This window comes from Leopardus geoffroyi, chromosome C2 (genome assembly GCF_018350155.1).
Source record: "Leopardus geoffroyi isolate Oge1 chromosome C2, O.geoffroyi_Oge1_pat1.0, whole genome shotgun sequence".
NCBI classification, from domain to species: Eukaryota; Metazoa; Chordata; class Mammalia; order Carnivora; family Felidae; genus Leopardus; species Leopardus geoffroyi.
In genome coordinates this window covers 119,735,935-120,770,000 of record NC_059333.1, presented here as the reverse complement: position 1 = coordinate 120,770,000, position 1,034,066 = coordinate 119,735,935, and the positions used below count along the sequence as shown (strand labels likewise).

The 1,034,066-nt window shown below is 38.4% G+C and overlaps 2 protein-coding genes and 4 long non-coding RNA genes across 14 annotated transcripts; 4 read left to right on the top strand and 2 right to left on the bottom strand.

The window, feature by feature from the left end:
* Positions 1-27,762: 27,762 nt before the first annotated feature.
* On the bottom strand, positions 27,763-32,674 carry LOC123611455. The gene is made up of 2 exons (XR_006718679.1): positions 32,051-32,674; positions 27,763-29,744 (listed from the first exon to the last, which is right to left on the bottom strand). It is a non-coding gene; the product is annotated as an uncharacterized LOC123611455 (long non-coding RNA).
* A 26,811-nt stretch (positions 32,675-59,485) lies between these two features.
* SLC9A9 (solute carrier family 9 member A9) lies at positions 59,486-753,789 on the bottom strand. Of its 9 annotated transcripts, XM_045503385.1 has the most exons (21): positions 753,493-753,745; positions 750,709-750,761; positions 749,150-749,369; positions 745,210-745,287; positions 731,562-731,654; positions 726,525-726,630; positions 603,449-603,651; positions 562,955-563,032; positions 561,329-561,405; positions 456,983-457,098; positions 423,786-423,891; positions 356,040-356,178; positions 351,510-351,615; positions 331,497-331,585; positions 288,738-288,851; positions 287,007-287,118; positions 264,541-264,694; positions 176,232-176,280; positions 162,649-162,728; positions 62,536-62,641; positions 59,486-61,187 (listed from the first exon to the last, which is right to left on the bottom strand). In XM_045503385.1, exons 7-21 carry the CDS (start codon positions 603,641-603,643, stop codon positions 60,960-60,962), a joined length of 1,749 nt encoding a protein of 582 aa, XP_045359341.1. In that variant the 5' UTR covers positions 603,644-603,651; positions 726,525-726,630; positions 731,562-731,654; positions 745,210-745,287; positions 749,150-749,369; positions 750,709-750,761; positions 753,493-753,745; the 3' UTR covers positions 59,486-60,959. The 9 variants fall into 9 exon arrangements, with proteins under 9 accessions (XP_045359341.1, XP_045359345.1, XP_045359339.1 ...); XM_045503389.1 differs by lacking the exon at positions 745,210-745,287 and having other exon boundaries at positions 749,150-749,309; positions 753,493-753,789; XM_045503383.1 differs by lacking the exon at positions 745,210-745,287 and having other exon boundaries at positions 726,518-726,630.
* On the top strand, positions 115,559-131,784 carry LOC123611454. Its single transcript, XR_006718678.1, has 2 exons — positions 115,559-117,827; positions 130,477-131,784. It is a non-coding gene; the product is annotated as an uncharacterized LOC123611454 (long non-coding RNA).
* On the top strand, positions 642,929-662,896 carry LOC123611453. The gene is made up of 3 exons (XR_006718677.1): positions 642,929-643,199; positions 644,470-644,605; positions 662,685-662,896. It is a non-coding gene; the product is annotated as an uncharacterized LOC123611453 (long non-coding RNA).
* Positions 753,790-753,842: 53 nt separating the features above from the next.
* DIPK2A (divergent protein kinase domain 2A) lies at positions 753,843-778,707 on the top strand. Its single transcript, XM_045503391.1, has 3 exons — positions 753,843-755,089; positions 770,018-770,321; positions 775,871-778,707. The coding sequence occupies exons 1-3, from the start codon at positions 754,433-754,435 to the stop codon at positions 776,200-776,202; spliced, it is 1,293 nt and encodes a 430-aa protein (XP_045359347.1). The 5' UTR covers positions 753,843-754,432; the 3' UTR covers positions 776,203-778,707.
* Positions 778,708-939,732: 161,025 nt separating this feature from the next.
* Positions 939,733-945,430, top strand: LOC123611450. The gene is made up of 2 exons (XR_006718676.1): positions 939,733-939,954; positions 945,092-945,430. It is a non-coding gene; the product is annotated as an uncharacterized LOC123611450 (long non-coding RNA).
* The last annotated feature ends 88,636 nt before the right edge of the window (positions 945,431-1,034,066 follow it).

Below are 1,034,066 nucleotides of genomic sequence, written 5' to 3'. Positions count from 1 at the left end.
TGTCTTACAGCCACACTGCTGAATAGAGAATCAGCTCTAGGAAAAGTTTGCAAGACATAGTTAGTTTTCTAAAAATGTGATTATACCGTGATTGTTTTCTCAAGATGTAGTTCATTTCTGATCTGAAGGCAGATACTGTTGTTTGTCTCTGCCTTCTTTTTTGTTAGCAGTGGTGGTTTGAAAAACATCGCTACAAATTTTTTGATATTCCTTCCAGTGAGACATAGGGTCTTTGTAATCTCCCCTGAGTCTGGGTGGGTTTACGACTGATCCAACCAACAGAGTATTGTAGAAGTTATGTTATATAGCTTCCTAGGCTGAATCCTATAAGGTAATACAGTTTCTTCCTTATTCACTGACATTGGGAGCCCCAGGAGACCATGTAAGGAGTCTGACTACCGTGAGGCTGGCACGCTGTGTAGAAATCCAAAGCACTGTCAGGCTATGTGTAGGTACTCTAGTTAACCATCCCAGCTGAGCTCAGCCTTTGAGTCATTCCCACCCAGGCACCAGACATGTGAGTGAAGAAGTCTCTAGATAATCATTCTGCCCCCCGCCCACTGCCCAGTCATTCTAAAGGTCCCACCTGAATCCTCTGACATCATGAAACAGATACTAGCTATCCTTTCTGTGCCGTTTTCCAAATTATCTGCAAGAATCATTAAATCGTTGTTTGATGCCACTAAGTTTTGTAACCAAACCCATTCGTACGCCCAATGTGCGGTGCGGTCAGTCACTGAAACATCGAGTATGCGTCAAGGAAAGGGTTTATTTGAGAGATAGCCAACCAACCAGGGCAAGGCAAGCCTCAAATCCACCTCCCCAAGGGTTGGGGTTGTATTTATTTAAGGGTGACTGCTCAGGATATCATGGGGGATGTAGGCTGAATGCAATATGCTTATTAGATATAGGGACAAAGGAGTGTGTCCTCCTTTCTGAGCATGAGCAGTCAGGAATCCTGTCTCTTCATGGGACATGTGTTCATTAAATGGCAGCATACACATGACAAACAGGGGAACATCCCAGGTGTGTCCTCACAGAGGTTACTTTTGTTTCCTCTTCTGTGCATCTGCAAGAATTCTTCCCAGCCTGATCTAGTCTTAACTAGTCTCATTGGTGGTCCGTAGGCTTCTGCAAGACCATCTCGTAAATCAGTCAGATCAGCCAGTGTTTCCTCAGGGTAGGATGGTAAAGCATTTGTTAATGTGTTGGTTTCAGTTTAAGGACATTTCTTGACTAGCAACAATAACTAGAACACTAACAAAACCCCAGTGGTTCACCCTCCTTTGCATATTTGTGTTCTGGAGGAGAGGCTGTGGCCCTTTCTCAACCGCTGAGGATGAATATTTATTTGTCTAAGAGAATTATGGTCATTTCGTTTCTTTTACTACATGTTTAGATTGAGTATGGCCCAGAGATTCAATCCTGGACAATAAGGAGAGTGGAGAAGTTTGCTGGGGCTCTGCTCTCAGGACATTTCCCCTTCTTCTCAATGAGATTTGCAGGGCAGAGTGGTTCTCAGTGCTACCTTTGGGTGCTGTTGTCTGTACATGATGCCTACTCCTGTGCTACCCATCCTGGGACTAGGAGGAGAGCCGAGAGCCCACGAGGATGAGCCACACGCTGAAGGTGATAGGTCAAAGAGACAAGGATGGAGAAGCTATGTCCTTGGTTAAGCACCACACTGGTGATGCTTGATCCTGGAACCACCACCACCACCATTTCCTCATTGTTTAAGCCTGTGTGTGTTGGGCCTTCTGAGACCTGCAGCCAAAGCTTCCTAGTGGCTCCCTGATATTTCAGAGCATAGGTTTTGGTCCTAAAGCTCTAGGTTCAAATCTCAGCTCTGTCACTTACTTGCTGTGAAACTTTCAGTTGTTCTGACTCTGTTTCTTCATCTGTAAGATGAGGATAAACACGTTTTCATCATTGAATTTTTATGAAGATATAATGATTCACTCAGTAAATACTTATCGAGTGCCTGACTCCCAGATCAAAGAGGCAGAGAAATTCTTTCCAAAGACGGCCTGCTTCGAATCCCCATCATCCACAGAGCCTCGTCTCCCTTTTTTTTTTGCACTGTCTTTTATTTCTCTATGAACACATCCAACTACTCTTTTCTTGTTTTCTTCCTCCCTAATATTCATGGCCTGTCAATGAAGATCGTGCTTAAGAGCGGTCTTGATGTCCACTCACACCTGCAGCTGAGAGACGTGGTTGAGGGGTTCTTTCCTGTGTGGCTGGAAGCATCACACATGCTACGTGCTGCCTTGCCCCTGTTTATCCCGAGGAATTGCCCCGTCTCACATTTTAGCTCTCTGTGCCTGGTTGGAATTCTGTCTGCCTGGCTGCCTGGGCAGCCCTTCAACCCTGAGTGAGGTCTTCAAGTGCTGTTGTCAAACCCCTGGGGGAAAGAAACAAGTCACGTCCGCCCAGCCTGGCTCTGGGCTGCTGGGCCCCGGAGAACTGCAGCCGTAGAGCAATCGTGTCATGAGTGATGGGCCATGACCTCTCAGCTGTGCAGAACCTCCCCTCCAAAAATGCACATGCGTCCCTTTCCTTTTTCTGTGCACTTGTATCTGCTCACTGAGGCATCTCCCTGGAGCTCAGGATGCTGCATGGATTTTAGGGTTTTTATGGGTTTGTCAGTTCCAAGTGCTTCTTGCAGTCTTGCAAAGGAAACCTGCTGAATCACCACGGGTGGCCAAATACTGTGGCCAGAACTGGCATTTGATGGGGTTTCTGAGGAGGAGGCCACTGGCCGTTCGATCCTTACGGATTTGTGAGGGGGTGTGGTGGTCTCATTAGGAAGGGAGCAGGCAAGTAGTTGCCTTTTGGGGTGCTACCTCTCATCCCGACTTTTTTACCTCCTTCTTTTGGTTATAGAGAAAACGCGTCGCCTCTTAAGTCAGACAGATCTAGATTTAAAAGCTGAACTTGCTGATTAGACACTGTTTGTTCTTAGGTAAGTTACTTAACCTCTCTGAGTCTGTTTTTTTTTTTTTTTTTTGAAAAAAGATAATGCTTAACTCATAGGGTTGTTGGAAGGATTAGATGAGCTCACTATGCCTAGCGTAGTGCTCAAGAAATGTCTCATTTTAGATGTCCTCTTTGAAAACACAAGTGCACATCGAGGATTCCTATAATACAATAAGTGCTTATCAATGAGCACTCCCTCATCACTTAATGATAATTAAAGCAAGGATCGACAGGAGTTAAGTAGAGAGGGTCAAAGGAAAGAGACAGAATCTCATAGGAAATGGGTGATAGTACCAAAGACATTGATTTTCTCACCTTGCGGCTTTCCCTGGAGTTGGGCCTTTTAGGGGAAATGACTATATATATATATATATATATATATATATATATATATATACACACACACACACACACATATATATGTATATATATATGTGTGTATATATATATATGTATTTTTAAATTAGTTCTAAGGTATATACTTTTTTCACAGTTTAACATCTCTGAATTTTGAATTCATCTGACAGTTTGTGGCATTTATAATTACAACTTTTTAAATGATACATGAAGTAAGCTATAATTGAGGGCATCTTAGTTTTGATGAATATGGTAATACTTTTTGTAAACAACAATAGTGCCAGGGATCTGGGGCTTTCACTGGGATCTCTTAGAACTGCACCTCCAGACAAAGTAGCCACTATCACCATGTGGATTTTCAGAACTTGAAATGTGGTGAGTCCCCCCACCGTGACATGGTGTAGTGCAAAACACTTACCAGATTCTGAAGATGTAGTATGGAAAAAAATAATGCTAAAATATCTCCTGAACACTTTTTTTTTTTTACTGATTACATGTCAAAATAATTATACTTTGGATATAGTGGGTTAACTAAACTACATGACTAAAATTGATTTCATCTTTTTACTTTTTTAAATGAAATTTTTAAAAATGTTTACTCATTTTTGAGAGAGGGAGGGAGAGAGAGAGAGAGAGAGACAGAGCATGAGCAGGGGAGGGGCAGAGAGAGAGGGAGACACAGAATCTGAGGCAGGCTCCAGGCTCTAAGCTGTCAGCACAGAGCCTGACACGTGGCTCAGACTTACAAATCTTTGAGATCATGGCCTGAGTGGAAGTTGGCTGCTTAAATGACTGAGCCACCCAGGCACCTCTCATCTTTTTACTTTTTTAAAGTGGCTACTAGAAAGTTTAAATTCCCACGTGCGGCTCGCATTACATTTCTCGTGGACAGCATTACTTTGGAAAAAGATCAGACATTGTCTGTTGTGACCACCCTATAGACGCTGGATGGACTATAGCCCCAAATTTGGTTCAGATTATAGCATATATCAAAAGGATAGGAAAAGGCTTATTATCACATAATGATGCTTTTTTAGGGGAGGGTGGAGTGGATCCCAGGCAGGTCCAAAGATGGCTGGAGAGAGGAGGGAAAGGAGACTGGTTAGAGGATGGGACTGAGGTGAGCGTTCCCACCCCCAGAGATTTATCTGACCTAAAACTCCCTCAAGGGAACACCTGGGCTTCCCCGCCCCCAGCTTTCCCAGATGTGGGACAGAAAGGGAAGATGAAAGGGGAAGGTCAAAAGTGTCAGTTCCAAGTGCTGATAATAAACGAGCCATTAGCTAATCCTGCACCCTCATTTTACCAGTGAAGACTCAGACGTAGAAAGGGGAGGTGACTTGCCCGATGTCACACAGCCAGCTAGTGGCAGTGCTGTCACTGGGGAGACCAGAGATGTTTTCCCTTCTGTTTCACGGCTCCTCTTGGAAAGCTACCTTGGAGGACAAGAGAATCCTTTGTCCAGGGATGGTCTCCATGTTTTGTGGCTCTGTTGGGAAGGAGGAGAGGCTGAAGGGTAGTGGTCAGGCGTGGCAACAGCCCCCAGGGACTCTCTTGCCAGGGCAGAGGGAGGCCAATTTGGCTGATGTTTGCTGACAGGCTGGCTCAGGAAAATGATTTGAAAAGTTAATACTAACTCACCATAGAATGAAAAGGAAATCAAGAATCCTGAAAAAAAAACAAACAAAAACCAAAAAACCCCAAACACAAATAAATCCATGAGGATGGAGTGGGCATTGTGTGTACACTTTTTCTCAACATTAAAGTGGCTTTGAATCAGACCAGGAAGCCCTCACACCTACATTTTGCTTGAGGATTAAAAACTTCCAAGAGAGGTTACTAGTCCAGGGACAGAGGTCTCCCCTTGCAGGTGCACGGCTTAAATGCTTTGCAAAGAAAAGAAAATAAACTCATCGGGATTTGTTTGAAAACTTCCAGGAGAGTTGTCTTGACTGTACAGCATGAATTTTGGAAGCCCAGGTACTTAAAAACATACTTGTGAAGAGACTGATTTTAAAATCTGCAACTTTGCCTAGTTCTTGGCTTCCCTGAAGTGCCTAGTGGCACTTCAGTGTTTTCTGTTGATTGTAGCATACACAAATGCATCTGCATTATTTTTGACTTGTCTGATTTTCTTCCATCCTGGAAGTAGAGCAGACTTCTCTTGGAAATGACATGGGGTAAAGTCTCAAATAGTTACCAATGCCAGCTGACACTTGGTGGGACCCTGGAGCATGCTTCTATCTGCTACCTTCTTGAAAGAATATAGGATAGAAGAAATTGATTGAGAACCAGGCAAAGAGCTCCTTGTAGATTGCGGCCAGTCAAGAGAATTTCAAGAATATTTGCACGTCGAGTCAGCCCACAGTTGCCTGGTGAGTGGGACGTGATGGATATAAACAGGTAAAAGCTGTAGTCAATACCCAATTAACTATATTTAGCTTTGAAATGTCTTTTGTTTGGTACTGTCTTCTGAATATGAGGGATTTTATGGTTGAAACAATACCCACCTATACCAAGTATATATTCTGTGCCAAACCTGGGGTAAAGCGATTTCGCACTGGGGATAGCCTCTCTATTGATTCTATGATTTACTGTCTGAGGGGCTCTTTTCCTTAGAGAGGAACATTCACTACTATCTATCTTTTTACTGATGCTCAGTTTGTTAATTTTTTAGATTTTATGAAACAGTAGACAGCTCTTTAATAATTAAACAGTTAATACTCCTCAGAATATTTGTACCTACTTACCATGACTAATCAGTCAAAATTTAGGAGTTTGATATTTTCCCTCTCAAACTCAGAAACTTATTTGATTAAACTATTTTAAACAGTTAACTTTCCCAAGTCCAAGGTATCAGAGTCTTTTAATGCTCTAAAAACCTTAAGAAGGAGATAAAACATGTGGAATACTATGAAGATTGCAGACCTTATTCTTGCAATTACAGTACAGATTCCAATGTTTTATTGTTTCTATCCATACCTGTACCCTCATTATCACTCTAATTTCTTATGCCTTCCCAAGGTAGCAGTAATTTTACCAGAGAAACTTACATGGAAGAATAAACCAGCAGAATTTTGGGTCTGGGCATGGTACCCATTTTCCAAGTTCAGGATGCTTTAAACCAGAGTCTGGTCAGTGGCCCTGACTGTGTCTGCTTTTTTTTTTCTTTTTTTTTTTTAATTGTTAAAAAAGTTTTGAGAGAGAGAGAGACAGAGCAGGAGTGGGGGAGGAGCAGAGAGAGAGGGAGACACAGAATCTGAAGCAGGCTCCAGGCTCCACGCTGTCAGCACAGAGCCTGACATGGGGTTTGAACTCACGAACTGTGAGATCATGACCTGAGCCGAAGTTGGACGCTCAACTGACTGAGCCACCCAGGCGCCCCTGCATCTGCTTTTTAATTTGTTTCTCTCACTAATCATGAGATTGTAGGATTTTAAGGCTTTCAGACTTTTGATGTATGCTGTTTTTTTCACTGTCGTGGTGTATATTGGCCTGGCCAAGTCTTTAAGTAAACATGGAAATATAGTTACAATTTCCTAACATCTCATTATTATTAATAAGTGCATGGAGATGGTTAGCTTCATGTTGTACATTCTCCTCTTTGGGCTACAAGGTGGATGCTGAGATATATACCTTCTAGGTCCCTCCCTGAGGACTCAGGCACTCATTCCCCCAGAGGGCAGGCATGTTGCCTGCTGATGGCTCATAGCAATGTCCACCCTCAGAAACTGACCTTAGACAAAGGAAGCTGCCTTTCTCCAAGGACAGGTTGACGTGGTGGTGCAAATGTCTGAGCCCCTTGCCTCAGTATGGGATATGTCTGAAAAGCCATTCCAGTTTGAGAGCTCCCCATGGGATCGGCTTAGACTTTGGCTGCCACCACATCACATTTCAACACTCCCCTCCGCCCCTTCCTGCCCACTTGCTTTCAGCAGTTGTTCCCAACAGGACCCCCCAATAAACTTCCATCTCAAAGTTTGTTTCCGTGAAGCCCATCTGTGAAGGTTGGTGCCAGGTGTAGTCCTAGGAAATAGGATCTGGGTGATGATGCCACCAACCAAGTGGCAGTGAGGACCCCATCACCGGTTGTGGCCCCCTGGTGTGCGATATGGTGCAATTGCTAAAATATGGTGGACTGAGATGGGATACTGGCAGAGTGGAATTTACCAGCAGATGAAATATTTCAGTATTTGAGAGGTCAGGAAAAGTGAACATTTTCAGCATTATGAAATTGGATGGTAGTTGGTTGGGGGTACCAAGGCACTGAGAAAATGAAAGATTGAGGGTGATTAATCACCAATTTAAGGTGAAGTGTGAAACGCAGAGGGCCTCCTTGGCAGCACATAAAGAGATTCTCATTTCCTGTAGCCAAAGGGCAGAAAATGCTCAGCATTAGGTTTAGGACTTAATTATAAGGGTGATGGACCTCCAGAAGAGGTTGAATTCTCAAACCTGGTAAGTCTGCTACCCCAAGGTCAGGGTCCTGAAGAGAAAGGTGTGGGACTCTGAGACTTGAGATGGGGTCATCTGGGTTAATGTAATTGAAAATTTTAATTCCTACAGTCCCCTGAACCTCTAGGCCTGTGGAATGCCCATAGTTCTCACTAATAAAGGCTAGTTCACCCTTTTCTTGAAGACAAGACAGAGGTACTCATCCTGGCCCCCTCCAAGATCCATCTGTATCTCTTCCCCAAACCAACGACTAGAGTTGAGTCACAATGTAACCTGGCCAGAGAAGTGCTGGGCCTGTAAGGGAAAAAAGGAAGTAGCAGTCCTTAGTGAATATGTGGTATCCTGATCAGGAAGAGCTGGGTGGGATGCCGGATCGAGTGGTGGTGAAGGGAAATAGAGAGTTGCCTAAAGGAGAGTTTACTGATATGGGGACACTCTCACAGGACACATAATCTGACACCTTGGAAAGAACCTTGGGGGATGGTGCCGATACGCTGCTGGCACATTGCTCTTATAAGTTTGAAGAAAGTAATGGTCTATGCTAACTGAAGGAGAAATGCCACAACTGTGTAGCAGGTGGTAGAGGGATCAAAGAGTCAGAGAAGTGAATGTGCTAGAGATAATATACCAAGTAAGGGTAAAACAAAACAGAACAAAACAAAACAACACTCCCCCCCCCCACCAAACAACTAACTGCATTCCAAGGGAAAGCCAGAAGAATCATCCACTTCACACACACACACACACACACACACACACACACACACACACACGCGGCAATGAGCTGGCAAGAAGGACGTTCACATCATTGAGAAGTTTGGAGGTGGTGGTGTTCTGCAGGTGCCAGGGCTGACAGCAGACAATGCTGTTAGAGAAATGAGTTCAGCAATGAGGCTGCTGGGATTCAGGTGCTGGCACTCAACTATCAGGAAAAAGTGGAGCACCATCTTCATAATTAATGGCAAGGTCAAGGTGGCAGCCAGAAACCTTGACCCACCGAGAGCTGGAGAGATGGTTAGTAAAATACAGTATCCCTACAGGTGCGAGAGAGTGGTAGCCATCAAAGGGTTGCTCCATCCATGCAACCAAAAGGTATCGAGGATAGATTATCAGGAGTTTGAGGGAACTACTCCAATAAAAATTCATGATGTCTCAGGTCCAGTTTCCAGACCTGAGACAGTTTTGGACTCGAAACCTGTTTACTGAAAGAGAGGCAGAGTAATCAGGAGGAAGAAATCTGCAACACCATGGCAGGTGAATATGGTGATAACTCCTCTGGGTAATAATTCATCCAAGGGCCTCCAGTGGTTTTCTCAGCCAACTGTGCACTGGATAAGGGGGCATACCCAAACATTTCAGATACTGTTGGCCGCAGAGTCTGAATTGATGTTAATACCTGGGATCCCTCCCTCTTAGTCCAGGCCCAACTCACAGTATACACTGGGCTCATCCAGAGGTCATTTTCCTGGAACAGACATACTTGGTAGTTTGCAGAAGTGTCATATTTGTTCCTCAGCCTCTAAGCTAAGAGATAGTGCGGTGGAAAAAGCCAAGTGGAAGCCTTTGGAGCTGCTGTCCTCCAAATGACCAAATAGACAGTAACTCTGGTGACCCTCAATGAACTATGCCTCCCAATGTTTACACCTTTGTGTAGTACCCTCCAACACTGACTCTGAACTTGGGAAAATGGATATGAGCAGGCATGGTACAAGCAAAGGCTTAATAAGAGGTTGCACAGAGGGGCTTGTCCTGGAATGCTTGCTCTTAGAATCCGGCTGCCATATGGAGAAGCTCTAGGTAGCTGCATGACAAGACTACATGGGAAGAGAGGCTCCAGCCTGCCAGCCATCTCTGCCAAGGTGCCAGCCATGTGAGTGTGGCTATCTTGACATTCCAGTTCCAGCTGCCATCTGACTGCATTTGCATGAGAGGCTCCAAGCAAGAACAACAGAAGAATGATCCAATTAAGCCCCTGAATCATGCTAAATAATAGAATAGTTGCTGTATTAAGCCACCACATTTTGTGGTAATTTGTTATTCAGCAACGAGTAAACATAAAGAATATAATGGGGAATGGCGGAGGTTAGTATAACTGATAAAGACCTAAAGCCTCTCAAAGTGCAGAATTTTGAGTGGTGCATTTACTTGTATACTCTCATGGGAGGACAAGTGGTTCAAGGTAAGAATATGAATGAACTCTAGGCGCTTGTGAATGGGTTGACTGGTTGGTCAGAGGCCTGGCAGGAGAAAGATCAGAATGCTGGGGGTAGGAAGGCCTGGGAAAGAGACATGTGGATGGATCTATGGGAGTGGCCACAAAGTGTATCCTGTGAATCCTGGAGAACATTTTATTTCCCTGTTCTCACTGGTTCACCTCCATGCTGTATGTGGGAAGTACCATTCTTAAATTTAATGTTGCTCTCATTTCCTGAGCTTGTTTTTGTCCTGGCTTATACCTTCCTAGGAGCAGGTAAACCATTTATGTCTAAGATGGAAATGACTTTCCTGGTAGCGGGTCTGAGTGTGGTGAGAAAACCCCAAACCTCCCTTCCTATGGGCTGGGGTAGTGTTCAGATGATTACACAATACATTTTCTGATGTATTGGTTCGAATGCTAAGGTTTGCACATATTGTTGACAAGACTGCTGCAGCCATTATAATCAATCCTTAACTGTGAAATCTGAACCTTTAATCTAGGAAACATATCCAGAGATGGCCACGGCAGTTCGTATTATTTGAGGTAGAATATCTTATCCTTCCTTTATTAAGAGACTTGAGTAGGTACTTGATGTTGTCTTTAACTGGATTAGGTACTTGGCTGTCTTCCCAGTCCACAGTAACATGCTTTCTTAGAGAAGTACACCTTCATTCCCACGGATGCGGTTCTGGAAGCCAGGTTTGTGCTACCTGACGCCTGCCTCTCTGGTCACAGCGGTTTGGACCAGAGGTGGGCACCTGACCCAAGTTGAACCAACCAGACTTTTCTCCTGGGGACTTGGAATTGAGAGTATGGCCCAGGCAGTTTGTGCTGGTCTTTTGCTGAGGGAGGACAGAATCTCGGGAGCTGGGGCACACTCATCTTCTGCTCACACGTGCATGGGGAAGCATCAAAGGCTTGTCTTCAGAGCGAAAAGAGAAACAGATGTTAACAGCTCCAGAGAGCTTTCTTCTTTTGGGGCTTCCACCCTTTTCTGATCCTACCTTTCTTTTGCCTTCTGAGATACTCCTATCTCTTTATAAAGCCTCCTCCTCCCTTTAAGCTAACTTGAGTTATTTTCTGTTACTTACAACCGAAGAGACCTAATCAACAGAGGCCCTTTTGCCTGAACATTCTGCTGGTGCCTGCACATTGCTGCACAGCTCTTCCTGTCTCCTTCTTCCCCTCTCTCTCCATCCTGCCTACACTCTCTTTTTGTTTTTGCTTTTAATTCTTCCCCCCAACACTGCATTATGATTGTAAATTAAGGTTACAGAGGATCCCTGTTCCAACCCAAAGCCATTTTCTTGCCAGGAATCCCAGAGCTACAAACCCTCAGCTTTAAGCTGAAGGGTATACCTCTCAGAATACAGTTCACAATCTCTTATCTAAAGAAAATATGCAAGGTCATTGTCTTCCCTAAAGGCAGCCTCCTCCTAGTTAAGTACCTATGTCTGGTTCTGTTTGTGTGATCACCAACAGCTCCTTTCAGTGAGAAGGCATAACAGGCACCCAGCAGACAAGGGAAGACAAAAGGGTGTTGTGGCCTTTTACATGAGTTTTTTCATCTTTCTTTATGATTGTTTAATATAAAAGAAGAGAGACTTCATAGTCCCTCCACCTGTCAGTCAAGGAAAATCAAAATGTGACTCATTTGTTTAAATATATTTGATAAGTTTCCTCCAAATTCAAGTACTCTTGCTTGTGTGGCAGAGGGAAAACAACAAAAACCTAGAAATAACAATGATTTTCAGAAATAGGAGAGTGGTTGGATAACTATAACATAGCCACCTTTTAGAAAATTGAGTATTTATTTAAAAAAAAAAAGATTCAGAGCAGCATGTATAATAGTAAGAGCTCTATCTGGGGCAAAGGCTGCTAGTTCCTACCACCATCCTCCAAATAAGTCTACCCCTTTCTGAGACTTTTTAGCTTGGACACATAGTTGCCCAGGGGAAGACTACACTTCCCGGCTTCCCTTGCAGCAAAGTATAGCCGTGTGACCAAGTCCTGGTTAGTAAGAAGTAAGGGGATGTTAGGTGGCCAACTTCTGTGTTGTTCTGAAAAGAAGGAAGGGGGTGGGAAAGATCCTTTTTTCCCCTCTTTCCTCCACCGTATTTCCTGGAATGTGGCCATTTTCTGGAATGTGGCTATTTCCTGGAATGTGGCTATTTCCTGGAATGTGGTTAACAGGCCATGTGGATGAATGATTCTGCTTAGGGAGGACAGACAACAAGATAGAAAAGGCTTGAATGCCTGGCTCACTGTGTGCAGCAGAGTTCCAGAAGGCCTCTGGACCATCTACCTAGGGAGTCTGAAGGCAGGAAGAAATGTCTGTCTTCTTAATTTGGATCTGTTATCTGCAGCCAGACTTATAGCCCAATTAATATCTTATCTAAGTAGGAAAAGAAATTCAGTTGTAATGTGCACAGCATGATGTCATTTAAAAGTGTGAGTGAAAGACTCTACCTTGTACACAGATGCATATATGCTTGTAAATGTTTAAATGATTATAAAGAAAGGTGGGAAAGTAAGTGGCCAAGCTTCTAACTTTGATTTCCTAAGAGGTGGGGTGGGGAGAAAGTATTTAAACTTTTCTTTAAACATCTTTTTTTTTTTGACTTATAACAAAAAAATTTTTTTTAATCTACAGAAGAAATTATTTCAAGTTTTCCTGAAATTAGCATAGCTAATGCGGAAGTATTTATTTAAACCATGCAGTTGAAGGCTTTTGTGGTAAAAGCTCAGGGTCAGAAGCCCAGCCTGTCCTTCTGCCATGGTAGGGCACTCTATCTGAGTGAGAGATTTATGGTTGTGGGTCACTCTTACAAACTTGTTTCTAGGTTGAGGTGCTGCCAGCTCTTTTTATGTATTCGAAAAGGGGAAATGTTGTGTTTTGTATACAGTTGTCTCTCGATTTGCTGCCACTGTGGAGCACTTAGAGGAAGAGATGGACAGAATGAGTGAGGAAAATAATTAAGCTGTGGAAAGTCATGTCCCTAGTAACTTCTAACCAGCTGACCACATGGTCAAAGCTCAGGGTGAGAAGGGGAGTCAGATAGCCCTGAGTTACTGCCTACAACGTACCTACAAGTTGTGAGATTTATACATTTGCTGATATGGGCTCAGTTGGAAATGAAAATTGGGAAATCACACACTTCAGAGTCAGTAACCAACAGCAAAAGCTTTCCAATACCTTTTCCAAGCATTTGTTTAAAAAAAAGAATTGTTTTTTTTTGTATTCCACCAAACCTCCCTATTTCTCTAAGTGTGAATGCCACAAGACTACATACAGTTTGACAAAGGTTGAAACGCTGCTATGTATTGAGCATAGGAGCTAATTAAATTTTTCCACTTGGGGGACCTAGGTGCCTCAGTCGGTTAAGTGGCTAACTTCAGCTCGGGTCTTGATCTCATGGTTCATGAGTGTAAGGCCCACATTGGGCTCTCTGCTGTCAGTCTGGAGCCTGCTTTGGATCCTCTGTTCTTCTCTCTCTCTCGCCTCTCTCCACTCTCTCTTTCTCAAAAATAAATAAACATTAAAAAAATTTTTTTTTTTTCCATTTGACCAAGGACAGAGAAACCAAGGGTTTTTCATCCCTTGGTAAAGTGGAAAAAAAAAATCAGTGAAAACAGAAGGGTGTGATGTACATACATTTGGAAAGGCATCTTTTCCAGGACGAAAATGAAGACTATCAAAAAAGTACTAAATAAATTCCAAGTGGCATAAACTTAAAAGGCATAAAATTCTTAATTAGACATAGGTGAAGGTTGCCTGGCATAGTAGGAAGAACATGGACTTTGGAATCAGGTAGGTGTGTATTCAAATCATTGATTTTTACACTTATATCAGTGTCATGAGATATTAAAATAAAACACTTTTGGTGAGGCTTCAAGACCATGGGATTAACTTATATTTCAAAGTAAGGAGACCATTGTGATGACCTGCAATAAAGTGTTTGAAACCAGTTTTGGGTCCCTTATCCCCTCAGCCATCAAGGGTTTAAAAAGGTTGAATAGAGATTTAAAAAAGATTTTTGTTTGGAAGGGTGGAGCACTTTTCTTTTACCTCAAGCCTGGGGAGAAGGTCTTCAATGGAACCACCAGTGAGTTCGATGTTTGTCCCAATGAACCAATGTCTGAGTCATGCCTGAGACAGCAGAAAGGTAGACTGCTGTGGCTTTGCTTTGCTGAGAGAGGAGTGAAAAGATATTGCTGCAAAGAAGGGGAATTTCACTCCCAAGTTGTCTGGGGCAAAGAATATATGTTTTCTTTTCACCAGGTATTGTTCAGGGCTATTAGAAGACTGGGGAGGGTTGTCTTCGATACCAATCAAGAAGACTGCCTTGAAGGGCAAGGTGACCCGAACAGAGAGTGCTGTTGGGTATCACCGGACCAAGTTTGATGGGAGAAACCAGGGTTGGTGGTGGGGGGGGGGTCCTCTGAAGAACCCACAAAAGTGCTCCTCAGAAGAAAGAGTCAGTTGTATACAGCTGCCAGTCCTAGGAAGCACTGGTGTCAGGTGCACTAATGGTGGCAGGTGGGGTATAATTGCTAAAGAAGACTCAAGGTCACCAATGTCAGTGCTGACAAATCTATAGTTTATTGCAAGAGAGGATAAAATATAGCACGAGCATGAAAGCAGATATATACATTTCAGCCACAGGTTGTGTCACAGTAAGGAATCAGGAGAGACCAGGAGCAAGCTCTAACTGTCTTCCTTCTGTAAAGGCCATGGCAAGATGCGCTAGCTCTCTCAGAGAGGAACCACTGTTGTATGCACAGAATACATAGGAATCGGGGAGCCCAAAGTAGTCTCAACCAGAGTTTCTTTTCTTTTTTGTGTGTTTTTTTTATTTTCACTTTTTAAAATTTACATCAGTTAGCATATAGTGCAACAATGATTTCAGGAGTAGATTCCTTAGTGCGCCTTACCCATTTAGCCCATCCTCCCTCCCTCAACCTCTCCAGTAACCCTCTGTTTGTTCTCCATATTTAAGAACCTCTTATGTTTTGTCCCCTTCCCTGTTTTTATATTATTTCTGCTTCTCTTCCCTATGTTCACCTGTTTTGTATCTTAAAGTCCTCATATGGGTGAAGTCATATGATAGTTGTCTTTCTCTGACTAATATCGCTTAGCATAATACCCTCTAGTTCCATCCACATAGTTGCAAATGGCAAGATTTCATTCTTTTTGATTGCTGAGTAATACTCTATTGTATATATATATACCACATCTTCTTTATCCATTCATCCATCGATGGACATTTGGACTCTTTCCATACTTTGGCTTTTGTGGATAGTGCTGCTATAAACATGGGGGTGCATGTGCCCCTTCAAAACAGCATACCTGTATCCCTTGGATAAATGCCTAGTAGTGCAATTGCTGGGTCGTAGGGTGGTTCTATTTTTAATTTTTTGAGGAACTTCCATACTGTTTTCCAGAGTGGCTGCACCAGCTTGCATTCCCACCAACAATGCAGAAGAGATCCTCTTTCTCTGCATCCTTGACAACATCTGTTGTTGCCTGAATTGTTAATGTTAGCCATTCTGACTGGTGTGAGATGGTAGCTCATTATGGTTTTGATTTGTATTTCCCTGATGATGAGTGATGCTGTGCATTTTTTCATGGGTTGGTTGGCCATCTGAATGTCTTCTTTGGAGAAGTGTCTATTCATGTCTGTTGCCTGTTTCTTCACCAGATTATTTGTTTTTTGGGTGTTGAGTTTGATAAGTTCTTTATAGATTTTGGATACTAACCCTTTATCTGATATGTCATTTGCAAATATCTTCTCCCATTCTGTCGGTTGCCTTTTAGTTTTGCTGATTGTTTCTTTCGCTGTGCAGAAGCTTTTTATTTTGATGAGGTCCCAATAGTTGATTTTTTCTTTTGTTTCCCTTGCCTCTGGAGATGTGTTGAGTAAGAAGTTGCTGTGGCCAAGATCGAAGAGGTTTTTGCCTGCTTTCTCCTCGAGGATTTTGATGGCTTCCTGTCTTACATTTAGGTCTTTAATCCATTTTGAGTTTATCTTTGTGTCTCGTGTAAGAAAGTGGTCCAAGTTCATTCTTCTGCATGTTGCTGTCCAGTTTTCCCAGCATCACTTGCTGAAGAGACTGTCTTTATTCCATTGGATATTCTTCCCTGCTTTGTCAAAGATTAGTTGGCCATACATTTGTGGGTCCATTTCTGGGTTCTCTCTTCTGTTCCATTGATCTGAGTGTCTGTTTTTGTACCAGTACCATACTGTCTTGATGATTACAGCTTTGTAGTATAGCTTGAAGTCTGGGATTGTGATGCCTCCTGCTTTGGTTTTCTTTTTCAAGATTGCTTTGGCTATTCAGTCGGCCAGAGTTTCTTATACTCTGCTGGTCATGTAGGTATATTTTTGGTATGCAACCAGCTCCAATGGCTGAGACTTTTGGGGGTCTCACTAAGACCAGGTGCAAATCATCAACCTCATTCTTATTAAACAATGCTGACAAGTTGGTACCAACCAGCCCAAAACTTGGACACATGGCTATAAAGTGACTATTATATTGACCAGGATTCAATGCCATGCTGGTGTATATTTCTTTTTTGAGTAAAACAGCTCAGGTGTATTCCAGGCTTGCTGGAATTAATCTTTGTAGTGCACCAACTCATGACAGTACCTGTGTAGGAAGAATGTTTCCACTGCTCATCTCTCCCTGCACACTAAGTCTAGAAGAGGTAGAGAATAGTGGAGGAGAACAGAAGCCCAAGATGAAGAAATAGAAAGAGTTGATCACACCTATTTCCTTCTCAAAGCATGTCTGTCTAAGGGGCAGGTAAAAGAGTTCATTCTAAATGGAGTTGAATATTACAACTATTACCTAGGACTAGATATTTTAATTATTGAACCGAGAACATTTTCATGACTACAAGTACCTAAAACGCTTTTTTTTTTTTTTAAATTGGTGACGATTGACCATAAACCCATGAGACTTGCCTTAAATTTCATCTTGTGGGCAGGGGAAAAAATTAGCCCCTCAGAATGGGTTTGAATAAGTAGGAGGAGAAAATGATCAAGCCATTTGTTATTATATCACATGAGTTTGGTTCTTTTAACATATTGGTTATATGGGAATATCAGGGGTGCCTGAGTGGCTCAGTCGGTTAAGCCTCCAACTTTGGCTCAGGTCATGATCTCACGGTTCGTGAGCCACATCGGGCTCTGGGCTGACAGCTCAGAGCCTGGAGCCCGCTTCGGATTCTGTGTCTCCCTCTGTCTGCCCCTCTGCTGCTTGCACTCTGTCTCTTGCATTGTCTCAAAATTAAGTAAACATTAAAAAGTTTTTTTAAAAATATGGGAATATCAAAGGTAAAATTGGACAAGTGCTAAGGAATGTCCAAGAAAAATAAATAATCAAATCGATACGTATTTCCCACTCCAAACCCAACTAGAGACAAGGAGTAGAGAGTCTTTTTGCTTTCCTTACGAAGCAGAAGGTTTACTTACATCATTTGGTTTTGTGATGAAGATAAAGGGATTTAGGTACCAGTTTTGAGTTTAAGAGCTTGGTTTGCAGGATTAAGAGATATCTGGAACAGCTGGGAAGGTTGTAGGGTTGGTGTGTGAAACTGCTCTTCTAGGCTGTTAAGGCATGTGACCAGAAGCAAAATGAAAGTGCCTTTTCCCTGCCTTCCCCCCTTCCCTGCCTTGGGGTTGGTTTGATTGGGTTCCGTGACTGGATTCTGGTCATCTGATGAGGGCAGAAGCGGTATACCACTTGCAGACCTGGCTCTTAAAAACCAAGTGGATGCTCCAGATTTCTTTTTCTCTGCTGCTGTGATGTTTAAAGGTAATGCTTTCTAGGTGGAGACAGGACAGAGGAAGTTTTCCTGACCTGTTCAGGGCTTTGTGGGAGCAAGTTCAGCCATAGAAATGTTGGGTTAAACCATAGGTTAAATTATCCTGACTAATACATGGGAAAAGAACTGTGAAGAAAGGAAGGAGCTGATACGTGAAGCAGTTTTCACAGACAGAGGTCTAAAGGTGGAATCAATATTTCTTTTAGATCAATATTTGTTGAAGAGAACAGGGAATAAGGAAAGAAGAAATGACACAAAATGACTCTATCTCGTGGTTGCATTAAAAAAACTTAAAATATATACAGAAATGTACAAACATCATACAGTTTTTGCAAACTGAATGTGCCTGGCATGTGAATACAAACAACCCCAAACATCCAGAGCATTACCAGGATCCCCGAAGCTTTCCTCCTGGACCTTCTCAGTCACAAGCTCGCAGGAGCACCTGCAGGCCTGACCTCTAATGCTGTGGCTGCACCTTGACCTCCACTTCACCATGTGACCTGAAAAGGATCTCTCTGCCCCAGCCTACTTAAGTTTCCATATTACCCAGAAACTGTAGGCTTCTTGAAATTTCTTAATTTTCTAGTTTTCATAACTACTAGAAAAAAATAAAGACAATGGGGAATTGAATGAAAAAATTATCAAACTGATTTTAATTCTTGGTGGACTTTAGTTTAATTAATATCAGTTTAATTTTCTTCAAATGAGTATTATACATTTTTGTATGTCCATACAAACTTAAAAAATTAGCTATATATGTTACAAAAAGGATACCTTTTTACATTTTATTTCTTCTTCTTATTTTTTAAATGCTTATTTATTTTTTGAGAGAGTGAGTGTGAGTAGGGGAGGGACAGAGAAAGAGGGATACAGAGAATCCAAAGCAGGCTCCACATTGTCAGCACAGTCTGATGTGGGGCTCGAACCCATGAGCCATGGGATCATGACCTGAGCCAAAGTCAGATGCTCAACGGACTGAGCCACCTAGGCACCCTTCCTTATTATATTTTAAAAGAGATTTTACAACGCAAGTTGTATAGTCATAATCCAGTATAATTAAAAATAAATACTGGTGAAAACAAAACAAGAAAGCAAATACTGGAGAGTAACCAAAATATTGCTACGTGGAGAATAAGAATAAACAGAAAATACTTGGTGCAATCAAAAGTAAAAACTGTAATTTACAATCTATGTACAAGCAAAAAAAAAATAGCTTTATACTTAGACCTCATTTCAAAAGCTGTTCTCATAGAAAAAGTCACAGCCTCAAGTATCTTCATTAATACAGAAGGACTAAAAATAAACATATTTCCTCTCTTTAAAAAGGGGGAACCCCCCCCCAATTAACCTAAATAAACCAGGAAGTGAGGATTACCATATTTCATGGTTTCTAAGACCCATTTTATTTTTTCTTTCGACATCTCGGAAATCAGAGTGCATCCTCAATTTCTGTTGACCATGTAGCAGGGTGACCTTGTTATTGCTTGTGCATGTAAGAACTTGGCTGTTCTTTCTGGTAGCATGATGGCAATCCCTTGGTGTGTCAGTCAAAAAACCATTTAAACACTATTTGAGGAAGGGATATGAATACTTTTCATGACTGAAATATTTTGAATGACACTTCCAGTAACAGAGAACTACAGCAAAACTTGTAGAACAAGTATCAGCAATTTGGGAGACCACTCTTTTAAAAAATGCAGTGTCATCAGCACAGAGGACAGTATTGTATGGGAAAATGGTAACATTAATGAGTGAGTGGATAGTGATTTAAAAGAGTTGGGTTCTCGGGGAGAAGACATCTTAGAAATCTCTTAAGCAATTCTGTATTTTCCTTTTATGGATACACAAGAGAAATATGATTAAAATTTATGCCTCATGAGTTTCAAAAACTCTTCCAATAAGTACGAAATAATATTCTATGTGATAAGAAGGCCTTATGTCCTAAATTATGTGAAAGTGTTTTATTTTTCTTAGTGGTGTCCAAAATAATGATGAAATGTGGTAACACAGCCAATAGAAAATGAAAAGAGTAGAATGTACAAATAAATATAAAAACTAGATTTTCGGGCGCCTGGGTGGCTCAGTCAGTTAAGTGTCAGACTTTGGCTCCGTCATGATCTCAATGGTTTGTGAGTTTGAGACCCGCATTGGGCTCTGTGCTGACAGCTCAGTGCCTGGAGCCTGCTTCGGATTCTCTGTCTCCCTCTCTCTCTCTGCCCCTCCCTCACTCATGCGCTGTCTCTCTCTCTCAAGAATAATAAACATTAAAAAAAATTAAAAAGACTAGATTTTTGAAAAGATTAATAATGTCTACATAAACTCTTCATGAGCCTGATTAAGAAAAAAAGTGTGAGAGCAAAAATATATAAGATCAGGAGTAAGAAAAGAGACAGGGTTACAGACAATGCAGATTAAAACGGTAAGAGAATGGCATATGCAACTCATCAGCAAACAATGTGAAAATCAAGAAAAGGGGCTGGTGAACTTTTTCTACAGAAGGCTAGGCAGTAAATATTTTAGGCTTTCCAAGTGAAGAGGTAAATCAAGGGTATTATGTAGGTATTTAAGTAACCATTTAAAAATTTATAAACCATTCTTAGCTCAAAGACTGTAGAAAAAATAGATGGTGGGCCAGATTTGGCCCATGAACATTATTTGCTGACCTGAACTAGAAGAAAATGATGATTTCCCAGACAAATACAATTTCCAAATACGATCCAAAAAAGATTGGGTAATTTGAACAGAACAATTATTGTGGAAGAAATTAGAACAACACTTAAAGATCTACTAATATAAAAGACACCAGGGTCGGATGATTTCAACAGTTGAAAAATATTTAACCTTTAAAGAACAATAATGCCAAGGTTATTTCTGACCATCGAAAACTGTTACAGATCATACATAGAAAAGAGATGGAAATCTCCCAAATTCATTTAGTGAAGTCACCATAGTGGTAATATCAAACTCAGTTTTTTAAAAATTTTATTTTTTATTAAAAAAATTTTTTTTAATGTTTATTTACTTTTGAGAGAAAGAGAGACCGTGAGTTAGGGAGGGGCAGAGAGAGAGAGGGAGACACAGAATCTGAAGCAGGCTCCAGGCTCTGAGTTGTCAGCACAGAGCCCCATGCAGGACTCCAGCCTATGAACCGTGAGATCGTGACCTGAGCCGAAGTGTGATGCTTAACCACCCGAGCCACCCAGGCACCCACAAACTCAGTTGTTGCGCAGCTAGTATGCAAAACATATAGACAAACAGTACTTACAGATATGCTGAGAAAATAAAAAATGAAATATTAGCAAAAGAATACAGCAAAGTATCAAATGAATGGCATATTTCAACCAAGTAGGAAAGGCAAGGGTAGTTAGATATCAGGAAATCTATCAGTATAATTTATCAGATCAACAAATTAAGAGGAAAATCATGTGATCAGAGCAATAGATGCTAAAAGGACATTTTCTAAAGAGTATTTTAAAAGAGTTTCAAAAAAAGAAAAAAAAAAACCACCAAAAACCAAAAAAACAAAACAAACCGGCAGTTATTCCTACAAAAACACTCTAAATAAATGGCAATAAAAGGAGGCTTTTATCATTTGGTTATGATTAAGACTATTTTTCAAACCAAAATAGGAAATGGGGCACCTGGGTGGCTCAGTTGGTTAAACGTCTGACTCTTGATTTCAGCTCAGGTTATGATCTCAGGGTTCAAGAGATCAAGCCCTGTGTGGGGCTGCCTGCTGAGTGTGGAGCCTGCTTGGGATGCTCTCTCTCCCTCTCTCTGCCCCTCCCCATGCTTGGACTCTCTGAAAACAAACAAAAAAAATAAACATTTAGAATTATATTTCTAAAAAACAGAAACAAAACAAAACAAAACAAAAACAAAACAGGAAACATCGTTCTAAGTCCCGAAATGATAAAGGCAAGTCAATGAAATTCAGAAACAAGATGCCAAATCTTACCTTTATTATTGAATATTATTTTGGAAATTGTATTGGATGTACTAAGATAAAATAATATGTTTAAATATTGGAGAAAAAAAGAACTAAATTGATCATATTATTTCAAACGTAAAAAACCAAGAAATTCTAGTTTTAAAAATTTCTAGAACAAATAAGAGCATTTGGTAATGCTGGACACAAGCTTTTTTTTTATTCCAGAAATAAGAACCTAGAAATGGAAATGAGAAAACATTCTGTTTATAACACTAACAAAAAATTTAAAATATGGATAAGAGAAGGACAGAATCTACGTACATGGAATAAATGACAATGTGAGATGGAAGGATATAAATTAGCTGAATAAATGAAAAAACACATCATGTTCTTGGATGGAAGAGTTAGTATCATATAAAATCAATTATGTCACTATTAATATATCAGTGCAATTCGAATTAGAATTCCAACGAAGGCTTTTGGGAGGAAAATTGATTACAATGATCTTAAATTTCATATGGAGGAAAAAAGTGCCTATGAATAGCCAGTAAAAGTGTAAAGGGAAGCAGAGCAAGGCGGCATCTATTTTACTAGGTATTAAAACACGAAAAAGCCACCATAATAAATCAATATGATACAAGCAACGGGACAGCTGTATAGATCAGAGCACAGATGGACAATTCAGAAATAGATCCTATTTTAAATGAGAATTTTATATATGAAAATGTGGTATTTCAACATAGTGGAAGAAGAGAGATTTATTTAATAAATAACGTGAGCACAACAGGCTATCTGTCTGGAAGAAAATTAAAGAGGACTCTCATCTAGTATCATTTATAAAAATAAATTCCAAATAGGTTAAAGGAATGAGGTTTGTAGGGTCTCTTTAAACTGATGGATCTCACTGTTGGAAATCATGCTTTGGCTACCCCATGTCTGTTGCCCGGTCCAAAATCCTCTCAGGATGAAGGGAAGCTGGGGGCCGAGGTGGGGCTTCTATTGCAGCTGCCTTGCTGCGAGGGAGCTTGGAGGTGAGGCTTTAGACACAATGCAGGAAGACAAGGAGAACAGATATTAAGTTGGAGCTAGTGTGTCTGTCCACTTAAGAAAGCCAGTTGGCGGGGGGAGGGGGGGTTGGAGGAGAGAGAGAGAGAGCGCGCTCAAGAGAGTGTTAGTTTATGTTGGTGTGTGTAACCCTCCAAGCTTTCTAGAATAGCTTTTACACAGGAAGAAAAAAAATGTAATTACTGCTGCCTCTTTCTTCATACTTAAGTACTTTGGAAAAAATAAGGAATGAAAGCCAGAAAAGTAAGCAGAAGGCTGACTGCTTTCTTCACTCATTAAAAAAAAAAATTTTTTTTAATGTTTATTTTTGGAGGAGAGCGAGAGAGGGGTGGGGAGGAGAGAGAGGGAGACACAGAATCTGAAGCAGGCTCCAGGCTCTGAGCTGTTAGCACACAGCTTGGTGTGGGACTTGAACTCAATAACTGTGAGATCATGACCTGAGCTGAAACCAAAAGTTGCACACTTAACCGACTGAGCCACCGAGGCACCCCTCTTCACTCATTTTTAAGGGACACCAAAGACAGGTGTGGGGGTCATTCAGCATTTCCCCAGCAGCCTGCAGAGGAGGACCCTTGGGTAGGGGTGCTTGGAAGTGAGCATTTAAGGCCCAATGGATAATTGCTCTTGAAGGAAATCCTATTCCCAGTGCTTCTGGCATCCCGGCCTGAGAGACAGCCAGGCACAGAGGTCACCTTAGAAAAGCAGTGGGCTTAGGGAGGAGAGAGGACAAGAGGCTGCCTGAGCAACTCCATCAGGGAGAGGCTGGTTGTGGCCCCTGATGACACAGAGGGAGGAAAGGAGTTCTCTGCTGCGCTGGCCAGGGATGTGAAGGACATTTAAGCTTGGAGCCCAAGGTGAAACACTGTTGTAGCCACAGCTATCGTCTAAAGGACTTGGAGGGGTTGGGGGGGACAGGGATAGGAGGGGTCCCCAGATTCCAGATAACTCTACCCTAGGCCAGAGAGGTGTTTATGTAAGGGTTGGTACGTGAACACAGAGACAAAGCACAGAGAACGGGGTTCTCTGCCAAAGCCAGTGCCTGGGTGGGGCCCCTGTCCCCAGGTAGTGACAAAGAGGCAGAGCATGAGCAGCACAGCCCCTTGTCTCTGGCTCTCACCTACCATGCCAGCTTGGAGAACTTCCCAAATATGAAGTGGTCAGGGATAGCAGGCCCCCAGGAATGGTATCAGAAGGAAGGAGTATGGTTTTGGGCTTGAATCCCAAGTGACCTACTCTCTAACTGGCTATCTGGTCATGGGCAGGTGGCCAGGTGCTCTGAGCCTTGGTTTCATTGCTGTTAACATGAGAACTAAGGGACACGATGGGGCTGTCAGGAGGTTCAACAGAAATGAATTAGATAGCACTTTGCATAGTCTGCCATAAAGTAGGCACTTAATAAGAATTTTCTTCATTCTCTCTGAGGAAGCAATCGTGGCCTCCCATGGTATGATGGAGGCCTCTCTTTAGTCAGGTCGCCTGGCCCTGCCTCAGAAGGGTGGGGTGAGTGTGGTTTAGTGAGCTGTTTCAAGGTATATTGTTATCTGCTGGTTTATCTAACTTGTTTGCTATTGCATCCCTTTGTCTAGAATAGTGCCTGGCACATGGTGGATGGTCAATACAAGTGTTCAGTAGGCGAATTAATTTGTTTCTTTTATCATTAGGCTACTTTGAATGAAACCCTAGAAATACCATAATTTTCACCGAGACCATTTTTGTCACCTGGGGATCTATCTTCCTTTCAGTTAGTTTTTCACAAAGAACTGACACTTTCTTTTTTAAAAAAGGTTTTATTTATTTTTGAGAGAGAGTGAGAGACTGCAAGCAGGGGAGGAGCAGGGAGAGAGAGAGAGAGAGAGGGACAGAGAAAGAAAGAGACAGAGGATACGAAGTGGGCTCTGTGTTGACAGGAGCAAGCCCAATGCGGGGCTCAAACTTATGAACTGTGAGATCATGACCTGAGCTAATGGATGCTCAGTCGACTGAGCCACCCAGGAGCCCCAGAAGTGACACTTTCTATGGTCGGTACCAGGTCTCAGATCTCACATAACATTACATGTATTAATATATACCCCAACCAAAGTCTGCATTAAAAAATAAATATTTTACTGGTATATTAATAAAAAGATTTCTGCCTGATGTTTTAGAAATTACTGGCTACTGGAAACATACTTAATTTACTAGGATTTCTTTGCAATCATTATGCCTACTCAGGAGTTTTTGCAAGGTGAGCAAAACTCACTTACAAGTGGTTTTTTGATGTGATGAAATTTTTATGAATGCTAGACTCAACAATTAATGAGGTTAAAATAATATTGTATTTTGGCAATAAACATTTATTTATTTATATTTTGCTGGTTTCTTTTCATATTTGGGAGCCCGTGATTTTACATTCTGGCCTCAAACATTTTTGTAGATCTCTGAAGAACTTACAGGACACAGGCCCTGGACCTAGAGTGCCTGATGGAGAAGATGGTCTCATAGGATCATAGTCTCTGCACATTTGTAACTTATCAGGAGTGGGTCTAGGTGCTGTCTGAAAGAGGCAAAGGACATTTTAGGAGATTGTCTTTTAGCTCTGGCCTCCACTCCATTCAGCCCTGATTCTCCTTTTAATGTCTCATCCTCCCTACCTGCCCCATCTTCTTTTGATTTTCACTCTCTGCACTCATTGAAACCTGTTTGTTGCATCACCTGCCCTCAAGGCCACAATTCCTGACTAATTGGGCACAATTATCTGCATTATTTTTTTTAACGTTTTTTTTTTTTTTTAATTTATTTTTGAGACAGGGAGAGACAGAGCATGAACAGGGGAGGGTCAGAGAGAGAGGGAGACACAGAATCTGAAACAGGCTCCAGGCTCTGAGCTGTTAGCACAGAGCCCGACGCGGGGCTCGAACTCACGGACCGCGAGATCATGACCTGAGCCGAAGTCGGCCGCTTAACCGACTGAGCCACCCAGGCGCCCCAATGATCTGCATTATTAAATAGTTGCATTGCTGGGCTAAGTCATTCATTTTTGTACTCCTTCACAAAGGAGGGTTAGCAAATGTGAGTTGAAGGTAAGAAATGGTGGATGGGTTCTTTGCAGTAACTAGAAGGCAGCTTCCCTTCCCAGGTAACGTGGCTAGTTACAAGGCCTTCTGGTGAAGGTGCTCCTGTATGGAAATTCCTTCAGTGTCTCTCCTCCAGTCTTGTCCCTATTCAGAGATTGGACAATGGAATGAGGGGGAGAGGAATGAAGATCACACATCTGAGATCTGATTATACAACTGCCTTTTCAGTCTTGCCACTCAGATTATGCTTTGAGGATAAGTAGCATCTGTATCACCTGGGGGCTTGTTTGAAATACAGAACCCCAGGCTCCACCACAGGCCTGCTGAGTCAGAAGCTGCATTTGAACAGTCTCTAGGTAAGTTTGTGTGAACATTAAGGTTTGAGAAGCCCTGTACCAGACATCATCACCTGGATGTCCTTTAAGTACTCAGTGTCTACTAGTATGAATCGAACCCGCTCATCTGCCCCCACAACTTGTCTTGCTCCTGACGTTTCTTTCTTTATCTGGCTTTATGGGGTATCTTAAATATAATTTCATCATAGGACTTGTGTATTGTGTATTATGTTTTATTTTTACTGCATTCTCCCTGTTATATTATAAGCTTCTTGAAGACAGGTATTAAGTCTATTCAGTTTCTATCACCAGCAACTTTCAGTGAGACTGAGGCAAGCATTGACTTCTCTATACCTCAGTTTCCTCATCTGTAAAGTGCAGGGTCTTCATCTCAAAGAGTCCTTCCAACCCTAACATTCTGTGATTCCATGATGTGCCTAAAAGAATCAGAAGTGCGAGGTTGAAGCACCTTGAAAGTCACCTAACTCAACAACTTCCTTTCCCTATCTTGCCCCATGATACTCTTGGTAAAGGTAAACCCCTCAGCCACATCTGCCTCAAGTGATGGTCAAGCTTAAGCATAGCCATCTCTAGTAACAGAGAATTTAGGACCTCCGCATCAGTATATTCTATTTTCAGAAGACTCTACATTTTTAGAAACGTATTCTTATATTTTTGACACTTCATAGTTAAACTAAAAGAGAATGGATATTGGGATAAGATAGAACTGGTCTCCAGTTCCATGAGAGCCACTAACTAACCGTGTAAGTTGGACAGACTCTAAGATGACTTTGTGACCTCTGCCTTCTGGTGTTCATGTCCCTGTGTAATTCTCTTCCCTTGAGTATAGGTGAGTCCTGTGACATAGTTATAGCCAATAGAATACAATAGAATTACACTATGTGGCAAAGGTGATGTCACTCCCACAATTATATAAGATTCCATGTCCCTAACAGACTGTCTTGCTATCTCCAATGCTGGCTTTGAAGAAGCAAGCTGTCATTAATTTTATAGCCACAAGGAAACAAATTCTGCCATCAGCCTGAGGGAAATTGGAAGGGGAAACTTCTCCAGTCGAGCCTCTAGATGAGAACCCACCTCTGACTGACACCTTGATTTCAGCTTTGCAGTGGACCCAGTAGGCCTTTCTTGGCCTCTTGACTCTCAGAAGCTGTGCAATAATAAATATGTGTTGCTTTAAGCTGTTATTCATATTTCTTTCTTTTTTTTTTTTCAACGTTTATTTATTTTTGGGACAGAGAGAGACAGAGCATGAACAGGGGAGGGGCAGAGAGAGAGGGAGACACAGAATCGGAAACAGGCTCCAGGCTCTGAGCCATCAGCCCAGAGCCCGACGCGGGGCTCGAACTCCCGGACCGCGAGATCGTGACCTGGCTGAAGTCGGACGCTTAATCGACTGCGCCACCCAGGTGCCCCTGTTATTCATATTTCAAGAAGTGTGGAAGGGAGGGAGGTATCATGGCAGTAGTAGGGAAGTAGGGGTGGATCAATTATGTGACTTTGGGTGCAAGTGATAGAAGATTCAACTACTGACAGTGGATTGAATAATAAAGATGTTTAATATCCCATATAGGCAGTGAAACTAGACAGAAACCAGTCTTTAGGCTTGCTTTAGAAAGTAGTTCAGTGATGTCATCAATGATTTATGCCGTCTCCATCTTCTGTCTCTGTCATCTTCAGTGTGTGTCTTTGTCTCTCAGTTGCTTCCTCATGGTTGCAAGATGGCTGCAGTAGTTCCAGGCATCACCAAGCCCAGCGATGGAAAAGACACCTTATTTTTTCCTTCTTATGCATCTTTGGTTTTAAGATCCCACCCTCCCTCTTCCCTTCCTTCATATCTCATTGGCCGAAACTGTATTACATGCCACCCCTAAAATAACCAATGGGAAAGAGAAGAGACCATCATGTTGTGATTGGTTAATGAAAATTCTCTGGGGTAGAGGAGAACCAGGTCTCCTCTGAAGTACAAGTCTCCCTAATCCTTGAATCAACTCAGTGTTCTGTTAGCAGGGGAAATAGGGTATGAGATGGCAACTGATGACATCTGCGATAGGGTGGGTGATGCCTTTGGGTACTGAGGCCTAGCTCTGTTTCAAATCCAAGTCTGAAAGTGGCTACTGTTTCTTGGATGTAGACTGACCCTTTACAAATTCTCAGGCACTTTAACGGGTAGCTGTGGGTTTTATTGGTTGAAAGTGATTCTGGACATACTAGATTTCATCAGACCTAAGAAACCACACAGTATAAGATTCACCATTATTTTATGAACTTCTAAGATTAAAAAAGTGGTTTTAAACTCTGACATAATGTCCTAGAAGTAGTTGTATGTGGCCCTTGCATCTGTAACACTAGCCCTTTGCTACTCTGAAATTTCTTTCGTCTCTTCCAAGGGATTCTGCTGTTACTACTGCTTTCAGTTGCATTGTTGGTGTGGGGCAAATATAACTGCTTCATTTCTCGTGGATTTCTTCTTTTTTTAGGTCTTGAAAGCAGTTGGTTGTTGCTTTGGGAGAAAGTATGGAATTGCAGTTGTTCCTATAACAACAAATATTTGCTTCACAAATGTCAATTTACACCCCACTCCTCTGTTTCTTTATGCACACACAATAGCTCATTATTTGAATGCCAAAATGTAGGATAATCTTTTGAGAGACTTTTAAATGGCATTGAACCTCAACACCCGTCCTTGCAACCACATATTGAACTCAGCTGAAATTCAGATGACAATATAAACAGCTGTGACCAAGTTTGCCATGCAGAGGCAATGACAACTATACCATGATTGCCTTGATTCTGAGGCACATTTTGATTTGAAAGATGTTAAAACGTGGGAGGAAAAAGGCATGTCTTAGAATGGATGAAATATGGTACATCTAAATAGTGCAATAGTCTTTGGCTTAATCAAAACTATTGATGGCTTCATGTTCCTCATTAACGTCCAAGAGAGTGCAGGCTCTGCAATATACTAAAAATGCAGGGAAAAGCTGGTCAGTCGTGGCTTGAATGGTTCTAATTACATCGGAGAGATGTGGAGCAAGGCTCTTTGCTGAGCTGGCTGTTCAACATGAGTGGTCACCACCGGTGCTTATGATTTTCTCATTGCTAATTGGACAAATGCTTGTGTCGTCTGTCACTTCCTGAATCTGTTTTCTGCTTCACTGCACTTTTCACCAAGGCAATAAGATACTGCTAGAAATGAAGAGGTGTATGTGTGCACGGACACACACACACACACACACACACACACACACACACACGAATGACAGAGACAGACGAGAGAGGCAGAGAAAGAGACAGAGAGAGGAGCTTGCCAGTCTTGAGTTTAGTGAAGAAAATCCCTCGCTGTAAAAGGTTGGTTCCTGAAATGCTGAGATCCAGTCAGCCATGTGAAATCAGAGAGAAACCACAGCCCTTAGTGGGACTCTGTGGATGGGGCTTCTGGGCATAGTCTCCCTCAAGGGCCCTCTCTCGAGATGAGTGTGGGCTCCTGCTGTGCCTGCATCGAACGCTGCAAATCCTGGAAAACAAAACCAGGTTCAAGACCAGACTGCCCTGCGTGCAGATACAGGTTTCCAGAGGAAAAACAAAGAAAGAAGAAAAAAAAAAAAGTGTGAGAACCATCTTATCTGATGTCAAACAAGTGAACAGCACTTTCTTTTTTGATGATTTGCTGCAGAAAAGAACACTTTTTTGGCAAAACTCCACTCTGCCTTGAAGTTGGCTGTTCTTCAGAATCCTGGTCCCTGGCCCACCCACCCTGCATGACTATTTGCTGCGTTGCACGAACTATACTAAAATGGCAGCATGTGCTTGTCAGATGCAGGAAGGGAGGACTGGAGTCACAAACATCTCTCTGATCCCCATGGTCCCCTTTTGTCCCCAGCACAGGCAAGTTGAGGCTGAGGCAGTTGGTGATGTGATTTTAGTAAACCCCATCTTTCTTCATGCTTCTCCTAGCCCTGAAATCATTGCTTATTCTTCTAACGTTTGTGCTTTTTAAATTTTACCTCTTGCCTTGGTAGAGTGGAGGAAAAGAAAACTTCTTTCTTTTTTGCTAATAGTGTGTGGTATTAGACCACCACACATTAGTGAGAGGTTCGAATCTGATAGAATGAGGTTCAAAACCTGGCTCCTTCACATACTGATGTATTACCCAGGATGAGATTGTTAACCTCTATAAATCCAGGCCTGCTTATCTGAAAAATGAAGGTCATAATGCGAAACACCTCCCTGATTGTTTGAGGATGAAATGAGATTCCTCATGCACAGTCATGGCTGCCGGGCACCTGCTAAGTGTCCGAGAAATGGTAGCCAACACTGCTATGTTCTGTTTATGCATTTTGAGGGGGTTTAAGTTCATTATTAGCCTTTACGAATTCCATTACTGTCAACCCCTATGTTCCCAAAGGGAGGATCTGGCCCCTGACCTTGTTTGGTTCTCACAACACTCTTTCCGCGGGCGATTGATTGCACCTCCCTTCATCTTGTGTCTTCTAGTTCTGTGTTTCTCCTGTTGGTCAAGCCTCTCTTCCCAGCCCCAGATGTCCCCAGTCTCTGGCTGGCAAGACCCAGCTTGCAACTAATACTGAAACTGAACTCAGTGTCTTCTCCCCAAATGTGCTTTTCCTCTGAGGTTTCTCTCTCACACTGGCTCCCAGGTGCCCCACACAGAACTGCAGCTCATCCCAGCCCCTCTTTCTCTCTGACTCTTCACTTCCAGGGATTCACCAACACTCCTCTGCCCCCTATGCTCCGTCCCCTCATTCCTGTCCCAGTGCCCGTGGACTTCTGTAGTTTTACTGTAATAAGCATTCCTAACAGGCCTTGTTTCCATTTTCTCCATCTACCAATCCATCCTTCCCTCTGTTGCTCTTATCTATTTACATTCCTCTTTAAAAACCTTTTGTGGTTCCACGTCATCCTCAGTGTAAAATCCAAACTCCTTAACAGGGCCTGCAAAACCCTTCCTGATTCATTCCACCCCTCTTGTTCCTACAAAGGGACTTTTCCCTTTGTTTTCAAATTCCTCACACTCCAGCCATATGGGAATGCTTGGAACACTCTTCCTTTTTTTTTTTTTAAGTTTATTTATTTATTTTGAGAGAGAGACAGAGACTGTGTGTGCATGCTTGCCTGAGAGCGGGGGAGAGCCAGAGGGAGAGAGAATCTTAAGCAGGCTCCATCCAAGCCCAGCACAGAGCCCGACATGGGGCTCGACTCCATGAACCCTGAGAGCATGACCTGAGCTGAAACTAAGAATCGGACACTCAGACTCAGCCACCCAGGCACCCCTTGAATACTTTTTCTGATCAATGGGAATCTCCTGAACTTTGCATAAATTCTTCCCTCAGTCTGGAATGCAATCTTCCTAATTTTTTCTTTGGGTTATTAATTTCATTGGGTGATTCATTTCAGCTCAGTTGACTCCCATAAAGCCCTTCCTGACTGTACTCTCAAATATGGGTTAGGTTCCCTTCCATTGCACTTCATTCCTTATGCATTCCTTAATCGTAACTCTTACCACACTCCTTAAATGAAGGGAATTTATTTTTAAGCTCTGTATCCACCATACTTAGCATTAAGCCTAGCACATGATAGAAATACAGTATGTTTTCTGAAAGAGTGAATAGAAGAAGGAAGGAAGGAATAGATCATTTTGATGGTAATAAATCTAGAAAGTACACGGTCCTCTGAGACTCGATGCAACATCTCAGTACTTGCCACAGCAGACTTTATATTGGGATATAAATTGCCTGTGTTCCCTCTCAGTTGTCTGCACATGAACAGAACCCCACTGTGCTCTCCAGAATCAAATACCATTACCTTCTAGGGCCAGGTTCCGGGCGTGGGAGGAATGAATCAGCCGGCTCGCAAGTTCTGTCCTTCTGACAATGGAGGTCACATAAAGAGTTTAAGTCCACCTTCTCAGCCACTTGACCTAGGAGTACTGAAGACTCTGAGAGAATAAATGCCAAGATGCATCAGTACATCAGTCCTGATTCCGGCCTTTCTCATTGGATACTGTTCAGTTTTTATTTTCAAGCGGCCTTCTAATGGTTAATAACCTCTCTTCCGTCTCACTTTCTATCATTATTTCCTGTTTCTCTGTAACAAAAGAGAGATTTTGACAACACATGAATATATCTGTAGATCTGGGGTGCTCTTTCAAAGCTTGTGGGTTTTTATGTTTTTCATCAGATTGTCGAGACTTCTGAATCTCTAATTTACCCTGAATGTATGCCAGTTCTGAGCGGCTCTGATCAACTTAATTTTCAAAGCGTTTATCTTCCACACACGGAAGGGGTTTGAACAGTTCCTTTACTGGTCTGTGCACTTTTGGTACTTTTGTCCCTTATTTCTGGGAATAGTGGACTAAAGGACTAGGGAGCCGGCAAAGTTGGAATTTATTAGGAGGACTTGCCCCTCTCTAGATCATTAACAACTTCTATGAAAAAGAAGTCATTAAACGAAAAACTTCCTGGTTTTGTTGTTGTTGTTGTTCAGCCATTATAGATCAAAAGCTGATTTCAGATGAGGGCTAATGCCTTTTATTTCTATATAAAGGATCTTTTAAGTGCCAAGAAGGCCATGCCCATTCCTCAAGCGGGTAAACTTGACAAGGGAGGTTACTAGATTGATCCAAGGTCACACAGCAAGTTAAGTGTCAGAGTCTGGGAAGAATAAACACCCAGGCCCTGACATGCTGTCACTGCAAAATTTTGCCAAGTGTACCCTAATGGTCTGATATTTTATAGCTTAGGTGACAAACTTCCTTTATCAGTCACTGTCTTCCTTTGTGACTAGACAGTTTTTTTTTTTTTTTTTTCTCATAAGCCCAGGAGATTTGGCCTCCTTTAAAGCTGACCTCAGGATCCTTTAATTCACAAGCTTGTCATCCTCAGGTGCTCAAGACACAATGAATGGGACACACAGTTCCTAGGAGGCTTGCAGACGTCTTTTCCCAGGTGACACCAGCCTGCGGACGAATCAGAAATGATGTCCTGGACTGATGCCCTGAGAATCCCAGCATCCTCCCTGCTGTGTAGTTCTTGGCTGCACGTTTAAAAGACAATCCCAGAACGTAGGCCCCAACCTCAGAGATTTGTATTTAATTGGTTTGGGATGAGGCTCAGGCATGGTTATTTAAAAAAGAAATCTCTTTGAATGATTTTAATGTATGACCAGGGTTAAGAACCAATATTCTTGTCTACCTTGCTGATGTGGTGCAGAATCACTTCATCCTTAAAAGCAGGCTTTGTAGAGCCATGGCCAAACAGGTCAGAACTTCACTCTATTTTTAATTTAAGCCACATTCACTGTTCTCTGCAGATGCTGAAGAAAGCTGGCTTATCCTAGCGAGTCACAGGCTAATGATATAACTTCTCTGTAAGGCGGCCCAGACAAATGAAGCAAACTTAATCTCTCATCTTCTAAAGCAGCTGGATGGGTAGAGCGTGAATGGAACAGGCTGGCATGCCTCTGGAGTGAGGAAAATTGTGTCTCTTGAACCTGTCAGAAGTTCTTGAAATAAAGCAATGGATAAAAGGGACCAGTGGCTATAATTTATTTAGTTTTTTTTTTTTTTTCAGAAGCCTTTGATAAGTTCTTCATAAGAAGAACTTACAGCTTGTTCTGGTAACTGGGGAGCTTGTAACTGGGGAGGAAACTAGAAAACTGCCAGGGATTGAGGACTGATCAGGAGATGAGACAGCCCAAATTAGGAACAAATGGCCGTTTTTCAGTGTAGCCAACTTTGGCAGGAACCTGCACGGTGATCTGATCAACAAACCTTGTGAGTTTTACGGTTCTTTTTTGTTTTCATTACCCAATTTCATAGAACCCTTTGAGAAACAAGGCTCCTTAAGCAAATGGGGTTAATAAACCAGCTTTCTGCCCTCCTTCTTGTCCATGATGGCTTGTCCAAAACAGAGCAGCAAGGTTGGGTGGCTATTTGCCTGGCTTTAACCTCAGTTCTTGGTTTATATTATGAAAATGTAAGATCTTCTAAAATGTTGTAAAGAAAATGAATCATAGTCATTCTAGAGACTGTCTTGAAAGGCTAATGTAATGGGTTGTGGTAATCACTTGATGATAAGCAGATAGGGCTAGAGCTCTAAGAGGGTGAGTTACTTAGACTTTACACACCAGTTCCTCCCATTTTTAGGGCCTGCTACACTGGCCTGGAGACCTCCTGTTGCCCAGGTAACCGAGGACTTCCTATCTTGGATCCTGTGGAAGATTTTGCTTCTCTACCATCTACTCCTGCCTTTTCAAAAAATCTTAGCACTGTGTTTTTGTTGTTGTTGTTGTTGTTGTTGTTGTTGATAAACTACTTATCACTCACTCAATTTATGGAATTCAGGTGGGACCTGTTACTGACCTGCCTGCCTAACATCCATATATCTTAGCTCCAAGGTGGATATGTCCCCTTGGCCTGGCCAGTTAGCACCCTCCATCCCTTTGTCCTCAGCGACTGAGTGTTGGTCACCTTGCTCAAGTTGGTCTAACGAACTCTGGCCAAGGGATTTTCTTGGAGCTATTGAGAAAGAAGTTCCTTCTGTCTGTTGCATTTGTGAAGCTGGTTACCAAGGGTCACCATGAAGAGCCAAGAGATGGAACATGACACATTTCCTGACAATGTCTTTTGAGTATCTGGATCCAGTCATATTTACCAGATATGCCCACTGGACTTTTCTGTTATATTAGTCAACAAATACCCCCTCCAATGTGTCTTTCCTCCAGCTGGTTAAAGCTGTGTCTCTTTCATTCATACAATCCTTTCCTTAGAGGTTCCTAGTGAATACTTTCCTATACACACTAGTGTCCCATCCAATTAAAATGAGTCTGTCTCATCTCCTTGGGGCAGTCGTGCATGGTGAGCTCATCTAAGAAATGAGTCTGTGCTCCTGAGCCATTGGGAGGGGGATGTCGGGGGAGGGTGTTGTCTCAGGAAAAAGTTGACATTCTCCAGTTTTCTGGAGCCAACAGTTCTTCTTTTTTGGTGAACCCAACAGAATAGATATGAGGAAGGAGGGGTTAGGAATGAATCGTTACTGATTGAGTTCTCTGTGCTGGGTATGGTGTCAGCCGCTTCACACACATTACCTCAATTCTTATACAGATCTTATGTATATTAGATTCCCTGTTTTACAGATCAGAAAATAATATCAATAGCAATAATAGCTACTATTTATTGAGTGCTATGTTCTTTTTTTAATTTTATTTTTAATTAAAAAAAAATTACATCCAAATTAGTTAGCATATAGTGCAACAATGATTTCAGGGATAGATTCCTTAGTGCCCCTTACCCATTTAGCCCATCCCATCGCCCACAACCCCTCCAGTAATCCCCTGTTTGTTCTCCATATTTAAGAGCCTCTTATGTTTTGTCCCCCTCCCCGTTTTTATATTATTTTTGCTTCCCTTCCCTTATGTTCATCTGTTTTGTCTCTTAAAGTCCTCATGTGAGTGAAGTCAAATGATATTTGTCTTTCTCTGACTAATTTCACTTAGCATAATACCCTCTAGTTCCATCCACATAGTTGCAAATGGCAAGATTTCATTCTTTTTGATTGCCAAGTAATACTCCATTGTATATATATGCCACATTTTCTTTATCCATTCATCCATTGATGGACGTTTGGGCTCCTTCCATACTTTGGCTACTGTTGATAGTGCTGCTATAAACATGGGGGTGCATGTGTCCCTTTGAAACAGCATACCTGTATCCCTTGGATAAATGCCTAGTAGTGCAATTGCTTGGTCGTAGGGTGGTTCTATTTGTAGTTTTTTGAGGAACCTCCATACTGTTTTCCAGAGTGGCTGCACCAGCTTGCATTCCCACCAACAATGCAAAAGAGACCCTCTTTCTCTGCATCCCTGCCAACATCTGTTGTTGCCTGAATTGTTAATGTTAGCCATTCTGACAGGTTTAAGGTGGTATCTTATTATGGTTTTGATTTGTATTTCCCTGATGATGAGTGATGTTGAGCATTTTCTCATGTGTCGGCTGGCCATCTGGATGCCTTCTTTGGAGAAGTGTCTATTCATGTCTTTTGCCCATTTCTTCACTGGATTATTTGTTTTTTGGGTGTTGAGTTTGATAAGTTCTTTATAGATTTTGGATGCTAACCCTTTGTCTGATATGTCATTTGCAAATATCTTCTCTCATTCTGTCAGTTGCCTTTTAGTTTTGCTGATTGTTTCTTTCGCTGTGCAGAAGCTTTTTATTTTGATGAGGTCCCAATAGTTGATTTTTGCCTTTGTTTCCCTTGCCTCTGGAGATGTGTTGAGTAAGAAGTTGCTGTGGCCAAGATCAAAGAAGTTTTTGCCTGCTTTCTCCTCGAGGATTTTGATGGCTTCCTATCTTACATTGAGGTCTTTAATCCATTTTGAGTTTATCTTTGTGTCTGGTGTAAGAAAGTGGTCCAGGTTCATTCTTCTGCATGTCGCTGTCTAGTTTTCCCAGAACCACTTGCTGAAGAGACTGTCTTTATTCCATTGGATATTCTTTCCTGCTTTGTCAAAGATTAGTCGGCCATACATTTGTGGGTCCATTTCTGAGTTCTGTAGTCTGTTTCATTGATCTGAGTGTCTGTTCTTGTGCCAGTACCATACTGTCTTGATGATTATAGCTTTGTAGTATAGCTTGAAGTCAGATTGTGATGCCTCCTGCTTTGGTTTCCTTTTTCAAGATTGCTTTGGCTATTCAGGGTCTTTTCTGGTTCCATACAAATTTTAGGATTATTCTAGCTCTGTGAAGAATGCTGGTGTTATTTTGATAGGGATTGCATTGAATATGTAGATTTCTTTGGGTAGTATTGACATTTTAACAATATTTGTTCTTCCTACCCAGGAGCATGGAATCTTTTTCCATTTTTTTTGTGTGTGTCTTCTTCAATTTCTTTCATAAGCTTTCTATAGTTTTCAGTGTATAGAATTCTCACCTCTTTGGTTAGAGTTATTCCTAGGTATTGTATGGTTTTTTGTGCAACTGTAAATGGGATCAATTCCATGATTTCTCTTTCTGTCGCTTCATTGTTGGTTTATAGGAATGCAAACAATTTCTGTGCATTGATTTTATATCCTGCAACTTTGTTGAATTCATGAATCAATTCTAGCAGTTTTTTGTGGAATCTTTTGGGTTTTCCATATAGAGTATTATGTCATCTGCGAAGAGTGAAAGTTTGACCTCCTCCTGGCCATTTTGGATGCCTTTTATTTCTTTGTGTTGTCTGATTGCAGAGGCTAAGACTTCCAATACTATGTTGAATAACAGTGGTGAGAGTGGACATCCCTGTCTTGTTCCTGACCTTAGGGGGAAAGCTCTCAGTTTTTCCCCATTGAGGATGATATTGGTGTTGTGTTGTTCATATATGGCTTTTATGATCGTGAGGTATGCTCCTTCTATCCCTACTTTTTTGAGGCTTTTTATCAAGAAAGGATGGTGTATTTTGTCAAATTCTTTCTCTGCATCTATTGAGAAGATCATATGGTTCTTGTCCTTTCTTTTATTGATGTGATGGATCATGTTAATTGTTTTGTGGATATTGAAGCAGCCCCGCATCCCAGGTATAAACCCCACTTAGTCATGGTGAATAATTTTTTTAATGTATTGTTGGATCCAGTTGGCTAATATCTTGTTGAGGATATTTGCATCTACGTTCATCAGGGAAATTGGTCTATAGTTCTCCTTTTTAGTGGGGTCTCTGCCTGGTTTTGGAATCAAAGTAATGCTGGCTTCATAGAAAGAGTTTGGAAGTTTTCCTTCCATTTGTATTTTTTGGAACACCTTCAAGAGAATAGGTGTTAACTCTTCCTTAAATATTTGGTAGAATTCCCCTGGAAAGCCATCTGGCCCTGGACTCTTGTTTTTTGGGAGATTTTTGATTATTAATTCAATTTACTTACTGGTTATGGTTCAAAATTTCTATTTCTTCCTGTTTCAGTTTTGGTAGTGTATGTGTTTCTAGGAATTTGTCAATTTCTTCCAGATTGCCCATTTTATTGGCATATAATTGCTCATAATATTCTCTTATTTTTGTTTTTATTTCTGCTGTGTTGGTTGTGATCTCTCCTCTTTCATTCTTGATTTTATTTATTTGGGTCCTTCCCTTTTTCCTTTTGATCAAACTGTTAACTCTTTCAAAGAACCAGCTTCTGGTTTCATTGACCTGTTCTACAGGTTTGTTTGTTTGTTTTTTTTTTTTTTTTTTTTTTTTGGTTTTGATAGCTTTAGTTTCTGCTCTAATCTTTATTATTTCCTGTCTTCTTTTGGTTTTATTTGCTGTTATTTTTCCAGCTCCTTAAGGCATAAGGTTAGGTTGTGTATGTGAGGTCTTTCTTCCTTCTTTAGGGAGGCCTGGATTGCTATATTCTTTCCTCTTATGACCGCCTTTCCTATGTCCCAGAGGTTTTGGGTTGTGGTGTTATCATTTTCATTGGTTTTCATATACTTTTTAATTTCCTCTTTAACTTCTTGGTTAGCCCATTCATTCTTTAGTAGGATGTTCTTCAGTCTCCAAGTATTTGTTACCTTTCCAAATTTTTTCTTGTGGTTGATTTTGAGTTTCATAGCGTTGTGATCTGAAAATATGCATGGTATGATCTCGAACTTTTTGTACTCATTGAGGGCTGATTTGTGTCCCAGTGTATGGTCTATTCTGGAGAACGTTCCATGTGCACTGGATAAGAATGTATATTCTGCTGCTTTAGGATGAAATGTTCTGAATATATCTGTTAAGTCCATCTGGTCCAGTGTGTCATTCAAAGCCATTGTTTCCTTGTTGGTTTTTTGATTACATGATCTCTCCATTGCTGTGAGTGGGGTGTTGAAGTCTCCTACTATTATGGCATTACTATTGATGAGTTTCTTTATGTTTGTGATTAATTGATTTACATATTTGGGTGCTGTCACATTTGGTGCATAAATGTTTCCAATTGTTAGGTCTTCTTGGTGGATAGACCCTTTGATTATGATATAATGCCCTTCTGCATCTCTTGATACAGTCTTTATTTTAAAGTCTAGGTTGTCTGACTTTCTAATTCAGAGTATGGCTGCTCTGGCTTTCTTTTGTTGACCATTAGCATGATAGATGGTTCTCCATCCCCTTACTTTCAACCTGAAGGTGTCTTTAGGTAAACAGCATATCGATGGATCTCGTTTTCTTATCCATTCTGTTACCCCATGTCTTTTGATTGGAGCATTGAGTCCATTGATGTTTAGAGTGAGTACTGAAAGATATGAATTTATTGCCATTATGATTCTTGTAGAGTTGGAATTTCTGGCAGTCTCTGGTCCTTTCTAATCTTTGTTGCTTTTGGTATTTGTTTGTTCGTTTGCTTATTTATTTATTTATTTATTTATTTATTTATTTATGTATATTTTAATCTTTTCTCCCCTCAGAGAGTCCCCTTCAAAATTTCTTGCAGGGCTGCTTTAGTGGTCACAAACTCCTTTAATTTTTGTTTATCTGGGAAACTTTTTATCTCTCTTTCTATTTTGAATGACAGCCTTGCTGGAGAAAGAATTCTTGGCTGCATATTTTTCTGATTCAGCACACTGAATATATCCTGCCACTCCTTTCTGGTCTGCCAAGTTTCTGTGCATGGGTCTGCTGCAAACCTGATCTGTCTTCCCTTGTAGGTTAGGGACTTTTTTTCCCTTGCTGCTTTCATGATTCTCTCCTTGCCTGAGTATTTTGTGAATTTGACTATGATATGCCTTGTTGATGGTCAGTTTTTGTTGAATCTAATGGGGGTCCTCTGTGCTTCCTGGATTTTGATGTCTGTGTCTTTCCCCAAGTTAGGAAAGTTTTCTGTTATGATTTGTTCACATAACCCTTCTACCTCTATTTCTCTCTCTTCCTTTTCTGGGACCTCTATGATTCTGATGTTGTTCCTTTTTAATGAGTTTTGATTTCTGTAATTCTTAAATCATGCTCTTTTGCCTTAATCTCCCTCTTTTTTTGTGCTTCATTATTCTCCATAAGTTTGTCCTCTATATTGCTGATTGTTCTGCCTCATCCATCCTTGCCGCTGCTGCATCCATCCGTGATTGCATCTCAGTTATAGCATTTTTAATATCATTCTGGTTATTTTTTACTTCTTTTATCTCTGCAGAAAGGGATTCTAATCTATTTCCAACTCCAGCTAGTATTCTTATTATCATGATTCTGAATTCTGGTTCAGACATCTTACTTGTATCTGTGTTGGTTAAATCCCTGGCTGTCATTTCTTCGTGCTCGTTTTTTTTTGGGTGAATTCCTTCATTCTGTCATTTTGAAGGGAGAAAAGGAATTAATGAAGTAGAAAAATTGAAATTAAAAAAATTAAAATTAAAAAAATATTAAAATTAAAAAATTAAACACACACACACATAAAATAAATGATGCTAGATCCTAGATGTGTTTTGGTCTGGGTGTTGAAAGTGGTTTGACAGATTAGAGAAAAAAAGGGGGGGGAGGAAAAAAAAAAGGAAACCTTTGAGAATTTGAAAAAATGAATACACTGAAGTAGACTTAAATGAGATGATCGGAGTAAAATAGAATTTGAAAAAATATACATAAAAGTAAAGGATATAGTAGAAAAATACTAAAGAAAAATATTTTAATAAAAATTAAAAATAAATATGAATTTTTCTGTACTCAAGAAAAAGAAGAAATGAAAAAGAGAAAAAAGATAAAAAAAGGAAATCATTTGAAAATTTGAAAAAGTGAATACAGTGTAGTAGACTAAAATAAAATGATGCAAGTAAAACAGAATTTGAAAAAATTTACATAAAACCAAAAAATATAGTAAAAAATTTAAAGAAAAACATTTTTAATAGAAATTGAAAGTAAAAATGAAGTTTTTCTCTTTCTGCATTCAAGAAAAAGAAAAGAAACGAAAAAGAGAAGAAAAGAAAAAAGAAAGGAAAAAATGGAAATTGTTTTAAAATTTGAAAAGGTGAATACACTGAAGTAGACTACAATAAAATTATGGAAGTAAAATAGAATTTGAAAAAATTTACACAAAAATAAAAAATATAGTAATGAAAATTAAAGAAAAATATTTTTAATAAAAATTGAAAGTATATACGAAAAATGAATTAATTTAAATAAAAATAAAATGAATTTTTTCTCTTGCTGTATTCAAGAAAAAGAAAGAAATGTAAAAGAGGAAAAAAAAGAAAGAAAATTGAATAGCTGGCCTGCTAACTGATTGAAGTAGGACTGAAATTACTTCGTTTCCCCTAGAAGTCAGGTTATGAAGCGCTTCATAGTCTGTAAACTAAGTAGGCAGTGAGACTTGTGTTCTTGAAGAGCGAGGTTGGCTCAGGTGGGCGGGGCTCAGTGTAACGGCCCTCCTCTCCACTAGATGGCGCTGCTAGCCATTGGGGTGGATTGTTGCAGCGCTTGTAGGTCCATATGCGCCTGCGCAGGAGCGGTGAAAATGCGCCACCCAGCTACCCAGTCTGTTTTCCCCAATCAGCAATCATGCGCCTGTCCTCTGTCTTCAGCTTTTGTCCACTCCTCGCTTTTTCACTCTTTGTGACCAGACCCCAGGCAGTACCTCTCTCCTGAGTTTTGTCTCAGATGCGGCTACTTTCCCCGGCCACTTACTTCTGAAGGACTGCGGCTTTGACCTGTTCCACCCCTCTGCGGGAGGGTCTCACCGAGCAATGGCCGAATGAGCAATGGCCGAACGTCGGCTGCACCCAGGAGTTCTTGCTGGACCTTGCTGCTGTCGGTGCCCCGAGACTGCGGCCAGGTGCCTGCCCGCCCCAGAAAAAGTTCGCGAGATAGTGTAGCAGCAGCTTTTCAGGGATTATGGAAAATCACAACACACATCTGGCACCAGGCTTCACCCTTTAAGGACCTTGTTCCAGCACCAGCGAATGTGGCCGCTTTCTGGGGTCTGCGGGGACCAGGTGGCTTCAACAGTCTCTACCAAATGTCCTTCCAGCAGTGGAACTGCTTCTCCCTGTGTGGCCTGAGAACCTCCCGGACCCCACTCTGTTCCTGGGGATTCGCCCTTCCCACCAGAGCACTGTGAGGTATGGAGCTGCGGAGTTGCAGCCTTTGCGCTCCCCTTGTTTACAGTCTTAATGGAATTTAAACCCTCTCCTTTCTCCTTTCTCCCTTTTTAGTTTAGTCCCTGCGGCGGTTTCCAATTTTCTGCTTTCTCTCCAACTGCTTCGGGGGAGGGATGCCTTTCCCGTATTCTCCCCCCACCATCTGTCTCCGTCCTCTCTCCGCCCGCAAAAGCACCTCCCTTCCTGTGGCTTCTCGCTCCCCAAGTTCGCCTCTCCGCGCCGCATACCTGCTGAATTCTGTGGTTCAGGTTGTGCAGATTGTCATGTTAATCCTCCAATCAGTTTTCTAGATGTGCAGGATGGTTTAGTGTTGGTCTGACTGTATTTCACGGACGCGAGACACACAAAAAACTTCCATGCTGTTCCGCCATCTTGGCTCCTCGAGTGCTATGTTCTAATGTTGACTACAATTCTACTCTATCCATTAGAATCATAATAACCTGCAAGGTAGAGATTATAATCTATATTTTATAGATGATGAAACCAAGGTTCAGAAAGGTTAAGTTCACCATTATGCAGCTAAATGAGGAGAAATCTGCATTCAGGCAGACCTAATTTGAAAGCCAAGCTTGTTGTGAAACATATCTTCATTAATAGGTTTGTGATGGGTCTGATCAGGTATATATTTAGGACTAAGGAGGGCCTCTCAGCATGCCTGATATTGGAAGGGAAGAACAGTCAATAGGAATAAATCACATATGGTGCTGACCACCTTGGGCCCTGGCATAGTGACCACCAGTTTTAGTTGGGACCTCTGGTCAGGTTACTTGCTTAACAAGATCTAAAGGAGATCTCCAATAAAAAGGAAAAAAAAATGGGGAGTGCCTGCATGGCTCAGTCAGTTAAGTGTCTGACTCTCGATTTCGGCTCAGGTCACGATCTCATAATTCATGGATTCGAGTCCTGCATTGGGCTCTGTGTTGACATGGCAAAGCCTGCTTGGGATTCTCTTTCTCCCTCTCTCTCTGCATCTTGCCTGCATGCGTGTGCGCGCTCTCTCTTAAGATAAATAAATAAACATTAAAGAAAAATAAAGGGAGTTCTTTACCCAGGACTTTAGAAAGACAACAAGAAGGAATAATTAAGACCACAATGTAGATCACAGCTCTCATCCAGCCTATATGTTGTAAAATAAACCCACACAGATCCAACACATACTGGATGCTCCTTATATTTGAGCATCTGGTGTTAATTACTAGTTGATAAAATGTGGAGCTGGCTGGGATTAGGGGTTGTTTGCCAGGGCCTATTAGTATTCTTCCCTTATGTTGTGCCAGTCCTGTTGATCTGTGCTAATGTCCTGTGGTGATTTGTGTCCCACATTGGTCCATGCCAGCCCACTTCAGATGTGTACTCTTCTTTTTGGGTCAGAGTGGAGATCCAAGTTACAAAGTGTTCTTTTTTAGAACGCACCCCCTTGGAGCACAGTGTTAAAGTTTATCAATTGCATTTTAGTTGTGCCATGTACTCCTGTTCCAATTGTTAAATTAATTAAACAAAAAGGTCATTAGACTGAGGTGTCTCTAATGCTATGGCTGCCTATGTAAGCAAACCAAAATCTAAGCCTGTAAATGCTTCAAGATTATAAAATTGAAATGCTAAAGATGACCAATCACAGCCAACTAGGCTTTAAGCTGTATCCAATCAAATACTTTCTTGGTTTTCATACCTTCCCCTTATAGGTCTTTTCTCTTAGCACTTATCAGCAGAGTGCTTTTAACCACTTCTGGTTTGGAGTGGCTCAGTAGAATACATTTTTGTTCAAATAAAATAAAATGTAATATGTCGCAGTTTATCTTTTAGCTGTATGCTAAAATATGGCTGTATGCTTATGGTACACTGAAAATGGCTGCCAGAGATGTTCATGTTCTAGTCCCTGAAACCTGTGAATATGTCACCTTACATGGTGAAAGGTACTTTGCAGATGTGATTAAGTTCAGGATTTTGAGAGGGGGAGATTATCCGGATTATCCAAGTGGACCCAATGTAATTACAAGGTCTTTATAAGAGGGAGGATCAGGAGGATCAGGCGGCTCAGCGTCAGTAGAAGGAAATACGATAGGGGAAGCAAGGAAGTGGTGATGAGCCCTGCTCTGCAGCAGCCTCCAGAAGCAGAAAAAGGCAAGCGGCCTCTCCCCATGAGCCTCCAGGAGGAGCTTCTCTCCTGACACCTGGACTTTAGACCATTGGGCCTGATTTGAATTTCTGACCTCTAGCACTGCAAGATAATAAATGTGTGTTGTCTTAAGCAACTAAATTTGTGGTGATTTGTGACAGCAGCAATGCTCCAGACCAAAGCTTAGATGTTGGAAGGATTTTTTTTTTCCCTCCAGCAAATGCCTTCTGCCAATATCTGCCACATGGTACTTTAGTGATGTGCTTATGAAGGTGTACACATGACTTCCCCCGATCCTTCTAGATGGGTTTCGTGGGTTCCTCTGGCTTTAAGAGGGAAAAGAGTAACTTCTGATTTGTGTGCATCCTGAAAAACATTCCCCCTCCTTGGCAAGGCCCTTATTCTCCACTTACTTCCTGTGTCCCACTAGCATTCGGCCCCCTTGCCACAGCAGCAGCCAGTAAAAACTGTCTACTTGCTCTGTCACTGGGTTTTACTGTGATAGAACAGTGCTTGTCAGTTAACAATACAAAGTTGACCATTTAATTCACACTTTGATGTTGTAATTTGAAGACTGCAGTGGAATGCCAGTTTCCACTGGGTTACTGAGGGACTTGAGGATGGTGACTGCATCCCTGGACTGGACTCAGCTGGATAGGAGGATGACTCAACTTGGAATAGGACTTATGGGCTGTGTGAGCCAGTTAAACTCAGAAGATACTGGGGACTAAACTTGTTTTTATCCATCCATCTTCCCTTTAGTAGGGAACAATGATTATCAGAAGCTTGCTTAGCATCTACGAAGTCACCGCAAAGGGAAGTGTTAATATATGAAAGTTTTGAGGATATTTAATTCAGGAGAGCTGTTTAAAAGCAGGGAATTAAAAAAAAATGCTTGGTGAAGTCTAATATGTGAAAGTATCAAGGGAGAGCTATTCTGGGTGCGTCGGGGTGGGAGTTCCTCCTCCGTGGTGGCCCCTGAAGGTCCTTGGAGAGCCACTGTGTTCCTGCCAGGGAGAGGCCTGGTACATCAGCCCTGTGTCATGGCAGAATACACCTTGTTGATGCCAGCTGTGGAATCTCTCCCATCCAGACTGATGGGGCAGGACAAATGCTCCATGATGGGGTCTCCGAGCTTCCCCCTGTGTGCTCCAGGCCAACCACACCCCCTTGTGTGCCAGAGTCTGTTCTTAAACTGGGTACGATACAATTGATTAGGATTTATTTTTCTAAATTACAATTACAGTTCAGTTTTGTTTCTTTGAAATAACACCCTGGTTCCCTTGATTGGTGTTTTGAATGTTCCCAATCTCTTCAGTCATACATTTACAATCTTTTGGCTTATTTCTACAGATGGCTAAATTCATGCATTATGTATGGGTTTTACAGGTGGTGTCTCAGAGGGCAAATTTATTCCTGAATATTTGTTGAGTATTATGGTCACTCTGTGTGCCACATAGGTGGTGATGGTCTCAGTTTGAGCGGAGCTGTCTACTCTCTTCAAAGGAAGCCCACTCACTAGCGCGGCAAAGAATGCCTGTGAGGGGGTTGGACAGAGAATATGTTTCCTTCTTTCCCCCCAAATTTCTGAATGGGGAGGGTATCCTAAGTGTGGAAGTTGGATTAGAACTGTCAAAAGTGTATAAACTCAGCTTTAAAGCTTGAGAACCTCAAGTCATGGTTCTCTTTGTTCTACAATAATGCAAAATGCCTGTGTTTGTCACCAGTCTAGAACAGAATGACAGTTTGAACAATCAGGCAGAAACAACTCGACTGATAATGACACTTCAGTCCCAGCATCCCTGTCTTCACTGAGACTGTGCTAACTCAGCTCTGCTTGGTTTAGGACTCATAGCTTTACTCTCCTTTAATGAATTAGTATCTCAGTTGAGGTTGGTTGTGACTTCTTTCTTATAATTATGTCTAATTAACATCGAAGTCAAAACAATAGCTTTCCTCCCCGCCGGCATCCTTCAGCAGCTTATATAGGAGCTTATATAGGAGCTGGTCTTCCTCTCTGCTCTAGCTTTCTCTCAATGCTGCCAGCTCAGCCCTCACCCAGCTCTGAATTTCTGTGAAAGTTGGAAGAGGGGGGACGATGACCCTGGCGCATACCAATCATATGCTTCCTGTCCTCTCCACCCCCAACATTTCCGTCACTTGCCAGCCATATGGTTCAACTATTGTCCTGTCTCCAGGGGCATCAATATTTTTGTTCAGAGACCCTCAGGCCCCACCTCATCTCCACAGAGGGCTTTCTCATGTTACACAGCTGTGCTATGTGTCTTCATCACTTGAACTTGACCCACTAATGCCGCTCTCCAGGGGATCCACACAGTGTGGGAGATGCATCACTGAGATAATTACATGCGATGGAGAAAAGTGTATCCCTCAGAGCAGGAACTCTTTTGAGGTTAAAGCCACCATAAGTGCTTGTGAAAGTGCTGATGCCTGGAGAGAAAGAGCTCATAATTGCCATGTGGTTCCAGGCCACCCGAGAAAGCCAAGCCTAGTGGGTACTGGAGGGAGGATGTGTCACTGTAACAAGTGTGATGGCTAGAGGTCGTCTTAATTGAGCTGCTAAATGGAGTTGTGTGTATTTTTTCCTTTTTAATGTGGATGGGTCACAGTTTTTATGGCTGCACTTGTTTCATCTTTCTTATAACCGGCTTGGCTTTATTGGCACAGCTGGGTGTTGTGGACTGAAAATTATTAGGAGTAATTACTTTTCCCTTCAAATGGAAAGCCTTCTTTACCTCTTCCTAGGTTATCTGTCAAAAGTACTTAGTATAACCTGACCTGTGGTAGGTGACTGAATTGGATTTGCTTGCAGCTTCTTGGCATGTGTTTCTCAAAACGTTAGCATATGATGATACTAGCAGGCATTTGATACACCTACGGGCCACCATTTTCATAGGAAAAAAAAAGATGTAACACAATTTTTAACAAAGTAAAATGAAAACTGCCTTCAGAATTGAAAACAACAGTTTTGTTTTGTTTCTGTGAGAGACACGATAGAGTTTACCATCCTTCACTAATGAATCCATATGTGTATACAGACCCTATAATCTCTGTCCGGTGGTGGAGAGTCTGAGCCACAGATGAATTTCTCTATCTAGCCTATTGCTTTTTAGTTTGCATTTCTCCCAAATTTTAAAAATCTGAATTCATAATATGTCTTTGGTAATGGAGGGACATGTAGGGTGTCTCTGTCAGATAGTTCTGGGTATCTGAATATAAACCCCAAATTACTGAGTGCTTTCTCGTTATTGTCTTGGTGCCCAGAAGCCCCTCTTTCAATTAGCATGTCTGACTGTGGAAATAGAAATGTTTCAACAAGGAAGATGATAGTGAGTGGAGACCTTATTTATTTTTTGGCTGTATTTGTAAGTCTTCTCCATATTCTTTTGTAGCATTTAGATATGGCTTTTAAAGTACTTATTAAATATTTGTTGAATAAATAAAGGTCAAGAGGTATATTGGTGACCACTGAGGTTCTCTCTGAATAATGCAGTGTGTGGATGGACATTTTTATTTGCCTCTCAAAGGGCTCCCTGGGTACCCTAACAGTATTTTGTCAGTATGACCCTAACACACTTTTCTAGTCTACCTAATGAGGCATGAAACAATCATTGTCAAAATGGAAAATCTTTTCTGTAGCAAGGGCTTTAAGTAACAAAGGAAACGAAAAGTTATAGGGCATTTCATTTATTTATCTCACATAAGCCAAGAGTTGATTTATACTCGATTCGTAGGTGGTATTGTCCACCTGAAACGTGAAATACCAACTAACAAACATACATGATCATAAAGGCTTTTCACCTTGAAAATTGTGGGCTAAAGTTTACTTTTGTTTCCCCTGTAAGCATATTTATAATGAAACTGGTTTAACAAACATTTTGACAAAAGCATAGCCTGACCCATTTTGCTGTTAGGCATTCAACTTTGAATGAGGTGCCTGTGGCTTATGACTCTTCTTCAACTTTGGGCCAGATCTATCAATTTTGTACAGGAATGTATTATTTTGTACTTGTTTTGGACAGATTCAAGGGTCTTATTAGAGAAAAGAAGAGCTCTTTGAGCTCTAAGGATGAAGGGAAAGCTTTTTACCCTCCTCTGACAAGTTTCGTACCAAATGATGTCCTGCAAGGGGTCAGTGGCGAGGTGATCGCCGAGTGAGAACATGGGCTGTGGCTCAGCGGCGATCACCTCGCCGTTGAGCCACAGCCCATGTTCTCACTCGAGTTTTGTTTGCTACCTATGTGCATACCATTTTGAATCATAGTATTTCCATTACTGTTTCCGTCTCTGCTTTAACACTCCATTGAACTCCTTTTGAATCACTGATCCATTTTTATGAATTGTGATGACATGATACTAACAACCAAAATGCATATTTGCCTCATGTAGAGACTTATGCCCAAATAAGGAGTAAACATGTTATTCCAGATAAGCTGCATCCTGTTAACTGAAGACTAGCTAACTGGAGAGCTGCTGGGGCAAACTACCCAATACGATGCTCATCTGTCATGGACCGACTTTAAAAGTAGAAGGATTTTTGTGAAAGATCACAGTTAATATTACATTTAAAGTGAGTGATCTGGCTGTGAAATAAATGGTTCTGTCCCTTTATTTTTAAAACTGCCAACCTGCCTGTACACCCCTTGAAAGATAGTTAAAGACCACCTGTTAACCAAGTCCCAAGCCTGAGAAACACAGCTCTGGCCTCAGCTACTCAAAGTGTGGTCCAGGGACCAGCAGGTCAGCATCACCCGAGAGCTGGCTAGAAATGCAGAAGCTTGGGTCCTGACCCAGACCTTCGGAATCAGAATCTGTGTTTTAATAAGGTCCTCATGGCATTCAAATGCACATTAGTCTGAGAAGCTATTCTAGACCTCTCTTTCTAAGATGGATGTCAGGAGGGTGTATTTACCCTCTTAATAAAGAACGGCAGGATCTCAGCCTTTAAGGATGTCAATCCACACCCACTGAATTGTCAATTGAAGAGGAGCAGAATATGCCACCCCCAGAATGTGCCACTTTGGCCATATGGATCATTTTGAGTGGAAAACTCTGGGCTCATCAGACTCAAGAAGAACTTTTTACCTCCCTCTTAACTGCCTAAAAGAATTGACATAGCCTCCTCTTGCTCCCCACCCCCCCCCCCCAAGAGAACTACCACCAGAGATAACTTTTTACATCACAAGGACATTTCTGTATGGCTTAGAAAAGTTTATCAACATTTGCTCTTCCCATCTTGCTGTGAATTGTCTTCCTTCCCTTTGAAGCCCCAGAGACACTACCCCCTTATCCTTAGCTCAGGATGGTGTATCAGCCTCAATGACCTGACTGCCAGGGAGTCTCATATTTTTATGGGGCTCCTGTATGTACAGAATTTGTTTTTCTCTTGTTAATCTGTCTTATGTCAATTTAATTATTAGATCATCCAAAGAACCTAGAAGGGAAGAATGAAAATGTTTTTCTCTTCTATGCAATCCCTGACTGACCCAATAATCATCTCTTCATTTCTGGCTGGTGCATACTGTGGGGTGAGGGGGGTGCATGGGTGGCTCTTGGTCAAGGTTTCACCAGGGAAAGGATGCACTTGGAGACCCATAGCCAAAGTTGACTGAGCCAAGGTTGGGCCAAATTCTGATGCAGTTCTCATCTTTGGAGCCAGTGTTATGAAAAGGAGCAATTTGAAGTGATTTGGCAGATGATGTTGCATGGTCACGGGGGCTTGGAGGGAGCAGTTATTTTTTCCTCTTTTGTTCAGGCAGCAGCTGTGGCTCCCTATAAATGATATCCCAAATGTGTTGTATGCCAGGGATTTAGAACTTGATGATTCACAGGTTTTGTGAGTTGGTGCTTTTGTAGCTGGACAGTGGTCTCAGAAATACATGTAGTTATAGTCTGAGGGTTGAGAATTGGCATCCTCAGCACCTCTCAGTTACTTTCTAGCCAATGAGCTCCTTCTTGCTCAAGGAAATGTGATACCACTGGACAGGCCCTCTGCCCCTCCTGACACAGCTTCCTCTCATCCTTCTTTTTCGTTAGATTGTCCTCACCACGTTCCTAGCTTTTGCAGCCCATTCTAACCACCACTTCCTCTAGGAAGCCTTTGATGACTTTCTGCAACTGGATCATGTCTCTCCTTCCTAGAAAGTCCTTGTAATCTAGTGGTTCTCAACCGTGGCTGCAAATTTGAGTCGTCTTGGAAGCTTCACGAACTCTCGTTGTTCAGGCCAAAGCCCAGACCAATGAAGTCAGAACCACTGGGCTTAAGACTCAGACACCAGTAGATTGTAAATCTCTCCCAGTCAGTCCAGTGTGAAGCTAGAGTGGAGGAGCAGGACCATAATTCTTTTTCCTTTAAAGTTCCTCTTTAAATTTTTATTTAACTTTTTTTTAAGTAGGCTTCACACCCAACACAGAGCCTAACACAGGGCTTGAAATCACGACTCTGAGATCAAGGCCTGAGCTTAGATCAAGAGTCAGATGCTTTACAGGTGTGCTGTGTCGAAGGGACACATGCACCCCAATGTTTATAGCGGCACTATCCACAATAGCCAAAGTATGGAAAGAGCCCAAATGCCCATCGACGGATGAATGGATAAAGAGATGTGGTATACACATATATACAATGGAGTGTTACTCAGCAATCAAAAAGAATGAAATCTTGCCATTTATAACTACATAGATGGAACTAGAGGGTATTATGCTAAGTGAAATTTCTCAGTCAGAGAAAGGCAAAAATCGTATGACTTCACTCATATGAGGACTTTACGAGACAAAACAGATGAACATAAGGGAAGCAAAAACAATATAAAAACAGGGAGGGGGACAAAACATAAGAGACTCTTAAATATGGAGGACAAACAGAGGGTTACTGGAGGAGTTGTCAGAGGGGGGATGGGCCAAAAGGGGAAGGGGCACTAAAGAATCTACTCCTGAAATCATTGTTGCACTATATGCTAACTTACTTAGATGTGAATTAAAAAAATAAATTAAAAAGATAAAAAAAATAGAGTCAGATGCTTAACTGACTGAGCCACTTAGGTGCTCCCTCTCCCCCCTTCAAGGTTCTTCTTAAACCTCATTCTGCTATGGATCATACAAGAGACCACTGTTTTCACTTTATTCCTGTGCCCAGATTAGAAGCTCCCAGAAATCAGGGGCAGAGTTTTCTCATCTCTGTGTCCCTTGATAGCATCTAGCACATAGCTCAGTGAACTTGCACATTGTTTCTTCTGCTAGTCATTCACCCTGCCTTGGGTGACCACTGACCCTGATCAGAGAGGGTGTGGGTACTGTGGTTCCTGTGGTCATCATCACTTCCATTTCTGGATTCAAGGATTGGAGGTGGGGAAGTCAGATATGTGTGTGCTGAGATATGCCAAAAGTTCTGGTATTCCAGGACCTTTATCCATTAAACAAAGAATTATATTCTGCTAGAAAAAAATGTGCTTAAAGGTGTAGATGACTGGACTTCTTTCTGTCTGCTCAGAGTCATCTCTGAGATGCTCATTTGAGTCATCTTTGCAGCATAACAAACTAGTGGCTTAAAACCACAGTAAACATTTACTGTCTTACATAGTCTCTGTGGACCAGGAATCTGAGAGTGGCTTAATTGGGGCGGGGTTGCTTAGGGTTTCTCATGAAGTTGCAGTCAAGTTGTCAACTAGAGCTTTGGTCATATGAAGGCCCGAATGGGGTGAAGGATTCACTTCTAAGGTGGCTCATGCATATGACCGACAAGTTGGTGCTGATTGTTGGCAAGAGGCCTCAATTCCTTGCCACATGTTCTCCACAGGACTACTTGAGTGTCTTTAGAACATGGCAATTTATTTCCCCTCAGAGTGTTCCAAGAGAACAAGGCATAAGCTGAAATGTCTTCTTTAATTATGTACTGTTATGTCCACAATATCATATTGGATATACAGGTCAATGTGGGTGGGGACAACACAAAGGACTTTGCTTTTTCTTTAGGCAGGAGCAGTCATTTAAATGATTCTGCTTGATCCTGTATAGGATGAGCATATGATGTAGGCTGGCCAACTGGGTAACTCTGTCCCTTGGGTGATAGGATGAGCATATGATGTAGGCTGGCCAACTGGATAACTCTATCCCTTGGGTGAATATTATTGGTGTAAATGTGGGCATGTGTAGACACAAACTAGGCCAACCACTGTCATTCCTAGGATTTTGCTAGAGCATTTGAGAGAAAAGATGTCCTCTTGGTTTGGAGCTGCTGGCAGACATCTTTGCAGCTGTTGGTCCTGGTGAGAACAAGGCAAAAATGGAGAAGACCAGAGTAAGGAGAGAGAGAGAAAGGAAGCATGTTGATGGCCTGGTTTGTGCCCCAATATTTAGCTAACTTCCTATCCTGGGCTTCTAAGTTATACAAGTGAAGACATTTTTTCTTCAGCTAGGTTGACCTAGATTGTGACCTCTTGGTACCAAGTCAGTTCCGACTAATCCAGGGTCTGGAAGCCTGGGGCCTCCCAGCTTGTTCTGGTTCACTCTGCCCTTTATGTGGTCATTCTCCAGTCTCTGGTCTCTCTACTGCTTTTTTTAAATTATTAAATATTTTATTTATTTTTGAGAGAGAGAGAGAGAGAGAGACAGAGAGAGACAGAGCATGAGTGGGGGAGGGGCAGAGAAAGAGGGAGAGACACAGAATCCGAAGCAGGCTCCAGGCTCTGAGCTGTCAGCACAGAGCCGGATGCAGGACTCAAACTCATGAATGGTGAGATCATGACCTGGGCTGAAGTCAGATGTTTAACCAACTGAGCCACCCAGGTGCCCCTGGTCTTTCCACTGTAAACCCCAGGAAGCTGAGGTGTATTTGTGTAGTCTCCTGTCTCCAGTGTTGGGGCATCAAAGGTTCCTAGGGCATACCGACAGACTTGTGCTAATTCCTTCTGCAGCCTGGTATATGGGAAATAATCATGATCTTTGAAGCTATACAGTTCTGGATTCAAAACTCCCATCTGCCCTTAATCAACTATGTGATCTTAGGCCAAGGGCTTACCGTCTCTGTCTCCAAGATCCCTGCACATAAAGCAGGGCTTGAAATGTGATGTTTCCAGGGCTCTCATGAGGATGAAATGAGATATCACACATGGAAAAGTGAGGCCCATATCAAAGGGCCATTTTTTTCTTTTTTCCTTCTAGACATAGTGCCAGGTACAATAGAGCCTTACCTAGCCAGGATTTAATTCAGTTCAGTTCTGTTAAATTAGCATATCCTGAATGCTTGCATCTGCAAGATGATGAGTGGACAATGAGGTTTCAGGAGAGTGACCTGGTAATTTTGCTTAACTGAGGGCTGAGTTTCACCGTATGATCGCATTGCCTTAGGCCACGTTATGAAGTAGAGGGTATTTGAATCTGATCTCTTGCACTAAATCCTTGCTGAAGCACTCCCCTCCCACTGACCAGGATGGGGAGTATTAGGGAGGATGCTGGCATTCAGAGAAGCTGATCCCTGTGGTGTGGTTCAGATGGCCCATTCCCCTCCTTCACCTACAGGCTGGCTTGTTGGAGCTCCCCTCTCCTCCCCATTCATCGCTAAAACTAATCAATCTGTGTGATGAGGTGAGCCAAGATGTCTCTGAATTGATGTGCTTCCTGGACTCTATCATTGCTCATCTGTTCCATCTTTATTTATCCCATTAATGATGCTGACATTGGCAATTCCTAACCTTGATTATCAGCAGTACATTGTAAGGGTTTAATAAATGTTTGTCAAACTGAATGAATGACAGGTTGATGGACAATATTTGGGAGATATATGGAAACTTCCGCAGGTAAGTTTCTTACTCCTTGCAACCTCCCCCACACCTAGTCTAACAGCTGCCCTGCTCTGAATAACAAACATCTGAAAGCTTCTTTGCTAATCTCACAAGTACTTTAAGATTTTGCTTCAGGGCCATCTTATGAACATTAGTTATCCTTGAACTGTGGTACAGATGGAGAAGGGGTAGGAGACCAGATCAACACTCTGAGTAAATCAGAATATAGCAGGTAATGTATATTTTAGAAACAAATCCCTAAAGTGCTCCTTTCAAACACATTTGAATTCAGCAAATAATCTACCTGTTTCCTTAATTTTGTGTGAGCATTCCTCTTACAACCTTTGTCCTTCTGTTCCAGTCAAGAGGGAGATGGAGAGGGAGGGGAGGGAGATTAGATGAGGGAAGTAAAATCTCAGCTCAGGGCAGACCTTCAGAATGGGCAGTCTGGAGGTCTCTGGTATGAGCTGAAACTACAGTTCAAAGGCAGAATTTCTCCTTCTTCCCAGAAGCCTCAATTCTGCTCTTACAGCCTTTCAGTGGATTCAATCAGGCACACCCAGATTATCTAACATAATCTCCTTTACTTAAAGTCAACCAATTATGAATGTTAATTACACCTACAACACACACATGCATAGCAACACCTAGATTAGTATTTGATTGAATAATTGGGGATTATATGCCAGCCAAGTAGACAGGTGAAATTGGCGATTACAGTTGAGGAGAGGTTGGGCAGTTGTATAAGGCCAAAAACACAGTAACAGTAGAAATCAACATTTTTTCTGCATCTAACCCTTGTCCCACGGGAATGCCAGATCTCCCTATAAGGGATTCTCCAAGGTTTATTTCACAGGTGCATACTCTGTCCACCCACTGGATTTTGCACTCCTCAGTTCTCCATTCTGTTCCCTCTTTCTTCTTCTTGTCAGTGGTTTACCCAGGGTTTGAATGAAAATAATCTGTGATGCCTTTTGAAGAAAAATATGCTCATCCACGCAGAGATTCTGGCATCGTCTTTTCGTGGGGAGGGCATACTGGAATTTCTTTGCAGGAGTTAGAGAAAGGTGAGGAAGTTGTGGCATTTGAAAAACTCTTTGGTAAAGCTGTGATGCAAATCTCATCCTTCCAAATACACATCTTTAGGCTAGACCTTTTCCTTAAACTTCAGATCTGTGTAAACAACATCTGGACATTTCCATGCAGCTCTCCCTAAGAACCTCAGGCTCAACATGTCCAGAGTTGAATCTGTTGGCTTTTCCCCAAATCTGTTCCTCTTCCCAATACCCTCAATGACTGGAACCATCCACCCGCCGTCATGTAAGCCTTAAACTTGGGGTCGTTCTGGGCTCTTCCAGCTTCCTCACTTTCCATGTCCAATCAGTTATCAACATTGTAGATTCTAGCTCTGAAACTTACCTGGAACCTCTCCTTTAGTCCATTCTTCCTGATTCTGCCTTATTTAAGTTTCTCATCATCTCTCTCCTGGGCTATTGAAATAGCCTATTGACTGGGCTATTATGCCTTCTCTAGGCTTACTTGTACTCCATCTCCCCACAATCTATGTAATTATCTTTCCTGTTTAAAATAGTTCAATAGCTCCCCATTCTCACAGGATCATGGCTCAGACTCCTTAGTTTGATCCGTACCTCCAGAATTATCTCTTATACTCCCATTCCTACCTGCAAACAAAAACAACCTATATGGTAGCCATGTGGACTAAATTATATGTAGTTCCTCTAATGTGCCAGGCTGCCTCACACCCCTTTGTCCATGCTGTTCCTTTTAACTGGCAGGTTCTTCCCATATTCTAGTGATCAGTCTTACCTCCTGCCCCACAGACCAGCACCAATCATATCTGCTTGGCGAAACCCTCTCATCTTTCAAGATCTCACATGTAACTTCTTCTTTAAAGCCTTTCTTGACCATGCCCCCTCCCACACCCCCATCTTGAAGCCACTTTCAGAACTGACCATACATGAATATGGTATCATTATAAAAATTAAAAATAAGGTGGATAAACCAAAGGCTCTCTTGATTCAGCCCTTGTAATTGCACTCCCCTCTTGGTTATCAGTCTGTCATGGATCTTTCCAGACTGTTTTTCACTAACAATTTATCTTGGAAATATTTCCATGTGAGTGCATGCATATGGACCCATTCTACACAGAGTGTAATTGCTGCAGAGAATTCCCTAGTATGAGAATATTGTGGTTCCCTTATGCTATTGATGGATATTCTCCTCCCCAATATTTTGCAATAACAGTGCCACAATGAATATCATTTTGTCTCCTTCTTTATGCATAAATGCTAAGTATTTGTTTTCTACACAGATGCCTAAAAGTAGAAGTCTGGATAGAAGGTATACATATTTGATTCTGCATATTCTTTCCATATTTTTATGTCTGGTTGAATGTTTTAATTTTTCATGCATTGGTAAGAGTTCTTTGTGTATTTTGAACAATAATCCTTAGTCTGGTATACACATAGACGCACACACAAACGGAAGTATGTGTGCGTGTGTGTATTTCTCCAAGTTTGTTTCAAATTTTGCTTATTGTCTTTGTCATAAGAAATTTTGTGTTTTTATGCAAATTTATCACTTTTTGTTTTGGGTTTGTGTCTTTCTCATGAAAACTGTTCATATGCCAAGGTTATTTACATATTCTTTTTTAATTTTGTTATCCTATAGGTTTTTTATTTTTTAACACTTAGCTGTTTAAATTACTTGCAATTTAGTTTTTTATGTTGTAGGGTATTACCTGATATTTTTCTTTTTCCAGATTGAAAGTCAATTTGTCTGCATTACTTACTGTGTAATAGCCCATTTATTCTCAGCCCAAATTTAAATGCCATTGTTTAGTAACTAAATTTCTAACTATATTCATGAACCTGCTTCTGTACTTTGTAGTAGATTTTCTTGACCTCTTTCCTTATTTCTAGGTCATTACCACACAGTTTTGGCTACTGTAGCTTTATTGTATGTTTTGGTATCTTATAAGGAACCTATCATTTTTTAGCAGTCTGTCTTCTCCTACCAGATGTTTGATGGATGGGACGGAGTCATATTTGTCTTTGAATTTTAAGGACCTTTTATGTAGTTTTCATCCATGTTTGTTGGATAGTGCAAATGAATAAACCGAGAAGCTATTGGTACTATTGATGCTACACTTTATATTCTCAAGGTCTCAAAGATCATCGTGAAAAATAACAAATTTTTTAGTTTTTATTCCACTTCCTATTATAGTTCAGTACTTCGATGAGTTATTCATAGGACTCTTATTATTATTTAATTTGTTTTTGAATAAATAATTCGTCCATAGTGTACAAAACCCCAAAGGCACAAAAGTGATAAATTAAGTCTCCCCTCAGTTCTTAAGAGGAAATTATACTACCAATTTCTTCTTTAACCTTCCAAAATGGCAGCATACCATCTACTCTGTTCTGCACTTTGCTATTTTCATTTAACAATACATCCTAGAGATCATTGCATACCAGTACATGTGATACTGTCTCATGAGATGGCTGTGCTGTGTTTTATTTAACCAGCAATTCAGTTGTTCCAATAAATGTCCTTTGTATGTATAATATTCTCAAATATCTAGAATAAAAGTTCTGCACATGAAATAGGTGGGCCGAATGGTATTTGAATTTTCAGCTTTGATTTATACCATTAAATTGCTCTCCAAACAGTTTCTAGAAACTTCATGAATGAAGACCTTAATGGCACTTCCCATCAGGCTTCTGACTTGCTCAGGCATGTACTGAGTACCACGGGGACACTACAGAGGGTCTAGCTGGGAGACTGACAGTGAGTGGAACTCTGTGTGTGTGTGTGTGTGTGTGTGTGTGTGTGTGTGTGTGTGATGTATACTTGGTAAGAAGCTCAAGGAAAAACCATAAATCAATTAATTAATTAGAGTCCTGTTTAAAGCTCTAATAATGAGTGCAAGCATTAGTGGTTTGAATAAAGCTCCTTTGCCTTTATTATTCATTAGAAACTGGCAGTAAATAATAGGTTTGAATTTCACAGTCCTCATGCTGCTAATCAAAGCACAGAGATCTTAAGATCATAAATTATTATCCCTCACAACAGGACAATAAAGGAAACTTGGTTTTATGAATTGCTAACTGGGACACTGGCTAGCCTCTCTCTGGGTCTTGGGCTGATTCAGAGGGAAGGAGGCTGGTAATCATATCTTGAAACTGGAACACTGTCTTATAGATCAGGTGGGGGACAATTTCCTCAAACTCATGATATTTTACTTACCTGGAGTCAGGGGGACGAGTGGTCTGACCCAGATTAAACAGCCCCTTATTCTCCTTGTTGGCCGTGGTTCATGATGGTCAGCTGGAAAGGGTATTTTTCTAAGCAGGAAGAAGGCTTTCCTGTGGGCAGGAGGCTGTTTTTGCTGTGCCCTCTTAGGGAGTTGGTGCTGGGTTTAGATTGCGTGCCTTCCTCTCCCCACTCCTTCTCATTTCCATCTCATATGTCATTTTTCTCTCTACTCCTGCCTCCACTAATGTTAGTCTGTTTTGAGAGGATCTTCTCTTTCCCTGGTGTGTCTTTCTCCACACAAAGCAGCAAAACACCAGGTTCTTATCTCTTCTTTTCATAGGATGAGGACAGAAAGAAGATGAATCCTTATCTTCTGACTTGCCTCTTTATTCCTCCCCCGATTTTTGAGGCTTTTCACGATTGTGTGTGTATGAAAGTGTGAAAGGAGGAGGCTGTTCCACTCTGCCTGCCTTAGCTCTCCCTTCTCTGGCTGGCACACCCTCCCAGCCCACCAGTGTTCTCTTCTTTCTTTCAGTGGCTTGTGTGCCGGTCCCTATGGCTCTTCCTGGGCCACAGGACCCTTGCATCTCCCTTACATTACCTTTCAGTGCCTACTTCACCTGGCATTTCAAGTATAAAGGCTTAGAACTGCCAATTAGCATGAGCAGAGAAAATGTCTTTATCTATCATGTATCTATCTATCTATCTATCTATCTATCATCTATCTACCATCTATAATCTATCTATTTTAGGGGGAGAGAGAGAGAGAAAGAGAAAGAACACTAGAAAGTGAGCATGTGAGTGGGAGAGGGGCAGAGGAAGAGAGACAGAATCTCAAGCAGGTTCCACATTCAGTGCACAGCCTGTTAGAGGGCTCAATCCCATGACCCTGGGATCATGACCTGAGCCAAAATCAAGAGTCAGAAGCTAAGCTGACTGAGCCACCAGGTGCCCGAAAATGTCTTTAAATAAAGCATTGGCCAACACAATCATACTTTATGACAAAAGTTTATTAGGATTAGGTCAAATAGAAAACTTCATGCTTTGCCATTTGCATATTTACCCGGAATGACCAGATTATACTTAGCTGAGTATAAAACAGTTTGTGCCCCTGGATCCTACTGTTTGGAAGAAAATCAATATATGTAGCAGTGTGTCTGACACCACCATGGTTAATAGCCTAACAACTGGTTAGCAAAGCATATGTTATTTTCAAGCTTTGGGCCTGAGGAAGACATCATTCCCTACCTCCTTCGGAAACAGACCCATCATAGCCTGGGCACCTAAGACTAGAGCCTGCTTTTTCGGAGTCTAATATTAACATCTGTATTTCAAGAGAAGCTAGGCTTGAGGTATCTTTATGGCTTAAAAGGCACAGATCATGCAGCTGAATTAAAAGCTATTGTGTCGGTCTGTCTGTCATGGGCTATGAGCCATATCTTGTAAGAGGAGTCCCCAGGCTGCATCCTTGAGTCTTCAGTATGGTCTATGCATCATCGGCTCTGCTCCTCTAGCTTCTGCTCTTGCTAATCAGCTGTGGGTGTTGGGTCTGGAGGACGGGTTGGGACTCCTGCACTGTCTCCTGCCATGTGGAGAACAACCTGTGCTGTGGAATCTCATTACTCAGCGTACAGAGGGGACCTGCCACAGGGCTAAGGAGTGACTCAAATGCAAGCAAGGACGGGGAGCCTTGTTCTTCAGGTAAAATATAGTGTGGAGAAAAGAAAACCGCTCTTCCTGGAAGGGTCCTACCAAGTTGGAAAACGGAGCTGCATTTAGCGCAGGGTACACCCAGCTGGAACTAACCCTTTGATTCATTCCATGGGAGAAGCAGCTTGACAAGAATGCCCATGAGAACAGTGGGTCGCCACACGGCATGGCTTCTGTGAGGCCATCAGCAGTGGTATCGATCCCTTGTCTGGGCTTTGCAAATAGCCCTGAGGTCATTAAGGGCACGTGGGAGTCTAGGTCTTTATAATATACAAATAATCAGGTACTAAATAACTTGGCATAACCTCCAGCTTAGGAGCCAGATGTTTATGCTCAGAAACTTTTTTCCTTATTTTTAAACTCTCCCTAATGAAGGGAATGAAATCCAAAATTGAAGCGAAGGCCTGGAGAGCTGCCTACTGAACGGAAACCCCTCAGACACAAGGGTATCTGTTCCTCCCTTAACAGCAGCGAGACTCCTGACTCCCTCGCTTCTCTGCCCTTCCCACCCCACCCAAGTCGCTAATAAAAATGGCTGCTGTCAAAAACTTAAATTCAGTTGCATAATAGAGAGGGGTGATAATAAAGTCTCATTTCTTTAGGCACCAGAGGATACTTGTGACAAGGTTTTGATTCTCTTCAATTTGTGCTCTTACTGCATTTTCCAGCTTCTATTCCCCATGCTGCCTCCCCAGCTTGGCTTGTATCTCTCAGTGAGCCTGGCATTACTTGTGATTATGTCTGCACTGTTCACCACTAATTCAGCTGGGACTGACCCGGAGTCTGCTCAAGCTTGAGTTCGTAGCCTCCTAGGCCGAGATCCCCCTCGTAAATGTTGTCTTTGCTTGGAGTCTGTGGTGAAGCTTTCTGGTCCAGACCCAGCCCTGCAGGAGGACTGCAGGGCGAGGTGGCTTGCTCCTGGTAACTCATGGCCAGTTCGTCCTGATTCACAATGCATTCTACATCTTCCTCTTTTAGCTGCTCCTGGGTTTTGGGAAGAGAGAGAAGTCACTTCATGATGAAGAAAGCAAGAGCAGTCTGACAGTGTTAGAAAGTAGGGTGTTTGTTTTCCTTTCTTAATGGCCCTGTCTTGCCTTGGCTGAGGTACCTGCTGCAGGCAGGTGTCGCGTTTCCATGTCCGTGGGCATGGTGGAGCATTTCCCCTGGAAGACCTGGAGGCATAACGCAGCCATACGGGGCCTCCAGGCCTAAGGTGAGAATTGGTAGAGAGCGCGTGCTAACCAAGTGCCCCTGGGTTAAGGGGGTTAAAATAAAATTCAGTGGATTTCTTGAACTGGTACATAACTAGGTTGAGAGGAGTCAGGAGTTAGGAGAATCTTGGCACCTCAGAGTACGGAACGATTCTCATTGTTGGTTTTGGAACACTCCTGCCTATCACGAAATTCTCAAAAGGCAGTTTCTGTTACATTTTATTTGAAAAGTGTGTCCTCACAGCATGCTTCTTGGGATGAGTATCACAAAGCTAAAAATGGTTGGAAGTCACCATAGTAGATAATGGCAGAAACTAACTAGATCTGACCAACGTAGTTTTCCTCAGACAGAGCTTTCCTTGAAGGAAAGAATTAAGATTTCAACTCTTCCTTCATTGGCTTTGGGAAGACCATACAAAATCACTCATAGAATGAGCCCTGGCTAGGTGCCTGAGGTCAGTGGTTTCCAACGTTAGGCCGTTGAATCCCTTGGAAGGCTCATGGAAGCACAGATACTGGGCCCCAAGCTCAGAGTTCTGAGGTGGGGGGGGGAGTGCTGATAATTTGTATTTCTAGCAAGTTCCCAAGTGATACTGAGGCTGCTGGTCTGGGGACACACTTTGAGAACCACTGCCTTAGGCCATTGTGTCCTGAGCACATCTGAGACACATTTTTCTCTGTTTATGCAAGGGAGTGCATAAACCTCCAGCTGGACAACCTCCAGGGGCGCCACACACTCCAAGGCTTTGCTCCTCTCCAATCCCTGATGCTGGTTTGTTTGTAATGATTCTAATTGCTTTTCAGCATTTTTTATTCCATTCCCTTGAGCTATAAAGCACAAGCCTAATATTCAAAACCTCAAAACACAGCAGTTTGTGAGGACATGTTACTTCTTTTATGTTTTCTAAATTCATTTTATGGTTAAAAATATTGATTAAAAAAAAATTGTATTCTTAAAAGAAGAATGAGCCCACATCAGCAACATCTGAAAGGAAAAGAGAAACGCTTCTTGGTGCAGTGAATTTTAAAACGCTTCCTCCTCAAGCTGGGAAGTAATAGCCCTGAGGTTCCTGGGCTCATCGGTATTCACCAAGCCCAGCCCACTCCGGGCAGTTACTCACCCCATAGGCCTGCGGACTGGTGAGCAGCCGGGAAATTGGCCCGCACCATTCAGGTAACGTGGTGGTCAATGGAGGACCAGAGTGGGTTAAAATTGGTTTCAGATATCTGTAAGGCCTGTTAAGGAGTACTTGCCAAAAGGAAGTTAGAATTTAGTTTCTCACACAGCACAAACCTTTGCATGCAGTGAAAGAGACAGTTATGTTCACCTTTAAATCCCCTACTCCCTCATTTAGGAGGCAATTTGGCCTGCAAAAATTGCTGTTTATAATCTTTGCTCCACACACTTTTCCAGCCCTCCTGGAGGTCTTTAATCATGAAGAAATGGGGACTGGGCCAGCCAACATCAGAGAGAGGGGTGAATGTTCCTCTTCTCCTCCCCTCCCTCCACCAATGTCTCATCTGCTTAGAGAATGCATTCTTAAGAATTATCTTAAAACAATAGCATTAAAGATTGTGTTTTCTTAAAACTGCACACATAGCTTAAACCGCCAGTAATTTTCACAAAGAAGCAAGAGGTATTTCATAAAATGTTCAGTCACTTTAGGACTGGGTAGTGAACATTGATTGTTTTCCAAAATACTTTATTTTCACTATTCAACACAGGCACTTTATACTTCATACATCAATGCGCTTCTATACAAAATTATGTAAATAAGCTGGTGCCAAGTTCATTCTATTGTCTAGCACCTGTCTTTCTTATCTCTTCATCCCAAAGTGCTCTAACAAGTTAAAAGAAAACCCTGTTCATCTAAAGCTGTTATATTTCCCTCCAATCTAGCAATAGTGAAACCCCTAGACGCTGCCTCAGGTTGCCTTATTATTTCTTTTTTTTGCTCAAAGGAAAGTAGTGGAATTATTTCCCCATTCCATCAGACACATCTTTTAAGCTTTATATTATTTCCTCTGCTGGAGAATATTTCACCTCATCAACTTTCTGAAAAGCTATAATAAATAGAGAAAAGGAAAAAATGGAAAGCGGTTAACTTCGTTTGGCTTGTGAAAATCTGAAGTCATCCCCAGGCACTAAGGATGTGAGAGGACCTTGGAGATGGCTCTCCTGAAACCCATCTATATCTGGACACCACCCTGTCCTTCCTGTGATGCCTGAGCATGTGACAGCAGAGGGAGATGCAGCCTACAGGGGCCAGGAATCTTGTTGCCTCTGGCTTCAAATCCTTCCCCATCAAAGTGGTGATGAAACAGGAGATACTCATGAACACAGTCTAGTTATGATGCAAGGAGAGCTGCTTAAGAGCATCTATAATTCCAACTGAAAATGGAAAACTTGGCAATTCCTTTCACGAGGGCAGCTGTTGTGCTCAGTGAAGGACCAGGGAAGATGTCAAAGTTCAGAGCCTGGCATTCCCTGTAACATTTTTTGAGTATGTCTGTGACTCTGGAAAGCCTGTGATGGTCTTCCATTAATTTTCATTACAAATTGTTATTTCCTTCATTGTATGGATGAATGAATGGAAGCCTAGAGATATAATGATATTAAGTAATCCAAAAGCTCCCATTGCTATTTGAATCTGCCACCATCATCACTAGCAAAAGATAAATGAGCAGGGCAGAATCATGCATGTGACCAGCTGGTTCTCTAGAGAGAAACGCTTGCAGACCTTATCCCTGCTGATGAGCTGTAGACCTTCTCACATAGGGGCATGTGAGGATACATGGTCTTATTAGGGTTTATGGTGTGAACAGGTGAGCAAAAAACACTTTTGTAGGGAGGTGAGATGGGTAAGATAGATGTATAACTGTAATGTAAATCAGGGAAAATCCAGCCAATTTTATTTCAAGATGGAAAAGTGACAGTAAGTATGCAACATTTTTAGAGATGTCATATTAAAAACAAAAACAAAGGGGTGCCTGGGTGGCTCAGTCGGTTGAGCAGCTGACTTCGGCTCAGGTCATGATGTCATGGTCCGTGAGTTTGAGCCCCGCGTTGGGCTCTGTGCTGACAGCTTGGAGCCTGGAGCCTGTTTCGGATTCTGTGTCTCCCTCTCTTGACCCTCCCCCATTCATGCTCTGTCTCTGTCTCAAAAATAAATAAATGTTAAAAAAAATTTAAAAACAAAAACAAAAACAAACCTGAAGAGATTTGTCAAGGTTTTAATTGTTTCAGAGAGGCCTGGGCAACTTTCTCTATTTGAGGTTCTCAGAATATTGAAAAATTAAATTATATAACACCAAAATAATGTTACAAAAGTAAGGCACAAATTTAGAATTGTGTAATGGACATTTTCTTCTTTTAATCCTGATGAGGTATCTCTTTAAGTCTATGTATAATGTTACTGGAGCTAACACTTGCAGGCGAAATTTTAGCTTTTTGTGAATGTGAGGCCTGGACCCCAGGGGGTACCATTTGGCCTCTTTTGGATAGGTTCTGGGATTTTTGACTCTCAACGCCTTGGCATAACTGTCGTCTCTGCCACTTTCTGACTGTGTGAACTGTGGTCTAGTTATTTACCTCTGTGAGCCTCAAGTATTGTTGTGAATATTAATGGGAAACAGCATTATGCAAAAATGTTTTTAAACTCTATGGGCTATTCACATGCTATTTATTTTGTTTTAAATAATTATTTTCTAAGCAATGCTTCTGAGAAACTTTTGTCTTGATCATTGTTCAGATAATAGTGGGGAGATGGAACTGAGGGTAGAGAGGAGAAAATGGCACTCCAGGCATTTGGTGTGGCCTTGGGGGTCACAGGCTAGTTAGCAGGTGGGACATTTAAGGTACCCCTACATCAAAAATGGCTATTTGGGTCAAATTTTGTTGTATAGGCAGCTAGTGTGAGGTGGTAGGTGACAGGTGGGCAGAATTTATTGATGTATGACTCTTCTAGGAAACTGATGATGTTGTTATTGCTGCTCTGATGTCTCAGTAGCTGTGAGTTCAAAGGAACGAGGCATACCCTGTGTGGCAGTGAGCGGAATGTGCAAAGCACCACCCCTAGCCATGGTGCACGTGCAGCAGAATCTATGTCAAACATCTTGGTTTGCCCAGTGCTTATCATATATCCTGTGCTCAGTGGATGTTTGTTGAATTTCTGATAAAGGAAACTATTCTGGGGTGGTATGAGTGATGCAAGTGGATCCTGGGTAACTGTGACAAGAGAAGATGAAGGGGGCGGATAATAGCCAACGAACGAGGTTTTTCTGAGGATAAGAGGCTAAGAAAGGTTACGTTGAAGGTGGACCTCTTGGGCCTGAGTTATTAGACTGAGGGGACCATGAAAAAAGACTGGTAATGGCATGAACTGAAGTGGTTAAAAAATAATCTGGTTTCTTACTCATTCATTTGCTCCTTCATACGCTCACATGTTTTTGTTTTATGTGCCAAACTGGTGAGGCATCCACACAAGGACATGGACAATTAATTGCATTATAAAATGGAAAGCTCCCTGGTGTCCACACTGTAGTTTCCTTGAGGGCAGGCCTGTTCTTTTCACCTGGATACAGTGCTTTGCACATTTTCGATGTTCAAGAAATAGCTGTTGAATTAATGAAGACAACAGGCTCAGAGAGAGGAAAAGAATTGCTCAATGGAACCTGGCCAGATAGTTAATGGCAGCGCTGGGCCTGTGATCAAGGACATTTCCATCGCACGGGGCATCTTTCTTCTGCTACAGAGACACTGAATGACAGGTCTCATCTGATTGGACAGCTGATTTGGAATTGAGGAATCCATGATTTTCCGAGTTCTTTATTGCTGAGCACTGTCTGGAAAGTGGCTGGATCTCCAGGGTTACCTTAATTATCAAAGAGTAAGAAAACTCTTCTGATCTACAAAAAAAACCCATGCTGCTGATTTCGCAAAATGTGTTATTTTTTTCATCAAGTTCTAGTATATGTTTGGGGAGGGAGATTCCCTGTTGGGTATTTTTGGTACAGCTAGTTTTGCTTCTCTAATAAGCTAGAAATGTATCGAGATGAAATGTGAAGCTCTGGGGGGAAGAAAACAATGACTTTTCCCATCTAAAGCGCATAGGTTTGGGAATAGCAGTTTGGTTCAGGAGATGTAAGTAAAAGCTGGAATTCCATCCAGAGTTAACACATGTGCAATAAGGAAGACAATTAACAGATGCCCTTTTCTTTTTTGGCCTGAGCTATCAGAAGGTCCAGAGCTAAATTTAATGCTGAACTGAACTAACATCTAAGATACCCGGCAACACTGATTTCTTTCTCTTTTTTGTTTGTTTGTTTTTAATTATTTTAAATCCTCATGTTTTACCCATTGTAAGTTGCCAAAACTAATGAGTGTACAGCCTGCTCATATGCTTCATATGACATGGTCTTACCTAGACTAGTGAGATGCAAAACCCCAAGCAAAGATGCAGCTCTACAAATGAGTATCTGCCCCTTTGAGGAGACTAAGCCCCGTTGCCCCCTACCATGGACTGAATGTCTGCATTCTTCCCAAATCCATATGTTGAAGTCCTAACCTTCAATGTGATTGTTTTTGGAGATGTTCTTTGGGAAGTAATTAGGGTTAGATGAGGTCATGAGGGTGGCCTCCATGATGGGATTACTGCCCTTATAAGAAGAAATACCAGCGTTTATTTGCTCTCACTCTAAATGTCCACAAAGAAGAGGTCATGTGAGCATAAGTGAGATGGTGACCATCTGCAAGCCCAGAAGAGAGTTCTGACCAGAACCTAATCATGCTGCCACCATGATCTCAGACTTCTAGCCTCTAGAACTGTGAGAAAATAAATGTCTGTTGTGTAAGCCACCCAGTCTATGGTATGTTGTTATGACAGCCTGGGCAGACTAACACACTCCCTCTCTCTGGACCTTTTTAAAAATCTTTGAGAGTCCTGAAGACCTAGTTCTATCCTGGCTTTCTCTAAACTTGCCTCATCATGAAGATCATCTTGGACGTTTGTTAAGAATTCAGATATCCCAGGGGCACCTGGATGGCTCATTCGGTTAAGGGTCCGACTTTGGTTCAGGTCATGATCTCACAGTTTGTGAGTTCGACCCCTGCATCAGGCTTTGTGCTGACAGCTCAGAGCCTAGAGTCTGCTTTGGATTCTGTGTCTCCCTCTCTTTCTGTTCCTCCCCAACTCATTCTCTCTCTCTCTCTCTCTCTCAAAAATAAATAAACATTAAAAAAAATTTAAGAGTTCAGGTTTCCAAGTCCTGCCCTGGAGATTCTGATTTGGCAGGTCTAGGAAGTGGCCTGGGACTCTGAATTTTACAGATAGTCTATATTTTAAGCACCCCAGATGACTGGTGATTAGGCAAGGTTGGAACACGATTCTCTCTGGAGTGTTACCCTCCATAGGAGATTCAAATTTTAAATAGGAAGAAAAAGAACATAGTGTCTTACATCTACAAAGCCATCATTTTTAGGGTGAAGATAGTTATGAGGTAAGCCCATTTGGCCCAGAACCCAGGCCTATCTAATGTAATGACCTTTGCCATTTGTTCCATCTTGTCTGGGGGATGGGTCGGATAGTTGGCTCAAAAAGATGAAGCCTTGCTGATGTTACACCTGAGATTGAATTAATGAAGTGTCATGTCTGAGCTTGTGTAGGAAGACTTTGTGTATATTGGGAGCATTTGCATGTGCTTGTATGTATAAGTTTGACAAATGGTCTTGCTATCTGAATAAAATACTCATCACTGCACAGCTGTGTCAAGAACAAAAGCACATTTAAATCTCTATAGGCTTTTCAAGAATATACTCTGTGCTCTTTCATTTATAAAACATTTCCATATGTCTTATTTTCTCCTTACAACTGTAGGTAGGAGCTATAGTCCCATTTTACAGATCAAGAAATGTATAAACAGATGGTTTTTCAATTCTCTTCTAATCTATTCTTACCTCCTTTTCCAGGGTGCATTTAGCTTCCAGTTCTGGCTTGCCATCAGATAGTCAGGGATCAATGACAGGTGGGTGGGGAAAGATAAGTACATCCTGTAGTGGAAGCCAACCTTGCCCTCTAAGCCCATACATGCCAGCAGAAAACCAGGTCCCACTTACTATTGACTTTCTGAGTCCCACACTGTTATTTGAGTCCCACACAGCATCCATGAACAAAGCCAGTAGAGGATACACAAAATTTTACATATCCTATCACTCTTTGCTTCTAATATACAAATTACACCCCTTCTGCTTTGTTTCCCAGGAAATATGGCCTAACAAATTGACTATGTTTTCCTTCTTTCCTTTGCATATATCATATTTCACAATTGAACACTCACTGTCTTGCCATTTTGGGTGAGTCTGCGATGAGCCATTCTGCAGAGAGCTGGCTGGAGGTTCAGGTTGGAGGAAGGCTCTAAGAGCCCAAAAAAGAAGCCTTCTTCTTTGAGCTATTTCATCTCTCTGTTCTCTCTACCTCGAGGGAGGACTTCCAATTTTGTACCAGGCACTTTCAGAGAACACAGGAGTAAGATCCTGTCTTTGCATCAGTCACTCTATTTCAAGAACAAGCTATCAAGATGGCACCTTCTACTAGGCTATTCATGAAGTTATGGTTTTAAAATAAGGAAAAGGCAGAAACCCTCTTTCTCTACACAGATGAACATATACTTCTTTGGTTGACAATTCTAACCTTTACCATCTTAAAGGAAATTGCTCTAGACAACTGCTGGGGCAGAAAGAAAGCAGCAAATGCTAGAATAAACACCTGATGCATAAGCAGAATTGCCTGCAGGAAGCCAGCAAGGAGTGACCGTATCCCCCTTCAGCCTGGTCTCTAAGCTCTGCTGCTCATATGTCTAATCGGTGAATGGCTCTCCTTTCAAGGCCAAGCTGGTATGTCCCTTTCTCCCAGCAACTTTCTCAGACATGCCATGCTGAGCTGCTTCAGTTCCATGGCTGTTATGTAGCAATGTGTATCTATCTCTCTGGTAGCATTTATCACATTGTCTGGAAGCTAATTGTTTACATCTCCATCTTCCTCTAAGCTCCTTGAGGGCAGGAACTTTATTATTATTTAACAAAATATTTATATTGTAGAATGGAAAAGGGATACATCAAACCTCACCAATCCAATATATAGCCTAATGGGTTATTATAAAGCAAGGAAATCACCCAGACCAGGAAACAGAATTTTGTTACCCAGACCTGAGGCCCCTTCCAGGTATCTCATCCTAATGCAAACTCCATTCTCTCCCCACAAAGAACTACAATCCTGATTTGTACACTAATCACTTCCTTGAGCTTTTTTTCCCCTTTAATGTTTATTTATTTTTGAGAGAGAGGGAGAGACAGAGCATGAACAGGGGAGGGGCAGAGAGAGGGGAGTAGGCTCCAGGCTACTGTGCCGGGCTCTGTGCTGACAGCTCGATGCGGGACTTGAACTCACGAACCGCGAGATCATGACCTGAGCTGAAGTCAGACACTCAGCCGACTGAGCCACCCAGGCGCCCCATTAAATGTGTTATTTCTTTTAATCTGTAGATTCCTCCTCCACCTTTTTAACTTCTCTAAAATTTATCTGCTGAAGAACCTAGGCAATTTGACCTGTGGACTTCCCATAGTCTGAATTTTGCCGATTGCAAACTCAGGTGCTGCCCAGCATGTTCCTCTGCCATTGGTACTTCCTGTAAGTTCCTAGCTGGATCCAGAGATTGGATTCAGATTCTCTTCCATCCCGTTGGCAAGACTAAGAAAGGCACCTCATATCTGGTTGTGCCTCTTTGTGTGATTTGAGCAGCCTCTAATGTGTAATACCTATATCTATTTGCTCACTGGGGATTGCAAATAGTGAAATTCTAATTATATATTTTTTATTATTTTATTAGTAGAATCCTTTTATAAAGAGACATTTTCATTTATTCTATTGAGATATTCAGTGAATAGTCAAAATAGGAAAGACAAGATAAATGCTTGATTTATTCCATCTATTTATCAGTTTTCCAGATGTTTGGTTATCATTCTCTGAAAAGGACTGATTCTTTGTTTAAATATCATTATAAAGTAATGAATTTAAATGAATTTGATTGCAATTATTATCATTGTTGAAATGCAAACTGACCCATAGTTGGTCAATGGGAGTCTTTTCAAACTGACTCCTGAGTCCTATTGACATGATGCTAGTATCTTTGATAGCTTCTTTCTCATCTGTATGACAACTTGTTCTAGGCTCATCTTGAACATTGCTTGTTTCTGACCTCAAACCAACCATTTCTCCAAAATTCTCTGATTTCTTTTAGTGAGAAATGGTATTTTAACAGCAAAATCTGGGTGCCAAGGGTTACAGTTTATAGTGAGGTACTGTTAAGTGTTCAACAACTGACTCTTTTTTTTTTTTTTTAAAGCTAGATTTGTAGCATTTCCCAGTTTCCATGGTATAAACACTCCCATTACGGCTGATTTCAATATGTCAACATGAAGTCCCTGAATGTGGAGTTGGGACAAGATGTGTACAATCTGTTCTCACCAGTTAGTGCAGGCCAGCTTCAACATGCCACTGGTTATATATCTCATGAGTTACTATGGATACGTCCAATTCAAGTTCAAGATTCAAGTTCTGATTCTCAAGGACATAAGGAATGGTAGAATTAGAATAGTCCATAATTACTCATTTGTTTTATCCTTTATTAAATATATAGTAGTTTCAGAATAATAATAATACTGATAGAACCACCATAAAAATTACATGATACTTTAAAAAACTTCTGCATATCTTCCCTATATTCTAACCTCTCATTAAAAAAAAAAAAAACCCTATTGTGCAACTATATGTAGTTATACTATATCTACATTGTCAGATCATATAGCCATTACATCCTACACCCTCTCTCTTAGCTCTTGTTTAGTCCTAGCTCCCTGGGTAATTATATACTTAATGCTCACCTTCCTGCCTTATGTCAATGTTTTTCTAGTCATTTTGATTGTTTGAAACTTATTTTTTATTAGATTCCTCAGGAAGAACTCATGGAAAAATTCTTGAGTTCTTGAATACTGATACCAAATTGTGCCTTTTATATTTTGAAACTCTGTTTTTCTGGAAAGAAAATGATTGGCTTATCACTTTCCTTATTTGATTATCTTACATATGTTTCTAGTTTGTTTGTTTTTTTTGACATAAGTAGTTGCTACTGAAAAACATAATGCAAATACAATTTTCTTTTCTTTATAAACCACATGGGCTTTTTTTCTAGATGCCAAAAAGCCATTTTATTTAAAGTTCATTAATTTTAGCAAATTTTTTCTGATGTTGGTTGTTCTAGGTTGATAGTCTCAGGTACATGGTGTGATCTTTAAAATGGGTAGTTCCAAATGTTTTAAATTTGTTGTATTTCAGCAAAGTTCTCCTGCATTAATACTTGTTCTGTTTCTTTGCTTTGCTTTTTTTTCCTCAGAGACTCCTATTTTCTGGATGTTTAATCTTTGGCTATCTTCAATATTTGTCACTTTCCCTTGAATGCTTTTTATCTTTTTCTTCATTTCTGTTTGATGTAAATTTTTTTTCTTTCTTTTAACCTACTATTAAGGTATTATCTGTTGTGTTTATTTACTTTTTTATTTCTTCTAATTTACTATTCATTTCTGATATGAGCTTTTTCTTCATTTTAAATTACTTTCAGGGTTTTTTTCTAATTCTGATTCATGTTGTTCCTTTATGTCATCATTTTCTTACTGTTTTAACTTGTTTTATTATAGCATATTATAGTTTTGACCTAGTTGTGGCATGTCCCTCTGGCATGCTTTGACTGTCAATAGGGATATTATTCTGTTATCTCCTTTTTTTCTTACAATAACTCTCTATGGGATTTGACTTCTGTACTTTTCTGTTGTTGTTTTTTTAAATCTAAAATTAGTTTTCCTTAACTTATAGAAGGAGGCAGTATTCAGGAAAGCTTTTTCAACTTCATAGGGCTCTCTCCTCTGTTGTTTTTATATAGTAGTAAGCATGAGATTTTCTCATCTGTTTTCCTCCTCAGCTAATCTGGACCTTGTCTTTCCTTCGTCACTATTGTTTTTGTCCAGCTCAATTTTGATTTTACTCCGGGTAGCTACTCTTGAGTGCAGGACCCTGATCTTGAAGGGCACCCTGGTGGATCCATTTTGAGAGCTCTTGACTGCTCCAGCCCTTCAGTCCTTCTTACTGGGACCTTTCATTTACTCCTGGTAGAGAGGGCAATACCCCCACCCCCACTCCCACTCCAGTTTCAGAGATGTTTATCAAATTAGCCAACTACCCTCTTCAGGAAATACTATTGACTATTTAGGAGTTCTTCTGTTTTCAGGTCCATCACATACTACCCTAATTGCTTCCTTTTCCCCCTTCACAGACACTTGTGTTAATGGTGGTTTGTCTCTACTCACTTGTAACTTGGGCTTTGTGAGAAAACTTGTTTTCTCAAAACTAGTTTTGATTTGAATGTGTCCATGGATTTTTGGTTTTATTATCTAATTATTCTGCCTATTTTTATGTAGGCATTTGGAGGGATTGAAAGACTGCTGTTGATGCTTCCCAGAATGGAGAAGTGGTTCTTCACCTTCCTGGCCTTGGACTGAGAGCTTTGAAAATTTGCCCACACGCTCATCATTTGCATACAATTTCACATGACATTTCAAAGTGTTCCCAGAGGTCTTGAAATGCATCCATGCTCCCCTAGAGGTCCTGAGCTAGGAAACTCTGGTCAGGAGCAATTAAGTATTAAGAATGAGGACAGACTAAAGGCTGATAAAGTGGGGTACTTTTTATACTATTTGTATTGGAAGTTGGTTTTCTCAGTGATATCTCTAAGATCTACGTATCAAATGTGAAGATAATTCTATTTGGTTCTTTGGTTCCAGACAGACAATCCAGAGACAGAAAAAGGGCAGTGGAGTTTGTGGAAAGTTTAAAGGAAAGACAAGAGTGGTAGGATGCCGAAGCAACCAACATAAGTAGGGCAAGTACACATGAGATAAACAAGGGGAATGTTGGAATCATGAGGCTGGAGATAAACCTGAGAGCTCATTTGATCCACAATCTTAGTTCTTAATAGAAAAGAAAGTCTAAACCTGGGGTTTCTCCAAGTGTGGTTACTTGACCATTTGCACTGGAATTTCCTATTTTGCTTGCTAAAATGCAGATTCCCAGGTCCTTGAATATGACCTGCTTGGGTGGGAGTTCTACTAATCTGCATTTTACCAATCCCCTAAAAACCACTGGTCTAAGTGATGCAGAGAAGAATGGCATCTGGTCTCATGAAGGACTCTGGATGTGGAGGTGCCACATCTATGAACTGCATAGTATAATAATAATAATAATAATAATAATAATAATAATAATAATATTTATATAACCTTTACTCTATTATTGTTTTTTTCTCCTACTATTGTGTCCTCAAGAATTTTCTCTTTGGACACAGGAGATCAACAGATTTCCACTGATTTTTTCTGACTATCACATGCATTTGAAATCCACTGTGCCACACAGAATGCTACATTTGGCTCAAGTTGTTTTGAGAGAAAAGAGTTCTGGAGTAAAATGTTGCTGCTATTCACATGGAGTAGGTCTTGGCTTTTAGTGGCCTCTGGTTAAAGGAACTGCCACCCAGATCCAGACCCCCTCTGTCAGCTCACAATGATTTGACAACAGACCTTTATGGGTCACCTCCCTGGCGGTGTGTCAGAGAACTGGGCTTTGAGAAGTAATTCTACTCCAGCATTCCAAGTCTTCACTCTGGTTTGGAGGGAAATTTCTACTTGATTTCTTCCTCCAGCATTGATTGCATATGGTTTTATGAATGCTGGAGCCTCAGCTGGCTACCCCAGAATTCACATTTAAGACATAGGTGGCCAGCCCCGCCCTAGTCCTCTCTCAAGTCCCAGAAGAGTGTGTGTCTGAGGGGGACTGGTCTCCATGTAAGCATGGACAGGGATTCCTTGGGAATGCATAACTGTTCTCATCTTCTACCCCTGGGGAAATAGGAACAGTCCGTTCTGTATCGGCAAGTGGAGCCTATGGGTCAGGACTCTCAGAGCATGAAGTTAAAGTAAAAACTACCTTCAATACTTTCATGGAAAGGGAGATAGCAGACACCAAATACAGATGGCTGAGGTTCTGGCTGCTGTGATTGTTTCTCAATTCGAGCAAAAGTCTCCAACTCTTTATGCCTTGATTTTCTCATTTCTAATAAGACACATGGTGCTATGTTAGGTGTTGGTTGGGTAACTATTTAGCGATTGCAATTACCTTGTGTATTTGTTTCCCAGGACCGCCATAGCAAAATACCACAAACCACGTGGCTTAAACAACAGAAATGTATTGTTTCACAGTTCTGGAGGCTAGAAGTCTGAGATCAAGGTATTGGCAGGCTTGGTGCTGTCTGAGGGCTCTGTCCCATGCCTCTCTCCCTGGTTAGGGCCAGCAATTCTTGGTGCTTGTTGGCTTGTAGATGCGTTACTCCCATCTCTAACTTCATCTTCCCATGTTGTTTTCCCTGTCACTTCGCATGATTGAAGTTTTTTTTTTTTTTTAATTTTTTTTTTTCAACGTTTATTTATTTTTGGGACAGAGAGAGACAGAGCATGAATGGGGGAGGTGCAGAGAGAGAGGGAGACACAGAATCGGAAACAGGCTCCAGGCTCCGAGCCATCAGCCCAGAGCCCGACGCGGGGCTCGAACTCACGGACCGCGAGATCGTGACCTGGCTGAAGTCGGACGCTTAACTGACTGCGCCACCCAGGCGCCCCATGATTGAAGTTTTCTTATAAGCAAACTGGACCCATCCCATTCCAGTATGACTTCACCTTAATTAATTACATCTACAATGAACCTATTTCCAAATTAGGTTACATTTCAAGGTACTAGGGGTTAGGACTTCAATATATCTTTTTTTTTTTTTAGGAGTAATTTGGCCCATAACATCCTGCTTCTTCTGAAAAATCCCAAGTCTTCGGTTCATTTTTAATTTTTTTTCATAGTAGTTAAAAAGACAGGCTGGGTGTGAATCATAGCTTTGCTACTTATTATCTATGAGTGGGAAAATTTCCTAAACTCTCTGAGCCTCATTTTTGTCATCCCTAAAATGAAAATAGCTTACAATAGTGACCTCACAGGGAAGAAGATTAAGTGAGATGAAAATAGATACAATTTTTAGCACAGTTTAGGGCACATAATAAGCACTCAATAAATATTAGTTAACATTATTATTATTATTATTCTTTCACTGTATCCCTTAAGGAGTTTTGTGAGTATTAGAAATATATTTCAAACATCCCCAAGTCAATTTACTCATGAAACACCCACCACATATCCTGCAGAGTTCATAATATTTCTTGTGCTGGCTGCTGGAGCCCTGAGACAAATATTGCAAACTTTCTCTCAGAAGATTCCCTTCTGTTCTTGGAGCAGTGCCCCCACACAGGGTGCCCAGGGAGGCATTGCTCGTTGTTTCCTGACAGCAGGATTTCTGTGGAGCACTTACATTGTGAGGGTCCTCATAGGACCCTAACAGGACAGGAATGACCTGTCTGTAAGAACGAGGCGCTTGCTCAGAACGTGCTTGCTTTAAGATCACCTTAGAGCACCTCTTTCTCATCATCACATTTGTTTCTCTGGGCCCTGGTTGTCCTTGAGGCCATTCTAACCTTCCAACACTCTAAGGACACCTTCTCTGACCTTTTAGCAAACTCAGTAGAATGCATGCCCTGTGGCTCTTTGAGGAAGACAAAACCTTTTCTTTCTCTCTCCCTCCCTCTCCCATCCCTACCCCAGAAATGCTGGCTGCTGTAACCCACTGAGTTTGTTATAGGTATGGGCATCAGGGTATGTGACATTAGGTTATTTTTGAGCTATAAAATGAAGCCCGTTCAGGAGACATTAGAGGCTTTATTTCCTTTGACTGAGGAGATACAAGAGGAGAGCTCTTTGTTGTTACAGGGTCACGTGTCATAAATAATCTCATTCCCCTCTCCAGGCACATTTTTCTCTCAGATGCAATCACTTTCAATTTTTTTTTTCTTTACCTCCACCCCCTACCTGGAAATACATTTTACAATTGCCACTCAGTACATGCCCTAACATCTGCTCAATCATACATACATAACACTAAAAATACTTCTACGATGCACTTGGATCTATTCCTATTCCCTATCCAATCCTATCCCCTACCCTATTCTATCTTACCCCATTCCATTCCACCTGTCTTCTGTTATGCTTATACTAGATACGGCTAGTGTCTAGTATCCACCAATATCCAATCCTCCTCCTTTTACAGGTACCTGAAGTAGGTATATCAGCTTTCTTGAAGGAGGGGTGGGGGTAGCTATATGACTAATTTTAGCCAATGTGTATGGTTCTAAGTGACTAGTGTCACTTTTACATGGAAACATAGACTGAAGACCTCTATTTCGATTAAGCCATAATTCTGTAGGGCCTGCATGCAACCTTGTTGACTTCTTCCCTGCTACCATGACCCAAGGAGGCCTCAGGCTGAGATAGTAGAGCCACAGATCAAAGCTGCTTGGATCACTGAATTGTCATGTGGAGGATAGTGGCTGTAAAGAGTCATCCACATCCTTCGTGGCCTTTAAGTGACAGAGAAATAAACTGCTTGATGGGCCACTGAGATTTGGGAAATGTTTGTTACCATGGTATAGTCTATCCTGTTCTGATTAATACACTGCTTCTCTTCCATTTCATTTGTTGTTTAGAAATGCTGGTTCCAACCCGTTATGGGTAGCCTCGTACAGTTTGCAAATCATTTTCCCAAAGCATCTGCCACATCGATAACCCCAAAATAGAGACGGAGAGAGGACTCTCCATAGCGGAGGGAGAACACAGACGACCACTGTCTGTCCTCAGGGTCCTAATTTCTGGAGTTGGTGGACTTCAGGAATAAGGGCTAAGTGGTTGTGTGACTAGGGTCCTAGAGAGTTAGGTTACAGTTGCTTCGGTGGGAGACGCACCAGAGACTAGGTCCAAAGGTGACTGAGTAATGGACTTACCTTTTCTGTGTGATTTTGCCTTTGAGATGTACATGACTCCAGACTCAGGTCTCATATTCTTGACACTTGAACTTCATTGCCTTCTGTTGATCTCATCCCACTTACTTTTCCAACCTTATTCCCCACACTCTTTCACAAACCTTAGCTCCTGATAAATAAAATAAAGCAACGATTCCCATTTATGTATCACTATGTTTCTGGGCCTTTGCATATGCTGTTCCCTCCATTTGAACAACTTTTCTTTTCAGCTGGCACTTGGAAATCTTAAATCCGTTCTGACACAGCTCAACTGTCACTGCCTCTGAAATCCCATTTATCTTTTATTTATGTCTCTTCTAGCATTTACCATTCTCTCCCCTATGGTTATTATTGTTCTCCTCCAATCTCATCTTGAGCTAAACTGCTTCTCTTAGTTTTTTCACAAAAGTCCATCCAGATAAAAGGGTTCCTATGAACAATAACCACAGTACATACCCAAAATTAGAAAATCCACTGACTTAAAAAAACAACAACAAAACAAGGTTGATTTACTAAGGTTGACATGGAAGGCCTTTCTAGGCTGCCACAGTTCCCATATCCACCAAATACTTTACAGATTTTTATCTTTGAATGTTCTACTTCCACTACTGAGGATGTCCTTCCTTACTTTGTCTTTCAGGGAGACCTGTTTATTCTTTAAATCCTGTGGAATAGATTGCTAGTATTTGCCTAGCCAATATCCAGTCTCCCTTTCCTCCTTACAACAGAAGGAGGTTCTATTTCCTCAGCAGATTGAATGGCAAGTGAAATGGAAAAAGTTTGTTGGGTAGAATTTCTAGAGAAGCTCCTTAAAGATAGCATCAAATTTGATGTTTCTCCATTCTTCCTGGAACTTAAATGAGCTGTCTGGAGTTCCAGCAGCCATAGAGAATCTATAAGGTACACTTGAGGGCAGAAGTTGTATACTCAGGACTATAAAGGAGAAAGACAGAAGGACCATAGAAATACTGATGACATCATGGAAATCTATTACCAGCTTTATATTGTCTAATGCTTCTTTTACATGAGATGAAAACTTCTATTTTGATTAAGCCATGGTTATTTAGATTTTTCTGTTATATGCAGCCAAACACAGTCCTAATGGGCATACAGCTCAAGGCAAATAGTTCCTCTTTGTGTCTATCCCTGTATTCTAACTAGAGGATTTTTTTCACTGGGGCTCCCACAGGCTTTCACTCAGACCTCTCTGATTACACTGATGATAATATATCAGGATTTTTTGACTATACATCTCCTCTCCTGTTAGACTGTGAGCTCCTTGAGGGAGGAACATTTTCTCATTCCTTTTTGTATCTGCAGTGATTAATGCCCCATAATCAGAAATGAGCCTTCCTAATCGATGTTTACTGAATTTTACTGAGACTTGAAAAGCCTTTAAGGTTTTCCGTTAACATGTAAATTATTTTGGGAAAGGTATTATCTAAAGCCTAAACTTTATTTGGGATTTAGTTGGCAAGAAATAAAGTCATGGGAAATGACACTGGATGGGAGTCCTAGGGATGGGGTGAGAGAGATGAGTAGGGTTGGACTGGCCCCTGGAAGGAAAGGTGGGAAAAACTGCAGCCAGAGATTCCAGTCTGCCTGGATCTCCCAAGGCGGCTCTCCTTTGCTGTTACGTTTTCCAGTATACAAAACCTCACTCCCCTGGAAAGCCCTGAGAGGAGACGGCCTGCCTTAGGAATGCTTTACATTACCCCTCCTGCCTCTCTGAAAGGCAAAGCTTCTCTCCTGAGACTGGGTATCACAGATAACTGGCTCCTTGGGCATACTTGCAAGTCCCTTCTGTGTGCCCCAACCCTGTCCCTTTGGTCCTCCTGAACCACTTTGGAAGGGTCCGTCACTCTTGAGTTGCAAGATTAAATGAATGCATGTTTGGATAAGATGCTTTTGGGCCCTAGATCAAAGTCTTCACTGTTCAGGGTCTAGACCTCTTTCAGAGCAAGTATAAAACCTGCCTTCCCCTTCTAGTGAATTATGGGTGCAAAAGGAAAGAAGTACTGCCCATATCTGCCATATCAGTACATCTTCTCAGGAGCGGAGCTCAGATGGCGTACTCAGAAACCAATGTACTGAGAAAATGGAAAGACATACTTTCTATTAAAACCACTCAGAAATTTTATTGGCCTGGACAAATATGATCCTTTGGCTAGGAAAACCCACTGGAGAGCAAGTTAAACCATGTCTCATAATATGGTTATTCTCCCCTTGTAAAAATAATAAAAAATGTTTTGGTATGTTTGTTCTGTGTGTTTGTGTGTCTGCATTAACAAACAGTTCCAGGGCCCCCCCCCCTTTTTTTTTTGTAAGTCACAGATCTGGATGTATGCCAAACCGGTGGCAGGAGCTGTCCCGCTTGCCACAGAAAAGGAAGAGAAAGCACTGAGTCGTTATACAATCTCACTCTCCTAAATCAAACCTTCCATTTGCCATGATTATTTACCATTGCTTTGTAATTGTGAGCAGACAGCTGAGTGGAGCTGGAAGTCTATTCATTCTTTAAAGTGACATAAAGTGGCACTTGGAGTCCCAAACGATAATTGTTCTTTTCTCCTTGTTAATATCTAACCGCTGCTAGGAGTTCTGTGCAAGATTCATTTAATGCCAGCTCCAGAAATTTCTGTGGGATTTGGCTCTTGGCCTCTTTTTGAAACCCAATTTGAAATCACCCCGAGGAACTGGGAAGGCTGAATTGATTGTGACCTTCAGTCAGAATTCCTCTCTAAATATTTTAGCAGTATGGAGAGTTTTCCCTCATTTACATTCCTCTGCTACTCAGTAGTGGTCATGGGTAGGAAGTATTGGCTGTTTCTCAGAAATGCGATTACTTTGAGGGCATTTCCAGCTCAACCTGAATCTTAGGAATCAGAATCTGGTAAGGAAACTAGGTCTTTGGAGATTTCCATCTTAGTGTTTAGACAAAAATTTGAAGCCCATGAAAACCACTCTGCAATGGTGGACAGGTCCTTGCTTTCAGGGCTTCCCCCTACCCCACACTGAAGTGATCATTTGTGGGTGAGCTGCCAAACCTACTAAAACTTTCTGTTGATCACATGAGTGAGATACAGACAGTTACATCCTTTGGCTGTATGTGAGGTTTCAAATATCCTTGCAATCCCTGCTGATTAACTACAAAAAGGGATAGGAAAATAAATATATGCTGATATTAATGGGCCTTTCTTTTTTTTCAAGCTTTTATTTATTTTTGAGAGAGACACAGCGTGCGAATGCGGGAGGGGTGAAGACAGAAGGAGACAGAGAATCCCAAGCAGGCCCCACACTGCCAGCCAGAGCCTGATGCAGGGCATGAAACTGAGATCATGACCTGAGCTGAAACCAAGAGTCAGACGCTCAACTGATTGAGCCACCCAGGCGCTCCTCAATGGGTCTTTCTATAGTATAGAGGAGTTCCTGCTATTCTTACCTCCTGATTTCAAATTCTTTGTAACGTAGTTGAGTTTCTGACCTGAGCTAGAATAAAAAGCAGTAAATTTCCCCTCTTTGACCCTCTGGCTCAGAATTGCAGTGTTAACGGTGTCTAGCATTTATTAAACACTAAGTATGTTGAAAGTTCTGTGTTAAGCACTTTACATGAATGATCTCTTTTAATCCTAGGGGGTACCTCTTTCATTATTCCCATTTTATGGGTGAGGAAACTGAGGCACAGGGAGACAAAGGAGCCATCCCATGGCCACACAGCTAGGTAGTGGTAAAGCCAGGAGGTGAACTCAGGCTGCTGTACTGCCAGCTTGACTCTCTATCTCTTTGATTCTGGAGCTCAGTGGACTTGAAAAGAGTCATGAGAGGTGACTCGTAGGAGGTCTTAGAAAAGACCTGCACTTTTCTGAATTCTCTGAGGCTTCTTCGGCACCATTCGCACCTGAGGCCATCACGCCAATAGGTGACTGTAGCCCAGAAACTTTGTGCCAAGACTCACGGGCTTGGGTTGGGAGAATTGCCCACCATTTGGTATTTGCCATGAGAGAATTTCCTGGAGATTTCCATTTGCAAAGGTTGGATTTTTAACATTTGTCCCATGTATCACTGGTTGTTTGAGGAAAAGGAAAGGAAAATAGGGATGCTGTAGAAGAGGAACTGAGGTCTCTCACCATCCCCAGTTTCTCTTATAGTTTTGAGTTTCCATTCATAAGCAGTAGTGTTTCAAGCATTTTAGGAATTGGATACACAGTTGAGAGAGTATGAGATGTGGCTTGTAGCCCAGAACCCAGGAGAGTTTTGAATATAGAGGTTAGTAATGCAAGCAGAACTGAAAGATTCTTTTCTCTTTCATCCAACAAAAGAGAGGTCAAGGGCTTTCAAAAATTGGTGACTGTGGAAGCTTGGAGAATTTTCATATTACACATGCCATCTGCTGACTGAATAACAGTTATAATTTTCTCCTAATTGAATTTCTTTTTTTGTTGCCAATTTTAAGAGTGTTTGCAAAGAAAGGTGTGTGTGTACTCTGGAGGTGGTCGTGATAGAGAAGGCGTGAGGGTTTCAATAAACCTTCCTAGCACCTGCCTGAGAGCTAAGGCAAGGCCCTGGGCCCGTGTGCACTGCACCGCTAGACATAGAAGCTCTGTGACCTTCTTGAGAATTTGGAGGAAGCCAAGCCAAGCGTTCCAGGACTCTTTCTGTTGATTTCTGTGGGGCCGCGGGACTCCTGACACCATTCAGAGCCCTCCGAGTAAATCTAAAATTTTGAAAGGAAGCTAAGGCATTGTCAGTACAGGCCGTGCCCAAGGTCCCCACTGATCACTGAAGTTTACCACTTGGTAACATCCCCTCCAGCTCCCAAACTTCCTTTCAGCTGGGGACTCACAGAGTGTTCTTGCTCAGGGTAAGGTTATATTGTTTTGCAGTGTGGAGTGATATTCTTTATCTCCCATTGGTATTTCCCAGTTTAGGGATGCAGTTCTAGATTTAAGTGGAGCTGGAAAGCCACCGCAGCAGATTTCAGTGACTGCATATAACCATCAGAATGGTATCTTCTGGTGTCCCCCCGCACCTCCCCCCCCCCCCAATCAGGAAGCAAATAACTCAGATTAACTCCAAACTCTTCAGAATCAAACTGCATAGTGTCTGACAGACTGTGAAAGCCGGAGCCAGTGCAGGTCACCTTTGAGTCATTATAACCCACATCATTAGAAGTCTTAAAGCAAAATGTGGCTCCCCTATTTCTGGATCTCACAAGGTGTGGGTCACCATCTCCATCTCTCAGGTCCTTCTCTGTCCTGATAGCTGGGCTGGCGTGAGATGGGGATAATTGCTGGCAAGCAGGGAAGGCCCTAGAACTCACAGCAAGGTAGCTCTCGATGGGCAGTTGGTGTTGACTCGGAAGAGGTGGCAAGGCTGACATTTCTTCTTCGGTGCTTGACCTTTGACTTGGCCAGCTCATACTTCGGGCATAAAATTTTTCTTTGCCAATTTAGGAGACTGCTAATAAAGCAAACTGATTTATTTGAGGACTCAAAAAATAGCCTTTCAAGGGGCAGACATCAAAGGGTGCTACAGATTGAGAGGAAAAATTCTTTCACCCCTTCTTTATACTCTAGGAGTTCTTTTCCTGTGCTTCCCATTGCTAGCTTCTGGTGTGAGTTTTGTGTTTCATTTTTATGATTCACAGGTTCCTGAAGTTGAAAGAACCTGGAGCAGATTGTCCATTGTTTTGAGTTATCCTTGCAAATTTTCTCTCTTGGCCTACACAATGAAGGAACTGACTCTATAGCTATTCCCTCAGGGTTTGGAATAATTCCCATTGCTGCTATTCCTACAGGCGAGTACAATCATTTCCTCATTTTCTGCTCAGCACCTTGTCCCTCAGTGGTAATGGAATAATAGTGAGTTTATAGAATCATTGCATTTATGGACCTTTGCACTTTAATTAGAAATGGCCTGGGTTAAGAGAATTGCATGACATGGACCCCAAAGGGGATTTTAGAGATTAAAACATTCCAAGAGAAAACAATTTGGGTTTTCCAGGAGGGCTCAAAATTATATGAAGTGCTTACTTTTAAGTATAACTAGGATGGTGTTCACAAGTAGATTTTTGCCTGTACCAAAAAAAATGCCTTCTTGGAAGAAAAACAAATTTAGGCTTTTGATTGATTTGTTTTTATTCAGAAAATCTGAAATGGAATTAATTTTATGTGTGGAGAACTGGTCATTGCTTCTACTGTGGTCAGTACTACAATAGGAAAAAAAGGAACATTTCCTTCTGAAGAGAATTGTAGTGAATTGAGAACTAAAGAGCTTATGGAAAATAGCTTTCAAATGATTATTTTTGTTTGCTTAAATGCTTGATTATGATGATTGTAATTCCAGCTATACACAGAGAGAGCATGGACTAAAAAGCTAAGCCTAGACTCCCATTATGACAAAACCCAAAGAACACATCACACTTTATAAAATCCAAATGCCCACAGGTTTCCTGGGTCTGCTGAGTGAAATAGAAATACACAGTTCAGGTCCTACTGATGTGCATTTTCAGGGCCAGGAATTCTTTCCAGGTGTGCTTTAAAAGATGTTCCTTGGCCCTGGGTCACTGTAACAACTTAAGAAATGAGACCTGAATTTGAAATTTTCTTGCTTGCATGCAAAGGTCGGCCCTTTGGATTCCGACAGGAAGCCTCTGAGGTGGGGGTGGGGGGTGAGTAATACATCTGCAGATGGCTCAGGGTTCCAGACAATAAGCTCATTCCAGTCCCTGAACCAGACAGTTTTGAGTGAGATGATTTCATCACTGCTCTAGACGGGATGCCTCCTGCTACTGCGTCACTGCTGAGCAGAGTCCTGTTGCCAGTGACGTTCCATGAAGCAATTCTTGTTCTTTGTGTGGAAAGAGTAGAATCATTACACACATGCAGTCATTTTAACTTCTCAGACCATAACCCACATCACTAATACCAATAAACTTTGAGCCAAGAGCCTAAAGCCACAATGGCCAGACAATCAAGTAGAGAATTTTAAATGACTTTGGAAGATCCAAGGGCTGTCATGGCAATTTAAAGCTCTGATCCTTTCTGGCCAAAAGCAAACCAAATACCCTTGCTTCTGCCCTCATCCAACTTGCATCATGCCCCCAGAGATGGCGAGGATGTGGTTGCAAGAGAACTGCCACTGCTGGTGGAAGGCTCAGAGGTCTGGTAAATGGCTTGGAGAACGTTCCATTGTCAGAATGTGAGTCTGCCTCCGCCTGAAGAAGGACTAGGGCCACTTGATACCTGCTAGTCTGCTCAGCTGGGTTGTCAGTGGTAGCACAGGCTGGAGGCGGGGGGTTTTGTATGAAGGGTGGGTGGAGGGATGCTTCTACACCTGCTCTGTTGTAGGGCCAAACAGAAGAGCTTGGTGTTGGACGCTTAATTTTACTGCCTCCCAAACAACAGCAGCCAGTGATACGTCGTGCCACTAACAAGGCTGCTCTGGTACCCTTTGACTTGGCTTTTTGTTTTATTCAGTTTCAAGAATGTTTCTGAATAGTTTTAAAAAACGTTCCTTTGTCTTCACCCTATCAGCTCTGAAGCTCTGGAAAAAAAGGCCAAGACACAGCAAGGGCACCTCACATTTGTTCTGACCGAAATTGACTTCCTTGTCTCCATCTCCCCAAGACCAGTTCTTCCCCCCATGCTCCCTGTCTCATTAAAAGCTCCATCATGCACGGTCATGCTCAAGCTCAAGCATGGGTCTGACCTTCAACTCTGTTTTCTCACTTCTACATCACAATTGATCAATCAGTTACCAAGTTCTGTCTATTCCACCTGCCAAAGACTTCCCTGTCTGTCCGTCCGTCCATCCATCCATCCATCCATCCATCCACTTCTCTCTAGCCCACAACTTGCTGCTGTCACCCAGGCTGCCAGCACCTCTCTTCTCAGTGGCTGCAACAGTCTCCTCACTGGTATTGGGGTTCTGCTGAGCAGCCCCAGCTCACTGCCTGCCTCCATTCACAGCCAGAGTGGTTCTTCTGCAATGTTGATTAGATTATGGTACTTCCCTACCTACAACCCTACTGAAAGCTTCCTGTGGCCCTGAGGAGTCTAAACTGGACCCTTTGAGACCCACCTCCTGCCTCTCGAAATGTAATTGCATGTGCTGAGTCCTGTCTTATTCTTTGCACTTCTGTTTCCTCCACCTGAGTGCTGAGTCTTCCACTGTCCCTGGCTAGTTCTTCCTCCTCAGTTACTCAGGACTCAACTCAGGTGTCAAGGCCTCTGAGAAGCTCACTGTGACTCTCCCTCCTCTGGACTTCTATATCCTGAACCCACTATAACTAGGGGGGGCTGTGTAATCTATTGTCAAAGCTAGGACACTCATGGGAGTAAAAGGGGGCACCTGTACATATTATGCATGGACAACAGGTGTAAATTGGGACTGACCCAGGCAAACCAGGATGTATGGTCACCCTGATTATGGCATTTATCACACCTTCAAATTGCCTGTCAACTGGTCAGTCCTCCCCTCCCGCTACCAGGTAGTCTGCAAGTTCTCAGATGACAGAGAATACCCAGTTTCAATGTAGTTACTTCCATAAAGGTTCTCAGTACATATATTTTTTTGTTAAACAAATGAGTGAAGGGACAAATATGGCTGAAACAAGTTGGAGTCTAGTCACCCGGTCCCAGTCTCCAGAGTCGGATGGGAAAACATTAGTCCTCAAACCCTGCTGGCAGGCATGGTCTAATGGAGCTAGATATTCTCTGTTTCCTCTCTGAAGAAGTCTTCAGCCATCACAAATTGCATAGAGGGGGGGTGTACTAGTTTACCTTGATAACACCCCCCAAATTCTGAATTCTAAGGCACATCTAGCTGAAACGAAGCAGATGGGTTGGGTCCCAAAGTATGTTTCATGGCAGATTAAGCACCTTATGATGTTAAGACACATTACATGATAAATGGATTCTGGGTCTAAATAAGTCACGAAATTAAGCACATCTCTTTATGGCTGAGATCCTTCTACACTGTAAAGTAAGCAGTGTTTCTCAAATTTAGATAGGACCTATCCTCCTTACCTCTTCTCTCTCCTAGACTTCTCCTAGACTCCTAGACCCACTTTGGGAATTAATAAAATCATATTGCCCAGACATCTTTAGGCAGGTGAAAGCTTTGAGTCCCTCAGGGTAAGGGCTGTGCTTTATTTATGTCTTCCCATTGCCTAGACTGGGACCTGACACATAATCAATGCCCAAAAAATGTTTGTTGCATGTGGACTAGAATGCCATGGATTCAACTGAGGACACAAGAGCTTGGGGTTGAGGGAATCCGGGTAGCCCTGCCCTGCAGCATCACAGGTACCTTAGCAATAGGGAGGGTGCTGACTTGCCTAAAGATGACCAGTGAGGCTGGTGGAGCTTATCTTTCACTCCCTGTCACCCTCCTTTTCAGCAGTGCCCTCCTTGGCCTCATACCCTGTTTCCATCACACCCTCCCAGCGTCCACTCCCATAGGATTTGACTGTCAGTGTCTGTTCACCAAAATGCTAAGTTGATGAGGCTTAGTCTTACTTGGTGATGTTTGCTTAGATGGTTCCTGCTGACTAACACTCTCCTGGTCTCAAAGCGATGCAGCTTGTGTGGCAGAAGCCCAGGTGGCAGGGCTTACGTTGAGCAGGACCTCGCCCCCTCTACTACACATTATATTTCTCACTGGATTCACTTGTGAGGCTGTCCTCGATGGTGTACCAAAGCCAGGTGTTGTCTCCAGCACTGGAAGGAAACCTTATGGGTCAGCATTCAGAAAGGAAAAGGCTGAGGATCTTGGCTTTGAGACATCAGGAAAGAAAAGCACAAACTAACTTAAAACTACCCAGTAATGGAGAGAAAAATAAAGCAATCACAAGTTCACAAGTGCAACCCAGCTCCCACAGCACAGGTTTAAAAAGTCTCTCTTGAAGAGGTTTTTTGCAGTGTAACTTTGATTTTTTTTTTTCTTTTGAGATACTATTCCTTCTTTCAAATTTATTATTTATTACAGAATGAAAAAATTCCATGAAGCTACAAGCCTCTTTTTCCACTTTCCTTTCTGAAAGGGGGAAAAAAAATCAAGAAATGCCACAGTGAAATTTTGTAGTTGAGCCAATATGAATTGCAAAGCGAGTCCAGCTGAAGAGACCGTCACCCGCACCTCTGCTCTGAGCCAGGGAGGGTAGGGCTTGAGGGGACTCTCACATAGGTTCCTTTGCTCTCACAAACAAGGGTCATCCTCTGGGCTCCTTCCTGGCCTAACCTGCTACTCCAACTGGAACAGCAGGCAAGAGCCAGGAGTTTCAAAGCAGCAGAAGCCCCTCCATTGAGCACACGGAGAACACAGAGCCAGAGGCCTTCTGTTTGGCTTAGAATCCCCTGTACCAGGCCCTGGCATGGTGCTTGGCTGCCATGGAATAAATAAGGATGATATGTAGCCTTGTCACTTTAGGTTAGATTTTACCTCTGATGAAGTTCAGTCTCGGCTGACTTTGCTATCACATGGATTGGACGCACTTGGATTTCAGGGCAGTTTGGATTTCTGAACTACTGGTGACAACTGGTAGACTTACACTGTCATTTCCATGTATAGCTGAGTAAACCATATCAGAAAGGTTAGGGAATTTGGCTTAATGCCTTCATCTGTGACTGGAACCCAACTTGCCCTAGTTCCAGAGCCCATGTGCTTTCTGCTATATCCTGCCTCCTCCTGGCCACACGAAGATCCTCTGTTTGTGCTTTCCTGTGTTTGTGGAACAGCCCTTGTAGCTGGAGGACATCCTAGAGCTGTAAGATGAGGGGTGTGGATTAGATGATCTTGAAGGTTCTTCCTGACCTCACATTTTGTGACAAAGCAAATGTACGTTCCACTGTCTCAAATGGGGTTCACACCTAAGTAAACACCTAGGAAGAGAAATCTGTCCCCTTCAGGATCCTTTTCCCAAATTGCAAGACCCTGGTGCCTTTTGGACCAAGTGGCATATGTGAGTCCCCAGATCCCTCTGTGCTTGAGGTCACTGCTCTGGCTACAGCAAAGGTGATCTTAACTGAGACAGGAGCCTGGGGCTGGTTAATGTTACATCTCCTGGGGGACGAAATAGAAGCAACTAACCACATTATAGGTCCCAGAGCTGTAATTAGAGCTCTGATTTCTTTCTTTCCTTTATGGTTTTTTTTTTTTGGAGGGGTTGGAGATGGAGGACCCCCCCCCCCCATTAAATTGGTGAATGTGTGGGTATGCATTTCTCTTCTCATCTGTCTTTATTTTGGAGTGTGTTTAAGGATACATATTATGTGCATTCCTCTCCCCATATATCTCTATGCTTATATCAATTCATAAATAAAATATATAGCTGCTCGGCTAAAATGTATCACTTGTCTGCAAGATTCCTCCTGCAGGTTAATGTCTCCTGCCAGGGGAGCTGCCCTGGTTTGCATTGACTTTCAATGACCTACTTGTATGCACTGGTTCAGGCAGAGTTTAACAAGTGGCCTGGCAGATATGTGTATCTGCACATATTCCTCATTCTTATACTTGTTTTAGTATTATTTGACTTCATTCTGCCAAAAATCAATAATATGTGCATAAAGTTAGCTTTGCCATCACACCTTTAGATAGGAAAACGGTCATGAATAGATATTTTAGAAATGGCTGAGAAGGGGAGGCTAATTCATGCTGTTTATCATTCTATGGCTGTTCTGTTATTGGCATAATTGACATTTTCCTGATAATTGTCTTCAGTATCCTCAGTGCTTATGGGAAAAAGGATCTTCAAGATGGAATCCACCTGAGGACTGGGCATCGTGCAAGTTCGCTTTCTGTTGTTGAATGTGATCTGAGACCGAGGTTGGTGGTTGTGAATTTTAGTAGGTTAGTGTCAATCACGAGAGCTTATCTGAATCATATTTGGCCTGGAATTGTAAATTCCTGAACAATGTGACACTCGAGCACTGGGCAGTCTCAGAATTGGAAGTTGGTTTAATCCCCATGATCAGATTTTAAAATATGATTCCTACAATATTTACTCATACTGAAGAATTTTATCTTTTAGCAAAAGTCAATGTCTTAAATTTCTCTGTTACCCTTGCAGGAGGTATTTATTGTTCACATCAAGCATTCAACTGGGACCAGAGTAAAAAAAAAAAAAAAAAAAAAAAAAAAAAATTTATAAACTTATTTGCTTATACACGTGTGTAAAAACAAACAGAACAAATAAGATGGGATGATAAAACATAAATTCCTATAAAATATTGTAGAATACACTCAAGTCAAGTTCAAGTCAAGTCAAGTTCTTGGTGTATTGAGAATAATTGTTTCTTGTAACTAAATCACAAAGTTGGATAAAAAAATCAATGGACTATTATTTATATTTCATTTAATCTAGATGCTTTAATAATGTCTATTTGGCCAAATACAGTATTGATTTTTCATTGCTGTGGGATTCACTTAACCTCAGGTAAAACTAAAAAAAAAACTACACCCAAATTGCCTACCTTCTCTTGTAATTGTTGGTGTTTACAGTGGGAAAGAACACGCTGAATGTAGGCAACTGATGGAGGAAGGGGGAGAGAATGTAGGAGTTTGGTTTTCTGCCTGCTTTCAACTGGCAAATGCCTATAGTAGGTGTGAGATAGTTGGTCTTTGTCTCCTCCCCACTCCCCACTGGGCTCCTGACCCAGGGCTCCTGATACTTTGTATCTTCCTAAGTGATCAGAGTTCTAGGAGTACCACTTGTCCTAATATTTGTCTTTGCCCTGGCCCTGACCCAGGGCTCCTAAAACTCTTGTAAATTCCTAAGGGATAAGAGCACTAGGAACATTTCTTGTTCTAATGAGGCAACTCTGGGTAGGCTCCCTGATGGGGGCTGGTCACCAGAAAGACCAAGCCATGATTAGAAGCTTGGAATTTTCAGCTCCACCCTTCACTCTCCAGAGTGGGGAGAGGGCCTCAAAATGGAGCTAATAATTGGTCATGTCTACGTGAGGTAGCTTCCATAAAATCCCAATAGCAGGGGGTTTGGAGAGCTTCCAAGTTGGTGAACACATCCACATGGGGAGGGTGACGTACCCCAGCTCCACGGGAACAAAAGCTTCTGTGTTCAGGTTCTGTGCTCCAAGAACTCGCCCTATGTACCTTTCATCTGTCTATTCATTTGTATCGTTTACCAAAACCTTTAACAAACTGGTAAACCTATGTTAAGTGTTTTCCTGAGTTCTGTGAACCTTTCTAGCAAATGCATTGAACCTGAGGAGGGGTCATTGGAATCTCTGATCTGTAGCTGGTTGGTCAGAAACGCGGGTGACTGCTTGGACTTGTGACTGGTGTCTGAAGGTGGGGGGCAGTCTTGTGGGATTGAGCCCTTCCCTGTGGGATCTGATGCTATCTCTGGGTACATAGTGTCGTTTTAACTGTCGGATATCCAGCTGGTGTCTGAGACTTGCTTGTTGTTGTGGAAAAACGACCACACATGTGGTGACCAGAAGTATCAGAAGTGGTGTGCTATGTGAGTAGTAAAAGGGGCTCACAAGAATGAAACACAGTAGGGAAGAACTGGGTTTTTCCCACTCAGGAAAGAAAACAATCTGGGTTTTTCCTCTAGAGTCAGGTAAGCCTCACATCCTTACAGTGCATTTTCCAATATTGACAAGGCAAGACTATTGCCCAACAAGGTACATAGTAAGTGTGTGACAAGGAAGCAGAGAAATCTAGTGGAGGAGTCTGCATCAGATAAAATTAGAAATTCCAGCTTCTATTTTACATGAACTTTATAAGGAAATTGGCTGGATTCTAAATGGGCTGTCCAAATACTAAAAGAAAAGAAATTCAGAGACAGGCTGGGTGGAGGGGAGAAGGATGGGCAGTAGCAATCATCAAGGCCTTGACCAACAGATCAACTATATAACTATAGTATAGTTATATACTATAACTTCTAATAATTGCCTTATTTTATTATTTTTAAATTTTATTTGAGAGGCAGAGAGAGAGAGAGAGAGGGAACGTGAGCAGGGGAGAGGGGCAGAGGGAGAGAGAATCTCAAGCAGGCTCCACACTCAGGGTAGAGCTCTACGTGGGGGGCTTGATCCTACTACCTTGGGATCATGACCTGAGCCAAAATCAAGAGTTGAATGCTCAACCCACTGAGCCACCCAGGCACCCCTAATAATTGCCTTAATTAATTCTTATGGATTTATAATTTACATGCAGTGTTTCCATTTTGCACATGAAGAAATTGGGTGCTCAGAGCAGTTAAGTTACTTGTGTAAGGACACACAGCTCCTATTTAGCAGGACTGGATTCCAGCCTTTGTGGGACAACATGCTATGCTCTTTCTGCACATGGCCCATGTGGGAAATGGAATTATGTCTAAAATAACATTATCATTAAGATTATTATTTACAATTTCAGTTTGTGCTTATGACTTGTAACATTTTCATCTGCACGGTAGAGGAGCTGATCAGATCACTGAGGTCCTACGTATGCCAAAATTTAATGATTTGATATTACTGGTTTAGAAAAAGCTTGAGATTACCTCTGGCAGTCCAGGAGCTGAATTTGGTTTGCAGATAGGTTTTGTTTTTCCTGTTGATGGAACAGGCAAACGTCTGATGTTTAAGATTTTTTTGAGCTAACATTAAAACAAACAAAAGCTTATCTAAAAATCTGACTTCCAGCTTTTCTTGAACAATCAGCAGATCTGGCAGTTGAGTCTGCACTCCTGAAAGGTAACAATCCCTTGCTTCTGAGTCCCAGCTGTTCACTTTAGATGTTGTCTGTAATTCTCCACTTTGCCATAGCCCCCACCAACCCCATGAAGCCACATGTCGATTGCTTTTACTTTTTTCCCCCCTGAAATCTGGTAGCTCCCCTTATCTGTACTGCCTGCCTTGTCCCTGTAGGCACCTTTAGGTGGGTTTCATGATACAGAGAACAGTAGCAGCTCGAAGAGTACAGACTTGCATTCAAGAAAGTACCAAGTCACTGATCAGTTCTGTGATCTCCGGCTAGCCCATTAACCATTCTGAACCTCAGATTCCTCTTCTGTTGTGTGGGAATGATGAATGATTTGGGGAAGGTTAAATAAAATCGTCCATGATATTATGCTCTATATATGTTAACTGACCCTAAGGCAGTCTTGAAAACCTTCTTTAAAGAAATTCTGCTTCCCCCTACCACTCCACAGAGGGTGCTATAACAGACAATGTAGCCACAACCTCTCATATCCATCTTCACAGCTAACCTAGCCACCTATACCCTTTTCTAGACCATTTCCCCCTCCCTTTCATGCTTTCTTTAGCCAAGTGATTTTTGATTGTGCTTCAGACCATTTCCAACACTATTATAATTACATAGCAACGTCTTTTCATAATGTGCAGAGGAACAATTGAGCAAAATTTGCAAGGGCTCCTGTCCTCCACCCCCAACACTTCTTCACACAGCTGCTGTTGGCACCTTTCTTTCCCTACTGAGAAGTGAGGCCCCTGCGCTTTCAGGCATTTGGCTACTATCGTGGGTCGTTCCATTGTCACTCCGGTTTCAAGGGCCTGAAATAATATGGCATTGCCCATCATGTCTGAATCACTTTTTTCTTGATTTTAATTGAGTGTCAGCTATGGTGGCGGTACATGCACTTGGAATGGGGAATGAGGAGTGGATCCTGGAGTCCCAATAGTGGCAAGTAAATAGTAACCTTTGGGCTTTGAAAACCTTTGGTTTTCAAAGAGTCCCGGGCCTGACTCAGCCTCAAACAAGAGGGAACACGGTCCGTGGGGGCCTTTACAGAAGTAACCTGCATTTCGGCAAAAGCATGAAGTTCAATCAAAATTACTCAGAGTGGAGAATGGCTTTCTCCTTGCATGAATGAGAAAGGTGAGACACAACTTTTGTTTTGCCTGCTGAGTTCTCTGCAGGGTTTATCTGTTTGGACCAAGTGTTGAAGCCTCATCGCAGGGTTCAGGTTAACCACTGTGTGTCCACCTTGTGGATGAACAGGACTAGAAAGTGGGTGTTTAGAGCTTGTGCTGGGCAGGTGCTGGGCAAACAGGGAAGGGAGTCTGTATGGATTTACAGCCCAACGCTGGTCCTTCCCCAGGTGTCTGTTTGCTTCTGTGCTTGAGTTAGTGTCCTTTTTGCTCTACTTATTGGATTAGAGCTCTGAGCCTTGTTGCATTTCGTAGCAGGAACATGAGCTCTTACTGGGGAGGTGGAGAGGATGTGGCTCACTAGCACTATCTTGGTGTGTTTCTTTCTCTTGGGGATTCATTTCCCAAGTTCAGGATGTGGCAAAGAGCTTCCCTGGTCTTCTGAAGAGCCAAACTCAAGGCTGCTAGCAGGGCATTGGCAACAGAGGACCTGCTGCCTTGGGACAGATACTGCCAGTTAGGAATAAATTTCTTTTCTTTTAAAAAAAAATTTAATGTTTATTTATTTTTGAGAGAGAGACAGAGAGAGAGAAAGAGAGAGAAAACACAAGTAGGGGAAGGGCAGAGAGAGGAAGACAGAATCCTAAGCAGGCTCCAGGTTCTGAAGTATCATTACAGAGCCCGAAGTGGGGCTTGAACCCACAAACCGTGAGATCGTGACCCGAGCTGAAGTAGGAGGCTCAATGACTGAGCCACCCAGGTGTCCTGAGGAATAAATTTCTAAGTGTTTCAGGGTGCTCAAGCACGGCTGAATGAATTCCTTGGCTGGTTTATTCTTACACTTTGAGAGCAGCTTCCATAGTGCAGTGAAAACACAGAATGCAGGAAAATGCTGTTAAGTTAGGCATCCTGGGGGCTCTGAGTAGATGGATCGGTTTTGGGAGCTTGCTCTGAGAAATTTGGAAACCAATCGTTGCAGGTAATGCGTGTGTCCTAAACTCTTTACCTTTCTTGCTGGAGGGCAAGGAATACAGGAGCGTGGGCAGTGAGACAAACCCTGGGGCTGTCATTGCTACTTTATAATCTTAGGCAAATCACTTCCTCTCTCTGAGCCTCAGTTTCCTTATTTTTTAGACAGGGATCACTGCATTCATTGAGATGATGCATGCTTGCATCACTGTATGCCTGATGCTTAGCACACAGTATGTGTTCAAGGAATGTCAGTTTCATTCTCCGTTTCCGATGGCCATGTATTTGCTGTCCTAGCAGAAAGTGGGTTGAAGGCATGGAAAGAGTGTTTAATATTTTATCTGTTATCCATCATTTACTTTCTCTTTTCTAAAGCATTACAGCTCTTTTCTGAGAGGTAAAGAAGGCCCTAAGAAGATTAAATCAGCATGTAAATTTCAGCTTAGTTCAAAGCTAAGCCCCTTAAGAAACCTTTATTTTGCAGAGAAGCAGCAGCTGTAGCAGGGACTCAAGCACAGGAGCTGCAAGCCCGCGCACTGGCAAGGCCATCGGGGCTGCTTGCCTTAGCACGCTGGTTCTCAAACAAGCAGACAGCAGGATCGCCTGGAGGGCTTGCTAAGACAGCTTGCTGTGTGGGACCTGAACATTTGCATTTCTTATGATTCCCAGAAGATGGTGACGTTCCTGGTCTGGGGACCACAGCTGAAGAAGAAACACCACTTAGTGGGAGGAGGCACGCAGGCAGTGGAGACTCCTGGGCTCTGGGCCTGTAGTGTTTTTAAGTAGCTGCATGACCGTAGGCAAGTCAGTTACTTGAGCCCTAGGAGACACAGCTTCTTTGTTGGACAAGACACAAAAAGTATAATTTGGAAAAAGTGTAATTTAGAGCAGAGTTTCCTAATCTTTTTTTCTCTAGGGGGTGGCCACCCCAGGCCCTGCTGGGCTGATAGGGGCCGCTGAGGGAATCAATATCATGGTACATCTGTAACATATCCAGAGTGTTTGGCATACAGGCTGGGAAAGTCTGACCAAGTGGTTAAGAGCATGTGCTTTCGTGTTCTGGAAATCTTAGGTTAAGTACTCCTTCTGCCTTTCCGTGTGGTCTTGCAGCTGTTCACTAAGGAGTCAGCCTCAGTTTGGTCAGCTGTGAAATTGGCACAGGGCTTGTACCTATATCATAGTTTTGTGGTGGATATCAAATGAATGCATTATTATTTCCATCTCTAAAATTCTGCGATTCACTCTTTGGGCCTATCCTGTACCTTATTGGAAGAAGGGGATAAACCTTCCCTGTTTAGAAATGTAAAAAGTTAAAAAAATTTTTTTTGAAGTGGGGAGCGCTCTAAAAGCATGCTTCTCAATCTCTAATATGCATCCAGATCACCTGAAGGAGGACCTTGTTAAAAGGCAGACTCTATTTCCTCTGGTCTGGGGTGGGGCCTGAGATTCTGCATTTCTTTTCTTTTGAATTTTTTAATGTTTATTTATTTTTGAGAGAGAGAGCATGTGTGTGCATGTGCAGTGTGGGGAGATGGCAGAGAGAGAGGGACAGAGAGTATCTAAACTGGTGCTGTGCTGACAGCACAGAGCCCAATGCAGAGCCTGGACTCGTGAGCTGAAGTTGTATATGTAACCGACTGAGCCACCCCCGAGATTTTGCATTTCTACACAGCTCTCAAATGATACCTGGTCCACAGAGCTACACTCTGAGTAGCAGGACTCTTGAACAGCCGTTCCCGAACTGGTTTGCATATTGGAATCATTCAGTGATCTTTCAACAACCCCAGGCCATTCTCCAAAGCAATTAAACCACAGTCTCTGGGGACAGGGTACAATGGTTGAGGCTTCCCAGGTGATCCCAAGGTGCAGCTTCTCAAAGTTGGCTGTGTATTGGAGAATTAAAAAAAAAAATGATGTTTGGGTCCTGCTTCCAGAGATTCTGACTTGGTCTGGATGAAGTCTGAGCATTAGGGTTTTTAAAAGCTCTCATCTAATAAGCAGCAAAGTTTGAGAACCTCTCTCTGAAGTCTAAAGCACTCTTTAGTAAGGCACAGGGAGAAAATGGAGTGATTCATATTCCAGAAGCTTCAAATAATTAATTTCCCTTCACATGGACCCCCTCTTCCCTAGGAGATTTGCACTGAAATATGGCCAAAATAAGAACATGTTTTACTCTTATTTTAAAGGCAAAAACCTGTTTAACACCTGCATTCAGGAAGCTGTGTTGTCTAGTATCTCAGAAATAGGCCCGAGAGAGCATTCAGCTCCTAATCCCTTTCACCACTGCCTTCAGTGTGACCTTGGGAAATCTTTTCATGTTCATTTTCCATATTTCCTCCTTTGCAAAACCTGGCTAATCCCACACAGTGACCACAGGACTGGTTTATGGTCAGATGTGACTTCAAAAACATTCCTGCTGCACGTCTCCTAAATTGTTGTGATTTGCTGACTAAGTTTGGACATTTATTCAAATGCACATTTGTGAGTCTTGAAAATCTGTCCCATTTGAACTATAGTTTTCTATGTGTTCCCTCTTTTAATGGTACCAACTACTTCCTGTTGTATTCACACAAGGTTTAGGCTTAACATACCCCAGAAATTCATAGAAATCAGCAAGAAAGCAGAAATGGTTTTTTAAAGCTGTGCTGAGAACGCTGACTGTACCCAGTTAGTGTTCTTCTCAATCCCCCAGCGGAAACGTCCCTCACTTGTCTGTGTAGTCCACCTGGTGGCCCAGCCCATGCTTCTGGATGATTGTCTGAACTCCGGCTTAATGAAATGGGCTCATGAATCGTTGTTTCATCAGCACTTAGTGCACTGCCCTTACGTGCTTAAGAGGTGCCTTTCAGACAAGTGAATGAAGCAGTAGAAAGAAAGAAAATAAGATAGTACAGAAGAGCCAACGGCTTCCAGAAAACAGGAAGGAAACAATATTAAAGGCAAAAAGGAGAAAATAAGGAATTGATACTAATAAAGAGTAAAGGGAATGAAGTAAAGGGCTGAAAAAGCCCAATGAAGGAGATGTGGGAGAGGCCTGGATGTCTGAGGGAGGTGTGTGTGGAGTGGGGAGATTAAGAAGGCCCCTGAAACAGCCAGAGGAAGAGTAAAGAATGACAGAGAGAAAGAAATAAGGATAGTGAGAGGAGGGCCTAAGGGAAGCTGAAGGTAGAGGGAGAGGAGCAGAAGCTGGGAAGAAGGGGTGGGGAGAGAGGGAGGGCTGTCACAGGGGACAGGACCTCCAGGGGACAGGACTCTTTCTCTGTACCGAGGACAGCCCACTGTGGCTCTGGCCTGAGAGAGGCCTGGAGGGAAAAGCCAAACTGGTACAAGTGAAGTGGGTCACTATCAGGGATTATCACGTTTTCTGGAATTGGATGTTCAAATTGCATAGTACTCCTTGTTCTCAATTATCCTCCACAAGAGAGCAGAGTCCCTCCCGTGGTACAAATGCACCTCAGCTGAGCCCCAGACAGCCACTACTAACACCACAGACAACCCCTTGGCAGCCTTTCCTGCCCTTCCTTTCTACCATATCCTGCCCTTCCCCCACAGAGCCACAACTGCATATCCAGGCATTTCCCTTCCTGACTTCTGCGCACGGCCATCTAGGCTACCTTCCTGTTCCTCCAGGGCCTCTGCCAGCCCATTCACAGCCTTTGTGCAGATTAGAAAAAGGGACCCATGAGAGTCATGGGCAGATGAATTAGAGAAGGGTACAGGTAAGAGCAAACAAGACTAGTATCACAGAGCCCGAGATTCCAAGGAGAAGCTCTCTGTGTGTGCTGGGGGTGGGTGTGTGGGTAGAGCAGTGTTTGGGGAAAGTTTTTCATAGAAAGTGATATTGGAACTGACTTTTCAAAGACGAGCAAAAATTTCCCTGTTCCAGGTGTTCTTTTTAGGCAGGGAAAAGTGGAATGAAGGGAGAGGACTTCTGCAGGGACGGGAATAGCAGGTGCAAAGGAGCAGAGGTGGGGAAAGTTAAGATACACAGTATTTTTGGAATGCTTGTGTAAAAGGCAGTCAAGAGGGGCTGAGTGATGGAAATAAGGTTAGAACAGGTAAGAAGGGCCATGTCATGAAGGAACTTGAATGCCAGGCTCAGAACCAGATGTCACCTTCTATGAAATAGGGAGTGTCTGGTTTTAAGCAGGGATAAGACACGAGCTCTGCATTTGAGAACAATTACTCTGGAAAGGTATGATTCATTGCTTTTTATATATGAGCAAACTCATCCTCAAAGGTGTATTTATAACTGAACTGTTCTGTGTCCCACAGTTAATGACAGAACCAGAATTTGACTCCATTTTGTTGTGTTAAACCACACCTCAGGTCTGAGTGACCTCCGTGAGATTCTCCTTACAGAACTTGCGAGGCTCATCTCACCTCACTCAGAAGCCAAAAAGGACTAGATTCAAGGCTAGGCTTGATAGTGCTCTTTGGGCTTCCAAAAATATGATTTAAAAAAACCTAGTTCTTTCATTTCTTAGCAGAAGGACTTTATTCATGTCAGATTAGTCTTTAGAAAGCTAAACCAAAATGCTCCATTGGGCATTTGTTGGCACTGAGTTCCAGAAAACATGTCTATTGTCAGCTGAAAGAAGGAAAGGGGGAAAATCAGGGGGAAGAGGGCTCAACTGTCTCTAAGATCCCCATGGGAAGACCGTAGCCACGTCAATTCTTAGTGGCCCACTGCTATGGCAGACTTGGAAGCCAAGTTGTATCCACTTGTTTTGGTCTGTTCCTTCAACATAACTTCATACCAGGTTTGTTTATGATAACAAAATCGACATTCTTCAGTGTTTTTATCCTTTTCTTGTCTCTTATACACAAGTGAAAATTCTACTAAACTGAGATGGCCTCAGGGAGAAAAGAGAAAGGGCCTTGAAAATCCCTTTGATGAGGTTGATCTTGTGAATCTCTGGTTGCTGGAGCCATTCAAGGAAACAGCTTCCCCATCCCTCTTTTAATGCCCATACCTGGGAAGTGACTTTGTTTTAACTCCAGCAGCAAGAAACACTTGGGTGAACAGGGGATGTACCATGAGTCTAAGCCACAAAACCGAGAGGAACCCAAAGTCTGCTAGTCATCTGGAGTTTTATAAGAGAGGCACTTGGGATAAGGGGATGTTGGTGCCTTTTGCACTTGGCTTCAATTTGAAGACATGCAGGCCTCAGTCAAGAACTTGGTTTCAAGTTGATAGACTTGATAAAAGTCCAGCCAAGGCTGTCTCATAATGAGATATCCAACGTCTGTCTTCAGAGAAGCCAATAAGTTACTCTTATCACTGCTGATAAGGCTGAGACTCTTTGAGGCTTCTCTCAATAAAGAAAATGTGAATAATAATGACTCTTCCCCAAATGTTCCCTGAGACATTTAAAATCCATTGTCTATTAGTAATTTTTAAAAACGTTGGTTTAATATTCTCCCCTTCTTTAAGTCTGGTGGCTTTAAACACCTTAGTTTTAACACACAGATCTTTCCAAAGGTTGACTGTGTACCTGCAAGCCAAAGTGAAAATTATCCCCACCCTTAGGTCACAATTCCAGCCCCACAAATCCCCCCTTAAACACACACACACACACACACACACACACACACACACACTGGCCTTCTAGCTCCTCCTGCTGGTGACTGCTCAGCTCTGCTTTTAACTTTATAACTGGGTCAACTAATTGATTTATGTCTATGAATAATAACTTTCAAGAATATTTTATATTTTGATATCTGATCCTGGACCAGATGTCAAAATTAAAATCTGGGGATTAGGAAAAATATTCCCCTTTCCTTCGCACAGGCAGTGACCAGGCAAAATTACAGCTTTTATATCAATATCCACGTGCTTGCAATTCCTAAGTGCCAACTGATGTGTGCCCTTTGGGTAGGGTGGGAAAGGAAGAGATCTGAGGGCAATTGTTTGAGAAGCTCCATGAGGCATTTCTCCTGCTGCTTCTCACCATGTTCTAGAAGGTGGTGTCTGGTCCTTCTCCTAAACCTCTTATTGAATCACAATTATTTTGTGAGGCTGCAGCAGCGACTGGTGGTGATGATGACAACACTAGAAGTACTGAGTGCTAAGCACTTTATATTCTTTACCTCATGTATTCCTCTTGATAACCATATGAGGTAGGCAACACCATTTTACAGCTGAGAAACTGAGGTTCAGAGAAGTCAAGTATATCTCATAAGTGGTGAAACGAGAATCTGAACCAGGTCTATGTGATCTTAAAGTACTGAAGGCAATTTTTGTTGCTTTGGTAAAAGTTCACAACTGCTTGGGTTTCACTCTGTTTACAACAGGGGTGCTGGGGGAGAGCAAACTGATAGGAAGAGAAAGTCTAGGGAAGAGGCAGCCAATGAAAATACAAATACTCTACATAGGGTAGAAAGCTCTCAAGGAAATGCTTTGGCAAATTTGACACAACTGGTTAGTGAAGGTCAATTCTATTTTAAAGCCCCTGATCAAAACTAACTGCCCATCACCTCATTAAAAAATAAATATGTGAAGATAAAAAGTATGTCTTTAACCAGAAGTGGGCTGGCACGAGTCACAGTTCAAGTCACACAAGTGCCTCCTCATCTCTTTTCCTGGCCTGTCTCACTTTCTCAGCTGTCAAGTGCTGGAGAAGAATATTTGCTGTTTGTCAAATTCATATTTATCTGAGAATGGACAAAGCAGTCTCAGAAAACCTCCTTTTGTGCTATATTCTAATCAGCAATTTAATCAGATTATGAACATTTGTTTTTTTTCTCTTTGTGCATATGATCAAAAAATCATAAAAATGGAATTCCTTAGAATAACGTCCTAAAATGTGACCATGAGAAATATGGCCATTGTTTTCCTTACTGTCTTACTCTAGCCTCACTTTCTTCCTGAAAGATTCAAATGTACCTCGGAAGCACCACGGGGGGGGGGGGGGTTGTGGGGTCATAGTAGGAGCGCTGAACAGGCAAGCGGTGGTTTGTTGGCAGAAGGCTGAGGGCTCCCCAGTGGACCTGGCCCCCTTTTGCCATCACGTCAGCATCCACCTGCTTCCAGCTAAAAAACCTCAGGACACCAGCATCTTCTGCTTGGGGTATTGCCATGGCCTGCTCTCCCTGCTTGCCCTTTGTCCCTCAACATATTCCTTACACTTCAGTCAGAGTGATGATTCTAAAGTATGGCTTCCTTAGCATAAAACCCAGCACTGGAACCTGGTGAACTTGGCTCCTACACTGTCTGGTCTCTGCTCCTCCCCACCTTGTCTTTCCCTGTTCCAGACCTTTCTCAAATATGCTTGCCTCTTTCTTCCTCTCTTTTCTCCTGACCTGCAAGCATGCTGACTCCTTCCCCTGGTTATATCTCAGAAGGAATCTTACTTCCTCAAGGGGATCCTCCCTACTCTCTATCCAAAGTTATGTTGACCTGTTTCCCCCTTTCCTCTTCTATAATAATTACGGGTAGTTTGTTCTTTATAATAACAAGTAACTCAGGGCTCTGCTGGGACAGGCTCCCTAGAGCAGATTAAGCACTCTTCCCAACTCTGTATTCAGTGACCTCACGTTAGTAGACTGACATCAACCAACGGTGGGAGGATTTTTACCTTATAAATTAGCATATGCTATAAAGCAGTTTTTAACTTTTCCCCCAGAGAGCTGGTTGTTAAACATTTATGAGCACACCACTGGTTATTCCCGTAAGAACTGAAGGTATCCCAGTTCTGCCCACAGAGCCTGGCTCATAATAGGGTTCTATAAATATTTATGAAATTAAACAAACATAAATTGAGACTTTCAGTGTGGTCATACTGAATTGTATTTTATAAATATATATAAATATATATATGTGTGTGTGTGTGTGTGTATGTATATATATATATATATATATATACATACATATATATAAAATCTCTCATCTTGACAATGATCTCATGAAGCTAGTATTGCGTCCCTTATGTTTTGAATGAGGACATTTAGATTCAGCAAAGTAAGTGATGTGCCCATTGTCATAGAGTAGTTAGCTGACGATCCCTTGAGCCTGTACCCTGGGGCATTGCTCCAGCCCATTGCCTTCTGCTCTTGGCTGTCTGCACCCATGCTGTCTTCAGCCTGGCTTGGGTCTCTAAATACAAACTGCAGCTTGTCTTTTCCTGAGCGGACTTGTCTTTGTGTATTCATTTGCCTGGTCCCAGTCTCACAATCATAGCCAGTTGACTGCCCACACTCTGCCTGATCAAGGTCTCTAGTCTGTCCTCTGGATGGGCCCTGCCTTTGGACACCTGCATGTGGCCCAGAAGGCACAGGACATGGCATAACAGATGAAGGCTGGGAAGCTTCTGGAGCCCCATGCCTGGGACTCAGCAGTAGGGTAATCAACTCATCCTGGTTTACCCAAAACTTTCCCAATTTTAGCACTGAAAATCCCATGTCCTGGAAATCCCCCAGCTGGTATGGTTGGTCACCCTACTCAGAGCACAGAGAGATCTGAGGCCATTAGAGGAAGGGAAATCCCAAAAGAGTTCTGAAAGCACAGCATCCATATAGACTTCCTTAGGTCCACCTTCATACTGCCTGCTGACTTTATGTGTCTACATCCCCGTCTTTGAGAGTGACTAGCACCCAAAGCAAGTCATTTAATTTCTCTAAGCCTCTGTTGGTTGATGTATCTACAACATAGAGATAATGAAGACTAGCTACATAATTTGTGGGACTCAGTATAAAATGAAAATGTGGGGTCCCTTGTTCAAAAATTACTAAGAATTTCAAGATGGCGTCCACAGAGCATGGAGCCCTTCTGAATGGGGGTCTCTCTGTGGCTCCAGTCCTCTCAAGCCTATGAAGCTGGGCCTGGAAGTAGATGATCACACCTCTCATTCAAAGTTGTGAGGATTCAGTGGCCCAAAGCATCAACAGCACTGGGCACAATGCCTGTTTCAGGGATAATGTTCAGAAGATGGTGGTAATTGTTTCTGAGGTCCGATCCTGTTTCCCCCTCACTTGCTCAGCCTCTCCCAGAACAGACACCTGAATTCTTACCTTGACAGTAACGTGAATTCAGTAATCTTTTGTAAGTCACTTCAGCTTCTCTAGGCTCAGAGTTTTCCCTCTATAAAACATGGGGATTGCGGGAAATCTCTAAAGAGCTTACCAGCTCTAAATTTGTTTCGGCCAACTCCGTGACATTTATACATATGAGCAAGGTCTTAATGTTCTTTGGAAAGCAGTTTCTTCCTCCCTGGGTTTTCTGAGATTCTATTTGGCCTTCAAGTTCCATTCTTATCAAAGAATCTCTCTCCCTCCAACCCTGAATAAATCAAGCATTCTTAGAATATTTCTAAAGTTCTTTTAATTCAAAAGTCAACCCATTTTATACCTGAGCAGTCTAAGGCTTGGGGCAGCTGAACACCTCACTTGAAGCCATAATGAGTTGGAGAAGTGTGGGAATCAAACCCAGATCCTCCACAGTAATATACTGTTTCTATCTTGCCTCAGGAAACACCAGAGAGTACCTTTATAATTGTACTTTGCAATTATTCTTTCCTAAAAATTTTCTTATAAAGAGGAAGTAGAAAAGAAAAAAAAAGCTTTCTATTTGGGCTCACTCGATGAATTTTTTTTTCAAGTATGTCCCCATTTTCCTCAAACCCTAGGACATCTGACCTAGTTCATGATTTCTCTAGTATTTTCTATTTAGTAAGGACAAGGGTTTCCTCTCTTCCCATTTGAGTGTAGGATTCTCAGACCCTCTCAGCATGTTTCTGTGCTCTAGAGAGAATTAGCAGATGTTCCTTTAATGGCACATCTTCTTAACCTTTTGTTACCTCCTATCACAACTGGTCTCTAGGGGATATCTAATTCCCATAAAAGAAAAGGTTGGACAGAGGGAAAGAATGTTCTCAGCCATTTCTTGGGCCTGGTCCATGTGAACTCCTACTAGACCTCTCCATGGGCATCTGGTCATGTGCCTGGTGGTTGGAAATTTCTGAGCTTTTCCCAAGGATAAGAATTTAAAAAAAGTCTCTGTCTCTGAAAATCCTGTTGCTTCCTAAAATCATGCCTACCCTTGTCTGTGCTGGTCCTTTCACCAAGGATCCTCAGCTGGACAATGGATCCAGCTTGCTTTTTGAGTAATTTATTTTTTAATATAAAGTTGTACTTCTCACACAAATTGGCTGAGGGCCAGACAAAACATGTATTGTTTTAATGGGAGTGAAGACTGTAATTTTATGTTCTTCTCTTAGTTTAATCCAACCTTCTTCTGCTGCAATGTTACTGAACTGACAGATGTTCCAAGTCAACTGGAAGGAGTTTTTTGGTGCCACCCTTGGCATTCATTAAGATTTAGGGCAATATGCCATTTTCTCCATTTCAAACAGCTTAGAAAGGAAGTCCAAAGGCTCAAATTCTAAGGAACTATGATTTGCCAACCAATGCCTGAGAATAATGTTTGTAAACTAAGAACAATTTCCAGTGAGTACTTTCTTCCTTTTCCATAAGGTTGTGTAATAATCTCTTTTCTAGAAGAAATTCACATATATCTGGGGTTGCTATCAATTTTCAATAGGTATCAGGTCAACATGAGAGCTTCAAGAAGCTTGGAGTGAAATGCAGGGGTGGAGAGGCCTTTACAAATAAAACCAGAAAGTCTTACGCTTCAAAAAAAATCTCAGTTTAGAATCTGGGTTTGCATCTACTTCAGAATTGGATACTTTCTGCTTCCTGCCCACTATCCTGGCACGGGGATGCTTCCTAGAGACTGCAGAGACTGTAGAGTTGCAGAGATGGAGTTGTAGTTGTGTAGGTGGATGGAACATTCCTTAGAGGGCCAAGAAAGCTAGTGGGCATAATCCTGTGTGTGCAGAGAGGGCAGTGATGAGAATTGGTATATCCAGAAGAATTTGTGCCATGGGGGCCCTCATATGCTCATGAGATTGTGTGAACACTAATAACACAGGTGACCATAATTTTCATGGATAGAAAATCAGAATGAAAATTTAAGTTCTAGAGAAAATTTTCTGGGCCTAAAATTCTTCAGGGCTAAGAACATCCTTAAGTCAAACTGGATTGTTTATTCGGGAGGATGTCGGATGTCCTTAGGCCTCTTATTTTAGAGATCAGGAAATGGGTGCCCAGAAAGGTTAAGTGAGCTGCCGAGGTTGTAAAAGGGAAGACTCTCTGTATAAACAACTTGATATCCAGAGAACCTTTCCCATCCAGTTCAGCCAAGACTGAAAGTGGCTTCTTACCTGCCCCACAAAGTCAGTGGGAAATGGTGGTCTTTTCTTTAAAAACACGTCTCTCTTCTTAGCTGCCCAGCATCTTTGTCTTGTGTAGGAGGGTTTATACTTTCTCCAGAAAGGGAAGAATGTCTCAGGGAGCAGAAAGGACAGTGAAGTACCCCTGATAGCCAGAAACCAAAATGAATATGCCTTGACAGTCCATGTTTTGATAATTTGGGTCCATCTAGGGAAGACCTTACATGACTGGTGAAATGACACGGCATATTATTTTTGGCATGGGATCAAATATATTCTGCATTAATAAACTAATGTGTTTGCGTTTCCTAGTGGTTATGACCCTCTGTTTTGGTTAGCCTGGAACTTTAATGGAATAAAACCATTGAAATATCATGCTTTATCATACATTTGTGTAGCACTTAGTTACTGAGAACACATCACCTCATCTATCCCAAATGTCTGCTGTGTGAGGCATGTGTTCTTATTTTTACAGATAGAGAAATTAAAAGCACTGGGAAGAATGACCTTCTCAAGGGCAGACAAAGAAGTGGCAGATGTAAGGGCCTGACCCTGGGACTTCTTATTCTGATTCAAAATTGTCTTTTTTTTTTTTTTTTCAACGTTTATTTTATTTTTGGGACAGAGAGAGACAGAGCATGAACGGGGGAGGGGCAGAGAGAGAGGGAGACACAGAATCGGAAACAGGCTCCAGGCTCTGAGCCATCAGCCCAGAGCCTGACGCGGGGCTCGAACTCACGGACCGCGAGATTGTGACCTGGCTGAAGTCGGACGCTTAACCGACTGTGCCACCCAGGCGCCCCTCAAAATTGTCTTTCTGCCATATCACAATTAAATTTTTTCAGGTGGTGATAAATTCTTCTGTAGGACTCAGGTGAAAGCAGACTTTACTCCCGGGCAGGTTAAGTGCTTCTTGTACCGATAACTACACATGTTACCTTGCGGAACTAAACAACAGTAATGAGGAGGATTAGGACTAAGTAAAGTTGTATTAGAAGCAGGTGACATGGCAGATCTGATTACATAAAATAAAAATATTGGGAAAAATGTCTTTTCTGATTGTGTTGACAATGGCGGGGAAAGAAACAATGTTCTGAATGTTCTTTTGTCTCTACCTCTGGCTCTGGATGAGTTTGCTCCCCTGTGTACTGAATACCATCCCTGAACATTGTGAGACTGAAAAGTGACGATCGCCATTCCATATTTTCGTTTCTTTGAGATCTTTCCAAGTTGGGCTTTTGAAAATATGTTGAAAATATATCACACTTCTTTACCTGATGGGGAAAAACTAAATGAGCTAGTACTTTTGAGGGATGAGACATATTCTATTTGTCTACCGGAAGGTGAAACAAAATATTAAGTTCCAATCTTTCTTTTTTTAAGCTCCAATCTTCAGGGGGGAACAAAGTCTGAATACTGACAATTTGGTCTGTTGAATCTTTTTTAAGTTACAGAGAATCACACCCCAGGAAAATACTCAATTGCCCTCTCACAATGTCAGAGGATATGGTGTAATCTACTTCTGTCGTTTGCTGAACAAGAAGTGATGTGTGGATGTGTGGGTATGGGAGTGGTGGATGGTTGAAAATGCAGTGTAGCAAGGCTCCATCAAGTAGCAAATCAAAGGAGCAGGAATAAACTTTGGAGGAAAACTGAAGTGGTTGCCAAAAAGTTGACCCTCAGTTGTAATGTCACCAAAGCACTCCTACAAAAGGTCTGGTCTCACCGTTTCCAGCAACATGAGCACTTGTCTGGAAAGAGGCTCTTCTTAAATCTTTGCTCCAGTCTCCATGTGACTATCTCTGAATCTGTCCCAAAGACAAGAAGCAGGTAAGCTGCTTGATGTCACACCAGTACAGTAAGCGTGGCCTCTCCAAATTGGACACTAGCTCACCAGCCCAAAGAAATCATCTGTTCGCTCATCCTGCTTTTCTTTCTAGTAGGTGAAAACCCATCCTGACTTACACAGCTGACCGAGAAGTAATATTCTACACCTTCCTTTGGACAATTCATTCTTTGGAATAGCAACCCCAGGTTCCTAGAAATTTTTCTGTCTTGAAACTGAGTCCTTCATATTGCATCTTACTTCAGTGTAGCTGGTCACTACTTTCTAATAATATCAGGCATTTGGAGACTGACATCCTCCTCCTCATACCTCTGACCATTGCTCAGACCAAGATGGCAGCTCACACTCTGTGATAACCCCTGCTGTATGATGCTGACTCAAAGACTTCCCCAATCTTCTGTCCCAGAGAGCATGCTCTCTTCAAATACCCTCCTTTGGGTCATTCTCTGGGCAAGAGAGCTAACTAATTCATCTTATTCTTTGATGAAGCTAGTGATATTACCCAAGAAACAGAACAAAGGCCAAGGAGGTTAAAAAAACTAAAAAGCTACAATTAATTAAGCTTCTACTGTGGACCAAGCACCATACCAAAGTCTTCTACATGAACCCTCACAGGTGAGCCTCAGGAAGGCCCTTCAAGGTAGGTTTGGGTGTTGCTGCTTTTGTAGTTAAGGAAATGGAGCCTTGGATCCATTGTGAATGGCAGAACTGCAGTTCAGTGTCTTGCTGATTCTAAGGCCACACAGCTTCTCACGGAGGACAGGGGCTCATTGATGGTGAAGGGTTCCAACCCAAAGCTTAAATCCTATCCGTACTTCTTTTTTTTCTTTTAATGTTTGTTGCTCCCCCACAGCCATAGGAAAATAGCTCCACATGTGATTCACAGAACACACCCAGTAAGCAGCTGGTTTGAGATTGAAAAAGTCATCTAAGCCATAGCCCTGCTCAATCCTGGCAGCCACAATGATTAGAAATCAGGAGCACCTGCGTGGCTCAGTCGAGCATCGGACTTCGGCTCAGGTCACAGCTCATAGGTTCTAGCCTCGCATCAGGCTCTGTGCTGATGGCTTGGAGCCTGGAGCCTGCCTGGGATTCTGTGTCTCCCTCTTTCTCTGCCCCTCTCTAACTTGCACTCTTTCTCTCTCTCTCAAATAAATAAATGAATGAATGAATGAATGAATGAATGAAAAAAAAAAAAAACAAACAAACACAACAACAATGGCCAGAAACCATAAGATTTCTTCAGGCTGTCTCACCAGCATGTCAATAGTTCTATTTTCTCCCTGGATTCTCCCAAAATGTTCCAAGTGTTATTCCCATTCTACAGATAGAGAAACCCTTGTCCTGAGAGCAATGAAGTAGTGAAAGTTCACAATTTTTTGACTGCTTGGCTTTTAGGGAACACGTGGGTCTTTCTTCTTGTTCCCTTCTGGGTAGAGGGGCAAGACAGCATGTCCCTCTTCCCCTAGACTGTCCTACGGAAAGGCCTTGGCTGCTATGCTGGCTTTCAAAGTGGGAAGTGCTGCAGCACAGAGCAGGGGGGCAGAGGGGAGCACATTCCCCCTTGATTCCACATGGGCAGAGCCCATCCCCAGGGGGTGACCAGGCCAGGCCCAGGTGTGGAGCTGACAATGCTGCCAGGACCTGCCTCTTTGTGGGACCAAGAATGGGGGGTGTGCATGGGTGGAGTGGAGAGGGAATTCGGTCACCTTGTCCTTATGCCCACCTCCATCATAGTAATTAATTCCCTCAGTTATGACTTTGAAAGTCTCTGTCTCCCCACTGGACCATGAGCTTCTTGAGAACAGGGTCTGCCTCTTCCCATTTCCATCCTTAGCAGGCAGCATAGTTTGTTAGCACAGAGTAGCTTTTCAGTAAGAATATATTGGACAAATGGAGGGAGAAACGTGGCTATCATATGAAGATCACCCTTCTTTCCCCTGCTGCTGAGATCATGAATTGCTCTATTTCACTATATGTTGGGATCCCACGCTCCCTCCTGCTCACCAGCCTCTCCTCACATTGTGCTGGCCCTTCTCCCTCTGGCCTGTCCCCACACAGGGCTGACCCCAGGGAACAGAAATAAGGAACCTGGCAGACGGAGCCATATGAATGAGCATTATAAGTTAGTTTGGGGGTGGGGAGAGACTGGTTTGAATTATAGTTTTCCGGGGCTGGAAGTGGGGACTGTGTGAATGACACACAGCAGCTGTTTCCACTTAAAATTGATTAGCAAGTATCACTACAAATGAACTCAGAATTTAAAACAAAACACCATGGAAATGAATCATTCTAAATCATTCTAAACTGGTCGAAGGAAAGACTTTCTCCAGCTGAAGACCAAAAAGATCTCCTTTAGTTCTGCTTTTCCCCACTGGCCAGCCCTCCTGGAAGCTACAGTCCCCCACATCACTGAGATGAAATGCATACCAATTCTTTCCTGCTGGCTGCTTGTCACTAGTTTTAACTGGCCTCGAGCAAATGCCCTGGCACTGTCTACAAAACTGGAAGTAAAATGCCGCCCGAGACAGAGGCAGCCAGGCTCGCTTTCCCCTGCTTTCGGGCAGGAGGCACATTCTCAGAGCAGCCCTGGGGGCTCTCAGAAGTGGTCTATTATGACAGTCAAAAGTGAGTAGCTGATAGGCTCGTGGACAGTGCTATTTCCATTAGCCTTAAAAGGTGCTAAAGCACCTGGAAAGTTAAACATAAAATACTGTTTGGTTTTCCAAAATGTTCTCATTAGAGAATTAAAGAGTTTAATTCGCAGAAACAAATAACCCCAAGGTGTGATACTCAAGGAAATTTCAGAGAGTCCTGTGGTTATTAATGACCATACAATGAGCAGTCTTAGTAGAAAGCCTGATAGGGGAGGCAAATCAAATAAAGAAAATCAATTTCTGAGAATAAATTAAATTTAAAATGCGTCAGCTATAGGCCTCAGCAAAGACAAGTTATAGTACATCTTCTGGTCATCTAACTAATGGAAGTCACATTTTATCCCCATTATACTGGGCACATATTACCAAGCTCTGATCTCTCTAAAATTAGATCTTTGCAAAGATATAGTTGGCTCATCCTGACAGGGCTGATGGGTGGTGAGAGCCTCTAGCAGCAACACACTCCATCTGGGAAGATTCTGTTCTGTTCAGCTCTATAAAGCATCTTTGTGTTTCAAGAGTTGATGGATTGCTACATGGCACAAAACAAACCTTAGTGGCCCGTTGTCTTTCCACTGCTGCTTAGCACACAGAGTAAGTACATGGCTGGCCCTAGCCAAACATCCATGTCACTCCCCGACAAGAATTGGAAGATGCCACTTAGTCACTTTCTTACCTAGTTTTGTTTAAAACCATGTGTAAGAATCATGGTTCGGGAACCGTAAGATAAAAAAGACCTAGGGGTTGCCTGTCCTTTGGCCAAGGAGACATGATGACACTTACTTATTGTCTATACCAAGTTTAGGCTTTTACATTATCTTTTTTAATTGGAAGAATTCCCACTTGAGCAGAGTTAAACTGAGTGTTTAATGCTTCCCCGGGGTAATGCTAAAGTATATATTAATTGTGCACTGGTAGAATGAACGTGATCCCTTGGCCCTGTTTTGTGGAAGGTACTGGAAAAGATGGAGTGTGGGATCTAGACAGAGAGAAAAGACCTCCAAATAGTAGCCAGGAAGGGTCTTTGGCTGGTGAAAAGAAATCAGGAGGCAGAAAGGGGAAGATAACACCGAGATGTACCCTTGCCCAAAGCTTCATCTAGAGGGTTCTAAAATATGTATTTGAGTTTCTGAGTAGACAAGGTTGGATTATTCTTGGCTGAGGAAGTCAAGATAGAGGGGTATTGGGTTTGGGGAGTTGGAGGGTTTACAGTTAAGATAGGAGGAGGAAATGATGAAATCACACAGGTGAAAACATCCCTCCCACAACCCCCAATCTTTAGATATTGAAAGTCACTTGCCACTCACAAGATGGCAAATTTGACCACACGGGAAAATTTTATTTTGTTTCATTGTTTCAACCACGCAACATTTATGATGTGCAATTACTACATGTCAAGAAGTCTGTTAGCCAATGGGGATATAACCTTAATTATAACATAGTCTTTGCCTTCAAACTTGCTCCTATTCTAGTGTGGGAGACAGAAAGTAAACAGGCAACTTTGTTCATCTTGTTCAGAGCCCCTTGTGTTCCGTACTCTGAGGGGGGCTAATGAGAATCTCTGGGAGTGTATGGGATGGGCAGTTATTACGAAACTTGGTGGCAAAAGGACCTCGCCTACATTGTGGGACTTCTGAGAAGAGCTGGTCTGCAACAAAGTACCAAGCAGACAATATCCATGCAGTGACTGCCTTGGAGGTGTACTTTTAAACCTGCACTGACACTGGTAGGCACAGTGCTAAGAAAATACTTGGTTTCCCTCCTCTGCCCACGTAACCCTGTCTTCTCTCTGCCTCAGCCTTATATCCAGGCAGTAGGTCTGGGTTCCCTCCCTGGGTCGCTGAGAGAGGTGTCTTTCTTCAGAAAACCTTTGGGATTTGGATTTTCTCAGGAAGATGGAGGAATGAACACCCACTCTTGGGTCTAATCCTTCCCCTTGACCCAAAACTTCCCAGAAAAATGTCTCAAAAAAGCTTTCCTGAGACTTAAGCCTTCTGCCCCACCCACTAATTGCCACTTCTCCAAGACTGGAGTAGGGCAAATAATGGGGCATATTCGAGGGGGCATTTTTTATCAGAGATATATGGAGTCAGGAGATAGCCACCTTCATGTACTGCTCTGTGCAAAGAGGAATAAAATAGATTTCTTTTCCAAAAAAAAAAAAAAAAAGAAAATAAAAAAGAAAATAACTGGTTGACCCCATGTCAGGCTTATAAATATATAGTGATGCATTCCAGACATTTGCTAAAATCCTGACTATCTCATAAGGATCAAACATAGAAGAGTTGAGGAAAATCAGTTCTGCTGGAATCAGCAACATAGAATGGACACACCAGGGAAGGAGTAGAGAAGGATGATATTGACAATATTAAGACAAAATTCATGTTGAGCACTTAAAACTGTTTGCAAGTGTTACCTCATGTGATTCCCCCAACAACCCTCCTAAGAAGGAGCTATCATTATATCCATTTCACAGATGAGCAAACTGAGGCTCAGAGAGATTAAGTAGCTTGCATGGGCACAGTAACACAGAAATACTAAGTGGTGGGCACAGGACTCAATCTTAGTTCTGATCCTAGGATTGTTGTGAGGACTAAATAAGTTAAGGACTTATTAACTTATTGTTGTAAGGACTAAATAAGTTGCAAAGTGCCAGCAACAGGGCCTGAAACAGAGCCAACATTCAATAAGCATTCACCATTATAACTAACGCAGATAAATCTCTCCTGCAGATTTCTTCCAAGAGAAAAACAAATGATCTCCCTTCAAATTACCAACCTAATGCAGATCCCTCAGTGATTAAAGTCACTAATTACCTGCCTCTGAAGGAGAAAAGAAATAAGGCAGGAATTTGCCCACTCCCTCTGTCCAGTCAGGTATCGGGCACGCAATGAGATGAGAACACGGTGTGCATTGCTCGGGCAGCCCTTCTCAGAGCTGGGCTCCCGCCTGAGGGGCTTGCTGCCCATGCACATGTCAGTGAGGCTCTTCCTGAGCCCGTGGCAGGGAGAACTCCTACCCCATTTGCCTTTTGCTTTTCTCTCAGATTGGATATCTCAGTGTTACCCAGATCAAAAGATTTCCTTAGTCACAATCCTCCTGATTCCCATACCAGCAGGAGGGTGTGAGGTCTTTTAGGGAGTTGATAGATGAGATTTGCTGAACCACACTTCCCACCAGTTTTTTTCCAAGATATAACACTCTGGGAACTGGAGAAAACAGACATCTATTTTCCTTCTTTGAAAGAAAGCAGTATGTACAAAATTTATTATTTATTTCTAGAGATTTGAAATGTTCTGTGTTCCATTTTCTTCCTTCTTGCTCCATCCCAGTATCTTTGTAGGTCTTTGCCACCCAAAGGGATTTGTAAGATTGTTACAACCATCAGCAGTGCAGTGAGATGTTGATATATAGTTGCCTGTTTTTTTTTTGTTTTTGTTTTTGTTTTTTTACTTTTTCTCAATCTGCTTTCAAAAACTATACCTAAGGTTGTTTCGCCATTAACTAATAAATGCTCCTAATGAATTTCACCCTTCTTTCAACAAATAAAGACTGGGTTTTTCAAAGGGAACATGAGAAATAAATTAAAACTGTATTAGGAAGGAGCTGTCATCACTGTAATTTTTAGAATAAGATAAGCAAGCAATTTTGTGTTATTTCTTTGAGGAACTCAAAGTAACAATCAATTAACCCTGTGAAGTAAATATGAGAGAAATGTGATTAGGTACATTTTTCTCATGAGAAAACAAACATGGAGAGGAAAAGCAGTTTGCTTGTTCAGAATCCACAGTGCAGTCAAGCAGGACTTGTACCTACACCCAGACCTTAGCCAGTAAGTGTTAAGTGTCAACCATCTAGAAGTAGCCATTGGATCAAATAAAACAAAACAATTGTCAGTTGCAAGCAGCTGCCCTTCATGGGGTACAAACTCTGGACTTGCCAGAGTCCCCGCCAGTTCTCCCTGAAATGGGGTAGCATCTCAGTTGTCATTCCTGTCTTTATTCAGCCTGCGATACTCAGTTATGCCATCTGCCTGAGGATAAGGTATAAGACGCCCCATCTACCCAAGTGCAGTTGTCACCATAATTGTTTTTAAAGTTTATTTATTTTGAGAGAGAGAGGAGCAGAGAGATAGGGAGAGAGAATTCCAAGCAGGCCCACTGTTAGTGCAGAGCCCAATGCAGAGCTTGAACTCATGAACCAAAGATCATGACCTGAGCCGAGATCAAGAGTTGGACACTTAACCAACTGAGCCATCCAGGCACCCCTATTCTTGCCAGGATTCTTGAAACTAGTTGCATAGGACAGAGGCAGGACAAAGGGAGTTAGAGACACGGGGAGATGCTAATGTGAATTGAAGTCTTTTTGGGAGAGAGGGACATGATTTTGACCTTGCTAGAGAGGGACTGGCAAGCTAGAGAAGAGAGTGGGAAGGTGGGGGAGAAGGCATAGATTGTGATGCCACTAAATAAAGGAGTTAGTACAGTAAGGCTGGTTTTCAGTTGTCTTCTGGTTTCATATGTCACTTGCTCTGGGTCTCTGGGAAGGTCTCTTATCTTGACCTCAGTTTCTTATAATACATAAATTTGATTTCTTATAATTGTCAAACTAAAATAAAGTATCCACTATGTAAAGGTAATGGAAATTGTCATAAATTGGTCCTCCTGAAATGGCACCTGATAAAACGGGAGCTTACTCATTGCAGACCCGATCTTTGGCTAGGCATGCTGGAACTCACGTGCCTTGTACATGAATTGATGGAGAAGACGAGGGGCAGTTTAATAGCAGTTTGAGAATGTATGCAAAACAGAGGCTCTGGTCCCCAGGGTGGGTTCTGGGCAGCCCAGGGCAGAGGCTTCCTTGGACCTCACTTCGGGTGTCCCACAAATTCTCTTTTTGACCTTGTCAAAACCACTTTGGCTGTTGCCTCATGTTTCCCATCTACAAACAGTAGCTAATGAATGATACCTACCCACAGGTCGTAGGTAGATTAATTAGTTAATGTTTGCCAAGTACCTTGAAGATCAGAGCTCTACCTATTGTAAAAGCTTTTTCCTGCTTGTCCTGAGAAGTCTAATCCCTTAGAAAAAAAGGCCATTTCACAGGGCAGTGGCTGCCCTCTAACTGATGGGATAAGATCTTCCCCCATGTTTTTATCTGTCAGAAGAAAGGAGTTTGTTTAATTAGCAGGCAATGCTTTTCTGGAAACAGCTTCTGTGAATTCGCAAAGAGGCTACAACTCCTAGTGTATTATTATCACTTATCTTTCCCCCCCAGCTGACATTTGCAGCCTGTTGCAAGTCACAAATTCCTAAAGGATGGACGTAGTGGAGAGAAAGCTAAGTGGCAATGGTGACAAGCCACTAAGGATTTCTGCTGAAATCGAAATTTGAAAACTTACAAGAAACATCTGCAAGATTCTCAGGGCAAAATGGTAGCAGAGAGAGTGTAGGCCTAGAGGGACTATGGGCAAATGCCTTCCCATTTTGTGATTCTATTTTCCTGACTCTGAAATGGGTTGGAAGTCCTTGGCTATTCCTTTGCTTTTCTGGCATATTGTATGGGCTGGTGCTGTCACCTGGGTCCAGTGCTTCAAGATTTTTACCACAGCATTCCCTATACACATGAGCTATTTGTCTATTGGAGGTCCACTTAGTTCTCTGCTACCCGGATGGCCACATTGGAGCAGCTGGGATGACGGTTCTCATCACTCTCCAAATTTATTCTGCTTCTTTGTTAGTTCATACTCTGCTTCTCTCCACTGCACTGTGAGCTCCAGGAGGCCAGCCAGGCACCCTGTTCCCCTTATTCAGTGCAGTATCCTCAGTGTCTGGGACTGGCCTGGTGCACAGTAGTTGCTCAGTGAATATTGCTTGAGCGAATTATTGCCCATCCTTTATACACTACCACTCCAATGGCAACAAACACCTGTTTGGAAGAAGAGGAAGTTTCACAATTCACAACCTGAATTGTTGTGGGTTTAATTGTGTCCCCCCCCCCCCCAAAAGATACATTCAAGTTCTAACCCCTGGTACTTGTGAATGTGACCTTATCTGGAAATAGGTTCTTTGCAGATGTCATCAAGTTAAGATGAGGTCATACTGGATTAGGGTGGGCCCTAATTATGACGACTGACATGTCTGTAAGAAGAGGGATGTTTGTACACAGAGACACAGGCAAACAGGGCAAAGATGACGTGAAGACAAAGACAGAGACTGGAGTGAAGCATCTGCAAGTCAAAGAATACCAAAGATTATCTGACAGTAACCACCAGAAGCTAGAAGAGGCAAGGAAGGATTTTTCCTTGGAGCCTTTGGAGGGAGCATGACCCTGCTGATGCCTTGTTTTCAAACACTGGGCTTTCAGAACTGTGAAAGAATACACTTTTGTTGTTTTAAGCCACCCAGTTTGTGGTACTTTGTTACAAAAACCCTAGGAAGCTAATGTGTGAATGTTATTACAGATCAAAGAGACCCTTTGGGGAATGAGATGAGAAGACTTCTTACCTTTGCTTAAAAGTTTAGTTTACTTATGGCTTCCACAGAAGAGCAAAGCAATGTGTTTTTAATCATAGCAGATTTGTCAGAGAGGTAACGGATAAAGATGGAAAGAGAGGGAAGTGTGTGCAATCTACAGAGGCTTTCCCTTTGTGCCAAAGAGCCTCCTGATCCTTGTCTATCTGGTCTTCGAATATGGCCACCCAAAGTCCTTCACATCCCACGGTTAGCTTCACTCAGCAGGTCTAACTCTTTGTTCTTTGGTTGCCCTTCACTTTGGAGCTTTAAGTTCTTACTTTGTGTGCCCTAGATTTTCTGTTTCCAGAGAGACAAAGGGGTCTGCCAGAGGTACTGTGGTCCGTGTGTCAGGTATGTGTTAGGACAATTCCCCTCACATTAATTTTAATCACTAAGGCCCAAAGAGTCAGCTGAAATAGTACATACGTTGTTCTGAAGTATATTTCTTCTTGTAAGGAATATTTACAAATTCAATTCAAATATTTTTGGAATGCCAATGGTTCTTGATTCTGAATTTTAGATCCTTAATAAGACTCCACTCACTCTGGAGCAGTGATTCTTAGACTTGTTTAGGTCTAAGAATCTGTCTTCATCAAAGGATCTGTTTGATGGTCCTGATGATGTTATGGAGTCTCTCCCCAGGCAGGTGAACATCCACACAACATCTTGATGATGCCTTTAGGCCCTGGATTCCACATTAGGAAACTATGCTCTGCTCTAGGTGGATCATCTTCTCCCCCATCCCAGCTGTCAAAAGGGGAATCCACTTGATCCTTCCACTGACTTCTCAGAAGAGAAAGGGGGTGCAAAGGAGTCCTGGCCTCCAGCTTTTGGGAACACAGTAGATCTGACCTTTTGGTGGATCTCATCTGACTCTTTTTCCTTAATTTACATAGTTTACCAGTGTGATGGTTAATTTTATGTGTCAACTTGACTGGGCTATAAGGTGTTGAGTTATCTGGTCAAATATTATATTGGGTATGTCCGTGAGAGTGTTTCTGGATGACATTAACATTTGAATATGTAGAATGAATAAAGTAGAATGCCCTACTCAATGTGGATGGGCTCCAACCAACCAGTTGAAAGACTAAATAGGACAAAAAGCTGAACCTCCCAGAAATGAGAGGGAATTCCTCCTGCCTGGCTGGCTTTGAGCTGGCCTTTTGGTGACTTTGGACCTCACCTGAAACATTGACTCTTCCTGCATCTTGATCCTAGTGGCCTCCAGACTGGAATTTATACCATCATCTCTCCTGGGTCTCCAGCATCTGACTGTGGATTTTGAGACTTCTCAACCTCCATAACCATGTGAGCCAATTCCTTAAAATAAATCTTTTTATATATAGTCTATTTATTCTGTTTCTCTGAAGATCCTTGACTAATACAGCCAGGGAAAGAGAAGGCAAGACCTGTACCTCTTTTTGCCTGTGAACTAGTTCTTCCTCAGTGGATCTAGGCCTTCCTTTTTTTGTATGTCTTCAAGCCAGAAATTCTAAGGGTTACTTTTAAGGTGTTTATTAGGACAAAATAGGATACCTATAGATTAAAAGAAAAAAGAAGTCTATCAGACCAGTGTCTGGCATGTTGTATACAATGGTGATCATAAAAGATGGTTACATTTGCTTTGTTTCTGGCATATGGCTCCATTTGTAATACATATATGCACCTTGAGCATACGAATATTTTAAAAATGGTTTCTTGAAGTTGGCTTATGTCAGTCTTCAGTTTGTCAGGCTAAGAAAATGAATGGTTACCTAATTTTCTAATTATTTAATTAGAAAATATACTTGGTCCCGATGTCTCCATTTTTCTTTGCATTACATTTATCAGTCTGCTCTTGCTGGTAAAGGTGACAATCCAGGTGAAAGCTACTTCCCTTTGCTGTCCTTTGTTGTTATCATCACCTTTCTCCCTTGCTCAACTTAAAACTCCTGCTCTCCTGGGTGGGGGCAGAGATGAGGGCAGGAGAACAGCATCAGTCTTCCTTGAATAAGACCTAACAAACAAGTGGGAGCACCATAGGTTCACTGCACTGCTTCTCAGGCAACATGTAAACCTGGTCTAAATCTTCCTCCCCATCCTCATGGCCTGCTTGGGTCCTTGAAGCTCCAACAACACAGCCCCTGAGAAAGCACTATCCAGGCAGACCAACCTGGGCTCCAGCTGCATTCAGGGGCCTTCCTCTTACTGGTGTGTGACTCCCATTGGGTGGGTTCCTCCACTTCTGGAAGCAATACCTGCATATCACGGTTTCGAGGAGTGCATAGATGTAAAAGGACTAGGGCTGTGATGATACAGTGTGGATGCTCAGTAAATGGTAGCTGCATCTCTGTTAGTCTGCATTAAGACTCTCACTGTAGCCTCTGAAAGGCTGTTTTTCCCACCTCGTCCACTACTGTCAGCTTAATCTTAAACTAATGTCACTTCTTTCATTAAAAACCTTCTTTGGAAAATAAGCAAAAATTCCCCAGATCTTTTACTCTGGTTGGTCAGATTATAGGCAACTTGCTATTTTCTTTCTTGTGTATTTCTGTCTCTTCTCACTGACCAGTAAAAGAAATAAAAAACAAGCCTCCATTGTTTCCACAATGGTGAGAACAGTTCTGAGCCTGCTCTCCATTGGCTCTGGTTAAATTTGTCCTCATTGGTCATGTCATTGTGTCAATTAACCTGCCCCAACTCCAGATTCTCCTCACCTATAAGAAGTACTTTGTGTAAGGATTAAATGGGAAAATACATGTGAAATAACTAACATAGCGCTTAAGTAATCAGAGCTTTGAGTTCCAGAAAATACCTGAAATACTGGCTTTGGTAGGTATTTGTTAATAGATATGTGGAACATAGTCAACCATGTCTCTGATTTCCTCACCCTCTATAACCCAAAACCTTGTCCTTGGCCTCAGTTCAGGCAGAGCTTACTGTCAGGTCAGGTTTTCCTCTGGCAAGGTCAACCTGGCTGTCCTTTTGATCTTCTGTCTCAGACCGCAGGCTCCCAAGGCTGGACCCTGTCTTACATGTCACATATGCAAGTCAGCATAAAAGTCTTCCTTAACTTTTCTAAGGGCAGAGATGCCATGGGCAGGAGAAATGGAGCAGCACAGACACTCCTGGAAGGTCTTGGCCAGTTCCATAAGACACAACATGCCCTTGGGCTCCGTGGTGGTTTCAAACCTTTGGAAGCCCACAGCGTAATGGCAGTTAGTACCATCTGTGGCAGCACTAAAAGGGACAGTTGCAGAAGATCTATTGGTGCCTTGTCAGTAACTGTTTAAAGTGAATCCTGCAGACCTGATCTCTGCCTATAGGATCAGCTTGGGGCAAACAAACACAGGACATATCAGCCATCACTTGTGCATGTTCTGGAATGTACAGATATGCCCTCAATCGGTTCTTAGGAGTCAAAATGCATTTTGGTTTAATGTATTGCTTTAAGAAGGAATAATCTGTTTTCTTATGGTTGAAGCCCTGATACCACTTGGTATTGGTTTTTCTATTCGCGTGTGCAACTTCTCTGTGTGCGTTTATGTATGTGTATGTGAATATTCACAAAAATTCAATAAAAAGTTTTTAGCAATAATGGAAAGAAAAAAATGTATAAATCTTGGATGTGTCGTGAAAGGAGATTTTGACCATGTTTGGACTCAATTATTGGAGAAATGAGTACTTTGAAGGGTATAGGGAAAAAAAGAAGAAATCCCTCCCTACATGTGTTTCATATTCTGTCAGCACTTGCTGGCTATCTCTTATTCCCAGGCACCTGTGTAGTGTTTGGGTTTCATTTCAGGGAGAGATTCTAGTCCTGGTAGGCATTGCTGAAGCCACCTAATGTTAGCGCCTGAACAGGGACACATTTTCTGGCAAGTAAAAGGACTTTTCCTGGAAGAAGCAAGAATGATCCTCTTCTGGACAGCATTGGAGAAAATTGTTCAACTGAGTCATGGTAACAAACCTCAACTGGGTACTTAACCCTGCCAGATACCCAATTATCTGTGTGTGTGTGTGTGTGTGTGTGTGTGTGTGTGTGTGTGTTTAGAAGACTTGTTTTTCCTCCCTTAAAATGACTTGCTTTTCTCTCCTCTAGTCCTGTTCTATCCTTGTTGTCAGCCAATGACCTCACCGCATACTCTATTGCAAAAAAAGGGGAGCCATCAGCTGTAGCAGAAGGGAACCACCTCATCTCCCCCTCCCCAACCCCCTATCATACTCCTACCTGTCTGGGCTGCAAGCTCTATTTGTCATTCTTCCATGTGTTTGACAACACCCCCCACAAAAGCCAGTAACTCCTCATGGGATCTGGATTGTATCCTCTGACACATTTTCAGGGAATTCCTTTTTTATTCACTCTTTATCACTGATATCTTCCTTCCTACTGAATCATTTCCATCAGCTACATACAAACATGATCTAGTATCTCCCGTATTTCACTTCCCTCTACACCTTGCCCCATCTATTTACTTCCTTTTAGAGCTCCCTCAAAAAGTTAATTTATGTTTATTTTCTCTTTTTCCTCATTTTTATTCACTCCTCAATCTACCCCCACTATCTGTTGCACCTGCCACTCCACTGATTTTGTGAAGATCAACGACATCTGTGTTGCCAAGTCCAAAGGACTCTTCTCTGTGTCCCTCAGCCCTACCAGCACACTGTACATTCTTCTACACACACTCCCCTACCTGACTCTCAGGACCTTGCTTCCACCTCCCTACTCATGGGCCTCTCCTTTGCAATCTTCTTTGCTGAATCCCATCCCTCTCTCTAGGTCTAAATAGTGGTGTCCCTGGAGGGTCTGTCCTGAGAACTTCTCTCTTCCCCCAAACACCATCTCTCTAGCTGATCTCATCCATGGCTTTCAATAGTACCTAGAGGTTAAAAAATCATATGTATGTGTACAGATACATATCCATATATTTTCATATTTTTTTCTGAGCTCTAGACTTATATACCCAATGGGCTACCTACCATCGCCATTGGCTAATCTCAAACTTAACGTGTCTGAAATGAATTCTCAAGTCTTCCCTGCCGCCAGCCAGTCCTTCCTATCTTTGTAACTGGGATCACCACGTGGTTGCTCAGGTCAGAAACATGGAAGTCAATCTTTTCCTTTTCCCTCACCCTGCTCCCCATACCAAATGCATGAAAGTCCTGTGATTCTACTTCCAGGCTACATCTCAAAGCATCACAATTCCTTGCGTCTAGGCCACCCTTGTCTCTTGCTGCACCAGTGTAAACAGCCTTCTGACCTTCAGATGCCATGCTCACTGTCCTACAATTCTCCATAGCACAACAGGAGTGAGCTGTACAAAAGCAAATTAGATCACATTGCTTCCCTGCTTAAAACTTCACTTAGAAGTTTTGATGGATGCCTACTTCACTTAGAATAAAATATATACAACTTAGTCTGGCCGACAGGACCTGCATGATCTATCTTCCCTCACTGGCTTTCCCTGCTTTCGCATATGGTGTTCCTTCTGCCTGGAACCCTCTTCTATCAGTTCAAGCGAGCTCATTTTCAGTTTCAGAAAGCCTTTCCCTGACATGGCAAACAATGACCAATTGTGTAATTATTCCACCTGCTTGATTTGATTTTTGTTTTTCACCTTGCTAGATTTTAGGCTGTAAGCTATGTGACAACAGGGGCCATGTGTTCTATCCTCACACCTAGTACAGTGCCTGGCACTTAGTAGGTACTAAATAAATATTGTAGGGTCAATGAGGTAGTATATCTTGGTGCACTTAAAATCAGTGTTCACGTGTCTTTCCTTCAGGGGCCCATTTTCTCTTGTTTTGTGCTCATAGTTCTTACAAATGGTGATAGAGGCACTCATCTATCTTGCAGTAAAATAAAATTTTTTTTCCTCAGCAGTAACGATCTTCTTGAATCTGTCAGCAGACACACATTCAGAAATAAGTCTTAGGATAATTCCAGTTGAAAAAGCTCAGAAATGGTCCTTGCAAGTATTCTGAGAGTTCAGTGGGGAACTGGAAACATATTCCCCTAGCATTTCAACCAGAACTCAACTTGTGGAGGCTCTTTCAGACAGAACAGAAAGAAGGAAGTTTAAATTCTCCAGAAATGGCAGATGATAAATCCAAATGAGTGCTAAAATTCCTCTCTTAAAAAATCACCGCCTCCTACAGCTAAAGAAAAAAATTCATAAAAGCAGACTTGGGCAATGGTAGTAAAGGAGGGTGAGAAAACTTTTAAAATGTGGGGGAAAAAGCCAACCTAGACACTAGATCAGACAGTGCACAAGAAGACCTTTAGCATGGTGCCATGTGGGATAAATACGAATTTTAATTCAAGAGGATAAGGACACATAGCTTTTGTCTGTTTTATTTTCCCATGTCCTCTTATTACTACTAGTAGATTGATTCTATTTTTTGTGCCTTGAGGCTTTTATTGTTTCCTATCACTTGAACTTAGAAGTATTTTCTCTGCCCCCCCTCCTGTGCCCCCTCTCCCCTTCACTGTTCTTAGTTCTTCCACAAACATCTTCCATCTATGGCCAGCTACTCAAGATATAGAAATACCCTCTAACATCTTTCCTGTTCAGTGTACTTGGGGATAATACTCTGATTGTAAATTAGGATGAACAAAACATTCTGACCCCAAAAGTTTGGTGTTCCCACACCGTTCTGCAATGTGGTAGTGACTAGATTTCCCAGGCTACCTAGGGAAAAAATCAAGCACACACAGTAACTTTTGTGGGTAGCCATGTCAATTCTTCTAAATTTGTTCTAAACTCTTTGAGTGCTACCTAGCCCTATCCCCAACTTACATGTTCCACTAAAAGTTGCAAACCTGGGTAAGCTATTCTTACTGAGAAAACATGGGTTCTGAAAGCCTCCTCTCTTCTCGTGGAATGCATGTCAACAGGGTGAGTTTTTCTATTTGAATATTTCTGCTGTATGTACAAGTACTATTTTCCCTGCCTACATGGATCTTAATTAACCAAGAGTAGATAGATACCAAGAAATCTGAGTTTTTGTTAAAAAATAAACTATTACATACGGTACTATGACATGGTGGATCCATGTCATATATTAGTCTAAACCCGTAGAATAAAACCCAAAGACTCTATTTTTTGTGCTCTGAGGCTTTTCCTGTTTCCTATCATTTGAACTTAGAAGTATTTTCCCCTGATCCCCTCATTTGCCTTTGTACAACACAGAGAATGAACCCAATGTAAACTGTAAGCTTTAGTTAATAATAGCATACCAATATTGGCTCATGAACGGTAACAAATGTGCCACACTAACACAAAATGTTAACAATAGGGGAAACGGTGCAGAGATGCAGAATATGGGAACTCTGTACTTTCGGCTCAAAATTCTGTAAACCTAAAACTTCTCTGAAAAATAAAGTCTAGGGGCACCTGGGTGGCTCAGTTGGTTAAGCATCCAACTTCGGCTCAGGTCATGATCACATGGTTTGTGAGTTTGAGCCTCATGTTGGGATCTCTGGTGCAGAGCCCACTTCAGATCCTCTCTCTCTCTGCCCCTCTCCCACTAGTGCTTTCTTTCTCTGTCAAAAATAAATAAACATTAAAAAAATAAAGTCTGGTAAATTAAAAAAAATACAAAGTAGTTTATCATCCCTATGGTCTTAAGATATTTGCTGATATTGAAGATTATTCTGCTTAATTATTCTGAACAGCCTGAAAAAATTGCAACAGTGAACCATAAAGAAACAGGAGAAATTCTCCTGCCATCTTAATGGGATGCCGACATAACACTGGAGTCTAGATGTTCCTGATCATGCTTGATACATTCCCCTTCCTCCAGCTCCTTGATTCAAAGCTCTGCACAGTATTCAAAACCCAGTTCCTTGTGATCTCCTTATCAGAACTTCCAACTCTCCACCTGGAAATAATTTTATCATTCTTGAACCTGGAGGTAATTTGCTTGAACTTTCCTAGCTTCCGGATGTTATACATAGGACCTCTCCATTTTTTGTTGTTGTTGTTGTTGTTGTTGTTGTTGTTGTTGTTGTTGTTGTTTTAAATCACAAGTTATCTTTAGCTGCTGGAGCATTTTTGGGTTGTTGTCCCTGATTAACTTGATCCATTCTCCTATCTGCTATGGACCCCAAGGATTGCTACAACACTACATGGGTTTCTCCTCTTGGTGACACTGTTCTTGCCTGCCTGACAGTATGTAGGCCTGTTTCATGCTGTTCCATATCTGCATCAACTTTGCTTGACCACATTTGACCCTTTAAGGATATTGTTAAGGAGCCTTGAAAATATAACCTTATTGCCTCATGTAGGCTCCAAACTTTCCACTGAAGTTGACCTTTGCATGTGGCATTTGTTCTAAAAGGGTCAGGTAGACAAACAGCTGACTTTCAAGTATCCAGCCACTTAAGAACAGGGAGCGGTTTCTGAGCCTCAGTGCAGCCATAACCCAAACGGACACATTGCTCTATAATACAGTAAATTCTGTGATATGAGGAATGTTCCCTATTTAGGACAGCCTTACAGATCTGGTAATTTACTGTCCCTTGAAAATGTGTGTGTGTGTGTGTGTGTGTGTGTGTGTGTGTGTGTGTGCGTGTGTGTGTGTGTGTGTGTGTGCGTGCGCGCTTGGGGTGGAAGTGGTAGTAAGGAAGTTGATGGGTGAATAAACAAAGGTGAGAACCTGATACCAGGGCCAGAACAGGGAACTTGGTAGAGCCACGAGGAAAAAAATAGCCAAAATGAAAAATAAGTAACTTGTAGAAGACGTAAAGGGGGTTTCCTTTATGGGTGTTGGTGGCACAGATCTCTATTGACAGGAAATTTGAAATCACTGATTAGCAAAAGCAATTTTGATTTCCCATCAAGTTCTTGGCATGTGTGTGTGGATGATATAGGTGAATCTGGCTCGCAACTACCCATGGCGCTCACACTGCAGGCGTGCTGGACACCTGTGCGTCCATCTCACTCCGCTCCGTGGACTCACTGGCCTGGCAGGCGGCTCCTCTCGCCTCGGGGTCAACTCGCTTGCCCCTCGGAAGGAGCCCCATTCCCGTTCCATCCCCATTTCTGAGCGCCCAGCCATCCCCCCTCTTGGAAATGCCCTTCTCTTCGGCAGGGACATTAGGGTCCTCATTGGCAGGGCCTCGGGGCCCCGGTCTCGGTCCCTGGGCTTGGTACCTGCCGGGTCTCAGAGGCTCACTGGTCCCCCAGCTTTTCTTCCGTACCTACAGTGCCCACAGGCCTGGCTCTGTGTTTTTTCTCCAGAATACAGGGGGGAGGGTAATTAAGAGAAAATCCCAAGAAAGAGCCTTCGAAATACTTGTGAAACGCTGTAGGTGCAATTCGTGGGAAGCAGAATGTGGCCAGGCTTTGAACTCCAGGGTGTGGGAGACACAGACTGTAAAGTGAGACACGGCAAGCCTTTGGACAGGCCAGAATCATCCGCAAGAGCGCTGATGTGCTGGGAACCGCCCAGCTGCATTTTAAACCAACGTGGACTTTAGAGCAGGAGAATAAAAAGATAAAGCTTCATAAATGGGAAGTCAAGCCGTTTGTGAATGGAATACGCTCAGTCTTTTTATTTTAAATTCAGTGCCAAGTGGCAGGGAGGGGACTTTATTAGCTTCAAATCTCACATTCAACACTGGGGACAGCTAGCTCATCAGAAGCTAAGAGGGACAGGCTTCAGGCAGTCTTTGGCCATTTCTGAGGAATGTGCCCAACAGCCAAGTAGTAAGATCGAAAATGTGGAATAAATGGCACCGGGAAATATCTCTTTCTCATGATTAATTTTCATTTATAAGTAGACAGAGAAGTGGTTGGATATTATTTTGAGAATGTCTCTTTAAGCAAAAATTTATTATTAATGGCAAATATTTTAGGACATGGTTAGTTGCACCTTCTTGGGTGTCAAGCACATGCTGTTTCCTGAAAATCATAAAATATTGTCCTTCTGTTCCTAGCGGGAGGCACATATCCCATTGTCTTGTTTCCACAATGCTTAACTGTGTTACAGCAAATGTCAATAGTGAATTAACTATCCCTTCGAACGTTTCAAAAGTGACTTTTAATTAAGCGTATTAACCTGATGTATCATCATTTGAGCAGCAAGTAAAATAAGATTATAGGCATTTTCAGCTTTTGGATGCCTGCAGAACATGAAAAGCATTTTATGAGGCTTGCATTAATGCATATTTCATTATAATGTAATTCTATATTAGATATTCCACTTATGCATAGAGCTAAAATAGTTTCTGCTCTGTAGCGATGCCGATTTAAATGAGTAAACCACACGGAATGGAGAAAGCTTAACTCTTTGTGCATCTCAGCATTATGCTTACAGAAGAAATCTTTAAGGGCAGAATTTCACCTTCAGTAGAGAGAGTATAACACTTCTGCTTCAGGTGGGATGGGGCGAGAAAGAACGGACGTAACATTTCTTCTGCACAACATTACCTGATCAGGGATAATTCTGAGCATACCCTGAGCATTTTCCCTTTATTCCACACATAGCCAGCTGATAGGTTTAGATGCACTGAGCAGTCCACAAGACCGAGTTGCACATGAAAGACTTGTGAGGGCTGGTGGGCTGCCTTGACCACTTGGATAAGTAGAGCAAGCACAACATAAATGCAAACAGAAACCCTGGGAACTAGGTGCATGGCCCTCTGCAGGGCTGCCATGAAGTATCCTGCACAATATTACTAATAGACCTTTTACAATTTTTATAGCTTCCCGAGTTATTTTTGAGTCAGTGCTAGCATTCAATTATTTCCTGTTGAATAAGGAACAAAACAGGCCTAAAGACTGAAAGGAAAGGCTGCTGCAGGGAGCGATCTCTCCAGATGGAAGTTTTCTGGCAGATTGTGATTTGTGACTCAGAATGAGCCCAGATCACTGTGCCATATGGGTGGCAGCAGAGCCTGTAGACACTGACTCAGTGAAGTCACTCAGCAACCCCTGAATTCCTACTATGTGTCAGCTACTAGCAGGGCACCAGGAAACAAACATGAGTAAGTGATAGTATGTGCAGCAAAGGAGTCCATTCGTTCATTCATTCATTCATTCATTCATCAACATTTACTGAACATTAACAATGTGCATCATATATTCAGGGACTTGAATATGTAAACATAGAGTAAATCACCATATGGTATTATGACAAAGTCAGTTATAAAGATAGGAGGAAAATGCTTCACAAGCATGGAGATGGAGAGAGAGACTAATTATATCTGGCATATTCATAGAAATTCTCCCAGAAAAGGTGACATTCAGCCTGAATCTTGAAGAAGGATTAGGGGATTAAGTGAGGAGGAAAGAAGGACAAGGCCATTCCTAGCAAAGGAATAGTGTGAGCCAAGTCATGGAGTTAAGGATTCGTGTTTGGGAGGAAAAATAAGAAATCAACTGTGAATATAGCTTGTGGCCTCATAGGCAGGAAATGCAGCTAGAGAAATAACATGTGCAAGATCTTCTATGCCATGTTAGAGTTGTAGCTGTATTCCATACATTGGGGATGGCAAATCCCAGAATTCTGCATTTTCTATCCTCATGACACATGTTCTCAATCTGCCATGAATGGTGTTCTTTTCTGCTGAGCCCAGGACAACCCATACAATCCTTCTCTACAAAAGACTGTGGAAGCCACCACCAACCTACTGGAACTGGTCCATAAGAGAAGAAATATATTCACCATCTTTGCTACAGGCAAAGGAAACTAACTAAGGGTTTTAAATATAGGAATGACAAGGTTGGATTTGATTGTTGGAGAGACTCTTTTACTAAGTTCACTAGAGCATAAATTGGAGTGGGGAGACTCTTGAATCAGGAAAACTAATAGTAAGCTATTTAATAGTTTAAGCCATTGGTTTTCAACCCAGATGCACATTGAAATACTCACGTGCTTGTTAAAAATATCTTCTACTTATTTTGCTTTAAGTCAGTCAGAGAAAGACAGATATGTGATTTCACTCATATGTGGAATTTGAGAAACTCAACAGATGAACAGAGGGGAAGGAAAGGAAAAATAAGATAAAAACAGAGAGGGAGGTAAACCGTAAGAGATTCTTAAATGCAGAGAACAAAATGAGGGCTTCTGGAACGGGGGTGGGTAAAGGGATGGGTTAAATGGGTGATGGGCATTAAGGAGGACACTTTTCAGGATGAGCACTGGGTGTCATATGTAAGAGATGAATCACTGGGTTCTACTCCTGAAGCCAAGACTACACTGTATGCTTAACTCACTTGAATTTAAATAAAAACATAGATGGGGAAGCAAACCATAAGACACTGTTGAATTACAGAGAACTAACTGGGGGCCGCTAGAGGGGAGGTGGGAGGGGGGATGGGCTAAATGGGTGTTGGGCATTAAGGAGAGCACTTGCTGGGATGAGCACTAGGTGTTATACGTAAATGATGAATCACTGGGTTCAATTCCTGATACCAATACTACACTGTATGTTAACTAACTTGAATTAAAAAAAATAAATTTATATTAAAAAAAGATACTTGTTGAAAAAAAGGTAAAAAATTCTCTCTCTCCCTCTGCCCCCTCCCCCAATCATGCTCTCTCTCTAAAAAATAAAAAAAAAATTTAAAAATTAATAAAATATCTGATACTTAGGTCCCACCCAAACCAATGAATCCAAGTGATTCATGTGTGCCCAAGGGTTAAGATATCTTGTCTGGGTATTAGTTAATGAGAATATTTATTAAACAAAAGAGGTTTTATTCTCTTTCAGTATGAGCTTAGACAGGACAGAAGATGATTTGGGGAAGATAGGAAAGGATTTGCCATTGTTTGGTCTTTACTCAAATACTACTAATAAAAACTGTGCTTTCTTGGTGTCTTCTGTCTATTGACTTATATATAGATATATCATTTCCTTTAATCCCCACATTAATCCTCTCAGTATGTGTTTATTATCCTCAATTTACAGCTGAGGTAACCAAGTCTCAGAGACTTTAAGTAACTTAAGATCATAAGGCAATCTGATGCCAAAAGTTATATTCTTTTTACTCCTTATTACTATCAGGTCTTTTATTTAAATCACATACAAAACACAGCAAATATATTAGAAGAAATAATAGCACTTGGGGAGTGTGTTGTTACTTTTGGGTATGATCAAATTCATGTTCAGAAACTAAAACTTGAGTGCTTTTGCTGTGAAGCAGGCTGGGCTGGCCCTTTGGCCCAGGAAATAGGTGATTTTACACCTACTGAAGTCTTGGGGGGAAGACTGTTAAGAACATAAGCATTTCTCTCTGGGTCAGGATATGGTTATTCCCACCCATCAGGAAAAGTGCTTTCACTTTGTGTTCTATTTGGCTCAAATTCTACTTGTATACACATCACGTCATAGGCCTGACTAGGTGCATTTGTGTGGTTGTGATTCCTGTGTACAAACAGTACAAAGACACATCTAAAATTAAGAGATATACCCACCCATTTTAAATGTCCTTTCACAAGTATCTATAAAATTTGGGTTTTACCAATTGTTATCTAGCAACCAAATAATGCTCAATGTCTGCCTAATTATTTGGGTCATTTCAGTACTAAGAAGCAGGAAACTAGTGGTAGTATTCATGGTAAACATTAAGTTCTTACTTGGTTTGAAACTTCAATTCTAGAATCTCTACAAAACCAATGCAGCTATATAGCCAGCACCCATGATGTGTGTCTAATTAAACAATCTGTATCTCATCTACAAGTCGGCAGGCTGCTTCCTGGCTTGGGTGATAAGCCATGAAGGTTGGGCTCAGAGAGGGGCATGTCACTCAGCCAGGCCCATGGCTTGCCCTGATAGTATAGATGCCAGCAGTGGAACGTACGACAGAGTGCAGAATTCCTAACTCCAAGTCTAATGCCTTCATCTGTCAGATCATACTAATTCATAGCGACAGAGCCAAGGGAGGGGTATTTTATGTATGTGTTATGATTTATTCTGTTGGCAAAATCTTATACATTTCATTAACATTTGCTTTTTTATCATTGGAAGGAGACCCTAGGACCTTGACTTCTCAGCGATGTTCTGTGAATCACCCAGATTCCTTGGTGGGTAAGAGGGGACCTAAGTGGAGGTCATGAGGAGGAGACGAAGATGGAAGAGGGAATTGGACTTTAGACTTTAGGATATTTATTCCATTTTCAACCAGAGAAGTTTTGCTTTTATTAATTTCATTTGAAAAATAAAGGCTATAATTGGTGTGAAGAGCACTAGATCTAAGGAATCTCTGGGTAAAACATTTGCATATGTCAATCATTTGGACTACTTTCAGTTTTAATCAACCGGAAATCCAATTTTGATCCTGCACATGTTTGGAAAAAGTGGCCTGAACATAGCTGAAAAGAGTTGTCAAAAAGCCCATGAACTCGATTCTCAGGAGAGGTCTGGATCTACCTGCAGGTCCTTACTCGATGGCCAGTGGACTTCAAATGGCTTTAAAGATAAGGTTTCTGATTTAACAATCCTGGTTACTAGATTTCAACAGCATATATCAGCAGAGAGCTATTGGAAGCTGACATGCTGCAAAGTCATAGATGCCACGGCAGAGGAACTGTGTTAAGACTTAGTCACCTGCTGCACTGGAAGGACTATCTCATAGTGGGGTGAAATATGGAGTCTAGACTCTGACAGGTTTGGGTTCATGACCGAGTTTGGCCCCTTACTTGCTTTATGACTTTGAGTCTCAGTGTTATTGTCTGTAAAATGGGCATAGTAGTCAAGCTGTACTTGAATCTGACAGGACAGCTCTTTCACAGAACTTCTGGACTTTCCCAGAGCTTTCCTGTCAGCCTGCTACAGAAGAATCCTCTTGGCTGGTGGTTAAACATATAGATCCTTCTACCCCCAGGCTGCCCGAATCTGAATCATCAGGGGAAGGGCCAGTAATATGACCATATAACCGAAGCCCCAGTGGATTCTGAGCTGCCCCACTTTAGAGGTAGCTTGATAAACCCCAATAAAGGTTCCTGGGGAACTAAAGAATGGGGAATTCCCAGCCTATGGTGACCCTGGCCCCATGTCCTTTCTTCCTAAACCTGTGTCCTCTCTATTGGTAGAGGAGCATCTTCCTTGGTGCTTTGAAAGTCACAACTCATTACTGCTTCTTGTCAGGGCCAGAGTGCAACCAGTCAAAACCCCGTGAAGGTGAGTCACATGGTTTTTTTTTTTTTTTTCTTTCCGTACTTAAGGGAAAGGCTAAAAGAAGCAATTGAATGCCAATTAAGTGACTTTTATATCTAAGAGACCAGCATGGATGTCCCATTAAATAAATAGTTTTATTAAAATGTACACTCATGTGTATTTGAAGATGAGTGATTGTGTACTTCTTGCACCAGGCTGAAAAGGGGCTACGTTATCTTAGTGGTCTTGGAGGGCTTCAAAGAAGAAAAGAGCTCTCATTTTGATTGCAGTGTCAAAGTGTTATGGCTGTCAACCCAGTTATGCCTGAATATATTTTAAGAGGCTTCATTATAAATAAAACTGAATCCTGTTTTCTGTAATATTTCTGTTTGCAGAAGGCATGTGGCATAGAGAAGGCTATTGTAAACATTTGTGACCCCATTTGGCCTGTGTGTTTTTCTGCATCAGACTGAAAATCCTGACTGGCAGACAGGGCAGTGTCATATTTAACAAACACTTTTGTGAAACCCATAGAGAGAGGGAGAAAGGAAGCAAGTAGGAGCCAGTCAACTCTGTTTAATCGTTTCTTTTTGGTTTAACTCATTTCCAGCCCGAATTGTGTGTGTAAATCTTGGGACATACATACATATATTTTTAAAGAGGTTTTTAAAAACAATGATATACCAGACTACACCCCAAAACCAGATGATGGCTTTACAGGTGCCTGCTTCCACTCACAGCAACCACGGGGTAGAAGACAAGAATTAGAATGGCCCAGGGCAATCAGTCACCTTTATGTTTAAAAAAAAAAAAAACAGTCTGAGGATTGCATGTCTAGTCTTCCAAGTTATTAAAATAATCACGAATGAGGGCATGGTGCTTGGCACTTTACCATTATAACAACAGCTTCTTCCAATTTTGAAGATTAGGAAGCAGAGATTTGAAAAAGTTAAGTGACTTGCCCAGGTGACTCAGTTGTAAGTGAAAGAGACAGGGGTCTGAACCCATTGTTTTAAATCCAAAGACCTAAGTTCTGCAATGTTACACCACCTCTACCTTATACCATAAAATAAGGCCATGTGATCTGAAAACGTCCTCACCTCTCTTCTCAATTCTTGGCTGGAATTATAGCCAAGGAGTGGTTGAGAATGCTGGAAACCTTCAGACTCCATGATTTGAGTCTTACTGATGCCTCCCACATGAGACAGCTGAAGGGATGGAATTTTGGCTTCTCCATGCCACTATCTGCCACCAGTGGTTTCACTGTTAATCATCATCAATAATCATTTGTGAGTCACTTGGAATTCCACCTTGCTCTATCTCACAGTCTTCTCAGGGCTCCCTCCTGGTGTGAAGGTTCATCACGAGGCTCCTTGGACAGGTGCCCTCAGCCTCCTTCACTGTTCGTATGTATCGGCTGCCATCTCTCTGTGATTAATTACAATTAGCACAGCTGCATATGAGCAGAGCGTTTGGGGGAAAGAAATGCAGTTTCTAGCTCTCTTGCTCACCTATTCAGTTCAAGCCCTGGGTGAGGATCTTCTGTTTGAGTCCCCAGTTGCTTAATTCTTGCTCAATGCACACATTTCCCTTTTTCGTCTTTCTTTATGTCCACTCCCCCCTTCTACACTGACATAGGACTCTATTTCTAACATGAATAAATTACTCTTCAGATCCTTTTTACTGATGTCTTAAGACTTTCCATCACATGATATTGCCACATTGTTGAAAGCTGTTGCTGTGCCTGGTGAACAATAGTTATTAGTAAAAGTGCAGATTGTTGAGGTGCACTCTGGAGTTCTCAGCAATCACATCTACTCTGATGATTTCTATTCCTGTTCCAAAGCTGATCTTCAGTGTATTCAGTTCTGATCGTTAGGTTCGGGTTAACAACTGTTGCTCAATTCACTGTTCTTACAATTATGATTATGAATCCGGGACTGACAACTTCTTCTGTCAAGGGATGTGCTGCCTGAATTAGGGACTGTGCTACATACAATTATAGCTCCCAAAAAGGTGTTAACTGACATGGAAAAAAACCCAACCATGTCAAAGACTAATACATAGGAGAAATCTCAAAAGCATTAAGGATACAACATGAAAACTTTTGCATCATGACATTGTAAACAAAATAATAAGTGACCTGGAATCATGGTTGATTAAATTCATGTTAGAAGCCCTCAGTACTATCGTATCATGCTTAGTCTCTTGGGCACCCTTGCGCATTGTCAGCCACAAACTATAATTTCATGCTTGACTAGCCTAATACAGTCTTAGGTTCCAGATTCTGTGCACAACCACAGCGAGCCACAAAAATTAAGTGAAAAGCAAATCAATAAATAAAAGAGTGGGCAGAAATCAAAAGACAGTGCTGAACACCAACATGAAATAGAACAAACTTCTCAGTGGAATACATCAGTGTTTTTACTATCATTTAACTAAAGGGCCTTTTTGATTACCTGATGATTCAACATTTACTAGACATATACTAGAACACCTGCTGTGTGCCAGGTGCTGTGGTAAGCCTTGGGTGGTCGGAATTTTTCAATGGAAAGCCAGAGGAGAACCCATCTCAACTACTCTCTAGCTAGTCAAGTCTTCAAAGAGACTCTCTCAAAAGGGTTTTGGTTTGTGTCTTTGGAAGCTTTCCCAATGCTCCCTGTTTGCACCTTCAAGATTTCTGCAGGAAAGGGGGCATCGATCCTTTCTCAGATGCAATTTATAATAATTATTGACTTGACGCTTAATGTATTCATCTGTTTATGTTTCAGAATATACTCAGGGGGCGCCTGGGTGGCGCAGTCGGTTAAGCGTCCGACTTCAGCCAGGTCACGATCTCGCGGTCCGTGAGTTCGAGCCCCGCGTCAGGCTCTGGGCTGATGGCTCAGAGCCTGGAGCCTGTTTCCGATTCTGTGTCTCCCTCTCTCTCTGCCCCTCCCCCGTTCATGCTCTGTCTCTCTCTGTCCCAAAAATAAATAAAAAAAAAGTTGAAAAAAAAATTAAAAAAAAAAAAAAAGAAAAAAAAAAAAAGAATATACTCAGAAAAGGTCTTCTGCTCAGACCTTCCTTCATTCACTAAAGATTCTCCTAAGGTCCAAAAACCTGTTAGCAGGCATCCTTTCATTTCTTCTTTCCTAGATGGTACTATGAATGGATAAGTATGAGGAAAGTAAAAAAGAGATGGAAAGTTTATTGTAACTTGTCAGTCATCAGCACAAAAGTTTGTGTTAATTTCTATATGTTTTGTGCAGTTAAGTTCATTTGAATGTTATCATTCTTGCTGGTAGCAGAATCATAATTAAAGCTGAAGAGGGTACTTAATTCTAGGGAAATTCTTTAAGAAATCCCTAAAAAAATTCTACAAACTAACCCTCCCATCATCTTCCTTTAGGCTGAATAAAACCTGTCCAAATGTCTTTTGGAACTTACATTGAATACAATCAGTTCTTTTCTCTGGGTTTATCTCAGGGTAGCATTAATTTGGTATCATTGGGAGGGGATTTTCCTTAATTAGGATTAATTAGGATTTTTTTCACTGTTCTTTTGTCCTTCTGTTGTGCAGGCCTTTTGGAGCTGAGGGCTCACAGGTGCCTAGTTCCCATGAACTTGGTTATGAGAATGTACATCTGAGATGTGACCAGTTTGGGAGGCTTCAATGCCTAAAGTTAAAGACTTTAAAGGGTGGTTTGGTGGCTGCAGAATAGGGTTTAAAAGCAATCATCAATTCATAACTGCACTGTGTTGCAAAGGAGGGCAAGAGAATCATTCTAGGTCAGTCTTAGCTGTGCAATACAAATTTGTATTGAAGAATTAAAGGTATTGGAGGATATCCTATAAAAACCATTATTGGGCATCTGTGAATTAAACACACTTTTCAGGAGGTGGCAAGTTGCTTGCCATGGTATTATGAGCAGGAGAAATGGTGCAAAATGGTTGGGAAGAGATGTGGAGAGGAATAACATCTTCGGGTACCAAATTGAAAATTAAACTTCTTGAGGAATTTTTGAATCCTGGTCAAGTAAATTGACAATATATTCTTTTACTAGAACTAATCCAATAAGCAAATGCAGAAAATGGTGCCATATGAATGCTAGAGATTGAAATCTTTCACAGTGATATAATATATTGTAATACTTAATATTACCGTGAGACCATATATTCATCATGTTTTCTTTAGCATGCTTATCCACATAGACAGGACTGGATCCAGATTTTGTATAGCCTGAAGGATACCCACCCCTTCTTAATATAAAGGATATAAACTTCCGAAAATAAAATCAGGACAAATCTTTTACAAAGGGGCTCCTTTAAGTGAAGGACCCTGAAAGCTCAGTGATATTAATTCCTGGTGAATCTACTTCTGAATGTTTAGAGCTATGTTATGGGAACCTACGTCATGGGCAGGGCCTAGCTCTCCTGTCATCTCGGAAGAAGGCAGGCAAAGGTAAATATGAAAACTATATTTCCAAGGTTCACACTTAGTACATTTGAGTGCTTTGCTGACCATCTTTGAAGCTGCTGTTGACCCCTTTGGAAGGGACTGCTTAATGAAACAAACACCAGGACTTCTGCTTCCTTATGACCAGTGGGCCCTGATCCAGTATTTACTGGATTTCTTCTCATGAGGCCATTTACAAAGTTATTGCTGATGTATTTCTGTTTATTAGATTTAAAATACCCCACCCAATGTTACTGCCTATGTAGCAACCAGAGCAATATCTACAAATAAAATAATTTTCAAGGCCAAACAAGTGCTAGGACCTAGATTTGTCAAGATTAACTCAGAAAAGTTGTTAAAATCAGGCAATTCTTGTAAATATCGTAACACATCACCTTATTTCATAAAAGCAAGCAAACTGAAAATTAGCTTCCTTTCCTACCTACTGGGTGATCTATTTAATCTCTCAGGCTGGGTAGGGTGTATCTAGCGCATGTTCAAGCACACATGCATGCACACACACACACTTGCGCACACGCACACACACACGTTTTTTTGATAATTTCTTCTTTCTATTTTATCTCTCTTTGAACAAATTGTAAAAACAATCTTCAAATATTAGCTAATGTAATCTTCAAATGCTAGTAATATAAAAACGACTGTAATAATAAAGTGGTACTATTGCCATCCATAGCACTGGCACTTCTACTATTTCTCAAATCTGCAACTACCCTATTTTCTAGTTTTTATTCATTTATTCACTGAAATGACTGATATGGGTAGTTTAGACACCCAGAGGAGGAGATTATGATTTTGACCTTAATAGATGGTTTGACTGTGCAGAGTATCCCTTGGACTTAATACTAAAAGAAGTTATGGATTTTTTCCCCCCACTTGGCTCTTTTCCTCTTTATTATGAAGGAGATTAATTGTGTGATCATGAGCACATGTGTGACAGGAAATATTAAATTCCTTTTGATTTTAACTTTTTAAAAAGTTTACTTATTTTTGAGAGAGAGAGAGAGAGAGAGAGCGAGCACAAGATCAGGGAGAGGAGGGGCAGAGAGAGAGAGAGACAGAGAGAGAGAGAATCCAAAGCAGGCTCTGAGCTGTCAGCGCAGCGGATGTGGGGCTCAAACTTACGAACTGTGAGATTGTGATCTGAGACAAAGTTGGACACTTAACGGACTGAGCCACCCAGGAGCCCCACCTTTTGATTTTTCCTTTTGTGGTGATAGGAACAGAAGGGTATTCTTTTAAAATTCTTTTTTTTTTTTTTCTAGGCAAAGTGGGGGAATAGACAGCAAGAGTAAGTCAGTTCTCAGAATGAGATATTCTAGCAAGATGTAAAGAATGAAAAGTAATTTTCGAAAGCTAGGAGAGAGCTGCCACAGGTGGTAGTTGATCAAATCAGTGACATGGCTTCATAACGTGGTCTCAGAGTCAGCAAGAAAATGCAGGAGTCCCTATTGTGTCCCCCAGCATGAATTTAGAGGGTCTTCTGGAAGTTGGGGGGCGGTGAAGGTGGCATGTCTACTAAGATGGTATCAAAGGTGATTCATGCTTATGTATAAAAGAAAGCACTTTTGTCTGTATTTTCACCAAGGTCATTTACCCAACAGTGCTGGCTTGGAAGCATGGTTCTACGTCCTATGAGTTCCCATTTAAGGAGTTTGTCTATGATCTGAGCTCTGAGCAAGGTCCTGAGCCAAATACCTGAGCAATATTATATCTAAACTAACAGCCAGGTGTAGTGATCAATGATCTGAACAGCTTGCAAGTTATGGCTAAAAGAATGGCTTACCCATCAAAACCAATAACTCCCAGAATAATTATGATTCTAGCTTTTGGGCTGAAAATTATTTAAATGAAAGAGTATTTACAAAAGGAACAGCAGGGAGAAGAATCATGTAAATTAGATTCATTAAATGGACAGATTCACTCACAGTTCATTTTGGGATAATTTATGCCAGTTTTCTCTGATGTCATCTGTTGTTCAGGTTCATAATTAGTCATGCTCATTATTAACTGATGGAGGTTGTTTTGTATTTTGGCAGAAGGAGGCATATTATCTGGGAAATCTATGGATATTAAGCTTTCAATATAGGTGCAACATTTATTTGCAAAAATGCAACTCTTATATTTTCCCCAATAATTCACTATCCTGATGCATTTATCCTGATGCATTCTGTATCCTCACAAGGCTTTACAGAAGAATCTCTCTCTTTACTAGTATATAATCTAGAATAGGATAAAATGCTCATTCGAACTCTTAGTGTTTTCTACTTAGAATAATTTTAAGATATATTAAGAGACATCTATTTTATAGGCCAAGTTACAGATCTCCTGAAAAATCCAATAAGATGATGATGCCCATTTACAAGATTTTATGATCAGAAAATTCATTTTAAAGCTGTTTTAGAACTCTTCCAAATGTAAGCAATATAGTATCTAAGAGGGTAAGTCACTAATCCATTTAGACCCTTTGAAATTCTTGGTGTAGCTTGCAGTCCTTTACGTGTCTCAGTTCTATGAGTTTAGTGACTCTAACCTTGAGAAAGTAACAAGAATGATGCCCACTGTTAATGTTTCTCTTTTAAAAAACAAAATGTTTCCTAGCATGTGATTGTTTTTTTCAAAAAATAGTTGCTCTGCAGTATTGTACTTAGATCATTTCCCATTTATAATTCTTTCTTGTTTCAGTGTGTCGGAGGGAAAAAAAAGGTGTTATGTAGTTCTTAAAAAATTCAACCAAACAATAACAATCAGAACATTCTAAAGGGTTTATCTTGAACGTAAATTCTGAAAGTAGTAAAACTGGTGAAGGATGATTTACATAATAGCTGGATGAAAGAGAGAGTATTCAGGAAAACACTTGAGTTTTTTGTTTCCATAACAGAATAGAGGAGACACTGGATGGGGATTAGGTTTGGAGGGGATTCTTGAGTTTGGTTTTGGGTATACTGACAGTGATGAGTCTTTAAGGCATACAAATGGAGATATCAAGTAAATTGAATTTATGTGTCTAGAGTTTGACGGTTATAAATCTGTGACTCACCTCTGTTTTCATGTTATTTTAAATTAAGCTTGTAGATGGAATCATTTAGGGATAGAGAAGAGGGCCTTGGATGGAATCTTGATTAACTCCAGTATTAATGAACAGAGAAAGATGAGTCTAGAAATAACTGGCCAGAGAAGTAGGAAAAAAAAACTCAAAGAGAGTATTGAGTCAGGGAAGACAAGGCAAAGAAAGAGTATTACAATAGGAAGGGAGCAACCAACGGTATCACATGCTGCTAAGAAGACATGTCAAAAGAAAACTGAAAAATATCCATCTAATTTAGGGATATGCTGGTTGTTGTTTATGTAACAAGCTGCTTTAGTAAAGCGGATGAGGTGAAAGCCAGATCTAAGTGGTCTGAGGTGCGAACAGAAGGAGCGCAAAGGAGATACTGGGTATAGTCAACTTTTCTGAGAAGTTTGACTGTGAAAGGGAAGGTGATAGAAGATGATTGACATAGGGGTTATGGGGTTACTGGAAGCTTTTATTTATGTTGCTGTTAAATGATTAAGATGTAAGCATGCCTAAAAGCCAGTTCAAAGGCTTTAGTTGAGAAGGAATTGGTTGATGTTATAAGAAAAGAGAAAGTATAGAAGTAGGTTAGTTTTAATGTTTGATAGATGGATGAGAGTTCTCACCTAATGGCGTCTATATTCTCTGAGAAGTAGGGGGTGAGCTCATTTGTTGAGACATGGGAAGTTGGAGAATTGAAGTTTGAGGAGAGCAGATTAGGTATGAAAAGTAATTAAAGATAAAAATTATGACAGACGTGAGGTAAAATAGTTGGGCAGTACGGGTCTGTTTGAGGTGGGTGATCAATAATTTATAAGGGAAACAGTCCTCCCAGGTGTGTAACTATAACAGGGCTCAGCTACTCATATGTGGTTCCCCCAGAAGCAGAGGGTTGGGTTCATCACTGCTTGGGGTTTTGTCAGATGGATATACCAAAAAGAATGGGCAGGGGAATCTAGAAGTGCTTGCAGAGGTGTTACTGAAGTGATGGAGCATGGATTCCAATGTAGGAAATATGGAGAAAAGGGAGATCTTAGTGAACTGGAATCTCTATCATGTCGAAGAAGGAGATTATCTATTCATACGTTCCCTTAATAGTTTGTCTATAGAAGAAGAAAAAATAATGTCTTGTTTAAAGTTATATATCTTTAAAGTCACTGATTATAAAGAATTTCTTTTTGATTATACCAGAGGGCAAAAGAGAACTAAGTCTAATTTAACTGCTTCCCCTCCCCTCAAATTTGTAGGAGGGCCCAAGCACAGACAAAACAAATTTCAAAGACAAGCACAGGCTTGAATATATTCTTATCTGAATATAGATTTCTCCCTATCTAGCAGTTAAAACTCTCTCTGCATAATAAATTTGTGGGAAAAATACTCTCTTCATTTGTTAAAGTTAAAGGAACAATATCGTGTACACAAAATTGTAGTCCAGATGAGGAAAAAAAAATGGAGAGAGAAGATAAAAACCAGAACTTTACTCAAAGGCGAACCTCATTTAATTTTCCCATTATTTTCAGTAAAATGAATGCTGAGCTAATTGCTAGAGAAAACTGATACGTGGTGTTGTAAAAAATATACTTAAAAATAATCATCCAAAGCCTCATTTTTTTTCCTGTACTGTGTGGCTTTTTAAAATATATTGTTTTTATTAAAACCTTTAGATGAAAGGGAAAGAAATAAAACACTAGCTATTAGAAAACAAGAGAAACACAGTGAGAAAGAACTTTATATTCAAACTCCACAAAAAAGTTCAGATGACTGTTGTCAATTTCCTTCACTACATAATAGGTGATATCACAGCCAAGGGCAAGTCTAACTTTTCGTTTTTTCCAGAAAGGAAAATGACTAGTTATTCCGGAAAAGCAAATGAAAGGAAATGGAATTTTCTCCTCACCTCAAATAAACCTCAAATAAACAAAAAGCATCGAACAGTTCAAGGACCTGAACTTGGACCTTGTAGAAGACCTATACTGAAGCAATTGCTAGAACTCCAGAATGTGCCAATCTGTGAGCCTAAGAGATGATGGGTAAGATTTATCTCAGCAAGGCACACCAAAGGTATATTCTGTCATTGACTTTGGTCATGTACTGGCTTAGGAACTTTCACAAGCATGGCAACCAACAGTTTAGAGTTTTAATGGAAAAGGGGCTTTATGTATGGTTTAATCAGATGGTAATGTGAGAAAGGAGCAGGAATAGTTTTGTCTGTGTTAACAAATGGAGGTGTGAGAAATCGAAAAGGGGAAATCAAGAAGATCGCTCAGATAAGTGAAGGAGTAAAAATGAAATTCCTCCAAAGAAAATTTGTTATAAGAAATTATAGGCTTTTTTGGCTAAACCAAAATCAAATGGAAACTACTTCCAATTGAGGTCTAGAGTTATAAAGCACAAGATAGGGAAGGGGCCCCTGGATGGGGATTTCCCATGCCCTCAACTTTGCCGAGCCTCAGTTTCCCCACCTGAAAAGAGAGAAAAATGCCTCCTGGTCTGTGCTAAAACAAAAAAGGCCACCAGAGTTGTCACCTGACACCCTTATCTATAGCCACCTTATTTAACTGAGGAGAGCTGGCTTTTCAACACTTCTTCCCAACACTTGGGATGTATTTTATAGATAACCTGTGAGTGAGCAGCTATTTCTAATTGAAAGGATTACTCCAAAACCAGCATGATGAAGAAGATCCAGTTAGAAAAAAATATTTGTAAAGTGACAATTTAAGGAGCCATTTAAAAAAGATGCGTTCATGGCTTGTCAGGAGCAATGTAAGATTGCTTTCTTTGTTTCTGTCAGAAATGAGGTAAAATCAGGCCACTCTGGAAGCTAGATGAGAGGGTAAGCAGCTATTGGCGGTGGCATATTGGATTTTATTCCATTTATCTCTTCCATTTTCATGTATGCTTCCTGTGATTGAATCATAGGAAGTTAATATGTCTATTATTTACTTCCTCAGAGTCTAAGAAAGTACCTTTATTAACCATATGCCATCAAAATGGGCTATTACATTCTGTTGAGTTTGTAAGAAAAAAAAAACATGATGAGTATGCCCTATTTCGGGAAAACAGATTCCAAGTGTGCAACAGAGAGCTAGGCATCTCTTTCCTTTCTTCACACAATACCACGAAAGAATATACACTCTTTTTCATAAAAGTGGCTTTTGTTAGGCCAAATTCTCAATGAAGGATTGTTTTAAGCACTTGCATTGTGCAATATGGTTGAAAGCATAAATAGACATACAAGACTGAAAAGCGAGCTCTAATTTCCAAGCCCATTAAAAAACGTGGAGGATACTCTGTGGGAATTATGAGTGGTCAAGGCCTCAGGGATTCCTGAACTTGTGTGCAGACTGCTATGTATTAGGGAAGTTTTTCTCATTGTTAAAGCATAGGAAGTACATTCCATGTACTGTACAGATGGGGAAACTGTGTCTTGGTGTGGTTTGTTAAAAAAAACCAGCAAAACCAGGGTCCAAAACCAGGACTTCTGACTCATAATCTTGCTACTTTGTGACCCCTGGGGCCTGATGGCATGCTCACTGAATATGGTTTCTGGCTTAGCTAGAGAATACCTGACTTTTCTCACAAGGAATACTCTATTCACTGAAAGTGATGCTTGAGTGTAATGCTTGCCATCATATTTTACGATGGAAAAACAGGCAATTTCATGGCCGGATGGGATCTCCAACCATCCTCTTGACCATGGGGCAGGAGGAAGCCAGCTGCCCCGGGTCTCAGCTGACTGCAGCCAGGGGACTCCATCTTCCCCTGCTCTGAATGCCTTGCTCCTGGCTACTGGGAGACCAGGGTGAAAACACATGCAGTAGTCCTACCTCCATGTGTTTACTCCCAGTGAGGGACACGGGGCATATTCAGACCAACCACCGTTGAGCTGGAACAAAGTTGTTTTGCCTAAAAAGCCTGTAGCTGGGCTTAAAGGTGTTTACTTGAGAAGAGAGGAGCTGTGAGAGCCTTTTTGCTCCTACAGAGGCAGGCGTTTCAAGGTCAGCCCTGGAAGCTCCTCTCCTTGGGCAGAACCTGGGCAAGCCTCATCCCCTGGAACTAGGGAAAAGCCATAGTGTATGATCATGAAGGAGGGTGGAACACATTAATTGATGCTATTAAGTAATAATAATGATAGCAGCCCTTTATTGAGGGTCTATTTTTTTTCTAAGGTCTGTGTTAGGTGTAATTACTAAGTCTGACGTCACGAATCTTACAACAATCCTGAAATATAGGTATTATCATGATCATCATCCCCATTTTAAAGATTAGGAAATCAAAGTTCAGAGAGTTCAATAACTTCCTCAGTATCACACAGCTAGTAATTGGCAAAGATTTAAACCTACTTATTTGACTCCATGCTGCTCCAGACCAATAAGTTTGAACTTCACTTGGTTGGATGTAGTATCAGTGATGTATTCATAACATAAGTTAACCTGAAGGTTAATTTAAGCAAAGTCTACAAACAGAAGACAGGCTGATGTGACTGAATTTTTATGAAATACTAAAATAAGCATTCTGCCTCCTTTTGAGTAGGATATTAATGGCAGAGCATCTCACTAAGGGGGAGTAGCTCAGAAGAAAAAATGAGTTCACCCAGAGGTCTAGAGAACTCCATTTATGAAGCAAGGCTGGGTGAGTGGCTTGTTTATCCCAAAGAATAGGCTCAGCAAGAAGACAGAGCAGGCTCATATAAATAAGTTTCCACCTGGGGCGAACGAACTGCTTGTCTTCTCCATTCGAGTAGTCTGCCTGCCTTCACTCTTTCTGTGACTGGCAGAAGCAAATGTACAGTGAGGAGGGCTGGACTACTCCCCCCGCCCCAGCCACTCAGAGCCCCCACCTCCTTGTAACTACACCTCCCTGGCCCTTCTCTCTGCAGCCTCGATACCCTTAGTAACACAGCACTGGGTTCTGTGAATTTGGGGCTAGAATTTTCTAGAATCTATCTCTTTCCTCTCTATTCTTATCACAACAACCATCACTTAGGCCTTTGTGACTTCTCCCTAATCAATGCTGTTAGATCAATCTTTCTAAAACAAGACTCTGTGTCACTCCTATGTCTACAAATCATCAGATTCCCCCTTCTCTATGGAATCAAATCCAGACACCTTCATCTGATACTCAAAATCTTTACAGAGTTCCATAAACACGCCTTTTTAGTCCCTTCTCTAATACCCAACGCTAAGTGTACCACGCTGTCATCCTCACTTTATCCCAAGCATACATAATACTTCCCCACATTCTCACCTTTGCTTTGCTTAAAAAACTTATAAGCATTAGCTAGTGTTTATTTGATACTTCATAGTTCTCAAAATGGTTTCACTTAACCTTTTTCCATTTAAAAATTATGGTTGCTGAGTGGGGTAGATACAATTATACTCATTTCACAGATTAGAAAATGTTGGTTCTGAGCAGGTCTAGAACCTGAGGTTCCATAGCTGAGGGTCCAAGGCAAGTCTAGGGGCCAGATCTTCAGAGTCGCTCTATTTTATAGTTTTGTGATGCTTTTCTCTCTCCTGCATCTGGCCTTTCCTCTGCCTCCCTCCAACTGCTACTTGTCAATTCTACCATTTCCTCAAAGTCCAGCTCAGACCCACTGACTCCATGAACTCTTCCAAAATAATCCAGGAGAGTTATGGCTCTCTCTCCTCTGAGCTCTTCACAGCTCCTCCAACCTTGCCTGGCACTTAAAGCAATTAGGTGAGGAGGCCTGGGAGTTCCTGGATAAGGGCCTGAGGTCAGCTTAGATCAAGTATTAAAACTTTTTGATCATGACTCCAGTTAAGAAACACATTATATATCACAAAGCAGTGCGTACGTCATGTGTGTGTGAGCATGCACACACACACACACACACACACACACACACACACACACCTCTGAAACAAATTTCATGAAATAGTATTAACTTCTAATTTTGCAATACACCCTCAGATTTTCTCTAGCGTGCTTTCGTTTATTAAAAGTGCTGGTTAGGAACCTGCCAAATTGATTTTGAGAACCATTAGTGAGTTCTGATCAGCAGTTTGGGAAACTCTGGTTTAAATCTAATCTGTTTCTTCCAAATGGTCTAGACAGCATTTTCAAAGATTTGCAAGAGACTGAGCAAGCAAGAGAGCTATGTTCATCAGGGATTTAATCAGTAATTCCTAACAGGAACACAAACAGCTCTCACAATGGCCAAGTCAGGAAGGAAGAGCACCAGCTTCTACTTGCTGGAAGGTCAAGGATAGGGATTATTCCCCGCCCCCCCCCCAGCTTTACTGAGGTACAGTTGACAAATAAAAATTGTATACATTTAAGATGTACAAAATGATGTTTAGATGTATGAATACATTATGAAATGATTACCACATCAAGCTAAGTAACAAATCCATCACCTTAGATAGTTACTATTTGTGTGTGTGTGTGTGTGTGTGTGTGTGTGTGTGTGTGTGTGTACGGTGAGAATATATAAGGCCAACTATCTTATTAGAACATTTTAAGTATATGATTTAGTATTATTAACTATAGTCACCATGCTGCACATTAGATTTTCATAACTGACTCATCCTGCATAAGTAAAACTTAATAACCTTTGACCAACATCTTCCTATTTTCCCTAAACCTCAGCCCCTGGTAATCACCATTATACTTTCTACTTTCATGAGCTTGAACTTTTTAGGTTTCACATGTAAGTGAGGTTTGCAAGATTAGGGATTCTTTTTTTAAATTGTAGTTGACATACAATTTTATATAAATTTCGGGTATATAGTGTAGTGATTCAACATTTCTATTTATTACTCAATGCTCACTACCATAAATGTAGTCACCATACAACATTACTACAATAGTATTGACTATATTCCCTGTGCTGTACTTTTCATCTATGTTAGTTTGTACCTCTTAATACCCTTTACCTATTTTACCCATCTCATCACCCACCTTCCCTCTGGCAACCACAATTTTTTTTTCTCTGTATTTAACAGTGGGTTTTTTGTTTGCTCATTTGCTTTGTTTTTTAGATTCCACATTTAAGTGAAATCCTGTAGCATTTGTCTTTCTCTGACTTATTTCACTTATCATACCCTCTAGGTCTATCCATGTCATCACAAATGGTGAAATTTCATTCTTTTTTATGGCTGAGTAATATTCCACTGTATATATATATATATATATATATATATATATATATATATATATATACCACATCTTCCTTATCCACTTATCTATTGATGGACACTTGGATTGCTTCCATATCTTGGCTATTGGAGATAATGCTGCAGTAAACATTGGGGTGCATATATCTTTCCAAATTAGTGTTTTCACTTTCTGAAGGTAATTACCCAGTAGTGGAATTAATGGATCATATGGTATTTCTATTTCCTTTTTTAAAAAGTTTATTAATTTATTTATTTTGAGAGAGAGAGAGAGAGAGAGAGAGAGAGAGAGAGATGCATGCAGACAGAGGAGAGAGAGAATCCCAAGCATGCTCCGTGCTGTCAGCACAGAGCCCGATGCGGGGCTCAATCTCATGAACCGTGAGACCATGACCTGAGCCAAGATCAAGAGTTGGTTGCTTAATTGACCGAGCCACCAAGGTGCCCCAGTATTTCTATTTTCAATTTTTTGAGGGACCTCTATATTGTTTTCCACAGAGGTTGTACTAATATATGTTCCCTCCAACAGTACATGAGGATTCCCTTTCTTCCACATCCTCACCAACACTTGTTATTTCTTGTCTTTTTGATTCTAGACATTCTGACAGATATGAGGTGATACCTCATTGTGGTTTTGATTTACATTTCCTTGGTGATTAGTGATGTTGAGCATCTTTTCATGTGTCTGTTGGCAATCTACATGTGTTCTTTGGAAAAATGTCTATTCAGGTCCTCTGCTCATTTTTTAATTAGATTTTTTTTGGTGTTGAGTTGTATAAGCTCTTTATATATTTTGAATATTAACCCCTTATTGGATATATTACTTGCAAATATTTTCTTCCATTCCGTAAGTTGCTTTTTTGTTTTGTTGATAGTTTCCTTTGTTGTGCAAAAGCTTTTCATTTTGATATAGTCCCAATAGTTTATTTTTGCTTTTGTTTCCTTTGCCTGAGGAGACGTATCCATAAATATGTTGCTAAGGCCAATATCCAAGAGATTACTGCCTATGTTTTCTGTTCAGAATTTTATGGTTTCAGGTTTCACATTTAGGGCTTTAATTCATTTTGAGTTTATTTTTGTATATGGTGTAAAAAAGTGGTCTCGTTTCATTCTTTTGCATGGAGCTGTCATGTTTTCCCAACATCATTTATTGAAGAAGCAATCTTTTCCCCATTGTATATTCTTACCCCTGGTGTTATAGATTCATTGACAATACAGGCATCGGCTTGTTTCTGGACTCTCTATCCTTTTCCATTGATCTATGTGTCTAGTTTTGTGCCAGTACCATACTATTGTTTATTACTACAGCTTTGTAGAACATCTTCTAATCCCAAATTATGATACCTCCAGCTTTGTTCTTCTTTCTCAAGATTGCTTTGGTTATTTGAGGTCTTTTGTGGTTCCATACAAATTTTAGGATTGTTTGTTCTAATTCTGTGAAAAATGCTATTGGTATTTTCATAGGGATTGCATTGAATCTATAGATTGCTTTGGGTAATATGGACATTTAAACAATATTAATTCCTCTGGTCCATGAGCATGGTGTATCTTTCCATTTGTTTGTGTCATCTTCAATTTCTATCATTAGTGTCTTAAAGTTTTCAGAGTACAGGTAATTCACCTCCTTGATTAAATTTATTTCTAGATGTGTTACTCTTTTTGGTGCAATTGTAAATGGAATTATGTTCTTAAATTTTCCTTCTACTATTTATTATTAGTGTGTATAAACACAACAGATTTCTGTATATTAATTTTGTATCCTGCAACTTTACTGAATTCTTCATTAGTTCTGATAGTTTTTTGTTGGAGTCTTCAGAGTATTCTCTATACAGTATCATGTCATCTGCAAATAATGACAGTTTTACTTATTTCTTACCAATTTGGATGCCTTTTATTTCCATTTCTTGTCTTATGGCTATGGCTAGGACTTCCAGTACTATGTTGAATAAAAGGGGTGAGAGTGGACATCCTTGTCTTGTTCCTGACTTATAGGGAATGCTTTCAGTTTTTCACTATTGAGTATGATGTTAGCTGTGAGGTTTTCATACATGGCCTTTATTATGTTATTTGTTGCTTCTAAATGCACTTTGTTGAGAGTTTTTATCATGTTGTATTTTGTCAAATGTTTTTTCTGCATCTACTGAGATGGTCATATGGTTTTTATCTTTCCTCTTTTTTTTATTAAAAAAAATTTTTTTTAACGTTTATTTATTTTTGAGACAGAGAGAGACAGAGCATGAATCGGGGAGGGTCAGAGAGAGAGGGAGACACAGAATCTGAGACAGGCTCCAGGCTTTGAGCAGTCAGCACAGAGCCCGACGTGGGGCTCGAACTCACGGACCGTGAGATCGTGACCTGAGCCGAAGTCGGACACTTAACCGACTGAGCCACCCAGGCGCCCCTATCTTTCCTCTTTTTAATGTGATGTATCACACTGATTGATTTGTAAATATTGAACTACCATTACATCCCTAGAATAAATCCCTCTTGATCATGGCAAATGATTCTTTTAATGTATTGTTGGATTTGATTGCTAATATTTGGTGAGGATTTTTGCATCTATATTCATCAAGGATATTGTCCTGTAGTTTTTTTTTTTTTTTTTTTTTTTGTAATGTCTTTTTCTGGTTCTGGTATCAGGGTATTGCTGACGTCATAGAATTAATTTGAGAAGTTTTCCTTCTTCTTGTATTTATTGGAATAGTTTGAGAAGAATAGGTATTAATTCTTCTTTAAATAATTGGTAGAATTCACCTGTGAAGCCGTCTGGTCCTGGACTTTTGTTTGCTGGGAGTTTTTTGATTACTGATTCAATTTTGTTACTAATAACTGTTTTGTTCAAATTTTTCTACGTCTTCATGATTGAGTTTGCTTCTAGGAATTTACAGGATAGAGATTCTTAATGGGCTAATTAATGGAGGCATGGGGTACATCGATTACACAGTGCATCATCTTCAAGGGATTTGTGGGTGCCAGAAAGTTGGGGAGGAAGATTTCTTAATAAGACATATCTGCAGACTAGGGGAGACTTATGTGCTCATCATAATCTTGAATATCATAGGAAGTTAGCTAGAATTTAAAAATAATAAAAATGTAATAAAATTGTTTATATCTGCATAGTGGGTCTGAGGGCCTTCAGGCCTATAACCTGTCATTGAATTAAGTATCATTTCAACTTTATGAAGCACTTGATGTTTGCAAAGTGCTTGTACAATTACCAATTATCATAATGTTCATATTCTAAACATTTTAGTTCAGAGAAGGCCTGAAGACTTCAATCTAATAATTAAAAAAAAAAAACAGAAAAATAATTGGTCAAGCTAAAACCTAGGCTTCTGAGCTTGTGCTGCTGAAGCTGTTTCAATGTGGGGCACCTGCTTCTGAACTGGGGTCCCCTCTTCCTTTTGGCACCTGGAGTCTTCAGTGCATGCAGCTAGCCTGGGGCAGCCACTCCTCCTGACAGACACTGGCACGCTGCTTTTGGGAGCTCCAAGCGTGGTCTGTGTCCACGTGAAGCAGGGATGGAAAGGCAAAGCACTTGGCACCTGCAATCCCAGCACTAGGCACCAGTGCAGGATGTGGGGAGAGGGGTGCTTGGTTTCTGGGAAAGAGCAGTGAGGAAAGGGAGAAGCAGTTACCCTCTTTCCTGTTCCTTGTATTAACCACATAATAAATGATTAGAGGTAGACTTCCTTAGGAGCCTGTACATACATACAAGCTGGAAATAAGCTCTGGCCATGTTTACAGTGAACAGGTCAGTGAAACCCAACACACTGATGGATTTCAAGAAATTCCAAGGAAATGGTTTCAAGAAATATAAAAAGTAATCGTTTGAGGATGTGTCTGTTTCCTTTGGAAAAAGGTTAGCTCTCCCCTGCTGCTTCTCCTGCATTTAAAAGCCCATAGCATTGGCTACAACTGGCAAGTAGCTGTCCCAAAAAACTTCTGTCAGAAATTCTCCCATTTCTGACCATGGATTGGTAACTGAAATATGAGAAGCTGAGATGAAAGACTGGGTTGGCTTTTTAAATTAGGAAACATTTAGAGACAAAAAAAACAGACTCTTAAATACATAGAACAAACTAACAAACTGGTGGTTGCCAGAGGGGAGGTGGGTGGGAGGATAGGTGAAATAGATAAATGGGATCAAGAGTACACTTATCTTGATGAGCACTGAGTAATATATCAAATTGTTGAATCATTATATAATACACCTGAAACTAATATAACACTGTATGTTAGTTATACTTCAATAAGAAAGAGAAATAAATAAAAATGGTTAAAATGGCACATTTTATGTAGTGTGTATTTCGCCACAATAAAAAAAATTGCTGAAAGAACTTGATAGAAAATGCAAGATGCTTCCAGGAACCTCTTTAAGGTGCAGCATTCACATATCTTATTACCATTGCAGCATGGAGTTAATTCTTACAATCCCTGGGGGAAAGTACTGAGATGACCAACTGTCCCATTGTGCATAGGACGGAGGGGCTTCTCAGGAAGCAGGACTTTCAGTGCCAAAACAGGAAACCAGAAAAAAAGTTGGTCACCTTAACAGTAGCCAGCAAAAGCATCTTCAAGAAAGACAAGATGGCAAGATTGCTACTGGTGGAGGACAAGGTGAGGTAGTGCGTAGCAAGGCAGTCTTCAGATGGCAAAGCAGGCCCAATCAAGACTTCTTGCACTTACCACAATGGAAATGTTTTTTGTTTTTTTGTTTTTTTTGTTTTTTGCTTTGCACTTTTATCTAAAACTGGATTGCCTTGGCTTCTTTAATTTACCTTTTTGATGACCAGTGGACAATTTGAATAAGGAAACCGTCCGGACCTGGCCTACATAGGGCTGGAGGTGCTGACAAAGAATACGCTGATGGACATAATGCAGAATGCAGAGACTGTCTGTTCTGTAAGCATTCAAGTTAAACCCCTTGGGTCTTCTGGAGAATAAACAAACAACTGAAATGGCTTCCTCTGATGAGCCACTTGGCTGCTCAAGGGCAGAATCCCCTGATCGACTTTTTTTGCTGGCTGCCAGCTACTCAGCATTGTACCCCAAGTATGAACATCAAAATTTGTGTTCCCAAATGACTTTTCTTTTGCCTGCTCTACTTCTCTCTCTCATATTTAAATCCTGTTTGATTTTTTTTTGCCTTTGTTAGAGGAAATCAGTCTATTATTTCCCCTTACATACGAATCAATAGCTTGTTAATAATTTAAAAAGTAAACCAGAAAATATTTTGGTAGACTCTAACAATTATACCACTGGATCATTTTCGTTAGTGAAACTTAAAAAGCAATCTCTTACTGAAATAATGTTTATCTTTAAATACATTTGTATTTTGAAACACATCCTCAGTGTTCCAAAGCATCTTTCAAAGAAGAATGAAAACATTCCTGTCCTCATTTTTACCCACATAGGAAACTGGTGGGTGTTTTCATTAGCAACTATCCAGAATCATTTTAATTTTTCTGCTCTCCCCATTGCACCACTTTCCAGATGGCCACGAGTTCTCTTCATTATAACAGATTGGACTGTGTGACTCCGTGTTTAAGGTGCTGCATTGGTTTCCTGCACTCAATAGGATAAAATCCATTTTCTTGACCATCACACAGGTGGTTCTGCCCCATCTGTCCACAAGGTAACTCTCCAGTTTTGCTTCTCATTGATCCAGTCACACTGAAACTCTCACCATTTTCCAAACACCTCACACCCTGTTTGTGTATTTGCCTGAGCTGCTTCCATTGCCAGGAAGTGCCTCACACCCTCAGCCCAGCTCCTTACAGTCTTACTTTTGTCCCCCACCCAGTTTGAAAGTTACTCTGCGTGGCTTCCCTGATTCTCCACAGCTGGTTAGTTGGCTATACCAGCTGCTGGCTTCCACAACACTTTGCTCATAACTTTAATATAGTTCTTACTCATTGCTGCTGTCTCCACCTCATTAGGATGCTGGTGTCTTGAGGGCAACCAGTATTTCTTAGTATCTCACCATTTCTTATTTCGTGACCTCAAAAGAAGCTCGAAGACATACTTACATTTGTTCTTAGAGAAGAAGCATTAAAACTAAATTCAGTTAAGACAATGGAAGAATATTTAAATAAAATACTTATTTTTTTTTTCAGGAGGAATAAATATTAAAACCAAATCTAATTCTGGAAGCATTAAATGTGTAGGTACCCTATCAATGACTGTCACACAGATGAATCATATTTGTGACAGAAAGGAAGCTTCAAGGCCCTTCAGCCTATGATACATTGCTCTACCCTTAGCTACCTGATTTGTTAAACAAAAATATAAAATTAATACTAATAAGAGAGAATTCTGATAATACAAAGTGTAGGGTATAAGAGTGTCATCCTCTACTTCAAAGGCTGAAAGCACTGTTCTCTGGAGACTACCTCCTTTCTCGTCTTTCTTCCAATTCTGTGCCTTGCAGGCAGATCCATTCAGGCTCCTTTCGGCTACGCATGCCACACCTACACGGGTTCTCCACAGCATTCCCTTTGCCCAGTATGCTCTTCCTCCCTTCCCATTGTTTCATTTCATGTTAGGAAATCCCAATTCCCCACAGACTCCTTGCCACATGATTAAAAGAACAGTATTTGTTTCTCCAACAATCTCTTCATCCTCTAACCACCAGGACACTGATCTCTTTGCCCACTTTTATTTATGAGTTGATTTGACGTACGTCGAGAATCTGTCATCATCATCTACCTGGGGAAGTGAACTTTAATTAGGCAGGGCCATGTCTGCCCACATGCGTTGTGTTGTGTCTATCACAACTTCACACGCAGACAAGGGCTGAATAGTGTGGTCCCCAGAACAGACCCGGTCTCTGTCTCCCTGTCAGGTGAGAATATGTGAGGCTGGTGGCAATGGCTCATGCTAATAATGTGTTTCTGGTAGCTCATGAATGTGTTGGCAGCCTGTAAATGCGTTGGCTCCTACAGTTGAGAAGGAGTGAGCAAGTAACAGTTGAAGAAAATTTAAGCAAAATACTCTTTCCCATAGGGAAGAAATATTAAACCTAAATTCAAATCTGGCAACATTAAGGTAATACATATATTTCTGTCAGTCTCAACATTTTTCCTTCTTCTTTTTTTTTTCCAAATAAAATGATTCAATGCTGACCCAGAAATCTTCAAATATAACATCTTGTAGCTAATGACAAAACACCACCTGAAAGGTGCAATTGAAAGATTTTCTTTATCATGAGAAGGTACAAGAGGAATAATTATCATCAAAGGCTTGTATTGCTTTCATTGTGGAACAGCAAAATTGCTGCCCTTCTCTATCAAGTCAAAATTGTTATCTATGGTGTAATTTCCAGAAAAATAACTATGGGACGATGGACTATAACTTAGAAAAATCATAAATGAAGCAATTGCATGTGCAGAACAGAGGACACAAGGAAACTGCCTAACACCACTATATCCATTGACTCAAGATCAAATAAGAAGAATTTTATATGATTTGTAGTGTAAGTGGAAGCTTTCGTTTATGTGGCAACTGAAGATTTTCCTATGGTAGTAAAATATGGCTGTTGCAACTGAAACTTGCAAGCATACAAAATAATGGATACTTTGGTCACTCAGAGATAATAAATGATGGTGAATATGAAGCAATTACATGACGTCTCCATTTAAGGGGTGTAGCCATCAACAGGTAGTCATGATAATATAATGAAGCTAACATTATTAAGTACTTATCTAAGTGCTTTGTGTTAACTCATTTAATTCCCAAAACAATCCTTGGAGGTGGGAACTTCCAGTATTTCCATTTTGCAATTTAGAGACTGGGCACGGAGATGGTGCCCAGTCTTTCCCAAATTTACACAGCTAGTAAGCAGACAGGTTACAATAGCAAATCAATATATCCTGATCTGTGAGCCAGACTTTCCTCAATTTGATAAAAACCAAGAGTGGAATGTCTAAGTGTATCTTTCTTTATACCACAGTCATGTTCCTGCAAAGACATCTGTAAATCAGAAATTTAAAAACAGAGCCAGAGTAGAATGTAAACTTTGTGAGAATTTGTCAGTGGCTGTGTTCCTAGTGCCAGGATAGTGCCTGAGTCATGGTAGGCTCTTGGTAAACATGTAACAAGTAAGTGAATAAACAGCGAAATGAGGAGAATCTAATAGGGTACTTTGCAATGAGAAAGTGTTCAATAGATTTGTTTTTAATGGGATTTAAAGGAATTTACTTTATGAATTCATTCTAGAAGAGGAGTCACTTTCTGATTTTTTATATGCATAAATCCAGATTTTCATATCATTTGCTTAAAGTAAAGATGAAATGGGAAAGCATTTTCATTTAATAGAATATTCTTAAAATTTTTATAGAAGAAAAGGCAAAAAAAAAAAAAAATCAAGGATGTCAAAATTCTTGTAGAGTCCTAAGATTATTGTAGAAAGCTCAGTTATCATCTCAGGACCTATAACTTTTCACATTCACGGTGGGAGATCCAACATTTTCGGGCAACAATTCACAAAGTCATACTTGTAGTCACTTCTCAGGCCTCCAGAAGAGTTTTTAGTCCAACTATGGAATACTGCAACGTATTTAGGCTGTAGAATCTTGAGAAACCTGCACCCACTTAACTGTCTTAATCATGTTTTGGCTCTGAGAGGTAAATGAAAAAGTTTCCAGTAGTAAAGAAAAAAAAACCAAAATCAAAACTAATAACTCACCAACTTTTCTCATAGATTTAGCCAAAATAGAGGACAGTAATGGGAATACCCATTATATGGAATAAGAAATCATGGAAGCCCTAAGTCAGGACCTGAACAAAAGACAGTCTGTGTTTCCATCCAGGTACCATTAACACTCCCCTACATTGGTTCTTACCAACAAGTTGTGGGAACACCAGGGCCCAGTAACCTAGTGGTTTTTTATTTATTTATTTTTTATCTATTTTTTAGTAAATTTTAATTTCATTTCACTTAGGTGCTATATCAAGGGCTATCTATAAGATCTTTCTACACCAGCACCTATGAGGTCAAGGTTGACCAAAGTCAAGCTGAATACCCAATGAATTACCCACCTGGATAAGAGTGGTAGCTGCCCTGCTGCCTGGTGCAAGCTTAGCTCCTCCCTACATCCAGCTTCTCAGGGGCAAACAGTTACAATGTCCCGTGTACCATATGCAGAGAGAGTCTTTAGAAAGTTGATTACTTATATTTCCAATATTTCAAAATCTGCTTTCTGAAACCACTTATGGAGTCACCTGTTTCCATTTTGCAAAGTTAGGGTTATAAATAATTTTAATTTATGGATTTTCCAGAGAGGTCCTTCCCCACTCCTCCATTAAACTCTGGAGATGCCAGGGTCTCTCTTTCCTATGCTAAGGACCACCTGCCATTTGAAAGGGTCCTCAGAACCTAGCATATTGCCTGGCGCATAGTAGGCACTAAATAAAATGGAATGAAAGATATCTTCCTTATATCCTCTGCCTGCAAACTAGTGAAGCTTTTGATGAGCCACCAAAGAGGCTATCATATACAACTGCCAATCGTATGCCAGGCACACTTGCAAACAATAATGTCACACATATATTTACGCTACCAAAACTCAGTGGATGGACCACCAGAGCCAGGACCCTTGGATTCCTTAGGTGGACACAGCCTGCTCTTTGTTGATTATGAATGCTGGCTCCAAGTCCGTCAGTAACCTTGGATATGCTTTTTCTCTCCTTTGGGCTCTGTTGCCTCATTTATAAAATGGGGATCATAGAGCTAACATCCCTTGCTCCTCTGAGAATTTTTTGTGAAGTAAACTCAAGTCATTCACAAGGCCACAGTACTACCCCAATAAATAATTCATGGATGCTTCTGCTAGTCAGAATAAGTAAAACTGCAATGCAGTGATCATCATTTAAAATGGAAATTGCTGCTCACAATATTCATACCTACGATTGAAAATAAGTACGACTGTGTGGGATATAATGAATCCTGTCAGGTTTTAGGAGGGGAAGGGTTTTTTTCTCCCTCCTTTTTTTTGTTAAGACTATAGTGCAATTACATTTAAATCCATTAAATACTTGGTTCCAAGTGTCATTTTGGATGATCCTGAGGTTTGCCTTTACTTTCCTGGAATGCAGCCCCAGCCTGTCACACTTCAGTAGAGGAGGGGGTCTAGTATCTGCCACTTCTCTTGCCAGACTCTTTAATGGGAAACTCAAGAGCTGCAGCTTCCACACGTCTGCCGTGGGCCTTTCATTTTGTTGGTAATACCTCAGTGCACTCTTTCATTCCAAACCAGTGATGGGAAGGAAGTCTCCATCCATGTTGTTTTCTGTCATTCGTTACTGTGTCAACTTGCCAATCCATTGTTATCTTTGCACTTTCTTACATTTATGTAAAAGGTTGGCAACCACATAATAAGTCCTTATTTTCAGCTGATGTCGATATACAGGAAGTGCTAAAAATGATTTTGGCTGCCCTTTTTACTTTGGAAAAGGTCATTCTTATCCTGTGTCATTCACAATTGTAAAACTAATATATACACATGCTTAAGCACTAAAATACACATATCTCTTATGGAGAGACATGATAAATGATAGAATGGAAAGAGACTGTAGGAAGCAGACAGTTGAACAGGATCATTAGTCACCTATGAATAAGGCAACCTAAGATTCCCACTCCAGCTGTAACACTGTGGATCTGAGCAAATCATTTTACCCGATGCCTTAAAGATATGAATAAGGGGGTATTACTTTCTGTTTCTAACCTCCTTGTTATAAGAGATTGTTAGTGAGGATGATAGGTGGCTCTAAAATTTTGAGCTCTGTAACCTAATACTAAAATCCACACACAGTAGGTGAGATAAGATGCATTCAAAGTCACCCAGACAGAGAGTGGGTTCTAAGCTTGATCCAGGCTTGCATGTAGCAGATGAGGTGTACTAATTAAGCCTAAGGAAGGATGAACCAACGATAGGAAGGAGGTCAGTGAGGAAACAGAGATCCATGTCTGCTGTGGTGGCTGTCCCTGCTTGGGGAGAGGGACACTGAGTCTTGGGGGTGTAGATGTTGTTTGGATACCAAATGGCAGTCTGGGTGAAAACCCAAAATTATCTATTCTGCCTTGCCCTGGTTTCAAACTCAGTTAGCAACCTACAAATAACTATTTGGGGGCGCCTGGGTGGCTTAGTTGGTTAAGTGTCTGACTTTGGCTCAGGTCATGATCTTGTGGTCCATGGGTTTGAGCCCCATGTCGGGCTCTGTGCTGACAGCTTGGAGCCTGGAGCCTGCTTTGGATTCTGTGTCTCCCTTTCTCTCTACTCCTCCCCCACTCACACTCTGTCTCTCTCTCTCTCAAAAATAAATAAATATTAAAAAAATAATAATTATTTGGATTTTCCTGCTACATCAATGTCTGTCTAGAATGAAGATGCCCTGAATAGAAAATACTGCTTGCTTGCTTGCTTTATTCATTCATTCATTTATTCATTCATTCCACAAATATTTACTGAGTGTCCACTATGTGCTAGGCACTGTTCTATGCCCTGAGAACACACTAGTAAGAACAGACCCAAATACCTGTTTCAAGAAAGCACATAACCTGGTTGGAGGAGACTACTGAAACAAATGAATAAAATACATACTGTGTCAGATGGTGATAAGTGTTACGGTGAAAAATGAAACAAATAAGGGATGACGGAGCGCTCCTGTTGGGATCACTAATTTAAATATGGAGCCAGAAAGTCTCACTGACAATTTGAATGAAAGAGTGAAGGAGGGAAGCATATGAATGTCTGAGGGAAGAGTCAGTGCAAAGGCCTGGAAGCAGGAATGTGCTAGATGCATCTCAGGAAGGCCAGAGTGGCTGGAGCATAGTGAGCCAGGGAGCAAGAGTAAGAGGTGGGTCCAGAGGGCCACTAGAAACCAGATTGTGACTTGAACCTTCCCACAGCTGGGAAAGGACATTTCTCCCCATGAGGATACAGATCATGACTTAGCAATTTGGTGTCTGGCTCTTGTACCTCCTTTGAACCTGGCTAAGGTGCATCCATTTCTATGAACCTAAACCATTCTTGGAGTTTTTGGCATATTTAACGTTCTGCCCCTGAAAAGTTGAAGACCTGACCCAGAAACCGGGGGACTCCTTTATGGTGTTCTTAGGGTGACCAATCAAGATTCCTAACTTTATCATCGCATGTATCTTCAACAGGTATTTGAGATGTGAGCTCTGTACTACATCATGTATTCATCACTTTAATAGTGACTTAATGAACATATTTAGATGGGGTTTTACATGTAAAGTGAGGGATATAATGGATACAGAAGTGTCAATGAGAAAGTTCACATAAGTATATTGATGGACCTGATGGTGAGAGATCTGGGCTTGAATCATGGAACCAACACTACCTATGGAAGCTTAACAAAGTTTTTTTAAGTTCTCTGAGACTTTGTTTCTTCCACCTCCAAAAGGGTGGTTCTAAGAATGAAATAAAATGAAATGGGTGGTTAGGAGGATTAAATGAAATAATGTACCCACTGGCAAATCATCTGTGGTCAGTAACATCGTTTCCTTTTTCATCTCCCCCTTCTCAAATTCTCCTTTGCACTGCATGATTCAGAATTGCTGCCCACCTTGAATCACAAAGAAATCTTAATTACCCATCAATTTTGGCACCATAGGCTTCCAATAACGCTCTTGAACAAAGGAGCCCAGGTTGTTTCAGTGAAGGCCAACACAATCAGCAATCCATTTGGTTTGCACCATAGTCTCTAGACCCTTCCAACCTCCTACAGAGCTGTGGAGGTGGAATGATATTATAAATGTAAGGCACCCAACAGAGTGTTTGGCCATTATTTGTCCTCATTCAATGTTAATTTTTATTATTTTTATTCCCCTGTAGTTTTTTTGGGAAAATGTTATGGAAATGTATATGTGTATGAATTATGCTATGAAAAAGTAAAAAAAGAAAACAAAACTATGAGCAACTGGGGCTTGTTTTACTGATACCAATAGTACATTAAGAGGGTCTTTCTAGGGTCTGAATTATGGGTATAAATTGAATGTGAATTGAGTACTGTGATGCTTGGTTTTATTTACTACCCCAAAATTGGTTTTTCTACTACCCAATTATTCAGTGGGTATGGGTCACTATCTCAGTCACCGATCAGTTGACTTTAAGGAGATAATCCTCAGTAATGTGAGTGAGCCTCATGTAGACAGTTGGATGACCATAAGAGCAAAACTGAGGCTTCCTTAAGGAACAAAGAATTCTGCCTCAAGACCGCACCATTAGCTCCCACCCGAGACTTTCCAGACTGAGAGCCTGCCCTACAAATTTTAGACTTGCACCCCCCACATTCACATTAGCCAATTCCTTGACATAAATCTATGTATATGTATGTGTGTGTGTGTATATGTATGTGTATGTGTGTATGTATATGTTTGTATATATTTATATGTATGTGTATGTACATATATATCTATGCATGTGTGTGTGTGCGCACATGTGTGTATACTCCTATCGGTTCTGTTTCTGTCTCTCTGGAGAGTCCTGATACAGGTGCATATGAAGGCTTATTTATTCTTCTTTTCCTTTTATCAGTAATTCTTTATGATGCCTAATTTGCATGATGCAATTTTACTGAAATGAAACTCGAGCAACTCTAAACTGCATAGTCAGTTTCTTTCAGCCTGTCAACAATTTCTTTTTGGCCTAGGCCAGGCCACTTGACCCTGGGGTGGGGGATCATCCCTACACTGATGGTGGCTGGCACAGCCTACCTATGAGATTTAAAGGGCACATCACCTGTGTTCTAGGTGAAAAGCAGAAAAAACATAAATGCCAGGTGGATGATTTGTTTCGGAAATACAGATGTCTCAAGAGGTCACGAGGTGGAAACTGGTTGGTTTGCTACTCTCTGGGTATGAATTCAGAGCGTAAGTAGGATATAAAAACTTTGTTGTCTAAGTGAAAATACATTTGTGCAGTGGTGGTAGCACTGCAATTTGTAGAATGAATGCACAGGAGGACATATTACCATGAGAAGAGATGCTACTGACAGGGTAAATCTGCTTTCAGGTTTTGCAAGTCTGTCCGCAATCATATGGAAATAAACCCCTGATGAAAAGTGAGATAAAAACTGTGACGTCATCTGAATTTAGTGTCACCGCTCTAAGCTAAAATTTTGGGTGAGTCTCCGCTTTCATTTCTGGTCTCCAAGTTATTTTTCCCACTTTACTCCTTTTCTTCATTATAAAGCATTCCTCACAGCACTGTCAGAATTTGAACAAAAACATCTTATATCTCATTTCCGATTTGTCATTTTGTGTTATGATTTATAATAAGACATATATATATGGTCTTTGGCCTTTAAGAATTTCCTAAGTGATTACAGCAACAATGGTATCCTTTGTTATGTTAATGAGGTGGCATTTGGACCCCACATAAGGATGGGTGGGGGCTGCTTGCCAGGAGAACCAATCTGTGATCTGAGGGCTGGATATTTCAGTTTCCCTCTCCTTCACCTCTGGGGGGCGGGGAGAGGGGCTAGAGATGGAGTTCAATCACCAATGGCCAGTGATTTGATCAGTCATGCCTATATAATGAAGCCTCCATAAACACCCAAAGGACAGGGTTCAGAGAGCTTCTGGGTTGGTGAACATGTGGGTATTTGGGGAAAGTGGTGCACTTTGAGAGGGCATGAAAGCTAGGTAACCTTTCCCACATACCTTGCCCTCTGCATCTCTTATCCTTTTATAATAAACTGGTGGTACTTACTAGCTAGTAAAATGTTTCTCTAAGTTCCATGAGCCACTCCAGCAAATTAGTTGAACCTAAGGAGGAGGTCATGGGAACCTCCAATCTGTAGCCAGTGAGTCAGAGGCATGACTTGAAAATTGGATCCAGGAACCCAAAAAGACATTTTCTTACTTTATACGTTTCATAATCAAGCAGACTTTTGTGTATTCTTTAGTCAAATTTTTATAACTTCCTAAAAATTTGGTTATCAGATACTGTAAGCAATGGCAGGGGAAAACTGTATTTCCAGATGAGAAATCAACCTGGAACATAAACCCGCATAACTTGCTAAGAACCAGCTTGCCTTAGAGAGACCAGGAAGGCTTTACGTAGTTAATGAGATTCCAGAACCTCCAAGAGGAAGTTAATGGTCAAGACGAGTGCTTTTAAAGTGGTGGAAACCTACACTGTCCATAAAGGCTCAAGATTGATCAAGGCAAGGTATCTGTCCCGAGAGAGAAGGGCTGTGGGAAAACAAAACTGTAGGCTCAAAAAACCTCTACTTTGCACATGTCCATTTTGTAATTCTTGGAATGTTCTACTTTTGCAGAATTGCTTTTTAAAATCTCACCTGTTTTACTTTTGCTTATATCTGCAATCTTCAATTGGCTTCTCTTCATTCTTACATAATTTTTTTTCTTACATAGCCATTCCTCCAATTTGCCTTCCTTCCCTCCCTGCTGTGAATTTCCTGTATTTCTCTTGCCTCCTCTCCCATTTCCATTTTACCTCTTCTGCACCTTACTCTTTGAATTTCTTTTGGCTGTTCTTAATTCTTCCTCCTCTCCCACTGATCTGTTGTGGTTTTAATCATTGCTTAGGCGCTTTAAAATCACCCAGTGACTGACATTTTCTCCCTGAAAGGAGAAGGATTTGTGACTGTGGAAAACTACAAAGACCCAACACATTCAATTTTCAGCGCAGTTCTTTCCTTTCTTCCGTGGTGCTTTTGCTTGGGATTAGAGATGGACCACTTACTGCAATTCACAATGGCAAAGCCCTTCAGGCCTCACTTCTCAGCCCTGTCAGTCACAAGGCAAGGTGTATTGGAGCCACTATGCTTACACTGATTGGTAGATGTTAAAATTGGCCTTCATGAAGAAAAGCTTACTCAAATCTGCCTGGAAAACAAACTTTTCCATTATTTTATAATGTGGTGATCAGACTCATTCTTCCTCTCAGACCACTCGTTCTCTTTGCCCCCTGCCCCACCCCATGTTTTTGCCTCATGAAACAAGAGCACACAAATGGGTTTCTGGGAGAAGGGTGAAGGATTTTTGTTGTTACTCTGGCCAAGTGACAAGAAGTAAGATCTTTGCAAAGGGAAGAACAGTAAAATTAGTTCAACAGATCAGTCCTCAGGACTATACGATTTTATCATCTGGCATTTAGGGAAATATTAGGTGGCCACGAATACACTAAATTCGTTTGACTCTGAGAGATTTCACTTCAGCTCTTTGTAACACTTAAGTATAGACTAATTCAGCTTTTCACTTTTAGATAAATTTGGTCATGAATTCACTTTACCTTTCTGTGTTTCTTGAAGAGCAGGAACATATATCTCAATGACTAAGTGCTTGAAGTTAATGTCTGGCAGGGAGCAGGATCTGGGAGATCATCATTATCAAAGGATACTTGTGGTCAAAGCTGTACCACATTCTGAAGAGCCAAGCACTCTCTGTTTTGGTTGTGTTTTTATCCAAGTTATTTGCTTCCTGGAGAAAGACAATAGAAAAAGGTATAGGATAAATAATCAATGTAAAATATTGACATATATGATCAACATTAATATAGAATATATTCATATATTTTCACTATAAAAATACATGTCAAACAAATTTAACCACATTAAATTTTTTTTCTGGGCTGTGAGCATTTTTTTAAAATATTTTTAATTTTATTTTTTGAGAGAGCACAAGCAGGGGAGGGGCAGAGAGAGAGTGAGACACAGAATCGAAAGCAAGCTCCACGATCTGAGCTGTCAACACAGATTCTGATGCGGGGCTTGAACACAGGAACGTGAGATCATGACCTGAGCTGAAGTCAGATACTCAACCAACTGAGCCACCCAGGGGCCCCTGGGCTGTAGGCGTTTTTATCTAAATGGTGAAACAGCTGCCAAGCAAATGAGCTCATAGATCTTGCCATGTAGATGAGACTCTTGTGGCATAATTCAACATTTACTTTTCCTCGTAATCCCTACTTTATTAAACATCTAAGAAATGCCACTTTTTTGACATCAATAAAAGTGATATTTCTGTCAGATTGCTGTTGTGTGATTTTTCCAGTTTACTTCTGTCAAATTTGGATGGTATTTATTTATGACTTACCAAAAGGTCAAGTCTAAAGGGATGATAACAATCTAATAATTGTTAAGCTAGTTTTCATTCATTTTCTTTTTGATCATTACCAAATGCTATGGTTAATTTTTGATATCTTTCTATTTTGATTTTAAGAGTTTTGAAGTACATATTCCTTATAGAAAGCCTGTAATAATCAAATGTGCTTGTCTATTTTTTTTTTTTTCAAAATGGTCAAAGTGGGAGGGAAGAAGATAAGGAATTAAAAAGGGAAAGCATTTGGCCTTTCAGACAGCCATGGTCAACCCCACCAAGTTCTTCGACATTGCCGTCGACATTAGCATCTCCTTCTAGTTGTTTACAGACAAAGTTCCAAAGACAGTAGAAAACTTGCATGCTCTGGGGAGAAAGGAATTGGGGAGAAAGGATTTGGTTATAAATGTTCCTGCTTACAGGATTCTTTCAGGATTTATGTGCCAGGTGACCTGACTACATAATCCATAATGGCAAGTCCATCTATGGGGAGAAATTTGATGATGAGAATTTCATCCTGAAGCACATGGGTCCTGGCATTTTGTCCATGGCAAATGCTGGACCCAACACAAACAGTTCCCAGTTTTTCATCTGCACTGCCAAGACTGAGTGGTTGGATGTTCGGCATGTGGTCTTTGGCAAAGTGAAAGAAGGCATGAATATTGTGGAAGTATGGATTGCTTTGGGTTCAGGAACGGCAAGACCAGCAAGATCACCATTGCTGACTATGGACAAATAAATTTGACTTGTGTTTTATCTTAACTACCAGACTATTCCTTCTGAGGCTCAGGAGGGCCCCCCCTTTACCCCCATTTGCTCAAAATATCCTATAATCTTTGTGCTCTCACTGAAGTTCATGAGTTCCATACTTTCCTTACTCTCCTCCAAGTCTAGCTCAATTGCAGAGCTAAGTTTATGATTATGAAATAAAAACTAAACAACAAAAAAGAAAAAAAGAAGAGAAAGCATCTGATGGGTGTTTATGTGAGACTAGAGGATGAAGTGTGAGAAAAAGGAAAGAAGGTAAAAAATGTGAACCTTAGAGACAGATGATAATGAATATTGCAGTGTGGTAGGAAGGAGATTCAGTGGCATTTTTACTGCTTTTGTGTATCCGATTTTGCATATTAAGAAAAGAGATTTATTTCTAGGCTTCAATCTGTTGTAACTTTCTCCATCAATAAAAGCATTTATGTATCTTGACATGGACTTTATTGCTTTGTTCCATTGCTTTGTTTGGACCCACAGTTTTAATCCCCAAATTGTAACATTTGTTCACAGTCCAGTAACGATGTGAACATTCTCAAGAAATGATGATGTGTGGAAGACAATTGCAACCCACGGGCTGTTCCAAAGCCAGCCCATAGATGAACCCAAATAGATTTGCTTTCATTTATTTTATTTACTTTTTTCCCCATTCCCAGACAGTTCCACTGATAGTGAATGATAAAGAGCTGTGTTCTGCTCTCTGAAACATGTGTAGCAGCAGATGCTATAGTTCCACCCCCACAAATAAAATGGGAATACAAGAAAGCAAAATGTGGTCCATTTCTAGTTCATATCTTTTGTCTAAAATGGTTGAAGCAGAGACTCACAATAAAATTAAAACCCAATCTGGCAGCAAACCTTGTATAAATTCCTGAATGGTGTTCCCTAGAATGCCACTGTCCTACATGGTGCTGATGGAAATTTTATGTTAATTGTTTAGGAAAAGACAGGTCTGATAGTGTTGGAAAGGTCTCTGATATACGGACTTCTCAGAGGCTTTCATTTATAAATGAGCATTGTAAAATCTTCAAGAGGGAAGTGTTTCTCAAACTTGGAACCGTAGAACCCATTCATCATTCCCAAGCCCCACGGTGAGACATCTATGACCTTTTCAGGGACATTAGTTTTAAAAAATCTGTTTTCTTATAAACCTGAGTTCCATGCCTTGTTATCTAGAGTTAGACTTTATTCATCATATCCCCCTCAAAAGGAAACCAATGTCAATTTAATTTCTGTCCTTCCCCTGAGTCTTTCTATAGCCGTTTCTATCTCAACAAAGGTGTCAGATTTGCAAAATCACAGCTGCACATAGTGTTTTCTTTATTATTTTGTAACATCTGCAAACTGTTTCTGAGTCACCATTTCTCCAACAGGCACAGCTTTTGGAGTTCAGCTGGCAGAGTAAAACTACTCACCCTAAAGCAAACTAGTTAGAAAAATTGGGGGCCAACAGTAGAGAGTTGTCTATCTGTCTATCTCTCCATTTTCCTTTTCTTTAAGAACAATAAAGGACTTACAAAATCTTATCCATCAGCAGGCACAGGAAATTTTTGTTAGCTCTAACATCTACTGATGACAAGATAGTCATTGAAGAAAACTGATAGAAATTAGTGTAAGCAAATCACAGTTTGGGTTTGACTGTTCGTTTTTAAGTATAGGTGGTCTGTGTGGTGGTGAGCTCTCCCAGCCTCTAGCACCCTCTCTGCAGCAGTCCCACTGAATGACGTTTGCAACAACAACAGTGAATGCTCATTAATTCCTTGGCAGCATGCTAGTCCCATTATTCAGTCATTAACTTTTTTTTTAGTCATTAGTTTTCAGCTTTCAAAACACTCTATCTATCAGGGTAGTTGTGTTTACACCTATTGTATAGGTGAGGACCTAGAGAAGCCCAGAGAAGGGAAGAGATGAGCCCAAAGTCACACAGCAAGCGCAAGCAACAGATCTGGAATTTGATTGTAGGACTGCTGGACTCCAAAGGTGATGTTCTTTTTGCCAGTATCTCACTTAGTCTTTAAGCTTTAGAAAGTACAAACATTAAATAAGTTATTGGACTGCAGCTTCCTAGCCTGAAAAACTAATTGAAGAAATTGGATTGGCTGGTCTCCAAGGTCCTACTCATATGGAAAATATTATATTTATATATAAATGACAACAACAACAATCAGAGCTGATACTTCTTGAAAATTTACCATGTGCCAGACAGTATTCTAAGTGCTCTTCATAGATTAACTCTTTTAATTATTATAGCAGCTGAAGTATGTTCTATTATCATTCCTATTCTACTGATGAGGAAATTGAGGCAACTGGGGCACAGAGAGGCTTCCAAACACACTTGGGACCTCTCAACAGCCAAGATTCCTCTCATCCAGGTGAGGCCCCAAGTTATAAGTGGGGAGTAAACTAGGGCAAAAGAATATTTGAATAGGGGGGGCACCTGGGTGGTTCAGTCAGTTAAGCATCTGACTTTGGCTCAGGTCATGATTTCACAATTTGTAGGTTTGAGTCCTGCATCAGGCTCCGTGCTGACAGCTCAGAGCCTAGAGCCTGCTTCAGATTCTGTGTCTCCCTCTCTCTCTGCCCCTTCTGGCTTGCACTCTGTCCCTCTGTCTCTCAAAAATAAATAAACATTAAAAAAAAAAGAATATTTGAATAGGGCGATGAGGTCAGGATTCTGGGGTGATCATGTAAGTTAAGACAGAGCTGCTACCTACATCCCCAAACATAATGAAAATGCATGGCTCCCATCAGCTGGGTAAAGTGCTGAAGGCTTTGAAAGTGTCCCTATAGAAACTTAACATCATTGTTAGGAATTTCTCTAGACTCCTAGATACTGGTTTCAAGGGTTTTTCAAGGTCTTAGAAAAACCTTTTCTGGCTTTCTTTCCTCCTTCCCTATCCTTTTTATTTTATTTCCTGAGGGGAATATACTAGAACTCACAAGCGCTAGTGAAATATCTTATACTCTATTTCTGGCAAGACTTTCAGAGATATTTTTTTGACAGTTGATAAGAGCAGCACATATTAGGTAGCACTTTGGAAAATGTTAACAAATGTAAATTTTTTTCAACTTTATTTTACTTGAGAGATTGGAGATGTTATTTATTTTACTAGTTTGTAAAGAAATTGACTGGGTTCTAATTAGAATAAAACATAGACCATATTTTCCCAGGTGAGGGAAATGCCACTGATGACCCAGCATTGACTTTTCTGCTGATCATAGATAAAATTTTCAGTGGGTATCTTAAATATCTGTTGGCCCAGTTCTGGATCCATTCATTTATTTTTCTGAAGTTATTGATGACTTAATAACTCGGTTATGAAAGGCCATCAATAAATGAGTAGAAATAAATGAGTTAGTCTACTCTGTGCTCTGCTTGTTCACTGGGGGTTGAAGATAAATGTGCCCAGGGAAGGCCAGCCTTTGCAGTCACCCTGGAACAGGAAAGGTATCTGATGAGGCAGCACCGAGGGCAAGCCTCTGGGAGGGTCCAGATGGGCAGAGGACAGCAGGTAGCATTAATTTACCTAGATTACTCTGAAGCAGAGATCAACTCACACCCAAGGACAATGGATGTGACCAGTCATTAGAAGTAGAATCTGGAATTTGATGGTATTTTCTTTATCACTAGCAGTATTTCTTTTCTTCTGAGTTCCTTGTCTCAGAGGGGAAGTGGTGTGCATGTTGGAACACACAGAGGATACAGAAACTGAAAACCAAGATTTGAGTTCTGACTCTCTACCATTTACCATTTAATAACAATACACTTATCAACTCTGAGCCTCATGTTTCACGGTTGTAAATGGAAACCAGAGATTCAAGAGCATTGAATCCTAACTTTTATTTGCCCTTGATACTTCTAAGAAGCGGAGTGCTTGATATATGTGCAATTTCTGGTTCCTTTATTATCTTCTATTTCTGGGAAAAGGTAAAAGCGACTGGGACATTAGATATCTTTCTTTTTCCTCCTTAGACAAAGGAATAAACCAGAGGTTGGGAAGTGACTGAGCACAGAAGGGAGTGAGTCCTTACCTTTTAAGTGATGCCCTCACCCTTAGCACCACCCCAGAGAGGAAGCAATAGGAAAATTGTGAAGGTGTTCTTTGTTTTATGCTTATTTAGACCTCTGGGAGAAAACAAAAGGCTCAGGCCAGAAATCTGTGAAATTCAGACAGTGAAGCAAGAAGGGACTGTTTGTTATATTAACCTTAATGAAAAAGAACTAAGCAAATGCAAATACATTCCTCTATCAATATTCAAATGTGGGGCCTTTGTTAAGTGAACTGGATGAACTCTGCTCTGGGATAATCATGTGGGATTGCTCCTCATTTCAGGCGGATTCCATGGATTAGGAGACAGAGATTTTCCTTTCTATTTTTTGAGATTTCATATCCAATATTAATGTCAGTGGAAGTTGCACAGAATTATAATAAAGACAAATAATTATCATAACAAGCCTGTAGAGCTCCTTATGGGTTCCAGAGCATTTTTACAAGTTGTACCTTTGAATAAAATTTGATAGCAGTACTTTTGATCCGCCATTTCCCCACAATTTGAAATGTATTTATGCAATAATTTCAAGTTTTTTGCCTTGATTTTCTAATTTCCAAGGAGAGGGCCAGATTCTGTGCCCCTAAGTTGAAAAAATTCTGGATTTTGAGGAAGGAGCATAATACAATTGAAGGTCAATAGGAAATTTTTCCAAATTTACATTTTAAAATGTATATCATTAATTCTTAGCTTCCACATAGAAACTACTTTATACAAATCTTCTCACCATCCCCATGCCGTGATGAATTCATAAATATTCTCTAGAAGGTATAGTCAGAAAATACATGCTTAGGGAAGAAAAAATGAAGGAAAGAGCTAGTCAAGGATGGATAAAACTGTTATGGTGACATGTAGACAAAGATAAACTACCAGATGGGCTACACTCATGGTTTAGCTACAAAGAAAGGACTTGTTCAAATAGCCTTTCTGTATAGGACATCCAAGTTAATCCGGGGGAAAATAAATTATTTGGTTCAGATTAATATAATATAATATTGCAGTGGTTTAAAAATATATACCCATAAATTCTTTGGCACTTTTTCCTTTAAAAGATGGAGATTGATTTTCCTTCCTACTGAATGTGGATTGTACTTAGTGACTCATTTTTAATCATTAGAATGGAGCAGAAGTGATGGTGTGCCATATCTAAGACTAGGTCCTAAAAAGACATTGTGGCTTCCTCCTTGCTATCTGGTGTTAGACCATGTGAGGGAAGTCAGGGGCCATATTGTGAGGACACTCAAGTAGCTCTATGGAGGGAGAGATACATGTGGTAAGGAAATGAGTCTTCTTGACGATAGTCAGCAGTAAACTGGTGGCCTTCTGCCATCATGGAAGTAGATCCCCTAGCCCCAGTGAAGCCTGCAGATGACTGTAGTTCTAGCTGACATTCTGATTGCAACTTCATGAGAGACCTCAAGTTAGAAACATTCAGCTAAGTTGTTTTCAAATTCCTGACCCATAGAAACTGTGAGATAATAAATATTTGCTGTTTTAAGCCACTAATTTTTAGGATAATTTGTTATGCATCAATAGAAAGCTAATACAACTATATACTAGAATCATCAGTTCCCAGTGTAAAAGGCATTGGAGTGGGAATTGGGAAGAGATAATAAGATGATACGTCACCACTCTGTAGTTTACAAAGTGCGTTCACAAAGGTAACATATTTGGGGTATAGAAGATATATTTCCCCCTTAAGACTATATCAAAACTTATCCTAGATCGAGTATACCATGTTAGGGATTTAGGACTGAATATAAGGCATAAAATGATGGACAAATTTACAGGCAGGAGGAGATTCACATCATTTCACTATACTTCATAGTATTCTTAACTAATGCCTGATTTATATCGCAATTTAGTTGGTATGCTCTTTTATATGCATGTACACACACACACACACACACACACACACACACACACATCCATGTACACACATCATAATGGAAAATGCACCTTGGAGTATTTTACTCATAATGTCCCCTAGTGATGGTGTCCCAAACCACAAACACCAAAGCAAAGATAAGAGTCTCATATTGAGACTTGTGATTGGAATATATAGTATTATATATTTGAAAATGAAACAAAACAATGTATTCCCTTATAAACCTACTTGTAAAATATGTAATGGTTGACAATTATAGAATAACTGGTTTCATAAGAATATGTTAGAATTTAGGTATTAGATGACAGGCAGCAAAAGCCTGTGATTCTCAAGAGAAGGACAACGGATGAGGTGAGCCTATATTCTCCTGGACCCTGCCTGGAGGCCCTATTCCCATTGCAGTGCAAGAAGGTAGAGTCCACGCTGAGAACAGTCCAAGCAGAGAGCTGCCATCTCACTGAATCAAGGAACTAGGGACTAGAGTTTGGGTGTTGCTGAAGTGTCTGGAATTTGTTGTTGTGGTGGTGGTCTTGGGAAAGTTCTTTTAATTGTTTGAATTTCAATTTCGTAATTTATAAACTAGGGGTGATACCAGGTGTTTTGATTGGCCACGGTAAAGAAAAGTGGGTATACACATGGCACCTAATATATAAAAAGTGCTCACTAAATGGTAGTTGCCATCTTCTTCCACTTCCTCTTTCTCATTATCATTCCTGCTTTCTAGAATATGCAATGATTGAATGTATAGGTAAGAGAAATATATGGAATTTAGTCCTATGCAGTAAAAATTAGTTGGAGGAAATACACTTTTGGGTGTATAAAACAAAAGTAATTATAACCCAAATAAAGTCAGTATTACCAAGGGAAAACCTAGGATATTTCCTGTGAAAACTCCCTTTTATTTTTCTCAAAATTCTACTAGTTACAATGCAACATAAAAACCCCTCATCTGGGTCAGGTCAATTTTATAGAGCTTAGTATTCTATTTCTGAAATATTTGTGGAGGTATAGTATGGAATTTATATTCTTATGAGGTCAATTCCAACAGTATAGGAGCAAGTTTGGAAAAATGTTGTTAAATCTGGGGTGTGTGTGTGTGTGTGTGTGTGTGTGTGTGTATACACACATGGAAATATTTATTCTGTTTTCTATAAGTTTATTAGGACATTTGAAAATATTCACAGGGAAAAATTAATTTTTTCATATATATTTTTCATATATATATGAATATTTATTCTGTTTCCTGTATGTTAATTAGGATATTAGATTTGAGAATTCACAGGGAAAAATTAATTTTTATTTAAAGATGAGATGATACCAGCATCTGCTAATTAATCTCTTCTCCTCTTGAACCTACTTATATTTCCACCCTTGCAACTCTAGATGACCATGAGAAATAAGTATCAATTGCAGAAGAACAAATCCTTTTATTCTTCCTCAAATGAGCTCTTTCAGATTTTAGGGGTATTCCAGGTTATGGTTTTCTGGGAATTGGCAAACAAGACTTCATTCACCTTACTCACACTCTTCATATTTTTATAGATACTTTATTGTATTCCTTCTTAGTGCTAATCTTTCTGCAGGAGAAATAGTAATCCTTTTAATCTCCCTCTGCTAAGTTATTGAAGTTGCCCTTCTCTGGACCTTTCTCAGCTCTGCTCTGACTTTCTTGAGCTGCAGTGACCAGAACTGATCCACACAGGTTACACAGAAGCATAAGTGACAACCAAAACCAGAATTTCAATGAAGAAACTATGGGAACAAAAAAAAAAAAATTGGAAGTGAGCATTAAGAGAGCACATAGAGAAGCATAGTGTTAAAAAAAAATTATGTTAGAAAAGATGAAAATTAGCCTCATTGTGATAGTTGGCAGAGTACAGATGGGAGAAAAATGAGTTCTTAAAAATGGTTGATTCCATTACTTCCAAGCTCCAAACCTTTAAGGGTTTTTCCTCCATCACACGTAGAATAAAACCACACTTATCACCTTGGCCAATGATTTGGCTGCTCTCTGTTTCTCCTAGTTCATGTCCATCTCTCCTAACTTGTTCACCAATTCACAGCCACACTGGCCTTCCTGCTACTCATGGAGCACACCATAACCCATTGTGACTCTACAGCTTTTATCCTTGCGGTACCCTTTTTCTGGACTGTTTTTTCTCCAGATCCCACACGGCTCACTTCTGCACATCATTCAGACCTCTGATCAAATGCCACTTCCTTAGAAAGGTCTACCCTGGGGCATCTGGGTGGCTCAATTGGTTAGGTGTCTGACTTCTGCTCAGGTCATGATCTCATGGCTTGTGAGTTCGAGCCCTGTGTTGGCCTCTGTGCTCAGAGCCTGGAGCCTGCTTTGGATTCTCTGTCTCCGTCTTTCTCGGCCCCTCCCTCGCTTGTGCTCTGTCTCTCTGTCTCTCTCAAAAATAAATAAACATTAAAAAAAAAATAAAATAAAAACAAAGGCCCGCCCTGATGAGGCAATAGCCTCTCCTCCCTTGTTCACCATCCTCTTATCTGCTGTACTCACATCATTTACTTTTTTTTTCATCAGCATCGTCCATTAGAACAAAAGCTCTGTGAGTGAAAACTTTGAACTGGTAACTGCTGCATCCTCTTCACATGTAGACTAGTCTCTGACATGGTGGATTGTTTGGATGAATGAATGAATGCATGAAAGCATACCATTTCAGAGTGGAAGTTCTGGAACTAGATTGTCTAGATTAACATTCCACCTCTCCTTGCTATGTACCCATGGACCAGCTATTTAACTTATTTGTATAGAGTTTCCTCATTTGTAATATGGGGATAACAATGGTATCCGCTCATAGGGATAGGGTTATCTTGGAAATTGAATTAATACAGACAAGGTGCTTAGAAGTGTTAACAATAGTCTGTACTCAACAAATGTTAGAATGATTATGAGAAAAATGGCAAAAAGGGAAAAAGAAGCAACAGTGGTGAGCCTTCTTGGGCAGCAGGAATTTCTATTAATATATTAAGGCAAGTGTGATGCTCCAGTGATTCTCAACTTCTGTGCAGTGCTGTGTTTTCAAAAACTCAGCATCAATTACAAGGAAAACCTCTTATGGTGGGAGTAGGGGAGGGGGTGGGAGTCTCAGAGTTCTTTTGTTTTTGCTTTTAAATTTAAGAGACATAAAATTCACAACTGTACTATCTCCCATTTCTCAAAGAAGCACATTTGCATAGAGTACATATTTAAACTTTAATACCTGTATGTAGAACATGCTTTCTAAAGCTTTTGGGTCTGGTACAAGCAAAAGTATAATACCATTCACACTCTAAATCTGTTGCAAGGCAAAAAGGAAAATCGTGACATTGCTGGTTAGTGACAGAAGTTCGCATTTCCCAAAGGCTGTTTTACTGTCCACCAACTGAGAAAGAAGAAGTTCCTTAAAAAATATAATAACGTGTGTTTGTTACTGATTTTGAGAGTATACAATCAGTAATTGCCATAACTGTAAAATTTTTAGCTTTTGGTAAAAATAGTCTTCCTCTTTTTCTTCTATTTTTAGAAGTTGACTGGTGCGAAAATCATCTTATTTGTTAACACAAGCCCAATTGAATACATGCAAACCAAGTGGAAACATGCAATCCTCCTAAGAATGAGGGTTTATGCTCTTCAGTCCTCCAGAGCAACAGATGCTGATAATAAGCAAAGAGATGTCAGGCAAAATGAGGGCAAAGAGGTTCTTGACCCATGGTTTGGAAAGTACCAAAAAAAAACCACCAAAAGCAAAAACAAAAAAACTGTCCAGGTCAGGTGGCAGCGGCATGGACACTGTTTGTTTGTTTGTTTGTTTGTTTGTTTTAATTTCTAGCTCAATGCCACTGTTTCCTATACTTGACACGGAAGATAAGAATTATTCCAAGGTTTGGAGAAAATCTCTTTCTGAAATGTAGCTACCTTGGTAGTCAAATATTATTATGAATAGGAACACTTCCAGGACACCTCTTAAAAACAAAATTATTTGAAGGAGCAGAAGTTCAGTAGGAACCGTGTAATTTGTAATAAGATTAGTTAGCTAACATTTGTACAGCTCTTTATGTGTCCTGTACAGGAAGCCCCAAGTGAGAAATATCTTTTAAAACGGTGGCCTGCGAAGTTTTGTACTGCTTGAGGAGAGAGTACACTTTTTCCCTCTAATGATAATAATTTAGTATATTAGTGATTATTTTTTCCTCTTTCCCCCCCTTGGCTACCAAAGCTCACTTGTGGCTTGACTAAGCAAGTATATAGGACCTTATGGTCTGCTTATTCTTGATTCTCTTTATCCCTCTGGTTTTGACTTTCTGCTGTTAGTAATATTATTTATTGAATTCTAAAATTCTCTTAAAATATTTTACTATTATTTTATTCTATGGGTAAGCTGCCACAAATCCTTCATAAGATGAGATGGGTTTAACTAAATTAAGTTTCGTAGTTTTCATAAATATAATTTCACTTGATCGTTATACCAATCTGGAGAAGTAGACATTATTATCAACCACATTTTACACATAGGGAAACTGAGACTCAAAGAAGCAAAACAACTGTTGGAGATTCAAATACAATGCAGTTTTCACTGGGCCTAGTTGCCCTATCTCATGTCTCTAACAACAACAACAACAACAATAACAACAACAACAACAACAACTACTTTCTACTGGTTTAAGTATCTTCAGGTAGGAGTTATTACTGAACGAACAATGGTGTGAATGAGCTAAAATAAAATGTTTAAATTGTAAAAGGAAGGAGTTAGGCTCCTAGGTAATCTTCCTAATAATTACATGTGATTTCAAAATATTAGGCAGCTAGAGAAAGATGAAGAATTTGCTTTGATGAATTTTCTTATTCTATCTCTTTTAAAGAAAAAGATAGAAGAGAAAGATAGAATTTAGATAAAAGTTTTGCTTGAAGGTAGGAGGATGGATTAGTTGACCTATATGAGATGAAAATGCTTTTCAAAAATCAGCCACCATGGCACCTTACTAACTACTCATTACAGCCCATGAGTATAAGGAGATGGGCTTTATTCTCCCTTCTCAGGTCACCAAGCTGGCCCCAATCCCAGTGTGCTGGCACACCTGCTGTGCTCACTCCTGCAGTGAGGTGTGTTTCCTGGGCTATGGAGTCTGAGAAAACAGCACCAGCCTGGCCTTGAAACACATGTACAAAAAAAAATTGAAAGTTCAATAAGCCAGGATCATCACAACTTAATTTTCCAGGCCTTTTTATAGAGCACAGGATCCTTCCTTCTTTATGTCTATGTAAACCAGGAAAGTAGCAACATTTTGCCCAGGAGCACTAACCAGCTGTGCCTTACTGATGGCATTATAGAAAAAAAAAATCACAAAATAAAAGAGATGGATCCTCTTTAAATCCAGGTATGATCATAACACGAGTCATTAAGCAACATCACTTATTTATATTATACTACTGTGTCTATCTGCTTACAATTTCAACAAAAGGTGCAACATTCCTACACAATTGTTTTAAGTACTGAATTAGAAATGGCTAATGCAAAATTGCCAATGGCAGATTCTACTGCGATGTCAGGTTCAAGTTCAGAGTTTGGGGGAATACATTTCCTGTACTCGAGGGAACAGCACATTATTTTGAACAAATTTCCCTAAGGATTTTCAGGTCTCTGCGGAGAATGGTTGTGTGGTTAAGTTAGGAATGGATCACCTAGACAGTTTTGCTGTGCTTTTGCAAATTTTCAATGTTTCAATATTTCTATACACCTAGACCTGATTAATGAGAAGCTGTGCAGGAGAAACAGGTCCATTTGGGCATGTGTGCCCAACATGCATTGGACATGCACTGAATAAAATTTCACTGAGATTACCTAGCTAGCAAGTCCCTAGGCAGAGGATTTGAACTCCAGGCTACCTCATTCCAAGAACCATGCTCTTGCTTCTATACTGTAGAGTTTCCAGCTTCTTGTTGCCACAGAGAGGGTGCAAGTGCATTCTAGTTCTAAGCATTCTAAAGGTTATACAAAGGTTATTGATACCCTGTATTCCCAGGTATTTTATAGCCATTGGGTGTGTTTTATCAGTGGAGGCAGTGCCCTTTAGGTTGAGCCCCTTGGCCACATGCTGGCCAAGCATGGAAGATTCCATGGAACAGAACATTTTATATTTCTATACTCTATGAATTGGCCTCTTTGACTTGCCTGGTGTGAGGTGGGCTCCTTCAGATCTTCATCCAGATCCACACCAACTCTGTTAAAGAAATGAGAAAACTGGTAAGGGCCTTGCTGCAGATGAGACGCAACAGTTTTGTGTGGCAGATCACTGGAACCAAATATGATACAGATCAAAGGAAAGGTTTGGCAGAAAACCATCCTACCTCTCCCTGAATCAAAAGAACCTCAAATGCATTCGTGTCAAAATGAGAACTTGTACAGCTGGGCCTCAGCACAGCTAGTGAGATTGAGCACCAACTCCTGTTCCTCACTGCTGTCTCTCGAGAACAGTAAGAGCCTGAGAATGTCCACAGCCCTGAAAATAGAGATCCTGGAGGAAAGGCCACCTGCTATCTCTGCAGGACTCATTGACCAAACTGCTCCCGGAATGTGGGGGCTGGGTTGGAGCAGGCTCCTGGGGACAGAAAAGAACAGGCCTTTGTCCAGATGCTCACCAAAGCTGCCAGTAGAGAGGATTCAGCGTTCTGGGGCCTGAGGCTGAGACAATTTGACTCGGGGGCCTCTTTTTAAAAGAGCCTGTAATATGGTGTGTCTGGGTGGCTCAGTCGGTTGAGCGTCTGACTTTGGCTCAGGTCAAGATCTCATGGTTCGTGGGTTCGAGCCCCATGATGGGCTCTGTGCTGACAGATTGGAGCCTAGAGCCTACTTTGGATTCTGTGTCTCCCCTTCTCTCTGCCCCTCCCCTGCTCATGCTCTTTCTGTCTCTCAAAATAGATAAACAGTAAAAAAAGAAAAAAGAAAAAAAAATTAAAACAAAAATATGACCACAAAATTAGGTATGGAAATGACTTTTGGGAAAGAAAAAGTAAATTACAAAACGTTTCATGATTTAAAAATCTGGCAAATGCAACAGACGTTTCAAAATCCATAAAAATAATTAATATTCGAATTAACTGCCTAACACACTTTTAAAATAACTTTTTCCTCTGTAAGTTTTGCCTCCATACTTTGATACTTTCTTTATATGGCAATGATTTTGTACAAGAGAGAATAGGAAGATAAGGTAGTCTTTCCTCTAACAAGATCGATCGAAATTATGGATAATTGGGAGGCACTAAAGCATGCCTGCTTACAGACATGCCAGCTGTGTGCAGTGCTGCTACACATTAATGCCCTGAAAACACAAGATTTCTGATAAATTTCATTTTGTGCAATTCCCATAAACAAAGCACAGTGGGCCTGTCAGTGTATATACTGCGTCATCGAATATATTCCTGAATTCTGTTTTGATGGGGGCACCAATGAGAACGGAATCCTCCACTTGGAATTTTACACATCTCATGATTGGAAGAATTTTCCACAGACTAGCTTCAGGCTCAGGACATTTCAAGCCTTGTTTTTCTACAACTGCCCACAGACTTCTGAAGCCTGGCGCTGTAGGACATATTCAACTTTGATTCAGCCTTGTGGCACTATTCTTATAAGCCATTCCTGCACTGCGATGGCCAGCCATGACTTGCCCATGCACAGAAGTGACTGCAGACCACACAAACATATCCTACTAAATATAAACTAAATGCATTCCCAACTCAGCTTCCCCTGAGTCGGATCCCCCAAATGCCCACTCCAGGGCCAATAGACCAGAGGAGAGGTATGACTGAGGGGAAACTGTAGTGGAAAGAGTCATCAAACCCCACTGTGGTTAAAATATATTCCTTTTGCAAATCTTGCAAAAACATAGGACCATGGGAACACAATGCTGGGTTTCTTCCCAGGGCCTCGAAAGGGCCAGAGCAGTTGAGGGTCCTGGAGTTTGAACTTCCTCTGCTCCAGAGTGGGCCTCTGTCTGTCTGGAGGTAGGCTGGGAAGACTAGGGGAGGACTAGGGGGAGCAGCTCAGGGCCTCAGACATCCCACCCAAGCTCCACCAGCACCTGTCCTGTGAATGCCTCAATTCCTAGAGCTTTGGGGTCTTCCCTTTAACTCCTACCCCTGCAAACACTTCTTTAGCTCCCTTGCCATTCTGTTCTCCAGGTGGAGGAGGAGAAAGCAGGGTGAGGAGCCAGCAGCTGGCAGGTGTGCTGTCCAGTGAAAGGAAAGCAGCGCAGAGACAGCTTATTTAAAATACTTCTGATGCTTCAAAAAATCACTGTCTTCTGGCAATGAATAGCCTCTTCTTTCTAAACCAGGGAGCCAAATGGGTAGCTATTTATTGTATGTGGAACTGAGAAGAGCCTCTGGTAGGGACTAACCTTTGATTTTCTTAGAGTAGAAAGATCTCTTTTATCTATTTGAAGTCAGATTGAGAGAAGGAATGAGAAAAGAGGGAATGAGAAAGGAGGGAGGGAAAGGGGTCAGGGAGGAGAGACAAGTAGGGATGAGGAAAGAGGAGAGGGAGAGTCACCCTGTGGCCTAATGGGTAAGGCATTGGCTTCCCAAAGAAAGAAGGGAGGAAGGAGGCAGTGCACGGGGAGGGAGGCAGGGGGAGAGAAGTCCTGGGGAGGAGAGGAGCAGGAGAAGGGGCAAGGAGGGTGGAAGGCTAGGAGAGGTGAGAGACAGGGAGGAAATGAGGAAGGGGTAGGGAGAAAGAGTGAAGGGGGAGCTAGGGCCTGGCCTTCCAAGGTGGGTCCAGGCAGTGATGCTGTGGTGCAGATGGCCTGGGTCCAACCTCTGTGAACAGTGAGGGACAGGTGTGGAGACACCTTGGCCCCCCACCTCATGATGCCATGCCACATTCAAAGCACTGATGGCTCTGAGCTCTCTGGCTGATGCTGAGGACCCCTAGGAGGCTTTATTTCTGGGTAAGCCTAGATCCCCCTTCTCCCTGTCCCCCTCCTCAATGGACTACCTGGCACCTATCTAGGCTATGAATTGAACTGGGGGTCCCAAAGTTCCCATTGCCGCATCTATTTAGGGCCTTTTTCTGGTTCTCTGTCTAGAAAACTCAAGAGGACAGAAATCGAATTTCACAAGAAACCCAATAAGGTTTCTTGTTTGAGGCAGTACTAAGGTTTTCCACGAAAACTTAAGTTTTCCTTTCCAGCAGCAATCAAAGCAGACGTTTCTAGTTTCAATTATTCCAGCAGCCAGATGGAGCTAAGGAATGATGGCAGCAGATTAAGTTCTTTGGTTTTATGTGAGACTCAGTGAGAAGCATCTCAGGGGCCTGAGAAATGCTGTTCTACTGGGAGCAAAAACAATGCTTCCTCCCTCCTCCCATTTCATGGAAGGCCAAAGTCTGCTCCTGGGGCTAGGCCTGTGGCCCTTCTTGGCCTTGAGCAGACTAAACATCTCCTGTGGCTTGAGGAAAGAGAAACTCTATGTAAGTTCTTTCTTCCCTCCTGGGGCAGCTGTGGCCCTGTCCTCAGAGAGTGTGCAGTTTGGCAGGTTTAATTAGAAAAATCTAAAACATTTACTATAATTTATATGTTATGAAGGGAAGTCACATAAGAACAATATCTTCCTCTCTTGATTTTACCTCATTTGATAAAAACCCTGCTAAAATACATTACCTGGCTCCCTGCCTCCTTAAACAGAATGTGATGGGGATACTTGGATCTTTCCTGGAAGTCCCAGCACCACCACCGGCCCCATAAAGTGTAATACTCACTGTGTTATAATGATTTCCAAGCACTATATGAACCTCTTTATGCCCACATTAAATGGTCTCTGGCTACTATTCTTTCTCTTTTAAAAATTCTTATATCTGCCAGTTAGATTGCCTAGATTTCCTGCCTGCAACAACATATTAGCAGATGGTCTCTGTGCTCCCTTCTACCTTTTAATTTAGTACGGGACTGATTGCTTGATAGTCAAATTTAATACATTTTTTCAAGTTTACAACACACAGATATGCACACATACACAACAAAACAATAAAACTGAAATGTTATAGAAGCAACTACAGTAAAACACAGTTGTTCCCTGCCCCACTCTCTGCCCTACTTCCACAGACCAAGTCCCCATTGCCTCTGAGGGCAATTTTCTACCTTTTCTCTACTGAGATAAATATACTGATATCAGCACGTGTGGCATGTTCACACAGCATCCCCAGGGCTACGCAAACATGCCAGCTGCATCTGTGTCTCTTACTCTCTTGTTCAAGAGAGCAAGTCAGAGTGTGAAAGTGACATTCTGTTAGGGTTAACCTTGAATCCACTCACTTTTAGGTATAAAAGATCATTTACACACTATGGGTTTGAGAAACTAATAGAAAGAAGACACCATGGCACACAGCTTGTAGTGCTATGTGTGTTTATAGCAGCTCCCCAGGTGAGAGATCACAGGTGTATGGCACGTATCTTTCCTGTGGTATCAAGCCCCCTTTCTGTTCATTTGATCCGGATACAGTGCCCCAGGGTTGGTAACTGGACCTGTCCTTATTTCTGAGCATTACCCAAAATGGTCCCTGAGCTGTGGCCCCACCAGATCTGCCAGTGTGTCTCGCATGGATTGAATCCCCTCCCTCTAAACTCCAGCGTGGCAACCACTGGGTACCTGTCATGCACTACCTCCTTTCCTGAACGTTCCACTACAGTCCCTAATCTTCTGATCACCACCATGAACCATCCATCTTGTTGCCCTACCTTGTTTCAGATTCCCCATCACTGTCTGCTTTCATTGACTTGGACTGTAAGTAGCTTTGTACCTCCAACTCTGATCTCTGCTCGCAGACTGAACCCTTTCTGTAGCACCTGTGATCATCTTGCTCTGGCTACTGCAACCCTGGCCCATCTCGTGTTCACCTGTCTGGTTCTACCTGCCAGTGCTCTTCATGATATATCAGCCCTGGCTGGAATCCCAGGACTCACAACTACCCTGTGGTTGCTGAGGTGTCACTGAAGCCCAGCTATTAAGAGCCTCTCACTGCTGTGTGACCTGCATCACTCACTGTGCTCTAGTTTCCTCATTACAATGGGGATAATAACAGAACATGCTCCCCAGACTTCTGGTGAGGATTCAATGAGAAAATATTTATAAAAGTGGTTAGCTTGGGACCTGGTACCTTAGGACCTGGTACCTGGTACCTGCTCTCAAGAAATGTTAGCAGCTATTGTCCATGTTATTGTTTTTATTATTATCAGTACTTAAAAAAAATCCCTGAGGCCAATGCTCACTGCCATGCTCACTGCTCACTAATTTCAAGATCAAACCTTCCAATCTCCAGCTCTGCAATGGACAACCCTTGAATATATTAGAGTCATACCTACAGTTGAGCCACAGAGATTTCAGAGGAAAATATTATTTTCATTTAAGGGGGGGGCAAACTTCCCAGATTGAAATTTGTTTCAAATTTACTGGTAGGCTGTTGGAGTCAGAGGTCAAAGAAGGAAAGGAAGGTGTCTGAAGAGCAATGAGAAGAGAGGGTATGGGTAGAGCCAAGCAGAAAGAGCAGAGAGAAACAAGGTGAGAAGGAAGCACAATGTGATTACAAAGATTAGGTACAGGTGGTGGATACCTAAATGTAAAGGTGCATGCAACTGTAGAAAAGGGAAGCCAAGGGTGGATGATGAACAACCACACAGCCCCCAAAACATTTATGAAAATACAGTATAGAAAAATAAAGAACCAATAAGAGATTAAAAAGCAACTAAAAAGACTGACTGGTTAAAATTTTATACAATGTTTTGCATTCTTGATGTACCTTTTAATTTTAAGCAAGTTGAGTGCTGCCTCTATGGTATTCAAATGAAAATGAAAGTGAGCTTTGCACATATTCCCAGCTGTGCTCTCAAACATCTCACTCCGGGTTCCTCATTTACAATGAGCATCCAGCTCCATTTTCAGAGCAAAACACATCTCTGTACTACCATAATGCACTTCCCCTCCTAACGTGCCTCCATTCTTTGGCGAATTTTATTAGACATATTGAAATCTCAGGATGCTCCCATATCCAATCATGGTCCAAAAGAATGCTCCAAAGTTGGGTTTTTCTTGGAGGGGAAGCAAGGTGAGTAACTAACAAAAGGCTCACTTTTCCCATTAAAGTCAACAAAATCCATTCTGATCCTTATCACTTAGCACCTCCAGAAAGGCAGTGAAATATTATTAGGGCTTAGTCTTATTGTGTGAATCCCAATGGTCCTAGGTACAATTTTGGTTCTTTTGAACCTCCTGCTGACAGGGGCTGGGTGGTGGGGGAGGAGATACGATTTTCTCTAAGAATTGTGTTTGATGACTAAGTGTAAAAAATGACATTTTCAGTAAGGGAAGAGTGACTGGGACAATGGAGGAGTCTTCAAGACATCCCCAGAGGTTTGGGGACTATTGTGTAGCTCTGGAAGAACATCACACAGGGGCCAAAATCTGGTACCACCCAGAATCACGACCCCCATCCTATATCACTTGAGTAAATATTAGTGGAGCTTGTGTATGACCCAAATTAATCTAATTAATCACTCATACATTTTACATTTGTTTTGGGGAAATAAGAAAATGAACTAAAGTAAATGAAAAAACTCACCTTGGTTCACTTTGCTATTTCAATGTGGCACAATAGTTAGGAGTTGGGAGTGTGGAGCCAGGCTATATGAGTTCAAATCTCATTTCTATCATTTACTAATTTATAACTTAGGGACAAATAACTTAACCCCTCTAAATCTCAGTTTACTTGTTATGAATGGAGATAAGTATATATCTACACTATGGACTAATATAAGGATAAAATGAGTTAATACATATAAAGTGTGTAAAATATTGACTGCTACCTACAAAGCTCTCATGAAACATTAGCTAATGTTCTTATTGTTCTTGTTATTAATAGGAAAAAATTGATGTATCCTACATTGAATGATAAATATAATATAGGTTAGGGTTGAGAATAGATATCCTATAAATGACATATGCTAGGATATAAGGGTGAATGACAGGATTCCTGCCATCAGCGGTCCAAGATCTAATAGGGAGACAGACACTGGAAACAAAGAGCTATGGTACAGTGAAATAAGCATTGTACACAGAGTTATTTGAACACACAACAAATAGCCCCACCAAGACGGGATATAGAGAGGTTGGGTACATTTCACAGAGGAGTAGGGTATTGAAAAGTGAATGCTGTATAAGTGCCTGACACTAAGCTTTTTGACTGTAGTGTGAGTGACTGACATCAAGCTTTTGTTTGCTGAGGCATCCATTTCAAAGTACATCCATCTTGAATAAACATACTGCCAGCTGTATGATACAGCTACTAGCTAAACAACCAGATAGGGAATTCAGCTGTCCCACTCATAAAATTTCCTCTTTCAGAAAAGCCCTGGGTAACCTAGATGACTGACCACTTGAGTGATCCCACTTCTGATTTCCCACACCCTAATTCCTGCTCTTTGCTTTACATTAGCCACTAAAGAGTGAACAAGTGAACACCTAGATACCCCACCCTTGGACCTTAATAAAGGCAGAGGTCCAGGTCCATGCTCTTTCTCTCTGTGTGCCCATAACCTTGCTGCATGGCCTCAAGCATGCCAAGTATATACTGTCCAGGACTCATGATAATAAATCTCATTCCTCAAAGTTCCCTGATGGTTTTTGCTGAAGTGTAGGCAGCTTGTAATCATGATGAAAACCACAAGGGCTGGTCCAGCCACAACATTGGCCCTGGTGGAGAAAATGTCTGTGGGATCTTCTCTATGAGTAATACAGCCAGGTGTGTGCCTCAGGCATTCCTAGCCCATAGCATCACTATCAATAGGCTTGGACCAACACAACAGAAAGGATAAGTTTAATGGTAAGTGAAAAGGAATTTGGGAGAGGGCACTCCAGGCTGAGGGCACAGCATGGACAAAGGCATAGAAGTTTAAAAGTACCAAGTAGGTTTGAGACATGGTAAATAGCACTGTATGGCTACACTACAAGTGTTACCTGTGATGAGGTGGGCAGGTGAGATCAGAAAGTAATTTCAGGACAATTAAAAAGGGCCTTGAATGCTATGCTGAGAAAGTGGTTTGTTGTTGTTGTTGTTTTTGCTTTTGTTTTTGTTTCCTATAGGCAGTAGAGGTTGAAATAGATTCATGTTCTAGAAAAATCACTAGTGGCAAAATTGTGATATTAAGAAACTGGAGGCATGAAGGTCATTTAGTAGTAGGCTACTGAAATAGTCCACCCAAGAGTCCATTAGAGTCTAAAGGGAGAGAGTGTGGTGGAGAAGAGGTAGATTTGACAGATGTGTACTTGGAGGGGTGGTGGTAGCACGTGAAAAACTGTGTAGTGAAGGAGAGGAAAGTATTGAAATGTTTCTGAGTTTCCTCTCAGGACACCAGAATTGTTTACCCCTAATGTTAACCATATTACGGGAGAAGTAGGAGAGGGAATTTTCCCTGAGGTGCATCCTGTTAGAAAGTTGAAACAAGCTCAGAGTCAGCAGGGCCTGAGCAGATCTATTGTGAATGAAGCAAGGTTAGCTGTATATATTGTTATCAGCTCAAAAAAAAAAAAAAAAGAAATAGCCCCTCCCCTTTAAGAGTTTTGGCTGTTTGCTGTCTGAAGTGGAGGTTGAGAACAAACAGTAAAGTCCAAGGAAAAAAGGAGGTATAACGGGTTTCAAGGTCAAGATCAGTGTACTAGGAATGTGAATGGAAGCTGGAGAAGGCTGTGTCACATTTGGTATCTGCAGACAGTTTGGGCATCTTATTTACAGAGAGGCTGGTAGGAAAGAGGCTCAGGAGAGTAATTTATCATAACCTTGGAAAGAAGTGAACACTTTCTGAATGAAGTTTGTGGCAATAGATGTAGAAAATTTCGGTGTGGATTAATATGCACTACATGGGACAGTCCCATATGGGAGATGCCCAAATGTAGTCAATGCGGGCTCAGTATCAGGAAAAATAACAGCCCTTTACTCCTTGTTTGCTTTCAGACAAAGGATGAGGAATTATATCAGAGGTGTAATAGAGGCTCTCTTGGCCAAAGACTGGGTAGATGATTTTATACATCAGAAGACTGGTTTTGGAATACAAAGGTTAATGTGTACTGGGAGGCAACTGGAATTTTAAATTTGGGAAGTGACAGGATGACATATCTGCCAGTGAAGTGAAGGAAGAAAAGGAAGTTCCCCAGTTTGGGGACACGAAGCATGTGATATGACTGTGAACCCCTATTGAAGAGTAAGCTTCAAGCCTGGGGATGCTGCTGAGAGCAGAGCTGCCCCTCTGGGTTTCCACCAGTGCATGGACACACTGTCATCTGTTGGTTCCCTGTATGTTCTCCTAGGTTGCACTTTCCCCCACCTGGGACATGTCTGATTACCAAATTGAAAATGGCTAGATCAAGGGTTCACGTGACATTGCTGTCTTGGTGTCCAGAGGTTGCCCACATGACTTTTATTTTCTCCCAGACATTATGGATGGGTCTTTATCAGGCTGACCAGAGTAAAGAAGGGTCTGGTCTCTCTTTAACTTTTTGCTGACACAGTTTACTGAAAATACTAGGGAACAGCTAACTAGAGGCATATAGCATAATCACCAGGAGTTAGATGCCCTGACTAGCTAGTTCCACCATTTACTCTGTGACTGTAGCCAAGAAGCTATGCCTCAGTTTCCTTTTCCATAAAATGGAATATGAATAGTAACTATTCCAGGGAGCTTGTGAGAAAATGCACTCAAGGGGCTCAGCACAGGACTATAACTAGAAAGTACTCAGGAACAGAAGCTGCTACTGATGTTGAGGTAATTGTTGATGTTGTCGTCATTGCTACTTAGGCCCTCTGGATGAAGATGTAACTGAATAACTCCAGCATCACAGTTATGTTTTACCTTTCCTCACCTGAGCTTAAAGTAGGTTTTCCTTGTGATTCGGGTTCCAGTGAAGGCTTATTTACAGTGTAAAGACAGATTAGAGTAGGTGTGCTCTGGATGTGTGGATGAGCTGTGGGGCCAGTGTTTGTAATGTCTGACAATTTAGAAATACATTTGGGAATATGTAAGTATGCTGGAAAAATTGTGTTCTTTGAGAAATAAACACCAATAAACAAGTACATGTCGCAGACACAAATGCAGATCTACGTCCTGTTCTTTAAGTTTGGCAAGACTTCCTCTGAGCTTGGAGTACTTAGTTCTGCCAAGATGTAAGCTAATTTCAGGCTACAGATAACAGTCAACCATAACGTGGATTGAGACTGAATCCTCAGACTAATTTCTTTTGACCTAAACCACAAGCACACTGACATCCTTTGGTGGGAAGATAGATACAATAGCTTATCAAGTCATCTGGACTTTCTGCCCTAAGGCTTCACTGAGGGTGCCCTGTTTGGGCAATTAGGGATTTATCAGAGCCAAGGGCACAATCCCCAGAAGAGCTATCTTTTCAAGTGGATTAGCTTGTTTAAATTCTCATGTGTTACCGGGTGGAGCATCTTCTCAATGTCAAACTGAAGACTATGGGGAAAACAAGACATTTTATTACTGAATATGAGGTTGTTACAGGAGTCTGCTTTCTACGTTGGTGTGAAACTAAAAGTGGTTGAAAATAAATCCCAGACTGGTAAGGGTCTGAATGAGAAGCAGAAAACTTAAAACCTAGAAACTGATGTGGTTTTGGAGTGATGGGGATTCGGAGCTGAGGGTCAAGAAAGAATTCTTGAGACATCTTTTGGTGCAAAAAAAGGTGATTTTATTAAAGCATGGGACAGGACCTGTGGGCAGGAAGAGCTGCCCCGGGACTGTGAAGAGAGACTGATCATATACTTGGGAGCTGGGAATGGTAAAGTCAAAGGGAAGTTTCCAAAGGGACTTTCATATGCTAAAGAAGACTCAAGGATACTGGAGGCCTAGCTAGCCTCAAGCGGAAGGTTGTTTTTCCACCTAGCAAAGCATTAACATGAAGACAGTAGGAAGTTTTCCTGGAGAAATGTTATACTCAGCCAGCCTCAAGTATTTGTCAGTGGGCTGCAGGTTATAAGGAAATTTAATTTTATCTGCCATCTCCTTGTGCCTCTGTTGCCCACATCATAAACTGTTGTGGTTACTTCTCAAACGGCTCATATGACAGTATCAAAAGTGCATCTCCTTGTCTCACTCAACACCATCCCAAGCTATTAAGGACTCCAGGTGTTCCCTATCAAAAAAACACCAGCATTCTTCACAGAGCTAGAACAAATAATCCTAAAATTTGTATGGAACCAGAAAAGACCCCGAATAGCCAAAGCAATCTTGAAAAAGAAAACCAAAGCAGGAGGCATGACAATCCCAGACTTCAAGCTATACTACAAAGCTGTAATCATCAAGACAGTATGGTACTGGCACAAGAACAGACACTCAGTTCAATGGAACAGAATAGAGAACCCAGAAATGGACCCACGAATGTATGGCCAACTGATCTTTGACAAAGCAGGAAAGACTATCTAATGGAATAAAGACAGTCTCTTCAGCAAGTAGTGCTGGGAAAACTAGACAGTGACATGCAGAAGAATGAACCTGGACCACTTTCTTACACCAGACACAAAGATAAACTCAAATTGGATGAAAGACCTAAATGTAAGACAGGAAGCCGTCAAAATCCTCGAGGAGAAAACAGGCAAAAACCTCTTTGATCTTGGCCACAGCAACTTCTTACTCAACACGTCTCCGGAGACAAGGGAAAAAAAAAAGCAAAAATGAACTATTGGGACCTCATCAAAATAAAAAGCTTCTGCAAAGTGAAGGAAACAATCAGCAAAACTAAAAGGCAACCAACAGAATAGGAGAAGATATTTGCAAATGACATATCAGACAAAGGGTTAGTATCCAAAATCTATAAAGAACTGATAAAACTCAATACCCAAAAAACAAATAACCCAGTGAAGAAATGGGCAACAGACATGCATAGACACCTCTCCAAAGAAGACATCTAGATGGCCAACCGACACATGAAAAAATACTCCACATCACTCATCATCAGGGAAATACAAATCCAAACCACAATAAGATACCACCTTACACCTGTCAGAATGGCTAACATTAACAACTCAGGCAACAACATATGTTGGCCAGGATGTGGAGAAAGAGGATCTCTTTTGCATCGTTGGTGGCAATGCAAGCTCGTGCAGCCACTCTGGAAAACAGTAGGGAGGTTCCTCAAAAAACTAAAAATAGAACTACCCTATGACCCAGCAATTGCACTACTAGGCATTTATCCAAGGGATACAGGTGTGCTGTTTCTTTTTTTTTTTTTTTTTTTTTTTTTTAAATTTTTTTTTTTTCAACATTTATTTATTTTTGGGACAGAGAGAGACAGAGCATGAACGGGGGAGGGGCAGAGAGAGAGGGAGACACAGAATCAGAAACAGGCTCCAGGCTCCGAGCCATCAGCCCAGAGCCTGACGCGGGGCTCGAACTCACGGACCGCGAGATCGTGACCTGGCTGAAGTCGGACGCTTAACCGACTGCGCCACCCAGGCGCCCCGAGGTGTGCTGTTTCGAAGGGACACATGCACCCCCATGTTTATAGCAGCACTATCAACAATAGCCAAAGTATGGAAAGAGCCCAAACGTCCATCGATGGATGAATGGATAATGAAGATGTGGTATATATGTATAATGGAGTATTACTCGGCAATGAAAAAGAATGAAATCTTGCCATTTGTAACTATGTGGATGGAACTGGAAGGCATTATGCTAAGTGAAATTAGTCAGAGAAAGACAAAAATCATATGACTTCACTCATATGAGGACTTTAAGAGACAAAACAGATGAACATAAGGGAAGGGAAACAAAAATAACATAAAACAGGGTGGGAGACAAAACAGAAGAGACTCATACATATGGAGAACAAACTAAGGGTTACTGGAGGGGTTGTGGGAGGGGGGATGGGCTAAATGGGTAAGGGCACTAAGGAATCTACTCCTGAAATCATTGTTGCACTATATGCTAACTAATTTGGATGTAAATTTAAAAAAATAAAAAATTAAATTAAAAAAAAAAAAAAAAAGAACTCCAGGTATAACGGTGGCCTGATCCCAGCTCTCCATTAAAGTGTGTCCCTGGTGTGCAATGTTGATCTAAAGTGCCGTCATTTTTTTTTTTAATATGAAATTTATTGTCAAACTGGTTTCCATACAACACCTAGTGCTCATCCCAACAGGTGCCCTCCTCAATGCCCATCACCCACCCTCACCTCCCTCCCACCCCCCATCAATCCTCAGTTTATTCTCAGTTTGTTTTTTTTTAATTTTTTTTAATGTTTATTTATTTTTGAGACAGAGAGAGACAGAGCATGAACGGGGAGGGTCAGAGAGAGAGGGAGACACAGAATCCGAAACGGGTTCCAGGCTCTGAGCTGTCAGCACAGAGCCTGACACGGGGCTCGAACTCACGGACCAGGAGATCATGACCTGAGCTGAAGTTGGACACCCAACCGACTGAGCCACCCAGGCGCCCCATCAGTTTTTAAGAGTCTCTTATGGTTTGGCTCTCTCCCTAAATTTTTTTCCCCTTCCTCTCCCCCATGGTCTTCTGTTAAGTTTCTCAGGATCCACATAAGAGTGAAAACATATGGTATCTAGTTTTTCACATGTTCTAGCTTCAGTGGGAAGGGGCCTGGATGGGAATGTGTTATCTGGATGCAAGGAATGTATTCTCTCCATGAGACATCATCTACAAAAACCAAGAATGAACTTTGACAATGAAAGTAAACACATGGAACGTACATTTAAGGAAACATAAAATTCTCTATGCAATCATTCAGGAGCAAAGGCGACTCAGCCAAAGTGAATGATGACTAGGAGACATTTAGGTGGAATAATGTCCTGGAGGTAATCCTAAAAGGGTAACAAAACTTTGAAAACTTATGGATGTTTATCCACAGCACAAGTGATGAGAAATGTACAATTCCAATAGTTGGTTCTGAACTCTTCATCCCCAAATGACTTTACTTGTTAGTAGGGCAGGTAATCTACAAGTTGTTTTGAGAAGGCTATCTCCCCACATCATGACCTTCTATAATTTCTAATGTCTAAATTTCCTTAGCACTGGATAAAGCTCTTCATTCCCCATCGAAGATTAGACCTAAAGGCAAAAAACTTGGGAGATGTAATATTCAGGGTTGTATTCATACAAGGTGCAAAGGAGTAGATCAGATTTATTCCTGAGAACAGAAAGAGGTGAGAACAAAATCCCAATGGCAAAAGGGCACCAAGAGTTTGAGAGAAGGCACTATGGAGCATGGAAGTTAGGGAGGCAGAAGGTAAAAAGGCAGCTGGAGATGTAAAATTATAATAGTAGCAGCTGGCATGTATTGAATGCTTATGGAGTGTTATAATATGCAGTAGGTAATATTCATGTATTATCTACAGCATATGGAGGTTGGGAAGAAGATCTGAAGTTGTCAATGTAACACTATACATTTTAGTAATTAAAAATAAAAAATATATTACCCATTTGTGTAAGTTAGTCATTAAAAAGCACTTGCAACTGGGTTCTGCAATAATTTTTTACCAGTAAGTCTGTTGCTTCTGGCTATCTATCACCAACATCCTACAGATGGTAGAGAATTATTAACCACGTATACTTAAAACATGAAAAAATAGCCAAAGAAGATTGTTTCACCAACACTAATAAATCATTAAAATAGAAATTGAAATAGCTTTGGGATAAATAATGGTTGCCCACACCATTACTTTAGCCCACATTTGGAAATAGATTGTGATCCATAACCTCTACAAACAACTTAAATCTTACTCTCCTTTGGGGTGCTTACTTATCACTTTGGAAGGCCATGTGATGGCCTTTGGAAGGTTAACATGTGATGCTGTTAACAGTTAGTGCCCAACTTTGTCATAGACACCTATTTACTTTTTAAATAAAAACATCTTTTGTTTATTCCAAGAAAAGTTAAACCAGAAACACTAGTCTTAATGTTGCATTATCTTGATTTTAGCTAAAAATGAATAAATATCTTATTTTTAAAAGGGAAATTGACAGGGAGAGATAATGGGTAAGCTAGGAAGCTGATATTACATGACTCATCAAAAGAGAAGAAAATAATTTTAGTTTCTTGCTGAGAGGGATTAAAGTACATCACTAGAAAAATAATGTTCTTTTCTGACCAAACCAGCTGCTATTAACAATGAGGCTGAGGCACAGGCTTGCATTCAGGCCTGTGTTAAAATGAAATTAAATGTTTAAACTCTAAAAAGGAAAAGAATTCATGGTTACTGCTATGCATCGAAAAATTGCACTTTTATTTCACAATGAAAAGGTTAAAATCAGGGGTGTGAGGGAAGAATTAATGAAAGTGCCATTGGGAAGAAGTTGTCTTAGAGCAGATGAGAAAGAGGAAGACGAAAGGAATGGGTAAAGATCTGCTATAAAACTGGTTTTCAAATTACCATGAAGATTGCAGAAAGTGCACAGCATGGGAACAGAATTAGCATCAATTTGGCAGAAAATGAAATAATGAGAGTTAAGTGAATGCTCATGGCCAATGCAACATTCAGGCCTTTCCAGTCTATCATTCTGCAAGATCATGATGACAGCTTAAACAACTATTGCATATGAACTGATATTTTTCTTGACACCACACTCTCTAAGTCCTAAAAGTATGTATCAACTAGGATGGGTGAACTCTTTCATTAATTCCTTTCTTCCCTGACTTCTTTCATTCATTCATGAAATCATGGTTGAAGATATATCATGACCATTATTACATGCTAGATATTGTGATAGATATAAAAAAATGTGTTAAACTGGATACATCCTCAAAGTACTTACACTGAATTTCATCGAATCAAAGGTGCCATCAATTATAAAGCACACTATTACTTTATGTGTTTCTAAGAAGAAACATGCTGCTAATTGTATTTCTGACACCATTGACTACAAGACACATCTTGACTTTAGATATGTTAAGACGTGAAAAAATGTACTGTTGGAATCAATGACACACCTGCACAAAATAATTTAAAAAATCCATCACTCAATAACAGTGCCAGACCATTAAGCACATCAGCCTCTGGGCATTCATGTATGAGTAGGATGTTATCTGCCCCTTCCTTGGAAAAGGCCCAAACAGGTATTTTTAAATCTTTTAACAAAATGTTTTTCTCTGCTTACAGATTAAAAGATAATACATTCCCGTTCTTAATTCTATGGCAAACAACTCCAAGTCTCTAGGTGAAATCAGAGCTGGGACTAGGTGACATGAGGCACCCTCTCTCCATGGGCTATGCAAGGGCTGACTGAGCATTTGTCTGATCCTGAGAGTATAGATTTTGCATCTTAGGTACTATGTTTGCCTCACCCTCATCCTGACCTTGGGTGAAGTAACCTCACAATTGTTTGGATTGCCCACCTGGCCCCCACCCTGCATCTTTAGGAGTTGTAGGACTTTTTCCATTTGTTCCTCTAGATCTACTCTCCCTCCTTCACTACACTGTTCTGGGCTCCAAGATGCTCAGGGATGTGGATAGCATTTATTGCATTCTCTTGTCCTTCAAACTTTGGATTGGTTTGGGCAGAAGGGGAGCAATGGCAGGATATTGGAAGGAGGGAGGAGAACAAAGACAGGATATTTATTCCTCAGGCTACCTCTGTGCCAGGTCACCATGGTTGTCTGTATCCCTCTCCCAAAGCTTCAGCTCCTAATTGGCAGCCTTTTTTATACAGCTACTCTCTATGGTTCTGGTCAATACTCCTTCCTGTCCTTTTCAGTATACAGTGGTAACTACCCTCCACAGATTCCAGCTCTGGAGTACTGCACTAACCCTTAATGGTTTCCTAAAACCAGCCTGTGTCTTTGTAAATGTTCCCTTTATGAATTTTCTTTAAATGACGCAGTTTGAATGTACTACTTGTTTCCTTCCCGTATATAGAAAATTTCACATCCATATGCATGCAGCTACATGAAAGGTCTCACTTGAACTGGGAGCTTTTAAGTTTAACATTTCTTAAGAAACTCTTGAATATTATAAATTTAAACAGAGTTTTGTTTCTAGCCTTAAAGTTACAATGGTGGTTTTTAACTGTTTCTCTAGGGTGCCTGAATAGCCATGCCCAATTTGATATACACTGATCCAAAACCTAGGCAGGATCAGGTTTTCACAGGGAATTTATATATAAGTTGTGGCATCTGCCAGTTGCAGATGTGAGGAGTGCAGATCATACCATAAGGCACAGTAGGACCTAAACAGGAGCGCTGAAAATGTTCCAGAACAGAATCCATTTATTATACCCAATGGTGAATGTGCTTTATTAAATGTTCCAACTTAAACTACTGAATTCTGTAGAAATGTTAAGCACTCTCAGAAGTCTTTCTAGAAACTGAAATTGTACCCTAGTGAAGAGTGAGGTAGAGCTCTCTAGCTCAGACTGAGCAATCTGGATCCTGCTGACCTTCCTAATGGTGAGCTTGGTGAAAACAGTTCTCATCAGGCTCAGAATTACAAGCGTAAGGGACCTCAGATCATCTCATCCTACCACATTAAAAAAATTGTTTTTTAACATTTTATTTATTTTTGAGAGAGAAAGAGACAGAGTACGAGCAGGGGAGAGGCAGAGAGGGACACAGAATCCACAAAGCAGGTTCCAGGCTCTGAGTTGTCAGCACAGAGCCTGATGCGGGGCTGGTGAACCACGAGATCATGAACTGAGCCGAAGTTGGACATTTAACTGACTGAGCCACCCAGGCGCCCCTCATCCTACCACATTTTAAAGATAAAAATGCTAAGATCCACACAGAACACTTGGCAAAAGTTGTGAGGTAGTAAGTAACAGAAGCAAGGCTTTAACCAGTTTTTAAATTTAGGTTGTCTCCTTTCAACTTTGTATGCTGCCTACCTGAAATAAACAAACGAATAAGGATGAAGGAGAATATGAAACCTTTTTTAAACACTTCAGTGAGAATGAACTATTAGGAGAGGGAAAGATTAAAATGTGTAAATTAGTGGAAGAGACTTATGTCCCAAATGTCAGCATACAACAATACTGAGTGAATTTGAAATTTGAAAGACATATGGCTGTAGTGTGTTATGATGTGGTATTTCTCAAACTCTAATAATTCATGTAGCAAGTTTGTGATTTTTTATGTAATTGAAAACTATTTCTGTCCTTATTTCTTCAATATTTTTCTTTAACTTTTCTTTCTTCTATTCTGCCAGTTTGCTTCATGTAATTTTGGGTCTTCTTGCTATGAACATGTGTTTATAATTGTTATACATTTCTGATGCACTGTCATAACATATTATCATTATAAAAGGGTCCTTAGTAACATGTATGTGTGTCACAGTCCATTTTGTCTGCTATTAGCATACTATTCTGCTTCTTCTACAGTTACTGTTTTCATGGTATATCTTTTTCCAACTTTTGCCTTTTAGCCTATTTGTTTCTTTGAATCTAGTTGTATCTTGTTTATTTTTGTATTTTTAAATCTAGTCTGATAATCTTTGCCTTTGATTAGATTGTTTAGTTGATTCTCACTTAATGTTTCTATTAATATAGGCAGATTTACTTCTGCCATTTTACTAGTGGTTTTCTATATGTCTCATGTATTTTTTATTCCTCTGCTCTTCCTTTACTGCTTTCTTTCATATTAGATATTTTCTATGTTCTTTTTTAATTCCCCTAACGGCTTCCAAGTTATATTTTTTGACTTCTTTTCTGAGTGGTTGCTTAAGGGATTACACTATATATCTTATCAAATTCTATTTCAGATTTATTCTATGTTAATTCCAGTGAGATATACAAAATTTGCTCCATTCTATTCTCTCCCCCTTCCTTTGTACGTTTAGTGTTATATATATCACATTTATATACGTTACAGATATAACACTATAGTGTTGTAATTGTTGATTTACATAATTTTACACCTTTTTAAGAAACTAAGAAGAAACCAGAAAACTATACAAAATTTTTGTATTAATCTTCTTATATCGTTTTTGGTACTTTTCATTTCTTCCTGTAGACTCAAGTTACCATCTCATGTCACTTCCTTGCTTGCTCCTTTCCTCTTTGTATTATTATTGTCAAATATATGTCTCTATATGCTGTAGGACCCACAATTCAATATTATAAATATTGCTTTCTCCTGTTGTTTTAAAATTAATTTCAAAAAGAAGGGAAAAGACGTACGTAATTATGCTGTCTTTTATAGTTAACGCTTAATTTTCTTTGCCAGCATTTTTTGTTTTTTTTTTTATATGGATTAAATTACAATTTAGTGTCATTTCCTTGCACCTTAAAGAATTCTTTTAGAATTTTTTTTAAGGTAGGTCTGCTAGCTGCACATTCTCTGTCTTTCTTTATGTTAGAGTATCTTTATGTGCTCTTCATTTTTGAAAGACAGTTTTGCTGGTTAGAGTGTTCTTGGCTAACAAATTTTTTTGAAGCACTTTAAATATGTTATCTACTATCATTTGAACTCCACTCTTTCTGATAAGAAGTTAGTTGTTCATGTTATTGGAATTCTCTTCTATGTGATAAATCATTTTTATTCATTACTTTCAAGATTTTCTCTTCGACTCTCAACAGTTTTACTGTGATATATTTACATACGACTCTATTTTGGTTTTCCTACTTGGAGTTCATTGAACTTGGGAGATATAGATTAATATTTTCCATATTTGGGAAATTTCAGTCATTATTTCTTGAACACTTTTTCCCTTTTCTTTCCTCTCCTTCTGGTGCTCTCATTATATGCATGTTGGTGTGCTTAATAGTGTCTCAGAAGATCTGTTTATTTTTCCTTTTTTTTTCATTAGTTCTTCAGATTGAATAATTTTTAATGACTTATCATCAAGTTCATTGATTCTTTCTTCTTCTCAAATCTATAGTTGAGCCCCTCTAGTGAATTTTCCATTTTATCTATTGTACTTTTCAACTTCAGAATTTCCATTTTTAATATAATTTTTATCTCCTTATTTATATTCCTTATTTGATGAGTCATTGTCATCATACTTTCCTTTAATTAGTAAGCATGGTTAAGTTAGTTGTTTGAAGATATTTATAATAGCTGCTTTGAAGTCTTTGTTGCCTTCATCTAGGCCATCTAAATGTAGTTTTATTACTTGGTTGTGGTTGTTGTTGTTTTTCTGTACAAGGGTCATACTATCCTGTTTCTGTCCATGTTTCATAATATTTTGTCAAAACTGGACATTATGGATATATATTGTAATAATTCTGGATTCTGATTAGCCCCCTCTCCCACCCCCAGGGCAAGTTGATGTTGCCATTTTTGGTTAGTTTAGTTTTTTAGTGGCTTGCCTGGACAAAGTATGTGAAGCCTATTTCCATTTTGGAAGTCCTGATCAACTGATGTTTTACAAGTTTAATTTATCCTAAATAATATTTATGAAATCATGGTTTGCTATGATAGCTGTATATTTAATATTCTTTAATCCTCAGTATACCATCAGGACTCATTGGACCTAATTTTAGTTTTTGAGTTTATTTTTTGAGTTCTATTTATAAGTATCGATTTTTCATGTCTTTTAAAATTATTTCTTATAAACCTTCCAAAATACAAAGAGAGGTCTTACTTATTTAGGCAAATAAAATACTATTTTTTCCTTATAATTACTACATAGGTCCACTGGATTCTTTTAAAAATCTAAGATATATTATAAACTGATAATGATCTTATTTCCCATCTCTTGAAAAATTTTTCTGTTTTATCATCCAAAAAATTATGTCAGCATTACTCATTATTCTCAGTGATGCTAAACAATACTAGATTAATAAGAAGACAAGAAGACTGATAGGATACCTAGATATAATAGTGAAATGAGTCATCATTATTTTATTATCTTTCAATTATCTTATTATGTTACATCTGTCAAAAAGGTGTAAAAGAAGACAGGAGACAAGTTCTGGGGAAAATGGCAGAGTAGGAAGATCCTAAGCTCATCTTATCCCACAGATACAACTAGTTAACACTCACATTAGTGTAAATAACCCAGAAAATGACCTGAAGATTAGCAGAACACTCTCCACAGCCAGTACCCTGAGCACAGACAAGACCCTTCCCCAGAGAATCAGCCTGGGTCTGAGCCACAGGGGTCTCTGAAGTGTGGGGTTCTGAAACACAGCCATGTCTGAAATAAAACTCTGGAGGGAGGTGCCACCTGGCAGGTGGACAGCTGGGAAACAGAGTGAAGGTGGGGGGCTGACTGAAGCCTGAGACACAGGAGGGGTGATTGATCATGTGTTTGTGAAGGTACAAACTTCCTGCTCCAACTAGACAGCAGGGTGATGCCATTTTCACCATTAGCCCACCAACACTCATGGACCCCAGTGAGCTAACCAGCGTCACCAAGTGGAAAATGGAGAGTTTACACCAATCCCGGCCCCCCTGTACCTTCTGGGCACATCTCCACTAGGGCAAGTCAGCCTGAGAATCAGAGCAATAAGCCCCTCCCACAGAAGACCAGCACAAATCCCTTCCATGCACTTAATCTACTGCTCATAGAGTGCTGCAAATTTTCAGGGTTAGGGGAAACTCGATCTAACTTCATTTATTTATTTGTTTGGTTTTGTTGTTGCTGTTGTTGTTTTATTTTGTTTTGTTTTGTTTGCTTCTGATTTTGTTGTTTTTTCTTTTTGGATACAGAAAGAGCAAATTTTTTTTTTTTTAATATTTTTTTTTCAACGTTTATTTATTTTTGGGACAGAGAGAGACAGAGCATGAACGGGGGAGGGGCAGAGAGAGAGGGAGACACAGAATCGGAAACAGGCTCCAGGCTCTGAGCCATCAGCCAGAGCCTGACGTGGGGCTCGAACTCACGGACTGCGAGATCGTGACCTGGCTGAAGTCGGACGCTTAACCGACTGCGCCACCCAGGCGCCCCAAGAGCAAATTTTTTAATTTAATTTAATTTTATTATCATTTTTTAAAATTTTTAATTCTTTTTTTCTTTTTTCTGTCGAGACTCTCCTTACAAGAAGACCAAAGCACCCCTGGTACCTAGCTTCCTTTATTTAATTTTCTTAAATTAAAAAAATTTTATTTAAAGAAAAAACGAAAGAAAGAACAGGAAGAAATGATAGAGATTTAATCAATACAGATATAAGTAAGAAGTCTGAACTAGAATTTAATACAACAATTATAAGGATACTAGCAGGAATTAATGTAGTATAAATCTGAAACAGCATCTGATAAGTTAAGATATATAGTGTAATCCCTTCAACAACCACTCAGAAAAGAAGTCAAAAAATATAATTTAGATGGCATTAGAGGAATTAAAAAAGAACATAGAAAATATCTAATATGAAAGAAAGCAGTAAAGGAAGAGCAGAGGAATAAAAAATACATAGATGACATGATATTATATATAGAAAACTCTACATATTCCACCAAAAAGCTACTAGAACTGATAAATGTATTTCATAAGGTCACAGGATACAAGATAATGAGGCAACAGAAAGAGAAGTTAACAGAACAATTATGATTGCACCAAAAATAATAAAACACCTAGGAATAAACTTAACCAAGGAGGTAAAAGACTTGTAATCTAAAAACTGTAAAACATTGTTGAAAGAAGTTTAAGATAACACAAAGAAATGGAAAGATATTCCATGCTGATGGATTGGAAGAAAAAATATTGTTAAAATATTCATAATACCAAAAGCAATTTACAGGTTGAATGCAATCCCTATCAAAACACTAACAGCACTTTTCACAGAACTAGAACAAATAATACTGAAATTTGTGTGGACTCATGAAAGACCCCAAATAGCCAAAGCAATCTTGAGAAAGAAGAACAAAACTAGAGGAGGCATCACAATCCCAGATTTCAAGGTATACTACAAAGCTGTCATAATCAAAACGGTATGACATCAGCACAAAAATAGACATATAGATCAATGGAACAGAATGGAAATCCCAGAAATAAATGCATGCCTAAATGGTCAATTAATCTTTGACAAAGCAGGAAAGAATATGCGATGGGGAAAAGATAGTCTTTCAGCAAATGGTGCTGGGAAAACTGGACAGCTACATGCAAAAGAAAGAAACTGGACCACCTTCTTACACCATATATAAAAATAAATTCAAAATGGATTAAGGACCTTAAAGGACATTAAATGTGAGACTTGAAACCATAAAAGTCCTAGAAGAGAACACAGGCAGTAATTTCTCTGACATTGGATGTAGCAATCTTTTTCTACATATGTCTCCCAAGGCAAGGGAAACAAAAGCAAAAACAAACTATTGGGACTACATCAAAATAAAACCTTCTGTATAGTAAAGGAAACACTTGACAAACCTAAAAGACAACATACTGAACGGGAAAAAGATACTTGGAAATGATATATCTGATGAAAGGTTAGTATCCAAAATATATAAAAAATGTATACATTTATATACATAATTTATTGTCAAGTCAGCTAACATAAAAAAATTGGAAAAAAAAGAATGTATACAACTCAATACCAAGTAAACAGATAATCCAATTAAAAATGGGCAGAAGATATGAACAGACATTTCTCTAAAGAAGACATGCAAATAGCCACAGACATACGAAAAGATGCTCAGCATCACTAACCATCAGGGAAATGCATATCAAAACCACAATGAGATATCACCTCACACCTGTCAGAATGGCTAAAATCAAAACACAAGAAACAACAAGTGTTGGTGAGGATGTCGAAAAAAGGAACCCTGGTGCTCTGCTGGTGGGAATGTAAACTGGTGCAGTCACTGTGGAAAATAGTATGGAAATTCCACAAAAATTTAAAAGTAGAAGTTAAGTTTAAGAAACAAGACAATGAATAAAGAAAAAAAGAGATAAACCAAGAAACAGACTCTTAATTATAGAGAATAAACTGATGGTTACCAGAGGGGTGGTGGGGAGGAAATGGGTGAAATAGGTGAAGGGGATTAAAATTACACTTATATTGATGAGTCCTGAGTAATGTATAGAATTGTTGAATTGCTATATTGTACACCAGAAACGAATATAACACTGTATGTTAATTATATTGGAATTAAAATTTAAAAAATTAAAAAAATAAATAGATATTAAAAAAAGAAGACTGGAGAAATTTTGTCATCTTCTTTTAGCTTTCACTGGATGCAACTGAGAATTGAGAACTTTTCAATTTTTTTCACCCATAATGACAAAAAAAAAATTACAATGAAAGGTATTTTACAGCTCTTAGACAAATGAGAAGTCAAATGCAAAGGGCTACCCAAACTCTATACTCTAAGTATGATGGTTGAATTGACTGTATTAGCAAAATCTTACACATAACTCTTCAGATAACAATATCCTACATGAATTGTTTTAAACTCAAGAATTCATTAATGATGAATGTAATTCTAAGAGCACAAAGGAAATATGACATTCTCATTCAGTCATTGAACATAAAAAACTTTATCATGTAATATTTTACAACAAGAACTCAGATTATCCCATGTTTCAAAAGGACATATCCATTACTCTTTCGTCTTTTATGTTTTTATGCCAAAATTACTCGACATGATTTGTAAGTGGACAAATGCTGAATCAGGAATGTATACAAAGATGAGTGGAAGGAAATTAAAATAATTTAATAGATTCATTTTTCTAATTGCTGTTTGTAAATCTAAAATGGACATGTTTTGTAGTGTGGAATTTAAAATATGGCCTTCTTCTCTTCAACAAAATTATGATTAACCAAAAGTTCCACCCAAATCTTTAATTTTTTCACTTTGATAATGTTAAGTACAAGAAAAAGATCCATAAATAATAAACTACAACTTCTTAGTTATGTATTTGAAATCTGTAATAAGTATTCACAAATTAAATATTTTCCAGGTGCATGTATGACAGTTGATGAGCAAATAGTTGTACTCAGAGGATGTTGTCCATTTCAGATTTCTCTTTCTCTCTTTCACAAAAAACTGTTTGATGTATTTATATTCTTTACCAAAATTTCCAATAAAGTTGTTTTTCACTATCCTTTTATTCTTCTGAAAATTATTTGTAAAATGTCTTAAAATGTAAACAATAAAGTGCATTGGATGGCAAATGATGGTGAATATTTCTCCTATGATACTAGTGGTTAATCATAAATGTACAATTAAAAATATTTAAAGTTCATCTTCTACCACCTAAAATACTGCATTCATGTAAATGACACTTTAGGCACAGGGATGTGCTAGAATACCTAATAGGTTTGGAACCAAAATGACTCAGTTTTAATTTTGGTCCCACATATTTTGACTGGGTAACCATGGACAAGAATCCTCCCTTCTGTGAATCCTCATTTATTAACTTATAAGAAGAGGGCAATAGAGCTTGCTTTGCAGAATTAGCATCATATTCAGTGATGAAGACAAGGCACCCAGCATACTTAGTAGGAAACAGCAGGTGCTCAATAAATGTTTGCTTCCTCATTTTTTTTCTCTTTAGTATTAATTTTTGTTGAGGCAGATGCATGACTAGGTTATGACTAATAGAAAAATAGGTCTGGCTCAAAATAAACATTACAAATAGAGGAATGGCACTTTGTGTGTGTGTGTGTGTGTGTGTGTGTGTGTGTAGGCATGTGTGCATATATGCATGAACATGTGTTTAAAGGCATACAATTAAGTGAAAATAAACAAATCTTAGTGGAAAAATGAGATGAAGAGTGTTTATACATGAATGAAAGAGAAGTGGAAGGATTATATCAGGGGAGTATTATACAAATTTCCAGGCCTGATAGAGACCTTGATGTGCTCTCTTAATGTTATGTACACACCAAGAGAGAGAAAGCAAGAGCACCTATTCTTGGGTCTTCAGTGCTCCAGATATCTTTTGAAATGTAAGTCTCTCTCTCTCTCTTTAAAATTTTTTTTAACGTTCATTTATTATTGAGAGACAGAAAGAGACAGAGCATGAGCATGGGAGAGGCAGAGAGAGGGGGAGACACAGAATCTGAAGCAGACTCCAGCCTCTGAGCTGTGGGTACAGAGCCCGACGTGGGGCTTGAACTCACAAACTCACAAACTCAGATCATGACCTGAACTGAAGTCAGACACTTAACTGACTGAGCCACCCAGGCACCCTTCTCTCTCTCTTTTTTAAACGAAGTGAATGATTGTTTCTTAGTTTTCCCTGTTGACAATTTCATTACTATTATTCAGAAGAAAATGGAAGCAACAAAAGGGATTGATATTGCTTTCATTATTGACCAAGAAAGCAGAACAGCAATAACAAAGAAGGAATGGGAGGTTGCCATGTCATCTTGGGATTTATTAATGTGAGAAACAGAAATAGTAGACTCAGTCAGGTATATTCTTTGGCATTAGGAAGGCATACTTCATAATATTTAGGAAAAATATGGCAAAACTGTCAGTGATATTAGGAATCACTACATCTCTTTTGGAGAAAAAATTAGGCAATATATAAAAGTCACACACTATTTGGCACCAAAAGTCTATTTCTGGGAAATAATTCTGAAATTAAGCCGTCCAACTGGCAATTAAAGTAAAACCCAAATTACAAGCATCATGTGTATCTACGGTCCAAAAACCCATCTGAAACAATTAGGATATTTTGTCTCCTCACCTCCATTCCAATTACCCTAGAATAGCAGTCAGCAAATGTTTGATATAAAGGGCCAGTAGTAACTATTTGGGGCCATACTCTATTGCAACTACCCAGCTCTGTGGTTGTAGCACAAAACCATCCATAGACAATATGTAAACAAATGAGTATGGTTATGTTCTAATATTTTATTGTGAACTTTGAAATCTAAATTTCCTACAATGTTTACATATCAAGAAATATTATTCTCTAAAAAAGTTATCTGAAAAATGTTGCTTCACCCATTAAAAATATAAAAATCATGGGGCACCTGGCTGGCTCAGTTGGTTGAGCCTCTGACTCTTGATTTTGGCTCAGATCATGATTGCTTACGGTTGTGAGATCGAGCCCTGCATTGGGCTCTGCAATGAGCTTGGAGCTTGCTTGTGATTCTCTCTCCCTCTCTCTCTGCCCCTCCCCTGCTTGTGCTCACCTCCTCTCTCTCAAAATAAATAAATAACTTTTAAAAAACGTAAAAATCATTATCAGTTCACATACCATACAAAAACAGGTGGCAAACTTGACTTAGGATGTTCTTAGGACCTTTCTTCCCTCTCACTCCACAATTGGGTCTGGATTTTTATAGTATCAGCCCATAGAAAATGTATATTTCTTCTCTATTTGTCACCTTGGATGCCAATCCCTATTTGTAATGTTCTTTTTAAGACACAGTTTTCCATTAATCGTGTTGTGGTTATGCATCCTACCTCACCAAATATTATTGATACCAAGGAGAAAGGAAAGAAGAAACAAGTATTTATTGATCACCTTCTATGGTGAAAAAACATAGGTTTTCGGAAACGGAGTAATGGTGTTCCAAACAACATTGTCTTGTAAACTTGATGGAACACCAGATAGATTGAAGAGCAGATTGAAGAGCAGGCCAATGCCACAGATAAAAGTAAATGTGCAACTGGTTTAGTTTTGAACCATTCAATCCCTAGTGACTCTTATAGAATACTCCTGCAAAAGGAGTGTAACTTTCTAGGCTTATAGATGCATAGGGTTTTTCAAGGAGCATCTCTCCCCCCATAACCACAGCCTATGGGTTCTCTCCATTTCAGAGACTGGTTGGCAAATTGAGGCTGACCAGGATCTTTTGAATCACAGAGTCAGGACCCAACCAAGCCTAAGGCTCATTTAAAAGTCCATCCCAATCCATAGTTCAAGTTCTTTCCACAGAAAAATGACAAATTAAATGAATTTAAATAATGTCATGATCAAGGTTAACTAAAGCAGTGTGTTTCTTATAATATGCATATTTATCACCCAACGATTTTGTTAGCATGAAGAATCTGATTCAGCAGATGTCTTAGTCAGCTTGGGCTTCCAGGACAAAATACCATAGACTGGGTGGTTCAAACAACAGACATTAATTTCTTCCAGTACTGGAGGCTGGGAAGTCCAAGATCAGAGTGCTGGCTAATTTGCTTACTAGTGAGAGCTCTCAGATTGCAGATGGCTGCCTTCTCACTGTGTGCTCACATGATCTCTTCTTTGTGTGTGTCTGGAGAAAGAAAGAGCACTAACTCTCTGGTACATCTTCTTATAAGGACACTAATCCTACTGGATCCCACCCTTGTGACCTCATTTCACCTTAATTACCTCCAAATAGCCTTTATCTCCAAATACAGTCATATTGGGAGTTAGAGCTTCAACATATGAATTTGAGGGGGAGGACACAAAGCAATCTGTAGCAGTAGGTGAGTGTGGCACCTGAGATTCTGCATTTCTAATAACTTCTCAGGTGATGTGGAGGCTGCTGGCCTTTGGACCACATTTTGGGTATCAAGGAATGAAAGTCTAAGGTCCCAAGTCCTGCTTTAGGAAAGAGTGAGGGTGATCAATGATAAATGGGATGACATATAGTTAATCATATTAATAAGGTTTGTTCAGGAATGATGCTGATGACAATAACAGCACTGCATCCTGTTTGTATGTAAGATGTCATCAAAGAAAGCACAAGACATGAAGAGATGCACGAAGAATGACGGCCTAGTCTTCGACAAATGACTCCAATTAGAATTGTCTTGAATGGTATCTTTGAGATTTCTGGACTTTTCCTAAGACATGTGAAATTCTCCAGATCAAAACCTTCATGCCTCTAAATCTAAAAGTCTTACCAAAGACTGCGTCTCTGAAACATTATTAAAAGTTCATTCTCAACTAATGTGAAGAGATGAGAAAAAGAGTGCCATATGAGAAAAATAATCTTAGCATATAAAGAGGAAAGAAAACCCTGTCTTAGTTTCCAAACTCATACTTCTATTCACTCTGCAGAGATAGGTGCAGCTTGAAGGAAGATGAAGTAAGAGGCCATTTTGCCATAATTTTATTTGGACCTCCAATTTGTACATCACTGGCCAGGAGAAATGAGGACTGACTTTACAAAAGATCTGATAAAAAGAAAAAGAAAAAGAGAATGCCTTCCCAGATATATTTTGACAATTTCCTACAAATGACGCTAGTTAATTCTGGGCTCAGGAATACCAGTTTTCTCTAGTGATATGTTGGTGGTTCTCAGAACTATTTTGGATATTTGTGTCATTCTTTTTCTTGAGCATGAAGTGGACTCATTTGGATGTGAGGTCAGGCCACTGTACCCATGTTCAGTTACTGGTATTAACTGAAAGTAAAACTTTGGAAGCTTCAATTGTAAATGATGTGATGTCCTTCTATTTCTTTTGACTGAAAAGTGACAAGCATAAAAAATAATTATCTGACCTTCCATGGCCTGACTTTGGAAGAACGCTTTTTTGGGATACTGGACATTTCAGACTCTGGTTCATGGCACAAGGACCAACACTGTGAGCATCCCTGGAAGCCTAGAATAGTGGTTTAACCTCTCAGTCCTTTTTTTTTTTTTTTTGCACAGCCTTGAACAGAGCAACAGAAAGGTCTGATTAAAATCAGCTGACAGTATTCAACATTCCCATTTCATTCACAGTTTAAACCTTCTCACCAAGGACTAAGTTAACATGGCAGAAATCAGTGGCAAAGGATTAAGCAAATATACTTTGCCTGAAGCTATCCCTCTGCATCAAAGAATCAAGTCAAGCTGGCCTAAGTGGAGGCACAGGATGGAAGAGAGTTTTTCTAGGAGGCTCTCTGCTTGGCTCTTTTTTTCCCAAGTGAAAATCTTGATTGACCTGCTGCTTTTCCTTGAAGCCAGGCATGAAGACTGATTCGGATGGAATCCAGAATATTAACAGATTTGTTTGAAAGAGTTATCTGAATATTAAGAGATCTTTACCAGCAATTCTTTTATTTGATTCCCCAGATCTAAATTTTTCGGTGATATGTTGCTGGTGTTCTGGGCTGCAAGGGGTGGAGGGAAGAAAGACAAAAACCATAAATAGACCTAAAGTGCTAAAGTTGTATCTAATAATCATTGAGTTTACAGTGTGAGGTTGTGTTTAATTACTTTAGGGACAAGTCTTTTAAGAAGCTCACTTGTTTCCTTAATAGTGTGTTTAAGTTGAATAATGGGGTCCAATTGAGGAAATGCTGTCCCCCACCCTTCATTTTCTATCTCCAAGGCAATCCCTTTGACCTGCAGCAGAAGAGAGTGTTGGAGAGGGTGGAGCCTTCTTCTCCCTCACTTCAGACACTGGGCTGGACATTTCTAAGATCAGCTTTTATTAAACATATACTTTTTGGCTTATTTGTCACATTAATATGTTAACTGCAGCCCTGGACTGGTGACAAAGGAATCTGGGGTGAGCAGGGGGTATATGCAGATTTGTAATGAGTATGGTGCCTCATACAGTGCCTTGACCATTTCAGGAACCTCAAACTTTATATATTTGAAATGGAAGTTTGTGTCTTTCCTTTCAAACTTATTCTTCCTTCTCCATTTTCTGCCTTGCTAGTATTTATTACCTTCACCTAGTTACCCAATCTCAAACTCTTACTCATCTTTAACTCTTCTCACTTCCTATTCTCCACTTCCAGATGCCAGCATCTTTCTACTTTCAGAACGGCTTCTCAATTTGGCTCTTCTTTTTGATCCTGCTGCATCTGTATTTTAGGCTTTTATCACTTTACTGTAGAATTATTTTCACCCTTTATCCCAGGGCATTGCTGCTGGAATTTTCTTCTTTTGCACTCTATTCCTTTTCTAATTTTTTAAAGCTGAATAGGCATATTTTATTCATTTTCACTATTTTTGTTTTAATTTTTCTAATATACTGAAAGCACTTAAAGCTATACATTTTTCTTTGAACACAGCTTTAGATGTGTCCTATCCTCTTTGGTATGAAGTATTTTCTTTTTTATTAGTCTCTAGATAATGATAAATTTTAGCTAGAGCTTGCCTATTATACCAAAGATAATTCAAAAGAATGTTTCTTAATTTGCAACAAATCAAAAATTTTTGGTAATCATTTATTGTTGATTTACAATGTTACTGGATTATAATTAGAGAATGGAGCCTATCATATTACTCTTTCTTTTCTCTTTTGGATGAATGATACTTTGGCTGGATAGGATTTTAGGATCATGATCTGTTTCTATTAATAATCCTTCTTTCTTTCTATATGTGCTAATTCAGTATTCTTTAGATTCTAGTACTCCAGATGATGTATAATCTGTTCTTTCTGTCAGAAGATCTGTAAGATTTGCTTCCTACCTTTGAAATGTAGGAATCTCACCAGAGTAAGTCTTAGGATTTTGTTGTTGCTTTCCCTCTTAATTCATCCTCTCTAGGATTCAGCAGGGACTGTAATCTGAAGAACCCAGTATTTTTTCAGTTAGGGAATATTTTCTTCCATTATTTGCTTAGTACTTTCCATGCATTTAGTACTTCCCATGCACTTGTTACTTCATATCCTCTGGCATTTCCATTGTTAACATGGTAAATCCTCTGGATTGGTCTTCTGAGTCTCTTTTCTTGTTCCACATAGTTTTACTTTGGGGGGTAGTTCTCTATGTCTGGAAATGTTTCTTTAACTTGATCTTCCAGAACACAAATTCTATTCTCAGCAGTGAACATTCATTTTTTCAAATTGTCTAGTGAACTTTTAAAATTCAGAAATATCGTTCTTAGTTCCGGAAAGGCTTTTCTGTGCTCCAATTACATCTTTGTTCTAATTACTTTTATTAATGTCCTCTCTCTCTCTCTCTTCCATTAGTTCTACTATAAATGAAGCTGCCAGCTCTACTTGCTCAGTGTAGTCTTTTTCCCTCTAGTTACAGAATCCTCTTAAGTGGGCTGTAATTTTTCATTAACTACTCATTTTGTGTGCTCTCTCAATATCTGTACCGACCAGACTGTTAGGGTGTTCTATCAGTGATGGCAGAACAGGGGGCAGGAGGCATGCCAGTGTCCATTTTTGTGGCCTGGTAGCCAGCAACAAAGCAAACTGATAACTGTTGCTGAGGTGCTGATTGAATCCTTTTTCAACATAACACACAGATCAGTCTGGCTCATCAGAGAAACCCCATGTAGGTCCAAGAGTGTGAGTATGATCTGGTGATCTTTTTGCATTCCATACCTGTGGTCAGGAGCAACATAGCCCCTCTTCTAAGAGACAGACATCTGCCACATGGGCTTCTTCCGGGAGCCACAAAATGCAAGGCCTTAGCTTTCAGGCTCCTTCTCTGCTGTTGGGCAGCAGGTCTTGCTGAACACCATGGAACCAGAAGTTCCCAATATGCTCTCCCCTTGAAGTGTCCTCTGGATTCTGCCTCTAATCTCACTTTTGACTCCAGAGAAGGGATTGAAAAGGGCAGGGAACAAGGACCATGCTTTTTCTCTGGCAGCCACTTTCTCTGATTCCAAGTTATCTTTTTAAAGTGCAGGCATGATAATCCCAGTACATCCAGAGCCTCCCCATTTCCTGTAGCACAATGTCCAAACCCTAAATCCTTTGAGCCCTCCTCAAGCTGGATGCATTGAACCAGGCCACATATCCTATATTCTATGTTTTCTGTCATACTAGACTTCACGTTCTCCAAACCCATGCCATGTATTCTCCCTTCTGTGTTGATGTACCTATTCTCTTCATCTGGAAGTCCTTCCACTTTCCCCATCTTTGACTTTTGGCATCCTTCTCATTCTCTAATTCAGGTACCATCTTTTACAAGAAGCTTCAGTTGGAATCTATTCCTCACTCCCCAGTGCTCCTGTTTCTCCTATTTGTTCCTCAGTGACAGCACTTAACACAGCTTGCCTTTCTTAGATACCTGTGTACTTTTCTCCCTCTCCCACCCCAAACCCTACATAATGTGAAGGCAAGTTCCAGGTCTATTACATTCTATCTCTTCCTGTAGTGTCTTACATGAAATGAGTGCCCAATCTTTGTAGGGTTGAATTGATAATGGAAAACATTTAAACTGGAAATTGGTAGATCAATCCTGACCTTTTCTTACCATAGGTGAGAGATAAAGCTATAAAGATCTGCTGAAGTTTAATGGAAGAAATGAAGCCTGAGCAGCAGTTTACAGGCTTCCAACTTCATAAAAGCCCTCTGAATCCCACAAAAGACTTCCAATTATTTTATTCCATCCCATTGAGGCATTACTGTACAAAGAGCAATGGGATGTGGAGTAACAGGGACCATGGTCAGTCATAGCCACTGAATTTCATGCAGAGCCTTATCCTCAAGCATGAAGGTTAGTCACATAAAAGATGGCTGGCTTTAGCAGCACATCCTAGAAGTTTGTGCTTTTCAGAAGGCATGTTGTACATGAACTATTAAAGAGATGAACTTTGAAGGGGAAATGCCTCTGATACTGCAGGAAGTTTGAAAACATGCATCATGTAAAGAAGTAGAAAGATTAGACAAGCAAGTAAGGGGTAGTCCTATGAAGTGCACAAGAAAAGACTTTTCTTATCAAAGGCATTTTCAAAGGTGACTCATTACAATGAAGCAAGACTCGCCCTACTCGTCCCAGTGGCAAACTCCCACTCAGACAGAAGCTGGACACTCTCCTGAGTAGGAGCCCCTGTGCAGAAGGAGGGTGTGCTATGGAAGGAGAGAAGAACAGGAACTTACCAGACCTCTGTGTGACTTGGGAGTGAGCAAAGAAAAGGCTGTTGGATGAGCAACAGTCTAATCTTGACCTAGTCTAACCATTTCTCTGCTTGGGGGCTCCTTGAAGTAGCTAATCTCTGGTGCCATTTTTTTGCTGTTGCTCTGGAAGCCATGTTGAAGGCATTAAAATACAGAGACCAGTATTATTAACTGTGTGTCTGTGTGTGTTTATTGTAAAGATGTGTTAGCATGCTCCAAGTAGCTTTCCTTGGGTGAGAATATACTGCAGCTCTTCCTGGAGAGGAGCCTATTGTCCCCTTTAAGAATTCCATTAAAGTACGCTGTTGCTTTAAATAGACCATTTAAAGCTAAGGGCCAGTGCCTTACCCAGGGCCAGACACATAGCAGCCTCTTGAAAAATGTGCTGAAATTGAATAGTCAGTATTCAGTGAAAAGGCAGAGATTCAGTCTGATATTTTCTTCCTTTTGGAACTTCATACCATTTATTTTTACAATTGTATTCCAGTTCTTTTTTTCCTCTTCACAACCCCTTCAAGACTATCTGTGTATTATTGCATGTGTTTGTATGTGTATGTATATATGTGCTTTTGTGTGAAGCGTGTATGTCTTTATACTTGTGTGTATATGTGTATATCTTTATAGACATCTGTGTATGTGTGAGTATATTTGTGTGTATATCTGTCAATAAGTGTGTTTGTATCTATTAATTGCGTGTACATGTGTAGCCATGTCTGCTTACGTGTGTATACCCATATGTATATATATGTATATATACTTGTATATGTGTGTATAATTCCATATATATGCATTATGTGTGTGTATGTGTGTATATGTGTGCATGTATAAATTTTATGTGTATATATTAGACACCCACTACAGCCTAGTGATAAAATAATTTCTTCATAGAAACTAGTTGAAAAGAGTCTAAATGCCATTTTGCTTGGGTTCATTCTCTGAGTCTTGTAGCATTACCTGAGCAGGATGGGGAAAGGTAATGAAGACAGAGTTACTTTAGTGGAATGGGGTGTGGGAGAACACTTTGGGATGTTGACATTAGCCATCCAATCTAAAGAGAGATATTGATGGTGCAGGAGATGGGGAGGGGAGAGCTGAGGGAGGAAAAATCTGAGAAATGACAGAGGATGGAATACAGAGCTCAGGGAAGGTTTACCATAGAAAAGAGAAGGGACAAGTCTTTTACTGGGTTGGGAAGCTCTTTCCAAACCAGGTGACCTTGTTTCACTGCTCTGAGGGAAGAAGCAATGACGACAGCAGACTTGAAATACTCCTTGCTATGGACTGGATTGTGTTCCCCTAACATTCATATATTGAAGTCCTAACCCCCAATATGATTGTATTTGGAAATAAGAATTTTAGGAGGTAATTAAGACTATGGAGGACATAAGAATGAGGACTTAATCCTATAGCATTGGTGGAAGGAGAAGGAGAAGGAGAAGGAGAAGGAGAGGAAGAGGAAGAGGAAGAAGAAGAAGAAGAAGAAGAAGAAGGAGGAGGAGGAGGAGGAGGAGGAGGAGGAGGAGGAGTGGTGGAAGTGACCTCTCCACTTGCATACACTGAGGAAAAGCCATGTGATGATATAGTCAGAAGAAGGTCATCTGCAAGGCAGTCCTCACCAGGAACTGAATCTGCTGGGACTTCCCAGCTTCCAGAATTGTGAGAAATAAATTTCTGGGGTTTAGGCCATCCAGTCCGTGGTATTTTGTTACAGGAGCCCAGGCGGACTAAGACACCCCTCAAGAACTCTGCATGTGCAGCCACTAACCTGTGGGAGAGTAGCCTCCAAGGCCCAGAGGGACTCTAACTTTGGGAAAAGCACATCCTTGCTTGATGTGATAGTCGCAGAGGCTGGGACAATGGGAGGCCTTCAGAAGAAGGGGTGTTGGGATTCTGTAGTCTCTTCTCAGTCAAAGGAGCTTCATTACATGCATTTCTTGTGCGTCTCTACCATGACATTCTATTTGGCTAATTCCTACTCAGTTCCCCCAAGAAGGAAGCTGACCCAGCAGGAGGTTCTGTTCTGAGCATCAAAAGGTCATAAAAATTCATGATTTATTATCTCTTCTTCCCATATCTGCTACCCAGTCTTCTTGGTAAGCCTGTACTGGGTTAAGAATTCAGTGTCTGAATTCTTCACTTACTGGTATTGTGACCTAGGGCAGGTTGCTTAACCACTCTGTGCCTTTGTTATCTAATCCATCTACCTTGTAGCCTTGCTGTGGAGGATCAAGAAAGTTAATGTATGCATTAAAAAAAAAATCTTAGCATGTGGTAAAGACTCAATGTTGGCTGTTACTATCTTTTGCCAACCCTCTTCCTCAAATTCAGCATAGGACTTGTGGAAGTTCCTGCAGCAGATGCATGGGCAGCTCAGGCCTAGGCACATACCTCTAAAGGAAAATGCTGTTGATTGTATCAGGAGAAGAAGATGGGCGCAAGCGAAGTTGGGATGGCAGGTTTGGTAGTTGAAGGTGAAGGGGTTCATGCCTGTTGGCTTCTGTTTTCTCAATGAAGTGTGAACCAAGGTCATCAATTGATAAGTGCAGGGAGGAAGGGCTGTGTTGTGTTTGTGAGAGATGGAGAAGGAATGAATTAGATATCTAAAGGAGGGGGAAAATGAACCTTCTAGAGAAATCTAGTAAGCTTGCTAAGCAATATTGAGTGCCAATTTGAGTCTTGAGATCATGAATTTAAAGTGAAAACAGAGGCTTGATTGTGTGAATTTCTTCCAACATCCAGTAGCCTGGGTGTTGGCAGGGAGAAAGCACGGAGAAAGTAGGGAGTTGCTTTCTGATCAATTGCCCTCATTTGTGGGGGGGGGTGTGTGTCCACTGTCCACTAAAGTATGCTTTTATAGACTACAATTGTGCCAATTTTTTTTCCGTAACACATTGTGTTAATGATAAAGGGCAATATATTAGAGTCTTCTCACCTTGGTGCAACTTCATTTTTATTCCCTTGTTCCTTTCCCCTGAGACTACATGTTTAAATTACCAGTTTATGGTAATTCAATTTGTGGAATGCTTTGGACAAAGAACTCATTTTGTTAGTTTATGTGGCTTTGGGTCCTATATTTTCTTTTCATTATCCTTTTGGAGCTTAATTTCTGCCAAAGCAACAAAGGCACAGGGCAATAACAAAGGCTCCTATTTATAAAGCCCTTACTAGGTACCAGCCACTGGTCTAAGCACTCTGCATATATGAACTCACTCATTTTTCACAACAGTCCCATTTTACAGATAGGGCATAAATAACTTGCATGGGGTCACACAGTGAGTATGTATCAGAGCTAGTGTTCAATCCAGGCAGCCTTGCTCTGGAGTCCATGCTCTGCACTTCTCTAATGCACCCTTGAAAATAAGTTAGTAAATTAAATATTTGTGTCTTTCTAAAAGATTGACTTTCTGAAAAATTCATAGTAGATCTACCTGCCTCTAACTGTACCACTTCCTTAGCTTCCTATCATGCTGTATTTACCTTCCCACTCCCCACTCATTAAGGATAAAGTTACGAGTATCATCTGTCAAGCTGGCCAATATATGTTTATGAAAGGCCTACCCCATTTTAGTGCAAATGAGATAAAGATGACCAAAGCACCCGTAGACACAAGAGCTGATTGAAAAACAAGCTATGTAAAGAAAAAGAACAGGTCAATAATGTTGAATTTATTTTAACCTCAGTGGGAGCCTTTTTAGCTCCTGAGCAGATGCCAACTGGTCTGGTTGTGTTGGAGAATTGCTCTGGCAACAAGATGCCAAGGACTCTAGTCACTGAGCTCTTGAATTTCCGAGTATAGAATGCTAGGAACTAGAGGTGATGTTCTGAGTTCAGTGTTAGCAACTTTAATTTGTCTCTTTGACCAAATGGGATATGGCTGGAGCTCCAAGCATCAACCAGACAAGGTCACATCCTAGTAGTGTTTCTCATGATGGGTAAGGCGACAGTTGGCTGAATGGTGAGAAGGCAAGTTTGGAGCCCCTAATACATAGGACCTAGTCTGGACCCAGTTGTTTACTGGTGGTGCTGCCTCAGGGAGGACATTTAAGCTTTCCAAACTGCAGTTTTCTAATTTACAAAAGGAGGAAGTAATACCTTCCTTGCAGGGATGTTGTAGGGATTAGCAATCAGCTTGTAAACTTCCTAGTATAATATACATTCAATTAACTAAAGCCATCATTATTTATTATTACACAGAGTTAAACATGGCAGTTAAAACTCTCTAGAAGAATTTTCTTAAATATATCCTTCATTGCCTGAGCAGTCACCTATTCCTCTTAGTTCTATGTCACCTTGGGGATATTCAGAGAGGGTGAAAAGGCCATAAAAATGCAACTTATTATACTCACTTGTTATTTTAGAAAGTTTTCACTAGGTGGTACTTAAGAAATTACATGATCATTTTAACTTGTGTTGGGCTTTCTATTACTGTATATATATAATTATGGTGTTTATTATTGTTATTATTATTATTACTTAACACTGTGGTGAGGAGAAAGGTGAAAGAATTATTTATTGATTGTTTCTATTGACCAGGCACTGTGCCAAGTTGTTCTGCATACATTTAAATATCACAACAACTTGGGAAATTTAGTGGCAGCATTATTTACATTAAAGATAAAAAGCAAGGCTCAGAGAAGTTGAGTCACTTTTTGCAAAGTCACACAGCTAGTGAGTGTCAGAGCCAGTTTGGCCCCAGCCTCTCTGCTCTGACCTCCATCCTGTGTGACTTCCTGAAATGGATACTTATGGTCATAGCTGTTTGATGGTAGCAGTTAAGTGACTTGTTCAAGGCCATACAGCTATTGAAGAGGAGACACAAGACTGAGTCCCAGTTTTTCTCATCTTTAGTCCAGTTTTCCTCTTTTTCCTTGACTGTCTCGGGGTAGATAATATAGAATGTTTGAGAACATGGACTATTAGGTTTCTTACTGTCAAAAATATGGAAAGAGAAAAACTAAAATGGTGTTGGACTAGAACTGAAGGTATTGGTGTGAACTCTCTATGCACAAATGAACATATATAGAAATGAACATTGTGTGTCTCTTTTTTCACACACATATAAGTTCCTAATCCTTTCCACCTATAGAGCCAGCCTTGAAGCAGCAATGAGCACACCAAACACCAGATCTTGGTTTCTAAATACCATTGTTCACTAAAAGGATTGAAGAGTCCTTGGAGGAGTGGAGGTTGGAGTAGGGAGGGTGCAAGATAAGCCTGATACATCTCATTGTGCCAATTCACAAGGAAGTGCTCTAAAAATGATGGAAAAATATCAAAAAGCCAGAGCAGACAGGTTGAAGGGATTCCCAATAGGCAAACTGGAAACAATCTGAGCACAGAAATAAATAATAGTAGTAACACATTATAATCCATTGAATAAAATAGAAAAGCACAAGTCATTCGCTGATATAAATAAATGACTTCAAAGTTTGTAAGGTCTGGAATATTTACGTAGCTTCAAAGTGCCTTCCCACAGAACACTTATTAATTATGGAGGGCAAAAAGAGTAACTTCACAGTGGAGAAACCTAGTTGACATCATTTCTATTAAGTGATCAAAGTGAGTATCACCAACAATGTGACAAGCCTAAATCATGTGCCCCTTGAGAGCATGTAATGAGAAGAACTCAGGATCACTTCTGAGATATTCATGCTAAACATGCAACACCTGAATCTAATCATGAGGGACTATCGGATACCCCCAAATGAAAGATCCCTACAAAATATTTGGTTTGAAATCTTCAAAAGTATCAAGGTCATTAAAGCTAAAAGATTGAGGAACTGCTCCCAATTAAAAGGGACCAGTGGGACGTGACAAGTAAACACAACACATGAGTTTGAACTGCAGCCTTCTGCTTCAAAGGGCATTACTAGGAGAATTGGTAAAACTTGAGTGGGGTGTGAGAAATAGATGGACGAAATGTTTTGAATGTTAAATTCCTGATCTTGGTGTTTGTATTGTGGTTATGTAGGAGAATATTTGGTTTGTTGGAACTATATGCTAATGTATTTCAAGGTGATGATGTATCTGGTGAACAATTTACTCTCAAATGGTTCGGTAAAAAAAGGTATATGTATTGTACTTGCAACTGGTTTTAAGTTTGACATTTTTTTTTAAAAAAGTTATCTTCTGAAACAATAAAAACCTCAAAACAAAAACAATAATAAAAAAGGAACACGGGTGCTGCATGCAGGGTTTATAGTAAAGTGGTTAAAAACACAGCCTCCAGATTTGAATAAGCTTTGCCACTTACTAGCTACGTGAACTTCAGTTATTTGTGACTTACTTTCTTGGTGTGTAAAATGGGGATAATAAAAGCACCAATATTGGATCCTTGTGGATTTAAATGCATTGGGAACTGAAAAGTACTTAATATCAGGGCTTAATACTGTTTGTTGTTTTTATTACATATTGGCAACAACATGATTCTCTGGGATCCATTTTCCCCTCAGGGCACATGCCAGGGAGAAAGATCTGATGTGTCCCTTCTGACTTCTTCAGCTACAAATATAATTCAGCTAGAAAACATTTGCTGTATGGTCAACTGTATTATTCAGGCAGATGTCTAGAGGTTTTATAGACTGAGGAAATTTAAAATAACACCAATATGTTTATAATCTTTGGATATATACTTAGTTTTGATGTGGGGCCTAATGGGGATTAGGGTTTGTTTGTTTGGTTTTTTTTTTTTTTTTTTGACTATACATAATCATTGTATCAGGCCCAAATATTGTGTTGGGAATAATATAGGCATTAGTATGAAGACAAAGTGATTATCACATTGACAAGATGTCTCTTAAGCAATTTAAACATATACATGCATTGCTAATACAAAGGATTAAAGTATATCCACTACTAAAAATGGCTAATTCAATTAAAAATGCAAATTTAAAAACTGAAATGAAAACAATGTTCTGGTTGGAAAGGAAATATAGATAGCGTTTTAATGTTGATTCTTTGAACTTATTTCTTTTCTGCCTTTTGGATATTTAATTTCAAGCCATAAAAGTGCAATACAAAGAGTTGAATTTGGGGATGGGGAGTAAGGCTAGTATTTTGCAAGTCTCTTTCGGTGTATATTTTTTGGTTCATCTCCACTAATGAAATTCAGTTTAAGAGCCCTGAGTTCTTTTCCTGTCAACTTTGGTTGACACGAGAGCAGATGGCCTCTGACAAAGCCTCTTCGATTTCTCATTTAGTAGTCTTTCAAAATGTTACTTTAAAATGCTTTAGAGGTTCACAATGACCATTGCTAATATGACAAGATGGGCTCTACTCCACCTCACAGAAAAGAGTGAAAAACTCCAACGGGGCTGAACTCTAACTTTGACCCTGGGATGCCCACTTGAATATGCCCCTGGTCCTAAGTAAATAGCCACACTGGATTTTTTTTCCCCTGAAAAAGGCAGAGCATTTTTGATGCACCTTCAAGATTCCATTTATATCAGTGACATAATGGTGTCAGCTCTTTGAAGGAAGAAAGAACAGGCAGCAATGGGTATTGTATTGTTAAGTGCCCAAGAATCAATTACATCCTTGCTGAGACAAGAGGCAATTTTCCCATTTAAACTTCACAGATGTACGGACTGGCAAATTATTGTTGGGTTGTTGCTTCTTTTATTATAATTAACAATTAAAAAACACACGTTATAATGTAATTAGCTGTTTACTGACTATTACTGGCTCAGGTCGTAGTGGAGACTTTACTTTCAAGGATATGAACTACTAAAAAAGTATTTTAATCAACCCTTTTATATTCACTCACTAGTGTGGAACCACTTTGGCCCCTCCCAATTAAGCCACTGGAAATTTCCAAGCTGATCTGGGTTTATAAGAAGCATCTTGTGGAAACCTATCAGTTTCCTTTCTTAAAATAACCTGCTCAGAGTTCATTGATTCTCCATTTCTGGGAAATGTGGCAGCAATATTCTTGCATACCCCCCATTCCAACCACCCTTGTTGCTCTTATTCATCCCTAAATAAATTATTTTATCTCAGTGTAGGCTCATATTCTTAATATTTTGCAAACACACACACTTGTAGTATGCATAAGAAATTATTTTCACTCAAGGTCAGCTAGACTTTTTGTGATCACCCTTATGTGGACAACCTATTTGAAGGAAGCTAATAATTTGGATAATAAGCAATGCCTTGTTGGAAAAAGGCACTAGAAATGGAAATTATTAAGTTTTAACAATAGATGACTGTTCATAGTTATAAGAGCTAACATTTGTAAGGTACTTATTAGGTACTGGGCACTTTTTTAAGTACTGTCTATACTGTCCACATAGAAACTCATTTAACTCAGCCAAGAGACTGTACTCAGTCTCTTAGGCCATGGCTAGAGAACTTGAAAGTGATGGTGCTGGAATTCAAATCCAGGCAGGTGACCCCAGAGCCTGTGCTTTTATCACTATAGTCTACTTGTATCTACAAAACATGATGACTTTTAAGCAAGGTCAAGTCAATTTTTGATTTAAAGAAAAATCCATAGAAATGAAGTAAAAGAGGCTTGAAAAGCAATTTCTTCATATCCTGATTGACAATCAATGCTGATGAGATTCCTAGTGAATGTTTCATTTGCTAACTCTGTGCCAGACTAAGGCATGAAATGGGTTAAATGTCCAGAAAATATCCACAGAAATAATGGCAAAACTTATGCCTGTGTAATGCATTCATGCATATAACAGATTATTGAAGTTGCCTATATACCTCCTTATGTGGCCTCATACACTAAATCTAAGAAAAGAAACTGCCATATTTTGCCACATAATTAAAGTTATTATTATTATTTAGATATTTAGGCTACTTTTTAAGTATTTAAAATTATACTTAGAGGGCTCCTGGCTGGCTCAGTTGGAAGAGCATATGACTCTTGATCTTGGGGTCATGGGTTGGCTGTAGAGATTATTAAATAAAAAATAAGGGGCGCCTGGGTGGCTCAGTCGGTTGAGCGTCCGACTTTAGCTCAGGTCATGATGTCACAGTTCGTGGGTTCGAGCCCCTCATCGGGCTCTGTGCTGACAGCTTGGAGCCTGAGCCTGCCTCAGATTCTGCGTCGCCCTCTCTCTCTGCCCCTCCCCTGCTCACACTCTGTCTCTCTCTCCTTCAAAAATAAGTAAACGTTAAAAAAATTTTAAAAAAATAAAGAAAAAATAAACTTAAAAAAATAAAGTAAACCCCTTTAAAATAAAACAAGCTATTCTTGGATCTTCTTCCTCTTGCATCAGGGCATCTTGTGTAGAGGAGTAAATGGCCTTTAACAATTATCAAGTAAGGTACTTCTTACTTGTACCCTAACCTGTTAGAAAATAGGGCTAGAGGCAACTTAGGATAGGAGGTCAAGTAGCTGAACAGGGACAGGTGCTATGTGATGAAAAGGGAATGGGGTGGTGTGAGGGGTGGATAGAAACGCTGGTTTCAGAAAATTTAGGGCTTAGACGTAGTTATTACAACTGAGCCCAGCACAAGGCAACAGTGGAACAGTGAAATGTGTTTTGGCTTCTGAGATTTCATCTTTTATCCTTGTCCCCTGCCCGGCTGCTGGCACTTAATGCTGATATTTCTCTCAGGCATGTCTCCCGCGGCTCCTTCCCCCCAGGGTCTCTTAGCTGGCTGTCAGCTCATCTCTTAGAAGCCACAGCTTGATATAGGCTTGAGAAACTACCTCTCCCAGGAGAGCTGGGGTAGAATAAATGAGAGGACTTGGAAAACTTGAAAAGGTGTTACAAGTATTTATTGTTATTATTAATGGGACATTTGAAACAGTAATACCTTTAAACTATGAAACTGAATCAAATGATAACTTAGGCAGTTATGTAGATTGTGAAGATGTTTGGATGATGTTTGAGGTGAGGGGCCCAACTTGGGACTCATAATATGACTGTGTGTAAAGACTTTGCCTTGTATGAGGGAGAGAGGAAGGGAGAAAGCAGGTGAAGGTAGAAGGCAAAGCCCCACTGAGTCTATTTGCCAGGAGAGGAGGGGAGGGGAGGGGAGGGGAGGGGAGGGGAGGGGAAGGGAGAGGAGGGGAGGGGAGAGGAGAGGAGAGGAGAGGAGAGGAGAGGAGAGGAGAGGAGAGGAGAGGAGAGGTCTCCCCTTGCTACCATTCTAAACACAGTGAGAGCACTTCACCTTTACAAACATTTCTTGACTGCCTGCCATGTGCCATCACTGTGCTAGATGCCAGATGAAGTACCATGGTGACCCAGACATGTCCCTACCCTCAATTAGCTGATGGCCCAGTGAATGACACCAACAGGCAGATCCTCTCCATGACTATCCAAACCCAGACACCCACTTTTAGAAAGTCAGGCAAAGGTCTGGGAGGAAGGATGAGACACCTGGAAAGAGATCGCCTCCACAGGGGAGAAGCAGAGTGCATGGCGTCCTGGTCGTCACAGAGTGTGTAGGACAAAGCCTCTGTACCAGTTACACCCATGATGGCAGCTAAGTGCCAGCCAAGGCCAGAGTCACAGAGTATCCTATGTTCATGCCAGAATGTATAGACCTTAGAGGTAATCTCTTCCAAATCTGTTATTTTACAGATAAGGAAATTAAAGCCCAAAGATGTGCTGATTCATGAGGCAGTGAGAGGCAGAGCTAGGCACAGAAACCAAGTACTCTCATGCCACACTTAGGCCTGCGCCACAGGGCCTTGGCAGCTATTAAAATGAGGACACACCTAGGGGAGGGGGCATTTTCAGTCTTATGAGTCATTTGCACTTCAGGGTTAATGACTTCATCAGAGCCTTTTGGAGAATGGATTTGGGAAGAGGGTGATGCGAGATGGGAGTAGGCACCCCAGGTGAAGGAGAGCAGATTGAGGCCACCGAATCAAGCTTCGCTGACTCACAATGTGGCTCAATCACACAGCCATGGGTCTCCCCACACATGTGCCTTCATATTTTATCATTTAGGCTGACAAGGCAGAAACCTCTTATAACAGAAGTGAGCCCTGCAGTCTCAGGGAAGTGCTGAGTGTCATGTACACTCCTGCATCCTTTTTCTCCACAGAGGCAGATTCCAAAGATGGTGCAGGGACCGACCCCGCTGTTGAATCCGTGATACTTGCAGACTTGCACAAAAGGCAGGATACGGACGCCCCAGCTGGCCCACCCAGGGCCCGTGTGGAGGAAGCATGGCAACCGCAGCCAAGCTCCAAGAGGTGGGGAGGCCGTGCAACTGCATGTGGCCTTCTGGGGAAGCATCCTGTTTACTTGCATCAGCTGCATTAAGAACTCATGGCAGTCAGTCACTGTCAGTCACTGACATACCTGGTCCACCAGCCCTTCTGTCCAGCCATCTTTCAGGTCGGGATGATCACATGACCCAGCTGGGCCAAAGATAAGGAAGCACAATTCTGTTGGGTAGGGTTTTTAGGAGATTTGCTTTCCTGATTAAAAAAAAGGGTGACCGACTTGTGGGTTATGCATGCTCTCTTCCTTCTTCTTCTTCCTGGAACACGGATCTGTGTCAGACTCTTATGACCATGACAAACTAACACAACAAGGATGATGGAAAGAGCCTGTTATCACTGTCATCATTGATTTTCTATATTCGTTCTGGACTGCTTCCTCCACATATCTTAATGCGTGAGACAAATAAGGCTGTATTTGTTTAAGCTGTAAGGTTGAATATTTTCCTGGTTTCATAACAAGCAATGATCCTGAGACTTAAGACCTTTCACAATCTGATACCACAAAACCTCTCCTGTCTCACCTCCCGCCACCTTTCTCCCTTCTCCAAACCACTTTTCTCCAATTCAAAAGTTGTAGCCCCGAGAAGTCTCCCCTGGGAGAACTGCTTGCACACTCTCCCCTGTGTTCTTGCCTTGTACACACCACTAATGACAGCATGTAAAACCATGTATTATTCATTGATTTGCTAAGATTCTTTCCATTGTCTCTGAACTTGATTCCCAGCCTCCATCTTTGCCTCCTACAGTGTATTCTCAAACAGCAGATGGAGGGGCTCCTTTAAAACACCAGTCAGACTCCAACCCTCCTCTTTGCAAAACTGTCCACTGCCTCCTCATTTTTTTCAAAGTAAAAGGTGAAATTCTTATAATGGCCTCTAAGGGCCCGTACGATCTTTTTGTCCCCATTAATTCTCCAACCTCCGCTCCTGCCAGTCTCCTACTCTCTAGCTCTTTGGCCGCACTGGCCCACTTTATCTTCCTCCAGTGTGCCAGGCACACTCTCATCTTCCGGTTTTTGCATACGCTGTTCCCTCTGTTAATATGCTTTTCCTCCTTCCCCACCTTCAAGTCTTTGTTTAAGAGATTCCTTCTCATTAGGCCTCCCTGGATAGTCTAATTCAACCTGCAGTCCAACCCGGTTCTCTATACCCAGGCTTCCACTCCCCCTTTATTCCACTCTAATTTTCCTATAGCACTTATCACCTTCTAATATACTGTATGACTTACTTATTTATTATGTTAATTGCTTATGGTTTATTTCCTCTTACCAGAATACAAACTCCTTGAGGGCAGGAATTTTTGTCTTTTTGTTAGCTAATTTATTTTAAATGCCTAGAATAGTGCTTGACACAGAAATATTTGAGTGTATGAAAAAACTGATTCATGTAAGATCACCATGGCACTGAGGACCTACTATGCACCAAACCCTCTCAGCTCCTAGGGATGCAGTGGGAATGAGATGTTATCCTGGCCCCCAAAAGTCTGCAGTTACCCCACCTAGACTAGTCTCGTTAATAAGCAGATTATATTTAGCATATAAAGGAAAAACAGGAATTTAAACACTGATTTCTGGAGGGCTACTTGATTACAGCCACATCTATAATTCATACAGAAAAGGGAAACAGATGACTCCAGATTTTGGAGAACTTTATAATGAAAGATGCTACAGTGAGCCAGCTACCCAGGAATCAGTACTTAAAGGGTTCTCTTCCCCTGAGAATGGAGGCCAGCAGGCTGATCTTGCCCACATTGTATCCCAACTGAAGTCACTTCTCACTTTTTTGACTATGGCTGAGGAATCAGAATCTAAGACATGACCTGACTGAACCAACAATATCAACCAACTCTCCTGGATATTAAGTTATGGCTCTAGTAACTTTCTTTGAACCTAACAACAACAGGGAGAATTTAAATAGAGCTCTTGAGGGAACCTGGGTGGCTCAGTCGCTTAAAGGTCTAACTTCAGCTCAGGTCATGGTCTCATGGCTCGTGGGTTTGAGCCCCAGGTTGGGTTCTGTGCTAACAGCTCAGAATCTGGATCCTGCTTCAGATTCTGTGTCTCCCTCTCTCTGCCCCTGCCCCACTCACACACATTCCCCCCACCCTCTCAAAAATAAACAGTAAAAAAAAAAAAAATTAAATACAGCCCCTGGGCCAGCATTCCTTTTCATGAAAATCTCACCAGACTCCATCATAAGATTTAAACTTGATAAGTTTGCTCTCGATTTTATGTAAAAATGGACGGTTGATGTAGTAGCTGCAGAGATTTCTTCCCTTTGCTAAAATATGTTAGGGCAATAAGGGATCCTCTTGATTTTAACTTTTTTGGCTTTTTGTTTAAAGGGATGGTCACTTGGGCCTTTTGAGGAGTCTTCCACAAGCAGCATGGAGATTTATTTACTTTATTCAAAAAAATTGTGGTGAATAATTTTTACTGTGTATTTCAACTCTCCTTATTCCTTTGATAGAAAAGTACTTTATAACTGATAGGCATTTTAGCAGATCAAGGAGATTCATTACCCTGGCGGTTTTTCATTTTCAGATAGAAATGAGTAAAAATTATCCAATTTCTCTCTTTTATAATAACGTCCAATACATTTAGTGTCCAATTTCACACTGTCCCTTGATTTATAGCGTTTGCCAGATTAATCAAGATCTGCTGATATTATAAAAGTTTGGGTGTCTCTTAACTCTACAAACCTCAGGAGGCAGGCACAGAGAACAATACAAAGGATAAATCTGTTTGACTCTCAAACACATTCTAGAAAGTAAAAGAATCTATATTCTATTTACTCATGTGTTTCTATCTTGTCCTACCCTGTCCCAAATCTGGAGGAAATGAACAGATTCTTGGCAGCAGAAAGGATCCCTTGGAAACCTTTGTTAAAATCAACTGGAAAGTAAAGAAAGTGGGAGGTACATATCAAACCTTTAGAGTTTCGATAGTCTACATGTTCTGTATCTTTGCACGTCAAGTTTTCATCTAAGATGCCTTTCTACCTGCTATCTCACTAAAGCGTGATGTGCTGCAGATGACCTTTGGGTTAGACTTTCCCAGGTCTGCCACTAACTGGCTGTGTGACTTTGAACAAGTCACTTAATCTCTCTTGGCTTCATTTTCTTATCTTTAAAATGGGCACAAAAACAAGATAAGAAGTATACGGCACATAAAAGCATGATACTATAATCCCCATCTTCCTCCCCTACACACATCATTTCCCCTAATTTAAGCAACAACTCAAACTCACTTCAAGTCCTAGCACCTTTTTCAAGGTAGCCTTCATTGTGAACTGTGGTATATGATGCCATATATATGTGGATGCAGTTCTATCTCCATAAATACATTGAGAGGCATTTGAAGACAGGGATTAGGTATTGAACTGTGTTCTCCTCGTTTCCTACACAGTGTAACTGCTTCATAGATGTTAGTAACTGATCACAAGAAAGAAAGAAAGAAAAAAAGAAAGAAAGAAAGAAAGAAAGAGGAAAGGAAAAAGAGAAAGGGTTATCTTTTTTTGCTTATGTAGAAATCTCATGTTCAGTTTTCTGTGTGCTGACATCTCCTGCAGCTCCTCAGAGCTGAAGACGTCTTCATGAAAGAAAATCCTGTAATTTTCCTTTCCAGCCTCTGCATTGTGCTGTAATTTTCCTTTCCAGCGTTCTATTGCAACTACTAACCACCTTAACCTCTTTTTGTAGGCCCTGTCCAGTTTGAGGGCACAGGTCAAAAGAAAAGTCCTCTCTAGTGCTTACTTCTTCAGAAACTGCTGATTTTCCCTCTGAAATGCTTCCTGTGCCTGCCCGGTCTCCCCATCCCTATGGCTCTTGCCCTAGGTCAGGTGCTCTTCTTCTCTCACCTGGATTCAGTTCCATCAGTTTCCATCTTCCCCTGTTCGATCCATAACCTCTGCTGTGGGGCCAATTTGACTCAGGTCGAGCTCCTACCATCTCAGTGGCCCTACCCACAGAATCAAATCCCTCAGCCCCATCCCCAGCATCCTCCATGACCTCTCCACACTTAGCTCTTCCATTTCTTCATGTCCTCTGGGCTTCATTCTAACCACGCTCATGTGGTCCATCCCATGAGCCCCTTCTGATCTCTCTGTTACTACTTGTTAATCTTTCCCTGGCCACCCAATGCTGCCCTTGTCTATAGCTCTAGATCCCTGTTTTTTGTTTTGTTTTGTTTTGTTTTTTTAGGCATGGCACCTGTGCCTGTCTGTCATCAAGCTTTCCCATCCCTCAGCTAGAGTAAACCCCTTCTCCTGGAATCCCTTGGACCCTATGAAGACCCCTATAAAACATTTATTCCTCTCAATCCTGTCTTATATTTAATAATATATTTTGTATTACAAAAATTTCTAGTTTTGGATGTCTTTTCTCTATTTGATTTTCTTGTAAGCATTTTGAAGAGAGAATGCATGACTGATATGTCTTTGCTTTTTAAAGAAGTTTTTTTGTTTTCCCATTATAAATACAATGCACCTTACTTCTCTGAGTTGGAGGAAAGGCATTTGTAGATAGATAGTGAGAGAGCCAATAGCCTTGTGTTTTCTTGGTGAAGAAGATAGCAAAGTCAAGGTTTTAATGTGAGAATTTCAAGAAAACTTCTTAAAAAACTAATACTATTTTTTAAAAAAATATTTATTTATTTTTGAGAGAGAGAGAGAGAGAGAGAAAGAGACAAAGAGAGAGCACTAGCAGGGGAGGGGCAGAGAGAGAGGGAGAGAGAATCCCAAGCAGGCTCTGGCACTGTCATTGCGGAGTGGGACCCAGGGCTCCAACCCATGAACTGTGAGATCATGACTTGAGCCAAAAATCAAGAGCCAGATGCTTAACTGACTGAGCTGCCCAGGTGCTCTTATTTCTCTAATACTATTAACAAGGCTTAGCTTATTTATTTCCACTTCCAAATATAATTTTATAGAAAACTCTACTGTCTAAAAACATTTGCTGACTACAAAATATTTGGAAAATTCAGAAGTTGGAGCAAGGGAGGAGGTCTTCACCTTGAGTCTAACACATTGCCTAGTACATTAGACTTTCTCTAAATTATCTTGAAGGAACAAATCAATGAAATAAAGCTTTTCAGAAGATATGAGACTTTGGAATGAAGATCAGGGCCATGTAAGTCTGGGACAGGTGTCCAGAGCAGCTTGTAGAGTGGCAGGATTTGAGGGGGGAAAGGAAGCCCCATTTAGGTCTTTCCCGAAGGTTCCCCGCTTGAATGTCACTCAGTCCAAAATGGCACATGAGAATACTTCTCTCAGTTCCTCTCAAACCACTAATAGACCTGGAGGGCAAACACAATTATACACAAAATAGGACTACTTGGCACTTTTTACACCCTTTCCTCTTTGGAGGGACCTACTTGGGCCAGAGGTAGGACCAGGAGAACTCGTGTAGAAAGGGAAGTGATATATTATGAGCAATTATATGCCAATAAAATGGGCAATCTGGAAGAAATGGACAAATTCCTAGAAACACACACACTACCAAAACTGAAACAGGAAGAAATAGAAAATTTGAACAGACCCAGAACCAGTAAGGAAATCAAATTAGTCATAAAAAATCTCCCAAAAAACAAGATTCCAGGGCCAGATGGCTTTCCAGGGGAATTCTACCAAACATTTAAGGAAGAGTTAACACCTATTCTCTCGAAGCTGTTCCAAAAAATAGAAATGGAAGGAAAACTTTCAAACTCTGTCTATGAAGCCAGCATTACCTTGATTCCAAAACCAGACAGAGACCCCACTAAAAAGGAGAACTATAGACCATTTTCCCTGATTAACATGGATGCAAAAATCCTCAAGATATTAGCCAACCGGCTCCAACAATACATTAAAAAAATTATTCACCACGACCAAGTGGGATTTATACCTGGGATGCAGGGCTGGTTCAATATCCGCACAACAATTAACATGATTCATCACATCCAAAAAGAAAGGACAAGAACCATATGATCCTCTCAATAGATGCAGAGAAAGCATTTGACAAAATACAGCATCCTTTTTTGATAAAAAGGGAAGTGATAGACTTTGGCAACAAACCTTTAAGATGATTGCACACCTTTTCTTTCTTTTTTCTTTTTTTTAATATTTAATTTTGAGAGGGAGACAGAGCATAAGTGGGAGAGAGGCAGAAAGACAGGGAGACACAGAACCCGAAGCAGGCCCCAGGCTCTGAGCTGTCAGCACAGAGCCCGATGTGGGGTTCAAACCCATGAACGGTTGAGATCATGACCTGAGCTGAAGTCTGATGCTTAACTGAATGAGCAACCCAGGTCCCCTGCACCAGCTTTTATCTCTAACTAACCAGTATCCAAGTCCCAACCCACGTGTACTTCCCCTGCTCCTCAGGACAGCACCTTCGTGTTTACCTCCAGTCTCTCTCTCTGCCCTTCTCTTATGCTAAATTCCTGTCAGTCAGCCCTCACAGTACCTCTCCAAGTACCAGAACTGTGGGGGCTACCCCTGGCATGGGGAGAGGTGGGTTCCAGCCTGCCTGAGGCTCTGGCTCGGTGTCTGTGGGGAGAGCCCTGCTGTCAGGCTCAGTGCCCGGCTGCCTTCCCGGTGTGCCCCTCCCTCACTCCAGCTGGCTAATGAGCCAGAGCCTGGCCTGTGAAAATTTATTATGAGAGCATTTAGTATTAGCATGAGGCCCTGTTGCCCATCACTGCTCAAAAAAGATTTTGAGGCCTTCAGGTGGAAAGTGCTATAAATGCAAAACAGCTTCAGCTAGGTCTTGTTCAGTCCATCAGCAAATGATAGGTGAGTAACTGTCCTGTTCCAATGAGTCCCTTCCACTTTGTGGATGATGATTTGTGAAAATCACAGCATAAGCAAGGTCCTCTCCTCTCCCTTGCTTTCTTCACGGTGCAGATGGAAGAGGAAACAGTAAAAGTACAGCTGCCCTGGTTCTTGGTCTAATGCAGCAAAATAAGACATTTCCTCTTCATGGACTGTAATTTGTGGCTAATTAGGTATAAATGCATTCTGGCTTACCATCTCTGATCCAGAGGTCAGCTGGTGTGTTTCCTAATGGATCAACAAGAGAGAAGGCAAATGCTCATCACAGGGAAATGAGCATCCTCAGCTGAGATGTGCTGACCATATCTGTGTGAGCATTGGTTCTCTGTCTGGAGGGAGTCTGCCTGGGGGCCATCTTCCTTCTAGTTAATGCATCTTTAATGAGAACACTTAAACATTACTCCCTTCTAAAGGCTTTCCCCCACTCCCTGGATTATACATAGCCAGGCTGGAGCTAGATCTCCCTGTGATGTTTCATGGTACTATGTGCCATTCATGCATAGCTCTTGCCAGAATATTATCATCTCACAATTGATTCAACCTGTTTCTCCCACTAGACTCATAAGGTCCACGATGGCAGGATTAGGTCTGCCTCAGTTCCCCACTACTGCTCCAGCCACAGTGTCTTCCACTTAGCAGCTGCTCACTACGTTTTGAATGAAAGAATCATAGACCATTAGCACTGGAAGGGACACTGAAGCCAGCAGACATGACACAATTTGCCCAAAGACACACTGCTCCTTGCAGCAAATCATATTTTCCTGATTCTTAGTCCCACATTCCTTTCTACAGTCACTTGTGAGTCCCCTCCCCTCAGAATGAAACAGTCACTCCAGAGCCACTCTGGTCGGTGGCCTCAGCTCAGATTCCAGAATGGTGATCAGTGGATACAGGGTGGTTGGAGGGAAGGGACACCCGGTGACAGCCCTATCATATCCAGCTCCCTCAGACTGTTAATGTATCCTGCTTCCTTTGAGGCACTGGGACATTGTATTGAGTTCAAGATCTAAGACTTAACCCAGAAAACAGCTGATCTCTACTAGAAGAACATTTGAGGCCTGAGGCAGCTCAGTAGGCAGAAAAGTAGGTCAAGTTAAATTGTATAAGCAGGGGAAATCCCTGGTTAAATGATGGGAGGCATGTTGTGATCCCACTGACAGGGTCTTGGGGAAAGAAAGATTTCCCACCCCCATCTCCCCAACTGGAGGTAGAAACAATTAAAGGACTTTACTTACCAGAAACATCTATTCTGTTCAGGGAAGAAAAATAGCTCTTAAGAGTATTCATGAAATAATTGCAATCAAGAGCAAAGCTATAAACATAACAGCATGAATGGTACAGAAAGATATAAAGAGCCAGGTGCACCAGAAAACACACTGTCTTTAAGTTAAATGGCTGAGTTCTCTCTTATGGTCACTATGAAATTATAGAGGGGAGTTGTTAGCTTGGCATTTCCTTTTTCAATAGTAAATCAATGGATCCTTCATTTTCACTAAATTGTTTTCCTGCCCTCCAGGGAAAATATGACACAAGCATAATGCAGATGCGGAAAGGAAAGGCCAGGCTGGGACAAAACATTTAATTAAATCCCCTTTTATAAAACAACCTTCCTTCAGCTTGACAAATGGATGAAGCAAAATGTGCTTATACAGGCAAAACAATTAACCAGGTTCATAACAGTTTATAACTGGCATGGATCAATCGCAGGTGGCAATTCATTCCATTACACGTCACATGTGTGCTGGGGACGGGGGAGGGGCAGAGAGGCCCAGTCTCCTCAGAGTGGTAGCTTCTGAGCAACTCGCTCCCTCATGGAGCAGAGATTTGTGGGGGGTTGGCAGTGCCCAGGGTTCTGTGTTTAAGGAGCAGGGTAGAAATGGGTTCTATGGAATATGCCCCCGGTGTACGTGCATGTGTGAGTGCAAGGGAGTTGTACAAAAAAAGGACAGTCCAGTGGCCCAAGCTGCTGAACTCAGGCCTCTTGGTCTGCCCAGGGCTGTTGCTACAATAAGAGGCTGCTTCCTATGTCCTTACTAAAGTGCATTCATTTGTTAAGTCATTTGTGCAACTGCTCGATTTGTATACCATGAAACTTGTGTGATTGCCCACTCTGTGCTACTCACAGCTGCAGGTGATGGGGATATAAAGATAAATGAGCAGTGTCTGTACCTTGGGGAATCACACAGCCTAAGAGCAGTAATAACACATAACACTCATAGAAACTGATCACATGATAGGCACCATTCTAAGCCTTTTCTATTAGTCAATTCCCCACAATAACCCCAAGTGGTAAGTGCTCTTGTTCCCATTCTTCAGATGATGAAACAGAGACGCAGAAAAGGCAAAATAACTTGCCTCAAGTCACACAGCTAAAGAGATCCAGATTAGTACTCCAGTAGGTGGGCCTCTGAACCCACCTTCCTGTACACTACCTCCAGCTGCTTCCTGCTAAGACTGCTATACCTTCAGAATTCAGTGGGGGCACAGGGACCAAGGGGTCATTTGTCTGTGGGATCAGGAAATGTTCATAGAAGAGAAGTAGCTATGATGCAGCACCAGGTGGAAGATGAGTAAGAAGGAGAATTGCGGCAAGAAAGGCAGCCTGAGCCATGGGGGTTTCAGAGGCAAAGGCTGGAGGGACCTCACAGTAGGTTACCTGTCACACCGTGGCTTGTGGAGTCATGTAGCTTTCCTCTGTCCCCTAGTCAAGGGCCAAATTTTGGGATCATGCCATTCTTTTCTGTGTCCCCCATTCCCTTCCCCAGAGCTCCTGATAAATATGAGGTGAATGGAAAAGAAAGTGTGGGGCAGAGAACACGGAGACTTGGGCTCTAAGAGGAGGCTGAGTGGTCTATTATGGCCCTGGTAGGTGGAGGGGCGGCAGTTCAGGGGGATGTGGCCGCAAGCACAGCACAAAGCTGAAGCTGGTTATGCTGGGGGCAGAGGTGGCTTTTCTAAAGTTCTGGCACCTAAGTCTGGGTTTTAGGGATGCCTGTGTGGCTCAGGCAGTTAAGCATCTGACTCTTGGTTTTGGCTCAGGTCATGATTTCATAGTTGTGAGTTTGAGCCCCACATCAGGCTGTGAAGCCTGCTTAGTATTCTCTCTCTCTCTCTCTCTCTCTTTCTCTCTTTCTCAATAAACAAACAAACAAACAAACTGAAAAAAAAGTTAAGCCCACATTGGCTCTAGTTAAGGAGTTCAGAGGCTACCCTGGTGCCAGATTCAGTGTGCTTTGACATTGTGGGCTTTCCAGGGCAGCAGAATTAGCCAATGCAAGTTGCATTGTCTTCATGCTCACTTAAGCCACATTCATACTGTGTTTACAGCAGGAACGGGACAGTTAAGATGGAGTGAATGGTGCAGGAAACAAGGGAAACACATGCTGATGACAGCTGAGAATGTATTTGACTTTCATTTGCCACTTTCCTCTGCAGGGGAGACCCACCTCAGGATTTTACAAGCCCTGAAAACACGGAATTTCATAATGTTTCCTGTAGGAAATCAAAAGGGCCTTTAAGGCATTCTAATGATTTCTTTAATTGCCACTAAGCTCATGCTGCTTGAATTCTGGGAGTTTTCCCCATTGTTTATTGTTAGCAGAGTGGGAACACACCCCATTGGGTACATGAAGATATTTATGAAATGAGCCGTAGGAACCTGGAGGAGTTCTCTGAGAGCCTTAGCAAGGCTTTACTTCTCAAGGCAGGGTCTTTACTGAACATAGTGATTCTTTCTTTCTGATGTGAAATTCCAGGGGGCTTTGTGGTAGAAAATCACTTGAACAGTGCACCCTCAAAAGGATTTTGGCTGGCAAAATTGAAGCTGTGTAAGTATGTTCATAAAGAAGAGGCTTTAAGACAAGCCTGGCATAACTTTTTTTTTAAGTTTATTTTTAAGTTTACAGAGAGAGAGAGAGGGAGGTGCAGGGAGGGGCAGCAAGAGAGGGAGAGAGAATCCCAAGCAGGCTCTGATGTGGGGCTCAAACTCACAACTGTGAGATCATGACCTGAGCCGAAACCAAGAGTCGGATGCTTAACCAACTGAGCCACCCAGGCACCCTACGCCTGGCATAAATTTTGTGAGTTGCTATTCTACAGAGCTTGGTCTAGATTTAAAGATGCTCTTCTTGGGAATTCTAGTTACTGAACTGGAGTTGCCTCCATTCCGTGCTGTCAGAAGTCTGTCCATTCTTGGGCTGTACCCTTCCAGACAGGCTTACTCTTCTCCAAGATCTTACTCTGCTGATAATAGATATTCTTGCTCATACAGTGTTTTCTTTTTATCTTTCTCATTTTTCTATTCCCTCCCTTACATCAAAACTCACATATGCTAAGTCTCATTTTCTCCAGAGTCTACTTTCTGTTTGCCCAAGTGGTAAACAGTAACTGATAATCTCATCTGTATTCATGAGTAAATGGGATATACTAGAATCCCTCTAAATTCTTCTCCTAACCCCTTTCTCCACTCTGTGGTAGAATACCTGTTTAATAAGTGCTCTTTGGGGCTTTAAAGAGTATTGCAGTCCACATGAAAAAGTGTGGAGCTATGCTAGGGAAATTGAAAGGTGTATTTGTACATAAGATGGTACCCTCACAGAAAACCTTGGATGAAAAATTTTAGCATCAAACTATGAGTCCATTCCTACTGTGTCAGATACCTTAGCATATACTCACAGCCACTTTCTTGTAGCCATCGGTTTCTCTAACTTTCCTAAAGAACCCACAAGTTAGTCAAAGGCATCCTGGCAGGTAAACAGGTATATCTCTCAAGCATTTAGGACAACCCAACACTGCAATTGCTAATTTCATGTGAACCAATATCTGTACATTTTATTTTTAAAAGAAAACCTTTCATCTTTCAATATTAAGAGTCATATTGAAGTGGGCTTTATGTGTCAAAGATGGCCTGTGCAGAAAGTCTTTTCTATGCCAGCTTTTTTGTGGGTCCTTTTCCCAGAATTCCTTACCTTGGCCTTCCCAGAATTCTTATACCCTATGTTTAGCTATATATAAAGTGTTCTTTAAAATATCCTGTAGGCAGCAGGTCATTTATTTATCCATCCATCTATCCATCCATCCATCCATCTATCCATCTATCCATCCATCCATCCACCCACCCACCCACCAACCCACCCGTCCTTTTATTGAATCAGGTCACTTGTCATTCCCTTGCTCAAAATTTTTCAATAGTTTGCCATCACCCTCATGATAAATCTGACTCCTTGCCATGGCTACCCACCCCTTGCCTATCCTTCCTATGACTGCACATTTCTCCCTTCACAAGCAATATAGACTTCCTCATGTTCCTTGAAGGCCTTTTTGGTCACTATTCCTTCTGCTCAGAACCTGCTTCACTGAGACACTTAACACCATTCAGGTCTCTGATCAAAAGTTACTTTCTCAAAAGGTTTTCCTTTCTACAATAGAGACCCTTGACCCCATAGCATCCCTTTTCCCTGCTTTAGTTTTTATCCCAACCCTTACTTAAGATTATCATCATATAAGATCACAGATACTTATTTGTTTTCTACTTGTCACTCTTCCTACAATATAAGCTCCAGGAGAGTAGGATCTTAGTCTTTTCTCCTCTTTGCTCTATACCAAGACACTAGAGAAACACTTAACAATAGTTGGCAGTCCATACGTATTCATTGAATAAATGAATGATTGTCTGAGGTAAGTACTACGTTATCCCCTTTTTAAGGTGGGGCAATTGAGACTTAGGTGACACACAGTAAGTGGTGGATCTAGGATCCAAATCTAGTTTTAAATCCAGGTCCAATTCTCTTTAACCCCTAAACTCAACTGTATGCTATTGCCATACTATTTGTTGGATCCCCAGAGACAAATGGGACATAATTATTGCCTTCTGCGAATTCACAGGTAATAGTAACAGACAGAAATAGATTACATTAAGGAAGAGTGACTACCTGGATAAGGCACAGAAAGGGAAATGTTTAACTCCATACAAATCTAGTTGGAATGGAAAATATTTGCTAGTCAAAAGGGAGAGGTCATTATTGGTAGGAAAAACAACATGTTGCAAAAGCACTGAGACTTGAAGTGTTGGGGGGTGGGGGTGAGCACCCTGAGCCGTCTGGCCTTGCTGGAGTGGTAGAGAGTGAGAAGGTGGAGTGAACCAGGGCTTCGCAGGCAGGTACTGGCACAACAGAATTCTACCCTGTAAGTCTGATGGCGACACATACATGCAGATGTACATATTGACCAAAATGAGCGTACAGGGACAATTTTATACAAACAAAAACATGGGTGTCCCATACTTTCTTAAAGGATACTTTCTGAAAGGACTCAGTATGTTGTTACAGAGCAGCATCTCAGAAAGATATGCCCCCATTTCATACAACAGAGAATATAGTTTCAGCTACCCAGTTCAGAAGGCTCACCAAGCTCTCTATGCTTAAAAACCAGTGCTATCAGCTTCTGTAAATTGCTTGCTACCCGTATAAATTTGAATTTTTTTTTTATTTTTAATTTTTTTAATTTTTTTTTTCAACGTTTATTTATTTTTGGGACAGAGAGAGACAGAGCATGAATGGGGGAGGGGCAGAGAGAGAGGGAGACACAGAATCGGAAACAGGCTCCAGGCTCTGAGCCATCAGCCCAGAGCCTGACGCGGGGCTTGAACTCACGGACCGCGAGATTGTGACCTGGCTGAAGTCCGACGCTTAACCGACTGCGCCACCCAGGCGCCCCTAAATTTGAATTTTTAAAACCCACAGGTTTCAAGTAATTTTTGTTAACATGATAAAGTGAAACAGAGCTGGTGAGGCCAGTTAGGAGAGACTAACAGAGGCACGTTTAGGTTTGCTACAGGACGGAAGGGTACACATGTAGTATAAAGAAACTACGTGGGTCCATGGGCCTGGTCTGGCTGGATCTGGGGATGAAAGACAAGGATTTTCCTACTTCATTTGGAAGAATGTTCTCCAGCGTTATGATCCATTGACTGTTTCCAGTACTTCAATATGACTGACGGCCATTTAAGTCATATAAAGTATGACTAAGGACTCCATTTACAACCTCTGGGAAAGAGAGAGGTTTTTGAATCCTCTGTAACCCTTTCTGACTAAACGAACACAGGAAAGCATGGTATACAACAAGCCATCCCTAGAGGTTAGCAGAGCAGGGCAGAGGTAGGGAAGGTTGGAAAATTATATTTTTGAGGCAAGGTTTACAGTAATTTGTGTCACATCATGCTTTTCCATTTAGGATTTCTCAAAGCTACCACAGAGTCTGCTGCACTACTTATACATGCACCTGCTATACTGATGAGATGGGCATTGTTTTAAGGTTTTAAGCATAATAGTATTTTAAGACATAACCTCATTTGCTGCTCTTTTAATTGCTGCTTTGTAATGCTTTATCTATTTTAATTACTGTTTTAATGTACTGCTTGTACCCTGAGGTGCTTTCTGTGAATGGTACCATTTTAAGAAATGAAGAATTAAATAAATAACTTCACAGGTGAGAAATCACATTAGTCAAACCTGTGTCTAAAAGAGCATTTGTTATTTGCCTGATATGGAGTGTTAATAAGCAGTAGTCTCTCTTTCAAGCATAAGGACTGAGCTGTGATGTCCAAGGTCAGACACAGAGCATGGGTAAAACTGGGAATGGAAGGCAAGATTCCCAAGGGTTCGTTTAGTTTCCAATAACTAGAATTCATGCTATCATGTTTAAGTTTGATCTTATGTTCTCAACAAGTCTTTATGAGTAACAATAGCTCTAATGAAGGCAAAAGTATATATTTTCCACTTAACTCCAGCAGCAATTGAATTGTAGTTCTCTTGGCCAGGAAACAAATTCCATAGACCCAGTTCTTAACCTGAGTCATGTTACCCTTAGTCACACACTCGATAGCATTCCTTGGCTTAATAAAGTAGGAAATGGACCGCTGGCTTGGAGTTTCCTGACTTGAAGTAGGTGCTGTAATGACATAACTCCCCTCTACACCCCCACAGCCACACTGAGCTTTTTATTTCCGTATTTAAAGCACAGGCAAGGTCAAAACAATAGATGAAATTTCATAAAACAGTAGTAGTTACGCCTAGATGTTTTTACTAACTTCCTAAAAACACTTTGGAATCAGCTCCAACTGCGTTTATAAATGAAAAAGGAAATGAAGCACAACACCCCAGCCACAAAATTCTTTGGTCTTGAATTGGCCAGATGTCTAGATTTCCTTTACGTAAACAGGGTCAAATGTGAGGCCAACCATTTGTAAACTCCCAGATCCTCATGGGCAAGGATGCTAATGAAGTTGTCTAGTTTCCACAAAACTGTGATGCAACTTCTTAGGATGGAGAAACCAGGCAGATGGATGCAGTCGGCCCAGGGCCTGGCCCTACATGGAGTAGGCCATTACTCATGGAGTAAATGTGGCTCATGGAGTGCAAAAGAAAAGAACTTTATCACACCTCCCCTTGGCCCCAATATACACATATGTACACACTTGCTTCTACAGACTCCTATGACTTTTTATTAATCTCAGACAGCTTACAAGAGTCCTCTGGTCACTTGTAATCACAGAAGTGGTCTCAGTTCAGTAATAACTATGTTTAGTTACATGAATAACACCAGAATGTGAATATGAAATTCTCAGAGTGAGACCCCAGTTTGGGCCTGCTGCAAGGGTCAAGTCCTTCTTTCTATCCTCCTTTTATTTCCCACCCTACTCCTACTTACAGGCTGGTCTCTCTCTCCAAGGATAAGGAACAGGAGAAGGAGGAGGGGCAAATGGGGAAGAAAGGTTATGTCTGTGTGGCCTAACTATGGCATTGTTTCCCTTTGGTTATGGCAGATATTGGAAGCGTTTGTCAGGGCTCTTCAGAGGCCCATCCATGGCTGGGACTAATTTGTGAGTTCCTGACATGGATTGTGTTTCATCCACTTCTTCCTTGGCCCTGAACATCTGACTGTACAGACCTGGCTTTCTTCTGCTGTGACTTCCTCACCTCTCTAGGTGACATTCTAGGGCAGGGTCTAAGAGACAACTCCATATAGGCTTTCTCTATTACATCACACAATTAATAAGAAACGTACTCCTTAGGTATGTTTTTGGTGGGAATGTATCAAATTCCCATACTGTGGATCTCACTCTGTTCCAGGCTACTTTAGCCAGCTTCTGAATTTCTCAGACCCAGGTCTGCCCCTTGAATCTTTCAGTCTTCTGGGGACATGCAGCAGTCTTGCCGATGGTCTCACTGAACTCCATCTCATGGGCTTATGATGAGGGACAAACCTTCTCTGTGTTATTCCTTTCTCACAGGAAATGGGACTCACAGATCTACCTTGGCCAATGGCATGTGAGTAGATATGATACACACCATGAGCAAGTAGAAGTTTTTAGAAACTTTGGGAGTTTCAGCTCCTTGCTCCTTTCCTTTTCCACGAGAGAACAGCATGTTCCAGGTAGGGCTGCTCCCTTAGACTGGGTCTTAGAATGAGAAAACAGATGGCAGAGCCCCAGCCAACCTGCAGTCAAGAGGAGTTGAGCCAACCTGAGCCACAGATGAGAGCCCAGTAGAGATAAGCATCCCTCTAGCTGACCCCTAGCCTTTACATAATTTGAAAAAGAAACATATCTTTGTGAATGCAAATCATTTAGATATTTGGGCTATTATTTTTGCAGTGAAAACTTGACTTACACACTAGCCAAGTATTGGCCAGGAAGGTATTAGGGAAATTGGAATATGTCCTGGAGTCCAAGTGAAGACTGAGGTTTCAAGTAAGATGGAGGGGCAATTGAATTCAATATTGTTGACAGTCCAATAAAAATTAAAAATGAGGCTTGACCATTGCATTTAGCAACATGGGGGGCATCAAGACTAATAAGAATAGTTTTGGGGGCAGAATGATGGGGGCTACTACCTATTCATAGTAGGTTCAAGAGAGATTGAAAGGAGAGGAGTTGTAGACACTGTGAGCTGAAACTATTTTGAGAGGTTTTGCCTTAAAGGACAGCAAGGAATGAGGCTGTGGCTGGAGAGGGATGTGCAAGCAAGAAAGGTTTTTTATTTTTATTATTAAAGATGAAAGTAATTAAACTAGGTTTTAAAATTGTTCAGTGAAGAGGACAAAATGATGATATGAGAGAGAAGAGAGACAACATTGGAGTGATGTCTTCCAATAAGTGAGGGAGGATGTGACTACCACATGAATAGAAGGATGGGCCTTAACTGGAGTAAGGTCAGTTTGTTCCTCTTGATATAATGGAAGGTGGAACTTAAGGACACTGATGCTGGAAGGTAGGTTTATGGAGAACTTGTGGAAGCTACCTTTTTATTGCTTCTATTCTCTTAGTGAATGGGGGAGATCATCAGCTGAAAGAGAAAGCTGGGGAAAAGGTAACAGGTGCTTGACAGAAGGGGAGGAGACAAGGTGAGAATGAAATTATCTGGTAGAATTGGAATGTTGATGGGCTAGGGAATTTTAGGATAATTGCTGGGCAGCCCCCAAAGTCCCTGAAAGCCTACTGCATATGAAGTGTTATGCTCAGAGCTGGAGACAAAGGGAAGAAGAGACCCAGACATTGCCCTCAGTGGTCTCACACTCTAAGGTAGAGAGCTGTCATTCAGATATATCAGTGAATCATGAGTTACTTCTGTGAGGTATGGTCTATTAGGAAAGGAAGTATGGCGACTGCGGTGGGAGTACAAAGCAGGGAAGAACCTATTTTACCTGGGTGGTAGGATGCTGCTGATGAGACATTCTCATCATTCTCAGAGGGGATGACTGATTCTTAGTCTAAGGCATGAAAGGCACATAGTACTCATCTAGGTAATGAGAGGGGAAGGCTGTCCTGGTAGAGAGAGAAGCCCTGTACAGAGGAGGTAGTGTGGCCTGTTTGGGGGAAATAGAAGTATTTCAATATGGCTGAACTCTGTGTGTGCGTGTGTGTGTGTATGAATGTGCACAAGTACATTGGTGTATGGACTCACATGCATGTATGTTTGGAGGAGGGGTGTATTTGTGACCAAGTGACTCCTAGAGATACATGTGTTGAATGTCATGATCAGCAACAGTCTGCCTTCCTATTTCCATTTGATGTGTATCACTTGAAAGTATCTCCCCCCAAACCCCACCTATTATTGCAAATACTCTTGGAAGAATCCAAAATTATGATGATGTTTTTTATTTTTATAGCATGTATTAGAAGTAATAGGACACAATGAACAACGCAATGAGAAGTTCGTTGTAAGATACAAATATAGGCCAGATTTCCATTTCACCTTGGTGTCCTGAGTTACAAAGACTAGGGATTCGGCTCAGTGACTGAAACAAAACAAAACAAAACAACACAATCCTAGCCAAATGTTTGTGTTGAGGATTGGAGGTAGAAATATTAAGTAAAACTAAAAAATCAAAACTATACTATCAACATACATCAATACCTTTACAAAATACATTTACTCCTACAGCTTTGTGTTTTTTTGTTGCCAACAAAAAAATTCTCCAAAAACCATCACCTCAAAGTTTACCTTGAAAAAGGAAACAGCAAAAGTCATAGTTTACAAATGCCCTGTGTGACTTCTGTTTAAAATGGTTTCCAATTAGTAGTCCCTAATGGTGCCTCTGCTAAACTCCTACTCAAATGCTTTTGAATACCCAGAAAAGGCAAACAATCCCAATACCATTGAAAACCCAAAATAATGGGCAAGTGAATGTTACAATATCCTAAGAGTTTTTAATAATCATAAGGCTTATAGAGCTATTTTGTGAAAAACAACCAGCATCCTATCCCCACTTCATGGAATATCACATCCTTGCTTGCCTGCAAGACAGCAGAAATATACTTTATTCTTAGTCCCCCAAAAAACCTATGGCAAAGTGTCATAGGGCAGTAGTAGAAGGTGGGAGTTGAGACTGTTGTGTCAGCTACACAAAGGCAGGGACTTTTGTCTCTTCTGTTCTATGTTTTACTGGTTGCTGGCACAGAGTAGAAGCTCAATAAATATTTGTTGAATGAATGTGAATGAATGAAGGAAAAGATGGGGGACAAAAGTCGGTATTTCCAATAGCACATTGCATTCTGTGGAGAGTATATGTCCCATATGTAGAGTTGTAGCCAAGGATGAAGGTAAAGAGATGCCAGGAATACAGTATGCTACATTGGCTCAAAGGGCCTGAAAACCAACAGTGAGGACAACAGAGAATTCCTCACACATATGGCATAGCTTCAAAGATGAATATTTGCTTGATCCTAGGGCCTGGGTTATAAATGTTGCAAATTGACTTGCTAGCTATGGCTCCAAGAAAAGAATGTGATGAACAACCAGATGGACATTGTGGGAGCCAAGGGCAATTCACACACCTGTCTGTTGGCAAATATTGAGTCTAGAGAGATTTCTCCTTATTAAAATACTAGCAAAGACAAGAAAAGTAGCACAGAGTTTATCAAGATATTCTATACAATAAAGAAAAAGAAACATCTTCCTGAAGACCTAGAAGAAAGAAGTTTCTGGAATTACAACAAAGTTTTAGAAATCTGTTAGGCATCTTCAAAAACATCCAATAATTCTGGACTATAAGAAACAGGACAGAAAGTCACCAAGAAAAGAACAAATTACGTTGCCAGTGTTTAACTCACTCTTACTAGAAAGCAATTAGGCAAAATACATTTTAAACTTTGAAAAATATTCTACCCCTTGACTCTTTAATCCCATGTTTAAGGATCTACTCTAAGAAAATAATCAGAAACACAAACAGGTATATATGTATGTAATAATCATAGTATAACTTATGATAGTTTAAGATAATTCTAATTTAATTCTAATTTAATATATTCTAAAACCAATTTAGATAAATAATTGTGGTATATTCATATGATTTTATTATTCAGTCATTTAAAATAAAATTTCAACAGATATCTAATAAAATTAGAAAGCTATCATGCTGTATTTTTGAGTTAAAAAGTAACAGACCTGAATTTTGTAAAAAAGATTGATTGCCAAAAATGTCTTTGGAAATGTACTAAAATGTTAACAGTAATCATCTCTGTAAAAAGACATCAAGTGAATTTTATTTTTTAAATAATTTTTTAGTTTTTAAATTTTATATAGTAAGCACATATTAGTTTATACTCATAAAATTAAACACCTGTTTAAATTTCTGGTATTGGCTAATGAAAAATAAAATTACTGTTTCGAACACATTTAGAATAAAACCTTGGTTTCAGAGCATAATTTGTTCTGGAAACATGCTTGTAATCCAAAGTGCTTGTTTATCAAAGTGAATTTCATTTACCATTGGCTCAGTTGTGATCATGTGACATTTGGCATCACGTACTACTCGTATTGCAAGACATCGATCATTTATCAAGTTAAAATTTATTAGAAATGTCTGCTTGTCTTGCAAAACACTCTCAGAACAAGTTACTCATAATTGAAAGTTTTACTGCACTTTCTCCCTTTCTTTGAGAATCCCACCGAAATAACAAGACTGCTGTACAAACATAAATAGACCCATAAAGACAATATATTAAAGAAAGAAAAGGATGAGATTATTTTGATGACTAGACTGTAATAAACTACAACCTGCATGGACAAATACTGCAGGCCACGCTACTCTGTGGCAGAACCTTGGAAGGGCCACACCAGAGGGGCAGGTGGCCCCAGAATGGGCTGAACATATCCATTTCCAGCATTTCAGCTGCAGTTTTCCAAACTAAGGGATAGTTTGCTTGGTGGGAACTCATGTGTGGGTGCTGTGCTTGAGGAGATATAGAGATAAAGAGGCTCAAGGGGACATCAGGTGACCCTTAATGTACAAATTGAAGCTTGGAAAATATAAGAAAAAAGTAGCCAGTGTCACTGAAAAGCCAGCTGTTGAGATGCTTTTGTACCATCATCTCCAAATAAGGGTGCTGCCTCACTACAAGCCAATTATGTTTTACTTTACAAACCCAGCACTAGGTTGGGTGGAACACTGTACCCATTAAAAAAAAAAGAAAAGAAAAGAAAAAAAAAAAGCTAATGTTTTTCCAAACATTCCTTGTACTCAGTACAATGAAACCTGCATTAAAGCATATTTTGCCTCTAATGAGCAATTCCCTGTCTTAAGCAATTTCTTCAGAGTGATTCTGTATGATACAATCTGGCAATTATTTTTAAAATCTCCAGCTAAAATCCCATATTTTGGCTATGCAACTGATCTTTAGGGTGGATGCAAAATGGGAGTTTTATTGCAACTCTGGATTGTACACAGTAATTTTTCTTAAACCATTTCATTAAGGTTTAAAATGCATACTAGCAGGTAAAAGATTATAATAGATTAAAAAAAAAACTAAGACTTTATTTTCTGAAGAGAAGTTAAGGACCCCGGGGAATTAAATTATGTTGATTAAAACGTGGAAATCTATTTCAAGCAACACTAGCTCACTGCTCACTTATAACCAAAATAAAATGGGGGGAAAGAGAGGAAGTCCCACTGTTCAGTGCTTATAAAAATGACTTTTCTATATTGCTTTCACTCTTTATTTTAGGATTCTACATTACCAGGACTAGAAGAAAGAAAAGGAGCATGAACATGTTAAGAAGGATATGAGGATTTTAAGTTTTATTTTTGGGATGAGAAAAATATAGCAGACAATTTGAAGATTTTTTAACTGTCATAAAATGATATATCACACACATCAGATACACATAAAAGACTAGAGAAAATAAGAATGCAAGACCTTGATTACAAATAAAATTAAAGTGGGAAATCTAATTTACCTTATTCAGAATCTGACATCTAGTAAACATATAGGTAAGATTATAGAGAATTTGAGTAACATAATCAATAAACTCAGTTTAATAGACACACAAAATTATACTGGGAAATCTAACGTACCTTATTTGGAATATGACATCTATTAAAAATATAGGTAAGGATATACAGAATTTGAGTAACATAATCAATAAACTCAAGTTAATACACACACACACACACACACACACATACACACACACACAAATTTTTTCCTCAAAAGTAGCAAATATACATTTTTTTTCATGTCCATGGAACATACACCCCAATCAGTTATGCACTTGATCACAAAGAAAATCTTATATTTCAAAAGTAGAATCACTACAGTTCACAGCCTCATAATTTGATAAATTAGGAATAAATAATAAAAAGGTAACCAAAAATTGTAATTGTTGGGTAAACTAACAAACTTTCAAATAATTATCTATCAAAGAGAAACAAAAACTGAATCACCTCAAATATAATCACTGATTCGGGCAAGGATCATTGACAGATGTTAAAAACAGTAGGTAAAAGATTGCTGGAAACAAGATATTCACACAGTGGTCAAGTATTACCCCATAGGTTAAAAACTAGTTACAAAGGTAAAACTGTACCTTTACAGTAGACGTTACCACCGTAACCATATGAACAAACTTGGTATCACCAATAGTGGGACAGTCTGACCTTATATGTCTGCTGACATGAAATACACACTATTGAGCATATAACGTCATCCATGAATATTCTGGCCAAAAATGTTCAACCTGAATTTCAGGCCTGAACATAATTTCCAGTTTATAGTAAATGTAGCAGAGAGAAAAATACATTAACTGATGCTATGTAGAAACAAACAAGTCCAGAATGTGGAATAGTGTACATAACAATTGACCTGGTTCCTTTAAAAATCAATGTCATGAAAAATAAAAAAGAAGAAGCTGATTTAAAGAAACTACAAAATTTTTTTTAACCAAATGCAGTGTATAACTTTGACTGGATCTTGAATTTAAAAATATCTATGCAGTATTTATTTTCTTGCAATAACTGGGGATATCTGAATATATATTGACATGATAAAAACTATTCATTGTTTTTTTTTAATAAGTATTTTTAATCATAGTAATGGTATTTTGGTTAAGAGAATGTCAAAGATGTATGCTTCAGTATTTGGGTAAGAGGTGTATGATGGCTGTCCTTACATCCGATTCAGTGAAAAAATAAAAGAATAAATAAAAAGCACTTACATATTTAATATATGTGATCTATACGTACATGCAGAGAAGTATGAAAAAACAAGATGGAAAAATTATTAATGTGTAAAACTAGCTGAAAGATATATGGATATTTATTTTACTATTCATTGAACCATGTAAAAATCACCAATACTTTACCATTTTTGAACTACAAAACGATAATTTTACATTTGAATATACCAATTACCAGAGGAGACCCTGGAAACGTGATTATAGACCTACTATTAAAATGACTCCAGGAACCAGATGGTTTTACAGCTGACTCCTAACTAGTCTTTAACGACTTGACCATTTTTGGGGTGCCTGGGTGGCTCAGTTGTTTAAGCCTCCGACCTTGGCTCAGGTCATGATCTCACTGTTTGTGATTTTCAGCCCTGCATCAGGCTCTGTGCTGACAGCTCAGAGCCTGGAGTCTACTTTGGATTCTGTGTCTCCCTCTCTCTGCCCCTCCCCTGCTCATGCCCTGTCTCTTTCTCTCAAAAAGAAACAAACATTAAAAAAAAATTTTTTTTAAGATTTGATCATTTTTATGTTATTTTAGACCATAAAAAATAGAAAAGTCTTCAGTTAATGTCATGAATATACCATAGTCTTATTAATATCTAAACCAAATAAAGACAGTCTTCTCTCCCCCAAAGAGAAAAACTATAGATTAATTTCAGTAATTATTATAGATATAAAATGGTAGAAAAAACGGCTTTTCTGAGAATATAAGGATTTTTAATTATCAGAATATCTATCAATATGTTTCATCACATCAATAAAATAGAAGAAAAAACTTTGGACAGAATTCGGCAGTTATGCGGTGCGGAGAGGTGAACTTGGGGAGCCAGAGAAGCTGTGGGAAGGGAGGTGCTTTTGCAGGCAGAGAGAGGACTGAGATGGCAGCAGGGGGAAGAATATGGGAAAAGCACCCCTCACCAAAAGCAGCTGGAGAGAAAGTGGAAAATTGGAAACAGCCGCAGGGACTAAACTAAAAAGGGAGAAGGGAGAAAGGAGAAAGGAGAGGGTTTAAATTCCATTAAGACGGTAAACAAGGAGAGTGCAAAGTCTGCAACTCCGCAGCTCAATACCTGGCGGTGCTCTGGTGGGAAGTGCGAATCCCCAGGAAGAGTGGGGTCCAGGAGTTTCTTGGCCACATGGGGAAAGCGGTTCCACTGCTGGAAGGACATTTGGTAGAGGCTGTGAGGCAACCTGGGCCCAGCAGACCCCAGAAAATGGCCACATTCGCTGGTGCTGGAACAAGGTCATTAAGGGTGAAGTCCGGTGGCAGATGTGTGTTGTGATTTTCCATAATCCCTGAAAAGCTGCTGCTACACTATCTTGCGAACTTTTTCTGGGGTGGGCAGGCACCTGGCCACAGTCTCGGGGCACCGACAGCAACAAGGTCCAGCAAGAACTCCTGGGTGCAGCTGACATTCAGCCATTGCTCATTTGGCCATTGCTCGGTTAGACCCTCCCACAGAGGGGCAGAACGGGTCAAAGATGCAGTCCTTTAAAAGTAAGGGGCCAGGGAAAATAGCCGCATCTGAGGCAAGACTCGGGAGAGAGGTACTGCCTGGGGCCTAGTTACGGAGAGTGAAAAAGCGGGTAGTGGATGAAACCTGAAGACAGAGGACGGGTGCAGGATTGCTGATCGTGGAGAACTGCGATTGCTGATCAGGTAGATGAGTGACGCCATTTTCACCTTTCCTGCGCATGCGCGCGCACACACACACCTACAAGCACCACCACAATCCAGCTCAGTAGGCTAGCAGCGCCATCTAGTGGAGAGCGGGGCCGTTACACTGAGCCCCGCCCACCTGGGCCAACCTCCCTCTTTAAGAACACAAATCTCACCGCCTACTTTATGGACTATGAAGCGCTTCATAGCCTGACTTCTAGGGGAAAACGAAGTAATTTCAGTCCTATTTCAATCTGATAGCAAGTCTATCTATTCAATTTTCCTTTTTTTCTCTTTCACTTCTTTTTTCTTGAACACAGAAGAGAAAAAAATCATTTTTATTTTCAATTTTTATTAAAAATATTTTTATTTAATTTTTTACTATATTTTTTACTTTGGTGTAACTTTTTCAAATATACTTCCATCACTTTATTTTAGTCTACTTAGTGTATTCACTTTTTCAAATTTTAAAACCATTTCCTTTTTTTCCTTTTTATTTTTTCTCTTCTTAGTTCTTTTTCTGAATGCAGAAAGAGAAAAACTTCATTTTTACTTTCCATTTCTATTAAAAATATATTTAATTTTTTTACTACATATTTGCTTTGATGTAAATTTTCTCAAATTCTATTTAATGTCCATCATTTTATTTTAGTCTATGACAGTGTATTCACTTATACAAATTTTCAAATGATTTACTTCCTTTTTTCCTCTTTTTTCTTTTTCATTTCTTTTCTTTTTCTTATATACAGAAAAATTCATTTTTAGTTTTAATTTTTATTAAAAATATTTTTCTTTAATTTTTTCTACTATATTCTTTACTTTTGTATAATTTCTTTCAAATTCTATTTTACTCCCATCACCTCATTTTAGTCTCCTTCAGTGTATTCTTTTTTTGACATTTTCAAACAATTTCCTTTTTTTTCTCCCTCCCCCTTTTTTTCCTCTGTCAAACCACTTTCAACACCCAGACCAAAACAAACCTAGGATCTAGCATCGTTTATTTGATTTTGTGTGTGTGTGTGTATTTTTCATTTTAATATTTCTTAAATTTTAATTTTTTTTAATTTTAATTTTTCTACCTCATTAATTCCCTTTCTCCCTTCAAAATTACAAAACTAAGGAATTCACTCCAAAAGAAAGAGCACAAGAAACAACAGCCAGGGATTAAACCAACACAGATACAAGCAAGATGTCTGAACCAGAATTTAGAATCATGACATAAGAATACTAGCTGGAGTCAAAAATAGATTAGAATCCCTTTCTGCAGAGATAAAAGAAGTAAAAAAATAGCCAGAATGAAATTAAAAATGCTATAACAGAGATGCAATCATGGATGGATGCCACGGCGGCAAGGATGGATGAGGCAGAACAGAGAATCAGCAATATGGAGGACAAACTTATAGAGAATAATGAAGCAGAAAAAAAGAGGGAGATGAAGGCAAAAGAGCATGATTTAAGATTTTAAAAAATCGTGACTTGTTAAAAAGAACAACATCTGAATCATAGGGGTCCCGGAAGAGAGAGAAATAGGGGTAGAAGGGTTATGTGGGCAAATCATAGTGGAAAACTTTCCTAACCTGGGGAAAGACACAGACATCAAAATCCAAGAACCACAGAGGACCCCCATTAGGTTCAACAAAAACTGACCATCAACAAGGCATATCATAGTCAAATTCACAAAATACTCAGGCAAGGAGAGAATCATGAAAGCAGCAAGGGAAAAAAAGTCCCTAACCTACAAGGAAGACAGATCAGGTTTGCAGCAGACCCATGCACAGAAACTTGGCAGGCCAGAAAGGAGTGGCAGGATATATTCAATGTGCTGAATCAGAAAAATATGCAGCCAAGAATTCTTTATCCAGCAAGACTGTCATTCAAAATAGGAGAGATAAAAAGTTTCCCAAACAGAAATTAAAGGAGTTTGTGACCACTGAACCAGCCCTGCAAGAAATTTTAAGGGGGGGCTCTCTGAGGGGAGAAAAGATGAAAATATAAATAACTAACTAAACAAACAAATAAATACCAAAAGCAACAAAGATTAGAAAGTACCAGAGAACACCACCAGAAACTCCAACTCTACACGAATCATTAAGGCAATGATTTCATATCTTTCAGTACTCACTCTAAATGTCAGTGGACTCAATGCTCCAATCAAAAGACATAGGGTAACAGAATGGATAAGAAAACAAGATCCATCTATATGCTGTTTACAAGAGACCCACTTGAGACCTAAAGACACCTTCAGATTGAAAATAAGGGGATGGAGAACCATCTCTCATGCTAACGGCCAACAAAAGAAAGCCGGAGTAGCCATACTTATACCAGACAATCTAGACTTTAAAATAAAGACTGTATCAAGAGATGCAGAAGGGCATTATATCATAATCAAGGGGTCTATCCACCAAGAAGACCTAACAATGGGAAACATTTATGCACCAAATGTGAAAGCACCCAAATATATAAATCAATTAATCACAAGCATGAAGAAACTCATTGATAGTAATACCATAATAGTGGGAGACTTCAACACCCCACTCACAGCAATGGACAGATCATCTAATCAACAAATCAATAAGGAAACAATGGCTTTGAATGACACACTGGACCAGATGGACTTAACAGATATATTCAGAACATTTCATCCTAAAGCAGCAGAATATACATTCTTCTCCAGTGCACATGGTACATTCTCCAGAACAGGCCACATACTGGGACACAAATCAGCCCTCAATGAGTACAAAAAGGTCGAGATCATACCGTGCATATTTTCATACCACAACGCTATGAAACTTGACATCAGCCACAAGAAAAAATTTGGTAAGGTAACAAATACTTGGAGACTGAAGAACATCCTACTAAAGAATGAATGAGCTAACCAAGCAGTTAAAGAGGAAATTAAAAAGTATATGGAAGCCAATGAAAATGATAACTCCACAATCCAAAACCTCTGGAATGCAGCAAAGGTGGTCATAAGAGGAAAGTATATAGCAATCCAGGCCTTCCTAAAGAAGGAAGAAAGATCTCAGGTACACAACCTAACCTTATGCCTTAAAGAGCTGGAAAAAGAACAGCAAATAAAACCCGAAAACAGAAGAAGACAGGAAATAATAAAGATTAGGGCAGAAATTAATGCTATCAAAACAAACAAACAAAAAAAACACAGAACAGATCAATGAAACCAGAAGCTGGTTCTTTGAAAGAATTAACAAAATTGATAAGCCACTAGCCAGTGTGATCAAAAAGAAAAAGGAAAGGACCCAAATAAATAAAATCAAGAATGAAAGAGGAGAGATCACAACCAACACAGCAGAAATAAAAACAATAATAAGAGAATATTCTCAGCAATTATATGCCAATAAAATGGGCAATCTGGAAGAAATGGACAAATTCCTAGAAACATACACTACCAAAACTGAAACAGGAAGAAATAGAAAATTTGAACAGACCCATAACCAGTAAGGAAATCGAATTAGTATTCAAACATCTGCCAAAAAAACAAGAGTCCAGGGTCAGATGGCTTTCCAGGGGAATTCTACCAAACACTTAAGGAAGGGTTAACACTAATTCTCTTGAAGCTTGTTCCAAAAAATAGAAATGGAAGGAAAACTTCCAAACTCTTTCTATGAAGCCAGCATTACCTTGATTCCAAAACCAGAGACCCCACTAAAAAGGAGAACTATAGACCAATTTCCCTTATGACCATGGATGCAAGAATCTTCAACAAGATATTAGCCAACCAGCTCCAACAATGTATTAAAAAAATTATTCACCACAATCAAGTGGGACTTATACCTGGAATGCAGGGCTGGTTCAATATCCACAAAAGAATTAATGTGATTCATCCCATCAATAAAAGAAAGGATAAGAACCATATGATCCTCTCAATAGATGCAGAGAAAGCATTTGACAAAATACACCATCCTTTCTTGATAAAAAGCCTCAAGAAAGTAAGGATAGAAGGAGCATACCTTGAGATCATAAAAGCCATATATGAAGGACCCAACACTAATATCATCCTCAATGGGGAAAAACTCCTCCCCCTAAGGTCAGGAACAAGACAGGGATGTCCACTCTCACCACTGTTATTCACCATAGTATTTGACATCTTAGCCTCTGCAATCAGACAACACAAAGAAATAAAAAGCATCCAAATCGGCCAGGAGGAGGTCAAACTTTCACTCTTCACAGATGACATGATACTCTGTATGGAAAGCCCAAAAGATTTCACCAAAAAACTGCTAGAATTGATTCATGAATTCAGCAAAGTTGCAGGATATAAAATCAACGCAGAGAAATCGGTTGCATTCCTATAAACCAATGATGAAGCGACAGGAAGAGAAATCAAGGAATCGATCCCGTTTACAGTTGCACCAAAAACCATAATATACCTAGGAATAAATCTAACCAAAGAGGTGAGAAATCTATACATTGAAAACTATAGAAAGCTTATGAAAGAAATTGAAGGAGACACAAGAAAATGGAAGAAGATTCCCTGCTCCTGGATAGGAAGAACAAATATTGTTAAAATGTCAATACTACCCAAAGAAATCTACATATTCAATGCAATCCCTATCAAAATAACACCAGCATTCTTCACAGAGCTAGAACAAATAATCCTAAAATTTGTATGGAACCAGAAGAGACCCTGAATAGCCAAAGCAATCTTGAAAAAGAAAACCAAAGTTGGAGGCGTGACAATCCCAGACTTCAAGCTATACTACAAAGCTGTAATCATCAAGACAGAATGGTACTGGCACAAGAACAGACACTCAGATCAATGGAACAGAATAGAGAACCCAGAAATGGATCCACAAACAAAGCAGGAAAGAATATCCAGTGGAATAAAGACAGTCTCTTCAACAAGTGGTGCTGGAAAAACTGGACAGCGACATGCTGAAGAATGAACCTGGACCACTTTCTTACACCAGACACAAAAATAAACTCAAAATGTCTGAAAGACTTCAGTGTAAGACAGGAAGCCATCAAAATCCTCGAGGAGAAAGCAGGCAAAAACCTCTTTGATCTTGGCCGCAGCAACTTCTTACTCAACACATCTCTGGAGGCAAGGGGAAAAAAGCAAAAATGAACTACTGGGACCTCATCAAAATAAAAAGCTTCTGCACGGCAAAGGAAACAATCAGCAAAACTAAAAGGCAACTGACAGAATGGGAGAAGATATTTGCAAATGACATATCAGATAAAGGGTTAGTATCCAAAATCTATAAAGAACTTCTCAAACTCAACACCCAAAAAACAAATAATCCAGTGAAGAAATGGGCAAAAGACAGGAATAGACACTTTTCCAAAGAAGACATCCAGATGGCCAACCGACACATGAAAAAATGCTCCACATCACTCATCATCAGGGAAATACAAATCAAAACCACAACGAGATACCACCTTACACCTGTCAGAACAGCTAACATTAACAACTCAGGCAACAACATATGTTGGCAAGGATGCAGAGAAAGAGGATCTCTCTTGCATTCTTGGTGGCAATGCAAGCTGGTGCAGCCACTCTGGAAAATAGTATGGAGGTTCCTCAAAAAACTAAAAATAGAACTACCCTACAACCCAGCAATGGCACTACTAGGTATTTATCCAAGGGATACAGGTGTGCTGTTTCAAAGGGACATATGCACTCCCATGTTTATAGCAGCACTACTAACAATAGCCAAAGTATGGAAAGAGTCCAAACGTCCATCGATGGATGAATGGATAAAGAAGTGGTATATATAAGCAATGGAGTATTACTCAGCAATCAAAAAGAATGAAATCTTGCCATTTGCAACTACATGGATGGAACTAGAGGGTATTATGCTAAGTGAAATTAGTCAGAGAAAGACAAATACCATATTACTTCACTCACATGAGGACTTTAAGAGACAAAACAGATGAACATAAGGGAATGGAAGCAAAAATAACATAAAAACAGGGAGGGGGACAAAACATAAGAGACTCATAAATATGGAGAGCAAACAGGGTTACTGGAGGGGTTCTGGGAAGGGGGGATGGGCTAAATGGGTAAGGGGCAGTAAGGAATCTACTCCTGAAATCATTGTTGCACTATATGCTAACTAATTTGGATGTAAATTAAAAAACAAAAAACAAAAAACTCTTTAAAGCCCCCCCCAAAAGCTAATTGGCAGAAGTCAGAATTGAAACTCAGTTGTCTCATCCCCCCCGCAAAAAAAAACAAAAACAAAAAAACAAAAGAAAAGCCTTTGTGATTATTTCAACATATGCTAAAAATGCTATTAAAATTCATCTGACATTTTTAATAAAAGCTGTGAGTAAACCAGGGTTATTCAATGAGTGCTAGGTTCTGCTCAAAGGATATCAGCGTGTATTTTGTTATTTAAAGTTCACATATTTAATCTTCGGAGGCAAATGCTGTTGTCCCCATTTTATTCTCTAGGGCAAATGTCTAGAAGGGGGATCCTGAGTCATATGGTGATTGTATATTTAACTTTATAAGAATCTGCTGCAGTGATTTACAAGTTGGCCATACCATTTTGCATTCCCACCAGCAGTGTTCCAAGTAATGTTCTAGCAATGTCCCACCAGCAATTCTTTTCAAATCTGTAACTTGTATTTTCATTCTCTTAACAATGTTGTTTGCAAAGCAAAATATATTTCAATTCAATGAAGTCAAATTTATCTTTTTCTTTTATGCATGATGTTAGTATTATAGCTAAGAATCCTTTGCCTCATTCAAGGTCACGAAGATTTTCTATTACACCTTCTAGAAGTTTTATATTTTACATTTTGATCTATCGTTCATTTTGAGTTAATTTTTGTACAAAGTTTGAAGTTTAAGTCAAGATTCATTTTTTAAGTGTTTGGATATTATATTAAGTTTCTATTGCTGTGTAACAGATTACCACAACCTTAGAGGCCGAAAATAACAACTATTTATTAGTTCACAGTTCTGTAGATCAGATGTCTGGCACGGTGTGACTGGATCTTTTGCTCAGGGTATCATAAGACTAAAATCAACATATGAGCTGGGCTAAATTCTTGTCTGGAGGCTCTGGAGTAAACTCTGCTTCCAAGTTCCTTCTTGGTGGTGGTGGAATCCAGTACTTTGTGGTTGTATGCCTATGGCCGTCTTTTTTGTCAGGAATATGCTCAGAACTTAGAGGCTGCCCACATGCCTTGCATTCCTTACTACCATATTCAAGCAGCAGCAGTGCATCAAATCCTTCTTGTGTTCTAACTCTCTGAATTCCTCTTCTGTGACCAGAGAACATGCTGTACATGTAGAAAGGCTCATGTAAACACTCCCCAGATAATCTACCTATTTTAAAGTCAACTGTACCATATAATATAAACTAAGCCTAGGAATAAAATCCATCATATTTGCAGTTCCAGTAATTATGCAAGGCATGTACATCAGAGTGAGAAGGGACAGGAAATGTTGGGAGGCATTTTAGAATTCTTCCTTCCACAAATACCCAATTATTCCAATACCATGTGTGGAAAATACTATCCCTACTTCATTGAATTGCCTTTGTAATTTGCTAAATCAATGAGTCATATTCGTGTGAGTCTATTTTTGAACTTTTTTCTGTGTAGTTGACTTGCTTGTTTCTTTCATCAATACCACATTACTTGGTTACAGCAGTTTTATAGTAAGTCTTAAAATCAAGCAGTGGGAGTTTACATCTTAATTCTTCTTTTTCAAATTTGGTTTAGTTATTCTAGTCCCTTTGCCTTTCTTTCTAAATTCAAAAATAATTTATCTGTATCTACCAAATAGTCACCTGGAATTTTGATTAGGTTTGCATTAAATTTATGGACCAATTTATGGGGAATTCATAACTGTATTGAGTCCTTCAATCCATGAACATAGTATGGCTCTCCATTTATTTAGGTCTTTCTTGATTTCTTTCCTTGGCATTTTGTAGTTTTCAGTGTACAGATCCTGGATGTGGCTTGTTAGCTCTTTTTACTAAATATTTAAAATTTTTAGAGCTATTGTTAGTATTTAAAAAATTTCTGTTTCCAATTGCTCACACACACACATATAAATATATGTATGTATGTATATATATATATATATATATATATATATATATATGCCCATACACATGCATATATATATATATAGATAGATAGATAGATAGATAGATAGATACAGAGTTTTTGGGTATTGATCTTGTATCCTAGAACCTTGTTACATACTCATTTATTATTTCTAAAAGATTTTTTTTTGCAAATTCTTTCATTCTTCATAGATGATTATACTGTCTGCAACTGGGTGGTTATATTTCTTCCTTTCCAATCTTTATGAATCTTGCTGATTTTTATTGCCTTATTTCATCAACTAGGATTACCAATATAATGTTGAATAGAAGTGGTGAGTGGATGTTCTTGACACATTCCTGATATTCAGAAGAAAGTATTCAGTCTTTCACTATTGAATATGATGTTAGCTATGGGTTTTTGTAGATGAATCTTTATCAGTTTAAGGATGTTTCCTTCTATTCATAGTTGTCTAGGAATTGTTTTTTTTTTTTAACATGAGTGAAAATTGTTTTTTGCCAAATGCTTTGCCTGCATCAATTGATATGATCATGTTTTTCTTTAACCTATTAATATGATAGGTTTCATTGATTGACATTAGAATTTTGGACCTGTTTTTCATTCCTAGGTTCAATCTCATATAGTTGAGATGTTTAGGTTTTTTTTTTTTTTTTTCACATATTGCTGGATTTGATTTGCTAATATTTTGTTGCAAACTTTTGCATCTATGGTCATGTAAGATTTTGGTCTATAATTTAACTTTCTTGTGATGTTATTGCCTGGCTTTGATATTTGAGTAATCCTGGCCTCTTAAAATAAATTGGAAAAAGTTTCTTCCTCTTCTATCTTGGAAGAGATTATTTAGAATTAGTGTTATATCCTCTTCCAAAGAAGATTTTGCCAGTGAAACCATCTGGGCCTGTAGTTTTCTTTTTTAGAAGGTTTAAAACTATGAATTCTATTTCTTTAATGGATATAGGATAGATCAGTGTATTTCTTCCAGAATGGTTTTTGGCAGGTTGTCAATGATTGTTACATTTCACCTATTTTGTTGAATTTATGTTCATAGAGTTGTTCACAGTATTCTCTAAATATTCTTTAAGGTCTGTCATGATATTCTCCTTTCGTTTTTGATATTGGTGATTTGCATCTTTTCTCTTTCTTTTTGTTAGACTGACTAAAAATTTATCAATGTTATTTATCTTTTCAAAGAACCAGATTTTGGTTACTGATTTTTCTCTATTGTTCTTCTATTATCAATTTCTTTGATTTCTGCACAAATCTTTTATTATCCTTCCTTTTCCTTGCTTTGGGTTTAGTTTGCTCTCTTAATCTTCTAATTATGAGAGATTAAACTGTTGATTTGAGAACTTCCTTGTTTTCTAATATCAGCATTTAGTGCAACAAATTTATTTTTGAGCACTATTTTAGCTGCATCCCACAAGTTTTGGTATGTTGTATTTTTATTTTCCTTTACTTCAAGATATTTTTTAATTTCCCTTGAGTTTTTGTCTTTGAACCATAGATTGTTTAGAATTGTGTTAATTTCTAAGTATTTGAAAACGTCCAGTTATTTTTTTTAAATTAATGTTTATTTCTTTATTGAGAGAGAGAGAGAGAGAGAGAGAGAGAGAGAGAACGAGAGGGAGAGGGGCAGAGAGAGAGGGAGACAGAGAATCCCAAGCAGGCTCAGCACCATGTGTCAAGTGCTGTGCACTTGAAAAGAATATGTATTGTTCTGCTTTTGGGTGGAGTGTTCTGTAAATGTCAGTTAAATTCAGTAGTTAATGGTATTGTTCAGTTCTTCTATTTTATTGTTGATTATTTACTTGTTATACCAATTACTGAGGGAGGAGTATTGCAGTTTTCAACTAAGTGTGGATTTGCCTATTTTTCCTTTTGGAGGTACTTGCTTTTGCTTCATGTATTTTAAGGCTATGTTATTAGGTGCATACACATTTTATATAGTCATCTTCTTGGTAAGTTGACTCTTTTACCATTTTGTAATGTCTTCTTTATCCTTGATAAATTTTCTTGTTCTGAAGACAATTTTGTCTGAGATTAATATGACCACTCCAGCTGTAGTTTGGTGTTTGCCTAGTACATATTTTTTAACATATTTTCCACTTTTTAAATATTTAACCTACTTATATTTTTATACTTGAAGTGTGTTTCCTATACACAGCATATCAACATATAGTTGAGCCTAATTTTTATCTACTTTGATGATCTCTTTTTTTTAATTGATGTCTTCATACCATTTAAATTGAATATAATTATTGATATGTGAAGATTTAGATCTACCATCTTATTACTAGTTTTCTGTTTGTTCCTTTTTTCCTTCTTGTTCTCCTGCTTTCTTTGGAGCAACTCAAACAAATTTGAATTTGTTGTGTACTCCACATCATATATTTAATTTTTTACTGTATCTCTTTGTTTAGATTTTTTTAGTGGTTGATCTAGAAATTATAATATAAAATCTTTCACAGTCTGCTTTGAACTAATATTTTATTATTTGAGGTGGAATATAAAAAACTTACCACCTTTCAGGTCCCTTTACCCACTCCCCTTTTTTAAAACTCCATAAGACAATGTTAAAATTTTTCTTATAACAATCATGTATATTTGAAATATATTAAGAGGAAAAATATTTTCTATTATATTAAAGAGATATTTACCATTTTTGTTGCTCTTTCTTCATTTCTATTGTTCAAAGTTTCCCTCTAATATAATTTCCCTTCCATCTGAAGCAATCTCTTTGGCTTTTTTTGTAAGAGCAAGTCTGGTGGTGAAAAATTTTATCCTCATTTTTGTACAAATTGGATGATTTCTAATAATCTACAAGTTCACAGACTCTTTCATCTGTCATCCTTTATTTTGCTGTTAATCCAATCCAGTGAATGTTTCATTTTGTTATTGTGTTTTCAGGTCTAAAGTTTACATTTCTCTCTTTCCTGTACCTTCTATTTCTCTGCTGATTTTTTTTTTCCATTTTTCCATTTGTTTCCATTGTGTTTGCTCTTCCTGGAGCCTGGTAGAGTAGCTGCTTTAAAGTCTTGACCCGTTCATTCCAAATTCTGTGTGATCTTGGGATTAGTATCTGTTGATTGTCTTTTCCCCTGTGAGATATTATGATTTTTCTGTTTTACATATGTTGAGTAATTTTGGATTTATCCTGGAAGTTTTGAATATTATGTTAAGTGACCCTGGATCTAGATACGTTACGTGACATAGGATTCTCCTATGGAGAATGTTGATATTGTGTTTTACCAGTCAATGAACCACATTAGGTCCGAGACACAAGCCTTACCAGCCTTCTGTTGCTGGTGCTTTCAATGTCAGTTGTTTCAAAGTCTTTGCAGTGTAATCAGATTTGTCCTGCATGTGCTAGGCACTGGATCTGTGCCATCCAGTGTCCAGTCTGGAATTTGAGTGATTCTCTACGTTGTAGCTCATTTCTCAAAGCCTTTGGTGTGCTATTTAGGGTCAGATATATGCATACACAACTTGGAGATCAGCTCTAAAATTTACACATGATTTTATTGGATCACTTTCTTGTACTCTCTCCACTCTACAAGTTCTTCCACAGGGCTTTAATTTCCCTATATTACATGTTTCCCATAATTTTTCCCATAATATTGTGCCTACATCAGAGCTCAAGCAGTGAGAGGATTAAGAGAGAAAAAAATTCAATGGGAATTCTTCCCAAGGTCTCAGTACCTCAGTTTTTCTATTTGGAATTTTAGGGGTCTGTCCAACCGCTACTGTCATCACCACCACTGCTGCTTCAGAATTGCTTGGCATTGGGGTGAGACAGAATGAAATAAACAACAAAAACAAACCCATGGGATTTCCCCCATTCTTCTGACCCACAGGGGTCTCCTTCTCTGTTCCTTGTGCCCAGAAAAGAGCATTTCTCTTGCAGTTCTTCTTCCTTGTTGCATAATTCTGGTCTTTGTACTGCTTTTGAGTCTAGGTCAAGATATTCCAGAGAAGAAAAAAAAAATAGGAAATTCACTGCTGGTTTGATAGTACATACTCTGAATTCTGTTTGCCTTCCTCAATCTGTCTGCTACTATTTACTTTTAAGAGCCCTTAGATAACTGCTACATGCATTCTGTTCAGGGCTTTTAGTACATTTAGTGAAAGACACATGAGGGAGTAAATATTATTACTCAATCTTGACCAGAACTGGGACCCCCTCCACAGACTTTTGAATAGCAAGATTCATCTATTAAATTTAAAATCACTTTTTTTCAGACTTACTTAAAGTAAGATAACTTTATTGGATCATACTTTATGATAACAGGCTAATAAATTCTTTCCAATAGAGCAGAATGTTCATTGTTTGGTAAACTTAATAAATAGGTGAAGTTTATTGATACTGATGTTCTCAAGAGCATTTGGAAAAGATAAACAAGCACATGTCTAATGGAGGATAGCTGGCAGTGTGACGATAAAGCTGTTATCTCTGGAACCAGGAAGATTCTATACATGGAAAGAAAGCATATTAAAGAACCCAGATGATGGGGCGCCTGGGTGGCTCAGTTGGTTAAGCATCTGATTTCAGCTCAGGGCATGATCTCATGGTTTGTGGGTTTGAGCCCCACCTCAGGCTTTGTGCTGACAACTCAGAGCCTGGAGCCTTCTTTGGATTCTGTGTCTCCCTCTCTCTCTGACTCTCCCCACTCATGCTCTGTCTCTCTGTCTCTCAAAAATAAATGAACATTAAAAAAATTTAAAAAATTATAAAGAACCCCAACAGCATTGAAAGCAAATTTAGGAGCTTCTAGTTCATATACTTGTTAGAAACCTAGGATATTTTTAGATCAACAACAATAGGTTGTGACTGTTATCCAATATCTTTAATAGAATATGTCAAACTAGATTGATTTGAGTAATAAATATCTGGAGTTGTGAAACAGTTTTTAGAAGAAACTACAGAAAATAGAACATAATTTTAAATGGGGGTTAAGGGTCAGAAATATAAAGTATAAGTCTACATTCAAATGAGTAAATTGGTTTTCCATGTTTCATGATGGAAGGTATTTCTGAGGTCTGTCAATTGATACAAATTAATATAAAATATTTAAATTAGTAAAAAATCAATGTAAAATAATAAATTTTATACAAATTGATAAGACAGTACAAATTAAGTATCAGGTAAGATTGTAAGCAAAGCTTATGTTAAGAAGAAAAGAGAAGCATGCTCTAGAAATAAACTTTCTGAGCTGTTGGATAATGGTAATGATTTTTGTAGGCATTTTTCTTTAAGAGGTTTATCATTTTGAATGAATAAATAGGAGCTGCCTACAAAATTGATTAATCTAGTTACTACTTAAAATGAACTAAGGTCCTGGGGCACCTGGGTGGCTCAGTCGATTAAGCATCCATCTTTGGCCCAGGTCATGATCTCACATTTTGTGAGTTCGAGCCCCGTGTTCTCTGTGCTGACAGCTGGGAGACTAGAGCCTGCTTTGGATTCTGTGTCTCCCTCTCTCTCTGCCCCTCCCCTGGTTGCACTCTGTCACTCTCACAAAAATAAGTAAACATTAAAAATTTTTTTAAAAAAATGAACTAAGTTCTCCAGAGACTATTTTTTTTTTGTTTCCCATGTAAACTATGCTTTCACAAATACAATTAATTAATAATATTTATATGTATGTATGTGTGTGTATACATATGCCACAAGCAGTAAAAGAATGTTTGGATAGTAAAAGGCTCATAGTTGGTCATGTGGGTATTGCTATAGGACCATTTGTTGAGCACTTACTGTGTGCCCTAAATTCTTTATACCTGCATCATTTAATCCTTATAACAATCCACAGAGGTAGGTATTCTTATTCCACTTTTACAGATAAAATTGAGGCATAGAGAGGCTGACTCTATTGCTCAGAATCCCACAGCTAGTAAGAGAAGGAGGCAAGGTTGGTACCCACACTGTCTTATCTCCAGTTTATGTGAACTAACTTACTACATTAGTATACCAGTGAGGCAAATTGGTAAACATGCATGAGACTTTGGATACTAGAAAGGAAACCCAACAGAACACAACTAGGTACTGAGGAGACTTAATTATCTGAATTCCTCCATTATATTATATGGACATTTTCTTAACTCAGTAATAAAGAAAGTCTGTGAGCAGGTGTATTTAACTCTTTTGTTTAAAATTAAAAAAATGCTCCTAAGGACAGTTCTCTCATTATATCTGTGTGTATTCCTATGATAGTTGTTATTAAAAATTTTATAGTCAGTGGGTATAAATGACAAAGAAAGCATTCTAGCATGGCATAAAATGGGATGGGTCATAAACCAAAAATATAAGTTAAAATTTTAACAAAAATAATAATAGTGGAGACATTGTGCTGTTATTTACTCTGCAAGGGACACAGGTTAGTGTGTTAATTTTTTGTGTGATATGTGGAAGAGGCTGACAAAAGGCTGACTTGGGATCCTGGATGGGGTGGAGATAGGTGACATTCCTACAATTCCAAATTCCTATAGTTGAGGAAGACAAGCTTCCTCACTTGGCTACTTTGGACCAGGGTTTAACCTTGTTTACCTTTAACTGTTCTAGGTCAAAGAGAAAATCTGCACCAAGAAATTTCTGTGCTGCATAAGCAAGTCAACACACTCATGATGGATGAAGATTTCCTGTGTTTGTTTTTAACAGGCCTGTCTTGGTTATAAAAGCACATCTCTTTTTCCCCAGAGGACCTGTTAATCAAGGCAGATTGCAGGCATCAGGAATAAGCTAATTTATTTAGGCCCAGAGAAGAATATGCTACTTGAGCATACAGGCCTTGGGCTTAGGCTGCCTGGCCTGGCGTCTGGCTCTGCAACCCAACAGCCCAACCCTAGGCCAGTTTGCCAGGACTTACTCACCCTAGGAGGTAGCTACTATTATTATCCCATTTTATACATCAAAAACTGAGCCACAGGGAGGTTATATGACTTGCATTTTGTTAAACAGTATCTGGCACAGGTTAAGTACTCAATAAAAGCTGACTATTATTGTTTGGAATGTTAGCAGCCAAAATCTGGAAGCTGTAGAAATCACCTTGCTGAGGGCACTTTCTAATGCTGTCTGGAATACAAGTTCTGTATTGCTCTGGTGTATAAAGCTTTCTGTACTGTGGTTGAGATATTTTGAAGCATTCCTATATGGGGGGAGCCCATGAAAGGTTTGCACTGGGGTATAGGTTCCATTATCATGTGCTTTGTTAGTGCCATACCCTAAACCTAGGATGGGGCTACCAACCCAAAACAGCTACTACCGCCAGAGTTCTGCCCTGTTGGTCTCCAAGGTTTTATTTGTAAGCTACATGTGTGGTCATTTGGTGGATAATCCTGTTTACTGGCTTCTGTAGGGCGAAGCCTGATACGTTTGATCTCTTTTGTTTCCTGGCTAACAGCAAAGCTAATCCTTGGAGTCTGAGGGTTGGGTTTTCCTCACCACCAATATTAATGTATTCTGCAAAAAGGAGGAGATCTGGATTCTAGTCAAGAAACCATTCTTCTTTCTTTTACATGGAAACCTCCAAAATAATCCTGCAGGAGTCTATTCTTTTTCTCTAGAATTTTGAGAAACAAAGTTCTGTGATTTATTTCAAATACTGCATTAAGAATATTTTATTGTTTTTTAACGGAAAATAAAATAGCTTTAGGACAAGAAGTTTGAATGTGCTTAAGACAAGACTTTATGAAGAATTTGTTTCATATATAAAGATCATTCTGAATTTCTCTAAGCACAGGATCCTTGCTGTTTTAAAGTCATTTCCATCAAAGTGCAATTCATATTAATACTATCAATTGTTACCTGATATAAAACATTTTATCTGCATCCTACTGTGGTAGTTTGAGGCTAAATGGAAAATTTTATAGGGGTAAAAACTAACTCAAGTACATACCTAATAATTTAAAAGAAAAGATGTAGAATTAAAGGAAATCAAGAGAGAAAGGTAATGTGAAGTGTATAAATACATTATATACCAAATGAGGATGTCTGAGTGTATTCAATATCACATTTGCATTCCTGCTTCTTGGGCTTTCGATTCTTGTCATTTTATTAAAGCTCCAATTTACTTACATTCTGGTATTTTATGGAAAAAGTCTGACATGAAAGTTGGTTAATGAGACGTTGCTCTGTAAACAAGCAAAGCTTTGAAAAATACAGTCTAAATAATGGACCACTATCATTTAAAAGCTATGATGGAACTGAAGATTTCTTTGGTAACATTGTAAATCATGACAGGGAAGTGAAGCGTATGATGATGGTATCACTAACACATGACTGAACCAAATCTATGTTATACTTGTGTGTCCATTTGTACACGCATTAACTTATGTTCCTATTCTTTAATGTTTATTCTATTGTATTCTATTTCCCTCCCACTAATCAACGCACTGTGACTCTTCCTTCTCAAGTTAGCCCCGGCCTTCCTCCAGTACAGGTGTAAAGAGTTTAAACCGAAGGCTTAGGTGTGCCTGGCCCTGGGCAACTTCAGTCAAATCTGGCAATATTTATTATCAGCCTCATCTTCACTTGGGGTTAGGAAGTCTAAACCAGTGGTTCTCAAGATGTGACCTTGGAACCAGCAGCATTAGCATTGCCTAGAATATGGTGAAATGCAAATTCTTAGGCCCTGGTCCAGACATATTAGGTCAGAAATCTGGGGGTTAATGAGTCCTCTGGGTGATTCTGATACTCAAGTTAGTGAGTCTCATCTTGGTCTTGTTGTATCCTGTCCCTGGGTTGACTTCCTGGGTACTCACATATGTATGAATTTTGATTTTCCTTCTTTGATTTCCTCATGACTGCATCTCTGATCTCTCTGGCTGGATTTCTGCCAATTCCAGATTTAACAGTCTAGTTCCCAGCTGAGATTTCCACCTTTCCTATTATACTGAAGCCCTGCCAGTTTCTTTCCCTAAATACATCACAGCCCTCCCTATAACCCTCTCCACCTGGCCGGTGGCCAAATCTGGCCTTGAATTGGGCCATTTGGATCTAATTCCCTCTGGGGCCTCTCCATGATCTGACCGCATGCTGTGCCCCACAGTAGGCCATAATAATGCTGGCTTAAGCTGACCTCCAGACCCCTCACCTGTGGATGCTATGGTTGACATCACGATCCTTCCTTATGAGGCTCTGTTGTATATAACCTCGGTAACCATTCTAACCTGCCTAAAGACCCATCTATTCAAAATCAATGGATACCTTTGGAAAACACTATAGGAGAGTTAGGTAAACACTTTAGGGATAAAACATGCTCCTGATTTAGGGATGATTTCTTCAGGGTAAAGAAAGACAACATTAGAAAATAAGTTACATTTGAATTACTTTAGGAAAATGTTGATATCACTACTTCATGTTCTAATTATTCTAATTTACCTGATGGGGTAGTTAATACTTTTATCTTGTGGAGATTAGTATCCTCTAACTTTTCTTTTCCAAGCCCTAATATTTCCATGTCTGGATCCACCTACTGGAATTTATTTTCTAGAAACCTGAACACACCACTATCTTGCTAACAGTTCACAGGGGACCCAGTGCTGTAGAGTTTAATGCAATATGTGTGCTCATCCATAGGAGCCTACAGGTAGCTACTACTGTGAAGGAAATTGCAGGTCACATTTATATGCCTAGAAAATAATTCAACAAGCATTTCAAAACACTCTCCATTCACCTTTGGTCAAAGCCCTTTTATGTGTTTAGCAATAGTCACAGTACTTACTTCAAGAAGTTTTTTATTTCCTTGCATTTGTTTTAATGCATGGCCACTTGGCCCAGTTTAAGCCTAAGCTCTCTTGTACAAAAACTCTGAGTCCTGTTTCTGCTTCCTCTTTGTCAAATGGATAGAAAATTATCAGTAAGTGCTTAACAAAAGGTAATTTACATTGTGGTTATATTCATTTAATGTTTCATGTAGCAATTATTTATTTAATACTGTATTGGTGCTAGAATAAGAATCTTTGAAAGAATCTTCTTGGAAGTCATTTGATAGTCAGATGGATCTTTTCCTATTAGATGTGACTGTATGGAATTGCCTTATAGAGACTGGGTGAGGACCAGGGAGGGGTTGCATGATCATTAAGATACACAGCATCGAGAAATAAAATGTGATTTACCTAAAGCACTGTTACATCCTGGGATATGACAGGATATAACAGAACCTAGGTCAAAAATATACTTAAATAAAGACAATAACATTTTAAAATAGATTTATCATTTTTACAATTGGCACAAGCTATTCATTTTAATCAAATTTCAACCTTGTCTACTATACCAGAGCCCTGTCAGCTCCCTAAATACATCACAGCCCTGCCTTTAACCAACCCTCGCCTCATGGTGGCCAAGTCTGGCCTGGAATCAGTTGTAGTTAATTCCCTCTGGGTCATCTCCGTGATCTGACAACCCCATACTGTGCCACCCAGGAGGCCATAGTGATGCTGGGCCTAAGCTGACCTCCAGACTCCTCACCTATCAATGGATGCCACTATCTACTATCAACAAATCAGTGGATGCCACTACCCATCCACTATCTATATACTTTAGGTTTATAGTGATCTTCTTCCAGGCACTTCTTGGAGGGTCTGTGACTGAAGCTTCATTGCCTTTTCCTTTGAGAAACCATCTAACTCGTGTCTACATAGGATCCCTCTGACTAAACATATGGTTCACTAATCAAATATATTTAAGTATTTCCTGCGTCCCCAATTCTATCCTAAGTGCTTTGAAGAATTAAAAAACAAAACAAATATACTTTCTCCTTGGTATTACAGTTTTTCTGTATAAATCCTATTGAATTGTGAATATCTTGAGAACAAGACCTGTGTATTTCTCATTTTTGTACTCCAGAGAATACTACATTGTCTTCAATAAATACTGCTGAATGGAAGAATTCATAGATAAATAAATTCCTTTCTAGAGACAGACTGTAAGCAGACATCACCCTGAGAATTCTAGGACTCTTAGAAAAGTCAGTTCAGTTGGTAATAGGTCTAGGAGAGGACAGACTGTTTCATCTTGTGAATGAAAGTCAACTTTACCCTAGGGAAAGTTAACATACAGACCTGCCATTGTACTCCTGACCAAATCAGCAACACCACAAATGAGACAGTGAAGCCATGCCTCGTAGTGACATCCTTTGCTGAATGGAGCCACTCACCTGATCTGAAGCCAAGTCAGCATGGGGGTTGTTCCTCCTCCAAAGACCCAGACTGTGAAGAACACGAGGAGCAGCGTGGTGGTAAACATCATTTGTTTGGGCTGAGATTCTGTGTCCCGAATAGCTAAGGCAAATGCTATTGCTCCTCTCAAACCTTACGGGAGGAACCAAGAAAGCATAAGAGAAAATGAACATCTGCATGAAACTCATTCTCATTTTACTAAATTTATCTTTTTGATTTTCTAACAAACACAATTACTTTTTTAAATTAAACTTTTTGAGATAACTATAGCTTCACATGCTGTCCTGAGAATAGAGACTTATCGTGTGCTCTCTCCCACTTTCTCCCCAATGAAAACATCTTGCTAAACAAGTACAATATCACAACCAGAATTTTGATGTTGATTCGGGTCAAGATAAGGCACATTCCCAGCACACTAACATCCCTCATGTTGCCCTTTTATAACCACATCTACTTCCCTCCCACACACTCCCTCCTTAACTTCTGGCAACCAGTAATCAAATCTCCATTTCTATAACTTTGCCATTTCAAGAATCAAATGGAATCATGAAGTGTGTAGTTTTTTTGGAATTGGCCTTTTTCACTCAGAATAATTCTCTGGATATTCCTCCAGGTTTCTGAACATATCAGAAGTTTGTTCCTTTTTATTGTTGAGTAGTATTCCATGGTATGGATGTGCCATAGTTTGTTTAGTCATCTATCTGGTGAAGGACATCTGGGCTGTTTCCAGTTTTATGGCTATTCCAAAAAAGGCTGCTGTATATATAACATAAGTGTTCATTGCTCTGAGGTAAATGCCCAGGAGTGTAATCACTGACTGCATAGTTTTAAAAGAAATTACTAAAATGCTTGCCAGAATGGCTACATACCATTTATATTCCCACCAGAAATATATAGGTCATGCAGTTTCTCTGCATCCTAACCAGCATTTAATGTTGTCACCATTTTTTAACTTGAGTCATTCTAATAGGTGAGTGGTAGTAGCTTTATTGAGTTTATAATTTGCAGTTTTCTTCTTTAAAAATTATTTATTTTTTTGGAGGGTACAAGTGGGGGAGAGGCAGAGAGACGGGGACAGGGGATCTGAAGTGAGCTCTGTGCTGACATGCTGACAGCAGTGAGACTGCTGTGGGGCTTGAAGCAGTGAGGCTGACGTGGGGCTTGAACTCACGAACGGCGAGATCATGATCTGAGCTGAAGTCGGATGCTCAACCGACTGAGCCACCCAGGTGCCCCAATAATTTGCATTTTGCTAATAACTAATGGTGTTGAATATTTTTTAATGTGCCTAGTTGTTATCTTTATACCCTCTCAGATGAAATGGCTCTTCATGTCTTTATCTCATTTTCTAATTGAGTTGTTGGATTTTTGATTGTTGAGTTTTGAGAGTTCTTTATATATTCCAGTTTTTTTAAAAAAGTTCTTTTAGGGGCGCCTGGGTGGCGCAGTCGGTTAAGCGTCCGACTTCAGCCAGGTCACGATCTCGCGGTCCGTGAGTTCGAGCCCCACGTCAGGCTCTGGGCTGATGGCTCAGAGCCTGGAGCCTGTTTCCGATTCTGTGTCTCCCTCTCTCTCTGCCCCTCCCCCGTTCATGCTCTGTCTCTCTCTGTCCCAAAAATAAATAAACGTTGAAAAAAAAAAAGTGTTTAAAAAAGTTCTTTTAATGTTTATTTTTGAGAGAGAGACAGAATGCAAGTGAGGGAGGGGCAGAGAGAGAGGGAGACACAGAATCTGAAGCAGGTTCCAGGCTTTGAGCTATCCCCACAGAGCCTGACTCAGGGCTTGAACCCACAAACCGCAAGATCGTGACCTGAGCTGAAGTTGGCCACTTAACCCACTGAGCCACTCAGGTGCCCCTATATATTCTAGATACTATCCTTTGTTGGGTGTATATTTTGCAAATATTTCCTCCCACTTTGTAGCTTTTTACTGATTAAGTCTAATCTGTAGATTTTCCTTTTAGGAATCATGTGTTTGGAGTCAAGTCTAAGACTTCTTTGCTTAGCTCTAGGTCCCAAAGATTTTTCCTTATGTTTTTAAAATTTGTTTGCAAAAGTTGTATAGCTTTACATATTACACTTAAGTCCATGATCATTTGAATCAATTTTTGTATAAGGTATGAAATTTAGGTTGAGGTTTTATTATTATTATTATTATTATTATTATTATTTTTTGCCTGTGAATGTTTAATTTTTTCATTGAATTGCTTTTGCAATTTTGTTAAAAATCAGTTGGGTATTTTGTGTGGATCAATTCCTGGATTCTCTATTCTGTCCCATTTATCTCTGTATCTTTCCGTTATCTAATAGCACTCCAACTTGATTACTGTAAATATATAGTAGGCCTTAATATTGGGTATAATGATTCTTATATTTTGTTTCTGCAACTGTTTTAACTATTCTAAGTTTTTTGCTTTTCCATAAAGTTTTAGAATAATATTGCCTATATCTACAAAAAAATCTTTCTGGGCACAATTACTTTTAAAAAATCAAATGTGTGAGATAATAAGAAAAACCAAGCCTATGGACCACTGAAATTAATAAATAATTAAAAACTGTTTAAGAATTACGTTAGCCTGAGTACATACTATTATACTGTCTATAATTTAAACAACCTAATAAACCTGCTTTTTCTTGTTTTTTTTCTTCTGTAATAATAATAAGTGAATTTTTATGCATCCACATTAAACATATTTCCAAGAGGTATGTTAAAATTTCAAATCGGAGTGTGATGATACAAGTAAAAACAGAGATGAAGGCTTTGAAAAAGAAGTAAAAGCACACATAGTAAAGTAAAAAAGTTAAAATGGAAGATCTCTCTTGGGTAACACAAGACTTGTGAGACATTTATGGGCCTTGTTATATCAAGTAACAGGTCAAATAAACATTTATAAGGACAACAAGAATAAGTCTAACAGGTAGGGATTTGGCTGTTTTTATACGAAAGTTTGAATCACATACATAAGATTTCAATGGTCTATTTATTATAACATTTACTGCATCTAAATTTCCAAATTTTTATTCATACATTAAAAGAATTTTAGAAGTTAGACGCAGTGGGGGCGCCTGGGTGGCTCAGGCGGTTAAGTGTCTGACTCAGGTTTTGGCTTAGGTCATGATCAAACAGTTCATGAGTTTGAGTCCTGCATCGGGCTCTGTGCTGACAGCATGGAGTCTGCTTGAGATTCTCTTTCCCTTTCTCTATATTCCTCCTCTGTTCACGCTGTCCCTGTGTCTCTCAAAATAAATAAATAAACTTAAAAAAAAAAGAAAAAGAAACCGGACACAGGATAGAATGAAGAAAACTATAGCCTGGTTTATATCCCTGGCTTTCCAACTTAGATATGATGTTCCTTTCTTATCTCCACACCACGAATATACAAGAGACAAGTGGCATAACACAAGATTCAGAGGGTTAGGCTAGAGAGACTTAACATATTTTGCCTGAAACAAGGAAGCCTCAAAAGAGAGAGGAACATGTACTCCGATTATAAAATACCTTCAAGGAACAAAATGTAATGGAGGAAGGAAATTATTCTAAATTTCCATGTAGACAAGGAAATTGCCTGAAGATAAGGGAGATAACATTTGAAGTAGATATTAATATAAAAAAATTCTTATACATCAGAAATCTGAACACTTGAGATGCCTGTACTTGAGAAGAAAAGTCCTCCATTAGAGATGTTCCTGCACTCAGACCCAGCTGGGAACAAAAGAGTAGGGATATTAATAACCCTTAATACTGGGGAATATTTTCATAATGTCCTCTCCAGGAAATACAAATGGTGCCATTAGGGAACAAAAACTAAAAGAAACTCTTGCAACAGACTTCTGTATCAGAGGAGAGAATTTATAGGTCAAGGTAAAGCTCCTCACAGTGTTTAATCACAGTACAAGATTAGAGATAGAAGGTAATCTTTTCATTTTCTCTTCTCTTCAAGCTCGCATTGCTAGAAACAAAGCAGCATTTCCCCAATTAGGTGGTGAGAATTAGAAATATTAAGTGATGACACTTTAAGTATTTCTTATTTTATTGAATATGTGTGTGTGTGTGTGTGTGTGTGTGTGTGTGTGTGTGTGTTTCAACTTTGAATTTTTGTGAGAAAGAAGAGAGTAAAGACTGGAATAACAGAAAAAAGTTGTTACATCATGCTTATTGTAAACTCTTTCAAGTTAGATACCAAGTATACAATCATTTCTTTTCCTAAATATGTTTAATAATGTGTTATGTTAAACTAGTGTAACTATGCTCTTAAATCTAAATTATCTATACACGAGCAGTTCTTGGTTTAAAACTATACTCAAAAGATAGCTGTTATCTGACTTCATAAGAGACATATCCTTTATATAAAACTTTCTATTTACAGGAGATTCAGTGTAAAGATCTTTGAAGAAATAAAAAAAGGAAAAGTTCAGCCACTGCCTTTTACTTCTGGCAGGTTTGAGATACATTGCTAAAAGAGCCAAACTACAAAATGTTGACAAGAGGATGCTTTCTCCATGTGATGATCATCTGACAAACCACAGAAACAGGATATTTTTAGACAGGGGATCATCTGTCTGTAGCCCTGGTCAAATGTGCCACATATGGCACATGCCACTTGTGAGACAGCCTGGCACCATGGGAAGCATGGAACTGAGACAGGTGAGGTTATAAGTGGACAAAGGTAGGCTATTTTAGAACTCCAGATAAAAACTAGTGCCTATATTCCACTCATCCTTTATGATTCTGAAGTTACTTATCACACATTTTCAGCCTAGACTATTGCCCAACCAATGGCCATTCATTGCTTCATTCAATATACATGTGTCTTAGTTTGCCATAACAAAATACCAGATGGGCTGCCGTAGCAAAATACCATGGACTGCGTAGCTGCAATAGCAGAAATTTATTTTTCACAGTTCTGGAGGTGGGGATGGCCAAGATCAGGGTGCCAGCATAGTGGATTCTGGCGAGAGTTCTCTTCCTGGCTTTCAGAAGGCTACCTTCTTGTGCAAAAGCAAGCTCTGTATGGTGTCTCTTCTTATAAGGGCAGTAATGCCATCACAGGAGCCCCACCCTCATAACATCATCTAAACCTAATTATCTCCCACAAACTCCATCCCCAAATACCATCATGTTGGATTAGGACTTCAACATACGAATTTGAGGGGACACAATTCAGTCCATTTGCTTTGTGGAGATTCTGTGTACACCTATCCTATCTACTTACCATGGATTTGGGAAACAGAGGGCTTTAGGATTGAAATAAATTATTTCACCTATCAGCAAAATACTAGAAATGAAAAATTAATTTTGACTTAGGAGTTTCTTTTAGCAAAACACTATTTCTAAAGAATATGTCCACTTTGCTTGGAAACTCAGAAAATCCAGAATTCATTGTCAAAACTTGTGTTTTGTTTTGTTTTATGGGTACACTGACCCTTTGGACTTACCTTTCTTTTTCTCTTTCATCAACTAATGGAAATGATTCTATACCTTTGGGGGTTGATAGACTATACTATTACATTTTAGATGGGTTTACTTTGCAGAGATATGACATATTTCACATACTTGGTTGGAAAGTTAGCCTCATCTTGGGGAATAAAAGAATTACCTGCAATTAAATGTGGTTTCATTTAAAATTGGCCTCTAAGGGATTCTTATGTTAATTATATTGATGTTCTATTCATAACAATAGAAGACTATTGAACTAAGGAAAGCTTCCTAGCAAGGACCCCTGCTGCAGAAAATATGCAGCTTCCTGTTTATCTTTAAAGAGCAAAACTGAAACTTAATCTGCTATAAATTTGCAAATGCGTTCTGAATGGTTGAAGGTCAGATACAGCTACATTTAAATCACAGGAATATAAGTACTCCCTAAGGCACTTTTACTAAAGGTACAAAACAACAGTCAAAAACTAAATTACTGAGCATTCACTATGTGCTATACATTACCCAAGACACAGTGGGTATATGCAATAGTGAGGAAGTTGGGGCTCCTCTCTTGCAGGGCCCATGATCCTTCAAATATGACTCTCTTAACAGGTAAATGGAGATAAGGTACATTAGAGGTGTAAAGTGTATATTTGCATGTATAGTCTGATGAAGAAAAAGATAAGATTTCTAAACCTCATGAGGGTCCAAATCAAAACCATTGTCAACAGATATGTAATGTTTAAGGAGCTATAATCAATGGTGGGACACAAGAAGTCTTTGCATACATGGTTTTCTATACCTGAGTCATTTTCTCCCATCCAAATTCTCTCCACTTCTTTCTTTTTATAACTCTCACCTAGACTTGGCCTAATTCCAACTAATCTTCAGAACTCAAATGAGCCACTGATTTCTCTATGAAGCTTCCTCAGAGGTCTGGGCTTGGGTTGGACTAATTTATGTGCCTAGTACAACCTGTGCTTCCCTTATCAGGGGATTTATGACATTACATTGCAATTGGCTAGTTGTTGTTTATCCACAACACTTATAGCAATGCCAAGCACATAATAGGTGCTCAATAAATATTTATTGATCAATGAATGCATGAATGTTCTCTGTTTTTGATTCCAGATTACATATAGAAAAACAATTGATACCTTCTAGTTTAATGAAATGGTTGAGTAATTGTTTCTGCAAGTTCAGCTTCTGCCCTTTTATTATTTATTGAGACTCTTAAAACCTTATATTGAGAATCAAGAGACCTGGGATCTGTTCTCAGGCCTGCTCCTAATATGTTGTTTGGTCATAGGCAGGTTGCGTTATTGGGATCTGTATTGTCTCATATCTAAATGGAGGTTTTAAGATGAAACTTATGGTCTTTAAGTAGTAGTACCCATCAGAATCAGCTTGGAACTTAAAAATATATGTAGCTATTGACGCTAGTGTCCTGACTCTAGAGATTTGGATTCAGTGGAGAATGGGTTACATGATATCTCAGGCTCCTCTCACTTCTTACTGTACCACCTAGGTCCAAGGCCCATTACCTTAGACCCTGACTATGCTGCTGGCCAACACTCTGGTACCTTGGCCTCACAGCCTCCATCCTCTCCTCTTTCCAGACTATATTCCTCTGAACAGTTTCTTTAAAACCTAGCTTTATCAGGTTCTGATCAGACCCAGCAACTGTAAGTGGCTTCCCACAGCCCACAGAAACCTTTGAATCAGAACCTTACCCCACTTTTTCCTCCTCTTCTCCCAGTGAGAATTTTCATACCAAAAAGATGCTCTTCATCTCTTCCCATAAACAGTTGCTGTCCTTACCTCTGTGCCATGCCCCCACTGTCAATCCCTTTCACTTCTTTCTGCATATATTCTACCCCATGAAATTTCCCCAGAATACTCCAGTCCACATTGTTCTCTCTTTCCTAGAAATCCTTAGAAATCCTCTCTCTTTCTTAGAAATAAAACATATTGTCATGCCACTTGTATTAGTAAATGATATTCTGAAATGAATCAGTGGTTTAATTTGTCATTTACTCTCAACTCTTAATCTTTTAAAGGTTGGAATTACATCTTCCTTATGCTCACAGTACTCAAAACATGAAACTCAGTATATACTTATAAACTGAATAACTGTGTTTAGGGTGGTTAGGAAAGCCACTCTGGCTGGGTGATTTTGAGCAGAGACTGTAATAGAATGAGGAGAAAAAAAAAAATAGAATGAGGAGAGATCATGTGGGTATCTGGGAAAAAAAGCATTCCATGCTACTGGAATAGTAGATGCAAAGTCCTTGAGGTAAGGTTATGTCTGGTATGTTCAAGTAGCAGCAAAGGGGCTGGCATGGCTGGAATGGAATGAATGTGGCAGGGGGTAGGGAGTGGAAAGAGATAATGCCAAAGAGGTAATGAGCCAGATCATTCTGGGCTCTTGAGTAGCAAGGTTTTTGAAATTTTTATTTTCTTAAAATTTATTTTATTTATTTTGAGAGAGAGAGAGAGGGAATGTGAGCAGGGGAGGGGCAGAGAGAATAAGGGAGAGAGAGAATCCCAAGCAAGCTCTGTGCTGCCAGAGCAGATACCAATTGCAGGGATGGATTCCACAAACTGCAAGATCATGACATGGGCTGAAGTCAAAAGTCTGACACTTAACTGACTGCGACACCCAGCACACTGACTGAATTTTTTTTTTCTTTGAGATGGAAAATTTCAGGAAGGTTTATGGCAGGGTAATGATATGATCTATTCTACTTAAAAGCATGACTCTGGCCCTGCTATCAAAAACTGATATTGGGGCACCTGGGTGGCTCAGTTGGTTGAGCGTTCGACTTCGCCCCAGGTCATGATCCTGGGCTTCTTGGGTTCAAGTCCTGTGTCGGGCTCTGTGCTGACAGCTTGGAGCCTGGAGCCTGATTCAGATTCTGTGTCTCCCTCTCCCTCTGCCCCTGCACTGCTTGCACTCTGTCTCTCTGTTTCCCCCAAATAAATAAACATTAAAAAAAAAAACAAACTGATATCAAGACTGGAGGTAGGAGGTCAGTCAGGAGGCTGCTGCATTAGTCTGGGTAAGAAATGAAAGAGAGTCAGACTAGAGTGGAAGCATGGCAGATGCCTGACTAATTCAAAGGTTGACAATATTTGCTGATGGGTTGGATGAAGGGTATGAGAAGAAGACAGAACTCCAAGAACTTAAGGCCTGAGCCACTAGAAGAATTGGGGAAAACTGTGGGAAATGCATGTTGGTGTAGGAGGGATATCAAGGATACTGATCTGGCTATTTGAAATCCAAGATGCCTGTTGGTCATCCAAATGAAGAGATTGAGTGGGTAGTTGGATCTAAGAGTCTGGAGTTCAAAGGAGAGGTTAGTCTTTTTACTGGGGAGAGTGGGAAGATGGGAGGGAAGTTTGGAGCTTGAAAAGTGTAGGAAGATACAGTTTATTTTAAACCAAGTCTGTTCTTCCCTCAAGGCCTTTGTACTTGCTGCTCCTCCTGCCTCCACCTCCTCCCAGACTGCCCCTTGGCTGTTCTTCCTCATCTCAGTCCTCAGAAAGGCTGCTCTGACCATGCCATCCAAGTATCCTCCACTTTCACCCAGGTCTTCTTTGCCTGTCTTTTATTGCACTTACCAACATCTGAAATAAATTATCATGCTTATTTTTCAATCTTTCAGATCTGTGTCCCTTCGCAAGAAAGCAAGCATGGTGAAAGCATATCTAGTGCTACTGGATGAATCCATGAATGAATGGAGGAAGGAAAGGTCATATTTGCATTTGGAACACGCTGGAACCCAAAAGAAAATGAGCAGTAGATGGACACAGAAACTGACCCATCCCTTAAAAGAAAGATCTCTAAGATGAGTTATTTTGCTGATTTTCTTTCCATTTGGGATATAATCAATTGCGATCCTTTTTTTCCTTTCATTTAGAGTACTGTTAGGGGGTTGATTTCAAAGATTTTACACTTTCTTATCATTAATCTGATAAATCAAACCCTACAGTGGACCTACAATTGAATTATGTATTGCTTTTACCCTTGTGGAAGTCCCATGACCTTGCAAAGGGTAAGTAACCACTTTCAGCAAAAACGTCAGTCTGGTTTCAAAATACATTTTCCAGGATAGTACAACCTTGCTACACAGTTCCATTTTCAGTTCAACATCATTTTATCACATGGAAGCGATACCAACAGATTGTTTCAGTGGAAAAGCCTTCCACTGAATTCAAAATAAATGGAGTTTTTTTAAAAACTAAATCTGTATTAGACAAGCAGAACTTTCTTTCCTTCATCTCTCTTCCTGAACTTGAATCATTTAAACTTAAGGTCACTGAGAAGGAATGCAACATAACTTTGGTATATTTTTGCATAAAATGAAGTTTGTTTTTGGATGCCTTGAGCAGCCAGGAAGGGTACTGTAAATAGGATTAGCTCTGTCACGGCTCTGAGTCAACATGCATAGATGCCTCTGGCTTTGGAAGTTTATTTTTATGTAAGTAAGGTGGATGTGGTAGTAAACTGTGGAATAATCCTTGCCACTAGCTGAAATATTCAACAGAGTTTCAAAAGAAAGGCTAACAGATCAGAAGAAAGCCAATATTTGGTAAGTAGTACCCAACTTATGGCCAGGTTGCATTTCAAAAGTCAACTTATAAGTTTTCTGTTCAAACAAGTGGTTCTCAACTTCGGTGATTTTTGTCCCCTCAGGGAATATCTGGCAATGTCTGGAGACATTCGTGATTGTCTACGACAAGGGGGCAGAGGACACTACTGTTAATCTTGTAGGTAGAGACCAAGTGTACTGCTTAACATCCTATAATGTACAAGACAGCCCCCATAGAAAAGAATGATCTGGCCCCAAATGTCAATAGTTTGCTGGGGTTGAGAAATCCTAGTGTAGACACTGGATTGCTTTTTCCCACAGGAGCAATGTTATAAATGGTGATAATGTTCCTACTGTGGAAGGCTATTTTGGCAAAGATGGCTATTTAACCTATTCTGATCATTCATGGTATGCTGCTGTAACTGCATAAACCACATTTCCTAGCATGTCTTGCAGCTAGGTATAGACAGATGGGAGGTTCTTACAGTGAAACAAGAGCAAAAGTGACAGACGTCACTACCGGGCCAAGGCTTCTATGAAGTGGATGTTCCTACTCCAGTCTCTCTTTCCTCTTCCATTGGCCAGTTATAAATCACAGGGAGTCCCTGTAGCAGTGATTCCCACACTTTAGCTACATCAGAATCACCTGGAAGACTTGTTCAACCTCAGATTGCTGACATTCAGCCTCAGAGTATCTAATTCTGTGGGTCTATGGTGGGGCCCAACAATGTATATTTCAAATAAGTTCCCAGGTGGTGTTGATACTGCTGGTCCAGGGACCACACTTTTAGAATTCTTGACTTAGCTAATTATGATGCTACAATATGGAAAGAGGCTGGTGATGTTTGAGTCACCATCTAGAGGAGAGGCATCATTTTCCCTGCTTCCATGTCAATATCAACCCTGGCCTGTAACACGAACCAGAGAGGATTTACTACTATGGTTCAACCAGTGAATTTTGAGAGTCTCTGAATTCCAGCAGCTTAGCTTATCCTAAAGCTCTCTACCTTAACTCTCTCTTTCTCCTACATGTCCCTGTAGCATCACAGAATACTTTTTCAACAGGTGAGAAAATAGGGGCTAGGAGTGGCCAAGGTTACATAATAAATGTTTGGCTGGTTATCAATCTGTTTCATCCCCCCTTTTGAATATTTAACTCACAACAAAGATAAAAGAATCATGGTTATCTTAAATTTGAGTTTTAAGGAAAAATGCAAAAAAGAAAATTTTCTTCCCCTCTCCTAAGCAGAAGATCAATCTGAGGCAATATTTTAAAATAGCTATTTTCCCTTTTGCTCTTCCTCCCCTACTCTTTCTGCACGACTTCTTATTCTCTTTCTTTCTCTTTCTCCTATTCTCAGCATCAGTCTCCCCTAATCCAGAATGACCCATTTTAGACTCTCCTGTCAAAACCCCCATTTCCTCTTGCAGCCAAAATTAGCTTCCTGCCAGGAAAAAAAAAAAAAAAACAATTGAAAACAATCAGAAGGAAGAAATCTGTTGAGGAAGGATAGCACACAATCCTCCTGAATGGCATGCATTTAAAAATACTTGTTAACATGCATACTTTCACGTTTACTTGTGGAATTTAAAAAACAGCTTCAGGAAAGTCCAGTGACACTTTTCAGATGCTAAGGGAAGTGGGTGGTGAGTGGGATGAGGATCCTATAAAGGGAGGGCAAGGCTGTCATTCACAGGCAGGGCACCTGCCTTGGTGTCTGTTTCTTTCCTCATGTGGAACCATGGGTTTCTAAAGTAGTTCTTGGTGCTTTAGGAAGAAAGATTTCTAGGCAAACGCAGAGGAAGACTGGGCAGTGGGCCTGAGACCCAGCCCTAGTCACAGAGGTTTGGTCTATCTGTGAAAGACTTGGTTGCCCAAATAGCATTTGAATCCTTCTAAAATATCAGAGCTAACGCTAAAAATTCCTAAATTGCTTAATGGCTCTATGGACATTTAGCACCGGCATTATTGAAAGTAACTGCTTCTTTCTCATTTGTGCATATAACTTGAGTCAATCTTAAGTGACTTCGTTCAAACTCTATCCATAGAACCTGAGGGCAGAATTAGAGGGATTGGTGCTTGCCACAGACAGACATACTTTTTGAACTCAGTTCATGTGTGTTGATAGTTTTCTAAGGTTATGTCTACATTATAACCAAACAAGCAAGCAGTTAGTAAGCAAATTCAGGCAGAAAATGGGGGAAAATAAAGTAGATTATTTGTTTGCCTCAATGGACAGGTTAATTTGGTTAAAATAATCAGATATTGGTGATATTTCTGAATTCTGGACATCCTGAAAAAACTGAAACGTACACAGAAATTTCCTGAATTAAATGATAAAATTATTTCTTTTTCTGTATCCTAGAATCTTATCCTTGAAACAGGGAGAGGTGACAGGCACTCTGGATTGTCTCCTTTCATCACTCAGTGGCTTTCAGGGGCTGGCATGCTCCTGTTGGCTGCACTCTCTCACTAGATAGGATGACTGGGTTACCTACAAGATCTTGCCTCTTTCGCACACTCAATAAATGTCTAAGTAGACTGTGACATTATGCATGGGTCAGTTTGTCCCAGAGTGGGCTACACCACATTTTTCTCATAAAAACTGGTACATGGAGTTATAGCATTTTGACTTATGTATTTAGTGCCAGGAGTGAGTCACTGCTAGAAAGAAAGGCAGAATGTCAACAACTGTCCTTAAATGAAGGGAAGGAAGGAAAGAGGAGTCCTTGTCTTCCATGAGTGTGTCACTAACACTTCACGCTGGCCTGAGATGGTATCTTTGGCAGCGATATGATAGCCAAGCCTATTTTCTGGAATGAAAACCTCAGTCTCTGATAGGAGGTTTTCCAGAGAGCAGTTGTGAGTTTATATGAATCAAGTCTCTGTAAAGCACTAATGGCTGTCTCATCTGTGGTAGTTAAAGAAAGTGATAGAAACTCCCACCCGTTGAGTATTTCCTAGGTGGCAGTTCCATGCCAGGCATTTTAAATATACTTTCTAGTTCTATTTTCAACATTGGACATCTAAGGTAAGTATTATTATCCTATTTTACAGCCAAGGGAGTCGAAATTTGGAGAGGGTTAATCATATAGCTCTGTGTGGCTGAGCCTGCTTGAAAGCCTGAGCTCAGTGCACTTCACCAAAACAGCAGTTTATATTCAGAAAATATTGTGGTGTGCCAAATGGCAGAATCTAATTTGTTGCTTAAAAATTCAAGAGCTGGTAATTTTTATTATAAATTTATTTTGGAGCTAAGTGAAGAATGATAACATTTTGACCTAATAATAGGAGAAAACAACTCTATGGGGCTGGCCACAGGTCTAAACTAGTTCTCAGATGTTCTGAATTTATCATAACCAAAATAAACGCTTCTCAGCCTTTGAAGCTATGAGGATTTAATGGCATCTGAAATTCATATGGGCCTACTATATCTGTCTACTCTGTCACAGCAATGGTGCTCATGGTTATTTCTTATTCAAGGTGACTTTTTCTGTGACTGCTTGATACACCGGTTAAAACACTTTTCATGTCTCATTTCCTGCATAAGCTGGTTAATTCTGTCCCATTTGAAGACCTCAGAAGACCTATGTCAGTTGTCTACTTTGCTCACTAATGCCTACCCCAGGCCTACAGTGAGAGATGGGGGCTCAGTGGAAGTTCATCTCCTCTAATGAAGAAAAAGTTCTGAGCCTATGCTGCAGATAGTTAGTTCCCATACATTGGTAAGGGAGAAATAGTGGCCTAATTAATTGCACAAGAAATGGCCAGGGAAGGAAGGATATATAGCATGGGACGGTGAGAGAACACTGGACTCTGAGTGAGGGGACTGCAAAGAGGTAGGCCTGGCAAGGAATGCTTGACCACATCCAGTCTGTCTCTCTGGAATTATGAAGAAGGGAAGAGGCAAGGTAAGAAAGAGCCTGTTGCTTAGATGGCTCAGACTCTCAAATAATCCTTGTATATACATTTAAAGAAATCTTTTCCCAAGCTGAAGTTAGAGTCAGCCTGATCTTGATTCAAATCACCTGGCTCATGTAAGTCTCAGGGTTTTTAATGAGATCTTAGTTTTTTTATTTTATTTTTCATTTAAAACAATTCTCTATAAAAAATGTTTATTTTTGAGAGAGAGATAGATAGAGCATGAGCGGGGGAGGGGCACAGAGAGAGGGAGACACAGAATCAGAAGTGGGCTCCAGGCTCCGAGCTGTCGGCACAGAGCCTGATGTGGGGCTTGAACTCATGAACTGCAAGATCATGATGTGAGCCAAAGTCAGACTCTCAACTAGTTGAGCCACCCAGGTGCCCTGAAAGATCTTAGTTTTTTAATGGAAAAACAAACACATCCCTCCAACATAAAGCAGGCAAAGATTTGAAAAATACTCTCAGATCCAAATGGTACTTTTGTGAAATATTAACAATGTTTACTGTTATCAACACTCAGCGAAGAGTGAAAATATTTTCTTTCATTTAAAAAACGAAACGTTTTAGTTGTTGATATCTTTCCTTAAAATTATCGTTGCTTGGCTCCTACCTGTGGAACCAGGTAAGCTTGGTCTGAGAGGTTCCTATGGACCAATTCTGGAATTAGGAGTTCCTAGGGCTGACAGAACAGGAATGGATAGTCCTTAACTGGTCATTTTAGTGTAATGTACAATTTTAGTTGGGTAGAACATGTTGGGGGCGCCTGGGTGGCGCAGTCGGTTAAGCGTCCGACTTCAGCCAGGTCACGATCTCGCGGTCCGTGAGTTCGAGCCCCGCGTCAGGCTCTGGGCTGATGGCTCAGAGCCTGAAGCCTGTTTCCGATTCTGTGTCTCCCTCTCTCTCTGCCCCTCCCCCGTTCATGCTCTGTCTCTCTCTGTCCCAAAAATAAATAAACGTTGAAAAAAAAAATTTAAAAAAAAAAAAAAAAAAAAAAAAAGAACATGTTGTAGGTTGTTCATTTATTTGCTTATTTATCTACCAATTATTTGTGGAGGGGTACTCTGTTTCATCTAATGTGCTGAGTGCTGATGTGGGTTTATAAACCTTCTAGCATAGAAGGGATTGCAAACAGGCAAGCAAAAATTCATGGTAGAATGTGAAGGGTACCAGGAGAGGAGAAGTATTGGGTGCTCTGGAAACAGATGAGAGGGACTAACCCAGATGGTGTTATCGAGGCTTCCTATAGCAAGTGACGTCTAAGTCAAGATCTGAAGAAAAAAAGAAATTAGTTGAATAAAAGAGTGAAGGTGCGTGGGTATGGCAAGGGTTTTGAGCAGAGGGAAAGACTGAGTGAGTAGGGGGAAAGACTTCAGCAAGCTCAAGGAAGTGGAAGAAACTCAGTAACTGGGTAAACATTGTTAATGCTGATCAGACGGCAAAAGGAAGAACAAGAAGACTGGAATCTAGGAGGGTCTAAGGCAAAACAGAATAAGGTAGAAGGAATAGATCGAAGAAAGAGGTTCAGAACAGAAAACCATGAATCGTGATTATGTTCTGGGATGTGCTACTCAAACTTTCACATCCACATGACCTACATGGAGATCTTATTAGAAGGCAGGTTTGGCCTCATTATTTCTAAGGAACTCTCTAGTGATGTTAACGCTGGTCTGAGGAGTGCACTTTTGGTTATCAAGGATCAAGGACATGGGAGTGTCCCTTTACATGGTGGCTGTTAATTGTCGTGAGGCAGTCCTGGTAGCTTAATGGAGTTCCATTAGCTCGGGTAGTAACAGACACAGATTCTTGTTCCTAAGCATTGCTGAGACAATGACTTTTGCTCTTTACTTTCATGAATTCCTCTTGTTTTCTTCCTGGCTGCAGTTGATAGGTCAGCTGGGTAGGGCCACTTCTGAGTCAGTCTCAAATTGGCTCTGACCATGGCATGACTGATTAATGGCTCACCAAAATGACATGGGGAAAGGTGGTCTTCTCCACCTCGACAGTGGTTCTTAAGTTGTCCTTCTGTAGAATACTGCTGTTCTGTGAGCTGCTGGCCATAGTGTTCCCTAACACTTGAATAACAGTGGCGGTCTTTTTACCATTGAGGGGAAAAGATGAATGCTAATGGAAAAATTTTCTTAATTTAAGTTTTTCTTCCATGACTTTCTCTTAATCCTTTGATGCTGGCAGCCATTCGGACGCTAATAAAGAGTGCTGGTGGACAACCAAATGAGCAACAACAACATTAAGCAGCAGAGCCTGGGGACACTAGTGCTGCTGTCTTCATGGCAGAATGAGCTTATGGATGAGGTTTTGTATTATATCAGTACACTCTGGCCACAGTGTCCTGGTTAAAACTCTTCCTAGTTTATGCAGTAACGCACATCAGGGTTCCAATGTCTCTCCCAAGAGGAGCAGAAATGGACAAACTGGAGAAGCATGTTCTCTGACATGTTGTCAGGCTCCTTCGCCCTGCTCAGGCACTTCCAGGCCTCCCTCCCGTTCAGATGAGCACAGCGGCTCTGCACAGAGGCTCTGCAGCCCAGCAGGCCACAGTCTCCAAGTCAGTGGTTTCAGGAGGGCTGCCAGGGCTCACTTGGGCTTGGCATTTCCCCTCCTTCCAGCAACTCCCGGCTCTTATTTAGTTTTAAATTAAATAAAAATTGTAGCACATGGATTTGAATTAAAACAAGAGGCCTGATCTTTGTAATATGCACCACATCAATAGGAAAGCTAATTTGTGCGAAGCACATCTCCTCCTTTAATTTAAACCACAGAACTCTGCCTCTTTGGTTTCAAGGGAACTGAGAGCTGGGGCGGGGCAGCTCACTCCTGGCATTAACTAGGGCTGTGCTCCAGGGCACCAGAAACAGTTTCAGGAGAGCTTAGTGTTCCTCTTAAGCCCTTTGTGCTGGGTGTCACACGATACACCAAAGCAGTTCCGAACTCCTGGCCTTGAATTTAAAGAAGGCCTTAAAAATGTCTCAGGGTAAACTTCCTCCAATTGACTCTAAACTGCAACCTAGCTACCAGAAAGAGAATCTGCATCACTGAAAGCTTTCCAAGGCAGAGAGACCACTACTAAACTTGAGGCTATTCCTCATTTTCAGGTTCCTAGTCTTTGTGCGTGTAGATTACTAGTCTGTGCCAGGTGAGGAATTCAATCTGGGTTCTGACAGTTGTTTCACTCAGTTTCACTGCCTGTAGTGGCAAAAGGTGGAGGCTGGGGTGGAGACGGCAGTAGCACTGTCACCCATGAACAATGTGAGCTTTACTCAAAAACACTGCAATCTACTCGGCACCAAGCCCTTGTTTCAACACTCACCGCAGGCCCCACTCACTGCCAGGAGATGGGTGATAAATAGAGGGATCCCTTTGTAAACTTTCACCTCCAGGGGAAATTTATATATCTGGGGCACCCTCTTTAAGAAAAATAATACAAAAAAATCTTTTACCAACTTTATATACCATCAGACATACTTCCAGGGCCCCTCCAGGATCTTGGAAGGGACCCCTGTGAATGAGGAAGCCTGAGGCATAAGCTTCCTTGGCTTTACAAGTGATTCCACTTGTGTTAGGCAGGTATTGCCAGCTATCCTCCTGCCCAGGGCCAAAAGGGTATGCAGAGGGTAAGGGTAAAGATGATAGAAGAGGATTTATTAGATGATAGGTGTAATCGATTGAGACAAAGTTCTTGTTCTGATCTGACTGGGTTTTGAATATATTTTAAGTTTATTTATTTATTTGGAGAGAGAGAGAGCATGAGCAGGGGTAGGGGCAGAGAGAGAGTATAGAGAGAGAGAATCCCAAGCAGGCTCTGCGCTGTCAGCACAGAGCTCGATATGGGACTTGAAATCACAAACTGCGAGATCATGACCTGAGGCAAAATCAAGAGTTGGATACTTAATTGACTGAGCCACCCAGGTGCCCCTTGACTGAGTTTTGAACCACCTGAGGTGCACTGTCTTAGTGAACCAAATTTAGTCCACACAAAGCCAAGCTCTCTCTAGGCTGCAAGTCTCTTAAGGGCAGGGTCCATATCTCTGTGTTTGTTCCTAAATACCTACCCAAGAGTGTGTCATTGAATGTCTGCTGAATGAATAGTTGGAGACTGTGAATGAGTAAATGTGTAAATAAGTCCACACCCCATTTTAGATAAAGGGTCATTGTTTACAATCTCTACAGGACTCTGAAAAATGTTTTGAACTATGTAAAGAAAGGCTCCAAATAAATGTATTTTTGGAGTATGGACAACTGGATTCTGCCAGAGGGCTACTAAAGCCATACTTCTTATTGGGTAACTCAAACTACTCTAGGCATAGTTAAGAACATTAGGCTATATTATAACGCAAATATTTTTAAATTTTTTTATTATTTTATTTATTTTTTGAGAGAGAGAGAGAGCAGGGGAGGGGCAAGAGAGAGAGGGAGCGAGAGATTGCCAAGCAGGCTCCACAATCAGTGTGCAGAGCCTGATGTGGGGCTCAGTCTCACAAACCTTGAGATCATGATCTGAGCTGAAATCAAGAGTCAGATGCTTAACTGACTGAGCCATCCAGGTTCCCCTAAAGCAAGTATTCTTTAAAGGGACTGGCTTTTTCTTCTGGTTTCTGGGTGTTGTTGTCATACGCCCCCAAAATGCTAGACAGTGTGCTACGTGATCTGCTTCTTTACCTCCTCCTCTGGCTTATGTTACCTTAAGTTGACCTCTTAAATTATTTATTTCCTGGCAAATACATTTAAAATGTTAGATCCTGAGTGAAGGTAGAACATGTCAAAATTCACACAGAAAATCAAAGCTGAGTCTGGAACACTCTTTTCTGAAGACAAATACTGCCCTGCACATGGTGAACTCACCTGATGCTTCCTACACTCCAATGGGGGTCAGTAGGCACAGTGTACAACTTGAACTGATGGTTGGGAAGGGTGTCACCCAAATGTTTGATTTGTTGTAAAATGGTCAATGATTGGGTTTGCATGAGAGACATGTTAGACATGTTGGGATTGGCCTATGTTAGGAAGGGCCTGGTTTTAATTCTCTTGAACTTGAGGGTAAATCTGAAGTAGTATCATGCGGGTGAGAAGGCTCTAAATTTGAAGTCAAGAGGCTTGGGTTCAAGTCTCATTTTCATCTCTAATTGGTTGTGAGATTGTGGGCAAGATAACCAATCTCTCTATGTCTCACTCACTCTGTCCCTCTGTCTTTTTACTCTGCAAGAGACTAATAATGCCTATCCTACCTTGGTCTATATCTGAGTCTCAACTCATTGCTCCTAAAAGGTCTTAGAAAGGTTAGAGTGACTTTTTAAAAAATGTTTGTATTTATTTTTGAGAGAGAAAGAGAGTGAGAGAAGAGAGAGAAAGACAGCACATGATTGGGGGAGGGGTGGAGAAAGATGGAGGCAGAGGATCCGAAGCGAGTTATGCACTGAGAGCAGAGAGCCCAATGTGAGGCTCGAACTCACAAACTTGTGAGGTCCTGACCTGAGCCAAAGTCAGACCGACTAAGCCATCCAGGCACCCTTACAGTGACTTTTGAGTTGAGTATCTATGATTCCATTATGTAACCATATAACATTGCAATTTCTTCATTTTAAAGCTAGGAAGATAGCTTTTTAGTGGCAAATCCAATGTTTTTCCCATCATATTGGGAATATCATCAATATTATTAACTTGTAATTAAAATGGCATTAAAAATAGAATAAGTAACCCAATCTCATTGTTGTTCAGATTCACTTCAATGTGAACAGCATACAAAACAAAAATGTAGTCAAATTTATAAAAAGAAGCCCAGTTTGACTTTGAGGTCAAGCTGCTGAACTGATAACAGTGAGTGACAGATGCCCAGCAGATGACACAGATGCTCAGTGTGGAAGACAATGGGTGTCAGTCTCTGGATTATAAACATGTACAGTAGGTGTCCTAAAAATTTGGCATGATAGTCTTTTTGGTAATTGGAACTAGCTGATTGGCATTCTCCTGAATTAAACTAATAATATCAACTCCCTTTATGTCATGGGGGTTATTTTTGTCCCCCTAGAGGGTGAAGATGCTTTAGAACAAGGCCAGATAGTAAATATTTTATGTTTTGTGGGCCATGCGGTTTCTGTGGCAACAAGTCAACTCTGCCTTTATAATGCAAAAACAGACAAGACAGTATATAAACAAAAAAGTGTGGCTGTGTTTCAACTTTATTTACAAAATTGGTGTGGGCTAGCTTTGGTTCAAAGGTCATAGTTTGCTGACTCCTGGCCTTAGAATATCATAAAGATATCATCAAATTCTGGGCCTCCTAGGAGGGCCTGGGTGGCTCAGTCGGTTAAGTGTCCGACTTTGGCTTAGGTCATGATCTCAAGGTCCATGGGTTCAAGCCCTGCATCAGGCTCTGTGTTGACAGAACAGAGCCTGGAGTTTGCTTTGGATTCTGTGTCTCCCTCTCTCTCTGCCCCTCCCCTGCTCATGCTCTTTCAGGGTATCTATCTCTCTCTCAAAAATAAGCATTAAAAAAATTAAAACAAAAGAGTTTTAAAAAAAATTCTGGGCCTACCCACATCCCTGGGTCATACATACTGCTGGCCTCAGTTTTTAGCACAGCTTTACTCCTAAAGCTAAGCAAACACAGAAGGTGCCAAACCCTGGAGGAACCATCAAGCCAGGTGGCCATTTGGGCAGGCGCTTCACACCCTGACATGGCTATCCCAAACCTCACACCTTTCTCAGAAGTGATCTTTGTAAAATAAAGCATTGTTTAAAATATAATACTTGAGTTTTAAAAATAAGCCAAAGTAGTTATTCTCTGGAGTAAAACTACGGATGTTTTGATGGGAAGGAAGGAAAAGTGCTTTCCAGCTCCAGAATTGGGTTGCAAAAGTGCAGCTCAGTGCTGACTTCCTATTTACAAATGATCAAACTTGCCTTTGTTTACCCATAATAGAAGTCAACTCATTTCCAAAGTTCATTGCTGTTCTAAGTCAAAGATCACCTGTCAGTTGAACTTATTCTCTTTATGACTCTTTCACTTCGGCATATCTGGAAATGGAGGGAAGCATGGTCAGAGGCCCACACAAGGGCAATTTTAAACTCTGGGTCTTCATTTTTTTTCCATACTTGATTAGATAACTCCTCAACCTGGGAACTACCCACCCCTTACTGTGTGGAACAGGCTACAAGGGAACTGAAGGTGAAACAAGCCTTTTATTCCTAGTACTACTTCTGAAAATGTGGATTTTGAGACACTTGGGTGGGTTCAAAGTGGAGTCTCACAGACCTAGATTTAGGAATGCTTTGTTCCTTGGCAAAGTTACACAACCTGTGTGAGGTTCTGAACTTCAGTTTCTCCATCTACAAAGTGGTTTAATATATACTTCATAGAACTGATCTATAGTGAGCGGCAGATAGTAGATATTCAATAAATGATAGTTTCCCTCAGTTTTTCCATATCCCCTTGTATGCCCCAAATTCTATTTGTTTGGTCTATTCTGAGAGTGTTTATTATACTCTCACATATATTCCCACGAACTGCCTCTGAGGGTAATGTAAGTGTATTCACACATAGAAGGCATGTAAGGAAAAAGCTTTCTGAATAAGGAAAGATTGCTGGTAGGAAAATTGATTGAACAGAAAGAAATCACCATTCCCAGAGTAGTTCAGGGTCAGAAAATTCATTTGGTTTATTTTCTTTTGGAATAAGGTACCTTCAGGTATGGTTTAAATAAGTAGAACATAGCTTTTTGAGAGCAGAGAGCTTGTCAGTTAATACACCCATGTTTAGAACTGCTCTGGGCAATAGGTAAGTGCACAATTAATACCTGTTTTCTCAACTAATAACTGAACATACTTAGATATGAGTTACTTGTGTATTAACTATGGGAAGTTCCTGGAGTTTTGCATAGGAAAGGAACAGGGATTTTAAGGAGAAGTCTTTTTTTTTTTTAATGTTTATTTATTTTTGAGAGAGAGAGAGAGAGAGCAAGAGAGCAGGGGAGGGAAAGAGACACAGGGAGACACAGAATCCAAAGCAGGTGCCAGGCTCTGAGCTGTCAGCACAGAGCCAAATGAGGAGCTTAAACGCACGAACTATGAGATCATGACCTGAGCCGAAGTCAGACACTTAACCTACTGAGCCACCCAGCGACCCTCTAAGGAGAAGTCTTAACACTGGACAAATGTGGCACCATTTACATACTGTTTACCTTCAAGTATGCAATTTGTGAAATGACTATGCAAATTCTCTGATATGAAAATTGATCTGAAATAAGTTAGGGGAACGTCTAATACCCACTCTAGGCCAGTTTCTGGCAGATACTTCAGTTTTATTTTCCTTCTGGAAAGAGAAATCCCCCTGTTGCTCAGAACTTATGGAGTACCAGCATGGCACTAGGTAATGATGGGGTAAAGAGTAGTAGATGCCATGGGGGTAAGAGAATCAGGAGGTCTCTACGTCTCCTGCTTTCCAGGTGCTGCAAAAGTATGAGAAAACAGTAATGCTAACACACAACAATTCACATACCTGAAAACATCATCATGTGCTGAAAATTCCAGGGGATCTTCTGTTTTCGGCCCAGATTCAGGAGGAAGGAGAGGGGGTATATGTTGCAGGCTCTGGCCAGAAAAATTGCCAGCTATAGATAAGCACGGAAAAACATTGAGGAAAATGCTACAATTGAGGGTGCCAGTCCTTGAGCTGTCACTGTTACGTTCTTAAGCTTCTCTACTTTATGACCCAGAAAACAGGGACAAATATGTCAATACGTGTATGTCCAACTTGCTGCCAAAACTCATCTTTAAATGTCAACTCCTTTCCAGAAATAATAGAGAACTCTGCTTTTCTTTGAATATCTACTTGGTTTAGAATTGTTAGCCCCATACCATTTCAATCACTGGAAATTTTCTCATCATATTTATGTTGCTGATGACTGACTCTTTGCTCAACTCTGCCACCAAATGTGAGGCAAAGACCGTTCAGAGGCTGTGGCATTATCTTCTCAAGCAGCACTTTAGAAAGGATAAATGTACTTCTGCTCATGATTGCCATCTTACTTTCCATCAGTTTATACTCCCTGTATCTAGCAAGCTTCACTTCCGTTTTTCTTTTAGTTGATTTGACTTTAAGAGGAATTGCTTGTCTAGATGTATAATACAGCTGTTGCTTTAGGAGGTATTGTGCTGAAGTCCAAGCTTTGTAGGTTAAAATCTAGGAAAATATTGGTGGGAGTCATCTCTCCCCTTTCGTCACCCAGGACTCCTGCCCTGATAGTCTGTCTATCCCAGTTTGTCCTTAAATAGGATGCAGTTATTTGGGAAAAGGGAGCTACCGTCCACGATGTAGGGTTGATGAGATTGGAGAGTTCAGCTGAATGTTCAGTGAAAAGAGGACAAGAGGCAAACGCAGGTGCTTAGCTGGAGCAGGGCTTACAGAATTGCGGTCAGCTCTCCTGGCTGTCAAGATCACCTGCCTGTGATCTGATAGGACATCTGCCTAGTTCCTAAGTGGAAAGAAGGACAACAGTTGCTGACTGTCCTTGGAGACATCCCCAGCACCTCACTATCCTTTCAGACAGACATCCATTCCTACTGGGGAATGCTTATACCCCAGGCCTAAGGCTTCCAAAGTCCTCTGCACTAAAAGCAAGGCCTACATTTTATGTTATTTTACTTGTAGGAAAGGGCTATCTTATTAAAATAGACTTACATGTACACAATGATTAAGACATTGAAAGCACATCCATAATGCCAATTTCATCTGATTTTTACTCTGTGTATCCTATTTTCAAAGTCTTCACTGGAGAAAAGATTTTACCATCTTCTAATGAAAATATTTCTAAAGCTTAGTAATCTTGGCTATATTCTGACACATTCTACTGCAGATTAAGTATATTTCTCTGTAAAGAATGGATTGACATATTTTTATGTAAATGATTTATAATTTAAAAACATACTCTGAATATTCAGAAAATAAATATCTTTTGAATATTTATTTTTGAGTGTTCTATTCTCCTTTAGTTTTCCTCGTTTATTTCTCTCAGTATTTTCCAAACTTCTTATCTTGAACCATAAGCACTTAATAAAGGTCTGAATTTCTTAGCATCTTTTCTCTCCTAACTAGAAATTACGTATCTGCCAGGAATTTGAGGCTTGCAGTAAACTTGAGGAAATTACTTTAACAATTTAACAGAATCAGTAAAAGTAAGTAGTTTATTCTTTTCCCTCATCACTCCATGTTCTGTATTTCAAAGGATACAAAGGCTCCGAGTATAAAAAGAGCATTAAAGATATGATTCTGGAACGTGAACAGCGCCAGGCCCATGTAACAGAAGATGACATTCTCAGCCAAGAAGTTCATAAATTCAAACAGCTGAAAACAAAACAGAAACCAAAAACCATTAATTATGACTCAGGTTTGAATCCACTTAATATCTTGTGACTGTTTTTGTGATTGGATGATTCTCTTTTATCTGTGTGTGCAGCTTCACCCTGTCAGGCCCTGTAACTCTACCCTGGCTCTCTACAGGGACAGATGTGGCAGCCATGTCAACATCCCATCTTCCTTTCCAGCTACAAGGCAGCCAGAGATATACCTGGGTATATTAACCATCACGATCCTTCATAGAACAGTTCCTACAAGGATGAAAGACTATTCCTTGCTCTAAAACTGAAACTCAGTGACTGCTTAAGGTGTACTTTAGGAAAGGTTGCAAAGATGGTGTGGCTGCTTCTGACATTACTCAGTAGATGCACTTGAGTTCCTAGGCCCTGAAAACTGTTCAAAAAAAGTTTTAGCTAGATTGCCTTCCTCAGGTAGGCAGGAGGGACAAACTTGGAAAACTTGAAAACTTGGAATAAGAATGAATGTCAGTTATATTTCAATATCAGAATGATCAGTATATTTCAAACCCGAGACAATGAGACTCATTAAATTGACTGATGTAGGTATATCCATTAAATGTCTACAATTTCTAGCTGGTAAAAAGAAAATGATTAATCCCAGGGATGAGTTTATGCAATGAGAACACAATAGATACATCAAATTCAGTCAGAGGAATGGAGTAATAACATGCTATGCAGAAGGATGCTCCCAAGAGTTATTCTTAGATCATTAACTAAACAATTTAAGTTGAACATGAAAAATATTCTCCAGCTTCCACATTAGAAGTAAAAGGGAAATGTGTCCAGAGGCTACAACAAACACATATTTGGAAGAGACTTTAGTTTATGTTCCAGAATTTTCATTTGGAAGTTTCTGAAACTTCATTCTCAGACCTACATAAATCACCGTGTTAGGTAAATGTCTCTGGAGGCATTTCTCTTGACTTTTTAAGGACTCATTATTTTTTCATGTAATGTATTTATGGCCCCACAAATAATGCCCAATACCTGCTTACCGAGAGTTGACAGAAAGAAAAGCAGAATCTTGTCAGAAACATTATTTAAAACCAGTAATAGAAATAAAGGATTAAAAAAGACACAGCTCCTGTGGTACAAGATGGTCTTTCTTCAGTGGCAGTGATCATCAATTATCCTGAGGACTCGTTTCACATTCTAGGCCTGCTCATCTTAATAAACACTGTCACCCAAATAACCACCAAAAACTTAAAACCATGGGAGAAAATAAAGGGGATGGGGAGCACTTTGCTACCTCATCATATCTTTACTTTTGCAGAAACCGAGATTTGGCCACTGTCTTCATTTGCTCAGTCTGTCATAGCAAAATATAATACTGGGTGGTTAAAACAACAGAAATTTATTTCTCACAGTTCTGGAGGTTGAAAAGTCCAAGATCAAAGTGCCAGCCAATTAGGTTCTGGTGAGAACTCTCTCTGGTTTGCAAATAGCAGCCTGCTTGCTGTGTCTTCACATGGTAGAAAAAGAGATCATCTCTCTCATGTCTCTTCTTGTAAGGGCATGTATGAATCTCATTCATGAAGGTTCCACCCTCATGACCTAATCAGCTCCCAAAGCCCCACCAGTACATACCACCACACTAGGGGGTAGGACTTCAACATATGAATTTGGATGGGGGGCACAAACATTCAGTTCATAGCAGCTATCCAGTTTCTAACATTAATAAACACATGCAAGATTAAATTCATAGAGCCTCTTCTCCTGTCCCCATCCCAAGTACTGTAGAGAGGACATTTCACCATCTAGCATCCATTTGGCTTCTTCTTGGTGGTCACACCCCGATTTCTCTGGGATCCCTCTTCTTCCCCACTCTCAGATCACATGCTGACACTTCCATACTCAGATATAGAATATATGATTTAGGACTAAACCGCTCAAATCAACGCATTTCTCTAGTCAGCATGTTTGGTGCAGAAATAGGTGTGGTGCATTCAGAGCCAAAGAAGTACAGTGAGATCTTGGCAGGAAATGCTGGGACAAACACCCCCACCTTTTCACTGTGTGAGAAAGTAGGATGCAGGCCAAGAGCTGCTGTTAGTCACCTTGTGATTAAGGGGAAATAGCTCTCTGAAAGAGAAGCCATGTCCTGATGACACTGCTTAATCTGTGTTCGACCTCTCCCAAAGCAAAATCTATCCTTGGACTTTTGAATTAAAAAGACAGATGAACATAGGGGAACAGAAAGAAAAATAAGATAAAAACAGAGAGGGAGTCAAACCGTAAGAGACTCTTAAAGACAGAGAACAAACTGAGGGTGGCTGGAGAGGTGTTGGGTGGGGGAATGGGCTAAATGGGTGATGGGCACTATGGAGGACATTTGTTGGGATGAGCACTGGGTGTTATATGCAAGTGATGAATCACTAAATTCTACTCCTCAAATCATTATTACACTATATGTCAACTAGCACTTAAATTTAAAAAAAGATATGAGAAATTAATTTGTAGATCAATGTTTAATGAAACAAAAAGATAAAAATTTATTACCAATTTTCTGCAATATGCCAGTTTAAACATGATTTTTTCCCTGTATTCTCAGTACCTGAAGTAGACAATTTTAAGGTTTTCTAAGTAGACAGAGATAACATATACATATAAACAATGAGAATTTGTTTCTTTCTTTCCAGTTCCTATATGTTGTTTCTTTTACTCTTTCAAATTTTACTGGCTAGAACATACATCATAATGAAGTACTGATGGTAAAAAAAAAAAAAAAAAAAAAACAAAAAAACCCAAAAAACAAAAAACAAACAAACAAACAAAAAAACAAGGGATGCCTGGGTGACTCAGTTCGTTAAGCATCCAACTCTTGATTTCAGCTCAGGTGATGCATGATCTGAAGGTTTATGAGTTCAACCCTCACATCAGGCTCTGTGTTGACAGTGCTGAGCCTGCTTGGGATTCTCTCTCTCTCTCTCTCTCTCTCTCTCTCTGCCCTTCTTGTGCATGCTCTTTCATTCTCAAAAATAAAGAAATAAACTTAAAAAAAAAGACCAAGAAATCACTTTGTGGTTTGAGGTAAGGTTTCTATCACTTAAAAGGATATATATATATATATTCCTTTACAATCCCGTACCAGTTTAACAAAACACCTCTCTGACTCAATATAGATTACAAAGTAAAGGGTGTGATCAACTTTTTGATTTTTTTCAGATAGCAACAAAATCAGTTATCCCTGCCCACCCCTCCTCCCTGCTCCCACCCCCAACTTTAATCTATTCCTCACATGTAAAGGAAAAAAAGTATTTGGTAAGTCAGTTTTTTTCTTTTTCTGTTGGTTGTTGAGACATAATGGGAATTTGCCCTATACATTTTACATGGAGACTCATGGTATTAATTGTTTTGGAGATTTGCTTCTGTTGGAAAACAGGATTTTAACTTGATTTAGTCACTCAATTCATTGAAATCTAGCACTGACCAAAATTAGAAGTAACTGTTTATATACACATTATACAGAAGTTCCATTTTCCATTTAGGTCCATTTCTAGGTCTGCTCTTTGTTTCTATTGTTATCTATTCCTCTACTAATACCATCTCTTTTTAATTAATGTAGATCCATAATACATTGTAATATTTTATAGATCTAGATTTTTCCCATATTATACCTTCTTCAGAATCTTCCTGATTATTTTTGCATGTTAAAAAATGTTTTTTATGCTTAATCACTTAGAAGTGTATAAATCACATATTTGCAATTTAAGATTAAAGAAGAGAATATTACCAGCACCCCAGAATTACTCAATTCTCTTCCCACTTATACTCCACACCCCAGTGCACTGCTATCAGCACTTCTGTCATTGCACATGACCTTTCCTTCAGTTTCATGTGAATGGAATCAGACAATATATATTCTTTTGTATTTGTCTTCTTTTACTCCACATCATGTCTGTGAGACTCTTCATGTTGTTGTGTGTAGAAGTAGCTCATTTTTTTAATTATATGAATATGCCTCAGTTGATTTGTTCATTCTACTACTGATAGACATGTGGGTTGTGTTCTGTTTCTGGCTATGATGAATTTTGCTGTTGTACATCCATGTTTGCATTCCTATGGGATTGTCAGGACACAGCACCAAGCAGTTTTCCAGGTTGGTAGTTCCAATTTGCACCTCTCATCAGCAGTCCTTGTTGGCTCACGTTCTTGTCAACATCTGGTTTTTGTTGCTTTGTTTTTGAATTAATACTTTTGCCTGCTCACATTGCCATCTGAACTTATTGGGGATCAACTTGTCCATTTCCATAACAATAACCCACTGGCATTTTAGTTGGAATTGGATTAAAGGTATAGAGAAATTTGGAGAGAATGCACATGTGTAGAATATTGAAACCTAAATCCATGAACATCACATATCCTTATAAGGATTTTGTTTTTCTTTCATTTTTCTCAGTAATTTCTGCATAAAGATTTTTACATATTATTGGTTAGATTTATTCCTAGATTTTTTTTGTTACTGTTGTAAATGATACCCCTTTCAAAGTTCATTTTCTAACTGTTGGTTGCTAGATACATGTATACAATTAATTTTTTACCAATCTTGTATTCAGGGCCTTACTAAATTTATTCAATAATTCTCATAGCTTTTTGGTAGATTCTTTTGGATTTCCACAATTATGTTGTTTTCAAATAAGGATACTTTGTTTTTCTCCTTTCCATTTGTTATACATTTTGCATCTTTTTTTGTTGTCTGATTATACTTGTCAGGACATCCAGTTCAGTGCAGAATAAAAGTGGTGATGGAGCATCTTTGTCTTATTCCCAGTCTTAAAGGAAAAACTTTCAAGATTTCTCTACTAAATTCATAGAAACCCTTTAAACAGATTAAATAAATTCCTTCTATTCCTAGTCTATTAGGAATAGATATTAAAAAAAAATCAAATGCTTTTTCTTCATCTATTAAGATGATCATACAGTATTTTTTTCATTTTTCAATGTTTATTTATTTATTCTGAGACAGAGAGAAAGAGAGTGTGTGAAAGGGGGAAGGGTAGAAGAGGGAGACAGAGAATCTGAAGCAGCACAATATCCCTTTGGGATATGGATTGGATATGGATTTGGATTGTGCTAATGGCAGCACAATATCCCTTTGTATTTTCCTACCAAATTTTATTTCACTGTACCCATTATTAGACATTCGGTTGTTTCCAGATTGTTCCCCTTTAGACAATGCTGCATTGAGTACCTTTGTACAATAGCTCTCCCCAGTTGAGTGATTACTCCTTTGGTAATTCCTAGACATGAGCTACTTCTGTTGAAGGGTATACGTTAATTTTTCTTTTTCAACGTATTACCAGTCTGCTCTTCAGAAAGAATATACCAGTTTGCATCTCTAATAATGATGCAGAGGGTGCCCTTTCCCCACATACTTGCCAAAAGTAGTTTTTATCAATTTAAAAAAAACCTTGACAATCTGATAGACTCACTTATTTTACATTGTAGATAGTTATTAGCATTTTTAAAAAGATTCCTTTCATAGCAGTGTAGCAGCATTGATTAGCACTCCTTTGTCTATTTATATCATGTGGCAACATTCCTCTGAATGAACAGGCTTCATAATTTCCTTCTTGGGGCACTTAATGAAAACGTGTGGGTGAATTCAATTTTATTTCACACGAAAAATCTCCTGAAGGCATTTCAAAAGGAGAATCTATGGTAAGACCATGCTGACAGAAGCAACCAATTTGACCATTAGGACATCATTGCCTGAGTCTGGATGGGAGTAGTTAATTATTGAGGGAATAGATTTATTGGTCAATTTTGGAGGGGAAAAAAACCCCAAAAAAACCAAAACCCAAACTCCATTTCCAAACTAACAACAACAACAACAGTCAACCTAGTCAATTCATGATTCAGTATTCACTATGAATAACCTCAAATGTACTTTGTCCTCACTCAGGGTCAATGAAAAAACAAAACAAACAAACCTTAACTCAACATTTTATTTATCCAGTACAGTAAACAACATTTGTTTTATTTCCATTAATTCTCAGTTGTGTGCTTTTGGAGAGGATCCAACTTAAGTTAGCTTTGCTTAGGAAAGCTTTTCTTCGGGAAAATAAAAAGCAAGCTAATACCACAAAGACTAGGGAAATATTGAAACTACATAAGAGGGCAATCAGTGCTTAAAAACTCTGAAGGTTCATGGTAACCATTCATATGTTAATTAAACAACTTAAACAATTTAGCAAATGATGTTCTCTGAAGGCTTCCTAGACCTTAAATTTTTTAGTATGAGATGCTATACTTAGAAAGTAAAAAAAAAAGTCATACTTACTTTATAAAATCACATCACTAATTCTGATGGGCATTTTTCTATTGGTAAAATAATGAAACTTTACCATATTACCCTGGTTCATACAGAGAAATATTACAGTGGTGCACTGTACCGCATTCTGCTTACCTAATACCAATTAAATTCACATGGATTCCTCAACACAACTTTTATTTGGCATAGTATCGTTTGACACCATTTACTGACTTGCCTCTACTTCTCCACGTAATATGCTGAAATCCATTTTATTTGGGATGTGAAAGAAGCTACAAAACTAATAAAAATGAAAGAGAAGGAAGAACTAAAAATGTCCCTTTATTTTCTCCATAATGTTTTCCCAGGATTAATTTTTTGTTTGTTTGTTTTAAAATTTGTCTTTCTTCCTAACTGGGACCTTTCGTTAGAGAATATCTCAGATTTCATTTTTTATATACTATTGGGTATACCTATATTTTGAACAAGCTGGAGTATAAGCGAATAATTTTTATTCCTGCATTGGAGGATTTGAAAGCAAACATTATAATATATTTTACTGGAATTATAAACTTTTGCTCCTGAGATTTTAATATTTGCTTAGCTCCAGTCCTGAGGAAATTTGTTAACGGTAAACCCAATAATTCCTATGGGCTTTTAGAGGTAGCATAGGAGTTGAATGATACTGAAGACCTGTGATCTTTACCACTAGGATGTAAACGATCTAAAGGCTTTACTTCCAGTCATGGTCTTGGTTCCCAGAGTGTAGCCTCTCTTATGAAGCTAAAGATTTATAATTACATATAAGTACAACTGCAAACCTTTGAGATTCTTCTAAATTTAGGACACTGTAATAAAAGCAGTTTTACTACTTCTAAAATAGTAATAATACTAAGGGACTAATTTTTTTAGGATTTAAATTATGCTAGGGAATGTGTTAAAGACTTTTATGTACTTTAAAATGTTTTAACAGTTTTTTTATAACGACAACAAAACTCATAAAGTGATAATCTTATTTCCATTTCACAGTTGGGGAAGCTGTACTCAATGGCATTAATGTACTTGCCCACATAAAACACAACAAAGGGAAAAATTGAGCTATCTTAAGTTTTGTTCAAGGCCCACACCACTTTTACCAGACTAGGCTGTCTCTCCATTATGTGAGTTTCAGGTTTGGGGGCAGCAAGATGTTTGTTAACAATAGTATTGGTGAACATTTATAACACCTTAGAGTTTTCAAAGCATATTTAATATATACTTTTTTGTTGGATCATCAGAGCAACTCTGGGGGTTGGCAAGGAAGGTATCTGTGACTCTGACCACATTTTTTTTAAGTAAAGAAACCTGAAAGGTAAATTTCTTTGTATCCAACTAGTGGAAACAATAGGGGGTAACTTGAGGTGGTGGATACTTATCCTCTCCCAATGTCTACTACCATCCGGTCACCTGAACCAATCCCACCAAAAAAATCAAAAAGTGAAAACAAAAATTTTACCCTGCAGTTGTAATGTTAAGGCAAAACTCCTTTCCAATCCTAGAAAATTTGCATGTAATGATTATATATATATATGTATATATATATATTAGTTTTTTTTAAGTTTATTTATTTTTGATAGAGATAGAGAGCACATAAGTGGGGTGGGGGCAGAGAGAGAGAGAGGGAAAGAGAGAACCCCAAGTAGGCTCCATATTGTCTGTGCAGAGCCTGATATGGGGCTCAAACTCATGAACCATGAGATCATGATGTGAGCTGAAGTCAGATGCTTAACCAACTGAGCCACTCAGGTGCCCCTCCAAGATCAGATTCTTTAAGTTTAGGACTATAAAGTCTCTGAAGTGGAGGAGGTATACCACTTAAGTGTTCAGAGAGTTTCTAATTTGTCATAAATTTCTTTGAGAATTCTTGGGCTCCCTATGCACTCTGGGCTGGTACCCAGCCCTCTCCCATACCCTGAATTTCATTCTTCTTTTAAACTTAATTTGACTTTTTAAAAACATGAGAATTTCAGAAGCACAGCCTATAAAAACACAACAAAACACATTTTAGGAAGATGAATAGGCATCATTAAGTAAGTAAAGTTAATATAGGAAATAAATGTAGTTACAGCTACAAGGAATTCAGCTTCATTAAACTGAATAAATACTGTAGCCAGATTTTCTTGAAATCCTTGAGCTTATAACTTAAGGGGAAGGTTATTTTCTATGAACTTGTTAAATTACTTTAGCCAGTAAATACTGATAATAGTATTCTTATTTCTGGAGGTTTTCCATTTTTGATTCTTTTTCTTTTTTGTGGGGGATGGTAATTAAAGTGAAAGTACTGAGTTTATAAGGTTTTATTTAAATCAATACACTACTAAGTTAAGAATAGCTCCTCTAGTATGCAACTTCGCAGAGTGATTATCATGATATTGATCAGAAATACTGGCCCCCAAATAAGATTGGGCTTAGATCTATTTTGATGAATTGCGCACACGCGCGTGCACGTGCGCGCGCGCACACACACACACACACACACACACACACACCCCACAATATAGGATTACAAGATTTCAAGGATAAAGTCACCTTATAATATATGTGCAGACATCTGGCCAATGCTTGATTGCTCCAACATTCTTGTCAAGGGGCTGCTCAGCATGTAACTGAATACTGCCAAAAGCAGAAACCTCACTACTTTCCAAGGAAGCAAATGGCATTTTTAGACATCTATAACTGTTAGAAAATCCTTCCTTATGTTGAGCTGAAATGTGGTTCTCTATCACTTTCAACTACTTCTTCCACTTCTACTTCTTGGGTTCATAGAAAAAAAGTCAAATACAGTATTATTTATTGCATACTGTTTTGCTCTAGCAGCAGAAAGGGGATTTCTATCAGAATCGTTGCAGTGGTAGGCAATTCTACAGTTTAGGCAGCAACTGCCAGTTTTCATTCCACAGTCTTGTTAGTCTTGAAAATAAACATTTTGCTGGGAGTTTGTGGTTGGCATATAGGACCCCAAGTGTAGAATAACTGCAAAGACTGGGCTGGGGGCTACATAACCAAAATTATGTTCAAAGGATCAAAGGAGTGTTCTCTAGAAGGATCGTCTCAGGAAATCTAACAGTACTGGCCCTAAGGAAAAAAAATTAAAATCGTGGCATAACATAATTAGTTTCTCTGTTGTTTTGCCAATAAATACTAGCTAAAGAAAACTAGCTGAAACAATATATTTTCTGGGCAGAAATTAAAACCACGCTGAAAAAATTCTCTTAATGAATAAACCAAGAGAAACATTGCTATTAATATTAGGTACTGGTATGAAAAATTCACACATTATCAAAATTTTTTAAAGGTTAATTTCCATTTCTTTAACTTTTTTCATTTAGCTATGATGAATTTCCTTTCTTATTCATCTTGTGTGTCTTTTTATCATTTGTAATTAGCCAATGCTAATTTTTTTCTTGAGTGGGAGTATGAAGAATGTACACACAAAAAGGGAAGATTTCTAATGATGTCATTTTTTTAGGTCTCTGAGTTGTGTACCAATTTCCCAGGTCTTGCTAGTGATCTAAGCGATAGCCTCCCACGACATGGCTGTGGATACACCTCTGCATCCACCATGAGAACAATGTGCTCTTACTATATGAAGATTTACCACTGGAAGCATACAGAAGGAATACTGAGCCCCAAATGTCATGAGCTGTGTTTGATTTTTCCATGCCACTCCATTTTCTTGATGAAAGTGTTGCAAACAAAAATACTTAGGATCAAGGACATTATTAAGTGCTGCTTTTTATCAGCTATTTCAGAGAAAAATGCATTAAAATACTACTAGATATTTATCCAAAAGATACAAAAAATGCTGATTTGAAGGAGCATATGGACCCCAATGTTTTTGGCAGTGCTATCAATAGCCAAATTATGGAAAGAGCCCAAATGTCCATTGACTGATGAATGGAGAGAGAGGATGTGGAGTGTGTGTGTGTGTGTATACATATATATACATATATACATACATATATACATGTGTGTGTGTATATATATATATATATATATATATATATATATATATACATATATATGCAATGGAATCCTACTCAGCAATCAAAAAGAATGAAATCTTGCCATTTGCAACAACATGGATGGAATTAGAGTGTATTATGCTAAGTGAAATAAGTTAAGCAGAGAAAGGAGAAATATATGGTTTCACTCATATGTGAACTTAAGAAACAAAACAGATGAACAGAGGGGAAGGGAAGGAAAAATAAGATAAAAACAGAGAGGGAGGCAAGTCATAAAAGACTCTTAAATACAGAGAAAAAACTGGGGGTTGTTAGAAGGGAGGTGGGTGGGGGGATGGGCTAAATGGGAGGTAGGTATTAAGGAGGGTACTTGTTGGGATGAGCACTGGGTGTTTTATGTAAATGATGAATGACTGAGTTCTACTTCTGAAACCAATACCACACTGTATGTTAACTAAGTTGAATTTAAATAAATTAATTAAAAAAAAGAAGAACATCAGGACAAATGCAAAAAGCTAGAATCAAATAAGTATTCATTGAAAAAGGCTTTCCTTCACTATTTTAGAGTCAGAAGTAGAAACGTGCGTTTGGAATAACACTTAGTAGTATCACTAGCTTGAAAGTTTCAAGAGCCTCTTTGCTTCATGTTATGTTTTTCCTAATAAGCACTGTCATTTATACTAGTGCATTGACCACATTCAAATTCCTTTGACAAACTTTCTAAATTAGCTCATTTTGAATATACTACTGTATGTAAGGGTATAGCAGTAATCAGAAGTTTTCAGAAAAATTTCTTTTACCATCCTTCCCCCATTTCATATTTTTGAGGGAAAATAACTTGAACACTAATTTCTTTTTTTTGGAACAATGCATGGGAGTAGATATTTTATTAATTTAGAAGGTAAAGAGATACGGATTTTTTACTTGTGTGTTTCAATATGATTTTAAGTCTAATGCATATACCACTAAGGGTTAAAAATCATTTTCATTATGCAAAAGAGTTTGAATTCAATTTTTGAACTATGGTGGAGTAGAATATGGAAAGGCATTCAATAGAAGGCTTTCATTGAATGAAAAGCATTCAATGAAGTTTAGAGTAGAATATTGATTCTGCTGAACATGATGAGAAATTGGAGAGTGTGAAAGGGTCTTTATAAATCAGAGAAATCAATGAAAATGAAAGACAAAAAGCATATGACATTTGAATAACGCCATTCAATTGGATAACAGCTATCAAATGATTTTTATGAAGGCATGAATATCAATAAATCATTATTTGATGAAAATTAAGTTTGCTTGACTTGCTTCTTTGTAATAGACAGTTAAAATATAGTGGATATAGATTGTCAGTACTTACACTGAACTCGAGAAAACTCTTATTGTACACTGATAAACTTCGTTGAGTTTTCTTTTTCAGTAAGATTTATAAAGCCCTTCTCCTTAAAGCCTCTTTGTATTGAAACTATCACACATCCTTGACAATATAGGTAACGTCAAAATTATGAATTATCACAGTACAAGAATGCATTTCTCTTTGCTTCAAGGAAGACACTTATATTTTCACATAAAAACCATGCATGCATAAATCAATCTGAATGAGAGCTTTAGCTTTGACTTATTTTGGTGGTTTGGAGCTAAGTTTATTCTTGTTCCGAACTGTTTAGGTACTTCAAAGTAACCCAAAAAGATCCCTCAGAAAGTTTTCTTGGGCTATATATGTACTTTTGATGATATTTGGGATGAGTTGCTATGCAAAAAAAATATATACATATATAGAGGGAAAGACTCTATTATAGATGTGCAATAAAAGCTCTTCATCAGTTGCCACTCTGTAGTTTAACCCTCCATTCCTTCTGTAAAGCACAATGATCTATGCCTTCTGCACACTAAGTGCTGATGGCTACTGAGTTACTCTCCAGGATGCCCAGGTCACTTCTATCCCCACCACATGGATTTTAGGCTTAACAAGGGTCAATCCCACTTATTTCAAAGTCAATTTATCTCTGCTTTAAATGTGTATTTGTATATATGTAGTATATATATAAAGTATATATAATTTAACTATATAGATTCATTAAGTATGAATATGAAAGAGTTGATATTTTTCAAAAAAACTAAGTTCAATGTGTAGAAAAGACTTGGTAAAATTTAGTTGCTTAGAAAACCTTACTAACTGAGTAGGGAGCAGGACAACTGTAAAATGTTGCAAAAATATATAACTAAATATAGAAGGGTTCTTAGCTTATATTGCCTTGCCAATGTTTGTGAATTCTTGCTCTGAACTAAAGACACAGAAATAGAAACTAGAAGTTCTGGTAGGTACATTTTAGGTGTGTGTGTGTGTATGTGTGTGTGTGTGTGCAAGAAAGACAACCTAGAACTCTCAGATTCAAAGAAAACACATTGACTTTATCAAAAGATTGGCAAACATGCATTTATATCAGTGATAATTAAATGCTGGAGGTATTTGTGTCATTTTTTTATATGATTCCTTTCTTTGACTTTTCCATTAAGTGATGTTGGATCAAAGTAGTGTCTTTTCCTTCTCTATTTCAACTTCTTTTTTTATTTAAAAAACCTTTGTTACCATTTATTCATTTTTGAGAGACAGAGACAGAGCATGAGTGCAGAGGGGCAGAGAGAGAAGGAGACATAGAATCTGAAGCATGCTCCAGGCTCTGAGCTGTCAGCACAGAGCCCTGACACAGGGCTCAAATTCATAGACTGCAAGATCATGACCTAAGCTCAAGTTGGACACTTAACCGACTGAGCCATCTAGGTAACACTCAACTTTTTTTTTTTTTTTATATTTGGTATTTCCATTTGGTTCTTCCTACAACTTCCTGTGCTTGCTTCATGTTATTAATATCCTTTATCTCTTTAAGGATACTAATTATGCCTTTTTAAAATTCTTGGTCTGTCCCAATAATTTAGCTTCATGTGGCCTATGTCATCCAGATTTTGGTCTCTGTTTTATAGTAATTGCATTCATAGGGTATCTTGTTATTTTAGCCTATAATCTCATATCTTCTCAGGGTCAATCTTATTTGCCAACATTATAAAGAAAGGCCCATATGCACACTAGAATGTCCAATGATTTTTAGGAGATGGGAGGAGATGAGAGGAGATGAGTTCCTGGGTCGAGAACAGCCTCAGCATCATCAAATTTTAATCACCTCCCAAAATTGATTTGGGTTCACTCCTCTGGCTATTTCTTTGTCAGGGATTTACCCCTAAATCTTTAGAAAGAAGCAACACTGGGAAGAGGTGATCTCTCTAGGTTATCTTCAATCAACCTGGGGATTTGGAGACACAGGAGATGGAGAAAAGGATGCCCAAGAGCAGAGCACCTAGTCATCCTGCACCTGCATCAACTTCTTTACTGCCTACATGCTACCCCTGACACTACAGAGGATGCTCTAGATGGTTGCAATGAGGCAACTCTTCAAGAGAAGAGTTGAATGTCCAAGTTAAAAATCTCTAACTGATCTTTCTTCCCACTCCTGCTTCTGGCTCTTGTCCAGGTGTGATCATCCTCCATACCACTTCATGACCACCTCTGGCCTCTCCAGGTATTCTTAAAATTTTTGTAACTTGCTCAGGTCTATGTTTCCTCTCTATTATGTAGTTTCTCCAGATTTGACTTGGGACGAAGGAGCCAGCAGTTGAAGCTAGTTTGCTATCTTATTAGCATTGAGTTTTGTATTATTTTTTAAAGTTAAAGTTGCTGGTTGAGAATGATAAATGGTATTGAGGGTTCTCCTCTATAGGGGTTTCTGAGTTTAATTTGATTCCATTTATAGCCCAGATCAAAATTACTGCAGGGTCTGCTCAAGGAATAACTAGGGAAATGATGTAGTCTGTGGCTTATGCCCTTCAGTCTCTCTGTATATAGCACTTCCTCCACTTTCCATGGGTGAAGAAATCATACGTTTCAAAGTTTTTGGGACTGACCTATATTCACATGCTTTTTCTTTTGTCCCATCTAAGTACAATTGTGTTTTTCCATCATGTGTTCTATTTTTGATTTGGAAAACAGTTACTCTATGAAAAAGATCTAATTCCTTGAACTCCTTATCCTCCAGATTCTGAATATCCTAGAATCTTGTCTTCCAGTCAGCCAAACCAATTACTTAGAAAAGTGAGTAAAGTCATGCACAGGAAATTTCTTAAAGAAGATGCACAGATGACCCCAAAACTCATCTGTAAGGTCTGGAAGGATACTGACCACATTTGTGGTGTTTGTCACTGAACACCAACTCCCAGCATAGACTTTAGCATATCATAATGCTTAATAAATACCTGTGGAATGAATAAAATAGATAAAAGGGGGGAATTCCCAGTGCTTTGTGTCACTGTAAGTTTGCACATTTTTTCTACATGAAAATTTAGGAAAGTATAATAAAATTTATGGTTCATAAAACCTTGATTGGAGCAATTCCACTTCTGGGAATTTATCCTAAAGAACTAACATGACAAGTATACATAGATTTATATCAGGATGTTCACTGCTTAAAATAAAAAATATGGAAAACGACCAAAACATATATTCTCTAAAAGGAGAATCTTAAATGATATAAAAGGGATGACACATCTAAAGTTTCACCACCATGTATGATGTTGTCTACAGGTTTTTACAAGATATGTTCTATCAGATAAAGGAAGTCCTTCCCTTCTATACTTTGCCAAGAATTTTTATAATTAATAAGTGTTTAATCTTTTATATTCAATGTTTTTTCTATATCTACTGAGATTTTTTCCTTTGGTTAACGTGTTAAATTATACTTACAATATTGTAATATTAAGAGTATCCTTGAATTGCTAGGATAAACCCAGTTCAGTCAGAATGTATTTTTTTTCCACACTGATGAATTTGGCTTGATAATATTTTGTTCATAACCTTCATATCTATGTTTATAAGTAAGACTGGCATGTATGTTTCATTTTTTATTACTGCCACTGACAAGTTTTGATTTCGGGAATATTATAGTAGTTTCATGAAATGATTTGAGGGACCATTCCTCTGTCTTTTTTCTTGACAGGTTTGTATAAAATCAAGTGATCCATTTCTTGAAAATCAGATAGAACTCACCTATAAAACAATCTGGGCCAGAAACAACCAGATCTACCAAGGATTTCTCTGTGCTACTTTAACCCTGTCCCATGGATCTACCTATACTATGATACAATCTTGCCACTTCACACCATTATATTCACCATATTAGAAATCTATAAGGATATAAGAAAGGATATAAGAAAGGGTATAAGAATATAAGAAAGTGTAAGTGGAAATATGCTTAAAATTTCAGTAAAACACCCTTAAACATTGTCTTGAAAAATGGAAAAAAACGTAAAAGAAAGAAGAGGAAGAGTCTGTTTAACTTCTCATTAGGAATATTGCCTGACCCTCATTACACACACCTCCTGATTCTCATTAGGCCTCCTCAGATTTCATTTAGTTTTCATGTCATTGCTTATTTTATATGAGGGCTACATAACAGGTTCTCTTCCAGTCCCAGAATTCCATGGAGAGTAAAAGAGAACATGGCAATCATTAATGAGCTATCAAGGAGACACATCTTCAGCACCTCCTGAATCATGTAGAAATCCCTAGTCCACAGGTCTTAGGAATGACTAGCAAAAAGCCAGTATTTTAGTTTTCTAAATATATTTTCACAAAATAATGCTCATCTTTTCTTTCAAGGTGCATGATTTTGTGAGGTAGGAAAAAATGACTTGTAAATTGAAATGAAAAATATAAATAAGAGTGTCTTATTTTTACCTTTTATAAAACTTCTAAACTTTGAAGAACTTCATACTTTTCTTAGTTTTTAGAAAAACAAATGAACAGATTTAAAAAGCTATATAATTGATTTTATCAAAACTCAAAGCTAACCCCCATAATTACCCCTCTTTGTAATATTTAAACCTTCTGGCAAACATGAAGGGCTCAATGAAGGATAACTCTTATCATTATATTTGTCTATAATCCCTTCGATGTCTAGCATATTCTCAATTGTTAATTGTTGAAAGACAATGAATTATGATAACATTGTGTATACTGAAGGTAAGCAGGTAAGGAGATAGGAATGAAATTTTGGTGGCATACATGTTTATTTTTACTTCTGCCCCATAAGCTATATAAAAAGAAGAAAGACTTGAATGTCTTTTACCCAAGTCAAGCAATGAAATCCAATGGTAATGTTTTATTTTTTTGCTATGCTGAAAGGACATGATTTTGGTGTCCTTTTTGAATGTAAATTTTAATGCTGTAGCAGAACAGATGGAAGACTGAGAAGGGAAGACCAGAAAGTAGGAGGGAGATCAGGAAGGGACTGACTGTCTCAGAGAAACCAAGTGAAGAGGAGGTTTGAAGAATGTATCCATTGTCTACAGTGAAAAACTGGGCTGTGGAAGGGACTGAGAGGTTGAAGATACAAAGGGGAGAGAAGATGACCCAAGTCCTTGCTAACACAGGAGAGGAAAAGGATAGAGTTTGAAATGAGATGGGGGGGTCAAGGTTAACAGAGTCCCCATCCAACTGATGACCTCACTGTCTCAGTCAAGCTTAAGGCAGAGAGGGTGAGATTGCAGAACACACAGAAAGAGGAAAAAGGGATCAGCTTTAATAAGCAGGGAAGAACGTGCAGTGACCATGTAGTTTCTTTATATGTAAATAGTTGTTTTGAAAATGCTTGAGAGGACTAGAAACAGTTTATGCACATATATTTTGAACTAAGTCCCCCAAATTGTATCTACACCAACTGCATGGACTTTCCAGAGTGCCTACCATTATGACCAATTCATGGAATTAGATCTCTTAAGAATCTACCTCTGTACTTGACAGAGATGAACACGTATGCTGAATACGATACAGATGTCAGAAGAAATTGTCAGCCTGGGCAAAATATGGGCTACTTACTTTATAAAGTGCTAGCCAAAAGAGGATGCAGTTAATTAAGGAACTGGTTCTCACATTTGTAAGGCTTTTGGAAATATAATTTTTTTAATAAACTATCATTTAGATGAACACAGATTCATTATGAAAACACAGATTCATTCATTTTCTTGAATCATAAGGACAGAGTTCTAGCAAGCATCAATGATACGCTAAACAGTGTCCCTGTGTGAGCTAAATATTATTTCTCCCATTTTGCAGATGAGGCCTCTGTGGCTCGGGGAGGTTCACATACTCAAGATGCCACAGCAAACAAGTGACAGGCGAGGACTCTGGCTCTATCAGCTTATTGATAGATGCTTTCTCTAGAATGCTGAAGTAGCATATAAGTCTTATCTTCTAAATCTTCCCACAATCTTCTCTTTGCCCTGTGAGTCTCCTAGGGAAACATTTCTTCATTTACTCTAGGAATTAGAATTCAAATATCAACACATCCTTACAGCATATTTCTGTGCCTGTGACTACTGAGGAATAGTGTACCCCTTTAAAATGTACTTTTTCACTTAGATTGTACAGATGAGTTGTTGTGGAACCAGATTTAAAATGATGCATAAATAAGATAGAATGAAACGATAAAAATCCACAGGTTGTAAGAGAAGTAAAGTAGATGGTATCTAGATATATCTGTTTGGCCAGTCATGACAAAAGAAAGAAGAATTAGAACTGAAGGGAAATGTTGGGGTTACAACTGTCAAGCAAACAGTGCAGGATGCAAATTTGTCCACACACAGTTTTATCCTTGACAAAATTAAAATAGCTCAGAAAGATGGAAGGAAAAAATGCCAAAATATTAGTAATTACACTGGTTGCTTTTAGGCAGCAGGGTTTTCTATTAGCTCATTATTCTGTTTCATATTTACCAATTTACTACAAAACTTATGCTGTTTTTATAAATAGAAAAAAAAAATGAAGTCATAGCCATCACTGAAACCTTTCGGCAGGTAGCTTTGATGGTTGTTTTAAACCCACGGAGGTGGGGGGGGGTTTGGGGGGGGGAACTACACCAAGCCCTCCAAACACAAATCCCTGCTTGTTTGGGGCAGGGAGTAAGTAGGCAAAGCAGTTGCCAGAAACACCACAAGGAAAAGTCTCTTGGGTTTGTTCTCTCATTTCAAGGGAAAAACTGAAATGCACCTCTGCACAGGATTGTTTCAATTCACTTGTGTCATAGCAGCGAGGAGTGGCCGCCCAGGAAGGCTCAGGAGCAGGCTGCTCTGTGGGCATGCGGTAATAAAAGAAAAGAGGCAGTAATTGCCTAGCAATTCCAGTTGTCTTTAATGTAACTCCAAGCTAATATACTTACTTCCTGTATTTTAGCATCCACACCAGGTTTAGAGAAACAGACCTGCCAATAATTTTAAGAGAACAAAGGCCCCTCTCAGCTCGCACATCCCCCTCCCCAGCATTGCACCCTGCCTCCTCACAGCAGCGCTCCCCTCCAGCAATCAATTCCATTTCTAAGGAGACAGAGAACAATTTATTCAGCTTCAATTTGCTGAGAGGAAAACCTCCTATTCTCTAATATTAATTCTTGAAGCAGATTCAAAAACAATTTTTCTTCCTTGCCAGGGTTTGGGGCTTTGAAAGATATTAATGTAGACAGTCTTTGAAATATTAGGACTTGGCAGCCATTGTAAGGATCTTGAACTTATCAAGGCATAAAAGGAAGTCTGAGGGCAAAGTATATGTTATTTTACGTGTTGAAATATATATCAAGCTTCTGGTCAGGGAGGGGCTTGGGCACCCCTGGGGTAGCATGGACATATGCATAGATAACTGTTGTATTCACTTAAACACAAATCTTCCTGGTAATAAGGATCAGGATTATTTGAGGCAATATTTTCTTATTTTAAAGTAGGTTTTCTTAATTTTTTTTTAATGTTTATTTATTTTTGAGAGACAGACAGAGACAGTGCGAGTGGGGGAGGGGCAGAGAGAGAGACAGACACAGAATCCAAAGCAGGGTCCAGGCTCTGAGCTGTCAGCACAGAGCCTGAGGCGGGGCTCAAACTTACAAACTGTGAGATCATGATCTGAGCCAGAGTCAGGACGCTTAACCAACTGAGCCACCCAGGCACCCCTAAAGTAGGTTTTTATATGTCTAGTTCTGAAACTATGTCCATGAGATTTTATACAAATCCACAAGCATATAGTGAACAGTGATAAGATAGCTTGATAACAAATTTCAGCACCTGTATTTCTCTTTCATAGATTTAATATTGCTATTTTTTTAAACCATTTTTCACAGATAACATGTAATGTGTTCCAGCTGCTTCTTTCTAGTCTTTACCATTAGATTAATAAACTATCATTTTAACTAAACACATTTGCTGTATTGGAGTAGAGTAAGCTCCAACACATGACTAAAATGTTTAATTGATGGGTGACTGTGTGTGTGTGTGTGTGTGTGTGTATGTGTGTGTGTGTGTGTGTGTGTGTGTGTGTGTGTGTGTGTGGCTAGAATTTTCTATTGGTTCATAAAAGTAAAAATCAGAAAACATCACAAAGCTGAAGTAACTAGATTAGGTTGATTTTTTTCCACTTAATTTGAGTAGATGTTTTGGTGCCACACAGTATGTGTTTAGCAGTACTGACTCAGAATTGACAAATATAAGCTCTCATGTAATAAAGACAATCCCAAGGACTCCCTGCGTCAGTCCATCTTCCATCTTATCTTTCTAAAATACAGATGTAGTCATGTCACAGCTTATGAACCTTAGCTGGGTTCTTACTGTCTATCAAATAAAAACCAAACTGCTTCCTTCGCGTGACATTCAAGACTCAAGACCTTCTAAGAACTAGCAACATGCCCACCTCCCAATTCTTAACTTTTTGCCCCTCTGGACCTCCAGTGAGGGCAGAACCAAGGAATGGAGGGGCCATAGATGAAATTGTTTTGTGGGGAGTTGTGGTCCAGGCACCATAGGTCTAGCCTGTGAGACAGGCTTAGCAGGAAAGAGAATGGCACCTCATGTTAAGAGCTGGGCAGTGTGTACCTGGAACAAGGGGAGAGGAATGTCACCAGGCTGGGGCCAGGCTGAGGCATGGCCAAGGCTAACTGGCTACAACAAAGCTAGATACTCAGGGCATGGGAGCAGGAGGAGAAGGAAGAAGACTAAAGCCAGAGAGAGATGGAGAAAACTATTTCCATTTCTTTTCCTCCTGGATCATGTCCATGGGCAGGCTTTGTAGAAAATATAGACACTCAAGGAAGGGGAGAGTTAGTATTCCTCTTTTGACCACTAATTTAGACCCAGGTTCCTTTTGTTCATCTTCCTTCTCTGTGCTGCAGCCTCTGTGACCTTGGTCAGTTTACTTTGCTTTTCTTGCTCCTTTTAATCTCCACTGGTAAAATGGAGACAGATTAGTACCTACCTCATAGAATTAATTATTGGAAGAATTAAACAAATTAATTCGGGTGTCTGCACATGGTAGGTCTTCTATAAATCTTACTAGTTATTATATTATGATGATGTTTAAGACATTTTTTCTTTATGCATTTAAGAAATAATAAAGCATAGAAAGCAGAATTTTACTACCATGTAATTAAGAGGGTGACCAACTAGTATCACTTTTCTGGGATCTTTTTCTGTTTTAGCACTGAAAGTCCCATATCCTAGGATCCCCTTATTACTGGGAAAACTGTTGGCTGATTACCCTACTAACGAGTGTGAGAACTCTTTACAAATAGAACATCCACTGCTTAGCAGCACAATATTGATTTAATCATATAAATTGGCCATTTTTGTAGGCCCAAACTATCAACTAGTAGCAATTTCATATGATCTAACTTTGTAGAAAGTCCTAAATGGCTATAAAGGGGCTAAGTAGTGTAAGGGGACTTCTATACTTTAACTTCCCTCTAGATTTTTTTTTTTTTGTCCCTCCAGATCAAAAGAAAGAAAAGACAACAAATATTTCTTAAGCAGACTGTGTACCACGCATTGGACTATTTCATAAGTAAGGAGTTTATTAACTTTACTTTGGTTGATCTTTATGACTCATAAGTCAGGAGAATCAACAAGACAGAAATATGAAGCCAGCAAGAACCTTAACTCTAAAGAAAACGAAAGAAAGAAAAAAAGCCCGAAGGAGAACATATGCGTCTTAAAGATGAGAAGGAGCAAGCCAAGACCATGGAGGGAGGAGACAGACTTTGGAAACGAGGTGCACAGACTCCTGGATAATCTAACTCATTGAGGTTCAGAGACTCAGCCAAGCTTCTTGAGCAGGAATCACAGCATCTTATTTTAGGGTGGCAAATGCCTTTCTGGAAAGAAGTTAGCATCTTATGGCCTGAACCACAACACTGAGATAGTTAAAAAACAAACAAACACACACACACACACACACACACACACACACACACATAACATAAATGAAAAATTTTTATTGTATAAAAACACAAGAAGGAGATGCAGTCCAAATTCATCTTGGCTTTTGAAAAAGACGTAGAGAATTTCTTAATTCATCTGAAGCATTTTGGCCCCATTTCTAGTAAAAAGAAGTTTTAATTGTTTTTGACATGTCAGCCTCCTCAGAGGTTTAGACAAAACAAGGGCATTATGACCGTTTGTTTGTTTTGTTTAGGGAGTATCAACCTATGACAAGATCTGTGAATGGATTTTGTTAGTATCCAATGCTGTTGTCGGATACTTTTATATTTGGGTGAGATGAACACATTAGAGCAGGGATATTTAACTCTTAAGAAAAGTTAAAGTAAACTTTAACGAAGAGAAGAAGAGAGAAGTCATAGCCTTCAATTCCAAGGACTCTGAGACCTACGAATGTTACTGGTTTCTAGGGAGAGACTGAAAAATCATAGTATTTTATAAAGCACTTTATATTCAGATAAAATTGTATGGTATTTATAAAGTACTACACAACATAAAGTTGTTGATATGTACATTAAAAAGTGAAGACTTCACAAGCAGGAGACTAGAAAGATTGTAAACTATACCTGATGCTGTATTTCTAGGAAATTTGGCAAAAGAAAAGTCTGTCCAAGGTGTGCCCTACTTTGTTTTGACTTGCCGATAAGGGGAAAAGATGACTGCCCATCGCCCAAGTCCAGGATAGAGGAGTGCAAACCTGGAGTCATGCTCGCCTGCAGTCTAACTGGAACATCACCTAATCTTAGAACTCAAAAAGGCAGCTGCACTTCAGATTTATGGTGCATTGCAGTCTGTGTTTATTGAGTTGGTAACATGAACTGTGTGAGTGGAAGGGAATAAATACCTGCTTTCAAGGAATTGAGAAAGTTGAGGTTTATAAACTACAAGTGGTGAATAAGCTAGTGAATTATCATGATTAGTAAAATATTCAAGTTATATTATCTAGTCAAGCCTTCTCCTTAATGACCAGATGAAAAAGTGCTCACACATTTCCTCAAGTCCACCAAAAATCTCAAAAACGCTATCCAAATAGTTGTTGCAATGCATAAAAAAGGGACAGAAGAATCAGACCAGATAGCTGTCTAAAGGGCAGAGCTGCCTTCTCGTTACTCCATTAAGAAGAGTGTTATTCACTATATGTTTTCTCATCTAACCAGCTTCAGTTTGGTAGCTACTCTAACTAAATTCATTGAAAAATTACCATAACGTGATTCAGGATTTGCCTGGGTCAAGCTGTCTTCTTTTAGCATTTTAAACTTGATTTAATGGAATAAGATAATCCCATTGTAGACCAGAAGCTTAAACAGCAAGATGTAATTATAAGCCCCAATTCTAGCACTCAAAAACAAAACAAAACAAAACAAGATAACCAAAACAAAACCTAACATGCATATAGTGCCACAAACACCCTGTAAAAACAAATGGGTACAAGCTAATTTGATCCTCACAACAATCCTATTCATTCATCAACAGCTATTTGGTGAGTACTGTTATGGTATGAGTACTATTATCCCGGTGTTGTGAAGTAGAAGCTAAAATTACCTCCATTCACGAATGAACTTGATTCACCTGACCCTCATGCCTCCCCTTGGGCATCCTGGTCCCACTCAGCTCTTGAGATTTTGAATGCTCTCTTCTTCTTTCCTGGTCTCTGCCCCTAACACTCTAGAGCCTGTAGTGAATTCCGCTGAGTTTTATTTATTTGAGTTATCCTCAAAAGAGTACTAAGAGCACCTGTTCATGCCTTTGGGGACAGGGACTCAGATGAGGATATGCAGGAGCTGAAACCACGAACTGTCCACAGTCCATCCTCTTGCTGGAAGGCGCACTAAACCAAGGAAGACATCATATGTGGGAAGCTTGTCTTCAAAATCTTTAGAAAAGAGGCAGTCTACACAAACCTTTCTTTACTGAGTCCTTCTCATCTCCTCTTTATAGCCTAACTCTATAAAATACAGTGTGTGGGTGTAAATGATGAGAAATGGTAGGAAAAACAAGACCAAATGATGTAGGTTGTTGTTAGCATATACCAAAGAGTTTCATTTTAATGCAGTATATCTATATCATGGCTTGGAAAATCACCTATGACATAGTAAATTAAAAAAAAAAAACTTTAAAGGGGTGACGGGGTGGCTCAGGCAGTTGAGCGTCTGACTTTGGCTCAGGTCATGATCTCAAGGTTTCTGAGTTCAAGCCCCGTGTCAGGCTCTGTTGACAGCTCTGAGCCTGAAGCCTGTTTTGGATTCTGTGTCTGCCCCTCCCCTACTCATGCTCTCTCTTTCTCTCTCTCTCTCTCTGTCTGTCTCTCTCTCAAAAAAATAAACATTAAAAAGTTTTTTTAATAAAATTAAAAAAAGCTTTAAAATAGTAAAAAGTAAAAGAGAAGAGTCTTTTGTGTAGGGAAATAGCACAGGTGCAGAAGCAGACCGAAGCTGAGAGCCCACGTCCCGTTCTTGTCCTCTACCTGCCCTTACTTCCCAGGTGCCAAGGTTGTGTATAGACTGACCTCGAGATACACAGGATAATTTGGCACTTTTATTTTCTCACTTCTGGGCAGCATTGTGCCAGGTGTTAATAATTCAAAAAAGTCAGGGATCCAACCCAGCAGAAGATGCTTTGAAAAGGACAAATACACTGAAATCTGGGAAAAGGCAGTGAGTGAGGCTAATCAGATAGAAGTAGATGTATGAGCATACCATATGCAAAACATAGCAAAGCTGACCTTTGTTGTGTTACTGATGCATAACCATGAAGAAAAAACCTTGCATCTTTAAATACCATATATCTTTGAATCTTTTGGAGGTAGAGGCATTTTAAAAATGTATCCAAGAGAGGGAGAAAAAGAATTCAAACAGACCATTTGCAGCAAATGCGCCTCTGTCAGGGAAAGGTCTTTGTAGCTAACGGGAAATGGCATTTCTTTGTTAATGAGGTGAACATTTATGAAGAGCTATTATGCATATTTTTCAAAAATAATAATGTAGATCTCTCCTGCAATGCAATAAATGTCTGGGTTTAGTCCACCTAACCTATTGTCTAAAATATAATGCAATTCCTAACATAAGCAGCTATGAAGAAAGTGAGTCATATACTGCTAGTTGTAACAATTCTCAAAGCTGTGGCAAAAGCTTTTGATATTAAAGATTTCACACAGTAAAAAGTGAGTGTAATAATTGCCTTGCCCAGATTTCACCTGAAAAAAACAAATAAAACAGTTCTGTTCATGGGGAAAAAAGCCCATATTTTACACACTGAAAATTAAATCAGCTATCAGATAATTTTGGAAACACAACACCAAAGCTCATAGTAATTAAAAGTTGGTAATATTTCAAGAATCAGGTAAATCTGGAAGTCAAAGGAACACAAAAATTACTTATTGGTGCTTTTAAAGTTTTTAAATTCTAAAATTATTTTTTTTTAAAAAGTTTATTTATTTATTTTGAGAGAGAGAGAGAGAGTGAGCCTGCAGGGAAGGTACAGAGAGAAGGACAAAGAAAGAATCCCAAGCAGGCTCCTTGCTGTCAGCACAGAGCCCGATGAGGGTCTCAAACCCACCAACGCACCAACTCTGAGCCGAAACCCAGAATTGGACATTTAAGATTGAGCCACCTAGGCACCCCCTCAAATGATTTTTAAATGGTGTGTAACTTCTGTCCAGCAGAGCCACAAATCAAATCATCTCTATGTTCATCAAGGTCAAAATTTGAAAGGTAAAGTGTGACTTTATGAACTTTGACTATAAAAATGTGAATTGTACATACTGGTTTTCTCAGCACGGCCACCATGAAGTCTCATATTCCTATGGCAATCACTCTCTCCCAGAGCCTACTGCATTAGGCACTTCTTACAGAACCATGGAAATGCTCCTCCCCGGGGTCAGGCACTGATGCTTTTGAATGCAAGTGGTGGGCCTGATTTAATAGGCAGACCATTGGCTCATGTTAAGCTTCAGGGCATTCAGAGGCCCCAGACTCTTTTGGTCCACAAAGCTTGGGTTTATACTCACAAGGTGGTGGCAGGGCAGAGCTGGGGGCCTGGCACCCTCCTAAGTCTTGTGTGCTGACCAACATAGTACATATAAGTGTTTTTTTATCGACCCTAGCAGTTGCTTGGCTTGACATTTGGAAATTGGTAGAAGAGTTTGAATGATGGACAGTGGGATCATAAAAACATACTTGGCTTATGGTTCTCTTTGAATTGCAACCCGTTTCACCGAGAAACTAACAGTATACCTAACATTTTACTTAAAAAAAAAAAAAAGCTTATAAATCAGTCATTTTTTGTGTCCTGTAGCATAAGCTGAAGCTTCTGATGTAATTTAAAATCAAACATTTTCTTTTCAAATAGAATTCCTAGGTTGAGGCCTTTTAAAATAGTGGTAAAAAAGTACCTTTGATCACATAAATCATTAGAATATTTGGGTGAACAATAGAAATGAAACTGTGTCTCTTTTCAAAGCAGATCTGAAGCCTAAATCCTGAAGGTTACCACTTAAATTGTGATAATAAATCATAAGCAAGGAAAATATTTAGAAAAGAATAACTTAAAAGCACTTAAAGTGCTGAGAAGGCATATATATATATACATTCAAGTCAAAGTAAAATTAAGCTATTGATGAACATACAGACTGGAGCATTTCTTAGTTGAAAACACTTCAGCATTTTGTTATGGAAATTGGGATACTTCCTACATCACAAAATCCATGAGTACATATTGTTTCTGAACAAAAAGATTCATGTTAAAAGCAGAAACCTGGAGTCTGGTTCAATTCTATCACTTCCTGCCATTGATTCCGGGTGGTATATTTTCATGTCCAGTTGAACACTGTCAGTGAATTTACATCTATTTTTCTGTTTAACTCTGAAAAACATTGCATTACTTGCTTAAAATTAAGTATTAACATATGCTTTTGGATACAGAATTTTCTGTTTTTCTAAGTAGTTGAATATGTTCCTCGTGGTGATGTGAGCTTTTGAAGCACTTATGACTTATGATGCAAATGTGTTCTTTGGGGAGGGATTCAGTGAATAGAATAAGGTGTTCTAAGTTGAAAGCTCTTGAGAATGTAAAAGAATCTGAAATTTCTAATACAAACATGTGTAACATTTACACATAGATTATAACTTTACACACATATTTGATTCTTCTCTACACATTTATTATGTAGAAACATTTCACTTTTCTTTTGCACAATTCTGAAAAATTGTCAGAGTGCCTTAGCCATAACTCTGGGAAACAGACATGGTAAGTGTTCTTCTAATTTATACTCGATAGTGTACATTAATTAGAATCATTGACAGTTAAGAAACACTACCTCCTCAGCTGATGAAGTTAGAGATTGATTTTAGACTCTTAGACTCTTAGACTCAAGAGCATTGAGTCTAAGAAGATGTTTTTTTATTGGGGCTCCAAACAATTTTAGGTGGAGAAAAAGTGGGAAAAATTTCTCTTTCCCAGAATTACCTGTAGTAGAGGATAGTATAGGTAAGTCCAGAGTCATATAGATCCTATACTTAGAAACTTTCCAAATGTATTTTATGAAATTCATCCTATAATAATTGTCATGTGAAACTGAAACTGGTAAATGAGAACTAAGTTGTGAGATACTTTTAAGTCAGTAACTAGAGATGGAAGAAAGGAAGTTTGGAGAGGTGAGAAAGGAACTAGGTTTGAAGTGTGTACCACTCTCATTTTCCCCATCCCTACCTATTTGCTCTGTGATCGCACGTATGTTACTTCCCCCCTCTGTGTCCTAGTTTCCTGCTCAGTAAAATAGCTGCTAATAAGACCTAACTCACTAGTTGTTGTCATGATGATTAAATATAATAATTTTCACCAAACTGCTTTAGATTTGCAGCTATTAGATATTCAATAAGTACTAATTAAATCTGCATTCTACTAAGTTAAGGATTGAATAAGTGGAAGTAGAAACCCTTAACTCATTCCGGTTGGAGTTCCATTTTTTATGCAGTGGAACAGTTTTATATGCTGTGATTGCTATAATGAGTCTGAATCTTAAAGTGAAACCTCCATTTGTTTGCTTCAGATGGGTGAGCAAGTCACCCTATCAGAGAATCTGTCAGTTGGTCTTTTTAATTTGGGCAGTGTGACTGCCTACTGAGATCTATGAACTGTGGAAACACTTATTTGGGTGACATCTCCAAAACGTCCTACTTGCAAATATGAAGTTATTTATACAGACATACAAATTTTGATGTCCCTAAGCCTCTACATCCTCACACAGAATATAAAATCCCTTCCAGAGTTTCCTTTTCTCTTAAATATTTATGGGAATCCCAAACAGGAGTTTCATGGGTGACTTCAATGTCCCCTAGGTCACTGGTTCTTAAGTATGGCTGCAAATTAGAAGCAGCCAAGGAGGTTTGAACATTTTGGCTGCCCAGGCTGCACCCCATGCCAATTAAGTCATTATCCCTGGGGGAGGTATCATGATTTTGACAACTCCCTGGGTGATTCTAGTGTGCAGCATGGTTGGAGAATCAGTGCCCCAGGCCCAGCAGCATGTGGTTCACACATGTCGCCACTTGGGCGGCTCCAATCTGCTGGATCAAAACCCTCACCTGTCAAATGACAGAACCTCAGTCCTACTGTATCCAGTATCTTTCCAGGCTCTTAATTTTGGCCACTCATTAGAATCACTTAGGTAGAATTTTAAAAATATTGCAACTCAGGCCCCACCACAGGGTAAGTAAGTCAGAACTCTTGGGCATGGGGATCAGGCATCTGGGATTTTTGAAGTCTCCTTAGTGATTCCGATGGGCATCAGAATTGAGAATTGCTTCTCTGGGAGCTTCTAACAGGAGGGAGCAGGGGTGGTTCACAGGATCAGAGTCTAGAGCTTACCATGCCTCAGCTCTGGCTGCCCATATGGTTTTTGTACTCAGCCATCCTGACACTACTTACACTGACCTATTCTTGCTTTATTCCAAGCTGCTGACCATTCTCTCCACTGCTGCCCACATTGCACCACCTGTAGTCTGCAAGTCTAGGACTGCCTCACTCCTTGCAGCACCTGACACTGGTACACCTTAAGCTCTATTCCTGCCTGATTCCTAGTCTCTGCCACTTCTCTCTCCAATCAGTAGAAGAGGACTTCATTTTCCTATGCCTACTTCTTCTCGAGATGGTCTAGTAGAGTTGCTTGGATACCTGCTTAAATTATTTCAAGTTTGCCACTCAACATTCTGAACAAAGAGGAGGATCCCAGCAGTAAAACAATGTTGCCACCCCCATTTTACAATTAGTGCTCTGCCCCTCAGAGTGCAGGCATGCCAGCAGGTGAGTGGCTTTGGAGGGCCACGTTTATTTCTACAGGGTTCCACAAGAAGATGCTGACCCTCAGGATATACTAGATGCCTTCTTTATTAAAGGTTTACTTACTTCTCTCTATGTTTAACTTCTTTCTTTATCCTTTTCCTCACATATATATCACTACATGCCTAAATTCCAATTACAGATAAAGTTCAAGCTCCTTCCCTTGGATTGCCTGGATCTTGGGCAAATTAAAACCAGGGCTAAACACATGTGTTAGTGCCTAAAAACATTCTAGAGCCTTTAATAAACTGTTTTCTTCCGGGAAAATAGGGAACACCCTCCATGAATGTTTTTGCCTTATTCCACAGGCCCATGTATCTAAGTCCTGGCAATAGTCCAACCATTACATGAAACATTCAGTAAGGCCAAATGGGGAAGAAAGGTTCCCTTTAAAATCAGACTACTTTTCCCTGGAAGGTTAGATGACCTAAAACTCTCTTAAAATACTTGGATGAAACAAAAGACTCCTGTACACCACCTGTCCCAACTTGGTACTATAAAAGCAAGCCCCAAACCAAACAATAAATCAGCACAAAGGGAATAATAGTGGTGTTTTCCCTAAGAGGGCAGTATAAATTATTAATTTATGCTAGAAATGAGTACAGGCACTGTCATAAAACTGAATTATTAGAACACCAGCTTGCAGACCACCATTTGAGAACACCTGCATAAGGACATAAAAAGTTAAGCTATAAGTTTGCTTTGTGGCCCTAGGGAAGACCCTGGGCCTTTACATTAACCATCCAGAAACCTGCTGTGTCAGAAGTCAGAATTCTGAAACTCACTGGTTCTGGTTCTTGTCCCACTCGCACTAGCTGCGAGCCCCTCTCTGTCTCTCTGTTTCTGGTTGGCCCAAGAGATCTTCTACCTTGGCTGGCCCTATGTTACCATCAGAATAACATCTTTAGAATGGAAACATAAGATGCAGGATGATAAGTGCTGAGGTATGAAGCCATAGTCCTAGAAACCAAAAATAACATTGTCTCCAGATCTGAGTCCCAACGACCACATTTTCACAGATCTCTGGGAAAGAGAAGAGTTGTGCAAATCCAGTTACCTGCAACGACTGAGAAAAGATTAGACATTCTCTCCCAACAGAATAATTCCTTTAGTTTTGATCGATATCTTTGTCCCTCAAATTTGCCCTTGAAATTTTAATTTGAATGGAGCAAAGCACATACAAAAAGGGAAAATAAATATGTTATAAAGCATAATTTTTTAACTGCCTGGAACCAATGGACAAATACAGCAGAAATAACTCGTTACCTGGATGTTCACTGCTAAAGCAGGTCCATTATAAGGGACATTCTCTTCTTTCTTAAGAACAGATTGGTCACTGCTGATTCCAATCAAGTTCTTTCTCAATATAACCCAGAACAATTGTGTTAAGTGACTTTCCTAAAACCAAATTCTTATTATCATTTATTAGGTTTCCCTTTCAGGTACCTTAATCAAGGTTCTATATCATATATCCACTGATGGAATTTTTTTGGATTTTTGAGCTGTGCCTCCAGAAGCAATTCAATTTCTCTTCTGAAGGAATTGCACGAAGACTTAACATTTTATTAAATCCATTTGCTGCATCTTTCAAGACCATCAAGGAAATGGCATCCTTAAATTTGGCAACATTCTTTAGCAAACACACACTCCAGCACACATATTCAGCCTTGATGTTTTCTGTGCTGCATCAATAAAATTTAATTAAAATGAGTAGAAAAATTACAGTAATTTCCATTTATCATCCCAAAATGCCATTATGAGACTGAAACCCTTCATACCTGTACCTATCAAGCAGGGTAATAAAACTATAATGGGCTATTCAAGGGGGTAATGCCATTGCAATCCTTAGAAATTTTAAGGTAATAATGAGCAACCATCTGTCTTGAATGTCATTAAAGCAAGGACCAAGCCAGCTGATCTTTTAAATCCTATTCAGATAAATTTTTCCATGATGCATTGAATCAGACCCATACATAGAAGGACATGGATCATAATGGATCATATATATTTATATGTTGATATTTGAGTAATAATGATGGTATTTGGTTTTGTTTTCTAAAGGTGAAAGAATGAGAGAGAAAAAAAGAGTGAGACAAAGAGCAAGAATGAGAACGAGAGAGAGGGAGAGAGGATTATCTCTCTGAGGAGCTAAGCCTCCACATAATGAAAAATAATACAAAGCCATTAGTTTGGAGAAAATGTAATAAAGAAAGTTAAATTTTAGGAAAAAGCTGAATGAAATAAATATATTTTCTTGGAGTTTTGGAAGTTGAGAAAGACAAAGTGTAAGAAAGCTTTGAAATCTTGTTGGCAAGAAATTTAAAGGCAAATTAATATGGCCACAAAGATACTGCCTTTTGGGTAAAGATAAAGATAGTCCTGGTAGATGAATCTAATACAGAGCCTTTCACAATGATGATGAAGAAGCAGAAGAAAATAACTAACAATACCCAATTACTCTTAGCTACATGGAATACTGATGAATCTTTTTTAAAAAATTTTTATTCATTTATGAGAGACAGAGAGAGACAGAGCATGAGCAGAGAGAGGGAGACACAGAATCTGAAACAGGCTCCAGGCTCTGAGCTGTCAGCACGGAGTCCGATGCGGGACTCGAAGTCACGAACTGCAAGATCCTGACCTGAGCCCAAGTCGGACACTCAACTGACTGAGCCACCCAGGTGCCCCCTGATGAATCTTGAAAAAAGAGAAAACCAACAGTAGCAAAATGGCATAAAATATCTGTCACGAGATAAAGAGTAGAATAGGATAGAAGAAGTGACAGCACCAACACTTTGGTGGAAAATGAAAAAACTTTCTTGGTTCTACCTATTAAGACCCTCTCAAGCCAGTGTTAAAGCTGAGAAAGGAAAAGAAGAGCAACGAGAGGAATGGTGGGTCAGCAGGAAAAAGTTTACTTAGGTTCATAGTCCTCTATTAAAGGAAAGAGGGAAGAAGAGAAGCCCAAGGAGAGGCAAGACAATGATAGTGATAAAGGAGAAAAGAATGAATTAGAGGAAACAGTAGTGGAATGGATAAGTAAATCCAAGAGCTGTTTCTTAAAATGATTGGTATAATATGCAGTTTCATAAATTAAAAAAGGAGGAAAATACATACACGTCATTTTCTATAGGAAAGGTACATGATCAGATGTATTAAAACAATATTAAAAAATAATGGGCTATGATGCACAACTTTATTCTTTGCAAAATCTGACTAAGAGTGGTATTTACCCCATGGATCTTTCAGTGAATATTAATTGGGATAATTGATATGAGAAATGTATTTATAGTACCTTGCACAATAGAGTTCAAGAACTGTTATTTACAATTTTGAAAATCTGGAGAGGACAAATGGTTTATTAGAAAAGTAAAGTTGACTGAAGAAGTAGAAAAATTCAGCCACATAAGAAACTGAAACCATTATCAAAATATGGCTTCCAAAAATGTCATCAGGCACCATGGTAGTTTTAAAATATGTCCACAATGCTTTCATACACCTCCCTTCAAGAGGTGGAGCTTAATTCCCCTTCCATTGAGTGTGTACTGGTCTTAGTGACTTGTTTCTAACAAACAGATTATGGTAAAAGTGACAGTGTGCGACTTCGGAGGATAGTTAATCAAAGTCATTTCTACTTTTTGTTCTCTCTCTTCCCCTCTCTCCCCCTCTCTCTGTCAGGGAAAAGTAAGCTTCTATATCATGGAGGACACCCAAACAGCCCTCTGGATGACACAGTGAAGAACTGAAACCTTTTACCAACAGCCATGTGAGCAAGCCATCTCATAGTGGGTCCTCCAAGCCCAGTCAACTGTTAGATGCTTCAGTTTTGGCCAACAGCTTGTCTACAACCTCATGAGAGACTGGTAGCTACAACTACCCAGATAGATGGATGCTCCTGGACTCAGAGCCCTCAAAAACTACATGAAATAATAAAAGTTTGTTGTCCTAAGTTTCTAAATTTTAGGGTGATTTGTTACATAGCAGTAGACAACTAATACACCAAAAGTTGCTTTTAGAGGTAGGTGCTAGGTGTTTTTAGCTTGCAGTGCATGTCCCTTGAGCTCAGATTCATGTCCAGGTTGGCTCCTGGGTTGGAGAACTGACTCTACCTCTCCAAGTCATAGAACTTTCTTGGGATTCAGTTTCCTCTAATAAAATTCTGGGTTTAAAGGCTTATCTTTATAGTCTCACCTCACTCTGAACTTCTTGGATTTTATGACTTAAAAAATTCAACTGCAATTGTATACCATGATAAACAAACACAGATGTGTGGTTAAAAGAGTTGGTAAGATTTAATTGAGAAGTTACAGTACAATTATAGCTTTATCAAAGAAAAAAATTACATGAAAGATTTTCAAGGGAAAGCACAGTTCATGTCTTACTTAGCTTTATTTCTCCCTGAGCCTCAGTACCTGGCATACAGAAGGTACCCACTACTAAAGGTGCCGAATGGTCATTTGTGACCTCTACTATAATGCACATTGATGTGGAGTAAGGCTTCTTAACTAGGGGTTCACAGATAATAATTCTTTCTGGGCACTGAAAGTACAGCGTGTTCTTGCCATGATGCAGGAGCTCCACTCTCATTAGCATTTAAAAAAGAACACTTATTAGCTGAACTACTAAGTGTCCTTTATACAATATAATGAGTTTCATTGAAAAGAATCACCAGCTTAGCTAAGGAGAAATTTAAACACTTTGCCATCATTTATAAATTCAACCCTTCTAGGATGGTATTTTTAAAGGTACTTTGAATGAAGGGAAGAAGAAAAGTGGTAGAAATCTTGACAAAAGAAATGTAATTAGAGTAAAAAAATAAAAAAGGCAATTCTATGCTTTATGAAGATATCTTTGATCTTACTTCTCAGAAGCCAGGGAAGCATGGGCATTGTTGCCTATGACATTCTCTCTCTCCCTCTCTCTCCACTGTGACTTGGAACAGGTAACTGGGATGGAACGTGCCTGCTTTTGTTAAAAGTGACGGAGAAAAATTGCATAAAACCATAATCAAAAACCACTGTAATGCAAATCAAAAAGGTGGAGGCACACTCCATGAAATTCACACAAGCAATGGAATTGTACTTGATCTTTCTTTCAATATCTCAGGATTACCCTAGACATTTGCTTTATGCCTCCAACTCCTTACATTTAAATTAAGGCATCATATCAGAATTAAATAAAACCATTAATTAGCATATATTGTTTCCCCTCTTTATTTTTTATCTTGGAATGTTAATGGTCATAATTCATTCATTCATTCATTTATTAATTCGGCAAGAATTTAATGAACTTCTAAGTTCAAAGCAAAAATCAAATGGTAAATTTCCATAATGTTTCATATAGACCACAACATCCGAAGAGGTTAGACAGGACAAAAATATGTCTAGAGGTACAGAAGGTTAAGGTAAATTTAGATGTTATATATATAAGCAGTTTATCAAAAGGAAGTGTGGTGAGCAGTGAGATAGATGTCATAGATTGATGTCATGTCCTCCATGATGCTACCTTCATTATCTTTGTAAGGCACAGATCTGATTTTTATCATCATCTCCATGCGTAAAAGCCTTGAGCAATTATTTGCCTTATAGGATACAGTTCTCTTAAATGTAGCACAGACACTAAAAGGTCTGCCTGAAATCACCTCTCCATTTTAATTCTCAGTTCTCTCTCCTAACCTTTCCTTTCTGCTCCCTGCCTTATACCAGCGGCCTCAACACACTTCTACCTACTTCCCCAAGGCAACTCCAGTCACAGTGCACTCCCTCTTTGTTTCTGGGACTTGTCAAGCTCTTTCTTAAGTTTACGGTTTTGCCTACTCTTTTCTCTTTGCTTTCATCCCCCATGAAATCTGCATGATAATCTTCTAATTACCCAAACATCCAACCCACAATCAGCTTCCCATGAACACCTTGCCTCCAGGAAACAATTCCGTCCTCTGGTTCCCATGACTTGTTGCACATCCCTCTGTGTTAACATTTGTCACATGGAGTTGTTGTTTGTGTATGTGTTTGCTAGCATGTGTACACACACATGTGTACGTGTGCATGTGTGTGTCCCTGCTATATTAGGAACCCCTAAGGATGAGAATTGGGTCTTATCTGCCTTTGTCTCTCTGGTGTCTAGCATGGTGTCTGCCACACAATCATGCAGTGCATAGTTCACTGTCAGTCCATGCTTGAATTGAAAAGCTAGAAAGCCCTTCAGTAAGATCTTGAGACTCAGCAGTAGCAAGGTAAACTCTGTACTCTCCACCTCAGGGATATAGACAGTCTTAAAAAACCCATTACAATCACTTTCCAGGAAAAGATACACAGCCCTCCATGAAACTTTTCACTCCAGTATGAGCCAGGGACTTCAGTTTTTGATCACTTCATCCTTGAATTTGATTCAACAATTTATTAAACATGGTCTACCCAATGATTTGTCCTCAAGATCAATGGCAAACTCTGATCTTTCCTCTCATCTCAACTGCATTGCAGTCTGTAAGCAAGTGATCTCTGCCCAATCTTAGAGAGAAGGAACAAGATGCATATCTTACGTTCTAGGTAAAGTCACAGAATATTAGGTTTAGAGCATGATCCTTAAAACACAGTCTGGGGCGCCTGGGTGGCTCAGTCGGTTAAGCGTCCGACTTTGGCTCAGGTCATGATCCCGCGGTCCGTGAGTTCGAGCCCTGCGTTGGGCTCTGTGCTGACAGCTCAGAGCCTGGAGCCTATTTCAGATTCTGTGTCTCCCTCTCTTTCTGACCTTCCCCCATTCATGCTCTGTCTCTGTCTCAAAAATGAATAAACGTTAAAAAAAAATTTAAAAAAAAACCCTAGTCATATAGTTCAATCATCCATTTTACAAATGAAAAAACTGAAGCTCACAGGTATTCAATTAATTACCCAAAGCCTCCACCATTACTCATAGAGATGAGGGGCAAACTCCAGCATTCTGGACTCTCAGTCTCCTTTCTACCATATCATCTGGCTTCTCCCACATTCTAAATCTTTTTCTTGAGTGTTCTTACAAAGTCATACACAGCACATCCAATTTGGCATCATTGTTTTTTTTTTTTTTTTTTTTTAGTTGGAAATTTAAATTTGGATTTGCATTGCTGCCTTTCCATTCAATGGTGATAAACACTCAAAAGATCATCTGGGGGGAATGGAAATAAAATAAGCATCTGGAAAGAATGTGCTATAATGAATATGTCATTGTTTGCTCATAAATGCTAGACAAAGAATCTGGTTTTCAAAAATAAATGCATGGGAAAATCTATGTCAACCCCAACCTCTACTTTAGTAAGTAATAAATAAATAAATAAATAAATAAATAAATAAATAAATAAATAAAAATACACTAAAATTGCTAGATTTACAAAGATTATAGAATTAAATATAAGACTGGAGCACCTGGGTGGCTCAGTTGGTTAGGCGTCCAATTCTTGGTTATGGCTCAGGTCATTATCTCACAGTATTGTGAGTTTGAGCCCTGCATCAGGCTCTGTGCTGGCAGTGTGGAGGCTGCTTGGGATTTTCTCTCTCCCTCTTTCTCTCTGCCCCTACCCCACTCATGCTGTCTCTGTCTCTCTCAAAAATAAATAAACTTTAAAAAAATAAAAAAATAATTAAATATAAATGACTCATTACCTGAATTAGCTGACAGTGTAATAAAGATCACCAAACATACATTCATTCATTCATTCATTCATTCATTCATCTATCCATCCATTCAAGGTTTACTGAATAAATGATACTAAGCCCCACAGTTGCTGCTATCACAGCTATTATTCAAAGAATATTTAGTAATAGGCAAAATAGTTTGAACTACAAGTCAAAAGATATAAGTTCAAAGTTTGCCTCTTCCACTCAGTCTTTTCTGTGTTATTCCTTAATTTTTTTTAATGCTTATTTATTTTTGAGAGAGAGACAGAGTGTGAGCAGGGGAGGAGCAGAGAGAGGAAGACTCCAGGCTCTGAGCTGTCAGCCCAGAGCCCAGTGTGGGGCTTGAACTGACAAACTGTGAGATCATGACCTGAGCTGAAGTCAGAGGCTTAACCAACTGAGCCACCCAGGTGCCCCTTCTGTGTTATTCCTATCAGCATATAAAAGTACTGTATTTTTCCACCTTAAAAATAAAAAGATTTTTCTTTTGGCATCATGTCTCTCTTCAGGTATCATCTCATTTCTCTGTTTCCTTTCACAGCAAAACTCCTTTGAAAAACAAGTCTGTACATGCAGTTTCCAATTTCTTTCCTTCCATCCTCTTTTGAACCTATTATAATTAGGCTTTCACCCTGACACTCTACCAATATGACTCTTATCATAGTCATCAATGACATTCATTCTCTTCATCTTAATTGGCCATTCAGCAAAATTTGGCTGAATTCATCATGCTCCTTTTTGAGACACTCTCTTCATTTGATTTCCAGGACACCATACTTTTCTTGATTTTTCCTTCTCCATACTGGCTACTATCTCTCACTCTTCTTTACTGGTTCCCAATGTCTTACCATTGGAGTGCCTCAAGACTTGGTTTCTGATCTTTCCTCTATTTCTCTCTTAGACATCTCATCTAAGAGTTATAACCAGTCTCATGTTTTTAATATCATCTCTATACTGATGACATCGAAAATTATACTTCTCACCCAGACCTCTCTCCCAAACTCCAGAATTCGAGGTCCAACAAGGTACTCAACAGCTCCATTTTATTGACCAATATACATCTCAAATGTAACAAGTCAACAACCAATTGTCTCTCAAACCTGCTATCTTGCAGTGCTCCTTGGCTAATAAATGACACCTCCATTCTTTTAAAATTTAAATATTATCATGCCATGCCTTTACTTAACAACCTCCAGTGTTTCCTTGCCTTGTATAGGCTGTCCATGACCTGTTCCTTGTCACTGCTTTGCTACTGTCTTTCATATTTTCCCCTGGTCCACTTTACCTCAGCCACATTGGTCAATTTGACCCAGGTGGCCTTTGTATCTGTTGTTCTCAGTTCTTGGACAGCTCCATTCCAAATGTCCATGTAACTCTCTCTTTTTCTTCTTTCAGGTTTTGCTTTCTTATTGCAACCTTCCCTGACCACCCTATCTAAAATTGCAACCCTGCTTTCCCATACACACACTCCTAACTCCCTTGTCTGCTTTATTATTGGCCTATGACTTGTCATAAGCACACTATATATTTAGCTTGTTTATTCTGATTATAACAAAATCTCCTCTACTAGAAATTCTTTTTTGTTCACTATTGTACCCCATCACCTTGAACAGGGGCTGGCACAAAATAGGCCCTCAGAAAATATTACTTGAATGAATGAAGGTAGTCAGTGATAATAAAATAAGCTACCTTTTAGGTAAAAAGGTAAGAAGAAAGTAAATGAGGAAAGTATGTCATACATGTTAATGCATAATGCATGTTAATTATTCCAATTAATACTATATCTCTTGTGTATCTGTTGAAAATAATTTTTATGTGGGAACTGCAGGAAGAGAAGGAGAAATTCTAGTTAAAAGGGAGTGGTATGGAAGTGTGGTTTTGCAAGTTAGCCTCAGGCAAAGTAAAGAGAGCTTTGGAAACACCCTGGAGTTTGGCCCAGATCACCAGCTCCCAGGTCTGCTTAGCAAGTGAGGACATGAAGGAGGAAAGGGCTGGGAGGCAGGCTGGGATTTGTATGGGTAGTGTCATAGGGTCTGTACGCAGTCTTCTGGATGGTTCAGGGTGAGACCTCGAGGCTCACAGACTTCTATGTGCTCATGTCCATCTTGAGCATCTCTAGCAGTTTTCAGTTTCTAGGGCAAGAGTCCAGGCTTATAGTATTTGTCTATTTCTAGGGCTAGGTGTGCATACCCTAAAGGAAGTGCTTTGCTATGGAAATATAAATCTTTATGGTGGGTAACAGCAACGATGTCTCTATTATGCTGCTTTGTGCCTAACACATAGAGATGTTACATGTGTTTTTCACAGGTTGGAGTGAAAATTAACTTGCAAAACATATTTTAAAGTGAAAATGCTTAAAAACTGAGAAGAAACTGAGGGTTGATGGGGGGTGGGAGGGAGGGGAGGGTGGGTGATGGGTATTGAGGAGGGCACCTTTTGGGATGAGCACTGGTTGTTGTATGGAAACCAATTTGACAATAAATTTCATATATTGAAAAATAAGAAAGAAAATGAAAAAAAATAAAGTGAAAATGCAATTTTAAAAAGGCACTGTAATTTTTGAAGCTATAAAGGATATATAATTCTTAAAAGTCTTTGTATCCAGATATAGCTATTTGATTAGCTGATATAGCCACAGTCCATGAATACAATTCCTTTATAAATCATATCACCTTTGCATTTTATAATAAAAAGTTGATTTTCACAGATTGTCCCTAGACTTTACTAATTAACTTCCCTTGTTCCCATTAAATAGTCCTGGGGACAGAGGCACAGAGCCTGTGCAACTTCTATTTTTCCCACTGACAGTGAGAATAGTGTGGGGAGGTACAAAGAGATATTATTCTCTGTAACCATGTATTATCATATAATATTTTACAAATTTTTCCCTGTTTCAGAAAGGAAATAGTGGTAACCTCTATAATACCTGCCTCAGCCTTTCTTTACAATTTGTAATTGGTTTCCCACATGGAGTTTGAACTTCGCTTGCTACACTGCTACAGATGTGGCCAAGAACTTCTTATCTGTGAATTAAAGGGCTGGATCTCATTTCTTTTAAAGTGGTGACCTCAGACTGTACACTAGGGTGGAGAATATGTGCGCGTGTGCATGCACGTGTGTCCAAAATATGTACATATGCTAGATATGCATATATTATGAAAGAAAAATAAGTAGAAAATGACAAATCCTGAGAGAAAAGCAATGAAGAAAGGCATGAGAATGGAAGGGAAGGCATTCATTAAGTTTCTACTATGAATCAGGCACCCAGGAAAGGACGTAAAGGGGGAAACAAAGATGGAGGGATGCAATTACCTGGATGTTAAAGAATGAACTTGTAAAAATCCCCTTTCTTAAAGAAGAGTACTGTAAGAAAGGATGTTGGCAGTCCATCAGGGAGTGCTTGTCAAGTCATTCAGAGGAGAACAGAAGTCTGTGGGGCACTGATTTTGGCTTTGTCTCCCCTAGGTGCTGGGTTGCTGTCTCGCCATGGGATGAGTTAACTTTGAAGTTCTGCTGAGCAGTCTAGATAGCATGACTTAAAAGTGCGAGTCCCTAACCAGAGTTCAGTTCCCCAGAATACAAATGCTCAGAGAACCAGACAAGGTCAGGAAAAACCAGCCCAAGGCATTTCCCTTTAAACCCTAGGGAATGCAGTAGTCTCTATAATTAAAAGGATTCCTATACTGGAAGTTTCTAAGTATTGGTGTCATTTTTTTTTTCATTTTTAAAAACTGTGGGTCCTTAAAATGTCTCTAATTGTATCTTTATGATTCCTCTGATTGTAAGAGGGGGAAGGGTGACCTTGCAGAGTCCCTGGGGAGTCAGGAGATAGGGTCAGGTCCAGCTGATCTTGGGACATGAAAAGAGAAAGAGAAGAAAACAATTAACTATTTTAGAGAGCTTTAAGGTAAGTCTTCAAAAACTCCTATTTAGGTTTTGCTAAGATGTCACTTTGGCTTCCCCCACTCCCACTGCCCCAATATCACATCAGATATCTTCAGCACTGATGAGCTTATTATAGAAGATTCTCTGCCTCCATTTGCATTTTGGGGTAGATTATACTTTGGTCCAATTCTTCATTATTCTCTATATCCATACTCCTTACCATATAACCTTGTAGTGCTTTCCCACTGTGGGCTGGTGACCTGCTCAGTCTCTTGACCTTGGGCTCAGGCATGTGATTTTCTTTGGCCAGTAGGATGTGGAAATGTGATGCAAGCAGAGGCTTGAAATGAACTTGCACATTGGGGCTTGTTCTTCTGCTAGGAGAAGAATGACAGACAGGTGGCACTGGCACATGCCCCAGCCAAGCCTACCTTAGACTTAAATCCTGCAGATGTGTGCAAAATAAATGTTTCTTTTTGAATGCCACTGAAGTTAGGTTGTATGGTTGTTTGTTACACAGCAAAAGGTAACTAATACAAATGCCATTTGATCCATGCTCCTCTTCTTTGCCAGAATGATGTTTCTAAAATGGAACACCACTTATCCTAAAATTACTTTGCTTAAGATACATTAGTGACTTCTTGTTATGGGCTGAATCCCGCCCCCCCCCCCCCCAACACCAACTCCCTACCATTCGTCAAATTCATATGTTGAAGTCCTAACCCCCAATATCTCAGAAAATGACCTAATTTGGAAATAGGGTCATTTAAAATGTAATTAGTTGAGTTAAAATGAAGTTATACCAGAATAAAGTGGGCCTCTAATCTAATGTGACTGGTGTCCTTATAAAAAGGGGAAATTTGGAGACAGACACACTCTTAGGGAAAATGTCATGTGAACATGAAGGTAGGGATAGGGATCAAGATGATGTGTCTACAAGTTAAAGAATAACAAAGATTGCCAGAAAACCACCAGAAGCTAAGAGAGAGGAATAGAACAGATTCTCCTTTACGGCCCTTAGAAGGAAATAATCCTGCTGGCACCTTGATCTTAGACTTCTACATTTCTCAGACAATACTTTTCTGTTGTTTAAGCCACTCCCCATTACCTCTAGGATAAAGTCAAAACACTCTTTCACAAGGTATGAAAGTCCTTTCATAAACTGGTCTCTGGCTTTATCTATGGTTTCAACCCTCACTGTAGCCTTACCCCATTCCCTAGCCACACAGAACTAGTTACAGTGCTTTGATCAACTGCTTCAGAGATTTTGTCCACCCTCAACTTTGGTTTCAAATGCCCTTGATACTGCCTTCCCACCCCCTACTAGGTTCCACATGATTACCTAATTAACTTCTATTTGTATTTCAAGCTTAAGATCAGATATCATCTCTGGAAACTTTCTCTTCACCTTCCCAATTCTAGCTACAAGACGATGCCCTATTGAATGCTCCCCAAACACACTATACAGATATTTCTATCACAGTCCATATCACACTGTGGATAATTAGTTGTTCATTACACGTCCTTACCCTCATCAACAGACTTGATAATGAACATCTTAAAGACAAGGTCATATCCCACATCCTTTTATTCCTAGTACCTAGCATAGTGCTTGGCACAGAGGGGCTGTGCAGCACATATTTGTGTAAGGAATCTATATCCAAACACATGTGTTTTTGGCATATGGAAGCTACATTCCGCTAGTGTGACAACTGGCAGCTGAGTTTACGGAGTAGCGAAAGCACCCAATTAAAGACCAAACATCACTTCCTTATTCTTCTTCATTTCCTTCTCTCTGTATAACTACCCAATCTCACATGCTTTATAATGCTTTTAGATGTAAGTGACTGTGAATTATTACCGACTGTGGGCCTTTCATCTTCAAGACTGACAGTCTATGTTCCACATTTCTCAGGAGGGAGAGACTATTATAACTATATTTTTGCTTACCAAGAGAATTGTTAATGGTTATCCTGGAGGAAAAAAAAAATCTATAAATATCCAACCTATAATGAAGCCTTAAGCGTACTTTCTTCCTTCGCTAATGAAATTCTTTCCAAGTGCATTGGCAGACTTGCTACATAACCATTACACTGTGAAAAGAGACAAAGCCTGTAGTGAATTTTTTCTTTTACCTGTTTAGTCCTCGTTTTGGAATCCAATGACAGATTGTTGTAGGTATAATGTGCCTGGGTGACTCCACAGAAAAGAACAGCGACTATTCCTGAAATTCAAAAACATACTGGTCAAAACCAATTTTCTCTGCCATCTAAGCCAAAGGGTAGGGCCACCTCAGCTAGACGAAGATGGACTAGGTGTCAGTAGAGCTACTTCTAACAATTACCATGACGTAATAGTCTCTAAAATTAAAAGGATCCTATATTGGGGTATACCTTGCTACTTATTTTAAACATGGGTCTTACAGGATTAACCTAAAGAAAAGTATTAAGAAGTACCTTCTTCTCTTGTCACAAGTTAAAAAAGTTATGCTTGGAGAAACATGAACAAAAGACTATATAATCAACTCTGGGCTTCTCCTAGACAGTGCCAACTGCTTTTTTTGCATTTTATACTAAATGCTGGCATATTCGCTCAAACATTGGCTTTTCACTGGGTACCCTGATGAACCTGAAGAGGGTCCCATCATACACAGTATTAAAAACCATGAATCACAGACCTAAGAAATCCACAAGGGTTTTGTTGCTCATGCTGATGCCTCTACTTGCCAAGCACAAGAGAAAGGTCCTTGTTTGCCCCTATGCCTCCTTGACAGAGCTGGGAGTTCTGTTAATGCTGCTGAAGAATCACATGAGCACATCCAAGACACACACTCCTTGCAGGTAAGCTGGTCTGTTCTTGTGTGTTTCCAACCCACAGTGGGCTCTCAGCTGCTTCTAGGCTAGCTGCAGGATTTATTTCTTAAGCCATCAGTATACCCAGCTTTTTTTTTTTTAATTTTTTAAAATTTATTTTTGAGAGAGAGAGAGAGAGAGACTGAGCACAAGCAGGGTAAGGGCAGAGAAAGAGGGAGACACAGGATCCAAAGCAGGCCCCAGGCTCTGAGCTGTCAGCACAGAGCCCAAGGCAGGGTTCGAACTCATGAACCATGAGATCATGACCTGAGCCAAAGTCGGCTGTTCAACTGACTGAACCATCCAGTCGCCCCAGTATACCTAGCTTTAAATGATACATGAAACCATACATACATTAGATGTTTCCTGGGGACAGAGGAGTAGCAACCCTGAGACAGATGTGTCATTTGTCTCCGGGCTGTTATTCTCTGTTAGCCCTCCTGAGCTGGGGTATGGAAGTGGTGGGGGTGGCATTCTACTTTGGATTAAATATTCTATTAATTATGGAAAATTGAGCATAGAGGAGGGCTTTGGGAAAAACACAAGATGTAAGTATTCCTCAAGTCAGACCAAGGGGATTGAATTGAATTTCAAGCAGCAGAATCTTTCCAACTAAAAACACTCATAAATTAAATGCTGATGATTCTTAAGAGTATAGAGATATGTGAACTGAATACTGACATCGCAAATGAATCTGCAATAAAGAATTTTAAAGAACCAAGCATTTTGTAAAATGTTTAGACTGGATGCTTCTATTTATACGTCGGTTATTTCTTGGATTGGCTTTGGATAAAATATTGCTATGGCACATTTACCTCGTACAAGTGCACAAACATTTATATTACTTATTTTCTTTTAATATGCTTCAAAATTTTAGGCAAAAGGATAAAAATGACTAGGAAATTTTGCCAAGAAATATATATGCAGTAAGCATTCTATAGATTTTTGGGTAACTTTTCAGTTTCTTAGCCTCTCCTCAGAAATACTAAGAAAAGGATGCTTACAAAATATTATATGTCACTCTTCACAAATATTCTATTAAAAAACAACCAATACCAGAGAAACTTTTAGGGTACTGAAGCACTTTAGGTACTTGAGGCACTAGGAAGATTGCCATGCATGTTATTTTGTTATCAAATATTTTTCTTTCTTTATTTAAAAACATAATTTATCTCTCTCTGCTGATTCTGTAGTCTGTTGGAGATTTTTCTGGGTGAGGTTTAGCTGACCCTCCCACTGATGTGGAAATGTTTTGATTATATATATTGATTTGTGGAGAAGTGGTGAATAAAAAGGGTGGGAGTACATGTGGGTAGTGCCTAAATGTATTCTGAGAACAAGTGGCAACAAAGAAGTGTTATAAAGGATAGGGAGGGGATTTAAGATCTGCCGAATGCCTACAGTGAACCAAGAATGTACCATTTTGTAAAAATCATCTTATTTATTGCATTGATTTATTACCTCACAACAGGCTTAGCACTATTAACCAGCTCTTCCTACTGTCTTCCCCTTTCCAGTAACAGCATCTCCATTCTTCTTGCTGTTCAGGCCAAAACTCTGGGATCACCCTTTACTTTTCCTCTCTCTGTAAGTCAGTGATTTTGTTGGCTGGTCCTTTGAAACTTACCTGAACCCAGCCACTTCTCAACGCTTCCTCCCCTAACACTCTTTTCCAGGCCACCATCACTTTTTATTCCCCCCTAGATTACAGATTCCTGATTGGTCCCCCTGTGTCCACTGTTGGACTCCCACAGTCTAGCTTCCATACAGCCAGAGTGATTCTTTGGACAATTCAGATCATGTCAGTCCTCTGTTCTAAACTTTGTAATGGATCCCCATGATGAAAAGGCCCTGTAGGATCTAGTCCTGCCTTCTTCTCCCCTTCCTACAGATCTCTGAGCTCATCTCCCACTATCCTCACCCCTTGCTGTACACTATATCCTTGCTAAGCACGTTCTACTGCAGTGTCTTGAGCTTCTGGTTCCCACTGTTTGGAAAGCTGTTCTTCATATATCCACATGGTTTCCTCCCTCCCTTAAGATGTTACATGATCAGACAGGCCTTCTCTATGCATTCTATAAAAATGGTCCTTCTCATCATTCTCTACTTGCCTATCTTGCTTTATTTTTGTATATTATTCACTGCCACCTAACATTTTCTATATTCATGTGTTTATTTTCTGCTTTCCAGCATTGCAAAGGAAAGCTCATGGAGTGCACAGGGATTCATTGGTCCCTAACCCTTTGAGCAAAGCCAGGCACATGGTAGGCATTCAGCGAGTGTTTGTTGAATAAGTTAATGAATATCCCTATTCCCATGTAACAAGTAAGAAACAAAAGTAATTTACTCAAGGTCACCTTGAAAGTGGCAGAGCTGAGATTCACAATTTCACAAATGCCCTGTGCTTTTCTGCCTATATTAGACTATCTGTGAATGTTTTAAGGTAATCTTAAACCATCTGAAAAAATATCATTTCTGATGTCCCAGGGAAATAGAGATATGAAGATTACATATCTGAGGTGGCTGGATATCTTGTTTTCCCTAGTAGCTTCATTGGTTTTCCTTTCTTTGCCTCCATTAGACTACTAACAGGCAGTGTTTCTGCTAATCCTTTTTTTGTTGTTTTTTTTTTTCTTTAGCTCTGTGTATAGATACGTCACACAAACAATGAAAAGTGTACCTATCTGACCAGATGCTTGGTGTTGTAATTAAAACAACTGAGTTGATCTAACCCTTAGTATTAGCTACATAATCATAATTCTATACCTTAGTAATTAATTAACTCACACAAATTACTGTAATTAGTATGACTTTTACAAGCCAAAACATATTTTGAAAATGTCTCATCTAAATAAACCTATTATCTATAAATTCTCTGCCATGTAAGCAAATTCAGAGTTGAGAGTTTTCTACCTTACAGAAGTATATTTTAATTGTCATTATATTTTTGCATACCTCTGCCTGTTAGCACTAGTTGTACTACTGTTGTGTGGGGCCCTAGACAACTCTCTTACATGCTCTGCAACTCAGATTCTCAGCTATACGAGGAGAGGGAGGAGCACCAAGTGCTCTTTGTGCGGGTCAGTAAACTAGTGTCTCAGCTCCAAACCCAGCCTCTTGTGCTTGCCCTGTGATATGGGCCTGGGACCATGCAGACCACATCTTCCTTTGCCACAGCCTGTTGAGCTCTGCTAATATGAGTCCCAGAGGGAGGCTAGGATGTGAGAAGGGCTAGGATGTGAGAAGGTCTTGCTCCCTTCCTGTTTGCTTGCTGCTCCTATCAGTTGCATCTCAGCCATGGTTCTTCTCCATAGCTTTTTGAAGTTGGTTCCAGCCTCATAGGCCCCACTCAGAAGTCTGGTTTCCAGCTTCAGCAGTTACCTCTTAGGAAATTCTAGATTCTCTTCCCTTTGCTTCTCCTGGCCCAGGGTTTACACTGTTTACACTTGCTTCCTGTAATTACTACCTGTGTTGCCTCAGTGCCCCCGTTCTATTTTTTCAGGTCTCTATCATCTGTATACTCAATCTCCTGCATTAAACTCTGGGCATAGCTAGTTGGTTTCTCTTTTCCTGATGAATCCTGACAAATCCTCACTTGTGGGTCCCTTCTCATTGTAAACTTTGATGGTTCTCTGAAACTACTGAAGCCATGTCATCTGGAAATAAGATCCAACCTGTATCCTCCTGTTATGACTGGGACAAGAGGGGATGTCAATGGCAGCTGTGATGCCATGCCAAGTTCCATTCCTACTTATGGAAGGAATTGACATTTTTAAAAAGTGATGGGAGTTTGAGCCAGTAGATTAGAACAAGAGGCTTGGGGGAAGGGAGTAAGTTAGGCCTAGAACTACTAGAGAGGCATGGGCTATACTTGGACTTGTGTCTTCTGATTTCCAGTCACAGGATCTTTCCAAAATATGAGCACTATCCTACAAAGAAGTGACTGCCTTGAAGTGTGAGAAATTTCCTATGATCTGAAATGTTTGGATTGAATGATTACCTGCCAGAGCTGCTGTGGAAAAAATTTCTTTTCCTAAAGTTTGGATATCCTCCAATTGTGTGGGTCTGTCATTTTCCTATATATTACTTTATTAATTCACTAGGATTAACACCTCAATTTAGTCTTTTTTTGTTTTTTGTTTTTGAATTTTTATTTGTTTTGAGAGAGTGTGGGGAGGGGTGCGCAAGTGGGAGAGGAGCAGAGAAAGGGAGACAGAGAGAATCCCAAGCAGGCTCTGCACTGCCAGCACAGATCCTGATATGGGGCTCCATGCCATGAACCATGAGATCATGACCTTAGCCAAAACCAAAAGTCAGACACTGAACCTATTGAGCCACCCAGGTGCCCCCCCCGACCCTTTTTTAAAGTTTAGGACAAGGAACTAATACTGATTCCAAATGAATCAGACATTTTTAGTAGAGGCAGCCCAACTTTCTCAAAAGGTAAAGACAAGATAAATTTATAGATTTTCAAATATCCTTTTAAGTTTACACAGGCAATTCTTCTAAAGTAAAATTTTAAAACATATCATTATCATACCTTCTAATCATAAAAATTTTTTCAAGAGCTATGAGGTTTAAAGATAAACTCAGGAAGTCTCCTGGGTATAGAAAAAAAAAAAGTGTTTCTAAATCTTTAGACCACAAACTTTCAGGTCAAAGGACACTGAAAATGGTGAATTCCAATGTCTGTGTCTAAGTGACAGACACAGCTCACCTCAGAGGAACCCACTTCCTTTCTTTTCTCTTACTGCTGTTTCTTACCTCTCTGTTTTGCTTGTCCCTCTCATTCCCAGCCTGTGCTTAATTTACAGCGACCCTACTATCCTTTCCATGTATCAGAAGCTTCTTGGGGGAGCCTGGGTGGCTCCCTTGGTTGAGTTTCTGACTCCTAATTTCAGCTCAGATCATGATCCCAGAGTCATGGATGGAGCCCCAAGTCGGGACTCTGCTGGCAATGTGGAGCCTACTTAAGATTCCCTCTCTTTCTCTCTCTGTCTCTGTCTCTCTCTCCCTAAGCTCCTTTCCCCTACTCACCCTGTCTCTTGCTCTCTCAAAAAAAAAAAAAAAAAAGAAAAAGAAAAAAAAAAAAAGAAAAAAAGAAAGAAAAGAAAAGAAAAGAAAAGAAAAAAGAAAAAAGGAGCTTCTTGATCTCACCTGAAAGCTCAGGTGGCCTGAGCATCTGTGGCCTGAAGCATCTGAATTTGGCAAGAGAGATTTCAGAACTTTACCTAATGCCTCTGGAATGTTAATCTACATTTGAATCACCTGGAAATCTTGTTGAAATGCAGATTATGGGTGTGCCTGGGTGGCTCAGTCCTTAAGTGTCTGATTCTAGATTTCAGCTCAGGTCAGGATCTCACTGTGTCTGAGATTCCAGCCGCACATCAGGCTCTGAGCTGACAGTGTGGAGCCTGCTTGGGATTCTCTTCCCCCCACCCTCTCTGCTACTCCCTCACTTGTGTGCACACTCTTTCTCAAAATTAATAAATAAACATTTAAAAAATGCAGATGCTGCTTCAATAGGCTGGGAGTGGAGCCCATGATTCTGCATTTTATACTACCAGGGCTATCTGTGCTACTGGTCCTAGCATTGCATTTTGAGAAGCAAATCTCTGACCAACACTTTGGCACTAAGTATCAATTAATTCACTGTTGTTGTGGCTTGGTTTTGACCTTGTACCGTCCAAAATGTCTTTTGCTAACTATAAAAAAAGTTTTAAAAGTCTATATCTGTATTTTAGTCTCCATTTTTATTCACATAACTTTCTAGAATTGACATGATTCTATGAAGTAATTTCAGTTTCATGGACATTTGAGGAGTTTAAAATTTTTTCATTTTGGGATTATTTATTTTTAATCCCAGCAATACTAGAATGTGAAAAGAAATTACTTGCATGGAATAAAATTGATAGTATATTTTACTATCAATAGTTCAATAAATCTTTCCCTCTCAAAGAAAAAGCAAACAAATCAAATTCTTTGATCACAATGTTATAAAATTAGAAGTTAACAAAACCATACCTTAAAAAATGTATCCATTAGGGCTTTTTAACTATATTCTCCTAGATGAAATTGAAGATGAAATCAAATTTGAAATTTTAGCTCATGTAAAATAAACAGCAATAAGTGTAGAGTAAATTCTTTATCAACACCAGTGAGATAAAACCAGATTACTCAGAGGAAAGTTTACAGTCTTACATGCTTTCCATTAGGAAAAAGGAAAGGAAAGGAAAGGAAAGGAAAGGAAAGGAAAGGAAAGGAAAGGAAAGGAAAGGAAAGAAAAAGAGAAAAAATGGACTGTTTACCTCAAGAAGCTAGATAAGAGACATAACAATGGACCCAAAGAAAGTAGAATTAAAAACCTAAAAAAAAAAAAAAGAAAAAAAAAAGGAAAAAAGAAATAGTCAAAGAGAACATACAAAAACTAGATTTGGTCAGTAAAATTAAGAGTTCTAGGGGTGCCTGGGTGGCTCAGTCAGTTAAGTGTCTGACTCTCGATTTTGGCTCAGGTCATGATCTCAAAGTTTTGTGAGTTTAAGCCCAGCATGAGTCTCTATGCTGATGGTACAGAGCCTGCTTGGGATTCTCTCTCTCCCTCTCTCTCTCTGCCTCTCCCCTACTTGTGCTCTCTCTCTCAAAATAAATAAATAAACTTAAAAAAAAAGGATTTTTAAAGTAACCATATGGTTCATGCCCCTCAGGGCTTGGGGTCCATCAGGGCTTTATCCTGCCCAGGTACCACTCACTCTCTGTTCATGGCTGCAGATAGAAAAAGAGTAATGTTGGCCAATGGCTTCACTCATCTAAGAGACAATTTTTCTTATTTGGATAGCACCCATCTGTCTTACAGGTCTGTTCTGAGTATAAAGCCATATGATGGATATTAACATGCTTCATAAATTAAACATTAATAAGTAAGTACATGTAAGGTTTTACTACAATTACTAGAAGTAGATGAAAGGAAGAAGACATGAAAAGAAGGAATAACTTAGAGAAGCTCATTCCATGGATAGACACAACAATACTTCTGGTTTAATAAACTGCTGGGGGAAGAAGTACAAAGCCTCTAGTACGTGTCTTGCATATTCTATGCCCTTAATCATTATTTATTACCATCTCTTCCACAGTAACTCCTGCATCAAGGAAAAACAAGTGAAAATGTACTCCTTATTCCTAGTAATCCAAACTTAGACAATTCTCAGTAATACTACAGTGAAGGTACCAGATTTTTGCAAGTTACCTTGGGTGTCTGCTATCATCTACTCAAATTCTATTAGTCTACTGAGGTCATTCAATGAGCAAAGCACAGGTTATGGCTATGGGGGACACAAGGATGAATAAACCTGGTCTGACATCCCAAGCAGCTTTTTATCTCCTAACAGAGACAGCATGTACACAAAGACATCTAATAGCAGGTATAATGTAGTAGGAGACAGGAAAACAGAAATCCTGAGACGGTGTGATTTCTTTTGGGCTGTGGTAGGTGGAAGAGACATGGGGAAAATTTCCCTAAAAGATGCAGAAGCATTAGGGCTTTGAAAGATAGAAAGAGTGTGATGATGCAGGGTCAGAAGTAAAGAAATCAAGTGAGTGAAGAGGGCGAGGTAGGAGACCGTGGAGCATGTATGAGAAGCATGCAGCTTACCTGCACACTTAGGTTTTACTCCATCATAGGTTAGGAAATAAATACAAATTGAGTTTATTAATTATATTTTTCTAAATAAAAAATACAATAAAAGAAACTGTTATTACACTGTATTCTTAAAATGGTCAAACTAATTACTATAAGCATAAAAGCATTTAATTTACATGTTTCATTAGTCCTGGCATCCATAAAAATGTGAAGCCTCCAGTATGCCCATCTTGTGCAGGCAAGTATTATTTCATTTTCCTTTGCAACAAAAGTAAAAACTGGTCATTCTATTTCCATCTCTGCTGCAAAAACAAGCAGTCACTAAATGCAACTGCTATGTTGCATGCCTAAGATCTTGGATTCAAGTTCTATTTATGGGGTCCTGTTGCAATGACGAATGGAATCAAGTACATATATCTGGGTCCACAGGGGGTGGAACATGCTCAAAAAATATCTGGGATCTAAAATAAAAAGGAATTCTGAAAGAAATCAAGAAGTGGCCTAGAGAAAATAATAATACTTTCTGACTCATGTGTATACACAAGATTGCCTTTCACTGTCTGCACGGTGAGACTACAGTGGTGTACAAGATCCCTAAAGGGCTGGCTGCAGGGGCTCATTTATGCAATTTTAAACAAGAACTAGAACCAATACTTTATGACACTAGCTAAAAGAGCTGTTTGAGAAACCACAAAGAGGTACACAGTTAAATTCAAATTAATTGGCAAGCAAAGAAATTTAGGGAACAGCATGAGGAGGTCTGTAATTCTCTGGGAAAAATAATGATTCTGCTGGCAAGTAAATTCTTTCCATTGAGATCAGTTTTCATAGGACAATTAACACTTTCTGGTTAATGGAGTGACGTGTACACTGTTCCCCTTGATTCCCACTCTTGGACCCTTTCAGAGAGCATTAGTCCTACTAAATATTGTATATGTATATGTATACATGTACACATAAAACATATGCTTACCTGAGCAAGATTCAGTGTGTGGTTGTAAATCATAGAAGGAAATATGTACTGGGTTGGACATCAAGAGACCTGGGATGTGGTCACAGTTCATCCACTTAACTAGGTGGCTGACTTGTGCAATTTAAATTCATTGCCTGGTCCATTGTCTTCTTCTCAATGAATTCAAGAAGATGGTATTCACCAAATTGGAGTATATAAGAAAACACATTGAAATATGGAAGAAAATATAAAAACTTCATAGTTTTTAATTAGAATTTTTGTGTATTCTGAAGTATGTAAGTACCTTTGTGGGCAAACAATTATGCTTGTGTGCAGACAGGTGCATGATAAAGCTATTTTATTTTATTTTTTTGCCAATAAGGGTCAAGAAACGCTGACAAACACTGCTCTAGATGACCTCTAAGCACTTTCTGGTCTTAAATATCTGTGATCTGAGTGGTTCAGCTTTTACATTTGCTCAAGGTCTGTGTATACGGATTGAAGAACTACATGGGGCTCCAGAGCTTCACTGTGACTTCCTGTCAACTAGATTACTGGGTGTCTCCCTAGATCTCAAGGACTCGGTCTATACTCCCTCTTTGTATCACCCCCGAACTCCCATAACAGTGTCCACAGACATCAGGCACAGAAATGTAGGTTGGTCAGAAGAAAGAATCTCTGTTTCAAAAAACATTTATCTGCTTTGAAAAGAGAATCAAGAGAAATTAGTTTTTGATCCTCACATACAAATAGATATTTTTCTAGACTTATTAGTGGCAGGTCCATTTTCTTCTAATATTTAAATTTTCTTATTCAAGAGTATCTTCACCTATAGTCTCTGTTACTGATAACATTATTCAGTAGTTCTTTTTTCATTAAAAGTTGATGAAGCCCTCAGATACAAAAGCGGAAAAACAAACGTCTGTCACAAGGAGCACGATTTTCTTTGACATTAAATGCAGACTTGAGGGGTTTCTAAGAGTGAAGAATATTGCATTTTTGGACAGGAAATATTGATTATATTATCAGAACACAGAAAGAGAGTGAGAGAGAGAAAAAATGTGTCTTGCTCTCAGATGGTACTCTGAGGGGTTTTAAAGTTGATGGGTTGTTTTTCCATGCCATACTTTTATTTGTTTTTGATCTAGTAAAAAGAGACATTTCTGACAGGTTTCCTACCACCACTGCTGAACGTGAACCTGGAACTGAGAAGTCAAAGATTTAACGAAATGGAAAACTCCTTCAGGGAATATGAAAGATTCCAAGTTTCCAAAGAGTACGATTACTGTCTAGTTCACCATATTTGGCAACACCACAGTTGGCAGATTAATCATGAGTCTGTGGAATACAAGGACATCAATACAGAAAACAGCACGTATCTATGTTCTTATTTCTGTTTTTTTCCAATGCAGTATAGGCATGCATTTAAGAGTTACTTCCTGTCTATGTTGCAAGGTTTATAAATTTCCATTTAAAACAAAAATATCCTTCAAAATGTAGCAGAGGGTATTTATGCAAATTAAACTGAGGTCTGGAGAAGAAGAAAAACACTTTTTCACTTATATCTCTGGCATTCCATCTCAAGCATTGGTGTTCATCAAGCTTACCCTCTTTTCAGTTTTCATTTCCTTGGAATCAGCTAGCACATTTGCACCAAAGTCACTTAAATCTCTAATGAACAATGTCACTCAAGATTTCCATGTCCAATTGCCCACTATACCCTTCTATGTAGTTCCCACATTTCTGTAGCATCTAGGAGACTTTTGAATGAAGTAATTTTTGTTTGTCTCTTTCTGTTGCATGTATATTCCCCATTTTGGTGAAATAAACCATTGATCCAGTTGATACAGGGACTTGGAGTTATCCTTGACTCTTCTTTCTCCTTCACCTACATGTTACATATTTGTGCCATCTATTTTGTGACAACTTTCTACATGCCTATGAAGAAAATGGGTTTTGTAAAAGAACTTTCTTTTTTTTCCCCTATGCCTACTGGGGTCATGAGGAGACATTAAACATTGACTGAAAACATTTACAGTGAAGAAAGCAGGGGTAAATTTGTCCACTACTCAAGTTACATGTGCAAGGTTGTTTGAATATTGAAATGATGAGCTATTCAGTTCAAGAAAGTGCAGCTGTGAGTTAATGAGTTATTATGCGAGGAGATGCACTTTACACCTGTGTTTATTGAGATGGCAACATTGCGTGTTTGCCCTTGGTTCAGTGTGGTTAACTAAGCCCCTTGAGAATTTTGGGTGCCTATTACTACAGTTTGAATGCCTAATATTCTGAGCCTCCAGGTTTTATTTTTTGGCTTGGAAAACACTCATTTGTTTTTAGTGCACCTCATGTGTTAGTGAATTGTTGGCTAATTAAATGGATTCATGTGGTTCTGTCAATATGAAAGCAGGAGCAGTTTTAAGCAAAGAGATGTCAGCTTGTCCTTAGAAGCAAAAACTGGCCAGATATGTTTGAAGAAACAATTCACACCAAGTCCCCTCCCAGTGATTTGTTTTATTTACTGAGATCCAGAAATATATTTTCCACCAATTCATGCAATGCATCACTGGCAAGCCAAACGGAACACATCCACCTCTAAGCTAAAGCCTTCTTAAGAGTTTCAGACAAATTTTTGCCAAGCTGAGAGAGGATGGAGGTAAGAAGTAATGAGCCAACTTACTTAGATCAAGTAAAATCTCAACATGTCCAGTAACAATCACTTCATTTGGTAATCTTTCTTCCTTGTCTATTGTAAATGAGAAAGACTTTCCCAAGTTCTCCTTTTCCTGACTACTTACCCTATAAAAGCCTTTCAAGAACTGACCTGACAGATAAGCAGAACCTTAGCTTCCAAGCTTCAACTTTTCCTTATCATGACGATGTAATTAGGCCCTTGTCATTTGAGACCAACAAGAGAACATGACTGGGTGATGGGCTTGAGATGAATTAACTGTTTATGTTGTGCCTGATGTTTTTATGTGTTGAGTGCTGCCTTCAGACATCCTGGTTAATTCCTTCGTAAATGTGCCAGAGCATCATTTGTTTTCACCCTTCTACATTTAAAAAGTTTTTCAGAGTTTCTTACTCTCTAGAATCAGACTGCAAAGCCCAATAGCATTACTTAGTAATCAGGAGTTGTTTTTTTTTCTTTCAGATTTTTACATGTTTTTTTTTTTTTTTTTTTTTTTTGTAGATGGAGATGATTCTAAGGTGAGTAAACAGCAAACTATACCGTTTAACTTTTTGTATGAGAAAATGAGGTGTGCCAGTGGCCTTCCTCCCCCTCCTTTGCCTTCAGTGGATATAAAATATGCCTTAGGAATCTAAAAATGGAAACTGCTTTTATTACAGCAGTGCCCGGAAGCAGAGAAATCATTAGACATGGTGTCAATGTTGCCATTAGAAATCATACTCTTCGTGTGTTTAATGACAGTCCCTGTAAGTTTGCTTCTGGCAAAAACCTGACCCCCAAAGCCTCAGCTGGGAAACAGATTATAAAAATGAATTCTCAAACAACCTGTCCAGCTGTGCTTTTTGGTTATCTTTATAAACTGAAAAGCAGCTTCTATCACAGGATTCAATTCCATTAGAGATTATGCTATAAATAATACTGCCAAATTATTTTCAATATTCAATTTAAAATAATGGCTCAGTAACCTAATGACTTTTAGAAAATAGAACTCTGCACAAGAAAAATTCTACCTGATCAGAAATTAGGTATGCATGTGTATCGGGTACCTCATAGAGAGAACACCTTGGGGTCATGTATTTACTCAAAAGCCACATTTTGTACCTGTACAATGTCTTTCCATTACAAAATAATAAAATCCTTTTACCTTAGCAGTAAAGAAAATTGAGATACCAGTGGATAGGATGACTTATCCCAATCCCTCAGCAAGTGAGCCAAAGAGCCAGAAACCAGAGACATATCCCTAAGTGGCTGATTTTGTAAGTTGAGTGGGCACATCCATATACATTCTCTTCTTTCTATGCTCTCCTGGCTTGAAAGAACTCCCTAAAGTCCATTTCTATCTACATACTCCCATTCTCTAGAAAGACTTCTTCCTTGCATTTGACATTTTGCCCAGTCTTCCCAAATGAAAGTTTTCTCAAACTACACTTGTATATTTCCAACAGCAGAGAACCAATCTTCTGGCTAATAGAAATCAGAACATTCATTTGCATGTCTAAAAGCCACTTGTTTCTATAAAACTAAGTTCTTCTATATGACTATTGAACATTTGCAGGTGCAATTTCCAAGTGACTGAGATGAGGCGGCTGCAAATGTGGCCCTTGAAGTAAAAGATAATCAAAATAAATCAAATGATCATCATCAAATTAGTAACAACTGAAAGTGAAAGCAGAAGATGTGGTAATGAGCAAGCTCCCCTCACACTGGAGTGTTCATAATGAATCTTATAAGAAGCTGAATCGAAAATGATAATGAACACTGTGCAAACTGTCTTTAAAAGCTTGATCCTTTTTGTTTGCCTATGACTGTGCATCTGGCATAAGAGGGTCCCAAGTGTCCTAGCCTAGAGGCTGCGCTGTCTTTGAGCCTCTTTCCCTTCTGATCTGTCACCAAGTTATTCAGTTTCTTTTGTGGAAATACATCATGGATAATTCCTTCCCTTGTACCATTTAGGTTTCTTTGTTTGCAAGCAATAAACACTGATTCTGGCTACTGTCATCAGAAAAGAATTTATTGGAGGGAAGAGTGATAGCTCTGAGAAAAAATGTACAAAGGCAGCCCCAGGAATCTTTGTCAGAAATAAATAGGGGGTTTCAACAGGGCTTTGCTGTTGGAAAGAACAGGTGCCAACAATCATACATCCTTCTATCTCCCTTAAAGAATCACATCCTAGGCAAAGAGTGTCTGATTGACCTTGCTTCAGATGTCCCTATTCTCTTTGGCAGGGGAGGCTGGGACACTTTGATCAACAAGATGGTATCTGATGAAGGAGGGGTAGTTTTCTAAGCAACAACAGGATGCTATTACCAGTGAAGAGGAGAATGGGTGATGGTAGCCCAAATCAATGTATGTCTATTATATTCCTCTCAACTAGGCTCTTGTTTCCTCAGGTCTATATATCTGTATTTTAACTTAATAGTGAAGCAAATGAAATTTCTGATTAGTGTGATTTCTGATATATTCTTTAGTTGATGTATAAATCTGCTCTGGAATATACTGACCAGTGGACATATACAATCTTTAAGAATGTTATCAGGCACAGGTCACTCATTACCTTATAAAGCAATCTGTTATTCAGATTTTGGAAATTTTTCCTCTTGTTGAGCTAAAATCATTCATTCAATTGCTGAAAAGATAGTGAGTGCCCAGAAGGCTTCAGTCATACTCTTGGTGCTAATACAGCCCTCACAGATCTGACAGTCTGATGTAACTTTGGCCTATCAATCCTAATTCTACCCATTAGCTCTAGTTCTAGATTTTAGAACTACAGGGAATAGATTGAATAGCCTAGTGAAGTCTAGATGCACATAAACAAACAGTAGCCAGTTAAAAACTATAACGGAAGAAGTTTTGATTCATCCGCATACCCTCCAATATAAGATAGTTTAAAAAGTACTTAAGAAGAAATTTGTAGTTGGAGTGTGACGACAACTATAAAAATTTACTAAGGATCATAAAAGATGACTTGAATAAATGGAGAGACGTAACATATTCCTGGGTGGGAAGACTCAGCATTGTAAAAACACCACTTCTCAAATTAATCTAAAAATTTAACGCAACCACAATCATAATCCCAAAGTTATTTTCTGCTTGAAACTTAACAGTTACTTTCAAGTCCATCTGGAATAATAGACATGTGAGTATAGCAAAGAAGCTCTCGGAAATGAGGAAAGGGGGTGAGGGATGGAGTTACTAGATAGTAAAGTGAACAATGAAGCTGTAAAGGGTAAATTTTTTAAGTTTCTGTTTTTACGTTTATTTTGAGAGAGCGTGCACGTGCGAGAGAGAGAGAGAGAGAGAGAGCTTGCACCACTGGGGGAGGGGCAGAGAGAAGGAGACACAAAATCCAAAGCAGGCTTCAGGCCATCAGCACAGAGCCCAATTCAGGGCTTGAACTCACGAACTGTGAGATAATAACCTGAGCCAAGATCTAGAGTTGGACGCTTACCTGACTGAGTCACCCAGGCCACCCCTGAAATTATCAAAACAGTGAAGACCAAAATCTCAGTGGTACAATAGAAAGCCCAGAACCTGCATACACATTTATGTACCTACAGACATGGACATTATATCATAAATACATAGGTTACACTTGAAGGGTGTTAGGGTGAATGGATAACCTTCTAGGAAGACGATCAAGTCCCTACTATATCCTGTACTACATATCAAAACAAATTTCAGTTGGATTCCAATGCAAAAATAAAATTATTAAAAGAAAGTACATATTATCATTAGTAAACACTTGGGCTTTCCATGCAAAAATTAATAAAATCTTAGGCTTTTTAAGGAGGAGATAAAATTAACCACATAAACTTAAAAATGTCCATTCTATCTTTTTCCTTTACTAAGCAAACAAAATATAACATATTTAAAAGATAAAACCACAAATTGGAGAATATTTATAGCTTATGTGACAGTCAAAAGGTTAATTTTTTAAAGAAATAAAAAGCTTCTAAAATTCAATGTGACAACCATAAGCATCTCAGTAGGAAAAAGGACTAAGGGCAGAAATAGGTAGTTCACCAAAGGAGAAATATAAATTGCCCATGACATGAAACTAAAATGCTTTCTTTGGTACAAATATAATAAATGTAAATCACAATGAAATGGAGGCTGATTATCAAATTAGCAAGGATGGGTAAGATTTCGTATGGTAAAGATGTAAGTAAATGAGGTCTCTTTCATTGTTTGTGGAAGTATAAAGGGTTACAAATTTTCTGGAAGATAATTAGGATGAATTTTTCCAAGACATTAAGATTTTGGCTTTCCTTTTAACCCAGTAATAGAAATGAATACATCAGTCTATAAGGATGATCATGGCAATCATATGTATAATACTGAAAAGTATAAACAATCAAAAGGAGGGGAGAATAATTATGGCAAGTTGATAGGATATCCTATCAAGCATCCATTAAATAATAGAGAAGAATGTCATGAAAAATAGTCACTATAAATTCTTGAGTGTAAAAAGCAAGTTATTTCAAACTTAAAAAGTATAATTATATTATGCATGAATGTATATATTTAATTAAATGTATGTATATGCATATAATTAGATGCATGTAATTAGATGTATATTAACAATAGTTATTGAGTAAGAAAACAGGTAATTCAAATATCATGTCCTTCTGTGAATCTATACTTTCTAAATTTTCTATAATGTTTATGTATTAATTTGGTAGAAAAACAGACATACTTTGTTTAAAGTAACAGAAATCCTTCTTTTCAAATGAAATCTTATGTGAAAACCCAATTGATGGAACCAATAAAAGGGACAGTGTAGGGATGACAAGCCTAGCACCCTGCTCACTTGGTGGGCATCCTTGAGCACCACTTTGAAATGTCAGGGTTGGGGGTATTCTGCTGAGAAACCAGTGCACGTAAGCACCATCCCTAGGACCTACATGATGGGTTGTTCATGAATGCAGACAAGGCCCCAGGATTGCTGGTTACCTCCATGGTTACTCATCAACTGTTTATAATAGCTTATTCCACTTAGTTCCTTATATTTGTTGTCACATATTCATTTGTTATACACTTTTTAGAAAGTTTTCTAGATTTTAGCTTTGCAATATCTTAGTTTACTTGTGGATTAGAACTAAAAGGATTGTATCATTACCAGAAATAACATTAGATAATTATGTTTTTATTATTATTATTTTAATGTTTATTTTTGAGAGAGAGAGAGAGAGAGAGACAAAGCATGAGCAGGGGAGAGGTAGAGAGAGAAGGAGACACAGAATCTGAAGCAGGCTTCAGGCTCCAAGCTGTCAGCACAGAGCCTGGAGTGGGCTCGAACTCACGAACTATGAGATCATGACCTGAGCCAAAGTCAGACACCTAACTGATTGAGCCACCCGGTGCCCACCCTTAGATAATTATAATTTGATGCCACTCTCTCAGATTTTCTTTGAAGTTGATCTGAGAAATTACTACATAAAGAATACATGTTCATCCTCCCTAAACTATTATTAAAAATATTGTCCCCTATGGTGTTCAAAGGTCCCTTATACAGGGATACATGTGATAAATTCTCCTAAAATTTTAGTACTGGAAAAAAGTTTGCCCATTTTTACAAATAAGTATGATTTCCTTTTATAATGTTGTATTATTCCTGTATAACTCATCATCTTTCCCTTTTGGCTTTGGCTGCCAGAAAGCCCAGAGTTATTATTTATTGCCAAACCACAGCAATGAACAGCTGTCTAATTTTGCAGAAAAACTCTATCCCAAAGCACTTGAGTATTTACTCTCAACTAAATGGTCCCATGATATGATATGCATGGCTCATGTTATGAACTGTCTCAAATCCAATCTGGAAATAGGCAAGGATTAAATAATAAACAAACAAACAAACAAACAAACAAACAGACAGACACATTAGTAATTTAGACTAACCGGGCTTGGTATTTAGCAGTAGAAAATGCTTACACCTAGAGTTTGGTTTCTATCAAATACTTGTTAGGCACATTGCTTAATCTGGAGTACTTCTCTGACGTGAGTGTGTTCTTGGGTGCAGCTGTGGACATTTGGGTCTTTCCACTACCATGGCCCACACATACATTCACCCATCCCATGAGGTGGTCTGTGTGGCATCCAATAAGGATATCAGGTGGAAAAGGGTGGCAAAAGAGAAATGGACAGGTAAACCAGCAATCTGTACAAGGACTATAATCTTTTAAGTAGTTACTAGAACAAGATCTTGCTGAAATGGATCAGAAACTAGAAAGACAATTTTCACACATAAAAACAAACAATTTTTAGGTATTGGTGTGTGTGTTTATTACAATGTTCAAAAGTAGACTTAAAAATAGCAGGTGAGTTAAGAGATTTCTTTACCTTTCTAGAAGGTCAAATATGTATTCTTATTGTTAACCTTGCTTACCTTTTACACCATGTTGAGTAGTGAAAAGGGCATAGAATCTGGAGAAAAGGGAACCAGAATTATTTTGAATGGCTGATGTAAATTTTTTACCTTCATTATTTTAAGGGACACAATTGATCTTTTTCTCTGGAATGAATAAGCTCTTTAGCAACCTCCCTACCAACAGTGGAAGGCACTAACATAACATTGTGTTGTGATGATTTGGATATAAGGGCCGGTAGGGTGGACTCTGGTAATGTAACCTTGGTATACACTACCCTAAGAACTGGCAGGGTGGCTGTCTGCATCAGCAACAGACACCTTCAAAGTTGTGGGGAATAGCTTGGCCCCTGTGACTCTGCAGTAAGTTGGGTCAGCTGTCCAGAACAACAGGTTATCATTACAAGAAAGATGTGCCAAGCATTTCACAGGAGAGCCAAAACCAATCTATGACCAAGTGGACCAGGCAGGCTCCTGAGACACCAAATATCTTCCTTCTCATGAGGGCTTGCCTGATATTCCACAGATGGAATTTCATTCAAGATAGCAACGCTTCAGGCCCAAGAGCCTAACTGTGGAATCAAATCTCCTAGTTTTAAATCTCAGCTCCATCACTTACTGTTGGCTGAGTGGCCTGGGTGTAGGCCCTAACTTTGAGTCCTGTGAATGAGCAAGGATGTGCATGAAAGGCGGTTAGCTAGCACTTGGCTCATGGTACACCTTCAGATTATGTCAACTTTTATTATTATTTAGACTTAAAGTACCACCTAATAAAATACAAATAGCCAGAGAGGCATACCTTTTTACCAGTGAATACTTGGAGTGGGGTGAAGAATCTCACCACTTGAATGTCAATTAAGATGACAACAGTAGGGAACAGCAAGGGATCAAGGGCTGAAACCTGGGAGAAGCAGGGAACTAGGCCAAAGGAGAGAAACAGCTTTGACATTTTGCTCAGAGCCACAGTGATTCTTCTACACGGAAAGGCACCCAATCGTTGCAGCTATCCAAGCGCAAATCCTTGCTGTTGCAGAAAGGCAATGTAATTGCCGAATCCAGATCACAGGATCCATGGCCTTTGGGACATTAGGGACTGCCCCTTTCTCTATTAACTTCTCTGCCTCAGAGGATTCTATATATAAACTTTCTATGGTAAGAGATATTAAATTGTAGAACCGCCACGTTAGCTCTTTGTTTTCTGTATGCAAAGATTCTCAACGCTGGTGTGGGTGGAAATGTGCACGCCCTGGGCCGGCTGCCTCTACTGCCTACTTGCTGTTAGCAGCCAATGGAAAACCACCACCCTTTTCTATAAAGCACTTGTGCACCCCTTCACGTTGTGAGTAGACTTCCATTTGTAAAGTCGTCCATCACCTCTATAAATCAGTCATTTGTAGATTTTAACATACCCTCCTGACCAGTGACAGAGAAGAGGAAATAGCATTTTGGAGGCTTTCCGTTAAGTTTTTGCATACAAAATGGATGAGTTATTATCCTCCCCCCTCCCCCAGGGTACCGATCAAAGGCTGATTCAGACACAAACCCATCTTGGAGAGAGTCCATCGCACCTCCTGCTGGGTCAGGCAGGCGTACGCATGGGAGCACATACACATATCACGCATCCAATTTGCTGTGCAGAATGCAGCACTGACCTGTCAGGCCAGCAGCCTCAGCAGACAGGAAGGCGCTCCAAGACAGGAGGAAAAACAGGCCTGTTTCCAGCATAGGGAACTCACACAGCTTGGTAAATTTGGTCAAGTGACAAAGACACGTTAAGGGAAACAACAAATGCTTTGAAAGCAAAATCTCCTCCCTGGCTGAGGAAAACTAATCTCGCTGTGATCGGTTTCGAAGAAGAGCACTGATTTTCAGACCTGACTGGGAGGCCGTAGGTCTCACTGGGACTGCTTTGAAGGCCAGCATGAATTTCATGCCTCACTGGGGGCTGAACACTCCAGTAAAAATGCAAACCTGTGTTCCAATTAAAAAAAAAAAGGTGTCTTACTAAGAAGATAAAATCACCTAACTGTGGGTACAAAACCTCCTGAATTTGGCCTTGGTCCTTGGGGTGTGCCTCTCGGGAGCCTGCAGCAGATGAGGCAAAACAAAGCCATGGAGAGTAAAGCAGGGTGAGGTGCTTCAAATACGTCAGCACCAAAGGAGGTCACTGCTCCCTGGAGAGCCATAAGCCGTGGACAGATCACCTTAAAGACTCCTCTCCTGGGGATGGAAATAGGATCAGAGCAACATTCACATTCAGTGATAGGGAAGATACCCATGCCATCTTAGTATAAGTAGGCTAGGGGAAAAAGTATATCATTTCTAGGTCAGGCAAGAAGCCCTTTGGCAGGCGATGGTTCATTCTGGCTGAGATGACACTTGGTCAATAAATAGCCTATAAATTACATATAGAGCAAAGGCATAGTGACCCAAATCATGCAGGGAAGGGATTATAGGAAGATGATTAGGAATAGGTGATCGATGGAAAAGGGTCACATCGCAACTATGCCTACAGTTAGGCAAAAAAAAAAAAAAAAAAAAAAAGAGCCCTCACAAATAAGGATATGTTATGTGGCATTTTTATGCACCAAGAAAAAAAAAATCTAAAGAGATTCCACATTAAGAGATGTTTAGCAGTAGGGCAGGGAAGCGAAAAGCATGACCCCTGGGGCAGAAGATCAAGGTCTGAGTCTTGGCTTTGCTAGTTGCTGGCTGTGTGATTTCTGAGCAATATGTTAACCTCTCTGAGCCTCATTTCTATCCTATGTGAATTATCTGCACCAAGTGTGCAGAGTAAAATGAGATGAATATTTAAAACGTTTTTGCAAAGTTTTAGAAAGCACAAAATGCCAAGGATAAGCAAAATAACACCATGGTTGGGAGTGTAGCCTCTGGAAGCCAACTCCACTTCACTGTATCAGCTTCTTCGCCATGCTCCATAGCCATTTTGTATCTTGGTTTCCCTGTCTGAAAATGGGGATAATCATGTAACCTACCTCCTAGGTATATAAACCAGTCATTATGTGTTAAGAGTGCTTGGTATGCAACAAGGAATATATAAATTTTTCTATTAGTGTGATTTAAATTAATTCATTCTGTAAAACATCTTTCCTGGAATCAGATTCAGTAAACACCTAGGAGCAATTCTTTATCTGGAAGAAAACATGGGCTGGACCCTTTTCCAGCAATCCTTCTTGTGACTTGGAGGGCAGGCTTTGTTTTTAATGGGGTTTGTTCTTCTGAATTCCCTCTTTTACGTTATCGTAGAGAAGGCTTAGGCCACTTTGAGTAACGGTATATCAAATGGACATAGGATATTCTTCTCTTACAACCTTGTCCAGAAAGTAATTCAGTTCTGGGTCAAGACCCCAGCTTGCATAGAGCCCAGGGACCTATGCCCTGAGGAGCATTGCCTCATTATGGACAATGTATCAAGGTTATGATGATGGAGGGGATGGTTGCACACCTGTCTCCTCTGCAGCCTGAATTTGTGAGAGGCAAGGCCATTGATGCTGCGTCTGACAGATTCTCCCACTGAGACTGAGCCCCTGTCCCTTCCATCTCTCCACCATTTTTTCCAGATCTGATCCAATCTCATGGAAGACTTCCAAACTCCAGGAATTTTTTCCCTTCCCTTACCACCTTATTTACTTATGTGTCCATACATTGCCTTCATGCCAGGTGGAGAAGAGTTCCAATTTCAGCTCTTCCACCTAGGGCAGGCTCTGGAGCCAAAAGACATGGGTTTAAATCCTGGCCCTGAAATCTCCTAGCTTCAGAAAAGTTGTTTAACCTTTATGTGTCAGTTTCTTTAGCTGTAAAATTGAGATAATAACTGTATCTCCTTCCCAGTGTTATTATAAAGGCTACATGAGAAAATCCATTAGCAAAATGCTAATGACAATGGCTGGCAAATGGTAAAGTTCTCAACAAATGTTACAATAATAATAATAATAATAATAATAATAATAATAATAATTGTGTCCACTATTATTGATATGTGACCCAGAGGAGCTACTTAACCTCCTTGAGCCTCAGTTTCCTCATGTGTAAAATGAGGATAATAACAGCCTATCTTACAGGGTTGATTCAAATGAAGAGAGATATATATATATATAAAGTCCTTGGCACATGCTAGACATTCATTAAATGTTGCTATCGCCATTGCCATTACTTATTCAAAACAACATGTGGCCTCCATCATAATTCCACTTAATAATCAAGAGGCAATAGGGATTAGTGATAAAGAGCATGGTCTGTCTCTGGGTCTGTCTCTTGGTTTCAATCTTGGGTTTGAATTTTGGCTCCAATTCTTACAAGCAGCAGGACACTGGGTATTACCTTGACCTTTCTAAGCTTCAGTGTCCAATAAAATTAAAATATCTGCATGATATCATCATTGTCAGGGTAAAGGAGGTATAGTGTGTAAAACAAATAAAGGCTTTACATATCATAAGTACTGATATTAATCATTAGATTATTATCATTATTTTTATTAGGAATCAGCCCTACTCTTTCTGAGTTACTTTATTTCTTTGTCAATGGAATTGATACTCTCTAGGATTTCTGGGATAAAACTTGGGAGTGGCCTTTGAGTCTCTCCTCTTCCAATCATTAAGTCCTAGAGATTCTTTTAAACATTAGTCTCCTTCTTGATGATTCTAATCTTCTTTTTCTGATTTGTCCTGTGAACCTGTTTCTTACTTATTGTTTAAAAATGGGACTTTCAATACATCACTCTCCTGAGCAGAAACCTTCAGTAGCTAACTGTAGACTATAGAATGAAGCTCAGATTTCTCTGAATAATACTCCAAGATACTTCACAAGGTGATTCCAACCCATTTATGTATCATCTTCCACTGCTCACCAGCCTGAGCCCTGTGGTCCTCTCAGGCACATCTGCATGTACCACATTAGCCCCATCCCCATACCTTAATGAATGCCGGTTTTCTCCTGAATCACTTATCACATAGCCTTGTTTATATCCTACCTATGTTTCAGGCTCAGCCTACACTGCTATCTGTATGTAAATATTGCTTTTAAAATTATTTTTCAGAATTATAAGATTGGCCAAGAGTCTTTTGGACTATTCAAGAAACAATGGACCCATCCACATCTGAATTTTTAGCATCCTAATAAGTTGGCTGTGGCTTTGCAACTCACCTTCTAAACAAATCTTATTGCAGCCCTTGTCCTTCCAAGTTTGTTACTAATTGAAGGCAGAGTCCGTATTTTATTCATCTTCTGACTCATGTTAGAAACCCTTAGTAGGACCTAACCTTTTAGCAGCTGCTCAGTGAAACTCTGCTCTGGGTCAGTCCCCATAAAAAAGAACCTAACATTTTGCTTTCTTTGCTAGAGACTTGACCCTTCTTGCACCCTTCTTCTTTCTCTTTTCCCCAACATCTTTGGTCTTTGATCCTTTGTCCTGCCTCTTTGGATGGCTTCTGCTAGGCCCTCATACTTGACATCAGCTTTCTGGCTTTCTTCCTCAACTCTAACTTACTTTTGTCCCATCCAACTGCTCTAACTGAACCTCTCACTAGACCAGCTTCAATCTCTGGCTCAAGTCCTCTAGGAACTCTACCCATTCTCCTACCCTACTACTGCATAAGAGGGAATGAGACATGACACAATTGCCCATATATGGCAAACATGTCATTGCTGCCTTCCTTGCAGGTCTTCTGTAAAATAGCCAGAAATGCTTCTTTAAATATACAGTGATCTTTGCCTTGGCCAGCCCTGTGATCTACTACTGATTGACAGAAGTTTGGAAAGGAAGAAGAAGATACCCAGTTAATCACCCCTGGTCAATCCTGTCTTGTTCTTGACTTCGAATTTTCAGCTCTTTCTCTTTGCCCTAATATAGCCAATCCAGATCATGTCCAACTATTTTCCTAGGTGGCAGTTTTTTAGGACTGTTGCTATCTTAGGGTCAGACAGTATCAGCGGTGCTAGAACAGGCCTTGGACAAGAAAAGAGCCTGGGCCTCTGTGCTGCTGGTACCAAACTGTGCCTCAAGGATGACTCAGAACTAAGATGGCCCCAGTGGAATTGTATCACACTTGAACCAGACTATCTAGCCATTCATAGCCTAGAGATTGTCCATCCTCAGAAACATTCCAGGGACACTGACAGCTCTTAACAGTCCCCAGCTTTGCACACCCACACACAAAGGATATCAGTGCTGTGACAACAGCATACGCAGACCCCATTGCAAACGAGCCAGCGAAGATCCCCAGGAAATTCCCCACGGACTGGAAGAACGCTGCAGCATCAAACGCATTTGGATTCTCCTTGGGACTGTAAATGGATATAGAACTGAAAAGAAAAGAGGGTGAAGGTTAGTCAGTGACTTCCCTCTTATAGCCCAAATACCAGAAGTCAGAAGTTATCATCCACATTTGAGGAGGGTACCTTCTTCTGTGAGGTTAGGTGATGACTGGAAGAGTTCAGAAGAAACAAATGAGAACAGGGAGAGGTGGAGAAAGTAGAAAGCTTTCCTTTTCCTTACAGCCCAATCCCATGGTATCAATATATTGTTGCCAGTCAGTAAACATTTTTATATTGGAAGGGTCATAAAGAATATTGTTTTTGAGCAAACTAGGCATTAAAACATGGTAGGTGTATAAGGAATCTGCTGAGGAGATAGATAACTGTGAATTATTTAGTGGCCATATGTCTTCAGTGCTGTTATATATTCACAAATGCTCCTGATAAAAAGTGCACTTTTATGGCCTGTGCACAAATGGGCAATACAAATCACAGCGTGCACAAAATATTCTGCTGTGATCTTGTCATAAACCACAAAGCATTCCTCCTCTCCAGTGTAACCCTTCAGAAACAGAGCCCAGACGATGCTTAGAGCATCACAGTATTAACCCCTGGGGAGAGACAAAACCCTCATTTTCCCACTGAAACAAATGGCAGCAGCTGCCCGAGGTCATCTTTTAGACCCCAATTCTGGTGGCTGCCGACAGATTTATTTCCATAGAGAAAAATCAATCCGCCAATAGGCAGTCTGCTCACTTAAATATTTTTGAGGACGCTGCATTTGCTATTTTTTTTTTTTTAACCAGGGCCTCAAATCCCAGAGTGTTAATATGAAGGACAAGGTGCATCCTATTTTAGGAAATATGAACTCTGTATTGTAGCATTAAAATGAACAGACATGCTAGAACCAGTTTTGGGGAGACAAATAAAGTAGTATTTCAGGATTTTTTTTTACAGTTTTTATTTTAATTATGAGGTCTTTAAAACTAATCAGGAAAATCAAGAGTTTTGCAATAGGTACTGTTAGGGATTTTGTAGCAGTATAGAAAGCAAAAAGTACACTAGACATGCTGACTTGAGATTAGATTGGATTTTACAGAGATGTAACTGACGCTTTATAGTTTGGATGATTAGAACATGTTAACTTTCTGATTTGACTTTTTGTATCTAGAGACTAGCTAAGTGGGGGTGGGGGGTGGGAGGTGTGTGGGGAGGGTGGAATGGATTCCATTTCTTCTACAGGAAGATGTGTGGCTTAAAAAAGGTAGTTTTAAATGTTCTTACTTTTTTCCCTGGACGTCTTTAAAGCATTAAAGTAGGCCAAACACTTCTACTTTGATCATGTAATTGGATAAGGAAGATGAATGTGGATCTCAAATGGAACCCTGAAATGTATGCAAGAAAAGGATTGCCTTTGATGTGTTTTCTTTTTGTAAAGTGTTGTGCTTTGCAGGAAAAAAAAAATGGAAAAGCAAACCCATATTAAGGTCCCTTGTATCTGACAGTCTAGAGAATGGATGTAAAACCCCATGACCATTATGAAACTTGGTGGCCAATGCTGCAAAGCTTGATGTGTGAGTTGACATTCACCATATTTCTTCATTCCAACGAAGGAACAATAGTGATGAGAAAACATTCTATTTGCATTCTGCTCTTTCAACAAAGAGCTTTGCATAGTAATACAGTTGTGTAAATAATTCTGTTAATTCCTGGGGCTACCAATAGACCTGGTCCATAAACAGGTACCTCTTCACCCTCATCTCCAGCTCTGCACTCCTAAAAGTATTTGTCTGTCCTTATGCTTCCTAACCTTGGAGCACCATCATCACATCTTTTGGCCATATTCTCTACCATTATTTATGTAATGTTTTTCTTTAAATCAACTCATTTTTATTCACATGCAAGAGCATTTATTAAAGAATGTTTACGAAGTCATAGGTTTGATGTGCTAATTTTATCTCTTCTTACTATATACGAGATTATGTAACTATTACATTTGATAAAAAGTTCACCTTTGTGTCACCTAAAATCATCTGGGTAACCCCACTGTTCTCAGTCTGCATTTTGGGAGACATTATCTTCCTGGGCCCTGATGCTCCACCCAGTACAGGCAAATTTCATATACTTCCTTGTGATGTTTGATTTAACTTAAAGGTAAAGGCTAACTCCCCTTGACTTATGAAGACTTGTATGTTGAATTTGCTGCCCCCAAAGCTCCACAGGATGTATACATTGGGTACCTACTAAATGCCAGGTGGTGCATTAGGTGCAGGGTGTCAGGGGACAGGCAGGAAAGGGCATAGAGAAGAGAAGCAGAATTTGAGTCAAAAAACATTTTATTGAAGATATACAAGGCATATATATGGAGGCGGAGAGGCTAAGATGTAGATGACCTTAGCTCTAGTCATGGTGCTAAGTGTGATTTTGTGAGAGACACACAACATTTAATGGTGCAGATGAGGCAAGAGTCACTATTTCAGATTAGAGGAGATGGCATTTGAACAAGGAAGCAAGTCAACAGACAGTGATGGGAAAAGGGCACTTGAGGCCAAAGAAAAAGTGTAAGCAAAGGCAGGAAGACAGATGAGATGAGGGCATTTCAAAGCAGAACTGTATAGTTATGGCTGGAACACAGGGACCATGTACGTGGGCACCTACGGAGAGGGACAGATAGGTAGATGGTGTCACTCAGCTTTAAATTTCACGTTAAAAATATACAAAAGCCCTCACGTTTACATAACATTTTGTCCCCCTTATGCCTTAATTACAACTTCATCTGATCCTATAGCGTTCCTGCCAAGTAAACATGGCAGATATTGTTATCCCTCCTTTTCTTTCTTTTCTTCTTTTTTTTATAAAGCAAAGAAACTAAGTCAGAGAAATTAAGACCATAGAGCTATTGTGTTCAAAATGTAGATTTTTTTGGTTTCTCCCTTAAAAAAGTGATTTTGCGAGGAAAACATGAACTCACATCAGTATAGTTGAATGAGTGCTGCACTGACTATAAATACAGTAGAAGTTCAAGTACTAGAACCTTTAATTTCATCCCCGTATGGAACATGGGCAGCCCTTTCCTATATGCAAGGACAGAGCAGAGTGCACTGTATGGGACAATAGTACCCTCTTCCCCATCTAATTAGATGACAAGACTCGGGGCTTCTCATGGGAACCTGCTTTCAGGCTTGGCTCCTGGACCTAAGCTTTGCTGGGCCTGGCCTGGATCTTTTTCCTCTTTCTATGCCCAGGACACAGACTGGTGCCTGGCACATGGCAGGCCAAAAAAAGGCTAACAGAATAAAGGTAGGATGATTGAAAAGTAGAAAGGAAAGAAAGAAGAAATACAGGAAAGAAGCAGGTTTACAGAAGCTAGTCTTGAAATGAATCATCATCTATGAGATTTGTTTTTATTGAGCAATGACTTTATATAGTTACGTTGTGGGTACTTTTAGATTCATTAACCCAAACTGAAGATGACACTTGAGACTCTTAAGCCTCAAAGGTCTGCCCCTTATTGGCTATATGGTTTGGGGAAAGTTATTTCATCATGCTCAGACTCAGTTTCAAAGTCTGTATAATGGAAATTTAATTATATTATCTCCCAGAAATGCATGAAGATATGAGGTACATTTAAATCCTGTATATTTATCTTGTTGATTGCAGGGCCATTCATTGGGTGCTGATTATGTTCATGAGAAATAAACACTCAATGAATGTTGACTATCATCATCACCATCATCATCATCATTCTGCCAAGAACTTCCACAAGCCTGACAATGACAGGGAAGAGAGTGCTGTGGCTGAACCTGGCCTCAGCTCCTACTGCAGGGAGATGGGGTGAGGCTCCCCTCCTGGCATGCTGGGCTTCCAGGTTGTTGCAAGGAACTAGGCACTTTTACATGGGAATAGACAGGTCTCTGGGGGAAGAAATGGCAGTAGAAGTGAGGCTAAGAAACTGTCATGTTTGTTGCACAGTTTTTCATTCCATGGATCCAAAATGAAGGGATCATCCTCAGCAGTCTGGGCAGGGATCTGTCTCAGGATAAGAACAGGAGAGGAAACTGAGCTTGAGTTGGGTCACCCCTAGGTAAGTGGCACTGCTAGTGGATTCCTAGTAGACATTCTGCAGGCCCTCTGGCTTCTGGTGAGGAGTGATGTAAAGAAAAGTCAGGGAGGATGCATCTCTCTTGATTGCCAGGATTTTAGGAAGCTGTTCCCCCAGGCTCTAAATCCTGGTGAAGGAGGCATCTCTTTGGGCTCTGGTTTTCAGCTGCAACACTAAGCCTATGGATTGTAGAGCAACAGCTGCAGAAGGTGCATTCTGGAAACAAGCAAGGGTTTGGGTAGCATATTCCAACTTCCACCCAAGAGAGGAAGAAATACCATGTTCCAGCAGTTTCAGCCCTTTGGACTTAAAAAGAAAACCATTTCCTCCCCCATACTGAGAGGGCTGCTTGGACAATTCGCCAATGCAAATATTGGAATGGAGAGAGGAGGAGAAGAGGAATTAGACTTTCTGTTAACCTGTGTGTGCTTGTTCTCTGGGGGCACTACTCTGAAGAGGCACTGTTTATAGCACAAGCTGGTGAAGATAGATCTACAATCCCCACATTTCTGGAAAGAATATTTAAGTTAGATGAAACCAATATCCTTGAAAATGGTATGAGCAGAAACACATAGTGGTGTTTAAATATTCATCTCATAAATTGGAAATAAGTCCAGGTTATTGATTCATTCTGTTCAGGAACAGATTATTCAGCAAAAACTAGTTTGATGATAGTATATTGTATCCGTTCTCAGAAATAAATGTGTGCAGCATCTTTTATTCACAAATTTTTGAAATGGATGAGATATCCTAAATTCCTTTGATGAAAGCAACATGAATAAGGATCATGTTGCTCACTGTATCATTTAAGATTCACAGACAGGATCACAACTCCAACGACCCATTTTTTTCCCCCATCTTTATGATGTTTCTTCAGGGAACTCACCTGGCAGCTTAGGTAGTGTTAAGAGCATAGAAACTGAATCTGGCATCTGGGTTCAAGTCTCAGCTCTACCACTTACTGCATGTGTGACCTTGAGCAAGTTACTTAAATTACATGCACCTCAGTTTCCTATAAAATGAGGATGATAATAGTAGTAACTATCATATAAGTTGCTACAAGAATTCAATGAATTAATGTTTATAAGGCACTTGCTATGGTACCTGGATCACAGGAAGAACTGGACAAGTATTTCTTAAGTAAATCTTACTTCTTCAAATAACCCATTCCTCCTCCTGCTCCTCCTCCTTCCTTTCTCTCTCTTTTTCTCTCTTTTGAACTGAGAGTTTGCTTTACTTCTAAAAAAAAGTATCTCAAATTAGGTGTCCAATTAGCACTTCAACTGAAACAGAACTGAGATGTCATCACATGTCTCTCTTACACTCTGACTCACTGGTCCCTGGTCTAGGATCTCTGGGTGTCAGGGATCATTTGATCTTAGAAATTGTTTTTTGTGGAATGGTGTATGATATGTATGCTCAATAAATGCTAGTGATGAAGAAGAAGAAGGAGAGAGCAAAAAGTAAGAAGAAAAGGAGAAAGAAGAGAAGAAGGTACTACAATTATGCTGGAAGTGAAAATGATAAAATGTAGGGAAAGTAATCTATATATGGTACCACCATCACTACCACCAGTGCTATCCCCTCTGTGACTCTGGTCTCCTTACCATTCTGGATCCTATTGAATCCTCTCTCTCTTGGTTTTTACAATCTTTCTTAAGATCACCTGGTTTCTAATACCGTCCACTTTGTTAATTTTCACTGCTACTGCTAAAATATTTTGCCTCACATAGGCTTGCTTAAACTACTCAACAATGCCAAGCTCCTGGGCAGTTATTCTTTCACTATGATACTGTCCTCTGACTGGCCCTCCCAGCTCCCACAGTCTACTCATGGTCCTGGATGCCTGATGGGGAAAACCTACTTCTCCTAGCCCTAAGTCTAGTCTATTAACATGAGATCAATGTCACTCAAAGACCTTCAAAAGTAAAATATTAAAAAAACACATTGTATCCCTGCCAGAATTTTTATGAACATAATCATTAAAGGAAAAAATGAGAAAATCATTGCTATACCCAAAGATATATAAAGGACTTACCATTTTCTCTGAAAAATCTTTAATCCCTAACAAAAATATTTCTAACTGCTGACACTAGTTTATTATAGAGTTCCTGATTGGTTGGGATACATATATCTATGTGTGCGCACACACACACACACACACACACACACACACACACACACACGAAGTGGTTTATTATTTTTTTTCTATTATTTATTCCAACTGTACTATATCAAATCCTTCTTTGTGTGGGTATGTAGTTCCATTAATGATGCCTTAGCCAAATTCCACTATTCGGTTTGTTTTAGTTATTAAGACTTGGTACAGTCTAGCTTAAAACCTAAATTGTCAAAGCAGTATTCTTCTCCTCCCTACAGAATGTTCTACAGCAGCAAGCAAGATGACTTGGAAGCAAGGAGAGGCAGAAGAGGTGTTCCTCCAATTCTCTTCTAGGCACCAATGTTCCCTGCTGTTGGAGGCACAGAGGAGGGATGGGGAGCCAAACTTGTTCCTGCTTGATCCCTCTCTTAGAGGCCTCTGCTGACATGGTAGCAACTCCATTTTGCTGAGAATCCCCTCACAGGCACCACTTGATCTTCCATCTGTCCTGCCAGCTATGTACATTCCCAGCCCTTTTCTATGCCTTGGATCAGGGACCATTTGGACAGCTTGGTGCCTCTCACCTTTCGTTTGACCTCCAATCCCCTTTAGTGGGCCATGGACGGCTGTGCCAAGTGGGCTCACCTTGCCCACTCCCTAAACACCCCAAACCAGGGAGCCTTCAGGTCCTGCTGACACGGACTGTTCATGCTAACTCCTTTTAGAAATCTCTAGGTCAGTCCCCATGTTTTTGTGTACTCCCATTCCATGAAACCATATCCAAGAAACCCCTTTCTTTGTTCTATTTTGAGAGAGCCTTAGACCTTTTGCAGTTTTCTCCAATGGGGAATGAGCTGGCAAGGCCTCTTCTTGCAGGTAGCCTCAATCTATTGGATGATTCCTTCCAGTGGAGGCCCTTCCACTTGACTTAGGATGGAGGAAGCACCCCCATGGACAGAGCTAACAGCTTCACATCTCAGACACTGCAGTCTCTCCAAGGATGACCCCATCCTTCCCTAACCCTTCATACACCAATTTGAAGCAAAGGAGATGGTGGGGAGGTTGAAGGAAATGAGACTGATTCTGTTGCCAATTAACCAGTTGGGAGGCCTGCGGCCTTAACTGCTGGGGAGAGCTGCTGTTTTTTTTAGTATGGAGCCATTTATTAGCTTTTGTTTTCATCTTTGCTCCCTAAATGCAATTTGGAAAACAGGAAAAGACCCACAGGAGGATAAAGTTGTGACCTTTATGTCAGGGTGCGCCTAGTTTCTTTTCTCACTATCTATAGTTGCTTTTGTCATTCTGCTCTTAAAGATTCATGTTAAGGAGAAACACAACATAGAGGGGCAATGAAAATTTGTAAAAGCTCCTCTGTTTAGTTGGCCCTAAGTGTCACAGATAAGAAACAAAGTAGAAGAAAAACTAATTACAGTGCTATGTTGTGGTTAAATTTTTTGTCCTTAAAAAAAAAAAAGAAACAAGTGGATCCTTATCTATTATTTATCTTTTAATAACTGTACCAACATGCCCTTTCTCAAAAAGTTGCTTAATTATGAATAAGGAATTGATTTTTATGGGGCCAAGAATTGTGTGTACATTTTGGAATTCATTCTGGCATCTGCCTGCCCATTATTCTGGCTTATGTTTTGCCAAAGGCCAATGAAGCTCTGTCAAGAGGACCTGCTGTAAAACATAATGACTTCAGGAATTGGGGGCATTCCAGGCACCCTGGGAGGTTAGAAGAGCTGCCTGTTAATAATAAGAGGCTCTAGCCAGAAGTTTGCTGAGCTTGAGTTAGAACCACTGGGTCTCACCTTCCCAAGGGCCAACAACCCTGTAGGGTGGAGAGCCATATTTGCCGAGGGCACATTAATAACTCTTTCAGCTTCTGGAGGACCATTTAGTTAATGACTGCTTTCTGAGAATCCAAATTCATACCAAGGTGTGATTTTCCAAATCCTTGACAAATATCATTTTGCCATTTTGACATCTGGCACAAAAGAAAAAGATGAGGGGAATTCTGTGGGAAGTATGAGTTAATGTGTCATAGCTGCCCCCAGAATAATACAGTCTCAAGCTATATCAACTGATTCATTCCATCCATAAATATTTATTAATCACTTACTTTGTGCAGATATTGTTCTAGGCACTAAAGATCTAGCAGGGAACACAACAAAGCTTCTGACCTCATGTTTCTTACATTCTAGTGGAGAAAACAACATAAAAAGTAGCTAAGCAGATAAACATATGATTTAATGACAGAGGCTGAAGAGCAAAATAAAGTAGCATGAGAGGATGGGATAGAGTGATAGGGAAACTGCTTTAGTCAGGGTGGTAAGGAAAGACTTTTCTGAGAAAGATTATTAAGTGGAGTCCTGAATAAAAAGAAGTGGAGAGAGAGACCTTTCTAAGTCCCTGAAACAGAGCTTGCTCGGTGGGTCTGAGTTGCCACAAGGAGGCTGGAAGGAAATGAGTGAGGGGAGAGTGGTGGGAGACCAGGCTGGAGATGGGGCTGGGGCCAGGCCTTGTGGAAACTTTCAGGCAATTTTTAGGTCTTAGGATAGTCTTCTAGGGATTAAAGGGCAGCCACTGGAGGGTTTGGGGTCAGAGAGAGCTACAGTATGGAATATTTCAGATGAAGGCTATGTCAATATCAGAAGAAGTTGGTCCCATTGTACTCCTCAATGGCTGGAGCACACCAGGCCTCTCTTCATCAGTCCAGATGCTGCCATCATCTGAATGAGACCCAACAAACCAAAGCAGACCACAGGAGAAGGAGTAAGGTGGTGAAGAGGAAGATGGAAGGAAGGAGGAGAGCTTAAAGGATAGATGAATTTAGTAGCAACAGCTTCAGTGAACATCTGAAATGTGGTCATGCAGAGGAAGGACTGGACTCATTCTTTGGGTTTCAAGAGGCAAGATACAGTCCAAAAGTAAAAATGTCAAAGGGAGAAAGATTTTAGCTTTATATTCTATTCCCAAATTTCCTAATTCTTATATCTGATGCAAAAGGAAATGGGCTCTATAAAAGGATAGTGAGTTCTCTGTTGTTGCAGATACTTAAACACAGAATGGAAGAGTTACTTGTAGGGTGGTATGGAGCAAAATTCGTGCACTAGATGTGGGATAATGTGGCCTCTAGGAACCTCTCACCCCCAGAGTTATTGATTCACTATCTATTTTCAAGCTTCTTCCAGGAGTACTAGGAGAGGGATGTAGGGCGCTTGGCTTTCTGTGCTAACCCCAATCCCGCCGTTGGAAATGGCTGAGGACTGCACTGCAACAGGGATGCAGTGAAGGCACCAATGATTTAGGTTGGAGCTGGGTTGATAATGACATCAAGAACAGTTACAAATTTCAACATGGAATAAAGCCTTTGACAGATTCCTAAGTGGCTCTGCTCCATTAAGTTCCAACTTTAAGGTGACAAAGAGAGCCCTGAGTTTAAAATTGGTTAAAAGGGAAGAAGAGTTAAAGGAGGTTTGTTATGAATTATGTGTGCATTTTCTTTGAAAGGAGATCTTAAATTACTTTGCAATTTAGTCTGAAAAGTCTTGTCAGAATTGAATTATTAGTCTGTGGGCTTTGAGAAATTTTCTCTTACACCTAATATTGAGAGGAAAGTGAATTTGAGATAGTCTTTAAGATAAAAGTAACTTGCAAATACTCTTCTTTTATTTTGTTTTCTTTCTTCCTTTTATGAGGCAGAAACAGGAGTTTGAATCCCACTACTATGAGCCTATTTAAAAAAGAGAGAGAGGGACTAATTCTTACCATCTAATGGGAATTTCAACCCTTTCTCCTACTTTTCACTTCCTTTAATCCTCACTAATGAAATCTTAGCTCCAAAGAGTACTGTGGTATGTGAAACTTTTAGTCATAATAGATATTAAAAGATATAGAAAAGTAGGTTAATAGCCACTAAAGATGGAAATCTAGTTAAAATTAAAATATAATCATTAACAGGTTGAAGCAGGACCAAGTATTAATCCCCAAGGTTGAAATGGAGAAGGGGGTCAGGTGCTTCAACATTTATTCAGCACTCAAAATACTATTTCTTGTATTCATACCATGGATCATTCAGCATGGATCAAGCACTATGGTAAGCATTTTTATAAACATTATCCCATTCAGCCATCACAGGACCCCCTGAAGTAGGTGCCATTGTGATTTCCATTTTACAGATGAGATTATGGCTTAGAGAGATTAAGTAACTTCATATATTTCACTTCATTCAATCCTTCCAACAATCTAATGAAGAAAGCATTGCATTTTAGAGATAAACAGACTCAGGGAAGGTAAATCATTTGCCCACAGCAACTTACTAGTAAATCGAACAGGAGGTATTTAACTCAGATCTCACCAACTGAAAGCCTACAATGCAGACTAGAAAGAGGTAGCATCGGGATCTGGCACTTGAGTGTGATCACAGATAAATAACTCAACAAATGCTTCACCTTCATAGGAATGAAGAAAAGACCACTCTGGGAGTTTAAGGTTTTAGGACATCTAGTTGTGATTTGTAAGAAAAAGCATTGCATTAGTTAATATATCCATCTCAATATGAGGAGTTTTGCTGACAACCTAGTGTTGCTTATAGGCCAGAATGTCCTCATGGAGACCTCTTTTCCATATTGAATGGTTTTAATATCTTGGCGTTCATACCAACATCAACCCACGTTGTTCATTCTATGTGGCTGTTCAGCCTGTGCTTCCACATGGTGATTTCTATCTCTTTATGGTAATTACTTATCTGTGTCTCAGGATCCTCATCTGAAAAAAGGTGATGATAACAATTATGCCTCCTACTTAGAGTACTTAGAGTAGGGATTAGCTGTATCAACATGTGTACAGTGCTCCTCCCTGGGACACAGAAAGCACTCCATAAATGTTAGCTGTTATTGTTGTTACTATTATTTGTATGGATATTATTGGAATGATCACTATGTCTTTCACCATTTGCTCAAAAGAAATCAACAAAAACTGAGCTCTATTTCTAAGAATATGGAGGCATTTAGGAATTCCAATTAATGTGTCAGAATATTATAAGAATCTTCTGGGGGTGAAATGAGCAGTATGTTTAGAGTTAGATCAAATACTGAATTCATCTTTTTCTTAATGAGGCCTGTAGAGCAGAAGGCTACTGGGATAGTATCAAACAAGGAGATGCGTATAAATTGTTAACAATACCTAAGCACAAAAGATCCATGGTTGTCTTGCAAATCCAATGGAGCTGAACTTCTAGCAGCTTTGCCGGAGAAGGGGACACAAAGGTAAACATACCACAGAAATCCTGTTGCTTTACCTAAGGCAAAAAATGTTCGTGAACAGAGGGTGTCTAATGAAGTTGTGTGGGATTGCTGATTAGCAACAATCAAGGAAAAATCATGAAACCAATGGAGTTTGCTTTTATGGAGATCACCAATTCACAGCTCACCACATGCTACATAGAGATAAAGAAGAATCTAAAAACAGGCATTTGCTTGCATAGGGGCCTGCAATGTTTCAGACATGCTGTGTGCTGAGGACAGAGATGAGTAGCTGAATGAAATGGTAGTTTCCTCTGGCTGGTCAAAGGACTTTTCATAGACAATGGGCTGCCTTCCTAATGTAAATGCCTTTCATTCCCATATTAGACAAATCACACTCTCATTATAAGAGATTCCTGAGACAGCCTGAGTTTTACCTGATGACAAGCAAGTTCCTGGAAAATATCTGCACTGATCAGCTCATTCCCCCAGACCCTTTCCCTACTCTTCCATTTATTAACAATTAAGTGAGTATCTGGGCCCCAAATCACAAATTAATTTAATTAAGAATCTGCATCCATCTTTTTAGAGTTAAAGATAATTTCGCTTGAGTTCAAGGTTATCTTTGGGGGCAAAGCACACAGTTATCTTCTTAAGTTAATGTATTTTACCAAGATAGTTGCCTCACTGCCACAGATTTCAATTTTGTGCTTGAAGCATGGGACTTACAGACCAACAAAGTATACCAAACAGAGTTTTGCTTCTACATGATGTTTTTATATTACATTATATGTGTCTAGCAGTTGTTATCAAGTGGATATTGTAGAATGCTTAAGTTTCACAGAAGAGTCATCTCTGATAGTAGGTCTTGAAGACACAACTTCATCTGGGATAAAAATGTGGACTTTGAGGTATATTTGAATCTCAAGCCAATACATCTTGTAAGAATTACGAGATTCCTCACTCAAGCAATTAATAGGCCTTTCCTACCCCCTGCAGTAAAGACAGTTACTAAGATATGGAGGCAGAAGCCAAGCACAAAAATGAACACTTCATTTACTAAGGCCATTGCTGAGCTTTGGAGGAGTACAAGCTACCACTGGGTGCCAGGAGCTAGAGCCCTGGGCCATGAAGCAGTAGAGAATGGATTTTGCACGTCTAGGCAGGCAGTAGCTCAGAGGCTGGGGGAACATGCAAGTTGGATGTCTCAGTTGGGGACTGGGGTGGAAGGAGGTCAGTGGAAGGCTTTACATCAGAACCAGGTTAGCAAACCAAAATGAGTACGTAAATAACCAGTGAGGGGGCCAGGAAATCAATGATTCAAGGAGTCCAGGGATGGATGTGAACCCAACATAAATCTACACATGCATGTTTCTGGGAAGGGGATTCCTTAACTTTCATCACCTTTTCCATTTAATTCATGACCTCAAAAAGATTAAAAACCACTGAAGCATGGGTACAAGTATACTGATAAGAGAACAAGGAGGGAGTGGTTAAAAGCTGAGGCAAACAGTGATCTGCAGAAGGTGAGACAAGAGGTAGAATCAGATAACCACTGCCAGGCACGGGAAACAGGAGCACCTTGGTAAAGGAGGAAAACTTGTGCCTAAGTCATGACCTTTTTTCACACACATCCTGCTGGGGCAGGGATTGTATGTGGCTGATCTGGGAGAGCAGACAATGTACACAGGAACATAAGTGAATAGTGACAGGTTAGAAAGAGTGGCAATTCCTGACATTTAAGTATATCTGGATAGAAAGTTGAGGTTTTGAGAGTTATATTTGCACAGAAGTAAATGACAGAGTTAGGAAGTATATAGCAGGTAACACCATGAAGCATACATTAACGTGTGGCCTGGGTCAATCCTACTCTCTATACATGGTTTAGCTTATGTCAACTCTATTGATACAACACATCCAAAGACCCATGTCAAGACTTACTATCATCACCACTATTGGACTTGGCTTTCTGTAGGCCAACCAGAACATGTGAGACACAGCAGCTCCCAGGCTTGATTCATTGTGCCCATGACGTGATATTCAAAGGATCTTGTCTTTGTTTATATGTTATGAGAAAAAATAGGCTGATGCTCCCCCCGAAATTTGGAGGGAAATGTCCCTTGAGGGTTACATTATGAAATAAATAGCACAATGGTAATATCATTAGGGATGCAGACGTCTATTTCTAAAATGGGTTAAAACTAGTGAATTTTTCCTATAATTTGTGAGGGAAGAAGCATGTGGCCAGGGTGGGTCTGAAGGAGAATAGAATTATTCTTCTATCCATTTAATGGGTATGCTACTAACTAGTGTTGAACTTTACTTCTTGGGACTAAGGTTATATAGAGATTGCAAACTCTTTGAGAGACAGGGCAGAATTCAATGATTGTACCACACTGTCTCCTCTGGATTAAGTGTATTCATTAGATTTTTATTCAAACGTATTACCACCTTCTTGGTAAATTCCAGTTTTTAAAAAATGCCTCAGGGCCATTGTTAGAAAGTATCCAAATGAAAACAGAGGTGAGCCAGTGATAGGAGAATGCCATTTAGTTGAAAATAATAAAGGATTGTGGCTGCTTTCATATTCATTAACTGTGCATGCGTATGTGTGTGTGCATGTGTGTGTGTGTGTGTGTGTGTGTGTGTGTGTGTGAGTGAAAGAGCGAGAGAGAAGCTCCACAAAAAAATCTTATGCTGAGAAATAGCAAAATCCCTGTTTTTGTGTGTGAAAAGTCTGCTTTAGCACTTAATGCTAATGAAACTTTATCAGGAGGAGGTCAGTGCACAATTAGAGATTATAGCACTGTAAATTCTTATGAAATGTGATGGAGAAGGCCTAGGTAACTTCATCACAGGAAAAGTATGATAATCCCTGCAAGCCTAATGCCAGCATTTGGGGTCTATAATGAAATGGAAGGGTAGGAAAACCGGACAAGTGCTTCTGCCATTTTGCCTACTGACTTGGAATTGCATGACAATTCTTGGCTCTGAGACTGAACAGTCTGTGTAGGTGGCAGTGGAAAGGAAGGAGGGCATTGGTTCTGTTAAATTATTTACACTGAAAATGTTCAGGCTTTAAAATTCTGGGTTAAAAAAAAAGAACTTAAGCTGTAAGTTACCAAAATGATGAGATAGAGAAAAAATGATTTCTGGCTTTCAAACCATAATAGAATTAACTAGTAAGATATAAAAAGACAGTTTGTTGGTAAATTGAGTGATCAGTCTGTGCAATGCCAGCTTAATTTTAGAGTCTTAAATACTGAATTTGGAGAGCCTGTATGGTCTGTTTCTGCAATATGTTCCATGTTAAAATTCTCTTGGACTTTGTGCTTTCTACATTGCAATGTTAATAGCTGCCAGTTATTGAGGGTCTCTTGTAAGCCGAACATGCATTTTGTATATACTATTTGTAATCTTCACAATAATCCCATAGGAGACATAACAGTATCTATGTATTACAAGGAAGAATTGAGGAAATTGAGGAAGGTTAAGCTACGTGACCAAAGTCATGTGGTGAGTAAGTGGTAGGACTGGCATTAGAACCCAGTTCCAAGCCTTCTATGTTGCCCTCTCCCTCTCTGCTACCAATAAACTGTATGTTGGCAAGTTCGTTTATCAACAAAAGGTTAGTTATATGTAGTGGTTTCAATGGGTAAGTGCTTTCTTTAGGTAGTCTCTACTGGTGAGGTCTTTAAATTATCTACTTTAACTTGTATCTGTGTATTTCCTTAGTTCTTTCTTCATGTATTTATTTAATAGTAAACCAGAAAAAAAAAAAAAACTGGCCCCAAGAGCTACTGAAACTGAAATAGAATAGGGTTGCTCTACTCCAGACTTTCCCCTAGGCTTAACAAAATGTTTATGTTTGAAAGGTAGGATGTTTTGTTTGTGATCTGGCAAGAAGTCACATATCTGTTCTTGGCTGCTACTAAATTTTACAAATGATTAAAACATTATTTTTCTATCACAGTGGAATGTATTACCAAATGGAGACTCCTCTTGGGGCAACATGATGGAAACCTACACCACAAAAGCAAACTTGGAGACATCTGGACTGGATGTCACCAAGAAATGGGAGCCTCAATAAGTTCTCTCTGAGCTTATTTGTTCTTCAAAATACACAAGGGTTTGGGGCAGTAGTCCCTTGCGATGTAGGCATACCAACAAAAGTCTAAAATGGAACTGGTAGACCTGATGGTTCTTACAAATCCAAGATCCTCCCCAAAGAACCATATTCCTTTGGCTTCAGAGGTGGTTCAGCAAAAATGGAAACATTTTTTAAATAAGAAATTAATTATACTGAGATGCATCCTATACCAGATGATGATCTCTTCTCTACCAAAGACTCTTATCAAACATCTGCCTAAGGCTACCATAGCCAGGAAAAGGTACTACTGACTTCTTCTGAAAAGACTGATTATCTCCTTTCTTCATTGCTGCATTCTTTTAGAAGCTTCCCTTCCTGCATCAGAATTTAAATCAGCACATCCTTCATTCTTGCCTAGTTTAGTGCGAATAAAATTGTTAGAATTACTTTCCTTTTGAGTCTCTCAACTAAGATGCAATGCCATGCCATGAATAAATTGAATATGGTGGTGTGGCTAACATGTAGAAATGAGAGAGATAGGGGTGCCTGGGTGGCTCAGTCAGTTAAGCATCTGACTTTGGCTCAGGTCATGATCTCATGGTTCATGGGTTCAGGCCCAGCATTTGGCTCTGTGCTGACAGCTCAGAGCCTGGAGCCTGCTTTGGATACTATATCTTCCTCTCTCTCTGCCCCTCCTCTGCTGGCGTTCTCTGTCTCTCAAAAATGAATAAACGTTAAAAAAATTTTTAAAAAAGAAAAAGAAATGAGAGAGAGACAGACAGACAGACAGACACACATGTCTTATGAGCACTGAACTGAAACTCATACTTGCCCTGATTGCCAAGGCAAGCGACATGTGGAATAAATGTGGGCAATGAAGACTTCTCTGGAAAAATTCCATCAAGTGGTATTCTAATCCCAAATTCTGGCTTATTTGTGTGTAACAATTTCTCGGTTGGCTTAAATGGGAAACAAACCTGGCGGCAGAAAGGAGAGAGATGGGATATACTGCTCACTGTACAATAGATTCTAATATGCTACCTTGTCCTTTAGTAAAAGTAAAGCAATCCCTTGTGGCTGAGCTTAAAGGGAGAAGGTTTTTTGTTTTTTGTTTTTTCAGTCATTTTCTGGAATAGGATGAGATGGAGCCTTCTGCAATACCTTCACTGTAGCCCAGATCAAAAACTTTCTCCATGGGCTTCTCTGCTTCTTCTGAGTGATGGGAGGAGAACAAACCAGGGCACAAAATGGTTCAGCAAAGTTGGGATGAAATATAATTTAATTTCATATAATATATAAATATAATTTATAAATTAAATATATATATTTAATATATAGATATAATTTATAATTAAAGTACCTCATAGTTAGGTACTTCTTGTTGAGTTATCTGTCTGTTTCCATCAAGGACATGGTTTATGAGATCAATAAAATGATGTGACATCATGCTAAGGGAATATGAAAAACTCATTCAAAACTCAGCGTACAGAAACTCCCCAACAATGCATAAAGTTTTGAGCACATGCCACGGCAAAATCTTTCTTCGCTTGTCTTCCTGTTTACTTTCCTTCTTAAACCTCAGCAAAAAGAAAGTGCCAGAACTTTTAGCATGAGCTCATGAAAGACATGATTAATCTCAGAACTGAGTTAAAAGGAAACTGAAGCTTACTCTTAAACTATTTCACACTTACTGACTGAGATAGAAGCAAATTTAGAGGTTCCTCAAAGCTCAGAGAAAGGTGTGGTGCTGAAAGAAGCAGAAGAAAAACGCAGCTTTGATGAATTCTAATCATAACTGTTATTGCTATGAAGCAATTCTATTCAGAGTGGCATACTGGGGGGGCTAAAAAATGAGTGCTGTCCTCCCTAGAATCCTAGTATTGAGAGCGAGTAACAAACAGTTGGATTTTAACTCAGGGGCCACAGATAAAAGGCTCCATTTCTGCCTATCAATTCCCTGAGCTTTCCAGTCCCCTAGGAAATTTCTTTTGAACATATTCTCATACCTTTTTTTTTTTTTTTAATGGAAATGTTAGTGGGAAAAATCCACTTAATTGTAAGGGACACATTATTCTGAGAGCATAGCTTCCCTCACAAATATCAGCGTCACTTCCACTGCTCTGTAATAAGTGGCTGCAGCTGTTGCCATGGCAATTTTCATTTTTAAAAAACTGTATCCACACAAAGACAAGCAACGCAGCTGTTTCCATGAGGCATCATAAAACAACCCCAGATGTAATGACGCTCGTGCCTTTTGCCAGAATGAAGGCAACATGTCTGTAAATCCAAGCAGAACCAAAGATGGGGCTGTGGCTCTGCTCTGATAGGGTCTTCTTGGAGGGTCACTTAGAGCTGATGAGAGTTCAGCTTCTATCCATTTATCTCAGGCAGATATTTAGCATCAGGTCATCACTGGTTATGCTGTTTACATAACTTGCTCCAATAGCTGTCTTTGAAAAAGACACCCTCATCCCCTAAATCTCCACATGCTACCGCCGAACATTCCAGAAGCAAGCTCTACTGACAGCACTAGCCCAGGACTTGTTTATCTGAAGTTCCATGCCCCCCCACCTACAAGCTATGAAAATGCTACCAGAAAGTCAACACAGCATGTTTAAAATCATTTTCCATTTTCCTGTTAGGAAGGTGGGCTGCCTGCTGTTGTCCTTGCTCCTCAATAGGGAAGGCATTTGGTTTTCTCTGTGTGGGGTCCTGTAGGCACCAATAATACAAAGACAAAAAGATACCTGTGGAGCTGCCATTTCTTGAACAATGGAATTCTCTTAGGGAGCAGGAATCTTTTGTTTGTTTTGTTTTTTTGTTTTCAGGGTCTTGATTTGCTTGGCAAATCTGATGCTGAAAATTATGTGAGGAGAACTCACAGCTTCAAAATGTTGATGGCCTCAATCCTTTATTTTGAACAAGATTCAAACTAGCTACCCTCCCATTGACCTGGGGCGATAGTTCTTGCTGTCACACAGGTGCAGTGGGACTGTGACAGCAGATTAAGTTGGAAAAGAAAGTCTAGGATGTGCTTCATGGGGAAAGGTTTGAAAAGAAATTATACTCCCTGTCATTCTTCCTCCCCCAGCTCATATTACTATTTAACTCTCAAAAAAACATAATTATGTTTCTGGATTTCTCTACAGTTTATTAAACAGTCAGTTCCAGCTCTTTTGATGTTATTATGAGCATTGAAATATGAACAGTATAAATCACCAAATGCCCAGGAATCTAATAATAAAAGGACTTTACTTGGAAGGCATAAGTGGTTCTTTTATTCCACGAGGAGGGCCTTTGTTTGCAAAGAAATATGGCTGTTCTTAACATTTGAGTAATCAGCAATCTTTGTGGTGGTTGTTGCTATTAAAGGTAAGGTTGAGATGTGACCTACAAATAATCCTCAGGAAACCGTGGGCTTCATGAGCTAAACAATGGCCTGGCCTGTGTTTGATCCTAACTTGCCATGGACACTCTCTGTGACCCAGCAAAATAGACTTCTCTCCCTCATGCTATTGCAATGCAAATGGCACTACAGGAGAAACAAAGAATCCAAATTCCTTCACAGTGCCTTAGGTGTTAAAATGTCATACATAATAAAGTATATGATGAAATGGAAATAATTAAAAGAAACAAACACCTTATGGGTCCCTCCATAAGAAATCAGTGTATCAAAATATTTCATCTGTCTCTTGTCATCTCTCAAAGTAAGAAATCAATCAATGGCTCTTCCCATATTTTTTTTTAAACTCAGAAACCAAAGGAAATATGGAGGATGATGTCGCTTGTCTGAGGTCACACAGCTAATCAATAACTATTCTATTATTTTCTGGTCTCTTCCCTACCAGCCCATTGTTGCTTCCAGATATTCTGTTATCCTGAAAGGCAGCAAAAACTGAGAAATTCCCTCTGGGTGGACTATAAGTGTGTGAAAAATATTCAAGAGTAGTACTCAATAATTTATCAGATTTAAATATTAACACGGCTAGGTCAATCCTTAAAGCTAATAACTCTACTATTTTCTTAATATTAATGATGTACAAAGATTAGTGACATTCTTGTTCCTCCATTGGGTTTGACATCACCCTCCTGAAACCCAACTCACAGTAATCAGAAAAAGTGATCAGTATGAAAACACCCGTGTTGGTCAGCAACCATGGCTAAGGAAAGAATTGGGAAATTCTCTCCTTAGAGAGGAGCTAAGATAATGAAATATAGGAGATACAGATTGCTAAAAAGACCATAAAGCTGAAATATTTTCTCCACAAATGCTTTAGACTATTTCAAATCCTCTTTTTCACTGTGCCCCAAGGCTGAGAGGAGAGACCCACTGGGCTGCCTGCCTCTCTCCTTCTTGGCAGGGCTTGCTAAAGATCAGAAAACAATGTGGGAAGGAAGCTCTGTGTGATTTATTTTAACTGATCATAAGAAAGTGGCAAAAGAGAATGTAAGCAGAAATGCTGCAAGTGTATTTAAGCACACATTTCATTTCCCTTAAACACAGGAAGCTGAGGGGGAAACAGTCTGAATAATGACAGTAGGGGAGTTATTTTTCCAAAATATCTTCTCTTACTCTTAAATATAGAGAACAAACTGAGGGTTGATGGGGTGTGGGGGAGAGGGGAAAGTGGGTAATGGGCATTAAGGAGGGCACTTGTTGGGATGAGCACTGGGCGTTGTATGGAAGCCAGTTTGACAATAAATTATATTAAAAGAAATATCTTCTCTTTGATGAACTTCCGATATGATTACTTCTATTAGGATTCATATTTATTCATTCAATGACTATTTACCGAGTACCTATTAAGAATCTAGCACTACTATAGATTCTGGGGATATCTAGGTGAATATGGGAGGTGGAAAGGCAGAGACAGTCAGCAGATACGTAAACCAACAATCAGTCTTTTGAGATGGGGAATGAGCTGTGATCCTCCCCACACAAAGATTTAAAATAATTTAGGTTTAAAAATTAGAAAGTGACTTCATAGACAATATCTGAGTTTCATCATATTCTAATGAAATAAATTTTATGGTGAGCTCCATTTTGCAGATTTGGGAACTGAATTTCAGCAAAGTTAAGTGATTTGGCCAAATCCATCTCAACAGTAAATGGGGGAGCCAGGATTTAAATTCAGGACATCTTTCTTCAAAATCTCTGCTCTTCACCATATCATATCACCTTCATAGATTGTTTTTAAAATGTGTGTACCTATGTAGAGTTTCCAGATCCAGCATTAAACAATTCTCCAGATTCACGTTATTTAACCCTTCCACCCTTACTGCTAATTTATAGTACTGCAGAATTCAGATTTAACCACTGTGTTCGAATTTCACTGTGGAGAGGTAGGAGAGCTGGTGTTAGACCCTTTGGATCTGAAAGAGTTCTGTCACCCATGGAAGCAGCAATTTACTGGGCAAGTCACTCAATCTCTCTAAGTGTGGTAACTTCCAAGGCTGCTATAAAGATTCAGTGGGTAAGTGGCAATGTAGAGCATACCCAACAGGATGGCCACATATGCAACCCTGAGGAATCACTACTTTGCCTCTGTTGCCCAATTGGTAAAGAAGGAACAAAAATAATGTTAGTTTACCTTATTTATCTCTTAGAGTTGTCATAAGAACAGATGTGAGAAGACACTGTGAATGGTGAAGTAAAATTATTACTAAAAGAGTCCTCTAAAACAGATGCTTGATGGAAGACACATAGCTAGACTAGGCTTCTCATTTCACTCACAAAGAGAGCCCAAGTATTCTGCAGCAATTTGGGGTCATTGCCATGGTGTCAGCAGACCTTTAGCTAACAGATCAGGTGGTCCACTTCCTAGGTTCTTGTGCCCAGAGGCCTATGAAGCACACTGTTAGGGGGCTATTTATTGAGCCCATTTTGTAGCTGTTTTGTAGAACCACTCAGAAGGAAGGTCCAGTTCCATATATTTTAATAAGTGCCTATATCACATGGGATATGTCCATATGTTTACACAAGAATTCTGCTCCCTTTCAGACTCTTCTGGAGGAAACACCTTTGCCGGGCCCAAGACCCTCTCAGTCTTCCCTTCCCTGCATCCATGTTTTTCCCCCTTTCTGTGTCAGCTCTCCCTCACTACCCCAAGCCCATCCCTCCTCCAGTGCTCTGTGCCTGCCAAGCCCCCACCATCCCTCCCTGCCTTCACTCTGCCTTGACTAAGACTGATAGCCCTGCTGTTTTGCATTTTCAGTTTATGTGCCATAGTCTTCCCTTGTCCTCTTCCCTATTTGTTTTAAATTCTTAGGTAATGCCTTTCTTCAACTTTTAAAAACTTATTACTCCTACAGGTTTGATTTGTCATTAACACTATCATATAAAAAATTAACTTTGGGGTTGTATTACTTAATGTTTCAAAGCAGCCAACAGTCAGGGGAGAGAGGAGGTCTATTGGACCATTTTGCTTTGACAAATCTCTGGCTTGCTCACTATGGGACCAGCAGCACGTAGCCGGCCCACAGCCACCAGCCTCCTTCCTGTGCATGCTCCTGACCCAAGCTGGACACTCTGGCTCAGATCCAAGGACTCTAGGTCAACATGGCTCAAGATCTCAACAGTGAGATCTTAGCTAGAGTCCGCTCTTTCAGAAGTTCTGCCCAAGTGAGGAAAGGCAGCTGTATGAGGTCAGTTGCTCCAAACATTTACTAGAGGCCTATAAAGGGACTTAGTTAAATTTTAGCAATACTTTTACCCTCTAGAAATTCTTAATACTTAAATACATTACTTAATAGTAGTTTTGTGCTTCTTTTAATTAATAGTTCATTCATTTTTAATGTTCTAATATTTCCTTTTAAAAGGCTACAGGAAATACAGAAATGAGTGGGGTAATTCTGCATGTAGTCTAAGATGAGAGAGCCTAAAGTGTTTTTCCACATTGAATATGATATCTTATGCTTAGCTCTGTGATACTGGGTAAATTACTTAATCCAACTGTACAATATAGATGATGGTAGTGTCTGACTTTCTCCAAAGGAGTCCCCCCAATATTGTAAGACTATTTCCTTCTTTCAGTTTTAGCTCTGTCCCTGAGGACCATGTAAAATGCAGTAACTACTAAAAGGCATTTGAAATGGCATTTCCCAGACTTGTGGCTGAGAATGCTTCTGACCACATGTGAGTGTAAAGGTTTTAAACACAAGAGCTTCTCTTCTATATTCCATGTGCAGAAATCTATTTAAGTCCTTGAGCACATTCAGATTTCTTTTGAGAAAAATGTTGACTTTATCCCCACAGAGATGGGAAGAAAATATGCACATTAGGCCTGCACATTTTCACACTGTACCAAGTACATTTGTCTTCTGGGATTAGAAGTATATACACATCTGTCATTAATCAATAACATAAACATTGACTTCCAGCCATAGACATAAATGCAGAATAGTGTTCATGCAATACTGAAAAGTGCTCTCATGTCTGAGATTCAAGGAAGACCATCTAAAGTATATGAGTACCAGTTTTCTGGTTACTATGGCAACCATCCTTTGAGATGGCCCCCAATGATCCCTGACACTTGCTATCTGCACCCATGTGTGGTCCCTCTTACACTGTACCAGCATTGGTATGTGTGACCAACAGAATGTAGTTGAAGTGATCGTATGTCACATCCAGGAGTAGATTTAAAAAGTCACTGTGGCTTCCATTTTGGTTGCTTTCTCATTCTCTCATATGCGCTATATCACGATTTTTCTCTTGGACTGCTCTCTCCAGAGTATGCCAAGTTACGCCCAGCCCTACAGAACAGTCTGTGTGGCAGGGAAATAGAGCATTCTGCCAACAGCTATGTGAATGAGCTTCGAAGTGTATCCTTCAGTCCCAGTTGAGTTTTCAGAGACTGCAGAGCTGGCTAACAGATTGGCTGTAACCTCATGAGAGACCCTGCAGGACAACTCAGCCTAAATAGACCTTCAGAAACTGTGAGATACATGTTTGCCATATTAAACAGCAAAGTTTGAGGTAATTAGTTATACAGAAATATACAACTAATAGTTACTTAGGTTCTAACTTTGTTTCACATCAGATCATCAGTAAACAACTTTAAAGAACTATTATAGTAGCAGTTTTATTCAGCTATGGATTGTTGCTTTACTTTTAGCCTTTATAGAGGGTGGATTTTAGAAGACCAACTTGAAAAATACCTCTGTCTTTTATAAGACTAATCAAGGACATTGCCTAATATGCCACTCTATGCCCTATTTTTCATAGAGTTTAATAACAAAACTACACTGGTGAATGATACGTGTGCTATTTAACTGACTTAGAGAACTACATAAAACTTAAGTATTTCCCTTTCCACTTTGTTGCCAGGAGTCTCTGAATGAAATTTAGTGCTAATTAAGAACTTGATTTGTGCCAGATACCCGTGTTCTTGTTTCTTTTAAGAGATGTCTTATCATCTTTTACATTTACTTATCCTTTTTGAAAATAAACATTCCTTAGCCCTATAAACTAACTCAAGTCCTTTGTGAAAATTAAGTTGAATTCAAAATATTGTAAGTTTGTTGAGTGTTTGTTAGGTGATAAGCAGAGTGCTAGGATCTAGAAATGCAAAGATGAACAAGACAAGAGGTAGGGCTTCCTCTTAAGAAGGTCAAAAGAAATTAAAAAAAAAAAAGAGGGACGCCTGGGTGGCGCAGTCGGTTAAGCGTCCGACTTCAGCCAGGTCACGATCTCGCGGTCCGTGAGTTCGAGCCCCACGTCAGGCTCTGGGCTGATGGCTCAGAGCCTGGAGCCTGTTTCCGATTCTGTGTCTCCCTCTCTCTCTCTGCCCCTCCCCCGTTCATGCTCTGTCTCTCTCTGTCCCAAAAATAAACGTTGAAAAAAAAAAAAAAAAGGTCAAAAGCTAAATACATGAATGAATGAATGAATGAGTAAATAAATAAATAAATAGGTCAAAACCTAGTGATAAACAGTTATATGAGGAACCAAGCATAAAACCAGGTGACAGCCATGCTCTTCACGGAGTGAATAAAGCAGGATGAAGGTGTCAGTGAGAGAAATAACTTCTGACTTGAGAGAGCAACCAGTACTGGCTCTGAGGAAGAAGAGGCTGACATTATGTCTCGGGGAGAATAAGAGTCATTTAGGACATTTAGGACATCTAGAAGTTTAGTATGGCTAAAGCAAGGAATGGAATGGAGGTAGAAGTGCATGGGGTACAAATCAGAAGCAATTAATGTGCTTCTGAGTATCTGGGAACACAATTTATATGGAAGAGATTGCAACATCATAAAGGCTATTTTTTCCACATTAGTATGGACCAAATTAATAAATAGCTAACCTACCAAGGAATAATAAAGCTATTTAATAACAATTTACAGTACTCCCACTCAGCTGTGATACTGCTGAGTTCTTGTAGGACTAGAAAGAAGAAATAATTTAGAATTGGAAGCATGTCCAATTCTTCTTAATTACCCACAGATTCTGTCAAGTTTCCAACAAGGGGCCCCCTGGTTGAGACAAGAGTTAGAGAGAGTACTGGAGTCTCTGCTTCCAAAGAAACCCCTAAACCCCACAAAGATACAAATGCACCAATACAAAGCATAAATGAAAGCCTCTTTTCCTCTTGTCTAAACCACACCAGAAGCCATTATGTTCCTATTACTGCAGTTAATGTATATATTTCCTTTACAAGACCTTGGATTTCTCCCCAAAATAAATACGCTTCCATTGGAGCATATCAAAAAAAGCAGGATCAGAGTTCTGACTTTAATGAGTTAAAGGAGTGTCTACACACTAAAGCACTCAGCAGTGAGCTAGCTTAATTAGCCCTTTACACATTTATTAGGATCTAAATGGTGGTTTATTTGATGGCAATCCATGAACTCTTTAGCTTCTTTAGACCAGAAATTGCAAACTCAGGTGCTTGCCAGGCCATGCCTACAATGTAAAGGAACAAAGGAAGGTGGTGAGAACACTAACACTTGAGCCAGTGGCTGTTAGTACTGGCACAGGGATGCAGAAGAACTGTGTTTTCCTGGTTATTTTTGTTTGCTTGTTTGTTTTTAAGAGACACTAAAAACCTTAACTATTATGCATAATTAGCCAATTTTTAAATATTGGAAACTAACATAAAATATTTAAACATGGCGTGGACAAAACAACAGATGGAATCTGGCTGGAGGACTACATGTTTATAACTTCAGCTTAAGACAATTATATTAGCAGATATTATCTTTGGCACATATTAAAGGAATTTAACAGAAACCACTTTTAAGACCTCTATTTGTTTTCAATGACCTCATGACATCATTGAGTGTTGACAGGAGTAGAGAGCAGTGTTAAGCAAGTTAAGTGTCTTCGGAAAGACATTAATAGGTTGTTCTAGCAACCAGTAGAACTAAACTAACGCAGAATTCCCTCCTGTATTAGTGTACATAAGTTTACATGTAAATTATAACAACATTTTAAACACCTAGCTGAACTCAAAATAAAGAAATGGGAATCGCCAGGAGTAAGAAACAAAGTAAAACTCAAAGCAAGAATGATAAGCCCTATGTGATGTTTTTTAAAAAAAAAAAAAACTCACAGAAGATGAGTTTGTATGCTTTCTTTAGCTGAACTGAAGAACAATATAAACCAATCTCTCTCTTTTCATTAAAACCTTGTTTCACAAAAAATAAAAGTAAAAAAATACATATGCGTAATATAGAAATACCACGATGAGAGGAAGGCAGAAAAAAAAATTAAAGGAAAGAGCTACTACCATAAGAAATGAAAACAACTGCATAATTTAAAAGACTGAAAATGATTAATGATTATGATACCTTAAAAATAAATAAAATGAGGGGCGCCTGGGTGGCGCAGTCGGTTGAGCGTCCGACTTCAGCCAGGTCACGATCTCGCGGTCCGGGAGTTCGAGCCCCGCGTCAGGCTCTGGGCTGATGGCTCAGAGCCTTGAGCCTGTTTCCGATTCTGTGTCTCCCTCTCTCTCTGCCCCTCCCCCGTTCATGCTCTGTCTCTCTCTGTCCCAAAAATAAATAAACGTTGAAAAAAAAAATTTAAAAAAAAAAAAAAATAAATAAATAAAATGATAATGATTAATGATATCTTGAAAATAAGTATAAAACATTATGAAAGAATATAGCCAATTTGAAAAAGAAACAGACAAAAATTTAAAAAGAAAACTATGGGCAATAAAATTAAAAAGTCAATTCGCACAGCTTAAAAGAGAATTAGAAGAGGATCTGAGGAAATTGTCCAGGACACAGGCAAATAAAGAGGGCAAAAATGTAAAAGAATATTGAGAGACATGCACAATAAATTAAAAAAAATTCAACATAGTAATTTACTGCTAAATTCCTACTACTGAGATAAGTCACTAATCACATATCTTTAGTGAAAGAATCACTAAAGGAACAGCTTCAGAAAGAAGAAAACTGGACCCAGAGGAAGAATATGTACATTATGCAATGTGAAGCAAAGAAACTATTAAACATATAGATAAATGAAAATAAGCACTGATTGTAAAAATAACCATGATTATTGAATAGTTAAAAATAAGGTGGAATAAAATGCTAGGCAATTAATTACATGAGTGATGGAAAGAGTGAAGGGATGATGCCAGAGACATTTATTTATTTCAGACTTTGTTGATAATGTATGTTATTGTGAATTATGCATTTGGATAATGACTAAAATAATAAAAGGAACTAGGGGCGCCTGGGTGGCGCAGTCGGTTAGGCGTCCGACTTCAGCCAGGTCACGATCTCGTGGTCTGTGAGTTCGAGACCCGCATCAGGCTCTGGGCTGATGGCTCAGAGCCTGGAGCCTGTTTCCGATTCTGTGTCTCCCTCTCTCTCTGCCCCTCCCCCGTTCATGCTCTGTCTCTCTCTGTCCCAAAAATGAATAAACGTTGAAAAAAAAAATTAAAAAAAATAAATAAAAGGAACTAAAATGAATCACTTCACAGTGGTAAAACAACAACATGAACAAAGAACTCAATAGTCTAAATGAAAGAAGAAAAAGTAAAAACAGGAAACATACAAAAAGCATTTACACTGAAAGCACAAAATAAGGTATGTGTGCATGTGAATGTGTGATCAGGGATGAAAACGATGTTACCTCTCATCCTATTCTACCACATATATGCATATATCTCTCATCCTATTCTACCATATATATATATATATATATATATATATATATACACACACACACACACTATATATATATATATATATATATATATATATATATATGATACTATAAAATAAATGCATTGTATGTTATACTATTATGCAACATATATGTATTATATATATAAAATTCTCACAAAGAGACATATACAAGGATATTCACATGGCATTTTTGTAACAATGAAAATGTAGCAACAACTTATAGGTTCATCAACAGGAAAATGCACAAATAAATGGATATATTTATATAACAGAATATTACACAGCAATTAATATTAGTGGATTATATCTTGAATTTTCAATATGGTTAAGTTGCAAAAAATATAATGGCAAATGGAGAAAGGAAGTTGTAAAAGAATAACAGAATATATCATGGCCAATAACCTAAAAGTCATTAATAGCCCCATTTTCATAGTGATTTTTTTCTACTAAGGAAGCAGAAAAACTAAAATATTCAATATCTTGCCCTGTCTTGCAGCAAGTGGTGTATCAGTTGTAGCAAATGAGATGTAGTAATATCTTTGGGTGTCTTTTCCTTCCCAAATAAAAAGACAAAACTTAAGGAAAAAGGCTTTTGGCCATTTACTCCCCTCTTTTTCCTTCCTGGAATGTGAACTCCTGAGGTTTTGTAGGCCGCAGGTAAAAAGCCACACACCAGGATAGTGCAACAGGATGATAGATAATGTCACTATTGTCTCTGATGACACGGCTAAGCCACTGAATCACCATTGAACCACTTTCCCTAGATTTTTTATTTAATACTTTGTAGAGGAGTTTTCTGTTACTTGTAGCTGAATGCAATCTAATTGAAACAAGTAAGTACAACACACTACCATTTATGTAAATTTTTTAGAAGAAAGAAAGGTGTTATATGTTGTTTATAGCTACATATAGACATAGGGCATATAAAAATTGTCAGGAAGAATACACACTGACTTCAGGGTAATGGTTACCCTCAAGGGGAAGGGAGTTAGGGAAAGAAAGATAATAGGAAGAGGGCTACAACAATAGCTGTATTTTTATTCCTGTAAAAAGAATTCTGAAATAATATCATTCTTTTTAAAAATTCTGGGTAATGAGTAAATTTTTTTGGCTGTATATTTGTATATAGCTGAATCATTTAAAAAGTTTTCTCTAGAAGAAAAGAAATGTGAAATTATGTAAATTCTGTAGGTACCTATGATGGGTCATGGTCTGTTGTGTCCTTTGTGGGTAGTGTTCTATGACTCCATTACATGATCTATGTCCCCACTTCAGTGAGTTAAAGCAGGGGTGAAGATGAGTCTTTTCTGGGTCAGACTGTTCTAGGCACAGATCTGCTGCAACTATAGCAAATGACCTGGGAGAACAGATATCCGTTCAGCAAGGTAAGTAAATAAAAATTCTGGAGATGGTGATCTAAGAACTTTAGATGACTGGCTCTAAAGCAAGCAAGCAGGAAAACATGATGATAGGCAGTTGGAGTTGGTGAGGGCAAAGATATGGTATGATGACAAGCCTGAAGAAATAAATCCCAGCTCATGGGCCAATTTGCTATGGGGGAGGCCAGCCCAGAATCAATATTTTTTCAATTACATTTAAAAACTATTTCACAATCTAGTGTTTGGACAGCAAGCTAGCAATGTTGTAGTTATTAATTTTTAACAGAAGTTTAGCTATATGAGATATGTATTCTCATGGGAAAAAATGAAAAAAAATCAAAGAGTAAAGAGGGCATAAAATGAAATGTAAGAGTCTTTCTCTCCCTTCCCAGTCCCCAATTCCCACTCCCAGGAGTACTATTAATATTTCTTATGCTTCTAGACCTTTTTTATGCATAGATTAGCAAACAGATATCCTCTCTTTTCCAGAACAAATATGAGATAATATCATAAACATTATTCAGCAAATTACTTCTTAAGTCATGTATTAGATGTCTTCCAAAGCAGCCACACAGAATTATTTCATTCTTTTGAACAGTTGCAAATGTTGCATGAAGTTATCATGTTTATTAAACAAGTTCCATATTGGTGAACACTTAGGTTGTTTTTAATTTTTTTGCTTTCATAAACAATATTGCAATGAATATCCTGTTATAATTCATCTTTTCCCTACAAGATATAAAAGTCCACTTTTATCATATTCAAAATACTCACATGTGTTTATCTGAAATTTTTTTCTGACTCAATCTTCCACAAATGCCAGCCTTTTCCCTCACAAGCACCAAACTTTGATGGCTGAGTTTCAGAATACATTTTAGTATCTGGTAGAGCTCGTTCCTCAGCATTACTCAGGACTTTCAGATTTTTACCTGTTATTCTTGAATGTTTTTGTTTCCAGGTAAATTTTAACATTGTTTTGTTAAGTTTAGAATATCCAATCTCTTTCTCAGAGCAGCCTGTCATTATCACATACCCCACTTCATGAGGATTTTCTTTCTTCAGAGACTGAACCAGGAATGCTCTGGATTGGGGACAACAGGCACAGAGGAGGAAGAGTGGCATGAAGAACTGAACAGAGGTGGGTTAAGCAAAAGTCCACATAATGACCTGTAAGAACCCTCAGACCCTTTTCCATACTGGGCTCCCAGGATGTTGGCAATTGACTTATACCTCCTGTTAGAGGAATTATTTAGAGAAACTGGTTCACAGATACTTAGATTTGGAGGGGCCCTCAAGTAAACACCAGTTTCCTCAATTACCTTTCAATGAGGCTCACTGGTTGACAAGCCCAGAACTTGCCTGTAGCTCATTTCCAGTGTCTTCTTAGGCCTCCTCTCTCCCCTTTCTCTTAAATGGGTATTCAGTTAAGCCTCTCTAAAGTGGTGAGGAAAAACAGAACAGAATGAAAAGGCAGAAAAAAAGAATTTGTAGAAAGAGGACCAAATTTAAGGCACTGAAAAAAATATCCTGAAATCTATTATCAATATTCTGAGGCAAGAGAAGATATTGCATTCATGAAATGAGAACAGGGGTCTAGATTAAGAAACAATCTAAAAATAAAAAGAGGATTTTCTAAATAAAAAAAAATACAAGAGTTGAAATGAAAATTTCAAAATTGGAACAAAAGTTGAGTAAATCACCTAGAAAATGTTTATATTAATAGATGGGAAGATGTTTAAATAGATATAAGATGAAGAATTGAAAAGTAGAAAAGATGAGAAAACGAGATGATCAGGTCAGTGGGTTCAACATCTTATTAAATGGATTCTATAAAAAGAGAAGAGAGAAAAGAGTAGATGAAATTATCAGACAAATGGTATGAGAAAATCTCCCAGACTGCATGATATAAATTTCTAAATTGTAGGGCTCACCAAATATGAAGCACAGTGAATGGAAAAGAACATTATACCAGGCACATTATTGTGCTGTTTGAAACAAAAAAATAAATAAATAAAGAGAAAAAAAATTTAAATAATTCCTTGAGATATAAAAAATAAATCACAAAGGGATGAAAGTCATACAGCACTGGACTTTTGAAAGTAGCACTGGAAGCTGGAAGACAAGGAAACATGTCTTGAAATTTTTGAGGTACCCCAACTTCTAACCTAAAGTTCTATAGCCAAAGTATCATTCTAAGCACGAGAGGAGAATAAAGCCATGTTCACCATCCAGTATCTCAAAAGAACTGATCTTTATGTTCTCTTTGTGGAAACCTATATTCATGAAAATATAGGGGCTAGGTGAAATAAGGAGTGGCTTGAAATTATGAGAATAGACAAGTTGTTGAAGGGCATAAGTGCCAAGAGAGAAACACAGGTGAGGACAGATTCTTAAGGCTCATTAACTAGAGTGATCAGGAGAGAGATGCAGTTAAGACAAAACAGCAGTGGCTCCAGGGAAAGACAGCTAGAGAGCCAGGTTAGTGCAGTGTAGGGAATGGATGGACACAGGGCGAGTACTCAAAGGCAGGTAGTTGAACAGTTTTTGATATTTCAGAGAAGAAAAAAGCATGAGTTCTTGGAAAGGGCACTTTGAATAGAATAAAAGAAATGGAGAAGCAGGTTTGGTTGAGTCAATGGGAAGAAAGCCAATTTACAGGGCTTAAGGGGGGAGATAAGAAAGCAGAGTAGTAAAACTCATTCACTAATTTTGGTGATGGAAGAACAATACATTAATAGTAAAAGTAGATAGTAGCGGCAAGCAGAAGTACTGCTTAAGAAGGGGAAAATAGGAGCATATCTGAAAAGAAATAAAGGTGATAATACAGAAGAAAACATACAACGTAATAGAGGCAGAGATTAATTTAGAAATAAAATCTTAAAATTGACACAAAAGGATGAGGATCTAAGTGAAGGGATTCACTATAACAAGAAAGAAGTATAATTTATCTGAAAGTAGTGAAAAGATTAAGGAGATAAAGGTAGAAACAATTTGTGTTATGCTAAGGTCTGATTGATTGTGTAAGAGTCAATTTATAAGCAATGATTTGGGTATTCCTGTAAATCAAAACCTTTAGGAGAAACTTAGAAGGATAGTAGAAGAACAGCAGGTTGAAGGGGCAAGAAATAGATCTGAAATATGTTAAATGGATAGAACACCTGGGGCTCAGAAAGTGGTTCTTTCTCACGAGAGCCATATGCTTGAAGCAAAATCTTTAATGGGATCTAATAAAGGGACTTGGTAGTAGATCATAATTAGTTCACAAGAAATTTGTTGGATAAGATTATTTAGTCAGAAGAATAAATTGCTTAAAATAATTATCAACAATACATTTTTTTCATGAATAGGTAACTTGGGTGCTCAGTCTGATGTTTAGTTTTTAGATATTTTTGTCAATTTCTAGAATAATTTTCTGTACTTTCCTCTCTTAAATTTTCAATTTCTATTTTCACTAATTATTATTATACTTTTTTGTAATAGTAAAAAATTGCCAACACACATACACACAGTAAAATAAAACTAATATCCAACAATAGATGATGGGTTAAATGTTCTCAAACACTTCATGTGGCATCATACAATTTCTAAATATGGTATAGGCATACTTGTTTTATTGTGTTTTACTTTATTATGCTTTGTAGATATTGTATTTTTTTGTTTACAACGTGAAGGTTTGTGGTAACCCTGTACCCAGCAAGTCTGTTGGCACCATTTTTCCAATAGCATTTGCTTACTCTGCGTCTTTGTGTCACATTTTGGTAATTCTTCCAATAATTCAAACTTTTTCATCATTATTATATTTGTTATGGTGGTCTGTGATCAGTGGTCTTTGATGTTACTTTTGTAATTGTCTGGGGGTACCATGAGCCACACCCATATAAAAGAGAGAAATTAATAGATAAATATTGCATGTGTTCTGACTGCTCCACCAACTAGCCTTTCCCATTTCTTACCCTCTCCTTGGGCCTCCCTATTCTCAGAGACACAACCATATTGGAATTAGGACAATTAATAACCCTGCAGTGGCCTCTAAGTGTTCACGTGAAAGGAAGAGTGCATGTCTCTCTCTTTAAATCAAAAGCTAGAAATTAGTAACCTTAGTGAAGAAGGCATGTTGAAAGCTGAGATAGGCTGAAAGGTATGCGTCTTGTGCCAAATAGTTAGCCAAGTTGTGAATGTAAAGGAAAAGTTCTTGAAGGAAATTAAAAGAGCTACTCCAGTGAACACATGAATGATAAGAACACAAAACAGTCTCATTGCTGATATGGAGAAAGTTTGAGTGGCCTGGAGAGAAGATCAAACCAGCCACAACATTCCCTTAAGCCAAACCTAATCCAGAGCAAGGCCCTGACTCTCCTTAATTCTATGAGGACTGAGAGAAGTGAGGATGCTATTTTCAAAAGAAAAGTTTGAAGCCAGCAGAGGTTCGTTCATGAGATTTGAGGAAAGAAGCCATCTCCATCACATAGAAGTACAAAGTGAAGCAACAAGTGATGATGTAGTAGCTTCAGCAAACCATGCAGAGGATCTAGCTAAGATAACTAATGAAGGTGGCTACACCAAACAGCAGATTTTCAATGCAGACAAAACAGCCTTAATTGGAAGATGCCATCTAGGGCTTTCATAGCTAGAGAGGAGAAGTCAACGCTTGGCCTCAAAGCTTCAAAAGACAGGCTTACCTTCTTGTCAAGGGATAATGCAACTGGTAACTTTAACTTGAACCTAATATTCACTTCCATTCAAAAAATCTTAGGGTTCTTAAGAATGATGCTGTATCTACTCTGCCTGTGTTCTATAAGTGCAACAACAAAGCCAGGATGACAGCACATCTGTTTACAACATGGCTTACTGAATATTTTAGGCCCACTGTTGAGACCTATTGCTCAGAAAAAAGATTCCTTTCAAAATATTACTGCTCATTGGCAATGCACCTGGTCACCCAAGAGCTCTGATGGGGATTAATATTATTTTAATGACTGCTAACACAACATCCATTTTGCAGCCCATGGATCAAGGAGTAATTTCAGTTTTCAGGTCTTATTATTTAAGAAATACATTTCATAAGGTTATAGCTGCCACAGACAGTGTGATTCCTCTGATGGATTTGGGCAAAGTAAGTTGAAAACTTCTGAAAGGATTCATCATTCTATAGATATTTTTTAATGTTTATTTATTTTTGAGAGACAGAGCGTGAGCAGGGGAGGGACAGAGAGAGAGGGAGACACAGAATCTGAAGCAGGCTCCAGGCTTTGAGTGGTCAGCACAGAGCCCCATGTGGGGCTTGAGACCACAAATTGTGAGATCATGACCTGAGCCGAAGTTGGATGCTTAACTGACTGAGCCACAGGCACGTCAAAGATTCATCATTCTAGATGCTTTTAAGAATATTCATGATTCATGGGAAGAGGTCAAAATACAATATTAACAGGAATTTGGAAGAAGTTGACTCCAACCCTCACTGATAACTCAGAGGGGTTCAAGACTTCTTCAGTGGAGGAGATAAATATAGATGTGGAAATAGCAAGAGAACGAGAATTAGAAGTAAAGCCTGAAGATGTGACTGAATTGCTACAATTTCATGATAAAAGTTTAATGAATGAGGAATTGCTTCTATGGATGAGCAAAGAAGCAGTTTCTTGAGATGAAATCTACTGGTGAAGATGCCACGACGATTGTTGAAATGACAACAAAGGATGTGAAGTATTACATAAACTTGCTTGATAAAGTAGCAGCAGGGTTTGAAAGCATTGACTCCAATTTTGAAAGAAGTTCTACTGTGGGTAAAATGCTCTCAAACAGCATCACATCATGTGCTAGAAACAAAATGTTAATGAAAGGAAGAGTCAACTGCTGCAGCAAACTTCAGTGTTGTCTTAAAAAATTGCACAGCCACCCGACCATCAAGCAACCAACCACCCTGATCAGTCAGCAGCCATCAACATCGAGGCATGACCCCCTGATCAGCAAAAACATTATGACTTCTTGAAAGCTCACTTGCTGGTTAGCATTTTTTAACAATATAGTATTTTTAAAAATTAAGATATGTACATTATTTTAGACATAATGCTATTGTACACTTAATAGGCTACCATATAGTATAAATAAACATAACTCTTATACCCACTGGTCATATCCTTTGGTTTTGGGAAACCAAAAAAATTTATTTGACTTAACTTTATTGTGATAGTCACTCTATTGCAATATTTGCTTTATTGCACAGTCTGGAACCAAATGCACAATATCTCTGAGGTATGCCTGTACATATGTATATATTATGTATATGTATAAGCAAAGAAATGGTATATATATAATGATGGTTGTCTTTAAGTAGGTTGGATTATGGCAGGGGTTCTAATGTACTTATTTTTGCTTGCCTACAATTTGTTACTTTTTTCTGAAGTATCTAATTTCATTTAAAGATGGGAAAGCAATAAAAACACACAAAAAAGACAAATACTAAAATTTTTCAGACTTGGGTTTTCAGATTTTTTCTTTAATTAATTAACTAACTTACTTTTGAGAGAGAGAGAGAGAGCAAGCATGAGGTGGGGAGGGGCTGAAGGAGAGGAAGAGAGGCAATCTTAAGCAGACTCCATGCCCAGTATGGAGCCCCATACAGGGCTCGATTTCATGATTGTGAGATCATGACTTGAGCCGAAACAGAGTTGGACAGGTTTGCAGGAGGAACCTGGGAGTTAAGATGTTAGACTGCCAACATGAATGCCCAATTGAAAGCAGAGGTAAATAATTGCTTCTTGGATGGTTAACTGACTGAGCCACCCAGGTGACCCTTTTCTCTTTAATTTATAAAGTTTACGTTAGTCCTTAGTTAAGTTACTTAGTTAAGTATGTCTCTTCAGCTATTAGGTTTGTTCTGTGTTCTCCTTTTATACCACTTCATATCCTTTATATGAAAAGTTATCAAATCATGACACAGTGAAGGGAAACAATCATTTTTAACCAATTTTTACTCTCAATCTGTTAAAAACTTTTCCAAACAATTATAGCAGGCATAGCTCCAAATGTTGATTATTTAGGTTTTTTCAAATGAATACATTTTTTGAACATTTAGTTTCCCTTGTATTCTGGAGACAGAGATGTGAGTGGGTGGAGGAAACAGCAAAAAACAAACAAACAAAAAAGAGATAAGAAAGAAAACAAAGTAGTATAAACCTGATCTGTGGCACTTCAAAAATCAAAATGATGCATGAAAAAAATGGAAAAAATTTTGAGGGATCACTTTGCAGCCAATTGGTCTCCAAAGTTGTTTTAAATTATATTTTTTCCTGTAAGGTGACTAAGAACTATTCTAGGGCCCAAGAGCATGAGTGAAAAATCACACAGCAAATTAACTTAGAATGGATCTTCAATGGAAAGTCAAGAGGTCAAGGACAATGATATTGTAGAGGTCAATGTGAAGCAATTAGAGATCAAAGCAGGGGATACTTTTAAGTTGAAAGTTTGGGTCAATCATTAATGTTAGAAGCATCCAAAAGACAGTGCTGGCCTTTCTCCAAGACAGCATCCCAGCTTGCCCCACAGGGGGTGGGTCACTTCAGAGTTGCACTGGCCTTGTCTCCATGTAGGCAGTAACTGCCATTGGTAGCATCAAGCTTGCAGAGAAGTAGATATCACTATACATGACAGAACAACAGTTAAACTTTGTACTTTCAGCCTGTTTCAGAGTCTCAAATCCTGAATGCACATGAAATTGTACACATGCAGCCCATTTAAATGGGATATTGTCTTCAAAGTAGAACCATGCTCTGTGTGATCCTATTGCCTTCAGACAGTCCCTGTCACTCATGGGATAATATTTCGTGAGTAAGCAAGGAGGTGACTTCACTTCCAGTCATAATCGACCTTCAGGGTGGTGCCCTTGTGCTCTGACAGGTTTGCAAGAAGAACCTGAGTCAGGATGCCAGACTGCCAACATGGATGCCCAGTTGAAAGCAGAGGTAAATAATTGCTTCTTTGAGGTGATTTCAAGGTTCCCCAACAGAACTGTGTATTTATCAAACCTCTATTTCATAGTATCCGTTTGTTTGTAGCCAAACAGACCTACAACAAGTCTGCGCTGATTTGAAATGACACGCATGGGAAGTCCCAGCTGATTTGTACCAAGTTACATTTTCATACATCCCTGAGGGCAAACTCTATGACACCTCTCACTGAAATGTTCCAGCCTGCCACATAGAGGGGAGTACTGTTATTTCAATTTGCATATTACACATAAACAAAAGGAATTACCTCAATAGCAACTTACTTAAAAGAACTGCCTTAGAAACCCGAAGCACTTTAAGAAAGCTAAATCAGAGCAATATGGATTTTCCCTCCTAATGTAGGGAAAAAAAAAAAAAAAAAACAGAAAGAAAACAGCAGGGGCTGAAATATGTGACAAACAATTTGGAAACAGCTGTGCTGATTGCAATAGTCTCCCAATAATATACTGCTTGTATTCTCTTCTCAGTTTGATTCCTTGACTCCAGGAACTACTGAAAAGATACAAAACATTTTCTTATGGCAAGCTGCTTTTACTGTGATCAATTACCTTCCTCCTGTATGCTGTGCTGTAGTTGAGAGTCACATGATTAATGTCTAACTCAGGGGGGTCTGAGGTATATTTGGTTGCTTTTTCTTTTCAAAAACCATCTTAGAGTTGAAAAGTGTAGAAAAGGAATTCTAAGTATCAATAGAAAATGATTAATTTTCTGGCAGTTATCGACCATACTGAAAAGAAAATTAACTATAGAATCATGTAGAATTTGTGCAATGTTCTGTAATTCTAATATGTTTGAAGCCCTGGCAACCAGTTTTCAGAATATATATCAAAACTTCTCAAATTTTGCAGTTAAATCTTTTTTTTCTTTTTTTGATCACATCTAATGACCACTAAATCTTTCACAAATATTTATTAAGTGCTACCAGGTAGTATTAAGTAGTAGTAGTAACCCTAATTTTTTTGGTGATTTATGAATTTTTTACATTTAAAAATATCGTCTGGTATTTGTTTTTTTTTTTTTTTTTGTTTTTTTTTTTTTTTTTTTTTTTTTTTTTTTTTTTTTTAAATTTTTTTTTTCAACGTTTATTTATTTTTGGGACAGAGAGAGACAGAGCATGAACGGGGGAGGGGCAGAGAAGAGGGAGACACAGAATCGGAAACAGGCTCCAGGCTCTGAGCCATCAGCCCAGAGCCTGATGCGGGGCTCGAACTCACGGACCGCGAGATCGTGACCTGGCTGAAGTCGGACGCTTAACCGACTGCGCCACCCAGGCACCCCTGGTATTTGTTTTCACATAAGTCATGATGGTGGAGTTAAAACATACTTTCTATTTTGTCTTTTTCTAATTGGCCAGCTAACTGGCCCCACCTCATCTCCTTTCTCATTTTTCACTAAACTGTGATGCTAGTGTAAACATATAACACACATGCATGCATGCCCAATGACACACAGCTATTTATTTCTGGGTGTTCTATTTTATTCATTTGACCTGTCTATTCCTGTACTGCTGCCACCCTGCAATAATTATAGTAATTGTATCATTCTATTATTCTTTTTTTTTTCAGAATTGCTTTAGACATTATTGTAACTCCCTTATTCTTCCATATGAAATGTTAATAATTTTGTCCAATTTTAGAAAAACAGTGGTCCTATTATTTTGGATAATTGCATTACATTTTAAAATTTATTTGTGGAGAAGTAGCATTTTTAGTATTGAGCTTGCCTATGCAAGAATATAGTATATCTCTCCCCTATTAAAATTTTATATTTCCTTTCCTACAGGTTCTGAGCAGTACCTGTGCGTGTATTTTCAGTTGCCCACCTGCTCCAGAGCAACAATCAGTTGCTTGAATGAGTCTGGGTTCTTCCTTTGTTTCCTATGGGAGTCTTCAACAAGCCATGTGATGAGTACACCATCTCTGAGAGTTAAGATTAGTGTTTCCTGGGCTCAATTTCATGGTCCTGCTTCTGGTTAGCTCTCTAAACAAGTTCCTTTACTCATTTGTGGTATGCCTGTATCAATTTCTGATCCCATTTTCCCCTCTCACCCTTGCCACGCATCGTTTGGTAAGCTGTATATTTAGTTCTTTGATCAGTCTTTCTGGCTCTCAATCATTTCTGCCTCTCCTTTCTAATGAGCCACAAAGCATATTCAGAGATACTTCCAGCCTGGGAGAGAATAGACTGTACAGAGCTCTCTTCCGATTCCAGGCACTTTAATTCATAGTCCTCCAACAGACAATAGAGTACATCTTACTGATTGCCTAATAAAATGAGGAGAAATTGCTCTCTGAATGTGCTATAATTGGATCATGTCTTTGCTCACATGGCATTCAATAGGGATCCAGGGCGATTTAAGTTTTTCTGTCTCTTTATTAGAATGAAAAAGATATAAACCATAGTTAGGACATTGGAAACTTGCCACTCCTGTGATGAGTGGTAGAACTATCAATTCAGATTCCACATTTATGGGATCCTTTTACATGTCAGTTGGGGTACTTGGTGTTCTCACAGATACTATCTGACTATATAGCAATCTCAGTTTTTCAAAGAACAGCTATGAACCCAGGAATTTGAAATAAAAAAAAAAGCTATGAAAACTTAAGTCCATGTATTAAAATTATCATAGGAAACCATTCAGAACCAATAATAAAATAAATGTAGCAGGCATCATTTGCTGCGTTCTTATGTATTAGGTGCTGTAAACAATTTATGATTGTTGACTTTTACAACAACTGCATGAGGTATGTATAATTATCCCCATTGTATAGATGAGGAAAACAGGTACTCAGAGCTATTAGGTACCTTTCCCAAGGGTGCACACTGTACTTGACAGAAGTAGAAATTGAATCTTTATCTGACTAAAGTTTGTTTTCTTTTCAGTACAGTATTCTGCCTCCATCCACCCTTACCTTCTATAGAAATCTAAGAAGTTTAGAGAAATTGATTACCTGGTTTTATAATGTAAAACATATTAGAAATGGCAAAATTGAAAGAGCTGAGAGACTTCTAGAGTGCAAAAACTTAGAATTGAAAATTAAGGAGAATAGAAAACTATTTAAAAAAACCACATTTCAGGAAGACTGGGTTGCTCATTCAGTTAAGTGACCAACTCTTGATTGTGGCTCAGATCATGATCTCAGGATCATGAGATCAAACCTTGCGTCAGACTCTGCACTGACCGTGGAGCCTGCTTAACATTCTCTCCCCCTCTTTCTTTGCCCCTCCCCTGCTCTCCTTGCTCTCTGTCTCTCTCTGCCTCTCTCTCTCTCTCAAAAACAAAAACAAACAAACAACAACAGAAAATAACAACAACAAAAAACTCCTGCCCCCCACCAAATGAGTAATCTGGGGAAATTTGATGAAGAGAAAAATAATTCTGTATGTCCCCCAATAATTTCTGAAGTTATTACTGGATTATGTTATTACATAGGGTTAAGTTATATTCATTCTATTCTGTAAAAGTGTTGAGAAAATTTCCCAGAGAATTTTAGAGATAGAAGGGACATTTATGGATCATGATGTCAAGCTGACTTTACAGATATAAATAATTGAAGTCCATGAGGTTTTAGAGTTGACTTTGACAAGTCCTGGTCACTGGCAGAGCTAAGCAAAGACCTCAGTTTTCCTAACTCATGGCTCAGGAGGCTGACAATTCCTCCTTGCTTCTGCTCCTAAGAACACTTTGTAACACTTCCTAGGAAGCCTCTCCTAAATATGGATAAAGAAAATAAATCTCTTTGTTTGACATTGTTAAATTAGATGTCTAGCTTTTTCTTATCTATTATATAAATTACTACTTTTTTTTTAAGTTTATTTATTTATTTTGAGAGATAAAGCACAAGCCGGGGAGGGGCAAAGGGAGAGTGAGAGAGAGAGAGTCCAAGCAGGCTCCACACTCAGCTCAGAACCTGATGTGGGGCTTGATCCTATGAACATGATATCATGACCTGAGCTAAAATCAAGAGTCAGAAGCTTAACCGACTGAGCCACCCAGGTGCCCCTCAATCCCTCCTTTTTGTACAATAAATCAGATATTAGACAAATGCTTGCTTAAAAGATGATCATGGTCTCCTTAGACAAAGAAATAAGACAACAGAGAAAGTCAAGTATGGTAGAAAAAATGTTCAAAGTAAAATGGGAACCCAGAAGACCTCTAATGTAGTTGGGATTTAGAAATAATCCAGCATAGTTTCCAAGATAGGTGTTCTTGAGTTCAGTCTTACTGGACCTCTGGGAGCCAGCCTGGCAGATGAAGGAGGAAATGGCATTCCATTTCAGGCAAAGAAATGTAATCTATCATCACATGGAGTCTGTAGAGAAATATCAGATAGCTTCATTTATTAGGTAGTAGTCAACAAACTACAGACAGCCTATCTAATCCAGCTTACTATTGTTTTTAAATAAAGTTTTATTGGAAGGCAGCTATGTTCATTTGTTTACATGGTGTGTTTGGCTGCTTTTGTACTACAATGACAGAGTTAAATAGTTGCTGCAGAGACCATATGGGCTTGTAAAACCTAAAATATTTATCATCTGATGATTTATAGGAAAAAATTGCAGAACCTTGGATTATAGTAGATGGAAGTAGAGTGGCAGATTATATCCTGATGGCCCATGGGCTTCATCTGATTGCCATGTTTTATTTGGTCTGAACACTGTCCTTTTGTTTATTTAAAAGAAAACATGAAATGCTGTCAACATTTAAAAATTAAGAAATTTCACATAAAAATCCAGATTCCTTGCTTCTCTTGAAAAATCAGAAATGCTAACAATTCTGGACCTACTTGTCTTCATGACAAGAATTAGAGCTGAGTAGGAGCAGCTCCATTCAGATGGCCTGAGCTCCCCATTTTCCCATTGTCCTTTTACTCCCAGCTTACCTCACTCATCTGTCTACCTCAGCCCTTAGCAATCTAAGTTGACAAATTCCAGAAAGCTAGAGATAAAGGTAGAGGTGATTTAATGAAGATCTAGGAATGCTTTGTTGTAGAGTTTGGACTTGATCCTGACGTGTCAGGGAACCACTGAAGGGTTTGAAATAGCCCAGTGATCTCACAAGATTGGGCTTTTAAAGAACAAGACTCTGATAGAAGCAGGAGAAATGGACTAATAGAGAGATCCAAGACAGTGAGGCTAGTTTAGAGGCTTTTAAGAAGTCTAGGAAAAGATGGAGGAAGGACTTAACTTAGTGTCAGAGGGAAGGTAAAGAATAAATGAATAAATGAATAAATGAATAAATGAATAGGAATATTTGCATGGCAGCCAAGAGCACAACTAGGACTGAAATACAAGTAGTAGATATTAGATTGACAAAAGCTAGCTACTTTTGTTCTTGCTGGAATGGTGTGGGGGAAAAACATTAAATACCATTTCCTGAACCACTTGGATATTTCCAACAGAGTCTTAAAGTCAGGAAGAGGTAGGACCTACTTTGTGTGGCCTACTGATCAATCTGTATCAAGACAGCTTATGCAACTTTAGGAATGATAAATGTTGAAGTGGGGCAGAGAAGCTCTGGAAGAGACTATAAAAAGCATGAGGTCAATGGCCATGGCCTTGCATAATAGGTAGAGGCAGAACATCAGGGTGATTGTAGGGAGAAATAACTTTGTCGAGAGCCTTGGGGTCCAATGTGCATCCCGGATTTGGAAAGTCTGGTATATCGATATAAAAAGCTCACAAGGGCTCAAAGACAGTACTGAATCCACATGCCTCCTCCCACTCTTTCATAAGTCTGTCTCCATATTGGTGTTTCTGATGGTGGGAGAGAGGCTGCCTCAGGACCAACCTGGCACTGTAACAGGAGACACACCCATCTTAACAGCCTCCCTGAATCACTTCTTGTCTGCTGGAAAGACCCTTATGAGCCTTCCAATAAAGATCTATTCCCATATAATAGTAAGGAGTATCACTATAAGAACTGAAATGCTATTATCACTTATATATGGAAAGATAATCTCAAAACAATTATGTGACAGAAAAAAAAATAGAATTTCCTAGAGATTTTGGACTAATGTTCTTTAAATGGAGAATGAAAGACATGGAGGTTTTAGGACATTTCTGTGATGAAAAGAGAAATGGCAGTTTTCAAAGGGACTCATACCACACTACCCTGCATTTTGAAAAGTATGATAGCTTCTCCGATGAAGTCCATCGTAACAGTGAAAAGAATCTTTACAGGAGGGAAAGGATTTTTCTTCAACAACCCACAAACCTCTATCTAGTTCATTCATCAGAGTTGTTGAGGCAATTTTCTAAGCCCTATATTTTATTAATATTATAGAGAGATGTTGAAGAATGCCCACAAGGAGTAACTGAAAGACAAGAGGAAAAGTAAGGAAATTAAAAAGGAAACCTAGAAAATGTTGTCACTGTAAAGATTATAGTTTCTGAAGCAAAGTCTCAGACAATACTCAGTATTTGAGAGAACTTGTGATAAATGCTCTAAGGAGAGTAATTTTGTTTGTGTATGAAGAAAAAAGAAAGAAAACACATTTCCAAACAGTAACTAATATTTGGAAAGGAAGCTTACTTGAAGCAAACCAGAACCATTATACTTGGTCTGATGAAAACGGGATTTTCAAATTAGCAAAAATTTGCATTTTATACATAATGCACACACATTTTCCATGCACAGTATTCAAATATTAAAATTTTTACAGAATCTTTTATTTAGTGTAATGCATGTATACAATATTTTGCATTGCCCCAGATAAAAATTCATCTCGTGGTGTCATGCTGTGTCAATCCCGAGGAAAGGCATACAAATCCTTATTTTACCAGGACAATAGCTTTGGGTAAGAGGATAAACTACTTCTCCTTAATCTCTACCACCCTCCAGCTGACTCCAGGGGCTACACCCATGGCCAGAGGCTTGGGGAAGAACTGAGGTGAAACACTTCTAAGAATGATCTTCTCTTTCCCAGTATCTCAGCAACCTCTGGTCCCATTAATAGAAGAAGCCAAATAATAAATAGCATTTTCATGGTATTTTACTGTTAACAAGGAGCCCATCTCATTAAGTTTTCACAAAAGTTGCACCTATATTTTGTGGACGACAGCAATGCAGGCCAAATAAGTCAAATAACTTGTCTAGGATCATTAGGGAGGGGCAGTGGTGGGGCTTCAACCCAGGAAGTCTTTGGGCCACCTTATGCTCATCCCACTGAACCCTCTGCCATAGCTGTGAAACCCTTCTTCTCAGTGGTTCCTGGGTCTAGAATTTGGAAGTCATGACATAATCCTTTGGTTCATTTGCACAGGGATCCTTCTCTTGTAAGGTCTCTTTCTTTAGACATTTATTCTATCCATCTCACTTCAAATTTACCAAATATCTGAGCAGTGGCTCTTTTAGTAAGTACTGCCACTTTCTAGTTGAAGAGTCTTGGGCTAGCATATCTTTCTGAGCATTAGTTTTCTCATCTATTAAATGGGGATAAGAATTGTCTATTAAATAGTATTGTTGGTGGAATTAAATGTAATGGTGTATGTAAATCACTTAGTACATAACATAGTAAACACTCAATAGATATTCAAATTTAAAAAGAAATTAGTTGAAAGTGATAATGCACAAGCTCAGGTGAAGAACATTTACCCCTCCAGTTAAACTGAGCTATCAGGAGAGCAGGCCATTATTTATTTAATGTATTTGTATTTAATATATTTTATTTAATGTAGTCTGTATTCTACCCTGGGACTCCCTCGTAATATAGGTTAATCACTTCTACACATTACTTTCTCAGGAAAACACTATTTTCTCACTGTTTATGATACCTTAGAAGTAGCATGCTCTTGTTCACAATGTGAGAAACTGGGAAGAAGATGTTTCCCTAAAAAGATGGATGAGGATGGAAGGATGAAATGATAAAAGGATAGAGAGAATACCACAATAATTCACTCCTTAATACTCATTGTTAGTGAGATGAACTGTAGAGAGCTATTTGAGTCACTTAAATTGATTATTTCTGTTAGTCCAATCATTTTCTGAACAGTGAAATTATTTTCTGAACTACACTTTGGAAGTAACAGTTACATGACATAAAATAGGAGGCATTTAGTCAACACTAATTTTACAGATGGCATTAATCAGGCCCAGAGACTATGTTCAAATATGTTGTTGAAATGTCATCGTCAAACTATTTTATTATTTTCCCCAAGATTATTATATTAAAAATTTCTTCTGTGCAATAAATAAATAAATAAATAAAGCTCAGTTAAATGTATTTATTTTGCCAAACAAGTTAAAACAGACACAAATAGCACCACCACAGGAGATTCACTATAAATATTTTACTAACTAAATGTCTTTTGAGTAAATTCATGACTATTTCTGTTTTCCTCTGGATCATCTGCATGTAAAGAGGTCACTTTTTTAGAGATATCATACAAGGAAAAGGTAATATTCTTTACATGTAACTGACTGCAATCAGTTACTACACGGGGGAAAACACTAAGAAATAAATGATCTGTCCACTCTCCTCATCAATTAATGGACAATCATTAATCAAGCATGGTAGCTCATCTGATCTTGAAGCTACTCAATAAATATATATTGAGCATCTACTAGTGCAAGGAACTGTGCTGAATGGTGACAATATGTTGATGAGGAAAACATACATGGTCCCTGTCCCTATGGAGTTTACATAATAGTAAAAGATAATAGACAATGAATGAGTAAATAAGTAAATATATAATTGCAAAGTATGATAAGTGGGCGTATAATATTAAGAATTGCCAGTATTAAACTGAAATATTCTTTCAAGTTATTCTTATTGATCTAACGCTCAGATTTAACTGGGTATCCTACATTTTTATTTGCTAAATCTGGCTACCCTACCAGTATACCAGTATAGAAGATAACTCTGTGTGTGTGTGTGTGTGTGTGTGTGTGTGTGTGTGTGTGTGTGTGTTATGGGGGGAAGGCAAGAGATATACTAACTAGGATAGTCAGGCAAAGCTCACTTCAGATACTCTGTTTAAGTTGAGATTGGCCAGATGAGAGGCAGCCAGCCAGGAAAGGAAGAAGGCATGCTGGGATGTTGCTGCAGGTGGAGGTGGAGGTAAAGAATTCCAGACAAAAATAATAACATGTGCAAAGGCCCTAAGATGTTCATTCATTCAACAAATATTCACACAGTGTCTATTATAAGCCAGGCACCAGGCACTGAGAATACAATGGCAAACAGGACAGAAGCATTCTCTACCTTCATAGACCTGTAAGTCTGAGGAACCAGTTGAGGATGCTAGGACACAGCAACAGAAATATCATATTTCACAAGGGGAGGAAAGATAATCCAACTATGTCATTGTTATTCCCTTAGCTGCTAATATGTGGCTCCTGAAAAAACAAAACCATGTATTTTTATTAAATTAAACCACCTTTTACCTTCAACTTGGCCAGGGGAAAAAAAGAAAAAAAAAGAAATTGATAAACAACTTTTGTTATTCTTTATAATAACTGTCTTCGGGTTACTCATCAATAAGATGTCTCACAGTCAATGAGAACTAAAATAAACTCTTTAGGGAGATATCAGACTCATTTAAATAACTCCCTAAACCAATCAACTCAAGTGGGGAGAAAAGGCAAAATGCACAAAACAACACAAAACAACCACTTAATTGATCCAGGGTGCCTGAAGAATAGCAGAGATGCTTTGTACGTGAGAAAGGAACAACAAAAAAAGAATAAATTCTAGAAATGTAGCCATCTTCATAAAGGTCCTGGATTACCACAAATACCTTATTCTCCAGGGAATTGTCTTTTTGCTCTGAACATCAGTTAACATAGGGAAAGGTAGTTATTCTTATGGATAAGAGCATAGAGCATTCCTCTTATCACAGAAGTTAAGATAAATTCTATCTTGATAATTACCATGAAAATTTTCAGATAACATTCATTGTATTAATTATATCACAGCTCATGGGGACAAATGATCTGAGATCAGCTTTCAGGCCATGAGTTGAGTTCATTATATGAAAAGCTTAGAGGAAACAATGAAATTCTGATTTACAGCTCAATTTTTAATTTGGTCATTGGAACACATTTTAAAAATAAATTCATATTCCAATGTATTTTCTGAATACAGACTTTGCTTTAAGTATATTTATTTGGAAATGCTCTTACCTAGGTTATTCATCAGTGAATAGCCTAAAACAAAATCTGATAGGATGATTATGATATGATAATTAATAATTCAGAGTTTAGTGGTATCAAACTAACCTTAACTACATGTGGTAGTCTATTTCTACAGCCTGTTGCTAGCTCCTGGATTCTGAATATTTTATTCAGTGTATTTGTTATACCTCTCTGATTCCTATCAATTGCAAATCTGACAAGTCTGCAATCTGTCCCTAGATCTCAGTCATTAATAAAGGTATTAAACAAAATAAGCTCATAAATAGGCCTCTTTGCCAAGCTACTAGAAATATTGACTTTTATTGCTACTCAAATCAATACCCAATTATTTAATTTTGCTTACATCTAAGTTCTCCATATTAGTCCCAAGTTTCTGATGAGAGGCCAAGTGCCTTGCATAAATCCTAACAAAATTTGGTAGGGATTAAAAATAATCTCCACATTTGGGTCAAAAATTCTAATGTACTTTTGAAAACATAGAAGTAAACTCATTCACAGGAGAGAAACTAGGATGACGAATGGAATCAGAACTAGGTCTTATACAGAACAGAAGTAGGGATTTGCAGAGGAGAAAACAAATTCCATCTGATAGTTTCATTTTTTTCTGATATATAAATGGCTTTATTTTTTCTAACATATAAATGAAGAGTGCTCTTCCTCAATACTAAGGGTGGCAAATTTCCACAGAGGTTGGTCAGGCAATGTGAGTTGGAACAGCCTTACTCTTCTACTTTTCCTCCTCTGATAGAGACATAAGTGCAAGAAATTATGCTTTTCTTCTTAATTCTCCTATAAATGGCTACTGTGCAAATTCAGTAACCCATGATCAGTGATCCCTGCGCTCAGTTTAGAGGCAATATGGAGTGTTAGGAGCTATGACTAACTGCAAGTGTCATGTCTGGGTTAAAGGGGAGGGGCAGCCATCTTAATGCTAGCTAATTGTTGCCTGGGGAGATGTTATCTATGTTCCCTGATATTAGCACATCTTACAGCTTTTTCAAAAGAAACCAGAAGTCCAGGTTTTTCTGTTACCTCTCTTGATTTTTAAATCTGGGCAATAAATTCAGATTTTTCTAAAAAAAAAAAAAAACACACACACACACACACACACACACACACACACACACACACACACAAACCCTTGCCAGTGAACACTGGGGAAGTCCAACAAAACCAGTCTGCTGGTTACTGTATGCTTCCTAGAGATTAGACCAGGACCATGGGCTTAAAGATATAGGGAATCAGGTAAGAGATAAGTAGAAGTAAGAACTCACTGTTCCTCAGAGTTGTTCTGATTTCCCAACAGATCACCACATCTGGGTGCATTGACTTCCTGCTGGTCATGCTGGAAGGCAGTTAGTTCTACTGCTACTGAATTGATTGATCTTTAGTTTTTTTTAAAGTTTATTTATTTATTTTGAGAGAGATAGAGACAGCATGGTCAGGGATGGGCAGAGAGAGAGGGAAAGAGAATTCCAAGCAGGCTCTGCACCGTTAGCATGGAACCTGATGCAGGGCTTGATCTCACTAAACCATGAAATCTTGACCCAAGCTGAAACCAAGAGTTGGGGCTTAGCAGATTGAGCCACCCAGGTGCTCCTGATTGATCCTTAATGCCTGCCTCACTCTGAGAATCCATGGTTTCAAATAAAGCTTTACCTGGGGTTCAGGGAAGGGAATCTACGGTTGGAAGATTCCTGAGAATGTTTATTGGAGAGGTAGGATGTGATCTCCATTTTGCAAAATGATTACCATTCAGAGACAGAAGTCTTGGGAAAGAAGTCCTGACTGATAAAACAATAAACACAAAAGAGTAAAGGTGGAAATGAGGGTGGCCTCAGATGGGGGTGGTAATGATAAGATTCTAATGGAATAGTTGGTCTATGGCAATTAAACCTGGTGTCTCAAACCAACTGCCTTCAGTTATGTTTGGCCATCACATTGTTTAAAATTAAAATTGAACCAAAAGTACTTTTGGAGGGCACCCTCCACTTAGCCACTGGTCCCTCCATTTCTTGTTGTCTTATATCCTGGTCTATCACAAATTCACATTACCTGTCCTGTCCCCAAAGTAGTTAGATCTCCCCCACCTCTCTTCCTCCAGCGACAACTTGTGAATTTTGTAAATATATTTTCCTGAGTCAAATACATGGTGCATAAATCTAACACTTCTTAAAAATTATTATATGATTAGGAATTTGTAACTTCAAATAAAAAATCTAAATGGAATATAGAGAGTTTGATTCGAAGGTGGAGGAAAATTTCATTTTTATTTTTGGAATTCCAAACACTGGATAACATATCTTATATTTAGCTGGTTTGATAAGTTGTCCCCATGGTTTGGGAACCTGGTGCACTTCTTCCACAAACCTGGACACAACTCTCAGTATTAGGGCTCTATCAGGTCTGGCTGGGCCTATTCTGTTCTGAAACAGTAGATCAAGTCTCTAACGATCAGTCAAGTGGCTGGTTGGTTGGACAAAGATTTCAATTTTCAATGCATTGCTCTGGCATCGGAGACACACACTAAGGTCTGTCTCATAATTTAAGGTTTACTCTCATAATTTAAAATCAGGCTTTGCTGTGACACAAATACCTGTGATTATATACGCCTTTTATGAACATCCTCCCAATGGATCCTCACTGCATACCTATTCATTCACTCATTAGACAGAGACCTACTAACAAAAGAAGGACAGCTATTATGCCAGTTGTAGGTGCTCAGAAATCTAGTGGTAAACACAACTTAAAATCTCTATTAGGTAAGCAGAGGAGATACTTTTATTTCTATTAAAAAGGTCTTTATTACTTAAATTATTTTTATTACAGAAGTAAAACAAAAATATACTCTCTGCATTAAAGATTAAGGCAATGCAAAAATATATAGAGTAAAATGCAAAAGACATTCCCTTATATGCAATTATATACAAATGTTATTTTTTGCATAAATGCTAGTATACAATATGTATTTTTCAGAAACATTATTTTGATTTTCAATGTTTATTTATTTTTTGAGAGAGAGAGAGAGAGAGAAAGAGAGAGACAGAGGTGAGTGGGGGAGGGGCAGAGAGAGAGAGGGAGACACAGAATCTGAAGCAGGCTCCAGGCTCTGAGCTGTCAGCACAGAGCCCCAAGCAGTGCTCAAACCCATGAACCCTGAGATCATGACCTGAGCTGAAGTCAGAAGCTCAACCAACTGAGCCACACAGACAGGCCCAGATACATTATTTTGTAAATTAAATTGTCTTACAGATTTTTCTATGTCTTCTACTTTTTAAAGGCTCCAAAGTTTTCCCTAGTTTGTATATAGTATAATACATTTAATCTCTTCCCTATCAATAGGCATTTTGGCTGTTTACATTTTTGTCATTCTACTGATGCACTGTCTAGGTATCTTTCTCTGCATAAACAATTGTTTATTGAGGTATATTACTAGAAGAAGTTTTTCTGGGTATATTTAAAATTTTAGGTGATAGTGACAAAAAGTGTGTAAGAATGCCAACACTGATCTGAACATAAACTCTTTAAATCTTGCTAATTGGATGGATGAAAAATATCTCATTTTAATTTGCATTTTCTTATTTATAAATAAACACCATTTTACTTGGCTATATATTTTGCATATGTATATACACACAGAGAGAGATCTATAAATTATTTTTTCATATTTTATCAAATTTTCTACTGTATTTTCTTTTGCACACCTATTTGTAGTTCTCTGTATTTAAAACTCTAATCATCTGAGGTGCCTGGGTGGCTCAGTTGGTTGAGTGTATTACTCTTGATTTTGGCTCAGGTAATGATGTGAGTTCAAGCCCCTCGTTGGGCTCTGTGCTGACCCTGCCAAGCCTGCTTGGGATTCTCTCTCTTCCTCTCTCTCTGCTCCTCCCCTGCTTGTGCTCTGTCTGTCTCAAAATAAATAAATAAACTTTAAAAATTATTAAAAAATAAAACTCTAATTGTCACAAATGTTGCCATCATTTGTTTTCTAACTAGTTCTGCTGTTAATTACTTTTAAAATTTTTGTATAGTTAAGTTGGTTAATTTTTTACTTTATTGTTTTAAAAATTTGAACTTTATTTAGGTAGGTCATTGACATCCAAAACTATAGAAATTGCTCCTAATATTTTCATGTTTTTTTCCTAACATTTAAGTCCAAAATCCATATACAATTTCTTTTTAGGAATGATGTGAATTAGGCATTTAACTTTTTCTCCCAAAGGAATAGCCCATTGCCCCATACTATTTATAAAAACATCCAATCTGTTGCCTTTATATTGGAAGGATAATTTGGCTTGGGTTTCACATTCTTTCCCTCATAAGTGAAAATGTGCTGCTTTTCCATCTTCTGAAATTGAATGTCACTGTGGTCAAGTCCAAGGCCAACCTGATTATTTCTGCTCTTATAAGAGACTTGGATTTTCTGCCTAGATGCCCCCATAATTCTTTCTTTAAACTTGAAATTCAGTAACTCTGCCAAATTATTTCATGGTGTTGATGATTCCAAATGAAATTTTCCTGGCATCCAGTGAGTTCTTTAAGTCTTTTAGTCCACATATTATATCATTCGGGAGAATATTGTTTTATCATGTTTTAAAATATTTTCCATGTGTTTTCTTCTTCAAAAACACCCAAATGTCTGCCATCCATTTCTATCATATTCTTTATAGTCATTACTACATCTTTGTTCTATTCTACTTTGTTTTGTGTTATTTCAAGTCTGTTTTTTATGGTTTTGACATGTTTTCAGAGAAGTTCATTCTATTTTTGTTGCTTGTAGAGTGTCTTTTATCTCTTAAGTGATTTTATTTATCTCTCCAGTTTTTCTCCTGAGCTCTGCCAGCACACTTTTAATCTCCCTTGATTATTTTATGTCTCTTCTTTTAAATCTTAAATTATACAATAGATACAGAGAGAATCTATATTGGCCTTTATGATAATGGAGAATTCTTTTGTCTAAACTTTTCTCTAATTCTTTGGTAAATATATTTGGGGATTGTGGGCTCTTCTTTGGCTTAAATTTAAAAAAATATTTTGTAGTTCTAATGAACATGGCCTCCTTTTTAGTTATTACTCATCTTGAAAAGAGACTGGATGTTTGTTAAAGAATAGTACAATGATACAAAGTAAGGGATGAAATAAAGTTGAATAAGCTGAGGCTGACTGCAGTTTTAATTTGGGTTTTGTTCTGTTTATCTATTGTTGTGTAACAAATCACCCTATACCTTAGTGGCTTAAGCCAACAATCAGTTATTTTGTTCACAAATTTGCAAATTGGACAGAACTCAGTAGGTTCAGCTTAATTCTGCTGCACCTTATATCAGCTGGGGCAGCTGGAATGAGGTTGGAGGGTCAACTTCAAGGATGGATCACCCACCCATCTGGCTAGTCTTCTTGGCTGTCATTCCCTCTTCAGATAGTACTCTCTGCAGACCGTCTTGACCATCTCACAGCAAGGTGGCTGGGTTCCAAGAGGGAGTGTCCCAAGGGACAGGAAGTGGAAGCTGATGGTTTCTTAAGGTCTGGGTTTGGAAACTGGCACAGCATCTCTTCCTCTGCCTTCTATGAATCCAAGGGAAAGGAACATAGACTTCAACTCTCCATGAGAGGGGAGTCAAAGAATTTGGGGGCCATGTTTTAAAACTGCCATAAGTAACTTGTTTCAAGTATCTGTCACCAAATTTGTTCCCTTTCTCTTAGGAATATATCTTTTTGCAGTCCATGGCATTCAAATTGAGGTGGTATAGAGAAAAGACCCACAAGTTGCAGATAGATTGTTTTGATTTAGAAATCACTGCCCCCCACTCCAATGAAAATAGTCTCTTCAATGTCCAAGCTAGGAAACTAGACTGTGGGTCAGCATGATTTCTACTCATCTTTCATTTTGAAAGGTCAGACTATTTCCCCCATTTCTCCCTTGGCCCACCTACCTGATCTTATCTGTTCTCTAAACAACGGAATATTGGCTGGTCCTTTCAGTAAGTGATCTGCTGTCAGATCTGAGAAAAACCAACTTGACTTGGCATATTTCCATCTCTCATTCAAGATTTCACATTATTGACAGCAATATCTCATACTTAAATCTTACACAGTTTATGAGTTGGAATTGTGGCTATTTCCATTTCATGGGCTATGAAAAACTTCTATTTTTCAATGTTCTTCATGGTTTTAATTTGCTTTGAGGGAGACTTGTAAAATATTTTACCCTGCTATCTTAAGCAAAAGCTCCATATGAACTTTAGAATCACCCTAAAAATATCTGTTGGGATTTTTAGAGGGAGATTAAACTGAAGGTATAGATTACTTGGCGGGAGAGTTGACTACTTACTCTACAATATTGAATCTTCCAATCCTATTCATAGTAGGTCTCCTCATTTATTGAGGTGGTCTTTTTTTGTCCTTCACTGAAGTTACTATTTGTCTTCTCAGGTATCTTGTAGGTTTATTTATTTAGGGCTATTCTAATGGGTTTAGATTTAAAAATGCTATTGTGAACAAAATAATTTTCCCATTTCATTTTATCATCAGTTGTTGCTGATGTCTAGGAAAGCTGTTGGTTTTTGTGTGTCAGTCTTCTGTCCAGCCAAATTTCTGAGCTCTCTAATATTTTGCAATTTGAGTCTCATACTTTTAAGTAGACAATCATAATACCTCATCTATTGAAAATTTTATTTTGATTTTCATATTTTCAATTTCTCTGATTTTACTTTTTAAATTTCATGTTTTATGGATATAAATAATCTCTTGTATTCATCTTAGTAAATAATTAACACGTAGGTTTTGGTTTTCTACAGTTTTATTTCTTTATAACATTGGTCTTATCTGCTTTTATAATCTATGTTTTCTGTGCAATCTCACTTCTAAAATCCCAACAAATTTTTATTTTTTAAGATTAGGATAGATAGGTATACTAAAGCAGCCATCTTGATAAAATCAGAAAGTGGTCTTAAAGGTGACTGACTTGCTCAACGGTATGATGACAGAGTCATCATCTAGACTCTCACACCAGCTTTCACTCCCCCATAGAAAAGTAAAACACACTATCCACACGAGAGATGTTCTAGATTAAAGTTTTCCACTAAAATATTTACCAGAATTACTAAAAAGAAAATTGAATAATACATATATATATTTTTCTACTTTTCATCACTTTTTCTTATAGACATGTTAATGAAAAGACTAAAAGTCAAAATCTATAAGAACAATAGACAATGCCTGAAAATCTAAATGACAATAGTCACATAAGTATGAATTCACTCACTTAAAAAGATATTCTGATGTCCATAAAAACAAAATTAGCAGGTAAAGATGGGGATGAGGTTAAAGATAAAAAAGTATAAATTTCCAAACATATTAGAGTTAAACATTAAATCAAATTTTACCATTTAGCTGCCATTCTGACAGTAGGCTATTTGGCACAGGCTTTGAATTTGACTTCCATATATCCAATTTGAATTAAGCACCTTGAGAAAAATCAGATTTAACTACATTATAATTCTGACACTACGGGATGATGCCAGAGCATATATACTCTGGATTTTATGTGTTTGATTTCATATAAGAATTCCCTGGCACTCATTCCACTATCTTTTGAAATGAGAAACTCGTACTGTTAACCCATGAAAAGCAAACTAAATGGTGAAAAAATTTCTCCCTTTCCTCTCGACACTGCATGTCATTCTGGCAATGAAAAAAAATGATGTATTTGAGGACCTCTGGGTCAGGAAAATTGATAAGAGCTCCCAACTTCTTTCTCATAAACAACCGATATTTTAAAGCTATTAACACAGGAGCTGGGCATTCAAAGACAGTTCATTTATCATCCAATAGCTGGCTAGGGTGTCAGGCCTTGCAGTCAAGCTCTGAAAAATGGGCCCTGAGTTCACCCTCTATAGCTGAACAGCTGCTCCTTCCCAAAGTTTTAATCAGATTCCCTGAGCATTACATGCCCCAGTAAGGCAGAGCCCACATAAAACTTGCAATAAGCCTGCCATGTAAATTCATTATGGAGCTCAAGTAATATAAACAGATTATGTTCTTCAGGCCAAGAGAGCACATTTAATTTAGACCAAAATTATGATTGCATATTGATTTGGCCCATTGTTCTCTGGAAATTTTTTTCTAGGAAAAAATTCAGAAATAATCACCTGAAATAAACGGTATTTTTTTGGTTGCTCAGAATGAAGCCAGGATTGAACACATTGGAAAGAAAATATACCTTAGGACAAAAAAAAAAAGTCTCAACCCAGAGCTCCTGAAACTATAAGTTTTGTCTTTTTGTTTGGATGCACTTCCCTCCAATCCCTTAGGTGAGAACCATAGGCTTCTTCAGACACTAAAGGAAGTTTATGACCACCCCACTAAAATTTAATGTGCAGTGTTTTAAATCATATTATTAACAGAAGCCAGTTTAACAACCTTTGGAATTTTAACCTCACATGAGGCTGAAGTCATGATTGGTTCATGTCATAGACGGCTTCTCACAGATGGCTCTGATATCTAGTAACAAATTATTCTCTGTCACTAGGCTACTGTCTTAGGGATGTATGCCACTGGTCACAACATAGAGAAGAAGAGGGAATCACCATCAATCCCCCACCAGATATTAAAGGACATTAGAATAGAGACAAATGACATTTATGCATAGAGACAAAAGTGTAATGTGTCAATCAGAAGAAGGACTGGCTAGTCATGGAAGAATCTAGAAGAACTGTAGAATCAAACACTGTATGTGACCATCCCAGAATTATGTAAAGAGGAGAGAGAAAATTTCAGTTATCCTCACAAACTATGAGTAGTTTTAAGTTATCCTAACTGTTGGTATGGATTCAGTGGGTGGTTTCCAAGCATTTCAAAATTTCAGGTTCCATGGTAAAAAAAAAATACCTTTTGGGTGAAGGATGCATCTATCTGTCATCTTTTTCCATGATCACCATACAACCCTCTGGATATTATTTGCCTTTATATGCAGGTTTGCCTATGGGAAAGACTGCTTTTATCATATGATTTGGGGTACTTGAAATTCTAGTGAAAGTAATTTCCTGTGGTGAATTAATAAAGCAGATGCTTATTATGATTCTGTTTCCTAAGTAGCTTGACTATGGAAAGAAAATGAGCTGATCATGCCAGCATCTATATTCCAGTCATTGGGTCAGTCATTTCTTGGTGTTTATTATATCAGCACCCTGTCCACATCTGCCTCAGATGTACTTTGCTTAGTATAAGTCACTGTCTTACTCCATGGGTGGTCATCCTGGGCCCAGACTAGAGAACATTACCAAGTTCTTCAATGTAAACAGCTAAAATTCAAATAGAGTCTAAAAGGATTAAGAAGCTACCCATGACTTAGTGACACTGTACAGCAGAAGACAGAAATAACTTCAACTCTCAAAACTGGTTTGTTGCCTACAACATCAGTTCAAAGTTACCTGGGCATGTAAAGGACAATTTTTAAAACATCTACATCTTACAGCACATCAACAACCAGTACGGCAGAAAATATCTCCTGCTGTCCACCCATGGAGGTAACCTTTTGCAAGAAATTGGAGAGAACTGAAGAGATGGCTTCCTAATGTGGATCATAAATCTGACAATAAGAAAACATGAGGTAAGCAGATAGAGAGTAAGAGAAACTAGGAAGATATGGTAAAGATAAAGGACAGCCTCCAGAGAGAGAATGTTATGAGTTCCACAGCTGGAAACACTACAGCTACAAAGGCGAGAGCCTAAAATCTTGAAGAAAAATGGAGTGACCCTAGGGAAGATACTTTACCAGATAGGAATCCTTTGCATGGTTTGAAATTATTGAAAATTATCTAGAATTTCATATGAATTGATTTCAACATTTCTAAGCCAAATTGAAATCTGTTTTCAGACTCTTGTGCACCATTTTGAGAAATATTTTGATGAACATGGCTACTTGAGTGAAAACTGGATTGCGTTAATAAGTAGGTCTTTTGCCATCTCCACTTTCTCTACATGATATAATCTCTCCCTCCTGTATCATTTGGTGTTCACTGTTTTCGAATATTGTAGATGATAACAGAGTGCTTGGTTTTGCCTTTTTTACATTTCTTCATTAATAATCATTATTGTTATTGTCACAGGCATTCCTAATTAAATTTATGGTTGTTTCAACATTTTTTTGCTCACCACTCCTTGTCTCCCACTTCTTTCTGAGCTGTTTCCTATTTCTATCACTGATTATCTATGAGTGGTAAATTCTGCCCACTTGAACATATCTTTATTTCATTCTTACCCTTGAATGATATTTCAGTTGAATTTAGAGTTTAGGTTTTTGGTTATTTTCTTTTGGCACTTTGTACATATTACTCCACTGTCCTCTGGCAGCTATTATCATTAATGAGAAAACTGGTGCCATCTAAATTGTTTTCCATTGTAAGTAATCCATGTTTCCTCTCTGGTTGCTTTTAAAATTGCCACTTTGTCTTTGATGATCTCATGTCTCTCTACAATGTATTTGGATGTGAATTAGTTTTAATTTATCCAGCTCAGGTTATAATGTGACGTTTCAATTTCTCTCTTCAATTCTGAAAAATTATCATCCATTATATCATTAAATATTGCCACAGATTGATTTTCTTTAGTGCCCCCTTTAAAAATTCTTATTGATGTATTCTGAATTGTTTCATGCTATCCTCCATGTCTCTTAGCCAACTTTTTATATTTTTCTAATCTGTGCTGCATTCTGGGTCATTTGCCAACTTTATCTTCTGGCTCACCAGCTGGATTTAATATGACATTTGTCTCATTCAATTTTAAAGCCAGTATCTGCATTTTTCTTTTTGAAAAGTTCTTCTGTTTTCTATTTCACTTATTTTACTATCCCTATTTTCCTTGCTCCTCCATTTATCTCTTCTGTAATTTTTAATATGCCCATTTTATAATTATTCTCAGATTTTTGTAATTTTTGTTTAGTTCTTTAGGGTCCTTGTTCTGATTTGCTTTTTTGTTGTTGTTTATCTCCTGGCTTTTCTTCATGATGTATTTTTTTCCCCCTTTGTGGCCTATAAACTTTTACTGTGAGCTCATTTTCAAGAAAAATTATATATTTTTTTCCTGTGGGATTTCTATGTGCCTGGCTTAAGAAAAGATCAGTTCAGAGTAGTTTAGCATATTTGGAAATAAGGAAAGAGAAATGAGGCTAAGGCAGGCAATTCAATAGTAATGAAAACTTTTATATTAATTTATTGGCTTCCATTTCCTTTATCACAACTGCCCAGAGCAGGGATTTGATTCAAATCCCAGATAGATGGCAAGTATCCTCACCATTCCTTAAAGGCTGGTGAAAGAGTCTATGTGACTGAGGGAGCACTTTGGATTAGGCTTTATTCAAAAAGATTTGCTCAAGTTCCATTACCATGAATGGATCTATCTATAGATAGGACTCTGACTTCCACATGGAAATAGGAGTCCATTCCCAAAACCTCTGGGTCCATATCCTTCACAAAATCCTGTGGCCACTGATTGTGATTTCTCTCTTGTTTCTCACACCTGGGGAATTTCCTTTTCTTTTATTCAGAATCAACTCTACATTTAAAGAAGAATTTTTGCCTTTTCTAACAAAGCATTTCTTTCAGTTTGTAACGGCATAGAGCCTATCTGTTTCATTTTAATCTACCATGTTCTGAATATTTTATTATCATGAAATATGGTAGTTCTGGGATGCCTATTATACTTGCCCTCCACTTATTTTCTTCTTTAAAAGAAATCAATGTTTATTTATTTTGAGGGGGGAAGGGCAGAGAAAGAGAGGGACAGAGGGAATCCCAAGCAGCCTCCATACTCAGTGCAGAGACCAATGAGGGGCTCGATCTTACAACCATGAGATCTTGACCTAAACTGAAATCTAGAGTCTGTCACTTAACTGACTAGGCCACCCTCATGCCCCTCCACTCAATTTCTTCTGATAATAAGATTCCATGCTACTGGCCACAGGGATGGGGAAATGATTCAGATTTGGCCAATCATCATGTTTAATTCCTTTAAAATACAATGTGATTGGCCTAGGGGTGACCTTCTGATACAAGCATAGCCAATCTGAGTCCTTCTCTGTGTCTGATATATAAACATTGGGAGAATGAAATGTCACTTTGAGTTAGAACAACAGTACAAGCTTGGAGATTGCATTAGCCACCCTCTTCTGCTTGTTAGAGTAAGTCATGTATCTGTACGGGAAAGAATGAAGCTAGCCCTAAGAGGAAATCAGAGCCAAGGAAGAACAAGGAAAGAGCAGACAATAAAAAAGAAAAAATAGACATGTGTGAATCTCTGAGTCCTGCCATGCCCAGAGTTAGCCCGTCTAAGTTAGCCCAAAGTTTAGCCCTGCTAAAAAGGCCAATGAATTCTTTTTGCCTAAGCTAATTTGATTTAGGTTTCCTTCACTTACATCTGACTGATATACCAATAAATGAAAATACAACAGAATTAAGATAAGAAAGCATCAGTATGGACCTCTTTCATTTATTTATTTTTGGTAGGTCCATTTGTCATGCATGGCTTGACATGGAGAAAAGGAAGTTCTAAGTCACGGGGCTGAGTTCTGGAGAACCAGTGAGTGAACATCAGATCTAATCTGAGAGACCAGGGACAGAGTCACAGGATAAGCCAAGGTCACTTTCCAGTAATCTGAACAGAGACATTAAGAGCTAGGGTAGGGAGATGTCAGAGTCATAGCCAGGAAACAGGAACCAGGGATCATGAATAAGAAAAAACAAACACAGCCACAGCAGCAGGCAGGGGTGTGGGCAGCAAGCACTGGGAGTTCTGACTTAAAACTGGAGGTCATCTGAGCTCTGCCTCCTAGCCACTTCTTAAAGATGCCAGGATGCCTTCCCATTCCTGCTAGGTGATGCCACCTGGTGTCCAAAAAATGAAGTTGGCATGGAATTGACTGCCAGGACAAGGAGTTTTTAAGCAAAAAGGCCTATAACTTCTTTTCTTAAATTATATATCACAGCAGTATGTAGAAAGGCATCAAAATAAATGCATTTCATGCTGATTATCAGCTTCCAAGGCAAATATCAAAGTGAATTACCTTCAGAAAAATGTCAAGATATAAAAACCTTGTTTTTAAGTTAAAAAGATTTGTGAGAAATATACTTTCTGGTTGTGATAATAGTTTTGGTTTATTCTTATCAAAAGGAGACACCTCATCACCCCTATGTTTACAACTATGGGTCAAAAGAGAGAGGAAGTTGAGCTAATGAAGATAACTAACAAGCTTTTCAAATATTCGGAAGAAGCAGTATGAAGAATATTCAACCTCATCCTCTGGGATAGATTTTAATGAGAGAATTAGTAAATGTCTCTGCCTTCATCTGAAAGGCTATATTAAATGGCTCCTTCAGTAATTATTTGAAAACCTTCCAAATAATTAACTGTGTGTTGTGGGGGACAGAGAAAGGTAGAACTTGCTTTCAAGGAGCTTGCAATCTACTTAGAGATAATGGTACCAAGAGAAATAATGAATATCCTTAGTGATATATGTTTATAACCAAACCTACACAGCTACTTTCTGGGATAATTTTTAGAGCAATGTTTGTGCACATATTAAATCCCATTATAGCTATTGTTTGCCTATTTCAGTGAGGAGTTGTTGAGGACAAGGATGGGTGACTGTACCTTTCCATCTATATCACCAATGTACAGTGTAACGTTTGGCACATGTAGATCCTCAGCACATTTTTGTTGCATGAATGGATATCTCATTTCCTTAGTCACATGGTTCTTTGAGTCTCACTGCCATCCCATTAACTCCCATGTTAACTTTTCCTTAAGGTGCATGGAATACAAAGAGTGTGGTTTTCCAAAATGTCACTCAGTCTAAGTGCCAAGCAATCACCGGTATCACTCTTTAGATGACATTTTCTAGTAAGAACCTCTAAGTAGCATAATACTCTTACTTAAAAAAGGAAAATTAGTATTCCATTTTTCCCTTTTTTTAAATCATCTACATTGAATTTCCTTAGAAGCATTTGCTTAATAGGGAAAAAAGGCACCTAGTACGTATTTATTGTCGTCTAAGAGCCAGCTGTTTAATGGGGTTCTTATTTTATCTCTAAGAAAAGCTGGAGGCATTTGCACACTGTGGGATTATTTCAAAAGTAGATGTTTCAGTACAATACTGGCAATATGTCTGTTTTCCAGATAAATGACGGAGAACAATCAACAACCTCTTTCCGCTCTTTCATGGGTGGAAAAAAAATTTAGACTTTAACCTTTATCGAATTTGTATTTTTTAAAAAATTTTTCCTAATGTTTCTTTACTTTTCAGAGTGAGAGCGCGCGCGCAGGAGTGGGGGAGAGGGAGACGCAGAATCCGAAGCAGGCTTCAGGCTCTGAGCTGTCAGCACAGAGTCCTACGCAGGGCTGGAACTCAGGAACCATGAGAATAGGACCTGAGCCTAAGCTGGAAGCTCAACCAACTAAGCCACTTAGGCACTCTGGTAGAATTTGTATTTAAATGAAGATTGCTGGAACGCCTGGGTGGCTCAGCTGGTTGAGTGTCAGATCAAGTTGTGATCTCAAGGTTCCTGGGTTCTAACCCCGCACTGGGCTCTGTCTGCATTGACAGCTCAGAGCCTGCTTGGGATTCTGTGTCTCCCTCTCTCTTTGCCTCTCCCCAGCTCATGCTCTTTCAATCTCTCTCTCAAAAATAAATAAATAAACTTAAAAAAATAAAAATGAAGATTGCCTATTATTAAGCATGTTCATGGGGGATTCTTTGGACCAGAGCTGATCATGAGTAGCTTAATCTATTTCCAATAAATATGTATTTAGCCAAAAGAAGAAAATGAAAATCACCTTTGATCCTACCTTACACCTCGATTTTATCTATAAATTATTTTTACGTTATAATTATACATGCACACACACACAAATTTGGCTTTTTAACCAAAATAGATCTTACTGTGTATTCCATTTAAACAGTTTCTTATTTTGTTTAAAAATGTATTGTGAACATCTTTTCACATCAATGCATTCTCTCTATATATCATTTTTCTAATGACTGCATAAGCATTACATGATATTAATATATTATAATTTATTCAACCAACTAGTAACTTCTGTACAACTTCTTGCTCAAATCAATGCACTCATTTCCATGGAGAAATTGTTACACAGTCCCTTACTTGTTAAGATAAATTTCTAGAAATGAAATAGGTGGATCAAAGGATTAACAAATTCTAATGATTCTTAATAAATAATGCCAATTGCCTTTGTAAAAGTTCTATCACTTTTCTCTTTCACCAACAATGTAGAAGGATTCTCACTTCCTCAAACTTCAATTTACCCAAAGTATAATTGTTCTTTCATGAGATCTGAGGATCTGAAGATTTGCTTGTCAAAAAATGATACTTATTATTGGTTTAATTTGCTTTGTTATTAGTGAAGCAGATCTTATTTCATAGTGTTATCAGCCATTTATGTTTCTTCTGTTCATTACCTACTTATGTCTTTTGCCCATTTTTCTATCATGTTTACCTTTTCCTTATTGGTGTTTGACAACAGTAGTAATATCAGCAGCTAATATCTAATGTTTATTGAGTGTTATAAGCCAGGCTCTGTTCTGGTATTCTATGTTTAATCTCATCTAATGAGGTGAGTGCTATTACCAGCCTTGTTTTATAACAAGGCATCTGAGGCCCAGAAAAGTTAAGTAGTTTACCTAAAGTCACATAACTAATACATTTGGTACATTAAGGAGATTTACAATTTATCATGTATGTTTTGAAGACCACCAACCTATCAACATTGTGTGTTGAAACTGCTTTCATGGTTTATCCTTCATCATTTAATTTTATTTATGGTGACTCTTGCCTCCTAGAATTGTTCGACTGTATTGCCATCAAATAGATTGCTTTTCTTTCCTAGTTTCTGCTTTTGATACCTTGATCACCTAAAGAATATTTTAAATAAATATAATTCAAACAAATACAAACACTCAGTATAAAAAGATGCAAAATAAAGAGTTAAATTACATTTGTCCCCTTTGCATAAATCATAGTTCTACATAGCAAAAGTATCTCCTTTTAACCATTTATGGTTTTAGTTCTTCTGATGGTTGCCCTGTGACTCTAAGTGATAGGCAGATACATCCATTTCTTGATTTGTCAACTCTACACAGTGTACATTAATTACTATGAGAGATGTGACATTTTCGTTAACTTATTCCTTCCTTCCCCTCTCCCCTCCTCCAACTAACTCCCATGAGTAATATCAATTTTCGCTGTGAGTGCCTTTATAACTTTAAGTAATATACTTCAACCTCTATTTCTTGATTTATCAACTTTAGATGGCATGCTTTAACTAAGTGGCTCACTCTTAATGGGGTAAACCACATGTGAAAATGGTTATTCTCTATATTCCTTGGATCATAAAATGTGGTATTTATGAAGGAATGCTTCACTAGAAGCAGGTCTATCCTTAGTCATTTTAATGAAATGAAAGAGATCTGTGTAAGTAGAATGAAAGATCTTGATATAAATGGTTATATAAATTATAAGTATATATCTTTATGTAGCGTCAATTATATAGAATTATAGTCTTTCCAACTATATTGCTTTATTTATTGCTCAGAACAATTTTGTAAAGTATATAGATATAGGCAAGGAAACAAGCATGAAGAGCTCACAGCTGTATGGAGTCACTGTCATGGCTTCTAGTTTTGGTTTTCTTTAGTTTCTGTGCACCATCCACTTCTTTTTTGTGGCAATATCACTCTGAGCAATAATCCTACCTTTTCCCAGTCTTAGTTTATGTACTTCCTGGTGAAAATGAGCACAGTTTTAAACTCCTGATGCATACGCCTTAGAGCTGAGCCAATAAACGCAGGACATTTCCTTGGCCACAAGAGGGTCTGAAATGGCATCACAATCTGTCAGGTGTACTAAGATTTGGAGTGGGACTAATGGGACAGAGATTCTTGCTCTATTCTCCTGAAGAAAGATATAGTCCTAGGAGGTGCTGGCAGCCAACTTGGGACCAGGTGAGGGAGCTAACCCTGAAGAAGCTGAGTGAGGGAGAAAAAAAAGGAGTCCTGCTCATTTCACTGGCTCCTTTGCTGCCATTTCTACTCCTGCCGTTCAGTCAACACAGCCAACACAAATTCCCTTTTTGTTTACTCCAATTTGGGTTGGTTTCCTGTCAACTGTAATAACTGCACCGCTAATTCATGGCAAGCCTGACATCAGCTCTTTTGACTTTCTATTCTACCATATTGCCTCTGAAAGTAATGTCTTTGTTCAAGATTCAAAAACACACGTCCCTCTCCAGTATGTCTTTTGCCTTTCTTCATAGACTATTACACAATCTTTAGAAGTGAAGAACCATCATGTGGAATTCATTCATTTATGAACCAGTCCACATAGTACACTTTTGGGCATGACACTCCGTACATACTTAAAATGACAGTATGAGTAAGAGAGAGGCTAATTTCAAAAATTTTTGTTAAATAAAGTTACTTTTATTTTAAGATGAACACTTCTGGACAACCTCTTTTTAAGCTCTCGGGACACCGTCCACCACCTGCTGCTGTGTACAATAGTTGTGGTCATCAAATTTAATTATACATTAGTTGTCTGAAATTCAGAGCACATTTAACCTAAGAAACAGTATTATAATTTGCCACGTGCCTCTTAGACTAGCACAGAAAAGCTGACTTAATCTAAAATGTGGCTAAATTACTATATATTTGAATGAAATGCTAGAGCATAGCACTGTAAATTTTAAAAATTTTAAATTTTAAATTAAAATTTAAAAAATACTAAAACTGAAAAGGATAGTTCTTAAACAAGGACATTTGGTGGTGGGAGATGGGAAAGTAAATGAAAGTATGTGGCCATTCCAAAGGAGCTCTGGAGGTAGTGCCAAGGGCCAAAGTGGTCAATGATTTGAGTTTTTTATTATACTCGACTTCACATCAAAATGTGTAACTTCTCTTCTCCATGGCACAAGAAGAGCTGTATCACTATTCTTAGACTTCAAAACTACACAAAGATGGAACTAAGAAGAGGAAAACACAAAAGAAGTTTTATTTGTTCTTTTAATATGCATTTCAAGCACATAGATTCGCTCTTCCAAAAGTCACTATCTAAAAAGGCAAATATAAGTTCAAACCCAAGATTGCCCTGCTGTGCTGGAAGGGAATTGACCAAGGTTCATGCAGGGCTGGAGTAGGAGCTTAGCATGTGGGCTAGTGGTTCCCGAAGGAGAATGAGGTAAGTGCTGAAAGACTTGATTAGGAAGTAACAGAAGCTGGGAAGGAGTGAACTCTGTGCATGTAAAGGCATGAGTTACCAGCCAGAGAGTTGTGTCAGGGTGCTGTGCACGGTTTAATGTGAAGGAAGAGAAAAGTGAAGAAACAAATGTTTGAACTTCTGGTCTGAAAGTCATGCAAAACTTTTAAATAGGGAGCAAGAAGATAGTTGGAAGAGACAGTGTGGGGATGAGGCATTAAAAGGAAAGGGAATATGTGTGTGTAAGTAAGTATATAAAAAGAGATGGTCATATGTGCTGTGATGTAAGTGTAAAAAGCAAGTAAGCAAGTGAGCAAAGTGAAGAGGACACCACTGTGGAAAATTGCACAGAGTGGAGGGTGTGGTCAGCAACAGATGGCACTGGTGGCCAAACAGTTTGGATCCCAGGCAGCGTAGGGGCATTCTACTCAGTAGAGCTCAGAAAGAGGCCAGTGGGGTCCAGGTGCACCAGGTAGAAGAAAGAGCCTGCAGGTCTGAAAGTGTGGAGGTTTCCATGTCAAGTATTCCTAATTTAGTTTTACTTTTACTTTAAAGGTGGAACTCCTTGGGTTCACTCTGCATGACACCTAAATTGCCAAACCTGTGAAACCTAAGATTTTGGCTAGAATGGCAAGTGTCCCATGCCTAGAAAAAAAAAAGGAAAGAGATCTTGCCACGGTGGGAACCACTTTAGAAGACATGCAACACATGGGTAGATGAGTAGAAAAGGCAGTGCCAGTAATAACCATGTATTGACCTAAAGAGATAAATAGATTGTTTCAAATGCCCCTGGGCTTGTGCACAACAGCATCAACATTCATCCCTGGAGTCTGCATTTTAAATGGAAAACTACTGTGAATGGTAGGGCTGAAAGTGGAAAGGCCAAACCTTCCTTTGGTTGTAGCAGCATGGTTCTTTCCCAAGCGCATTTGTGCTTTGGTGGTTTTGCTTCACTTGGCCTTTTACAACTTGGCAGCCCAGGACACAAAAATGAGGAACTCAGCAGATTAAAAAAAAATTATTCCAAATGTTCCTTTAATACTAGTATTTCTTGGACAGAGATTCCTGATGTCCTAATTAATTGTTCTCAGTGTTTCTTTAAAAGCATCCTAATTTAGCATTTGTGAATCTGCCATGGCTTTTGCTCTTAATTTGCACTCACTGGTATTTTCCTTTAATGCAGGAGAGGCACTCTCAATGGCCAGGTGAAATAACAGTTTATCTGGAGACACTTGCTTAAAATTTGCTGAGCTCAGTGACAACTTTGGGTGGTAGCCTTAAGAAATGTCAGCTGGCAGAAGAGTTGTTCTGCTCTGTGATTTCCTGCTTCCCTCTGTGAGATCTGACTTTTAAAAATCCTTTGTTACTTCACAATACATTTTCAAATGCGTTTGAAGTAATTAACACCCTGAATTGAATCCTGTTGTCACATTTAATTATCAGATAGCTGTTTTCCTTTGGGTTATTTGACAGTTGCCCAAAATGTTGGTCTTAATCGAAAACCAAGAAGAGACCTTTGACATAGTGAAAGCCACCGAAGTGGCATTTACTAAATATAAATGGTAAGTGTCTAAAGGGAAGGTGAGGAAAGAGCACTAGTTTTCATCTCGAAAGGAAAATTCTTCCAGGATCAAGGGAAAATTATGTTAGCGCTTAGCTGAAGCTCCATTAGTTTCACGTGTGACACGATGATTTCAAGATGTGTGTACTCCTATAACACATTACATTTGCATTGAGAAATAAAGAGTATTCTGACTCTCAAGTTCTATCTCCAATTTGTCAAACTTACTATATAAATACAATAGTTAGCATTAGTCCATTATCTGGAAAATGGCATGTATAAAGAAAAAAAGTAAATGATGTTGATTTGAAATGAAGGAAGCTCATTTACATGCATTTTAGGAACTAAGTGAATCAGCTAAATATAGGCACCTGGGGAAAAAACAGTTACCCTCTGGGTGGTACCTTGTAATAGGTTAGAAACATGAAACTCATTAATAGTGTTAAAAATTAGGTACCTAATGAATTGTACCCATTATTAGAGATCTTCTGTGGTAACAATTCCTTAAAAACTAGAAATTGCCACACCTCTTTGACATAAGAGAAAAGATACTATTAAAGCCACTGGGAATTATCACCAAGCAGAAGCATATTTCACATGATCAAAAAAACAGAGGCCCAGTTCTGGTACTTACTATGTAAGGACAATGGCCACTGCGTCATTCAACACACTCTCCCCAAACAGGAGTGTGTATAGGTCAGGGTCGACGTGCAGTTCATGGAAAATGGCCAGCACAGTCACTAGGAGGAAACACACACAAATATACAGGGTTAGCTGAAGCATAGCCATGTATTTATCCTTGGGTGTGGTCACCTCTGAAAAGAATTCATTAAATGCTCATTTTCTCAAATCAATCCTCTGTACCCACACTACATCTTTATTAAAAAAAAAACAAAACAAAACAACTAATGAGTCATTCCCCCGTTAGAGATTTCTCAGGGCTTCTCACTGCTTATAGAGAAAGTTTGAGCTCCTTGGTACAAGTCTTCTATAATCTGCACCTTGTTTACCTTCCAGCATCTCCCCCTGTATCCCCTGTCAACTCTTAGCTGCCTGCCTCAAGCCATATTGAACTTGCTACAATCTCCCCAGATCATGTAGTTTTTTAAATTAACTTTGCATTTTGGTTCACTTTACCAAGGCAGAGATTTCTTTCCCATCCATGAGCTACCATTCCCCCCTTCTTTAAACACACACACACACACACACACACACACACACACACACACACCCCTTCTTACTCCAACATAAAACTTTCTTCAATCTTTAAAAACCTCTCAAGTGTTCCCCAGGACCCCGATCCCTCAGCAGAAATCTGGCTCACTCCTTTTTGATCCCAGCATTTGAATCAAATCACAAAACCTATCAGAGAAAACACTGTGAGCTCCCTGGGGATAGGGCACATCTTTGCAACACAGGGTACTTGGCAAACTCTCAATAAGTGTTTGATGCATGAATGAGTGAATGAATACATTAATGTATGAATGTTGTTTCATGGCCCACTCCTGTGAAGGGAGAGGTGGCCAGCACCTGGCTCATTCTCTCTTGAGATTATACTTATCTATAAAGATGAACCCGATGTTTCTAAGAGCAAGACCTAAGGACTTGTTTCTGGCAGACTGCTGCATGGCTACTATATGCCACATATCATACAGAAGCTCTCAGAGTACATCAGGACAGTAAATAATCACATACTGATTATCTGTGTTCACCAAAACCATTCAGTGTCTTGATACTTTAAACAGTTTTGCAAAGTGTGAACAGCAATCATTAGGAAAATGATCCGCTGAGTTGATTGCCAAAGGGGTAAAGAGGATGGTTGGGAATGCTACTGATGGTAAATTTTTAAGGCAGAGTGGGCATTTTCATTCCTGTTCTTTCCTTTCCTATTTCATGGACTGTGAGGTTAGTAACTATGTTGTATAAAAGAATAGTGCTATGGGGAACAAAAGCTGAGTTGGAAGGTTTTGTAAGTAGAGTGAAGAAATTTGGCACTTGTTCTGCTGCAGTAGGGAGCCAGGAAAGGAATTTAGTCAGAAGAGTGACAATCTGATTTCATTTCTGAAAATAAAGCACAGGCAGAAGGGCAGAGGGCAGAATGGACATATGGCTGGAGGCTTTCCCAAATGTTCTAGCAAGAGATGGTTGTACTAGAAGAGTCCTAGATTCAGACTCACAAACTCGTGAACATCCTGCTCCACCCTATACGTCCACCATTCTGGGTTCTGATAGGTCAATGACCACAGTGCTTTGTATTTCACTTATTCATTGATTCTCATCTTCCCTGAACGTCACTAGCCCTTAGGACAGTGCTACAATATAGTAAGCCTTTAATGAGTGAATAAGTAAAAGGCAATGGCAGAGGGGACACAGCAGAAGAGACTGTATGTCCAAGATATTTGGGATAGAGAATTGGTGAGTCTTGGTGTTTGAGAGGCAGCAGGGAGTGATTCTGGGTTTTAATCCTGGACAATTAGTAGATGAGGTTGCATAAGACAAATTAGTTTGTAGACAGGGGAATCCACTAAGTTTGGTTTTGGACATGCTGACTTAAATAGTCAGGTGGAATTTCAAGTGGCAATTTTAATAAGAAATCTGGAAATAAAAGGTTTGAACTCTACAGAGTTGAGGCAGAAGAAAGAATTTGGGGGTTAATAAACACATAGATGAAACATAAAGCCATAAGAATGACCGAGTCCCTGGGCAAAGTATATAGACAAAGAAGAGAGTTCATAGGAGATTCTTGGGGGACATTTACAGTTAAGGGATGAGTGGAGAAAAATAAAAATAAAAAACACATATGGTATATTTGCCAAACATAACTCTAAGCATGAACAAATCAGCTGGAAACTATCCATCATGAATTTCTGTAAATAGATTTTTATTTACTAAAAATTATCCTAGAGGAAGGAGTATTGAACTCAACAACCAGCTTTGAGGTAGAAGAGACAAGAGAAATAAAATGTCATGAATTGGCATGACAATTAGCCAGATTCCATTTTACCAGGCATATAGTCAATTTCATTATTCTAGCTGCATAGGTCCTTAATTATGACAGGTAAAAGGCAGAGATGTATTCTCTAGTAGTTGGTAGCTATTCACATTTGCTACAACCCTTAGCCTTTGCAGGTAGTGGTAGTAAGGAGAGGTAGCAATTACCTCTGCTAAGAAAAAGTACCTCTTTCTTCTTTTTGGGTAAAGACCCTCATCAAAACAAAGAGGCTTCAGTTAGGGGTTTTAAATAAGAACATATTCCTTTTGCTAGGATCTTGTGGAACAAAAGTAAATTTACCCCTAAACTACAAAATTCTAACATGGCAGCTCTGTTGTTGACTTTAGTCTCTGTAGTTATTTGTATTTCTAAGCTCTGAAGATGACTTGCAGCTCATTTACACTCCCACAGCATTTCCTAGGCTCGCAAATAGGGACGATGGTGGGGATTCCACTCCCCACCTCCCCAGTTATAGGGTCTCCTCTGTGCTAACAGGGACTCCTCATCTTTCCAGTGAGAACTTAGGACATTTGAAGGGAAAGAATTTTAACTGAATATGCAGTTTTGTTCAAAACTGTTCTGACATTCCCACAATTCCTTTTGCACAAAGAACTGAACTCTACTTCATAAGCGATATCCCACACAAAAGAGAAAAGCTATTACTTTGCACATTCCTGTCTACCCTGTGAAGAAATGGAATAGCTTTGAAATAAAGCCAGGCAGTGTGTCCTACAAGAGGGAATATTTGCTGGGACCACAAGTGAGTTGAATAGGTGAGTCAGGAAATTAGCAACCCACTCTTGCTGCTAAGCTTGGAGCTCTTAAACAACTCATTTAATTAGCTTGCTGGCAGGGCTCAATCTTACATAGAACATCCAAGACTCGTATGTACCTTCCCAGGAGACCATCTCTTGCAACAACGGAGGACACACTCACACCAGCTCTGCCTACACCTGGCTTGGTTTGTAAGGACAACCTGGGCTCAAGGCTGGCCAAAAACCAATGCCTATTTAGATGAGCCTTCTTATGATAGTATGAGGAGAACACACTGGACAGACACCATGTAGATAGGAAGGGAAGGAGACACAATCCAATTTCTTAAACCTCTGACTTTGGTCATATTTATCTTGGTCACACTTTAGTTCCACTTATATCTTAGTGGCAAGTTCCAGCATCCCTGTTGGGGTTTGGGGCCACCTTCTCCCTACCTGACCTTTTAGCTAGAGGAAAAACCCACTTTGTCTGTCAAGTAAGGGACACAAATAATAGATATCACACAAGTAAGCACATATAACCTCATGTGTAAATAGATCAACACACACACACACACACACACACACACACACACACACACACACCTATTCCAGGTAAGAGTAGTGGATGATTAAGAAATGTCATTGAATAATTAGAGATATCTGAGAAAATAATTGTAGCAGTCAAACACCAAGGGGTAGCAGGGGGCATGAATGATGAGGAGTGGTGTGGACTGCACTTCTCAGAAGCTGGTGATAAGGGATGGAAAGAGAAAAAAATAGTAGCCTATGGAGTATAAAGCCAAGTGAAGATTTCTCTTAGATTTCTAATTCATAGGCTGCGCAGAATAAGCCAGAGGAAAGAGGCTGAAGACAGAGGAAAAAGAAGGGAAATGGCTGGATCAAGGTCTAGAGAAGGCCGAGAACAATTGAGGGGTTGAAATAAAGTTGTCTTCTCAGGAAAGCAAGATCTTGCTAAGAGCAAGGAGACAAAGGTATAAATTAGAGGCTAAAAAGAAGGTTGAAAATGTCTGCTGGTTGGGGGCAGGATGATTCAAGTTTTATGAAAAACTGTTAAGGTCATATATAATTCTCATTCTTCAAGAGAAAAGCTCTAACAGTGAAGTAATATGATATTTAGATTAATTTCTTTATCATACTAAGAGTCTTGTCTCCTACTACAACCTTATTACCTTATTAGATCATCAAAACTAGTATTTATCATCTCAAATATAATAAACATACCTGGGAATAAAAATACAGATGGTGACTGCCTGACCCCATCAATGCCTCCATGTGCTGACTCTTAAAAGATGTTTTGCTTTTTTGCCTTTTTTTTTTTACTTCTAGCATTTTAACTGACCACTTTTCTAATGCTCTTGCTCTTTCAGTCACTTGGAAGTCTTCAGGGTAATTTAGTGACAGTCCTTTCCCTAGGATCTCCATTAGTAGCTTTCTGACCCATATTTTTTTGGTGTTTTACAAGGAATTTAAATTTCAAATTATATTTTAATGTGGCAGCTCTCAACGACCTGGCACAAGATCTGCCTGGGTCTATGGGCAATTCCACACAATAGTTCCTACCCCTGTTGTTCTAAGTCATCACTCAGCCTTGTCAAAATGCTGGCTTTCCCTGGAGAGTGATCTCTCCGGTTGTCTGTGCAAATCAGTATGTATGACACTTGTCCCCGACACATGGAGAATCAAATATCTCAGGCTTGTGCAGCTTAATTGCGTCAGGCCTGACAGGTGGAGAACCCTGGAATTCTCATAAACAAGGTAGCATTTTTCCTTTCTAAAAGTGAGTATTGTGAAAATGTGTTTTCTTTTTCTCAGAGGGATGATGGAGGAGGAAATTTTCCTGTAACTTTCCCCACTTTTCTGAAATACTGTACATAGTGAGATTACAAGGAGAAGCTTCCAGAAAAATTGAGGTATGAAATACTGGAACTCTTTGAGTCTAGTCCTTCTCAGTGGAGAATCAGCAGCAGAATCAGTACACAGATTGGTTTTGCCAGTCAAGCTCTGCTAATCATAACCCAGAAATACAACTAGAAAACCTCACCCTTCTGAAATAGGACAGAGAAGTGATACTAGATCTAGAAAGTTAATCACTAGAAGTTACTTCATTGAAGTAATTCTAAATTAGAAGTTATACAAAACACCATGAATGATTTAGCCTTAAAACATTGTAATCTTATTTTGGCCATCAGTATGATATATCATTTTGGTACAGAGTTAGTAGTGGAGAAAATACTATATGCAACCACACTATTATAGTCTTCTTCATGAGGGATCCTTAGGAGAAAAAAGCTCTATTGCCTGAAGGCAATGTCTTCAAAGTATCATCTAGGGACTCCTGGAGCTTCCTGAGACCTACACAGGAAGATCCCCAAGGTCAAAACCATTTTCAGAATAATATGAAAATGTCACTTGCATTTTTCATTCTTAGTCTTTCATCTGTGTACAGTGGAGTTTTCCAGGGGCTATATGATGTGGGATAGTGCAAGTGAATGCAGAGGCAGATGTGAGAATCCAGCTGTCTTCTATTACAACACATATTTAAAAATATAAAACAATGTTACTCTTCTCAGTAAATTTTTTTTGTTTTGGAAATTTATTTTTCATAAAAAATATGTTATTTAAGATGTAAATAGTTTATTATTATAATTTTAAATTAACAAAATATGTTTAAAATTTTTTACATTCTAATATGGTACATATTGATAGATATAATACACATAAACTCCTTGAGGTCTTCCCAAATTTTGAAGAGTTATACAGGGGTTGTGACAACAAAAAGCTTGAGAAGCATTATCTTAAGCCATTTGTTTATTTAATGGATTAGCTTATATTCTATGCATTAAGGGTGATACTAGCTAAGCATCACCTTGTAAAGAAATGAAAAAAAAAAGTCTGCAAATCATTTTCTATAGAGCTTAATTCTCTTCTTGGATTCCTGTTGAGCAAGGCTCCCTAGATCTTAGTATCTTTTGTCATGCAATAATGAGCTAATTCTTTCAGCATACATGAAGAGGATTTCTAATAACTTTTTTGCAGGGGAAGGGCAGAGGGAGAGAGAAAGAGACTCCTAAGCAGGCTCCATGCTCAGCACGGAGCCAGAGGTAGGACTTAATCTCAAGACCCTGAGATCATGACCTGAGCCAAAATCAAGAGTCGGATGCTTACCTTACTGAGCCACCCAGGGATCCCTCCAATAACTCTTAAATGAGGAAAATTATTCTTTTCACATTAACTCCACTAGTACACTTCTGGAATCACATTTCTGTCATTATTATTTGTATTTGTTTAAGTACTTTTTTTGGAATGTATGTGCTTTGTGGACAGAGATTGTTTTTTCAATATGTAGATGCATAATAAAAACACTGATAATCACATATCTTTTCCTGGACTTCAAACATGGCTGAATGGTGTTCCAGAATAATCTACTTCCTCTCGTGCTTAAAAGCCAAAAATATGGTCCTTAGAAGTCACTAAGAGTATAAGAGGGTAATCTGAAGATCATGAGGTTTGACATTAAGGAGAGAAAAATAAGACACATAAAAATTGAAAAGACAGAAACATGAGAATAAATCTGGGGTTGGGGGTGGTGTTTTTTAGATCCTGTATTTGGGAATTTATGGGCTGAAATATGCTGGCACTTTAGCTAGTACTTTAAAATTTTTCCCAAAGGTACCTAAAATGGGAATATTCTATATTTAACATTAGCACAGAACATAAACATTTAACAAATACCCAATTTTCTCACCAATGGTGTTTAATGAGCCATGGTGCAGTTTAATGGGGAATCTTTGCAGTATGCCCAATATCTGAGTGAGGATGACTCATCCTGTTGTACAAGGATTCTCCAATCAGAATTATTACTTAAGCATTTTGACATTTTAAAAATGAGCATGGTAGGCAAGGGTTTACCTACAAATCATGAAATAAATTCGGAGAAAAGCTCAGTGGAGCCATAAAGCAGCCAAAATTTGGATGGGTCCCAAGAAATCAACACTTGGAGGTAAAGATATCATTGTGGCCCATTAAATGCAACTATTGTAAGGAAAGAGGTAATTGTGTTAGTCATGATCACAGTACACATAAAATAAGTGAGCCTCACAAACAAATGTTTCTCTTGATACAAAAAGTTATAAAAACAAATAGTGTCTTATATTATCATGTCTCAACCTGTGGCTCAAGACCCTAAGGACAGTAGAGGAAGGTTTTAAAATGACAGATGAATATTCCTGTTTTCTAAGAAGATTAGCAAAACTATTAAGAGTTAACAAAAGTAATACTGAGAAGAGTCAACACTCAATGTGTGACAGAAAGGGAAAAAAAGATATGAGGAGAGAAATCATATCATGAATCCACTCATTCCTGTCATCACTTTGTGTGGTAGGCTGAATAATGCCCCCCAAAGATGTCCATACACTAATGTCTGGAAGCTGTGCATTGATTACTTTATATGGCAAAAGGGTTTGTGCAGGTGTAAACAGGTAGATTACATTGGATTATATGGTTGGATCCAAACTAGTCACATAAGACCTTAAATGCAGAGAAACTTCTTTGCCTGGAGTCAGAGAGATGCGGCCTAAGACAAGGCAGAAAGGAGACTCAAAAAAAAAACAAAACAAACAAACAAAAAAAAACGAAAACAAAAACAAAAACAAAAACCCAAGGATATCAGGAAGATTTCACATGTGAGAAAGATAGCATACACCATTGCTGACTCTGAGGTGGAGGAGATCACCTGAAAGGGCCAAAGAGAGATCTAGGAGGCAAGGGTGTCCCCAGTTTTCAGTCAGCAAGGGAACAGGGACTCCAGTCCCACAACTGCAAGGAACAGATTCTGCTAACCACCTGAATGAGCTTCGAAGTGGATTCTTCCCACAGCTTTCCTGTAAGAGCCCAGCCAATCAACAGTTTGATTTTGGCCTTGTGAGACCCAGAGTAGAGAACCCAGTTGAGTCAACCTGGACTACTGACCTATATAAGTGTAAGAGAATAAATTTGCATTGTCCTAAGCTGTTTGTGGTAATTTGTTATGGCATCCTAGCAAACCAGTACACTCTGATCCCCTCTCACAAGAGGAAGTACAAAATGATGGGCAGGTTAAGCACCCAGGCATTTGACTTTTTAATACATGAATTACTGAATAAGGATATGGCTGGAACGACCTCTCATAAGCACAGTCCTTCCTGCCCCAAGCCCACCACTGGTAGAAAAGAAGTCACTTAGACACATCTATGTTTTAGATCATGCTTAGCAAAGAAAAACCCAGACCAATGAGAAGGTTGTGGGTTTGTAGATGTGTGCCTATGGGGCCCTTTGTGCTGCTTAATTATCCATGTGTGTCACCCTCAGTATGATCATCACGCACAACATATCACTCATTTACTCAGAATGTATTCTTTTATAGTTCATCAAATAATTTTATTTTCCAGTGTATATCCTGTCTGGAATATACTGTCATGCAAAGTCAGTATGAGGAATTGGTGCTGAGGTGGGAATAACAAAGTCTAAACCAGGATGGAAGGTCAGCACAACTGGGCAAACCAAACCTGAGGAGAGCAAGCCAAAAGTTAGAAAGCATCTCTCATGATAAAAGCAAGCAATGGCCATTTTAATTTTTCTTCTTTGAACTTTGTTTTATAAATTTTATAAATTTACTATAATAAGCTACTTTTAGATCAGAAAGGACAAAAGTCATTTTAAAAACTGACAAAACTTAATGAGGAGATAAAACATGGAACTCGGGAGTCTCTTCCCACATCCCAGGATACCATACATGAGGACCCCTACCCTCCCCACTCCTTCTCAGGACTTCCTCCCTGGGCTTCCAAACTGCCAAGCCCTCTGTGTATCATGGCACTGTAGATTACTGTCTCTCCAAGTGCTCTCTTTCTTTATACTGGGGAGACTAGCCTCTCTTAGCTTCCCTTCAGCTCATCCAGCCTCTCTTTCTCTCCTTTGTGAACCTGTTCCTTTAATACAAATGCTCCCCAGGAATACCTCCTCTGTTCCCTTCTCACTTTACCAACTCATCCTGGGAAATCTCATCCACACCCAGTCATCTTAACTTCCAGCCCATCCCCTTCTCTGTCAACTACAGACTCCAATATCTAACCACTGCCAAGACAACTCCACCTGGAGTCCTTCTACTGGAATAAAAACTTAGTAAGTACCAACTGTGTGTCTGACCCTGGGTGTGGGTGTTCCCCACCCCCAAGCCAGCCCCAATCTGCTGCTCTTGCTCCTGAATGACTCAGAAATGGCATCATCACCAAGAAGCTGTTTGTTTGTGTTAAAAAAATATTGTGAGTTATCTTGTTTGAAATGGGAAGATCTCTGGACTTTAGAGGATATGATATCAAGAAGCAAGCCACACTTTGCAGTTCAGTAGTTTACAAGGTCAATCAAGGAAAGAAAAAGAAAACAGTTCCAGAGGTGCTATACTACATCAGATACTGCAGCATGAACTAGCTTTGTCATATCTGAAAATTTAGCCCTCTATGGTAATCCTTCCTGGACTGGAAAATAATATAAGAATGCAGAAGTTCAACTGTAGATAAATGCATTTTCTTATGTGAAAGCAGCACTTAAAACAAATAACCTCCTGAGAAATAGCTTACAAGCATTTTAACTTCTCTTTGAATTGGTCCTCTTGGATAAAAAGTTCATCACCACTGGTTATCGATTGTTCATCTACATATTCACCAATGCCTTTTAGAGTTTCTGGAGTGCAGTAGACAATTAATTCTGTTGATTAAATGAGTGAATGAATGAATGACTCTTGAAGGTCATGCACCATGTAGCTAACTCCTTGAGCAGACCAGCCCCAGCCTCTCTTGTATTTTCCCACTATGATCAGTCACTTCATTGCCCACTCTCTGACCTGGCAGCACTTGTTACAAAAAGCTGTCTCCATTTCAGTTCAAAATAATAAATTGAACAACACAATGCTTTTTATCTGTAGTATCCAGGTAAAAGGTCAGCCTCTGTCCTTTCTTGGCTGTGTTCTAGGAGGGAAGTTGCTTTGCAAGGAATTCTAAAGCAAGGGGCCTCTGACAGGCAACGCAGGGCAAGAGGACCCAATCCCAGTTTGCTACTAGTGGGTGCTCTCCTGGCTCCTCTAGGCAACTCATTTTTAAGGAGGCACTCACTTTCAGGGTTGTGTAGGTGTGGGCTCTGCACTTACAGCAGCCTGAGAGTAAGTGCCATCTTCAACTTGACTCTTCAATTGCCTTACTGCTCCATGGTTTTGACCTTAGGCAGCCAAGCTGAGCCCTAGAGGGAGCCAAACAGCCTCTTATTCAAGGAAATACTCTTAAGAAATTTCCATCCAATTTGCCACAATGTGCAATATCTTCGTTCGCACCTAAATGGAATGTGTGGGCTGGATGCTGACTTTCAAAACTTCTGTCCTGCAGGTCTGCCTTTGAGTATCGCTGAGAATGAACTGCTTTCATTTAAACAGAGCCATTCTGTTCCCCAAAGCAGTGAGCCAGAGAGGTCTGTCAGCCACAGCTGTTTCCCAGCTGTCCACAGAGCTGTTGAATTGCTTCAAACGGTTTTTCAGTGTGTTCTTGGAATCCCATCCTCAGAACACCTGGAATCTTGCTTTATCTGCTTTCAATATCCTGAAGCATTTATATAGTTGGTTGTCATCTATTGTCTTCTCCAGTTATGTTCTGTGGAGCTGATTTTCCATACCTGGGTTTCTAATATCTGAAGAGAGACCTTTGTGCCAAGACCTTGCTATTTACAACTCTGTCCCAATATAGAGATAATGATTGGGAACTTGGCTCCAAACTAAAACCAACCTGCAATCAGATACTAGCTGTGATGCAAATAAACTTGGTGATCTTGAGCCAGTTACTTAACCTCACTAAGCTTTCAGTAACCTTTGTCAGTACAGTGGAGATAAAAATATTCCCTCCCTTGTAAGTGTTTTGGATAACAGTTATATGGGATAATTCATGTAAAGTATCTAGTATATTGTAGCTCAGTTAAGGATGGGTATGATTACTGTTATTATTCATGCCATCAAAACCATCAGAGGGGGTTTGTCCATTATAAAATGGAATGATACCTTCTACCTATGTGTTTCTCCTTTGACACTCAAAAATTACTTCAAGGGAAAAAAATGATATTGTCAAGCAGAGAAGCAATGGAAACTCTTCTCTACTTAGCTCTCTCACAAATTACCCCTTAAATTTCTGCACTTGGAAAGAGTACCTAATTCTTGTTCAGTGGGCATTTACTTTCTCTCTCAGAGCCTCAGGTACTGTCTAAAAATGCAGTTGAGTGAGGTTGTCTTTAAGGTCCTTCCAGAGCTAAAATTCTGTGGCTCTCAGACTCAAACTCCAAGCCAAAGTCTCCACATGTAGAGTGTACATGTTTTCCTAATTATGCTGATGGAGCCTGGGTGCAGCATTGAAATCAGGAATTAAACAGCAACTATATAATAGTGTCCTGGACAAATGACTGTAAATTTGATTCTTGTCTGCATGAGTGAGGAGAGAGTTATAATAGCAAGTGCATACGCCCTCCTTGCCTTGACCCTGACCCCCAGGATTATCAACTCAGGACACCCCCAAAGGTGTCTGAGCCCAGGGAGATCTTACTAAGTTTGAGTAGGTCATGTTGTCTGTGGCCCTATATGGGAATGAAAAACCTCTATCCATAGGGCCATCTCTTATAGGAGAGAAACATGGTTCATGTTTCTTTCAAATGACACGTTATCTTCCTCAATCAGGCAAAATATTGGGTTGAGGTGAGGGAAGCTTTAAGTCTTCCCAGATCCCCTCCCCACAGGAGTGGTACAGGGGTCCATATCCCCTTCTGTGCTTACAAAGCTGCCTGGACTACCAACTTGTTGGTACCAAACTTGTATCTACATCCCCCTTTAGAGAGGAGCTTCTTGAGGGCAGGAGCTGTGTCTGGTTTATTACCCCTTCCCTCAACCACTTCTACAGTGCCTACTACATAGCAGGTGCTGCATAAATGTTTGCTAAGTGAAATTAATCATAAAAGGAGAACTAGACTGTCGGGTTTCATTTTGTGCTAAGCCTAATTGGCACATCACTGTTCTATTTTGAGAAGTAGCAGTGGTATAGAACAAAGAATATTGGACATGCTTTGTCTCTCATCTCTGGCACTTATGAGCCTTGTAAATTTAAATAAACCACTTATGCATTTAGAACCTCAGTTTATTAGAATGGAGATAATTAACTGTGGTGATGATCAAATTAGATGATATATGTGTACACACTCAGTTAATGGTTGTTATCACTAGATAACATACTCCGAAGCAAAAAATTCAGATGGAGCTTTTCATTTGCTGCCAATTGGTAGCTTTGGGTTGCTTCTAAATATTGACTCAAGTGCACCATTGCTTTGATGGGTAGAATAAAGATGTTACTGATTTTAGAACTAGCTGAAAATTAGCTAAAGTCAATAAAATATTTTGATCACATGGCTGTTAGTAACTTACAAAAACATAGTCTACTTATCTAAGGAAATAGAAGTTCTGGTTTTTGTATCAATTTTTCTTCACTTACTGTAAAATCTTGAGAAAATTTAAAAAAATCCTCTGCACCCAATTATTTCACTTAAATGCACACATCCTCCCTACCCAGGAAAACTATGTGAGAATAACTGAAGTGCTGGGTATGAAGCTATTTGAGTTCTTTGAAAAAGATACACAATATAAATCTAAGCTGTTATTTTTATTTCTGAGTAAATTTGTTCAAGAATAGAATCTGAGTTTATATGATGGTGTTTTATAGACCTAGGTTTATGTAGAGGCTTTTAAACTGATACTATCCCAGTGTGTTTAATATGGAATTGGATAGACACAGAAAATGCAGTAGAGTACTGTTAAATGACACCGTATGCAGGTTTGAAACACAATGCATAGTGAAAATGGCTGGTCTCTCTGCATTCTCCAGAAGCCTGCTGCCTTCCGTGGGAAGCACACTGGTTTAATATCCTCTGACTTCCTCAGAGGTGTAATTTTTTTCCCCCTGGAATTCAATGAAAGCATAAGAAAGGGCCCTGAATACTCCCTCACTGTTTGCCTTCTCCCACAGCAATAACAATACAATACTTCTCTACCAAATATTAGATACTAAAAGTAGAGTCACCCAAGTTTCTCCCCAAAGAATTGGGCAAATGGTTCAAGGACATGAACCTTAAACTGTATGTGAGTGTTTTGTTTTTTGTTTTTTCAGAATGTAGGCATAAAACCATCTCAGTCTCCTCGATGCTGCTTAGAAGATATTAAATGAATGTCGTCTCTGTTCTCTAAGCCAGCCTGGAAGTGAAGGAACTACTTTGTACATTTCATCTTATTTTTGACTACAAGTAGAAAGTTATTCAGCTTTCTCTTGAATTCCTGTGTAGAATATTGATAACACCAGTGATGAGAAACCACAAACTTACTGTAGTCTAAAACTCTGAAATGCATAGGCAGAGTGGGCCAGAGGTGAAAAAAGAACAATATATATGACTTTAAAAAGAAGACATGACCCAAACAAAAGAAATAAATGAAGACCGCAATTAAATATTGAAAAACAACAGTGAAAGGAGAGTGTCGACTAAAGGGACTGAAGGAAAATAAAGCTAAAAAATAAAAACTCTTCTGATTATGGCAGTTGGTAATCACTTCTCCTACGTTAAGAAAATGAACCCAAAATTCTAACCAGAAAATTCAATGACGAATGAAAAAAATATCAGACAGCCCCATTAAGTCACCCTTACTGGAAAGGCATTTCTCCAAAAATAACAGTTCTACTTTTAATTATAGGTTCTTGGGTTTGTTAATCAGCCATCTTCCTCAAGGCTAAGCTCGGTGCAAATAACAGACAAGGATTCAGCAAAATGCCCTGTTTAATTAAAAAGAATTTAATTAAAAATATTTTTAAACACATGACCAATCACCATTATTTATGCAGATGTTCCTTCATGGTTCTTTGGAAAGGCTTTTTCTTTTCTTTTTCTTTCTTTTTTTTTTTTTTTTTTTTTTTTTTTAAATATGCTGTTCTTCTGCAAGAACTGCTGTGAAATGAGAAGCACTATGACTGGTAGTTAATACCTATTTTTATCAAAACAGCAGTGCAGCTCACACATCGCCGGTGCAGCCGTAACCATAGTAACCCCAAGTAGAAAGGGTCTTCAGATTATCAACACGATCAAAGGTAAGATAGTTCATGTGCCTCTGGAATAGTTACACTGCGGCAAACTTTAAAGGATAAAGATGGATTTCCTCCTCCCCCAACCCCATACCCTAAATGTTGAATGAAAATAGTGACTTGCAAGTACAGTGTATAAAAACATCTCTCATTTTAGAAGACTCTTATTTCCTCAAAGTGTTAATAGAAAAGATGAAAACTCAGTGCTATGCATTTGTCCTGTGCTTCTTCCTGATTATGCCAAGGAGACAATTTAGTCATTTTGTCGAGTTGGAGAATTTGCTAGAGGGAAAACCTCACCCTCAACTGCCCTGAAGGATGAGAAGCCATATTTTGTGTCCATGTGTTTGGAGGATGGCTATGGTCAGTGGTGACTGTAGGGCACATGGGATAAGCTATATACGGTGATGCAGGGTGTGGACTGGCAGTCCACTTATGAGGAAAAGGAGCTTTTCATTAGAGAAACAGTGGAACCGGTTTTAAAAAGCAGTGTAATACCAACCCCAAAACAGACCTGAATGTGGCTTTATAGTTTGTGGTTGGGACAGGATGGAGTGGGGACAGAGCAGGGAATAAAAAGCTAGAGTACCCATGATCAGTTATTTTATCAGAGGAACTATGATTTATATAATTCAAATAGAGGCTAGCTAGTAGGCAAGTTAGTATACAAGCCTTTATACAACATTTTGTAATGCCTTATATGACCACAGGAGCAGCATCTGGAAACACAGGGAAACTACTTGGAATTTTAAGTACCCAAATGTATAGCAGATATTACAAAAAGTAGAGAATCCACATGAAGATAAATATAATTCAATTATTTTTCTTCTTTAAACCTCTTTATATTGGAGATAGACTATGAAAGTGGGTGAACAAGTAATGAAATATAAGAAAATAATTATTTCATCATGGCTACTTAAGAAAAGAATGGTTATCTGGCAATTTTATGTTCAATTGTAAACAAATAAGAATGCTATGATAGTATTATCTAAAAAGCCAATAAAGTGCCTTAGAAGAACTCACTGCTAATAAACATTTATTTAATAAGTTAGCAATTTGCAAATAATTTTCCATAAAGCATTTCATTTGATCTTATAGTAATTCTGTGAAGAAACTGGAGGTACTTTCTGTTTTGTTTTGCTTTTATAGTATTTATTTTAAGCATGGGAAGTGAGGTTCAGAGAAGTTAAAGCACTAAAACATAGTGCTCCATTCACCCATGACACTAATCTTGCCTTAATGAACAGACACTTTCAATATCCAGGATAATTCAGCCACTAGAAGACCCTATTCTTACTTCATTTTTAGGTAACTCTCCTACCCCTTCACATGTCTATTTTATTTTTAGTGGCAGTTCGTTTCTCTTGGGATTGAAAGTTTATGATCCATCCCTAACTGTGATCATTTTATGCAGTAATTTTCTAGGAGCTCTCTTAGATCTTTAACCCACAGACAAAGGAGCTGGCACCATATTCCTCAGTGCCCTAGCTCACACCTCCCCTTGGGACCAATTTGCACCAGAATTACAGCGACACCTACCTGTGATTTTAGGTAGCACATACTGGGAATGTTGGGTAATGGACACTGCCAGGAGACAGCTTGGCTGGTGGCATCTCAGAAGGGAGGTCACTAATCTGAGAGGTGGATGTCTCAGAGATCAGTACTCAGCCCACTTCACTCTATAACTCACCAGTTTACTCAGAAATACAAATATTTCACTCATCAATTCCTATATTCATTAGGTCTCTGGACTGGCATCATTAGTAACAACTGGACACTTAGAATTGCAGTTTTTGAACCCACCTCAGACCTACTGAATAAGAGTATCTGGAGACAGAGCCCAGTAATCTGCATATTAACAAATTCTCCAAGTGAGTTTTTTTTTTTTTTAATTTTTTTTTTTCAACGTTTATTTATTTTTGGGACAGAGAGAGACAGAGCATGAACGGGGGAGGGGCAGAGAGAGAGGGAGACACAGAATCGGAAACAGGCTCCAGGCTCTGAGCCATCAGCCCAGAGCCCGATGCGGGGCTCGAACTCACGGACCGCGAGATCGTGACCTGGCTGAAGTTGGACGCTTAACCGACTGCGCCACCCAGGCGCCCCCAAGTGAGTTTTAAGTACACTCAAGTTGGAGAACCACTAAGTAGAGCAAGAATTATCTCAGCAATTATCTAAGTCCTCTTGAAATTTATGAGGAAATTAAACCTAAAAAGGTAAAGTGGCCACCTGATTTGCTCTGTGAGTCAGTAGCAGGCACTAAACTAGACCTCAGATCTCCCAACTCCCAGTAATAAAAATAGCATGGTGCTATGACACTTGTCAGGTAGAGGCTGGTTGGGCTCAACATTAGCAAAGCAGAGACTTTGACTCTGTATCTATATTCTTCTTGGCTTCTAATTTCAATAAATGAATTATCATCCATGCATTTAATTTAAGTTCCAGACAGGATAATGCCAGAGTGAATTTTCTAAATTCAATTAACAAGAGCCAGTAGTCTCCTTATGAAAGCCAACATCCAGTAGTCAGGGCTTCATCAAGCACTTGGGATTCTTAGCACACGTTAGCTGCCAGAGCAAGTCAAGATGTGTGACATACATGTAATACACAAAGTCACTGATTTTTTTTTTTTTACTTCATGGCATGTGCAGTAATACCATATTGAGTTGGAAGATTTTCCCTTAAGATCTCCTCATCACATTTCACAGTAATTTACTAACATGATATAAAAAATGATTGGTTAATTTTCTCACTTCTATGAAATTTTGAAGAGTTCTTTTTTACATACATAGATCTGCTTCAACAAAAATGCATAAATGTGATCACATTGTACATATGCTGTTTATTTGTTTACTTTGTTTTAATTATCTTTTTTTCTTTTTAACACGTCTCCCCTTTTCCCATCTCTTCCTTGCCTAAACGTGTATCTTTCCTCCTCCTAAATAACCTTATTTATACTCTAATATATGTCCACCAAATATCTTTATATTAAAATTATCTTTGTAATAATCACATACACACATTTGTAACAGATGTTAAATCAGAAGTTTAAGGAACAAAGAAAAAAATAACATGTCCTGCAGTGAGATGCACAATTTTAAAATATATATCCAAAAATATGAGAAAATCTCTCCCTCTAAACTCTAACCTAGAGGTGAAGATTTGTGAAGAGAGTTGTTTTCCTGCATGTGAGCTATGAATATCACACAGGGGTGTTTGACCCTCATCTCAAGCCTAAGGGAAGGGACTTTGGCGAGGCCATCAGACAGCTTACGATGTGACTAGGGTTTGGGGACACGGTGAAACACTCTATGCTTCTCAAATAAGAAATCTAATGGGCTATGGCTATCCAGTTGCTCTGATGGTAGCTAATTATCAATCAAATAAAACATTTCCTTACCACACCTGTGGCTCTACCTTGTAGAAACTGCATCCAGTAAAGGGTAGATGTGACATATGGGAAAGAATAAAGAACCCAGCCACACCTGTTCTCCAAAAGGTAGGCAACCTACCTTCAACAGGCTAGGGCAGATAGCGTGAAGTCTTAAATTAAGTTGAAAACTTGGGATATTACACAGGACTGGACATGTTCACTGCTGAATTGAGACTCCAATTACAAGTTAAATAAGTTTTTATCCAGCGGGTGGAAAAAAAATTTAACCTCACTGAATACTTTTAAAGGAGCATGGGAGACACTGGAATAGAATAGAGCCCAGAAATAAACCCATGATTATATGATCAATTAATCTATGACAAAGGAGATGGGGATATGCAATGAGGAAAATACAGTCTCTTCAACAAACAGTGCTGGGAAAACTGTACAGCAACATGCAAAACAAGGAAATGGGACCACCTTCTTACATGATACACAAAAGTAAAGGATTTCTTTTAGGATTAAGGACCTAAACATGAGACTTGAAACCATAAAACTCCTAGAAGAAAACACAGGCAGCAATTTCTCTGACATCATCCATAGAAACATTTTTCTTGACATATCTCCTTGGGCAAGGGCAACAAAAGCAAAATTAAAGTATAGGGACTACATCAAAATAAAAAGCTTCCTCACAACAAAGGAAAAAAAATCAATAAAACAAAAAGACAATCTACTGAATGGGAGAAGATACTTGCAAATGACATATCCAATAAGGGGCTGGCATCCCAAATATTTAAAGAACTTACACAACTCAACACAAAGACCACCAATAACTCTATTGAAAATGGGCAGAAGACATGAACAGACATTTCCCAAAGAAGATATACAGATGACCAATAAACACAGGAAAAGATGCTCAGTATCATTCATCATCAGGGAAATGCAAATCAAAACCGCAATGAGATATCACCTTATATCTGCCAGAATGGCTGAATCAAAAACACAAGAAACAAGTGTTGGTAAGGATGTGGAGAAAAATGAACCCTTGTGCACTGTGGGAAGGAAGGCAAATTGGTACATCCACTGTGGAAAACAGTATGGAAGTTCCTCAAAAAATTAAATGATCCAGTAACTCCGCTATTGGGTATTTACCCAAAGAATACAAAAACACCGACTTGAAGATATATTCACCCCTATGCTTGTTGCAGCATTACTTACAATAGCCAAATTACGGAAACAATCCAAGTGTCCATTGATAGATGAATGAAGAACCCAAGGGTCCATCAATAGATGAATGGGTAGATACACAGTGGAATATTACTTAGCCGTAAAAAATAATGAGATTTTTGCCATTTGCAACAACATGGATGGATCTACAGGCAATAATGCTGAATAAAATACATCAGTCAGAGAAAGAGAAATATCATATGATTTCACTCATGTGGAATTTAAGAAACAAAACAAAGAAAAATGAGACAAACCAAAACCAAACAAACAACAAACAAACAAACAAACAAAAAACCACCAGATTCTTAACTATAGAGAAAAACTGATGGTTACCACAGGGGAGGTGGATAGAGAGATGGGTGAAATAAGTGGAGGGGTATAAGTGTACACTTACTGTGATGAGCCTTAAGTAATGTATGGAATTGATGAGTCACTATATTGTACACCTGAAACTAATATATCAGTGTATGTTAGTTTTACTGGGACATTTTAAAAAATTTTTAAAAATTAAAAAATTAAAAATAAAGAAGCAGTGGGAGAAAAAAAGCCTTGCTTTATATATACGTATATGTTTGTATATATGTATTAAATATTGGGATCATTTTTTATGTACACTTTTCTACATCTTGCTTTACATAGTCAATAATGCCTCCTGGAAAACTCTCAAGTCAGCTGGAAGACCACTAATTTAACCTCTTTAATGGTTACATGATATGGTGTAGATGTTCTACGACCTTCCAATAATTTCCCTTGTTGATAGGATTCACTTTGCTCCTTATTTTTTTTTTCTCTACTTAAAAAAGATGTTGCAATAAACATCTTTTGTCCATATATCCTTAGGAACCCAGTATTTTTACTTCTGTGGGACAGACTCCCAGAAGTCAGATTACTAGGCCAGAAGGAACTATATACTTTCAATTCTAATACTTTTTGCCAAATTGCTTCCCAAAGGTCTGTTAATGATTTAAACTTTCACTAGCAGTATATAGCAGTCTACTTTTTGCTGCCTCCCTGTCAGCAATGACTGTTATTTGGCATTACAATTGTTGCCAAACTGCTACAGGTAAAATGATATGCTGTTACTTTATTTTACATTTCTATGACTTCTGGTGAGTGCACAACTTTTCACATTTGAACCCCAAGTGAATTTGCTCTTCTATGAATTACTTCTTCATAGTCTTTCTCCATTTTTCTGTTATTTGTTGCTAGATTGTCATTTTAAAGTGTATTTCTTTACACTTTAGGGAAATAGTAATATCTGTCCTCTACATTTAAATGCTTTTCCCCCAAAATGTTGTCTATTTGTTGACTTTTTAATGGTATCTTTTGTTATTTAAATATGTTTTTATATAGTCAAAAACGTCTATTCTTTATTTAAAGATTCTGAGTTTCCATTCTTTGTTAAGAAGAATTTTCCCATTTATAATTGGCAAATAAAGATATACATATTTTCTTACAGTTCTTTTACTTCATTTTGTCATTTACATTTTAATTCTTCTAAGCATATTTTTATAAATGGTTAGATAATCCCAATTTTATTATCTTCTAAATGGCTAGCCAGTAAATTGTGCAGGTACCATTTGTTAAATAAATCATTCTTTCCCACTGGATTGAAATACCTGTTAGCTGAATATGTTTGTCAAATTCTCATTTATACTGAGATGTGTTTCTGGATCCTCTATTCTTTTCCACTGGTCTGTGTAATCCTAGGCCAATACCATATTGATCTGATTATAATAGTTTTGTAGTAGATTCTTATATCTGGTTAGGCAGTTCCCTTAATGCTCTTATTTTAATTCATAAATATTAATATAATTTTATTCAGTTCATATTTTTAAAGTGTTATATTTTCATGAGTGTGGCATTGAATTTTTATTTAATTTAGAGACAAGTGGCATTTTTATTACATCATTCTTCTCATTACCAAGACATCGAGCTAACACAGGCTACTGGCTTCCTCCCCAAAATCAAAGATAGAGAAAGTACACAGAAAAAAATGGAATTGAGATTAACAAATCACAATAATAATACCAAAAAAACCCGGAAATTGCCAGGGAGAAGTAAGGCTGTTTTGGATTGCTGGCTAGTAGAAGGAAGGTGAGGGAAGTGGAAAGGTGCAACTTTCAAAGGGCAGCTATTCACAGCAGTGAAAAGACAAATTAAAAAAAAAAAGTTTAAGATCCACCCTTTAGGCTCAACTTGCATTTCCATGAAGTAATTATTGCTCAGCTCCTTACCACACAAGGCACACATAATTGGCTAGACACTAAGACAGGTGTTCATGGGGGGGGGGGTGGTAATAACAGGGCATTACAAAAGATCTCCTGGGGTAAGAAGTTGATGAAACTGTGGCATTCTCTTTCCCTACAAATCCTGGGGCTGGTGGATTACCATTATAATTTCTCCCTAAAGGTCTTAATTAACCCTAACGTGAACAATTGGGTAATGCAGGTTTCTCAATCTTGGCACTACTGACATTTTGGGCCATATGATTATCTGCTGTGAAGGGCAGATTGCTCCATTGTCTTTAATTTATCTATTCAGTTCTTTACTTGGAAAATCATGAATTTTATCTGCCCTTGGCCATCCTAAGATTTATTACCAGGTTTTTGTTCAAATTGTCTTCTGACAACTTCAGGAATTTATTCCATGTGTGTATGTTCTGTTTGTTCTGACTGATCTTCCTCTCTCAAGCTGCTGAAAAGTCATGTTGCATTTTTATTTTTCTCTGTTGGCTAATTGAGTATTATGTTAAGACTGTTTGTTGGATTATCTTCCAGGATAGCAGTCCTGTAAGTACCATCAAGTAGACCAGTTGTATAGAAACACTTCAGGCACTTGGAGGAAGCCACCCCCTTAACAGAGACACCAAGTTCAGTCAAGCAGGTCACCCTTTTCCATTACCAAAATCCACATATTCCTACAACTCATCTGACTTTAGCAAAATCAGATAATTGGACTCTATGTTTTTAGCAAAATCAGGTCGATTGGAGAGGGTAATAAAAGGCAAAGAAGCCAAGTTAAGGTCACCCCTTCCCTGGAAGCTACTGTTAACCTTCATGAATTTTTTAGTGACCATAATGTTTACATTAGGACCAAGTGATTCATCTCTAAACCTTAGTTTACTCTTTTGTAAAATAAGGGTGTTAGATTAATTCCTAAAGTCTCTTTCTGCAAAAATATCCTACCATTTTATTATTTAAAATCACTCCTTATGTCATCTGAAGCACTGTGTAGAAAATTGGATCCGTGGCTAAATAAGATGGCTATAAAAATTTTATAGGGGCACCTGGGTGGCTCAGTCAGTTAAGTGTCCAACTTTGGCTCAGGTCATGATTTTATGGTTCATGGGTTGGAGCCCTGCATTGGGCTCTGTGCTAATGGCTCAGAGCCTGGAGCCTGCTTCAGATTCTGTGTCTCCCTGTCTTTCTGATTCTTCCCCACTCACACACTCTCTCTCTCTCAAAAATAAACAAACATTAAAAGTAAGTTAAAAAATTATGAGACAATTTGGAAAATTTACACACACACACACACACACACACACACACACACACACTGGAATATTATTCAGCCATAAAAAAGAATGAAATCCTGCCATTTGTGAAAACATGGATGGACCGAGAGGTATTATGATAAGTGAAGCAAGTCAGACAGAGAAACACAAAAACCATATGATTTCACTTATATGTGCAATCTCAAAAACAAGACAAATGAACAAAAAAAAAATGCAGAAACAGACCCACAAATACAGAGGAAAAACCGGTGGTTGCTAGAGGCGAGATGGTGAAGTGATGGGCAAAATGGGTGAAGGAAAGGGGGCAGTACAGGATTCCATGTGGAATGAATAAGTCATGGAGATGAAAGGTACACCATAGGGATATAGTCAATAGCACTGTAATAGCATTGAATGGTAACAGACGGTAGTTACACCTGTGGTGAGCATAGCATAATGTATAGAATTGTTGAATCACTGTGTTGTACATCTAAAATGAATGTAACATTGCGTGTCAACTATACTTTAATAAAAAGAAAATTAGAGAAATTTGAATGTGGACTAGGTATTAGATGATACCAAAGGACTAAGGAAAATTTTGTAGGTTTGATAATGGCTTCATGGTTACATAAGAACAATGTCCATAACTGTAGAGATGTATATCAAAATACATGTGGATAAAATGACAAAACCTGAGATTTGCTTTCACATATTCCTATCTCCTGCCTATGAAGTTAAATATAAAGTATATTTGTGTTTTATAAAAGTAAAATTACTACATTAAACATATTATGCTCCTAACTTTAACCAAGCAAGTCACAAATGAATTTAGTTGGTCAAGGGAGCATTCTACTAACCAACTAGGTAGATTCATGGAAATCCATTACTATTACCAGGAAAATAGGCAAAAATGTGCATGTTGTACTCGCTGATGGTAAAATACCATCCTCATTTTAGTATATCATAAAAATAACAATATAATAATAATAATAATAATAATAAATATCTCATTTAATCCTCACAAATAACATTTAAAATAAGTCTTACTATCTTCATTTTATATATGGAGAAACTGAAGCTCAAATAGGTCCGACAGAATACGAATTTAAACACAGGCCTATCCCACTCCATGGACAATATTCTTAATCAATAGTCAATGACTGTTCTATTTATTCAGTAAATAGTTACTATGCCCTGTGCAAACCTCAACAGGATTCTTGTATTTTGAGATCAGTAAATGCTTTCTTAAAGATCTGGTCATTAAATGTTATTTAACGCTGATGATGATAAAGACAAAAAAATGGATCCTATTAAGTACTATATGTATTTTGACTTGCTTAATTGGTGAATTAAACTAATAATTTACATTAACTAGATTTTTAAATTCTAAACTTAATGAAGAGAATTATAAACTGTATTTTCCCACATAGCTACACAGGTAGTTTCTATTTACTCCTTTGAGGTAAATATTTATTTCTCATATCCAGTCTTCCCAATTTAGGGCCATCAAATGTGTCAACATACTTTGAAACAGGGGTAACATAATATAAATGTCAAGTTTCTTGGAACTGTAATAATCTACATAAAACAAAACAATAATGGACATTAAAAAAACAACTCAGAATGTCAGACTTTAGGAATATGTGATTTATGTTTCTACTAAGGAAAAAAAAAAAACAAGTTGAGACATTTGACAGGAATCTATTTAATCTGTTTCTCTCAAGCCAGAGGTTGCGGTATTTATAGTTCTGAATGGCACATACATGATATGAAAATCATACAGAGCTTCACTCTTGTTTCTCTTTGCTTTTTTCCTGAAGTACGGATGAAACTAGTTTACAGGTTCTTGTGTATTGAAGCATAAAAATAAGACTGGAAAAAGAGACTTCAGAAAAAAAAATTCAGACATATTAGTTCAAAATCATAGGAATAAAGTGCCTGTATTTCACCAAAATGCCATAATCTGTGCAGTGCACTGTATCTGCACTTAATTCTTCTACTTGATTTAAAATATTTCTGTGGTATTTTTATTAAGGATCATATTTTTGTGTGGAGTCATAAAATGCTGAACTCATTGTAATAGAGACTAGAATGTTGGTGGCCAGGGGCTGGGAGTGGGGGCAATGGGGAGATGTTGGTTAAAGAATATCAACTTCCAACTATAAGATGAATAAGTTTAGAGCTCCACAATACAGAATATTAATACAGTTAACAAAACTATAATGTATACTTGAAAGTTGTTAAAAGAGTAGGACATGAATGTTACCACCACCACACACCCACCCACACGCACACACACACACACACAGAAAGGGAATTATATGTGGGGATAGAGATGTTGACTAACTTTATTGTGGTAATCATTTTGTGATATATATGATTATCAAATGATCACATTGTACACCTTAAATGTACATATGTTATATGTCAAAAATATCCCAATAAAGCTGGAAAAAAGGATTATATTTTTTGGTTTCACCACTTCCATATCTATATTGCTCTAAAATAGTGCTGCCCCACAAAAACATAACATAAACCACATATGTAATTTAAAATTTTCTAGTAACCACGTTAAAAAAATAGAAATGGATAAAATTAATTTTGATAGTACATTTTTATTTAACTAAATATTAATGAATCTTGTAATTTCAAAATGTAATCAATATAAAAGTTATCAATGGGAGATTGTGCTTTTTTTCATATGTCTTTGAATCTAGGGTGTATTTTACACTTAGAGCCCATCAATTTGGTCTAGCCACATTTAAGGTAGCAATATGTGGCTTGTAGCCCTTATAATGGACAGAGCAATTCTTGAGTAAGCCCTATCTGAAGTTACGTAAATCAGGACAACCCGAAATAATTTTCTTGGAAAAAAACAGGACAAGTATATGAGTATGAATTATTTTCTAGTTTTAAATACTGGACTAATACTTCTGGAGTTCAAAATAGTACAGCTGTATTTGAGTCTCAATGCAGCTGCATTATATAAAATGAAGACATTTTATTCCAAATGGGAAACAGAGAAATTGATGAAGTGAGAAAATGCACAGCCCAAATGCACTTGAACGAGTGGCTTCCTGCAGACCTTGAAAGAAATGTCAGTCCTGTAAATACCAGGATGAGTTTCTGGCATCTTCTGAGTGATTAATACTTAATGTAATGTGCTGAATTTTTCCTTTTCCTAAAGGAAGCTCCTATTGTGGACATCTTCCAACCTAAACAGTAACAATAACAACAACAACAAGGACCTACACTACTATAAGTGCTTCTGCAAGTCTACAATCTATGGCCTGGTGCTTTCTGGAAAATTTTAAGCTACTGACCAACTGGGGAACAGGGAGAAAGAAACATAGGCTGTAATACTGGACAAGACTAAAGACACATATTTTTGTGTTAGTTGAATATATCCTTTTTGGAGGACAGAAACCAATATTGCCACTCAGGTGGAAGTTTAGCTATGTGCTGGGAGTTCCACTCTTATCTTAAGTCACTGTCCCTCTTGTGGTCATGAGACTCCTGATCTCTGAGAGTGATCTGGAAAGCCAGATCAACTGCTTCACATTCCATATTTAAGAAGAGATCCTCTTTCAAGCTCCACACTGTGCTCTAGCAGTTTCTTTTACAAATATATTAATTCATTAATTTAATAAGTATAAATTAAAAACTACATACTAAAACGGAAAATGGGGGAAACCAGAAAAAAAATCCTTCCTCATAGGGGACAAAAAACATAAGGAAATAAATAGTAGATTAATAGTGATTAGTGCTATACAAGAATGTAAGGCAAGGAAGGGGGTTGATGAGCATCATGATTTGTGGGAAACTATGTGGCAGGGGAGATGGGGTTCAATTTTTGATAGGATGATTAGGGAAGGTCTCATTGAGGTGATATTTGAGCAAAGACCAGAAGAAGGCAAGGAGGGAGAAACAACAAATGCAAATGTGCTGAGGCAGTAACAATACTGATGTGTTCAGGAACAGCTCATGGGTACACTGGGACTCCCAAGTGTCTTTATGCACCTTAAAGACCTCTCTATCTCACTCACTCCATGTAAAGGGACATTTCATACTTATTAATAAAAATCCACTATACTAAATAGTCAAATTTACTAAACTGGGACCCAAGTCAATGATGAACGAGACAGGAGGATAGTATGAGGTCAGAGAGTTCCCTTACGGGCTTTGGACATTTGTAAATTGAAGGATATTAACTAAAGCATCTATTTCCAGTTGTTGTCATATTGTCTTTCCAGTTGTTGTCATTTGTCTTTCCTCTCTTCCGTCTCCCTACTTTTCCTTATCTAAACACACCTGAAGATAAGCTGGCTGATTGATCAAGTCCTCTAAGTATGTCTCTCCTCCCCTATCCTGCCATTTACCATACATGATCTCTTTGGGGGCTCTGTCTTTAATCATCCACTTTCTGTTAAGTGTTGCTGCTGACCTTTACATCATCAGCAGGATCTTAGTGAGAAAAAGAGGAAATTAAATCAAACAATAGTCAAATTGTCTTAACTGGAGGTAAACTGAAAATTGGCCAAGGAGAGTCAGAAACATTCAGGAAGAATTAGATTTAAGTCTAAATATGTATCTATAAAGAAAAATATGAATAGCTAATAACACCTGCCTAAGATATAACTAAGGCTAAATGGAAAAGAATTAATTTAAAGAAGGCCAAGAAGAGCCAAACCTGGAGAACATAGGTTCTTTTTCATAAATTAGGGAGTCACAATAATTTAGGCAATAAATGAATAATTGTAAGGTAAGATTAACTAGGTGTTTTAAGGTTGTTGAAGATCTTAAATTGCACCAATTTAGCAGAGTAGGTTCAGTGTGTTTTAATATAACAATTAGTTCCCAGTAAAAGAAGAAAGCTTAAGTATTCCTTTTCACATGTGGGTCTCTACTATGTAAGATCTCTAACATTTGCTGAATCAGGGTTTGAGTCCAAGAATGTCTAGGTGGGGGGACTTTGGGTTGACTTTTAACTTTCTTTAAAACAAAAGCTTGTTTAAAAATGAAAACCAATCTTACAAAAATAAGAAACAGGGAATGTTAAAGCTGCAAAGAATTCTAGTCGAAACTTTTCATTTTACAGATGGAAAGTCAGTTTCTTCATCTGTAAAATGAAAGGTTTGGGAGAAATGAGATTGAATATCTTCCACATCCAAGAACGCATAAAATCTAGAAAGGCTAAATGGTGCCCAAAGTTGCACAGCTGGTCTGTGCCAGACTTGGAAAGTAGATTTGGTTCCCGGGATTCTCTTTATGGCTGTGAGTCAATTCTGTATTTTATTTATTTATTTATGTTTAAAAAAATTTTTTTTTATTTTTTGATAGAGACAGAGCATGAGTGGGGGAGGGGCAGAGAGAGAGGGAGACACAGAATCCGAAGCTGCCTCCAGGCTCTGAGCTTTCAGCACAGAGTCTGACGCGGGGCTCAAACTCACAAACCGCGAGATCATGACCTGAGCTGAAGTTGGACGCTTAACCGACTGGACACCATCCAGGCACCCCCAATTCTGTATTTTAAAAAGTTTAGTCAGCCCAACTGTTTGACACAATGCAGATGAATATCCATCTTACCAAGTTGGTTTATTTTTCTATTTCAGTCAGTTTTCCTGTGTCCTGGGATATCACCAGCCACAGAAGGAGCAAAGCTTTAACACAACACAATTGTGCTTGGAGCTGGCTGAATCACTCAACATAATGCAACAAACTTGGCCTTTAGTGTTGGGACCAGGGAACAATGGATGCACTGCTTTTAAGCATGCAGATTTGTGCAAAAATGACATGAAATGGGACCTGACTGTTAAAAGCAAAATGTCCATATATAGACAAAAGAGAACAGCCCTAAGTAGCTAGAAATCACTGATGGGTTGAAAATATTTCATCCTGAGTTCATGCTTCCCATGGCTACCAAGGAACTCCTCCATTTCCTTGGGGCTGTGAGAGTATAGCATGAAATCTTCCAGCAATGACTAGTGGCTAGGTCATCTTCAATCATGGAGGTGGAGCAGTCTGTCCCTATACACTGCTCTGGTGCTCTGGTGCTGTAATCTACACCGAGAGTTCCTAATCTGAGACCTCCTTTTATTTCATCTTCTTCCAGGAAGTAAGTCAATATCATGCATTAAAAAATTATTTTTCCTACCTCATACCATAAACAAAATAGCAGGTAAAAAAGTTGGAAAAATATTCGTACCTTATATTATAGACAAATGTTAATATCCCTAATACATTAAGGGCTTCTAAAACTTGAAAAATAAAGACTAACAACCCTACTGGAAAAAAAAATCTTATAAACAGATCATTTTCAGGAAAAAAATACAGATGTCCCTTAAACATATGAACAAATTTTTAACCTTACTCATAATAAAAGAAGTACTAAGTCAAACCAGAGGGAGACACAAATCTTTACCTACTATAAGTAAATAACCAAAACTGTGATAGAATTCTGCATTGACAAAGTGGTGAAGAATACATACTGTCATATGTATCTGGTGTGAATGGAAAATAGTGCAAACTTTATGGAGAGGAATTTGGCATCTAAGAAAATTACAAACGCATTTACCTTTTAACCGGTTTCTAAAACCTATGCCAAAGAAACACTAGCAAAAAGTGACAGGGTATTTATTTTAATATTATTAGTTGCAACACCATTCGTAATTGCAAAGGACAAGAAAAAACTAAATGTCCACAAATAGACAATGGGTTGAATCATCTGTGGAGTACTCTGCAGTTATAAAAGAGAAAGAGATCTTTACATATTGCAATGGAGGACTCACCAAAACATTGTTAAAGAAGAGTAAGGTGAAGAACCATGTGTATAGTAGCATATAGTAGAGTATGTGTATATTTGTGTATTTACTTAGATTAAAAATAGAAGGATAAATGAAAAACTAACCAAAATGGTTGGAAAATTAAGGTAGAGGGGACAGGGATAGAAACTAGATGTCTCTTCTTTGTTCCCATGGTTTTCATTTTGGAATTCTCTAGCTATTTAATCTAATTTCATAACAAAATTATAAACAGTTTTTAACTAAAATAAAACAAATGAACAGTATTGCATATTCACAATATACAATCTACAGAGGAATTATTTCAAGGCTCTTAAAACAGTAATTTTTAACTGTTCATCACTAGTGAGATACTCAAAAGTTAAAAAGAACCACAGTGAAATCTTAAGCAGTTTTCAATAATCATATTTTTAATAATGTATACTAAAATTTTGAAAATATTTATTTTAAGGAAATAGATCATATTAATGTAATAATAAGAAAAAGTAGGCAGAAGAAAAATAAAACTAAAAATTTAAGGTGGTTAATTAAAATTTCTGTAGGGGCGCCTGGGTGGCGCAGTCGGTTAAGCATCCGACTTCAGCCAGGTCACGATCTCGCGGTCCGTGAGTTCGAGCCCCGCGTCGGGCTCTGGGCTGATGGCTCAGAGCCTGGAGCCTGTTTCCGATTCTGTGTCTCCCTCTCTCTCTGCCCCTCCCCCGTTCATGCTCTGTCTCTCTCTGTCCCAAAAATAAATAAACGTTGAAAAAAAAAATTAAAAAAAAAATAAAATTTCTGTAATCCTAAATTTGGGCTGAAAATATTAATATAAGTTTGTGATCTTGTTTCTCCTTAAAACAAATAAAAATATTTAGAAACAATGACCAATCCAGTAGCAATGAAACCCCCTAGTGCCCAAAATTTTGGTCTATAAATAAATTTCCCTCTTTTCTTTTTTAAATTTTTTTAAATGTTTACTTATTTTTGAGAGAGAGAGAGAGAGACAGAGACAGAGCATGGGAAGGGAAGGGGCAGAGAGAAACGGAGACACAGAATTCAAAGCAGGCTCCAGGCTCTGAGCTGTCAGAATAAAGCCCAATGCGGGGCTCAGACTCATGAACTGTGAGACTGTGACCTGAGCCGAAGCCGGACAGGTGCCCCAGTAAATTTCTCTCTTATAAAGAACCAAGGCTTCTTGGGGAAATGGCTGGTTCCAAGTCAGGGTACAAGAAACACACAAAATAAGGTTGGAACATCTAGTCCTACTCAAAGACAGGAAACCTATGTAAGACCATTGGGGTCATGACAAAAGGATATAGGAGAAACTTGAAGAAGCAACCAATTGTCAAGTAGGAGTATTCTGAACATCAAAGAGAATGACAGCAATAGATTAAAACACATCAACCATATTAAAATCCATGTGTTGATATAATACTTTAAAAAAGAAAAATCTCTGTGGTCATATGTGGAGGATGCTAAGGAAACAAGTTATTATTTTGAAAACTAGTAAATAAAGGAAAAGAACAAATCATTTATCCTGCTTCTTTGTTCAAATGATATCATGGGGTACTACATAGTTAATCTGGAAAGCTACTTATTTATAAGAAAGTACCAGCTAATAAATACAAAAGGTAGGATACAATTAGCATACCACCAGTTTGTAACCCCTAATTAATATTGGACTAATTAAGCAGTAACCATCAATGGATACTAAAGGCATTAGCCAAAATGGGGAATGCTAAAAGGTAATGTTTCTCAAATCTTAATGTGCATATGAATCACTTTAGGATACTGTTGAATTCTAGAATCCAATTCAGTAGATCTGAGGTTGAGCCTGAGGTTCTGCATTTGTAATAAGCAAACACATGGTGCCAATACCACTGGTCAGATGGCTATTCTCAAAAAAGACATAACAGCCCTGACATTCAGGAGCTGGCCTACTATTATTATCAGGGCTTTGGTGTTCTCCTGCGGAATGTAAAGAATTTCACAGAACAACATCAGACAAGGTCACTCTGTGACCACAATGAATCAAGACAAAAACAGAAATATTGCAGAACAGAGCCACCTGGGTGGCTCAGTTGGTTGAGCATCCAGCTCTTGATTTTGGGTCAGACCATGATCCCAGGGTCGTTAGATCAAGCCTGTGGTGGGCTCCATGCTGAGCTTAAGATTCTCTCTTTCTCTCTCTCTCTCTCTCCCTCTGCTCCTCTCCCCCACTAATATATGCGCATTCTCTCTCTAAAACAAAACCCCAAAACAAAAGTAAATGAATAAATAAAACAAAACAATCCAACGACAACAAAACAATAATTTATAATCATGTCTCAACAGAAATAATGAACACTGTCCAAACTAAAAAACTGACCAAACATCTTCCTATCTTAGTTATTCTAAGTGACCACTACTTCTTTACCAATTTTAACTTTAGGCTCAATCCAGTCTTTCCTGATTTCAGATAAGACTTATTAAAATGCCCTCTTGCTTCCTGACAGCATCTTATCCAGAGCAAAGCTCCAATTCCTTAAGCCCTCCCTTAAATCACCAAACATATTATGCCTGAGCCTATAACAAGTCTTTTCTAATACCCACTGAGAGGTCCCATGTTTCCTCTGGTGTGAATTTTCTCTCATTATAACATGTAATAAACACATCTTTTTAGCTACAGGTGTGTTCTGGTGGGTTTTGTTGGAATAGCTGTACAACAGTGTGATGAGTCAAGTTGACAGCTGAGTCACTATCACTACGTGATATTTTGCTATAGAAATTCGCAACACCACCTACAAAGTAATCTTGCCAAAAAAGATGAACGTGAATCTCATTAAGCCTCTAGATTTAACCATCAGATTTACAAGAAATATGTGCTATAGAGGTATATTTTAAGGAGCCATATTCAATCCAACCACAAGACAAATTGCCTATTTTCCCCCAACAAATAACTGATGAAAATAAAAGATGGAAGAAGAACATACAAATTAAAAGAGACTCGATACTCAACGCTAATCACTTGTAACATGTAGCCCTTATTTGGCCCTAATTTGTATAAACTGTTACACAAACTAATAATGATAATTACAAAAAAGCAATTGGGGATATTTGAAGAGAGACTAGCTCTTTGATAAAATTAAAAAATAATTATAGGGGCACCTGTGTGCCTCAGTCGGTTGAGTGTCTGACTTTGGTTCAGGTCATGATCTCACGGTCTGTGAGTTCGAGCCCTGCTTCGGGCTCTGTGCTGACAGCTCAGAGCTTGGAGCCTGCTTCAGATTCTGTGTCTCCCTCTCTCTCTGCCCCTCCCCCACTCATGCTTTGTCTCTCTCTCTGTCAAAAATAAATAAACATTAAAATAATATTTTAAAAAAATAATTATAAATATTTTTAGGTTTCATAATGACAATACCATTACAAATATTTACAAATAAATGATACAATATCTGAAGTTTGCTTTAACATAATCCAGTCATTATGAGAGGGAGTGTAGGGGGGGTGTAGACAAAAATATTGACCATATTTGGTAACTGCTGAAGGGTATATGACAGTTGTTTTTATTATTCTCCCTACTCTTAATATGTTTGAAAAGTTCCATAGTAAACAATTTTTTTGAAAATATTTTTTACTTTTAAATTCAATAGGTCATTTTTGAAAGAAGACAAGTTGGAGAAAAAAATAACTCCTATAGCTCAAAATGGCTATATATCCTAGAAAAATAAGCTATAACGAATTTTAAATTCTGAAATTCCTACTACTGAAATTGCTTTCAGATCCATTTTTTGAAAGCTATTAGAATATTCACCTGTTTCTTTTCTTTCTTTTTCTTCTTCTTTTTTTTTTTAATGACTTACAGATATGTCAACTACAATTGAAAAGGAATAGGAATTATTATGATGTAGACTTGGGTGAAGGACTTTAGAGAAACATTTAATATAAATGTTTGATTCATAAAAAGAAAACACACACACACACACACACACACACACACACACACACACAACATACGATTTGAGCAATTACCTGGATCTGTAGCAGACATCAGTGAACCAAAAAACAAACAGTCGGTGAAATGGAAGTCTCCATTTTTCAACTGGCCAGCATATACCATAGCTTTCACAAAGCCATACATAATTAACCTGTTGAAGAGAAGAATAAGATCTTCAAACATCAAGCTGAATCCTGTGCAAACCCACATTATCATTGCTAACCTTCTAATGTGCTTCCTGAATAAACATCATTCACAAATTACTACCATTCTGCCAATTCATGGTCATGCTAGCTCTCAGTACATTGCTGAGATTTCTTGACTATGAAAGACACTTTTACCAAATATCCCCACTCATTCACTTGGCAAAAGGTAACAATATTTTCTAGTATATTTCAATGAAAATAAATAAATCTCAAGAATATAAAAAATAATCTGTCAAATATGTCATAGCAAATTATGCCCACAAATACAGCAGCTGGATTAACATCTGTACATGGATTGCTTTTCAGTTTTCATTGTTTTATGTGGTAGGGGTGTCTGAAAAGTGTTCAAATTTCAAGTCTGTCACTGGAATGAGAAGGATTTTGGTCACACACAGCACACTCAGTCCAGCCATTTACTCTATAATATATGGGTCTCTACTAGTGCTAGTGTCAGGACACTTCCACACTGGGTAGAAAATCACTGTTAGGTTAGAGCTCTTGTAACTTCAATACACTGCTGAAAAATGAATCCTGAAAGGTTTATGTTTTGATCTTCCAAGGATAGCCATTCTTTTCATGAGATTATAAAAGGTTTATAAGTTTACCAAACCCATACCATGGAACAGAGATTGTCTATATTGGTCATCATTTGCCACCCCATAATTTTTAAATTGTATTTAATTACTTAACTGACTGATTTTTTCCAACATCATACTAGAGGAAATACAGAGATTGGTGAACTGGGCCACAGTAAAATCACAGTAAGTGACTGACAGTCCTTAGAAACTATATACCCTTACACTAACAGATGGATGTTTAAATATTCACATGCATTGAAAGTTAATTTCTTGAAAAATGTTCTAAGGTTGTGAGCATGGCTAAAAAGCCTAGAAATCAGATATCAGAAATTATAATGTTAATGAGAATGCAGATGTTTCAAAATATTTTAAGAAAAAAATTCTTCATTAGAAAATATTTCAGACACATCTGCATTTGAATCCAGGTTCAACCACTCACTAGCTGTATGGTTTTAGGACATTAATAAAACTTTCTGAGCCTTAATATCCTTACTAATGAATTTGTGATAACAATAATAGTTGGCCCATAGAATTGTTTTAAGAATTACCTGAGACAATATACATTTGGTTTCTGGCACAGAGCAAATTCCCAATGAGGTTATTATTATTGCCAATAATATTTATCAAAATATATAATATTTACTTACTATTTCTATTTTTTCACATGCTTTAACTAATTTAATCCACACATTAGTCCTATAAGGAATGTACGTACTATTTGCATTTTACAGATAAGAAAACTGAACACAGTATCATCAGGTAACTTGCTCAAAGTGACACAGGAATTAAGTTTTGCAACCTAGAAGCGAACTGTGTGGAATTGGCTCCTGAGTCTATAATAATATTGGTTAAATGAACAGATATGTATTTTACTTTATATATTATCCCATATAATATATTCACAATTACCCTATTAGGTGGTTGTTCTAGGTTGTATGAAGGCACAACAATGGAATATCCCTAAGAACTTGAAAATAAGTTGAACTAGTAAGACAACTCATAATGGGTTTGAACAGAGAGGGCCAATATTACTGTGAAGAGTGTGGACTGCAGTAGGGAAGGCTGAAGGCATTAACGTATCTGAGACAGGCTATGTCATGGGACATAGCAATGGTTGCTGGGAAGAAGCAAATCCAAGAGGTCTCAATCATGGCAGCTTACTCACACTTATGCTGGGAAGGGTATTCTGCCAGTTACTAGGGCATGCAGTCTCTTAACATATAGGGTAGCTTCATTCAGTTTGTTTGTTTAATAGACATTTATTATTTAACCCCTACTATGTGTCAGGTTTCATGCTACGTGCTTAAGATACATCAGTGAATGAAACAAATATCCCTGCCCTTATGAAGCATACATTTTAGCAGGATAGAAAGTAATAAAAAAATAATAACCAATTCAAATTATATTTGTTAATTATATCACTCTCTGAATTGGAATCTACAAGTGTGATCAACCTGGGACATTCTGGACAGTTACAACATTCATGGGAATGCTCTTCAATAGTCATCCCTTCAACCTCTTCTGGTGTTCACCCAACTTCACCACCCTTTCTCATTGGAGCTATACTTCAAATATTGAGCATCAAAAGGCTCTAGAATACTGTAAACTTCATGACCTGTGACTATATTTCTAAATCCTGTGCCCGTTAGTTAATTTTACAGGTTGGAAATCTAGGTTTAGAATTAAAATAACCTGTCTCATATTGCATAGAAGCCATTAGATTAGGTAAAATAAAAAATATATGCTACACAGACTTGGCAATATTACATAGAAACTAGAAGCCTCATATACTATTGATTGAAATGAATAAAAGTCTTAACTAAAGTATTAATTTTTTATATTCTATAGCTTATTAAATTGTTTCCTACAAATTTATGCCCAAATTAATCAAATATATACCAAAGGTGTATATTCAGATTATTTCATATTTCTGTTTTTTGTAAAAGTAAAACTTCCAAGCATCCTAACTATCCAATCACTAAATTACAAAACACATATATTTGAGTTAACATGCGAATGATAATACTATGTACAAGACTAAATATTGACATAGAAAAGTAAATTGATAAAGTAAATTATAAAGTGGTAATAAATAATTTCTAATTTTATAAAAATTGAACATACTTAGGCATACATATAAACAAAAAAAGACCAGAATTATATAGACTAGAATGTTAATAGTAGTTATATAATGGAATTAAATGTGACTACTTTTCTTTTTGCTCTTCTGTATTCTTCCAGTTCTTTTAAAAAATAGTAATAATAAAAATAAATAGCGGGGCGCCTGGGTGGCACAGTCGGTTAAGCGTCCGACTTCAGCCAGGTCATGATCTTGCAGTCCGTGAGTTCGAGCCCCGCGTCGGGCTCTGGGCTGATGGCTCAGAGCCTGGAGCCTGTTTCCGATTCTGTGTCTCCCTCTCTCTCTCTGCCCCTCCCCCGTTCATGCTCTGTCTCTCTCTGTCCCAAAAATAAATAAACGTTGAAAAAAAAAATAAAAAAAAATAAATAGCAACAGGGGCGCCTGGGTGGCTCAGTCGGTTAGGTGTCCGACTTCGGCTCAGGTCATGATCTCTCGGTCCGTGAGTTTGAGCCCCGCGTCGGGCTCTGTGCTGACAGCTCAGAGGCTGGAGCCTGTTTCAGATTCTGTGTCTCCCTATCTCTCTGACCCTCCCCCATTCATGCTCTGTCTCTCTCTGTCTCAAAAATAAATAAACGTTAAGAAAATTAAAAAAAAAATAGCAATATACATTAGTGAGTGCTATTATGTAACATAATAGACATTCATTTATCATTTAACCCTCAAAATTTTATGAATTAGGTGCTGTGGTTATTCTTTTTTACAAATGAGAAAATTAGGTCAGAGAAGTTAAAAAGCTTGCCTAAGTTCACAGAAGTTAGCTCTCGAGAGACCTGGATTTGAACCCAGGCATTTGGATGCCAAAGCCTACATCCTTAGCTACCATCTTTATAAAGCTTTTGAATTGCTTTGAAATCAGGAGAGACACACATAACTGTTCACACACCCACCCTCCCCACCTCCACACACACCCTTACACACATGATTCGTTTATTTACTCCAAATCAATTCTGGGACATAAAGTAACTATAATTCTAATAGCTTACTTGAGATAACACCAAAAAAGGAGAGAAATAAAGTCCAGTTGAGTACAAGCTCGATACTAATAACAATGGTCATCATCGCTGGTAATTATAACAATCCAATAACTAGTGTGCATATACTATTGCCACACCCTCCTTTATAAATGGGAGCTATTGTCATTGTTGCTACATTATTATTAATAAAAACTAGTTACAACTACATCAATTGGGAAGCTAAAAAAAAAAATGAAACCATTAGCAACCACCATGTTCTCACAGGATGGTGTATTCTATCAGCACTTCACAGGAAGTATTTCAGATGGCTCAGGATACAGGAGAGATGTGGTTTGATGGGAAGAGAGAATCTGTTAAAGTCCAATGCATACAGTGCTGTGAAGATGGGAGACCTGAGTAAGATGTTCCCCAGGGGTCAATCTGTGGTTAGTGACAGCCTGGGTGACAGGGATGGGCAGAAGCAGAAGTGCCTCATAAAAACCAGAAATGTTATAATTTGATTTTAACAAATAATCCACTTAGCGCTACTATTCTTTGAAATGCAAAGTGCTTGGGCTATGAAGGATACAATGGTAGAAGTCCATAATCTGCTCTCAAAGAGTAGAGTATTACAGGATGGCAGCCATGTCACTGATACTCATAGAAAGCATTGGGCAAAAGAAAATTTGGAGAAATGCCCAGCATAATACCCCACACACTCACTTTATTATTTATGACGTGTGTATTGGTTTAAAATTTCATAAGCCTATTTTATACTATTAAATTTCCACACCTATAGATGTGTGAAAATGTTTCAGAACAAAAAGTTCCAGAAGGCTCAAGTGCTGTGATGACTTTTAAGTATGCCATCTTTATCTCTCCCAGTATTTTAAAGAAAGAATATATCTTCTTCTTTTTACAAAAAAAAAAAAAAAAAGTATTGATCAAGCAATGAATAGATCAACTGGAAAAGGCAGTTTTTTGAACTGCTAGAGATAAACTGGGAGAGTTGTCAGTTTGGAGATGCAGCTGTGTGGACCACTCTCATTAGGTGCTGGAAGAGTCACATCCCTGCTGGTGAAAGCGGGTGAAACAGGCCACTGTATGAAGCTCACTCTGGCAGTGGGAAAACCCAGAACCAACAGCTATGGAAGCTATATGAAGGTTACAATCTACCATCTACATTTCTGATTTCTATACCCACACACTTTCCTTTAGATAAGTATCTTTCCCTAGCTATCTGTTCACATTTTATGGATGTTTTGTATCTCACATTTTTTTTTTCCAGAGTATGCATTCAAAAGCAATATCCCATTGGAGAACTCATAATTTCTTTTTTTGGAGGGGGGCTTTATTGAAATATAGTTAAGATATAAGATTGTATAAGCTTAAGGTATACAATATCATGATTCAATGTATGTATATATTGCAAAATGATTAGCCAATAAAGTTAGATAACATATCCATCACCTCACAAGTATATTATTTGTGTGTGGTGATACATTTTAAGATCTACTCTCTTACTAGCTTTCGAATATTCAATATGGTATTATCAACTATAGTCACCATGCTGTGCATTACATCCCCAGAACTTACTCATCTTATAACTGTAAGTTTGTACCTTTTAATCATCTCCACTCACTTCTTCCACCCCCGACTCCCTGCTCCTGGCAACCACCAATCTGCTTTCTGTTTCTATGAAGAGAATGAATAATTTCTTAATGCTAGGCTACATGGGGTTGGGAGGATATTCTAGCCAAATTCATTTATTCATTCACCCATGCATTCATCAATTTGCACATTGACTCATTCATAAAACAAAAAAAATTATCCAAAGATATAATTCCTCCTCTGAGGGAGCTTACATTTTATTAGAAGAGCCAGACATTTAATAGCTAATTTATAATTATTTTATTAGTATTGTGCCTAAGTCTTATGGGAAGAAGTATAGTTTGCACATGTGCACATTTCTGTAGCTGCGGAACATAACAGGGGGATGTTGTTTTATGGAAGAGATCACAGGTTCAACTTTAGAAATGTTGAAATTAAGCAGCCAGTGAGACTGGTACACAGGTTTGGATCTCAACAAGGGATTGGCTGAGGACACAGATTTGAGAGCAGACACAGTGTGGTGTATGTTACTGCAGCCGTGGGTGTGCATGAAAGTCCAAAGAGAACATAAAGTGGAAGAGGTATATGATGGATGTGTGGGTCCAGCCTTTGAAGATGAGATAGAGACAATGAAGCAGCCAGCAGAGGACAAGGATAAGTCAGAGATGTGAATGGAAATCTAGTAGAGTGTCATAGGAGCCAAGAGAAGAAAGTGTTTCAAGAAGAGCATTGATAAATAGGGTTGAATGTTGCCAACAGGACCATTTATTTAGTGTCATAAGGAGTGTGGAAGCTCACGTGAGATTTGAATGGGTTGAAAAGCCTATGGAAAATGAGCAATTAAGATAGGCAACATACTCCACTCTTCTGAGAAGTTTGACTACAAGTGAAGCCAGGTCTGTCTCCAGACAGAGAAGGGGTTTGCAGTGAGACTTGATCATAAACAGGTGAGGAAGAAGTTGTGAAGAAGCTCACATCTCATGGTGGCTCACAAACAGGGGACACAAAACAGCAATTCTGCTTTGTCAAGATTATTGGCATGAGGTGATGAACCTGACTTTGGGTGGAATTATATGGGCTTTAGAGAGTCTGTAGGACGGTAGGCTCCTATAGGTGTCAAACAGATGATTCTCCTCTTCTGTCACTGTTTTGTCATTTTACCAAGTCCTATGAGAAATGCAAAGATAAGCCAGACATGATTTCCATCCTCAGGAAAAAGACACAGGTCACCTGCATAAGCAGAGCACATAGTTCCTGGAAGAGATGCAGATCAAGTGCATTGAGTTCATAGAGGAGAAGAGGCTGTCTTTACTTGGGGACTCAGGATAGGCTTTGAGAGGAAAGTAGCATATCTGCTGAACCTGAAATATACATTCAAGTAATGAAACTACCAGCAGTGTTTCATCAATATGTGGGATGCCCTGACTACTTATTTTTTTCCCCAGAATGCAAAACATTTACCACTGAAGGTGGTTTGTTCTTTAATCAGTACAGAATGCAATGTGCAAACAAATGAAGCCCTTCCTTTGGAAATCCAGGGAACCATCTGCCATCTGTCACTCACTGTAGAAAAGAGTGGAAAAGGCCTGTCCTGACTAAGCTGTGACTCCACCTCTGGTTTTCACTTTAGAATTCAGTACAGGCTGCTCTGCTTCAAGAAGCCCTTGAAACCTGCAGCTCTGTTGTAACTGAAGCAGGTACTCAGATCTCACAGTGCTATATGGCCCCTTTGGCCCATTCCACTTACCCCACCAATCTCAAGACTTTGTTCCTTCTGTTTCATTGAAGGTTGGGGAGAAGAAGAAATGAAAAAGTAACTTCAGTGGCTTGTGGGCATATTAAAAGTGCCTGCCCTTAATCCCTTCTTCTCTCAAAGGGTTGGAAGGAGACAGGTTTTAGAGGAAGAGGAAGCCTGCATTCAATTTTTCTGTGCCTAAGTGGAAAGAGGAAGCTGGTTAGGTAATGGGATGGCGGTTGAGGGAAGGAGAGCAATGAGGGGAGGGCTCATTGTCAGGAGCATAAGTGTGTGTGTTGAGGTTGGGAAATTCTATACTTAGGACATCTGGCCACTCAAAAATTTTGTTTGCAACAGCCATCACCAGAACAACCACACTCCTACAGTTTTTTTTTTTCCTATCTCTGGCCTCTATTCTCTTCTTAGCTGCCACACACCCCATGAAAACTTGACTTTTCTCAAGTCACCTATTTGCCATTGAATAGTGGGCTCTCTGGCCCCGAGATTTTAATAAGACTTTGGTAGGAATACAAAGTGGAGAAGGAAAGAGGGAACAAATATCTGAATACTTGTTGAGTACCTACTCTATGCCAGGCCCCATGTTAGTGCATTTTATATATTTTTCAACACACACACACACACACACACACACACACACACACCAGCTAGGCAACCATCATGATTCTTATTTTATAAACAAGAAAACCCAACAAGTAATAGAAGTGAAATTTAAATACCAGTTCCTTTCTACTTTTTACTATTGGATACTAAGTAGAAAATTTAAGATATATTTGCCTTGGCTTCACAAATTTAACAAGTCAGTTACTATATATTCTTTGTTCCTGATAGAATGCCTTTGACATAATATTATATTGGGAGTAGCTCTTTAAGAGTTAGGAGTGGCCCAGGAGACCTTCCTTTTAGGCATTTAGTCAGGCTGTAAAAGGGTATGGAAAGCATGTGCTTTCCGTGATTTTTCCTTTAAGCCAGTTCTATATCTGGCTTCCTGTGAGCCTGAAGTGGCCACCACATTTTTTCAAGAACGGAAAGACTGCAGAGAAGAGGTTGTGATGAACTACACTTCTCTTTAACCATGGCTAAGGATATTGGATCTTGGGTCCCTTGAAGCAAAATCAAGCGAGTTCATTTCCCAAATACTCCACTGTCCATCTGCCTGTCAACTTGCTACCTTACTGGGCCTTTCCTGGAGGATTCACTCACCCATGAATTTTTGTGACAATTTCTGCTCCCATAGCAACTTATGCAATTGCCTGAAGAGAATCAATTCCCCCCTCTGTAAAGTACTTCAAGATTCACAGAAGAAGTGTGATATAAATCCCAAACTTGAATGTGGAATGGTAATAAATTGCAATGTTGATCTGTACTAACAGGTAGAAATCTACTGAAAGATGAACGAAACACAGGTAAGAGCTTAATTGTGCATCCTGATTGTGTATCTACTCATATCTACTATCTGGGAGTATGCTGGCTCATTTAGGGGTGAAAGGGGATCACTTTTGAGAAAATCTGAAAGGAGCAATGAGGACTGTGCAGAACTTAGCCACACTTACTCAATGACAGCCTGCACCAGCAATCTGGGATATGTAGTAGAATTCTCTGAGCAACTTGAGTTTCTCACTTCTCTCTACTCCCAGGTCATCCAGCCTTCTCCTTTCAGAAAACCATGATTAGTGCCCCCTGGATATAATCACTGCTCTCTTTCCTCTATTCTTCTATCAACTTGTATCCCCACTGTTCCTCTGGTGTGATTTACCAGGCTCTCTCCTTTATTTCATTAAGATCTTAAATTCTAGCCATGCATTCTTTGTGTGTCCACCTTACCTGAATAATTTGAAGAGAACACATCCAGGCTGTTCTGCCTTTTTCCCTCTCTGTTCCAAGCTCCATTCTACATACACATTACCCAGCCTTGCTAGATCCCAAAAGTTACAAAGATGAATCAGATGTGGCTTCTGCCCTCTAGGAGCTCACAGCTCAGGAGAAGGAATAAGTCATGTGTATAAATGACTGGACTACTATGTGAAAAACTGCAGATTCAGTAAGAAAGCTAAAGGTACAGTGAAATGGATTTCAAAGGAGGAAGGGAGAAGATGGTCTGGGGGAAGAAGGTATTGGAGATAAATATTTCTTGAAAGGCAGATGGGGTCAGACCTGAGTTGTGGTAGAAGAAAGAGGGATAGTCACCACAGGAAAAGGTAACATGGGCCAACAAAACAAGTAGTAACACGCGAGGTATTCACAGTGAAGGTTGGATAATTCAATGTGATGAATTCTTCCACTATGTATTGTTATATGGTCTAATTCAGTGGTTCTCAAATTTTGCTACATATCAGAATTACATAGAAAGCTTTGAAAATCATGATGCCCAGGATATATCCCAGACCAAGTATATCAGAATCTCTGTGGATGGAACCCATGCATCCATATTTTTAAAAGTTCTTCCATTGTTCTGATAAGTAGCTAGGATCGAGAACAAGTATTCTACATCACTACATCTTGTCTCTAATGTCCAGACCAATCATCTGGGGATCAGCAGGTCTGCAGTAGGATCTGGGATTCTGCATTTTTAATGAGCTCCTAGATGGAGTCAATGCTGCTGGTCCCAGGCCATGCTTTGAGTAGGCAGCTCTAAATGAGAACCCTGTTAACCACGTAAAATATCTCAGCCATCTCTGTGCATTCTGGCTCTGATGGTAAACTCCTTAATATGGCAGCACTTTGAATTCATCAATAGAGTTTATCTGAGATGCAGTTAGATTACAGGTCCACATACAGAAAGCACATAATACCTACTGCTTGGTGGCTTGGTATCCCTGTTATGTATGGATGAAAGACAAGGATTACTGGATAGCATGTGAGGATTCAAAGGGCTATTAGTTCTCGGCTCCAATTTGGAACTCCTTGTAGAAGAAAATGAAAATGGGATAGGGGCCAGAGAGTGAAAGGATGTCTTAACCACTAAAATGTAAAATTTAACAGACCTTTATTATGCCTGTGATCTGTGGCTCCACAGAGACTTTTTTCCCTAGGTACAGAGATCCACCTTTCCCTGCCACAGGGAAAGTGCCATGATTGTTTTGGTTTCATCTGAGGCTGGTAACTGCAAAGTCCTACCAAGTTTTCAAAAGTGGTGAAGGGAATACTCAACCTTTTCTTTTTAAATATTTTTTTAAAAATTCTAGCATAAATTGCATATTTGTTATGACCAGTTATTTTGCTGGTTATATAAAACAACAGGTTTCTTTGCTTTGGGATGAACTATATCAACTCAGAAGTTCTGACTGGCAGTACAAAGGTGTGTATATACACACGTACATACATATAATTTTTATTAACAACAAGAAGCTTGCACAAAATATCTCAAAGTATAAAATTCATCCAGTCTGAAGTAGCAAGAGAGGCGCTTGTTGCCCTGCACATGTGGGCTCTTGGCCACTACTTTTCACTTGAAAGACACAAGTACAATTGTTACCTCATTTGCTCTCACCTTTCCTGAAAGGTGGATAAAATCAAGGTCCATTATTCTCCTTTCACAGATGAAGAACTGCCACAAGGACCTTAGAGGCCTACCTACCACCTTATAGCCTTTGCTCTGTTGTTTTTCCTCAAGTGTGAAACTGAAACGCTGGTTGCAATCAGTTGTTTAAATCAGGGGGAAGAAAACTTAAAAATTATTTAACACAGAATACCTATTTAAAAATCTAGAAACCAAGGGGCACCTGGGTGGCTTAGTTGGTTAAGTGACCAACTTTTTGATTTTGGCGCAGGTCATGATCTCATTGTTTGTGAGTTTGAGTCCCATGTCAAGCTCTGAACTGACAGAATAGAGCCTGCTTGGGATTCTCTCTCCCTCCCTCTCTCTCTCTCTCTCTCTCTCTCACCCTCCCCACCTCAAAATAAATATATAAAATTGAAAAAAAAGTCATTAAAAATACGCAAACCATGATCCATCCAAGTTAATGACTTGGTAAAAATTATATTGAACTTGGCTGGTAGCAAGACAGGACTGGAATGCCAATTTTCTTCTAAAGAGATTTTGCCAAAACTGGTAATTTTCACAGATTCTCTGCTGCCTGGAATTTTAGCAAAGGGAATAAAACTTGTGATTCGAATGTAACTTGCTAATCTATAATTCCCAGAAAATTTCCCATCCCTTTTCATACTCCCTAAAGCATGTTTATGTTCTTCAATTCTACCATTTGGAACCCTAAAGCCAATGGCTGGTTGCAATAAAATGTAAATAACAAGAAAATGCAACTCTCTGGATTTTTCCCCATTCAGATCAATTTTCCAGCAAGTAGAAAGCTCATAAATAATGCAGATGTTTAAAACATATTTAGCTCAAATTAAGATGTTACACTACTGTTTGATGACTTTAAGATATATTATCATTATTGATGACAAGATAGAATGAAGAACTTATCTTCTGAGTGATGAAAATCAAATATTAATTCCTTGCTCTGATTCTTCTTTTTCAATCATTTCAATACATTTTTAATAATTTTTTGATCTAGAATGGAAATTTAAAATGGCCTGTTTTGCTTATGATGCATGTAATACAATTTATTACTTGAAATTCCTTTGTAGTTGTAAAGTGAACTTCTTTTGTAACATTTCGAATAACTTTTCAGAGCAGACAGACTGTTCTTATGGGCTTCTCTTCCAATAACAGGGTTTACCCACTATTTAAATATAGAAGAAATTACCAAAATTCTCTTTAGAGAACAAAATAATAAAATATTTACTACCATAGTTATTCCCTCATAGATCCTGAGCTTTGAGACCATTACTCCAGCAACACCACCCAGCAACACAAGTATCTGCTAAAGAAGGTCATTTGGTTTATTAAATCTTATTACTCTCGAGTGTCCCTGACATAATATTAACTGACGATACTCCAGGGCTATATGTACATGGGGTCATCCTTACCAATCTATGCAAACATTTCTGACAATCACTCAGTCATCTGATCTACACAACACCAGAAAATTAATATAACTTACTCTTCACCTGTGCCCTTACTTCCTATCTACTAGTCCCCATCCACTTGACCTATGGACTGGCTTTACACTACTATATATTAAACTGAAATGTAGACAGTTCTTCATGTCCCCATGTGATTTGAGTTGAATGGACTTTGAATTTAGCTGTAAGACAGAAGCTGGTGGAGTGAACCATCTGTAGATGAGGGCCAGGTAAATTGGCCAATAGTTAATGATTTCATTTCTTAACAACTTTATTCCTCTGGAGAACAAAGCACCTGTTATTACCAAGTATGATTTCATCTTTAAGGACATAACACAGAAGGAATATGTGTCTTCTTGTTTTTAAAAATGAGGTTCAGAGGAAGAGGATGTAATCAAGTTGATTTAGTCAGCCATACAATATATTTTTAATTAGTGCCTATTATATGCCCAGCACCTGATAGGGTTCTGTGTATAAAATGGAAAAACAGGTAATGGGCAGCCTGCTCAGGTATGTAGAGATAAAACAGACGGTTAAAATCTAGCATGGTAAGTGCCTCTGCCAATTTCTAGCTCTTTGACCAGAGGCAAGTTCCCTATTTCATCATTTCCTCAGTTTCCTTGTCCATAAAGTGAGCATAACAATAGTCATTGTGTTATTACCACTGCTGAATGATCCAAGGGGTTCCTTAGTTCTTCCAGCTATCATTTTTGTTGGTAAACACAAAAGGCCATTTAGTATTAACCTCTGTTTCAGAGAACCAGTGAATTGAGAAAGGCTCGAATTTGGAGCTTTCAAGAGAAGCCTTTAATAAATTGTTTTCAACACAGAAACATATGTTTTCATCTAGTTCACTATAGAAAGTTGATGCAACATAATTGGAAAGAGATTATCCTTTAAATAATTCTTGATACTTGATCTATTGTGGCAGGCATCAAAGAGACCACCTTCATGGCAACTATGGTTAATGAAGGTGTACTGCCCATTTGAAAGCTGCTAAGAGAGTAGATCTTAAAAATTCTCATCACAAGAAAAAAAGTTGGTATCCATGTATGGTGATGAATGTTAAGTAGACTTATTGTGGTAATAATTTTACAATATATGCAAATATTGAATCATTATGTTGTAATGAAATTAATATTACATGTTAATTATACCTCAGTAAAAGAAGACAGAAGACAGCAGCAAAACAAAAGCAAGAAAGAAAAAGACAAAAACAAAAAACACCCCAAAAGACAAAAAAAAACCACCCAATGACACCAATTTTTCTAATACTACAACATCTAATCTCAGGTCTCCTTGAAGAAAGTAGTCAAGGAACCAAGCAGAAGGTGGTGAAGGCAAATTTTCCAGGAAGTCACAAATAGCTTACTTGGTGTAGTCATCCGCATACTAAAAATATTCAAACAAATATTACTAAATTCCCGACCCAGTGAAGTGAAAAGAGAAAATAATAAAAAGACAGATCTATGGCAAAATAAGTAGTAGAGATAAGAGACCTGGATCAATGGAAGCATATTTTGCAGACTTTGAGACATACTAATTCCACTCTATTCAACATTGGACAGATCTCAGCTAAAATAGTTTCTCGTTCAAAACAACCATTTGGAAAAACAAAAACAAAAACAAAAACAAAACAAAAACCAACCAACCAACCAAACATACAAAAAAACAACCATTTGGAAAATGCCTCCTATCATACTAAGGGGTTAGAAATATGTTAGATGGATTAGAGGTGTAGAGCTGGGTTTGGTACCTGACAGAAGGCCAACAAGCAACATGGCACTCAGAGTTCAGAACTGGAAGGTGGTCAGGGCACCTGAATGGCTCAGTTGGTTAAACGTCTGACTCTTGATTTAGGCTCAGGTCATGATCTCGTGGTTCATGGGTTCAAGCCCCACATCAGACTCCATGCTGACAGTGCAGAGCCTGCTTGGGATTCTGTCTCCCCCTCTCTCTATCCCTCCCCCACTCGCTCTGTATCTATCCTTCAAAATAAATAAATAAACAGTAAAAAAATAACTGGAAGGTGGTCATAAGGGAGAAAGAGGACTTAATGTGCTCCCCCAGACAGCCAGGGGGAAAAAAAGGAGGGAGTGGAGAGTGGACATTACAAAGAGTTAGATCAGCCTACTGAAAAACTGTCCAAAGAATAGTTGGAAATGCACTATTGGAGGTGGTTAGTTTCCTTCCCCGGAGGAATTTAATCATCCCTTAAGTGTTCTATAAAAAGAATAATGGTTTACGCTATTAAAAAAAATACAGGTATACTTGAGGGACTGAACTTGGGGGAATGGAACTAAATGACTTTTAAGGTGATTTCAAACTTTCAAACTTTATGATTTTGTAAAAATCTGAAGGACAAAATCAAAGCAAAGACCAAGAGACAAGATGAGAAACTTTGTAATTGACAATATTTTCTACAATTTAATCAGTTATCAAAGTAAAAATAAAGACAGTTTGACAGGACCTAAAACTGGTGGCAGGAACTGATTATATTAACCAGCACTCCTTTCCTAACTTGACAGTAGTTTCTTCACAAATGCTTGGTTTGGGATTAGAGTGAGAACAGATGAAGCTATCCCTGCCTATGTCAAATACCTCAACCTTCTCAGGAGATAGGAAGAGGAATTCATAAAACTCCTTTAAACTCCTCAAGACTGGGAAACAACTCATTTTGCTCCCCCAGATAACACTAAACATGATGTCTAGCAGCCTCTCTATCATATATAATATCTAGACTCCTATTCTGGCCCATAGGCACCTCAAAAATCACCAGCTCTGAGCCCGAACATAGGATCTTATCCAGAATCCAGATGTTATGCCAGTGTCTCTTTTCTTAGCTAAGGCATCAATTCCCACTCAGAAAACTGTAGGTCATCATGGACACCTCTACCTTCTCACTGCCCTCCTCCCCATATGCGGTCCATCACTAAACTATTTTATCTCTTGAAATGGTTTCAAATATATCCACTATCTAGTCCAGGCTAACAGCACATCTCCTCTAGATATTTCTATGTCTGCTAAAATTGTGTCATTGTATCCCTTCACTTTCCACCAAAGTGTAGCCAGAGTAACTTAAAAATACAAATCTGACCATGTATCTCCATGCTCCAAACTGTTTCACGACTTCCCAATTGCTCTTAGATTATTGCCAAAATCCTTATGGGTGATTATTCTTTTCCAGATCCATTCTCCATCCTTTCCACCCTGCTCTGTGTCTCAAGAGGCTGATTTGTATGGACTGCTTCAATGGGCTCCCTTATTCCCTGGTTTTTGGTTAAATTTGACAATGTAGGTGAAACGACACTGACCGGAGATCAAGAGTGGGTGATAAGATTAAGTTTGGGGTATGTATTTTTTTTATTATTTAAGTTCCCTCCTTTCAGGGTCTATATGGGCTCTAGATGTCCTTCCGTCAAAGGTCACAGCTCCATTAAGTTGGTCCTGTACACACAGCTCTCTTTTCAGGTTTTAGTACCACTTCATCCCTTTCCCCTTCACATAATGGTGCCCCACTGTTACTAACCATGGGGAAACGGATGACCCTTTATGGTTTTTCTTTGTCCTGCCCGTATCTTTTAACTAGTCTTCACACATCACTCTTTCAAGGAAACTATTCTGCAAAAACTATTCCTGCAAAAGTCGTATTTGTCCAGTAGAATCTTTTGTAATGGCTATACTTCCTCATAGCACTTACTACAGAATTAATGAATTAGTTGTATAATTGATTTATCTAATGTCTATATTTCCTTCCCGGATGAAGGCAGGGGCCATTTCTGTCTTAACCTATCCCCAAGTCCCTAGAGCACTTACACATAGGTGCTCAATAGCTATTTATCAAATAAAAGTGATGGTGAGAGTGAAGACAAGAAAAGATAGGAAAACCAGGGCAAGAGTGAAAGGGCCCTGGTCGGAATGACCAGAATCATCACAAACCAAGGACTCCCACACTGCAAGGTCAAGAAGTAAGGGAAGTATAGACTGTCCCCTCACTGTCACAGAAAATCTGGGGAAGTCATGACATCAAAAAATTGTTTGGCAGGATACATCTTACAAGGGTATCATCTATCAAAGAGGGTATCTTCAATTAAATGCATTTTCAAAATGTGAGAGGTTTATATCCAAAAGAGTAAGTCATTTTCTTTTTTTTTTTTTGCCTCAAAATGAAAGTATTTTTATTTGTATATGCCAATTATACTAAGTATTAATTTACTTTATCCAAACTCCTTGGTTTTCAGAGGTAAATTCTCAGAAGTTTTTCAGAATATGACTTACTAAACCAAACTAAGGATTTTTCTTTTTTGACTTATTTTTATAATGTGGTCTAGTGTTTTAAGCTGCATGATCATTGCTAGAATATTTATGCTTGGAAACTTATATGGGTGAGATGGTGTAAATGTTTTTTAAGTGTTTTTGTTGATTACTTATAATTTAAAGGCACATTTTTTCCCCTTAAGATTAAAGTGTCTTCAGTGACAAGTGGACTCCCACTGTAAAAAAAGAAAGTATAATTTTTTTTCCAAATGGACAATTAGACAGTGAGGAATAATAAATTGACTATTACTTAAATGAGGCTAAGAGATGATTTAATGATTCTGGTGTCACTACTTTACTATTCTGTACAGTGTACCTAGTACCTGACAGACTGTGAGTCATTTATTAACCTGTACAGATGGATTTACATCCAGGAAATTCTAAGATGACTGCCTCAATTTGAGACAGGCTGCGGCAAATACCTGAATAGCTGGAAGGAAGATTGGCCTTAAAGAAAGTAGCCTCTGACAATTTGTAATTCCCTTTCTACCAAATTTTCATTATGGGACCTCAGAATAAATGGTCCTCTGAGGACTTCTCTGTGGCCAGATTTTCTTTTTTTTTTTTTTAATTTTATTTAAATCCAAGTTAGTTAACATATAGTGCAATAATGGTTTCAGGAATAGAATTTAACAATTCATCACTTACATATAACAGCCAGTGCTCATCCCAAGTGTCCTCCTTAATGCCCGTCACCCATTTACCCCCTGCCAACCTCCCCTCCAGCAACCCTCAGTTTTCTCTCTGTATTTAAGAGTCTCTTATGGTTTGCCTCCCTCTCTGTTTTTATATTTTTCCTTCCCTTCCCCTTTGTTCATTTGTTTTGTTTCTTAAATTCCACATGAGTGAAATCATACAATATTTATCTTTCTCTGATTTATTTAGCTTAGCATAATACATTGCAGTTCCATCCATGTTGTTGCAAATGGCAAGATTTCATTCTTTTTCATTGCTGAGTAGTATTCCATTGTATGTATATGTGTGTGTGTATCACATCTTCTTTACCATTCTATGTCATATCTTCTTCATCATTCTATATCATATCTTATTTACCATATCCATTCTTCAGTTGATGGACATTTGGGCTTTTTCCATAACTTAGCTACTATGGGTGGTACTGTTATAAACATTGGGGTGCATGTGTCTCTTCAAATCAACATTTCTGGATGCTTTGGATAAATACCCAGTGGTTCAATTACTGGGTCGTAGGGTAGGCTCTATTTTTAATTTTTTGAGGAACCTCCATACTGCTTTCCAGAGTGGCCACACCAGTTTGCCTTCTCACCAACAGTGTAAGAGGATTCCTCTTTCTCTGCATCCTTGCCATCATCTTTTGCTTCTTTAGTTGTTAATTTTAGCCATTCTGACAAGTGTGAAGTGGTATCTCGTGTTTTTGATCTGTATTTCCCTGATAATGATTGATATGGAGCATCTTTTCATGTGTCTGTTAGCCTTCGGGATGTCTTCTTTTGAAAAATGTCTGTTCATGTCTTTTGCCCATTTCTTCACTGGATTATTTGATTTTTGGGTGTTGAGTTTGATAAGTTCTTTATAGATTTTGGATACTAACCCTTTATCCGATATGTCATTCGCAAATATCTTCTCCCATTCCATCAATTGTCTTTTAGTTTTGCTGATTGTTTCCTTCACGTTGCAGAAGCTTTTTATCTTGATGAGGTCCTGATAGTTCATTTTTGCTTTAGTTTTCTTTGCCTCAAAAGACATGTCTAGTAAGTTACTATAGCTGAGGTCAAAGAGGTTGCTCCCTGTATTCTCTCCTACAGGATTTTGATGGTTTCCTGTCTTACATTTAGGTCTTTCATCCATTTTGAGTTTATTTTTGTGTATTGTGTAAGAAAGTGGTCTAGGTTCATTCTTCTGTATGTCACTGTCCAGTTTTTGCAACACCATTCATTTGCTGAAGATACTGTCTTTTTTTCCAATGGATATTCTTTCTTGCTTTAAGATTAGTTGGCCATACATCTGTGGGTACATTTCTGGGTTCTCTATCCTTTTTTTTAATGTTTATTTATTTTTGAGAGAGAGAGACAGAGCGCAAGCAGGGGAGGGGGTGGGGGAGAGAGAGAGAGAGAGAGAGAGTTGGAGACACAAAATAATGAGGCAGGCTCCTGGCTCTGAGATGTAAGCACAGAGCCCAAGTTGGGGATTGAACCCACAAGCCATGAGATCATGAGAACACTCAACCTACAGAGCCATCCAAGCGCTCCTGGATTCTATTATTTTCCATTGATCTATGTGTCTGTTTTTGTGCCAGTACTATACTGTCTTAATGATTGCACCTTTGTAATACAGCTTGAAGTCCAGAAATGTGATGCCTCCAGCTTTGTTTTTTTTTTTTTTTTTTCATTATTGCTTTGGCTATTCAGAGTCTTTTCTGGTTCCACACAAATTTTAGGATTGTTTGCTCTAGCTCTGTGAAGAATGCTGCTGTTAATTTGGTAGGGACTGCATTGAATGTGTAGATTGTTTTGGGTAGTATTAACATTGTAACAATATTTGTTCTCTGGATCCATAAGCATGAAATGTTTTTCCATTTCTTTGTGTCTTCTTCAATTTCTTTCATAAGCTTTCTATAGTTCTTAGTATACAGATCTTTTACCTCTTTGGTTAGGTTTATTCCTAGGAATTTTGTGGGTTTTGGTGAGTAAGTAATTTTCTATCTTATTAAGTTACCACAGTCCATAGCAACTTTGCTAGGTTTCACATTAGTGTTACCTTGAGCTATTTTCAAAAGAGGAATGGTATTTTTTTCCTTCAAGACTCAAATGTCAATATTTTTTAGAAAAGATACATACTTAATTTCTAATTAAGTATTATCAGTTAATTATCTGTTCACATCAAAGGGGAGATTAAAGTATCTCATTCCAGACTCCTGACAGGTAGAAAAGAGTGGCCACCATTGGCTTGGGAGCCTGTGCAGGGCAGGACTCAGGTAAGTCTCTCCTGTTATGAAGTTGTAAGAATCAAGAGGAGGAAGAACACTCAGAAAAAACATCCTAAGGGAGGACAAGGTCAAAGTCAGAAAATCAGTCTATAATGGGGTTGCCAGTTCACATGGTGATGCACAGGGCTGAGATAAAACAAAATAAAAAGATTAAACAAACAAAAATAAGCAAGATGATGATCAAGGGGGAGATAGTGAGGGGAGATGGGAGAGAGATAATTCTAGAGTGAAAATCTAGGAAATTTCTACAGCCCTTTATGTGGTTCTTTTGCTGTTGGCTTGGATGTCTGGGAGGTCCATGGAAGGCAACAGTAATATTTTCATTGACCACAAATGGTGAGACCAAGAATGGGCAGAGGGGAACAAGCAAGAGAGGAGAGACAGAAGACTACAAATGAATCATAGCCTTCAGCTGCTTTATAATCTGTAGCTCCTAGAGATAAAACATTCTTTGGTGCCTCCTAGGGTGAGCATACCATGGTGAAGCTCCCCTCCAGAACATCAGGAATGTCCTTACACTAAGCATGACCTTATACAAGTATCAGTGCTTCTCAAATTCTGAGATGCAGACCAATCACTTAGGGATCTTGTTAAAATGGAGAATCAGTAGGTCTGAGGAGGGGCCTATATTCTGAATTCTAAGTCATCCTCTTGTGATATAAATATTACTGGTCAATGGACCACACTTTAAGTAGCAAAGTCCTAACAACATAGAAGGTACTCATTTTCCAATAAATGGCGCTATCTGAGCATGGCTTCTCTCTTGCATTCCTCACCTACCACAGAGCTTGTAATCTGCTGCCAGCAGCAATTGAGTGCTTTCAAAAGTGTTAGGATTGCTAGCTAACAGTAAAAAATTATACATAAGAATTCAGACTCTGGTAAAAAAAATTTTACTCTTGTAAAACAAGATCTAGCAATGTTAGACCATTTTTTCCTCATGGAAATGATCCATTGGAGCTGAGTGGTGGCTGCCTGTTTAAGATGAGGTGTTTACTTTCTACCTTGCAACAGTCTGAACTGCTCTTACATCTAGGTGGCTTCAATCTTTTGCATCCCCTACTTTATCCCTCTTTGCATTTGTGTTTGTGAATTCTGATATACTAGTTTGAACCAAGATGCACCCCATTTGTTATAAGAGCATTTTGCTTCTAATAAAGCCTTTCCAGTTGTCCACACAACTTTTGAAGAGCTATGTCACTGGTATTGTGGATGGAAACAGTCCACAAATAACACATTTACTGTTGCAGGTTGGGCCTTATATATTTGCAGATAAGGAAAGAAACAGTGACCAGTTGAACAGACACTGGTAGGGTTAGTAGGTCTACACTTTATAATGTGGATGCAACATCATGAAGTGTTTAATGTTGAAAACATTGAGAACAAAAAAGAAACATTCAGGGAAAACAACATAAAGCTGAAATAACTCCTTTTTCTTCCTGCAGTCTGGATATGCAAGCTCGCCTACTGGTTTGATTTGCACTGTTTACTTACATTTTTCTGTTCTTCTTACATATTTCTCTCCCCCACTCACAAGATTTGAGAAGAAACTCAGGGGGAAATGTTTTCCTGGCATATTTTTTTAATGTTTTCATTGAAACACCAACAGAGTCCTTGCAGAGTGAATATTTTTGCCCTTGCTATGGAACCAAGGTTTGAATGAAAAGTATAAGCAGCAATGTGCTGGATCAGGCTTAGTGATGTTTGTGCTCTGCCAGCCCCTCTTATCTGGAGCTGAATCCCTTCTGGAGTGAAATACTTGGGTTCTAACACCTTTCCGGCCCATTTCTACAACCACCTGGACAGGCAGGTTCTGCTGTTTCCCTTGATCTCTTCACAGCACCCCTACAGGTAGCTCAGCCCCGTTCTGCAGCAGCTCACCTGGAATAGCCTACCCAGATGGTATCTCATGGATAGAAAATTTCCTTTTCCTCAATCTTTTTTGTCAAAAATTATTATGAAATATCCACTGCCTGATGAATGGATAAAGAAGATGTGGTGTGTATATACAATGGAATGTTACTTGGTAATCAGAAAGAATTAAATCTTGCCATTTGCAACACTGTGGATAGAACTAGAGTATATTATGCTAAGCGAAATAAGTCAGCAAGTCGCTAAGCGAAAGATAAATATCATATGATTTCACTCATGTGTGGAATTTAAGATACAAAGCAGATGAACAGATAAGGGAAGGGAAGCAAAAATAATATAAAAACAGAGAGGGAGACAAACCATAAGAGACTCTTAAATACTGAGAACAAACTGAGAGTTACTACTGGAGTGTTTGGAGGGGGCTTAAAGGGTGGGAGGCATTAAGAAGGACATTTGTTGGGATGAGCACTGTTTTAGGTAAGTGATGAATCACTAAATTTTATTCCTAAAGTTATTATTACATTATCTGTTAACTACTTTGGATTTAAGTTTAAAAAATAATAGAAAAACATTAAAAAATTATTAATTATGACTTCCATTCCTTTAGGACTCTGCTTTCTGAATTTAAAAAAAAATTTTTTTTAACATTTGTTTATTTTTGAGACAGAGAGACAGCATGAACAGGGGAGGGTCAGAGAAAGAGGGAGACACAGAATCTGAAACAGGCTCCAGGCTCTGAGCTGTCAGCTTAGAGCCCAACGCGGGGCTCGAACCCACAGACCACAAGATCATGACCTGAGCCGAAGTCAGACGCCCAACTGACTGAGCCACCCAGGCGCCCCTGCTTTCTGAATTTTAAAGTGACAACTGACTATAGTGCAAAGAACATTTACAGTCAGAAATTCTGGGTTCAACTCCAAGCACTGATATTTGTAGTTATTTAATAGGACAACTTAGCTTCTCAGATTATCAATCTCCTTCTCTGTACAATGAGGATAACAATACTTACCTGGAAGACTATTAGGATAACACGCAGTAAGTAGGTCAAAAAATGACTGTTGAATCTTAAACAGATTTTAAAAATTCATGCTGGGGTGCCAGGGTGGCTCAGTCAGTTGGGTGTCCAACTTCAGGTCGGGTCATGATGTGACAGCTCATGGGTTTGAGCCCCACAATGGGCTCTGTGCTGATGGCTCAGAGCCCGGAACATGCTTCGAATTCTATGTCTCCCTATCTCTGCCCCTCTCCCACTCATGCTCTGTCTCTCTCTCTGAAAAATAAATAAACATTAAACAAAATTTTAAAAATTCATGCTAATGTGTTCATGGACATTAATTTCTTAATGTGTTCTTTCAGTTCACATTTGCTTCTTTACAGAACTCAACTCACCATTACTGAGAGGCTGTAACTGTGGGCATTTGTATTCCACTGCAGATAAAGAGCTCAGAATTTCCTCATGCAGGCAGGTGACTTACCATTTTCTAATATATAAGATCTTTGGGACAAGACTTGTGACTCCCTCAAGGCCCCTCTATTCTTATGGGGAGACATCTGGGCTATAGCAGTCCATGGGCACCGGACGGCACAGGCATGATGCTTATTAATGATAAATTATAAATTTAAACCGTTTTCACTTGGGGAGAAAAGTCTCCTTTTCTTGTGTCTTTAATAAAAAAAGAACAAAACCAAAAAAATAACAACAACAAAAAAAAACATATGAAGCCATGCAACCACAACACAATGTTTAGCATTCAAGTAAGCTCTTTCAGGAATGGGAGAAATTAGTTTTAAAAAAATAGAGCTTTGGGTATTCAGCTTTTAATTAATTAATTAATTAATTAATATAGTCACTATTTTATTTGAATATTCCTTTGTTTTTTCAAACAGGGAGATGGTACGAGTCTTAACAATATGGGAGATGGTGGTCTGGAAAAATACCAGAGTCCATATTTTTATCTGAAAATAAAATACATGCAAATATATGTGTGATGTTCCTTGTGGTAAAATCATGTAGGGCTAATAAAACCACACCTTGGTACCTGCTGTTGTCTTCAAGTGGAATACCTTTTGCCTCTACTACTCTTACCTTTTGATATCTACCTGAAATAGTTCTACTCAAATTTCAAGTCTCAATTCAGAGGGTGCTATCTTTGGGAAGCCATCTTGATCTGCTCACTATTTGCCCTGAATCTTCCAAGATAGTAGTATGTATTGTCTCCTTCCTTCTCCTATCCATAGCTCCACAGTAGATACAGCTTATCATTTGTTTTGTAACATTTGCTTACTTGCTGTAACTAAGCTGTAGGTGCCCCAGGACAGGTACTGTATGTTATTCTTCTCCTCTTCAACACCTAGCACAGTGCCTGGAATTTAAGGGATGCTGAACAATTACTTGTTGAAAACGGTTATGATTAATTTTAAAAAAGCAATATTATGGTAGTAGTAGTGGATTATCCCTACTCCTGGTCCTGTGTAGGTCTTCTTCTCATTCTGGAATATCACAGTCCATTTTTCACTCATCAATAGATGTATGTAGGTTGAACGTGGTAATACTTTTTGTAGGCCAACTTTTTCAATCAGAAAATCAGAAGCCCTCCTATATGAACACTCTTTAAAGAGTCCTCCTGAAACACTGCTTCTACTATTGCTCCTACTATTGAGTACATGCCTAATAATTATTCAATTAAATAACTAATCTACTTGTTCTCTCATACTTGGCTGTAATTCCTAACCCTAATAGCTGGCAGCACTTTTCAAAAAGCTTCCAAATGAATGTTCTAAATTAAGCCCAGTTGATATTTGTAAAGATTTTGATACACACACACACACACACACACACACACACACACACACACACACTACGCTTGGGTTCTTTACTGGAATTTTGAGGCAAATATTTCAAGAGTTCTATCTATATAGCTATACACATGACAAATAACTTGGGAAAAAAAACCAACAAGACAGATTTCTACCTAAGCCCACAGTTTTTCTTTACTGTTCTTTTCTTGGCAATCAAAATCAGGACTCGCTGTAGGGCTCAAGGCCACCTGAGGAGGACACATTTGGTTGCCAATGCCTTTGGACCTCACTTGCAGAGGAAAGAACAAATGAGGACGTGCAGAGTTTTATTATTTTTATTCAAACCAGACATAAAGAGGTGTTAGGAAGCAGGCTCTCCTGCCAGTAAAAGCCTCCTCAAAATGTCTCCTAGGCCTGCAGGTGTTCTGACACACCCTTTATAACTCCAAAGAGCCAGCATTCCTTTCCACTTCCACCCTCTGTGGCTTCGAACAGTCCCTCAGCTTCCTGCTACTTTCTACCCTCCATCTACCTGTCCCTGAGGAATATATGTAGCCTTCAACAGGAAAATAGACAAAGCATTGAAAAGTACCTTCTTAGGTTTTTATGTTCAAATCTCTTTTCTAGGACCAGTTGAGAAAAGCAAAAGAATGGATAAATGAAAATGTTGGCTGTCTAGGTACAGGAGAGCCAATTTAATGTTCTGAAGCTATAACCTATGTATAGTTCAGTCCTTAAGTATTTTCCTTAAGCCTTATCTTAATTAAAAGAACAAAGTCCAGGTCATCGGATATAATTTTTGTACCCTAGAAAGGTTCAAAACTCCTTAAAATACCCCCTTATATCTCCTACCTACTGCAATCACATGCCACATCCTCAGAGTGTGTGGGAGAGAGTTATATGAGAGAACCAAGTCTGAATCCCCCCACCCCCCCCCCACTCCCCCTTAGGCAGACAGAGGAGGAGCAATGCTGGGATATCTTAGTCCGTTTCGTGGCATGATATAAAGCAACACTTAGACGTGATGAGTTTCCACTCCCTAAACCTGGGATACCTTGAAGGTTCAGAGATGGAATATCTGGAAAAGAGGTAATTAATAAAAAGGGAGTGAAGGGGAAGAGCTAGAAGTACGCCACAATAATCCATCCTGGCTCCCAGGGAGGAGAACTAAGGGCTGGGGAGGTAGGTAACTTCCCCATAACCCCATCCCCCTAACTTCCTTCCAGCAGCCTGGGCTTTACAGAATCCCTTACAACTATCTTGGGCAGAAGTAAAGCACAGAATCAGAAAGGCAGTGATTATAGGCAGTGGTGCAAACAGAGGACAGGGAAGGAGGGAGAGATATCCCCACAAAGTAGCAGCTAAGCACAAGGAGAGAAAGTGGGGGCCTTTTCTGAAGTAACCTTTAATAAGGCGGGTTGGAAGGACATCAGACAAAAGCAAATGACCAAGAGTCTACCAAAGCATTATTTTTTTTTTAAACAGCAGGTTTTTCTTTTATATCTCAGCAATCTGACTGTCCTTATCTAAAATAAAAGTATTATTGAAAAGATAGCCTTTAAGAAGATTGTTGTAAGCCAAAACAATTATTTTAAGTGAATGAAAGGCAGCAGTATGATGTTAAGTTTTAAGAATTTGATGAATGAAGGGGTGGGGTTAAGAGGGGGAAATAAACTGCTTTTTCGACAGATGTAAATCTGGTAGTAGTCTCCTTCCTCCTACATTCAACAGTTTTCTGGCAAGCTAAAATGACTCATCATCATTAATAAAAATTGATGGCACACACTATGGTCAAGTCAGTGTACCAAAGCTCTGCTTTCCCCGAGTCCCACACAAACTGCAGAATCACATATGACTCAGGCTTCCCTCCTTCTATGCTTAGTCAAAAATCCTCTGGCCTTAACTTTCTTTTCTGGGAAAAGCAATTTCTTTTCACTCCCAGACTCCTTTTGAATTTTCTTCTGAGTTTTAGTCAATTTGGTTTCAGTGGCCACTAATTACTCTCTGTGCTACGTTTTCCAGGACCAATTTCTGTTAACTTACCCATTTTTTATTTCTAAGAGTCATTTATTTTAAATAATTAGTACTTTAATATTTGCCGAGTACAAAAAGGACTCAGAACAACAATACCTTGGCTATCTCTTAACTGTCTATTTCACTTAAAACTGAATTCCCATGTAATCCTATCCCATATCATCAGTTCTAGCTAGTGCTGATGCCACCTATTCTTTGTGTACAACTTTCAAATTGTAATTTTTTCCCTCAGTCCCTAACTATAGCTTGATGATTACTCTCCACTTCAATCTTCCCTAAGTCAACCCAACTAGCTGATTGAGCTCTGGTACCCCTACAGATAAACAAACCCAGCAACATATAAATCTGTTCTGAGTTTCAGCATCTGCCTTCTTCAGGTAATAAAAATAATATGTCTTCCTGGGTATGTGATTGATGAAACAAAGATTGCTTTTAGAAATCAACAGACCAATAAGCAGAAAAGAAAAAAACAAAAGACAAAAAACAAAACTGTGTTCCTGAAAAGCAAGATCAAGACAAAAATTTTATCAGGTTCCTACATACATAGAGTTATATGCTAAACTCCAAAACCCGGTATTCTGGGTAGAAGGTACCCAAATCTGTCATTGCTTCAAGTGTAAGTCCATCAGGAGGCCAGGATGGTGACGGATGAAACTTCTATATCTGGTATACCAGTGTCTGGGGATTTGAGGCAGGAAATTATTTTCATACTTTTCATGTTAATCCAAAGGATGAAACAATGTCTAGTGAGCAGGCTAGGCTAGCTCAAATGACACTTCAATACTGTCAGAGTGTTGACTCTACTGGACTCAACACACAGGAAACATATTTCCCAATAAGCTGACATTTCCTAACTATCCACTTTTTATAAGATAAAGAATTGAAGGTGAGTGGTCAGTAGATTAGTGATCCAGATAAGGCAAGTTGTCTAACACCTCACCACTCCAATCACCATTCCAAGTGTGTACCTGGTCTAGGACCATCTGTATCACCTAGGAGTGTGCTAGAAATGCAGAATCTCAGGACCCACCCCAGACTTACTGACCTGGAATCTGCATTTTAACAAGATTCCCAAGTGAAGAGAGTTTCAGAAGTTAACTTTGAGAAGCATTGCCTACTGAAAAAAACAAAACAAAACAAAACAAAACCAATGGACAGAGACGCTAGAACAATGTGTAGATAATTGCCAAATTATTGATTTGACTTCTGGAGATGGAAGCTTTGCCATTACTGGGATTAAAGCCCATTGTGGAGACCTCTTTTTCTATGTCTTCAATCCCTATCTCATTCCCTTTGTGGAAAACCACCTTTGGATGAAGAAGACTGACCAACAGGGGAGATGATAGACAGTTGAGGACAGTCTCTTGCACCTAATTCCTAGCTAGAGAACAGCATTTAACATAGTTCTCAAAACTGAACCAAAAAAATAGCTCCTTCAAATTATTTCAAATTATGTAAATAGACTTAAATAAAACTCCATTGATTGCTTCTGATGAGAAGAGCCTAATATAAAAACCATTTAAAAAATTAACTTTTATGAAAATGTATCTGGTGAGTGAAGACAGCTATTTTACCTACCACAGAGTAATTAAAGACTTCCACACCAATGGCATTCCTAGGGACCAGAGCATTCACTCCTCACAGGTAAAACACAGAGGTACAATGCAAAAAAGGCCATTAGAGGTCAGATGGCTCGAGGTCCTTGTGTTATAAGTGGGAAAATCAAGATAGGGAGTTAGAAATAGATGATATGAAATCAAAGCCCAGTCTTTGTCTTGGTGAATCCAGGTGTCCTCCCACCCCAGGGAGGTTGTGACTGAACTCCCATGATTTGATCTTCATAATTGAGCATATCACTATTTTGCTGATAAATTTCTTTGGTGTTCATTTTCCCCTCTCCTAGTATTGTATAAAGGCTTTGAAGTCATGAGATGTGTCTCATCCTTTATTCTGCCCAGTGACTATGATAAAGTTAGGAACACAATTCCAATCAGTGGTTGCCTATGGTGAGGATGAGGGCAACTGGGGCACCAAGGAGACTTTGGGGATGATGGAAATTCTCTCTGTATCAACTGAGATGGTATTTAAATGGTGCATGTATTTGTTAAAACTCATCTAACTATACTTAAAATGAATGCCTTTTATTCTATGAAAATTATATGCTGATGAAATTTATATTAACAGGTATATAAAATAATTACCACATATATTGTCAAGTTTTTGTCTCCTAACACATCATTAGATTTCTGCTTGCCCCTGAACATTCTACATAGAGTCTGTGATACATCTCTTCAGTGGATAATATTTCTCTATGAATAAGCTATAATATAAATATGTTCATATTAAGAGGAATGGAGAGGTACATGTGCATTTCATGGTCAGGGTTTTAAAAAGTATTGACCCAGTTAATTAAATAATGTCTTCATATACTGGGAAAAAAGTCCATCTCCTTTCTCAAATGCCTGAGGGAAATACTCTGGGAGGATATGGGTGATTGGAAATATAGTAACCAAGATAGTAGTTATCTTTTCTTAATTCTTGAGAAATCCGTCATTGCAAAAGCACGCAGCATAAAGTTTAAAAGATTCATCCCAGTGCCTCTAAGATTGTATTTACTGCATCTGTGGGATTTCTTAATAATTACTTGAGGATTGAGATTAATCATAAAAGATTTTGAAAGTAAGAGATCACCAACCCCACAAAAATCATGAGTAATTGGAAAAAAACAAAATGAATAGTAAGAAAAGAAGCTGTCTTCCTAATTATAGGATAAACAAACAATAAAGGCCTAAAGTTTTAACATTGACAAAGAAGAAACAAACTTTAATTCACACTGTCTGGCACACAACAGATATTCAATAAATATTTGTTGACTGGTAAGTAGAAATAAAAAGAAGTTTCCGAGTGCTTTGAGAAGAAGAGGATACAACTGTCTAAAATCTTATCATTATTTCTAACCAAGTAGCTCACGTATAAGATTATACTTCCAACTATAAAAGGTGAATGATAAAAAAAATCTGCATTGGGGCGCCTGGGTGGCGCAGTCGGTTAAGCGTCCGACTTCAGCCAGGTCACGATCTCGCGGTCCGTGAGTTCGAGCCCCGCGTCAGGCTCTGGGCTGATGGCTCAGAGCCTGGAGCCTGTTTCCGATTCTGTGTCTCCCTCTCTCTCTGCCCCTCCCCCGTTCATGCTCTGTCTCTCTCTGTCCCAAAAATAAATAAACGTTGAAAAAAAAAAATCTGCATTAATAAATACTTTCTCTAAAAATGCTACTTGGGGCATCGGTGAAACCATTGTTACCTTTTAAAAATCAACTCAAATGACCTTATGTATTATGCCATTTGATTTATAAACATTTGAATTATAAGCATTTAGAATTAAAATATATCCCTATCTACACTGCATTAGTCTTTTGGGGACCAAAAATTCCTGGCCATCTTTAGGCTTGACACTTCTTTCTCTCACTAGTATTAGATTACTCTTCAGTGAATCATATTCTATTTACTAACTACTAAGGGAAAAGACTTCTGCCTCTATCCTGCCAGAACTGTATGGCTAGCAGGGCTCAACTTTGACAACACAGGGCATCTTGGCTTTAAATATGTATAGTAAAGAAAAAAAGACAGCTAAGCAAATAAAACATATTAACTCACTGAGTGCTCTCCCTTCATAGATGCAGAAAATTCTTTTGACAGTGACCCATCTTGGGCTATTACTTTTGCTTGTCACTATGGAATCTGTTACTATTGAATTATTTGTCTATGTCAACAGATTCAATCATTTAGCTAACATTAGTTTATGTGATAAATATTAGTTGATGCCTATTTTGTGCCAGGCACTATCCAGAGTGGTCACCATGTCCCCATGCCTGCTAATCAAAGTTATCACCATGTTTCCACTTCCTGCACAGATTTTATTTCTTCTCCATCTTATATTGTCCCTTAAAGTTGTTTTTAGGCCTCCAGTTGTTAGTAGGTGGAGTTACTTTAATTTGTTATTAAACAATTAACAAAAGACAACCACATTTCTAGGGACTGTGGCTATTGTGGGCTAGACACTGAGGGTAGAGTGTGAACAAAACAACATGGTGCTGATCTCTTGGGAATTTATAGACCAACAGAAGAGACAGACACTTAATGAGCAAACACATGGTGACTACTTATGGTAAAGATTCTAAGAAAATGACAATATCAGTGATAGATAACAAATTGGAGTGGGATGGAGAGAACTAGAAGGAAGAAGCAAGCAAAGCATCATTTAAACTGAAATCTGCAGGATGGAAAGGATAAAGTCAAGTGAAGATCTGGAAGAGGATCACTGCAGGCAGGGATAGAAGCCTGGACAAAGACCTCAAGACAAGAAGTATAGTATATTCAAGCTTCCATAAGAAAGTAGAACAAAATGGATGGAAGGGAGAGATGGGTGAGGTGAGCTTGGAGAGGAAGGTAGAGCCATGCTAGCCATGTAAAGTATTTGGATTTCATCTGAAATATAAGAGAGGCCACAGAAGGATTTCAAGCAGGGATGGGGAGGTATGTAGCCTGATATATATATATTTCCTGAGTTATATTTTTAGAAGATTTTTATAGCTGCCTTCAAGTAAAAGTTCAGAAGTCACAAAGGAGGCTCTTACTTGTATTCAGGGTGAGAATAATTTGCTTGGACTTGGAGAGTAACAGTGAGGATAGAGGGAGGAGCATATTAGAGATATATTTAGAATGAAAAAATAACCTCACTGAAATAAATCTTGATTCATTGATTAAGGGAGTGGGGCATGGAAAAATCAAGGGTGACTCTGAAGGAAGGTCTAGTTTTAACAACTTTTGGTTCTGATAACTGATGATGGTGGAGATATTTTGCAGGGACCTGGTAACAGTTAAATTGTTGAAATGCCTTTTGGTAAATTAGGATTGACAAAGTCTGATCATCCCCTTACAGTAGCAGAGCCATCTGTAATTTCGTACTAGTTTACATATTTAGACTCACCTCCTTGCCTTCTTGCCTCATGATGTATGCTGTATATCAACACCTAATTCCCTCTACCATCAGGCAGTTCCCTATCTCCACACTCCTGCACATGCTATTCCTTCTACCTAGAATGCCCTCCCTCCATTACCTGGCCAACTCATTCTCATTTTTAAAACTTAGATTATGGGTAATCTCCCTAAGGAAGGCTTCCTTGACCCTCAGGCTGAGATAAGTATCACTTCACTGAGTTTCCAAACTTTCACATTATTCTGTTGGCCCTCATATCCGATGGACCTGGGTTTGAATTAAAACTCTGATATTTTAGTTGTGAGGTCTTGGAAAAGTTACTTGACCTCTCTACACCTCAGTTCCTCATCTGTAAAAACAGCATAATAGTATCTACTTCATGGGATGTTGCAAGGAATACACGATATAATCTAGATAGAGTGCTGGCACAAGGTCAGGGCTCTATAAATGTTAGCTCTTCTTACTCCTATCCAGGTGTCTGTCTCCTCTGCTGGTCTAGGCCTCCTTGAGAGCAGGGATTATGCCTTGTGTTTGTATCTGTGAATTGAAACAGTTCTTGGCACATGGGAAATATTTAACACATACATAATAAATGAAATCTAGATTCCTCAGGATGGCATATAATGCTTTGATCCACAAACCCCCTCCCATCCTGTCACCTCAGTCTCTTCTCCATCCACTCCTCTGTGCCAACCTCTCTCCCAACTCACCTCATTGTGACTTCTTGCCTTTGGATTTTGACCTTGGGTGCCCTCTTTTTTGGCATCCAACATGAAAATCTCTTCCCTGTTTTTGTTGGTTCGTTGTTTTTGTTGTTTCTTCTATCTGGAAGGCCTTCCCTAGTCTGAAAACTCCTACTATTACTTATCAATCAGAATCAATGAAAATATAATCTACTCTCTGTACCTGGCCAATTTCCCCCCACTGTATCCATCAAGGAGTTCACCTGTGTACTTATTTTATTATAATGTTTCCTATTGTATGGTAGGTACTAGTTATGTGTTTTCTCTGTTTTTTTTTTTAAACATTTATTTATTTTTGAGACAGAGAGAGACAGAGCATGAACAGGGGAGGGCAGAGAGAGAGGGAGACACAGAATCTGAAACAGGCTGTAGGCTCTGAGTGGTCAGCACAGAGCCCGACGCGGGGCTCGAACTCACAGACTGTGAGATCATGACCTGAGCCAAAGTCGGACGCTTAACTGACCAAGCCACCCAGGCACCCCATGTGTTTTCTCTTTTATCCTGTGAGTCCCTCAGATACAATGTCTGGTATTTTATCCCTGTATCTTATTCTCTAAATTGTATCATATATAGTAGGTAGTTGGTTGTAGTTTATTACATAAATGTTTGAGGAACTGAAGTGCCCATATCAAGGCCAAGTGGGGTAGAAAGAAATACTTATATGATTCTGGCAATCAGAACCAGAAAGGGGCTCATGAAGACTTCAAAGAACGTGCTCGTGGAGGGTGGGTGATGGATATTGAGGAGGGCACCTTTTGGGATGAGCACTGGGTGTTGTATGGAAACCAATTTGACAATAAATGTCAAAAAAAAAAAAAAAAAAAAAAGAGCGTGCTCTCTTCTTGGACCCCCCCTTTGAAAGGAAGTATTTTGGAGACTTTGGCATGACTGGGTAACTCAAGAGCAAGTATTCATCTTATAACCCATCTCCCCTACTTCCTCAAACCTACTTTCTCCCTCTTGCAGTATTAAAACAAACTGACCTCTTTTCTGTTATTGTTCACCATTCTTTGGACTTCCCTTATGATGCAGACTGTCTGTTTCCATATAGCCTTCTTTTCTTCAAGGATTTACATTAAGGGATGAAACAATTGGGATTCCTGTACTGCTTCTGTTTGCTTCTATAGTCCCTACTCCTCAGAACATACTTCCTGCTGGGCAAGTTCTCTGTATGTCCTTCTCTACATCTGACCTGGAGATAAGAACTCATCGCTCACTACTCTCAACTAACAAGACATTTTGTACATTCCTATGCTCCTATCATATTATCATCTGTTAACAGAGTTGTGAGTACTACAAGACCAGGAACTATTTCCAATTCATATTCATATCTTTAATGCTCATCTAAATGCCTGGAATACTGTAAGCACATAATAAATGATGGATAGATAGGTGGATGGACAAAAGCAAAAGATAATGCCTTGTGGACTAAGCCACCTCCTTTCCCCCATGTTTATTAAGCTTTCTGAAGTCAGCATGACTTTTTTTTTTAATATAACCAGTTAAGATGCTATAGGCTGCAAGTGACAAAAATATCCTTGGCTCATATTGGTAATTTCCAGCTCTGCCATTTTCACCTGATCAACATAGACTGGTTCCTTTGTGGTCATAAAATGGCTGCAACTCTTGTTCCAGCCATGATATGTAGACACAACAACCTTTAAAAATGAAAGGCTATCTCCCTTAGGAGAGAGGAAACCTTTCCCAGAGGCCTCCCAGAGACTCCCCCAACCCCAAACCTCATTGGTCAGAACTAGCCCAACTAATCTCTGGCAGGGAACCTAATCATACCTATAGGGATTTACTCTTGAACTGGGGAAGAAATCACCATTCTCATAGTCATATGGATAATGGGTGGATGCCTAAACAAAATAGGAATTCTGGTAGCAAGGGGGTTGGAAGAGAGGATGCTGGGTAAGTATCTGTTCCTCAGGTCTAAGTTCCCAACTGATTCTCTTATTCAGTGTAAATATCCAAATAAGGTTGGGTTTGAGTTCTACTGCTCCTTCCTGGGCCTGTACAAGGTCAATAAAGGGATGAGGACATTCCTCCTGCTTGTTATCAGCCTCACTTCATTACCTCTATCTCTTAATTCTCCTTCTCCATAGCTTGTTTCCATTTGTCTTCCCACCTGTGGGCTCAACCTTACAAGGTCTCCTCAGCCATACCTCTGAGCTAGAAAGACACCTGTCCCCCTCTAATATCAAGTATTGTTACTATTAAGACAATCTTGGGTACAATGCCCCACGATAAACATGTGACTCTTAAGATGTGATAAAGTCATCCTTGCTACACTTATGACCCAGAATATGTCTTTGGTACCCTAATTGTAGTCACACCTCCAAATTCACTGCCATTTTATGAGCAGATCCCACTATATCTTTTGCCAAAGTTATATTTGAACCAAATCATTCCTTTCCAAGTAGTAATATATCCCAATGATCTGTTTGTTTCTATCACTCTCCAACTGTCAGAGGATGTGAGACATCACTTGAAATTGTGCTCCAGTGGCTCCTTTAAGCACTTCTCTTGCCTGCCATCTGTTTAGCTACAGCAATATGTCCAGGAATTGCCTTGATGTCTTTGTCTGGTTCGTTTTCAGTGCATGACCTACCCAACAGAGTTTATTTACATGGCTTCTGTTCCTGAGGATTGGATCTGCTCCAAGAACCCTGTGCTGGTTAGTGACTAGGAGCTGTCACTTGATGTTTATTGGAGCATGTGTCATTGATTCAGAAGATGAACTTGATGACAAGAGAAGGCCCAGATCTCACACGTCAAAAGATAAGCACACTATGCCATGAATTTAAAATATTTCACTTTGTCTAAAATTTGGTGGCAGTTTATGCCTCTGTCAAAAATACACAATCCCCTAACTTAGCCTGCTAAGTCCTATTTTGTATTTCCATCTGTAAACATCTTAGTTTGTGTTTAATCTGTGATCTGGTCATGGACAAAGTAGAGATTCTACCAGGAAAAGTCGGAGCAACTCTTTATTGGTCTGTCCCCATGTGGCAGAGATACCTCAAGCAACATTAATAACCCTTTTTATCATACATGAAAGTGTGTGTTTATGCTGTTAACCTCAAAGAAAGAGCTTTATACAACATAGCTGCATGTGTGAATGTCTCAAAGAGACCTATGGGAATTGTGAATGAGGATTTGAGGACAGCCTCTGACCACTTTGACTTTAACTTCTCATTAACAAAACCATCACTTAAATGTTTAATGTCCAATTTTACAATAGACAAATCCACGCTTCAGTAGACTCCATCTAAATACTTCATTAACCTCTTCCCCAGTGATACCTCCTGGGAATCCAAGTTACTGCTGAGCTATCTTCTCTAAAGACACTTTCCTTACTTACAGAAATAACAGTGACCAGTTTATGAACTCCAGAGAAAGGGTATTTGGGTCAGAGAAACAAAAAGTGGTAAAATACAACATGATTATCACTAGAACAAGTTTAACCAGAACCCACGGCTGTCTCAGACTGAATATGGTGAATAATAACTACACTTAGAATGGTCAAACTTAGGCCAAAAATTGTCAAAAACATCACCTGACCTGCATATCAATGAGTAAAGACTATTTTGCCTTATTCTCTACATCAACTGGATATTTGACTTTTCCCCAAAATAGTCTGTTCCATGAACTATCATTACTTCTTTTTGGTTTTAGCTCAGCTCAGCTTTTGGCTTTAAAATTCTCAGGTTTTGAACTTTAAAATATACAAAGGTTGGAGAGAAAATGGCTTTGAGTTTTTCTCAAAAACTTAGGTTTTGAATGTCAAAAGCAAAGGCCTTGAAGGACTCAGGTCATAGTGAATATATATGGAAGAATAAGATTTTGGTCATAGTTAGGTTTTCCAGTCCCTCTACCATCAGCACCAAATCCAGATAAGAAACAGCTTTCCAGGCTAGGAGAGAGAAGAAATGGAAGGGATGGAACGAAGGCGAAGACAGATTTTACACATTGGTGTGTCCCTGGGCTGCAGGTTGGAAGTAGGGATGGAGGGATAGATGCCACTCTTCAGAGAGACCTGGAGCAATTTGAGAGCATGGGATTTATGCATTTTTTTCCCTAGCTAGGCCCCAGTGAGGGTGCCCACCTTACCTGGGTCAATGGTGGAGTTGAGTAGAAATGGGTCTTAGGTGCCCATGTAAATGAACCTACGTCGACTTTCCCCAAATACCTTGCTGTGATTCCTGGTACAGAGATAGGTAAGACAGACCAGCAGACCCAAGAAGCCTTGCCATACAAACAAGGAGGACACAGTGGTCATCTACTTGGACCAAATATGAGAAACTACCCAGGATGCAGATCTGTCATAGATTGTGGACAGAGGACAATGAAATACCAGATGTCCCCACTTTCAATCAACACTATGACTCCTAGAGAGTCCCCAAGAAAAAAGAAAGAGAACACCGTGAGCTGACTGAAGATAACTTGGATCAACTATTAAAACCTTGAATTGATTGAGGTTAGTGTAACTAGTCAAAATTTTGTTTTTGCCCCTAGGTATAATGGTGATTTGAATTATAAAAAATCAAGTTACATGGCTTATATACCCAAGTTTGTTTTTGTTGACAGATTATGTGTGTGGGTGTGTGTATACACATATGTATAATTTATGGAAAAAGGAAATAAATATATAAAAACCTCAGAATTATATCTTTATTTCTTTATATACTTATAAATTTTTAACCATTTTCCAAGAGGTATGTGGACTTTAATGTTAGAAATAAAACTATTAGCTACTAAAGGAAGATGAATTCAATGTAAGTAACCAGTTTGTGTGCCTCAGAGAAATGAAACATCAATAAGAGAAGATCTTATCTAAGCCCTTCCTATTCTGCAGGTTGATGTGAGCACTTCCGTGGCAGGATGTAGCAGGAATTTTTGGTTGCTCATCCTAGGCCCTTTCCTTTCCTTCTTTCTGGTTGGCACAACTTTGAGTTTGTTCAGGTAGCCACCCTCAGTACACTCCAGGTGAGAGAAGACCCATGCCCAGCTCAGGAGTGAAGCATGACAATCTAAGCCAATGAAACATCAGAGGAAATATGCAAAAGAATAGGGTATTGTGGAAAATGTTTCTTAGCTCTTAAAAGGAGACTCAAGATGAAGATAACCCTTTCAGCTTCTGGATGTCTATAAGAAATAGCTGCCGGGAAATGTGTCAGTTCCTGTCCAACTGTGAGGAGGGGAGTTAACTTGATGGGAAGAGACTGGAGACAGCAAAGCAAAAAGATGAGAGGAAACTGGCCTGAATTTAAGTTGCTCAGCTAACCAACTGTGAGACTTCCAGCTGTCTGGTTATTTGAGATAGTAAATCTACTTACTGTTCAAAGCATTTTGAATTGTTCTTGTTTGTTTTTTACTTGTAGCATTGCTACACAGTATACACACTTAGCATATGGTACAATCAATGATGACTGATTTACTTGTTTGCTACCCACCTTCCACGAGTCCTTCTTTCATCCTGCTCTGCATCATGAACTTCTTGAGAGCACAGAACATGTGTTATTTGTTTATGAGTGTATAGCTAACCCAGGGCTGTGAAAATGTAGATACTCAATGGACTTATGCTGAACAAAAAGTAGCTAACCGTAAAGAGGAGTGAAGTTTTCACATATGATACATACAACATAGATGAGATTTGAAAACATTATATTAAGCAAAATAAGCCAGATACCAAAGAGACATAAGGTATAAGTTATTACGGAACTATGATAAACACATACCTCTCCAACTTGGATATAAAATGTTATCAAGATAGTTGGAGTCCCCTCTTCAATCCCATCTCTAATCTCTTTATTTCACCAGATAGAAGAGTTTTTCAACTGTCTTTGTAATAAATCAATGTTTTAGAAACATAAATATTAGGAAATTAGTCTACATTTGCTCATAAATTCATTTATGCTTTCATTCAACTACTACATCAAGAATCTAGTGTGTGCAAGCATTATGAGAACAGCTTACCTAACCCCTACTCCCCATTGTATATTGTAGGTTCCAATTTTCCTAATTTGTATTCAGTTAAATAGCAAACAGCTGATTGCCATCTTTATAACAACCTTCATCTTGCTCAACACCTCTAATAAATGATTTTTCTCCTTCTCATCTCTAAATCATGAACTTTTAGTCTCTATAATCTTACATCCAAAACTCATTCTTCAACCTTCTAATTAATCTTCTCTTTTTTTCCAATGTTCTCATGTCCTCCTATGCATATTTTCTAATACACTAATGAATACAGTATCTATGGCTCCTAGATAATAATATTAACACTTAGCACTTACTGAGGACTTCTGATGTGTGGTTACTGTACATACAGGTACTGTCCCTAATCCCCATAAATAGCCTGTTTCAGAGGCACATGGATAAGTTATGGAGGGATCTAATGTGTTCAAAGTCACAAATGTGACAGAGTTGGGTGGGTGGGTGGTGAACTAAGGTCAAATAATGGCCATGCACTTTTCTGCACTCTCATTCTCTAGATGGCCAAAGAAAATTCCAGTTGAAGTATCTTATGGCTAACTCATAATAAAGATGATCAGATTTTGAATTGTGTTGTTTCCTGGACTTCGGTCAAGGTGCACTATTTAATCTGGTTACAGCCCAATCATATCCATTTAACAAATGACAGTAACTAGCATACGCAGAATCAAACATTTGCTTTGGGTAGAAGGAAGAGTCTATTCACTAGGACACAAAATGAAATTAATGACAAAATCAGTGTTCATACATATGAGAGCCACACTTCTTGTCCTGTTGGTAAAATAAAAATTAAATTCTCCTCTTTTTCCCTATTCTCCAAAGAGAAAGCAATCATTGGAATAGCTTTTGAGAACCGACTGCCTAAATGAAAATCTTAATAATGATTAAAGCTTCTTCAATAATGTAAAGCAGAAAATATACAATAGACCCCTAAAGTCCTCAAATAAAAGGACTCTTGCCTTTTGGGGAACTCAAGTAATATTTTATTCAGCCATGGAATCCTAGACTTAAAAACATATGCTATTTGTTTTGTTTCGTTCTTAATTTTTTTTTAATGTTTATTTTTGAGAGAGAGAGAAAGGCAGAGTGTGAGCAGTGGAGGGATAGAGAGAGAGAGGGAGACACAGAATCCGAAGCAGGCTCCAGGCTCTGAGCTGTCAGCATAGAGCCTGATGCGGGGATTGAACTCAAGAACCGCGAGATCATGAACTGAGCCAAAGTTGGACGCCCAACCGACTGAACCACCCAGGTGCCCCCAAAACATACGCTATTTGTAAAATTAGATTTGCATTAACACCCCAGTGAGTCTGGGAAACAAAAGTTGGAGATTAAGAGTTTTCTTATTGTCTGCCCAACAATCTCAGGGCAAGGAATGTTGTGAATCAATACTCAACACAGTGCCTGGCTTCATGAGATAGGAACTGCTGACTAAAAGAATGAATCAATAAATCTAAGGGAAGCTAAAGGAAAAGTAGGATTATATAAAAGCATTCAAACTATAAGCCTCCTTTTTGTCAGATTTCATGGACACTATAAGTTTTTGAATAAATAATTTGATTTCTCGGGTTTAATGACTCAAGAAAGAATAAACTGAGGAGATGCCTCACAAATCCTGCCAACATTACAGTGTTAGTGTGTAAAATTATGGGTTATAGAGTAAGAAAGACATGAGTTCAAATCTCTGCTTTCCCATTTGCTACTTGTGCTACATTGAGCAAGTTAGCCTCCTTAAGCTTTATTTAGTGTTTTCAATAATGATTTTAATGTACCACTTTCAGATTTTCTTTTCAACCCTGTTCTTTACCATGTGCTGTCATTTCTTTTTTTGGAATTCATAACTATAAAACCTAAAACATTTTTTAGTTATGCAAACAACTTCCCTTCTTATATTTTTTTTTTTTTTTTAAATTTTTTTTTCAACGTTTATTTATTTTTTTGGGGACAGAGAGAGACAGAGCATGAACGGGGGAGGGGCAGAGAGAGAAGGAGACACAGAATCAGAAGCAGGCTCCAGGCTCCGAGCCATCAGCCCAAAACCTGACCCAGAGCCTGACGCGGGGCTCGAACTCACAGACCGCGAGATCGTGACCTGGCTGAAGTCGGACACTTAACCGACTGCGCCACCCAGGCGCCCCATCTTCTTATATTTTTAATAGGCGGTGCTCTTCCATGAATCTATACCTTTATATATGTTGTGTTCCTTTTCTGGACCTTCTATTTGGCTTGCTGAGTTACCAACAATTCTTTAAAATCTATGTGTCTCCATCCCTGGGAATTTTGCTCTGCCCCTATCCCAACCCTCCACCTCCTCCCAATACCAAATTTAGTCCCTCGTCTCATATTCTTCCTTATACCCGTATTATAATAGTTCATTATTATTATATGTGTATTATAATAATTCACCTATATCTATTTGTGTGTATGCTTATTTTCTGGCCTGAGAGTTCCCTATAGGCAAGAACCATGTTCTCTTTGCCATTATACACAAGCATCATGTCAAGTATTCATTTGATCATTAAATAGACATGTTTATTTAGCAACTACTACATGCCAGGCAACATTCTCAGCATTTTGATTCCAAGGTAAACAAAACAAAATCCTGCCTTGTTAGCATTTATGTTCTAATGAAATGTTGTACAAACACAGAGCTCACCCTAAATAGAGGGCTCTATGAAAGTAACTATTTACTCCCTCTTTCAATTTCTACCTAAATTTCTGGGATATTTTTAAACCCAACAGTGAGAAGCTTGAACACTGAGACATCTTTACTCTATTTGCTCTTAGTTCTCATGATATTCAGAATAAATAACTATGGTAGGTGACATCTGTAAAAGATAAACACACAATTCTGTGTTCCTGCACACTAAGGAGAGGGTAGTTAATTGGCTCACTAATCAGTTCTTGAGCAAAGGGCTAACACAATAATGGGCCAGTAATGAGACAACTCGTCCAAGCCAGGCTACTGGCTAATCACATCTGGTTTGTAAAGTATTAATCAGCTCTGAGTCAGTGGGTAGGGAACATTAAGAATGCGGTTACTTCCTAAATAATTTTCCACTTACTCTGACAATCATAATTGGTGCTTTTGAAAGAATTATTTTAATACACTTAGAGCAAAGCTCAGATACTGAGTGACTCTACTAATATTCTTTGATTAAAATACCAAGTTATAATATTTTATATTATTAAAAATTTATGGCAATAATAACTCAATAGATTTCATGCCACATTAAAAATGTCAAGGCAGTGTGTCGCATTTTAACATTTGTTCTGGAAGGATAATGCTTTTTGGGTCTTTTACATCATTTCATGATGAAAACAACATTATCTGCCTCAATATTTTAATTAGTCTTTTAACTGGAATTGTCTCCACGGGTTCACTGAAAAATTAGCTCTTTTCATTTTCCTATGACTCTTTATGTTCTAGGTATACTGAATGTTCTTCCTGTTAGTCATTTGCCTTTTCCAATTTTTCCCAAGATGTTCTCACAAAATTGGAAGCATTTTTATTTTTGGAAGACAGCAGGTAGAATAATTAAGTTTGAATCACAGAAGTAAGGCTTGAATCAGAATTCACTCAATATCTAAAATAAGAACCCTACTAAAAAGTTTTTTAAAACTCTCATGAATGGCAAAGCTAGCAAGAACTGTGCTGATGATACATATCAATCTCAAGTTTCTAACATGTGCAGAATGAAGGTCTACGTACTTGGCTTGTGCAGAAAATGTATTTTGCTTCTGAGTTGATATTACAATTTCTTCTAATATCCTATTATATACTAATGTTTTACATGCACCTACAGAAAACATGATTTCCTAGCATTCATGTTGGTATTTACTTAATTTTCTTCTAAGTACATAAAGAAGTTTTACTGTAGAAAATTTGAAAGTGTGGGAAAAATATACAGCAAGACAGATTATCCATGGTGTCCATTACCCATTAAGACCTTACCATCATCATCATCATCATTATCATCATCAAAAATGCTTACAGTAAATAAATACATAAAATGTGTCCATATGTTCTGTTAGTACTTTAGATGCATTTCTTACTTAAACCTCATAAAAGCCCTATGAAACAGTATGGTGGATTTTTAATATCATTTTTGAAGGATTAGCTTTTATTCCTACTTGTGTGTGTGTGTGTGTGTGCTTTACACTTTATCACAGAAGTTGGAAGATGGATAATTACATGTCCTAGACCCACTTAGGTTCTGCATGCAATTTACATTTTGCCAGTTAGTAAAATACTCTAGCATTAGATTTGGGAGACAACCAGAATCCATTCTTCTTCTAGCAGACATGTAGGCTTCAGCAGAAATTACTCTTTCAATGGTCTCTGAGTCCCCTTCCAGCTACATACTATGGGGCTTAGGCATAACTAGAACACTGTATATAGTCTTCTATAGTCCTTAAGACTGGATGGTCTCTGTAATTCCCCCCTCTCTGAAACACAGCTGTAAAATCTAATGACCACTTTCTTGACTTTCCTCTCCAGCCCTTCCAACAGTTTTTTAAGCCCCCAAATATTATTACTTCCTTTTTGGTTGAAATACCTGGAATGAAATACCTGCTTTCCCAACTGAACTATTAATGTTACAGCTAAGTAATAATATGACTCTTAGGATATTTTACAATACCAAGAACAAATTCTCCAATTCTCCATACACCAACTAGGTGTCCAACAATTTAATTCAATTCTGACACTATCTACCTGGAGTTAACATCAGATCTCTTAATATAAAAGGTTTAGTCCCACAGGACTGCCCCAATTCAGATTCCAGTTGCAAGTCCTTGGGCCTCTGTAGTTCTGACCAACCACTTATATATTAGGAGTTCCCCAAACCATCTCTCAGTTCAATAATTAGCTAGAATGGTTCAGAGAATACTGGAAAACTGTTTACTATTACCAATTTATTATAAAAGATACAAATTAAGAACATCCAAATGGAAGAGAAGTGCAAAGCAAAGTAGGGGGCTGAGTGGGAGGCACAGAGTTTCCAAGTCCTCTCTAGGCACATCATCCTCCCATGACCTTGATGTCTTCACCAACCTGGAAGCTCTTTGAACCCCATCATTTAGGGTTTTTTTTTTTTTTTTTTTTTTTTTTTATGGAAGTTCTATTACATAGGCATGATTGATTAAATCATTGGCCATTGGTTACTAAACTTAATCCCCAGCCCCTCTCTCCTCCCTGGAAGTTGGAGAGTGGGGCTGAGTGTAACCATGTTTTGGACTTTCTGGTCACCAGCCCCCATCCTGAAGCTATGTAGAGATCCAAAAGAGTCACCTTATAAGAATGAACTTGGGTATATGGTTGAAAGGAACTTGTTATAAATAATGAAAGACACTCCTATCACTCCAAAAAGTCCAAAAGTTTTACACAGTGTCAGGAACCCAGGACAAAGGCCAAATATGTATATCCCACTGTACCACAACTGACATCTCACAGTGGAGAACAAAAAGAAATGAATAAATTCATTTAAGGTCACATGGAAGAAAGTATTAGGACTTAGGTTTATGTCCATTGGGTCTGTATTCAGAGGCAGCACTTTTGACCCTTATGATAGACTATATATCATTTTGACATGTTTTACATCAGGGTAATTTTTATGTATTTAACCCATTTGTGACCCATGCCATTTATAAAATATATCAATTTGCAATTTTTTACATGATGTCAAGAATTTCTTTGTCATTTGCACATTTGACTAATAGAGAACTACACAACATTCAATTTTATTTAACAATATATTTAAACAGTCCCTTAATATTGGACAGCGGGGTGAATTCTAATTTTAATTCTTAAATGATGCCAAAATGATCATCTTTGTTCCCAAACTTTGCTTACATTTCATATTGTACCATAAAGAGAGATTTTTGAAAACTGGGTTACTAGATCTCAGGTTATGAATTTAAGATTTTTATACTTATATTTTAAGATACACTTAAATGAGCAAATGAAAAATGAAACAAATTTAAGGTATGTTTTAAAACTAACAAAGTAAAATATAATTGAAAAAATTTCCTTCTTGCCCCAACTACTTATTCCTATCAACCACTATTCCTAAAAAAACAAAAAGTCCCTGATTTTAAAAAAGTCAAACCCAAATAGAGTTTTTATTTAATATTTACTAAAAATCTGAGGCTTTTCGCTATGAAAGGGAAAGAATTATGATAAAGCTGATAATGTTGATAATTGTCACTTTTATTAAATTAACAGGTTGATATTTCCTTACTAAGATTATTGATCTTATGATTAATAATCACAATAAAATTAAAGAAACTCCAAGGTTCACATTTAATTTCATTTAGATAACTAAAATTTCATTTAAGATTTTGCCTTCAAGCAATGATATTTTTTCTATAATAACATAGGCAGGGTTAATCTGTCCTTTTGCTTTCTTTAAGTCACTGCCTGAACAACTAGACTAATGGTTGTCACAGTATGGTCTCTCCCTATCCCCAAAACTTCACTATCTCCTAGGAATTTCTTAGAAGTGCAAATTCCTGAGCCCTACCTAGACCTACTGAATTAGAAATTCTGGAGAAGCAGCCCAGCAATCTGTATTTTTATAAATCCTCCAAGATTTATTTTTGTCTTTTTTTTTTAATCTTTATCTTCATCCATGTCAAGGTATCTTGGTCCCATCTATGTGTCATTCAAGATGCTATTTCTTTCAATTAGGTTTTTATTTGGTGACTCAGAGCATTAGCGTTGCCAACAGGACTGTCTTATTTAGGATTCTGATAAAGTCCATCTTCTTCAACTTGGAGATCCAAGAATTCTCCAGATTATGCTATTTGAAGAAGCTGCCAACTCAGTGAGAAGCCGGCCAAATTTACACAATGACTGTTACCTCAGGTAGTATAAAATTATATGAGACTAGATCAGAAAGAACAGCATTGCTACTTTAGACAAAAAAAATTAAGAGATAGATCATGTATATTAGAATATTATTATCTGTATACCAGATTGCTGTTTTCAACTATCAAGAATGTCATAGGTTGGGGAATCTGATGCTATGTGGGGCATAAGCTTAGGAATTTCCTGAGCTCACACCGATGGGTTAACAAGGCATAAAGAATTAGAGGGGTGCCTGGGTGGCTCAGTCAGTTGAGTGTCCCACTATAGCTTTCCTATAGAAAGCCATAGGATGTACACACCCAAGTTTGGGTAAACAAGATTAGGTAAAAAAAGTTCAGGTAAATGGGGCAAAGACCCCCGGTATAGGACAAATCGGGCAAAGGCTCCCAGTATAGGACAAAGGTATAGGAATAGGGAATTTCAGGATGAAAACATCCAGGATGAAGTAAACAAGATTAGGTATGCAGGGCAAAAGTGCCCCCCAACTTAGTACAGTAGCAGAAAGCTGCTTTCATAGGAAGGAAGGACCAAATTAGGTAAACAGGTAAATAGGGCTATAGTTCACAATGGGGCCAAGTTGCCCAGAGTGGAGCTAATTAGCAAAAGAAAGGTGCCCTGTTGACTCTGAAGTAGCATGCTCTGTGTTTCTTGTCCCCTAGACCAATTTAGGTAAACAGAGGTATGGCCTCATGTCTGTTGTAAACAACCTTCCACCCAGCGCCAGGATTTTGTTTTGTATTGACCCAACCCCCCCCACCTTTCTCTCATGCCCATGAGTTAATCCTCATGATTCATTGTCTCTTTGTGCATGTCCATCACCACGTTTGTAAGCCTCTGATCCTAATAAAAATGGAGCCTGACTCTTATCTCCTCCCAGATATGGATAAGATGTACCATGATGTAGATGGGTCTTGTGCATAAATTAGTTTTCCCCAAACTTCAGTCATCCCCCTGTCACTATCAATTTTCATTAATATGATTCAGTTTTAAAATTAAATATATTTATTTCCATCTTAATCAATAATAGTTGTAAAATTATAGTTTCTTTAGAAGTCATATACTTTTTTCTAGTACAAATTAAAATAAATACATATCTGTTAAAATAAAGAAATCTATTTAAACAACATCTTGCAGCAGGAAATAACAGATGTTGGTGAGGATGTGGAGAAAGGGGAACCCTTCTGCACTATTGCTGGGAATGCAAACTGGTGTGGCCACTCTAGAAAACACTATGAAAATCCCTCAAAAAATTAAATAGAATGGCCCTATGACCCAGTGATTGCACTACCAGGTATTTATCCAAATGATACAAAAATGCTGATTTGAAGGGGCACATGCACCCTAATGTTTATAGCAGTACTATTAACAACAGCCAAATTATGGAAAGAGCCCAAATGTTCATTGACTGATGAATGAATAAAGAAGATGTGGTATATGTATATATATATATATATATATATATATATATATATATATACACACACACACACACACACACACATATATATATATATATATATATATATATATATATATATATACACACACATGCATACATACACTCAGTGATGAAAAAGAATGAAATCTTGCCTTTTGTAACAACGTGAATGGAACTAGAGTGTATTATACTAAGGGAAATAAGTCAGTCGGAGAAAGACAAATATTATAGGATATTATACGATTTCACTTATATGTGGAATTTAAGAAACAAAACAGATGGGGGTGCCTGGGTGGCTCAGTCAATTAAGCGTCCCACTTCAGCTCAGGTCATGATCTCACAGCTTGGGAGTTCAAGCCCTGCATCGGGCTCTGGGCTGACAGCTCAGAGCGTGGAGCCTGCTTCTGATTCCGTGTCTCCCTCTCTCTCTCTGGCCCTTCCACACTCGCTCTCTCTCTCTCTCTCAAAAATAAGAACATTAAAAAAAAAGAAACAAAAGAGATTAACATAGGGAAGGGAAGGAAAAATAAGATAAAAACAGAGGGAGGCAAACCACATGAGACTCTTAAATACAGAGCACAAACTGAGAGTTGTGGAGTTGAGTGGCGGATGGGATGAATGGGTGATGGGCATTAAGGAGGGCGTTTGCTGGGATGAGAACCGGGTGTTATATGGTAAGTGATAAATCACTGAGTTCTGCTCCTGAAACCAATACTACACTATATGTTAACTAACTTGACTTTAAATAAATAAATACATAATAAATAAATAGCGAGCATTTTGTGAGGTACCTGGGTGGCTCAGTTGGTTGAACACCTGACTTTTGATTTCGGCTCAGGTCATGATATCACGGTTTGTGGGATTGAGCCCCATGTAGGACTCTGTGCTGACAGCACAGATTCTGCTTGGGATTCTCTCTCTCCCTCTCTCTCTACCCCTCCCATTTGTGCTCACTTTCTTTTTCTCTTTTTCTCTCTCAAAATGAATAAATAAACATTTTAAAAAGAAAGCATCTTGCTTACCATTAAGATATATTTGGCAAACATTAAATTATTTATTAAAATATCACATCTCTTCATTAAGGAATCCCAGTTAAGAATGAAAACTGTGACAAGAGAATCTAGCTATATTACAAATATATAAAACAACCTCACTAAAGGGGTATGGGAAAAGGACTGTCCTAAAACTAGAGGTAAAAGAGCTGCACATACTGTTCTCCATAGGGATATGGCTTAAAAATTCTGATGCTGATATATATGTATTCTAGAATTAAATAATTAAGTAAATGGTTTCTTCCTATTGGGGAGAAAATTTATAGATCAGCAAGGGGAGGAGGTTAGCAAGAGCCATGTGGTAATGGACCAGAGTTTGTGACATTATTGGTAAGAACTTACGTTTAAGTTAATAATGTTACAGATGGTTACATATAGAGATACTTATAGATATATGTGTGTATATGTATATATATACATCTATCTATCTATCTATCTATCTATCTATCTATCTATCTATCTATCTATAGCATACCTGCATACATTTCTTTACTCTGTCAGCTGACACTGCCTAAAAGAACTGACCCCAGTAGTAATGAGTATGCCCAGCACTCAGATCTTGGTTTCTGAAAATCTAATCATTCTCAGTAGAAGGAACCAGTACTCCTTGGGAAAATGGTTAATTCTAGCACTGATCAAGAAATGCACAACATGAGTCTGGAGCATCTTGTAGTGGCAGAAAATAAGGAAGTGACCCACCTCCATAAAAACTTCACAGTGATGAAGGTATGTCAATAGAGCATAGGAACCAAATGAAAGAGTTCCCAGTGGCCAAAGCCAATCATCAAATTATTTCAATAATTTGAGCAACCAAATAAAGTAGTATCATATTATAGACCAAGGTATAAAATAAATATCTGTGAGCCCATATTAAAATAAATAATAATTGAATAAATTAATAAATGGGGAGAAGAGACAAATCTCTTCATGTAGATGAATTCCAAAACAAATTATGGAGATGCTTTACTGAAAGGAAGGGGAACATAACTCTCTACCCCTTAAGTGTGGGCTTCCCATAGTGACTTCCTTCCAAAAACCACAATAAGGAAAGGGATGGAGAGGAGTAAATTTATAATGGAGAAACCTGAAAAATAAACACTAAATCAGCCAGGTGATCAAAGCCAACATTAATAGTCATATATCATGTTGAAAGTTTGTATCCTGATACAATGTGATGAAAATGGCCCTTTACTTCTTGATTTTCTTTCTCCAAACCCATAACTCCAGTCTTCACTTGATCTTAGCCAAAAGGCCGAGAAGCTACTCCAGTCTTAATCATGAGAAAAATATCAGACAAATTCCAGTAAAAGGACATTCTATCATATATTTGATCAGTGCTCAAAACTGTCAGTCATCAAAAACAAGGAAAGTCTGAGAAACAATCAAGAATTGCCTAAGGAGATATGGTAACTAAATGTAATGTGATATTCTGGATGGGATCCTGGAACAGAAAAAGGACACCAGGTAAAAACTAGTGTAAAACTTGAGTTAAATAAAGCATGAATTTGAGTTAATAATAACATATTGGTATTGGTTCATTAGTTATAACAAACATACCAAACTAATGTAAAGTGTTAATTATAAGAGTAACTACATGGTGTGGGGGTGGGAAGAGATGTCTCAGGAACTCTGTACTATTTGCTTGATTTTTCTGGTAAATCTATAACTGTTCTAAATATAGCCTATTATTTTTTAAAAATTAAAATAAATATATTGCACCTCTCTAAGGGAACCTGCTGCCTACTTCCAGGAGGTTATCTTCAGCCCCTCTAATTGCACTGCTCTGTAGGGTTGTGTCAATTTATGCCAGTTTAGTAGGGTGATTTTAAAGCTAAAATCCAATCCCCACTCTGCTTCACACCCATCAAAGACATCCCTCATGGCACCTCTTGACTGGAGAAACCAACTCTTTAACAGGCTCAGTATGTGGCTCCCTCATCATGGGTCTCCAGAAAGTGTTAACTGGAGATGACAGTTACCTGCATAGTCTATTCTCACACAGGTGTCCCTAACTTAAAACCCCTTCAGAGCTGAGCCACAATAATAGATAACTTGTCCCCCTTCTCCCCAGGGCCTCATCTCCACTCATTCACCAGTCTGCCCAGGTTCTGCATGTGTTCCTCTAACCATTAAAAGTACTTCCTGATTCTTTCTTTCTCCCCTGTCCTATTTAGATAATAATTAGAATTCACCATTTTATAGTCTAATGGTTTTAACAGACTTCAAAAATCTCTACTGGTCTAGTAGCTTTTTTAGTCAAAATGATTAAGTGAAAAACAACTTTAAATGTTTCCTGAATTAGGCAAATGAATAATGATTAAGCCTGATTAAGTGAAGAATCAGAGGAAAGGGGGGTGAGCCAGAGGTAGCTTTTTATACCAGGTATTTACCACGCCAACGTCCAAAGGAAGTTTTTAATGAGAAAGGATTTAGATGATACTTATCTAAAGTGAGCCCACTAAGGGGGAACTACCTTACATATGGTGGATACCCAGAACGCAGAGTTAAACATTCATTTTTTTTTAATAAGTCCAAGTCTAATGGCCAATTAAGGCCCATTTGTTCAACCTCACCATCCTCTTTTGCTGTTTACTGCTTCAACTTTGAATGCCAGAAGCTTTTTAAAGAAAGCTTGACCTTTACACAAAGGAGCTTTTTCCATTTAACTTCTAATGTAATAAGACTGGCAAACAAAATATACTAGCTTGATGCTCAGGCAATAACCCAAAGGAAAAAGAGATGAGGCTTCCAGACAACACACACCACAGCAACTGACAAGTGAAAAATACTAACCAATGAGCATTTTTAAGCAACCAAAATACATTTTTATAATAAGCTTCTCTGGTTTCAAACCACTTACAAATATTTTTATTGTTGAAGTAGAGGAAAGAAGACCCCAGAGAAAGAGATTTTCAAATAACTAATTCAAATTACCACAGTTTTATCTCTTGAACTATTCTTATTTTAAAGCAATACTGTATTTTTTAAAGTTGTCTTACTCCTTATCATAATTCTAGCTCAATGACTAGCCTAGGAGTCTAGAAAGAACACTAAAATCATCCTTCATGAAAACTTGACAGCTGTCCACTGCGGCCTTTGTGGGATTGACTCATAAGCCTACTTATAGGCTTGCAGTAATAACATCACCAATGCCTAGAACACTATAACTGCTGTATATTTTTCTGGGAGTTCTTTTCATCAGGGCCCTGAATTTGGGCAGTATACATTTTGAATTTTTATATCAAAGGCAAGTGCTAAAATTTCTATCTATTGTGTGACAAGCAATGGAGATAAGATGTTGTAGAAGATTGACAAGGTCCCTGCCTCAAGGAAATTATATTTCAGTTGAAAAGGAAGAGAATAAATAAACACAGGGATCACTTTTGGAAATTGATACCTACTATGGAAAAAAAAAAAAAAAACCACATTAGATCCCTAGTCAGATGAGTTCCTCTGCAAGTGGAAGACCTGAGCAGAGACTGGATAAAAAGAAGGAACTAAGGTAGAACTAGGGAAAAGGAAAGAACAAAGGCCCTGAGGCAGGAATGAGCTCAGAGACTCTAGCAAGAGAAAGAAGGCCTGTGTGGCCTTGAACATAAACAACAGTCAAAAGATGAACAGGGGATACATCATGTTACCTAGTAGGCCATGGCAAGTAGATGGAATCTTATTTCCAATATGGTAGGAAACAATTAAAGGATTTTGGTCAGAGAAGACATGGATTTCCTATATGGAGAATAGATTTGGAGAATGACAGTGGCAACAGGGGACGAGTTTGGAGGCTATTAGAGTGGCTCAGGCAAGAGAAGATGATAGCTCAAACTCACAGTGGGATGGGGGAGGTGTTAGGGAGGAAAGGGAAGTGGTCCATTCATTCAAATATTTAGCGAGTGCTCCTTGAGTGTCAGATATTTTCCTAGGTTCTCTTTTTTTCTCCTTTTGGAACTTCATCCCCAGCACTTCAATCATACCCCTCTCGCAACACTTAACACCTTGTATTTTTATTTTCTTGTTTGTGTTTGTGACTCTCTCACATGAAAAATTGCGAGATCTTATAGACCATGTCTGGGATACAATTTTTCTATTCCCAAAGCTCAGTGTTTGGCATCCAGTGGTCTCTCAATAAATGTTTTTGAGTTTAATTGAAATGTTGAATTGAATTCAAGACTCCCATCTCAAATTCTCAGGAAAAAAAAAGCTTGTCATCAGCCCTGCCTATTTGTGTACATTCGTCTTTTTTAAAGTGCTCAAATAATTCCTTTCCAACATGGTGTGGTTTGCCACCTGCCCAATCCAAAAATAGCACCGATAAATGTAAACAAAATTAGAAAACAGTTGGCTAGAAACCCTTGCTTTCTCAGTCATCTGCTCTCAGTTTTCCTCCCTTACCATAGAAAAAGACAACCAAATAGAAAATTTTTGTCATCACTGGTGATGGTCTTTACAATATCCAAGATGAAAATATTTCTCTCTCCATATTAAACTATGTGCCAAGTCTAATTGCTTTTTCTTTCAAAGTACTATTTTTTTAAATCCCTTTTTGATCAGATGTTACAATGTGAATCATCAGATAATGACAATACTGTGGCAAGCTGAACAACTGGCCCACAAAATATTAAGTCCTAATCCCTAGAACCTATAAATGTTGCCTTGTACAAAAACAGGGACTTGGTAGGTATGATTCAATTAAAAATATTGAGGCAGAAAATTTATCCTGGATTATTCAAATGGGCATAAATGCAACTACATATATCCTTATAAGAGAGAGGAAGAGAGATATTTGAACACACAGAGAGAAGGGGATGTGAAGATGGAACACAGAGAGATTTGAAGATGTTGGCCTTGAAGGCTGGAGTGATGCAGCCACAAGCCAAAGAATTCCAGAAGCACCAGAAGCTGGTTGAAGCAAAGAACCAACTGGAGGAACCAACTAGAACCTCTGGAGGAAAAGCAACCCTGCTGAAACCTTGATTTCTGCCCAGTGATACTGATTTCAGATTTTGGCCCCCAGAAGTGTGAGAGAATACATTTCTGTTGTTTTATGCTTCCACGATTGTGATAATTTGTTACAGCAGCCATGGGAAAGTAATACAGCAATGCTATGCTTTATTTTATTTTTTAAAACTTCATCTTAGGCATTTGGTCTGCCTTCTGTCCTCGGTAGCTTCCCGGTTCACATCTCAACTTACTGGAAGCAGCATTGCTCTGAGATCTGGTGAAATGACCATCAGTCCAAGGTCCTGTGCTTTAGAAACCCAACTATTGACCTTGCCCAGAGGTGCCCTCCCCACAGGGTGAAGAGTGTATGGAACCAAGGACCTGGGGTTACCCTATAAACCTACAACCCTTTTGTCCAAGCCACATTCCAGTGTCTGACATTCTGGGGTCCTCTGCCATTAATGCTTCCTCCTGAGACTCTATGGGTCCTCTTCCTTAGTCTGAGATGGAGCCATAGTAGGCTGGCAGCCAGAGATCAGAGTCCCATTATCTCACTGCCTCTATGTTCTGGCAGTGAACCTGGAGTCTTGGAAATTCCAAATTGGAACAGGCCTTCCAGGTAATTATTAAGGTATTTTAATCAAAGTAGAAGTATGAACATATTTATTTAGTAGTCTTCCAGCTTGACTTTTAACTTTAAATATTTAGGCACATGGTATGTAGATGTCCATCAATGCTCTGGTCTTGAGCCTCATGAATGGTCTTGAGCCTCATGAATGTTAAAGACTCATGGATAGGACTGGCCTTACCAAGATGACATTATGTGACTTCCTCTGACCTGGTGTCTGATAGCTAGTTTGAAGAGCATTCCATGTTCCAAAACTACTTGGTCAGACTTCTTATATAAATTTCTTGTACATTACTGTAACCAACAGGGAATGGGACCCAATAATAAGAAGAATAGGGCTTTGGCTGATGAACATGGATGCAAAAATCCTCAACAAATTATTAGCCAACTGGATCCAACAATACATTAAAAAAATTATTCGCCATGACCAAGTGAGATTTATACCTGGGATGCAGGGCTGGTTCGATATCTGCAAAACAATTAACGTGATCCATCACATCAATAAAAGAAAGGACAAGAACCATATGATCCTGTCAATAGATGCAGAGAAAGCATTTGACAAAATACAGCATCGTTTCTTGATAAAAACCCTCAAGAAAGTAGGGATAGAAGGAGCATACCTCGAGATCATAAAAGCCATAAATGAACAACCCAACACTAATATCATCCTCAATGGGGAAAAACTGAGAGCTTTCCCCCTAAGGTCAGGAAAAAGACAGAGATGTCCACTCTCACCACTGTTACTCAACATAGTATTGGAAGTCTTAGCCTCTGCAATCAAGCAACACAAAGAAATAAAAGGCATCCACATCAGCCAGGAGGAGGTCAAACTTTCACTCTTCGCAGATGACGTGATACTCTATATGGAAAACCCTAAAGAGTCCACCAAAAGAACTGCTAGAACTGATTCATGAATTCAGCAAAGTTGCAGGATATAAAATCAACGCAAAGAAATCAGTTGCATTCCTATACACCAACACTGAAGCAACAGAAAGAGAAATCAAGAAATCAATCCCACTTACAGTTGCACAAAAACCCATAAAATACCTAGGAATAAATCTAACCAAAGATGTGAAAAATCTATATGCTGAAAACTATAGAAAGCTTATGAAAGAAACTGAAGAAGACAAAAAAAAAGTGGAAAAAGATTCCATGCTCCTGGATAGGAAAAACAAATATTGTTAAAATGTCGATACTACCCAAAGCAATCTACATATTCAATGCAATCCCTATCAAAATAACACCAGCATTCTTCACAGAGCTAGAACAAATAATCCTAAAATTTGTATGGAACCAGAAAAATCCCCAAATATCCAAAGCAATCTTGAAAAAGAAAACCAAAGCGGGAGGCATCACAATTCTAGACTTCAAGCTATACTACAAAGCTGTAATCATCAAGACACTATGGTACTGGCACAAGAACAGGACACTCAGATCAATGGAACAGAATAGAGAACCCAGAAATGGACCCACAAACATATGGCCAACTAATCTTTGACAAACCAGGAAAGAATATCCAATGGAGTAAAGACAGTCTCTTCAGCAAGTGTTGCTGGGAAAACTGGACAGCGACATGCAGAAGAATGAACCTGGACCACTTTCTTGCAAAAATAAACTCAAAATGGATGAAAGACCTAAATGTAAGACAGGAAGCCATCAAAATCCTCAAGGAGAAAGCAGGCAAAAACCTCTTTGATCTTGGCCGCAGCAACTTCTTACTCAACACGTTTCCAGAGGCAAGGGAAACAAAAGCAAAAATGAACTACTGGGACCTCATCAAAATAAAAAGCTTCTGCACAGTGAAGGAAACAATCAGCAAAACTAAAAGGCAACCGACAGAATGGGAGAAGGTATTTGCAAATGACATATCAGATAAAGGGTTAGTATCCAAAATCTATAAAGAACTTATCAAACTTGGGGCGCCTGGGTGGCGCAGTCGGTTAAGCGTCCGACTTCAGCCAGGTCACGATCTCGCGGTCCCTGAGTTCGAGCCCCGCGTCGGGCTCTGGGCTGATGGCTCAGAGCCTGGAGCCTGTTTCGGATTCTGTGTCTCCCTCTCTCTCTGCCCCTCCCCCGTTCATGCTCTGTCTCTCTCTGTCCCAAAAATAAATAAACGTTGAAAAAAAAAAATTTAAAAAAAAAAAAGAACTTATCAAACTCAACACCCAAAAAACAAATTATCCAGTGAAGAAATGGGCAAAAGACATGAATAGACACTTCTCCAAAGAAGACACCCAGATGGCCAACCGACACATGAAAAAATGCTGAACATCACTATCATCAAGGAAATACAAATCCAAACCACCGTGAGATACCACCTTACACCTGTCTGAATGGCTAACATTAATAACTCAGGCAACAACAGATGTTGGCAAGGATTCAGAGAAAGAGAATCTCTTTTGCACTGTTGGTGGGAATGCAAGCTGGTGCAGCCACTCTGGAAAACAGTATGGAGGTTCCTCAAAAAACTAAAAATAGAAGTACCCTATGACCCAGGAATTGCACTACTAAGCATTTATCCATGGGATACAGGTGTGCTGTTTTGAAGGGACACATGCACCCCCATGTTTATAGCAGCACTATCAACAATAGCCAAAGTATGGAAAGAGCCCAGATGTCCATCAATGGATGAATGGATAAAGAAGAGGTGGTATATATATACAATGGAGTATTACTTGGCAATCAAAAAGAATGAAATCTTGCCATTTGCAACTACGTGGATGGAACTGGAGGGTATTATGCTAAGTGAAATAATGACTTCACTCATATGAGGACGTTAAAAGACAAAACAGATGAACATAAGGGAAGGGAAACAAAAATAATATAAAAACAGGGAGGGGGACAAAACAGAAGAGACTCATAAATATGGAGAACAGACAGAGGGTTACTGGAAGGGTTTTGGGAGGGGGGGTAGGCTCAATGGTTAAGGAGCACTAAGGAATCTACTCCTGAAATCATTGTTGCACTATATGCTAACTAATTTGGACGTAAATTTAAAAAGAGAAAAGAAAAAAGAAAAAAAGAAGAATGGGGCTTTGGAATAAGAGTTGGCATTAAATCTGTGCTTCACTACTGGTGGCCCATTCTTTAAGTTCATGGAACCTCAGCTGCCTGTTACCTGCCTCACTGCGGATAACTTGAGTCTCTACTCTTGCCTACCCCACACTCAATCCCTTTCCCACCCAGCAGTTTAAAGTAATCTTTTTAACAAGATAATCTGATCTTGTCACTGACAAAGACTCTCACCTTGACCAAACTTTAGTCAGGTTTCTTCCCTTTTTTGACTAGATCCTGTTCTTGGGTATTGTCCTTAAGAGCAAGAGTCCTACATCAGTTTATTAAGAATCTCTACACTCAATATCTAATCACCTTGACCTGCCTTCAGCAAGAAATCTGTTGAATTAGCTTAGCCAGAATCCACCCTCATCCCTGATGTCTCCTCTAAAAATTTTCCATCCACTGACCTCACACCCTGGTCCTTGGCTATAAATCCTCTTTTCTTTGTATTCAGAATTGCATCCAGTTCTATACTGAGGTCTCTTTATCCCTATTGCAATAGTTTCCAATTCATATTGGTTTTGACCACTTTACTGTGCAGCTCTGGTTTCTTTTTTTTTTTTTTAATTTTTTTTTAACGTTTATTTATTTTTGATACAGAGAGAGACAGATCATGAATGGGGGGGGACAGAGAGAGAAGGAGACACAGAATCGGAAGCAGGCTCCAGGCTCTGAGCCATCAGCCCAGAGCCTGACACGAGACTCGAACTCACGGGCCGCGAGATCGTGACCTGAGCTGAAGTCGGACGCTTAACCAACTGAGCCACCCAGGCGCCCCGCTCTGGTTTCTCTTTGACATAATTTCTCTGCAGAAAATTATCCAAGTACTTCCCCTCACATGTAGAAGAAGAACCAAACTCTGCACCACAGCCCAGGGTCTGAGTCTGGCTTCTGACTTCCTCTCCTCCCTGCTTCTTCCCTGCTTACCTTTCTCTAGATCCACCTTCCTTCCTTTTGTTCCTTGAAGACATAATGTTCATTTCCATTTGGGGGTCCTTTCTATCTAGTTGGAATGATCTACCCTTAGATCTCCTCAGGACTGGATGCCTTCTTCCAAGTACCTCCCAGCTCAACTATTACTTCCTGATGCCCCACTGCCTGGCTCACTCCATCACATCGCTTCCCACTGGGACCACTGTATTTACTTGTTTGCTTACTTATTGACTGTCTCTCTCTCCTAGTTGAGTGGAAGCCCTCGTGTGGGCAGGAATTTGCTGACTGGTTCCCTACTGTATTCTCAGTACTGAGCATAGCTCTTGCTCTAGAACTATTGCCTGAATGAACACTTGTCATAGGGTTGCTCTGAGGGTTAAATCTGTGGGTCACCCATCTCACACGAGTCCTTTAATAAATGCTGGTCCTCCTTACCCCCTCCCTCTGATAGGTTGTGTGAGTCATGGCCTTCTGGCCTCACTACCTCTTGCTACAGGAATGTTCATGCTTTATCTGATACTGCAACACTTCTTTTTCCCCTCATAAAAATCAGGGGTCACATCTTAACAATCATTTCTTTCTCACAAGTGAGAAATACATCCAATAACCCCAGTGAATGTGTATGTTCAATAATACATTTAATACATATAAAATCTAACAAGAGATTTCTTCCTGATTTTATTTATTCATTCAAGTACAGCTGTATAAGAGGTGCAGGGCCATATATGTCTATATAGTTTTAAAAATGTCTTTATTTACTTGCTTTCTTGCTAGCACTATCCTTCTTCCCAAACACACATACATGCACACACACATACATACACACGCTTAATTCACAGAAAAAGATTTCAGAAGTCTTAAAGGGGAAATGTAAAAAACAAAAGATTTCTTTAAACTATATAAAATAGTTGAAATTGGGGTAAAAGAAGATATAAGAATAAGGATAGTACTAACTGAAGACAGGAATAAAGCTAAAATTGCAGAGCAAAAAAAAGCCTCAAACATAATAAAGGTGAACATAATAACATTTTATAAGTAAATGAGTAATAAAAGTATTATTTTTAACAGAAAATAGTTAAATATGGCATATTGATTTTGTAACTGAACTTAATTTTTTTAAGTCTTGTTTTTGTAGACCTACATTCACTTCATGAATACAAATGTAGACTATTAAAGAAATTTTTTTTTGACAGAGAGTGAGTGAGGTGTGTGCATGCACACATGAGTAGGGAAGGGGCAGAAGGAGAGAGAGAATCTCAAGCAGGCTCCACTCTCAGCATGGAGCCCAAAAGGGGCTCGATCTCACGACCATGAGATCATGACCTGAGCTGAAATCAAGAGCTGGATTCCCAAACCCCTAAGGGTTTAATAGGCACCCCTATTAAAGAAATTTTAAAGCACTCAGTTATTATAAATACTGTAAACACATAGTTTTATTTATTTGTTTGCTATTTTAAATTAATTTTCATAAATACTACACATATCTGTTTACCTTATTTGGGGGTGATAGGGTTCAGGATACACTGCTCCAGAATGTAGATTTGGCATGTGGATTACTTCAAACTGAAAACAAATGAAGCCCAAGAGAATTGAGAAATGCTTTTTACCTCTCTCTTAATTGCCTGAAAGAATTTAGATAGGGGGCCAGGAATGGAGCTATCACCAGAAATAACTTTTCACATCAGAAAGACTTATGTGCATGACACAGAAAAAATTTACAAAACATTTGTTTTTCCCATCTTCCTGTCAACTGTCTTCCTTCCCTTTGAATCTCCCACTACTCCATTCTTAGCTCAGAATGGCATACAAGCCTCAATTGCCTGACTGTTGAGGAGCCTCATGTCTTCAGGTTTTCTGTATGTATAAAATTAAATTTGTTTTTATCCTCCTGTTAGTCTGTCTTATGTTAATTTAATAATTAGACAAGCCAAGAGGCACCTGGGTGGCTCAGTCAGCTAAGCATCCAACTCTTGATCTCCGCTCAGGTCATGATCTCACGGTTTGTGAGTTCAAGCCCCACATCAGACTCTGTGCTGATGGCATGGAGCATTCTTGGGATTCTGTCTCTCCTTCTCTCTGCCCCTCACCTGCTTGTGCTTTCGCTCTCTCTCTCAAAATAAATAAATAAACTTAAAAAATAATTAGATCAGACAAATAACCTAGAAGGGAAGAAGGGAAAAGCTTTTGTCCCTTACGGGGTCACTGCCACTCTTGTGACATTGAAAACAGATAGTTATGGTGTCCTTCTTTAGCATACACAATCAACATGTTTTCTTCATTTATTCTTTTTCTTCCTTTCTGAAAAAAATATATCTATGTTTAAAGTTAAGAAGAAAGTTAGCTGTAAAATCACATTTCAGAAACACTATAGCAATTTGAAAGAGTCACAACCCACAGCAAAATGCTACAGCATCAAAGAGCTAGGCTAAGAATTCCATGTGTGAAGAGTTAGATGGCATTCCTTCTCTCCCACTCAGGAAAACATCCCCAGATGCCAAAGATTAAGCATGCTATTTTATAAGACTAATGTTAAATGCTTTCTACTTCATTCAAAAGAAAAAAGCAAATCATTCATAAAATTCAACATTTTAGCAGTAGCCTAATATTTGTGTCACATCTTACAAGTAGAGTTGAGGAGAAAGGCTAGTTAGGCTAACACTTTTGCTCTTTAATTTCCAGGCCTAAATGGTTCAAGAGTTGATTTACTTCTTACTACAATTCTCAGTCAAAATTGCCCTTGAAGATCCCTTCATTGGTCCATGAGGTACAACTATACTGGTTTCAAGAGCATATTCCTGCACAGTAATCTTTGAGCAAACCATTAATGTTTGAGAAACACTAGATAGACTAAAGTAAGGACCATCTATATGCAGATGTTTATGCATCTAAATTACTCTGCCTTTCAGATGTGATTAAACCCTAGCAATGAGTAGGGTAAGAAATCTAAATTATGCAGGCTTTCCTGTAATATTAAGCCTCCATGATCTTAATATTTGTTAGTAGTAGACTTATCATCTAGTTAGTAGACTTATCATCATAAGCATAAAATTTCATTGTAGAGAGAGAGAGAGACTCTCCAGTCAGCATCTTAGTTGAATGCATGATACCATATTGTCTTGTTATTGCAGTTAAAAGTGGCCCAAAATTCAAATGGAAGACAACTGATGCATCGAAAGAGTATTACTTACAATCCTAATCTTCAGTTATAATCATTTATTTTGAACTTTGTTCTAACTTTCAATGGAGGCTTTAAGAGCTTTAGTAAATTACAATGTGCTTGAATTTTTACTGAATTTTCTATTCTCACAAACCACATTTCTTCAAAGAGGCCCAACCTTCGTGGCATTATATTTTTTTTAATACCTGTAATCAAGGCTTTAACCGAGGTCCTAGGCAAAGCTAACAAATAATTATTGTTCACAATAGAGCTAAAAACAGAAGTCTAATTAATTAAAGAACTAATTGAACTTCCCTACTACTGATACATTAGTTCCTGCTCTGACATAAACATTAATCAAAGCCATTGAATAATTCAGCTTTCTACTTCCCTCACCTGTGTAGACAAATCCACCCACTATCCAGTGGGGGTAATGTTGAAGAAATGTTTCATGATGCTATTTGATAATATCTTTATTAAATATCAGGAACTGATAACCATTCTATGGGAAAATGAGAAGAAAGGTATAGGAGAAAAGCAAAATGCAATTATATACATATATATAATTAAATATATATTCCCTACATATTATAAAGAATACAAAAATATGAAACATATAAACTATATTATAAAGATTTCTTTTCAAAAAAATTTTTTAATGTTTATTTTTGTGAGAGAGATGGAGCTAGAATATGAGCTGGGGAGGGGCAGAGAGACACACACACACACACACAGAATCTGAAGCAGGCTCTAGGCTCTGAGCTGTCAGCACAGAGCCTAATGTGGGGCTCAAACTCACAAACTGAGAGATTATGACCTGAGCTGAAGTCGGACACTTAACCAACTGAGACACCCAGGCGCCCCTCTAAATTTATATTATATATAAATCTAAATATGTTTCCTCTTTGAAAAAATAATCTATGGAGAAAAGAGCCTTTTGAGGGAACAGTTTAAAGTATTTTACAAAAACTTTTGCATTTTAATGAAGTGGGCAATTTAGATTGCAACTGTACAGGGACAGTGGATTTCCTTTAATTATGTGATTAGATAAATATTTATATATTTTTTCTCTGTTGAAATCCAGGCTTCCTGTTGAGTCTAAATGCTGGCTCTCTCCCCTCCAGTTGGCAGAATCAGTTTCCAGGCCTGCTGGAGAGGATTCACATCAGATGCTGCCTTGATGAGAAAGAAAGTCATCATTAATGGGCAGTTCTGTTTTTGAAGCCAGGCTAATGGGGACCTTGTTTGGCATTGCAGGGTGAGGCATGTTGCTGTTCTTATCACTACTCTATCAGGTTCAAGCTGTGTAGAAAGGAGATTGCACACTCTTGGAGGGCATCCTCCAAAGAATCTATCACCTTAAATTCATAGTAAGATATTCCAAGAAGGCCCTACATGGAGACCATTGTAGATGATACAATGCATGGCCTTAATCTCTCTTCAGAAATGCAAGAATTATTTCCCTGAGACCGAAAGAAAACCCTCAGCTGTCAGCCCCTATATAGATTGCCTTGGTTGCAATCTGCAATGTGATTGCCTTGGTTGAAGAGACTCACCTTGTTCAAGGGCATACTTCCTTTCAAGGACAGGCTGCATTCAATGATTTAAAAGGATAAAGATCTGGCCTTCTTATGTCAATTTAGGACCACTCTGAACAGCCATCCTGGCTCCAGGGTCTCCATTCCCCTGGGGTCAGCTGGGCCTTTTTTGGGACTACATTGTAGCTCTACTTCTTCCTCTGCCCCATTCTACCTCCTTCTACAAGCCTTCATCACAAGAGCACCTCCCAATCTCTGCACATTAACCTCTGCTTCAGAGCAGACTTCCTGGGGAACTGACCCATGACAGAGATGACAGGACGTTCCATTCCAGAAGAAGTAAATACTGTGATACTAATCAAGATCAGAGTGGGGCGCCTGGGTGGCGCAGTCGGTTAAGCGTCCGACTTCAGCCAGGTCACGATCTCGCGGTCTGTGAGTTCGAGCCCCGCGTCAGGCTCTGGGCTGATGGCTCAGAGCCTGGAGCCTGTTTCCGATTCTGTGTCTCCCTCTCTCTCTGCCCCTCCCCCGTTCATGCTCTGTCTCTCTCTGTCCCAAAAATAAATAAACGTTGAAAAAAAAAAAATCAGAGTAACGAGGTGGGCATGGCATCAATAGGCAAATACTATAAGGAGGTACAGGGGGAGAACTAGGCCGCACTGAATACTAAAACGAAGTAGGCAATGTTTCCTTCTCCTCAGACTGTGTTGAGTCAAGCAGTTTCTGGACCAGAGCCTGGGGCATCCTCAATGAGTCTGACTGTCAAAAAATCCATTCTCTCCAATATGGCCTGCTATCAAGAGGAAAGGACAACCAGGGTTGGGAAGAGGGGGCTATTCCTCCATCCAATCTTTTTAATCACCTCCTAGACACTCATCAAACTCTTCAGAAAACAGCTTCAGAGTTACTTCAAAGAAGCCTTACTTCAAAGTGATGCTCAGAGATTTTAAAATAAACTCCAGAGTTCTCAGAAATCTCCTCAGCAGCAGCAGCAGAGTGGGCACCACCCCTGCTCTTATTGTGGAAGGAAAATGGCATTCTGGGGATCTATCTCATTAGCAGAGAGAATAGCAGCCCATCTTTAGCACTGCCCATATGGAAACAAGCTATTCACAGAGTTCTAGCAGAATCTGGCCACCATCCTGTCCATTCTGAATTCTTTTTATCACTTTCACCACAGGAGGTCCGGTGGATCTCCAGATGAGACCATAAATTTTAGACACCACTGCCTGATGAAGGTGAGACATGATTTAATACAGGAGATCTTCACTGGGCTTTACTGACCAACAGGCAAAGAAAAAACCATCACAGCTGACAGTGTAGGCCTGCCCATCTAAGGGGCGTGGGGGTAGGTATTCTAAGAAAGGCAGAAGATAAAGGCAAAAGTGTGGTGGCAACTTTAAAGAATAAGTGTAGACCTAATACTTGGTGATGTCTTTGTCCCCAAAAGCCATTTCAGGCCTGCTGTCTGCACACAGCCCCAGCTCATAAAAGGGCACCAGGAGAGCTGTGTGAAAAGGTTCCTTTTCTTTTTTTAAAAGTTATCTGCTAGATGCTCTGAAAAGAGCTTTTTGTGTTGAGCTTAAGGCAGCTCAGTTTAACTAGCAGTAGGCAGAGCATTGTTAAAACGGATAAAAATGGGAGATAAGCTTTGCTCCCACAATCTGCTTCTAAAGGATACAGAAAAAAAAAAAAAAAAAAGAAGTGGCTCCTTGGAGGCACATTGTTGCTGCACTTCGTGGGCTCAGAGGCCTTCCTCTGGAATTCATATTTACCTCCAATTACAGTTTCCTGGGGTAAAGAGTCCCCACCAATGACTGTTCTAAAAAGCTTTGATTTATTGAAGGGTTAGGCAAATCCACTCACTTAGGTACCCCCTCACAGAAAGCAGTCAACAAAAAGATTAAAATCAGAGCAGAAGGAATGTTTTATTTACATTTCTTTGAAGTTCAGACCTTTATTCCTTTTCTTATCCCACTCCCCTTAGCAAAATGACACTTAAGAAGTTTTCTCTGCTTTTAGAAAGCTCACATCTTCCCCTAGGCTGTAGCTTTGCCTTGTATTTTGCCACATTTGGAAGGCTTTTCTGCTTCCTTGAAACTAGGATTTGGCCTATGTGAAAAAAAGTAGAGATGTATCACTTTGCTCATTCCAAATGCATGCAAGCTGGGGAGCAGCAGACTAGCTCACTCTTGAAGCACGACACCAAACATTGACTGAAAGCTCTACTTTCTTTTTCCCCCCGTCTCCTGTTGATTGCAGCCACAGAGAGTTCCAGCCCCTTCTTTGGATGAGTGAGAGAACAAGGTAGCATTTTTCCTCCAAGAAAGGAAAGGAAAGGAAGCCAACAAGGGCTGTCCCCTGGGGCCTGATGCAGCACCAGACTTTTGTTCTTTCCTGGTATCCTTCAGGACCCTCACTGGTTATCACAAATTGAGTTTCAGAATGGGGATTACCCATGGCAACCTCAGACGGTTTCCAGGGGGTGGATGCTGTCCTCTCCTGTAGTAATTCCTGGAGCTTTGTGAGACCATGATGGCCCCTCACTATAGACAGACATGCCTGGGTGGAGAGGGTTTTAGTCCTCCCATGCCTTCAGCTCAGTCATCCCCAGCCTTGTGGGGGTCACTTGCACACCAACACTGCCCAGAGGGTGTATAATAACAGATATAAGAAAAGGTCTTGAAACTTATTTTCTAATTCTTTATGTGGAAAGAAGAAGGAAAAGGAGATGTAAAAGAATAAAACTTTTTAATAAAGAGAAAAACAGTGAAGTCAACAAAGTAAATAGATAAATTTCCAGAAATTTCCTGTTGACAGGAGACAGACCTACACATGTGCTGAATCTTCCCCTATAATTGGGCATGTCTGGTTGTATCAGGATTTCCCCTCCTAGTGGTCAAGAGTTGGGCTTAAAGTCCAACCAGCCTCCATAGTTTGACCACCTTTCAGACAGAGATCATGTCAGAGAGTCTCTAGACAAAAATATGAAGATTTGACAACCAGCTGGCAGAATTAATCACCTGAATTCACAACAGTGGAAGAGTGAGATCAAAGGAATAGAAAAACAAACACATAAACACTGAGATGACAAAATAAGGGGAAGTGTTCTTATAGCCTCTCTCTCTGTAAAAGTTAGTTCCAAAATGGTAACTTCAGGGTCAGGTTATGATGCTTTGGGACTTTTTCCTGTTCTTATCCTTCTGAACAGAAGTAAGCAGTCTGGCCAGGAAGCTCCTGCCAGTGAATATTTTCTATTCTTCTTTTGTCAGGGTTTTCCTTTTCAAGCTCCCAACAAGATCATTTTGCCAACAGAGCATTTTCTTGTGTATGAAGGGTTTCAGGGATTGTTTGTTCTGAAAAGCATCTGCAGACAATAATTGGGAAATGTGTTAAACCTGCCATCAATTTGTTTTATTGACATGGAAGCCTCAGTGGGTCCCTGAGCAGAATAGACTTTTCCCCATGTGAGCCAGTTACTGAAAAGGCTGAGCCACTGAAAAGGCAGAGTCAGAAAGAGGCAGACACCAGGAGAGGAAAGTGACAGTGGGAATACAGAAGGGTAGAAGCTGAGCCAGAAGTCCTGAGACAAACCCCTTGATGAAAATAAAATCTTCTTGGGGCGCCTGGGTAGCTGAGGCGGTTAAGTGTTCGAATCTTGGTTTCAGCTCAGGTTATTATCTCATGGTTCATGGGTTCGAGTCCTGCATTGTGTTCCGTGCTGACAGTGCAGAGCCTACACGGGGTTCTCTCTCTTCTTCTCTCTCTGCAGCCCCCCCCCCCAGTTCATTCTCTCTCTCTCTCTCTCTCTCTCTCTCTCAAAAACTAAATAAATATAAAATGAAATGAAATAAAATGAAATAAAAGAAAAAAAAAGAAAAAAATAAAATCTTGAGATATTCAAAAGGAAAGCTGGTCATCACAGAAGTATCTCCAAAAAAAGAATATTCAGGGATTAAGACAAAGGTAGGTGTTGAGGTATTAAAAGTGCCCCATCTGGGTGGCATGGTTTCTGTCTGTTAAGCTGTTTAGTCTTAATAAACAGTCTCTCCCCTTCCCCTTAAAATATCGCATTTCATTCTGCCATAGAGAAAACCAAAGTTGCTCAACTTGGTTTATGGTACTTGGACAAATGGTAATTTTCAGCTTATAATTCCCTTGAGGGGAGTTGATGTTTCAATAAATTATAAAAGGTGGGTTTGACTCGTTTTACAGCACCATCAAACCTTGGTATGGATATATAATCTCATAAAGTGAATAGGTGGATTTGCACAATGGGTGGTATTAGGAGCCTTCAGATGTTGTCAGAGAGCACATGGGGCCGGTGACTCTCCCCAGCTGTCCCCAAGCCGCCTCAGAATGGAAAGACACTCCCTCAGAGTGCCAAGGCTCACTGACTTAGCTTCTCCAAGGCGAACATATTTGGATCTGCACTGGTATACTCATCTGTAAGACTTAGTGATCTCCCAAAATAGTGACTTCCAAAATGACAGGTGTGTTTTCAAGTGTTTGTCCTGTTCACAGGCATCTCAGAGCAAAGAAGAGTTTTACACATTACATCCAAGGGCATGGGGAAAGAGGGAGTCCCTAAATCATTATGGAATCTTGGTCAAGGTAATTTAATATTAAAATGTATAATTCTGGTTTTAAAACATGTTAGAGCCCTATTAAAAGCAATAAGGCTCAGAGCCTGGAGCCTGTTTCCGATTCTGTGTCTCCCTCTCTCTCTGCCCCTCCCCCGTTCATGCTCTCTCTCTCTCTGTCCCAAAAATAAATAAACATTGAAAAAAAAAATTTAAAAGCAATAAGGCTCAACATATTTTAAAAGCTATTTATTGTGAGGCTCTTATGTAGCCATATAGAAATGTCTTGTTAAGCAGTCAGGTGGAAGATAAAGAGAAACATGGCAGTATTGATAAAGAAACACTAAGAACAAATATCATGATTCATTATTTATCTAATTTATTTGTAATAGGTACCCCTCTAACTTCCAAAGAGAGTCTGAAGTCACTTAAAATAAGTGTCATAGACTATGTCAAATATTTTAATATATACTTGCAAATATGTATGTTTGTGTGTATGTGTAATTTTAAAAATGTATCAGGGGAAGAATGCAAGAGAATTATGTTGGATATCAAGAATTAAGTTAAAGTTGCTTGACTCTAAATTTCTCTTTGAGGTTCATAGAAGAAGAAAATAAATGAAAAGGGAAGGAAAGAAAAAAAGAAAAGATGATGGACACCATATAACTGTTGGGGAAATTGAGGTTCTGGTAAGAAACTTGCTCAGTGGCATGTCTTAGGTAATGCAATGGCAGTTCCAGGGACCAAGTCTCTGTGAACACCATGGTAGTTATTACCATGGCATTTCTTAGCAATCAGGTCTTCTTCCTATACCTACACACAGTCTCTGTACCCACACAAAGTCAAACAAATCACTTTTCATCCATCACACTGTCTCATAAAGTGAAAATATCTAGAGGCCTTTCAGTGTCTGTCATCACAAAACAAGAAGGACACAATCCCATAATTAGACCTCAAAATTCAGGAAAGAAAAGCTCTTTTCCAAGAACACTGGCAGTCCTAAGAACTTATAAAACCTTGGAATTAAGTAATTAAAGCCATTGATGCACCAGGCAAGGGCCATACTATGAAAAAAGTTACCTATTATCATTTCCACACGATACTAAATTCTAGTGCCATATTTTTAGTGTGCTTACTTAATAACATCTGTGCTTCAAATTGCCTGACAAACTTTAACACAAACATCCATTTGCCTTATAATCTTTGCCCGATGTTAAATATTAAGCACCCACAGATTTTTCAAAGGAATTATTTTCAAAAGCATTTATTGGATCTCCAAACATTTGCACATCAGAAACCATGGCACTCAAGAGAGTGTTGGTTTGTTAGATGGATAACCCATTTTTATAGCAGTAAATACAGATAGCCTGAAAATACTAATAGGAATAGTAACATTATAAGAATTTGTGAATTAAGGGGTGTCTGGGTGGCTCAGTCAGTTGACTGTTAGACTCTTGATTTTGGCTCAGGTCATGATCTCACTGTTCGTGGGATTGAGCCCTGTGTCAGGCTCCACACTGCCAGCATGGAGCCTACTTGGGATTCTCTCTCCCTCCCTCTCTGCTCCTCCCCTGCATATTTGCGTGTGCAATCTCCCTCCCTCTCTCTCTCTCTCTCTCTCTCTCTCTCTCTCTCTCTCTGTCTCAAAATAAGTAAATAAACATAAAAAAAAGAAATTGCACATTGAAATATTTTCAGACTTCAAAAGAAGATCAAAAAAATCTGTCTCTCTGAACAAAGGTGTATGCTTCCCTTAACTGGGCAATGAGTATTACATAATCCATTTTTTGGTTTGTCTAAGGAAGCACAGAGTTAAATTAAATGTTTGAGGTAACAAATTAATACTGGTAGTTTGATTCTTTTAATTGATATCTTAAATGGTTCTGTTTGTATTTTTAATTGTCCTGTTACTATAAGCTGCCTTAAAGCCTTTTTAAAAAGCAATATATCATGTATAAATAAACATATGAAAATAAAAATACTTTGTACAGGGGCTGAGGTAAATTGTAGGATGAACCCTAGATCAGGGCACAAGAGAGGTAAGAGAATAAATGCTCTCACTTTTGATATAACAGGAACTGTCCCTTGGAAACAATGCTCGACAGGGCCAAACAGTTTCCAAATCCCAAGAGAAGAAACACCAAGCCAATAAAAAGGAGAATTCAATACTTTCTTTTCTTTTCAATAATATAGATTTGTGCACCTAAATAAAAATCAATGGACAGATTCAAAGGCCTTCAAGTTCCAAGTAGATAGTATAAATGCACAAAGTGATGAAAATTACAGGGAGCTGGGTCTTATGGGTAAATGGAGAATACACCTCCCCACCATTCAAGTTTAAATTTTTATAAAACATGCTTCAAGAAAAAACACATCTCTTGACCACATTTGTTGGCTCATTTTGTGACGACTGATCTAAATAATCAATGAACTTCATTCCACTAAAGTGTCTCAACAGCAGAACCACTGGCACTTGGAATGGAACAATTTTTCACTGAATGGGACTTTGCTGTGCATTGTAAATCAATGAACATCCGAGTCTCCCAAGAACCAAACAATTAAAAGTGTTCCCCCCAACCCTACACATTTCAAATATGTGTCTCCTGCCCCTCAAGGTGAGAACCACAGTGTCTAGTTTTATGGCTAACCTATTCTATCTCTTGACATTTTCATATCTCACCTTGTATTTTCCCTCCGTCACAATAAAGGTATAACATGATTTTCACGACTGAAGAGGGACAGTATAATGGAAAACCCTTTCCTTTGTCTTACATCAAATTAGAAAGGATATGGTGAAGGGGTTGGCAGGAAATATGAAGATAATGAGATGAGGAGGAGGAAATGATCAAAGGACGAATCAATGCAGTCACTAGGCAAAGGAAACAGCAGGGAAAGTATGTGGGGATGGAGGCTGGACTAGTGATTTTTTATTATTGCTACCACTACACAGTTTTTCAAAGCTGCTCTCTTTCATCCTCTTCCATCATCTTGGAACGTCCCCAGAATATTCAATTTGAGAAACTTTGCATTTGTATCTTTGGCCCCTAAATAAAGGTAGAATCCTGTCTAATGAGTACCATTTATAACATCCAGTTCTACATAATGAGGCCATTGCCAACTCATGGTCAACAGCCACACTAACTGAAGGTTGCTGTTATGGATATAATTAGCTTCCTTAAATGGAAAACTCACGTAGAACAGATGTATTCTCAAGTCATTGTTCATTTACCAGTCAAGCTAGTTAATAATCTATTGAGATACAGTGTTACATTCAAAACGAGAAATTACTTTTGGATGATTGCATGTTATATCCTTTGTAAATCTGGCATCAGATTTACAGATTTCTCAAAGTAGGGTTCTTTTACTTCCTTTGAGTGGAGAATGTTGTAACCTATGGGGACTTAATGGCTGTAGGGTTTCCCCCTGGTAGAGTAATGACCCTCACATTTTTAAAGAAAGTAAGAAGGTCTTAGGGATATGAAGACCTGAAGATGTTTGGAATAAAGCTGTTAATAGAAAACAGTAATTAACCAAGGTAAGTGGTGGGAATATTGGTGTCAGACAATTTCAAAAGTTCAAATAGAGAGTCAGAGAAAGATAAAACAGAGTATAAGATCCAAGACAAGAAAAGTTCAGGAAGTATAAATGACACTAAGCTTGGTTCTAGCAGAAACTAGCAGACCTAGGCAGTGGAGGGGATAGACAGAAGAAACAGGGGCAGGGGGAAGATGAAGGGGCCAGCTAAGACCACATAAAACTGAGCTCTTAAATATAATGTCTGTTTATTGACAACGAAGGGAAGGTTACAAAATAAGAGGTTATGAACAAGTTTCTACAGCCTCAAAAACTGATTCAAAATAACCCCAGACATTTTTTAAAGCATCTATACATTTTAATAATTACAAAAATATCCACAATATTCATTAGTTATGATGTAGGCAATGTGCTATCCACTTTACATGGATTAACTCTTTTCATCTCAACACTATTGATAACCTCAATTTAAAGTTGAAGAAACTAAGGTGGAGAGGATTAAATAACTCCCCCAACTTAGTCGCATGGGTACTAAGGTTTCAAATCCCTTCTCTTAACCTTTAACTGACACTGCCTCCTTTCATGTATGACACTGCTATTCTCTGGACGACAAACCCGAGAACTATGGTTACATCCCTATAGTGGGCCCCAGAAACCTGTGTGCACCATCCCCTCCCCAGTACAGAATTGCTCAAATCAAGGTGGACACCTGGTTTCATCTCAGATTCTACCCACCATCCCTCCCCACCCCCGCCCTTAAATAATTTGGATTTAGAATAGAAATAACCAGTCAGCGTGGATTGGTCTTATTTGCTGAGGAAACCGTCAATGTAGGGGCTATGGGATGTCTACCTTTCTCCTTCCAGCTCCACGGAGAGGCAGAAGGAGGGGAAAGTGGCACAACACAGAAGTAGTAAGTGAGCACTTCCTCAGTTCTTAGTGGGTGTCCATCTCCTTATTGCAGGCCCTTCCTGGGGCCAACTCCTTTCTTGCCATCAAATTCAATGATATGCCCTCTGTTTTCATTATAAATACTAGTTTTTTGCTTAGCTTGTCCTGAATTGATTTCTGTCACTTAAACCAAAGAGTTACAACTAAAGCGACATAGAGAAAACTGAAATCTGTGGTTTCTATTTCCTCTTATGTATTTTACTGTATTAAGCACTCCTCCCTTTTATCAATAGTGTATTCTTTCAGATGAGGGGGTCCTTTCCTAAGTCCCACTGGGTTTTAGTCTTAGTAAAATAATATCGTGGCAACAAGAGGACCTCCATCTCCTACTGGAAAGACTGGGAACAAAGTAACCCAATCAAACCTGGTGGCTTGGATCTCCATGCCCAAATCTCCCACATTTTATTACGGACATTCGTAGAATGCCTACATAGCAACTGGGCAAACAGATATACGCAGACTCATACTCTAACATGCCTTTCTTTGAAATTCCCCAAATAGCCCTCTTTAGACATTATCTCCTGATGAGTTTGATGTTGTAAATACAGAGAGGACAGTACACATTTGCATCATGGAAATGGTTTAAAAATAATAATAATAACTACCACCACCATCACATCTACGGTCATCAATGCTATTTTTATTTGTAAAGTGGATTTTAATTTTAATAGTATTTTGATATTTTGGTATTTTAATTTTAATGAGCTATTTTGATAGCCTACTGATTTCATTAAAATGAAATTCTATTGCAGTCCTTAAGAAATAATTAAAATAGCCCCTGATGGAAGCTCAACTTCTATCTTTCCAAATAAAAATTTGCAGTTGGTTGTTTTATTAGTGTGATGATCCTCAAAGCAACTTTCCCACATGAACTATGTTTTTATTAGGGACATGGAGGCAAGGATAATACCTGTGATTATTTTCTCAAGTTGACCTGAACCAGTCTGAGCAATTAATATGCTTGTGGATGAACACAGAAGAATAAGGAGATTGTCTTCTCCATCTTTCTCATTTTACAGATAAGGATGCTAAGGCCTAAAGAGCAAGGTCATACAATTTAGTAGCCAGGTTAGCACTAGATCCTGAGTCTGCTGATATTCCTGACTTAAAGTTCTTTACATTTCACCTCTCTGAGAAGGCTTTAGGGATGACTTTTAGAATTTCATAACCTTCAGAGTTGAGGAACTCAAGATCAATTCAGGTGAGAAGCAGCCAGCATAATGCTGGACACTGGGAACTGGGAGTTCCAGACTCTGCCTTTTACAGAGTTGTACTTTTTGGTTCCATTTGTAAAAAAAAAGAGGAATTATTGGTTCCAAGGGCTTCTTGACATCCTGGAGAATCCTTAGATGCCTCTTGAAGAGCTGGCTAGTCCTCCTCTGGGACTCGGCTGCAGCTTCTACTGGCTTTCCTAAAGAGTGGGCAGAACCAGAAACACACATGCTCTTCTTGTAAGCCAAGGGAGTTCCCCCTTCCCTCTTCATTCAGAACCCAGGTAAGGTACATGGGATACAATCAAACCACAGTAATATTCAGCTATCTGTGTTAGTCACTAAAATAAGAGTCAGGTAGTTCACAAGACTTCGAAATTTATAACCTTCTTTTTTTCATCTTGACTTTAGCTTACTAGACTCTGAACAACAAAATTTTGGGTTGAAAGAATCCAGTCATCTGAGTATAAATAGATCAGTTCAAATAACTGATGTGTGATTTGGTCATTGTGGTTCTAAATAAATGTACAAACCTCTGTATGTCTCTTGTATAATAAAATACCATCATGGATTTTATACTCCTGGTTTCTGGTATCAATTCAGCCTCCTATGATAGGTGTTACTAAAAACCTTTGAAGTGCTTGTTTGTACATGCCAGATTTTTTTTAATATGCTAACTGATAAATAATTCTACTCTGCAATCTTTCAAAAGAAAAAAATTGCCAAAAAAAAGACAATAATGCCATGAAAAATGCAGTAAAAAGCAAAATAATTTTTTTCATATTTATTTTTTATAAAGCACATAGAAATATGGCTCAGGATCTCCACCTAGTGGAATCTTTAAGGGGATAACTTGCTAAACCACTAAAACAAGAAACGGGAATGGGGCCATTAATTCAGATGAGTGATTTTCTTTTTTCTTTTTTTTCTATATAACATGTATTTATTGAAAGTCTGATATCATAAGCCAATATTGCTCCTTTTTAACTGGGATGGTTCACATTTCCTAGGTTATTATTAAGAGATCTCCACTAAGATCTCTGACTCTTGAGACCTATCTTTTGTCATTGCAGGCAGGAGACCTGGGTTCTTCCTCCTTTCCTTTGCCAGGTCCATATTAAAGGATTCCACTACTTTTAAAAAATTTCATTCTGGCTTGATAGGGAAAGGAACCATTGCTCAGGAAAGGTCATTTTTATCCTAATTATTGTCATCAAAAGTTTGATGGAGGAATTTGACAATAAATTTCATATTAAAAAAAATAAGAACCAAAATTTTAAAAAATCTGAAAAAAAAAAGTTTGATGGAGGAAGTCACTAATAGTATCTAATAAGTGATATAAGTGGTCTCAGCAGGTTAAAAAGATATAATAAATCATGGGGCTTTCATTTACTTTGAGGGTGAATACAGACTCTTTCTGTGCAGCCAACTGAAGAAATTTCAACGATAGCATGTCATTTTCCAGACAGACAACTTCTGGTCCTTTTTCCCCATGAAAGGTAAAACATACGCAATTCAAGTCACACTAACTGCTGCCCTCAGTTAGTGTGCCTAATTTCTGAAGATGCTTAAGGTGCATAGCCACCTCATGTGGCCAGTCCAGAGATATGGAAAAGCTAAGGATTTCCTTGCTAAATCTTCCATCTTCTTTTTATTATGTTGGTATTTTGTTTTAGGCACCTGAGTCCATCACCAATGATCCCCAAGAGATCACTAAATCAAGAGAAATCCCTGTTTTCTAACTCCTCAGGATCAGACTCTATGAGTCTGTCATCACACTGTCTATATGCTGCCTAGAAAGATGAGGGGCATTAGGGTTCAATAAGCATCTAGTTATAATTATACCGTTCAGTAGACTAATTATTTATTTATGACTAGTATATCATATTTGGTAAACAAATGCTTATTACATTGAATAGCATTTAATTTACATGATAATTGTTCTTTACTACCAAAAAAAAAAAAAGTGTCAGTTGTTAGTTGGTACTAAAGATTGCTGTCTATAAAAGGTGTAAATCTGTAATCACTGATATAAATCATTGATATAAAGCTGTGCTTCATAGTCACCCTGGGCTCTATTTAGCCAAATCCAATATTACTTTCAAGTTAGATTTGAGTTTTTATTTAGGACGAATGGTGGGATAACTGCACTAATGGCTAAAACTTCTTCATCCTTCCATCCCTTTGCTATCCCTTTTCAGTGCCTTCTCACTCTGCCTGTGGCCTCAGCCATATGGCTTGTTGGCCAGTGGGATATTAGCAGACTTGGCTCAAAGAGAGGCCTGACAAGGCACTTGCACATTTCTGCTTCCTCTCTCACACCTCTGTCATCACCATGAAAACATGTCCAGGTTGGCCTGCTGCAAGATGAGAGGCAGGTGGCCAAATTACTTTTGTCACTTCAGCCAAATATCAGACATGTGAGTAAGACCACTTGACACAGGAAGAACCAGCCAGCTGAGCAAAGCCTGAATTGGGGACCTGCAAACTCTTGAGCTATTAATACCTTAAGCCAATGAGTTTTGTGGTGGTTTGTTATGCAGCATTACTGAGGCAATAGATAAGTGATCGAGGATGCACACTAAGTTTGGGAATGGCTTACGAGTTAACCAGAGGAATTTCTTATTGGAAGACAGTAATCTGCGAGCAAAGAAGAATTATAGTTTGGGACACTGAAAGATGAGTGCCAGAGGGGCAAAAGTGAGAAAGTTCTTCATGGGGAGGATAATTGACATTTTAATAAAGTTGAAAAGGATATAATATCAGACAGGGCCAGAATCAATATAACCATACTTAGCTAATATGTGTGGAAGAAAGGGATTCTGATGGAGGAGGGTGGCTACCACACAAGATTTACCCTCATCACAGATTTAAAAGTAATGTGTTTATTTTAAAAATTGCAAATTGATCATTTCTACAACTGAGTCTTGGGTTTTTTTTAGCTGTAAATGGGGGGATATACTAGAAGAGTTCCAAAGTTCCTTCCACATGTCCCATAATTTTATTACTTTAGTAAACCTATTCATTGTTTTGCGAAACAATCCTTAAAAAGCACTGTAGTCACCCCACAATTGCTGTATGCAATCAGATAGTAGTATTTATAGCATTAAGACCACTAGGATCCAGTGTGCCTAAGCTGAAGAAAACCTCATGAGAATTATGCTAATAATATGGTTAGGGAGTTTAGAACATGGGTCTCATTTAGGAGGCATACCTCTTAATTGGATCTCCAGATATTTCTGAAGGGGACAGAATGAAAGAACCAAGGTTTGTCTAGAATAACATGGGCAAACTTCATGCCTGTTATTCATGTAGGGTATCTTCAGGGTATCTTCAGACAGGTCTGGGTAACAAGAGCTTTCAATAGGTGAATGATCTCTCACCTACATGTAATTTCCCATACTGAGTAAATTTATTTACTTCTTCCCCATGATATACACATATGAAATGGCACTGCCCTTAAGATGATTTGGTTACTGGAGTAAAAAGCATGTATATGTGTGTGTGTATGTGTGTGCATGTGTAAAGTGGAAAAACAAATTAATTTCAAGGGCTGCATTAACTGACTATTGTGTTTTGGGAGAAGAAGGATAGTTTCATGGGAAATCTCTCATTAGTCTCAACTAGAAAGCTCCCTGTGGCTGGGGACCCATCTCATTAAAAAAAAATTTTTTTTTAGTGTTTGTTTATTTTTTAGGGAGAGAGACAGAGCATGAGTGGGGGAGGGACACAGAGAGAGGGAGACACAGAATCTGAAGCAGGCTCCAGGCTCTGAGCTGTCAGAACAGAACCCTGACATGGGGCTCAAACCCACAAGCTGTGAGATCATGACCTGCGCCAAAGTTGGACACTTAACTGACTGAGCCACCCAGGTGCCCCATCTCATTTTTATACACCTGTAGCATACAAGCCCATTGTAATGAACACTGTAGACCCTCAGCAAATATGTTCTATTGTTTCTCCTCTTTTGTGGTAAAGAACTTTTAGTGCAGCCTTGCTTTTATAGAGGTGAGGGGGTTTAGAATTTCTTCAACAGTAAGTATGATTCGACTCTTCCTTCATCCTTTACAGTATGAATTTTAAAAAATTCAATGAAGGTTTATTTATTTATTTTTTTTTTCAACGTTTATTCATTTTTGGGACAGAGAGAGACAGAGCATGAACGGGGGAGGGGCAGAGAGAGAGGGAGACACAGAATCGGAAACAGGCTCCAGGCTCTGAGCCATCAGCCCAGAGCCTGATGCGGGGCTCGAACTCACGGACCGCGAGATCGTGACCTGGCTGAAGTCGGACGCCTAACCGACTGCGCCACCCAGGCGCCCCTTCAATGAAGGTTTAGAAATAACAACCTATTTCCTTAATGAAATGGCCTTGTAGATAGATGTCTAGTTTCCCAATTATCTTTATCATTTCATGTGTTTCTATGACACTTCTCCATCTTATAACTAAAGAGGATAAAGGGGAAGTCTAATGATTTAGAATTAACTATACAGACAGTAATTATATGTTTCCAGTCTTTCACTCCCTCAGAATTTTTTAATGATCACAGTATATTCACTTGAAGAGAGCTGTTATGAATTCTAATGTGTGCTCTGTTTGTTGCAAAGTTTGTACCAGGCAAGTAAAGATAAATAGATAACAGCGATAGAGATATGCTCCATAACCATCCCATTTGTCCCTCTAACTGGGCTTTTCCATCTTCATTTCCATTCCCTTATTATTCTTCATACCACTTCCTCTGCATCCAACTTTCACACAACATTCATACACTGCTTTCATACAACATTCACTGGCTGATTATACACACATGAAGGGCTCTTCTCTCAATGATTCTCTGTTAGAAGAGAAAAAACATATAAACATTTCTACTCATAAATAATAGTGATGACTGTGGTAATAAGCAATCAGAATACCACTATGTTTGGATTTTTTCCCAAGAATTTCACATATATTAATCATTTAGTCTACACTACTACCTGTGCTGTATTTTATCCTCAAGTCATAGATGTTGAAAAAGGTTGTTCAATTTTTTTAAGAAAATGAAAGATTGTTCTCTTAGAATCAGATGTACCACATTCCCCTGAGCATGTTTATAGAACACTGTGTAAAAGGTATTAGACCTGGATCGAGTGCATCTCATCTAAACATAGGGGGAACTGGTTTAAGATATGAAAGGGCTTTATGTAAAAAGAACTCCTACTCAGACAAATAAAAAGACACATAGATTCTACATAGTGTAGCTGTATTACATTGAGATGTGCAATGCTATGTACATGATAGGCGCTTTAAAAGTAATTGTTGAATGAATGGCACACCATATCAATGCTCTATGAACATGTTTTCATTCAGCAAAATGTGGAAGCTAATGAAGAGAAGTCGAATTTCTTAGCAAAGTTTCCAATTCTAACATACTAATGCTATTTTACTTAAAACAAGATTAGATTCGTACCTCTGTGCAAAACTTAATATAAATGTTTATAGGTTATCACTTTGAAAAAATGTTTCAGATTAAATTTGATGAGTTTTAAAAAATAAGGTCTTTTAGTTTGTTATAAAATGTTAAGCCTAGCTTACTGGTTAAAGAGTTTAAGTATCCATTCATTCGGTTTCCCCCATTTGCTGTCTGTGTGACTTTGGTCAAATTACTTAACTTTTTTAAACCTTGATCTCCTCATCTGTAGAGAAGGAAGAAACAACATGATAGAGTTATCAGATTAAAGGAGAAAATATATGTAAAATACTTAGCAACGGACAAGTAGTGGATAGTAAATATTGTTACTACTAGCAATTAGAGATGAAACAAGGAGTTGCCAAAGTAAATGAAAACAAAATTGTGCTTTATAATCTTAAAAATACAGAAGTGGTATCTTCAGCTCTGATGGCCTGAACTTGCTTTGGACACTGCACAGCATCATGCTTTTTCTACACTCAGAGACCCAAGCGTCTCTTTACACCCTTGTATGGATTTATATAATCCTTACCCATGTTAACATTAGTGAAAACAAGCCCATGTTGAATTCAGTTGCTGATACCAGCCTAGTCTATTTAATGTTTTATTCTTCAGTCCCAAAGGTATTCTGAAACAAAAGCAAAACCAGTTGAAAACACTAGAAAATATGAGAACTGTTTCTTTTCCACACTATATAACAAATAGTCTCTTTTGCTATTTTCCAAGAATAGTCTTGTGGCCCCCAAACCTCCAGGAAGCTATGCTAACTTGCAATTCTGTGTTAGCTAAAGAATAAAAAGTACATACAAGCATATAAAAATGTAAAAAAAATACAGCAGCAAGTTAGGCCAATAGTGAAATGAAAAGGTAGTACTCCAGGAAAAGGTCAATAAAACACAGCAATCTGTGTTAGATAAATAAGAGCATATGCTCTGGCTGCAATTCAAAACCTTTCCCCCCCAATATGACATAGAGATGGATGGTGTTTACATGCAGAATACACTCCTTTGAGTGCAGAGATAAGATATGCCAAGAGCTGTGTGGAATCCCTAGGGAGCTAGCTGCAACTGTGGTCCCTTTTTCTCCAATTCAAGAGAAGGTGTATATAAATGCAAGTAAGTATTATAGGGTGGTAGGGTAGAATTCATTCTAACTATATGAAGAATATAAATGTTTATCTCTCATTGACAATGATTATCATTCATAATAAATTACTTGCAACACGTCATGTATCTTGAAGAGGAGGATTCAACCTCATGGATACATGTTATCTATAACATGCTATTCTATAAATGTAATGTTATCCCAGTAAAAGCATCTAGTTCTAGATTTTGAATCGAGATCAACAGGTGATTTGTAAGTTAATATTAAAAATAAGGAAGCAAGGGGCGCCTGGGTGGCTCAGTCGGTTAAGGGCCTGACTTCGGCTCAGGTCATGATCTCACAGTTCATGAGTTCGAGCCCTGTGTCGGGCTCTGTGCTGACAGCTCAGAGCCTGGAGCTTGCTTCGGATTCTGTGTCTCCCTCTCTCTCTGCCCCTTCCCTGCTCATGCTCTGAGCATGGAATAATAAAATAAACATTAAAATAAATAAAATAAACATTAAAAAAAATTAAAAAAAATAAGCAAGCAAAAATAGTCAGAAAAATTCTGTGAAAAAAAGAAGACAGTAGGTCTATCACATGTTAAAACCTATTGTATAGCCATAATAATTAAGACAGTGAAGTAATGATGCTTAAAAGTAAAGACAATAAATAAAATATATTGTTTAGGAATAGACCCAAATATATTTGTGAGTATGGTATAGGACAAAAATCATATCTCAAATAGATGTGTAAAAGATGCATTGTTGAACAAATGCTATAGGAACAAATGAATAAGTATCTTGTGTGTGAGGTTGGAAGGAGGATGCATAAAGTTAGAACCTTATATCACAATATTTGTACCAGAAATTGGAGATAGACTAAATAATTAATCCAAACACAAACCAACAGACGTGAAAGCACTTAAAGAAAACAAGGGAAAAATCTTTTAGTAAAATTTAGACTGGAAAATATCTTTGTAAGAATGACCTTAAACTCCACAAAATCAAATACTGGTACCTAACACCAATTTTATAAAAAAGGATATTCCTGGGAGGAAAATAAACCTTCATCATAAGCAAATGACAAATTGGAAAAAAAATATTTGCAACTCACATCAGAATGGACTAATCTCACTGATATGTAAAAAGTTCTACAACTCATAAAGAAAAAGACAAAATAAAATAGACAAAAGAAATGAAGGTTATTTCACCAAAAGATGTATAAATGGCTCTTAAATAAATGTAAAGATGATCAGCTTTACAATAAAAGAAATGAAAATGAAAACTCTAAGTTATTATTTTACACCAGCAAAATGACAAAGATCAGATCAAAAGGTTTGTAGAAGAAAAAAATGCTTCTCCTATAATACTATTCTCCTATAATACTCTACTTGGATCCTTGATTGCAAGTACACATTATATTATATTCCAGGTTCGGCTGCCATGATAAAATACCACAGACTGGGGGGCCTAAACAGCAGACATTTATTTCTCATAGTTCTGGAGGCTGGAAAGTCTAAGATCAAGGTGCTAGCCAATCCTGTTCCTGGTTGAGAGCCTTCTTCCTGGCTTGCAGATAGTTGCTTCCTCACTGTGTCCTCACAAAGTAAAGAGAGAGCTCTGATCACTCTTCCTTTTCTTGTAAAGACATTAATCCCCATCATGCGGACCTCACCTACAGGACCTCATCTAAATTTATTACCTCCCCAAAGGCCCAACCTCCAAATGCCATCATACTAGGGGTTAGGGCTTCAACATTATCAATTGGGGGGCTGGGGAGGACACAGACATTCAGTCCATAACAATATAACAATGCAAGAAGCAAGGGAATCTTCTAACAGGCCTGAATTACAAGGGCTGATAAGAGTAACCATAGGGAACAGGAAGAGGAGTGTTCTCTATACAGAATCAATACTCACTGAATGCCAACCATGTGAAGACAGCATTATTCTTTGTGATATTTATTTTGTTTTTGTGACATTTTGGGTAGGATTCTCATTCAATTACGTGTAGTGCATGGTGTGTACAAAAGAAGAGAATAATAGAGAGACTAGACTGAGTGAAGCTTGCCTTTCCAGATTAATAATATCCTTATTAGTCACACACACATCACAGAGGCACACACCCTGAACTTGCAAAGAATAGATGCTGTGGGGAAAGGCTGGGATCGCAAGCTCAAGGATACCTAAAGATATTAAATCAGAATTTATGTTTTACACTGAACTGTCCCATTTAGGCCTAATTTGTAATTGGAACTTTAGGAAAATCCTTAAACATAGCCAGGAATTGTATTGACATTGGGGTGGAAGCGGTTAATAAGACATTACGATTTCCTTTCTACTCCAGCTGCCAGTCCTTGTATTTTTTGCTGTGACAGTAGAAACAACTCAGACTTTTTTCTCCTTTTGTCCTTACTTGGAGTCAGCCAGCAAAGGACTTCACTTCTTTTCACTTACCAGGGGAGAGAGAAGTGACTACATCTCATTCCTGAATTGATAGAAAGGAAGAAACAGCTTCCTTTCCAGACTACCCTCCAGGCTGGGCAGCAGAAATGGAAGAAGAAATGTTCAAGGATGGCCAGATGGTCTGCTGAGCCACAGCTGGGCCTCCAACCTAAGCAGATGGGACCAAGGCAGCCTGGGAGGAACCTGGGATTTTGTGTGTGTGTGTGTGTGTGTGTGTGTGTGTGTGGTGTTCGGGGGTGGGGGATAGCATAATGTTTCCCATGGGTCCCAGAATGGAATGGCACACGCATGACTCACGCTGCTGGCAGCCCTGATGAGATTTTGCTGCCAGGACAAGGAAGGGTATAAGAAATGGAACATGTGGACCAATGCCTGAAGTCCAGACTATGGCGTCTCTGGGAATGTCAGCATGCCCAGATAACATCCAGGAAGTGCCTGCCCCCGAGACCCCGGTGCTCTAAAATCTTCTAGTATTGGACACAATCCCACGGAGACAAATTTAGTTTCGCCACCCAGAATACTGGGGCTTCAAAACAGAAAACAATTTTAGTTATAGAAAAGAAAATTTTATTTCTGGCACACTAAAGCTTATGGATTAAAAAACAGTCAGTACAATCAAGTATAGATATTTGAGAAGGAAGGTTCTAGTTAAAAGGGCCTCAAATTCCAGGTTAAGTGACGTGTAGTTTATTCTATAAGTCTGGAGGCTCTGTGGTTATTTCTGAGCATTTTCTCTGCCTAGTTGTTATCTGAAGTGAAAAGCAGGTCCTGGAAAGAACCGTAGCACTTTAAACCCTACTAGTTAAATACTTCAAAAGGCTTTTTCAACTCAATATGATAGTATTCACCACTATTGTGACATGGTAATTAGCAAGCTGACTGGTTGCTCCAAAGGCCAGTTTGTAGAAAACTGCCAGATCATCAAACTGTGGCTGGAAACAGTGGATCCAGCTGTCGTCTCCAAGAGGTCCCACCCAACTGATTCCAATTTCAGAGGCATGGCATCAGCTCTGTATTTCCATCTAAAAATTCCAGAGACTTATGGAAATAGAGTTGATTTTAATGATGCTAAAGGGTTATACTTTAAAATTACAATTGTTAGAGATCATGGTGAGTTTGGGTGTCTGTTTTGTTCAGTTTTTTTTTTTTTTTTTTAATTTTTGAGTGTATATACTGATCGAATCACTAGTTAGACCAAGAATTTTTTTTTTTTTTTTGAGTATAGATTGTACTGAACCTTCACTGTAATTAATGGTGTGCTGCTAAATGTTTAACAACTGGCTCTTTGGGGTAAATCCCTGATTTGTGTAAGTGCACAGTGACCAATTTCAGGCTACCAATGGGAGGTCTTTGAAGTAGAGTTGGAAAGAAATGCATAATCATCCCTAGTACATATTTCCACTGTATTTCCACAAAACAGATATACTTGTAAATAACCTCAAGAACATGAATAATATAGCAAAAAATTAGAAAGTGCAAAGTTTTTAGTCTTTACTTTGTTTATAATATAATTTATGTATTTGTATACTTTTATTTATTTTTTCATAATGGTTGTATATGACAACTGGCTCACAAAAATCCTGAAACATTAACTGTTGGCTCTTATTAGCCCAGTATAAGCTACCAGTGTACCACTGATTGTCACCCTATTCCTGGCATGGTGATTGCCACCTAGTAGGTGTTTTATATATGTTGTGTGAGTGAATTAGTTCATTAGTTAATAAGTATCAGAGCCCCAAAAAGTTTTCCAAATGCAAATGCAATATAAGACCAAAGTTTGGAGGCATCTGGGTGGCTCAGTCGGTTGAGCGACTGACTTTGGCTCAGATCATGATCTTGCAGTTCGTGAGTTCGAGCCCCGCGTCGGGCTCTGTGCTGACAGCTTAGAGCCTGGAGCCTGCTTTGGATTCTGTGTCTCCCTCTCTTTGCCCCTTCCCCACTCATGCTCTGTCTCTCTCTGTCTCTCAAAAATGAATAAACGTTAAAAAAATTAAAAAAAAAAAGACCAAAGTTTGTTTAAAATCACGTAAGGAGTAAACCCTACAAGTAAAGCAAAATGATGTGTAAGGCAAAATTTTGTTTTCTTGGCCTCAATAAATAATAAATCAACTAGTAAACTTCTACCTTTGTTACTACATAGCATTCATATAACTTAACAGTTGGATTTTAAACTTGGTAAGATAGTAACCAATTGTGGCCCCGTCATTTAGTCTTTCTGGGAAAAGCATGTTATCTGGGGGCCTTCACTAGTAACAGCGATGTCTTTTATTTCATAAGTTGAATTAAAGGTTTATTAATGTTTGATTTTTTATTATGCTTTCAGAACATCAGATAGGCATAGAGTATTTGTTGGGAGCACAGGTTGAGGCCAGATGACTTAGGTTCAGATCTCAGTTCCTTATACTTACTGTCCATGTGACATCTGCCATGGTACTTATTCCCTCTGGTCTGCAGTCTCCTTATCAGCAAGTTGAGGACAACAGTACCTGCTTCATGGGATATGTGTGAGGACTGAATACATTAAGATATAAGAAGTGCTTAGAACAAATACAGAAAAGGCAGCCTCTAAGTGTTAACTATCATATTATTATGTGAATCATGTGTCGTATTATGAAGAAGAAAAATAAAAGACAATTTTTAAAAAAACAGAAGTTGAACTACATATTTTTGCAGCATTTTCTAATTAAAAAAATTCTACCCTCATTTGCTCATTCTGAGACTTTCAAATTGATCTAGTACATATGGACAAGCCCACCCCAAGGCTAAATGAAAATCCTCCAGTGTGTTCCCATCCCCTTCTAGGACCTAGTCAGTCTCCTGTCACTTGCCTTCTTGGTTCATTTTCTTCTCAGCTTTCCTGGCTTTACAAAACCCACTGCAGCTCTTCACCAGGACCTTTGTCCCTACCTGGCCTAGAATAGGTGGCCTAGAATTAAATTTCTCATTCTCACTATGATTTGTGTGAAGGACCCCAGGTCTCACTAGCCTGAGAGATTAGCAGCACCTCCTAGAACCTGGCCCTACCAGTCTTGACCCTACCTGAAGGGGGACAGGAATCAAATAACATTTAAAGCCTGTATCTGCAAGTATGAATAGACTGGAGATGTAATTTTAGCCCTGGGAAGACCTTAAGGTAACAGGGAAACGAAAAGGAAAAGCATTGGACTAAATTCAGAGTTAATGAGGTCAATTGAAATGATGCTTATACAGTGTCTGGCACTTAAGAGGTATTCAATAATTAATACCTTCCCTGGGACACATGAGAACTGAATAATAAATAACTCACTTCTTTCAAGCCTGACTAAATCATTTATCACCTCCAGGTAAAATTGGGAGGCTAGATTAGTTGATACTTAAAGCAAGTCTGCCTCAAAAAGTCATTACATATTTCCCCCCAGGCTAACGTTTGATTACACTTAAAGCCCAGGGATAAGACACAACAAGCCTTGTTGAGTCAATTCAAAACCCATAAAATTGTGATTTATAAATTTTGCCACCAGAGGGCACAATATAAAAGCCAATGGCTGCTGAGTTACAGCTGGTGCAGCATTTTACTGTCTATAATTATTTCATTCTGTTGATTTTGGAATAGAGTTTCAGCTTCGTAGGTGGTGATAGTTGCCCCCTCCTGTTTAACATCCATTTTAATATAATCCACAATCCATTCTTCGCATGTTTAGGGTTTGCCTGAGTCTGAAATCTGCAAATAATTTTACCAAAATGGCTATTCACATCTGCTTACTGAAACAGACCTTTTTTAAACTTCCAATTTTTCTTTCCAATAGGCAAGAGATTGTAACTTTGAAGTGATCTTGAAATCTAAACTTACAATAACACACGGTGGTGCTTTTGAACACTGCTTAAAATCAAACTTTGACTTTATGTGGGTGTTAGTGGTTAAAAAGTATGGGTGTAGTTTTACCAATTTGTTTTGTGCTCTAAGTCTAGTTTATATGCAAATCCTTGGTACACTGAAGAAATGTGCATGCCCTTACAATGTTCTAAGAAAATCTATCACCTTCAAACTTTTAATGTGTGTTCTTTAAATCTAAAACACCACATTCTTTAACTAATTTACTATTCACTTCTGCTTTCTCAAATGTTTTTATTTAAAATACTGTCAGTTTGAAATGGTTTTAAGGTATATTACAGCAGACTATGTATTATTCCCATCCTTTGAAAGAAATGGGTATAAAGACAATTATTAAAAGTCCTTTTAGTCTTTGTGCCAGTGGAATTTTCCCTCTCTCTATTCATACCAAATTTTCTTAGGGGCATTTTCCCCCTAGTATGAAATGCTCTTTATTTATAGTGATTTAATGGACTTACACAGTGGAGCTGTAGACTAGTGACAAAGCATGAAATCTGAACAGTAAGGAAGGTGTTGAAAATGAACCCTAAAGCATTATAAAGTCAACTTTTCTATTCTAAGGAATATAATTTGTTATATTTTCTCCCCCCACCTTTTAAAAGGGATAGAACAGGCAATATGCCATTTAAAATATATATAATATTTATATATTATATAATTATATAAGAGCTATTTTTCATAACTATAACATCTACAGACTCATGGATTTTTATAAACTATGTAAACAGAGCAAAAAAGACTAAAATTCAAATTAATAAAACAAAAGGTATCATAAATATTATTAGATATTAAAATAAAAAACTCTGAGGGGCACCTGGGTGGCTCAGTCCGTTAAGTGTCTGACTTCAGCTCAGGTCATGATCTCATAGTTCATGGGTTGGAGTCCCGCATCGGGCTCCGGGCTAAGTGCATGGAACGTGGAGCCTGCTTCAGATTCTGTGTCTCCCTCTCTCTCTGAACCTCCCCACTCACACTCTGTGTCTCTCTCTCTCTCTCAAAAATGAATAAACATTAAAAAAAAAAGATAAAGGGGCGCCTGGGTGGCGCAGTCGGTTAAGCGTCCGACTTCAGCCAGGTCACGATCTCGCGGTCCGGGAGTTCGAGCCCTGCGTCAGGCTCTGGGCTGATGGCTCAGAGCCTGGAGCCTGTTTCCGATTCTGTGTCTCCCTCTCTCTCTGCCCCTACCCCGTTCATGCTCTGTCTCTCTCTGTCCCAAAAATAAATAAACATTGAAAAAAAAAAATTTAAAAAAAAAAAAGATAAAAAAATAAATAAAAAATAAAAAACTCTGAGAGAATCTATAAAGTGGGGGGGGGGTATTTTTCTAGATCAGAATTCTTTTCAATCGTAAGTAATCTCTGAAAGCAACATTTTATTTCCCTTTCAAAATGAATGAATTTCACACCATGGTAGGAATGCTGCTTCAACTAAGGAAATCTATCCCACATAAGTTTGTTATTTTAGAAATATTGCCAACTGTGAACACCTCCCATCATAAGAATTTTATAAAATCACTTAAGGAGTATTAAAATATGTCCTCGATATAAAAATTATCTTTTGGGAAAGCAACTCACCACGTTTAGGAACTTAATATCTATCTGGTGAAAAATTAATTTAGTTTTTTGCAGGTACCGAGGATGCCACTATCGGGCATTTTTGTCATCTTTTCCCTGGCTATCTCTCAGACATGCCAGGCTGGTGTTGGTGCACCCATCACAGAGATCATGCCTGAAGCTCAACTCTACTGGGGCCTTCCTGGAAAACATCTATTTTCACTGAAAACTGGACAATCAGAGTTACTTGAAGCTCAGCTGCCTCAAACCAACGTACTCCATATGGAAAACTCAAGACAGGAAAGAATGTAGTTAACCCAGATTTCAAGTATCCAACTGAACTGCTTCCTTCTTCTCCCTGGCTCCAATAAAAGAAAATCTGAAGCAAAGTTATTTGAGTCAGAAGTTTTTTTTAAATAAAGCATCTTCTAGAAAAAAACTCAAAAACGCCATCCCTTCAAAATGCTTAATTTTCTGATGAACATTAATGAAATCAGGATTTGTTCTGAGAAACTAATTATCTACCTAGTGAACTTTAACCAAACTTTAAAAAAAAAAACACAACTTAAAAACGATTTTCTAACCATTTTCTTTTTCTGTATGAAATGCTCCTACCATGAAAAATATCTTTGAATTGACCTCCCTGAGTACTACTTCTCAAACTCCCTGTGATGAAGGAACAGTAATTAACTAATTTATACTACTATTATTTCCAAACTATTGTCACTGATACTTTTATAAAATATAATAAAAATGAAATGCTGGATAAATGGTATTTTTACATTATGTAAAATACAAGCCCAGATATTATATAATTAAATTAAGCAGATACAAAAGGATTCTCTTAAAGCACTGAGGACATGGCTAAATGCTTATTCCAAGTTTTTGTACATATTCCTCCCTATCTTGTAGTGCTTAATGTATAGAGCATCTCAGGTCTATAGACAGCACTTCCAATAGGATTATTTTAATGGCCTTTCCTCTTATAGCAAAGTTGTAAAACACTTGATGTGTCCTAATTACATTGTCTGAAGAGTACTAACACTATTTAAACCATGTTTCAAAGTATCATCTAAATAGATATGAACAACTCAAGGTTTATGTAAAGTCCCTTTCATCTTGTGAAACTTTAAAACAAAGATCTCATAACTGTCACTGAATACTGAAATTCTTCAATATGGGAGAAATGGAATAAGAAAAGACTTTTGGAACTATATATTAATGCCTAAGTATGTCTCTTGTAAACTTATCCATTTGGGAGGCAGAAAAGAAGAGAAAAAGGAGGCTTAGAAATGTACATAAGAAAATATCTTTAAAAATAGCTATATTTTCCTAATCGGATATATGGAAAGTTAGTTAAGTTTAGAAGGCAAAAGAGAAAAATCTTTGGGGAGACTTCTGTACTTTTTTTTTGTCCAACAGGAAAACCAATTTCCTTACAAAAAGTTATTCTTTGGAAGTAGCCAGGCTGAACTGCACATCAATCGAAGTAATAGATCAGTTGAGTCTAAGAAAAGATTAGAGACACAACTCGCAAAAAGTATAATTTGGGCTGCAATTGAGTGAGTTAATGCTGGTTGACTTGCAGGCTCTGTGTATGTAATTTCCTCTACAGATTACCTAAATACAGTTTTCCAAACTTCTGTGAACATAGCACTATTACCAGTGTAGTGCTCTTACAGTGACATCAAGCTATACTTCCAGTGTCCCTAAACAATTTCACTGGACTTATATTCATTTCTAGTAGATCTGGCTCAGGGATGTGTTTGGGGGAAATCTCATATCGCAGCTGGCTTGATGTGCAACTGAAATAATAGATGTAGAAAAACAGTTCATTAAAAATTGAAAGTGGTACGTTTATGTGTGTATGTTGGTATGTTTAGGTGTATATATACAGTATAGGTAACATACCTATTTATTTATTTATTCATTTATTCATTTATTATTTATTATTTATTTATTATTATTTGTTTATTATTTATTTATTTATTTATCTCATTTATTGTTATTATTTATCTCATTTATCATAAGTCTCAAACATCACTTGTTGTATTGAGTGATTAAAAAGACTATAGGCTTCAAAGGATGATTATGAAAAGCATTTGCAGAGATCTAGGAAGTAGAAAAAAATAGATACCATGCCCAGTTTTGACAAATACTAATGAACAGTACATGAGAAAGTAATTTAACTTCTTCAACACTCAGTTTTCTTATCCATTAAACAGGATAATTTCTGTGGTTACTTACCTTATATGCTTAATGAAATGCAAATGAAAACACTTTGTGCTGAGGAGGAAGAACTGTGAAAATAGTATATTTTGCCTATATTTCTAACACTAGAGTATCCTTCTTATATAAACAGGCCATTCTGAAATTCTTTCCTAAAGCATGGAACATCCACAGTAACCACTTTCATTCTTCAAAATGAGTCTCCATTTACTTTCCACTCTTAGAGGATCATGTTTACCTTTTCCTACATTCTTAATTTCTCTCTGCTGGGATAAGATTGTAATTGTATTTAGCCCTGTGAAGCACGGTGGGTAACTTATCAAGTAATCAGGGTATTGATTTCTGTAGAAGCCTTAAATTTGTAATCTAGAATAAATACCCTTTTTGTTACAAATTAAAAGCAACACTTTGATAATCATGTAAGCAATTTATCTATATACGCTAGAAGCCATTATTATCATGGCAACGGAGAAAACGATCTTGAGAAATGTGATTATTGAATCACGGTCAACTAATTTGACAATACATTATGATCTTTTCAAGAAAAGCTCTTATTCAATCATGACTTTGTCAATAGGATGGTTTGGACACTTAAAGAGAACAGGCAAGGCCTTCAAGAGGGCTAATATCTATTCTGTAAAATAGAAGAAATAAAGTTTAACTTGGGCAACTAAGAAAGTTTTGGTCTCACAACACTTATGCTAAGGGATTAAGAAGGAGGCCACCATACAGGTAAGGTTAACCAGAGGAAGTTTCCCTCTAGCCATAAGAGTCCAGCTCCTCGTGCTATTCTTCAGACCCCTGATAACAGTTATAGAGATGAAGTGTAGTAGAGCCATTGCCAAACTTGTCAACCAAGGTACTACCACTGATATAGGCCCGGTGGAGTTTGGGAACTCAGGAGAATCCTAGGTTTAAGGAAGAACTAAAAATCTCTAGTTTTCATCCAGTATTAGACCACTGGGGATATAGAAAATATCTGGTACATTCTATTTGCCATCGAGAAAGAGGTTGTGTTAAAGACTTATCATGTAGGCATTCTTTTCTTTTTTTTTTTTTAATGACAGATTTTATTTTTTGAGTAGATTCAATTCACATAAAGATTAAGTGGAAAGTTCTCAAAATCTCAAAATATGTACCCATATAATTCCTCACTCCCACCCCCCAGTTTCTCCAATTGTTAGCCAATATTGATACATCATTATTAATTAAAGCCCATAGTTTACATTAGGATTCACTCTTTGTCTTTGTGGACATTCTTTCTTAAGAACCCTAAGCTTCTACTATAAATTAACAAAATATTCAGTAAGAGTTGATGTTATAAATAAGAATACTTATGAAAATGTTTTGCTAAACTCTTTAGCATTCTAAAGAAAAATAAGAAATTGTTTTAATAAAGAAAATGTGGTAAATTTTATTATACATATAGATATATTATTATGATAAGAAAAATTTTAATGAGGAGTTGGGCTAATGAATGAGCTTAATGCAAAATAAAGCACATGGTAGTGAATGGCACAAAGTAAAAACTCAATAAATGCAAGCAATTGTCATCACTATAGTCAATACTTCTTATAATTGTAGAACTTTTTTAAAGAGGGGACCAAGTGATATGAGGAAAAGATTGTGTAATCTACTTCACAAAGCACTGGAACAGAGGTTCCAAAAAAAAAAAAATCCAGTCAAAATCAGGTCAAATTCATATAGATGTTAAAATCACACTTACAAATTGGTGAAAGGAAATGCAACCACAGGAAAAATAGTCAAGAATCATATGAATATAAAGATTGTAGGTACTATCATCCAGTAGCAATGACCTTCAAGATTACACTTGCTCATTGAAGCTCAAACCATGATGTCATCATTCATATTCATGATTCTGTTGATAATGTAGCTTGCCTTTTTGAAACCTTTATAGCTACCTCTCATGCAGTGGGAATTAGTAAGTAAGGGAGAAATAGAGCAATAAAGCATCTCAGAACTGTAGTTAAGATTGACTTCTATTCCTTTTATTGGGGCCATTTCATTTTAATGACATCAGAGTGTAATTGCTAAATCAGGTTGAGCACCTCCCACACTGGTAGTGCTAAAATCCTTAGACCAGAACATTGGGAATTTCTCACTGTGATGGCTCTGTGTGCCTGACTAACAGTATTCTACTAATTATCTTCTACATAATACACATACAATATTTGACCCAGACATGTGCACAGGCACAGATTACCATATAAATCTGGTGGATATAAATTGTAAAATTAATTGATGTGGTTTAGTTTCAAAGATGCTTGAATAATATGGATTAAATGCAATTTAAAGTTATCTTGATTCTTGTAAGTAAGTCTGTCCTTACTAAATCCTAAGTAAAGTATTAAATGTCTCTACCAGTTTGGGAGTGTAGAATAGCAAATTCACCTAGGGGTTTTGTTAATATGCAGATTAGGATTCAAGAGGTCTGGGGTGAGACCTAAGACTACATTTCTAACAATTTCTACATTTCTCCAGGTGCTACTGATGCTCCTGCATGTCCAAGGATGCAATTTAAGTTGCAATGCTGAGTATAGCACACAAGCTCTGGAGTCTGTCACACCCTGGAAGTTACTTAAGCAATCTGAGCTTCAGACTTCTCAGTTAAATGAAGGGAACAATAGAAGCATCTATTTCTATTCTTTGTTGTGAAGATTACATGACATAATAAATGCAGGATGGTAAGTTCAAGGCCAGGAACATAGAAAATAGATTTTAAAATGCTAGCTCTTGTTGTAACTTTTGTTGTTTCTATTAACCCCTTGTCAGTGAAAAGATATATATTTCTTAAATCTTTTCATTAATTCATTGATTCACTTGGCAACACATTAACTCTTATTGACTCTTACTAAAGGTGAGGGCATGATAACCAAGAGGTTAAATCTACTAGGGAACATAAGACAAGGATGGAAGGCAATAGCACATGAAGTCCAAACTATACTAGATTTGACAGTCAAATGCACAGTGAGCTTATGGTTAAAGCAAAAAAAAAAAATTGATAGCCACTTAGACTGGCCTTTATTTCTCTAACCTGTTCAACATCCATGCTTTGTCAGTTCCATCTCCCAATCTTCTCTCAGATCCAACCAAACAGTCTCTGGTTTTAAACTAATATCTCCTCCTAACTGCTCTGTTGCATCTTGCCTTGACCCCCTCTCATCTATTTTTATATTCTAGTAAGAGTGAACTTTTAAAAGAATATCTCCCCCATTTAGCACTCCACAGCCTATAGAACGATGTCCAAATTCCTGAATAAAGGTTTCAAGTCCCTGGGCTGACTTCCCCCTCCACCATCTTTATCTCCTACTATTACCTGTCCATGCTCTGGCCTCCCTAGACAAGAGGCACATTTTATCCTCTCTGCCTGAAATGGTTTCTCCCAGATTTTTGCTTAGCTACCTCCTTTGAAATCAATGTAAGATCTCAGGTTAGCAATCATTTCTTCAGAAGCCTCTTCTGACCCCCTCAGTGTGCTCCCACAGCCTCTTCCACCTACCTTGTCATAGTTCTTATCACACCAGACTCAACCCTCAAGCAGATGCTCCACATCTATTATGATCTCTTTGTACCATTTACTTCTTGTTCATACTCACTGAAGTTGTGCTTTTCTGTGTGTTTGTGTGACTCCTTCATGAATGTTTGCCTCCCTCATAGACTATAAGCTCTAGGCTAGCTGGAACTGGGCCATTTTCTTACTCATCAAGACTGCTAGGGGCGCCTGGGTGGCTCAGTTGGTTAAACGGCCGACTTCGGCTCAGGTCATGATCTCTCGGTCTGTGAGTTTGAGCCCCGCGTCGGGCTCTGTGCTGACAGCTCAGAGCCTGGAGCCTGTTTCAGATTCTGTGTCTCCCTCTCTCTGACCCTCCCCGGTTAATGTTCTGTCACTCACTGTCTCAAAAATAAATAAAACGTTAAAAAAAATTTTAAAAAAGACTGCTAAATTGCAACACTCAGAAAATAAAATGTTGAAAATGAAACTACTTATAATATAATACAACACAACATTCTTAGGACTAAATTGAATAAAAGTTGTGCCTGATTCTTAGAGTGAAGACTTCCAATCTTTATTGAAAGACTTAAAGAAAACATAAAAAAGAGGTATCAGATTTAAGAACAAAAAAACAGTATCATATATATGTTAGTTTTCCCTAAACTCATCTCTGGATTTGATGTAGTTCTAATCAAAATACAAACACAGTGAGTCAAAAACTTAGATAAGATGGTTCTAAATTTTTTACAATAAAAGAAAAAGATCCAAATTGTTATGATACTTATAAAGAATAATGTAGGGGAGGTGGTAATATTTATCCTATTAGATATCAAGAGTTAATTGCTAAAAGGTATTAATAATTAAAATAGTGTGGTATTGTCACAGCACTAGAGAAAGTGATCATGAAGAAATCTGACAATGGTAAGCATTAATGAGGGTGTGGTGCGATGGAAACACACCTACTGGTGGGGATACCACTTGGAAAAACAATTTGATATTGCACATCCCACTCCAGGTTCACTGCTTAAAGAATCTTTTACATGGGCCCCAGGGTTCTTGGACAAGCAATTCTGTTCATAGGAGAATAGGTACAGTGTGGAAAATTCACGTATTTGCATATGATCAATAAAAGTGAATGAATTATTGCTGAAAACCATAACATTGGTGAATTTTAGAAAAAACATGAGTGCACAAAGAATCAAAGTTTAGAAAAACCATGATAACAAAGAGTATGGTACTATTTTTTATAAAAAATATATAACATGGGAAAACTATAAATAAAATTCAGGATAAGATTTACCCCTGGGGATGGGATAGAGTGGAGAATATGGAAGAACATACAGATAAGTTCAACAGTTTGGGTAATGTAGTTTATAGCTTGGTGAAGAATTCATGGGGCTTCCATTTTTAAGAAACTCTTCAAGACCCTGGAATAAATCCCCCCCCTCCACAATAAAATCCATGTGGCATACTTCCTTAACCTTATTTCTTCTTAAACTGTTCAAGCAAAGTGAATAAGCTGCCAAGACCAAGCTTTTGCCATCTCCAAAGCTATCTCCATTCCCAAAGCACCATCGTCAGCCAGGTGAATGTAGATGTAAACCTGACTTGACACTGACAGCCTTTGACAAGGGAAGTGTAGCTATGGAAGAAAACCCCTCAGCAGAGATGCTGTTGCATTTATAGCTGATATGGCCACAGTTCCACCTCCACATTCTCTGCATCACTGGTGGTAAAAAGAGCAACTGAAGTTCTCAAATTAGATAAAACTTCTCCATAATTGCCAGCTTTAGCTGATCAAGGGCCAATTTTCCAGGAGTGTCCTCTGCTTTAATAACATAAAATCTTAGTGAGCCATGCTCTCTACCTTATCTTTTGTGAGATTTATTTATTCTTTTTTAAAATTTTTTAACGTTTATTTATTTTTGAGACAGAGAGAGACAGAGCATTAACGGGGGAGGGTCAGAGAGAGGGAGACACAGAATCTGAAACAGGCTCCAGGCTCTGAGCTGTCAGCACAGAGCCCAATGCGGGTCTCGAACTCACAGACCGCGAGATCATAACCTGAGCCAAAGTCGGCCGCTTAACCGACTGAGCCACCCAGGCGCCTCTCTTTTGTGAGATTTATACATATATCTTTCCATAAAAAAATTATATCCAAACATAGAGTATTATAAGATACTTCTTAGTAAGTCATTTAAGTCATCAGGCTAGGAATTCATTCTTACTGGTTCTGGAATATCAGGAAGTCTAATAAATAGAGGAAGCCAATGAGTTAGGCCCTCTATAATTGACTTGATTTTCCATCATGTTTTCCTTTTGTAGCCACAGGTTTTATTCCAGGTTCTGAATCCCATTTGCTAGTATAATCTCTTGCTTTGAAATCTCTGAAGATATTTTATAATTACTTCCTGTGGCACTTTATTTGCAAATATGACCACAATAATTCTTCCCATCCCTATATGCATACACCTTTGTGATGTGACTTCATCACACCTTCCATCAAGAGCTGAAGCCTATTTCCACATGTCTTGAATCTTGCCTGCTCTTGTGATAATCTGACCAATACAACATGGTGAAAGTGATATTGTGTGACTTCTGGGTCTGGGCCTTAAGAAGTCTTGCATTTCTGTTCCTATCATCTTGAAATGCTTCCCTGAGACCATCATGGGAAAAAGCCAGGGCTAGCCTACTGGGAGATGAGAGGGTACATAGAACAGAGGTGAGTCCCCAGACCAACCAGCCAATAGTCAGAATCAGCCACCAGACATTTGAATGAACCCATCTTAGACCAGCCAATTCTAGTCAAGCCCTAGATGACTGTGATCACATGAAAGACCCCAGATGAGAACCACAGAACTGCCCAGCTGAGTCCAACCTAAACAGTTGAGCCACAAAATTATGAATAAAAATGAATAAAAGTTTGGGGAGTGGTTTGTTACAAAGAAATAGGCAACAGATATACTTCCCTTATTTTTTTTATCTTTTATCCAAACGAGGTGTGGTGGTAGTGGTGGTGGGTGGTGGTGGTGTGTGTATAAAAGCTGGGCTCTTCGATCAGAGTTTGGACACATTAAGGAAAATGTTTGAATCTGTGCTTGAGGGTACTGAAGAATGACTGTAAACTGGGTAATTCCAAGACTTGAATATTTCATTTAAAAGGAATCCCATAGGCAGAATCTTTTAGTATGGATTGCTTAATAATGAGACTTCTCAGATATATTCTTTTTCAGAAAGAATATATTTCCACTATTCTTATACATTTTTCTTTCGTCAGTAGCCATTTCTTATTTCACATCAACAATCTAACATGTTGGGTTTTTTTTTCCTTCTACATGGCATTCAACATTTCTCTTCCTAATTTGGAGTTAGGTTTTATTTTCTTTCCTCTTTGATTCTTTCACAGTTTATTTTTCTCTGTCCTGTTCTGTCATTCTTATCCCTGACATCTTCTAAGGGTGTAATAGAAGAACTGGATTGGTGACTAACACAAAGATCCATATGGCTCTGACAACTCCTTTACCTCCAAGCTACTTTTCTGATGTTCTCCACAGTCCTTCTGTCCTACCTTTTGTTTCTTTTCGTCAAAAACTTCACTCTCCTCTCTGCTGCCAGAAATACAGCCTATGCATGCTGTGATATGGATATGAGAAACCACACTGCTAAGCAGCTCAGGCTATACTTGACAGATTAGAGATTATTTTTTCCTATTTGGCTGTGTCAGGGCAGCAGTATATTTATTTTTCTCTTTGACACCAGTGACAGCTATTACTGTGCCAGCTCCGAATCCAGAGAATAAATGAATGCACAGAGGAGGCATGGGGCCTTCCAGTCTGACTCAACACAGCCTCCCCGAGCTCTGCTGTTTTGCAGCCTACTGCAAATGGAGTCTCAGAGAGCAGCAGCCCAGACACTGTCTCATGGGATGGTGAGAAAAACATGTTTGGGAGGCAGGAGAAGAGACAGAGGAGAAGGAAGAGAGAGGTGGAGTACAGAAGAGAGAAGAGAGGAAAAACATAGGACTTTGTGGTTGATAAGCATTAACCAGGGGGATGCTGGCAGATACACTCTTGGCACTTTTGCCTCCCTGCTACTGCCTGCCAAACTGAGTTGTTCTTATTAAAATACACAAAGAGAAACAATAAAAGAATCAGAGTTTCCCAGAAATGGAAGTAAGCAGTATAATCAAGCAGAGTTTTCTACTTGTTCGCTCTTTTATTTTCTTTTTAACATAATTGATACATGCAAGAGAATATATTGAAAATATATGCAAGTTATATTGAATACCTGCAAACACACTCCACTCCAAGAGCCAGAATATTACCAATAACCTATCTCTTCTATGTGTTTCTTTCTATCTCATTCTTTTCCCTCTCCCCCAGAAATTACCACTTCCCTGAATTATGTCTTTTAACTCCCCCTCCTTACTACACATATGCATATATGCCTTCTCACACAGAATCATGCATGCTTAAACAATACTGATTAATCTTGGTCATTTATAAATGTTGTCATGCTACATAAAGTCTTGGGACTTGATTTATTGATCTTACATGAAGTTTCTGAGTTCATCCACACTGTCATAAGCAAGTTTGTTTCATCCTTTTTTAAAAATTTCTTAATGTTTATTCATTTTAGAGAGACAGAGAGAGATAGACCGTGAGTGGGAGAGGGGCAGAGAGACAGAGGGAGACACAGAATCCAAAGCAGGCTCCAGCTGTCAGCACAGAAACTGATGTAGGCCTCAAACTCACAAACTGTGAGATAATGACCTAAGCCAAAGTCGATGCTTAACCTACTGAGACAACCAGGCACCCCTATTTCATAGTTTTTTTACAGCTGGGTAATATCATGTTATACAAATTTACTTGCCCACTCTCCTTTTTTTTTTAATGTTTTTTTTTTATTTATTTTTGAGAGAGCACAAGCAGGGGAGGGGCAGAGAAAGGGAGACAGAGGATCTGAAGCAGGCTCTGCGCTGACAGCAGAGAGCCTGATGTGGGGCTCGAACTCACAAACCAGGAGATCATGACCTGAGCCAAAGAAAGACACTCAATCGACTGAATCACCCAGGAACCTACCCATTCTTCTTTTAATGAAAAGTAAGTTGTTCCCAAGTTTTTGCTAATGTGAACAATGCTGCTACAAATATTTTTATACATGTCTCCTAGTATACATGTGCAAGTGGGTCCCTAAGGAAAATACTAAGAAACAGAGTTATAAGGCATACCAACATGTACAAAGTATATAAGAATATAATAATAAATTTTAAAATTATATACTCATAGATATATACATTGGAGTAAACTTATAAAAGTTAAAAAGTAATAACAGGTAATCCTGAAGAAGAGTATCTTTATTGCCTTATCCTATTAAGATACAAAGACTTATAATGAAGCTGTAGCAATTAAGAAAGTGAAATATTGGGGCAGAGATGGATTATAGACCAATAAAATAGAATTAAGGGTGTAGAAACAGAAACCCCAGTACATAGTACAGAAAACATAGTAGATCCTGGGGAACAGTAGAACTAGACAATAAGTGATGTGAGAATAATTGGTTATGCATCTGAGGGAGAAAAATTGGTTGTCTATTTTGTAGCATATATAAAATATCAGTTCTAGAAAATGAACTTACAGTAAAAGGCAAAACTTAAAACACTTTAGAATAAAATAGGTTTCTGATTCTGGAGTAGGAAAGATTTATTAAACAAAACACAAGAACACAAAATGCTAACCATAAAAGAAAAAAAATAATAAATTTGACTATATTAAATTTAAGAACCTCTTTTTTAATGTTTATTTTAGAGAAAGAGAGAACAAACAAGTTGGGGGGGGGGTGGAGAGAGAGAGAAAGAGAGAGAATCTTAAGCTAAGCATGAAGCCTGATGCAGGTCTTGATCCCATGACCCTGGAATCATGACCTGAGCTGAAATCAAGAGTCAGATGCTCAACCAACTGAGCCACCCAGGTGCCCACAGAACTGCTGTTCAATAAAAGATATCATGAACAGGGGCACGTGGGTGGCTCAGTTGGTTAAGTGTCCAACTTCAGCTCAGGTCATGATGTCACAGTTTGTGGGTTCGAACCCCTACATCAGGCTCTGTGCTGACAGCTCAGAGCCTGAAGCCTGCTTCAGATTCTGTGTCTCCACCCCCACTCTGCTCCATTCCCACTCATACTCTGTCTCTCAAAAATAAACATTAAAAAAAAAGACATCATGAGCAAAGTAAAAGCACAAGACAACAAAAACTAGGAGAAGATATATGCAACATATATAGCTGAATATGGATTAACATATAAAGAAACAGGGCAAATCAATGAAATACTAAACATATAAAGAAATGTGGTAACTTAATGAAAATATGACAAAACAACTCAGCAGGAAAATGGAGAAAAAACTTGAATAGGTATCATATGAAACTATAATCAACTTCACTAAGAATCAGGGAGGTATAAATACAATATAATTTTACTACTATTAGATTGCCAAAAATTAATGGGAAAAAATGCACAACCACTTTGGAAAATGATCTAAATTATTTTGTAAAAATGAATGTTCATTTGTAGACTCTATTGTCTGGCACTTCCACTCTTAGGTATATATATATATATGATGGCCACCAAGTCTAGGAACATACACAAATACATAATAACTGGTTTACTGTTATTATAATGATAAAATAATAGCATGCATATTTCTAGACTTTATGACCACCCTGAATGCAGCCTAGAGGCTTCTTCAGCTCTAATTAAATATGGATATATATAAAATCCTTCCTGTCCCAACTATCTCTGCTCAGGCTCTTGAAAAACATACTAGTTCTTTGTATTTGTAGATTGCAGTTCCCTAGGAAATCTGAGTAAACAGTGAAATCTATGCGGACTCTCTTGCATGAAAAATTTGTGGAGAGTTTAAAGGGGTTCATCCTCCCTAAAGTCCTTCTACACCATTTCAGGATCTGTGTTTTCTGGATTAAGAACTCTCCTCTGAGTCATTCTCTTTCCAGGGCTAGAGTTCAAGGAACTGAGGTATGGCTTGGCCTCCATCTAGGAACTATACTTCTTCAGGTTTTGATTTGAGACTAGTAAATGTGTTCCATCTTCCAGATTTAGGAGTCAGCATTTTGAGAATACTCACTCATCATAATTTATCCTAGTCAAGAAAAGAGTAGCAGCGGGGGGCCTGGGTGGCTCAGTTGGTTAAGCATCTGACTCTTGATTTCAGATCAAGTCATGATCTCACAGTCATGAGATCAAGCCTGGTTTTGAGCTCTATGCTGAATGTAGAGCCTGCTTAGGATTCTCTCTCTCTCCTTCTCTCTCTGCCCCTATCCCCCTTCCCAAAATAAATAAACTTAAACAACAACAACAACAAAAAAAAAAAAAAAAGAAAGAAAGAAAAAAGAAAAAGAAAAGAAAAGAAAAGAATAGAGCAGCAATTCCAGAACCAGTGCTAAGGGCACTTAGGCCTAAAGATCCCCAGGTCAGCAGGCATGATGACACCAGAAGGTGGAGCAAGACCTTCCACAAGGCCCCGTCACCCATATGCCTGATGGACAGGTGGACAGAGTGTCAGGCACAGCTTCTGTGGTGTGCATATAAGAAGCCCAACAAGAAAACCAATACTTCAGAGGAATGTTGATAAGAATAATAGACACATCCTCACATTTATGAATTCAGGTTTTGTAGAGTGAGTTACCCAGAGTCCAGGAATTCTAACCAAGTTAAATGAATAATATCATCCCTTCAACCACTTGCATTAGGAAAACACAGGTATCATTTCTACTTCGCATTTATAGCTTATTCTTAAATATTCAGATTTTTCATAATTGTTAGCTATTGTGATAAATGTAAGAATGTGAAATTATTGAGGGCCTGGTTTGTCTGACAGATATAGTTATTAATTGCAAAACACTAGAGAAATATAAAGTATCATATTAGGAAAAAGAGCAGGATAAGATTCTAAGAGTGTTTTGAAGTCAGACTGACTCCGCCATTTACTATCATTTACTTATCGGGCAATCTTGTGCAAATCTCAACTTCAGCATCCTTCTATGTAAAATAAGAATAATAACAGTACCTATCTCACAGGAGCACTATGGGAATAAAATGAGACAGTGTCTATAGAAAGCAAAGACACATGGGATAAGATTTTAAAAAGTAAGCTATTTTTAAAATTAACACCCCATTCTTCACATTTAGATCCATGTCCCTTTCTCCCAATATTTTTGAAATTATGGAATTTGTTTTAATTCCTCACTAACAGAAAAACTAAAAGAGTATTACTTTTATTATTCTTAAGGAAGCACTTCATGGAAAAACAGAGGTGTATTTAAGATTTTTCTTATATGATAAGATGAGGAAAGGACTATAAAAGGTGGTTCAATTCTTTAAGAACATTAAAAAAATTAAAATTAATTTTTTAAGTTTCTCTGATTTTACTGCAGAATAGATTTATTAAACTTTCTCATAAATATAAAAGATGGTTTACATCTAATTTCTGAAACATGAATTAATAAAACTTAATTAAGAATTCTTCTCACTCACATGGATTCAGTGATATCAATTCCTATAAAGCATCTGAGTCCATCTAAAACCAACCTGTAGTTTGATTAGATCCAGTCATTATCTACATAAGACCATGGTCCACCAGCTCAGTTTTCATTCATGGCCCATAATCACTCTTCATAGAATTTACATTCTCATAAATTTCTGATCCCAGACTTCATTGTCCTGTGGCAGCTGACTCTCTAGCATTTCAGTTCCCACCCTCTCTTGCACAGCTCTATGAAATCTGCCCTCCAACTTTGAATCTTATGTAATACTCCCTACACCCACCAGGACTAATGTACTTGATGGCATGGAGAAGCCAGGTACCTCATCCCTCACCATTAAATGACTCCCCAGAATCTATCTCTTCTATGAAATTATTCTCAGAGTCCAATCTATGACTGTCCTAAATCTCTCTTTCTGCCCATTTCATGCAAGTCTGTGTATATGCATAAACCTAGGCATTCTTCCTTCCTCTTAAAAATGTGAATTCCTTTTGAATGGGATTCCCGACTAAAAATCTTTCATATCTGTGAGAACTCCTGTGGGACTAATGAAGAAACAGGTGGCATGTTAGTGAATATTGACTAGTTCATTTAATTTTATTTTTAGTTTAATATTTTAAATTTTATTTTTGACTAATGATAATAAATAGAAGCAAAGCACATTTTTGGCATTAAGAATTTTACTCTGGAACCAAACTATTTCCTTACTAATGCCAGCTCTATTACTTACACTGTGCACTCTCTAAACCTCAGCTGTTTCAAATGTTAAATGAGGGCAATAATAGTACCCACTTAATAGGATTATTTTAAGGATTAAATTAAATAATCCATGTAAAGTACTTTTAAAAAGGGCATACTACATATCAAGTACTTGATGAATGTTTGTTGTGTTGTTCTTATTACTTTAGATTATCAGGAAAGTATAACCAGTCATTTTCTAAGGTTTGAGTGTACATTTGAATCACTCATATAATGAGAGTCACTAAATTATATAAGTGTCAGTTAAGTCTTAATTCAAGTTTGTGCCTTTCCTTCAGAAGTTTTGAAATTGTATCTGGTGATCAACAGCATAAAAATAAATTGTTTCTTATCATACAGCACCCAAAACAATTGGACTTGCCAATACTCTCTTTATTTCTGCCCTTAGGACAAGTGTGAAGTCATCTATCACCTCCTAGAGGTTTAATCCATTAGATACTCCAATTGCTGTCCCATCTGACTTCCTATTATTAGACACTGTCTACCCTCCCTTTCCCTATTCCTTTGACTTCCAGACACATGTCCTGCTTGTTTTCTTCCTATATCTTCCCAATACTTCTTAGTCATTTGTGGTTTTCTCTTCCCTTTCTTCAGATAATTTTGTTGCCCAGGTAACCTCCTTTCTCACTCCTAACACTTGCCTTGGATTACCCCATTATCTCTCAAGATTTCAACATATTGATGACTCCATGTCCATCTGTACTGCCACTGTCTGAGGCCAGGCCCTCATCGCTTCCAATTTAACTTATGAAAATTGCCTCTTAAATGGCCTCCTGGCTGCCATCTTTTCCCTGCTTTAAGATTTCTCCTTCACATAACCACCAGAATGACCTTCCTGAAATGTAATCTGACTTTGTCCTCCTCAAGCTAAAGCTCCTTTCCCTTGCTGGATAAGACCTTAAGAAGGAACCCTAATTGGGGGCACCTGGGTAGCTCAGTTGGTTAAACATCCAACTTTGGCTCAGGGCATGATCTCACAGTTCATGAGTTCAAGCCCTGCGTTGGGCTCTGTGCTGACAGTTCAGAGCCTGGAGCCTACTTATGATTCTGTGTCTCCCTCTCTCTCTGCCTTTCCCCCATTTGTACTTTGACTCTCTCTCTCTCAAAATAAGTAAACATTAAAAAAAAAATTAAGAAGGAACCCTAATTGTTGTTCAGATTATGCCTCGTTCAAACAAAAGCCCATGGTTCTAAAAGTTTCCCTGGGGCTGTATTTTTTTATTCACATCACTTTCCAGCACAAATCATTGATTGCAGCCTTAAAATCAGAAGAGGTTATAAATTCCAATAAATGAATATTACCAGATCTCCTAAACTGAAATTTTTTAGAAAAGTCAATTATATATATACACACACACAGTACATTGTTGTTCTTTTTGAAAAAGAGATTATAGAGTTTTCATGATGGTGAAAGCATATAATATAAATACATACACTTAAATATACTTAAAATCAGTTAGACAAAGAAAATGGGGTAATAATGAAAACTGACTACTCCATAATTTAACAACATTTTCCATAAGCTTAGATTTAGATCTATTATACATTGTAGATCCTCATATTATAGAACTGCTAACCATCAATCTTTGCTAGAAAGTGATGAACACTGTTAAGAGTCCACACATCTCAGAGCCTTCTGTCAATGTATATGAACAATGTAGAGGAATGTATAGGAATTCCAAGAGAAATTGCTAAAGAAAGAGGGGATGATAGTAAGACCTGCTGAGTCAGAAGCCAAAGTCTGGATTCTGTCCTGTCTATGGCCCTACTTCATAAGACAACTAATTAGACTTTTAAGATATTACTTTTTTCATCTTCAGAATAGGGCCTTTAATTGCACAAATCTCTAAGGCCCTTGTCAGCTTTGAAATTTGAATATTAGCTGCTATGGCTTATCCACAGAATAGAACAACTCTCCTCTACACATGCTTTGAGAAGGATAAAATCTATATTTGCCCCTTAGTCACAGTTTAAAGATCTCTTAGGTGTCCAGACTTAATGAGGTTCCTCAATCTATATTCCTGTAAGCCTCCACCTTCAGGTGCTAAAATCTTTAGCTTCTTCATCTCTCTAACTATGCTGGACATTTTCGTATAATGTAGCCTGAATTGTTCTAGGCTTGAATCAATAAAAATTTAACAGAGAACTCAACATAACCCACGCCCCCTGCTTTTAGGTCCAAGTAACGATACCTCCATAGTCTTCCAGTGACACACACTAAATACTTCACAAGGAAAGAGCTGGATAAGTAATTAGTGTGTGTGTTTTAGCTCCAGTTTCTTGCATTAGGGTTATAACGTCTGTATGCAGTAAAGTTAAAGGGTAGAGTTGGCTCCATCAGACAATTTCAGACATCCACACCATCATGGTCATAGCAGCTGACATGTTTTTTGCAGTGGAGATTTAATGTATTGGATAGGATTATGAGTGAATTGGATTGGCTTCACCATTTTGTATCATATTTTGCTTTATGATGAGCTGTAAGCCAGAGTCTATATAGTAAGACTTGGGGGCTTAGTAACATAACCAATAAAATATAGTGAGGAAAAAACAAGGCAGCATTCTAGAGTATATCAAATGAAAAGCCATCCCAGCATTAAAAATTCTGCTGATATTTGGAGATGTCTCAGACTGCTCTCTTATAAATTTTCCCTTAGAAAGCACACCCTTGCCATATAGCTACTACTGTACTCTGTCAAATACAGGTAGGGTCCTGCAAAGAAGATGAAAAAAGAATGCAGTGTGCTTACCTGAATTATTCAAGCAAAAATAAAGGAATGCAATGTGCTTCACTTAACTCAAGCCAAGATCTCTACATTCCCTAAATCAGAGGTCCAATACTCACAGAGAAAATTCAGCAATCTGATTACAGTTTGCTTTGATTTGTAGCCTTGTAAGTTTGGAATGGAATCAGAAAATATATACACCTTGGAATGGAATCAGAAAAATGCGTAAAGATGTGATATACAGAAAAAGGTAGACAATTCACCCTGTCAGGGTGAGTCCAGAAGTGTGAGATTCCTCCCACAGATGACTGGCCCCACGGCCACCTGTAACTTGAGCTCCAAAAGTCACTTACCCTATGACGATACAGGAGATGGCAGTTCCCAAGAAGGCATATGTTAAAATAGATCCTAAGTTTTGAAAAAAGTGTCTCTGGGGAGAAAAGAATAGATTTCATATAGTATGTCCATATTTTTTCTTAGTGTAACAGTAAATAAAAATAAATGTATGCATTTTTACAGGCCCTCCCTTCCCTCACTGTTTAGGCAAATTCTGGTTTTGGAACCTTAATTCCTGGCCTTATTGCACAAATAAGGTTGAACTGATTTACACTGCAAAGGACAGAGGTTTCTCAAAGAAAGAAGGAAAAATGCATCTAGAAAATGACAGGGTAGAGATGAGAGAAATGACTGCCAGAACTGGCTGGACCTGAGAGAGAGAGTAAAGGATTGGGCCAATGTCCATGTAGAACTCTGGCATGATTAACAGAAAATGAAGTTTTTAGGAAATGTTGTTGCCAGTGAAACCCCTTTAATAGTTTAAAAATACTATCCTGAAATATTTTAATTGCCTTTTGACTTACTGGATCTCCGACTTCTGTTTCTTCTGAATGCAATGAAACAAAACCTTAATCATCTACAACAATTTATTTTAATGAGTCACACAAATGATGCCTAGTATTAGGACTGGGGATAAGGAAGGATGAGGGGAGTAAAACCAGCCTTCTAAGTCTTCTCAAAGGTTGGCTTGGGAAAACTCCCTTCCAGTTGTGTAGTTGGGAGCTGAGCAGTTAGAAGTGACAGCAAGAGGGAGCCTGGAGTACACAAGAAAATAGGGTCTGTACTGCAAAAGCCGCCTGGCTGCAGGCACTGACAGGCCAAAGGGAGGAAGGCCCCTGGAGTCTCTGGGGTGGGGAGCAGGGAGCAGAAAAGCAGCTGCACTACCTCTGCATCTTGAAACCCACACAGGCCAGAGGCTCAATCTGCGGCACAGGAGATGCTAGCACTTAAACTATCAAGGGAATTACTAACCTGTGAAATGTGCACATTCAGGTGATACTTAAATAATGTCAGGCGAAAGCACAGAAGCAACAAAACTGGATTTCCTCTCTATGAGCATCAACAGCTGAGTATTAGCAAGGCACCTTGAGTTTTTACCCTAATTGATAAGCCCAACGTCTATCCCAATTAATAGCTAACTCTGGTTACAATCATCTAGAATGATATTGTTCAATAGAAATATAATACAAACCATGCATGTCATTTAAAATTTTTCTAGTAGGCACATTTTAATAATTTTTAAAAAGGCAAAATGAATTTTGATAATGTATGTCTTATTTAACCCAATATATCTGAAACATTATCATTTCTACATGAAATCAATATCAAACATAATGGAGGTATATTTTGTTCTTTTTTTAAGTTCACTGAAATCCAATGTGCATTTTATACTTAAAGCATATCTTCATTCAGACTAGCCACATTTCAAGGCTTAATAGCTGCATGTGCCCAATGGCTAGTGTATTGTATAGAGCAGATTTAGACGAATTATAAGCATGTCAGATTTGAATCTGTATCACAGGTATCTAAGATAATGATATCCTTACAAAATAAATAAACCCATAAAATAATTGCTTTTTCATTAGCACTGGTAAAATTTTCTGCTAAACGATAAAAGAAGAAAACAACCACTGTATATTTACCTTCTTCAGGCTATATCCTGCATGAAATATAATTGGTGGCAGTAAAACATTGAAGAAGATTTCTGGATCAAATGTCATCTGCCAGAAAAGATAAAAGTATAATTACAAAGATGATCCTTTGGATCACTAAAAATGTGCTTTAAAAATACAGTTATAGTCACCTTTGGTAAGGTTGTATGAGGTATATTAACATGCTATTAAATTAGCACAGATGAAAATTGGAAAAAATGCAAACAGAAATTCATAAATGCAATATAACTATGAAGTAACATTTTCAATGTACAACCTATACTCCATTCTATAGCTAGCAATAATAACAACAATTCAATAAAACCCTTCTAGGCAAAGAAAACTCTTATCATTGATTTTGATTAGTTATCCATTCTTCATATATTAAATATCTTTATTATACGTATATATTTATTTATTTTCTGGTCAAAGAAATTTTCTGGTAACGCGCAAGCATTTTAGCTTCTGACAAGAACTTATTTGAACTTTCCCCAAATAAAACATTTTTTAAAAGTTTGCTCTTAGTTTTTCCTACTTTATCCCATTCCAGAGTTTAAAATATTTTCCAAACTTTATGTAAAAATATATTTGAAGGTGAAAATGGATTTTTCTAGTGTTTGTTTATTGGCTTTTACTTAAGTGCTAACATAAAGTTGGCCAGAAAAAAAAAAAAAAAAACAAAACTTATTTGGTGTCAAATACAATGAAATGAAATAAAGAGACTCTTGAATCTAAACCTACTATTTGTTGGGAAATCTGAAGATGAAACTCTTTTAATCTTTAAAGTCTTACTTAGACTTATTGTCTTCTTTCTCTACCCCATTCCCCAAACACACAATGTCGTTCATTATTTACCACTAAGGCCTTTTACCATTACAATATTCATCAAAATCTTTCACATATAGTTTTCACAATTATAATATCCAATTTCCCCTCCCTTTTTTTGCCTTAATTCTAACTCATCTCTAGAGCTGGATCTCAGAAGCTACTCTTCTCTGAAGTCCACTTTGATTTCCCTAGTTTCTTAGGTGATTTTTTCCTTTATTTAAAAAAAAAATTTAACGTTTATTTATTATTGAGAGACAGAGAGAGACAGAGCATGAGCATGGGAGGGGTGGAGAGAGGGAAAGACACAGAATATGAAGCAGGCTCCAGGCTCTGAGCTGTCAGTACAGGGCCCCAGGCAGGACTGGAGCTCACAAACTGCGAGATCATGATCTGAGCCCAAGTGAGACGCTTGACCTCAATCGACTGAGCCACCCAGGTGCCTCTCTTCTGTGTTCTTTTAGCACTTTGGATCCTCCTTCTCCTTTTCCATAATAGTCCCTCAATTCTACTCATGTAACATTTGGGAAGGGGTAGGTGGCACTCAGCCGGGTCTCAGAAACTTAATTCATCCATTGATGTTATAACATCTTGTATCAATGAACATTCAGGTAGATCAACTATGGGCCATTCATAGCTCTCTGTGCCTCACTTTCTTCATCTTTAGAATGAAGATAATAGGAAGCGTGGGTGGCTCAGTCGGTTAAGTATCCGACTCTTGGTTTCAGCTCAGGTCATGATCTCACAGTCATGGATGGAGCCCTGCATCAGTCTCTATGCTGAGCTTGGAGCCTGCTTGGGATTCTCAGGCTTCCTCTCTCTTTGCCCCTACCAGGCTTGCTCACTTTCAAAATAAACAAATAAACATTTATAATAATAAAAAAAAGAAAATACAATGAAGATAATAAGATGATACCTAATTCTAAGGTGGTTATAAAAATTAAATCAATTAATATTTGTAAAGCCTTTGCAGCATTACCTAACATCTAGTAAGCACTTATAAGTACTTATCCCTAAAGAAAATAAAATATATGAATAAATATTTTCCGGTTATACTATTTGAAGAAACTGCTCTGTTGTTAGGAACTCTTGAAGGTTACAGCTGTGTAAAATCTGGGCAAAGAAATTATGAATCCTTCTAAGTTTGCTCTTTTTTCAAATATTATCTGATACACCATTATTGATCCATTTTTATGAGGCCTCTTTGAAAGTATATCAATTGCATATTTGAAAGTTTTTAGCAAAGAGATATATTTCTGAGTGCTGGGGGAATGAAGCAATGCAGCTGTGATCATCTGGAAGAAAAAAACACAGTGGCACAAACATTTTGGACAGCAAATCCCTTGCCTCAGCAGTTTTTCTGCAAAAATCAGGTTAATCACTCAACCAGAACATTTCAATAATCAGAATGCCCCATTCCCTGCATGCAGGTTAACTAATGTACTATTGAATTATATTTTCTGGAGCAGCCAGATGAAACTGGCAGGCTGAGAATGGCATGCAGCATACGAGGATTTATTTGTATATACAAAACAGATTTGTGTTCCTTTCAGACTTGCTATAAGCTTAGGAACTGCTAAATCAGAGTTCTGGGAGTAACTCCAAACCCAGACAATTTCTCAGAAATGGCTAGATCTGCTGCTGCACCAATCTCCAGATGGCGATTCCACATTTCATTTTCCTCAGATTTTGTGTTCAAATCATGGCCTTAGAGGTGAGACTGTTTCTAAGGCCCAAACAATTAAAAATTTTCAATATATAGTGAGGGGGAAAACATCTAAGACAAGTGAGTGGGAAAAACAGAAAGCTAAAAATATTTCAGCTAAAGACATTAGTCTTTTACGTTATAAAGCATAAAGGCCAGCCCCATCCAACATAACTTCCTGTGATAATGGAAATAGACTACAATTGTACTGTCCAATATGGTAGCCACTACCCACATGAGCTATTAAGCAATTGAATTTCAGGCTAGCGCAACTGAGGGACTGAATTTTTTATTTTCACATCTCCTGAGTAGTAGCTGGCAAAGGCAATTATCCTCATTTTCCAGAGACAGGAGAAGAAATGAATGGCATGCTCAGTGTTAATGAGTGTGACAGGGATATCACTAAGAATTGGGCATATATGCATGGGCAAACTAAATGTGTAGTTTCTGAGGGAACATCAGGCTAACATAATTACTTAGGGCAAGATTTAGGAATGTTTAAGAAGAGTTGGGACTCAGATATGATTTTACTATTTTGGTAATTCCCGATTCCTTTGGAAAGTGGAAGTGGTTAACACAATAATGTGTTCAATCATTTTCAATGATTTTTTTTCATTAAAATTTTAACAAGCCTCTGCTACAAGGTACTTAAAGATATACTGATAGATATACTGAACCCATGAAGGCTATAGTCAAACGAAGGAAAGATGATATTCAAGCACAGTAAAAGGAACGGGGCTAGGCTGTAATTCAGAGTTCTCTAGGACAGAAACACCAAAACACCATTCTGGGCTGGCTGACCCTGCAGGGAGGCTTGATGTTCAAGCAGCATATAAGCTGGGCTTTAAAGGATGGATAGGAGCCTATCCATGGGGCACCACCATGTAGAACATGCTCCTTTGTTTACCCTGGGGGCAGTGGGCCAGGGTTCACCAAGCCACAGAGCAAATTGGTAGCTTCCTGGAGTTTCGGTTATACTCAATAGCAAGTGATTTGAAACATTTTAAGTATTAAAATAAATGAAGATTTATTAAAAATCTCAAAAAAAATCTGTATGCACTTTTCCTATAAATAGGAGACTTCAAAGAAAACTTGGCTCACTCAGGGCAGGCAGCTTTGGGGCATACCTAGAGACACCTCAAGGGTGTCCATTTCCTTTCCTCTGCTCTAAGTTATGCTTTAGATAGAAGGCACCAGACACACTTGGGAAATAACAATAGATAATGCAGGGCTCCTGAGGGATGGAGAAGGAGGTTAATGCAGGTGCTGTGTTGATGGGTTGCAGGGGTGCCATGACATATCAATCCCTTCATCTTTGGGCTAAGGGATGGTCAGAGGCCCAAGTCTAATCCTTTCAGCCCTGAGTAGTCTCATCAGGACCCTAATTTTCCTACAGTTTACCCCCATTGACCCGATACAATCATTTTCTTTGTCATGATGGGGATAATGCTGGCATGCACTTCTTTAAGCAAAGGTTATCTCTGTAGTTATAGATATGAAGCCAGGATAAAGATAATCACCTCCTCACTAAGTATACAGAAAATCCTTCTTCCAACTTCCACCTTTCCTTTCTGCCACCACTTTTTCTCTTTGACCACGTAGAGATGGATTTAAACTACATTCATTCAACCATGGAAAAAGTAGAAATGTTTTACACAAGTAAGATTAAACAATAAAATGGCCAGTGGGAGTATAAATTTGTATATCCTCTTAATAGGGTAATTTGGCAATAGATATTCAAATGTTAAATGTCCGTACCACTTGATTCAGCAATATCTCATCCAAGAATTCATCCTGCAGATATGCCTATACATGTATGGAATGGCCCCAAGGACAGGAGCATTCATTGCAGATGAAAGAATTGGAAAAGAAATGTTGGGGATGATTAAACCATGAACTGGTTAAATAAATTATGGTGTAATCCATAAAACTGAATACTATATAACTTTTTTAAAGGCCGAGGAAACTGTATATGCATTGAAATGGTTACTTTCTATAATTTGTTGTCAAGTCAAAAGAGCAAGGTATAAGAGCATGTCTGGTGTATATAAAAAAATTGCTATGGGCTCACCAAACCCATTTCATTTTTGTCCTGGTCAGACACCTGACTTCATTTCCTTGTAGTCAGGTGGGGCCATATGACAGAGATCTAGCCAAATAAATATGGACAAAAGTAATATAAATTATTTCCAAGCCTGGTCCCTAAAAACCCCCTAGATCTTCCATGCTCTATTCCTTTGTTAGTTCATCATAAAGAGCATTTGGCAGAGGTCCCAAATCCCTAGGGACTGGCAGAGCCACTAGATTAAAGGAAGTTGGGATGATTAATTGCTACTGGAGAAGACTAGTACTCCCTTTACTGGCCCAAAGGCCACACTGGATTGGGACATGAGCAAGAAGTAAACCATTATTGCCTTAAATCATGGAGATATGGGGGTAGCTGGTTAAAGCATTTTGCTTATTCAAGGGGATGCAAAAAAGGGGATGCAGAATATTTACATACATATATATGCATACACACACATAAACTATTGGTTGTCTCCAGTGAGACTAGGAAAGAGAAGCTGCCTTAGAGGTCACCCAATCTCGGGGTCTGCAATCTCTGCCAATCCCGGGGCTGCGTGGAGGGGGCAGGTTGATAGGAAATGGGAACAACTGCTCTGGCATCTGTCCTGGATCTGCCCTCTCGTTTCTGCCCGAGCAGTTTTGGTTTTTTACACACTGTGAAGCAGCATCAGATTTTCTTTGAATGTAGCGTTCCGCTACTAAAAAATGTTTGAAGCCCTGACCTAATACTGTCCCCCAGAAAGTTCAAGAAACATGTGGAAGGTCAATGGGCCAGTGAGAGGCAGCAGTGAGCTTAAAAATCCTAAACCACAGTTGTTTCTCTTTTATGACATTCATATTGTTAATTTTGCTTCAAATGTCTTAAATGATGTCTCAGAATTAAAATCTCTCCTTCCACCCCTCCCTGGAGGTAACTAATACCCTGAAGTTAGAAAGTGTTTTTCTTTCCATGAGTATGTTCATGTACTTAACATATGTGTCTGTAAGCAATAATTAATATTATTTTTACTATAGAATATTATATGAAATCAGTGTATTTTAAAATTTTACAGGGGCGCCTGGGTGGCTCAGTCAGTTAAGTGTCTGACTTCAACTCAGGTCACAATCTCGCAGTCCGTGAGTTCGAGCCCTGTCTGGGCTGATGGCTCAGAGCCTGGAGCCTGCTTCGGATTCTGCGTCTCCCTCTCTCTCTGCCCCTCCCCCATTCATGCTCTGTCTGTCTCTGTCTCAAAAATAAATAAACGTTAAAAAAATTTTTTTTTTAAATTTTACAGAAACTTAATATACATATAACTAGCATATTGCATTTGGTGTATTTTAAAATTTTATAGAAACTTAACCATAAATATTCTTTTGTATTCTTTTTACATTCAATATTATTTTTAAAGATTTATCTATATTATGTGGATTTTGTCCAGTCACTTAAACTGCTGTATAGTGTTCTATTGAATAAATATATCATCATTGTTTTTCCCTTCTCTAACAAGAGAGTTAGGGCAATTAAATTGTTTCTTATTTTTTGCTATTACTAAAAATAATGCAATGAATATTCTTGTACTTAAGTGCACACATGTGAAAGATTCTCTACAAGTGGAAAATACCTACAAATGGACTGGATGATAAAGTGTATAAATCTTCAACTTTTAACACGTATTGGCAAATACTTTAAAGTGGTTATACCAATTTACATTCCCACGTAAGAGTATAAAAGTTTTTTCCCGCATTCTAGTAAACACTTAGTATTGACAAATTTCTAATTTTTGCTATTTGGATAAGTATGAGCTGTTATCACATTATCGTTTACTTTGCATTTCCCTTTACTAATGAAATGAGCATAATTTTCTTGTTTATTGACCTTCTGTGATACCTCTTTAGTGAATTGTTGATCATATCTTTTACCCAGTATGATTTTTTCTTGCTGATTAGTTCATCATACAATTTTGTTACTATTTTGTTTTGGTTACTTATATTTCAAATATATTCTTCTGTTATCTCCTTAAACTTTTCACCTTTGTCTTTTAACTGTGTTTATTGGGGTCTTTTTCAAGCAGAAATTTTTTATTTTAATGTAGCAAAATTTACTCCATTTTTACCTGTGATTTCTGCTTTTGGTAACTTATTTTTTAAAAAAATCTTTCCCTGTCCTAATGTCATATATTTTCTCCTAAAGTTTAATAATTGGCTGTTAATAATTAAGTCTTTAATGCATCCCAAGTTTATTTATTATATGATGTGAAATAGGAATCCACTTTTATTTTCTTCTATATGGATAACTAATCATCTCGGGACTATGCATAGGTGTTTGGTAGTTCATCCTTTTCTCACTGATTTTGGTTGGCTTTCTGTCTAGTGCTTTTCAAAGATCCATAAGACATTCATTCTAATAAACACTTGATATCTATTATCCAATAGCTTATTTAATAGTTGAAATATAAGAACAGCTTTATACACATAGGTATTCACTGAAGCATTATTTACAGTAGTGAAAATTTAGAAGCAATTCAAAAATCAAGCACATTTACTTCCATTACCCTGAATTTTTAAAAGCCTGAGGAAAGTGTTAGGTTATGATAATAAATAAAGCAAGTTAACAAAGTTTTAGAAACCATCTGACTTAAACCACATAGGAAAAAAATGTATGTAAAAATACTGGATAGAAAACTATTTAGCAAAATTTACAGTGGCTGCATAATGTTGTAGGATTATTTGGATTTTCCTTAAGAAAAAAAAACCACCTTTACAGTCTTAATCAAATGAACATCTTATAAAGTTATCATTTAGAATTATGAACATTTGAAATAGACCTGAACCTTTAAAAATATTAAGGGATAATAAAAGGTGATAAATAATATATAAAAGAAAATTAAGAATTGACCCAGATTTGTTAGGATTTTCAGGGGGATAAAATATCTCAAAGGGCCTAATATAGAATCAGGCAAATGAGCAATAAGTGCTCATTAAATAGTCAACCCATATGATGTCCAAATTTTTTGAGTTATTTTCATTCTTTTCAAAACTTACTGGAAGGATAAGAATAGTTGCCTCCCATAGAATACCTAATATGAATGTTTAAAAATGGTGGACCACTGAAATATAAGCATTCTGCAATGCAATTTGTAGAAGCAGAACTAAATTACAGAGAAATGGCAAAAGGAGAACTTTTAATAGGAGAGAATTTTAATAATCATAAATTATAATTGACAAATTATGAGACTATTATACCACAAAACTACATTCACTTTTGAAGTAAGTAAAATTCTAGAAGTTAGAAATACACTATGAACATTACACATGCAAAAATGACAGATATAAACACTGGTATTTCTCTTTTTTTTAAATGTTATTTATTTATTTATTTATTTATTCATTCATTCATTCATTCATTCAGTGCATGAGCAGGGGAGGGGCAGAGAGGGTGAGAGACAGAGAATCCCAGGCAGGCTCCATGCTACCAGAGTTGGGCCTGACGCAGGGCTCGATGTGGGACTCAAACTCAATAAACTGTGAGATCATGACCTGAGCTGAAATCAAGCATGGGATGCTTAACCAACTGAGCCACTCAGGTGCTTCGATGCTGGTATTTCATTGGAAGTAGGTAATGTCTACAACTCCAGGCAAAATTAGGTGGAAAATTGGGAACAAAACATTTTTATAATTCTAAATATTTAAGTTAGCAGCAGGGAGTTTTGCAAAGAACATTGAACTCTGAGTCCTAAAAACAGTTCTGCAACAGATCAATCTTGGTCAAGTCACATAAGCTTTCAGAACCTCAGTTTCCTACTATGAAGCATGGGGGCAATACCTGTCCACCTCATGGAATAACATCGAAATTGAAATAACAATAAGAAAAGCAAATCAACTCCTTGGAAGAGGTAATGCATGGTCATTATAATTTAGGCAGGGCTAAAGTTCAGAGTCTGCTTTCCTCATAGACTGGTTCATTATCACTTATTAGTCCTAATAATTAATAATAAAAATAACAACTCACATTTCCATAATGCCATTACAGGTTGAGAAAGTGCCTTCATACATAGTATCTCATTTTTTTTCTTCACAGCAACCCTTTGAAAGTATGGTAAACACCCCATTTTTTACAGAGGTGAAAACAAGTCTCAGAGAGTTAGTTAAGTAACTTATCCAAAGTCATATACCTTGTAAGTAGCAAGACTGACTCAAATCCTACTTTCTAATAATGAGTCCATTGTTTTACTGATAACAATGCTGACAACAAAACTAATAGTTATTATACTTTGAATACTTACTATGAGCCAAGCATTATTCTTTTTTTTAATTGAAGTATAGTAGATGCAATATTACATTAGTTTCAGGTGTACAACACAGTGACTGGACAACTCTATACACTATGCTGTGCTCACTACCAATGTAGCTACCATCTGTCACCATACAACACTATGACAATTTCATTGACTATATTCCCTATGCTGTACCTTTCATCCCAATGACTTACTCATTCCATAACTGGAAGCCTGTACCTCCCACTCCCTTTCACCAATTTTTCCCAGCTCCCCACTAACCTCCCCTCTGGCAACCATCAATTTTTCACTATATTTATGGATCTGTTCCTACATGTTTATTTGTTCATTAGCTTTGTTTTTTAGATTTCACATAAAAGTGGAATATGGTATTTGTTTTTTTCTGTCTGACTTATTTCACTTAGCATATACCCTCTAGATCCATTTATGTTGTCATGAATAGCAAGATCTCACTCTTTTTATGGCTGAGTAGTATTCCATCCTATCTCAGTAGATACCACATCACATCTTCATCCATTCATCTATCAATGAGCACTTAGATTGCTTCCATATCTTAGCTATTATAAATAATGCTGCAATGAATATACGGATGCATATATCTTTGTAAATTAGTGTTTTTGTTTTATTTGGGTAAATATCCACCAATGTAATTGCTGGATCATATGGTATTTCTGTTTTTAATTTTTTGAGGAACCTCCATACTATTTTCCACAGCAGTTGTACCAATTTACATTCCCACCAACAGTGTATGAGGGTTGCTTTTTCTCCATATCCTTGCCAACACTTGCTATTTCTTGTCTTTTTGATTCTGGCAACTATAAGGTGATTATCTCCTGGTGGTTTTGGTCTGCATTTCCCTGATGATTAGTGATATTGAGCATGTTTTCATGTGTCTGTTAGTCATTCATATGTCTTCTTTGGAAAAGTTGTCTATTCAAGTCTACTGCCCATTTTTTCATTAGGTTATTGGGTTTTTGGTGTTGAGTTGTATAAGTTCTTTACGTATTTTGGATATTAACCACTTATCACATATATCATTTGCAAATACCTTCTTCCACCCAGTAGATTGCTTTTAAATTTTGTTGACTGTTTTCTTCAAAGTGCAAAAGCTTTTTATTTTGGTGTAGGTCCTAATAGTTGATCTTTGCTTTAATTTCCCTTACCTGAAGAGACATATCTAGAAAAATGTTGCTAAGGCTAATGTCAAAGAGATTACTGTCTATATTTTCTTCTAGTAGTTTTATGGTTTCAGGTCTCACACTTAGGTCTTTAATCCATTTAAAAAATTTTGTATATAGTGTAAGAAAATGGTCCAGTTTCAGTCTTTTGCAGGTAGCTGGCCAATTTCCCCAGCACCATTTACTGAAGAGACTGTCTTCCTCATTGCCTATTCCTGCCTACTTTGTCATGGATTAATTGACCGTTTAACTGTGGATCTATTTCTGGGCTCTCTATTCTGTTCTATTGATCTATGTGTCTATTTTTGTGCCAGAACCACACTGATTTAATTATTATAGCTTTGTAGTATATCATGAAATCTGAAATTATGATACCTACAGCTTAGTTCTTCCTTCTCAAGGCTGCTTTGACTATTCAGGATCTTTTGTGGTTCCATAAAAATTACAGAATTATTTGTTACAATTTTGTGAAAAATGCTGTTGGTATTTTGGTAGGAATTTCATTGAATCTGTAGATTGTTTTGGGTAGCATGGGCATTTTAACAGTATTACTTCTGCCAATCCATGAGCATAGTATGTCTTTCCATTTGTTTGTGTCATCTTCAATTTTTTTCATCAATGTTCTATAGTTTTCAGAGTACAGGTCTTTTACCTCCTTGGTTAAGTTTATTCCTAGATAATTTATTCTTCTTGGTGCAAATGTAAATTTTTTTCTTAATTTCTCTTTATGCTACATTTTTTGTGTATAGAAATGCAGAAGATTTCTGTATATTAATTTTGTATCCTGCAACTTTACTGAATTAATTTATTACTTCTAATAGATTTTTGGTGGAATCTTTAGGGTTTTCTACGTACAGTATCTTGTCATCTACAAACAGTGACAGTTTTACTTCTTCCTTATATATTTGGATGCCTTTTATTTCTTTTTCTTAACTGATTGTTGTGGCTAGGATTTCCAGCACTATTTTGAATAAGATTGGCAAGTGTGGACATCTTGGTCTTTTTCCTGATCTTCGAGGAAAAGTTCCACATTTTTGATTATTGAGTATGATGTGGCTTTGTCATATATGACCTTTATTATGTTGAGATGTTTCCTCTAATCCTAACCTTGTTAAAAGTTTTTTAATCATTAATTGATACTGTACTTTGTCAAATGCTTTTTTGGCATCTATTGAAACGATCATATAATTTCTATCCTTCATTTTGTTAATGTGGTGTATCACACCACATTATTTGTAGATTTATTTGAAAATATTAAGCCATCCATGCAACCCCAGAATAAATCCCGCTTGATCATTATGAATAATCCTTTTACTGTATTGTTGAATTCATTTTGCTAATATTTTATTGAGGATTTTACATATATGTTCATTAGGGATATTGGCCTGTAGTTTTCTTTTTTCTGTAGTATCTTTAGCCAGGCACTATTCTAAGTGCTTTACATGTACTTTCTTGTTTTCAACTCACAATGACCCTATAGAGTCGTTAGGATTGTCCCATTTTATAAATAGGTAAGTTGAAGCATAGGGACATTAGTTATCTCACCCAACGTCACACACTGGTAAGTGGCATTTAAACCAAGTAACATGGCTCTAGAAGCTACTCTCTTAACTACAATATTCCATTTACCATCCTCCTAGGTTCGGGTTACCCACTCCACTGTTGGATATGTCCTCATTAGCTGCAAATACATAAAGCCTACCTAGGTTCTCCAGATTATTGCCATAGCACCTAGTCACAGATGATCAGAAAGTCTCATATGTTTCTGCATAAGATTCTTTTTAAAAAATTTTTTTTAATCTTTATTTATTTTTGAGAGAGAGAAAGAGACACAGGATCCAAAGCAGGCTCCAGGCTCTGAGCTGTCAGCACAGAGCCTGATGCAGGGCTCGAACCCACGATCAGTAAATTCATGACCTGAGCCGAAGTTGGACGCTCAAGAGACGGAGCCCACCCACCCAGGCGCCCCTGTTTCTGCATAAGATTCTTAACACATAAACTTACCTCTGTTACCTCTCTCTTTACTAAGGTAGCCATTCATTCTGGTTTGACCAGAACACTTCCAGGTAATGCCTGTTGTCCTGGCCTAATTACTCATTGTGCCCCCACTTCACTCTCAAAAGTTTCAGTTTGAAAGACAAATTATGGTTTCCTACTCCAGATCCCAGATGCCCAGATTCCTGGCCTTTCACAAACTACACATAACTTGGATTGCCTGCTGGTCCCTTCTGGGCCTGTTCTTCATTGTGTTGGTTGCCTATCTCCCCAACTAGCTGTGACACTGACATGACAGTGGAACTCCATTCTAAGACTGACTTGATAACAGCAGGGGGAGGAAAAATAATAGGTGGGTGTGAGAAGGGCCTGGTATTCCATCTCAAGTATTCACTCCTTAGTACCCAGGTGAGAATTACAAAAGAAAAGATATCCAACACAACTGAAAATTTACACATCAAGATTCATTCCTCCCACCCCTGGAACTGATCCTAATCTTGGCCAATCTTTATTTATAGGCAAAAGAAATTATGCTTTTTAATCCTCTGAATACATAGGAGCATTGCAGTCTCACAGAGTTTTCATTTTTGCCCTATAATTTTTCTCAGTGTGAATAATCTTTTTAGGCCTTTGCTTTAAAGTGTGTTTACAGCTTCCCTATCACAAGACCTCACCAGGGAACAACTGGCCTGGGGAAGCTAGACAGGGAAGGGCTGAGTCAGCAAGGACCAGTCGTAGTAGGCATGCTTGAGAAGGTATGGGGAGAGGTGGAGGTGCTGAAATCAGCAGAAAGTAGATGCGAAACAGCTTGATTTAAAATTAAAATAATGTGTTTCTCAAATGGTGCATTCATCTTAAAAATGGTGTATTAAAAAACAACATTAAACTTTCTCCATCATGCCCACCTCAAACTTCATCCCAAGGAGGAAACCCATGCCTGCCCATCAAGGGAAATGTTAATAAAGCAGAGTAATATTTACAGCATGCCTAACACTAATTTTTTTTTCATTTTTTGAAAAGCAACCCTATAAAGTGGGTATCACTAATCCCTGTTGGTTTTTTAAGAATTTTTTTTTTTTATTAGAGAGAGAGAGAGAACACGAGTAGGGGAGAAAGATGGAGGGGGAGAGAGAGAGAAAGAGAGGGAGAGAATATTCTAAGTAGACTCCAAGCTCAGCATGGAGCCTGATGCAGGAATCGATCCCATGACCCTGGAATCATGACCTGATGCAAAATCAAGATTCAGGCACTCAAATGACAGAGCCACCCAGGTGCCCCATTAATCCCTGTTTTATAGATTTTATAGATAAACAAAAATATGAGAAGTTAACTTGTCCAAGGTTTCAATGCCGCAAGTGGCAGAGATAAGATTCAGCCTAAGTTTAATAGCAAAACCACAATGGACTGAATATTTGTGTTTCCTCAAAATTCATATGTTGAAATTCAACCCCCAAGTAGTTGGTTTTAAGAGGTACGGACTTCAGGGGGCACATGGGTGGTTCAGTCGGTTGAGCATCCAACTTCAGCTCAGGTCATGATCTCACAGTTTGTGGGTTTGAGTCCCGCATCAGGCCTGTGCTGATGGCTCGTAGCCTGGAGCCTGCTTTAGATTCTGTATCCCCCTCTCTGCCCCTCCCCCACTTGTCCCCTGTCTCTCAAAAATAAAAAAGAGAGGAGCCAAGATGGCAGAACAGCATGGAAGTTTTTTGTGTGTCTTGCACCCATGAAATACAGCCAGGCCAACACTAAACCATCCTACACGCCTAGAAAACTGATTGGAGGATTAACACAACAATCTGCACAATCTGAACCACAGAATTCAGCAGGTACATGGCGCGGAGAGGTTAATTTGGGGAGTGAGAAGCCGCGAAGGGTAGGGAGACACTTTTGCAGGAGGAGATAGGACAGAGAATGGGGAGAGGGAGAGAATATGGGAAAAGTACCCCTCCCTCAAAGCAGCTGGAGAGAAAGAGGAAAATTGGAAACAGCCACAGAGACTAAACTAAAAAGGGAGAAAGGAGAAAGAAGAAAGGAGAAGGTTTAAATTCCATTAAGACTGTAAACAAGGGGAGTACAGGGTCACCCAACTCTGCAGCTCGATACCTGGCGGTACTCTGGTGGGAAGGGTGAATCCCCAGGAACAGAGTGGGGTCTGGGAGGTTCTCAGGCCACATGGGGAGAAGCGGTTCCACTGCTGGAAGGACATTTGGTAGAGACTGTTGAAGCCACCTGGTCCCAGCAGACCCCAGAAAATGGCCACATTCACTGCTGCTGGAACAAGGTCGTTAAGGGTGAAGCCTGGTGCCAGATGTGTGTTGTGATTTTCCATAATCCCTGAAATGCTGCTGCTACACTATCTCGTGAACTTTTCCTGGGTTGCTGGCACCTGGCTGCAGTCTCGGGGCACCGGCAGCAGCAGGGTCCAGCAAGCGTTCCTGGGTGCAGCTGACATTTGGCCATTGCTCGGTGAGATCCTCCCACAGAGGGGCGGAATGGGTCAGAGCCGCAGTACTTCAGAAGTAAGGGGCAGGGAAAAGAGATGCACCTGAGACAAAACTCAGGAGAGAGGTACTGCCTGGGACACGGAGAGCGAAAAAGCAGGGAGTGGAGGAAAAGCTGAAGACAGAGGACGGGTGTGCAATTGCTGATCCAGGAGATCAGACTGGGTAGCCAGGTGGCGCCATTTTCACCGCTCCCACGCATGCGCATATGCACCTACCAGGCACTGCAGCAATCCACCCCAATAGGCTAGCAGCGCCATCTAGTGGAGAGCGGAGCCGTTACACTGAGCCCTGCCCAACAGGGCCAACATCCACTTCAAAACACAAGTCACCGCCGACTTAGTTTATGGACTATAGAGCACCAGATAGACTGACTTCTAGGGGAAAACGAAGTAATTTCAGTCCTACTTCAATCTGTTAGCAGGTCAGTCTATTCAATTTTCTTTATTTTCTTTTCTCTTTTACCTTTCTTTTATTTTTCTTCAATACAGAAAGAGAAATAATTCATTTTATCTTTATTTAAAATGATAATTCATTTTTCATATTTATTTCCAATTTTTATTAAAAATATTTTTCTTTAATTTTTATTACTGTATTTTGTACCTCTGTGTATTTTTTTTCAAATTCTATTTTACTTCCACCATTTTATTTTAGTCTACATCAGTGTATTCACCTTTTCAAATTTTCAAACAATTTCCTTTTTCTTGTTTGTCTTTTTTGTTTCTTTTCTTTTTCTTGAATGCAGAAAGAGAAAAACTTCATTTTTACTTTCAATTTCTATTAAAAATAGTTTTCTTTAATATTATTACTATATTTTTTGCTTTTATGTAAACGTATTCAAATTCTATTTTACTACCATAATTTTATTTTAGTGTACTACAACGTATTCACTTTTTCAAATATTCAAACGATTTCCTTTTTTTTTTCTTTTTTAAATCTTTATTCTTTTTGGTTTCTTTTTCTTGAATACATAAAAAGAAAAATTCATATTTATTTTTAACTTTTATTAAAAATAGTTTTCTTTAATTTTTTCCTATTATATTCTTTACTTTTGTGTCAATTTTTTCAAATTCTATTTTACTCCCATCATTTCATGTTACTCTACTTCAGTGTATTCATTTTTTCAAATTCTCAAACAATTTAATTTTTTTTCCTTACCCCCCCTTTTTTTCTCTAATCTGTCAAGCCACTTTCAACGCCCAGACCAACACACCTAGGATCTAGCATCATTTATTCTATTTGTGTGTGTGTTTAATTTTTTAATTTTAATAATATTTTAATTTTGATTTTTTAATTTCAATTTTTCTACTTCATTAATTCCTTTTCTCCCTTCAAAATGACAAAATGAAGGAATTTACCCCAAAAGAAACAGCACAAATAAATTACAGCCAGGGATTTAACCAACACAGATACAAGCAAGATGTCTGAACCAGAATTCAGAATTGCAATAGTAAGAATACTAGCTGGAGTCGAAATAGATTAGAATTCCTGTCTGCAGACATAAAAGAAGTAAAAAATAGCCAGAATGAAATTAAAAATGTTATAACGGAGCTGCAATCATGGATGGATGCCACAACAGAAAAGATGGATGAGGCAGAACAGAGAATTAGCAATATAGAGGACAAACTTATAGAGAATAATTAAGCAGAAAAAAAGAGGGAGATGAGGCAAAAGAGCACAATTTAAGAATTAGAGAAATCAGTGACTCATTAAAAAGGAACAACAACAGAATCATAGGGGTCCTAGAAGAGGAAGAGAGAGAAATAGGGGTAGAAGGGGTGAACAAATCATAGCGGAAAAATTTCCTAACAAGGGGAAAGACACAGACATCAAAATCCAGGAAGCACAGAGGACCCCCATTAGATTCAAAAAAACCAACCATCAACAAGGCATATCATAGTCAAATTCACAAAACACTCAGGCAAGGAGAGAATCATGAAAGCAGCAAGGGAAAAAAAAGTCCCTAACCTACAAGGGAAGACAGATCAGGTTTGCAGCAGACCTATCCACAGAAACTTGGCAGGCCAGAAAGGAGTGGCAGGATATATTCAGTGTGCTGAATCAGAAAAATATGCAGCCAAGAATTCTTTATCCAGCAAGGCTGTCATTCAAAACAGAAGGAGAGATAAAAAGTTTCCCAGACAAACAAAAATTAAAGGAGTCTGTGGCCACTAACCCAGCCCTGCAAGAAATTTTAAGGGGGGGCTCTCTGAGGGGAGAAAAGATGAAAAAATACATACACACACACATACATACATACATACATACCAAAAGCAACAAAGATTAGAAAGGACCAGAGAACACCACCAGAAACTCCAACTCTACAAGCATCATAAAGGCAAAAAATTCATATCTTTCAGTACTCACTGTAAACGTCAATGGACTCAATGCTTCAATCAAAAGACATAGGGTAACAGAATGGATAAGACAACAAGATCCATCTACATTCTGTTTACAAGAGACCCACTTGAGACCTAAAGACACCTTCAGATTGAAAATAAGGGGATGGAGAACCATCTATCATGCTAATGGTCAACAAAAGAAACCCGGAGTAGCCATACTTATACCAGACAATCTAGACTTTAAAATAAAGGCTGAATCAAGAGATGCAGAAGGGCATTATATCATAATCAAGGGGTCTATCCACCAAGAAGACCTAACAATTGGAAACATTTATGAGCCAAATCTGGCAGCACCCAAATATATAAATCAATTAATCACAAGCATAAAGAAACTCATTGATAGTAATACCATAATAGTAGGGGACTTCAACACCCCACTCACAGCAATGGACAGATCATCTAATCAACAAATTAACAAGGAAACAATGGCTTCGAATGACACACTGGACCAGAGGGACTTAAGGGATATATTCAGAACATTTTATCTTAAAGCAGCAGAATATACATTCTTCTCCAGTGCGCATGGAACATTCTCCAGAATAGACCACATACTGGGACACAAAGCAGCCCTCAGCAAGTACAAAATGATCGAGATCATACTGTGCATATTTTCAGACCACAACACTGTGAAACTCAAAATCAACCACAAGAAAAAATTTGGAAAGGTAACAAATACTTGGAGACTGAAGAACATCCTACTAAAGAATGAATGGGCTAACCAAGAAGTTAAAGAGGCAATTAAAAAGTATATGGAAGTCAATGAAAATGATAACACCACAGCCCAAAACCTTTGGGATGCAGCAAAGGCGGTCATAAGAGGAAAGTATATAGAAATCCAGGCCTTCCCAAAGAAGGAAGAAATATCTCAGATATACAACCTAACCTTATGCCTTAAAGAGCTGGAAAAAGAACAGCAAATACAACCCCAAACCAGCAGAAGACAGGAAAAAATAAAGATTAGAGCATAAATCAATGCTACCAAAACCCAAAAAACAGTAGAAAAGATCAATGAAACCAGAAGCTGGTTCTTAGAAAGAATTAACAAAATTGATAAACCACTAGCCAGTTTGATCCAAAAGAAAAAGGAAAGGACCCAAATAAATAAAATCAAGAGTGAAAGAGAAGAGATCACAACCAACACAACAGAAATGAAAACAATAATAAGAGAATAGTATGCCAATAAAATGGGCAGTCTGGAAAAAATGGACAAATTCCTAGAAACATATACAATACCAAAACTGAAACAGGAAGAAATAGAAAATTTGAACAGACCCATAACCAGTAAGGAAATCGAATTAGTAATCAAAAAGCTCCCAAAAATCAAGAGTCCAGGGCCAGGTGGCTTTCCAGGGGAATTCTACCAAACATTTAAGGAAGAGTTAACACCTATTCTCTTGAAGCTGTGCCAAAAAATAAAAATGGAAGGAAAACTTCCAAACTCTTTCTATGAAGCCAGCATTAACCTGATTCCAAAACCAGAGACCTCAGTAAAAAGGAGAACTATAGACCAATTTCCCTGATGGACATGGATGCAAAATCCTCAACAAGATATTAGCCAACTGGCTCCAACATACATTACAAAAATTATTCACCATGACCAAGTGGGATTTATACCTGGGATGCAGGGCTGGTTCAATATCCGCAAAACAATTAACGTGATCCATCACATCAATAAAAGAAAGGACAAGAACCGTATGATCCTCTCAATAGATTCAGAGAAAGCATTTGATAAAATACAGCATCGTTTCTTGATAAAAACCCTCAAGACAGTAGGGATAGAGGGAGCATACCTCAAGATCATAAAAGCCATTGATGAACAACCCAACACTAATATCATCCTCAATGGGGAAAAAATGAGAGCTTTCCCCTAAGGTCAGTAAAAAGACAGGGATGTCCACTCTTGCCACTGTTATTCAACATAGTATTGGAAGTCGTAGCCTCTGCAATCAGGCAACACAAAGAAATAAAAGGCATCCAAATCAGCCAGGAGGAGGTCAAACTTTCACTCTTTGCAGGTGACATGATACTCTATATGGAAAACCCAGAAGATTCCACCAAAAGAACTGCTAGAACTGATTCATAAATTCAGCAAAGTTGCAGGATATAAAATCAATGCAAAGAAATCAGTTGCATTCCTATACACCAACACTGAAGCAACAGAAAGAGAAATCAAGGAATCGATCCCATTTACAGTTGCACAAAAGCCCATAAAATACCTAGGAATAAATCTAACCAAAGATGTGAAAAATCTATATGCTGAAAACTATAGAAAGCTTATGAAAGAAACTGAAGAAGACAGCTGTTACAGCTGCCCAGGCAGACTAAGACAAAAAATCTTATGCACTTCCCTATATCACTTTGAAAGCCGTCAGAGTTTAAGCTGACAATATAAAGCTCAAATAGTAGAATTTTGTGACAATCACCTTGTGGGAAAGGACTTTTTGGTGAGGTAAAAAATGAGGTGTTTGGATATTTCTAATTCTCCTAAAAATGAAATTATATAGGAATATATTCAATGGTGTGCTGGTAAACCATCTCTATGGATGAAAAAAAAAAATAAGCCCACAAGCCTTGACAATTTCTGTCATGTAAACAAATATTCCTACCATGGCCCATTTCAATCTACAAATGTTTGAGCAACTGGCATATAAAATACTTGGATATTTAATAAATAATCAGCTCTCAAAATCCAGGACAACCCTACTCTAGTACTCTACTATGTCATTTTATTCCAGCTATATGTTAACTCTTTAAGTACCATTTTTGAATACAACATCTATATAAGATCTTAGCCTATGGGAAGTATAGGAAATCAGGGTATGCTCCCCCCTACCTGCCCCCTCCTCCAGAAAAAAAGTCCTTTGAGCATAAGAATTATTTTGTACTGATTATTTTGAAGAGAAGCTCTGAAGCTCTGAAGACAGACTAGAAGTTATCCTTTTGTAAGGAAAATTTACACTAAGGAAATCTCCATTTGTAAGGAAGCCTGTCTCCTTCTTAGTACCAAGAAGAGAAGTATGACTCTAACTCATAAGAAATGTATCAATGGAGGAGGCATAGACTTAAATCTGCATAACAACCTTACTCTTGTTTATATTAATTTTCCTGGTCACCTTCTTAAAACTTGCCTTCTTTCTTCTTTTTTCTTAGCCAAAAATGGCACTTTAGCCTGAATTCTAAGCCCTAAGTGTCCCTAGTCAAGAACTTAGACAAATAGAAGAAAAGATTTTTTCCTCCCCTATGTGGGTCAGTATGTTGGATACTGGGATTCTCCTTCAGTGAAGGACTTATCCCTGCTGCTAGAAGTGCTGTTAGCCCCTTCAGGGATTGTCAAGACTGCAAAAAGCCACCTCATCCAAGGTCAGCCCTTTTTCAGAGTAGCCTGTATCCAAAGATAGAATGATTTGGTATTTTAGACCCCAGGCCATCTCAGTCCAACTGGGTATAAGGCTGAAGAGCCATCCTAACTCCAGAGCTTCCCATGGGATTAGCTAAACTTGTTGGGCTTGCATCATAGCTTAACTTCTCCCTTGGCCCACTCAGGCTTATTTATTTTTCCATTCATAAGGTGTTGATCTCAAGGGCATTTAACCATCCCACTTATAAACTCCACCTCAGAGTCTACTTCTTTGGGAACCCAATGTGCAACAGTGAGAAATAAAGGTGAAGATCACCTAAACATGCTGGACATTTTTGCTCCACACACCCTCACCTGAGGCAGACCTCCCTAAATCAGACAGTGTCCAGTTAGTCTTGTAATCAGAAATGGGAGCAGCTGAGACCCCTGACTCTTGCTTAAATAGCAACAGGAGACAAGCCATTTAAATGCAGAGTTTCCTTATGGTTCCCATCCTTCTTGATGGTTTCCACCCCTCCTGTGCTGACAGATGTAGTTCCTACCCTCAGACTGTATAAGCCACTAATGAGCAGCTTCTTACGGACCTTAGGGAAAAAAAACAGGAAATACAGTGGGATGGAACCTTATTTAACTACTCACTGGAGGCCAGCGATGATAAGTGTGCATTCTTTCCACAGTTTAATGTTTTAAAAGGAACAAAGCAAAGGGGGAAAGAATTGGAAGATCCATTTTAAGTTTTATCTACTCAGACTAAAAAGTCTGATGGGAAATCTCTCTTTCTCCCTCCCTCCCTCCCTCCCCTCTGTTTATCCTGTGCCCAGCCTCCTTTTCTCTGTCTCCCTCCATTCCAACTTGATTATTTGAAGATGAGATTTGTAACAATTCCACTATCTGAGTAACAAACAACCAATCAGAGAGCCCTGGTCCTTCACTCTGAGAGGAAATCCATGATACATATTGGGTGTAAAATGGCTAGCAAGTAAGACAGTGCAGAGTAGAATGAAAAATAGCCATTGACCACAGGAGAATGATACATTATTATCTCATCGACTCAGGACACACAAAGCATCTACCATGTGCCAGGCATCCTGCCTTGAACTGGGAATACAGTATAACCACAGATAGGCCTTGTCCCTGCCCTCTTGGAGTTTTATAGTCTAGTGAAGAGATAGACATCAATGTAAACATCACATATATAAATATTAATTTATAACTCAGCTAAGATACTAGTGGGAGAACAATAGGTGGAACTATGAAACAAAAGAATTGGATACTGGTGTAAAACAGCATGGAGTCACTTAGAGTGAGGACAAGTATTTCCACAAAGCTGGTCAATCCCTAAGAACACCCTTATCTCAGGCCAAGAGCCCAATGTATATATTGATGCTGATGAGACTTGTAATATAGTATTTAAGAGTTCAGAAAATAGCAGAATTTTTGAAGAAAGATATACAAAACAGCTAAAATAAAAAAAAATTAATAAAATATGACCTAATATCTCTAAGTTGCAGTGTGCATATGCTAGCGAGTGAACAAGATGATCCCTTTGGGTGTGAAAAGAACCTTTCATATTTTATTTTTATCGCATCCTTTTAAAAGTTCTAATTTGAGGGGCACCTGGATGGCTCAGTCAGTTAAGCGTCCAACTTCAACACAGGCCATGATCTTGCGGTTCATGAATTCAAGCCCCGTGTCCGGCTCTGCACTGACAGCTCAGAGCCTGAAGCCTGCTTCAGATTCTGTGTCTCCGTCTCTCTCTGCCATTCTGCCACTTGCACTCTATCTCTCAAAAAACAAACATTAAAAAAATTAATAAAATCACTTTAAAAAATAAAAAAATAGAAGTTCTAATTTGATACTGCTTTATAATGTACATAATATGTTGGTATAGTAATAATGTACATAATATATTACTACTTGCATTTCATATGTATAAATCGGCATATATTAGATACATACACTCAAGAGTGTTTTACTGATGGGGTACACAATCAAAAGTTTTGAAAACAGTGTTTTAAAAGTACTTAGCAGAGGGGGGATGAAGGAAGATGGCGGCGTAGGAGGACGCTGGGCTCACCGCGCGTCCTGCTGATCACTTAGATTCCACCTACACCTGCCTAAATAACCCAGAAAACCGCCAGAGGATTAGCAGAACGGAGTCGCCGGAGCCAAGCGCAGACGAGAGGCCCACGGAAGAGGGTAGGAAGGGCAGCGAGGCGGTGCGCGCTCCACGGACTGGCGGGAGGGAGCCGGGGCGGAGGGGCGGCTCGCCGGCCAAGCAGAGCCCCCGAGTCTGGTGGGCAAAAGCGGAGGGGCCTGACGGACTGTGTTCCGACAGCAAGCGCGACTTAGCGTCTGGGAGGTCATAAGTTAACAGCTCTGCTCGGAAAGCGGGAAGGCTGGAGGACAAAGGGAGGGAGAGCTGCTGAGCCCCCGGACAACAGAGCTCAGTTTGGTGGGGAACAAAGGCGCTCGCCAGCGCCATCTCCCCCGCCCATCCCCCAGCCAAAATCCCAAAGAGAACCAGTTCCTACCAGGGAACTTCCTCGCTTGCGCAAACACCCAACTCTGTGCTTCTGCGGAGCCAAACCTCCAGCAGCGGATCTGACTCCCTCCCGCTGCCACAGGGCCCCTCCTGAAGTGGATCACCTAAGGAGAAGCGACCTAAGCCTGCCCCTCCTGCCCCTGTGCACCTTGCCTACCCACCCCAGCTAATACGCCAGATCCCCAGCATCACAAGCCTGGCAGTGTGCAAGTAGCCCAGACGGGCCACGCCACCCCACAGTGAATCCCGCCCCTAGGAGAGGAGAAGAGAAGGCACACACCAGTCTGACTGTGGCCCCAGCAGTGGGCTGGGGGCAGACATCAGGTCGGACTGCGGCCCCGCCCACCAACTCCAGTTATACACCACAGTACAGGGGAAGTGCCCTGCAGGTCCTCACCACGCCAGGGACTATCCAAAATGACCAAGCGGAAGAATTCCCCTCAGAAGAATCTCCAGGAAATAACAACAGCTAATGAGCTGATCAAAAAGGATTTAAATAATATAACAGAAAGTGAATTTAGAATAATAGTCATAAAATTAATCACTGGGCTTGAAAACAGTAGAGAGGACAGCAGAGAATCTCTTGCTACAGAGATCAAGGGACTAAGGAACAGTCACGAGGAGCTGAAAAACGCTTTAAATGAAATGCAAAACAAAATGGAAACCACCACGGCTCGGATTGAAGAGGCAGAGGAGAGAATAGGTGAACTAGAAGATAAAGTTATGGAAAAAGAGGAAGCTGAGAAAAAGAGAGATAAAAAAATCCAGGAGTATGAGGGGAAAATTAGAGAACTAAGTGATACACTAAAAAGAAATAATATACGCATAATTGGTATCCCAGAGGAGGAAGAGAGAGGGAAAGGTGCTGAAGGGGTACTTGAAGAAATAATAGCTGAGAACTTCCCTGAACTGGGGAAGGAAAAAGGCATTGAAATCCAAGAGGCACAGAGAACTCCCTTCAGACGTAACTTGAATCGATCTTCTGCACGACATATCATAGTGAAACTGGCAAAATACAAGGATAAAGAGAGAATTCTGAAAGCAGCAAGGGGTAAACGTGCCCTCACATATATAGGGAGACCTATAAGACTCGTGACTGATCTCTCTTTTGAAACTTGGCAGGCCAGAAAGAATTGGCACGATATCTTCAGTGTGCTAAACAGAAAAAAATATGCAGCCGAGAATCCTTTATCCAGCAAGTCTGTCATTTAGAATAGAAGGAGAGATAAAGGTCTTCCCAAACAAACAAAAACTGAAGGAATTTGTCACCACTAAACCAGCCCTACAAGAGATCCTAAGGGGGACCCTGTGAGACAAAGTATCAGAGACATCACTACAAGCATAAAACATACAGACATCACAATGACTCTAAACCCGTATCTTTCTATAATAACACAATGTAAATGGATTAAATGCGCCAACCAAAAGACATAGGGTATCAGAATGGATAAAAAAACAAGACCCATCTATTTGCTGTCTACAAGAGACTCATTTTAGACCTGAGGACACCTTTAGATTGAGAGTGAGGGGATGGAGAACTATTTATCATGTTACTGGAAGCCAAAAGAAAGCTGGAGTAGCCATACTTCTATCAGACAAACTAGACTTTAAATTAAAGGCTGTAACAAGAGATGAAGAAGGACATTATATAATAGTTACAGGGTCTATCCATCAGGAAGAGCTAACAATTATAAATGTCCATGCGCCGAATACCGGAGCCCCCAAATATATAAAACGACTACTCATAAACATAAGCAACCTTATTGATAAGAATGTGGTAATTGCAGGGGACTTTAACACCCCACTTACAGAAATGGATAGATCATCTAGACACACGATCAATAAAGAAACAAGGGCCCTGAATGAGACATTGGATCAGATGGACTTGACAGATATATTTGGAACTCTGCATCCCAAAGCAACAGAATATACTTTCTTCTCGAGTGCACATGGAACATTCTCCAAGATAGATCATATACTGGGTCACAAAACAGCCCTTCATAAGTTTACCAGAATTGAAATTATACCATGCATACTTTCAGACCACAATGCTATGAAGCTTGAAATCAACCACAGAAAAAAGTCTGGAAAACCTCCAGAAGCATGGAGGTTAAAGAACACCCTACCAACGAATGAGTGGGTCAACCAGGCAATTAGAGAAGAAATTAAAAAATATATGGAAACAAACGAAAATGAAAATACAACAATCCAAACGCTTTGGGACGCAGCGAAGGCAGTCCTGAGAGGAAAATACATTGCAATCCAGGCCTATCTCAAGAAACAAGAAAAATCCCAAATACAAAATCTAACAGCACACTTAAAGGAAATAGAAGCAGAACAGCAAAGGCAGCCTAAACCCAGCAGAAGAAGAGAAATAATAAAGATCAGAGCAGAAATAAACAATATAGAGTCTAAAAAAACTGTAGAGCAGATCAACAGTCTCTTCTTCATATTGATGAAAAATATAGCAAAGGCCTGGTAAGGGAAAACATGACTTCCAGAAAGCTAAGGCATTTAATGTTATTTAGTTTTGTCCCCTGCTTTGAAATTCTCTTCTTCCAGATCTCTGCATGGCTTACTCCCAACTTCATTCAGATCTTAGCTCCAACTTCACCTCCTCAGTGAGGCCTTCCCTGCAGGACACACTTAAATATACTTCGCTCCCCATCCTCTTATTTTGCTAACTTTTCTACATAGCACATGTCTCTACCTGACATTACATTATAAATGATTGTGCTAAACTGTCCTTTGTCTATCTCTACCCTGGAATCTAGGCTCCGCGAAAGCAAGGCCTGGCATATGATGAGTGTCCTACAAATAAGTATTTGTTCAATGACTAAATGAATGAAGAAAATCTATTTAATTACTAAATTAAAACCAAATGAAACTAATCCTCAGGGAAATATAAATCAAAACTACAATGAGATACCATGTCCTACCTGTTAGAACAACTATTATCAATAAGACAAGATATAAGTGTTGGTGAGAAATGTGAAGAAAAGGAATACTTATGCACTGTTGGTGGGAATGTAAACTGGTGCAGCCACTATGGAAAATAGTATGGAGGTTCCTCAAAAAAATTAAAATTAGAAATACCAAATGGTCCAGCAATCCACCTCAGGGTATTTACCAACAGAATTGAAATTATGAGACTGACTCAGGACCAGAATTGAAATTAAGATCCCCACAAGATATCTGCCCTCTCATGTTCATGACAGTATTATTTACAATATTATTATTTATAATTATTTACAAGAGCTAAGATATGAAAACAAAGTGTCCATAAATGAATGAATAGATAAAGTAATGTGGTACACACCGACCCCCCCCCCACACACACACACACAAATACACACATGGTTATTATTCAGCCATAAAAAAGAAGGAAATCCTGCCATTTGCAACAACAGGATTGACCTTGTGGACACTATGCTAAGTGAAATAAGGTAAAAAAAAATACAAATACTGTAATACCTCACTTATGTCAAATCTAAAAAAATGAACTTGGAACAGAACAGATTGGTGGTTGCGAGCGGTGAGAGGTGAAGGGTCAGGGAAATGGGTGAAGGTGGTTATAAGATACAAACTTACAGTTATAAGATAAATAAGTCCTGGGGATGTAATGTACAGCATGGTGACTATAGTTAATAGTATTGGATTGTATATTTGAAAGTTGCTAAAGAAGTAGAACTTAAAAGTTTCATCACACAAAAAAATATAACTATGTGAAGTAATGGATGGTAACTTATTGTGATAATCATTTCATAATACCTACATATATCAAATCATTATATATCTTAAACTAACACATTCTTATATGTTGATTATATCTCAATAAAACTAGAAAAAATAAGAATTAAATAAATAAAAATACTTTCACAGCAAAAAAAAAAAAAAAAAAAAGACAAAAATAAAAACAAACCCAAATGGAAAAATCTTAGAATCTTGAGACATTTCTGAAATCATCTCTCAGGCTAACTTTTTGCAAAGAAAATTGGACAAAAGTGGAAGAAAACAGCTAAAATGAAAAAAAAAAACAACTGTTAAGTTTTTTAATAACAATAGAGATCTTAACTATCCATCCTTAACTGAGGTTTAGGATGATAGTAGCTAAGTCTATTCCACTCACTGCCAAGTTTGAGAATCTCCCCTGGTACTTCTCATGTTGTATTATCCAAGACTTGTCACGATAGCAAAACATAAATCATGAATCCCTGTTCTCTACAGGATGGAGGAATAATTGATAATATCCTACAAATGTTTCTCCAAACTCCAAGTGCTGATTTATCATGATGCTTGCTTCTCTCAGTGTGCCGAGAACAATTTTAGAGGAGATTTCTTTCCTGTCTTTTCTTATTCTTTCCAAAAGTGTCCTAGCTTTAACTGGACATATTTATCTCATGGTCCAGTGACTCTTTCTGGTCAAGCTTTTCCTGTTACCAGAAGAGGTTTGCTCTCTGGCCTCTGGAACCAGAATAATCAAGCAAAGAGAAAGACTGGAAAAAACAAAAATCGTTCACAAGTAAATATATAAGAATTAAGAATGAACCACAAAAAGTCTAAATTACCATTAGAAAAAGTTGGACAGTGAGAATAAAAATAAGACACTGATGTTTTAATGCTGCAAATACAAAATTATTTATAAAAGTCACATGATTAGCTGTTGCTATAAAGGCTTCCTTAAGATATCTCAAAAATATACAGTATTACCAACACAATTGATAATAGCTTCAGTGTGACCTATTTGCAGCCTCGCAATTTTCCTTATTAAAACAACAGAGAGAACTGATTACTCAGCAGGGTAACCTTCTCTAAAATAACTTCCTTGACAAAATGGATAGTGTCACTTGTCACACAGGAAGTGAAGACTTGGCAGAATTTTCTCTGGGTAGTTTCCTTTGACTTTTCACATTACAGTCAACTGATTTACGAATAATAGGAAGTATAAATTTAACTGTGCTGACAACTCTTTGGAAGTGTACTAGATCTGCAAGACCTTTCCAGCCAAATGGTCTCCTGACCCCTCCAACTCAATATGGCAAAAACATAATGTGTTAAATCAATAATAAATAAGTTAGTTATGAAATGGATTAATTCATTCATTAATTTTAAACCATACATGTGAAGTTCCCCTAACCTGCTCTTTCCCCTAACTTCTAACTTCCCCATTTCTGCCATACCTCCTCTATGAACCCTTAAGACCTAGGTAGCAGAGTAAGCCATTCTCTCTTCTCATGTCCAATGGGTCCAAATTCTGCAGCATCTTCCTTCCTTGCTCTTCCATTCACCCCTTGATTACCATCCAAGTTTAGGCCTCATTTGTCAGCTTGCTTTCACTCTCTACCCTCTACATGACAGGCAAACTATCCCTTTGATTTTATCAACATAACACCCTTCCACTGACTACAAATAGAGAGTGCATTACTCAGCTTGGCATTCAAGGGCTTCTGTAATCAAGCTCTGCCATTATTTCTAACCCTACATTTTATTGGTCTTTCATATACCAACAAATTGAAATTGTTTTTCTTAGAATATTCTCTTTTTTTCCACTTCCATATCATGTTTTTGCCTTTGCTTATAATGACACCCCCACTTCCATACATTATATACACCACCACTACCAAAGTTAGTTAACTTTTCTTTCTTTGAAAGCTTTCCTATCACCTTAGTAAGAAATAATATTGTTTTTCCCGAGTGCCTGTGGTACTTGGCCTACTCCCTTAATACCAAGCTTTGTGGTAAATTTATTCATTTATTTATTTACTGTGTTCTCCCCTGATTTATTAATAAACTCCTTGAGAGCATTCATTACTTTAGAATTGAAACTGATGGGAGTCACTCAGTTCACCTGTATTGAAAGAATGAATAAATGAGTGATAGAGAAAGTTCTTTTATAATCTGCTTTTCAAAAGCAAGTTTTAAACTCTCTATTGATATGAAATTCAGAAATTTTTAGTAGACATTTGGTAGTTTAAATATTACATAACAAATTAATATAAAATCATCATGTAACAGAATATAGGCCTCACTCAGCTAAAACTAGTTAAAGATTATATATATATGAGGGGGGGCGCCCATGATGAGGGGAGAAGGGCGGGGTGGGGAGAAGGAGAGAGAGAAAGAGAGAAAGAGAATCTTAAGCACACTCCAAGCTCAGTGCAGAGCCCAACATGGGGCTCAATCCTATGACCTCGGGATCATGACCTGAGCCACAATCAAGAGTTGGATGCTCAACTGACTGAGCCACCCAGGCACCGCTATGTATTATATATTGATCTTTTCTCCCCAACAAATGTTAAATAAGTGAAAAAAGCATGCACACACATGTCCTTAATCCCTGGAATTTATTAAGCATTCCAACATTATCTTGTAGCAGCAATGAAAGCATTGGTGTTAGAGGTAGTACAGTGGTGACGATACTGGTGGTGGTATTAGAAGTGATAGTGGTCATATGATATTTTATGACTTCACTCATATGAGGACTCTAAGATACAAAACAGATGACCATGAGGGAAGGGAAACAAAAAGTAATATAAAAACAGGGAGGGGGACAAAACATAAGAGACTCTTAAATATGAAGAACAAACAGAGGGTTGCTGGAGGGGTTGTGGGGGGGAGATGGGTTAAACTGGTAAGGGGCACTAAGGAATCTATTCCTGAAATCATTGTTGCACTATATGCTAACTTGGATGTAAATTAAAAAAAAAAAAAACAAAACAAAAAACAAAACAAAACAAAAAACAGCTGCATCTTAAACTCACCAAGTTGTGCACACTAAATACGTATAGCTTTTTGTATGTCAATCAATTGTCAATAAAGTGGTTTAAAAAAAAAGAGTGGTAGTGGTAATAGCAGTAAAGACAGTAATAGTAGTGCAATGTAAAGGGCCTCATAGTAGCCAGACACATTAGATACATCATCTCATTTAAACATTAAAACAACTCTACAAAACAGCTCTAATCTCCTCATTTCACAAATAAGAAAGTTGGAGTTAAAGGAACTTATTAAGGATATATGGAAGATCTATCTGGTGCTGAGTTTTTGCGGGTGCTGAATTTTTTCCCCCAGTACTCCATGTTACATCCTTACCAGTCATCCAATGAATGGAATCCTGTTGCTTCTGACAAACATTGATTGAATAATTGATTGATAATGCATAGTTGTGTGCAGTGGAGAATTCCCAGTAAGAAAGACAGACTGTGGATTTTTTATTTTCACTAACTATGCCCCCCGCTAGCATTGGCACATAAGAAACAAATGTGCATTAAAATACGGTGTGGCCATTTATAACAAGGTCCTTTCCACTTAAAGTCATCTAATATGGTAAGTATACCGGTGGATGCCTCTTTCTCCACCAGCAATGAGGGGAGGACTTACTCTGGATACTGAATTGCCTACTGCCAACTTTGGATGCCTGGAGGAACAAATACTAATTATGACAAACAATTCACATAATTTAGACATTAATCTAGGAAATACTTGAGCTATTCAAGGTGAATTAAACTTTTTATATACAGAATTCATAATCCATCCAATTAAAAATCCAAGAAAACCCCAGTGACTTGGACATTTTCTCCAAGTCTTGCCTTAGTTTTTCAAAAGCAAACACTGGAACTGGCTGATGATAAAGGAATCAACATGTCAACAATACAGTAACAAAATTTCTGATCAATTACTGGCAATCCTGCTAGAAAAAAAATTGTTATAGTAACAGGTAACTATCAGCATTTGGGGGGGTCAACCTGTTTGGTGAAATAGTGCTGCTAAGAAATGAAGATAAAAATAAGTAGAGAGTGAAGAGATATATAATTTATGTCCAGGTGCTAACTAGAGGTAAAAATGAAGAGTGTGTTTTAAATAAAACCCTATGCTGCCAACAAAGTCATTTGAATTATTTTTTATTTCAGGGTAGATAATTTTCTATTATCCACATGAATAGAAAGAATCATATGGAAGAGATCATCCAAAACAACAGAAGATTAAGAAAAGAGTTAAGATGGTGAAGGAGTAAGGGGACCCTAAGTTTGCCTTCAACACAGCTGGATAAATATCAAACGTTCTGAACACCTAAATAATTGATCTGAAGACTGAAAGAACAAACTGCATATCTAGAGGTAGAAAAATGGCCACATCATGGAAAGTAGAAGCTGCAGAGAGATGATTTGGGGGACAAAAGAATTGAGGTGAGGGACCTCTGATCACAGAGAAAGGAGCGAGAGAGAAAGAGAGAGAGAGAAAGAGTGAAGACAGCACACAGGGGGATTGCACAAGAAAAACTCTTCCCCAAAAACATTGGCTGGGAAAAGGAGAGGGGCTGACTACCACAAGCTTTTATAAGCAGTGGAGCTCAAAGGCGGAAGTTTAAGAAGTCTGCACCATTGCAAGGGTCACGTTCAATGGGCTTAGTGCTGCTCCTGTGGGGAAAGAGAGTGAAGCCCTAGGAGTAGACAGTACAGTCTGAGGATTCCCTGGGTCGCACAGGAGACAGAGTTCCCCTTCTTCAAGTGCATTTGGGATAGGTGGCATGGCCTCTCCAGGTACAAAAGAGCTTGCAGGTGCCAATGTGCTGCCCTGTTCATTAGCATAGGAACAGAGACACTTGCTGAGGGCAGCAAACCTGGTGCCAGCTTTTTGCTGTGCTTTACCATAAAATAAAATTCAAACCACTGTGTGGTCATGTGACTGCTTTTCTGGGACAAATGACCACAGTGTAGTGAGACCCTCCCTAAAGGATCAGCACTGATCCCTCCATGCCAGGTTTTTAAAATTTGTAGTTCTGAAGCCCTGACATGTGCCTGAGATAAAACACAGGAGTACTGTGCTTCCTGGCAGGCAGACAGAATGGACAAAGACAGGCTGAAGGCAGGGATCTGATGGAAACTGGGGGACACAAGAGGGAAGACTGCTTACTCTTCTGTGAGGGCTTTCTGAAGAGTGGCAAGTGCGAACTCCCCACTTTGGGGACGAAAGAGTGAGGTGATGCCTTTTCCTCCCAGCCCATCAGGACTAATGACTTCAGTGAGCAACACAATGCCCCCCAAGCGGTGGCTGGAGCCTCTTACACTAAGCCCCATGCCCCTGTGTCCTGCAGGTGCATCTTCACTAGGGCAAGTCAGCCTGAGAATCAGAACAGCAGGCAGAAGACCAGCACAAACCCCTCATATGCACCAAGTCTACTGATCATAGAGTGCTGCAAAGCTTCAGCTCTAGAGGAAATAGGATCTAGCTTTTTTCAACAAGCAGACCAAAACACGCTTACTTAAAATTTGCCACAGAATAGGCAAGGTCCAAACACCCGCCACTGAAGGCAAGGACAAACTCTGCAGAGGACTGACTTGAGGGAAGGAATCGCCAAAACACAACAGTAGAATTCACACTCTGAAATACTTCCTGAAGCACCAGGCCCAAGACAGTATAGAACCTCTCCTTAATATAGCCATTACTCTCAGGAACAGGAATATTACAGGCTTTCCTAACAATCACACACACACACACACACACACACACACACACACACACATACAAACACAGTGACCTAGACAAAATGACAAGACAGGAAATTCACCACAAAAGAATGGGAAGAAGTAACAGCCAGGGATTTAATAAAAATAGATATAAGTAATATGCCTCAAGCAGAACTTAAAATAACAATCATAAGGATACGAGCTGGGCTTGAGAAAAGCATAGAAGACACTAAAGAATCCTTTCCTGCAGAGATAAAAGAACTAAATCTAGACAGGTGAAAATTAAAAAAAAAATGCTATAACAGATGCCAAACCGACTGGATGCAATGACAATGAGGATAGATGAAACAAAGAAATGAATCAGTGATTCAGTGATACAGAAGATAAAATTATGGAAAATAATGTAGCTGAAAAATATTGGATCACCCATGTAGGTTTAGTGAACTCAACAACTCCATAAAGTGTAATAACATTCATATCATATCATTCTCCCCCAAGAAGAAGAGAAGGAGAAAGGGGCAGAGTTTACTTTATCAAATTATAGCTGAAAACTTCCCTAATCTGGAGAATGAAACAGACATCAAAATCCAAGAGGCACAGATAACTCCCATTAAATTCAACAAAAGCTGGCCTATACATTTCATAGTCAAATTCATGAAATACAGACCAGGAAAGAATCCTGAAAGCAATAAGGGAAAAAAAATCCTTAACCTACAAGGGAAGACAAATCAGGTTCACAGATCTGTCCACAGAAACTTGGCAGGCCATAAGGGAATGGAATGATGTATTCAATGTGCTGAATGGGAAAAATATGCAGCCAAGAAAACTCTATCTGGCAAGGCTGTCATTCAGAATAGGAGGAGAGATGAAGAGCTTCCGGGAAAAATAAAAACTAAAGAAACTCATGACCACTAAATGAGCCCTGAAAGGAATATTAAATATTAAAGGGGACTCTTTGAGTGGGGAAAAAATAGACCAAAAGCAACAAAGACTAGAAAGGAACAGAGAACATCATAAGAAACACCAACGTTCCGGGTAATACAATGGCTTTAAATTCATATCTATCAATAATCACTCTGAATGTAAATGGACAAAATGATCCAATCAAAAGACATGGGGTATCAGAATGGATTAAAACAAAACAAAAGAAAACAAAACTCATGTAAATGCTGCCTACAAGAGATTCATTTTAGACCTAAAGACATCTGCAGATTGAAAGTGAGGGGATGAAGAACTATACATCATGCTAATGGACATCAAAAGAAAGCTGGAATAGCCATACTTACATCAAACTATATTTTATATTTTTTTTATTTTTTTAAGTTTATTTATTTATTTTTAGAAAGAGAGAGAGTGCAGCATGAGCAGAGGAGGGCAGAGAAAAGGAGAGAGAGATACCAAGCAGGCTCCATGCTGTCAGGACACAGAATCCAATGTGGGGCTTGATCCTACAAACTGCAAGATCATGACCCGAGCTGAAATCAAGAGTCAGATGCTTAACTGACTGAGCCACCCAGGCACCCCCAGACAAACTAGATTTTATGTATGTATGTATGTATAAATATTTATTTTTGAGAGAGAGAGAGAATGGGGGGGGGAGGGGAAAAGAGGGAAGAGGAGAGAGGATCTGAAGCAAGCTCCATGCTGACACCAGAGAGCCTGACACGGGCTTGAACTCATGAACTGTGAGATCGTGACCTCAGCTGAAGCCAGACACTTAACTGACTGAGCCACTTAGGTGCCCCCAAGTTAGATTTTAAACCAAAGACTGTAACAAGAGATCAAGAAGGGCATTATATCATAATTAAGGGGTCTACCCATCAAGAAGTTGTAACAATTGTAAATAGTTATGCCCCAAACTTGAAAGAACCCAAATATATAAATCAATTAATAATAAACATAAAGAAACTCATAATAATACAATAATAGTGGGGGGGGGATTTTACAGCAATGGATAGATCATCTAAGCAGAAAATCAACAAGGAAGCAAGGGCTTTGAGTGACACACTGGACCAATGGTCTTAAGAATGGACCAGAGGGACTTAACATATTCAGAACATTCCATTCTAAAGTAGCAAAATATACATTCTTTTCAAGTGCACATGGAACATTCTCCAGAATAGATCACACACTGGGTCACAAATCAGGCCACAACCAGTATAAAAAGACTGAGATTATGCTATACATATTTTCAGACAACAACCTTATGAAACTTGAAGTGAACCACAAGAAAAAATTTGGAAAGACCACAAATACATGGAGGTTAAAGAACGTCCTACTAAAGAATTAATGAGTTAACAGGAAATTAAAGAAGAAATTTAAAAAGACACGGAAGCAAATGAAAATGAAAACATGACAATCCAAAACCTTTGAGGCAGCAAAGGTGGCCATAAGAGGAAGTATACTGCAACACAAGCAAGAAAGGTCTCAAATACACAACATAACCTTACACCTAAAGAGCTAGAAAAGGAATAGCAAATAAAGACTTAAGCCAGCAAAAGAAGGGAAATAAAGATTAAAGCAGAAATAAATTATACAGAAATAAAACAAAACAAAACAAACAAACAACAACAACAAACAAATAGAAGAGATCAAAAAAACTAAGAGCTGGTTCTTCGAAAGAATTAATAACATTGATAAACCCCTAGCCAGGCTTATCAAAAAGAAAAGAGAAAGGAACCAAATAAATAAAATCATGAATGAAAGAGGAGAAATCACAACCATTACCACAGAAATACAAACTATTATAAGAGAGTATTATTAAAAATTATGCCAACAAACTGGGCAATCAGAAGAAAGTGATAGATAAATTCCTAGAAACATACAAACTACCAAAACTGAAACAGGAAGGTATAAAAAATTTAAACAGACCCATAGCAGCAAAGAAATTGAATCAGTAATCAAAAATCTCCCAACAATAGTGCAGGGCCAGATGACATCCCAGGGGGATTCTACCGGACATTTAAAGAAGAGTGAATACCTATCCTCTAACTGTTGCAAAAAATAGAAATGGAAGGAAAACTTCCAAATTCATTCTATAAAGCTAGCATTATCTTGATTCAAAAACCAGAGAAAGACCCCACTAAAAAGGAGAGTTATAGGCCAGTATCTCTGATGAACATGGATGTAAAAATTTTCAACAAGATACTAGCAAATCCAATTCAATAGTACATTCGAAGAAATATTCACCATGATCAAGTGGGATTTACTCCTGGGCTGCAGGGCTGATTCAATATTCACAAATCAATCAATGTGATATACTACATTAATAAAAGAAAGGATAAGCATCATATGATCCTGTCAATAGATGCAGAAAAAGTGTTTGATAAAATACAGAATCCATTCTTGATAAAAACTCTGAACAAAGTAGGGATACATGGAACATACCTCAATATCATTAAGGCCATATATGAAAGACTCACAGATAATATTGTCCTCAATGGGGGAAATCTGAGAGCTTTTCCTCTACTGTTGGGTACAAGACAGAGATATCCACTCTCACCATTACTATTCAACATAGAACTGGAAGTCTTAGCCTCAGCAGTCAAACAACAAAAAGAAATAAAAGGCATCCAACCGGCAAGGAAGAAGTCAAACTTTCACTATTTGCAGATGACATGATACTCTATGTAGAAAACCTCAAAGACTCCAGCAAAAAATTCTAGAACTAATACATGAATTCATCAAAGTCTCAGGATATAAAATCAATATACAGAAATCTGTTGCATCTCTATACACCAATAATGAGGCAGCAGAAAAAAAATCAAGGAGTTGTTCCCATTTACAATTGCACCAAAAACCATAAGATATCTAGGATTAAACCTAACCAAAGAGGTAAAATATCTGTATTCTGAAAACTAAAGAACACTTGTGAAAGAAATTGAAGAGGACACAAAGAAATGGAAAAGGATTCCATGCTCATGGATTGGAAGAACAAACAATGTTAAAATGTCTATACTACCCAAAGCTATCAGCACATTTCTTGCAATTCCTACCAAAATGCCACCAGAATTTTCACAGAGTTAGAATAAACAATCCTAAAATTTGTATGGAAACACAACAGACACCGAATAACCAAAGCAATCCTGAAAAAGAAAAGCAAAGCAAGAGGCATCATAATTCTGGACTTCAAGCTATATTACAAAGCTGTAGTCATCAAGACAGTATGGTAATGGCACAGAAACAGACACATAGATCAGTGGAATAGAGAACCCAGAAATGGACACATAACTATATGGTCAACTCATCTTTGAGAAAGCAGGAAAGAATATCCAATGAAAACAAGACAGTCTCTTTAGCAAATGGTGTTGGAAAAACTGGACAGCAACACACAGAAGAATAAAACTGGATCACTTTTTTACACCTTACATGTAAGTAAATTCAAAATATATGAAAGACTTAAATGTGACATAGGAAACCATCAAAATCCTAAAGGAGAAAATAGGCAACATCTTCTTTGACCTTAGCCATAGCAACCTCTTACAAGACACATATCTGGAGGCAAAGGAAACAACAGCAAAAATGAACTATTGGGACTTCCTCAAGACAAAAAGCTTCTGCACAGCCAAGGAAACAATCAACAAAACTAAAAGGCAGTCTATGGAATGGGAAAAGATATTTGCAAATGACCTATTGGATACAGGGTTAGTATCCAAAATCTATAAAGAAGTTATCAAATTCAACCCACAAAATTAAATAATCCAGTGAAGAAATAGGCAGAAGACATGAACAGACATTTTTCGAAAGAGAATATACATATGGCTAACAGACACATGAAAAGCTGCTCAACATCACTCATCATCAGGGAAATGCAAGTCAAAACCACAATGAGATAGCACCTCAGGCCATTCAGAATGGCTATGATTAACAACACAAGAAACAACACATGTTGGGGAGGATGCCGAGAAAGGAGAACCCTCTTATACTGTTGGTGGGAATGCAAACTGGTGCAGTCACTCTGGAAAATAGTATGGAGGTTTCTCGAAAAGCTGAAAATATAACTACTTAATGATCCAGCAATTGCAGTACTAGGTATGTACCCAAAGAATAAAAAAATACAGATTCAAAAGGGGTACATGCACCATGATATTTATAGCAGCATTATCAACAATAGCTAAATTATGGAAAGAGCCCAAATGTCTCTCCACTGATGAATGGATAAAGAAGATGTGGCATATATATATGATGGAATATTATTCAGCCATCAAAATACATAAAATCTTGCCATTTTCAACAATGTGGATGGAGCTATAGTGTCTTATGCTAAACAAAATAAGTCAGTCAGAGAAAGACAAATACCATGATTTCACTCATAGGTGGAATTTAAGAAACAAAACAGATGAACATATGGGAAGGGAGAAAAACAAGAGAGAGAGGGAAGCAAACCGTAAGAGACTCTTAACAATAGAGAGCAAACTGAAGGTTGATGGAGGGAGGTGGAGGGGGATGGACTAAATGGGTGATGGGTATTAAGGAGGGCACTTGTTATGATGAGCACTGGGTATTACATGTAAGTGATGAATCATTAAATTCTACTCCTAAAACAAATATTACACTACATTAGCTAACTAGAATTTAAACAACATTTTGAAGAAATAAAATATGTAAAAAACAGTAATATAAATCTACTAAGAAAACCAGAAAAAAATCCAGGATATGGGACATTGTACAAATGACTTGGATACTTCAAAAAGTTCAATGTTGTGGGAGAAAAGGATTTTCCAGATTAAAATGTGAGCAAAAACCTTGATTAGATCCTGGATCTATATTTAAATTATGTCCTAGATGAGGACACTGTTTAAAAAGACATTCTGGGACATTAGGGGAAATTTATCTCATACAAATAGATTATATTAGATGCTATTGAGTTATTAATTGTCTCAAGTATGACAATGGCATAATGGCATTGTCCTTTCAGCTTTTAAATATATTTTAAATTCTTGATCTTCATCAAGACTATTAGCATAAATTCAGCTCTTCTATGAACTTCTGAAAATACAAAATTATAATCAATTTAAAAAAACAGCAGAAGATTTAGAAGTTGTTCCTATTTATTTCAGAAATACATTATTCAATTTGTGTTTTGCATGCTTCAATTTACTTTTCTAAGTTTGATTTAGGCTCATATTATAATTAGTTTTACTTTCCTGAGCCCTCACCAAGTGCTAGGAGGAAGTTAATCTAGAAATGTGCTAGTGGAAAATAATGTGAAAAAAAAACACTGAAAATTATCCATCTTGAGTGAGGAAAAATGACAGACCAAGTATGTCCCTTCTTACCCCAAATCTCTCAAAATAGAAACAAATGTGTGTGTGTGTGTGTGTGTGTGTGTGTGTGTGTATTAAAAGAAAACTAAACCCGTACAGGTGAAAGTGATAAAATAAATTTCCATCAAGGAAACTCTCAGGTCTAACTCAGAAAGTTCTGTCATGAGTCACATAAGATCCTGGTTCCTGGGGCACCTGGGTGCTCAGTGGGTTAAGTATCCGACTTTGACTCGGGTCATGATCTCACTGTTGGTGAGTTTGAACCCCATGTCAGGCTCTGTGCTGACAGCTCAGAGCCTGTAGCCTGCTTCAGATTCTATGTCTCCCTCTTTCTGTGCCCCACCCCTGCTTGCACTCTATCTTTCTCTCAAAAATAAATAAACATTAAAGAAAAAGATCCTGGTTCTTAGCGTGTACTTATAATATTAAACACAAATTCACTTATTCTTTATTTCAAAGACTAATCCGGAATTCATAATACACTACAAGAGGTAATCTTACCTATTTTTTGACCCAGAGTCCTGAGAACAGAAGGAAGTTTCCTTTCAATAACTGAAGTATTTCACAAATTTGCAATAATAAGACCATTTTTAAAAGATGGGTCACTAGGGGGGCACTCTTACACTGTTGGTGGGAATGCAAACTGGTACAGTCACTTTGGAAAATAGTATGGAGTTTTTTCAAAAAGTCAAAAATAGAACTATCCAGCAATTGCTGGATACAAAAATACTGATTTGATGGGATACATGTACCCCAATGTTTATAGCAGCATTGTCAACAATAGCCAAATTATGGAAAAGCTCAAATGTCCATTGACTGATGAATGTATAAGACAGATGTGGTGTGTGTGTGTATATATATGTATGTATATATGTGTGTGTATGTACATGTGTGTGTATGTACATGTGTGTACATTCCACACAATGGAATATTACTCAGTCATCAAAAAAATGAAATCTTGCCATTTGCAATGATGTGGATGGAGCTAGAGAGTATTATGCCAAGTAAAATAAGTCAGTCAGAGAAAGACAAATACCATATGATTTGACACATATGTGGAATTTAAGAAATGAAACAGATGCACATGGGGGAAAAAAGGAGAGAGAGGCAAAACATAAAACAGATTCTTAACTACAGGGAAAAAACTGAAGGTTGCTGGAGGAGAAATGGGAGGAGGGATAGGTTAAATGGGTGACAGGGACTAAGGAAGGACACTTATTGTGATGAGCACTGGATATTGTATATAAGTGATGAATCACTGAATTCTACTCCTGAAGCTAATATTATATTATATGTTAACCAACTGGAATTTAAATAAAAACTTGAAACAAAGAAACAAAGATGGGTTACTTTACAATTTTTTTTTTTCTACCTAAGATTTCTAACTAAACTGGTGGAATCAAGGTCTCTTGAGATTGACTGTGTGTCAGTATATTTATAAACAGCCAAGTGGCCAGTGTTCTGTGTTGGCAGCCAAAAGCTAGTCACCTTAAATCAAGATTTACAAGCGCAAAATTTTTTATTCCCCTCCATTTTCCTTTTGACTTAAGGAATATTTGACCTGAGTAGCCAGCTGTCAATATATATAATGACACATGAACACGTGTGTAAATATTTGAAACAAGTATCATGACAGGCAGAGTCAGAATTATCTGTTTATCGAATGCATCCATGCTTTGCAAAACAATTATATTAAAAACCATTCTTTTGCAACTTCTAGGAAAAAATACAAACAACTAAACTTACAATAAGAATGTATCAAGGCATTAACCCCTCAGTCAACTAAATTGGCCCAACAGTGTGCTGTTTAAAAATAACATATACATGTGTATTAATGTATTACATATGATGGTTCAATTTTTTTATACTTGAAAACAAAAATATATCACCAGCTGGAATCCTTACCTTTTCAAGTATAGCATTGCCTTGGTGAGGATTGATGTTATGTTGGCTTATTTCTCTCTTGTATTTATATTCATAAACTTGGTCAGTGATATTAATCAGCAGAGTTGATGGACTGAAGGCCAGTTTTCCACAATCATACACAGTTCCACTTTCAATATCAGTTGGTGCTGTAGCATATCGTATGATTAATCCCATTATTAGCCCTAAAATAAAGAATAAACAATTGCACTGGAGGAACTGAATCTAAAATGTTCACTACTGGGTGCTTTTAAATATATGATTTTAAACTTGTAGAAGTGGCAGAAGAAAAGGTTATACATTGCCTGGTTTAGAAATTGCTCACCATTCCATAGATACTGGTTCAATAGATTGACTGTACTAAGATATTTGTGGTGGGGACACTATTGTTTGAATATCCAGCACATATTTCCCCCCTTCTTTCTTTCCTAATGGAGCCACAGATTTTGGAGGGAAAAGCTACCCACTTCTTCAATCTACCAAAGTGATTCAAGAAAACCTTTGCCCTGTAAATTATTGAGTAATCTAATAATCAGTCAGGAGATAAAATTTCCCAGAAAGTTTTTGGTTCACAAATTAGCACATGTATAAGATAGACTCATCAAACTAAAAGGAAGCACTTATATACCATGGTTGGGAGAGCGGTGTTCTTGTTTTCTCCCTTGGGACATGACCAAGACAATTTATTTCTCCATTTTTTGCTGAAAGATATTTTGTGACCTTAAGGGGATCCAGTCCAAGGACATAGGCAATATACTGAGAATGGTAGGGCCATGGTACAGACAGAACTCAGTTCCTGATGACTTCACTGAACAAGTGGATCAACCTATTCTGGAGCTACCCTACTGCTAGACATAATATATTCTTTAATTTTTCAAAAAACTTTGAATCAAGTTTCTGTTTATCTGTAGCAAATGCATTCTAAAGATACAACATTCCTTTCAGTGAAGGTTGAACTCAAGTAATAATCCTTGACTTTTAAGTTTACATACTCTGTTAGGATGCTCATGGTAATCTGGTAACTGTAAACTTTCCTAATATTATGGATATATTAACAAATAGCAAAGAAACTTCAGAGGCTTTTACATTCCTCAATTTAAAATTAGGACTGATACATGCGTTTTAGGGTAAATCCACAATTTACTCTTTAAACATCAAATGTGGGAGGTTTTACAACTCTTGTGAATCCAGTCATCTAATGGACTTTCATTTATTTATTAATACTTTGTTGGGTACGTATTTTGTACAAGACATTTCTAGATTTAAAATAAAAACAGTCCTGGTCCTATAGCTCAAGTTTGTAAAATGCAAACCCTTAAGCAAACAATCATAATACAATGTGACATGTGCTATGACAGTCAGTAAGCCCTCTGTGTTATATGAGTATAGAGAGAAAATGCTCTAAAGCCCTTTGAATGATGCAAAGCTTTAGATGAATCTTAAAAGGTCATGTAAGATTTTTTCAGATAAGCTGAATCAGGGAATAAGTTGGGATCCAGGTTGCACATGTGGGTGGCAGTACATAACAGCAGAGCTAGCTAAAACTTCCCCAGGAATTGGAAGGATATATTCAATGTGTTGAATCAGAAAAATATGCAGCCCATAATTCTTTATCCAGCAAGGCTGTCATTCAAAATAGAAGGAGAAATAAATTGTTTCCTAGGCAAACAAAAACTAAAGGAGTTCATGACCACTAAACCAGCCCTGCAAGCAATTTTAAGGGAGATGGATACTTTGAGTGGAGAAAAGATGAAACAAAACAAAAAAGACCAAAAACAACAAAGACTAGAGAGGACCAGAGAACATCACCAGAAACTCTAACTCTATAGGCAAGACAATGGTAATAAATTCATACCTTTCAGTACTCACTCAAAATGTCAATGGACTAAAAGCTCCAATCAAAAGACATAGGGTACCAAAATGGATAAGAAAACAAGACCCATCTATATGCTGCTTACAAGAAACCCATTTTAGACCTAAAGATATTTACAGATTGAAACTAAGGGGATGGAGAACCATCTATCATGCTAATTGTCATCAAAAGAAAGCTGGAGTAGCCATACTTATATCAGACAAACTAGATTTTAAAATAAAGACTGTAACAAGAGATGAAGGGCATTATATCATAATTAAGGAGTCTACACACCAAGATCTAACAATTATAAATATTTATGCCCCCAATGTGAAAGCGCCAAAATATATAAATTGATTAATCACAAACATAAAGAAACTCATTGATAATAATACCACAATAGTAGAGGACTTTAACACCCACTTACAACAATGGGCATATCATCTAAGCAGAAAATCAACAAGGAAACAATGGCTTTTAATGATACACTGGACCAGATGGACTTAACAATATATTCAGAACATTTCATCCTAAAGCATCAGAATACACATTCTTCTTGAGTGCACATGGAACATTCTCCAGACACAAACCTGCCCTCAACAAGTACAAAAAGATCAAGATCATACCTTGCGTATTTTGAGACCACAACACTATGAAACTCGAAATTAACCGTAAGAAAAAAATTTGGAAAGACCATGAATACTTGGAGATTAGATGAACATCCTACTAAACAATGAATGGGTTAACCAAGAAATTAAAGAGGCACTTAAAAAGTACATGGACATCAATGAAAATGAAAACATGACAACCCAAAATCTTGGGGTGCAGCAAAGGTGGTCATAAGAGGGAATTATATAGCAATTCAGGCCTTCCTGAATTGCTTCCTGAATTCCTAAAGAAGGAAGAAAAGTCTCAAATATACAACCTAACCTTACACCTAAAAGAGCTGGAAAAGAACAGCAAATAAAGCCCAATACCAGTAGAAGAAGGAAATAATAAAGATTAGAAAAGAAATCAATGATATTGAAAAAAAAAAAAAAAACAGTTGAACAGATCAATGAAACCAGGAGCTGGTTCTTCAAAAGAATTAACAGTATTGATAAACCACTAGCCAGATTGATCAAAAACAGAAAGGAAAGGAGCCAAATAAGTAAAATCACAAATGAAAGAGGAGATCACAACCAACATTGGCAGAAACACAAACAATAGGGGCGCCTGGGTGACTCAGGTGGTTAAGCCTCTGACTTCGCCTCAGGTCATGATCTCATGGTTTGTGGGTTAGAGTCCTGCAGCGGGCTCTGTGCTGACAGCTCAGAGGCTGGAGCCTGCTTCAGATTCTGTGTCTCCCACTCTCTCTGCCCCTCCTCTGCTCATTCTCTGCCTCTCTCTTTCAAAAATAAATAAACATAAGAAATACAAACAATAATAAGAGAATATTATGAGCAATTATTGCCAATAAATTGGGCAATCTTGAAGAAATGGACAAATTCCTACAAATATATAAACTACCAAAACTGAAACAGGAAGAAATAGAAAATTTGAAAAGACTATAATCACTAAAGAAATTGAATCAGTAATCAAAAATCTCCCAAGAAACAAGAGTCCAAGGCCAGATGGCTTTCCAGGGGAATTCTATCAAACATTTAAAAAAGAATTATAGCCTATTCTTTTGAAGTTGTTCCAAAAAATAGAAATGGACAGAAAACTTCCAAACTCAGTCTACAAGGCCAGAATTATCTTGATTCCAAGACGACAAAGACCCCACTAAAAGGGAGAACTACAGACCTATTTCCCTGATGAACATGGAGTCAAAAATTATCAACTAGATACTGGCAAACCGCAACCAACAATAAATTTAAAGAATTATTCACCATGACCAAGTGGGATTTATTCCTGGGATATAGGGCTGGTTCAATATCTGCAAATCAATCAAAGTGATACATCACATTAATAAAAGAAAGGATAAGAACAACATGATCCTCTCAATAGAACCAGAGAAAGCATGTGACAAAATACAGCATCCTTTCTTGATACAATCCCTCAAGAAATTAGGGATATAAGGACCACACCTTAAGATCATGAAAGCCATATAAAAACACCCACCACTAATATCATCCTCAATGGCAACAACTGAGACCTTTCCCCCTAAGGCCAGGAACATGACAAGGATGTCCACTCCCACCAATGTTATTCAACATAGTGTTGGAAGTCCTAGCCTCAGTAATCAGACAACATAAAGAAATAAAAGGCATCCAAATTGGCAAGGAGGAAGTCAAACTTTCACTCTTTGCAGATGACATGATACTACTCTATGTGTAAAACCCAAAAGACCCCACCAAAAAGCTGCTAGAACTAATACATGAGTTCAGCAAAGTTGCAGGATATAAAATCAATGTACAGGAATCAGTAGCATTTCTATACACCAATAATGAAGCAATGGAAAGGGAAATCAAGGAATTGATCCCATTTACAATTGCACCAAAAACCATAAAATATCTAGGGATAAACATAACCAGAGCTTGCAAAATCTATAGACTGAAAACTATAGAAAATTTATGAAAGAAATTGAAGAAGACACACAAAAAAATCGAAAAACATTCCATGCTCATGGATTGGAAGAACAAACATTGTTAAAATGTCTATACTGCCCAAAGAAATCTACATATTCAGTGAAATCTCTATCAAAATAACACCAGCACTCTTCACAGAGCTGGAACAAACAATCCTAAAATTTGTTTGGAACCACAAAAGACCCTGAATAGCCAAAGCAATCTTGAAAAAGAAAACCAAAGTAGGAGGCATCACAATCCCAGATTTAGCCTCTACTACAAAGCTGTAATCATCAAGACAGTATGGTACTGGCACAGAAACAGACACATAGGTCAATGGAACAGAATAGAGAACCCAGAAATGGACTCAGAAACATACGGCCAATTAATCTATGACAAAGCAGGAAAGAATATCCAATGGAAAAAAGACCGTCTCTTCAGTAAATGATGTTGGGAAAACTGGACAGCGACATGCAGAAGAATGAACCTGGACCACTTTCTTACAGCATACAAAATAAACTCAAAATGGATGAAAGACCTAAACATAAGACAAGAAGACATCAAAATCCTAGAGAAGAAAATAGGCAACAACCTCTTTGACCTCAGCCACAGCAATCTCTTACTTGACATGTCTCCAGAGGCAAAGGAAACAAAAGCAAAAATGAACTATCAAGACCTCATCAAGATAAAAACTTCTGTATAGCGAAGGAAACAATCAGCAAAGCTAAAAGGTAACTGATGGAATGGGAGAAGATATTTGCAAATGACATATCAGATAAAGGGTTAGTATCCAAAATCTATAAAGAACTTATCAAATAATCCAGAGAAGAAATGGGCAAAAGACTTGAATAGACACTTTTCCAAAGACATCCAGATGGTTAACAGATACATGAATAGATGCTCAACATCACTCATCATCAGGGAAATACAAATCAATACCACAATGAGATACCACCTCACATCTTTCAGAATGGCTAAAATTAACAACTCAGGAAACAACAGATATTGGCAAGGATGTGGAGGAAGGAGAGCCCTTTTGCACAGCTGGTGGGAATGTAAACAGGTACAGCCACTCTGGAAAATGGTATGGAGTTTCCTCAAAAAATTAAAAATAGAGCTACCTTATGACCCAGCAATCACACTACTAGGTATTTATCCAAAGAATAGAGGAGTGCTGATTAGAAAGGACACATGCACCCCAATATTTATAGCAGCACTATCAACAATAGCCAAAGTATGGAAAGAGCCCAAATGTCAACCGACTGATGAATGGGTAAAAAAGATGTGGTATATATACAATGGAATATTATTCAGCGACCAAAAAGAATAAAATCTTGCCATTTGCAACAACACTGATGAAACTAGAGTGTATTATGCTAAGCAAAATTAGGGAAAGAGAGAGAACAAGAGAACACTAGGACTGCAAACCATAGGCAGAGACCAAGCCATATAACTTCACTCATATGTGGAATTTAAGACACAAAACAGCTGAACATAAGGGAAGAGAAGCAAAAATAATATAAAAACAGAGAGGGATATAAACTATAAGAGACTCTTAAACACAGAGAAAAAACTGAGGGTTGCTGGAGGAGTGTTCAGTAGGGGGATGGGCTAAATGAGCAAGGGGCCTTAAGGAGGACACTTGTTGGGATGAGCCCTGGGTGTTATATGTAAGTGATGAATCACTAAATTCTATTCTTGAATCATTATTACACTATATGTTAACTAACCTAGATTTAACTTTTTAAAATGAATGAATGAATAAGTGAATAAATGAATAAAAGTTCCTCAGGATTTATGTTTACCAATGTGTAGCATAGTTCTTGGGAAAGTTGGTGCTCAGCCAGAGATTGTGTTCCTTGGCTATCTTGTCTCTGGTTGGGTTCTCACCAACAGAATACAAGCAAAAATAATATGTGCCACTTCTGGAACACAGCTTTGAATGGGTAGGTGAGTTTTCCCCTTCTCTTTCCCATATATCTGATAGATGGAAACAAAGGCCCCATAGGTAGACAAAGCCACCAGACTGAAGAAGCCTGGGTCCCCAAGATACCAGGAGGGAGAAAGCCATCTGCCAACCAGGAACACCTACATTGGACTGCTATGTGAATGAGAAGTTAACTTCTGTTGTGTAGTCACTAAAATTGTAGTATTTTTGTGTTAACTGCCAACAGGATAACCTACTGAAGATTATGTATAAATACATGACTTATGAAATCTGGTGGATTTAGAGAGTTAGTAGTGGTGTAAGAATAAAATAAATGGAGGGAAAGAGAGATGAGAGATAAGAGATGAGAGATGAGAGAGAGAGAGGGAGAGAAGGAGAGAACTCTAGGACAGCAGACCATAGGCAGAGGCCAAGTCATAAAGAAGTTCCTGGGTATGCTAAAATTTTTTTTATTTTTAACCCAATTGTAATGTAAAACTATTGAAAGATTTTAGGCAGGAGTGTAAAACAATAAAATTTCTATGTAAGAGCTATCACTTTGACAACAGTGTGGAGAATTAAACAGAATGATGGGGGAGAATAAAAACATATTTCTTTCAAGAATATTTTTACCTCATTCCAGCTTCAGTGTTTGGCCCACTCCTCCAATAACAGTGAAAAACACTGTATCCTAACCTTTGTTAGCAAGAGAAAGTAAGTGATGGATATGTAACCACTATGAATGCTTGATCCACCATAGAACAGTTGGCAGCCTTTCATGTTCCATGCCAATTGATTACAATAAAACTAGTCAGGAAAGAGAAGGGAAGACACATTATGCACACTGCCAGCAGTTTAGGGTACCTGTGAAGAACATCATTTTTCCAACACTCTTTGACTAGGAAGGATTCATTTTCTAAGTTATTCAGCAGGTACCATGAGTGATACTATGACCTCTGCTTGCTATTCAAGTGGGATATAAATAAGGAAAGCACAAGATACTAACTTCATGGGGCCTGAATAGAGAGAACCTGTATTAATACCATTTAAAGTTCCCAGAAGGTGAGCCAATTATTTTTGCAATATGCTTTCAGTGCAATAACAAGAAGTAAACATGAAGTGTCCACTGTTTTTCCCCAAGCAGGGAACTCAATTATTTGTTATAGTGAATGCCTAGTACTTGGATCCCTGTGGTTAAATTCATACAACGTCCCAAAACCTAAACGGCCCTGCCTGAACCTTTGCACCAGCTCTAGTCCCGGCTTTCAACAAGAGGCATGTTGGAGTAAATAGAGTAAGCTGCTTGCCACCAGAGGTGATCAGACGTAATGGCCATGACAGTGCATCTCTCAGATCTCCTACTACGAGGACTGCAGTTGACCAATGGAATCTGTGCTCTGGAGTCCATGACCAAATTCACTGAGGCCAGACAATGACTGAGTTCAGTAGGGGTACTAAGGCAGGGAGGCGGAGCTCCTCTCCTCTGAAGGGTCACTATGGCTTAAGGATGCCCCATGAGCCTCACTAAACCTTTATTAGAATTGTGCCATAGCCTGGGGCACCTGGGTGGCTTAGTCAGGTAAGCATCCAACTTTGGCTCAGGTCATGATCTCGCAGCGCATGGGTTCTGGTCCTGGGTCAGGCTCTGTGCTGACAGCTCAGAGCATGGAGTCTGCTTCAGATTCTGTGTCTCCCTCTCTGTCTTCCCCTCCCCCACTTGTGCTCTGTCTCTCTCTCTCTCTCAAAAATAAACATTTTTTAAAAATTAAAAAAATAAAAAAAGAATTGTGCCATAGCCTAAACATTTTACTACATAGCCTTCTTTCCTTCCCCACCTCCACAGGGTATGCAGCTGCACCAGGGTCTGGCAGTTGTCCCAGAATTCAAAACTCCCTCCCCATTTTCCATCAAAAAAGTTTTTCCAATAGGTCTTTCACACAACTAATCTCTTCCCAGATTCTCCTTCTTGGAGGACCCAAATTAATACACTTGACAAAAGGCTCTAGCCCTGCTTCTCTTCAACCCCAAGTCTTGAGAGGAAGCAACATCTTGACACAGTGTAAAGGCCAGTGGGGATACTGCAGCTGAAAGTGTGCTCAGTTAACAAACACACACACCCATTTGTACACCCCCACTGCAGTAGCAGCAGCTGGAAAATCCTTAATATCTGAGGCCAGACACCTGCCTGTAGAGCCTGATAATGCATCTGACAGCCAAACGTCCACTCAGTGCTTTAGCTGTATGTTGAAATAAATATGGAGTGTTGAATTAATGCACTTCCAGCACAGTATTGTTTGAAAGCAGGTGAGAGATAAAGTATGATATCTGGTAGGAAGAAAATGCTAATGACAGGGGTTGTTTGTATACCCCCACAAAGACAAAGGATAAAGAAAGCAACAACCACCTGTGCACAGAGGGAAACAAGAGACTGTCTGCTACAGTTCCATGGACACAAACCACCGTTCTCGTTGGTAACCCATGAACTACGACCTTACCTTCCCAGGAGAAAAAGAGGCAGCTTGTCCCAGCAAAGCAATACCATGCAGCACATGTGTGCACAGGCCTGGTTCCAGATTATATCCTCACAAGCGTGACACTTCCCTGAGCTTTACCCCCTAGCCAGCTGATGGTATCACCTTCTCCAAGTAAAAACTCCAGTCCAGATGCATCCCCTGCCCCTACAAGTTTAGGCATTTGGGCAACTAAGGAAAACGTTGTATATATGTGCTCTCCAGGGAACCCTGACTTCTCCCAAACAGCATACAAGCCCTAGGTTGAAGCTTGGACAACATATTTTGTCTCTAAGTCACTCACAGTCCTACAAATTCTATCTCAAGTCCCACCTATGGGGGACCATGCTCTGATGCAGCCTGTGCTCAATGAGTTCCCTCATCTTTGAGTTCTTATAGCATTCATAGTTTAAACCATACCCTTTGTGGGCCAATTTAATAAAGGCTTACATTGTTCAGCATTGCTTTGTAGACCTTGGCTTTGTCTCCCCCACTAGACAATGAGACTGTTTACGACAGAGACTCTGTGCTATTTTTCATCTCTTTTTCCTTTAAAAAGCTACACTTTAGGCAGAATTGTAACCCAACTTTCCCTAAGTCCACAAACTCCCTTGGAGTCAAGAAGAAAATGATCCTCCAAGTTTATGTAATTGGTCAGTGACCAACATCTTAAAATGTAAAGAACATCACACCAAATGCTGTGATGTTCCTGTCCCGGCTGAGCTTGCAATATACCTCCCATAGCAGATGCCTGAAAGGCAAGTGACACAATGATGTTTGCAAGAGAAGGAAGGAAGGAAGAAGGAAGGAGGAAAGAGGCTCATGGGCACTCAAAATGAGAAACATTTAGAAATATGAGCCTTGTCTTTCTGGACTGGCTTTCACTTCATTCTCCACATTGAAAATACAAGAAAACCCCACTCCTTCCTCCCTCATTCTGCTTTCATGCCACAGACACACAAGGCGTTGCTCTGAGACTTGAATTATAAAATGAATAAGATATGGCCCTGACCCTAAAATATCAAAATATTTTAATCTTACAGGGACTTTTCCTCTTGTCCAATATTGTGATCCTGATTTCCAGTGAGAATAAAGTACAAATGTTTTCTAAGGCTCTTCTCATATTAAGCCTGTATTTCATAGACAATCTGCCTGCATCTTGTTGATGATCATTCTACATGATGCTGAAGCATTTCCCAAAGGGGCTTTTTTAAGAGGAACATGGATGGGAATTTACTTGCATATATAATGATTATATTTATGTACAATGGAACAGATTACAGAATGGTTTTGAAAATAGTACTAAAATCTCTCTGTGATCAGACCTATGGTTGTGTTTATACACTATCACACACACACACTGCCACACTGCATGGCAGCACACCGTAGGAGGCTCCCTTCAGAGTCTTTTTCTGGAGGAGTGGTGCTCCCCTGACATCACACAATGCAACAAGCCCATCTATACACGTGTTTAATCAGACTCGTTCATAGGTATATATTTAAATGCTACATGATACTGGAGAGAATTTAGGAGCCTAAAGCAAAGGTACATAGTTACTATATGAAGACTGTAGAAGAACTGAGTTTTGTAAGTTCTTTCATTCTGTATGCATTGAATGGCTACCAAGAATAATCTAGAAAAATGAGGCATTGCCCCTTACTAAAACAAGAAGATAAATCATTAAACTATATAATACTATATATATATCAACTTGATTAGTGTATCAGATACTGTTGATTGCCAACCCAGCATCCATCCTGCCTCTTTCCCAAAAAAGCCCTGATTTGTACAGCTAGCCACCCCTCCTCTCACAGCTATCTACTCAGGATAAGTTGACCTTTCCCTCAGCTCCAAGGGAGTTCCCTTTCCCCTTGCTGATAATCGGTACTACAATGGCCATGTGACTCTATTCTGGTCAATAAAAAGTGGAGGGAAGCTAGCTAGGGAACTTCTTAGAAAAGCTTTGATATCCTAAGAGAGAAACAGAAAAGCAATGAGCTCTCTTATTCCTCAGAATATTATTGGGCCTGGTTAAGATACTAGGAACTTCCATACCCACGTTACTCCTCACCTGATATTAAAGTCAGACTGAGAATAGCAGAGCAGAGCAAAAGAAAGAACCTGGGTCCTTGATAACAATAATGGGCTGCTGAATCAATCAGCCTTGCAGACTGTTCTCTGGAGTTCTAGTCATGGGAACAATAAATGTCCTTATTGCTTAAGTCTGTTTCAGTCAAGGTTTTTGTTATTAGCAACTGCATGCATCTTAATATATATAAACTTTTCTTTTAAACAAGTTCTAACAAAGTTCTAAGGAATCCTAAAGGGGAGACCAACTAACTCCTTTCCCCAAAGTATTAGGGAAAGCTTTACATAGGAGATTCTTTTTTTAAATTATTTTTTAATGTTTATTCTTTATTTTTGAGAGAGAGAGGCAGAGTGCAACCAGGAGAGGGTCCAAAAGAGAGGGAGACACTGAATCCGAAGCAGGCTCCAGGCTCTGAGCTGTCAGCACAGAGCCCGATGTGGGGCTTGAACTCATGAACCACAAGACCAAGACCTGAGCCGAAGTCAGATGTTTAACCGACTGAGCCACCCAGGAGCCCCTAGGAGATTCTTAAGGATTTATAGGAAATCTCCAGGTAGAGTAGAGGACAAGGACTTTCTAGAAAGAGGAATTCATAAATCAGTGACCACAGTGCTAACCAGGTATATCAAGCAGTTTGGGAAGGCTGACTAGGGCAACTGAAATCAGGGGCTGTAGCACACCTGAGAAATAACAGGGGGTGTTCAAGAAAGAGAGATGATTGGCAAAAAGGTCTTGAGAAAGAACCATGAGAGATTCTTGTTGGAAGAGAGATTTACTGTGGTTTCCAGAAGAGGTAACAGCTTTGGAGTCAATCATCTTAAGGGAGAAAAGAAAATTAAGGTATGGTAGGGACATGGAGAGGAAGTTAACATCAGAATTTGTCTTATATTTCTGTGAGGAAGAATTTAGCAAAGAAATTTGAGTACAGGAATGTCAAGATAACAGTAATAAAATTAAGCCCAAGGAAGAGTATTGTTTACCATTATTAGTACTTTTTATTATAGTGTGAGACTCTTTAAGGCAGGGAATCTGGGATACTATTTCAGTCACCCAGATTCAAAAAATATGAACTAGGGATTCAAAATGTGGAAATAAAGAAGAAAAGGGTCTGACAAATATTCTAAGGAAGCCAAATCAGTGGACACCATTTAACTGTGTGCAAGATAGTATTCACATATATTAAAGTGTCATCTCCACAACTTTTACAGTTTTACTTGATAGTTATGTACCTCACCCCTACTCAGTCTTATCAAAATTGTTATCAGAACACTGATTTAGAGAAATGATATAGGTTTGCATATCAAATACTGCATGCATTTCCTTTTAGCAGTTTAGTGTTACACTGAGATTAATCATAGATAGAACCAAAAGTAAAAGTATGCAATGCCTTCTGACTATTTAGGGATTTCATTCCTTCTCTGCCCTCCCACCAATCTTCTAAATTCAAAGGACTTAAGGAAAGTGTGGGTGTTGCTAAAAGGGACACAATTTATTGCTCTGTGCTGGTTCACTATCAACTTGCTTTGGTGAAGAAAAAAAATCATATAAGGGTTTCAGAACAGGTCTGAGGCAAGAGTAAAAGTAAGAGTACCCAATAAGAGCACTCCATGATGTTTCAAGGTGGGAGGGGTCCATGAACTGTCCTACCTTAGGAAGCCTCATTCAAAGTTCTGTCTTCTCACAGGTTAGAGTCACATGGGAAATGACAAAAAGACACAACCACCAGATCTTCTACCACAGCAAAGTGTCCAATGTTTTTCTCCATCCTTGATTTATACCAATAATGCACATAGGCACACACACATGCACACAACATACACAGAGATACACACTACGTATTTCACAGCACTCTGGGGTTCTCAACATAGGATTATAGACAACTTTTCTCTAGAAACTATCTCAGCCACCAGCTTATATATAGCTCAAACCCTTTGCTGCAAGCATCTTAGGAGATTTACAGAAGAAATATAGATATGTAACTAGCCACATACTAAAACAAAATTATTTATAATGTTTACACAAAACAGTCTATTTTTTTGTTTTGTTTTTGTTTTCTGTAAAACCAGAAGGGGAAACATTATAAACAAATATAAATAGTGAAAAAGGAGAGGGGGGTGGGGAACTCTCTAATAAGAAGATTTTCTCCCAGCCCTCCTTTTCATCACAGGAGAGCAATGTACTGAGGAAGAGAAAAGAGAAGAAAGTAAAGGATACAAAACTAGGAACCACATATTGAACTTTATTTTCCTAGTTCTGAAACTTTAGTGTATCAGAAGTCTCTGGAAGCTTTGTTAAACACAGACTGCTGGACTCTGCCTCAAGTTTCCTACTCAGTAGTGGGTCTGGGTTGGGGCCCACATTCTTGCATTTCTAAAAAGTTCTCAGGTGATGCTGTGAGAAGCACTGTCATATAAGACAACAAATAATTCCCACCATTATGAGTGCCATCACAGTCCTAGAACTCTGTCAAAGTCCAAACCACCTCATGCTCATGCACACAGGTTTCATAGAGCATAGAGAGCCCAGAGACATAATTAAAGATTCTACCTTCAGTCTCTTCCAAATATTCAAGTCAATTAAACTAACATATGATGAAAGCCATTTTGTATGATTCATATGAATAAGGCACTTACAGAAACTTCCCCCACCCATTCTGACAACCACAGATATTTAAAACAAGCATAAGTGTGGACTTGCAACACTGCTTTTCCTGATGCTGGGGCAGGTGTTTCCAAGTCAGCCTCATCACTCTCTGTGGGACAGTTTAACCCAGCTTCTTGGCATGGATGTACTTTCACAATATTGCTCCCATTGAATTTCCCATGCTGGACTTTATGCTATGACAGGATAACACTTCTGAGGCCTTAAGGTAAAAGAAAAACTTAACTACTTGCCTCATTTCCCCACTCCTGACTACCTATCAACAGCAGAAACTTTCAAGGTGGTGTTTTTGCCAATTATTCTGTTCAGCCTTAGCCAAAGTTGTCAATTTTTGGAATTTCTTTTCCCTTATATGCAAACTGAATGAAGATCATTGTATTTTGCACGGATGTCCTGAGGATTAGCAATAATATTTATACTTAAGATACCTCAGTCTCTATCTTTCTTCTGTAAACTTTCTAAGATACCATCACCTGGCACAGAGTAGACATTTATTAAACAATAGAAACTCTGGGGCGGGGGGGCAAGACGATGGAACAGCATGGAAGTTTTTTGTGTGTCTCGTATCCATGAAATACAGCCAGACCAACACTAAACCATCCTACACACCTAGAAAACTGATTGGAGGATTAACACAACAATCTGCACAACCTGAACCACAGAATTCAGCAGGTATGAGGCACAGAGAGGTGAACTTGGGGAGCGAGAAGCCACGGTGGGGAGGGAGCCACTTTTGGGGGCAGAGAGAGAATGGAGATGGGGGGTGGGGAGAGAATATGTGAAAAGCACCCCTCCCCCAAAGCAGCTGGAGAGAAAGTGGAAAATTGGAAACAGCTGCAGGGACTAAACTAAAAAGGGAGAAAGGAGAGAGTTTAAATTCCATTAAGACTGTAAACAAGGGGAGCGCAAAGTCACCCAACTCTGCAGCTCGATACCTGGCAGTGCTCTGGTGGGAAGGGCGAATCCCCAGGAACAGAGTGGGGTCCGGGAGGTTCTGGGGCCACATGGGGAAAAGCAATTCCACTGCAGGAAGTACATTTGGCAGAGGCTGTGAGGCAACCTGGGCCCAGCAGACCCCAGAAAATGGCCACTTTCGATGGTGCTGGAACAAGGTCATTAAGGGTGAAGCCTGGTGCCAGATGTGTGTTGTGAGTTTCCATAATCCTGAAACACTGCTGCTACACTATCTGGGGAACTTTTTCTGGGGCGGGCTGGCACCTGGGCGCAGACCCGGGGCACCGGCAGCAGCAGGGTCCAGCAGGCATTCCTGGGTGGAGCCAGCATTCAGCCATTGCTCATTTGGCCCTTGCTGGGTGAGACCCTCCCACAGAGGGGTCGATGGGGTCAAAGCTGCAGTCTTTCAGAAGTAAGGGGCTGGGGAAAATAGCCGCATCTGAGACAAAACTCAGGAGAGAGGTACTGCCTGGGGCCTGGTCACGGACAGTGAAAAAGCGGGGAGTGGACGACAGCTGAAGACAGAGGATGGGTGCACGATTGTTGATGGGATAAACAGAGTTCCAATACTAGAGACTGGGCAGCTGGGTGACATCATTTTCACCACTCCCGAGCATGCGCATACGCACCTACCTGCACCACAACAATCCACCTCAGCAGGCTAGCAGCGCCATATAGTGGAGAATGGAGCCATTATACTAAGCCCTGCCCAACTGGGCCAACCTGGCGCTTCAAGAAAACAAGTCTCACTGCCTACTTAGTTTATGGACTATAAAGCACTTCATAGTCTAACTTCTAGGGGAAAACGAAGTAATTTCAGTCCTATTTCAATCTGTTAGCAGATCTATCCATTCACTTTTTTTCTCTTTTTCACTTCTTTTTCTTGAATACAGAAACAGAAAAAATTCATTTTTATTTTCAATTTTTATTAAAAATATTTTTCTTTAATGTTTTACCATATTTTAAACTTTTTTGTAAATTTTGCGAATTCTATTTTACTTCCTTCATTTTATTTTAGTCTCCTTCAGTGTATTCACTTTTTCAAATTTTCAAATGATTTTCTTTTTTACTTTTTCTTTTTTTCATTTCTTTTCTTTTTCTTGAACACAGAGAGAAAAAAATTATTTTTATTTTTAATTTTTATTAAAAATATTTTTCTTTGCACTTCTTTACTTTTGTGTAAATTTTTTCAAATTCTATTTTACTTCCATCATTTCATTTTTGTCTAAGTCAGTGTATTCATTTTTTCAAAGTCTCAAATGATTTCCTTTTATTTTCATTTGTTTTCTTTTTCCCCCTTTTTTCTCTATCTATCAAACCACTTTCAACACCCAGACCAAAACACACCTAGGATCTAGCATCATTTACTCGATATTTTTCTGTGTGTGTTTTTAATTTTTTAATTTTAATATTTTTTAAAATTTAATTTTTTTTACTTTTAATTTTTCTAACTCATTAAATCATTTTCTCCCTTAAAAATGACAAAACGAATGAATTCACCCCAAAAGAATGAGCACAAAGAAACGACACAAGCCAACGACACAAACCAACACAGACACAAGCAAACTGTCTGAACCAGAATTTAGAATCACGATAATAAGAACACTAGCTGGTGTCAAAAATAGATTAGAATCCCTTTCTGTAGAGATAAAAGAAAAAAAAAAACTAGTCAGGATGAAATAAAAAATGCTATAACTGAGCTGCAATTACAGGTGGATGCTGCAGTGGGAAGGATGGATGAGGCAGAACAGAGAATCAGCAATATAGAGGACAAACTTATGGAGAATAATGAAGCAGAAAAAAAGAGGAAGATTAAGGCAAAAGAGCATGGTTTAAGAATTAGAGAAATCAGTGACTCATTAAAAAGGAACAACATCAGAATCATAGGGGTCCCAGAAGAAGAAGAGAGAGAAATAGGGGTAGAAGGGTTATGTGAACAAATCATAGTGGAAAACTTTCCTAACCTGGGGAAAGACACAGACATCAAAATCCAAGAACCACAGAGGACCCCCATTAGGTTCAACAAAAACTGACCATCAACAAGGCCTATCATAGTCAAATTCACAAAACACTCAGGCAAGGAGAGAATCATGAAAGCAGCAAGGGGAAAAAAGTCCCTAACCTACAAGGGAAGACAGATCAGGTTTGCAGTAGACCTATCCACAGAAACTTGGCAGGCCAGAAAGGAGTGGCAGGATATTTTCAGTGTGTTGAATCAGAAAAATATGCAGCCAATAATTCTTTATCCAGCAAGGCTGCCATTCAAAATAGAAGGAGAGAGAAAAAGTTTCCCAAACAGAAATTAAAGGAGTTTGTGACCACTAAACCAGCTCTGCAAGAAATTTTAAAGGGGGGGGGGGGGCTCTCTGAGGGGAGAAGAGATGAAAATATAAATAAACAAACAAACAAACAAACAAACACCAAAAGCAACAAAGATTAGAAAGGACCAGAGAACACCACCAGAAACTCCAACTCTACAAGAATCATTAAGGCAAAAAATTCATATCTTTCAGTACTCACTGTAAACATCAATGGACTCAATGCTTCAATCAAAAGACACAGGGTAACAGAATGGATAAGACAAAAAGATCCATCTATATTCTGTTTACAAGAGACCCACTTAAGACCTAAAGACACCTTCAGATTGAAAATAAGGGGATGGAGAACCATCTATCATGCTAATGGTCAACAAAAGAAACCCGGAGTAGCCATACTTATACCAGACAATCTAGACTTTAAAATAAAGGCTGTATCAAGAGATGCAGAAAGGAATTATATCATAATCAAGGGGTCTATCCACCAAGAAGACCTAACAATTGGAAACATTTATGAGCCAAATCTGGCAGCACCCAAATATATAAATCAATTAATCACAAGCATAAAGAAACTCATCGATAGTAATACCATAATAGTAGGACACTTCAACACCCCACTCACAGCAATGGACAGATCATCTAATCAACAAATCAACAAGGAAACAATGGCTGTGAATGACACACTGGACCAGACGGACTTAACAGATATATTCAGAACATTTCATCCTAAAGCAGCAGGATATACATTCTTCTCCAGTGCACATGGAACATTCTCCAGAATAGACCACATACTGGAAATCAAAGCAGCCCTCGGCAAGTACAAAAAGATCAAGATCATACCGTGCATATTTTCAGACCACAATGCTATGAAACTCAAAATCAACCACAAGAAAAAATTTGGAAAGGTAACAAATACTTGGAGACTAAAGAACATCCTACTAAAGAATGAATGGGCTAACCAAGAAGTTAAACAGGCAATTAAAAAGTATATGGAAGCCAATGAAAATGATAACACCACAACCCAAAACCTCTGGGATGAAGGAAAGGCGGTCATAAGAGGAAGTATATAGCAATCCAGGCATTCCTAAAGAAGGAAGAAAGATCTCAGATACACAACCTAACCTTACACCTTAAGGAGCTGGAAAAAGAACAGTAAATAAAAGCCAAAAAACAGAAGAGACAGGAAATAATAAAGATTAGGGCAGAAATTAATGCTATCAAAACCAAAAAAACAAAAACAAAAACAAAAACAAAACACAGAGCAGATTAATGAAACCAGAAGCTGGCTCTTAGAAAGAATTAACAAAATTGATAAAACACTAGCCAGTTTGATCCAAAAGAAAAAGGAAAGGACCCAAATAAATAAAATCAAGAGTGAAAGATGAGAGATCACAACCAACACAACAGAAATGAAAACAATAATAAGAGAATAGTATGCCAATAAAATGGGCAGTCTGGAAGAAATGGACAAATTCCTAGAAACATATACAATACCAAAACTGAAACAGGAAGAAATAGAAAATTTGAACAGACCCATAACCAGTAAGGAAATCGAATTAGTAATCAAAAATCTCCCAAAAAACAACAGTCCAGGGCCATATGGCTTTCCAGGGGAATTCTACCAAACATTTAAGGAAGAGTTAACACCTATTCTCTTGAAGCTGTTCCAAAAAATAAAAATGGAAGGAAAACTTCCAAACTCTTTCTATGAAACCAGCATTACCTTGATTCCAAAACCAGACAGAGACCCCGCTAGAAACAAGAACTATAGACCAATTTCCTTGATGAACATGGATGCAAAAATACTCAACAAGACATTAGCCAACCAGCTCTAACAATACATTATAAAAATTATTCACCACGACCAAGTGGGATTTATACCTGGGATGCAGGGCTGGTTCAATATCCGCAAAACAATTAACGTGATCCATCACATCAATAAAAGAAAGGACAAGAACCATATGATCCTCTCAATAGATGCAGAGGAAGCATTTGACAAGATATAGCATCCTTTCTTGATAAAAACCCTCAAGAAAGTAGGGATAGAGGGAGCATACTTCGAGATCATAAAAGCCTTATATGAATGACCCAATGCTAATATCATCCTCAATGGGGAAAAACTGACAGCTTTCCCCTTAAGGTTGGGAACAAGACAGGGATGTCCACTCTCACCACTGTTATTCAACATAATATTGGAAGTCTTAGCCTCTGCAATCAGGCAACACAAAGAAATAAAAGGCATCCACATCAGCCAGGAGGAGGTCAAACTTTCAATCTTTGCAGATGACATAATATTCTATATGGAAAACCCAAAAGATTCCACCAAAAAACTGCTAGAATTGATTCATGAATTCAGCACAGTTGCAGGATATAAAATCAATGCACAGAAATAGGTTGCATTCCCATACACTAATAATGAACCCACAGAAAGAGAATTCAAGGAATCGATCCCGTTTACAGTTGCACCAAAACCCATAAAATGCCTAGGAATAAATCTAACCAAAGAGGTGAAAAATATATATGTTGAAAACTATAGAAAGCTTATGAAAGAAATTGAAGAAGACACACACACAAAAAATGGATAAAGATTCCATGTTCCTGGATAGGAAGAACACATATTGTTAAAATGTCGATACTACCCAAAGCAATCTACATATTCAATGCAATCCCTATCAAAATAACACCAGCATTCTTCACAGAGCTAGAACAAATAATCCTAAAATTTGTATGGAACCAGAAAAGACCCCGAATAGCCAAAGCAATCTGGAAAAAGAAAACCAAAATGGGAGGCATCACAATTCCAGACTTCAAGCTGTACTACAAAGTTGAATCATCAAGACAGTATGGTACTGGCACAAGAACAGACACTTAGCTCAATGGAACAGAATAGAGAACCCAGAAATGGACCCACAAACCTATGGCCAACTAATCTTTGACAAAGCAGGAAAGAATATCCAATGGAATAAACATAGTCTCTTCAGCAGGTGGTGCTGGGAAAACTGGACAGCAACATGCAGAAGAATGAACATGGACTACTTTCTTACACCAGACACAAAAATAAATTCAAAATGGATGAAAGACCTTAATGTAAGACAGGAAGCCATCAAAATCCTCGAGGAGAAAGCAGGCAAAAACCTCTTTGATCTTGGCCACAGCAACTTCTTACTCAACACATCTCCAGAGGCAAGGGAAACAAAAGCAAAAAATGAACTACTGGGACCTCATCAAAATAAAAAGCTTCTGCACAGTGAAGGAAACAATCAGCAAAACCAAAAGGCAACCAATGGAATGGGAGAAGATATCTGCAAATGATGTATCAGATAAAGGGTTAGTATCAAAAATCTATAAAGAACTTATCAAACTTTACACCCAAAAAGCAATCCAGTGAAGAAACAGGCAATAGACATGAATAGACACTTCTCCAAAGAAGACATCCAGATGGCCAACGGACACATGAAAAAATGCTCAACATCACTCATCATCCAGGAAATACAAATCAAAACCACAATGAGATACCATCTTACACCTGTTAGAATGACTAACATTAACAATTCAGGCAACAACAAATGTTGGTGAGGATGTGGAGAAAGAAGATCTCTTTTGCATTGTTGGTGGGAATGCAAGCTGGTGCAGCCACTCTGGAAAACAGTATGGAGGTTCCTCAAAAAACTAAAAATAAAATACCCTACGACCCAGCAATTGCACTACTAAGCATTTATCCAAGGGATACAGGTATGCTGTTTTGAAGGGACACATGAATCCCCCAATGTTTATAGTAGCACTCTCAACAATAGCCAAAGTATGGAAAGAGCCCAAATGTCCATCAATGGATGAATGGATAAAGAAGATGTGGTATATATGTACAATGGAATATTACTCAGAAGTCAAAAAGAATGAAATCTTGCCATTTGGAACTACATGGATGGAACTGAAGGGTATTATGCTAAGTGAAATTGGTCAGAGAAAGACAAATATCATATGACTTCACTCATATTAGGACATTAAGAGACAAAACAGATGGGGGCGCCTGGGTGACGCAGTCGGTTAAGCGTCCGACTTCAGCCAGGTCACGATCTCGCGGTCCGTGAGTTCGAGCCCCGCGTCGGGCTCTGTGCTGATGGCTCGGAGCCTGGAGCCTGTTTCCGATTCTGTGTCTCCCTCTCTCTCTGCCCCTCCCCCGTTCATGCTCTGTCTCTCTCTGTCCCAAAAATAAATAAACGTTGAAAAAAAAAAAAAAAATTAAAAAAAAAAAAAAAAGAGAGACAAAACAGATGAACATAAGGGAAGGGAAACAAAAATAATATAAAAACGGAGGGGGACAAAACATAAAAGACTCATAAATATGGAGACAAACTGAGGGTTACTGGAGGGATTGTGGAAGGGGGGATGGGCTCAATGGATAAGAGGCACTAAAGAATCTACTCCTGAAATCATTGTTGCACTATATACTAACTAATTTGTATGTAAATTAAAAAAAATAAAATGAAATTCAAATAAAAAATAAAATAAAATAAAAGAAAGAAAGAAAGAAAGAAAGAAAGAAAGAAAGAAAGGAAGGAAGCCTTCTAGAGCTAAATGTGTGAAAGAGTATGGGTTTTATGGTCCTGGGCTTCAAGAAGCTCAGCTTGCTGTTGGTTCCCACCAAGTCACTTCATGTCTCTATGTGCCAGTTGCCTTATATGTTCTTTTCTTTTTTCTTTGCTTTTCTTTTCTTTCCTTTTCTCTTCTCGTCTCTCCTTTCCTTTTCTTTCTTTCTTTCTTTCTTTCTTTCTTTCTTTCTTTCTTTCTTTCTTTCTTTCTTTCTTTCTTTCTTTCTTTCTTTCTTTCTTTCTTTCTTTCCTTTTCAAGAGAGAGCATGAGCAGGGAAAGGAACAGTGTGAGAGAGAGAGAATCTCAAGCTGAGCATGGGACCCGACATGGGGCTCAATCCCATGACCCTGAGATCATGACCTGAGACAAAATCAACAGTCAGGGCTTAATTGCCTGAGCCATCCAGGAACCTCAGTTTCCTCATTTGTAACATGAAAATGTTATACCTCCTCCCCAACACACACACATGCACATACAAACACACCCAGGTTTGTGATACCCAGTGGTCACATGGAGCCAAACTACCAAGGTTTGAGTCCTGGCTATGGCATATCATAGGTATGTGATCTTTGACAAGTTATTTGATTTTTGTTGTCTCAGTTTCTGCATCTAAAAAAAGGCTGTTGTGAGGATTAAATGAGTAAACACATGTAAAGCCCTTATGACAAAATAGTTCACATAGTAAATGCTATTTGTGTTAGCTATTTTCACTATTATATTTTGATGTAATAGATGTTTAACAAATGTTGGTTCTTGATATTTCTACTTCTTTAACCATATAATTTTAATTCAATTTAGACTATAATAATATCTCTGTAAACAGTTTGAATCATAGATTCATTTTCTTGATGTGTACACTCATTACCTTTTAATACACTGAGAGGGGAATCTTTTGAGGAATCATAATAGTTTGCACTCAGGGCTTCCTCTGTAGCTCCTTAAAGATCCAGAAGCACAACAGAATGTATAGGAGGTTATTTTCTTTCTTTTTTTTTTTTTTTAATTTTTTTTTTCAACGTTTATTTATTTTTGGGACAGAGAGAGACAGAGCATGAACGGGGGAGGGGCAGAGAGAGAGGGAGACACAGAATCGGAAACAGGCTCCAGGCTCTGAGCCATCAGCCCAGAGCCTGACGCGGGGCTCGAACTCACGGACCGCGAGATCGTGACCTGGCTGAAGTCGGACGCTTAACCGACTGCGCCACCCAGGCGCCCCGAGGAGGTTATTTTCTTAAAATCAACTTTTGAAAACCTACAGAGAACAATATGCCTTGAATTTTTTCATTTTTTCAACATTTATTTGGCTAACACTTTACCGCACAGAAAATCTTGCCCTGATCTCTGAAGCTTCTTAAAGTCAACCTTTTTACACTAAAGGGAAAACAAGTTTGGTTCACTGGGCTCTTGACCCTAATTACCTTTCCTACAGATCCCTTCAAATTAAACCAGAACCACTCTGATTTTCACATAACATGCATCCATAAGCCCCTGAATCTCAACCTGCTCTCCCTGTTCTGATGGTATAACTTGCTCTCCTTACCTTTCTGACGGGAATTCAATAGCATTTACTGAGCACTCCTTACAAAATCAGAGCAGGACTAAAAGAACTAAGAGTGGTAAAATAACACTAACTAAAATGCTGTCTGGAAGAAAGGCCTGAATATCATTATAGGCTGGTAGTGTTCTGGAAAGAAAGCTACTGGTTTGGTCGGAGTGACTGAGAGATGCCTGACAGCTGAAGTTAGTCTTTGCCTAAATTTTGAAGGACTTTTGAAGCTGGAAGGGAGCTTTCATTTTTTCCTCTTTTTGCAGATAAGAAAAACAAGGCCAGAGATTAAGTCACTTGGCCAAAGTAATGCATCTAGCTACTGGGGAAAAAAAAAAAAAGTCATCAAGATTGAAAAACCCAAATCCCCAAGAGAGAATCAAATGCTTTCTCCATTAAAGCATACCACATTTGAATAAGTACAAAGCCTCAGAAGAGCCTTCCAGGCAGGGGGAGGAGGGCAAAGTGGGCAAAATGGCAGTAAACAACTCCTATGGGCCTGGCAGTCAAGGAGTCAGTGCTGGACAGGAGCAGAGCAAAATGGATCAGTAGGGTGGAGCCCCATCATGTTCAGCAGCACAATTTTATCCTGAGGAACTTCCAACCAGTGCCCTATGATTTTTTAAGAAAGATAGCTTTTAAAACCTTAGTGATTCACATGTAACTGCATTATCTTTAAATTTCAAACAAACAAAAAAGCTATTGAGTGAATTATTTAACCTTATTGTATTGCTAAGTATACTGTTAGATGACAAGACATAGTTTACATAGTTTAATATGGCATAGTTTGATGAAATCAAAATCTAAACTTTGTGGCTTGGAATTTCTTGGAATTTCTTTTCTGTCCGCTAAATAGTGAGCTAATTTCCACACGAGTTCAGAGACTGTCCCTTATATTGGAAGGCCATAAATCAAAGATAGACTTCTAAGAGGTTTGAATTGTTCTGTCCCTAAGCTTAGATCCCAACCCTCAAAGGTATGGCATTATGAATGTCCTATAAAGTATGAGAGCCTCCAGTGATGTGTAATGAAATTCTTAATGCTATCAGGGAATAAGGAGAGATTTTTCTTTTACGAACTATGAGCATGGGATACAGGGCCCTAAGTGAGCAGCACTAAGTGCACCAGCTGCTGTCAGTCAATATTTTGGCCATTAATAGTCATTTAAGCTATTAGTCCAATTTAAATGACTATCATCATGGCTTAAGATATAAACCAGTTATAGACTTCAATACTTAAATTTTGAAATAATGAGAGCCGCAGAATGTCATGAAACACAATTACCCATTACTGTTCCTCATGAAGCAAAAATATGGTTATAATGCTGTTACTGATTTTTAAAAGCATCCTAGGACCCTTAATGTCAAAAAACAAGATATTTTTCATATAATAGATTATTTGTAGTTGGGAGTATCAGACTGATCTCCAATGAACACAGAATCAAACTGAACACTACACATGATTTTTCTTGGCCTCCACAACCCCTCATAGGATATTTTAAGGTTAACAACTTGGAAATTGTTTCTATCAATAACTATAAGAGAGCAACTAAATGTTCTATTTGATAACTTTTCCCCTCATTTTTCTTGAACTGCTCATTTCCTAAGTCCCTGCTCCTTAGAATTTTTAAGTTGGATTCCTGATCTACTGATAAAATGCATTAACATCTAATCTTTCTTCTAAAGGATATTTGACACATTTCAGCAGAATAACCAGCAGAAAGGCAGAATGTCTTAGTAGAGATGGAGGTTGAATCCCAACTCAGCAGCTAATTACATGACCTTCACCTAGCTAAGTTTTCCTTTCCTTGCCTGTGAAATTAAGATATTGGAATTATGATCTCTAAGACTCCTTCCCAATTTGTGAATTTCAAATTCATTTATAGGCATTGGGCACTTCATTCACTTGGCATTTCCTTTCCCCTTCTCATTTAAACGTGTTTATTAGAATGTCCAATCTTGTTCCTCTGTTGTAGTTTCAGACTATTTTATCACTGATAGAAAGTCGCCAATAAACAGTTTAGATACAATGATGAACAGGAGCCAACTTTATAGACATGTGTATGTATAAAAGCAAATGGACCTTGCTATGAATGACTGTTCAGTTTTGGGGAAGTTAGTTCACTGCTCTGAGATTTAGTTTCTTCCTCTGTATAATGAGGGGGCTGGAGAAGATAACCTCTATGATCCACTTAAATTTCAACAATTATAATTCTTTACCAACAACAAAAAAATAACACTAAAATAAAAGTATTTTCATTCATTTATATAGTTTAAGATAACTCAAGGATACTCAAAATTTTAGTAAAGGAATAGTTATGCATACATATGCATGTTTTCATAATTTTTATAATCATTTTACTTTGCATTGTTTCAGAATTAGCTTTCAATAACTTACATATAAAAAATTCAGAGGAATGGAAATCAGACAACTTAATCCCACTCTTATAAACCACAAGCCTTAAGAATAGCAGTTTAAAGAAATGCTATCTGAACCATTCTGCAATACACTAATATTTTATGATTTCAACCTCAACTTGAAAGTATTTCATGAAGTTTTTAAGAAGTAAAGGTAATCTGGGACTTTTTTCAGGCTCAAAAGTAAAAGTTGCACTTATATATTATGAGTACAAACTATGGTTGAATTTTAATAAATCATCAAAATTTAATCAAGTGTTTACAAAAGAATGTATCCATCATGGATTAGCTGAAATTGGTAAAATGAGTCATAGTTTAACCGTATTCAGTGCCGTGAAGAAATCTTCTAATAAAGATTTATAATTTAAAAATCTGTGTTGTTATACAAAACCATATATAGCCCTTTAATTTAATGCCAAGAATTACATTGTTTCTGGCTTCTCAGATTACATCCCATATCCTCTTTGATTATTTATTAGCCAAGTCAAGAGAAAGATCATGGTTCACTGTTGATGGAGAAAAGCAAATGACTGGTACTTCGGGCTTTACACCTGACAGAACCACTTCCTTTCTGTTTGACATTTTCTTCAACCTGATTGTGTTTTCCCCTCAAATGAAAGTTTTGTTTTTTGCTTTAAGACCCTCAGCACAAAAGAATTTAACTCTGTGCTCGGAAGGGATCAGCACATCAGTCTCCTGAAAGAAAATATACTGCTTAGCCTATAACTTTTAGTTCCTAGCTCAAGTATCTCACCATGGAATCTAGTTTAGGCATAGAATTTCTTACAGTCTCAAATCATGACTGTACATTATTATCATCACAACATCACATGGTTAGCATATATAATTGATCCTGTGCCCTGAACCTCAGGGATATAAAAGGCTTTAAGACTTCCAAAATGAGGGAAGAAAAATATAAAAGTACATTTTTTGCTATGAATTATAGCAATGCTTCACTTGTTTTCATTGTGTTCAAAGTTCCTATCCATTACCAAGCTAAGAATAGTATAGCAAGTTTTAGAACTACTGGTGTCTTGCATTGTACTTTCAAAGACGAGAGTACAGCATGGATAATCTCTGCACATTTTACTAAACTTTCTGAAAGGAATGACACGGTAAATTGTACAGAAAGAGCAATACTTCAGGAGTTTAAAATATTAAATGCTTTTTCAGATCTTTCCCCCTACTCCCTGCCAAAGGCACATAGCATATAATATTAAAAATGACAGTAATTATAAATTAGAAAGTGTAAAATCAGGCTAAGAAATGAAAAGTATTGCGTAAGGAAACTTTTGTATAAGAAAATAAAACATTGCCCATATAATTAAAATGGGTTTGGATACAGTTTTTCCAATAGCAGGGGTGGGGTATGTTTCTGCCAGTTTCCTTCTTGAAACTAGTTGACATAAGACGATTCATTCCATACAGTTTTAAATAATGCTATTTCCAGAACGTTATAAAACTCATCAGTCCCTCCTGTGAAAGATTGCTGCTCTTTGTGACTGCAGAGTCCTGACTTCCCAATATCTATCATTACAAAAACAAACAGTTTGCTCGGTTGGACTCCCCACATGACAATGGACCCGCATCTGTCAACAGACTCGCATTATGTGCCGCCTGAGAACACGACTATGACATTTACTCTTGTGACAGGGCAAATTTCAGCAGCTCATCTGGAAAGAGATGAGCATTCATTATGCTGCAGCACCTTTCATCAAGCTAATGACATTTCAATCAGCACATTTTCTCCAGTTTCAATACTTTGCCATCTGAGCACAAGTCTCTAATTACGCCCAAGCAACAAGTTTCACATCAATCCTACAATTTCTGCACTCACCATACACCATTGCTCCTCCGGTTTCATGCAAGAAGCGAAATCGATGATTTTTAAATAACCAGATTGTCAAAATGGTAAGGATGAGCAAAAAATTAAAGACAAGCAGCTCCACTGCTCCCTGATGTTGAAACTGATACTCATCCTTCTCTGACATAATCCTTTGCTGTCTCTCCATTCTCTGGTCTTCTCGTAATTCCTTAGACAAAAACCTGGATAAGGACTATTTTATCCAGATTTGCCTGAAACAGTCTAGCTGCCTGAAGATTTCAGAATAAACACTGCCACTTAAGTTGCTACTTCATGAGCGTTCTGCCTTAGTATTCAGATGGCTTCTCGTTACAACTTCCTGTTTCTCTTAAAGCAGCCCTGTCTCTTTTCAAACTCCAGAGTGTAGTTTCATCATGGACTCTTACGGTCTTGAAACAATCCATTCCACGAAATTATCTCTCATGTTGGACAAACCTGCAAGCAATCATTCTGAGATCTTGACTCATGATTCTTACTGTTTTAAACAAGCTCCTTAAATTGCATAACTGGTGAACTGTAGATTAAGAATAAAACAGATCACCTTTCATCAGCAACATTTTCTAAGTTCAAAAAGCTAATTCCGAATCATAACCTCACTCACACGCCAGATTTCACCTCTCCAACCAAAGTCTACCAATGTGACAGGGTTTAATTGATGGCTCTGATTTGACCTAAGATGATTTCACAGGAATTTTGTTTTAAGGTGAGAATGAAAAAAGAATTTAGTATATGACTCCTCCTCCCTCTCTATGGCTTTATATAACTGGTAGTCACAAGTGCAGCATTTAAACTGCTCCCTTTTACCAAGAATAAATGAAAGCAAAAGACACAAAGAAAATCCTGTCCCCATCTCTACAGCTGTGCTGTTTGGATATGTTAAGTCAAAAAAGAAAAGACACTAAACACATATCTTTGAAGGAAGAAACCATATAGCCATCCTCAGCAATACTACGTACATGGATTTCTCTTTATAGAGCTTCTGGTCCAGACATCCAGGACCCACAGAAATCTGCCATAGATCACAAACTTCCTCTGTCCTGTGGCAAAACAATGTGGTGAGGTCACTGAGGAATAGTCTGCCACCAGCAACAAAGGCTCCAAAAATCACAAGACTTAGACCATAACAGTGATGATTCTTCAGCTCACCTTCCATTTGGCAGGCCGTTTCTGTTTGAATTCATATTTTTACGCTTTTTGAAAAAGTTCAAGACAATATTACTACCAGGGGCTCTGCTGATTTTTCAGCAACTGCTATGATTTGTTGGCCTTATTGGTTCTATAGATTAGATACATCCAAGGGTTCAGTGCAATTAGATACATCCAAGGGTTCAGTGAGTTTTTTCTCATTTCATGGTACTATTGTAACTCAGGAGTATAAATCATTTAGTATGCCCACATTCAACAGAATTGGCGTTCAGTGTGTAGAGTGTAAATGATTTCTTGAGTAGAGAAAGTCCAAATATATCCTTCAAAGCTCTTGTCACCAAAAGCTAGAGGTCAAACATATATTGGAAACTAACTAGCTCCCCAATAACAGTTTCACCCACAGGAAAGTCTCTCAACCACTTACTGTAAAACTGCTGTTTCAGCTTCTTTGCCTTCTGCAACTTTTGAAGCTGATTTCCTCTCTGAGTTTAACTCAGTGGGGGGTATTTATGTGGGCTGCAGATGTTCTTTTAACACACTACCCTTTTTGGCAGGCATATATGTGATGACTAATATTCGCACTGTTTTGAAATCTGTCAGCTAATGCTTGTGAGAATTTCATGAAGCCTTAGTTAGCAGGTTCTACCTTTACAATTTTGCAATCCCACAGGTTTAGTCTTGAGTTGTTAGATTTACAAGATAACCCGAATTCAAAGTCTAGCAATTCCCTTTTCTTTTTTTCTGTTTTGATCATCATTTAATTACTTTGGTTTCCTTTTAATAATGGTAATTACTCCATCTGGGTAGAATAAACTTTCTTTGGTTGTCTTATTATGACATCCAATTGCATTCTCTTACCCAATAACACAGCTCAATGAGAGGATTAAAGTCCCTGAAATGTTTTGATTGGCTAATACATTGTTTTTAAAAGTCCTAAATTTGATGTCAACATACTCAAATAAGTATATTTCACATTGAAAACTATATATATGGCTTCTCTAGGAAAAAAAACAAACAAAACTGGTAAGATCTGGCCCACTGGGCTCTCCTTCCCATGTGGCCACAATCTGTTAGTGCCTGTTTGCCACAAATCCCATTCATCCCATTTCACTCATTCATGTTCCCTGTGTGGCCCCTGCAGTCATTTGGAAGTGTGGCCCCTGGTTCACTCTAGGAATGGAATATATTCACTGTTCTGCTGTTCAGTATCATTTTATTTTCTGTTGCACCAATAAAAGTACAAAAAAATGAAATAGAAAAACATATTAATATGGCACCTACCATGGACAGGAAATATTTTAGGAAATTTAATTTAGTCTAAATTAATGTTCATAAAAACTCTTCTTTCTACAGCTGAGGGATTTAAGGCTCAGAGTTGACAACATATGCGAGGGTGCATAACTAGTGGAAGTTAAATTTCTGTCTGGGGTTTAATGGCCTTAAGATGACATTTCTACAGTGATTAAATCATCTTGGTTTGTCAGGGACTTTCCTGGTTTTAGTACTGAAAGTCCTGTATCCCAGGAAACTCCTTAGTCACAGGCAAACCAATCATCCTAACAGCCAAGGTTTCCAAAATGTGAAAATCCTTTTCTGTCAATAATAACTATTCTTTCTGACATTCCTGAGGGGTAATTCACACAAAGAAGAATATCAATTAAAAATTAAGGCACTGTTTTATTAGCCGGTGACAATAATCCTTAATGCCAGGTTCTCTGATGAAGTTGGAATGGAACCCAAAATTTAGGCACAAGGCTCAAAGAAACATTCTTGATTGTTCCTTAATCCTACTCTTAGAACCTGCTGGGCAGTGAGTCAAAAGTTCTTGCTGCAAGATGCAACATGCAGGTGAGAGGAAGTAAAGAGAAAAACAAGATGGCACAGCCCATTTCAGTGAGTATGCCCTGCCTTAGCTTGCCTATCCAGCACCATGGAAGGAAAGACTTGAAGAGAGGAGCCTCCCAGGCCCGGTAACCTTGTATTGCATGGTAATACCACCACTAGTGAACATGACCAATTAGAATGTATAGACTGAGTTTCAGAATCTAACCAATCATCTGAGAGTTCCTTATTCTTGGAGAGGACAGTGGAGATTGTGGGCTCAGAGGATCAAGAAGGGAAATTTTCCTAGGGTTGAGGAGAGATGCTGAGAGTTCCCTTTCCTCAATCACTAGAGTCCCACCCTGCCAACTTCTCCCTCAACCACTCTGTTTAACAGAAAATACTTAAGCCAACCCAGTGCTTCATTCACTTGGCCTATCTTCCAATATTCATCCCTCTCTGAGACCGGTGAAGTGGGGCTATATATTTTGCCCCCAAAATTTCTGAAATCGGCCAGGACAGGACTGTAATTAAGTTTACTTAAGGAGCATACCATGTCCTGAACCAAAAATTCATGCCCCATCCCCCATTCTATTGTCAAATTCATCATAAATCCATCCATTAAAGTAATGAAATAAGGAGACTATTAGGCTGGGGTGGCTCTAATGCCTTGGTAGCCTATGCAAACAAACCAAATCTAAGCCACAGTCAATGCACTCAAACCTAAGAGTGAAACTTAAGAACAATCAATTACAAACAGCCACCTAGACTCTCCCAAATAAGGCAATCACTTAAGTGATACCCAATCAAATAATTTCTGAGACTCACTTCCACATCTTTTCTATAAATATTTCTCTCTTAGCTCCTGTTGGTAGAGTACTCCTAAACACTTTCAGTTTAATGCTGCCCCAGTTTAAATGGATATATACTCCCAAATAAACTTTTACAAATTTTAATGTGCCTTAGTTTACCTTTTAACACATCCCAGCTTCCCTACCCTCCAAAAGAGTCACATTAGCACAAAAATGTCCCGAATTTGAAGAATATGTACCCTTCCCATTAATAGACTCTACAGAAAAATAAGAGTTCAAAAATTTCACAAGGAAGTTAAATTGCAATAAACACTTAAACAATATTAACTTCCTCAAAACTTACTACCCAATACCTGGTTTTTCTTTGTCTGCCTCTGTAGAGTCTTAGGTCTCTGGAACCCAGGGCCAAAAACCCTCAGTGGGGGAAAAACACATTTTGGAACAATGCTGGAGCCTCTGACCATAGCACACCCCCTCGGGCATAATGTCCCTCTCTTAAGAACGTAACGGATACCACCTACTCCCCCTCAGGTTCCCCTCAGGAATTGGACAATCAAAATACCTAGGGAAACTAAGTAAACCATAAAACTTATGTTATCTGAGGGACAGTAAGGCCATGTCTGACTCCTCACACAATGGAATGGAGCCAATCAGAAATGGACAACCCAGCATCTAGAGTTATCCAGCCAGCAAGGGTAGAACCTGAGAAGGAATGAGGGGGAAGGGAAGAGGGTACTGAACAGAACCTTATGAAACAAAGACTCTTGCCTATAGTCATGGGTATTCACCCTCAAATGCCCCCTCTCTGTAAAGAAAGCTTTCATACTACTCTTATTTTCTAATCTTATACTCTAATAAACTTTTGCCTGCTGCTCATTTTGTGTCCAGTTCTTCATTCTTCGAAGCAGCAAGACAACAAATCCCCAGTACGGAGGTAAAAAATCCTGCAACATTTCTATTCAACAACTCAGGTACAGAAACATGTTTGGCATAAATGAGGATCTCTTCTTTCTTCTACCCTACAAGGTGTGTTCCTTCAGTGCTCTGAAGTGGGAAAACCGGGATATAGACCTCACTGTTTTTTCCCAGGTGACAATTTATCTCTGGATTGTTGATCTTTGATGGCCAGGAGTACATAAGAAGTTTCCCTATTCAGGGATAACCAGAAAGTGAATCCCCTTCCACTTGCACTGGATGCCACTTACTGGCCTTGCCCCAGAAAACATATACGAGATTCCACTTTTTATTTAGGCATTTATTCATTGAAGAATTCCCAAAGCTGTACAGAGTGGAAGAAAAGCAAATTTGGCATTGTGCTTGTAATCTAGCCACATCGGCCCTATGCCATTAAAGGGCAGTGGCTTCACAGCTAAAGCCTCAAGAGCGAGGAGGGTCCCAGATGGATAGCCCTGGATTCTTAATTCAGCCTCTTCTCTCCTTTTGTCTCCAGCTTTGTCCTGGCAACACATCACCACTTTTCTTTTGTAGAGAGAAACAATAAATGTTACATACCAATTATATCTCAATTTGAAAAGGTTAAGAAAAAAGAAATAAAAGCTTTGGTCCATTGATCCCCTCTTCTGTCTTGCACATATTGAAGAGTCAGGCATGAGAAACTCATTGGCTTTTTATTGTATTTAATCTCTGTCAGCTTTTCACAAGGTAAGGTAAATGCAAGCTGGCCACAGTGGCTTCCCCCAACCTAGGAAGGAAGTTTCAGAGATGAAGGGAAGTCTGAGCTCCGGAGCCAAGGACAGGGAGGACAAAATGGAAAACTGCCACTGGAAGCTACAGCTTATTTTAATGAAAATTTCCTGCAATCAAAGACCTGAGAAAATGCATTTCTTTGATTTCCTATTAACTGTCCACATGATAAATTAACATTCTTCTTAGGATATAACTTCTATTCTATGTCTTAAAAACTAGTAAGTCTGACCTCATTAGCTAAAAGACATTTTGCCCTATCACTTCTGTTAAGTTATAAAATGTTTATATGAACTAGGAAGAAAGGCCCCATTCCCTTCATCTCTCCCTAATTTCTACACTTTTTTCCAGTGAAAGGGACAAAAGAGAAGGGAAAGCAGAATTTTCAAAAAGGTGACACTGAATAATCTTAAAAATATTTTTTTCTGAAATGAAGTATGTAAATGGCAAGCAGGTTTTGACAGAAATACCTCTAGTGTCTCTTAAATCTATTAAAAATCCAGCCTTTGAGGCAGGCTTTGTTGGATGATGTCTCAATGTGGGTTCCCTCAAAAGCAGAGCCTAAGACAAGGACTTAGGTGCAGCTAGTTTATTTAGATAACCCCAGGAATCACAAGCGAGGAAGTGTGCATAAAGACCAGGAAATACCATTATTCAGAAATAAAATTATAAGCCTCATTGGAGCCATTCCCCATTTCATCCATATCTTTACAGGGTCTGTGTACTTTGAAACTTTAATTTATAGGTATGCTGAAAACATTCCTTAAGCAGCACCTAAGATTAATTTTATTTATGCTTGAGGCAACTAAATTACATAATAAATTCCATGACAAACAACATGGGTCTCTTGGATAAGAAGGGAAATCATGCCCTATGGCCAGCGGAGTTAAAGTCCCATATCACCTGTGGAGACGAAATTCTATATGGTTTGAAATGTTATTTTATGATGGTTATGTCATATCTAAAGTTTATGCTTTAAATTAAAAGTTTAAAACTACCCTGGGACTCTTTGAAGACTATGTAACTTGGTGTATGCACATATAAACATACATTATATACAACCCCAGGATTGTACTCCAAATAAAGTTTAAATTAACAGTAGGTGGTTAAATATTCATTTTAATCCAGCATTGAAAGTTTTAAGGGATTTCATAGGAAAGTGTGATTTTAGTTCTATAAAAATGTCCTACATTACTGTGGAAGAAAACGACAAATTCACAAAGCTTTTCAATGGCATTTCTTTTGTGTGTTCTTATTACATTAGATATTAGATCCAAGAATGTTTCTTCATTACCTAGACTAAGTATGGATATGCAAATAACAATTATATTATTCAGTTAGAAGATATAAGTAAGTAATCCATTCTCATTTCTAAGCTCTAGTTGAATGTATATGCTCCCTCCCATTCATATGTTGAAACTTAATCCTTACTATGATAATATTTGGAGGTTGGTCTTTTGGGATATAATTAGGGACTAGTGCCCTTATAAAAAGGACCCCAGAGAATCCCCTTGGCCTTTCTATCATGTGAGGACACAGCTAGAATATAACTGTCTATGTATGAACCAGGAAATGGATTCTCAACAGACTCCAAATCTGCTAGCATCTTGATTTTGGGCTCCCCAGCCTCCAGAACTGCGAGAAATAGATGTTGTATAAGCCACTCAGATTATGGTAATTTTGATATAACAGCCCAGACAGACTAAGACACTAGGTAGGGGAAAGAATATTCCTCAAAATACTATCAGGACATATAAATCTCAATTAAAGCTGTAACAGAGAACATTGTATTATAGCAGCTGTCAGAAAGGCTCTTCAAGTTTCTCAGATTCCTTAACAAAATTCTTGAAAAGATAAGACAATTATGAACATTTACTCACTCTTCATATTCTCTCTACAAAAATAGTTTTTCTACAGCACATTTGGGCTCCACAACTGAGGGACTATAAACAATATACAGTTTGTAAATGTTAAGTGAAGAATTTTTTAAAAAAACAAAAATGTCTTCCTGTCTCTACTTTGAACATACTTTGAACTTTGTCTGTTAATGCACTATAATCTTGAGAAATGTTAAATTTAGAAAAAGCAGAATCAATTGATTGTCAGAAATTTAAGATTGAAACAGTGCTGAATTCTACCAAAACTTACTCTTACAACTAATTTATATCCATGTGAAAAATGGAATTGTTCTATTAGGATTCTGCACTTTAACCTCAGTTCCTCCCTTTCACTATCTTAACAAAAGAATATACACAAAATAAAAACTGAGCAAGAACACAGTTATACCTGAAGTATAAGGCTTTTGGTGAACTATGTTTGAGAATCTGGCTTATACCAGAGGCCTCCCATCTCACCCAAAATCTACATGGGAAAGTAAGGAGAACACATTCAGAGACACACCTCCTGAGGTAAGACCAGATCTGCAGGGCAGACTCCACATCCATGCACTTAGCCTGTTTTAAGAAGGGAGGTCTCCTGCAGAGACAGCAGGAAAGAGAAAGAAAAAAAAAAAGAATGTTAGTGCTCTACCCGCCCCTCAACCTTCAGGGCTCACTTCAACTGCAATGATCAAAGAAGGAGATAAAATGTTCAACCTTCTCTGCTCCTAAGCACTGGAAACTCACCTCCAGTAAGGTGTAGCCCAACTGATATGAGAGTGGGATCACCCACTGAACATTCCTGTTCCAAGGGATCAAGAGAGAGGCAGAAGCTCCCTCGTGGCACCTCCAAAAGGTTAGATGTATAGGTAGAAGTTTCCTCCTGCATGGACCACTGCAAAATGTGGGGATAGTAGCAGAAGGATTGCCCATTAAGTCTCCTCAGGTATTTGTGCTTTAAACCTGTTGCATTTAACTGTCAAGCCTGTTAGGCTGTCAGGCTGACCCACTCCAGAGAGGAAACCAGCAATGTGTCTAAGCAATTCTCCTGTATTCAAGAGGATGCTTCTTTTGAATCCTCCTGAGACCAGTGTGTTGAGTGATCTAACTGTTGCTCCCTGCGAGAAAGGATAAACATTTATAAATTTGCCTTAACTCCACCTCACACCAAAGGACGAAGAATTATTCCTATTCAACTTTTTTGCGTGTAAATTGTGTTGATCCATATTGTGCAACCAGTTTTTTAAAAAAGTAAACAAGCTCCATGTGCTAGCATAAAAATACTCAAAAAATGCTCAAAAAATAAAACAACAAACATCCCAAATTTGAACACTGATTATTTGATTATTAAGTTGAAAGAGTAAGCGCTAAAATTCTAAATCAAATTCCCTTTCCCCTTGTAAACTAAATTCATTTTTTTCTGTATACTTTCTGATTTTGTTGGATTGGTCTCATTCTGATGGGGCCAGATTTCCTTCAGCAGCTGTAGTACTTTAGACCATCTCTGAAGCACTGAGATGACTATAGCTTCTTCAGCAACTACAAAGTTGAATTAATCCAGCCACAAATATTCATTCTGGTGTGCTAAAGAAAAGGACCTGAGAATCACAGCACCAGACTTACTCTAATAAGTTAAGAAAACACAAGCAATTCCCATGCCACTTAGAGCATCATCCCAATCAAAATTATCTGTCCCCATTTTTGTAATTAGTACAACCCAGGTCTATATTTTTGTCATCATTCATGGAACATTGCTGAGAGTTTTTACCACTGGGAAATGCAGGCATGTGAAGAAAACACAAAGTTACAGGTAAAATATTTTGGTATCAGGATGACCAACACAAACGTCCATATGGGCATGTGGGCCAGAGGAATTTAAACCCACAAGGGAGGAAGTACCCATTCACTGGCACATTGTGTTTCCTACACTAATGGGGAAATTCACTTGGATATATACTGCACTGTCTCGCCATTAGAGAGAAACATTCAAAATACTATCTTCTTTTTTTAAAAAAAGTTTATTTTGAGAGAGTGAGAGGGTGAGAGTGGGGGAGGCGCAGAGAGAGAGGGAGAAAGAGAATTCCCAAGTGTCAGAATCTGCACTGACAGTGCAGAGCCAATGCAGGGCTCCAAATGACAAACCATGAGATCATGACCTGAGCTGAAATCAAGAGTTGGATGCTTAACCCACCGAGCCACCCAGGTGCCTCAATACTATCTTCTTTTAAAACCATAAAATGTGCAGTGATGACACCTCTAGTCCAGTTCTCCAATAAATTTAAATTTATTGGCCGCCCTGTGTTTGTCCTGCATGTTGAAAACCTCTTAATTATTAATGAAATGACAAATGTCTAGACCTTTAACATACTCCACTATAAAATCATGTGAGGGAATTGTTACGATATGAATGGCAACAGTTTTATGGTTTGTTGGGGCTGCATGATGAATACTGTTTTATTTCCTCTACTTTCATGTGAGCTGAAAATCTCCATAATAACCTTTTTTTTCAAATGAATTTTTATGTCTCTCTTGATTGCTGCATTATGCTTTTTTTTCATGTGATTTTCCCTAAAACCTTGACGTTCCTTGGCTTTTGGACTTACCAATCCTTGAATACATTTTTCCCGCATAATCAGTGATGCAACTATTCCTTCAGATACATCTTTTCTTACAGCAGTTTGATAATCCCCTAATATTCCATTCCCTTCTGTTCTTCCATGAATCCTACAAGATCAGCAGGGCCTTGAATGTTTTGTCCTCCTGGGTAGCATTGATAGCTGGATTAGAATGCCTGACGTCTTCTTTCTTTAAAACAAGACAGTTATTCTAGGGTCCCCCATACAAAATTAATGAGTTCCAGAGCAATCAAATGTGTTCACTGTTTAAAAATATCCAGTCACCTTCTTCATCCTAAATTGTATAATTCTACCCATAAATTATCTTCCATCTGCCCAGCAGCTAACCCTGGCTTGTAAATTATCTCTTTTGAATTATTGGGCTACTTTTACAGTGACTTATCGTCCCTAAACCCTTGTTCAGAGTCCTCACTCTATGAATTTCCTGGACATCTTCCCCCAAACCATGGCCATATGAGTTTTGCAAACTAAAGCGATGGTGTCACCTTAAAACTTATCAAACAATGTGTAATGTATTCTCTGCTAATCTTCCAGTCCTTTTATCAAATATTTTCCATTCTTTTCTGAAAACACCATGCAACATCTCCACAAAATTTATATGTATATGCAGATACATAAGGGGAGTATTTTCAGGTTTACAAAAAATTAAGAGACAGATACAGAGATTTCCCTCATATCCTTTGCCCACACATATATAGCCTCCTCATTACCAGAATCATTCATAAGAATGGCACAGTTTTTTTACCGAGAACAAACTTACATTGATATATCATAATTGCCCAAAGTTCATAAAGTTCTCTTGTGGTGTTGTACATTCTATGGGTTTGGAAAAATGTATAATGACATATGCCCATCATTATAATAGCATACAGAATATTTTCACTGCTCTAAAAAAACTTCCGTGCTCTGCCAATTCATCTCCCCACTGTCTCCACCTACCCCTGGCAATGACTGATCTTCTCATCTCCATAGTTTTGCTTTTACCAGAATATCATATAGTTGGGATCAAATAATAGTAATGTAGCCTTTTCGTATTATTTTCTTTCCCTTATTAACATGTATTTAATGTTCTTCCATGTGTTCTCTACCTGGGCTTTCACTGGGGGAGTTAACCCAGTTAGCTTTCTCCATCTTACTGTTTTTATTTGTTCTCTTGAGCTCTCCAAAGTCCTTGATTGGGTAACAATAAAATATTTCCCTTTTTGCTAGTCCCATCTTTTTTCAAGAATTCAATCTTATTTCACCTCTATTTCAAAACATATGACTTCATTTTACTTTCAGCTTTCCTCATTGATGCTCTGATTGCAAGATCAAACCTCTTTCCAAAGAGTTTTCTGTCCTTGATATATCACTAAACAAACCAAATTCCTAATGTCAGAGTGTTCTGGGTAAAAATCTTAAAATTGTTCCTCTTTAGCCTTTGGTTCATAATAAGGATGGTTTTGTTTTGCCCTCTACTTCCACTTAAAAATGTGATATAGCCACTATAGGAGAAGGCCAATATTCCTCTTTCTTTCTTCCACTACCCTTATGTGGTTAAAACTAGTTGCAGTTTCTGAAATCTACACCCATGAGCAGAATTCTAAACATATCCAATTCAGAGCCAATTTATGACTGGAGGTACAAGTCAGGGTATTTCCAGAACCCTCTGCAGTAGCCTCATGAGCCCTAGAAATTATTTGTCTCTTGATGTAGTTTAAAACAAAGTAAAGAAGTCAGAATTTGGAACAAGTGCTCTAGAGTTGCTACTGAGGCCTGATGTTGAAAAACTAGAGGATGAAATGAACACAGTAGTACCCAGTGCCCCATGGGAAACTTAACTTACAGACCTGGCTGAGAAGCACTATGTGGGGGGACAAAAAACATGCCATGAAAATGATAATCATTCTTTCCACAAATGTCTAAAAAGGCCTTGAATAGTGAAGATCACCTGCTTTGAGGTGGAACTCTATAACTGGAACTCTGCTTCTGAGCATCCTTGTGTCTGATGTACCAGCTGTGGACATGCTATAAGCCACTATGAGCTGTCCCAGCCTAAGCTAGCCACCAAGTCCTACCCTAAGATTCTCAGTCTCCTTAGATTTCCTTATAGTGACCAAATGCCCATCTTGCGTATCTACTTGTTTCCCAGCCCATATTTTTGAGGTATTTGAGGTTAAAATTTTCTCTTGCTCACCTCCAGGGTGTTGACTGATGAAGTGAATACTTAAAAAATAGATAGCCAACTGTATTAATGCCTTAGCAGTGCTTCTGCTGAAGTATATTAGAGAATGGAGCTTGGATCTTAGAATTAGAATCTGCACATCACAATGGGGCTGTGTCCAGGCTGCAGACAAGACTGTGTAGCCACTTACCGAGCCAGCTTCAGGGACAAGCCTACATTGGGCTCGGTCTCAAATAGGTACTGCTGCCTGTAGAAGGACGTGACCCCGGTGGGTTACTGCATTGCCACAGAAGCGGAGGTGAGCCTGTTTGCATCTGAGAGCTCAGGGGGTCACAGAAAGAGAGAAAAGTGGTCTCTTCCTCTGTTACAAGCATAATCCTCCAGGGTTAAATATAGCTTAAGTATCACTCTGCCTGAGGAGGGTGGGAGGAGGGGCACAAGCCTCTTAGCCAGGACTATTCCAGAAGGAGAGAAGAGTTGGTGAATGTGTCTTTCCTTCTGGGCCAAGATGGACTCATGTGAAGGAGAGAAATTTTCCACCATAACTCTTCTAAGTTTTAGTTTTTAAAATTGAAGAGACCACAATGGGGGAGGCCAGACCTTCAGATGAGTCATCTAATCAGAGAAAGTCACAAATTCAGAAGCTATCCCTATGAGACATCACAGAACTCTGATTTTAGTATTCATATGATAATATAATTGATAACTTTGTATTGTAATGCTTCTAACAAAGTTTTTCTAAACTCTAAAAATTCCACCCTTGAAAGACAACCTTGTATTTCAACATCTCTTCAGTAATAGTAACTTCACTCAGGAGGAACACTCTATTATTGGTCAAATATCGTGGTTCTCAAAGCAAGGTCTGGACCAGCAGCATTAGCATCACCTGGAAAATTGTTAGAAATGCAGATTATTCCACCTCAGCTCACTGCATATGAAACCCTGGTGGGGTGAAACCCAGAAACCTGTGTTTAACAAGCCCTCCAGATGATTCCAATGCTCACTAATGTTTGAGAACTACTGGTCCAAGACATGCCTTGATAGACAGATGCTTCAGTGGAGCAATAAATGACTCATGTCAAAAAGTGAAAGGATCTAATACACAAATGAAAAAGTGCTCAGGTCTGGTTTAAAAATACAGATTGAGAGGTGTCTGGGTGGCTCAGTTGGTAAGCTTCTGAGTCTTGATTTCAGCTCTGGTCATGCTCTCATGGTTCGTGGGTTCCGAGCTCTGCATTGGGCTCTGCATGGAAAGTGTGGAGGCTGCTTGGGATTCTCTCTCTCCCTGTCTCTCTGCCCCTCCTCTGCTTGCACTGTCTCTATCTCTCTCAAAATAAACTTTATAAAAAAATACAGATTGAAATAATTATTGTATAAAATCACATGTAAACAATACCACACATGCAAAACCTCAAGGTGATACCAATTATCCCACTCACAGATAAATTGAATGCCAATGCACTGTTATTTAAGGAACAGTTGTATGTGACCAGTGCTATATTTTTTTCTTTTTCTTTTTCCTTTTTAAGTGTACGAAAGGACAGTAAACATCCTGTTCATTCTCCCAGGCATTGCATCACTTCCATTCCCAAGGGGTCGGCATCAGCTCCTGTCTGCAGTGTCCCACAGGCTTGGCCTCCTCTCTCCTCCTTCATCATTTATCTGATTCCCCTTCCTTGTTATACGTTTTGCCTCCATAAAAAGGTATATTGCTGTTTTGAAATAATATTCGACGTGGTTCTGCCTACATTGCCACTAAGAGTGTTGACACAGTAGACACAAAGATGATTATTATGCAGACATCTAGGATAACAAATGGTGTTTTCTTATCCTTTGTCCCTTTTTTTCTCCTATCTCTCTAACTCCTCTACTCTAAGGAAGCTCCTCCAGATACGATGTCCCTTTCCTCCTTTAATGCATTGGGTGCTAGCTCCACACTGCAGTCCCAGCTGTCTAGTGACATCTTTGTGAGTCCACGCTTGTCCCGTCATGCTTTCTTTTCTTCCTTCCTTTTATATTATCTCATTTTCTTCCTTCTTTTGCATTCTCTTTCCTTTCTCTCTAATTTCCCCTACTCCTTCTGTATTCCCCTGTCTTCTCTCCCTCACCCTTCTTTCATTTTATTTCCCCTTTCAGCCCAACTTAGGAGACACTGAGCCAACTGGGAGGCAAACAGGAAACATGCAAGGTACTTTGGGGACACTGAGAACACTTGATGCTCTGAGGGTGAAGGGTCCAGTCCTGTGCTGGCTGTCCCTGGCCATAACAATATCTAGAAGCCAGGATTGGCGTGGCATTTACATTCTATGCACATTTTCCCCCAGGAGTTCACCCTACTAAATTATTCCAGTTTCAAGTACTTACTTTCTTTGGCCTCAGTTTCCTATCTCTCTCCCCCAATTCCAACTTCACTACACCTTGGGAATATCTGTTATAAAAAATAGGCAAGAATGTTTTCTTACTACCCTGTTCTTATTAGTATAAAACTATTGTGGAAGAGGTAGTTAACAAACAAAATGTACATATGCCACAGCCTTAAATCACAAGGTAACAGAGATTTAAACATCTCACGGAATTCTCATTCTCTCAAGGTGTGTACTATTCCTATAAACTCCTAAGTTTTTTTTCTATTTTTTTAAAAATATAATTTATTGCCAAATTGGTTTCCATACAACACCCAGTGCTCATCCCAACAGGTGCCCTCCTCAATGCCCATCACCCACTTTCCCCTCTTCCCCACTCCCCCATCAACCCTCAGTTTGTTCTCAGTGTTTAAGAGTCTCTTATGGTTTGCGTCCCTCCCTCTCTGTAACTTTTTTTTTCCCCTTCCCCTCCCCCATGGTCTTCTACTAAGTTTCTCAAGATACACAAAGTCACAAAGTCCTAAGTTTTAACAAGAAATCCAGAGGGCATGTTCGAGTTCTACTGGTCTGGCTTTCTGGAAAGCACATTTCTGGGCAGCCATTTGCTCCTTGCTGTGACAAGCAATAATTCTTCAATAATTTTTGATAATTCTCTCCTGTTAACAGTGGCTTTCTATTCAGGAACACCTCTGATTTCTTGTTGAACACCACCCTCTACATCTTTCAAATTCAAATGTGTGCCCCCTCCCCTGCCTCAATGTCCAGTAACTATTGTTGTCTTTAAGGATGGCAGATCCGAACCAATGTGCGCTCTGTGTCACCTCTCAACAATCTGCTCTTTAGTATTTGACACAGGTCCTGCAAGAGGCATGTTAACGAGTCGAGAGAACAGATCTAAATAATAATCATTTAAACTCCCAAAATGCAGAGATGCAGCACTGCTACCCTGGAAGTCAAATCTACCTTCACTGCCACTCCAACCAGGCTAGAAGTTTAGACAACTTTTATAGTATTTGTCTTATGTTCCCATTTCTTAGTTTTGCCATAGTTTGGGTTTTTACAGATAGTAATAATAGCTAACATTACTGTTACCATAGGAATTCATACAATCAGTTCAATCACCCAATGAAATAGGTACTATCACTATGCTCATTTACAATAAGAGGAAACTAAATGCAGAGGAAAGGCACTTGTCCAAAGTCCTACAGCTAGGAAGTAGTACAGCTGGGATAGGACATCACTTTATCATTCATCTTTGGATTTGAAAATAATGATAGTGAAAATATAGACTTAAATAAGACCTTTTTGTATTTCTATTTGAGTTCTTTCTTCTTTTTCCCATTTTTGATCTCATATCACACACATCCTCCTAAGTCAGAATTTGGATAAAAGGCCTTGAAATGCATAAATCTGTTCTGAAAAATAACACCATTAATTAAAAGCGAAATTTCTGTTTCATCAGAAAAAACATGATTAAAATTGCCAGAACATTTTCTTGGGTTGAAAGTGGAAGAGGATTCTGACCACCACACTTCTGAAGGAGCTTTTAATTACTATTCATTGTTTCCATTTTTAAGGGTGAACATGAAACCACTTCATGCTTAGGGAGTTAGATATCTGACTTTATTTTGCCCCTGTTTTTTTTTTTTCAACATGTAATATTGAAAAGAATTGTTTTACTGCTTATAACGACGTATATCAAGAAAATAATGCCTCATTTATTTTATGTCAGGATTGGATAAGGCTCTTGGTGTGTGTCTTAGTCAATTTGAGCAGCTATCACAAATTACCACAGATTGGGTGACTTATAAACAACAGAAATTTATTTCTCACAAGGTGGGAAGCCCACTTCCCGTTTCACAGACAGCTGTCTTCTAGCTGTCTTCACATGGTGGAAGGGACAAGGAAGCTCTCAGGGATCTCTCTCTCTCTTTTTAATGTTTATTTATTTTGAGAGAGAGAGAGAGAATGCAACCAGGGGAGGGACAGAGAGAGAGGTGAGAGAGCATCCCAAGCAGGCTCCACATTGTCAGCTCAGAGCCTGATGAGGGGCTTGAACTCACAAACCATGAGATCCTGACCTGAGCCAAAACCAAGAGTCAGACACTTAACTGACTGAGCCACCCAGGTGCCCCAGGTGATTAGAGTTTTAAATACACAGAGAACTACAAATCAGTGTGAAAAAGAAAATACACGAAAAAAATTCTATAAAATATGAATAAATAATTTACAGATCTGTGTATATACAAACTATAGTCAAGTAAAATGGGGTTCATTTAATAACAAGAAAATGCAAATTAAAATGAGATATTTTTCATTTTTCATCCATCCAATTAGCAAAATTTAAAGAGTTTATTCATGTTCAGATCAGTGTTGGCAAGAAAGAAGAAAAGCAAACATTCTTACACACACTGGGATCTCTCTTATAAAGGTACTATTCCATTGGGTGGAGCACTAATGACCTAATTACCCCCTAAAGGCTCTACTTTATAATACCATTATAATGGGGATTAGGTTTCAACATATGAATTTGGTGGGGGGAGACACAAAACTATTACACAATTTATAGTAGTACAACAAGTAGACTTAAGTTCATTACTGGTAAAATATATTCTTTCCTTGCCCTCTTCCAATGTTTTACATAAGGGCAGTTTATTCTCAAGTACAAGTAGTCTCATAGGTTAGCTGGACTTTATTTTGAATATACACATAAGATATAACTTTAAATGCTTAGGGCTTCCTTTCATGGGCTGTGTCACACCCTGCATATCAAACTTACATGAGAAAGCCAATTACACACTGGACTGTTAGATTCTTTGATTTTTAATCCTGAATCTGCCACAGGCATATGTCTCTGAGAAAGTCTTTGAAAAACCTTGTTTTCACTTCTTTCCTTATAAAATGAGATTTTACAATCTGCTAGAGAAATTCTGAGGATTACATATCAAATGATGGCAAAGCACTTTGAAAGTACTAAATGGGATTATTAATAATTTAAGAGAGAAGCAAGCCTTCATCTGAGTTGTTGAAAGAAATATGTGGCATATTTATTTCAATCATTTATCATTTCACTGAAATTTCCTCTACCTTGAGCTACTCAGAAAACACCTGATTCTCTTTAAAATGGGACTTTAAAACTGGTTCTCTTTTTATAGTTTTTCAAAGTACTTTCATACCAGTTACCTTATTGGAACCTCACAAACACCCCAGGAGGTATAAATAACATATTATGTAGGAATGAGGCTGCAAGAAATAGAATATCCTAAAAATATTCTTTTAAACAAATAGCGTTTATTATCCTTGCTTTAAGGAAAAGACCAGGGTTAAGAAGTTCAGGGCAGATCAAGAGACTCAATGGTGTCATCAAAGATTTAGACTTTTGTCTTTTCCCTCTGCTATCTTTGCTGAGTTGGCTCTTCACTTCATGTTCACAAAATGGCTGCTATGGCTCCCAAAAAAATTTGTTTTCAAGGTAGAAGGACACCACACTAACCACATCTGTTCCTTTCCAAGTAAAACAAAAGCTTTTCTAGAAGCTACCCCTGGCAAAATTACTCTAAAACTAGATCATATGACCCTTGCCAGGGCAAGAAAAGGGAAGGCAGTGAGTGTATGGTTTTTTATGCTCTGTAGAGAAAGACAGAAGGGAAGGAATAAGGGGGCTGAGAACAACTCTGAGAACCCAATGCCAGTATTGATGAAGAATGAGAAGCATTAAAAAGTAATTTTTTCCAGATGGCACAGCAAAGAAGATTAAAACAGATCTGAATTTTTCTGCTTAAGTGGAAATATCTAACAATAAATTATAAAGTCAACTGAAATTTTTTAAGGGGTGACCATGCTGAGGCCTACTTCAGCTACTCTTACTGACATATACTCATACATATATGACCCCAGGTACCTCCATAACAGTGCTGAAGCAGAAGAATGACTTTCCTCCTGTGCACATGATCAACTTGTTAGTTTTTGAGGAATCACCTTTTACCAGCAGTCCAACATACAGCCTGCTCTCCTTTTCTTGTTCTCCATTATAAAGGGAAATTCAGCAAGGCCATACTGAATAAGTTGGAAAAAGTAATCATTTTAAAGAGGACAGCAACAGGGAAGACAACTTCTGTGTCTCCCTGTCTGAATCAGTCATAGTTTGTGTGCAAGAAAAAGAGCTTAAAAAATACAATGCAGGGAATTGTGTGCTTAGGTGTGTTGGAGACAATAGAGGAGTAAGGTACAGAAATGACTCCCAGTCAACATCATACAACATGCTTGTCAGGAGAACTGCTACCTCTGACATATTCAGAGATGTGGGACTTCAGAAGGTGACTTTTGGATTGGGTGACCTCAAAACTCATTGCCAATTCTGTGATGCAGGGTCCAGGAAGCTACAGTCACCTCCCTTCCCATCACAGCTGCTCCTTGACACACCTATCTGGTTATCAACACACTAGACTTTTGCTCCAAAAAAAAACCCAAAGTCTTCACAATTATGTTTGCCAGTAGAAAGACCCAAAGCAAGATGGCACCCATCTCATATCTACCTTAAAGGCTCTGCATAAGTGCATTCAATTAGAGTCTAATTTGCATCCAGAACACCAGCCTTGTGGGAGTTTAGGAAAGGTAGGATTTAGTATGCCAGTCTCTGCATGATTCTACACACACATGGAAGTTAGAACTGATTCTGAGTGCCGTCATGTCCATAACACTGCTGCCCCTTTCAAACACAGATGGAAGACAGGGACCAAAGGGTTAACAGTAGAAAAGAGTTTTCCATTAGTGTCTACCTTTTGGCCAGGACTTGCTCATGATGTATGAATTTAACTTGGTCATAAGTTCCAGTGACAAAGGCTTAATTTAGCATAAATTCCATAGGATATCAGATCTGCTGTCTGGTATATAAAAAGCAACAGTCATTATTTACTGAGGACTTATTTTGTGCCAGACAGTATTATTAACGCTTACATATAATTTATTAAAACTCACAATAACTCTGTATGGTAGGAAACGTTACTAGAGCCAATGTTCAGATGATGAAATTGAGGAACAGAGTCCTGAATGTTGTAGAGATACCAGTGGTGGAGCCACATTTAGCAGAGCAGTCTGACTCCAGAGTCCAGGTTCCAAATAACTATAATGTATTGCTGCTCCATAAAATTAGTTTAATATACAGCTATACTGGAGGAATTTGCCCTTTACCATCTCCCTTTTGATTTACCATTAGGATTCTGCTGGCTCCCTGATCAATCAATTTTGATGACTTTTATAGAAATAATCCAAGATGGTACAGTTATAAGCATTCCTGTTCAGCTAATCCTATTTGCCACTGGTATCTATCATAAAATTAGATCTGTATTTTGCTTGAGATTTTTTCTGAGATTTAAACTCACATTGAAAGAAATTTATCATTTTCCTAAGAGTTCCCCCAAAATCAAAAGGGAGGACCACTCATTTTACACTTTTCTCACATCAGAAAAAAAGGCCTTAATTCTTCAGAGGAGGCTTGGGGGGCCAAATGTTATAGGACTCTCCCCTTAGGCACACTTGATTAGTCTAAGGTTTTTCACAGGATACTGAAACTTGTAACTAAGAAAAGAGCCTTAATTCTTCTTAGGGGGCCAAGCTGTGAACCGGGAATTAGAAACACATACCATGAAAATGAAGCCAGATGACCTGAAAAAATGATACATGGGAAAAGAGAAGTACCAACGACCAACAGAGAGGGGGAAACTAATATAGAGAGGGTTAATTGCGGAAGTGATCAATCTGATTATAGCTGTGCCTGACTGACATCAAGCTGCATCCCCTGTCTTTATTTCACGACAGTACCCCAGAGGTCTTCTCAAAAACTTCCAATAATTTCCCCTCTATTTTACTCATTCATTCCTATATAACAACAAACCATCCCAAAACTTTGTGGCCCCAAACAACGTTATCATTTATTTTGCTTATAAATCTGCAGTTTGGGCAGAGCTGGGAGGCAGCAGTTTGCCTCTGCTCCAGTCAGCACCAGCTAGGATGGCTTGTAGGTTGAGGACTACAGGAGTCTGAAGGCTGGCTCATTCACTCCCAAGCCTGGCAGCTGATACTGGCTGTCAACGGGCACCTCACTTGGAGCTGGGGTGAGAACACCTTCACGAAATTCTTCAGTCAGAGGGGCTACCTGACTTCCTTACAAGGTAGCTAGATTCCAAAGGCAAGCATCCCTGGAGAGGAAGAGAGTTGGGGCAAGTATACCAGCTTTCATATAACCATGAAATTAAAAAATGGTCACCTCCACATAGTCACAGGCCCACCCAGATTTATGTGGAATGTCAGCATCATATTGTAAGAAGAGCTTGTGGTGTGTACTATATTGATGTGGATATCTTTGGAAAATATGATCTGCCACATCCTCTGTAAGGTGATATAGTGCTATTGTGATGATATTTATTTATTATCTATGTATTTATAATATAATCAAATGTGTGTGTGTGTGTGTGTGTGTGTGTGTGTTAGTCTTTGTCCCTGACTTCTGGCACATAACTCCTAAAACCCTTGGAATCTCTGGAGTGACAGTGTCTCTTATATTCTAATGAGATGACTGCTGGCTGAGGATCCCTAGGCAGCTTCAGGATGGGGGCTGGTTGCCAGAAAAAACATGGCATGAATAGAGGGTTGGAACTTTGAACCTCACCCCCTGACCTACAGGAGAAGAGCCAGTGATAGAGTTAATCACCAATGGCCAATGATTTAATCAGTAATGCTTGCATAATGAAACTTCCATTCTAACCCCTGAACAACAGTAGAGTTTCATCAGCCTCCAGGTTGATAAACACAATGAGGTGCAGAGAGGCTGGCAGGCCCAGAGAGGACATGAAAGCTCTACACACCCTCCGTCCCCATACTTTGACCTATGCATCTCCTCCATTTGGTTGTTACTGAGTTGAACCCTTTATAATGAACCTGAAATTGTTAAGTAAAGTGTTTTCCTGAGTTCTGTAAGATGTTCTAGCAAATTATCAAAACTGAGGAGGGAGTCATGGGAATCCTCAATTTATGGAGGCCTGGGAGTTGAAATTGGTGTCTGAAGTGGTGGCAGTCTTGTGGGAATAAGCCCTTAATCTATGGGGTCTGTGCTAATTCTGGGTAGTTAGTGTCAGAATTGAATTGAACTGTAGAACACCCACCCCCAGTTGATGGTTGAAGAGTTGGAAAATTTGTTGGTATTGGGAAAACACCACACATTTGGTATCAGAAGTGTTGTGAGTAGAAACAGCTCAAAGTTATTTAAAAGTGTTTTCTACTTACAAACAAGTGTGTTTAAGTTTTAAATAGATTATATATTTGTAGGGTACACAAAAAATAATTTGTGTGTGTATGTATATAGAAATATAATGAAAACTGTCACTCCCTCCCTACCTCCCAGCCCTCCAGTTTCCTTCTGTAGGGGCAAGACATGTTATCAGTTTCCTGTAAGTCTTTCAAGAGTTATTTTTTGCTGCTATAAGAAAATATACATAGACCTCTCCTTCAACTATTCCATGCAAATGGTATCCCCTTTCAGCACTTCATTCTTTCAGTTATAGAGATTACTATGTATATGTATATTTTTTCTCAGCCTTTTAAAGGGTACTTAGTATGCCAATATAAGGATGTACTATAATTTATGTAACCAGTAACTTATTAATAAACATTTAAGGTTGTTTCCAATAAAGCTTTTACAAACAACTCTGCAATAAACAACCTTCTATATCTCTCCCTTTGCATGTATATGAGTATATTTATAGGATAAATTTACTGGAAATACAACTTATGAGTTAACAATTATAAGCCTTGGCAATTTTGTTAGATTTTGCCAAATCCCAGTACCAACTCTGAATACTCGTTTCCAACATGTTCCCTAACACAATATATTATCAGAATTTCTGATCTTTGTCAATCTATCGAGTGAAAAATAGTATACCTGAGTAATATGTGTTTCTCTCTATGAATGGTGGTGAGCACCTGTGTATGATTTTCTTTGAACTGTCTTTTCATATCCTTTGTTCCTGAAGGACTATTTTAACAAGCCTGGCAGATATCTGCAACCATTGCCTAAATGCCTCTGCCAATGCAGAGGTTTAAAGCCAGGACAGAGATAGGACCTAAGACGGGGAGAATCTTAAAACTATGTACATCAGAGAAGAAATATCTTTTCAAAAAGGGTTTTCTTTTTTAATTTCATGACTTACATATATTTTTTAAAATGTTTATTTATTGTTAGAGAGAGTACATGCATGCACGAGTGGGAGAAGAGCAGAGACAGGCAGAGAGAGAATCCCAAGCAGACTCCACACTCAGCACAGAGGCTGACACGGGGCTCCATCCCACAACCGTGAGATCATGACCATCTTAAAGTATCTCTGAGCAAACAGGGTAACTTTCAGGGTAATTTTCAGTAACTTAAGGAATCAAGTACATGACAATATCCAAGGGAGGAAGAAGGGAGAAGACCATTAAATACTAACTTAGGTGAACTTCCAACTTCTAGAACTTTGTCTCTAGGGAAGGACAAGATTTCCTGAAGGGTCGTTCCTCCCCTTAGTTGAGCCTTTTAAAACAAGAAAGAAATGAATTTCACAGGAGTGTGGACTGTTAACTAAATTTTCAGGCAAGATTGTTTTGATTAAAATTATCATGGTAACAATACCTGAGTGAAAAGTGGTTCTTCTGTTTATTTTTCTTCCACTATAAGCACAATCTGTGGGTTTTGTTTGCTTGTTTGTTCCTTTTTACTCACCTAATTGCATTTCCAAGCTGGAAAATATACATTTAGTTATAGAATAGGATTCTCTGGGTTTCTTATTATCAGCTAAAAATGTAACTGAGGATGAGGATCCTGTTCAGCCGCAGTTTGGGGGTGCTTTGTGGCAGGTAACATGGGAGGAGAAGGGTAAGTTGACAGTCCACCGAAATGGAAGGCCTGATAAGGCAGTCTCCTCACCAGGCTGTGATGCAACTGGTCTGGACATGCCAAACTTTGGATTTTCCATGGTACCGAGGTTAATAGGAGAGAATAGGAAGTGGACATCATGGCAAATACAAAGAGGACAAAAGAGCATTTTTCCATTACCTCAAGCCTTTCCCAGATACCTTATAAGTAACGCAGATGAATAACTGGGTTCCCTCCTTCCTTGCTTTGCCATACTCTTGGGGAGTCTTACAAGGGAGTAGGGACCCAGATAAACCTCAAACTGGTAGTCTACACTCGTTGTGTCTTATAATCTCTCCAGTCCAATAGGTGGTGGGGGGTGTGAACCAAACTTACTGTATATATCTTAATCTCAAAGTAGAAATAGCAGCCTTGAGTTTTGGAAGTAGAACAGAGTGATAATGTGAGTCCAAATGTTTTGATATAAAAAGGGAGTGTTGATTATTTCCCCTGCATGAGGTAAACATCATCTGGAATCTAGATGTGTGGACAAAATGAAAGATACCAACTAAGACTCGTTATCATTAGCCTTGTGACTCCAATAGACAAACTAAACATTCCCTTTGTGCAATGAGAACAGTCATAATAGAAAGAAGAGGGTAGCCTCGGCAAAATGCTGATGCTCTCTGTGGGCTTCCTCTCTGAGTCCTTTTTCCCACTCTCACTTGTCACACACACAAGCTAATTGTAGCTAAGATGTCAGTTTCAAAGTTTAAGGTTTGACTTTCACAACCGTGACATTTAAGTCAGGGTCCTTTGAAGCCCAAGAGTTTTCCAAATGTGGATGTGAACAGCTGAACTTAGATACTAATAGCTCTTGCATGTGGGTTGGCAGAAGGATGGAGGCAGGACCACTAAGACAGGAAGGTGGGGATGGCCAGGCTAGCATGGATCTGTCAGGGTTAATGAGTATAAGGAGCAGAGTAATGTTTTCAAATACCACCCAATATCTTTTCTGTGCAATGCAGGTGGGATCCCCCCGCCCCTTTTTAGCTTTTCACTATAAAGACCAATTGATGAAAGCAACAAACTGAAGTCATATCTAAAGAAAACTTGTTTGAACTTTTTTTCTAGTGAGACTCTTTTTTTCTCCTGATAACCTAACTTTTCAATGGTTTTCTTAAATATCCCATAACTGAGTTTTCACACATCAAGATCTAAAGCTTGAAGATCAGATAAGGAGGGGAAAGGACAAAGTTCAGAAGGAAAAATCTCATCCAGAGTCTAGAGGAAGAGAACTAGTAATAAAGCAAGTCTCCTGGAAGTCTGCAGAAGAGCAGGCTCTGGAAAATTGAAGTCAGTGGGACAAATTATCTTCTTTCCCTGTGAGAAACTTCCAGCCTGCCAATCCTGCCTCCAGTCCAGCCTGGGCAAGGTAAGGGAGCAGTAGTTGGGGAATTAAGATACAGTCATCTCAGAACAGCTTCCTGGATCCCAACCATTCCACTAGCCTTTGGAAAAGCAGTCAGGTATTCTTGAAACCTTGAGGAAGGGGTCCTAAGAAGACCTGCAGTCAATTGAGAAGGCTACATTGTGAGAAGAGCTGACAATTGAGGGCAGTAGCAAGGTTCATGAACATGCTAAATTTGACCTTACAGGCTCTGGGCAAGGCATTCAGTCTCTCTGAGCCTCAGTTTCCTTATCTGTATACATCTCACAGAGCTGAGATGGGAATTACACATGCTAATACACTTCAAGTCCATAGAACAATGCCCTTTCACATGGTATGTACTCAATAAAGGCTTGTTGTCATCAACATCAGTTGCAAACACTGCTCCTAACACCAAGTGAGACCAGCTTCGCTCCTATGGTTGACAGAGCAAGACCCTAGTCATTAAGAGGCAAAAGACATTGTGGCAGATGTGGCAAGTGGCGAAATAAAGTGAGATACTGTAACCAGGGTCAACAACTCATGAACCGTGCCCCCAGATTTACATCAATCAGATAAGGAAAAGATGGAATAACACAGACTAATTACTCACAATACACTATTTTAAACTGGATGAGATGGAAACAATTCACTCAGCAAATCAAATATTTTTTTTAAACATTTATTTATTTTTAAGAGAGTGCAAGCAGGGGAGGGGCAGAGAGAGGGGACAGAGGATCTGAAGCAGGCTCTGCACTGACAGCAACCAATCCGATGTGGGGCCTGAACTCACAAACTACAAGATCATGACCCTAGCCAAAGTCAGATGTTCAACTTACTGAACCACCCAGGTGCCCTCAAATATTTTCTGTGGTCAAGAGGCTTGTAAGAAGGTACAGGAATACGGGAACAGATATAAAAAAAATAAAGGCAGTTCCTTTTCATGCACATTTTATAAGAGTACATTAAATTCTGTCATATGGTTCTCTGGCCTTGTTTTTAAGGAAGTTAATTTAATTTCATGCACATTTGATTCATGCTCATTTGATTCATGTTCATACCGGCCTACACCTGTCTATGGAAGTGCTAAGGACTGCCAGCATTCGTTGATCAGTAGTTTCTCTGGCAATTGAATAATTTTTAACATAAATTTTATATACTTGATTCTAAACATAATAAAATTTGAAATTTAAACAAAGTATAAAGAAGAAAATTTCAATCACTAGTTATTACACAAACCAGAATGAACTATAGTGAACACTGTAAGAATTTTCTCCAATTTTTCATTTATGAATAAATTTTTAAAATTACAGTTATATGATATCTAAAATTTTGTATTTATTTTTTTTTACTGAGCATTATATCGTGTACATTTTTGTGGAATTACCCAGAAGTAAAATTTGTTTGGAAATCATTTTAATATCTATATAATATTCCATCATGTGAGTAAATAAAAATGTGTTAAATTTTTCCTTTATTGTTTGACATTTAAACTGTTTCCAATTTTTCATTATGATTAATAATGCTATATTGAAATCCTTTTACCTAAATTAATTGGTAGGTCATATTCTGGATTTCTAGAAGAGAAACCACTAAATCCGTAAAATGATATCAACTTCATATACTTTACATTCTTATTTCCAATTTTTTTCCCAAAATTGTCTAAATTTATATTTCTTTAAGCAGTATATGAGAGTGCCCTTATCAACTAGTCAGTGATGAATCCTTTGTTTAAATAAACTCTATATTTCACTAGTGTTTTTCTTCTAGTCATCCATCCATTAACTCATTTATTCAACAAAAATTTAGCGAATGCCTGCCCTGTGCTAAATACAGTTCTAAGTGCTGAGTGATAGCCATAAACAAAATCCCTGCTCTCACAAAGGGGTAGGTTGTAAATAAGGTCAGAAACGCAGCCAGCACCCGATGGCCTAGCACCTTCTGTGCCACAGTATGTAAGGACTTTGAATTAAATTTTATATGTAACGGAAAGCCATAAAGAAAGTTCAGACAGAGCAATGACATGATCTTGTTTACATGTTTAAAGGATCATTCTGACTGTTGGTGGTGAAAAACACATAAGGAGGTATGAGAGGCATCCATTACCCTAAATTCCTATTCTTCCAGGCCAGGAAATTGGTAAGAGGGCTAGGACAGGGAGGTAGGGTGCAGGTGGTGAAATATGGAATCTAGATGATTATTTATAAAAGATTTTTTTACATAATTATGGTAATCTGCCTTTTTGTTTGTTATTTTGTTGAAAATATATTGCTGGTTATCATTTAACTTTTAAATTTGTATATGCTTTTTGACATATGATTTTTGATTTAACATTTCTATGTATCAAATCAGTTCTTTTCATCCTCTCTTACTCTGAAATTTATTTTTTATGGTTAATGGGTTTATGAAACATGATATTAAACTCTAATTCTTTCTGTCACATTTTTGTCGGAGGCCTAAAAAGGTTGTGACAAAAACAAATGGGTGGCAGGTGCTCCCACATTCCCAAATGTCTAACATCACTAGCAAATGAGTAACAAACATCAGAGTGTGACCCTTAGCCAAACCATAGAAAACGGCCTAAAAGGACTGACAATGAAAAAGCCAAAGGAGGGTGGCTTTTTATTTTATTTTTAATTTTATTTTCTTAATTTTTTTTATGTTTATTTATTTTTGAGACAGAGAGAGACAGAGCATGAGTGGCAGAGGGGCAGAGAGAGAGGGAGACACAGAATCAGAAGCAGGGTCCAGACTCTGAGCTGTCAGCACAGAGCCGACACGGGGCTCAGACTCACAAACCGTGAGATCATGACCTGAGCCGAAGTCGCTCAACCGACTGAGCCACCCAGGCGCCCCGAGGGTGGCTTTTTAGAGAGAATACTTGGTGTAGGTTTCATACCTACCCTGAGAGGACAATTAGAAACTTTTCCTCTTCATCTCAAGCCCAGTTGGTGGCTTCTAGGAGGCCATCCTTGGAGCATGGTATGTGGTTCCCTGGCATTTGGGGACTCACGGGACTAGAGTGACTCAAGCCACTTGCCAGTCTCCAGGGACATATTAGCCAAAGTGACCCACGGCAGCAGAAGGCTGCATTTAGGTAGTGATAGTGGGTCAAAGTGCTTATTTCTCTGGAGGCAGATGTGAACAAGCATGGTGGTGCAGAGGTATTATTTAATAGGAAACTTCTACAGTGACTAACCCTCTGATTTGTCTAGGACCGTCCCAGTGTTAGTGCTAAAAGTCTCACATCCTGGGAAACTCTTCCATCTCAGGTATCAGGGTAGTTGGTCATCCTACACCTTAACCAAAAAGTCATGAAAAAAGGGAGATAGAGGCTCAGTGGGCACAGAGGCAAGAATTAGCCCATGAAAAGCTCTGCAGTAGAAGGGGCCAGCAGGGGACTCTTCCAGTAGTCCCCCCAGAAAACCCCTGCATGATAAAGAGTCAGTTTTAAACATCTGTGACAGTCAGGGAGAGCAGGATCAGAGTACCTTACTAGCTGTCAGAACTTTCTGCTCCTCACCACTCCTACTTTTATGACTGAATGTAACTTGAGAGACTTAATACCTAAAAGGGTTGGATAAATGATGGGACCTATGTGCGCAGGGCAGTACCCAGGTACAAGGGAAGAAAGATGCTGATGTGGCAGATTCACAAGGATGGCAGTGAGAAAGTATGAAACTAACTGATGTTGCCTCCCCTCTTTCAATGTCAGTCACAGTGTCATGAAGGGAGATGAGGGTATCACCGGATTCTTACCCAGAAGCCAGTTTTCCAAGGGTACATTTGTCAAGTTCTATCTCTTTTTCACTAGGTTTATATGTTAAACTCTGTTTAAGGCTATCTTTGATTCTTTGTTGGTTCTTATAAAAATATGGTATTACATATTTACATATTATAAAATACAATTTCTATATTTCAGTTATTAGAGTTTTACAGTATGTAGTCATTCACTTTTCTTTTTTTTTTTTTTTATTTTTAAAAAAAATTTTTTTTTTCAACATTTATTTATTTTTGGGACAGAGAGAGACAGAGCATGAACGGGGGAGGGGCAGAGAAAGAGGGAGACACAGAATCGGAAACAGGCTCCAGGCTCTGAGCCATCAGCCCAGAGCCCGACGCGGGGCTCGAACTCACGGACCGCGAGATCGTGACCTGGCTGAAGTCGGACGCTTAACCAACTGCGCCACCCAGGCGCCCCTGTAGTCATTCACTTTTCAAGATACACTTTGAGAAAAATCTCACAAATTCTCAATACTCAGCACATCAGGATTTTAATTTACATTATAATAAAATATATTAATCTGGCAAGCCTTAACATTTTAAAAAGTGTAGTCTTTCTAGACCGTCTGTGTTTGAATGATGACTTTGCCACTTGTGAGCTCTGTGGTCATGGGCAAGTTTCCTCATTTATAAAATGAGGCTAATAATCATATTTACTTCAGATGGTTGTAGTGAGGTGTAGAATGAGTTAACAAATGAAAAATACTTAGAAAGGTGTCTAACATGTAGCACATGCTATGTGTTTGCTATTATACTATTATTATTATTATCGAGAGACATGGTATGTATGGTTGCTTTATACAGGGTGAACATAGCAAATCTGGAACTATGCTCTTTATACTTTCCTCTCCTATGTGGTTCCGGTTAGGGTTGGCCACAGAAGAAATGTAGACAAGAGTTAAGGGAGGAAATGAAGGACTAATTGGGCCTACAGCTCCTCCAGTTAATGTCAGACTTCCTTCTTCAGCTCTCTAAATCTGAGTCAAGTTTATGCTCCAGGCTCACACTGGGTAAGGGTGTCAGCTTGTCCTGCAAGAGACCTGCATCATTGGAGTTGGAGGTGATGAAAGAAAAACACAATTTCCAGTCTTTCCCTGCTCTCCCCCACTTAAGACCATCTTTTTTTCCCATTTGCCAACTCTGTTGACACAAGGCCAGCACTAGATGCAAAAACAACTGCCTTAAAAATAATAATAAAAAAAAAAATAGGGGCACCTGGGTGGCTCAGTCAGTTAAACGTCTAGCTTCAGCTCAGGTCATGATCTCATGGTTTGTGGGTTCAAGCCCCATGTCGGGCTCTTTGCTGACAGCTCAGTGCCTGAAGCCTACTTCACATTCTGTCTCCCTCTCTCTCTGACCCTCCCTCAATCACACTCTGTCTCTGTCTCTCTCTCCCTCTCAAAAATAAAAAAAGGAAGGAAGGAAGGAAGGAAGGAAGGAAGGAAGGAAGGAAAGAAAGAAAGAAAGAAAGAAAGAAAGAAAGAAAGAAAGAAAGAAAGACAAAAAAACCCACAAACAACTGCCTTACATTAATTTCTCAACTTGTTCCCACAGTTGTAAGGTCTAATTCTTTAATAAATCCCTTACTCTCCATCACTCATAATGGTTTTGCCTCACTGATAGAACCCTAATACAATTTCTCTCCATTTATTCATTTATTTTATTTGTACTTGTCAGTAAATGTAATTTTCACCATGTATGTTTTGTACATTTCTTAATAGGCTCAATTCTTATTCTATTTTATGTCTTTGGCTGACATTGAGAATGGGATACTGTGTTTCCCTTACCATGTCTTCTAATAGGTAAATTTAGAGAAACTACTGATTTTTGTACATTTTATACTGTATTCTGGGCACTATAGCAAACTCCCTTATCAGTTCTAGAAGTTTTTAGTACCCTTTATATCACTTAGGAAAGGAGAAAGTATTGGGAGCACAATACTGTTACTTTCCTTCTTTTTAAGCATGTCTCAGCCTTTCGAATAATAACCGTTTTTGTTCTCCATTCTTCCTTCCTTTCACCCTGGTAAAGGGTAGTCTTCCTTAGTTCTTGAGCAGAAATTTCAAGCTTCTTTCAGTTGTTCTTTGGAAAACAGTGTTTGTGAAACTCTTCCATGATATTCCACTGCTAAGAAATAAATGGAAAGCAACTATTCTCCAGACTCCCAATTTCTTCCAATTTTACTGCAGCCCTTAGGATGGGTTATCCAGTTCAATCCACATAATAAAGCTCTTAGTGTTTCTTTTCAGCCAGTGATAATCAGATCAAATTGCAGGCTTGAAATGTAAATGACCCAGAATCTGAAACAACTCACCACTGGTGAAATATCAGCCCCACAGAAAATTGGGTCTGCTTTACTCTGAAAATCTAGTACTAAGCCAAAAAAAGCCAAGAAGCCTGAAAAGAGGGACAAAGATTAAATAAGCAAATCATAAACACTTTAGAAAAAGAATAATTTTCCTCAGTCCATGAGCCTATTAAATATTCAGTTCTTAATGACCAGAACATAACATGATTGCTTACATAAAAAGGACTATTCTTCATCCACAGCTCTTCTTAGCTGAATCACGGGTATTATCCAACACAAATCATACTTTAAAATGTTGTAAGTTTAAAAAAAAAGAATAAATGCTTTTGCTAAATGAAAATACCGTGCTTCTTCTGAAACAGATGGAAGCAAAAAGCTTTCTGTTCACTGTGAGCATGCACCAAATCATGCCCACAACCTCTATTATATGAGCTTCAGGCTAAGTAATGACTTTTCTTTTATATTTTTAATTTTTGAAAAACATCAAATGAATATATTTTGTAATATATTGAAATTACATGAAGGTTAAATTTCAATGCTGCTAAAAGGTAAACTGAGGCATATTAAAATGTTTTTTAATTTATTTGAGCATAAATCTACTGCAATGGAGCATCACCAAATTGGAAGTGATGGCAGAGCTCCACTGACAAGGAGCTCAGGGAGAGACTTTCACACAGAAAAGGGGGAAGCAAAGTAAGGAAATTATTACTTGGCTATAACTTAAAGCCTAGTTGGCTATTTGTGATTGGTTGTCCTTAGGTTTCATTTTCATAAATCTGAGTCATTTATAGGCTAGGATTTTAGTTTGCTAATGTAGTCCACCATTGCAACAGAGCTACCTCCACCTAATGGCCTCCTGGTTTAATTAATTTAACAGGGTCCATCAAGAAAATTTTATTGAAACACATACATGCTCATTTGTTGACACATTGTCCACAGCTAGTTTCACATTACAACCTGAGTAGAGTTGTTGCAAAGGAGTATGACCTAAATGCTTACTATCCATTCCTTTGCAGAAACAGTTTGCTCACCCCTAGGTAGACCAGTTTGAAAACCTTGGCACTATTGATATTTTAGACCACTTCCCATCCACCCTTAACAAAAATGTCTCCAGATTGAGACCACAGTTCCAGATGATGAGAATAGCACCCCTGCAATCTTCACAAGGACCTAAGGACAATCCAGGTTGCTGAAAGGTAAGAAAGAGGAAAGGAAAGGAAAAGAAAATACTACAAATACTATTTGTATGTAATTTTAAAACTCCCCAGGGGGCACCTGGGTGACTTAGTCAGTTGAGTGTCCCACTCTTGCTTTCAGCTCAGGTCATGATCTCATGGTTCATGAGTGTGAGCCCCGTGTCTGGCTCTGTGCTGCCAGTGAACAGCCTGCCTGGGATTCTCTCTCTCTCTCCCTGCCTCAAAATAAATAAATAAACTTAAATTAAAAACAAAAAACTCCCAAGTATAAAGTATATGATGGTATCAAAACCTGCAATTCACATGGATCCTAGGTATGTAGGGAACATGAAGTTACTCTGGGTTCTTAAGACATCAGTCTTCCTCTTAGCAGTGTAATGTAATGTAGCACCTCTTACTTGCAAGAATTCCTTACATGTTAATTTTCTGATAAACTCTTAATTGTATGCTAAAGATGCTATCTATACATTTAGTTTGCTACAGGCTGTGGGACTTATTTCTTTAGGTTCCAGAAAGTTCTCTGATAAAAGAGAATTTCCTTAGTTCCCAGAAGATTCACTCTGGGGAAGGAAGTTTTCCCCTCACAATTTTTTGTTTGTTTGTTTGATCTTGTTGAACCTTTTCTGACCTCAGTCTCCTTGACTTTACTCTTGCCGTGACTCCGAAGACCGGCTTCTCACCAGTCTCTAGAAGTCCCAGTTTGAGTTTAGCCTGGGATTCAGACATGTCTGACATTTCTAGGAATTGTGCAGTGAGCTCAGTATCAGCTTGTTTTCCCAAGAACCTCCTAAGGGAAAATTCATCCTGAGGGAAATAGGTGCCAAGCACAGGGGGCTTAGCCCAGAAACATCTGAAGGGAGAGAAGACTGTGAACATAGTAAATTGTCTGATATGTACATTCGTCTCTGGGTCTAGTCCCTACTGTGCTGGGACTCATGTCCCTAAAATAAACCTGGGAGAACTACTGCCCTAAAAACACCTTTAAGACATCAAGCATTTGTCTACCTACATAACAAATTTTGACATTCAAAAAGTATTGAACTATTTTAATTTTCAAAAAGTTAAAAACATAACTTTCACACAAATATAGTGAGCACGTATCAAATATTTATTTAATTCAGTAATGAAGGAACTAAGAGAGTCTGGTTTAAAAAAGAATATAAGAAACAATTATTCACAGATTTGTATTTGTAAACTTGTCTACTCACTAAGATTTAATTGTAACCCCAAATCAATACTCGTGGCACTTTTGCACTCATTCACGAAGGCTTTGTGCAGAGGTGTGGTGCAGAGAAGTAAAAAAATTGAATTTCCCAACATCTAAGTTGCCAGCTGCCAGCAAAGAGGAAGGAGCTCTGCCTTCTTACGTCAGCTCTCATGCTGTAAATGAGTATCCTTTTTGACGTCTATTTATTGCCACATTTTACAAAATTTTTGTATTTTTCTTGGTGAATCTACTGTTCAAAATGACTCCCACACAAAGTGTTGGGATGCCATCTATTGTTTTTAAGCTCAAGAAAGTTGTGATATGCCTTACAGAGAAAATATGTGTATTAGATAAGCTTCTTTCAGACATGAGTTATAGTGCAGTTGGCTGGGAGTTCAACATTAATGAAACAACAATATATAATAAATAAGGTGTCTTTAAAAGAAACACATAAAAATCAAGGTTATGTGTTGATTAATTGATGAAAATGTGATGAGAAGCTTGAAGGAATCTAACCATGTCTTTCCTCAGTAAAAGTTTTGTACTAGACAGAAATCTTGTGTAGCTTATCAATTTTCTAGAAGGTAACATCCAACTTTACTGAGCAGAAACCTAATGGTTCATTATTCACTAATTCAGTGTTCACAGTGACTTTATAGAATGTAACTGCCACAAACACTGAGCATCAACTATATATAAATTCAAAGAAGAAAAGAATTCTGGAATAGAATTGCAAAGTTAGATTTAAAAAAAACTGGTCAATGACTACCATTAGTAGTAGGATAAAACTTTTGTACTAGATAGAAATCATTGGCAGCTTATCAATCTTCTAGAAGTTGACATACAACTTTACATCGTGGAAAAATAATCAATAGTAAGTAGAAAGTCAAACCTGCAGTCTGCTAGAGTATCAGCTGACTCTTAATCAGGTTTGGAAGACAATGCTCTAGTATAGGTTTCTTGACCTCACTACTCTTGACACTCTGGGCTGGATAATTTAGATCACCATTGCTGGAGGTTGTCCTATGGGTTGTATGATGTCCTGTAGCACCTCTGCCTCTATTCACTGGACACCAGTAGCACCTTACCTCCCAATCTTAACAATTAAAATTGTTTCCAGATTTAAAATAACAACCACTAGGGGTCAAAATTGCCCCTGGTTAAGAACCACTAGTTAGTATGATTTTAAAAGAGCACGGGGCGCCTGGGTGGCGCAGTCGGTTAAGCGTCCGACTTCAGCCAGGTCACGATCTCGCGGTCCGTGAGTTCGAGTCCCGCATCAGGCTCTGGGCTGATGGCTCGGAGCCTGGAGCCTGTTTCCAATTCTGTGTCTCCCTCTCTCTCTGCCCCTCCCCCGTTCATGCTCTGTCTCTCTCTGTCCCAAAAATAAATAAACGTTGAAAAAAAAAATTAAAAAAAAAAGAGCACATGGTTATATTTTACTTTTTTCTAAGTTTTGGATGTTTTTTTCTTAATACACTCATAAAAGGGGAAGAAAGATGTCTTTTGCCCTCTGCAACACACATGGACACATGCAGCATAATTTGGAATCCTGTGTATATTTTATTTTTCACTTGTTTATAGTCTATCTCAAACACAGAAAACATTCAATAAATATTTCCTGTAGGAAGTCATAAAGCTTGAAGTTTCCAGAGTCTCAGTCTAGGGTGAGGCATTGGGACTGGGGATGGAGAGGGCAGGTGCCTGAGGAGAAATATGTTATGGAAGCTGAATCATTGCTGCCCATAGGAGATATCTGCCTACCTTCTCCCAGAAGGACTGGAGGGCTACACTTTATAAGGGATGAGGGCCTAAATGATGAGGAAAAGAGATGTCCAGTTGGAACTGTGACTCCATTTGTAGACACAAGCTGCTAAGGCCTGGGGAATTAAGTGATACTGACACCAGCCAGTAACATTATCACAAGGATGGCTCCATAAGAGTAGTATGGCCTCTAAGGGATTAGAAAGGGTATAATTCCTGGCTCCCCCACTGATTAGCTTAACTTCTCAGAGCTTCAATTTCTCTATAAAATGGATATAATAGTAGTACTGTTATGAATTGAACTGCATCCTTCAAAATTCATATGTTGATGTCTTAATGTTCAATTAATGTCCAATGTTATTTGGAGTTGAGGTCTTTGGGAGATAATTAGGTTTAGATGAAGTCATAAGGGTGTTGGGATTAGTGCCCTTATAAGAAGAGACACAAGAGAACTTGCTATTTCCATCCAAAAGAATTCACTCTCTCTCTCCATCCAAAAACACCAACGAAAATTCATGTAAGGACACAGTGAGAAGATGGTAGTCTAATACCCAAGAAGAGAGCTCTCATCAGGTACGAACCCTTATGGTACCTTGACCTTGGATTTACAGGCTCTAGAACTATGAGAAATAAACTTTTATTATTTGAGCCACCCAATCTATTGTATTTTCTTATGGCAGCCTGAGCTAAAACAAGTACTAGCCTCACAGAATTACTGGAAGGATTAAATGAGAAATATATATACATCTCCTAGCATAATATCTAAGAACTCCTTATATCTTAACCAAATGACACATATAAGAACTCCCTACATTTTAACCAAAAAATACAGAACCCTCAGCTGACTTGTAAGTGCCCCATTATACACTGCAGTTCTCTTGTTGCTGAAAATTTTGGATCCCATGATGCTTTTACTGGAGAAGCTGCTATTTTTACTAATTTATTCTGAATTTAGAACTGTGAAGTAATACCAGTCCCCATACCAGTCTCCATAGCAGAGTATGCAGTTTGATTATTTTTATAGCTACAAAAATGTATTGGGTCTAAACTATAAGAGTAGATAAATAATGATTCAGCGTTGCCTTTCTGAAGGGTTGTTGCATGTTGTGTTCCATTTACGCCAAACCCAATAGAACCATATAATATGCCACCTGAAAGAGTTCATCTACATGTGGAAAGTAAGGATTTGCAGCCTCTATACAAATAATGTAAAGTTTAGTCTCATACTAAACTTGGAAAGTTCTATGTCAAATAGTTGTGGGCTCTGTACACAGCAAATATGAATTAATGCATGATGCAGTATGAACACTAGGCTTTTATAATAGAGACATTTTCCACTTTTTTTTCTAGTAGCATGTGTCACTGTCAGTACCTGATGAATATTGAAACCTTATTTACATCACCCTCTCTTTCCATTGTCAGCTCCTTTAAATATAGTGACCATCTCTTTCCATGTTTTTGCAAAATGGCCAAAAAATAATTCAGAAAACAGACATTATCCTTGGCTATCCTTAGAACTTCAGTCAATAAAGAATAGGCCAAAGCCAAAGTGAATGGTAATTTTGAAAGGACAGAAAAAAGCATTAGATGATACATTCCAGATATTTTGGAGATTTCCCTGATACATGTTTCCCAGAAAAACTTTATCCCAGAAAACACTTTATTTGGGTAAGTACATGGCAAATGGAAAAGTGTCTTTGCTTACAATATTGGGATAGTACACATTTCTGACTTAGAACCCTGTTTTAAACATCTTGGCATATATAAAACGGCCTTTTATTTCAGAGAATTGGGAAATGATTATAATTTTTGCAAAAGGTTTCTACCTGTTGCTTAAATGTAAAAGTATTTATAGATGTATGGCAGAGAGCGTAGCCCTCAGGTCTAGAGCAAAAGAAGGGCTGCTGAACCAGGGTACCAGGTCACCTCCCTTATAATCTCAGAATACCTGTGCTGGCTGGATGGGCAGAGGGTCAGGATCATGGTTACAGGCTCAGGAAGTATTCCTCTTGCCCCAGTCCTCTTTCAGATCTAAATCACAGGGCATGTAAGTAATCTTTTGAGGTACTCTCCCTGTGGCCTTAGAAAGATTTACAGGTATAAAGAGAAGGGTTAGTGCTTTAAGCAAATTCCTGACTAGCAACCTAGTCAATGAAGCTTATAATAATTTTACCCTACAGATCCAGATGTGCAAGAATGTCATGTTTCCTTACTCAAATCAAATTCAATCTCAGTCTATGTCTTGATTGTCCAGAGCTATTGGGAAATTGAACTTCAGGATTATTAGGCTTGCTCGTGAGGGTTACAGGAAGGCCCTGGGGGCCTTCCACAGAGGAAAACACTTGGAAGGGTGAGAAGCAGTGAGGAGTTCAGTCCTGATAAATGCAGATTATCAGGCCCTATCTACTGAACTGAATCTCTGAGTTAGGGACCCAGCAGGGTTTGCTTTAACAAACCCTCCATGTGACTCTGATGCAAGGCTAATTTTGAGAAAGACTGACCTAATACATTCCATTCAATTAACTCATGTTTTTGAAAGCAAGAGCATCAGTCAACTTCTGTTTTCCAGGCTCCAGTATAGCTCCCTTATCTTAATTCAATGCAAGGGAAGGAAGAGCCCTGGCTACATAATCAGAAAATAAACACAAAATGCAAAACATAAGCACCTCACACAGCAAAGGATCTGAACAGATATTTCTCCAAAGAAGACATACAGATAGCCAACATATATATGGAAATATGCTCAACATCACTAATCATCAGGGAAATGCCAATCAAAACCACAATGAGATAGCACCTCACATATCTCAGACTGGCTATAATAAAAAAAAAAAAAAAGACAAGAAATAACAGGTGTTGTAAGGATGTAGAGAAAGGAAACTTTTCTGCACTGTTGGTGGGAATGTTCATTGGAAGAGCCACTATGAAAAATAGTATGGAGTTCCCCAAAAAATTAAAAATAAAACTACCAGAAATTCCACTTGTGAGTATTTATCCAAAAAGCAAAACAAAAACAAAAACACCAATTCAAAGAGATATATGTACCCTTATGTTCATTTGCAACATTATTTACAATAGCCAAGATATGGAAACAACCTATGTGTCCATCAATGGACGAATGGATAAAGAAAATGTTTTGTATATATACACAATGGAATATTACTCAGCCATAGCAAATAATGAAATCTTGCCATTTGTGGCAACATGGATGAACCTAGAGGATATTATGCTAAGTGAAATAAGTCAGACATAAAAAAGACAAATACTGTATGATTTCACTTATATGTGAAATCTAAAAAATAAAACAAATGAACCAACAAAAAAACAGAAACAGATTCATAGTTACAGGAAACTGTTGTTTATGAGTGGGGAGGAGTGGGGAGGAGTTGGGGGACAGGCCAAATAGGTAAAGGTGATTAAGAAGTCTAAATTAGTCATGGAGATGTAATGTACAGCATAGGAATATAGTCAATAATACTATAGTAACTTTGTGACAGATGGTAACCAGACTTATTGTGGGGGTCATTTTATATTACATAAAAATATTTGGGTCCCTGGGTGGTTCAGCCAGTTAAGTGTCCAACTCTTGATTCCAGCTCAGGTCACGATCTCGGAGTTCGTGAGTTCGAGTCCCGCATCAGGCTCTATGCTGATGGCACAGAGCTGGCTTGGGATTTTCTCGCTCTCCCTCTCTCTCTCTGCCCCTTCTCCACTTGCACTCTTTCTCTCTCTCCAAATAAAAAACTTTAAAAAAATATTGAATCGCTACAATGTATACCTGAAGCTAATAGGATATTGTATGTCAATTATACTTTAATTTAAAAAAATAGGGGGAAAAAGTGAGGCTTCAGAATGGCTTTAAGGTGATGATTGAAAAAAAGGCAATGACTTAAACTGCTCAAAAGACAAAGTGCTAAGGAGTCCTGAGTGTCCTGAGGCTGTGAAAGACAATTTCCATCTTCCCTTCTTGTGTGCAAATGTAGAAGGACCTGCACACGTAGGCACTTAGCTAGGGACTGCGAGGCCCCAGGCCCCTTTACATCTAGGTGGGGCAATGGAGTGTGAACAGAAGTGTTGTGTGTCACTCTAGGCTTGGGCTTTAAAAAAATGTACATGCAGCTTCCATCCTACTTTTCCTTTCTGTGAACTGAAACAGAGAAGTGCTTGTGACGCACCTTTTACCCTTGACATAAGGGTACCAACCTACAGCAGAAGCAAGAGAGAAGCTACACATCCTGGACCACTACATGAGAGGAATTACATTTCTTAATCTACTGGTTTGTTGGGTTCTTTGTTATACAACTTAGATTTTCATGTTACTACTCTAAAAACAAAGGGACCACCTAAAAGATCAAGGCAATGCTTACAATTCACTGAAGTCCAAATAGCACCAAAGCTCCCACAGCACCTGGCACACAGCAGGTGCTTTATAAATAGTTATTAAATGAAGGAGTGCAGCAACATTAGGAAGTATTGGGATACATTAGGAAGTAAGGGATTCCCAGTTGTCTCATAAAATAATCTGCCTGAACGTAAATCTAAGTGGTGTGTTGCAATCTACAATGAGAAAAGTTAACAGCACACAAATAGCAACAATGGGTTAAAATCAAATGGGAATCTTTGTGTGTACGATGTAGAAATGATTGTTAATTATACAGCAGTCATTTAAATGATTTGCAGATAGTAATCACAGTCACTGTCATTTTCCAAAACAAAAGACCTATACATGCACAGACGTATACAGACAGGTAAATTCTTCTTTTAACAAGCTTGATGAGACATCAAGCTTGCTATGCTGTACATGGTCTGTAAGAAAATGAAAATCCATTGCTACAATATTTAAAGTGAATACAAAGTAGCTTTTTATTTACCCTGTAAAAAGCAGTTTGGGGTAGCATATGGTATATGACTCTAATGCCATTTGCTAAACATTTTTGAGGGTCTACTATGTGACAAGTATTAAACACAGTGAAAAATTCAAAGATAACAAAAACAGGCATAAAGATATTGAAGGGAGAGAGTGTTACATAAAGCAGACGTTTGAGTTTCTAAGAAATGGTAATTAAAGGATATCTAAACAGTTCTGACTATGTTGAAACTTTCTGTAGTGTCTCTATTTGATGCCTATGACAAAAGTTATTCTAGAGCTTAAATAAAATAACATACATAAAGCACATGGTTTATTCAGTGACCCCCAGAAAATGCTAGTTCTTTTCTTCATACCTTGTAGTATAGTGTCTTAAAATTTGAAAAAAAATTCAAAATATTTCATTGGTAATTTGTTCTAAAGCCATAAAAATTATATTTGCCTATCCCAAGTCCCACATGTACGTATGTGCTCACACATACCCTTCATCCAGAGCATGTAAAGGGTACTGCATTTTGTAAACCAAAGGATAATTGGCTATAATGAAGATCAGGGGTTTCAGATATAAGCAAGAAAATTCCACTCTATTTTTGCTGAAAGCTGATTTATTGGAAAGAAATTCAGTAGCTTACAGAATCCATAGAAAGCTCAAAAATGATTGCCTGTTTCCATTTTTCACTAGCATGGAGACAGTTGTTGTAATGACAGTGTTGGAAATACCAGATACTTCCTCCAGGGTTGTGAATAATAAATGTCTCTATTTCATTTTCTCTTGTGGTCTGTTGTTGAACTGCAGATCACCATCTGCCACCTTGTGCTCGACCTAACAAATATTAATTTAACAAAATCGTAACTTAAGTATATTAGACCAATTTCCTGGCAGAAGTAAGTAAGGGGTACCGAAGAATGGGTACTTTTTAATTTTTACAAGGGTGCCAGAAGAATTAGCAGCAGCTCTATCCAGCCAGTTTCCTCTGAACTCAGAACTTCTCTGGGCACATTGGAAGGTGCCCCTACTGCTCCTAACTAAGTTGCTTTGCCCTGAGTGGATACCACCATTCACTACCATTCAATAGCCAAAGTTCAACTGAATCTAGGCTATAGTGTTTAATATAATTGGAGGCTAGGAGTTTACAGAGGAAATTAAAATAGAAACAAGAGAAAGTAAAGCTCTGTCAATGTTTTTACCTTACCTTGGGCTTATCTGCTACCCAACTATCTCTTTAGCCCCCAGATAGATCCCATGTTTTATAGCCAGCCTACTGCCCAGACATAGAAGTGCCTTTGACAATGTCACAAGGGTTGAGAAATATTATTTCTTTCCACCAACTTATCTTCAGCCTGATGTCCATTAAATGTTATGATAATCTCCATAAAAAACAATAACAACACGGGGGCACCTGGGTGGTTCAGTCAGTTAAGCATCTGACTTAGGTCAGGTCATGATCTTGCGGTTCGTGAGTTTGAGCACCATGTCAGGCTCTGGGCTGACAGCTCAGAGCCTGGAGCCTGCTTCTGATTCTGTGTCTCTCTCTCAAACTCTCTGCCTCTCCCCCACTCATGCTCTCTCTCTCTCTCTCTCAAAAATAAATAGTAAAAAAAATTAAAAACAAAAAACCAACCAACCAAACAAACAAAAAAAAACCCCACTCTGACCAAAGTGAAGACAATCTACTGTGTGTGCTAATGCAGCTCATTTTACTTTATGTCCTGCCTGGGACATTCTGGAACCGAATTTTTTCTTTACCTTTGCATAACAAAAGGCCCATTAATAGATTTTCTTTCTTGGGATGGCTGGATGGCTCAGTCGATTCAGTGTCCAACTTCTGCTCAGGTCATGATCTCACGGTTCATGGTTTGAGCCCTGTGTTGGGTTCTGTTCTGACAGGACCCTGGAGCCTGCTTCGGATTCTGTGTCTCCCTCTCTCTCTGCCCCTGCCCTGCTTGTTCGCTCGCTCTCTCTTTCAAAAATAAAATAAAAATTAAAAAAAGAAAGAAAATCTATTTTTTAAAAATTTTTGAGGGGCGCCTGGGTGGCGCAGTCGGTTAAGCGTCCGACTTCAGCCAGGTCACGATCTCGCGGTCTGTGTGTTCGAGCCCCGCGTCGGGCTCTGGGCTGACGGCTCGGAGCCTGGAGCCTGTTTCCGATTCTGTGTCTCCCTCTCTCTCTGCCCTTCCCCCGTTCATGCTCTGTCTCTCTCTGTCCCAAAAATAAATAAACGTTGAAAAAAAAAATTAAAAAAAAAATTTTTTTGAATGTTAATTTTGAGAGAAAGAGAGACAGAGACAGAGTGTGAGCAGGAGAGGGGCAGAGAGAGGGAGACAGAGGCTCTGAAGCAGGCTCCAGGCTCTGAGCAGTCAGCACAGAGCCCGACGCGGGGCTCATACCACTCAGATAGTGACCTGAGCTGAAGTTGGACGCTTAACCGACTGAGCCACCTGGGGGCCCCTACCCATTAATAGATTTTCTTAAAATAAATTCCATATGCCCCTTAGCTAAAATAACAAATTACCTACATTTGCTGCAATCACTCCTTCAGAATCATTAGGGTTCAGCACTGAAGCATCTTACTACACAATGAAATATTTAAGGAGCTCTTTTTTAGAAGCCAGACCCTGGACTAAGCAGTAAGAATATCAATCAGGTGTGGTTATATTCCAGCTTGGAGAAATTGGCAGGTAAATAAATAGGTTCAAGAAATTGGCAAAGGAGTGACCATAAAAAAATGTTCAGGTTCAAACAGCAGCATGAAAGAGGAAATGGCTCTTTTCAACTGAAGTGGGAAGGGAAGGATTACAAAAGTTTCAAAAAGGAGATAGTCACAAACTGTGGGCATGGTAAATAAGGGATAAAAAAGACGTTCCTATTAGGGTAGCATATGCAAAGATGTTTTTAGAAAACCTGAAGCAAGTAAGAATGTCAGAGTGTAGGGATATGAGGAAATCCCTACCAAGAGACAGAACTAAAAATCCAAAAAGCATGTAGATGATGGAGGGTCCTTTATACCATACTAGGAAATTTTGACCTCAAAAACACCTAAGACTGAGGTAGAATAGGTTTTCTACTTTTTTCTCTTTTTTAAATGAGGTATAATTTACATGTAATATCCTATTAGTTTCAGGTGTACATCATTGTGATTCAATATTCGTATACATTATAAATGTTTTAATGATTAGAGAGCTATGATTTTAGTGCAGCCATTTGGGGAATTGATTAGTTGGAGACACCAATTGTTAGTGTCATGGTGGTCCAGGTGAAAGATCATGATGACCATCACCCGGCAACCCCAGAGCATTCCAGCAGCTGAAATGAATGGATATGGAACGTGTCAGGAATTGGAATTCAGTTGAACTTTGTAATTTTTTAAGAGTTGTCCAGATAAAGGTGAGAAAGAGATGAGTCTGTTGGCCTACTGCATTTTGGGGTGAGGAAGAAGGTGTTTTATAGTATTTTGCTGAGGCACAAAACAAAGAAGGAGGTAAGTATGGACTTCAGGGGGAAGGGAAATTTAAATAAAATTAAAGCAGTGCAGGTTCTAAAATTATCATCATGCCCATATTTTGTGTACCTGAATCCCTCTGGATATGCCCCATTCTCTGCCTAAGGAACTCAATCAAATCTTCCCAAGTGCAGGCAGTTGGAGCAGGGAATTGCTCCAGCCTTCACCTTCTTACTTCAGGATGAGCAACATGCTAATGCATTTATCACGTCAAGTCTGGATTCTCTTGGCTTCCCATCTCAGCTGGTACTCCTCATCAGGGCACTCACTGGACATTCTGTTTCATGATGTACAATCAGAGACTCCAGATATACCACCAGCAGACACCCAATAAAGAGCAAGTACACAGTACCTAACTTGGAATAAATTAAATTAGTAAGGTGTGATATGCATCCATCTGACTATGAAACTACAGTTTATGCTCTAGAATCAATTGCTACCTCCACAGACAGCACATCTTAATTTTTTTTTTTTCAACGTTTATTCATTTTTGGGACAGAGAGAGACAGAGCATGAACGGGGGAGGGGCAGAGAGAGAGGGAGACACAGAATCGGAAACAGGCTCCAGGCTCTGAGCCATCAGCCCAGAGCCTGACGCGGGGCTCGAACTCGCGGACCGCGAGATCATGACCTGGCTGAAGTCGGACGCTTAACCGACTGCGCCACCCAGGCGCCCCAAAGACAGCACATCTTAAATAGCAGGTGATAATGCCAAAGAGAGCATCAGGAGTGGCCATGCACCCCACTGCATGAAGGTCTCCAGGAGCACCCTGGTTGTATGGGGGGATCAGCCCAGCAGAGAGCAAAGAAATAGGGATCTTGAGACATGCAGAAAAAGTTAGACCCTATTTTTACCCAATCTTGGAAATCTAAAGAAAATCAGAGAAGTATATATCAAGGAAAACCCCAAAGCCTCCTTTACTTTAGTAGAGGTTAAACATTTTCTATTTCTTGGAATAAAATGCATTCAGAAATTTCATCTTAAAGCCAGTAAGAGTCATAGCTATTTCTTTTTCTCTGTAGTTTCTGTGGGTTGGTTTACAGGTTCTCTTAAAAAAAATGTTCCAGCAGGGGTCTCTCTTTGCACATGGTACAAAAAATTCTTAGAAGTTGCAATGGAACATTTTTGTTTTGCTTATCCATCTTACAATGTAAATGGATGTGGCTGCAAAATATGTCAGGCTCTTTTCTTACACTATTAGAAAACCATGGGAAAGCTATAATATAATGCTTCATATCATGGTTTGGGTGATGATTAAACTAGTGTGTTCACTACAACATAATGTGTCAAGCAACACATTTATAATCTTTAGTCACTTTTTGTTTATATATTATACTTCAAAACAAGTTTACTTTTTTGAAGGTATAATCCTCAATTTGACATCTGTTTGCATGTTTCCTCACTTCTTTGTTTCATGTTTCAAGTAACTAGAACATCAGGAATTGACAATTTTATTTACATATTGCATTCAGTTTTATACGTATTTTATAAATAATGACATTTTTGTGTGTGTTGGCAGAAAAAAAGGAAAAAATTAAAACATAACTGCAATATTCAAAAGAAAAATGAAACTTGTTTGTGAGGATTATACACTACAAAGCTTTGCATGGTTTTCAAACCATGAACTTTCAGAAGGAGGTATCATTATTGGTATCCAAGTCTTGGGGATGGATCCAAAGAGAAGATGGATATTTGTGCTGTGATATCTCTGGAGCTTTTACTTCTGGTGGGAGCAGGTCAGCAAAGGGCCTCTGGACACTGAAAATTTGGGCCTTCTTAAAGAGGTTTGTTCATCCTTACCGTCAACCAGTTGACTTATCCTGAACAGAACAGAAATGGCCACAAACCACCCCTTTCCAAGTTAGTAAATGACACCTAAAATACAGTGCTTGAGAGAAATGCTTGCCATTAAAAATTTTTAAACTAGGGAAAGAAATTAAATCCTGTTAAAATCCTTGGGACCAAATTTCTGCAAACCACCCAGACTGTTGGTTTTATTTTTGTGGTTTAATCTCAAGCTTCATTCTTTTTATTTTGCTTTAGTTAAGACTACAACTATCACTTCTTTCTTTGCCTCTCTTTCTATTCCCTCTGCAATCTCTCATTTCTTTTTTTAAAAAAAATTTTTAACATTTATTTATATTTTAGAGAGAGAGAGAGAGAGAGAGAGAGAGAGAGAGAGACAGAGTGTGAACAGGGGAGGGGCAGAGAGAGAGGGAGACACAGAATCCAAAGCAGGCTCCAGAGCTGTCAGCACAGAGCCCAATGCGGGGTTAGAACTCATGAACTGCGAGATCACGACCTGAGCTGGAGTCAGATGCTTAACCGACTGAGCCACCTAGGTGCCCCTGCAATCTCTCATTTCTGAAAATAATTTCTTAAAAAAAGTATCAACATTTTAGTAACACCTTTTAATAAAGTACACATTTCTCTTCACAAAAATTAATATTGGGCCATAAAAACTTTTGATCCATCTGACCACTAATAAAACAGAAAATATTAAGTGAAAGTGTTTTATTCCAAATGACATTGCCACCTACTTTTTAATAGTACTAGAATAATCATCTTAATTCTCTCTTGGAAAGAAAAATCCATTAAGATCCTTTAATGAAGGAAATATATATTTATAATGGACCAAATGGCAACATGCCTTTGTCTAAAGCAGTCATACTGCCCAATAAAGGAAGATCCACATTTAAATGTGGTGCCTCTGAACACCAAATATTACAAGAATTCCTAGTCAGCAGGATGCTATGCCAAAAGCACTCCACAGATTGGTTTACTCCTTTTTACTATCCTGTTGCCTCATTCTCAATATTTCTTTAATATTAAAAATAGCATACTGGATTGTTCCAACAGCACAGAACTTAACATCCTATGCTCATTTATCTCTGGATCTCAGAGCTATTCAAATCAATAAATATTACAAATCCTTCTCACTGGAAACATTTTTTCACTATTTTATGTTTACATGTTTCTTCCTGCCTTCCTCTTTCCTATGCAAGCCACGTCTCTGCCCTCTGTTTTGCTTATTGTTTCCTTTCTCTCTTGTTTGTTCAGCTCTGTACAATCATTTCTCTTTGCTCTGGCCTTTGCTCCAGCCTCATGTTCATTTCAGCCTCCACCTTTTTTCCCTTCACAAACCTCTTTGATTCTAGTTGACAGTTTAAGATTTTTTCTTTTACTTTCCAGAGGCGCCTGTTGCCATAGTGACACATGACGATGATAAAGACCATGACTGCTTCCTCTGGCACTCCAGTTGCTATAACAATGCCAGTTAGCTGAAAATTCTGTAGAAACTTGTGAGAAGGATGCTAGTTCACACCTTTTTGTGGGACAGTCTGCCAGAAAATGCTTCTTAGTTAATGGTTGTTTGTACCAGTAAAACTTGAGTCCATTAACTTAAGGGCAGCCCATACTTCAATAACTAAAAAACTGAAACACCATTATTTTACCTCTTTATACCCTAGAAAATTCTCCCTTCCCTGTCTTTGTTTGACTCCCTTCCTATTTTATTTATTTTTATATTAAAAACATACCTGATGTAGACTGAGTTGTGTCCCTTCAAAATTCTATATATATATTGAATTCTAACCTTCAGTATGACTGTATTTCGATACAGGGCTTTTGGGAGGTAACTAAGTTTAAATGAGGTTATAAGGGTTGGGCCCAAATCTGATCGGATTGGTAGCCCCAGGAAAAAAGGAAGAGAGGTAGAGATACCTTGTCTCTCTCAACCATATGAGAATGCAGCAAGATAGGCATCTATAATTCAGGAAGAGAGCCCTTACTAGGAACTGAATCTATCTGCAACTTGACCTTGGACTTCCCAGTCTCCAGAACCGTGGGAAAATAAATTTCTATTGTTTAAGTCACGCAAGCTTATGGAATTATCCATATTATTATATTACGCATATTATCAAGCTTATGGAAGCTTGAGCTAATACAATACCTTAATATTAATATTGCTGGATCTTGTTAAGCGCTTTTGATTTTCAAAACATCAATTTCTGGAAATGTACCCAAATAAGGTAATTATAAAATATTGCAATGTTCATTATCAATATTTCATCATTGAATACTAGATGAACTAAGAGAAAAAGATGAAAACATTCATTGATATTTTTGTGTCCTTTGTGTTCTTGTTACAGCTGTCTTATTCTCAAGAAAATATAAAGAAATGTGTAATTATCTTCATCTTTATAGTTACTAGAACTCACTCATCAAAAGATAGACAAAACTTTTACTTTTGTTGCAATTGTGTCGCCTCCCTAGGATGTAAATCTAAGCAGTTTGCAACCGCTGGTACTGGTCTCCTTTGTGCCAACTCACATGGAGGAAGGGAGCAGCTAGATGATCAAATCTTGCTTAGGACTGATGTCAGAAGACCCAAAACTGCTTTTAAAAAATAAAGACTAGGGGCACCTGGGTGGCTCAGTTGATTAAGCATCTAACTTCAGCTCAGGTCAGGATCTCACAGTCCATGAGTTGGAGCCCTGCACTGGGCTCTGGGCTGACAGCTCAGAACCTGGAGTCTGCTTCAGATTCTGTGTCTCCCTCTCTCTCTGCCCCTCCCACACTCACGGTCTGTCTGTCTGTCTCTCTCAAAAATAAATAAACATAAAAAAAAATTAAATAAAGTCAATTTTTTTAAAAGTATCTGTCTAGTGACACAGTTCTAGTATTACAAAATGTCAGAAGAAAGTTAAAAGCAACCATGCACAACCAGAAAGGAAGAAGAAAAACTTGGTACATCTCAGAGAGTGTTAAAGTAAGGAACATCAGAATACAGAGTTTTGCTAGAGAAGATATTATGAATTGGCTTATTCAATGGCTCCTACATTTACTTCTACCAAAGATGTTAATCAACATGACATTAATTTATCTGAGTAGATGTAAGACTTCATCATGTTGAAAAAAAGTGTCAATATGCTGTATTTTCAGTGCATAAGTTTACAGATAATTTTGAAGTGTAAAGACCCTGAAATCGTTTGAGAATTCCTAGGGAATTTTAAGGAAAATGAAGGTTATCCTTATACAATGATACTGAAAGTAGTTTCCAGTTACACAGACAGTCCCCAACTTATGATGGTTCAACTTACAATTTTTCAACTTTACAATGGTGTGAAAGTGATAGGCATTCAGGAGAAACTGTACTTCAAATTCTGAATTTTGATCTTTTCCTGGGCTAGTGCTATGCAGTACCATACTCTTCCATGATTCTGGGCAGCAGCATCAAGCTGCAGCTTCTAGTCGGCCACGTGATCATGAAGATAAACAAACGATAACACTTAAAACCATTCTCTGCCTACACAACCCTTCTGTTTTCCACTTTTGGTACAATATTCAACAAATAACATGAGAAAGTCAACACTTTATTATAAAATAGGCTTTGTGATAATTTTGCCCAACTGTAGGCTAAGTGTTCTAAGCACATTTAAGGTAGGTCAGGCTAAGCTATAGTGTCTAGTAGGTAAGGAGTATTAAAAGCAATTTGTACTTAAAATATTTTCAACCTATGATGGTGTTATTGGGACACAACCCTATAATTCCATAAATTGAGGAAGATCTGTATAATTGTTCTAATTATAAAACTACCTGATTTTTCTTATTATGGTAGAATAAGATCCTCTGTGCTATTATCAGTAATAAGAATAAATAAAAGGGCGTCTGGGTGGCTCAGTTGGTTAAGCATCTGACTTCAGCTAAGGTCATGATCTCGCGTTCCTAGATTCGAGCCCCACATCCAGCTCTGTGCTGACAGCTCAGAGCCTGGAGCCTGCTTTGGAGTCTGTGTTTCCCTCTCTCTCTGCCCCTTCCTGGCTCCCACTCTGTCTTTGTCTCTGTCTCTCTCAAAAATAAATCAACATTAAAAAAAATTTAAAAGAATAACAGTAACTTCCTATTATATGCCAGGCACTATTCTAAGTGATTCATATCCATTATTTCTACTTTTCATTACAAACTTGAAAGGTGAGAAACTAATACATAGAAAAACAGGTTGTGGGAAGTAAGATAACTTATCTAACTTGGTCACAGTTCCAATATTTCCCTTAAGGTTCAAGAATTTAAACTAACACCACAGGCCAAAACATGATCAGTCAAAGGAGCATACCAGGAACCCCAAGGTTAGCCCTATATTCAGTTGCATAAATTCTGGAATCACAACTGCATCAAATTGGCTGGATAATTGCTATATATGTATATTACCTTTAATGCCACCTGGTTTATTTATTGAACTATCTAGACATTAACTCCAATTGCTTTTCCTCACCACTCTGCCTTGATGAACCAGGTAGAATATAGCTTGAAAAAAGCAAATGAGATTTATGAAAACTTAAGTGGTTTCAGAATGGGTTTAATTATTCAAGAGACCTTCAAACCTGGAAATGTAGAATTTGATCTCCAAATTGCTCCAGCTTTCAGTGATTGAGTTGTTCTCTCTCTCTCTCTCTCTCTCTCTCTCTCTCTCTCTGTGTGTGTGTGTGTGTGTGTGTGTAGAGAAACAGTGAACGTGTGAGTCAGAATGGGAGTGGACTGACTCAAAAGGAATCACGTCTGTCACTATATTTTGTAATTTCATTGGTCACTTTAAGAGCAATAGATTACAAATTGTTGCAATATGTAACCACAACCAATTTTAGGACACCTATATATTACTAATTGACATACAATATAAATAAATTACCCTTCAGAGTGTTGTAATTTTGCACACACTTTAGTCTCTGGAAACCCCAAAGTATGAATGATTCCATCTAATATCCAGACTCTCAGTCCAAACCTTTCTGGTTTCTTAAGGGGGAAAAAATCCCATCAATAAAATGTCTTCAAAGAACTGTCTTCTTTTTGAAAATGTTCATATTATACTGAGCAGCTCGACAAAAATATGAGGATTTTATTTCTGAGAGATGTTCCCACTGAAAGGAGAAGAGAGACTGGAATTAAAAGGATAGCCTGGAGGAGGACAGACTAACACTGTGGGCAGTGAAGCAAAGGCCTGTGGACTTCTGGACTTCTGATCTCTCTAGTCTCTCAGCTCTCAACTCCCTTTCCTGTGCTAACCCCAGAGAGTAGGGTATTATTAGTTTTTAAGTCTTGGGTCATCCTGAGCACATCCTCCAGGTTTAGAAGTATTTAGAATATAAATCACTTGTAATGAGAAGTAAGGGTCCTCCTTGATTAATCCCTAGAAATTAGCAAATTGGTAAGTGCAGTAAGAAAGTAATTAAGAGTTTTGCCTTTTTATCCTAGCCTTCTCACTCCCTGAGTAACTTTGGGCCAGTTATTATTTCTGGCCTCAGTTTCTTCTAAAAATTTAGGGGTATTATGGTATCTCCATAATTAATACTATGGCTAATAAACTGAGGAATAACCTGTATGCATTTCAGCTCTTCAGACAAGAATGATGTACAACTGTTCCCTGGGAACAATGATGCCATAACACATTGAAGGGAGGAAAGGTAGAGGACTAGATGAAATAAGCCTCTGGTGCTTTGGGCTAAGATCCTGCAATATTGACAAATTTATCCCCCTTGTTACAAAAAGTATTCGAGGTGACCTACAAAGATACATGACAAGCAGAATAAAATAAACTGATGAGGTAAAATTGGGAGTAAAAGAAAAACAAGTTTAGTCTAATACAAGCACATCACATAGAAACAGAAAATTTGGAAAATTTGTTTTTTGACTATTCTGATAGGTGAATTAAAGAGAAAAATATGGTCATTTCTAAAATTCACTGTCTGTTAAGTCCTATGTTGCTGGTAGTTGGAGGGTAGATAGAAATGGGGTGATTTGCTCAGAACAGTTGTTCCTAGAACTGAAGTAAGAGAGATGTTTTTCATGGTTCCTTATAAAGGAGGAATATGTGATGTACTATAGTGATTTTCAGCTGGGATATGCAACAGAAGAGGACCTTTGTTAACGTATGCAATTATATGTTAACATATAGAATCATATCCCTGGGACTCAGTCTCAGATTTGTGATTATCTTTGCATCTATGCATTTGACAAGAGCTTCAAGTGCTTTTGATCTAGTCAGGTCTACAAACATGCTTTAAAGACCCACCCCTGCAATAAGGATAATGGTGAGTTTCAAGTGCTGTTTTCTCAATGCATTCTTCAATAGAGGCAGGTGGCATAATGACAAAGCACAATTAAATAAAAGTAATTTTATGAGGACCAAAAAATATAGTCTGGGTACATAGCTCTCTCCAAAATCTATGTCTGATATACAATGTTAAAATTTTAAACATCAAGAGGGATTCAAAAATAGGTAACTCCCTATTGTGTTTCCCTTTAAAGTGAATGGAAGCTGGTCCCAAACAACCTCACTGTCTGTTAGAAAAGCATAATGGAGAAAGTCCAGAAGCATGTGCAAAATTGTCTCTTCCTTTTATTCAAAATGATTATTCCAATTCCTACATAATTCACAGGGAGACTGAGATTCAGGATTGGCTTCTTGACTTTCATTTGTCTATAGTTCCTTAGAAACTTGAAGCTTAAGTTTTAAACTATGAAGGTACCCCTATGTGAATTTTCCTCTGAGGTTGAAGGTTGGAGGATGGCCAGGAAACTCCTCCCCTTTCAATCTTCTCTGCCTCCTCTCCTCCTTCCACCCCTCCATCATTTTAACTCTTGGTTTGCCTCACCCTATTTTTTTAAAAAACAACTTAACTGAGATACATTTACAAACCAGGAAGTTCAAAGAACATACTTCTATAGTTTCTAGTATATTCACAGACCAGTATGACCATAACCACAATCAACTTAAGACACTCCAAAGAAAAACCCTTACTCCTCAGTTGTCATTACCTGTGGCCCTTCCTCCCAGTCTCTGGCTACCATTAATTTATTTTCTGGTCTCTATAGATTTGCCTGTTCTGGACACTACATATAAATGGAATCATATAATTTTGTCTTCACTGTCTTTTAGAGTCCACTCTCTTCTTCCTCTGGTTCAGCCTTTTGTGCCAGATTATTTCTAAGCTAGACAAGGTGAGGGATGGGAAGAGCTTCTAATGTTATATTAGGAGGTAGATGCAAGGTAATCACACTACCTGTTTAAGATCTTTTTTGGTAGGCCTTTCAACCAGCTTTATCATCCTCACCTCAGGAAGTGACTAGGTCCGAGGAGGATGAGGAAGGCACAGGGAGGGAAATAAAACCTTTTTAAAAACTGATTTTTTAAATTAATAAACCTCATTTTTTAGAGCAGTTTTAAGTTCACAGCAAAACTGAATGGAAAGTTCAGAGAGCTCCCATGTACTTCCTGTCCCCCTACACATATAATCTCCCTAATTATAAATATCCCCCACCAGAGTGGTACATTTGTTACAACCCATAAACCTACACTGACATATGTATCAATCAAAGTCTACAGTTTACATTAAGGTTCACTCCTGCTGTTGTACATTCTATGGATTTTGACAAATGTATAATGACATGTATCCACCAATGTAGTATCTTACAGAATGGTTACACTATCCTAAAAATCCTCTGTGTTCTACCAATAAATTCCCCACCCCTCATCCCCAACTCCTAAAAATTACAGATCATTTTTTTTTTAATTTTTTTTTTTCAACGTTTATTTATTTTTGGGACAGAGAGAGACAGAGCATGAACGGGGGAGGGGCAGAGAGAGAGGGAGACACAGAATCGGAAACAGGCTCCAGGCTCTGAGTCATCAGCCCAGAGCCCGACGCGGGGCTCGAACTCACGGACCGCGAGATCGTGACCTGGCTGAAGTCGGACGCTTAACCGACTGCGCCACCCAGGCGCCCCTACAGATCATTTTACTGTTCCCATAGTTTTGTCATTTTCAGAGAGTTACATAGTTGGAATCATACTGTATGTAGCTTTTTTAGAGTGACTTCTTTCATTTAATGATATGCATTTAAGGTTCTTCCATGTCTTTTCATGGCTTGATCATTTCTTTTTTAGCACTGAATAATATTCCATTGTCTGGATATACCAGTATATTTATCAATTCGCCTACTGAAGAACATCTTGGTGTCTTCTAAGTTTTGGCAATTATGAATAAAACATCCATATGTTTATGAATAAGCATCCATATGCAGATTTTTGTATGGACATAAGTTTTCAACTCCTTTGAATAAATACCAAGGAGTGTAATTGCTAGATCATATGGTAAGAGTGTATTTAGTTTTAAAATAAACTGCCAACCTGTCTTCCAAAGTGGCTGTTTCATTTTGCATTCCTACCAGCAATGAATGAGAGCGCTGCTGCTTCATATCCTCACCAGTATTTTGTGTTGTCAGGGTTTTGGATTTTGGCCATTATAATAGGTATGTAGTGATACATTATTGTTGTTTTAATGTGCAATTCCCTAATGAGATATTTTCATATGCTTATTTGCCATCTGTATATTTTCTTTGGTGAGGTATCTGTTCAAATCTTCTGCCCATTTTTAATTGGTTTGTTTGTTTATTGCTGAATATTTAGGAGTTCTTTGTATATTTTGGATAATAATCCTGTATCAGATGTGTTTTTAGAAAAAAGAAAAAAAAGATGTGTCTTTTGCAAATATTTTAACCCAGTCCTGATTTGTCTTATTTTCTAGACATTGTCTTTCACAGGTCAGAAGTCTTGGGTTTTTTTCTTCTCCCTTGTACTTTCCTTTTTTTTTTTTCCAGTTTGATTGAGAAATAATTGATATAATCACTGTGTAAGTTTAAGGCATACAGGAAAATGGTTGGCCTTACATATATCATGAAAGGATTACTACAATAGGTTCAGCTATCATTCATCATCTCATATAAACACAAAAAAAAGAAAAAAAGTAAAAAAAAAAAGAGAAAAAAATTGTTGCTTGTCATCTGATGAGAACTCTTAGCTACTCTCTTAACTTTCCTATATATCAAACAGCAGTACTAACTATGGTCATCATGTTGTATATTACATGCCTACGTTTTCTTTAGCTTATAACTGGAAGTTTATAACTTTTGACCACCTTCCTCCAATCTCCCCTTCCCCCATCCTCCACTTCTGGTAATCTAATCTCTCTTTCTATACGGTTCTTTTTTCTTTTAGATTCCACATATAAGTGAGATCATACAGTTTTTGTTTACAGTTTTTGTTTGATTTATTTCACTTAGCATAATGCTAAGTGGACTTCAGGATCCATCCATGTTGCTGCAAATGGTAGGATTTCCTCATTTTTTATGGCTGAATAATACTCTGATGTGTGTGTGTGTGTGTATGTGTGTGTATCATCATTTTTGTATCTATTTTGATGGATACATCAATAGACACTTAGGTTGTTTCCATATCTTGGCCATTGTACATAATACTGATAGGAACCTGAGGGTGCAGACACCTTTTCAATTTAGTGCTTTCATTTCCTTTTCATTTCCCAGAGGTGGGATTGCTGAATCATATGGTAGTTTTATTTTTAATTTCTTGAGGCTTCTCTATATTGTTTTCTATAGTGGCTATACCAATTTACAATCCCACCATGAGTACACAAAATTTCCCTTTTCTCCACATCCACATCAACATTTATTATTGCTTGTCTTTTTGATAATGGCCATTCTAACAGGTATGAAGTGATATCTCATTGTGGTTGCAATCTGAATTTCCATAATGACTAGTAATGTTGAGCATGTTTGATGTACCTCTTGGCCTTTCATATATCTTCTTTGAAAAAATGTCTATTCAGGTCCTGTACCTATTTTTAAAGTAAGCTATTTGAGGGGATTTTTTGTTTTTGTTTTTGTTTTTGCCATTGAGTTGTAGGAGTTCTTTATATACTTTGAATAATAACCCCCTATTAGATACAGGGTTTTGCAAATATTTTTTTCTTATTCCATATGTTGTCTTTTCACTTTGTTGATGGTTTAATTTGCTGTACTGAAGCTTTTTTAGTTTGATGTAGTCCCACTCATTTATTATTTTTTTTATTTAGTTGATTGTGATTTAGGCGTCATATCCATCAGGGAAATGTAAATCAAAACTACACTGAGATAGCACCTCACACCTGTCAGAATGGCTAAAATCAACAATATAAGAAACAACATGTATTGGTAAGGATGTGGAGAAAAAGGAACTCTCATGCAGTGTTGGTGGGAATGCAAACTGGTGCAGCCACTCTGGAAAACAGTATAGAGGTTCCTCAAAAAGTTAAAAATAGAACTACCTTATGATCCAGTAATCTCCCTACTGGTATTTACCCAAGTATACAAAAACACTGATTCAAAGGGATACATGCACTCCTATCTTTATAGCAGCATGACTTGTAATAGCCAAATTATGGAAGGAATCTAAGTGTCCATCAGTAGATGAATGAATAAAAAAAGATGTGGTATATATATACATATATGCATATGCATATATATACATATATACGTATGCATATATATACATATATACACATATATATATATATGTCCACCCACATTATATACCCACATATACACATATGCACAATGGGATATTATTTAGCCATAAAAAAGAATGAAATACACCATTTGCAATGACATCAATGGAGTGAGAGTATAATGCTAAGTGAAATAAGTCAGAGAAAGACAACACCATATGATTTCATTTATATGTGGAATTTGAGAAACAAAACAAATGAGCAAAGAAAAAAAGGAGAGAGAAAAACCAATAAACAGACTCTTAACTATAAAGAACAAACTCATAGTTACCAGAGGGGAGGTGAAGGGGATGGGTGAAATAGGTGATGGGGATTAAGAAGTGCACTTGCTGTGATGAGCACTGGGTGATGTATGGGACTGGTGAATTGCTATTTATGCACCTGAAAATAATATAACACTGTATTTTAACTATACTGGAATTTTAAATTAAATTAAATTCAAAAACAAAATATCATTATCAAGATCCAGGTCAAGAAGTTTTATTCCTATGTTTTCTTCTAGGACTTTCATAGTTTCAGGTATTATATTTAAGTTCTTAATCCATTTCAAGATAACTTTTGTGAGTAGCGTAAGATTGGGGTCCAGTTTCATTCCTTTGAATATCCAATTATCCCTGCACTATTTATTGAAGAGACTGTCTTTTCGCCATCGAGTATTCTTGGTTCCCATGTCAAATATTAGTTGACTATATATGCTCAGGTTTATTTCTGGGTTTTTTATTCTATTCCACTGGTCTATGTGTCTGTTTATATGCCAGTATAATTGTTTTGTTGTTGTTGTTGTTGTTGTTGTTGTTGTTATATTATAGCTTTATAGTATAGCTTGAAATAAAAAGTGTTATGCCTCCTGCATTGTTCTTTCTCAGGATTTCTTTGGCTATTAGGGATCTATAAGTTCCATAAAAATTTTAGTGTGAATTTCCTCTACTTCTGTAAAAAAATGCCATTGGAATCCTAATACAGATTGCATTGAACCTACAAATGGTTTTGGTCAGTATTAACATTTTAACAATATTAATTAATTAATATCAATTCTTCCAATCCATGAACATGAGATACCTTTCCATTTATTTGTGTTCTTTGATTTCTTTCATAAGTGTCTTACAGTTTTCAGAGTAGAGAATTGTCACCTCCTTGATTATTTTTTTTCCTGATTTTTTAACTGTTTTTGATGGCTAGTGTAAAGAGGATCAATTTAATTCTTTTTCAGATTTTTGTATGTTATTTTTTATCTTGGAACTTTACTGAATTCATTGATTAAATCTAACGGTTGAGGCTTTAGGATTTTCTATACGCAATATGTCATCTGCAAATAAAGATAATTTTACTTCTTCCTTTCCCATTATGATTGTTTTATTTAATTTTCTTGCCTGATTGCTCTAGCTAGGAATGCCAGTACTATTTTGACTAGAAATGGTGACAGTGAGCATCCTTGTCTTGTTCCCGATCTCAAAGGAAAAGCTTTTAAACTTTCACCATTGAATATGATTTTAGTTGTGGGCTTGTCATATATGGACTTTACTATGCTGAGATATGTTCCTTCTATGTGTAATTTGTTAAGAGTTTTTATCATGAATGTATGTTAAATTTTCTAAAAATGCTTTTTCTGAATCCATTGAGATGATCATACTTAGGTTTTTTTTTTCTTCAATTAATGTGATGTATCACATGAATTGATTTGTGTATGTTGAACCATCCTTACATCCCAAGAAATAATCCTATTTGATTATGGTGAATGAACCTTTTTTGAAGTGCTTCTGAATTTGGTTTGCTAGTATTTTATTGGGAGTTTTTTCATCTATATTCATCAGGGATACCTTTTCTGGCTTTGAATAACGCTGGCCTCTTAAAATAAATTTGGGAATGTTCCCTCCTCTTTGATTTCTTTTGTTCTGAAGATTTTGACAAAGACTGGTGTTAATTCTTCTTTAATTGTTTGGTAAAATTCACCAGTGAAGCTTTGAATTCCTGGCCTTTTCTTTGTTGGGAAATTTTTGATTAGCAATTTGATAACCTTACTACTAACTGATCTATTCAGATTTTCTACTTTTTCCCAGTTCAGTCTTGGTAAGTTATATATTTCTAAGAATTTTTCATTTCTCCTAGGTGTCTAATATGTTGGTATACAGTTGTTCATAGTGCATTTTTATGATTCTTTGTATTTCCGGGGTATCGGCTGTAATGTCTCCTTTTTCATTTATAATTTTGTTGATTTGGATCCTGTTTTTTCATTAGTCTAGGTAAGGATTTGTCAGTTTTGTTCATCTTTTCAAAAAAACAACTCTTAGTTTGGTTAATCTTTTCTATTGATTTTCTGTTCTTGACTTCACTTATTTCTGTGCTAATCTTTACTATTTCCTTTCTCCTACTAACTTCAGGCTCAGCCTTTTCTTCTTTTTTTAGTTCCTTAAGGCATAGAGCTAGGTTGCTTATTTGAAATTTTTATTGCTTCTTAATATAGATGTTTATTGTTATGATCTTCTCTCTTTAAAATACCTTTGGTGCATCCCATGAGTTCTGGTATATTGTGTTTCCATTTTCATTTGTTTCTAGAAACTTGTTTATCCCTCTTTAATTTCTTTGATCCATTGGTTTTTAAGGGGAGTGTTTAATTCCCATGTATTTATGAATTGTCCAGTTTTCCTCCTGTTACCAATTTATAGTTTTATGCTATTATGGTCAGAGAGGATATTTGGTATGATTTCAATCTTCTTGAATTTTCTAAGACTTGTCTCCTGGTCTAATATATGGTTATCTTAGAAATTTTTCCATGTACACTTGAGAAGAAGGCATATTCCGCTGCTGTTAGGTAGAATATTATGTATGTCTGTTAAGTCCACTTGGTCAATAATTTGTTCAAATCTGCTCTTTCTTCATTGATTCTGTCTGGATGGTCTATCCATTGTATAGTGTGAAGAATTAAAGTACTCTACTATTATCATTTCTCTTTTTGGTTAGTTTTGCTTTATATACTTAGGTGTTCAGGTTTTGGGCACATATATATTTACAATTGTTATATCCTCTTGATGAACTGACCACTTTATTATCATGTAATGATCTTCTCTCTCTTTACTATTTTTAGTTTAAAATCTATTTTATCTGATATAACTATCCCTGCCTTTTTTTTTTTTTTTTTTTTTTGTTACCATTTGCTTGAACAACTTTTCTCATTCCTTCACTCTCAGTCTATGTCTGTCTTTAAGGCTAAAGTGAAGCAACACCCAGGGTCCCAAGAATAAGAACAGGATGCAATGACAGCTGGCACCACTGAAAGTCTGCACATACCAACCTTCCCTCCAACTGCAAACAATACCAACCACCTCACCTGCAGGGCCCTCATTTCCTTCCAAAGAGAAAAATACAGGAGACACAAGACCACCACTCTCTCAAGAAAGCTCACACCTTTTGGAGAAATAATGGATCCACTATGGCTGCAAATGTGCCACAGGCCAGAATTCTAGACAAGATATTGCATGCTCCCACTATGATTTGATGAGAAGAACAGTCATCCCTGTGGTCTTCTACCTGAAAGCCCAGAACCTTATCTTACATCAAATAGACCTTGAATGAGGCTCACTGACAAACTCTGACAGCCCTGAGCAGATTCAGAACTGCGACATGTAAGGTAGGCCTGGTTGGACCAGACCTGAGAGGGATGCCTGGGGGATAAAGCCTTGCATCAGGCAATGGACCAATGCTGCTTCCATGGTTTGGACAAAAGTACTGTGGAAACCTGAGATGTTGGCATCAGCAGGAACTGAGCAAGGAGCACAGGAGCCCTCTGCACCATCTCTGCAACTTCTCTGTAAACCTAGAATCACTTAAAAGTAAAAAAAAATATATTAAAAAATAATAATGAAAATAAAGTGAATCTCTTGTAAGTAGTATTTCATTGGATCTTGTTTTTTGTCCATTCACCCATTCTATGTCTTTTGATTACAGAATTTAATCTATTTACATTTAAAATAATTATTGATAGGTAAGGACTACTACTGCCATTTTGTTAATTGTTTTCTGGTTGTTTTGTATATCCATTGTTCAGTGTTCCTTATCCTGCTATCTTTGTTCATGTTTTGATGTCCTTTGGTATCCATATGCTTTGATGTCTTCTCCTTCTCTTTCTCCATCTTTTTCTTCCTTCTTTTTAAAAATCTATCATTGTTATAGGTTTTTCCCTTGTGATGACCATGAGGCTTACATAAAATATCTTAAAATTATAATACTTCATTGTATACTTTATACTTTTACTTCTCCCTCTCACATTTTAGGCTATTGCTGTTACAACTTACATATTTTCGTAGTGTATAATTAATAAGAGATTATTACAGTTATGGACATTTTTATTATATTTATTTTCTTAACTTTAAACCATTGTTGTAAGTAAATTACATACCACAATTACAAATTACAGAATCTACCCTTGACTATATATTCCATAACCAGTGACCTTTACACTAATTTTTTATGTTTTTATGATGTTAGCTAGGCTCTTTTTATTTCCATTCAAAGAACTCCCTTTAGCATTTCTTGTATGGCAGGTCTAGTGGTAATGAACTCCGTCAGCTTTTGGTTTTCTGGGAAAGTCTTTATCCCTCCTTCATTTCTGTAGAATAGCTTCACTGGGTATAGTATTCTTGGTTGACAGGGTTGTTTTTTTTTTTCTTTTAACATTTTGAATATGTCATCCCATTCTCTCCTGGCCTCAAATATTTCCGTTGAAAAATTTACTAATAGCTTTATGGGGATTCCCTTGTAGATACTTCTCCTTTCTATTGATGCTTTAAAAATTTTTTGTTGTTGTTCTGGATCAAACATTTTTATTTATTTGTCTGCCAAACACAAAAGCTGATTTCTATCTATAATTATTTTTTTAATATAAGAAACAGTGAGTCAACTGAAGAAACAACTGTGGCCTAACTGTGAAGACTATGGCGCTCACTGTGAGGCTGTAGGGAGAAATGGTAATGACATAAGCAGGCTTTCTCCAAGAAGGTTCTGCAGCACCTCACACACTGCTAGTAGATAGTCTCAAAGTCAGACTCATTCCCATAATAAATAATAAATTGTTTCAATAATAAATTGTTTTTGTGGATAACTCTCAAGTAGTTCAATTTTAGATTTGCATTTTTTTTCCTATTCAAGTATCTCAGATTGCTTTCATCCATATGTAGTATATAATCAGATGTAGCAAAGTCTTCTTTGGTAACCTGCCAGGCAATGTTAACCCCACAGACTGATCGGAATAATATGCTTTTTTATTTAATTGTGCCCTCCATAATTGGGAGGGTTTGCTATTTCATATGTAGATGTCACTGCATTTTCTATCCTCCAATTATCTGAAAGCTTTTGATCAATTACAAGTTTTCTGAAAACTTATTCTGCAATGGGTGACTGACATGTTACCCAGACACAAACAGCATAGACTTAGATACCTGCTCAGCCACCTTCCCATGCACCAGTATTATATTTCTCAGCTCTAGAATGTTTTTTTCTTTTCTTTTTTCTTTCTTTCTTTCTTTCTTTCTTTCTTTCTTTCTTTCTTTCTTTCTTCTTGCTTTCCTTCTTTCTTTCAATTCTATTGCTTAGTCAAACTTTTCATTTTGTTCATGCTTTGTTTTCCTAATTTTGTTTAGTTGTCTGTGTGTTCTTGGAATTCACTAGACTTCTTTAAGAAAATTATTCGGAATTCTTTGTCTTATAGTCCATATATCTCCATTTCTTTAAAATCATCTATTAGAGCTTTATTAGTTTCTTTTGTTGGTGTCATATTTACCTACTTTTTGTGATCCTTGATTCCTTATGTTGCTATCTGTGTATTTAAGTAATCAGGTTCCTCTTCCAGACTTTACAGGTTTGTTTTGGCAGAGACAGGTCTCCAAACAGTCAAATTCAAACAGTCAACAGTTTGAGTTTCTGGACATGTATACTGGTAATGTTCTTGGGTAGGTGGGGCCTGCGATTATGATTTATTTTGGGGTGAGGCAACTGTGCAAGTTCTGAGGCCAGGGATGGAGATGGTGGTGCCACTGGGTGAGAACAGTTGAATAGGGCTGCTTTTTTGGTTCACTACCCAAGTGAGGCTGTAGGATGGGTTCCATGACTGCCTAGATTCTCTGTTCACACTTACTAGATGGTTAGGTCTGGGTACTATATTCATTAATAGATGAGGCTATGAATTATCTTTCCTTCCCTGACTGGTCACCAGTATGGGACTTAGGGCTTGTACAGCTCATTGTTTGGGGACCCAAATCAGGCAAAAGTGTGCACTAAATTTGCTTGTAGCTGAGGCCACCAATTCTTCTTTGCAGACAGGGAAAGTCACAGATGGCTCTCTGTTCAAGTGTCACTGTAAGCAGGGCTACTGGATAGACTCTACAGCTTACCATGTGCTCTGGTTGGGTTCCTTGGTTAGGCAGGCTTGAGGCTATATGCAGCGATAAGTGGGGTTACAATTTAGTTTCTCTATATGGGCATAGTGGGAGAAGCAGCTGTAAAACTGGCAAAGCTCTTTGTTGTCTTAACTCAAGCCAACCTGTGCCCCAAATTCCCTGGCTGGAAAGGGCCACTGGCTTTGCTCTGAAAACTATTGGTTCTGCCTACCTGTGTCTCAGCTTAAGCACTACTGCAGCACACAGCTCCCAGGCATCCTTGCCAGCTCTTCTGGTCAGGTGGGACAGGGAGCCACAGCAGGTAGGCCTATGTTCCAGCTCCCTTGTCTGGAATAAGGAAAGGGGAAGGGTCACTCCAGGCAACTCTCAATTTCCCAGACTATCTAGCTGGGAGGGGTTGGGAGCTACCCTCAGCTTTGGCTATGAATTAATCCTTCTGCCTATGTATAGCACAGAAACCTTCCTGTGCCTGGTAGTGGCTTTGCTCTGGAGGTGATAAGCTCTACCTACCCACCTCTCAGTTTGAGCACTACTGTTCTACACAGCTTGTAGGTGTTCCTCTGGCCAGTAGATGTGACCAGGAGATACCCACCATAGTGGGCAGGGCCATTATTCAGCTCCTTGCCTGAGCATGGGCAAACAAGGCTCTAGGGCTAGCAATACCCTTCATTTAAAAATTCAAATCAGGCAGATCTGCACCCCAATGAGTTCCGTAGTCAGACTGCATTACCAATATGGTTCTTCAGCTGAGCAAAACCATTGGTTGGGATTACTACTTTATCATTGCAGGTATAAACTTGATCTGCCAAGATCCATGTGCTTGTTGTTATAAGATCCTCCCTGCTTCTCCATCATAAGTCAGATTCCCAGTGGTCAAGCCCCCAAGGTTCCCCTGAAATCCCCATGGAGTGAGATGAGGGTAGAGGTTCCCACAAAGCAACCCCAATGGTCAGTAGGGAAGACTGGTTGTCTCCCCCTGGGTTCTCTTTTTGTCTTACTGGAGGTCCTAATGGCTCAAAGAAAACCCTTCCATATAGCGTTGCACTGGCCTGAGGGAAGTGAAAAAAAGTCATTAGGTAGTCACTTCTCTTACCCTTCTAATGCAATCTGTCTTGTCTCTGTGGTGTAGGGGGTGATTTAGACTCACCCTCATGTTCTAGAATTCTTTCAGTGAAGTTCTCATCTTGAATAGTTGCTAGCTGTCCTTCTTGTGATGGGGAGCAAAGTCAGGAATGATCTATGTTACCATCTTGGTGAAGTCTAGTTTTAATGAAGTCCAGTTTATCAATTGCCTCTTTCATGATCAATACCTTTGTTGTTGTATCTAAAAGTAGTCACCATATCCAAGATCACCCAGATTTCTCCTGTTATTTCCTATGAGTTTTATAGCCTTTTGTTTTGTATTTGGAACTCTGATTCATTTTGAATTAACTTTTGTAAGGAATGGTCTATGTCTAGATTTATATTTTTGCATGTGGTATCCATTTTTTCCAGCACCATTTCCTCAAAAGACTATCTTTGCTTCATTTTATTGTCTTTGCTCTTGTGTTAAAGATAAGTTGACTATACTTATGCTGGTCTATTTCTGAATTCTCTATTCTGTTCCAATGAACTACTTTTCTATTCTTTCAGCAATACCACAGTTTTTTGAATACTGTAGCTTTATAGTAAGTTTTGAAGCTGGGTAGTATAGTTCTCTTAATTTGTTCTTGTCCCTCAATATTGAGTTAACTATTCTGGGTCTTTTGTGTCTCCATGTAAACTTTAGAATCAATTTGTTGATATCCACAAGATAAGTTGCCAAGATTTTGATTGGGATTGCATTGATTCTCTATAGATAAAGTGGGAAGAACTAATATCTTGACAATATTGAGACTTTCTATCCATGAACATGGAATGTGTATGTATGTATGTATGTATGCATGTATTTAATACCTTTCATCAGAGATTTGTAGTTCTCTTTACACAGATCTTGTGCATATTTTGTTAAATTTACACCTACGTATTTAAATTTGGGGGGTACTAATGTAAATGGTGATATGTGTTTATTTTTAAATTTACTTATTAAATGCTGGTATATAAGAAATTGATTGACTTTTACCTAGTCCCCATTAAAGTGTGTACTGAGGACTCTGCAACTGTACTAGTTACAGGGCATGTATAATAATAACTAGTTATAGTTATCAACCTCAAGGAGTTAGGGGGAGGCAAAAGAGAAGGAAACATGTAATCACATTTTTAGAAAAGAAAAAGCTATCCCAATCCCAGTCTGAGAAAAAAAAAAAAAACATGTTTTGAGTGATATAATTTATTATGTTCTTTTGGGAGAAAGCGTTACTCCTAATTAATTTTTAAACAATTTCCCTACAGATTTTAATAGATGAAAATTTGCTCTGGGGAATCAAGTGACTGGTTACCCTGATGACTGCCAATCAAGAATCTGATGATCTTTTTTTAAAAATTTTTCTAAGCTTATTTAATTATTTTGAGAGATTGCATGCATGAGCAGAGGGTAGGGGTTGGATGTGGGGGAGGGGCAGAGAGCGAGGCAGAGAAAGAATCCCAAGTAAGCTCCACACTTGGCATGGAGCTTGACATAGGGCTTAATCCCATGAACCATGAGATCATGACCTGAGCCAAGACCCAAGAGTTGGACATTTAACCGACTGAACCACTCAGTTACCCCTAGAATCTGGTGATCTTTAACCAAACATTCTTTCTTCTTTTTTATATCTGATTCAACAATAATTATGTAATCATTCTTCTAATTACAAAATTTCTTACAAGAAAGCATCCTTTCAATTGGCTAATATACACTCTTACAGGTCTTTTCCTTGCAGCAAAGTTCTAATAAACCTCGACACATGCTCATAACTAAATTGCCTGAAAAGCTTTATTTAACATTGTAATAGAAAATTAGTCAGAGTTGTAATGGAAGTTATCACAAGGATGTGGGGAGCACTTGAATTTTGGATGTATGAGTGGGTGGGGGTGGAGGAGGAAGGCATTCATTCAGAAGTGACATCTAAATTGAATACTACAGAATGAGTAGAACAAAGGGCAGTAGAGAGATGGGAGGAGTCTGAGACAGTAGCTAAGAAAAAGACCTAGAAGGGAAAAAGTATTATCTGTGTAGCAGGTGGCTACCCTGCCCATATACATTGGGCTTGAAAATGTCCTGTTCTCCAGCGCACATTCACCTTGCCTGTATCTGCATCTAAACCTGAGATTTCCCCCAGGAAGCAGAAGGGCATTCTTCCTTTTTTTGGGAAATGCTGGTAAAAAACCTGGAAGGAATATAACATCCCCAAGGGTTGTCCTCAACCAATGACAGAGTGGTGTAGCTGATACGTAAATTCCCCCATTTATTCTCCCCTTGGATGGGATAATTCTTTTAAATGATTTTTTTTTTCAACATTTATTTATTTTTGGGACAGAGAGAGACAGAGCATGAACAGGGGAGGGGCAGAGAGAGAGGGAGACACAGAATCGGAAACAGGCTCCAGGCTCTGAGCCATCAGCCCAGAGCCTGACGCGGGGCTCGAACTCACGGACCGCGAGATCGTGACCTGGCTGAAGTCGGACGCTTAACTGACTGCGCCACCCAGGCGCCCCATTGGATGGAGTAATTCTAAATATGTTTCACAGTGTTTCCCAGAATTTCCCCAGGGATTTGGCGCCAGTCCAACTGTGGGCACTGGGTTCCTTTTCCTGTGTCACTGCCCCACTCCCCACCAGTATGTTCTGAGCTTCCCAAATAAAGTGCTTTGCACATCAGGCCTTGTCATAGGGTCTGTTCTGGGGAATTCAGACTGAACAGCCTGTTTGGGGTAATTGCAAGCAGTTAAGCAACAGAGAGAACTTGTGATATGCACAAAGGTAAAAGCAAGGTTGGGCTAGAGTATGTAAGGCCCTGATTTGCCATATTCAGCAGATAAAAATCACGATGCCCAGTTAAACTGTAATTGCAGATAAACAACAAATAACTTTTTAAAATAAGTATGAATCGGGCATAGTTATACTAAAAAATATTGTTTATCTAAATTAAATTTACTGGGTATCTTATATTTTATCTGGCATTGCTATGGGTTCTAAAACGATTTGGAGCTTTATCAGTAGGACACTTTGGTTCCAGTGTGGAACATGGGTTTGAGAAACGCTGGAGAAACCAGTGAGAAGACATAACCACTGCCCAGAGATGAGGCCTGGGTCTGGGGCTTTCAGGGAGATGGGAAAAGTAGATGGAAGGCATAAGGGAAAGTTATCTGCACTTAAACTAGCTGCCAAGGCAAAAGAACTATCTTATTAGACAGGATGGGAAAAGACTACCAAAAATGAGTGCAAAGTCCTGAAAATGCCCCCAGAGTGTTCAGAAAAAGACATCAAACTATCAATGCAAGGCCTCCCTTCCTTTCCTCCTTGATGTGCTCATGCCCATGGAGTAGAATGCCCTTTTTCAGGCCAAAGCACCTTGCCCCCCGAATCAAACTACAGGAGTAACTATAGGCCTGAGCACTCCTCCTGAACCTCTCTGATGACCTAAATTAGAATGGGCTCAGCTCAGCCCTGTCCCCAGATGAGCCCTTGACCAGAGCCTCTGGAAATTACCAGATGTACATGGCAAGGGACACTAAGGAAAAGCAAATTCTCTTTAGCTTATTTTCTCTTTGTTGCTGTTGTTCCCTGAGATGGACCTTGCCCTATACGATAACCCTAGCCATGGTGCACACATTCCTCAGAATGATGTCACAGAAAATCCAGTCTCAACATGGAAAGGGATCGGAAGCACATTTGGAATCACACGGTGTTATCTTTGTGAAGAGCTCTTCAGTTTCATTTCAACTTTCATGAAGGAAATTCTATTCCTGTGGGAAACCACTTCAAAAACAATATATTGAAAAAGAAAGAAGAAAAATGAACTCCATTATACCAATGGTACATTCCTTTCTTCTGTTTGCTCTGTTTCTCCCATTTGTAAAATGCACACCAAAGACTATTAGAGAATATAATTTGAACTGCTTCATTCCAAAGTTAAAGTGTTGAGAGTTTAAAAAAAAAAAAAACTACAGTGAAATAAAAACAGGTCTCCCTTCATTTTTTAACACTTGAATTTGATTATAACTTTCAGTTCTGAAATTTGAAATTGTACAGGGCTATTTCCTCAAACTAAATTATACATACTCTTATCAGACACTAAAAAGCATGAGTAGTTATCTGGAAATTATGTGTTTTCTACCCACATTCACATACGCACACAGAGACTGTGGTATGAGCAATTTGTGTAAGACAAGCTATTGATCACACATTCATCTACCCCATAATAGTCAAGTTGGCATCCCAGGGTCTCTGGGTCTACTCTGTGCCAAGATCATTTTGATTGTTTACATATAGTATATATATAATTCTCATAAGAACTTCATAGGGTGGATATTCCTCTCCCTACTTTACAATGTAGAAATTGAAGCTCAGAAGGGTTAAATAACTTTCCCAAGGTCACACAGTGTATAAGTGACATGTATGGGCTGAATTGTGTCCCTTACAAAATTCATATGTTGAAGTCCTACCCTTCAGTACCTGAGAATGTAACTGTATTTGGAGATATGGTATTTAAGAAATAATTAGGTTAAAATGAAGTCATTAGTATGGACCCTAATTCAATATGATTGTGGTCCTTATAAGAAGAGAGAGACATTAGAAATATGCATCCACAGTGGAAAGACCATGTGAGGACACTGAGAAAGCAATCATCTACAAGCCAAGCAGAGAGGCCTGAGGAGAAACTGACCTAGCCAACTCCTCAATCTTGGACTTCTAGCCTCCAGAATTATGAGAAAATTAATTTCTATTGTTTAAGCCACCCAGTGTATGTTACCTTGTAATGACAGTCCTATGGCAGCCAACCCAGAATTTCCATCTGATTTGCAATTTTCCCGAAATCATCATTTTTCACCAGAGAATCGGGTCTGGGAGAAAATGGGGTTAAGGGAGAATTAATTTTACTTAATATTCAATGTGCCAAGGCAAACTAGGGTTTAGCTCAAGGTAACCAAATTACCCAAGATGGCCCAATGTGGGGGTTGTGGTGGTAAATGTGGTGATGTTGGGAGTTCTAGGGAGGAAGGACAGTAATAACTCAAGCCCAGAAGAGCTAGAAATAGCATTTTTCCTTCAGGTAATCAGTTTATTAAATCAGACCTCAGACGATGACCAGAATCTCAGATGCAGGATCCAGGCCCTGTCATGTAACCCAGCACGGGGAATTGGAAAAAGTGTAGTAAGGGTCCCCAAGTCACCCTCTCTCCCACCAATTTTCCATATATTGCACTGAAGCCTTGATGACTAAGTTATTAGGCCCCTCTTCTGGTCCAACATGGATCTGCTAGGGTAAGGGAGGGCAGAGCAGAAACTGGGCCCATGCCTGGTGACCCAGACAAGCTCCCCAGAATGCTGAAGGGGGCCAATTCTCCTTCTCATGATGAATTTTTCCTTCTCAGAATTTCCTCCCAAAGGAGAGAAAATGGAGCACAATTATCTATGGAATCCAGTTTGCTTAGATGTCACTTTAAATGAATAGGAGCCAGCTTCAAATAAAACAACTACTCCCTTTTTCTGGTTTCCCGGGGCAGAGTCTGTGATTTTCTCCACCTACTCTTCCTCACTCTCCTACCACTATCACAGGTGAGGGTTCTCAGCCCTGCATCTTCTGGCCTTGATGGATACCCAGTTCAGCTCATAAATCCCTCTCTCACAAATCTCATTTTTTCTATCAGTTACCAAACTTCCCCAAAAAATATTCTCAAGTCTTTGTAATTTGATATCTGTGATATGCAAGCTGCCCAAAACCTAAGGCTTGGGCAAGAGCCGTTTCTTCCCAGACTTAAGGGCTGTACTAGGCTTTATAGTTCCCTAGAGAACTGGAGTGCTGAACAGAAAATTGAGGCAGAAACAGTACTGGCTTTCATCAATCTCTTGGGGCAGGTACTTATCAGCATGGAACTCCTGAGTTTTTAATATACAGGGCCCCAAGGCTTGCTAAATACTGAACCTGAAACTGTACTCCACTCTACCTCTCACTGTCCCCCCACTGGCAAGATGAAAGCTCTAATGCTCCTGTTTGGTCCTACTATGGTCAGAGTCAGCCAGAATAGGACTCTGCAGATCCATCTTTACTTCACCTTTTCTTGAGTAGACAATGAAGTAACTTTATTTAAAAACTTGACTAATGCTTAACTCTTGGCATTTTGAACCTTTTATTCAGTGATGTATAAGAGTTTATTAATTTATTTGGGGCCTGACAGATATAAGGGAGACTTCCCTACTTTTAGCCAGATATTCACCTAAAGCATTCTAGAAGAAAAATAAGAACTAGGGGGAGATGAGGAAGAAGGAAACAAGGAAAGGGAGGCATAGGGAAGAGGAAGGAAGGGAAAATTTCCAGCTCTTTGGATCTAATGGACTAACCTGCTTCTCTTGCCTGTTAGGGGTGAGTGGTCTGTTTAACTTCAGTTCTGTCTAGATAATGAGCAGATAACAGCATACCTACCCCTTGCATAGGATCTCATGATGACTGCTATATCCTAGGGCTTCATTATCCTTGGCATGGGTCTCTCTAGGCCTGTAGCCTTTCACTGTGTGATTCCTTAGAAGGACCTTGTGAAAAGGTGAGCAAGTAGTGCCTGATCCCCAGGTATTCTCAGCCAAAATCCAAAGGTGGATCTGACTTCTTTCTTTTGAACCCTTAACACAACTCCAGTTTCTTGGTATTACTTGGCTCAGAATAGTATTATAAGAACTACACTTATCAAGTTGGCCCTCCTGGATTTCCCTGGCATAGTAAAAATAGATATGGCTTCCCTGTGTCTAGGTTCAGATTTGCTGATGTGACTGTCAGCCCTTCTTGGGTCAAGAGTTCAAGATATACAGATGTAATCAACTGAATGTTTGTGTCCCCACAAAATTGATATATTAAAGCCCTATCCCCTAATGTGATTATATTTTGGAATAGGGCTTTTATAGAAATAATTAAGGTTAAATTAGGTCATTAGGGTAGGGTACTAATCCAATAGGATTAGTGTACTTGTTAGAAACATACCAGAGCTTTCACTCTCTCCCCTGTGAAGGTACAGTGAGAAGAGAGCTGTCTATGAGCCATAGAGAAAGCCATTACTAGAAACAAAACCTTGCCAGACACTGATGTTGGACTTTCCAGCTTCCAGAACTTTTAAGAAAATAATTTTCTGCTGTTTAAACCATGTAGTCTGTTGTATTTTGCTATGGAAGCCTGAGAAGACTAAAACAAAAGAGTAAAACATATGCCTCAGTTTTCCAGGGAAAATACAAAGGGAACTTTGATTTCCACGTGTATATCATTAGACAATCTACAAAGGTTGTCACAATCATTATTTTAAAAGTGTCTAACTGCAGACCTAAATGGTACATTATGATACCCATTTTACAAAAGGGAAAACAGGATAGAAGAAGGAAGGTGATTCGTGCAGTGTCAAATGTAAGGGAGGGGGTCAAAATCGGAACTCATACGGAGACCACTGTTCTCTGCACAAAACTAAGCTGCTCTATAACAATCAATCTTCACACCATGATGTCATTTGCAAATTTGATAAGAAGGTTTCAATGTCTTCACACAAACAATAAAAGTATTTAACGGGGGAGTTGTTACTTACACTTTCTAACCTGAAGACGACAAATGGATTTCATCTTGCAAGCCAATTGATTTTTTGGCAGTGGCTGCCAATCCTGTGTATTGACAAGGGTTGTGAGGTCACGTTAGGAAAGAAAATCTGGATTATCTATCAACATTGGTCACAGGCACAGTGAGTGTGAAGCATGTAAACCTGGGATTACACATGCTACTCCAATCCCCAAGACAACATGGAGTCCTCATGGATGAACAAAAATGCTTTCCAGCATGAAAAACAAAAATATATAAACAAGGTCAGCCAAGGATAATTTTTTTTCTTAGAATTATTTTTTGAGTTACGTCTCCCTGATTGCTTCTCCCTCAATTTTCATTCTTCTCTGTCAGAATCGAAAGTTGGGGCCTTGAAACTAAATTTCAAAATAAATTTCTTACATGAAATTTTATGTAGGAGATAACTAGTGTCTAAGAGACAAGTTCTTCAAGATTTTACAATAAACACAGAAGCAGATTTCATGAAGGACTGAAAAGGAGGAAAAAATTGGTTCTCAAGAACATTCATAGCAACTGTTTCATGGTTGGTAGAACAATTGGATATATAATCAGGGAGTAAACAACTTTGATTATAGTGGATTATACCAAGAGACATAATAATATGGCTGTAATTATATATCAGCAGTTGTGCCTCAAATTCTTTGGAAAATAGCTACTACAAGTTTTACAGAAATAGATTCAAGATAACAAGAAACATAAAGATCACAGTAAAAGCCCTTTGAGACTAAAAAAGTGGCATCTTGCCTCTCCCCATTCTTCAAATCTTAAATATTTTCAGAAATAAATCCTTACTGTATATGACAGTAAACTACAAAGCATGTCCAGCTAATTTTCCCCCTAATTATTCAGTCCTGCATAAGCTAGATGCATGCTTTCAAACCGGATACATGCTTAAAATTATTTAAGAAATAAAATGGCTCAAATAAGACTAATTTATCAATACTTAATAACAGAAGCAACTTCATATAACTACTTTTCTTACCAAAGCTTATCAAATGCCACTTTCATTGACCAAAACTGATAAAAGCTGTTTTTATTATGGAAACTAGAGATATATAAAGAAGATCTTAGAAAAAAATTAGAACCTGTTTTAATTCCATCTTGTTGATATTTTAAGAGTAACTTCTGATTCTTGAAGATAAAGCTTTTTCCATTAATTTTGAAAAGTAATACTCCTAAAGGTTTTATTGGAGCCTTCCACAACTTGGGTTCTATGACCTAGATGTTCTGTACTCCTAGTATTTATGTTCCTGAGAAAAGCTCGCTGGTAACATAAATAATGAAGTCAAACTTCTGATCTTTTTGTAAAATAAAAGTAAATTATAAAATTGGTACACAGAAAAATTGAGAAAGTGTGAAGCTCTAGCAAAAGCACTTAAATTTCATGTAAAAACTAAGGAAGAAGATCTAAACCCACTTAGTGACAGGTTTGATTTCAGAAAAATGAGACACTCTTCTTATTTCACAAAGTACTTATTTTCAACTTAATAATCAATTACTCAAATACTCTTTCTTTGAAAATAGGGCTCGAATGAGGTAAGAGAAAATAAACCTGAGTTCTAAAAATACACAAAGGCCTCAAACAATACATTTTCTTAAAGTCATAGAATTGGACACTTAAAATACTCCATTGGGTTTGTATCAGAAGTAGTTAACTTTTTGATACAAGTTATTGGACAGAAAGTAATAATAATATCTTAACTTTGTTAACTGCGTTAGTGCTCCCAATTCACGCATGTCATTGGTGCCCCCTTCCTGCTTGGTCTGGGGGAGACTGACCTGACCTCTGCTTGGTGAAAGAAAGCTCTGAGCTTTCCTCAAATTTCCCACAGGTACAAGGTGAGAGAACAGAGAATATTCCATACTCTTAAGGTCATTTTGGCTTCCAGGCTATTTCTGCCCAATTCCAGTGTTAACTCAGATGCAAGACATCCCCTTTCTTGAGTTCCACAAAAATTCTACTCTCACAAAGCTTGTGAAAGTGTGCAGAATTTCTGAAGATCTGGGGCGTCATGAGAGACTTGGAAAGGGTTTATATTGCAGCACATAGGTAATCTCAGATGAACAGACTCATCTCTATTCTTTTCCTGTGGTTCAGTTTCTTCAACACTGGGAATGTACACCTGCCCATCTCCCTATACTTATGGGTGACTATAGCCTCCCTGCCTCCCTCACTTCTTGCCCCCTACTCTTAGCAGCAAACAAACTCCTCTTTTCGTCTAGAGCCACAAATTCTCCAACAAAATACCCATCAGGATACCATCTGTGCCTGAATATAAGAGATCCAAGAATGCATTTTCCAAAAGAGAAGATCCCCTTTAAAAAGTTTGTGGCCAACATTAAATGATTGACATAGGAGAAATAGTCAAATGTCTTCTTACGGTATTGAGTTTATCAACTGAATCACACAATCATATTTAAAAACACACATGAACCTATACTGCTTTATAAAATACTGGGTTTTTATCCTCATTCTCACAGTTCATGAAAATTCTTCACAACTGACATGAGTGTCTTTGCCATCAAAAGAGCCATTGTTAAGTCATCTGACACAGTTCCTCCAAACACATCAAGTCCGTTTCTTTCTTACTAGTTGGAAGTACAGCATTTTTAATCCTGCCAGACTGCTTAAACTGAAATTTTATCCCAAGTTGTAAGAATCAACTTGTTATTTATGTTCTCCATAATGTAACCATTTAATTTATTGCTTTTTAAAGTGACACTTAAGCCTTATTTACAATGACATTCAACACTTACAATTCAGAGGTCACCCTAGGGAATAATGATTAGGGTAGCGGGGTTAAATTTCTTTGCCTTTTTTTTTTTTTTTTTTAAATAACCAAGACTCTCAGGTGACCTTTATAAATAACTGAAATTAACACTGATTGAAGCTGTTTCAGACATATACTCCCTAAATAGTTATTTTTTGCCCAACTATTGAAAGAATGATGTATGAGACTTGAATTTAAGGTTGCTCTCTTTTTTGGAGGGATAATTTTGAGGGGGAAAAAAACTGCAAACTCTCACCTTATAACCTAGCACATAGGCAACTGTCCCTTAACTTCTTCCCTAGAAGGACTGTGGGGCCAATTGTTAAAATTTTCCTTATTATCCATACACTAACTATATCATTTAATATTTGTAACAGGGCAAATATTAATCCTATGTTACAGATGAAGAAACTGAAGTTCAAAGAAACATAATGACTTGCCTAGTGTCAGATCACTTGACAGTGGGTGAAGACTAGTCAAGTGGTTTTCCTTAGAATAAAATAAAAACAAAACATAATAACCTTTCAAAGTTGCTAAGACAGTAAATCTTAAATGCTATCACCACAAAAAAGAAACTGTAATTATGTGAAGTGATGGCAGTGGTAGCTAATGTTCTGGGATGATCATTTTGCAACATATAAGTGCATAAAATCAACATATTGTACACTTTAACATACATGATGTTGTATGTCAATTACATCTCATTAAAGCTGGGGGAGAAAATGTGTATAATGACCTCATAGTACTGTTGTAATAATAGAAAAATGAAAGACCACTAAATTAATGATTAAAAAAATAATAATGTTGGGGCGCCTGGGTGGCGCAGTCGGTTAAGCGTCCGACTTCAGCCAGGTCACGATCTCGCGGTCTGTGAGTTCGAGCCCCGCGTCGGGCTCTGGGCTGATGGCTCAGAGCCTGGAGCCTGTTTCCGATTCTGTGTCTCCCTCTCTCTGCCCCTCCCCCGTTCATGCTCTGTCTCTCTCTGTCCCAAAAATAAATAAACGTTGAAAAAAAAAATTAAAAAAAAATAATAAAATAATAATGCAATAACCTGGATAATGGTCTGTGATGAAGAGGAATGCTTTTCCAGCAATTGACTTTGTAATCTAAAAAATAAATATAATTCTTTATGTATTCTTTCATTGCCTGATATTTTAAAACATCCCTTGGAATTCTTTTCAAGGCCTTTCTGGTTTTACCTGTAATTGGATCATTTATTACCAAATTCAAAGGTTTAAATAATTATTTTCTTTTGCTTTTTCACATTTTTTAAAGAATTTGTGACTATGTTAAATAAGAAATCATCCAACTGATACTTGTTTATTTTTAAAACTAAAATGACACATTATTTCAGTCTTTCCAAGGAAGTTTTTGTTCTCATTGCTATACTGATGTAATGGATTTTTGTTTTTCTTAAGAATCTCGGGGACAATTCAACAGGAGGAGGGCATTCAGAGATAAGACTGCTCTTCTCAGGAGAGAACAGGCCTGATGGTAGGCAGGACTTTGAAAGGGATAGAGTTTGGGCTGAGGACTGTGAAATTTGGGGTGTGTGTGTGTAAGAAAGAGCACCACCTGCAAAGAAAAGGGGTGGGGAGACAGGTTGATTTTTAAACAGCTACTCCAAGGATGAAAACATCGAGGAGAGCTGCTGCTAGATCTACAGGAGCTTTGCTGTACAATGCACAATGTGAAATGACTGTGCCACCCCTATAAAAAACATAGCAAAGTCCAAGTTTCTTTGCTGTTTCATATAGACACGAAAGTACTTTGTGCTTTGTGTACAAATCCCTTTTTGGGTAAACGAGAGAGCACAAAGAAGAGGTAGCCAAGCTAAACTCTTTAAACAGGCTGAGTGGAGCCCAGGACCCGGGACTGCTAAATTCTGGATTCAGACCAACCTTTTAACATTTTTAAACGCCAAATACTTTGCTTTTGTCCTCATTCAGGAAACATAAGACCTGAGCAATTTTCATGGTTCCTAAAATGAATCCAAACTGAAAGAAGACATCAGTTCATGCATAACAAAAACTCTGTCTCATAGATTGGAGTGCCTACATCTTTACCATGGTCACCTTCTCAGCTCGAACTCCAAACATCATCAGAAACCACCTAATTAGTTCACTGTAAGAAACCACTACCTCGGGAATTACAAAGGACCCAAATTCATATAATCAGTATATTTTTCTTCTTGTAGGTGAACACAACTGAGCAACCAAATCAGGAGAAGGCCCCTTGCTCAGAAGGCCCTTTGGTGGGATGAAATCAGAGCAAGCAAAAACACTACACTGAAACTCAGAATGAGGAAAGTCTTATTTGAAAACAAAACAAAACAAAACAAAACAAACACTCTCAAAAGTCCATTGGGAATACCCCCTGGATCCATAACTACACTGGAACTCATCTGAGGTCAAATACTCTGAAGTCTTAGCAGCTAGGAAAACTGTGCTGCTTGACTGAGTAGCCCTCACCTTATTAACAACAGTCTTTCTTTGGACATAATGATTCATTCAATCTGGGGACAGCTCAGACTGTCTTTCCAGTGACTTCGCATACCTATGCAATTATCTTCTCTGTTTTGACCTTCAAGTTTAACTGTCAATAAGAAATCTTATTTCTTTCATTTCTTGCTGAAGCCCACACTGCAGGTTTCTGAGAAAATACTACCATTCTCTCCATAATAACAGGACTATAATTTCTGTATAAGAAACCGTACTGTCACTCGTTCCTTTTTAAAAAGAATTGTTCTCTAAATATCTATTTCTCCTTTTTTACTTAATTCTAAAGACTCTAAGAAACCTGTAGAAACTTAAAGGTATAAAGTCTTGCAAGGATTTTTTAACGACACTTGTTCTTAAAGGTTGAGATTTTGAATATTAGAAGATGTGTCTTTGTAAGTATCCTTGTCAGCACCTCATTTTGCTCCCTTTCAACATGTTTAGATTCAATAGCAAATTCTTACCTAATTGCCTCTTCATCGTTAAGTCCAAATGGAATTCTAGTATATCAACTACTTATGTGGTTTACTTGTTTGTTTTTAATTTTGTGTTCTTCAGTAAAGCTAAAGCAACAACAACAAAAACAACAACAATTCTGGAATGCATTTCAGAGGGCTTTGTGCTTTCTGGGACCATCTAGTATCACAGCAACCACTAAAAGTCTAAGTGTCCTAAAAATAAATAAATAAAAACAGGTCTGGAAAATGTTACTTGGCCTATTTATATATTGGGCCTATTTCCATGGCATTCCAAGATTTAAATAATGCATGGAGCCCTTCCCTACCCATTCTGATTAATTATTCATTCACAAATATTTATTGAGCATATCTACTTTGTGTCAAGGACTATATTAGGTATGAGCCATACAACAGAGAACAATGAGCTTTATATCTAGAGTCAGTGTCTACAACCTTTCTAATTTGATCCATGCTCTTAGAAAAAAAGGCACTACACTCATTTAAAAAAATTATTTATAAATCATATATATGTGTTCCCATTACTGATATCTTATAGATTATGGGAATTCATAAAAAAAAAACTATTTTAAATAGATGAGATTTTTAAAAGTTAACAAGAAATATGTGTTCTAATGTTTTCTTGCCACATACCCCCTGGTTCAATTTGCATAGCAACTAAGGTGTGTGCATGTCTCACTTTGAAGACCACTGAATCTGTTGTCCAATGTTTAATGCATCTGTCGTTGATATTTAAATAGTGAATTTGTAAAGTGCAAGTGTATTCATTGAACTATTTCACAGATGAATACACCTCTTTCAAAATGTAATGTGAATTCAAGAATTACATGTCAGTGTAGGAAAACAACTTAAGAATATGTATATTTTTTTGTTAAACTTATGCAATTTCCCAGACACCAAATTATGTTATGATCTTAGATTGGTAACTTACACAATATATGACATGAAATAAATACTCAGGCTTGAAATTCTGACAGAGACTATAAATATTTCATTTTATAGTTCTATTTCTTTATCTTTGCACTAATCAATATGAATTAAATTTAATGGCATGCCAATACAATATACAAGATAGTCATTACATAGGGTCTATTATGTAATTGATAAAACATTGATTAATAGTTATCATTCTTTAGTAAATTTTTCTTTAATGAATAATGAAGGTATTGTTTATTATTATAATTCATCTTATTACTATAGAAACAATTCTTTAAGAGAGCTCTTTGGAAGATGAATGAAAAAGGCAACGGCCATTGACACACCTGGTTTCTAGGGTCTGTCATTTTTAAAAATACTAAAATCTTAAAATTTAAAAACATATATATATTTATAAATAAATGAGCTTGTGTGTGTGTGTGTCTATCTATAAACCATAGGGTCTGAAAAGAAGTAATACTATAATGAAAATTCCCTTCATAGGAGAGCAAACTTTTGAGATTAAGGATGAAAATCAAATATTGGTGGTCAAAAGGGGAGAAAAGAGCTTCTTGGGAAACTTCAGTAATGATTCCCAAAGCTTTTAAAAGCCTCACTTTAGATCTAATGTGGAATCAGAATATTTTAAATGGAAAAAAAAAAAAAGACTTTAAGTGAAAATTATCAGCTGGACTATTATAAAAAAGGGGATGGCTATATTTGATATATCTTGATCTCAAGGAAACTTAAATAGATATTACTAAGTGAAACAAGCTTACCTGAAAAGTTATACACTGTATGATTCCAGCTATATGACACTCTGGAAAAGGCAAAGCTATGTAGAGAGTGAAAAGATCAATGGTTGCCAGGAATAGGATGATTTTAGGGCAGTGAAACTATTCTGTATGATACTGTGGATCATACAGTACTGTATAGTATTGGTGAATACGTGTCATTACACATTTGTCAAAACCCATAGGATGTACAACACCAAGAGTGAACCCTAATATAAATATGGAGTCTGGGTGATTATGATGTGTCAATGCAGGTTCATCAATTGTAACAAGTGTACCACTCTGATGGGAATGTTGATAATGAAGGTGGCTGAGCATGTGTGGGAGCAATGAAGTATAGAAGAACTCTCTGTACTTTCCTCTCAATTTTGCTGTGAATCTAATACTGCTTTAAAAAACAGTCTATTTGGGGTGCTTGGGTGGTTCAGTCAGTTGGGTGTCCGACTTCTGCTCAGGTCATGATCTCACAGTCTGTGAATTCGAGCCCCGTGTCAGGCTCTGTGCTGACAGCTCAGAGCCTGGAGCCTGTTTCAGATTCTGTGTCTCCCTCTCTCTCTCTGCCCCTCCCCCACTCACGCTCTGTCTCTGTCTCTCTCAAAAATAAATAAACATTGGGGCGCCTGGGTGGCGCAGTCGGTTAAGCGTCCGACTTCAGCCAGGTCACGATCTCGCGGTCCGTGAGTTCGAGCCCCGCGTCAGGCTCTGGGCTGATGGCTCAGAGCCTCGAGCCTGTTTCCGATTCTGTGTCTCCCTCTCTCTCTGCCCCTCCCCCATTCATGCTCTGTCTCTCGCTGTCCCAAAAATAAATAAACGTTGAAAAAAAAAATTAAAAAAAAAATAAATAAAAAATAAATAAATAAACATTAAAAATTTTTAAGAAAAAAAGTATATTAAAAAGCCTATATGCTCTGGTATGCTGCTATTTTTTAATAAGTAAATATTTTTTCAAATAAAATTGTAACATCATTTCTTTAGGTTTTTAACTAACACATTCCATTATGCAATTTTACAGGGAAATTATATGACTAAAATGAGCCATTTACACATAGATGGCCCAATGAGTATAATAAATATTGACCAAGTTTTGGTTGGTTGAAGTACTTTTATATAAATGCCATTGACTATTTCTGTAGGCTCATTTAAACAGGTAAAAGTAATGATTAATTGGAAAACATTTTTAGTTTTGCATGTGCTCAGAAAGACAATGATTCAACATATTCAATAAAAGGCCATTCTGGAGACTATACTTTGAAGTAAAGCAGGGGATTGAATGAAAAGCAGTTAATAGATCAGGATAGAGACAACTGTGAGACAACAGGTCAAAGGAAAATTACTGAACTTCCCCAGGAAACTTCTAATGATTTAAATCTGCCTTACTAATAATGTTGGAAGAAACAGTTCCTTTTAATTGCAATTTTTACCCTTAAGGAAAGATATAGGGGGGAAGATGCTTCATTTTTTTGGTTTCTATAGTACTTATCTCATTATATATAAATGTTAACATGAATGTCTCCTCTTATGTCTCAGAACTTTTGATGTTATAAGGAACAGAAAAAACTTAAGCTGTGTGACAGGTTGCTAAAGCTATCTCCTAAATCTATTTTCCCCTTCTTACTCAGTAATCAAGTTTTAGAAAGGCATGCAGGTAGAGACTCCATTTCCCTGTCAGCTTTGTAGTTTGGTATGGCCAGGTAATGAAACTTAGAACCAATGATATGTGAATAGAAGTAATGTTTCCCATTTCTAGGCTTTGGCCTTAAAATATTGGGGATACAATTCCCTAACCCCTCTTTCTTCTTTTCCTATAGGGTGGGCTATAGACCAGGCAGTGACCCAGCTTCAACCATCCCCAAAAGGAGATCATCCTAGTGGCAGCAGAGTAATAATATGGATGACTCTAACTCCCTGGATGACCTCATTTAACAAAGCTGCTCCTTTAGGCTTAGATAGTGAAGTCAAACTATTACGCTAGAAATAAACTATCATCTTATTTTAGCAATCAGTTTATGTTATTTCTTTGTTAAGCAGCTTAACATTTACTGTAAAATAAAACAAATTTAAAAACAAAAGAGATTTATTGACTAATGTAACTGGAAAACTCTAGGTCTTCAGTGGGCTTCATGATTGGTTTGATCAAAGACTCATTTCTTTCCAGGTCTCTGTCCTCTATGTATTAACCTGGCTTACTTATTATGGTGGTGCAGCCATTAACCAATCATTGAGATCAGAACATGATAATATGTTTTCTATCTTAGACCTAAGCTTCCTCCCCTACCCTAGAGCCAGAGGTGCATAAAGTAGTTGTGGATACCAAAATGAAAGTTCAGGAAGGTTTCTAAGAAGAGACAAATAGATGCTGGGGAAACAGTCACACCACAATACTTACATGTGTTTCTCAACATTCCTAGTACAGTGGGATTTTTTTTTTTTTTTTTTTGAAAGAAAAGGGGCACCTGAGTGGCTAAGTTGGTTAAGGTCTGACTTTGGCTAAGGTCATGATCTCACGGTTTGTGAGCTGGAGCCCCACATCGAGCTCTGTGCTGACAGCTCAGAGCCTGGAGCCTGCATCGGATTCTGTGTCTCCCTCACTCTCTGCCCCTCCCCCACTAGCACTCTGTCTCTCTCTCTCTGTCTCTCTGTCTCTGTCTCTCTCTCTCTCTCAAAAAAATGAATAAACATTAAAAAAAATTTTTAAAGAAAGGAAAAAATGTTCCCAGATCTACCCCTTCTCTCTGACGTCAGCTCCTCTGAGAACGTCTGCCTTACAAACTGTGATCTTATTTGTTGTTGCTTCCCCAGGACTTAGGATATGTGTCAAGCATATAACAGAAGCCAAAAGAAATTTTTTTAAGTGAATTCATTTAAATTAAGTTTAAAAAGAATACTTAAGAGAAAAAAATCATATCTAGGCAAAATTCTAGGTGTACATTTTTAACTTGAATTTTAAGTTTGGGATATTGAGGGAACTAGATTGAATCAAATATCTTTGAAAAAAACAGAATTTTTTTAGATGGAGTAATAATTTTTTTTTTAATTTTTTTTTTTTTTGAACGTTTATTTATTTTTGGGACAGAGAGAGACAGAGCATGAACGGGGGAGGGGCAGAGAGAGAGGGAGACACAGAATCGGAAACAGGCTCCAGGCTCTGAGCCATCAGCCCAGAGCCCGACGCGGGGCTCGAACTCACGGACCGCGAGATCGTGACCTGGCTGAAGTCGGACGCTTAACCGACTGCGCCACCCAGGCGCCCCTAGATGGAGTAATAATTTAAAAAATTAAAGGGTAGATACAGAAATCATTATCATTTCTTTTATAAGGCTTTTGTTACACTCAATCAGGGAAATAGAGGAGTAAGGTGGGGTTGGGATATTGACCAGAAATAGCAGCAACCAGCATAGAATATTGCATGAAGAGATTAAAACTATAGAGGGTCTACTCGATCTTTAGCCTGAACCCCAGCTGATAATTATAGACAGAATTCTAGTGTTCAGAGTTGGGCAGCAGGCCAGAAAAGCAGCACCCAAAGAATTCTGTCTTGAGGAGCTTATTTCATTCACATTGTGTTCCTTCTCAAAACCAACTTGGGAAGCAGGAAAACTCAAGACCATACAAAGTATAATTATTATCATTCCAGCCTCTGAAGTCCATCTTGTCTATGCAGACACATTGTGGAAAATCACGCCCTTTAGGTTTTTCCCAGAAACCATGTGTTCGGGGCCTGCAAAGTTCCATTTGAGCAAGAGCATCTGGCTTTGTGGCTACATCTCTGTGGTCCATCGCCAAAGGAAAGATCTTTTATTTTTCTTTTTACTAGGCTGATGTAACCATAGGGTAAGAGTTGTGGAGAACCAGATTCCAATCCTAGACTGGCTTTAAACATACCAGTTAGGAGAGAAAGCCTAATAAAACAAATAACGGTGAATGATGAAAGGCATGTAAGATCTGCAGATATTAGATTATAAAATTCTTGACAGAAGTACATTTGTCTCACCTGTATTCTTAGTCCTCTAATAATGGACTCAAAGAACATAAAAAATTTATTCATACAGAAACAGTCATGAGTTTAACTGAACTGCAGGCAAAGCATACATAAAATCGGTATCTACTGACAACTCCTAAAGTCTTGGCAAATATTTTAGAAATCACTTTGATAAAGTATGCCTGGGTGCCTGTAAGTACAACCTAATCATTATTGTCATTAAATATATAACCACTATTCTCTTTTTTATATTCATTTGCCCCAAACTAGTACCCAAGCAGTAATTTTTCCTTTTTATACATTTGTTAACAACAATAAAAACACATTGTTAAAAATATGTATTTTACAGGCAAAATTAATTTATGGTGGTAGAAGTCAAAATAATGCTATGGGATGGATGGGTATCAATGGGGAAGGAGTAGAAGAGAACTTTCTGGCAAGGTCGGAATGTCTACCTCTTGATCTGTTGATGGTTATGGAGGTTTTATATGTATATAAAAATTCATCCAACTTTAAACATTTGTGTATATTACTATATGTAAAATATAACTTTATTTAAAATATTTTTAAAATATGCATTTTGCTTAGGTAAAATTCTAGATTTAGATGCCTTTGGCTTCAAAGAATTATTTCATTTATAACAATATGAACATAAATGATAAGTACCACATGTGCAGGCAGTATTTTCTTCATGGGTGGTCAAAAACTTGTATTGAAATTCTCATCACATTCTACATAATAAATTATTCATGAAGTTCGATAATATCTCTGGAAATTAATGGCCTTTTAAGATAAATTTTTTAAATGGGAAATTAATGAAATTCTGCTACTCCAGCTAATTTTGCTGTAGTTTTGTGGCAGTGTAAGTATGTCTTTGTCTGTAGTCCAACCACCACAAAATCCTATACCCCTGAAATTATAATTTGTGGCTATGATTATATCACTGGTTTCAATATAACTTTCACTATATTTAAAATTTGAGAATAAATATAAAATTAGAAAGAAAAAATAATATATGGTATAGCCAAAGCTCTAAACACAAAATTCAGGGTTAGGATCAACTCAAAATATTTTTTCTTTTTCTTTTTCTTCAAGTTTATTTATTTTGAGAGAGAGAGAGAGAGAGAGAGAGAGAGAGAGAGAGATAGTACAAGTGGGGAAGGGGCAGAGAGAAGGAGAGAGAGGGAATCCCAGGCAGGCTCCATACTCAGCGCAGAACCTGATGTGGGTTTTGAACTCCCAAACAGTGAGATAATGACCAGAGCCAAAAATCAAGAGTCAGAATGCTTAACCGATTGAGCCAACATGGCACCCCAACTCAAAATATTTCCTTATATTTTTCATTCCTTTTAGACACTCCCATGACCACCCTACTTTGCCCACTGCTCAAAACACAAAGCCTGTTTAGGACATTAATCCCTCCACATACAATTACAAATCCTAATACTTGGAGGCAGGCAAAAGCTGTGTTTACCAGACATTTAAGGAAATATCTTATTATATTTTCTTTTTAAATCTTTTCAAAGATGATAATTTTAAATAACAAATGTTCAAATCAACTAATAGATGCCAAAAATAATTGAATGAAATAGCGGCAGTTTTCCTAGTGACTAAAACCAGATATTTTAATACCTTTTACCAGCATTTCTCAAAATAAAGTCTATGAAGTGTTAATAAATCACATTCAAAAAAGGTTTCATGGTTAAGTAGGCTGGGGAAATATTTTGTGAAGAAACTTAAACAGGTTAGTTACTGTAATACCTCCCAGAGCCTTTAATCTGCTCCTGTGCATTGCCATCCTTTAAGAGCAGGCTATAGCTAGCCTTTGAACACTCCTTTACAGAGACTCATAAGATTAGTGCTCCAAGAAGTGCATTTCAGGAAATACATATGAACAAATGGTTCATTAACGGAGTTTTAAAGTGATTTTTTTTCAACAGCAGATTCTTTGCATACACATACCTAGTCAAACCAGTAACATCTCTAATTGTCATTAAGATAACATAAAAAAAATTACCACTTGAGTTCTATTTCATCATCTCTCAATTATATCATGGTAGCATAACACCTGACAATTTAGACTAATTAAAAAATATATACAGAATATTAAAGTGGTATCAAAGATGAATAAACATTACCCCACTTGTTTTAAAAGACCTAATGGGTATTTGGTGAGGTGATTCAAAAATACTTGGGTCCCCAAATCTTGGTTTGTTACTAGTATCAAGGTTGACCTTATGGATAATGAATTTTCTCTAAGGTACGAGTTACCAGAATGGCTTTTTAGCCCCACCGTGTTCCCCAGGGTAGCTGTCAGCCCATCTTCATAAATTCCTTATTTACTTTTTAAGGCATATCTTGAAATCCTCTAATAAAGAGAAGTCCCTCCCTGAGGGTTAGTTTATACTGAGCAGAGTGATCAGGTATTTTCTAAGTGAGAATCAGCAGGAAGCTTACCCTGAGAGAACAGAGAAGCAATACACTTTAGTTTAAAGAGAGGAAAGATCTGTGCCCAGTGTGGATTTCCCTTAGGACCTGGCAGTTCAGGTTGGGAAGGCAGTGAAATATCTATGTTTGAGTGAGTCACTCCAGAGTTATAAGAATTTTTCTCTTTTAGCATATGTCACTCAAAAGTCTGAGGGTGATTCAGTCTGTTAAGGTCAACCTCCTGTGAGACAAAGGAGGTCAGAGAAGGGGGAGTAAGAAGGTGGGAGCAAATGAAGTATAACCATTACATCTCCAAGGGCAACTGGATAGTGATAGATGCTACTATTTAAAAATTTTTTCTCCTAGGGGCGCCTGGGTGGCGCAGTCGGTTAAGCGTCCGACTTCAGCCAGGTCACGATCTCGCGGTCCGTGAGTTCGAGCCCCGCGTCGGGCTCTGGGCTGATGGCTCAGAGCCTCGAGCCTGTTTCCGATTCTGTGTCTCCCTCTCTCTCTGCCCCTCCCCCATTCATGCTCTGTCTCTCTCTGTCCCAAAAATAAATAAACGGAAAAAAAAATTAAAAAAAAATAAATAAATAAAAATTTTTTCTCCCTAACTTATGTTGGCAAATTTTTACTTATTATGCAAAATAGAATATATCTGGTATCTTCAGCATGGTTACACCCAGGCCAATCAAATGCAGCCCACTACTGCTTGTTTTGTAAATAAAATTTTACTGAAATCCAGCCATGCCTATCAAGTCTAGTAAAGGCAGAGTTGTGTACTTTCAAGAGTGACCATGTGACTGACAAAGCCTCAAATATTTACAACCTGGTTTTTGACAGAAAAGCTTTGTCAACCCCTGATTTAAACAGTCCTTCTTTTCCTTTCCATTCTAATTTTCTAAAATATTTTCAAAGTGACTTAAAGTTTATATTTTTGGAATCAGATTTTCCCTATGAAAAGACTCAGGTTATTTTACACTAAGAGCAAATTATAGCTAAGTCAGTATAATAGCTAAGCTAGCACATGCAGCTGAAAAGTAGGGAAATAAAATGGTTGTTTTGAAAATATCCCTTTTTAAGATCACAAACATCTGGATATTTCCCAAGACATCTGGAACACCAACTGATTGACTTATTTATATTTAGCCACGTGCATTTTGTAAACACTTGAGGTAAAAACTAAACATTAGAAGTAAAAATAATAATTTCATGTAACATCTTTGTTCAAAATACTTCTAATTTTAAATATCAGCTTTATTGCTCATTTAAAATGCACCAAAAAGTACAACAAAGTCTATAATTTTATCAGACATTTTGGAGAATTTAAAGAACATGATACTGCTTTCTTTCATTCTTTATTTGGTTATGCAATCTCTATTCTCATTGTCTGAATGATAAAAAATAGCATCATTATGATTTTTTTAAAAGGCCTCAAAACTTAGAGTAAACAATGTATTTTTCAGTTACTCTATGGTAGAGAATCAGCAAAATAGTAGGAAGCATGTCCCATCTCTGAGCAATTGAATTGAAATAAAACATGTTTCTTGGTCTCTCAGTGTCCGCTCTCTTAATGTTGGAATGACCTTTGGTTAGAGCTAAGTAGATTGTCATGAAAGGATGTGGGGCATTGGAGCCAGACTAGGGTTCGACTGTTGGCCCAATTACCTTCTAGCCTATTTTGGCCCAAGTTTCTTCTCAATATAATGAGGATGATATTTTTACTGGAAATGCAGTATATATGGTACTTGAAAAAAAAATAATAATAAAACAATGGCTTCCATTGATTGACATGCTTACTGTGTGCCAGCCACTAAGCTCAGTGTATTATATACACCTTACATCACTTAATCTTCACAAAAGCCTTAAAGGTGGTCAACTGTTATTAGCTCTAATTCAGAGATGAGTTCACTAAAGTGTTTACTTCCAGTTTACAAATTCTACCCTTAGAAGAGCAGCTACCAATCATCTAGTGCCAACTACATGCCCGAGACTTCACATATATTTTCTCAATTAGTACACAGTGCTAACAGGTAGCTGTTTTCATTATCTCATTTTCAAATGAGGAAATTAAGGTTTAGAGAGGTTAGTTTTGCCATAGCTACATAGTTATTAGGCAGAGCTGGGGTCAGAACACAGGAAGAAAAACTCACAAGGCCTGTGCCTTTAACCTTAACTATACTACCTCAGCAAATAGCTATTATTATTGTTGTTGTTGTTATTATTATTATTATTACCACCACCATAGGTATCCTGTTTAAAAAAAACCCATAGGGGTGTCTGGGTGGCTCAGTCGGTTAGGTGATGAGTTCAGCCCAGGTCATGATCTCACGGTTCGTGAGTTTGAGCCCTGCGTTGGGCTCTGTGCTGACAGCTCAGAGCATGGAGCCTGCTTCCGATTCTGTGTCTCCCTCTGCACTTCCCCTGCGCATGCTCTGTCTCTCTCTGTCTCTCAAAAAATAAATGTTAAAAAAAATTTTTTTTAAACCATAAAATCAGTACACTAAAAAAACACATGTATGCATATATATGTATGAAACTTGACAAACAGAGGGAATCAAATAGCTCTATGTATAATTTCTCAAATTGAGAGTATTCACCTTTGTACTGAATTGCAAAATAAATATGAGGATTACTGAAAGTCAAAATAAAGCTAAGTACTTCCCACCTGGATTCACTGCCCCAAGACAGTCTTTCTAAAAACAAAATTTGAAATTTTGTATTTCAAAGTTATGTAATGCCTACATCAGATATCTTAAATAGTGTGCCTTGCTGAAAATTTACAAAACCTACAATTATGCCATCTCAAGCTCTGAAAAACAGGCAGTAATGTTTATGAAAGAGCAGGGTGCCAGATATACCCCATGTCAGAAAAATCTATTTGAGTTATAATGCTCTTGTACCCTCACTGCAGATTGTCAGCCAGAGCAATATGCATAAAATATATAGCTTGCCTGATGGTACCCTTATTATAATAGTCTCAGAATTATGGGATAGATGAATTAGAATTTATACCTGAATAGACCTTTTTCTCTTCTGAGCTTTTGTTTTTTTGTTTTTGTTTTTGTTTTTTTTTTTTTTTTGGTCCATCATTAGATTTAGGGATGGTTGCTTAAATGTCTAGAAAGAAATGGTATATAGCCAGAAAAAATGCTGCAAAAGTATGATTTTTGTTACAACATTTGGGCAAGTTTTGAAGAAGAGGTCTTAAAACAATAAAAGACATTGTTCACAGAAAATCAATTTTTTCTTTGACCATCTAATTCCCAGCAAGTCACTTCCAGCAAATTCTGCAGGAAGCATAGAATTAGTCCATACTGTGTAACCCCAATGGAGAATGAAAATGTTAGAAATGCGAATAGCTTTTCCTGTTTTGCCTTTTCACCATTCTATTCTTTCCATACTTATAATGAATGGAATTCATTCTAATACCATAATTAATACTTCTTTGGGTCACCCACCCAATGGAGAATTTCTGAACACATGAGTATGCCACCCACTGGTGGAAGGGTATTAATCTACATTTGCAAAAGGTGAGAACTTCTATGGATCCTTTAAGAAAATGGTAGTATCTTTGAGACTTCTGCTTGAATGACCAATTATTCAACTGATTTGTTTCAATTATGCTGTTTTTCCATCATTAAGGTCAAGTTTTATTCACTATCACCATTTAATCTTAGTTTTAGCTGGTCAGTATTATATAGCTAGGAAGAAATAAAGGTCTATGGCCTGAAGAATACCTGTCTTTCTCACACTTTATAGGAGTAGAAAGAGAATGCAAAATATAGTCCCTGATTCAGAGGTTATGCTAAAAGCGTACTTCACAGGTCCTAAAAACACTTAGAATTTTATTTTTTTACTCTAGGTATAAGATTTGATAGTTCAAAAACAGATACTAAAGAATCTAAATTCTAAGCTCATTTGGAAAATCTATAATGCATAAGAACTCACCTCATTTTTATGACTGCTCTATTAATAGCTTAAAAAGACAAAATTAAATTCATTCCTAAGGATAATAGACTGTTTTATGGTACCTTTGTACAGCTGAAGATAGAGGATTAAATTACCACTTCAACAGTGAATTATTTTAAATATTTTAGTAACATGCTGAATTTTACAAGAGAACAACCTTAACTGTTCCTTCATTAGTAACAAGTAGAGTTGCCACCTAAAATATAGGATGCCCACTTAAATTTAAATTTCAGGCAAGTAATGAATCCATTTTTTAGTATGTATATATTCCCTGAAATATTTGGGACATACATTGCTTTAAAAAAAGATCCTTCTTCATCTAAATTTCAAGTGTAACTAGGGATCCTATATGTTTATTTGCTAAATCTAGCAACTTTATTGGTAGGCCCAACCCTCTGAATGGTTTTCAAGCAGTGATCAGGAGTTCAGTTGGCTATCAACATCCTTTACATTCACCCATTCATTCACTAACTCACTCATTAATTAATTTAACAAGTATTGGAATACCTCCTTTACTGTTGTCAGTATCAGGAATAGTTTTGCAAAACCCCCTGCCTCATGGATCAGTGGTCCTCAATCTTGGTTGTCCATTATGATCAGCTGGGGAGATTTTTTTTTTTTTTTTGTTAATGGAGTCCTAGATACAACCCTCAAAGATTCTGAATTACTTGTTCTGGGATCTGGCCTGGTTATCAGACTTTTACAACCACCCCAGATGATTCGAATATATGACCAAGGTTGAGAACCACTGCTGTAGTTGGAGACAAATTATATATTCTTAGCCATTTTTTTTTTTTGCAATCCCTGCATCTGCCATAAGGCATGCCTATTAATGGTTGAGTCACTCAGCAGATCAACTCTTCAGAGAAGCAAATTGCAAATAATTTTAACTGAGATTTTTCTAAAGCAATGTAACTATTAAGCTAGCATTATACATTATTAAACTATTTCGCCTCAATTTTAGAACTATGAATATTTAAATGAATGCATTCATCCATTCATTCAAAAATACCTAAATTTCTGTCCAAGCACTGGGCACTGAACCAGGCACTAGAGATGGAGCCATGAAAAAGGTAAAACTCCTATTCATGCAAGAGGGACAATTAGTGTGAAAGCAAAAATTAAACACTTCCTATGAAGAAAATGAATCAAGGAGTCAAAGGAATTAAGTAGTGGGGAGGGGTGCATATTAGAGCAATCAAGAAAATTTTCTCAAGGAACATCTGACCAGACACCTGAATGATGTGAGGACAGAAATTATGCAAATATCTCCAGTGAAAGGCAAAAGAAATACCAAGGAGGTCTGAACAAGTTTGGTGTGTTCACAGGAAGAGCTGAAAAGACAGTGTGACTACAGCAGTGGTAGGAGGAGAGTGATACAAGATGAGGCCATGCAGAAGTATAGGTAGCTCCTTAAACCAATATAAGGACATGGGACCATATTCTGGGCTGCAGAGTAAGAGATATGGTTTAATTTACATTGTTAAAAATATCACCCTGGCTTCCTTATGGAGACTTGCTGGTAGGGTGATGGTGCCATAAAAGAGGCAGATTACTGTAGTAGTTAGGGTGAGAGATGATGGTGACTTGGACTAGGGCAGTAGCAGTAGAGTTTTTAAGAAGTGGTTGGGATATAATTTGAAAGTAAATCCAACAGTTGTTTCGGATAGGTTGGATATAGGGTGTGAAGGAAAGAGGAAATAAGAATATCTTGGAATTCAGCTTCTACTAAGACGGAGATAAAGGACTGACACAAGAGTTCTGGAAGGACCAGGTTAAGTTTGAGGTGCATAATCATTATCCCAGTGGATAGGGTCATTATGGTAGATATGTATATCTGGATCTCAGGGCTGCAGATATAAATTTAGATTATCATCTATATATAAAGGTGTACTTTTTTCCTCTATTAAGTTTAATACATTGGACTGGTTTAAACAAAGTGGGGCAGTCATTTCCTTTCAAAATGAATTACTTCCTTTGGGAGTTCTACCTATGATCTAAACACTGGCACTGATGAATTATAATCCTTTACTACAGAAAACACATATAAAAGGAAATATTGCCCCTACAACTTTTTAAATGTCCTTAGGATTGATACACGAAATAATTATGAAAATTATTTTGATGATGCATGAGGTCTTTTTAGGCTATGGCTAAAAAGAACTTCTCATGATCAAGAAATAATTTTCAGGGCTCCTGGGGGATCAGTCGGTTAAGTGTCCAACTCTTAATTTTGGCTCAGGTCACAATCTCACAATCATGAAATCGAGCCCTGTGTTCAGCTCCATGCTGAGTGTGGAGCCTACTTGGGATTCTGTCTGTCTCTCTCTGCCCTCTCCCACTCACTTGTGTGCACAAACTTTCTCTCAAATTAAATAAATAAACATTTAAAAAAAGAAATGATAATTTTCAGCTGTAACTTTTATTCTTAAAATTGTTTTATCATATGTCGGCAAGGATGCAGAGAAAGGGGAACACTTTTGCACTGTTGGTGGGAATGCAAAATGGTATAGCCACTCTGGAAAGTAGTATGGAGGTTCCTCAAAAAATTAAAAATAGAACTACCCTATGACGCAGCAATCATACCTAGGTATTTATCCAAAGGATACAAAAATGGATTCAAAGGGGCACATGAACCCCAATGTTTATAGTAGCACTATCAACAATAGGCAAATTATGGAAAGAGCCCAAATGTCCATCGACTGATAAATGGAAAAAGAAGAAGTGGTATATATATATACAATGGAATACTTCTCAGCAATCAAAAAGAATGAAATCTTGCCATTTCCAACAATGTGGATGGAACTAGAGTATATTATGCTAAGTGAAATAAGTCAGAGAAAAGACAAATATCATGTGATTTCACTCATATGTGGAATTTTAGAAACAAAACATATGGACATAAGGGAAGGGAAGGGAAGGAAGAATAAGATAAAAACAGAGGGAGGCGAACCATAAGAGACTCTTAAATACAGAGAACAAACAGGGTTGCTGGAGGGGTGTTTGGTGGGGGGATGGGTTGAATGGGAGATGAGCATTCCTTAATGTTGGGATGAGGACTGTGGGTTATATGTAAGTGATGAATTGTTAAAGTCCATTCCTGAACCCATTATTACACTATATGTTAACTAATTTGGATTTAGATAAAATTAAAAGATTTTTTAAAATTGTTCTATCATATAATTTAATATTAAAACAATCCAGAAGTATTTTTTATTTATTTTTTTCTTTTTTTTTTTCATCGTTTATTTATTTTTTTTTGGGACAGAGAGAGACAGAGCATGAACGGGGGAGGGGCAGAGAGAGAGGGAGACACAGAATCAGAAACAGGCTCCAGGCTCTGAGCCATCAGCCCAGAGCCGGACGCGGGGCTTGAACTCACAGACCGCGAGATCGTGACCTGGCTGAAGTCGGACGCTTAACCGACTTCGCCACCCAGGCGCCCCCAGAAGTATTTTTTAAAGGTAAATGATGAATGAGGGGCACCTGGTGACTCATTTAGTTCAGTGACCGACTCTTGATTTCAGCTCAGGTCATGACCTCATGGTTCATGAGTTTGAATCCTGATCAGGTTCTGTACAACAAAGCCTGCTTGGGAATCTCTGTCCCACTCTCTCTGCCCCTTTCTCTCTCTCTCTCTCAAAAATAAGAAAATCAATGTAAAAAGAATGAAGGTAAATGATGAATGAAAAGTAGATTTTTAATCTACTGAATTTTTTAGAATGAGGTTAATACAAGTAGCATTAGTTTTGAAAAGTTAAAAGGAGAATTTTAATACATTAAATAATCTCTATTTCAATATTTGCTAGAGTATTCCATTTGTAAAGTTTTTTCAAACCTGAGTTGTACTAGGAAAAAAAAAAAAAAGATTTGGAGCTTCATATTGCCACTAAACCAGTTATATGGTTGAACACAAACTGTTTAACTGCCTTGAACCTTAGTTTTCTTATTGGTAAAAAAGCTTTAAATCTACTTCAAAGGTCTTTTGTATAAATAACATAATATATGTAAAAGTATTTCATAAACAAAATTACACACCAATGAGAGGTAAATAAGTCATGGCATAGTGTCTACATACTCTTCTATTGGTAAATATATATCCTGTACTCAAGAATTCAAAGCAAATGGCAATGATGTTAACCTCACTACAATAAACTAGTGAAAAAGTATTTCAACCTCAAGAACATAGAGTCAAAATTCTTGTCTCTTTATTATTTTTTTGACTTGTTTCTCTGGTGATATTTGTTTATTTTTTCTTGAGCTATTAAGGTGATTGGGTTTATCCTTTTCTCTCTCTCTTTGATGAAGATAAATGAGATATGTGACATGGTAAGAATAAGGAGTAACCACTGACAGATGGAAAAAAAAGAGAACTATAAAGCATTCAGATAAAGCACAAATAAACAGCAACTCAACTCTCCTCTAAAATTTACAGTATACAGTAGTGTCCACAATAGCCAAATTATGGAAGGAGCCCAAATGTCCAACAACTGACAAATGGATAAAGACATGGTATACACACACACATACACACACACACACACACACACACACACACACACACACAATGGAATTATTACTTGGCAATCAAAAAGAATGAAATATTGCCATTTGCAACAACATGGATGGAACTAGAGTACATTCTGCTAAGTGAAATAAGTCAGTCAGAGAAACAAATATCATATGATTTCCCTCATATGTGGAATTTTAGAAACAAAACAGATGAACACAGGGAAGGAAAGTAAAAATAAGACAAAAACAGAGATGGAGGCAGGGGCGCCTCTGTGGCTCAGTCAATTAAGCATCCGACTTTGGCTTAGGGCATGATCTCCCAGTTTTTGAGTTTGGCCCTGGTAGGGCTCTGTGCTGACAGCTCAGAGCCTGGGGCCTGCTTCAGATTCTGTGTCTCCCTTTCTCTCTGCCCCTTCCACACTCACGCTCTGTCTCTCTCTCTAAGATAAACAAATATTTAAAAAAATTTAAAAAAAATACAGAGAGGGAGGCAAACCATAAGAGACTCTTAAATACAGAGAACAAACTGAGGGTTGCTGGAGCGATGTTGGGTGGAGGGTGGTTGGACTAAATGAGTGATTAAGGAGGGCACTTGTTGGGATGAGCACTGGGTGTTATATGATATAAGTGATGAATCACTGAATTCTACTCCTGAAATCTTTATTACACTGTATGTTAACTAACTTGGATTTAAATAAAATTTAAAAATTAAAAAAATTACAGGGTAAGCAATATATAATTATGCACTTATATTGGTAATTATTTACTGCTGAAAGTTTTTTTTCTTCTTTTAGAGAGTGAATTTTAACCAATCAGTAAAACACCATTATCAGTCAGCCTTTGGAGTACAGAAAAGAGTTGTATTAAATAGTAATAGGATTCACTCCCATTTCCCTAGTTCTACCCTTGATTCCTGGACCTGGGAATCTTGGTTACGGGAGAACCAACACTATATACTGGATGCTAATGTAAACATAAATAGCCTCCTGGATGATATGGGAGTGACATCACTCATTGTTACTCTTAGTGTCCACCAACAATATTTTTTTTTTTTTTTTGCTTTCTGTACCCACAACCTTACACTCTGTTGGTCCAGATGTTTGAGTTTCAAAAGGAAGAATGCTTCTAGGAGACACAGGGAGAATACCACGTGAAGACAGAGTAATGCATCTACAAGCCAAAGAATGCCAAAATTTGTTGGCAAACTACCAAAAGCTAGAATGATGTAATAGGGAGTATTGCCTTACAGGCCTCAGAGGAGCATAGGCCTGTAGACACCTGATTTTAGACTTTTAGCCTCCAGAACTTGAGACAATAGATTTTGGCGTCCTTTTTTTAAGCCACCTAAGCTTGAGAAAAGTAATACAACTACTATTTTAATAAATCCTCTGCATTTAACAAGGCCCAGTATTTGTTTAGGGATTTACTATTTTCTAGGAACTATTAGCTAATGGACTGTGTCTCCTGTTTTTCAGAAGCAGTTAAGGAGAAACAAGAAGGATAATTGTCAAGATGTAGCACAATCTTTAAGTGAAAAAAATGTTTATGCTCTTCATAATAAAGCACCTTTTTATTTTCACTTTTGGAGAACAATAGGGTATTTTAGACATGGGAATAACATTGGCAAGTAGACTTGGAGAATATGAGCCAGTTTTATAAGTGTAACAGAGGATGAATTAACATTCATTGATGTACTTTTAAACTTCACCAGAATCAAGGGTCTAAAAGACAAGGGAGGCCATTATGTTGCCCAAACTTCTAAAGTAATATTTGATTTCAGCCAAGGAAGTACAACACTACAGACAGATAGGGGAGGGGAAGCAGGGGGGATTTAAATTATCTCATAAGGAAACATTTAAAGGAGTATAACATCCATCATTTTGTCAACAGTGATTGGGTAAGGCTGAGATTTTAGAAGTTCAACAGGACTTTGAAATCTAAAATGTATTATTTTACTGCTCAAATACATTTTAATACATTGATACAATTCAACACTTTATCACTAGTTATAATCACCAGATAATCTGCAAAAAATATCTATGTCATAGCCAGAAATTCTTTAGATCTTGAAGAGAAAAACCAGAAAATTCCACTTTGTGTGCAAGAAAATCATGGAATTGCAGATGGGTTAAAGGGGAGATTTCAAAAGTGGTTCCAGGAGATAGTAACAAGATATATTTACTGATGAAAGTGGTAACTACAAGTTGGCAACTAGTTTATAGTTAAAAGATCAGCTGCCAGAAGAACCCCAAATCATAATCTTATGTCAAGAGTTAGTACACAGTACAGAAAAAGAAATTATCTAGACAAAGGGATGTGATAGGAATGAGATTATTCTCATTAAATGGTTGGACTCACCTGAAAATATTAATAGTTGTACAAGGCTTTGATGATTCATAACCTCTACATGAAATAAAGTAGATTAATGAAAATGGATTTTATTATTGCCTTACCCAGGAATATTTCAACATTACCTCTCACCTGAAGCTTCAGGATGTCTGGTAGTTGGTATTTAAGTAGACATAGGCCCTGGAATGAGGAAATCACCACTGAAGATGTCACCTTCTGGTGTGCAGGGCCATACTCTCTAGAGGACTAAGTATAATCTATCAACTATATATTGATATTTTGAAAAGAGCAACTTAGTTCAGGCCATCTTCTATAGCCCCCTCAGATTTTATGTTAAGTCTCTCGACTTAAGAAAAAGTGATAACACTGCATGAAACATTTTATTATCAGGCCTGGAAGTGGGTGTATCTTGTCCATCAAGTTACTTTGGCTAGAATCCTGTCACAAAACCATATCCACATTGCAGTCTGGGCTGGGAAAGATAGTGACCCCATGTGGAAGAGGAAATGGAATTGATAAGCATCTAGGAATTAGTGTGAAAAAACTGATACATATAAACATACACATAAGTTGAAAAAACATCTATTTCCCCTTATTCAAAGCAGCATTAGTGACAACAGCCAAGACATAGAAACAAACCTAAGTGTCCATTGATAGATGAATGGATAAAGAAGTTGTGGTGTATATATACAATGGAATATTATTCAGCCATAAAAAAGAGGAAATTGTGCCATCTGCAACAACATAAATGGACCTAAATGCACTATATTAAGAGAGGTAAGTCATACAAAGACAAATACCATATTATCTCACTTATATGTGGAATCTAAAAACGAAGAACACCAAATTCATAGAAGAGATCATAATGGTGGATACCAGGGACAGGGGTGAGGAGAGGGGAATTGGAAGAAGGTGGTCAAAAAGGTACAAACTTCTAGTTATCTTATATTTACCTTATATCTTATATTTATCTTTACCATATAAAGTAATAATATGGATGTAATATACAGCATAATGACTATAGTTAACACTGCTGTATGGTATGTAGGAAAGTTGTTAAGAGAGTAGAACCTAGGAGTTCTCATCACAAGGAGACATTGTTTTTTTTCTTTTTCTTTTTCTTGTATATATATGAGATGGTGGATGTTAACTACTGTGGCAATAATTTTATAACATATGTAAATCAAACCATCATGCTATACACCTTAAACTTATACAGTGATATATGTCAATTATTTCTTAATACAACTGGGGGGAAAACATGCACAAATATCCCCTATTTTCATTTTGTGGGCACTTGCAGCTATGTCTATACCCAACTATTAATTTTTAACCTTTCTGGATTAGATTGGATCTCGTTAATCTACAATTTATACTTGGGTTTTGCACTGTGATTCAATCTAAAAGTTTTCTTTACTAGGTAAGTTTATTCCGTATAAATTTATTGATATGAGAGATATATTTGACTTAGTTCTGTCAAATTATTTTATGTTTTCTTCTTTTACTTTCTAAATGTTTACTACAAGCTTTTGGTTTTTCTTTAACTTTAAGCTTCTTTATTTTCTTTATAATAATTTAAGTGGTTTCCTTTCTAAAAGCAATATAATATATCCTCTAATTTTTATAGGTTTGAAATGTCTGTTAGCTTAAACTTGTGCAATAATTGGTTTAGTATCAAATTCTTAGGATGTTCTTACTTTTCCTGAGGAAATGTAAATACTGTTTCATAGCCTTCTAGCACTGATTGTTTCTGGGATGAATTTCTATATAATTTTCTCTTCATTTTTGGAAAAAGGTAAATTGTTGGGTTATTTCTTGACATTGACTTATTTGTGTAAATTCCTTCTAAAATAAGATGTTGTGAAACTGCTAATTCATTTTCTAAAGTGTTATATAATTTTTCAATCCCACCAGCATTGTTTGAGTTTCTGTTGTTTCACATCCTTACCCATACTTGGTATTTCTAATCCTTTTCATCTTGGCCATATTAAGGGTATACAGTCATTTGTTCTTTTGACTTTCAGTTTGCATTTTTCTGATGACTATTGATAATGAACATTTTTTCAGTACTTATTTACCACTTACATATTATTTACATATGATTTTTATAAAATATAATTACAATATAAATATATTATATATTATGTACATTATATAATTATATACATATATAATTTAATAGATATATGTACATAATTTTTTTCCCAATCTATGGGTTGCTTTTTCATTTTCTTAATGGAATATTTAAAAGAGAAGTTATCTTGAGAAAAGAACAAAGTAGGAGGCATCACACCCTTCCTGATTTCAAGCTATATTATAAAAGTATGGTAATCAAAATAATATGATACTGGCATTAAAACGTATTGACCAATGGAGCAGAATCAAGAACCAGAAACAAACCCATGCTTATATAGTCAACAAATATTTGACAAGAGGGCCAAGAATAGTCAATGGACAAAAGACAGTCTATTCAATAAATGGTGCTGGAAAAATTGTAGATATTCCCATATAAAATAATTAAACTAAACACCTGTTTTATACCTGTCACGAAAATGAACTCAAAATGGATTAAAGACTTAAGTATTAAGGTTGGAAGTCAAATAACTCCTAGAAGAAAACACAGAAACAAAGTTTGAAATGGTCTCGGCAATTTTTTGCATATGACACCTACCTAAAGCACAAGTAACAAAGTCAAGAATAAAGAAGTGAATCTACATCATACTAGCAAGCTCTACACAGAAAACAAAAACAAAAACAACAAAAAAATTGACTGAAGTGAAAATGGGGGAAAATACTTGCAAACTTCAAAATAGGAAAAAAAATACTTGTAAACTATATATCTGATAAGGAGCTAATATCCAAAAATATAAAAAACAATTCATACAACTCAATAGCAGAGCCCCCCAAATAACACAATTAAAAAAATGGGCAAAGGATCTGAATAGACTTTTTCCAAAGAAGATATACAAATGACCAACAAGTACATGAAAAGGTGTTCAACATCACTAATCATCAGGGAAATGCAAATTAAAACCACAATATCACCTCACATCTGTTAGAATGGCCATAATAAAAGAGATAAGAGATAACAAAGCTCATAAGGATGTGGAGAAAAGGAAACACTTGTGCATGGTTGGTAGGATGGTAAATTGGTACAGCTACTATGGAAAACAGTAAGGAGGTTCCTCCAAAACTTAAAATTAGAACTACCATATATCTGAAAGAAATGAAAACACTATGTGAAAAAGATAATCTGCACCCCTATGCTAATTAATGATAGCATTATTTACAATAGCTAAGACATGGAAACAACCTAAGTCTCCATACATGGATGAATAGATACAAAAGTTGTGATATATTGCAACTACATGGATGGAACTGGAGGATATTATGCTAAGTGAAGTTAGAGAAAGACAAAAATCATATGAATTCATTCATATGAGGACTTTAAGAGACAAAACAGATGAACATAAGGGAAGGGAAACAAAAATAATATAAAAACAGGGAGGGGGACAAAACAGAAGAGACTCATAAATATGGAGAACAAACTGAGGGTTACTGGAGGGGTTGTGGGAGAAGGGATGGGCTAAATGGGTAAGGGGCACTAAGGAATCTACTCCTGAAATCATTGTTGTACTATACGCTAATTTGGATGTATATTTAAAAAAAATAAAGAATAAAGTTTTTTTAAAAAGTTGTGGTATATACATACATACATACCTACATACATATAAACACATACACACACATATACAATGGATTATTATTCAAAATAAAAAAGAACAAAATCTTGCCATTTGGGAAAACACCAATCGACCTTGAGGACATTATGTTAAGTGAAATAAAGACAAATACTGTATGATCTCACTTATATGTGGAATCTAAAGAAACAAAAAAAAAAAATAGGTGCCTGAGTGATTCAGTCAGTTAAGTGTCTGACTTCGGCTCATGTCATGATCTTGTGGTTCATGAGTTCGAGCCTGCTTCAGATTCTGTGTCTCACTCTCTCTTTGCCCTTCCCCTGCTCACACACACACACACACACACACACACACACACACACCCTCTCTCTCTCTCTCAAAAATAAACATTAAAAAAAAATTAAGGGCACCTGGGTGGCTCAGTCGGTTAAGCGTCCGACTTCAGCTCAGGTCATGATCTCACGGTCCGTGAGTTCAAGCCCCACGTCGGGCTCTGGGCTGATGGCTCAGAGCCTGGAGCCTGCTTCCGATTCTGTGTCTCCCTCTCTCTCTGCCCCTCCCCCGTTCATGCTGTCTCTCTCCGTCTCAAAAATAAATACACGTTAAAAAAAAATTAAAAAACCAAAACCAAAACAAACAAACAAACAAACCCTCTAAACTCATTAAAAAAAAAAAAAAAAAAAAAGATCAGATGTGTGGTTACCAGAGGCAGTCGGTGGAGGAGGGTGGAATCTGATGAAGGTGATCAAAAGTTACAAACTTTCAATTGTAAGATAAATAGTACTACAGATGCAATGTACATGATGACTATAGTTAACACTGCTGTATGGTATGTTTGGAAGTTGTTAAGAGAATAAATTCTAGGAGTTCTCATCACACAGAATAAAACATTTTCTTTTTCATTTTTTTTGTATCTATATGAGGTGATAAACAATAAACTCATCGTGGTAATCTCTTCACAAATATGTAAGTCAAACCATGCTGTACACCTTAAATTTATACAATATTGTATGTCAATTATATCTCAATACTTGGGAAAAATAAAACAAAGATACTGTTTTAAAACCTAAAGTCATAACAATAACATTTATTAAATCCACTCCAAAAGGAACTAAGACTGTACCTGTGTCAGAACAAAAACAATATAATACAGATTTACACGTAGGGAATGGATAATAAAACAATCCTGAGTGGGAAGCATGGAAGAAAAGAAGAAAGGCAGTTATCACTATGGGATCTTTCAGCACCTCTATAGCATCAAGCAATGAAAAACAATTCAGTAAGGATAAGCTGGATGAGCACTGTAAACCAACAACAGCTGATAATTAAGAAGAAACTGAAAAGGAGAAAAGGAGTAGGAAAGTCAGAATCATTAAATGATTTTTACAAAAGAATATGAGATTTTACGTTAGTCCTAAAACACATAGCTGTTTTTCGCATCCTACCTTGGGATGAAGTGTGGCCTTACCTTGACAGATAAATTTAAAGACTGAAGAGATTTCCTGGCATTGAGCATCACTTCAGGATGTCAACAGAATCAGGATGATCTCCACATCGATGCCTGAAATTTATGTATTCAAACAATTATATCTCAAATCCCACATGTTCACTCAATAATCTTAACTTTTTTTTTTTTTTTTTTAATTTTAGAGAGCAAGCACGAGTAAGGGAGAGGGGCAGAGGGAAAGAGAGAATCACAAACAGGTTTCATGATCAGCACATGGCCTGACGCGAGGTTTGATCTCAGAACCATGGGATCATGACCAGAGCCGAAATCAAGAAGCAGATGCTCAACTGACTGAGCCACCCAGGCGCCCCTCTCTCAATAACTTTATAACCAGTACCCCAGTCACTTTATTTCCTTATTTTATTAAATAACTTATTAAACTATAAAATTTACAAAAAATTTTTTAAAAATTAAAGTTTTTAATTTTGATAAGTAAATTTATCATTTTTTGCTTTTATGATGGGAGCTTTTGGCATGTTATCTCAAAAATCTTTCTCTATCCCAGTTCTGTAATAATTTTGCCTTGGTTTTCTTCTAGAAGTGTCACAAAGTTTTTGCCTTTATGTTCAGATCTCTGATCCATTTCAAGTTAAATATCTGTATTTTTTTTGAAGGTTAAATCAATTTTACATTTCTAGAATAAATACTACTTGGTAATGATATATTATTTTTATGTTTTGCTGGATTAGATTTATAATATTTTGATAAAAATTTTTTCATCTATGTTCATGAGGGATATTGATCTGTAGTTTTGTTTCCTTGCAATGTCTCTGTCTGGTTTTAGGGTATTAGGACAATGTTGGCCTCCTAAAATGAGTCGGAAGTATTTCATTCCCACTGTTTCCTCAAATCTATATAACATTAATGTCATTTTTCTTTTAATATTTTCTTAAATTTACTAGTCTTTCCACGTGGGAGTGATATTTTTTTTGTTTTAGAGGTGGGGAGTTTTTAAATAATACATTTCATTTTTTTTAATACGAGAATTTTTCATATATTTATTTTTTTCCCTGTGTCAATTTTGTTCAACTGATCTCTTAGACATTTTCAATTTTATCAATTTTAAGTAATCCATTTTCCCATGAAATATGTCCTTTTATTCTTTTAATGTATATAAGCTCTATAGAGTTTTCTCCTTTTACATTCCTATCTTTGGCAATTTTTGTCTTCATTTTTTTCTGATCAGCCTAGCAAGGGGTTTATCGATTTTACTGATCTTTGTTCAACTGATTTTTTTTAACTTATTATTTTGATTCATTATTCTATTCCTTATTTCATTCCTTCTACTTATGTTGGGCTTAATTTTTTTTACCTTTTTAAATAGAAGCTTAGGGGCGCCTTGGTGGCTTGGTCGGTTAAGCGTCTGACTTCGGCTCAGGTCATGATCTCACGGTCCGTGAGTTTGAGCCCCGCGTCGGGCTCTGTGCTGACAGCTCAGAGCCTGGAGCCTGTTTCAGGTTCTGTGTCTCCCTCTCTCTCTGCTCCTCCCCTGTTCATGCTCTGTCTCTCTCTGTCTCAAAAATAAATAAACGTTAAAAAATTTTTTTTAAATAAAAAAAAATAAAAAAAATAAATAGAAGCTTAGATCATTGATTTTTTAAATTATTTTTTTTAAATATCAATAATAATAGATATTAATATCATTTAAAAAATATTTGCACTTAAAAGCTATAAATTTCCCTGTAGGCATCACTTTAGCTGCCCCTACAAATTTTAATGTGTTACTCTCACTTTAATTCAAAAATAATTTCATTTCATTTCATTTCAAAATTTGTTTTCTAATTCACTATGTTATTTATTCATTGAATCTGGGTTATTTAAAACTGTATAGTTTAATTTTCAAATATTTAGGTATTTATTTACAGATAAATTTTATTTTTTTTTAATTTTATTTCATTATGATCAGAGAATAATGCTGTATGATTTTGGTTATTTTACGTTTATTAGAATTTTTTGTGGCTCAACATAAAATCTATTTGATGAATATTTCCCATGCACTCAAAACGAGTATGTATTTTTTGTTAAATGTAGTTTTCCATATTTCAATTTAGGTCAAACATGATGATATTGTTGTTCATGTCTTCTATAAACTTAGTGATTTTCTGTAAATTTCCTTTATCAGTTACTGAATTGTGTTGAAATCTTCAACCACAATTAAAGATTAATTTAATTTTCCTTTCAGTTCTCTTAGTTTTGGTTTCACGCATTTTGAAACTCAGTTATTAGGTGAATACAGGTTTAGGATTTTTATGCCCTCTCAATGAATTGATCCTTTAATTATTATAAGATGACATTCTTTACTTTGGTAATATCATTTCACTTTAAATTTATTTTGTCTGATATTAATATAACCACTTTAGCTTTTTTACAACTAAAGACCTACCATTGTCTTTATATTCAAAGTGATTATATGCACACCATCAAGTTTGCCTTGCTTTTTCATCTAGCCTGAAAATCTGTCTTTAATTGGATTATTAGAACAGTTGTGTAGAACCAAATTTCTATCTGGCATTATTTTTATTCAGTCTAAAATAACTTCCTTAATCATTTCTGATAGTGCTGGATTGTGATACATTTTCTTAGCTTTGTCTGAAAATGTCTTTACTTTGCCTTCATTTTTGAAGGATATTTTAACTAGATATAGAATCTGATTATAGATTTTTTTTTCTTTCTGTCAGATGTTTCTGTTTCAAGATGTTTTTTCCATCACCCTCCAGCTTATATTGTTTCTAATGAAAAGTCAATATTAATTCTTATCTTATTAATTGCACTACAAGTAAAATGCTTTTTTTTGTCTTGGGTTCATTTAAAAATTTTTTTGTCATTAATTTTCAACAATTTAAGTCTGTTGGTATGATTTTCCTGATGTTTACTCTGTTGGGAACTAACTAGACTTCAGGCTGTTGGGAATATATGATTTTCTTCAAATTTGAAAAGTATTTGACTGCTGTATCATCAAAAAATTTTCCATTCCCCCTTCCTTCTGGGACACTATCTGTACTTATGTTAGATCACTCGATATTGTCCACACTCACAGAGTCAATGTGTTCATTTACTTTTGGCCCTTTTGTTCTTTGTTCTGTAAACAGTTTGTGGTTGTTTGCTACATCTTCAGTTCATTTATCTTTTTAAGTTTACTTATTTATTTTGAGAGAGAGAGAGCAGGGAAGGAGCAGAGAGAGAGAGAGAATCCTAAGCAGGCTCCACACTGTCAGTGCAGAGCCCAATGCAGGGCTCAAACTCATGAACTGTGAGACCATGACCTGAGCTGAGTGAGATCAAGAGTCGGACACTTAACAAACTGAGCCACTAAGGTGTCCCAGTTCATTAATCTTTTATTTTAGTGTACAGTCAGCTATTAAGCTCACTGTTGTTTTGGGGTTTTGTTTTTCTTCATTTTGGATACATTTTTTACATCTAAATGTTTCATTTTAGTTCTTTTTTCATATCTTTCATTTGTCTCACTTTCATGTTTCCTCTCTTTCAAAATATTTATAATTAGTATTTTAAAGAATGTGTCTGCTAATTTCATCATCTATTATATTTATTTATATTAATTAATTGCATTCCTAGTTATTAGTTGCTTTTTCCTGCATGTATAGTAATTTTTTATTGAATACTGAATATGAGTTTTATGTTGCAGAGTCTGGATTTTAGTCTTTCTTTAAAGAATGCTGAGTTTTTTGAACTATTGGGACCTCATGAAGATAAAAAGCTTCTGCATAGCAAAGGAAATAATCAACAAAACTAAAAGGCAACCAACGGAATGGGAAAAGATATTTGCAAATGACAATCAGACAAAGGGCTAGTATCCAAAATCTATAAAGAACTCACCAAACTCCACACCCAAAAAACAAATAATCCAGTGAAGAAATGGGCAGAAAACATGAATAGACACTTCTCTAAAGAAGACATTCAGATGGCCAACAGGCACATGAAAAGATTCTCAACGTCGCTCTTCATCAGGGAAATACAAATCAAAACCACACTCAGATATCACCTCACGCCAGCCAGAGTGGCCAAAATGAACAAATCAGGAGACTATAGATGCTGGCGAGGACGTGGAGAAACGGGAACCCTCTTGCACTGTTGGTGGGAATGCAAACTGGTGCAGCCATTCTGGAAAACAGTGTGGAGGTTCCTCAAAAAATTAAAAATAGACCTACCCTATGACCCAGCAATAACACTGCTAGGAGTTTACCCAAGGGATACAGGAGTGCTGATGCATAGGGGCACTTGTACCCCAATGTTTATAGCAGCACTTTCAACAATAGCCAAATTACGGAAAGAGCCCAATGTCCATCAACTGATGAATAAATTGTAGTTTATATACACAATGGAATATTACTTGGCAATGAGAAAGAATGAAATATGGCCTTTTGTAGCAACATGGATGGAACTGGAGAGTATTATGCTAAGCGAAATAAGTCATACAGAGAAAGACAGATACCATATGTTTTCACTCTTATGTGGATCCTGAGAAACTTAACAGAAGACCATGGGGGAGGGGAAGGAAAAAAAAAAGTTAGAGAGGGAGGGAAACAAAACCATAAGAGACCCTTAAAAACTGAGAATAAACTGAGGGTTGGTGGGGCATGGGAGAGAGGGGAAAGTGGTGATGGGCATTGAGGAGGGCACCTACTGGGATGAGCACTGGGTGTTGTATGGAAATCAATTTGACAATAAATTTCACATTAAAAAAAAAGAATAAACATTAAAAAAATAAAATAAAAAAAAATGAAAAAAAACGCTGAGTTTTGCTGTGGCATTGTTACTTCATCCATTCAAGGTTTTTTAAAAAGCTTTGTTCAGGTGATGACAGAATATTCTTAATATGGCCAAATTTAGCCCTATTACTAAAACGGGACCATTTTGGGATCTCTACGGAATGCCTTGATTGCTCAACAATGTTTCTCCATTCTGGCTGCTCTAAATTCAAATATTTCCCAGGTGTGTTCATGCTCTCCTTTCCTGCTCTGCAGTCTGTAAACTGCCTCCAGTTAGAAAGTGGAATGATTGAGAGGCACCTAGGTGGTTCAGTTGGTTGGGCAACCGACTTCGGCTCAGGTCATGATCCCACAGTTTGTGAGTTCGAGCCCCGCGTGGGGCTCTGTACTGACAGCTCAGAGCCTGGAGCCTGCTTCTGATTCTGTGTCTCCCTCTCTCTCTGCCCCTCCCCCACTCATGCTCTGTCTCTGTCTCAGAAATAAAAATTAAAAAAAAAAGAAAGTGGAATGATTGAATAACTTATTTCATTTGTTTTTCTTCTCTTTAGGATCACACTCTTCTACTGCCTGTTTTTCAAAATCTGAACACAGTTCTTCCCCACATTTTGTCCAATTTTTTAGTTGTTTATGGTGGAAGCACTAGTGTAGTATTTTTTACTTGCTTTATTTATTGTCTTTTTATTATAAGATAAAATCACAGAAAAACACACAAAAGGAAATGTAGCTTAGTGAATTACTATAAGGGTAAATACCTGCTTTGTCTTAAATGTTTGTGTCCCCCTCCTTCAAAATTCTTAAATTGAAATCCTAATCCCCAAAAGTGATGGTATTAGTAGCTGGAGACTTTGGGTTAGTTCTCTTATAAGAGGTTCCAGAGAACTCCCTGGCCCTTTCTGCCTACTGATAATACAAGAAGTCTGTGACTAAGAAGAGGGCCCTACCCAAGCATGCCAGTGCTATGATCTTAGACTTCCAGCCTTCAGAACTGTGAGAAATAAATTTATGTTGTTTATAAGCTACCCAGTCTGTGGTATTTTGTTATAGCTACACGAATGGTCTAAGAGAATACCCTTATAACCACCATCCTGGTCAAGAAATAGAAATTGGTTAAACATCCCAGAAGCCTCTCTGTGTGCCCTTTTGCACAGATAGCCCCCTCCCACCCATATACACTATTGCAACTTTTATGACACTCATTTCCTTGTTGTTTTTATGGCTTTTAATGATCCAAGTGGACATCCCTAGACATTATAGTTTAGTCTTACTCATTTTTCTTAACTTGAATTGTCTTTTAAGACTCCTTTTACATACAGGTGTTCCTGGTATCCCTTCTTTTCCTTACTATTTATTTGTTGAAGAAATGAGATGTTTGTCCAGTCTGGTTTCTCATAGTCTGGATTTTTTTATTACATACTTGTGATGTGATTCAACATGTTCTGTTTTATTCTATTTCCTGCAAACTGTCTTCAGGATCTAGAAGTTTGATAAAATTACATTTTTATCCCCTTGGTAAGACTATAATCTTTCATTGGAAGGTACGCATAATTTGTTTTCTCTCAATTTTGATGCAGCAGCCATTTGTGCTCAATGTCTAAATTCCAATTCATTGGTATTTATAAAGTACCTATGATATGCTAATATTTTTATTGATTAGCTAGAATAAGTTAATAAGAAGACAATTCTTCATTTGATACTTACCAAGTGGTATAGTTCATTTAGGAAAGGAGAAATGAATGCTTCCTTCTCTTTTGTTTTTTTGTTTTTTTAAGATAATGATTTCTGACTGTATTAGTTTTTTTCAGTTGCTGTAACAACCACAAACTTGGTGCCTTAAAACAACAGCTATTTATTCTTTGATAGTTCTAAAGGCCATAAGCCTGAAATAAATCTTTTGCAGCTAAAGTCAAGGTTTCAGCAGGACCACAATCACTACAAACGTTCTAGGGGAGAATACTTTCCAGAGACCAGTGCTGTATGCCCTTGCATTCCTTTCCTCCCTTCCTCCATCTTCTTCCTCTATTTCTACCACATGACATTCCTTTTTGTCTGTAGTCAAATCTCCCACTGCCTCCCTTATAATAGTACTTGTTATTATATTTAAAAGTCAGAGGGTGAGAGAGAGAGTCCCTATCTCAGTATCTGTAACTTAATCACATCTATGAAGATCCTTTTTCCACATATAGTAAAATTTCTAACAACTGAGCATCTTTAGAGGCCTGTCACAGTGACCAATGAAGTCTTCAAAAACTACTGTTTAATATTCTTATGAAATCACACATTTTAACGTATTTGATTAGTTTAAATCCATTGTGATCTTTATATAATCTATGGCCAATGAGGGCCTCAATTTGACTTCTGAATCCTTTTGATTATTTCTCTGATATGCTGTATTTCAAGATGTTCTAGTACATTTTTTTTGCATAAACCTGGAGTCAGTCATTTCTTGAAGCAGCCATGGTTTCCTTAAAAAAGGCAGTGGGAGGCAGGGGGAAATGTCAAAATGATAATCTGGAAACCAGGGCCACTATTTGCTTCTGGTTGGTAATTTTTTTTGTCTAGGATTTTACAAATTCAGGGTTTTTATACAGCCTTTTCAGTTTTTTAACTCTTTTCTTCCATACTGATAATCTGCTTCTCAAGGTCACACAAATAGATTTAGAATATATAATTAGTCATTTGCTTTGTCCCATTGATGCCTTGTCGCATTTAAATATTTTAAATGTGTTATTTTATTTTTTGGCATAAAGCATTGATGTTTAAAAAAATCCCATGATAATATCACTTTGATGCCCTTATTAAACATGTGCTCTTTTCCCTAGATTCCCAGAGGATTTTTTTGTTTCTTTAAAGTCCAGTCATTTTATTAGAATATGTCTTGGTCTTGATTTTTTTGGGTTGATATTATCAGGTAATAGAGTGCTCTATTAACATATACTTTATAATAATACTTTCAGCAAGTTTTAAGTATTCTTTTTTTTAAGGAACTGTTATTTCATATGTTGAATTTTCTTTTTGTATCTTCAGTATTTGTCATTTTCTCTCATATCCCTTTTATCTCTTCATTTTGTTTGATTTTTGTTTTAATTCTCTTCTTTTAATCTACTATTTCTAACAAGAGATTACTTGAGTTTGGGGTGTATATTTTCTCTAGCTTATTCATCAGATCTGGTATAGTTTTTAATTATTTTTTGAGCTGTATCAACTAATTTGTTTTCCTAGTTCTGATTGTTTTTTCATATCTTGTATCTTTTCCTAATTTTTTATCTCATTTGGAAGTGGTATGTTTCAATTTGCATATATGTTGAATATATCTTTCTAGCATGTTTTCTTTGCCTATAGGTTTATTCTATTATTGTCATGTTTTCTTATAGTTATTTGTCTGGTATTTTATTTCAATAGTTTTCTAATGTTCATTTCTATGTTGATTTAGTTTTCATAACTGCTTAGAAGATTTAGTTCAGATAGCTTCTCTGCTTAGATTCTTTTTATATTATTTTCATATATTAGTAAAACTACAATAGCTTGCTTGGGGCAGATTCTAGCTGCTTCCTTTTCCCTTTTATCTGGACCACCTTTTTCCTTCATTTCAGTTGTTCCTAATCTAAACAATTTTGTTTCATCCCAGCAATTTCTGTTCAGTATGAAGCCTTGTACATGGAGGAAGCCCTAGTGGGTCAGTTATGAAAACTTATAGGAACTAGCCAACTTATTGGTTATTGGAAAATGTTAAACCTCTTCCAGTTTTAGCTACTATTCTCCAATTGAATTGCTATGATTTCCAGTGAATAACTTTTACTTTATGTGGGGTTCTTCAGTTCTCAGGTCATTCAGATACTCCATTACCTCTCTCTGCTTTTCCCTGAATAGACACTGACAAGATACAATGGCTTCTCCCTACCTACTTGTATTCAGAAGCTGCCAGAGTAAAACTTTATTAGAGTGATGCTAATAGAAATAAGATACAAATGGTAACAAAAAGAATAGTTTCTTTCTTCTTTGTCTTGTGACAACCCTTTATTGCCCCCTATTGCCAGAACTTAACAGGGAGTAAACTGACCAATCAGAAATGCAATTTTCAGAGTTCTAATTCCAGCATTACAAAGCAAAATATAGAACAGTAAATTTGAAGCTGAGAGATAAAACAATAAATTCGAAGCTGAGAGATAATACCTTAAAAACTGGCTTCTGTTATATGCTCTTTGTAAACCGTGCCTTTTGTCATTGTATACTCTTTATTTTATTTAGAACTTTTAATCTTAATACATTTTATCTGATTTTGTATATGCAATTGCTTTTCTTTTATGCCATTGTTTTATTTTCAACATTTCTTCACTGCTCTGTTTAAACACTTTTTTTAAAAGAATATATTGATAGGTTTCGGTTTTGTTTTGTTTTTTTTTCAGCCCAATCTGAGAAGCTGTTTTATACACTGGGGAAGTTAATCATTCATGTTTTCTTCCTTTCATCCTACGTTGTTTGCATTTAAAAAAATATTTCCTTATTTTCCTTTAACTATTTCTCTTAGTTTTCCTGTTTATTATTAGTCTCTTTTCCTTGTTTTAATTATGAAATTCTATTGCACTTTTTCATGCAACTGGTGATTATATTTCATACATTCAAAATTAAATCCATATGAAAGTAAGGGTTAAATGGAAATGAGATACCAACTATTCGTTTGCTAGGTGCTCTGTTCCTTCACTGGATGAGCCCTTTGGAACACTTTTATTTCCCCTCTCCCTGGCCCCAAACTCCTACAATTTGTTGATATATTTTAATTGCCTTTAGAGTCTATTATCAGGGTGCCTTTGCAGTATGCCACTTTTATTTCAAGAAGCATCAGTTAGTATTTATATTACACACACTCATTCACTCTGCATCTGTTTAGATATCTCTTTAAGGTAACAATTGTGTCAGAGTTCCTCATTCTTTCATTTACTCTATTTTCCCATGTCTGTAGATATGTATTTTCTTTGTTGTTTGATTATAGTCCTTTCCTTTACTACTTCCTCAGTTGTGCTGCTGAGTGATATATTCTATCAATCTTCACATGTTTATAAACAACTTTCTTTGAAATTGACAATTAAATGATACCTTGATTGTATTAGAATCAATGGATCATATAGTCCTTTCCCTAGATATAAATTATACTAAATTTACTAGCTTCAAATATTGTAAATAAAGTGTTGGTTCATCTGATTCTTTTCTTTCATAATTATTCTTCCTCCATTAGCTAATTAGACTATTTTTTCTTTATCCTTGGGACTCAGAAATTTAACTAGATTATTTCTAACATGTCTATAACAAGATAGCATTAGGTCAGTGTGTGGAAAAAAATGAAATCTCAACAAAATGACAGCTTCTTGAGATATTAATGATAGACTCCATGACCATTTCTAATTGTATGATATTAGCATCTCCTTTGGGTAACCATTTTGTTTGCTAATTTGTGACTACTGGTATTTCCTTTTTCATTAACTGTTACTGAGGTCCTATCTTTTCTATTGACTATAACGCAAATCTTGGAATTGAGGTTTGATTGCACCATTGTGTACAAATATACTATGATAATTTTGTTGTATTAAGAAATCAGTTTTTGGGGTGCCTGGGTGGCTCAGATGGTTAAATGTCGGACTTCAGCTCAGGTCATGATCTCACGGCTTGTGAGTTCGTGCCCCTTGTTGGACTCTGCTGACAGCTCAGAGCCTGCAGCCTGCTTCGGATTCTGTCTCCCTCTCTGCTCCTCCTCTGGTCACACTCTTTCTCTAAAATAAATAAACATTAAAAAAAATCTTTAAAAGAAAAGAAAAAGAAATCGGTTATGATTGCTCTGCAATAGCTGATAGGAACTCTTCCTTTTCTGCAATGTCATTTTTAGTAAATAACTAAGTCTTTTTTTTAAGTTTTGAGTCTATGGTCTTCTTTTCCAAAGTAGTGTTTTTCTTCATCAATCCTGCCAGTGTGAGCTCTTTTATTCTGTGGACAAAGAGCTTTCTCAAGTTCAAGACATTTTTTTACTATAAAATACTTAATTATTGATGCTACTCCATCGTTATTCTTCCACCTTTTGGAACTCCTGTATTATTCACTATTGGGTCTTCTGTATGTGTCCTTCAGTTCTCTGATCTTTTCTTTCATACTTCCGGTCTGTTTATAATTTTGTTCTGTGCTTTGAGATATTCTTCCACTTGATCTTTCATGTTACTGATGTGTGATTCATATGCTAGTTTTCAAGTATGAAAATCATGATTCAAATCCTTGGGTTGGGATAGCATGAGATGTGGATACTACTTACTGTTCTCTAAAATTTCCAGGCTAAAAACTCTGGTATCAAATAAGCATATAACATCAGTGGAAATGAATCTGGTCTGAAATAAGCATGTAAAATCAAATAATAAATTCTGTTAGTTTGCTAGGGCTGCCATAACAAAATACCACAGACTGGGTGGCTTAAACAGCAGAAGTTTATTTTCTTAAAGTTCTAGAGGCTGAAAATCTAAGATTAATGTGCCAGCAGTGTTGATTTCCTCTGAAGTCTCTTTCCTTGGCTTGTAGATGGCTGTACATTTGCTGCCTGTTCACATGGTCTTTTCCCTGTGTGTATACACCTCTGGTATCTGTTTATGTATTCAAATTTCCTCTTTTTATGAAGACATCAGTCAGATTGGATTAGGACCCATCCTAATGGCCTCATCTAACTTAATCAAGTTCTCTAAAGAACTTGCCTCCAAATATGGTTACATTCTGAGGTGCTGGGGGTTAGGATTTCAACATATGAATGTGTGTGTGGGGGGGGGGTTACAAATCAATCATAACAACTGTCATTGTAAGAAGAGATTATTTGTTGACAATACACATTAAATAATTCTCAAACCAACTGATGTGTAACAATTCAGCTCAATTCTTAGCATCAAGCTCTACCAGTTTAAGAATTTAGTCCCTCAAGATTGCACCCACTTCAGAAGCTATGCAAATAGGGTGCCAAGGATACTTACAGTTCTGCTCAGCAAACTAAACATTCTTGAGTTCCTGTGACTGCCTCCCTAGGTTTGATAACTCACTAGAACAAATCACAGAACTCAGGAAAGCATTTTACTTGTGATTACCAGTTTAATATTAAAGACATAACTCAGGAACAGTCAAATGGAAGAAGTGCACTACCTACCTTGCACCTTAATGAGTTCAACTGGGAAATTCTCTGAATCCCATCAATTGGGGGTTTTTATAAAGATATTATTACATAGGCACGAGTGATTAAATTGTTTCTCATTGGTAATTAACTCAATCTCCAGCCCCTCTCCCCTCCCTGGAAGTTTGGGGTGAGACTGAAAGTTCCAAGCTTTTAATCATGGATTGGTCTTTCTGGTGACCAGCCCCCATCCTGAAGCTACTAGAGGCCTGCCTTATCACTGAGGAAATTCCAAAGGTTTTAGGAGCTTTGTGTCAGGAACCAGGGACAAAGAAAAATATTTTATTATAGCATATTTGTGCAAAAAGGTGACACACTGCTTTTAAACCCTTGATGAATACAGACCATAAAAAAGTCATTTAAAAGCTGTAGGTCTACCTTTTAAGAGATTAAATTTACCTTTAAAGCAGACTTTCTCTTCAAGAATGGCCTGTAAAGTGAATGCAAATCAATTTACTCTTACTCCTGGGAAAACTTCAGGTATCTTCAATGTAAGTATCTTAGAGAAGCTAAGCATTTTGTTTTGTAAACTGAATGTATCTAGGTGTTTGGTTTCTGCAGCATTTTGGCTTCCTTGAAAGAAGTGTTTTTTTCTCTTTGGATTTGGATTGCCATGTGTATTATTGTTGCTGTTTTTCCTTGAACTTGTTGGAACCTTTCTTTTGCACCTTCCAGTCACTACGTGGCTTTTGTATTTATTGCCTAAGAATAACTGCTAATGTGATGCCTAATTATTGATTTTGTACTTTATATAAATGGAATAATACAGAATGTACCATCTTGCCTGGTTTTTCCTCATTTTGTGAAATTTATCCATGTTGTTTAACACGCTTGTAAATTGTTTTATCATATATATTGCTATATTATATTCCATGGTGTGAATATACCACAATTTATTCTTTGTTAATGGACATTGGAATATTCTTCAGTTTTCTGCTATTACAGTATGGCAATAAATATGTCTGTTGGTGAATGAATCCATCAGTTTTCTCTTGGGTATAATCTTAGAAACAAAACTGCTAGGTCACAGGGTATGCATATGTTCACCTTTAGTAGACACAGCCAAACAGTTCTCCAAAGTACCAATTGACATTCCAACCAGTACTGTATAAGAGGTAGGATTTCTCCACATTTTTGCCAAGTCTAGTATTAAAGGTGAGATTTATTGTTTTTAAATGCCTTCTTAAGTCTTCTGCTTGTTGTCTCCTTCCCCCACCAACCATCACTGGGTTTTTTTCTGATTGATTTCTAGGAGTTCTTCACATAGTCTGGATACCAGTCTTTGTCAAATATGTGTATTGAAAATACTTTCTCCTACTCTGAGTTACTTAATCATTCTCTTAATGAATACAAGTTCTTAATACAGACCGATTTATCATTTTACCTTTATGTTTAGAGCTTTTGGTATTTATTAAGAACTCTTTACTGATGTGTAACAAGATTAATCTTGTCCAAAGAAAGGTATGGCCCTCATCCCAGTAACTTAGTTACTGGGAGGTAACTGTAAGCCCTTGGAATGTCCTGCCTCAAAGGAGTGTCTTTGTTTATCTGGGGGCTTTAAACCATGCCAAATAGTCTATACTAACAATGTGATTTATGGTGAGGGCCTTGTCCCATGTGGTATCACAATGACCTCTGGAGGAGCAGAAGACTAAGATCAGCAATATGGGAAGAGAGCCATGACTATGTAACTTACCCCCAAAAAAACACTGGGCACCAAGGTTTGGTTGAGCTTCCCTGGTTGACAACACTCTGTCTGCATCACCACATATCACTGTTGGGAGAAGCAAGCACTGTTCACACAATGCCACTGGGAGAGAACAACTAGAAGCTCTCTATACCAGGTCTCTCCTGTACCCTGCCCTATGTACCTTTTCCTGTTGCTGATTTTAATCTGCATTTACCATGGTATAAACTGCAACCATGAGTATACCAGCTTTGCTGAGCTCTGTTCTTCCCTGGGGGTGATCTTAGGGATTTCCTGAATCACAACCTATTATAAGTCAGACAGAAGTTCTCCTGTTACCTTTGAAAAGCTTTAGTATTTTATCATTCACATTTAGTTTGTAATTCCTAAAGGAATTACAATTGATTCTGGTATTTGGCATGTGAAGAGAGATCAAGATGTACATGTTTTTTCATAATATTCACTTGATCTTGTATCATTTATTATAAAGACCACCTTGGGAACTACACTGTTTAATCACTTTTGTTGTAAGTCAGCTGACTACCTGTGTGTTTTTACTGTTTGTATTTACTAAGTACTCCAGAGTTTTGTTCTTTAAAAATAACTCGGTCATTCCTCATTCTTTGTAGATATGTCTGAGTTTTCAGCTTGTCAATTTAATTAAAAAAAAAAAACACACACACAACTTGGGATTTTGATGGGGGTTATGCTGAATTATAAATTAACATCTTTATAATATTAAATCTACTAATCCTTCAACATGGTATATCACTCTCTCCATTTATTTAGACCTTTGTCTTTCAATGATTTGTAATTTCCAGTGTAGAGTTGGTGTCCATCTTTCTTTCTTTAGCATTATTCCTATCTTTAGATTTGTTCCTAAAAAACATAGTATTTTAAATGATGCTGCTGTAACTTATATATTTGGTATGTATAAAAAACCCAAAGAATCTACAAACTATAAGAACTAATGAGAAATATAGGGGCTTCTGGGTGACTTAATCAGTTGAGCGTGTCAGACTCTTGGTTTCAGCTCAAGTCATGATCCGAGTGTCACACTAGGCACTGAGTGTGGAGCCTGCTTAGGATTCTCTCTCTCTCTCTGTGCCCCTCTCACATGTGTTCTCTCTCTCTCTCTCTCTCTCCCCCCCGCCCCAAAAAAGAAAGAAATGTAGAATTGTTGTTGTTATGAAGATAATAAAAATACTTTAGTTCTACATATAAGCAACAAATAGAAAACAAAATATAAAAAAGATAGGCTAATGTTTTATTAGAGAAAAATATTTCTCTTTATGGCTTTTACAAACTTAAGAGGAATTTGAGAATAATTTTTATTTTCTTTTTAAATTTTTTAATGTTTATTCATTCTTTGAGTGAGACAGAGAGAGAGCATGAGCAGGGGAGAGGCAGAGACAGGGAGACACAGAATCCAAAGCAGGCTCCAGGCTCTGAGCTGTCAGCACAGAGCCCGATGAGGGGCTCAAACTCACGAACTGTGAAATCATGACTGAGTCAAAGTGGGATGCTTAACCGACTGAGCCACCCAGGTGCCCCAAGAGAGTAATTTTTAAAATAGAACTTTTAAAATACTGTCCCTGAAATTTCCTTTGCAATTATTTCCAGTTTTAAGAGAAAAAACAATGTAAGAAATGTAAGTCATTGGTAGTCATCTTGGTAGAAACATATATTCCAATAAATGAATAAACATTCATATTATAATTTAATGATTTTTATAGGAAAGTTTTTTACTATTTACTATTGGTTATCTCTTTGGTATTTGAGACAAACACTGAACTTTTTCTTTTTTTATGCAGATTACATTACTTTGCTTCAATGTCTTTCATTACATACAGTTCAAAAATTGAGTACTAGTATCTTAAAGACTTACAAATCAAAACTTAATAACAAAAACTAAAATCTGCTCTTATTTAAAGCTTGCTTTTAAACAAATCCTAGGACTTCGATTACTGTATTTACTACTAAGTCGGCAAACTTATAACTGCAATTAGATTCTATTTTATTTTAGAATGATATATTATCTATAAAAAGACAAATTAATTATGACATTCCAGTGTAATCTACTAAGTTGCTATTTTTAATTTGTCAACAAGTTCTAATAATGGTCTTGTTACCTTGTGATTAGATCAGCACACCATATATTTATATATAATTATTTAAGTTCTAAGTATCAGGCTAATCTTCAAGGAAGCTTAATTATAATAAATAAATATGTACTATTTTGTGATTAATTCCTGGCTTCTCAAAAAAATAACTAGAACTCTACTATTTCCTAAGGTGGAAAAAAAGAGGAAAAAGTCCTGCATATCAATCCACTTTCTTTAGTAAGTACAAGGTAGCACAAGGACAGAAAGTAGAAGATGGTCTGCCAAATCAGACAGATCAGTGAATCAGTTACATTTCAAAGAAGGTAAATCTGTTGTGGACTAATAGTTCAATGGGCCACACTCTGGAATTAGATTACATTGGATGATATGACATCTCTACAGTTAGTTCCTGTGATAATATGATTTATGACAACCTTGGTATTTCCTGAGCATAAGAGCAATGGAAACATCGATTGTTATATTTTTTCTGTCTTCAGTTCCTGAAAGAACTTCAGAGCCATAAAGGTAAAATGAGTGTCTTGTTATTCATAACATGCCTCTTTCCACCACAACTGGGTTTACGTTAATGGGTCACTTTTGAAAAGCACTGAAGGATGGGGGCTGGTTGCCAGGTGAACTAACCAGGAATAGGGGGTTAGAACTTTTAGTCTCACCCCTTGATAAGAACAGAGAAGAGGGAAGGGAGGAGCTACAGGCTGATCAGTCACTAGCGGATGGTGATTTAATCAATCATACCTATGTAATAAAGCCTCTATAAAACCCCAAATAGATGTTCTGAGAACTTCCAAGTTGGTGAACACATGGTCAGGGAAAGTGGCACACTTGGGAAGGGCATGGAAGCTCCTAGTCCTTTTCCCATACCTTGCTTATGCATCTCTTCCATCTGACTGTTCCTGAGTTACATCTTTTTGAAAAAATTTTTTTCTAATGTTTATTTATTTTAGAGAGAGACAAAGCACAAGTGGGGGAGGAGCAGGGAGAGAGGGAGACACAATACAAAGCAGGCTTCAGGCTCTGAGCTGTCAGCACAGAGCCCTACACAAGGCTTGAACCCATGAACCGTGAGATTATGACCTGAGCCAAAGTTGAACGCTTAACCAACTGAGCTACCCAGGTGCCCCGAGTTACATCTTTTTGTAATTCATCAGTAATCTAATGAATAAAATGTTACTCTGAGTTTTGTGAGCCACTCTAGCAAATTAATCAAAACCAAGGAGCGGGTATGTGAGAGAAGATAGGTGATAACCTGGACTTGCTACTGGCATCTGAAGCGGAAGCACAGACAGTCTTGTAGGACTGAACTCTTAACCTGTGACGCAAAGAAGGGGTCATGGGAATCTCTGATTTATAGCTGGTCGTTCAGAAGCACAGGTAACTACCTGGTCTACCAGGTAGACAGTGTCAGAATTGAGTTAAATTGTAGGACACCCACTTGGTGTTGGGAGAATTGCTTGTTGATATGGGGAACCCCCCCCCCCAACACACACACACACACACACACACACACACACACACACACACACACACATCCCATATGTTAGAATTGGTGGCCACAATCTTTAGTGATCCAAATGGGAATTCTTAATTAATTACCTACAGGGTTTATAAGCCCTTTTGTAAGGAAAAACAAAAAAACATATCTCAACTATATAATTTTGAATACTAAATACATATTATGTTTGATACCCAAGTACAAAACATAAATAGCCTTCTTCAGCTGTGGATCATCTTTACAACTGGCACAGCCATTAGGCTAAAGACTATGGCATGGCAGGTCTTTTACCTATACATGTGATTTCCATTAAGGGATCCGGTAAAGATACCTTACTTAGAAGTCCAAGCGTTAGCTACTCAGAGGATGCTTTTGCTCTGTAAAGGGCAGCTGAGGCTCCTCTTCAAGCTTTCTGGCAGGCTTGCTTAGCCACAGCAGTGGGCTGTAGCTGCCTTCATTCACCAGCGGTGGCCACTAGATTCATTCACCATCTACAAGCCAGTAGATGCAGAGAGGTAAGAGACATAGAATGTAAGGCTTAAGAAAACAGGCTGTTAAAGGAGAAAGAAGCAAAATTATTTTAGTGCACACAACTTACTCTCCCAAAAGGAGTTCAATGCAAATATAATGTCGGTAACTTCAGGAATTTCTAACTTGTTTATGCTCCTTCAATATTGCTTAGGCCTCACTATTTATCACAGACATATAATAAAGCTGGTATATATCTCTGTCTCATCCACTGGACTTGGAGAACCCATACCCTCAGATTCTTGAACTTGGGGTGGAACTGAATAAAGGGAACTTTCCGTATGTATGCCAATCCATAAAATAGGTACAAAGGTATACACGTTTTGGGTTAACTTTTCAAAAGATCTTAATAACTGGGTATGAAAGTAACCTCTCATTGAAATGGTGTTAATTTTTCTGTATTTTCACATATTATTTCCTTTGCTGAAACAATGTGGGAAAAAAACAGAAGTATTCAAAATTTACGAGAAAAACATGCCTCTCTGGATCAGCCTAGCCAATAACAATGAATATTAATTTGAATTAATATAAATCATGAATTAAAGGTTCCAGTTGCATTTGAGCTAAATTGCATTGTTTTGCACAAGTCAGAAAACTACGTAATTCAATTATAACACGCAAAGTCCTCTGGTGTTTATGAGTTTTATATATCCAATGGAGTCAACTGTTTGATGATAGTGAACCTGTCCTAAAAATTACCTACATCTAGTTTTTGATTTCAAATACAATAAAATGTGTTTAAAATACCATTAAAACACTGTACACAACCTGTCCTTAAAGTAATCAAATATATACCAATTAGATTATTAACATTACTTGGTAAGAGTTACAACTAACGCTGTCAAGTGTTTGAACTGTAGGCAATGGAGTTAGAAACCAAGGAAAAGATCCTGTCATTTGTGGGAAAATGACTGTGTAAGTCTTTTAACTACACTGAGAGTAATATATTATTTACATTTTGATAGATAACTATAAGATAACTGTAAGATTCAAAGGCTAACTTAAACTTAGAAACACAAATGTGGCACTAAAGAAAATGGACAGAGGGAATTGTATTTGTATCTGCCTCATTCTTTTCTTCTCAGTATCCCCATCTCAGCAAATAATAAATCTAATGGGTTAGGATAAAAACCACACAGTGAGAGCTGTTGCTTCCCCTTCTTTGACATCCAAACCTTGAGTAAATTATGTTAGGTCTGTATTCAGAATATATCCAGAATGTTCCCACCAGTGTCCTTGCTATCACCCATCCACCCATCCAGTAACTACTAGTAAACAACTTCTTAAAAAAATAATGTTTGAGGTACTTCAGTACACAGAGAATGGCCCTTTTGGCCTTTACAAAAGAAATAAACTTCTTACCTATCCTGAATCTCACTACAGTGCGTTGTTCCAGGACATAACTGCCAGGGCACCTAAAAGTCAATATTGAGAAAATTAATGGCTAGGTAAGATTCTAGCAATAAATAAATAATATTCACCCATGAAAACTTAAACTAAATGATAAAAATCCCAATCTCACTAAGAAATACATTTCGATAAAGTATTACTTTCTATAATTATTCAAAATTATGATATTTATATGTTGATCATCTGTATATTAGTAACAGTCACAATGATTAAAAAAATTTTCCTGGACTGACTTAATTTTAGAACATTAGGACCACAAGATATGGAATAAATATTAATATACACACATTTTTTTTTGCTGGAGCAAAGAATGATAACCAGTAAGACTTTTATGCCTAAAACCATTCTATATAAGAATAGAATTCTGTAGGTCTGAGTTTCTTAGTAGCATACCACTACTGACATTTTGGGCTGGTTAATTCTTTGTTGTTGAGAGTTGCTTTGTGTAATGCAGAATGTTTCACAATATCCCTGGCCTCCTCCCACTAGATACCCAGTAGCCCCCACTCCCTAGTTATGATACCAAAAATGTCTCCAGATATTGCCAAATATACCATGGGAGGGAGGCAATAGTCCCTGAGAACTATTGCTGTGAATGTAAAGGACAGAACAGCAATATAATGTAATACTTATTCAAGCAAAGTGTTAGTTCACTTTTTAAAAATGGATGATGAGTATCAAAATACTATATTTAATTCCATTGCATATATTTAAAGGAGTGACTGCTACTGTAAAATGCCATTTTACAATGCACTGGAAATTATATTATTGGCCATTATTTAAACTTATGGGGAAGAGCTTTGGATGTTAGCTTATATTCCATTAGTCAAAAGCATCCTGTAATTTATAGGATAGGTGGGTAATGTACTGTATCACTCACTTACTGATCTTTCTTCAAACCCTAATATAGTACTTAGAACACTCTTGAGTTTCTCTCTTATAGCTCTAAGCCTTTTCGTTTTTTACCTTGAGAAATACATTAAATTTTTGAACACTATCTATCTTGATAAATGTCTAGAAAACTTAACTGAAGGTATCAAGGCTTTTACACAAATGTAAAATATTTAGAGACAAAGCAAGTATTTTTACATTCAATTTGTGTAGGCTGGTAATCTTTTGTATTTCCACTCTTCAAATGATGCCTAGAGAAATCCAAGGATTTGGAGGCTGAGAATAGTTTAAGAACTCCCAAGATCTTGTCCACACATAGAAGCAATTCTTAAATCCTGTTACTAGTCACCTAACTAGTCTCTAAGTATGGTCCAATTCTCTCAGCTTAATCAGTTTACTGTCGAGGATGCTAACGGATTCATTCTAGCTATAAACATAAAAATGTATGGAGTGTTTTTGTTTTAAAGAATTTTCACATAAATTATCTGGTATTAATCAAACACATCTCCAGGACAGGTAAGAAAGATATTAGGGATAGGAAATTTTTAGTTTAGTAAATGACTTGCCTAGTTTACAATTCAGCAGTGGCAGTAGCAGCAGCAGAGTTGACATCTCCAGACTAATCACACCAAATGCTTTTCTTAGGAAATCCTCATTTGAGATTTTGCTCATAACTTCACATTGTATGGAGTTCTGGGATGCTTGAAGGCAAATTAAATAAAATTACTGCCAGAGGTGGCAGAAAGTCTTTAGCTGTAGAAGCCAAATTTCTTAGTCATTTTATACAAGGCTCTGAAGACTAAATCTTCCAAGTTGTCTGTATTCAAGGTAGTATCATTTAAAAATCCCTTCTATGTTGAATATTGAATTCTTGTATCAGGAAGGACAATACATTAAACTCAACAGTACTTTGCAAGAGGATGGCTTCTTTTTTTGCAATCAAGTAACTGTTGAGGACGATACAGTGAAGTAAATTTGATAATCCAGAACAGAGGTTTCTTATTAAGCCCTTGTAGAGTTTATCTATACATGCCAGTTACCAGTGTCTTCTAAAAATCATTGTTCAATCCCTGAAGTGAATTCAGTAACGCCTCAGATTTTTAATACCGTATCAGGAGCCACCTTTTTCTCAGAACTACTCCCCTTGTTAACTATTCGAGCGCTTAAGCTAAAAACGGTTATGTATTTTCAGCTACTGCTAAAGAGCCCGGGTCCCCTAAAACTTATACCAAAACAAGGCGCTATAGTTCAGCATTTCCGAGTTAGTTTTGCAGTCGTGGCGTGAATCTGAGCCAAAGCGCCTGTGTGGAGCGCCAGACAGCCCCGAGTCCCCATGGCTACCGCCACAGCAACGCGTCGTAGACCGCTGGGCAGGCCCGGGCCCGGGGACGCGGCGGGGCGGAGCCGGGGGGATGGGTGGGCCTGAAGCACCAGCCCGCTCCTCACGGACGGCGCCGGGAAATTCACTTCTCTGAGCCGGAAAAAACGGCTTTAGGGCCGGGCTGTGAAAACAGGCGGGCAGCAAGGCAAACATGCCAACTGCTCATCCCCGATTCTTCGCAGTAGTTAGGGCAGAACTCCCGGCGACACCAGGCCGCGTCGGTTCCCCCTCCATCACACTTTGTTTAACTTCGTTTTTTCCGTACCCGCTGAGGAAATTTAAGATGCCTCCGCAGATAATAACAGACGCCAAAGACGCGGTCCCCAAACCGTCAGCCAACAACTCACGCCTTTCCCACGTTTTCACCGCAGGCCCGCCCCCGACCTAGAGCGCGCTGGCCTTAAGAGACTCGATCTCCCGCCAGGCGTGCCTTGTCTCGCCCCGCCCCCAGGCGCGCTACCCACCCTTGTCAGAGGCGAGGAGCACGTTGCCCCGCCCCCTCTGCCTCCGCCTGGCGTGAGCAGTCCGGTGAGTGAGGGGGTGGCAATTCTGCAATTCGTTTTTTCTTCTGGCCCCTCTTACAGGACCGTTTCCATGATGGCAAAAGAGAGGCCTCAGTAAAACTCAACAATCACAAGAGGTTAACCGTTAACTAAAAGTCATTTTACCACCAGATCTCACCAGCTATCCCTCCTCCAAAAGCTCGAGCTCCGCCCCCAAGGAGCCGGCCCCCAAAGCCACCCCCGCGGGCTCGCGCTTACGCTTTCCGGGCGGCGCGCGACGCGCTCGCTCCGCCCCACCAGCCCCGCCCCCTGGCCCCCTCTCCCTCTCTGGAGAGCCGGCGCGTACGAATCGGGGCGTGAGGCGTCAGGGACGCGCGGGCACCTCATCCTTCCCACCTTCCTACACTGTTGCTACTTTTCGCTGTGAGACATTCCAGCTTCTCTTCCCCTTCCGTGAGTCCCTCCTTCCCTCTCCTCAGAGACCCCGCTCGCCCCACAGGCGGCCGCCGCCGCAGCTCTCGCGCCCCCGAGCGAACGGTGCGCGTGCGCGCGCGCGGACGCGCGGCCGTCGGGTCCCCGCGCTCCCTCCCCCTCCCGCTCCTCTATAACTTGGTTGGCGTGAAGGAGGCGCCGCCGGAGTCGGAGGGCGGGGAGCTCGGAGGAGGGAGCTCGAGAGTTGTGGAGTCTAGTGACTGGAAGAAGTCGCAGCCTGCTTTGGTCGGCTCCTTCCCGCTCCCCGTCTTTCTCTCTTACACACCTACTCCGCCTCCTGCCCCAGCCCGCGACCTCGCTCCTTCTCTCGCCCGGTGCCCCAGCCGGTCGCTCTTCGGGTTTCGGCGCGGCGGGGGCGCCCACGGGGTGCCCTCGCCCTCCGGGTGCGTGTGGACGGGCGGCGGGCGGGATGTGGCGCCTGGTGCCCCCGAAGCTGGGCCGCCTGTCCCGCTCGCTGAAGCTGGCGGCGCTGGGCAGCCTGTTGGTGCTGATGGTGCTGCACTCGCCGTCGCTGCTCGCCTCCTGGCAGCGCAACGAGCTGGCCGACCGGCGCTTCCTGCAGCTCAATAAGTGCCCGGCGTGCTTCGGCACGAGCTGGTGCCGCCGCTTCCTCAACGGACAGGTGGTGTTCGAGGCGTGGGGCCGCTTGCGCCTGCTGGACTTCCTCAACGTGAAGAACGTCTACTTCGCGCAGTACGGCGAGCCCCGCGAGGGCGGCCGCCGCCGAGTGGTGCTCAAGCGCCTCGGCTCGCAGCGCGAGCTGGCGCAGCTCGACCAGAGCATCTGCAAACGGGCCACCGGCCGACCCCGCTGCGACCTGCTCCAGGCTATGCCCCGCACCGAGTTCGCGCGCCTCAACGGCGACGTGCGGCTGCTCACGCCGGAGGCGGTGGAGGGCTGGTCCGACCTGGTGCACTGCCCCTCGCAGCGCCTGCTCGATCGCCTGGTGCGCCGCTACGCGGAGACCAAGGACTCGGGCAGCTTCCTGCTGCGCAACCTCAAGGACTCGGAGCGTATGCAACTGCTGCTGACCCTGGCCTTCAACCCCGAGCCGCTGGTGCTACAGGTAGGCGCGGAGCCCGGGAGGGGGGGCGTCCTGCCGGGAAGGGCCGCGCGGGCGAACTGGAGTCGGAGAAGTGGCTACACCCGCGCTCGTTGCCCAGTTTGGACCCGGCCCGGCTGGGCCAGCCTGCCTGCGTGGGAAGGGGCGGCCCTGGGGGACCCTTGGGCACTGGGTCGGATTGAGGAGGGTGACCTGGCTGGTGGAGAGTCTGCTCTTGGCACCTAGACTCGAGCGCATCTTGGATTTGACTGCGGATCCTTTAAACACCAGAGGGAGCGCGTCTTGTACGTTCCCAAAATGTCTCTCTTGTGAGTTTCCTTGGGCTCTTCTCCCAGCCTTTCTGCTTTTATCAGCCGGGGTTTGCGCTTCCACGGCGCAGTCTGTTCATGAGCCCTTGGATCTTTCTTAGTTCTTCTCAAGTGTTTCTGTACCGCGTTTGCTCTCCCCTTCAGTACTCTTTGTGGCTGGTCTAACTTCGCCCCCAAAGTCTTTGTTTTATTCTTTAACTCATTTATGTGGCAGCTAATTTGAGGAAAAGCTGGGGAATGGAGACTGCGGTCAGGGATGAGGTTAATCCATAAATCGTGCTTTGAGTGGGACTAGGAAGGGGAGAAAGTAAGGCATCTTTGGACTTGGACTGGGAGGGTTTGAGGCCAAGACCGACATTTTCATCCTGTTTTCTGTGACCTGCCGTATTCATGTAGTAATTTGACTGCAGGAAGAAGATGACATGTTAGGCCAGGGTGAGAAACAGGGGAAGGAGATTCTCACCCCTGGTCTAGTTGAATTACTGGCTCTCACGCGACTTTATTTTGAAAACAAACGTACATTTTAGGGGCGAGTAGGTTGGCATCTTCTTACTGGTGACCGCAAAAAGAGAAAACAAAACCCGAAAAACTGTTGACCGTTGGAGTAGTTCCTGAGTTTCTACACATTCCCACCCAGCTTCAGTGCGGTGTCCTTGGATAGTGGTGACTAATGTGGGATTGTGATCCCTCCTGTAATTGCAGGAAAGTTACCTTGCTCCTTTTCCATGCCTGTTTTGCTGTTTATCAAATACAGGGTGGGGAGGATAACTTAAAATTAATCACAAGTAACTTTGTTATGCTTCATTCTCTTTCTGTTCTGCTGAGAATGTCACTAGTGGGGGGTGTGGTTGTACAGGATTCTTGGTTTTCTTTTTTTTTTTAATCTGAAGCGCGTGAATAGGAATATATGGTATTCATTTATATTTCTTTTCTCAAGTTTTCCATCACCCAACTTAGCTAAGAGAAACCAGCTTCGTTTAATTAGTTCAGCCAAGTAATTTTAACACGAAGTAAATACTTTGCCTCAAGACTTTAGTGTGAGTGTTTGTAAATTTTAAGCTGTCATAGGATGTATGCAACGAGTCACATAGAAAGTACAGATTGTATATTAAACACTGCTCTCTTTAACAATGAATGGTATATAAAATTTAGAGGGTAAACTTCCCTGCAAGAAATTATTTTACCAAATAATTTCAATAAAAGCAGTCAGCCTGTGAAGCTTAAGTCCTCATTTATATACATTTGATTTGAAACTTTTTTTTCATTTATCTTTTTTCTTTGAGAAATAGGTGTTTATATTAGGAAGGAGATGTTTATATTAGGAATGTTGGTCCTTGTAGAAAGCTTCAGCAGTGTATTTGCAGATAGTCTGTCAAGATTTAGTAAGGAGCTATCTTAGTACACATTTTCTCACTTGTAATGGTGCCTGTTGAAAGATTTTTATCAGGTAATTATGAGTATTGATGAATTAGAATCAACAAATACTAGGACTAATGTTTTAATAACATTATTCACTGCTTTATAAAAATATCTTGGCATTCATTTTGCACTATGGTAAGTCTGCTTTATATGAGAAGCTTTTATATTTTTTGAATTTTGAAGTTGTCTTGACATTTTCAGTTTACTTTATAGTTGAGATAGCCAAGTGTGCTTGTATCTTGTTTTCTGATTAACTCTTCCCTCAAACTTAACTCTTTCTCTGTTTTCATCTTTAGCGATAAACAACTTTAAAAAAGTCAGTTGTGTTCTTGTAATTTAAACTTAGTGACACAATTGCTCTGATCTGGTGGGTGGGTGAGAGATAGGTTATGGGATAAGAGTTTGTTTTTAGTATGTGAGGACATGTACTTATCAACATTGTTAATTTTGACTTTTGTATTTGCATTTTAAATTCAGGCAACCTAGCTCTCTAACTATTGAGTGATATGAGAAATATAAATTTGAGGTCTTTAATACCAGTCATTCATATTGGTTTGTTTTTTTTTTTTAACACGATGACAAGCAAGTTGAATAAGATTTATTTTTAAATAAGAAATTTTCCAAGAGCTGCTACTTTCTTTATAGAACCCTTTCCTCTTTTGGAAAAAAATAGTGAGTTAAGAAGTATGAACAATGTAATTAAGGTTTAATAATGGTATAAAACCACTACAGTGAAAGGAGTCTTAAAATTCTGTGATTAGGTACAAAGATTGTTACATACTAAGTCAAGTCAATGATGTTTAATTACTTTCTGTTAACTAGACAAACAAGTACAATTTTAGTATTTATATAGTTTCTATAAAACTTAATAGGCATTTATGATAGTATGTGGTATTAATAATGATAGAAAATTTGGCTGTATAGATGTACTTTTTGGTTCATGTATTTTAAAAAAATATTTTTAAAGATCCAAGCATGTATTTTACAGCATGAAGAGGAGCTCACATTTTTTTTTTTTTTTTTTTTTTTTTTCCAGGAGAGGGAGCTACTTATTGAATTTTTGGACAGTTGGTCACAAATTAGATTTTTCTTATATTGTCCAAAAACTACTTTGGAGAAAAACAAGTATTTTGAACTGACTTCATCAAACTGCTCTTAACAAAAGTTCCAGTGTGGTAAACATGCTTCCAAAATAAATATTTGAACCAAAACATGTATGTAAATTTAGCCCATTAAAAATCGCCTCTTCTGATGTTAAGAAACAACAAATTGAATTTTCTATTATGCCTTGAAAGAAGACATGAAAGGTATTAAAAGTCTGTATGATTTATTACACTCATACCTTATGTATGTAAGGCTATATAGATTTTTAACACAGCCTTCCCAGTATGAAATAGTATGAAAGTACAACTCCCTTCTTATTGTTGGATAGCTTTACTAGCCTTTACAGCAGCTTATCTAGTTCAAAGGAAGGTTTTCAGCCATAGGATTATCATCTTCTAAAAAAATTTTATGAACATCAAGTAACAAAATGCTAGAACCTTTATCTTCTACTCTGATACTTTTTCTTTTCACAGAAAAAAATGGAGAGAGGAAAAATGGAGAGTGGAAAAAAAATGGAGAGAGGGAATTATTTATTCTATATTTTTTATTAATTTTTTTTAATGTTTATTTATTTTTGAGAGAGAAAGAGAGCATGAGCAGGGGAGGGGCAGAGAGAGAGGGAGACACAGAATGAGAAGCAGGCTCCAGGCTCTAGGGTCTGAGCTGTCAGCACAGAGCCCGACGCGGGGCTGGAACCCACGAGCCTTCAAGCTGTGAGATCATGACCTGAGCTGAAGTCGGCCGCCCAGGCACCCCAGTTTATTCTATATTGTTAATAGCATTCTTGGAATATTGGAAAATCAAGATGTTAAAAGTGTTTGGCAAGATGGCAAGATGTTTTCTGTTATTTTCTTGGTAAATTTTCTACCAATATTTGTAGTTCCCTATTCTTGAGTTTATAGAAGCTGTGTGTTTGTTAAAGAAAAATGCTGTCTGGATTTCCTGAAGCCCAAACTGTATATCTGACTTGACCTAGAGATAGTGATGATAGTCTTACTTACAGAAATAAAGAAAGCTCATGTTTGTGTAGTATGAAGGAAATGGAAATTTGTTTCACTACATTTGTAGAACTTTTTCCTGAATTTCCTGCATCATGGGTTTAATAGGAGTTCCTTAATTTTTACAGTATGTAACTATCACTTACAGTGTGGGTTTTTAACTTTTATTTCAATTCTTGTACATGACATAATACATGCGAAACACATTATATAGTGCCACATGCCTAGTAAGCACTCAATAAATATTAGACATTAAATAAGGTAAAAGTAACTGTATCTAGTGTATTTGACCAGTTGGTTTGAAGTTTGGTTGGAATATGGATCACTTTAAAGGTAGTTATTAGACTATAAGCCATTACTTATTTATATTAATTTAGTCCATTCCTATATTACAGGATGAATTTTTACAGAAAACTTTGAGTGAATGTTATTTTGTCCTTAACAAATCCTTCTTAAAGGAAAACTGTTTTTAATGTGTACTGCCTAATATACAGTTTTTGAAGTAAACAAAAGATTATGGTCATTTAACCAACTGTCTTACTTTGGACAAATTGATAAACTTCTTTATGGGACTCGCTTACCTACAAAATGAGGCTATTGGAGTAGGTCCTTTTCCTTTTTAGCCTCAATAACTGTGAGTCTCACACTCTTGATTTGAAAAATTATTCTTTTTCTACTTCTTTTCTAAGCTTGACTTTAACTGGTAATTTTAAACTTCTAAAAGAGGATTGGGGGTTTTGGTGCTTGGTCCCTTCCTGGTAAGAGGGTATGAGAAGACCAGGTTGGAGAACCCTGTTTCAAGCTTGCCTTCCTCTCCAATTTTTACACAGCCACAATCAGTTTCAAACAAAATGAACAAAAACAAAGATTGCCTTTAAAGGGAAAAAATACGGAGCTAAATGTAGCCTAGTGTCTTGTGGGGCAGTAGCAAAGTTTTGAAAGGATGTTCCAGACTGTCTCGGGAGTTTCTTTGCCAAGTAATAGCTTAGGGAGCCACCTACTTCTCTCCCACCAGATACAATTGTGGTAACTGCATTCCCAGATTTAGTGTTCAGAGATGTTTCTGACTAGGTAGTTCTAAATAGAGCACTTTTTTATCTAATTCATAACCTTAAATCTAGAGGTTTTGTTGTTTTTCTGCTTTTTTTTTTCTCAGAGGTTGCATCAACACTTGATGAAAAAACTGAAATAATAAAATAATTCTGTCTACCTCTCATCCAAAAAGAGACTTTTATTTTGGAAAGCCCATAGAAACAGGCAGTCACTCTTAGGAAAGCACCACTTCCAGATCAGTGGAGCAAAATAATTTTGCTCCACTGGCCTATTTTCTGAATTTATTCATATCTTCTCACCATTATTAATTCTGAGGTCCTTTCTGTTCTTTTGTCTGATCTTCCAACTATTTCCCTTCATATTTCCACCACATGGATCAGCACATACTCCTCACATGTTAGGGAATAGATAAGCTTACTTTTTGGGGTCTGCTTTCTAGGCATGGGTAGTCAGTTTCTCAGCGGATCATCAGACTGGTTTTTATTTTGTTTTTCTGGTTTATGGTCTCTGGCCTACTTCCTGTGTTGCAGTCATTACTGCTAACTTCACAGAATGCTGACATTTTTTCTTTCTTAACTTCCCATTCATTATGTATAAAACTACCACTACCTTAGAATATAAGCCCTGCATTTTCCCTGCACTTATAATGAACGTTAGTAAATAATTGTAAATTACTGCTGTAAGATGTGGATGGTTACACATCCCAGTCATAGACCCTGAAGGGTTTGAAATTATGTAATCAAATCTCTTATCCAATTTGTATGTCCTTACTAAAATTGATTCTTGATAGGGAGTTATCTATGAAATGCCTGGAAGCTCTTTGGACTTGTAGAACTGGATTTTATTTGTTCATTTGGTAAATAGTTATAAGATACCTGGATTCAAAGGATCTGTCTAGGCAGCAGGTAACTTACTATGTAGGAGGTATGTATATAAATGAATATTACAATCACTATAGCATTATAAGCCCTACCAAAAAAAAAAAAAAAAGGTGCCTGCACTCTGTCAAATGACTCGTTTAGGGAGGGACATCTTAACGTGTCTTTATAGGAGTGGATACCAGGAAAAATTTCACAGAAGAATTGAGTTCTAAAGGATAAATGGGATTTAGCCTGTGAATGGGGTCAGGGGGGATGAGAGGAGTGGTAGGGGCAGTATTGTGATAGCATTCTCTACTACCTCAAAGCTATTGAATGGTCACTTAAAGTTTTAGAGCCTCGGTGTTTTAATCAAAAAAATAGGAATTATAACAGTTATCTAACAAGATTGTTTTAAAGATTAAAGGAGATGGAACTATTCAGTAAAATACACAAAATGTCTTTAATTGTAAAGTTTTTTACAATATGTTACTACTTTGCAAATCAACTCATTTCATTTTTAGATAGGTGTAGTAGTTGAAAAGTTCTTTAGTACGTTATGTTGATATCTTAGAAATACACATTTTACTCTTCCTTTGACAAACCTTCAAAATGTTACCTTATTTGCATATATACACATCTTAAATACCTCTGTAGCAGCTTTAGGCTATAGGTTTTTTTTGAGTAGTAATTAAAAGGAAGGTTAGGGATTTGTCCCCGATGAAACAGAAAGACTGTTGTAAGAAATAGGGTTTAGATAAAGATTCAGTAATATAAAGCAAAAGTTCACTTGTTCTCTGTAAGTTATTACAGGTTAATAATTCTAAGTAGTACAGAAACTAAATGATAATTTTAGAAATAAAGGTTAGGTCTGGTCTAATTTCTTAGACTCTGAGACAGAATCTTAAAAGATCCATCTATCATCATGGGGGCGCCTGGGTGGCTCAGTCAGTTAAGCATCTGACTTTGGCTCAGGTCATGATCTTCGGGTTCATGAGTTAGAGCCCTGTATAGGGCTCTGTGCTGACAGCTCAGAGCCTGCAGCCTTTGTATTGTGTCTCCCTCTTTCCCTGCTCCTCCCCAGCTTGTGCTCTGTCTCTCTCAAAAATAAACATTAAAACAGATTTAAAAAAAAAAAAAAGATCTATTATCTGAGGTAGGTATGTTGCCTCAGGGTCTCCATATTTTTCCTTTCTCATTCACACTTGGAGTTTTAACTATGAGGTGAAAAGATCTGGCAGGAATTCTGTGGCATTGCTCAGTAGTTCCAGGAACTGATCTATATACACTTAGGGTACAGTGAAGATGGCAGGCCAGGTCACGGTTTGTGTAGCCTTTGTGTTCTGGGGCGCTAGGTGTAGACAGCAAACAAAAAACAAGGTAATTTCAGATTTTACGTACTACAAAAATAAAGCAGACTCTTGTGATGGAGAATTGGATTGGGGATAGAATATTCTAAATTGGGTGGTCAGGAAAAATGACAGGTTAGCTGAGGTGTGAATAATGGGAGATAAAGCCAGTGGTGCAGAGATCTGAGGGCAGTGTTTTTGAACAAGAGATACTGCAAATCCAGAGGAGTAAAGAGCATGGGAGTAGGAAAGCATGGTAGAATAGAAGATCATAGAGGGAGACAGGGATCTTATCCTATACAGCCTTGTAACCTTGCTAAATGAGTTTAGGATTTTATTTCAGAGCAATGTGAAACAATAGAAGTGTTTTGAGTAGGGCTTGGTTTGTGGAGAATGGGTTGTATGGGGTAAGAGAAATCTGAAAAGCTTTTGCACAAGTTTGGGGGAGAGCATGGTGGTTTGGGTTAAGATGGTTGCGATGAAGGTTATAAAAATGACAGAACCGATATATTTTGGAGAAGTAGCTCAAATGACTTCCTGATGGGTAAGGTGTGATGGAACAGAAAAATAAAGTCTATCTCCTGGGATTTTGGTCTGAGCAACTAACTAGAGAGTAATTCTTTATGATGATGAGGAACCCCAGGCTTTGGGGTAGGGGAACCAAGAGTTTTGTTTTCTTTATTGAGTTTAAGGCAACAACAGAAACACAAATCTAAAACCAGGCATTAGGTCTAACAGATACTTTGCAACCAGAGGATATTTGAGGCTTTTTTGGAAGGGTGATGTTAATTCTGCTTACATTTTTAAGGAACCAGGGAAGTAAGTTACTACTTACTGTTCTACTTGGCAGACTGTTTAAAGAAATCAAGTCTTGACTGAAGAAAGCAAGGTAGCATTCTTAGGTTAGTGGGTCCAAAAGAAGCTTATTATATTCTTTTTCTTTCTTGGAAATTTTGTCTTATTAGAAGTCAGTGTTTGAGTATGATGTTTATAGATACGTATTTCAACTTAGAAATGTGAATCACACTTTCTGATTGTGACAGTAGTTAAGAAAACATCAGTTGAAACTAGTAAATTTACGCATATTTAAAATATGTGGCCAAGTGGGTTTGTTTTTTTGTTTTGTTTTGTTTTGGTAAGGAGAGTGCATTTATTCATCTTAGACTATTAATTTCTATTAAACTTATACAAATTTTTTGTTGATGCATTTTGACATTAGTTTCCAATTTTGGAAATAGCTGTTAACATGATATTCAGTGAAATAACATAACTTTGGTATTTTAAAGGCATTGCTTAATATTGTTGGAATTTGAGGTGGGTAGAAGATGGCATTCAGAAAATTTAGGGGTGCTTGGGTGGTTCAGTCAGTAAAGCATCCGACTGTTGATTTCGACTCAGGTAGTTAATGATCTCATGGTTCATGGGTTTGATCCCTGCATTAGACTCTGTGCTGAGATCATGGAGCCTGCTTAGGGTCCTCTCTCTTCCTCTCACTCTGCCCCTCTCCCCACCACATGCTCTCTTTCTCTCTCTCAAAATTAGTAAATAAAAACTTAAGGAAAAGTTACTTAATGAAGTAAATAGAACATATTCTTAACTTGAAAATCTTGAGATTATTAAGATTCTATACTATTTACAATGGAGTTTGGCCACTATTTGGCAGTATAAAATTAAGAAGCTAAAGTCTCAGAGAAGTTTTAGCAAAAATTAGGTAACCATTAAATTATCCCAGTAATTTTACTATGTTCCCCCTCCAGACAGTTCACAGAACTGTGAACACATTAGTCTGTCACCAGTACAGTTGACTAATCTCTGTGAACAGCTGTTATAACATGCATTACTACAGTGGGATTTTGTTCAGATTTGGGCTTTTAAAAATAATTCGAAACAAATTGAATCTATTCTTTTGGTAACATTCATTTTCTATAAGCATTCCCAAGTTTAAATTTGTGTGTGTGCCGAAATGTCAGTCCTGTAGAAAACCTATAGATTTTAGATTGTATGTTTTGGTAATAGATTTTTTTTCAAGTCAGTTTCTTTGTACTAGGGATTCTCTTCTTTACAAAGTGAATCTTGTAATACATCTCCTCTTTAGGTAAACTTCAAAGTTACATTCCTTTTAATGGAATGTTGTGAGTTAGTGAATGTCATTAAAATAATTTATTTCCTGTATTAAAGGAAGTATAGTCTTTTAAATTTAGTATGCAAACCCTACTTTTGGTCATGTAAGGAGAAAGAAAAAGATTATAGATCACAAGTGCTAGAGTTAACTTTATTTTAATCTGTTTTATTTGTATATTGTATGTGTTTTTAAAATAACTGTTCTGACAGTATAAAATGACCTTAGTAATCTGGTAGGACAGTGGTTGTTAAAGGGTATTGTGATAATTGTAAAAACTTGTGTTTTTTTGTTTAATTGTAAAAACTTTTTGTTGTTGTTAAGAATAACATGTCACAGGATATTTAATTCCAGTATGTACAATGTTTCTGAATGTTAAGCCTTTTTTGTTTGTTGTTGTTGTTGTTGTTTTCCAAAGCATATAGACCATGTTGAGGAGTTTGTGTTTTATTGTGTAAGTCCCAACATAATTTGATCCCTTCCTTCCTCGCCAGACTATTACCTGAAGCCATTTCCTCCTCATTTATTTTTCTGAAGGTGATTTGGCCTTTTTTTCAGTTCTGAGAAGATGGTTTCTGTCTGTACTGTGTGCCTCGAACTTTCTGACTGCCCCCTCCCCAGTCTACCTAATACTATTTTCATTCTTAGATTTCATAGTAAGTAGCACTTCCTTAGAGAGGCTGCCCTTTCTTTACCACACAGTCTGAAATAGGTCTCTACTCTTTCTCAGCTACTCTTACTTTGTGATTTGTAACAAATTGTGTAGTTTATAATTTATGTGTATTTAACAACCATCCTCCCAACTCTGGCTGAAAAAGCTTCCTGCGAATAGGGACTATGTTTTATTTACAACTGTTTACTTAGCGTTTCATGATGGTGTTAGGCTAGATCTAGAATTTTTTAATACAAAATTTATATTCTCTTCATTCCACACTGAATCTCCTAACTCTCTTTTACTCCAGCTGCTTGAGTAGTCAGTGGAATGTGAGTTAACCTACAGTCCCTTACCTGCAATTCCAGTTTAAAAACTTGACAAAGGTTTTGTCAAATTAAAAACATATATATGAAAGCACATGAGATAATTTATGTAATTTATCCCACTTAGAATGTATAAGCTTACGTTATTTTCTCAGCATAATGTGTCCCAGACTCTGCATAATAGGTGTATGTAATATATGCACTGTTACCTTTCCAAAATTTGGAAACTTCTGAAACAGGAGGATATTGGATTGAGGGGTTGTATCAGCCTTTTATCTGTGTGCCTTTGGGCAAATCATTTAAACTGTGCTAATACGATTAAACTAGATTTACAACTCACATACATTCCAACTCTAGAATTCTTAGATTTCACATCTTCTTTATAAATCATATAAACTATCATGATGGTTGATTTTGATCAATAAATAGGTGATGGATTACCTCAGCACTTAGAATTTATTCTGTGGTACTTAACTATTGTAAATGAAAAGTGAATTACAGTGTTGAGTTTATGTGTATATATGTTACCAAGTTTTAATTTTTTTTTTGTATTTTTGGTGTTTTTTTAGATGCCCTACACATTTTTCATTACTTAAAGTTTGGTGACTAATTAATATATTTCATTGTAAATTAGAAACTACTAGAGGACAGTAACAATGCTTTTCTAGTTTGGTAGTTCTTGACTGTATTTGGAAGATGTTCATTATTCCTAGATGCCTTTCAGTAAGTGATATGAAAATAAGGGTAACTCTTGATGAATATCTGGACTTCTTATTTAGCAGATTTATTTAGGAAGTATAAAATAAATAGGAAAAATAAAATGTTTTGGTAAGCATTTCTTTATAAAGTAATATTAAATCTGCAAAGTATATTTTATACTATTTTTATTTTGGTCCTTGGATTGCCTTGATGAATATATGTGGTGGTACAAATATTATTCCAGTTTTACAGAGGAATAGGCTAAAGCTCTAAGAAGTTTTGGCTTTGCCACAGTCACTGTTAGTGAGATGCAGAGTGAAGGTGGACCTTAAAGCTACTCTTATGATTTCAATTCCATTATTCTACTTGTATATTATATTGTCTTTTAAGTATACAAATTTTATAAAATGTTATATACCATAAAGAGCATAAGATATCTACATTTTCTGATCTTTAATATCAAATATGTACATATAATGTCACCAGTGGTTTTGTTTACTTATTTCTGTAACTTTGGCTTTAAGCTACTGTCAATGCATGTAATATTGTTATTAGTAGTATTTGGGTTTTATCAGGTATCCAAGAGGTAACTTGCAGTTTTCTGTTACCAGAGAGAGAGAGACAGAGAGAGAGAGAGAGATTTATCTTAGGTTTCATACTCAAAATACTTTATATTTTATAAATTAACAGTGACGGCATTTAATATTTATTTAAATCTCATCAGTCATGTGTATCTTAATACTTGAATATCCATTTTTGATTTCTACATTGCTAATAATACTCCTAGAAGTTTTCTTGGGTTCTCACCAACTTAATTTAAAAAAAAATACAGTAATGGAAATACATAGTTTTATAACTATTTTGTAACTTTGTACATTTTTGAACTAATATTTAGTTTTAAAGACTTTACATATTACACTTTGATGTAGGTTAAGACATGATAAAAAACCATAAACAATTAATTGGAGTGCCTCCAGTCCAGTTAGAATTTAAATCATTCCAAGTTTAAAGACTCCTTCCTTCAAATGAAAAGTATTTGTACATATTTTTTCAATTGTAAATAACTTATTAAAATACACACACTTTATGTCAGGTTACTTTAAACTATGTGTCTGTTGTTCTAGGCAATTTGAAAATCTGATTTTAAGGTTTGTTTTAAAATAAAACCTGTGGACCTCAGCAATAAACTTCTTATTCTAGCTGCTGTGTGTGTGTGTTTGTGTTTGTTTGTTTGTTTGTTTGTTTGTTTGTTTGTTTGTTTTTGCCCTGTGGGAGTTTGGGAATCAGAGAGTAAGAACTTGTGTTTCTCATTGCTTGATATATTTAACAAGTCCAAGTCCACTCTGTAACATCTTAAAATTTTGTCTCTCAAACTCTGACCATGGAAATTGGATGCTAAGCGAGAATTGTTTTAAATAAAAATTATATTTCGGCTTCCTTTGAGCATTTTCTTTGTACTGTAGTGTGTTCAATAGAATTCTTTTCTCATTAATGAAATCTGACTATTTTGATTATACAATGAAAAAATGTCATCTGAACTAGTAGCGTGAATTAATTTATTAAAGTTCTTCCAAAAGATTAGATAGCAAGCTATGTGAAAGAATTGTAGTGCACTTCTTAAAATGAGGCATAACAGGATTTTAGTTAACATTGTCAAAAATCATTGTATGAATATAAAATTGCTCACTGTGACATTTGTTCATATATTTTATCCTCTTCTATGAGGGCCTTGGGTAATGAAGTGTATATTTAACTGTCGTTTGCCAGTTGGAAAGTCTCCAAAAACAAGGAGGCATTTGTACATGTGCAGATGTTGGCAGGGTTCCCTTTTCTCCTGTTGTCAAAGACCATTTTATTTTCACAAAGATATGTTTGTATCTGTTTTACAGTATGGCATGTGAATAATATACCAATAGTGTATGAGGGAATTTTTTTGTTTTACTTTTTGCAGGACAAAAGTATATAATCTCCCATTTACCAATTTTTAGTGCTTTCCTTTTTTTTTTGTTAATGTCAGGTACTTTGTACATGAATACTTCTGGGAAACAGTTAAATCTTTTGTAATCATTTGTGTAAATTTTCAGGGTCATGGAGGTATTTTGAAATTGAGAAGAAAAAGTTGAAAATAACACATGGTTAGCAAACTGGATTTAGCAGTTCACTTTGGACATGAGCAGTCTGTCACTTTTCCCAGTATCCATAAGAAATAAAAAATTCTCAGATACAAGAGGAGAAGGGTGCTTCCCTCTAATTGCTAAAGAATCAGAGTAGATGTTGGATCTGAATTAAAATTGAATCAATTGGGGCGCCTGGGTGGCGCAGTCGGTTAAGTGTCCGACTTCAGCCAGGTCACGATCTCGCGGTCCGTGAGTTCGAGCCCCGCGTCAGGCTCTGGGCTGATGGCTCAGAGCCTGGAGCCTGTTTCCGATTCTGTGTCTCCCTCTCTCTCTGCCCCTCCCCCGTTCATGCTCTCTCTCTGTCCCAAAAAATAAATAAACGTTGAAAAAAAAAAAATTTATAAAATTGAATCAATTCATTTACTATATGTAAAGATTCATACTATCATATCTTTAATTTACATAATTAGTGTTTTATCACAAAACTGCAGATACTAAAACTTAAAGTTACATACACAAAGAACAAGTACAGTTACTGTTCATTAATAGTTACAGTTGAAAGAAATCACAAATGAAAAAAGGTAATTATGGATGAAGTTTAGTTCTAAGAACCTCTTGCTTTTAAGTTGACAAACATTTTAATGTTACGGATATTATTGAATTTTTTCACTTTTATGAAAGTTTAGAATTAAGTTAATATTATTTTTATAAGGGGTCCAAGAAGAAAGGCCTCATCTCCAGCTCTTTAAATGTACATAGATTGTTCAATTTTTAGCAATAGAAGTAAGCTGTATTTATATTCTCCAGTGTTTTCCTTTGTTTCCCCTGCAGTGTTTGTGTAAATACCTTCTTACAATTTTTCCCCCAATTCAAGGAAAGATGCTAGGCTGAAGGAATGGCACATAACATAACTTCCTCTAGTCATGTTATCTTCCAAGGAGTTGTTTAAAACATTACTTCCCATCCTTTTGCACTACAATGCTCATTTTTGTAGTTGGGCATTTTAGCACTGGACAGTATCTTAGATAAAGCCTGACATTTGAGTTGAAAGTGACTTGTTCATCAATATGGAAGACTTTTGTTTTAGCCAGTTAATTTTCCCAGTGATTACAAAACCTAGAAAACCTTGCGAAGTTTAAGATAATAAGTAATTTTGAAGTTGAGCTAAAGGTGAACAGAAAATACAGTGGGAGTAGGAAGGGAAACAACTGACTTGGGACCAAAGGTACCTGGAGTGCAGCTTGCATCAATAGGATATCAGACTGCTTTTTACCAATCTTGGGGTAAGAGACATTTCTGTGAATCCCTTGCTAAATTCTACCCCTGCCTGCTTGTGGACTAGGTATAGCCTCTATTAAATGCTCCCTTAGGACCTACACTACTTCTTAATAACTGACATTTATTATACTCAAAATTACTTGCTTGCTATCTGTCTTCTCCTCTAAAATTTTTATTTTAAAGACTCTGTTTAGTTCATTCACTCTTCTTGCCAGTACAGCACAGTGTGTGCTGCCTGGTAAATACTTGCTGGCTAATAGGCCTGTAGTGCTGTTCATTCAAAGGAAAGGATGGTTGAATGTACTTAAACAAATTAGAAAGATAATGGAAAATGTAAATACTTCTAGATTTGGTAATAAGGAAGGTGGCTTATGTTTTGTTGATCAGTTTGGTTCTGAAATTTTGATAAGCAAGACTTAACTCTGTTTTAGCTTTATAATGTAAAGTTACCTATTTAAAAAGATTTTAGGTCCATGGTAATGTTATGAATTAGAAAAGAAATCAACTTTATTTCTCTTCGACTCCTGAATATAATAAGAAATATCAAGTGCATGCCTAGTAACAGTCTCTGCTAAGAGGATCAGGGGAGGTGGGGTAGACCTAGGATATCTTCATCAGGATCTTTTGTAATATGAAGATAATTCTTTTGTAGAGTTTTCCATCTGATGAAGGTTGGCCATTTGCAAAATATCTTGGAGCTTGTGGAAGAATGGTGGCTGTAAATTACGTTGGAGAAGAACTGTGGAGTTACTTTAATGCACCATGGGAGAAACGAGTTGACCTCGCTTGGCAATTGATGGAAATAGCTGAGCAGCTTACAAACAATGACTTTGAATTTGCACTCTACCTCCTGGACGTCAGCTTTGACAATTTTGCAGTTGGTCCTAGAGATGGGAAGGTAATCATTGTGGATGCTGAAAATGTTTTGGTTGCCGACAAAAGGTTAATTAGACAAAGTAAGTATATAAATTTTAGATTTGCTTTTTGTACAGATTTTTTCTATGATAAAATAAAGTTTACATTTATATGAAACAAACCTTTAGTTTCCTTCTTAGATGGCAGCCTTGCCTCTTTGTTTTTTTTGACCAGTGTCAGTAAACACATACTAGTTTATTATACTTGTACTTTTAGTCAGTTTCTCCATATTTAGTAAAATATCCTTTGAGTTCAAATGTCCAGGTATACTGTGTGTGTGTGTGTGTGTGTGTGTGTGTGTGTGTGTGTGTGTGTATTTTTCATGTAGTCTGCTACAGTTTGTGGTTTAGGAGTGTAATGCAGAATTAAGTTTTTATATAGTGACAGACTACCAGAGTAAACATGGAGGTCTTATTTTCCTGTGGGATCTCTTACAGTGATGTTCTGTGTTCCATTGTTCTGTGGGGTTCCAACGGTGATTTTTTTTTTTTTTGTTTTGTTTTTTTGTTTAACCGTTAGATGATTTCTAGCACTACAGATCCCTAACTTCGGTTTGACATTATTACATCTTACCCAAAAGTTTCCTCTCCATTTATTTGTGAGCTTTTCATAGGATAGGTGGGCAGACTGTCTGAAGTGTTTTGAAAATTAAATGCCACAGGAATTTTAAAGTGTCAGAGACAAAGCCTGTAACTCTGTAATCTACTTAGTAAAAGAAATTGAAAGATTGTTGCTCTATGGTGAATGTCTTATATTTTTAATCCCCTCTTCTCCTGTCTTATGAGGATTTTTTGATGAACTCAGACCAAAAATGTATGGCATCTGGGAAATGCAGGAAATTAACAAAAATTTATTAGTTTGACACTTAGGTTTTGCACGATCTTCTCTTGATCCTGTTAAATACTTGGTTTTTCCCAGTACCTTGTTCTGATTCTATACTCACCGAACTGTTTTCTGATTATTTCTTGACTTGCTATGTAGATCCTCCCACAGGGAGTAGACAGCCTGCTAGAGTGCTTTATTCCCCACTTACTTCTTCCTGCATTTGTGAGTGTCGCATCGGATTCCATCATGCTTTTCTTTTTTAAATGTATAGTTCAGGGGTGCCTGGGTGGCTCAGTCGGTTAAGCATCTGACTTTGGCTCAGGTCACGATCTCTGGTTTGAGTTCAAGCCCAGCTTCAGGCTCTGTGCTGACAGCTCAGAGACTGGAGCCTGCTTCAGATTCTGTGTCTTCTTCCCTCTGCCCCTCCCTGGCTCACACTCCATCTCTCTCTCAAAAATAAACATTAAATTGAAAAATAAAGTGTACGGTTCTGTGGCTTTTAGTATATTCACAAAGTTGTGCAACTTACCTCAACTTTCAAAATTTTCATTTCAGTGTTTGTAAAAATAATTTCTTGTAATTTTTTTATCCAGACATTCTTGGAATACATGTCACAGTTTTATACCAACTAATTCCTAAGCTTGGATAAATGCAATTACACAAGTGTATTCATATAGTGAGCATTGTTCCAGTGCTACTTTAGCTCTGGCCACTTTTGAAATGTCTCATTGAAGGGCTGTTTAATTTTTTTTTTTTTTTTTTTTAACGTTTATTGTTGAGAGAGAGAGAGCACGAGCAGGGGAGGGTCAGAGAGAGGGAGACACAGAATCCGAAGCAGGCTCCAGGCTCTGAGCTGTCAGCACAGAGCCCAACGCAGGGGTTGAACTCACGAACCCTAAGATCATGACCTGAACTGAAATTGGATACTTAACTGACTGAGCCACCCAGGAAAGCTGTTTAAATATCTACTTTACAAAATGTCATATTTATTTATTTACCTTCTTTTCTGACCTCTTTCTGGGAAATGATCTTTATTTTTTCTTTCACAAGGACACTGAGGTTTCGCTGTGGCAACTCCCCCAGTGTCCTTTCCTTTATTATCTAAACTAGTAAAAACCATACACATTAATTTCTCTGTTTCAGAGTAGATCCTTCTCTGAGAACTTGTTGCGCAATTTATCTTCAGCTTCCCACTCCTTCCTTAAAATCCAATTTCTCTTCCCTCCCCATAAACAAATATGTCTAAGACTTTTCCAAGGCCCTGCATTTTTCACCTGTTTTTAAATACATTGTTGACTCTTCCTGTTTCGACTCCCTCAGCCTCCATTCATGCCTCCATCCATTAGAACCTGACTTAAAATCCTGTATTACCATTAGCAACCACCTAATTGCCAAATTCGTGAAGTGACTGATAAGTAACAACTTCCTGCAATTCTTCCGTCCTTTGGTTTCCTTCTACTCACATGGTTTCTTTCTTAAAACATAAAGCTGATCTTATCACTCCCTCGCTCAATATTTTTAATGACTTCCCATTGTTCTTTAGGTAAAATTCAAACTCCTACTTAAATATCAACACCAAAAAAACAATCCTATTAAAAAATAAGCAGAAGACCTGAATAGACATTTTTCCAGAGAAGACATACAGATGGCCAACAGACATCTGAAAAGATGCTCAACATCACTGATCATAAGGGAATTGCAAATCAGAACTACAATGAGATATCACCTCACACCAGTCAGAATACCTAGTAACAAAAAGAGAAGAAGTAACAAGTGTTGGTGAGGATGTGGAGAAAAGGAAACCATCACAGACTATTGGTGGAAATGTAAATTAGTGCAACCATTGTGGAAGACAATATGGAGGTTCCTTAGAAAGTTAAAAATAGAAACACCATATGATCCAGTAATTTCACTACTGGGTATTTTCCAAAGAAAACAAAAACATCAATTTGAAAAGATGTATGCACCCCTATGTTTATGGTAGCATTATTTACAATAGCCAAGATATGGAAGCAACTTAAGGTGAATGGATAAAGAGGAAGTGTTGTGTGTGTGTGTGTGTGTGTGTGTGTGTGTGTATAAGGGAATATTAACCATAAAAAAGGATGAGATCTTATCATTTGCAAGATGGACTTGGAAGGCATTATGCTAAATGAAATAATTCAGGAAGAAAGAGACAAATACCATGATTTCACATGTGGAATGTAAAAAATAAAATAAAACCAGACTCTTAAATACAGGGAACAAACTGATGGTTGTCAGAGGGGATAGGGGCAGAATTGATAAAGAGGATTAAGAAATACAAACTTCCAGTTATAAGTCACAAGGATGAAAAGTATAGCATAGGGGCGCCTGGGTGGCGCAGTCGGTTAAGCATCCGACTTCAGCCAGGTCACGATCTTGCGGTCTGTGAGTTCGAGCCCCGCGTCGGGCTCTGGGCTGATGGCTCAGAGCCTGGAGCCTGTTTCCGATTCTGTGTCTCCCTCTGTCTCTGCCCCTCCCCCGTTCATGCTCTGTTTCTCTCTGTCCCAAAAAAAATAAACGTTGAAAAAAAAAAAAAAAAATTTAAAAAAAAAAAAAGAAAAGTATAGCATAAGGAATATAGTCAATAATATTGTAATAACATGGTGACAGTTGGTGACCACATATCATAGTGAGCTTTGGATAATATATAGAAGAGTCAATATGTTTTGTACCTGAAACTAATAAAACAATGTATGTTAATTATACTTCAATTTACAAAATAATGTAAGCGCTTAAGGTGAACCAATGTTTTATTTAAATTTTGTAACGTATTTGTAAACGTTTCAAGTGAAAGATTGAGTTATATTCTCTGTGTACAAAAGAAATGTTAAAAGAGACCTAAAGAAAAAATAAAATCAAACTTCTTACCAGGGCCCAATCTGCATCACTTTTAATATCCCTCTGTCTACTGCCTTTGATGCTTCAGCTACAGTGGCCTTTTGGTTTCTTGAATGAACCTTTTACTTCTGGGCTTTCCCATAATGCAGTGACCTCTGCCTAAAATGCCTCACCTCACCTCTTTCCCATAAATAGGTAGCTACTTGTCCTTTGAAGCTTAGCTTAAATGTTATACTTGACCACCGTATCTAATGGTAGGGAGGGTTGTTTCTTTCTAAAACCTTTCTACTGTTAAAAATGTTTGTTTCCTTCATAGCATTTTCCACTGTTTATGATAATATTTATTTAATGACCATTTCACATACTTGATTGTAAGCCAGTGAAGGCAGGAACCATCTATTACTTTGTTTGCCAGTATATACCCTTGCCTGCCATAGAGTAGGCACTCAAATAATGATTTGCTGAATGAATTTTTTTCACTAATTTCTCCTCTACCAATCCCTTAAGTCCCAAAGGTTCTGCCCTTTGTTTCTTTCTTTGCTTTCAACACACTTTCCAATGTAATTCAGTTCTTCTCTTGGCTCCATCAAGCATTCTTATGTTGATGCATTCTAAATATGTGTACTGTACCTCTGACTTCAAAGTACTAAGTTTCGGGGCACCTAGGTGGCTCAGTCGGCTGAGTGTCTGACTTCGGCTCAGATCTCATGGTTTGTGAGGTCGGGCCCTGAGTCGGCCTCTGTGCTGACAGCTCAGAGCCTGGAACCTGGTTCAGATTCTGTGTCTCCCTCTCTTCTGCCCCTCCCCGGCTCGTGCATGCACTCTCTCTCTCTCTCTCTCTCTCTCTCTCAAAAATAAACATTAAAAAGTTAAAGTACTAAGTTTCAAGTCAATTTCTAATCGCACATATGATATGCCTACCTGAATACCTCATAGGTACTTTATATTTATTCTCTCCGTATGAAATGTTAACCGTGTTATGTAAATACTGTTGACCTTGTCATCCATTTAGAACCTTCAACTTAAACTTACCTGTTAATTTTTGTCTCCTACGTTTCTACAATGTGGCTTTTTTATCTGGACTATTAGTTGCTCTCATCATCTTAATCCCTCCCGTCTTCATTCTAGAGTCACCTTTTCTTTTTCTTTTAAGTGTATTTATTTTGAGAGAGAGAGAGAGAGAGAGAGAATCTGAAACAGTCTCCATACTGTCAGTGCAGAGCCCGATGCCAGGCTCAAACTCACGAATTGTGAGATCATGACCTGAGCAGAAATCAAGAGTCCGATGCTGAACCCACTGAGCCACTCGCGAGCCCACAGAGTTACCTTCCTGTAAAAGAAATCATGTTCATGACCACCCAAGTTTCAACCTATTTCTCTAGGCTCTTCTATACTTTCTCTCCAGGAGCTGTCTCACATTCTAGCCTCAGTGAACTACTTATCTCCTGAATCAGCTGGAACAATCCCTTAAGTCCTTGCCTTTGCACATACTATACTGAGCCTACACTACTGTTTTCCCTCATTTCTTTTCAGACTTAGCCTTTTGTTTTAAGACCTAAATCAGATATTCTCCCTGCAACCTTCTGTAGCCCCAGGCAGGAGTACTGCTTCCTGTGTACTGTTGTAGCATTGTGTCCTACTTCTCTGTATGGTACTTCCTCTGTATGGTGGAAAGTTTCTATCCAGACTAAACTCTTTAAGTAGTAGGGGGCCTTATCTGATCTTTCGGCCTGACGTTGGCTAACTCCTGATAAATGTTTCTATATAAGTTAATATATTTAAATGTTTAAAATTATAATACAATTGGAGCAAGAAATACTACTGTGGTAATTAGTGAAGTGTATTTTGGGAAGCAATGAAAACATTTTTAAAATGTATTTTTCTGCTTTTCCCCCTTTCACAGATAAACCTGAAAATTGGGATGTATGGTATGAAAGCAAATTTGATGACTGTGATAAGGAGGCTTGCTTATCATTTTCGAAAGAAATTCTTTGTGCTCGTGCGACTGTGGACCACAATTATTATGCTGTTTGTCAGAACCTCTTATCCAGACATGCCACCTGGCGTGGCACTTCTGGAGGACTCCTTCATGATCCACCAAGTGAAATTGCCAAAGATGGCCGACTAGAGGCCTTGCTGGATGAGTGTGCCAACCCAAAGAAACGCTATGGCAGATTCCAAGCTGCAAAAGAGCTGCGTGAATATCTAGCACAATTAAGTAACAATGTGAGGTAGTCTATGCTGAACTTTCCTTTTTTCCATTTAAATAGCACTGGCTGAAACTAAACCACCAAAAACTATAATGGCAAAATGAAATTTGGAAGTAATACATTCAGAAGATGATAAAGTTGCACCGATAGATCTTATGTTAACATCAAAATAAGACATTACTTCAAAAATTACATGACGCTTCTGCAAATAAGTTTGTTCTTACACTTTGGAGACTTGAGCTATCATTGACTGCTTCGCTCCCCTGAATGCCTGAGTGGATTAATGAATATCGTGAAGCTATTGGAAATGAGTCTGATAGTTACTTTGGCTTGTGTATCAAAGGGTACTTGGTATTTGACTTAGTTTGCATTACTATCATGATTTTGTGAATCTCTTGCATTTACTTTGAATGTCAAGTTAGATTGGCCTGTTTTATAGGCCGCTTTTTCCTTCTGATGTGTAGGTGTTCCCCACCCCCATTTTTATGTTTTTTATTAAATTTTACACATTCAGGTTACTCTAGTTGTTTATTTAAATTTGAACTAGTTTTTGTTCAGTGCTATGCGGTACACATTTACTGTTAGGGCAAGATTCCCAAGTTTACTGTTTTTTCAGAGCTGAATATTTTATTGTGTAAATACTTTTCTCTGCACATTCTGTGGTTTCACCATTGCATGAAATCATTTAAGATTATTTAACAGTTACATCCCTCTATGCCTATAAGTGTACACTAAACATGAAGTTTGGCATATGTTGCAAAATGTCATCTTGTCCTTTAAAAGGCTTTAAGAAGAGTATGCTAGCAATCTTCACCTTAACGTTAATTTTGATTGAGGGAAAAAACAACACAGTATTTTTTAAGTGCTAACTAGTCCAAGATAGTAATGCATATGCCAAAGAAATGTTAGATCTAGTATCATGGTTAGATTTTAAAATTGGTCACCTACTACTACTTCTTATCACACTTTCAATAATAGAACTCTGTCACTGTTACATTCAGATCTCCCTGGTTATTCTTTTATGTTCAAAAGTTAAGCTACTGCTTCCAAGCATATGTGACTTAAAGATATCCTACCTTATATTCATTGGTAGTTTTGCAGACATTAACATGGTAGTCATCATCTTAGTTTAATTGGGCATTATACCATTATTTAATGATGGACTAGTAATTTTTATTGAAAAGCATAGTTTAGCCAGTCTTCCCAACTTGGTCTCCATTACCCCATTGTTAATCAAATTTAAGTATGTGGATAAAAAATTAATGTGTGAAATTTGTGGGCTATTCTAAAAAGTTACAATATGTAAATTGACTATCACTGACCTAGGTGATCCTTTTTTTGTTTATTTGTTTAGAATTATTGCTTTAGCTTACAGCAAAGTTTGGTGTAGTGTGCAGTAGTATTTAGTTCTAGACTGACCTTATTCTAAATCAGAAAGTGATTAAAATGTGCACAACCAAAGCCAAGTTTTTCTTTTCTTTTTCATTCATTCGGCAACTATTTATTGACCATCAACTCTGTGCCAGGCACATTACTAGCTGCTACACACTGAACATGACATATGGTTAAGTAACTTTACAATGATTATCAAATACTTTAATGTAGATATTTAAGTTGAAATAGCATTGAGATAAGATGGTGCATTCATGTTATTTTACTGTTGTGATAGAAATTCTGCTTGTACCATCTATAACTGGGTTGCTACAAAAAAGCATGATGAAATCAATAATGTTAATCTCAGTATAAAAACTGGGAGAAGGGTAAGGTCTCTCCATTATAAAATAGATTGCATTATGTTAATTTTTATACATCTATATATTACAGGTATCAACTGGCCCTCAAAGAAACATTTAAGTGCTAGAAATTTTACTAAGCTGACTTCTTACAACTTCAGGAAACTTTTGAGGGGAGTAGGTAAAATGATTTGTCAAACATTCTCCACTTACTCAGAACTTCAAATAAAGTACACATTTTCAAAACAGCACCTTTTATATTTGATAAGTGTTCATTACAAACTTTAGAATGCCAGTCACAGAGGGTTGTCTTCATGTGGCTTAGCAAACGTTCATGTTACTTTGGAAAAGTGATCGTGATTGCAGAACAGGAAGTGAGAAAACACTGCCAGCAGTGATTGCTACTGGAGGTAGTTGTTACAACTACCATTTCCCCCATGAGATTATGTGGAAAGATTGAGAAGATAGTAAAAGAATTAGGAATTTTAAATTACAGGGAAAAATATGTATGTGAAAAGCAATAAATATTTTGTTCACTTTGCTATCAAGATGTTCACTATCAGATATTTATTATACAGCAGCAATTTATATTTTTAATCATTGCCCATTAATAGACACAGTAAAATATTTTTGAATCAGACATTTGAGGTTTGTATGTGCATTAAAATTGTCTTTTGTACTGTAAGTTACTGTTTAATTTGAATATTTTATCAGAACTGTCTCCCTGTGCCTTTATAATAATAAAGTTGTTTCTACAACTTTTAATGATCTTAATAAAGAATACTTTAAGAATCACACTTTTCATACTATCTCTTAACTTCAAATATCCAAAATTTTTTTAATGGAAAGTGAGGTTGTGTAATAAATCAGTTTTTTTCCTCTTGCATGTATATTTTTTCCTCTTGCATGATATCATTTTCAGAAACTATCTGGTTGGATATGAGCTGAACTTAAGTTTGTTTTCTCCTGGTTTTCCGTTGTAAACTTTTTTAATAATAGGTAACTTTTACTCTTGAAATGGGAGTTTTAAAACTTCATTATGGATTTTTTCAACTGTATACAACAGAATAACATAATGAACAATAGTTGACTATAGTTTTATACTAACTTCAAAAGTTAGCAATCTATGGCCAAACTTATTTTATCTGTATCCCAACCTACTTGCCCCCAGGTTATTTTCAACAAATCTGAGAGATGTTATTTGATTTGACATAACACATTTCTCTTCCAACAAAATCATGGTACCATTTCACATCTAAAAATTAACAGTAATACCTATCAGTTCTCACCAAAGCAGGAAAGCTCTCAAATACCACCATCTTTTCTCAAAAGTAATTTGATAATCTCTGTATGGATAAGAGATTATGGATAATAACTACAATGGACCAGAAGATTTTAAATATGTAAATTATGCATTCCAAATGTTAATAGCAAACAAAGATAAACCAATTCAGTCACCTTTGGAGGGGTATTAAGGAGTTATTCTGGAAACTGATTACTTGGAGACAAAGAAGCATTCATCCTGCCTTATCCTAGGGTAATCAAATAATTGAGTGGAAGAATTTATAAAATATGTAGAATTATTCCAGTTAATAAATGCAGGAGTGTTAGAATATCACCATTTCACAATTCCTAATCAGAGGCAATGGCCATCAATCACTCCTGAAGCCATTAATTGAAAAGCTGAGGAGGAACTTAGTGTGGGTACATCAAGATGACAAGACTTGAACTCATTGGTCTATTTTAATATCCCTTATACTATGACTCAAAAGACAAAAAAAAACTGATCAAGCCCCTAGTTCTATTAATAGGAAGTACATGACACAAGGAAACATGTTAAAAGCTACCATGGGCAAGCAGTCAACAAAATCTATAACAGGGGCAATTCTACAGGGTAACTGATTTGGTTTTGTTTAACAAATTGCAAGGAAAAAGAGAGGGACCCTTTACGTTAAAGAATCTTAATTAACACATAGAGTAAATGCAAATGCCAACTTTGAATCCTGACTTGAACAAAACAACTTTAAAACTGGAAACAAATTCAGACAACTGAACCATAAGGTCTTGGGTAACCTTACCTACTTTAATTTTGCACTTGCTCTAATATGTGGAAGAACCATAAAAGTCCTTATTTTAGACTGAGTTATAGTACAGGCTATAACTCAGTCTATACTAAGTTGTCTAAATCTTGGATAAGAATATTTTGCTTTTTCTTTTGAAAAATTATTTGCCCGTGGTCTCAAAAATAGATAGTGGCAGAACTGGAACTCAACAATGATTTTCTGATTGACTTCCAACATTCTTCCTACTATACCATATTGCAACTCTTGAGAACCAGAAGCATATATATAGTTGAAGGAAAGATTATGTAAATGTAAAAAACATATGCATTTCCTCAATTATTATAAATTAGGAGAGGGGAAGATTTGTGAGGGCAAGGAGAGGTAGATCCTGAGTGAGATACAGATGAGGTAAAAAAGAAGAGGAAGTCAGGGTTAAGAGAGATGAGGAAAAGGGTTTGAAAACGAGAAAATCTCAAAAGGGTAAAATCTTAAGGCTTCTCCTATATCGATATTGACTTAGATTGCTATTCCCATCATGAATTTACTAGTATACTATCTCTAGGGGTCTACTAGCCTTTTGTTTTGTTTTGTTTTTACTTTCACCTTCTGTATCCTACAGATATTGTTTAACTGTATGCTGTCTTGTACCCTAAGTTCTAAGAATATGGCCTTGTAAGATAGTCTACCTTGTAAGGTGAAAGACCATTTAAAACTCAGCAGTTTGAGTTCAGTCAAGCATGGTTTTTTTGCTATTTTAGTTTTCCTATGTATATCTCATATGTTTAGGTAATTAAATACTGAAAAAATCTCTTATAGGCTGTTAGATGAAGGTAGAGCTGGTGAAAGCAATGATCTTTCAGCATTTCATTTTAATCCTGAAACAAAGTCAATGGCCCTCCAATGCCATTAAATAATCTCTTTAATTTTCTTTTTTCCTTTTTGTAGTTAAAGATCTTGTTACTGATTTTAGTTTCCTGTAATGTTTTCATCCATTTTTTTAGCTACCTAAATTACTTCATTATACTTGCAGTCTCCTAAGGACTTTTATGGAGGTTATCTTTCCATTTTTTGAATAATCAGTAATATTGGGTTCGTGGGAAGGGAGTGGTGAGGAAAATACACCCAGCCCAAATTATTTTCTGAGATTTGCTTTAAAATGTGTGTTTTTTTAACTGTCTTATCAACAATTCTAAAAGTCAACCTTTTGGATTTGTTTTTTAATCAATGCCTATATTTTTATAGTAATACCATCATGGGTTGAGTTTCTTTGATTTACTCACTTTTATTCGGACACTAATCTTTTGTGGTCCTTTTATGTAATGATTTTCAGACAATTTTCAAATGTTTAGGAAAGTAGGATAAGGTAAGAATTGAATCCTAGGCAGATTTTGGTCTTAATGAAACTAGTTAATGATATTTGGTGCACCCTTAGATATGATGAAGTTTTGAGGATAGTTCTTCCCTATCTGCCTCTACCTGTATTCTTTAAAAAGTCTCTTGCTGTTGTTAAAGACATAAATAGGAATCTCTAACACTTAACACTTGTCTCCCATGGAAAAATAATGTTTCTCTTAAGTCATTTGAGAAAAGGCAATTAAAAAGAGGAAATACAGTCATCTTTGAACTGTTAAAAGTGTATACTTAGATGTTTCTGAGAGGCAGTCTGAATCTGTCCTTTGACAGTTGCCAGTTTTTAGCCTAGACAAATTATTTAACATCTCTGAGATAGTATTCACATTAAAGAAACTCAGAATTTCCTGTTTGACAAGTTTACTGGACAGATGGGGTAATGTATAGGAAAACACTTTATAGCTGCAAAGTGCTATTACAAGTATATTGTAATAAATATAGATTGCTTGCCCAGAGAAAGAAGGAGCTTCATTCAAGAACTAAATAATTGGCTTTTTGCTAGCTATCACTGAACAGCCACCATGGCTTTTACCTCTTTATAACTAAGATTAAATAGTTTTAGCAGTGGGAGAGGCAGCAGATATTTTCAGAAAACTTTTCGTGGTTTAGCTGAAATTGCCAAAGATGTGATTCAGCATGATAATTTTAAGGGGTTCCAGTTTCTTGTGCTTAATGGGATAATAATTTATAATCAAGAAAAAAAAATTCACAATCTTTTGGGGAAAATTCACAATGTTCTCATTCTTGAAGCTTCATTTTTTTCATCTTCTGTTGAAATATCAAAAGTAAGAAAAAAATGTCAGTTACCATGATACTTTAGGTATGTCTACTTGTCTTCAGCTCATGGTTTCATTTAGAATTTTCTTTAGTTTATCTGATAAAATTTAAAAGGAACCAGTTTCTATAACTTAAGTCTTAAAATTCTCAAAAGAGGAAACACAGTGGAAAAAGACATGGCAAAATATGCAAGCTTACCACTGATAATAAACTACCTCATCTCAACCTTCTTCATTGGAAGGTGGCAGTACCAGTAAAAATGGTAGGATCAAATGAAGAGTTTTCCTCTCGGTTTGGCAGAACAGAAGTCTTAGGCAAGGATTTAGTGAAGGGACAGGGAGTGCTAGGAGGCAAGAGACATTCCTGGATAGAAACATACTTTCTTTGCCGCCTCCCCACACCCACCCTGTTCCTGTACCTTAGCCCTTCTTTTCCTCAATAAGTAACTGCTTAATGCTGTTTGTGTTAGATTGCATTACGTACATATAATTTATATAGTGGAGATCATACTGTATAATAGGGATCATGTGAGTCTTCAGCTGTTTTTGTTCTAATTTTTTTTCATGATCAGCCTCGATCAGTCTAAATTTATTTCATTCTTCTAAATCAGGGTGGCAAACATTTTCTTTAAATATCAGATAGTAGGGGCACCTGGGTGGCTCAGTCGGTTAAGTGTCCGACTTCAGCTCAGGTCATGATCTCTCGGTCTGTGAGTTCAAGCCCCGCGTTGGGCTCTGTGCTGACAGCTCAGAGCCTGGAGCCTGTTTCAGATTCTGTGTCTCCCTCTCTCTGATCCTTCCCTGTTCATGCTCTGTCTCTCACTATCTCAAAAATAAATAAAACGTTAAAAAATTAAAAAAAAATAAATATCAGATAGTAAATATTTTAGACTTTACAGGCTATGTAGTCTTTGTTGCAGTTACTAAATTCTACCATTGTATACCACAAAAGCAGCCACAGACAATACATAAATTCATAATCATGGTTGTTTCAATAAAGCTTTATTTGTAAAAACAAGACAAGTTTGGCTCATAGTTTCAGTTTACCAACCCATCCTAAATTATTACATCATATTTCTGCATAAAAATAGTCATACTTTGGGGCCCCTGGATGGCTCAGTCGATTAAGCTTCCGACTCTTGATCTTGGCTCAGGTCATGATCTCAGGGTTTGTGAGTTAGAGCCCCCATGTAAGGCTCTGCGCTGACAGAGCAGAGAGCTGAGCCTGCTTGGTATTCTATCTGTCCCTTTCTCTCTGACCCTCCCAACTCATGCTCTCTCTCTCCCTCTCAAAATAATTAAATAAAAATTTAAAAAACATAGGTTCTCTAGTTAACCATATTCAGTTTTTCACTATTAAACATTACCGTTATGAATATCCTTATACAAATAATCCTGTACATGTGTGAGTACTTTGTAGGAAGTGAAATTCACAGGTCAAAGATGTGTGTATTTAAGTATAAATAAAGCTTCTAAATTCTCCAAAGGCCTTTACTAGCTTATACTTCCGAAAACTATATAAGAATGGGCTTCTTACTGCCTCCCAACACTATTATTTTTAAAATTTTTACCAATATTATGTGCAAAATACTATTTCCTTGTTTTTATTTGCAACTGCTTAATAATTTGATGAAGCTTAAGCGAACCAGTAACACCCCTTTACCTTCCTGCATGATTTAGAATAAATTAAGAGGCATATGTAGGAGTCAAGATATAGACTATCACCTATGCTATTGATAAAGCTGTTGGACAGCTTGGCCTATATCTGTGATAACTATAGTTTTCCAAATACAATATCCTAGAATTAATCTTCCCCACTTTTATCACAGGAAGAATAGGAAAACAACAGACCTTCTGCCATTAATCTCTCCTTGGAAAAAAATACATGAAGAAACAGAATTTGTGATTCATGGGATAGTCATATCCTAGAAGGAAAGAGAGAAAGTGGATGAACTGCACATGACAAGTTCCCTTTCCCAAACTTACCAGTTAGAAGAGTCACTGGGAAAGGGACGAAGACAGATCAGGAGTGCCACTTTTAGGCAGTCCTTCCATCAGGAAAAATTAATAGGAAGTCAATGTTTTCCCCCAACACTCCAGCCTTAGGCTGACCATCTTTCCAATGAATTTGATGGCTATTTAGTTTTTTGTGAACTGCTTATTCTTATTCCTTGCCCATTTTTAAATCCTGACTTGTTCACATTTGTCTATAGCTTTGTAGGAGTACTCCGTTCTTATTAAAGATATTAGTCTTCGGTTATTCGTTGAAATTACTGTATTTATTGAAATCTAAGATGCCGTTGCTTATAAGACACTTTTATTTTATATACTTCTAAGGGGGAGGGGAGGTTTAAAAAAAAACAGTTAAGTAAGCTGTCTCACAGTGAGTCTTCTCACTCAGAATTTTTGTATTAATTAAAACAGCTTGCTTAGACTTTTTTTGTATGTGTGTATACTAAAAGAGAAAATATAAGCAAGATAGATTGACTAAGGTATTCACAGAACGTTTTATATTCAGAGTTCACCCACCCTCTTAACTCAGTTTTCTATTCAGAGCCCTTGCTGTACATGGTTTTCCACACTATATATCATCCTCTATGTCATCAAATGCATTGGTGCAGCCATATTTCTCAGAGCCATATTTCTTCATTACTGTCTTTAGAATTTTTTTTCAAGCCATAGCCACCAATTCTGTGGCTGGCACTTTCTTGATGCTGGCACTTTCTTGAACTTACAAAAACAAGACAAAAAGAAAAAAAAAAACTAGGATTCATATTTTCCTCCTGAGACGGTTCTTGAATACTGTGTTGGGTGAAGTGTTCAGGGGTTGTGCTTTTCCAATAATAATCTGAATAACCAACCAAATTTGAACCTGTGTGGGCAATGGCTCCACCTCACAACTACCGCCTGAAAGACAGCAAATGTAAGACACCATTGATTGTAAAACAAATGTCCATTTGAGATATGTTAAAATTCAAAGACATGTTTATGTTATAATTGATGACTTAGAGTGCTCTTTTCCTATGTGTCATGAGGTTTTTTTTTTTTCCTTTTCATGTTATGTGGTAAATCATATACAACAAAATTTATCATTTCACTATTTTTACATGTACAACTCAGTAGTGTTAATTATATGCACAATGTTGTGCAAATATCACCACTATCATTTCCAAAATGTTTCATCACCTCAAACAAAACTCTATCCATTAAGTAATAAGTCTCCATTTCCCCTTTTTTCAGGCCCTGGTAGTTTCTGATCTCTAAGAAGCATCTTGTAATTTCTCATTTGATTCCAAATTTCTTCTTGTGATGCATACTTTTCTCAAGTACAGATTTTTCAGTTTTGATTCTGAGAAAATGATTTGTTCACTCTTAACTGAGTTAACTAAATTCTGAATTATAAGTATGCTGTTTGTTACCATCTCAAAAATCTAGATGAATCTTGGCAAATGGGGGGAAAAATGTTAAGTACTTTAGATCTTTAGCAACACTTTTGTTATTCTGACATGTTTTCCAGCCTGTCAAAAACATATCTAGGTAATTTGGAAGTTGAAGAAATATTTATTTATGTCATAAGTTTGCATGAAGAAACCTTTAAAAATAAACAATTCAATAGTTTGGATCCCATGTGAAATTCTTACTCCGTAAGAGTTTTTATTAAACTAGCATTAGCTATTTTAATTAAGAAGCATTTACTTACTGCCTTTCTTGTGCATTCTATAGGGATAAAAAGAGTGATTTTAAAAACCATGAATTAATTCATGCCATCAGTTTTTTATTTACCCTTCATGTATGGTTTCAATAAAACTTCTAAATCTGAGTATTGACAGCTGCTAAAAGTAATGTTCATATCTGTTTTGTGTTTCTTTTTAAGATACTCTTAAGTACGTGTTAGGAAATGACCCATCAGATGAGATTAGCTTTTAAGTTACATGCCACCTCAAGTTATATTTAGTGCTGCTGGCAAAAAATTTTATGGGTCTGCAGATCTTTCAACTTTGTTCAAGGTTTTGGCAAGATTTTTCACTGTGTGTGATATTTGTTTCCTTTTGGCAAGTTTCTGACAACTTGATGCTTTTAAAAATATATGTTTGTGATGTGATCTTCAATACTTCCCTTGCACCATTTTATTTTTTGACACTAAAAAGTTAGTTTGTACCAGGCCTTGAGCTGAACAAAATATATGCTCATACGTGTTGCCACATTTTGAGAGGTAGTCCTTTCTTTGGAGGGCATTTCTATTTGTGGATGAATGTACTTGGAGTTACAAAAATGAGATACTAGAAAAAGAAGAAGAGTTGTGGCCACAGGAACTTATCCTTCATCCATTTGCCTCCTATCTCCAGCAAGACTAACAAGAAATGCTCTAACAGTTTTCAACTGTTTCCAAACAAGAGACTATTGAAAAATCATTCTTAAAGGAGGGAAAGGCCTAATCTAAAAAAGTGAGACACATTCATTAATTTTTTTCTGTCAATTTTCATTTGAAGTCTTTAGGAAAGCAATTTCATTTTTACTTTTATGTTTTTGAGAGAGAGAGAGAGAGAGCATGAGCAAGGGAGAGGGGCAAAGAGGGGGTAGAGAGGTGAGGGAGAGAGAGAGAGAGAGAGAGAGAGAGAGAGAGAGAGAGAATCTTAAGCAGGCTCCATGCTTAGTGCAGAGTCTGATGCAGCACTCAATCCCATGACCCTGGGATCATGAACGGAGCCAAAATGAAGAGTCGGATGCTCAACCAACTGAGCCACTCAAAAGCCCTGAGCAAGTTTATTTTTATACTTTAAATGAGTTAAAATTATATCACTTTGGGCTGTCTTATCACATTTAATCATTAGGCCGTTAGTATACTGTATGTTAAAAGTTTTGGGAAATTCTGGGTTTCCCCTCTTATTCCTCTGAGCAACTGCCTTGTAAATAAATGTGCTTGCCTGGTCAGTAGAGGGTTTGGCTGAAGGAAAGAGAGCATTTAGGACATTTCTTTGATCTCTACTCAGAAACAAAAAATTCCAGTTGTATGCTTTACTCTGCAAGATACAAGGAGGCAGTCCTTGATGACATTGTCCAATGTGATTTCCATATGGACTCCAAGGTCTTAAAAGAACTCTCTCTAATCTTCTGTCTTATAATGTTCCAGATTTAAATTTCATCTATACCCACCTTTTAGCTCCTTTGCTGACACCCCAGAGCTGAGTCACCATGAATAATCTCTCTTCGTCTTTGAGGCTGGGTCAAGCCTGAAGGATAACATGAGAAAGCACCTCATCCTTAAGGTTGAATTAGCTCTTTGGATTTCAGAATAGATGTTCTTTGCTGAGAGCTATTACAATGTCTACCTAAACATTTTCATCTTAGACAATGGTGCGGCAAGGTGAGGATAGCTGCAACCTCAAGGCAGAGGCTATGTTTACTTCTGTTAAACATGATTTGGCAGAGATTTAAATGCTGCTATTTTGTTATGATAAAACTAGTGGTGCCTATGGATAAATTTAAGGACATGCATTCTCAGTATATTTAAGCATTTTAAGGATATTTGATACAATTCTTTAAAAAGATTCAGTTTGCTAAATAATTCAGAGTATTAAAATTTAAGATCGAGAGAATTTACTAAGTTTTAGAGAAAGGAGACATAATTTAGATGCCAGGATATTCATGATTGTCTTTACCACCAGTGAGCTGAATAATCTTGGGAAAATCACTTTGTTTCTTTGGTTGTCAACTTTCTCTTTTTAAAAGGAAGTAGGATTAAATTATTCCTAATGACATTTTCAGCTGCAGTTTCCTATAGTTTCAAGTTCATACAAATTTTTTGTGGTCTTTAGAATACACTTAAACACCTTATTTTAAGAATTCTCAAAAATTGATATTCTAATATAATAACTATATTCTAAAATAATAAATACTATATCATTGGGTAAGTCATGTTTAACAAGTTACAAAGAGTTGTTAAATATTTTAAAGTATTCTTTTAATAGATATCTAAGCCTTTAAGGAACTATAGGTCTGTCAGGACAATGAGAAGTGAATTTTTTTTTTTTTAATCCAAGTTAGTTAACATATAGTGTAATACCAGTTTTAAGAGTAGAATTTAGTGATTCATCACTTACCTATAACACCCAGTGCTTATCCCAACAAGTGGCCCCCTTATACCCATCACTCATTTAGCCCATCACCCCACCCAACACCCCTCTAGCCACCTTGTTTGTTCTCTGCCGTTGAGAGTCTCTTATGGGAATGCCTGAGTGGCTCAGTGAAGCATCTGACTCTTGGTTTCAGCTTAGGTCATGATCTTACAGTTCATGAGTTCAAGCCCCACATGAGCTCTACTCTCACATAGAGGCTGTTTGGGATTCTCTCTCTCTTCCTCTCTTTCCTTGCACCTACCCCCCCCCCCCCCAGCTCATGCTCTCTCTCTCAAAAATAAATTAAAAAAAAAAAAAAAAAGAATATTTTATGGTTTGCCTCCCTCTCTGTTTTTATCTTATTTTTCCTTCCCTTCCCCTATGTTCATCTGTTTTGTTTTTTTAAATTTCAAGAAGTGAACCTTTATAACTATAGTGTGAAGCAAGGTGACTTGTATTAAAAGCTTGCTGGAGGATAGATGTATTCTGTAAACTGTGGTGGGTCATAGCAAACTTTGTGTGAGAAGCATGTTGGTGCAGAAAGTAAGACCAAGGGATAAAGTTCTTCTTAGACATATTTTTCCATACTTTCCTGTGATTGATTTTAGTGCCTAAATGAAAAGTATTTGCTTTCATACACATTTGTGTATATGTGTGATGTGTTCTTTGTTGGGGAACGTGGTGATGATGCAGATGATGCGGAGGATGATCTTGTTGCTAACTAAGTTCAATTCTCTAGAATTTGTAAGTCTTTTTTATTTATAGGAAGTGTTTTTAAAGCATTATAAAATAGTGTTTCCTTTGCACATTATTCTAAGTCTCTAAATAGCTGTTTATTCTATTAGATCCTAAACTCACTAAGGTTCTTATCAAATTTATCTCAAATATTTGTAAAATAAAATTATATTCACATTTGAAATACAGCATTAACGTTTCCCTGTGGAAATGATTCATAGAATATGACTATGCCCTTTCCTTGGTTTATTTTTCTCCCTGGCGCTTTTTATCATCTATGTACTATACATTTCAGTCATTCATTTTTTCATTCCCAATTGCATAAATGACTGCCAAGATCTCAGCTCAGTCTGTTGAGGGACATTTGAAAGAGAATAAAATAAATGACTAATGAGCTGGTCTACACAATCCCACTTAGATATATATATTAGATTACTAGATTATTCCATTACACACCAATTATGAGCTCCAAACCCTAAAATATGAACACATCACATCTTCAATGTCTTTCTTTATACACTTGACATTGGAGTTTCCCTTAGATATCACTTGTTTAAATAAGGTTAATTTTTTTAATTAAGAATATGTATTGGCATAATTAAGTGATTGTAGATGGATTACTAAAATCATCTTAGAAAGGGTAAGAATCATTCATTTATCCTAAGATTGGAAGTGACTTAAAAATCTGAATCTTTCTAACAATTGTTTGTTTCCAACAACTTTTTCTTCTGTTGAAATTGTTCATTATGAGGAGGAATGATAATGGCTATCATAAAAAGAGAATTTGTGTCCTTAAGAGACCTTGGCCTTACCAGAAACAGATTCTAAGTTTTTTTTTTTTAATAGTTTCTAGTATCTCTTTTCCTGCAGTTTTATCATCTATTCCTAATTTTGTTTTCACTATATTTACACATGAGATTAAAATTGATATAGTCTATAATACCTACCAAATATACTGAACTTAAATTAACAAGTGGGAAGGAAGCTGTGACATTTCTTTTACATATTATTACTGATCAAAGAATATAGCATGGGTATTTTGCTCCAATAGAACTCACTTAGAAACTTTCAATGATATGAAGGCAAATATTATAAGAATGCTTGTTAAAATATTTATAGGGGGAAAATAAGACTCTAATGTCAAAGTGAATATTAAGAAAAACATGAAAACATGACAGGACTAGGAAAATGAACACATTATATTATCAAAGGGTACAGCCATCAGGTGAAAAATATGATATAAATACCAGCTGGGCAATTTGAAGGTTAGATACTCGAAAACAGTACAAACCACTAGCATTTAAGAAATAACAGACTGTCTATTGAAACTTCTCTACCATCAGGAAGAAAGTGCATGGGAAAGCTGACCAAATGTGGTCACTTACCATTATATTAAATCACTGGGTACATAGGTCATAGCTGGCATTAAAGAGAAACACTTGCAGGATAGAGGGAAAGTGGAGAGAGTGTTATGGTTAGTATTCTTTGACTGTAAGTAACAGAGTAATTCAAGCTACCTTATGTAAAAATAGATTTATGTTATATCATATTCTATTTTATTATGATATGATATGATATGATATGATATGATAAATTAGTGTCTCATAGTCCAACAACATGAATGTGGCCAGGCTTTAGGAAGGGAGTGAATCCAGGGACTGGAAAACATCAGTTTCTCCCCATTTTTTGTCTCTTCTTCTTCCTGTAAGTGTGCTTTGAGTACAGGTCTAACTCCTGGCTGGGAAGACATACAAAGATCTTTTCTACATAGACTTGTAAGATAAAGCTGATGTGTTTGATAAAGTGTTGGTCAGTAGCAGAAGGTTGGCCTGGGATGGTGACTTTTCTGTTAGAGCTGGGAATCCTCAGGGCCTGCATTACCATGGGAGGAGTTTGGGGGTAGAACAGGTGTGTCATAGTAGGGCAGGTCAGAAAGTCAGTGTTCATAAGACTTGACGTCCAGGAGACAAAGATCCAGAAAGGGACTAAGGGCTTGGCTTGGGTCTTATAGGGCCTTACCTTGCCCTTCCTGCTCTGTTAATTGGGAGAGTGGTCTTACCTGGGCTCCTTGTATGGCTTGCATTCTATCTCAGCCCAAATGTCACCACACAGAGGCTTTCCCTTACCACTCTACTTAAAGAAATCTCCACACGACACTCAGATCACTCTTTTATAACTGTTTTGTCTCCTTTGAAGGGCTTATTTTTCCGAAATTATCTTATTTCTATACTTACCTATTTGTTTGTTCGTACCTTCTGCTGTTTCTGTTTTCCAGTCCCTGGATTCACTCCCTTCACAGGCCTTTTCTGACTCGTTCTCCTTTGTGTCTCTATCATCTAACACAATGCCTAGCACATAGCAGATGCACAATAAATATCTGTTGGATAAATGACTAGGAGCATAGACTGCAACTGTAGAATTGGAGCTAAGAGCAGTATGTGGTTCTAGAAGCGAGGAGATTGTATATGGTGCCTTGTTCTGGAGCGGACTGAAGGTCTTTCTAGTCCTATCAGAAGCAGGATCTACCCACCCCTTGTAAGTGGGGGACTTAAAGTACTTACTTATTATATCTATGTTTCAGTGAGGTTAGGAAATCTAGACTTATCATCTAGTTTGGGGTCCAATATTAGTACAGGACAGGGGATTATGTGCTCAAAACATAAAGGGTCCTGGGGCATGTCAGACACCTTTATGCTCTCTGTGGAAGTGTTCAGCCATCTGTTGCAGATAATTGTTTCACAGCTGTTGCCAATCTCCCAGATTTAAAGGGAGACGAATAAAGTTTTTGAGAAGGAAAGAAGTGACTTGCAGCTATTTATTACACCAGATTTCTAACAGAGATTTTTTTTTTTTTTTTTTTTTTTTGGTTAATGAAGGAAGAATTATTTTAAATCGTCTCTATACATTTGAAAGACTTAAACTACATTATATGAAAAAATAAGATATCTGCAGTTAAGCCTGAATATTAGTGTTAGGACCTCATGGTTTTCTTTTCCTTATTTTTTTTTTTTTAATGTTTATTTATTCTTGAGAGAGAGAGACGGAGACAGAGAGAGACAGAGACAGAGACAGAGTGGGGGAGGGGCATAAAGAGAGGGAGACACAGAATCCGCAGTAGGCTCCAGGCTCTGAGCTGTCAGCACAGAGTCCGACGTGGGGCTCAAGCTCACAAACAGCAAGATCATGACCCGAGCCAAAGTTGGACGCTTAACCGACTGACCCATCCAGGGGCCCCAGGACATCATGGTTTTCTAATGAAGTTTACTGCTGTCTTTCACATCATGGGAGTCAAGGTAATGTAAGTATACAGTTTTCCTTCTTTTCTCTTCATTTTTGGCTGTCTTCCTGAGGAATGAACTTCATGAAGATATAAGATATTTGTTCACTTAAACAGGAGGAGTTTCTCTGAAAGAGAAGCTGGGGTAATGTTTGGAAGAAGGCAGAGAAACTGGTCCATCACGAGCATTAACTTTTGCACTAAAACTTCAACTTGAATGTCAGGTTTTGGTAACACAGCATTAAAAATGTGTTGTAAGTTGGCCTATATTATACCCTGAAAAACATTTTTTCTGCAATGGTCATTTCTTGAATTGTTTTGCTCTAAGAGCAAACTTGCTTTTGCACAGCCAGAAAACATTGCCCTCTAAAGATCAAGTTTCAGCAATCTCAGACTAAACAAATAAGTCTAACTTTGGTAACTTGTGGCTTTCACTACAGTTTTTTGTCCTGATATTTATGAACTTAGTATGTATACCCTATTCTGGAGGGAATTAAATAATGCAATTAAGAGTGCTTATTCTACAATATGTAAGGAAAGGGGAGACTTGGGCATGTGTTCCTCTTGAGTTCTCCCCTTAGAAGAATTTGCACCTTCAGATCACATGCACTTCTCAGATCTGGTGTGAAAATACATTAAAAAACCCAGGTCTTGGGATGCCTGGGTGGCATATCTGGTTAAACATCTGACTTTTGATACTGTCTCAGGTCATGTTCTCATGGTTTGTGAGTTGGAGTCCTGCATCTGGCTCTGCACTGACAGTGCAGTCCTGCTTGAGACTCTCTGTCTCCCTCTCTCTCTCTCTGTCCCTCTCCTGCTTGCTGTCTCTCTCAAAATGAATAAACATTAAAAAATTAAAAAAAAAAAAACTCAAATCTTCAGAGAGCAATGTCAGGTCGTAATCTCAAGTCTCTATCCTTAGTTCCAAGCTTCTCTTGAAACTGTGCTGGTTGAATCTCCACTGACTTTTCAGAAAAACTCGGTTCTTATACAGAAGCATAGGATCCAGGTCCATTATCTATCACTTTTTTCCTAATGGCACATTTCCCTAAGGCTGAGGCATTCTGGGAGTCAGTGAAGGTAGGGGTTAGGGAGACCAGGAAACTTAGTGGTGTCTAATGGAAGGCCAAATCCCACAGAAAAATTCCTTTCTCTTCTGACTGTATAATTTCCAAATCTAGTTTTCTTCAGGTTCTCACCTGACTTCTTCTTTTGGCCATGAGAGAATAACAGAGATTGAATTTATTCTTTTTCAGGAAACAAACAAGGAAACAAGACAAAATATATGATAAAATAATCTTTAAGGCCTGGACATCAGGCAATGAAAGATAGTGATACTTAAAAGATGGGAAAACAGAGAACACATGAAGTTAGCCCTGTTGTTGCCTGTTTTAGTGCCTGATAGAGTCTCCAGGCTGTGGTGCTGGGAAGAGAAACTAAGGCAGAGGACAATGGGCTCCCTGAGTTAAGGAGATGCTTCGGGGTGTCCAAAGAGATTATGATAACAAGTAGGGTTCACAGGGATAAGTGCTGAAAAGAGAGACCTACACAATGAGAAAACCTTGGAAATCTGCAGAGGGTCCCTTTCTAGGATTCAGGAGAGTCTTAATACATCCATGCATGTGAGGAAACTATGTATGAGTTCAAGGAAAGAACTATCCAAAAAATGATTAGAGGTAATAGAACATTCATACAGTGCCAACAAGGCCTGATTGCATCAACCACACTGGAAGAATCTCACAATTCACAGGGCGTTGAGTAGAGGGCTCAAAAGGGTCATGGTAGTGGACAATAGTTAATCAGCTCTAAACTAAACGCTACTCTAGTTCTACATAGCAAATCTTAAAAAAAAAATTCAAAAAGATTAAATTTTTCCCAAGTAACTTAGCTGTATTGAAAAGGAAAACTTAAGAATATTTATACAAAAATATGCAGCCCTCAATAATATAAAATCAACAATGTCTGATATAAAAGGATTACCAGGCATTCAAAGAGGCTGGAATATAGGACTAATAATGATGAAGAAAAAATCAAATAAAGCTGACTCAGAATTGGGTTAAGATAAGTACATTAATACAGTTATTAAACTGCATTCCATATGTTCAAAAAGCTAAAAAGAATAATTTTAAGAGACCCAAATTAAACTTCTGAAGTTGAGAGCCAGAATGACTGAGACCTTAAAATATACTGAATAGGTTAAACAGAAGATAAGACACTGAAGGGGGAAAAAAAAATGAGTACACTTGAAGACATAAGTACAATTTATCCAAAATGAACCACCATGGGAGAAAGGAATCGAAAAGAGCATCATTGAGGTCTGGGAAAACTTCAAGCATCCTAGAATGTTTGTAATTGGAGTCTATGAATGAAGGCAGGTAGAGAAAAATACTTGAATAAATAATGGCTGAAAAAAATTTCAGACTTGAAATTTTAAACTCCACAGATTCAAGAAGCAATGGACTCCATGCACAAGAAACATGAAGAAAACTATACAAAGGTACATTTTAATTAAATTACCTAGAAAGAATGACAAAAGGATAATCTTAAAAGCAGATGGAGAAAAGAAAAAAAAATACAAAAACACACTATAGATGAATAAAGATAAGGTTCACAGCAGATTTGCTAGAAACAATGCAAGACATGGATATTTGTTCTAGTATGGAGGTTTTTGCTTCCTACTTTGCCTTCTTTGACACTATGGCCAGAGACAGTTGGAACACCTCATTATATCCTCACAAGGCTAGACTTCTAGGCTTCCCACTCATCTTTGGCTGGCATGGATGTGGATGGGGCCTTGCTTTTTTTCTGTGATGTTTGGAGAGAGTATAATAATTGTCTAAAGGGTCCTGTTTTTGAAGTTGTTCTTTTCCTGGTCCTTTGGCTAGAGGGAGCAGGCTTTTGTTGGGCCTTTTTATTGTCTGCATCCATTGGCATTTATGGATCATTGGCTTCTTCAGCTCCAAGTCTGGGATATCTGAGACAAAAATAAAACCCACAGAACCCAATACTTGGCCATCCTTCAGGTCCCAAATTCCCCAGGCAGTCTGCCTTTTTCTCTCCATCTTTCAGAATCTTCTTATGTTTATTTTATATATAATGTTCAGAAATTTTAGTTGTACTTCATGGGAGAAATAGGAAAAGTACATTAGCTATTTTCTTGGTAGCAAAAGTCTGGACAACTGATTGCTCACAAATTGCCAAGGTGATTCAGTGGAGAAAAAAATAGTCTTTTCAACAAATGTTCCTGGAATAGTTAGAAACTACATGCAGAAAAAAAGACTTGATTCATAACCATACAATATAATAAAATTAACCTTAAATAGAGTTTTAAGAATAAACTTTAAAACTCTAAAACTTCTAGAAGAATGCATAAAAAAAAATCTTTCTTAGGTTAGGGAAAGGGCTTCTAGATACAGTAGTGCCCCCCCCCCAAAACCACAGTTTTGCTTTCTGAGATTTCAGTTACTCACTGTCAACCATGGTCCAGAAGCAGATACTCCTCTTTCTGATACATCATCAGAAAGTCAATAGTAGGTCACAATACCTGCATCATTCGCCCCACTTTGTCTCATCAGTTAGGCATTTTATCATCTCACATCATCACAAGAAGAAGAGTGAATATAGCACATTAAGATATTTAGAGAGATAGACCAGATTCACATAACGTAGGTTAAAAATAAATTGTTATAATTGTTCTATTTTATTATTGTTGTTAATCTCTTACTGTGCCTAATTTACTTATTAAACTTTATCCTAGGTATGTATGTATACATAGGAAAAAACATGGTTATATATATAGGGTTTGATGCAATCCCTGTTTCAGGCATCTCATGGAGGTCTTGGAACATAGCCCCTGTGGATAAGGGAGGACTCCTATATAACATAGGAGTATGGTCCCTGAAAGAGCAGACTGATAAACTGCACTTCATCAAATGCAAACATTTTTGTCTTCAAAAGTCATGTCAAGAAAGTGAAAAGACAAGCCATAAGCTTGGAGGAAATATCTGCACAGCACACATCTGATAAAGTACTGACACCCAGAACATATATATAAAGTTCTCAATAGTTCATAAGAAAACAAGCCTCTGAATTTAAAAATGGACAAAGGAGTTGAAAAGACAATTCACCACGTAATAAAATGTAACCACACTGGCTCCTCATTCCTACATGGCAACAATCGTCTGGAGCTGAGTAGTAGTTGCTACCTTAGATTGGGCACTGGTTTTCTGGTTTTCTTCAGTCCCTACCTGTTATCTTCCTGGCCCTTGCAGGAACGTGAGTTACCTGATTGATCTCTGTTCTAAGTGAGGTTACTTCTGTCATTGTCAAGTTTGTGTTTCACATTAAAGTAGAGGCAATTCTCTTCCCTCCCTACTTGCTTTTCCCCCAGACTCAACTTTCACACTGGATCCCTCTCGGTTGGCTTGCAAAGCTACACAGTCTCCACGACGACTTTGAAATTATTGGTTGTAAGGACTTGATTAATTACTTCTTTTCCTATAAACCATTCTTCTCTCTATCTTTAACAGTTATAATAAAAAGAATGATCTAAAATAGCATGAACTCTATAAATAAAAATTTGCGTTAAACATAATTCATCAAATTCAAATTGATTTGAAATCCTAAAATTGTACTGAAAATGGAATTTATTCTATGTGTCCTTGTTTTAACATGATTGTCTCAGCCCCTACTGGGCATTAAGCCCTCAGTGTAATTTATGATATGGAATTAATTATTTTGCTCTCTAGTGCTACAGACATCACACCCTTCACTTGCTGCATGAAAGCACAGGATCTGAGGCCTCTGAGGATAAGGTTCTGTGTTTGCTTATACAGCCTTCTCCTTTTTCTATATGTTTCCTCTAAAATATACACCAAGCATGGTTGGTATACATATATGTACTTCCCAGTAAATAATTCCTCCGTGTCATTTTTATTTGGCATTGAGACTTTCATTCTATCAATTGAAGATTGATAGAAATTAATTGAAATTAATCTAATATTCTTCAAATGGAATTTTTACAATACCAGGATATATAAATTCTCATAAAATACTAACTGCTAATCTATATTTCTAAAAAAAATTTTTTTATTTAGAGAATTCTTAATGTCCCTGGGAAACTCCACTCAGAGGACAAGGCTGCAGTAAATCTTTGTGACAATTGTACTTCTACGGATTTGTGTGGTGAGGTTGGATCGAAAATTTACATCCACATAAAAGCCTGCACATGGATGTTTATAGTAACTTTATTCACATTTGCCAAAACTTGGAAGCGACCAAGATGTCTTTCAGTAGGTGAATGAATACATAAACTGTGGTACATGCAGGCAATGGAATATCATCTATTACTAAAAAGAAATGAGCTATAAAGCAATGAAAAGCCACCAAGGAACCTAAAAAAGCATATTGCTAAGTGAAAGAAGACAATTTGAAAAGGCTACATATGGTACTATTCCAGCTATCTGACATTCTGGAAAAGGCAAAATTATGGAGATAATAAAACAATCAGTGATTGCCAGGGGTAGGGGGCAGTAAGGATGAATAGGTAGGGCACAGGGGATTTTTAGAGTAGTGAAACTATTCTGTATGATACTACAATGGCGGGTACTTATATTACATCAGTGTCTAAACTCATAGAATGTACAACACCAAGAGTGAATCGCCTGCAACAAGTATAGCACTCTGATTGGGGGCACTGATAGTGAGGAAGGCTATGCATGTAGGGTGCATATGGGAACTCTGTACTTTTCATTCAGCTTCTGCTCAGCTTTGCTATGAATCTAAAATTGTAAAAAATGAAGTTTATTAATTTAAAAAGAATGTTGGATGGCATTTAGAATTGAGAAGTCATTTGACACATTGGAAGTAACACAGTCCTTGAATCAGAAAACACTATTTGAATTTGACTCTACCAATCATTTTGTGGTAACTTGGGGAGATTTAACTTCTCAGGGCCTTGGTTTTCTTGGGAATAAGTTAAATGAATAATATTTATTTTGCAGGATTGATATGGGGAGTAATTGCCGTACCTTCCTACTGGGGCCAAGGGATTTATTCTTCCCACCAGCGGCAGAATAAGGAGGAATGCCCATTGGTGTCATGTTCCCAGGGCCTGGAGGCCCTTAGAAGGCAATAGATGAATCTACACCCTTTTCAGGAGCAATATACGGGAGAAAGAGGAAAGAGTAAATCCAACCAGTCTCAAGTATATTGTGTTTTTAAGTTTTTCCTTTTACTCTTGCTGTGATAATGTGAGATCTCCTTAGATAAACTGATGCTATTTTTAAAATACCACACATACTCCTATCCCTGGAAAAGAATTAGAAATGATAGTCAAAAAGCTTTCATGTCTTGATTAATTTTCCCTCCAAAAATATTAGGAATTTGACGAATATTTCCAAAAATATTTCCAAATATTATTCTTTCTGAAGAAAGAAAAATACCTACATGAAAAAATTACTAGGAAGAAGTAGTCCCAGTATAATGGATCCTAGTCACTAATCTCATTGAGAAATTAAACTTGTAATTAAGCACATAAATGGAGAGCAATGACAGGCAAAGTATCTTGAGAAATATGAACAGAGAAAAATTAAGGCAATTGGGAAGAGTGGATAACCACAAGAACTGTCAAATGGGTTCTTTTCCATTTTCTCCTTTACCCCATCCCAAAAATCTTCACTTAAAAAACCAAAGTAGTGTCTAGTGGCAAACCAACAAACTCTACCACAGCATTCATTTCTTCCTTTTTCCTTTCTAAGAGTTCCCCTCATTTTTTTTTTTTTTTTTTTTTTTTTTTTTTTTTTTTGTTGCTATATCTCTTTGCCCCTTCCAACCAATGGGCTTCAGGTAAAAAGACATTTTTCCCAGCTCTAGGGATTGGTGTCATTGACCTAAGATAATCCCTCTTCTTTGGCCAGTGATGGCTTTAGAAATGGGAATGTGATGTGACAGTTTATGCTAGTGAGATGTGAAGGCAGGTTTGCTGAGTGTTTCAGGGAAAGAAATTTCCTTGCGGTTAAAAAAGAGCCAATCAAAAAAGATAGTCTGTCTTTGTCTGGTCATCATGGTGATGCAGATAAAAAGCTCAGAATTGACACGCCTCCTTTTTGGTTATGCGGAAGCTAATCTTAGGATGAAATTAATTCCAAGTGGAGGACTCGGTGGAGGGAATTATAGAGAAAAAGGACCGGAGTTATCGGCTTGTTCTAAAACTATACTATGCCTTCCCCTGGAATTCCAGGTATATGGGCCAATACATATCTTTATCTGAACTAGCTTAATTAGATGTTTATTTGCAGCTGAAAGCATTCTAGCTAATATCAGCCAACTAATGAGGTATTAAAAATAGTTATTTTATTAACACAGGCACAAACAAAGTTAACAAAGCCATGGTAAGATCTTTAGATCATGGCACAGGATAAAGAAAATGAGTTATTTGATACTGTGGGAAAGAATACTAAAAAGGCAGTTGACTTGCCTATCTGTGCTACCACCACTCATTTTTGAACGATTAAGACATTACGTTAATGTCTTTTTGATTCACTTTTTTTTGACAGCGTTTTGAATTGTTACGTGGTCTCATACTTACCTGAGTTTGAGACTTAGCAGAAACACCATGAATAACTATGTAAGAGAGTTGGAATAGACTCAATGGAACTTAATCATATCATGGATAATGGAAGCTGAGTAATATTGACAGTTATAACAAAGATGATGGCAGGGAATTTTTTATAAGAGGGTTTAATGCAACATTGAATCTAGATGCAATAGCATTTTAAGACTAGGTTTGATAACAGGTATTTTCAAAAGGTTGGAATGTGCAATCAAACTGTGGAGATAGACTCACACTGATATTTCCCGTGATATGAAAAATCCCTTGACTTTTCGACATATAATTTCTAACATAGAAGAGGAGAGCACACATTCCCTAGATATTCTGAAATGACTCTCACTTGTCAACCTTCTTAATGGGGATGGGATTAGAATGTCATTGATTCAGAGTAAATGTAACAGGTCATTCATGATGAAAGAAAATGTTTATTTGTGGAAGAAAGGAAAGAAGGGAGGAAGGGAGGAAGAGAGGGAGGAAGCAATTTATTTCAATGACCACTTAAACTACTGTCCTATATAAGGAGTTCTATACTGTTAAGATGATGAATTCCACAAACCACTCATGAAACTCTTCACCTTACTTTACTGTTGGTTTCACTGTATACTCTGGGTCCAGATTCATCTTTCCAGATGCCTATAGAATACTTTCACATGTATGTCCCACTATCAGCTCAAATTTAGATATCCCAAATCAAGCCTCTGTCTCATCTGGAGCTTTTCCCCATCCTCCCACTTTCCCTGTATTTGGGGGCACACCTTTCTCCCAGTTACTAAGGGATGCATCAAGTCACTATTCATTTTCTTCCTCTCCATTATCTCTCTTATTGAATTAGCCCTGGAGTCTTGTTTACTCTTCTTTAAAGTGTCTCTGGTTTCTTAATCCAATGGTTACAAAACCTCAACTGACTCATTGTTGTTATAGACATGTCACTACTTTCCCAGATTTTATTTACCCCCAATTCAAATCACACCACACACTTCTGCCAGATTAATCTATCTAAAACACTGCTTTTATTGTGGCTTTCTTTGGCTTGAGAGCTCACAGTAACTGTATATTGCTTGAAGTTTGAAATCCAGTTGAACTTGACTGTCTTTCCAGGTCTTTTATCATTGGTCTAAGATTATTTACAAAAATTGTCTTTTAAATCTCCTCACACTATACTCTGCTATAAATTGGTTTCTGGCACGTACTAGGTGCATTTCCCAAAGCCTTGCCTTTGCTTATATTGTCTCTGCCAGACATGCCCATTTTCAAATCCTTCTCCAACTCATTCCTTTTCCTTGCTTTCTTACTTTCACCCTGACTCTCAATGCAAGTATCCATGCCAGGTTTTCTTCCTGTTCAGCTAAGTCTTATCTATGTAAATATTTTTCACTATCTCAGTTCATAGTTATTCCTTTCTGAAGGAGCATCCCCCCAGGGTAAATTGCTTTAAGTTGTGTAAAGTTATGCAACTGGATGTCAGTATTATGCAGCTTTGAAGGGAATGAGCCTTTGATCCCATCTCTGGCTGGACCCAAACAAGAGCACTAGGATTATGATACTAGTCATAATGTAGCCTGGTGTTTATCTGCTAACCTTGGTCTTCCTCATCATGGCTTCCCTATTACAAATCTCTGTAATGGAAAATGACAATTAAATCCTTACTTAAACAAAAATTCTTTCTTGGGGCTCCTAGGTGGCTGAGTTGGTTGGGCTTCTGACTTCGGCTCAGGTCATGATCCCACAGCTCCTGAGTTCAAGCCCCACATCAGTCTCTGTGCTGACAGCTCAGAGCTTGGAGCCTGCTTCAGATTCTGTGCCTCCCTCTTTCTCTGCCCCTACCCAGTTTGTGTTCTGTCTCTGTTTCTCTCTCTCTCTCTCTCTCTCAAAAATAAATAAACATTAAAAAAAAAAAGGAATTATTTCTTTTCTTTTTCACAATGGTATTTTTCTTTTTAATTTACATTTTAATCACCCATTGCTCATCACAAGTGCACTCCTTAAGTCTCATCACCTATTTCACCCATCCCCCCACCCACCTCCTCTCTGGTAACCATCTGTTTGTTCTCTATAGTTAACAATCTGTTTCTTGCTTTGCCTCTCTCTCTCTCTTTTTTTTTCCTTTGCTCTTTTGTTTCCTTTCTTAGATTCCACATATGAGTGAAATCATATGGCAATTTTCCTTTCTCTGACTTATTTCACTTAGCATTATACTCTCTAGCTCCACCCATGTCATTGCAAATGGTGAGATTTCGTTCTTTTTACGGCTGAATAATGTTCCATATCACATCTTATTTATCAACCCATATATTAATGGACACTTAGGTTGCTTCCATAATTTGGCTATTGTAAATCATGCTGCTATAAACGCAGGGGTGGATGTATCCCTTTGAATTAGTGTTTTTGTATTCTTGGGTATATGACCAGTAGGGCCATTACTGGAGAGTAGTTCTATTTTTAACTTTTTGAGGAAACTCTATACTGTTTTCTAGAGTGGCTGCACAGTTTGCACTCCCACCAAGGGTATATGAGTTCTTTTTTTTTCCACATCCTTACCAACACCTGTGGTTTCTTGTGTTGCTGATTTTAGTCATTCTGACAGGTGTAAGTTGATAGCTCATTGTAGTTTTGATTTCCATTTCCCTGAAGATAAGTGATGGTGAGCATCTTATGTGTCTGTTGGCCATCTGTTTGTCTCCTTTGGAGAAATGTCTGTTCATGTCTTCGGCCCATTTTAAATTGGATTATTTGTTTTTTTTGGGGTGTTGAGTTATCAGTTCTTTGTATATTTTGGATACTAACCTTTTAATGAATATGTCATTTTTCCCCATTCATTTTTATTGGATATGTCATATTTTCCCCATTCCCTACATTGCCTTTTAGTTTAGTTAATTGTTTCCTTCACTGTGCAGAAGCTTTTTATTTTGATGTAGTCTCAATAATTTTATTTTGTTTTGTTTTGTTTGTTTGTTTGCTTTTGTTCCCGCTGCTTCAGGGGACCTGTCTAGAAAAAAATTGCCACAGACTATGTAAGAGAAATTACTGCTTATGCTCTTTTCTAGGATTTTTATGGTTTCATATCTCACATTTAGGACTTTAATCCATTTTTTAGAATTTTTATTTATTTATTTTGAGAGAGCATACACATGCATGAGTGGGGGAGGGGAAGAGAGACAGGGAGAGAGAGAATCCCAAGCAGGCCCCACGCTGTTAGGGCAGAGCCCAACACAGGGCTGGATCCCAAGAACACTGAGATCATGATCTGAGCTGAAATAAAGAGTGACTTCATCAAGAGTGACTTAACAGACTGAGCCACCCAGGTGCTCCAGTATTTAATCCATTTTGAATTTATTTTTGTGAATGGTGAAAGAAAGTGGTCCAATTTCATTTTTTTGCATGTTGCTGTCTAGTTTTCCCAGTACCATTTGTTGAAGACACTGACTGTCTTTTTCACATTGGATATTCTTGCCTGCTTTGTTAAAGATGAATGACCATGTAATTGTGGGTTTACCTCTGGGTTTTCTATTCTGTTCTTTGTTCTATGTGTCTATGTTTGTGCAAGTACTATAATGTTTTGATTACTACAGCTTTGTACTATAACTTGAAGTTTGGACCTGTGATATCTCCAGCTTTGCTTTTCATTTTCAAAATTGCTTTGGCTATTCAGGGTCTTTTGTGGTTTCATACAAATTTTAGGATTCTTTGCTCTAGTTCTGTGAAAAATGTTGGTATACTGATAGTGATTGCATTAAATGTGGAGATTGCTTTGGGTAGTATAGACATTTTAACAATGTTTGTTCTTCCAATCCATGAGCATGGAACGTCTTTCTATTTCTTTGTGTCTTCTTCGATTTCTTTAATCAATGTTTTGTAGTTTTCATAGTACAGGTCTTTTACCTCTTTGGTTAGGTTTATTTTTAGGTATCTTATTATACCTAATTATATATTTTATATATATATAAATTAGGTATATATATATATACCTAATTATACCTAATATACCTAATATACCTAATATATACCTAATTATGTAATATATATATATAATTATATATTAATCCCAATTATATATGGGATTATTTTCTTAATCTCTCTGCTATCTCATTATTGATGTATCGAAATGCAACAGAGTTCTTTATATTCATTTTGTATCTTGTGACTTTACTGAATTTGTTTATCAGTTCTAGTAGTTTTCTGGTAGAGTCTTTCAAGTTTTGTATATATACTATCATGTCATCTGCAAAGGGTGAAAGTTTTACCTCTTCCTTTCCAATTTAGATGCCTTTTGCTTCTTTTTGTTGTCTGATTGCTGTGGCTAGGCAAAATTCTTTCTTATGCTTAAGTGCACTGTGGTTGTAAAATCTACCCTGTGGTTAGAGAATCCATTAAAACAATTTAAAATATTTAGAAAAAGACTGTAATCCCTGGGCTCTATCACAATACAGAAAAAGGCAGAATAAAAACTTGTACATAATACCTTGAGTATATCAAAATATTTCTATTCTAAAAAATACTGGAATATTAATATTAACAGTGGTCATTTGGGGATGATAGCATTGAGTGACTTGCTATCTTTTAAAAGATGGATGTATTTTAATTTGTGTTGTAGAATAGTGGAATAAGGTCTACTCCTAAGTGTTCTGTAAAAGTTAACAAATTAAGGCCTAGAAACTTGTTGCTTTTTTTTTTGAAAAGCATTAAAAAATATGAATAAATAGGCGATCAAATATTATTTGTTAGAACTTATGGGACAGGAAGATAGTTAAATGCAATATTGTTTTGAATATTTACAGTAAGAAAGGATGTAACAGAAGCAACTTAAAAAATAAATAGCTTTGTTTTGTTTTGTTTATTTATATTTATTATTATAAAAAATTTTAAACATACCCAAAAGTAGAGAAAATACTATATATAAAATAATCCATATATCTATTACTTGGATTTTAAAATTGTTAAAACTTTTTCTGTATTTGCTTCATCTATTTTTTATAAAGTCTTTTAAGATAAAATATCGACATCATGACATTTTATTCCTAAATACTTCATGGGTTTCTTAGAAAATGAAAGCAGTTTCCCACATAACTACAAATCTGTTATCGCAACTAAGAATATAACATAATTACCTTACACTATCTAGTACTGAGCTCATATTTAAATTTTAAATATTCTGTCCTGTCCCCAACATATCTTTTATAGCCAGTTATTGAAACCAGGATCCTAATGGAGGGACACATAGTACATTGATTTGTGATGTATTTTGACTGTTTTTATCTACAACACCTGCTTTTTCCTCACTCCCTCCTTTACTTCCTTCCTCTCCATGATAGTAACTTGTTGATGAGACTGGGCCAGTTGTCTTGTAGAACAACCTGCTTTTTAAATGTGTTTAATTGCTTTGTGGTGGTGCTGTGTTAGCTTGTTCTTCCAACTCCTGTTTTACTATAAACTAGAGGTTCAATCTTTTGGAGTGATGACATTCAGGTTGAACATTTTAGGCACAAATATTTTATGAGCGAAGCCACCTAGTTCCTAACACATCCCATTAGGAAATGCATGATATATGGTTGCCCCTCCATCATCATGCCAAGACTGATCTCTGAGTCAAAGAGGCCCCAGGTAGATTCCTTCCCACAAAGCCATATTTCTCCCATCCAACCTACATTGATGCTTACTACCACGTAGCTGGATTTTAAGATCGATTACTTTTTTAAAAAAATAGAGTCCTCCGTATAAGTTCATACTTAAATATACTTAATTTTAGAAAGCCCTTGGATTATATGAAAACTGTTTTTGACTTTGAAATATGACCACACAAAAGCAATGTCCTATAATGAGCAATAAAACCATTGTATTAGACCAAATGATGTAATTTTTCTTCAGCTATAAGCTCAATTCCTTTCAAACTTTCCTGTGTGTTGTACTAAATAAAAATTTTGATATGTTTCATTCATATGGCAGAACTTATGGTTTTTGCTGTGTAAGTATCCAGGGGCCCTAACATTGCTTCTTTTCTGGTGCTCTCAGAACACAGAACACAAATGTGCTTTTGTGTGCTTTGTGGCTTGCCGTCTGCCAATCAAAACTGACCGTTCCCTCTGTGCCAGCCTCTTGCATGGTTCCTGGGTTTTTGCCAGTTCCTAAACCTGGCAATAGAAATTATGCTGCAAAAATTTGTGTTTCTACATTTCCTACTCACTTTAAATTCTGGGCAAAAATAAACTCTTTTTCTTTGGGAAGGTACTTAAATCTTCCTTTTTAACTTTGAACTCTGGGCATATGCACTATATAAAAGGTGCTAAAATTTATGCAATTTAAATAAAGATTTAAATGAACACCTATAGGGGCACACCTTTAAGGGTCCAACTTCGGCTCAGATCATGACCTCTCGGTTCATGGGTTTGAGACCCACATGGGGATATGTGCTGACAGCTCAGAGCCTGGAGCTTGCTTTGGATTCTGCATCTAGCTCTCTCTCTGTCCCTATCCCGCTCATGCTCTGTCTCTTTCTTAAAAATAAACAAACATTGAAAAAAATTTAAAAAAATAAATGAATGCCTATAACCATGATCAACTGTGTATATTTGTTGTGATGGTCCCTAAGACATCATTTTCTTAATTAATGGAATATGGACTAGATTTGTTGATATTTTAGCAACATTTCAGAATGGCATCTAGAATGCGGCACCTAACTTGCTCTTCAATTTTATATTATTCTTAGTAGCATTTTCCTTGAAAGCCATGTGCTTAAAATGAGTAGGGATTGATCACTTAACTTAGTGTTTAACTTAGCAGATTTAAATCTTAGGATGCTTTGTCCTTAGGTTGTTTTTGCATTAGCAAAAATATACCTGTTTAAATATGGGTTTTTGGAAACAATGTAAAAGTTAGAAATACTAGAAAGGTAGACAAAGAAGAAGTAGGTAGAAATAGAAACATTTATTTTTCACAGTTATCAATAATCTGCTTTCCTTTTTAGAAATGCCTTTGACTGGGAGGGATTATATATTGTATGTTCTCCAAACTGTTACGTAAAATTTTATTTCTCCATGAGTTCTTAAGCTAGAAGCCAAAACAATGTTTTGGGGGGCCTAAGTGCATTGCTTGATCTTGCAAAGCCTATTTCATGGTCTGCTGGATTCTAATGGAGATAGTTGGTAATAAGATAATATTTATTTATATAGAAAATAAATTTATAACAGAGTGCAAAAAGCATGTAAGTAAGCAGTACCAGCTTTAAAAAATTTATAGTAAAACCATATGGATGTTTCTAGTTTCTCCAGGAAAATGCTTTCCTCACACATATACTACAGATACCTCATGGACATACCTATAAACATATATACTTTCCTTTTACTCAAAGGTATATGTGTACCTTGAGGTGTCATTGTAGGGGATTCTTACTCTCTAATTTAAGCTTTAGGATTCTTCTATCCCAAGAGCTATTCATCAGCTTGCTGCTCCTTGAAATCGATTGATAGCAAATGTTGAATTTATTTGCTTAAAGCAAGTTCTGTGCCCCAGTTAAGTGATTTATATATTTCACCATCTAAGAACAGTAAAAGAAACTTCTATAGTGTCTTTTGCTGACCTTGATAGCTGATGTGTTAATAACATTTCAGACAGACGATTTGCAGCAGGATTTTTGCCCAAAGCTCTGTAGTAAATTATTGCTGCATTGCAGATTACAATTTAATTCCTTAAAAAAAACAAAAAAAAAAAAAAAAAAAAAAAAGCCTGTATTCTCAGATCCTTGTTTGGGCTGCAGAATCTAAAACCACACTCAGCCTGTGGCATCTTGGAAAAACCATCCTTGTAGATGGAACTTAATGTTATTCATAAATATGCTGTGTGCCAAAAAATGTATAGTGTGATACCTTGATTAGTGAAAACTCTGGGAACTGATCTCCTTTATAATGAAATTGGCAGTATTAAAACTGTGGGAAGTGAAGCTTTGTACGTGGTAAGGCTTGACAAATGACACTGCACAGTTTCCAATTGTTCCATCTAAATACAGGCAGACAGGGCTACAATGAGCAAAATTGTGAGGCTTTCAAAATATGTTTCGCCTCCTTTTTACTTTACCCCCTTAAACCACTGGCTTCCTGCTGTCTTTACTCTGAGCTTTGCCCAAAGAGGAAGCATTTATAACTTTCACTTCTACCAGCTTGCCTAGTTGACTAAATACTTTTTAATGAGCACTTGCAAAATGGCAATCTGTGTCCTGAGTTTGTCAGGCACAACTGCTACCCACCCCCACCCCCCCCACACACACACACACAGTGTTTTGTTTTGTTGGCTTTTATGAGTTACCAATGTTTGAAGATACAAACAGTTTTACAGAAAAATAGGGATCAGCATCTCTCTTGAAATATAAGAAGCTCTTGAAATATTTGTAACCACCCAGGCTTTCCCTTGGCCACCCTCAGTTGAAGCTGGATGACAACTGTTCACTGTTGACAGGGCATGTCTTCTGCTTTAAGTATCCCCTCCCCCCACCTCAACTGCTTCACTTGCTGTCCCTTGTGGGCGTTTGTTTTGACTCTTGTATTTAATGACAGTTTTATCCTAACCAGCACTTATGTTTTATGAACGTAAGTTTTATACCTAGTTATTCAAATTATCAAGGGAAAGACTATCTTAAAAGACCGTCTGACCTTGGGGAGCAAGTATGTGAGACTCAAGTCATGAGGTGTCTAGGTCATGAAAGTAAAGTTGAGTTATTCCTATCAGATACTTGGTTTTTTTTGTTTTGTTTTGTTTTGTTTTGTTTTCCTTAGAATACCCCTTTCTTCCAGTCTCTCCCTTTCTTTCTACCCGCCCTGGGTCAACAGCGGCAGTTACAGAGATGGCTGCATCTAGATGAAATTGTGTCCTTCATCACCGTGACCTGCTGAAACCTACACTGCCCTGCCCTTCAGCAGGTCACTCTGCGCACCTTTTCCAATCAACGTTTCCCCAAACCTTCCACCTGTCTTGACAACGGGGTTACTATTGGGTTTATTTACTAAAATCCAGTAGCATGATTTCTCCTCATTTACTTCTATCCTAAATCATAGGAGGCCTATTTCGTGTTTTCCAGCGGAATTGATGCCATTTTCTTTAGTATTTTGTCATATTTGTATATTATATATCATACTTTTACCCTCCTGTATGGAGTTCTGAAGCTAACACCTCGATCTTTGGTGTTTTTTTTTTTCTGTCTTGCTTATGAAATATCTGATGAATAAGTGTGTCATTGGAACACATTCTCTTCATTAATAGAGGTATTACTGCAAGCCTATGTTAATGTCCCACTGGAAATAAGCCTGCAGGAGTGCTCATATTTTCAACAGGTTTTATTTGCTGAATTTCTCCCTGGTGCATTCTTTCAGAATAAGGTAAGGAAATGCATTTTTATGCCTGACATTTGGGTTTTATTTTAATACTGCCCATTGTTTTCACATACAGTTGTAAACACTGCCGCCTAAGGCTGCTTTGTAAAATTGCTTGTCTTAGAAACCTGTTGATCATAAAAACCTAATTTTGGGTTTTTCTGTTCTGCCCTAAGTTGAGTGTGCTCAATAAATGTAGACAGACCAGCCTGAGTACATTCCTGCAAGTCTACTCAAGAAGGGATCATGTACAATGCTTTCTATTCTATCTACCTGGGGTGTGTGGTGGTGGGATTTTAGTAATAAAATATTTGTCAGGGGCACTGGTAGTATTAAAATAATATCCTTAGATGGAGAATATTCCTTTCTCATATGAGCTTAGATACAAAGGCTTAGTTATCGAAGCATGACAGAATATAGCATGTTCAGAGTCAAGCTAGGACTTCTGTGCTCAGTGACTATAGAGACCTCAGTGTAGTTGAAGGAATATGAACTGGGAGATCAGGGAAAAGCATGTGTGAGACACCAGAGAGAAAGGACATGTGATGGGGAAGAGAGGAATAGCATGAGCTTTAATCAAAAACCTCAAAGGAAGTTCGAGGGATATTTCTTTAATCAGTCTGCTTTTCCCTCCCATTTTACTGACTTCCTAAATAAGTAGACATTCCCAAGAGTGTGCCTGTCAGTGGAAAACTAAGTTGGTCCAGTCAAGGCATTGGGTCCAAGAGTTCTGAGGGACCCATTTGAGTAAAATTTTCAATAGTATTGATTATGGTCATTAACTAGACAATTACATTTGAGGATCATTATGACACCAATAGAATTGCATTTGAGTAAAATCTAATTTTTAACTTGCATTTTTTTAAAACTGCAGAGAGGTCTCGATATGGCATGTTCAGAGTCAAGCTAGGACTTCTGTGCTCAGTGACTATAGACACCTCAGTGTAGTTGAAGGAATGCCTATGATGTGACTGTAATTCATCTTTTCAGACTTGTCTCTTGTGATATTTGAATGCTGTGTGACATTGAACTGCTGCTTCTAGTCCTTTCCCTTGATGAAAGAGTATGAAATAATAGAAAATATTTATTGGTCTCTGTCGCTGGTTATTGGAACTCCCAAAACCTTTGTAATTTCCTAAGTGATAAGAGCACTAGGAGCATCTTTTGTTCTAATATTTGGTCTTTGACCCTTGTTCTTGACACAAGGTTCCTAAATCCCTTGGAATTTCCTGGGTGATAGGAGTGTCTTTTGTTCTAATGAGGTGACCTTTGATTAGCTGAATGGGGGCTGGTCACTGGAAAGACCAAGCTGTGATTAAGAAGTTTGGAACTTTCAGCACTGTCTCCAGTGACATTGCCCCCCCACCCACTTCTCCCCGCTCATCCTCTGGAAAGGGAAGAGGAGCTGGAGACTGAGTTAATGATCAATCATGTCTACATGATGAAGCCTTCATAAAAAATCTCAATAATTTTGGGTTTGAAGACATTTTGGATCTACATGCCTGGAGGGTGGCAAATCCCACCTCCACAGGGAGAGAAACTCCTGTACTTGGGACCCTTCCAGACCTCATTCCGTATGCCTTTTCATTTGACTGATGATTCATACCCTCTATAGTATCCTTTATAATAAACCAGTGTTGCAGGATTTTTTACCTCAATACTCAGGGTTCATTGTCTTACTGCTTCGAAGAATGAAGAGATGGACACAAAATAAACAGCAGGCAAAAGTTTATTAGAGTATATGATCAGAAGGTAAGAATACTAGGAAAGTTCTCTTTACAGAGAGAGAACATTTGAAAGTTAATGCCCATGACAATAGGCAAGGGTCTTTGTTTTATAAGGGTATGGTCACCTCATCCCTTCCTTCCCCTTTGTTCCTTCTCAGGTCCTACCCTTCTTGGCTTGATAGCTCTAGATGCTGGGTTGTCCATTTCTGATTGGCTCTGTTCCATTGTATGAAGGGTGGTCTATGGCCATACCATTCCTTGGGGGGCATATGTTTCATGGTCTACCAGTTATTTTTAGTTAGGTCTTTTGTCAAATTCCAGAGGAAAACCTGAGGGGGAATAGGTGGTGTCTGTTACATTCTTGGGGAACCTTACGCCTGAGGGGGTTTTCTGTGATCAGATACTCCCAGCATTGTTCCAGAATATGTGTTTTTGCCCACCCAGGTACCTCAGGTCCTAATCTTTCTCTCTCTGACCACTGAATCCTATCTTTAACTATCATACCAGTAAATGTAATTGTTTTCCTGACTTCTAGCAAATTCTAACAAATTATTGAGCCCAAAGATGGGGTTGTGGGAACTCCAAATTATAGACGATAAATAGGTCAAAGGACTGCAATTGGTGTCTAAAATGGAGGCAGTCTTGTGGGACTGAAAACTTACGGGATGTGATGCTAACTTCAAATACATAGTTTCAGAATTGAATTGAGTTACAGAGCAACCATCTGGTATTGTAGAGAATTGCTTGATGTGTGGAAAAACCCACATATCTGGCATCAGAAGTATTAAGTGTATGAGTAAAGGGAAACACAGAAGTGCTTTTCCTAGACAATGGAGAAATATCCTTCTATGCACTTCTGCTCTTTACATGCCACCCACATTTGAAGACCCAGCTCAAATGTCACCGACTCCATGAAGATTCCAACATCATCTCATCAGAAGTAATCTCTCCCCCACTATATTTGCCTTTTATTTATAGTTGCTTGTGTTTCTGTCTTAATTCTCACAAGTGCATATATATGTGTGTGTGTATATATATGCGCACACACACACACACACACATATATATATATATATATATATATATATATATATATATCTCCTCTCCTCACATGGCTGAAGGAGCAGGGGAGCTCTCTGAGGTCCTTTTTCATAAGGGCACTAATCCCATTCATGAGTGTTCCACCCTCATGACCTGGTCACTTCCAAAGGCCCTACTTCCAAACACCATCACATTGGGGATTAGGTTTCAGCATATGAATTTGGGGGGGAGGGGGGAATACGTTCAGTCTAAAGAATGTAACATTGACATATAGTCACTATTAATATTTTGGCATTTTATTTCCAATCATATTTTTACATACACATATATAACACACACATGACACACATAAACACACATTTGGAGGGAGGAAAAATTCTCTCACTTATTTAATATCAAGGCCTAGAAAGGGCAGATGCTCAAGGTCATTATTGATTTTTTAAAAGTTTTTTTATTATGAAAAATGTAAAAATATACATAAAAGTATTCATAAAATTGTATAAATCTCCATCCTCAGCCTCAGTAATTATCTCATAACCGATCTTGTTGCATCTATGCCCTCACACATTTTTCTGCCTCCTGCATTATTTTGCAAGAAATCCCAGATACTAGTATGTGTTTCTAAAAGATAAGGATTCTTTTTTTTTTTAAAGCATGACCACAAAGCATTATCACAAATATAACTAACAATGTTCCTTCTTACCGTCAAAATCCAGTTAGCATTCAAATTTCCAAATGTCTCCAAAATGTCATAGTTTCTGTCTTTATTTACATTTTTACCTGAATTTATTTAAATTATTTAAAATCAGGCCCACATATGATTAACATGATTTTAAGCCTCTCAGTCTATGCGTTTCATACCTTTTCTCTCTTTTTTCCCTTGTGATTTATTTGGTGAAGCAACCACATCATCTAGCCTGTACCTTCCTACAACAAATTCTCTATTAATTTTTATTCAAATAAAACCTCAGAGTTTATAGCTACCCTTGGTCTACCATGAGAGGGAAAGGAATTAGAATTTATGGGAAGATGTAATTAGCAAGCCATGTATGGTGTCTGAAGGATAGCTTTTGTGTCCTGACGTTTCATTGGCATTAAAATCATATCCATATGATCATGAAATTTCAAACTCAAAAGCATGAGCTTTTTCAGAAATTAATTTCTAAAAAGTGTCTAGTCCTTGCATAGCATTCCATATACTACTGTATCAAAACCCTAGAGGTGCTTGCTAAGAAAATCTAATGCCATGAGTTTAAAGTCAATAATAAACATAGTTTATTGTCTTTTTGTGTGTGGTAACATTGTATTAAGACAAAACAAAGCAGTATAAAAAAAAAAACACTAAAAAGAACATAAGTGTTTTGAAAGTATAATTGAAAGTATTAGAAAAGTGTAATTGTCAAACTCTCAAAGGTCTTGGACATTGTATTCTTGGTCTTTTGTTTGTTTGTGTTTCAAGAAACAAAGATACACTCAAGCTGACTCAGGTGAGAGGCATTTGTTGTCAGGATGCATGGGAAAGAGTGGAAGACCTGGAGCTGCCATCTGGTCAGGAATCACTGGGCACAGCAGCGGTCCTTCAGTTGGCCTGCAGCACTCCATGAGACCCAGAGGAAGCTCTAAAAGCTATTCTCTTCAAAGCCAGTAACCTTACTCTGGAAGGGCTCCATATGACAATGACCCACAGGGCATCATCTCTGCTTCTATTCCTCTTGCCTCTATTGACTTGTCTCCATTTTCCTTCTCTCAGAGGCATGGGTTTTTGTTTTTGTTTTTTTTTTTGTTTTGTTTTGTTTTGTTTTTTTTTTTTTGATGCTCTATGGCTTTTACCACCTCATAACTTTTGCAGATAGGTAAATACCTTCTTCTTCCTTCATTCATTCTGGGTGTCTCTCCGCCTCTGATTCTACTACTCCCTCCTATTTGTCTGTGTTTTGCATTTACACACTACTTTGGGAGACTCTGAGTCAGTTCCTCCCCATTGTCCTTTTCTTGCAGAGCACGAGTACCAGGTATGTTTTTAGTTTTTACTGTCTGGTTATATTTATCTTTTTGTATACTCCCTAGCTTAGTTAGTAGAATCAATGATCCAAACCATGAACCTGGGAGTCTTCCTTTATCTCATCTTCACTAGCCAAATGGTCACCAGCTACCACTGATTCTACATCATGAAGTGCTCCCAGATGATCTTGATCTCCTTGGCTACTCCCTTATTATCTTCCATTAGGATTATTATAGCACTCTGGTGGGTCTTCCCATCTCTAATTTCTTCCTTTGCTCTAACCTCCACATTATCACCAGAGTGATCTTTGAAAACTACAATTTTTCAAAAGTGGTATTTGACTTGCTTTTAAACTTAAAAAAAAAAATGCCTTATTGTCTATGGCATAAAATATAAACTCCCTAAAATGCCCTACAAGGTTCTTCACCAGTCATCCCCATACTCCTCTCCAGCTTCATTTCCCACCAGCATCCTCCCATGGGCACTGTTCTCCAGCCACTAAGAATTATCATCAGTACCACAAACAAATTATTGCTTATTATTCCTCTATGCCCTTTCTCGTGCTGTTCCTCCTCCTTGAAATATCGACACCTTCTGCCTCCCTTCTGCGCCTATTAAAATTCTACTGCCCTTCAAGGCAAAACTAAAGGTCATTTCATCAATGATTCCCCAGGATGATGGAGCTATTCACCTGTGGTGTTTCCGCAATATTTTATATGCTTGTGTCAGAACACGAATCACATCATCCTGTGGTTATTTACTTCCACGACTATTTCTACCATTGCTGTGGGGACTCTTTTAGGACATGTTCTATGATTTATCCTGCTGACCCCTGATGAGTGCAAGACCTGACACACAGTAGGCATTGACTAGCAAAAGTGGTTATTGTATAATAATAGCCGTGAAATTATTCTTCTTGCTCTAGTGTTTACAGCTCTTTGTTTATATTAAGGACACAAAATTGTTAAGGCATCATTTGTGAAACATTATCTTCCTGAAATATGCACAAAATGAAGTTGCTGCCAGTGACAACTCTAGCTAAAAAGGAAATCTATTGTTACTAAACTTCACTAATTACCTTACCAGCAGCTATCACTAGAACTTCTGCTTGGGAAGAAAGATCTCTTTTTGTTTTGTTTTGTTTTTTTTATGAGTAAAAGTTATCTTTCTGATTAGAAAGCAAACAAAAAAAGTGCATAGGAATGTTATATTATTGTCTGAAAAGCATCATTCTGCTTTCTGTCCATATCTTTTGCTCTCATGTAGAACAGATAAAAGAGAGTCCCTGGGGGTCCTGAATCTGTGGGAAATGATTCAGCAGCAGGTCTTGAATGAGGAAAATCAAAAAAATTATTCTTTGACCTAAAATACTCATGTCCCGCAATGACCAGATCTTTCAAGGATTCCGGTGCTAAGTTATTCTGAAGTCTACTTCCAGAGCCTTTCCTTTCTACGCCCGTACCACATGCCCCCTATGTGATTGTCTCATTATGATTACCCTGAGATGGGAAGAGGGGAGTTGATTTTAAAAACTGGTATTTTATTTTTTAAAAAAATTTTTAATGTTTATTTATTTTTGAGACAGAGAGAGACAGAGCATGAACAGGGGAGGGGCAGAGAGAGAGGGAGACACAGAATCTGAAGCAGGCTCCAGGCTCTGAGCTGTCAGCACAGAGCCCGATGCGGGGCTCGAACTCACGGACCATGAGATCATGACCCGAGCTGAAGTCGGACGCTTAACCGACTGAGCCACCCAGGAGCCCCAAAAAACTGGCATTTTAAAAAAGGTTTACTTTTTGAAAAAGTTGGCCTTTTATTTTATTTTTTCATGTAAAATTAAAATTTGGTCTTCAAATAGCTGACTTTATCATGTGACTTTTCTTGTATAACTACTAAAAACTCAAAAGCAAACAACAAACAGAAACTACACCATGATTAACTTTTTTTCATGAGAAATAGCTTCCTGTGGTTGTTAAGGAGTTATGGTGCTAAGTTTATATTTTAATGCTGTGTTTCAACTACCTGTGTGATCTTGGGCAAGTTACATGGCCTCTCTGTGCCTAAGTTTCCTCATCTGTAAAATAGAAATTATAAAGCTATCTACTTCTTTGGGAGTTGTGGATTAAACAAAATGTTGCTTACACATTGCTTAGAATGATGTCTAGAATATAGCAAGGGCAATATAGTGTTTGAAAATATATAAATATTCTCCTAAGAGTTAATAATGTATGTTAGTGTTGTCTGTTAAGTTGTGCACTTTGGTAGGAAAAAAAAAAGATTGAGAACTATAGCTTTACTTATTTGTTTTTAACTTTTGAAGCACTGTCCCATGTATTATCTTATTTGATCTTTACCACAATACCCTGGGAAAAAGGAATGATACATAAGGTATTAACATCTGAATGGCTTGCCCTCGGTAATCCAGAGAATCAATGGCAGGAAGAGAGGTGCAAGTAGAATCTCTTGGCTTTCTAGGGGCATATGCATTTTTACCAAATTGGACTATCTGATTAGAAATCAATATACATTATGTTTAAAATTTTTTTATTGACAAAATGACAAACTTTAGCCTGTTTATTTTTTAAGTGTTTATAAAGATAATTGAAAAATCACTTTGTCCAACATTATCGTACAAAATTCTGAATCCTGATTATTGATTTATTTTGATATTGTCAATAAAAATGTCAGTATTTAATATAGTAAAATGGCCTGTGTTTATGACCAGAGCTGGTCAGCAATTGTTAGGTTCTTTCAATAAGTATTAGGAATTTCTGGTGATTCAAGATCCCACCACCAGGTACCAGGGATACATTAGAATCAGAGTAAGTCTTAGGCAAATTCTATCAAGGAAACCATTACTTATCAGTAAAGAGGTACCATATAACCTATTCATGAACCTTCAACACCCTACCCCCTGTCATCAGACAATTAATCAATGAGATATTAGGTTTTATTCTCAGGTCCTACCATGGATATAGGAAAAGTAATTATAGACTCAAGCTTTTGAAAAGAAAGCTTTTGTTATTGGTGTAAGATTTACTTGCAGGAAGAAACAAGAGAGCATCTTTCAGTTAGAAATCAGACACTTCAATCCTCAGGGCATTAAAAATGACTCAAGTTTATATTTCAAAAATTGGAATAATAACAGTAAATTAGATCAAAATTGAATTAGGAAATTAAAATATACAAGGGAGACACAGTAAATAAAGTACATATAGATTTGAAAAGAAATTCAGATATACATTGACAAGAATGAGAGTCATGGTATTATTTTGGAAGAAGAAAAAGCAGTATGACATCGAAGGGCCCATGAAATTGGTTCCAGAGAGTAAAATTTAAGGGTTTTTTAAAATAAATTGAGATTATAAATTCTAGAACATTTAATATATATTTCTGTTGATTATATAGGGACTGTTTTTGTCATCATATTCTCTCCTTTTTGGACATAAAAATCCACACATTTATACCTATATATGTTTTAGCCTCAACTCTGCCTTTTTAATCACTCATATTGTTCACTGTAAGAAACACTTGAGGAAGGTGAAGAAGTGTAAGAAGTGGGTTAGAAGGAACCTCTTGGTAGGCAGCAGCGAACTACAACTGTAAAGGAGGTAAAGGCAGAATGAATCTTTATAGCCACTATTAGAGAGTGGCTTTTCAAATTCATAACACTGTTGTGGTTATTTGTCCTGTGTCTCCATGCACTTACTTCCAGACTTCCTTGTTGTAGTGTTGTATTGCCAATTATATGGAATTGACTCACACAATTATGGAGGCTGAGAAGTCCCACAGTTTGTCATCTGCAAGCTGGAGACCCAGGAAAACCAGCAGTGTGGTCTGAGTACAAAGGCCTGAAACCAGAAGGACCAGTGGTGTAGGAGCCAGTCTGAAGGTTGAGGACTGGAGTGCCCAGAGTGTAAGTCCAAGTCTAAGGGCAGGGGAAGACTGGTTTCAGCTCAAACATTCAGGCAGGGAGAAGAAATTCTTCCCTCCTCTATCTTTTTGTTGTATTCAGGTCCTCAACCAATTGGATGATGCCCACCTACATTGAAGAGGGCCATCTGCTTTACTTTCTCTTGGAAATGCCCTCACATACACATCCAGAAATAATGTTTACCAGGTATCTAGGTACTCTGTGGCTCAGTCAAGTTGACACATAAAACTATCACAAGTATATGTGGTCTTTCCAGGGATATACTGAGCCCCATTTATGATTGCTATTTCAATTTTTCTTACAACTTCAAGAGAGTGGTGATCCAATAGTCCACTCCTCTGAATTCCATTTATTCTGATTGCCTAATTCTTCTTTGTAGCCATAGAATTCTGTAGCTCCCTCCCAGGTCAATCTCCTTCTCGCTCTGGTACCCTGGAAAATAGAGTCTTGGGATCTGATGGAAGGTTGCATTCTTTTATATTCTTCAGAACATACAATTCTTAAAAATACCTAATATTATTTTAGTTAAAAGTATATATTTTATGTGGTTTTGTCTGACTCCAGGTCATGCCTTATGGAGTCTTTCTACTAATATTTTCCATGAATCAGAAAATGTCTTTTCACTGATGTATTTATATTTATATGTTACTATATTCTTCATGGATATAATAAATGATTCAGTAAGATCTGCTTGATTGAATATAAAACTGAATAGAAACTTTGTTTGATTATTTTTTGTTAGCCTTTTCTTTTCCATGTATCATTGTAGATTTATGGCTTTTCAGATTTAAAGTATGACAGTCAACTTGAGCCAACTTTTTCTGTTTGATGCTCAGATTATCATAACTTTGGCCAGTGGGACCCCCAATTTGATTGCCTCTGGTGTAATTTTGACATGACTCCATAAACTTTGAAAGCTTTCTTGCTTGTTGGCCAATAGGAAGATCTTCATTTGCCTTGTACCTTTCTGCCCCAGACATGGCATGTCATTTTTCTAGGAAACCTGGAAAAAAATAGCATTGGAGGCCATAAAACCTTGTGCTAGTTTTGAAAGTAACATTTTAGAAGTGACATGATAGAACTAGGGAAGAAAGTTGTGGGGGGGGGGGGGTTCATTTGTTTTGTTTTTTAAATTGTGTAAAGATACAAGATAATTTTGCCTCATTTCCCATGGGAAATTTTCAATCCCATTCTGTCAGTAGGGTGTTCCTACCTTAATTCTTGATTTTAAAATATTACCTTCTTTCTTTTACACTATACAATATATACTACACTTTTATATATATCTTATTGAATTCTAGATTCCCAGCACAATCAACATAGTTATTTACTAACAATATTAGAGTTCCACGGTAAAAATACAACGTTAATACAAACCATAAAAGGACTAGACTAAAGTCTAAACATTTCTATGTATTTCCTTTAAATTTTAAACTGCATACTCTAAGGATTTGCAGGTAATTGCTTTGTTCTAGAAATTATGTAGTTTTTGGGTGGCTATATAATTACTAAGTGATTGATAGTTTGGTTCAGTTGTTTCCATTAGCTTTCCTTTTGAAGGCTTTGGCATATTATCAGCTGAAAATCCAAATGCTTAAAACAGTGGAAACTTTTAGCTGCTAGTTTTTTCTTGGTGGCTACTGTCAATGAGGAGAGAGAAGAGTCTGTTCTACTTGAGATTAAGTGAAACGCAAATAGCTCAATCTTTGAAATTCTGTACATCATCTGTAACACCATCATCCTTAATAAAAACATATTGTTAAACTATATTGAATTTCTAGAATATCAGAATCTATATATTTTATGTACTTACATGTTTTTAATTTTATTATTTTTTAATTATTTTTAAAAATTTATTTATTTATTTTGAGTGAGAGAGCGTGAGTAGAGGATGGGGCAGAAAGTGAGGGAGAGAGAGAATCCCAAGCAAGCCCCATGCTGTCAGTGCAGAGCCCAACATGGGTCTCAATGTGGGGCTTAAACCCGTGAACCCTTGAGATCATGACCTGAGCAGAGATCAAGAATCGGACACTTAATTGACCCTCCCCTGGTTATATATATTTTAAACTTTACTAAATCATCTTCTGATCTTTCAAGTTTTTAAATTTATTTTGCTTCTTTTTCTGAGCTACAAATTCTTTTTTATTTTATAATCTGTAACATCCCTTTAAAAACCCAGCATCTCATGACTTACATTGTTATACCAAGTTTAAAGTGTATCAATCTAAATCTCCCAATTAGGATCATATTAACCTAGTACAGTCAAAGTCTTTAATTTTGCTTCAGGAATATCAAGGCAAAAACTCATATTTACAACTCTTGTGATTATCAGAGAACAAAGCGTGGATACATGGACTTTTACACATGGGTCACAACGAGTCAAAGTAATGGGTCAAAAACACTTTGTACATATTATTGGTGTCCTTGGTTTAAAAACAGGTCTAATAAACACAGTTATTTTTCAGAAGTCTTTAGATAAGTACAAATAGATATTTTCTTAAGACCTAAAAATTCAGAATTCTAAAATCCAACTAAGAATGCTATAAAAATATCAAGAGTATATCAAAATAAAATGCAGTCAATTTAAAAAATAAGTGGAAAATGTGGAAGATTTTATGCTCAAGTGGAAACTTTTCTATGGTTTCATATAATTTTCGGATCATCCGGGTCCCGTTAGAATTGTATTTGTGAAGAACGTGCAGGTTTACAACTACAACACATTTCAGTTGCAATTCATTTCAAATGAAAGAAATACCATGTTTTACATAAAATGTTAGCTCTTTAGTTATAGTGCAGAAATTCAAATTCTTAAATAGAAACAAATATGCTGTGCCCAAGATTTCCAATTTCATATTTTATGGTAATTGCACTTGTAGCTATAGTATACAATGTAAAATTGTATTTCTTAAAACTTTATGTAAACCAATAGAAATTTCATTTTTATTATGCAATATTTTTTAAAGTTAGAATTTTATTTTAGTTATATTATTATTTTATTTAGTTATATTTAGTTTAGTTATATTGTATCTAGTTATATAAGTTTATTATATTATTATTATTATTTTATTTTATTTTATTTTATTTTATTTTATTTTTTGAGGGAAAGATAGAGAGCATGCAAGTGCACATGAGCAGGGGAAGGGCAGAGGGAAAAGAAGAGAGAGAATTTTAGGTAGGCTCCACGAAATGTGAGATCATGACCTGAGCCAAAATCAAGAGTCAGATGCTCAATAGACTGAACCACCCAGGCACCCCTAAAATTAGAATTTTAGACTTAAAGTGAGCCAAATATCTGTTTAACTCATTAAAGAGGGACCGAGCAGGATGGTAAAGTTGGATCAAAGGAGAATTAAAAACAGAATGCTGAAGTAAGAGTACTAAATTAGGTGCAAAATAGGACAATAAAGCTTTAATCTCTGGGGTTGTATTTTCTACAGGATAGAAATGATTTACATCTCTACCAGACCAAAATCATTTGCAACTTATCAATTCTCTACAAGTTAAAACCTAACTTCATGAGTCTGAACTTTAATCAATGGTAAATAGTAAGTTAAAAATATAATCCCCTAGGCAGCTGACTTATTAGCCAATGCCCCAGTATGTCAGTGAAAGGACACAGCCATCCTTTAGCCTTATTTCCATATATTGGATAAATTTTTCCTAACCAGGGGTATTTAAAACACCAGAAACAACAAAAACATCCTCAAAGTTGTAATGAATGTTTTAGAAATAAAAGTGAGATAAAATATGAATATTTTATTAAAGAAAAGAGAGGTAATTAGGTCAACCCCTTCCCCAGTTTTCTAGAACAAGTGTTCCCTGTTTGCAGATTGTAAACTGATATCTTTTCTCCCTTTTCCTCTCTCTCTTTCTCTCTCTCTCTCTCTCTCTCTCTCTTTTTTTTTTAGTCTCTTTATTTATTTTTGAAAGAGACAGAGACAGTGTGAGCAGGGAAGGGACAGAGAGAGAGGGAGAGGGAGAGAGAGAGAATCCCAGCAGGCTCCACACTGTCAGCACAGAGCCCGATGTGGGGCTTGAACTCATGAAACCGCCCAGAGATCATGACCTGAGCTGAAACCTAGAGTCAGAGGCTTAAGTGACTGAGCTACCCAGGTACCTCTCCCTCTCTTTTTATTTACTTTCAGAGGCTAACCTCAGGCACAAGCCTATTATCAATTACTGGCATGTTGCTGGTCTTTTTTTTTTTTTTTTAAGTTTATATATTATTTTGAGAGAGAGAGAGAAAGAAAGGGGAAGGGACAGAAAAAGACAGAATCTTAAGCACTGTCAGTGCAGAGCCCAGTGAGATGCGCATTCTCATTAACTGTGAGATCTTGACCTGAGCCAAAATCAGGATTTGAGTGCTTAATGGACTGAGCCACCCAAGTGCCCTTTGTTGCTGGTCTTTACCAGGCCAAAGATAACTTTTTATTTTGGAGCTTAAGATAATTTATTTTTTTATACACTCACTTTATGTGACATCCTGACTTTCTGGTTAAAAAATCAACTGTGATATTTAATCAAAATAACCTAATATATATCAACATATTTTATACTTTTTAACCATATATATTTAAAAATAGAAATTTTGTATGGTAATGTATTTGGAGCACTCCTTCCCAAACAGTTCTTAAGATTCTTAAAAAAAAAAATTCTTAATAAATTAATTAATTATTTTCAGGGTAACATATTCTTTCATCTATAAAAGAGAGATTACATTATAAAGCAGAGTTACTTGCAGATATAGCTGTTTGGATGTCAACATCTATGCACTGTTTGCTGCTAGACTAATAATTTTCTATTTCACAGTCCTTTGTAATTCAGGCTTACTTGAGGAGAATGGTTATTTTGATCTACTTCCTATTATTTAAAAGTTAAGGAATAGACAGCAAAAGAATTAGGTTCTAAAAAATAGACTTTTTCTGGGGATCAGTCTTTGTTCCATTCACCGTGAAGCAGAGTGGCCACCGCTGGCCATTATTTCTAAGGTGTGACCTCCTCAGGGCTAAGCAACTTCAATAATAATGTTTTGAATATTTAATCTTATGTTGAAATAACTGTATAGAAACTTTTCTGGCATCTCTGAAGAAGGGAATCTGGAAGCTGGTAGGGGCCCACTGCATGGGTTGTTGTAAGTCTAGGAACAAAGTATAAAGGTTATTGGGGTTATCAGGTACTCTTTCATCAATAGCAGGTGTTTCACAGGGATCCATATTCCTTAACATAGTCTGGTAGAGGAACCTGGGCCCGTATCCCTTTTAAGAAATAGAGAACAGGACTTTTGTTCCTAGGGCCTTTCAGCAGATAGTTTTACAAGGCTTGTCCCCAAATTCCTCTCTGCCTCTATCCCTCTCTGTCTCTCTGCATTTCTCTCTCTGTACTCAGTAAAGTTTCCAGACTTTCCTGGATGTATGAAGAGTCAACTAAATTTTAGTTTTCTTTTGTATGCTTCTTTGTCCCATAGATACCAGACTTCATCTGGCCAGGATGAAATTTTTCTATTAGAAAAACAATTTTGTTTTCTCTTAGGTGATTCATGTCATGATGGTTCTGGAAGTCATCAAGGGAATACTTTGGGTCATCTCTGATACACCAAATTATGCAGAATAGAGTCCATTTGGTTGAAAATAACTGAGCAAGGGTGGGGTTTCAGTTTTCTGACTCTTAGAGAGAAGAGTGCCCATAAAAAGTGGGTCTTGCCTACGCATGAAAATAGGCTAACTAGAAAAAATGATTTATGAAATCTACAAAAATGTGTTAAGTGGTGGGAAGCAATAACAGAGGAGAGACAGAACAAGCAAACACAGAGGAAGGGCTCATTATGAGCCCTACTTGAAATGATAAAAGTCTTTTGAACTGAAAACTGCTCAAGGAAGCAGTATTTGGAAGTGGTATTTTTTCATGAGATTTTTCAGTGAGATTTTTTTCATGAGATTTTTCCTGTAGCCGACCACTTCTTTGTCAGGATCTGTTCTGCCAGGCCGGGTCAAGACTACACCAAAGTGTGGTGTGGAAAGACCAAGAATGGTATTTGTCACTTTGGAGGATGAAATGGTCAATCATTTTGTCCAGAGTCAATTGATTATCACACAATTGTTTTTAAACCAGCACTTTAAAAGCAATTAGAGTATTCATTTTGCCAACTTCAGAGATCCAGGTAAAAATGTCAAATACACATTTGAAAAAGATATTCGGACAAACATTTTAATAAGAAGGAGCATGACAGTAAACAAACATTTGAAATAAAAGGGATTCAAATATTGCTTCAGAAGAACAGAGAACAGTATGACCTTGAAGGGGTCATGTCATGTCATGTAAAATATTCAAGGCAGTCAGCCTTTTAAAGATATTTTTATTATTAGAGTTTCTAACTTTATACAGGACATAATAAAGTTCTATGGGTTAGGAGAGCTTCTTTCATTCACATTACCTACTGGCAGTGAGACCTTCAGAAAGTTGTGTAAACTCTCTGTGCCTCTGTTTCTTTATTTGTGATATATAGCACTGCATATCTTAGAAAGTGTAGACAGATTGAATGAGTTTCTACACGTATGAGGTTTAGAACAGTGTCTGACACACAGTAGGTGATCAACAAATGTTAGCTTTTACTGTTTTGAAGATGCACTCTGACATAGATACAAATGATGATCTGCCAGTCTAGGGGACCAACGAGTGCTCTGATGTGGTCAGGCTACAAGGTCATCTGGGAAGTGGGGAAGACCCAGAACCCAATGGAGCAATTGGCTTAGAGTGTTGAGTTTCCTGGCTTTTTATATGTACTTCATCACCGGTGGTATGATCAGGTAAAATCAGGTACAATCAGGTATGATCAGGTTAAACACCATTGAACATCTTCTAGTTCACCCATAAAAATTATTTTCTAGACATACTATCTTAACTAACAGATATTCTGATATAGATTTCGACAATGGCATTTGAAGTGGACTCCTCTGTCATGTAGATTTCTGAATGGGGGTCTTCCAACCACTAACAAGCCACTGTGGGGATACAGATTAAAATTAAGTTATACATATATCATACTGTTTATGCTTAAAGTAAATTACCACACAGATAATTTGACCTCTCAGTAAGTATGGAGTGAATTTTAAGTTTTAAGACACAAATCAACTCTGACCTTTTACTTTTTAGATTTCTCTGTCACATATGACTGTACAGGAATGTTTATAAAGCAAAACCTGCATTTAATATTTTTACCATTTTTCATCTTACCAATAAAGCTGCATTGATTCAACTTAGGTATCAGGGTAATATTCATAAAGTAAAATATTATGACAGAAGATAGTTTGTGTGATAGGAAATCAACCATGTGAGCCTTATGAAGAAATCTAAATCTCATTATAACAAAATTACAATTTTTCATATTTGTGTGGAAAATTCTCTTAAATGGAATGATTAAGTGAAGATTAAAGGAAATTGTGGTGTGACACATATAGAAATATTCTTTTTTTCGGAAAAGGGACTTTGAGACTTGAGAAGGCAGCTTTGAAAATACAGAAGTATAGGGGCGCCTGGGTGGCGCAGTCGGTTAAGTGTCCGACTTCAGCCAGGTCACGATCTCGCGGTCCGTGGGTTCGAGCCCCGCGTCAGGCTCTGGGCTGATGGCTCAGAGCCTGGAGCCTGCTTCCGATTCTGTGCCTCCCTCTCTCTCTGCCCCTCCCCCGTTCATGCTCTGTCTCTCTCTGTCTCAAAAAAAAAAAAAAAAAAAATACAGAAGTATAAATTCACAGAAAATGCCTCCCTTGTTTTAAAATACTTTATGAAGGTGAAACATAAATAAAAAATTTTTAAGAAATTCAAGTGAAAAAATAATGATGCAAAAAATAGAGATTTTTAAATCTAAAAAAAATTAATAAACTGTTAAATTTTAAAACAGTTTTAGATTTATGGAAAAAATGTGAAGACAGTACAGAGAGTTCCAATGTATCCCACACCCAATTTCCCCTATTATTAACATCTTACATTAGTATGGTACATTTGTTATGAATAATGAACCAATTTTGATACTTTATTATTAAGTAAAGCCCATACTGTATTCAGATTTCCGTAGTTTTTAACCTAATGTCCTTTTGTCTGCTCTAGGATACTACATTACATTTAGCCGTCATGTTTCCTTTAGGATGTAACAATTTCTAAGAGTTTTATTGTTTTTGGTGACAGTGACAGTTCTGAGTAGCACAATTCAGGTATTTTGTAGACTATCCCTCAATTTGGATTAGTCTGAAATTCTTCTCATTATGAGACTGGGACTGTGGGTTTTGGGGAGGAAGACCACAGAGATAAAGTGCCATTTCATCATATCATGACAAGGGTAACTGCAACCAACATGGGTTATCACTGTCGGTAACGACCTTAATCCCGGTCTGAGGTCGTATTTGTCATGTTTCTCTACTGCAAACTTACCCTTTTTCCCCCTTTTCATTTTGGACTGTTTGCGAGGAAGTTATTAAGCACAACCTACATTTAAGGAGTGGGGAGAGAATCTTACACTTTTAAAACTATAAGAGTAATGCAGAAAACAAATGCCCATATGCATCCTTCAGTAGCTTACTTTTTTCACCTGTGAATATATTGTGAACATATTTTCATGCCAATAAATGTTTCCACAACATGATGGCAACAGCTGCAGTTATTTCCATGGTGCTAATATACCATCATCCATTCAGCTGTCCACTGTTGGCTGTGTAAGTAGACTCTCGGAATAGTAAATCCCAAGGACATGGGTGTGCAGAGCAACTTTGGAGAAGGCTGTTTGTTGTCATTAATTTTTTGAGTCTTTATAGTGCCATGATGCAGAGAAGGTCACCTATTTCCTAATTCTATTCTCTTAATGGGGAAAAAAATATAAGACCATATGGTAGAATGTATGTAATACATTTCAAGATGTTTCAAAGATGCAGAGAAGATATAGGCTAATCTCCAATATTGTGAGGAAAATTATTTGAAACATTGAAATAGGTAAAAAAAAAAAAAGGATTATTGAATATTCTTTCCATGCGGTGCTGGGCTTCTACTGACTAAGCCATTTACAACTCTGTAGGACAGAGGTTAACTTGTAGATTTTTGTCAAGTAGATATGCAAATAATTTCTGTACAGTGGAACAGATAACCTCTGTTGTTGATCAGCAACCAGGTTTAAATCTAACCTGGTAATCTTATCCTAACATTTTCTCATTAAATTGTCTACCTACACCTTTTCAAATGCTCTTTGGACCAGTTTTGGCATCTTACCAGTTTTCTCATTAAATTATCAGCACTACTTTAAGATCCTGAAATGTGTTAGGATTATGATGCTTTGGCAGAATATTATTTGCTTCTAATGCAATTTTCTATATAACCTAATAGCACAATATTATGTGACACATTCTTGTTTAATGGATACTTATTCATTGAAAAACTGTTAACCTGATTATATACTTAATAAGAATTTTTTATTCCTTACCTATTTGTGAAAATATGGGTTTAGTATAATTAGAAAATGCAGTTGGAATAAATTCCAAATGCTAACATCATTAGGTAAATCTTGATAACATTGTTGGATTTGATTTTTACACTGGGGTTTGGCTTTACTCAGGGGTTAGCATACTATGGTCTAGGGGTCAGAGCTGGCCTGTCACTTGTTTAGTTAATAAAGTTTTATTGGCTCACAGCCACATTCATTCTTCTTTGTATTGTGTTTGGCTGCTTTTTTGCTACAACTGCAGAGCTGGGTAGTTGCAACAGAGACTATGTGGCATGTGAAACCTAAAATATTTACTGTCTTACTTCTAACAGAAAAAAATTTGTCGGCCCTGGGCTTTACCTGTTCCAGGGTATGGCTTCCCATATATTTGAGTAATGTTACTACTTTACTAACATAGAGGACATTGAAAGGGAAAATGCCCTATAACAGCAACAGCTGTTTTTCTGTTTTGCAATGGAAATACTTTAAAAAAACCTAATCTACCTCTAATATTTTATTGATCAACATACATATTTATTATATTTATTAAATAAATATACTTTGAACTTCTCATTCATGAGCTAGTCCTATGTAATCAAGCTTTCTAAAATATTTGCGTTATACTGTTGACAATTGGTTCTGAGTCATAAAATATTTTAATAGTTCAGTCTGGCAAATAATTGCTTGCCTGAGGCATATAATGGCCTTTGCTGAGTGAGGAGTAAAGAATATGTCTGTCATTTTATTCTTGGCCTACTTCCTGATGAAGTGATATAAAATAATAAAGTTTTGGTAATATTTGTAAAACTGCATTTTGGTAAGTGTGTTTTCAAACAGAAGAGACCAAACTTCATGTTAGTACAAGAATAGAGGAAACACGTTTTCCTATATTGCATAGAGAACATTTTTTATTCCATGAGTTGGTAATTTTCAGAAAGCAAAAAACTTTAGGCATTCCATAATTAAGAGAAGGCAATTTCTGAAAATACCATGTCTTTGAAATCCAGATAATACTGATGGTACCTTGATTAATTTCCAAACCCACTTAGCCAACTTCTGCCGTAATTCTTTCTTCCAAATTTTTTTTTTTTTTTAATTTATAAGTGGATCCATTGGCTCTTGTCTTTCGATCTATTGAAATGTTCCCATTCTCAGTTCTGGGCTATGTGCCTTTCAACAGATGCTCACCAAGGGTTTCCTGGGAGCCATGGGGGTTGAGTGGTGTTTATAAAGTAAACAAGAGGATAACAGGGAAAGGACCTTGATGTACTCGTCTTTCTGTCTGACCGGACCCCTGACCCTGATAGACACCTAATGTGCATTTGTTAAGGATGACAAAGGGCACCTGCCAGCACCTCTTGCTCCTGAGAGGCTGCTCCTGACTCTGGGATTGTGTTTCCCAGCTGCTAGGCAATCACGGTGGCTGCAGGCTTCCAGGGCTCTCCACCACAGCACTCTCTCTCTACCCTCTGAGGTCACCGAGGAATCCATCACAATGGATTTCTAACTTCTGTTAGATTCACTGTTTGTTTTTTTCATACCCCACAGAGGCTGCTGTTGGGAAGCTAAGAGGCCATCTCCGATGCTAGCTCTAAAATCTGAGATTTACAGAGTTGGTTGGATTTATATAACGTCCCAGCACATGCTTGCTGCGTGTGCTCCACAGCTAATGATTTCTTGCTTATCCCTTCCAAGCCAGAGCCCTGAAGTTAGCTGGGGGTTTTCTTGATAATTCAATCACATAGGTGATGGATTTTGTGAGATTTGAGCATGCCAGCTTTAAGGCTGTTTGTCTTCAGACATACTCAGAGGTACAGGAGGATCCTCACATTGCTCTCCCTTGCCCAGTGGATGCCATTTTAGACAGAGCCTTGTAGTTTCAACTTCTTTGTGCTCAGGGAGAAGGAACTGGGGAGTCCCCACACTGGAAGTGCAGGAGACACTTCATGTGCCTTTAGAAGTTCACAAGAGGATATTTTGGTCTGCGCCTGTCAATGCTCTGTTCTGCTGCTCCTGGGATGTGGCTGAGTTCACCCTGCCTGATTTCTGTAAAATCAGATCCTATTTTTGTTGGCCTAATTGGGAATTGAGGCAATGCTTTTCTAAGTAATTGTTGAAAAAATCATTAGGATAATTAAGATAATCTTTGTTTAAAGAAGCAAATACAGGAGCTGTAATCGGAATCATGCTAGTGGGTGAAGGGGGGAAACCTGAGACAAATATTCTCCTTTCTCTGATTTGCATTCTGGTAATCCTTTTACTTTTCATTGCCTAATGATATGGCTCGCTTATTGTCAACTTGACCAGTCCTTTGTGTCTACTAATGGCTAACCTATGAAAAAGACAGGGCACCTTCATCTAGTTCACGGAGGACTCAACTTTCAACTCTGCTTCAAAACATTACTCAGGAACAAATATATCCAAAATTGGGGCTTCTTCTGTGTTGTACAGAAACAGTTAATCTCGCAGTCTTTGAATTTTTCAATTTTAAAATCTCTTCTTTGTCTCGTTCATGGACATGTATGTTTATGGAGGTTAAAATAATGACCATAAAGGAATTTTAATGTTATGTTGTAAATGATACTTGAACTTGACAATAACAAAACCTAAATTACACAAGAAGCAAAAATGGAATGACAGGTAATTTTCTAAAGTCAATGATATAGACCAGCCCTAAATTGAAGGTTATTCAGATAAGGGGAAATTGGCAGGCTTGCAGACACTGTGTTTGAGTTTTGTTCCTGTCGGAGAACTCTCTGAAAGGTGCCAGGCTTAATGGAATTTAGATAAAGACATTCTCATTTCAGCCAAAAGTTGAACATTTTTCTGTGTCTGATTTATCCCTGTAATATTGCCAAGTCTGATAGGATTTCAGAAGCTCTTCAACCTTTCTAACAGTCTCAGTTCCTGAGTAAGCTGTCATGGCATCTCAACCCAGAGGTTAGGAGAATATAAGGAGAATCATAGTCAGTCCAGCCGGGTGAACTTGAGAGGTGCCAAATAATGGAAATTTGCAGTTTAATGTCACAGAAGAGCAAAAGTGAATCAGCTGACACAGGTGAATTTAGGTAGTTTCAATGGGTTGGTGTTTAAGGAGTCCAGAAAAAGCCCCATATCCTAGCTCTAGAATCTTTCTCTCATTGCCCCTGGATCAGATATTTCTAAAATAAAGCGTAGGTCAAAAAACAACTATTAACATTTTATGTGAGTCAGTTGACTAGCTTTCTCTTGCCATGTTGCAACATACTAAGGACAGGTGCCTATAACAACAATACAAAGGATGGATAAAGAGCAAGAAGGGGCTGGAGTGGGGCAGTTGATGGCAGGCAGCTTGGGCAGGTTACTGCAGTAGTGGGTGCAGTGTTGGTGCTTTGGAGAAAAGAAATATGGAAAAAGCATCAGGGGAAGAGTTCAAAAGGCACACTGTCTGTACTCTTGGTGCTTGAAGTGTAATGTGTGTGGGCCAGCAGTAACAGAAGCACCCAGGTGCAAGTTAGAAATGCAAGACCCAGATCTGCTGACTCAGAATGGGTATTTAACCAGATCCCCAAGTAAGTCATAAGTACACTAAAGTTTGGGAAGTACTTGTCTGCATGCTTCTTTTGTCAAGGGTCTGTTCAAGCAAAATGGGGTTCTGTGTTCCTCCGAGGTCACCGGCAGACCTTCAGGATGCCCTTTCAAGCACATGGATTCACCGGCCAAGTGAAGAATTGGATTCACTTTTCAGCAATGTCATTTCTCTCAGCAGCTAGTTTAGCAGAGAGAAAAGAAATTAAAACTTATCTGTTGCTATGGATGAAGGTGTCTTTGAGCTGCCAGGAGGAAGAGTCAATACCTGTTACCACAAGCCGGCTTATGGTAAGTGCTATAATGGAAGATAATGAAAATTTTGTGCTTTATCAGAAGAAACAAAGGAGTGAAAGCAGAGTAGAAGTAATTGAAGCGGGGGTCGGAGGGGTGGGCCTCATGGTACTTGGGATATGTAATGTAGATTTATCTCAGTATTTGACCCCTTTTCGAGTGCTACAAGAACTTTCTAGTTAGCTACCCAATACCTATAAACAAATTGGCTTGCAAAAAACGCCAGCTGCCGTACTATCAAAATTCCTCTTTTGCTTTGATTCCTTGTTGTGTCTTAGTTGCCAAGACTTAGTGGTGGTTTAATAATACGATTCTTAAATGTTGGAATGCTTTGCATAATGTTTAATTTTAACATGGTCAATGAAAATAAAAATGAGCAACTCTCCCTCTATACTGTACTTAGTTGATTAATTGGTTTGGGGTTCACTACTCTAAGTTGCCAATAGAAATAGTTGTTTGAGAGCAGAGCTGACCTGTGACAACTTTTAGAAATCAGTGAAACTTTATAGCCTCATCCCTGTTCCTTGGGACTCATGCAGAGCCTCTAGATCCGCAAAGCCCCCTAAGCTCAGGTACTCCATTTTTATGAAGAATCCCTGACCCTTGCTTCATGTACATCTAGACTTTCTTATGCTACAATCCACAGCAGCCTTCTTAACCCTTGTCCTCATCTCCATCATCAAAGCCTAGCTGTTTTGTGTTTCATTTCTGTCAGTTTCAGACTAATTTTTTTCTGACTTTATAAGCTAAGGTAGTATGATAACTGCAATTATTAATCTTTTTCCTTTCAGATAGGATTATTACATTTAACTATCATGTATGCCTTTTATATCATTTATATCCTAAAGAAGGAAGTACAGTGGGAATTCAGATACTGCTTGAGAAAAGCTTTCAGCAAGTTACTTCATGTGTGGGTTTCTTTTTCTTTTTTTCTTTTTTATTCACCAGAAGAAGCAAAATGGTGGTTGGATAGGGGCCACAAACATTTTTTTGTTTGCTTGTTTGGTTGGTTTAGCCTTCAGTGTCTTGGGGTATTTTTTTTAACCATTAGTAGCGAATATATATAAATGTGAATTTCTAGCTTCTCTTGGTGAATCTGAAGTTGTGGTTCCACCTGGTCCATATTCTGTCCTGGCAAAAGTTAGCTGGTGCTGAGTGGCAGCTGCCTCCTGTGAGTGGGTCTTGCCCTCTTACTGAGAAGTACAGTTCTACTTTTCTCATATTCTTTACCTTCTTGACCCTGCCTGGCATTTGTGTTTGGAAATCCTGGTCCAGTTGGTCTGTGTATGTGCCTGTCCTTAGATTTAGGGAGCAAGTAAAACTAACTAATAAATTAAATATTCTGCTTTGACATCAAACTGAAGTTTAAATATCAACCAGCTCTTGAATAATAAAAAAAAATTCTTTTTAAAAACATTAAAAAAATTTTTTTAATGTTTATTTATTTTTGAGATTTCTTTCTTTCTTTCTTTCTTCCTTCCTTTTTTTATTTTTGAGAGGGAGAGAGAGACAGAGACAGAGTGTGAGTGGGGGAGGGGCAGAGAGAGTGAGGGAGACCCAGAATATGAAGCAGGCTCCAGGATCTGAGCTGTCAGCCCAGAGCCCGATGCGGGCTCGAACTCACAAGCCGTGAGATCACGACCTGAGCGGAAGTCGGAGGCTCAACTGACTGAGCCACACAGGCACCCCTAAAAACATTTTTTTAATGCTTATTTATTTTTGAGGGAGAGAGAGCACAATCAGGGGAGATGGGCAGGGAGAGAGGGAGACACAGAATCTGAAGCAGGTTCCAGGCTCTGAGCTGCCAGCACAGAGCCCATGCGGAGGTCAAACCCGTGAACCGCGATCTCGTGACCTGAGCAGAAGTCGGACGCTTAACTGACTGAGCCACTCAGGCACCCCAGAAAAAAATTCTTTTAGATTTAGTAAGTTGGCTAAATCTTTTAAAATCACAGGTAAGTTCTTGTATTACTACGGTCAAAATTAAGCATTATGCAGAAAATAAACAATTTTGTCTATTGAGAGGATTATCGTACTTTGCCGATATATTTTAGGGGCCTATTGGTAACTGAGCCCATAGTAATAAGAGGAAAAGGAGATGCTGAGTAAATCTCAACAAAGCTTCTGCTAATAGTCTACTTTGATGAAAACTTTGGAAAACCTAAAAGTTGAAAGTCTGTCAAAATGAAAGGTGGATATTTAATTTCTCTTAAGAATTAAGGCAGAAAGTTAAGTATAACTAAAAAATGATAGGCTTTTACTAGGAAAGGCAATAAAAGTACTAAGCAAGATATTCTAACACATTACAAACTTAGCTGTGCTAATGTATGCTTTCCACTTAAAAAATGATTTTGCTTATTAGCCTTTATGATTGAAGTTATTACAAAACAGGTGAACTTACAACTGAATTTTAAGTTCTTTGCTTCAGTGCAGAAGTTCTTTTGAAGCAAGTAAAGCAGATAATAAAAGATAACCTTAGTTTAAAGTAGATTGAAGTAGAACCAAGGATTTTCTAGCTTACTAAATAGTGCTGGAGAACTTTTGAGTGCATATGGTGGGGTGGAAGAGAAAAGTGCTTATGCAGGTGCTCAGAAAGTGTGGTGTGTGTAAATCCTTCTGAATCGCAGAAGCAAAATAATTGGGTTTTCTCATTTCAAAGTTTGTTTTTATATACTTGCAGTAGATTTTGCCACAGGTTTTCAATGTTTCTTCGGTCGAGGAATGAAGAGGCAGGCATATATATCTCTTTGAGGAGTGTATGTGTGGTTGTGTGTGGGAGGGTGCAATGAAGATTTTTGCCTATTTTCTATAATTGTTTTACTATACAGGTTTTGAGGGTTTTGTCGTTGTTGTGTGTTTGTTTGTTTTTGTGAGTAGGTATTGCCTTTATTACAAACTTCCAATTCTTATTTTGAAACACATCAACCTTGTGAGAAATGGACTTTTTTTTTGAAAAGCGGAGTGACTTTGCTCTAGGCCAGAAACTCAATGACCCGTTCAAAACCTTCTCTATTGCTCTTTTGTTTTTTAGCTGGAAGCTATTATCTAAATGTCTAAGCCTCCTCCCCAAAATGTCATTTTGATAGGCAATGGATTTGAACATTGGGTTTTGAAGCCAGAAGCCTAGATCAATTATTGTCCTTTTCTTTCTGCAATTGTTTATTAGTTTAATTTATACTGTTAGAAAGAGATATAGAAATTTAACTCTTGATTGGGAGTTTCTGATTTCTTTTTCATTCAGTTAACAGTTTGGGCAGCAGAATCAGCTAAAGAAATAGAAATACAGGGGTCCTGTATTTGAGACATGAGGATTGCTTATTCACTCTGCATCTCTATAATTTTTCCCAAGGCATTCGGAGATGTACAAGGGGCTGGCCTTCCTGAGCTTAGGGTTTGGTACTTGTAAGAAACCTAGGAGATCATTTCTTTTGTTGTGTTAAAAGGAGAGACAGTGCTAAACCCCAGGTCAGTAAACCAAGACTTAATACCTAACCTAAGTGCAGTTTCAAAACCGAAGGAATATAACCTTAAATCAATCAACATGGAATTGCCTGGTCAGCACTAGTGAGATACTTTATTCCGTAGACCACTTCCATTCCCCTTAGAAAGGGGACTTAGTCTGAAACAACCTGTTCTTTGCTAGTAATATCCTTTTCATGTACCCTTTCCAACTTTAAACAGCTTTCTTTTTCCACACCTTGGTAGAGTTCCTTTACGTTGCTAGATGGGGTGTTGCCTGATTCATGAATTGTTGAAGAAAGCCAATTTGATCTTTAAATTTACTCAGTTGCATTTTTGTTATTTAATATTACAATTTGTCTTTGTCCCCTGGGTCATTCATTGTCTCCCCTATCTTTCCTAAAGCATAGGTTTATTTTAAGTGTTAAAATTAAATACGAAATGGACACCAGACTTGAGAATTAATTCCCTGAAGCAGACAAAACCATTTAAGCCACATAAGAAAAACAAAGTAGCTTATTCCATGACACAAGCTAACCTTAAGTTGTAAATGCCTCTGACAATCATAAAATTTATGTCACCTTCCTAAAAATAGTATGAGATGATCACTTATAACCAATCCCCTGCCTTCCAAAAACTTGAGTTGCAATGACTGATCATTGTAAAGGGTTAACAGCTTCCTCATTTTCCCTGTATAAGGCATCCTGTAACTTCATGTCCCTGAGTCTCATACCAGTCTTTGAATTTGAAAGCTCACAGTTCATGAACTGTTCTTACATGTGCAATAAACTCTTTCTAAATATTATTTATTGACTTGGTGGTTTTAACTTTGCTATTTCTGGATTTATTACACACACAAAAAAATTTTGTATCAATATTTTCCACATTTGTTATAAAAAGAACTGAATTTTTCAGACACATCATTTGAAGCTTATGTTTGAATTGTGAAAATTGGCTTTGATATCACTAACAACTCTAGGGAGCTCAGAAGTATATGGGCAGCCTCTTATTAAAATATGTGTGTAACTTATAGTTTCTTCCCTATTAAAGTAACACAAAGTCACAATAGAGATATTGGAGAAAACTTTAAAAAACATTAAGGAAATAGAAATCATCCATAACTTTACACGGAGAGGAATCTGATCTATTTGCTTCAAATATATTTTATGTGTTATTTTACATTTGCATTTTTTGTTACAAAATTTAAAAGTCATGCTATGTATTTTTGTATTCTGATTTTTAAAAATTAACATTTTTGGCGCACCTGGGTGGCTCAGTCAGTTAAGCGTCTGGCTTTGGCTCAGGTCATGATCTCTTAATGAATTCCAGCCCCAGGTTGGGCTCTGTGCTGAGAGTTTGGAGCCTGGAACCTACTTTGGATTCTGTGTCTCCCTGTCTCTCTGACCCTCCCCTTCTTGAGCTGTCTCTCTCTTCCGCTCAAAAATGAATAAATGTTAAAAACATTTTTTTAATTAAAAAAATTAACATTTTATCATGAAAATTTCCCTGTATACTTTTACATTCTTCAAAATCATTTTGTTTTCTTTGTTTTTTAAAGTTTATACATTTATTTTGAGGGAGGAGGAGGGATAGAGAGAGAGGGACAGAGAGAGAATCCCAAGCAGGCTCCACACTCTGCCAGGACCCAACTTGGGGCTTGAACTCAGGAACTGTGAAATCATGACCTGAGATGAAATCAAGAATTGACATTTAACCAAGTGAGCCACCCAGGCACCCCCCAAAAATATTTTGAATAGCTGAATAGTATTCTATTTATAGAAGGAATTTAATTTAATTAAGTACTTATTTTCACTCATTTACATCATTTCCAATAATTTCATATAAATGATTCTGTGACATCTTTTTACTTAAATGCTTTCTGTGGTCCTTTAATTATTTCCTTTGAATAACTTTCTAGAAGTAGAATGATTGAAACTGTTTCACTAAAACACCAATGACCTCCAGGTTTCAAAATCCCAAGGACACTTTTTTCTTTGTATTATTCTGACTTCTCAGAAGTGTACCTGCAACACTTTTTTTTTCATCCATAATTCAGCAATTTCATCGGCAACATCCTTTTCTCCCTCTACTCTTTTCTTAGCCTATTTTATCTACTCCCATGGCTTTAAATGTAAACTGCGTGTTGACAATTCACTAATTTCTATTTCCCATTAGGTCTTTTTCCTGACCCGTCTTCGCTTTCAGTGTCTCACAGGCATGGTACATCTAGCATCTTCAGACTCCATCTCCCTCTCCCCTTCCCAGCCTGTTCCATCTCTGAGGTTTGCCCCTATTAATGACTGAGCCACTGTCTACCCAGGTGTCTCTTGGTCCCTTGCTCATGCTAGGGACTTGTTCTTGTCAAGAACAAGTTGAATTCTATGTCCAAAATAGATCTCAAGTCCATTTCCAGAGGGAGATAGAGAAAGAGACAGAATCTTAAGCCCAATGTGAGGCTCGGTCCCACAACTTTGGGATCATGACTGGAGCCAAAATCAAGAGTCTGTCGTTAATCAACTGAGCCACCCAGCTGTCGCTAAAGGTCTTTAATTTGCTCTAAAGTGTTACTTTTTCTTTTATCACCCAATATATGTTCATAGCTAATGTTGATTGATTAGGGATGGTGTGTGTGTGTGCGCATGTGTGTAAGAGAGAGAGAGCATTCTAATTCTTTCTGTCCTAAGTCCTTTACCATTGATTTGACCTTGTTTATGGAGTATGAATTCACATTTCCACTCTTCCTATTTGCTGTATATTAAAAATTTACTGTAGCTGGAGGTAATAATCTTTATTTTGGGTAATGCTTCATAATGGTCAAAACACTTTTACGCCATTTTCTTATTAAAATCTCAAATAAGTCCTTGAGGATGACAGAACAGGTATTATTAAACCCATTTTGTAGATGAAGAGATATGAGAGTTCATTTTACTTTAATTAGCACGACTAGTAGAGGGTGTGTCTCAGATTAGAATTTGGCTTTCTTTAATTCTCAGTCCAATATTATTATATTACTTGTGATTAAGATAGAACCTTGTAATAACAACCTGCTTTATTTTTGCTGTTGTTGTTGCTGTGTATTGTGAAATGAAATTGCTTACATTTCAAGTCCTGTTAATCTTGCGTAATTGAAACATTTACTTTTAAAAAATGATGCTAATTTGAGATTGAGAGCACTAGTTAAATTTGTAGCAATGTGTAAAAGATGACTCTGGTTCCTCCAGAATAGACTCAATATTTTCCAAATTTATTTCCCTTCTTAGCATTATAACAAAATCAGATGGCTCTCACCATTCACCAAGAGCTACCTGGACCCACTGATCTTGGCTCAAAGTCTAGCAAGAGGTTAAAGCTTGAGATTTTGGCCCAGAAATCTGTACTTCAAACTGAATGTAGTCTTTCAAACAAATAAATTAGTCTTCTCAAAGAAAGGAAAATGATTTTATATTTCTAATAATGCTATTATTTCTTACACTTTAATGGCATTTTTGCTCCAAAGTTCTTGAATGGTAACCTTCATTTTTTCTGTATCTAGTGAATCTTTTAAACTGGAGTTCTATTTGAATGGTTGTTCAGGGTGTTGGCAAGAGTTATAAAGCATTTATATTTTATTCTTGACTGGATTCTGGTTGAGAAATCAAATGGCACAAATGTTGAAAGACTAGCTTGCTGTGGACATAATGAAGCAAGCAAAATGAAATCTCCCAAGGATAAAAGTGTAATGTCCTTTACTTTTTATCTTTTAGGTACAGGCTTGTGCCATATCTTACTTTCTTGCTGTGGGCAAAATGGAGTCAGGGTAAGGGGGCAGGTTCTTATGAAAAAGATCAAAAGGAAAAAAGAAAGTAGGGGTATGGTAGAAAGGGAACTGAAATACACTTGGGGCACAGATATCACTGCCCCTAAACTTTCTCTTTTGAATTGAATTTAAATATTCAATTGAGTTGGACTGAACTTAAACATCCCTTCAGCATTAATGAGCATTGGAAGTGTATTTATTCTTTTATTTAAAAGGATAGTTTCTCATAGTTCACAGCACAATTTGTAGGGGTAAGTTTTCAAACCTGGTTTTAATAAGGAGACTTATGAAAACATTTACATAGAACTGTAGAAGGATGATTCAGATAATCTAGGAGATTCAACACTATATATGGATCTTTCTTGATTTTTTAAAAAAAATAGTGATTCTTATTTTTATTTTCATTCCCATGGCAACACACTAAAAGAGTCTAGCCAAGGTCTCTGAAACTAGAAAATAATCTTTTCTTATCTGCTTCTAAGAGTTTATCTCTTTCTATCTATCTGTTACCTAACTTCAAAAAATAGAAATCTTGAGGGGGGGTGGGAAGCAGGGGTGGGGGCAGGGAAAATGGGTGATGGGCATTGAGGAGGGCATTTGTTAGGATGAGCACTGGATGTTGTATGTAAGTGATGAATCACAGGAATCTACTCATGATGCCAAGAGCACACTGTATACGCTTTAGGTTGGCTAACTTGACAATAAATTATATAAAAAATAAATAAATATAAATTAAAAAAATAGAAATCTTGCTCATTACCAAAATGTTTATTGCATAAATTGGATAATTTACAAAAATGTAATGAAGAGAGTAAACATAGAAAGTAACCCAAAATTCTACCACTCAGAAATCAACATTCTTTTTTGTTGTTGTTTTCTTTTGGTCTTCTTTGTAAAAAATAAACAAATAAACAAATCAACAAAAAACCATTGAAAATATTTGGAGCAACCTGAAAATTTTAACTTTGTTTTCTTTCTCTTTGTACTATACAGTGTTTCTTTTTTTTTTTTTTTTAATTTTTTTTTCAACGTTTATTTTTTTTTGGGACAGAGAGAGACAGAGCATGAACGGGGGAGGGGCAGAGAAAGAGGGAGACACAGAATGGGAAACAGGCTCCAGGCTCTGAGCCATCAGCCCAGAGCCTGACGCGGGGCTCGAACTCACGTACCGCGAGATCATGACCTGGCTGAAGTCGGACGCTTAACCGACTGCGCCACCCAGGCGCCCCTACAGTGTTTCTTTTTATATAATAACAAATATTCCTCTACAATATAAAAAGTGTACTGGACCAAGACCAAGTCATCAATATGTAATATAAAGCCACAGAACCTTGGAAAACAACTATAACCAAGAAATTCTTTGTAGTATTCTTTCAGTTTTTCTATGGATCTTTGTATGTATAGGTGCTCAAAACATACATTAGTTGAATTACTTGAATGGATGTTGAATTTCAATGAAAATAAGCTAAAGGAAAAAGGAGCATTATTTTTACCTCTTTTTCCCTATTTATTATTTTCGGTTCTTGGAAAAGCAGACACCAAGATGAGATTAGACTGCAAGAAATTGATTGGAGAAAACACCTGTGTTTTAGTCCATTTGGGTTATAACAGAGCATCATAGATAAGAAGGTTTATAAACAACGAAAATTTAATTCTCAAAGTCCTGGGGCGGGGAAGTCTTAGATCAAGGTGCTACAGATACCATGTCTGGTGAGAACCTGCTTTTTGGTTCATAGATAGCTGTCTTCTTGCTGTGTCCTAACAGGGCTAAAGGGACAAGGGAGCTCTCTGGGGCCTAATCCCATTCATGAACGTTCCATCTTCATGACCTAATCATCTTCCAAAGTATCTGCCTCCTGATACATCATACTGGCAATTAAGATTTCAACATATAAATTTTGGGGAGATACAAACATTCCATCAATAGCTTTCCACCATTGTCCTCCCTCTAGTTCATATCCATATTACATGCAAAATACATTCATTCCATCTCAGCAGCCCCAACAGTCCAGCATCAACTCAAAAGTATAAAGTTCAAAGTCTCATCTAAATACCATCTAAATTAGATATGGGTGAGACTCAAAGTACAACTCATCCTGAGGTAAACTCTTCTCCAGCTGTGAGCCTGTGAAACCAAACAAATTATGTGCTTCCAAGATACAATGGTAGAATAGGCACAGAATAGACATTTCCATTCCAAAAGGGAGAAATAGGGAAGAAGAAAGGAGTTAACAGATCCCAAGCAAGTTCACATACATGCAAACTCTATGAAATCTTAAAGACTTGTAAATAATCCTCTTTGATTCTCCTCTTCAGGCCCAATTGAGAAGGCAATGTCACTCCTAGGGCTCAGTGGGACAGCCCTGAAGCAGCTTCCTGCCTGGGCGTGGGGCTCTCCTGGGTTGGGGTCCTAAGCCAGAAGCTCTGTTGGAAAGCCTTGTCCCTTGAAATCCAGGTGAAGGCCTGCTTCCCAGGCTTACATGGAGGTTGCCAGAGTGTGCTGCCTACACCCTCTATGGAGGTGGCCAAAGTAGCCTGTGCTGCACCAGGGCCTCCAGATCTGTGCCATTGGAATGCAGAGAGTGGAGGCTGTGATGTGAGGCAGCACTGGGCAACTCATGCACATTGAGGTCCCATAGGCATCAGTCTTTTGATTTTGAAATTACTCAGCTCCTCCTGTCCCCCCACCTCTCATCCCCACTCTTACACTCCGGGACCATGGTGGCTTTGGAAACTCTGATGCTCTCTGAATTGCCTTTGGAATCATTTTTCCATTTGCAGAAAAGCACTTGGCTTCTGTTGAGATAGGGGACTAGGTCTGTGGTTCACACTTATCAAAAGTGGTTACTTGGCCACACCCTTAGTTTTCTCTTTCTGTCATGCTATCGCAAGTGTTTGCAATATCCATTGGCTGAGAATTTTCCAAATCTTTAAATTTTAGTTCCTTTTTGGTTACCAATTCCATTTTTAAGTCATTTCTCCTTTCTCACATTTTACTATAAGCAGTCAGGGGGAGCCAAGCTGTACCTTCAACACTTTGCTTAAGAAATTGCTACAGCTAAATATCCAATTTCATTGCTCACAAATTCTACCTTCCCCCAAATACTGGAACATGAACACAATTCAGCCAAGGTCTTTACCACTTTATGACAATGATTGCCTTTTATTTAAGAGAGAGAACAAATGGAGGGTTGATGGAGGGAAGTGGGTGGAGGATGGGCTAGATGGATGATGGGGATTAAGGAGGGCAATTGTTGTGATGAGCAATGGGTGTTATATATAAGTGATAAATCACTAAATTCTATACCTGAGACCAATATTGCACTGTATGTTAACTAGAATATTTTTTAAGTTTGTTTATTTATTGAGAGAGAGAGAGAGAGAGAGAGAGAGAGAGAGAGAGAATTCCTGGCAGGCTCCATGCTGTCAGCTCATAGCTTGATATGGGGCTTGAACTCACGAACCGTGATATTATGACCAGAGCTGAAGTTGGACACTTAACCAACTGGGTTACCCAGATCCCCCATTAACTAACTAGAATTGAAATAAAAATTTTAAAAGAAAAATAAAAAAGGATTCCTTTTTATCCATCCATATGTTCCTTATTTCTATCTGAGACCTCATTAGAATGGCCTTTACTGTCCCCATTTTTGCCAACATTCTGTTCATGATTAGTTAGATATTCCCTAAGAGAGTGGATGTTGTCTGTCCAGCTGTCCTCTTTTCTTTGGGAGCTGTCACCACAATCACCTTTAACAGTCTATTCATAGCAATGTAGACTTTTTCTAGCATGCACCTGCAAGCTCTTCCAGGCTCTACCTGTTACCCAGTTCCAAATCCACCTCCACATTTGGGTATTTGTTACAGCAGCATCTCCAGTTCTCAGTACTGACTTCTTTCTTAGCATGGACTGCTGTAACAGAATACCATAGGTGGGGTGGCTTATGAACAACAGAGATTTATTTCTTATAATTCTGGTGGCTGGAAGTCTGAGATCAGGTTGTCAGCAGGTTGGATTCTGGTAAGGGGCTTCTTCTGGGTTGCAGATGTCCACCTTTCATTGTATTGTCATATGGAAGAAGGGGTGGGGGAGGTCTTGGGGGGGGTTTCATACAGGCACTAATTTCATTCATGAGGCTCCACCTTCTGATGTAATCACCCTCTAAAGGCCCTACCTCCTAACACCATCACATTAGGGGTTCCAATTTCAACATGTGAATTTGGGGGGAGGGGTGGACATAAACATTCAGTCATTGGCAACCAGTGAGGGAGAGCTGGGAGAGGGCTGGAAGAGGCTAGAAGAGGCTGAAAGAGCTACCAGCCCAATGCAGGTCTAACCTCTGTGACGGAGAGATGGCAGGAAAAGGACTGGACAGGCTGAACCTCAGATTGCAGCACACTTCTAAGAAAGCTGCAGCAAGAAGTTCTTAAGTCAAATTTGCCTGTCAGAGGAGTTTCACATATTGCAAGAAGGAGCCTGCCTTAGGATTCCTACCACATCAGTTATTGGCTGAGTCTGGGGGAAAGCACAGCCTTGGTGCTCACGCAGTGGGGGATTCAGAGCCCCTGGAGTCCTCAGTCATTCCTCTCCCTGAAGCAGGAGATCTCCCTACTGCACTTTCATGGACATTACATCCTAAATTTGTTTTTTATTGGTTTTTACTATAAAGGTTAAAACTGATATCAGCATCTACCTATTCTCTCAACCTAGAAGTCTAAGCATCATAAGTGACTTTTCAAGTCTTACTGACTTTTTCATTACTAACTGTCACAAACTTCTCTCCTTGTTCAGTTCAACCACTATCACAGTGTCAAGTTGTTGACAATTGTCATGCAGGTTATTATAGCTGCCCTCCACTGGTTTCTGTGCCTCTAGTCACTGCCTCAACAGTGTACTTCACATGCCAGAAAACTATTCCTAAAACATGACTTGCTCTCTTGCTTACAAACACTTCATTTGCATTGTTCTCAGTTACCTTCAACACAAATTTGGAATTCATTTAACAAATAGACAAAGCCCTTCCCAGCCTTAGCCCTTATCACTCTGCACTTTGTATACTCATCTAGAACCATACCGGATTTCTTGGGAATCCCTCAGTACAACATGCTTTTTAATGCTCCCATGCCTTGGATCACGCTCTTCTCTATCCTGGAGTTCCCTTCCTATGTTTTCCTCTGATGAACTTAAATTGATACCCTGCTCTCCTCTCACCACCTCCCCTTTCCCCACCAAGGATTAAGAAACGTTGATTTTGTCTTATTTTCTTCAGAAATTTTTATAGCTTTATTGAGATATAATTCACATAACACAAAATACACTCATTAAAGTATTCACTGGTTTTTTATTTATATTCTTAATTTTAGGATATTTTTATCACTCCAGAAGAAATCCTATGTTCATTAGCAGTTATTCTCCGTTCCTCCCTTCCAGCAGCTCCTGGCTTCTTTCATTCTGCATAATATTTTAAAGGTTCATCCATATTTTATGAAAACCTCATTTTATTGCCAAATAATATTCCTTTGCATGGACATACCATATTTTATTTATCCCGTCATCAATTGATGACCATTTGGATTGTTCTCATTTTTTGGCTTTTATTAATATTTGTGTATGAGTTTTTGTGTGGACATATGTTTTCATTTCTCTTTATATACTGATAAGTGAAATCACTGGGTCATATGGTAACTTCATGTTTAACTTTTTGAAGAACTGCCAAACTGTTTTCAAAAACATTTAAAATTTTAAATTCCCACCAGCAGTGTATGAGGATTTCAATTTCTCCACATCCTCATCAACACTTGTTATAATATGTGTTTTTTATTCTAGTCATCCTAGTGGGTGTGAAGTGGTATCACATGTCTTCAAGTTACATTTGCTTTATGGCCTAAGATTTTTGTTAAAAATAAAACTCTTTATAATATTGTATTGCATATTTGAAAGTTACTGAGAGCAAATTTTAAAAGTTATTATCACATACAAGATAAACCAACCAACCAAATAAAAAACCTGAATATCTCTTCTCCTATTTTTTTTCTTTTTTGAGAGACAGAGAGACACACACACACAGAAAGTGAGTAGGGGAGGGTCAGAGGGAGAGGGAGAGAGAATCCCCAGGAGGCTCCATGCCCAGCACAGACCTCAACATGGGGTTTGATCTCACTATTGTGAGATCATGACTTGAACCAAAATCAAGAGTTGAATGCTTAAATGATAAGCCAGGTGTGCCCTCCCCCCAACCCAGATATCTTTGCTCTTAGTCCTTCTTTGATTGCCTGGATCACCCCCATTTCTTATATTCTCATGGTTCTCCATACATGTCACTATTACCCCAAGTATATTGTACAGTCACTGTTTGTTGTTGTGCAATTCCTTCCTAAACTTTGAGCTCCAAGGACAGAGATTGGTCATTTGTTCATTTTTCATTTCAACCTGGATCTCATTTCTCTACTGTGATTAAGAATAGACTGATAAACTATATAAGAATATATCCTTTATATTACCCATTATCTTTATGGCATAGATGTGTCCTTTTCATTTCTGCCAGGAAGTTCCCTAGTCATGGTGTGTGATGGGATATATGTTAGAAAGGCATTCTGCACAAAGTTAATATCTTCTATGTGCTTCTATCTGAGTCTTCTCAGAACTATTCTCCTTGTATGACTCCATCTGCATATGGGAAATTGAGGCAGTTTACCAGAATTACTTTATTCTCTTACCACATTATCTTAATCTATTATTCATCCAATAAAATTATTATATTTAGTACTTCTAGGAAACAAAAGAGGTCCTCTTAGATGTGTATATATTGATGAGATACCTTGTTGGCCATTCTGCTACTATCTTTCAAGATCCTATATCCTATCTTTCTAACTTTTGAAGGTAAAAACTTATTACTTCTGGTCTCTCCTATAGGCTCTTTAATGAATACATGATATATCAAAATTATATTCACAAACATACATGTTTAAATTAAAAACTCAGGGGCATCTGGGTGGCTCAGTTGGTTAAGCATCCAACTTCAGCTCAGGTCATGATCTTGCAGTTTGTGAGTTTGAGCCCCGCGTCGGGCTCTGTGCTGACAGCTCAGAGTCTGGAGCCTTCTTCAAGTTCTGTTTCTCTCTCTCTCTCTCTCTCTGCCTCTCCCTTGCTCGTGCTCTGTCTCTCTGTCTCTCTGTATGTCTCAAAAATAAACATTAAAAAATCAAAATAAAATAAAATAAAAGTTACAAATGAATGTTCAATTAAAAAATAAAGTAAAAATTCAAATGTATGTGTGTGTGCATCTTTGTGTTTGTAAGAGTGGAAAGGCTATTATTTTAACAGTTGCACAAATGTTATTTGGAATGGAAATTTGTTTGGAGGGAATAAAAAACTCTCTATAAGCTTATTGAAGATAGAAACTAAGGTCCTGAGGGTGAAGGTAGGAAGACCTCTTCCCCTCTTCTTCCTTCCTTCTTTTCTTCCTTTTCTCCTTCTTCTCTCTGCCCTCCTTCATTCCTCCCTCTCTTTCTCAAAAATATTTATTGACCTCTTGCTCTAAGGCACTATTCAGGGTAATGGGGATAATAATTAAATCTTAAAAATGAAATAGGTAAACACTTCAATATAAGAAAAAAAATAGGAATTTGGGGAAGTAGGGAAAAAGAAGAGTGCAAGAAGAGAAAGCAGAGAGAAGAGAGCAGACATGACAGGCAGCTTGAGCCAGCTGAGATGGGTAGTCAGTAAGAAATCCTGGTGTATTGCCAGGAAGATGTTTATTTTATTTGAATACTGGCTGTATTTTAGTCATGGTGATACACATTGGGGATATAAAGCCCATTGTCCCTGCCATGTCTGGAGAGTTTTTATTTTTTTTAAGTATTCAGGTATAATTTATATAAGATAAAGTTCATTTTAATGTATAGTTAAAAGAATTTTTTAAGTGCAACAGTCATGTAATCCACACTACAATCAAGATACAGAGCAATTCTATCACCCCACCCTAACATTTCCTAGTACCTCCCTATAGTCTATTTCTCCTCCATCCCCAGCCCCTGAAAACTATTCATCTGTCTCTAGAGTTTGCCTTTTTCAAAGTGTCATGTAAATGGAATTAGAATGTGTAGACTTTTTAGCCTGACCTCTTTTGCCTAGCATAATACTTTTGAGATTTATCCATGTTATTGTATGTATCAACAGATTGCTCCTTTTAATTGCTGAGTAGTGTTCCATGCTAAGGATATACTATAGTTTGTTCATCCATTTATAAGTGAAGGGCATTAGAGTTTTTGGAAATTATGAATAGCTGTGAATAGAGTTTTGCTTAAAGATAGGCTTTCATTTTTCTTGGATAAATATGTAAGAGTGAATTTAGGGGTTTCATTGGAAATGTTTGCTTAATCTTATATGAAGCTACCAAATGTTTTTCAAAAGTAGCTGTATCATTTTGCTCTCCTACTAGAGTTCTAATTATTCCACATCATTGGAGGTTTTTGAGACTAGGAATGTCTATCATCCTCTTTCTGGTTGTTTTCAGTGCTGCAATGTTATTTCATTTAGCTTCCCCAATTCTCAGTTATTTATGATATGCCTATTCAGCCCTACATGGTGGAGAATGATGAGGTACATGAAAATATTGGGAAATATGGCCTGTACCTGTTCAGCTCACCATGGATACCCACACAGAGACTGTGCTTGTCTTTGAGGGGGATTAGTACCCAGGTACTCTAAAGGTCACCAGCAAACTATGGATCAGATTGGAGAGTGATAGAGATAAGATCTTGATGAGGAAAGACAAAGGCCAAATGAATGGCTCAGGAGTAGACATGATATCAACCCCTCTTTTTCCAGAGTCTAGTATATTTAGGCAGTTCTGCTGGATCCAGTTTGGACAAAGCTCATGGGAGACAGAAACCAATTCAGAACTGGGAACTGACTGCAGGAAAGAATGTAAGGGTGACATTAATTATATATGATATAAAAGACTGTGTGATGGTACCCAATTTATGTAAGACTTAAAAATTTTTTTCAATTTATTTTTGAGAGAGAGAGAGAGAGAGACAGTGCAAGCAGGAGAGGGACAGAGAATTGAGGGAGACACAGACTGTGAAGCAGGCTCCAGGCTCTGAGCTAGCTGTCAGCACAGAGCCCAATGTGGGGTTTGAACTCACAAACTGTGAGATTGTGATCTGAGCTAAAGTAGACGCTTAACCGGCTGAGCCACCTAGGTGCCCCTAGACTTTATTCCTAAAATTATGCCAACCCCAGAATGAATAAATGAATAGGTAGGCTTTAGTTTTCAACAGCATCTGTATATAGCTTCAATGAAATGATTACATTAGTAACTTGAAAAGGTCTTTAGGAATGTAAATATGATTTTGTAATTACAGTGATCCTCTCCATATTATAATGGTGATATTTCCAGTATTTTAATGTAGCAATTCTCAACAATTCACTTAGCACAATGTCTTCAAGGTTCACTCATGTCATATAATGTATAGAATTTACTTCATTTTTAAGGCTGAATAATATTCCATTGCATGTATATACCACAACCGTTCATCTGTTAATGGACATTTGGATTGTTTCTACCTTTTAACTATTGTGAACATGCTGCTATGAACATGGGTATACAAAATCCATTTTGAGTCCCTGATTTCAATTATTTTGGTTATATACCTAGGAGTGAAATTTCTGGATCATATAGTAGTTTTTCAATTTTTTGAGAAACCACCATACTGATTTACATAGTGACTGTACCATTTTACATTCCCACCAGTAGTGCACAAAGGTTCCAATTTTTTCACATCCTTGTAAACACTTGTTATTTTCTGGTTTTCTTGGATAATAGCCATACTAATGGGTGAAAGCCATGCATTTCCCTTATAATTAGTGATGTTAAGCATCTTGCCATGTGCTTGTTGGAAATTTGTATATCTTCTTTGGAGAAATGTTTATTCACGTTCTTTGTCTTTTTTTTTTTTTTTTTGATAGGTGTAGTCACCATCTATCACCAATAATGTTATTACAATATTATTGACTATATCCCCTATGCTTTACTTTTAATCTCCATGGTTTATTTTATAACTGGAAGTTTGTACTTCTCAATCCCCTTTATCTATTTCACCTATCCCCCTGCACACCTCTCCTCTGGCAACCACCAGTTTGTTCTGTGTATTTAAGAATCTGCTTTGTGTGTTTTTGTTTGTTCATTTGGTTTGCTTTTTGGATTCTACATATAGGTGAAATCATATGGTATTTATCTTTCTCTTTCTGACTTATTTCACTTAGCATAATACCCAGTAGGTCCATTTGTATGGTTGCAAATAGCAAGATATCATTCTTTTTTATGGATGAGTAAAATTTCATTGTAGATATATAAAACACATCTTCCTTATCCATTCATCTATCCATGAACACTTAGGTTGTTTCTATATCTTAGCTATTGTAAATAATGCTGCAATAAAATATAGGGTGCATATATCTTCTCAAATTAGAGTTTTTCTTTTTCTTTTCTTTCTTTTTAAAAATTTTAAAAGACATTTGTTAATTTTTGAGAGAGAGAGAGAGACAGAGAGTGAGTGGGGAAGGGGCAGAGAGAGAGGGAGACACAGAATCCGAAGCTGCCTCCAGGCTCTGAGCTGTCAGTACAGAGCCCAACGCGGGGCTCCAACTCAGGAACTGTGAGATCATGACCTGTGCTGAAGTCAGACACTTAACAGACTGAGCCACCCAGGCGCCCCTAGAGTTTTTGTTTTCTTTAGGTAAAACCCAGTAGTGGAATTACTGGATCGTATGGTAGTTGCATTTTAATTTTCTGAGGAACATCCATTCTGTTCTCCACAGTTGCTGCACCAGCTTTCATTCCCACCAACAGTGCATGTGAGTTCCTCTTCCTCCACATCATCACCAAATGCTTATTATTTTTAAAAAATCAGGTTGTTTGCTTTTTTGTTGTTGAATGAGAATCATTTTTAATGGTTCTTTAAAACAGACATTCTCAATTTTTATTTTGATAATCAGAGTGAGGTGCACTTCTAATAAAGTACAAAATTCTTATGTTCCTTAATTATGGCACTTACCACAAGCTGGTTTGTACTATGACTAATTATCTTCACTTGAACAGCTGGAGGACAAGAAATGTTATTGATTCTCACCTGATAAGTCTTAAGTTCCTATGAAAGTGGGTAGTGAATCAAGTCCAAGAGAGTGAGTTAGGGTGCATGGATATTTCAGGAAAACTCTCAAGTTTTTCAGGTTTCTATTTCTGTATAACAAACTACCCCACAGCTGAGTGGTTTTAAAAAAAGTGAACTATTTAATTTCTTATATTTCTTATGATTTTGTGGGTTTGTATAGTGGTTCTTCTACTAGTCTTCTCTGGGCCCCTCAGGTCATTGCGTTCAACTGGCATCTGGGCTGGATGGGAAGGTCCAAGATGGCCTCACCCACTCTATCAGTTTGGGGGCCTTGATGAGGAAGGATGTCTAGAAGGCTGAGAAGATTTTTTTTAATGTTTATTTATTATTGAGAAACAGAGAGAGAGCACGAGCAGGGGAGGGGCAGAGAGAAGGGGAGACACAGAATTGGAAGCAGGCTCCAGGTTCTGAGCTGTCAACACAGAGCCCCACGCAGGGCTCGAACTCACAAACTGCGAGATCATGACCGGAGCCAAAGTCAGATGCTTAACCGACTGAGCCACCAGACCCCCCAAGGCTGAGAAAATTCTTACGGCCATTTGTCAGTCAGTAGTCTAGCCCTAGCTTCTTTACATAGTGTACTGGTTCCAAGAATGTTAAAACAGAAGTTGTAAGTTCTGTTAAGACATAGGTCCAAAACTCACAAAGCACCAAAGTCAAAGTAAGTCACAGGCCAGTCCAAACTTCAAGTGGAGGGAAAATAGACAACACATTTTGATAAGAGGAGGGTACAATCACATTTGTGAAAGGTCATGGGGGATGTGAGGGATCGTGCCATCATTTTGGGACATAGTCTATCACACCAGGTGATTCTGAGGTCTCCCCAGGAACATGACTCCTCTAGTTCGAGAATCACGTGTATGTAAACTCAACTACTTCAATGACTGCTCTATTGTATTGTTCTCTTTCTTCTACTCTGCAAATGCTCTGATCCTACATTTATTCCTTACAGTCAGGAGGAATAAGACACAGAAAAGTAGGTATCTCTTGTGTGAATGCATGAAACTATAGCAACAGATTTGTAAACTCTGTATCGAGGCTGTGGGAACAGAAGGAGTCCTAAAGAATGACAGTTTTTGAGTTGGCTATCTATAATATAATTTGTAAATACATTTTTCATGTGAGAAGATAGACCCCAACTGGAAGAGCATTAATTTTGAGTTGTTTTTATTCACTCACCCACAACCTTTCACTGATAGGCCTTGTGGCCCACAAAACACATGTATGAGACAGCTGCCCGGATCAGGTATAGATGAACTGAAAACCTGCACAAAATAAACTGATCCAATAAGGTTTGCATCCTCTACCTTCACTTAATGTGGAGCAGACCAGTGTGAAGAAGCAGAAAGAACCCAAGATCTAGACTTACCCTTACTGCCAAGTTTTGGTACAACCTTGGCTGGGTCAGCTAAGAGATCCTACATTTCGGTGTCCTCATTTGTAAATTTATAATACATCTCTCAGTGTTGGGAAATTAACTAAAATGACCTAGGTAACAGGTGGCATTATATGTTAGCTGATGTATAGCAACTAGCATCCAGAACAGTTAAACAAGTAATAGGGTTCTGCTGCTAAATTATGGTACACTGAGCTCTGATACTGGCCTATTACACCTATAAGCAATTTCCAGGTGCTTTTTCTGGTTGTATTTGGCTTCTACTCACTCTGATTAAGTCATGGCTGCAGCTGCTGCCATGGTTGCTCAAACAAGTCACATTTGGTTGTACTGGTAAATGCATGATTAAAATCAAAAGGAAATGCAAGAATGCTATTCAGTTTATAAAATTTTAGTGTTCATCACAAGCATATTGTATTATTACTTATCTTGTGTGTATATCCAGTTCCTAAATTAGATTGGTTAGTTTTTGAGGGCAGACTTTGGGCCCTCATGCTATTTGAATCTCTTGCATCTACATCAGCCTCTTCTTAATATTTGGTGATAATCAAGATCAATAACTTACTGCATAAAATGTGCACTGGTCCTCTTAAAATGTGCACAACATTTAGGTGGTAATGTCTTGTTACTGGTGGAATTGCATCCACCCCAAATTCATATGTTGAAGTCCTAACTCCAGTATCTCAGAATGCAACCTTATTTGAAGATCAAATCTTTACAGAAGTAATCAAATTAAAATGAGGTCATTAGGGTGGGCCCTAAGCCAATATGACTAGTGTCCCAATAAAAAGGGAAAATTTGGACACAGAGATGCACACAGAGGTAAGACAAGGTGAAGAGAGACAGGGAGAGTCAGCCATTGATAAGCCAGGGAGAGAGGTCTGGAACAGACCCTTCCCTCACAGTCCTCCGAAGGAACAGAGCCTGATGACACCTTGAGTTTTGGATTTCTAGCCTCCGTAAGTGTAACAAAATACATCTTTGGTGTTTAAGCCACCCAGTCTGTAGTACTTTGTCATGCGGTCCTAGCCTACTAACACAAGTCTTGGGGAAATGGGCGTGGCTCTGCCCAGCGTCTTTTGTATTTTGTAGAGAGGAGTTGTGTATTGTCAGTGAACTCATCTGCAATAATGACAATGACAAATACAAATCAGGGAAATTCTGCAGCCCTCTTATGAGGCCTGTATGCCACCTTCTTTCTGATAATCCTGTTTGATACGTATCTGGAAGAGAAGTAATAAAGATACTTCTAAACTCATATCTTTCTCTAGAGAAAAATTGGAGACCGAGTTATGAGTCTTATTTCCAGTTTTGGATTGGATTGCGTTCCTTTCTGTAAGAATCTTTTTCAAGCACAGGGACAGCTTTTTAGCAAATGGATGAACTACATGTTTCTTCCTAAGAGCAAACATTCCTTGATGAGTTGGTATCAGGGTAGGTAGTTTGCATCAGTGTTATTCTGCATGATAATAACATAATGAGTGGTGAAAATCCAGCATTAATTCATATGGGAACCTGTTAACCAGCTTGGGGAGAGCAACACAGCCTCTTAGCCAGGTAACTCTGAACCATAACAGTTGGGCCACACTGTGCATTTGGAGTAGATCTTAGTGTTATTTTACTTATGTTTGAGACTGAAGATATCTTATTCTAACCCTTTTTGCAGTGAATATCTATTATATGCCATGGAAATTTACGTTTAAGCTGGCTAAGGGCATGTTGAATGAGTACTTATGAAACTTCCTGAGGCGAATTTCATTATCAAGTTCAGCGTCTGATGACTAGTTTGATTCTGTTTAAAGGCATAGATATAAGCACTGCCACCCACCCCTCTGCCCTGCTTTTTTTCTGTATAATTGTAAGTGTTGCTTTACTTACTAGTTTAAAAAAAATAAAATTGTGAGAAATTCAAAACTTAAGGAATCCCAGAGAAAATGATAAGCTCTTTTTGCCTGGGCTTGTATCTTCACCCGGTTTTAGTAAGGAAAGACATATTGCAGCTTTTCTAATACACAAATAAGAAAATAAAATGAGTGAGCATGTGCATGTGTATGCACCTGTGTGTAGTATGTTGCATGCTGTGAGAAAGATGGAGAAGCTCAGTTGATTGTGATTCTGCATTCTGCCCTAATTTTCTTTAAGGAAAAGGGTGAGGAGGCAGCAGAATCAGAATGGAAAGAAGCACTCCTTAGTGAAAAGCCACAGGGCTATAGGGATGGTTAGAGTTATATTCAACTAGAGCATACACTGTTCATCCTTCAGTTCTGTTTTTACTTAGGAAAATCCCTTTCTAAGGCTAAGATAATGAGATAAGTCTTTCTTTCCTCCTGCATCTTTGAATGAAGTAGCTTAGATAAAGCAGTCTTTGGAAACTATGACTAACCGTGAGATGTGGTAAGTAGATTTTGTAGAAAGATGTTGTAAGGAGTGCGATGATAGATATGGATACACTGTAAGTTCCTAAGGAGAAAGTTATCACTATAGTAAGAAGTGTTACTATTCACAATAGTCTTCGTTAGACATCTGGGTAATACATTTTTTTCTGGTTTTAAACTCTATGTATGTCCATGATTAATTATGGGATTGTGGCTTGGTTAGATTTGTTTTTAGAAGAAAAAAGTTGTGTTCAATTTGAAATGTTAAAAAATACCCACAACATAGAGTCAAATCGAGAATAAGGATTAATCTTGTATGAGACAGCAGGGATACTTGGAAGAATTTCTATTTTATTCCACCATTGCTTAGGTGAAAACAAAACTGGAGCATCCAGAATATCAGCAGGCTGTCCACATACTAGCATGATAGAGTGAGCTTTGGGATAAACAGACCTTGGACATTTGCTAGCTGTTTGGGTTTGGTCAAGTTTTTGAATTCCTCTGAGCCTCAACTTACTCAGCTGTAGAAAGAGAACAATACTGGCTTATCCATGCTCAAGTGATGTACTGAAAGTTCTTGGCTGTTAGTAGGTACCGAATGTTGGCTTTGGGCAGTGGTACTCTTACATCTGTGGTAGGAGGCACTTTAACAGAATAGAAGAAAAGCAATTGAACTATTTCTGTGAAAAATGCAAGAATTTAGGAAAAGACTTTCCCCATCTGCTTTTCCAAGAGTTTGTGCAGTGAGCCGCCTTTCTCACAGAGAACATTTGATTGTGGAGTTCCTTGAGTAAGAGAAAAAATTAAGGATTCTATTGCTGTGCTTGTGAATACACATTAATATTTACCCTCTTTTATTTTACCTATATTCTGCATGTGACTTTACGTTCTGTCAAAGTAATAAACATGGGGAAGTCAGAGGCCTGCTTTGTGAAACTCTAGAGTATTTAAACTTTCTCTTTTGTATTGTGATTGCTTCAGTCTCTGATAAGAATGCTTGAAAGGCAACTAGATCTAATTCAAGAGATAAAGGGCAGATCTCTGACAGAAAATTGCCATTTGATGGAAGCATTTTCCATTTATACAGTATAACTTATTTCAGTCTTTCATATTAGTGTGGTTTTTGAAACATCAGTCTGATAAAACTCCAAGAGGCAATTTCTAGATAAGATGTGTGTCCAGTAGAATGATTTATATATGATATATTTAATTATATAAATAAATGTTATTTCTTCTGAAATGGAAATTTTCAGCTATTCTAAGAGTCTCTCCTTCCCTGACCCCCACTCTCTTTTATTGGTCTTTCCCTATAATAGCATTTCTGTAATTTAATCAAGTTGCATCCATTCCTTGACCAGAAAGGAACAGACCAGCACAAATAAATTTATGACTTGGTTCTTATTGCATCACTCATTAGTTTTAATTTGATTGTGTTTATCTCTCCTTAGAGTCCACCAAATGGATAGGCTTCATAGGGGGACAGTATGGAATTTATAGACATTGGGTTTATGTGGGAGTCACTGAAGGATGGCATCTCTTACAACACTTAGTATGTTTAGATCTAGCAGAACATCAAACCAAGTCACATCCTTACTCACCTCTAGACATCATTTGCTTATTTACCGAGGATTATGAAGAAGGAAGAATAGCTTTTGGATTTGTCTTTTCATTATTACACTAGTTCAAGTAACCTTTCAAGGAGTCATATAAATATTCAAGCATATACAATATAACTTTCTTTTAGACAAAAGTCACAAGCATTCTCCTATTTAAATTGGTACAGCTGCAGAGTTACTCATAATGATTATTTTAAGCTTTTCTAATAAAAAAAAGGGCGGGGGCTCAAAGGGCTGGAGTGATGTGTACAAAGGCATGAAGTTAGTCAGTGACAGAGCTGAAACTCAAATCTGAAAGTCTCGCTTCAGTGCTTTTTCCTATGAGCCATTCCGTCTTCAGTGGAGATTCGAGTGCCATGGTGTCAAGGCAGACTCATTTCATGGGGAAAAAAATCATATTATTTAGGGAAAGAGTGTAAGGTCTGATGTGTCCTTGGCAAAAGATATTATTTTGGAGTTAGAGAAGCACAATAAAGACTTGGTTCTGATCTTATGTAAAAAAGTCAGCTCTGTCATTCATTGTTCATCTTAAAAGCTTCAATTCCATGCCTAGTATGGTTCAGCTCTTGAAGAGTCAGGTAAAGGCAAATGAGATATTGTTGAGGACCTTGAGGAGCTTATAATTCAACACTGGGCCCTAACTATCCTTCCTCCCACATTGAGGTGGAGGAAGAGATATTAAAATGTTTCTAAAAAATAAGAAAAACCTTTTGAAAAATATAGCATACATATCAAAGTAGCCCATGCTACTGATTTATAAATCAATATACTTATGTTGGAGATGAATATGCTAAATTTTTTGCTAATAGGGATGTGTGACCACAATGTTTGCAGATTCTGTATAAGGAGAGCAATAGGTAAGCCTAGTGAATTTGCAGATAGGTGTGGGGGAAGTAGTTTTTACAACTGGTTTTTATATTATGAAGAATTGATTCTCAAATGGAAAGGGGGGGTATCCCACAGTAATACATATCATAATTTTTAAAAGGAAGAGCATAGTTTGAAAAAAGTGATGCATTGTCCTATAGCTTCAATTTATTTTTGGAATGAAATAATTAATTTTCAATTTTGCTATGGGACAGTGAGAATTTTTGTTTATCATGAAGAGTCATAGAACAAGAAAGAATGAGGTAGAACTATTAATTTTTTAAATGTTTGTTTATTTTTGAGAGAGAGAAACAGAGTACGAGCAGGGGAGGGGCATAAAGAGAGGGAGACACAGAATCTGAAGCAGGCTCCAGGCTCTGAGCTGTCAGCGCAGAACCTGATGTGGGGCTTGAATTCAAGAACCTTGAGATCATGACCTGAGCCAAAGTCGGATGCTTAACCTACAGAGCCACCCAGGCACCCCAAGAAAGAGATTTTAAGGGAAGTTTAGAAGAAAAAATGTGGACATCGGAATCAATCATTAGGACATTCACACCTTTGCTGGCAACCCTGGTCAAATCCTTTAAACTGAGACTAACTGGGTTTCTTCATTGGTAAAGTGAATATAATAGTAACAATTTGGTAAGATTGTGGTGATAATTAAATTGAAATAAAGTATCTGGCCATGTCCATACAGTGCCTGATAGATGTTAGACAAGGCAATAGATATTAATGCTCTTCCTTTGAAATAAGAGATCTTAAGGGTTAAATACACATTAATGTTAAACATTAGCTTCTAAAGGTTAGCATTCCATATGAACCCTTCAGTTGTTTATAAGTGATTTTCACATTGCCTCGAGTTACTAACTGTGACTGTTGACATCTTGATAAGATCTTCATATTTGTTCCATAAAGAAGTACACGAAGAAACTGGCAGCATTGTAGTGAGACTTAAAATTCTATTATGGATTTAAAAACAAGTTGAGATATTAGTAAAACAAGGAAGTGAAAAAGGCAAGTCACAGCATGAAAAGAAATTAATTGTACAACATCCTCGCCTTCCTACACTGGGACTTGAAACGTTCATATTTTCAAAGACCTCTCTGACAAGCAGGGCTGAATGGTTAAGACAGTTAACAGAAGATAAATTATTTAGTCAAAGAAAAGATGAGAAAGGAGTTTTAAGACTTCCAGAAGATACTAAATAGATGAGATAATTGTGGAACAAACATAGTTAATTGAGCAAAATAAGAGCAGGTGAAATTCAACATAAGCAAATGTGAAGTAGGGCACGCTGAAGAATAGGATGTAAATTACCTGCACACAGTGTACATTCCTAATTGATTGTGAAACATCTGTGGAAAAGAATTAACAGGTATTGTGGGTTAAAGAAGCAACTTGCCTGGTACCTGAAACCTATCATAGGGTGAAAGAGCATTTTCTTATTAATGGCCTTATCTTAGTTCTCAAAAATATTATACAGTTGACCCTTAAACAACATGGGTTTGAACTGTGTGGCTCCACATACATGCAAATTTTTTTTGCAATAAATACAGTACAATGTTATAAATGTATTTGCTCTTCCTTTTGATTTTCTTAATAACGTTATCTTTCTGTAGTTTATTTTACTGTAAGAATACAGTATATAATACATGAAACACACAAAACATGTTAATCAACTGTTTATGGTAGGCTTCTGGTATCCAGTAGGCTATTAGTACTTAAGTTTTGGGGGAGTCAAAAGTCATATGTAAATCTTTGACTATGTGGAGGTGGGAGCAGTCAGCACCCCTAATCCCTGCATTGTTCAAGGTCAAGTGTATTTGTATTCAATGTAGAACATTGCAAAAAGGAATGGGAAGATTCTTGGAAAACAGCAAGTAGAACTGGAGTGGAGGGAAAGGAAAAGCACACAAATAACATTTGTTGAATATCTAATAGGTACCAGGAACTGGGGTACCATAGTAAATTGCATTATTTTCCTCAATTTTTGCCATTGTCTGTATCTAAGCCCTTTGCTCCATGACTTTGCACTTTTCCCCTACCTAGATATATTTCCATGGCCCATTAACATTGAGCTTTCCACGAGGCTTGTTTTAGTTAATCAAATGTCAGCAGACATGATACGAACAGATGCTCAGATGTGCTTTTGCATGCAACGGACGTTCTCATGTGTTTCTACCATTGCTGGAGATGATATCTGGGAGAGCCAGTGGTCTAAGGAGAATGAATGTTCCTGGTAAATCACTAGAACTTTGTAGTGATGGGTAACTTCATGTGTCAACTTGACTGGGTCACAAGGTGCCCATTATTCCTGGTGTCTGTGAGGGTGTTTTTGGATGAGGCAAACATTTGAATCCAAAGACTGAGTGAAAGAAATTGCCCTTTCTAATGTGGGTGGGGTTCATGCAATCAATTGAAGGCCTGAATCAAACACAAAGGCTAACCCTCCAGTGAGTAAGAGGAATCTCTTCCTCCCTGACTGCTTGAGCTAGAACATCAGTCTCTTCTTGCCTCCAACTCAACTGAAACATCAGCTCTCCTAGGGTCTGGAGTCTGTCAGCTTTTGGAGTGGGACTTACATGATCCGCACTTCTGGGTCTCCAACTTGTTCACTTCAGATCTTGGGACTTCTCAGCTTCCATTATCATGTATGCTAATTCCTTATAATAAACCTCTCTCTTTGAGAGGAATTGTGGCTTTTCTAGATTTGTATTGAAAAGAAAAAGTTGCATTCAATTTGAAATATTTAAAAAATACCCACAATATATTGTATATATATTTATATGTATATATGTATGTGTGCACATGTGTGTGTATGTATGAGAATATATATATGTGTGTGTGTATATATATATATATATATATCTATATATGACCATTTGCTTCATTAGCATTAAGTTGATACATTTATAACATTTGTAAGTTGCTATCTTACTTAATTCTCATGATTATCCCCTGTGATAGAATTTCACCCCCTCTTTCATAGATGAAAAAACTCAGATTCCAAGTGATTAAATGACTAGTATAGTATCATACGGTAAGGTGATTACATATGATGGCACTGAGGTTTAAATCCAGGTCTCTTTAGTTCCAAAACTGATGTTCCTTGTAATGTGCTATGGTTGTTTTGAAAAACTCAAAAGGGATAACAAGCAGAGGATATTAGAAAGTCAACTATGGTGCAGTGGTTCTTTTTGAGAAATTATTTTAGGCTGGGTTCACTATCAAGCTGGACATCACTCTGGTGCTCCAGATATAGAACCAGTAGTCTAGACTGACCCAGTGATCACTCCCATTGGGCTAAGAAATTCTAGATGAGCACCTAGCTCTTGAGCTACTTCCTACCTGAATATTACATAAGGAATGACTACTGTTTCTGTCACTATTTTCTTTATTCATTATATCACATGGGTCATTTATGTCTTTACCTATATACAAGTGGCTGTGGGAGAGTTGTCCTTAGGAGAAATGAATGTCACGGACAAGTTGTTGTAACCCACATGGCTTCCTTTCAAATAGCTAGGAAGGGAAAATACTAACCAATTTCAGAGGAATCCAAGAATTTTGTGTCTTGTTGACTATTGAATTCTACTCTAGCCTAATTATAGTTAATGTCAGCATCAATGTGAGTCTAAATAGACAAAACCAGTTTACTTATTTGTTTTTTATATGCTTTCGTTACATTTGACCTAACAAATTAGATTGCTTAATTCTAAATTTAGTAAGAGTCTCCTTCAGAGCTTAAGACTTCACCTATACTTGTTACAGCTTTTTTTTTTTTTTTTTGTCAGGAGTTATGGGACAAGATGTTTCCAACATATTTTAACCATAAAATTAAAATTGAATTTCAGTTAAAATTTTTTTAACTGTTTATTCATTTTTGAGAGAGAGAAAGAGAGCGAGTGAGCATGTGCAGGGGAAGGGCAGAAAGAGAGGGAGACACAGAATCCGAAGCAGGCTCCAGACTCTGAGCTGCCAGCACAGAGCCGGACATGGGACTCAAACCCACCAGCCATGAGATCATGACCTGAGCCAAAGTCAGACTCTTGACCAACTGAGCCACCCAGGTGCTCCTGAAGTTTCAGTTTTAATGCTTGATAATAGAGTTAATTTAATGGGGCGGTAATTTTTAAACACAGGTTTTCTATCTTGAAACTTAGTGTTACCTTTTCTCCCTCAGAGGTCTTCTCCATGTCTGGATATGTTTCTCTATCTCCTGTAAGTATACAGAAACCTGTTATGGAAGAAGACAGAATATGCTTGATTCTACCAGGAATGTAAGAATAAATAGCTGATTCTTTGTAACTGGAACTATGTAGACTTGAGATCATTGATTCTTACATTACGCCCCATTGGACTTTTTTTGAGTGTGATTTTTAGTCAGTATGAGTACTTATGAAACACACCTGCTTTTTCAGAGACACTTATGTTTAAATGTCTTTTTTTAAAGTGTTTGTTTATTCATTTTGAGAGAGAAGTGTGGGCAGGGGAGGGGCAGAGAGAGAGAGAGAGAGGGAGAGAGAGACTCCCAAGCAGCCTCCATGCTCAGCGTGGAGCCTGATGCAGGGCTTGATCCCACAACTGTGAGATCATGATCTGAGCCGAAATCAAGAGTTGGATGCTTAACTGACTGAGCCACCCAGGCGCCTTTATGTTTAAAATGTCTTATCTAGATTTAATAGTGGCTTTATCATCACTTTATTTTTGAATTTTTAACTATTTCTCCTTTCTGTTTTTAAGAGTAATGTATGTTTATCTTGGAAACCTGGAAGAATACCAAAATGGTATAAAGAATAAAAATTGCTCATATATTAATAATATGGACTGAATAACTGATAATAATTGGACTGTTTTATATTCATTGCCACCAAATATATATGTATAATAAATATAAATGTATATTATAAATATACATTATATATGTATATATATATATATACACACATATACATATATATATACATTACTTAAAAACATTTTCTGAGAATTTTCCTGTCTTTGAAAACATTTATTTATTATTTTTTTATTTTCAATTTTCCCTTCTTAGGGGAAACTCCTTGCTGGACATTTTGACCTGAACAAACTTCTTCCAAATTCAACACAATAAGCCCTGGGGTGCCTGGGTGGTTCGGTCTGTTAAGCATCTGACTCTTGGTATCAGCTCAGGTCATGATCTCACAGCCTTGAGATTGAGCCCTGGGCTCTGTGCTGAGTGTGGAGCCTGCTTGGAAATCTCTCTCTCCCTCTCTCTCTCTCTCTGTCCCTCCCTTGCTCATGATCTCTCTCTTTCTCTCTCCAAATAAATAAAAATTAACTTAAGAAAAAAACTCAATAAGCCCCAAACTGTCCTCACTTGCTCCTTCTATATATGTATATATATATATATATATATATATATATATATATATATATATTGAAGGATATATATGTAATATATTAACTATATATATATTAACTATATATATATATATATATATATATATATATATATATATATATTTCCCAGTCTCTTAGTGAATGGTGCTAAAATTCTATTGGTAATATAAGATAACAATCTTTTAATCCTCTTGCATTTTTCTCTCTCCCATCCCCCTGTTTCCAATCACTCAGTATGACCCAATGACATCTTGGCAATGTCATTCATATTCTTCCTTCCTTCCTAATCCCATTTGAACAATTCTGTCAGTAAAGCCTGTAGCACAGAAGTGTGTGCCCCCTTACTATGGACACCACTGTCTTCTTCTATTGCCACCTCCGGAGTGTAGGCCACCTCTGGATTAGTGGTGACCTTCCTCTGGATTATTATGATACACTTTTAACCAGAGAGCAGCTTAAGCCAAAGCAGGCGCAAAAGTCCTTGAGGAATTATAGAATATCAGGGATGAAGGAAGCTTTCATCTAGGAAGGGAAATGATGTTTGGAGAAATTGAGAAATGTCCTTGATGTTAAATAAATATAAGTGGCACTAGAACCAGGTGTCCTAATTCTTACTCTAGAATTCTTCAATTCCTTCACATCCTTTCTAGAGCTTTCTTAATGTGTGTCCTGCAAACACCAAAAATCCTTAGTCAATGATTCGAGGTCCTCTACAAACTGACTCCCAGTTCACACTTCCACCTTACCTCTCCTTGTCCTTTGGAGACTTCCCAACATTATACCCTTTTGCTCCTGCCATCCTCTATGTAATAACCTCTGTGCCTCCATCCTTTATGAGTTGAAAATATTCTTATGGAGGTGCCTGGGTGGCTCAGTCGGTTAAGCATCAGACTCTTGATTTTGGCTCAGGTCATGATCTCATGGTTCATGAGTTTGAGCCCTGCGTGGACCCCAAGTTGGGCTCCAAGCTGACAGTACAGACCCTGATTGGGATTCTCCCTCTCTCCCTGTCTTTCTTCCCCTCCACCACTCAAGATCACATGCTCTCTCTGTCTCTTAAAACAAATAAACCTAAAAAAAAAAAAAAAGAAAAAAAAAAAAAAGAAAAGCTTCTTATGATTCAGAGCCAAGAGGTAACCTAGTCTATTTAGCCGAGTCTTTCTTGTAGATTCCTGTTGAGATGATCTTCTGTCTGCCCTCTAAACTTTAAAGCATTTGAATGGACTGTTATTATCACTTCATAGTAATATGGATTTTACATAAAAGTGTAGATTTCAACATTCCTACAAATTCTATGCTTGTTAAGCGCAGGGAAAAGGAATTCTTAATCTTTATTTCACTCAAAGCATGTAGAATGCAGCTGTTTGTGCAGTTCAGGATCATGAAATGTTTTTAGACAAATAAGTCATCTTATCTGTTTAGGTACAGGTATTAATTATAATTATACTCACAAAGAAGATGTCTAATAGTATGAAAATTTTGACAAAATAGCCAAATTACTTAATTTTTGATATCCTATGTTAGAGTGTTCACACCAAAGGGAGTGCATGATATTGGAGTATGAGATGAAAATATTAGAACTTTTCTCTTGATCTTTTAAAAATTGCTATTTCTTGTGCAGGTTTTATAATGTATATAATTGATTACTAAAGAAATACATGCAGATAATTTACAAATGAATTCATTTGTAAATAGGAGGATATGAAGGATATGAAGTAAAAAACTTACACTGCTGGCGTGTAACCAGAAATGTATGAATGAGAGTTCCATTTCTGGCAGTGGCTGACAAGACTGTTCTGGACAAGCCACCCACTGCTTTAGAGTTTCTCCAAATAGCTTGCTATAACTAAAGTCAGGGGAGTTTCTCTTTGCCTAGTATTCAACATAAATGTTATGCATGCTCACCTACATTGTAGTCTTGATTCCCATGTCTAAGAAAGTTCCAGTCTCCTTAGTGATACAAGTGAAGTTTAGGGTTGATCTTTACTAAGGGTCAAGTCATATTTTTCTGGCTTTTGGTAGATGAACTAGTGGATAGGGAAATGTATTGGCACCTTTCCTGACCTGAAGGTTCTCTTTGTGAGTGGACTACATGGCTGCCACAGCAGCTGACTGCAGGATACTGAAGTTTGGATGTCTACACATTATCGATTTCCAGATGTATAGTTTTATGAACCAATATCAACTACCCCATATGTATTGTTCCTAGGAACAGTCAATAATTTGTGAGCAAAAGACTGTTTTTTAAGTCAGAGGTTTATTTATATATATATATTTAAAGTTTATTTATTTATTTAGAAAAAGAGAGAGGGAAAGGTGCAGAGAGAGAGAGAGAGAGAGAGAGGGAGAAAATCCCAAGCAGAATCCACACTGCCAGCTCAGAGCCTCACAAACTGTGACATCATGACCTGAGCCAAAATCAAGAGTTGGACGCTTAACTGACTGAACCAACTAGGTTGGTTATATTTTTATACTTTTTAAATGTAAAAAAAATGTATCTTTCCTGGATAGAAATGTATATTCTGGGTTACTTTTTTATTTTTTTATTTTTTTTTTTTATTTTTTTTTAAATTTTTTTTTTCAACATTTATTTATTTTTGGGACAGAGAGAGACAGAGCATGAACGGGGGAGGGGCAGAGAGAGAGGGAGACACAGAATCGGAAACAGGCTCCAGGCTCTGAGCCATCAGCCCAGAGCCCGACGCGGGGCTCGAACTCACGGACCGCGAGACCGTGACCTGGCCGAAGTCGGACGCTTAACCGACTGCGCCACCCAGGCGCCCCTTTTTTTTAACTTATGATGAATACTGGGAACATTTGGTAAGATAGGTATGAAGCAACCTTTTAAGATTTATAAAGCATCTATCATAACAAATTAAAAGTGTTTTATTTACCTTTGAATAGGCAGTACATACATATAAATACTCAAAAAATAGAAAATAATTTACAGTGAGAAAGACCTTTCTCCCAACTCTGTCCCCCAGTTGTCAAGTTCCCTTCCACATTGGTAATCAGTGTAACTTGTTTCTAAGCTATTTCTCCCTTTCTTGAGGAAATAGTACACTACAGGCATTCTTTTCCTGTGCTTCTTGGAGATATTTTTACCTTAGTATATGTATCATCACCTCAGTCTTTCTTTTTTCTTTGTGTTTCCTCAGATTTATACCATTTCTGTACATATGCACCAAGTTTATATTTTTTTAACCAATCCCCTATTGATGAACACTTAGATTTTTCAATATTTAAAAAACATAAATTTGTGATGAATGATCTTATTACCAAAGGTACATCTGCAGGATAATTCCCTAAAATTGGCCTTTCTGGGTCAGGGCATGTTCATTTGTGATTTGGAAAGCTACAGGCAACTTATCCTCACTAGGAGTCTCCCCAGTCTCCAGTCCTGTTAGCAACACATGTGGTTCCTGGTGTTTGAAGTTTTGCCCATAGAAGGCATTACCAAACTTTTGGACCATTGCCAATCCAATTGGTAAAACATGGCATCACAATGTAGCTCTAATGATCATTGCTCTCATTGTGACTAAGGGTGCATCATTTTCTTGTACTTAAAAATCATTTGTACTACTGGGTAGCTCAGTTGGTTAAGCGTCTGACTGTGACTCTTAATTTCAGCTCAGGTCATGATCTCATGGTTGTGAGATCAAACCCCCTATCAGGCTCTGGGCTTCAAGTGTGGAGCCTGCTTGGGATTCTTTCCCTCCCTTTCTCTCACCCCCTTCCTCTCTCTCTCTCTCTCTCTCTCCCTCTCTCTCTTTTAATAAATAAATAGATAAATAAATAATTTTTTAAAAAAAGAATCATTTGTATTCTTTTAGGATCTGTCTTTTCATAAACATTGTTCATTTTTAAAGAATGTTTATTTATTTTAAGAGAGAGAGAGAGAGAGAGCAAGCATGGGGGGGGGAGGGGCAAACAGAGGAAGAGAGAGAATCCCAAGCAAGCTCCACTCTTGGTGCAGAGCCAGACACGGGGCTTAATCTCATGACCTTGGGATCATGGCCTGAGCCAAAATCAAGAATTGGTTGCTTAACCAACTGAGCTACCCAGGCACTCTAATTTGCCCATTTTTTAATGTTTTTTTTTCTTTCCAATTTGAAGGAGTTCTTTTTCTATTTTTTGCACATATATATGAAATCAGCCCCTTCTCTGTATGTGGATTGCAAATGCTTTTTTTTTTTTTTTTACTAGTTTATTTGCTGTTCATCACAATTTTCTCTGAAATCCTTTGCAACATTAAATCACTAATTTACTGAATTTCAGTCAGAATAAAAACAAGAAATACAACTAAACAGAAAAGTTTTGAAGAGAAAAATAAATTTTAATGTGGGATAATTAACAGTAAATTTCAAAGTAACATGTGGCTAATTCCACTTAGCTGAACAAACAAACAAAAGCAGAAACAGATCCATAAAACACAAAGAACAAACTGGTGGTTTCCAGATAGGAGATGAGTGGGGGGGTAAACAGAATAGGTGGAGGAGAGTAGGAGGTCCAGCTTTCCAGTCATGGAATGAATAAGTCACAGGGATGAAAGGTGAGCATAGGGAATGCAGTGGCGTTGTATGGTGACAAATTGTAGCTACACTTATGGTGAGCAGAGAATAATGTATAGGGTTTTTTTTTCAATATATGAAGTTTATGGTCAAATTGGTTCCCATACAACACCCAGTGCTCATCCCAGTAGGTGCCCTCCTCAATACCCATCACCCACCCTCCCCTCCCTCCCACCCCCCATCAACCCTCAGTTTATTCTCAGTTTTTAAGAGTCTCTTATGCTTTGGCTCTCTTCCACTCTAACCTCCTTTTTTTTTTCCTTCCCCTCCCCCATGGGTTTCTGTTAAGTTTCTCAGGATCCACCTAAGAGTGAAAACATATAGTATCTGTCTTTCTCTGTATGGCTTATTTCACTTAGCATAACACTCTCCAGTTCCATCCACGTTGCTACAAAGGGCCATATTTCATTCTTTCTCATTGCCACGTAGTACTCCATTGTGTATATAAACCACAATTTCTTTATCCATTCATCAGTTGATGGACATTTAGGCTCTTTCCATAATTTGGCTATTTTTAAGAGTGCTGCTATAAACATTGGGGTACAAGTGCCCCTATGCATCAGTACTCCTGTATTCCTTGGGTAAATTCCTAGCAGTGTGTATAGGGTTTTCAGATCTCTATGTTGTACACCTAAAACTAACATAACACAGTGTGTCAACTAGATTAACAAAAAAAATTAAAAAGGAAAAAAAGTAACATGTGGAACTTACAAAATTCCTTCTTTTCAAATGAAGATATTGTGGCTCAGAGGTGTTAACTGCCATACACAGTCATATAGTAACATAATGGTAGACTATACAGTAAGCATTGTTGGTTGTCAACCTAAGACCTTTCTTTTCTTAAAAAAATTTTTATTTATTTATTAAAAAATTTTTTTTTGATGTTTATTTAGTTTTGAGAGGCAGAAAGAGACAGAGCCTGAGTGGCGCTGGGGCAGAGAGAGAGAGAGAGAGGAAGATAAAGAATCTGAAGTAGGCTCCAGGCTCTGGGCTGTCAGCACAAGGCCTAATATGGGGCTTGAACTCATGAACCATGAGATCATGACCTGAGCCAAAGTCAGATGCTTAACCTACTGAGCTACCCAGGTGCCACCAACCTAAGACCTTTCATTCTTGGTAGCTGATTCTGATTTTTCAAGTGTCCACCGTTGTGTTACTGCCCCAGAGCTAATCCTGATTGGTCTCAGCCTTAAGAGGGGTCTTGTCAACTCATACTGGTAACTGGCCAAAGAATTGTTGAAGGGCTTCCAGTATAAGTTCTTTGGCTCAGGGCATCTGGGTGGCTCAGTTGGTTAAGCACTGCCTCTGGATTTTGGCTCAGGTCATGATCTCATGGTTTGTGGGATCCAGACCCATGGCAGGGTGCTGTTAGCAAGGAGCCTGCTTGGGATTCTCTCTCTCCCTCTCTCTCTGCCCATCCCCAGCTCATGCTCTCTCTCTCTCTCTCTCTCTCTCTCTCTCTCTCTCTCTCTCTCTCACTTTCAAAGTAAATAAACATTAAAAAAATTTTTCTCTGGCTCATGCAAGTAAACACATACCCTCCTTTCTTTAGCTGCACATTGCTGAATGAGATTTGATGCCTAGAACTGAGGCAGCCATTTTGTCACCATGAAGGGCACTAGCCTAAAAGGGAACTGCATGCTGAAGATGGCAAAGAAGAAAGGAAATCTAGTGCATGTGCACGTGCATGTGAGAGTGGGTGATGGATGATGTTGTTGAGCTGCAGAATTAACTGGTTTCAGAAACTTTCTGCCGTGGATTCCTAGTTATACAAAACAGTAATCTTAATTGCTTAAGCTAATTGAGTTGTGTTCTTTTTTTTCCTTCCTTCCTTCCTTCCTTCCTTCCTTCCTTCCTTCCTTCCTTCCTTCCTTCCTCTTCCCTCCCTCTTTCCTCCCTTTCCTTCCCTTCCCTTCCCTTCCCTTCTCTTCCCTTCCCTTCCCTTCCCTGCCCTCCCCTCCCCTCCCCTCCCCTCCCCTCCCTTCCCCTCTCCTCTCCTTTTCTTTCTTTCTTTCTTTCTTTCTTTCTTTCTTTCTTTCTTCACTGGGAGCTCAAAGTTTTCTAACTGATACAATGCAGAACCTAAATCTCCTACTCCAAGCTAAGTGAAGTTTCAAGTATGTTATGTTTTGTGCACACAGACATCAGATATGAAAATTTTATAATTTTTATGGAGAAATACATTGAAAAACTTTTTTTCTAGGATAAAAGCAGGTATAGAATACATATTTACAAACCTAACTAAATGAAATGCATAGGTCTTTACCATTATTTCTCTTCAGTCAGGCGAAGTCACTTGTTCTTTATTGCAATTATTTTTCCAAACGGGTGGAAAGTTTTGTTTCTTTGTGACACTAAAGTCAGAGCTGATTCTTACTGTAAAAGATCACACTCGTGCATTTGTTTCAGCATTCTCTTTCTTGACAGTGGGGTGTAAAATATAAAATAAGAGCCTCTGTGTATCACTCAAGGCCCTCCAATTCTATCTTCAGCTTATCTCTCCAACCCAACTTTTCACCATATGTCTTGATTTATCCTTTGTGCCAGAAAACCTGAATTAATGTCCTCCTCACCACCCCCCCGCCCCCGTCCCCCCTCCACCTCCCCAGTGAGCTCCTCATGTCCTTGCTGCTGTGTTTACCTCACATTGTTGTTCCCCTCTCTTTTCAGGGCATGGCTTTATGTCTGTGCTGGATGTCCAAATCCTGTCCCTCCCATCTTCAATCCCACCTTCCCTGTGAAATTTTCTATGATACTCCCTTTCTCTGCTCTCAACCCTGGTGGAAGTATTGCCTTTGATTCTGAATTCCCAGAGCGTTTTATCTTTGCCTTTTTAAATAAATTAATGCCTTGTATTTATCTTTATTTTTTTTTCTGTATTTTTCTTCTGGCTACTTTTCCTTGCTTTTTGAATATTTCCAAATTTGCAAGTATGACTTTAAAAAGGAAATATCTAAATAATTTTGAATAACCCAACTGGAGCCTAAGCTCCTTGAGGAAATACATATTTGCTTCATTTTTATAACTCTCCAATAGCATAGCACTAACACTGAGCCTTGCCCACAAGGTGCAGCAAATATTTGTAAAATAAATAAATATGTTGGATATCTTGCCGTATTTTTCTCAAATACTACTTTTATAGCTTGCTTATGTGTACTTGTATCAATTCAACTAGCCATCAATAAATCTCAAGAATGGTCTCTTGGCGTGGAAGAGTCAATTACACCCTATAATTCTTCAGAAAGGAAAGGATCTGAATAGTGTCAGGTACTGTTGGTCAGAGTAACCATAGCTACAGTTCTTGCTAGCCATGGTAGGATCTAATAATTAAAAGTTGGATTTTTTTCTCTGAATTACTGCCCCACCTTCTCCCATTGTCCCTAGAACATACAGAACAGAAAGCAGGACAGAAAGACTCTAAGAAATGTATCTATTAAGTCATTAAACTTTATTAGCTTTTTGGGCGGTGGGTATTGAGCTATAGTTGTTTTGCAGTGGACTGATCATAATGTGCTTTTAAATTTTACATGTTTCCATAGTAATATAATTTATATTACAGATTATGTACATATAATATAGACTTATATTATCTTCTAATTTGTGTTATATTCTAGATTATAAATTCCTTATGGGGGGACAATATTTTCTCTTTATGTCAGTGCAGGTCCTCCAGGAAGCAGAAACTAAAACAGTAAGAAGTACAGGAGACTTACTGGGGTGAAAGATAAAGGTGAGAGAGAGCAGATGTAGGCAGGGAAAGCCTTTGGATGGGAGTATAGTACTCACACAGCGAGTCCTGTGACTTGGGAGTAGGATGGAGGGAGGTATGGTCAGAGCCTCACACTGGTGCAGCCCCAAGAAAGTCTTGGCCGGACCAACAGAGAGCTGTGGTGCAGTGACGGACCACAGAGAAGGACCACATTGGGCAGAAATAGTTGGGCCCTCACATCCTCCATGCTCCGTCGTCAGCTGCAATTGAAAACTGTAGCTGATGGACAGGGTGGCACACTTGGGTGCTTTCAGCTACCGGCACGTTTTGCAGCAAATTCTCCCTTGAAGGAAAAGCTCAGGGACTTCCCCCATGTTTAGGGCCGCACTGAACGTGATAAAACGTATAGACTGGTAGAGAGCAGAACTTTAAGAAGACGAGTGTATAAATTGAAAGTATTTAGTTTTCTTCAGTGCTTCTAACAATGCACACACTATGGCCCATTTGTAGATGAGCAAGTCTTTCTGTGAAAGTTATTACTCAAAATTGGAGAATTAGCATAAGCTGTGACTGCCTTTTTTCCAATATTTCCAAGTGCCTTTAAAGTTTGCTTAGAAATCATGGACTCTGAATGACTAAATCATGTTTTTCACTTGGACAGTGCTTAATTTGCCTTGGATTAAAGCTATGGCTAAATTTAAATATGGGTGGAAATATACACAGCCATATGTTAAAGCTAGTGGTAACTACTCCAACTTGCTGTCATGTCATGCTATGACTGTGTTTACACTTCACACATGAGTGTACATATTGATCCTTCACCTTGTAAGGAAGGTGTGATTATCTACGTTTTATAGACAAGGAAGTTGAAGCTCAATAGGGGAGATCTCCCAAGTGAGGTCACACATTTAGAAAGTGGCAGGGCTTGGAATGGAACCCAAGAGTCTCTCACTTCTCAGCCTGTTGGTTTTCTACTTGCTAGGATGCCTCGCTTGATAGTTTTCACACAAACAATTATATACACAAGTTAATCTCAAGGTCTGTGCAAGAAGATAGGAGGAAACTAAGTTTTGCTGAATTTTCTTTTATTATATCACTGTATTAATTCAAATATTTGAAAGGTGAAAATGGCAATCGCTTTAATTCATAGCACATACAATTTAACTGGAGAATATTAGCAAGATTTTATTACATGCCAATTATAGCAGTTCATGTGTGCACAAATGAAATGAATACATACTACAAATTTTTGTGAAAAGCAAAAACATTTGGCCAGTTGGCTAAACATTATGGCTATTTATCTCTTCCTTACCACTTTCCTATATTTTTGTTCACTGACAGGTTTCTAAATTCATATCAACAAAAGCATTTCTTAAGAATCTACAGGAGTGCCTGGGTGGCTCAGTTGGTTAAGCGTCTGACTTCGGCTCAGGTCATGATCTCGCTGTTCCTGGGTTTGAGCCCCACATCAGGCTCGGTGCTGACAGCTTAGAGCCTGGAGCTGTTTCAGATTCTGTGTCTCCTCTCTCTCTGCCCCTCGCCTGCTTGTGCTCTCTTTCTCATGCTTTCAAAAATAAATAAACATTAAAAGAAAAAAGACAACTATCATGTTCTTAAAAAAAAAAAAAAAAGAACCTACAAGTGTGTGGTGTTAGAATTTGTACTTAACGGAAATTAAAGATATTCAGAGTGAGCTAAATGGAAGTCATTTTACCAAGTCAGGAAACCACTTTACATGTATAAGATGCCCAAAATATGTTTTAGGAACAGATATTGGCCTTTTGGTGACAACATTATTAGATTACTAGCAAATTCTTAATTTTTTATTTTGAAAGTTCAAAGTATAACAAACAAGTGCAGTGAATAGCCAAAAGAACACCTGTGTCCCCCTTATATTGTTATGCCCCCCCTTGCTTCACATTGTTTCTTTTTTAAAAACAAAAAAAATGTTTACTTATTTTTGAGAGAGAGAGAGAGAGAGAGAGAAAGAGAGAGGGATTGTGAGTGGGGAAGGGGCAGAGAAAGACAGAGACACAGAATCTGAAGCAGGCTCCAGGCTCTGAGCTATCAGCACAGAGCCCAATGTGGGGTTCAAACTCATGAACTGTGAGATCATGACCTGAGCTGAAGTCAGACACTTAACCCACTGGACTGCCCAGGTGCCCCTCATATTGTTTCTTAAAGTATCACAGATATAGGTGGAGCACTTCTTGTCACACTCCCAGATCCCATTCCGTTCCCTCATGTATTAAGGATGACCTCTGTCATGAAATTGGTGTTTACCATTGTCATTCACATTTTTATTCTTAACTCCACTTACATATACATATATCCACACAACTCATGAGTAGTATATAACACTGTGTTGCAGGTTTTCAAAGTTTGTATAAATAGGATCAGACTACACATTGTTTCTGAGGTTTATCTATTTTGATACTTGTTATGTAATACATGCTCTAGAGGTCATTCATTATAGCTGTTATGTAATAAACTATTAAATGAATATTGAATATATGACATTCTCAGAATCCATTCCCCTTGATAGGTAAGAGGTTGTTTCTAATTTTCACAAATTAGTGTTTTTCTACTCTTTTCTACTCTGGGGCAACAAAAATATTTTATATTTTTTCTCAATGTTTGAAATTTTTACTGCTTTACATTTAACTGTTTAATTCAACTAGTATTATTTCTTGGAGTGAAGTAAGTGGGGATCTAATTTTTTTTCATATAGATAATTATTTTTTCCAATATCACATTTACAATAGCTCTTATTCCACTGTGATGGTTAATTTTATATGTCAACTTGGCTAAAGTACCCAGAAATTTGGCCAAACAGTATTCTAGATGTTTCCAAGAAGGTACTTTTTAAATCTGAAATTAGCATTTAAATCAGTAGAATTTGTGTAAAGTTGATTACCTTCCATAATGTAGGTGGGTGGGCCTCGTCAAATCAGTTGAAGGCCTTAACAGAAAAAGACTGACTTCCCCAGAAGAGGAGGGAATTTTGTTAGCAGATTGCCATCAGACTTAAACTGCAGCATCAACTCTTCCATGGGTCTCCAGCCTGCTGGCCTACCTACTTACTAAGGTTTGGACTTGCCTGCCTCCGCAACCACGTGAGCTAATTCCTTAAAGTCAATCTCTCTCTTTCTCAATAGAAATGCACATGTAGATATATAGGTGTATAGATCTACAGACATATGTGTGCACATGGATCCTATCGCTTCTGTTTCTCTGGAGAAACCTAACACACTCACTGATTTGTATGCTATGTTATTTCCTCACTGCCAGATACCAAGTTTCTGTGTATGCTCAGATCTTTTTCTGCCACTATATTGTCTATTTTTCTACTCCTTTTCAACTTAATTATTATTTAATATCTGGATACTTCTTTTATGACTCGCTTGACGATTTCTTTAAAAACCAGCTCAAATTTTCTTGAAGTTGCTTCGAATTTATTAATATGGTGAGAATAAATTGTGTTACTGAGTCATTTTATCCATGGTTATGGTATATCTCTCTACTTATTCAAACTTTCTATTTCATTTCTTGATAATCTCTATCTTTGCCCAAAGACTTTTTGTGGCTGATTTTTGTATTTATTTTGTATTTTTGTATTTATTTATTTATTATCAGTGGAAACTTTTTTTAATTACAGTTTTACTATTGTGTTTCTATCCATTTTCTGCCTATATCTATCTATCTATCTATCTATCTATCTATCTATCTATCTATCATCTATCTCTACCTATATCTATCTATCTATCTATCTATCTATCTATCTATCTACCTAAGTAGGGGATCTGCTGACTTAACTGGTAATAGGGTTGCCTGAAACAAAGACCACATTTCTCAGCTGCATTTGAAGTTGGGGGTGGCCGTTTCACTAAGTTCCAGCCAATGGTATGCAAGTGAACATGTTCTGTGAGGTGTTGAGGAAGTGTACTTAAAGGAGGGGTCATGCTCCTCTTGCCCTTCCTGTTGGCGGTATAAGAACCTGGTGACTGAAGCATTAGGCAAGTGGTTTAAGGACCTGTTTACGTGCACTTAATATATTCCCTGGATCTTACTATGGAATGGAGTTTGTGGTCAAGTTGGCAAAAACGGGAAGTTCCCTGATTTTTAAAAATTTAGAGTTGTTTCCTTTGGCAAAAACCTGAAACTTTAAGACTGAATTAACGCTTCTCATTAATTTTTTAAAAACCGTGCCAAAAAAAAAAAAAACATACTGAATTTGATGTGCCATTATTTACTTAGTATTTTTGAATCTATGTTCGTGAGACAGATATAAATTTTCTTTTATTATACTGTTACTATTCTGTGGTGGTATTGCGGTTATATTGGCATTCTGAAATGAGGTAAGTAGACTTACATTTTCTGATCACTGAAACAGTTTCTGTAAGATTAATATCAGTTACTTGAAGTTTTTGTAAAACTGCCTACATAATTTTCTTAGCCTGATTTCTTTTGGTTGAGCAAACTTTGGCTCACTATTGTTTCTGCATTGGCTATTGTTTTATTTCAGTTTTCCTCATTTTTTAAAATGTTGATTTATTTTTGAGAGAGATAGAGCACAGGTGGGGGAGGGGCAGAGAGAGGGAGACACAGAATCCAAAGCAGGCTCCAGGCTCTGAGCTGTTAGCACAGAACCTGACACGAGGCTCAAAGCCACAAACTGTGAGATCATGACCTGAACTGAAGTCAGGTACTTAACCGACTGAGCCACCCAGGCGCCCCTCCTCCTGTTTTTAATATCTACCTTCGCCCACTCCTCACCTCCAGTGTTTCTCTGACCCATTGAGTCTTCCTGCCTTCCCTATATTTGCTGACTTCATGAACCTGTACCACTGATCACCTAGAATTTCATGATGGAATTCACTTGATAGTTTGCTGCTGCCTCCCTGCTGTGCTTGGAAAGAGATAGGAGCACGCAGACCCCCTTCCTTCCTCTTTTCCACCCGGTATCATCAGTCTTACCACAACTGGCATCCTATAGTCTGCCAATAGAAGTAATTTCTTTACTGGAAGACTAGCGCCATTATGTTTGCTTTTCTGCTGGTTCTCACAGGGCAAGCCCGATGAAGTCTGAGGTACTGTATACAACATATTGGGGAGTGTCTCTGGTGACACTTCCTTTTGCTTCTGACCTGACTCAGATTCTCCACTCCCATGCCCCAGCCACCCCTGTCCTCTTCTCGTTGTCTAAAAATACCTTCCTCAGAGTAAAAGATCTGGCCTCTTGCATCATTTCTCTCTTCTCTTATTTAGTGAACTTTGCTGTTTTGCATATGGGAGAGGAGAGGTTTCAGTTCCAGTTTAAGTTTTCCTTTATGTGCTGTGAGTCATGGACTTATAAACTGTATGCCTAATAACGGAATTTTAGTAAAATTTTAATGTTAGTGAAAGAGTCGTTTTTTTTTCCTTTTTGTTTTTCCTGAGAATTTGATTAATATTAAGGCCCTCGTTCTGCACCAGGAGACACAAGGAACACCTGTTTTCTTTCCTGCTCGCTCATCTCAGGGGCCGGCTGGTCTAGGAAAAGAGCTTCACTAACTTTTAGTGACTGTTGTCTCCCATCCTGGAAAGTGTGACCTTTATTAAAATTATTTGGAATCAGCAGTTCACTTACGATGGGGAGAAAGAAGTAGGAGAGGGAGATGGAACAATTAGCAATTCCTTTCAGCCTACATCGCTCTGAGAAAATCACCTCTGTTTTCTGAATTTCCAGAAAGCATAACGACAAATGATAATAATAGTAATGATGATAAATATGTGTTCAGTTCTTCCAGGCCTTGTGCCAAGGACTTTACATGCATTACTTTATTTAATTCTTACAACAACCTTGTAAGTTACAATAATTACCTCCATTTTATGGATGGCGAAACTGGTTTAGCTGATTAAGAAGCTTATCCAAGATCACACAGCTGTAAGTGATGGGACCAAATTGAGTAATAGGTCTGATTCCAGAGACCACATTCTTGGCCATGAATACAACTAATAACATGTTATCCCTTGTGAGAGGGGAACCCTTCTCTTAAAATGAAAACTTGGCAGAGTCCCACTGGGGGAAACCGCCCCGTAGAGCAGCTCCAAGTCCATCACCTCCGAGGCACCCATGCAGCGACCCCGCCCCTACGTGCGGCTCTGGGTTGGTGGAGCCCTGTTTCCTCCAGAAAGTTTCACCACTGAGATAGAGTGGCATGAAAAGACACAATTACTTTAGTCACTGCTGAGGGAGAACATGAGGAAAGTAAACCAAGAAAACACCCAGAGCGTAGAAATCATCCAGCTGGCAGTTTGATGATCCTATTCTTGCCTGTTTTCTCTCTGGGCTAGAGGTCTGTCCCCATCCTGGAAGGTGGTCCCAAAGGACTGGGACGTAGCTTCGCTCACCTTATCAGGGAGCCAGTTTCCAGCTTCAGCCGGCACCTTGCTTCCCTCCATCACGTGAGGCTGCTCCTTCCTCACTCAATTTGCCCTGATCTCAGAGAGCTGGGCCTGCTCTCCACCAGGTGCTTGCTGCCACGTTGATCTTCCAGTCCTAGGAGCCTCCTCTTCCTCTAGCAGCTGACAAGACTCAGGTGGCTAATGCAAGAATGTGCTGTTCCTGTAGGTTCAGGCATTTGCCCTGAGCCTGGAGGCTAAGGGCAATCACAACACCTCCAGAACTCAACAGCACAAGCAGAAATGACAAGGCCTGGGTGGTTTCACCACCATGCTCTGCTGTTCATCACCTGAGGTAAGCAGTTGTAGGAAGAAGCTCACGGCAGCTTGTTTGTTCAGCAAGTGAAATCGTTCTGTAGAGAGCTAAATGCAGCATAGCCCAAGTAGACCAGTGCACCCAGCACCCTCTGAGTGGGCTTTGCCCACTTCCCCATCTTCACTCATCTTCATGGAGCCTCAACCCATGGAGGGTGGGGAAGAGACTGAGCTCGAGGGGGATGGGGATCGACTTCTAGCAGCCCCTGTGCCTACATCAAGGGGAAAAATCATGCATCCTATATATCATTCTTGGCCTTCTTCATTCCTGTCCCTGAGATCTCTGCCAACCCTGACACCCGCCCTCGGAGAACATAAATTCAGCTGCAGAGCGAAGTCTCTTTCTTAGGGCAATTGTCCCAGTAAGTATCTCTTAACATATTTATTTTGGGTTCAGAGTAGGCCTTTAGAAACTCTTAGTTGTGATTTTTATTTATGGAAAAGATGTTGCTAAATTTGTATAATTCTAGCATTTCTCTCAGCAAGATGCTCAAGACTTTGGAATTCCATTCCCTTCTGAGTTGCTTTACAGCTTTTAGGGTGCCAATATTGTCTACACTAAAAAAACCCATTTTGCCGAGACCGAGGCTCACAGAAAATGAGTAACTTACAAAGAGGGCTCTGCTATGTATTGTCAAAGTGTGGCCTTTCTCTTTGTTTGTTTGTTTGTTTGCTTTTAAATATCAAACAAACATTTTAGGGCCTATGAATTTAGCCAAGTATCACTAGATTTTAAGGAGTGGAGAAAATTCAGAAGCCCCTTAATAAAAGTAAATGTGGAAGATGGGAGCAAGTGTGTGAGGTCAGGAACCCTGTGTGGAGAGAACCATGCTTCCCCAGTCATGAATGATATCTTTTTTCTTCTTCTTATGTCTCCAGAGAATCTTAGGCTCCAGCTTTTTCTCACATTTGATTCTTAGTCTTATATAATTAACTGCTGAGTGTCAGGAAGAACTTGCTCTAGGTAGTCGTTTTCCAAGGAAGATGAAAGACATCTGGGGTAGATCTGGTCCCAAAGTGCATTCTGGAGCCAACTCGCAGTCTGGAGCTGTCATGCTTGCCAAGCTAAATGGCATGTCCGAGAAAGATTGATGCTTGTGTTGTAGTCCCCCGAGTTTGGGGATATTTTCTTATGCTGCATTATTGTGGCAGGAGCTGACTGATACATCATCCTTCTTTCTCCATTCTACTTTCTCTTGTGAAACAACACAATTCCTGCACCCCTGGCTCTGCCTCCATTTCTCTGGATCATTGGGACACAAGAGTCTAATGTCTCTTTTTCTCTTTTGGAACTCTGTGTTGAAGCTGGGAAACAACACAGTCTTTTTTCGGATATAAAATATTGTGAGCCTGAGGTTATAGGAAACTGAGTGTTGTCCGTGTGTAATCTCAGCTGTCAGGCTATAAAGCTAAAAAGTTTGCCCTGTGCTCTGAGAAGAATTTAATCATTCCTTCCACAATTGTTTCATGTTCTTTGGAAAATCAGAAATAATCACTGGTACATCTCAGGACAATTGTACAATGAATAGGCGGATTGCTTAGTGGTAAAACGGAGTGCTGCCTTTCCCCTCCAGAGGGCCAAATACTTCAGATGTGGCAGGATCTGTTTAACTAGATCTTGCTAAAAAGAATCTTAGCTATACATACATTTTTATCTTTGAGTAGCTATCGAAATCAGTATGTGGCATTTTATAGTGTTCACTTCAGAATTTCCTAACTAGTAAGAGTAAAACAATGTGTTAAAGATGACCTAGCCTGGTCCATACATCTCCACTGTGAATTACCTAAGTGGCCTTGAAACGTTGTGATGGAACAAATGGCAACACAAGTAACTTCTATGGTACCTTTGTCCAAGAAATTATGAGGGACCATTTCATTCCAAGTAGGTCCTTGCATGACTGTATTAGATTATGACAAGAGAAATCCATAATAATAGAGGTGAAAAATGGCATTACTCTGTGCAAGACCCCCAAGTTCAAAATTCATGCCTACATCTGAGTTGTAGCTTCATCTTCCCTCTGCTTTGGATGATTTCAGGCTCCTTCTTCAATCCACATTTTACTAGTTCTTCTTTGTCTATCCTAATTCCCACAATCTCTTATCTTTTCTGACTCATTTTGCTTTTTTAATTTAAAGCATGTAGGTCCTACATTCAGGGGGAGCTGCTTTATTATTCCAAGGTGTTCTAGAATCCATCTACACTTACAAATATTTGCACAACCAGTAGAGGTTAAAAGTATAATCACAGTCATACAGTCATATACGTTCCCTTGCCCTACACACACACAGACACACACACATACACACACACACACACACATACACACACACACACACACACACACACACACACAAAAGGATCCTCACAGAGCTGTCACATACAACTGTATAGCTTGTACACAATAAACTGTACGTGGCCCTAGATCCTCATGCTCAGGATGAAACTCATTTGTCTACACCACACATCTTAGTACTTGTGTTGGTGGTGTTCTCTAATTATTTTATATCCGTAAGGCTTGTCTCCATGACAAGGCAAAGTTCTTAAGGGCCAGTCCTCAAAAAGAACAAAAAGAATGTGCCAGAATTTGACACATTCCGCTAGAAGCAAAATAAGCATGTCTTGTTGCATGTATTTTTCCAGCCATCCCACCCCTTCACCATACACCTGCACAGCCACTGTGTTCAGACTCCATCTCCTTCCTCTTCTTCGGGAAGGGGAGTTGGGAAGACACACGGTGCCCTTTTCTCCAAAGAGTAACTAGAATGCCTCTTATTTCAGTTACCAAAATAAGAAGACAACTCTATCATGAGTCCATACGAGTAAAATGTGTGGGTGGGGTGTGCATGCATGCATACATACACTTAGTCTTAGGATACATAAGTCCAGAAAGACAAGATCATAAATTATCTACCTTTATTAAAACTTGTATCGAATAATCTCACCACTTCAGCACTATCACGTCCAGCAGTAATGACCTGGACTAATGGATGGTAGGAAAGTCCTGGAATTGAAGGGATGGTTTTTTAACTTTTGCTTCTGCCACACACACAGGTGAGTGCGGAGGACAAGGACATGTGCTCAGGAGCTGACTGGGCTTAATTTGCATTCCTGCTTTTCTACTGCCTCTTGTGTCTGCTTGTGAGATCTTGACTAAACTCTGAGAGCCCTCTTCCCTCATTGGATCATAACTACCTTCCTGCCAGGGTTCTTGTGAACATTAAATGGGTTCACACATCTCAACACCAAGAGCAGTGCCAGTACAGTGTAAATACTCAGTTTAGTCTTAAATATTTTTGCATTATCTCCTTTCTCTGAGCTTTAGATCCCAGATGATAAAACCTGTAGGATTCAAAAGATTAGATGAGGTAAATATGCAAAAGTGCTTTGCTCTGTATAAAGAACTACACAAATACAAGGCATTAGTTCTTTCAAAGGGCCACCTTTAAACATAGTACTGATTTCTTTGCTTTTTCTTGGAAATTTCTCCCAAATTGATGAGTTCTTTGCTTATGTGGTTTGAAAGCAGAATCACGTTGGCTATTACTTCAGACACTGTTGTTAAGTAAAAGATGTCAGACCATACTTCTAAAAGTTAATTCAAGGAACAAGGCGGAGTGTGAGGGAAAGAAAGGAAGTGAGACTATGAAGGGAGCCATGGTGAGGGGGAAGTTATTGAAGGAGCAAACTGAGATGTGGCCAACTGCCTGGTGTACATGAATGCTCCTGTCATGGAACTGCTGTGAAACTCTTGAGTTTTCTGGTAGCTGAGTGATACAAGTTACAGGCACTACCCAGTTGCAGACAAAATCCCACGCTGCTTTCAGTGGTACATGTCACCCTTGACATCACTGCCTGTGGTTGCACAAGCTGTCAGGGGCCACCAGGAGAGTGCCCCACACATGTATGGGACCCTGTCATCTCATTTCACAAAGAGGCTTGTTCTGGTTCTCTGCCACTTGACTTCTTTTTTTTTTTTTTTTTTTTTTTCAACGTTTATTTATTTTTGGGACAGAGAGAGACAGAGTATGAATGGGGGAGGGGCAGAGAGGGAGACACAGAATCGGAAGCAGGCTCCAGGCTCTGAGCCATCAGCCCAGAGCCCGACGCGGGGCTCGAACTCACGGACTGCGAGATGGTGACCTGGCTGAAGTCGGACGCTTAACCGACTGCGCCACCCAGGCGCCCCTCTGCCACTTGACTTCTAATTCAGTGTGCTGATCCATGTCGATGTGTAGGTGGCCTTGCTACCTCTGTGTCATTTGAAATTGTTTAAAGCAGGGCACAACTATGTCCTTGTGGTGAATTGCTTATACCTCAGTTTACTGCCTATCATTAAAATTGAGGTTAGGCTTAGGCAAACACTGGCACTTGAAGGAAGAAGGTGAAATTTAAGGGATGAAGGTCCCAGAGTGTCTGACTCCTAGCCTCTGCAGGCCTGTACATTCTATATAACTTTGTGTCCTTTTTTTTTAATGTTTGTTTTTGAGAGAGGGAGTGCAAGTGGGGGAGGGGCAGAGAGAGAAGGGGGGACAGAGGGTCTGAAGCATGCTCTGTGCTGACAGCACAGAGCCCAATGCGGGGCTCAAACTCATGAACTATGAGACCTGAGATGAAGTCAGATGGTTAAATGACTGAGCCACCCAGGTGCCCCTATAGTTTTGTGTTCTTAATCCCCACCTGCAAGTTCAGCCCTAGGCCTGTGCATGTTAGTATGCCTTTCTTTCCTCTCTCCCTCCCTTCCTCCCTCCCTCCCTTCCTCCCTCCTTCCCTTTCTTTCTTCCCAAATATTTCTGAGTACCAACTCCATATCAGATAGCCAGGATTCACTAATGACTAAATCCCCATCCTCATGAAGTTTACATTCCAATTTTTAAGATAAAATCAGACTATAGAAAGTAGAGATTTCATTATTTTTATTAAAAAAAACTTTTAAGTATGGTTTTAAAATTACAGAGTAATTCATGCTTGTTATGGACTGAATGTTTGTGTCCCCCCAAATTGAAGCTCTCATGGCCAGTGAGATAGTATTTAGAGATGAGATGGTGCTTTTGGAAAATCAGAGTTAGATGAGGTCATGAGGGTGGGGCCTCCATGATGGGATTAGTACCCTTATAAGAGGAGACCACCCCCCCCCCGCCCCCACTCAAGAGCTTGTTCCCTCTTCCTCCCCTTACATGCACAGAGATCATATAAGCACACAGAGAATGTTGGCCACTACAAGCCAAAAGAAGAGGCTTCAGAAAGAAATCTTTCCAACACCTTTATCTGGACTTTCCAACCTCCAGAAAGATAAGAAATAAATTTCTGTTAAGGCACCAACTCTATGGTTTTTGTTATGGCAGCAAGAGCTTACTAATACAAATGCTCACTATAACACATACAACAAACAACAAAGTATAAAGTTAAGATTACAGACTTAAGGGTCTAGAGGTGACATTAGACCTGAAGATGTATTTTGTTTGGCTCACTTGGTATTTTTTAAACAGTTTTGTTGAGATATAATTTACATACCATACAATTCATCCATTTATAATGAGCAATTCAGTGGCTTTTAGTATATTCACAATGTTGTACATCCATCATCACAACCAATTGTAGAACATTTTCATTATGTCAGAAAGAAACTGTGAACCCGTTAGCAGTTACCTCACCTTTCTCCTCATTCCCCCCTCCCCCCCAACCCCTGGCAACCATTAATCTTCTTTCTGTCTCTATAGGCCTATTCTGGGGATTTAATTAAAGTAGAATCATATAATATGTGGTCTTTTGAGACTGACTTCTTTCATTTAGTATAACGTTTTCAAGGTTCATCCATGTTGTTGCGTGTATCAGTACTTCATTCTGTTTTATTGCCAAATAATATTCCATTGTATGCGTATACCCCATTTTGTTTTTTCACTCATCGGTTGATGGACATTTGGGAATTCTCTACTTTTTTGACTATTGCAAGTATATTTATATATATAATATTTTTTGAGGATGTTGGTTTTCTTATCTCTTGGGCATATACCTAGGAGTAGAATTGCTGGATCATCTGGTAACTCTACATGTTTAACCACTTTAGAAACTGCCAGACTATTTTCCAAAGCAGCTGCATTGTGTGAGGGTCCCAATTTCTCCACATCCTCCCCAACACTTATCACTTGACTTTTTGATTTTAGTTATTCTAGTGAGTGTAAAGCAGTGTCTTATATCAATTCGTGGTTTTAATTCATTTTTCCCTGATGGTTAATGATATCTCTTCACGTTGTTCAAGGCCATCTGTATGTCTTTTTGGAGAAATGTTTGTTTAGATTATTTGGCCATTTTTTAAGTTGGTTGATTTGTCATTTCAGTATTTTTTGAAAAATGAGCTAGCACTTCAAGGCCAGAAGAGTTTATATACATACCTGAATCTCAGATGTCTGTGATAAAAATTTCCAGATCTGGTTCTTCTGGGCTGTAATTAAGGATTTAGGTAGAGTATTCTTTAACTATGAAAATTTGAAGCAAATATCTATACATTAATTTTAGGGAAGCTTATGTGAATTGAGGCAATCTGAATGCATTATACTAATATTCATAGCTTTTTAAAGTAAATTAGGCACATGTCTGGCAAAACAATGCTCCTGCAAACTTTGTTGCTTCTCTCAAAGAAATTTCTTACATCAGCCTGATTCACTTGGTTTTGTTGCCTGCCTCGCCCTGTGGGTATTTATGATTTTGACCCCTGATGCTTCATTTGCCTGACACAACTACTGTTAATAGTTTGGTAGATATTCTTTCTGATTATATTTCTGTAAAATGAGGTGAGGACATTTACTATGTCCAAAATAGCCTTCACTTTGAGTAGATTAATCTAGGAGGGCAGAAACTGTTTTAGGGAGATACCTGCATATTAGTGGAAGAAGATAATAGTGGGTTGGTTTAATGGCCATGAAAAGTAAAGATTCAGGGATTAGTTGAATGAGAGCACTTAAGACCCAGAAGAAACCAGAATTGTTGTGTGTTATGAAGTAGGTGTTGTTTTCCTGTTAGAGCTACATGAGCATGAGCGTGGGGTATATGTGATAAAGAGAGCCGCGGATATGGGAAGATGGGAGATGGGAGCTCAGGCCCATCAGTAAAAAGCTGGTGAGGGAGTTTCACGGGGTTGCTGGGAATTAGGAAGACTGCAAGTACCAGAAAGCCCGCCCTGTGCTTTTAGTGAGTGACGCCCAGCGCTCTTTTTCAAGTTGTTCTCTGTACTAAGTTGCAATGACCTCCCATTATTCACAGATCTTCAGTGGAAGTGCACTACACAAAACAGCCTTTTCTTACTGGGTATAGAGGGAATGAAAAAGGGGATAGATAGTCCCTCCTTGTGCCCTGTGGTGGGGAATAGGACAGAGTATGCTGGAGGGACGGCTGGCCAAGGGCTGACCAGGAAATTGGAATGAGAGTTGACAGGGGCAGCGTCTAAGAGAGGGTAAGCTTCCTCCCTAGAAATGTGCCCCTGCACAAAAAAAGTTAAAAGTGATTCCTTGAATACTTAAAGGAAAGGATAAAAACTGGAAAACTTGGGATAGCTAGGTAAAATTTAGATGAGATTGGACTATTCATACTATTTTGCACCCTTTTTTAAAAAATATAATATTTATCCTTCATATACTCAACAAGTATCTATTGAACAACAACTACATGCCATGCTCTTTTTAGGCACCAGGGATAGAGCGGGGCATGATGGTGTAGACAAATTGCTTGCTCCTTGGACTTACAGTCAGAATATAGGTAAGCCACATCTTTTAAATAGTTGTGAAGTGTGTTACATTGTATGGCTGTTATCACAATTTATTTAACCAGTCACCTATTGATAGACCTTTAAGTGTTTTCCCCCAGTTTTTTGCTATTAAAAAAGAATCTCGCAATGAATAGAGGGGAAGAGATTAAGGAATGCTGTGGAACTCAGATTCTCACTCTTTCTGCTTCTCTTTTGAGCATGACTTTTGTGTGCTGGTCTTTTTCTTGTTGGCTACCTGGGCTTCTGTGTTGTTTCTGTGCCTGAGTTTTCCTTCAGCTCCATGGAGTCTTTGCTGAACTCCACACAGGAATAGAGTTTTCATTCTTGCCTGACTTGCCCTGGGACTGACTACTAGCCCTCCAGGCACTTGGCCTTGTTTAATGACTCAGATTAGCTTCTTGGGGCTTTGTCCCACCCCCACTACTGGAACCTCTCTCCCTGCTCCCTAGCATCACCAGAAGTCTGGGATATTCACTGGCTTTGTGATCTTATGTTGGATTTCAAGCACTGGCAATGAGTACAGTCTTTTCCAAGGCCAAACTTTTTAATTTTTTATTAGTGGTTTTTATTTTGAAACATTCTCAAACTTTCCAAAAAGGTGCAAGTACAGTAAAAGAAACTTGTTTTTATGGAACTACTTTAGGGTAAATTGGTAACATGATGTTCTGTTACCTTTGCATATCTTAGTGTATAATTCCTAGAGGCAAGAACATTCTCAGAGAGAGTCGTAATACAACCATAAAAATCAAGAAGTTAACATCGGCGCATTGTTAACATTTAATTCTGAGATCCCATTCAAGGTTCCTTAGGTTTTTTTAAATTTAGTTTTGTTTTTTGTTTTTATTTTTTTAGTAATATAGCTATAGCAAAGTATCCAGTCCAGAATCACGTGTTGCATTTAATTGTCATGTCTGTCACAGTTTCTCAGTCTTTCCTTGAGTTTCATGACTACTGTTTGAAGATTACACGCCAGTTATTTTGTAAAATGCCTCTCATATGGGTTTATTTTTGTTTTTTTGTTTGTTTGTTTGTTTTTTTAAATGATAAGATTCAGGCATCTTTGTCAGTCCTGTCTCAGAAGTGATGGGCACTCTCCTCATTGCAATCCCATCAAGTGGCACCTGATTGCAATATTTTCCATATCTGATGATATTCATTTTGATCACTTGATTAAGGTGGTGCCTGAGAGGTTTCTCTACCATGAAATCACTCTTTCTCTCTTGTGATTAGTAAGCAGTTTTTGCAAAGGTGATTTGAGGTAACTGTCTCTTATCAAAGTCTTCATTCATTCGTTTATTCATTTACTCGTTCATTTATGTAAGTTTAGACTCATGGATTCCTATTTTATTTAATTGACTATTATCCATTCCTTTTATTATTTATTCAGAGACTCAAACTATCCCAGGAGAGATCAGCGGGAACCCCTTCAAGCTCAAAGCCAAAAACTCTTACCACCTACTTCATAGTGCCCTCTTCTTTCCAAGTGTAACAAATTCTCTACAAAGGTGATGTACTCTTCTACTATCCATTTGTTAGCTAAGGGAGGTTTCTCACCACTGAGAGCTTTTATTGATTTCCATCCCAGAAAACCTGGGTAGATTACTGTACCTAGACACTGAATATCAGTATATCAGAGTATCAAATTTTTGGCTCATGTCAATGTTTATTCTTGCTTGTTCTTCATTTATATACATTAAATTATTTTAAAAACAACTAAAAGTTATTCTCTGAGTACTAACATCCCTTAATTATGATGCAGTTTGCTATGAAATAATCAGCTTTTCATCTCTTGTTTCCCAGACTTAGAAATATTTACAATATTTATTTACATGCTTAATTCTAGCCACCTCAAAAAAGAAATACAGTGTCCCTATAACATATGAAATAAGAGAGTTAATAAGAGTTAATAAGAATGTAGGAATAGAAATCATTACAAGAGGAGAATAAATGTGTCATTCCCCTCTTTCCATCCCCTGCCCTGAGCCTCTGGCAACTACAAATCTATTCTTTGCTTCTATGATTCAGTTTTTTTAGATTCCACATATATGTTAGATCATGCAGTACTTGTCTTTCTCGGTCTCCTTTCACTTAGTATAATGCCTTCAAGGTCCATCCATTTTGTCACAAATGGCGAGATTTCCTTCCCTTTTATGGCTGAATAATATTTCATTATATATACAATATTAATCTATTCATCTGTCAATGGACAAAGGTTGTTTTCATGTCTTGCCTATGGTAAATAATGCTGCAATGAATATAATGGTGCAGCTATCTCTTTGAGATTGTTTTTTTTTTTCTTTAAATACATACTCAGACGTGGAATTGCTGGATCATATGGTAGTCCTGTTTTTAATTTTTTGAGGAGCTCCCATACTGTTTCCCCTCATGGCTGTACCTATTTACAATTCTGCTAACAGTGTACATGGCTTCCCATTTCTCTACATCCTTGCTAACACTTGTTATCTCCTGTCTTTTTGATGATTGCCAGTTTAACAGATGTGAGATGATATCTCATTGTGGTTTTGCTTTGTATTTCCCTAATGATTATTGATGTTGAGCTCCTTTTAATGTACCTGCTGGCCATTTGAACGTCTTCTTTAGAAGAATTTACATTTCTCACATGGTTCCATATGATGCTGGTATCGCCAGGAACCATACTTTGATAACCACTGCTCTAAACAAATTGTCAATTCTGTGTACCTAAAATAACAACAACAACAACAATAATGATATTATTATTATTACTATTATTAATTTTTAGCCATTGCCCCTTTCTGTCAATACTTTTTCTCCTACCTCCACCCATCAAGATTTAATGTTCCTTCCCTTTGTAGCTTATTTCGTATATGCTTCATCCATAAAGATCCTACCCCTCCTTTAAACATATGGGTTCTATCCTTCCCTGAGCCCCCATTACTGCTCTGATTATAGAATATGCTTTCTTTATCACTCTTCCAGATACAATACTCCTTGATGAGAAAGGACAGATTCTTAATCTTTTGAAAAATCCTTTTAAATTGTTTTTCTAATTTAGCAGATCTCTTAAGTGGGATTCAAGTAGCATACAATTATATCTATGGTATGTTTTGGCTATTTCTTCTACCCTTGTTGTATAAAATCTAATATGAACTATAGCAAGACCCAGTATGTACATTTCCCACATTTTTCCAAAGTTGGAGCCAGGCTTGTATTTGACCTATTATATTAAAAGTGTTCTGTTTGTTCAGGGGTTTGTGAACCCCAAATCTCTTCTTTAGCTTTGTGTTTAATCCTTTCTAAAACAGTCTGTGACAGGAAAGGGAATGACTCTCAAATAATCCAAATTTAATTAGAAACACTGGATGCTTGTGTGTATGGTGGTGGGGAGGGGTGAGAGAGAGAAAAAGAGAGAGAGAAAGAGAGAGAGAGAGAGAGAAGCTCTGTCCCATTTGTTCTGCAACTAGTTCCAACCTTGCCTCAACCCCATGTCTCTTTCTGGCCATTTCAATGTCCTCCATTAAATGCAGGGGCTAAATTCCCATAGCTTCATTTTTGTGTGTGTGTGTTAGCATGTGACTTCGGGCTGTTACACAGATATTTAATTACCAAAGAAGTCTAATAAGCTAATGACTGCCTGAGGCATTTGCTGGGAAGGGGCTTTGTTGACCCCCTCTCTGAAAGCTCTTTCTGCCAGTCACCTGCCTAGACACAGAGAGTCTTGCACTCACATAATTTCCCCAAAGAAGGGTAAACATGGGGGTTACCTTGGAGATGGCTTTTCCCAGAGTTTGAATACTTGCTTTTCCCACCCTTGTCCAGAGAGGCAGGTTGCCAGAACATTATACAGAGTTAGCCTTCTTGGTTATCTCATAAGAACAAATATTCCCCAGACTGTTACTGTGGGAAAATATTAAAAATAATATTTTTCAAACTCTGTTATAAAACTTTGTCACCTATATTTTTGCTAATTTTTGTAAGATGAGAAAAATATGCATTTTATTTGGAAGTTAGTCACATTTTTTTAAGAAATAAAAATGAATTGTTTAAAATTGTTCCATAATTTATTTGCAGAATGATTAGTAATCTTTAGTAGTTAATGCTCTCTCCCACCCCCAAGAAATCATCCTGAATGACAAGTCTTTTTCTTTGACATAGAAACTTGAATTGGCTTATTGTACATTAAGCCTTTTGGACTTGAGCTGTGGCTTCATAAAAGTTTCCTGGTATCTGTAAGCCCAGTTTGGAAGGCCTCAGATGCCTTCCCAGTGTAGTAAGGTTATATCTGCCTGTATTGGTGCCCAATATTTTTCAATCTCTTACCCTATTCTTCTATGATTAGGGTTTCTATATTCCAAGAAAATAAGGAAATAACATGGTCCAACTCTAAGAAGATTTAAAAAGTTGTTTCATATGCTATACAGTGCTTGTGTACAAAGACATAATGGAAATGGTCTACATATAAAACTAAGTAATAATAATGAGTGTGATTTGGAAGCAAAAAAGGAGGTCTGAAAGGATGCACTCCCAAAGTGAGAAAAATACGTTATGGGATACATCACAGACCTGACCACCCTCTAGGGCTTAAACTTTCCAGTCCACACAATTTCCAACACAATGTTTAGGTTAGAACTTCAAAATGTAGTTAGAATGGGCCTTTAGGTATAGGGGCCAAAAGAAGAAAATATTTAAATACAACTCCTATAGCTCAAAAACTATAAAAAATGTGAATTACTTATCTATAAAGAAGAAACAGCTTCAACAAAAGTGATGTGGAAGAATATTGATGAAACACAAAGGTGGCAAGTCACTGGGTCAGTGCCCAGATACTAAGACCTGTGGGTGACACAGTAACCCAGAAACACATGATGTGGCTGCTGGGGACAGGCAGGAGAGGTGGGGTGGCAATGTGTAGTGGGTAATGTAATCCCAACATGGGCAGTGTATATGCTCTGCTGGGTTGTGTTTTTACTGTGCCTCATGCCACTCCCTGGCGATGCTCTATTTAACTCGATCCCTTTTAGCCTTTCTAGGGTGACGGCTTGATGGGAGCAGCCTGACGAGATACGTTGGGTTCTTTCTTCTGATGAGGTCACACCAAGGTTCTACTAGCTGTTCGCTCATGAATTTGTAATGCAAACGGGTTCTCCTGGAGGCTATATAAACAGAAATGAAGCAGAAACATTCTGCTTTTTAAGGGGCAGACTAAGTATTAGATGTCACTGCTGGGATGCAAATTACAGTTCCAAGAACAGTTAAGTCGTGGGTACCTTGATTGGGGTGGATGGCTTTATCATTTCCTCCACTCTGCAGCTTGTTTGTTTATAATTTGTCCATCATGATCACTAATAGAATAATAATAATAATAATAATTTCTAAAGTAAGGTTCCCCTTTGATGGAAATTAAGCAAAAAACTTTAGGTGATTTAAGACTAACTTTCATGACCAGAAGAAGATTGAATTTGAATTAGAGGCAACACATGAGAGTGAAAAAAGTGTGGATGTAGGAGCTAGGCAATCCTATAATTTAAAACCTGGTTTCTTCCTTGAGACCTGTGTGACCTTGGGCAAGTTAACTAAACGTGTTGACCTTCAGCTTCCTCATTTATAAAGTTGAGGTAATCACGTCTACCTCACAGAGTCATCCTCGGAGTAAATGCAGCCTGAATGCTCAGCATTGACACAGTGCCTGGTTCACAAACAGCTTGCAATCAATATTCATTTCTTTCCTCCTTGTGTCAGTGGTAAAAGCTAAATGATTCATTTTTTTCAGCTTCAGCTGTTAGGAGCACTATTAGTTGGTGTGTGTGTGTGTGTGTGTGTGTGTGTGTGTGTGTGAGACCGCTTTCTTTCTTTCTGATGTTACAAGATGCTCCAGGTTTTATTTCTTGCCCTAGTCCAAGAATCAGCCATTTTTCCAAGGAGCCTTTGTTTTTAGAAACCAAGATCTGGGTGCTAGATGTACTCACATGTATTACTATCCCTTCAAATACATTTTATTTCTTACACGAGTTTTAGATTTACAGAAAAAAAATTGGAAAGGTAGTTCAAAAAGTACCCATATACTCGTTTCCTCTATTGTTAATGTATTGTATTACTATGGTACGTTTATTACAGTTAATGAACCAATATTGATACATTATTATTTAAAAGAATTTTTTTAATGTTTACTTATTTTTGAGAGACAGAGACAGAATGTGAGCAGGGGAGGGGGCAGAGAGAGAGGGAGACACAGAATCCGAATCAGGCTCCAGGCTCCATGCTGTCAGCACAGAGCCCGACCCGGGGCTCAAACCCATGGACTGCGAGATCATGACCTGAGCTGAAGTCAGACTCTTAACTGACTGAGCCACCCAGGTACCCCAATATTGATTCGTTATTAAGTAAAGTCCAAACTTTCTTAATGTCCTCTTTCTGTCCCAGAATTATATCTAGGATACTATATTACCTTTAGTCGTCACATGTCCTTAGGCTCCTCTTGACTATGACAGTTTCTCAGACTGTCATTGTTTTTGATGACCTTAAATGTTTTGAGGAACATTGGACAGGTGTTTTGTAGGGTGCCCCTCTAATGGAATTTGTGTTTTTCTTATGTTTAGAATGGAGTTATGAGATTTGGGGGGTAATATCCACAGGTGAGGTGTCATTCTCATCACATCATATTAGGAGTTCATACTGTCGTTATGAGTTATCACTGTTGGTATTGACCTTGATCACCTGACTGAGGTGGTGGTCGGGTTTTTCCACTGCAAAGTTACTTTCTTGTCCCCCTACTTCTGTGCTGTTTCTTTGGAAGAGAGTTCCTATGCTCAGTCCATATTTAAGCAGGTATTAGTTTCTCCCTCCTTAAAGTTAGAGTATCTACATGAATTATTTGAAATTCTTTGCATGGGATCTTTAATCATTTTTTTTGGTTTTGCTTTCTGATATCCATTTCACATTGATGGAAGTGAAATGCCTGTTTATATTGGGCAAATATATGCTCTTGGACTTGCTAAATATTCAGAATTGATAATAGATAGGCATACTCTGAGTCCCACATTACTCATGTCTCAGTTATTAAATCTGTGATAACATAGTGAGCCTTGTTCTGTTTTTCCTATTTGAATACCCGTTTCTTAAATAACACTATTTCAGCTTAAATCTATTGAAATATCACTACTAATTAAAAGTTGCTTTTTATTTTTAATATAGCTACTAATTTCTACATGGTGAAACATTGCTGAGTTCTCTGATGGCCAACCGGGGCAGATTAGGCTCTGATCTTATTTTGAAAAATAATTGGCCACTAAAAACATGAGGCAAACTAGACCTACTGTGAAGAGCACATTTCCCACAATAATTACTAGGTTGTTTTCTAATAAATGGCTGAGCTGTACAGCATCACATTTAGTATGAGAATACATAGAAGCTGAGAGGAGTTTAAGGTTAAAAGGAAAACAAAATACTCCCTGGGGTTTTAATCACTAATTACAGGTCTATAAATAACCATTTCTTGCATGCAGCAGGCATTTGGTCTCCTGGATATGATTTAGTTTGGCATATGGGCTTGCCAGGCTTTTTTTTTTTTTTTCCTTCTTCCTTTTGTGAACTGTTTGAAATGACTGGAGAGGTCAGACATGAAGACAGGTGGTGAAAATGTTCAGGGAAAAAAAAAATACAAAAAGTCATTGTCTGGAATTGCCAGCAGTTCTGTTTAGTGACCTAAAGGAGTTGACCCAGCACTATATTTAGATTTTGCAAGATGGTATACCGCAACACACTGTTTGGAGGCCTTCGTCTTTCTGAGTAACTATTGTGTTTTCATTGAAAAGATGTACACTGCTTTCTTGTAGCATCTGGCCCATGCAATGTATAAGGAAGGCACGCATAGTTGATGAGAAATGCTCGCTGAAAAAAAAAGTTTTTTCGAACCCCAGAGAAGTGTACTTATTTTCTCTCCTTTTGAACACAGATTTCTAAGCATTTCAAAGTAGCCCAAAACTTTAATATATTTACAATAATAAGAATGGTTCTTTAAAAAAAGTAGTATTTTAATTTTTAGAAAATGTTTATTTGTTTTTGAGAGAGAGAGAGAGAGAGAGAGAGAGCGAGCATGAGCAGCGTATGGTCAGAGAGAGAGGGAGGCACGGAATCCCAAGCAGGCTCCAGGCTCTGAGCTGCCAGCACAGAGCCCAATGCAGGCCTCAAACCCATGAACAGTGAGATTCTGACCCAAGCTGAAGTCGGACACTTAGCTGACTGAGCCACCCAGGCATCACGAGAAAAGTAATATTTTCAAATTGAACTTCGCATAACCTGAATAAAGCCTTGTATGGTTTACCTGCCAATATTTGTATTCCTTGTTTTATAGATCATTATTCTGTGTAATTTAGGATTATGTCTGTTTTTAAGGCCCTGCTGGCCCTGGGATTATTACCTATTTCCTAGTACATGAAGGAAAATTCACACCCAGATGCTAGTTTTGTCACCTATTTTGATAGAATCTATATTCATATAAAACATAGTTAGGTTGGCTTTAAGGCACTTCCTAAGGAATCAGAAAATCTCATTTTGTACTTCAAAGAGATAGAAGATGGTTGAATGTGAGTTAAAAGTTACACTCAATCAGAAAATAGCACAGTTTCTTTATTTCATAAAGTTCAATTTTCCCCTCAAACTACTCCCTGTTTTACATATATTATTTCACATTTTTTGAAGGTGGACCAGGGTTTAACTTTGTATCTTTACATTACGTAGAAGAGCTTGGGGGATTGAGATGTTTTAAGTCAATGGGTCGGCCATAGACCAAGCATTTTGAATGTTAACCAAGGACTCATTCTACCAGGATCACATATTAAGATTCTGAAACTACAATAATAGAGGTATGATAATAACCTTCCAGAAGATTCTCTTTACTTCTTTCTCCTTTTCTCCCAACACAGTCTGGACCTTCAGGGAGGAACACTTCAAGGTTCTAGGACCTGGGCTGGGTGATTTTAAAAGTGAGTCTTACAAAGCAAGAAACTGGTTGAGATTCGATAGAGTTTATGACATAATAGCTTTGGATAGGTAGATACATCAAGGCAGTGCTTTATGCTGTTAGTCTTGTTGGGTAAGCTATTTAGCTGGTTCTACAATCTTGTGTTTAAGGAGCAAGTGTTTTCTCAAGCAATTAGCTATTTTATGCTTGTTCTCATTAGTGTTTAACATAGAGAAAAGAAAATATGCCCAGTCCCAAGTCAGGGACAGAGATCATGTTGGTTTCAGTCCCCAGTATATACACATTCAAACTCTCAGCAACTCTTGCTGGCTTCATTTCCTTCAACCCTCCTGCTAAGACTGCAGCTTAAACATCATCATTTCTCACCTGGAATGCCTCAACAAATTTCAAATTCCTTCTGCTTTTCTTTTTATTGTTCTAAAATCCATTCTCTACACAGTTGCTAACTGAACACTTTTGTCCCCTGCTTAAAATCTTTCAGAAGTTTTACATTGTACTTGCCGAGTAAGTGGCATCTGTTAACTACCAGCAGAAGTCAAGTCTGAACACTTCTGCCCAGTGCCTCTTAGTATCAGAGTTGCCAAGGAAAGCACAATGCAGTCAAGCACTGAATGGAGCAATGCTTTTACTCACACAGGGAAGAAACCGATAAGATGAGCTTCAGTGGTAGGTGTCAGTCCCCCATGGACAATGGGTCCCTCCATCACAGCTGATGCAGGGCAGTTGGCCTACATGTGCCCTTCTTGTGCTTCCTGTCCCCTCACTGCATGGGACAGATATAGTAGTGGGGTTGGCCAGCTGCCATATGGCCCACACACTTAAGCCGACCAAGAGAGTACACACTGAGTCTGAAACAGGGAAAGATAAACCCACACAAGGTGATAAGTCCAGCACAGACTGTGAGGCTGTGAGTGCTCTTTAGCTTTTGGTAGGGAAGGCCCAAGACCCATTTTTATGTAGCCAAAAGGGGATCAAAAGACTGCATGAATGAAATTACTTTCCCCAGCAGCACTCAGAGTGAAGCCAAAGGTTCTGACATTGACAGAAAGCCCCTGCTGTCCTCTCTGACTTTAACTTGAAATATTCTCTCCTTTGGTCCGGACTGTGTTGTGGTCTTAGGGACCTTTCTTCTGTTCCCACCTTGTGGCATATGGACAGTTCCCCCCCAGGCTTGTCTGGTAGATCTCTGCCTCCAGTTTTGGAATAATTATCTCTCTCTCTCTTTCTTGTTTCTTTTTATGGAATTGAGATCTTATCTCAAGGATCATTTTATCAGAGAGAACTTCCTAGACTACTGAATCCAAAGCACGTCCTTTTGTCCAAATATATTATGTGATCTAACTCTACTTTTTCATATGATTTACTATTATTTGAAATTATTCTATTCACTTACTCATTTACTTGTTTATTTCTGCCTTTTGTCCTGTGAAATGTAAGCCAGAACCTCTGCCTTCTTCAATGCTGTATTCCCAGTACCTAGAATGTTGCCTTGTACATAGTAAATATTTTTAAACATTTATTTCACTGTGTTTGTGGGGATTTAGGAGAATACTCTGATGCTATGCAAGTACAAGTGTAAATTGCTACAGTCCAGCAATATCTATTAATATTGGAAATGCTCATATTTTTTTGATGCATTTCTGTGTCTAAGTATTTACCCTACAGGGAACTTGCATATGTATGTGCAAACAGGTACGTGCTAAGATATTCATTATGCAGAAAAGGGTTAACATAGCAAGTCTGGGGCTGCTGTCTTAGAAGGGCTTGCTTACATGATTGGCTCTTGGTTGGCTTCTGATAACTTGGCTGGTAAACAGTTCCCTGTACTGATCTGAAATGTTGCCAAAGTGATAAGGCTGTTTTACCCAATTGGAGCACTAAACAACTACTTTTATAATGGAAATTTGGGGCTTTGGTAGTTGCTAAGCAGGGGGTACCTATGTGACCAGTCCCCAAGGGAAACCTTAGCAGTACGTCTCTAATGGGTTTCCCTGGGCAGAAATATCGAACACGTGTTACTGCATGTTTTGCTGCTGAAGGAAAGTGCACAGGCTGAATCCTCTCACTGGAGGGAAAGAACATAGGAAGCCTATGTTTGGATTTCTTCAGGCTCTACTTGTGTCTCTTCCGCTTGCTGACCCTCTTGCATAGACTTTTACTGTAATAAACCTTAGCAGTGAGCACAACTATATTCTGAAAACTGAAAGTTCTTCTAATGAAATACATGAAATATATGGATGGTCTTGGGAATCTGTGAAACACTCATTATGAATTTTCTTCACAGAAAAATATTAAGGCAAGCAAAATGTGCTTGGACAGAGGACTAGTTGTGGCGCGCGCACACACACACACACACACACACACGCACACACACTAAGGAATGCTCTGCAGTACTTCTGTGTGAGGCAATCTTCTATTCTGAAATGGAAATTATGACCCAGGGTTTTCAGGGAAAAACCAGAATTCAAAGTGGTTTGTGTAACTTGTATGCAGCTATTTGTGCACACACATATTTTACAGATATACAGAGTATCCCGGGAAATATGCTAAAGAATATGATAATAATGGATGCCTCTGAGAAGAACTTGATGGTTGAACAGAAACAAAGGAAAAGAGGTTTTACTATCTATCTTGCACTGCTATATTGGCCACTAGTCCCATGTGGCTGTTTAAATTTAACTCAACTAAAATTAACTACAATTAAAAAATTCAGTTTCTCAGTTGTAGTAGCCATGTTTCTTGAAAAGCACATATGGATAGTGGCCACAATACTGGGCAGCACAGATACAGAATATTTCCATCACCGCAGAGTAATGTTTTGGATAGCACTGACTTATATCCTTTTGTTTACCATTCACTATTTATATTTATTTTTCAAAAAGTGAATTAAAACAAAATAAAACAAAATATTAGTTGAATGGATGAATGATGAAAGTTGACTAAAAACTTCTCTACTAACAAACTCTTCTAGGAATCTCAACAAATACAATCAAATCACCCATTTTTATGCTAGAGGTTTACATCCAGTTAAAGTAGGTAAGATGAATGGCAGCTTAAATTCTTGGTACCTATCTATAAAAGCAAATCTTCAGCCTAGGGGCTGAAGTCAATTTCAGATCTTGGAAACCCTAGCAAATTCACCAGAGAGTGTGAAGGAGGACAGAGTGGGATTATTAGCCTCTCCCCTTCACCAGTTCCATCAACTTCCTCCATAGGTGTTTGGCTAGTTCCAACACACTAGTAAGCAGAGTGAAACAGACCTCCTTGCTTTTCACTCTCTCACTCCCTCAGGAAATAGCTCTTGTAACTGTCCAAAAAGAAATTCCAATCAATTTTATATGCTTGAATTGAGAGATGTCAGTAATGGTACTATTAGTAATTTTACAGTTCAGCTCATTATTTATTAAGAGCCTACTGAATAATAAATGACCTTAATCCTTGAGATTCTTATGGTCTAGTATGGGAGATGGAAAAAGGGAACAGACTACATTGATACAATAACATTGTTGGTGCCAATGTACATGTTTGTTCAAGATGCAATGAGACCTGGAGGAAGGCTGCCTGGTCCAGTCATGAAGGTTGTGTAAAGACGTTTTAGGCATGGAGAGTAGGAAGAGCACTCTAGGCAGAGGGACGTAACCTTGGCAGATATAAGAGAGTATGAAAGAGCATGTCCTGTCAGGTGTCCTACAGTCCTTGAGTACTGGTATCCAAAACTACAGGTGGAGACCAGAGCAAGAATTAACAACAAAGGCAAATAAGGGTTAAGTGGTGGGAGGCTTTGTGCTGAATGCCAAGTAGTCTGGATTTATTTGGTGGGGGCTGGAGAGAGGAAGAGACTTGGAGCAGGGAGAGGGGTGTCATATTTGTGTAAATTTCCCTGAATGCATTTTGAGGGATAGATTTAGACAGGCAAAACCCAGGCCAGGTGACCGATTAGGAGATTGTTGTCACAGTTCAGAAGAAAACTGATGAAGGCCTTTTTTATTAATGCCTTTTTATTGCCCTTTTTCTCTTCTCTGTCTCAGTTTTTTCTACTTCCCCACTTGTGTTCCTTGACATCATCTTTTGGATAAACTACTTGAACTCAAGTCCTATCTCAGGATCTGCTAGAGGGAGAATATAAAGTAAGAAAAGAAGCAAGTGGCCAGCAGAGTCAAATGCTGCATAGAGGACCAGTATGATAAGAAGTGAAAGTCTTCACAGCTTTCTCAATAAGGATGTAACAATGGTCACTTTTGTAAAAGCAGTTTCCATGGAGCCATGAAAGCAGAATCCAGATTGCAGAGAACCAAGGAGTGGTTTTGAGGTGAGGAAGAAGGAAAATGAATATAGATGCAGCTTCCAAAAAGTGTGGCAAGGGATACTGTGATAGCTACAAGGAGACACAGAGTCAAGGGTGGAATCTGCCAGAATAGGAGAGGTTTTTACAAGGGACATGCCAGACAATCCTATAATCCTACTCCTCATACAGTTGCCTCTCAAATAATCTTGCAGGGTCTGAAAAGACACCAATATAGTAAAAGAAGGACAGGGATAGAAAAAGGTAGATAACTGATAGCATAATTTGAGCTCCTGGATCCAGTCATGCCTAAGTTTTCCAGATTCCTCACCCTTTGCCACTGGACTCGTGAGTTAAGTGAATTCTCCATTTTACCTGAGTCAGATTGAGTTAGGTTTCTGTAGCTTGAAAATCATAAGTAGTATTCAAGCCTTTCTTCTCGAAGGCTAATTGGAATATGTTTCTATTTTTACAACACACACACACACACACACACACACACACACACACACACACACACTTAAAAGTGCTGAAAGGTAGAGAGAACTAGTAGAGTGAGAAAGCAATAAAGTGGTATAAGACCAAATTTATGAAACAAGGCCCTTGAGAGGATGATAGCTGATGGAACCAAGAACTTGAGTGAAATGATTACTTACAAGTAATTTTTACAAAATTTTGGCGTGATGATTTTAAATATGCAGGGAGTGCATGGGGGGCTCAGTTGATTGAGTGTCTGACTCTAGATTTTGGCTCAAATCATGATCCTAGGGTCTTGGGATCAAGCTTTGTGCTGGGTATGGAGCCTGCTTGAGATTCTCTCTCTCTCTCTCTCTCTCTCTCTCTCCCTCTCCCTCCCCCTCTGCCCATCTCCAGTGCTCATTCTCCCTCTCTCTCTCAAATAAAAATTAAGAAAATTAAAATAAAATAAAAATAGAATATGCAGAAAAGTTAAATAATTGTGAAGTTAGTAATCGTATATCTATCACTTGGATTCTACCATTAACATTTTGCATTTCCTATTTTTGCCTTACTACATACCTCATTTATCGATCCTTCTATCCATTCATCAAGGCATCTTATTTTTGATGCATTTTAAAAGAAGTTGCAGATATTAGTACACTTTATTCCTAAATATTTCAGCAATCATATCATTAACTTGATTTCTAAATCCATTTAAGGTGAAGTGCCTAACACTTTGAAAAAAATTACCCTTTGATCTTTGAAAATTCAAGCACTGTTATTAATTTGTTCTGTTATTATAATTTTAAAGGATATTTTCATGTTCCCATCATTTTTCAGAGCATGACCCATTAGACAAATATCTGAAAAATATAAACTTAGCTTATTCAAGTAGGTTTCTAATATGTTGCTTTATGAAGGAGTCTGAAATAATCATGCATAAGGGTATGAGGTTTGACATATGTCTACTCCGGTCTAGAAAGTCAATTGCATGCTAGTAGCTTTTGCATTGCTACATTGCTAACAGCCTTGCGAATGACCATGAATGCCTAAGTTTCAATTACCATCTTCACTGATAGAATGTTGACCCTGGAAGGCCTTGTGAGCCTAGTTGAATATCTTTTTGAGAAAAAATAGAAATTTAAATATCCCATACGGATAAATATTTTGTACAAGCATCTACCTTGGTTCTTGTCCTAGCCTTTAACTGTATCTAAATACTTTTTTTCTCTTTATATTGTAAATCTTTGCTCTTTGAGTTTGATTTCTGGATATATGTATATTTCTTGGCCTGGCATAATTTACTGTTTTGTTGCTGAATCCTGCTGGCTGCTCATGAATCCATCATTGCCCCCTCTTCCTGACCTCATGAGGACTCTTTGAACAGTGGCTTCATGTGATTCTATTATGGACATCCAGAGGACTAGGGTAGAGCTGGCAGTATGGAGCTGAAAAGAAACTGCAATCCGGGTGCCTTCAGTTGGCTCACAGTTGTGAGTTTTTAGTTAAGTCCTCTGTGTCGTATATTCATATGTCTTGCTGTCCTCTTTTTCATGATCAGATTGAACAAAAGCGTGCTGTTGATTGAACATATATAAACAATTTGTCTGAAAAAGAGTATAGCAAAGAGTCTTTTGGAATCTGAAAGAGCTGCTCTGCTCTTTCATCTGTGGCTGATTCCCCCAGCTGAGCTCTGGATCTCAATTTGTCTCTCTTTTTTGTGGAGCTTCTGCCATCACATATACCCTTTGTCTCTGGAAGCTTCTATGTCACCCTCTCTATTGTCTATTTTTTATCATCACTCAATCATTACATATATCACCTTTTAAACTTTTTTAAATGTTTGTTTGTTTGTTTGTTTGTTTGTTTGTTTAGAGAGCACAGGCTGGGGAGGGGCAGAGAGAGAGGAAGAGTGAGAATCCCAAGCAGGCTCCATGCTGTCAGCATGTGAGATCATGACCTGAGCCGAGATCAAGAGCCAGATGCTTAACTGACTGAGCCACCCAGGCGCCCCATAACATTTTTTTAAAGTCCTTCTTTGGCCTCATATTTCCTTTTGGAAATGATTTTGCTTTTTATCCTTCTTTCTTCCAGGACTTATCCACATTTTCCAACTCTCCTTTGTCTCTTTCACTCCTCAGATCACTGCAATATGACTTTAGTTGTCTCCTTCCAATGTTAGAGTTATTTTCCCCAAAGTCACTAAATTAATGGACATTTTCAGTCCTAATCCCATTTCATTTCCTTTGGAAACAAATAGCTAATATTTTTGAAGGCTTACTATGCATTAGGCATTAATGGAACTGCTGACCTCAAAATAATCTATAAGGTAAGTACTATTTTTTTAAGTGTATTTGGAGAGAGAGAGGGAGAGAATGAGCAGGGGAGGGACAGAGAGAGAGGGAGAGAGAGAGAACCTCAGGCAGGCTCTGTGCTGTTAGTGCAGAGCCTGACTTGGGGATCAGTTCCACCAAGTGTGAGATCATGACCTGAGCCGAAACCAAGAGTTGGATGCTCAACTGACTGACTGAGCCCCCCAGGTGCCCCTGGTAAGTACTATTTTTATCCCCATTTGTTACATGAAGGAACTATTGCAAAAGAGGCTGGGAAATGTCTCCAAGGTCACCTAATAATAAGTGGTACATCTAGAAACTGATGCCGGGCAAGTGAGCCCGGAGCCCCTAGGGGGATGTCCTTGACCATTCTTCCCTCCCTCTGACCTGTGGACATTCTCTTGACTCTTTCTCTCAAACTGTCCGCTTTTCTCTACCTTACTACCACTATCCTGGTTTGGAAGACACTAGCTCACTAAGGTTATTTAAAATGCTTCCCAATCAGCCACTCTGCTTCCAGTCTTGCCCTGTCCAATCCATTGCCTAGACCAGAGACAGAGTGACCTTGCTGGAGTTCAAGCACAATCACAGTACACACTCTGCTTACAATCCTTCAATGGCTGCCTGGTTTTTAATCAAAAGTACAATTCCTTTTATGTGGTCTAAAAGGAACTTCAATATCTGAATCCTGTTAAATTTACCTCTTTGGTTTCATTTCTGGGCAGTCTCCATTGGCCTTTGAGGACCCCAAGCTACTGACCAATGGTCCACACTCTGTCTTCCTCCAGGTCTTTTTTAAGGTTCTCTCATTTTAGAACTTCCTGGAAAGTTCTTGCTGTCAGCAACTTTAGTCTTGTCTCATTTTAGACACTACTACTTGGAAGCCTTCCTGTGACCCCACATCCTGGGTTACATGGCTCTCTGTGTGCCCCCACAGCTCTCACCCTGTACTTAAAGCCTAGGGCTTACCACTGTGTCTTTTTAATCACGCAATGGTGCTTGTGTTACCCATTAGAGTATGTCTTGCTCACCTAGCCCAATGGCTGATACATGGTAGGTGCTCATTAAATATTTATTGAATGACCAATGAATGCAAGCATTTTAGAAGTTTTGAATAATACTAAAAAATGGATCCCAAAATGCATTTTTGCTGGCTTCATGATGCTTCTGGGAACCTCTTTCTTCACTTATGAAATGGCACTACCATAGATATCATCATTCTGATATACTTTCATACGGAAATCACACGACTTAAGGAGTGCAAATTCTATCTCAAAATGTATACAGAATTTTTGTTATTAACAAGGAAAAGCAGAATTAAATGCTTTATAGACATTTGTATCCTCCGTATTTTTATGTTTTAATCTCATATTTTTTTGAGAAATGAGCTATTTAGGATGAAAGATTAATTAGGTGGCAGTGTGTTCATTTTATGTGTGTAATAAAACCATGATCCTATAGCGTTTCAATTGGTAACTCAAAGGAAGAAATGACGGTGGTGTCAGAACGATGGAATGGTACATTTATGTATAGAATAATAATCTCCAAAAATAAGCAGATTATTTCCAAACACTTATAAAAATAAATTATTCTAAGGGTGCCTGGGTAGTTCAGTTGGTTAAGTGTCGGCTCTTGATTTTAGCTCAGGTCATGATCTTATGATTCATGAGTTTGAGCCCTTGTGAGGGCTGACAGCATGGAGCCTGCTCGAGATGATCTGTCTCTGCACCAACCCCACGCATGCTCTCTCTCTCTCTCTCTCTCAAAATGAATAAATAAACTTAAAAAGTAAATTATTCTATGAGCTATTTTTACTTTGCTTGAAGAACAGTAGGAAACATAAGGGGATTTGTATTTATTAGGTTTATGCATGTAGCTCTTGGCTCTTTCCTCTTCCTCTTCTTCTTCCCCTTCCTCCTTTCCTATTCCAGCAGATGTTCCCCCCCTGAAATCCATCAGTTCAAGTCTGCTTTGCTATCCTTTTTACATTCTTTTCTCACGCTTCTAGGTTTTTTTAATGTTTTTTCTGGCTTTTTATGACTTTTATCATTTATATCTGATTTCTGAATGGCCAGTGAAAGCGTTATCTAGACTAATGTCCATTTGAAAGTAATTGTATATACCGGTTAGGATATTGGATTATGCTGAGGTAACAAACAACTCCAAATATCTGAGACTTCAAATAACCAAGTTTTATTCCTCATCCAATAAAGTGTATTATGGATCCTCAAGAGGTCAGATTACCATAGCTCTTTAGGAACCCAGGTTGAGAGAATAGCTGCCCATCTTGAATGTGGCCAGGCACTTTGCCTGAAGGATTTAAAAAAAAAAAAAAAAAAAAGAAAAAGCTGAAGCATCTCCCACTGGCCATTTGATGCTCCAGCCTGGAAATGACATATACTTCATTTAAGCTTATGACTCATGAAGTAAAAATAGTCACATGGCTCTATCCATAGGGACACCTGGAAGTTCCTGGAAGATGGAGAACTGGGCATACATGGCAGACTATGCTGATTACCTGAGTAGATACCTGTTATCTTCAATACCACTATAGCATGTCTTCCAACAGTGCTTTGTAAACAGGTTTCCTAGCATTTTCTAGGTGATCTTTATTAATACCATGCCAGATTTCAAGACAATCTGTTTATCTTATCCTCACTCTCTTTCTCTAATGTTCAACACAAAAGCACAGAGTCACTGTGCTGTGCATGAGCACGTTCCTCTCCTTGTCTGGCTTCTGTAGTCACTGCTGTACTGCCCTGTAGCTCTGACCTGGGACTTGTTTTTCTCTTTCTGAGCATCAAATTATCACTTCTGAATCACACACACTTCCTTCTCTCCCTCAAGAGCATCAGCATCTGAAAGAAATGCATAATGGTCACTTCCAGGGACTCTTTTTTTTCTTAATTCTTTTTTTTTTTTTTTACATTTATATATTTTTGAGAGAGACAGAGACAGAGCACAAGTCGGGGAGGGACAGAGAGAGGAGACACAGAATCCAAAGCAGGCTCCAGGCTTCGAGGTTTCAGCACAGAACCTGACGCAGGGCTCGAACTCACGAACTGTGAGATCATGACCTGAGAGGAAGTCAGATGCTGAGCCACCCAAGCGCCCCTCCAGGCGCTCTTGTAATGGAATTTAGGATCATAGAATCCTAAATTACTTATATTACTTTAAAAAAAGCCTAAGTCTGCCTCCCCATAACCTAAGATTCCAATTTGAAGGCAGCAAATGCCAGTGGAGCACAAAAAGAATGGCTTTGTAATGAGAACAGGATTCCAGAGGTTTACCACAGATCAAGGACCACCCAGGCCATACAGTGCACTGCATTTGTGTGTTTTCTTGTTTGTTTGTTTGTGACTATATGGCTATATCAGCTGTGACCACCCTTTCATGGACAAAGATTTTAAGATTTTTTTTGTTGTGGTCATCTTGGTTTTGTTTTTTGTTTTTTTTTTTCATTTATTTTATTCAGCACTTAACATTGATAGTAGAAAAATGGATGTATAGTTGGTAGTTTGGTTACCTGCCGTCGAAATGTGAATGGCAATGGACTTATCACAGGTGTATTTATTTGTTTGTTGATCTGTTTATTTATTTTTGAAGTATCGTTGTCATACAAGATTGCATTAGTTTTAGGTGTACAGCATAGTGATTTGACAGTTCTGTACATTACTCAATGTTCACCATGGTAAGTGTGTCACCATCTGTCACCATACAAAGTTATTACAGTATTGTTGACTATATTTCCTACACTGTACTTTTCATCTCTGTGACTTATTTCTTTTATAACTGAAAGCTTGTACCTCTTAATCCCCTTTACCTATTCTGCTTGTCCACCCACCTCTTTCCCTTTGGCTACCACCAGTTTGTTCTCTGTATTTATGAATCTGTCTCTATTATTTTGTTTGTTCATTTGTTTTTGTTTTTGTTTTTTAGATTCCATGTATAAATGAAATCATATGGTATTTGTCTTTCTCTGCCTGACTCATTTCACTTAGCAAAATACCCTCTAGGTCCATCCACATTGCCATATTAGCAAGATATTATTATTATTATTATTATTATTATTATTATGGCTGAGTATCATCCCATTGTGTGTGTGTGTGTGTGTGTGTGTGTGTGTATCTCACACCTCCTTCATTCATTCATTTGTTGATATATACTTAGGTTGTTTCCTTATCTTGGCTATTATAAATACTACTGCAATGAATATAGGGGTACATATATCTTTTCAATGAATATAGGGGTGCAATGAATATAGGGGTGCATAAATACTATTAAAATGCATAGTATTTTAATTTCTTTGGGTAAATACCCTGTAGTGTAGTTACTGGATTGTATGTTGTTTCTATTTTTAATTTTTTGAGGAAATTTCCTGCTGCTTTTCACAGTGGCTACACTGTCTTACATTCTGCAAACAGAGTGTGAGGGTTCCCTTTTTTTACATCCTCACCAGCACTTGTTATTTCTTGTCTTTTTGATACTAGCCACTCATTGCAAGAGTTTTCCCAAAAGGTTCCTTAATTAAGAGGACTTAGATAAACTATGGCTTTGCACAGTTTTGTACACGTTTGATTGTAGGCACAACATTCAAAATTAAAGAGGAAAAAGCCAGATTTTCTAGGTCTTCCATGCTACTTTGGGGAATCTTATAATACAATAGTCTTTTCAGTATCTTCTCCCTTGTTTTTAATAATCATGACATGAATTTCAAAACTGTTTAATATCTCCCTGAGATACATACTAGTGTTCTACAATTTCTTTGCTTCCAGAAAATAATCGATTATAGCACCTGTGTAATATAGGGATTCAATGAGAAGAAAAAAAATGACTCCAATAAGGGTCTGCTTTGGGTAAAGTCTTTACAAGGATTCTTTCTTTTTCTCCAAACAGAACCTTAAAATAAATTTGGAGTGTGGAGCAGAGTATAATTGTGACAGCAGTGTGCCTGCTGCCTACCAAAAGTCGAATTCTGTGTCAGGAATGATAATTACTGGCTCTGAAGCAGAAAAACTATCTACTCTGTCCTGATTACTAATTAATCAGGTGCTAAAGGCATTTAAACCACTGACCTTATTTCAGTGATGGAAGTTACAAAGTGATGCTTAAGATTTAAAGGGACACTGGGTCCTTCTCCTCACCCCCTACACCTCCAAAGGTTAAATGCAGTATGAAAATAATTCTTTGTGTGTGTTTGTGTGTGTGTGTGTGTGTGCAAGTGTGCATACTTGCACACACGCACACAAGAGATTATTTGTCTTATTCTCATTGAAGCAGAACCAACAGAGAGAGGGTGGTTTTTCTGAAGGCTCAGTTTTCAACTATAGAATATCCTTGGAAGGGTCCCTGGAGATTTTAACATTCTACCTCCACATTGATAAATAACTCAGATTTATCTTAATAGATGCTTTGTTGGCATTTAAATCGTTTGGATTCTGTCTTTAGGTAATGCATGTTTATTGATAAAATTATGAAAATTATGGATAAGAAGAAAAAATACTTACAATGCTACTGCCTTACATTTTGTTATCTATTTTCCATGTATTTTATTTTTTATTGATAGAACAATTTATTAAGTCATGCTGTACCTTTCTTCTATAACCTGATATTTTTATTAACTGCTTTGTAGCATGAAATTTACTTTGTCACATGACATGATTACTTGGTGGTAGTCGATGGAATAAATGTAAAAAATGTATTTATGCAATCCCTATTAATAGACATTTTAATGATTTCAACTCTTCACTCCTATAACACTGTATTTTGCACAATTATTGTTGTACATCTCCATTCCTTAGAATAAATGGTTAGAAGTTGAGTTAATAGGTCAAAGGACATAAACATTTTTATGACTTTTGACATATTACTAAATTGCTATTCAGAAAGTTTGTACCAGATTTCATCAATACCAGCAGCATGTAAAAGGACCCCTCTTGGTAACCTGCAGAAATACTGAGTATTAACATACTTATAAATCTTTATCAGTGGATAGGTGAATATGAAATGTTCTTGTTTAAATGTGCATTTCTTTGCTTTCTGTTAAGATTGAACATTTATCAAGAATTCCTATGGATACTTTTCTCAATTGTCTATGAATGTCCTTTCTATTTTTCCTTTGGTCTGTTAAACATTTTACTCATTGGTAGAAATAACTTTCTAAGTTATTAGCCTCTTTGTCTTATATAATGCAAATTTTTGTTCTAGATTGTTTTTTACACTAGAATTTCTTTTGTCCTTTGAAATGAGAATATTGGTTTTTAGTTATAATATTTAAATATGTAACCTACAGAAAGGAATTTATTTTTCTGGGACTCATTTATCTTGTCTGTAAAATGTGTGTAGGGGGGAGAGGGTGGGGAGGCAGGGGTGGGTGGGGAGGCAGAAACAAAAGAGATTGGATGAAATGATCTGTTACTACTCTTTCAGGCCTAAAACTCTATGATTCCATTACTTCCCAATTCTATCCTAATTACTGCATATAATCAAGCCATATGGTACTTTTTTGATCTTGTAAATTTGGGGCAAGCATTACCATTGCTTATTAAATCATGGCACTACAAATTCAGGGTTAATTTTCTTTTAATGAAGAAACTTCTGCATGACCCCAGGGCTTTTTTCTTCTGTTAAACTGTTATGAACCATTTCCATTTTAAAAACACCAATAGCTTTAATGAGTTGGGCCTGCCACTTTCATAAAATTGCAGTTAATGAATGACCTTGCAGACAGAAATGGGAACACAATTAGAGTTACCAAAGTTTTCTTTCTGACTTTGAGCCTGTTTAACTTTTTCATTATGTACACGGACACACACATAGAGCCTCTGAAAATCAAGTGTACAATATAGTTGTGGCTGCAGTGTTAATCAAAGAGACAGTGTAGTTTATGTCTGAAATTATTGGCAGTGATGTCTGCTTATTAGGAGACACTGCAGATTGTTGGAGGGTGGTTTTCATGGTGATTTACAGCTAATAAGCTTGGAGATGTCTGTATTTCTAGATTCATTTATTGTATGGAATAGTCTCTATTTTTATGTTTTAGTTGGAGTGGCTTGGAGAAGTTCCAAAGCACTTTTTTTGTTTTTTGTTTTTTTGGGTTTTTTTTTTTTTGTATTAGAACAGCATGGTTCTTCATGATATTGCACGGTGTTGAATAGGAAAGTCTTGAATGTGTATGTGTGCTCTACCTTGTTAAATCACAGGAGGGCCCTACAAGGAGCTGAGTGATTCTCCTTTTTTTTTAGGCTAGTTTTTTTTGGCATAATGTAAAAAAAAAAAAAAAAAAAAATATATATATATATATATATATATATATATATATATATATATTGATCATGAACTCTAGAAGTTGTCATTTCCTGTAGAAAATGTCTGTAAAGAACCCTGACACCAGATTGTATCTCATTAAGGTGCTGCGTTTCCTGTTTTGTTCGTTATAGTTTTGAAAGATCCATCTTACAACCAATTTTGCTAGAAAATCTTAGTTTATAATTACCCAGAATCAGCACTTTATTTCTAGTTAAAATGTTTCCTTCTCCCTAAGAATCATTGGAAGAAGGCCCGGAGATATCTCTTCAGGAAATGACTTCCATGGGCTGACCTATCGTGGATTCCTGCTCCTTATTTGAATCCCAGTCCCCAGACTAATAGAGTTGTTGTTACCTTTTTCCTTCTATCGCTGAGTATTTGAAGATGGTTCTTGCTATATTTTAGGTTACAAAGTAGCGCAGTGTGTATGATATTTTAGAAAGCTTCTTGATTTATTTCTCATTGTTAGTAAGTTCTCCTTCACTCCTTCACCATTGTCCCATACCCAACAAACCTGGAGCCTGGAAGAGGAAGATCTGGTGTATGGGAAAGAAGACAGGAGGAAAAAAGTAACAGACAAGCTCCTGATAGCAGTTTGAGAATTATGGGGGAGGAAAAGGGTGAGAGGTGAGAGAGATAAGGTGAGACTGAGCCCTAGGTCATTTCTCTGGTTTTGGCCTGGGCATGGTGATTAGACAAGAAAAAGGGAATGATGCTGACAGAGTTTCCTTGATTCTTTTTGGGACTCTAGAAGACTTCCTCACACTTCGCTCTCTACAAACCTGGAGCTGGCCATAACTGAGAATGCTCCATGGCCTAACATAGCGAAGATCTGGATTTTCCTTTGGCAAGTGTGTGACCTAAATAGAATCTATAGGTCCTCACATGCTCCTGTGGGAGATATAGAAGTAAGCTGATTCTCTGGCTGGACACCTTCCTAGCACACAATGATAACACTTATAGTAAACACTTATATATAACACATGTGTCAGATTCTTGATCAAAATATTTTATCTTTATTAATTCATCCTCATAGCAATTCTGAGAGGTAGGTGGTATTATTACTATCCTCTCATTTTATAGATGTGGAAACTCAGACACAAGGATATTAAATAGCTTGCATAAGGTCTCAGAAAGGAAGCAGTGATCTGAAAACAGACAATCTGGTGTCTGAGTCTGGAGAATAATCATTGTTAAGAATGAAGTGGTCTTCTAACCAAGGCCTATAGTGAAGGCTGCCTGGGCCAGACCTCAGGATGCCCATACCATTATGAAGAGTAAACTAAAGCAGCCTGCGGAAGCCTAGTTGAATGAAGAGGTAGATAAATGATGGACTAATCTTTACTATTCAGTAACAGTTGTTAGAAGGCTCAGCGATGAGGAGAATTACACAAGAAACATAAATACATACATGCCCTTCGCCCACTGCTGCAACACCTGTCAATCTCTGTCATATACCTGCTGCCAACTTGAGAAAGGAAGGAATAAGGATAAAGAGCAGCTTTTATCAAAAGACAACTGTGTGGCCTAAGTTGATGTTTCAGTGATGGGTTTGGCCTGGGAACACTCTATTGGACTAATTAGTCCTAGTTATTTTCTCTGCCACCATGTAGGTGGGACTCAGGAGGGTAGCGAAATCTTTATAGATAAATCAAGGGAGCAAGGTTTTCCCTGCACATGAGTATAATGTAAGTATCTCAAAGACTGGAAGTAATTTTCTTTTTCTCTGCCTTGAAGGTACTGGAGTATAGTTTTGTTACCATCCATAGGGGGACAAATAAGTTCTAGATGTATTATTATTATTATTATTATTATTTTAATGTTTATTTTTGAGAGAGAGAGAGAGAGAGAGAGAGACAGCATGAGTGGGGGAGGGGCAGAGAGAGAGGGAGACATAATCTGAAGCAGGCTCCAGGCTCTGAGCTGTCAGTACAGAGCCCAACACATGGGGCTTGAACCCATGAACCGCAGGATCATGACTTGCGCTGAAATCGGATGCTTAACCAACTGAGCTGCCCAGGCACCCCTAAATATGTTGTTATCATTTTCCCTAACCAGAGTGAAGTATGACTCAACCGAAATCATCTAAGTGGTTTTTGTTTTGTTTTCTATGTAAAAATTACTATAATTATATAACTCCTGAATTATTTAAGATTACCGCATCTTTCTTTTAAAATAACCATTAGAACACAAATCCCTTAGGGGCACCTGGGAGGCTCAGTCAGTTAGGCTGCCGACTCTTGATTTTGGCTCAGGTCATGACCTTATAGTCATGAGATTGTGCCCCACATTGAGCTCTGCACTGAGCGTGGAGCTTGCTTGGGATTCTCTCTCCCTCCCTCTCTCTCTCTCTCTCTCTCAAAATAAATAAGTAAACTTAAGAAAAACAAAACAGAAAAACCACAAGTCCCTTCAGCCACACAATTTATTCTGATCAGGATGGTGTGAATGTCCAGAGGGCTTCCCAGGTAAACAGCAGTCTTCAACTACACTTTGGGTTTCTCAGGCAGAATCTAATGAAACTGCCTGAGAGCAATTTAGGTTAAGACGGTCCTGGGATTAAGGTTTTGTTGTTAATTGGAATATGCCTGGGAAACTTTGGGGTTGGATGCAATCTTTCCTGGATTTCATAGGAGTTCCTATCTTTTTAGGGTGCTGTGCCCCAAACTTTAAGCATTAGAGGACTATCTTTACCATGACTACTCCTGGTGTCATTTACTTAATACTTTTGTTTACATTGATTCACTGTGTTCACTTAGATACATTTGTTTAAAAATGAAGCTTTGCACGATCATCATAAATGATTAAGAAAGAGACACCTTTGTAATAATTAGGAGGCCATAATAAATATAAATTCTATTCTATTTTATCCTTATGTAAAAGAGATTGAAAGAGAATTGAAATGATGCTGTGTAACTCTGTGTCCAAGTACTACTGACAACCATCTGCTATATTACTTAAAATCATCTCAGTGAATTTTTTTGATGACCATGGAAAACCAGTTTAGGAGAAAATGTGTGATTCTTCTGCCCAGGACAAGCTGGTCCCACCGCACCAGCCAGAGACACTCTGGGGCACTGCTGGCACTGCCCTCCTAAGGGGGGGGGTGCCTGGGAGCAAACAAGTGGTGGGCTTTCCATTGGAATTAGGTAGTGTAGGCTGTAAAAATGCCTCCTAACCAACACAATCTGTGGTGTAGTGTATCACAAAGCACCCGGGATTTTCTCCTTATATTGAGGTGAAAATTGCAGTGAAAGGGAAAACGAACACTTTTTTGGGGGGGGGTACTCCAAACTTTTTTTTTTTTTTTTGCACTGGATTTCATGAAATCGACAAGATGGCTGTATTTGTAGATAGCAAAGGGCCTTGAAAAGAAGGTGGCCAATGTACCACGATGCGTGACATTGATGAAGTTGGGGAAGGTGTTAGATTCCTGTAGCTGCTATAACAAATCACTGTAAATTTAGTGGTTTAAAACAGCAGGAATGGATTCTCTCATAGCTGTGGGGGCCCAAATTTGAAATCAGTTTCATAGCCCCAGATTCAGGTGTCCCCAGGACTGTGCTCTCTCTGGAGGCCCTGGAGAAGAATCACTCCTTGCCTCTTCCTGCTTCTGGTGGCTACTGGATCTCCTTGGCTCATGGCCACACCACTCCCCTCTATGCTCATGTGGTTATTGTTGTCTCCTCTTCCGCGTATGTACTCTCCTTTTGCCTTTCTTGTAATGATGCTTGTGATTAGATTTAAGACCCATACATATGCTCTAGGAAAATCTCCTCCTCTCAAAATCCTTAACGGTTTGAAAGTTTCTTTTTAGCAAATAATTTACATTCATAGGTTCCAGACATCAGAATATGGATACGTTTGGGAGGGTTCATTTTTTGTCACACTACAGGGAGGGAGGGTTATCTGATTTGAATGGAAAGGTAAGGTTCATTAAAACACCTTCTGACCCAGACACTGTGCTGAGTATTTTGTGTATTGTTTACTCCTGACAACAATCTCATAAGTTATTTTCCATATTTCACAGATGGGAAAACTGTTAAAAGGAGCTTTACGTGTCCAAGCTTGTAAAACTTGCAAGTGCAGATGCTTTCACAAGCCTAGTTTTCAGCAACCACATCACATTGTATTTATAATCTCACTGGTCTTATGTCATCAGGTGGACATGATCTGCCGTCCTGGATGCACTGGACCCATCTAGTGCCTGCTCAAGCTCCTTGTTTTCTGCTGAAGCACCTTTGTTATAAGCCAGAGTGAGGACATAATTCCAGACAACGCCCTGTATTCCTGATGGTACTGAATTCATGGGTGAACCTAGACTTCCTTAAATAAAGAGAGGGATGGGATCCACCCTGGTGGCTACAACACATCACATATCTTCTTATTTAACATCCAACCTGCTTCAGAGTTAGTCTAGTATTCAGTAGTTTTGTTGAGTTTATCAACCACAATGACAAGCTGGTTATCTTGCTCATTGGAGGCAGAAACTGTGCAACTGCTCACCCTCACACTCCGGCTTTGTGTGTCTCTATAAATTATTTTTAGCAGGTGCTGTAGTTGCTGCTAAGATTGGAGTTTACCAAAGCTCCCAAACATGAACCTGTCGAACAGCTTTACTATGACAGAAGTTTCTCAAGGGCTATGAAACAAATATTCAGGCAGGAACAAACTTGCCTGGGACGCTTCACTCAAGGTCTAGGTTTGGAGAAAATTTTAACAGGACTTCCATGTGTCCTCATTCAATTCAGTTGAAATTAGAAAGCAAATTATGATGAAATCATTTACCACAATCTGGTTAAAGTGGAGTTCTCTAATTGTGTCATAGGCTAAACTTAAAGAGGAAGAGTGGCAGGGAACTACTTCCTTGTAGACAGGAGTCATGTTGACGCTGTTGAAAACCCCTGTCAGGGTCTGGTTTCCAAATTCCCAAATATAATGCCGCTTTACAGGGAGAGTGGAAAAGAAGTGACCTAGGGCATCGGCTGTGGGGCTCTCTGTTGACCCAAGATGGAGGGACAGCTCTTGGGTGGGTTCAACTAAGAGAACATTAAGCATTTTGCGCCAAATATAAAACTTTAACAGTCATGTGTGTGTTTTTGCGGAGGTGAGTCTAAGACATACAAATAAACAGATTGTGGTTTTCGTTCACGTAGGAAAACCAGACTTCATACTTATGATTCAGAGCTGTTTGCTTTGGAATGCTGCATTTTCCCTTTGCAGGTTGGGTGAATCGAAGTTGTCTTTCCAGGTCTCCTTCCTCATACTTCCCAAACTTCCACCCCAGGCAGTTTCCCCGTGATACTGAACAGCTGCTCCTTTCCAATCGCTACGGGTTTATGTCGTAGCTCTGTATTTATCTTGGATACTCCACTGGATTGAGCTTATTATCTTATTGTGTTGCCACTGCAGAATTTATTGAATGAAAGGGGGCTGCTGCTGACTGTGAGCTGAGTGGTAAGTCCAGAGTTTCAAAGCCTTTGTGAATTAGGGCACCAGATGCATAAGTAAGATAAACCTGTTACCCCTCTAGCCCTTGGGATGAGATTTCTCTCTTCTGAGTGCACCTTCTGCAGAGTTAACAATTTAGATTAAATTAGTTCAGAACACAAGAAGGCAATTTTCATTTGTAAAGGGATTAGTTTTTTTCTTTTTTTCCTAGGCTGGAACAACAATCTAAACACAAAGATAAATTGAAATGGGATTTCATTTTTAAATGGCTTTCACTAATACAAATAATAATATGAAAAGAAAGCTATTTGAGGGATGCTGAACAGCATCTGACCATGGCATTTTAATAACTGTAGGTAATAAACTTAAGGTTTTAATTTGTGATGCTGGTATTTTAACTGCTTTACTAAAATATATCAGTGTGGACTGACCAGGCCTATTAGGACCCTTCCTCTAGGAAGACTCATGGAGGTGTTGATCTCTCAGGTCCTAGGGTGATATCCTAGGGCTATAGAGAGGTGAACCAGGAAGGAAATCATCTTTGGCTTGGAATAATTTGCATTCCTAATGCACCTTAATCTGTAAAACATTTGGCTGAATGCTTTATACTGGGGAAACTACTATTCATTCATGCTATAAAACATAATCAAATGCATTTCATGGTAACAAACTACTCAGGTTTAATGAATTTTTCTTTAAATGTGGAGTTAATGTTCTATTTTAGAATTACTTTTGTCCGGTGAGTATTTAAGTGAATGATTACTCACTTAAATATTCTATGGAGTCTTTCCCAGACCCCAGCAAAATGGAGATAAAATGTCAGTTCCTCATTTCCATTTGCCTAAAAAGTACAATTATTAAAAAATAAGCGCTATGGAGATTCTAACATGTTGAGACAGTCCCCACTTTTCTGTAGCTCTGGTGACTTCTGAAGGAAATCGTGCGGTCCCGGGTTGCCACCGGCTCCTCTGGTCATAGATTAATAACATCTGACCAAGCATGAAGGCATGCTGAGGCCATCTGCCGCCACACATAGCAGGACGTGTCTCAGCTTCCTCAAGTGGAGTTCTGACGAACGACATGGCTCCTCTGTCAGTTGACTGTCATCCTATTGAGCCACATGACCCAGTTATTTTGATAGCAGGAATTTGGCCCTCATTTCGGTCAAACCAGAGCTACATAACCTGCTTGGTAGTGGTTGAGGTATTAGGCCACCTATAAACTTTCAATGATAATGGTGAGCTCTCTTTTCTGTTTATGTGGTTATAGGATGTCAGAGAAGACCTTTGCATTTGTCCCTGCCCTTTCATGTGCACACAGCTGAGGAAAATAGATACCAAGAGCATCTACTTTTAAAATAAGTTGGTTTCTCTTTCCTCCACACCTCGTAACCACCTTCACCATCAGGATCATTGTAACTGTGACCACTCTGCTTTCTGGAACCAAGGGATACTTATGCAATGGCCTTTTGGTTCCAAGGAGCTGAGAGCTGACTCTACAGATGATAGAAAAAGATGGAATTACAGAGAAGGATGAGAGAGAAGAATGCCCCCCTAGCCTGGTTTCCATACTATAAAGGTTCTTATGCATCAGTGATTCAACCCTTTCCTAACATGTCCCCTTCGGTGTATGGAGAGGTCCCCAGTGCCATCATTACTAGCGTTCCAAAGGAGGCCCACTGAACAGCCAGAAAGTGGTGGGTGCAGGAGAGATGACATCAGCCCAAGGACTAGAAGGACTTATTCTTGTTCTAACTATAACAGCTGGGCCACCTAGGGCAAGCCATTTGATCTTGCAGTGTGTTAGTTTTTTTTCACTGAAAAATGAGAGGACTAGAATTGATGGTTTGAAATTGTGTTATAAAATTTTAGAATGGTGTCTTTAGGACTGCTTGCCAGACCTCACACCCCCCTTCCCTCTTCATCCCATCTGGAATGAGAATCATTACCTGGCAGTGAAGCTACTACCTTGTGATCATGAGGACGAAGGCTGCACATTAAGATTTGTGGACCTGGGCCCCTGATGAGATCACATAGGTGCCATCCTGCCCTGGACTGCCTTTTCTCAACTTCTTGTGTAAAACAATGCACTCTTCTATAGGGAAGCTAATCTCAGTTGGTTTTCTGTTGCAAAGAGCTAAATGCATTTCTAATGAATACAGCTTTAAACAGTGCAGCTCACCAGGCAACATTGAGATCAATAACCATAGTTAGCATTCATTTGGTATTTTGTAACCATCTCCAGTATAAACCTTGTTTTCATCAGATACTTGAAGGATTTTTTATTTCTTTTAATGGGGGAGTTTTTAGCACCCCTGCAGATAATATCGCTTTAATGTTCTTTTATAAATGTCTTGTTTTTAGACGACAAATCTGAGCATAATATTTATACTCCACTCCTTCCTTATTATACCAATAACACAGAGAAGGTGATTCCACGAATCACAATATGAAATATTAAACCAGAGAATCTACTCCATTATTGACAACTAGTATAGTTAACTATGATTGTTTAGATTAAATGAGGGAATGGTTCTCTTATGCCCTAAATTAACTAACCTTTTGCTAATTTTCAAATAGGCAGACTTTTACTTCTTTTTTGCTTTTAATAAAACAAATGCAATTATTTCCTTTAAAACTGAATGGCAATTTTAATTTTGAAATATAACTTGGATCTGAATTGTATTTCAGCAGTGCAACTGAGTTAAGTAAATATAATATCCTTAAAAAACTTGATTAAAATATTCTACTCTTCTATATGTTCACATCTTGATGAATATTAGTAGATTGCTAAAATAATTTGAAATGTAACTCTGGTCCTCAAATAAACACAAAAATCGTTTGGAATAAGATTCTGGCTTGAACTTTGAAAATGTTGAAGACGTATTTGGTTGAAAGATGTAGTGGAAACATGTTACCTAGGTTACATGAATTTATGACAAAAAATATAAAATGGATCTCTGAAAAACGTGTAATCCATCCTCCTCCAATTTAAATACATCTGAAGTCTGTTGCCAATTTGATGACTCTTGCTTTATAACATCACTTATATTTTTGATATCAAAGGGAAAACAAATTTCAAGAGAGTTCTATCCCCATTCTATAAAGTTACGGTAGTTTATTTATAATATGTCATTTTTATCATAGGTCACTAGAGAGAGATATCAGGCTTTCTTTGAAAGAATTCAGAATGATAAAAGAAACCTTAGTTTGCATTTTGTACTAATATGTTAAATTTCTATAAAACAATTTACATTTTGTATAGCAAAAGAGCAGTGAAAGGGATACAACCTTTGAGGTCAAACAGGCTTGTCCTGGAATCCTGGTTGTCCTAGTCTTTCTGTGGGAGACACTGGTTCAGCCCATCAAAGCCCAATTCCCAGCCTCCTCTGCTTTTCCCAGCTTCACACAGAGAGGCTGAGAAAGTAAGATTGTAGCTTCCCCAGTCTCCCCTCCAATGAGGCAGTGTGAACCACTTAGGTCCATTCAGCTATAAGGGAAAGCTCCTGGGGCATTTCTAGAAAATATTTTCCTAAAACAGGAGAGCACAACATGAGGAGAAAGTCATTTTCTTTTTGCCACTGCCCTTACTTATTCCTAAACTGGAGCTATAAATGGATAAAATGGTCATAGTTATCTTCTGACCAAGAAAGCAGGCAACAAGAAGATGCCTGGGACCCTGACCTAGTGCCCCTACTTGGTTGAATTCATTGACCCAACCCTGGGGTTATTAACTTTCTAATTCCTTGTAAGATGATTTTAAAAAATACTTTCATTGCTTATAGCATTCTTACTGACTTACAACATTTATTTCGATGGGCAAACATTTTAACTTCTCTGAGCTTCAATTTCCTTTTAAGTAAAATGGGAATAATAGTACCAGCTCACAGTTGTGGTGGTTATTTTGTAAGGATTCATGGAAATCTGCATTTAAACCGACGAACACATAGTAGAAGCTCTTTGGTTATGCTTTCAGACTGCGTTGCATTAGCGAACTTGAAGAAGACAAATTTAATAAGTCTCTACTAGTTTGCAAAAACTATACAATATGATCTAACTTATAATTTCTCACTTAATCCTTCCAACAAATCTACAAGGAGGACATGATTTTTCACTTACAGATGAGGAAACTGAAGGTTAGAAATAGAGTTCCAAGGGCACACAATTTGAATGTGTCAGAGCTGGTGTTTTTACCCTAAGGTTCACCCCACATGCATTAAGAGATAGGAGAACCCTGAACTGGGACCACTGGAAGGCACCACCTTAGAGAAACATCAGGTTTCAAACTCAGAGAGGCTCACCATGAGCACCGAAGAATGATGCTGAGAGTTCTGGCATGTGTACTTGCATATCTAAGCATGCTAGTCAGAGGCAGAAGGGAAGACCTGGGCAGCAGCTGGGTTGGAGTGCAAGAGCTGTGGCCAAGAAACAGAAGCCAAGGATCAGGTCCAGAAAAAAGGATAAGTCTGGTGGCTGACTCACATGCCTTCATGAGGCAAGATGGTGACATGAATGTGTGACTCTGGTAGAAAGAAGCAAGACAAAAATGGATGAAGGGGGACTAGATGCTCAAAAGAGGGTGCATGCCCCATCAAAGGCATTTGAAAAAATTTAAACACTGTGCTGTTGAAATAAGACATGTCCTTGGAGAGTATTGGATTGCTGGCCACTGGTTTGCAACCTGGAAAATAATGTAGCAGGATATAGAAGTCCAGGTTGTAAATTACTTCAAAGCCCAAGGTATTTTCCTTTCCTCTCCTTATTTTTTATTCATTGACTCCTTCATTCATTCATCAGTTTTACCAAGTAACAACATCATTTGGTTTCTTTTGTTTCATGTGCACTGTGCTACGTGCTGGGGTTATTGAGACTCCAGAATGGAACAAAACACAGTCCCTGTCCTCAATAGAAAGAACGTCATATTGTAAATTGAAGAAGACCAAAAACAGCTTCAGAAGAGATTTTTTGTAATGCCTTAGAGCGAGAAGGACAGAGTAGCTGAATCTGCCAGGAGCCATCAAGGGAGGCTGCCCAGAGGAAGTAAGACTTGACTAACTTGTACAAATGAATAGGATTTTGTTTTTGCTGCAGGGTGTGCATGAGGTGACAGCAGTGGTTGGAGTGGGAAGATTAAGGAGAAGAAACTCTGCTTTGGTGAATAGATAAGAACAACTTTACATGTCAAAGTTTCTGCCTTAAGTATTCCATTTCATGCAGGGGGAACAGCATATGCAAAAGTAAGCAGACATTAAAATGGGTGAAGGAGTTTTGCTTATCAAGGCTTAAAGCCTGGAAGGAGGGCCAGATAATAAAAGGTTTTTTTGACAAGTTAGGGCATTTAGATTTTATCCCGTAGGCCTTTGAAAGATTTTACTTAGTAAAATTCATCGGTATTAGCATTTAGCACTGGAGTCTCCATGGAGGGTGGATACCGAAGGAGCAAAATTAAAGACAGGGAGACTACACAGAGGCTTCTCCTGTAGTATGGATGACACATGGTAAGGGATTGGACTAGGACAAATTCTCAGATGCTGCTGCTGTGGCTACTGGTCTGGGTTCCACCCTTTAAGAACCTCTGGATTAGGTAACATGCTTGACTCTGCCTTGGATAGGTGATGGTTTAAATCTACTCTTGCTTAAATTTTAGAAATTGAGGCAAGTATGGGATTGGTAATTTATCTTATTAACAAGTTATAAACAACTTGTATCAAAATAAGTGACCAGATAGGAAATTCATGATTTTTTAAGTCTCTGATTCTAATATGGACTAAGATCAAGCAGTTTTATTTTCCATGAATGGTGTAGAAATTCAGGCATAAAGAAATGGAGGGAACTTCATTTTTTTAGGCTTCTATAATTAGGAATGTAAAATAATTTGGAGAGAGGATTCCACAAAATCCCTTTGTTATATTTATCATAAGAAGAACTTGTAAACAAGCAAGTAATAGAAAGATTGAAATAATAATTCATACCCTGTAGAAAATATCTTTTATGAGGAAATACAGGAAATGCTATTTTCTTAGAAGAGCATCCTATGAGTAAAGTTGGCTGGAAGATAATAAATGAGTCTATTATTTCCTGAGGCTTTTTATAGATTTCTACCATTCTCAATATCTCTTCAGTTCTTTAATTCCACTTTTCTGTGGGTTTTTCTAGGTACTGCAAACATATTTGGGTGTTTGATGGAGCAACTGTGGCTTTTGAGAGCAGAACTTTAAAAATGTGGTCCCAGGACCTCTACCAAAGGTTGACTGAAATCAGAATCTCAGGGGATCGAGCTCTAAATCTATATTAACAAACTCCCCAGGTGATTCACACAGTGAAGTCTGAGAACCAATTGCATACATATTCAATTTCCAGACAATTCAATGTCTCTTATCTCAAAAGACATTCTTATGCTTATGTTGGTCTTCCTTGTAGTGACTCTCCACTGTTGTCTCTTTCTTCCCCTGGTTTTATTGAGATATAATTGACATATTGTGTAAGTTTAGGGTGTACAATGTGATAATTTGATATATGCATATGTTGTGACATGATTGCCACAATAAGGTTAGTTAACAGCTCCATCACCGCACATAATTGTGTGTGTGTGTGTGTGTGTGTGTGTGTGTGTGTGGTGAGAACATTTAAGATCTATTCTCTTAGCAGCTTTCAAGTGCATAATACAATATTGTTAACATTGTCTCTTTACAAGAAATTGTAGTAGATATTCATCCTAGTCTACAAACTCTTGGGCTTAAGAAAACAGCTGTCTTTCCTTCCTCTCTCCTTCCCTCCTTCCCCTTTCCTTCATTCCATCTCTCTTTTCCTACCTTTGCTTCATTTTCCATTGGGTGCTGTCCCATTCTGCCTGACTGAAATGTGGTTACTTTCAGTGCAAAGGTTTGGGGAGCAGTATAGATTTCATTTTAAGCCAGCGGCACAAGTATTACACATATGACTTTCACTCATGTCCTGTGGGTGAGAACTCAGCCACATAGTGACTTTTGGGTGCAATGGACCCTGGGCAAAATCTTCTTGGCTGGGCAACCTCATGCCCAGATCAGCTATCATAATTTGGAAGAAGGGAAGATTGGATTTTGGAGGAATAACAGGCAAGCTGCCACACTTCCTTTCTAGTTTTCTTTCCACCTAATTTTTGTCAGCCATCTCTCTAGAGGTTTGCCTGAATATTGATATCAAGCATTTTCTTCCTCAAAGCTTGAGCAATATTATTTGAAGCCTATTTTCTTAAGAATTGAGGAGATGCCTCAGAAAGGACCTGTGTTTGTTGCCAAGTTGAAGAAACGTCTGGGCATGGGGGAACTGGTGAATGTCCTGACAGAAGTCTGTGTAGAGGGAAGGACCTCCCCAGAGAGATCTTTGGAAGCTCGTGCAGGCATGTGATTGTCACCTAACCACTGATAGCACATTTGGGTCATTGGGAGGAGGAGCATTGTGTAACTAACACCCAAGATAATTTTCTTACCAAAACTTGTAACACTTTTGGACCCAAGACACACTGCTGTTGGGGACCATTTAATAGTTTTTAGCATGAATAGGAGAGCCAGTTTCCTCCCATTGCATGATAATGAGCGTGCAGTTGGACACCTCACAGAGCCAGGAGTGCACCTGTGCAGGACTGTGGGGGTCTGAGGGAGCTCCAGGGAGGAGGACCTTCCACGTGGAAGCAACACAAGGCAGCTTGAGCATTTGGTGGAACTGTCATTGGCATCATAGTGAGCACAGTGCCTTGAAGACACCTTTCCCAGCTAAGGGAGAGATTGCTGTATCCAGATAAAGCACTGCGGAAGTTCTAAGAAGAGAAGCTGAGCAGATTAACAGCAGTGGCTGGGAAAGCAGCTTGGATAGTGGTGCACGAAAGCTGCTGTTTGAGCTCATGCGAGACCTCTGCGGCACCCCTCCGACAGGGAGTTTCCAGACCGCCAGAGCTCTTGCTTAAGTCGATGGGAGCCAGGGTCAGGGCAACTTAGATTCCTTCAGATAGAGACCTGTATGACTTAGGCCAGGTGCAGAACATTCCCCTGTACTGCTAAAAAGGGACTTCCACTTGATGACCTCCATATTTTAAAGCTCAGCCATTAAAATTTGAAAATATTTCACAATTTAAATTGTACTGATTTAAACTAAAAAGTACTCTCCCTAACCCTGATCTGCATGCCTTAAGTGATTTGAGTTAGTGGGGAAGGGACAAGTATTCAAGATGAGACAGCACGAATTATATTACTGCTAACCCTAGAGAATACTACCTGATAATCCTTGCTCCTTGGGCCCTTCCCACACTTTGCATTTCTCCTTCCCTTCTTTGCTGTCAGCCTTTTATTTTAAGTTGTTTAAGTTTTAGAAGCTGGAAAATACCTCTGACATTAGTTATAATCAGGGGCATGTGCAACCAAGCTCAGAAGGAAAGGTTAAGTGACTTGCTTAAGATCACACAGTTTCTTATTCCCTCTGTCAGATTGTAATGTCCCTGAGGACAGGTGCTGCAGCACCAGCTGTGACATGCTCTGCAATGCCCAGTGCCTTGTCACTGACGGTGCAGTAGGACTCAGCTGAAATGAGCTAAATTGAATCTTACTTATGTGTGATTAATTTTATCTTGGAAAATAGAAACAAAAGTACAATCTTGAGAGAAGCCATACTTGAATTTAAAGGCCCATTTCTATGTGAGAAGCTAGGACTTGGATGCATCCTCTATTGGATGAAACTGAAACAAAAAATGTATTTAACTCACACTTATGTAATTCTTCCCGTGTGCCAGGCATTGTTCCAAGTGCTTTCCAAATTTTAATTCCTTTGGTCTTCAAAATAGTCCTAAGAGTTAGGTCCTCTGATCCTCAATTTACAGATAAGGAGAGTAAGGCATGGAGGGGCACACAACTTATGGAAGATCAGACGGTGAATAATAACAGACCCGGGATTCAAACCCAGTCAGCCTGGCTCCATGTGGTGTCTCCAAGGGTGTGGACCATGTTAAAACTTCTAGGCGATTTTCTCTCTTTTAAAATTGTTACTGCAGTGCAAGGCTTCCTTTGACGATTTCTGCAGCCTGGTCACAGGCACCGTGTGAGGCTTGCCACTGGCACAGCAGACACATTTTCAAGTCTGTGTCAGCACAGGATCCACCATAGCCAAACATGACACAACGGCCGAGGGGCTGGGACGGAAGTCCTGGCAGGATCCTGGGGCAGAGTCAGTGCACAGCACTCGTGTGGCTTTGCTGACACAGCTGGCCAGCCTCGAGAGGCTTCTGTGGTGGCTGGGGCGGCGTGGAAGGAAGTGAAAACATCAGCGGTTGTAACTTGCTTTCTGCGTCTTGCAGGGGTTGTAATTCATTCTGGCGAAAGCAATGGAACTTCAAGCGTTAGAACTGTGTCCTTGAATAACTTTTCTTATCCAAGAATTGAACAAAGTACAAAAGTGGTTAGGTTGTCGTTTAGACTTGCCAGAGAACAGAGAAGTGACTGGAACAACTTGCCATAAAAGGAAAAGTACTCATTTTCAAAGCCTTTACTGAAATGATTGCTTTACTCGAATTTCAATTTTTCCCTGTAAAGATACAAAACTGTCCAGAGGCTTTTGGTTCAAACTGAACTTGTTTTATCTTAATAATACATGGGATTTAATAGTAGAAAACTGGGGAGATTTTATACCTCACATGTAACCTAGAGCTGGTATTTAGTGGGATAGTGGGAAATGGATTGAAAATAAGTTATGGGTGAATACCAAAACTTTAAAAAAAAACTTTGAAATGTTCTTGGCTGTGCTTGTCATACAGTATCAACTTTCATTATTCTTATTTTAGCTCTTTTGAGTTCCTAGGCTGCTATGCTTTGACCAGGGTAGAGAAAGTGGTCATTCACTAACGTATGGTAATTTCCCAGCCAAAGCCCTATCTTGGGACAGACTGCTTGTCATCTGCTTAGTTGTTTCACAGAGATTCGATAAAGGGAGCATCTTTTCCATTATAAAAAGGCAATTCCATTTTAAAAAGTTGGAGAGTTGTACACAGTTTAAATCAACTCTGAAATAATATTGGAACCAGATCAGATTCTGGGGTTAAAATAGATATCTTGGGACATATTCAACAGTTTGATGACAAAAGCCCACCTCCTGGGATTTATAGCTTGAGAGGCATTCATTCAGTTTAGAAACAAATTAAATGGAAAGTTTTGAGCTGAAATGTGCAGCTCCTGACAATATGTGGGGCTTCGTTTACCATGCGTTTTTTCAAGATCAAAATACATACTGAATTGCAACTAGATCCCAGGTACAATGTTGTATAGTATGAATAAGGGATACTTCTGACCTCAAGAAGTTTACAAATTATGGGGCACCTGGGTGACTCAGTCAGTTGAGTGACTGACTCTTGATTTCCGCTCAGGTCATGATTCCAGGGTCATGGTCTCAAGCCCCACATCAGTCTCCATGCTGAGTATGGAGCCTGCCTGGGATTCCCTCTCTCCCTCTCTCTGCCCATCTCCCCTTCTTGTGATCTCTTTCTCTCTAAAATAATAAGAAGAAAAGATTGTCTTTCTCCCTTTCCCTCTGTCCCTCCCCTGCTTGCTCTCTCTCTCCTCTCTCTCTCTCTCAAAAAAAAAAGTTTACAAATTAGATTGATTTAAGGAATTATTATTATTATTATTAGTTTTTAATCTTTTTGGGGTCATGGACATTGGATTGGTTAGGGTTAGATTTAGCTGGAAGTGACAGAGAATCCTGAAAAACTATGGTTTAAACAAAGTAGTCGTTTATTTCTTCTTCCTTCAAACCTAGGCAATCCATAACTAGAATATTGCCTCCATGTTGCCAAGGATGTAGTCTTCTAATCTACTCTCCTGTCATCTTCAACATTTGACTTCCACCTCACACTCCAGGATGTCTGGTGAAGTTTTAGTCATCATGTTGATGGAAGGAGGATGGAGATGATCTCTTCCTATTTAGTAACATGTCTACCCGTTCATGCCTTGCTGCAAGGGAAGTTGGATAATAGAATCTTTATTTTGACATTTCCATTCTCAGCTAAAAATGAGGGGAAGAATGGATATTGGGAGGGTTGATAATCATCATTCTATGTGGCAGATGCCTTTAAGAATTTTTGTAAAAGCTAAGACCCCTTTATAAAAACTCACCTAGGCACACATACATTTTTATATGTTTTTACAGCTTTTGTGGAATTCCTTCCCTTTGAGTCCAACCAAGTTCTCCAGGAATATGAAAATACATTAATGATAATTTTCATCAGCACCACCAGTGTCACAGATAGAATTCTCTGGGAAGCAGATCTGAGATGGAGTTAGAAGTCTGAAAAGATTTTGAGGGGAGAATATTTGTAGAAACAAAAGGGGAGGAAATAGGGTTGGGCAGGTGGGAGTCATCAGATAATTATGTAGAACTGAGAAAACTGTACACGCAATGGCACAAGTTGTCTGTTAGAGGATCTCACACTGGGCAGGAATGGCTTGGCCCTTACACCACTGCCTTGCTCTATTGTTGACTGAAGGCTTTCCTGGCTAGAGTGACACCTTGGCGGTAATTCTTAAAGGGGATCCTAAAGGAAATATAAGCTGGAGGCTATCTACTAATCATAGTCTTTGCAGATAAATAGCAAGTCCTTTCTTGAAGGAACTTGAGTGGTGTATCTTGATGTTTGTCACAGCTGGCTACCATTCAGAGGTTTAAATTGCTGTAAGTCCTTGGGACACCTGGCTGGCTCAGTTGGTTCAGCAGCTGACTCTTGGTTTCAGCTCAGGTCACGATCTCATGGTTTGTGAGACTGAGTCCCTCGTCGGGCTCCATGCTGACAGCGAGGAGCCTGCTTGGGGTTCTCTCTCTCTGCCTCTCTCTCTACCCCTCCCCCACTCTCACATGCACATGCACTCTCTGTCTTTAAAAATAAATTAATTAATTTGAACAAATAAGTTGCCATAAGTCCATGAAAGCCAGTTGTGGGTGTTTGTTACTCTTGTAAAATTTTACCTCTAGGTTAGCACTGACATTCTTGGAGGTCCTCCTCATTTGTTTATCTTGCATACTGAATTTATGATAAAGCCATTGAATCCCTCCTGACTCAATCACTTTGGCCATTTGTAATGTATAGCTCAAGAAAGGAGCAGGGCAGCATCCCTCTAGGATAAGGAAATGGAGGAAAACTTTCATCACCTGAAGCATCCGTGGCTGAAATGTCATCTCTACCACCACCTACTAACATGAGAGTGGCTAATGCTGGTCAACAGTTCGAGTCATAGACACTGCTCATTATCTGAGAACAAGTTCAGTGGTAACTATTACTCATCAGGGCAAAGAGGGATATGCCAATGCTCCGTGTCCAGTTCAGAGAGGAAGAATGCAGATTCTACATAAAGAATGGTGACAAAATAGCTCAATTATTAAAATGATCAAAATGGAGCTCAGTTAGTATTGTAGAAGTTTAGCTCACATTTTGTCATGAGTCTTGATTATTCACATAACTGAAAGCCTAGGAGCTGTATCATAATTAGGAAGGTATCAGTGTGATGCTGCATAACCTTTCTACAGTCGATGAGCTTGCTCGGTGCCAGGAGGGCCTTTGCCATGACAGTATGTCAACCATCTAGTGAAAATGTGAATTTAAGATCTATAGTGTCATGTTTTTCTTCGTTATTTTCTTATTGGACAGCAACTGCTGAGACTTAATTTAATTATACTCTTTGGTTCCTGACATACTAACTCATTGTACTATATAAGGCTTTAACCTTAATGTAATTTTATTTTCTCCCTATTATTCTCAGCCCCGGTCTTTACTCCTACAGAGGACTTCCTTCTAATATGGCTGATACCTATACTTCAGTAGTCTGTATTCTCATAAAAATCTGTAGGGTTATTTGTGTATCTGTATTTTAAATTTCTATAAACTTTACTGTACAGATCCCCCTTAATCTTGAAACATTTAATATAATATTTCAAAGTTATACTCATTGCTATAGAGTCATCTAGCTCCTTGCTTCTAACAACTGCCTAGAATTCCAGAGCATGCATCCAATACCACCTTTTGGTTCCTTCCCTAGTGACAGCTCTCTTAGGTCACTTCCAACTTCTTGATACCACAATCAGTGCTTTTGAGAGTCACATGTCCTGAGATAAGATACATAAAATACAAGAGGTGACTCCATGCCTTTAAGGCATTTTCTGAGTTGCTGGAACAGCACCAAAGCTTCTAGCACAATTGTACTCAACACGGTGCTTTGGTTCTCCTCATGTCAGGAGACATTAGGCAATATCTGGAAACATTTTTGATTGTCATGACTGGCAGTGGGTAGAGACTAAGGACGCTGCAATACAAGACAGCTCCCTACAGCAGAGTATTGTTTGGTCTAAAATGTCAATTACACTGAGATTGAGAAACCTCATTATAGCAGAATTCTTTTTAGTTCTGCAAATGTATTTCTTTTATACATTTTTTGAGTCTTGATCTGGTTTTCTTTTCCTGCTTCTACTTCCTTGCTGTTCTGTTACACTGACATTCCTTTCCTCATTTGCCCTCCTTTATTTATTCTGTTTTCTCTTGTTCTTTTGTGGTCACCTGTTTTGACTGGGATCAGTTCTTGGCAGCTTCTTTCTGCAAACCTGCAGCCACGTCCAACTTGATGGCTTGATTTGAACTTCCATTTGAGTTCTGTCTACTCCTTAATAAAATGCAGTAATATTTCTTGCTGTAAGTTAATAATTTAATATTCTGTGGAATAGTCTGTGGAAGAGATGTTAGTTACCTAATAATTTCCATTCTCCACTTCTACCTTACTGACAGAATCCCAATTTTATTCCAGGTGGAATCAGTAAAATATTAAATATCCAGGCTGCCTGTTCAGTTATTTGAGATATATAAGCAATGATTGTTGGCTGGATCTTCCAAAATGTCCCTTAAAAAGCAGGCCAATAACTACCATGCCTTTCCTCCCACCTCTACCTCTTCTTCCTTATTTCTTTCTGTAATGTGGACATAATTATCAGCGCTCCAGCAGCCATATAGTGTAATGAGGCAAACTTGATGGTAGAAGTCTATTGTAAGAATAGCAGAATAGAGATAGAGTTTGGGTCCATGATGATAGAGCAACCACTGCAACAGCCCTGGTTCTCATGTCTGCATTATTATATGTAAGAAAGAAATAATACTCAGGGTGTCTGGGTGGCTCAGTTGGTTGAGCGTCCGACTTAGGCTCAGGTCATGATCTCACAGTTTGTGAGTTCGAGCCTGCATCAGGCTCTGTGCTGATAGCTCAGAGCCTGGAGCCTGCTTCAGATTCTGTGTCTCCCTCTCTCTCTGCTCCTCCCCTGATCACACTCTGTCTCTCTCTCAAAATAAATAAAGATTAAAAAAAATTAAAGAAATAATACTCTATCTTATTAAAGATAGTGTGAGCTTAGCTCATGTGAATTCCACCCCCAACCCCCGCCCCAGATGGAAGGAGGTGTTTTCAGTGTGCTGGCAAAATGAAGTTTGAACCTAGAAAACTAAAGATCCCAGATCATGCTGGACTCATGGAAGTATATTCTTCTCTGTGAGATCTCCTAACTTTCTGCCACGTTTCCCAGGTGATAGACTTTGACCTCATCTGCCTTCATGCTTCAAGATTCATACCATCATAAGCATTCAATATGAACTATCCACTCATGAAATCATCTTTTGTATTTCTATCAAAATATTATTTTAGAAGATGTTAGCCATACATATGCAATACTTTGAGATATTGTTCACCTGGAAACATTATCAAGAGACAGTGTTTCCTCATGATCTGAAAAGGATACTAACCTTCCAACCTGAAGAAAGTACCAAATTTCCAACTTGACAAAGAAAATAGTCAAGAACTATTACTGCTTAAAAAAAAAAATCAGGGGTAAAACTTAGATTCCATCCTGAAATGGTTTGCATTTTTGAAGAGCTATAGGAGCATGTGGACTTTATTCAAGGAAGCCAAAGAGCCCATGTTCAGAGGACCTGTGCCAACAGATGTGCTAAATCTTTCATTGAGGCCTGCTGAGTGATTAATGGGTTTTTCCTTCATTGTCTCCATTCTGTCCTAGGAAAAGACATAGCTAAAGATTTCTTATGGTATTGGTGGATCTACACTTGTTCTTTGCATCTTGAAAGGAGGTTTTGCCATTATTATTTAGGTCACGGGGGGCCAGTATGAAGGTGACACTGAGCTCGTCCTCAATTATGATGTCATTTTTATGAGGCTGGAGGAACAGTTGCATAAGCGGTATCCCTGTCATCCAGAGATATCAAGAGTTAATATTTTGAATGAACGACTAAACTAAGGATGTTTCAGACGCTTTAAGATGAAAGTGACAATAATCCTTCTTAGGACACTACAAGTGTTAATGTGGAATCAACCTCATGGATTTAGAAATGCCAGTGTAACCATCTCAGAATAGGATATCCATTTATCATATAAAGATCATGCTAAATCAAGATTTAGAAGTGTTACAGGAGCTGGTGAGGCTAAGATTCACTTTTCCTAGTCTGGGGTGTTTTTAGGCTATAGTCTTGGGGTGCACTCTAAAGAAATTGCTTTTTGCATGAAGTAGTGTTGAGTCATGTGCATTTATCCAGTACTCAGAGGAGCTTTATGAAAGGCTTACAAGGTCTTTTTGTTTTTGTTGTTGTTTTTGTTGTTTTTTCTTTTTTGACATAATCTGACAGAAGGTACAAGACGAGAGAAGTTAGAGCTAATTCCTGGGGCAAAGTTTGAAGATGGAGACCATCGGGTCATAACAAATAGTATAGTATTAGGGAATACAGGTGTGTATAACTATTTTTTTAGATGGGTAACCTTAAATCTTTCAGTCTCTTGGTACAACTTTACTCCTTAGGATTTAATCAGATTTCTTTGAACCCCAACCCTGTGGTCCTTCCCAATATCTGCAGAGATATCAGAAGCTTAGTTTTCCTGATTCACTTTAGTTTTGAGTTCTGACTTCTCAACTATCCCTTCTCTGTTGTGAATTTTATGTACAGCTTCTTTATACTCAGCATCACCAAGCTGGATAATTATCTACATTTTTCAAAGTACAAGGAAATATGTATTTCAGTTTCCCTGAAGAAAGATTAATTCTTTCACCAAAGTGGTTAAGTAATTTGCCCAAAGTCACCCAACTAGTAAGTTCGAAAGACTACAGCATGGATCATCTTCTCAGGGACCTCATAGTCTTATGACAAGGCAAGCAATGGCCACACAAAATGATAAGAAGAGTTGTATTGGAGGCATGGAGGGGACTGTGGAGTTTTCTGCCTGGCAGAGAAAGAATACCCTCAGACTGGGAAGATTGCATTACACTGGAGTCAAGACCTGAAAGATAAATAAGCACTCAAAAGTTGGTGGGAGGGTGGAAGGGAGGAAACATGGGAACAAAAACCCAGAGGCAGGACAGTATGATGGAGAGTATGGTGGCATTCTCAATCACCAGGTATGGGAAGAAGCAAATGTAGATAAAAGGCCACTTACATAGAAATATGCCATGCTGCAGAGTTTAGGTTTTATTCCATAGGCATCAGGAGGCCACTGAAAGACATTGAGCAGGATCGTGGCCTGATTTGATGTGTAGGTTATGCTACTTTAATGAGCTCTCTGCTCACTGGCAGCATCCTTATTCCTTACTGAAGCCTGTTAACAGGTGTGCTATGAAACATGGGTCTCTGTACTCAAGAACTGTCCAGCATAAGGTGACTCACTGTGAAAGTAAGCACTGTTCCTGGCATGACAACATTTCCTTCCCTATCACAGGGAAGCCACAGAATTTTTCTCCATCAAATCTCTGGTGTTTGGCTATCACAAGTCAGAAAAAGATAGTGTCAGAGCTCTGAGCCACATTCCTTCCAACTTCATCTCCAACATCCCAGTGGAAACAGAATTATAGCCCACGGAAGAAAAGGACCACCCTGACCAATCCATAGGCCCTTTATTACATGTGATGCTTGCCTCAGCTAAGCCTTCATGACCTACCCAATCAAATCTTCTTTTTCTTTTCTCTTAAAGAACCTAGAGACCTAAACCAACAACCCCTTCCCTCCATTGCTGGTGTCTCAGAAATGAAGTTATTTGCTCACACTTAACAGTTAAAGGCATAATGTGCTCTTGAGAGGGACTCTCTTTGGTTCTGAAAAATAATGCTCTTTTAAATATGGTGAAATTGCTCTCTTATAATTTATTTAAGGTGTCATAAAGTTTCTGCCAACTCTGCCCTTTCAAACTCCAACCTCAAATTCTCAACTGGAGCACTGAGCAGCAATTATCTTAAAATCCTCCTCATCATTCTGCCATAAGTAACCTTTCCCAAAACAATCTAATAGCATGAGTGTTTTCCTTCAAAGGAAATGTTCCAAACTTCATTTCTAATATTTTTTCCCAAGGCGGTTGAAACTATCTGAAATGTACACAAGACTTATAAAATGGCAATACAATTACCTTAGTAAGACTTTAAACTCATACAGAGTTTCTGAAGTCATAGTTCTCCTTCAGGACAGGCCTGAGGCAAAATGATACTGTAGGAAATGTTTACACATACTCTGTTAGCAGATTTTCTCTCAAGCGTGTCTGCTCATGGATTTCATACCACAGTGTGACTGTATAGTCATGTACTACCTCACCCAAATTAATTTTCATTTTTAGACTAATTGCTACATTACAGGGTCCAGATTTACCCTGAGATTTGGATGAATCCAAGTAGTAGGGTTGGATGAAATATATCCCTCTTTAATGAAACCATTATGTATAGATATATATACATATTATATATATATTTATATTAATTATATATATATAAATATATGGTACTTATATATAATATATATACATGTAATATATATATGTATATATATTATATATATACATATATATATATTAACCTGGGAAATAAGAAGTTTCTAGGAAAAATATCTCTTGAATTTACAAATTGCCTTTGGACTTGCATATGCCTGATAGACGTGGGGGTTGGGGAGCCCAATATCAGTAATCATATGATTATATATGTGTATGATGATTTGGTTCCTGTTTACTTCTTCCTTTAGGCTGTATACTCCATGCTGGTAAAGGTCTTGTCTGTTTTTTCTCATCATTATATTTCCCACACAAAGCACAGGGCACCTAAGTGTAAATCAGTATTTATAGGAGAGAATGAAATGGTCTGGAAGCTACTTGAGAGAAACAGACACAGAAGAAAGAAAATGAGTGTCTTAGTCGTCTTAGACTGCTCTGAAAAAATAGCACAGACTAGGTGGGTTAACACAGACATCTATTTTTCACATTTCTGGAGGCTGGAAAGTCTAAGATCAAGATATTTGTTGATTTGGTTTTTGGTGAGACTCTCTTCTTGGCTTGCATATGGTTTCCTTCCCTTTCTGTGTCCTCACGTAGTAGAGAGGGAGGGGAGGGTAAGAAGGATGGAGACAGACATAGAGAAGAGGAGGGAGAGAAATCTCTTCCTTTTTTCATAAGGCCAGAGTCCTACTAGACTAGGGTTCCATCCTGATGACCTCATTTAACCTTAATTAATCCCTGAAGACTCTATCTCCAGATTTAGTAGCACTGGGGATTAGGGCTTCAACATAAGAATTTTGGGGGAGACACAAACACAGAGCAGTGGGCTTCAGAGACAGAAGGACTTGAGGTAAAATTAATAATAATTTACTTATGATCTATATAGTCTCAGACACTTTAAAGTTTCTGATCTCAGTTTCCTTATAAAAATGAAGATAAATAATACTTACCTGCAAGCTTATGAAAAGAATAACTAATATTAATACAACCCTTGACTCAGGGCTTACTCAAGGCAGGAATTTAATAAATATTGCTCTCTCTTTATTACCCCAAGGGGCTCTGTTTGGGGCTGGTCTCAGATGGGACTGAGATCTGTCTGGCAAACACTGGTGGGGTGGGATGTCCAGAAGCCTCTTAGCATGGAGATCTTTTATAAAAGAAGAATCTGGGCTTAAAAAGCCTGACTATTAAATATCACCTGCTCACCGTATAGGTGAGAATAGAGGTAAAATGAGTTTGAATGACAACTAGTCCCTTAGTTGTCTGAGCCCTAATTCAAATTATGCCCGAGTACTATGATAACTGTGAGCAGGAACAAAGATCCCAGTAAAAATGATTAGCAATTTCACTATAAGGCCTGTGTATGGAATATTACTAGCCTTATTTGGGAATTTCTGTAAAAGAATGAAGAGAGAGGTGCCTGAGTGGCTAAGTTGATTAAGTGTCCTACTCTTGATTTCTGCTCAGGTCATGATCTCACAGTTCATGTGTTCGAGCTCTGTGTCTGGCTTTGAGCTGGCAGCATGGAGCCTGCTTGGGATTCTCTCTCCCTCTCTCTCTCTGCCCCTCCCCTACTTGTGCTCTCTCTCTCTCTGTCTCTCTCTCTCCCTATCAAAATAAATAAACTTTAAAAAAAAATAATTAAGAGGAAGATTGAGAAAAAGAGAGGGAGAGAGAGAAATTCTTTGTTATAACACAATAGAAAGTACAAATCCGGAATCTTGAGTTCTCTGTTGTCCCAGTGTGACTGGAGATTAAAGTGTCCTGTGAGTATCTGATGAGAAAAGTGGTGCTGTCTGGTCAGAAGGAATGCTGCAGAATTTGGGTCCAGAGTGGTCTCCTAGCTTCTTTTCAGATAGATCAAGTCAAATGGAACACAAAAGGGCCAAAGATGGAGCAATCTGGATGATTACTTTTAATTTGACTTCTTTGGGCTGGTAACTGCGTGGTATTTTTATTGGCTATTTAGTGAGATATACTGGAAAGAGAGCTGGACCTGCAACCTGAAATCCCACCTAAAGAAAACTCAGTTATGTTTTTTACCAAGTAAGTAATCCTTTTTTTTAAATGCAAGGTTTATTTTCCTTATATGTAATATGATGATGGTTATATTTCTCTATAGGATGATTTTATAGATTGAATGAGATGAAGTATGAAGTACTTGGCACCTAGTAGGCAGTGAATACGTTTAGTGAATTCAGTTGCCTGGGTAGCAACACTCAGAATTTTGTCAGCTTTGCCATCAACTAGCTGTGTCCACTTTAGCAAGGGTTTAGTTACTGGATTTTGCCTTCACACAACCTGTCGATCTTACCACCTTCTCTGATCCATTTCTACTTTGCCTAGGCATCATATGTTCTATTTTTTTAAATGTGTTTTTTAATTCTTTGGTAAAAGGGGCTGATTGTGTGATTACAACTTCATTGCTGAGGCAGCATTTTGAGTGGACCCCCATAGCGTCTCAGGAAGGAGGAATCCTTTTGGACTTTGTGCTGCATCAAAACAATGAGACCATTTCTGAAATGATATTTTCCAGAAGAACTATGTCTCCATGTTTTCAATAGCAAACTTGAGACACTGGTGAAACTATTTATACTCTTTTCAGCCAAATTCCTAATTTATAAATGGGAAGGTGTTGAGGTGGAGAACATGAATTTAAAAAAAAAATGTAGTGAATCAATGCTAAGGGCAAACAGTCTGGAAGAGAACTTGGTTGGTCTACCCTGATTTAGATCCTCCAACTTTAGCAAATGTTAAGCTTGGAGAGTAAGTTAGGAGAAACGAATTGGCACCATGCATTATTTTTCTGGCTTGTGTGTTTTCTCTAAAGAAAGAAGAGGACTAAAATGGGCTTCTTCCCAAGGTCTGAGCTCTCCTTGCCTCCAAAAGAGGATTAACAGACTTTCATGAAAAAGAGTTTCAGGCATACCAAAGTTGACCCAAGCAGCAAGAGATAACTCTTTTAGTACTTTGTACTCTCAGTGGGGAATTGCTCTACCTGAGAGTTTAATGACTCAAATACCGAGAACGAAAACAGAGGGGTTGCAGGTGACCCAGTGAAGGAAGGCTCAGACACAGAAGCCTGGAAGTGACAGGACCTTGAGTTGAATGCCTGCCTGTGAATATGGGGGATGGGCACTAGACTCAATTCACCCCTGGTGATGCTTAGTGCAGAGCAAGTGGAGCCATAGAACTTTGAAAGGGTTTTGTAAAAGTTGTCAGGGAGAATCCTCGCCATCAACATAGTAGACTGATAACTAGGTGCCTCATTCTTGTCCTTGCAGATTTAGGTTCTAATAAAATGGATGCGAGGGTAGGAAACCGTTAAAATTTATGGTATCCAGTATTTTGTTGATGTTAGTCAATAGATGCAGGATATTATGCATATTACTAATCCACTTCATTCTGGCATAAAAAACTACTCCCTCAGTAAGTCATTTACATGTCTAAGTGGGGACCACTCATGAAACATTTATTGTTTTATAGATAGGAAAGATTTCTTAAAAATATAAAACAAGCAAAATGGCAAATCAGCCTATTAAAAATTTAGGAGAAGCCTAAATATCCATTAGCAGAGAATAGATAAACTGTGAAGTTTTAATACAATACAATTGAATGCCAGTATTTCTCAAACTTTAGAGTGCATCTAAACCATGCAGGGATCTTGTTAAAATATGGGTTCTGATTCTGTGGTTCTGCAGTAGGTCCTGAGATTCTGAATTTCTTTTTTTAAATTAATTTTTTTAAAATTTATATCCAAATTAGTTAGCATGTAGTGCAATAATGATTTCAGGAGTAGATTCCTTAGTGCCTCTTACCCATTTAGCCCATCCCCCCTCCCACAACCTTTCCGGTAACCCTCTCTTTGTTCTCCATATTTAAGAGTCTCTTATGTTTTGTCCCCTCCCTGTTTTTATATTATTTTTGCTTCCTCTCCCTTATGTTCATCTGTTCTGTGTCTTAAAGTCCTCATATGAGTGCAGTCATATGATATTTGTCTTTCTCTGACTGACTAATTTCGCTTAGCATAATCCCCTCCAGTTCCATCCATGTAGTTGCAAATGGCAAGTTTTCGTTCTTTTTGATTGCTGAGTAATACACACAATACATATACATATACATATACATACACATATACGTATACATTTTATCCATTCATCCATCAATGGACATTTGGGCTCTTTCCATACTTTGGCTATCGTTGATAGTGGTGCTATAAACATTGGGGTGCATGTGTCCCTTCGAAACAGCATACCTGTATCCCTTGTATAAATACCTAGTAGTGCAATTGCTGGGTCGAAGGGTAGTTTTATTTTTAGTTTTTTGAGGAATCTCCATACTGGTTTCCAGAGTGGCTGCACCAGTTTGCATCCCCACCAGTACTGCAAAAAGATCCTCTTTCTCCGCATCCTCACCACCATCTGTTGCCTGAATTGTTAATGTTAGCCATTCTGACAGGTGTAAGGTGGTATCTCATTGTGGTTTTGATTTGTATTTCCCTGATGATGAGTGAATGTTGAGCATTTTTTCATGTGTCGGTTGGCCATCTGGATGTCTTCTTTGGAGAAGTGTCTATTCATTTCTTTTGCCCATTTCTTCACTGGATAATTTGTTTTTTGGGTGCTGAGTTTGATAAATTCCTTATAGTTTTTGGATAGTAATCTTTTATCTGATATGTCATTTGTAAATATCTTCTCCCATTCTGTTGGTTGCCTTTTAGTTTTGCTGATTGTTTCCTTCACTGTGCAGAGGCTTTTTATTTTGATGAGGTCCCAATAGTTCATTTTTGCCTTTGTTTCCCTTGCCTCTGGAGACGTGCTGAGTAAGAAGTTTCTGCAGCCAAGATCAAAGAAGTTTTGTCTGCTTTCCCCTCGAGGATTTTGATGGCTTCCTGTCTTACATTTAGGTCTTTCATCTGTTTTGAGTTTATTTTTGTGTCTGGTGTGAGAAAGTAGTCCAGGTTTATTCTTCTGCATGTCGCTGTCCAGTTTTCCCAGCGTCACTTGCTGAAGAGACTGTCTTTATTCCATTGGATATTCTTTCCTGCTTTGTCAAAGATTAGTTGGCCATAGGTTTGTGGGTCCACTTCTGGGTTCTCTATTCTGTTCCATTGATCTGAGTGTCTGTTTTTATGCCAGTACCATACTGTCTTGATGATTACAACTTTGTAGTACAGCTTGAAGTCCGGGATTGTGATGCCTCCTGCTTTGGTTTTCTTTTCAAGATTGCTTTGGCTATTTGGGGACTTTTCTAGTTCTATACACATTTTAGGATTATTTGTTCTAGCTCTGTGAAGAATGCTGGTGTTATTTTGATAGGTATTGCATTGAAAATGTAGGTAGTATTGACATTTTAACAATATTTGTTCTTCTTATCCAGGTACATGGAATATTTTTCCATTTTCTTGTGTCTTCTTCAATTTCTTTCATAAGCTTTCTATAGTTTTCAGTGTATAGATTTTTCATCTCTTTGGTTAGATTTATTCCTAGGTATTTTATGGTTTTTGGTGCAATTGTAAATGGGATCGATTCCTTGATTTCTCTTTCTGTCACTTCAGTGTTGGTGTATAGGAATGCAACCGATTTCTGTGCATTGATTTTATATCCTGCAACTTTGCTGAATTCATGAATCAGTTCTAGCAGGGTTTTTTTGTGTGTGTGGAATCTTTAGGGTTTTCCATATAGAGTATCATGTCATCTGCAAAGAGTGAAAGTTTGACCTCGTCCTGGCCAATGCGGATGCCTTTTATTTCTTTGTGTTGTCTGATTGCAGAGGCTAAGACTTCCAATACTATGTTGAATAACAGTGGTGAGAGTGGACATCCCTGTCTCGTTCCTGACCTTAGGGGGAAAGCTCTCAGCTTTTCCCCATTGAGGATGATATTAGCGTTGGGTCTTTTGTATATGGCTTTTATGATCTTGGTGTATGCTCCTTCTATCCCTACTTTCTTGAGGGTTTTTATCAAGAAAGGATGCTGTATTTTGTCAAATGCTTTCTCTGCATCTATTGAGAGGATCATGAGATTCTTGTCCTTAATTTTATTGATGTGATGAATCCCATTGATGGTTTTGCAGATATTGAACCAGCCCTGTATCCCAGGTATAAATCCCTCTTGGTTGTGGTGAATAATTTTTTTAATGTATTGTTAGAGCCGGTTGGCTAATATCTTGTTGAGGATTTTTGCATCCATGTTCATCAGGGAAATTGGTCTATAGTTCTCCTTTTTAGTGCAGTCTCTGTCTGGTTTTGGAATCAAGGTAATGCTGGCTTCATAGAAAGAGTTTGGAAGTTTTCCTTCCATTTCTATTTTTTGGAACAGCTTCAAGAGAATAGGTGTTAACTCTTCCTTAAATGTTTGGTAGAATTCCCCTGGAAAGCCATCTGGCCCTGGACTCTTGTTTTTTGGGAGATTTTTGATTACTAATTCGATTTTTTTACTGGTTATAAGTCTGCTCAAATTTTCTATTTCTTCCTGTTTCAGTTTTGGTAGTGTATATGTTTCTAGGAATTTGTCCCCAGATCGCCCATTTTATTGGCGGATAATTGCTCATAATATTCTCTTATTATTGTTTTTATTTCTGCTGTGTTGGTTGTGATCTGAGATTCTGAATTTCTAACAGACTCCCAGGTGATACATTGCCGCCAATCCACAGACACTACCTGGAGTAGGAAAATTCTACCAATAGTTAAAATGAACCAAATCCTCACCTGCCACGATAAATAAATCTCTAATGTATAATTTTGAGGTAAAGAATTAAATTGCAGAAGGATATATAGGATATGATACAATTTATATAAAATATAAATAATGCAAATATATTTTTATCCATGTGTGTCACATGTAGCGAAAAAGTAAAAAGAAGCATAACGATGATAAACATTAAATTCATAATAGTGGCTATCTGGGTGAGTGGACAGGAAAGATGCAGAAATTATATGAGGCTTTAATATGGTCCACGGTGCTTGTTTCTTAAGCTTGGTGTGGGTACAGAGGTGTTTGGAACATCATTTTCTATATTTTTGTGTGTCAACATTAGGACTTAAAGGTCTGGATTTGTGTGTGTGAGCATGTGTTAGTTCAGTAGTCTAAAAAATATTTTTTAATGTTTATTTATTTAATTTGAAAGAGAGCGAGAGAGAGATTGGGGAGGGGCAGAGAGAGAGGGAGAAAGAGAATCCCAAGCAGGCTCTGTACTGACAGCACAGAGTCCGATGTGGGCTTGATCTCATGAACTGTGAGATCATGACCTGAGCTGAAATCAAAAGTCAGATGCTTAAATGACTTGAGCCATCCACGCACCCCTAGTAAAGATTTTTTATAAAAATTTTGAGCCTTTTTCTTTGTGGTATTTTGTGATCTTTTTCCTTATGATCTCTTCAACTACAGATTCAGTAAATATATTCACAACTGATTTTGTTCCCCGGAGACATGGAAGATGGATAAAGGATTATCAACAGTGCTATATTTGGAAAAGGAAAGAAAAACTTATTTAAGAAAAAATACACATTTTCTTAAGTATCTTTAGCAGAGGTTTCTGTTTTTTTTTCCATTACAGGTAATTCTACACATTCTTCATTGTTGACGTTTAAAATGTGCCAAAAAAAAAAAAAAATGTTGACACTCTGGCGAAAGAAGAGCTTATAACACATTAGAAGGGTGTCATTTAAAAACAGCTCATGTTTTATCATTAGTTACATGTAATACTGATACACTTACAGAGAAACATTTTCCACTTAGTTGTTATATTTTTGTTTAAAATTAGTTTTAATTCTTTTCTAAAGGAAATTAAAGTAGAACTAGGGATTTTAATGAGTAAAAATAAATGTTACAACTGTAAAAACTGGTTAGATATACAAGAGTTAAATGAGAGAAAGATGCAAATAGAATTCTCACAAAAGGGGAAATACAATTAATATACAGATATTTAGAATTATATTCAAGTTCACTAGGTTTGAAACAGTGCATAAGAGAACAACTATTGGGGCGCCTGGGTGGCGCAGTCGGTTAAGCGTCCGACTTCAGCCAGGTCACGATCTCGCGGTCCGTGAGTTCGAGCCCCGCGTCGGGCTCTGGGCTGATGGCCCAGAGCCTGGAGCCTGCTTCCGATTCTGTGTCTCCCTCTCTCTCTGACCCTCCCCCGTTCATGCTCTGTCTCTCTCTGTCTCAAAAATGAATAAAAACGTTAAAGAAAATTAAAAAAAAAAAAAAAAAAAAAAAGAGAACAACTATGGATGATGGTTTTTGCCCTTCTAATTACTAAAAATATTTTATTATTTTTAAAAAACTGTAACATTTCATTCTGTTGAAGATGTGGTAACACAAGCAGTTTTGTTATTTGTATTAGAGTAAAGTGTAACAATTTAGGACACTATTTGGCGATATGTGCCAAGAGTTCTAAAAAGTGTTCATATTACTACTGAAAATCTCTTTTTAGAATTTAATCTGAAATTCAAGAAATTATGCATAAATATTTTCATCATAATTTTGTATATAGCAGTGAACATTTTTGAAATAGCCTATGTTGATTTGGATCCTATAGGATGAGGATGTGAAGATGAGATCATACATGTGAGAAATTTATTGGATGAAACTCCTAGAAAGTCTTGGCTATAATCATTGGGGTCCTTGAACAAAGGTCATAGGATCCCTGTTTTATGTAGGAAAATTCTGGCTCCAGTGCCCACTCTATGTCCTGTTATTGGCTGGAAAGAGCTCAGGAGAAGCCTGGACTTGGTGTGAACACAATGGCAGAGCCAAAGGAATAGTAGTTGGGTCTATCAGTTCTACACTAACTGCTGAAGTTTCTCCTGGAGGAGATCTGAGCAGTGCACCTCCATATCAGCCACATAACCAAAATGTCTAGGTAAGCCATGTATTCGTCAAGTTAGGCTTGATGATATAACAAACAACCACCTGCATGACATAATACAATGAAGTTCTAATTCTTGCCCATGTCATAGTCACATCAGGTATTGGGTAAATGGCCTTTTATGTACTGATTCAACAATGCAGATCCTTTTCTCCTCTATGATTCCTGAGCCTTCAACTTAGTCTTCTTTATCCAGCTGAGGGGAATAAGGAAGAGAACGCACAGGGAATTATGTGGAGGAGGTTAGGGACAGGTTTGGCAGTGACCTGTATCACTTTCATTTATGTTACATTGACTGGAATATGGCAGATCTAACTGCAAGACACCTGGGATTGAAGACAAGCACATAGATACCGGTACTAAGTTGACTAATATCCTGCCGCATTCATGCTACATCCATTCAGTAGAATATTATGCAGATATATTCACAAGTGTCTTTAAAACTAATTCTATCTTTAGGGGCTCTTGGGTGGCTCAGTGGGTTAAGCATCTGACTTCGTCTCAGGTCATGATCTCACGGTTCGTGGGTTGGAGCCCTGCATTGGGCTTTGTGCTGACCGCTCACAACCTGGAGCCTCTTTGGATTCTGTTTCTCCCTCTCTCTCTGCCCCTTCCCAGCTCATGCTCCGTCTCTCTGTCTCACTCTCAAAAATAAAAATAAACATTAAAAACATTAAAAAAATGAATTCTAATTTAAAATGAATTATTGAAAGCTACAGGTAAATTTAATAAGCTTTTAAAACTATACAATAAAACTAGATGGATGGATAGCTGGATAGATATATAGATAGATACAGATATATCAACCTTAGAAAACAACCTAAATCTATGAAGATAAATAATTCAAGAAATAAACTTTCTAGAATATTACCATAGTTGTCTTAGAATGTGCCATTGAGGAAGTTTTCTTTTCCTTTTTCTAATTTATATTTATGATTGCTTTTAAGATAGAAAATAAAGTTGTGGGGTTTTTATAATGGCAAGGGAAACAAAATAATTTTAAGTGTTTATTATTTTTCAATCATTTTTATCTACATTCCTGTAAATTGCTGTTGTGTATATATAAACAGAATCCATAATAGGTGATGTGAAAGAACGACCTCTGGGGTGCTGGTAGGAATCACCTAAAGATTGGGCTGGGAATGAGAAAGGGTGACTTGAGAAAAAAGAAACAAAAATATTCTAGCCAAATAAATAATTTATAAAAGTAATCTACCCTGCAGACATTAAGGACAGAATTTTAGCATCAATTAAAGTTTAAATTTTGGGACATAATATTGTTTTGTTTTTGAAAAACACATTTTATGTCATTCTAATGATTAAAGTTAAATTACTGACCTTTGTACATTTAACTCTTAGAACTTAAGGAACATCCACATTGTTATCACAGGGTATTTTGAATACAGGCCCCTGATGCCCTGAAATGTCTGTATTCTGTCCCTCTCCTCTATCTTTGGTCTGCCTCTGTTCTCAATAAGGCAGCTGCCATCGCCTACTGCTAAAGCTCTGGCTTCCTCCAATGCCACGTTCTTTCCCAGGAGGTTAGTGCTATTTAACTAAATGACAGCTTTAATGTCAGCCACCACTGCAGCCTTTAAGCCATTCCTGATTAAGTAGGATTCATGCCACATATGTAGTGAAACTAGTATTTTGAAACAAAGCAAAACAACACACACACACACACGCACACACACACAACCTTAAAAAACACAGGGTTTGACACATTTTACAGTAAATTTCTCTCCTAGACAGTCTGATATGAAGTAAACAAATGGTAAATTTAGTTTCCTTTTCAAAACCAATCATCCATTTCCAAAATAAATTAATCAGGCTCTAGCGGTCTCCAGTTTATGGTGATGTTTACTTCTCTTCATTGGCTTCAATCTTGGAGTCCAGATGGGACTAAAACCAGCTCAACTTTCTTTTTGATTGGTTGGGGGTTGCTGGAGCAGCTGGGGGCAATGTCTGGCATATTTGGTTGATGTGATTTCTGCCCCTCAAATGAAGAGGATCACTTATCCTCAACCCTGAATCTCTAATAAATCTATTTCCCATGTACAAATACTAGTAGCAGGATGGCATAGAATTTTAACCATTGCTATTTATTTGATGAGACCTCACCATAATTATCATTATCTGGTCCAATTTTGTACTGATTAGTAGAGTGGAAGCTGATGTGGAATAATTGAAAGAAATTGCAAGTGGCCCATTTGCTTAAAATAGCCATATGTAGTGCACTTGCTTCATAATATGCTAGTCCGAGTTCATTTGTGTTGAGAAGGAATATTCTAGATTCCTTCAAAAGCCATAGAAATACCATAGCTAACAGATGTTCTCTGGAATGAACCTTGATATTATCATGCAACTTGGTCTAGTCACTCTTCAGTTGTAGTTCTTGGGCTTTGGAGCCCAGATTATGATGAACAGTCTCATTAGGTGATTTTATGTGTGAACCTAATGCATTTGTGAGAACTGGCATGCCTGTAATTTGTGAACTTTGGATTTTAGATATGCACTTACACTCAATTTATTAATACCTACAGTTCCAAACATGGGTGTTAGATGAGCGATTGCTGATGACTCTTCAATATGTCCAATTTTTTTTGCAATCTTTTACTTTTTATTAATATTTATTTTATTCCCCACTGCCCAATTTAAAGACCCAGATATATCTGACCCACAGAGATGATGATGTAGAAATATTCTGCTCTTTTTGTCCTTGGATTTCAGATAAACTGTTGTCTAAGGTAACAGTGGGAAAAGAAAGTCTTCAGATTCATTCAACATTTGGCTTAGATTTTTATTAACATGTTTGCAGGATTGTTACCACAGTGTAATTAATAATATTCTCTCTTCTCCATGTTATTTTCTTTGACTTGTTGGTATGATTCTAAGCACTTCTTTTTTCCTGTAATATGTTGAAGCTATACATGAAAGTCAGCATGGTCAAACAATGTCAGGCATTGGTGTATATATATAACCAAAAGAGAAATGCTGATTTGGTCTTCCACCACATAACTTCTTCATACTTGAATTGTTTTTAATGTAGCAATTCTTTAAACTGTTTCCATATTTAGTTTCAATGTTAATTCCTGCCTTTCAGTAATACTTTTTATTTTAATGGAGTTTATCCTTCCTATTTTTCCACATGTTGGAATGATTAGTGTGCTGAGCACTGGATCTCCCTAACATCTGTGGTGAAAGTGCAACATTAAACTGCTGTCTCCCTTCTCATGAGTCTGAGTCCAGTTAATGTAGGTGCAGGAAAGAAGACCAATGTGCCATTTCCATACTATACAACCTTTGCAAAGAGCCAGGTGCACAAAGATATACTGTGATTTGAAGATGGCTGCTCCCATAAGGCATAACTCTCCCATGCCCATCTTCTTCATTCTGGAGCTTATTCATCAGTCACCTGTGAGAATAATTACAGAGGTTTGAGAAATTAATATGCTGAATGCTGGTAAACTCTTTAAAGATGAGAAGTACTTTATAGCTGCTAAGTATAATTTTTAAAAATATTTTTACTTTCTTATTATGTGAAATGTTATCTATGGAATTTTTGTTGACAAGTTAAATGCACTGAAACATCTTTGCTTTGAGGCAAGACAAATAAAGTAGTTTAAGCCAAAATATTGATTCTAAAATTTTTCTTTTGGGACTTTTGGCTTAAAACCAAATTAATTCGGGGCACCTGGGTGGCCCAAGTCAGTTAACCCAAGTCAGTTAAGCGTCTGACTTGGGCTCAGGTCATGATCTCACCATTTGTGAGTTCAAGCCCTGAGTCGAGCTCTGTGCTGACAGCTCAGAGCCTGGAGCCTGCTTTGGATTCTGTGTCTCCCTCTCTCTCTGCCCCTCCCCCACTCATTCTCTTTTTCTCAAAAATAAATGAAAACATTAAAAAATTAAAAAAAATTAAAAAAAAACAAACTAAATTCAACCAAACCAAAATAGACCAAACCAAACCAACCAGTCAGTAATGTCTTTATCAATGGCCAGTATATCTTATTATTTCAGCATATAATCAGGCAATTTTATATGCTTAATATTGTGAGTTCTGAAGTTGCATAAACTGGGTACAAATCCAAACCTTGCCAATTACTAGCTGTGAAATATTAGGCAGTTATTTAACCTTCTTAGATATCAGTTTATTCATCTGTAAAATGGGATGTTGTGGAGACTAAGTTCTATAATGTGTTTGTAAAATAGTGACCCATTCAAAATAAGTGCTTGATTAGTCTGTTTGGGCTGCTATAACAAAAATAACATAGACTGGGTTGCTTAAACAACAAATAGTTATTTCTCACGTTTCTGGAGGCTAGGGAGTGTAAGTTCAAGGTGCTGGAAGATTTGGTGTTTGGTAAGAGACTGTTTCCTGGTTCATAGTTGGCCATATTTTTGATGTGTCCTCACATCTCAGAAATGGTAAAAGGAGTTCTCTGGGGTCTATTTTAAGAGAACACAAATCCCATTAATGAAGGCTCCACCATCATGACCTAATCACCTCTCAAGGCTCTACCTTCTCATACCATCACATTGGGGGTTACAATTTCAACATGTAGATTTGGAGGAGGAGTGACACAAACATTTAGTCCATAATAAAGCTCAATGAATACTAGGACTTAGGAGTTATAAAACATTGACATTCAACCAGTGTTGCAGTGTCTTATTTTTCCAAACCCATGATCTACGGCCAGTATCTGGACTGATTGGTGATGTCTGAACCTAATTAATTGTGTGCTTGGTGTACTGGTAGTTAAACTACTGCATAGGTAGCAATATGTTGTTGTGGGACTATTTCAAAGCTAAAAGTCTTTGTATTCTCCACCTCCTAACACTTTAAATTCCAATTCTCTCACTCTTTTACCACATCTCCCAATAAAAAAAAGCAATAAAAACAAAAATCCAGTCCAAACAATAAAATGCTCCTTTAGGAGACCATTTTATTGATGTGTTGTCTAAAGAAAAGTGTAAAATATAAACAACAATAGCAAAAAACTAAAAGTCCATGTTAGTTTCAGAAAATCTTCCCTGAGCTATTAAACTTTAGTTATTTCATGTTTGACTGAGTGCCAGCTGCCTGCTTCCTTTTGTTATCTTTTGGTTGATCTTCTGTTATCTGGAGCAAAGTATCTCTCTCTTTCTCTCTCTCTCTCTCCCTCTCCTTCCTCCTCCCCTCTCCTAGTCTGTAGAGGAAGTAGCATAGCTTTTGTTGATTCCTGACTTAGCCACTGACTTGCTATGTGACTCTGGACTCCTCATAACTTTTGTGGTCCTCAGTTTTCTCTACTCTTTTGATAGTATGATGTATGTAAGTAGTAATTATTGGGTTTTAATAATGATGTTATTTTAGCAAAATATAAAAGAATTCCTAAATCTAGACTAGAATTTAACCTTGCCCGAGGAAACTTCTGGCCTTTGCCCTTGACTGATAGAGATTATCTCTAGATTCTTTGAATGTCCTGCCTAATAAGAGTGTCTTTGTTTACCTAGGGATTTTGAGCCATGTCACAAAGTCTAAAATGTGATTTATGGTAATGACTTTGAATACTACAGTATTAGCTGATCTATAAAGAGACTGGAGACTAATGTGGCAGTTGATGGAGCCTCAATAAAGACACCAGAGCTTAGATAAGCTTTGCTGGTTGACAAAGCTCTGTGCATATTGTCACACATCATCGTCAAGGGGAGTTAATACTGACTATGACTCCACACGGAGAAGACAACTAGAAGTTCAATGTGCAGAACCTTCCTGGACTCTATGTGTCTCTTCCCTTGGCTGATTTTAATTTTCATTCTTTAGTTTATAATAAACTCTCATTGTGAATATCAGCTTTCACTGAGTTTTGTGAGTCCTTCTAATGAATTATTGAAACTAAGGGTTGTTTTGAGGACCTATGAACTTTGAATTAATGTCAGCAGTGAGGGTGGCCTTGTGGACTGTGCTCCTAACTCATACTACCCTATGGAGCTTTATAGAGGATTGACTTAGATTATATATATTAAAACACTGAGAATAGTGCCCAGTACAGAGTAAACCTTAAATAAATCAGCTGTTGTAATCGTCATTATTATTTCATGTCTTCTAAAGTAGTACCATCCTGGGAATGCAGGACCTGAGAAGTTTTTCAGCCAGGGTTGTCAAATGTAGCGAATAAGAATACAGAACACAATTCTACTTACATTTTGTTGTTGTTATTGTTGTTGTTGTTGTTGTCGTTGTTAATCTGAAGTTAAAATTTAACTGGGCTTCCTATATTTTATCTGGCAACCCAAAACATAGTCCAACATGTTTATTTTCTAAATAAAGAAGCTATGTCCACAGAGGTTAAACATGCCAGTATCCATAGTTAGAATGTCATTTCCCGGGATAAAAAACAGATCTTTTGATTCCTATTTACTTAGAAAAAGGCCTAAAATATGCTACAGGTAAAAGAGAAATTCTTTGAAAGGAAAACTATTAAAGGAGTGTAAAAGCTGGTGATGTGTAATGAGGGATTTAAGTCTGCACACCTACAGCCACTCAACTGGGGAATCCTAACAGGTCTCCTGGGTTTTTTCTAGACAGTAATCACTTGACAGAAATTTAAACTTTATATGTTAGAATAGCCATTTGAAATATATTCTTAATGTAACTCTAGTTAATGCCTTGATACTCCATGCCTGTTTTAAGGAAGTTGGTATTTTCTGGGTACATAAGACATGTACTTGGAATTTTACTCATGCTGTTCCCTTATGCTTGTTTAGTTCTTTACAATTTATGAAGTATTAGTGTTTGAATCTTCACAATAATTTTGAGGGGTAGACTGAACAGATAGTAAAATTTCTGTTTTACAAATAAGTAAACTGGGGCTCAAAGCATTTTTGGCATGTCCAATTTCACTGGCTCATGAGCTGAGGAGAAGGTATGAGATATTCCAACACCTGGCCCAGGGATTCTTCACGATTCAACAGTTAATGATTCCAGACATATATAGCTGGATTATAAATGAATAAGAGAACCATTTCCTTCTATGTTAGTCTGCTCTTGCAACCATAACAAAATAGCATAGGCTTAGTGGCTTGAATTACAGAAATTTACTTAAAGTTCTGGCAGCTGGGATTTCCAAGATGAAGGTGCCAACAGGATTGGTCTCTGTTGAGGGACATCTTCCTGGCTTGTAGATAACTACCTTCTTGCTGCGACTTCATGTAGCCTCTTCTATAAAGAGAGAGAGAGAGAGAGAGAGAGAGAGAGAGAGAAAGGTATCTCTGGTGTCTCTTCTTCTTAAAATGACATCAGTCCTATAAGATAAGTGCTCCACCCTTATGACCTAATTTAACTACCTCCTTAAAAACCCTATCTCCAAATACAGTCACATTAGAACTTAGGACTTCAGCATATGAATGGTGGGGGGACAATTCAGTCCATAACATCTTTATGAGGTACCTTAGTGTGCTGAGCTCAGTGTTAACGCCAAGTGATGTAATGGGAAAGAGTGAGAGTTTTACATGATGCTAATGAGATCCACTCCTACCTTCACCACACCTACTTCAGGCAGTTTAACCTCCATAAGCCTCAATAATAACAACACCTAAAAGGGCTATTGTGTGCATGAAAGTGAAACGATGTTGGTAAAGTGTCTGACATGTATGTGTGTGTGTGTGTGTGTGTGTGTGTTCAAATGTTAATTTGCTACCCCTTTTAATGTTACTAACAAAGCATACAATGAAACATTGATTCACTTGTCTCAATTGATATATTTTGATTTGGGACAGAGAGAATTGTGAGATTGTTCACCAATCAAATTTTTAAATAATAGTTTTTCTACACTGTTTCCACAGGTTCCTAGTTTTAAAATGGCATTTGCCATATTTTTATGGAGTAAACATTCATGTTTAACTTGAAGTATTCCCTATAAAAGTCTTGTCTCCGGGTGGTCTAAAACTGAGTGTTTTAGATGAAACTGTTTATTTTGCAGATAATTCAGTAACAATCTTGTTTTGACTTTCCTACCCTGGATCGCATTACATTTTACAAACATACGAGTGAAACATGCTGATGTGAAAAACAAAGATGTGTTCATTCAGAACACACAACCTTCAAAATCATGAGGATCAACTACAGACTTGTCTATAGAATTCGTCTGACTAATGTCTATAACACACTTGGCTACAGAAATTGTTTGAATCATCAACATAAAAATATACAATGCTTACTTTACAATGTGCCATAATTTAATTTTTGTGTTGGGAAAGAATTGCAACACCACTTGGACCACAGTGAAAGCAAAGCCAGTTGATTTGGACTGATGATGTTGAGAGTCTTCAACTTGATTTTGGATGTACAAAACTTGGAAGCATGTGAAAGGGTGGGTTCATCCCTTCAAGTATTCGTTATTTTGTTACACCCCTTGCCATACATCCTTGGACTATTCAAAGCAAGAAATTTTTAGCTTCTAGCTGCCCCTTTTTCTTAGAACATTGGTTGTATATGGGAATCACCTGAAGTTTTTAATATCCTGATGCCAAAGCCACTTAAACCAATTAAATTGGAACTTTTGGGGTAGAACATAGGCATCCATGTGTATTTTTTAAAGTTCTCCAGGTATGTCCAGTCAAGATTCAACTACCATCTTAGAAGAAAAAAAAGACAAATCTTTTCGACCAGAACTGTAGCTTTCAACCAGCTGAACATTAGGTCACCTGGGGGAATATGGGGAGACTATCAGTGTCTGGGGCCTTACAAGTGAGGTGCTATCATTTCATTTGTTTGGGATTTTTTTTCTATTAGACAACACCTTCTCCTTATTCGTATCTAGAGCTAACTCCAAAGGTGTGGGCCATAAGAGCAAAAGTAAGTTCCTTTTCTCACCTCTACAAATCTCTGGATGGTGCTTAGGTATACATTTCTTAGGTTGTATTGTATTGTATTGAATGTTTTTACCTTCCACGTCCATACAATTACTCACATGGTTAAAACAAAGGAAAAGATAAATGTGTACTTCCAAAAAGATGAATTGCACATATAAGACGAAAAAAAATACTTTTTAAGCCAAAAATGTTAAACACACACACACACATACCACCAATGATTAACTTTTCTTTGAGCATTTACAGTGCCAGGAACTATGCTAAATATTTCTTGTTTAATATTTTCTTATTTAAGAATCTAAGAATCCTGTGAGATAAAGACTACTGTTAACCTCATTCTTTCCATGTGAAAACTGAAGGTTCATTTCCAAGGTCACATGCCTATTAAGTGGCAGACTGTCAGGTCTGAGATTTACCCTACTTGTAAGCTAGCACGTTAGCCTCTCATTTTCATGGATGCTGGCAAAGATAGGAGACTCCTGGGTCAAAGACAAAGGACAGAGCAGGCAGCATGGATTTCATGTTCCTATTGCTTACCCTTGCCCCACAAATCCCTGGGAAATAATGTGGATGCAGACCCAGGTGGTTTTAATGGGTTGCATGCAAACTTGTCCAACATTTGCCCTGGATGGAGACACTATTGTAGTGGACAGCAAATAAATATGCTCTCTGTTCAGAGATGCATGGACCATTTCTGTGTTCCAAAGTTGTTCACCATTCAAATAGCTTTGAAAAATATTCCCATATAAAGGCTGTCAGTGCCTTAGCTGGAGAAATGTGCAGAAATGTGAGAGACCATGGAGAATTTTCTTCTAACATAGAGTCATATTTAGAGCCCAGTCTGACCCTAGTCTGTATTTTTAACTACTTTTTTTTTTTGATAAACTGGAATAAGTAATTAGAATAGAAGAGACAGAAAGATAAAGAGTTCAAAGAAGTAGAGCAGGAAATTGTGGAATCAGTGTTGAAGTTGAGAGACAAAATAACCAGTTCCATTTTTCGTGTACAAGTTACAGACTTAGGGATATGAACCACATTTACCAGGAGCTAGTCTCCATTCTGTTTCTCATTAGCTTGCTTTTTCTGGGAATAATTGAGATTCTTTACTCACTTCCCTGCTGCTGGCACCTGGAAAAGTTAATGAAAAAAGGTATAGAGATTGAATGTTTTCCCTGCTAGAACATCATGCCAGGAGAAGAGGTCTTGGAGCTTCCTCTAGGATAGAATGACTTTCTTCATAGCCTCAACATTGTAAATAAGACATTATTATTAATACATTTTTGAACTGTAACCAGATTGTGATATCCATAATTGTATTGTTTCTATGTGAAATGTTATTCTAGGCAACCAGCTTTCGAACAAACTTTTGGAATGTAATTTGTTACAAATGGACAGTATTTCTGTAATATCAGTTGTTTGTGCATATTTCTTTTAAAAAGGTAAGTTTTGAAGCCCAATTTCCAAAGGTTTCTTGAATGCAACATGACTAAGGTGCCATATATCCTCCAATAACTATTTTGTGGAAAAATTCAGCAAAGCACTGACAGAAAGTGTCTTCAATACAACAAGGCTGCATGCATTCTAATATCACTGGATAAATTACCCACATATATTACACAATTTAAGAGTAGGATAATAGAATATAAACTGAAATGGTGAATACGTTAACATGCCATGAATTATATTGTTTTAAGACATAAAGTGTCTGTTCCTCAATTTATAGATGGAGGCAGAGGTTCAGTGAGTGCTTTGCTGGCTGCCTCCCCTTATGAGAACAGCCAATAATTATCTTAATATCTCCTGAAATGATCTACAAGTAATTCAAATTGATGACAACTTGAGTGGTGCCAAACAACTTGGCAGGAAGACAGAGACTTCCTTGAACATGACCATTCGTGCTGACCTGCTCTGTAACCTGATATAATGTGATTTGACTGATGCAGCTAACATTAGGCATCTAGTACAAAGTTGGGAAGCAGCCCTCTCTCCAAGCCATCAACATGAGAAAAATATGACTCTGACCTGCATTTGTTGAAAGGGATTTGTTTTCTTGTAGCTATTTGCCAGTTTAACATGTGACCACTGAGTCCTGGGACAACTTGCCTATGTAAATTAGCTGGACATACCCAGGAGGATCTGTGGTGCTTCACTGTCCAGAGGTAATCAATGGGCCAATAGATGACAGACAGTTGAAAGAAGAGACACCTTTTTCTGCAGTGTTATTTCTTTATGAAGTGGTGTCTCAGAGAATCTATTCCTGCATTCTAGTATCACTTTTTTTAAAAGGATCATTTAATCCCAACTCTTTCCATTCCTAGCTTTTATTGAGGATGAACAGATAATCCGTTTACTGACTTGAAATTATCCCTATGGCATTCTTGGCTATTAGATTACTTCCCCAAATAAACCAACTTAATTTTTATCCAGGAATAAATTGACATGGTCTTGGGCATCAGACACAGCATGGTATCTCTTCTACCTTGTCTCTTACTTATGACAATGGTGACATTTTATGACCTATCCATTTCAATGTGTATCATGGATCACACTCTTCCATTTGTTACAATCTTCTTTTCAGTGGCTGCCACATACTGAATTTTTGTTCAGGGAAAAATGTTTTATTTTTATAAAAGATAATGTCAATATTAGGCTAAGTTTTGAATAGAAGCTAATTAAAAATATTTTTTTTTTATTATTTTTGAGAGAGTGAGTGGGGAAGGAGCAGAGAAAGAGAATGGGATAGAGGATCTGAAGTGGGTTCTGTGCTGACAAGCAGAGAGCCAAACACAGGGCTTGAACTCATGAACTGTGAGATCATGACTGGGTCAAAGCTGGCTGCTTAACCGACTGAGCCACCCAGGCATTCCTAGAAGCTAATTTTTGAAACCTGTTTACTAATGTCACTTAATTATTAAATAAATAATAAGTGTGGACCAACTATGAACCAAGTGGAAGGATATATGCTGTGGACAAAGAGATGAATTATATATAGTCTCTACAGTTAGAGTTTATAAGCCCTGCCTGTATCAGAAGAAGTATCAGTTCTCATTGCAATTAAATCACTTGATTAAAAAAATTTTTTAAACTATTTGTTGGTACAGATATTCAAATGAAAATTTGCAAAAACGCACATGCAGCAGACACAGCTGTACTCCGAGATCCCCATTATCTGAGCTAGCAGGGCTCAGCTCCAAGCCCTCTCCTGGAATTGTCCTCAGCTGCCTCGTTCAACAATGTGTCCCCTTCCTAGGGCATCTGGCTTCCAATGACTGGGCAATGAAAGCCCAGCCCTCTTGCCCTAATTCAGGGCAACTCTGCAGGGCCATCCCAGCTCCAGAACTTCCTTTGGAATTTTTAAATAGCTGGTGTAGGCATGAGTTTTCTAAAATTGAGAATATAATCACATGAAACATGTTAGAGATTCAACATGTTAATTTAAGTCTGGTCCTCCCTGGAACCCTACTAAAATGACACCTAAGGAATAAAGAAGATTAAAAAAAAACTACAAGAAGAGAAAAAAAGAATAAAAGAGAAAACTGCAATAAACTAAAAACATAAAATTTGTGAATTCTGGGAAGCTGATGACTGAGTGGCAACTGATGCATCAAACTACAGGAATCTTAAATCTCAGTTTGCTAGTGGGACAGTCAAGAAGAACCAAGCCAATTTGTTCCATAGATGCTTGGCAAGGCTAAATAATGAGTTGGTGGTATCAGGTACCTCAGGAAAGGATATAGGATTGGATTTAAACAGGAAGATCTGACGAAAGTCTTGAAAATATCAGATTACTAAAATGCCTTCCTGATCACACAAGACTACTTTTCTCGAACCCAGAAAGAAGCCTGGAATAAACTTTTCTTACTAAGGACGTTGAGTGAGACAAATTCTGAACTGGCGAATGAATATTGAACACACCCAGGGAAGCTATGATGGGCCACACTGGACCCGCAGGAATTAAGTGAAAAGCTACATACTGCGCTATGAGATCCTTACACCATTCCTCCCCTACTTAGTTCCTAGAATGTTCTCAGTTGGGTGATTTCCCTATGCAAGAGGTTGGAAAATCCTTTCTGGGGAAACTGACTAGCCTAAGAAAAATCCTATATGCTGAATTTGGAGTCCTCAATGAAATTGTGGGTTTTAATTTGATCATGCTACAGTAAAGCCCAGCAATTGTCAAGATGGATACAGAGCTTCCAATCATCATTTTAGTGCACTGTTCTTAAATGTGAAAGGATACACAAAAATCCCCTAACTTTCAAGGAAACCTCTGTAACAGAGAAAGAAAGAAGAGTAGAGGAAGGGAAAGAAGAGAAGGGGATAATAGAATCAGAAGAAACAGAGGTAACCCTGGGAGACAAACACGTGTGTGTGCTCACACTACGTACACACACACACACACAAGCACACACACACACATACACACACTGCTATAGCCTGAATATTTGTGTCCCTCCCAAACTCATATGTTGAAACCTGATCCCCACTCAGACAGTATTTGGTGGTGGGACTTCAGGAGGCAGTTATGTCATGAGGGTGGATCTCTCCTAAATGGAATTAGTCCTTATAAAAGAGACTAATTAGCCCTTATAAAAGAGACCTCAGAAAACTCTTCCATTATGTGAGGACCTAGTGAGAATATAGCCATCTACAAACCAGGAAGTGGGTTCTCATCAGAGAGTGGATCTTCTGCCACCTTGATCTCAGGCCTCCCAGTCTCCAGAACTATGAGAAATAAATTTCTGCTTTTTATAAACCATCCAGTCTTTGGAATTCTGTTGTAGCAGCCTGAACAGATGCACACACACACATACACACACACACACGCACCCCTACCTTAATTAAAACCCTGGTAAAGATTGTGTGCATTAAATAAGAACAAGAGACCATAAAATAAAGACAAGTCAGATAATTAAAAAAAAAAGAGCTCTGGGGCGCCTGGGTGGCGCAGTCGGTTAAGCGTCCGACTTCAGCCAGGTCACGATCTTGCGGTCCGGGAGTTCGAGCCCCGCGTCAGGCTCTGGGCTGATGGCTCAGAGCCTGGAGCCTGTTTCGGATTCTGTGTCTTCCTCTCTCTCTGCCCCTCCCCCGTTCATGCTCTGTCTCTCTCTGTCCCAAAAATAAATAAATGTTGAAAAAAAAATTAAAAAAAAAAAGTCAAACAGAAGGATTGGGAGATAAATTTTAAAATATATTTCAAGAAGTACAATGAAAATAATAGAAACAAGTTAAAAAATGACAAATCCAAGAGGTCTTACATTCAACTAATATGAGTTCCAGAAGGAGAGAACAAAGAAAGGAGGAGTGGAAATCATCAAAATGTACAAACCTTCTGCAGAGTCTCCAGTTTGAAAAACTCACTAAATTTTCAGCAAGAAATCTCAGGGGCCTAACAAAATATATCATCTGGATAGTTAAATTGTCAAGTCCGAAGTAAAGAATCTTTAAAACTCAAAGATGTTAAAAAAAAAAAAAAACAAGTTACATGTAAATGCATTAGAAATCATAATGGCATTAAGTAACACTAGGATCTAGAACCAGGACTAACAAATTATGACCTGTTTTTGTAAATAAAGCTTTATTAGAACACTGCCACGCCCATCTGTTTACAAATCTTCTATGGCTACTTTTGAGCTACAACATCAGAAATGAGTACTTTGCGGGGCGCCTGGGTGGCGCAGTCGGTTAAGTGTCCGACTTCAGCCAGGTCACGATCTCGCGGTCCATGAGTTCGAGCCCCGCGTCAGGCTCTGGGCTGATGGCTCAGAGCCTGGAGCCTGTTTCCGATTCTGTGTCTCCCTCTCTCTCTGCCCCTCCCCCGTTCATGCTCTGTCTCTCTCTGTCCCAAAAATAAAGAAACGTTGAAAAAAAAAAAAAAAAAAGAAATGAGTACTTTGCAATAAATATCACACAGCCTGCAAAGCCTAAAAATTTAATATCTGGTTCTTTATAGAAAAAATGTTAGCCAAACTGAAAGCCTAGAAGACAATTGAGTAATATTTTCAAAATTATGAGAAAATATGATTTATAACTGATAATGCAATCCAGCCACACTAAAAATCAATCATGAATGTAGAAACATGGTATTTTTCAGATATGTAAAATATTGAACATTTTACATCCCAAACACCCTTTCTCAGAATACTACTAAAAATGATAAAGGGGGTTTGTGATAAAATTGATTAAAAAAAATGTTAGGATAAAATCTGTAGATCAGATAATGCAATCTGAAGTAGGTAGATAAAAGATTAAAACAATATTTTTAATGTTTATTTTTGAGAGAGAGACAGTGTGAGTGGGGGACGGGCAGAGAGAGAGGGAGACACAGAATCTGAAACAGGCTCCAGGCTCTGAGCTGTCAGCACAGAGCCTGACGTGGGTCTGGAACCCATGAACCATGAGATCATGACCTGAGCTGAAGTCGGAGGCTTAAACGACTGAGCCATCCAGGTGCCCTTAGATAAAAGATTTAGTAGGGATATTCCAATGAATCGATAGTGTTGTTAGAACATTGGATAAACGTAGAGAAAGTTGGAACCACTGGGATAAATTAGTGTTAGGTACGCATACATTTTAAAGCAAATACAAAATATATGGCAAGTGTGTCGGGAAGCAAAGTTTGTACAAGAAAGAAAATGGAATAATAACATACTTAGGTTAACTGTAAACAATATTTACCTGGCCATAATAATATAAATACTGAATACTAATTTAATCTAAAAAGGTGATATAACCATATTTGATGGATGAAGATGAAGGAAGTGTGTGTGTGTGTGTGTGTGTGTGTGTGTGCACACGCATGCATGTGCACTCATGAATGGAGAATGGTACATAAGACAGCTAATCTTTCTCTCCATGTAAGAAATAAATAATTAATAGCCATATAATCATGTTATTTTGAAATATGGATGTAAATACCCCAAGCAAAAACTAAAAATGATGAAAGTGGTTACTTTTTATGAGTGGAAATCAGTTGTTGGCAAGGAGACTCTGGAGTGGGAAGAGAAGAGACAGAAGATGGCAGTTTTTCAGTTTGTCTAGTATATTCTTTGTTTTTTAAACTGCAAACCTCAATTACTTTCATAAGATGAAAGTAAATTGTAGTAAAAAAAATTAGAGATCTGAAGTGTAACCATTTAATAATTTGAGCTATTTGAAATTCTTCAATTGTCAGCTTTCGCATACAAAATCAGACATTCATGGATGCTGAGATTTTTTTCAGGGTACAATGTCACCATTTTAGATAAAACTTCTCCTCGTTTTCATTGCACGTAGCTATTTCAGAATGAAGGAGCACATCTGAATCACTGAGAATCTGAAAATGGCTCACCTTCCTAGAAAGAGGTCACATATTCAAGGGAAAAGGAGTGAAAATATATTCTTCTCTATCAGTTCCAGCCATCTATAATAAAGGCAGTCATTGAAAAGATTTTTAGAATGTAAAACTAACTTCAAGGCTGATGGCTTCATGCCAAAAGAAATTACTAATCTATAATTATAATAGATGAAAATAAAAATGATAGATACAAAAATCTGCTTATTAGATTGAAAGATTAACCCGACGTACAATTTGGGAATTTCAACTTACATCCTTAAACAGATGACTGCACTCACAGTTACAGTAACTGCCCCATCTTTTATGCATGCTTAATAACACACTTCCACTGGTGACCATGATTTATAATGCAATGCATATTTTATAGAGATTCGATCACATACTTTCCAAAAGAAATGTTTGTTTCAAGTCCTATTGGAACCAGAACCCAAAAGTTCACTAATGGTCTCACTAAAATTCACGGAAACACGGTAGTGCTCTTAGAACAATTAGAAATGTAATTCATTTTGATGTCAAAAAAGAATAAAATGTATGCATTAATTTCCAGAAATATAAAAAATTATGAGAACTAGGCAACTTCCAATATCCCCAACAATCAATCTATCCCCAATTCTTGGGGAAAGCAATTGAAATGATAAGGAATAAAATATTTTACATATGCAAAATAGTGTAGGACAAAGATAGTTAAGAGTCAACATCATACTGTGGAAAAGGCAGTTATTTTGGAATTTGGTTGTTGGGACTTGGATTTTAGAGTTCCACTCTCCTGATTTTTGTTTTTGTCTTTATTTTTGTTTTTGAGAGAGTGAGGAAGAGAGAGAGAGAGAGAGCATGGGGGAGGGGGGAGGGGCGAAAAGCAGAGAGAGAGAAAGAGAGAGAGAAAGAATCTCAAGCAAGCTCCATGTTCTGTGCAGAGCCCTACATGGGGCTCAATCTCATGACCACGAGATCGTGACCTGAGTGGAAATTAAGAGCTGGATGCTCAAACTAGTAAGCCACCTAGGTGCCCCTAAAATTTATTTTTAAAAGCTTTATTCAAAATAACTCAATTGGAAATAGTTTCTCAAGATTTCTGGTGTGATGTTAGAAAGGAATTTGGATACTTAAAGGAAAAAAAACTCAGCAAATGCCCAGCACAATCCTACTGCTGTGGCTGCCTGAAAATCCTTTCTTCAAGAAATAACCAGCCTAATATTGTATAATTATTCTATATGCAGCCAGGTTACAGTGCTCTATTTTGCCTAGAAGGAATAATGACATGAAGTGGAGATTGGGCCATGGCTAATGGTTTGGCCACATGTTTGGAAAATTGGAAGGAGTATAACTGGAGAAGTAGTAACAAGAAGATCTGGAAGAAAAATTTTAGATGAATCTCTCAAACTAAGTCCCCAAATGCTCATCTGAGTCTCCAATATAAAGGAACTTCATAAAAATCAGGCGGATAGGATGTCCACTCTGATTTTCAGTCAACCATTTAACCACTGCCATTCTAATGTTTGTTTCATGAGCTCATAAAGAAAATAGTCATATTGGTAGGATAGACTCCATGCTTAGGTTCAAGAGCACATACTTCACACCAAGGCTGATGTGGGGATAACAACTACTGGGAGTCCAGTTTGCAAGAAAGCAGCTACCAACCTGGGGCCTTAATATAATTTTGTACCTCTGTGACTATGGTAGCAGACTAACGATGTTTGGAACTGTTGCTGTTTAGACTCACTAGGATAGATATCTGTTCTAAATTTGCATTGCTTACTGACTCTGCATATTGATGAAATTCCTGATACCCTGTAATGATTTTCCTTATTTTATGACTTTTAACCAAGGGATTTGGTTTAAACTAAAGAAGTAAAGCAACAAGTTCATGTCCATAGGATTCACTGGAGTCATAAAATAGTTTATTGAAGGCTCATTTATGATTCCATTTGACACCTATTATCTTATGAAATGGGTGATTCCCTAATTTCAGAAGATATGGATTTAGTAATCAAGAAAAATAGGTGGAGGGAGCTGATGTTCACTTTCTGACACTATAACTCTTGCCACTCATGTTAATTTTGTTTCCATTTGAGGAATGTTTCCACCAGGGAACATAGCAATGTGTTCATTGCATTTGGACTACCATGTAGTAATTTTGTTTTTGTCATACAACTGGGAAAATTGTGAAAAACAAAGTTATGGCATTCATAGTGTTATTGGCCCTGCCTATCTAGGGGAAATAGGGTTTCTGCAATATGATGGGGAAAGGAAGATGGATGGTAAGAACCTGAGAGACAGTCTGGGGTATCAACTTGTTTTAGTATGGCTAGAAGAAACAGTTAATGTAAGACTATTACATTCTTATATATACACATTGCTACCAAGTACACAGATCTCTCAGAATAGAAATTTTGATTACATTATAAAACAAATAACTTACCAGCTGGGATACTGGCTAAAGGCCATGAGAACCAGTAGAGGAAAGAAGTAAGAAATAGCCTCATGATTAATAGCAGAAATTATGGAATTAACTTTTACTATTATTTTCTTCCTTGTATGTTATATACACATCTCTATATTTTAAATCAAAATCACTTCTTTTTCTTTCATTACCAAATATTTTGTAAAAGATATTATCATGGCGATTAAGTTTTCCATTCAGTTCTAGGTTGTAGAATATTAAGATGGGATCATAAAGGAACTAGAAGAGAAAAATTATAATGACAGAAACTGTGTGCTTGGATCTAGATGAACTTTGTCTCTGGGAGAATAGATGAATTTTGTCATACAGGGATATTGTGACAGTTTAGATTTATAGATATTGTGTACTGTAGGAGGTGGGCCACAGCAAAAATTTTTTCATTGTTAATACAGCATAATTTCCTTGATTTTTATTTAAAAAAATTACTGTTTATTTTTGAGAGACAGAGAGACAGAGGACTAGCAGGGGAGGGGCAAAGAGAGATGGGGAGACACAGAATCTGAAGCAGGCTCCAGGCTCCGAGCTGTCAGCACAGGGCCTGACATGGGGCTTGAACTCATGACTGTGAGATCATGATCTTAGCTGAAGTTGGATGCTTAACCCACTGAGCCACGCTGGTGCCCCAATTTCCTTTTATTTTTTTTAAACCAGCCTTCAATTACTTCTTCTGTATTAAATATAGTCTTGTGGGTCTGTTTTAATGTTCATATCCTCCCTTAGCCAAGGGGCAGCACATAAACCAAGAGAGGTGACTTGGATGCCCTTTTCAATCTTGATCAATAAAATAAGGTAACTGGTTGTGTTTGGAAGTAGATTTCATCGTGATGGTGGGGATGTATTGGCTAGATCGTCCATGTTATAGACTAGTTTGTTCCCTACACAATTCCTGCACTAGGCTTCTTACTTTCAAACTGTATTGCAAGATTTCAGTGACCTTCCAATAACTTCTCTTTTGCTTAGATTAGCCAGAGAATCTTAAAAATATAGTCTGTGTGAAAATCAAAAGGACAGGTGTCATAAAAGTACACTGAAAATATATGAAATGCCATACAAAGGCATTAATATTATAATGGTTATTATGACTATGATTGTTGTCATTACTTGAATCCAGTCATATTGATTCATGAAATTTTCTCTTTGAATCATTAAAAAAAATTGCAGGTGAAAAATGGTGCTATAAGTCACGGGGTATAGTAGTCTAAACACATCCTTTATTGTGGGGAAGTTAAAAAAAATACAGCAACAGGAAAAACTCTATTGACTTCATGGTTTCTATCTATATGAATGAATGTTGAATATTAATATATGCATTTTATAACTTTTTTTCTTTTAAATAATGCATTTTTAAGTTTCCTTATTTTGGAAGAGAGAGAGAGAGAGAGAGAGAGAGAGAGAGAAAACAGGAGAAGGGCACAGAGAGAAGGAGGGAGAGAATCCCAAGAAGGTTCAATGCTGTCAGACAGAACCCATCATGGGGCTTGATCTCATGAATCGTGAGATCATGACCTGAACCAAAATCAAGAATTGGTCACTTAACCAACTGAGCAACCCAGGCACCCTAAATAATAAATTTTTAAATTGTCTTTGCTTATTGAGTCCATAGAAAAAAAACAGCAAATGTGATGGTATGATAGAACTATCAGTGAATTTGGAATCAGAAAACCTGGAATCAAAATTCAGCTTTACATCTGTGTGAGCCGTCTCAGTCACAATATTCTCCACTTTTATGATGGGAATAACAATCCCTACTCTCAGTGTTGCTATGATCATTAAATGAGACATTTTAAATGGAAATATTTGCACAAAACATAAAGCAGCATAAGTAAGTGAGCAATTTTTATTAATAATTAATAGAATTTTAGTATATCTCAGCTTGTTCTTCAGAAAACCAACCAAAGTAAGACAACATTCATTCTTTCTTCCAAAAAATATTTACTAAGTTATTACTATGTATCTGCAGGATTCTCAGAATTAATGATAATGCAGCAAACAAAACAGACAAGGTTTCTGCTCTCATGAAGCTTATGCTAATGATCAGAGAGAAAAGAAGATGCCAAAAAGTGGGGGCAAGGATTATTTCATTTTTTTTTTCTTGTGGGTAATTCAGTAAAACAAAGTGACATGAAATAGGGTATTGGGAAAGTTAGTTCATGTTACATTTTTAAGAGATGGCTGCCAGAATTGTCTGGAGCCAATAGTAGAAGTCAGGAATTTGTCCATGGCATACTAAAGTACTTTGTTATGTCAGGGAAGAACATGATGTTTAAAGGAAAGATATAGGCTCAGATATAAATTTGGGAGTTTTCAGCATCTGGAAGTTGTCTAAAGTCATTGGAGAGCATGACATACATTACAAAATTAGAAATGATTCCAGGTGTCAGCCCTGGGGAATTCAGGTATTTAGAATGGGTAGTGGAGAAGAAATTGCAGAAAGGAGTAAGATTGAATGGCCAGAGAGGCAAGGGGGAAAACTCAAGGAGTATGAAGTAATGGGGCAAGAGAAGAGAGCGTTTCTAGAAGGAATAAGTGATCAGCTGTGTAAAATACTGTTAAGAGTTTGAATAGTATGAGGAAAGAAATGTGATCATTGGACTTGACAATATGGAGTATACTGGTGACCCCAAAAGCAATTTATGGAGTGTTAGCTTTCTGAGGAATGAATGGGAATTGAAGAAAATTGGATTACTGGTGTCACTTGAGAGCTCAGTGTTTTAAGATGGCTAAGAGATGGGGGCTGGGGCAAGTCTGACTGAAAAATAATTGTGATACGAGAAAGCAGGGAACACGAATGGAAGGTTGTGCTGATGGAAAGTTAAGAACATGGAGAAACCATTGTTCATGTTTACCTGCAGGAGGACAAGGAATTTTGGGGAGGTAATAGGGGACTCACTATTTAGTTACTACTATGTGCCAGGTATTTCCAGATGTTGCATTTAATTCTTATAATCCTATGAGATATGTTGGAATGTCTCTAATTACTTGATGTAAAAAAATGAAAGTGACATGTGCACAAAATCTAACAGACCATCCCAGTTCCCACTACAGTGTGTGTTTTTCATTCTTCTATTTGAGAAAAGAGAAAAAAAATCACAAGTGTGTGAAAAGATTTAACAGATTCCAACAAGCAGATCAATCACTTGCATCAATGAAAATGTCCTTCCCTGGAAGAAAGATACTGAAAAAATCGGGAGAAAACTTTAAAAATTTCTTTGTGGAATCATGGGTAAGGGCACAAGTTTTTGTCCAGAGTTCTGGCTCTGTCATTTCTTATGCAGAGAACTTTGCTCTGTAATTGTGATATTTCTCCCACTACAGGGGCAGGGTATAGTTTCTTGCTTCAAGACTTTAAGTGCAAGCATGTGATGTGAAGAATTGATGGTATGTCCTAGAAGAGGTCTTAAGAGACCTTGCATGTTTTTACTTGCCCCCTTGCATCTTTACCATTATCATGAAATGACCATGTGTGGGCTGGCTCACAGTTCCCAGCAAGAGGAGGAGAGACACATAGAGCAAAGTTGATAAGTTGACTTAGATAAGTTCACCATGATCAGCCAACCTACATCTAAGTCCCAAACCCTTGAGTGAGCCCTGCCAAGTCTAGTGTGTGTCTATGTGATGTTACTACAGCTTTATAAACCCTAGGTTTCTTGTCTGTTAAATATGAATAATCTAAAAGTATAATGTATGTAAATTACATGAAACCTAGTAAGCATTTAATGAAATTAATAATACCTAAAACAGCATTTCATGAAACTATTTTAACAATTATTATTTAATAAAAATAATATTCTTGACGGATTGAGAAAAAATTGGTTGCTTTGGAGAGAGCAAATACAATAGCAAATGAAATAGTGCAATGAAAGTACTGAGTAAAAGTTTGCATACTGAAGGAAAATCTGATTCAATTTTGTGCTAGGTTTAAATGAAAGCTCAAAAACTTAATCAGAGAAAAAGCTTTTATGAAGAGAAGAGTATAATAAGAGCAAACACAAAAGCCTTATAAAGGCAGATCTAGTAGATCCAAATGTGTACAACAGAAATTCCAAATGTCAGGAACTAAAGCAAAATAGAAAAAATAATCAAACACATATTAAATTAGTTGACTTTGAATGTAGACTCACATATTCAGAATTATATGACTTATTAAGTAGTAGATACTTTTGAACTTTTTATTATTGAAAATTGCAAACCTATACAAAGGTAGACAAAATAGGTATTGAATTCCCATCTACTTGTCACCCAGCTACAATTTTTAAGGCTTGGTTAATCATGTTTCCTGTACATCCACATCAATTACGTTCTCCCAAATTATTTGGAAGAAAATCTCAGACGCTGTATCATTTCCTCTATAAATATTTCAGTTTTTATTTATAAACAATAACTTTTTAAAAGTATAACCATTATCATTCTTAAAATTTAATTATTAATAGCTCTTTAATGTCATTAAATATCAAATGTATTGTTTGAATTTGTATTAATCTTAATATTATAAAATGTTTTTTTACTGTTTACTTGAATCAAAGTCCAAATGAGGTCCTCACACAGGAATTGTCTGATATGTGTCTTAAGTGCCTTTTTAAAAATAGGTTTCCCTTCCATCTGTTTCTTTATTTTTATGATTATTTGTTGAAGAAACAAAGCTTGTTTTTATCCTGCAGTTTTCCAGTCTGAATTTTGCAAGTTGCTTCCCTGGTGTGTTGAATAAAAAGATATTCTAACCTCTGAATTTCCTAAAAGTTAATACATGAATCTAGAGGTTTGAGCAGAAAAAAAAAAGATTGATTTCTTTTTTCTTTCTTTTCTTTTTAAAATTTTTTATCTTTATTCTTTTTTTTTAATTTAATGTTTTTTAATTTACATCCAAATTAGTTAGCACATAGTGCAACAATGATTTTAGGAGTAGATTCCTTAATGCCCCTTACTCATTTAGCCCATCACCCCTCCTACAGCCTCTCCAGTAACCCTGTTTGTTCTCCATATTTATGAGTCTTTTATGTTTTGTCCCCCTCCCTGTTTTTATATTATTTTTGTTTCCCTTCCCTTATGTTCATCTGTTTTGTCTCTTAACGTCTTCATATGAGTGAAGTCATATGATATTTGTCTTTCTCTGATTGACTGATTTCACATAGCATAATACCCTCCAGTTCCATGCATGTAGTTATAAATGCCAAGATTTCATTCTTTCTGTTTGCCGAGTAATACTCCATTGTGTGTGTGTGTGTGTGTGTGTGTGTATATATATATATATATATATATATATATATATATATCGCATCTTTATCCATTCATCCATCAATGGACATTTGGGCTCTTTCCATACTTTGGCTATTGTTGATAGTGCTGCTATAAACATTGGGGTGCATGTGTCCCTTCGAAACAGCACACCTGTATCCCTTGGATAAATGCCTAGTAGTGCAATTGCTGGGTCGTAGGGTGGTTCTATTCTTAGTTTTCTGAGGAACCTCCATACTGTTTCCCAGAGTGGTTGCACCAGTTTGCATTCCCATCTTTTCTTTTCTTTTCTTTTCTTTTCTTTTCTTTTCTTTTCTTTTCTTTTCTTTTCTTTTCTTTTCTTTTTTTTCTTTTTTCTTTCTTTCTTTTTTTTTTTTTGCAAGGTGACTTCATAAGTAGCGTTGTGTTTCTATCAAGAAGCATACAGTGTCTGAGTTTTTGTCTTCATGATATTAGAAGCAGTGGATGATCAATGCCTAGATCCATTATGGTTTGGAAAATAGTGATACTACAATTTTATCATTTATTCCTTAGGTATTATCTGGAATAGTTCTCTAAAACAAACTTCCCTCATTATTCTCTGTTTACCCACATACAAAGTTGCAAAGAAAAGGCAGGATAGATATGTGATTCTTTCCCTTTTTCACTAGTTTTTAAAATTATGAGTTGGTTCACTAACATCCTACAAACTTAACTTTTTATATCATAGATGCTTAGAGATTAAGCATCTATGATGAGTTTCAAACTACCTTATTTATTATCTTTATAATGCTGAAAATTTCTCTCTTTGACTAGTGTGAAAGATAGACTTCTGGTCTTTTCATGTGACCGTGGTAGTTTCAGAGAGTTTTCTTGCTATGTCTTATGACACAATATACTGGGTAAATCTTGTGAAATTTTTGCTGCAGCCCTGGAATCAGCCATTTCTCCAAGGAGCCCTGATTCCTTTTAGTGGGAAATAGTATGTGATTACCATAAGGGCATTTCTTATAAGTGGCTTGGTCATTGTCTCTTGGCTTTTTTAGTATTCAGAGTTAGGGAATGCTTTTTTCAAAGGAAAACTCATCATAGATTTTGCACTGGTACTTTTGATTGCAATTCAAGATTATAAGAGATTTTACTTAATCATTTCAATATAACATTTGTAACTCCCTTTCCTCATGCTGAGAATAATGCCTGAGAAACATGCCTGTTTCTCAATAGTATGGAATAACTGTAGAATAAGAATATCACATTCATAATTTTTTTCCCCAAAATATACCCACAGCAGATTCAAACTAATAACACCAACACTTCAGCTCCTATATGATTACTAAAAATGTGTTTTTATTTCATTTACTTACTTAAGTATATCCTGGTGGGGATATATAAATTATTGTTCTTTTAAGTCCCTAGGAATAATCTCTGGGCCATCAACTAAATGAACATTGTTTATTCCCCAAATTTTATTTTCATTTGTCAAGGATTGCTTTTTTTTTTTACAAAATTTTTTCTTAATGTTTATTCATTTTTGAGAGACAGAGAGACAGAGCTCAAGAAGGAGTGGGGCAGAGAGAAAGGGAGACACAGAATCTGAAGCAGGCTCCAGGCTCCAAGCTGTCAGCACAGAGCCTGATGTGGGGCTCGAACTCACAAACTGTGAGATCATGACCTGAGCTGAAGTCGGACGCTCAACCGACTGAGCTACCCAGGTGCTCCTGTCAAGGATTGCTTTAAAAATAATTTTATTTATAATTATGTGAAGTCTAAAACAACAAGATATATCCAAGGAAATGTAGACTCTTTATATTCTTTCTCTCCTTTTAAAGGAAACCATTGCTTCTATTTTATGGTTACTTTTCTATTGTTTCCTTTTTAAGATAACAGGATATATAATAATATTCATATTCTTCCTTTCTGAGCTGAATGATAGCATGTACACAATTTTCTCCACTTTGGTTTTTAGTTCTTTAATTTAATTAAACTATATTTCTTGGGGATCACTCCATATAAGCATCTAGAGATATTCCTTACTCTGTTTTAGTGTTGCATAGCGCTCTTCATAGGTATACCCACTCTTTAATTAGCTCTGTTGAAGGACTTTTAGGTTTTTACAAGGTAATGATCTTCAGTGAATAGCTTTTTTTTTTTTTTTCAATGTTTATTTATTTTTGGGACAGAGAGAGACAGAGCATGAACGGGGGAGGGGCAGAGAGAGAGGGAGACACAGAATCGGAAACAGGCTCCAGGCTCTGAGCCATCAGCCCAGAGCCCGACGCGGGGCTCAAACTCAAGGATCGCGAGATCGTGACCTGGCTGAAGTCGGACGCTTAACCGACTGCGCCACCCAGGCGCCCCCAGTGAATAGCTTTGTACAAATGACTTCATACTTTTGCCAGGTATCTTTGGAAAAATTCTTAGATACTTACCTTGCTGGTCAGAAGGTAATAAGTAAATAATTTCACTAGGTATTAACAAATTACCTGCCAGAGAAGTTATGTATTGTTATTCAGAAGAGCAATATGTGGGATAAACTATTTCCCTATTGCTTCATTGACAGAGAATGTCAAACTTTCAGATTTTAATAGCAGCCACATTAACAACAACAACAAAAAATGACACATCTAGAATAAATCTTGGCAAAAGCTGAATTTCCGGAACCAAATGGAAAACTACACACATTTTTCACAGAATAGTAATACTCCTCCTAGCTTTGTTAAACTAAAACAGGTTACCTAACAAAGAGTTAAGAAACACACACACATACACACACTCTCATGGTGACATTAAATCCCCCATAACATTAAACGAAGGAAACACTGGCATAGTTGCTTCACAGTTTTCAGGGGATAATTGTGACCAAAGCATTCTATAACTTATGAATTTATATTCTTAAGTGAAGGCTTTATAAAGGAATTTTATTTTTCACTTTTATTTTTAAAATTTTTTACATGTTTATTTTTCAGAAAGAGACAGAGCATGAGCAAGGGAAGGGCAGACAGACAGGGAGGGAGAGGAAATCCCAAGCAGGTTCCACACTGTCAGCACAGAGCCTGATGTAGGACTTGAACCTATGAACCATGAGAACGTGACCTGAGCTGAAACCAAGAGTCAGATGCTTAAATGACTGAGGCACCCAGGTGCCCCCTGGAGGAATTTTAGGTAGATTTTACATAGAATGATTTAGAAAGTAAGCAACTCAAATAACCTTCCTGAAAAAAATGCCAAAGTAAATGAAACCAAATAAATATATAAGTTATACAGAAAAATTGAGTTTCAAAGAAAACTGTTAACATAGTTATGAAGTATTGTGTCAGCATATTATTTTATCAAGAAAGGATACAATAAGAAAATAAAAAATAAAATTTCAAGATTATTTTAATGAACACAATGAGTATAGAATGAAACAAGTAAATATAGGCTAAATTTTTTATCTTACTGATGAGAGATTTCTTTTACTTGATTGTAATAGAGAAATAATAGCTCAATTTCTGATAGTTAATTTAACTTAAGGATAAACACTGAAAGCAAAAATTTTAACCACTTGACAAAAAATGTTAAGAAAACTTGAGTAATATAGAGATATTAGAAAAATAAATCACAAAAGTAAAAGGGAACATAAATACCAAAAAACAAAATAAGACCAAAGACAGGACTTTATGTAGTTTATTCTTAACATACTTAAGTCAAAAAATATTTACAGAGGAAAATTAAAAATAAAAGCCCACATAAGTAATAGTGAATATTTATTATATTTTTTGATTATCCAGCAATTTTGAAAGGCTTCCTATGTTTGCAGGATTTCTTACTTATGTGTTCAGCATCCTCAAATTAGAAACCAGAAAAACCATTTTGTCAGCCTCTCTTGCACTTAAGGGATACTTGTGTGATGTAAGTAAATCTGATTACACTCTGGTGCCAGACTGTGGTTCAGAAATGAACTATATAAGAAAGGAGGCTCCGTGAAGAATCCATTGTACTAGCCACACTAGCCAGTTCAATCCTTAAACATTTGGCTCCAGGGGTGAACTGCCTACAGGATTGAATTACTGGCACAGAAGTGTGTTTAGCATCAGATGCAAATAAAGTCTTATCACTGGCAGTCATAAAAACTTGAGTATCAAGTGCTCAGTATTAGTGGCAGTCACTGTTCCCTCCTTGGGCTGGTTCTGTGATATGGTTGTGGGCATACTTTCTGGAATCTTAACCTTTAACCTTTCTCACCACCCCTCTCAAAATTTTGTCAGCTGTTCAAATCTTTATAATAAACTCATTTTCTGCTTAAGCTGTCAAAATTAGCTTCCGTTGCTTGCAATCAAAAACCATGACTTGTATAGATTATGACTCCAGAAGTCGTTTTAGAAGACAGAACCTCAGCAAATAGGAAGTGTTTGGAATTGGTTATCTAGTCTCAGTCAGAACAAAATCTCTGAAATCCAGCCAATATGAAAGGCTCTTGGCAAGCAGCGTGAAACAACCTTTTAATTTTCATCAGTGGTCACCTGAAATGAAGTAGTCATGGAAGGTGAGTCTTTGAGGGAAGCAGAGCCGCAGCCAGAGAATAATATGCAGGAACATAAAGAATTCAAGGAATATGGAGTAAGTGTTTGATTCTGATGGTACTTGACAACCTAAAAATAATTACAAACCCAAAATCCATTGTTCAAGAGAGAGAAAGAAAGTCATGGAATTTCTCTGCCAAAAAAAAAATACTTGATTAATTGTGTCATGGAGCTGAAATACCTAAAACCAAATTCAAATGGCCCTGCACTTGCTACTATTTTTCCATTAAATTCACAGCCATGTCAGTTCTCTTGTGTGAAAGTTAGGGCTTTGGGAAGGAATCTGAAGACTTAGATAGGATATTGAAATTGATTGTTCACATACAATATATTCATTTACTCTCCAAAAATGAGAGTAATACCAACCTCCAAAGAGTGTTTGGAAAAGACTCTCTTCAAAAATGTGTTGGTGTAAAAGAGAAATTAAGAAAACAATCCCATTTACAGTTACAACAAAGATAATAAAATACCTAGGAATAAACTTAACCAACGAGGTGAAAGACCTATACTCTGAAAATATAAAACATTGATGAAAGAAATTGAAGACAACATAAACAAATGGAAAGATACTTCATGTTCATGGACCATAAGAAAATATAGTTAAATTGTCCATACCACCCAAAGCAATCTCCAGATTTAAACCAATCCTTATCAAAACACGAACAGCATTTTTCACAGAGCTAGAACAAACAATCCTAAAATTTGTGTGGAACCACAAAAAACCTCGATGAGCCAAAGCTATCTTGAAAAAGAAAAACAAAGCTGAAGGTATCACACCCCCAGATTTCAATATATACTACAAAGCTATAGTAATCAAAACAGTATTGTACTTGCACAAAAATAGACCTATAAATCAATGGAACAGAATAGAGAAGTCAGAAATAAAGCCATGATTATATGGTCAATTAATCTTCCACAAAATAGGCAAGAATATGCAATAGAAGTAAGATAGTTTCTTCAACAAATAGTGTTGGAATTAAAAAACAAAATGTTGGGAAAACTAGACACTTACGTGCAAAAGAATGAAACTGGACCACTTTCTTACACAGTACACAAAAAATAAACTCAAAATGGATTAAGTACCTAAATGTAGGACCTGAAACCACAAAAACCCTTGAAGAGAGCATAGGCATACTTTCTTTGACATTGGCTATAGCAACATTTTTCTAGATAGGTCTTCTGAGGCAACGGAAACAAAAGCAAAAATAAAGTATTGGGACTACATCAAAATAAAAAGCTTCTAAACATCAAAGGATACAATCAACAAAACTAAATGCAATCTACTGAACGGGACAAGATATTTGCAAATGACATATCTGATAAAGGGTTAGCATCCAAAATATATAGAGAACTTATATGACTCAACACCGGAAAAGACAAATAATCCAATTTTAAAAACGGGCAGAAGACACGTGATAGATCTTTCTTCAAAGAAGACATCCAGATGGCCAACAGACACATGAAAAGATGCTCAACGTCACTCATCATCAGGGAATACAAATGAAAACCATAATGAGGGGTACCTGGGTGACTCAATCAGTTCAGTACCTGATTCTTGATATCGGCTCAGGTCATGATCTCATGGTTTCATAAGTTCAAGCCCCTCATTAGGATTTGTGCTGACAGTGAGGAGCCTGCTTGGGATTCTCTCCTTTCTCTCTCTCTCTCTCTCTTTGCCCCTCCTCCACTCCCACTTTTCCTCTCTCTCAAAAGTAAATAGATAAACATTAAAAAAACACAATGTGATATCACCTCACACCTGTCAGAATGGCTAAAATCAAAAGCACAAGAAACAAGTGTTGGGGAAGATATAGAGAAGAAGAACCCTCATGCACTATTGGTGGGATTGCAAATTGGTGCAGCCACTCTGGAAAACAGTATGGAGGTCCTTAAAAAATTAAAAAGAGAACTACCTTATGGTCCAGTATTCACACTACTGGGTATTTACCCAAAGACTATAAAAACACTAATTTGACAAGATATATGCACTCGAATTTAATTGCAGCATTATTTATAATAGCCAAGTTGTGGAAGGAGACTAAATGTCCATCAGTAGATGAATGGATAAAGAAAAGGTGACACACACACACACACACACACACACACACACACACACTGGAATATTACTCAGCCATAAAAAGAATGAAATCTTGTCATTTGTAACAATATCGATGGATGTAGAGAGTATAATGCTAAGCAAAATAAGTCAGTGATAGACAACTACCATATGATTGCACTCATATGTGGAATTTAAGAAACAAAACAAAGAAAAAGAAGAGACAAACCAAAACCAGACTCTTAACTATAGAGAACAAACTGATAATTACCAGGGGGAAGAGGGTGGGGGGGGTATGGATGAAATAGGTGAAGGGGATTAAAAGTACACTTTACTTGGTGAACACTGAGTAATGTACAGAATTGTTGAATCACTATATTGTATACCTGACACTAATAACTATACTGTAGTTTTAAAAAAGGCATTGGTGAGAGTTGCCCTGTCATCTTTGATGAATGTTCTGGAAACTGTTTTCTGTTGTCTTTGGATGCTATTAGGAGACAGGGTCCTGGAATGGTAGATCCCTCACAGCAGCCCTTAAACGTCAGAGGCATAGACATGGTTGCAGTAACTGGTAAAGGGATAGATGTGGTCATTGGAGAGGTTTAGCTCACGGTGAAATATGGTGGTAGGTAATTGCTACTGATCCCTAGACCTGAAAAAAAAATGAGAAGTCTACCAGGATCCTACTTGATTTTTATAACTTAAAAAAAAAGTGTAGTAAACAGAAATCTGACTTAAGAGGCATAGCTTTCCACTCAAATCTCAAAACTTAGTCTGTTCACAGACTAAAACCTCTGAAAAGAGGGATGGCTTTCTTGAGGAAGGAGCAGTTGCCAATCTCACAAGAATGTATGATACCCTTCTAAGTGTCTTCCAAAATGTCATGTGGCCATTTACCCTAGTAACTATGTTCTGGGAAAACAGAAATCATCACATATTTCGGGCATTGTTGGAAATGGACCTGAACAGACCTAAATCCTTGGGTCCAGGCATCACTTTTGTCCATCAGTCAGAATTGAGGCTTATGTGGATCAAATGAAAGGAATTTTGATCCAATTCACCTTCTTGGAGAGCTCATTGGTGCCTCAAAACCATTATCTGGCTATTTTCCAACTTCTGTGCATGTAATTGTCACAAATGTACTTAGCAAATTATAGAATTTCCACAATCCTAAATCTTTGAGTGACAGATATTATGATACAAGGAACTATGTATGAGCCCCTCAATTTTCCTCTTTGACCAACATTAAAAAAACAAGAGCAAATTTCTTACCAAGATATCTTGATAAGACAAATGCAAAATGCATACTAGCAGATGAATTCAATTCCATAAAAAACAGAGGGGCTTGCTTCCTTATTAAAATTTCTGAGGTCCAGCAGTCTGAGTCTTGGAGGGAAGTCTGTGCAAAGGTAAAGGACATGTTGCTATAACTTGGATTTTGGAGGCAACGTATATTACAACTGAAAGTGTTATTTGTTTATTATTGTTTATTTATGGGCAAGTTACTAGAAAATCCCATAGCAAGGGAGAAGGAGCTCGCATCCAGTTCTAGACTTATATTTCTCGATTTGATCTTGGAGGAAAATAACCAGCTTTAGAGACAGATCTTAGAATAGGGAGAGTTTGACAGTTGACGCAGGTTCAAAAGGTGTTAATCCTATGTGTGATCTGAGTATTATGAAACCCAATTTGATTGTGACAAGGAATTTACTTGGCATGGATATTTTAGAATTAGGGTTGTCAATAATTTTTTCTTCACATTTTTTGTCATACACAAAGAGAAAAAAATGTGTGAATCAAATCTCAGGAGCAGGGCCAGGTATGTGAGAGAGAGCTGAAGGATCTCTAACAGCTCCCCTACCACGCCCTCCCCCCCAAACCAAAACAAACCAAACCCCAAATGTTCATTATTAATGATGAAAGGAGCAGGGATAGCAGGGTGGATTTCTGAATTATTTAGTATATTCTAGAGAAATTGCTAATTTATGGTGGATATAAAATATATTGCTAGGGGCACCTACGTGGCTCAGTCGGTTGACTGTCCGACTCTTGATTTTGGTTCAGGCCATGATCCCAGGGTCGTGGGATCAAGTCCCAAATTAGGCTCTGGGCTGAGCATGGAGCCTGCTTGGGATTCTCTCTCTCTCCTGTTGCTCTCGCCCCCCAAAAACATTGTTGGATAATAATGGTTTTGAAACCCTATTCTTGGATAAGTTTTCTGCAGAAGTTTCATAAGCCTTGAGTAATAGTTTAGATGAAAGCATTTATCATTATGACACACAGTCAGATTTAATATTTCCTTTTCTTAGCACTGTTTCCTAATCACTTGTATTGTTATGTTCAATTTTATGTCCTATTCATGAATATGCATATAATTTGGCTTCTTATGTCAATCCCTACTTAAATTTGATTCCTTTAATATCAGGGTTGTGATAATTTGGAAATGGAATAAAATGAAAGTTACCATTAGTACATACTTATCATAATTTAAAAAATGCAAATATAAATAACATTGGAAAAATAATAAAAATAAACTACTCATACTTCTTGGAAGATTAAGTAGAGGTTAATTTTTCACTGATTATTCAAGAATTTTGAAAAATTAATATTATATACAAATCTAATTCCCTTTGTTATTTTTTAGCCTGTTTCTGCTGTTGAGACAGCTCTAATATGAAAATTTGGGGTGTTATTTCTTATAGACAGGTATCCATATACAATATACTACTATTATGTATACTGGAAAATGGACATGTTCTTTTTAAAATGTAAGTATATTGCTGGGTTCTGGCTCCGTCTTCCTCACTACCATGATTTTCCATAAATTTACCCAGTAATTTTTCCCTGTATTTTGTTTCAGAGATTAATATACATATTTACATTTATATTACTTAATAATTTATACTATATTGTGCTAATATATTGATATACATTTCATATATATATATATATATATATATATATATAATTTTTTTTTTTCCATGTGTTACGTTAACTTTGGTTACAAACTAACCTTTAGCAAGTTTGGCTTTATCCACCAGTTTGTGTGGCTTGAGCTGTGAGTAGGTGCCTCCATAGGAATTTGATAATTTTCCCCCCATATTCCAAAGCCACCAATTCATGGAGTGGCCAGCCATTCAAGTATTATGAGTTTTTGCTGGGTTCTCAAGTAGCATACTTCCAAAGCCATTGCTTTTCTGTTCCTACATGAACATAAAAACCCAAGTCCGTAGATTAAGAGTACTGATGCTATCTCCCTGAGTATCTCCAGTATTATTTCACACACACACCCACACACACACACACTCACACTCACACACTGGTGTTCAGAACTCTCTTGAGTTTTTAGTTTTTGAAATTCATCCCTACTGTTTTATCAAGTTATTCTATGTATTGAGAAATGAACTTGTTATATTTCATCCAGCTTTTCTAAATGTTTATATTAGAAACTTGTTTTTATACAATCATCTACCAATTTGGTGTTTCTACTGATTATGAAACAAGGATTGGGAAGGATAATTTGCTTAAAAATGTCTTTATAATCTGGTGAGCAAACCAGTTTTGGCACTTGAAAATAAGCACATTTGTTGTACTAATTAGAAATCATTTTTATTATTCTTATTCACTGAAACAGATTGTTAGGACAATTTTTGGTCTGGTTTGAGTTACTGCATATACTTGAAAGAAAAAAAAAAGATGAAAGAAGCAAAGCAAGGCAAAATAAATATTCCACAATTCAGATTTATCATCTGACAAAATTGGTGAAGATACACAGAGTTATGTTTATACTTAGAAAATAACTTTAAGGGGCGCCTGGGTGGCGCAGTCGGTTAAGCGTCCGACTTCAGCCAGGTCACGATCTCGCGGTCTGTGAGTTCAAGCCCCGTGTCGGGCTCTGGGCTGATGGCTCAGAGCCTGGAGCCTGTTTCCGATTCTGTGTCTCCCTCTCTCTCTGCCCCTCCCCCGTTCATGCTCTGTCTCTCTCTGTCCCAAAAATAAATAAATGTTGAAAAAAAATTTTTTAAAGAAAATAACTTTAAAATAATTTAAACTTCAACACTTGGCAATATTAACACTTATCTAGAGCTAAAGTTTTTCCAATGCTGCCTTCCACCAGCAATGAACAACACAGGATATGTTCTTTGCAATCATAGCAGCATTTTGAGTATAGGATCTAATTTTGTGGAGCTATATATCTTTTGTCCTTTACCACGTGGAGAGCCAAGACTTTTTTTACGGGTTGAAATACTAGTAACATTGGAACGAAAAGAGATGGTTAAAACAGGAATAAAGCTTTTTGATTACAACAAGGCATTTTGAAACCTTTATTGTTGCAGAATTTTAAGCCATGTGTAACAGACTATCCTGAAACTGATGTGCAGATTTCACATTGCTTGATGAAATTTTCACCAAATGGGCTTTTCCCTGACAGTCACGACAGAAGTCGTTTTGTGATCCAGTAGCAAGCATCATTAGTGGAGACGGTGGAGACTCCTGAGTTTTTAATGCATTCTGGGAAACCGCCACAACTTGGCAAGGTCTCTGTGTGGTTGCTTTATAGTGCAGAGCCTCACTCTGTGTAGTAGAAATAAAACCAAATTCATTTGGGCACAGTCTTTTTGTTGCTTTATTTAATTTTCACTTTGGCATATGGCCCTTAAAGCTTTAATAGGGCAGATGTGGCTTTGGAAGAATTTCCTAATCCAACTTGGTTAATGACTTTCATGGTAGAAGCCAGCTCAGCAGTTTTCTCTCAGTCCATATTTAGTTCCTCTTCTCACTGATTTTTCCTATGGTGGAAAACCTCTCCATGGGGCCACCGATTATCAGTAGTGGTTTTCCTGAATTTTGAAGTAACTGCCCTCAGGTTTGGGGGATGCAAAGGCACAGGCAGAGTAAATGCTACTAACACTGAGCTATTGATTCCTGCGGGGGAGAGGCAAGTTGGCACTCCTTTCGTGGTCCTCAGTGTGATGCCTCCAGATTGCTCTGAGGGATAGAGGGTTAATCACATGGGTTAGTATTTGGGGAAATCCTACATGAATTAGAGTTTTTGATGATTATTGGCATCCTGATGTCAGTGCAGGGCTGTGGAGCCAGGCAGTCTGTCCTTCATATCCTGAGGAACAGAAAAGAATGTTCTAGATTTCTCTGACTCTGTTTCCTGACAGTAATGTATATTAATGCCCACCTCACAGAATTTTGTGAGGATTCAGTGGCAGGAAGTTGTATTTGCCAAACTTGTTATTCACATGCCATTTGAGCACATTTTAATGTTATATCTGGGTTCTGTCTGTATTATTATTTACTTAAAATGTTTTAACAATCAACTATCCCCAACTTTTTAAAATTTATTGCTCCTTTGGCCTCATTCCAAGCAATATCTGCAAAAATTTGATGCGCTGGTTATATATATTTTTATTACACATCAAAATAAACATAAAACTGTCTCTTGCACATTTTGGACAACACTGATATTATGCTCACATAATACTTAATATGATAGCTTCAATTGCACTAGTTGTATCTCCCATTAGACTGCAAGTTACATGACAATAGGGACTTTTATTCAATTTATTTATTCTGATGTCCTTGATGCCTAGCATAATATCTGGCATATGGGGAGATGTCAAATTGTCTGAAAATTGTTTGAGGGTTTCTTGTTTACTTGGAGGAGGAGACAGATGTGGGAAAGGGACTATTCCTTGTCTCCATAGGACTACCTGCATTCAAACTCAGCATCCCACAGGACCGGGGATGTCTTCCCTCTGACAGAAGGGCTGTGCTTGAACCTAACTTCTCCTGAGCTCCAAGAGCTGGATGATTGACTTTCTGCTATAACTGCAGAAAAGTCTAGAACTTAATCTAGTATGACTGCCTCCCCAGTATTCTGATTACTACCATACCCTTGCTTTTGCTTTTATCTCTTTTCTCTCATACCCCTACCTCTCCTTTTCTTTCAAACACACACACACACACACACACACACACACACACACACACACACACTGACAAGGTTGTTTGCATGTTTACCTTATAAGAAGGGAGATCAGCGTGATGGCAGGAGTTCTTTCCTGGAAGCTTCATCCATGGTGGGTCCAGGCATATGTGCCTGCAGGGTGATGAAAGGGTGGGGCCCCTGCTTTCCATGCCTGGCTTGCACATGTCCTCAGTGAGACCCTTTCCTTAATCTGTACTAAATGACCTTGTGGAAATCTTCTCAAGCTCTCCTTCATGACAGTTGGCAAGATAAAAAGGGACATTCTGCATAACCGAAGGATGGCAGCATATATATATGTAACCTGATGTTCAGTGAAACAAAACTTTCTAAAATCAGAACATATCCTTACATGGTGTCCAATTCCTAGCACATAGTAACTACACAATAAATATTTGTTGGCCGCATGATGAATGTGTAAATGAATACTTGCAGACAGTGAAAGAATAAATGGCTGAAAAAACTTTCTACCAGTTGTTTTTTCATGGTTAGTAGAGTACAATGAATAAAGCCCAGAAGAGTGGTAAACTAGAACTTAATTTAGCTGGCACTTTTAGGAGATGACTTATTCTAGATAACCACATTTCCTGAATAAGTGAAACTTTGCCTTCAAAGTATACATTTGCTTCTTGAATAAGCTCTCTTTAAAAAGCTCTAGTTCTCTGCCTTATTAAATTGAATATATTGTATATAATTTAACAGTTACCTCAATACTTATTAGTGAAAACTATATTTTAAAAATAATTAAAATTAGGTATGGATCTAGAAATTTCAGGAGTCTTCTTTTGTGCAATTTTTGCTTGGCTGAAAAAGAACATGTGTAACCAAAGGATACTGATACAAAGCATGGTCCTCGGTAGGAGTCTATTCTTTATCTCCACAATGCTTACCTTACAGGGATATTTCTTTACGGAAAGGAATTTGGAAAGGTTGTATACTATACTTAGTTAATCACGTATTTGTTTTAGTGTTTGTGCATTAGCTTGAGTTTTGACTCCATCTCAGTTTTTATCTGCAGAACAGGAAAAACCTGATTTTCTTCTTATTAGAAATTCTTTGGTGACTTTGTAGGCATAACATCCAATTAGGGATGTGTACAAGAAGATTCATCGGAGTAGACTTTTATAGTTAATGTTTATTGAACACATGCAATTGCCAGCCACAATGCTTCAGAAAACATTTAGAAAGCAAATGTTTCTAACATTTAAACTTTACATTGCAGCTATATGAAATGAGAGGCATCATCACCATTTTGTAGATGAAAACTGATGCACAGCGTGGCTTAGTAACACTCTAGGAAAGTTGTCTGTTGACCTTTCTTGCTGACCCACTTTTCTCCACACTGGACATCTATCTTCCTTCAATCCCCTACGTTATCAGTGATATGAAGGCATTGTTTGGAGGTAATCAGGTCTAGGGATAACCAATGGGAAGCATAGCATGGTACCAGGAACAGCTTTAATGTCAGCGTGAAATTTTACCATGATGAGAAAATTATCCTACACCTTGGGAAATTTCTTGCTGGTATGTCCTCAGTAGAGCCCCAGTACATGTCCTGTGTTCTAACTGCAGAGCCAGAGCAGTTCTGCCCTGTGGAGCCTCTTCACTCCCAAGCCCCACCTCCTGTCCCCTTGGCAACCAGGGAAAAACAAAATTCCTTTCACTTTACTATGCAAGGCAGCTCACCTTTCTTTTTGAAATTTCCTCTTGTTTCAGACCATGAGTGGATTATTATTTTTCAAGTCCAGAGACTTTTCCAGGTATTTTCCTAAATAAAAAGGCATCTTCACTGGTATATGGAAATAGCCCTGGGTATTAGGTTTTTGTTTGTTTGTTTCAAATATTGATAGTTTTCTTCTCCACTACGTCTATTAATATCAAAAATTGAAAAGAACTTGATAATAGGAAACTGGCAAATGCAAGATATGACCATATGATGAATTTTAGGTTTAATTTCACAGGAAAATGTTCGCTAATATTTAAGTGAAAAAACATACTATAAAACACGATGTGCCCTTTGAACACCCCCTCCCTTTTGTTTGTTTAAGAGAATTACTCAGGAACTATATATAAATACCATGTATTGTCTGCCATAGACTATTACACAGAGATCCCCTCTGGGTCTATCCTGGTGTGTGTGATCCTTTGCTCTTACTCAAATTCTCTTAACTGCTGTGCTTCCCTGACACCACCTTTACTAACAACTAATAATTACCAAGAACTTACTCTGTGCCAAATGCAGTTCTATGCACTTCACAGGAATGAGTTCATTTAAACTCATTCAAAACCCCAGATGAGGCATGTACTTCTATTATTCCTACTTTATAACTGAGTAAACTGAGGCACAGAGAAGTTAGGTACATGGTTCAATTCATAAAGCAGTTCAGTGGGAGGGCCAGATTTGAGCCCAGAAAGTCTGTTTCTGGGCCCTACATTCACATCTACTAAGCTTGTGTAGCTCTTTCCTTTCTTGTTCTCAAATATCATTTCTTCCTACATCAGTTGGTTCTGCTTTGATCAACCATTGCCATTTCTAATGTGTTCCTCTGTTTGTTAGGATAGAATGGGAATGGTTGGCCTAAACATAATCTAACATATTGAATCAGTGACCTTCATTTTAGGTACTATATTAAATCAATAGTTTCTGGCCAAATGAATGTCTATAATAGCTCCCCTGCCGTCCCATATGGAAAGGGAATAAGTCTTTCCTTGTCATTTAAAGATCTATTCTTGTTTAATCTAATAGTTGAGTGGCTGGAAGTCTGACTGTCAGATAATTGCTGTGCTCTGGTGACTATATACTTAATACTCTTTTCTGGTCAACCCCTTTACTGTCTATGGTAGAACTCAGAGATAAGGGGGTTAATGGAGCATCTAGTGCCTCCGGTGATAAACTTGGAGAAGCCCCAGGCCTGTAAATAATAGATTGTGGGTGGAATGTTTTTTTATTTATGTCTGGAGAGTTTCTGAGGTGAGGAATGATGGACAGGGGATTCCCATGTAGCCTGGTGACACAGATAGCACACAACAACGAGCAGAACACTGATCTGTTTCAGTGAGGCCCTAGATAGGAGCCTAGAGGTGCCTATGCCACCCAGTTGTTTGCTTCCTCAACAGGAGAAGGGAGCAGCCCAGCTGGCAAGAGAACAGTGGGCTTCCCAGGACTTTGTTATGAGGTTATGTTTTCATCCTGTTCCAATCTCTGCTTGGCTGGATAGGAGTTTCTCTTCTGTAAGGGCACATCATAAATGTGTCACCATGCAAATTCTCTGTAAGAACTGATAATTCCTCATATCTGCCTTCAAACCCTTTAGTGATCAATTTCCCTGAAGTTTCCTGTTGAAGGAAACTTCTTTTCTTTTCTTTTCTTCTTTCTTTTTTTTTCTTTTTTGTATTAAGAGAGATCAAAGGCAGCGGCACAAGTGAAGGTGTAAGAGGGGGGCAGTCTCCCTGAGTTCCAGTAGATAAGATCATGTGTGTTGTTTCACCCTAGTTTCCAGAAAGAAAATAAATGATAAGAACTAAACCGAAACCCCTTGAGCTTGCTTGTGCATGAACTGATTTTCCTTGCAGATCTGTCTGCTTTCTGTGGCTAGAGGAGGAGAGGAGGCCTGGGAGGGTGGTGCGAGATGACTGAAGAGCAAACGCCTTTGCCCTGAATTTATTATGTAGTCTCCCCGGTCGTGTGACGGTGGAATTCTCTCTCCTCACCCCTCACCTTTCCTCCACTTCCTACCTTACAAGAGGCCATTTATAAGGTGGCCTCTAAATGAGCATGTGTGAAAATTGCAATGTAAGGCCATCACATAATCTCCCTTTAAAAATTATGGGTTCATCTTGATATGTAAGAATTGCCTTGAGCTCTGGCAAGATACCATCCTTTGGGGGTTAGAATAGCTGCCCTGTGGCCCTTTGACTGGGTTGCTTTTGTTATCACAGTACGCCAACCTAGATTTGCCCTGTCACACAAATGTGCTGTCAGCAGCTTAGTTTTGACAGTTTTAGTTATGTGTCTCCTTGTAGCATATTGTCACACATACACTGACAAGAAGAGATGTAGTGTGCTAAATATAAATCCTCCAGGAAAAGGAGAGAAGTAGCTCTTGGGACAAAATCTATAAATTATTTTTGAGTTAATTTGTTTTGTGTTGGATTAAGAATCATTTCTAAGTGATAGAAAAGGATTTTTAAAATATCTGGTTTATAAGAAATGAAACATTTTAAACAGAAAACTAATGAACGATTTTAAAACATTAAATGACAATCCTTTAATTGTGTATATATTTACCATAAAATGTTAGTGAAAATATGGATATGTTGACACCAACTTCACTTATGGCAATGAAAGTTTACACATGCTCTGCTCTATCAGAGGAAATGTCTTGTCTGGGTAGTTATGTTTGTTTATACTCTTTGGTGGTGTATGACTCCAGAAAGATTAAGAACCTAGTGTGACGCCAGTATGGATAGATGTTGGTCATCTGGCACACCAGAAGGGGAGGCCAGTTACCTTGGAGACATTTGATCTCAAGCACAGATTCATAAAGGATACAATACATATTTAAAAGGCAGGTTTCAGCTGGCTAGCTCAGTTGGTAGAACAGGAAGCTAGCTATTCAGCTCTTGATTGAATTGATGTCAGGATCCCAACAAAAGAAAAGCAGCAACATCAGGTTTCAGTTCTTAAGCCTACCGTATATTTTCTTCACCTCCATTCACCCCAATCCCAGCTTGACTTTTCTCATTTTATTCCTTCTCTTTAGACTTTTTTTTTTTTAAATTTCAGAAGCACTTGAAATGACAAAAGCTTAGCCTTATGAGTGAAGTGTGCATTATCTGATATATCTTCAATCCAAACCCCCTAACTTAGCTTTCCAAATAGATCACACTTCTAAAAAATTCTAAAAAAAAATCAAGATTTTCCTGATTGGCTTTTCACTCTTTTTCAAACAGAAGATGACTCTTTAGGCATCTGTCCCTTTTTGATCAGATTGTCCCTTTGGTCTGAGATGTCTTGTTATCCTTATGGTTTTTCTCAATGTATTCTTCCTTTGGGCCAAATTTAATACCATTCCCTCTTTTGTCCCCTCCACAAAACAGCTACTCGTCCTCTATCTTATCATGCAAATGTTCCTGTGTTCCTAGAGTTTATTTCCTTCTTCCTTATGCTCTTGTTAGCTGACTTCATGTCTATCTTTTCCACTGACTGTAAATTCCTCAAGTGCAAGAGATTTTTGTTCTTCACTTCTGTTTCCTGTGTAGGGAGTAAATGCTCAGTAATTGTTAATACGGATAAAAGATCATGAGCGAGGCCCAACTGCATGGAAGCATATGGTATTGTTAATCTTGTAGGAAAGAAAGAGTCTAGTAGCTTCTTGTCTGAGTGATGGTTCATCTCATGGTGCCTCCACATCTCTGGCTGATTCATCAGTGAAGGGGATGAACCTGAAAATAGTATTCTCCTATCATGGTTGACTTCAGTATTACATTTTTATTATTTTACTCAAGAGTAATTTGGGGACATTTGCCATAAAAGAGTATAGATAAAGTGAAACAAAACAACAAAACAATAAAAATTAAACTAAAAAAAACAACAAAGAAACATGAAAAGCAAATGAAACATTAAGAGCCAGATAATAAAAGTGGGCAAGAGAAAAGAAAGCTAGACAGCACAGCTTAATTAAGGCAATCTCTTATACATTCATTCTAAGGGAACACTGCACAGCGTCTCTGCATAATTAAACCAGTGTTTGTTAAGACTCTTCTTTGAGGGACTAGGTAATTAGTATAATCAATCAGATGATTAACATAATTAATGATCATATTCCACAGCATTAATAAAATCAGTTGGGCTTAAATTGGATTTAAGCATTAATAAAATCAGTTGGATTAATAAAATCAGGTCCTGTGTAGGAAACAAACACCGAGGTCTCTACTAAGTACCTTGAGCAGAGATATGCTGCCAGACTTGGGCTCTGCCACTGGATCATCTGCTCTAGGACTGATGGTATTAAATTTGGGTGGAAAGGAGGACTTAAGCAATGGGTCTGCGATCAGGTGCTCAGTAATCCTTTGGTAGCCACCTCCAGATATATAAAAATATCTCAGTGGCATTCCATACACCTACTGCCACCAGTAAGAACAAGAAGTCACAGAGTGAGAGGTTAGACTTGTAAACCACTGACAGATACATGGAACAAAAGGTTCCCTTAACTCTGTCCAGTCCTAGCCAGTTTAAGTAAAAGGCAGGAGGAAGGTGGGACGTGTTTAAAAGGAACCAATGGAATATCACCAAATGGAAGGACTCATAGTAGATCCAGAACTGAAATGTGAGAGACAGAGGTCCTGTTTCTCTGTGCCTGTCTGCTTCACCTTCTAGCCACTTTCAGGTCTCTTCTCCCTGCTTCTTCATGCAAAAACTACAAATACCAACATGAGGCACATCTCCTCAGTCCCTACATGTAGATGTTCTTAAAGATTCAGTGTCATCAGGTAAGTGATTAGAGTTCCTGAGTCCTAACTCTAACCTCATAGGAGGGCGGATCTCATTAATCCAGCCTGGGTCAGTATCTACCTAATTGAACAATGTAGGCAAAAGAGGCAGAGTCCTAGAGGTTGACTGCTGGGAGGGGTGTTAGAGAAAGGACGCAGCATCTGGGAAGCATTTACAAAGATCTTATTTAATGAATATAAGTAAGACTGGCCGCATTTGCAGTTAAGTCAATACCCTTTCGGAGCTTTTGTCCACTGCAAGGAAGGAAAACCAGAGCATTCAGGAATCAGCTTTTAACTCCTCTTTGACTATGGGGGAGGGATATTTTGTACCTTAATGAAGACTGTGCCTGATCATAAGTGACATTACTTAGAAGTACTGAGTCTCAGTCACTCCTGTAGAAAGCAAGAGAGTGAAGTTCAACCATCCTTGTGAAATTGAAAAGCATGAATAATTACTTCCATAATTGTTTCTGCACATTTATCTGGACAAAAGCAGTATCTGAGGACAACAATTAATGATTTTAATAACAGTTGTCATTTCTTGCTGTGGACATTAGTTGATATTTGGCCTTCAGCTATGACATTATACTCTCAGCCACTGTAATCACTTCAAAAAACAAAAAAAAAAAAACGTGTAGACCAAGACACGAATGATATCAGTTCTCTTTGAACCCTCAGAAATGATGATAGTTGTGGTGACAGTAGCAATTGGCAGCAGTGACTTCCTTTTCTGCTCCACTCCTTCAGGGCCTCCCAGCAGACTGTTGTCTTCCTTTGTTTCCTTTGGCTCCTTGCCTCTTCCTCTCCCGAAAGGCACCTGTTCTGCTTTTTTCACACTCCTGTAGAGTACTGCATGACTCCACAGTTAACCTCCATACTTTCAGTCAGAACAGGGAGCTATGCTTTATGCTTTATACTCTAAAAAGGAAACGTAGACCTTTCTGGAAATGATTAAAATATAAGTTGCGTTTCTGAGTCAGACCAACCTCCAGCCAGCACATTTTAAGAATTACTCTTCAATATATTTCTTCCTTTATTTTATTTTTTTATTTTTTTAATTTTTTTTAACGTTTATTTATTTTTGAGACAGAGAGAGACAGAGCATGAACGGGGGAGGGGCAGGGAGAGAGGGAGACACAGAATCGGAAGCAGGCTCCAGGCTCTGGGCCATCAGCCCAGAGCCCGACGCGGGGCTCGAACTCACGGACCGTGAGATCGTGACCTTAGCTGAAGGCGGACGCTTAACCGACTGAGCCACCCAGGCGCCCCTTCTTTTATTTTTTTAAGTGATGATTTTTTTTTTACATTATACTGTGACTTTCTTTATTATGCTTTAGTTCTGATGACAGTGCTACCAAAATAATAACAGTGTCTGCTCCAGTAATTTAACAGAGTGAAACCTACCACTATCCATTCTGAAGCATTAATAAAAAGCTCTGTGCTAAGTGAGCTTCAATGCATTTGGAAGAAAAGGCTAGACATCAGGTGTGAAAAGGTTACCTCAAAGCAAACTATGTATTATGACAATTTGAGAAGCTAATAGTTATATATTTGCCTTTTTTGTGTTTCTGTTGTTTTAGAAAACATAATGAACCTTTACTATTCTGTTCCTTGTTCCGTTTCCAATCTAATTTCAAGTAGCTACATGACAAGAACCTTTTCATATTTCTTTTATATTACCTCAGCTGAGCACAAAGCAGGTGTTCAATAAATGTTTGTTGATTGATCTATATGAACAAATAAATATCCATGTAAAAAGTTTTCTCAAGTTTTTAATAATATTTATAAAACCTTAGTGTAGGATAGAATATAGTTTTTTCCTTTTCCTGTTTCCCTTTCCTTCCTAAATAATTCAGGTAAGGTTGAGAAAGGTGTCAATGTCATTGGAAATGGGGAGCCTTGGTGGCCTAGAGTGGGCTAGCAGTCAGAGGTCTCACATGGTAAGAAGAGCTTCTGCATAGAAGGGTGGCCCAGCATGATTAGTCAGAATCTAAAGAAATCCCATGGATGGGTGGCTTTCCACAGGATGTCAGAGTCTGAGCAAGCTGAGGGTGTTTCTGTGTGGGGGTTTGTGTGTGTGTGGGGGTGGGGGGAAGGTGTAGGGTGGCTGGCATGGGAGGTGAGAACCCAGTTTGGGGTGAGGAGAATATCCAAGCTGGCTTCGAGTTCCTGGAAGGGAAGTGAGTGGTGGCAGAGACGGAATATTGGCTATATATAGAGGAATTGATTAAATAAATACATATACTAAAGATAATGGGAATCAGTTTCCCATGGTTGGAAAAGGTGTTATAAATATAGCAAGAGAGAAAACTAGAATGAACCCTGTGGATTGGATTCGACTATTGATGTGAATTTATGGCTTTCAATATAGATTGAGGGAGATAAAGAACTATAAAAATAAATATAGTTACATCTAAACACTCTGAATATTGATATATATATATGTGTATCTATGAATGTGTTAAGTGCATATATACATATATTCCCTAGGTCTGTCTGCTGAGAGTACTCTGGAGCAACCATTCTCCACAAAAATGATTCAGGGCTCTTTGAGAAATGCTACTTTCAGGTCTGAGACAGGGGAAGTTTGATAAGCCTTTCATCTTATGGTAGACCAAAGAACTCTAACACTTTCTTGAAGGGGTTCCCACTGGCCAAACTAAGTTCAATTTGAGTATCAGAGTAATCTGTAGATTATAATCCATTGATAAAATAGGAAACCAGGAGTCCGTGATGATACAAACAAATAAATGAATAGACTAAAAGCTTGATAAGAAACAGGATATTTAAATTATTTCAAAGTATCCTTTCACAAAATAGTTACCAAGCAATCTTTTTTTGGAGAAACATGACAGATCCCATGTTAGTCAAGTGATCAAAGTGAATATCATTATCAAAGGGACAAATTGAAATTATGTCCCAATTCTTATATGTTAGAAGAATAAGCAAATAAATAATAAAGTAGGAAGAAGGAATTAATACATATGAAATTTGAAATATATACAGAATAAAAGTCTTATCAGTAAATAAAAGCAATAGATGGAAAAATTAATAAATATTTGCTAAGTTTGATTAAGGGGGAAAATAACATGATTACTAAAATAGCAACAGAATATAAGATATAGGGCTATTAACTAGAGCTGTGGACGTGAATAAATTTGAATAAAATACTATTTACAGATTTGGATCAATAAATTTGTGATTCTAGGAGAAAAACTTATTTTTCTAAGAAAATGTAAACTAATAGTAGTGACTCAAAAAGAAGTAGAAAATTTAAAGCCATCAATAACTGTAGAAGAAATTGAAAATGTAGTCAAAAATTTCTCTCTAAAGAAAAACTAATGCCAGATGGCTTACTATAAGTTTCTTAGAAATTTTAAAGGAATTGCTGATTCTCATGTTTTAGAAATTCTTCCAGATGATTCAAAAAGGTGGAAAGCTACCTAATTACTCTTCTAAGGGTAGATTTAAAATGATACCGAAACAGTATGATTTTAACAAAAAGAAAAACTTCTAGTAGTATTCTAATTATAAATATAGATGCAAAGTATTCCAATTATAAATATAGATGCAAAAGTCAAAATAAGTTATTAGCAAGGAAATTGCAGCAGAGTATTGAAGGTATGAGTAAGTAGGGATTATATCAGGAATTCAGATTTTTCATCGGGAAATCTAATGTGATTCTCTATAGAAACAGATTAAAGTGGGCGGAAATACCATGTTATTATCTCAATTGATGCACTTCAAAAACATTTAATAAAATCTAACACCAGTTAATTTTAAAAACTCTTTACTTGGAACAGAAGGGAAGTTTCTTAATGTGTTGATAGGTACCCATGGGCTATCTATAGCAAGCATCACAGAAAATGGTGTCACTTTTAAAGCATTCTTTTTTTTTTAATGTTTATTTTTATTTTTGAAAGAGAGAGACAGAGAGAGACAGAGAGACAGAGCATGAGCAGGGGAGGGGCAGAGAGAGAGGGAGACACAGAATCCAAAGCAGGCTCCAGTCTCTGAGTTGTCAGCACAGAGCCCGACACGGGGCTCGAACCCACAGACCAGGAGATCATGACCTGAGCCGAAGGCAGATGCTTAACTGACTGAGTCACCTAGGGAACCCCTTTTTTTATTTTTTAAAACATTTTTTACAGAGAGAGAGAGAGAAAGAGTGAGCGAGCTGAGGGAGGGGCAGAGGGCAAGAGAGAGAGAATCTTAAGCAGGCTCCACACTCAACGCAGAGTCTGACATGGGGCTGGATTCCATGACCCTGGGATCATGACCTGAGCTGAAATAAAGAGTTGGACACTCAAGCAACTGAGCCACTCAGGCGCTCCACTTTTGAAGCATATTTTTAGTGAGGAAGAAGGTGAAGATGCTATTACTGCACCTTTTCAACACTGTGCTTGAGAACTAAGCCCAAGCAGTAAATTTGATTTAAAAACAAAAACAAACAAACAAAAAAACACAAAAAGAAGTAGAATGAGAACTATGAGGCAAATGTCATTATATGTAAAATAATCTAAAATAGAAAATAATCTAAAATAGAAAAACCATGAATTTACAGCAAGTGTTTAAGACCATTAATGATTTAACAGACTTAAACCATTATTAGAAAGAAAAGATCTAGGCTGTGGGAAGGGCCACTGTGAATGACGCCACTCTCGTTTTTGTCCCTTTTTGACCAGATGACAAAATTAGCTTTACATTGAAAGGTATTATTAAGTATCTGTATTGTGTTAACCCAAGTGGTGTTCATAAGAAATTACTTCACTGTCTTTAGAAATGAAGCTTCTATTGATTTATGTCATTATTTGGAAAACGTTTCAAGATAGAAAATAGAGTTGGACTGAGATCCAATAAGTGTGTTGTCCCCCCAAAATATCCATTTTCAAATGTTTACTTCCCTTTTCATCTGTTTATGGAAAATCATCACAAAAGCAGATTCACATATTCGAATACATACAAACTCATATTCTATATTTGCAGTGGAGTTCCATTTTCTTTTTATTTGTATGACCTTCTGAGATGTAGAAATTATTATTGTCATCATTACTTGCATGCTTCATTGAACCCTTTTTGAATCATTGATCTAAATTTTCAAATAGGAGCATTAACTCAGCATGATACTCACAATAGAGAATATTAAATTCACAATTATAAAAAATATACCACAAATGGTAGAATAATTCATCAGCAGAGACAAAAATACATTCTGTTAACCGAAGAATAGGCAAGAAGAATTGATAAACACACTTAGGATGCCTACAACAACTTTCAGAAGGTGATGATCATTATACATGTAACAAGATTTCTGCAAAAATCAAATCATTTCACATCATAAGTTTATGGAATGCCTGTTAATGTAATTGTTCCGTTGCTTTCTCTTCTAAAGCTTCCGTGTTATCTGAAGACCACTTAATTGATCACCAGATGTCTGGAAACCTCACTTCAGGAAACCCTGCTCCACATATTTGAGGAATGGAAATTGATGCAACATCTGGGTTAAAATTATACAGAAGTGTAATAGTTAAGATATGTTTCTCACCTCTACCCTGTTTTCATGCTTTTACTTCTATTGGTGGAGAGGCTCAAAGCCATTCCCTGGTACTAAGCCTAGACCTGATACTTTCTTCTCCACATTTGAGAACGCTTTATTAATTGTTTGGAAGCTTCCATAGTGATCATGGTGCTCTAGAAGTCATTGGCGGTGGGACAACAGAACCTCATAGAACTTTTTCCCCAATAAAATCATCTTTTAAAACTGCCTGTATCTTGTCTGTTTCAAAAGAAACACATTAGTCTTCAGTTTAAAGAACATTTTCCGAAAATGTATTCCAAAGTATTAAATCTACCTTTTTTGTGTTATTACAATAGCCAAGAAATAAATCTGAGTTTATTTAGTATAAACTTGGTGCTTGTAGACAAAGCAAACAACTTCAAATTGCTTAGGAAAATATTCAAACTTGATGGAGCCTTCAGACATTGATTTAAGCATGTGGCTTTTGGTTTTTGCATGTTGAAGGGATTGGATATGGCAAAGTCAAAAATGTATGCACGTGTGAGTGAATGGAAACAGAGAGAGAGGGACCTCTGTGGACTATTCCCTTTGCTAACCTTATGTTTTCTTGGCTTTGAAGTGGAAATATCTGGTATTTCCAGCTTGGACTAAATCACAGATTTCTAATGAGTTTTCTTGATATTTGCTCTGACCCGATTCAGGTCAGCTTACTGCTTTTTCTTGCAGTTGAAAAGCAGAGGAACAAGAGGTAAGCCTTCTTTTGCTCATTAAGGTTTCAGCCAGTGATCTTAACTCAAGCATTTCTAATTAAAATGTAAAGATCATTAGTATGCGCCATTAATAGAGGTTTGTCTTTCGGCTCAGAACGCTCCCTTGGAGGTGGCAGGCTCACTCCTGCACCCACTGGTGCCACACAATTGCTGCTCTTGGCAAGGTCTCAGAACAGGCTGGGGTTTCTGTCTGCTACCTGAGCCGCTGGTGACAACCGCGGATTATGTCTGGCTCAGGGCAAGGAGGAGCCAAGAGTAGAAACAAACTGCAACAGCAGCTTTTCCTTGTTACTGCCCCCAATTCCCAGCACTGGCATTGCTGAATGAGAGAGAGGCAGAGGCGTCCTAGAACTGATAAGAAAGACATTACGTAATATTTTGAAGTGATGTATCACCCTCTCCCTCAAAATGAAGATGTATATTCATGTGGTGGGAGACCTTTTACTTTTTTACGTAGGGCTTCAGGAATTCAAATTTCTACGTAATCCACATCATGCAAAACATTTTAATGTGTGCTATGTTTCCCTAAAGATAAATACTACTTTTGGTTTGACATTTGCAATTGAGATATGAGCTGATAGAAGTTTTTAATTGTAATTGCTAAGCTACTTGATTTTGAATATGAAAATTGTGAGTAATTGAATCTTTAAAGGCACATGACCTGTGCAGGAATCAAATGGAGACTTTAACCCATAGCTTGTAATATTTATGGCTTATTTTATATATAGTATGTTAAAAGAATAAATTGAAGAGACATACTGAACAGTAACTTAGAGCTTTGGGAATGTCCAATTACTTAGTCTTCATCTTAGGAATATTAATGTAGGGATTTAAGGCAAATCAGAAATAAGAATAAAATTACTTTAATTATGTCCTAAACACTCTAGTAATTACATAAAACACTTGCTAATTTATTGCTTTTATTTTCTTCTCTATATAATCATCTGAACTTCTGACCCATTTTAATTAAGTTAGAATATAATTAGTGTTTCTATTAAAGTATTTGGAGTTAATAGAATACAACTTATTTCTTTCATAATCAAGATTACTATGTTGCCTGGGGGTACTTGTGATTTCTAATTTCGTTAGACTCAATGGCAAATACTAATAATTCACATGTACATTTTTATGCCTCTCATCTTACTGATTGACCTTTGAACTATTTGAGAAAGAAATATGAGCATTGACTTTATACCATAGCTTTATATAAAATTCATCCAAGGTTAGAATGTTTGGAGACTTATTATAAACACACTTGTAGTAAGAAGGTGCTGGGTTTTAATCTGTATCATAAATTACATGTGCACTCCACAAAGGGCTGTTAATAATTTGAGGGTGTCGAGAAAGATAATCATCTACTGACTATGATAGCAAGAAAGAGTTCTAAAAGTAGAGTTGAAGTCAAGGGAGAGACATATTATGAATAGCTTTGTTTTATTATAAGCACAGGTATTGTCTGGTTTTTCATTTAGATATAGCTATTGGAATATACTGGGAGAAGCTCAGTTACCACATAGTTTTTCAATAGGAATAATTTATTAACTATAAATCAATGCATTCAATTGCCATAGTTTTATAAGACTTCAAATACAAGCGTCTATAAGTCAGAATAAAATGTTAGATTACATATTCCACTGTCATCATGGTTCACATGCAAATACTTGTTCATTTAAAAATATATGTGTATATCTTTAATGACAGAGGGATTCCTTCTTAGATACTGAATAAGCCCAGTAAGCCAACTCAGCCAAACACAAATAGTCAACCCACCCCAAGTGGAGCTTATCAGAGCCTAGAAAACTATAACCCTGAGTACAGTGGTTCTCAAACTTGAGTGAGCATTAGAATCACTGGAGGGCTCATTAAATCCATATTGTTGAGCCCCACCCTCAGCATTTCTAACAAGTTCCCAGGTGATGTTGATGCTGCTATCTGGGGTCATGTTTTGAGAACCACTACGTTAGAAGATGCCTCTGAGGCTTTCGGAAGTTTTCCTTGTTTTATTCCAGTTTGCACTTCACTAGATTTTTTTTTTCTGTGTAACTCATCAGAAAGAAATGACCTTAACATTTTGTAACATCACTGTAAGATGCTGTCTGCAATTATTTTTACACTGGGTTTCATATGCCAACGAACATGCATAACATATATCTAAAATGTACGTTTTTATGAATGTATAATATCTACCCATCATCTATCAAAATATAACTGTATGTTGGGTTAGTTTCCATTCTGTTAAACTTCTAAATCCCCTAGTGATTTTGAACTTAAAGTTGGAGATGATGGTTAGAAAACGGTTGGAAGCTGGAGGGAAACCTCTAAGGCTTTAACATTACAGTTTTCTCAGGTAGAGCTAAGTGACACATCATTGACTTTTAAAGAGAAATTGGTGGGGCAGCTGGGTGGCTCAGTTGGTTAAGCACACAACTTCGGCTCAGGTCATAATCTTGCAGTCTGTGAGTTTGAGCCCCGTGCCGTGCTCTGTGCTGACAGCTCTATCGGATGTTAAAAAAAATAATAACATGCTCTATCTCGTGTTAAAAGAAATAAAAAAAAAATAGAGATTGGTGAGGAAAATTTTAGGCAATCTTAAAGACATCAAATATCTTGAATAATTCTGTCCCTTTACAGAAATGTTTCAGCATTGAGACGTTCTAATATCTGAGACTGATGCTGTTTTAAACATATAAAACCAGGTGTATGTGAATAGTTATCTTGGACTGACTCAGCTACGTGTTTGCTTTCTTTTCTATCACACTACACATTTTCTAGTCAGCCCTCCTCAATCCATGCAGATCTTCAAATTTATAGCCACTAGCGCAATCCTAATGTCTATAAAACCTTGCCTGGCAACTGATGGGAGCAGATGTTAGGCGAAGAGCCTTGGAACATCTGTTTGAGCTGCCCGCTGTTCCCTGTTGCGGGCTGCTGGAGCCTGCACAAGGGTTCACACTCTGTCTCCTTCTCGGACTCCCACCTGCGCACACTTGATTAGAGATTTATAAATTAGGGACCATTACAAGGGGCAGGCTTCCTAGCAGAGGAGATGCCCCCAATCTCCTCCCGGGAGTCTGTTTGCCCTCTGTGGGGTGGGGAGTGCCGTGACTGTGGGCACACCGTGGTGCCTTATCTCTACATCTCGCATCATCTGGAGACCGTTTAGGCAAACATTTGAGAATCTGAGTATTTGTTGGAAGATTGCCTCTGCTTTTTTTTTTTTTTTTTAATTTCCAACATGACTTTGATATTTGGGGTGGGGCAAATTAGCATACATTTCTGAAAGTTCAGCACCCCATGTCCACTGAAAAACTTTTTAATATTTATTTCATCAGAAACTATAGGGTATAATGGTAGTGGAATTGTAGATGTATGTATAAGGTATGGAATTAATTTAAGAGGTGGGGATCATATTTATAGGGGGATCAAGCAAGTTTCAAAAAGGAGATGGCACATGAGCAGGTTGAAATATGCATGTGTAATTATAACAGTGGTGCATGTACCTGTAAAACATTCAAACTATACATTTTGTGTTTGTATCTATAAAGATTTAGTGTATATTGTTCTGAAACATCTCTTTTTAAAATTGTTTTTCCAACATTTATTTTTGAGAAACAGAGAGAGACAGAGCCTGACTGAGGAGAGGCAGAGAGAGAGGGAGACACAGAATCCAAAGTAGGCTCCAGGTTCTGAGCCATCAGCACAGAGCCCAACTCAGGGCTCCAACCTGCAAACTATGACATCATGACCTGAGCCGAAGCTGGACGTTTGATTGACTGAGTCATCCAGGCGCCCCTGAAACATTCTCTTTGACTTAAAAGTATATCAATGACATTTTTCCTATTTGGTAGCTACAGATAAACTTCATTCATTTTAATAGTGGTCCAGTTTTTTATTGTGTATTTGAATTCTAATTGATTTAACCAACCTCCTATTGATGGACTTTTTTTGTCTTCATTTTTTTGCCATAGCAAATGATATTGTAATTAACGTGTGTGTGTGTGTGTGTGTGTACGCTCTCATGCCTTTGTACATATGCAGGAGTATTTTATTTTACTGTCAGCACAGAGCCTGATGTGGGGCGTGAAACCATGAACTGTGACATCATGACCTGAGCCGAAGTCAGACACTTAACCAACTGAGCCAGGAATATTTTTTATAAGATAGAGTCCTCAAAAGTAAAATTTCTGGGTTTGTACATATGCATATTCAGAATTGTAAGTTATTGTCTAGTTGCCCTTTAAAGTCCTTATATAAATTTAGAATTTCACACACAACATTGAGAATGACTGTTTTTACTCCCTCACATGTTTATAAGACATTATAATAATTGAAAGCTGGTATAGATTAGATATTTCAATGTACATTTATGTGATCATTATTGAGATTGTCATCTTCACATGTTTATTACTTATTTGCTTTTTCCATGAATTTCCTCATTGTACATGCTTATTATAAAAATTATTTTCCTAAACAATATTCTAACATTTTTATAACACGGCCTTGTTTTTCATTCATACCATTGGATCTCTGGAATCCAGTCATGATTAAGGCATGAGGCAGGGGTGTACATTTATTTATTTCCCAAGTAATTAACAAATTTTTAAATACTAGTTACAGACTAAATAATTAACCCACTGATTTGAATTACCACCTTTATAATATCTGATACCTAGGTCACCATCTGGGTTCTCTTTCATTCCATCCAAACAAGAAACATCATAGCTCGTCATTCTTCTGTCTGGCAGGGATTATAAAGAGTGAAATTCTCCACAGAAGAACCAGCATGTACAAGGACCCAGGAGCATGGGCAATGTGCTTTGTAAAATGCAAAATTGTAGGGTAGTTGGAGGCTTAAGTTTATGAACAAAGATTACTAACGTCACTAGGAGGTCCACAGCAAAATCAATGAAAAAGTTTTCTGTAAATAAAACACTGCTCTCCAACAAAAGCATAATATTTACCCATTCCAATTTGTTTTAGATCATTCATGCTTAGACTTATTTTAGCCCTTTGTTAGTTTTTATGGAAAGCCAATGTGTTTAAATGCAGTGTTTTAAAAAGGCTTTACCTTTTAGCACATTATTGTTAGCTTTCAAAAGTAAACAGTTTTCATCATTTATATTTCTGTAGCTTCCACCTCCCTCCTTGGGAAGAGGAAATGCTGAGAACAAAATGTTCTAGAATTTTAGTGTTTGCCTGTCATCTCCCTGAACTTCAGTTTCAGTTTTCTGATGAGGAAACTCTTTCTAAACTTATATTTTTTCTTCTTTTTTTAGTGGTCCAAGCAGAACTAAACATAAGATCATGTGACAGTGGGATGTAGGTGTACATGCAGACATAAATTATTTGTTGCTGTCTTTGTCATTAATGTTTTATTCTTAATGTTGGCTTTTTGTAAAGCAAATGCAAGCCTAGTGCTGAAACGTGTCCAAAAGTTGCTCTTTGTAACTAGCTCTTCCCATCATGGTTATTGACCCTAATTCAGATAAATAAAACCCCTAAACCCACTTTTTTCATGGTTAGAACACCATTTTCCTTTTATTCTCTCTCTTTCTATTTCTCTCCTGTCAGATATCCAGATAGCTGCAGGCAAGAAAAATACCTTCAAAAGTTATTTTGACTTAAATCAGCATCATTTCCAAGGTTTAATCATTAAAATGTAATTAAAATGTCATAATGCTTACTTAAAATTGCTGATTCAAATTTACACATTACAATGTAATCTAAGTTGTTCTAAAATATCATACCTCCCTACAGGAAATTAAAAAATAAAACAAAACATTATTTCAGATTTACTGATAAAATTGACATAGTATTCTACAACTCCAAAATATTCACTAAAATGATTTAGTTTCTTTTTGCTAAACGGTTGAATGTTTAAGGGGATTTCCTTTCCAGTATCATGGGTGTGGTGCACGGATTAGTGGGAACACAGGGAACGTGAGAGAAGGTTGCTTATAAAAGCCCCACATTGGAACACCATGTAAATATGCCAAATTGACTAGTACAGAAATAGACAACTTGTGGAATTTTGGACATTTTCTACATTCAGTGGTGCCAGATCCTGGAGGGGGCAGGCAGTCTGGTCCAAGAGCAGGTAAACAAGTCGACGGAAAGACTGATCATTGGCAAGACTGCCCTTTGAACTGTGGCATCTCCGAACTCCCCAAAGGTCAGCTTGAGTTTGGCAAATATTGCAATTCTCCCTGTGATATGAAAACTTAGGTGCTGAGCAAAGTGCTCTATCATTGCTATCTAGACGTTCAACCTCCAGGATGGTGCCAAAGGTTTTGTTGTCATGGTGTTTGGAGTATATTCACTGATACTGCTGGCTGGAGAAAACCAACTATTGTCTTGAAGAATCTGTTTTCTTACCGTCCTCTCTCATACTCCTGGAAACAACAACAACAACAACAACAACAACAACAAACCAGTGACTGGTTTCTTCCAAGAAACTACTGGGGTTTTTGTTTGTTGGTTTCTTTGCTAGGTGACCTGGGAAGGAATCAAAGAGTGGCCCTCTCAGTAGGTACTTGGAGGGCCCCAGGGAGACAATGGTACAGCTGGAATAAAAAACCATAAAATGTCTTCATGAAGACCACTAATGTGAGCCCCACGTAGTTGAGCTGAAGCTTATGTTGAAGGTTTGCAGGGCATCTGACACTTACTTTTCACCTTTCTTTTTGTAAAAGGAAAGTGAACAGGCTGTGATGTTTCTGGTTTTCTGGGAAAGTATTAGAAGCTTGTTAATTATGGTAGAGTGAACATGGCAGGAAAAGGAAAAATATAATTTTAAGTATAATGGTGCATGCTGGAAACACAGATTGGCAAGCATATGGGGTTCTGGCATCTGGACAGAAGCTTTCATAACCATCTGCTTCTCTGAGGTTATTTTGGCAATTTTTGCGGTAATTCCAGTGATTCACAGGTCTGGGCTAAGGTGTTTTTTGTTTTTTTTTTTTCTTTAGTTTTATTTTATTAAGCTCCAAAGAATTCTTTTTTTTTTTTTTTTTTAATAAAGGACAAACTGATGGTTACCAAAGGGGAGATGGGTGGGGGGATGGATTAAACAGGTGATGGGAATTAAGAAGTGCACTTGTGATGAGCCCCGGATGTTGGATGGACGTGTGGAATCACTATATTGTACACCTGAAACTAATATTACACTGTGTTAACTAACTGGAATTTAAATAAAAACTTTAAAAAAAGAATGATGTGAGCTAAAGATTTTTAGCAATCAGTTAAAGAGGACACAGGTACATAGAGATAGTTACTGGTTCTTCTGTCCATTGGTTAGTTTCATCGTTGTGGGTGTTAAGTCATCTTAAAATGGTCTACGTGCCAGTATTTCATTGTGATGGCAGCAGATGTTCCTTCATGCTAACATTTTTTCTCAGTTTTATTCACCAAGTGACACTCATTTTTTTTTCTTTCAGAATTAATTTGGTGTATTGCCTCCCCTGGCTGTGAGATGTGAGGAATATGCGAAGGTATGTGTTTCTGTGTTCTCTGCTGCTGGTCCTGAAATGCAGGAACCCAACTGGTAACCTCCAGCTCTCCTTGAGTTTCTTGTTCTACCTAATGTGCCCTGGAATTTTGAGAATTACAGTTTTTGGTAGCTAGTGGGGTGTCAAGTGGTGTTCTAATAAGAACTCACATGCACAGAAAGTCATTTAACGCAGGACCATTGTGGTTAATAATGAAGCAATGTACTGACTAGCACGATGCATTATGGGTTGAATCTTTATATCAAATTCTTAATCATAAAAACACTACTTATTTTTTATATTAATTATGTCAGATAATGGGATATGTTTTAAATGTAAAAGATTGTCAGTACAAGGATATGAACGGAAGGGCTTGTAGGTGAGAATGAAAATGGGCTAGCTGGAAATGGCAGTGTCCTTCAGAGCCTTAAGTGTCTGTGTCCTGGGCCTGTCTACCACCTCCCCGTTCCTCTTCTAGGACTTGATTCTATTTTATAAAATATTGTCACACACTCATAAGGCCATATGTGATCACTGCAAGATTGTTTGTAATGGAGAAAAATTGAAAGAAATCTAAATGTCAGTCAAGAGACAAGTGGTTAAATAAATTTTGGAAATGCCATACGATGGAATATCACATAGCTATTTAACAAAGTGACATTTGTGCATCTATGACATGGAAAGATATCCATTATCTATATATTTAAGTTTTTTTAAGCTTACTTTAGAAGAGTATATATTCCTATTATTTTTTATAAAAAAATGTATACTTATTTAAATGTGTAAACAAATAGAAAATATGTGTTATGTAATGAATATGTCTCCCCAAAATTCATGTTAAAGCCCTGATTTTCTAATAATGTGATAGTGTTTGAAGGTAGGGCCTTTAGGAGGTAAATACATTTAGATGAGGTTCCCAGTGTGGTCATGATGGGATTAATGTACTTATAAGAAGAGGAAGAGACCAGAGTTCTCTCTTTCTGCCATGTGAGAAAAAGTGAGACAGCCGCCAGCTGCAAACATGGAAAGAGCTCTCATCAGAACCCACCCATGCTGGTACCCTGGTCTCAGACTTTGCAGCTTTCAGAACTATGAGAAATAAATATCTGTTGTTTAAGGCTCCTGGCCTATGGTATTTTGGTATAGCAGCTCAAACTGAGATAATATAGAAAGATTCCAAGTAGACTGTAAATAGTACATGATTACCTCCAGGAGAAGATGAGGTGGGCATAGGGGTAAATTCTCCTTTTTTGAATATATACTTCTTTATTGTTTAAATCTTTATTAAGTATGCATTACTTTTGTAGTTTAGAAATGGTAGGGAGGGAAGGAAGAAAGGAAGGAAGAAGGAAGGAAGGAAGGAAAAAGATCCATTGTGAAGTCCCAAAGTCCATGTTGCATTGTCAGAGGTTATTTTGTTTACCCATTTATAGAATACGAAGTTAAAAATTTCTCAGGTTACTTCTTCCTTGGATGACCTTAAAGATGAAACCGTGTCTCATATCCTTAGTTCCTCATGAGGTAAATGAGCTTTATGGAAGAACATGTTATATTTGGAAAATATTTTCAAATATATTGTTGAGGAAGATTTAAAATGGGATATTTGGGGCTCCTGGGTGGCTCATTAGTTAAATTTCCAACTCTTGATTTCCACTTGAATTGTGATCTCATGGTTCATGGGATCAAGTCCCACGTCTGTACTGACAGTGTGGAGCCTACTTGGAATTCTCTCTCTCTCTCTCTCTCTCTCTCGCTCTCTGCCCCTCCCCCACTCATTCCCCCCCCCCGTTTCTCAAAATAAATAAATAAACATATAAAAAATGGGATATTAAGTTGGAATTGTACTGATTTCCCTTTTAAGGAATTGGGTTTAGAGTCATGCTTCTCTTGTCTATTATGTCTCTCTTTTTTCCTTCTAGATTAGCCTTTTGTGGAGCCCTCTGACACATGATATTTTTTCATCTATTAAGCAGGGTCAGTAATGATAACCTATTCCCTTTTGTCACAAAATATTTAGTTTTAATTTTCCTCCTAGACTATATGTAGATAATTTAATTTCAGTTTTGCTCTTGTGAAAAATTCCAAGGAATACCATTGGTCCCATTGGTTCCAAGACATTAGGAGAGCCTGGATTCTCATAAAGATTTTCAGAATTTTGGCAAATGCTATAAATGAATGATTTCCAAGTTGGTCTGCAGATCAAAATAATCTGGGAAGTTGAAAGAAAGAAAAACAAATCACAATATCAGACCCTGACTCAAATGTACAAATTGCAATTTTGAGGGGATGCTATACAGAAATCTATTTTATACAAACTTCCCTAAATAATTCTTGTGTATCTAGTCCCACATTAGCTGCAGATTGACATTTGGGAATGAACCATCTGCTATTTATCAAAATAGCCTGTGAATGATATCACAAAAACACATATCTCCAACTTCCTGGTGAAGCTCATATTGGCATGCAAGTTTTGTCCATATAATATGCCTATTTTTTATCATAGTAGGCAGGGGTTATGAGTAAGAGAATGGCCAAAAAGAGGTGGATGGCCAAATGTTGCAATGTGAGAGGATGTTTGGCTTTAAAAATTCTGTCAGAATACCCTTCTCTAACATAGGAAAGGGCCATCATGTTATCTCTTCCCATAGTCTTGTGAGCATCATGAGACCGATCAAGTTTCATAAGATGCTGTGAGCCAGATCCCCTTCTCTCTTTGGTTCCTTGAGCTCACAGGGATCTATGATGATCACAGGGGGTTTTGGTAGTGGTTTTGGAAAGCTTTTAAAAAACAGAAGTCAGATCCCATTATTCTAAGTAATTTTTATCTGTAACACATTATGAAAGCTACAAAAAAATTCTCAACAGAACCCCTTATCCTAAAGGATTTACAAATATTGGAAATGGTGGTTTAAGGCAGTGAGTGCCAGCAAAAGGAATTTTGATATATTAACTGTAATTAGCTTTTAAATTGTTTGCAGTTATTAAAAAACTATAGAAGAAGAATCTACACTATATAGGCTGGTTTATTTTTCTATCTTTTAACTCTCTTATGGAAAATTTCAAACATATCCAGGATATATAAAGAATATTGCAATGAATCTCTGCATACCCATTACCCAATTTCATTGATTAACAACACTCTGCTATTAGTTTTCATTGTGCTCCCCATTATTTTCTGAAGTAATTTTTTTAAATGTTTATTTATTTTTGAGAGAGACAAAGTGTGAACAGAGGAGGGGCAGAGAGAGAGGGAGACACAGAATCTGAAGCAGGCTCCAGGCTCTGAGCTGTCAGCACAGAGCCTGACGCAGGGCTTGAACCCAGGAACCATGAGATCATGACCTGAGCTGAAGTCGGATGCTTAACCAACTGAGTCACCCAGGCGTCCCTGAAGTAATTTTTTAAAGGTTTATTTATTTATTTTGAAAGAGAGAGAGAGAGAGAGAGAGAGAGAGAGAGAGAGAGAATGCACACACAAGTGGGGGAGAGGCAGAGAGAGAGGAGAGAGAGAATCCCAAGCAGGCTCCCTGCTGTCAGTGTAGAGCCTGATGTGGGGCTCAAACCCATGAAATGCAAGATCATGATCTGAGCCAAAATCAAGAGTCAGACGTTTAACCAACTGAGCCACTCAGGCATCCCTATTTTCTGAAGTATTTTAAAGGGAATCCCACACATAATATCACTTTGTCCATAAACACTTCAGTATGAAAAGGATATTGAACATAAAGATATGCCAAATGATATGCCTACATATCTACTGACAAAGTTTCATCACTGCCTCATTACTTGAAATCTCACATTTGTTTTACGTTTTATAAGTTGATGCTAACTTAAAGCAAGTAACCAGGTTATCTCAAGAACCATTAAGAAAACACACTGAGAAGAAACATAATTTACAAAACAATAGATGTTATAGTTCTTTGAAGAGAAAAATTATAGTCTACAAATAGAAGTGTTTCTTTTATAAACCCTTATGTTTGTTTTATAAAAGTTAATACAGGGTCTTGACACAGGACATACAAAACTTTCTCATATACTATTATTGTCCATTAGCCAGGAAATAGGAGCAATCAGAATAACTCAATATTTGGTTCTACTGTCAGTTATTTGGAAAAAATAGAGTCTATAACACAATCCACTTATTTTTTTAATTTAATTTTAGAATTTTATTTATTTATGGATTTGTTGAGATATAGTGGACATGTAATATTAGTTTTGTGTGCAATAAAATGATTCCATGTTTGTATATATTGTGAAATGAGCACCACAATAGGTCTAATTAACATCTATTACCTCACATAGGTACTTTTTTTTTCTTGTGATGAGAACTTTGATTTGCTCTCTTAGCAACTGTCAAATATACGATACAATATTATTAAATATAGGCACCACGCTATGCATTACATCCCATGACATTTATTTTATAAATAGGAGTTTGTACCTTTTGACCTCTTTCACCCATTTTGTCCACCCCTGACCCCCACCCTGGCAACCACCAATGTGATCTCTGTATCTATAACCTCAGTTTTTATTTTCATTGTTCTTTGTTTTTTGTTTTTTTTTTTTTAAGATTCCACATATAGGTGAGAACATAAGTATGTGTCTTTCTCTGTCTGACTCACTTCACTTAGCATAATGCCCTCAAGCTCCATTCATGTTGACAAGAATGACAAGATTTCCTTTTTTAAAAAATTCCTGAATAATATCCTATTGTATATATATGCATATGTGTATATAGGTGTATATATATACCTATATACACATATGCATATATATACATACACATATATACATATAAATACACATATATAAGCACACAGACATTTTCTTTACCCATTCATCCATCGATGGACACAGGTTGCTTCCATGTGTTGGTATTGTAGTAAACGCTGCAATGAATATGGGGGCACAGATATCTTTTCAAATTGGTGTTTTCATTTCCTTCAGATGAATCCTCAGACGTAGAATTGCTAGATCATATGGTGGTTCATTTTTAAGTTTTTGAGAAAACTCCATGCTGTTTTTCATAGTGTCTGCACCAATTTTCATGTATTTTTTTGTAACTCCTATCCAACAAAACAAAATTCTCAAAAATATGAATGATATTTGTTGCATTTCCTTTATATACTTGTAATTCTTATAAATAATGCATTAACAATAAATGTAGGCCTGCAAACTATTTCAAAGTGGGCACCGATTATTTTGTTTCTTTCTCATTTCCTTGTTTGTTCAGTTTAGGGAAACCTGATAGACTCATCAGCCCACTTACAGATAATGGAGTCTCTTGTTTTTTTTTCTGTTAGACACAATTGCCCTTTGCTGGCAGGTTCCAAATCTTCCAGTCTGTGGGGCTGACCTTGACCATCAGGATTTAAATGAAACCAGTCTCCCTTCAGACCAGGAAATCCTGTGAGAAACTGTTTCCATCTCAATACTTCAGAGATCTTTGTGGGATCTAAATTTATTACTGTCGTCTCTTCCTCTACTTTTCTGTATCTGCTATGTTCTGAGCTCTTGGGCATTCTGTACCTTTCATGCCTGGTCTTGTCCTACCATACCACCGACACTGTTTCACCCTCCAAAGGCCTTTCCTCACATGATTGCATGAACAGCCAACCTTTGCTGGTGTTTTGGGAGTAATTCAAGAATAATGATTTCATCACTGCTCCACTTACCGCTTGGACATCCCTGTCCTCTACTCACCCCGCTGGCTTTGCCCAGTGTTCTTGTGGATCATTTTCTTCTCCTTTTTCTTCTCCCAGGACCTCTGTCATGTCCCTGCCCTTGAATTTTAAACTTCTTAAATATTCTGCTAAATAATTCAGTTTTATTTGTTTAACTTCTCTGGCTGATGGTGCCTGAGTGCTTCATTTTTTATATTTAGGAAGTTTTTTAAAAAACACATATGAGAAGAAAATTATCCCATTCTCCTAGGAGATGGGGACACTGGTTGTCCAGATTTAAATGGCAATTTTTACCCTCTTGGCTACACAAGCTCTGTCTCTTCTCCTCCCCTCCCCTCCTATCCTCTCTCTCTCACTCCCCACCCCCTACTCTTACTCCTGTCACTCTCTCTGTCTCTCTCAACCCACCGTCCATCTATACCATACTACTTACATGTGAGCAAGGCCAACCCCCCACACATATACACTCCAAAACAACCCTGGCTGTTTCTGAGCTCACTTTTCCAAAGGGCACATAAGAAAGTATCATGTGAGCAAGTTACATGCTCCTGTTAAATGTGGGAAAATTCTCATATGGACTGTTTCTCATCTATTCCCCTCTGGGTGACAAAGTAGAGGGATTCCATGAAGACTGTTTTACATCTGGGGAAGTGGTAAATTAACAGAAGTCTTCATGGTTTGATAGACTTTGGAGATCTCGACACACACACACACACACACACACACACACACACACAGTACACCAAACAGAAATTCCTTTACAACACGGTCACTCTACCTCTGCCTCCATACCTCTGGGAATGGAAGATAAGCCTCACTCCTCTGTGAGAGTCAAAGCCAGTTTGACTTTTGCAATAGTCTTAATCGTAAATGTTCCCCTTACATTATATCAAAATTTAACTTTATAACATCCACTCACTATCCTTGGGTTTATTCCCTTTGGGGGACTTTATCCCTTTGGGAGTCTCAAAAGGTAAGTTTATTCATTCTTTCAAAGAATAGAATTTCGTATATTTGGAAATAATTATCATTAATTTCCTCATAAAATCATCCTTTCTCAGGCTAAACACCCCTTTTTCTCTTCAATAATTCCTGTCATGTTATAGCTTCTAGACCTCGTACCTCCCTGATTGTAGTACTTTGGAGTCACTCCATTTTGTCACTGTGTACTCTCAAAATGCCACATCTAGCAGAATGCCTTGCACAAAGTAGATGGATAAATGCTGACAGAATTTAGCTTGACTGAACACCATACTGTATCCAGTGCCGAGTCCAGAGAAACTCTTCCCATCTTTCATCTGGACATTACACTTTTATTAATACAACATAAGATTGCATTAGCTTTATTATAAATCACGTGGGCTTATAATATAACATCTGCTGACCTTTTTATCATACTCACATATTCCTTCATCTGAATTTGGTCACCTGATTTCCTGAATCTAAATGCAAAGGTTTACATTTATCCTTGTAAGTTTCGTTTTGTTTATTTCATCCCACGTTTTCACTCATTTGGAATCTTAAACCTTTATCCCATCACTGAAAATACCAGTTTCCCTGCCACAATTTGGGTCATTTATAAACTCAGTAGATTTAGGGGTGCCTGGGTGGCTCAGTCGGTTAAGCGTCCGACTTCGGCTCCGGTCCTGATCTCACAGTCCGTGAGTTCGAGCCCGCGTCGAGCTCTGTGCTGACAGGCCTGGAACCTGCTTCAGATTCTGTGTCTCCCTCTCTCTCTGAGCCTGTTCCGTTCATGCTCTGTCTCTTTCTGTCTCAAAAATAAACATTAAAAAAAATAAATTCAGTAGATTTGTCTTTTGCCTTTATCCGAGAATTTGACGATTTTCGTACAAGTCCATTGCAAGGATGGACTTGTAACCTGTATTTCTTTGCTTCTGGCTCTTTCTGGCATTGCGGGACCACATGTCTGTTGAGATCATAGGGTGTGTACCACATCCGGTCTGCAGAAGCATGATCAGCCACAGTGTGGGATGCGTGTTGTCATTCCCCTTTCCTACCTCCTTTGTGCCTATTAAGCATCTCAATACACAAATTTCCACTACTAATATCACTGAGTACCCATGAAAGCATGGTCATTGCCTGCCACCTGTTTCCAGGCAACAGGTACTGGGTGTTGCTGTGGCAGAGGCCTTGAACTTTCCCACGGACTATGGTCCCTCCCAGGCAGTCCTGCCACTGCTATAGCTCTGGATCCTTCAACGTGCCGCAGCTCTGAGTGTTCAGTAACAAAATAAGGAGTGAAAACCTCCTCTTAACTCCAGTGTGTGTATATGTGTGTGTGTCGCATGTGCGTGTTTCCACAGCTGATGCAAAAAGCTTTATTGTCATCATTTGGTCCACGGCTTGGGTGGTTAAAAAACTGCCACGTGGCTGCAGGGAGCGGCTCAGGCAGAAGGCCTGGCAGTAGGCGGATGTCAGAGGCTCCCCTGGAAGGCTGCTGGGCTTCGGAGATTGCCGGTGGTGCCTGAAGGTGAGCCTTTCGAAGAGACCCTTGTTTAGCAGCCGGCGGCAGCCTGCGCAGGTTGTCAGGTGGTTCTCATCTCCTTGAGGAGTTTCGCCTCCCCACGCAGGAAGTGGCTCTCCAGGAAGTCCCAGATCTGGGGTCTGCTTGGGAGGAGCCCGGAGGACGCAGCTCCAAAAGGGCCTGCTTCGGGCTCTTCTCCAGAGCCACGCGGTTCCCCGGCATCCGGGGTTCGGCGGGCCCAGGGCCTTGGGACAATTGCACGTCCCGGAAGAGGGCGCGGCCCCGCTCGGGTTCTGCATCTTGGAGGGACGCGCGGCCCTCCCCTCTCCTCCTCAGCCCACTGGTGGAAGAAGTGGCCCTCGTGCTCCAGCGGCCGCTCGGCCACCGTGAACTGCACCTTCGCAGTGAACCGAGGCCCAGGGAGAGGTAGGTGGAGGGGCCGCCGTGGCGCGCTGACCAGGCGATTGGTTGTCGGGACTCCATCTCGGTGGAATAATTCTGGTGAGTCTGGGAGCCCGTGGCTGAAGGGCAGTGAGGAGCTAAGCGCAAAATCCAGCTTTGGCCGGTCCCGGGGGTCGAGGATGGCTGAGAAGATGGTTCCGAAGGCTGAGACTGGAAAAGAGGTTGCAGGGTAGCGGGAGGCTGCAAAAAGGGGCGTCCCTGGGTCTGTTCCATCAGAATACGGTTGAAGCAAGAGACAGATCCTAAAGGACCTCTGGTGCACTACCCAACTCCAGTTATATGCCCTAATGTCCGTCAGTGCTTTTATAGGAATTGTTTGTATTGACCGGTTTTGTTGTTCGCTGTGGCAATGCTGCCCAACAGACAACACCAAAATACGTGCGGCTTTCAACTCATGAGTTCGTGGATTGGCTATGACTGCTGGACTCATGTAGGATTGCTTGGGCTTAGGCTGCAGGTGGAGTTCAGATTATCCCATGGATCGTCTCCTTTGGGTCCAGTAGTTACTTGGGGAATGTTCTTTAATGGAAATGGTGGCTCAGGAGTACCGAGTAGAAAAAACATCATGCCCCTTAAGCATTCAGAAAATGCTGTTAACTTCTGCCCACACCATCCTGTTAGCCCAGGCATGTCACATGGCCAAGAATTATATACTCCAGTCATTGTGAGCCATGGCAAGGATAAGAAAGAAAGGGATCTGTGGGGACAAATCTTTCATTTTTATACAGCCTTCTCCTTCATTCCTTCTTATATACTACATGAGTCTGGAGAGGGCAGCAGAAAAATCTCTTTGACAAACACCGTATTGGAATCACCTCTTCACTCTGAGGCATACAGCTTTGTCACTATTTTTTCCTATTTTTTCCTCTTCCTTTAAGATATTCTGTCTTCCTGAGAGTGTCCCAGCAAAGGGATGCCTAGCAGGCCTACCCCACCAGTTCCCTGGGCATGCTGAAAACCCATTTGAAACTTGCAGTAGGCATATTCATGCTCAAGCTGAGGAGGTCTTTGGTTCCTTTGATACGTCTAAATCAACCTATTTACAGAAAGAGGTGGAACTCCACAGGGTACAACTGTAAAGCAATTTTAGTTTTCCTCCATCTACCTCTTTTAACCTGCTCAGGGCGCTAGTTTATTCTCACTCTTGGATAAAAATTTGAGTAGATTTGGTGACTTTTCTTGTCACTCTCAGATAATAGAATGTCCTCCTCCAATCATTATTGTCTGGCAGGATAACTTCATTTCACTAATTGACATGTTCAGTCCAGTGTAAAATCCCAAGACCAAACTTTATTCTGTTTTTCTAGAACGGACTGCAAGCTTGTGCAGAGTGACTATGGTGTCAACTTCTTCTCCATTTATCTGTTCCTTCCCTACTTACTGGACTTCCCTGGCCCTCTAAGGTTGGAAGAAGGTAGGCAGGGGAGGTAAGAGGCAAGGTAGTCACTAAGAAAAACTGGCTTTGGTTTCTCTTGGCCTTGGAAGGTATTTAAAGCTGAAGTATTGCCTTGTGGGAACATCTGTGATCATCTTTCCTGAGTGCCCAGATTAAATCCTTTGAACAGTAAGAATCTTATGCAAATAGCTTGTGACATTCTCCTCCCCTTCCTACCCCCTCTGGCCTCTTTCTACTGAGAAATCCTTACCCTGGCCAATGCCTAGGCAGACATCTTACGGTGAGCTTCACATTTGGACTTAGGGAAGCGCGTGCACACACACACACACACACACACACACACACACACACACACACACTTTTGAACTGCTATCAGTGGTAATGCAGGAATTTCCCCAATACTACCTTTTCATCATTGTCACAAAGGGTTTTTAGCCAGCACCGGGTCAAAAATGAGACACTGTTTTACTGTAAACCTTAAATTCCGAAGGACTACTCTGAATTGCCCCAGGATGCACCTCTCATGTAACTGAAAGATAGAGGAAATGACTCCCTTCCCCAAAGTAGGAAAAGGTGTAGGTGGAGAAGGGTGTGTTAGGGACATTGCTACAGCACTCGGAGGACTTTCTCCAGGGAAACACTTTCTTCATCAGCCTTCATCTGTTTATATCCTCAAGGTGGGTATTGATTACTGATGGCAGAACAAGTTTTTGTCCCCTTTTGTAAATCTTCCATAAGTGGCCTAGTGCTCTCATATTGGATTGTGAGGATGCCTGTGATATAGCGTTGGCACTTCTTGCTTTTAAACTTAGAATCATAGGCTCTTTGAATTTAAAGAGAGCGGAACATCTCATTTCATAAATGAGAAAATGAAGTTTCTGAGAACTTAAGCAAATTTTCCAAGGTCACACAGTGTTTTGGTATAAAGGTACTCAAGCCATATACAGTCTATGTTCTTAATAACCTCTCTTTCCTCAAACTTATCTTTAAAATGGGATAATAATTGTACAACAGAAGGTAGTAAGTCAAGGCTTGTTGTAAAGGTTAAATGAGTCCGCGTTGAAAAGCTTTCAGCAGAATGTGACACAGAGAAAGCACTCCGTGATTGTTGTTTCTTCTCTCTTCTTTGTTTCTGTAACTTCTCTTTCTCCTTCTTTCTCTTCTACTAAAGACTCACATGCCCAATATTGAAAATACAAGTAATCAGAACTACAGTTGCCATTAATTACTAGTCATAAAGCCTAATGTTGTCAAAGGGACAGAACCTTCCTCCCCTGCTGTGAACTTCCAAACTGCAACATTACCTCTGCTTTATAATAACAAACAATTGAAGGAAAAGGTAATGTCCTAAAAAAGGGGATGGTTCAAAGGAATTATGGGCCATCTGTGCAATAAAGCATGACATGGTCACTAAAAAGGCATGGACAAATACAAAAATGCATTAAATGGACAAAAGCAATTTTCAAAACTGTAGTATAGGGTGGTATAAATTTTGAAAATAAAAAAGATGACATATATTTTATTTCTGGAAGGATAAACCTGCAGATATGAACCACAGTCATCATCTTTGTGTTGGGGCTATTCATGACTATTATTTTTGTATTTATGTGTGTTTCTCAAACATTTGTACAATAGACACTTTTCTTAAAACACTTTTTGAAAAGGGTAGAAGGTGATTGTGGAATTGAAAAATTGTGCTAAGCTTTAGAATGAATGGATTTTGTCAGAATTATGTGCTGTTGGACAGAGGAAGGCCTAACTCCACAGATATGCAGAAGTCTGTGCTCACTGATTCTCTACCCAGGAGCGATGGTAGAGACATTGAGAATAAGACGCTCCTTTTGACCAGGAGCAGCTGTTTCATCTGAGACGAGCCTTTAAGGCTTCATAATGTGCTCCAGAATCTTGTGTGAAGACAGTGTATCTGACAGGAAAAATAAAGGAATGCTCTCAGTCAGTGAAACAGTTTTAAATGTCTGCTTTTCCAGAGAGGTAGATGAAAAATAATAGTCTCTCCACTCATTTCATTTTTCTCTAAAAAAGCTGAGCTACAAAATGAGATGTGGTGTTACAGCAAAATGGAGGGGACTACGGGCCGAGTGTAGACACTATTTCCTTGATGCACAAGGGGGAGAAAGTCCCTGGGTCAGTGGCAAGAACTTTCCTCCTTGTTTCATTTGAAGGATGTTGAACCAGGAAACCAGCAAGTGTTCAAACATTCATGAAATGGCCATGGGTGACTTTAGTGAGACATCGGAACATTTAGCTAATTTGGCACTTCTCTTTACGAAAGGGAAGAAAGTTTCCATATTTAATTGAATTCAAAAATTTCTGACCGGAAGAAAGGAACCAAGGATCAATGGTAAATGAATTTCAAGGGATTTCTTTTAAACAAATAGTAGTGAAAAAGTTGAATTTGTAATAAAAAGTGTTTTTTTTTTTAATATCCAAGCTGTTTACATGCAGCCATAGAATTCCTCTTTTTTTTTTTTGGCATTTATATACTGTGTGTGTATGTGTTCAGGGGGTTCTTTTGGGAAGGAAAAGCAAGATGAATATCTGCTATTTTATAATCCTATGGAAATCTAATATGACATGCTATTTTATACTTAGGCTCCATTATAACAAAACAGAACTCTAGATATAGCTTAGATGATTATGCTCTACCAAATATGGAAACCATTGACTCAAAAATTGGACTAAGTGGTGGCTTCAACTGAAAGAAATAATGTCAGACTTTCAATGCCCCATTAGGGTAATTGTGGTGACGCCTCTGGTTATGGTGTAAGAATTGAGATTACTTCAGGGCTTGCAGTCCTGAAAGATTGGTTCATTGGATCATTATGGAAAAGGTTCAGACTTCAGAGCTCTTGAGATTTTTTTTTTTTTCAATTCACAACGGTTCAAATTAGGTAATTGTATCTTCAGCGTAGAGACCTCTCATTTGTTAAAAAGTTCATCACACAATGAGTGAGTTCCTATTGCAAGGACCAATGTTGAGTCAGCGTAGAGTTGGTGTAGGCTCTATATTTTCTCTGTTGATCGTGGTGATTAACTGCTGGTCTATTGTCAAGTACAGGTCAGGGTAGTGTTATGTTCCAGGATAGAGCAAGATAGACACATAAATTTGTTGCTGTGATAAGCAATCCAAATAGCAAAGGGACAGACCAACAAGAGTGGCTGTCGAGAAACCCAAATCTTGCCAAGAGCAGTGTTTTTCTCAACCACAGGAAAGATCCGGAGCAACAGTCACAAAAACTCTCTCGGTTGGGAAATAGAGGGAGTAGGGCAGCTTAGCAGGCAATGATCACAATGGATGCAATGATGTTTAAATGGGCCTATAACTATTAAAACGACACCTCATTCAGAAACCGATAGAGATCCAGGTTTAAAGGCCAGGAAGCTGCGAAGCTGTGGTAAAGCTTTCGCTACCAGTAATTGCTCTGCTCTAGCTGAAAGGCCCAGAGTGCATCAGCATCTCAATTATTAGGCTAAGTTGGTTAATATGCTGTCCAAATAAAATGGCTTTTGAAGAAGGCAGAATAGTCTACAACTCTGCTCCTTATAATACCTAACTTTAACCAATTTCAGATGCAGGGAGTTGAAATAATGACCCCATTAAATTCTCCTTAATATAGTCATGATTTAGGGCATTCTACTATTTTGCACATTTGTATAGGAAAGAAATGTGTTGACCACTGATCTGTTATAATAGGGGGTAAATGCATTTAAAATGGACAGTACTTCAGTTCCTATAGAATTATGTTCACATTCAAGGTGATTAAATATTAATTATTCTCCTCTATCCATGAAATGCTACAGGGAAAATAATAGTTTTAAATGGTATTCCCAGGTTCTACCATGATGTCACTTAACAGAGACATCAGTGATATCAAAGAATTGCATATTAAAATGGCATTTTGCCCATAAAGGAAAGAAAGCTTGTTTTAAATACTTTGTATATGTTTGAATAATACTAAAAATTATTTGAACCCTCAAAAACGAAAGACATTACAAAAAAGCAAGTATTTCAAATTGTTTTCTTACAGAGATGCTCAAAATGGATTCTCTTTCCTAAATGAAAGAAAAATACACTGAGGTTGATCTGTGTAGTGTTTGGAGCAGTACATTTAGTAGATATGAGGAAGAATATTCCTCATAATTCTTGACACTCAGTTGCTCACCCTGAAAACTAGACCTTTCTGAATAAACCAGGAAACCTTTGGATAAGGTTTGCTTGACTAATAATCCTTTTCTTCTAAGTTACTCCCGCTCACTGCTGTCAGTAATAGATTTAAGTGAAAACAGGAAGAAACGTGTAAGCTGAGCCCAGATTGCAATTTTGCCATTATCTTCTTGCTGCTTTTTATTCTTTGGCATAACCTTTACTCATACCTACCTTAACTTCCAGTCTTTATCCCTAGAGTAAAAGTAAGATACCAGACATGATTGTGGATAATTTCTTCTTGCAAAAGATAGGAAGACCCTGTGACTCAGCCAGAAAAACAAAGCTCTCAGCAGTTAGATGGCCAGTTATTTGCTTACTCAAATGCCCCATCCCTGTGCATGGGCATAGTCTGTGTAGCTCCTGGTAAAGGGAATGTGAATGAGTCCCTGGTCCCTGTGAGCGTACAAGAGATGACAGCTTTCTGTGATAATTGCCTTCTATTCCATTATTGCTTCACGTCTTTTTAAAAGAAAATTTTATCATGCCAACCTCGGACTTGGAGCCTCAGCTGAGGCCTGACAAGGAGAGTGTTGTACTTTATAACATGGATGAACATGGTTTGTAGGATAAAGAATATTTGTAAAACGTGCTGAGGGGCATAGAGCATACCATCCTGGGAACTGGGAGAAGAGGGAGGTTGAAAGTGAGTAAGCAGAATCACCTAACTGCTTAAGAAAAGGTCACAGGTGACCTTCCAGGTACCAGATTAATTCCTTATTGAAGCAGGGAGAGAAAGGAAATGTAATAGGGAGAAGAGATGGGGTCATACCAACCTGTTGGTTCTATCCCACTTGTGGACCTGAGTAATGAATCCAATTGCAAGACTAAGTGTTGATTTTTCTTGCTGGGAAAACAGCCTCCCATTGTTATGTTCATGATTTATCATTGAATTATTAAAGTAGATCTAAATGCTTATGGGAAGATGGAAAAAGAGCAATGTTAGAATCTGACTTTGAGACTTTCCTTGTTCCAGAAGCATCCTGCTCTACACATTTAATGGCAAATTATTTCCTCTTGTGAGAATCTTCTTTTTAACAATTTTTTTTAATGTTTATTTATTTTTGTGTGTGAGAGAGAGACAGAGTGTGATCAGGGGAGGTCAGAGAGAGAGGGAGACACAGAATCTGAAGCAGGCTCCAGGCTCTGAGCTGTCAGCACAGAGCCCAATGTGGGGCTTGAACTTATGAACCACAAGATCGTGACCTGAGCCGAAGTCAGATGCTTAACTAAGTCACCCAGGAGCCCAAGTTTTCTTTTCAGTGCAGGATCACTCTCTTTATCCTGGTTTTCTAGACTTTGGCTACAGCTGAGTTTGAATACACCAAATTAGAGGCTTCTGTTGATTTTTCTGTTTTGTATTTGGTTATTTTTTCAGTCATTTCCAGTTATATTTCTATTGTGTCTCATGAAATATTTGTCTTATTTTCTTCATGGATTTTATTTTTATTGAAATACTTGAATGTGGATTTTGTGAAATCTTGATAACTTATACTTGTGCTTTAGCTGTATGGTTTTTCATACTTCTATACTTTATTCAAGTCTCTTTTTCAGTCAGTCTTTAAATTTGCCTCTTAGTATTCCTTTTTATGCTTTCCTTAACCAAAAAACAGTATTATTTTCTGGTATGATTTAAGAAAACATAATCGATATTAAATATCAATTATGTGAGTGGATTTCACTCTTACCTGTGAAACAAACAGTACTCAGAGGGCCCTGTGTCTATTCCTTGGTGATATTATGTAAGGATCCTAGATTAACTAATGATACATTATTATAGGTATTTATTGACATTTTCCCATTTTTTTCTTGTAGTTCTTTTCAGATTGATCTTGAGAATTATGTTATGTATTTTATGGTTAGAGAAACTGAGGCATATTTGTACTTAGGATTCTCAAGTTTTTCATGAAACTGTTAGTACAGTTACAAAAATAACATGGCTTTTCTAAGTTCATTCTGTCTTAGCCAAACTTATTACCATTTCAAAAGATCTGGGTGAGCCCCCTCAACTTTTAATCGCCTTTGTGGATAAGATTGCCCTTGTTTGCCATTCCTATAATACAGTTTGAAAAATCATATATTATTGTGTTATATATATCTTCTTCCATTCACTGTACTAAAATTGACCCAATTTAAACAATGCTTTTACTGGTCTCTTACTTTCAACTTACTGAGAATTTAAAATCTCATTTGTCAACAACTGATCTAGTGTTTGTGAGAAAAGATACCACCACGTGCAAAATACGGCTTTCCCACCTGCCACTCCCACCTCTCTGACCAATCTCTAGAGGTGTGGCTCTTGTTTTGCAAGCTGGGATTTAGGAAAAATGCCACATCTGTACCTCTTCTAGGCAAACTGATGGACTGGGCTCTCAAGGAACCTAAGCAGTTGGAAAGCAGGCAAAACCCCTCCCAGCTGCTTCAGGTGTGAATCCCATTCCTTCTCCTTCATTCTGACCTAAAATCAATGAACCTGCTGCTAGATCATTCCAGTAGTGCACACATTTCAAAGTTTCTGTCTCCTGCAATGCAGAGGCCCTATAAAGCTTAAACACCATTTCCTCCAGGGAGGCCTGGAGAAGTTAGCCCAACCAGGAAGACCTCATATAAAAAGCTGGAGTCCTGGACTTGTTGATTGCCAGGCAGCCTCTGTGAATTCCTCCTTTAATATCCACTGGCCTCAGTAAGAACTTGCACAACTGGAATATTGATAAGATCTAACCACTTCAAATTCTGTTGTAGGGAGAAGAGTGCAGGACAGTGGTGCTGAGGCAGTTTGTGGCTCTAAATTGTACCTCACTTATCTGTGGTACCATCATCCTTTATTCTGTTCTTGCTGTTGCCAGTGAGCCTGGTTGTTCTCTAAGTGTCTTGCTTTATCATAAATATTCTGTTTCTCTGGAGGGTTTTTGCTTGTGGCATCTTTTGGTATAGGAAACAGAAACATGACAAAAAGAGCATTGCATCCTGTAAAGAATGTTTTGGAAAAGATAACCTGCTTGTGTTTTCCCTAGAAAAGCCCTTCAGATGTTGAGTTTGAGGGTTTTTTTGTTATTGTTTCCATATCCTCTAAGACTATGCTAATTATATTTTAAGGTTTTTCATGTTTTATTTACTTCTGTATTTTAAGGTGAGGTTTCTGGTTTTGAGGAGCATAGCATTGAATCATTAACAATTATTGAAAGTTTAGGAAGTAAATGATATTTTGTTGATTTCTTTCTAAGCTTAAAATATATTTTCCTTTTGGGGCACCTGGATCGCTCAGTAGGTTGTCTGACTCTTGATTTTGGCTCAGGTCATGATCTCACTGTCTTGAGATAGAGCCCTGTGTCAGGATCCACACTGAGCACAGAGCCTGCTTGAGATTCTCTGTCTCCCTCTTTCTCTCTTTCCCCCTCTCCTCCTTCCCTCTCTCCCTCTTTCCCTCTTTCCCTGAGCCCCTCCCCTCCACCCAGTGCACTCTCTCTCTCTGCTATATATATATATTTTTTTTTTTCCTTTAAGTATATTCAAGATAGTGTTCTGTATATCTCTACTAAATCAACCTTATTTTGTTAATCTAAATCTTTTATAACTTACTATTGTTTAATCTACATGATTTGTTGATTTCTAAGAATAGTATAGATTTCTAAGAAAGGTAAAATCTGTCCTTAATGAAAATTGACTTGTCAGTTTTTATTGTGCTCTGAGATTACAGGAGGATATTTTGGGAGGGTGGGGCAGTTTGTCATACATCCTGTTGGGTACTTGATGGGCCATGTTAAACTGAAGACATGTTTCACTAGGTCTTTGATATATTTTTAGAAATTTCTTGTTTATTTCTTGCATCTAGCCTCTCTGATCTCTTACTTTATCCTTCATATCTCTTAGCATGTCTTTTATAGTTTATTTTCAGTTCCATGATTTTGTTAGATTCTGTTATTTAGTCCTTTTGCTAATTTCGTTTTTGAATATCTTAAACATTTCTGGTCTCTAGTTGTTTTCCTTATCTTCTCAACTTTCTCTGAAGTTATCAATTGTTATTTTAAAGTTTCTTCCGTTCCTTATTGTACTTCTGTTTTTCAGGGGGTGGGTTCTTTGGTTATTTGTACTTGTTTTTCATGGTGGTGTTTTTCCTGAACCACTTGTGATTTTCAATCATCTGTTCATCTTTGTATTTGAGGTTCTCTATTCCCCTCTTGTGAGAGGCTATTCTGATAACCAGAGGTTGTCTACAGTAAATACTATTTTGTGCAGAAGAGGTGAGAGTTTCAATGTGTGGACTTTACGCATAGCTTGCCTTTTGGTTTCAGACTAGGTGGGGACACTTCTGTCCTTACTGGTGTCCTTCATGGACACATGCTTCTGCTGCCAGTTGCTTAGCGTAAATGTTGAAGGAGAGAGGAGCCAACGAGCATATTTGCTTCCAATGCAATTTCTCATTTCCAGTAATTTCCCTGGGGCCTCTCCTGAATCCCTGACAACCCTGAAGCCACCTTCACCTCTGCAGCGGTCCCCTGCCTGCATGTGTTTGATGGGTGGTTTCCTTTGCTAACCTTATCTTTGTTTATGCTTTTCACAGATTCATCCAAATTTCTGATTCACTGTTGACATTATTTCTTGGTCAGCAATGATTTTATGGATATATTTTCAGATGAATTTATTTAAATATCTAGCTAGCTATATATCCTAACAAATTTGAGTGGGTTCAGTCAGCCATGTTCATCTAGTTTCTTTCTCTTGTATTATTTCTGCATTGTTCAGAGATACAGAAGACTGTGGTTGTAAATAGCATCCTCTTCTACATATGCTTTCTATTTTAAGGACTGGGATCTTTTTTTTTTTTTTAATTTTTTTTTTCAACATTTATTTATTTTTGGGACAGAGAGAGACAGAGCATGAATGGGGGAGGGGCAGAGAGAGAGGGAGACACAGAATCGGAAACAGGCTCAAGGCTCTGAGCCATCAGCCCAGAGCCTGACGCGGGGCACGAACTCACGGACCGCGAGATCGTGACCTGACTGAAGATCGTGACCTGGCTGAAGTCGGACGCTTAACCGACTGCGCCACCCAGGCGCCCCAGGACTGGGATCTATTTTGATTAATCTTCATATCAAAGTTTCTATTACTACACTAATGGAAATATGTTTCAATACAAAAAATTACTGTTGAACTAAACAGAGCTGTTCTTCATTCAAATCAGATTGATTTCTAATTTTAGGATTTAAGAAATACTTCAAACCCTCAAGTAACATTTTATAATGCAGCACAAGTAGAAGATGTAAGAAACTAAATCTCTTCTTCATTAGCAATCATCGAAAATACTACCACTAATGAATACCCAGAATTGTTAGCTTTCGGAGAAGAAATTATGACAGGCTGCAGTAATTTCTTAGATAAGTCAAGACCGTCTCTCAGATAAATACTTTCTCTTCTTTGGAGTTGAGTGATGAGTTAGTTTTGCCTTTTATCTTATCCTGATGAGGCAGAGTGACATGAGATGCAGTGCAGCCAGTTTTAAGTTGCACTGGTACTATGGAAGGCTGGTGGACTGGCTCCCAAGATGTTTCTGGTAATGACTTAAAAGAGACTAAACTGAACACATCCCTAAAAATATTGAGCTGATGCTGTCATTTTCTCTAAAATTGTGTTCAGAGATTCAGTTCATTCTGGAGTCCAAATATTTTGTTGAAAGATGAGATATTTTTGGGTTGTTTGAATCTTCACAAATCCAGTCCAGGTGGAAATACTTAGAAATGAAGTAGGGAAATGCAGCAGCTTAACAATCCTTGGGTTTCCTGCCAGAAATAACTTACTAATGCAAAGAAAAGATGATTAAGCAGAAAGAAATGCCTTTATTAGTGGATGTCCATAATTGAAGCTGTGGTGATTATTAAGCATATTATCTCAAAACTTGATAATTTCTATTTCTGAGGTGCTGAAGCATGCTGTGTGATTTCCTCAGTTCCACAAGGTATGTTAAGACAATAAGCTGTATTTAGCAGCTTCTTTCTTGGCTCAAAACAACTTTAAGGGAAGGGAAGTGGGGAGGGAGAAAATAATATGAATAGGCCTTGGAAGTCGAAATGGCTCCTCAATCATTGTCAGGCCCAGGCAGCACAGGTGGGCCTTCACCAGGGGATACTGATAGAGTTCTGGCCACAGAGAGCAGAATTTGGAAGTGGGGGGTGGGGAGCTCAACATGGCCTGGAGTGTGGGTAGTTTCTCTTCATGGAAAAAGATGACTCTTTGTAAAATAGAAACAGGAAATACATGGTCACAGTAAGGAATCTAAACTCAAATAAATGAATATGATGAATGATGATCACATAAATGGAAAGCAAATGGACTAATTGGCCCCCAGGAGATGGGTACTGGTCCCTTTCCGTTCTAAACTTCTGCTTACAAAATAAACTCAGTCGTGAAATTATGACTCTCGCTTCTATTTCCTTGGAACTATAAAGAATAGAAAAAGAGAATATCTCAAAATCTATTTTCTCTCTATTTGTACTTTCTTAATACACTATTCTTTTTATTTTCTACATATCTTGCCCCTGAACTGGAAGAAGGGGTCTAGGAACTAAAGCATTCTGGGCTGGGGAATCAGGTTGAGTTGGGGCTGACTCTTTCCCTCCTGCTTTCCCTCCCTGCCTTGCTTCTTTCTACAAATCTTTATAAGGTTCCCATTCAGTGCTGATGCTCTGCCATGCCAACAAAGATATGAAAGAAATAAAAAAAATAAATGGAGTGAAAGAAGGCAGAAGATACTGAGGAAAGAAGCATTGAAAGGGAGAAAAGAGAACATAAACAGAAACAGAGAGGTAAAGATGGATCCCGCTGGTGGCAAGGGAGGGGGCAGCTTCAGTTGGTGATAAACCCAACATTTGGGTCTAAAGAAATTAACTATTGCTCAAAAGCTTTGGGAAAAACATACGGTTTCCCTAAGTATGTTTGGTGAAGAAAGGGTGGGTAAATGTAAAGAAAAGTAATGAGGAAGTGAGGTGAGAAGAGGAGGTCACACAAGCAAATCACCTATTTTAATACTTGCCCCAAAGCTCACCCATTTTTGCACTATTTCTTCATCCTGCTGCAGAATTTACAACATTTCAATGCCATTTCCATGAATCTGTATGCTTTGTACTAAGCACTGTTTAGTGAGGGAATGGAGCATTAGGGAAAATTGATGTTGTCTGCATTCAGGTTTAAAATTTAAGCCCTCAAATTTAGTCTCTTAAGTCTTAGCCAAATCGGCTGGTGAGTGAAGGGATAGAAAGGGGAGAGTGGCGAGTAACGTCTACCTGCAGATGTTAAATCTCTTAGGGCATGTGACTAGTCGATGTCTACCACAGTATTACAATGTGGATACGGAACTCTGAGTTAGTTCTGAATGCAATGTGGATACGGAACTCTGAGTTAGTTCTGAATGCTCCCAAGTCTTTCAGAACTTCAACATCAGTTGATCTTCTCACTGATAGAGGTAATGGCTCTTCCTCCTCTCAGAGACACTTAGCAGTAGTTTTGAATAGATGAAGACCTAATGATCAGCATGTAAGAGGCATAATATTTTTACCCTGTGCTCCAAGATGGTTACTGATCAGATATAATCTTCAGAAATGAAAATGAAACTAGGCTTTTAATATCTATTTGAATATAAGTCAATGAGAGAATTTCTGCTCGGACAGCAACTGCCCGGGCAATGAAGATTATGGCTTAACTCAGCAGTTATTTAAGTGTGCTTTCTCCCTTTTTGGCATGATGATAATGGCCAATGTACTACTTTTCATTTTTCTCTAGGGTAATGATGCAGCTTCAAATTATCCCATTGCCTGAAATTACTTTCAATATTGGCTAGAGAGGAGAATGCTCTCATGTTTGAGGAATACAAAAATAATAATAAAAATTAAAAATAGAGGAAGGAAGGGCAGAAATATGGAAGAGGAGCCATCTCTAAGAGTGGTGTAAAAATGAATAGATTGTTAGGGGTGCCTGTGTGGCTCAGTCAGTTAAGACTCTGACTTCAAATTAGGTCATGATCTCACAGTTTGTGGGTTCGAGCCCCGTGTCGGGCTCTGTGCTGACAGATCAGAGCCTGGAGCCTGCTTCGGATTCTGTGTCCCCCTCTCTGTGTGCCCCTCCCCCACGTGTTTTCTTTCTTCCTCTTTCTCTCTCTCTAAAATAAAGAAACCATTAAAAAATGAATAGATTGTTAGAGTGAGATTTTGAATTTTCTTCAAAATATTTTTTATTTCTAATACATTGATCTTCTTTTGCTTTCTTCATTTTGCCAAAATGCCTTGGGGGCATCATCTATTTGTTAGTCCCAGGAATCTTTTGCTTTTCCTAATAACATCCAAGAACAAAGTACCACCTATGCAATATCTCATGTGTAGAATGTGGGAAGTAAAGAGATTCAGTCTGGAGTGTACTCAAGCTAGAAGAGGAACTGGACTTAATTATTAGAATAACCCACCACACAAGCCTCTGGGGGTCATTGTGTGCATGAGTGTGAGCACATGGCATGAGTGTGTTTGTGTTCTCATCTTGCACAGGATTACACACATAAATCGAGTATATGACCTGAAGCCAGACAGTGACCTTGGTTTATTCCATGTGTGAGAACATTCCCTCATCCCCATTACATAGGTTCTGTTAATTTAGTTTGGTGATAGAAGGTCATTAAAGTCTGAAATACATGTGCAGTGTGTGATTGGAAAGATCCACTGCTCAATTTATTTAAGACTAAAAATTATCGGAACAATGAAATTTGTTTTAAGGAAAAACACAGCCCACAAACAGACATATATACCATGCAACACCTCACTTATATGAAAGGTAAGTGGCACATTTTGCCACTCAGGAAATAGTCAATAAGCTAAAAGTAATGCTTGGAAAGGCTTCTGAGTAGCCAAAGTATTGTGGTCTTTGCCAACCAAAAAAATTCCTCATCTAGCATCTATGTATTCTTTTTTTTTAAGTTTATTTATTAATTTTGGGAGAGAGAGAAAGAGAGGGAGGGAGGGAGGGAAGAGAGAGAGAGAGAGAGAGAGAGGAGAAGAAAGAGAGAGAAGAGAGAGAATCCCAAGCAGGCTTCATACTGTCAGCACAGAGCCTGATGCGGGCCTGAACTCAGGAACCATGAGATCATGACCTGAGCCAAAATCAAGAGTCAGATACTTAACTGACTGAGGCACCCAGGCACCTCTCTGTGTATTCTTAGTTTACTTTTAACAAGCTCGTTTATCTGGTTTCTGAGAACACAGCCAGATCAGAGTAACCAATTAGAGTGATTCTGTTTAGACACTTACAGAGTCGATTAGGTGTTTGCCCATATAGCAGGGGAGAGATGACAACCTGGTTGATATGGTGATGAAAAAAAAATACTAGAAGCAACGGCCCTGAAACCAACATTACATGATGTGGGTATATAACACTCCTCAATGGTAAGAATGTCACTGTAGAATAATTAATGCCAAGGATCTTGAGAAAAATAAAACAAAATACAATCAATGTTTCAAAAGGAAATGTGTAATATTTTTAAGTGGCTAAGAAAAGCTTTGGTTATGAGAAATCTGACAGATTTCCTGTTAATGCTGAGTAAATAAGGATTTGCTATATATATATATGTACAGTTTGCTGTTTCTTCATAAAATGTATATCTCCTGGGGGAGAAGCTGTATATAATTTATGTTAAATTCATTCCCTTTTCAGCAATTTTTTTTTACTTTCTGAAGCTAAATATGTTGGCAATAATCTTTCTGGGTCGTATGCTTAGTAAGGTAAACAGTGCTTTAGAGCAGAGCCAATTATACCTTTGTGTGTAGGTTTGGGGTTTCTAACTTAGAAGTCGTAAGGTTCCATGAGGTAGAAGCTAAAATGGTGAGAATTTTCTCTATTACTTTTCTCTTGACCACCTTACCCATGCAATTTCTCTTCTAAACATGGACCTCACTTGCATGTTCCAGATTCTTCTCAAGGCAGTAAATGATTGAACTTTGGCCAGTGACAAGGGAAAATGAAGTTAAAGTAATAGGGCAAAGAGAATGTGAATCAGGTTGAAAATGATTTATTTAGCTATAAAATTATTCCAGAATAGAATTAGTTTCTGGCTGTCTCAGAACACAAATTAACATCCCTTCAGCCAGCTGAGTCTGATTCTTTAGTGCCTGGCTTGGGCCTTTTTGAAAGGGCAAGATTTCTCTTCAGATGTTGGAAGGTTTCTCTTTATTCTGTCCATAAGTATATTTACTAGTATCGCTCTTAGTTTTTTGTTTTTGTTCAAGAACAAATTTGAAAAAGTTTGATCAAGCCCTTTTTTTTCTCAGAAGAGTATATAATTTTTCTCCAAATGGTTTTGTAGATAAGAAGTGGAAATTTGATGTGTGTTCAAGGATGAACATCATGGTATTATAATTCCCTGGGGTCTTAAGCCTCTTCTTGTTAAACTGAATGGCCCTGTATTGGAAAACACTGTCGAGGGATTCTCCAACCAGAGAAGCTCTGAAGCTTAGGCAGCTTGAAATTCTTTCAGCTGAATACTACATGCAGTTATCAAACATCCTCATAATGTGGTAACTACAGAAAAATAGCTGTAACCTGAGTTAGTAGTGTTGATTTCTCTTCTAGGTTGCCAGTAATCACTCATATTTCTCATTGGCAGTAACTTGTTCTCTATTATAGATCAGATACTGTGCTAATTGATTTGAAGAACATCATAGGGTTATTTTTCACTTGTTCTGAAAGATCTTGGTTTCAAGTAGCCACTTTAGCTTCACAAAATGGATGTAAAAATTGTGTGTCCATTTTTGCTTGTGTTCAGGATGCAACATAATATTGTACTTTAACATGCTTAAAAAGAAATTACATTGTTGATTCAGAGTTGGTTTGTGAATAAGCTTAATATATGTAAATCCTCAAGAAGATTCAACTTTTGACTGCTTCTCAAGGTTATCACAGTCTTTTGGAATTCTGAGACTGTGTAGGTTATATCCCTCTTCCCAATTAGTGTAATAATGAGGTTGGTGATGTGAGGTCCCTGCTTGCATACCCTGTGAAGCTTTCCCATCAAAGAGGTAGGGAGTCATCTTATAAGCATTTATTTCCAAATTATGTTCTCAAGGCAGATAGCATTCAAGAGGGTACAGCTATAAATATACTGGGGCCATCAGTGGATAGGAATAAATTAGCCTTTTTAGAGGCCATGTTATTATACGCTTTTATTTTTTAATCTTCTAAGGATAAAGTCATGACTATCTGTGTTACTCAGGTAAAAGAACAGATTTTAGTTTATTAAAAAAAGTAGTGTCTGAGAAAGGGATGTTCTTGTACCCAGTAAATAATTGCTTAAGTAAAAATAGGTCTTGTAAAATTTGGCAGTACTTTGATAACGGCAGCGACTCACACATATAGTCTCATGACACCACAACTAAATTTCAGTGAAACCTTTATCATGTAGACATGCTATCCTTCCTACAAATGATCTAAATTAGTGAAGTCTTACTGTATTTCATAGCTAAGCTCTTAGATGTTTCAAAGAGACTAAAGAAGCCTATAAACTGGGCCAAGTCAAACATGAGTGGAATCTCATTCATCAATTGTAGAGGTATCTTTGAAGGATTGGTCTGGAAACATTTTCATGAAGAGATAGTAGTCATAACATATTTCATTTTTGTTTAGGGGTTTTGGTGAGAACAACAAATAATATGATCCTGGAAATTGATGGGCGTGTATTGAACGGAGTGTAATTACTTTGGAAAACTTACAATGGGCACACAATATTTTACCACAACACTTTAGCACATTTCCAATATTTGGTTATTTTTTATTCTAAGGCATTTTGCCAATTATCCTATAAGAGTTTGGGAGGTTTTAGCTTTTAGTTATTTACTCCTTTGGGGCAAAGTTTCATGATAAAACCAGCTGGAATGATTCTTCAACTAAAAGGAGGAAATGAAGGATGTTGCATTTGAATACACTATTCCATCATCTCTTCCATCATTTCCATTGCTATTGTTTGAATTGCTTATTTATCTGGAGCTACTTCCAAAAGGGAAATAAGGAAAGAAAGAAAGAAAGAAAGAAAGAAAGATGGCAAAAATCGAGTCTACTGTATGATGTTGCCTGTAGCCTTAAACATCTGGTTTACATTTTCTGTCTGCTTCAGAATTTTACTGGCTCTTGTAAACATGATAGGAAAATTAAACCATGAATTTTAAAATAAGCCATTTCAGAATTAGACTGAAGAGGAAGAATGAAGTTGCAACAAAAAGAAAAAGGAGAATGACTTACCTCCTTCAGAGAAGAGAAGAAGACCTGACATTTCCTCCCCAAAGGAGCCTGTGCCTTCACTCAATGTGTTGGCTGCAGAGGCCCACACGCTTGCCTCTCTCTCACTTTGGAATGAAGCTGTGAGGGCAAGCAGTCCTAGCAGTGGTGTTACCTTCTTGCTGCCTTCTTTGGTTACCCCTAAGGAGAAGAGACAGGGATCTGGAGAAACCTGAGGCATATTTAAGTTGGGGATACTAAAGCATACAGACAAAAAAGTGTTTTTGTCTTTTTTTAAACCTCTACACCTTATTTCACTCCTTACCTTACTAAACTTCCGCAGATCCGTTGTTGTGATACTGTGATTTTACGAAGTGGTACAAAATAATTTCCAATTTAGAAGCACAGATCAAAAATCCTGCCTCCCCCCAACCAAGCCCTAAAATATAAAAACCAGCCAACAAGCAAAAAAACAAGACAGTGGCAAACAGTCCTTTAAGGAAAAAGTATGTTGAGACTGGGCGAGGACTATCAGAGTCCAACCATGACAAAGGGAAGTACAGCATCTGCTGTTTCTGGATGAAAAGCTCTTTTTTGCAAAGGACTGATAATCGTCTAAATTGCTTTAATGAATCATACTATGAGTTTGTGCCACATCTTCAGCAGCATACAACTCAATAAAATCTCAACATGGGGACACATTTATTTATTTTCTTTCAAGAAGCACTTCTATTCGGAAATGCATTCAAGTTCCCAAAGGTTAGCAACATTTGGCTTAGCACAGTTTATATCCTTTCTGCACCAGAATTAATGAGCAGTTTTCTGCAATCTCCTCCAGGAATTTGGATATAGACATAATAGCTTGTCTGATTTCTTTTTTCTTTTTTAATTATCATGCCTTGTTTTGTTCTATTTCCTGACCTGGAAATCATGGCTGGTCAAGAAAATAGGTTTTGTCCATCAGAGCTTTTAATGATTTCGTTTGCCCACTTTGAGCCATAGACTGGTGAAAGCAGAGATGGAACAGCTCTGTTTATGGGCCAGGGCTTCTGAAATAATTCACTCTGACAGGGAGACCTTGGGTTCCAGGAAGCCTGGTTTTCTTCCTCACAAGGCTTATGGATGGTGCTTCAGAAATGGGTTGAGCAGTGCTTCTAGCTCCACTTTGGATCCTGTTAGTTAATTTCCTTTATATTTTAGTAGGGCTGATGGATACAAAACATACTCATATTTTATCATCTCCTTTGACAGTCTCCGGGTTGTCCATCCTGCAGCACCATCTCTTGTTTCTCTTCTTATTCTGCCTTCTACTTTCCCTCTCCATTTTTATTTTCTCTTTCTCAAGCAGCTGACTACCTGAGCTCAAGTATCAGTTCTGCCCATGAGATCTTGGGCAAAGATAGGCTTCCATTTCTTCATCTGTACAAAGAGGATGATAATAGCATCTCCTTTTAGAGGGGTATTGAGGGATTACTGATTTGGCACACATAAAGGATTTAGAATAACGTGTGGTCCATTGTGAAAGTTGGCTGTGATGGGTGGGAATGGGGATGTGGAAGGTATAGGTGGTGTTTTGAGGCGGTAGCTCTACCAGTTTTACTTACAAGCCTCCAATCATGTTCATGAGAAGAGACTTTTAGGTGCTCTTATTGGGCTCTTTAAGGCTTATTTTGTGAAAGTACAGAACACTAGATGCATTGGCCAGGGGAAATCTACCAGTAGCTAAATAAATAATATGTAATACCAATAACAGGGGGAAGAGGCATGCCCATGAGCTGAGGAATAGCTAGTAATTTAGTACAACCTTTCTCAAGGTCAATTTGGCAATACATATTAAAAGACTTAAAGCGTGCATGCTTTTTGACATAGTAATTCTACTTTTGGGAATTGTTCCCGAGGACATAACTAAGGATGTGGGAAAGACTGAGCTCCAAGAATACTCAATGGAGTGCTCTTTTGAAAAAGCAAAAGTTGGAAATCACCTAACACTCCTTTGGTTAAGCAAATTATAGTTATTTCAAACAATGGACCACTGTGCTGTAAAAAATATATTTATTGACATGGAAAGATGATTATGATATACTTGTAAATGAAAACAGCTTCAAAAGCATCAGGGTTTGATTTGCACACAGTGCGATGGGGAGGGGAGCTTAAATATTCTGGTGTTCCTCTTTGGGTAAGATTAGATGCGTTTTTAATTTTTTCTCTTTTGTCTACATATTGTGATTTGTGATAGTAGACAAGTTTTTCTTTTGCTATTTTAGCTGAACTGTCAGATGAAAAAATAAATGCTCCAAAAGCCCAAATCTTATGCTTGATTTTTAGATGTTCTGAAAACATTCTCTCTGAGAGCACATTGCATGTAGTTCTTGGCTTCTAGAGATCTAAGTTCCAATCTAGCTTCTGGGACCAGTAGTGAAGGAGACTCTGTACAATTACAAACAGTCCAGGTCTTCATTTCCTCATCTATGGAATGGCTACAGTGACAATAAAACTGTCCCCGTGAGGCTGTGTGGATCAGATAAGTCAATGAAGGTGAAAGTGTTTGAAGCCTGTACAAGCATCATTTGGAACTCATTACTAATCTCAAAGAGTAGTTTGCTTAACCCTGATGAAGAGAGGAATACGTTGTGATTGAACAGCCAAGACGATATGATCCTTTTCAGCCCAGTTTGTGCAGAACTATTGCTTTTCAGGATTCTTCAGATAATACCCCATCATCTTGTGAGGAAGGTACTGAAGAACCCAATTGCTTAACAAACTGCCAATGTTAGCCAACAATTTAGTGAAAGTTCAGATTTCACAATACAAGCATAATCAGAGTGAGGAGACACTCAAGTCAGGATTTTCTAGGTATCGATTTAGCAATTCACTCACACTGGCAAGAATATGTGGCAAAGGAGGATATTCATACCACCAAAACCTCTTACATGTCTTGATATGGAGCTTTAATTATGTTATGAAAGGTAATTAGCTAATGCCAGAACAAACTCTTTGCCAGTGTTAGAGATGATACAACAGATGCTTCATTTCAAAAACTCTAAAACATACTATTTTTGCATTAAAAATAAGTCCAAAATGTAGCTTAAAAATAATAGCTAAAACATGTTTACTGCTTGTTTGCTATTTCCAAAGAATTGTGCTAAGTAACTCGAGTATATATCTTAATTACTGGTTCTCTCATTTCTAGACCAGCAGCATCAGCATCATGTGGCAACTTGTTAGACATAAGTTTTTGCCCACCCTCACCAACGCCCCCGCCCCCGCTTTTTTTAAAATCAGAAATCTCGAGAAATCAGAACGTGTGGATCACTAATTCCTCTAGGTGATACTATTGTGTGTTCAATTTGAGATCAACTGATTTAAATTAGCCTCATTCTAACATTTGAGGCTACAGTCACTATCCCTATTCTATAGCTGAGGAAACTGAAGCTTGGAGATTTTAAGCACCTTGCCCAAGGCCATGTGGTCAATCCTTACTGGATCCAGGGCATGAGATCATGTCTCCCTGTTTCCAAAGCCAGTGAATATTACCACTCTGTAACCTGAAAATTCCTTGATTTTTCTTCTTCTTCTTCTTCATCCTAAGTGGTAGCATGAGCTGTGTTGAGATGAAGTGACTCAGAAAGGGCTGGGGTCTGGGATTCCAAACATTATCTTGCCTTAACACTGACACTTGGTTCCTTCCACAAGTGATTTCTGAGTAAGAAATTGGCCCAGGTGTCTAGGCCAGGTAAGGAATGCTGGCTTTGGCCTCAAACACCAGTGTCAATCTTTGGTTCTGTTGAGCTGGCCTGAATAATGTGGATCTACAAGGACTTTATTAGCTTGATGGTAGCCTCAGCATCACAGCTAACACAAGGGGGTGATTTGGGGGAGAATCTCTTTGGCCCGTTTCCTTTTAAGCCCTCACCCAGATCTCAGCTCTCTCCAACTTCTCACTCTTAATGGCAAGAGAAGGCAGACTTAAGGGAAAGCACATCAATGAATGGGCCAGAAAGTCCCTCTTTTCCAGAAAATGTGCACGTTTTCTAGTCCTGCACTTCTTTCTGCCGATTTTGTAGGATAAGACAGTTTTCAAGAAACCGCTCTGAGGAGATTTCCAAAGGGAGAGAAACTGCTTCCATATAGCCCAGAGCTTAAACCTCTTTCTGTGAGCACCCACAGTTCAATACCCTTCACCCTACTTCGGTGTGCCTTCTCTTTTAGCATCTGACCTCTCTGGGCTTCACAGTGGAGCCAAGAGAAAACTTGGGCTCCATCTAGAGGTCACCAGGATGGTGGTCATAAGGTGATCGCTACTATTGCCAGAAGCAGGTAGCAAACTTCTATTTCAAAGTTTATGTTTAGGGAATTGGGAACATTTTTGTTTGGAAGAAGACTTCATAGAGGAGGCTATAGTCGTTTTAAAAGACTTTGTCTTTCAGTTATCAGAAATGTTTCCAAAAACCTGATTTGAATGAGGAGGAGGATTTTTTATCCTTTGGAATTAAAATCAACCACTCATCTCTCTCATGGATGTTCTTTCAAGGAACAACTCAGAATAGCTGTGGTATATTTTGTGGTCTTCCTAGCATCCATTTTCCTCTCCCTCTTTCTTAACACAACCCTGCTTTTATTCAGTTTCTCTGTGTGGGCAGGTGTTTGAGGCATTACACGTGTCCATGCCAGGGGTAAATCATGATTGATACAGTCTTAACTACAAATTAGGATCACCTAGGGGAATTTAAACATCTCAGTGTTCAGGCCCCACCCTACTTTAATTAAAACAGGATGTCTGGTGGTGGGCTTCCTCTGTTTCTAACGAGCAGTCAGGATTTGTTGAGCTAGTCACAGGGTGATCCACCTGCCAGTGATTGGTGCTGTGCTCGTGATAAAATTCTAGCAATGAGACAGTAAGGCAAATATAGCTGAGAGTTTGTTGAAAAGTTTCCACTACATTTTTACAAAAGAGGTTTATAAGAAGAAACACCTTTTCTAACTCGGGGTGGCTTTATGTTTGCTTTGATACCTGGAACTCTCACAGCCATCTTGAAACCATGAAGTGCCCAGCCTAAGAGGACAAGCTGATGTGCTGTGGGTGGCATTGAGGAAGAGTCTTTATTCTTGATGATATTGCCCTAGAGCCATGCTATCTTCAGATTTATTTGTATGTGCAATAATACATACCCTTTGGATTGTAAGGTATTTTCCGTTGTTTTTTTTTATTACCTGCGGCCAGAAACATTATGATCAATTTACCTGTCTTTTGTGGACTTAGCAGTAGTACTAATGCGGATGTAATGTATGGTTTTAGTCAAAGCCTAGGCTGAGAGAGCTGATTACACAGCTATTAGGGCAGTTTTCGGTTCAGGAGATGGATGGCCTTGGGTGAGGGGAAGGTATAATTATAATCATCTAGGGGGATTTTACAAAAAGAGACATATATCCCATCAGAGCTGTTTGGAAGGGGAGATAGATTGGATTCATAGGGGGTGAATACTATAGGCAAAAGGAGAACTTGGGAAATATTTAGAAAAATTCCCTGATTTAGATATATTTTTACATGCTTATCATCTGAGACATAATAGCTTATGAAATACTAATTATTTGAACTAGAAGAGTCTTTAAATTTCAACTCTATTGTAAGCCAGACCACAAGAAATACCTAGTTTGTATTATGGTCTAGAAATAATTAGATTGTGTTAAACTGATCCTGTCCCATCAACCTCCTTTACAGAGCAGTGATTTAACAAACATTCACAAATATCTATGTACTTGGATATAAATATGTACTTTGTACAGTTTCCTGCCTCCAAGAATTTCTAGGATTCTTTAGGACACTCAGTGTCTCTTTACAAATCTAATTCTCTTTTTGCATTACTATGGCACCCAGAAAACCAGATCCCCACAGCCAATGTCACCATGGCAGAATTGCCACAGTGGCTGGCTGGAGCTTGGTTCCCTGTAACTAGGTTACTTTTGGTTTCACTGGGGTGTCATTGTGGCCCAGCGCTGTTCTCAGTCTTTACAATACTCTAGCAATTTAATCAGCTTTCGTGAATGTAGAAGGAAAGCTTTCTCCTTCTATATTATGCTGTTAGGGTTTGCCACAGTGGGGTGTTTTGGTCACAAACTGTAGAGTTTAGTAAGAGAGTACTTTTAGCTCATGCATACAACCCTGTCTCTTGAGTGTCTCTAGGGTTGTTGGCTGAGGACAGGTTTTCATGGCCAGAAACCACCACTTCCCTTGGACATGCCTGCCTTGGCTGGGGACTGAGAGCCAGGTTTCTTTCTCCCTTAGAGCAAGTTTTCTTTCAATGCTTTCATAGACCTTGTCTACAGTCTGGCTTAGGTTCAGCCCCTTCTGGTCCATTAGACTGGTTGCTGTGTCTGAACATCAGTGGAAGGCTTGTTATTTCCCTCCAGGAAGTTTTCTTGTGGAAGGCTCTTTCCCCCTCTTTTGAAGGTTTTCTAACCCTCCATGCACATCAGTAGACACAGTTGGGTAAGTGTAGGATGAGTGTGTCTAACTTGGCACACCCAAAGCCATTACAGTACCTGCTCTGCCAAGACACCACACTATTGGATTTGCAGAATCAGGATATTGTTGGTCCATTATGCTGTTCAGTGTTGTGTGGATGAAGACGTCATGTGCATTTTTTCCTAAGGCTAGGAATACTTCTGTTGTCTTTGATTCAGTAAGCATTTACTGCATGTCCATTTGCTAGGTCCTAAGGTATATGTTGGTGACGCAAAGTTGAATGAGGCATGGATCTTGCCCTCCGAAAATTCGTGCTGCAGATTGGAGGCAATTAGAGGATTGTTGAGGAAATGCTGTGATAGGGCACTCGAACTTGTTTTTGTTATTGCCTGGAAACTGACTCTTCGACTGCCTCTTATTTTGGAAGTCCCCTGCAGCTCACAGCTCAGCCCCATTGTCCGTTCCCTGAGTGGAGCTCCAGATGAAGCAGGCGGCCACCACCCCTTACCCTCCCATACAGCCTCATGTGTTATTAACCCGCCGTTATGCCTCCGTGTTTTATTTTTCTGCTAGTACTCACCATTATCTGAAATTATCCTGCCCGTTTATTTGTAATCTAAACTCTTTGAGAGCAGAAGCTGTCTGTCTTGTACACTGCTAAATCCTCAGTGTGTATAAATGTGTTCTGAATAAAATCATGAATGAAATCACACAAATGCACCTATACCCTCTTGGAGGAATTAGGAGAGTCTTGTTAAAGCTGGAGATGCCTGAGCTGCATTTTTAAACACAGAGACAGGAAAAGAGGAGTCTAGGAGGGCAGGCGGGTAGAGAGAGCAGCATGTAAAGGCTCTCCAGGAGCCGCACGAGGTCCAGCATTGTGGGGAGCTGAAGCACACAGTACTAGGGTGAGGGAGGCTGGCCAAGCATCCAGGAACCACATCATCAAACAGTAAGGTCTTACACAAGGGCGCTGAAAGTGGCCACGTTTATATTTCAGAAAAATCAAAAGTTATTTCTCCAACTGGGGTTTGTAAGACACAGCTTCTTGGGTTTCTCCACCATACGGATCTGAAATTTCTGCCTGGGAATCAGGAGTATGGGGGTGGGGGCGGGGGTGGTGTGGGGTCAAGGTTAAGGGAGTCAGTTACCTTTCTTGAGTTTTTTCTCTGCCTTGGTTCTTTTGTATTTTAATTATCTTCCTAACTATCCTCTTGGCTCAAAGAATGCAGGGGCCCTGGCATATTCATCTTTGTCTGACCAAGGTCTAACAGTGCTTTGCAAATCGGTACTTAATAAAGCTGTGTAAATAAATGTCTGCAGATAGGTACTTAATAAAGCTGTGTGAATAAATGTCATGTTTAGAGTTCAGTTTTGCTTTTGCCTATGGTAAACATCCGCACCTGGGTTCTTCCAGGTACCGGTTGGATTCATTGGCTTTTGTTTGTGGTTAACAGTTGTAGTTTTATTGGATCTGTGCAAACTGCCTCACCTTTAAAGTAAAATCTTAAAAAAAAAAAAAAAAAGAAAAAGAAAAAAAGAAAAGCTGGATAGCATGCTGGATGGCATTTTATTTCCTTTAGAAAAGCTCTCCCAGCTTTTCTGTCACCATTGCAGGGTAAGTGGACGTGGTGTTGCCTTCAAAAGCAGATAGTCCTGTCGTTAAATCATGGTTCTGACATGAACCAGTGATGGGAAAAAATGGTAAACAATTGCACTACTCTGAGCTTTGGTTTCCTCCTCTACAAAATGGAGGCAATTAAACTGTTTGATATATAGGGTTGTTGTGATCAGAGGGGATCATAGATGAAAGCTTTGCACCCTGCCACATGATGAGCATCCATGAACGCCAATTTCCAAACTTGACTTTCCTCCATGAAAATTAAGAAAGTAAAACATCACCTGTAAGTGGTGTTCCAAGGGAAAAAACTTCATCCTCTGGTAACTCAAATTTGTGAATTTCTTGCTGAATTCCTTGAGGAGTTTCACTAGATGGTCTTCCAAACCTCCCTGACTACTTGCTTCTGTCAACACGTGGGTGAAATATGAGTGTGCAAAGTGTCATTGTTGGTGAGAAGAGCGATCGCCTATAGAGAGCATAATTCTCTCTGAATCCTGAGGATCGAATGTGAGCTGTTGCCTCCCATTTGTAATTCTGTATTGTACATGAGCATCAGATAGGAAAGCAAGCATTCTGCTTAAGACTGCAGAAGTCACAGAGTTTGTTTAATGATTATTACAGCTTGCTTTGTAATTATGATTGCATGGGCAATCCTGCACAATCCAGGGAACTTTTGGAAAGTAGTGACAGTAATTTACGGCCATGTGGTTTTGTCTGGATGCTTAAGTACTTGGTCTGTGGCCTGCTTGCATGCTCCATTGCCTGCCTGATGGACCCATTCCCCACCTGCACTATGTTTCCCCGTCTTGATGGAATATTGTGGAATGAATACTGAGATTGTGTGAATGACAAAGCAAAGGGAATGCATGTTAGGAAAGGGAGATTGGATCTGCAAAAATTCCCTTCACTGTATTTTTAGCTTTTCATCAATGAAAGTCCCTGTTTTTATTTTATTTTTTAAGACTATGGAATATAGTTAGTGCAAATTGCATACCTTGGTGGATGTCTAAAGTTTTAAAAGAACATGGAAAATTCCTGTGGGCTTCAGGTGAACTTCTGTGAATGTTGCCTTTTAACTGTGTATTTTTAAATAATTGAAAACTAATTTGGCTGAATTTTGATGGCTTATGGTTACTTGTAAGCATGTTTTATTCATGATGACAAGCTCTTTCAAAAAAGTAAAGTTTAAGTCAAATTCAGATTTTTGGAGAAAGGCAGGAATGATAAAGTTAAGAGAAAACAGTAATTGAGCATCTAGTTTCTGTCTATTGCTTTTGAAAATGTGCCACATCCTGAAAGGAAATTCTTATGTGTGCTATGGTCTCTAAAAGGAAAATGAAGATGTTGGTTAAATTCTTCAATAAGCCGGTCCCAAAGAATTTCCTTTGAAGTTGTTTTATATGCTTTTCTACTGAAAAACTTTAAGATAAGTTATAACTCTGCTTTGTGCTTTGAAAATAAATTCAGCACATTAATTGTATTTATGGGAGAAAGTAGTAAATGTCCCAGAATGAATACACAGCCGTAATTTACTTGGAGGGAGCTGCTACTGCCCATAAACTTCTCCTACTTGCCTCTTCTGGTTTATGACATCAGCCAGCCTCACAAATGAATCACTGCTTTGTGCTCCATCAGGTCCCTGCTCTATGTAAATTTCTACTGAATGCTTATCAAATAGGATTATTACTTATTACATATTTTCTTTGCTAATTTTCCAGGAGATTAAATGTAGTCTATATTTTAAAGGGAGGATCTTGGTTTATCTGCACCGCGTATCTGTTTGGACTGAGAAATACTTGCGCACCACCGGCAGAATATGGGGTGGAGGTCAGGGATCTCTTTGCGTCAGGAATTGGGAATTCATTACCTAAAAACCTCACCTACAGGGAACAGGACTAGGGACATGGGCTTGGTCTAATATGTAGCTGTGTCTTTGCCATCAGATGACAGAAGTGACTCTAAAGCATTAGAGTGTGATGCTAGTCTAGTGGTTGTGTATACACACTTGAGCTCTAGGGGTGAAATGGCATGTGAGTAAAACAAAACAAAACCGAGCTATCTTTATACACAAAATCTCTGTGGCATGTTGGGAGCAAAAGGCAGCTTTTCTTTGGGGTCAGGATAATAGACGTAACAGTTAAGGTGGAGGGAGGCAAACACCACTTTGGCGAGAGGTGCTCCTGGGTGGGGTGAACTGAAGCTCTAGGTAACCCAGGTGAGATGTGGCAAGGACTCTGGGGCCACAGTGGCAGCATCAGTACTGGAAGGAGATCTGGGTCCTGGTCCCATTAAAACCGTTCTCTAATCATGTGAAGAGAAATGATAAAGGAAGCATAAGACCTGTGAGAAGCCATCAATGAGAAAATACAGAGATTTTAGATTCTTAAATACACTTTTGATGAAAATGAAATGTGCTAACGTCAAGAAGTGAGTACAACAAAATAAACTGGAGGAAAGTGGAAATCACTAAATAGAAGAGTTAAAAAGATGGGAAACTTCCAGAAAGATGTTAAAAACCAGAATCTAGTGCTTTGAAAATAATCATTAAAAGATATCCTTTTGACAAGTTCCACAGAAAGTTAGAGAACATGAGCAATGAAAAGTGACTGTAGAAATTAAAGCAATTAAAATTATAAAAGAATTCTATGAAAAGCTTTATACATGCAATTTGAAAACCTAGATTAAACATGGCTTTTTTTTTTTAAATTTAACATTAGCTCAAGTAGAGCCAAAACATTGATACAGACCAGTGCTATTGAAAAACTTGCAATAGTGACTGAAATCTGTTCCTATATTTGGCACTAACGCAAATTAATTTTCCAGGAAAGGTCTAATAACCAACAAAGACCATATGATTTCCATATGAGATAAAAATTTTGTAGAAATGAACAAAACAGGAGACTTCCACACTCACTGAATGAGCTAAGAGTTATCCTGATTCTAGGGGCGCCTGGGTGGCGCAGTCGGTTAGGCGTCCGACTTCAGCCAGGTCACGATCTCGTGGTCCGTGAGTTCGAGCCCCGCGTCAGGCTCTGGGCTGATGGCTCAGAGCCTGGAGCCTGTTTCCGATTCTGTGTCTCCCTCTCTCTCTCCCCCTCCCCCGTTCATGCTCTGTCTCTCTCTGTCCCAAAAATAAAGAAAC

Excerpts from the sequence above, each read along its gene's own strand:
- DIPK2A (XM_045503391.1), top strand. The coding sequence starts at position 754,433 with ATGTGGCGCCTGGTGCCCCCGAAGCTGGGCCGCCTGTCCCGCTCGCTG. Across the intron at positions 755,090-770,017 it reads CCGAGCCGCTGGTGCTACAG|AGTTTTCCATCTGATGAAGG; the intron begins GTAGGCGCGGAG and ends ATTCTTTTGTAG. Across the intron at positions 770,322-775,870 it reads CAAAAGGTTAATTAGACAAA|ATAAACCTGAAAATTGGGAT; the intron begins GTAAGTATATAA and ends CCCCTTTCACAG.
- SLC9A9 (XM_045503381.1), bottom strand. The coding sequence starts at position 630,889 with ATGGAGAGACAGCAAAGGATTATGTCAGAGAAGGATGAGTATCAGTTT. Across the intron at positions 264,695-287,006 it reads GCACATGATGATGTTTTCAG|GTTTGAGAGGAGCAATAGCA; the intron begins GTATGTGAATTG and ends TCCTCCCGTAAG. Across the intron at positions 61,188-62,535 it reads CCAGTCCGCAGGCCTATGGG|GAGCAGCTAAAAGAGGAAGA; the intron begins GTGAGTAACTGC and ends CCCAAAACCCAG.